Source organism: Leptinotarsa decemlineata, unplaced genomic scaffold, assembly GCF_025532065.1.
Source record: "Leptinotarsa decemlineata unplaced genomic scaffold, Ldec_3_MD MMD2_P_RNA_scaffold_5, whole genome shotgun sequence".
NCBI lineage: Eukaryota > Metazoa > Arthropoda > Insecta > Coleoptera > Chrysomelidae > Leptinotarsa > Leptinotarsa decemlineata.
In genome coordinates this window covers 6,822,258-7,975,690 of record NW_027412532.1, presented here as the reverse complement: position 1 = coordinate 7,975,690, position 1,153,433 = coordinate 6,822,258, and the positions used below count along the sequence as shown (strand labels likewise).

Sequence of the window (1,153,433 nt, the reverse complement as noted above, 5' to 3'; positions counted from 1 at the left end):
CTTTATTAAATTATTCTTTCATTTTCGGTGTATATTTTTTTATATCTGTTCACGAATATTTAATTAACAGTTCAAGAAAAAAAGCGAATAATATTAAATTGAGGCTTCTGCATTGTTAGAATCCTAAAAAAATATACAAAGAATTTCAGACAATTATTTTCTTTAAACATTTTTTCTGTACAAATAAACTGTCTCTTAGTTAAACATTCTGATCATTGTTTTATACTTGTCATTGAGATTAATACACATATCATTACTATTGTCTGTTTTTTTTTGTATAAATCTCAATTGACTCAATAGATTGTTGAATTCAATTCCTTTATTAAATTATTCTTTCATTTTCGGTGTATATTTTTTTATATCTGTTCACGAATATTTAATTTACAGTTCAAGAAAAAAAGCGAATAATATGAAATTGAGGCTTCTGCATTGTTAGAATCCTAAAAAAAAATATACAAAGAATTTCAGACAATTATTTTCTTTAAACATTTTTTCTGTACAAATAAAGTGTCTCTTAGTCAAACATTCTGATCATTGTTTTATACTTGTCATTGAGATTAATACACATATCATTACTATTGTCTGTTTTTTTTGTATAAATCTCAGTTTACTCAATAGATTGTTGAATTCAATTACTTCATTATATTATTCCTTAATTCCATATCTTTTTTATATCTCATTCACAAATATTTAATTTACAGTTAAAAAAGGTGAATGGTTTGAAATTGAGACTAACATTGAAAGAATTCTGACATAAAAAATATACAAAGCCTTTCAGACAGTTATTTTCTTCAATTATTTTTACTAGTATTGAAAATGAAATAGATAGGTACTATAATTTTATTCATGTTGAATTGTCATTTTGATTGTACTTACCGTTTCAAGAACAACATCAAACCGCATTTAACCACTACAATCAACTGAAATTACTCCTGAAAAAAGTCTAGACTTTTGTATTTCCAGCCAATTTTGGAGAGTGAAATTTCCAGTTTACATGTCACTTCACTTGTGCAGATTCTCTTTTGAGCTTCTTAATTTTCCTTTTTTCAAATTGCAAAGTACTAAAATACCCCACTAATTATTCTGAGAAAATATATACTGATATTCAACATTTGTGAAAATAATGTGGAAAATTTCTACCCTTTCACTTTCTGCATTTTCTTTATTTTGAAGCAAGACCCCCGGACTAATACCAAATTTGTAATATATTTCTACGAATGTAATTTCAGGGTTAGAAATTAGTTTAATTTCAAAGAAATTCCCAGTGCAGTCAATATCAATATTTGTTCCGAAAGAATTAAACTTTCATATCAAGAATAAACAAAGTCCAGATTATTGTCGAGTTTGTTTGTTCATAAACTTGAATTATAGATAGTTTATTTACAGAAAGGATCTTCGCCCATCTGTGTCAGTGTAGATCTGAACTTGGACTTTGAACGAATTTATCGCTTCAAAATAACCTATCGAAACATTAAAACACTTAATTTGTCGTCATTCAAATATAATTCCATACAAAATTCAAAAGGCACTGATGGCGTTTCACTTTAAAAATCTATAATATACAATATATAACCATATAATAGTCTCAACACACATTTTTATACAAAATATTTTATAAAAAGTGAATGTGTTTTCGTGACGGCTCACTTGGAATTGTACGTATGGAACTTAGTCTAAACTATATTCTAAACATCACATATGAATTAAATTGAAGATATTTGATCGAACAATTACAAACAATAATAAAATAAAAAGCACTTCTTCATTCTCGTTTGTCAGATCATCACGGTATCACAGAGAGAGCGATTTCGCCAGCTGCTAGAGCGACAAATTGTAGGGCAATAAAATTTATTATAATAAAATATCATTGTCAATGTCTTTAGTTCGGAATTTCGTCAGTCTTTGTCGTATTACGATAATATACTTGGGTATATCAGCGAATAAAACTGTAAATTTGCTTCTCTCGGATATGAAAAATATCACAGAAAATACTTTTTAAAATATCGTCCCGGTGGTTTCACGGCCCTCTTTAATTTGCCTCGTAAATTCCGGCAAGTAGCAGCTGCGAAATCGGTTCTCTGAATCAATATACCTGTTTCTGGAGTGACCGCCGGAAATGCATTTGGCAGTGGACGAGGAAAGGAGATAAAAGCATTTTGGAATGACCTAATTGAGCTATTGTACCATTAGAAATAGAAACGATTTATCACAGCCGAACCTAGAGGCTGTTGGCCGGAAGTTACAGTCTTTTCTGCCATCACAGAACTTTACATTGGTCCTTCGGTTAGAGTCATACTGGAGTATCGATCGCAGCGTCTACACATCCTTCCGATTATCGAATGTAAACGCCTCATCGCTAAGCAAATATTCCAAATATTGTTCGAAAGGCACGATAAAAAACAAACACTCGATTACACAATCTCTTTGCCTTCTAGCTTTTTCGATAGGTCGGATATAACCTCTTTGAAGATGAGAGGGTCGATGTTCTTACCCAGCTGGTAAAGAACGAACCAGTCTCCAATTTCGCATTTGTTGGAGATGGTTTCGATTTGGTCGGAGGCGGCAATGCGGCAGTTGGTTCTGAGCAAGTACAGGCGGATTTTGGGGCCGAGGATGACGGCTGCACGGTACAGGAGGGAAATTCCGGACAAAACACTGAGTATTACAAACCAAAACCACAAGAAAACGTAGATTTTCTCGTTGACGATGTTCAGTGGAAGGACGCAGAGTCCATCGAACTTCTGCACCGATCCAGAAGGACCGTATTTGTGGAAGGTACATTTGGTTACCTTCGGGAACACCCTCGCCATAGGATCTTCTCGTTCTTCGGGCTCCATCTCAGTGAATTTGAGTACGTCGCTGCCGTACGTGCTGAACTCGCCATCGAGGAAATAGTCCATGAAAAATATTTGACCTACAACGTTGATAAAGTTCAGCACCTCGCATATGAAGAACCGGAACGCGTAGAAGTTCTGCATGTGGAGATTGGTGGTGAAGTAGTCGATGAGCAGTTGCTTTCGGTCTTTCTTGCATTCGTCGGAGACGATGGGACAGTTGAGGTCAAGGACCAGCATCTTGATGCGGCCGCCTTCCCATGTCTTCCACAGGTAGCGCGGCACGTAGAAGAGCATCGCTTGGAAGAAAAGCACGAAGCACACCCACTGGTAGTACTTATGATATTTCACTTCGTCTTTGCCGTCCACATGGCTCGCCACCCCGGGTTGCACGATATCGGTTCCTATCCGGCCGGTCATTCGATTCGGTATCGTAAACGTTGAATAAATCCAACAGTAAGTGTCCATTACGTTAAGGGGAATTTCGTCTACGATGCAGTCTATGGGGTCCCCTATGTACTGCCTGCTCGTAACGAGCAGCGAAAAAGAAACGAGAATAATCACTGTGGCTTTGTAGTGCAGACGGAAAATATTGTTGTCGATGCATACGCTATCGATTTTCAGTAGCCCCTTCACGGAGCCGAACACGTCAAACATCGCGACTGTTGAAGCACCACACTCTCACTAATTGATTATGTTGTTAATTGTTTTTGGCAGTAATTTCTTATACCGTGTATTTAAACGTACGCTCGAAGCCAACTACGACAAGGTGCACTCGACGAACTCAAGCTTACAAACGACTGTGGGGTGGGGATGGAGCTCGGGTGACAGCCATTGGACGCCCTCCTTTGATAGCCTCCACCGCGAGACCGTAATGCAGAAGTGGAAGGCAGTTTCGAGAACCGAACCGGGAGTGGGACAAGGATAGAGATCGACGAGATTCTCTAGCATTGTGTACGAGATGCGAATGATGCGATACTATAGTCTGGTCAAAAAGGATCATGAGCTTCTACAAAAGAAAACAGTTCTTTCACAGTTGTGCAATACTATTTTTTCCTATTTGTGTGTGGAAAAGTACTTTTTTCAATGATTTATCGTACGGGAAGGTACCAGTTTCCACACGAATGCGACAACATTTTTTCAAGACCTCAAAATCCCTGAATCATTAAAAAAATATGCATATGTATTTTGTCCTATTCCACGTCACTGGATTCATTTATTTTTCAGGTTGTAAAATGTTGAACTGCCAAAAAACTCGTGAAACAGTGACACTTATCCACGGAATTTTCTTCTTTGATGAATCTGTCTTTCAGAGTTTTTTTATATATTATAGTTTAGGTTAGGTTAGGTTAGGTATTGCACCTCATGAAAAGCAATGCTAGGTTCAAAATGGAAAAGTAGTTGAACAATTTCATAAAATCAGTAAAATCGAATGAATTCTAAATAAACTGTTCAAATCAGATTTCAATCACAATCTGGCAACAACACATGAATATACGACACACAGGGCCGTCGCCATAAGGGGGATCGGGGGGAGTTTCCCCCCCTGCTTTTTCAAATTGGGAAAAAGTTGGTAAATTTTGGGCCGTGAAGATAGAAAAAAATAATAGTAAAAAATTAATGAAAATAACAAAAAATAAAAAGGAGAGAAGAAAGGGGGAGGTAATAAGAAATGGGAAAGAACCAGAAGAAGATTGCGATTTCCCAACATGCATAACTTGGAGATGCCATACTTTGAAATTCTGTTTAATATCCCCCAACTTTTCGCTGTTTTTTCGACTTGGAAGAGTTGGGAAATTTCGGGCCGTGAAAAAATAATAGTAGAAAACAATAAGCACAATATTATTTGAGTGTTGTTTTCTTTCAATTGTATCGAATATTCCTATACATGGTAGATGTAGTTGGAAAACTAAGGACCTTGGTCCAAAGTAGAATAATTCCCATTATTATTTTTATAATTACCAAAATTCATTTTTGTTTGTGCATAACCTAACGGGCATAAGCATTCAGCCAATCTTTGGATAGCTAAGTAAGAAAATTAATACATTTTAGTAGTAATTAATATCTCGGCTTTAATTTTTTCGAAAGTTGGGAAATTTTGCTGGTGGGGTTTGGAAAATTTGGATTCCCTCCCCCCTTGGTTTTTCTTTTCGCTACGACCCTGACTACACATGAATGACACTACGTCACTGAGGGAAAAACGAAAATGAAATGTGTTCAAAAAAGTATATGCGACTCTTTCTGCACAAATCATTTTGATTCTTTTCAAAATTGCAGGTTTTTTCGCGATAAAAATTACAATCCACATTTTCGCTGAGATCTTTGTTGATGTTTCGCGATTTGATTCATCATTTGATATTATTTATCAAAAAATGTGAAGAATAAAACATGAGTTTGAAATTAAAAAATATGAGAAAGCTAATTTGAAAAAACAAATTTTTTTTTGGTGTCATCGGCATCGACTACATTGGTCATTACGTGTCCTGGATAGGCAATGTTAATAACTCCCCGATCCACCTAATAGGGAGCATCATGGCTATTCGCAGTCCGTCAGACATGTAACGTTGCAGAATCATCCCAACTTCAACTAGATAAATTCTCTTGAGGAAATATATCTGGTTGGGGTTGGGATCAAATTCACGACCTTCTAGTCAAAAAAATTATTGTGACTTGAAATAGTAATGAATTATGAGATAAGTCAAATAATAGGTGAAATATTAATAATATTCTCAGCTTGCTTCAAAAGTGTCGTCCGTTTAAAGGACATGTCTTCTTATAGTTGCATATCTCAATGAATATTTATTCTACTGTGCCGTGATACTGATACTATACATTGATGTTCATTTTTTCCAAATTTGAATTTTTCGCCTCTTTTCAGCTCATTGCCGTTAGGCGATTGTCGGCCATTTTTTTCTACAAATTCACATTGAACCAAAGCGCTGCCGAAGCAGCACGAAAAATTAACCAGGCATTTGGCAATGATAGCGTGAAATTTCGTTTTGTAGATTTTAGCCTGGAAGATGCGTTCCGACGAGGTCGACCTATAGTAATCCAGGACGAGGAATTGAGGACCCTGGAGGAGACTGACACATCACAAACGGTGCGTGGTATGGGGAAGAACTGTGCGTCAGCTGACATGGTTTTTTTATGGTTTTAAACGTATTGGAAAGTTGAAAAAGATCAAAAATTGGGTGCCCTACGATTTCATCGATTGACAGAAGTTGTCACGTTTCGAGGTCTGTTCTTCTCTGCCTTGCGCAACCAAAACGATTATCTTTTTAAGTGGATCCTCTACGAAAACAGGAGACGTTCAGCACAGTTATTAAACACCAATGAGCCATCTTAGCACTTCCCAAAGGCGAAAAGTCGTTAAAAATGACTATGGATATTGTATGGTGGTCAGCAGCAGGTGTGATTGGCTATAAATTTCTGCAACCGGGCCAAACCATCACGGTGAAGTCCTATTGTGAGGACATCGATGAGATGTACCGAAAATTGCGTCAGCAGCGGCCGGCACTGGTCAATAGAAGAGGTCCGATTCTGTTTCACGACAAGGCCCGTCCGCACGTTCCAGAAATCACCGTCCGAAAATTGAACGAATTGAGCGTCGAACCACCATACTCTCCAGACCTGTCGCCAACTAACTCACATCTTTCCAAGCACTGATAACTTACCGGTAGAACCTTCGCCAATCAGGATCAGACAAAAATGACCCTCGTCGATTTCATCGAATCCCGAGCATCAAATTTTTATGCTCTCGGAAATAATCGACTGGTGTTACTTTGGCGAAAATGCACTGATTCAATAAACGATCGACCAACACCCCTACGTCGACGAAACGCAAGATCTGCCGAAAACATCGCCGCTGTCTGTGAGAGTTTGTAGGAGAATCCGAGGAAGGCAATTTTGCGTCGCTCATAAGAACTTGGCCTTTTACAGGCCATAACTTGGCAAATTTTGCGTCGTGTAGGCCTGCACCCGTACAAAATTCAACTAAACCAGGAACTGAAGGTAAACGACCATAGACAAACGACGTGTGTTCGCTGAATGGGATCTGGAGCAGTTGGCAACTGATCCCAATTTACGCCGCCAGCCCAAATTATGGGCTGGCGGCGTCATCGGTCCACATTTCTTTGAGAATGATGTTGGCCAGGCCATCACTGTCAACTGCGAGCACTATAGGTCAATGATTACCAACTTCATGTGGCCTGAGTTAGATGATCTGGACATCTACGGCATGTGGTTTCAACAGGACGGCGCTACGTGCCACACAGCTCGTGCCATATTGGACATTCTGCGCGAGCGATTTGAGGGTATTCTCATCTTAAGGTGCGTATTCACTAAAAAAGCGAGCACGAGCGAACACGAGCAAACAAGAGTGAACGAGCATTCTGCATCAATAATCGTCTGGTGAGTACGGGCTAGCGGGAGAGCGAGCGAACGTATGTTTGTTCGCGTTCAGAAAATATCGAGAAGAAGGCGGTACATCAAATAGTGCTCGCACAAATTAGACTACGACTACGAACTTGAAGCAAACATACACGAATGCTCGTTCATGCTCGCTCGTGCTCGCTTTTTTGGTGAATATGCACCTTTACGTGCAGGTGATGTGATCTGGCCAGCGAGATCGAACGATTCGACTCCGTTAGACGTTTTATTCTGTGCAGGTAGTAAGGGGACATAGTTGAAGACTGTCTGTAAATCAAATTATTCGAAAGAACAACTCGCAGGTGTATGCGAATAAGCCACAAAACACAGCGGTCCTCAAAGCTAACATAACCCATGCTATCGGTTAAATTCATCCTGATTTATGCGCCAGAGTCATATGAAATTGAACGTTTCGGATGCGCTCCATCAAGAAAAGCAGTGGCGGATATTTGAACGATGTTCCACACATATTGCCATAAATAGGTCTTTCAAAAGTTTAATTTAAATTTAAAGATGAGAAGCGCTTAATAGAAGACCCTAATATCTTTGGAAAAGAAAGTTTTTGGCTTTTTACCACTCCATCTTGAAACATCTTTGTGAAGACACAGTAGACATGGACATACTTTATTTGACTACGTTCATGTAAGTTTACATTTGTAGCAAGTCTTATTACAAAAATTGTATTCAAATATATATCGTATTTATATTTCAAAGAAAATAATCACGGGGTCAGTCAAAAACATTATGATATACAGTATGAACAATCAAACACATCAAAATATTAATAACTTCAAAAGCGATTGAAGATATTGAAATAACTGAATGAAATTACTAAATATATAAACGTTTCCATTCCAATTGGGGGGGGGGGTGTCTAGATATTCTGCAATAGAGGGGTAATGTTATAATAGCGTATTTTTTGAATAGTGGTCTACAATGGTATTTGTAATCTGCAAACGCAATAGTTATAACCGCTATTTTCAATTTTGACTTTCAGTGAATTGGTAGAACTGCCCCACAATATTGTACCATATGTTATAGGGAGTGAAAGAGAGCGCACAAGAGTTGAAATTGATTGCTTCCTTTCTTTCTTTGTAAAATTCCCACATTTTTTGTATCAAGATACAAAAAAATACAACCCTTCCAATTTGAACCCTATCATATCGTTATCAGTTTATTGATAAACTGTTTTTTTCTTTATGAATTGTCCTGTAAATGGAGTAATCTGTTGGGCAATTGAAATATTTTTTCTATTTATTCATTGTTCCAAGAAATTTTGTATGATATCTTTCACCACAATCTAAACTCAAGCTGAAATCCAGTCCAACCTCATATAGTCATAAGATCGGCAACTGACCATTAAGCATGGACGAAATGGTAAGTGGATTCTTCTGTTGCAGTTTATTATATCGTTTCATGTGCACTTTAAATAAAGTTGTATCCATTTTAAACATTTGTGAAAACGTTATTCGATAAGAAAGAATCCTGTTTATCTATGATTCGACATCATTAAATCTGTTTTTACTCCACCTCTTATAATTTGTTTGGTATCATGATTCCGACGTCTATTGGAAGGAATAACCTGTTAACATTTTTCACTCTCTTAAAATTCCCCACAAATAATAATGATTTTTTATTTACCATAACAGAAAATATTCTTCAGTAGATCACATAACGAGGCAAATGAATGAATTATGCATTACAATTCAGGTAAAACTCAGGTATTTGAAATGTAGGTACTTCAAATTGTAAAATTATGTATATTAAGTATTGAAAATGTAGAATATAGTTAGTAAAGATACGCTCGAAAAAGCCATTGTAGTGTTTGTTGAATACGTGTAATTTTTTGAAGGTAATTTCGCCTTTCTAACCGTTACTACTAGAATAAAACTCCAGATAATAACCTTCAGTCGAATAATAATCTGAAAACAATTGCTTGTCAAACAATTATAATCAGGATACTATTGGAAAGGTAAACTTGGCCACTCTTGTGGGAGTTTAAATCGTGAAGATTAAAAACATTTCTCGCGAAAATGTCCTTCAAAATAAAATTGATGTGTCTCATTGTTCACATAATTGCCTGGAAGATAGATATTCTGTTGAAATCAATAGTTTCAACCAAATAATCAAGAGTTCGCTTGTTACAAACCATAGATGCCATGAAAGAATTCCACAACCAATTGAAAAAAACAATTCGGTTACGAATGATTTCAACGAAAAGACTCATCAAACATATTTGACTTGGTACATTTTCAAGAACTATTGAAGTATTACATGATATTGATTTTTCTCAATGTCAAACTCAGTGGAGCTGACTGATCATGTTCGAGCCATAAAGATTATTTGTTGTGTATACATATTCACAAGGCAAGCACATTCAAGATAGGATTTGTTAGTGCTAATCTTGTCAGTTATTTTTAGACCGATACGACTAATCATGCTGAATAGTGAAGAACGTGGAGGAGTTGCTAAAACATTATCAATCAAAACTCATTATTTTTTATTGAACAAGAGCAGGAGAATAATTGCTTGAATGAGAAAAGACTTTGGAAATTAGTGATCATCGAACGAGAACACATAATTATTCGATTGACCTATTTCAATACGCCAATGGTATAGAAAATCTAACAAGTGGGTTGACATTCTTTCGTTCAGCGCTTCTTATCTTTAAATTTAAATAAAATAAAGTGTGTGTGAGATATCGTCGAATTTTTTTTTCGTTTGATGCCATTATGTGTGGACTATGACATCGATCAAATGTCAGCCACGTCTTCTCTGGGTTGAGCGCATCCGAAACGTCCAATTTTCCATGACTCTGGCACATAAATCAGGCTGAATTTGACCGATGGCATGGGTTATGTCGGCTTTGAGGACCGCTGTGGTTTGTGGTTCATTGGCATACACCTGCGACTTAAGAAAACCCTACAAGAGAAAGTCTAACGGGGCCAAATCGCAAGATCTCGGTGGCTAGTTTGCATCACCTCAACGTGAGATGACCATGCCTTCAAATCGCTCGTGCGTTTCTTCGACGTACGGGTATCTGTATCTGTATTTGTAAGCCCACAGCTTACTTAGGCCACATATGACCTATTGTACATCATCCCGAGGAGTTGTCCTCTGGAGGTGGACAGGTCACTGGTAGACATCTCCTTTATATGGGCAGGTGTAGGCCAAGACTCGCCGAACACACGCTCTCTTAATGACGGTAACTCCGGGCACTCCCACAGGACATGCCTGACAGTCTCATCTTCCTGTTCACACATCCTGCATAGAGGTGTGTCCACTACCCCATATTATGGAGGTGTTTCCTTAGTTGACAGTAGCCAGTCAGAAATCCTACTATTAGGCGTAGATTTTTCCTGGTCATCACCAGATATTTCATCGATGTCGGCTTCCCAGGGTCGCCCAAGGTGATCCTGGCAAGAGTACATCTTTTGATTCCATTCCATCACTTTAAGGATTGAGCATGGGTGTAACATTTGACTAGTTCCGCATTTGTCGAAGTCATCAGGCCGAACGGGTATTGGTCTATCGTTTACTGAACCATGGACCCAAATTTATCCACCACATAGCGAATAGTCCTCGCGGTACGACGATTATGGCGACCGTAAAATGGGCGAAGCGCGCGGTACGTTGCACCAACAGAACACCCGTTTTGATAAAACAATTATATTATTTGCACGTGTTGTCGAATATTATATGCGTCCATGGTGACTAAGCAAAACAGACTGAATAAATGACAACTGATTTGACAGATGACAGCGCATATATTGATTCTCCTCGATTTCAGCAGAGCATTCGATACTTCAAATCATAAACCTCTACTAAATATATTACATTATATGGGGATATCTAATAACGCTGTCACATTTATGGGCAATCATCTGGAAAGTAGAAAGCATCACGTTTGGTTGAATTCTCAAGTGTCGAATGATCTGGAACTGAAGGCAGGAGTACCACAAGGATCAGTTTTGGATCCATTGCACTTTACTATTTACTCGTCAACCTTGTTAAGGAAACTTGAAACCTGTAATGTACATCTTATAACACATGCGAGTATTTGTTATATGTTTATAACAAATACTCGCATGTGACTTGTTCAATGAGTTTAATCTTCCTTTCGAAGATGATCACTTGGTGATCGAAATATGCATCGAGGTTTTGTGTTGGGAAAAAACTCCAGTGATATTCATTACTACACCAAAGATTCCAAAAGTGCATCACGAGTACAATGAAAATCTGTCAATGATCGAATTTTGATTTTTGTCAACGATTTGTTGATATGTTGAGAATTGGGTTTTTTCAGCAAAAAAAAGAGTGTGTGTGAAATTATGTACGCACGTAAGAAGTTATACTTCGGTTTTCTTTTAATTATTTGTTTAATTGTTTGTTTAATTGTTTGTTTAATTGTTTGTTCATTTGATTATTCGTTTAAGTTTATTCATGGATTCCATGGATCATTATTTGGAATAATTTAATGTTAATTATTTGTATCTATTATTACTTTATTAATTTGTTTGTACACTCATTACATAATTACATAATAAATGATACTGTGAAAATTTATTTCAGTTTATGATATGGATAAATAATACATACCGTCAACTGACCTCAAATTCTACAAACGTAAGTATTATGTTAAAACCACTTTATCACTTTTAATCACAGTAAATATTCTTTAAATCAATAAATTATTGATAAATATCAGTCACCACGATATATCATTTGGAAAAATATATATTTATGTATATTTATATATATTTTATTCCGACCGATACAAAACACGTGTTGTAGGTACATCTACATACGTGGATGTCTTTACTTTTTCTCTGTTGGTAATTTTTTTGAAAAACTAAAATGTTGACTAGCTAACTTCAGGGACATTTTGAAAGAACTGGCGGCCCCTTACGCCAGTAACCAGTGCGATAATAGATGTGTTATTTGTGAAAGTCATATTGAGAAGACTGCTGGCCCCCTAGTAGAAAAATTAAGTGTTTTTATGAAAGAAAAAGTGAATTAGAAAACTCAGAGTGGAAGCATTGCCTCAAACAAGACAGCTGCGCCCCGGACGAAGTTTTTGCTCACTATGAACAGGTGGAGTCTGGCCAAATGCACTGGACTGAGAAGCAATGGCCATATAAATAAAAGAAGAAGAAGAAGAAGCAAACTTCAGGGTGTCGATGAGACTCGATTTTTACCTAACGCGCAAAAGAAGTATAATTTCCTTTAATTCTTCTTTGTGAGTTTTCCACACTTTATATAATATATTACTGCAGAGATAGAAATTTAAAAAGAATTGTTTTCCGTATTTCAAATAGATTTTGGATATTCATTATAATAGCAATATAAAAATAAACATGCCGTCTGAATCTGTAACATTGAAAAATAAATAGTTTTTGCTTTCAAACACTTCATTATTTCACTTCCAGCATTAAAACTATTCCAAAAATTAATTCAAGGGGTACAATCTATTTGTCAATTTGTATACTGTCATCTGCTATGTAAAATAAGTCGTTACATGATGTACCTAGTTTCTATAAAAACCATTTTAGAATTTAAATCAGAAATATATGAAAACTAATGTTAGACCGTTCTCCTGATTATCCTGTAAATATGGGCGTGATTAATGATGAGAAACTGAGGTACAAATATAATTTTAGATGAACCAAGAAATAAACAATTTCACATGCGAACTTTATTATGAGGGAACAAACAGTGTAGTATAAACTTTCATATAACTCGATTAGGCTGATTTTAATCAAACGTAATTGGATTTTTTGATCAACCATCAACAATATTCGATACATTTCAGTCAAAGATATATTACATTGTGTGTCTCAACCCAAAATCTACCTACCTGGATGAAACAAAGATAATGTTTGTTACGACTTCTCGCGTCTTCAACAAAACAAAGAAATACGACAAAGAGTCTATAAGGCATTTGTCATCACCACCGAATCTCGTGAAGAGTACCCACGCGTTGTATGTTGTATATGTTGACTCACACACGAAAGATAATAAAGAAACAGAAATGACACCCACATCTGAAACAGTGGAAATTGAACAAATTGAAATGTTATGAAAATTATAACAGTTGGCTTGTGATGCACTGTTTGGAATTGGTGTAGTGATGAATATTACTGGCCGTTTTCCCAACATCAAACCGTTATTTTAACACCTCGACACGTGTTTCGATCACCAAGTGATCATCTTCCAACATGTTTTTTTTTATCTTCAAAGCTTCAGCTATCTCGATCAACTTCATTTTGAGGTCATCCAAAATCATTTTGTGGTCTTTCTCAATGTTTTCGTCGGTAAAAATTTCATATTTACAACATTCAGAAGGCCATTACACATCTCTTGATTACTTTTTTCATATCTGATTTTCTGTTCCTCCGTATTTCTCCAGTCAGGAATTTGTATGCTTATTTTTCATTTAATTATATTATAGATTTTATTTTACAAAAAAAAACATTTCCATTTCGGGTGTCCTCGTTTTTATTCTTTGTTCAACAATTTTTCATTCAAATATGATGTACTGCTGTCTCCTATTATACCTAAAACCTTGAGTTATGGTATTTTCGTTTCTCATTTGATGGAAATGTTCAGAAGAGCATAATATCCATACATGTGTATTCCTAAGTATTTAACAGACGTAATTTAGGAATATGTGTTTAAATTAATTTAAAAATTTAAAGTGTTGGTAATGATACGGACATAAAATATAGCTGTGTCGCCACAAAACCAACAGCAAATCATTCTCATAGTATAAATTTAACATAAATAATTTGCTCATCATTAAATTACTTTTGTAATGATTATTGATTATTGAAAAGTGAAACTTTCCATTTCAATGTTATATTCCTTTATCACATTCCCGATTCTACAAACTTAAATAATACCATAAATTCAATCAATTCAATTCAATCAAACATTTATTGAATCAGTTTTCCTTCACAATCACATTAGACAAAAAAAAACATAACATCATAATAAAATACTGGCTGATTCAACAGGTCAAACAAACATAAAAAAGTTAATATAAAACATACATAAAAAAGTTAATAAGCTACAATCAAATTAGGATTCAAGGAGAAACTCATCCACAGAGTAGTATGCATTTTGCAATAGAAAAATCTTGAGACGCCTTTTAAAGACATTGATATTTGAGGATTTGACTGTTTGTTTTAACCGACGAAGTAAATATATATGTTTACTGAGCTTCAGTTTGACCCTATCAACATGGAACTTCCAGGTGAGTTTATTGTCAATATCAACACCTAAGAATTTAATACAATCAACTTGATGTAAAGTTTCATCATTTAATCTTACCAGATAGAGCTTTTATCAATTTTTGTATTATTAGTAATAAAGTTGAGCATTTGAGATTTAGCAGAATTTAGTAGCAGGTCATTTATAGAACACCACTCAGAAATTTAATCAGTTACTTCATTATCTTTGACAATTATTTCGGACATAGTTCCCGCAGATACTAAGATGTTAGTATCGTCTGCAAAAATAACAGTAATGGAAGCTTTTGAACAAAATTTCGGATCATTTAAATTTAAAAACTCAAAATAGAAGGGGTCCCAAAACAGAGCCTTGAGTTGCCCCTCTTGATATACATTTTCTTTCAGAATTCATTCCATTCACACAGACCAGCTGACTACGATTAGTCAGGTAAGATCTAACCCAATTCAATGTAGAGCCACGTATACCATAAAACTGAAATTTGTGTAACAGTATACTATGGTCAAAAAGGGGAAATAAAACTTTCTTTGTTTTTTTTTACCTCTTTTATTCGTAACTAATGTGGTTGTTACATTTTCAAACAATTACAATAAACTGAAAATGAATCATAATGTTAGCCCTTGAATATCTACTGTAGTTAATAATAGAGGTCCTTATCTCAATTGAGTACCTGTGACAATGTGGATACGCTAATTTGGCCAAGATGGAGAAATAGAACATAATAATGGTTTCAACGCAGACATAATTCAGAAGTTAGTCAGAAAATAGAACTCCAAATTTTCTCACAGATTAATATACCCCCAGGTCAAACGAACAGACATCATGAAATTTGTAACTTTAACATATTTTGGTAAAAGAACATAGACAATTGCGGTTTATTTCGGAAAAAATGATGTGCTGAACATGGAAGGTCTTTTAGACTAAGTAAAAATGATTCGACGTTTTCAAACCATTCCTTGGAATGCAACCACAAGTTCATGAATCTAAATGATACAAAAATTTTGGGAAACTCAATTATTTGGAATCCTTGAAATTCATAAGCATAAGCATTGCGGATGTAATCTGCTCACCAGTTTTCAAATTAGCGTATCCACATTTTCACAGGTAAGGACCTCTATTATAACGAACAGTAGATATATGTATAAGAGTTAACATCATAATTAATTTTCAGTTTATTGTAATTATTTGAAAATGTCCTTCCAGGACGAAACTGCAGTAACAACACTAATTACGAATGAAAGTGGCGAAAAAACATTAAAAGTTTCATTTTTCATTAAATGATACCTTCATTTCTCTACCAGCCTCTACTGCTATGAAAGTCTTCTAAAAATAGCAGTAACACAAAACCTGTTCTCGCAACAGAAAAAAAATTATTCATTATTTAATGACCGCTTACAAGAATATTAGATCTTTGAGCTGAAACTACCTTTCGAATGTTCTGGATTACATCAGAAAAACTGATAGCAAAAAATTCCTCCGATTACGATATCTATCATGAGACTCTTCAAAATTAGTTTATATATCTTGATGTCCTTCGACAGATTCGGTTATTTTCACATAATGATTTGAGCAAATTGAAAAACCTCATACCTGTAATTAAACTTAATTATATTCCCTGTTATTAAACCAGGTAGCTATAATTAACCATTCGTAAAAATTGCTTTGATACTCCTACAGATTGTCTCATAAATATGTTCAATTTCTAAACCAATAATAATTGTAAGTTTTCAAATTTACAGGTCAATTTGAAAGAATATTTTATATCAGAAAGACAGTCCTAACAAAATTATTTATGTGTTGAAAATTATCGTAAAAAATCACGATTTAAATAATTCAGTGAGCGATATCAATAAAAAGGGAGAATCAGGAAGTGTTTTTTGCACACCCTATATAGGTGGTCTCTGTATATTCAAAAAGTTTTTGGGCTCAATTCTCAAAGTACAAATCCTTTTTGGAGAAGCAGGTAATAAAATTTCTGTTTGAATACTCAAAGAAAAATGTAAGGCATTCCATAATAACAACTCAAGCAAGTTGAAATCCAGTTACATCTCATCATTACGTTTCACATAGTGATGCAGCGGAATTTTTGAAATGATCTAGTTTGTGGTATCTCCATCGTTTAATCAGAATGAGTAATTCATCAAGAACCACACGATACCAATTACGTCTCCGGTATATCCATCGGATATTACAAATCCAGTATATCGGTATCCAGAATTACAAAGTAATCAGATTTCAATGAATTGATATTTTTTCTAAGATAAAAAGCGGAATTACTCCAGAACAATTATACTGTTTCTTTCCCAGCTTTCTTGGTATTCCTCATTACAAGAACACTGTGACGAAACAGAAAAAAACTGCTCACGTACTATTGAGAAAAAACTTTGAAAGAAAGACGGTGAAATCGAAACGAAATTTAGGAAATGGAAAAAAGAGGGTTAGGTTAGGTCCAAACTGAGTAGGTCTATTCGACCCTCCACCGCAACCCGCTAGGGCTTATTGTGGCTCACACCTATTCACACTCGACCAAATAAACCCAGCTTCTTAACCAAGCCAATTAGTTCGTATGGTAAGTGGTCTTTCAGGTCAGTTGGTAAGAGTACGGCTCTGCTGAACTCCAAAAACCTGATTCGGTCCCCAGCGGGGCAGGCACAAAAAATGTGCTATGCACACACTGTCTTCCGACAGTCCGAGTCTCTGCATATAACAATTCAAATGATAGTGACTTGTGAGAAGGTCTGTTAGACATCGTAGTTCATCCCTACTGTTTGAAAAAAAATCTGTTTTTCCGTTAATCAGCTGTCGCGCCCATACGAACGACAAATCTCAGAAGTTGAGAAACTTGTGCGAGCTAAGGACTAACGAGGTCTTACCTTTTAACGTGTGATTCTTAACACGGTTGCAGAATCATCCCAGCTTCAACCAGCTTCAACTGTAGTCCAACAACTGTTTGGTATCAAGCTTCGAAGGATGAATAAACGCCTGAAAGATTCTTCCTGAAGTCCATAGACCTTCTTGCCATCCAGGTGTTCAATGTTTGTTCGGCAAAGCCTAAAGCGATGCCAATGACAGCTTCTGGTGCAAGGGAGTCAGCAGCCTCATTACCTTCCATGCCAGTATGGCCAGGAATCCAGACCAGAGACAATCTGTTGAGTCTTCCTATCGGGGAAAGTAGTTTTTGGCAATTTGCTATCAATTTAGAAATTGCTCGGTAGGAACCAAGAACTTCCAATGCCGCTCGACTATCCGAGAATATTTTTATTGACTTGTGTATGAGGTTGGATTCTTCCAATCTCTCCTCACACAATTTAATAGCGTACATTTCCGCTTGAAAAACAGTCGCATAGGTTCGTAGACAGGTTGATATCTCTGTCTTGGGTCTGCGACTGAAAACACCTGCACCCGAACCTGAAGGTGTTTTTGATCAATCAGTGAACCAACAACTATCTGCTCTCAATATCTCCTTCTCCCGGAGGATTTCAGTACTCTCTACTTGGAAACAGTACTTTATAAAGCAGTTCGTAGATGTTTAGTAATTTTCAGTTATATAATTGAATCAGATATCATTAACATAATTCCTTTCACTTACATGGAACACAGTCATCCTCACTGCTAGACATCAGATGTTTCGCCGTAAGATACTTGCCTTATCTGCTCTAACATTATAAACAGAAAAATGTATTTTATTAATAAAATTTCGACTCTTTGTCACGGAATGAGTTCAATCTACTCATGTCATCGATGACAGTGCGTAATGATATTCATTCGCTTATTTGATTACATCCCAGCCAAAGGAATCTTGTTCGAATTGAAAGGGTTATGTTTTTAGGAGAGGATCATTATTGGAAAAGAGGATATTTGGTTCTCTACTTATCTATCTTGATACATGTCGAGTAATATACTGAGTTCATGTTGTTGTTGATTCTAATTCAGGTTGCATACACTGGACCATCCAGAACAGAAAAATCAGTAGTAAACGGCGTAGTGTATGTATGTATATATGGTTTTTGTTTCGTTAGTTTCGTCTGTTGACAGCTGTCCTCTTTCGAGCAACTAGTGTTTTTGTATTATACTAGAACATCTGAAAACAGAAAAATTAGTGGTGAGTAGATAAAGATTTTGTCATTATCAAACCTTGATTTTGAAGAATTTTAATATTCACGAAACTGATAAAGATTATTCTTATGAGAATTCGATTCCAAGAAATAAAAACAATTTATACGTAGTACAATCATCACCAAGCAGTAAAACCCAAATTCAAATGGGGTTTATCTCTAAGTGGTAATCATGATAAGCATTTTGAATTGTCTAGCGGTAAAGTATTTCTGCTCTCAATCACGTATGCTTTTTTCCATTATTATCAAAATTAAAACCAATCATAAGGCTCGCTCATTGTTGATGAAAAATCCAAGAATAAATGACATTATGATATATTTTTTATAGTTTCATCAAAACGATAAACTGAAAATATATTATCAAGATATTCTATTTGTAACTGCTATCCAATCAGTTTTTTCCGAAGTTTCTAACCAAATACTCAAGAAATTGAGAGTACTGCAATGTAATCCAAATACTGTCAGATACTCACCATTGAAAGTACAACTTCGAGGAAGCAATGAAACCAGATAGTTACCATATGGACCTGAATATTTTCTTATTCAATACACTTTGTTCAAAACAAGCTCTTCCCAACCAAATTGGCGCCTTCAGGAGATCAGGAGATTTATATCCAGCAGGGTACTCTTTCTCTTCAACTTTACGTCACACATCAATGATTTCTACATCGTGACTGAAAAAGGGGTGAACAATGGGCTGTTTAGGATGATTCCTGCGTCACTGTTCATAGTTCTCCTGCCACACTTTGCTGCGTCACTGTTTATAGTTCTCCTGCCACACTTTGCTATTTTCAGACTTTCGAAAACATCGAAGAATCTAGTGTCATGTACCGATTTAACCCATTTCAGACAGTTTTCATTTATTCTATGGCTGTTTTTCAAGGTATGTTGAGCGAAACTACATTCTTCTGATCTCCAAAATCGAATATGTGTTGTGTTTTCTTTGAAACGAGTTTTGATGATTCGCTTAGTCTGACCGATATATTTTATACACAGTCCTCATAGCAAATTTTATATAGCCATGATTTTTCATTTTACAACATTTTGTCTTGAGGGTCATCTAACATTTGTTGAAGTTAGCAATGCGTTTTGAGGGCTACTTCAAAAATACGATCTAATCCGTTGGAGTACCTTTGTTCGGATATTTCCTGCTATCGAAAACAGTTGATCAAATTTTGTGTGAAAAAGTAGGTGCTCAAAAACACTTGACATGTTGACAGTGGCATATGGTGATTGTACTCCGAGCCAGAAAAATGTTTACAAGTTGTACACACTCTTCACAGAAGGTCGACAAGATGTGAATGTACGCCCCAGTACATCAACAACCGATTAAAATGTTGAGAAAGTGAAGAAAATTTTCATGTGAAATCTTCGAAACACTATTGAAAGTTGACGTAATCATGTCCCAGCCACCGTATTTACCAGATTTGGCCTCCTGCAATTTTTTCTTGTTTCCATGGAACCGAATGGCTGAGAGTGATCAAGGACATACCAAGGACATACCAAACGGTTTCACCTTTTATAACAGAAAATTTCTCTGATTTAGATATCGAAATTTCCCAGTTTTCAAATTTGAATTTTTTATTTTTCACTAAAAGATATGACTGATTATTTGAATATTTAAAATTTCAATTCATACACTGCATATAGAAGTTATACGTTCAAAGAAAAAGAAGTATTAATTAATTCAAAAGTTACTGTGAACGTTAAATCAACAATCATACTGAATTTTGTATAGAGTGATCATAATGTGTAAGGTCAGTTTTAAAAATGGGGAAAAAGCATTCCTCAAATAATATGGTATGTGAACGAGTCATTTTTTGTGGAGAAAATCAGTTTTTTATCGATCTTTGGTATTTTTACCTTCCACAATCTGACCCCGATAAGTTACTGCGTAAAATCAAAGTATTTTTCACAATAAAACATGTTCTATTTATCAGTTACTTGTCGTATTTAACAATTTTGCCTATCAAAAAATTGTTAAGAAATAATACAATACCTATCTGAACGTTTGGGATGCCAAAATCTGCCTTCTGTCTTCAGAAATGGACAATAAATTCAAATATATTTGCAGTTATTCCTTTGCTAATTATTTCTCAACTTCTTCGACAGATGTCAAAGGAGTTTTGAAGTGTGAAATTATGTCAATGTTGTTGATTGACAACTGAAACATTCGATGTAATACAAGGTGCTCTCTCCGATATCAGTGTGTTGCCATTTCGCCACTATCCAAATTATCCTTCAAGATAGCTAGCCAAGTACGATCTATTTCTAAGGAGCTGTGCGAAATACAATTCTCTCCAGATATGAGAATATACGTTGATTCTTTTAGTTTACTAATATTAGAGTGATGCTCATTTGTAATCATTTTTGTCTTGTTCCATTCAACTCGATGTTGAATGGGACATTTTGAATGGAATGGAATTTGAATTTTCAAATCTTTCTAACAATTTAGATCCTGTCAATTGTCTATTTTTCACGTTTGCCCTTTCTACACTGGTATAAAGTTCTCCATTATAATTTTCATATTTTTCAGATTGTGGAAAGTAAAAATACCCAAAAAAGGTAGATGTTTTGAACTGACTGATGTATCCACAGTGTATATTTATTCTTTTCGGCAATTTCAATATAAACGCATGATCTTCACTTCTTCATCTCTAAATTCAAATGGAATCTCGATGTGACACACATTAAGACCAAAATCCAAATTGAATTTTTTAAGTATGAGTAAATAAATACAGTGCAATTTTGTCAACGACAGAAACTCTCTAAAGAGTATCTTGTTAAATATCTCTTTGTTGATTTATACTCTTCAATTCCTCAATGACTAAGAAGGCATCTACCTCCGGACCTCCAGGCAATTTTAACGCTTTCTCTCAAAATAATCTTTCAATAGAGATGGAACCCTAACATGCCTTTTAGAGATGCACAGTAGCCACAAAACGGATACGAATTCTGGTCATTAAGCAGCTTCTCGGAAAGACGAAGGTTCGCCTGCGTTGCCAAATCGACACATTATCCATCACGGAGCACGGAATTACAATCCTTTTTGAAAGGTAATTGCATAATGAGCTCGGAAAAATTATATAACAGTAGCTTCATTGAGAATAATAGCAGCGTTTCTTTACTTGAACAAGATCTGGCTTCAGGTATACTTGAAACATCGAAAGGGGAGTCACGTTTTTTGTAATGTACAGAGTGGACATTTATTTATTTGTATTAGTGTCTTCTGAACTATAGCAGTTACAAGGCTGGTCAAATTGGGTAAAAGTTTCACATTCAGTAACACACCCCAATTAGTACAAATGAGTCGAGGGAATCAAGTACATTTCTCGAGAAATTGACAAAAAAGCAAGACAGGGTGTTTATGTTAATTTTAGCAATATGAAAAATAGCACTGAAATTTTACTCCATATAGCATTGTCTCTTTGACTTCATCACAAAATATCAAAAATGAAGAAATAGAAATATGTAAAAATGAAAAGGGTAACAGTGTTCCATGTGAGTGAAATGTTTCTTCTTTCATATATTACATTGTGTAGTAATCCTCTGAATGTTATCTGATTCAATTCCATAACGAATGTTTAGAGTAAAACTGAAAAGGAAAAAGTATTTTTTGTATAATTCAATGTTCATATAAAAGTAGATGTTTGGAAAGTGTTATTTCTTTCGTGTCAATAAATGTTTTTACGAAAGTAGTTGTTTATAGAGAGCTTTTCTTTCAGTATGTGTCTGAAAGTAACTTATATGCGTGATCTATACATCTTTGTAGTACGTTTTGAATTAATTGCTTTCGTTCTTCTTTGTAAGTTTCCCACATTTTTTGTATGAAGATGGATAAGTATGAGGCCAAAACCTTTCTTTCTCGTACCAAAAAAATGTTTGATAATATATTAGTAGACCAGCGAAGAAGCCTGTTTGAAATACAATATAAAATATAATATAAAACAATATAAAACAGATATAAAATTCTGTGTTTTCTTTATAAAAAATAAAATGAAGTCGATTCGAAATATGTAGATTAAGCTGGGGTGAATTTTAGGTTTGAAAATTGTTTCTACTGGAAAATGCTGGATACAGAAGATATAGAAAATATGAAGATATACAACCTGGAATTTTCCGAGAAAAATTGGAAAAACCATAAAAAATAAATTGTTTGTAACGATCTTTGGTGAAAATTCAGCTTTTTGCGTTTTTAATCTTCAGGTATTTTTTCAACCGAAATATTTAATATTTTAATGTTGAACTTGAAAAAAAAGTTTCAACCTAAAATATCCAAGTTATTTCGAAATCAAAAGTGATATTTTTTCATTTAATAATCTCCTTTCAGGTGATGACAAATTTTTCTATGGTAATGTCACTTTCTGTTCACTATCTAGAACAGGGGTTCCAAACCTTTTTGCACATGCGTACCACTTGACTTTTTGAGAAATATTAGCGTACCACCAGACCTAAATATTTTAATAAACGTATAATATCCACTCTTCTAAAAGTGGCCAAAGGCTTTTTTATTTAAATTCCTGGGAAAAATTCATATTTAATGGTTAGATATTTGTTTATTTATAACATCCTTATAATAAAGAGGAATAAAAAGATCGAACTGGTATTAATTTACAGTTTTATTTATTACCCACAGGTCTAAAAACATACGAATGAAAAATTATTAAAAAGTCAGCAAAAAATTAATCATATCATACAAAATATAGTTTTATAGTCTTTAGCGCGAAACTTAATGTTGTTTGCCTGTGATTTAAATACCAACATTGGGAGTAATGGAACTTATCTTCACTCTTAAATTCTCTTCAACACTTATTCTGCTTCGATATTTATTTTTTATATACAAGAGTTCAGAAAATCCACTCTCACACATGTAACTCGTAACAAATTGCATTAAAAATAGCAGAGCTTACCGGAAGAGCAAAAAGTACTCGGTTTCACATCCGATCCAGAAATTAGTTGAAGATTTCTCTTTAAAAAATATTATTTCATGGAACTATCTTCTGTAAGGTCGATAAAACTTTCTTTTAGTTCCAATTCATTTGGTGAGGTTCTCGAAAAAGGATTTCTGATCCAGTCCACTTTTGAATAATGTTCACAGAAATACTTCTTGAAGTTTTTTGAAGGCCTTCCAAGTGAACAACGATCTGCAACCACATCTGACATTGGAGATATTTCATTTTCTTCAAAAAATGATGATAGAGTGGGGAATGCAGATAAATTCTCCTTCTGTATTTGTGATCAAAACAGGACCAACTTTCTCCTGAAGGAGTTTATTTTGTCATTGGCTGTTGTGTTTGGTTCGTGAAGTCCCAAGTTCAGTGTGTTGAGTTTGCCAAAAATGTCGGCTAGGTAAGCCATTCTTGACAACCATTCTTCATCAGCAAACAATTTTTTCATGTCATGATTTTTTTCACTTGAAAACAAGAAAACTTCTGATCTCAGTTCAAAGAGACGGTTCAAAATTTTCCCGCGAGATAACCACCTCATTTCTATATGCAGCAGTAAAGTTTTGAACTTGCCACCTATTTCTTCACATATCAAGGAGAATAATCTTCTGTTTAAAGCCCTAGCCTTTATGAAGTTATTAACTTTCACAGCATCTGATAGAACGGAGTTAAGATTTTCCGGCATACCTTTAGCAGCTAATGCTTCTCCCTTCATTTTTGCTGCTAACTTAGATTCTAGAAGATTTTTCAATAAAAAATAATCAGTACCGATAATTTTTGTGGCATGAATTTTTTTTTTTAAATTTCATTTTGTCACTTGTCACTTGTCATTGAAATTATGAATCTTTCTATTTATGACTAACCTAAAATTTTACTCCATTTCATCACTTTTAAGTTAGATAAGTATTTGAATTGTATTAACAATAGAATGAAAGTATGACAAATAATCTGTGAAATTGAAATAAATTAAAGTGTCATATTTTCAAGTTTTTCACTATTATCTAATATTCAATTGTGTACCATTATTACCTACCTAATGATGACTATCAATTATCAGGTGTCCCTGCTGATGAAATCATATGATATTGAGATAGATAAACAAGGTGTTCGAGATAAGGAGGAGCAGCATGGGACGACCGAAAACAGAAACAGAAACAGAAACAATGTCGCTTGAATTGGTGTTTCAAAATTTACCCTGATTCCTTTTTCGGTTCATATAAAAAATAAAATTGGTGCTGGTTTCTAGTAGACGAAACATCGGATAAAAGCCCGTGAATATCTCTTGTGCAGATTTAAAACTGGCACTGGGATGGTTTTCTATTTCTTCTTGAAAAACGCCGGAAAAAATACAAACTGATTCTGTTTCCCCAATACATTATGGATTTTCATCAAGGATCAGCGAGCGATCCAATTATCCTTATATCCACTGAGGAACGCCCAACTGAATTTTTGCCCCCATGCAAAAATTCAGTTAGGAATAGTCATGACAAAACATTTTTTACCGATCGCGAAAGAATAGCACCTAAAGGCTGACTTTCGACCAAAAGAGGACAGATGTCAATATTGCTGAAGTGCCCATCAGTAAGTTGAGGACCGCTCGGAGAGCGGGGGTAGATGGAGTGGGGTAGTAGGTTCTCCTCGCTAAATAACAGGGGGGGGAAGCTTCTACTTCAGGGCACTCAACTCGGGAGGGGGCATGGGAGGGGGATCAGAGAGTTCCATCACATTCTTCCGGAACTGACGAAATTGTTTAAATTTTCAAAAGTCATTTGAATGAACTTTAAAACGCTGAGTTTCCCAAAATTTTCAGATTTTTCTGGATTTGATTCTTCTGAAATTGGATACTTGAAAATTTCAACCGGTTTTGTATCTCTCACGGCATCCGATTTTTCAATGCTGACCCTCCTCCTCTTGGACACAGGGTATAATAAGACATCTTTGTTCACTTCTTGTGCAGGTAGGTAAATATTTTGGTTACAGGAAAGTAATTGCCACCCTATTTTTCTATCCAGTGGTTTGAATGACTTTATTTTTCAATTTTCATGTATTTACGAGATAAATATTATCTGGACTGATCTCATGGTTGTTACTTCTGAAGCCGACTGCTGTTATCGTTAAAAAAATAGACGCGAAAGAGGTGAGGCAAAATATGAGTTGTAATATTTGAAAATAACGATGAGTTCTCGAATGTTTTGAATGAGAATATTTTCTAATATTCTCGTTTGATATGAATGATTAAACATTTATTGAAAACGTAATAAGGCGTGCCTGATTCGATATGATGAATACATTAAAGAAATAATACAACTTCGCGAACAAAATTTTTTGAGCAACTGATAAACCCCTGAGTTTGCAATTTTTCTGAAAGAACACTTATTTTACGCAGACATCTGTCTAAAGTTTCAATAGAAAAGCGTTTTGCATTTATAAGAAGCATTTATTACTTTTTACTATTAGGAAACAGATAATATAGTAGTTATTGAAGTGCTAACCCGAAATCGTAACATCACTTTGTGCCAGTTTGAAGACTTATATCGGATTCATGAATTGTTAACGTATGTGCATTCTTTCGTCGACCCAACTATACCTACAATTTCGACATTTTTCATACTAAACTTTTCTTGAATTTAAATAATGTGACGATTCTGCTACCGGAGTAGATCATGTCATTCTTTAAATTCCAATGACGCGACGGAAAAAAAGATTCCCAGTTGTTTCAACGAAGTTCTAAATCTGAAGAAAAATCTTCACACTTGGTAACCTCGAAGCGAGCCTCGAAGTCGGCTCGTCACTTCATTGTGAATTCCAAGTCAGCCAAGAGGAATGCAGTTCTATCAATCCGGGTAGCTTTTGTCTGTCGAAGTGTTGAGTCATTGGTTACTGGCCGGTACTCTCTGACCTGTCGGGTTGCCATGCACAGGCCAGAACTCACCCTCAAGCCCGTGTAATGTAGAACACCGAGATTCATAGCTGAATTGCCGGCAAATGTTCAATTTGGCCTTCAAAAATGTCCTTTCTGGAAATTCTGTAGACAGAAATAGAAAATTCGATTGCGGCAAGGTGGCGCTAGCGTCAATATAAAACTAAAGGAAAACAAATAAATAGGTTATTATATATTTGTGTATACATAAATAAAAAGATTTTACGTACTTCTGAGTGGAATGATCTTTTTTGGATTCACACTTTGCTTATCATATAGCACTGCTCGCCTGTCCTTCTGAAAGATAATCATGAAAAGTCCATCACAATTCATTTGAAAGTACGAGTTTCATAAACAAATCAGGTCCCGCAGATTGTGCCTCAGCTCTGGCTGAACCACTAACAACTCTAATTAATATATGCTTGAAAACATCAACTGTACCATCAATATGGAAAATGTCAAGTGAGATACAAAATTACAGAACAATCTCTATCATATGCAACTTTTGTAAAGTGTTTGATATGCTTCTTGAGAAGAGAATCTATTGTCATGTCAGCAACAATATTAACCCCAATCAACATGGTTTCATGAAAGGACGTTCAACCACATCGAATCTTGTAAAAATCACTTAATGTATTGCAGAGGGTATTGATTGTCAGTCTCAGACTGATGTCATCTACACTGATTTTTCTAAAGAGTTCGACAGAAAGCCAACAAGCTTTCGACTTTTGGGTTATCCAATGACTCAATTACCCTGATCAAATCGTATTTTTACAACCGTAAGCAGTACGTCCAACTCACTGGCCTCAAATTTATCGAATATATAGTCACATCTGGTGTATCACAAGGATGAAATCTAGGACCCCTACTATTCAATATGTTCAATAATGATATCGGAGCTGAGATTGATGTCAATTTCCTTTTATACGCAGATAACTTGAAATTCTATCACAATATTACATGTTCTAATGATTGCGAACGTCTAGCTCTGAATTTAAATCGCGTTGCTACATGGTGTCGAAAGAATAATCTATCTCTCAACAAATCCAAATGTAATGTAATGTCTTACTTACTGAAAACCAATCTGAATTTTCACAACTACGTCATAAACAATCAAGTTCTGGAGCGCCCTGACACACTCACTGATCTAGGTGTTACTTTTGATTCATTCCTCTCTTTCAATAAACATATGACACTACTCTAACAGCAGCTTATCGCATGTATGGATTCTTAGTTAGGAATACAAAAGACTTTGAAAAAGCTTCAACATTGAAATTACTTTATTTCACTTGTGTTCGATCTAGGCTGGAATATGCATCTGTCGTGTGGAGTCCCTACTATCAGGTTCATATAAGTCAACTAGAAGCCCTACAAGGCGCTTCCTAAAATATATGTCTTTTAAACTTGAAGGAACGTATCCCACTGTAGGAATGCCCTATTATGAATATTATTCATTTCTTTTATTATTCAAAGTCATAAACAATATCATCACCTGCTCTCATCTGTTAGATATGTTGAATTTTTGGGTTCCTAGACGGCTATCTAGGAATAGTGTCACATTTTATCTCAATCTCCAATTTATACAATGTGCGATACCTCTATTTCTGTTAGTCATTTCCTAGATATATTCAACTGCCAGATTATACAAATCAAAAGACATTTCTTAGCTAACTGACAGTTCTGTTTTTATTTTTTTCAATATAGATTCACAAATTATATTATGTAAGTACATATTTGTAAATGCCACTGTTACTCTCTATTCTGTAATTGGGTTCATCCTGTAGAATAGTGTAGGAAATGAATAAATAAATAAATCAGTTATACGTCATTGTTTTCAAAAATATCATTCAACAGTAGATGAGTCTTACATTACTCTGGTGCCATCAGTACCACACTGTCAGCTGCTATGGAGATCCTTCTAGATCTAACTCCTCTCAGTATATTTCTTGAGAAAGAGGATAGATGGACTGAATATAGACTTGTGCACATTGCCAATTGCACAAATCAATTTAATGCAGAGTGCAACAGAGTGTTGGTTGACACTGGAAGTCACAGACCTCTGACTTTATACCTCCAACTGTCAACTATGAACTGCTTTATAAAGTACTGTTCCCCAGTAGAGATGACTGGATCGTCCGTGAGAAGGAAATATCAAGAACAGATAGTTGTTGGTTCACAGATGGATCAAAAATACCTTTCGGTTCTGGTGCAGGTGTTTTCAGTCGCAGACCCAGAACAGAGATATCAACCTGCCTAGGAACCTACGCAACTTTATTTCAAGCGGAAATTCACGCTATTGAATACACACACAAGTCAATTAAAATATTCTCGGACAGTCAAGCGGCGTTGGAAGCTCTTGGCTCCTATCGAGCAACGTCTAAATTGGTAGCAAATTCCCAAAAACGAGTCTCCTCGATAGGAAGACTCAAAATATTGTCTCTGTTCTGGATTCTTGGCCATACTGGCTTGGAAGGCATTGAGGCTGCATACTCCCTTGTAAAGGAGGGTGCTGCAAGCAGCTTTATCGGACCAGAACCTGTCATTGGCATCGCTATGGGCTTTGCCGAACAAACATTGAATACCTGGATGGCAGGAAGATCAATGGACTTCTGGAAGAATCTTCCAGGATTGGCTCACTCCCATCGAAGCTTGATACCAAACAGTTGTTGGTCGAGTGTGATTAGGTGTGAGCCACAATAAACCCTTGCGGTTGCAGTGGAGTGTCGAATAGAGACCAACTCACTTTGGACCTAGCCTAACCAAACCTACTGTGGATATCAACTATTAAACAAAATAGTACTACCTGAAGTACCACCAAATTTATCTTTATCATCAAGTAACGGGTCAGTCCATTCACAATTTGTCGTTAGCTTAGAGCCCCGGATTCCCGATCGAGAAAAGAAATGGTCATAGTAAAGAAAATGCCGCCGAGAAATATGCAAATATCCAATTGATTGGTTGTTATTTGTGAAGAAAAAACGCTCTTCCAAATGATAGTATGGTAGAAAAGCTGAACAAAAATAAGTTCAGAAATAGCACACCAGTGATTCTCGGTCTATATATTGTTGTAGGGTGACTATGAAAAAAATCACCACAGTTAATAATTTCTTTGAAGAATATGTCAAAATGATTCTAAGTTCAAAAAATTCAATAAGAGTACTTTATCTACCGATCTTTATACACACACACAATATAACAAACGTTGTTACCAATAAATGAAATGAAATAATTTCAGCCAGTCCGGTCCATTGTCTTTGAGATGTGGTTCCCAGCCACCATCAACAGCATCCTCGTTTCTTTTTTCTTCATCTTTATGTACCTTGTTTTCGAAAAGGTTCACATGGCCGCTGTGGTCAATTATAATGACTTAATTATCAATCTATTTATGAGTAAATTGAAAATTGATCACTGCGATGAATTATCAAGTTGTCGTCGAATCCATTTACGTTACTTCCATCATATCTAACGAACAGTGACTGGAGAAAGATTGGGAATGTTAAATAACTATTCAAGGTATCGAACACTCTTTGGATAACGCAATTAAAATAATATCAACTCAATTTCCTTGTTAGGAAACGCCTAAAGCCATTGAGAATCTGAAACAGTGGCGGCTATAAAATAAATGTGTATCTGTGAAAATGTAGAAGTTTTATTGATTTCAGGCAGATACAGTTTTATTCGGTATCAAACTGTCTGAATTTGTTGAAATAGAGCAGTCATTGCTTTTTTGAATATCGAGAAAAATGAAATACAGGATGTTGAATCATATATCATGTTTTGCTAAGAGAAGATAAATGTGTGACGCAAATAATTTGCGATCAGTTCCACTTTTTGTTCAATCATTTGAAAAAGTAATGATTCAACAAAATGCCTTTAAAATATTTGAATTCTATCGACGGGAGTTGATAGAATTCAAATTCAAAAGTCGATGCAACGCCAAAACTACAACATTTAAAAAAAGGGTCGTCCAACAGTGTCTTCCAAACTTTGACAATTGATAACGGCCATCTTGTTGAAGCTACACCTGTCAAATTAGTTGTCATGCACTCAGTCTGTTTTGCCAAATCACCGCGGACGGACAACACGTGCAAATAAAGTCAAATGTCTGCCAAAAACATCGCCGCTGTCTGTGAGAGTGTGCAGGAGATTTCGAGGTAGTCGATTTCGCGTCGCTCACAAGGACTCGGTCCTCTGGAGACCATAACCGGATAAATTGGTACGTGAACGAACAAAATTATCGAATTTGGGACGATACCAATCCACATGAGATTCAAGAGCATCCACTGAGAACGACGTTGGTCAGAACATCACTGTCAACGGTGAGCACTATAGGTCGATGATTACCAATTTCGTTTGGCCTGAATTGGATGATATGGACACCAACGACATGTGGTTTCAACAGGACGGCGCTACATGCCACACAGCTCATGCCATATTGTATGTTCTGCACGAGCGATTTGAAGGCATGGAGGTGATGTGAACTGGCCACCAAGATCGTACGATTTGACCCCATCAGACTCTTTCTTATTGGGATTTCCCAAGTCGCTGGTGTATGCGAATAAACCACAAAATACAACCGAAACCGGTCTGTATGTGCAGGTAGAGGGTAGCGTGGTACCGTTGTTGAATGAATGAAAAATATCTGCACGACTAAACTCTGTGTGATACGAGTTTATATTTCGGGATTAGAGAACAAAAACAAACATTATTCATCGAAAATCACTTTATTGTTTTTCAAAATATTCCCCATGAAGATCTATACACTTTTGCATGCGTTTGAACCAATTGTCGAAGCACTTTTGCCAATCTGATTGAGGTATCTCCAAAATATGCATTTTGAATGCAGCAACCGCTTCTTCAGGTGTCGAAAAACGTTGACCTCTCAGTTTGTTTTTTACGTGCGGGAATAAAAAGAAGTAATTCGGTGCCAAGTCCGGATTATACGGCGGATAACTCAACAAATCGATGTTTTTGTTGCTCAAAAATGCAGTTGTTTGAGCAGATGTGTGAGAGCTTGCATTGTCGTGGTGAAGAGTGGTCCGTCTTCGGCGGTTGATTTTCCTGATCTCTTGGAAGACAACTGACAAACAAATGGTTGTGTACCACTGAAAATTGACTGTTCTGCGTTGTTCTAGTGGTACGGTTGCGACATGTCCAGTTTTTCCGAAAAAACAGGCGACCATTTGCTTGGAAGTGCATGGTGCGCGAACAACTTTTGTTGGATTTGGCTCCTCTTGAAACACCCATACAGTCGACTGCGTTTACTTTCGGGCTCATACGCGTAAATTCACGATTCATCACCTGTCACGATGTCATAGACGTGTTTCGAAGCACCGCGATCGTATTTTTTGAGCATTTCCTTCGACCAATCGACACGAGCCTTCTTTTGAGCGATTGACAAATTGTGTGGGATCCAACGCGAACAAATTTTTCTGAGAGTCAAATGTTTATGTAATATTGAATGTATGCTGGTAGCACTAATGCCTAAGGTTGTCTCAATCTCACGATAGGTCATATGAAGATCTTGCAATATCAGTTCGCGCACAGCATCAATGGATTTCGGAACAACAATTGATTTTGGACGAAATTCGTCTTGGAGTGAACTTTGACCACGATTGAATTCACCATATCATCGATAAACACTGGTCCTTCATCGCCAAAAATTTAATTGAGTTCATCCATGCACTTTTGCTGAGTTAATCCAAGTCGAAAGTTGTAAAAAATAATCGCACGAAAATGTTCACGATTTAATTCCATTTTTGGGCCGAGATGAATCTTCCAAGTTACTGTAAACAACACAAATAGCGCGCGTATGTCAAAACGTTTCTGAGTATGTAAAAGCTCAAAAATGTCCAACTTTACGATAGAGCTGTCAGTTGCCAGATTGCAACACTAGGGTTGCCAAATGCCGAAACATAATGAGCAACCTATCGTATCATGCATAGATGTCTCTCGGATATAATTCAATATCCGGGGTGGTATTAGTCGAAGATGTAGCTGTTAGCATGCATTTACGAGAACCTACTGTGTAGGTGTATTGGAAGAGTTGAATGTTTCCAGATTCCATTTCGAAGAGTTCATTTTCTAATAAGAAACCAAAAAACAAAAGAATTGCGTTACCTTGAAATTTCCAAGGTGGGTGAATAATTGCACCACAGAAAAACTCGGATCTACATGTGTTTCGTAAGCTGTCTTTTGGCAAACATGCTAAGCGTAAATGGCTTATATATTCTAACAGAAAGTTTGCAGTCTGAGTCTCTGGTTGTATTTGTATTCTTTCTTCAAGTCTGATTCATTTCATACACAGAAAGTAGACAAATCCTTCTTGTAGATAATCTATGGACAAAAGAAAAGACACAATATTTCATGAAATTCACGAACCGACTTGATTAAACATGTACTGCTTATTTTTCACACTCCATAGAACAAAACTTCTGAATATCTACTCAGGAACATAATTTTCAGAAGTGGCATAAATATTTTGAATTTGAAAAGAAAAACTTCAATACATGATATTCAAACGTAAAAAAGCAAGACCTCGTTAATCTTTAGCTCACAGAAGTTTCGACTTTTGATAGTTGGTGTCAGTAGCTGATTGCCGGAAAGTCCCATAAAAATTCAAGAATATGATTAATATCTAATTTTTGAAATGCGTATTACTTCATAGAAAATTATTCATTCCCACGTCTATGATGTTAGTTTGGTACCGATACTAATTATATTATATGCTGCATAAACAGATATCTATGATTATTTCCTGATATTTAAGTACAAGGAAAATCAATTTGTCCAAATTGAAATAGTGGAAACATTCATTTAAAAAAATGTTAATCAGGGTATGACAATTATTTGTTTTACAATCAGCACTTTCATTATGATTCACGATATACTACATTACTTTGTATTCATTATTTACAGTAGGTACGACAAATATTTGATGAGGAACCAGGACGTGACAAAATGTGGTACCTGCGAAACTATTTTTTTTTATTTTCAGAGAATAATGAATACTTGAAAGTCCTGAAAAGTTTTTTGGGTGTAAATTCGAATGAATATCAAAATCAGACTGGAAAGTTTCTAATGTGTGAGAAATAGAACACATGTGTATTCACTTATCTTGCTGACACTGTTGTAATCAATTCAATTATTATTTTAATAAAAGTGGGTTAATAATAATGAAATAGAATTGTGTCAACTATGTTTCAAACTAGTACGAGATAAAGACGTTTATGGAGGAAAAAACTCATTATGTCGTCAAATGAATCAATATTTGAGTTCAGAGTACAGAAATCTCATTGTTTGGGATAAACTAATTTAATATGTAGACCTTGAAAAGGTCTACAAAAAGTCCGCGATAAGTCTATCTCTTAGGAATAACCCAAAATAACCGTTTTTATCCTCGAAAAATAATGAATTATTTACGAAGCGATTTTAAGTTATACAGCATTAATCGTAATCCAATTGAGTACCTCAAACACACAGATTCAAAATATAGCGGTTGCGGTGGTACCGGTCGAGGGCAGTACCGAGGGTAGTACCGCCGGTATATAAACTGAAAAGCAAAGGCCTAAGTGTAGGTCCTTGCGGAACACCAAGCAATAATCTCACCGATTCAGACAAGTCGCTTTCGAGTTTCACCATTTAATGTCTATGAAGTATTCTTGCTTTTAAGAAGCCAATATAATTTACCATGGATATAAGTATGTTTGGATTCAATGAGTCGAATGCCTCACAGTAGTCCAGTAAGATCAATAACGAGATGTCTCCTGTATTTGTTGCTGCCAACATGTCATCCATTATTTTTAGCAAAGCTGTACAGCTATTTAGAGGCCTAAAACCCGACAGAAATATAGGCATTAGATTAAAGTTACTAATATATTCCATGTGTATATGGTTTGGACTTCGAAACTAAAGTCCATCGTTCCAATGGAAGAGCCAAGACCAAAAAATCTCACAAAGTTTGACCAAATGTCAAGGTTTTCTCACTGCTTCCTTTGAATACTGTGGCGTAGTACACCAGGAGTTCTTCCAACATGATCGTACGGTTAATAAGGAGTATTATCTTGTAGTTATGCGCCGCTTGTGGGAAGCAATGCGAAGAAGACGTCCAGTATAGTGGAAAAGCAATTCATGGGATTCTCATCACGATAATGCACCTGATCAATCGTCATTGGTTGTTCGTAATTTTGTGGCTAAAAACAACACCGTAATGGTGTGGAACGAAGTAAAGGAATAATAAAAGGAGGGTTGGCTCTATCCTACTTAGCCGCATTCTATACTTAGGATGACTATAAAGCTGTTCCACTGATTTTAACATCAAGGTGTAATGATTCTGATAACTTTCTATTTTCTCAGTTTCTTTGATAACTACCTATATGTTTTAAAATAGAGACACTTCCATTCAAGCCAAGCTTGTATCAATGTACTAATATTTTTAAAAATCAGAAAATATAATACAACGTCGTGAACTGAGCTTTCTGCTCAATGTCAGTGCTTTCAATTTTCGACTGTTATATTTTTACATAAAGAAACCATTTTTGAAAAAAACAAAAATAATCCAGTTAGATATTCTCCACCTTTAACAACAAATCTAGGCCAAAGATGCATAAAAATTCGTCTAAAAATATGCAAACGGTACTGACTCTAAATTAGCCACAAATGAAAATAAAAGTTTCGCGCTTTCTGCAAAATAACCACTGATGGTTCACAGCTTGTGTGTACGATAAAAAACTACACTTCGTTCATAGTCTTAAAAAAGGTCTATTTTGATGTCGGTATTAATAGCTTTCCTCATTTCCATTACCAGTAGATAACTGAGCTGCTAGTGAAGCGAGTCTGAAAATAGCTTTACTACAAATTTCGAACAAACACGTGAATGGATGAAAGAAAGAATTGTATTGTGATTTCAGTTTGGTATTTCATGTTCTATTTAAATTTCTGTAAGTGAAGCGCTGGCAGAAATACATCACTGCATTTGCTGAAACAAGAAAGCAATGAAAAAACTTTGTTAGTGATTTGATTTTTCAAATGAATACTTGATACGAAGTGTTTTTTGAAACCATTTCAGATAGTAATTCTATGAAGAAAAATTTCTGTAAAATAATGTTCATAACTTTTTTTAAATGGAACAACGCGCAACGCTCGTTTCGTTTTCACTCTCAAAATAAAACCTTACTTTTAACACTCATATCATACTTATGATGCACTGTTTGGAACCTTTGGTGTAGTAATGAATATTACTGGAGTTTTTTCCCAACACCAAATCGTTATTTTTAACACCTCGACACGTGTTTCGATCACCAAGTGATCATCTTCAAAGAGGAAGATTAAATTGGAAACTGACGCGAAACTAACGCTATTTATGCTATATAGATATCCCATTCAGGTAAACCATCAGGTGTACCACCCATACAGGTATACCAACCTAAATTAATTTTACAATTTTGCCTTATCTATTATTTTACAATATATGTTTAACTGTTATAGCTGTATAAAAAACAATTTTCAGCTATAAGAAATCGATCATCTGTACACTAACCGTAGTCTCTTAGAATTAGAAAGTTATAGTCTATATAAAAAACTAAAAGTTAAGGTTAAGAATGAACGAAATCTCGACTCTCAGAAGGACAGAAACCAAGATAAATACATATCAGTTCCATACCACAAATATACGAAGAACTTTGGAAAGATTTTCAAGGAACTAGGTATGAAGCTGGTTTTTAAAACAAGTCATACACTACAGATCCTTTTGGGAAGTCCAAAAGACAAAGTCGAGAATTCGGAAAAGACTGGAATTTACGAAATTGAATGTGAGGACTGCGATGCAAAATATTATGGACGGACAAAAAGATCTATTGAAGTAAGATATAAGGAACACATAGCACACTTAAAATATGAAAGACCTGAAAAATTAGCAGTCGCTCATCATATTTTGCAACAAAACCATTCCATAGACTTCAGTTCATTAAGATTAGTTAGACAAGTTGACAACAACAGGCAACTAGATGCCTAAGAGAGTATAGAATTAAGTAAACACAATATTATGAATAACGATGACGGACCTATACCAAAGAGCATACTATATAGCTTGTTAAAATAATATTGTTGGGTTTACTAATTACTACATAAGGACACATTGCAAAAATAAATTTAGATAAACAATATTGTGAAATTAATTTTTATATAGCTGAAAATTGTTTTATATTCAGCTATAACAGTTAAACATATATTGTAAAATAATAGATAAGGCAAAATTGTAAAATTAATTTAGGTTGGTATACCTGTATGGGTGGTACACCTGGATAGCTTACCTGGATGGGATTTCTATACAGCATAAATAACGTTAGCTTCGCGTTAGTTTCTAGTTTGATCTTCCTCTTTGAAGATGATCACTTGGTGATCGAAACACGTATCGAAGTGTTAAAAATAACGATTTGGTGTTGGGAAAAAACTCCAGTAATACTCATATCATAAATAGTAATTTTTTGTGGAGAACTCAATATTTTATACTGTTTTTGTGGTTTTTTTGGGTTAATAACCTTACACAACCTGAAAAAACTTAAGCTGAATCAATAAGCGCCGTTGCGCTTGATATTTCTAAGGCCTTTGTTGTAGAATTGGCCGCGGTGGTAGTCCAGATATTTTTCTGGAGAGAATTTATCTGATTGAAGCTGGGATAATTCTGCAACCGTGTTAGGAATCACACGTTAAAAGTTAAGACCTCGTTACTGCTTAGCTCGCACAAGTTTCTCAACTTCTAAGAGTTGTCGTTCGTATGGGGCAACATTTCGATGCCATGCCTTGTCGGATAATTTTTGAATATGGCTCTTCAGCTTCCTCAAAGAATGTTCCCTGCAAGTGGCCATCGATGGATATCCCTAGAATACTTTTATCATCAACGTTGGTGTTCCCCAGGGATCTATATTATCTCCAACCCTCTTTTAATTGTATATAAACGACTTATTGCAAAAAACGAACAGTTCGATATATTGATTTGCTGACGACTTTTCTCGTCATTTGGATTCCAGAACATCTGCTGTAGATACACATCTTCACCGGCAGCAGGAGTTTGCAAATCTTAATGAGGATCTAGAAGTGATTTCGGATTGGGGTGAAACTAACCAGGTTCAATTCAATACCACACAAACCCAGGCATCGGTTTTCTCCAAAGAGATGAATGAATATATTATAACACTTTTTATGGCACATTTCCAAATCAGCTGAAAACAAGTATTTTAACCCCTATACAGAAGGTGGAAAACACTAGCAGAGCATGGGAGTTCAGACCTGCTATAGAAAAAGTGCTGGAGATAGTTGTTCACCAACAACTACTTGATTATCTTAATCAAAATAATTTGTTAATGACTTATCAATCAGGCTTTAGACAGAATCATTCATGCGAAGCATCACTACAGTTAACCATAACAAAATCAATTGATAGTGGTGATTATGTAGTTGCAGTTTTCTTGGACTTGAAGAGAGCGTTTGAAACGATTGATTTCCAAATACTGATTGATGAGTTGAAAGCCATAGGCATACAAGGTACTGTATGGAAATGGACCAGGGACTACCTAACAGATCGCAAACAGATCACCAATAACTTTGGTGTACCACAGGGAAGTGTCTTGGGTCCTTTATTATTCCCATGCTATATCAATGATATACAATACTATCACGACTGTGATTTTCTCAATTTATTAGCAGATGACACGTTACTGTCAATCTCAGGCAATCGTCTGTATGGTACTATTAATAAGATGAACGATTTCCTATCAAAACTACAAGTATATTTAAATATTCACAAAATGAAACTCAATGTGACAAAATGTAAGGCAATGATCCTAACCACACCCTTTAAATACAAAAACATCAGCTCAAACCAACTCAATCTGGAAATAGATAACAATAAAATTGAATTCATAAACCAGTTTAAATATCTTTGATTCATACTCGATAATAGCTTATTATTGCATGAACATTTTTCCTACATAAGTAAAAAAATTGTGAGAAATTTCATTTCTTCTCTAGAATTTCCTCATGTTCAAAAAAAATCTGTTCAAAATTTGTTTTTCCGTTAATCAGCTGCCGCCCCCGTACGAACGACAACTCTCAGAAGTTGAGAAATTTGTGCGAGCTAAGGACTAACGAGGTCTTACCTTTTAACGTGTGATTCCTAACACGAAATATATTTCAACATACTCCAAAATTACAGTATATAACACCATTATCCAGCCCCACTTTGATTATTGTGATATCTTACTATACTCCCTTGATTCTAATGAAATTTCACAACTACAAAAGCTGCAAAATCGCGGTATGAGAATAATACTGCAGTGTAATCGTTTTACCAGCATTGCAGCGATGTTAGATTGTTTGCAGTGGGTATCGATGAAAAATAAATTTTATAAATTAACAATGGTTTTTATTTATAAGATATTACATAAGCTACTTCCAGATTATCTAAGTGAATTTACTACGATTAACTCTAGAGTTTACTAAAGGAAATAATATGTTTCATCTCCCTAACTGGAAAACTCAATGAAATCGTTATTCTATGAAGAACTCGATGACTTCAATAAGCTACCACAAGACATCAAGCAATCTAATACCATTTATGTATTCAAAACGAGGATCAGTAAACATATCCAGTCACTATAAATCACCAGAATGTATCACAACATAATCAATCTTGTTCACATGAATTTATATACTTTAAGTGCATTATTTTATTTTTTAGTATTTGTCTTTCTTTTCTTTTTATTATATAACTTTCAGTCTAGAAACATGTTTGTATAGCTATAATGTCAGGTCAGACAATGAGGAATGTTCCTCCTGACGAAAATCAAGTAGTTTTCATAAAAGAGCTCTAACACAACGCATTTTAAACTTATCATTTCTACCTTTTTCTTTAAAAAATCATTTTTAAATGCTTAAAAAAAAGGAATGGAATAATGCATTCAATATTTAAAGGGATTCGTTTCTATTTCACCATTTGGCAAGATCGGTTATAGCTAATAATCTGTTACCTGTATGAGACAAACAAAGATGACATATTTCAGAGGCGTGCTGTTCTGTTCACTTATGTTTCGAGTTCCGAGACATTCTGTGACATATGACATTTTGTGCGCCTAACCTATCTTCCTCTATATAAATAAATAACAAAACAACTGGCTTGTTGAGGTGGTATTGAACTATAATTTATATTTTGCCTTAATTTGACACTATTGACATGATTCTTCTTCTTCTAGCATACTACTAACCTGAACTCCGATCCAGCACTCTAGGCGCTGTTGCCAATATGTGAATTAGAAACAAATCCCTTTAAAAATTAAAACCCAACATTTGAAACATCAATTTCAATACTTTTCGAAGTGAATTTGAAAAACTCATGAATTAAACTCAACTTTATTTTGTTTAAACTTGCATTTGCTGTAATAACCCAAATTGAGGAACATTCCCCATTCCGTCTTCTGCTTCGATAAGTTTGGATACCAATATGTCTTGGCACAATCACGTCGCTGCAATTGCAACGACTGATTCTCAAGAGCTTGGAACACTGTTGCGAACCAGCAAACTCTACACACCCCAGCAACTCATGATGCTTTATAAAGCTCAGATCAGACCTTCTTTGGAGTATTGTTTTCAAGTATGCAATCATACCCTGAAGCTGCTGGATTCCATCCAGAAAAGAGCCATTGGAAACGCGAACATCACTTGCAACCTTGATAGCCTGGAACATCGAAAAAGGTGGGGGTTTGTCTCTCTTCTATAGATACTTTCACGGGAAGTGTTCAAGTGACTTGACACATTTTATTCCACCAAGAGGCATAAGGGAAGTTTAGGCATCACACATTTAAAGGTAAGACCTCGTTAGTCCTCAGCTCGCACAAGTTTAGACTTTTGAGAGTTGTCGTTCGTATAGGGGCGCGTCAGCTGGTTAACGTTTAACAGTATAGTTAAAGCGACAGTCGACAACTTTGGATGAGGTTAATGTTTCGAATTTCATTTCTTCAATTATTTTCTCAGTACTTAGATATGCATTTCTCCTCGTCACAGTCATCAGACCTACTTTATTTTTGTTGTTCAACTAAACTTTTCACAGAAACTCGTTTATGACGCGTTTTTACTAAATTATCTGTGTTGGAATAGTCAAGTGAAACATCTTTATGGTATCATAAAATATCTAAACATGTAATTTATAGTCGAAATGTTTAGATGTCATAAAACTAATACCTATGGATAAGATGATGCACGGAAAATGCGTTTTATAACGAAAAAAGTAGGAGTAATTTTCGTTTAACTAACTAACCGAATAGATTCTAGATAATGAGATGTGGAATTCTTTCGAGAAATTTTTGGTTTCCAGTCCGGTTATTCTTCATATGGAGTGGGAATTTCAAAGTTGTTCTAATAGATGAAATGAATTTATACAAAATGACTTCATTTCCCTGATGACTCGTATTTTCTATGTTTGGTTTTAATATATATGTTCTATGGATTCAAGGGGATGGATCCAAAACATACATTTCTGATATCTATCATAATCAGTAAGTTAAAATCATCGCGAAGTCGATTTCTGCTCTAGGATTTGACGAGTTACTTTGTGTGACACTAATCGAGTGTGTCAGTCACTCAGTATGTTCTATTCTAGACTCGTGCTGGAATCTTATGTTGAGACCTCATCAATGCTTTACTCGTACACGTCTCCTGAATACTTCTGAGTGTGGTCGTTCGTAGGGGACGGCATCTGTTTAACGCAAAAAACAAACTCAAAAACTTATGATGCACTGTTTGGAACCTTTGGTGTAGTAATGCATATTACTGGAGTTTTTTTCCCAACACCACATCGTTATTTTTAACACCTCGACACGTGTTTCGATCACCAAGTGATCATCTTCAAAGAGGAAGATTAAAACTAGAAACTAATGCGAACTAGCCCTATTTATGCTAAATAGGTATCCCATACATGTAAACCATCCAGGCGTACCACCCATACAGGTCAAAAATGAGTGTAATAGAGAACTATCATTGTGACCTATCTTCGTCTCTTATTTTGCCAACTCCACTTCTTGCTAACAGTAGTTTGAAAATCTCTGTGCCATCGGATTGAAGTCGACGATTTATGTAATTGATTTCTGTTTATGAGTTTGAAGTTGAACAAAATAACAAAATATTCGTACTCGTTGTAAAAGAAGTACTTACTGTTTGCCAGTGTTCCATGTAAGTGAAATTTTATCTCTTTCATTTACTATATTGTGTAGGAATCCTGTGAATGATATCTAATTTAATTCCATAATGGGCGTTTGGTGGAATACAAGCTGAACGGAGAAGAGTGTTTTTTGTATAATGCACTGTTCATATGGAAGTATTTGTTTCGAAAAGGCGTTTTCTTCCAGTTTGTGTCCGAAAGTTACTTCTTTTTATGATCTAACTACTTTTGTATAGAGTCACATTTTTGTAATATACCCCTTTCAATTTGGAAATCAATGTTTTCCCTTATTCCTATAGTTTTTGTTTATCCGACATCTTGATTCTCAGACAAGTGAATCGTTGCAATTTTTGCAACTTGGGTACTAACAAGATTATTGTTGAATCTTTTGGTCATGGAAACACTAGGATTAATGAGAAGACCTCTTGGAAAACCCAAACCTCAACCGCAGGAGATCCCTCCATCGTCTATTCCCAAAAATACCACAATAAATCACCCGAGGACACGGCATACCTAATATCGATGTCATCGACGTCTTCCGTTATTCATTCTGTTCCTTCGTAGTACAGATGCAGCACCTTTATTCAAATAGACATTATTTCATTCATACCAATTTACTACCGTTATAAAGTCCATGCCCACGCTGTTTTTTCTGAAAACCCACCGAGATCATTAATTCACTTTTTACGTGGACGAACGCATGACTCCGTTTCAATCTACACACTTGACACACTTAAAAACTCACAATGGGATCAATTAAAGTAACCTCTGTTCTCCTCGTTGACGTTGTTTGCGTGTCTACAGGTTAGTGACATTTGAAAATGAATACGCTGTCTCTTCAACAAATGAGGCGAATTTTCACTTTTGTTATTCATTCAGATATAATATATTTGGGCCATCGTTTTTTCCAGTCGTAGAAGCAGATCTGATATGAACTTTTTAATATGTCCTTGATTCGTTTTATCTCCTCAATCGTCGCGAAACGTCGTACTTTCATGGGTCTCTTCAATCTTGGAAACAGAAAAAAGTTGCAGGGGGGGGCAAATCTGGAGAATACAGTGGCTGAGGCATGATTACAGTGTTGTTTTTGGCCAAAAAATTTCGAACAAGCAATACCGGGCGTTTTTTTCGTTTTGCTTCTGGCATGTGGCGCATACAAAAGAGAGAGTATGTGTTATTGACAAAAAAACTGGTAAAACGAAAACATGTTAATAACTACATCCAGATAAATATACAATTACATAATTACGTGAAAATAATACATATAAATAATCACATCTACGTAAAAGTACACATAAATTACCTATTACATATAGCACCGTCAATTTCATATCACTTCGTCATTAAAATATTCTGTTAGATTGTAGTATATTAGAAGTCAGTCTTTCATGTAACTTTTTCCTAAAAGTCTTAAGAGGATCCATGTTCTTTATATCTCCAGGAAGTTTATTATACATTTTGACACCGACATAAATCATTGAGTCTTTGATCAGCATGGATTTAGTAATGATTAATGATAAATTCATTTTCATATAAAGATTCATTCTTGTAAATTAGACAAGTAGCTTCTAAAACGTAGATTGAGGTTAGTGTCAGTACTCCGTGTTTCAGGAAAAGAGGTTTGCAGGAATTCAACCTATTTACTTGGCAACTTGGTAGTAATGAACTCTCAAAGAGTTCATTACTACACGAACCCCAGAACTGGATTGCGTATCTCAAGTTTGACACAATGAGAGCAAAATAGACATTTTTTGCCATAGCATAACCTAATGGAATGTTTGGAATGTTGATATGATTTGTGAATTTCGAATTGTCCCAAGAATTTTATATTGCTGTCAGATGATATAGAGTCAGCACCTAATTCTATATCCGGAAGAAAGCATTTAAATGCAAGTACTTCTGTTTTACTGAAATTCAAATATAGAAAATTTGCATCGCATCACGACTCGATTTTCTGTAGGTCTCTTGTAACATTTTTTCGAAGCAAATTCACATCTTCAGAGTGCCATAGAATAGTAGTGTCGTCGTCAAATAAAATGAAGGAACCAGATATATCTAAGAGGGAAAGATCATTTATATACAGAAGAAATATATATGATATATATGAAAAATATATAAAACTGATCCTTGGGGTACTCCCCAACTAATTTTTAGTAATCCGGATGTATGGTCAGTTTTAACCAGTTGATTTCGTCCTGTCAAATATGATTCCGTCCACTTCAGGGCCATCTCTCTTAAATCATAGTGATAGTGAGAGAGTTTCTATAGTAAAAATGTGTGATTGACACAGTCAAAAGCTTCAGTCATATCACAGAATGCTGCCGCCACGTTTTTGTCTACATTGTTGCTGATGTATGCCATTTCTAAACAATTCAGCATGGCATCAGACGTATTCTTGTTATTCTGAATCCAAACTATTCATTACTTCGAGATAATACACTCTATTCCATAAGTTGTTGGTGTGCTGGGGCGTCAAGGGCGATTGCAATCACTGTATGCCACTGTCAATATTGGAAGTGTTTCTGGACACCATTTTTCATCCTGAATTTGGTACAAAAAATTGTTCATCCATTTTTTTTTCGATAGAAGAAAATCGACGAACAAATCAAGCACTTCTAACTCGTATGCCTCTCACCAACAAACTAAACATATCAACATAAATAAATTGCTAATCGAATGTATGTAGCCCGAAAAATTCAAACATTCACTTTATTTTTCAACAATCCACGTATTCATCAATCCATTGTTGTGAAAAAGGTTTATATCAAGTAATTGGAAAAGATATATATCTAATTTGTTGGTCGACGAACTTCTCGATTGTATGATCCATGAGAATTCTTAGCATTCTGATTCACGGTGGGAGACTAAATTACCGGACTTGGTGAATCAGACACATGGTTATTCGATCTAATGGAAATGGTACACATTTCTTTGAATGATAATAGTCTTCGAGCAAATTGCAAAAAAGTTGGAAACGTAGTTTGATTTAACTATACCCTTACAAAGATGAAACGAACATAATTTTTCATATCAGAAAATGATTAACATCCTACCAGAATACAAAATAGTCATTTCACAATAAAACCACGTTTCAATAAATTATTGTTAAACAGGGTTTCATGATCGTGAAATATCTTTGGTTCTGTAGTCAATGATAATGAAATAATAGCAAAAAAAAATTCAATGGCAAGCTTGTTTTGACATACTCTGAAGAAAAAATAATAAGAATTGAATCAATTCGGACCCATGAATTTATTACCTCACACAATTCATTTATAATTCATTTACACTACACAATTTGCCAAGGAATTACCTATTTTATAAAAAAATGTTTTTCTCAGAATTTACTCATGTCAAGATCAGGTTACATATTGTATTCTTATTTATGTGCACAGGTGACCAGTAAACAAATTGTGTAATGTAATAAATAAAATGAATAATAGAAAAGGGTTGATAAGACAAAAGACAAGATGTTGGAAAATGAAAAGTCGAAGATATAAGAAATGAGCTATGGAGAATGTTTCAAAAAATATGTCGGTCAGACTCAGCGAGCCATTAAAATTCATTTCAAAGAACACGCACATATCCGATTTCGGAGACTACAAAAATCTAGTGACGCTTCGGAAAACGGCCATAGAATGAATGAAAACTGTCTGAATCGGTTGAGATCGGTAAATGACAGTAGATTCCAAAGCTTTTGTATTTCGGGTAATCTGTTTGTTTCATATCATATAAGTGAGAGCTTGAATAATATAATATAGTTCTCCAGTAAACACGCTCCATGTACTGGGGAGTTTATATTTCATGGTGGTTACAGGAGTGATGACTGCTGCTCCTACTTCTTCATTTATTTTCGAAGAGTCGTTATATATTTGCAAATAGTCTGGATATTTGTCCATGATTTCGGAAAAGTGTTTTTTAATCACACTTTTCATTGTTTGATTCTTTCTGAGAAGGATAATTTAGATTTGTTGTGGTTTATGATTTGGTTGGCATGGAAGGAGGTTTCTTTGAGGGACGAAATATGTACAGCGTATGACAAACTTAATATCTTCTATATTTTTGATCTGATTAAGGATCTGTAGAGCTGTAAGAGAGTGATCCCTTCTGCTCCCCATTTTTTGTTTGCCAATAGCCTAAGAAGATTTAATCCCTTTTGACAGGAATTCACAAGGTTGTTGATATGATTTTTCCAAGATAACTTGTCGTCAAATATCATTCCGAGAAACTTTATATTTTTTGTGAATTCGAGTACTGATTCGCCCATTTTCAGTGAAAATTCATCAAAGACTTTTTTTTTCGAGAAAAGTATACATTTAGTTTTCTCATTGGAAAACGTGAATCCTGTCTCGTTGGACCACTTTTGAAGGTTGTTCAAAGCATTCTGCAGTAATCAATCAAATTTGATTGGTAGTCTATAATAAATCCTAAGTACTTAATTTCATTTACAATTGTAAGTTGATTACTGAATATGCTGATATCAACGTCGTTAGTATCAATCTTTCTTTGATTCGAATTTGATGTAACAATCATTGCCTTAGATTTATTGATATTCAATTTAAGTTTATTCACTTGTAGATATAATTCGATGTTCTTTAAAGATATATTGATATTTTGTACAGTTTCTTAAATCACAGTTTTTTGTATATACAGACGTTATCATCAGCAAATAAATTAATATGGTGTGAAACAGGTACATAGTTGTAACGAATATGCTGGAATTTTTTTTAAGGGCAATCCACAAGCACTACAGGAAAATCCTCAAAACGCGTTAAGAGCGGTGCCTGTTTGAAAGTAGCGATTCACATTGAATTTGAATCGCTCGATATTCAATTCATTCGAAAAATCTTTCCCAGGAATTTTATTTCACATAAATGCATAAATGAAAGAGTTCTTAAACAGTGAAGTTCGAGGTGTACTGATTTGAACCTCAAAGCAAAGATCACCCACAGTCCGACGCGTATTTCTGATATGTACCGCTCTTGGTGGAATCCAATATGCCAAGTTATTTGAATACCTCCCGTGGAAGCATCTATGAAAGAAAAAATCTCTAATCTTTTTTCGATGTTCCAGACAATCAAGGTTGCAAGTGATATTCGTGTCTCCAATCAGGCGGATGGCTCTTTTTTGGATCCAACCCAGCAGCTTCAGGAAATGCTTTGAGGCGGAGCTTCATAGATGAGAACGATACTCCAAAGAAGGTCTGGCATGACAAAGTTTATATTGAACATGTCTGAAAAAGCTATAGTGATAAATCGGTTTTATATCTGATTCATTATTCGATGAACTGCTCAAATGAGTGATTCATGAGGAATTTTGTCACTCTTATTTACGATGACATAGTTAATCAGTTGATTTAATGATTCAAAAACATGGTAATTCAATCTAATGAGAAAAGTAAGTACTAATTTCTCCGAATGCTAATAGTCTACATGCTAATTGCAAAAATATGGAAACGTATTTAGATATGAATGTACCTACTCTTACAAAGATAAAAAAGTATTTTTTCATCCCAGAAACCAATGCCACAAGCATGATTTCACCGAATGGCATTATGGATGTATGAAAGATAATTTCCTACAAAGTATTGTGGCAATATTTGTCAAATGTCATTATAATTATCACATATTCGGGTAACATTCCATTGTGAGATTTGAACTGTTTACAAAACCGCAACACGTGTTTCACTATACAATAGCTTCCTCAGACGTGGTCGTACACATCCATCATCTATGCAGAGCAGAGAAGATAAACATTTTGTATGTGATTATTGTTCACATAAAATATTTCATACAACATCCGTGAACTGTTCGAAAATTAGGGCGAATGATCAAATTTCGGGAAAGTGAAAAAAATTGTTATGACGAATCGTTGAATCACTATTAGAGAAGTTACTGAGGATGTCAGTATATCGGTGGACTCATGACATGCAATTTTTCGTAAATTTTGGGTATGAAGCGTGTGGCAGCAAAGTTCTCCTATCAATTCTTGTTCGTAATTTTTCGGTCATAAACAACACCGTGAATATGCCTCAGCCACCGTATTCCCCAGATTTGGCAAGCTGCGACTTTTTTATAATTGAAGGACATACCAAAAAGTGCATTTAAAACTGCTTCAAGGATTGGAAAAAACGCTGACATATCTGAAGGGTGCTACTTCGAAGGGGACATAGAAACTTTGCTATTATGTTTTGAAAATGAAAATTTTTGTTGTTTCAAACTAGTACAATAGTCAATGAGGCATTCACTTATTGGTTTCGTGGTTATTCAAAGTAGTTATAATCTCTTTTTTGATAAGCTGAACCATTGATTACCTATCTGGTAGACAATATTGAAACTATTGTTGAAGAAAGGGCATTTGGTAATCCCTAGAAATCTCCAAGTACCTACGAGATATTCTGAATAGATGAAAATGTTTTGGTTAACGTTGATTTATAGCCTTTTGCTAATTATTGTCTTTGAATTAGATTTCTGATTCAGTAAATATGTTGTTTGTGTTGAAGATGTTCAAAAACGATTTCACTTACATTTATTTTTATCCAATTTCCAAACATATAAACGAAAATGAAATTACGTAGAAAACTTTAACCTAGGTACCTTGTATTATTTAGTATTTTATAATTAAAAAAAACAAGAAGGTAAGTAATAAGCTACTATAAAAAATCAGAAAATGTCATACAAAGTGATAACCACACGATTTTATTAATGTACTGCAAACAATATCAATAAAAAAGTTGAAAAAGGGCATGCTGTTTGAACGGCAACTTTGAGATAACTTTGACAGTAAGCTCAGTTTAAAAAATAATTGCTTGAAATTGGTATTGATATAAATTGTAGTATGTGAGTAGCAATCTCTGGGAATTGCAAATATTCAGAATTACGTTTTATTGAAATGGATCTTCCACAGGGATGAGTTATGAAAATGAATTTATTTTTATTTAAAGTGGGCAACTTCACATATTTAACACCGACGTAAGTGGAGGTCCAGAAAATTGGATCATTAATTGTGATTACAATAATTTAATTTTAAAAAGCTAGAAACGAATGTGTCAAAAATCTCATTTTAGGATTCTTGAATATATTTAGATTATTTCGATTTTATAATTCCATTGTTTTATAATAGATATTATTCTCCTAAGTTATTGTTCAAAGTTACCCGAATTGTTTTGCGTAAAATGCAGATGATTATGTTTAATTTTTCATGGGAAAACTCTAATTTGAAGAAAAAAAAAACAAGAAAAGGATAATTTTAAGAATTATTCTCCCACTCAGAAAAAGCAGTGGCGTATCACATTCCTCTTCAAAATGATTCAGTGGTAGTTCGTACGAACACCACTGACACGTTTAACAAAAAATATCTAGGGTCGTACCAAAGTTATCATGAAAGTAGATTTTTTGAAAAATTCCGTATCTTGGATCCAAATATACCTTCCTTGAATATTAATAAATATCATGTATAGAAAAATCAACGGTGCAAGAATGAATCATGCTGTGTTCCAAAATTGAGGGAGACATTGAGAACTTTTATCTCCTCAATATTACACTCAGCTGCATAAAAAACGACCACCGCGATATCAAATTTTGATTTTGTAAAAATTCTTTGTTTTCAGACCGATAATGGTAATTATTTTAATAAATGGGAGGCAATTTATCCCAGAATAATTCATATCGGACATATTTCTTAATGAGGCACAACTGTTCAAATTTCACGGGCTACGATTGGTGATTATTTTATTTTTTTTTATGTTGGTACATAGTCTCGAATATATCGCATGTTCAGTTTGCTGGTGAGAGACATCAAAGTTAAAAGTGGATCAAAGAATATGCATCAAATTTCATGTCAAAAATGAAATTGAATGCTCAGAAAAACTTGAAATGTTCACAGTGGCATACGGTGATTGTACCCTGAGTCAAAAAAATGTTCACAAGTGGTTCAAGCTTTTCATAGAAAGTCTAGAAGATGTAAATGACGACGCTCGCCTTGGACGCCTCAGCACATCAACAACCCATTAATATGTTGAAAAAGTGAAGAAAATTATTATGGAGAATCGTTGAATCATTATTAGGGAGGTTGTTGAGGATGCCGGCATATCGGTTAGCTAATGCCATGCAATTTTTTCGGAAATTCTGTTCATAAAGTGTGTGGCAGCAAAATTCGTTTCAAAATTGCTGAATTTTTATCAAAAAAACGTCGCATGAGCATCACTATACTCTTCAATTGAAGTTAACTCATATACAAATTGAACTGAGAGCTAACGGCATTCTCACCGGAGTCATTTTTATTGTCTATGCATCGCCATTGTAAATGATTGAAAAGTAAGATGATTCCATAAAATTTGCCACCCGTAACAAGATAGCTTCTACATATTGATAGGATGTACGAGCGAATAGGTGAACCTGTTCGTTAAATAGTTTGAAACATCGGTAAACTAATCAACACTTCGCAGGTCTATTATATTTGCGTCCTTAAAATGCCATAACTAGTCATTTGGTTTCTTCATTATCAAGCGTCCTTATCTGAATAGGCGTAGTGTGTTCTGTTTCTTGTGTAGGTGACTTCGTTTTGTATTTATTAAATATATTTTATCATATTTATTAAATAGACTGTTATATAAAGAAAATGTTATCAGTTTTACCATTGACACCAGGGAGCGCCACCTACTATAACAATTTTTACGTAATCACCTATGTGTATAAATAAATGAAAATATTATTCTGGTACGCCTCTGCAGAGTTGGTTAGAGGATTATCTGTTGGTCACTTCAAGTGCGACGTTGTTAATGAATCACCTTCAATTGAAAGTTGTTATAGTATAAGGAATGTTTGAATCACGTCAACGACAGTCCAGATTTGCTTAAAAAGCATATATTCAGAAAAATTATCAAAATTGGGCTGAAAATTTGGAAGTTACTAATGGTCAAAACTTCAAGGTGGTCATTTCTCATGCATCTGGTTTTATCTAGCCATTTGAAAGATTACCTCAGAAGATTCAGGTACGCCACTGTCTAAATATCGTCGATACGCATCTTCGCTATACGATGGTTGGGAGAGACGGAGAAGAACAAAAGAGGCGAGATGGCGAAGAGAGGAATGCTGGACCGCGGCTGCGAGGTCAGCAGTCAGCAGGAGCAGAGTTGGCAACTACGACCGCTAACAGAGGTGACATTCCTGTAACCTACCGTTCGCTGAACTGTCGTTAAAATTCAACAGCCACTGAATTTTTCACGTTTCACAACGCATACACGGGAAGAAACTTGATTCTTCGAAGAAGAAGGCCATTTTAGACGGGTGCCAAACGACTTGGTAAACAACTTCATTATATAAAGAGTGTGACAGGATCTCTGCAAAATAATAATGATCAATGAGCTTCATTCATAGATTGAATTAACTACTGGACTGAGAACAAAGTATGACCATGAGAGGCGGAGTTTAGCTTCGGCAGTATTGAAGGACATTTCTGCATACAACACAACACAAAATATCGGATAAACAAAATAGAAGAATCCACTGAGATCTGCAGCTTGTCAAAACTAGGAAGAGACTTGAGAATTATATTCCTCTCTCTCTCTTACACAGTTTCCTAACGAACGCGTATCTTAGGGGAGGTCCTAAGCCGAGACTTTGAAGTCGCTTCCTAGATTCGACAGGCTTGTTGATTATTACACATTTAAAAAACCAAAATGAAAACAGCCAAGATACATTCCTTCAGTTCGGGAAATTATAGATAACTAACCAGAATGAAAACCCCATAAGAAAAAGTCTAACGGGGTCAAATCACATGACTTCGGTGGCCAGTTCACATTACTTCCACGTGAGATGATCATGCCCTAAAATCGCTTGTGTAGAATATCCAGTGTAGCATGAGCTGTGTGGTACGTGGCATCGTCCTGTTCAGGTGAAAAGGAGTTGAGAATCATCGACCTATAGTGCTCATCGTTGACAGTGATGGACTGGAAAACGTCGTTCTCGAAAAAATATGGACCGATGACGCCGCCAGCCCAAAATCCACACCAAACTGTGACTTTTTCGGGATATATTGAATGCTCTTGGATCTTATGTGAATTAGATTTGTCCCAAATTTGACAATTTTGTTTGATAACGTATCTATTCATCCAGAAATGGGTCTCTCATCGCTGAAGATGATTTTTCGATGAAAATTGGGGTCACTTGTCAACTACTCCAGAGCCCATTCGGCGAACACACGTCATTGTCTATGTCTGCACACATTCACAGACACCCATTTTGATAAAACCATTTTAATATTTATACGTGTTACTGAATGCTAATTCCGTCATGTTGATTCAAAGGAGTAGACTAAATAAAAGACAATTGATTTGACAGATTTGCTCCAACAAGATCACCGTTATCATTTGTCAAAGTTCGAAAGTCCCTATTATGAATAAAACTGTGTATAAAAGTATTCCGAGTATGGCATTTATTCTAGGATGAAAATGTTTTACCAAAATCTCCTCAGTAGCTAATCTGGTTTTGTTTTCAGCAAAATTTAATGAGTTGCCACAGGAAGGGATGAAATTTGTTAATTTTCAACCAGCCGGATAAACCGAATCAATTCTGAAATGAGGTAGAAGTTACGAATCCCAAATGTCAATCGAATGCATTTACTCTGTATTTTTTGAAGATGCGTCAGAGATTTTATCGATGCAAGGCCATAAATGGAATCACAATACAAGTGAGTCTCATACTTCAAATATTTGTCTTGATGGCATTAAATCTCTTCTTTGATACAGTGACGCGAAGTTTTACGATACGACTGTTTTCGAGTACATCTCTTGAAGAAAGATATACCAAAAATTCAAACGAAAACAGTCGGAACAAATTCTCGATCTTGGACTTCCTGTAAATTCTTGAACAGTCAAGCGGCGTTGGAAGCTCTTGGCTCCTACTGAGTAACGTCTAAATTGGTAGCAAATTGCTAAAAACGACTCTCCTCAATAGGAAGACCTAACAAATCGTCTCTGACCTAGATTCCTGGAAAATCTGGCCTGGAAGTCTATGAGGTTTGTGACTCCATTGCAAAGGGGGATACTTCCAGCAGCTCCATCGGACCAGAACCTGTCATTGACATCGCTTTCGGTTTTGCCAAACAAATATTGAACACCTGGATGGAAAGAAGGTTTATGAACTTCTGGCAAAATCAGGATTGGCTCACTCCAAGGCATTCATTCGCCCTTCGAAGCTTGATACCAAACAGTTGTTGAACTACAATGGAGATGAACTACGATGCCTAAAAGGCCTTCTCACAGGTTACTGTCGTCTGAATCATCATATGCAGAGTCTCGGACTGCCGGAAGACAGTGTGTGTCGCCTCTGTTTGGAAAATGATGAAAGAGCATAGAACATTCTTTGTGCCTGCCCCGTTGCGGATCGAATCGAGTTTGGCAGAGCCGCACTCTTACTATCTGACCTGAAAAATTACTCACCATATAAACTAATCGGCTTCGTTACTAAGCTGGGTTTATTTGGTAGAGTATGAATAGGTGTGAACCACCCTTGCGAAAATTGGCCTAACCTAACCTAACCTAAATCCGAAACCGCTCACTACCGAATGCGGTGCTGATGCTAGGTGACTTTTGATCAGGATGATCCGAACTTCAAATGTTCAAGCCCGTGTCGGATATACCTACACAGTAGGTTGAATGGACCGATGCCTATCAGAAAACAACTACTCCCCTTGATAATACCACTAACGGCGTAGGATTATATCCGACAGGCGTCAATGCAAGAATCTTCACAGAAAATTTCCTGCATATGCAATTGCACACTCTGCACACCTGCACACTCACTATTGACCTAACTTAACCTTAATTCAGAAAATTTTACTGCAAACCATTTTCTATAAAATTACTGCGAGGTACTTCATAAGATGTGATATTTTGACTACATAGTTTTTCAAAAACGCAACCCGTGTTTCGCTATGCAGTTCCTTCTTCAGGCGTGTCTTTACTAACTGAAATCTCTATATTCATTGCTTTGAACATGTTTTTAAAAATTTGAAGTGCCTAAATTTTGAATACCTGAGTTATACCTTGTCAATTTATGTTAGATGTATGCTTGAGTTTGGGAATGAATAAATAAACATGAACATAAGAGAAGAACAGAAAGTGTACATTATTTGAATAAAACTGTAATGAATAAAATCACCAGTTTCCATATTTGAAAAAATATTCAGTACCGGAAAGTTATATTTGGTGAATTCAGTAAATCACCCGAATTCTTTAATCTATTTTTTCTGAACATTCATAGTTATAGTCATGATTGAACTTATGTCCTTCTGCTAAATAATGGTTTGCAAATGTAGTTCTGGTCTTTCCATTCAACAAACTCTTCTATGGTCTTTAGTTCTTTGGTAAAAAGCTCTCCCCGTTTGGCCAATATAAAGTTTTGAGCAAGAGCCACAAGTCATATTATATACTCCTGATCTATCTGACGCCGAAGTTTTTCCATTATTTTTTTTAATAATTATGCTTTAACTATTATTTGTTTTGTAAGCGACGTGCAAGCATTTCTTTTATTAAAAACAAGAGATATTAGTGGTGAGTTCACCAAAATGTGACAATGTCCTATAGCGGGTGGTATCGTTTCTAAATTTGGGTAGACGTGGTTCATGACTTTTGTTCTTGTAGTATTTTGAAAAAAATTGAGTGTATAGTATCAAACTTGTAACCGTTGTTGACAGCTATTCGTTTGATGAAACCTAGCTTTTTCTGAAAATTACTTTCCGACAGTGGAATATTCAATAGTGAGTGAAGCATACCATTGAATGCAGCTACTTTATGCTGGTATGGGAAATGATAGGTGGAAATGACGGAACTTCATTTCAAGAATAAGCAACGAAACCTACGGTATTCTAACTGACATCTGACTAAGAAATTTGCTCATGAATTGGGCTGATATTTTTTAAAACTCCTGTATGGCTCTCATTTCTTCTTGTAAATTCAAAATGTGGTATATAACTGGATTCAACGAGAGACGGTGCTTTGAGATCGCTGGATAGGTCGAAGAGATGTTGAGGAGTGGCCTCCTCAGACACCCGACTTGACTCCTTTAGATTTTTGTGGGCACACATAAAAATGAAGCATAACGCACTTCATCCGATTTATTTGAGGACGAATCATGACTGTATGTCACGAAGAGACATTGTGAGTTCCAAAACAGAAATACAATAATACGGATAACCTGTATTATTGTTTGGTAATTGGCAGGCATTCATTCGATTGAAGTAGGTGAACTTTCAATGAATTTATTTTATTATATTTTTCGGGAAACATACCTATAGATGGCATATCTATAAACGAAAGCAATGATTTACAGAAACGATGTAGCATCTGATGTGGAATCGAAACCCTTTTCAATAAAGGGCTTTGGATTTCCTGATTCTGTTCTTATATGAGAAAATCTGTAGAATGATAATAATTCCTCTCAGGTACTTGAAGGTTTTGCTATGGTTTTTGGGTGAAAACTTTCGTTGATTTCTATTATCGATAAATTGAATTCTGTGGCCAGCCTCAATGAGTCAAGAATTCTAAACATCCTTTAATACAACGTAAATCCTCTTGATTTCACGGAAATTATTTTTCATGATTTTGTGGTGGTGCCATGAACTGATAATATATGAGTCGTTAATGAGACCTCATACGTGGGATAAATAAAACCACACTGAAGAGTTTTCATGAAAAAATAGAGTTTTACATATCTGATTTGATGTTCGAAGAATACAATTCTATCAGAAATCGTATTTTTAGATGGGGTTTATTGAGAAATTAATCACCATTTAATGATAATCAGTATCTTGGGTTTTTTTGTGATCATGGAAAGTAGTTAGAACAAATAATAATGACACCTTGGAAATAATCATGATATTTGAAGTATCCAGAACACATTGAAAAATTTCAATTGAATTAAGATACCCTTTATCACAGCCTTATTATTGAACTGTAATTCTTGATTATCAAATCTAATGAAAAAAAGAACTTCTGCGATATTACGTAATAATATGACTTGTGAATTGAATGCGTAATAAAATCTTTAAAAAAATGAAATGAAAAGTTCTGAGGAGCGATAACGAAAAACTGCCCGAAAGATAAAGAATTAAATGGTAAGAAGTAGATTTAAAAAATTTGAAAGGGGTATATTTTCAGAAGAGGGTAATGTGGGAATCTTACAAAGAAAGGACGAAAGCAATTTATTTCGAAATAAACTCTTCACAAAGATGTGTAGATCATGCAAAGAAGTAACTTCCAGATACAAACTGAAAGAAAATGTTCTCTTGAAACAACTACTTTCCTATAAATTTGGATTATACAAAAATCCTTTTTCCTATTCAGTTTTTATTACAAACTTTCGTTGTGGAATTGAATCAGATATCATTCACAGGATTGCTACACAATATAGTATATGAAAAAGTTGAAATTTCACTTTGGAACACTTTCATCCTCAATAGTGGATTTAAAACAATTTCAAAGCACCAGTTGAAGTAATCAAGCGGAGGTGAAACCCTCAATTTTTCTGTAATATTCCACATTTCACTAATGAGACGAGTAACTATGGTTTTCTTGAAAACTGTTTAAACAGCCAATCAACAGTCTTTCACGAGCACATAAATCTTCTGGAAGGGGTCTTATTTTTCAACGTGTGATCCTCATCAATAAATATATTGATAACAAGCATGTGAAATGTCACAATACTTTTATGAAATAAAAAAGGCTAAATAGCATTCACAAAATAAAAATATGAATGAAATATGAATATATTCAACAACACATTATTGTTTACAAAATAGCAACACGTGTTGAAGCAGTCCCTTCTACTTTCTTCCATAACTGTCTACGGCGAGCACTATAGGTCGATGATTACCAACTTCTTTTGGTCTGAATTGGATGATCTGGACACCAACGACATGTGGTTTCAACAGGACGGCGCTACGCGCAACACAGCTTATGCCACAGTGGATATTCTTCACGAGTGATTTGAGGGCATGATCATCTCACGTGGAGGTGATGTGAATTGGCTACCAAGATCTTGCGATTTGATCCCGTTGAAATTTTTCTTGTGGGGTTGTCTTATGTCGCATGTGTATGCGAATGAGCCACTAACTACATTGGTCTTCAAAGCCAACAAAACCCATGCTATCGGTCAAATTCAATATATATCTTTATTTGAAATAGGAAACCTAATATACATATCTATGAGTGTGATAATAACACTAGCACAATGAAATATAAAAAAATGAATGTGAAAAATCTTAAATTTAAACAATTTGAGATTTAAACTAGCATGTAGCCAGACAATAAACGTTACATATGAAGATTTCAGTATCATATGTTGAGTAACATTTAAATAGATAATGAAATATAGGTAAAATATACATTAAATTATTATCAAAAGAGTGATATTTGGTTTCATTACAGACACAAATACCCTAGTGAAAAATTAAAAACAATATATGTTAGCCAATAATGTCCCAAATAATTCCACAAAACTATACAATTTGTATTCTATTACTTTTTTTCAATTCTTTAAGTGCTCTTTTAATTTTTTTAAAAATGGATATTTTTTTATTCCTTCCGGTAATTCATTAAACTCGTGGAAGCCCTAAAAATTTAAGGAGTTCATGGTACTTCCGAATGCCGGTCTGTTTATATGTATATTATTGAAATTTCTTGTATTATAATTATAAATGTTTTTATTGAATTTGATGTACTCTTTAAAATATTCTGGTGCCATTCCATTTACAATTTTGTATATTAGAGTCATTGTAAAATAATAGAGTTTACTTTCAACTGATAACCAATTCAAACAATCAAGCATACTTTTTATGGGAGTACGGCGATTTGTTTTCAAGATTATTCTCATCTGTCGATTTTGTAGTTTTTGTTGCATATTTAATTTATTGGGGTTGAATAAAAATAATTATTGACGCACAATGATCAGAGTGTGGTTGAATAGTATTGTAAACTGTTACTATGGACTGCATTGACACATTTTGTGCAATTCTACTGAAAAAATATAGTTTTTTCGATAATTTCCTATGCTTATATCCAAAGTGATTGTCAAAATTTAATAGCAGGGGGCCCACGATGCAAAATGGGGATTTACTCGAGCGTCATTGAGACATATTAGGTTGCAAAGCTTAGATGATAAGAAGAAAAAAATGTTATATAATATATCTTTTCAACAGTGGGGGAAGCGGCTATAGATTTTTGAATATGTTAAAAAATACTCGAGCGTCATTGAGACATATTAGGTTGCAAAGCTTAGATGATAAGAAGAAAAAAATGTTATATTATAATATATACCTTTTCATCGGTGGGGGAAGCGGCTATAGATTTTTGAATATGTAAAAAAATACTGTTGCATGGACATTATCGAGCGCGTCAGATATTGATAGCATCAATGTCCTACGTATTTTTAATAATGTTGGTATGTCAATCTGATCATTTGCTTGGTGTGGGTGGTTGAACGTAAGGGTTAAAAGTGAAAAGAAAAAAAAATTAATCGAGCGCGTCAGATTTTCTAAGGGGGTGTTATGTGCAATAAAAAAAAATCTCATTCAATAATCTGACGAATTCGATCTGACGCAAACTCGCGGCCATTATTATAATGTGCAAAAAAATTCGCCATTTTGAAATACTCAAGCGCGTCAGATTAAGATATATATGGTTCATCTTTATGTTTTAGACGTGCTGTCTCATAATCTGACAATTATCTAGAGGAATTCGCTTAATTTGGCAAAAACAATATTTTTTAAAGTTTTTTTTTCAATCAATTGAACTTAATTAATTGAAAAGCTCAGGAAATAGCATGCAAATAAATGAGTGTATGTTTTTTAAGTAGAATAATTGTATTTATAAGAAAATAATTTTTTTTTATTCTCAAAAAAATTTAATACAAAATTGAATTTTTTATAATCAATTGAATAATTAATGAAAAAAAGGGAAATGAAACTTTCTATGTTTCTTACCACTTTTATTTGTAACTAACGTTACTGCAGTTTCGTCCTATAAGGACATTTTCAAACTCATAAATTGTATAAGTTTGAAAATGTTCTTATAGGACGAAACTACAGTAATGTTAATAAAAGTGGTAAAAAACTAAAACGTTCAATTTCTCTTTTCTTCATTATGATTTCCTACCACGTAGTAACGGCTACATCCATCAATCAATTGATTAATTAATCATCATCTTCATCTTCATCACGAACGAGTCTCTGTAATCAGCTGTGATGGCGTCATGGCAACAGAATTCAGAGTGGGGACGAAGTGAGAGAGTAATAGATAGAGAAAAAGTGAATAGAGAATAGAGGAATAGAAACTCGAAGAGGGAAATATAGGTATCACACAGCTGAACGCATTAAACTTTATCGATGAATTTTTGTTATTACGACTTGCGGAAATTGTCAGATTATATATTTTTCGTTATCCTTGGATTATTTCTTTCAAAATAATAAAAATTAGCTACGCTCGAGAATGTCGAAATGACGTTATTTTTTTACAACTTTGCTGCCCTCCCCTTTCTTTACGTCGCTCTCAAATTGTCAGATTACTGGAATATACACTTTTTAGCAGAAAATTAACTCACCCTACCTTAATCTGACGCGCTCGACAATTTCTGATGATCAATTTGTTTTTACTAATCTGATTCTTTATCCCTCACAGGCGGCCTTATATATGGGGCTCATGTTTGGTGGAGGTACTTAACCGGGTACAAGGTATCCCCCTGTATGTTGATCTGCCGCGCTTTAATAAATCCCAAAATTCCCCTTGGGCTCCCCCCTATTATAAAAAATTATCCAGTTGAAAACCAAGGTATTTGACTTCAAGTTTTTTGTTATTGATATTGAGGTTTATACCCTTGATATCTAGAGAGCTGTATTTATATTTCGTGGTGAATATCATTGCTTTTGTTTTTGTTACGTTCAACTTTAATTTGTTAGTGCATAAATACTCATTTGAAGTTCCTAAAATACTGTTTATTTTATGAATAGCTCTATCTAAATTCATATCGCTACACATAAGCAACGTATCATCAAATAGGTTTATGAACTCAGACTCAATAAAAAGTTCAATATCGTTCAAATAAAAAACAAAAAGGAAGGGGTCCAGAACGCTACCTTGGGAAACACCTATATCAATGTCTTTTTCTTATGATAGTGCATCTTTAAAACGGACTTTTCTGTTTTCTATTGTTTAAATACTCACTGAACCATTTTACCACCTTTCCATCAATCCCATGCTAAGCCAATTTAAACAACATAATTTCACCATCAATTGTCTCAAAAGCTCTTTCTAAGTGTAAAAATACAGCAATAACATATTTCTGGCTATCCAAGTTAGTTTTAATTCAGCCTGATTCATGCGCTAGAGTCATGAAAAATTGGACGTTTCGCATGCGTTCTACCCAGAGGGCCATTTCCCGATATTTTTCAAGAACACTTTACTCTTGTCTCAAAATCAAATATTTGAAGTCTCCTCGTATATTACGTGTGTTTTACTGTATTCAGTGGGTGCATGTTTAGTTTTAAGGGATGTACAAACTTTTATCAGAATAACTTTTTGTCGAAAAACCCTTGATAAATAAGTTTCCCATATGGTGCATACTTTGGGGACGACACTATAAAAACATTGTTATTTCAATTTCTTCTGGCATAATATTTCTTTTAACAAAATCTTTCCATGAAAAATTTCATATGTCAAATCATTTTTTGGACAACTAAAGGACTTAAGCTTATATGAATTGTTTTCAGAAAACTATCTCTTGAAGAAGCTCTTTCACGTTTTCACCGCAACCAGTAAATACTCTGTAGAAAGGTCGGTAAGCCGTATCCATTTCATATTATATATCTTGCCTTCACCTTACTGCAATTTATAACTGTTATTAATTATGTAAAACCAGATTTTTTCTATCGGACGCACAAAGAAGGCTATCGGTCTCCTGTTAAAAATTCTTCTCAGAGCGGTCAAAGAGGAAACGTACCTCGAGATAGTGAAGATGGTGTATGCTTGTTTACATTCGTCACTGTTGGGAATATTTGAGGCAAACACCATTTGAGGTATGACGACATTTTATTTCGAGGCAACTTAGATCGACAAGAGATAAGAAAAACGTCTCAAGTCTCTTGGTTTTCCTTCTTAACAATCGGATTGTGTACAGATATACGAATTTCATTCTGTAAATTAGCGTAAAGCCAATGAAGTAGTTTTTTTCTCGTGAAACACACTAGATCACTTTTTGATTGGAACTTCATCCCTAAAAACGCCTTTTCTAAATGGAGCCCCCCTTTAATGATACTCAACAATCATTTATGATTATATAAGAATCACAATATCGAATCGAAAGCTGTTTTATTATCACTGTCGTCATTTAAATCAATAATGAATTTATGGAAGTGTTCAATCTCCATATAGTCTTTTTCAACTAAAATTATTTTTCAATCCTTTTCTGCCTGTCTTCTTTGGTAATATTAGGTATTTCTTCTTTGATTAGCTCTATTACCTTCTTATCAAATTTTGAAAAATTATGTTTACACCTGATGTTTTGTTTGAAATTTCCCCGAATCAACTCGATGGGATTGAAAAAACAAAAATAGGGGGGAAGTCTCAGTATGGTATAACCCATCCTCCACTTCCTCCACAATGCACAATGATTAGTCGCGATCCTTCGTTTATAGGCATGTTAGGCGTACACATTCTCGAACCATCAGTCCACCCTTCCGAACCTGAGTCGAGAGTGTCATACCAAGTTTCGTCCAAACGGAAAATTTGCCGTTGTTCTTGTCTATATTTAGTTATTTGTTCTAAGTATTTGTTAGGCTATTCTACTATTCTTCTGCTTCCCCTATCTGCTTGACGTTTGTTTACTATTTTAAATCTGAATCCTAGTTTCTTTATCCAATTCTGAAGAGTTTTTTCACAGTAGTTCACGTTATGGCCGGAAGTATTCAATTTCTTCCTTATTATTTCAGTTGTAGATTATATGAACATCTGAAGGTGGTAATCCTGTATCACATCGCGTCTTGCGTTCATAAGGTTTGTTTTTGACTATTTTACGAACAGTTGGGGATGGAATTTCGGTCAAATCAAATGTTGCTTGTAATAGTTTGTTTCCCTCGAAACCAAACTTGAGATGTAGATTCTTATTTACATTAAAACATACTCTCATTATTTCAATATTCAAATAAATCCGAATCCTATTCACTGGTATCTCTTTTTCGCATTGTTCACCATCGCTATTGGAATCACTACACTGGAAAAAGTCTGCGTTGTTATCACACTTGTTATTACTATTAGTACTTGTCCAAGGATGCCACATTTCGAACAGAAAACGAAAATTTTAACTGCACCAATATCGAATTCAACACTAAAATAGCGATCAGTTCCTGAACTGAACACGGCAGCGATAACCATCACCGCATTCCCGATTTCTATTTGTCACCGTAAAATGGCTTCAAATTTAATTTTATGACTCTTCAGCCAATCATAAAACTCGGTTAATAAAAATTATCCAATACGAACCGCCAATTCTTCAGTTCATGTGGACTATTTTGCAGCCGGTTTATTCCTATGTATTGGTTTTTTCGGCCTTTGAGAGTGCCGACAACGTAAAGTGTGCACAATACCGTTTACTTCGACTATATCAAGTAGGGTTGTTCAGTCAAATCTATTTTCGTGCATTGTTCCACATTGTCAATTAGTGAATGATTTAACAAATAGTTCCAACAAAAACAGCATGACGCTGTTTTTTCGCAGCGTCTAGAAGGCATTTTTTTAATTACACATGTTATTTTTCTTCAACGTGGGTAGAGTTCAATGTTTTCACAAATCATGAAACATTTCAATGTTGAAAGGTCTCACGAAATCATTTTCAAATCATAACTTCGAATAGAGAATTTCGTTTTCAGATTCTAGACTGCTAAAGAGCAATTGAACAAACGCCTTGAAAGTGGTATGCATTTACATAAAAATATTTACATAGTGCATATTCAATTTTGATATCTTCCTTTCTTTATGTTGACATTGTCAACAGTAGAAAAATTTCTCCGGCTCACAGTGTAAATAAAAATATATGTGTGCTGAAGATAACATTCTAAGGAACAGTCGTGGCTTCTAGGTAGGTGTTTTTACACTTTTGATGTTCAAAATATAGAAAATGATCATGAGAACAGCAAAATGACCACTGTAAATACAAAAAATATCGAACAAGCGGAATTGTTGATTTTGTCATGAGTTTCATTATCACCAAATTCAAATGAGACTCACCTGAACATATATAAAAAACGAATAATTGAGAACCTCTTTCTCAAAATGATATAATATATAGCCTCTTCAGATGAGGTTTTAAGAGAGCTATAAATAAGAGCGAAGGCTCCACTTCCAACCAAAAAGAAAACTTCAAGTTCGTTTCATTTCAAAAGACCTAGGAATTCACTTGAATCTTGTATGACAAAGACGAAGAGGGGAGAAACAGAAGAAACGAAGAAGAACGGACAAGGTCGAAGAAAGAAGAAATGCCATCTTTTGTATAAATATCAGTATAGAACACTCAGTAAAACCTAATTTGGACTAGAGAAGAAATGAAAGTCTGAAACTTGGGATTTAGCGGAGTCAGTAAGAGATATTGTACTCGGCGAAAATGAAACTTTAGACACCTACGAAATTGCAAATTGGAGGACTTAGATGGTGTGGAAGAGGTGTATCAGTTGATATGACCAAATGCATACAACAAGAATTTTCACACCACTCGAGGTGATGGAAACTAAATGTATCCTCGATGCGAAAAAACCGGAAGTCAATTTTTAATGAAAGTGATAAGGTACCTTTTTTTGTAGTGTTGTTCAAACGTATGTTTGGAGTGTTATTCACACGTATGTAGCTCCGCCCCTAAGCATATCCTGAAGCTGCTGGATTTCATCCAGCAAAAAATAAGTTACTTCATTGCCACTGATGCCACCTTCTGAACACAAATTACTTTACCCAATTTGGGGGTGTAATTTTCTTAGTCTATATAGGAGAGATGGATGTGATGATGTTATGAAATTTGATTTAACAGAACATGCATAGATTTTTTCACACTTTCTAGATGAATATTTTTCATCTCTCAGAATTACTCAAAATGTTCCAGCAGAAGTTCCAAAGACTATAAACAAATTATGTGCTTTTTGTTATAGAAGAACTGATCGTCGAAATGAATGTAGACATAAAAATAAAATGTGGGATCCTAGATGGAAACAGAGCATTATTATTATCATTCAGTGACGACAGTTCCTCTACAGCTCGCATCAATAAAAAATACTCATATCAACGTTATTGAGTCTGTAAATATTTTTATGAATATTTGCCTATCGTGTTTTTTTTATCTATTTCAATTAGTCAAGTTTATTCTTCTGTAACAACAAAACACTTGAGATTTCTACTTTATCACAATCTGGTATATCGCAATTTGAATATAATGAGAAAGAATGATGTATTGGTTACAATATAATGATTTGGAGTTAACTTATTCCAAATGATTGAGTTTTCCAATTCTTGCCTGCATAGTGTAAAATTTATATAACTTTTCCGCGTTTTCATGAGTTATTGGAGCATCCGGGGCGTTTGTCACCTTCAACGTCTTCACCGCCATCTACTGCCATCTTGGAAACGTCCACACCACTCGTAAACTCTCATCAGACTCACCATACGCATTTGTTAATATTTTACAATTTTTCTCATGCTATTTTTTGTCAAGCAAAATATCATGAAAATGTTTCGGTCGCCCAGTAGAGTAAACAATAAATGCAGCCAAAAATTACATCATACTTCAGGGGTATATATATCAACATACCATCATGCCCTAAAGAAAATAACGTCGGCCGCCACTGGTGCTCATAAACGTGGCCAGGAGCGCGCCAGTCCGGCCGAAGTTTCGCAGTTGTTCGATCTTCGCGGCCGTTCTAGACGTAGCGAGAATAATGCCTCCGGTTTCGATGGAATTCCAGCAAATATTCAACCACCTCGATGCCTTTCGATTAACGCTACCAACGGACCTATCGAGATGGTCAAGTCAAGTCAAGTTTGAAGTGACAGTGCGGTACGCGGGGCCTAAACTCACGGAGAAAAGCGTGATATGAATTAAAAAAAATACAATCGGACCAACTGGACTCTCCAAACCCACGAAATCTAAAAATTTCCGTTACCTTCTGAACTTACCTTGTACGTTCCTGGTGACTGGACTATGAATTTGATGCGAATATAATCATATTTCCATATTGAGAAAAATCATACTTTCAATATCGTAGTTTCATGTAATTCAGAGTTTCGAAATCAACAAAGACATCTCACTGAATGAATCGATGGAAAACCAATTAATCACTTGATTACTAGGTAGAATTTACCTCGTGATGACACAAGTATAGTCATACACGTGTTGATTTTCCGTGATTAGAATTTGTTGTACACGATTGTTCGCATTACGTATTTGAAATTCGATATTATGAATAACAGATGTATATCATCATTATCAACGTATTTGCTTTCAAACAGAGGTTGAATATTTTCAAGTAAATTATTGATTGAGAGAAATAAAGGCCACAAATGGAGGTTTAAAAACAACAATGCGAAGTAGAACTTTCACTGCAGACAGTTCAATATTAATAATACGTCTGGTCCTGATGAAGTGCCCCTCATCGCAAAGGAACTCGCACCAGTATTTGCAGACTTTTCCACGTGTCTTACAAGAAAGGGGTATTTCCTTCTTGTTAGAAAATTGCTCGTGTCAAAAATCATGGAGAAAGCCGTAAACCAACATATCCTCAAATTTTTGAAAGGCTTCAACATCTTGAGCGATCGTCAATATGGCAATATGTCACCCATATTTGGAATAACGCAGTCGAGATACATGGAGAGTCAAAAGCTGTTGCGCTTGATATTTCTAACGCCTTTGTGTGTAGCATGAGGGTTTGCCGGCCAAACTTTGATGCTGTGACTTGTTGGATCATTTTTGTGTATGGCTCTCCAGCTTCCCGAAAGAATGTTCCCTGTCTTGTCATTCCATTTGGATTCCAGGACATCGGCTAGTTTGCACATCTCCACAGGCAGCAGGAGGTTGCATATGAGGATCTAGAAGTGATTTTGAATTGGGGTGAAACTAACCAGATTCAATACAATGCCACAAAAACCCAGGCATCGGTTTTCCTCAAAAAGATAAATGTCTCCGGAACGGATATAATAATGTCAGAACAGACAATTCGGTTTTCGGATTCGATAAGTTTGTTGAGGGTTCAAATGGATACCAATATGTTTTGTCACAATCATGTTACTGAAATTGCCTAAGCTACTTCTCAAAAGCTTGGAACAATGTTCCGAACCAGAAACTGTACACACCTCAGCAACTTTTGATGCTTTATAAAGGTCAGATGAGACCTTCTTTGGAGTATTTTTCTAATGTATGGAGCTCATCTAAGGATAGATTGAAGTTTTCAAATTGAACATATGAAAACTTAAGTCAGTAAGGTATAAATATATAACTAAAATACAACAAAAGATAACAAAAGATTATCACAGGTTTATACATTCGTGGTATTCCATTTCATTATAACTCAATATTTAAAAAAAAAAGAGAACAAAAATAAGATAAGTGTCACAGATATAAACGCATTAGTCTAAAATATATAGATATCAAAATATAATGAAAATATACTCTCGCATATATCATGTCTATATTTGTAAGGATTATAAAAATTTTGATGGCTAATACTAATATCTATCCTTCTTCTGTTTTCTGCAATCGTCATGAAGTTGCCATGAAAAATTCTTGCATCGAATAGGGTTCCATGTTACACAACAAATCGAAAACTAGAATTTTGAAAGTATGCCGTCTGGCTTCTTCTCTGACTGTCAGTGGTAAATGATTATATAGTTTGATGGCCATATAGCGTGGACCTCTTTCTGTATTTCTTAGTCTATGTTCAGAAAGAACGAGGTTCGAATTGTTCCTAGTATAGTACTCGTGAATGTTTTTATGAATAATGATTTTTTTTTTGTTGTCATAAACGAAAATAACACAAACATAAATATAGATCCCATAAAAATTGAGTAATTTATTACTTTTAAAAATTCCGCGACAGGAGTCTGTTAAGTTCATGTTGAGAATATTCTTTATTATACGTTTTTGCATAATGAAAATGCGTTCCAAGTTGGTGCTTCCACCCCAGGTCTGATAACTCCATATTTGAGGAAAGGATGTACGGTTCCATAGTATGCTGTTTTTAGTGCAGCAGTATTCAAGTGACTTCGCAAAATTCTAATTGCATAACATTAGCTAGCCAGTTTTTTTGCAAGATGCTCAATATGTACGTCAAAGTTCAATTTGTCATCTAGGTAGACCCCTAACATTTTTGTACATGATGTACATTCAATTTTCCATGGCCCATGTTCACATACTCTGGAATAATGATGGAAGTATTAACTGTTCTAAAAACTATACAATTAGTTCATTTTTTGAATGAAATATGTTGAGGATGTATGGCCGATACTTGATCTTCATCAAGTATCGGCCAGTTCTATTCAATTGATAATTTATATTTTTACTTTAAAAATACAGTCACCGGAAAAATATGCCACCTGCACTAAGTAACGAATAGCTTCGAGAATCGAACTATGTTACCTATAAAGATCTTCGCAAAACTAACACAACCGTCAACGACGTCTGCCCTCACGCGTCTGCCCGCGTTCGGGTCGCGTTCTTGGCGATGGCGCTTCATTGCTTAAACCGCCCCTCTATCTTTGCTCCCACATGAAGTATGGTATACTGAATTGGGGAAATAGTTCTGGTATGAATCGGATCTTCATTCTTCAGAAATATGCAATTCAAATTATGGAAAGTATTGATATGAGAACCAGTTGTCGTCAATACTTTATAACTCTTGTTGTATTAACAGTTTGCAGTTTATATATATTGGAAGCTTGCACTTATATCTATAAAAATAAAAATGAGTTTGCAATAGATAACAATCATTGCTATAACACCCGCGTATCTCTGTATCAAAGAAATTTTTATTGTATTGGTTGTAAGCTCTATAATATTCTTGATGATCATATAAAATCATCCCCCAATGTTCACATTTTTAAATCAAGACTGAAAAAGATCCTACTTGATAAGTATTGTTAATCCATAGACAATTTCTTTTTATGATGATAATTTTTAATTTTCAAACTATATAATTGATTTTTTTTTATATACATGTATATGTAAATTTGTATTGTTGACATGTCCTTGCTCAATGTAATGATGTAACTGAAATATTGAAGGTTTTAATCATTTATGTAACCTTTGTGCATTCATATGATAAAATAAAGGAATATTATTATTATTATTATTATTATTATTATACACTAGTAATGAATAGTCCCTTTGGTTTCTCGTTCCATCGTGAATTGGTTTTTAGGGTCGAGAGAGTTTAGATATAATAGAAAATCTTTTAGTGTCTCTTCACCATCTTGCCATACCACGAACGTGTCACCAAACATGTTAAGATATTATTCTGTCTGTCTGTTTCTGTTTATCCGTTAACCAGCTGTCGCACCTCTACGAATGACAACCCTCAGAAGTCGAAACTTGTGCGAGCTATAGATTAACGAGGTCTTACCTTTCAACGTGTGATTCCTAACACGGCTTGGACGATAGCAAGTGGAGATCGATCGTTCAGTGGGTATACTTGAAGGCTAGCTATAAATCAAATCATCTGAAGGAACAATTCGTTAAGGCCAGTCTCAACTCCCTAGGTTAATGTTCTATGTGTGATTATGTGTGAAAAGTTTACTTTCCTTATACAAGGAACTGGGCAAATTTCGAATATGCGATTGGTTACCTCGTTCACAGGCAGATGGAGCGATGACAAACCTGTTGTGTGTTGTCCGCTTCAGCTTTGTTCGAGGAATGATACTCTGAAATAATTCGATTTTCAATTATCGGAAATCATCGACTTAATGTTGATGATAGACGCTACTTTGCACTGACGAGGGGTTAAAGAGCTTGTTTTCTGATAGCTTTCAGTCCATTAACCTACAGTGTAGGGAGTTGAGACTGGCCTGAACGTTGTTCCTTCAGATGATTTGAAAAGAGATATATCTGAAATAAATTCATAGACTGTCTTTCAGTCATCTATTGATGTATGCAGAATATGTGTAATAAAAAATTATGAATAAAGTGAAACAGAATTTTAATTACTATACTAGGTATATAAATATAAAATGTTTCTATCCGACATTCTCCTGAGCTTTAAACAACGATTATGTCTGATTAAATGCTTTTAAAAATAGATTGCCCTTTGGTACTCAACAATTACCAACTAATCTACTATACAAGTGACTCGAATTAACGGAGGTGTGTTGAAAACGAAATTAGTTCTCCGTGTTTCATCAGTGTTGACACTTTTCTAGCTACTGAGAAAAATCACTCAACTCCACTTATATAGTTGACTGATAATCTTATCAAACTTGAACAATAGAAAACATCGTTATATTATCGCGCAAGTCTCAGGCCTCCTACAAGTACAAATTTTAATTTACTCTAATTGATAGCATTTGTGCAGCGCCTGGCTTTCGTTTCTTTGGCACCAAATTACACGACGTAATAGTAGCCCGGCAGTTAGACAAATACCGATAATTATTGTTTTTTAAATGCTGCTACCACAAGGTGTTCAGTGATTTATTGTAGGTGAGTTATTTCTGAATTCATCATGATCATGTGTTCTGTATTTGAATCACTCGAGAGCACCTGGTTACCAGGTGGATCATAGTGATAATACTATTAGTTCAAATTAAATCGACATAGAGTAAGAATACCTAATCAGAAGTGAATTGAACATCTTCACTTTGAAAAAGGGTATAGATTTGGCAAAACAAGTAGGGACTACAATAAATATACACATGTTTACTTTACTTATTGATGATATCGTATATGGATAGAAACATGCAATGATTGACAGCGTGATCATGGAAAAAAATGTTTTGCATTTGAACTGACGGTCGATTTCAAGAAACAAATAGGTGGCGTTCTAGGGATAACCATTTCGAAATTGATTGTGAAACCATTTGGAATTTTACTGAATCTATACTATTGTAAATGTGAGAGTTTGTTAGGAAGGAAGTATGTATGTTTGTGGCTCTTTCACGCCTAAACGACTGAACGGATTAAGATGATAAATATAGGCTACAATTTACAAAGGTTTTGTGTGTTTTTGGTGATAATATAACGATAAGTATTAAGTAAGTTGAAAAATTCTTGTTCCCTGAGAGGTAGCTTGGCGTGCGATGCCTATACCGTTCAAGTTACATGCAGATAATGTACCGTAAGATTGTTTATCTTAAATACTTCTATATAACAGTCCGCGATAGCATATATCTACCCAACCAGCAAAATAGTTTTATAATTTCATTGTGTTGCAACAGTTTTATTTTGCTGGTATTTTATAATCACTTCCAAAATGCTAATTGATTATATTAGACGAGCCGTGAACATAATTCAGTTGTGAGCAATAAAAGTGTTTTATAAATTTGACATAGATACGTTTATAAAATAAAATGAAAAATCCGTTATAAAATAATCACGAAATTAACACAGAAACGTTTTTACAATTAACTTATAAAACCTATTTTTCTATAAAAGTAAATTGTTTTGTAGCAGTTTTATAGCACTCTTCTGTGAGGTTTTATGCTCTTTATAAAACTATTACAAGATTATTTTATAACTGCTTTCTGTAGCTTCAATGAAATTATTTTATTGGAATGATTTGAAACACAATTTTGTTTTCATTATCATATTGTCACTTTGATGGTAATTTCCCAATCATTATGTAGTATGGTATATTTGCTACAATTTCAAAACAATAAACTAACTTTTACAAAATCAAATTGCTTCCGCTAATATATATTTGCTGTCGCAAAAATAAAATGCAGCATTTAAGGAAAACCAGCTGACATTGATTTCAGAGGTCGTGTAATGAAGTATAATTTGTCAGTTTTATTTCACTAGCGTCCCAATAAATATATACTTAATAACGTCGTTTAATATTAGTTATTGGAAAAAAAATAAGAAAGGAGGTTCGTTTTAGACGAAGACCCACGTAACCTGGTGCTTCAATTTTGTTCTAGCTAAAAACAGGAAAAAGGTTATTGATTATTAAAATTCGTCGATTTAAGTGGAGCACCATGTTTATGTACACTCACTAGCTCAAAACTCCTTCGAAATTCAGCCTTTATAATCAATGGAAGAAGCTTCTTAGCCAAAACATCCCGACATATAATATTTATATAAACAATACGTGAGAAAACCTTTCTTCATTTTTATTAAAATATATAACTTTAAAAGTAGTCCGACTCTGCCGCAGTACCATCACTCCTAGAACTAAGTGTTTCTTAACATTTTTATATGGGTAACATAGTACCTAAAATATGTTAAACTGCTTGCTATTGATATTTTATAGAACGACGCGATTTTAAAATCATAGCAATTCGGAATACTGACATTAGATGAGTTGAAAATATAAAATACTGCATATATAGTGATACTTACAGACGAAAGTACAAATAGAGTTATTTGCGACCAGAAAATTAATACGTCGACAGAGTGAATTTTTGTATAATCAATAATTTTTTCCAAAACCGTTAATGAAAAAGCGACGCGCTTGAATTTTACTAATAATAGGCTATATATTTGTCAATAAAATTTTATTAGCAGTTAAAATATCAATCTTTGAATCACAAACAATGTTTTAAACACTTTCATAAGTATATAAGTGGAATTATTAAAATGGCCCCTACCTTTCTATTTGTGATTTTTTAGTTGGTGACATATCTAATATATTTTCCTAATGCCTAATATAAACTTACTGTATGCGTCTTTGAGAAAACATTTTGAAAACTTTTTTATTTCATCATTATCGTTTCATGCTGCATTATATTTTATAAAGCTTACTTGGAATTACTGAAAAACTGTTATAAAATTATATTTCAATTATTTTATAAGATTCTCTACGGATAGTGTTAGAAAAATTTAATAGTAAATGCCGAAATGTTCATTAAACTGTTTTGTAGTGTTTCTGAAAGGCCTTACAAAATATTAATAAAGACTATAATGTTTTTATAAAACGGTGCCAATTTCTTATTCATAGCTGTTTTATAAACACATTGAAAACATTTCTGGAAGAAATACAGTTTTATAATTTGTTTCTCCGAAACGTAATCACAACCATTATAAAATATAAAATTGCTAGTTGGACAAGAACGCGACCCGAACGCGGGCAGACACGTGAGGTCAAACGTTATTGACGATTGTGTTAGTTTTGCGAATTTCTTTATGGGAAACAATTCGATTCTCCAAGCTATTCGTTTGAAGTAAAAATATAAATTAATAGCTGTTACCCGCTCTTATATTAACGAACAGCCGAAGCTACTGAATCTAGAATCTTGAAATATGCAGGTAGGTTCTTTGTATAGCCTAAATGATCATCAAGAAACATTTCCGTTTTCAAATATTTCCCTCTGATGCTAATAAATAATCTTAAAGAAAATAGCGAGAAAAATTTAGTTCGATTTGAAACAAGAATGATTTGTATCTTCATCGAACCATGTGAAGAAACATTATTTTTGTTAATAGTTCCGAAAATCAATTCAAAATTTTTCAGATAATATATTTCCGCAGTGTTTCAGTCGATTTGTAAGGGTTCCTTTTCACTCCAACATATGGTTCGTTAAGTCACAATGTTTGATAATTACTTTCAATTCATTGAGGTGTTTTTCCATTGCATATGAGCATGCAGTTAACAAATTTGAAAGTTATTGATTTCTCAATAACTTCTACACCTCATTTGTCTCAAATATTGTCTCTGAAATGAAAATAAGTGTTTAAAAACAGATTTTATTAATACACAAATAACGATTAACAAACGGGAGTGATATTAAAATTTTTTTCGAGAAATTTAATGGCGTACAAAGAATTTTATTATGACTGAAAAATTTATTATTTGTATATTGCTGAACATTTCAAATGATTTTTGAGTTTCAAAGGATTTCTTTGTAAAATTAATAAATTCAATTTCCATGCTACAGTTTTCCATCTACTATTGATATTCATATTATGTCTATGTCTTTCATTAGAAATATACACGTTCATTACGATTGGTTACAAAATTTAGTTAATTGAAATACCCAAGATAGTTGTTAGTTGTCACTGTTGTGAATCTTAGTACAAGGCTATTCAAAAAAGTTGTTAAATAATACAAATTCTCCTTTTTGGGCAAGTTCCTGAATTGTATGTGAATACATTGTTCTCTTTTTTGGATATCTTCGTATGTTTAATTGAACTTCTTTCTTCGAATACAAAAGAAAACATTTGATAATCAACTCCGTTTAAATCAAACGCTTTTTTTTCACTTGCAATGTTATGTTTTTTTTTTCATAAATAAGGTGAATGTCGCAAAAAGCATATATTAAATATGAATTGTATAATGTAACATAATAATAGATTCAATTTGAAGTCGATTTTTTTTCATTTAGAGTATGTTAATAAAAGCTTGTGCTTGGTCTTCTTCGGTCCAAATTTTCAGGAAATAGTGTATTCTCTTGAGACTGAGCGTGCAAAAAAACTGTTTTTCCAAATGAATAATGTTTTGAGTGGTTATTTTATAAAAAGTATTCTAAAATATTCTGTTTCTGTACTTTATACCACTACGAGTTCAATTTCATCATTATATTATATAACTTCAAATGGATTCATATTATGTAATGCAAATATCAAACAACGGGTAGGAGAGAGAATTGCAGGAAGCGATTATCTTGTTTTCCTAATAATTGTACGCTAGTTACACAAAATTTACCGGTTGCCAATGATGTAGATTTTCACTATAAACAGATAAATATTCCAACAAAAATAACTCCACTTCATGATCATCGCTAATTTACAATGACATTTGATATACAAATATGTTGATTGAAAAAAATTACCGTTCATTAAACAAATCGTGTTATCAACAAATTACTCAATTATCTGTGCCACACCTACTTTTCCTCTTACTTCTTTTTCAAATCAATTTTGATTTTCGCCTTACTTTGTCATCAATTGTCAGCAGCATCAATTTATTTCATACAGCAGACCGTGAATCATGAAAGGATCGGTCAATGAGGTTAACGAAGCCTACCGAGATAGGTCCAGTTAACTCTAAATTGAACGCGAAATGCCAAAATCGTTGCAGTTCTTAGTGCTTTTTGGTCTGACGCTAAATAAAGTTTACTGATATAGTGTTGGGATTTCAAGTATGTATTATGAATATTCAATATGCATCAATCAATCTCATATGGGAATTATTGCATGATCGATTTTTGACACTCACACCCTGTGAATTCAATTATTTCACAATGAATATAGTTTAAAAAACTAAAAAACGCGCTTTTGAAGAACATCGAACTAAAAAGTTAAAAACACTTTTTATATGGCACAAAACGCCCACGCTTTCTTCACAATAATACTAGTATTTTTCGTTTGTTATTGTTTTAAGTTTATTTGAAGAAAAATATTTTTAAATTTTCAGTACCATATTTTTTGAAACCGTGTTTTTTAATTTTTTTAAACTATATTTATTTTATCTAAACTTTGGGATTAATCAGCCGTATATTGTTTATAAAAATGACCATTGATATTTTCCAATTCCGGAGAAAAGGCCTGAAAATCAGCTACCAAGCCCAACACAGCAGTCGCGGAAAGGAGGCTCACAAATGAGGCAGCAGGCCCGCGTGTTATTGAAAAAAACCACTTTTTTCAAATGAATAAATACATGTGAGTTCGAATTATATCAAGGAGGTTATGTACAACGCCATCTGCCCGCGGTTCACCGCTACTTCTTTTCTGTTAAAATTATCCGTGTGTTTGTGGATCTCTATTGCCTCCCGTATCATTCGGCTACGGTATCCCTGGTTGGGGGCAATTAGTTCTGTATTTTCAAACAAGATTCTGTGGTCTCCTTCACTCAGTACGTGTTCTGCGACAGCTGACTTGTCCGTTTGGCCTAGTCTGCAGTTCCTTTTATGCTCTTTTAGTCTTGTTCTCATGGATCGTTTGGTGGTTCCGATATATACCTTACCACAAGTGCACGGTATGCGATAGACCCCTGCCGCTGATAATGGGCCTCTTTTGTCTTTAGCCGACCTGAGGCTACCTGACAAGGCATAAATACGCTTTACGAAGTCTAAAAGGTAGTCATCGGACAGCAAGCCATGATGGTTAAACCTTTGAAGAAGCTAGCCATTCGCGCCAGCGAAACGTCAGGAAGAAATTCCAAAAATCCACGGATATCAAACTCGAAAATCAATGACACTGAAAACCGTGAAAGTCTGAACCATTTCGTTCTTTTGGATTTCTCAGAATGAAATGTTTTATTTGTTGTTTGAACTTATGGAAACTAGTTATTATCTTCAGTACTTATGATGTACTGTTTGGAACCTTTGGTGTAGTAATGAATATTACTGGAGTTTTTTACTGGGAAAAAACTCCAGTAATATTCATTATCTTCAGTGCATGAGGTAGAAAATTATACTTAATTCCATTGTTTACACAAAATTCTATGCAAATTCTTTGATCAATTTTTCTTGCTAGCAGAAAATCGCCGAACAAGCTAAATACTCCTAACTTTTATGCCTCTCACCAACAAACTAAACATCCTAAACATCCTAAACGGTGAACATATGTTCCAAACGAGTGTACCAACATAAACAAATGAAAAATTGCTAATCGAATGCACATAGCTCGCGAAAGTTGAACATTCACCTTATTTTTTGAATGGTCCACGTATAGCGTGTTGCGATTTTGTAAACCAGTGAAAATTTCACAAAGTTACTTGGATCAGTTCATTTCAATATTCCGAAATGAAGAGGATTCAGATCATTCATGACATTCTCACTAATATGAAGTTCAATTGTGGCTGAATGGAATAAACTAAATAAGGGGTTAGAATCCTGATCTAAATAACTTCCGCTTAGTCAGTATGGAATGTTCAACAATTACTTTGAAATATTCACTTCAGAGTAAACAGTATTTGACACTTCAATGATTTCAACGTATTTTATATCGGTTCTCACGTCATCAAATGCGATATTGATATTTGATATCAACAAATAGTTTCTGATGACAAAGACAAACAAGTTAATCTACCACCTGTGGATAATATTCGAAGTTTATCAGTTATTCAAGTCAAAGAACATTTCGAAATTTCAAAAATTCCCAGAGATATCAAATTTTGTCAATAGTTGAAAAGTATGCTCGAAACTTATTATCTTATTATCATTTTCAATGCTATGAAAAGCGTTTATTAAGCAAAAATCTAAATAATATGTACACACAACAAGTGACGTAATTTACAATTCTTCAGCCTTTCAATCGAATGCCCCCATGAATAAAAGATTAATAAGAGTATGGTCTGGAATAACCAAAAATTACTATTTATTTTCGGAACTAAAAACCTTATCACTGTAAAATTGTTTCTAAAACTGGAACGAATATACAACTATTACTTATTATTGGAAACCTTTTATCGTCACCTTCTAAATTATTTGAACAAATGATTTATTCAAGATTATATGGATATGTTGAGAATAGTATAATGCCTCAGCAACATGGCTTCGTTTCCAAAAAATCTGTTAATACAAATTTATTCAGCTCTGTTTCTACAGGGTATGAAACACTTGAGAGTGAGTCACAAATTGATGAATTATTTACTGATTTTACAAAGGCTTTTGACAAAGTTGATCACGATGTACTATTAACAAAAATGAATGAGTTTGGACTCTCTGATAGCATACTCAAAATGTTTTTGAAGTTAACTTGAAAATAGATTTTCAGTGGTTAAGCATAATGGAAATACCTCGGGGAAATATGAAGCTAATTCTGGAGTACCACAAGGATCCAATTTAGCACCCTTGGTCTTTGTTATGTTTATTAATGACTTGCCCTCAGTTCTCAGGTACTCAAGCTGTTTGTTATTTGCAGATGATCTCAAGATTTAAAAAAAATTGAAACTGTCAGAGACAATGTTATGTTGCAGAAAGACTTGCAATATGTTTGCGAATGGAGTTGTAAAAATAAACTATTTTTCAATAAAAAAAATGCAGTGTTATGAGAATAACAAGGTTAAGAGATCCGATACTATTTGATGACATGATGCAAGAAGAGGGGTTAAAGAGCGTTATGGAAATGAAAGATCTGGCTATTACATACGATGATAAACTATCCTTTTCAAATCATGTAAAAAATATAATTAAATCAACAAACCGTATCATGTTAGGCTTCATAGTAAGACAAACATCATATTTTTCCAATATAGAAGCTATAAAGATTTTGTACTACACATTAGTCAGATCGAAACTTGAATTCGGATCAGAAATTTGGTTAGGAGAATATCAAACTACACTTTTCGAAGTAGAAGAAATTCAAAACAAATTTTTAAGATTTTTGTACTACAAAAAATATCGTATATATCCTGACTACAGAATAGTTAGAACAGCACAATTGAGAAATGAATTCAGAATACCTATTGTCTCTGGACAATAGAAGAAACCGGAATATATTGATATTGCTATTAAAAATACTGAATCATGTAGTCAACTCTCCTGAACTCCTTACACGGATAAGATTCAATATGCCTGCAAGAAGAACGAGAAATTCTCTTATGTTCAATTTACCCCTAGTTTGTACTACTGTTAGGTCACCACTCATAATCATGTTGCGATTAGCCAATACATTCAACTTACTGATGGATATAGATTGGACAGTTTCATTCAGCGCTTTCAAAAAACTCGTTTCACAGTTCACAATAAACTTATTGAGCATAAATTAAGTATCAGAATGTAAGCCATATAAATGTATCTATTTAAATTTATATTCCAAAAATATTTTTTTATTCGTGTAATAAGGCCTTGTAGGCCTGTTTGAATAATAAATAAATAAATAAATAAAAAGGAAGATTTCGGCCTTCGAATTCTCAATCTTTATACAAAAAATGTGGAAATCTCTCAAAGAGTTTATTTTGAAATCAGTTGCTTTCTTCATTTCTTTGGAAGAGAACAACATTTTTTTGTTCAAAGATGAAGATTAAGAAAGTCAAAACCATTCTTTCACAAAAATCAATTTCTCCACTTTCAATTTAAATACTTTTTATTGTTATTATCACAATGATATAAAACTAACAGTTATATTGCGACATATTTTGTTATCATTTCGTTATGAAGAGAAGCAAAGTCTGTTTGGTAATTCAGAATAACAAAATTATCTCATACTTCATTAAATTAATATATAACAACTGTTGTGATTCTGACAAATATATTTGTGAATATATCTGAGGCATAAGTTCAGTACGGCTAAATGTTTTCATATAGAGTTTTCCAATTGCTTATTTTTATAGTTTAGTCAATATTATATAAACTGTCTAAGAGGTTTTGGAAATAATTAAATCAACCTAATCAGGATACAATCAAAGAACACCTCTTGAATTATTACATTTCACAAAATATTTGGGAATTAGGAATAGCACGTTGAAAGGTAAGACTTCGGTTATCTTTAGCTCGCATAAGTTTTGACTTATGCGGGTTGTCGTTCTCAGAGAGGGATTATTGGAAATATAGATTTGAATATTTGGAAGTGACGGATGTGACAATGAGAAATATTTAGACATGGACATATTCTGCACAGCATTTCTGTTCGTAATATGTTTACAAATGATACCAAATATATCAGACTGTTGGAAGTCGGTGTCATAATTAGCGACATGTTTTGTATTGTATCCATTATCACCAATTTGAAAATATGATAGATTGATGAAAGTTCACAAACAAAACAAATATTAATTTGAGTAAATGCATCAAAAACAATAAAAATAATGAGTTGTTCCTAGATAGGTAAAAAGTTTAAGTAATGACTTCATCATGTAAAATTTTGTCACGTAAAAATATCCATAATGATTCAAATTATTATGAAAGCTGATACAGAACAGTGGCGGATCCAGCCAAGGGTCGCGGGAAGCCCCCCTTGCACGCAAAAAATGTTCAATTGTGGTGCCTAAGCCAGTCCTACACTCTTGCCTATCATCAAACCGCAACCGATAAACAGATTCCTGCTGAGTCCTCTCAACTTATTCAAATAAAAGAACTATCACTAGTTCAAATAAAAAATATGTTCAATGAACATCTCAATATTTATTTATGTGGTTGCCTTTTATATTCTGCCAAGTCAGGACTATACGGCGGATGACTCATCAAATCGATGTTTTGGGCCGATGTGTGAGAGTTCGCATTGTCGTGGTGAAGAGTGATCCGTCTTCGGCGGTTGGTTTTCCTGATTTCTTGGAAGACAACTGGCAATGGAATGGTTGTGTTCCACTCAGAATTGACTGTTCTGCGTTGTTCTAGTGGTACGGTTGCGACATGTCCAGTTTTTCCGGAGAAACAGGCGACCATTTGCTTGGAAGTGCTTCATGCGCGAACAACTTTTGTTGGATTTGACTCGTTTTGAAACACCCATACAGTCGACTGCTATTTATTTTGAGCTCATACGCTTAAATCCACGATTTATCACCTGTCATGATGTCATAGATGTGTTTCGAAGCACCGCGATCGTATTTTTTGAGCATTTCCTTCGACCAATCGACACGAGCCCTTTTTTAAACGATTAACAAATTGTGTGGGATCCAACGCGAACAAATTTTTTTTGACAGTCAAATGTTTCTGCAATATTGAATGTATGCTGGTCCCACTAATGCCTGAGGTTATCTCAATCTCACGATAGGTCATATGACGATCTTGCAATATCAGTTCGCGCACAGCATCAAGCAGCATCAATGGTTTTCGGAACAACAACTGATTTTGGACGACCTTCACGAAATTCGTCTTGAAGTGAACCACGACCACGATTGAAATCACCATACCATCGATAAATACTTATTGGAGCTTCATCGCCAGAAATTGAATTAAGTTCATCCATGCACTGTTGCTGAGTTAATCCACGTCGAAAGTTGTAAAAAATAATCGCACGAAAAAGTTCACGATTTAATTCCATTTATGGGCCGAGATGAATCTATTAACTAACTGTAAACAACGCGAATAGCGCGCGTATAAGCTCAAAAATGTCCAACTTTACGATAGAACTGTCAGTTGCCAGATTGCAACACTAGAGTTGCCAAATCCCGAAACATAAAAGGGAACCTATTGTAGTGAAACATATATCTCAAGTGCGCTTTCCTCTCAATAAATTCCTAGATCCGCTCCTGATACAGAACCTGTACAAACACTATTGTGACGCCCGAAGATACACTAGTATAGCGAAACATGTGACACGTGCCGGGGTTTTGTGAACTTTTAAGTGGAAATCTCACATCAAAGTGTGTTTTTTGATTACATCACCAATTTGGTTCTTCTGTTTCAGCCAATAGTATCCAAGAATCATGAGCTTGGTGAGTACCTTCAGTGTCATCAAATCGAACTTCAAACTAGCACCACAACAGTATATCATAGACAACTGGGTGTTCAAACTACATTATAAAGCCTCGGTTTTATTTTTTCTGATCGCAACAATTTTGGTGACTTCAAGACAGTACATCGGGGAACATATCAGATGCATTGCAGATGGAGGTGTTCCTGAACATGTGATGAACACTTTTTGTTTCTTCACAACAACTTTCACCGTGGTGAGTATATCTACATTCATGAGTCATATTTAGAAATATTTCAGCGAATGTATCAGACAATTTAGACATTTATCCAAATGCTTCATAGTTATTCAAGTCAGTTTGGGAAAAGCTACCAATAAATATCTGATCAGATTCGAAATAACCCATTCAGTTATTGAACTTTTCGAAAATTCAGTTTCAATATTCTGAAAGCCATAAAAATCTTCCATATTTTACAAATCTACCTTTTAAGCAATGGGGAATATTCCTCCTGACGAAAATGAAGTAGTTTTCATAAAAGAGCTCTAAAACAACGCATTTTAACTTGTCATTTCAACCTTTTTCTTTAAAAAATGATTTAAATACTTAAAAAAGAGAAATGAAATAATGCATTCAACATTTAAAGGGATTTGTTTCTATTTCACCATTTGGCAACATCGGTTATAGCTAATAAACAACGAATCTGTAACCTGTATGAGACGAACAAAGGTGACATATTTCTAAGGCGTGCTGTTCTATTTACTTATGTTCCGAGTTCCGAGACATTCTGTGATATATGACATTTTGTGCACCTAACCTATCTTTCTCTACATAAATAAATAACAAAATAACTGTTGTTTATGTGGCTTGTGGGGGTGGTATTAAACTATAATTTATATTCTGCCTTGATTGTTGATTTATAAAGATAATTTTCCTTTTTTAAAGTATAATATCTAGGTACGTATAAATTATTTCAACTTGATATAGGCGCTGTACCAATATATGAATTAGAAACAAATCCCTTTAAAAATTAAAACTCAACATTCGAAACATCAATTTGAATACTTTTCGAAGTGAATTGGAAAAAGTCATGAATTAAACTCAACTTTATTTTGTTCAAACTTGCATTTGCTGTAATAACCCAAATTGAGGAATATTTCTCATTGCACGGAAATCGAACGATGGGAAATCTACAAGAACACTAAAACAGCCTTCAATTGAAGAGGCATAGAACTTCATCTCCAAAAAATCCAAAAAACTAGTATTATTCAAGTTCCAAAAACACTTTTATTCTGTAACTGATCTTGAAAGCTCAGCTCTGTTTTCACTTTCCTAGCACTAGTATGTTGACCAACATAGATAATCCTATTTCTTGGTGCCCAACAACAATAGAAGGAAATATCTAATTGTCTCTTGGAATACTTCTTTGTTCATCCACATTGACTCGAGTTCGTAATATTGTAATAGACCTTTGACTATTAGTGGTCAGCTGACTGGTGAGTTGTTAATAGAATGCCAAAAAACGTCACTAATCAAAGTCTGATCATGTATATACCGTGTATGTACTATGTATGTACTACGTATATACTATGTATGTACTATGTCTGCACTATGTATGTACTAGGTATGTACTAGGTATGTACTAGGTATGTACTAGGTTTGTAATATGTATTTATTATACAGTGTCCTCATTTCAAAACTTTCCACGCCTAGTACTTCGTTTAGCAGGAAGAATTTTCCGTAGGCAAAAAACACGTCAATTTAGATATCGAGAGGAAGTTTAAAACCAATGCCAGTGGTATTTTAGGTTTAACCCTCTTACCCCTAGCTACCCCCACTAAATAATTTTGAACGACACCCCCTCTCTTGTAACACATCCATTTTGAAGATCTAAAAAATCCTCACTCAACACCGTTAAGAAAACCGAAATTGGTTGATCCGTTCTCGTAAAATTGGGCCAGTGGTAGCGGTTCATAAATTTTTGCATTTTGTTATAATTCATTTTCTTTTTGGACGGATCAACCAATTTCAGTTTTCTAAACGGGGTTGAGTGAGGATTTTTAAGATCTTAAAAATGATGTGTTACAGGATAGGGGGTGCCATTTAAAATTAATAAGTGGGGGAAGCTAGGGGTAAGGGGGTTGAACCTAAAATACCACTGGCTCTGGTTTTGAACTTTCCCCTCGATATCTAAATTAACGTGTTTTTTGCAAATTCTCCCTGATAAACGAAGTACTAGGGGTGGGAAGTTTCGAAATGAAGGCACTGTGTATGTATTATGTATGTATGTATATACTATGTATATATTATATACCAATATAATCAGTGCTTCAATAATACATACATAGAACAATGAACTCTTGGAAAGTAAGAAAGATAAAAAATATTTCCTTGAAAAAAGTTATGTTATTTTTGTCAGAGATTTTTCGGTTGCAAAGTTAAGCAATATTTGAAAAAAATGTGTAAAAATATCGAATAGAAGAATTTTTCTATGCGTCTAGAATATATTTTTTTTTTAAATGAAAGGGTCTATTTTTGGGAGAGATTGATTTTTATTAAAGAAAATTTTTGGCTTTCTAGTTCTTTAAACAACAAAGTGGGATTCTTAAAAAAAAAGGAAGAAAGCAATTAATTTCAAAAAGAATTATTTACTAAGATGTGTAGATTATGCAAATGAGTAACTTTCACACAAAAACTGGAAGGAAAAATCCTCTCGAAACAACTACTTTCGTATAAAAAATACTTTAAAAACAACAACTTTTATTTAAACATTGAACTTTACAAAAAAACAACATTTCTTCTATTCAGTGCTTTCACGACTGTCGTCAATGTTTTGATTGGCTTCCAGGTTTTGCCGTTGTCTTTTTTGGTTATAATCTCTAAACGTTTCGACTACAACTGCGGCAGTCATTTTCAGTGGCGTCGTCGAAGTATTCTTCTTGACGTGTCAACTATCACATCTTTGTAAATAATTTATTTTGATATCAATTGCTTTCACCCTTTCTTTGGAAAACTTTTTGTACAAAGATGGATAAGCAGAAAGCCAAAACCTGTCTTTTCTGAAAAATATTATCTTCATTCGGGAAGAACTCTTGATTTTTTTATATCTTTGCAGCCATATGTCAATACATCCAACGAAGCTCTGGAAAAACTACGATACGAGGTTTGCAACTTGTATCTTGCATGACACTTTTGAATTTCACATTTGAGTATTGTGAATTGTATTAAAAACACTTTGTAAATTTTATATATTTATATATTTTCATATAAACACATAAACAGTATTGGTCAGTATTGAAATATCAAAACACCCTTGACTAATTTCTTGATCATGGATATACATCTTCTTTTTTGAAATTTGAATTTTCCAATTTCTAAAATTTCCCAATTCTGTGAGTTTTTGATTTAGAAAAATTGTCAAACGTTCTACTGAGTACTGGACTGTTCCTAATTGTCATTATAATAATGTTCGAACAAGACTACAAAATCCTACGAAGTGTAAATATGAGAAAGAATAATTAATGAACTTAATGAATACGAAAATGTGAGAATCAAAAACTTCTTGTTTTTTTATTTTCAGTTCACCCTTTATTTAGCATGAAGAACTCAACTCTGCATAATACGTAAAGAAATCGCAAGCAATTACTGGAAAGGATATTACATTTTTAGTTTGCAAGTGCAGACTGTGTAAGGACTGCTTTTTTCATTCAACCATATTGACAGTAGAAGAAGCATGCTCTAAAGTCCATTCTGGCGTGACACTTCATTTCAGACTATTTCTTTGAATATTGATTCCTATCCTATTTCAAGATATGTTGTTATTATTGATCTTTTATTAATTTGCACCGACTTGTCTTTGGAATTGTTTCACTTGCATAAATTCCACTACGGGTGGTCAACTTTTTAACAAATCCACTTCAAATTTTCAGATAAAGGACCTGGATGCCAAATTACTGGATTCCGGTAATCTGGCTCATCCTGGAGTGGGACCTTATGGAATAGACTCAGCGGAACCCATTAAAAGACACGCCTACTACCAATGGGTCCCCTTCGTTTTATTTTTCCAAGCTATAATGTTCTATTTGACCCATATCTTATGGAAAAAAATGGAAGGTACAGAAATCTCATAAATTCACTCTCAGGCCATTTCTACTTTTATATAATACTTGCAGGAGGACGATTGAGGTACTTAGTTGATGGGCTGAAATTTGCAGCATACGCTTTGGAAGAGAAGGAATATCACTTCAAAGAAAAAGATAAAAAGTTAAAAATTCCCAGTAAAGCAGAAAGGTATGTTAAGTGGACCACCAAAAAACATCTTATATTAGAGAGTACTAGAAATCCATAAATATGGAGGCATTGAAAATTACAAGAATCTGAGGTCCTCTACCTCTGAACAGTTGTTTGACTCCCTCATTAGTTCGAACTTCCATCATCTAATATGATTTGAAATCGCTGAAAAACCAAATAAAATTAACTTTCTCATTAGTTCTTCCTTATTCAGAGGAATCGGGCAAATTTCGGATATGCAGTTGGTTAGTACCTCGTCCACTAGATGGAGTGACATTTTTGTTATTCGCTGCAACTTAGGACGAGGAATGAAATACTCTGAAACAATTTCGATTTTCAATTATGGAATATCATTGACTTTAAGTCGATGATAGTCACTATCTTGCACTGACGAGTGGTTAAGGAGACCGAAACCGATCTGCAAGTGTGCCCGTTCCAAAATTGAGGGTCACATCCTTCAGTTCTATCGGCAATTGCATATGCAGGAAATTTTCTGTGGAGATTACTGCACTGACGCCTGTTGGATATAATCCAACGCCATTTGTGGTATTAGCCAGGGGAGTAGTTTTCTGATAGGCGTCAGTCCATTCAAGCTACTGTATAGGTATATCTGAGCTTGAACATTTATAGTTCATTTCTTTAGATTTAAATAAAAATAAAGTTGAAATTAATAGCTGAAAATAACAATTATATTGAGCAAAAAACTCTGAAATTACATCACAATAAAATGAAAAATAGGCAAAATTTCAAAAATTGAAACGAAATAAAAAATTAAGAGATTTCAAGTTATTTCACAACGTTTCGATTGTTAGTATCCACAATCGCCTTCGGGTGATTCCCGATAGATGAATATTTATAGGTCAGTCGAGTGCTCTATTTACCCCCTCTTCCTTCGCTTCACCGGTTTAGCGGGAAATGACCGTTTAACAGGGGGAGTTGACCGTTTTCCGCTCGATTTTGGGTGTCCATATGTTGCGTAACTCTACACTAGCTTGGCTGAATGTGTCGTTGGACAACATATATGCAGCTACTTTGAACTTCCTCTCAAACCAGTGGTCTTCCCTGTGAATGTTCTTAGCTTGGAATCACTTAATGTTATGTTGATGAATCCAAACATGCTCTGCTATTCCCGATTGTGCTTCTCTGTGCTCGGCACAGAGACTTACAATAGCCTCTTACTTTCACCGATATAGGATTTTTTGCACTCACAGGTATCCGGTAAATGCAACCAGACCACCAATCGCAGCCCGCGTTTGGTAACCTGGTTTTCGTGAGGCTGCTACGGATGGTGTTTGCGGATCTGGAGCAGGTTCTGATGTTGTACTTGGGCCCAATTCACTTTATACTTTTTGACAATCCTGTGATATAGTAAAAGTACAAGCACTGGTTGTGACGGCTTCTTTTCCTTGCGAGTCTTTTGCTGTCTTCTATCCAAAGTCTGTTCCACCATCACTTTGGAGTAACCACTCCAATGAAGATATTTTTTGATGATGCCTAGTTTCTTCTCGAGACTTTCCTTCGTATTACACCGTCTACAAGAGTCTTGATGATTCCTTTCTTAGTCGATTGATAGTGGTTGGATTCCTGGTTCAGATACTGTCCCGTGTGAGTAAGTTTTCGCTATATAAATGTTTACCATGTAGCGTCGGTCCTCTTCACCATTACATCCAATGGCAATTCGTTGTGGACTTCCTTTTCCATTGTGAAGGTGATGTTCTTATTTCCAGCTATTCATTTCAATGCTATTTGTTCTTTCAGGGACTTCACTATTATATCATTTTGGACAATGGGAGTCCAAACTGATGAAATTCATCACGAAACTTTGCCAGCCACCTTCAAAGGTACCAATACTTTTATTCAATAAATCAGTCATCAGGTGTGACTGTAGATATTGAACTCATATACGAGTATAATGGCGGCGTCACTACAAAAAATTAATAAATAAAAAATAAGTAGAATCACGTCATTTGTACCAAGTGTTTAACTAATAATGTCGGAGGGCAACAAAAATATATATATGAGGGATGAAAGAAAAATTTGTTGTTTCAGAGAACAGAAAATCCAAGAAGTTCGAAATCTATTTCTGCAAGGGATGTATGTGAACAGAGGATGGTCAAATAAGCTGGTTTTATGCGAAATACTGAATTTTCTACACGTAATATTACAGATTTATATTACTGACACTTTTCTTAGTGGAAACTTCACCAGTTTGGGTTCACATTTATGGTCAGAAGGACTCGAATCCAACGTCGATATACTTGATGAAGTGTTTCCAAAGGTATGTGCATACTTTTTCGTTCATGTATCATACACAGAAATTATTACAAGAATCATGTAACGAATGAATCAATTATACTTCTACTCAGCAACCCCTCATATGTTTAAAGATGCAAGATCGTCGGAAATGCCATTTTCTTATTTCAACCTCCTCTTGGCTGGGGTTGAATCAAATAGGTGAATGAATGTCATTACGATGTCATCGATGACATAAGCAGATCAAGCTTATTCCGTGACATTAAAAATCGTAATTCATGAGTGAATTGTGTGTATTTTCTATAATGTTATCCAATTTGGTAATGAAGAGCCTTAGGGCAAGTGTCTTACGGCGAAACATCGATGTATACCAGTGAGGATGACAGTGTTCCATGTAAGTGCAATTTGTTACCATTCATTTAAAGTAGAACTCATGTGAATGATATCTGATTTTAATCCACAATGAATGTTTGAAATACAAACTGAGTAGACCAAAGTATCTTCTGTATAATTCAGTGTTCATATAGAAGTATTTGTTTCGAAAGAATTTTTTTTTCGTGTAATTCAATATTTATATGAAAGTAGCTGTTTCAGGAGGACATTCTTTCAGTTTGTATCTGAAAGTTACTTCTTTGCATGATCGACACACCCATGTATAGAGTTACCTATTTTCGAATTGATTACTTTCTTCCTTTCTTTGGAAGATTCCCTCATCTTTTTTTGTATCAAGATGGAGTAGTAGAAAGCCAAAAACTTTCTTTCCCAAAAATTAATCACCCATAAAAATATAACTCTTTCAATTCATACAATAAATTATAATGAATAATCTCTAAACACACGCAAGGAGCTTTAAACCCAATTCAAAGCTGTATGGATATATTATTTCCATATAATGAAGTAAGTATTCGATATATGATGGAATTGGCCGATACTTGATGAAAATCCATAACTAACGTTTTCAAAAAACACTATATTGTGAGATTTTCACTTGAAAGCTTTGCAAAAACACAACACGTGTTTCGCCATACAATGGCTTCTTCGGGCGTGTTTTTACTGAGTACTTTACTTTACGGGGTTCAACTTCGATGCTTAAATCACCGGAATGAAATTCAGCACCCCAACCTCGACCAGTATGTTCATTAACACTATCATTGCGAAATACCTGGTTAATTTTTCGGGTTCCTTGATATATTGATATTGGTTCATTGATATATTGAGCTATCAAAACACATGACATTTAAACTTGCTGAACTTTTGAAATACCCTTATTGTAGGAAAACAGCGTCAGTTTGCATGCATCAACAGCTGAGTTGAAATTTGGGGTCTCACTTCTAAATGGAAGTCAACTTATATTTTTCAAAGAAGCTATAACTTCGATATAATAATCGACTAAAAAGTAACCTACCAAGTACTTTTGAGAATACCGAAGAGTATTTCAAAAGACGTGGACGTCAAATCGTGAGGTTTTGTTTTTGAAATTACTATGGATCTTCTTCAAGTAACGGCTGAATCAATCAGAACATCATAACCATTTTCAAGCATGGAATACTAAAAGATCAAAACCATAACTTCCTAGATATCTAGTAAAGACAAACACGACAAGACAAACAAATCATCTAGGTCATAATATTTACAGGTAATAAATATTAAACTACGTTTCATCTCATGATATTTGTAGAAAGCCAATATTATGCATATGCACTGCGAAAATAAACATAATAAAAGCAAGAGAACCTTGGAAAAAGTAAACTTTGTCAAAATGAAAACTGACGAAAGTATGTTAAGTTTCGTGAGTTGTAGTGAGGTTCGACATAAAATACTTCAAATATGATGAGCCTACGTGGAAGCAAGAGTGAAGTATCTCTTTGTTTTCTATTAATTTTATGACAGTGAACTATTCAAATTTGTTTAATACACAGTTGAAAAAGTTGTAATTTATTGAATTAGTGCCAAATAATATCGATATTCTTTTTTCTCAACAATCTACACTTGAAATGTTTCAAATGTTGAACCCAATTAATATCTAATCAGACTTAGAAGATCAATATTATTGGAGCCACCAGCGGCTGGCTCCTGCTGGTGGCTCCGTCCATTTTTTTTTACTTTTGGTAACCAAAGTGTTGCCATCCTTACACTTGACTGCAACATACTGGTGATGGGCTAAAGCGTTGGTGGTTTGACCAATCAACTGACAACTGCATTGGCAGAAATTTGGAAAGCTTTCCTAGAATGTCATCGGAAAACGAATCCGTATGTTGCTAGAAATGATACAGAATCAAAAAAAGTCAATGCAGTAAAGCTGCATTAACCTTTCTTGATTAACTGTGGATTAGTTAAATTGACGTATTTCATTGAATGAAAATGGATAATTCAGAAAGTGCATTTGTTTTAAATGTTTTCAAGTACTTCATCATAATTTTCCCAAATTTGTCGAGCAATTACGAAGCATCACACTTTCGAATATTTATGAAGAAATTGCCTCCCAATATGAAATAAAATTCATTATTTTCAATTTTTTCTAACGATTCGAGAAATGGTTCATACGACACTAGCTGGCATTGAAATGTTTTCACTGACCATCCTGTAAAATGGAATCGGCTTCCATACTATGTACATTACCAACCTTGAGGCGTACAATGAAGTCGCAAAAAAAGCATGTCGGTTGTGATGAATGGGCATTAAAATTCCAGCGTGACAAAAGATCAAAAGATCACCTGTAGGTAGGTGTTTTCGAAGGTTTACGAGGTCCATTTTTCCTGTGAGAACCGATATGTACCCGCCAGAACTCGAGTATTGACCCCTGAATAGTTTATTTACCTACTACAGGTTGGTCTCGAAAGCATTGTTCTGACTGAAAAGAATGAAATGTTGGAAAGCTACAAGCTACAGAGAGGGTTAGTAAAGACACGCCTGAAGAAGTTTTTGTATAGCGAAACATATGTTGCCTTTTAATTAAACTGTTTCGTGAAAATCTCACAATGAAGTGTTTGTTTCTTGAGAATACAGAGACCTTCAGCTGCGATGAACAAAATGTTTCAGAACTAAAAATGATAATTCACAAACATGTCTTCCCACATTGTCATCGTGACAACGTGCTTGAGAACAATGTTAATAATATGAGTATTTATCAGTGTTTCTGGGTTAGCAGCCAAGAAATATTTTTCAATTATCCTGTGTCAGAGTGGAACTTGTTGATACCTTTTGGGACAGATCAAATTATTCATTGGTCAAGGTTATGGCTGGTTGGTTTGTGGCTCATTTGCATACACCGGCGACTCGATAAAACTCCACAGGGAAAAGTCTAACGGGGACAAATCGTACGTCAATATATCCACAAATATTTATTATTTTCTACCGTATATCCAATATTGAAGCAGGTTCAGTTTTGTACATTTTTTGCTTCGAATAGCCCCATAAAAAAGTCCAAAGGTGTCAAAGCTGGCGAGCGGGCTGGCCATTCTGTAGGACCTCGACGGCCAATCCAACGACCAGGAAAAGTAGTATCCAAATAGTTTCTTATTTGTCTGGAGTAATGTGGAGGTGCTCCATCTTGTTGGAATACAATATCCATATCGAATTTATTAGGATTCGCTTCGACGGTTTCAGTAATGAGAGGGTCAACAGTAGTTTCCAGCATATTCAAATACATTTCCCCTGTTGAATTTTGATCAATAAATAGGAGGCCTACAATATGGTTTCCCAATATTCCTGCCCAAGCGTTAATTTTTCTGGATATTGGATATGTGTTTCCCGGAAAACGTGAGGGTGGTGTCACTCCAATAGCGGCAATTTTGTCTGTGAACATTGCTGTTTGAAAAATGTACATTCGTCACTAAAACAAATATTGTCGAGATAGGTAGGATGCCTTGCAATGGTTTCCGTCATGATTTCGCAGAATTGTGTTCTTCGATTAGGGTCATCTTCAGTTAATTGGTGTACCATTTTAATTTTGTATGGATGATACCTATCCCTCTTCAAAAGTCTCCACACAGTAGATGGAGACACCTCACAGACATTCGCGACGGAATCAGTAGACTGTTTAGAATTTACAACCATCTCACCATTTATTTGCACGTGCTGTTGTTCCGGAATGGACGGATGACCTGGGGGCTTTTTGTTATGTACACTACCGTTAATTGTGAATTTGGAAACAAGTTCCCTCAAATATTTTCTACAGATAGGACGATTCGGAAAACGTTCATTGAAAATCCTTTGGGTCTCGTGAAAGTTACGCGTCGCACCGTAAATAAAAATCGCTTCAGTTTTTTTTCCAATGGACGAGAATTGACTGTTTTAGAGATGGTTGACGTGGTACCTTTCCACTAGTAAAACTGAAAACTAAATGAGAATATTTTAACTAAAAAATGATGTCCATTGTCGTACTAACATTTTTTGTCGTTTTTATAAACAAAAAATAACTTAACAAACGGGTTGTTGGAATCGCCCTATGGCAGATAAAAAAAAAAATTTCTAGAAATATCGATATTAAAGTGTTTTTATTTAGGAAATTATTAAATGTTCCGCCATTTTGTAGTAGTTGGAGACATTCACATTGTATACTAGGGTTGTGAACTATTTGTTAGGAGCTTCAAAAATATGTGATATAAAACATTACAGTACGGGAGTCCCTGTTGAAAGACCCTATACATCTCCACAGTTTTGAATTGAACGTGAACAATGGTTTCTTGGAAGCTCCAATGTCACAGTAATATTCAAATCGAAAAAAAATTGGATGAGAAATTTTGTTCACCTAGCATTGCAAGAAATAGTAGGTCACTACATCTTTGTTTATCTTTATATTCACTTACCAGTTTTGAAGTCTTGATCTTAAAAATACAGGAATTCTAAACATTCTGTATTTTTTTATTTCATTTCGAAACAAAATCATAAACGCTTGAAGTTTCAACGAATTTTATTTTCAAGCTGATGATTTTCAAGCAAATATTAGAGCATATAGGAAAAGGACAGTAAGCATATAATGCTTACAGTAAGCATATAATGCTTACTGTCCTTTTTTCATAAAAGTTCTGGAATTTAAAGTTTCAGGACTAAAATTGAGAAAATTTCAGCAATTCAATTTACAAATACGGAGACAATTACCAGTTAATGAGTTTATTCAATTCAAGTGATTGCAGAGGTAGACAGCTGATAGTGTTTGAAAAAAATGCGGTTTTAGGGTGGTGGAAACATCATTTGTTGACTGAAAATTAGAACAGTTTCTGGTGTAGAATAACTCTATAACAAGCACTGTTTCCAAACATCAGAACTCTTTTCTGGAAATGCGTTTCATCAACCAAGTTGGAATCCTCAGGAAATGAAGTAGACCAACTCCCAAGTTCAAAATTCACGTATTCATATGTCTTGGGTACAAATTTTTGTCACTATTCATGATCCTCATGATTGATCATGCCACACTTTGCCATTTCCAGACTGTTTTGAAAACATCCAAATATCTAGCATCTTGTACTGATCACAACAATTCTAGACATTGTTCAGCAACACTAAACTCTGTCCACCCAACAAACAAAGTAACGCAAACAATGATAGATGCGTGATCACCACGCACATTTGAATCTATTGGGTAAAATAAATAAGCCTCCTTACACTGGCCAATCAGATTTAACTGCAATCGGCTGGCGACGTTCATTCACGGTCGGAGTGGTGATTTACGTTTTAATGCCTGTGGTGTGTACATATACGGTATTTGGAAATTCAAATTTTTTATGTCATATCAAATACTGATACGGCTGAAAAAACTGCTGATTTGAGTTCTTACACTCCAACTAAAAAAATGTAATTTTCCTATACCCAGAAAAAAATTCTTAGTGCGACTGTGTACAAGAAGCCTTGTTTGGAAGATCACGTGTACCATGCATGATAATGTTTTGAAGCAGTCTGTTGTTTGTTTAGACACAGTGTAGATTTTTCTGTATTCAACTATAAAGCATAACACTCCCAGAATTCAGAAAACCTCTATCGTATTACCTAATTTACCATAAAATGTATTTTATTACTCACTGGCAGACATAATTTCCTCAATATCCCTAAATGTATTCAACCCGTAACGATATTATGAGTTTGTTCCGCCTTTTTCCAGCTTCGGTTTATTAGGGCCAACAGATGTTTACAATTGAAAGATGTAAATAAGATGCACATAAACGATTAATACCACATTTTTAGAATCCAGATAAGCGACTCGTAGGTTAGTATTCGGAAATTATTCATTTGGTGAGCCAGTCTATAGTTAGTTGGAAAAAATGTTTCAAGAACAAATTCTGATATTTAACCTTCCATTACTAGCAGCCAAATGCTCGACATTGGTGCACACGGGCAATTTTTTTCGGAATTCCCTCCCATTTTTGAATTTTTTTCAGATTTGATAGTTTTTAAGATATTTGACAAAAACCAATTCCCAAACCCCAGTGTGTCACCATTTCAAGAATTCACCCCTTTATCTCATTTGTTGAATCAGCGATTTCTATCGAATCTGAAATATTTGAATATTTGTGAAACTTGTCCTGAGGTATATATTGGTCAAACCGGCAGAACATTTAGGAATCGCATCCAGGAACATCAAATGACCTATGTGAAAAAAAAAACAAGTTCAACATATTCAAATCATCTTTTAAGAGAAAATCATATCTTTACTGGAGATTCCGAAATTTTACACATAGGAAATGAACGTAAATTATTTGAAAGCAATGGAAATTAATAAACTTCAGAATTCAAACATTTTACTGAATGGCCTATTGGATTCAAATAGATCACAATTACTGAACTTGTTTTCTTAGAAACCGATGTATCTTAGTCTTCGTAGACTGATATAATATGCTCTAGGTAATTATAATTTAAGAAAGTATTTTAAATATAAATAATATATATAATAATAATAATAATAATATATATAAAAGTTGAGTAGATGTATACCCCGACTCCAGCGAGCTTCTCTAGCAAAACTGAGTGATCGATTTTCTCAAAGGACTTGCTGAAGACTGTGCAAATAGCGTCAACTTGGTGTTTGTCATTGAGGTTATGCAGGATATAATCAGTGTTAGGTTAGGTTGGGTTCCCACCTTGATACCCACGACAACCTTCCCATATGAGGGTTTTTGCACGTCAGCTACACCTGACGATGCCTTAGATTCAACCGTGCAGGGCTTTTTTGCCTCTGCTTCTGGTGAGTCATCACTTGAGCGCAAACGTTTGCTAACCTGCTCATGGGGGGCTTGTTCCTCCACTTGAGACAAATTCTGCGTACGCCGCTCAAGAATTTGGTCCAAGGCAGTTTCATAAGGTACCCCGCTCTTGAGGAGACGACTCAGTCGTTTTCTGGTGGCAACTACCAAAACTTTCTTTAGGTTGAGTTATTGAATCAGGAGTTGAAGAGTTGAGAAGCTCTCGCTTCTGATCTAAATTTACAGCGAGGTCAGTTGGAGCCGTAAGCTCGACATGCATCTCCTCTGTAGACTCGCTCCTGATCTAAATTCACAGGAAGGTCAGTTGGAGTCGTAAATTCGACATCCATCTCCTCTGTAGACTCACTCCTGAATTAAATTTACAAAGAGGTCAGTTGGAGTCGTAAATTCGACATCCATCTCCTCTGTAGACTCACTCCTGAATTAAATTTGCAGAGAGGTCAGTTGGAGTCGTAAATTCGACATCCATCTCCACTGATTTAAATTTCAACCCCAACTGACCTCCCAGTAAGAGGTCAGTTGGAGTTGAAGCTCGACATCCATCTCCTCTGTAGGGGGGTAATATAACCAGCAGGGTCCATCGACTCAGTGTAGGTGAATACGTTTGAATCAACAGATGGTTTCTTCATGAAGCCATGTTGTTCAACATTAATTATGTTTTTGACGTCGAAGAACAGGTTATCAAATAAAACGGATTCAAAAGTTCTTGCTATGATTGACAATTTTGAAATTGATCTATACTTTTTGACAAGTTGTTTGTTGCCAGATTTTGAAATTGGAATTATATGAGCTTTTTTCTATACTGAAGAAAATACGCCCTCTTTAAGGGATTTATTAGAGATTATGTGAAGTGGTAATGCGATATATTTAGTTTTTGAGGAATTTTGTCGGTAGGTCATCGGGTTACGCTCGTTTATTTGGGAGATTTTGAAGTTTTTGAAAGATAGATTGTAAAGGAATGTTATAGGAAGAAATGTTGATATGTGATTCTTGATGTGTTGCGTTAAGAGCTGGAATAATTCTCGGATTGAAAACCGAGAAAAAATATTCTGAAAATGTTCTGCAAATTTCATTAGGGCTTGAGTAATGAGTAGCAAAAAATAAGAGTATCAAAATGGTTTTTACAAAAAATGTTCGTGAAAAGTAACTTAATGAAAGTGATAATAGTTTTTATAAAGGGGATTAACCAAAGGCAATGTGACCTAAAATCAAAACTATGTGCATCAAGTTCAAACATTTTCGTTTTATCCTCAAACATTTTCGTTTTATCCTCAAATTTTTGCTCCACTAGAAAGAACCTTTCTGTGAGCGATTATATTTCACTTTAGTGAAGATGATTATAAAAACTATCTCCTCAAACACAAATCTTATTGAAAGCGCTGTGTTATTGTCCTCTTTGGTCGTTGACTTTAATGAATTTTAAGTGGAGTCAATTGTCCCTAATTTCAATACAGTTTCAGAACACGGGTTTGTCGTTAACCACAAATAAATAGCATACACAACCGAGGCACAGGTGAAATAATGATTGTTTACTGGATACTAAATAACTGTTATTAAAATTAGTAGTATCTCTCTCACATACAAGCAGCAATCGTTTGCTTCTGTGAGTACAAAAAAATCAAAATTCACATTGGGATTCTCGTTTTCGTTGTTGTTATTATTATTTTTTCAAATACAAAACACAAGCACTACAGAAAAATCCTTAAGGCGCTCTCAGAGCGGTGCCTGCGCTGGAAATTAAATCCATTTGTAAAAATGTTCTCAAGAAGTTATTCCACAAAAACGCAGTGTTCCAAATGAAATAGTTTTTAAACAGTGAAGTTCGAAGTATTCTGAGTTGAACTTCAAAATGATGAGCAGCCACAGTCCGTCGCGTATTTCTTGGTGGAATCAAATGAGTCAAGTCACTTGAACACTTTCCCTGAAAATTATAGAAGAGAGACAAATATCCAACCTTTCTTTGATGTTCCAGACCAGCGATTCTCAACCTGTGGTCCGCGGGCCGCGTGCGGCCCGCCAGCTTTTTCTATGCGTCCCTCTAGCGGCTCTGGCCTTTTCTGCAGCCTGAAGGCTAATACAATATTTTTAGATTATTTGACAATAGTATTTTCTGATAACGACACAAAAATGTGTAGGAGTTTTTGACTCAAATCGAATACTGTGGTCGAACACTGGAAAGCCTAGTGTTCGAATACTCGTGAACGGTGTTGGCAAGACTGAATGCCGTGGAAGAAAAATCATGATTCTTCTCTTTCTTCAGTTCAAGTCTTCAAGCGAGTAACATCTCATTCTTGTGCAAAGTAAAACTGTTCATTTCGAGGTTAGTTCCCCAAAGCCACGTGGTACTTATAAATTATTTTGTTCGTCAGATATAAGGATGTGCGAAAAATAAAGGAATGTCTTCTATTATTGGAAAATCCCTGGCACTTAGAAGTAGCCACTACTTCACAACTTGTGGCATTGGGATTTGATGTTGCAAAGTTATCGGATGAACTAATTGATTTTAAAAATGATACAAATCTGGAGGCGATTTTAGAGAAAACAGAGAGGTAAACAAATATAAGGAATTCTGGAAATTAGAATCGGATAACTACAAAACGCTCAAAAATTGCGTGCACTTGCTCCTCACCTTGTTTGCGTCAACTTACCTATGCGAATCCTTATATTCAAAAATGAAATATGCGAAAAATGTTTATAGATCCCGACTAAGTGATTCGCACCTGAACAATGTTTTGAGAGTAGTATGTAGTAAATATGTGCCAGATTTATCAGAAATTGTAAATAGTTTGCGTCAATGTCAATCATCACATTACATTTTAAATTAATGGTTTATTTTTGCAGTTGCATTTTATTGTATTTTACATACAACGTCTAACTTTAATGACGCAAAACCTGAAAAGTGTTCAATTCACTTTTATTATTGCGGCCCGCAAGGTCTAGCAGTAGCGACTATGTGGCCCAAGGGGAAAAAAGGTTGAGTACCGCTGTTCCAGACTATCAAGGTTGCAGGTGATGTTCTCGTCTCCAATCAGGCGGATGGCTATTTTTTGGAAAGAATACAGCAGCTTCGGGGTATGCTTAGGGGCGGAGCTACATACATGAGAACAATACTCCATAGAAGGTCTGATCTGAGCTTCATAAAGCATCAAAAGTTCCAAGCTTTCGAGACGCAGCGTTGGCAATTCCTGCGACATGATTGTGCAAAGACATATTGGTGTCCATTTTACCCACCAACAAACTTATCGAAGCAGGAAGCGCAATTGTATATCCGGTTTGGAAACTTTTATCTTTTAGGAGAAAACCGATGTCTGGGTTTTTGTGGCATTGAATTGAACTTGGTTACTTTCACCCCAATTCCTAAGCACTTCTAGATCCTCACTATGATACGGAACCTCCTGCTTCCGGTGAAGTTGTGCATTCACAGCCAATGTCCTGGAATCCAAATGGAAGCACAAGATAAGTGTGCTGTCGTCAGCAAAGCAATATGTTGTATTCTCAGTGTTTTCCATTAAGTTGTTGATATACAATAAAAAGAAGGTTGGAGACAGTGTGGATTCCTGGGAAACACCACCGTTGATTGTCAAAGTATTCGAGAGTTATCCATCGAGGGCCAGTTGCAGGGAACGTTTTTTCAGGGAGCTGGAAAGCCATACACAAAAATAATCCTACAAGTCACAGCATCGAAGTTTGGCTATCAAACCCTCATGTCACATAAGTTCAAAGGCCTTAGAAATATCAAGCGCAACAGCTCTTGATTCTCCATGTTTCTCGATTACGTTATTCCAAAAAATTTGGGTGACATACGATAGAAGGTCGCCGTTGATCTTTGTTTCCGAAAGCCATATTGATTATCGCTCAAGATGTTGAAGCCTTCCAAATATTTGAATATATGGTGGTTTACGGCTTTCTCTATGATTGTTGATATCACCTATAGCAAAGTGACTGGTCTATAGTTATTTGGAAGATTTTTCTTGCCTTTTTCTGGAATAGGCTGAACGTGAGCAATTTTCCAACAAGAAGGAAAACCCCTTCCTCGTGAGATATTTTGAAAAGTCTGCAAAATACTTGTGTGGGTTCATTTGCATTGTGGATTCTGGTTTGGGAATAGTGGGTGGTACCTTTCCCAGAAAACGACAATTATGTTCAATTTGATGAATTACAGTAGTAGTAGTAGGTAGGTCTAGAGTGAATGGATATACTCGAGCCTCCATCCGATTACTTCATCTGGTGAAAGATTTTTCAGGTCACCAGGTAAAAAAAAGACTAAGAATCTAATCAGCTAAGCGCCGGGTTAGGCATAGAGTATGGGATCTGTTACCATGGCCTGAATTTCCTTATGAACAATTATTCAATGTTGACAAACCATGGTACTTTTTCTTTAATCTAGAAAGGACCTGTTCATTGGTCAAACTGCGAGTACCTTCTTCAGATAGATAAGCAACGCAAAGGTTCTTCTGGAGAAGCCAACTTGGTTGGTGGAAGACGCGTTATAGTAATTAGATCACTCTTCTTTCAACACGAAGGTGTTGCTTGGGAAGTAGGTCACCTGTATCGAATTTAGAGGACACGTTACTTCATGACTGTAGGATACTGAATGCCTCCATCAGCCAGAAGGCGCTTTCCTGATCCTCTTGAGTGACCTGTAGCCATCCAGGCCGAAATGTGCAGCATAAAACTATTCCCTCCATTTACTGAAGATGCAAACTTGGCTTATGCGCGTCGAGAAGAGTATTCCAGTTCTGGTGGTTGGGAAAAGTGCTTGGTTTGAAAGTCGTGAAATCAAGATTATATGTTACAGAACATATGGATAGAATAGGAGTTGCTTTCAATGAAGGAACAATATAACAGTACTGAAATACACACTCAATAATGACTACTTATATACTAAGATACATTATGTATTTTCATCTAGTACACAACTTCGACAATAGAGTATGGCTCATTCTGAATTCCTCATAGCTCCAATGAGGAATATTATTAACAAATCTCTTGACGATTTGGGTGATCTGCAAGTTTTTGGGGCTGATATTTTGTCTGCAACTGCGGCAGACATCAATGGCGATGAGGCGATGCTTATATCTCACAATCTTTTGATCAGTTTGTTCATTTTTGTTACCTTTTTCATTGAACTGCATTTCGTGAAATTTCAGATACCGAAGGGTTTTTTGAGGTTTTGATTCAACTATGCGTCCGTTTTTTCGCTTTTTTCGGTTGGATTTTTGACATCAACCTCTAGCAAGACAACTTTTGTTGGATTGACAACACTGTTCGATGAGAAAAATGAGCGGCGAATGTTGTTACATGGAGAAAATGTCGGTAATGAATAGCCGTTAACTGACACACACGGATTATTACCTGCGGCGAGATGCAATATAAAGTACACGAGAAAACGTGCTCAGCATCGCAAATGGCCTAACGAGTGACTAATAAATACAGAAACTTGGGTCATTTGTTTTTAGTGCAGCCGAGGAGAATGTGATGTAGCGGTACTTTTATAAATACGTGCTGGGTAGAAAATAATTTGAATTGCAGTCAAGAAATAAACAAAAGAGGGAATCGGTGAATTAGGCGACTAAGCAACTGCCCGAGCCGGTCATGTTAAGTCGTCCAAATTAGAAAAATGTGTTGACGAATTAGTATATGCACTAATTCGTCATCAAAAAAACTGTGAAATAATAAAAACTGCATATCGATGAGATCTTTCTCGAACAATTTTGGGTAATAATTGCACTCAACAGTTTGAAATTGGTCAGTTTCCATCATTTCTGGAAATGTCTGTTATTATATTCGACTTTTGCAATTGTACCAGTGTTTTGTGACCTATTTAAGGCGTTTAGTTCGTCGACCACGATATTCTCCTAGGTGAAGTTCGTATCTATGCAATCGTCTTGAAAATTTATACGATTTGAGGGTCCTCAAGGATCGGTTCTCGGTCCGACTCTTTTATCATTTTACATAAAGTGTCAATGAACATGTTGATAGCAATTTCTGTAACCCTATTGCTTAGTATATTTTTTTTGCGTCACACTTCAAACATTTTGTATAAATCTCTGTTCTGAACTCAGCACTATTTATCTGTCTATCTGTTCATTTATCTGTTTTTCCGTTAACCAGCTGTCGCACACCTACGAACGACAACCCTCAGAATTTGAAACTTGTGCGGGCTAAGAACTAACGAGGTCTTATCTTTTAACGTGTGATTCCTAACACGGGTTAGACGATAGCAAGTGAAAATCGATCGGTAAGCCTAGGGCTTGAATTTCGTTTGTTTTGAAAACTGACCCGACAAACTTCGTACCGTCTGAGAATTATTAAACGTTGTCTTGTGTTTGTAAAGCATGTAGTTAGGCTACACTAACATGGCCAGTGTTGTTAGGTCAGGTCATAAAAGTGAAAATATATTTTATAGATACATAGTACATACTTTCAACTGTAATATCTCAGTGAAAACGTATTCAACTCAATTGAAATAAGCGTCATTTGAGTCATTCACTTTTGCCAACGTTACGCAAGTCTTTAATTTCATCGGCATTAAAACTGTGTGCTTTGGATTCGATGAAGTAGACGAAGACCGCTCGTATCTGACTTGGTTTTGCTTTTCAACTTGGTCAAAACTTGAACAAGAAATGAGAAGATAATTTTCGTACCGTCAACAACAACTTTTTATTTACAAATCACACTTTCAATTGGTTTTTATTCAGGATCGAACCGGAAAACTGACACAAACATACTATAAAATTGAATGAACGAAATGAACAAAGACAAACGTTTTAAATTAAACTTCTGCCGAAACAAACACCGCTTCTACATGGTCCTGATTGGCAAAGGTTCTACCGGTGCTTGAGAAGATCTTAGTCAGTTGGCGAGAGGTCTGGCTCAATTCGTTCAATTTTTGGACGGTACCGGCTGCTGCTGACGCAATTTTCGGTACATTCCGTCGATTTCCTCATAGTGGGACTCTGCTGTGAAATATGGTAGTCAGTTGGCGAGAGGTTTGGTGAGTATGGCGGGTGAGGCAGAATTTCGATGCCCAACTCGACTCCGCTGTGTTGGTTTGGCCCGGTTGCAGAAACTTATAGTGAAGCAAACCATCCGTGGATCACCATACAGTTACCATGGTCTTTTTTGGTTGCTTTTTCGCCTTCAGGAAGTACCTGGGTGGCTCATACAACCAGTGTCTTGAACACCTCCTGTTGTAAAGGATCTACTTCTCATCGCACGTGACGATCTAATCCAAAAAAAGATGCGCAAAAGCAAAGGACGCTCATCTTCACAAAATCTCCGGAATAAAATTTCGCAAACGAACGTCAAACAGTGCGTTCATTGACATTCACATTACCAAATGCCTGGTTAATGAATAATATTGTCTTAAAGAAAGGAGGAGTTTTACTGCAAAAACAGAGACCTGGCGATACTCAACACGGCGCTCCTGTTGTGCGATTTCTTTTTCTTCTGCAGTGTATTGTAACTCCACAGTCAAATGGCATTACGGCTTCGTTGTGGATATTTCGATCTTCTCGCTAGTGGCCTTATAAATAACACTGCGATGGATATTGCTAACTTTTCTTCTATTATGACATGACATTCTCATGCGCTCACAATCGATCACAAATGCCATAACCTCAATTATCTTTGCGCGAACTATGACAACTGTCATAACCCAACAAACCGAACCTCGTTAATTTGAAATGATTTTTCAAATGTCTCAATAACTATTTCATCACTCCTGGTGGAGGCAAATCCGACAAATCAAAAAACGTGAAATTCTTTATCACGTTTTTGAGTTATGAATGGTATTATTTAATGTCTATTTCATCTCATCTATTTCTATTAATATTTTGCCCTCTGTTTCAGATAACGAAGTGCACGTTCCACAAATACGGTCCTTCTGGTTCCATCCAGTACCACGATGCGATGTGTGTGATGGCCCTAAACATCATAAACGACAAAATTTACACCGGTTTATGGTTTTGGTTCATTTTTCTCCTCATTTGTTCGATATTGGGTCTCATCTGGAGATTACTCACCATTATTTTACACGCCAGGAGCACGACATTCAACAAGTAAGTCCTATCATCAATAAAAAAATTAAATTTGATTAGGTTATACTATGATTCAAAATAAAAATTAGTAATGTGTATAAACAGGTTATAATATCATTAACGATCATGTGTTTGTGAATTTGCATGAAAATCTTTATAATTTTTAGCAATTTTGATGTACAGAGTGTTTCCTAACTGATGTTACGAAGGTAATTTTTGAGTATATTTCGTAAATAACGTTCACATAAACATGCGTCTTGAAAGTCTCATCGTTTTAACTACAGAAGGCAACAGTTTAAAAGAAAAAAAGAATTTATAGTAAATTTGATGTGGCTCTAGATATTTTTGTGAAATCTGATACCTATATTCTATGAGTCGAATGGCATTTTCTGCTTTGCAAATCAATATTTTCTTGTTGCCAGTGGTATCCATGCACGATATGCTCTGAACCATCTTGAAGACGAATGTGAGACGCCATTGTTTTTCTTGAAGTGAAAACAATTTTTGTAAACCTTATTCATTTCGAGCTGATGGGTTTCACATAGAAAATGAAAACAGTTTTCATATCGCGAATAAATAATGCATGTCAACAAATCTCTGTAAAAGATTTATTACAAAATCACAACACGTGTTTCGCCTACTATGAAACAAGATTCTATATTACTGAATCCTAAAACAAATACACAAGTCAGGCTGTTTACAAGGTGGTAAATGACATGTGTGTAGGTCTTGATCGGTGCAAACATACTTCCTTGACTTTATACGACTTGACCAAAGCTCTCAAACATTGAGTCATTATGGTTTGAGAGGTACAACTTTGAGACTCCTCAGCTCCTATCTCGAAAATCCGTATCAGTGTGTTGATATTAATAATGTCAAATCCGACATCGAACTGATACAACATGGAGTACCACAGGGTTAAGTACTTGGACCTTTTTTATTTATTGTATACGTAAACGACTTATGTCAAAGTATTATACCAACAAAAAGTATTATATTTTCTTAATGGAAAATCGATTTGATTCGAACTGTTGACGAGAAAAAAACTTCATCAAAAGCTGGTTCAAATATTATGGAAAAGTAAATAAAAATAAAACACAGACCTCAATTGTCTTCTTGAATCCACTGTATCAGGAAAGACAAAGTGTATATTTTCTTGGTATAATCATCAACGAACGGTTGAACTGGTTCAGCCACGTAGATTATGTAATTCGTGAGCTTTCTAGAGTTCTATTCATTCCAAGACAACTCAAACCAGTAATCAATATAAACGTATTAAAAATACCTCACTTTTCTTTATTCCGTTCTATACTATTACATTATGGTGTTCCACTTTGGGGCAACTTTTGTAACGCATTAATGGTATTTCGATGTCACAAAAAAACCATTCGTATTTTAGCAAATGTAGGATACATAAAACACTGTCATCTACACTTTATTCAGCTGCAGGTGCCTTCATCATACGTTACATCGATTTGTTGGAGATACATCTGTATCTGTAGAGTAGGGAGGATGAGTATAGACCCACAGCACTTCCACCCACACCCTCCCGAGGAGTTGTACTCCTAGGTCATCGTCCATCTTGTCTTCTAGGAAGGTGAATAGGTCACCAGGAGATATCTTCTTCATATTGGCAGGTGCAGGCCAAGAATCGCCGAACGCACACTCTTTGACAACCTTGAGGTGTCTCACGGTGGCCTCCGTGAAGTTTTTGGAAGGTGCAGTGACATTATTGTCGTTGTGCGGCTTTTTCAACCTTCTTGGGGTTCCCTCCGTCAAGGTGCACAAGTGAGGGAGCTTTCCTGCAGGGGCAGCCAGTTGCTTGCCTTCATTCAAGGCGGAGCTCGTGGCGCCCACCGCTGTTGGAGGTGGAGTGGGGTTATTTCGCTCTCTTTCTCCTTTTGGCCTTGGCGCCGCAAATGCGGTTACTCCGTGGTCTTTGTATTACATCACGAGGTGATCTACTATGTCCTGCTTTATTCCAAGCGGTAGATTGGGGTGGACACTTCTGTTCATCCCTAACCACCACCTTAGATTGAGGTGAGCACCTCTGTCCAGCCTCAGGATTGTTTTTTTGTTGTTACTGTTCTGTTTCATTCATGTGTGTTCCTACGAGCAGCTGGGAAAGAGTTGGTCACCTCTGGCAGAGTCCCGCATTACCAGAGGGAGATTGATTACAATGAGGTTTCGCTCAGTTCCCTAAGAGGATCGTTCGTGACCGCATATCACCCTGCAGCCATTCAGCAGTCGGCAGGATTCCTTACACCTCAGCTTGGGTAGGCTGGTCCACGGTGGTATGTTTTGCAAAGGCTTTGGGGGAGTTTTAGTTTGCCTCACCCTACTTATTTCTGCCACTGACCAGGAGTCCGGCGACCCCGTCCGTAAGGCCACATTGGCTTCCCGGACAGGGCCTTCAATCACCTGGCCGTTTCCCCTCTTTTCATTGTTCATCAACGACTTATAGCAAAAAAAAACAAGATTCCAATATATTGCTTTGCTGACGACAACACACATGTTTCGTTAGTCTATTTGGATTCCACATCGGCGGTGGATGCACGTCTTCACCGGCAGCAGGAAGTTGCATATCTTGATGAGGATTTAGAATTAATTTTGTCCGTGCAAAGCATATTGTTAAATCATCTGAAAATTGAATTTTCAACAGGTGATGATCGACTGTATTGCCAAACATGCGCCAAACTAACTGACTACTATAAGAAAACAAGTATAGCTACGGCACCAGTCAATCTAATAATAACACTGATGATCTTTAAACAAGACTCAACCTCTGACGGAAGCAAGAAACTCTTTGGAAGGTTCGAAATAGATGAACATTTCAATCTGGCATACCACTATTACAATATTCATGCAGTCATTGTTCACTGTGGTTCTGGCGTTGAATTTGGTCATTATTACGCCTTGGTCAGAGACGAAACGGACTGGTTTAAGTTTGACGATAGTCATGTCACGAAGTGTTCTGGCGATATATTGAAGTTATTGGAGCCTCTGGAGACACCCTACATTTTGTTTTATAAGAGAGAGGACATTGGTAGATCAAGATCTTCAGATGATGTGGTGCTGCAGGTTTTTCCGGGTTTTCCTGCAGCTGAAAGAGCAAATGCGCCACTGGAATCAATGAAGTTGCCCGGAGCGCCAATTAATTTTTATTGTTGTTTTCTATTTTTATCGTTGTTTTAATAAAATTTCGAATAGGTGTGAAAATAATCAGATTCGATTCAATGCCACAAAAATCCAGGAATAGGTTTTCACCAAAAAGGTAATTGTGTCCAAAACGGATATAATAATGTCAGGTCAGACAATGTCATTTTCCACTTCGATAAGTTTGTTGGGGATTAAAATTGCACTATCTTGGCACAATCATGTCGCTGGAATTGCAAAGGCTGCTTCCCAAAAGCTTGTAACACTGTTCCGAAACAGAAAACTGTGCACATCTCATAAACTCTTGATGCTTCATAAAGCTCAGATCAGAACTTCTTTGGATTTATTGTTCTCATGTAATATAGAGCCCCGCTCCTAAGCATACCCTGAAGTTGCTGGATCATATCCAGAAAAGAACCATTTGCCTGATTGGAGACGCTAACATCACTTGCAACCTTGGCAGTCTGGAACATCGAAGAAAGGTTGGAGATTTGTCTATCTTCTATAGATACTTTCACAGGAAGTGTTCAAGTGACTTGAGGTTCAACTAAATTCAACCTGGGAACGTTTTTCCAAATGGATTTAATTTCCAGCAATTCAAATCCAATGTGAATCACTTCTTTCGCATGGGCACCGCTCTTAGAGCACCTCAAGAATTTTCCTGTAATGATTGTGTTTCGTCCTTAAAAAAATATTTGAAGTAAACAAGTTTATTGAAGTACCCATAGTTTATAATATACTTTAACAGCAAATGATCATTTGGTCAGCCAATAGATATTTTTGAATAATGTGTTTTTATATGTATTTCTTTTATGTGTTTAACATTTCATTTTCATTGCAATTTTTTTATGTGCTGTGAGCTTCCATAAATGTATTCATACGTAACATGGGTAAATAAAACTCTACTCATCTCTACTTTACTCTACAATAGCTTTCTCTTCTTATTACTTAGTTTTGATTTGGTTGCATCATGTATCGGTCAGGTTTATTGAATTTTTGAATTACAGATGGATAACTGTATATAACCGAAACTCAATTTTTTAATTTTTTTTTGCTCTACAGGTTTGTGTTTGCAAACTCTTGCCCTGGCCGTTTGAACCCTTGGAAAACTCTTGCGGTTTCCAACTATGGCAACTTCAGTGACTGGTTATTCTTGGTTTACCTTTCTAAGAATATTGATCCGTTGGTATTCAGAGAAATTTTCCAGGGCATTGCCGAGGATTTGCAGGAGAAGCGCAATGAAGGGGAATTATTAAGTTTTGAAGATGGCGACAGCTTCTCCTGAATTTACGACTGAATTTTTCTGAACATTTTTTCCATACATCAAATGTGTGGTATGTTCCATACGAACAATTTCAAAAAACGTGCGCTTACTGACGTAACAGTGATATTTGATAAGAAATTATTGAACCTATTGGATCATTCATCAGAATTTATTCAAGGCATTAGGTCAACGAATCTGACAGAGATCGCAAGACAATGATGAATGAATGATTTTATATGTCTGAAAGATAAAGGAACAAAATTATTGTTTTTCTACAGCTTTAATGTTTTATGCTGAATCAACTAGTAAGTAGGATGATTTTGTACTAATGATACTCAATAAAATTCAATGAAAAATGGTCTTTAATGTAACAGGAAACAAACCCAGGTTAATGTAGTTTCTATTGCAGTTCAGGTAACCTACTTCTTCCCTAGTCTACTAAGCAATAACGTTCAGAAACTTTAGTTAATACGAATTCTTTTTGGTATGGTTTCGCTCGTTCTGGAAAACAAATCAGTCTGTAGGTAATCATCAGATTGAGTTTAAAAATTGCCCCATTACACAATGGATAATACCAGAGCCCAAAATCTCAGATCCGTAATCCAATACCAAGAACCGCCATTTTGATCTGTCATATATCTTATCAGTGGTACTGAGCCCGTTTGAGAAAGCTATGTTTGAATTGCGATTGTTTCTGTTCTAAGCATGACAATCCTGAGTAGAAATTGGTAATGATTCTCCTAACAAAGACGCCATGTATGGTTTTGAAATTAGGAATATCAAAGACAAACATTGATATGGTTTCTGTCACCGAAAAACAACCGAGAGGTGTTGAAGACTACTTCTTCCGAAGTAGTCTTTATCTGTGGTAAGGAGTGCATTCTCCTCTAAACTATTTTTCAAAAGGCATACCACAAGGTTCAATTATTGGACTGAACTTCTTTTTGATTCATGCAAACGATATCTTCAATAGAACGACCTATCCGATCCTCTGCTTATCCAGATGGTTGTTTTCTTTATATTTAATGGTCATAAAAAAAATCACAGTCAAACTCTCTGATATAATGAGAGTATTGTACAGATCACCAAAGTATTCTAAACATTTCTCTAATATACGTAATTTTGGTTATTCTACCGATTGTCTTTGGATATAAAAGAAAATCGTCATTCATCTTAACAATACAAAAACGAACAGAATATAAAAATTGTGCCAATAATATACAATGCAAAGTAAGTAATCTAGAGTTTCCTTCTCCAAATGGTGCATCAGGTTTTTAGCTGCACAGAAACTCCGATAGAAAACCTACAGTAGCACCTTGATAAGAAGTCTCCACTGGGCAAGTTATTCAGAATGTGATTATAATAAAACAAAAGTTGGTGGCTGATAAAATATTGATTCATTTCCATAAACCAGTTTGAATTCAGACAAAAGATTTTACAAGACGTTATTCGTTGCTCACACCAAAAATACTGAAAAATCTGAAAAATTCCAAATCGTCTCCTCGTTTTCTTTTCAGACCTTGATAAGGCCTTTGAAATCGTGAATCACATACATCTGTTGGAGACCTCGTAGGGCCTGAGATTCAGAGAAAACACATTCAGTCTAATGATCAATCATTGATGCGAAAAAATGTGTCAAAATTGATAACATCATCAGTGAAAACAGAATTCTTGAATGTGGGGCACCTCAAGGTACAGTCCTGGGGCCAATTCCTTTCACGATATATATATCAACGAAATACTCAAATATGAAGCCTCTGTATTACCATTTTTTTTTTGCTGATGACACAGCTATTCTGTGCAGTGCTGACAACTGAAGCGAGCTGAAGGGAAAGGCAGAAAATAGTGTCACCAGAATCTTTGACTGCTTCAAAAAAAAGATATTGTCAATAGACTATGACGACACATTTTTTGCATTCTCCCACTATGTTAGTTCATTAACAGGTAACAGGATCATTTTTTTTCCTTGAAAAAACAATTATATTCTTGCCGATGTTTCGAATTTACTTGAATTCTTCCTCAGGACTCTGTAACAATGAATTTTCATAAACATATCTTCCACAAAGCCTATACCATTATTATCGTTTCAATTTCACAAGAAATAATGAGTTATCAATTAAATTACTCACCGAAGTAGTTTTTTGTGTTGATAATATTACTATTTTAAAAACCATCAGACATACCAGATACATATTTGAAGAAAAAATAAAAAAACATTGCAACAACCAAATTTCCGAGACAACACCAACACAAAACGACATTAAACAAAAGAATGGCTTTATCTGTGATTCTGATAAGGTGGTGTCTGTTATTTAATCAATGGCGGAAAGAAAAAGAACGAAAAAAGGGTAAATTATTAAGGTATTTTACTCATCAAATTGAAATATGCAGTATCAGGCCATCGACATCTCTTCTAGTGTTAACACTATCCCATTTGATGATATGTATTTTCGCTCAAAAGTCTTTTGGATAAATATGGTTGAACATCTAGAATAGTTGGATGATCAAAATAAAAAATGTGTCCATATTCTTTTTCATGTTCAACAAGAGCTGTGTTCTGTATATTGAGTTTCTTAGAGTATCTCATGTGTTCTGAAATTCGTCTTTTGAGAAACCGTCCGGTTTGACCAACATACCATTTGTGACAGCCTCCACAGTTCAATTTGTACACTCTATTGGATTGTATTTCTCGTGGTATTTTTGTTTTTTGTTTCGAGAAAAAATGTTTTTCAATTGTATTTTAATTTGAAAAATCCCCTTCAGTTTGTTCGGTACTGAGTAGCATTCCAAGTTTATCAGATAAATTTTCTACAAGTGGAATTTGGTGATATTTGAGTTTCACTCCTGTATTTTGGTAGAAGAAATTTCTTTCTTTAATTATTTTTCTTATAAGGGCTATAGGAATATTGATTTTAACTAGGTGATTCTCAATCAATTGGAGATATTTGTTATGAAACTCAGAATTGGAAATTGCAATTGCTCTTGATTTCAAATTCCTTATAATGTTGAATTTACTCTGAAAATTATGTTTCCAAAAATAATTTAAAAATTTCTTAGAAAAAACTGGTTTATGATATCAGTCTACCTTTAAAATTCGGTTTGCATCTTTGATTATTTTAGTATTTTGAAATGCCAACGAATTGTTTTCTTCCATTTCTAGAGTAAATTTTAATTTTAGATGAAAACTATGAAAAGTGTCTTATATTTCAGTTTATTTATTTTTTGGAATGGAAGTGACAATATCGTCAACATATCTTTTGGAAAAAGGCAATGAAAATTACAACTTTTTAATGCATATATTTTGTAGTTCTGCCAGGACCAAGTCGGCACAAATGGGTGACATACAATTACCCATTCTCAACCCAAACACTTGTTTGTAAAAAGATCCATTGTAACAAAAATAATTGGAACCTATATAGAATTCAAAACCTTCCATGAAACTATCTATGGCTGAAGTGGTAAAGTTTGAAATGATTTTCCATTTTCGTCTAATTATACCAATCAATAGATAGATCTATAGGAATGTTAGTAAAAAGAGATACCACGTCAAGAGAAATCAAAATATAATGCTCAGGTATAATGTTATTTCTGATAAAAGTAGAAAATTCGAAATAATCTTTCACATAGAATTCATCTTTTTCGAAACCGTCTGCCAAATATTCCGCTAATATATTTCGAAAGTCTATAGGCGGGAGAACCAACAAAACTAACGATAGGCCACAGAGGTATTCCATTCATATGTATTTTTGGTAAAAAATATATTTTAGAAAACAATCCGTTGTTACATATGAAGTAGTTGGCACATTTCTTGTCTATATATTTATTTTCATGCAGCTTTTTAATAACCTATAGTGATGGCAACGATGTAATGAAATATAGGGTTTTCCTAATTAATTTTAAAGTACAAACTTCACTACTGAATCACATATCCACATCTGTTTTCCATACGATCCATACGATATAATTAGTTTCCAGTCGCGCATAACAATAACATTTCATTAACTCTATTATTTTTGATATAAAATGATGCGATTTTTCCAAAACCTGTCCAGTTGATAGTAAAACCTGCATTAAACAGGTGAGTGCGGATGTTACTCTGAGTTTAATTGTTGGAAATACAAGGTTTTTGAAACAAAATTGGTGTTGATAGTTATTTAATTCTATCTGGAATTAAAAGTACAGGAAACATCCTACAAGCACGTGATTGGCAAATTCCAACAACGGCAAAGGAGGGTTTGTTTCAATAATGACATTCAAGTCCTGATGAAGAGACCAAGGTAAGGATCGCCACTATAGGGTGTTATTGTTGGCTGATAATTTCAGAATAGATCTTAGAAAATTCCTGGTGTTACTCCTCATGTGTTCAATTTACTGGAGATGTTCGAAAGATACGGATCGAAGGCATCTAGGTGCCTTAAATATATGTATTATGTTTTTTCAAAAGCTTCGACCATTCTCATGAGTTTAAACTGTAATATCTCAGTAACTATTTTTCCAATTCAATCGAAACAAGCGCCATTTAAGTCAGTACACTTTTACCAACGTAACTAATATGTTGGTTCCATTCGTCAGCATAAAAATGGGGTGCTCGAGATTTTTCCGAACGGTGATTTGTGAAGCACGCTGACGAGCGTTGTCGTGGACAAGGATCGGACCTCTTCTGTTGACCTGTGCGGGCTGCTGCTGACGCAATTTTCTGTACATTTCGTCGTTTTCCTCATAATATCACTATGCTTGGATGGTTTGGTCTGGTAACAGAAAATTATGGTGAACCACATAAGCCACTGACCACCATACCACAGTAGAATAATAAATACAACAGGTAGTCTCTCTTACCCCTGATCCGCCCAAGTTGCCGGGGACCTTCAACCGCTTTCAGGATAAAATTCTCATTCAATGCATTCAGTGCTGCAGTATCAAAGGATTCGACGGTACCACAGGCATGAGATTAGTTATAATAATCGGTCAAAAATTCATATTGTGTTTAGTTTATTCGCTGTTGTTATTGTTGTTTTCAGTTTTTGTAGTTGGTTATAAGTGACAAGGCTTATTGAATTGAGACCTCAAAGAAATGAGCGGATCAATATTTTAACAGACAGCAAGAGCGCACTAGGGGCTCTGACAAACCCAAAGGTAACATCAAAACTGGTCTGGGAATGCCATGAAGAACTGAATGAACTTGCAAACAGGAACAAATTAACTTTGTACTAGGTGCCAGGGCATTCAGGAATCACAGGTAATGATGAAGCTGATGAATGCGCTAGACACGGATTATCAACTTCAGTTTCTGGTCTGAACCAGCTCTGGGGGTACCAAAATCATTGGTACGGAACCAGATTAGGACTTGGACCAATAAGAAGCACACAGAGTACTGGACAAAAGCACCTAGCAACAATTACAGTAGAACCTTCATTAGGGAATCGTCCGAGAAACGAACCGAAGAACTACTTCAATATAATAGGGATCGGCTCAGAATAATTACAGGGTTACTAACCGGTCATTGTCCGCTTAGAGGACACCTGATTGAAATGGGGCTGTACAACAGAGACCTCAGCTGCAGTTTATGCAACGAAGGAATAGAAACAGCTCTACACATCTTATGCGAATGTGAGGCACTGAATCATAGGAGGCAGGCAATATATGGACGTACAAAATTACGATCAGAAGAATATGACGAACATCCAACACGGAACCTGCGCAAACTAGTACAGGGAACAAGACTGATGGGATGGGTGTCATGAGAAGATGGGAGAATAAAAGCAATAAGCCCAAGAGGCTGCAGTGTTTTCTGAACTTGGACTAAATGAACAAGTCAGACAGCTCCCAAGGAACAAAAAAAAACGGTCGGAAATTGATATTGTGTTTGGTTTATTCGCTGTTGTTATTGTTGTTTTTAGTTTTGTAGTTGGTTATAAGTGACTTACCACAAAATCTTCTATAATATTCAAATTTTGTTTTCATATGAGCTCACGCCTATGGTACAAGAACGAAATTGGCTCTGCACTTGGTTTCGAGGTCAGCGAGAACTTTGTGAATTTATGAATGAAAGTAGTGGGAGTGGACTTACTGGTTGATTTTCACTATGACCATACAGTAAATTTTTTTTTGGTGGGGTTCCACCTTTGAGAAGTGCCCAGATGGCTCATCAGTGTCCAGCTACTATCCAGAAAGTCTTCTGTTATCGTAGAGGATCCACTTTTCATCACACGTAACCTTTAAATCACATTTTAAACCATCAAAAATCGCATGGGAGCTGATGCCCAGTTTTTCCGCCATCCCACGCACCATCTGGGATGGATTAGTCTCAACTGTTAAGTCTTACTATTGAGGAGAGTCGTTTTTGGCAATTTGCTACCAATTCAGACGTTGCTCGGTAGAGCAAAGAGCTTCCAACGCCGCTCAACTTTCCGAGAATATTTTTATTGACTTGTGTATGAGGTTGGATTCTACCAATCTCTACGCACACAATTCAATAGCATGAATTATCGCTTGAAATACAGTCGCATAGGTTCCTAGGCAGGTTGATATCTCTGTCTTGGGTCCGCGACTAAAAACACCTGCATCGGAACCGGAAGGTGTTTTTGATCCATTTGTGAATCAACAACTATCTGCTATTAATATTTCCTTCCCCCGGAGGATCCAGTCCTCTCTACTCGGGAACAGTACTTTATAAGGCAGTTCGTAGTTGACAGTTGGAGGCATAAAGTCATAAGTCATTTCCAGAATGTTGTGACTTCCAGTGTCAACTAACAGTCTGTTGCACTCTGCATTAAATTTATTTGTACAGTTGGCAATGTGCACAAGTCTATATGCAGTCCATCTTGCCTCTCTGTCCAGAGAAATGTGGAGAGGAGATAGATCAAGAAGGATCTCCATGGCCGTTGATGGTGTGGTACTGATGGTACCACTGATGGCCAGACAAGTCTGGATAAGTGATCATTGCTCTGACAATCATCACATAAATCCAATCGATTTTTTCGGGACCACAGCCCCAAGTTTCCCCACAAATCCTTGGTCATGTCTATAGGGACAGTCTGGCTTTGCTTAAAACTTTTTCCAAGTGAGCGTTCCAGGTGAATTTCTTATAAAGGAGAATGCCAAAATATTTTACCTCCGTTCCAAATGGAATGACCTCACCATTGAGGGAAAGTGGCGTGAGATCGTTCAATTTTCTCCTCCTGGTGAAGGGGATTATCACAGTTTTGCTGGAGTTGACAGACATCTGCTCCCTCAGGGAACAACTTTGAACAACGTCCATCGTGCTTTGGAGGACATTACAAGATACCCTTCCCGACGTGGACCTTGCCAAGATGACAAGGCCATCAGCAGCATAAGCTTGCAGATCTACTTCTCTGCTGTCCAGGGGATCAAGCAGACCTTGTATTCACTAAATGAGATGGGAGAAAAATAAGTTGGTTAACCTACGCGGACTATAATAACTCCCTTCAAAAAATATGTTTTACATATTAGGTAGACTAGAGAAGTCTGCTGTCGCCCAATATATCTTACAGAATGGCTACAGAATAAATTAAAAATGCTTGAAATTGTTGAGTTCTATACATGATAATAGGCTTTCAGACGCCTTTGAAACATTAGAAATGGAAAATGTCGGATGAGACTTAGATACAGCGACAAAGGTTATATTCCTAACAGATAACCCTCTTACGGATTAAATACAAATATTAACCAAGAAAATATTTGGTGATATAACACCTAGCTATTAACATATCTATCAGGTAAGATACAATAACAAACTGACACAATAACTGAAACTCATTTGATAATTATCATTTAATGACCATCATCACCGATGTATACAAAAATCTCCAAATTATGATCCTTACTTGGTTAGCGCAACGCGAGTCGAGCGACGGAGTTTTAATTCTGGTGTGGAAAAAGTGTTTTTTTTTAGTTTTACTACTGAGTTTTTGTTACTATTTATCAAGAAGAAGGATATTCATCACGAGTGGTGATTCTGGTTAAATTTCAATTCCAGTTTCTTCAATTACGAGTGTACATTTTGTATGAGTAGAAACCATAACTGTAGGTCTCTTATCTTGGAGGAAGTGATATATATATATATTCTATCTTTGAAGCCATATCATGAGGCCATTTTCAATCAATGATGAACTGAATGTAGAGAACGATATTGACGACAAGATATAGCAATTTTCTTCTTCACAGTCATAGTTAGATTTTATCCATCTTTAACATAAAGGAAGGTAGATAAATAGGCTCTGTTCCAAAGGATGGCCTGCCTGATCACCAGATTTAACTTTATCGGAATTTTTCATATGGCATCTCTGGGAATGAAACCGGTTAATTTCAGCTGGTATTTCTCGACTTGAAACAAAAAATAATACATAACTTCGAGTCACGATTGTACATATATGGTGTAATAAAGTAAAAGTTCTGAATGAATGTGGAAGTTAATGAAAATTTTTAAACTTCAAATGATATTGTTTGTTTGTTCAAATCATGCAAATTAACTCATCCTGACAAAATTTTTCAAATTAACATTTGGTATGTTGCAAATTAAAAAAGTTGAGGGTGCTGTGGGCGCACGAAACGTAGAGCTAAGAATGTATTTGGGCTCAAAAGTTCATCGCCAGTGAAAACTCTAGTTATGGGGCTCGAAAAGTTTTGATATCTTTATTCGTTTTGTAAAATTCAGAGTGGAAAATGTTCTTTGGGAAACCCCCTATTTATTGAAAATTAGAAAAATATATTTTTGAAATCTCAGACTGATGATCACAATTCACTTGAAAATTTTAAAATATTCATAATTTTACAGTTACAAAACATTTTTTAAGATTGTGATTGAAATGTCTAAAGTTATCCATAATTTTTGGGAAAGAAAGTTTTTGGAGTTCTACTACTTCATCTTGATACAAAAAACAAGGATGAGGGAACCTTCCAAGGAAAGGAAGGAAGTAATCAATTTTGAAATAAGTAACTCTATACATGGATGTGTAGATCATGCAAGGAAGTAACTTTCAGATACAAACTGAAAGAAAGTCCTCCTGAAACAGCTACTTTCATATAAACATTGAATTACACAAAAGAAAAAATTCTTTCGAAACAAATACTTCTATACGAACACTGAATTATACAGAAGATACTTTTCTCTACTCAGTTTGTATTTCAAACATTCGTTTGGAATAAAAATCAGATATCATTCACATGAATTCCACTTTAAATGAATGGTAATAAATTGCACTTACATGGAACACTGTCACCCTCACTGGTATACACCGATGTTTCGCCTTAAGACACTCGCCACAAGGCTCTTCAGTACCAAATTGGATAACATTTTGTTTTTTGTATCAAGATGGAGTAGTAGAAAGCCAAAAACTTTCTTTCCCAAAAATTAATCACTCCTAAAAATATAACCCCTTCAATTCAAATTATCCATAATTGTTATTGAGTATAATCGTTTACTCCCAACATAAAAGTTGATTCGATATTATGTGAAAACAGAGAATAAAAAGACACATTCTGAGTAGGTGAACGAAACAACTAACAGGTAGACTGTATTTTATGTAGATCCACAGTAATTTTGTATAAAGCACATTTTATGAATCTATTCTGCAAATAATTCAAATGATTCAGAGGTGGCTACTTCCTACAGAGTTGTGAATTAAAATATACTTACTGAACAAAAATAAACCAATCTTGAACGATTGAATACAGCACAGAATTCTAAGTAATCGTACGTTTTTTTCTTCGTAAATTTTCAATGCGACTAAAAGACCTAAAAGTTCAGTAGCATTAGAAAATTACAAATTTTCCTTCAAAATATTCATGTATCATAGTTAATTCTATGGATTTTATATCTTCTGAATCAAAAATTCGAGTTAGAAATTGTAATAATATAAATATGAAACAGGATAGGCCCTGATATGGAACCCTGTAAAATACCACAATCGATATACTTCAATGGACTGATTTTGTTGTTTATACAGACATAATGATGCATATTGCAGATATATGACTTCAACCTTCAGTCAATATTATCTTTAACAGCAGAAATATTTAGAATACCTTTGTTTTTCATAAAAAAATGATAATTTGCGATGCACTGTTTGGAACCTTTGGTATAGTAATGAATATTACCGGAGTTCTTTCCCAACACCATGTGTTCGACATGTGTTTCGATCACCAAGTGGTCATCTTCAAGAGAAAGATCAAACTAACCATACTTACAAAGCTATACTTATTTATACCATGGAGACCTGTTCTAAGTACCTGCGTCTCAAGTGTCTTAATTTCACAATATTGCCTTATCTACTAGTCTTAAATCATTTTACAATGTGTCCTCATGTTTTAAAACTAATTTAACACTAGTAGATAAGGCAATAATGTGAAATTAATTTAATACACCTAACACTCAGGTACCTAGAACATGTATCAATGGTATGAATGAGGATAGCTTTGTAAGTATGGTTAGTTTGATCTTCCTCTTGAAGATGATCACTTGGTGATCGAAACACGCATCGAGGTGTTAAAATAACGGCTTGGTGTTGGGAAAAATCTCCAGTAATAATCAATGATAATTGTTCACTTTCATGATAATTTCGTTTCCAATTTTCACGAAAAATTATATTTCTTTTCTTTTTAGACAAGCATCATGAGTTTAATGAAATCTTTCGGTGTACTCAAATCCAGCTGGAATCCATCTCCTCAACAATATACCATAGATAACTGGATGTTCAGATTGCACTACAAAGCAACGGTTCTATTTTTCCTAGCTGCATCGATTTTAGTTACTTCAAGACAATATATCGGGGAGCATATCAAATGTATAGCTGATAAAGGGGTATCGCAAAGAGTAATGAACAGTTTTTGTTTTTTCACCAGTACTTTCACCGTGGTGAGTATATATTTACAGCTTATACAGTGAACAATCATAAAAATATCTGAAAAAAAAAACCTTTTTCCATAGGTTGGAACTGTAACTCTTCATTGAAAGAATTGTTGCTCGAATATTTTTCTATTGAAAACACTTTCCCGTACCAGAATGAAATTACTCTCTTCTGGTATCTGTAGAGTAGGGAGGGTGTGTGTAGACTCACAGCACTTAGGCCACATGTGACCCATTGTATATCCTCCCGAGGAGTTGTCCTCTTAGGTCATCGTCCATCCTGTCCTTTCCAGGAAGGTGAACATGTCACTAGGAGACATCTCCTTCATATCGGCAGATGTAGGCCAAGACTTGCCGAACACACACTCTCTTTGGCAACCTCAAGGTGTCTCACGGTGGCCTCCGCGAAGGTTTTGGAAGGTGCAGTGACCTTTCTGTCATTGCGCGGCTTCTTCAACCTTCTTGGGGTTCCCTCCGTGGAGGTGCACAAGTGATGGAGCTTTCCTGCAGATGCGGCCGATTCCTTGCCTTTATTCAAGGCGGAGCTCTTGGCGCCCGCCGCAGGAAGTGCCCTTGCAGTTGGAGGTGGAGTGGGGGAGGAGGAGGACGCCGCAAATGCGCTTACGCCTTGGCCTTTGTATTACATAACGAGGTGATCTGCTATGTCCAGCCTCATTCCAAGCGGTAGATTGAGTGGACATTTCTGTTCATCCGTAGCCACCGTCTTAGATTGAGGTGGGCACTTCTACCCAGCCTCGGGATTGGTTTCTGTTGTTGTTGTTTCTGTTGTTTCATTCATGTGTGTTCTCACGAGTAGCAAGGGAAGAGTTGGTCACCTCTGGCAGAGCCCCGCATTACCAGAGGTAGGCTTATTACAATAAGGTTTCGCCCAGTGCCCCAAGGACATCGTTCGTGACCGAACATCACCCTACGGCCATTCAGCTGTCGGCACGATTCCTTACACCTTAGCTTGGGAAGGCTGGTTCACGGTGGCATGTTTTGCAAAGGCGTTTGAGGGGTTTCAGTTCTCCTCACCCTACTTATTTCTGCCACTGGCCAGGAGTCCGGCGATTCCGTCCGTATTGGCTTCCCGGACAGGGCGTCCAGTCTCCTGGCTGTTCCTCTATCCGCCACCTGGGGAGGCGCCCAATAGGGAAACTACTCTCTTAACACGCATTCCGCTGATTTCGATCACCAAGTTAGCCAACCTAGTTATTTTCTAGTTGGCTGCATAACTTTGCGGAAAACGCGTCAAGGACAGTATTTTTGTTCTGGTGTGAAGAACGAGTTCTCAATAGAATAATTTCGTCCAGAGGTACCAGATCTAACTTTGAATCATAAGAATATTTCATCATGCAGTATCAGGCAGAAATTTTATATTAGCTCGAATTTGCTTATATTTAAAATAAGTGTATTTTTCATTTTTTCAGATAAATTTGGAACGTTTTCGAATAGGTTTCAGTTGTCTTCTTGGTAGGTGACCAGTTTATCAAATAATAATATGTATGTAGATTATATTACAGTCTGTAGAATGTCTTGAATCTTGAGTTACTCAGCTGGACCACATACTTCAACAAAAGTAGAATCGTTTCAACGTTATTCGCTTGTGTTTCAAGCGCTCATATCTTACATCAGCTATGACTACTTTGTTTCTTCTCCATTCGACCAACCTGTATACTCGTATTCATATAGACCAGTAGCTTCATTACTTTCCAGGCTTTTTTTCGGTACCTTGGGAGCTGTCTGACTTGTCCATTCAGTCCAAGTCTTCAGAAAACACTGCAGCCTCTTGGGCTTATTACGTTTATTTTCCCATCTTCCCATGACACCTATTCCATTAGTCTCGTTCCCTGTACTAGTTTGTACAGGTTCCGTGTTGGATGTTCGTCATATTCTTCTGGACGTAATTTTGTACATCCTTATATTGCCTGCCTCCTGTGATTCAGTGCCTCACATTCGTATAAGATGTGTAGAGCTGTTTCTATCCCTTCGTTGCATAATCTGCAGCTGAGGTCTCCGTTGTACAGCCCATTTTATTCAGGTGTCCTCTAAACGGACAATGACAGGTTAGTAACCCTGTAATTATTCTGAGCCGATCCCTACTATATTGAAGTAGTTCTTCGGTTCTTTTCTCGGACGGTTCCCTAATGAAGGTTCTACTGTTTGTTGCCATGTACTTTTGTCCAGTACTCTGTGTGCTTCTTATTGGTGCATGTCCTAATCTGGTTTCGTACCATTGATTTTGGTACCCCCAGAGCTGGTTCAGGACCTATATATAAAGTCGATGATCCGCGTCCAGCTCATTTCTTTCAGGTCTCAATTTAATGAGCCCTGCAAGATAGCATACACTTCCGCCTGAAATACGGATGTGTATAGTCCTAGCGGATAGCTGTAGTTTAAATTTCTATCCGCTCGGTATATTCCAGCTCCCGTTCCCTGTTAGGTCTTCGATCCATCTCTATACCAGGCTCATGATTTTGGTCATGAAGTTTGTGTTAAAAGTGTACTTTGCTGTCATGTGGTCCGTGCACATATTCAATGAGTGCTCCTCCACTTGTTCCGAAATTTCTGTTCGGTCCGATCTTTTTGTAGTTCGGAGAGTTTTCCAGTCTGAATTGGCCCATCTTGGCCTCCCCGATTATCAAAAAATGTGATGGAGGTAGATTCAGGAGTGTCTCCAGTGGGGTAGTGTCTCCAATGGGGTAGTTCTCATTGCTCCCGTCATTCCACTTTCCAGGCTACTGTGGCCAGATTTCCTGACCAGACAATATTTCTACTCTTTCTACTGAAAGAACATCACTTGGTCAGCGAAACGCGCTCCAAGAGACAGTGTTTTGTTTCTGTATGGGAACAGTGTTTTGTGAATATGTGTGACGTTGGTTTCTACCAGTATTTTCACACATAAATTGAAAGCGCAAATTTTAGCCTGGGGTACTGTCGCATAGGACTCTAGGGAGGTTGATATCTCTTTCCTGAGTCTCCATACATGAGAACAATACACCAAAGAAGGTCTGATCTGAGCTTCATAAAGCATCAAAACCAGTTTTCTGGCTCAAAACAAGTTTACAATATTTTGAGAAGTAGCCTTTGCAATTCCAGCGACATGATTGTGCCAAGACATATTGGTGTCCATTTTAACCTCCAATAAATTTATCGAAGCAGAAAGCGGAATTGTGTGACCTGACATCATTATATCTAGTTCGGAGACATTTATCTTTTATGAGAAAACCAATGCCTGGGATTTTGTGGCATTGAATTGAACCTAGTTACTTTCACCCCAATAAGAAATGCAATATCCTGCTTCCGGTGAAGATGTGCCTCCGTAGCCGATGTACTGGAATCCAAATAGAACACACGTATGCTATCATCAATGAAACAATATATTAGATTCTTGTTTTTTTCCAATAAGTCGTTGATATACAATAGAAAGAGGGTTGGAGACAAAATTGATATCTGGGGAACACCAGCATTGATGCTGAAAGTATTCGAGAGGTATCCATCGACGACCACTTGCAGGAAGCTAAATTGGCACACAAAATAATGATCCTACAAGCCATAGCATCAAAGTTTGGCCAGCAACAGCTCTTGATTTTCCATGTTTCTCGATTGCGTTAATCCAAATATGAGTGTCATACGAAAGAAGATCGCCTTGTTGATCTTTGTTTCCGAAAGCCATATTGATGATCACTGATGTTGAATCCTTCCAAATATTTGAGGATATGGTGGTTTACGACTTTCTCCATGATGTTTGATATCACTGATAGCATAACGACTGCCGGTTGCGCCACTGCCGGTAGGCGAGATTTTTGGTGGCGATAGCTTGCACGCAATTTTTGTTGAACCAAGGTTTGCCACCAGAGCCTGAGGTGTCTTCGATCTATCAGCTTTGTGCTCTTTGTATTTCCTCTTCCCTTACGTTTCAATCACGTCTAATCGGTATTGGGTCTCTTCCTCTTCCTACAGTAAGGCATAGAGAAGTGGTAGTTTTATAAAAATATTCGTGATCGATGACAGAGCGTGGCTCTGATGGCATCGGAGATAGCCAGGCAAACCCCCATTATTGATGTCATTACATGATACCTGACGAAACTGAGATGGTGTCACTTGTGTTAAAACTCTTGAGCTTGAAAATGACAAGTTTCATCCTTACTTGACATCTATTATTATATTGTCCGATTCAATAACTCCTTACACAAAGTGTTATCAACCAGTCAAACCAAAGTTACCAGTAGAAATTCTATCCTACAACGTACATGGAATTCATATTTTTTTTCGCAGAAACTGGTGACATGACTGAAGAAAACGGGCGAATGTTTATGATGTAGAATTATTCCGATATATAGTGTTTTTTTGAATACCCGCAAGACGAATTCGCAAAATGATACGAAACCGGCTTTTTCAGTAATAAGTGTGAATGAAGAAATTGATATTTATATCTGAAGGATGGTAGTGCCTTATACCACAAATATATACTGCTTGGAATATACATATAAATGCATAATCATTGAATAGCTTACAGCTGTGCATCCCATATTTTCTTGATTTTTCAGTAGTCTAGAACATAAATAAGACTGAAAATTGAATAATTCTCCTCTAAAGTAAAATCATGACTGTCCTTCTCTAAACAAAAAATGTACAATGATTTTGCGAAAAGCGATTATCATTGTCAAGGTTGAGTGGAAGAGCAATTGAAAGATGACTTGTCATCATGCAAATTGAACTTCGCCTTTTATCTTCATATAACAATTAAATTGTACCTGATTAATTGGCTTGAAATGTATTTGAAGATGATAAAGACGATATTATTATCATTAATAATATTATTATTCATTAAAACCACGTTATAAAAATGATTTCCTTGAAAATACCTGCAATTTTTTCGAAAGCTCTCATCAAATCATTCTTTGAATCTGTTGGAGAAAATGATTTGATATCCGTATCGCTGGATTTCTGTGTTAAAAATTTTACCTAGTTCAACGAATTTAATTTCTCTTCTTACCTCACGTGAAGTTAACCATGTATCTTTTGAATTATTCATTGAAGGGTATGAAACGAGTTGAACAAAATAAATTAGAATAATAAAAACGTGATAGTCAAGAAAGATCTTTTTGATCGTTAGCTTACGATCTAGTATTAAGGAGGAATCAACTTAATTATATGTCATGAAATATAAACGAAGAACAACTTTTCTGATTCATGATGAAAGTTCATATAAAAGTAAAGTATAATAGTTATTTGGAAAGTATTTTCTCTTTCGTATAATTTAATGTTCTTGTGAAAGTAGTATCTGAAAGTAACTTCTAAGCATGATCTAAACATCTTTATGAGGAGTTTATTTTGGACCTAATTGCTTTCTTTGGAAGTTTCCGCCAAATTTTTGTATGAAGATGGAGAAAGAAACGAACATTTTTTTGCCTAGAAAATAATGTCTTTTAATAAATATCCTTTCCACATTAAACAAGATAACTGGACTTGTGATATACTGTTTGGAACCTTTGGTGTAGTAATGAATATTACTACACCAAATGAATATTACTGAAGATAACTGGAATAATATCAAATAAGCATATGGATGTCTCATCCGTGACATGAAGTAGTAATGTCCGAACCGGATTTAAAAATGTCAGGACAGACAATGTTCTAAAGCATCAAAAGTTGCTGTACCCACCTCAGCAACTTTTGATGCTTCATAAAGCTCAAATCAGACCTTCTTTGGAGTATTCTTCAAACGACATTATTTTGTGGGGGACTCAATATCTTATACTTTTTTTTTGGTATATAACCTTCCAAAATCTGAAAAAATAGAAGCCAAATCAATAGAGAATCTGCTGTATAGTAAATTATTGGAGTATTGTTCACGTGTATGGAGCTCCGCCACTGAGCATACCCTACTGCTGCTGGATTCCATCCAGAAAAGGGCCATCTGCCTGATTGGAGACGCGAACATCACGTGCAATCTTGATAGCCCCCGTGGGTTGAGTTATCTATCGGGCGCGTCTCCAGGTGGCGGATAGGGGAACGGCCAGGAGACTGGAAGCCCTGTCCAGGAAGTCAATGTGGCCTTACGGATGGGGTCGCCGGACTCCTGGTCAGTGGCAGAAATAAGTAGGGTGATGGGAACCAAAACCCCCTAAAAGCCTTTACAAAACATGCCACCGTGGTGCAGCCTACCCAAGCAAGATGCAAGGAATCGTGCCGACAACTGACTAGCCGCAGGGTGATATGTGATCACGAACGATCCCCTTGGGGAACTGGGCGAAACCTCATTGTAATCAGCCTATCTCTGGTGATGCGGGGCTCTGCCAGAGGTGACCAACTCTTCCCTTGCTACTCGTGGGAAGACATATGAATGATACAAACACAAAAACAGAAACTACAAAAACAAAAACCAATCCTGAGGCTGGGCAGAAGTGCTCACCTCAATCTAAGGCAATGGCTGGGGATAAACAGAAATGTCCACCCCAATCTACCGCTTGAAATGAGGCTGGACATAGCAGATCACCTCGTGATGTAATACAAAGGACAAGGCGTAAGCGCATTTGCATCACCGAGGCCAAAAGGAGAGAGAGAATGATGGAGGCAGGAGTGGCAGCAACTATAAGTGCACCCTCCTCCTCCCGCACTCCACCTCCAAAAGCAAGTGCACTTCCTGCGGTGGGCGCCAAGGGCTCTGTCTTGAATAAAAGCAAGGAACCGGTTGCCCCTGCAGAAAAGCTCCGTCAATTGTGCACCTCCACGGAGGGAACCCCAAGAAGGTTGAAGAGGTCGCTGCACCTTCCAAAACCTTCGCGGAGGCCACCGTGAGGCACCTCAAGGTTGACAAAGAGAGTATGTGTTCGGCGAGTCTTGGCCTATACCTGCCAATATAAAGATGTCTCCTAGTGACCTGTCCACTTTCCTGGAAAGGACAGGATGGACGGTGACCTAAGAGGACAACTCTTCGGGAGGATGTACAATGGGTCACATGTGGTCTAAGTGATATGGGTCTACACTCACCCTCCCTACTCTACAGATACAGAGATACAGAACCTTGATAGCCTGGAACATCGAAGAAGGGTTGGAGATTGGTCTCTCTTCTTTAGATACTTCCACGGGAGGTGTTCAAGTGACTTGGCACATTTGATTCTATCAAGAGCGGTACATATCAGAAATACGCGACGGACTGGCTGCACATCGTTTTGAGGTTCAGTGCAGTACACCTCAAACTTCCTGGGAACATTTTGAATGTAATCTGCAGCGATTCAAATCCAACTACTTCCGCACAGGCACCGCTCTTAGAACGCCTTGAGAATTTTTCTGTAATGCTTGTGTTTTGTCCATGAAAACGTTATGAATGAAATCAGTGTTTTGTCTTGTAATGTTATCCAAAACGCTGCTCGAGAGAAGATAAGACAAGGGTCTTGTTCCGAAACTTCGAAGTACACCACTGAAAGTTTCCACAATTTTTCGTATAAAGATGGAGAATTGAAGTCCAATATCCTTTTTTTTTCAGACATAAATCTTTCCTACAAAAATATTTCTTTCAATTCAAGTCCACTTTACTTTTCCGATAAGGTTTATAGGGGAAATAAACAGGCAGAAAGTCACAGCCAGGAGGCAATTAAAGCGCTCAGCTCATTTCAAGTTTTCTCAAGACTGTTGGGAAGCTGTCTGAGCGCACTCAAGGAGCTGAGTACCCAAAAAAGGGTCACTCTAGCTTGAGTACCCGGACATGAAGGTCACAAGGACAATGAGGAGGCCGATAGTCTAGCCCACGGCTATGATCGGCCCAGAACTCTTCTGCGGGTAGCGAAAGCATGTATAAAGACATCCATAAACTCATGGATGCAAGCCGAGTCGATAGATTAGTGGAATAAGCTCCCAGGAAAAAGGCAGGCGAAAGAGCTCATGAAGAAACTATCGCCCAGATTCACAGAAGACATGCTATACCACAATCGTAAGGTTGTAAGGGTAGTGGTGGGTCTACTAACGGAGCATAGCCGGCAACATGGGTCTGACAGAAGAAACCCAATGCAGGTTCTGCATTGCTCTGTGAATGCGAAGACGAAGATGAAGGGGTCAGTGTCAAGGCTATGGAGTCTCATCAAAGAGATTAAGCTAGACAATGACCTCTAACGACCAAAGAGCATCACAATAGATCTGAAAAGGTCGCAGTGAATGAGATCATGGGCTAGCCCCCCGACAATCTAATCTAATCTAATCCGATGATGTTGGCATCTAAATGATACCTTCCTCATTATTCATGCTCATTCATAGTAACGACATCATGTAATCAATAATAGTTTAACGGTATCCGAATGACAACATGACTGTTTGCTTTTGTTTGATTTATGTTCAAATTGACGTTAGTTTATCAATTTCCAACGTCGAGTTCTTCGGCTAGGCTCACATGGCTCACAGGGCTTCATTCTTTTCGATGAGGTACTGTTCTGCTCAAAACGTTTATCAGATATTCGAGTAAGACCTTATGATTGACGGATATAATTAACATTCTCAAAACCTGTAATTTGTAAAAATGAGCTCATACCTGTGCTCAACAATCTTTTTCCAGAAGTTTTCCTAGCCCTAGGTAGGGTAGCTCCAATGTGAGTAATCTGATAGGTCATGCACGGATTATGATGCAAGATCTGCTACAGTTTATGTTTTTTAAATCGAAAAGCAACAGAAATAGATCCGCTGCTTTGCTAGTGAAAACAGATGGAGGATGGCATTTAACATCTGATTAAACAGAAGGTCATTCGAAAGCTTCTTGAAAAATACACTTTTTCTAATAGGCCTTATACAATAACCATACATTTTTTACTGATGATCAACGTTTGATTTGATTCATTACAAATTTTCAGATTAAACACCTCGATGCTAATCAACTGGATTCTGGTAATCTGGCACATCCAGGAGTAGGACCTTACGGAATAAACTCAGCAGAACCGATAAAGAAGCATGCATATTACCAATGGGTGCCTTTTGTTCTATTTTTCCAAGGAATTATGTTTTATTTGACACATCTGTTATGGAAAAAAATGGAGGGTGAATATATGTGAAATATGCACTATTTTTTCCAAAGCAAGCACTTTTCCCAATCACCAGAACTGCAAAACTTTTCTTGACGCGCGTTTCTCTATGAATTCAAATCAAACCAAAGCGCTATCAAAACAGCCCGAAAAATCAACCAGGCATTTGACAATGACAGTGTTGATGGACGCACTGCTCAACGTTGGTAAGCGAAATTCCGTTACAGATATTTTAGCCCTGAAGTGATCGACACACAAGACGAGGATTTGGGGACCCTGGTGCAAACTGACCCATCACAAAGGATGGGGAAGATGGTAGAAGAATTGGGCGCCAGCTCCCATAAGCTCTTTGATGGTTTGAAACGTATTGGATATGTCTAAAAGCTCGAAAAGTGAGGCTTTTTGTCACACTTTTGCGATCTTTCCTCGGATTGGATCGTCAAGTGTGATGAAAAGTTTGTTCTCCACGACAATAGGACGAACGTTGGACACCGATGAGTCACCCAGACACTTCCCAAGGGCGGCCGGTGTGATTAGTGATACTAATATTACTCATTACATGTTTGAAGAACAGTAAGACTTTGAATTATAGGCTGATAGGCTTCAGGGGTGAAGTTCAACTCGCACTATAACTTTCCTCAACCAGACCAAACCGTAATAGCAGAGTTCTATCGTGAGGAAATCGAAGAAATGTACTGAAAATTGCGTCAGTAGCATTCGGCAACGATAATGCTCGTCCACACTTTCCACAAATCGCCGTTCAAAAATCAAAAGAATCGATAGTCGAAGTTCTTACTCATCCACCATACTCCCCAGACCTATAGCCAACCGACTACCTTTTCTTCCAGCACTTCGATGACTTTCTCATGATTAGAATCTGCGCCAATCAGGACCAGGCAAAAACGGTAACCACTTTTCATTCTGACGGAATTGATTGACTTGTGTTGCGTTGGCAACAATGCACTGATTCAAATGGCGCTCATTTCGAATAAATTGATTGAATGTTCACTGAGATATTACAGTTCAAAGTAACCTAATATTTTTTCAATACTTATGATTATTTCCTTCTAAAAAATCCGGTTACAGTGTAGAATTCTGTGCTACAAAATCGAGGTCCGCATGTTACTCGAAAATAGTTTAGAAACATCTCCGGCAAGGCTGATTTTTTAGCACTTTTTAGCTTTTTTTTCAATTGAAATAATATAATATGAAACGTTATAGGAGATGGCATTTACCGTGACGAAACCTTGGAGCTTATAGGGTACTTAATGCAATAATATTTTTCAGGAGGAAGATTGAAATATTTAGTAAACGGACTGAAGTACGCGGCCTTCTCATTAGAAGACAAAGAACTCGAAATAAAGTCTAAGAAACAGAAGCAGGGTCAGAAGAAACTCATGATTCCTACTAAAGGCGATAAGTATACAAAAGAATTAAATATACCATATTCCATAAGTGATACAATCTGAAATTATTAGAATTTCACTACTTCATTGAATTGTAAGCAGTCTTTCAATTGAAATGTGCAAAACCTGTTTATTTTATCTATAATTATGGAAGAGTACGATAAAATAAAATAAAGTTTTTCACAATTTCTTGTATAAAGTAAAAGCCAAACATCTTCTTTCTCAAAAATTGAAGATAAGAACAGCTCATTTTATATGAGAGATGGTTCTCAAAATATTGCAAAAGATATGTTCAAATCATTATATTTTCTAATTATATTCAAATAATGAAATAATGGAAATTTTTCTTTAAATGAAAAATATGGGACTCAAGTGGGATAAATAGAATTTCGACATTAATGAATTGATGGACGTTGAGTTCTTACTCACAATTCATTTACCAATTTTGGTCTCACTTGTCGCCTTTTTGGAAGCAACAAACAATAAAAACATGTCTTGAATATAATGATGAGCATCGTCAAAATGTCGGCCAGTAAATTGTGAAGAATGAATATATATTATATGGTCAATTGCTAGTAGATATCTGTTAATTGAATACCCTAAATTATATAATATGCTCTAGAACCAGGCATATCAATTTTTTATATAACATTTCATTTTTCAGAACAAAAAAAATTCAACAAATCCGAAACCTGTTCACGCAAGGTATATACGTAAATAGAAATTGGTCTACGAAACTGATCGTCTGTGAGGTACTCAATGTTCTTCACGTCATATTCCAAATTTGCCTCACTAATAAGTTTCTGGGTGGACATTTTATCAGTTTAGGTTTGCATATTTTGTCAGAAGGTTTAAACTCCAACGTAGATATTCTAGACGAAGTATTTCCAAAGGTGAGACCACTTTTTCTTTATCATTATCAATTTCATAATAGAGGTTTTGACTACTATTAGAAAAGTTTTTGCAGTCAAGTATACTCACTCAATATATGAATATTACTGGAGTTTTCTCCCCAACACCAAATTCTCTTAATGGAATAATTCAATTGAACAATCTATTCAGAATAATTGACATTATCAAAAGTACCAAGAATCTTTATCCCATAACCAAGATTACGTATCCAATGTGTTCAAAATGAGAATGAGAAGAAATAATTTTGAGTTTTTGTGATACTTGATTATTGACCCACCCGACCTCATTACGTTTATTCGAATTTAAATCACCGTTCAATATACATATTGATTCGTACGTGATTGTCCAATTCTTCACAATGCACCTTCTCTTTCTAGGTAACGAAATGTACCTTCCACAAATACGGTCCATCGGGTTCCATCCAACATCATGATGCAATGTGTGTCATGGCTCTCAACGTTGTCAACGAGAAGATCTACACTGGATTGTGGTTCTGGTTCGCTTTTATTCTAATCGGTTCGATATTAGCTGTCATCTGGAGAATACTGACTATTTTCTTGTACTCCAGGAGCGGAATTTTCAACAGGTTAGTATAGAAATGAATTGGATTGATAGATCAGGAATCCAGGATAAATTACCACATAATATATTTTAAACAAAATTGTAGGTGCCAATTTTACCTAGAACGACATCTATATAGTCGACAAAATAACTATTATTTAATCATGGAGAATAAACTGTTATATCTCTGTCAGCAGTAGGTAAACCTGTGGTTTCTTCTATGGAAGACATTTTAAAATGTTTTTATTGCCACATCTGAATGTTATAGGTAGCATGTCGTCAGCAATAGCCACAAAGGCCGGATGATCTAGGGATCTAGTGGTATACACGACCATTATGAAAGAATTAGTAGTGGCACGCTTAGTAGAAGGCTATCTTCAGAAATGTTTTGTCCCCACTGATATAGAAACTTGTAACCATAATGTACCATAATGAATATAAAGTGGCCACTGGCCTTGCAGCCAACGAAATGGATCATAAGGGGGAACTCAGATCTCTTCAACTCCGAGTTGGATAGATATAACTATCAGAGTGCGAAAAGTGCATATTTAGAGATAACGAGAGCAAGGGAATACACACTAAAAGAGCAGCTTTAGAAACTCACTTGATTCTACCCCTTTTACTCCTCATCTAGGTGTAGAAGAAGCGGGTCAAATATAAATTTTAGAACGTCATAAAGTTCTACAGTTTTGACTTAAATGTCATGGTTATAGGCACAAACCATGAGGACTAGATAGTGGACAGCCATCCCAAAATGATGGTAGATAGCAAAACCTGGTATATAGGTGAGTCGGAAACCGAAAATGAAACCGAAACTGAAAGATAATGCGTAGACAATTTTATAACAGCTTCTGGTTTGGTCAAGGCATATCCAACTCACAATATATGGAAATATCTGCCACAGTTGTAGCCGTACATGTCAGGTTTGATAATCTGTAAACCACAATCAACAGGCCATGATGAACTCCTCAGTTTTCACCATCATTCCACTCGATCTGAGGAATGCGAAGGTCAGGTGCTTCAATAAGCCGAAGTCTTCAATGTTGTTGAAGAAGACCCCATGCATTGGCTTATTCTTGTGTAGAAGTGAAGTGATCTATTCGGCTTTTATATGAGCCTTTTGTAGACGGGTTCCAACTTGGTGACAGAGTTCTGATCACCTCGTTCGATGTTGAAAACTAAACCAAGTTCATCAGCTGCTCGAGCAAGTACCCTGAAAATAAATGCTCCAATTTCTGCTCTCACTTGGTCGCGGAGAAGGAGATTCGAACTCCTGACGACTTTACAGGCTCCATCCAATACCATTATCATTATTATTAATAATAATCATTGAGTTCATATACGAAGTAATTAAAAACAACGAGATATTACCATTCTTGGGTGCCTTACTGATTAGAAGTGATCAGGGATTAGTCTTTACAAAGAATACCAGTACTTTTAGATATATTCCTGATAGCTCATACCATTGTCCACAACAAAAATGGCAGGTCCAAATATTCTTTTCCATAAGCTTTCCATAGACGTTCCTCTTGGGGTAAAGAAAGCTACGGTATTGAGAAAAATGTCATCAGCGATATAGCTGAGAGAAACGGGTATTCTTCAAATATAGTAAACGAGTTGATCAGAAAATGTTAATTCAGGGAGAATCTTTGTGAATCCTCGACATGTCAAAAAGACAGATTCAAAGTTAAACCTTAAAAGTTAAACGTGAAAATAACCTTCAAACCTTCTTGTTCACTGTAACAAATATTAGGTAACCACAAAGACAAGATGTTGGAGAACGAAAAAGCAGGGATATATGAAATGAACTGTGAGGACATTGACAAAAAATATATCGGTCAGACTAGGCGAGCCATTGAAATCGTTTCAAAGAACATACAGCACATATCCGATTTCAAAGACCTTCAATTCCGTACTTTAGTTTATAATTTTCGAATAGTTATAATTTTCATTAATAATAAAATTTAGTTTGGAGTAGCTTTAAATACGTTTTTCTTTATTTCACCGACAGGTTGGTGTTCTGTACTTCCTCTCCAGGTCGACTCAATCCTTGGAGGGTGCTCTCTCTCTTGAATCAAGTTAGTTTTACCGACTGGCTTTTTCTGGTATATTTATCCAAGAATATTGATCCGATGGTATTCAGAGATATTTCCCAAGGGATTTCTGAAGACATGCAGGAAAAGACCGGCGATAAACTCCTGATTGATGATGTAGATGGTCAAAAGTTCTCGTGAATTTGACGCCAGCTTAGAGTACTTCAATTTATAGTTGTATTAGTTTTTGCTCAATAAATAAATGGATACGATATAATTCAGAATTATCTCATATTTTCACATACAGTGCATTATATTCAAAAAGAGCCACCCTCAGATCTTCTAATGTTGTTGATTCTATCTCTCTCACACTTTAGACTTCAAATGATGCCATAGAAATAAATCTACAGGAATGAGATCCGGAGACCTTGGAGGCCATTCTGTAGGACCTTTTCTGTCAATCCAGCGACCAGGAGAATGATTATCCAAAAATTGTTGCACTGGAGCTGCATAATGAGGAGGTGCACCATCCTGCTGAAAAAGGAATTAGTTTTCGAATAAATTTATAACCTCCTCAATTGCCCTATGGATGCACGGTATTATTCAATTCTTCAACATGTCCAAATATTCATCACTAGTCAAATTATCATCGATAATAAAAGTCCTATGATGTGGTCGCCTAAAATTTCTGCCCAAACATTCAGGTTTTGAGGTCGTTGGGTATGAACTTGACAGTATAAATGAGGATTCGTGTCACTTCAATATCGACAATTTTGCCGATTCACCTCTCCATTCAAAATAAACGTACATTCATCCGAAAAACAAATTTCATACAAGAAATTCTGATGCAAGTTGATCCGTTCAGTGAGACTGTCACAAAACTCGATACTGATTACTTATTCTCGAGATAACTTAGTAAGAGATTGCGAATTTTCCAGTAGTCCAACTTGCCATAAAACTGCAGTACAAATAGCTTCATCGTTGACAACTTGCTTTTTATTGTTAACAGATTCCGTTTACATAAATTTGTTCAATAATTCCGAAACATATTTGTGTCGTACATTTCTTCCTGGATGGTTATCATTGAACATATGGTCAGCAGCTCTAGCACCATTTCCATTCTAGTAGTACAAAGTCACTATTTCAATTAAGCAAAATAAAAATTTGTAATAATCAGTTTTCGTATTCGTAGTTCAATATCTCGGGAGATTAACAAATGGAAAATCTTAATTATGCCATAGATACATGAATTAATTCATTCATTGTCTATCACATTCGAAATTGAATTTTGATATCATGAAGAAGAAGGTGTTTTATAGAATACGTTAGAAGCCGAGAAAAACCGCTTGCTCGTAGATAAAAAATTGAACAACTGTAAACGAACTGTTCGATATTTGATTAACCGCATTATTGTAAATGTCAGACCAATGAAAGCGACTTCAGATATGTGAAAGCCTCAAGTGGAACAATCATTACCAACTTCAAGGTTAACAGCAAATCGCAATTGTGTCAGAAGAAATCAGAGATTTTCTGTGAAATGAAACAGTACTGTATTATTTCTTTGATTGACGACATGTTTATTTTGTGTCTATTTTTCACGATAGTTTTATATTCGTTGACTATTTTCTATGGAAATAAACAAGTCAAAGAAAAATCCCAATTCTATTATCTTCAACGAACAACTTGATCTAAACAATAGTCCTCCTCTGAACCTATAACCCAGTTCCCAAAACGTACATTTCATCAAATTTTTTGTTATGTTCATGGATATACTACTATTGATTGAGGTTATCCCAGGTATAGACAATGTAGGTATCAAATTATTTAGGATAGGTAGAGGCGATATAGTTATAAATACTCAGGTTTGAATGTAATCTAGTTAGTTTGGAAAATGGTATAATGAACGAAACTAGTCAACAAATATAAAACTATCGTGGAAAATAGACAAAAGTGTGTTTTTATAGTGTATTCTCAGTACAGTATTAAGTTAAGGTCGAAATTGTCTTACCAACCATTTATTTACTTTTTATTATTCAACGGGACAAGCTCGCCAGTACAGAACACAATGACAATTGGAAAGAGATAACAAATTTAGCAATAATTTTGAGATGATAAGACATCATATGTCTGGTTTTACATTTCACGAGCGAATAGCCTAAATAAGCATTATTTAATTATATACAATAAAATACAGTTGCCCCATTGGGAAACACTTGAAGAGAAAGCCTAAATGTTCATGAGATAACATGCAGGATGAGACTATAGTCCGTTCATAATTTGTTGATAGCTCACTGCAAGTTTGACCCTCATTAGAGAACTGAAATACAGAGAGGACAGCTAATATGATATAATAACAAAAACCAAACTAAAACTGTTTTCGACCAACCCACCTTGTATCTGAAGAAATACAATACAGCTATAAAACGTTTAATCCGATTATGTAGGTATTTTGAGTGGAAATGAGTGACCAGTGTCGTAGGGTATATGATTAAAACATTAGTTACTTTAAATAAATGAATATATTAATATTCTTAAACTGTAGGTACTGTAAACTGTATTTTTATTTTAAAAAAATGTCTTTATTTTATTCAAAAATAATAAGTTACTTGCAATTTGTAAAAGATACATTTATTTAATTAATACCTATTTTTAAATGATATAAACTACGATTACTTACAAAACTATTCAAATTCAAAATAAACAGGATCATCTTCGGAATCCGAGTCGTCTTGCAGGTTAATAATTAGCGGTTGTGTCTCTACAGTCGCATCAATTATATTGTCAAGATCCCACATTTTTTGTTCTTCTTCTATTGCATGTCTTACTGCATCTGGCCAATTTTGTTCTGTAATATGTTGTAAAGACTCATATAACAATTCACGTACAGCTTGTATTTTATATGACGTATTTTTTCTAGCCACATAGCTTTTCATTTGTGCCCAAATGAGTTCAATTGGATTTAATTCGCAGTGGTAGGGTGGAAGTCTAAGGACTGTGATGTTTCGTCTTTCCGCCATTTTGTCAACTACGTATTTCTTCAACTTAGATTTGTGTTGCCGGGCAATTTTTAAAAGTTCTGCTTTAACCATTCCATCTTCGTAAGGCAGGGACTTATTCCGCAGCCAGTCAATGATATCCTGTTTCTTCCACGCAGTAGTTGGAAGTCTTTCAACTAGTCGTGAATGATAAGGTGCATTATCTAATACTATAATTGAGTTTGGTGGTATATGTTCAATCATCTGCTCAAAATACTCTTCGAAAACATCAGCTGTCATCTCCTCATGATAGTCTTTTGTGCTTTTGGATTCAAATTCCAACAAACCATGTTTAGCAAATCCTTTTTCACTGCCAATGTGAGAAACTATTAATCTACTGCCTTTACCAGAGGGGGGGGGAAATACCAGTAGACCAACCTTCCATAAAGGCTTGCCTGGAGCTTGATATATTTTTATCTGTCCAAATTTTTGTGAGAGTATGACCTGCGTTTACCCACGTTTCGTCCTGATAGTAAATTGTCCTTCCTTCAGCCCGAAATTTTCGTATAGATCTTAGATACTTTCTTCTCCAACATATTATCTCTTCCCGGTCAATCAAAAGTGATTTTCGGTCTGATTTCTCCCACCGGAAATTCAATTCTTTTAAAACTTGCCACAATTTGGTTCGTCCGACATGAGGCAAATCCGGGTCGTCTCTAACTTCTTGTAAAATTTTGTTTAAGTTGGGTATTTCTTTTTTGTAAAAAAAATCGTGAATTTTCTTTCGAATACCATTTTTGGCAAATTCATCAATTTCAATAGGTTTTCTCCCCCTCTTTAAGTATTCGTTTGTATTTGGGTTAGCTATACCTTTTTTTTTTCTTTCTGATAGGAACCTATATATTGTTGACTCCCCTACGCCCGTCATGTTGGCACAACTCTTGATTATGTTCTGAACAGTGTTTGTGGGATTCTGAGAAACCAGAGCATCGTGAACGTTCAAAACAATAGTCTTCTCTCTTGGTAAATAGACAGACTTACTGACTGTACGCAACAGTACCGGTGTAAAACTTGATGATGTTGATGATGATGACGAAGCCATCGCAAGCAATCAAACAAAGCAAGCAGGAACGAAAGGTACGTATATGTTTGTAGGAATATGAAAAAAAGTTACTCACGCACTGCACAAAATTCGCAAAATAAATATTAAAGACGTTAATTACTGCCGTAGACGCCTAAACACCAATGAGCCGTAAATTAAATGCGATTAAAAAATGTACTAAACCAAAAATTATTTTCGTTCGTAACAACTTCACCCTTTCAAGGCAAGTTTCGAATATAAACTGAAGCTTTATATTTAATGAATAAACACCTCAGGAACCTCCGCCTATGATTTTACGAGTTTTACGACCGTTTTATGACTTGGGCCCTCATTTTGTGCTATCGACAAATTATGAACGGACTATAGAAACATATTGCATTTGGGGCATATTGTTTATTCAAAGTGAACAAAATTTCCAGAACAACATTTTTCACAGTGATGTTTCATTACGCAATATTTCAGTCATATATCATATTGGACAGAGGATTGAAACTTTTCGTAATAATGAGCCATTTGATTTCACTACTCGTTTGAAATTCACGAAATCTAATAACAATTTTTGAAAATGTCTCTTTGAAAAATAAAATAATTGACGTCATTTGATTGTTCATATCATTTAAATATTAGATGTATTACAAAAAAAAATTCTAAAAATTCTCCTCAGAAAACCAACACAATTCTCATCGGGACCACTTTTCAAAGAATCAAAATTCAACCTAATTCCTAGGAACTGCTGTGGAACAACACAAAAAACGAACAAAACTGAACTATGTAGATCCCAAGCATAATACAAGACTTAAAACCAATTGGAAAATGAACACGACATGCTCAACGAAAACAATCGTTCAGAGAAACTATATTCATCTTGCAAACCGGCTCTACTATTACTTACCTCTGAAAACCAGACTTGCACCGACAACTATTTTATTCAAAAAAGATTTCAAATGTCTCATTTCAGATACAGATAGAATTTCCATCGATTAAATTGATCCCTCGAATGCATGAAATGCGATCATTTGCCTTACTATACATACCCAGAGAAAATTGGTCCATTTTCATATTCCTTATATTTCTGTATATTTTTTCTTATGCTCCTTTAACCGCACACATTACTTAAGTGTTCCTTAAATGCTGCAAAAATGTGTATATGTCTCTGAATCAAATACACTATTCAATGTATAATGTCAGTACTCCACTCATTTTTTTGATATTATACCTATAATTGTTCAATAACTATACACAACAGTCAAGGTAAGTATTCCTAAGTCCGCTAGGACTATACACATCCATCTTTCAGGCGGAAGTCTATGCTATCTTGCAGTGAGAAAGGCTTATTGAATTGAGACCTCAAAGAAATGAGCGGATCAATATTTTTACAGATAGCAAGAGCGCACTAGGGGCTCTGACAAACCCGAAGGTGACATCAAAACTGGTCTGGGAATGCCATGAAGAACTCAAAGAACTTGCTAACAGGAACAAATCAACTTTGTACTGGTTACCAGGGCATTCAGGAATCACAGGTAATGATAAAGCTGATGAATGCGCTAGACGCAGATCATCAATTTCATATATAGGTCCTGAATCAGCTCTGGGGGTACAAAAATCATTGGTACGAAACCAGAGCAGGACATGGACCAATAAAAAGCACAAAGAGTACGGGACAAAAGTACCTGGTAACAAACACAATAGAACCGTCATTAGGGAACCGTCCGAGAAAAGAACCGAAGAAATACTTCAATGTAGTAGGGATCGGCTCAGTTGCAGATTATGCAACGAAGGGATAGAAACAGTTCTACCCATCTTATGCGAATGTGAAGTACTGAATTACAGGAGGCAGGCAATATAAGGATGTACAAGATTACGCCAAGAAGAATATGACGAATATCCAACATGGAACCTCTACAAACTAGTACAGGAACGATACTGATGGAATGGGTGTCATAAGAAGATGGGAGAATAAATACAACAAGCCCAAGAGGCTGCAGTGTTTTCTGGAGACTTAGACTAAAGGACATGTCAGGCAGCTCCCAAGGTACAAAAAAAAAGGTTACTCCATCACTGAAATTATTTATATGTAAGAACACTGTTGAAAGTACCTACTAAAATGGGAACTAGTAAAGTGGAGCATTTATTAGCCAAATATTGGTATACAATTTTTTCCATCATTATTATTGTAAAATTATGGGGAATAAGGGCACATTTCACAGCCTAACATTTGTTGCAATTTCTATACTTTTTTTGCATTTTATTTTTAAATATTACCTTTTTACATTCTTACATGATTATATTTTTACATTAACATTTCTGACATTTAAGATTCTCACATCTTTACATTTTCAAATATCAAATTCATTTTACTCTCACTGCTCTGATCTATTTGTGAATATTGTGGATAAAACAGTAAATAGTAATATCCATGCACAGGATGGTCTTTGTGGGTTTCCTGAATTTGTTCAGATCGTTCAAATTGTTATCGACTGATATCCTTGTACTGAAAATTGAATAAATTCAATTAGGTGAATATTTTTCCACTGTGTTGCGGAATATGCTGATTGATAGAGAATTTTGTACTCTGTACAATGATGCTGTTCATTTTTTCAAACTTTTATTTTTTCCCCTTTTCAGCTCATTAGAATATGATATCGTTGAGCGAATTCAAAATGAACCAAAACTCTGCCGAAACAGCCCGAAAAATTAACTAGGCATTTGGCAATGATAGTGTTAATTAACGGACTATTTGATGTTAGTTTGCGAAATTTCGTTCTGGAGATTTAAGCCTCGAATATGAGTCCCGAAGTGGTCGACCTACAATAATGCAAGACTGAGATTTGAGGTCCCATTGTGGAGACTGACCCATCACACGGTGTGTGGGATGGTGGTAGAACTGGGCGTCAGATCCCATGCAGTTTTTGATGATTTAAAACGTATTGGAAACGTCAAAATGCTCGAAATGTGGGTGCTCAACGATATGAACTATCGACAAAAATTGTCAGGTTTCAGGTATATTCTTTTTTGCTTTTGCGCATATAACCTACCTTGGTTATGTAATTGTCGGGGCTGGACGTGGGTAAGGAAAATATGTTTTTTACAGTCGAAATAGATGGAATAAAAAAGTAAGCCCTGGGGCGCCAGTTGAACGGATTCAACAGGGAAAGGGATGGAGAAATAGCCAAAAAGTCAACAACGAAGCTCCAAGGTTGAAATTTATACTTAAAACTATCCTCTAATTTTAGGAATGAACTGCCGATTTCAGTACTCAAACCGCTCCAAAATGTATCAACAATATCAGGGCTTCTACTCACGGGGTATCATCATTTTTGATATTTTTTTAAACTTGCTACGGCTCTCCGTTGGTACTATCTAGAATGTCTCCTCATATCTCAAAGAACGACGTGTATGATGCAACTATAACTTTTCCCGGTAAATTTTCGTTATGTGGACACCCGGCGATTTTGAAAAAATTTTTGACTGTACTTACGTATTTTGATGCGTAGATTACGAATCCGAAAGAAAAAAGCGGCGCTCTCCCTTATTTAAAAAGTTACGGCCCTTCAAAGTTCAGAAAAGGGCAACTTTTCAGCCTTCTTTTTCACTAAATAAACTATTTAAAAACACAAGCATTTATTCACTAGGTCACCTTTACACCTTATTCCTCCTTCTTTAACACTTTTCACTTCAAAAATCAACATTTTTCTTATAAAAAACTTAATTTAAAAACGAATGCTTTTCCTGGTGACATTATTCTATTTTTAGGTTAGTTACTAGTGACATTTCAGAAAAAAGCGGTTGGTATTTGCAGTCGCCTACTATTTCAAATTCGTAATACACCACCAAAAACCAATTTACGATCTAAAGAATGAAGGTAAAAAACATTTGAATTACTTCAGGAATATGGACTGTATCAGTCGTACCAACCATATCATCAACCTTAAAAACGTAAAATACAGTGATATGTAACCAAAAAGCAGCTTCATACATTTTTTAACATTTTTATAAGAAAAATGTTGATTATTGAAGTGAAAAGTGTTATAGAAGGAGGAATAAGGTGTGTAGGTGACCTAGTGAATAAATGCTTGTGTTTTTGAATAGTTTATTTAGTTAAAAAGAAGGCTGAAAAGTTGCCCTTTTCTGAACTTTGAAAGGCCGTAACTTTTCAAATAAGGGAGAGCGCCGCTTTTTTCTTTCGGATTCATAATCTACGCATCAAAATAAGTAAGTACAGTCAAAAAATTTTTCAAAATCGCCGGGTGTCCACTTAACGAAAATTTACCCTTTTCCCAAGGAGTTCTCCAATTACCAGATGAATAATGCCTTGAAAGTATTTTTTTTTACCACCAAAAAAATAAATGAGAAAGGTCTGACAGTGCTCGAACGTGAATCTTTCATAGGTGATCTTATTATTATTGTCCAAAAAACCTGAAAACATGTATTCTGGAATTCGCTACCAATATTCCACGAATAGGAAATGAAAATATTGAATTGAATAATTTTACTGACCTTAGGCTTCACGATAGATACTAATCTGAATCGTTTTTAAATCCTGACCGTGAAAATCTCCTCGGTTTCATTTACTCCTGCTTGATAGACAACCCACCTTCCCAGTAATAATCTGATAAAATAACGAACCTACAGGGCGGCTCTACTGATTTTTCTGAATTCAGAAATTTAAACCGTTACACGCAATCAAAACGATCCATTTTTCAGATCGGATCGTCACGTGTGATGAAAATTGGATCGTCTATAATAACAGGAGACCCACTAAAAGATGAGCCCCGAAGTGGTCGACCTACAGTAATCCAGGTCGAGGATTTGAGGACTCTGGTGAAGACTGACCAAACGGATGGTGGGATGGTCGAAGGACTGAACGTCAGCTACCATGCTGGTTTGAAACGTTGAAACTTGAAGAGTGGGTGTCTCACGATTTTACATTCAGGATAATGATAGGGCTCCGATGAGCCACCCAGGAACCTTCCAAAGGAGAAAACCTATCAAAAAAACATAATGGTCACTGTATGGTGGTCAGCGGCCGGTGTTATCCAGTATAACTTTCTGCATCCGGGCCAAACTATCACAGCAGGGCCATATTGTGAGAAAATCGACAAAATGTCGATAACTCTCTTACCGGTATAACCTTCGCCATTCATGACCAGGCGAAAACGGCCTTCGTCGACTTCATCGAATCCCAAGCATACGATATTTATGCTGACCAAATTATTTGACTAGTGTCAGGTTGCTAAAAGTGGCACATATATCAACTTACACTCATGAAAACGGACAAAACGAAACAACCTATTTGAAGCTGTACTTGATTTTTAACGAATGTGTGTCTCAACTTAACACGAATCATCAGACTGTTTTGACTTCTGTAATAATTGTTATGGGGCTTTATGAACGTGATGAAGCTGATTCCACTTTATTCTCAAATGATGGTTGCTAATTGGTGGTGGAGCGTTGTTATTAATTTCCAAAAAAAATTGTCGGGTAACATAATCAACTGATTTGGAAAAAAAAACTATTAACGTGTCAACGTTTGGAATTCGAATAAATTCATCTTCAGGGCTCTGTAACAATGAATTCCCATAACATACCTTCACAAACTTCATAACTATCTGTGGTTTTGATCTCACATTGAAGTGTTACTTGGTTATGAGTTTTCATGAAGTATATATATACATAATAAAATGCTGTATTAACAAAGTATTCGAGACCAACAAACGCAAATGATTTGAAACAAACGAATGGCTCCATCTAATATTTTGATAAAGTGATGCATCTTTTTAATGGTTCAATAAAGAACGCTGTTAGGAAGTTATTTCGGTATTTTATTGATTGAATTTACCGATATATTATCAGAACACTGAATAATTTGTCAAATATAAGTGTTACCAGTGTTCCAAAGACAGAAAGAAAGCAATCAAACAAGAGTAATACGTAAAAGACTCCAAAAAGTTCTTCGTTTAACAAGTTGTTCAGTTGGAATGGATGCATTAACTTTTTTCATGACATTTTCAGTGAAAGTTGTGAACGGCATTCATTCGGAAACAACAAAAGGCAATGCTGGCTGTCGAAGTCATTAAGCCGTAGGTGCTACTGAGTCCCAAAATTCTTAGTTCAGCCGCTTCAACCCACCTTGGCTAAAGAGTCGACAATGCGATAACCTTGACTCCTGTCGTGCCCTTTAATCCACCTTAGGATAATGTTATTATCTACCGAGGCTTTGGCTAAATCTTGGTGGCACTCTAGTACTAGCCCTGAGGTAACACGTTGTCTGTTCAAGGCTAATAGGGCTTGTCAATTATCAGTGCAGATTGTTATGTTTTTGCCGAGAATTCCTTTTCTGGTTATTTCTTTTGTGGCGATTGAGATACCAATCAGATCTTTTTGCACCACTCTGGTATTTATTCCCATTCCCCACGTAATCGTTATGCTTAGTGATCTGAGCCTTCTTTGGTTTCTGAGCCTTCTGTGTATATGCGTATTACATTTGTAGCATCTGACTCTGTTTTCTGTTTTATTTGTATTTCGTAGGGTTTATTAAACACAAACCTGGGTTCAATTGCATCACTGGTTGCCTGAGCAAATGTTGCGCAGTAAGCGCTTCTCGCCATGGGCTCAGCCTCAATTGACCCATTCCTACTTCGAGGTTTACACCAGCCGGTAGCCGTGCGCAATCGTAACATGGCCACTAACGCATCCTCCTCAACGTACAGGTCCAGAGGGGTCAGACCATTGTTGAAGGGCATCTTTGGGTTATCAATGAATCGAAGCATCAACTCACTATCAACTGGAAATACAGAACTCGATTAAAGAAATTAGCATCAAAATAATTGAAAAATGTTTTAGCACCAAAGTCCGTTTACCTAAAATTTTCAACAACAAATTATGAATTACCGGTATTTTTAGAAGAAATATAAATTGTCTAGAGAATTAATTATTCATTCTGGAAAACCGAAAGAGCTGCCTGATACTATAAATCCTTCTAAAGAAAACAATTGTTATAAATGATATCGATTTGATTCAGAGAATAACTATTGAGAATTTTGTTTAATACCCATCAAACAATCAATTCTCGTGGGATCACTGTTTATAAACATAAAGAAACATATCAGTCTGAAACGAAATAGGTAGTTTTTCTAGTAGTATTTATTTTTTTCGAATTCTCATTGTATGTTTCTCAAATATGTTATCAAATAACTTTGTCATCATGGGTTTCCTTCAGAACTATGACAATATATTAAGTAGGTTGTATCATAAGTTTTGTCCGTTTTTATGAGTCTACTTTGAACTGCAATGTCTCAGCGAATATCTATTTAATTGAATCGAAATAAGATACATTTGAATCAATGCACTTTCGCCAACGTAACACAAGTCGATCGATTCCGTCAGTATAAAAATTGCGTGCTCGGGAATCGATGAAGTCGACGAAGGCCGTTTTCACCTGGTCCTCAATTGCGCAGGTTCTACCGGTAAGAAAGTTTTGATTGGCGAATGTTCTACCGGTGAGAAAGTTATTGACGTGCTTGCCACGTTGGTAGTCGGTTGGCAAGAGGTCTGGGAAATATGGTGGGTTAGGCAGTTGCAGAAAGGTATAGTGAATCAAACCAGATGCTAACCATCATAGAGTAACTAACCATTTTTTATGGGTTTTCGCCGTTGAGAAGTACCTAAGTGGTTAATCGGTACCAACCATTGTCTTGAACGTCTCCTATTGTAGTTGAGGATCGACTTTTCTTCACACGTGACGATCCGATCCAAACAAGGATCGTTTTGGTTACGCATGAGCAATGAAGAACAGACCTCGAAATGTGACTATTTCTGTCGATCATTTAGATTGTGGGGTACCCATTTTTCGAGCTTTTTGACCTTTCCAATACATTTTCAACCATCAAAAAACGCGTGAGAGCTGACGCTCAATTCATTCACCATCCCATCGCCATCTTCGAGGCTAAATCTCCGGAACGAAATTTCGCAAATGGATGATTTCCACTTCTCATTCTTTATACAAAAAAGTGGAAATCTTTCAAGGAAAGGAAGAAAGCAAATTATTACTCCAAACATTCGTTATGGAATTGACTCAGATATAATTCACAGGATTGCTACACAATAAACAGAAACAACAAAAACAATCCCGAGGCTGGACAGAAGTGCTCACCTCAATCTAAGGTGGTGGCTGGGGGTGAAGAGAACTGTCCAACCCAATCTACCGCTTGGAATGAGGCTGGACATAGCAGATCACCTCGTGATGTAATACAAAGGCCAAGGCGTAAAGAGGCAGGAGTGACAGCAACTATAAGTGCACCCTTCTCCTACCCCACTCCACCTCCAACAGCAAGGACACTTCCTCCGGCGGGCGAAAAGAGCTCCCGCCTTGAATAAAGGCAAGGAACCGGCTGGCCCTGCAGGAAAGCTCCCTCACTTGTGCACCTCTACGAAGACGGAGGGAACCCCAAGGAAGTTGAAGAAGCCGCTAAACGACAGTAATGTCGCAGAGATGCTACACAATATCGTATATTGCACTTACATGAAACACTGTCATTCTTAGAGGTGACCATTCGATGATTCGGAATAAGACAGTTGTCTTATTGGCTCTGCAGCACCAATCTGGATGTCATTATAAGATTGAGCTCTCAGTTCATTCATTAAATTACGACCCCATGTCACGAATGATTTGAACCTACTCATGTCATCGATGACATTCATTCGCTTATTTAATTCAATTCCATTTCTACATTCGATTCCTGATTTCATTCATTTAGTGAAAGTAAGAAAGTGAAGAGAAGTGAAATTCATCAAAAGTGCACAAGACAAAGAATTTCGGTACTCGAACAGAACAATGAAGTGAAACATTTCAGACAATATGAAGTTAATTCAACTGGGAAGGTTACCCATTATGAAAGTAATCATTAAACTGAAATCCTTTTTGATGGCCAAAGCATGACTGACTACAAATTACTAATATGTATCTAATAAACAGACGTTATAATGCCTCTACCAATAGAAAATCTTAGTGATTGGATTACATCAGTTTATTATTCATCAATTTACATGTATTTATAAAAGCATAGAATAGAAAAAATGAGCGATTAATATAGATATAAGGAAAGGTTTGTCAAAACGAACCTTTTTATTGAATTTTTCAATTCAGTTCGAAGAAAACATTTGTTAAATTGATTGATGTAGCCGTTACTACGTGGTAGGAATGAAGAATGAGATATAAAACTTTCTATGCTTTTATACCAGTTTCATTTGTGACTATCATTACTGCAGTTTCATCCTATATGAACATTTTTAAACGAATTCAAAGAACTGAAATAGTTAACACTACTGTACACAGGTAAGGAAATCATTTGTTTCAAATTGGTTCTAAGAGAAAAAGTCTAAGCTATGTAAAATGAAATATTTTATTTTCAGTAAATCAAAATGCCGAAATGGTGGTATATACACAAAATGTATATAAACCCTATGATCAAAAACAGATTTAGTGTTAGTTTTCCAAAAGGAATGGTGAAAAAGCTTTGAGATGGATCAAAAATGAGATATAACTGCATGACATGCCAATGAAACAAAGTACCTGCTTGTATATGGTTTGAGTGATTCACTCTTGAAAGAAACTGTAGACAGTTTAGTAGAACCGTTCACAGTTTTGATTAATAACTGATTTATCCAGGGTATATTTCCAAATGCATTTAAAATATCAAAAATTTTACCTCTACACAAAAAAGATGATCTGGAAGAGCTTGACAATTACAGACCAATTTTTATTATCGTTATATTTTTTCTAAGGTTTTTGAAATACTGCTAAAAGACAGACTTTCGAGATATTTGGAGAGATTTGAACTGTTGTCTTCAGTTCAATTCGGTTTCCGTAGAAAAAAATCTACAACAAAAGCTCTCCTAGAGATTTTAGAAAGCATAGTCGAGGGTTTGGAGGGACATGGTCATTCAGTACTTACCATGTGTGATCTCTCCAAAGCTTTTGATTGTGTTTCACACGAACTTTTAATAGAAAAACTTACATTCTATGGCAGTAGAGGCACGCCGTTGAACCTGTTTCAAGTCTTACTTAGAAGGTAGACAACAGTTTGTCCATCTTAACAACAGTTCTGATTCAGAACTGAAAATCATAAAACATGGTTCTGTTCTTGGACCCCTGTTGTTTATCATCTACATTAATGACCTATGTTTTCACATGAGGACGAAATGTCAAATTGTCCTATTTGCGGAAGCTACCTCTTTCATCAGTTCAAACAGCAACATTTCACGTCTTCTTGAAAATGCTGAAACCTTGATGACTGAAGCGGAAGTTTGGTTCTCTGCCAATAACCTTCGACTGAATAAAGGGAAGACACAAATCCTCATAATTTCCTGTAATAATCAGATCACGTTAGGTAAGCATTGTAAATTGCTTGGGGTTGTTTTAGATGATCGTTTGAACTGGACTCCTCATATAGATATATTGAGTAAGAGACTTATTTTTGCTTAGACAGCTCAAGTACTACCTCAATTCGAGCATGTTAAAAAATGTTTATTTTGGATTATTTCATTCTGTGATCAGCTATGGTGCGATTCTGTGGGGTAATGCTGTTGATTCCTCAAAAATATTCAGGTTACAAAAACGCGCAATAAGACTATTAGCTGGGGCTAGGTATAGAGACCACTGTCAACCACTGTTCAAAACAATGAGGATTCTACCACTCCCTTGTGTGTATATATACCAAAATTTACTAGAAATCCATTCAGAAAGGCAGAATATACAAAAAGTTTCTGGCCTGCATCATTACACTACCCGGGCTGCTACGGCTGATGATTTAGTATTGCCACGTTACAGGTTGTCCAAATCTGAGAAAAATTCATTAGATTTTAAACTATATAATAAATTGCCCTGCGAATTTAGATCCATGAACGAGAAATTGTTCAAAATTAATGTAAAAAATTATCTTCTCGAACATTGTTTTCATTCTAGAGACGAGTTTATTCAGACAAAAATTCAATTTTGACGTGTATTACCCAATTTATGTGATTGTGATATATTTTATATTGTATACCTGAAGGCTTTTAAATAATGTTATTATATATTCATTCAATATGATATATTAATTGTGATTGACTTGCTATAAACCATATCATGTATGAGTTACATAGTTAAATAAATATCTATCTATCTATATTTAAATTCTCGACCTGACTTGCCTTCATTTGGTATTTTCCCCTAGTAGTACTCGTTCAGTCCCTATCTGTATTCACTGTAGACGAGTAGACAAAACAGTTCTTGGTATTTGAGTACACTTTTCAAAATGTCACGCCTGATTTCCATTGAGATGAGGGCATTGTCCTTCATTGATATTCATGACAGAACTAGAAGTTACGAAGTAGAAACGTGTCTAGATCACGATACCAAGTTGAGATTTCTCAAAATGTGTTTAATGGTGATGACGAGATTTCAGTTATGTCAAAATTCGTTGTGAGGAGTCTAGTTTTTTATTGGAATCTTGATATTTTGCACCTAGTTATTATGAAGATTGAATAATATCGAACATTTTTGGGAAAAACATTCTGAATTGGTCGAAAGTTGCTCAAAAAAATCAAGTGATTTTCAAGAATTTGTTCAATATTATGTCGGTCGGTACCAATACCAAGAAGATAATAACCGCTAGTTCTCATCTGCGATGATTTTGGAGTATATTTGGGAAATAAAAGTTCTGGCTTTGCATTTATTCATCCTTATACAAAAAATGTAGGAATATTCCATAGATAATAAACTGTTTACAAAGATGTGTAGATAATGCCAAGTATAATTTTCAGACACAAAACTGGAAGAATAAACCATTTCGAAACAACTACTTTCAAAAAAACTAATCAATACAGTGTATTGTACAATTTTCACTATAAAGTTTCTATTTCTATTTCTATTCTTTGACCGTGTGTGACATGAGGGTTTGCTGGATAAACTTCAATGCTATGGCTTGTCGGTTCAGTTTTATGTATAGCTCCCAAAGTCTCAAAGTCCAAATTCACTTCAACACATGCTCTTCATCTTCTGTTCAGTCATAGTGTTGATTTTCATAGTGATTAACGTAGAGTGAGAAATTTCTGAAACAATCACTTTTCACGATTACCAGAAATGTAATATTCTTCTCGAAGAGCATTTCAACCACCAAGTTCATCTTCTGAAGACGCCAACTTGATTGGTGAAACACGCGTCAGGAAAAGTATTGCATTTCTGGTGCTTGGGAAAACTACTTGTTCTGGATTTATTCTACGCCAGAGGTTCCAGTTTATATCTTTCATCATTCACACACTTTGTTTGGCATCCTGAATTCATATTCAAATAACTTCAATAAACTCATATTTAGATATTTTTAATTCGTGTAATGCCTTCCCTACAATTATTTTCCAAACTTTGCTTGAATTTATACATTTTCCTCTCTTGTGAGTCAATGGGTCCATACTTTTGCAGTCATGACATAATAATAATTACAAAAAAGGTTTATTCACGGTAAACAACATTCGTTTAAAAATACAATCATTCACTGAAATTAGGATAGGAGGTGAATAAACACGAAAAGAAAAAATCACAGAAGTAGCTGTAAAAGCTACTTGTATAGTGTATATGAAGGCAGCAACAAAATGGGCTTGTTTCATGCTATTCAAAATGATACTGGTTTGCTTATAGATTGATCGAGTTAGGGGTATATTATACTTATCGATCCTAATCGGTCCTAATACCTCTTTATATTTGCAGAAAAAAGAAAAATTCGAGAAGCAAGAGTTTAAATTGGCCGCGTGTCTGTTGACCAATGAAATTGATCGTGTCTACAGCGATGTTGCCAAGTGTCAATTATTTTAATAAAAATACGAAGTTATGAACCATTAGAAAGTGTACATTGTCTCATACATTCGAAAGAGATAACTGATTGTGTGGCAATATGGCTAATATATAATCTGTGATATAACATTGAATTTCTTGTTTTTGGTGGATGGCATGAATGCATAAATGATTTATATTATTAGGATTCATAAGCCTTCGAGAACCATTTAAAAATAGAGCTCGTTAAATTATATTCAGAACCATGGTATTCGAGTACATTTTATTTCATATGAATAATTTTTTCATGAATTTAAACGTTAACGGGTTCATATTCACTTCCATTATTAAAATTTCTGTGATATCAACATGAAAATGTCTACTGTCGGAGATATTTCAAAAATAACGTTTTACTTTGAATCACGAATCAGAAACTGTTTATACGCTCCGTGAATTTTACAATTTGGCAATGTTCATTATTTGTATTGTTCCTATTGGTCAATCGAACAAGAAGCGGGACTGGGCCCGTGACAATCCCGTGAAAATCTGATTTTCAATGATTAATTACAGGAAAACAACGCTATTTAGAGAGCTGAAACAAAGTACACTATTTTTCAATTTGAAATTACTACCAAACGAACTGTTAATCGAAAATCATGAAACAAGCACATTATGGTGAAATCTGGAGTATGACATAATAGACAAAAAAAATTATATCTAACACCTAAGTATTTTTGTATCAAAACAACCATGATGATATTGATAATATTCTAATTCTGAGGTATTCTTTCAAATCAGTTATATTTAAGTCACAATCCGATTGATTTAACAATTCCGGGGTAACGTTTAATACACGACGTATAGACACCATATCCTTGTGAACGCATCCTAATCAACTGTGATAGGTGTAAGTCAGTTTTTTTATAATTTTTGCTTGAAAATGGTATTGATTATTGGTCTATTACTGATAACTCACTTTTTTATTTTCTTTTTGAATAGCTTATGAACAAATATATTCTTCATCTCATTTGGTACCAAACTATATATTATTAGAGCACTTCGTTGACCTATGCATTTTTCACATCTGGGAAAGAAAATTGCATCAGCTTTTCTGGTGTTGTAAGAATGTTTATGAGGGGTGAGTTCGATTTTATTACCTTTGACATAAAGTAAAATCTTATCAACAAATAATATTTGTCTCACATCTCTACATTGAGATTCAACATAAAGTACGTCAGAATCCCATATGATTGTAAGGACTCTATCAAGAAAGAATAAACAGTTTTCAATTGGATAATGTCCAATAAATTCTTCAAATATTTGAATTCAACATAAGAGGTATGTGAATTTTGGATTTTATCATCAATTTATATTTCATCCCCTTCAAAATAATCCCCCTTAGATATTATACACTTGTCTAATACTCGAAGCCATTCTTCTATGCATTTTTATCTCCTCAATCGTCGCGAAACGCCGTCCTTTCATGTGTCTTTTCAATTTTGGAAATTGGAAAAAATCTCAGGAGACAAATCTGGTGAATACGGTGGCTGATGGATGATTATGATGTTGTTTTCGGTGCATTATCGTAATGCAAAAGTCATGAATTGTTTTCCACAATACCGGACGTTTTCTTTTCAAAAACGAACTGTGCTTTTTTGGATTTCTGAGAAGTTTTTTCATTGGCAGCTCCACCTTGCGGATCGATGAATGAATTCCAAATATTTGGGAAACGTAAAGAAGAAGGAAACCATTCTTGTTGATAATTATATAATAAACAGAAAAGTAATCAAGAAATCTTTGAAATTGAATGAATAAAAAAACCCAACAGGATTTCCTGAGACTTTTCATAGATTCTTCTCCGCTATAAGAAGATCTATTCAAAATTCTGCTGGCTATATGATTGATAAGCAACTTTAGCTTCTAATGGTATCTACTGAATTATGAATAATGTATTTAAATGTAACATCCATCATTATATCAAAAACTTTCCGAGTTGACTTTCATCGCATTGTTAAACCATCCATCACTAGACGAAGACAAAGACCAATATAGCCTTTTATAAAACTAGCATTCAATTCGTTCCGGTGACAAATTCCGTTTCCTTTAGTTCTTATGAAACTTTCGAGAACCAGGAATACATTCACAAAAAAATGTCATCGTTCATGGTGGTTATTTCACAGACATCGACAAAGAAAGTCAAGACTGGGTGGTACAGTGTTGCCGATGATTTCGCTGTTACAAGAAAACGCAATTAAAATGAATGAAATCCACATCCAAGGCGATACTGGAAAAATTCAAGGGCTCTTCAACCACGAAAACTCAGTTTCATCTTTTCAAGGATTGTTTTTATTTACATCGATAGCAAAAATAGAGGTAGCTAGTGTACAGTCGTTAGCTCAACATCATTGAAATCGTCTCTAGCTAGAAATTTAACGGAACTGGCCAATACTTAATGAAAATCCATATTGAAACTTACTGCTGTGAGATTTTCACTATAAAACTGCCACGAGTTTTCACTGTAAAATAGCTTTCTCAAGCAGGAATGTCCTTTTTTTCGTGTTCACTCATTTCAAACCATGAATTTGCAATGAATTATTGAAAACGAATTTTACACTATGGATATATCTGACCTGTTGATAAAATGATAAGTATTGTTAGATTCACAACATTCCAACGTGAGCGCCCAAAATTGAAGACTATTAAAAACACTGACCTCCGTCACTTTATAGTTAGAATAATAATCTGATAGTGATCAGAACTATTTTTCAAGATGCTCTGAAGAATATTTCTCTAGAGTTGAGTCCGATTCAACCAGAAGTCAGTTTTTTTTATTTCTTGCTACTAAAATAGCGTCTTACTTTTCTTTAGCAGCCTCATTGGCTTATTACGTTTTTCTTATCATGCTTTCATATCACTCGTTCACAAACCTGTTCTCTGCTCCTTTGTTGCTCTGCTCTCATTTTTTTCACTCTCAATGGATTGTGTTTCTCCATTATAGTTCATTTTTCATATTTCATCCATTTCCTGATCTGGTTATTGTTACCTTGGCCATTGATCTTGATTTTTCATAATTGCTAAGGTTCACTGTAGGAAGTATCTATAGAAGAGAGACAAATCTCCAAACTTTCTTCGATATTCCAAACTATCAGGGTTGAAAGTGATGTTAGTGTCTTCAATCAGGCGAATGGTTTTTTCCTGGATGGAATCCAGTAGCTTCAGGGTATGCAGTCTAGTCCTTAGATTGCTCAAGTGATTTTCAAAAATCTGATAAAATCCTACATGAATCGACATCATCTTCACCGGCTGAAACCTCTCCAATCCAAGAAGTGGCCACATCTCAAATAGTGCCTGCTCAGAGTTCAATTTGTGTAACTAGCAAAATAATCAGAGTTCTCAAACTATTAAAATGTATTAGATGGGCTTCACCGCAACGAGGTGATAAAAATATCCAATAGTGATAGATTCATTACGGAAGTGATGAAAGTGGCAAACCCTGCCTGTATAGAAAACAGCGCATGAGCAATAAGGTTCTGCCACAAATAAGAAGAAGAAAATGACAAGTGGGCACTTTTGGGCACTATTTTCTATTTTTCCTCTAGTTTGAGCACAATTGAAAATTCTCAAATAACAACAATGATGGCCATGAAAGTATGGTGCTGATGGCATCGAAGGTAACACATTCTCCCAGATTACAGCTTCTGTCCCATGTTTGTTTTTCGACCTGTCTGTGAGTCATACAGGTTCTCAAGCTGACTGCTCACCATCCACTCTTCACAGTTTGTGACTTTGATAGTAAAGTTTGTGACAACAGTGATTTTCGGTATCATTTCGTTCCAGTTTTTTTTCTAACAGATTCCGAAGTTTTTGTTTTTATCCGATCCCTTTGAGCTTGGGAATTTTCCAGAGTATTCAAGTTAAGTGCGTAGTCCTAAAAAGCCGCCATCTCGTGAGAGACACATTGAATTGGCAACATTGCAAATGGGATCATGGATCTGAAACCCACTTCTTTGGTATAGGAGGTCGTCGTTCGCGTATGACCGACAGATCGTCGATCTCGCAGACCTACGTGTACGTGATCACCCATCGCATTGAATTCGATGGAACTTTAACTTTGAGCCTGCGGCGATCGTTTTTTAAGTTATTCACTGCTTGCTGCTGCCACAATGCAGTTAGCAAGAAGGCGCTAAAGCTGCCTCATTGTTCTCGAAACGAGCAGAGTTCGACTGTTGGAAATACCAGAAAATTATATTGTTATTTCAAGGACCATTGTTACACCCTTCTCTTTCACGGATTTTTTTTCGGCGTTCGTACCATTCAGCTGAACAATCAGCGGTAAGAGTTCCTTATGAGACCATGTCGAAACAAGATCAAATGATCATAGTGGACATAATAATGATGAGTCAAAAAATAGCAATTATTAGTACCTAATGTAGAGAGAGCATCTTGTAATTTTTTCAGTGAATTATCTACTATAGACTTCTGATTTCAAAGAATTGGATCAAATCAGGAGATCTGGGTGGTCATTTTACAGAACTTCTGCTTCCAATCCATCGACCTGGAAAGCAATGAGAAGAAGTTTCATCTTGTTAAAAAACTCATTTCGCGAACAAAGGATCTAACTGGATGGCGTTGTTAAAGCTTGGCATAATTTGATTATATAGAAAATTGAAATATCCTTCTCATCGCTTTCAAAAAAATGGTACCTACAATGTGGTTACCAAAATTATTTTTTCAAAATTATGTCCCAAAATCAACTTACTTCTTCAAAGTAACTGGAATTCGAGAACTGTAAGATACATACATTCTCCGTTCTGATTGAATAATAACTTTACGTAATGAGATAATAACCCAGTAATCAATTCAAACTATATGCGATATTTGATGCCTCTAGGGTTCAAGATATGGAGGTCAATTTCTAGGTGCATGCACATATTGACATATATTCTGAAGTATCTCATCTCCAGACCAAGAGAAGCTGTTTCCTTCGATAATTTTTGGGGGTAATAAAAGAGTTTTCCGATTCTCTTTATCTTTATTGACATTTATGTACAATTTTTTTAAAGTGAGATCATGATTTTTTTAATATCTTTTGGGACATTTCTTGATTGAATAAACATTACAGGAATCACAATGTCTTTTGTGAAGTGAAATCAATCGTAATTTAGTCGGAGTTTTTCGGATTGGTACTTTGAGAGTTATTTTTTGTAATCAATGCCAAATCACCTTCTTACAAGTACCTCTACTTATCGGAAACTATATGAAAACTATGAAACGGTTGACTAATCTGACTGATTTAACTGAAGAAACTTTAACCTAGGGGAAAGACTGAAGAGTCATATAAAAACAAACTTCGTTGTAACTTCCTGGGAGCTTAGGGATAGTTTGGAGTTTGGGAAGTCGCTCTACATCGATTTACTCGAACTTTGAAATAAGTAATGATGAGGACTAAGAATAGATCATATCTCTCTGAATAACCATTCACTGAAATAGAAAAATGAAGAAAAAACGAAAATGTGTTCAAAACTAACACTTTTTTATATGAATGTTCTTTACTTTATTGATTCAAAGAGATGACAAATTATCAGTTTTGAAAAAAGAGTCTGGTTTTCTCTAAAAACTTTTGGTTCATGTCAAAGCTTCTCATTCGATCAGCGTCGTCATCATGCTCTGTAAAACGGTGAGTTTTCTTTACTTTCGATAAGAGATAAATTAGATACAAAAACTCAAAGTTCTATTTTTTCGAATCGATAGTTTTTGAATGATAGGTAAAAGGAGAATAAAATAGTTTCGGTGTTTTACTGAATAGACTGAAAATATAGTAAATCCATGTCTATCATGCCTCATATCCAAATTTTTCATTTTATAAACTGATGATGAATGCATTTGTGCACTCGTCGATTCCGTTTTCAACAACCACTTGCATTGTTGACCCGAAAGTCTGTCCTTCATAACGAACGGAATTAGAAAATTGACTTCAGTTCCTGATGCAATTTAGGCACTTAAACATAATAATACACAGCACATGTTCCATATGTTCCACAAGACCTTAAAAGACGTCACAGATGCCCTGATTCACATTTGTCTTCAAGATGGGCCAGTAGCTGTTCTCGGCAATGTCAGTATTTTATACAGGGTGCACCACGATAACATCTGAGAATACTTTTAAAAATTCATTGCAAATTTTGAATGCCAAATTTTAAAGAAAGTTGATCACAATTAGTTTTCGTTCTTCGATTTGACATACAGCAACGATCCATTTAATTTAATTCCGTCATAGATTAATATTTTAATCAACAATGAGGTCAGATTGTTTACCTGTAGATACGTAACCCTAAACCTGAGGAAGTTTTATCTTCCTCTTGGAGATGATCACTTGGCGATCGAAACACGTGCCGAGGTGTTGAAATAACGGTTTGATGTTGGGAAAAAACTCAAGTAATATTCAGACATCCTACTGTTATGTGTAGATTTTGCCTGGTCATTGCCTCATATTTCTTCGGCGCCAGCTTTCCAGGGACGCCCAGGGTGATCATGGCAAGATTGCATACTTTGATTCCACTCCATCCTTTTAGGGGTTGTGCATAGGTGTGACGTTTGGCTAGTTCTGCAATTGTCGAAGTAATCAGGCCGTAGGTGCCACTGGTTCTAAAATTCTTTGTCCATCCGCTTCCTTGGCTAAAGAGTCGGCAATGTCCTGTCGTGCCCTTGAACCCACCTCAGGATAATGTTTTAATATACCGAGGCTTTGGTAGCACTAGTATTAGCCCTGAGTTAACACATTGTCTGTTCAAGACTAATAGGGCTTGTCTGCTATCAGTGCAGATTCTTATGTTTTTGCCAGAAATTCCTTTCCTGGTTATTTCTTTTGTGGCAATTGAGATATCAGCCAGTTCTGTTTGCACCACACTAGTATTTTTTCCCATTCATTCCCCACTCAATCCTTAGGCTTAGTGATCTGGAGTACACTCCACATCTTGAATCTTCTTTGGTTTTTGAGCCGTCTGTATATATGCGTATTGCATTTGTATCATTTGACTGTGTGTTCTGTTCCATTTGTATTTTGTAGGGCTTTTTAAACACAAACCTGGGTTCAATTCCATCACTGGTTGCCTGCAGCAGAGGTTGCGCATTAAGCGCTTCCCGCTATAATCTCAGCGTCAATTCAACCATTCCTACTTCGAGGTTTACACCAGACGTGCGCAATCGTAACTTGGCCATCAACGCAACCTCTTTAACGTACAGGTCCAGAGGGGTCAGACCAGTAATTAAATCCATTGCTGTGTTGGTGTTGTTCTAATAACTCCTGTGATGTTCAAACAAGCCAATCGCTGTATTTGATATAATTTTTGGATGGCCGTTGCTTGTAGAACTTTCGGTCCTCATGCAATGGCTCAGTACATTAACATATGTCTTATTATTGCAGTGTAGATCCAGGTGATCACACGGGGTGAAAGACCCCATGAGCGTCCCATTGTCCTCCGATATTGCTCATAAGCCGCATATGCTCTTTTTGATCTACCCTGTATGTGAGAGTTCCATGTTAACTTCCTGTTGAGGATAGTACCAAGGTATTTCACCTTTTTCGAAAAGTTTAGTTTGCTTTTGAAGATTTCGGGAGGTTTTAACCTGATAAAAGGAAAAGGACCATTTCAGTCTTCCTAGAATTGATCGACAGTGAGTGTTCCTTACACCATCTTTCTATTAATTTGTGCCCATCCTGCGCTCTATCGCACAGTGTGTTCACAAATTTGCCGGTCTGCAAGATAACTATGTCATCTGCATATGCAATCGTGTAGAATCCATTATTGTTGAGGTGATTAATCAGGGTATCCAGAACAAAGAAGGGGTGATAAGACCCCTCCTTGTGACATCCCCCCATAAACTTTTCAGCCGATTGTTGTGCTTTCGGGCGCTTTGGACGAGGCTCACCAGTTGCTCTCCGCTCAGATGACGATCGTTTTGATCCAGAGCGAAGTGATAGATTCATGTTTCATCTATTGTCACATATCGAAGCAAAAATTCCGGTTTGTTATGTTAAATCATTGCTAAACCCTGCTCAGAATCATCAAGACGTTCTTGTTTTTGGTCATCAGTGAGCTCACGCAGTATCCACTTTGAACAGAGCTTTCTCATAGTCAATTGCTCATGCAATATAAAGCCAACACGTTCTTTAATATCTTTACAATATCAGCTAACTCACACAACTTCACTTTTCAAAACAATTTTGTGGATTTTTTCGGTGTCTCTACGACCACGTTTGAAGTCAGCAAACCAACGTTTAATTGTTGTTTCTGATAGAGCGGAGATCTCATAACACTTTTAAAGCCATTGCTTCATTCAAACGGCATTTGATTCTATCTAAAAGCAGTTTAGAATGAAAAATCGACATAATTTTATCGATCCACTGTTTTGAAAATAACAATAACTCACAAACTTATGAGTAGACACTCCTAGTAGAGACACGTCTAAAAAAATCTATTGTATAGCGAAAAACGTTTTTTTTAATATTGGAATTGATTTTCAAAATAACTCCGTAACAATACTTCCAACTATGAAATATATGCACCCACCCTTTGAAAAATTTCGGGAATATTTATCATTAGCCCCCAATGAAATAGACCGGCATTTCACTACGGCAATTCATAAAAATCATCAAACGACCCCTAGACATCTGTCTACCAAACAAAATATTGTTGGGGTAGGTAAATAGACGCTTCTAGTTGCTCAGTGAAGTGTCGCCAATGAACAAAAAGAAATTTAGGGGTTCCTTTCGAACATTTGTTTGGGCGGAATTTACGACCCTTGAAATAGAAACGTGGTCGTGCATCTGCTTTTCTCTTGACAGTGGGATGGAAGGGCTTATGGTTCTCTACACAAAGAAGTAGATGTTGACAGAGTCGCTCGTGAGTTGAAATATTGTACCAATCTCATTTTCTACGGCGGAAAAAATGTGTTTATTTATTCAACGGCAAGGCCACTTCACAAAAACATAGTTAAGAAAGTGTGAGGAGCTACAAAGTATTTTTGAATGATCATGTCTGATGTCTACATTACAATTTACAATTTTAAAAAACATTAAGCAAAGTGTGAAATACAAAATATTAAGAAATCCTTATGTCTAGTTACTAAAAGATGAAACAATTCTGGTACTTAAAAGAAAAACGATGTAACAAATCTGGTACTTACAAAGATTTGGTAAGGTAAGAAAAGCTTCGAAAACGCTATATCCTTTTCAATTGACTTTTAAAGACCTGAAGTGATACATTAAAGAGATCTTAGTTATTATGATATTAATTTCCCAGTTTCAAAATACGAGGCATCGGACTGTTCAAAGCAGGATTTCTCGTATCTTTTTGTTTAATATGAAAAGTTATTGATTGAAGTAGTTCCGGGCAGTTTATCTCGCTATTTATTAATTTGAACAGGAAACTCAAGTTCATAGAAATTCTCCTATATTCCAATGATTTTATATTTAACTTGGTTGAGAACTGACTGTACTCATATTTATTCCGTTGAATACCAAAGTGAAAAGCACAATTTTTCAAGTTTTTTTTTGAACATTCTCAATCAAATCGATATTTACAGTATAGTATGGGTCCCATATAACCGAACAATATTCAAGAATTGATCTTACGAAAGCACAATATGAAATCTTTTTTGTTTTAATTGAAAATTCAGCATCATTTTAAGACTTTCTGTCATAATTTCTGATATTTGAAGATTAAAATTGATCTCGCTATCAAATTTAACTCCCAGATCGCGAATAAATGTTTCTCTGTTAAGAGTTATATTATATTTATTGAAATTGTTAACAAAAGATAATGAATACTTTTCAAATATACGGATATATATATATATATATATATATATATATATATATATATATAAATATATATATATATATATATATATATATATATATATATATATATATAAATATATATATATATATATATATATATATATATATATATATATATATATATATATATATATATATATATATATATAAGATAAATAGAATAATTAGATTAGTACTTTTTTGATCATTTCCATATTGATTTCAATTTAAGAGCCACCGGTATACAGCTGTTTCAGCCTATTGGCCTCGTCAGTACCGGGCAGGCGGTAATCGATTGCCAAAATGAGAAAAACCAAGAAAGTACTTGATAAAAATAGCTGCGTAAACGCAAGCCAAACAAAAGTGGAACCACCTATTGGTGTGACACCCAAGTCAACTTGCCAAGTTACAACAACATATATATATATATATATATATATATATATATATATATATATATATATATATATATATATATATATATGTGTGTGTGTGTATGTGTGTGTAGAGCGTAGAGTTGCTGATGATTCTAACATTGTTTTTGTGCAGTCATTGCAACTGACATTACACATCGCGTGCTGTTGCACAGCCGTGGTGGATTAAAATCACGAAGCGATTCAACCTTCACTTATAAAGTATACAGTAGCATGCCTGGCAAATTCAATGCGTTCAATAACTCTGTTGAATAATTCATAGACCGGTAGACGCCTGGCGGGGAAAAACTGATCTATGATATGGGTTAAAATGATTAAATGGGTATAAAAAATAGGGGATGGTGATGGAAGGGTAAAAAATTGAGGGTTATGCACACATCATAAAACATAAAATTTAAAAATTTTATTCAAAAATTTCAAAAACAAGTATGGGGTGAGTGTAGGTCCACAGCACTTTGCCATATGTGACCCATTATACATCCTCCCGAGGAGTTGTCCTTCTAGGTCATCGTCTATCCTATCCTTTCCAGGTCACTGGGAGAGGTTTCCTTTATATCGTCAGGTGTAGGCCAAAACTCGCCGAACACACACTCCGGGCACTCGCATAGGACATGCCTAACAGTCTCATCTTCCTGTTCACACATCCTGCATAGAGGTGTGTCCACTAGCCCCATATTATGGAGGTGTTTCCTCAGTTGAAAATGGCCAGTCAAAGTGCAATCTTGCCAGGGTGATCCTGGCAAGATTGCACTTAGGGGTATGAAAAATAAACTAAAACCTATTCTCAGACCTACCGATTATACATATTAAATTTCATAAAAATCGGTCAAGCCGACATGAGAATTTCATATACCTTTTAGGTTGTGGAAGGTTATAAATCCAAAAAAACAGCAGGAAGTATCGAGTCCTCCACAAAAAATTTCTTTCAAAGAATACTAATCGTTTTTATTTCACTCTCATATGGACAAATCAAATACGTTTCATGAATGAACTGAAGCCGAAGTAATAGCTAAAAAAATATACTCTTTCAACCCAAACATTACATTTCCCCAACTAATAAATAAATCAATAGCGCCACACATGCCTACCGACGTACAACCGTTAATGAACCAGGCAAAATAAACAAATCGGACAATACGGAACTCCTGTTTCGTAATTACTACTCAATACAAACAAATTCAAATCAAATAAACAAAACGAAAACAATCCGTAACAGCAACAGGTGGTTCGGTTGCTATGGTAATCCGTAAATAAAATTCCTGCTGGCATGTGCTTGGCTCCTCGGCGCCCAAAACTGCTTTCCGCGGATCATAGAACGTGGACCGATACCCTGCGTCGAGGCTAGGTTACGCATGCCTTTTCGCATTTTAAATTCTATGTAGGTGCAGCGCGGCAATGTCAGTAGATAAGTTATTCCCCGATTCCTGCTCATTTCTTGTATACAGACTTTGAATTGGAAGAATGGGATTGACGTTGAAGTGAATCAAATATTTTGAAGAATAAGGCCGGTCACTCACGTACAGTTTCAGCTGACAGTATAAATGAACAGCTGACTGACTGTCAGTTAACACCAGGGTTTCTAATTTTCTGCAATTACATTGAAGGTAGCAAAGTAAAAGCACTTGATGCTAAAATAAAATACAATTTGGTTTTCTTCATTAATATGTTTAACACCCGTGATGAACGGTTCCGGGCGTTAGAAAGAAAACGCTTTTTTTTGTTGAAAATTGGCTTTATTCATCAACGGAATCTCCATTAAGAGTCACACAATAATTTCAGCGTCGCTCTAACATTTCGAAATCGTTTTTGTAAAACGATTAATCTTTTGCTTCAAAGTAGTCCTCAGTTTCAGCAATAACCTCTTCGTTCGAGCGGAATTTCTTCCCGGAAAGCATTATTTTGAGGTCTGCCTAGTCGCTGGGAGCCAAATCTGGCGAATACCGTGGATGTTAGAGAAATTTGAAGTTCAATGCATGTAGTTTTGCCATTGTTTTGATTGACTCGTGACACAATGCGTTGTCTTGATGTAACAAAATTATTCTCTTTGCCATATGTGGTCATCTCTTTGCAATTTCGGCCTCCAAACGCTCCACTAGGGCTATATAATATTCACTATTGATGGTATTCCAGCCGATTGTTGTGGTTTCGGGCGCTTTGAACGACGGTGACCAGTTAATCTACACTCAGATGACGATCTTTTCAATTACGAAGTGAAGTGATGAATCCATGTTTCATCCATTGTCATATATTGATGCAAAAATTCCGGTTTGTAATGTTTAAACATGGCCAAACACTGCTCAGAATCATCAAGACGTTCTTGTTTTTTGTGAACAGTGAACTCTCGCGGTACCTACGTTGAACAGATCTTGCTCATAGTCAAATGATCATGTAATATAAAGTCAACACATTCTTTTGATATCTTTACACTTCACTTTTCGATCATTCAAAACGATTTGTGGATTTTCTAAATTTTTTCTGGTGTTACTGCCTCATTTGGACGTCCACTGCATTCTGCATCATCGGTATTTCTTTGACCACGTTTGAAGTCAGCAAACCAACGTTTAATTGTTGTTTCTAATGAAGCGGAGCCCTTAATAGAAAATTTTATTGAAGGACATTGACTGGCGCCATTGGCCGAGCAGATTGATGGCGTGAATGAGAAATTTTCTCTCTACGTTTTTCACCACTTTCATTTGTAACTAACGTTATTGCAGTTTCGTCCTATACGGACATTTTCAAGCTTATACAATAAAAGTGGTAAAAAACATAGAAAGTTTAATTTATCTTTCATTCATTATAATTTCCTACCACGTATTAACGACTACATCCATCAATTCATAGAAATATTCTCAATAGTTCTGTCAGTGGTACTTCAAGATACAAAGATGACGGATGTATCGAGCTGCAAGGAAGGCGAGTCCGTCGGTGAACGGGATTTTGTAACCCTTTTGATTAATTTGTATCGTGACTACCCTGAGTTATGCAAAGTGAAATCAAAGGGGCAATAGAATACATTTTAGCTGACTGACTTGTCCATTTGGTCCAAGTCTCCAGAAAACACTGCAGCCTCTTGGGCTTATTGCGTTTACTCTCCCATCTTTTCATGACACCCATTCCATCAGTCTCGTTCCCTGTACTAGTTTGTACAGGTTTCGTGTTGGATGTTCGTCATATTCTTCTGGACGTAATTGTGTACGTCCATATATTGCCTGCCTCCTGATTCAGTGCCTCACATTCGCATAAGATGTGTAGAGCTGTTTCTATCCCTTCGTTGCATAATCTGCAGCTGAGATCTCCATTGTACAGCCCCATTTTATTCAGGTGTCCTTTAAGCGGACAATAACCGGTTAGTAACCTTGTGATTATTCTGAGCCGATCCCTACTATATTGAAGTAGTTCTTCGGTTCTTTTCTCGGACGGTTCCCTAATGAAGGTTCTACTTTGTACTTTTGTTCAGTACTCTCTGTGATTCTTATTGGTCCATGTCCTAATCTGGTTTCGTACCAATGGTTTTGGTACCCCCAGAGCTGGTTCAGGACCTATATATGAAGTTGATGACCCTTGTCTAGCGCATTCATCAGCTTTATCATTACCTGTGATTCCTGAATGCCCTGGTACCCAGTAAAAAGTCAATTTGTTCCTGTTTGCAAGTTCATTCAGTTCTTCATGGCATTCCCAGACCAGTTTTGATGTCACCTTCGAGTTTGTCAGAGCCCCTGGTGCGCTCTTGCTGTCTGTTAAAATATTGATCCGCTCATTTCTTTGACAATAGTTCACATAAATTTCCAGTCTTCCAAATCCATTCCTGAAGCTACGTATCTTATTGTTATGGAAATTCTTAGACTGACAGGGACTGCTTCACGCATTAAAGTGTCTTTTATTACAATTTTTGTCAGAATTAACTGAAGTAAATTATCAAAACTTTCCTGGTCCATTCTGAGAAAAGTTTTGTAGTCATCTGGTTCCGTATCTCGCAGAAGGTTTGATAAATGTTCGTGAGTAAAACGACTTCTCAGTTTGTACCATTCTTTGGATCAGCGTCTTTTCTTTCCTCTTCTTTTCTTTCTTCTGATTGCAGACAGCCAAAGTTAAGGCGAGAAAGCCCAAATCAGTATTCGAAATCATTTTAATAAAAAAATATGTCACGGTCCTTTGAAATACTCCCACTGAATGAGTTTGACAAAATGATTGAAGCAACATGGAAGCAACATTGACACAACGATCAATCGAAATCACCAATAATATTGACAATATTATTGACCGTCTATGGACCCCTTAACACTCTTCAAGCCATTGCTTTGCTTGAATGGTATTTTTTCCCTCAAGAATCAGTGTAAGATTAAAACACGAAATTGTTTTTGATCCATTGTTTTGAAAATAACAAAAGTAGTGTCACACTCTTAGTACAATAACTCACAGAGTTGTGAGTAGGATATCATGAAATTTCAACAACTTTCTTTTGAAGATTAGTACCTACTAACTGAAAATTGTTAAATATTTGATACATCTTCTGGGTTGATAGGTAGAATTAGAATCTCTTTTCCTACACCAGAACAAAGCGCGCTTCGCTAAAAGTTAGTATCATCAGACTCGTCTAGTGATGATGCTAGTGATGATGATTAAGACATACGTCGAGGAATATTATATTTATTCTGGTGTGGATAGAGTGTTTTCGATAGATACATTCTCCTGGATTCAATAGCGGTTTTCTCACATTCGCATAGGACATGGCGGACTGTCTCTGTTGCCTTGTTGTGAAATATGGAGCCAAAGACTCTGTTGCCTGTGTGTGAAAATGTTGATCATTTCGTTGGGGCCTCAAATTGATGTTCCTAGCAGCTTCAAATCAATGTACTCTGCCGCCAGAAAGATGGATGTATAATGAACAAGCGGGTAGCTGTAATGTATTTTTTTACCCGCACAGTACATTCCAGTGACTGTTCCATGTTCAATTTTCAATCTTCTTCTTCCGAATACGTTCAATACTAATTGTTCACTGCAAGCAAAAGTAGAAGTATACACATAAATATATATTATTTCACTATATCTTCAGTAGTTTGGATTCCTTTTTTCGCCTCTTATCGTCTCGTTATAAATTTTTAACCAGCTTAGCATTTTTGTTGTTATAAGATTCGATTTCAACCATAATTATTATATAAAGAGAAATAGAATAATACCTAGCCTTATAATGAAATGCCTGTAACATTTTTTGAAGTATTTTACAAAAATATATTCGGGTGATCCCTTTCAGTTAGAAGTTCGAATCGACAGATAATGTGGATCAAAACAGGCACTCAAAATATCCATGAAATACTACTGAAACGTTTAACAAATTTGGTTATCATGAAAAAATTACAACTTGCAGCCAAAATTTCACCACCGATAAAACATTCGAAATTGAATTGCAGAATTTTGTGTATTTACGGTTTCTATTCAAAGACCAAAAATGGTCCATTGCAAAGTCAAGCATTCACATCGATCGCCAAGCGAAATTCGTCTTGTCTTTCTCTGCAGCTCTCATTGCAAATTTAAACTGGTTTCAACTTCTTCATTGTATTGTAATTGTATCATTAGGGCACTAATGAAATAACTTTTAAGTGATTTGAATCTTACCTCACCGGTAGAAGTCAAATAGTTAAAATGCCTACTTCATTATCAACTGCAGCTAGTATAAACAGTAGTAATAGACCCTCAAGGGTCTATTCTTGACCCCATTATCTTTCTTTTGTATATAAATGATCTGAAATAATTAAATATATAAGGAAATATTCGTCTTGGCTTTCTCTGCAGCTCTCACTGCAAGTTTTAACTGGTTTCAACTTAGCATTAGTTCTTGAGTTCTTGGTGTATAATAACTTTTCTTTTTTGATATTGGGGGGTATAAAACTTATATATATATATATATATATATATATATATATATATATATATATATATATATATATATATATATATATATATAAAATCTAGAAAGGTTAATGCAGTCAAGCTGCTGGAAAATAATTCCATGAAAATCAAAAAATAAATAGATAAGTACTCTTTGATCATTCCCATATTGATTTCAATTTAAGAGCCACCGGTATACAGCTGTTTCAGCCTATTGGGCATCGTCAGTACCGGGCAGGCGGTCCTCGATTGAAGACAAAATGAGAAAAAACCAAGAAAGTACTTGATAAAAATAGCTGCGTAAACGCAAGCGAAACATAAGTGGAACCACCTATTGGTGTTACACCCAAGTCAACTTGCCAAGTTTTTATGTCAGTGTCGGTTGATTGGTCAAACCAATGCAATTGGAAAATTCTCTGAAGATTCCTGCACTGACGCCTGTCGGGTATAATCCGACGCCGTTCGTGGTATTAGCCAGTGGAGTATTTGTTTTTTGATAGGCGTCAGTCCATTCAACCTACTGTGTAGTTGTATCCGAGACTGGCTGAACATTTAAAGTTCCTTTCTTTAGATTTGTTTACTGCCAGTCTTCAAGCATAGCTCACTGACTAATAAGAAAGTGTTTCTTCCTTATTCAGAGGAATCGGGTAAATTTCGGATATGCAGTTGGTTTGTATCTCGTTCACTAGATGAAGTGCCATTTTTGTTGTTCGCACCAACTCAAGACGAGGAATGAAGTAGTGTGATAGAATTTCGATTTTCAATTATGACATATCATTTGACTTTAGGCCGATGATGGTCACTATCTTGCACTGACGAGTGGCTAAAGAGCCCAAAACCGGCCTGCTAGTGTGCCCGTTCCAAAATTGAAGGTCGACTCTTTCAGTTGTATTGATAATTGCATATGCAGGAAATTTTCTATGAAGATTCCTGCACTGACGCCTGTCGGATATAATCCAACGCCGTTCATGATATTAGCCAGTCGAGTAGTTGTTTTCTGATAGGCGCAGTCCATTCAGCCTACTGTTTAGGTATATCCGAGACTGGCTTGAACATTTAAAGTTCATTTCTTTAGATTTGTTTACTGCCAGTTTTCAAGCGTAGCCCACTGACTAATAAGAAAATAATTTTTATTGCTTTTCGCAACTGGTTTCAAATTATCATCAGTGCCAAACAACTGCAAAGCATCCTAACAGCCTATATGTATAAAAATTGAAGTAAATTATTGCCACATTTTTTATCAGATTCAAAATCGTTTAGTTTCTTTGTTTCTCGCCATTTACTATTCATTACAAAAAAAAACATTCTCTGTGTAAATGCTGACGTGACGGTAAATTACTTTATGCAAGTTTCAACAATCATCAGTCTTATTGAATACTTGTTGCCATTTCTGTACAGTAGATAATTTCGCAAAACCCTTAGAACTAACTGTTTGATTATGAAGTTTGTTTAATAAAGCAAATTATCCATTAAAGTCAACCATATCTATATCAAGTTTTCGCTAATTGAAATTTTTATTTGTATAGGGTCTTCCAACAGAGAGCTCCAAACTTTGACAATTGATAATGTCCATCTTGTTGAAGCTATATCTGTTAAATTAATTGTTATCCATTCAGTCGGTTTTGTTGAATCACCATGTACGGATATAGCATTCAACAAACATGCTCTGCTACTCCTGATTTGCTGGTTTCCCCTCGCTGTGTGTGTTTCTTGTGCTCGGCAATGCGAACATTCGATGTTGATGGTGGTTGGATTCGTGGTTCAGATACTGTCCCGTGTGAATGGGTTTTTGGTATACAGATGTTTCCCACTTAGTGTCGGTCCTCTTCACCAATACGCCTAAGAATGGCAATTCGTTGTGGGCTTCCTTCTCCATTGTGAAAGTGATGGAAGGTCTTACGCTGTTGATGTGTTTCAGGAAGGCGTCTAGTTCAGTATTCCCATGGTTCCATATTATGAAGGTGTCATCAATGTATTTCAACCAGACACAAAGTTTCTTGTGGGCTTCTTCAATGGCCAAAGTTTCAAACCACTCCATATATATGTTGGCTATTACTGGTGAAAGTGGCAATCCCATTGGCAGTCCCTCACCTTGTGTAAAGAATTCGTCCTTCAGTTGGAAATAACAGTTTCGTACACAGCATCCTAGTAATTCCATGATTACTTCTATTGGTAAATTCGTTCTATCTTTCAGGTCCTCGTCTTTTTGTTCAATTTTGTTCAATTTTACTTGTATTTTATTTCACTATTATTCCATTTCAGGTTTTTTTTCTTCAAATAATTGTTTTTTAGGTATTCATTTTATTCTTCTTCTTCAATTTTCAATTCTTCTTTTTTATATATTTCAGGGATTTCATATCATTTAATTATATCAGACAATGGAAGTCCGAATTAATGAAATTGAAAAAGTCATTGTTTGGTGTGTATTTTGGGCTAGGGACGTCATCGTTCCATATTTCTTTGAGAACGACGTTGGCCATAGAGTGATTCCTAGTAAGATAAAAGCAATAAGTTACTCCCTTCAGGAATTCTTCTGGTGTTTTCTGCGATACGAGCAAGGAATTTAAAGTTTCTTCATCGGCAACAACGCTCGGCAAACAAAGCGATTCTTCATTTCAGACACAAAAGGAACATAAAACTCGACAAACCCCGTCCCGTGTTTAATCATCTCATCTCGAATGCGATTTTTTTTCTCCTACCTGCGCGGTTAGTCTTTATGTCTGCATAAGTTCTTTGGTTCTTAGCGCGTTGGTTATTCGCAAGTTACCGCTTATGATCAGGCATTTCAGATGCAAATTCAAATCGGCGATTATCCGAAACTTTTAGATTATAGAGCGTTTTCGATTGTCTCAAATTATATGTTCTCAAAGCTCGAGCGAGAGAACAGGTGATCCTGGAACCCATTTTTTATGTCTAGAGGCTGGTATCATTCAGATAAATATGTATTCAAGTTTACATCGACTTTTCGAATATAGAACGAATGAAAGCGGTTTCTATATACTTATTTCAAATAAATTGAATACTACAAAACATATAAATTATTACTAGTGGCTTCAATGGCAATTATTATTATTCACAACACAACAAAGTTTTTGTTTCGGGGTTGAAATTAGATGATTTTAATGTATTTCCACGTGTTGAAACCGAAAGTGACCATAAAAATTATATATTAGCTCTTGTTTTCAAGATATAGTATCATTATATTATATATATGTATATTGAGTTTTCAACAAATGAAATATTTCATCACCAACAGTTGGTACACATGTTTGTTTACATAACACCCCTCTCATCAGCTGTTCTTAAGTAGTAAACATAACCTATGTGAGTTTGTCAATTGTACGCACGTGGTTGCTATTGAAATTATCGTGTGAAGTTGATTTTTAAATTAATTTAAGTGCTGATCTGAAATGCCTCGAAATTGTGTGAATTCTGTCGATAGCTTTTGCTATATATGTGGTGAAATAACATTTAAGGCTCAGAAACGTAAAATGACACCTATCGTTAAGACAGCCTATGAACATTATTTTGGTGTGAAAGTTGGGGACCAAGATAAATCATGGGCTCCTCATATATGTTGTGATTCTTGTTCCGTCATATTGCGAGAGTGGCTGAAAAATAAAAACCGGGCAATGGCTTTTGCAGTACCTATGGTTTGGCGTGGGCCTACCAATCATACAGACGACTGTTATTTCTGCTTAACTCCTCCCATTAAGCAAGGTTTATCTATGAAGAAAAGAGGAACGGTTAAATACCCTAATCTCCCATCTGCTCTTCGGCCTGTACCACACTCAGATAATTTGCCAGTCCCTTCTCCACCCCAAAACTATGAAATTTTAGAGGAAGGTGATGAAGACTGTTTAGAAGGAGCAACCCATCCTTCTACATCCTATGACCCTGATTTTGAGGTAAGCGATAGGTCTAGTGATCCGCACAGAATTAGTCAAGCAGAGTTGAGTGACCTTATAAGAGATCTTCGCTTGTCTAAGGCAAAGGCTGAGCTGTTAGGGTCAAGACTCCAACAGTGGAATCTTCTAAAACATGATGTGAAAATATCTCAGTACAGACAGCGTCAAAAAGATTTGCTTCCTTTATTTGAGAAAAAAGAAAAACCTCGTAGTTTATTCTGATGTTAATGGTTTGATGGACTGCTTGAATTTGGATCACACTCCATCTGAATGGAGACTGTTTATAGACTCTTCAAAACTAAGCTTAAAAGCTGTACTTCTGCATAATGGAAATCAGCTACCCTCTATTCCTATAGGTCATGCAGTTCACATGAAGGAAACGTATATAAATATGAAAACACTTCTCCAATCAATCAAATATGAACAACACAAGTGGCACATCTGTGGTGATCTGAAAGTCATTGCTATACTCCTAGGAATGCAATTAGGGTTCACCAAGTACTGTTGTTTTTTGTGTCTGTGGGACAGTCGGGATAGAAAATCTCACTATAAAAAAATGAACTGGCCTACACGAGACCTAAACCCTAATGAGAAAAATGTAGTTTACGAGCCTCTTGTAGATCCTAAGGATGTTCTCCTTCCCTCATTACATATTAAGTTGGGACTAATGAAAAACTTTGTGAAGGCCATGGACCAGGAAGGACAAGCTTTTAAGTACTTCAGAGCAAAGTTTCCCAGGTTGAGTGATGCTAAAGTCAAGAAAGGCATCTTTATTGGGCCTCAAATCCGTGAAATCGTGAATGATCCTGCTTTTGACATGATTTTAACAGGAAATGAAAAAAGAGCCTGGGAAGCCTTCAAGGGGGTTGTACATGGGTTTTTAGGTAACAAAAGAGATGATAACTTCACAGCATTGGTTAAAGAGCTTCTTCAAGCTTACCACCAACTTGGATGCAACATGTCCTTAAAAATTCATTTTCTTCACTCTCATCTTAATTTCTTCCCACAAAACTGTGGAGCTGTGAGTGACGAACATGGAGAAAGATTCCATCAAGACATTGCCTTAATGGAACAGAGATATCAGGGCCGTTGGAATGAAGCAATGCTTGCAGACTACTGCTGGTCTGTGTGTAGGGATGCTCCAGAAGTGTTTTATAAAAGACAAGCTAAACGACAGCGATCTTACAATGAATCGGATGGACTTAATTGAAATTTGGTGGTACAAACTTCTTTTATGTGTCAAAACACTAAGAATGATGTTTTTTTTATTAATTTTGTACTTGAAATATTCTAAAAGAAACATAACAATATTGTTTTATGAACTTTCACTTTTCACGTATAGTATAACTATTCTTTAAGATTAAGTACTCTGTATCTCAAAAACCAGAGCTAATAAAAATTTTTCATTGTTATTTTCGTTTTTATCACCCCAAAATTAGTAGAAATTGACTAATTTAGTGTAGGAAACATTCAAAAAATATTTTTTTGTTGTGTTATTAATGATTACGTAAAACAGGCAGACAATCTTCAGAAGTCCTCAGAAAGAACCTTAATTACAAAGAGGTTCTTAAATGTTAATTTTTTACATTGTTTGAAATCAACAAGTTTTTGAAGCGGGGGCTGAATTATTAACACGCTTATGTTAGCTTCACTTGTATCTTTGTTTTTTGTTTGTAACCGACTCCTTTAGACTCAATTTTGGCTAACTTTAAACGGACAGATGTATTTTAAACTTTATACACTTATCAAGAATCGGTGACAATACAATTATTTCATAGGTTTATCAGGATTACCATAAGTTTATCAGGATTGCCAGGAATAAATAATTTCTTCACACAGTGTCTGTGTGAGAGAAAGTGTGGCAACATGCACTGTCTGTGCATGCTTATATATTTTATATTAATACAAACTGGCTTGAAATAGTAGGCCAAACTAGAAAGTGGAAAATAAATAATAGTTTAGAAAACCAAAAACCACGTTTTAATAGCAAAACAAACTAAAAACTAAAAAAAAATTCGAAACTAATTTACCATTGTGCCTAATAAGTCCTATGGCTTGATGAAAGTAATGACTTTCAATAAGTCTGAAATCAGAGTAAATCTATTTACAAAAAAACTAATCACAGTATTGCAGACAAATTTATCTTAATAAATGTAAATGAGGCAAAAGTCGTCAATGAAAATAGTAAGTACAGTCAGTATGCCAAGAAGTCTTGAGATAAACCAAGTATGCATTTCAAAATTCGATTCGACCTATAGTTACTTACACGATCTTCATCGGACCAGACCCTGTCATTAGCATCGCTTTAGGTTTTACCAAACAAACATTGAACACCTGGATGGCAAGAAGTTTTAAGGACTTCTGGCAAAATCTTCCAGGATTGGCTCACTCACCTTTTGAAGCTTGAAACCAAACAGTTGTTGGACTACAGTAGGGATGAACTACTATGTCTAACAGGCCTCCTCACAGGTCACTGTCGTCTGAATCATCGTATGTAGAGACTCGGACTGTCATAAGACAGTGTGTGCCGCCTTTGTTTGGGAAATTATGAAACAGCAGAGCATATACTTTGTGCCTGCCCTGCAGCGGACCGAATCAGGTTTTCAGAGTTTGGCAGAACCACACAGTTACCATCTGACCTGGAAGATCACTCACCAAATAAACTAATCGGCTAAGTTGAGAAGCTGGGTTTATTTGGTAGAGTTTGAATAAGTGTAAACCACAATAAACCCTAACCTAACCTAACCTACTTGGACGATTCTTTTTGTTCGTTTTTGGACACAGACTGAGCTGGAGACATTTTCCAGAAAAACAAATCATTATTCATCATTTTATCAGGACCATGAGTTTTGTTGATGTTTAGATGTTTAACAATTCATTCAATTAGACTATGTCAAAATGTCATTTCCCACAATGAGGATTGTACAATGGCATCAGAGTTTTCCTTGAAAATTATAACACAAGATCCCAAATGTATCTCTGTTAATGTTATTATACCTCATTCTCATGTTAGTGGTGAATTTGTGTACTGGGTAAAATTTTGATTCACTGAATCAAATGTAGATTCTCAGATAACAGGGTTATACTTTCAGAAGATCGACAAATTATGTAGCTAAGTCAAGACTTGTAGTTGGCTTGATTATAATTTGAGTAAAGTACCTGCTCATGTCGAAAGAGGCAGTATTCATTTTGAAAATTTGGGACAGTTGTTAATTTAGGCATTGAAACCAACAGATATGGAAATTTTGTCACTGATCGATTCGATGTTTGAAAAAATTGCTTCTGCATTGTGTTACTACAAGATCAACAGAACTAGTGAATTTTTGCGTTATCTTATCACATGCCATTCAAATTTTCGGGTTATGTTGCTTTCTCATGTTGGCAAAACTGGTTGCTTCGAACAAAAATAAGTAAGAAGGAGAAGTTTACAAAGTGATGTCATCCTGTAATGGAATTTGTAGCCCGGATATAGACAATTGACGATGTTAGTTATAACACAAACTTTGGTTTCGGTAAGTGTTAGCACTTAACATTAGCATTAAGCACGTCCTATCTTTAAATTCAAATAAAACAAAGTGTGTGAGATATATCATCAAAATTTTTCATTCGTTTGAAAGACATATTGATGCAATTATGTCTGGAATATAACCTGGATGGAAAATTGACAAGGCGCATGAATCAGGATGATTTTTTCTAGGACAAAACACAAACAGCACGGAAAAATCCTTATGGCGCTCTTAGAGCTGTGCCTATGCGAAGTAGCGATTTGAATCGCATACATTTGGAAAAACGTACTCAGGAAGTGTATTCCACATAAACAGTGAAGTTCGAGGTGTACTAAGTTGAACCTCAAAACGATGAGCAGCTACAGTCCTACGTGTATTTCTGATATGCACTGCTCTTGGTGGAATCAAATGTGCCAAGTCACTTGAACAATTTCCGTGAAAGTATCTATAGAAGAGAGACAAATCTCCAAATTTTCTTCGATGTTCCAGACTGTCGAAGTTGCAAGTGATGTTCGCGTCTCCAATCAGGCGGATGGTTCTTTTCCGGATTGGAATCCAGCAGCTTCAGTGTATGTTTTGGAGCGGAGCTCCATACATGAGAACAATACTCCAAAGAAGGTCTGATTTGAGCTTTATAAAGCATCAAAAGTTGTTGAGGTGTGTACATTTTTCTGGTTTTGAATAATGTTCCGAATTGCAAAGGCTGCTTTTGAGAAGCAGCCTTTGCAATTTCAGAGACATGATTGTGTCAAGACATATTGGTGTCTATTTTAACACCCAAAAACCTTATCGATGCTGGAAGCGAATGTTCTGAACTGACATTATTATATCCGGTTCGGAGACATTTATCTTTTTGGAGAGAACCGGTGCCTGGGTTTTTGTGGCATTGAATTGAACCTGGTTACTTTCACCCCAATTCGAAATTACTTCTAGATCCTCATTAAGATTTGCAACCTCCTGCTACCGGTGAAGATGTGCCTCAGTAGCCGACGTCCTGGAATCCAAAGCAAAGCAATATATTGGATTCTGGTTTTTTTCAAATAAGTCGTTGATATACAATAAAAAGAGGATTGGAGGCAATACGGATCCCTGGAAACACCAGCGTTGATGATGAAAGTATTCGAGAGATATCCATCGACTGCCATTTGCATTTCCCAAGAGCAATACAACCAGATCATCCAATTCAAGCCAAAAGAAGTTGGTACTCATAGATCTATAGTGCTTGCCATTGACACTGATGGCTTGGCCAACGTCGTTCTCAAAGAAATATGGACCGATAACGCCACCAGCCCAGATTCTACACCAAACAGTGACTGTTTCGGTATAAATGGGTATACATGGATGTCGTACCAAATTCGACAATTCTGTTTGTTCACGTGCCCATTCATTTGTAAATGTGCCTCATCGTTGAAGATGATTTTTCGATGAATATTAGAGTCAATTGCCCACTGATCTAGATCCCATTCAGTGAACACACATCGTTGTCTATGGTTGTTTACCTTCAGTTCCTGGGTCAGTTGAATTTTGTATGGGGGCAGGCTCAAGCCATGACGCAAAATTCGCCAAGTTGTGGTCTGAAAAAGGCCGAGTTCTTGTGAACGACGGATTCTCCTGCACACTTTCACAGACAGTGTACGGGTGTTGGTCGATCGTTCACTGAATCAGTGGACTCAAATGCATCCCCAACATTGCGAATAGTCTTTTTGTTAGGACGATTATGGCTTTCGTAATATGGACGAAGCGCGCGGTACGATGCCTGAACAGAACACCCATTTCGATTGTTTTATTTGCATGGAGTTGTTGAATGCTACATAAGGCAAAACATATTGAATAAATGACAACTAATTTGACACATGTAGCTTCAACAAGATGGCCGTTATCAATTGTCAAAGTCCCTTTTGCTATAGTATGTACTAGTATCTACGTGAAACTACTACCACTACTATACATTAGTATATAGCAGGTTGCGAAGATGTTGGTTCAAATGAATTATAATTTGATTCAAAAAAAAATTAAGCCCTCCAATGTTGCTCTACTGACAGGGTATTCACTTTTGAAAAGTTGGTAGAAAATCCCTGATGGATTTCTCAAAATAATTTAATAGCAACTCTACGATGACGACCCCGAATTAGCCTCCACCTCGGAGAAACGATTGGGGAAACACTTTATTTTTGGAGTTTTGAGATTCTATTAGCGCATTTTCTAATTCACCCTTGAAATAGATAACCTCATGACAGACGATACGATGGTATATCACGGAGGGGGCTGAATGATACGAAAAAGGACTTTTTTCAATATTTCAGAATTGATCCCATTCATGGTGGTGGATTCGGTGGTGGTAGTAGAGAAGGTGGCCGAGGGGGCCCAGAGGTCGTGGACGTGGAGGCGGTAGAGGCCGTGGTCGTGGAAAGGAAGACCAGAAGAAATGGGTGCCTGTAACTAAGCTAGGACAGTTGATAAAAGATGGTAAGATCCGCTCTTTGGAGGAGATCTACCTGTTTTCTTTACCAATCAAGGAGTATGAAATCATCGATTTCTTCATTGGGTCAGAACTGAATGATGAGGTTTTGAAGATCATGCCTGTTCAGAAACAGGCTCGGGCTGGCCAACGTACTCGTTTCAAGGCTTTCGTAGCTACTGGTGATAGCAAAGGCTACATCGGTTTGGGAGTGAAGTGCCGCAAAGAAGTTGCTACCTCTATCCGTGGAGCCATAATTTCAGCCAAGCTTTCTGTCGTACCAGTCCGTAGAGGATACTGAGGTAACAAAATTGGTCAACCCCACACAGTGCCTTGCAAAGTCACCGGAAAATGCGGGTCTGTGTACTGGTATCGTTTCTGTCCCTGTTCCCAAGAAATTACTGCAGACTGCTATACATCAGCCAAGGGCGCCACCGGTACGCTGGGTACTTTCGCCAAGGCAACTTATGCAGCAATTGCCAAGACTTATGCATACTTAACGCCAGATTTGTGGAAGAAGATGCCTCTTACCAAGACACCTTACCATGAGTTTGCGGATTACCTGTACAAAAATCACCGCAATGAATCTGCCGCAGCACGTACTGAAACTGCTTAGATCGTGTTTAACAGCAATGTTGTAATAAAAGCATTAAATATATATACCAGAGTGATCCACACGTGATCCACCCGAGTTGCCGGGGTCTTTCAACCGCTCTTAGGATGAGTTTCTTATCCAACGCGGTCAGTGCTGTAGTATCGAAGGATTCGAGGGTTCCACAGGCATTGTATTGGTTATAATAAACGGTCGGGAATTGATATTGTGTTTAATTTATTCGCCGTTGTTATTATTGTTTTCAGTTTTTGCAGTTGGTTATAAGTAACTTACCACAAAATCTTCTGCAATATCCTTAAATTTCGTTTTTATATGAGCGCACGTCTATGGTGAAAGAACGAAATCGGCTCCGCACTTCGTTTCGAGGTCACCGAAAACTCTGTGAATTTACGAATGACACTAGTGGGAGTGGACCCACTTGTTGATATTTACTATGTTCATACTGATAAGGAGAGCCAGCAGGAAATTATCGGGATACAGAGTTGGGTAAATTGAGATACCATCAAGCTGGAAAACTATATCTGAAAATACACAGGAGAAAATATATTTAAAGTGATCATTTGAAATAGGAAATGAAGAACTGCTCTAAATGAGTAGGAATCGGTTCAGAATGAATCCAAGGCACTCTAATCATTCCATTTGGAAGACCTTTGAACAAAATCTTGCCATATAATGGAGACTTTAGCTGCAGTCCGTCAAGTTTCATGGGAAAAACATGAATATGAAAGAATACGAAAAACATTCAACAAAGCTCTGTAAAAAATAGTACAAGAAACAGGTATTTCACAATATTTCACCAGCACGATTGTTTGAAATTATCAGGAGTACAATTTGATATTGATTGATTCTACAATAATGAATATACTTCTCAACCATTCCGTATCGTATATATTCGTGTGGTTACCGGTATCAGTAGGACATGAAACTCGTGATCGAAATCAAGGCTCCAACCCAATTTTCTGTAACCCAATCGAATGTATCGGAGCAGTTCTTTCCAGTTCTGCACAACGCTGTATGTAAATTAGAAACTGCGACCTCGTTTCGAAAGATGTTGTTGCACAACAATACGACAAGATCAACGACAGTGACGGCAGAAACGAAATTATCATGTTTTTACGCGGCGGCGGAATTGTTGAAATTTTTTCACTTTCGTTCGATTGTTTGCACTGAGTAGTCATGCGAATAACATACAAGGATTGCAGCCAACCTATGAATCTGCCGGAAAAGATATGTGGTAATTTTCCACTGATTATTTCCTTCAGACCGATAAAATGATAAAACAATTGAAGCGATGAGAAGCTTCTTCTCAACAATAACAAAACTGACAACCATTAAATTAAGATCTAGGTGTTACTACTATGATACATTCGCTAGTCTAGGGGACTGGTTAGGTTAGGTTAGGTTAGGTTAGGTTCGGTTAGGAAGAATCAGTCCAGTCATCACCCGAAGACGATTGTAGATACTAACAATCGAAACGTCGTGAACTAACGTGACTTGGAATCTCTCCAATTTTCATTTTTATTTTCTTTTTTCATTTCTTTATTTTTATTTATTCAATTATTCTAATTTTACTTGTATTTTATTTCACTATTATTTCATTACAGGTTTATTTTGGTTAATATAATTGTTATTTTCAGCTATTCATTTTCAATTCTTCATTTTTAGTTGTTTCAGGGATTTCAAATCATTTTATATAGTAGACAATGGAAGTCCGAACCAGTGAAATTCATCATTAAACATTGTCAATCACCTTCAAACAATTAATAATACTAGTAGGTAGTCCTGATAAAGTGATGAATAATTATTATTTTTCCTTCTGGGAAATGACTCCTGTTCAGTCTATGTTCAAAAACAGGTAAGAAGAATCATCTGAGTAACTTTGATCAAATCGTTAGCTATAAATGGTACGAATTATGAATAAATCATTAAATCAACGTAAACTCGAATATTTAGAACCTTTCAGCTGAAATTAATTAACTGAATTGAAGTGTTTGTTAATAAAAGACCTAAAACTGCATTCGATTTTTTCTAATGTATTTATTTACTGAAATGCTTTATATGCTCTGGCGGTAATCACCTGGATTGTGAGGATTGTTCTACTCATTCAATCAACTATATGAACGTTGGTTTGATCCCAAATGTAATGTGAAATTCATTAAATCAATATTTTTCCAACAGTCTGTCACTTGAGAAAAAAGTGTAGTTGAAAACTCAAAAATCTTTGTCACGCTAATTTGCAAGCAGCAGCTATTCGATCTCTGGGTTTTTGTGTTCCAAGGATCCTGAGCTGGGCTGGGATTTTTTATTGTTTTAAACACTCAGTTCTCAAACTATTCGAAAGAAATAGCATGAATGGAAAACATTCTTGAATCCATTTTTCAAGGTTGTTTCTTTCTATTACTTCCAAAAAGTGTATCAAAATATTCCTGTCACAAGTTACAGAAAAAGTGTACTATTCCACTCGCGAATAATGCTCATTACTTCTCGACTGATTTACGATTCTTACCCTCGGCTTAAGTCAACAAGCTTCTTTCTCACTAGTAATTACCACATTTCTCGCTCGTTGAATAATATATTATTACTGTATACAATCAAGTGAAAGAGTCCATGAAGTTACAAGCGTATAAACAAATATCGTTTGGGAAGGAAAAAAAGTCAGTTTAAGGTGACACTAACAATTCATTGTTGAAGGAAATCGTTCATCAGTTTAATTCGATAAAGGAAATATGATCATCTGAGAATATTGGCCTCAATCATGGAGCATGCTGAAGCTTTCTATCCAAAAAAGGCAATGCGGAATGAACTTTGTCATACCAATATTCTTTTGTCTAGAAAAAGAAGGTACACATTTTCAATATATACAACTTCAATCAACTTTTTGATGAGTATAAAAACTGTATTTTCTCATCGATTATTATCATGTTAAAGGCAAAATTTATAAATACGAATGATTGGTAACTTCAATGGTTTATTTTGCATAGCAAATTTTCTATCCTGTATCATTCGCATATAAATTATTTCACTACATAGTCAAATTCCAACTCTTCCATTTTGCACTGAACGCACTTGTTGAGTAAACATATGTTTTCTGGAAAATAGCCTTCGTTTTGACGCCCACGTCATGGATAAGACTTCAAGAGTCATTACGCTTTGACCTCCTGATCTTGTCATGCAACCTATAAGTTCAACAGAATCAGCAAAAAAAAATTTGTTGTCCTTCAACTTTGTTAACGCTACTAGTTGAAAATGTGCAGCTTGTTCAGCAAATTTCAAAAATGACGTCAACTTCGTTTTTAACTCGATTCCAGACATCGTTGCACAATGCAAATCAGATGTGATAATGCTAACAAGAATCTTTCAACATCGTTAAGTTCATGTGGGATTGAGATATTGAAATTATTTATTTTGTTGATCTCACACTCAGAATGATTGGAAATATTTATGGAGCTGAAGGTTCAGTAATATCAAATTACAGAAATTTCAGATACATTAATTCTTTACAGTTGTATAGGGTGAGTCTGAGAAGTGACTGAAATTTCAAATTGAAACTCAAAGGCTTAAAAAACAATGGTTACAGGAAGTCGATAAGCAATGGTAACTTTTTGTTAGTTTTAGTTATTATTGACAAATTTCGTTAACAGCAAATTCAAAAACTTAATAATTTAAAAAAAAAAAATAAAAAAATTATTGAGTTATTTTTAATTGAGTTATTTATTGAGTTAACATTAACAGATTGGACGAGTCTTATGAATGAAAGCAATACGCATTGAACATGGAAACCAATTAAAAACAGATTGTATAGAAAAATACGCAGCTCGTTAACTTTTGGAGGTAACTCACGAATTCATTCAAGCCATAAAAGCATTCTGCTTGCGTTTGAAAATTCTCAGGGATTTTATTTCTTTTAGTGACTTTGGTAATTCATTGTAGAAATAGCTTCCAGCCATATTGGCGATTTTTTATAAAATGAATGTTTACATTTACTTATCCATAAATTATCTTTATTTCTTTTGTTATAATCATGTTTGTCGCTATGTTGGTTGAGATTATTCCTGTTTATGAAAGTATATGTGAGTAACTTCATGAGGTATATACACGTAACCGTCAAAATAATTTTTTAAGGTGTCTCTACAAGAGATATGATAGGAAAGATTGTGAATGCGCCGTATTATTCTTTTTTGAAGAATGAAAAGTTGTTGAATATCATGAGCTTGCCTCATACCACTATACCATACGAAATAGCTCAATAGGCAAATGCATGATACACGTTTAGGAGGGATTTGCGATCTAGAACATTCTTCAAAGAGCACATTATGAATGTTTTAGTTTGCCACAAACATTATCTATTTGTTTATACCAAGAGAGATGTTGATCAAGTACTGTACCCAGAAATTGTGTGTGCCCCTCAAACGATATAACTGGATTTGAAGGTATTCTATATTTGTTGTGGTACTTCACACAAGCAGTCTTTTTATGATTGATGATTAGTATGTTCTTGCAGCACCAGCATTCGAATTCCTCGAGGATGATTTGTATTTTTGGTTTTAGTTCATTTTCGCATTCATCTGAAACAAGTATACATGTGGGCCTGCATCAAAACTTTTCCTCATGCTATTTCATCAGGAAAATCATTTATGAAAATTAAAAAAACAAAGAACCAAGAACGCTTTCTTGACGAGTCTCTACGTCCATGTTAAATTCCTCTGAAATGATATCCTGGATTTTCACTGCAGATTTCCTTCATTCTACAAAGGCTGTAAACAAATTGTTAATATTACCTCACTTAGTGATTGATTTTCGCATTCATCTGAAATAAGTATACACGTGGGTCTGCATCAGAACTTTTCCTCATGCTATTTCATCAGGAAAATCATTTATGAAAATTAAAAAAACAAAGAACCAAGAACGCTTCCTTGACGAGTATCTACGTCCATGTTAAATTCCTCTGAAATGATCTCCTGGATTTTCACTGCAAATTTCCTTCGTTCTACAAAGGCTGTAAACAATTTGTTAATATTACCTCATTTAGTGATTGATTTATTTCAATAGTTTCATAAATAAAAAATTACGTCATTTGTTTTCGTAGGCAACAGCTAGTCCCTGTACAGCTATCATTTCGGGCATTTCTTCAATTTGAAAAGACGATGTGGGAGCCTGTCTTCATAACTATGAAATGAAGTCAAATATAATTCTATCAATAAATATTACACAATAACTCCATCTCAGTTGCTATACGTGCAAAAATTCACATCTTCGATAATCATTTAAAGGTAATTTGTTATCTTATTAGTAATGTCAACTTTCACATAAAACTGAATAAGTGGAAGTAACAGTGATGTTGAGTCAGAATAATGGAAGCAACCTATATTTTTGACCAAAGTCGACCATTCCAAAGAGTTCCAAAACTATACAGCGCATTTCTTCAATGTTCCCCACCTTTTATTTTTTGAACGGATCAACTCAAGAGATTGAAATTTGAAATAATGAAATTTATGCATGAATACTTTATTTTGAAGTGGAATTGACAAATTAAATTTTCAAGATGGCGACTGGGCGCTGTCTGGGAAAAAAAATAAATGAATAGGGGGTTCTTGTGACACATCATTTTGAAGCTCCTAATGAATACTTCACAACCCTATAATATGAAGTAAACTTCTTCACCTACTACAAAATGGCGGAACATTTAATAATTTTCTGAAGACAAACACATTAATATCAATATTTCTGCCATATTGCAATTTCAACAATCCGATAAGGTTTGTTATTTTTTGTTTATGAAAACGACAAAAAATGTCAGTACGACAATGAACAGCATTGTTCAGTTAGAATATTCTCATTTCGTTTTCGGTTTCATTAGTAGAAAGGTACCAAGTCAACAATCTCTAAAATGATCAATTCTCGGCAATTGGAAGAAAAAATTGAAGCGATTTTTATATACGGTGCGACTCGTAACTTTCACGAGACCGAAAGGATGTTCAATGAACGTTTTCCGAATCGTCTTATCTGTATAAAATATTTGAGGGAACTTGTATCCAAATTCACAACTACCGGTAGTGTACATAACAAAAAGCCCCCAGGTCATCCGTCCATTCCGGAAGAACAGCAAGTGCAAATAATTGGTGAGATGATAGTAAATCCTAGAGAGTCTACTTATTCTGTCGCGAATGTTTGTGAGGTGTCTCCTTCTACTGTGTGGAGACTTTTGAAGAGAATTAGGTATCATCCATACAAAATTAAAATGGTACACCAATTAACTGAAGATGACCCTGATCGAAGAACGGAATTTTGCGAAATCATGACGGAAACCATTGCAAGGCATCCTACCTATCTCCTTCATATTTGTTTTAGTGACGAATGTACATTTTTTTTTAAACAGTTATGTTCACAAACATAATTGTCGTTATTGGAGTGACACCACCCCTCACGTTTTCCGAGAAACACATATCCGGTATCCAGAAAAAATTTACGTTTGGGCAGGAATATTGGGAAAACATATTGTAGGAACTCTATTTATTGATCAAAATTCAACAGGGGAACTGTATTTGAATATGCTGGAAACTACTGTTGACCTTTCATCACTGAAATCGTCGAAGCAAATCCGAATGAATTCGATATGGATATTGTATTCCAACAAGATGGAGCACCACCACATTATTCCAGACAAGTAAGAAACTATTTGGATACTACTTTGCCCGGACGCTGGATTGGCCGTCGAGGTCCTACAGAATGGCCAGCCCGCTCGCCAGATTTTTATGGGGCTATTTGAATCAAAAGGTGTACGGAACTAAACCTGCTTCAATATTGGATACACGGCAGAGAATAATAAATATTTATAGCTATATTGACGTTACTGGGTTCGAAAATGTTCGGCGTGAAATATCTGTAGGCTGTTCAAATGTCAAGAAGTTCAAGGCAACCATTTCGAGCATCTTCTGAACTGATCTCAAGCTTATTACCTCATATCATGTAGTTGAATGTCAATGTATTCAGGCAATTATTGAAATTTCTGCCATTTTGTAGCAGTTGCAGATATTGAAATTATATTCTAGAGTTGTGAAGCATTTATCAGGAGCTTCAAAAAGATGTGACACAAGACCCCCCTTTCCATTTAGATTTTTTCCAGTCGTCGACTTGAAAGTTTGGTCTGTCAATTTCACTTCAAATAAAGTATTCATGTATTACTTTCTTCTTCCCAAATTTAATTTTTTTGACTTGACCCATTCATTAGCATTAAAGGAATGCACTGTATATGAAAAGTGTTCGTTACTAATGACAGATGTAAGAGTTCAACGAAGGTAGAAATCTGCTCCATAACTTTCCACAGTATTTTATCAATAACAACTGCATCAATTATTGTGGTCATCGGTTTTGTATCTTGTGTAAGTTTATTACTAATTTTCCTTAATTATTTTTGGTTGTTTTGGAGTATATAGTGAATGATAGAATTGAAACAACAGGGGTGAAATAAATCCAAAACAAGCACCTTTCCAGAACACCAGAACTAAAACATTCTTCTTGACGCGCCTTTCACAACAATGAATGTTTTGTGAACTTTGCCAGAAAAGTAATTCCAAATAGGAACAACAGGGTCTTCCAAAAGGGATTTCCGAACTTTTACTATTGATAACGGCCATCTTTTTCAAGCTACATCTGTCAAATTAGTTGTCACTTATTCAGTCTGTAATGCCAGATTACCATGGACGGATATGGCGCTCAACAACACGTGCAAATAATAAAGTTGTTTTATTAAAATGTGTGTTCTGTTCAGGCAACGTACCGCCCATTTTGCGGTCACCATAATCGTCCAACCGAGAGGACTATTGGCAATGTGGATAAATTTGAGCCCGCTGGTCAGTAAACGATCGACCAACACCAGTACGTCGACTGAGCGCTAGATTTGCCAAAAACATCGCCGATGTTTTTGGCAAAGAAGGCTCAGGATGTGGAGTGTACTCCAGATCACTAAGCCTAACGATTAAGTGGGAAATGGGAAAAATACCAGCGTGATTCAAACAGAACTGGCGACAGAAAAAATAACCAGAAAAGGAATTTCTGGCAAAAACAGAACAATCTGCACTGACAGCAGACAACCCCTATTAGCCTTGAACAGATAACGTGTTACCTCAGGGCTAGAACTAGAGTGCCACCGAAGTTTTGCCAAAGCCTCAGTAGATAATGATATTATTCTGAGGTGGGTTAAAGGGCACGACAGGAGTGAAGGTAATCGCATTACCGACTCTTCAGCCAAGGAAGCGGCTGGACTAAGAACTTAAGGACCCAGTGGCACCTACGGCCTGATGACTTCGACAATTGCGGAACTAGCCAAATGTTACACCTACGCTTAATTCCTAAAGTGATCGCCCAAGGTGATCCTTGCCAGGATCACCTTGGGCGACTCTGAGACTCTGGTCATCTGGCGATGACCAAAAAAAATCTACGCTTAGCAGTATGATTTCTGACTGGCCACTGTCAACTGAGGAAACACCTCCATTATATGGGGCTAGTGGACACACCTCTATGCAGGATGTACGAAGAGGAAGATGAGACTGTCAGGCATGTCGTATGCGAGTGCCCGGAGTTATCGTCAATAAGAGAGTGTGTGTTCGGTGAGTCTTGGCCTACACCTGCCGATATAAAGGAGATGTCTCCAGTGACCTGTCCACCTTCCTGGAAAGGACAGGATGGACGATGACCTAGGAGGACATCTCCTCAGGAGGATGTACAATGGGTCACATGTGGCCTCACCCTCCCTACTCTACAGATACAGATACGTTAAAGTCATGGAAAATTAGACATTTCGAATACGTTCCGCCCAGAAAAGCCGTGACGGACATTTGAACGATGTTTTTTTCCACACATAACGGCATCAATAGTTCTTTCCAATGAATTAAAAATTCCGATTATAACTCACACACACTTTGTTTTAATTTCGATCCAAGGGGGACAAGATTGATCGCTTCGAGTGGTAGGAAAAAATTAACAAACATTTGAATTTTTTCTCCCCATAACAGTTACCAACAGTTTCATAAATAAAACCAATGCATTCGCCAAATATCTCAAATTGTTAGTAGGTACTGTGTAAATATCAGCTAAACAGGTAAATTTGTCAGATTTCGATGTCGGGCCCATATTATACGTTTATATATCTATCCTTCTCTAAGTCACAATTATTTACACCGCACTGGGTGTAAAGTGAATCGATCCCGTTAAACTCATAGGACACGTCTAGTCTGCTTCATTAGCATGTAGTGAATAATGAAGAAGAAGTTGAGGAATGTTCGCCTCATAAACCGTCGACATTCCGAGAAAAAAGAATTAAAAACAATATATTGTTACGTTACCTGGATTTTCAGGTACATAACAATGTATTTCTTGATATATCCAAAGATATTTGAATGAAATGTATCAACTTCAATTATTATAATTGGTCATACAACTGTTCCAAATATTTCAAATATCAATTTTGAAAATTATGAATATTTTGACCCGTTACTCGATGAAACTTGATACTGTCCAGGGTAATAGTTACAGAATTTTCACAATGAATTGATATGTTGGTCAAACCGGACGGTATATTAAAACACGAGTTTCAGAACACATGAGAGACTCCAAGAAACTGAATAAAAAAGGATATGGACATATTTTTGATTTTGATCATCCAAATATTCTAGATGTTCATCCATATTTATCCCAAAGGCTTGAGAGCGAAATGATACATATCCTCAAATGCGATATTGTTAACACTAGAAGAGCTTTTTCAATTTGATGAGTGAAATACCTGAATGATTTACCTTTTCTTCATAAAAAAACAGACACCACCTTATCAGAATCACAAATAAAGCCATTCGTTTGTTTCATGTCGTTTTGTGTTGGTGTTGTCTCGGAAATTTGTCTGTTGCATTTTTCTTTATTTATTTTCAATATGTATCTAATTTGTCTTATAATTTTCAAACTATTTATCAACAGGAAGAAACCACTTTTCGATGAGAAATTTAATTAACAACTCATTATTTCTCGTAGAATTGAAACAATAATAATCGTATTAGTTTTGTGGAAGATATGTTTTAGAAAATTCATTGTTACAGAGCTCTGAAGAAGAATTTAATTAAATTCGAAACGTCTGCAAGAAACAATTGTTTTTCAAGAAGAAATTGATCCTGTTAGGTACTCAACCAACCTTTTTTTAGAAAAATTATTATCGCTGAACTAGTCAAACTAAACCTCAAAAGTAAAACGGCATCAGGACCTGATAATGTATTTTCCAATGTTTTGAAACTAGTTTCCATTAGTGTGGTGCAACCCCTAACTGACCTGATCAATATGTCTATTGAAACAGGTGAATTTCCAGATGTGCTGAAATTGAGTAAAGTGATCGCCATACATAAAAGTGGTAATAGATCAGAAATTGATAATTATAGACCAACTAGTCTTCTCAGTATTTTTTCAAAAATTTTTTAGAAAGACTAATGTACAATACACTAATGAATTTTTTAATAAGTCATAAAATTTTATCTGATTTTCAACATGGATTTCGCATGGGCACGTCAACTGAATCTGCTACTACCCTTTTTGTTGATTTCATATCTAGGAATATGGACAATAGGAAGCACGTGGCAGGAATTTTCTTTGACTTGTCTAAAGCTTTCGACTGTATTGATAGGGTGTTTATGGCTTCCAAACTGTATAATATTGGCATTAGAGGAAATATTCTTGACTGGATTATTTCATTCCTATCAAATAGACAATTCTTTGTAGAAATAGGTAGTGTTGAGTCAGAAAGATATTCAATTGATGTTGGAGTAGCGCAAGGTTCAATTCTGGGACCATTGCTTTTCTTCTATGGTCATCTATGGAGGATATGATTTTATCGGTCGAACTCTGTATTAGTGAAATGACAAAATATTGTCATTCCAATAAACTGATGCTAAATGAACAGAAAACAAAAATTATATATTTCAATAAGAACAATTTGATCGATAGTGAAGTCCTACAGACACATAACTCCACTAAGTTTCTGGGTGTAATGATTGATAAATCACTCTCATGGTCTGAGCATATTGAAAGTTTATCTAAAAAACTCTCCAAATCATACTTCGCGATTCTGCAATTAAGGTATGAACATCATGAGAATATACTTATCCAAGTTTATTATGCATTAGTATATTCTGCACTATCTTTTCACATCACGTTATGGGGAAATGCTACAGAAATAAATAGGATATTTGTTACACAAAAACGAATTGTTAGAATGATGTTCAATATGAAGCCACGTGATTTTTGCAGGGAAATTTTTAAGAGTAAAAATATTATGACAGTTTGCTGCATTTATATTTATAAAAGTTTCTTATACATTGAAAAGCATGAAAATGAGCTAATAAAAAACAATTACCACCATCAATATTGCACTAGAAATGCTTCAAATTTAATAACAATGACTCACAGAACATCCGCATTTGAAAAATTGCCAACTTATGCTGGGGTAAAAATATATAATAAACTCCCTAACCTAACCGAATTAAAAAAATCACTGAAAGATTTCTTATTGGCTAAATCTTATTCATTACAAGAGTATTTCGCTGACTGAGTTTTTTGTGGATATCTGTGTGTAAATAATCTTATTCTTTAATATTTTAATTTTACACTCGTACATCTATACGTTTTTACATTTTTATTTATACATATATCTATATATCTATATATATATATATATATATATATATATATATATATATATATATATATATATATATATATATATATATATATATATATATATATCTGTATTCTATGGTCCTATGTTTATATGTATTGAATGTATATTTACATGTTTGTTTGTTTACATATTTATAAGTATAAGTTGACATGTTCGATACCATGTAGTTGGTCCATGAATGAATAAATTTCTTTCTTTCTTTCTTTCTTTCATATCCTCTGTCTATAATTGAAATGAACATCTTCGAGGATTTTCCAAAAGTCATGTTTCAAAAACCGCAAAAATTTTGTTTCTTTCGAAATATCTTCGATAAAATCAGACTCAATCATATGATCTCCAATAATTCCATCGATGTTGATGATTAATACCATGTTAGAAATCATACGTTAAAAGGTAAGACCTCGTTAGTCCTTAGCTCGCACAATTTTCGCCTTCTGAGAAATATATTTTAAACATATTGTGTCATAATGATGGAAATTGATCCTATTTATGAGACACTCATAACCCACAGTGAATATCGTGTTTTTCATTATTTGAACAGCACTCTCAGCGAGTCGTTTATTGAGAAATTATATGGCGTGTTTTGTTCCAACAGAACGCAGAAACTCTTTGAATAGGCCAAAAATTAATATGTTTGCAATGTCTTTGTATACCTAAAACTAATGTCCTCATTTATACCAAAATATCATCGACTTCTCTCTAGATTTATTGGACGTTGCTTTCCACTTGGGTGCATTTAACCATTCTCCTCCTATCAAATTTGACAGGAGCTTCGTCTAAGGGGTGCAGCGGTCTTGCTCGAAACAATGCTTTTCATAGAACTTTCCGTTATAAAAACACTTTAACTTTTTCATCAAGTCGCCTCCCGCTCGGGTGACCTATTGTTTTTTCCACATATCTTCCATATAAATGATGCAATTCTACTCCCACGTGGACATTCGCTCCACTCCGGTCTCTAACCGGCGTGAATAGGGGTAGGTGTTATGTAAATCCACTTTAGCACTCCCACGTGGACATCTGGTCAACTCCGGCCTCCAACCGGCGTGAATGAGGGTGCTATTTCTCTTTAAACAATTGTAAGACTTCTACCAAAATATTTATTTTAATGGTGGCACGTTCTGTAACGGCGGATATTCACAGCACAAACTGAGTTTCATCTTCAACAATGGCGTCCGCGTACTTCTTTGTGGACGGTCGTTATCCGTCTACCACCATATCAGAAACGAAACTATATAATGGTTACTGCTTTCTGTACCATGTTGAATACATTTACATCTCAAGAATGAGTATATACCATGTACAATAATAAACACTTCTTGCACTTTACTTTTGATAAAAGCACTCACATTTGTAGCTGAAACTGAATAAAATGCATCATTTAGTACAAATTCATTGAGAACAGAATGATTTATTAAAAATATTGTTTATAAAACCTATCCTAGCTGACACCAGACGTAGTAAATGTCGAGGTTATTGGAACATATGCTTCCAAGGCCAACAAATTATTCAATTTCACAAAAATCTGCATGCAGCCTCCTTCAGGGCCATTTCTAATCTATCGAGTCAGATTAAGATGGCTTATCAGTGTCAGTTGAACAAGGTTCATGATTATGTGAAAGATATTTTCTGTATTTTGGCCAAAGAGACACTGAACGAATTTTTATTATATCTAAAGTCTCTCGTCCCACAATGGAACGAGAAACCCAAGGGACTCGTTTTGTATGTTCTTGTGAGCATTGGGTACATTGGGCCACATGGTGTACAGGAAACCAACACACCGAGACAGGTACCTGAACAAAAACTCTGACCACCAGCCACACACCCGCGGTATATATACCGGATCCCTTGTAGCTATGGATCGGACTCATTGGAACCACGAAAAGAAATGTGGATGAATTAATAGAAAAGAAGAGGCAATGAACATTAATGAAATCTGGCTACCTGTCCCTAATTGTACATAAACAAGGTGAGGTAATCCAATCAGGAGAAACCAACCCACGCCCAGTAATAACAACATAAAACAAGAGTCAAATACCAACGTCGTAGTTACCGCGTTTGCAACGGAAATAACAATTCGAGTTCCAACTCGGACTCTGTCTACCGCAGTAGTAGACGAAATGTCAGGCATAAAAACCTGCAGACCACGGCCAAAAACCCGAAAAGCTATCACAAGACGGAAACTGGACATTTAACTGGACATCAGTTCAGAAAAAATGCAATGATTTCACATATTATTGCATCAACTGCTGTTTCTTTTAAAATTAATTTTAAATCGATTGCAAAATTGCATTCCTTAATGTCATTCTAATAATAATATTGAAGTAACATAAACTATTACTCAGATCTTCCACAGGATGATTTCGAAATCGAATACCGACAAAATGTTTGTCCACCTTTCGAGATTGGTAGGCAATTTTGATAATTTCAACTGGAACATTTTCAATGGAAGCATTGTGAAGCCAAAGGTACGACCCATAAAATTTAAATGATGCGAAATGAACAATTATTGCTTTACTAAGTATTGCCTCCATATAATCTTATTATCTCGTTATCTAGACAGGATAATAATCATGGAACGAAACTGCCACGGGAAACGTAATTAGGTACCCATTCTCACCTATCGCTGAAATTACCGGTTCAGGTAAAATCTCCAAACTCGACACTCAACTGCTGTTCACAGAAAAAGTGTAACACCGGCCTAGAGGTTAGTTTCGACTATGCAGCGTACAGTCGGTCAGAGAAAACAACCCAAACGATCGCAGTGAGCGCGACTATCTTGGCCGACTGCGTTCCGTAATAGTGGGGAGTCTACAAACCGAAGGGGGAAGAACGCAGTAGCAACTTACACAACCGAGAGAATTCATCGTAAAGCAATACACAATACAAATATATCGGTGTTTTGATTTAGTGAAAATGACCAGTGACGTTTGTTCAGATGGAAACCAGTGGTGCGCTCTAGTGAGTACGTTCAAACCCTAAACAATTGACTATTCTCGGAAGCGGCTAACACACTGCCCATCAATGCAATAAGACATTTACAGTGACAGCAACGAATAATACACTAGTCCACAATGTTCAAGTTACTCGGAGGGCTCGCGAATTACCTGAAGTACCGCGATATCGTGACAGATTGTGCCATTTTTCGCCTGCACAATACCTTCACATGCGCGCTGCTGATGGCATGCAGTCTCATAATCACGGCCAATCAATTCGTAGGCAACCCTATTCAATGCATAGTCGATGGACTGCCTACACATGTGATCAATACGTACTGCTGGATATCGTCCACCTTTACGATGCCCGATGCTTTCAAAAGACAGGTAAGGTGTAACCTTTGACACACATAACTAATCGCAAATAGCAGGCCTTGAGTATGAAATCATCTGTTTAGTCATGTTTTTGATGGGAGGATCTAGGAATAGTACAGTGTGATTAGCACCAAACCCGGCAATACATAAAAAAGGTTAAGGTTGTTCACTAGTCGGGTTTAGAAAAGAGGAGGGGGAAATAAGGCGCCACTGTATGTTTTCAATGATTTCTCTAAATATTTCTATATGCTATATTATAATTGCGATATATACGTTAAAATCATCACAAAAATTGTCATATTTATTTTTTTCTAGATTCAATAGTTCCAGATATACGTAGGCAAGTATTTTACTCACCCCACCTCAGGGGGTCTAGCCCCCCTAGTTACGCTTAGCCCCTCTAGATCAACAATTAGCCCAGCCTAGAAAAATAAAAGACATTTATGGTTACTAGTACCATTTATGAAGCTACAACTAAACAAAACAAATTTTTACATAAAATAAATTTGCAACAAAATAAGTTCTGGATATTATATTAGTTTTTATATTAAGAACTTATTTTCATGGTTTGATTATTTATAAGAGGGTGTTAGCTACTACCCTAAACATATAATTGTCCGAAAAAAACATTCTGTATCGGCGTGCTTTTCAGTGCTGAAGTACTTAAATATGATATCCAGAGATTTTATTTTTTTATCATGTCCAAGTTCAATTCTGATTAGACTGGATTATTTTATCAAACTTACAATTGATTAAAGGAGTGAAATGTTGACTAATTCAACACATTTTTTGTTGGTTTTTGGAAAACTCTTGAATGATTGTTTGGCATAAATAATATCGTGAATACGATTTAGCACCATAAAAAAATCAAAACAATTTAGCCTCCCACAGCTTACTAGGGGGACTCTAGTCTCTCTAGACTACTGGGGGCTGTAGGCCCCCTAGACTTTCATCCTAGTTAGGCCAATGCCTCACTGTAAACATGTGAACGAAGTAAAAGATTTGCTTTATCCACAAAAAAGTCCCTATAATCAAAACGTATTACATAACTGATATATACAATGTACCTATACACTTAACGAAAACAGGAAAGAAAATAATTAAAAAATGGCAAAAATAGAAAATGTAAACAGTTACTAATGTTCTTATAATGTTTCATACCAAAATATTATTGACTTGTTTTGGTCATTTATTAAATGAATCATTTTAAATGTATTTGCAAGCGGTAAATCCAGTTCTACATCACAATCAAAACACTAGCGTTCTAGAGACAGCAACTATAACATATGAGCTGATAAATATGAATGATCCTCAAGAATGGGTACTTACCATGTACAGTAATTAAGAATTCTCACACTTTCGATAGAAATATTTACATTTGTAACTGAAACTGATTATTTAATACAAATTTATCAAGAACGGTATAATTTCAAAAAAAAATTCAATAAAACCTAAACTAGCACCTACAACAGGTCAAGTAAATCTCGAGATTATTAGAACATAGACTTTCAGCGCCATGGTCATGATTAAAGAGAAAAACATGCGGGCTGGTAGGCCTAGGTCGAATGGAACCTGAAGTATCAAATGTTTCGTCCGCTACTGCGGCAGACATCATCAGAGTTATGTGAGTAAACTGCGAGGAGACTCAGTCGTTTCTGAAACCATGTTTTGGCAAGATCGCACTTGCCATATATATATATGTGCTCTGCTTGGTAGTTGAACTTGAAACTGAGGAAAATAGTTCAGCTACCAAGCAGAGCATATAGCAAGTGCGATCTTGCCGAAACGCCATGATGATGTCAAAGACGAATGGATGAACAATCGTGGACTAGCACTCATAGAGAAAGGTGAGCAAACCACAGACACGTGTTTGTGGCTAATTAACCTCCGTCAGTACGGTACAGCCAAGTGTAAAGGATATGCAACAGTTGGTTGAGAGTCTCCACAGAAGGATCTGGCGAATGTCTGTCAATAAAAACACCTACCTAATTATTATCCGACAGTTTGCGGTCAAACTTCGATGACGTCAGTGGAATCTGAATTCTGGATACACTGTTGGATCTGTTGCTCGTTCGAGTAGGTTGTTAGATGATCACTCAATCAATTTCAGCGGGATCTGGCTGGCTGCATGAACGAGAAGAATCTCCTCTTCGAGGAAACTTGCCCAAAATGTATGTCGGATGTTATTTAGTGTCCATCATGCTATTAGCTGGAAAAGTAGTTACTTTCCGGCAAGGATTTTCCAGAACCTATTGTTTAGGTTTAGTTGGTAAAGTGACTCAATCCTGATCTATTACGAAATAATTTCTTATCAAAATTTCCAATAACTTTAAGGGTGAAGGAGCAACGTTGGGTGGTTGTAAGTAGAGTTATATTGCACGGTAGCAGATTTTATCATGTCGTGGTGAACTAGTGACTAGTCACATAGGTTCGTTCCAACCTTGAGTCACAAACAGATTTCCAACTGTTTGTAAATCGTTGACAACGCGCATGTCTGGTAAATATTGGTTTCTGATTAATTTGAAATTTCTGATTGGAACAGCTGATAGTTCAACTGAAGTTTGGCATGGAATTTCAACATAACCTTTAAAAATAATTTGGGAAAGAAAGTTTTTGGCTTTCTACTACTCCATCTTAATACAAAAAAAGGGGATGAGGGAATCTTCCAAAGAAAGGAAGGAAGTAATCAATTTGAATGTGTAGATCATGCAAAGAAGTAACTTTCAGACACAAACTGAAAGAATGTCCTCCTGAAACAGCTAATTTCATATAAACATTGAATTACACAAAAGAAAAAAAATTCTTTCGAAACAAATACTTCTATATGAACACTGAATTATACAGAAGATACTTTTCTCTACTCAGTTTGTATTTCAAACATTCCACAACGAATGTCAATCCCAAAAATATAATCACTTCAATTCTTTAAAAATAAATTCAATCAAGTGTATTTCTGGAGAGTAAAAGAAGGTTGCAGTATTTTATATCTCTATTCTATTTACTTATCAACATGGAACTGGGAGGTCACAGCAATAATTAATTTGTATAATTAAAGATGTTCATATTATAGGTTCACTTAAAGAATTCCCAATTTTTCCTGCGCCAGCAAATACATAATTTATTTTATAACAATTTTTGCAGGTTATGTTGTTTGTAAGTTGCATGAACATAAAACAGAAACAGTAATACGGAATACGCATGCGTCAGATTGATGGTTAGAAGATAATCCTCAAACCATTCTGATAGATTTCGAACAGGTTTGAATCTCGGATGGAACAGAAAACTGATAGTTTACTAATGGTTGGAAACTCACGTTGGAACGCAATCACATTACTGCGCAGAATCTTGACTGTCAGAAACTGTTTCTGACGCTGGTTGGAACGAACCTAATATGTTTTTCAGTCACAAAAACTACTTTTAAAAACTCGTATATTTTTCATTTCGCTTGTGTAGTTCCAGTTGATGCCCCATTATATCAGGCATAGGCACAGGTGTTTTTTTATACGTGCTGGTGAGCCTCAGATGAAAAGAGTCCAGATATATTTCCAAAACAACGAACTAGACTCAAGTTTTCTACGAGGTTTTCTATGAATTCAGGAGAATTTAAACTACTGTTCAGTTTTTTGTGTCAAAGTGAAAAGTGTCAAAAAATATGCCAGATTCTTAGTTGACGAGTAAAATACTGAAATGATTCATAATAAGTAATATAATGATCATAGAATATGTGAATAATATGTTTTCCATGAAACAATATTTGTCACAGAAGTTATTTCCATTCTTTTATCAAACCGCAATTGGGATTGTACTATAGTGTTTTCTCTGTTATACAATCTCAATTTTACAGAAAAATGCGGCTCACGAAATCAAATTTATTAGGAGACAATTTTGATCAACGTTCATCGAGTTTCATCGAATTCGTGCAACAACTTTCCTGGAGATGGCGCTGCAAACTATCCTGATAAAATTAAAAAATCGAATGCTAACGTTAACTATAGATTATTGAAGATATAAGTATCAGATCAGTTTGGTTGTTATTTATTTATGACTTTGAGAGACATTTCGAAAAGTAAACTTTAAGGTTAGGTGAGATATATGAGAGGTCGCCTCCTGTAAAGAACTAGCATCAGTACCTAGAATGAGGTTCATTCTTGGATTATACGATGATAAGATCGAAAGCTTACTCATAAATTTGGCATCATACACTCACTCAGGGATATCTCGAACAAACATTGAACACACAACAAATTTTGGTAACAAAACGTTTCGAAAAATGTCTTCCATACTCCTCGAAAATATCGTCGTTAATATTTCCAACATCTTCCTGAGGATAATTGTTTGAGTGGAATTTAAAAAACTCAATTTCGTAGTCAATCTTTTGAGAAGTCTAAAACTCCTGAAACAGAAACAATTTCTCTTGTGTCTGGTGTTATTCAAATTCAGCAATTCTAGAATGAACTTAGCTGCCAACCACTTTCTCAACATTTTCATCGGTTGTTAATGTGCTAGGGAGTCCAAGAAACGGTCATACATATAATTGACGGTTTTTTCAATAGCCATAGAAAAACGGGTTCACCGATCGGAAAAAATTGTTTTTGCAAATAGCTACACAAAAATTAAATTTACATGAACAAAAATACTACAGAAAGTATTTTAAACTTTCATGGCTTTTCAGTTTCACCGTTCTATTGGAAAATGAAAATTTAGCCCATAAAATCTAATACCTACTTTACGTGCAAGTTTCTGTATTTACACACAGTTATTTTCAAATATTCTTATCTGTAGATAAGTGATTTACAGATATATTTCTTCATCTCTATAATCAAGAAGATTTATGATGGGGCCCACAAAGTTAACAGTTGTTTGTTTAATTTTTGCATTTCAACTTTGCTCTTTTATAACGAAGTAAACCCAAAATGTAGATGCCATTGTCATCTATCGGTTTCCTAGAACAGTGAATTATTTTACCCCCTGCAGTAAATACCTACCGATAGTAAGGGAACAGATGGATTTAAAATAGTTAAGTAAACATTTTTGTTAAAGTACACAGCAGACAAAATAAAAAATAATAGTTGAATAAACATCAAATTGAACCAAAAATAGATTGTTCAGCTCGTTACATCCAAACATATTTATAGAATTGTGGGGTCATTATGCTATCGTAAAAGGACGCGTAATTGGTTAATTCTATAGAGCCAACCGAGATGTTTCGTTATTCGTACATCTCGCTACCTAAATTGAATAAGTGAACGGGCTAATTTGTGAAAGGAAACGAAGGAAATACCCATTGTTTAAATTCGTCTGGAAACCGGAGCTCGGGAATGAAAACAATTATTATTGCATCAGCTGTAGAATTATAATTTCAAATTATGTAAAAGGAGGTGTCCAGTTTATATTCTTATTCATAAAATTTCAGGTATCTCAGAGAAGATCAAACTATTTTGCAACACAAGAGATGACATCAAAGATCCCTGTGAAAGGGAGAAAAAACTGTTGCAATAAAAATGTATCGAAAACACTTAACAGTTGAAATATTCGTTACTTGAATAACAAAACTGGTTTAAATGTATTCAGTACAACGTTTAGGTTTGGTTAGGTTATGTCCAAAGTCTATTCGATTCTCCACCGCAACCCGCAAGGTTTTATAGTGGCTCATACCAGTGACACTCGACCAAATAAACCCAGCTTCCTAATGAAGTCGGTTAGTTTGTATGGTGAGTGGTCTTTCAGGTCAGATGGTTAGAGTACGGCTCTGCCGAACTCTAAACACCTGATTAGGTCCCCAGCGGGGCAGGCACAAAGTATGTACTCTGCTGTTTCATCAGTCCGAGTCCTTGCATATTGTGATTCAAATGACAGTGACCTGTAAGAAGGCCTGGTTGACATCGTAGTTCATCTCTACTGCAATACAACAGGTAAGTTTTATCATAAAATAACCTCAGATAAAAATTGTAGATCATAAAATTCTCTACAAAAAATGTATCAATACTTTTTTTTCTTAGAACCACTGTTTCTGAGATACGAAGAGTAAAAAAAGTTGTAAAAGTTGTAATCGTCATTATATGCACACTTTTCCACGCCACCTATGATGTAGTGTACTTAGCGCGTTTTTTTTAACGTGGTTTCCCTAGTAGGCCTATTCCACATCTCTGTTGTGATTCTGTCAAATTGAAAACTTGCATAATAAAATATATTAGGAAGGGTTGGACATTATAAAAGCGATTGAAATTAAAAAAATATAAAAATTCATTCATCTGAGTCATAACCTTCAAATACTTCTTCTTGTCGTTATTCTTCTTGGTCTTCTTCTTCTTCTTGATCTTCTTCTTCTTCTTGATGTTCATCATGGGTGTAGGTAAAATGCGTTAAGAGTGATGTATCGCATGTTTCCTCGTTGGTATCAAATGAATCCTCCACTATTGGTGATTCAGCATCAGAACATGACTGGCCTTGACAATGTATACATGCCAGAGAACACAACAGTCCAACTTTTTTACAACCACATTCAGCGCTGCATCCCTTTTTACAGTTGTAAAAAATTGTGTTCAACAGGTTTTCCGGCGCAGGTGGGAGTAAAGTCTGAATAGGTTCTTATACATTGTCGACCATCTTCCAGACCCAGTCTTTTGGGTCTAGCTGGTAACTAAGCCACACTTGAACTTGTTAATATACCCGGAAAAGATGTTGATGAGCAGCAACTGAGGTTGGAGGAAGACAAGCTAATTGCACCTGTTTCTTATTTTTAATATTTTTTACCATGCATATCGATACTTATCTAAGCAGGTGTTTTTTTTTCAGAGCTTTGTACATAGAAAGAAGAAACTGAATCCCGTTGGTAATAATTTCTTGTTGAGTCGAATTACTTTTTTTGAAAACTTCAGCACATTGAACTAAAACTTGTTTTCCAAACATTTTAAAGACTGTTGCTTTACCCCTCCTGTAAAATGCAGACGTCGTATCACAGCCAGTTATTGCGTGTAAAAATAGTACATGATTTTGACTCTTTGCAGAAGTAGATACACTTTTTGACGAATATATTATTTTGGTTTGACTTTGAGCTTTTCCTGGCTTTAGAAAGAAAATAGTTTTTTCAGGTGGAGTTCGAGCAGTAAGAGGTACGAGTAAGTCTACATCTTCATCAACAACAATAGTTGTATTTGTCAAATTAAATTGCTCTATAGCTGTTTCAATAATCAGTACGTCGGCATCGTTATTAGCCTGTTTAACCAATATATTTTCGCCAATAAACTTATCCTTCAACATTGAAATGAACCGAGATTACCGATTACAACTTTTACAACATTTTGACTCGTCGTATCTCAGAAATAGTGGCTCTAAGAAAAAAAAGTATTGATACATTTTTGTAGAGAATTTTATGATCTACAATTTTTATCTGAGGTTATTCAATGATAAAACTTACGGTTTTTCTGAAAATCGCGAAAAAACAATTTTTTTCGAGATTTTTGACCTTTGACTTCAAATAAATTTTTTTCCAGGTATCGCAATCATTCGAAATTTCAAAATCTTATTTTTAACTATGTTTTGAACAATTACACGCATTTGTAGCTTGTTGTAAATGTGTACCTTCACTCTTATTTTTTAGTCTAATTTGACCGGACTAAAGCGACAGGTTCTGGTTCGATGAAGCTGCTTGAATCACCCTCCTCTGCAAGGGAGTCAACAGTCTCATTGTCTTTCAGGCCAGTATGGCCAGGAATCCATACCAGAGACAATCTGTTAAGTCGATCTATTGAGGAGAGTCGTTTTTGACAATTCGCTACCAATTTAGACGCCAACGCCGCTTAACTATCCGAGAATATTTTTATTGACTTGTGTATGAGGTTGGATTCTTCCAATCTCTCCGCACCCAATTCAATAGCTTGAATTTCCGCTTCAAATACAGTCGCATAGGTTACTAGGCAGGTTGATATCTCTATACTGGGTCTACGACTGAAAACACCTACACCTACACCGGAACCGGAAGGTGTTTTTGATCCATCTGTTAACCAACAACCATCTGCTCCTGATATTTCCTTCTCCCGGAGGATCCAGTCCTCTCTACTCGGGAACAGTACTTCAGAAGGCAGTTCGTAGTTGACAGTTGGAGGCATAAAGTCAGAGGTCATTTCCAGAATGCTGTGACTTCCAGTGTTAACCAACAGTCTGTTGCACTCTGCATTAAATTGATTTGTGCAATTGGTGATGTGCACAGGTCTATATGCAGTCTTATATTTAAAATACTCTTCAATGTGAGATTTCTAACCGTTTACAAAACCCCGACACGTGTTTGCTATACAATAGTATCTTCAGCATCTTCGTTAGTAATTTAAGTTGTTTTTTTTATTTTGAAAAATCAGAGCTTTGAATAAAGAAACGACAATTTTGATACTCTACAAATATCTTGAAATAGTGTTCCGCTGAAAAAAAACAGCCTCTGTTATCATCATCCATTTTTAACACCTTTTATTAGCATTTATTGTCAGTGGTATAACCTGTTCATATTTACGTGATGAAGTTATCATAAATACCAACGTAAGATTCCAGATTCATGTATTTTCTGAGTTTGCAATTTTCATGATATATCTCAATCGATGTCCCAATATTTGATAGATAAACATCATGCAAAGCGGAAGTATTAAGATGTATGTGAAAATATGTTTACTCAATAAGAAGCATATCGTTTAACGTAAACATTTATCCATTAACGTAATCTCTTACGAAATTTCAAATTTCGGTTAGGTTAGTTTTTTGAAATACCAAATAAATATGCACATTGATGAAAGGTTTTCTTGTCCTACACCTTTTCACAATTTATTTATTGATGGATGTAGCATTACTACGTGGTAGACCATCATGAAAAATGGGAATTTAAACTTTCTATGTTTCTATACCACTTTGTATTTGAAACGAACGAAACTGCAGTAACGTTAGTAATAAATACAAAGTGGTATAAAACATTTTTCCTAATTCAATTTATCCACTCCAATTATAGAATTACAATATGAAATCAGTCTCAGTGAAAAATGATAACAACACCACCAAGCATAGCCAACCTCAAGTCATGAAATATTATTTGTCTTCCTTCAAAAACATTTATTATAGTGCTCAGCGTACAATAGGAACTTGTATTGTACGTGCAGTTGATCATAATATAACGCCAATGTCAACTCATCCCGAATGAAAATAAAAATGTTAAGTGAAAATTCAGCTTTCTTACTGAGAACAAAATCCTTTTCGTCATTAGTATTCTGACCAATATTCGACAAACATTTCATCCAGGTCCATCGTTGAAATCAATCGAATGATTACATACGTAACAGTTTCGGAGTATTACCCCTCATCAGTGCAAGACAGATTCAATCAAGGCAAGTACTCTGTCTGGTACTCATCTGATTTGTTTCATATCTTTTACGCACTAGTTTAATTGATGTAATCCCAGTCTTTCATCGTCACACCGTACATAGCAATCCAAATTCAAGGAAGGATCGACTCCTCAACGATATTACTCCAAGTCGACGATTATAGTTAAGTGGATAACGGATTTGTGGAAACAACTTGGAGATACAACTTTTGTTTGCTCAATCGCAATCGTTTCAAAACTGTCACAACATACTCAATTTTTGGTCTTATGAGTATTATATAAATTCTAGATAAAAGGCCTGGAAACAATTTTAAAAGAATAAATTAACATTCAACCCATTTAATCTACAGAAAGGGAGACAAACATCATCATTAATTAAAGGTATATATCAGTAACTACCTGTCTTGCAAATATATATGAGAGAAACCACTCAAATGATATTTTAAATGAACATAAAATAGTATTTAATAAGCAATTTGGCTTTCCAGAGAAAATACCAACAAATGATTGCCTACTCAACCAAAGAAGTATCCATGTTCTTAGGTAATAGTCAGTCCGATTTGTACATATTCCTGGATTTGGCCAAGGCTTTTGACACGCTTAACCAAGAACAGTTGTTACAAACTCTGGGCAATATAGGATTAAGAGGGGAACCGCACAAGCTAGTCACTAGTTACCTTTCTGATAGAAGTCAAATAGTGAAAATTAATAATGTCCGAAGTGAAGAAGGGGTAATGAACAACTGCGTACCCCAAGGTACAGTCTAGGACCAATCCTCTTCTTAATTTATATAAATGACTTATTATTCTCAAACACGTCAACAGAAAATATTATCAGCTTGGCTGACGACACTGTTATCCTGTATACAGACGAAACATGGGACATATGGAAAAAAAGTAGAAACAGATCTGAAAATTATATTCAGTTGGTTTTGTCAGAAAAATTGTAACAGTAGGAGCTACTTTCGATACCACTTGTGGCGTATTCTAATGAATATATTGAAAAAAAGAAGTATATAACAAATCCCTGGGTAACGTTACTTATTGCCGGGGGTATGGAATTGAAAGTTGATTATCAATTCGTGAAATGAAACTCGGCAAGATTCATCTATGAACAAATCTCGAATCCAATGCAACAGGGGTCTAGAAACCACCAAACTGTCGTAGTTTCTGTAGACATCTTTCATGCGGGTCTTTATCAAATCCTTATTTAACGTCAGGATAATTCTGAACTATCTGCATTTTCAAAGACAGGAGTACTAATTGTTCGTTATTTAAAATTGTTACTTTGTATGTAAATTTCTTCTTCGGTAAATGTGAAGTTTCCAATAGTCTGTTCATAACTGGATTGGTTTAAACGGTTTGGAGATTAACACTCACTTCTCTAACTTCCAGATGATTATTCAATACTCAGTTGCTGTTATTTTTGAGAGAAAAAGTGACTTTTTCATGGCAAGAATCCCTCGAATATATTATAAAAGAGTATTTGTTGTTTTTTGAGTTGTAATATTTCTTTCGAAGGTAAAGTTTCATTTTTGAGCTTCATTGTCATTATCAGTTGTATATTTATGTCAAAGTATCTGTCAATGCCTTTTTTAAAATGTTCTATTGTGGAGAACCAAAATGAACTATTAGAATTAATAATATTACCACAGTTACTGATGAATACAAATGTTTCTATGATTTTTTTAACAAAAATGAATTGTTGGATTACTTACCTTTACATCATTATCAATTATTATCAATGTTTGGGACATTAGAAATGAAAAAAATATAGCAGAAAAAGGAATAAAGAAATTTCAAATTGTAGAAACGAAAACGTTTTCGTCTCAGCAGGTTAAAGTAACAGGAAATATGACCAGTAAGTCCCCCTTCAAAATAAAATCAACCTGTTCAGGTGATTTCTGCTAAAAATAAGGTTAAATTTTCCAAAACTGACTTGTTTCATTTTTGCCCCCCCCCCCCAGTATTGTTATCGTTAGCGTTGATGTCAACTACTATATCCCTCAGCCGTTCTTTCAATAATAACGAATATCACATCTGGTATGCTGTTTATTATCGTTCCATAAATCAGATTGCGACACCAATTTCCCATTAAACTTTCATAATAGTCTTAACCAGACTTCGGCGTCTTCAAAAACATCGCCTTGTAACATAGTTACTCTGCTCTGTGTATAAACGAAAAGAATTGTGAAACAAAAACCCAAACATAATTATAGGTTAGGACTATATCACGCCTCAAGATAATCTTTACTCTTTCTTGTACAGGTCGGTCGAGAAGTTGCTCAACTAGGTATAACGAACGATTTTGGTGAGGAGGGAGCCCAAAAGTATTATACGTATTACCAGTGGGTCTGCTTCGTACTTTTTTTCCAGGTAAGCATATCTTCCTATGTATATTATTACACACAAGCAAAAAAAATGACGCATCAATTTGGATTTTGAAAATGCATTGATTCATTTCATCATCCGAAGAAGTTTGTGTATACTAAAATCGAAACGTCGTGAAGTAACTTGGCTTGAAATCTTTTAATTTTTATTTCTATTTGCATTGTTTAATTTTCAATTGTTGCTTATATTTTATTTTATTGTAATTTCATTTCAGTGTTTTTTGCTTAATATAATTGTTATTTTCAGCTATTCATTTCAATTTTACTGATTCTATTATGAATTTCAAGTTATTTTATGTCATATTAGATAATGGAAGTCCGAACTAATGAAAAAGTAACACAAGGTTGTTCTTTTTCATTAATATTTATTCAGAGTGAAGACGTATCTGTGATTACTGAAGTTATTTTCAGTGGATATTTAGTGGTCATCGAAAAAGTATAGTGATTTACTCATCAAAAAATTATTTTATGAAACCAAGACCCAAATGCTATTGCATAATGTACCTACATAGGTACCTTCGTAAAATTACTTTTGAATGTTACAGTCAACAAATTATCAAATCAATTTCGCCTCAGGTCATTACTCGTCGATGATTCATAAGACCATGGTTATTGTGTGTTTACTGAAGTGATTAAATGGTGACAAATTCAGTTAAAATGAGTACCTACGTACCTACATCATTAATAAAAAATGATACTTCGAAAATTTTCAATGCAGTGGTAAATTGTATACTCAGAAACGAGATTGAAAAAGTATATTTTCATCATTTATGAGTTCATCAAGTAAAGGGTAAGTCACAGTCTTCAGAATGAACGCTGTCCGCAATGATAGACATCGATGTTTCGGAATAAGACACTTGTCTTATTGCCTCTTCAGCGCCAATATGGAAAACTGTACAAAATAATGCACTCAATTCATTCGACTTCATGTCATCGATGTGTTAAATCTACGTAATGACATTCATTGTTTGATTTAATCTCAGCCAAAGGAATATTGTTTCTGACAGTAACTTTTATTCTTGATCTACACATCTTTGTGAATAGTTTCTTTTGAAATCAATCGTTTTCCTCCTTCCTTTGGAACTTCAACAACACATTTTTATAGTTAACCAAAGTTTCAGCCTAATATTTTTTCCAATAAACGTTTGACGAGGTTTTATACATTTAGATGATTTTTTTATATGTGAACCGATTATTATAAATCAAAACCTGATATCTTCTGAAAAATATACCTCTTTTGATTGAAAAAATGGTAAGTAAATAATGCAACTAACAGGACAACAATTCTCCTTACAAAAATGAAGACCCCCCTAATAATAGTTTTTCCCTTCCACGTACAGACAGTGTTCAGTTTTATCATGTGTATTAGTAGACTCCAGAGTTTTATATATTTCACAAGAAACATTGATGATTATATTGACCTGTTTTCTGAGAAGTTATCTGAGTAATTTGAATAATATGCTTGAAGTTCACACATTATTCGCACACAAGTTGTTATATAATATCAATCTCAACATTATTGCAATTTCAAAGTTTATATGTTGGTCATATGGAAATAAGAAATAGGAATCATGTAATAAGTCAATCCGTAGGAGTGTCAATACTTTATATTCTGTAATAGTTTTGTACAAGGTTAGCAAAAATTATTATTTTATTTCAATTAGGGGATACCAAAATCGCACATAGTTGGACAAATCTGTGGTTACATTCTTCTTGCATATTGCAAATATAGACTAAAGTGGCTTCCAATTTGATTTTCCCACCCATTTACATTTTGTATCCACCCCGAACTATGATTTGAAGTAACCTCATAGAAAAAATCTTTGGGTGTAAAATCTGGAGACATTGGGGGCCATTCTATCGATTTTAATCCACCAATCTACCTCGTAGATTGGTATTTGCAATTTCGAAAACAATTCGTGCAATGTATGACCACCAAATTTCCAGTTGGTAAGTTAGGATTGTTGATGAAGTTTGGCTTGCACTGAAATTTCAAGCCTTATGTAAAAACGTGCATGAGAATAATGAATGTATTTCTTAAAAAGTTCAAATTTTGAAGCATACACTAGTAAATAGGTCATTGTGGTCAAAGAAAGATCAATTTCATGGCAATTCACTTATAGTGTACCGAAGCAAGAAATCACCTTTCACGCTTAGATTGTTTTTAAGAAAATTATGGAAACACGAAAGTATTTCACGTACCGTAACCAAGAATATCAAAGTTAATAGATAAAGGAACCTTTTTTGGGATCTTTTTTCAATTTTATAGAAAACAAAACTGAATTCAGTCATTCGATAAATTAATTCGTCTACTTTCTCAATACCGGGAAACCATAATAATTTCTAATATAAAAATTTTATCATTTTTGTTACGATATTAAATTTTGACAAGACAGTAATCAAGTTTATAAATAACTGTTTTTTCTACAAATATTGATAAAATGAGAAGTTTTTCGATTATCCATAATCACAAAGCAGCGTAATTTCTCCCTCTCTCACACTTTCACCCTGAATCCGAAACTGTAATGTTTGAAATTCTTATACAGGGTGTTCCTCACACACATGCTAATATTTAAGGAGGTGATTCTTAGACAGAAAAGATATCCTAATCGTGCCTTACCAGATAGCCGAACCTTTTCAAATATTCATCGTCGACTTGGGGAAACTGGTAGTTTCAAGAAAGGGACTCCGGAAGGTAGACCTCGTGTAGTAAGAACTCTTGAAATTGAGGAAGCGGTGCTGCAAGAAATTGAGGAACATCCTGAGACGAGTACGAGGAAGATCGCTAGAAGTCTGGATATTTGTCATCAAATTGTTTGGGGTATTTTGGTTGTTTTTTTGTTATACCCATACCATATTTCAAGAGTGCAGGCATTACTCCCCAGAGATTTTCCACAGCGTGTGAACTTCAGTCAGTGGTATATACAAAGTATTGCACTAAATCCGCAGTTTGAGACACAAATTTTGGTCGTTCTTATTTTCACTTTCTCGAAGAAGACTTACTTGGGTTATTGGAAGATGTGCCACTTGCGTTAAGGAATCGAATATGGTACATGCACGATGGCGCCTCTGCTCATTTCAGTGTAATTGTCCGAAACCATTCAAATACAGTTTATTCTAATCGTTGGATAGGTCGCGGAGGACGTCAGCAATGGCCATCAAGATCTCCCGATCTCAACAGTTTAGATTTTTTTATGGGGTCACCTTAAAACTCTTGTGTATAAAACTCCCGTTAATACTTTAGAAGATTCAAGAGAGCGAATAGTTGCCTCGTGTGAAACTATACGAAATACGCCGGGAATATTTGAACGGGTGCGTAATTCCATGCGTAGAAGGGCGGAAGCATGCATACTAAGTGCAGGTGGCCACTTCCAACAATTTTTATAATCAGTTTTGGTATTATTACTAACTAACAAATTTGTGCTATTCGTTTAGACTTACTGTCACAAAATGAAATAAAACTCGTTTTTGTGAAAAATTTATTTTTTTGCAGATTATGTTTTCAAATTTTATTAGGGAATTGGTAATGCGTTATGAAGCAATTTTCAGATTCTCATTCATTTTAGAATTGATCTAATTTCTTAATTTGCTTTCTGTCGATTTTTATTTTTTTGAGTGGAAATCATGCGTCGGACAAAGAAATACCAGGAGATCAAATTTTCTCAAAAATAAATGAGGATTTTAAAAATAATTTTATTTTGAAAAGAAAGCATTAGCGTAGTACTTTTTCCCCAAAAATATTCAATGCGAAACCCGTAGGGATGCCACTATTTGAAAAAATACAAATTTGTGTACATCAGAAAATGCGCCTTGAGGCATGGAACATATGTACCAAATATGCCAAAGATGTCTACAAAATTATCTCAGTTATTATTATAAAACTGATTATTTTTGAAAACTTTGCCACCCTGTATCTCAAAAGTTAAGGCGTTTAGGACATACGTCCATAGGAAGTTTTTTTCTTAAAATGGGTCTAAGAATTACCTCCTTAAATATTAGCATGTGTTTAAGGAACACCCTGTATATATAAACAAGAAATATTGTTTTTTTTTACATTAAAAAAAACTTCATATCGACAGGTCATGAAGAACAAGATAAGATTCTGAATATATTTATTGATTTTTTCCAGAACATTGCTGATATTCTTGCCCTAATATTATTGAAATCTTGAATTTCCCAGAGAAACATGTCTAAAAATAAACTTTATTGATGAAGTTGATTAATGTGAAATCATGAATAAGTGGGGGTTATTATTAAAATTAAATGCCATTTACGCTGACTTCGGTGGACATATGTCATCAGTTTCATGTTTGTCAAAGACCCATTTGTTAATTCGTTGCGTCTCTGATCTAAACAGCAATAATTTCACACATTTACTATTCATATGTGAAACTGAATTGCATAAAAATTGTAATTTGTCTCATATTTTCTCATGTTTTCATTTAAATACTAGGGTAGTCTGCAGTAAAAGCAAGGAACTCGAATATTATAATATATTTCACAATTAGTAGATTTTCAGTTTTTGAAAATTATTGTACATTATGTAAATGATGATAAATGAATTACAAATATTTCATTTTTGAGAATGATGCATGGGTTTTACAAGTATATTTTTTAATTTTTTTATTTGAGGAAGGGGATCTTTGCCACAGATATTTTCAGACATTCGAAAGCATTCAAAAGTCTAGTATTATACAATTGTTCCTGTGATGAACTTTTTTCATAACATTCAACATTTCCTTTCAGGAGATTCGTTAAGGCTTCAAATCAGGAAACATAATTGTCAAGTCGAATTTTCTCACGTAGTTTTCAATGATCTACAACTATTTTTCAGTACTTGACTCCCGAAAGAGGACATAAAACAGCGCGAGAACTGAAATAGAGGTGAAATAAAATGAAAATTCTAGTTTTAATGAATCAATGCATGTAGCAGTGCTAGAAAAATGAAAAATACCACTTGTATTTGTGACTAATGTTACTGCAGTTTCGTCCTATAAGAACCTTTTCAAACGAATACAATGAGTTTATTGTTTTCGTTTTTTTTCAAGGGCAAAACACAAGCACTACATAAAAATTCTCAAGGCGCTCTTGTTGGAATTGAATGTGCCAAGTCACTTGAACACCTCCTGTGAAAGTATCTATAAAAGAGAGACAGATCTCCAACCTTTTTTCGATGTTCAAGAATATCAAGGTTGCAAGTGATGTTCTTGTCTCCAACTAGGCCAATTGCTCTTTCCAAGATGGAATCCAACAGCTTCAGGGTATGCTTAGGGGCAGAGCTCCATACATGTCAACAATACTCCAAAGAAGGTCTGATCTGAACTTCATAAAGCATCAAAAGTTGCTGAGGTTTGTACAGTTTTCTGGTACGGAACAGCTTCTGAGAAGCAGCCTTTGTAATTCCAGCGACAAGATTGTGCCAAGACATATTGATGTCCATTTTAATCCCCAACAAACTTTCAGAAAGAGAAAGTGGAATTCTCTGTCCTGACATTATTTTTCTTTATCTTTCTGGAGAAACCCGATGCCTGGGTTTTGTGGCATTGAATTGAATCTGGTTACTTTCACCCCAATTCAAAATCACCTCTAGATACTCATTAAGATATGCAACCACCTGCTGCCGGTGAAGATGTGCATCTGCAGCAGATGTCCTGGAATCCAAATGGAATGACGAGACAAGTGTGCTGTCGTCAGGACGAAACTGTAGTAACGTTAGTTACAAATACAAGTCCTATAAGAACATTGTCAAACGAATACAACAAGTTTATTGTATTTGTTTGAAAATGTTCTTATAGGACGAAACTGCAGTAACGTTAGTTCCAAATACAAGTGGTGAAAAAACCTAGAAAGATTCATTTCTCATTTTTCATAATTCTAGTTTTTTTAATATTTTACATTTTGTCGATATGGAAAAAAGTAATTGAAAATGTGAGAGGTTTGGTTATCCAACCACTAAAATGTTTTTTTTGTTCTGACAGGAATCAAGAATGTTTGTAGATGAAATCCATCATCAGGGCTCGAACAACAAAACTAGTGTAATTGAAAATATAAGAATTTTTCGATAATTTTCCATAAGTGTCAAAATACAAACAGAACAAAGAACTGAATGAACATTAGTATTTCGAAAATTACCGGTACAAAGTATAAGAAAATGTCATTATCTCTAATACAGAAGAAACAGTTCCAAAATTTTCCTAAATCTCCTGAACCAATAGAAGTACAGTCGAGTTTTACTATCAATACTACTGTAAAATGGGCACCATAATAGTCATAATAGAATAACCCTGTATAATAGAAAGTTATGGTGAGTGGACTTTCCTGTGTATCACTCCCAACTGAGCTAAATAATCATATGATAGAATCAAGACGATTCCAGGAATATCTAACCACCTGCGGTATTGCGATTTCCAGTTTACATTTCTGAAGAATTGAAGAATTCATCGTTACGTTACTGCCTATTGAATTCTCTGAAAATTATCGCAGATACTGATCAGAAACAGTTCTTAAAAACGTGATGTGATTCATGTATTTTGTCTTCAGATACCAGACAAAATAAATCTGTATAAATTAATTCGATTGCAACATCTCGACATCAATATGAATATGAATTTGATCAAACAAATCGCGATTAATAACGGTTATAAGGTAGATATTGTAAGCTCCATTCTTTCCAAAAAACGACAAAAGCAAGCCATGGATCTGGTCTACCCATATTCAAGATGCGATAACGTGAGTTATAAGACATTGACATTTGTAGGGGAATCAAACAGGAATATTGCCCGTTTTTTGAAGAAAGAAGGCGTAAACGTAGCTTATAGAACGAATAATAACCTAAGTAAATTTATTAAAAACAATAAGGACAAAACTTTGGTGTCGGATAGATCAGGAGTATATAAGCTGACTTGTGGCTCCTGTCCAAAACTGTATATTGGGCAAACAGGAAGAACATTTTTCCAACGAATTAAAGAACATAGGAGTAGTTTTGTAAATAGAAAGACCAATTCCACATTTGCAAACCATCTTTTAGCAGAAGGACACGAGTTCAATCATGAGTACGAGGTGTTACATTTAGAAGAGAAGAGTTTGAAACTTAATCATCTAGAATGTTTAGAAATCAATAGATTCAGGAATTCGGGTAATTTACTGAATGATCAATTAGAACTCAATAACTCTCCGTTACTGAATATATTTTTTCAAATGTGAAAATGGATCATAAGTGCAGGTAATTTAATTCGTTAGAAACTCAGGTAAAATATCAGCTACTTAAAATTCAGGTACTTCGTTTACAGGTACTTTGATTTCAGGTACTCCATAAACTATATATATATTTAGTATTGAATGTGTAGAATTAGTTGAAAGACACGCCAGATGAAGTCATTGTATGGCGAAACACGTGTTGCGTTTTTGTAAAACAATTTAGTGAAAATCTCACAATAAAGTGTTTTTGGAATACGTTCAATATGAAATTCAATGAGTATTAGCTGACTTTTATTCAGACATTTCTTTATATCCTATTGCTATTTCAATATCTGTCAAGATTGATAAGTTTTATCAATTAAATTTCTATGATTCATAAATTTCTTGGCGTATTTTGTGAACAACCATTTATCAATGTTTATCATTTCAGGCTATAGCATGTTATACTCCAAAAGTCCTGTGGGAAGCCTTCGAAGGGAAACTGATGCAGACTCTAGTTATGGGGCTCAATATTGGTGTTTGCCACGAGAAAGAGAAAAATGCGAAAAAGGAAGTTATTCTTGGATATATCCAGGGACACATGAAGGTAGGTTAATTATCATTCTAGTATGAGGAAGACGTATTTTTTAAACAGAAAAACGATCAAAGAGCGAGTTTCTCATCTTGAGGACAAAACATGCTAAGACAAGAAGTTACGAATCTAATCAAGTTCATAATACACTTACATTTGTTAAGATTGACAAATTAAAGTCAAACGTTTCATACTTCAATGTACAGAATTCTGAAATTTATTATTATTGTTCAAACAAAAACTATTAGATCAATCAAAAGTCACTATTTTAGTACTGTTTGATCAAAGTAAAGCTTTCGATTTAGTTAATTTCGATTTACTCATCAGAAAGCTCAAGTTCATAGGAAATGGATGACCAGCTATCTCACAGGCCAATCACAGAGGGTCAAACTGGATGATAACTCATGGTCATCCCTAAAAGAAACAATCTCAAGTGTACCGCAGGGAAGTATTTTGGGACCCTTGATGTTTTCAGTGTTTATTTTTGATTACCCCACTTTATTATTACATTGTCGAGTACATCTATACGCAGATGCTTCACAGTTATATTTTTCTTCTCATAACACCGATACAGAAAATTGCGTGGCCAATATAAACACAGATTTGCATAAAACATTCCTATACTCGGAGAATCATGGACTGAAAATCAATCCAAATAAAACTCTGGCCTTATGCATAGGGTCTCAAAGACAAATAGTAGAAACTCAGGGTACCTTCAGGCTCACTCTTGATAACACAGACATTGACTGGGTAGACAGTCCTAAAAATTTTGACGTAACCATAGATAGTTGTCTTTCCATGAACATGTGACAAACATTTCCAAAGTATCATTCTTCAAACTCAAATCGCTATATAAATTCAAGTATGAGTTATCAAAAGAAATGAAACTCAGGTTAGTTAAAACTCTTATTTACCCCCATATCGAGTATTGTTGTTCGGTGTATTACAATTTTTTTCCGCAATATAACAAGCAGAAATTACAACCTATATAAAATGCTTGCATGCGATTCGTATGCTGATTACCTTTGGTGAACATATCACACAATTTTTGTTAAAAATGAAGGAGCTGAATGTGAGGTACAGAGTCCAATAAACTATATAGATAACACTTAGTTATCTATATAGTTTATCAAGCAGGCATTCTGACATACATATGGTCAATTTGAGAATTAACTCATTCAACATACCTAGGCACCGTACGTCGAAATTTCAAAGATATTATTCTTATATAGCCCCTTCTTATCTGAATGAAATTTTACCCCTTTCAAATCATAATATTCATCAATTTAAGAAAGAAGTAAAATCACAGATGCTTACCGCTTAGTGCTAATTTAAAAAAATTTTAATTCAATGTATGGTAGTGCAATGAAATGGTTAAATTGACCAAAATAATGTTGAGAATGTTAAGAGTTATTAGCAACTATTTGATCTATTTTTTTTCTTCTCTATCATTGTTATGATAGTAAATAAGTATTTTTATAATTATTTTCTTAAACTCGCTTAATAATTTTTGGGAGGGGTGAAGATAGCCTTTGGCTAACCCTTTTCCTTTTATGTATAATTGGATTTGTTATGCATAATAAACAATATTATTATTATTATTATTAAAAGTTGCATGAATTACTTTCAATCAAATTCAGTTTCAGTTTGGAACCCATTAAAATATTTTATTTTCTTTATCATACATTTTTGAACCACCTGAAAGTGCCTAGAGATAAAATAATAAAGTTATTCATCATAATTCTATATACTAATATGAATGTGAAAGTTGGCATATTTTTTAAAGTAAAAATATAAATTGATAGCTGTTGCCCGCACTTATATTAAAGTACAGCCGAAGCTATTGAACCTAGACTCTTTAAATATGCAGGTAGGTTCTTTGTATAGCGAAAATAAGCATCAAGAAAGGAAATCAGGAATTTCCATCTCCAAGGGGTAAAACAGGGGTTCAAATGTTGCATTGAAGTTGGAAACCTGTTAGTTTTGGGTTATTAAAAAAATATTGTAACAATTTGTTTAAAATGGTCTGTCAGAAAACTGAATGTGACAAACCAAATTCCACGCGGGCGAAGCCGCGAGCAACAACTAGTTTTCATATAAATCATTTTCAAACGCAACACATTCATGAAATATCACCGGGCTACTTTCAACAATTCGAAATGCCAATTTTATATACTGCTTACCTAAGCGTTGAACCTATTAGATATATGTTTTCCGTTAACCAGCTGTCACACCCCTACAATAGACACTCCTCAGAAGTCTGAACTTGTGTGAGTTAAGGACTCACGAAGTCTTAACTTTCAACGTGAGATTCCTAACACGGTTTGGATGATAACAAAGGAAAATCGATCGTTCGGACTAGGGCTTGAACTACCGACCAACATGGCAGTCAATTGAGTGAGTGAACAAAGCACCCATGTGGAACCGACCGGCTGCCGACCAGTTTTCGAAAATTCTTTGAACGAGTATTTCTAGCTATACTAGAAAAATAAGGAAGTTGAGAGAACATGCTAGTGGACAAGTCGGTAGTAGGGATTCATAAAATTCCTGCTGAAATGTATTCATAACCACAAAAACGACTAAAATTGCTTGTTTGGCTTACTTTTCCCAAGTACATCCTCATACTTGTTGTGATCCTAAAAAATGTAATAAAATCATCTCGTTTTGATTCTTTAGGAATATTACCATCGATAACCTCGAACTAGATTCATCAGATTTTTTCTTACAGCAATAAAACTACATTCGGAAAAACAGAACGATGTCATTGACATAAAAATAGTGTATCTAATTACGAGTCATACTTCAATGGAAACAACTCATTATCATTACTGATAGGAATTGAATTAACTGGATAATTGAAGAATGATAGTTGAATTTCATTAGTTCGGACTTTCACTGTCTAATAAGATTTGAAATCTCTCAATGAACAAATGAAAGTGAAAATTTAAATGAATAGCCGAAAATAACAAATATATTCAACAAAAAACGCAGAAATGAAATTACAATAGTAGATGAATAAAGAGATTTTCATTACACTGGAAATTCAAGTAATAGAAGCAATGAAGAACAGTGCGTTTTCGACCGTTTTTCGTGCGTTTTCGATCGTTTTCCGTGCGTTTTCGACCGTTTTTCTGCGTTTTCGATCGTTTTTCGTGCGTTTTCGTGCGTAACCGTCAGATACTTGACCAACTGCGCCACGAAAGCGATGCACGAAAAGTGTCACGCAAAAAAACATTACGCGAAAACGTTATACGAAAAAACGTTACACGAAAAAAACGATCGTTTTTTTTTTTCGTAACGCTTGTTTCTAGAAACATGTGGATTTGTTTTCGATGGCATTTCAGGTTAGATTCCCAAATTTCTGCTACCGCAGTTGTCGGTTGATTGGTCAAACCACCAAAACTGACATAAAAAAACTTGGCAGGTTGACTTGGGTGTCACACCAATAGGTGGTTTCACTTATGTTTCGCTTGCGTTCATGCAGCTATTTTTATCAAGTAATTTCTTTGTTTTTTTCTCATTTTGTCCCCGTTAGTTAGAGAAGCCACAGATTATGCTGTAGACGACCCCTCCCGATATAGAAGGCCCCGACACTCTGTCGAATGAGGCGCTCATGTCCCCCGTTAACGGATGAATAGCTTTCTCATCCATCCCACCACAGCCATACCATACCATTAGTCATGAACCCATTGGTCCTTCTCGAGACCAAAAATCAGCCGAAAGGGTAAGGGAGCTGGACTCCAAGCCTGAATGACAGGACGATGACTTTTCACTCTCATTTTGTCTTCAATCGAGGACCGCCTGCCCGGTACTGCTCAATAGGCTGAAAAAGCTATCTACTGGTGGCTCTTAAATTGAAATCTACAAACAAAAAATTATTATCACCAGAGGAATTTAGGTTGAGTATACATATAAATAATTACCTATTTAAAGTTCCAGGAAGTCCGTAGAAAGTCATTGTCATTTGCCATAAAACGGATGTTTTGTCCACATCCCGTTTTACCGCACAAACGAAAATTAAAGTGACGTTAAAGCGAGTAATAATGAATAACGTTGAAGGAACATTGACGTTTGTGATAAGGTGACAAAATGCAGTTGAGTATTGCGTTTCAAAAAAGCAATTGCCATATGGATCTCTTATCGCTGTTGACCAAAACAAACATATCGCATTTTTCATTTATGAAGGTAACTGAATAGTGTTTTTGTTTATTTCCGCTATAGCCCAGTAAATCAGAGAAATTGGTGGATTTTGTTAGAAATCTACACATCTTCTCTGTTCCTGTCATTCGCCAAGGATATGTCTCTAAACCATAAAACACAGGTAATGACACGACTTACTGACATCTGACTCACTATATACCAGTCTAAATTTGATATAAGCTAAGGTCTAATAAATGTGAAATGAAGAAACATGAATTTTGTGTATCCGTTCAAAATACCAAGGCATCATTCGAATGAGTAAAATCATTTGATATATTTTCAACTATTTCACTTACAATGCTGGACCTCTCAAGTACTAATTCCAAAGAATCACAATAATATAATATAATATAATGTAATGTAATGTAATGTAATGTAATGTAATGTAATGTAATGTAATGTAATGTAATGTAATGTAATGTAATGTAATGTAATGTAATATAATATAATATAATATAATATAATATAATATAATATAATATAATATAATATAATATAATAAATATTTCGTTTATATAGGTGAGTGGAAAAGTAGGGATTCAAATAACACGGTGATAATTGAAAATACTTCTGAATACTACTTACTCATATATATAAACAATCGATCGCTTCAAAAACACTTCACTAACTTTCTTCGAAAGCTTCTGATAATTCTTCTTCCATATTCTCTGTTTCACCATCACTGTCATCATTTAAATCAATAATGAATTTATTTCCACCATTAATATGGAAGTGTCCAATCTCCATATAGTCTTTTTCAACTAAAATTACTTTTTTAATCCTTTTCTGCCAGTCTTCTTCGGTAATATTAAATACTTCTTTATGTAGCTCTACTACCTTCTTATCAAATTTTGGAAAATTATTTTTACGCCTGATGATTTCCCGAAATCAACTCGATGGAATTGAAAACACAAAAATAGGGGAGAAGTCTCAGTATGGTGTGTCCATACTTTTCAGCAATACTCTCAAGGGCTTACACTTTTTCAAATGGTTTTCTCTGTAAAACTTCAAGTAGTTGGTTTTTGGTATAATTATCTTCAAAATACAAATTGTTATCCATTAAAAAACTTTATATATCATCTTTCCTCGAATTTTTATTCGGTACTTTGATGAGCTGTCCCGAATGATAGGAAGCGTTGTCAAGAACTATTACACTATTCGCATCCAAATTTCGGATCAATGTGTTTTCAAACCATTCCTCTAAAATATTAGCTTCCATGTTCTTATGATAGTCAACATTGCAGTCCTCAAGTTTTTTCCCGCAAAATTTCAAAGAATTCGAAACCCATCCTTTACTTCCTCCGCAATGCACAATGATTAGTCGCGATCCTTTGTTTGCAGGCATGTTAGGAGTACACATTCTCGAACCATCAGTCCACCCTTTCGTAACTGTGTCGTGAGTGTCATACCAAGTTTCATCCAAATAGAAAATTTGCCGTTATTCTTGTCTATATTTAGTTATTTGTTCCAAGTATTTGTTACGCAATTCCACTATTCTCCTGCTTTCCATAACTGCTTGACGATTGTTTATTATAATAAATCTAAATACTAGTTTCTTTATCCAATTCTGAAGAGTTTTGTCACAGCAGCTCACGTTATGGCCGGAAGTATTCAATTTCTTCCTTATGTTTTCAGTTGTAGGAATCTCATTGCTTTTGTTACAGTCGTATATTGTTTTTTCAATGGTTTCATCAGATGAACATCTAAAGATTCTGGTAATCCTGTATCCCATCGCGTCTTTGCGTTCATAAGGTTTGTTTTTGACCATTTTACGTACAGTTGAGAAAGAAATTTCGGTCAAATCTGATGCTGCTTGTAATAGCTTGTTTCCCTCGAAACCAAACTTGAAATGTAGAATTCTTACATACATTGAAATATACTTTCTGTGTTTCAATATTCGTATCCAAATCTTATTCACTGGTATCTCTTTTACGCATTGTTCACCATCGCTACTAGAATCATTACACTGGAAAAAGACTGCGTTTTCATCACACTCGTTATTACTATTAGTGCTTATCCAAGGACGCCACATCTGAAACAGATAACAAAAATTTCAAGTAATTATAACACGACGGCTCGCATTCCATTCGTCACCGTAACATGACTTCAAATTTAATTTCATGACTCTTCAGCCAATCATAAAACTCGATTAGTAAAAATCATCCAATACGAACCGCCAAGTCTACAGTCCACGTGGTCTAGTTGGCAGTGGATTTATTTCTTTGTATTGGTTTTTTTGGCCTTTGAGCTCGCCGATAGCTTTAACTATGCACTATACTGGTTACTTCGACTATACCATTTGTGATGGGTCAGATCTCACCAGGGAATTCCCTCTGGATTACTGAAATCTCCGTAACGAAATTTCGCAAACCGACAATAGAACATCGAACAGTGCCTAGGTAGTTGATTTTTGAGGCTGTTTTGGCAGAGCTTTTGTTCAATACGAATTCATAGAGGAAAGCTGGCCGAAAATCACTCAACGACATCATATAGTAATAACTTGAAAAAATGCAAAAAACTAAAATTTATAAAAACTGGACACCATTATTGTACTAAGTACAAAATTCTCAATCAATCAGTATATACCACGATACAGAAGAATAAATATTTATTGAGATATGGAGCTACAAAACTTTTGGAACAACCTAATAATTGATCACATTACATAAAACATTTTTCATCTTATAGACTGCACATTTCAAAAAAAGGTATCATAATTACTGAATATTCAGACAAACGTCATCATCATTCTCACATCGCTAATTTGTTTGGACTCATTATGTCCAAGGTAATTGACTATGCGTAATGATATTAGAATTCATCATTCACTTACGGTAACATGCAAATTGTTTACGAACTTGAAATACTGTGTTGTGAAATATTATTAAATATGACTCCATTTATTGTTAGAATAATAATCAATTTTAAAGTCACAAAAATATTCATTCGAAATCGGCAACATGAAATATTCTCAAACCTATGAAAAATCAGTGAGTTGAATTGATAATCAATTAACTGTTTTGTGACTTTTATATATCACATAGCATTGGCAATATATTTATTATCGAACAGATGTATTGAAATTACAAAAATTCAACTCTGCTCCTCTTGATACAGAAGTAACGGAAAAACGGCGGTATAGTAATTTTAGAAAATGATAACAACGAACGTAAATTTTGAAACAGAACTTGGAATATTTATGTTTAGAGGGAATTTTCGAAAGCCCTGGAATGAAAATACAAAAAACTGCGCCTTCTACAGAGTTTTTCATCCCGGCTTCACAAAGGCTGATCTTTACAAGTAGTTATTGTTGGTCCCCCTCCATAATCTTCTTACATCTACGCTGATATAGATAGATCTTTATTGTCTAAAATGTAATTCAATTTGTCGACAAAGGGTGTCATGTTTATAAATACATAAAATGTTAAAAAAATATAAAATGTTGTTTTTTTGTAAAGACTATAAAGTATTCACAGAAATACAGTGAAGTTTAAAAATAACAGACAAAAAAATAATCAAAAATATCAAAGATAAGAAAAAATGTATAAATATGTTATCGATCACTTGGTGATCGAAACACGTGTCGAAGTGTTAAAAATAACGAATTGGTGTTGGGAAATAACTCCCATAATATTCCTTAATTGATGTAATTTTTTTTGGTAGATGATTATATATTTGTCTGCTTCTATAGATTTGAAACTGCTTGGTCAGAGATGATGGGGGTAATGGAAGGGCAAGTTTTTTATTGCTACACGTAGATCTTTCTGTATGGCTTTCAAACTTTTCTTTATGTTTATGAAGTAAGCAGACAGTCTCTATAATGAATATTTCAAATATCGATAATATTTTATTTCTGCGGAAAAGTGGCCTACACGAGTCACGCATCTTCAATTTGAATATTATTCTCAAAACTATTTTCTGGATAACGAATATACTCTGCATCAAAATCTGGCTGCCTGAGCCCCAGAAAAAAATTCCATACCGGAGATGACTCTCCATGAGAGAATAGTATACATTTATTGCTGCTGAAAATCCGAGTTCACGAGATATGACATTTAAGGCAAAGCAATCAGAGGATAATTTTTTTAAAGCAGTAATTTGCGTATCAAATTTTAAATTACTGTCAATGAATACATCAAGAAATTTAATTACAGGCTTAATTTCAATCAAGTGTTCACCTAGTATTACTTGTTCTAAGTCCCACTTGAATGTTATCAGATTTGTTTTAGAAATATTTATCGATAGCATATATTCGATTCATACCATTTTTTAATTTTTTCCAAATCTGAGTGGACATACCGAGTCAACGTGTCAGGTTCTTTATTACGCCAAAGTACGGTAGTGTCATCCGCAAACAAGGTAAATGCTCCAGATATATCAAGTTTTACCATGTCCTTAATATATAGCAAGAATAAAATTGGGCCTATGACTGACCCCTGAGGAACTTCGCGTACAATTTTTCCACTATCAGAAGGGTTGTATCTCAATTGTTATTTTTTGACTTTTACCAGTGATAATAATAGATCTGAACCATTCTAAAGCTGTTTCCCGGATTCCATGATGGAAGAGTTTTTGCAGCAGTATTTCATGTTCCACGCAATCAAAAGCCTCAGAAAGATCCGCCGCCGCCACTTCATCATTTAGGGTCATGAAGACGTTTTCGAGGAAATGAAAGATGGCGTCATTCGTGTTTTTATTGTGTCGGAAGCCAAAATGCACGGGAGCTATAATTTTATGTTTTTACAAGAAACCCACTATCCTACTCTTGACTAGTTTTTCAATGATTTTTGATAACGTTGATAAAATTGAGATCGGTTTGAAATTGCTGGGGTCATCAATGGCACCTCCTTTGTAAAGGAGGAATCCATATTGCCTTCAGCCGTTGTTTTGTTATACATCAACCACCTGTTATACATCAATTGTTTGCTGATTATTGAGAAGAATCTTGAACTTTAATTAATATTAGACAAAAAAATAATTTAAAAAAAATTCAATAGTTTTATTCTAAAGACACATATTGATGTAAATGTACTGAAAGCTAAAAATTAATTAAGTAGGTACCAGTTTGACCAATGTGTTCTGTTTGGCAACGTATCGTTCGTTTCACCTATTTACAGTCGCTATAATCATCCTACCCAAAAGAGTAATCGCAATGTAGTGGATAATTTTGAGTGAGTCCACCAGTCCAGTAAAAGATCGACCAACACCCGTATGTCGACAAAACGCAAGATCTGCCTAAAATATCGCCGCTGTCTGTGAGAGTGTGCAGGAGAATCCGATCCGATTTCGTGCGGTTGACCATAATTTGGCGAATTTTGCGTCGTGGCTTGGGCCTGCATCCATAGGTCGACGTTTGCCATCTTATTTTGGCCTGAATTGGATGATCTGGTTGCTACGGCATGTGCTTGCTACGTGACACACAGCTCATGCCACACTGGAAATTCTGTACAAGCAATTTGAGGGTATACTCATCTCATGTGGAGGTGATGTGAATTGGCCACCAAGATCGCGTGATTTGACCCCCTTGTGGGGTTTTCTTGAGTCGCAGGAATATGCGAATAAACCACAAACCACAGCGTTGTTATATTCCACACACGTAATGACATCAATAGGTCTTTCAAACGATTAAAAAATGTCAATGATATCTCACGCACACTTTGTTTCATTTAAATTTCTAGATAGGAAGCGCTTCAATGTAAATTTTTTGTTGAAGGAACTTAAATACATGTAACCACTTACATGATAAAAACTACAAGGTTATCGATCCCTGTCGTGTGACCAGTACAATGACTTCTTTCAAATGATCCTGTCTCGGTTTGATGACTGAACAATTTTAATGATTGCATGATCTCAAACACGCACGATCTGTATTACCAAAAAGGCCTTCATAAAACTAACAAGGAGCTTTCTTTGATTTATCGTCGCATTATACGATTTCAGCAAAAAGTTCTACTTACGGACTTATATGGAAAGCGCAGATGCGATTTAAGTTATGCCAATGACATTTCATGGCCATCTTTGACGACAAAAATAAAGCCACAACGGCTATTTTCGAATACAATAGAACAATGGAGTGTTCACCAAGCACACGTGTTGACATTGATACATTTTTTAAGATTAACAAACCAAAGCCCATGTTATCAACTCTTCCTTCAAGATATGCGCTTGTTAAACCTAATTGAAGATAAGTGGGTAATTTTCTGTACATTTTTCAACAATGAAGATGAAGAAAAATAACAGTTTCTGTCCAGAATATTAACGGAATATGACTATGGTGAAGTTTCTATTTATTATATTTAACATCTTAGCTACAATATTTGCCAGTTTTCCAGAAAATTACTTTGAACAATATTTCCAAATTATAGCCCAGTTAATGTGAGTGTTTGGGTCAATATTAAATATTAGTTTATTTAAAAAATCCGTTCTTATGAGTCTACTTGGAACTGCAATTAAATAATAATAATGATAATGAAGGTATTTTATTAATTTTCAGTTATATTCATACATGTGAACAAAAAAAAAGTAAATGGGCGAGATTCAGAATGGTAATCGGCATCGGAAGGTGCAGACTGACATCTGTTCTTCCACCTAACTCAAAACAGACTACTAAATTGCAAATCAGAACAAACACAAAAAACATTGATTACCTTCAAATGCACCTACCTTACAAGGAATATAAACATTGCCATCACTGAATTAATACATCTCAGTTCAAATTGAAGATAAAGATTAGTCAAAGAAGCAAACATAATTTTTTTAAACATTGTAAGAGTGGTAAAAATTAACAGAATTCAAAAAATAAAAATAGAACTTACTATCTATCGAGAAATCTAATGATACGCGTCCGGAAAGTCGATAACGAGAGTTCTTTCAACTCTGGTGGTATTTTATTCATATATTTGGTGATGTGATAGGAAAATGAACGTCTGTAAAATTCTGTGTGAAATATTGGGGGAGTAAGCAAACTTTTTCGTCTAATTAAATTATTATGTTCATCAGAGCGAAATGTTATCTTATTTTACGAATAGGGGGGTTTTGGTATTTTAAAACTTTGTAAAAGACCTTCGATCACTCATATTAAGCCATTTGTTTGTTTTCAATATGTATGAAATCCTATCGTATTTTATGATGCGATAGATTAACCTCACACAACTATTTTGGAGCTGTTGAATTCGTATGATGTCAATGGAGTTTACACAAGAAGCGTAAAGAAGATCGCAGTAATTCAACCTGGATAAAACTAAAGAGTCACATAGTAAACTTTTAATTATTTTATTAAATAAATGTCTATTTTGATAAATCAGTTTGAGATTACAGTATGCTTTTTGTAGACTTGTGCTGATATGACAAGAAAATCTCAAATATTGGTCACTCCACAAACCCAGATTCTTAACTTTATTAGAAAGTGTTGAAGGACCCCCTCCAATCTGAATGCTATCAAAGTAGTTTGCAATAAATTCTTTTCTTGCATTCTTGCATTTGAGTTCAGTTTTAGGCATTGATTATTAGAAAATTGCTCAATATTATATAGATCAAAATTAAAAGCACTATGCCTGAGAGTATTCTTCAGGTTTGAATGACAAATATAATGGGTAATGTCCCTCCTGATGAAAATCAAGTAGTTTCCATAAAAGAGCTCTTAAACAACGCATTTTAAACTTATCATTTCAACCTTTTTCTTTAAAAAATTATTTAAATACTCAAAAAAGAAGAATGAAATAATGCATTCAACATTTAAAGGGATTCGTTTCTATTTCACCACTTGGCAACATCGGTTATATTGACAATGGACAATATAGGACAATATAGGACAATGAATCTGTTACCTGTATGAGACAAACAAAGATGACATATTTCAGAGGCGTGCTGTTCTGTTTACTTACGTTCTGAGTTCCGAGACATTCTGTGACATATTACATTTTGTCCACCCAACCTATCTTCCTCTATATAAATAAATAACAAAACAACTGTTGTTTATGTGGCTTGTAGAGGTGGTATTACACTATAATTTATATTTTGCCTTAATTGTTGATTTATAAAGATATTTTTCCTTTTTTTAAAGTAGAATATCTAGGTACGTATTAATTATTTCAACTTGATATAGGCGCTGTTGCCAATACGTGAATTAGAAACAAATCCCTTCAAAAATTAAAACCCAACATTTGAAACATCAATTTGAATACTTTTTCGAAGTGAATTTGAAAAGCTCATAAATTAAACTCAACTTTATTTTGTTCAAACTTGAATTTGCTGTAATAACCCAAATTGAGGAACAATCCCCATTGTGTATCATCAGCGTAATAGTGCTGCGTGTATGATAGAAAAGGCTTAGGAAAATTGCAAGTATATAGACTGAAGAGTAGGGACCCCAATACTGATCCTTGTGGTACTCCCCAATCGATTTTTTTTTATTTAGAAAATTTTCCTCCATATAGTACTGCCTAAGTTCTATCGCTTAAATAGCGGGATAGAAGTTTGGTAGCTTTTCTGGTGATTCCTACAAAATAAAAATGGCTTGTGATATTCTGCGATTGAGAGTATCAAATGCCTTAGAATAATCTAGTAATATCAAAACAGATACTTTTCTTTTATCAGTAGCATCGATTATGTCATCAGTGATTTTCAGAAGAGCCGAAGTGCAGCTATAACTTGGCCTAAAACCAGATTGGTTATTTTGAATAATATCGTTTTTCGAATACAGTGAATACTTATTCATTTCAATCAAAATAAGCACCATTTGAATCAGTGCACTTTTACTGAAGTAACACATGTCGAGTAATTCCGTTAGCATAAAAAATATTTGCTCGGGATTCAATGAAGTCGACGAAGGCCATTTTTGTCTAGTCCTGATTGGAGAAGGTTCTACCGGTGGGAAAAGATGTTAGTCAGTTGGCGAGAGGTCTGGGAAGTATGGTGGTGTAGGCAGAACTTGAACTAGACGATGAATTCAACATGTGGACGGGCGAGGTCGTGAAGGAGGATCGGACCTCTTCTGTTGACCACTGCCGGCTGCTGCTGACGCAATTTTTGGTAGATTTCGTCGATTTCTCTCCTCTGTTGTGATGGTTTGGCCCCGTTGCAAAAAGTTATAGTGAATCACATCAACCGCTGACCACCAAACAGAAATCATGTTTTTTTTCGGTTAGTTTTCGCCATTGGAAAGTGCCTGGATGGCTCATCGGTGTCCAACAGCCGCTCCGAACGTCTCCTGTTGTCATAGATGATCACACGTGACGATGCGATCTAAAGAAGGATAGTTTTGGTTGCGCAAAGGCAAAGCAGAATACACCGACAAATTCTGTCGTTCGTTCAAATCGAGGGGCACCCACTTTTTGACCTTCTTGACCTTTCCAATACTTTTTAAACCAGCAAAAAAAGCATGGGAGTTGACGCCCAGTTTTTCCGCCAACCCACGCACCGTTTGTGATGGATCAGTCTTCACCAGGGTCTTCATATCCTTGTCCTGGGTTACTGTAGTTCAACCAAAAAAGCTCCGGAACTGAACTCAGCAAACCAACGTCGAACAGTGCGTTCATTAACACTTCGAGTATCATTGCCAAATGCCTGCTTAATTTTTTTGGCTATTTCGGCAGAGCTTTGGTCCAGTTTGAATTTGTAGAGAAAAATTGGCCAAACATCGCTTAACGACATCATACAGTAATAAGCTAAAGTGAGTCAAAACACTGAAATTTAAAAAAAAAAAAAAAGCATCAATTAATAGAATACAAAATTCTCTATCGATCAGTTTATGCCACCACGACACAATAGACTAAATATTCATGGAGATATGAAGCTACAAAAACACATGAATTTGAAACGGGCAACATTAATATCCACTCAAAATATCTTAAGACAACAGTAATGTGTTTATTTATTTTCAAACGGTTAAAACCTCATTACATGAAAATAATTATTCTTATAAAAATGTCAATCCAGTCTAACTAAATCATAAATAGATGTTTGCAGTATACGTGAATACAGTTACATTGTATCTACGAGTAGTTACTACATGAAGCCGAATGGAAGGAAAAAACATAGTTATTCTAAACTTGGAAAGTCTTTTTTTACACCACTATTAACTTGTTTGGGAGGTTGAACAAAGTTGATATCTAACATTAACAGGAAGTTGTTTGTTATTTTAATCATTGTAATGATAGTTGAACAGTTATTTGTTGATAGATATGGTATATCAAAGAATTGAATGAGTTTTGTTGTTCTTTTGGGAATTCTCTCTTTCAGTGAAGTTTTGAGATTGGGACAGTTATAATTTTTTTTAAATATTTTATAACACATTAACACTATACTTGCCTGTCTTCTAGTTTTTAGACTGGGTATTTCAGATGCATTTCGTAGGGCTACTGTTCTAATTGTATTATAATCCGGTTATACTTTATATTTTTTGTAAAAGAAAAATCTCAGAAATCGGTTTTGAATTTTTTCTAATGTAATTTTATGAACAATATAGGAAGGATGCTATACTACAGCCCCATATTTGAGTTTAGGTCTGACCAAACTATTATAAAGTGTAATAATCACTTTCATATCATTGAAATGTGTACTTTGTCTCATTACGAATCTCATAATTTTTAGTTCCTGAGATGCTATGTAATCCAAATGGGGTTTACACGAGAGTGTGGAGTTATAGTATTTATAGTATATACCTAAACCTTTGACAGTCTCAACCCTGTATAATTCAATACCATTCATTGAGTAATTGTATAGTGTCTTATTTAGTTTTCGGGTACATGACAGGACAGAACATTTGGTTATATGGAACGGAAGATCATTTTTCACACTCCATCGATAAACACTATTGATGTCCTTTTGTAGTTTGACACAATCTTGTAAATTTTCGATCTGTCTATAAAATTTGAGGTCATCTGCGAATAAGAGACACTCAGAGTACTTTATATTTTGAGTTAGATGATTAATGAATATAAGAAAAATTAATGGACCCAAGTTTGATCCTTGAGGGACTCCAGAGTTTGCGCGACATTTCCCTTGTACAATTACCTGCATATTTGACTCTGAAGTGTCGGTTATTCAAATACGATGCCAGCAATTTGAGTGCTTGAGTATCAGCGCCATTTTTATGTAACTTTTCCAGTATCACATCATGATTTTATCGACTTTATCGAATGCTTTTTGAAAACCTGTATAAATAACATCGACCTGTTTATTGTTATCTAGATGGTTGAGGACATGAGTTGAGTTGAATTGAGTTGTTGTCATCACGAATGTTTTCGCCAAAACCCCTCAACACTTTTATATAGATTATCTGTTCAAACAGTTTCGCAATTGCACACAACACTCTTATTGGCCTATATTTTTCAATATCAGAGACTCTGCCAGACTTATGGATAGGTGTCACTTATGCTTCCTTCTATAAGTCTGGAAACCTATTTGACGTATCAAAAAATTTGCATCTTATTTCTCATGACTTATCCTTGGAGTCTGTTTACAATCGTGGAATGTCTGTACTTTCATTGTTTGAACGTTTTTGTGGCAAACGGAAATAATAAAGCAATATCAGTTTGGTTATGTTAAACACGTTATATTAAACACAATGGAAAAGATTTTTGACTTCAAGTAACTCGACATTGGCATTCCATACATTTTTCATCAAGTGCGAATTTATTTGAGTGGCTTTGATATGCAAATGTTCTTGCCAATGACATCTTGATAACATATTCGCGCATTGTACGTTTCTTTCATGGGAAGAATTTCTACCGATGATGGCGCTACTCAAATACCTAACAGCTCATCGGAATAACTGAATGTTAAACATAGGATATGTTAATTGTTTTAAGGTTTTTTGTATTATGAGTTATTTAGTTTTCTATCTATCTCTCTCTTTTTCAATGGACGTGGCTTTCCACTTGTGCGCATTTGGCCAGGCTCCTCTTATCAGTAATTGACAGGAGCAAAGCTGCCACCGTATTTTTTTATGAAGAACACTTCTTCTTTTTCAAGTCGACTCTTTCTCGGGAGACCTTCGGGTTTTCTAAATTCACACACATGGCCTCCTTTACGTGGTTATCTGAATCACACGGCCTGGATACCGGCGTGAATCCGCCCTGGATACCGGCATGAATAAAGGGAGCCCTCACTTTATATTTTTGTTGAATTTTCACATAATAATGACTTTGCACAATGGACAATCACAACACAAAAAGAAGCCCCGCGAAAGCACATAGCATCATATTTTTTTTGTGGACGGTTGTTATCGTCACCTCCGTCCATTACCACGAACCCCTGTTATTCAATTGTGAATTTTTGAGAGTAATGTTTCAGTGCGTTTATTATAGACATGAGAAACAAATGCATATATAGGAAAAATTAATCACTTTCATTCATGCGAAGCACAAGAAACCACAACACAATACATAAAAACAACTGACAGAACCTTGTTTTATCATCTGGCTTGGTTTGAATATGCCCGGTAGATGTCGTACCTGAACGATGAACTTCCCAATTGAAAACACAAATACCTTCAGTATCTATCAAATTCTAGTTTAGGATATGGTTGTCAAATATTAGTAATAGGAATAGGTAACAAAAATCTATACACAAAAGTTACTCAGATTCCGGATTAGGATTAGAACATCTGGCGTAAGATGATTAAAACTTTCAGTCACCATCTCCTGATGATGCTAACTTGGTTCGCGAAAGTTGCATCAAGAGACTGACTTTTTGTTGTTGTGTGGAAAATTTGGGACTTTTTTTTTGAAGATACACAAAATATGATCAGATATAGTTTATTCAAAGCCCGAAGAAAGTTTTTTAGTGAAAATTCTGATGTGGTCCTCAAATCTCAAGTCATCATTTATGATATTACCCACGAATTTGGTGCTTAATTTATTCTCGATAACACTTTCATTGATAGTACCTAATAGGAAAGTTATGAATAGAACCCCAAAAGGGTATCAATTTAGTTTTGTTGATATTTAAAGATAAGAAAATGATGGCACCAGTCCTTGATAATCCTGATATCTAAAGGAATAACCTTGTGGAGATCTGGGGTATTTTTACTGTGCCATAGTATTGTGGTATCATCTGTGAATTACGTGAACTTTCCCTATATATTTGACGATGTCAGATCATTTATATACAAAAAAAATATAATGGGGCCAAGAACAGACCCTTGAGGGCCTTCATTGTTTATACTAGCTGCAGTTGATAACGACTTAGGCATTTTAACTATTTGACTTCTCCCGGTGAGGTAAGATTCAAATCACTTAAAAGTTATTTCATTAGTGCCCTAATGAAATATCTTGCCTGAGCAGTATTCCATGATTTACACAATCGAATGCTTTGGATAAATCACTTGGGGATATCTGTTTGTGTGATTCTCAAATATCATTTTGTCTGTGATTTTGTTCGACTATTTTGGAGTGACGCTTAAGAATGAATTTGTGACATTATACGAAACAAATTTGGAATCAGGTGACAGTTGAATACTGGAGATGTTTCTAATAAGTACCTGTGAGTGCTAGGTACTGAAAGAAGATGAGAAGTTTGTGTTGTTTTTATAGAATATGCCAGGAATTAAAAAAATTCATAAGATGGTTCTGTTGGGAACGATACTACTGGTCTGATGATGTTTAAGAAGTTTGATGTCTGAGTATAGTTGTGGAGTCTGTGTGTTAGATATAAGGCATTTGAATATAATATTCAGGTTTGATGATGGTGGTAACTTGTTGGATGAAATTTTTTTACCATGGCTTGAAATTTATTTGTGGGATCTTTTGGTAAAATCACAGAATTCCTGGATTGTATGAAATCACAAGTTTTGTTAATTTAGATGTAATTTGATATTAATTTATCATTCTTGTATCACACATTTTCATTTCGTTTTACATGGTTACCAATTTTAGTGTTTTATAAATAGAAAAAAGTTACAAAATGATAAAAAACATGTTCCTTGTACATTTTTGAAAAGATTTACCTTTTGTTTAATTAATTCTCACCTTGGAGTTTCTATAGAAACGAAACCAGAAGTAGTTGAATGTTTCAACTCGTTTTTCAGATGGTTTGATTAATAACAAATTTGAATTTTTATGGCTTGTCTGTTCACGGTTCAGTTTTATTTCTTAGAAATTGCAAGTATAGTATATCTTTCTCATCAAGACGTGTGTTTCCTAGTATGTTTACATAACTCTATTAAAATTTTTTTTTTCATTCCAATTCAAGCTTCCTTAGAACTCTACAAATTTTCCAAGCACTTTATTTGTGGTCTGTACTGATTCCACACATGGGTAATTGGGTAAATCAGGTCTTATTCCAGTAAGTAGCTAGACATGCACAGTAAAAATAAAAATCTCAAAGTGAAGAACATTATCTCGATTTGAAGAAATCTTACTCTCCTATATTCATGAAGAAATATTTTTTTAAACTGAGAAACATATTCTCTCAAGTTGAATTTAAATCATTATTTCAAATGGACTGGATAAACGCTTCTTTTACGTAAAAAAAATATTCTACCAAGATTGGCACATTAGCTCAAGAGAAGTAAGTATGCATGCATTCTTTACTCTGAGCAAAATTAATCTCGAAGCGAAACTGTTTTGGGTTTTGTAAGAATGGTATGTTTACTTGGAACATTATTTAAATGTCTCCGTATGAGAAATTAATTGTTTTCCTTTGAAGAGAAGCATTTTTCATTGAAACGTTTCTATTTGTATGAATAAAATAAAGTCATTTACTTCATCAATGATGAACTTATGCTTCTGTTTATAAACTGTCCCTCTCATGTGGATGCATTTAGTTACTTGAATCCAAAGTATCTCATCTGTAATATGAACAGCTATAAGTGGTAAGAAAAGAAATTAAATAATACATTACATATTATGATTGGTTTATTTGAAGCAATTGCAAATCATAAATATTATCCTGAAAAAGCATGTGATAAAAATCAAAACGCAATAGAGAACTAAATTTTCTTTGCTAATATTTGAATAAATATCATATTTCAACCGCATACTTTTGAGAGATCATAGAGTTATACAAATAACAGAAATAAATATTCAATAAGAAAACATATATAAAAAAGGGACATATTCTTGACAAATTGCAAATAAACAAATAAAATAAAATCGAAGCCTATAAACAACATTACAACTCAGACAAGGAAATGAATTAATTTATTAGTAATTTTACACAAATGAAGTAAATAACATTAAAAAAAATCGCTATCGTCGATCAAGTTCCGCATTCTGCTTTTGTTTATCCACAAGTGCCGGAACATCACTTGGATTCTGAAACGAAAGAAGATATCAGCACATCATCCTTAGCCACTATTTCAAATATATAGAAAGGTAAAAATATGAAAACAGCAGCCACTTAATCAAAAAATTTTTTTTTTAATAAAACACTGTTTAAGTGGGTTTATTCCGGTAACCAACCCAATTTTTGTTCGCATGCGAATGACAACCCTCAAAATTTCAAACTTGTCTGAGGTCTTATTATTTAACATACGATTCCTGGCAAGTTAAAAGGTATTTGATCAGAAATAAATAATCAATTCAAAAGCGTACCTCAAATCCCTTTGAAGTCTATACAGAAAAATTGCCTTTCAAAATAATACATTTGGAACCGTTATAGGAATTCAAAGCTTCGTGTGAGTATTATTAGAGTAGCAATGAAAAATATAAAATGTTTCATTAAAAAAATGTAACTCATGATCATACAAACATACTTAGGAATATGATTCGCTATTTATATAACAACATTCATTGTTTTCACGTTTTCGGAAATTCATATTTCATCTCTAGCGAGTTTGGTAATATTTCTACCTATTTCTTACATTCCTAAAGGAAATCTATCAAATAATTTCAAGCTGAGTAGTGTATATTCAATTTGTTCCCAATGAATAACATAAAAAACATTTCTGAAGTGATTACAGAAAGCAAAGACTTTTGGGAATTCAACAAATATTTATATGTTGAAATCAGAAAGTGGCTGTCACATATAGAAGCTTTTTATACCTACTGGTGCCTATTTTGGTATATTTTGTATTATAATTTATTGCCGAAGTACCTCTATCTTTTAATAAAAAATTAATTCGGTCTAAGGGAAAATCAAATTTTATTTAGAGAAAATGCTCTTATTTGAAACAAGATGAAATGTATGTTCAAAACAAGAGATTGGCAAATTTGAATCAACGTGGAGGATTTTTTAGTTTAAATTAATATACTTTGATTGCAGATCTCGGCAAATGTAATAATGCATGTGTGAAAAATTACGGAGCATTGGTATAATTTTCGCAAAATTAGGGCAAAATTAAGAGTTGCCGTAAAGTTTACTACTTTCTCTTCGGTACTACGTATACAACGCGGTATTTACCGATATAGCGGAGTTTTATCCAACTTCAATACTTACCCACGAAAATATCTTTCAACTGTGCAAGACCCCCCGGTCTTTTAAAAGATGTTCCATTATGGTAGATACAAAATAATCGGAAAGAAATTGCACTGCCTACAGACACATAAAACACTTCCTCCTCAAAATCGCAACACACCAACATCACTTTCCAACACATACTGGCGCGCACGCGATTCTTACAACGGAATTCCCCGCTCCCCTCTCACTCAAGAGGGTCATAGAAAGACCAGAGCACCACAGTTTTTTTCAAACTGAAATGAATGAAATACTTCTTTAAAAGAAACCCTGTTCATTCTATACTAAATTCCTGTTATTTTCAGTCGATCATAATATAGTTTTGTATGTAGATTCACAAAACTCTTTTTATAAACGAATTGAGTTATTTGTAGGGATACAGTATTAAATTGAAACAAACACTATGTGTTCAGATCAAGTTGATATTGCTCTCCTTTTGAAACAGTTTATTTTTCCCTTTAAATAGGTGGTGGATTTTGAGATGATATTATATTTTCTTGATTCAAAATAATTCATCTTCGCAATGATATAATCAAACGAATGATGTCGTTGAAAGGCCAAGATATTTGATTTCTTTGTTGAAAAAAGTGTGATTTTCTGGTGAAACATGGCGATGTTGGAATAAATAATAGAGATAAAAATTTAAAAGCAACCTATGATCTTCTTTTAAGGAAATACTTGTTAGTGTGTGTTTTTACCTCTTAGTAACCTTATGGTCTGCATGTAAAGTTAATTAAATATTGATTTTTTTTCCAGAGACACAAGTTGTATGCTCTGCGCTACTGGGCTTGCGAATGCCTCTGCCTCATAAACATCATCGTGCAGCTCTACCTCATGAACAAGTTCTTCGACGGAGAATTCCTTTCCTACGGCTGGAGAGTGATGAACTTCTCCGAAGAACCTCAAGAGGATAGAGTTGATCCTATGGTCTACGTCTTCCCAAGAGTCACGAAGTGCATCTTCCACAAATATGGTGCCTCCGGAACGATTCAGAAGCACGACAGTATGTGCATCCTTCCCTTGAATATCGTCAACGAGAAGACCTACATCTTCATTTGGTTCTGGTTCATGATCCTTGCGACCATGCTGACGGTGCTGATCATCTACAGAATCATTATCATCGCTTGCCCCTCGATGAGACCGAGGATCCTCCATGCCAAGAATAGGAGTATTCCAATCGAAGCCTGCCGGTCTCTTTGTAGTAAAGTGGATCTTGGCGACTGGTGGATTTTGCTCATGTTGGGAACCAATATGGATTCTATTATTTACAGAGAGCTCATTTCCGAACTGGTTAAAAAGATTGAGCCAACTAGCAGTGGTCGTTGAACTTTGTTGATAAGTTAGGTTATTTTACTTTGCCAATTTTTAAACAACATTATTTTCAAGTTTCATACTTCGCCTCGACAAACATAAGTTGAATTTACGTTCCCTCAAAGAGGTTCGTTCGTGAGGTGCATACAATTTAATAAGTGCGATTGTGATATATAGAAATTCTTTGCAATTCCTGATTCACTTATAACTGAAAAATGTGTATTATTTTATACATTACCGTGAAATGAATAGTACTGTTGCTTTTCGTTCATATTATAGCTTTGTATGAAAGAGGAAAATCGATTTGTCTCTCTATTTGTTCGCACATTCCAAGAAATCGATAATTTCTACATCATACCAAGATCAAAACTGAACAAACTAATCGAAGAAGTCGCTGCATTTCAGAAAATAACAACAGTAATAGATTCATCGATGAATACCGGTGAAGTTTGACATCATCTAGTTGAAGATTTATTGTTCGATATTCTTCTAAAAATTATATTGTTTTATTATTCTTTGATCAATTATACCAGTGAGATCAGTGAATTTTGACTGAACTAGAGCACTGAAAAATGGAAATATTTTTCCTTTTATCTACTTACTGAATTTTCAAAAAACGAATATAAATGAATGCCTTGGATAGACTGTGGAAATTTTTTGAAGAATTTTACATATCGAATTTTTTTGTATACAGATTGTGTGTAATTTTCTAAGAATATATAGAATTAAATGCCTATTAGTTGATAAGACTTTATGATAAAATTTTATACTTAAGTTATTTACTGTATATTGGATACTTGACAGGTGGGAATAAAAATTTTTACTGATAAATCTTGGTATATTTTCAAAAGTGGCGTTGAGTGACAGGTTGAGATGTGCATTGTTTTTAAAAAGGCAGGAAAACCGAAAATTTCACACTAGCTGAATGAGAAGGAAACAAAAATTACAAAAGAATACGAACTGGAATATATATATATATATATATATATATATATATATATATATATATATATATATATATATATATATATATATATATATATATATACATATATATATATATATATATATATATATATATATATATATATATATATATATATATATAACATAATAACGGATAAAGACTTCTTTCAAAATTGTGTGTGTGTGTGTGTGTATGGGAGAATTGGCATTGGAATTATCCTTTTGCCACAGAGTGTTGGATATTCTTTCAAAATTGAAATTTCTAAATTGAATATTCTCACATAGCACAGGTATTCTGTTTTATTTATTATATATATATATATATATATATATATATATATATATATATATATATATATATATATATATGTTATATATATATATATATATATATGTTTTATATATATATATATATATATATATATATATATATATATATATATATATATATATATATATATATATATTACAGCCCTCGATAAAGCTAATAAACATTAGCGAAAGCTTGGGCAGCTAAAAAGAGTAAATATTTATTCTAATCAGACCGAATCCCCGAAAAACTACTATTCTATACATACATATATATATATATATATATATATATATATATATATATATATATATATATATTCTTGAGGGTCTATTCTTGACCCCATTCTTGTAATCCCTATTCTTGTAATGTCTATTACAGTAGTAATAGACCCTTGAGGGTCTATTACTCCTGTTTATACTAGCTGCAGTTGATAATGAAGTAGGCATTTTAACTATTTGACTTCTACCGGTGAAGTAAGATTCAAATCACTTAAAAGTCATTTCATTAGTGCCCTAATGATACAATTACAATACAATGAAGAAGTTGAAACCAGTTGAAATTTGCAGTGAGAGCTGCAGAGAAAGACAAGACGAATTTCGCTTGGCGATCGATGTGAATGCTTGACTTTGCAATGGACCACTTTTAGTCTTTGCATAGAAACCATAAATACACAAAATTCTGCAATTCAATTTTGAATGTTTTATCGGTGGTGAAATTTTGGCTGCAAGTTGTAATTTTTGTATGATAACCAGATTTGTTAAACGTTTCTGTTGTATTTCATGGATATTTTGAGTGCCTGTTTTGATCCACATTATCTGTCGATTCAAACTTCTAACTGAAAGGGATCACCCGAATATATTTTTGTGAAATACTCCAAAAAATGTTGCAGGCATTTCATTATTAGGCTAGGTATTATTCTATTTCTCTTAATATAATAATTATGGTTGAAATTGAATGTTATAACAACAAAAATGCTAAGCTGCTTGAAAATTTATAACGAGACGATAAAAGGCGAAAAAAAGAAATCCAAACTACTGAAGATATAGTGAAATAATATATATTCATGTGAATACTTCGTCTTGCTTGCAGTGAACAATTAGTATTGAACATATTCGGAAGGAGAAGATTGAAAATTGAACATGGGACAGTCATTGGAATGTACTGTGCGGGTAAAAAAATACAAGCTACCCGCTTGTTCATTACACATCCATCTTTCTGGCGGCAGAGTACATTGATTTGAAGCTGCTACGAACATCAATTTGAGGCCCCGACGAAATGATCAACATTTTCACACACAGGCAACAGAGTCTTTGGCTCCATATTTCACAACAAGGCAACAGAGACAGTCCGCCATGTCCTATGCGAATGTGAGAAAACCGCTATTGAATCCAGGAGAATGTATCTATCGAAAACACTCTATCCACACCAGAATAAATATAATATTCCTCGATGTATGTCGTAATCATCATCACTAGCATCATCACTAGACGAGTCTGATGATACTAACTTTTAGCGAAGCGCGCTTTGTTCTGGTGTAGGAAAAGAGATTCTAATTCTACCTATCAACCCAGAAGATGTATCAAATATTTAACAAAGGACATAATAAAGTGACGTTGGTGTGTTTGTCAGAGGGTTAAAAACATAGTCATAAGGCAAAAACACAAATACCTACTCATTTAACAGTATATTGCTTTGGTAATTAGAGTATAATGCCAAGTGTGGAAAAAATGTTTCTATTTATAGATCTCTAGAGGAGTCAAATTCATAACACTCATTGATGTAGGAAACAATGATGACTTGATTGTCATCATCTGGTCATATCAATATACCTACATGCAAACGAATGCAAGATGTCGCTAGATCCAGTATCTGAAACACCCGTAATTACGAGGCCAAAGATCAAGCTCTCTAAATCTCTCACCGACACCCTCAGCAACTGTCGAGTGAAAAATGGTGCCCTGAATTTTCTCGGATGAGGCATTCACTGCACGTGAATGCTTCGAAAAACCAGGTGATATTGAGAGCTCTAAACTCACACCTTTTGTGATACAAAGCAACATATAAGAATAACGGCAGAAAAATGTACACCTACATAAAAATCAATAAAAGAGGAGACATCCTCATCAAGGAAGAACTTAATATACTTTTTTTCTAGATGTAAACCAGGAGTAGTCAACTTTTTCGAGATATTGTTCTCTTGGCATCAAGTGCTAATTCATGTATTTCAAAAAAATCAATTTTTTGGAACTAAGGCTTGATGTTTTGGTTGGTTTCCAGGTTTTGCCGTGCATGGTCTTCTGCAACTGCGGCAGTCATCTTCGCCACTGAAGATGACTGTCGCAGTTGCAGTTGAAAGCTTACATTCCTAACCTGTAGCTTGAACTATAGAATCATTTCGAACATGTTGATTTTACTCTGGCATGATATTTTTGATTTCTGCGAGTATTGCCTGGATATGGTGAATATGTAACCTTTTTTCTGAATACTTCATTAAACCAGAATTTCTTCCCCAAGTTTTACTTTCTGAATATTGATATCAACTGTACTCATTGAGGTTTTTGCGGGTACAAAAATTAAAAAAAAATAAATAAAAAAAAAATGAAGTGGTATCTAAACCAGAATTTTGATGACTTCCACTTCCATCAAATTCCAATCATCAACAAACACGGTGTTTATGGTTGCACTCCACCGCAAGGTGGTAATTATGAGAATCGGTGGTAATTGCCAAAGCGCTGCCGAAACAGCCCGAAAAATTAATCAGACAATTGGCAATGATGGTGTTCGACGTTGGTTTGAGAAATTTTTTTCCGAAGATTTTAACCTCGAAAATAAGCCCGTAAATGGTCAACCTACAGTAATCCAGAACGAGGATTTGAGGATCTTGAGGGAGATTGACCCATCACAAATGGTGCCTGGGATGGCGGAAGACCTGGGTATCAGCTCCCATGCTGTTTTTGATGGTGTAAAACGTTAGAAAGCTCGAAAAGCAGGAGTACGATTTTATCGATTGACAGAAATTGTCACGTTTCGAAATAAGTTCTTCGTTTTTGCTCAACCAAAACCATTCTTTTTGACACTTCTCAAAGACGAAAACCCACCAAATAAAGACCACGGTAACTGTATGGTGGTCAGCGGCTTATGTGATTCACTATAACCTTCTGTAAACCAGCCAATCCATCACAGCAGAGACCTATTTTATATTTATCACATGAAACTCTTGAATAAATTGAAACTAATTTTTCTGACAACAGTATAAAGTTGATCAACTTATACTCAAAAAATTGTTTTCAAATTGTAACAGTGGATGATACTCAAGAAACAAAATCGCAACTGGTGTTCCGGAAGGATCTATTTTGGGACCTCTATTATTCATAATCCTCATTAATGGCCTACCGTATCAGGAGAAAACGATATCATATATTTTATATGCAGACGACACTACAATCCAAACAAATGCTAAAACTCTAGATGAAGTCTTTACATTATCCTCTGAAGCACAACCACAAACTGAAAGGTGGTTCAATGCCAACGAATTATATCTGAATAAAAGCAAAACCCAAAAGACGGTATTTACTCTAAGGAATATCGAAAATTATTCAAATTCGCAAAGTAGTGAGGATTCATTTTGACAGTGAGTTAAAATCATCACATAAATGAGCAAAAAACTAATGAGAATCAATTTTCACTGAGAAACCTCTAGGCATAAAAATGATTTGAGTACAAACTACTGCCGCTTAAAAAGATGTCAAAATGGACCAAATTTTTGGACTGTGAAACTTTATGATAAATTATAACAAGAAATAAGATATCTACCTACTAATAAAACATTGAAAATAAGGATATTTATTTAACAGAAAACACCTTCTTCAGCACTGAAGAATTCCTGTACAGTGATATAAGTTCTTCAACCATATAGACATTGGTCGTTGTTCATAATACCCAATTTCAACATAAATAATTTTTATAAAAAAACCTTGTTCTTTGAATTGTAAGCAAATATTGTTTTTGTAAATATTAATAAACGACGTATGTTAATTTTATTGATATGTATGTATTGACTTGTGTAAATACTGATGAATGTATAAAACACCGACGAAATATATCGTAAACTGCGACACCAGCAGCCGGCTCTGGTCAATAGAAGAGGTCCAATCCTGCTCCCAAATCACCGTCTGAAAATTCAACGAATTGACCGTTGAAGTTCTGCACCACGTACTATATTTCCCAGAGCTTTCGTCAACCGACTACCATCTTTTCTAGCACTTCGATAACTTTCCACCGGTAGAACCTTCTCCAATCAGGACAAAGCAAAAATGGCCTTCGTCGACTTCATCGAATCTCGAGGAGCCAATTTTTCATGCTGGCGGAATTAATCGACTTGTATTACATTAGTAAAAGTGCTCTGATTCAAATGGTGCTTATTTCGATTGATTTGAATGAGTATTCGCTGAAATTATACAGTTCAAAGACTCATAAAAAATGGACAAAACTGTTTGAAACCACCTTCTAAATCAATACAGGCTTATAATGAAGTAAATTATAGATCATACATGACTTATGTTCGTATTCACAGTTCGGTTATCACGAATTTCCTATCACCGTATGCGGAAGTAATCCCATATATGATATACTTATCCCAGATATGAAATAATTATTCACACCCAGGAAGCTTCTATTATCATCGGTTGATACACAAAAAGAAAACTATTTCTACATTCCTTCGTAGATTTGCTCATCATAAACGAATGACACAGAACATATTTTATTTATGTTCAAAGATCCATGCTTCCGGGATCATCCCCAAATCTAAAAATAGTTCCAGAATAATTATTATTGTGCGTGTGTTCTGAATTAACGAAATATTCAGCTATTTGTCGCAACAAACAGCACATTCTTTGCAAATTCTAGATCGTGTGCAATGACTCCAATAATGAAAAGTATGAATAGTATTTTCAGTCAGTGTGAATGAACTATAGCACTTAGGTCGAGAAATAGTTTTGATTTTCTGAAGGATGTATGTTATTTACTACGAAAATGCTATGGTAATAGCAAAACATGTGATATTTATGAAAGTTAAGTTTGTGAAGATCAAATCGTTTCCGGTTTAGTTTGTGAGATTAGTTTTGATTTTTTTTTTCAGGTAATAATTTCAGAAATTCAACTGTCATGAATATAATGAACTAAAAAGTGAATTGATTAATTTAGCTGTTACTGCGTGGTAGGGAATCATAATGAAGAAAATATAATTGAAACTTGTTTTTTTTTTACCACTTTTATTTGTAACTGCAGTTTCGTCCTATAAGGACATTTTCAAACTTATACATTAAACTAACGGTGATTGATTACATTAGCCCTTATATAACATCACTGTAAGTAATAATAGAGAATTGAAGGGGTTATATTTTCAGGAGTGATTAATTTTTGGGAAAGAAAGTTTTTGGCTTTCTACTACTTCATCTTGATACAAAAAAAATGTGGCAATCTTACAAAAAAAAGGAAGGAAGTGAGGATGAGAGTGTTCCATGTAAGTGCAATTTGTTACCATTCATTTAAAGTAGAACTCCTGTGATTGATATCTGATTTTATTCCTTAACGAATGTTTGGAATACAAACTGAGTAGAGAAAAGTATCTTCTGTATAATTCAGTGTTCATATAAAAGTATTTGTTTCGCAAGAATTTTTTCTTTCGTGTAATTCAATGTTTATATGAAAGTAGCTGTTTCAGGAGGGCTTTCTTCCAGTTTGTGTCTGAAAGTTGCTTCTTTGCATCATCTACACATCCATGTATAAAGTTACTTATTTTCAAATTGATTACTTCCTTCCTATTTTTTTGAAGGTTTCTATATTTTTTTGGATCAAGATGGAGTAGTAATAATAGAGGTACCTGAATTTTGTTCACTAGTGACAACGTGGATATGCTAATTTGAAAACCGGTGAGTAAACTAAATCGATTTGATCATTTAACAGCTTGCTCTCGCATTTTTTTTTTGTTACAGGGATTCCAAATAATTGAGTTTGCAACCCTTCCTTGCATAGTGCAAAATTTCCGTATCGTTTAGATTCGGGTACTTGTGGTTGCATGCCAAGAAATGGTTTGAAAACCTCGAATCATTTTTACCTAGTCTAAAGGACCTTTCATGTTCAGCATACCGTTTTTGAAAATTTCGACCACATTATCCCACATAAACTCTATTACACTTCGGACACTCAAGCTCATAAACTCCAGATTTCTCCAACTCGTCTACTTTACCTTTGGCATTGAAAAGGAAATACGTTAGAGTAACCAATTTTTTTATTTCTGATTGTTTGATATGGGGGTACATGCAAGTGAATTTACGGCTTTGTTTTCTGACTAACATCTGGATTGTATCTGCGTTGAAACCATTATTATGGCCCATTTTCATTTGTGTAATTTATATCAATTTCCCTTGCTAGATTGTTAGCAGACAGAGACAGTGAGTATGCTCTCTGCAACATTGAATTGTAAGCTGCTATTTTATGACTGTCTGAATGGAAAGAATCACTTGGAATGGTAATGCTAGGTTTCCTGAAAACGTAAAACTCAAATTTATTCTAATTGTGTGTAATGGTCAGGTCCAGGAAATTTCTTAGGTCTAAGTACACCTCAAACTTCACTGTTTAAGAACTCTTTCACTTGGAAAACTGTGTTTATGTGAAATAAACCCCATGAGAACGTTTTTCCAAATGGATTCAATCTTCAGCGATTGAAATCCAATGTGAATCACTACTTTCTCAAAGGCACTGCTCTAAGAGCGCCTTGAGAATTTTCCTGTAGTGCTTGTGTTTTGTCTTCCAAAAAAATGGTGGAACATAATAATATTTTTACAATATGAACATAACATCATTAATATGTAAATTGTCGACAGTGAGCACCATGTATAACGGATAAATTCATTTCCTACGTTATTAGCCATTTTCAAAAAAACCCTGAAACACAGCGAATAATGTATTCAAAAAGTCACTCTGCGACATAAAAAAATCCCCCTCCTTCACCCCCTCAACGTGACAGCCACCCCCCAATTTTTTTTAATGCAAAAGGGGGTCAAGTGATGCCTCATTTTGGAGTGTATTCAATTTTCTGTACAGCCATATCTTTATTTTTCAATTTCGTGCATGCGTCAAAAAAACAATTGAATGAATTGTGTTATTTAAATCATGTATTAAAGCAGTAGCAATCAATGTGCAACTAATGGAAGTCTCCAGATCAAATGTTCAAACTGACAGCCATTTGTTTCTTGACAATAATAAAGGCGTTGCTGAAAGTTATCTTGAATGGTTTCGGGACTGATACGTTTTATTTCTTCTTTAATTCTGATTTCCAAACTTTCAATATTGTTTGGTCTATTGACAGATGCTTTGGATCTTAGGTAACCCCACAAAAAGTAGTCAAGTGTCATGTCGAGAGAACGGACTGGCCACTCTAAGGCACCTCGTCTACTAATCCATCTGTTGGGAAAAACTTCATTCAGCTATGCACGAACATCAGCTGTAAAATGTGGTGGAGCACCATCTTGCCAATATCTATTTGATTCGTCACCGGTTAATGGTCCAATTATGCGATTATTTATAATCACTGCCCAGACATTTACTTTTCTGGGATATTGAGTATGGGTCTTCATCATCCAATGGGGATTTTCTCGGCTCCAATGTCGACAGTTCTGCCTGTTGACGGTTCCATTTAAATAAAAAAGTTGACTGGTCGGAAAACAATATATTTTTCTTAAACGAAGAATCTCGCAGACACCCGGCTTCCATTATTTCGCAAAACTCAGTTCTGCGATCTGGATCGTCTTCGTTGAGTTCATGTACCAATTGTACTTTATAAGGGTGATACTTTTCAATTTTGAAAACACACAATATCGAACTTTGACTTATGTGGTACATCGGCGGCAAGTTGTCGGATAGGTTCATGTTGATTCTCCTCGATGTCTATCTGAATATCCAATTTCTTCCCATCGTCAATCAATACACTCCTGCCTGGTTTTGAAATATCTTTGACAGTCCCAAATTCACGAAATTCCGTTTGTATTCTACTGACGGTAGATTGAGAAATGTGATGATCAGGATAGTTATTATTGAGCATTTCACTTACATTCTTCTGGGTTCTAGTTTTGTCCCCACATCCTAGTAGTATTAACACTTCTACTCTTTGACGTTCAGTCAAATGAGACATTGCCAAAACTTTTAGCCTATTGTCTGAAAGTAATACTGAACAAGAAACACAAACAACAACTGCAAAACTGTTTGTCTTCATCAAGTTCACAAAAAACATACAATTTTTTACTCAACTGTCACGGCTGGCATACAACGGTGGGTAAAAACAAACAAAAAAATTGAAGGTGCATGCAATATTGTACAGCGGACGAATTCAATGGAATACATACGTGATATCTTTCAATACTTTAAAGTTTTTGTTTCATTATGACGCATGCACGGAATTAAAAAATGAAGATATGGCTTTACACAAAATTGAATACCCTTCAAAATGAGGTATCATGAGGGGGTATTTTTTTTATGTCGTAAAGTGCCTTTTCGAATACATAATTCGACGTGTTTCAGGATTTTTCTTGAAAATGGCTAATAACGTAGAAAATGAATTTATCCGTTACATATGGTGCTCACTGTATAACACCTTCAGAGATAATTTTCTCTTATGCTTCCTCATGCCTTCATTGTATTGGAAATATATTGGTGTGCGTGCAGTAAAACCAAACCATTTAATTTCTCTTCAGGCATTGTATTGCCTATATATGTTTTTAAAATGACGCAAAGCTGAAAGAGTACACAGTTTTTTCAAACCATGTTTTCCTGGCTTGAGGTCATAATTTTCGCGCACCTTCTCTTCCAAAGCTTCAAATCTTGCAGCGGAGTTACGGAAAAAAATTGCCAGGCAAGATATAACTTCCATAGTATTTCTGATGCTAGCAACAGAACAAGCTTTGCTTAAAGCCAAATTCAGCCTATGGTTGGTACAGTGGCTGTAGATTGCAATAGGCTGAATTTGGAAAATCCGGGCTTACACACCTCAAATATTCCATTCATATTGAAGGATCCAGAAGGATATTGTTCTTATAAAATTGTGTGAACTTTCACCTCTGAGATCCACCACATCCACAAACTTGATGAAATCTTCATCAATCTTATATTCCTTAGTGTTAGAATATCTTATGCAAATTGTATGTTGTTCTTTAACAGATAAATCTATGGTATCGTTTTCCATATTTGTAAAAAATTAGACTCTTTTATTTTATTTACAATCTTGTCAGTGACAACTTCGCTGCTACATTCTATAATTTCTGCATGGTTTTGCAGAAACCAGCGTCATCTCTGAATTTCAACAGTGCTCTGAAATGTCCTTCCAGTTGTCTCAATAATACCATCGTCTTTGTGCCTCCTCAAGGATATGTTTTGGGCACCACATAAAATGACCGTTCCAATAATTGGAATAAGCTCCATACGGTTCTCTTCAATAGTCTTTTATTCTGCTCTAACCTTTCTTCGATGTTCCAGGCTATCAAGGTTGAACGTGATATTCGCGTCTCCAATCAGGCGGATGGCTCTTTTCTGAATGGAATCCTGCAACTACAGGGTATGTTTGGGGGCAGAGCTCCAATATTCCAAAGAAGGTATGATCTGAGCTTAAAGCATCAAAGTTGCTGATGTGTGTAGTTTTCTGGTTTGGAACAGTGTTCCAAGCTTTTAAGAAGCAGCCCTTGCAATTCCAGCGACATGATTGTACCAAAACATATTGGTGTCCATTTCAACCCCCAACAAACTTATCGAAGCAGAAAGCGGAATTGCCTGACCTGACATTGTTATATCCGGATCGGAGACATTTATCTTCTTGAAAAAAAACGACTCCTGGGTTTTTGTAGCAATGAATTGAACCTCATTGAGATATGCAACCTCCTGCTGCCGGTGGAGATGTGCCTCCGTAGCCGATGTCCTGGAATCCAAATGGAATGACAAGGCAAGTGTGCTGTGGTCAGCAAAGCAATATATTGGATTCTTCTTTTTTTCCAATAAGTCGTTGATATACAATAAAAAAAGGATTGGAGAAAATATGGATCCCTGGGGAACACCAGTGTGGATGGTGAAAGTGTTCGAGATATATCCATCGACGGCCACTTGCAGGGAATGTTCTTTCAGAAAGCTGGAGAGCCATACAACGAAATGATCCGACAAGTGTTATCACAATCATCTGGGGGGGGGCGTGCCTCTTTGCCCCCATAGCATTCCTTTCCTTTGCTCATCTCTAGGCCAAGGATGCTAATAAGAAAACATCCGATTGACGATTGAATTTTTTTCAAAAACGAGGGCCGGGGGCAAAAATAGTAATAAACACTGGCGCCTTCACCATAATATATTAATTTTTTATTTTTCATTTGTTGATTAAAGTCGTGAATTCGATTTCAGTCCAACGGAACAATGGATAACAACATATCAAAACTACGGAAATTATTCGCTATATGTGGAGGTAATTATATGTTTGACGTACCGGATATTTATTCGATGAAAGTTTTATCGTTGTAGATTCGTAAACTTTCCAACATTAAGAGAAATGTAAATCAATGAAAGTCTCATCTAGTGTAAATTTCTCAATGATTTAAGACTTTGATATCATATTTTATTACTCAATTCAGTTACGTATATTTTTAATTGCTTTCGAAAGCTATTGGTTTAACCTAAATACAGTGTGATCGTGAATGAACAATCATGCATAAACATTGAGGCATATTTCAAAATGAAATCTTATCATTGTTATTGAAGTATCAATAATGATGGGCTCACCAAACATTTGAGTTCATTTGTTTTATGAATTATTCATTTTAATTATCGTTTTCTACATTTTGTGATTCAAAAAAACGTAGCTAAAATAATCATTGATTCACTCATCAACATCATATATTATAAATAGAAAAACACGTGTAGCCAAGAACGACACATATCACAACAATATCAATTCTCTTTGTGTGTCAAATGGAGAATATATGGCGGCTTAAAATAGAAAGTTTATAAGCAATCAAATAGACAACCATTAATAATCACGTTTGTACGATGACGCTTTGTCTTTTCTTTATAAAAATAGTTTTTTGGTTTCTTGGCAGTGATTATATGTATATTTTTATAATAGACGAATTCAGGCCCATCTACTGAAATATTAATTTCTGAAAAATACCTAGTAGTTCACAATGAAATTCTATATAACTTTGAAATATGAAAACTTTGTTTATGGCAGTTTTTCACTTGCTGAAAGGTATACTTTTTACCTCTTCCGATTTTCCATTCCTCAACTTTTGATTTTTACATGAAACACCCTTTTAGAGTGTTTTATAAATACAAAATTTCACTGGCCCAGGAACTGAAGGTAAACGACCATGCACGTACTAGTTTGAAAAATATCGACATATGTTATTAAAAATACATTGCAGTATAGATGCAGCCCCAATACAATGATAAATAAAAGAAAAAAACATACAAATACTATATTTATTAATATCATCTTACCAAGTATTACTCTATCTAGCATTATGGATGGATTTCAATAACTTAAAAAAAAAATATTGGTGGACTGGATTTAATTACATTTGGTAATTCATTATATGCATGAAACCCTTTGATAAATAAAGAATTCATGGCACTTCTCCTATTTGTTCTGCATAAATGCAAATTAGTATGATTTTTTGTGGCATATTTGTGCACTCCTAAATTTAAACTCGCAAATTCAGAAAAATATGAAGGTTAGGTTAGTTATTCAGAAATTACATATATACATATATCATAGTTGAGTAATACAACCGTAAAAAACGAATGTAATTGGGAAATTGAAATTCGGATTGGAGTATTGATTTCATAAATGCTACAGGTGAATTAAAAATTCTACAATTTTGTGTTGACTAAAAAATCTAAAAATAAACCTTTGAAAGTAAGTAATGCAATCCCATTTTGAATATTCTACTCGTCGATATGACACTAAAATGTAACAATTATGTAATAGATACTCGATCCTAATTTCGAATTTCCTAATTTGATTCGGTGATAGAGGAAGAATACATTAAAAAAGCTGTATTTGTAATCTTCTATTTATACCTACCTGAATCAATTTTTGCTTTTCTGTGTTACATTTTGTAGTTACATTTTAGATAAATTGTTGAATATAATTATTGCTTTTGGGATAGGGGATATAAAATAAAAATGCAATGAATACTGTTTTTCCTGTTTATTATATGAATGAATGAAATATAAACATGGCAGCATATTGAAAGTAGAAAATTTTTGAATTGTAAAACATAATAATAATATAATTATATTTAACATAATATTTATTTGTCAAAGAGATGTTTTCTGAGTCTAAAACTTGCACGTTTTTTTTTTCTTGTACTTGCCCAAATTTCAACAGAAATGAATTCTAGTGCCTATACAGGGTATTAATTCTTTTATCATATCTTTGGCCAAGTTTTTGATGTGTTTCAAATCAATTTAGTTTTCTGAAATGTGGCAAACAAATAACATAGTTCCACTGTCCATGCTTATAAAAAACATATACAATACATTAGATCACAAGCTGGCCCATTGAACCAATCAGAGATAAAAAATTAAAAACAGCACTCGCTTTACGCCTCGAAAAATTGCACTAATAAGTTGAGCTCTGAATATTTTTGAAAAATGTGAATGTTTCGTATGTTTCATTTCAGTGGATATTTTTGAAAAACAGTGATAAAATTATTAAATGCCCTTTTTCATTTTCTGTAACAATTTCTCCAACTCCACTTAATATAATCTTATTTTTCAAAAACATTTTAAGGTTTTGATTATATATAATATAATTCATGACTTTCGATATTTTCTGGGATTGTTATGATTTATTTATATAAAAATTTGTTTGGTGAGTTTTATTGAAAATATTGAAAATACAATAAATATATTAAAATAAATTGATACTACATGGTAGAAGATCAAGAGATCATCATGAAAAATGAGAAATAATGAAAATGTCCTTATAGGACGAAACTGCAGTAACGACAGTAACAAATAAAAGTGGCAAAAAAACATAGAAAGTATTATTTCTCATTTTCTATGATATATTAAAATATTTTATTCACGACTATTTTATAATGTACCCATTATATGTCTATATGCTCGACCTTAACAATACCCATTGAATATGCATTCATCACTGCCGTCATTGATCACTTTAAATGTTTCGACAAGTCACCAAAACAATAGTTTTGATGTTAATTATATCCCTGGGGTTTACTAAAAATAATAACTATAAATGAACATTTTGTAACGTGACTATCATCTTTTTGCGTTGAATATTTTGAGATATTATACGATTATTATAATTTTTAATAACAATGTACTATGTATAGATGAACAATAATGTACTTTATGAACCATTTTGTCAGAATGAAATAATAATGTTTCCAAAAATATGTATTTTCCAACATTTTCCAACAAAAATTTTCATTAGTCGTGGATAAAGTATAGTATCCTACTCGTATATAATGGCTATTATTCTCTCGGTGATTTAGGCCACTAGCTCATGGCCGTAAACTAAACCTCGTGAATAATAGCTATTATTATACGCTCGTTGAATAATATACCACAATGAGTGAAGCGTTATCTGTCACTTGATGTAAGTTTCTTGAAAGTTTTGGTCACTTACAGTAACGTTTTGAAAACTGATATTCACTCGTCAATTCATATTTCATGTTCACAAAATACACTAAGAGTTTCACTACGGAATAAAAGTTGACAGATTTTCGGCGAAGTTGACCCTGCATCGAGTGTGGACGTCAAATTAACGTCACTTCCATAAACAAAAAACAACATACTTCATTCTCCTCATTGAAAAAGATCCTGTCAAAACCTTGCTAGTCAATTGAGCGAACCAACTCGCAAATCGTCCAAAATGAATCTAACGGATGTTCATCGTTGGAAAAATTGCAACAAAAATTCGTCTATTCATTTTATTTTTGTCATCGACCGAACCGTTCCTCGTTTGTCTACAACTCGCGCTCCAGCCCATATCCCTATTTATCAAGTTGTAAAAATAAAATTAAGCACATTTTCGAACTAGTGGTAGGTCTAGGTGAGTCGGATAAAGATCTATTATTTTCTCCGTCAATGACTCGTAGTACAACTCAATATTTTGAATTTCTATGGTAATTTGTAATTGTGATGAAATATGATGTACGTTGTGCTGTGTTAGGTGGGGATCTCCAATTATGAAATTATCAGTAGAGGAATAAGGTAAGTTTGAAACTCAATTATTAAAGCTTCAGACTCTTCTGATTCATGAATGAAAAGCACACTTCTGAAGTTTAGTTTGAATACTTGATGTAGATGTTAATTAATTAAATTCTAATTCATTCCTTCTTTTTATTCAATGCCTTTGACAATCAAGCGATTTTATAGAAAACTTCGTTAGAGACAGAAAGAAACTGAAAAAAATTTTTTTGTCAAAATTTTCCTAATAGGCCCCTTGAAAGAAAGGCAGTGTATTTTCTTGATGTGATTTAAGAGACAAGACAGGAGATGTTTCAGGGACACTACATGCAGGTAAAATTAGCTGCTATTCCCAAAGTTTTCAACGTATCACCTGCTCTTTCAGAATGTCAAATTTCAACTTAAGACTCGCAGATAGCTGCTCGATGTGCCATCGCCAATTTATTCGTGAACTGAAGAATATCATAAATATTACATGAATACTACCTATGAATAAGCCAGTACCAGAGGTAGTGAGACGAATCGATATTACCAGGTATTTTTTGATAGAAAATAAAAGCTCAAGGATGGGGGATGCATCTAATCAGGCACCAGAAACACTATCAGTGTTATCAAAAATCATGGAGATCACCAGATTACCAAATATTTGGAAGGCTTCAACATTTTAACCGATCATCAATATGGCTTTCAGAAATGAAGATCAACAGGCGACCTTCCATCGTATGTCATCCATATTTGGAATAACGCAAACGAAAAACATGGAGAACCAAAAACTGTTGCCTTTGACCGTTTGTGACATGATGGGTTGCTGACCAAACTTCGATGCTATGGCTTGTGGGATCATTATTGTGTGTGCCTACTCAGCCTCCTGGAAGAACGTTCCCTGCAAGTGATCGTCGATGGATATCTCTCGAATACTTTCATCATCAACGCTGGTGTTCCCCAGGGATCCATATTGTCTCCAATCCTTTTTTTTATTGTATAACGACTTATTGGAATTGTGCTGCTGATAGCACACTTGTCTCGTCATTCCATTTGGATTCCAGAACATCGGCTACGGAGGCACATCTTCACTAGCAGCAAGAGGTTGCATATCTTGATGAGGATCTAGAAGTGATTTCGAGTTGGGGTGAAAGTAACCAGGTTCAATTCAATGCCACAAAAACCAAGGCATCGGTTTTCTCCAAAAAGATTAATGACTCCGAACCAGATATAATGATGTCAGGTCAGACAATCCCGTTTTCTGCTTCGATAAGTTTGATGGCGGTTGAAATGGACAGCATTATGTCTTGGCAAAATCATGTCGCTGAAATTGCAAAGGCTGCTTCTCAAAAGCTTGGAACACCGTTCCGATTCAGAAAACTGTACACACCTCAGCAACTTTTGATGCTTTGATGCTTTATGAAGCTTCTTTGAAGTATTGTTCTCATGTATAGAGCTCTGTCCCCAAACGTACCCTGAAGTTGCTGATTGGAGACGCGAAAATCACGTGCAACTTCAATAGCCTGGAACATTTAAGAAGGGTTGGAGATTTGTCACTATTCTATACTTACTTCCACGGAAAGTGTTCAAGTAACTTGGCACATTTAATTCCACCAAGAGCGGTACATATCAGAAATACGCAACGAACTCTTGCTGCTCATCGTTTTGAGGTTCAACTCAGTACACCTCAAACTCCACTGTTCAAGAACTCTTTCATTTGGAGAACTGCGTTTATGTGGAATAAACTTCCTGAGAACGTTTTTCCAAATTAATTTGATCTCCAGCAATTCAAATCCAATGTAAATCGCTACTTTCGCACAGGGACCGCTCTGAGAGCGCCTTAAAGATTTTACTGTAGTGCTTGTGTTGTGTGAGAGATTCGTCAGTACCAATAAGAAAGTTGTCTTCCATGCATAGTTAAGATGGATAGTTCAATTACAGATATAGAACACCATGCAATTTTTTTTTGCATTGGTTCTAATCCCAATGAGCACCGTATCACTTGTGTATGGTGCTATAAGGCAACAAAACTTTCATATATTGTTTTGCAAGTTATTTAACGCATAATATACACTTCAGACTCATAGACGAAGTTAGTCGTTATACAGGAGGCTTCCTAACTACGGTACGGGCTGAAATAAATATTTTTCAAACATTTAAGAGGACTATAGAGGACTATATTAATAATTCCAATATGTTCTGTCCACGATAATTTTTCATCCATTTTTAACCCTAGGAATTTGAAATGATTCACCATCTTGGTTGGTAAAACGCGCGTCAAGAAAAGTATTGCATCGCTGGTATTTGGGTAAAATGCTTGTTCTAGATGTTATTTTCAAAATGAGTGTTATTTTTCTGTATTGTTGAAATCCAGTAGACAAGTAGTCCCCTACAAATCTCATTCACAGAAATGAAAAAATATTTATTTTTTCATGACAAATGGGACAGCAAAAATAGACATACTTGAAACAAAGAACAGTAAAAGCTTCTGATATGTTACGAACGTCTGTACCTTCAGTGAGAGCATTCGAGAATCGCGTTTCAACACTTTGGTCGATTATTTTTTGAGAAGCCATTAAATGTCAATAAAATGCTAAAATTAAATCGGCTTTGAGGTAATTAACTTAACCATTTCCGATTCATCAAATCAAATGTCGAAGCTTATATTTATAAACAACTCATCGACTAAAAGTGTTATTGCCTGATGGATTGAAGTGAAAAATAGCTTATCATTATCGTATGACAAAACATTTAGAATACTAGTTTGTCTAAATACATCAAATATCTATATAATCATAATAAATAAAGATATAATTGAAAGCAAGAAAAAGTCACGTACAAAGCACCCAGAAAATATGCAAACCGCAGACACGTGTTGGCACGTGTTTCTGGCTCATTAGCTGTCATCAGTACGGTATAGCCATGTGCAAGATTAGGCAACACTTGGTTGTAGAATCAACACAAATGCACGAAGTCGTTCACAGAAGCCGGACGTTGCCGGCGTTGCCGGACGTTGCCAGAAGTTGCATCAACTTCTGGGGTTATTAGCAACGGCATAATACCGCTGGTTCAATTAGTATATGATATTTGAAATTAATATATATATACGTTGAAAAATGTGTATGTTTTTGAGGAAAGCTATCAATTGTTCATTGTCGCAATTTTCACCAAGTAAGTCTTTCATTGTTTGTGGGATATGATGAGTGAGTCTGTCGATGTGATATAGCACGCATTCTGTTAGAATATATTCAACACTCAGGTCTGTTTCACACACTTCACATCTTGGTTTGTCACCACCTGTTGTGAGGTATTCATGTGTTAAGCAGGTATATCCCAATCGCCACCGTGTCAGCATAACTTGGTGACTTCTGTTTTTGGGGGTATTTTCCATGAGAGTACTGATGTATTTACTTCTGCTAGCTTAGAGGCGAAATTATACCATTGATGTTGCCAATTGTTGGTAATTTCTTGTTTGTAGAAGGTCAATGTGATTTCTGTATCTGTAGAGTAGGGAGGGTGAGTGTAAGCCCACGCACTTAGGCCACATGTGACCCATTGTACATCCTCCCGAGGAGTTGTCCTCCTAGGTCGTCGTCCATCCTGTCCTTTCCAGGAAGGTGGACAGGTCGCTGGGAGACATCTCCTTTATATCGGCAGGTGTAGGCCAAGACTCGCCGAACACACACTGTCACCTCACAAACCACAAGAGGGGACTAAATCATCTGTCGGTAACCAATAAGACAGATGGGTATCCGCGGCTAAGCTAAACAGTGGAGACGGGAGTGGGTTAAACAACTTAGCAACTTAGATCTTAATGGGCGCCAGGTAAATTTAATCCTCCAGATACCCTAAGTAACTCACAATATCAATAACTTACCAATTAATATTGGAAATAAAAGATAAAAATCCCCAATATGATTTATTCAGTAATCCTAACTTACATGGATTAACCAACAACGCTTCTAAGACAACAATGCAATATTCACACTACTACGCGATGTTCAAATGTCCATACAAGAGCGCGGTGTATCTAACCACGAATTCAATCAGCCATAAATTACGGTAGTAACGACGCTCAAAAAAAAACTACAATACGTCGAGTAAAACTACCACGAAAATTGAGTAGGTGAAATCGTAAATACTAGTATCGGATGGTAAGACAAACTCGTTTGCGTCGCGTGAGCTCAGGCGTAGGCGCATCGGTGTCAATCAGCAATCGTGAAAGGAAGAATATACCTCAATTTCCGTTTCACAAATATCTATATCAATCAGGTATCAATAACAATCTCTTGATCAATAAACGATAAACGAACACTATATCAACAGGTATCAATAAACAAAAGGGCAACAATTATTCAAATAACTCAGTATATCACAAATATTCAATTAAATCAATTATAACTTGCGTGCTCCTTTTGGGCCACCCGGTATATGGTGTTAGGCTACCCCGTGGTTCGACGGAAGTGGATCACCCTGTAGTACTGCTGAGATGGATCACCCTGTAGTACGGCGGAGATGGATCACCCTGTAGCACCACCAAGATAGATCACCCTGTAGGGCACGACAAGCTGGACCAGTAATGGATCACCAAATAAGATCCAGAAAGAAAATAGGGGAAAAAAAAAGACAGGAAAAGAAAAAAAGACAGGAAAAGAAAACCCTACGGAAGAAAATTCTCAATCAGAATCAGATAAAAACAAGGTGAGATTCAACCCCCATTCAATAGGACTATTTGACTAATCAATACCCCTGGTATATTTTCATTTAGCAAAGTAGCAAGATAACAAGAGTATATTTTTGGGTGCCCTGTATAACCATATGACCCGTAAAAATCAAGAAAATTGAATGAGTGTTGAAACCTCTCTTCAAAACTAATATTCACTTGAATGACAACGATGGAATCAGAAATTACTAAAATCATTTGAAACACATTTAATGGTAAAATTCTTACCCTGGCCAAGGGGTTTTCTATACGATTCTTCGTGTGCGGTGTTCTGCACGGAAGTCCTGCTGGGACTTGATGAGTGACTGAGGGCCTTCTGTTTCTTATGAATCTAGAGACGAGAAACGAAGGTTGTAGAATTGAAGAGGTGATATCATAGCTAAGATCACATGAGAGATGCGACAGTGATTCAGACATACCTAATTTCGGAAATCCTTCCACCTGGCACGAGTTCGGTAACCACCACAAATCCTCAAAAGAGCTTAAGTTTCAGACTGCAAATATCCACACCAAAATGACCAATCAGTCTTCCACTATACAATCCTGACTTGTAGAAATAATCCCCGTGAAGGATGGCACAAATACAACCAAATATATCCTACAATCAGTCTGATGGTACCCTCTGAACTCCGAACCAAGCTCACCGAAGGCTAACTTCCAAATACTAAGACACTGCCACATCTGACAGCTAACCAGTTGTTGTCACAGTGCATCCAATCTACACTACAAGCACCAAGGGGGCGCTGTGCACAACATCATAAATCTATCAATTCTTCCACAGCCACTTGAGACATCATCAACAAGTCCATGACACATCAAAACTCCTTCTCAAAGCAATGCAACCCTTAAACAACCCTTGACAACTTGAGTAACCGATCAATCCTCCACCCGTGAACAACTGTAGAACTAGTTCGGGGTAAGTCGACGGAACGACACTACGAAAGTTCGGCAGATGTCAACCAACAGCTGTCTCTTAACCTTGTTTACGAATATTTACAAAATATATTGTTCCAACCTATTTTCAACTATTTACCAATCCTTATTCATGCGATGGAATAGAAACATACAAGGTAAGTCGCCACATCCTTCCCTTTCAGTACAAATATTAGAGCATTCGTATTATTCAGATTATTTACCGAAAATATCAAACAGTATTCAGAAACCAGAGCTAACTAATATTGTTTTTCAGGCGATATGGCTCTAATATGTAGTAATCCTTCTGGAAGTGATGAATAACAATCTATGCAAGAAATATTCTCGGAAAGGTATAGAGAATAAGGCAGGCAACGGCTGAAAAATGATAGGCGAAGTAAACTGAGAAACAAACAATAACAACTATTTCAACCTAGCGAGGAATTTCGGATCTCCAACGTCGATTGGCAAAAGGAGAATGCGTAAGTACTGGTCAAAGCAGTTAGTCAGGGAGCATACATTTATTCTTGTACATTTCAGGTATGGTTTTCTATGGAACGGAAGATTCCCATTACTATGATGTTAAATGAATAAAATGAACTTGTAACTGAATTACATTGCTAATATCCTCCGAATAAAAATCTTAAAAGGTAAGGTAGTGTTTTTGAAAGGTCACATAAGAGCAGTCTGTGACGAAAAGTTCGTCATCAATAAATGACAATTCTGTCGATTCCATAGTAAATAAACGAACAATATCTACAATATTTACAAGTAAATTTAGACCGTTACAATTCCCCCCTTGCCTCAAGAAAATTTACTAGCGTAAATTTTCATCAGCGCTAGCTGACTTTAGGTCTTTCGCATTCCATATCCCCTTATAATTACCGTCTTCATCTCTTAATTCATATGTCCACGGGGATACCCTTTTTTTAATATAAAAAGGCCCGACAAATCTTGGCGCTAGCTTAGCACTAAAATATTTGTCCGCCTCCGATACCACAAAATTCTTCCTCCAAACGGGTTGATTTGGCCAAAATTCTTCACTCCTTCTTCGAAGGTTATAAGTTTTTTCATTCTTTCGAGCAGCCACATCTAACCTTTTCCTTATCTCCTCAAAGAGTTTTCTGAATCCTTCAGGCCTCGAATCTTCAGCAGGTTCACTATCAACCAATAGATTTTTCCTCCGAGAGATCTCCTCTCCGCACAAAACCATTGAGCGGCCGAAATTCACGAAATATGGAGTGTGGTTAGTCGTCTCATGTCGAGCCGTTCTCAAGGCGCATGATAGCTTGGGTAAGTTGAAATCCCAGGTCCTGTGATTATCGGACACATACATAGCCAACATTGACTTCAATGTTCTGTTCACTCGTTCAGTCGGGTTTGCCTGAGGATGATAATGGGCATTATACCTAATTTTCACCTTATATTCTTCCACGAGTTTTCTCATCTGTCGAGATCGGTATTGCGGCCCATTATCGCACAAAAGAATTCGGGGAACTCCATATACCAGAAAAACTTCCTCTTCGATCTTCCTTATGATGATTTCTGCTGTTGACGATCTTAGCGGAAAGACTAATGAAAACTTGCTAAAGTAATCTGTTACGACTAAGATAAATTTATTGCCTTTTGTAGATCTAGGTAAGGGTCCCATGATATCACTGGCGATCATTTCCCATGGCCGGGTCACTTTCGGTTGTGGAGTCATTAGTCCATTTGGTCCTCTGAGGTCGGGTTTATAGGCGGAACAAGTGGAACAATTTCGAACAAACTTCGACACGTCAGATTTCATCTTTGGCCAATAATGCCTTTCCCTGATACGATGGTAGGTTTTGAATATTCCTTGATGTCCTGAGGTCGGGTCTGCATGAGCTTCAATAAGAATTTTCTTCCGATCCGCTTTTGGTACAACTAACTTCCAAACGTCGGTTTGGTCTTCTAATTCCACGTAACACGGTTTGACGTACTTGTAGAGTGATCCCTGAGAGAATCTCCAATTGGGGTATTTTTCGGGTTGTAAACTCACTCGATCTTTCACGCGCAGGTACCACTTGTCCAAAATCTCTTCTTTCATCTGCTGGTTGATGGCATCAATGACTGGGACCGATCGAGAAAGGGTGTCAGGAACGATGTGATCCTTCCCTTTCCTGTGAACAATTTTGAAGTCATATTGCTGCATGCGGACTGCCCATCTTGCCAGTCGTCCTGATGGATCTTTCAAATTCTGTAACCAGACCAAGGAATAGTGATCGGTTATTACGGTGAACGGAATAGCTTCTAAATAAGGTCGCAGTTTTTCAATCGCCCACAGCACGGCCAAGCATTCCCTTTCTGTAGTAGAAAAATTGCGCTCTTGTTTCGTCAATGATCTACTCAAATAGCAAATTACTACGTCCTCATCCTCGCGAGTCTGAGTGAGAACAGCGCCAATTCCAAATGCCGAGGCGTCTGTTTGCAGAACAAATGGGAGGGAATAATCCGGACAGCTCAAGACTGGTGCTGATATAAGACGTTCCTTCATCTTCTGAAAAGCGATATCGCAAGTTTCGGTCCAATCAAACTTTCTACCCTTTTTCAGCAGCGATGTGAGTGGAGAAACGATGGATGCAAACTCAGGTATGAATCTCCTGTACCAGGAAAAAGTACCCACCAGTCTCCTGACATCTTTTACCGATTCTGGTCTAGGAAGCTGCAACATAGCCTTGACTTTATCGGGGTCGACATGCAATCCATTTCTATCTACAACGTATCCCAAATACTTCATTTCTGGCCTACAAAATTGACACTTTTCGAAGCTAACAGTGAGATTTGCTTCTCTCAATCTGCGGAAAACTTCATCAAGAATTGTCAGATGTTCCTCCAGAGTTTGGGTAACGATCACTACATCATCCAAATAGACGAAGACGTGTGGTTCTAGTTCAGGTCCTAGGACGGTATCGATCAACCTCTGCCACGTTGCTGGTGAATTATGTAATCCGAACGGCATCCTTTTAAATTGGAACAAACCACGCCCAGGAACGGTAAACGCTGTATACGGTCTCGACTTTTCCGCCACAGGAACTTGCCAATACGCAGACTTGATATCAAGAGAGGATAAATAATGTGCATTTTTCAATTTATCGAGCGTGTGGGAAACATATGGGAGAGGGTAGCTGTCTCGTTCCGTTACCGAATTTAGTTTTCTGTAATCAACGCAAAAGCGGTAGCTCCCATCTTTCTTCTTAACGAGAAGAACCGGTGACGACCAGCCACTATTCGACTTCTCGATAATATCGTTCTTCAACATCTCTGTTAGTTCTCGATCAATATGTTGTTGAATAATAGGCGACACTGGATAATAACGCTGCTTGATGGGTGGTGAGTTGGTCACGATGACATGTTCAGCTAGATTCGTACAGCCTAAATTATTCCCCATGAGCTCCTTGTTCTTCTCTACTACAGCGTTTAGCCGGGCCTCTTCCAATGGTGATAAAACTGTTTGTCCTCGAAGATGGTCCAATGCGTTCAGATAGCAAATTTCCTCAGAAAATTTCCACTCGTTGTGCCTCAGATTCGGAACCACTCCCATTGCTCTCCAGAAATTCGTTCCCAAAATTAAGTGATGAGGGACATCAGGAACCACTAAAACTCGAATTAATTTCAGCTTGCCTCTTAAACAAAATGGCACTTCACATTCTCCTATACTTTCACATACTTGACCATTGGCAACAGTGCAACTAATTCTCTTTGCTGAATTCAAATGTACCAAATCTTTTACGATTTGCCAACCTGGGTGTCCCAAGATAGTGGCTGAGGCACCTGAGTCTAATAACCCCAGTAAACTACGCCCCAAGACTTCAACTTTAAGGTAGGGTCTCTCATCGTTTTCGGCGTGATCCAGAATATAATCAAGGATTGGTTGAATAGTAGTCGCCGAGTGCAATTTGCGAGCGCCTTCCCCTCGACGATTCAAAGGCGTCGCTTGTCGTTTCCCGACACGGAGCAGTTTGGACAATTACGAACGGTATACCCTTTTCTCTTACATCTGTAGCATTCCAGTTGCTTCGGTAGAGCACATCCTATAGCACGATGTCCGGGTTGATCGCATCGGAAACATACTATCTCCTTCGACTGATTGTTCGACGGAATTCGTGCCGTTGCTATCTCTAAGGCATTCAATTCCTTGGTGACCTCTACGAAAGCCAAATCCTTCTCTATCACGTTGCCACGACGTGCTGATGGTTCTACGTAGCTATTGATTATGTCCCTTCTGGCTTCCATTCTTCGACATACCGAGCGAAGTTCTGAAATGGTTGTGGGTAAGGGTTCACGTAATCTGTCTTGGTAAAAGGGATGTAAATTCTTCATAACTATGTTCAGCTTAGCTTCCTCTGTCATTGGGCAACCTAGGCGGCTGAAGTAGCTTGACATCACTGCAAGATAAACTCCGATGGTTTCTGAGTGGTGTTGAGTCCTTTTCTGCAATTCTTCGAACAATGCGTCAGAATGATTGGCAGAGAGATATTCTTCTCGAAACTCTTCCACTAGTTCTTCCCAGGTCGATACTCGATTCCGACAATCTTTATAAAATTGATACGCCTTGTCAGCAAAAAGGTCCACACCTGAGTCCAACAACACAGCGTTGGGGACATGTCGCGCCAGTCTCAACTCCTCTATTCCCTCGAAAAATGCTGTCACCGACATTCCTTTACCATCTCCAGAAAACTTCTTCAGATTCCATTTATAAGGCGGAATCATTTTACTGGTTGAGCATGGGTCAAAGACTGGATCTTCCGTCAGAGACGATCGAGCAACTGCTCCTAAGTTAGCATGGAATGCTTGCGCTCCCAATCTGCTTTCTAATTGATTTAGTGCAACCGGCACACGCTTCGTATCACTTCTCTTGCTGCTGTCAACTTTATGTGAAAATTCGTCCATCAACGACAGAGCCAAACCCAGGAGTTCGGATTTCCGGGTTTCTTTGTCCTTATCCTTATCTGGGTCCATATTGTCTATACGATTCAACACATGTGCTAGCTTGGTCTGAAGTTTCATTGCCCCGCTACTCGTTCCAGAATCGGTTATGTCATCAATCAGCCTTCTGATATCATCTAGTTTCCCTCTGATTGCAGCCTCATCTTCCTCGAAAGTGAATGGATATGAAGGATATCGAAGACTCTCGCCGTACCTTTCCATCTGCATTACTTGAACCAAACGATGTCTCATTTCCTCACAAGTGCCAGTTGCTACGCCCCGATATGCTAATTCATAGGTCAGTTCGTCTTTATCAAGACGATTTATTACCAGTCTTCTTGCCATAACGCTATTCTACTAGAGTGGTATCAATTAAAAAAAAAAAAAAAAAAAAAAAAAAAAAATTTATATTTTTCCAAAGTTTCCAAAAGTCACCTACTAAAGCCAAAACGCAAGAAAAAACCTTCTTTTAAGGGCCCCACGTTGGGCGCCAAAATGTCACCTCACAAACCACAAGAGGGGACTAAATCATCTGTCGGTAACCAATAAGACAGATGGGTATCCGCGGCTAAGCTAAACAGTGGAGACGGGAAGGAGACTTAGCAACTTAGATCTTAATGGGCGCCAGGTAAATTTAATCCTCCAGATACCCTAAGTAACTCACAATATCAATAACTTACCAATTAATATTGGAAATAAAAGATAAAAATCCCCAATATGATTTATTCAGTAATCCTAACTTACATGGATTAACCAACAACGCTTCTAAGACAACAATGCAATATTCACACTACTACGCGATGTTCAAATGTCCATACAAGAGCGCGGTGTATCTAACCACGAATTCAATCAGCCATAAATTACGGTAGTAACGACGCTCAAAAAAAAACTACAATACGTCGAGTAAAACTACCACGAAAATTGAGTAGGTGAAATCGTAAATACTAGTATCGGATGGTAAGACAAACTCGTTTGCGTCGCGTGAGCTCAGGCGTAGGCGCATCGGTGTCAATCAGCAATCGTGAAAGGAAGAATATACCTCAATTTCCGTTTCACAAATATCTATATCAATCAGGTATCAATAACAATCTCTTGATCAATAAACGATAAACGAACACTATATCAACAGGTATCAATAAACAAAAGGGCAACAATTATTCAAATAACTCAGTATATCACAAATATTCAATTAAATCAATTATAACTTGCGTGCTCCTTTTGGGCCACCCGGTATATGGTGTTAGGCTACCCCGTGGTTCGACGGAAGTGGATCACCCTGTAGTACTGCTGAGATGGATCACCCTGTAGTACGGCGGAGATGGATCACCCTGTAGCACCACCAAGATAGATCACCCTGTAGGGCACGACAAGCTGGACCAGTAATGGATCACCAAATAAGATCCAGAAAGAAAATAGGGGAAAAAAAAAGACAGGAAAAGAAAAAAAGACAGGAAAAGAAAACCCTACGGAAGAAAATTCTCAATCAGAATCAGATAAAAACAAGGTGAGATTCAACCCCCATTCAATAGGACTATTTGACTAATCAATACCCCTGGTATATTTTCATTTAGCAAAGTAGCAAGATAACAAGAGTATATTTTTGGGTGCCCTGTATAACCATATGACCCGTAAAAATCAAGAAAATTGAATGAGTGTTGAAACCTCTCTTCAAAACTAATATTCACTTGAATGACAACGATGGAATCAGAAATTACTAAAATCATTTGAAACACATTTAATGGTAAAATTCTTACCCTGGCCAAGGGGTTTTCTATACGATTCTTCGTGTGCGGTGTTCTGCACGGAAGTCCTGCTGGGACTTGATGAGTGACTGAGGGCCTTCTGTTTCTTATGAATCTAGAGACGAGAAACGAAGGTTGTAGAATTGAAGAGGTGATATCATAGCTAAGATCACATGAGAGATGCGACAGTGATTCAGACATACCTAATTTCGGAAATCCTTCCACCTGGCACGAGTTCGGTAACCACCACAAATCCTCAAAAGAGCTTAAGTTTCAGACTGCAAATATCCACACCAAAATGACCAATCAGTCTTCCACTATACAATCCTGACTTGTAGAAATAATCCCCGTGAAGGATGGCACAAATACAACCAAATATATCCTACAATCAGTCTGATGGTACCCTCTGAACTCCGAACCAAGCTCACCGAAGGCTAACTTCCAAATACTAAGACACTGCCACATCTGACAGCTAACCAGTTGTTGTCACAGTGCATCCAATCTACACTACAAGCACCAAGGGGGCGCTGTGCACAACATCATAAATCTATCAATTCTTCCACAGCCACTTGAGACATCATCAACAAGTCCATGACACATCAAAACTCCTTCTCAAAGCAATGCAACCCTTAAACAACCCTTGACAACTTGAGTAACCGATCAATCCTCCACCCGTGAACAACTGTAGAACTAGTTCGGGGTAAGTCGACGGAACGACACTACGAAAGTTCGGCAGATGTCAACCAACAGCTGTCTCTTAACCTTGTTTACGAATATTTACAAAATATATTGTTCCAACCTATTTTCAACTATTTACCAATCCTTATTCATGCGATGGAATAGAAACATACAAGGTAAGTCGCCACATCCTTCCCTTTCAGTACAAATATTAGAGCATTCGTATTATTCAGATTATTTACCGAAAATATCAAACAGTATTCAGAAACCAGAGCTAACTAATATTGTTTTTCAGGCGATATGGCTCTAATATGTAGTAATCCTTCTGGAAGTGATGAATAACAATCTATGCAAGAAATATTCTCGGAAAGGTATAGAGAATAAGGCAGGCAACGGCTGAAAAATGATAGGCGAAGTAAACTGAGAAACAAACAATAACAACTATTTCAACCTAGCGAGGAATTTCGGATCTCCAACGTCGATTGGCAAAAGGAGAATGCGTAAGTACTGGTCAAAGCAGTTAGTCAGGGAGCATACATTTATTCTTGTACATTTCAGGTATGGTTTTCTATGGAACGGAAGATTCCCATTACTATGATGTTAAATGAATAAAATGAACTTGTAACTGAATTACATTGCTAATATCCTCCGAATAAAAATCTTAAAAGGTAAGGTAGTGTTTTTGAAAGGTCACATAAGAGCAGTCTGTGACGAAAAGTTCGTCATCAATAAATGACAATTCTGTCGATTCCATAGTAAATAAACGAACAATATCTACAATATTTACAAGTAAATTTAGACCGTTACAACACTCTCTTATTGACGATAACTCCAGGCACTCGCACAGGACATGCCTGACAGTCTCATCTTCCTGTTCACACATCCTGCATAGAGGTGTGTCCACTAGCCCCATATTCTGTAGGTGTTCCCTTAGCTGACAGTGGCCAGTCAGAAATCCTACTGTGAGGCGTAGATTTTTCCTGGTCATCGCCAGATATTTCTTCGGCGCCAGCTTCCCAGGGTCGCCCAAGGTGATCCTGGCAAGATTACATCCTTTGATTTCATCACATCTCTTTAAAGATTGAGCATGGGTGTAACATTCGACTAGTTCCGCAATTGTCGAAGTCATCGGGCCGTAGGTGCCACTTGGTCCTAAAATTCTTAGTCCAACCGCTTCCTTGGCTAAAGAGTCGGCAATGCGATTACCTTTACTCCTGTCGTGCCCTTTAACCCACCTCAGGATAATGTTATTATCTACCGAGGCTTTGGCTAAATCTTGGTGGCACTCTAGTGCTAGCCCTGAAGTAACACGGTGTCTGTTCAAGGCTAATAGTGCTTGTCTGCTATCAGTGCAGATTGTTATGTTTTTGCCAGAAATTCTGTTCTTGGTTATTTCTTTTGTGGCGATTGAGATACCAGCCAGTTCTGTTTGGACCACGCTGGTATTTCTTCCCATTCCCGACTTAATCCTCAGGCTCAGTGATCTGGAGTACACTCCACATCCTGAGCCTTCTTTGGTTTTTCAGCCATCTGTATAAATCCGTATTGCATTTGTAGCATCTGACTCTGTGTTCTGCTTAATTTGTATTTTGTAGGGTTTATTAAACACAAACCTGGGTTCAATTGCATCACTTGTTGCCTGCAGCAGAGGTTGCGCAGTAAGCGCTTCCCGCCATAGGCCCAGCCTCCATCGACCCATTCCTACTTCTAGGTTTACACCAGCCGTGTGCAATCGTACCATGGTCATTAACGCAACCTCCTTAACGTACAGATCCAGAGGGGTCAGACCCGTGATTAATTCCATTGCCGCAGTTGGTGTTGTTCTCATGGCTCCTGTGATGTTTAAACAAGCCAGTCGCTGTATTTGATATAATTTTTGGGTGGCCGTTGCTTGTAGAACTTTCGGTCCCTATGCAATGGTTTCATACGTTAACATAGGTCTTATTATTGCAGTGTAGATCCAGGCGACTACAAGGGGTGAAAGACCCCATGCGCGTCCCACTGTCCTCCGACATTGCTCATAAGCCACGTATGCTCTTTTTGCTCTACTCTGTAGATGAGAGTTCCATGTTAGCTTCTTGTCGAGGATAATACCAAGGTATTTCACCTCTTCAGAGAAGTTTAGTTGGCTTTTGAAGATTTCGGGAGGTTTTAAGCCCGTTAAACTTCTTTTCCTGCAGAGCTCCTCTTGAGAGTCGATTGTAGAGAGCTACATCCGTCCTCTTCGGGTCACGGGATTTTACAGTAGTCCTGAGATCCTGGCTTACCGTATAGGTCAGCCAGCGGTGGTCTGACATAGAGATATGGTCCGAAACTTGCCAGTCTTGGATTTTGTTTGATATTTCGGCTATCGTGAGCGTGATATCTATTAACGTTTGGCTACGGGCATTAATAAATGTTGGCTCCGTGCCTCTGTCCAAGATTGTTAGATCTTTCCATATTCGTATAGTGACTTACCTCGGGCGTTGATATCCTTGCTGCCCCAGCTCACGTGGTGAGAGTTTGAGTCGCAACCCAATATGAGCTCCACTCTCTGGTTGAGGCAGTGGTCCACTAGTACTTCCATTTCTCTGGTCGGAGGAAGGGTGGCTGCATCTGAAGGGAGGTACACCGATGCGATTATCAACGCCATATATTTGCCTTTCCCAACTGGACATTCAACTTTGACCGCAGTGAGATCTGAGGTGCTGAATTGTGCCATCGGAAACGCTCTGTATTTCCTAGGAACGTAGACAGCCGTTCTAGGTTGCTGGTTGCTTGGTGAGCTGAAAATTTGACCAGTTAAACTACTGAAACCAGTAATTTTGGTCTTTATTATCCAGGGCTCCTGGATCAAAGCTATTGCCTCCTCCAATACATCAAGGTGGCGACATAGTGTTGCCGTTGCCGCCTGTTTGTGTTGGAGGTTGCATTGTATTATTTTTACTTTTTTTCCAACGTCCTTGCCTATGAGACAGTTGTTGGATACAAAGTTACCTTTAGAGGTCCATCTGCTCCCCTGCTAAGGGGGAGGTGTCCTCGCTGTTTTTGGGTGCCTCCTTCGTCAGGTCAATGTGATTTATTTTGGGTTCAGTAGAAGTCAATGGATTGAAGATGTCTGCTTTTGCCACTTGATCTACTTTTTCATTGCCTGGGATGCCCACATGAAATGGAACCCACAAGCGATTAGATCCACATGAATTTGATTACTGCTCGGTTTTGTTTGAGTACATGGAGCTCTTGTTTGATGAAAAGTATAATGAGATTTTGAGTGTTTGATTGATTCATAGCCAAAAGAGCACTCATGGAATCTATTATAATGAGGCCTTTCCCATTTTTTTTTAATATTTATGTACTTCAAGGCTTTCCATATACCGTATGCTTCTCCAATGAATAACGTACTCTCTGTGGGTAGTTTTAACGAAGCTTGGAAACCTGCGATAGTAAAATCCGATCCGACTGCGTCTATAGTTTTGGATGCATCTGTGTACAGAAGGTTGAAGTTTGCATAATGTATGGTCAACTATGAGTTTGGAAATCTGTCATTGTAAAAGGGTTGGTATATTTGAGGAAATGGATGTTTTTGGTCTCTGGAGGAGTAAATTAGATGAATACCGGTTTAGTCTGTCATAAAGGGGAATATGACAGTACTTTTTGGTTTCGGTCAAGTTAAAGATATCACTGAAGTCACCACTAGGCAGCTTTAGCTACCTAAGTGATATCCGGGTCCAATATACGATAATAATAATAATAATAACAGCCTTCAGTCAAAAACCATTTAGAGGGTTAACTAAGAATATCAAAAAGTAATATAGGTGCTTATAACTACAAAGTTACAATTTGTGTCTCTTGTATAAATACTTTCACGGAAAGTGTTCAAGTGACTTGGCACATTTGATTCCACCAAGAGCGGTACACATCAGAAATACGCGACGGACTGTGCTGATCGTTCTGAGGTTCAACTCAGTACACCTCAAACTCCACTGTTTAAACTCTTTCATCTGTAGAACTGCGTTTATGTGTAATAAACTTTCTGAGAATATTTTTCCAAATAGATTCAATCTCCAGCGATTTAAATCGAATGTGAATCACTACTTTCGCACAGGCACCGATCTGGGAGCGCCTTAAGGATTTTTCTGTAGTGCTTGTGTTTTGTCCTCAAAAAAATCTAGTAATTACCACATAATTGTATTGAATTGATATTGGATATATTTCCAAGATACAGATGATCGATTTTTTTTCAGAAAATCCTACTGTCTCAATGGAAACGTGTCAAAAACATAGTTTGTAATGGGTAAGCCCAAGCCACAACGGGTCATTCACAAACCCCACCTTCACCAGAATTTGAGATTCAGAAAATTCCACAAGTACCATCCCGAAAGTAGATCGCACAGAAAAGCCACCCGTAGAGGAAACCGTGACATGGATATACATCGGAATCTTCTCAAAGGGATTCACAATCTCACGCAGGCGGTAACAGATTCGACTATTTTTTCAACAACATAAGATATTTACAATATTTACCTTTCTTTCCAGACGAATGGCCTCACCATTGATTCTCTTGTATTTAGACTGCACACCAATGCAACTGTACTTTTACTGGTAAGCTTTTCCATTGCAGTAACCACAAGACAATACGTTGGACACCCGATAGATTGTGTACATATAAGGTAAGAATAATAGATTGTGACTGAATGAAAATTAAATTGAATCAACAAACTATAGATATTACTGGAGTTTTTTCCCAACACCAAATCGTTATTTTTAACATCTCGACACGTGTTTCGATCACCAAGTGATCATCTTCGAAGAGGAAGATTAAAACTGATCTTCCTCTTCGAAAATGATCACTTGGTGATTAAAACTGATCTTCCTCTTCGAAGATGATCACTTGGTGATCATGGTGAAGATTAAAACTAATCTTCCTCTTCGAAGATGATCTCTTGGTGATCAAAACACGTAATGAGATGTTAAAAATAACGATTTGGTGTTGGGAAAAAACTCCAGTAATACTCATTACTACACCAAAGGTTCCAAACAGTGCATCATTCCAAACAGTGCATCATTAAAACAAACTATAATGTAACTGGATCTTGCAATTTTTGAGGGATTCTGAGGAATCTGCATCGTAACAAAAAAACAACTATTCTGGTGAAAAGCTACATATAGCATGAAAATTTCTGCTTTCAGCATCCTTTAACTATTTGCAAATTGATATTTGCAAAGCAACAAATGATGACCAAGAAAATTTTACTTTTCTTCTCCTTCCCGTTCTTCTTTTCATTTTCCTTTTTTGGCATGATTGCTTTTCTACGTCTTCTGAAATACTTTCAGTAGTATCTATGTGCTTCTTCATATTCCCTCGACTTTGATATTTTTTTTGTTCGTTCTTTGCACAGTTCCAAGAAAAAAATAGTTACTGTAGTGGGCGAATTAGTTCACTCTAACTCAGTTTCATTCATGCTACTGTTGCTATTTGGTCTCCTGAGGAAATCTCCAAAATTCTTGCTAATGACTAATCTCTCCTCTTCTTATTATCAACTTCTGACAGTATAACATAAACCATTCGAAGCGACGACTGATTTCGCGTAACATAATTCACTAAATCTCCTAGATATTCGTTCCTGAAGCATTTCTCGAAGGGAAAAAAATTGAATGGAAAGGGGGGGTCTTGCGACACATCTTTTTGAATCTACTGACAAATGCTTCACAACCCTACAATATAATGTCAATATCTTCAACTACTACAAAATGGCGAAACTGTCAATAATTGCCTGAATACATTGACATTTACCTACATAATATGAGGTAATAAGCTTGAGGTCAGTTCAGAAGATGCTCGAAATGGTTGCCTTGAACTTCCTGACATCACGCCGAATATTTTCGAACACAGTAGGTAATGCCAATATTTCTACAAATATTATTATTCTCTGCCGTATATCCAATATTAGAGCAAGTCCAGTTTCGTACCCCTTTTGCTTCAAATAGCCCCATAAAAAATGTCCAAAAGTGTCAAATCTTGCCAGCGTGCTGACCATTCTGTAGGACCTCGAAGGCCAATCCAACGACCGGGAAAAGTAGCATCCAAATAGTTTCTTACTTGTTTGGAGTAATGTGGTGGTGCTCCATCTTGTTGGAATACAATATCCATATCGAATTCATTAGGATTCGCTTCGACGATTTCAATGATGAGAGGGTAAACAGCAGTTCCCAGCATATTCAAATACAGTTCCCCTGTTAAATTTTGATCAATAAATAGAAGTCCTACAATATGGTTTCCCAATATTCCTGCCCAAACATTAATTTTTTCTGGATATTGGGTATGTGTTTCCCGGAAAACGTGAGGGTTGGTGTCACTCCAATAACGGCAATTTTGTCTGTGAACATTGCCGTTTGAAAAATATGTACATTCATCACTAAAACAAATATTGTGGAGATAGGTAATATGCCTTGCAATGGTTTCCGTCATGATTTCGCAGAATTCTGTTCTTCGATCAGTTGAGTGGTGTACCATTTTAATTTTGTATGGATGATACCTATTCCTCTTCGAAAGTCTCCACACAGTAGAAGGAGAATCCAAACATTCGCGACGGAATAAGCAGACTGTTCAGGATTTACTACCATCGGAATACGTTCATTGAAAATCCTTCCGGTCTCGTGAAAGTTACGCTTCGCACAGTAAATAAAAATCGCTTCAATTTTTTCTTCTAATGGACGAGAATTGACCATTTTAGAGATTGTTGACGTGGTACCTTTCTACTAGTAAAACCAAAAACTAAATGAGAATATTCTAACTGAACAATAATGTTCATTGTCGTACTGCCATTTTATGTCGTTTTTATAAACGGGTTGTTGGAATTATATCGGGTTGTTGGAATTGCCATATGGCAAATAGAAAGGAATATCTCTAGAAATATCGATATTAATGTGTTTGTCTTCAGGAAATTATTAAATGTTCCGCCATTTTATAGTATATGAAGATATTGACTTCATATTCTAGAGTTGTGAAGTATTCTTCAGGAGCTTCCAAATGATGTGTCACAAACCCCCTTTCCATTTACTTTTTTTTTCCCTTCAACGATCGAGACATGCTTCAGGAACGAATATCTGGGAAAAAATTACATGACCTGTGCCAAAAATAAGAGGGGGGGGCAATAAAGAAATGCACTATATTTGTAGTATTACAATTTTATTTCTTGAACATATTTTTATGTGAATTGAAGGGGTTATATTTTTTAGGAGTGATTAATTTTTGGGAAAGAAAGTTTTTGGCTTTCTACTACTCCATCTTGATACAAAAAAAGAAGGATGAGGGAGTCTTCCAAAGAAAGGAAGGAGGACTTTCTTTCATTTTGTGTCTGAAAGTTACTTCTTTGCGTGATCTACACATCCATGTATAGAGTTACTTCCTTCCTTTCTTTGGAAGACTCCCTCATCCTTCTTTTTTGTATCAAGATGAAGTAGTAGAAAGCCAAAAACTTTCTTTCCCAAATATTTTTATGATATTGATATGACGCTGTTCACTATACTCAAAATTTCCATAACATTTTAATGTACATTCCGAAACTTTGATCTGAAAAACACGCAGCACCTGGAACAATCTTCTTTTCCTTCAATCAGATATACTGAGAAAATTGAGAGTTTCCACCAATAAGCAGTGAATCGTGACTCATTTTGCAGTATCAATAATAAAGTGTTTTCTCCAAAACCGATGAAATGGTTTTGTTAGTAGGCCACCAGTTATTCAGATTGCTAAAAATAAGCCGGTGTAAATTGAATAAGAAATAGACTAAACACTTTGTAGAGAGCGAAACCGATTTTATAATGCCAACAGATCGTAATATTTTTTCTATTGAATGTCAGATGTCGCTCTGATGCATAATTCAGGAACGAAAAATATCTAAAAGACCAACAAAAAAAATTAAACTAATTTCAGAAGTTTTGCTTTCAAAAAGTTTGACCATTTTTAATAGTATGTGAATGTATGGCAATTTATGTGCCTGACCCACTGTTACAACATTTTAACATTTTTAAAACTTAGCACATGGCTTAAACAATATTTATGAGACACAAAACGAATGCATCTACAATCAAATGTGGCAAAATATAATTTCGCCGAATCTTCTAAACATAAAAAAATTATTTAATATAAAAATTATGTCATAAATAGCTTCAACTGTATAAAAATTGTTGCAAATAATTTTTTTGATAGTTGTTTCGAAACTTCTGGAATGAAATGATTTTACAGAGAGATGAAAATTATTGTATGAATTTGTATTCAATTAATTTTTTGTAAAATTGCTACCTTATATCAGGGAAGGTACAATAATCTGACAGATCTTTTATAATATTCAAAACTTCGCGAAAAAGACATGGAAATAAATTATGATTTTCATGAAAAACGCGGTAAATTGTTCGAGAAAATATGTCGTAGACATGAACGCGAACGTAGGTAAAGAGGAAAAATATAAGAATGTAACAGCAGGTAAACGTCTACATAAAGAAAGTAATGAAAAAAAACTAATACAATTTGCAATTTGTAATGGATTTTGACTTGATTTTCAATATAATATGATTTGAAAATAATAAGTACCCAATTTGACCACAAAGATCGCGGATTCCGAGTGGGAAAAGGGAAAATCGAATAGATCATTGAAAAAATAACATAATAGATATGTAACCGATTGTAAGAACTACGTCAGATATGTCTACAAGATGAAACAGTAGCAGAAAAGTTGGAAGAAAAAATAAATGAAAGATTGGAAAGAACAACAACATAGAAGAAAAGTGGTCGCGAATTCAAACAGCGACAAACTTAAGCATTGAAGAAACAGAAATTAGGAGGAGAGAAGATTGATCTGATGATGATTGCAAACGGGAACCAATACAGAGGAAAATTACTGAAATAGAAAAAACGAATGAAAATATAGAGGGATATAAAATAACCTAAAAGAAAAGAGGTGAAACGATTATGAGATAAATAAAGTAGAAAAGTACCGAAAAACAGCTCAAAATAATTGAAGAAAACTACATAAAAAAAGAATGGAGCAATAAGGCAGAATATACGGGGAGAGAGAAATAGGTAATAGACTTTTGAAAGATAGCAAAGCAGTGGGATCGTTGAACACGCTGCTGAAGGCAGAAAATATGTCAAGGTCTGCCTAAATACGAGCATATGAAACAATAAATAACGATACAATACGCATATGAAACTTAGACTCTGAATCAGATGGAAGAAAGAAAGATGACTATCCTGATAAGGAACATTTTTAGAGGCATAAAAGAGGCAGATGGGGAATGGAGAAGACGAATGATTCTGCAACCGTGTTAGAAATCATACGTTAAAAGGTAAGACCTCGTTTCTCACAAGTTTCTCAACTTCTGAGAGTTGTCGTTCGTATGGGGGCGGCAGCTGATTAACGGAAAAACAGATTTTAAACAGGAACAGAATGAATCAGCAGCTGATCGAAATTTATGGAGGATCTAACTGGGACATAATCTACGAATTTCAAAGAAAATTAATCCACTAAGAGTATTGGAAGAAGGGAAACAACGGAACAAAAAGAAGTGATCTTGAAAGAAATGGTTGAATGCTGTTCACGGTGATAAAGGGTCTTTTATTGGGCGCTTCCTATCTTTGAATTTGAGTAAAACATATTGTGTGTGAGATATTTTCAAAACTTTTCATTCGTTTGAAAGATCTATCAATGCCATTATGTGCGGAATAAAATATCGTTCAAATGTCTTCCACAGCTTCTTTGGATGGCTAACCCATGCCATCAGGCTAACCCATGCCATCGGGCTAAATTTCACTGATGGCATGGGTTATGTTTGCTATGAGGACCGCTGTGGTTTTAAGCTTATTCGCTTTCACCTGCGACTTGGAAATACCACACAAGAACAAGTCTAACGGGGTCAAATCACACGATCTCGATAGCCAGTGTGGCACGTAGCGCCACCTTGTTGAAACCACATGTCGTTGGTGTCCAGGCTATGCAATTCAGGCCGAAAGAAGTTGGTTGTCATCGACCTATAGTATTCGCCGTTGACAGTGATGGCCTGGCCAACGTCATTCTGAAAGAAATATGGACCGATGACGCTTCCAGTCCAAATTCCACACCAAATAGTGACTTTTTTGGGATGCATTGGATGCTTTTGGATCTCATGTTGATTGGTATCGTCTTAAATTTGACAATTTTGTTTGTTCACGTACCCATTTCTCTAGAAATGAGTCTCATCGTTGAAGATGATTTTTCTATGAAAATTAGGGTCAGTTGGCAACTTTTTCAGAGCCCATTGTGTATGGTCGTCGATGTATATGGTCGTTTACCTGCAGTTCATGGGTCAGTTGGATTTTGTACGGGTACAGGCCTAAATTCAGTCGCAAAATTCGCCAAGTTGTGGCCTGCAAATGGCCGATTTTTTGTGAACGACGTGAAATCGACTGCCTCGGAATATCCTGCACACTCTCACAGACAACGGCGATGTTTTCGGCAGGTATTGCGTTTTGTCGACGTACTGGTGTTGGTTGTTCGTTTACTTAACCACTGGACTCAAATTTATCCACCACATCGCGAATAGTGCTCTCGATTATGGCGACCGTAAAATGGACGAATCGCTCGGTACTTTGTCCGAACACAACATCTATTTTGATAGAACAATATCATTATTTGCACATGTTGTTGAATGCTATATCCGCATATGGTAATTTGGCACAACAGACTGAATAAATGACAACTAATTTGACAGATGTCGCTTCAACAAAATGGCCGTTATTAATTGTCATAGTTCGGAAGTCCCTGTTGATAGACTCTACCGGGTGTCAACGAATCTATCAGACAAGTCATAACTTCTAGACTATTAGGTGTATCAAAACGAGATTTGGTACAGATAAATGGTATGTGGAGAGGAGAGTTTTCACATATTTTTCACTTTCCGGTCACTTCCGGTTTCAGCGGAAATGGCTCCGGTTCTGAATTTTTAAATGGAACACCCTGTATATTGTAACATTTTTGGATTTCTGAGACAATTCTGGATCAGAAACTGACATTTCCGGAAGTTTTTCAGCCTACTTTATTTTTTCAGAGTCACTTTTAAAATTGCATCTAGGTGGCCATGATCGGACGTAAACTAATCTATGGACCTCAGGTGATATCAGAAAATTGCAATAGCGGAGTTTTAGTGACTAGTGTGTTGAATATGAATGAGACAAGTTTACAAAATAACATTTTCGTGTCTAACTATTATTTTTCAAATGGCGACCATTTTTTGACAAGCACTTTCCGAAAAAAGGATTTTTTGACAAATCTAACGATACTAATTTATTTGCGATTGGATTACAAATAAGAACATGAATTAAATATTACTGAGGAAAATACTCGATACAAATTCATTTACTTTTGTCAAGGGTGCCATGGATAGGAATGATGCATAATATTTTGCGGTTAGGTATTTCCATCAAGTCCACTTTGGAGAACAAAACGCTCACCTAGGTTATGACAGTGACATAAGCTTTATGAGCAGAAAGTAGAAGTTTCTCTTGATTTTCGTTAATTTTAGTTTAATTTTTCGTCGAAATAATGTATACTCAAAGTGAAAAAGTGGATATGTTGTTATTGTTTGGAGAATGCCACAGAAATTCAAGGAAAGCTGCTGAGTTGTATGCTCAGAGATATCCCAATCGGCAACACCCATCTCATCAGTATTTTCCCTATGTTGAGAGTTGTTTTAGGCAAGAGGGAAATCGAGACGCAGAACAGAGGTTTGTCATAAATGAGGAGACTGAGATTAACGTTCTTGCTATGGTAGAAGTTGACAAAACGGTTTCTTTAAGAGAAATTAGTAGAGAAATGCAGATAAGTCACGAATCAGCAAGAAAAATACTGAAAAAGCACGGATGTCGAGCATTTAAATATCAGTTACATTAACATTTGTATGCTGACGACGGCAATAGAAGCGTAGTATTTTGTGATTGGTTGCTTCAAAATCATAGAGTTAACCCAAATTTTATCAACTTCATTCTATTTTCCGACGAATCACGGTTTACAAATAATAGCATGTTTAATAAGCAGAATTGTCGGTACTGGGCCCAACAAAATCAACATGCAATGAGAGAGGGCAATTTTCAAGAAAGGTTTGGCGTCAATGTCTGGGCTGGTATCGTTGGAAACAGAATAATTGGTCCAGTATTGTTTCAAGGTCAGTTAACAGGGGTTAGATACTTGGGTTTTCTTCAAAATGAAATCGAGGATCATCTAAATGATATGCCTTTAGAAGTTTTACGGCAAATTTACTTCCAGCAAGATGGAGCACCACCCCATAATAGCAGAGACGTACTTGATTTTTTAATAGAGCATTTTAATAATAGAGTTATTGCAACCAACGGTCCAGTACGTAGGCCTGCCCGCTCACCGGATCTGACTGTGTTAGATTTCTTCATTTGGGGATATGTAAAAGAAAGGGTCTACTATGCAACAGCCCCAGCCACTCTCGAAATCTTAGAAGAAAGGATTCAACAGGCATTTAGAAGTATATCGCCTCAAATGTTACAAAACGTGTTGAGAGAAACAATTGAACGAGCTGAAATGTGTCTTGAACAAGGAGGGATGCACTTTGAAAATTTACTATAGTGGAATTTTCAAGAACTTAGGATATTGCAAAAAATCTAAGTGCATCGCTGAAATTATTAGTTAAATTTGTTAAATTTGTTGATCCAATCGCAAATAAATTAGTAACGTTAGATTCGTCAAAAAATCCTTTTTTCGGAAATTGCTTGTCAAAAAATGGTCGCCATTTGAAAAATAATACTTAGACACGAAAATGTTATTTTGTAAACTTGTCTCATTCATATTCAACACACTAGTCACTAAAACTCCGCTATTGCAATTTTCTGATATCACCTGAGGTCCATAGATTAGTTTACGTCCGATCATGGCCACCTAGATGCAATTTTAAAAGTGACTCTGAAAAAATCAAGTAGGCTGAAAAACTTCCGGAAATGTCAGTTTCTGATCCAGAATTGTCTCAGAAATCCAAAAATGTTACAATATACAGGGTGTTCCATTTAAAAATTCAGAACCGGAGCCATTTCCGCTGAAACCGGAAGTGACCGGAAAGTGAAAAATATGTAAAACATTCCTCTCCACATACCATTCAACTATACCAAATCTCATTTCAATTCTCCTAATAGTCTAGAAATTATGACTTGTCTAATAGATTCGTTGACACCCGGTATATAATAGAAAAAGCAATAATAAATTGGATATACTCCTCGGCCAGACCAACACGATTGAAAACTTTGAACAAACTTAAAAATAATTCTCTGAGACTGATAACGGTATGATTCAGTCCTGTAATATCACTCTGCTGTGAGACTTCTTCCCTCCTCTTGAATTTCGAAGAAAGAGACTTCTTGTAAAGTCAACCTAACCACCCTAATTATGATATCTTCTTCAATGACAAAATCCATGATTTATCCCTACAAAAACCAACGGCAACCAGACCAACAGGTACACGCATAAAAGAACAACGTACCTATTATCCCAGATTCGAGAGTTTTCACGCTCGCTCTCCCGGAGTTCCCTCCATGGAAACTGGCTGATACATATTGCAATGTTTCGGGAAGTGAAATGAAAAAGTCAGAATTGAATTCTCAACAACACAAACTGAACTATTACAATAACATCCGTAAATTTCCAAACTAGGTACTGCAAAATATATACTGATGGATCAAAGACCGAGTATGGGGTGGGCTGTGCATTCCTTGTAGATGGACACCTCCATAGCTGGTCGATGCACTCAACAACCAGCGTATACATAGCAGAATTATACGCTATATACCAGTCTTTATTATACTGTGAATTCGCACGAAACGAAGGTCATTTCCTAATTTGTACTGACTCATTGAGTTCCATAAGATCATTCCAAAATAAATTTACTCTTGACCCCCTTGCAAGGATTATTCTTGCCAGAATTCATATTATGAAGGAAAGCGGTAGAAATATCAGCTTCATGTGGGTGCCTAGTCATTGTGGCATAAAGAACAACGAGGATGTGGATAAGGCAGCTAGAATGATTGCTAACTCTAAGAAATATGAAGATGTACCACTCCACTTAGAAGATCTGAATAATTTTAATAAAACCAAAAAAGTATCTGACTGGCAGACTCTTTGGAATGGAACTGACGCGAAACTGAAATGCTCGAAACCAAGTGTGAATAAGCGAATCTCACCACTGAAATTGACCAGGAAAGAACAACTTGTTCTCACGAGTCTGCGAATCGGCCATACAAAAATAACACACCTTTACTTGCTCCTAGGAGAACAACAACCTCTATGTACTACATGCCAAACAGTACTAACGGTACAACATATACTTGTAGAATGTCCAAAATATGAAGAAACCAGGAGACAACATAATATAACTGGGGCAATGAAAGAAATTCTATGTGATGATAGACGAACGTTGAGCATTATGATGGCATTTTTGAAAGCCGCAAATATAATAGATAAAATTCGAAAAACAAACAACAAGTCCGCGGCTAATAACCTAGCAGTTGATGCCGCAAAAAAAAATTGGGGTGAACAAGTAGAGGACTGGAAAAAGTGGACAGCTTATCAAGAAAATAAACCTGTGATCTATAGCGCCATTTCTAGAAAAAATTAACAATACCTAAGTGTTCTCAACAAAATGTTATGCATATATTTTTTGTAGCTGTTTCAGTTTTAATACATCTTCCCCGTATGATGAAGATGAGTTGGGCTTTCGCACACTCCACAATATTGATCATTTTACAGAGACGTTCATTCGTCATAAGTCATTCAACGTTTCGCAGAAACGAGAGGTCGGCATCTTCAGGAGTACAACGGGTTTCTCCTGTCTCCAAAATTATATTAACATCCGCGAGATTGACTTATAAATACTTTCGATCGATTTCTGGACAAGGTTTTCCCAATGAGGCTAATGAGAGTTCGTCATTTTTATTATTATCAGTAATAATTTGAATATATCAGTTGTAGTTTCTAATATTCAATCAAGCTTTCGACGAGTCATTTCAATGATTCCCTCAATTTTCTGAATAAAATTATCAGCATTTCCAGGAGAGTGATATATGTATAAACACCTTTAAATTGTACTAATAATAGCAGAGTGGTAGTAAAAATAAAGCATACGAAAAGAAAGATGTATTTTAAACTCGGTACACGTGTTTTGAGTCTAGTATAAACAATCGTAATGTTTTTTGTCATTAACAAAAATATCGTATCCGTTGCAAAATGTACCTATTTTTATATTACTGAATTTATTGACGAATTATTTTTGGTATCGAAGATGAGAAAATGGAAATATTGAAGATTTCTAGATATTTTATCACATACTGCACATTGGCTAAATTTTTTTTAATGTAACTTCAACAGTATAGGTAAATGCTAATCAGTTATTCAATTTTTGAATTTTTTACCATATATCTGTGATATTTTGATGTTTCACGAAAAAAGGAACATTTCAGAGAATACTAATGTTTGACTTTAAATTAGCATGTGAAACACACCTCCAGGCTACTGAATATTACCAGAACAACAAAGACTTCGAATGGATACAAAATGACTTCACTTTCGAATAAATAAATATGGTTATGAGTTAGAGTATATCCATAAACATAATTCTTTTTCGTCTCTTTGTTCTGCAAGAATAATCAAGTATCTGGAAAGTCTTCAACAGAATGTTGCTTGTTTGTCAGAAAAAAAAGGTGAGAGAACTATGAGTTTTTTTAAATGCATCTATAGTGTGTGTCATATTGAATTTCTATAAGAAGTTTGAGATGAAGGAGTGAAGTTATCAAAAAACGTTTCATATGAAAGTTTTATACAGGGAGTGTGTTTAACATGTGGCTAAAATTCAAGGAACTATTTCTTAGACTATTCTAAGAATATTTTGGCCTGTGATAATTTTCGTTAGGGAGCTTTGTTTCGAAGATACGGAGCGAAAAAGAATTTCGACAATAACAATTTATTACCAAAAATTACATGTAAGGTTTCTTCATCTACAAGAACTGTTGAAAATGATTCCTCTCCCCCCCCCCCGCGCGGGGATACAAGAATCTTCTCCCCATCGACCCCCGAACTGTTTTAAAGAATCTGTTTGAAATCTGTTTTTACGTTAATCAGCTGTCGCAACCCTACGAACGACAACCCTCAGAAGTTGAAACTTGTGCGAGCTAAGAATTAACGAGGTCTTACCTTTCAACGTGTGATTCCTAACACGTCTCAAAAATACCAGGATCATTTACGAAACATACTATTCAAATTGAATATCTACAGCCGTTTGTAGTAATCGGGATATTGGATGTTTCAGTACTTGGTCCAATGTAGTACGCTATACTTTTATTTCGGCTACGTTAATGATTTTAAAGTTACCAAAATAGTTATTGTCGAAATTATTTCTCGCCCCATATCCTCGAAACAAAGCGCCTTATCAAAAATCATCGAAGCACAAAATATCCTTAGGATAGTCCAAGGAATTGTCCCTATTTTTTGCTGCATGTTTAATAAACACCCTGTATAATCAAATCAAAATTTGCAATGGCTAAAGTTGGTATCAATGGAGTTGGACGTATTGGACGTTTGGTCCTCCGAGCTACCATCGAACGGAGAGCTGATGTCGTACTTGTCAATAATCCCCTCCTCAATGTCGACTATATGGTATACCTCTTGAAATTTGATTCCACTCACGTATATTCAGATGGTACCAATCTTGTTGTCAATGGAAAGAAAATTGCAGTATCTCCAAAGAAGGATTCTAGCAACATCCCTTGGAGCAAATATGGGGCTGGTTATGTTGTGGAATCTACCAGTGTATTCACCACCATCAAAAAAGCCAGTGCTAATTTGGAAGGACGTGCCAAAAGATTGATAATAACTGCTCCTACAGCTGATGCCCCAATGTACGTCTGAGGCGTTAACCTTGATGCTTACGATCCAAAGGATAGGATCATCTTGTATGCTTCCTGCACCACCAACGGTTTGGCTCCTCTTGCTACAGTTATCCACGACAACTTCGAAATTGTTGAGGGTCTCATGACCACCGTGCACGCAACTACAGCAACCCAGAAGACTGTCGAAGGTCCTTCTGGAAAACTGTGGCGTGACGGTAGTGGTGCTGGACAAAACATCATTCCAGCTTCAACTGGCGCTACTGAGGCAGGTACAAAAGTAATTTCTTCACTCGTCGGCAAACTCACTGGAATGAGTGAATGTTTCGGTCGTCGACTTGACTTGCCGTTTCGGCAAGCCACCTACCTATGACGAAATTGAAGCTAAAGTCAAGGAGGCTGCTGAAGGACCATTGAAGGGTATTTTGGATTACACAGAAGAGACTGTCGTATCCTCTGACTTCATTGGGGATACTCATTCGTCCATCTTTGACGCTACATCGGGCATCCAACTCAACCCACAGTTTGTCAAATTGGTTTCTTGGTACGATAACTAGTTTGGTTATTCCACAGGGTTGGCGCTTTGATCAAATTTGTTGCTAGCAAAGATACATAAGAAGAATTTTGTGCTCATTGAGAATAACATTTTCTTTTGAGCCATACCTAGGCTGTGGTGGAAACATTTTGATCGAAATTGAAATGAACTAGATAGTAGTTCTTTTACAAATTAATTCAACTGAACGTACTTTTTCCGCCAATTTTTATTTATTTATATATACCCAATTAATATAATTTTCGATTCTTCACATATAGTCAGTGGGCATACTTGAAGACTGGCTATAAATCAAATCATCCAAATCATCCATTAATCATTGCAAAGTAGTGTCTACCATGTCTATCACGAGTGGCCAAACAGCATAAGCAGAATAAATTCAGTGAAGAATCATGCACTGACACCTGCCGGATATAAACTAACGCCTTTCGTGGTAACAGCCAGGGGAGTAGTTGTTTTCTGATGGGTGTCAGTCCATCAACCTACAGTGTAACGAGTTGAGACTGGCCTGAATGAATTGTTCCTTTAGGTGTTTTAATAATTTTTAATGCAATATTAGTTACAGAACTCAGTAAGGTTTTGAGAAGTAACTATTTTCAATCTGATATTTTAAAAACTATGAGCTTCAATTCTTCAATTTGAGGAAATCACTATTATTTAAAGACAGACACATTTCATGAATTCGCCTTTCACAAAGTCGAGATTATTCAAGAAGTGATTCTTTATTTTTATTACGATATCGCTTCATAATCGAAGATGTTATTCTAGTTTTGTTGTTTCATATTCTATTAAAGCTTTGTATGCGAAGCTTTGACCCGTTCAAAGGGCGTGTATATATAAATCGCCAAGTGCGCTTCCCATATCCACAGAGAGAATTATTCTTCGGCTCCAACATTGTGAATTCTTCCGCTCAATTATAAATGATGATCGTAATACTCGCTTAGATACTGGTACTAGTTCAGAAGATTCGGTAGTCATATAAATCAATTTTTGTTCAAATTTTTACAAAACAGTACCGTGGTGTAACCCCCGATATGTACGCAAATGCACATACCGAGTGGTTTTCAAATTAAATTCTTTCTAATATTCGGTGAAGTTAAATTAGAAAAATGTCTCTTTTGAGTTTTGAATGAAAATATATTGAAAACAATTATATTATGAACAGTGAGGTTGTAATTCACCGTATTATAAACTATTAATTTAGAGGACTGTTTGAAGTTTCGACTTTCATTGCCTGAAATGTATTCTTAAATTTGAGGATGAAACTACCTATTTCAACAAGAAACAGATTCAGACTGTTACCTTTACTAGAAATGACTTTCATATAAGTTTTGCACAGAGATAAATGAAAATTGAAAACGATCATTTCGTCTACAGAACAATCACAGGTAACCATCGGTGTAACAAAGGTGAAATTTTCATTTGAAAGTGGATGACAATGTTTCATGGTGAATTTTATTAGTTCGGACTTCCATTGTCTAATATGAAACTCTGGCCCTTGAAGAAGCCCACAAGAATCCCCGAGTTTGTTTGAGTTACGTTGATGGATGACACCTTCATAGTATGGAACCACGGGACTACAGATCTAGACACCTTTCTGAAGCATATCAACAGCCCGACACCTTTCATCACCTGCACGATAGAGAAGGAAGTTCACAACAAATCGCCACACTTATACCTATATGTAAAGAGCACCGACATCAAGTGGCAAACATCTGTATATCGAAAACCCACTCTACCGGGAGAGTATATGAATCACAAATCTAACCGCCATCAATATATCTACCAAAAGAGAAATCATCAAGACTCTAGTGGATCGTGTTTTCAGGTTCTGTAATATGAAGGAAGGTCTCGAGAAGTCACTAGGCATCACCAGAAAAGATCTTTAACGGAACGGTTTCTCCGAAATGATGGTGGAACAGACTTTAGCTAGAACACAGCAAGTGTCTCGCAAAGGAGAGAAACCGTCATTACCAGTGCTTGTCCCTCCTCACGTCAGAGGATTGTCGACAAGTATAAGAGAATTGGGTATTGGTACAACATCAGAACCTGCTTCAGATTTGGAAACATGCGTAGCAGCCTCACGAAAACCAGACCACCAAATGTGAACTGTGAATTGCATTTACCGAATACCCTGTGAATGCAGCAAATCCTATATCGGTGAAACTAAGAGGCCATTGAAATTCCGCATTTTCGAACATAAGAGGAACACACAACTAGGAAAAAATATCAGATCTGGAATGCCAGAGCATGTTTGGACTCATCAACATAACATCAAGTAGTGCCAAGCTGAGATCATCCTCAGAGGAGAACACTGGTTCAAGAGAAAGTTCAAAGAAACTGTATATATGTTGTGCAACGATTCTTCAGCCAAGCTAGCGTAGAGATACGCAACAAATGGAAACCTGTAGTCGAGCGGAATAACGGTCAACTCCCGCTAAACCGGCGGAGCGGAGACAAGAAAAAGGGAATAGGTGAAAGAGCTCGAATTACCTATGAATAGTTATCTCGCGAAGGAATAGTCCAGTCTTCACCTGAAGGCTATTGTTGATACTAACAATAAGAAACGTCGTGCTATTACTTGGTTTGAATTTTTTTTAATTTATTTTCATTTCATTTCTAATTCATGACAATTTTTTTTACCCTGTGGTCATTTTTATTTTGTACCTTGATTATTTTATTTGTTTTATTGTATTTTCTTTTCACGTTTTCATTGCTTAATATAATGGATATTTTAGCTACTCATTCTCATTTTATTTGTTCTTTCATAGATCAGAATCATATTAGACAATGGAAGTCTGAACTAATGAATTTCACGAAAGTGGAATATATTTGATAAAAACAATATCAAAAAATTTCTGAGTCACATAATGAACTTCAAAAGAATGTAAACACATGTTTGAAGAGTTATGGATTCGATATAGTGAAAATACGGAAAAAATAGAAATTTTTGATAAAATTCATTTCTGAACTACCTACCTAATTTTTTAATAATTTTGCAAGAAAATTCTGAGAGTTTTGTGGTGGTTCCAAATACTTATGAATCGTATCTAGTCTAACAAGTTTGGAATACCTAAAATAAACCAAACAATTCAATAAAAAATTAGGTACTATAAAAAACAAGGTACTTCAGAAGAATTGGAAAGAATGAAGAACTAACATAATTAATATGATATAAATAATAGTTCGTTATGGAATATCTGGCATGAAATGAATCTATTGAAAATATTTCTCCAGCACCAGAACAAAAATACGGTCTCTCGACGCGCGATTCGATAACCAAGTTAGCATCCTCAGGAGATCATCATGACTAAATTTTACTATGTTAGTGTTTTTATGTGCTAGTGGCCCTACTACTATCAGTTAGTAGTGCCGAACTACTACTAACTACGGTTAGTAGTACCCACAGCATAATGACATATAGGCTAATAGTTTGGGGTTCATCATGTCATCTAGATATAATATTTGAACTACAAAAAAAGCAGTAAGAATTATGGCACAGGCTAAATATGACGATCATTGTAAACCTCTTTTTAAAAATCTCCGTATATTAACTCTGCGATCTTGCTTCATACATGAATATCTGTGTTATGTTGAAAATGTAATAGGTGAAAATAAATTGACAAAGCAGGAGGACATACACTACCATGATACCAGGACCAAAACAAATGTAAGGCTGCCCAAATATAGGTTGTGTGAAACTCTTATTTATATATGTATTTGAACTTTTTTAACGTGTTACCATGTGAGTTTTAGACTTTGGACATGAGTATGAACACTTTTAAAGTGAGAATTAAGTATATTCTTTTACAGAATGCCTTTTACACACTCGAAGAATATTTTAGTTATTTCGACTCATCAACAAATTTATTCCGCGTCTAATAATAGATATATTTTCATACATTAATATTAATGTATTTCTTTGACTGTATTGTGTTACATTTTTATACATTTATATACTATGTATCCCATTGACGTATGCGAATACTTTTTATGTATGCATTGCACGAATAAATTCTATTCTATTCTATTCTATCTACTATCTACTATTGTTCCTATACCAAACTACCTATCTTCAAATACCTCCAATTTGTTATGTGATTCCTCTACGTCAGTGATTATCTCCTACATTTTTTTTCTCTAATTTTCATATGTTTTTACATTTAGAATTCTTACGAATACGACCAAACAAAGAGAGATAGGACCTTTGTCGCTATTCATAGAACTCATTCCACATTGTTCGATTTACAAGCTTTCGAAACACTAACATAATAAAATTTTGTCATAATGATCTCGTGAGGACACTAATTGGTTAGCGAAACGCGCGTCGAGAGACCGTATTTTGTTCTGGTGTTGGGAAAGTGTTTTCAATAGATTGTTATTATAATTCTGCATATCTTTAACCACAAAGGACGCAGGCAAATGATTGAGAACAGATCCAGTTCTACAATTTTAGGGGTGATAATTCACAATAAATATAAAATCGCTGATCACATTGTAACCCTCAATAAAAAGCTAGCTTCAGGCACATCTAAAACGTGTATGTAAGAATGTTATAAACGTTTTTTGAACTGATAAATATTTCTATAATCCAGTAACGGAGATAGATGATAGAATATCCAAGATATTTTTTTATATTTCGAATAGACTGAAAACATTTGGAAATATATTGTTGCAACCCTGAAGAATAAAGAAATATTTAATAACAACCACGAATGTTTTTTTGGATATTGTATGGTCTTTCGTGAAATCATAACCGGTTTTTATCTCAGCTAAATTTCGTTAAAATGATCTGAGAGAACCAGATTTATATTTCACTCTGTATCACGAACAGTTTTATGATTCAAGACTGAGAGAAGTGGAGTGGAAGACATTAACTTGAATGTTAGTATATATTTAAAATAATTGCAGATTTTACAATTTATTACAGCCACCTAAATTGAAACTTGGCTAAATTTCAAGATGATTGAACTTAAAATCACCCATTGAACTTCAAATAGTTTTATTTCACAGAGAAGTCGGTGCGATATAAAACAACTCAGATCTATTAGAGAAAAACATATCATTTACGTCAAAAATCAATTATTCAGAAACCTAAAGTGTTCTGGTTGATTTTTCAGTTATAAGTATAATGAGTAAAACTGCTGATTAGTTAATAATATTAATAATAAACGTCTTCATTGCTACAACCACAAAAAATCACAATATTAAGTTCTTAGTACATATATAAAGTTATAGTAAATGGCAAAGTTCAAATTTCGCAGCTATGCAACTAACTGCTAAACTGTTCTTCCAGTTGCCGAGTTTACATAAACAATTTTTTATTGTATCACATGGCCATTGTTGCTTGTTGAAGATAAGGCAGAAACCTTTAAAATAGAGTTATTCTTCATAATATACAATAGCAAAGGAAACAAAGAGTAAAGAGCAATTTACAATAAGTTCATACGTGAGTCGAAAATTTTAAAAAATAATATATATTTCCGTATGAATAATATATCTACACCTTCCATAAATATTCTGGAGAGTGTTGAAAAACTAGAAGGGATATGAGGGTCGAACTTGTTGATATCCATAAGAAAATATATAGACCCATTCTGGTAATTTTTGTACAACGAAACGGTGGTGCTGGATGTGGAGCGCTCCATATGGCGGTCTCAGCAGTTAGAGTCTCAGCATCCCGCTCACAGGTCTCAGTATTCGGGATATTTTTAGCATGCCGCCGTTCCTGTTCATTCAAATTTTTTAAACTCTTCCGCATAACCTATTTTTCGGCGAGTCCCCAGTTAGGGATGGACGCTGGGGGAGAGAGCTGCTTGCCTCTGCCGCAGATTTTTGGAGCTAGGTTCTCAATGCAGGGTGCTATATTCTCAAAGTTGAGGATCAGGATGCTGTGAGAATGGTGCTCGCACATACCTTCGAAAAATGACCATCCTGTAGGATGATTAGGAAATTTTTCATATGGAGAACTGCCTCTATGTGAAATAAACTTCCTCAGAACATTTATCCCAATGGATGTTATCTCCAGCGAATATGTGAGGATTGTCAGACCAATGATCACTTATGGAGTAATTGTCTGGTGGCCGGAAGCTTTACAAAAAACCGCTCAGGCGAAGCTCTCTGACTTACAGAGACAGGCTTGTCTGGCCATCAGTGGTGCCATCAGTTCCACACCATCAGCTGCCATGAAGATGCTTCTAGATCTACCTCCTCTCCATATTTCTCTGGAGGGAGGGGCTAGATGGACTGCATATAGACTTGTGCAGATTGCCAAATGCACAAATCAATTTACTGATACTGAAAGTCACAGCATTCTAGAAATGACCTCTTAATGCCTTCAACTGTCAACTAAGAATTGCCTCATAAAGTACTGTTCCCGAGTAGAGAGGACTGGATCATCCGGAAGAAGGAAATATTAAGAGCAGATAGTTGTTGATTCACAGATGGATCAAAAGCACCTTCAGGTTCTGGTGCAGGTGTTTTCAGTAGCAGACCCAGGACAAAGATGTCAACCTGCCTAAAAACCTATGCGACTGTATTTCAAGCGGAAATTCACGCTATTGAATTGTGTGTGGAGAGATTGGGGAAGAATCCAACCTCATACACAGTCAAGCGGCATTGCAAGCTCTTGGCTCCCACCGAGTAACATCTGAATTGGTAGGAAATTGCCAGAAACGACTCTACTCGATAGGAAAACTTAAAAGATTATCTCTAGTCTGGATTCCTAGCCATACAGACCATACTGGACTTCATTGCAAAGGAGGGTGCTGCAAACAGCTTCATCGGATCAGAATGTCATTGGCATGGCTTTAGGCTTTGCCAAAAAAACATTGAACACCTGGATGGCAAGAAGATTTAGGAACTTCTGGCAGAATTTCCAAGATTGGCTCACTCCAAGGCGATTATTCACCCTTCGAAGATTGATACCAAACAGTTGTTGGACCATAGTAGAAATAAACTACGATGTCTAACATATCCGAGTCTCTGCATCATATGCAGAGACTTGGACTGTCGAAAGACAGTATGTTTCGCCTCTCTTAGGAAAATGGTGAAACAACAGAGCACACAGTTTGTGCCTGCTCCACTAAGCACCGAATCAGGTTTTTAGAATGAAAATCGAAAATAACAATGAACTCAGAACAGATTCTTGTGGAACACCTAGGTGCGCATGATAAGGATATGATCTAATTTCATTACATCTGACCACCAAACTACCATTTTCTATGTACGATTGTATCCAACACAACTTTATTGGGAAATCCCATTAATAGTCAAATTATCAATAAAACGGTTGTCTCGATAGGAAGTCCTCCGACGCTTCTTCTGGATATCTTTTGCATGTGAAAAATGAGTGTAAACACGCTACAAGGTACTTCATGAACACCTTAATCTATTAGCGATATAAGTTTGATCTCTACCATCTTGAATGGTAGTGCAATAATGGCAACAGCAGTTCATGAATCCCCGGCCAAGCAATTGAAAACCAACCGTAATTTTGTTTTTGGAAACAACAGTATTATATATGTGTTGATCATTATAAAATTTTAAGAAAAGAACCGATAAAAATTGAGATTATTATTACCGTGACAAATGACTCAACAGCGTGTTTAAAAAAAAGCAATATTTTATTTTTCTTCGAGTAATATGGAATTGAAAGATTTTTTAGCTCTGAAGTCGGGTATAAGGTCAAATAAATTGGCAAAAAATCATTAAAATTGGCAAACTTTTAATTTTTCCAAAACTGCCTGATGCCAAGTAACGAGACGATAAAAAATTGGAACCGAAACCAAAAGGTATTGCCCGGCTTGCCTCTTCGCAAGCCATATTAAATCATCGAGTAGATCTGATAGTTAAATACTATTGATCATTTGAAGGGCTAAGCTTCGAAGACGGGTAAACATTTGAAACGCTTGTGTTATCGATGTATAATTTCCTTCATAGAATCCGTCCATAATTTTCAATTAGGTTCGTTATAACCGACCATGGTCATTTCAAAATTTTCAGGAACACATTTTTTCTAGGGACATTCCTGAAGATGTGCTGAATACATATTGCTGGATACATTCAACATTCACAGTGAAAAATGGTTCGTATGAGAAACAAACATCTGAATATTCCCTGATACCGAACATTCAGACAACAGGGGAGCACCCCATAAAACAGATCAAGTACTATCAGTGGGTGGAAATGTTTCTTATTATACAGGTAAGAAAATTCTGGTACATAAGTTTTTCTGATTTTTTTGTGATATACCAAAGGAGGTATGACGACAAAGAAAAACATCTTTTCATCATGGTTCTTCTGGTGATAAAAATATAGACAATCTATCGACTGGAAACTTGGAAAATGGAGGAATTTTCGCGTCTTGTAAGAACATCATACAGAACATTCACAGATAATGGTTAATGATAACAATAATTTTAGACTTGTTTGATATATTGATGGTAGAACTAGAACTCCTGGCATAGAATGAATCTAAAACAAGCACTGTTCTCAAATAGCAAAACTGCAACACTCTTCTCGATGCGCGTTTTACCAACCAAGTCGGCGTCTTTAGGAGATAAAGACACGCATAAAGATGAATACTGCTGATCTGGTGTTTGAGAACAGTACTATTTTAGAATCAAAAGTATAATTAGAACTTCTGGCGTAAAATGAATAATTTTCTACACACCAGAACGAAAATAATTTCTCTCGAAGCGTGTTTCACTAACCAAGATAGCATCATCAGATTTGGTCACCATCATGACAGTTTTAGTCATTATCATGCCAGTTTTAGTTATCTCCTGATGATGCTAACATGGTTGACGAGACGAGCGTCGAGTGATTGTTTTTCGTTCTATTGTGAGACAAATGTTCTCAAAATGATTTTTGTGTCCCAATTTTAATGATTTTCGACAACTAAAATTTTAATGTGTGTGGGTATTTTTTTAAAAACTTCTTTAACTTTTATATCAATATATAGAGTAGTGAACTTCCAATTGAGAAAGAAGACAAGAAAAACATTTTTCTCGTTAAGATTTTACACGGGAAGTTCGCAATGTAATTAAAAAAGTTAACACAGCAACAGTTCACAATGTAGATTATGATAGAGTATACGGGAGAATTTTCATATCTAGCTGTGATATCTGAATGGATTCGATTGAAAACATTGGTCTTCAACTTGCAACAATTTCAGAAATATACAAATCTAATCCAATACAATGACAGTTAATAAAAACCACCAACTTGAAAATGTCGAAGAGAAGAGTTTTGCGTTACTGGTGTTTGGGAGAACTGGTTGTTTTGGAGTGGACAAACATTTTTCACAAACCCACAAATCGAGAAAAAAAAAACATCCGAAACATCTTCTTTCGAATATTGAACAAAAATCATTTTTCATTGAGAAATCAGACAAAAACACAGACAAAACACCGACATTCTTTATCTTTCCACCTGCCGACGGAACATTTCGTTGTGGACGAAAACAGTCGCCTGTGTCACAAAATCATCAAAATGTTTCTCATTTTGACAACTCAAGTTTTTGTTTTGTCGAAATCGATACATTTGCTGTTTTGTTGCGGCTCTGCCCGTTTAGTGGAAATCCGCTTTTATAGGTTACTGTATCTACTATTATAAACATTAAAACCTTTTTTACCAAGCTTTCTAGAAGCCCAACCAAATGTTAAAGAGGGACATTCCCTAAATATCTGTAGCAGCCCCCGACATTGTTCACGAATTCTAAATGTTCCAAACTTTGACAGGCTGAATAAATCGCCACAAATTAAGTGTTGAGCTGAAAAGATCTTGCAAGATATTTTCGGAGAGTTTTAAAATATAGCACCTAACTATGAAGCAAATATAATCATCACATGATTTAAAGCTCACTAACGTAATCTATTATCAGATTAATATTCAACATTCTCGATATATTGATGGGTGTTTATATTAAACGTACTGATTTCCGATGACAAGTATCCATTATATACTGCTAGTTTAAGGAACTCGTTCCAAGTTTTTCAAAGAGATAGCTTAACAATTTCGTACTTTCGGTGATATCTTCAGAGCTACAGTTTTGGTTTCACTAAGTTTTAGTCATCTTCTAATGATGCTAACTTGGTTATCGAAACGCGCGTCGAGAGACCGTATTTTTGTTCTGGTGTGGATTCATTTCACGCCGAAGATTTCAGATTCTACTCACCAACTTCTAATGGAAGGCCAATAGCATTGAATCTATCTACTGAAACAAATTTTTCACATGTTTGTCCGTCAGGAGTGTCTTCCCTTGTAAAAAAATCTAAACATTACGATATGGTAATTTCACTCGACTTAGTTATTTGTGGAGAAATGTGACCACAGTATGTGGTATACAGAGTGGTCCAAAGGAAAGTATGCTATTCTCCTTTTTTTGTAACCTAACGCAAAAATGCTCGGACAGGTCAATTTTGCTTTTGAGAGGGACACATTTTAGATGTATTTTTCTACCTGTGCCTTCAACCCCCTAGCGAGGGTGAGTAACAACCCTAAAATTTTAAATGGAAAGTGGGATCGAGCGATATATCATTTGAAAAGGCACAAAATTATCTTTCCAATGATACCTAACTTGTTGTATTTCACTCAAACATGTAGGTATTATGAAGAAAAACAACTACAACCCAGTACTTTGAAATGTGTAATTGACTTAGTAGAATACTACTTCAGCAAGTGCTGAAAATGTGACCCATTTGCTTCCATACAATAATACAGATTTTGTTCAAATCTATTCCTAACACTCGGTAGCATATCAGGTGTTATACTTCTGCACTCTGCTATAATTCGTTGGCGAAGATCTCCTATGGAGTCGGGCTGCGTAGCAAAACATTTATTTTTCAAGTGTCCCCAAAGGAAAAAGTCTAAAGGCCAATCCACCGTCCAGGAAACCGGTCATCTAAAAAATCTCTTGCTGGAGCAACATAGTGAGAAGGTGCTCCATCTTGCTGGAAATGAAGCCGATCATCATTATGATTTTGGTCATTTTCAATTATTTCTGTTATGAGAGGATCAATTGTATTTTCAAGCACGTTCAGGTAGACCTCACTAGTTAAATTCCCAGAACTAAAAAGTAGCCCTACGATATGACTACCTAATATGCCACACCAGTCATTGATTTTTTGAGGGTACTGGGTATGGACCTCTCGGAATAAGTGTGGGTTACTGTCATCCCAGTAACGGCAAATATGCCTATTCACAGCTCCATTCAAAAAAAATGTACTCTCATCGGAAAAGCACGTGTTGAATGATAGGTGCGGATCATCAATTAGTAGCTGGCTCAGTTGTTCACAAAATTGCAGCCTTCTCTCAGAATCATCTTCATTGAGTTCCTGTACTAATTTAATTTTGTACGGATGAAATTTATAGGCTTTTAATATCCGTATTATGGACGAACGGGAGACACCTGAGGCTGCACAGCAAGCTGACGGGTACTTTGAGTATGATCCAATTCAACAGGTCCCAAAACAGCGACTTCCACTGCTTCATTTCTGATCGGTTTCCGTGGCTGGTGTTTCACATTACAGACAGATCCGGTATCGACAAACTTTTGGACTAACTTGGCAACGTACGAATCATTCACATCTTTCCCAGGATGACTGTTATTAAAGAGGCGAGCAGTAAGTCCAGCACAACTATTAGGTTGATAATGAAGTTTAACAATTTCAACTCGTTCAGGAATGGAATAAACCATTTTTACAGTAAAGTTAAAATAATTTCAAAAGCAACCGAACTGAATCAATGAACGTTTGCCTTAATTCAAGCAAGGTGCATACTTTTCGTTGGACCACTCGATATACATTTCTACGTAGATTTTTCATCAATATCTGTTTACTGAGCTTCTCAGTGATTCTATTTATGATCTCGTGTGAATTTCAAAAGATATTGGAGGAACTATGGACGTCTTGCTTCTTATAAGTCAAAAACCGAAAAGTAAATTCTTGTACCTGTTGATTTAGAAATACTAGACATTGAGACATATTTCATGTAGTCATATTTTTTTAAATACCCCGCAACCATCTTGTTTTTGATGAACATTGAATTGTACTCGTGTGAACTTTCACGGCTTTAGATAAATTTAAATCTATTTTTCGGGTTTTTGTGCATAGTCTGCAAGTTTTTATGGCTGAGTTCTTGTCTACTACTGCGGTATACATTACATGCACAATTAAATTATACTGTTTTGAAAAACACAGATCATCAATATTTTTCAAACCAATGAATCCAAAAATTTTCACTGAAGAAGTTATTCAAACCATTGTCATTACTACTTTGTTCGCCATTGCTATCTGTCACTTTTCGATTTTGTAGATCAAGATAGTTTTGGGCAATTCAAAAAATTTTTGGAAATCAGTTCACAATATTCAGTGACATGCCTTCGATCAAATAGATCATTATGCTAGACAACTGCTCACTCTAATTGAATCATATCTAGTTAACAGAAAACAATTCGTCGAATATGAATTTTTCAAATCGGCTCAGTACGTAGTTACATCTGGGGTACCACAAGGTTCTATTCTTGGACCTCTTTTATTTTTTATTTTTATTAATGACTTGTCAACCTCTTTGAATATTCCTAGCCTACTATTTGCAGACGACCTGAAGCTATATTATAAAATCGACGACATTACGAACTGCCAACGTGTACAACATGAATTAGATGTTATCAAACGTTGGTGTGATAATAATCGTCTACAACTGAATGTATCCAAATGTAAAATAATATCATTTACAACAAAAAAGCGAACTTTAATGTACGATTATTCAATCAAAATTGCTACAATCAACCGCGTACATGAGATAAAAGATCTTGGTATAATATTCGACAGTAAATTAACATTTACAACACATATAAGGAGTATGACTGCTGATGCAAATAGGATGCTTCGATTCATTTACAGAAATGGCAAAATCTTGTATTGCCACCTTAAAATTGCTAAATTTTGCGTATGCCAGATCTAAGTTAGAGAATAGCTCTGTGTTATGGAATCCAGTTTACGACTACCAAAAAATATCAATTGACAGCTTGAAAAGGAAGTTCCTAAAATGCTTATGTCTAAAATTTGATGAACAATACCCCACGAGAGACATCAATCATAACATTTCGTTGACACGATTTGATATGACATCTTTGGAAAATAGGAGAGGTATCCTTGGTGTAAAATTCCTGCATAAATTACTGAACGACAATATTGACAGTACGGTTCTTTTATCGGAGATCAACTTCTTAGTACCAAGAAGTGAAGGTCGACACAATCTGAAATTCTGTTGCGAAGCATCACGTACAAATGTTATGCTACGATCACCATTGACTTTCATGTGCAGTAGCTTCAATAAAATCTGTGAACATTGCGATATTCATTTCGACTCTCTGAACGCCTTGCTATCATGTATCCACAACCACTTTTAATAATACCATAAATGAAATATGTGTCAGTACTGCTATATTGTATGATTTGTAACTTTTTGTGTCATATACTCAATTTTTCAGTGTTCTTTTGAAATTCTACGTATACGAATATTTTATATATACTTTGTTTTAACAATTACTTTTATACATTTCTATATTCCATTACTTTTAATATTTATTTCATATATACTCTGTAATAACAGCATTTCCTGTAACTGGCTATTCCTGTTGGAAATAAATCGTTTTTTTTTGTACTACACGACTCTCGAGAAGATTGAAACCGAATCTCTGCGAGAGCTCAAGGACATACCAAAAAATGCATATCAGAACAGAGAATTGCTAAAAACGCTGGCCAAGTGTATTATATTTTAGAGGTCTACTTTGAAAGGGACAAAATTGCAACTGAGTAAATAAATATTTTTCAGGGAAAACTGAAATTTACCTAATTTTTTTCAATAGACTTCGTAATGATAAACCGGAGAAGAATGCGTCTACGAATGCAATATTATGGAAAATTGTGAGGCTGTAGTTGATAAGTGAAAATGCATAAAAACATTGAAACATATCATCCTTGTGTAAATGACCCATCATAATTCCAGGTAAATCCAACGCAGATTTTCCAGAATAATGATCGAAAATTAATACAAATTCAGTTACAATGAACGGTGTTCCAAAAATATTTTTGTTCGTCGATCCGAATGTTTAGTATTTATAACTCTCCGCGAAACGGAGATAATCGTGTATATCGCCACATGGTGTTGGCTCTTCTCTTTGGAGAGTAGTGTCGAAATAAACGTCGCCACGACGCTACTGGCCGGTCGTCGCGACGCGTCCACTACCGCGAAAAGTTTTGTATAGTGCGGGGGTGAGAACGAGCACATGTCTTGTGAAGTGACAGGAAATTACTGAAATTTTTTGGTGTGCGGTAGTGGATTATATTCTGAAAAATCAAGTTGAAACGTAAGTATTGAACAACTTTATTCATGACATTTCCCACGTGAATTGCAGTTACGAAAATTTTTTTATGAAATTTACTACTTTCTCAATACATTACAATTAGATTTCGTACTGAAATATTCCTTCAAAAATATCTTCTGCGATAACAAAGAAGAGTGGAATCAACTGAGTTAAAACTAACTCAAATTACACCCCTAACGATTTGATGTTCACAAACTTTATTTTCAAAAATATCACATCACAGTAGCTTTTCCAAAAGTGAATAACATAGGTTAGGTTAGGTCTAAAGTGAGTGGGTCTATTTGACCCTCCACCGCAACTCGCAAGGATTTATTGTGGCTCACACCTATTCACACTCGACCAAATGAACCCAGCTTCATAAAAAAGCCGATCAGTTTGTATGTTGAGTGGTCTTTCAGGTCAGATGGTAAGAGTACAGCTCTGCCGAACTCTAAAAACCTGATTCGGTCCCCAGCGGAGCAGGCACAAAGTATATGCTCTGCTGTTTCATCATTTTCCAAACAGAGGCGACACACACTGTCTTCCGACAGTCTGAGTCTCTGCATATGATGATTCAAATGACAGTAACCTGTAAAAAGACCTGTAAGACATCGTAGTTCATCCCTAGTGTAGTCCAACAACTGTTTGGTATCAAGCTTCGAAGAGTGAATAAACGCCTTGGAGTGAGCCAATCCTGGAAGATTCTGCCAGAAGTCCATAAATCTTCTTGTCATCCAGGTGTTCAATGTTTGTTTGACAAAGCCTGAAGCGATGCCAATGACAGGTTCTGGTCCGATGAAGCTGCTTGCAGCATCCTTCTTTGCAAAGGAGTCAGCAGCCTCATTGCCTTCCAGGCCTGTATGGCCAGGAATCCAGACCAGAGACAATCTGTTAAATCTTCCTATCGAGATGAGTCGTTTTTGGCAATTTGCTACTAATTGAGAAGTTGCTCGGTAGGAGCCAAGAGCGTCCGACGCCGCATGACTGTCCGAGAATATTTTCATTGACTTGTGTATGAGGTTGGATTCTTCAATAGAGTAAATTTTTCCGTGAAATACAGTCTCATCGGTTCCTAGGTAGGTAGATATCTCGGTCCTGTCTGTCGCACTCTGCATTAAATTGATTTGTGCAATTGGGAATGTGCACAAGTCTATATGCAGTTTATCTAGCCTCTCTCTCCAGAAACATGTGAAGAGGAGGTAGATCTAGAAGGATACCCATGGCCGCTGATGGTGTGGTACTGATGGCACCACAGACAAGTTTGTTTCTGTAAGTCAGAGCTTCGCCTGGGCCGTTTTCTGTAAAGCCTTCGGCCACCAGGTAATTGCACCATAAGTGATCTTCGGTCTGACAATCTTCACATGAATCCAATGTGTTTGTTTGTGACCTAAACCCCAAGTTTTACCACAAATCCTTCGACATGTTCATAGAGACAGTATGGCTTTGTGTAAAACTTTTTCCAAGTGAGCGTTACAGGTGAGTCTTTTATCAAGGACAATGACAAGATGTGTCACCTCCGTTCCAAATGGAATGACCTCACCATTGAGGGTAATTGGCGTTAGATCGTCCAAGTTTTTCCACTAAGTGAATAACATACTGAAAGTTAATCTTTTATTCTAATTTTTATATACCCCACGTAATCACATAATTTCAAATATCGGAAAATTCAGACATTATTAACATCAAAGTAAAATGTTTTCATTAATATCCAATTTTCAAGTCTTTATTCAGTGACGAAAGCTTGACAATTCGTGTAATAGAGTAAGTTTGTTTTTTGAACGGGTCGGACTGAAAGTCCCGTTAGTCCCTACATTCTGTATATGTTTTATATATGTGTAATATGCACATGTATATACATATATTTATGTTGCTCAAATATTTGAATTTATTGTGGGTTTAAATTGATAAATTTACATTATTTCCATCGTCGAATACATCAGTAATTAATGTGATTGATTTCAAGACCGCGACAATGGGCTTATGGTATGATAAGAAATAAGACACATAAGTTTTCGAATGGAAATTAGAAAGACATCCAGGAAAAATTGCATCGATTGTTGTTCCATGTCTTGTGGTAGGCTCATCTACATTCACTTGTGATAATAATTTGTCTTGTAGGAAGTTTACCAAAAGTTGTCCATCTTCGGAAGCGAAATTAACATTGAAATCTCCTGCTAGAATTTGTGACAACGTATGATAGTTATTTCCTAATTCTTTAGAGCGTACTCGACCGTAAACATGTGTCCGCACCTCTCTCTTTTGCCTCTACAGTAATATACGAAACGTAACTATCTCTCTTTCCATCTTCACTAACTCATCCCTTCCTCTCAACTTCCGTTCGCGTCTCCCGATCACACTTTTTGTAACGCTCCCGTCACGTATTCACCAGCTTACTCCCAAAATTAGGCGCACGTAAAAAAGTTTCATTTGAAGAGCGCGTAAAGAAGTTATACTTCAATAAATCAACAATTCTTTTTCTTAAATTGACGTTACGGAGTTTTTTAGCACTACACACATATACTCTTATGGCCGATGAACTGTTCAGAGAAAAAATAAAATGTAATCAATATATTACATCTATAAATAAGTTTGTTTTAAGTAACATTCCAAGGGGTACGTCAAGAAACAAACAATAGGCACTATATCAGAACAAACTGCGGTTAAAACATGCGAGATGTCTCCATAAATTCTAATAGGTGGAGCATGTCACTCCCCTGCACAAAAAACGAAATTAGTTTTTATATTTGAACTAGAGATACGACCGGCATCTAAAGGCTAGCAGAACATATATGCTTGAATTTTGTATTTTTTTGTTTGTCAGAGGGTCACGTTAGCTTGTTCATGAAGAGATTTTCGTTTATACATAAAGGGCATACTTCTGAAGATTTAAAGGCTAGAAATTTAGCCATCTAGAAAGTTCTACAAGAGACTAGAACATTCGAGAGTATTTGAAAGCATTCCAAAATATCACAGAACATTCTGGATGTGGTGAAATTTTCAGAAATAATCTGGAAAAATCAAACAAATTCCGTAACATCCAAACCGCGGAAGCATTACAGATTTGCTGATTAGGAGGATCTTCAAGACCAATTCCAAAATTTCCCATGGCTAGATGTTTGTGTCAGCTGTAAATATCCATCTATTTGTGCTTCTGAAGTTACGGACGTTATTCTATTATCCATGGCTGCATATACTCCTTTTTCAATGAAACGAACATCTAACGGCAAACCTTGGTTCAACAAAAATTGCTAGCAAGCTGTCGCCTTCGAAACTCTCACCTACCGGTAGTGGCGCAAAAATCCCAGCGCCGAAAACCGAACAAGGTTTGTTGATGCTCGCAACAGCTGCTAATTTCGGCTAATTGAAAGCAGAGAACTTCACAATCAGAGAATTAGGAATAAACTGCTTGCCAATCCCAATGGATCTAGATCCTTCTGGTCGGTAGCTAAAGCTGCTAATCAAAGCTTTACAAAATTAACAATTCCACCACTAACACAAGCGGGGGATTCAATTGAAACAACAGCCATAGAAAAAGAGAATACAGTTTATTGTATGATTTTCGCTATAAGGGTTTTACGAAAACCACGACACGTGTTTCGCTATACAATAGCTTCCTGAAGCATAAAATGAGAGTTACTTCTAAATTACACCCTTTTATACTATAACCTAGTACCTATTCGTCTACCTGAATAATAAATCTACCTGAAAAGGACAGGTATGAATTCATTAACAATATTAATACATTTTTCGAAAGTATACCTGTAAATATACCTAACTATTTTTACCGGTGAATGAACAAATTCAATAATGGCGAATTATTCAATTTAGTTTGATCGTAGGATGTTGAGAGTTTTTGAATTCGTTTATTTCCATACTCTGCAACAGGTTGAGTTTCAAACCTTTCTTCTGAAAATGGAGGGGTTTGTATTCATGGTTGAACTCATGTCCCTCTGAGATTAAATGACTGGCATATGTGGAATTTATTTTTCCATTCTGAAAACTATATTTGTGTCCCTTTATGCGAGCTTTGAACGTTCTTCCAGTTTGATCTATATAAAACATCGGGCATGACCCACATGATAATTTATACACTCCTGATTTTTCTGCAACTGAACTTTAATCTTTGTTATTTTTAATGTGCATGCCTAAGTTGTTGTTGGTTTTGAAAGCAGTATTTACACCTTTGCTGTGCAGAAAATCTGAAATATTTGTAGTGGGTTGGCCTAAGTAGGTTAAGGTTCTATAACTTTTATCTTCTTCTCTTCGAATTGGGTAAACTTCTTTCAAAGCTTGACTGTATAACTTTTTTGATAATAAAGAATATATCATATCGCTATCGTCATCATTGTTGACGGCTATTTGCTTTATTATATTCAGTTCTTTATTGAAATTCGCTTCTGACAAGAGTACATTCATCAGTCTGTGGATCATACTGTTGAAATCTGCTACCTTATGCTGATATGGGTGAGTGGACGAATTATGAATGATAATATCTGTATGTGCCGGTTTACGATATATTGAAAAATCATGTTTGTTGTTAATTTTTGTTATTGTCAAGTCCAAAAAATGTATAGATTTATTCTGTTCCATCTCCATTGTGAATGTAATAGAAGGGTGGAGAGTATAGATGAACTTCAAAAAGTTTGTCAACTGTCTGTTCGTTCTCGTGAAACATACCAGTATATCATCCACATCTCTATACCAATACACGAAACTTCTTACCAGTGGGTTACTGGTTATTCTTCTATCCAAGTCGTCCATGAAAATCTCTGCCAGAATAGGACTAAGTGGGTTTCCCATTATGAAACCTTTGCAGGATGAGTAAAACATTTCATTGAATTGGAAGTAATTCTGTGACAAACATACCGTAAGCAAGTCTAATATTTCATTTTTCACTACTGGATTGATAGAGTTTTTGTCCAATAGATTCTCCACCAAAGTAATCGTTTCATTCGGAGGGATACTGGGAAACAGATTTTTTACATCGAATGAAATCAATTTGGCATTATCCGGGAGGAACACAAAGATAACTACCCGATAAGACCGGTAGTTTCTTTCGTCACAGCTCCGTCGAGCGGTTTTTATAAAACCCTTATAGTGAAAATCATACAATAAACTGTATTGATTAGTTTTTTAATATGGATTTTCATCAAGTATCGGCCAGTTCTATTCGATGATCTACTAGTTGAATAATTTGCGTCCCACTCCACAGTCGATTTTCTGGGAAAGGCATCACCTACTATTTCCACACTAGAATCCACAATGCCAAAAATGACTGTTCGACGTCTTGTCAGGAGAATTTTGAAACAGCTCAATATCAACAAGGCGTCTGATCCTGATGAAGTGCCCGTCATCGTAATAAAAAATGACCTCGCACCAGTTTTTTGCAGACTTTTCAACATGTCTCACAAGAAAGGTGTTTTTCCTTCTCTTTTGGAAGATTGTACTCATTCAACCTATTCCCAAAAAGGGCAGAAAAAATCTTCCAAATAACAATGGACCGGTCACTTTGGTATCAGTGTTATCAAAAATCGCGGAGAAAGCGGTTATTATTTGGAAGGTTTCAATACCTTCAGCGATAATCAATATGGTTTTCGGAAATAATGATCAACAGGCGATCTTCTATCATATATCACCCATATTTGGAATCCAGAAACATGGAGAGCCAAGAGCTGTTGCGCGTGGTATTTCTTTGCTGATGACAACACACTGACACGCTGACAACAATTCAACTTTCTGCTTCGATAAGTTTGTTGGAGGTTAACATGGATATCAATATGTCTTGGCACAATCATGTCGCAAAAATTGCGAAAGCCACTTCTTAAAAGCTTGGAATACTGTTCCGAACCAGAAAACTGATTCATAAAGCTCAGATCAGACCTTCTTTGCAGTATTCTTGTCATGTATGTAGCTCCGCCTCCAAGCATACCCTGAAGCTGCTGGATTTCATCCAGAAGAGAGTCATCCGCCTGATTGGAGACGCAAACATCACTTGCAACCTTGATAGTCTGGAGCATCTGAGAGAGTTTGTAGATTTGTCTCTCTTCTATAGATACTTTCACATGAAGTGTTCAAGTGACTCGGCACATTTGATTCCAACAAGTGCGGCACATATCATAAATACGCGACGGAATGTGGGTGCTCATCGTTTTGAGGTTCAACTCAGTACACCTCGAACTTCACTGTTCAAGAACTCTTCTATTTGAAGAATTGCGTTTATGTGGACTACACTTCCTGAGAACGTTTTTCCAACTGGATTCAATCTCCAGCCATTCAAATCGAATGTGAATCACTAATTTCGCACAGGCACCGCTCTAAGAGCGCCTTAAGGAGTTTTCTGTGGTGCTTGTGTTTTGGGGAATGTTTGAAGGAGTCATATTTCAAACAATTCCCACAAAACAATTATAAATCGTAAACATAAACGTTTCTCTCGAATCATTTGTTTCATTGATTGAAACCGAATGAAAATCTGTTAAGTAGTTTTTGGGTTTATCGCGTTCAGACACACAGATAGACGCGGCGAGGGATCCTAATTTATGATAAAAGAGTATTGATTCCATGCCATAGAAAAGTGTGAAATGTGTAATGCTAATATAGGAGCATCGGGGAGCAGGACCAAATATATTTTCTAGAATAATATTTACTACTATATCACTTTATTTTATTTAAATTTGAAGATAGAAAGCGCCTAATGAATGACCCTTCAGTTTTTAAAGAATGGTAAAAAGATGAGGTAACACCTCAGATATGGGTGAATAATAGATGGATAATTACTGATTACAAGCTCAAAACATTACTTTTCTGAATTTAGGTTCAATTTCTGAATGTAGACTGACTAATAAAAAGGTCATGAACATGTGAATCACTTGCTTCTCATTTCTATAATAAAATATGTCCTAAAACTATAAAACTACCATGTTTACATTCACACAAATACTGTGAATCAATTTTTATAACAACCGTGAATCGATGTTCGTAACAGCTCCATTATATCATTATATCATAGTTATGACACGTATTTATACTATCCTTCATCCGAAAATACATTCGAACTATTTTTAGCCAAATATAATATTATCAACAGTACCACAAAAGTCAATATTTTTAACAAAATGTGAACTCTGTTGATTCCACTAAATCTTTTTTAAAACTGCGAATTGTCATGTATAAATATTTTCGAGAGTATTTGAAATATTAATAAAATACCATGGTATTGTAACATACAACATAAATGGGTTCTGATTTTTCAACTGCTTTTTTTCGGTCAGAAAATGAATGTTCTGAGTTGATAACGCTTTACTAACTGTAATTTTACTATTTTCATAATTTAGGAGCAGATTTAACGACAAAATAATATAATTGTTACAGTTCATCATTTTCATATCAAAATCATATCAAAACGGGCTCCAGACTGTTTCTCAACTTTTTTCGAAATGGTATTTACACATTTTCGAATTGATATCTCTTCGGCCTCCTCTAATGAGCTACATTTTCCATTAACTATAGTCTGTTACACTCAATTCAACAGTACTATCTCAAAATTTATTAATCTCAAGCAGTTGTATTTGGCAATTCTAAAATACTTTGCTTCAAATTTCCACTCTTTTTTTCCATACATAATTATCAAACAGATCGTGAGAAGTATTTTTGAAAAAACGCTATTGATTACTTACTTTTATTCTGGATTAAATTTTGAGAAGGATGTAATCTGAACAAAAGTATCTACGATATACATGAGATATCCAAGCCAAAATTGAACCTAAAAACTGTCACGAATTACAATTCTTCATGAAAATAACTCTGCAAAAAGCTTGGAAGTTACTCAGCTATATTCAGTCCAGTCCGTGGCTTTCTTCCCGGATAATTTTGCCAAACAGCATCGACGTTCATAAAATTTGGATTTGGGTTCTGCTCTTCCCCTACCCACAGCACTTAGGCCACATCTGACACATTGTACATCCTTCCAAGGAGTTGTCATCATAGGCCATCATCCATCCTGTACTTTCCAGGTCACTGTGAGACATCTTATTGACACACTCTTATTGACGATAACTCCGGGCACTCGCATAGGACATGCCTGTCAGTCTCATCTTCCTGTTCACACATCCTGCATAGATGTGTGTCCACTAGCCCTATATTATGCAGGTGTTTCCTAAATTGACAGTGGTCAGTCAGCGTAAATTTTTCTTGGTCATCGCCAGATATTTCTACGGCAGGCCGTAGGTGCCACTTGTACCGAAAATTGGTTCTACTTAGGGGGTACTCAATTCAATCGGAGTGGTAGAAAAGTGGTTCTTATCTGCCAAACGCCAGAACTGAAAGATTTAACAATGCATTTTTCTGAAGAAACTCATAGAACGTTGTTACGTAGATCTTTTGACATGTCCACAGTCTGGCTTCGTGTAGAACTTCTTTCAAATGATATTTTCAATCGAGGACAATACGCAGTTATTTATTTCCATTGCGAATGGAATAACCTTACTACTGAAGAAGAGTTCTACTAAGGATTGGAGACATCCACTTCCTCTGGCACTAACCGTAAAAATCATCCAACAATTTAGACAGGCTACCTTTCCAAGTGTAATCCTTGCCGTTATGTCAACGGCAACGTCATCCTTGCCCATGATGTGAATGTCATCTGCATAAGCTTGCAGACCTATGTCAACAATCGTTTCTTTTTGAAAAATTGTACTAATAGTCGAGTTCAATATTTGCATGTTCATTCCAGAGCAAATTTTTGCTTACCTTGCTTGTATTGCTTGCACCATCAAAGCAAAGACAACCCTCAGATTCAGTACAATTTCTGTCTACAGGAAGCCAGCCATGCCTTAACGAAACGATGGAAGAACCTCCGCTTCGTTCCGGACGAATCTTCAGCGAGAATAAAGAAAAAACACACCCCGAATTATGACCTGAAACTCCCAGGAGAACTATGACCAAGTTGCCCGCTTCAACTGGCAACTGATCAACATAAAATGTTGGATATCTTCCGCGGTCTCAAGTCACTCGTCAGAGTCAGCCACATCCACATCGATTCGCCAGTTTTTCGTCTCCACTACTCCATCACGGTGTCCATTCTAATCGGTTGCAGCCTGATAGTGACCACGAGGCAATACGTTGGAAACCCCATCGACTGTATTCACACGAAAGACATCCCCGAGGACGTGTTTAACACTTTCTGTTGGATACATTCGACGTTCACCGTTTTCACGAACAAACAAGAACCGTACGCCAGGATGCACTTGCCAGGTAGTCCGGGTGTTAAAACCTCCTACAACGACAAGGAGAGAAAGGTGTATCGGTATTACCAGTGGGTGTGTTTTTGCTTATTTTTCCAAGTGAGTACTTATATATTTACCTATTTAGCACAATTACTCCCATTGAAATTATGTACCTTTAAGGTTTTCCAGCAAAAGCTTCCAAACTTGAGACAATCGATAACGGCCATCTTGTTGGAGCTACGTCAGTCAAAATTATGTCATTTATTCAGTATATTTTGCCAAATCATCACGGACGGATATAGCATTCAACAACATGTGTGAATAAAAAAATTGTTTTATCAAAATTGGTGTTCCGTTCGGGCAACGTACCGCGCGCTTCGCCCATTTTATAGTCACCATAATCGTCCTACCGAAAGGACTATTCGCAATGTAGTGGATGAATTTGAGTCCGCTCATTCAGTAATCGATCGACCAACACCCGTACGTCGGGGAAACGCAAGATCTGTCGAAGCAATGAAACAAGATTTTTTTTTAGAATATTTCCCTAATTATATTTGAGTTCTATTTATAACTTTTTTCGAGATCAATTACCCTAACACCAAACTGATATTTTTGCACTTCTCCTGAGGATGCTAACTTTGTTGGCGAAACGCGCGTCGAGTGCAAAAATATCAGTTTGGTGTTAGGGCAATTGATCTCGAAAAAAGTTATTCAACTTTCACACCAAAGGTCCCAATCTCATCGTTATTCTATTTATATCCTGGTGTTTCTATGGCTAGAAAATTGTTATTCATTTTCGTTCTGGTTTATGCGGAAAAATTGTTTTTAAAACTTAGCATAATCCATTTATTTACCTAACTATGTGATCTGAAGAATATTTTATTATTATTATTATCAAAACATCGCCGCTGTCTGTGAGAGTATGCACGAGAATATGAGGCAGTCGGTTTCGCGTTGCTCACAAGAACTCGTCTTTCCGCAGACCACAACTTGGCTATCTTTGCGTCGTGATTTAGGCCTGCACACATACAAAATTCAACTGACCCTAGAACTGAAGGTAAACGGCAATATAAAACGACGTGTGTTCGCTGAATGGGTTCTGAACTGTCCTAAAATGATCGTAGTATTTCGAGACTGAGTAAAAACATTGGTTGAGTAGCATTTCCTTGATGGCTCTTTTGAATTTGGTGATAAGTTCTCTAAAGTTATTTGGCAAAGAGTTGAAAAGATGGTAATCAACAGAATTCATTTTTGATCTGGTCAAACAATACCTTCTCCGCATTTCTCGTAAAGTGTTGGTGTATGTCAGACTGTTCCTCTAGCAACTGAGCATTTTTTCCGATTTCCAGTAGAGTATGATAAATATATAATGTTGGCAACGGCATGATCCGCAATTTTTGAATAATGGTCTACACTGCTACCGGAAACCTGTACTTGCCAGTGTTCTTACAGTTTTTTCTTTAGTTTGAAAATTCTCATCGAAGCAGGAGAGTTCCCTCAAAGAACAACACCGTAGCTGATGTGTGAGTGAAATAATGCAGAATACGTCATTTTTATAATCTCACCGCTTGTGGTATTTTGCAGTTGACGAAGGACATATATTGCACTAAAAAGTTTATTTGCGAGAAGATCTGTATGTTGATGCCAAGATAAAGTACTGTCGAGAGTAATGCCAAGTAATTTTACACTTCTTTCAGCTGAACCTACAGTGTGAACTCAAGATTTTGAGTTTTGTCACTATTCAACTCCAATTTATTTGCTAGAAACCAGGTATTGGCTTGATTTTCAACTTCTTCCATCCCTTGTGGAATGTTAGATGATGATTGATCGCTATATATTAAAGTTGTGACATCTGCATAGAGAATGGACTTATAGGGAGACATGAAATTACTCATGTCATTAACATAAATAACAAAGAGCAGGGGCCCAAGGATTGAACCTTGTGGAACACCGTGCTCAACATGTTCGGAATTTGACGTAACATCATTACACGAAACTACCTGATACCTATTTGAAAAGTATGATTCGATGAATGACAGAGATATACCCCTCTCACTCCATAATAATACAATTTTTCAAGAAGTATACTGTGTGACACACAATCAGAAGCTCAAGACCAATCAAAAAGCGTTATGGCAATGTGCACACCCTTCTCGAATCCTTCAACAATAGTTCCAACGACATCAAAGTCAGCTAGAGCAGTAGAACGATTTTTGCGAAATCCATATTAACCCTGAGAAAAGAAGTTGTAACTTTCGAAGTAACCATCGACTATCCCCACACTAGAATCCACAATGCCGGAAATTACTTTTCGACATGGAAACGTTAACAAACAAAACTGTTAAATTTGGGACGATACCAATCCACATGAGATCCAAGAGCGCCTAACGCATCCCAGAAAAGTCACTTTTTGGTGTGGATTTAGGGCTGGTGGCGTAATCTGTCCATATTTCTATTAGTACGGTGTAATTAGACCTAAACCTCAACATCCAAAGTAAAAGTTTTCCTCCAACACCAAATTGCTCTACATAGTCCCCTTATTCTATGGTAAAAAGTTACACCATTTTGAGCGTCGGGTTTGGGGGTGAGGGGGGGGGGGGAATTTGAAAAATCACTAGTTTTTTTAGTTTTTCGTAAATATTTCAAAAACTAAGCGGTTTATCCTAAACATTGTTATATACAAAAATGTTCTACGTTAAATTTTAAATAAGAATGGTCCTTTTCATAATCACTCTAAATTGTACGGTTCAAGAGTTACAGACGGTGTAAATGTTAACATTTTCGTAATTTTGATAATTTTTTTAAAAAATAAGCTTCGTAAAAGAATGTTGCTATTTCAGTGGCCGGTGGTATGTTAGTGATAAGCCCTTGAAGGAACGACAACTTCACCACCTTATCAAGGGGCACTCTTTTTTAAGGGAAAAGAGGCTTCCACAGGCCTAGGCCATATAAACCTGTGGTACGGAGAAACCCACCCTGAACTTTCTACGAACATTGCAACATAAATTCACTTCTTAAGCATAAATATCTTTCAAATTTGGAATGTTCAATGTCTTTATTAACTTCACTCATCCTCCAGCACATTATCCTCCTCCTCTAGTTCGTCGTCTAAGCTGTTATTATTGTCCATGTTATCACATGCTTGGCCTGAGCAATTGCTGCATATGCTAGTGCAGTTTAGACCCCTCCTTCTGCATTCACAATTACGAACGCATTCATCTTTGCAAGTACACATTATAAGGGACAGTAATTCCTGGGGGGCTGCAGGACGTGCTGTTGTAATTGGTGTCAGGTGGTCGCCAATCTTCTTCCAACCCCACTCGAGTGGATCCTTATCTTCATTCAGCCACTATTGTACCTGGTGGTAGGTCCTAAATGAATGCTGTCTGGACGCTCCTGAAGTGGGGGGTAGTGCATCCAACTTCAGTAATGCATGTATAGGCTGCTTTGCAATCGCTTTCAAGTAGGACTGGTAGCGGAGACAATCTAGATCTTCAGTGTTCTTGGCTCCAAACATTGCAAGTAGGAAGTAATTTCCTGCATCAGCCACTGCACTGGGGCGGCTTTGGGGTTGTTGAAGACCAGAAGTTTTTCACGAAGAACGTTGTTGGCTTGAACTTTCCTATAAGGTGCAATTTTTCCCTTCTTATAGACAGCAGACAGAGTGTCACATCCTGTGAAGGCGTATGTAACCAGAAGTACATCTTTCATATCCCCAATGCCTTGCTGAATGTCAGAAATAATGTACACTTTTTCCTGGTGATTTCCTTTTTTAGGTACGACCATTTTCAGTTTATTCCCTGAAGGTCCGTGTCATCACCAATAACACACGTTTGAACATCTTTCTTCGCTTCATCAATAGCTGTTAAGACTACTAATAGGTCAGCATCACCCGATGCTTGAAGAACTGTGCAACCACATTGTTGCAAGTGCGATGAAAGGAGGGTTATTAGACCCATCTTGTTTTTAGCACTAGCTAAAAATTCATTTTGATTTATGTTGACATGGATTGAGTCTTCTACTTTGACCACAATGTTGGAACGTGATCTTCGTAGGTGTTCTTGATCCTTTGTGTTACTTCGTTCGTAACCATCAAAAACAACAGTCGCTTTTCCATAATGAGTACATACGTAATCACTATATTGCTCGCAAATCTGTTTAAATGTAGCAGGCTGTTGCCAGACAACACGATGTAGGAGGTGGCCTCCGTCAATTATATAGGACACTTTCACTGGGTCATCGATGTTTGATGATTCTTTTGAATCTGAAACCAAAACCGTCACCATTGATGATTTTTTCCCCTTCCTCATCAAGCCAGATTCGTCAAACAGTGATGGAGGATATGCACAGAGTTCAAACTGAAAAATTTCCTCTAATCTCTCATCACTCCTTACTGTACACACCATCCGATGTAAGAGAGTGTTAGGATTTACACATACCATGTCGTTGTTAATTTTCACCGACTTCTTTTTCAACCTTCTATGGTGCCTCTTAGCCTCTTTTTGACTATAATACTGTAGTATATTATTACTCTTTAATTAAATCATTTACTTATTTCTATATAGCTTTATTTGGAAAAAGAAACCTTAAAAATTATATCATTTTTATTTTTACACCGTCTGCAACTCATGAACCGTAAATTTTACAGGGAATATGCATAGGACATTTTTTGTTTAAAATTTCATGTAGAATATTTTTGTATATAACACTCTTCGTGCTAAACAGCTTAGTTTTCAACCAATTTCCAAAAAACTAAAAAAACTACTAAATTTCCTACTCTTTCTCCCCCTCCCCCCCAAACCCGACGCCCAAAATGGTGTAACTTTTTACCAAACAATAAGAGGGTTATATAGAACAATTTGGAGTTGGAATAAAACTTTTACTTTGGATGTCAAGGTTAGGCCTTTTTTTAGGTTAATAACACCGTACTATATGAGAACGTCGTTGGCGAGGCCATCAGTGCCAACGGCCTACGCTATATGTCGATAATTACCAACTTCTTCTGTTTTGAATTGGATGATCTGGACACCAACGACATGTGGTTTTGACAGGACGGCGCTACATGTCGCACATTGAATATTTCACACGAGCGCATGGTCATCTCACATGGCGGTGATATGAACCGACCACCAAGATCGTGCGATTTGACCCCGTTAGACTATTTCATGTGAGGTTTTGTCACGTCGCAGGTATATGCGAATAAGCCACAAACCACAGCGTTCCTCAAAGCCAACATAACCCATGCCATCCGTCAAATTCAGCCTGATTTCTGCGCCAGAGTCATGAAAAATTGGACGTTTCGTATGCACTCCACGAATGATGCTATATTTCACACATAATGACATTCATATGTCTCAAAAACAAATTGAAGGAGCTAAATGTGAGATAGAGTCTAATATTTGATAGAAATTTTTTGTTTAAATCGCTTCAAACTAAAACACCTAGTTATTTATATACTTTATTGAGCAGGAATTCTGACATACATATGGTCAATTTGAGAATTAACTCATTCAGCATACTTAGCCTTCGGCTAACCCTTTTCTTTTTGAATTTCACTAGTTCGGACTTCCATTGTCTACTATATTAAATGATTTGAAATCCCTGAAACAACTAAAAAAGAATAATTAAAAATGAATAGCTGAAATTAACAATTATATTAAGCAAAATAAGCCTGAAATGAAATAATAGTGAAATAAACTACAAGTAAAAATATAACAATGGAATAAATGAAAACAAAATAAAAATAAAGGAATGAAAAAAGAAAATAAAAATAAAACGTGTACAGATTCCAAGTGACATTAGTTCACGACCTTTCGATTGTTAGTATCTACAATGGTACAAAAATACAAATGTATTTTTTATGCATAATAAACGATTTTTTTCACCGTAGTGTGCGCTGGTCAGGCCCTATCCCCCGAAGCCACGATACATACCGGTTTGCCTTAGTGCAGCAAACCGGTATGATTTTGAGATTCGAGAGTAGAGAAGACATCATTCCACCAAGGACTCCAATGATCAGAACAACCATCTTGACAGAGTAGTATGGATAGAGTCTGCGGAGTTCAAAGAGGAAATCTCGATATTTTATTCGTTTTTCCTCCTCTTTTCGGACGATATTCACCTCGCCAGGAGCTGAAATCTCTATAACAAATATCGTTTTGCTCTGGTGGTCGAGAAGGACTACATCAGGCTTATTAGCTTGTATGAGCCTGAGGGTGGGGAACGAATAATTCCAATAAATTCGGCACTTCTCGTTCCCCACAACGGATTCAATATCCCCCGGAGCGTATTATGATTATTATTATTATTATCATATTATTATATCACTTCATTTTATTTGAATTCAAAATTAGGAAGCTCCTAATGAATGACCCTTTAGTTTTTAAACAATGGTAAAAAGAGGAGGTAACACCTCAGAGATGGGTGAATATTCAGAGGATAATATGTGAATAATTACTGATTTCAAGCTCAAAAACTTATAAAATATAAAAAATATGTTTCTGTTCAAATTCATAACGTTACGTGATTTATGATAACTCTGGCAACACCATACTGTCTTCACATATATGCTATTCGTACCCTGTTTCTACTCCGAATGTGTGATTGCGAATTTGGCACTGAAGTAGACACATGTACCAGTTAATGTTTTAAATCAATGGTCATTCATTTATTTGGCATATACGAGTTTCCAGTCACAATTTTCAATTCAACAATTCGAACATCAAGAGCTTTTCCATCAACCAGACGCCTTCTTACCAGAAACTATAGAAGTCTCAACCAGTGGCGTAACTATACCGTTCGAGGCCCGTGGCAAATTTATCGGATGAGCCCCGTCCTCCCAATATAAAGAAGCTGAACCAACAATTATAATATTTTTTTAAACTTATTTATACACTTTTACTTGTAATTATACAATAATAAATCACTATGACAAATAGGTACATATAAACTTTATAATTATACTTTAGGTACTTGATTTTCTAATAATTCACTTTAAATTAAAAGTACCTAATTTAAAGTACAGTCAGCATCTAATTGATATGGGCACATAAAGTATTCAAAATTATTTGAAAAACAAAATAGCAATTTAATATAGGCAGTCTGATTCATCATATTGGTGTAAGCACACAAGATGTTCAAGATGTAAAATGTTAATTATTAAAATTCCTTCGGTTCAAATTTTGGGCCATTGAATTTTTGATGGATACAATAGTCAAGTTGCTTAACCTGTCTTGTCCCATAAAATTTCTCAAATAAGTTTTAATCAATTTTAGTTTTGAAAATGATCGATCGCCGTAGTCACAGGAATGGTAAGAAATAATAGAAATGAAGTGCACACTTCAGGAAAGCTTGAAGATATAAAATGCTTTTTCATTATCAATAAGTCAGTTTCTATTCCGTGTCTAAAAAGCGAATCGAAAACTGAGAATTTCCTGGGAGACGAGATGGATATATCTTCTTTATATAGATGGACAAATGCTAAAGCTTTTTCCAATAAATCAGTAACGCTCAAATTTTGCAATGTGGCAGGTTGCAAGACACAAGACACTGAAATCGGAAACAATTTCATTCATTTCAAGGAAAGGCAATTTCAGTTGATTAATGATTATGTCTAACACACAATAGAATACGTTCACTTTAAACAAGCTTCCAGGATCTTGGAGACGTTCATCCTCACAAATTTCATCAAAATGACGTTTCATTTTTCTCTGATGAGTTTTGGGAAATTCAGGGTTTATATAGACCATTTCACTGCAATACTAATTGCTTCCGTTTTTAAATCTTCAAATTCATGTCGATACTTTTCAAGTTGTTCTGGACAGACTTGCAGCATTTGAAAAATCGATGGCTTTAGACTGAATTACTTCAGAAGACGCATCTATAGTTTGTAAGACTTTGCAATGGAAAACCAACAACATAATAATATTGTAGTTTTCTATCTTCTTCAGCAAGATAGCTTCATTTCTCTCATCTGTTTTGGAATTTAATAAAGTAGTTTTTGTAACCGCATTTGGCTCTATATCTTTTTTGAGTTTTTGAACTCTGCCATAAATGCCTTTCATGGTATTAGCTCCATCGTACCCTTGTCCACGGCACTCACAGCGGAAATTCCCCTAACATCCGCAGTAATACTCGTACCAACACCGGGGGCCCCTTTCGGCTGGGGGCCCGTGGCATTTTGCCAACTTGCCACCCTGTAGTTACGCCACTGGTCTCAACGGGACTTAAACCATATATAGGCTTGGATTCTACCTTTCAACATCCACAGTCAACTTTTTGGGAAAGGCACCATCCACTATTCCCACACTAAAATCCACAATGCCGGAAATTACTTTTCGCCAGCGTCTAGTCAGGCGAATTTTGAATCAGTTCAATATCAAACAAGGCGTCTGGTCCTGATGGAATGGCCGTCATCGTATTTAAGAAGAGCGCTAATGAACTCGCACCAGTATTTTGCAGACTTTTCAGCCTGTCTTACAAGAAAGGAGTTTTTCCTTCTTGTTGGAAGATTGTTGGCGTTCGGCCTATTTCCAAACAGGGCAAGAAAAATCTTCCAAATAACTATAACCCAGTCGGTTTGCTATCAGTGATATCAAAAATTATGAAGAAAGTCGTGAACCACCAAATTCCCAAATATTTGGATGGCTTCAACATCTTGAGCGATCTTCAATATGGCTTTCGGAAACAACGATCAACAGGCGACCTTCTATAGAATGTCACCTATATTTGGAATAACACAATGGAGAAACATGAAGAATCATGAGCTGTTGCGCTTGATATTTCTAAGGACTTCGACTGTGTGTGGCATGAGGGTTTGCTGGCCAAACTTCGATGCTATGACTTGTAGGATCATTTTTTTGTATGGCTCCTGGCTTCCTGAAAGAACATTCCCTGCAAGTGGCCTTCGATGGATATCTCTCGAGTAGTTTCACCATCAACGCTGGTGTTTCCCAAGGATCCATATTGTATCCAACCCTCTTTTTATTGTAAATCAACGATCAAGAATCCAATATATTGCTTTGCTGACGACAGCATACTTGTCTCGTCATTCCATTTGGATTCCAGGACATCGCCTACGGAGGCACATCTTCACCAGCAGCAGGAGGTTGCATATCTTGATAAGGTTCTAGAAGTGATTTTGAATTGGGGGAAAAGTAACCAGGGTCAATTCAATGCCACAAAACCCCAGTCATCGATTTTCTACAAGAAGATAAATGTCTCCGAACCGCATATAATAATGTCAGGTCAGACAATTCCGCTTTATGTTTCGATAAGTTGTCACAATCATGTCGCTGGATTTGCAAAGGCTGCTTCTCAAAAGCTTGGAACACTGTTATGTACCAGAAAACTGTACACAGCTCAGCAACTTTTGATGCTTCATAAAGCTCAGATCAGACCTTCTTTAGAGTATCATTCTCATGTATAGAGCTCTGCCCCCAAACATACCCTGAAGTTCCTGAATTTCATCCAGAAAAGAGCCATCCACCTGATTAGAGAAGCGGAAAATCACGTGCAGCCTTGATAGCCTGGAACATCGAAAAAATGTGTAAATCAGCGATTCAAATTCAATGTGAATCGCTACTTTCGCACAGGCATCGCTCTGATAGTGCCTTTAGAATGTTCCTGTAGTGCTTGTGTTTTGTCAAAAAAAACTGCAAACCAAATAACATTTTCCTTAATCACTTTTTTCGAGCTTTATCACCTTTCCAATGCGTTTTGAACCATCAAAAATAGAATGGGTGCTGACGCCAAGTCTTTCGTCCACCCACGCACCGTTTATTATGTGTCAGTCTCCACCAGGATCATCAAATACTCATCCTGGATTACTGTAGATCACGCCCTTCTGGGCTCATCTCCGAGGCTAAAATCTCCTGAACGAAATTTTGCAAACCAACGACGAAAAAATCGTTCATTAACACGATCATTGCCAAAAGCTTGGTTAATTTTTTGGGCTGTTACGGAGCACTTTGGTTCATATTGATTTCGTAGAGTAAAAATGTCCGAAAATCGCTTTACGACGTCATTCAAGACAGGGAGGGAATTCCACCAGATCAACAACGTTTAATTTTTGCTGGTAAACAATTGGAAGATGGACGTACTTTGTCGGACTACAATATACAAAACGTATCCACTCTTCACATTGTATTGCGATTGAGGGAATGTGCGAAGAAACGCAAGAAGTAGAACTACTCCACCCCAAAGAAAATCAAGCATAAGAAGAAGAAGGTCAAGCTAGCTGCATCGGAAATTCATAAAATCGAAAACAATGGTAAAATCCATAGGTTGAGGTGGGACTGTCCTGCTGAATAATGCGGAGCTGGTGTCTTCATGGCAGCCATGGAAGAAAGACATTACTGTGGAAAGTGTGGATACACACTTGTCTTCTCTAAAACAGATGAGAAGTAAACTCCAAACCAGATGAGAAAATAGTGATTAGCTGAAAAGAGGCGAAATATTGAAATCTATAAAGAAATGAACAGCAGCAATGTATAGGGTACAAAATTCTCTATCGATCGTATAAAACTGAATATTAATTGAATATAAAAAACAAGAAGGTCTTAAAAATAAGAATCAAAATATCAAGCATGAATCAAATTCTTTCTGCCAACATATTTAGATGTACTCATTTCAGCTGCGAGTATACAAATGAGCAGGAATCCTCATTAACGTTTCGAAATCCTATAATAAAACAGAAAATGTAGTGTGACGAATATTTTTGGCATCAATTCGTTTATATTGTGGGTACCGAAACATTGGAAGGTAGTAAATCGAATCTTAAAAGTCATTTCACTGTGTTTACGTAACCTGCTCCAATAATTATGGTAACTTCAGTTAAAACAAATACACATCGGGCAGTGACGTGACAGGAAATATATTTTTCAGTACTTTCAACAGTACGATTACCACTAGTCATTACACGTTGGATATTTCGATTGGAATATTTTGAAGTTTTCAACTGGATTTATGACTAATCCCTCATTATGTATTGAAAACATACCTACCCGCTCTATGTATGAAATCATACAGGTATTACCTATTCATGCGTGAATTTTGCTTCACTAAGATGTACACGTGATTTTCATTCACAAAAACTTAATGATGTAGTACAAATTGTGCAGTACTTATAACTTTGTGTTTTTCTAAAAAGTTAAGGAGTCTATTCTTCACTAATTTTTCTATTATTTTCGCAATAGTGGGAATGATGGCAATTGGACGGTAGTTGGCTGAAACTTCGGGGTCCCCTCCTTTAAATAATGGAATTATTACAGAGGTTTTAAGTTGGTGAGGAAATAGACCAATATGGAAAGATTTATTAATCAGGTGAACCAGAATTGATAATGTTTCATCAGGTAAACTTTCTATAATACGGATTGATATTTCATCAATACCGGATGTTTTCTTATTTTTAATATTTGAAATAGTTAATTTCAGTTCTTGGAGATCACTGTCATACAAAATGAAAGTTTCCTCAATTTGATGATGTGATCATGTGGTAACATTGCTATATTTTAAAACGTAAAAGATATGAAGTTCAATGGTAAAAAAAGGTAAATGTCATCGGAAACAATACAATGGTCGAAGAAAATTCACGAGTTATACGGGGAAAACCAAAAATATATATATTGCCATGGAGCTTTGATTTTCCGTATTGGTTTCATCTTTCCCAAAAGTTCATGATAAGATAAACTGTGTTTCTGTTTGATTGTTGTCATTGATGATGGTGGTTATTTCAAATGAAACGCTAAAAAATATCAAATGTGATACACCCTTGGATTGTGAATTTATTGCTTCACGAATATCTGCACAGGTCCGTATTTAAAAAAAAAGTTGATGGTGACCATGCTGACACGAAACGTTTTATCGAATATTCATTATCACATCGTCATACTACACTTTGAGTACAATAACATTTCCCTTTTCCATTTTTTTATATTCTTTGAAATAACAATTCCATTCGAAAAAAACGAAAAACAGCATTTTTGGTTTTCCCCGTATAATTAGAAAGAAATCGCCATTTTGTGTACTCATCTAGGTATAAGTGAAATGGGTCCTAGATAGTATTTTATTTTGAAATTATGATTCCAAGTCAGTCGATAGTCTGTAGTAGTTGCAATGCGGATAGTGTCAGGCCTAGTTTCAATTTTTGTACTTCTATAACAGCAATATGTGGTGTTCTATAAAGCTTCTTTCATACTTAGGCAAACTCAAACGCCATTTCAAAAATTGTTTCTGAAGTTTCTGCGTAACTGATTCAAGACGCCATTGTGTGAAATGTTAGCAATGTTAAGGGTCAATGATGTATGACAAGGCTATTGCAAGAGTGACAGGACTAAGGTTTGCAGTCTATAAATTTCTTGAAATCATTCCTCAGTACCCTCCGCCTCAGAAATATATGCTCTAGTGCCATGTGTCTCATGTAGAAAATACCTGGGGTGAAAAAATCCATTAGATAATCGTTCTAATTAGTGTTTGTGTTCTGTCCTTAAAAAAAGTAATTCCTATAACTTCTAATGTTCATCTTTTCATCCCTACGAACATGGAAAGGAAATCGCACGTATAAAATTACCTGATCTATTTGTGTCTTGGAACTGTATGTATTATTTTCCTTCAGCTTAAATATACCTTCAAATAACGCAACATGCTGAAAGCTGGCTTGTGTGTGTTTGTTTTCAGTAACCAGTTATTTACATTTCTTTCAAATTGGGACATCTGAGTGAGTTTAAAGTGTATTCGATGGAGAAATTATGCCTATCCTTGAATATTAAACGATTCCCTCTGGAAGTTGCAAGTTGCATAACTAACGCTGCTGTTAGAGTGTGATTAATAAATAAACAAAACAGGCAATGATTGATTTTTTTTGCTGGTATCTTTTTGTCAACAATGTGTTTGACAGATCTCGCGTGAATCGTGTCTTGTGTCATTGTCAAACTTGTTCATTTTGGTCTATAATTTAACCATGAATCGACTTAGAATGAACGACGCTTGTTAATTATTGAATTTTATTATCAAAATTCATGCTGGGTGAAGAAAGTGCATCGTGCACTTTCTTCCAATTTATGGGCAGTTATGTCGGCCTACTGAGGGAGCTATTCGGAAGCTTGTGACTGAATTTCGAACCCAGTTTACATTATTGGACACTAAACCACCAAACCGCATACGTAGAGTGAGGACCGAAGAAAATATTGCGGCTGTATCCGCCAGTGTTCGTGATGACCGTGAAATGTCGATTCGCCACCGTTCGCAGCAATTGGGCCTCTGTTACTCCACTACGTGGAAAATTTTGCGAAAGGATTTGGGTGTAAAACCTTATAAGATACAGCTGGTGCAAGAATTGAAGTCACACGACCTCCTACAACGTCTAACATTTAGTGAATGGGCACTGGTAAAGTTGGAGAGAGATCCACATTTTTATCGAAAAATTGTGTTCAGCGACGAAGCTCATTTCTGGTTAAATGGATAAGTTAACAAGCAGAAGTGCCGCATCAGAAGTGAAGACCAGCCACAAGCATTGCAAGAGCTACCGATGCATCCCGAAAAAGTCACTGTTTGGTGTGGATTGTGGGTCGGTGGCATCATCGGGCCGTACTTCTTTAAAGACGTCAATGGTCGAAACGTTACTATGAATGGCGAACGCTACCGTGTGATGATTGACGACTTTTTGTTGCCCAAAAGGAAGAATTGGACATGCCTGACATGTGGTTTCAACAAGACGGTACCACATGCCACACGGCACGCGAAACAATGCCCCAATTAAGAAGGCCCCAAGAGCCTTCGGTGAACAGCTTATCCCACGTTTGGAGCCTGTCAATTGGCCGCCTTTGGATTATTTCTTGTGGGTTTATGGTAAGGCTCATGTCTACCGGGATAAACCAGCAACGACTGACGCTCTGGAAGCCAATTTTGAAGCATTTATGTTAGAGAGAGTGTGCCAAAGTTGGACCTTGCGCATGGGCCATGAGTCGTGGACAACATTTGCATGAAATCATCTTCAAAAATTGAATTATACTTATCGTTCTATCGATTCCAATAACGATTTCATCAATTTCTTTAAATTTTTTTGTGTTGTTTTGAAAATCAAATACTATACCTCTTGAAAAATCACCCGTTATTTACTTACTTGAATATATAAATGGTACAATGGTATTCTATAGAAAACAAAGTTTTTCTAGATATGAAAAAGAATAATGAATATTAAAAACTAATCAACGGAAAAATCAAATTTTAATAACGAGAGTAATGACTTCAAACAAATATCTAATTTTTGATTTTTTGCCCGTCCATCGAACTTTCTGGACTGAAAACCTTTGAAACTGGCCCTACGAAAAAGCTTAGAAACTGCAACTCATTGTTTTCTGACATTTTTCCAGTAATGAATTAGAGTTATTGGATCATTAGGTGATTGAATTCCAATTTCATCAATAACTCAATCTGTGAGAGTGAAATAATGTCGATCAATCAATATATTATTACCACATTGAACGAAGAAAAACAGAACGTTTCCTAAGAAATATATAGTGGTTCTTCCGAATTGTTTCTACTGATGAGAATCAGTATAGTTCATCAAATGTGTTGTGTATCAAATGAGCGAAGCGAAAACATGAAAAAAAATTAATGAATTATTGGTACTCATCTCTAAATAAATAGTCCGATTTTCTTCAGTTGTGGATGGTGGATACAGTCACACAACAGTACAACAGGGGCCAAGTGACAGATCAGCGCAGAAGCCTGTTAGATAGATAAAAAATCGAAAAAGCTAACAGCAGCATGAAAATTATTGGAACGGGTTAAAAAAATTGTGCTCAGAATAGAAAAACCTAATTGAATTATCCAAGGTTGAGGGGATGGAATGGGTTGAATTAATTCGATGGAAAGTGATTTGTCATGATTTTCACTGAAACTGACTTTTTGTGTGAATCATTTTTCCACATTATCTGATATTTTTTGAGAAAAACCTCTCTGTATGAAGATTGAGAAATAGAAAGCCAAAATCTTTCTCTCCCAATAACTAAACTCTCCCAAAAATATACCTATCATTTTCAATTTTAAAAACATATTAATTTTTCTTTTGTTTTTTACAATTTCTTGTGCAGAAATGGAGCATGTTTGAGTTAGTAATGAATCTGCTCTTAAATTGAAGAACTGGATGCAATCTAGCGGCTGAGTTTGAAACTAAGAGCGCTGGCAGCATTAATAATCTCTATGCTAGCTCAAAGATCAACATTAACGGTTAACTCGACGAATCTTTGCCCAATTTTGGAAATGAAAAATGATCGACTTCTAAGTAAATTGATTTCTCCATTATGATAACAATGTTTTGAATGTTTTTGATAAGTATTATTTTAAGCAATTTCTTATTCATTACTAAATTATTGATTTCAGTTTTTTTTAACAAGTTCATTGAACTGGTCTGTTTGTTAATAACACTTGAACAATCAAAAGGTTTTAATTTTATTACTTAGCTGGATGGTATTCATTAGATCGTTAGATTTCTCCCTATTACCAATTTTCAAAACAGGTAATAGGGAGGATGTCATAAACTACAGACCAATCTCATTAATAACCGCTATTGCTAAAATACTGGAAAAAATCATAAAAATAAGACTTACCGAATATCTTAATGAAAAAAAAAAATCATCTCCGCCAACCAATACGGGTTCAAAGAAGGAGTATCAACCCAAGATGCAATTCTCGCCCTTACAACAAAGATGTATAATGCCTTAGGTACAGGAAAACCCTCTCTATGTGTATTTATAGACCTTTCAAAGGCATTCGATACGGTCAGTCATGACTTGCTTCTGGAATGCTTGGAAAACATCGGCATAAGGGGAGTGACCTTAAAATTATTCGAAAGTTATCTTTCCAATAGATTTCAATGTGTTGAACTGAAGATGGTGAGGAGCAATTTTCAAAGAATATAATATGGTGTACCCCAAGGAACTGTTTTGGGACCACTTCTGTTCAATATATATTTGAATGATCTATTCAGAATAAACACAAGTGGTCAAATTATTACTTATGCGGATGATACTGCAATTTTCTACAGCTATGAAGACTGGCTATCACTTAAAATTCAAGCAGAAAGCGATATCCGTAATATTCAAGCCTTTTTTCAACTATAGACTTTTAACAATTAACTTTAAAAAAACATTTTTTCTACCCATACATATTGATAAGAGAAGTACTCCTTCTTATGATAGCCTGCAAATCACTGAAGACATCTCAATATGCAGCTGTAATAAGATCAAATACCTTGGTGTTATGATAGACAATAACCTGAAATGGAATAAACAAATCGAAGACATCACTAAGAAAATACAGTTTTTAATTTATAAACTCAGAAATGTTGAATATATTCTAGATTTCAAAGCAATGAGAACGATATATCAGGCGTTAGTGGAACCACATATTGTGTATGGAATATTAGCATGGGGAGGTTTAAGTAAGTCTCACCTCAAAAAATTAATCATTGTTCAAAAGCACCTACTTAAAATTATATTCAATAAAGATATAAAATATCCATCGGATAGATTATTCAATGAAACTAATATTATGGATCCAAGGCAACTATTCTTTTTACGTAGCAACATCAAACAGCATAATTCTAAGCACGAATTGAAGAACCCGGAACATCAATACAATACAAGGAACAGACAACTCACATACGTGACTCCTTTTATGAGGAAATCAAAAGGACAAAAAAGTCTGACATATTTGAGTCCAAAACTATACCAATATCTTCCAGCTGAAATTCAAAATATTTCAAGTCCAACTACATTCAAGTATCACCTGAAATTGTATATTTTCTCATTGCCCAGAACAATTCACAGTCTTATTGATTAATCATGCCATACAAAAGAAAAATGTAACCCCATTTCATCCACGCACAGGCCCCGCTTATAGTGGTTTTTTCACATGTTTATTTACTGCTGACTGCTTATGTTTTATGTACCTTTCATTCCAATTCTAATAAACGTGTATCATTTATCTATCTATTCCAACCGACATTTTTAAACAAAGAGGGCGGTGCAAACAGAACCAATTGATTGATTCAGGGTATTCCTGAATTGTATCTGAATAAAAATATTGTTAAATTCATAATCAATAATTTTGATATGTATTTATTTGGATTGAATTTTTTCTGTATAGCTTTTATTCTCATCTATAATTTTTGATGAAAATAGGGTACACATGTAAACTGTTGATGCAAATAAAATCAAACAAATCAATTATGTATTGAAAAAGATTGTATAGGTATGCACTTTTTTTCCTAGTGGAAACCATTTACTACCCAAAATTTATTATTCAGAAAACAAATTATTTTTTATTGTTCCTTGCAAAATTTCAAATTGCAATCACTTCATTCAATAATATAACATGATATTTTACATTTCTCAAAGAGTTCAACTGAAGATTTTCGTAAACAATCAACTCATGAATGTTTTTTTTAAATCACGTTTATTCAGTTATTCGCATTTTCTGATCAATTTTTTAATACGCTTTTATCAGCTTCACTTGTATATTTATTTATAACCAACTCCTTTGGACTCGATTTTGACTAACTTCAAACGGACAGATGTATTTTAAAGTTTGTACACTTATCAAGAATCGGTAACAGTACAATAATTTCATAAGTTTATCTCATTATCCTGATCAGGATAATTTCCCCACACAGTCTCTGTGTGAGAGCAAGTATATATTTTATATTAAAACAAATGGGCTTAAAAAGTGGAAAATGGATAATAGTTCAAGAAACTGAAAAACCACGCTTCAATAGCAACACAAACTGAAAAATGAAAAATATTTCAAAACTAATTTAAGATTGTGTTCCACATCGATAATAAGTCCTATGGCTTGATGTTACTAATGACTTTTAATAAGTCTGAAATCAGAAAAGCGTGGGGTGCTAAATATCTATTGTTATGAATACTTGGTTGAGAGCAGTTTGCCAGATTGGAACCAATTCAATAAGGAATATCAATGTCGATTTCGAAAAAATCACACATATGAGTATTTTAGACTGAAAATGAGGTATGTTTCAGAATCAAAATCAAAATGATTCGTTGAGTGAATATTTTGATTGAACAAAAATTTGGCAAATTCAGAGCACCAAAAGGTTAGTTTTCACTAAATATCTTAAAAACAAATGTTTTTGTAGAAGAAAAACAACAAACAGAAAAATAGTTTTTTGTTTCATACAAAAGTTGTCGATCTTTATTTGGACTAAACTTTAACACTCTGAAACACTTCTGAAATTCATTCTATTCCATGGGTTGGATCAATTTTAATTTATTTTTCCATAAAGAGTACACTTTTTTCTTCACTTCGTAGATATTTTTATGTTATGCTTTTACTGATTTTATACCCATCAAAAAGTATTTCTTGGCCCATAATATACATATTTGATATATGATGGAATCGGCCGATACTTGATGAAAATCTCACAATAAAGAGTTTTTGGAATACGTTACATATTTGAATTTTTTACAGCAGTGCGTTTAGGATCCCATATCAATGTTCATTCAATAAATAGGTTGCTGTTTACACGTTGATTTTTCAACTGAAGAGAAGGAAAATCTGAATTATTTTCATAAAATTTCACAGATATCAATAAATTTCTCTCTTCAGCAATGTAAAACATCAACTCAATTTTTCAACAATAAGCGCATTCATCCGAGAATTCCTGGCAAACTGAATCATAACATATTACTGATGACTGAATAGCAGGAACCGGATTTGAGTACGAAATTAAAATATTTCAACTGTAAACAAAGTGAATGAGCAAAATATACCGAAAGAGTTGACAATTATTACTGTAAGATTTTCACTGAACAGTTTACAAAACAACAACACGTGTTTCGCAATGCCTTAGCTTCTTCAGGTGTCTTAAAATACAATTCTTAAAATACAAGTCTCAAAATGAATTATTCGTACTCAATTCTTCCTTATATATATTTCTGAATTATATGGACAACCTAGACAATACAATTCATAATGAATTGTTGGGACTTCCATTGTCTAATATGATATAAAATGATATGAAATCCCTGAAAAAACCAATACAATTATAACAATTATATTATGCAAAAAAAACCTGAAATAATATTACAATAAAATAAAATACAAGCGTATATCAAACAGTTGATGTCAATGATCTCAACTATGTCGTTTATGAAGGCGTTGAAGAAAAGTGGACCTAGGTTGCTTCCTTGTGGAACACCCGAGGTAGTTACGTATTTCAAAGACTTGAAGCCATTGAACATACCGATGCCTGTCAGTGAAGTATGATATGAAAAGTTGGATCAGGGTCAGAGAAAAGCCGTACTATACAATTTCGATAGTCTGTCGATCAAGTCTGTCAAACGCCTTAGAGAAGTCCGTATATATGACATCAGTTTGAGGTTTCCTTTCAATGGTTTTTAAGATCTATTGGGTAACATTGAAAAGGTTGGTGATTGTCAAGCGACCTTTCATAAAACCAAGTTAAAGTGGTGTAATTTGATTGCTCAAATGAGGATATAATCTGCTATAGATAAGGATTTCAAACACTTTGGCGAAGTTGCGTATTATTGATATGGGTCTATAATTACCGACATCAAACTTGTCCCCTTTTTTATAAATTAGCCAAACTTTAGATAATTTCCATAGATTTCCGAACCTTATACGAGTTTCTGAACCGATCGATAGTGACATTTTTCTCATGAATTTTTTTCGAAATGGTATTGCAGAAAAAGTTCTCGAATCCATGAATGAATAATTGCATAATCGAAAACAAAGGGCACCTTTTTTACCATCTACATCATCAGAGATTAGTATCAATTCAAGAGTAATCAAAAACAAGGATTGTTGTCACATTGGACCGATTTCCTTAATGTTGCTTTGTCATTTCACTAGATTTTGTCAGGAGGTTCTGATAGAATTGTTTCAAAACTGTCTACTTCGAAATCCTTTGAAGTAACTGAAAAATCTAAAATTAACTCATCCAACTGGATGACTCGAACAAAACATCTGAATCTGTTTCAAATTATACAGCCAACATTTGAAAATGCGTTGCGTTTTTTGACCTAATATCAGTTTTTGTCATTTATATGTTTCATGAAACAGAAACAGATATGTTTCATAACCCTATTAATTGATCATCAACTTCAGAAAGCATAACCTCTCGCACACCTATTTCATATTTTATGATTCACATAAAACAGTCAGACATAAATTAATAATAAATACAACTCAAAATACCTCTTTCGCCCATTAAAACGAAAAGATAAATGACCTGAATTAATAAGAAAAATAGTGAAGAGACAAGCTTTCTATATTCATCAACTGCTGGTTCATTACTAAAGTGTAAAATATTCGTCTGTGTTTGTATCTATTTTTATTTTTCGAAAAATGGGAACTCGCATATCATTTTTAGTATCAGGTGGCACTTTATTATGCTTGATCCGATTTGTTTTCAAAATAAATATCAGCAATAAGTTACGATATGTAGTAATTAGAAAGGAGTCCATTAAGTGTTTACAATGATCTCAGTTGACAGAAACGCTTTGTTTAATTTCGCTGACGAATGATTTATAGAATATTTCATATCATTAATTTTTTCTAACTGTTCGGTTACCGTTTGATTTGTGAACGAATATCTATTTTGTTACGTAGAGGATAGCAATTTTAAAAACTGTATCAACTAGTGCTTCTCCGAAAAAAAATGATAAATGCACTTTGAAATAATAATAAAATACATTTTCGATCCAAAAGAAATTCACCAAACAAATTCATTCTGTCTGTAGCTTTCACTGCACGATGACAAGATGCACTTGGACGATACATCTGGCAATCCTTCAAAGGAACTGGATCTGATAACCTTTGGAATATCCCGGCAAAACTTACAGATCTTTAGACTGATACAAAGAGTGAACCTTTTCATAGGTTTCACAGTCCAATCATGAAACTCCTTGCCGTATGTAGTCTCCTCTGCATTCAATCTCCCAAGTTTCAACTTCTATTTGTTGAGACACCATTCACATCATGCTGACAAACATTCGTATATTAATTATGAGATGGCGTAGTCCAGGCTTATTTACTCTATACATTAGTATTTAGGCCGGTGACACACTTCGCGATTTCCGAGCGGCTTTTCCAGCGCGGTTTCCGAAAGGGTTATTATTTGTATGCCAATCCCTGCATTTGAATGGAACATGACAGAGTTTGCGATTTTTAACCGCGGCAATTTCTTACATCCGACCGGTCGTCTGAGAACCCAGGTGAACGAATGGGACCTGACAGTGTTGGCTATTTCCGACCGGTTTTTCAGTTGCGATTGGAGAGGGGAAGTGAAAGCTTTAATTCATAGCGTAGAAAATCACCCTTGCTTGTGGGACAAAAGCAACCCCGGTTTTTTCAACAAACTGGAGGGTGGTAGAGCCACTCGTATAACAGAAAACCTTTCTTCCTGGTTCCTCTCTCGGTGCACGTCGTACCTCCTTGGGTGGCGTCATCCAGCAAGAATGCCTTCTGCTTCTAAAGCGCAAAGGTATACCACCATTTGATGTTGAAATATCGCAGCAGCAGCAGCAGACCTTATAGTGGTTGCTTTGAAGGTGCGAACGATACACGACGACAAGAGGATATTCCGCCTCCAGTAAGATTGCCAGGAAATCGCTCAGAAATCACGGACACTATCAGGTACTTACTGTAGGGATTTTTACTCAGCAATTTCCGCTCGGAAACCGCGCTGGAAAAAACCGCTCGGAAATCGCGAAGTGTGTCACCAGTCTTACAGTCACAATGAAGCGATTATCAGTCTGTAACATTGTGACACTGGATGAATTATTTCGGTTTCAAATATCATGTTCAATTATATGAGGTACTGTTCTATGTTCGATTATATAAGTTACTGTTCTATAAGTTGTTTGACTAATGGACTAAGTGACTAAGTGTCCTGTAATTAATTGGACGTGTCATGCATGTGGTCGAGTAGGGCATACTGCGAAATCCATATTTTGTAGAAAAAAGAGTCTATGGTCTACAAGAAGCAAATTAAATGCAGTAAAAAGAACATAGAACAGTAACTTATACAATTGAACATAACACAACATTGTTCGAAAAACATTTTTTGTTAACAAAATAATATTCTCAACAGAGCTGTTGCAAACATAAAATGACATTACTCGTATTACAACATTCATTTGGAAAAGAGAATAAATAATACAACAATTCGCCTGTTCCAGAATTATTTGTCTAGTTTCCTGGCAATTTAATTACTGCCATCTCCATTCCTAATATCTTCCAAGAGAATATATCTCAGCTGTTAGATAATTCGATAATCAAGTTACTCCAGATCCGACGATTTTTACTGAACATACTCTAAAAAGAATTAGTCTCACTCCAATAAAGCAATAGCCGGAAGAACACGTATAGATTCGATAAATTTCCATAAATATTTTATGGAAAGAACTATTTCCTTCACGTTCACATTCCACTGATAAGGTTTTAAATAGGTGCCGAGTCAGCCACACAATCGGCTGCTGCTTTAATGAAAATACACCATGATTTAGAGCCGCCTCTACGCATTCTCAATATCACTATTTGGGAGTTCAATTGAAATGAGTATTCGATTAAAACAGCCGACAAATATGGATTCTTCTGATTTTTCTGGGGAACGCATATTCCAGATAGCGGTAGGCAAAACTATCCCATTTATTATTTCCTTCAAACCGATAAAATGACGGAAAAATTGAAGGTTAGGGCATAGTGAAAATAAACCAGTAAGTCCACTACCACTACTTCCATTCATAAATTCACAAAGTTCTCGGTGACCTCGAAAGGAAGTGCGGAGCCAATTCAGTTCTTTTAGCATAGACGTGCGCACATATAAAAAAAAATTTAAGGATATTATAGAAGATTTTGTGGTAAGTTTCTCATAAGCAACTACAAAAACTAAAAACAACAGCGAATGAACTGAACACAATATCAATTTCCGACCGTTTATTATAACTAATCCGATACCCGTGGTACCGTCGAATCCTTCGATACTACAGCACTGAACGCGTTGGATGAGAATCTCATCCTAAGATCGGTTGAACGTCCCCGGCAACTCGGGCGGATCACGTGGTAAGAGAGCCTACTGGTTGTATTATTCTACTGTGGTTAGGGCACCAAAATGAAGTTTATACCTTCCCAATGGCTATGAAACTGACAGTCGTGAAATTAACGTCTAGTGTACTGTATCTGTGGAGTAGGGAGGGTGAGTGTAGGCCCACAGCACTTAGGCCACATGTGACCCATTGTACATCTTCCCGAGGAGTTGTCCTCCTAAGTCACACAGGCAGGTGTAGGCCACACTCTCTTATTGACGATAACACTGGGCACTCGTATAGGACATGCCTGACAATATCATCTTCCTGTTTACACATCCTGCATAAAGGTATGTCCATTAGCCCCATATTATGGAGGTGTTTTCTGACTGGCAGTGGCCAGTCAGAAATCCTACTGTCAAGCGTAGATTATTCCTGGTCTTTGTCGTCAGCTTCCCAAGGTCGCCCTGGGTGATCCTGGCAAGATTGCATCATTTGATTTCATCCCATATCTTTAGGGATTGAGCATGAATTGTCGAAGTCATCCGGCCGTAGGTGCCCCTGGGTTCTTAAATTCTTAGTCCAGTCGCTTCCTTGGCTGAAGAGTCGGCAATACGATTACCTTTACTGCTGTCGTGCCCTTTAACTCCCCTGAGGATAATGTTATTATCTACCAAGGCTTTGGCTAGATCTAGTACTAGCCCTGAGTTAACACGTTGTCTGTTCAAGGCAAATAGGGTTTGTCTGCTGTCAGTGCAGATTGTTATGTTTTTGCCAGAAATTCCTTTCCTGGTTATTTCTTTTGTGGCGATTTAGATACCAGCCAGTTCTGTTTGCACCACGCTGGTAATAACAGTCACTGTCTAGCAGTATTACATTACGGTTGCTGCAATTAACTCATCTGCATTTTGAAATGGGTTGATGCGTTTATGAACTGCTCTAAAAAAATCTCACATTTATTAAATAGCATTCTGATCCTGAAATAGCCAGTCTGATCGAGTAATTTTTCGATGTTCCAGTACCTCTTGAACCATTTTTGCTCGATGTGGCCGGGCTGTCGTCCATGAAGATGAAATTTTTACCTAATCCGTTTCGTAATAGATGAACGAATTCGACTTGTCATGTTATCACGTAAAGTAATTAATAGCGTGTGACCATTGAACATGATGCGCCCTAAAACATTACTGTCGCTCCTTGATATGATGAGAGAAGGATTGGAATCCAAAGATATTTTGGATTCATTGGCCTTCCGTAGCGAAGTGGCTGAAGCTCTTTGTCTTATGGATAAAGAAAATTCCAGATGCAAAAGAGGAAGACCGAGTTCGAGCCAAGAAAGAGATTTTCAAGAAAAAAAAAAGGGGGAGCAACAACGCCAATTCCTCAATTCGACATACGAACTGATAAACTCGATCATTTGCCGTGTCAAAAGCCAAATCGTCAGAGATGTAAAAGGCCTCGCTGTGGCTTGAAAACACATTTTTTCTGTTTGAAATGCCAAGTTTACCTGTGCATTCAAAAGGATAGAAATTGCTTGGCTGATTTTCACATTTAATTGACGAATGTTCCAAATATGGAACAAATTGATACTTTTATTGAAAAATGAAAATATGTTTTTTTTGCTTTTGTAATACTGTTTTTATTTCCATTATACAATACATTTTTGGCTCAAAATTTTTTTTGTCCTAACCACTCAATAAGTGGAACTTATTTCTCGTCAGAGATGTAAAAAGCCTCGCTGTGGCTTGAAAACACATTTTTTCTGTTTGAAATGCCAAATTTACCTGTGCATTCAAAAGGATAGAAATTGCTTGGCTGATTTTCACATTTAATTGACGATTGTTCCAAATATGGAACAAATTGATACTTTTATTGAAAAATGAAAATATTTTTTTTTTGCTTTTGTAATACTGTTTTTATTCCCATTATATACCTATGCATTTTTGTCCTAACCACTCAATAAGTGGAACTTTATCCTCGTCAGAGATGTAAAAAGCCTCGCTGTGGCTTGAAAACACATTTTTTCTGTTTGAAATGCCAAGTTTACCTGTGCATTCAAAAGGATAGAAATTGCTTGGCTGATTTTAACATTTGATTGACAATTGTTCCAAACATGGAACAAACTGATACTTTTTTTTAAAAATGAAAATATTTCTTTTTGCTTTTGTAATACAGTTTTTATTCCCATTATATACCTATGCATTTTTGGGTCAAAATTTTTTTTGTCCTAACCACTCAATAAGTGTTTTCCAAAATTTTTGTGTTTTTTCACGTAGGTACTAAAGAAGTGTGAAGAAGAAAAATTGGATAGATGGGAGAGGAAAATATTACGAATGGAGGAGTACATATAGAAGAAGGTGATAGTATCGAAAGTAAATAACTGTGAATAAGTTTCTACAGTGTTAACTTCAGATTTAACAATGATCTCTGAAAAGCCTGTGATGAAACATTTCCACTGATTACCGAAATTTAGGTATCTTTTATTTTCATGGCTGTTACACTTTGATGATTGCATCTAACGATTTCCTGTTGTTCCTAAAAATAAAAGCCGAACGAAAAACTAAAACAAGCCGTTTTCCGAAGCTTAAAAAGTAATTAAAATACGATTCCTGACGAATAAAATATGGCCTCGAAACCTATATTTTCAATTTAATGTAAATAAATGCGTTTCTGTGTAATGTTACCTTGCGTGATAAATCCGAGTCGAATACAGAATGTTTATATATTTTCAGTTTATTAAGAGAACATGTACGGTCAATGATCCAATGTACGGGTGTTATTGGCCCGATGCCACAGAGGGATTTTTTCGCTGTCTTGTTACATATGCATAACGATGAATGATATGAACGGTTATACTCGTATGTTTCATCTGTGACAATGATATCCTAATCGTTATAGCAGTCATTTGCATATCTCAATTCGTTCCTCGCTGGAAAAAGAAATAAGTACTGGAAATTTATTTTTCTGATGGATTCCAAAAATATCAAAATAAAAGAAAGAAAGATGAGAGTCTTCACACAATCACAATATATATTACATCACGTACTCTATGAATTTTCGGAATTTCTTTTTTAATTTTTATGTTTCACATCATCGAATTGTTTTATTGGTTAGAGCTTTTATGTGTTCTGTATACATCGTGTTACATTGTGATATGTTAAATATTTTATTACCTACACACTCGAATAATTGTAATATGGAACTAACTATTCTTAATATATATATAATATATAATATAATATATATATATATATATATATATATATATATATATATATATATATATATATATATATATATATATATATATATAATTACAAATATAGATTTTATCGAGTGTGCATGATACAAATCAAAAATGAAATAATTCGTAGACACAACACTCCAAAAAGTGGGGCAAACCGCGGACACGTGTTTCTGGCTCATCAGCGCGGTGCAGCCAAGTGTAAAGATGGGCAACACTTGTTTGCCAAAATCAGGAAACAACACGAACGCACGGAGTCAACAACAGGAGCCAACCACACATTTGTGGTTCCAGTTAGAAGACCTAGAATTCCCAGGCTATATCTAACATGACCACGTAGGCAGCTATAGCTACCTGCGTGACATCCGGGTCCAGGATATAATTACAAATTGAGATTTTACCGAGTGTGCATGATACAAATCGAAAATGAAATAATTCGTGGACACAACACTCCAAAAAGGGGGGCAAACCGCGGACACGTGTTTCTGGTGCAGCCAAGTGTAAAGATAGGCAACACTTGTATGCCAAAATCAGGAAACAACACAAACACATGCATGCACGCACTTAATAAAAATAACTGCGTGAATGTAAGCGAGACATAAGTGGCCACTGACCAATCAACTGACAACTGCGGTTGATTGGCCATTTAATATTATAAAGGTAGCATCTACCGCTCCTTGGGGGTTGAATCACGGGGGCTACAAATATTCCTGGAAGGAAGATATTTAGAGAGGGAATTTTTCAAATTGACACCCTGTATATTTACCCCTTCCTGTCAATTCAAACAATATATTTTATTTTCGCCATTTCGATATCAAGGAACAGTTCAATGTTCATCAGTCAGTGCAAGAGTTTATTCTAAAACCACGACCTAGATGTTATTTTATGCATGTGATTCTACTGTTACTACAGCTTTTATTGCTGTTAGCAAAATCTTATATTTATGGTCGAGTGTATATTATTAGTAAAACACGAGCACTTATTCAAAATATTTCGTTCTATTCCTGATGTATACTCACATGTGAAAGTTCTCTCAGAGAATTAGTCTAATGTGAAACGCTACGAATTTCAATGGTGAATTTGAAATATCGATAATATCGTGATTGTAAATCAAACCAGAATCGAAAATTTATGATGGTTAATATGAAATATTCAACATTTATTGCAGAAATGCATTTCCATTAAAATAATTTAATGGCACCATAAATGCCTTCTGCAAAGATTGCTCAGGAATGGAGGTATCAAAATAGCATCAAATTGAAATACATTTTCAAAAAAATTGCTTCCCAGTCTAACCTCATTCAGATAAGCTCAGTGATTCCAAACGGTTTGACGTCAATTTCAAAATCCAAATCTCGTTAGTGGGAAAGTTCGGTTCAAAGTGTTTCCTTATGAAAATGTATGCGTGTTACTATCTTAATCCTAACTACTTGATATGACCACTATGACCACTTCTACAAAGGGTTCTATGATGATTCCAATATTATGTTGCAACTTGAAAAACAGTTCTGGTATTACTTACTAAAAAAATGTATTTATATGGTATAACTCTGTTTATTGATGTTGCCTGATTTTGTTTTTGGGAGAGTTATTACTCAACAAATTTTCCAAATATTTCAAGTGTTAATTGTTGTAGAGAGTTAGTTTCTGTAAAAGAAATGTTTCAACATGCCCAACAAACTAGGTTTTGAAATAAAAAAAGACCCAGCTCTTCAACATCGTTGACTTCAGTTATGAAGAGAGGATTTTGTTTAATTGCAACCTCATCTCGACCAAATACAACCATCTCATTCTCTTCTGCATTAACTTCAGAATAATTTGATTCAACAAAAACAGCCATTTAGTGGAAGTCAGACTCCAGTTTTTTTGGATTTACGTGTGCATCTTCGATTTAAAAAAAAATTAATGCATTGCACTTCATCCACATATTGATGGGATTTTCAAAATTCAACATGTTTGTGAAAATCAGCTGAATATACAAAAGATAATAACAGTCTCAATTCACTACAATTCACCATTCTTTTTGAAAGATAATTTGTGATGTGAGCTAGAGCTGTAGTGGCATTACATCCTGTCCGAAACCCAGATTATATTGACGGCAAAAGTTTTTTCTGTTTTGAAAATGCTTTAAGTTGGTCGAAATCATTTTTTTCTAGGATTTTGCCTTCTTTGAAGCAATAGAGTTTTCCAACAGGAACCTCCGAACTTTGACAATCGATAACGGCCATATGTAAAATTAATTGCATTCAACTTCTTGCACCGGAACAGAATTCATCTGACCCAGGAACTGAAGGTAAACGACGTGTGCTTGCTAAGTGGGCTCTGGAGCGGTTGGCAACTGACCCTAATTTTTATCGAAAAATCATCTTCAGCGACGAAGCCCATTTCTGGATAAGTGCAGCCTTTTTTTCCCAATGTGCACTTTGGGCCCCGCGATTGATAGGGGCCCCCCCTCAGATCAAATACAAAATCCCTAGTTCCTGTCAGATCACCAAACGATAACCAATATATATTACCAAAAAACTTATATAATTCGAAGATATCGAACCTAAATTACTGACTACAATACCAACTTACTAGCTTTTACATGCGCGAAGTTATTCTACTCTCGCCCAAAAATTAGGCTTTCCGACTTCAGCATGCTTAGATAAATTTAAATGTATACTAAGCACATACACATTTTGAAGAAAAATCATCAGTACACTCATCAGTGTGACTCACTCCATTCAAATTGAGCGAACGAAGTGAAGTATGAAGCTTCAAGTTTGAATCAACCAAATAATTTAATTAAGAAATTACATAGAAAAATGAAACCAAACTCTCCAAACCAACTCTCCAACCTAACTGACTAAAATATTTGTGTCATCTTCATTTTCTTCAGGTTGGAAATTGTCCCTCACCCTTTCAACTGAGGTTCGTCAAGAGGACGAGTAATTCATAACGTAAGGTGTTTTGGTGGCGACATAAAAGTCAGTGACATCTATGCCGCTCTGGCCTTGTGTACCCCTTCCTGACTGGGGTATTTGATGAACAAACTGTTCATTTTGACACACGTCGTGGGGCCTTCACTCAACCAAGCGAAGATGTCTTCTGAATAGAGTGGGGTCCTCTATAGTGTAATCTACAGCTTCCCTGACTGATGGGTTATCATGAGTTTCCGCTGACTCGAAAACTCCCTGATTCCTCGACTGAATGGACTGCCGTATAGTTAACAGCTTCAAATATCTGCGGATGGCTTCATTACGCACGAACTGTGGAGTATTCACCAGCATCTTGATTAGTTTGTTTTGCAACCTTTCCAAAATAGAGAGGTTTGACGGGGCGGTTTTTCCCCAAGCGCCTGAAGCATACATGATGACAGGCTTGGACATCGTATTGTATTGACTAGAATTTACGAGGCCTCCACTTCTTATACTCTCGTCCAACAGACCTCCCAGCCATCTAGTACAACCACGCTACCTGCAACAAAATGGGGACTCGACCAGCCTATTAGAGACTCCTGTTACCGACCGCGGTTTCTCTTATTCACTGGTACAATTACAAAATACAATACAATATATGAATATGTTTTTATCTTTAGTGCAATATCTAATGCAACAATATTTAATTCTTACTAAATTGTATTTTTTATATATTTAATAAAATATTTGTTAAAGTTCACAACATGTGGCTTCAATAGAACGGTACTACATGCCACACAGCTCATGCCACATTGGATGTTCTGCACCAGTGTAGTCATTTCACGTGGAGGTGATGTGAACTAACCACCGAGATCATGTGATTTGACCCCGTGAGACTATTTTTCGCGAGGTATGCGAATGAGCCACAAACCACAAAGGTCCTCAAACCCAACATAACCCATGCTATTAGTCACATTCAGCCTGATTTATGCGCTAGAGTCAAAGAAGTCGTGGCGGACATTTGAACGATATTATATTCCACACATAATGGCATGAATATGCTTTTCAATCGAATAAAAAATGTCTATGATATCTCACACACACTTTTTGTTATTGGAATTCAAAGATAAGAAACACTGAATGAAATACTATAGAAATTAAATTTTACACGATCGCGTACAAAGAACTTTGATTGACAAGAATATTCGTGAATTTTTACCTCTCTTACCTCTATATCCCTTTTTAATTTTTCACAATTTCTTTCGACATAATTATTCAAATTTTATTACACAATCCCGGTTTTTGCTTTTTTGACATGAATCTTCACACTGACACGTCTATTGAACTTGATATAATTTTTGAACGTTCGAAGTAAGCCCAAAAGGTGACAGCTGACAGTTGACGATTTCGATAAGGATTTCGTTTGAAACACCTGTGTTTTTTATGAGTTGGTGACTTTGTGTATTTTTTAATAGTGTCAGCTGTCACATGTAGATGATATTTGTAGTGTCCAATTTCAGAACACTTTTTATTTTTTGTCGGACTCAATTGGTTTTCGAGATATAACCTGTCAAATTTGTATGACGTCATATTTTACCTTCTTTTAAAAGCAATAAACGATTGCAATTCACATATTTTTTAATTTTACACAACTTTTTCCATATCATCGCACTTTTTTCTATCCCTTTTCAATCACTTATTGCCGAGTGTCCTGAAATCAGAATGAAATTCCATAATTTGTCAGGTGCATACAAATCACTTCTTATAAATTGCATTAGTTTCATTATTCGAAAATACGTTCATTTTAGAATTTGGAGGTCAAGTTAGATGTTGAGGATACATAGTTTTTTAAAATTCTAAAGTAAGGTTAGACTGAGTTAGGTTAGGTCGGGTTAGGTTAGGTTGAGTTAGCATACGAATTATGGAATTTGAATCTAATTTCAAGAAACTTGGTAATAAGTTAATGAAAATGGATAAACACTAATGACAGAAAAACATAGTAGCCAACTCAAAAAAATGCGTGTGCTCCACACAAAAATTATATCAGATATATTTTACTGAGATGGTGGTTAAGGAATGAGGTTGTTTTTCAACTTTTAAACATTTCAGGCGTGAACCAGATGGTGATGTAAATTTTCATTCGTAGTTATTCACATTTACGAATGATATAGTTCAAGATCAAGACGCTGCATTTCACTCACTGTCCAATGATTTACGGACCCACTAGACAAATAACGAAACAATCAAAACGAACGCCACCAAACTAGCTCAAGGTTGACGGTATTTTTGCGGCGAAGGAAAGGAGTATAAAAATATTTACATTAAGTGATTGATTATCTATATTCACAAAAATCTTTCAATCCTCGACGGTTCTATTACAAGAGCAATAAATGTTGAGAAATCAATTAACTGAACGTCATTTGATGGCTAATGATGATACTTTTACTTTTTCAGGCAATTCTGTTCTACACACCTAGATGGCTCTGGAAATCGTGGGAAGGAGGAAAGATTCACGCCCTGATGATGGATCTCGACGTAGCGGTTTGTACAGAAATCGAAAAGAAACAAAAGAAGAAGCTAATGCTCGATTATTTGTGGGAAAATTTGAGATATCACAATTGGTGGGCCTACAAATATTATTTCTGCGAAATTTTAGCACTTGCAAACGTTATTGGTGAGTTTCAAATGATTAACAGAATAAAAGTGTCGCCATTGTCGCCATTGAAGTGCGCACCATATGGGAAACTTTTTTTTCAAAAAGTTTCAATGAAGTTTAACTTCGGCACTTGTTTGTGCTTTAAATTTAACTTAAAATGATGCGGCCAACTGCGACCCACTGACGTTCATTGTTTGTCAAATTCAACTTTTTTTTTTTTTAATTGAAAAATGCATTTCTAGATCGAATTTAACAAAAAGTTACTAGAAAAAGTTGTGTCTACGGCAATTTTATATCTATATGCCAAATTTTATGCAAATAAGATGAACTTGAGGTTTTGTTTATTTATGACAGATATCCCCTTTATTTTAAAAAACAAAGTCGGTTAATTGTCATCAATTCATGTATACATAACAAACTCATCATGGAGTTTAACTTTTCTGATACATTTTCACTCATACAGACATTTTTAGAGAGGAATTAAAAATTTGCTATAAATATTTTAACATGACTGGTGCAAAGTTTCAATCACTTGGCTATTTTCTTAAACAAACGTCAGTACCTTTAATTTTGAAAAAGCAGACACAACTCAAATACTGCAATAAGTATTAATAAAATTACTAGAGTTGAAATTACATTAAAATTTCATTATTCAGTATTTACAGATTATTTATAAACACTAACTAGGGCGGTAAGGATGCTTAATCACGTTGAATCAAATTTTTAAGTAGGTCTTGACAAACAAAATGCATGCTATGGTAGTGTCAAGTTGTTGATTTACTTGTCGATCTAGAAATGCACTTTTTCAATTATTTTTTTTAAGTTGAATTTGACAAACACTGAACGTCAGTGGGTCGCAGTTCGTAGCATCATTTTAAGTTAAATTTAAAGCACAAACAAGTGCCGAAGTTAAACTTCATTGAAACTTTTTGAAAAAAAAATTCCCCATATGGTGCGCACTTTAATGGTGACATTGTATATACATATACTGATAAATAGGTAGTTCTTTGTGGAAAATACTTTGAACTCAGCAGTATCTCATGGAATTGAACTGAAAATATTGCCCTTTCCACACCTGTATAAAGTTCATCATTGCAATTTTTTTTCAGATTGTAGAAAGTGAAAATCTCCAGACCGACGAAAAACTCTGATCAACTCCACAAAAAATGACTTTTGTTCAATTGACAATTCCATATCCAGTAACACAAATATATTTTTCCAGGGCAAATGTTCCTGATGAACAAATTCTTCGACGGAGCCTTCCTGATGTTCGGATTCGACGTGCTGTCCTTCATCAACGCGGACCAAGAGGACCGCATAGATCCGATGATCCAAATCTTCCCGAGGATGACGAAGTGTACCTTCCGCAAGTACGGAGTGTCTGGAGACGAGGAAAAACACGACGCCCTTTGCATCCTGCCCCTGAACGTCGTCAACGAAAAAATCTACGTGTTCCTGTGGTTCTGGTTCGTAATCCTGTCGGTGTTGACGTTCTTCACGGTGATCTATCGAATAGTGATAATTTTTTCGCCGAGAATGCGTGTGTACTTGTTGAGAATAAGGTACAGACTAGTGAGACAGGACGTGATTGACACGATAGTACGGAGAAGCAAGCTGGGGGATTGGTTTTTGTTTTATATGTTAGGGGAAAACGTCGACTCGTTGATATTCCGCGACGTGTTGCAGGATTTGGCTCACAAATTGAACAGGCACGACTTCCATCACGGGCCCGGTTTCAAAGGCGAGATACAAGAAGCGTAATCCTACTAATTCGACGTTCGTTCAAGATTCTTGTAGCATTTAAAAGGCCTCAATGGTCGTGGAATAATAGATGGGATCCGAAAACTATCGACGCGCGATTCGAGGCGCCATTCTCAATCAATAAATACTGCCAAAAAGATGTACGAAAAAACAAAAACAACCATAGATAACAGATAGGAACTAATGATCTTTGGGGTGCTCAGGAAATCATATTGGTTCCTCCAAAGAAATTATTATATTCATTCAAAAACAACTATTGTGTTGAGAAGTAGAACGGAAGACCATAGAGGGGATAGAAACTAATTATCTTTGGAGTGCTCAGGACATCATATTGGTTCCTTCAGAAAAATTATTATTTTCTTTCTGAAAAACAGCAGTTGTGTTAAAAAAGAAGACAAAAGACAACAAAATGTAAATCTGTCATCTTGAATAAGTACGAGGGTGGTCCCAGAATTGCCCGGTCCAACAAAGAAAACACAAAAATTTTGGGTTTTTTTTTAAGATAATCTCCTTGCAGCTCTATACTGACAGCGACGTTCAATAAGTCCGATACTGTCGACATTACTTCTTCATCGTTGACCACTGAGACATTTTTTCAAGTTTGGAAACAGAAAAGAATACGAGGGGGGAAAGAGGTTGCGTTAATGGCCATAGTACGATTGCGCACGGCTGGTATAAACGTCGAAGTAGAAATGGGTCAATTGAGGCTGGGCTATGGCGAGAAGCGCTTTCTACGCAACCTCTGCAATGATGCATTTGAACCCAGGTTTGTGTTTAATGAATCCTACAAAATACAAATAAAACAGAACACAGAGTCAGATGCTACAAATGCAATACGCATATATACAGACGGCTCAAAAACCAAAGAAGGCTCAGGATGTGGAGTGTACTTCAGATCACTAAGCCTAAGGATTTAGCCAAAGCCTCGGTAGATAATAACATTATCCTGAGGTGGGTTAGAGGGCACGGCAGGAGTAAAAGTAATCGCACTGCCGACTCTTTAGCCAAGGAAGCGGCTGGACTAAGAATTTTAGGACCCAGTGGCACCTACGGCCTTATGACTTCGACAATTGCGGAACTAGCCAAATTTTACACCCATGCACAATCCCTAAAGAGATGGGATGGCATCAAAGGATGCAGTCTTGCCATAGTCACCTTGGGCGACCCTGGGAAGCTAGCACCGAAGAAATATCTGGCGATGAAAAATCTACGCCTAACAGTATGATTTCTGACTGGCCACTGTCAACTAAGGAAACATCTCCATAATATGGGGCTAGTGGACACACTCCTATGCAGGATGTGTGAACAGGAAGATGAGACTGTCAGGCATGTCCTATGCGAGTTTTGATCAATAAGAGAGTGTGTGTTGGGCGAGTCTTGACCTACACCTGCCGATATAAAGGAGATGTCTCCCAGTGACCTGTTCACCTTCCTAGAAAGGACAGGATGGACGATGACCTAGGAGGACAACTCCTTGGGAGGATGTACAATGGGTCACATGTGGTCACATGTGGGCTTTTACCCATCCTCCCTACTCTACAGATACACATACATAGATACGAGGGGGCTAAATCTGGCATGAGGTAGCAATTCAAACTTCAATTCGTCCATTTTGGTCATTGCGACAATAGATTAGTGAGCTGGTGCACTCTCTTGAAGAAACAATGATTCTTTTAGTCAAATGCGACCGTTTCTAATTGACTTCTTTACTTAAACGTTGCAATAAGTTCGCATAATACTCATCGTTGGAAGTTTTGCTTTTTTTAAGATAGTCAATGAAGTTTATCCCACGCGTATTCCAAAAAATCGATGCCATGACCTTGCCTGTACTTAAAACGGCTTAGTCTTCTTTGGAGCCGGTTCTTCCTTTCGAGTCTACTGTTTCCTTTGTTCTTTCGTTTTGTGTGTCAAGTGATGGACCCATATTGTATCCATGTTGATGAAACGACGTAAGAATTCTGCTTTTGTTACTGTGAAACTTCGCTAAACACTTAATTGAAACATCTTTCTGTTTCCGCTCGATGTGAGCAAACGCCGCACACAGCTTTCTCATGTTGTGCCGCACTTTTTAAAATGCCTATTAAGTCTACCTCGCACCTTTTCAGTCGACGCATGGCCGACTTTCCAATGCAGTGATACCTCTGGGACCGCCCCCGTAAGCTGTGGTATCCCGAACGACATTCCGTATGTGAAAAGCAATTTTCTGTTTCTCAGAGCCCAAAAAGTTTTGTTTTCAAACTGTTTTTGCTGTTTTCGCTGAACTCAATTCATTGTTTTCGCTGAAACCGAAGACAATATACGAGAGAAAATATTTAAATTGTCAACTAGCACAGCACCACTAGAGACCATAACTGTACTAAAGTGTGTCTTTTGTGATTATCCATAACATTTCATCAACATTCCGAAATACTGTATATGTATGTATATCGAGATATGGTGAAGAGTTTTTGTTTTGATTCGTACATCCTCTGCTGTGACACATCTCGAGAGACAATAAAAACCACGTGTGCCATCGCTAAGTTGCGGAACAAACAATGTAATTTTTGTATTTCATGAAAGTAATATAAACATTTATATTTTTTTGTATTTCAACTGAAACTACATTATATTATAACTACTATGAACTGTTCTGCAAAATAGGTTTCTTCAAAACGTTAAAGTTCGTTAACTCGTTTGGGTGAAAAATTTTCCAACTATCATATTTTTTTTTAACAAAACAGAATAGGTCAAACTACATCCAACAAAATATTTACACGTTCATTGGTTCGAGACCCTTTCAGATCAACACAAAAGATTTTCAAAAACTAGACAAGATCTCTCAGGTCTACAATCTATTGAAAATTATATAACACAAATACGATTAATTTCAAATATTTGAGTGCTCTTTGAAAAATCTAGGTTATATGTTCAGAATATGTCGAAAGAAAGTAAATTGAGTCAAGTTCCTATGTCTATTCTTTCTAGTTTACCTTCAAACGTTGTTTATGAAATATATATAAAAATTTATTTCTACGAATTCACCGATAAGTTACACAGTATTTTTGTTTTATAGTCGACAGTTTAAAACGTTGGTTATCTATAATCGACAGTTTAAACTATCGACTATCTAATCAATTGTACAAACTGTCGATTAACCATAGTCAACAGTCCAAACTGTTGATTGCCTATAGTCGACTGTTGAAATTGACGATTATTAACGATCGAAACTGTTAATTATCGATTAGCACTATCATCTACAGTCGATCATGGATAATCGAGATTGTCAACTATATATTATTATTATTATTGAGTCCCCTGAAGCCCCGATACATTCAGGAGGACGCGCCAACATCACAGTAGAATAATACAACCAGTAGGCTTTCTTACCACATGATCCGCCCTAGTTGCCGGCGAACTTCAACCGCTCAGGACGAGATTCTCATCCAACGCGTTCAATGCTGTAATATCGAAGGATTTAACGGTACCACAGACATCGGATTAGTTATAATAAACGGTCGGAAATTGATATTGTGTTTAGTTTATTCGCTGTTGTTATTATTGTTTTTAGTTTTTATAGTTGGTTATAAATAATTTACCACAAAATATTCTATAATAACCTTAAATTTCGTTTTTATATGAGGGCACGCCTATGGTAAAATAACGAAATTGGCTCCGCACTTCGTTTCGAGGTTACCGAGAACTTTGTGAATTTATGAATGAAAGTAGTGAGAGTGGAATTTTCTGATTGATTCGGCCGTTACTTGATGAAGATCCATAGTAATTTCACAAACTACACTTAAACGATTTGATCTCCACTAACTTTATTGAAAATAATCATAACATGTTTCGCTAAAACATTAGCTTTTTCAAATGATTAATTTGAAAAAGCTAATGTTTTAGCGAAACATGTTATGATTATTTTCAATAAAGTTAGTGGAGATCAAATCGTTTAAGTGTAGTTTGTGAAAAGAGAGTGGAATTACTGGTTGATTTTTATTATGTTAGCATCATCACCAACGACCACTCCCCACACCGTGGTCGTTGGGACCGAGAATCATACGCCATAATCGACATTTTAAACAGGAGAGGAACTGCAGTAAACTGTGTCAATAATATTTGAAGAAACCAACGGCTAACGATAAATTAGCTCTACACCAAGTACCAGCTGATGGATAAGTCAAATGCAGATAATCAACTCCATACAAAGTGCGGCTAGGAAATGAAGGAACTGGTTTTCTGTGAGACAAACGGAGCGAGCCAAAAGATCATATGCTACATTTCAGCCGGTTGGACGACACTAGCTTGATCATTTGGACCACAGCCTTTGTTCATGTCGGATCGTATGTACATCGCTCATTGAAAAAATGGTAGGCGTTTCAATTCAACAAAGTGCCAAGTTAAACTTTTCACAACAAGTTTATGGCGATCCCACTGGCACTAGTTTTTGTAGATTAAGATATTGTTCTCAAGTTTCAGTTTGGGCTTTCTATCAATGAGAGGGTACAGATTCATCATCCGTCCCTGTATCTATGTCCTCGCGCTCTTAACGTACGGGGTCTAGTTGATTCTTCATTCTATCAGAAGACAGAGGTACTTTACCGCGCTTCCAGATATCCTCACTTTCATGGCCGGAGAAGATATCGTTCTTCCCATGAATATTGCCTGACTTAATTCGGGTTCACTAGGATCTTTCAATCGAGGTAACAGCGGTCGAGGTCTTCCAATGCACGTTGCATATAGACGACTCCGAGCCCACGACCCATGGAAGAGGCAAGGAGAGCTGTATCGTCAGCGTACATGAATGTATTCACAAACTCGGACCTTAGGGAGGTCGCTGGTGTGAAGTGAGTATAGTGTAGGAGAGAGCACGGCTTTCTGTGGCACTCCAGCGAGGATATCCCTGTTGTCGAACAGGGTGCCCTCTATTCTCACCTGAAAGGTCCTGTCCTTCATAAAGGTCCAGATCCCCAAGGAGTCTATGAAGAAGGTTTTCGTGCCAAACAAGGACGAATATCTTCTAAGTGTATAAGAATACTAGGTGAACTTTTTATTATTGTTGAGCTCCTTGATGGTGTTTCCGACCAGTCTCAGAGCCTGTAAGTCAGTGAAGTGTTCTCTCCAAAAACCGAATTGCTCTTCAGATAGAACATTTCGCTCCTTGACTTTTTCGTTGAACCTTTGCAGAACTACTCTTTAACCCCGCTTAACCATCGAGGAGAGCAGACTAATCGGGCGATAGTTCTGTGGGAACAACGGATCCTGATCCTGCTTGGAGGCATTATGACGATCGCATGTTTCCACCTTCGGGGGAAGTACCTGAGTGCCAGTGAACTGTTAATGATATTCAATGTTGATGCAGTTTTAAGAGAGTCTCTTCAACAACCTATATTACTTTTTGAGTTGGCCCCCGGATACAACAGAATATCACGCTCGATGTCATCGTCTCCGTCATCGTTGAGCTGAAACTGAAGTTCCATCGGGTCGACAAAGGGCAACGCTTTGTCGGCGGGGGAGTAGCACTCTCTGTGAATGGGCGAGGGTGATTCGGAAAAGCTGATCATCCCCAGGCTCAAGGGATTTCAAGAATTCCCAACACGGTTCATTCCGGAAGTCAATGATGGCCTGTTCTACTTCGTTGTCCATTCTATTCGCCGAAATTATGGCCTCTGGAAAGAGGGTCTGCTGATAAAGCCTTCTCAGGCGGTTTAGGTATCAGAGAATATGCGCAGGAAACTTATTGTAGCTTTTCAGCAGGGACTCCTCCATGGAGGTGGCAGCTCAGAACTCATCGTTCACCGACTGTGGCTTTGGATGTGATGATTTTCAAAACCTAGGCCAGTACACTATTCTTGATGATAGAAAACATAGAAAGATATTTTTTTTACCTATCTATTCTTGGTCCTTGCATTCAAAACATCATGGTCGGAAGGTAGCTGGTTGGTTCGACGTGGGTGCTTTATTCACTCACTCAAATAGACCGCTGTTTTTTTTTTGCTGGTTCAACGATATTCACTTGCTATCGTTCAACCCGTGTTAGGAATCACACGTTAAAAGGTAAGACCTCGTTAGTCCCTATCTCGCACAAGTTTCGACTTCTGAGGGTTTTCGTTCGTAGGGATGCGACAGCTGGTTAGCGGAAAAACTGATTTCAAACTGATCTTCAAGGGTTCAAGTTTGCTATCATTTACATTCCCAACGGAATATTATACTATTCATTGTGTTACTGTGGTTCTAAAATCTTGAAGCAAACCACATAATGTTACTAAGTAGCCATATCAAATGAGTTCATTGTGCTGTTTTCATATCAGGATAATATGTTTTCAAAATGGAGTTTTTGGACAAGAAACCTTTGAGCTTTCTACTTCAGCATAACTGTAAAGAAAATAAAAACTTCTAAAAAAAGAATGAAAACTTCAAAAAAATAAGCATATCATCGGAAGGAGTTTTTTTTTTCAGTTTATATTTGAAAAAACTTCTGTGCACCGTTGTTAGGAGTTTATAATCATATTTTTATTTATTTTCTTCTTCCAAAGTTTTTTACTGTCTATATGATGATAGAGAAACAAAAAACCAGAAAAAGGTTTTTTTATTCTGAAACTTCTAAAAAATGAAAACAAGACTCTTCACTGATATTAAAGCCACTGTGTAACTAATATATTTCATTTAATTCAATTCATCCCTTACTAATTGAACCTTCTATAAACCATTTAGAAATCAAAGATCATCGTGTCGATTGTTGTATTTGTTTAAACTCCTCAAACTTATTTTCCACGAAGTTATGACAGGCGTCGATCTCACAAACCTTATGATCATTTAAAATAACTATGAACCGAACTGTTCTAACAAACATAACTGTTTCCTCCTTCCCACGTCTATAGTCGTTATTCATCTCAGGTAAATCCATGGATTTTCAAACAAACTATATTTAAAGATCTGTTTATATTTTGGTTAGTGTCAGGATATCAGAATGAATCATAAAACATTAATCATTTTCATACGCGAGTAAGGTTTTCACTATATCATGTAAAATATCGCTAATGATTGATTCATAGCAAAAATCCGCCGGAGACAAAGATAAATATAGCAACTTTACAGTAATTGAATTTCTACTAATTACTCATTTGTTAAGCTTTTTGAAAACATGCATCGGGAAAAACAAATGAATTTCAATTAAACGGCTGTAAAAATGAAATCATATGTGGAGTTTTTCATTTAAGATTTCAGAAAGAGTTGAAAAATATATAGACTTGAATATTTTTCAAGAACCAATCGAATGCAACAATAGTTCAAACTGATAATATTAATTCCTGCAGAAAGACTTACGATAGGTTGCCTTTTATGTTTCGGGATTTGGCAAACCTAGTGTTGCAATCTGGCAACTGACAGCTCTATCGTAAAGTTTGAGCTTATACGTACTCAGAACATTTTGATTTGTGTTGTTTACAGTAACTTAAAAGATTCATCTCGTCTCAAAAATGGAATTAACTGGTGAACATTTTCGTGGGACTATTTTTTACAACTTTCGACGTGGATTAACTCGGCAACAGTGCATGGATGAACTTAATTAAATTTTGAGCGATGAAGCTTCATCAAGGACCAGTGTTTATCGATGGTATGGTGAATTCAATCGTGGTCGTAGTTCATTTCAAGACGAATTTCGTGAAGGTCGCCCAAAATCAGTTGTTGTTCCGAAAACCATTGATGCTGTGCGCGAACTGATATTGCAAGATCGTCACGATGTGACCTATCGTGAGATTGAGACAACCTTAGGCATTAGTGGGACCAGCATTCAATCAATATTGCATAAATATTTGACTGTCAAAAAAATTTGTTTGCGTTGGATTCCACACAATTTGTCAATCACTCAAAAAAGGCTCGTATCGATTGGTCGAAGGGCTATGAGCCCGAAAGTAAACAGCAATCGACTGCTGGGTGTTTCAAGATGAGCCAAATCCAACAAAAGTCGTTCACGCACGAAGCACTTCCAAGCAAATGGTCGCCAGTTTTTTCGGAAAAACTGGACATGTCGCAACCGTACCACTAGAACAACGCGAAACAGCCAATTTTAAGTGGTACACAACCATATGGTTGCCAGTTGTCTTCCAAGAAATCAGGAAAACCAACCGCCGAAGACGGATCCCTATTCACCACGACAATGCGAGCTCTCACACATCGGCTCAAACAACTGCATTTTTGAGCACCCAAAGCATCGATTTGATGAGTCATCCACCGTATAGTCCTGACTTGGCACCGAATAACTTCTTTTTATTCCCGCACGTAAAAAACAAACTGAGAGGTCAACGTTTTTCGACACCTGAAGAAGCTGTTGCTGCATTCAGAATGCATGTTTTGGAGATACCTCAATCAGAGTGGTAAAAGTGCTTCGACAATTGTTTCAAACGCATGCAGAAGTGTATAATCTTCATAAGGAATATTTTGAAAAAAAATAATGTGATTTTCGATTATTTGTTTTTTTTCTCTAATCCCGAAATATAAAAGGCAACCATCTAGACCCAGTTGTAAAATCAACGTTAGGTTCAGGCTCAGTTGAATCCCACCCAGAACTTGGTTAAAATATTGTAATTTATTCTACAAATAAACCAAGTTCAACAAAACGAGGTTGTGACCAAACTTGTCAGGTTGAAGCAATCAAAACGCATCCATATAGAATAATTTTTGGCAATGATATGAAGAAAGGTAGGGTACTCATTGTAGCCAGGAAAAAAGAACATAATTTATCTTACACAAAACAAAATGTGTGCTTTACAGTATCAGAAATTGTAATAGTAGGGTATAACAATGAATTATAATACCCATCAACTACAGCTTGGTAAATCTAGCTATGCTTCTTATGACGCTCGAAACCATCTTGTATGCAAGGTTGATTCATATCCTATACATTGTTTCTTCATTCGATGAGCCACCTAATAAACCACCCAGACACTCTCCGAAGGCGAAAACCCACCAAAACAATTCCATGGTTACTGTATGGTGGTTAGAGGCTAAATCATCACAGCAGAATCCTATTATGAGGAGGGTCGAATAAGCCCACTCACGTTTGACTTTGACCTAACCTATAATGAGGAAATCGACGAAATGTACTGAAAATTTCGTCAGCAGCAGCCGGCACTGGTCAACAGAAGAAGTCCGATTCTGTTTCACGACAACGCCCGTCCGCAAGTTTCATAGATAACCGTCCGAGAATCAAACGAATTGAGCTCAGAAGTTCTGCCTCATCCACCATATTCTCCAGACCTCTCGCCAACTTCCTCACCGGTAAAACCTTCGCCAATCAAAACCTGGCAGAAACGGCATTCGTCGACTTCTTCGAAACCGGAGCACAAATTTTCATTTATACTGAAAACGTAGATAGCTTTTTAAACAACCCAATATTAGCATTTTTAAAAGCGTTTGTGACTTCGACGAAGTGTTTTCATCGATAATCCCTAACGTCCAAACACGAAATGAAATTAATAGTTGAATTCGAGAGAGCGTGTACAGTAATAACTTTCAGCTTTTTCTGAATGTAAGAAAAAAAAAGAAGAGAGAATTATATATTCTGTCCGCAGGTAGAAAAACATCAGAGAACCGAAAAATACATGAAAATGTAATAAGCACTAAATAGTATTATTTCGGTAATTGAATAGAACTGGCCGATACTTGATGAAAATCCATATTAAAACTAATTATTACAGTTTATTGTATGATTTTCACTATAAAAGTTTTTACAAAAGCCGCGACACGTGTTTCGCTATAAAATAGCTTTCTCAAGCGTAAACTAAAAGTTGCTTCTAAATTACAACCATTTCATACTCTAACATATTACCTACTTTTATGCCTACTTCCTAATTCAACAATGGCGAATTATTCAATTCAGTTTGATCGTTCATAAGATATTGAGTGTTTTTTAATTTGTTCATTTCCATACTCTCCAACAGTTTAAGTTTCAAACGTTTCTTCTGGAAATGGAGGGGCTTGTATTCATGATTGAACTCATGTCCCTCAGTGAATAAATGAGTGGCATATGTGGAATTTCTTTTTCCATTCTGGAAACTACTTTTGTGTTCCTTATGCTGGCTTTGAACGTTCTTCCAGTTTGACCTATATAAAACATCGGACATGACCCACATGCTAATTTACACCCACCCGATTTTTCTGAAACTGAACTTTCATCTTTGTTATTCTTAATGTGAAGCACACCGTTGTTGTGCAGAAAATCTATTACAAATATTTCAAATTTTCTGCACAACGAGCGTGTAAATATCGGTTTCAAAACCAACAACAATTATGCACATTAAGAATAACAAAGATAAAAGTTCAGTTGCGGGAGTGTATAAATTATCATGTGGGTCATGTCCGATGTTTTATATAGGTTGAACTGCAAGAACGTTGAAAACCCGCATAAAGGAACACAAAAGTAGTTTCCACAATGAAAAATTACATTCCACACATGCCACTCATTTAATCACAGAGGGACATTAGTTCAACCATGAATAGAAGCCCATCCATTTCGAAAAGAAAGGTTTGAAACCTGTTGCAGAGTATGGAAATGAACGAATTTAAAAACTGTCAATACCTTATGATCGATCAAACTGAATTGAATAATTCGCCATTATTGAATCTGTTAATTTCCAGGTAAAAATAGTTATAATAGGGGAGCCCAAGCGGGGATTTCGGAATTTACTAAAGCGCGGCAGATTAATATTAAGGAGATACCTTGTACCCGGTTAAGTACCTCCACCAAATATGAGCCCCATGTATAAGGCCGTCTGTGAGGGATAAAGGATCAGATTAGTAAAAAAAATGATCATCAAAAATTCTCGAGCGCATCAGATTGAGGTAGCGTGAGTTGATTACCTGCTGAAAAGTGTATTTTTCAGTAATCTGACAATTTGAGAGTGACGTAAAGAAAGGGGAAGGCAGCAAAGTTGTAAAAAAATAACGTGATGTCGACATTTTCGAGCGTAGCTAATCTTTTTTTTATTTTGGAGGAAATAATTCAAGGATAATGAAAAATATATAATCTGACGATTTCTATTCTCTATTCAATTTTTCTCTATATATTTCTCTCTCATGACGCCATCACAGCTGATCACAGAGACTCGTTCGTGATGAAGATGAAGATGATGATCAATTAATCAATTGATTGATGGACGTAACCGTTACTACGTGGTAGGAAATCATAATGAAGACGAAATTGCAGTAACGTCAGTTACAAATAAAAGTGGTAAAAAACATAAAAAGGTACATTTCTCTTTTCTTCATTAATTAATCAATTGATTATAAGAAATTACATTTTGTTGAGCATTTTTTTTTTAATTATTTTCTTATAAATACAAGTATTTTACTTAAAAAACATACACTTATTTATTTGCATGCTATTTCCTAAGCTGTTCAATTGATTAAGTTCAATGAGTAAAAAAAAATAAAAAAAATATTTTTTTGTCAGATTAAGCGAATCCCTCCAGGTAATCGTCAGATTATGAGACAAAACGCCTCAAACATGAAGATGAACCATATATATCTTAATCTGACGCACTTGAGTATTTCAAAATGGCAAATTTTTTTGCACATTATAATAATGGCAGCGAGTTTGCGTCAGATCGAAATCGTCAGATTATTGAATGAGAGCTTTTTTTGTTGCACTTAACACCCCCTTGGAAAATCTGACGCGCTCGATGATTTTTTTTTTCTTTTAACTTTCAACCCTTACGTACCACCACCCACATCATGCAAACGATCAGATTAGCATACCAACATTATTAAAAATACGTAGGACATTGATGCTATCAATATCTGCCGCGCTCGAGTATGTCCATGCAACAGTATTTTTTTACATATTTAAAAATCTATAGCTGCTTCCCTCACCGATGAAAAAGTATATATTATAAAACATTTTTTTTCTTATCATCTAAGCATTGCAACCTAATATGTCTCAATGACGCTCGAGTAAATCCCCATTTTGCATCGTGGGCTCCCCTGCTAATAGGTAAGTATACCTATTTAAGGAACTTTCGAAAAATGTATTCATGTAAAATCATACAATAAACTGTATTATAGTCTATTTCAAAAGAGTGTAGAGTAATAAAATCTCATTAAGTATTCAAAAGCGCTACAGGGTGATCCGTCAATAAATTCTGTCACTTCCCTAGTCCGCATTGCAAAATTATGTCGTTTCATAAAGAGCAGGTAGGTATCACCCTGTTTTAAGGGATTTGTCCATTGTTATCGACGGATAAATACTGAGCCAGAGGCGCGCTAGTGGGATAATTGCCAAAAGAATATGCATTCATAAAAATTATATTAAAGGAAATAAAAATTTAATACAGCAGAACAGTGTTATTAAAAAAATATAAAATGTAACAATAAAATATATACGAACCGAAATCGGGAAATACTCACAAACACACACGAACGAACTTTACGTATTGAAACACTTGTGGGGACTTTAAATCAATTTATTCACAAAAACGACAAGAACTTTACTGGATACGTTATTACAATTTGACACTTGAACAATACTAAAACTGTGAACTTCCCTTAACGTTTAACAACACTCTATTTATACCCTAATTGAATGTTCTAGAGATTACTAGGTACAATTTTCTAGAACCTTCCGAGAAAATAATTATTCAGACTACCCTTAATTCTAAACCCTAACCTAAGCAAAAGTGTCACTGTCACTGATACACTGGTCTCTGTCCAGATTGCTTATTCCGCTACAGTATATTTACAATTCAATTAAATTATTCTACATCAGTATAGTCTTCATCCGAAGAACTGTCATCATCCCCTGGTGTTATAATTATAGGGTCAACCACCTGATCGACCAAGTTGTCCAGTTCCCACATTTTATCTTCCTCTTTTAAAACATGCTGGATTGCTTTTTGCCAGTTTTCTGATGTGATTTCCATAATGGCTTGATCAAACAATACCTTGACATCTTTCATTTTAAATGTGGTATTGTGCCTTGCAACATATCCTTTAACTTGTGCCCATATAAGTTCTATAGGATTTAATTCGCAATGATATGGCGGTAGGCGCAGCACAGTTACTTTATACTTTTCTGCTACATCTTCTACGGCATATTTCATGAAGCGAGATTTATGTTGTTTTACTATGGCTAGTAGTTCCCTCTTTACTGAATTCGTCTCAAACTGAATACTTTTTTTTGACAGCCAGTTAATAATTTCTTGCTTTCTCCAAGCTGAAGTTGGTACCTTCTCTAAGCGCCTTGAATGGTAGCTTGCATTATCCATAACCACGACCGAATCAGTTTAAAGAAATTTTAACATTTCCCCGAAGTAGTCTTCGAAGACATCCGAATTCATGTCCTCATGATAATATCCCGTCCGGCACGACTCAAAGCTTAACAAACCTTCTTTTAAAAATCCGTCTTCGCTTCCAATGTGAGCAATTATAAGCCTCTTCCCTTTTCCCGAAGGCACTTTAATACCCGTCGAAAGGCCTTCTATGAAAGCTTGGCGAGAACTTGTTATATTTTTATCTTGCCACATTTTTTCGACTATATAAACTTCGTTTATCCACGTCTCATCAAGATAAAAAATTTTCTTTTGCTCTCTGCGGTACTGCTTTATAGTTGTCAAATATTTTCGTCTCCAGCAAACAATTTCATCACTTTCCAGTAATAGTGCCTTTCGATTGTGCTTTTCCCAGGCAAAATTCATACTTTTTGAAGTTTTCCATAAAAGTTTTCTGGATATCAAAGGAATATCGTTATCTTGGCTTATCTCGATAAATATTTTTTCAAGAGTAGGTATTTCCTTTTTAAAATAAAACGAATGAACTTTTCTTCGAATGTCACATTTGGTGTCTTCATCTAAGATTTTTATTGGTCTTCCTGATTTTCTCTTGCATGGACTTACCTGGCCTGATATCTTTCTTTCTCGCAATAATTTAAAAATCGTGGACTGTCCAATTCCAGTCATTCGGGCACATCGCTCAACACTTTCTTGCACAGACAAACTAGGGTGATCGTGTTTTATGCAATCATATACATTTAAAATTATAACTTTTTCGCAAACAGATAGCGGAGAATTTTTTACACTTCTTTTCTTTGGAGTAAATGTCCCCATTTTATAACTTTTTCACTATTTCTATATCACAATATCACTGTACGTTTAATTGGTGTAGTAACAATTACTATTATAACTCGAATGTTTAAGACACCATTACAATATATTTAAACCCTTTTTCTTAATTACCTGGGTTTAATAGGTATTGCATGATTGGTGGGCAGGGTCAAAAAGGGATTATTATAATGACATGGCACCTCGGAACTAAGTGTTAACCCTTTTTTGAGAAATCATGCTCAAGTATATGAACCCAAATTGCATATTAAATAAGTTTACAAGAACCACTAAAATTAATCTTAATCTTTTTTTAAAAAATTTTACTTACCTAAATACATGTAGGTACTTAGTTTTAGACCAAATTACTTCCCAAAAATGGCCTTTTATTATTATCTATGTCTGTAATTTTTAATTTACTTTAATTATTAAGTTTAATAATCCTAAGATTTGCCTACGCCCATGGACGACAACGAAATTCAGGCAAATTTTATGACACTTCATGATTTATTACTCTACACTCTTTTGAAATAGACTATAATTATTTTTAGTAATATTTCGGTGTACTGGTAATCTGGGAGTACAGCATTCGACTTCACGGAAGTTAAAAACTGAAAAATCTCATACTCGTCAATTGAATACAAAAGGGAATTTCTATTGACCTCTTTGTTTTTCAAATTAACAAACGAAAAAAACCCTTATGAATTACGAATATGTTAGATTAACACACAAATATCGTCAAGGAGAGTTTCAAAAAAGAAACATAAACTGACTTGATCGAAACAAGAATATCGCGGCAACCAATTTATCAGATTCCTCGAAAAATAGTTGATTGTTCAGTTGCCTAACTTGAAAGCCATAATATTCTTCAGAGTTAAACATCCAGGTGTTCAAATATTGAAAATGAATTATTTTTTTCAAGGATAAAACACAAGTACAACAGGAGAATCCTTGAGGCGCTTACAGAGCGGTGCCTGTGCGGATTTGAAGCGCTAGAAATTAAATCCATTTGGAAAAACGTTCTTAGGAAGTTTATTCCACATAAACGCAGTTTTCCACATGAATGAGTTGTTAAACAGTGAAGTTCGAGGTGTACTGAGTTGAACCTGAAAACAATGAGCAGCCACAGCCCGTCGCGTATTTCTGATATGGCTATCAAGGCTATCAAGATTGAATGTGATATTATCGTCTCCAATCAGGCGGATGGCTTCTTTCTGAATGGAATCCAGCAATTTCAAAGTGTGTTTGGGGGCAGAGCTTCATACATGAGAACAATACTCCAAAGAGTTCTGATCTGAGCTTTACAAAGCATCAAAAGTTGCTGAGGTTCGGAACCAGTGTTCCAACCTTTTGAAAAGCAGCCTTTGCAATTTCAGCGAGACAGTCGTGTCAAGACATATTGGTGTTCATTTACAAATGTTTATAAATGAAAAAGGGTAAAGGAATTCATGCAAAAGATAATTACTATATCAGTACAGATGATTCTGAACATATATAAGAAAAACTTGTTTGCATTTCGAAACGAAATGGATATATAGAGTGGCCAAATTATTAATGGAAGTAGTTTTTTTTGGTACCTAGGGAGCTGTCTGACTTGTCCATTTAGTCTTAGTCTCCAGAAAACACTGCAGCCTCTTGGACTTATTGCGTTTATTCTCCCATCTTCTCATGACACCCATTGCATCAGTCTCGTTCCCTGTACTAGTTTGTACAGGTTCCGTGTTGGATGTTCGTCATATTCTTCTGGACGTAATTTTGTACATCCATATATTGCCTGCCTCCTGTGATTCAGGGCCTCACATTCGCATAAGATGTGTAGAGCTGTTTCCATCCCTTCGTTGCATACTCTGCAGCTGAGGTATCCGTTATACAGCCCTATTTTATTCAGATGTCCTCTAAGCGGACAATGATCGGAGCCAGTCCCTACTATATTGAAGTCGTTCTTCGGTTCTTTTCTCGAGCGGTTCCCTAATGAAGATTCTACTGTGTTTGTTGCCAGGTACTTTTGTCCAGTACTCTGTGTGCTTCTTATTGGTCCATGTCCTAATCTGGTTTCGTATCAATGATTTTGGTACCCCCAGAGCTGGTTCAGGACCTATATATGAAGTTGATGATCCGCGTCTAGCGCATTCATCAGCTTTATGATTACCTGTGATTCCTGAATGCCCTACAAAGGTTATTTGTTCCTGTTTGCAAGTTCATTCAGTTCTTCATGGCATTCCCAGACCAGTTTTGATGTCACCTTCGGGTTTGTCAGAGCCCCTAGTGCGCTCTTGCTGTCTGTAAAAATGTTGATCCGCTCATTTCTTTGAGATCTCAATTTAATAAGCCTTGCACATTGCAAGATAGCATACACTTCCGCCTGAAAGACGTATGTGTATAGTCCTAGCGGATAACTGTAGTTTAAATTTCTATCCGCTCGGTATATTCCAGCTCTCGTTCCATGTTTGGTCTTCGATCCATGTGTATACCAGGTGTTTTTTCCAAACATGTTTTTGGGATGACTAATGGTCTTCCACTCTCCACGGCTTATGATTTTGGCCGTGAAGTTTGTGTTGAAGGTGTACTTCGGTGTCATGTGGTCTGTGCACATATTTGATATGTGCTCCTCCACTTGTTCCTAAATTTCTGTTCGGTCCGATCTTTTGTAGTTCGGTGAGTTTTCCAGTCTGAATTGGCCCTCCCTTGCACCGTGCTCAGTTTGTTAATGGCCGTCGCCTGTTTCATCTTTGGCCACCACACCAGAGATAATAATAATAATAATGTTTATTCACATTCAAATCACAAAAAGAAATAACTAAAGTAATAGATACAGTTGAATAAACATTGTAGAAACCACAGAAGCATCAGATGTTGCTTGTATGTGGTGAAAGGGAGATCCAGAGGAAAAAAAATTAATATATGATAAATATCAAAGTATGAGAATAAATTATATATTAAGGGGATTTGTATATGAAAATAAAATACTTAATATATGAAATTAAAAACACATTAGATAATATAAAATCACAAATATAAGTATAAATATAAAAAGTTGTCAGTTTTGACACATAATATTATTTGAATATAAAATCATACAAACATAAAACTAAATTGACAGTTAAGTATAAAATCACAATTGTAAAATACGCGTACTAGTAATAATATATAAAAACATGTTGAAATCGAAATGGATGTTGTTGAAAATGGATGTGATATATATTTACAAAACGATAGTGCCCATATATACACATATATACGTACATATGAGCACATATGAACTACAGAATTGTAAGTGGACAATATAGAAAAGGTACGTATGATATTGTTTTACACAATATGTGAAATTTGTTAGATTTCTCTATCATTACAAATACTCGTTCTTAATTTCACATACATTATATATTTTGATATCTCAATGCAATTATTGAAAGACATATTCTGTGCAGTGTGATTCTATATTGCCAATACAAGTGAGAGATAGTAGAACGAGAAAGAACCGTCGTCCGTAGGACGAGAATCGTCCTTGAGCAAAACATTAGCTTCAATAGTCTGGTCCATAAGTAACTTCTTTTTGATGTCTTTCGATCCGGAATGACTTCTAAAAACTATATGAAAGTTTTGAAGAAGACGGCAAAAATTGCAAAAGTTATAATATAAGTAAAAAAACCTTTTTGTAAATATCTCAAAAACTAGTGTCGCTATTTTTCTGGTTCAAAGGCCGTCTATTTTTGAAATTCCTTCCTGACGTTTCGCTAGCGCGACTGGACTGGATATTACGGCTGCTTGTAGCGAATTTATGTTGATTCAGATAGTTTGGTGTGCTAATACCTGTACCTGGAGCGGGTTGGCTATCCTTGTTCATCTTTCACTGCCTGAACCACTGTGCATGCTGTTTTTGGCGAGTGCATTGGCTTGAGATGTGGGGGTTGAGCAAACCGGTCATCGGATGCCTGCTTCCACGTAGCCCCGCTGGATACGGAAATGACAGAGTCACTTGTAGTTCTGTTATTCCCTAACTGATTGGCATCTAAACGATGGTTTGATCCTATGGTGTGTGTATCCATGCCGATAGCTACTCGTGGGACTTTTATGGACATAGTAAACTTACAAAATTATTTCTGACGCTGAGTCTACAGAGGAGATGTGTGTCGAGCTTACGACTCCAACTGACCTCCGTGTAAATTTAGATCGCAAGCGAGAGCTTCTCAACTCTCCAACTCGTGATCCAATAACTGAACCTAAAAAACAGGTTTGGTGGTGCAGCCAGGAAACGACTGAGTCGTCTCTTCGAGAGAGGGGTACTTTATGAAAACCCCCCATGAGCAATTCAATAAACGTTTGTGCTCAAGTGATGATTCACTAAAACCAGAGGCAAAAAAGCCCTGCACGGTTGAATCTACGGCATCGTCAGGTGTAGCCTTTCTCAATAAGTGATCATTGATCTGGCAATTATCACATGAATCCAATGAATTGTTTAGGAATTGAACCCCAAGTTTTACCACAAACTTTTTGCAGGTGAGCGTTCTAGGTGAGATTTTCATTAAGAATAATGCCAAGATATTTCACCACCGTTCCAGCTCATTACTACGAATTCGAATTCAACTGAAGCGCTGCCGAAACAGTTCAAAAAATCAACCAGGCATTTGGCAATGATAGTGTCCAACGTTTCTTCGCAAAATTTCGTTCCGGAGATTTCAGCCTCGAAGATGAGCCCCGAAGTGTCAACCTACAGTAATCCAGAACGAGTGGAGACTGATCCATCAGACTGATCCATCAGACTGATCCATCAGCGGGGGATGGCGTTAGAACTGGGCATAAGCTGCCACTTTTGATGGTTCAAAATGTATTGGAAAGGTCAATTCGTTCGATTTGAACGATCCACAGAAATTGTCACATTTCGAAGTCTGTTCGTTTTGCTTTTGCGCAACCAAAACGATCCTTTTTTGAATCAGATCATGACGTGTGACGAAAAGTGAATACTCTACGAGAACTGTTGTCGATAAAATGATACTCGTGAACCAGACTATAACGTTTATTCTCCTGTCAAAGATCAATTTCGAAATGCTCGGACGAAACATCGGCTATAATCTACGATACTGGTATCTCCCGACAAAAATAAAAAATCGCAATGCCGCGGTTATGCCTTTTTTAGCTGCGGTACAGCCGCGGGATGGTCGATCAAGTCTTTACGACCTCAACGATTGTTCGAAATCCAATAGGCGGTCAGATATAATTTAAGATCTTCTTGTTTTTAATTAAAATTAATATCGTTTGATTATGAGGCGCGAGTTGAACGTACATCATCGACACAAATTATAGAGTATTCCAAATGGGTAAAAGCTTGTTTCTAGTCAACCGAGCTGATCAAGCAAACGCATCAGTCACACTTTATATGAGGTAGAAATTGCCAGTGATAGATCAGAACATATGCATATATATAAATATATACAGTGCTTTCATTTCAAAATTTCCCACCCCTTGTACATCGTTTAACAGGGAGAAGTTGCCGTAGGCAAAAAACACGTCAATATAGATATCGAAGGGGAAGTTTAAAACCAGTGCCAGTGGTATTTTAGGTTTAACCCCCTTACCCTTAGCTACCCCCACTCAATAATTTTAAATGGCACCCGTATCTTGTAACACGTCATTTTAAAGATCTTAAAAATCCTCACTCAACCTTGTTTAAAAAAACTGAAATTGGTTGATCCGTTCTCGGAAAATAGGGCAAAAAGAAAATGAATTATAACAAAATGCAAAAATTTATGAAACCGCTACCACTGGCTCGATAACGGTATTTTCATGTCTCTTTTTTACACAAAGTTTTTGCTTCAGCTGAAAGTGAGATAAGGGCACACAGTTGCTTCTTGGCGTCAGTTACAATTAAATGGTGAAAAAATTTATCAGAATTAGTTATTCCTGATTTTAAACTGTTTGTCAAGTGGTGTTTAGTTGCACTGACAGTAATACAAATCGTAATGGTGTACACTTTACAAGAAAGAACTAAAATTATTTTTACATATGGTGCTGAAGATAGGTGTGCTCGTAGGACAGCCCGGGTTTTTAATGAAAGGCATGCAAGCCAAAATGTAAGTCAACGATATGTTCTAGACCTTGTTCAAAAATTTTATGAGACCGGTTCTGTGTGCAACGAAGCAGTAAAGCCGCCGAGAGTTCTTACGGAAGCCGCACTGATTGAGATTTGAGGCCAATTCGTCGTTGAGCCTACTACTTCAATTTCGAAAGTCGCTAAGTTAGTAAATATTTCAGTTGGTTCTATACACAAAGTTTTGAAACTAAACGAGTTCTTTCCTTACAAAATGAGTATTCTTCAGCAACCCAGTGGGGATGACTATGATAGGATAATTGAATTTTGTGAAATAATTACTGCGAGAATTCAAAATGACTCAAATTTAATGAAAAATATTTGCTTCAGTGATGAATCAACTTTTTTCCTTAATGGCTTTGTAAATAAGCATACTGAGATAATGAAAATCCACACTTGTTTCGAGAGGATCATACGCAATATCCACAAAAAATAAACGTCTGGGCTGGAATTCTGGGAAACGAAATAATTGGACCTATTCTCATTGGAGAAAATGTAACTGGTCAATTGTATTTAAACTTATTGGAAAATGTAATCGATCCACTCATAATACAGTCCTTAGAACGCCAAGTTGATGAAGAAGACAACCCGCTCTTGGATGAACATTTTCAACAGTACGGCTCACCGCCACACTACGCATTGCATCTCTGACAGTGGCTCGATCAACGGTATCCTGACAAATGGATTGGCAGAAGAGGCGCTCTGGATTGGCCGGCGAGATCTCCTGATTTAACGTCATTGGATTTCTTTCTCCAGGGTTATTTGAAGACAATGGTATAGAAAACTCCCCCGCAGGACATTCAGGATCTAAGACACAAGATTACTGACACATGCAGACAAATTAATAACGAAACATTTACAAAAGTCCGATAGGAATTCAAGAATAGATTGTACTTTTGCTTAGCTACCAATGGTGAACATTTTGAACACTTAATAAACTAAGGTACATTTATTTAATTGCAATAGCTATTATTTTATTTTTTATTATAATTTCAGTTTTCTAAACGAGGTTGAGTGAGAATTTTTAAGATCTTTGAAATGATGTGTTACAAGATAGGGTGTGCCATTTGAAATTATTAAGTGGGGGTAGCTAGGGGTAGGGGTTTAAACCTAAAATACCACTGGCACTGGTTTTAAACTTTCCGCTCGATATCTAAATTAACGTGTTTTTTGCTTATGGCAAATTCTCCCTGCTAAACGAAGTACTAGGAGTGGGAAGTTTTGAAATGAATGCACTGTATAGAGATGATAGTTTAGTGAGTAGATTTGATATAATCAAAAGCAGAGAAAATTTATAAACGAAATTCTCAATATATGCACACCGCAAACACCTGTTTCTAGCTCATTAGCTGTCATCAGTATGGTACAACACTTGGTTGCAGAAACGACAAAAATGCTGGGAGTCATCAACAGAAGCCAGTCCATTTTGTGGTTTCGCTCAGATCGCGACAAAATTTCACTCACAATATATCATTGACGTCTTTTCTAATGGTCACTGTTGGTGTAAAGTAATGAAAATTATACAATACCAGAAAAAATAAGAAAACTTGTTTTCAAACCATATTCTGATTCAGAAGAATTATTATCATAGCAGCGAATCTCGAATAAAATATTGAAAGGAGAAATCCTAGATTTCTAACCGGCCGTAACAATCGCAGAAGTCAATAATAATAATATATTAATCATCTTCATTTCTTCAGAATGAAACATTCACAAAAACATAATTTCTTCAGTGTTCATATATGGAACAAATTATGAATGTGAAGAGAGCTATCACCTTCCTATCCATGAAAATGAATTATTGTTGATTAATGAGATAATTTATTAACTTCATTTTGAAACTGGTTTTGGTTGTTTTTTTTAATGGGGGAAGGAAATCTATATTCTACATTTTCATAAGACAATTAATGCTTAAAGTGTTTCGTTCTGAATTTCGGTGATGTCAAAGTACCCTAGTACCTCATATTTCGATAATTTTCTTTGACTATAGTACAATTCCATAATAGTAGGCACTAAATTCTCAGGAATAGTATTACACTAAAACAAAAACATTGTTGTCAAGGTTGTGATTCTATATATTTCATCATCATTTTTTCTCATTTGTTCAGTATATTTTCTGTACGTCACTGCAAGAGACAGATTAAGGCAAAAACGTCAATCATTTTTGAGAATTCAGTGCCTACTATTTTGGAATTATAGTATAGTTTGTGAGATATTTTTTTAGGACTACAGATACTATGTGTATGCAAATCTTAAACAAGAATTTTGAATATTTGCAATTTTTTTCATATTGTTTTGTAAGGTTTTAGGCCGTAGAGTGAGTTAACAAAGTTGAACATTGCTAGTAATCAGTGCTAAGTCTTCAGTGCTAAGTTTGGTCTCTGGATAGGTTTACCTTCTTAATTTGATTCACTACTTATAGTACCTCTTGTCGACCTGAATATCAATACGTTTTTACCTGTATTGACCTTCAAGCAATGAGATAAGGCCGTTTCAATGAAGCTCTTCAGATCATCCTTTATCAACTCATTGATTCAAAACTGTAATGAATCTGCGTATCATCTGTGTTTTAGTAAATTGAGCAATGTGTGAGTAATTTCAGCATGTGGTCCAAAATTGATCCTCGAGGTTCACCTGATTTGATGTTCATAGGTCTAGAGTGGATATTGTCAATATATACTTTTTGTTTCCAGTCTAATAGGTGATTCTGAATATAAATATCTGATTAGAAATATGTTGTAAATAAGAAACTACCCGCTAAATGAGTAACAAAAACTTCATTTCATTAAAACCTAATTCACAGTGCAGTAACGTTTGAAATTCATAGACAATATTCCCTCTCATGAATGAATATGGCAACATCCGGCCCGCCTTCATATTTTATAATGATGCTTTTACTTTTTCCATCACTTATAAGGTTCGTCCGTAATGTTGTTGACTCTAAACTTTTCCTTTTTATTTTTATTTCATTGGCACCGACAAGCAAAGTGAACAAATCGAAAATTTCAGTATGTTGCAGTTTCTATAAAAGAACAAATATCTACAAACGGTAAAAAGAATTCCAAAATATTAGTAACGAAACTTTTAAAAATATTGGTTGGCAAATTGAAAAAAGTGACTCTATGTAACGTAATAATTATTGAGGAAAATAGTTATTATATGTATATGAACCTTTCTTCACGTTTGTATCGGAATAAACATTTTTGAACGAACATACTTATATGTTTACCAGTTGCGTTGAGTATACTCTCAAATTCTGCTCTTACTTTTCCCAGAATTTCTGGTGTTAATAGTTGTTATAGTTTTTGCAAGTTTGCTAGTTTTGTTGAGAATACCTTCTTCTTTACATAACACCACAAAAATAATTCGAAGGGAGCGAGATCGGAGAACCTCGGTGGTCATTGAATATACCCTCTACGCCCAACCCAACGACAAGGAAATACCTCAAATAGGTATTCTCTCACGACAACATGAAAGTGTGGAAATACCTCATCCTGCCGAAAAATTGTATCATAGTCCAAATCATCATTACTAATAGCAGTTACAATCCCAAGTCTAATAGCTCCTCCAAGAAGTTGCAAGTATAGGTGTTCTATAAGATTTTCATTCATGTGAAAAGAACCAACTACCGTACTACCCGTAACCCCGGTTACGTTTGCTTGCTTCTTCACTGAAACATATGGTGGTAGGGTTGTGTAGCAAATAAATGTTCCATGGTTTCACAAAACCGCAGTCTTCGACCTGGGCCATGTTCATTCAGTTCTTGTTAAAGATGAATATTGAAGGGATGAAATTTATGCTGTTTTATAGGTCTGCCATCTTTACACTTTTCCATCTTCATCATGACTCAAGTTTATCTTCTCTAGGTAGACTAGGTACGAAGTGAATGCAACCTTTGAAGGTTTATTTCTATTCAAACTCGACCAGATAAGTTCAGCTACTTACGAAGACGATTACTTCATTTGGTCAGTGATCTTTGAGGTTAACTGATAAGAGTAGTATTCTGTCAAACGCTGAAACCCTGAAACCCTAATGAATTAATAAACCATAATTCATTTACCACAATTTAGTGAAGACCTGATCATCCGACAGTCTACCTTCAGTCGATCTTCTTCAGCTAGGTAAGCAATATACATGTATGGCCTGGAGAGTAGGTTTCCTTTGACTGCAGGGTATTGAGTTCTATACTGATGCACTCAAATGACCTGTAACCATCTAGGCCGAAAAGTTCAGCTCTGTAACCGGAACTGTGGACCATATTATGGAATATCCCCTGCGGCTGCCACAATGACGTATTTTCTTCGTTTGAGCATAAGCGTTTGTTGACCTGCTATGGATGAGATTGTTTTTTCTTCTGATGCAGATTCTTCGGCTGCTCAATAATAAACTGCCATCCAGTAGATGTTGAGTCGCTTTCTATGTGCAGCACCTATCTTTAGCTGATAAGCTCTTGCTATTGAAGTTTAGTCAACCTCTATATCCTCTGTGACATAGCTTAGGTTAGGTTCAAATTCTTCAGTTACTTTATGGTCCGTACAAGGTCTCACGAGTGTGGATATCCGTACCAAACATCCATTTGGTACGGATATCCACACGGATAAGACGTTTTTTATGAGGAATCTTTGATCCACGAGTTACTTTTGCCTGCTATCCACCATGCCATTTTAGAACCCGAATGGATAGATCAGACTCAATAATTCAATTGATCAAAATGATGAAGATGTTAACCATCAGATGTCGTCCCCATCAGAAAACAGAAACAGAAAATAAAAACAGAATTACGTAATTGGATCAGATCTACCGTTTATTTAAGTTGTGCAATGCTTCTCTATTGACTTTTGCCAGGCTAAAGATAAATGGCACTAATGAAGATATCAACTTAGTTATGTAGACAGGTTGCCTTAACTGAAATAAAGGACTGTTGAGTAATAGGTTATTTTTTGAGTTATTCATTTTCAAAATTGATTCAGTGTCACTATTTTCGTCCGGGTTTGAAGGCTGTCGATTTTTGAAATTTCCTCCTCGTTGCGTTTATGTCGATTCAGGTAGTTTGATGTGCTTATTTCTGTACCTGAATTAGGTAAATTGTCAAAAATTGACGGCCTTCAAACCCGAATGAAAATAGTGACGCTGACTTATATTATATACTAAAAGAATTACTGGTTCAAATTGTTTCTCGTTGAACTCCAAACATTTAGTTTAAGCGCCTCAGGAAAATCCTTGAGGCGCTTACAGAGCGGTGCCTGTAAGGAAGTAGCGATTCATATTGAATTTGAAGCGCTGGACATTAAATCCATTTGGAAAAACGTTCTCAGGAAGTTTATTCCACATAAAAGCAGTTCTCCAGGTGGAAGAGTTCTCGAACAGTGAAGTTCGAGGTGTACTGAGTTGAACCTCAAAAGGATGAGCAGCTACAGTCCGTCGCGTATTTCTGAGTTGTATTACTCTTGGTGGAATAATAATAATTGTAATGTGAATTGTCTTACAGATTGTTGTGATCACTGTTTATCGAATGTGATCTTCCTAATTTTCCTTTTGAACGATAAACATGGTTGTGGTATTAGATATTTATGATATATATTGAAAGTGGTAGCAGCCTGATATGTGAATGATTTTTCATAAAAAACAGTGAAATGTTTGGGTATGGTAAGGGTGGTAACTGTCCTAAGCTATCTGTTATGAACTTGATAACGTGGAGTGAGCTTTTTCATTAAATCTTCTGGTATTTTATTAAAAAATAATTTGAAAAGGAAATAAACTTGATGCAACTCTCGTCTATTATGCATTTCCAGCCATCCGATGTCATTAATATGAGGTGTTACATTCTCCCTATATTTGATATTACAGATGAACCGAGTACACGCGTTTTGGACTAACAATCAACTATGAATCTATGTGCCAAGTCACTTGAACACCTCCCGTGAAAGTATATATAAAAGAGAGACAAATTGCCAACCTTTCTTCGATGTTCCAGACTATCAAGGTTGCAAGTGATGTTCGCGTCTGCAATCAGGCGGGCGGCTCTTTTCTGGATGGAATTCAGCAACTTCAGGGTATATTTGAGGACAGAGCTCCACGCTTGGGAACAATACTCTAAAGGAGGTCTGATCTAAGCTTTATTAAACATCAAAAGTTGCTAAGGTGTGTACAGTTGTCTGGTTCGGAACAGTGTTCGAAGCTCTCAAGAAGCTTTGCAATTCCAGTGACATGATTGTGCCAAGACATATTGGTTTCCATTTTAACCCCCAACATACCTATCGAAGCAGAAAGGGGAATTGTCTGATCTGACATTATTATATCCGGCTCGGAGTCATTTATCTTCTTGGAGAAAACCGATGCCTGAGTTTTTGTGGTATTGAATTGAACCTGGTTACAATCTCCTGCTACCGGTGAAGATATGCCTCCGTAGCCGATGTTCTGGAATCCAAATGAAATGACTAGACGAGTGTGGTGTCGTTAGCAAAGCAATATACTGAATTCTTGATTTTTTCAATAAGTCGTTGATATACAATAAAAAGAGGTTTGGAGACAATATGGATTCCTGGGGATCACCAGCGTTGATGGCCATATCATCGAAGTTTGGCCAGCTAACGAATGACACACACGGTCGAAGGCCTTAGAAATATCAACAGCAACAGCTCTTGATTCTCCATGTTTCTCGATTGCGTTATTCCAAATATGGGTGACATACGATGGAAGGTCGCCTATTGATGTTTCCGAAAGCCATATTGATGATCGCTTGAGATGTTGAAGCCTTCCACAGATCCTTGGCATCCGATTTATCTTCGCCCAAACAGTACTTATTTGAATAATTTCAGCAACTGCAAAATGAGAATAGAATAGTATGTGCCAACAAACAATGTGTAGACATGTACTTCAATGAGAAAGTATCAATGTAACGTGATAATCCTCTCTATAAAAAAATTAATAGTTACAACGTATATGAGTATTGTATTCTGCCCGTTAGTGTACCAACAAGAAATAAAGCAGATTTGGTTACTAATATTCCTAATTTTACTTATATTCAGAAAAATATACCGTTTACTCTAATACTGTCTCACATTCAATTGATTTCAATTTTAAAATGTTTTTAACTGTATATTTATTACACTGACATGTTCTACGCTCATCTGGGCATTTTACTTCATTGTAATTGAACAAATAATAAATAATAAAAAATAAATAAATCATCCAATTGTTCACTGCATCAAAAATGAAGATGAATAGCAACAAGTTGTACAACAACAACAAACACTACTATCACCGACTTAGAAACTTGTGACCATTTTGGTCATTCACCGTGAATAATCCGCCTGATAGTCGACAAAGCCTCATGCACTTACCACGCCTGGTCATAAACGCCGTAGTTCATGCGATAATATATGTAAATTACACCGACAACATTACATAATCCAAACGTAGAGAAACATGTCTTTTGAACACATGTAACTTAACAATATTCCAGACACACACACGAGCATAATTTCATGTTGTTTGCATTCTTCGGCTTTGCGTAACTTCAGCTCAAGAGAGCGACGCCATTATTTGAATACCATCTGCAACATTCGCATCCACATTACTGTTACATGATTTTCATTGCCTTGCACTTGTTAATTTTTGAATATGGAACTGATCGATAAAACACAAGACCAACTTCAAAAAAAAATCTTGGAGTTCCAGTCTCTTCATAGGAAACTCTTTATTTTTGTCAAGCTTTCGGCGTTGTTCAATACCTTCCTAAGGACAACAATTGAACGATTTTTGGCCAACTTTTCCACACAAATTCAACCAAATCTCTGCCGAAACATCCCAAATAATTAACCAGGCATTTGGAGAGACCCTGGTGGAGACTGACTCATCACAAACAATGCATGGGATGGTGAAAGAACTAGGCGTGAGCTCTCATGCTGTTTTTGATGGTTTAGAACGTATTTAAATGGTCAAAAAGCTCGAAAAGTGAATACCCTATGATTTGAACGAACGTGTGATGAAAAGAGGATACTCTACAATAACAAGACAGTGGTTGGACACAGAATGGCCAGTCAGACACTCCTCAAAGGCAAAAACCTTTTCACTTTAACTTTCTGCAACCGGAAGGAAATTGGCGAAATGTATAAAAATTGCATCAGCAGCAGCCAACATTGGTCAACAGCAGAGGTCCGATCCTGTTCCAGCCGGCGAATTTTTCAGCCGTTTTGTAAATATTGAAATATACAAAATATGCAATATATGTGTCGTTCATTTTCAAAAATATTTTGAATCACTTTCAAAATGCGGCATCTATCATTGGTGGACTGCTGCAAATTTGTTTCAGAAAGAATCTAGCAATTGGTTTTAATCTCCAAACGTTTCGACTGTAACTGCGGCCATCATCTTCAGTGATAATATCGAAGTATCTTTTCCAATCTCATACAACTTGAGTTGATGATCTTCAAATCTGTTGATTTATTTTTTGAATTTTTCATCTATTTAATCGATGACTCGAACAGGAATTTGAATAAATAAACTCTTCGAAACATACATATATATTCACTCGGATGCTTATAATCATTCCGATTTGTGAATACATTTTCACTGCAATGATAATCCACGATGTGCTAATCTTTCAAGGTCATTTTCATGGTCTTCTGCAGATTGATTATGCATTCAACATACTTATTGGTTTATAAATATTCTGCAAAGCAAATTCTGAGTTTGCGTAATAACATCGTTATTGGATATATCAAAAATATCAATCATGATGTGTCTTAGTAACATAAAAAATCCGTTTATAAGAAAACTTGAAATCTCAAACTAAAATGACAACATTTGACCAGATGGAATAGCTCGAGGCACATTTCAAGGTTATCGACCGAAATGCAAACATACCGAAATTATAAGCAGTTCAACAACGTTTGAAGATTCACAATATTATCAGTTCTCTTATCGATTTTTCTTTCTTTGAATTTTCATGACATGATTTTCATGGCTTGATCTACAAAACTCTTGATGAAATTAAATAAAATTTTACCTAAATGTTAATTTTGGGTCAATTTACGATCGAAATATTTATTTCACCTTTCTGAAAAATTGTTATCTCTTAACTTCGAAATTGTAAAGGTCTCAGTCCCTCAGTATCTTGATACTATTACCCATTATCTCATTCTACGATGACCTATTCGTGTTAACATTGTATGTAAAGTATAAGTCAAATTTTCAGATCAACAAATCCTTTTTTGAAGAGCTTGGCTAATTATGAAAATTTTTCCCTTTTGGACCTATTTACGAAAAATCCCTGTTTCACAGAAACTATTCGTAGATATCTCAATTGCAAAAACTGATCATGCAGACTGAAATCGGTCAAGGAACACAGGAGAAACAAATAATAAAAATTCCTTTTTTTAATGAGTCCGAAATCTTGTAGCATACATCTTTAAACCAAAAACATACGTCTATAACTCAAAATCTGATAAGAAGATACTCTCGCTAAATATATTGAATTTGTCTGACTGAAACTACTAACAAATACCTAATACTCTTCAGAACCATACCCAACACAAAATTGAATTATTCTGAAACCTCCAAACGTACTTATCAACCAAAGTGTGTATGATCTCAGCTTGGGACCACTCGATGTTGTGTTGATTTGCTGGTTTCCCCTCGCTGTGTGTGTTTCTTATGCTCGGCAATGCGAACATTCAATGGCCTATTAGTTTCACCAATATAGGATTTTCCGCACTCACAGGATATCCGGTAGATGCAATTCTTGGAATCGCAGTCCGCGTTTGGTGGCCTGGTTTTCGTGAGGCTGCTACGGATAGTGTTATCGGATCTGAAGCAGGTTCTGATGTTGTACTTGGAACCAATTCTTCTTATCTTCTCCGATAATCCTCTGATGTAAGGAAGTGCACTGGTTGTGACGGGTTCTCTTCCTTGCGAGGCTCCTGCTGTCTTTTAGCCAAAGTTTTTTCTACCATCGCTTTGGACTAGCAATTCCATTGAAGATCATTTTTGATGATGTCTAGTTCCTTCTCGAGACCTTCCTTCGTATTACAGAGACCGAAAGCACGGTCCAATAGAGTCTCAATGATTCCTCTTTTAGTCGATTGATGGTGGTTGGAGTCGTGGTTCAGATATTGTCCCGTGTGAGTGGGTTTTCGGTATAAAGATGTTTCCCACTTAGTGTCGGTCCTCTTCACCAAAATGTCTAAGAACGGCAATTCGTTGTGAATTTCCTTCTTCATCGTGAAAGTGATGGAGGGTCTCATGCTGTGTTTCAGGAAGGCGTCTAGTTCAGTATTCCCATGGTTCCAACATATCTCAACCAGACTCGAGGTTTTTTTTAGGCTTCTTCAATGGCCAGAGTTTCAAACCACTCCGTTTTGATTCAACCAAATCTAAATTCAGCCAATTACTCCCACTTTGGAAGACAACTCACAAATATAAAACATTGGAATCCCAGAGGGTCATGGAAAGGTGCTACTTAAAAACACATTCTATTGGAGGAGTGGAAAGCGGAAAAGAATGTTTTACACAAAATTTCTCAAGTCCTCAGTAACAGCAAATCCTGATTTGAAAAGTTGTTGTCAAGGTAGTTTTTCTAAACGAATCAAACCAAAATTTTTCATTAAAACATAATAACAAAGTTCGTAGGCTACCATAGAAAAATATTGTTTTTTTATGAAATTTGATTTTATCGTTCAATACAGACGCCTTCAAGGGCGTTATAGCGACATATTGGTTATACAGTTTATCGATAACATTTTTATAATACGATTTGTCTTTAGCCTTAAAATAGGCCTCAGTTTCGACGAGTACCTCTTATCGGTGCTAAATTCTCTTGAGGTCTGAGAACAGAAAAAAATCAATGTGGACCAGATCTGAAGGATACGGTGGATGCGGAAGCAATTTGAAGACCAATTCATGCAATTTTGCCATCGTTTCAATTGATTTCTGGTACGGTGTATTGTCTTAATGGAACAGCTCTTTCTTTTTCTTCAAATGGGTTGGTTTTTCTGCGATTTCGACCTTCAAACGCTCCAATAACGCTATTTAATAGTCGATACTGATGGTTTTTCCTTTTTCGAAATAGTCGCGATGAATATTATACCACGCGAATTTCGAAATACTGATACCATAGCCTTGTCAGCCGACTGGTGCATCTTTGCACGGTTTTATTTTGGTGTGAAATGATGGAGCCATGCATATCGATGAATAAATACGGGTTTTTATTACCTTAAAACACGCATTTATTAGCTTCACCTGTATTTATGTATGTATGTTTGTTTGTTTGTCGGGTTGTTTGTAACTCCAGAATTATCGACATCATTGCTTAATCTATTCGCAGGCAGATGGCGTTGTACGTAATCTCCTTGATATAATTCGAACTCACTTTACATGTACTTCTTCATTTGGAAAAAGTATTTTTTTGATTAACACACGCGCCTGCTGCCTTATTTGTAAGCCTCCTTTGCTCACATTAAGCCTCCAAGGCCTGCTGCCTTGGGCTTGGGAACTGATTTTCAGGCTCCTTCTCCGGAATCGGAAAATATCAATGGTCATTTTTCTAAACAATATACGGTTGATTAATCCCAAAGTTTAGATAAAATAAATATAGTTTAATAAAAAAAAACACGCTTTTATAGCATACGAAACTGAAAAATGAAAAATAAATATAGTTTAAAAAACTAAAAAACACGCTTTTGAAGAATATCGAACTGAAAAGTTGAAAATATTTTATTTTGATAAGCTTAAAACAATAACGAACGAAAAATACTTGTATTATTATGAAAAAAGCGTGGGCCCTTTGTGCCATATTTTTTGTATATCAAGCGCCCGTCGCTTTTTCCACAATATTACAGTATTTTTCGTTCATTATTGTTTTAAGCTTATCAAAAAAATATTTTTAACTTTGTAGTTCGATGTTCTTTAAAAGCGTGTTTTAGTTTTCAAACTTTATTAATTTTTTAAGGGTGGAACAGCTTTCAACACAGCCCAGTCGATTAGTCTTGGGTTAGGTTACCAGATTAGGTTAATAGAAAATATGCCTGATTTCGAGTGAGCCATACAATAATAATTTTCTGGGATACAAGGAACCGTTGGAAGATGAAACAGAGCTATCACAAATTGAAGAGGAGCTATTACGAATACTGGTTTATATAGATTGAACTTCATCCATCATTTGACTGCAAAAGTTAAAGATTTCACACTGTCACCATCAATTCCCCTCAAATTTCTAAAACTTGCCGAGCCTCCTACCTATTTTTCAAAGTGAGAATCGAAGTTATATTATTTCAGCAAAATTTTATTTCTTCTCATAACCACTCGATCACAAAGCGAAAAGAGTTGGTGTTCTCGACCATCAAGTAAAAGTGTATTGGCCCTCAAGTTGCCAAATACGGTAGTGCGTGGTTGTCAGGCAGACAACCCAAGAAGCCCACACGTAATTCCTTTGGAGTGGACATTACGTTGTTCAGAAAAGAAATGTATTTGGACTGCGTACGATATCAAGTAGGTTTATATAGGGAGAATATACAAATTTTTTGGTGCTGTGATTTTTCCAGCCATGTTAACATGGTTAGGAGAAGCTGGACTACTAAAGTTACATTCTGTCTATACATTAACTGATTATCTGTCTTTGTTTTTATCCATTAACGAAGCTTTCACTAGTTTTCATGGAAAAGCTCAATTGCTTTAGCCTTTAGCCCAATAAATTGCACAAAAATTAAGGAGTGGTTAGCTGAAAAGGGAACAGTGGATTCCTTTTCCCATAAGAGTTTTTGGTTCACACCTCACTGCTTATGAAGACATGACGATTCAAACTATCAATGAGTATCTGGTATCTGTAGGATAGGGAGGGTGAGTGTAGACTCACATCACTTAGGCCACATGTGACCCATTGTACATCCTCCCGAGGAGTTGTCCTCCTAGGTCATCGTCCATCCTGTCTTTTTCAGGAAGGTAAACAGGTCACTAGGAGACATCTCCTTAATTTTGGCAGGTGTAGGTCAAGACTCGCCGAAGACACACTCTCTTTGGCAACCTTGAGGTGTCTCACGGTGGCTTCCGCGAAGGTTTTGGAAGATGCAACAATATTACTATTGCTGCGTGGCTTCTTCAACCTTCTTGGGGTTCCCTCCGTGGAGGTGCACAAGCGAGGGAGCTTTCCTGTAGGGGCAGCCGGTTCCTTGACTTCATTTAAGGCGGAGCGCTTGGCGCCCGCCGCAGGAAGTGCCCTTGCTGTTGGAGGTGTTCTGTTATATCCAGCCTCATTTCGAGCGGTAAATTGGAGTGGACATTTCTGTTCATCCTTAGCCACCGCCTTAGATTGAGGTGAGCACTTCTGTCCAGCTCCGGGATTAGTTTTTATTTTTGTTGTTTCGGTTGTTTCATTCATGTGTGTTCCCACGAGTAGCAAGGGAAGATGGTCACCTCTGGCAGAGCCCCGCATTACCAGAGGTAGGCTGATTACAGTGAGGTTCGCCCAGTTCATCAACAGGATCGTTCGTGACCACATATCACCCTGCGGCCATTCAGCTGTCGGCACGATTCCTTACACCTTAGCTTGGGTTGTCTGGTTCACGGTGGCATGTTTTGCAAAGGATTTTGAGGGGTTTTAGTTCCCCTCACCCAACTTATTTTTGCTACTGACCAGGAATCCGGCGACCCCGTCCGCAAGGACGCGACCCATAGAAAGCCCAACCCACGGGTATCAATGAGTATGTGGAGTTATGAAATGTTTGATTGAAGATTGGTGGTCCTACCCCGTAAGTCTAACGCCACCACTGCCAAGGGAACCCTTACTCTTCCGAACTCCCCCCTCGTACCATCGACGCATGGCGTCGGTCATACGGAGAGGGTAGCGGGGTAGAAGACCCAATTCATTCATTACCCAATAATTACAAGACTATCCTTACACCATAATATATCAAGTAAAACTTGAAACTAACAATTTTAGCTCCTTCAGAATAGAGGCAGACATGAAAGAGAAAAAAAAAACAAATATTTACAATTCTACAAACGCAGTTCCATTTCCTGCCATGACTGGGGAGACCATAACCCCTCCCCATACTTACCGTGCACTTTCTACGCCTGTAAGTCAGCAGCTCACCAACTATCCTTGCCTTTCTTCCCTCACCACGTTGTCCGCCCAATCGTTCACGAATCGTATTCATTCATCTTTTTTCTCATTTACATCCCTCAACATAATTTCAACATTCATCCTTGACGTCCTTTCCTTTCACTCTCGCCAACCAATCCTGTCGCCACATTCATGTATCTATCAATCACGTCTCTGCCGTTTCAGGCAGAACACGTGAGTAATCTTCCAGGTTAGATAGTAAGAGTGTGGCTCTGCCAAACTCTGAAAATTTGATTCGGTCCCCAGAGGGACAGCCACAGAATATGTGCTCTTCTGTTTCATCATTTTCCAAACAGAGGCGAAAAACACTGTTTTTCGACAGTCCGAGACTCTGCCTATGATGATTCCGACGACAATGATCTGTCAGAAGGCCTGTGCATCCCTACTGTTTGGTATCAAGCCAATCCTGGAAGATTTTGCCAGAAGTCCATAAATCTTCTTGCCGTCCAGGTGTTCAATGTCTGTTTGGCAAAGCTTGAAGCGTTGCCAATGACAGGTTCTGGTCCAATATAACTGTAACTGCTTTCAGCTTCATTACCTTCCAGGCCAGTATATCCAGATATCCAGACCAGAGTCAAGTTGTTTTCTTCCTATTGAAAAGAGTCGTTTTTAGCAATTTGCAACCAATTCAAACGTTGCTTGATTGACTTGACTATCCGAGAATATTTGTATTGACTTGTGTATGAGGTTGGATTCTGCCAGTCTCTCTGCAAACAATTCAACAGCATAGATTTCCGCTTGAAATGCAGTCGCATAGGTCCCTATGCAGGTTGATATCTCTATCCTGGGTCTGCGATTGAAAACACCGGCACTAGACCTGGAAGTGTTTTTGATCTATCTGTGAACCAACAACTGTCTGCTCTTGATATTTCCTTCTCCAGGAGAATCCAGTCCTCTCTACTCGGGAAAAGTACTATAGAAGGCAGTTTGTAGTTGACAGTTAGAGGCATGATGTGTGATACAATGTTCTTGTGAAAGTAATTACTTCGAGAGGGTTTTTTTCTCACAGTTTGTATCTGAAACAGACTCCGGTATATAATCTACACATCTTTGTCATGAGTTTGTTAAGACTTGATTGCTTTCTTCTCTCCTTCGATAGTTTCCCACGTTTTTTGTGTATTAAGATGGAGAAGAGCTTGAAAACCAAAATTCGTTTCTCCCAGAAAACTGATCAGATTTTGAGCTTTTTTCCAGTGAAACTATATTAGATCTATCAGATCCTTGTCACATCCACCGCTCCACCCCGAACGAAGTCCTTTGTCCGCTGTGCTTGGGTCCAAAAAACCACATCTATAAAATCCGATACTAATCGAGTCGGGTATCGAAACTTAGCAAAGGTCGCTACGGCTTTCGACATTGGCGCCCACGCGCGCGGTCACCCATGGCTTTCTGATGCTGACCCCACCTGAAGAACGGCGTATGACGTCACGGTACTCGCGATTCGCGTTTGAGAAACGAGAAACGGTGTGCTTTAGTGTGAGTTTGCCGTGACCGAGTCGATCCGCGCTCGTTGATTCGCGAGAGGTGCTCTGTGATATTTAAATTCCCTGTTTCGGATTACAGGAATCTGTAGGTGAGTGTGCGACAGTCGTCGATTAACACGCAACAGGTGATTGGGGTGCTTTCCCGTTGCTTTTCATGCCTCCGGGAGTCCGACAGTTCTGTTTCGGTGAACGAGGAAGCTGTTATGCAATTAACGTGTTTCGTAATCATTTAGAAAGAGCAGTTGATGGAGTGGTCTGAGTTTGTGTTGTTTTGAAGTGCACGACTCGGCACAATTCTCTGAAATCAAAGGTCGTTCTGAGTGAAACTCAGTCACATACAAGCTGAACTTGTTGCTCCCTCAAAATCATAAATATCTAATATTTTTTCACGCGCCAAAATCTTTCGTGTACGATTATTCGGAAGAGACTTCAACGGTAGATTGGACAAGTAACTCTCACCAAAATACATACATCCTTCGAGGATATCCGTCGTATACAATTATTCTTCTCGATTATTTTGTCAATATCCTTAATGGATGTGTACAGGTTGGAAATCATAATTTCGTTTGAAATATAAAACGTTCATTTCTCATACATATCCTGCACGAGAGAATTTGTAGAATATATTTTGTAAAATCACTACATCACTAGCAAATTGAAATGCGTCCTCCAGATACTGTGCAAAGTGCAGGAGCCCTTCTTGCATATTGCTTGATGATCAGATAATCTAGTAATAACCTAAATAAGTACCTATTTATTATATTACCCTTCATCAGTATAGGGTCAGCTGAAGTAAAGGCAGCTTTCGAATTGTCTGATATGGCTTCTGTACCACTTGTTGAAATTTTAATTCAACATAGCCATCTAGACTGAGTAGATTTTGATTCCTCACAGAGATTTAATTGCTTTTATCGTAAACTTGACCATTCAAACGATACATACGATTACAAAACATCGACAAAATTTTTGTAATGGTGAAAATAATAGATATTCGCGAAAAAAATAAATATTGTTCCATGGATAATTGCTGGAAATTCATGATTACCGTATTGAATAACCATTGATAACCATCAAACCGTCTCTGAAGAAGCATATCAAACACATGTTACGGTTTTGTAAAGTGTTTAATGAAAATATCATAAGCGTTATTGAATACACAAAAATATCTTCCTATACTTCCAGGGTTAATAAAATAATGAAAACTACTAGAAAAGGTAATGTAATGATGTAGAGGAAACTAAAACATCGCATTCCTTGCATCACTCTTTGCCTTGCCTCACACAAATGAATCAGACCAGCGGTTATAGACGAAACGCTAAGCATAAAAACTTGCAGATGATGGTTAGCAAACCAGAATATAGTTCGACACTGATATTATATTTTTTCAATCTAGAATTTCATTATTTCTTTCTTTAATATCTTAGCATACAAACCATACAAACTAATCGGCTTCGTTAAGAAGCTGGGTTTATTGGGCCGAGTGTGAATAGGTGTGAGCCACAATAAACCCTTACGGGTTGCGGTGGAGGGTCGAATAGACCCACTCACTTTAGATCTAACCTAATCTAACCTATCTTAGCATTTTTTTATTTCTCCTTATTATCATTTAAAAAGTATTCATCTCAGGTACTTGTGCAGTTCGTCTCATTATATTCATTTTCGTCAGTTATTATTTCATTTATTCATGGTTGATCAATGTATCACTTTTCTCTGAATCAGTTTCAATAGTTTTGAAAAATTTACTCATTCACTGGATACTGTATTTTTTCTGGAACATATGGCACCATTGTGATGATTGTGTTCTCTATTTTTTGTAGCAATACATGTTTGATGTAATTTTCACTATTGGGCAAATGTTGAATACAATAGGGTTTTGCTCCATCGCCATTTTATCTTGTTTTCCACCCGAATCTTTCACCATTTATTATTCATATGCTCTCACAAATACTCCCTTACTCGTATTATTTTAGTATTTTTAACAGAACTATTCTGAACAACTTTGTTTTAAATTAATGGAGAACCACTCTCTATAGTATTTCTCTGTATGAATAAGATTATAAAAATTTTACCCATATGTTACCTGTTGACTTGTTTCACGGTTCTAAATGTGTTTGTTGCTATTTTTCTTTTTTACAATGTATTAAAAATAATACTAAGCAAATATTTACATGGACGTTATCTCTTTTTTCAATTGAAAAAATGGCATTTTTGCCATTTTCCTTGTTGCTTATGTATTCAGCTTCTGCGGATATTATTCTCATGTATGGAGCTCCGCCTCTAAGCATATCCTGAAGCTACTGGATTCCATCCAGAAAAAAAACATTCGCCTGATTGGAGACCCGAACAACACCGGCAACCTTGATTGTCTGGAACATCGAAGAAAGGTTGGAGATTTCTCTCTTTTATAAATACTTCCACGGGAGTTGTTCAAGTGACTTGGCACATTTGATTCCATCAAGAGCGGTACATACCAGAAATACACGATGGACTGCGGCTGCTCATCGTTTTGAGATTCAACCCAGTACATCTCGAACTTCACTGTTCAAAAACTCTTCAATTTGGAGAACTGCGTCCAGGTGGAATAAACTGTTTCCTCTAGTACTTGTGTTTTGGTTTTGAAAAAACAACAAATTTGAATTGTGGAGACAGTTATACCGATTGTTTACAAAGTGTTGTTATTGTTACATGTTATTCATGAAATAATTTTCGTATGTTACATTGTTTGTATCATTGAATGAAAACTGTCTAGTAATGAGTAAAAAGAATTCAGTAACTGATTTCATTTCAACATAGTTTTTTGCCGTGGCTTGTCCTGTGTTATATCCTGAGCGAGTTACAAACTAACATAGGTATATGATGTCATTTCCTTGATTACTGAAAGTTGCTTTGGTAGGAAGAGAGAGATATCGAGGGGCATTTGGGAAGTTACTAATAACGCTATTGATAATTGGAGAATTATACATATCTGTCTGATCATTCAAATCAATATTGATCAGAAAAATGTTTTTTGATTTCTGTCGATTCCAATATATTTAATTTCAAACTTCTCAGTTGAGTGTGTAGAATTTCCGAATTTTGTGTGAAATTGTGAGTGTTTCCCATGAGATAATTGGCGTAGTAACAATCCTGTTTATTCAATCTGTAACTTTCCAAATACTCTTCGAATCGCTGGTTGAAACTACGGCCAGTATTTCTTTTACCCTACATATCCAATCGAAATGAATTAACACATATTAGAAGCCGAAACTCAAGAATATAACAGACACCCAACAGAATGCAATGTCTGTGAGTCAGTATATACACGTATTTTCTTTGGTTTCAATACCAAAAATCTGGCATTTGACAAAAACAAGAATGTAGCTGAGAAATACTAATTATCTTCGAAGCCCCTGATGATTTCCCCACATATTTTTGAAGTGAAAATCACCAATGGGATCATCGATCATATTTATAATCAAATAATCAGATAGAAAATATTCTGCAGAGAGAAAATAAACTTGACGCATACAGTTTCCGGTAAAATCAACTAATTACTAGATGACACATTTCCAATTATCGAATCTTCGAAGATCCGAGCTTCAACTTACGGATTGAAAAATCAATATTTATTTGCCGTCTTGTGAACAATAGCTGCTAAAGTTCTACGTGTTGTACGTTTTGAAGAATTATTGTCACGGCATTCGAATTGTCAATAACATTCCGTTAACATAGGTGTGTTCGCTTTCAACGAAATATACTTAGTCATTTATTCAAAATGTATTCGAGTGTTGTTTGAAGAAGTTGGTCGCTAATATTCTGTTTTGTCATAGGAATTCCACAAAACAGCACTCACAATTCAATTTCATAGTGATTTCGCATGCTTGGCTAGGCATGGTGACTAAAACTTATCCTTGATGAATTAATTCCATTCAATTGGTTTCTCTATGCTTTGCTTTATAATATACCTGCCATATGTTCTAAGAGGATGTAGTTTTTCAAGGAGTGAGTGATTAGAATCTCGTTAAAACTATGGAAAAATTTACTCTTTCCAAAATACAAATATCTGGCCAATCTTCTTATACACTAATAATCGAATATTCATTCATAGTAACCTGAAATTCGACAATCTTTGATGCAATTTTTTTTAGTAGGTTTTTCTTGCAGAATAATTTCAAACTATTACGTTGTACGATTGTTTCAGTAGTTTTCGCTCGTATATATCTTCGGAAAAGACATTTCGCTTGATATTTTGAAATTTTTATATCTCACTGATTTATCTAGGAAAATAAATATCAATGTATTAAGTATGTCTCATCATCTAACGATGAAGTTTCACAAACATTTCATCCAACTAATACATCTATTGAAAACACTTTCCAAGTTAGCGTCCTCAAGAGGCCATTAGCACCCTGAGGAGGTCATAATGATATCCTGAGTACTCTAACCAAGTTAGTGAAACTCGCGTCAAGAGACCGTAATTTTGTTCTGGTGTTAGGAAAGTGTTTTCAGCATAGTACAAACTATCAACTAATACGTGTTAGGAATCACACGTTAAAAGGTAAGACCTCGTTAATCCTTAGCTCGCACAAGTTTCGACTTCTGAGGGTTGTCGTTCGTAAGGGTGCGACAGCTGGTTAACGGAAAAACAGATTTTAAACAGATTTTTAAACATGTATTTATTATAAGTACTCATTTAAAATTGACAAATAAATAATGTCTTCCAACTGACCCATTTGTTGAAACTCATTCTAGTCGTCAATGAAATAGCATGAATGTGAGAGAATATCAATCGAAGAATTAACCAAAACTCAGTCATGAAATAATTCCCTGTATTATGAACCGAGGTTATAAAATCATAGTATCATATTTTGAATATCTTGAGGAACTACCTCAACAAACGGCCTTGAGGAAGGCAAGAATACGTTCATCACGCTGTGTGATTTAGGCAAGGGCTTTGACTGTGTTTCCCATATTTTCTTGTTGAAAAATTTATCCCCTTATGGTATAAGAGGACTACCGCTTAATTTTTTCAATTCGTATCTCACGAACAGGCAGCAGAGGGTATTTGTTAACAACAGATACTCTAGTTCCAAGCCAGTTACACACGGTGTACCACAAGGGTCGGTTCTTGGACTATTTTTGCTCGTCATCTACATCAATGATCTGTTCTTTCATTCATTTCCAAATGATATAGTTATGTTTGCTGATGATGCAACACTCATAAACGCGGATAAAAATGCGGAAAACTTGGAGATTATTATTGAACAAGCAGAAAATCAAGCGAAGGTGTTGTATAATGCCAATAATTTGAAATGAAATAGAGAAAACACTTAATATCGTTATTTCAACAAATCATAACGTTGCGGCAGGTAATGAGGTCAGATTGCTTGGAATTGTTTTGGATGATAAACTGAACTGGTCCAGGCACATCGAACAAGTTAGTAAAAAAGTATCGAGGTATATTCATCTAATGCGATAACTAAAAAAGGTTGTTATTCGAACGTATCCGAATCTGTTCAAAACACCTTTTTATCGACTTCACGTGTGCAGAAATAACTTACTTAAACTGAATTTACACAACAAGTTACCAGCTAGTTTGAAACAACTTTCTCTATGATTTTTCAAGGGAAAATACAAAGTACTATCATTAAAATATTGTTTTTATTCCATCAATGAATTTCTCAAAGCTCCTTGGAACGACAACTCTATATGATATTGAGGTTCAGTGTGGTTTTAGACAATTTTAGACAATTTTATAGTATCTATTTTTTTATACTTGTATCGTATATATTTTTACTATTGGTCGTATAGGATGAGACTATGGAGGTATATGTATATTCATAGGTCTGTGTGCTGTTCCTATTTACAGTGGAAGCATTAATCTTTCTTTTTAAATTGTACATTACTTCAATGGGGAATGTTCCTCCTGACGAAAATCAAGTAGTTTTCATTAAAGAGCTCTAAAACAACGCATTTTAAACTTATCATTTCAACCTTCTTCTTTAAAAAATTATTTGAATACTCGAAAAAAAGGAATGAAAATAATGATTCGTTTCTATTTCATCATTTGGCAACATCGGTTATAGCTAATAAAGGACAATGGATCTGTTACCTATATGAGACAAACAAAGATGACATATTTCAGAGGCGTGCTGTTCTGTTTACTTATGTTCCAAGTTCTGAGACATTCTGTGACATATGACATTTTGTGTACCTAACCTATCTTCCTCTATATAAATGAATAACAAAACAACTGTTGTTGTTGTTGTTTTATTTATAAAGATAATTTTCCTTTTTTGAAGTAAAATATCCAGGCACGTATAAATTATTTCAACTTGATATAGGCGCTGTTGCCAATATGTGAATTAGAAACAAATCCTTTTAAAAATTAAAACCCAACATTTGAAACATCAATTTAAATACTTTTCGAAGTGAATTTGAAAAACTCATGAATTAATCTCAACTTTATTTCGTTCAAACTTGCATTTGCTGTAATAACCCAAATTGAGGAACATTCCCCATTCTTGTTTCGAAAGGTGGAACATTGACTTGCTACAAATGTTATGTATGGATATGTAACGTGGCCAATAAAGTTATATTCTATTCTATTCTAACGTTCTTTTTTACTGCCATCAAACTGTTATATTCTAAATACATTCAAAAAAACATACATTATTAATGATTATTAGTCTACCAAATGAAAGTGTTTTGATTGGTTCATCAAAACCATTCTGCCAAGTAAGAATCGAATGAATTAAAATTTTTCAGCGCACATCAGAAAAAAGTGATTATGTTATTTTGTGTGTAATTTTAACCAAAATCCAATCATCAAAATGTGTGAATACTGATTTGAAAAAAATCTAGCTATTTTTCCATACAATGATAACAATAGTCTGTTCTCAGTATCATTGCTTTTCGAGTTTGAAAGCCGTAGATTTTTGGAATTTCTTCCTGACGTTTCACTGGCGCGAGTAACTAGTATCTTCAGAGGTTTAACCATCATGGCTTGCTGTCCGATGGAAACCTTTTAGGCTTCGTAAAGCGTATTTATGCCTTGTCAGGTAATCAGTTGTATTTGTACCTGTATTTGTACCTGTACTTGTACCTGCACTTGTACCTGCACTTGACCCTGGAACATTAACAATCTGTCTGCATGTTGTCCTGTTCGTTATTCTAGAATTCCTTAAAATGGGGTTCCACATTCTATTGAGGTTCACCGCTTTTTCTTTTCTGTTGAAATTCTCCGTGTGTTTGTGGATCTCTATTGCCTCCCGTACCAGTCGGCTATGGTATCCCTGGTTGGGGGCAATTAGTTCTATGTTCTCAAACAAAATTATGTGGTCTCCTTCACTAAGTGCGTATTCTGACACAGCTGACTTGTCCGTTTGGCGTAGTCTGCAGTTCCTTTTATGCTCTTTTAGTCTTGTTCCCAGGGATCGTTTGGTGGTTCCGATATATACCTTTCCACAAGTGCACGGTATACGATAGACCCCCGCTGCTGATAATGGTTTTTTTTTGTTTTTAGACGACCTGAAGCTTAGTTGTATCTTCCTCGTGTGTTTGAAGACTGTTTTGATGTCGTGTATGCCCAATAGTTTTCCAATTCTGTCCGTGACCCTAGGGATAAACGGTAAATATGCGCGTGCAACCATCTGATCCTTTTTTGCTTTCTGAACAGTGGTGTCCTCCGGTTCATGGTTTTCAAACTCGAAAAGCAATGACACTGAAAACCTCAGCCGTGAAAGTCTAAACAATTTTGTCAATAGTTTGTTCTGTTGGAAAAGTAAGTATTAATTTGGTCATGCAATAAAGAAATACCATAAAAATGCATCAGGTTCAAAGATGCTCACTACCGGAAACCATAAAACGCCAACAAATCCGTATTTTACGATTCAAATTTCAACCATAAAACTCTCCATACGTAAATTTTCTTCATTCGTGCCTTCTATTGTAACTGTGGTTATCGAAATGAACCAATCTCAAAGCGAAATAATTACCAACTTTCTGCAATATACACCGATGTAGTAGCTCAAAACCGACCCAACCCGTATTAGAAATAATTATACGTTTTCGTTATTAACGTATAGGTAAAAGCATCGTATCTCGCGAAACAGCAGCTTCTTTGTTCCGAGTAAAACTCGGACAAAGCCAGCGATTCTCATCGTTTAAGTAGTTCGAATACAAACACTCGAGCAATAGTTGTTTTGTGTAGTTTTTGTTGAATGGCGGTGAAGCAGTACAGAAGAACGCCATTCCGATGAATATCCTTTTTTAGAATGGTTTCGAAATCAAACCGGCTATTTAAATTAACTAGCGTCTAGAGAGAACAGCCACCGTACAAGAGCACATCGACAAGTGCTGGTATTAATAATATTATTCACTTGTATATCCATTTGGAGTTATGTAAAACAGAAAAAGTGTTACTAGAATAGATTTGAAGCACCCTTTTCAAAAAGAAAATAAACCAAACCTACCCGACACTAGTTGCAGTAAACGATACTCAAACCGATCGAACTGATTTATTGAAAATGCAGAAATCTCAATTTTGCCTCAACTTCGATCTTGTGACAGATGTGAACATGTTTCAAGCACAATCTTTACTATAATGACAACCAAGGAAATCCTACTGATCTCAGCACCTGCACCAATTTTGGATACTTCCTTTCATTTGAATTAACTAAAAGAACAATTTGTTTAGGCCAGTCTCAACTTACCTACACTGTAGGTTAATGAACTGAAACCAATCACAAAATAATTATTTGGCTGACTCATACCACGAAGGGCGTTGGATTATGTCCAACAGATGTCAATGCAGGAATCTTCACAGAAGTATTTCCTGAATATGCTGTTGACAATACAACTATAGGAACGGGCACACTTTTGTTTACCGTATGGAGCGATGATAAGTTTGTTGTTTATCGTTCGCTTCAACTTGGTTAGAGGAATGATACTCTGAAAGGAATTCGAATTTTAATTATGGAATATCATCAACTTTAGGTTGAAGAGAGGTCAAATAGACAGAAACTTGTCTGCAACTGTGTCCGTTCCTATAATTGAAAATCGATTCCAGCAGTTCTATCGCCAACAGCATATGCAGGAAGCAAAGGAATCTTTGCAGAAGTATGAGGTCCGGCTATTAAATAACGAGACCGATTACGAAAAAGGATTTTATTATAAAAATTATTCTACATTCGAATGCTCCCCTCGCCACACACATTTCCATATGTTTTTCCACTGATCGGAGCTGGAAGATTTCTTTGGAGAGGACATTCAGGAGCTCTGCCGTTTTTTGCTTTACTGCATTCATCGACTCAAGGGTCCCTTTCAAAGCAGATTATCTTCGGACACAAAAAATGTCACACGGTGCTAAATCTGACAAGTATGACGTGTGTTCAAGCCCTGGAGTGCGGTTATCGGCCATATACCACTTTACAGATAGCGCGTTAAGGCAGGTGCGTTGTCCTGGTGCAAAATCTGCGAGTTGTTCTTCCACAACTCGGGCCGTTTCTTACGAACTCGTTCTCGCAGTGTTGCCAAAAATGACGAATAGTAAGTCTGGTTGATTATGGGCGATTTAGGCGACTTCCAATGCATCGATTGCCGCTTTGTTTCGAGATCGTATTGAAAAATCCACGTTTTGTCGCAAGTCATAATGTTTTTCATATGTCCGGGATCTTCTTCTAACCTTTCAAGAAAATATGAGCAGACCTATTGACGCAAGAGCTTTTGGTCAGAAGTTAGATTTTTTGGCACCAACTTCGCACAGACTTTTGTCATGTGTAATTCCTCGTGTAAAATGTTTCTAACCGTTTCTTTATTGGCGTTTACAACATCGGCAATCATGCCGATGCTCATTCGACGATCTGTACGCACAATTTGGTTGATTTTGATCACTGTTTACGGAATTGAAACAGTGACAGGGCGACTTGGGCGCTGGTCATCTTCAGTGCTCTCTCGGCCCTCAATGAAGCGCTTACACCACTCAAAAACACGCGCACGAGATAGAGAAGTGTCCCCATAGACCTCTTGCAACAATTTATAGCACTCAGTCGAAGTTTTTTTCAATTCAACGAAAAATTTGAGATTGATACGTTGCTCCTGATACGAGAAAAAAACACGTTCATTTCTAACCGCTACTGCACAAATAATATGATAGTGACGAAAACGTGTTTCTGTACGTGAATAGAGACGATTTCCAGATACCCAACGCAATAATCGTTTTTTCCCCACCCCTCTAGGGTGCCCTATTTGCGCGCAGTCTCGTTATTTAATAGCCAGACCTCGCACTTCCGTGAAGAATCCTTTCAATGACACCTGTTGGATATATTTCAACGCCTTTCGTGGTATTATCCAGGGGAATAGTTGTTTTCCGATAGGTGTCAGTCCATTAAACTTCAGTATAGGTTGAGCAGACGACCAGTTTGTAACATCATGACGTGACCATTTGATTCATTTCAGTCAGTAGGTGTAGATGAAATTTGTAAATAATTCTATATCAATAGACGAAAAAGACGCTGGTACGCGCGATATGTAGACTTGTGACTTCACAACCAATCAGAAACCGTTGTAATGTGACGTAAAGTGTAGGTGACCAATTGTCTCCGATTAGAAACGTACGTATTTTGATTATTATCATAGTGAGACATTGCCTCATTCTTTCAATGGAGGGATCATCAGAAGTTACATAATGAGAATATTAAAAAAAACTATTTTCCAAAAAATAAATGAATAAACTGTATAAAATATAGCAGCCTGCTCGGCAGGTTCGAACTATCAATAATTATGCATTCTGACGTTCGTATGTCCTCATGCAACCGTCTGCTGTCTTCAGACGCTCTTTTATTTTTAAATGCTGCTTGGTTTCTTTCCCGCCATATAATTTGCCGATGGTTTTCTATATTTCATTACTCTGGTTTCAAAGTTAGCTGGAAAGAGACTACCGTTTCCCTGACGTAACTGTAAACAGAAATTCTTTTGCATGATTTACTTCATAATGGCTCGGACGTTTCAGATGAACACTCCTTTAGTTTATTTCGAATGCACCGTTCCGTGCAAATACAAGGTGTCCTTGAATATTTTTAGAAACTAATGGATGAGTGGTTCTCAGCAAATTTAAAAAAATATATTTCAGTTGAGTCAATCTCGTTAATTCTAATTATGAATTTTCAACGATGCATACCTCAAAAATCAAGTAATTTACAAAATTTATGAAATATTTAAAATGTATTTATTGAATTTGGATTCCCTAATATACAGGTTAGCTAACTCAAAATATAATATAATCAATAAAATTTATATAAATGATGCATTTTTATATACGTACATAATTTCAACTGAATAAAAAGGAATTTTTCAATTTCCATCATAAATATATTTTAACACTTCGCTCTTGAAAATCTTTAATGATAGAGTAGATTCAATTGAATCAGGTAAATCATTAAATTGGACAAAACCTTTAAAAAATAAACTGCTCATACTATTTCTTGTATCTGTTCTATTTATATGAATGTGGCTGTTGTGCCTAGTAGAATGATGATGAATGTCCTTAATATTTTATAAATGAAAACCATGGAACAGTAGAATAATCTTTTGGATACTGAGAGCCATTGTAGAGCAGATAGCATGGTAGAAATTGTTGTATACCTATTACATTTGAAAATTATTCTCATTCCTCGATTTTGTAGTTTTTGTATTTGTTGCACTTTGTTCAAATTAAAAGAGAATAAAACAGATGCACAGTAGTCAAAATGGGGTTGGATTAATGATTTATATAACATAATCCCAAATACTTCACTGATGTTACTATTTCTATAGGTTCATCTTCAATTTTTATATTTATGTTGTTTGTATTTATTTGATTATATTTGAATTTAGTAGTAATTATCATTGCTTTTGTTTTTTTAACGTAAGGTTTCATTTTATAGGTTTTCAGATATTTTTCTACTTTCTCTAGAACTTTATTCATTCTGCCAACAGTTTCTTCTGAATTTACTCCAGTACAGGCCAATAAGGTATCACCTGCAAATAAGTTGATGAACTCACAGTCTGTAAATAATTGAATATCATTCAGATACAGAATAAATAATAGGGGACCAAGCACACTACCTTGTGGCACTCCTGTGTGATTTGTTACATATGATGAGAAATAATCGTTCACATGTACTCTCTGTTTCCTATTTGATAAATAATTACTCATCCATTCATAAACCATTCCCTCAATCCCATATCTTCTCAGCTTCTGAAGCAAAATACTTCTATCAATCGTTTCAAAGGCTCTTTTGAAATCTAAAAAGACAGCTACAACATATTTACCTTCACCTGTTTCATTAGTAAATTTAGTTAATGATAACTGTACTGCTGATTTGAAAGTTAATCCTAATAAAACAATGATGATGCATTTTGGATCGCAGAAGAATCCAAGAATTTGCAGAAAACAATTTCCATTTACAACTAGGTCATATTATCTTGAATCCTGTCAATACAGCTAAAAACTTAGTGGTGATGCTTGACACTGATCTTAGATTCACTAGTCAAGGTAAAAATTTATTGAAAAAAGCTTATATGTCACTGAAACTGTTATACTGTACCTAATCGTTTTACTTTGAGCCAACCTCTAAAAAGAATGCTATGTGATAGTTTGGTGCTAGGCCATTTCAACTACTGTAACTTCATATATGGGCCATCCTTATATGAATAAAAAAAAAGAATACGAAAAGTGCAAAATTCTTGTTACCGCCTAATTTATGGAGTTGGTAAGTATGATTCAATTTTTAAAGCCTTCAAAAACTCCCGCTGGCTCAATATCAAAAACCGTATGATTCATCATTTGGGTTGTTTTATTCATAAATTGATTACCCTTTCCCATTCTCCTTTTTGAATACTAAAACTAATTCTGCGTGAAAATATTCACTCAAGAAACATTAGACATAAAAACAAATCAACCCTGCCACAACATTGCACTGCACAGTTTCAGAGATCATTTCTTTCTGGTACTGTAAAACTCTTAAATTCATTGCCCGAGCAATTGAAGAGATTCAATATCAGAAAATTCAAATACAAATATAAAAATTTTATCTATGATAGTCAGTAATGTCAACTTTTGCTCATTGGACAAATTAATAAACAACAGATCAATTAAATTTAATTATTCATCAAGTAACTTTGAGCTAGACTTCGCCAATGAGTACCAGAATCTCCTGTAACTTATTTTCATTTTCAAATGTATCTTCGTATTGTTTTTATTGTTATTATTATTAAATTTGGCCGAACCACCAACACTGACATAAAAACTTGGCAAGTTGACTTGGGTGTCACACCAATAGGTGGTTCCACTTATGTTTCATTTGCGTTTACGCAGTTATTTTTAGTAAGTACTTTTCTTGGTTATTCACATTTTGTCTTCAATTGAGGACCGCCTGCCCGGTACTGACGATACCCAATAGGCTGAAACAGTTGTCTACCAGTGGCTCTTGAATTGATATCAATATGGGAATCATCAGAATAGTACCCATCTATTTATTTTTTGATTTTCATGGAATTATTTTCCAGCAGCTTGACTGCATTAACCTTTCTCAATTTTATATATATATATATATATATATATATATATATATATATATATATATATATATATATATATATATATATATATATATATATATATATATATATATATATATATATATATATATATATGTAATGTTGTAATTAGAAACTATTTTGCAGACTTGCTCTGCTGTCATCAACTTCAGTTCCTTTCACTTTCTTATTTGTTTGTCAACTCACAGTTCCAAGGATAATCAAAACATTATTATCTACCTTACAATTCTTTGAGTGTCTATCATATATTCTCCATCTGAATGAATTGTCGCTCGTTGTAATATAAATGTGCAATTGAATAAATAGAATACAAATCGGATATTGTGTGGATGCATCATTCCAAAGGAATTCAATAAACATCAGACTAATTCAGAACATAACAATAAATAAGTAATGATGACGAATACATTAAATTTAATTTGCAATTCTTTTTTTAGAATCAGTTCAAGTGAATTGTATTAATATTCCATATGTGAATTGTGATAAAAATATTTTGTCTGCCTAAATGTATTGTATAATGGACTAAGTCATTTCGAATTCTTGAAATTGGTTTGTGAAATTTAATTCACCAGATATTATAGTTTGTGCTAAATTGCTACTACCAGATTCCTGTGATTTTTTCCTTGTGACTAATATGCGGTAAAACGCAAAATTTCAAAATAACTATGGCTGCAAAACACATTTTCATTAAATAAGTCATGTGTTTCGATGAACCAGGTAACTTTGTCATTCATATTAATGAGTTTAATCTATACTAATCTCCGCAGTAATAAATTTTTTAGAGGAATTTTATATCTTTAATTATTCACTACTTCAATTGAAATAACAAATTCCTTCATCGAATTGAATAAACAGGTGAATTTCAGTCAATTCTATCAGCTTTTAATTTGTAAATTTTCATTATTTTCATTGAATTTATATTTTTAGATTCAACTAAATCATAAGGAATAATTTACTATTCGTGAAACTTCAATATTCGCAAGAAGAATTGAAATCATTCCATCAAATTATTTTGAGGGGCTTTCACGAATTTAAAATGAATGATAAGAAGATGCGTCTCGAATTGTTCATTGTTCGTGAATAAAAGCAAACAAAAGAGAAATGGAAAGTTTTACCAAACAACTATCTAAGTATCATGAAGCATGTGAAACGAGCTATATAATTTTTTTTGGTAGTTTGCATTTGTAATTAATAAGATATATTGGTAAACTCTTCCATATCATACCAATTTCCACTCTCATCTCATGATTTTTTTATTAGTCCTACATACTAAGCACAGACTCATTGAATTACTGAATCACGTGACCTGTAAAGAGATAAGGCGACTACGAATGTTTTTCTAGTTCTGAAATCAAACTTTACTGAAAATAGAGGTACTTAGACCTAAAAATCAGGAAGTTTTAATGCGATTTAATTGCGCTTTGGAAGAACTTTGTGACATTCGAAAATATCCTACGATTCGAAACAATTTTTACCAAAATTTTCGACTTTAAAGAAGCATTAAATAACTTGTGCTGTGCAATAACTTTTGGAATTGTATAGTAATTTTGAATTCGAACTGAACTATCAAAATTTATAATTACAATTGATGAAGTTGAGTGTATGTAAGAATTTCGATATATGTTATCAAAAATATGTCTTCGAAAAAAGGGAACAGAATTAAGACTTCCGAAAATATTTTCCTATACATTCTGAAATATTATCATTTTCAGTTCGATTAAAAAATGATTTTCCAGTTTTGTAGTGAAGAGGTGTAGGTGAAAATTATTTGAAATATTTGGACATGTATCAAAGATTACAAATACTCATAAATGATATATATTTCGTTCTATGTTATCTTCAAAAATAATTACATTATTACAATACCTCTACTAAAAATCAAACGAATAGAAAAAATTTTGTAAGGAAAAATTTACTCACAATTTCTTACTCACATTTAAATTCATCATATTTTCAGTCACACACAAATATTTCTTGACAAATTTGCAGGAAGAAAGAAAATTGTAACTTCATATCCACTTCTACTATTATCGTTGCTTCTGTGAGTATACATTTACTATATGGTATGAATTTACCGTGCTCGTTATGTGAATTTATAAAAAATCGACTCCGAACTGGCCGCCCAGCTTCCTAAAAACGTTTCTCATATAATCGATTATTGCAAATATTACAATGGTTTTTAGGTTTAAACTATTTTTATCAACACGCTTTTATTAGCTTCACCTGTATGAGGAATCAGCAGCGTTGGTAGTGTGCCCGACTCACGATCGGAAGGCCGTGGGTTCGATTCCCGCCTCGATCAGATATTTTTCTCGAGAGAATTTATCTGGTTGAAGCTGTTAGAAATCATACGTTAAAAGGTAAGACCTCGTTAGTTCTTAGCTCACACAAGTTTCTCAACTTCTGAGAGTTGTCCTTCGTATGGAGGCGATAGCCGATTAACGGAAAAACAGATTTTGAACAGATGTACTTATGTATGTTTGTTCGTTTGTCAGTTTGTTTCTCAAGCTCGGGATCTGTATATCAAGCGCCCGTCGCTCTTTTCACAATAATAATAGTATTTTTCGTTCGTTATTGTTTCAAGCTTACTAAAAAAAATACTTTCTAGTTCGACGTTCTTTGAAAGCGTGTTTTTTAGTTTTTTTTAAACTATATTCATTTTTCTCTTTCGTTTCAATTACTTTTATATGAACAAATCTATGAATCTTATGAAATAATCTAATAATAATATACAAATTTACCATATATTTTTAGAACTGATGTTGGGTTTGAGTTCCTAATATCCTATAATTCAAATAAAGTTAACAGTTCAATCTGAACACAACATTGTTTTTCCTTGTATCAAATCTTCCTTGTAAAGCATTAATTTTAATTTCTCAAGATTCAACTAGAAATCTCATTGACGAAGCTGAAAGTTTAGAAAAAGATATCAAGACCGCACGTGTAATAACGATCTATAGATAAATAACATATGAAGTATTGACATTTATGATACGAGACTAAAGTGAAATATTACTTAGAAATCAGTCGTCGTAAAGTTCCCATCGGAGAAGAGAAACTTTACTGCTTTAACGATAAAAGCAATGTCGTTTTAAGCATTGTGTGATTTGCATTCAACGAATGTTTATAACCTTACAAAAAAACATCATCACTAAGTGGAAGGAAAAGAGGTTTTTCTGAAAAAACTTTTTTGATATCTCTATCGATATATATATATATATATATATATATATATATATATATATATATATATATATATATATATATATATATATATATATAGCTGTTTCAGCCTATTGGGCATCGTCAGTACCGGGCAGGCGGTCCTCGATTGCAGACAAATTGAGAAAAAACCAAGAGAGTACTTGATGAAAAAAACTGCGTAAACGCAAGCCAAACATAAGTGGAACCACCTAGTGGTGTGACACCCTAGTCAACTTGCCAAGTTTTTATGTCAGTGTTGGTGGTTTGACCAACCAACCGACAACTGCGGTAGCAGAAATTTGGGAAGCTAACCTGAAATGCCATCGGAAAACGAATTTACATGTTTCTAGAAATGATATGAAATCTAGAAAGGTTAATGCAGTCAAGCTGTTGGAAAATAATTCCATGAAAATCAGAAAATAAATAGAGTACTTATCTATTCATGTGTCAAAATGGATGTGTTAATTTTAAAAACAATATATGTCAGTAAAATAAGAGAAGATAAAATAATTTGTATACTCAATGAGGCATAATCAGCACATGAATCAATGAAACGTATTAAAAACTTTCAAAAGAACCTTAGAACAATGAAAACCAAGAAACGTGACAATTGACATATGCCATAGAATTTGAATTGTCAATGATGTAAGTCTTAGATGAACCAGTGAAGAAAATAGAACAAATTTGTGCAAGTATGGTTAATTATGCCTAGAAATAAGAAAATACTATTGTCAAACTTTATCAAAATTATTACTGGAATTTTCAAGATTGATTTCTGTATGGAGTAAAATTTAAGTACCTAAATATTTGAGTATGTTAATTCCATAACATTAAAAGTAATTAAACTTTTACGCTTGAGGAAGCTATTGTATAGCGGAGCACGTGTCGCGGTTTTTGTAAAACCCTTTATATTAAACATCATACAATAAACTGTATGGCATATGACACATGTCAATTATCATGTTTCTTGGTTTTTATTGTTCTGAGGTACACAACACATGTTCATTCACCTGTTGAATTTATAATTTTGTTTTTTTTAAATGTTCCTTATACTTTTTATTCACTCAAGTAATGACTGACTCGTCTCATTTTTCTGACATGAATTGTTTTTATAATTCCTAGATCCAATTTGACACTTTCAACCTCATTAACAGTGAGTCTCTTTCATGCTTGTGAATTTCAAATTGTACTTTCATAATTACTTTTGTAGCTTTTCCCTGAAGATGATAATGAATTTGGTCGAAATAATGAAATTATTTGTGTTAACAGAGTACACTTCCGTCTGCTGTTCATCCAGAGAAATTTCCAAAAGGCATATATTCTTTTTTCTATATTCTAGAAACCACCAAAAATTTCACCTTTTTTATGTGAACTGGAAAAGAGAATACCCCGTTGGACATGCTGTATCAAAACGTAATTTTCTCACGATTCTTCAGCTATTTCAGATGCCCCCAATCTATAGAAAAACGAAGAGTACTTTGATTTATCTGATCGTGATCAATGCAACGCTATGAATCGCCCAACTTTTTCAAGTTATGGAAAGCCGCGAGCCTCAAGAAATGTATGTTTGCAAAGAGCAATCTGTGTGAGGATTATTATCTAATTGTTGTACATTATCCCACAATTGAGGCGATTCAACTTGAAGGATAACTGTACTTTGATAAGTTTTAGAAAAAGCCAATGAAAATATCCGGTGGAGGCAATTCCATTTTTAATATATTTCCCTGTACTGATTATGATTTACATGAAAATTTCCATTCAGTTTTAAACATCTGATATAATATTGAACATGAATTGGGAAACTTTAAAAAGATGTGTCAATACCTACAGAAAGAGTTTTTGCGAAACCAGATATCATATATTCAAACAGAACTTCTTCCAAAACAAGCATTTTTCCAATACACCAGAACTGCAGTAATCTTCGCGTCGCGCGTTTCATGAACCAAGTTGGCGTCTTCAGGACTTACAGTAAACTGTATTACAGTTCACTTCATCATTCAATGCAAATATAGCAAGCGTCAAATGTGATGGCGAGCGATCGCGCAGGTATAGACTCTCCCAACTAAATTACTATTGGATTACGATAACCCCCTTGCCGGCCCTATAATTAGTTTTAATTAGGGTAGCAAATGGAACATGACTCAATAATTTCTTTTTATATTTTATTTAGTATTATACGTAGTAGCACAGTTCATTAAAATATTATGTAATGGCCTGGAAGGCAATGAGGTTGCTGACTCCCTTGCAAAGGAAGGTGCTGCAAGTAGCTTCATCGGGCCAGAACCTGTCATTGGCATCGCTTTAGGCTTTGCCAAAGAAACATTGAACACCTGAATGGCAAGAAGATTTATGGACTTAAAGCAGAAACTTCCACGATTGGCTAACTCCAAGACGTTTATTCACCCTTCGAAGGTTGATACCAAACAGTTGTTGGACTACAGTAGGGATAAACTACGATGTCTAAGAGATCTTCTTACAGGTCACTGTCATTTGAATAATCATATGCAGACTCGAACTGTCGGAAGTCAGTGTGGGTCGCCTTTGTTTAGAAAATGATGAAACAGCAGAACACATACTTTGTACCTGCCCCGCTGGGAACTGAATCAGGTTTTCAGAATTTGGCAGAACCGTACTCTCACCATCCGACCTGAAAAACCACTAACAATACAAACAAATCGTCTTCGTAAAGAAGCTGGGTTTATTTGGTTGAGTGTAAATAGGTGTGAGCCACAGTAAACCCTTGCGGGTTGCGGTGGAGGGTCGAATAGACCCACTCACTTTGGTCCTAACCTAACCTAACACCACCACCACTTTTTTTTGAACCACGTATTATCAAATAACATCCAGTTGAAGGAGGAACGTTTTGAAAACATGAATAAACTGTCTTTGGCGGAAGTCACTCAATAATCAATATGATCGATATCGATATGAATTCGTTGTTTTGAATTAATGGATTGAAATAATCATCAGAGAAATCCTTTTTCTGCGAATTGCTTACAATTGCGTCGACGAAAGAATGCACAGAATGTAATAAAACACTTACTTTTATGTATTATACATTTCTTCAACGAATGGAAAAGAAAGATAGAATAATTAACCTTTGAGTTCAATCAGCGAGAACTCTTATCTGGATGAGAGCCAGCAGTATGTGCATTAATGAGAGATACACAAATGTGAGTCTGTGAGTCGCTGGCAATTTCTCAGTATTTGAGGCTAATTGATCATCACTATCGTTGGACAATTTAAATTATTTACATGTTTGATGCTACATGTCTATTCTCACGTCGAAACAACTGTACTTGCATTTGTTTATTTTCGAATTACCTCAGATGGATACCATTCGCTTTTTCACGTAAGCTCATTATTATGCAGTTAAAACAAATCCTGTGGAATCATTTCCACTAAATTACTATAAATATAAATTTATAGGAGATTAAGTATGATATGCCGTTAAAAGGTCTGGTGATTACATAACTGTAACATATTATTGAAAAACAATTTGATATGACATTCAATGAAACCTGCTTGTTAATCTAGTTGTGCGGCCATAATGCGACCATAATGTTTGAAAGTCCCCATTATTTAATCATTAATTTCAGAATGTTAATGTTTCTTCTTCAGTTATTCACTCACTCGATTCTAATGCAACTAATGGCTATTGAAGAAGTAGTCCCATTAGTAGAGATATAATAGAAACCTTGTTTTGGATCTTTATAAAAAAAATATGAGGTGTCCCAGAATCAACGCAAGATTTGAAATTATCGCCATTTGTGCAGTAACATGCTGGCAACCTTAAAAAAAGCAATTTGCCAGCTGACAATTCAGGCAAAAATCGAGCGTTGAACAATGTGTCTTCGTTGTTGAACATTATTTCAAAAATTATGAAAGTTAGGCGGCCCCAGTTTGACATCATCAACTGAAAAACTCAGAGGAACTAGATCAGACACTGGTTGTCCAATAACAATCCGTTCAAATATCAATATCGAACGAGAATTGCATATTTCTAGAAGCTCTTTACAGCGTTCACTCAATAAAGATCTGGCTCTTCATGCTTACGACACTCAACACAATAATTCAAATTATCCAAAGAAACAATTCGTTTAGGCCAGTCTTCCTTTACCTACCCAGGTGGTTCATGGACTATGCCTATATGCGGTTACTCAGTACCTCGTCTACAGAGGGGGCGATGGCGGATATTTTGCTAGTCGTTTGCTTCAGTTTAGTTCAAAGTTTGATACTCTGTAAGAATTTTGATTTTGATTATGAAAAATCATCGACTTGCTGTTGATGTAGGACACTATCTTGCACTGACAAGAGGATATATTCAGGTCGTGTTCTTTCTTGTTTCGTTGATCAGAATTAGCCCCTATATCGTGCTACTTAACACCTTTAGATTCCTTATTGTGGGGTTATTTGAAGTCAAGGTGTATGTCAACAGTCCCACATCCACATGTGCATTGAAAGAGGAAATTCAACGCTGCATCAACGAAACTCAGCCACATTTATGTTAAACGGTCTTGGACAGTTTCGACAAAATGGTGCGTTCTTTGTTGGATAAGTGGTAAGTGGTACGTGAGTGAGTAAGTAAGCGAGTAAGAAAGTAAGTGAGTCATAAAAGAGAGATAAGGTAAGTAATCAACTGAGAAAATGGGTTTCTTGTTGGGTAAGTGAGAAATGACCATATTCATAGCTCACCAACTTCGTGTACAATGACTACATGATACATTTTCAGGTAGTCTACTTTCTCGTTTTGATGATCAGAACTGGCCCCCTAGATCGTTGATTTAATATCGTGAGATTTCTTTTTATGAGGTTGTTTGGAAGTTAGAATTATATGTTAACAATCCCATATCCACCCGTGTATCAGAAGAGGAAATTCAACGCCGCGTCAACCACATTTATGCAAAATTGTCATGGAAAAAATCGACAAAATACTGCGTGTGTGCCAAGAAAGTTGTGAATACCACTTGACCGATGTGTTATTCCATAAATAACTCTATTCCATTTACTTCACAATTCAATTGAAAAATAGCAATACTCAAAACTGTGTTTTCTATTTAAATCAAATATTGCTTCGAATCTAGGACAACCATTATGTACTTATTTATAATAATGACTTACTACTAAACTAGGGATAACTAGTAAATGTGTATCAAGTTCTATGAAAAGATAACCCAACTAGAATCCCAAAAATTTATCAAGTTTTGTTATCAAGTAAGAAATATGCAAGGACCCTACATCGAAGACCTTCTTTTCGTTATTTTTTTGAATGATTGATTTTTCATCAGCCTCGAAATGATTCAGGTTCAGGAGTTTAAGCAGTAAAGGTAATTATTATGAAGATTTTTCATGCACTCCACAACAAAGGATTCTGAAAAGACACGTGTATCCAAAATAATAGACGTAGTAATTCGAAAACCTCAGTTTTTTTCAGTGTATAAATAGCTAAAAAGATAAATGGCATTTCCATAGGTCTTATTTCTGTGTTATTTCGATTCCTAAACCCATTAAATCAGTAGAGCTTCGACAATAGTCGATATTTCGATAGAATGAAATTTGGTTGAAAGCAAAGCAGATATATTCAGTTCTGTCAATTTATATATTTCAAAACCATTTTTTGGGCTGGTTGTGGTCTGCGGGTATTTGTGCCTTGTGTTTCGTCTACAACTGAGGTGGTCATTATCAAAGGAGATGAGGCAACGTAAGCAGTGCCTTAGAACATAGTACATTTTTCGGGGTTCCGGTCTCCGTTTATATTTTGTATTTTTTTTTTCAATTCTCGCTTATTGCGCAGCATTTCCAGCCAGATTATGATTTCTGCTTTTATTGTTCACGTCATCTTGTATTATTATAGAAATCAGTTGATACTGATCAATTACGACGACCAAATTAAACAGAGTTTGGAGAACTGTATATCCTGTTCATATAATGCTCTTTAACGACCGTCAGTGCAAAGAAAACCCGATACAGATCAGCAGATCTAGCGGTTAACTCTGAGATCACGGTTAAATTTAATTCATCTGCTACGTTCTCGAATGGTATAATGAGATGTAAATGGTTAAGGACAAAAGTTTGAAGGAGTATAAAAAAACCAATCCGTAATTGACTTCCTCTGTATTCATCAGGCATACAAAGAATATGTTTAAGATGAATTTCTTCAAATGGATTAGTGGTGAGATTGATTTTTCAAATTGAACTAAATAGGGCTGGAGGTGTGAATTTTGTATGCTTGGTAGTAACTTGCGAAACACCAAGATCCACACAAAATCCCATCAGAATATCCACCAGTTTTCAAAGAGTCTAGGATTTTTTATATAATGCATTCACTGTTGTAGTAGTTGGTGGTTTTTCACAATAGAAACTACCTTAATCATCATTGATTAATTTTAAAGAATTTTTACTCAGAGATGGGTACTGTAATAAGACTACAATTCTGAATAGCTTAATGGATTTGAAAGCTGTTTTTCTATCTCAGAAAAGGGGTTGAGCATTCCAGAGGTGCCACTTGTCAAGGATTCCCAAAAAGATGTCGGCCCAGTACATTATATCTGTCCTTAATCCTATTGTAAGGATGGATTTTTTGGGCTTGAGTGATTGACATCAATCGAATCGAAATGATAGAGAGTTCAACACGAATCTCAATTTTCCAGTGTATGGACAAATATATACCTGTTCTGGTTATCTGTCAAGACCCAATGATGCCTTTTCGACAAAGCGGCTATCTGTTCTATTAGACACCATAGCATACAGCAAGAGAAGTTTTAAAGAAGATCAGATCAAGGTAAAAACTCTTTCCTTCGTTTGAAAGCCAAATTATGTGGTAACTTCAATAGGACACCAATCGACATAGCTTTACAAAATAAATTCTAATGGTCCTCCACAAAAGACTACTTAGTCTGAGACACCGAAGGTGCACATGCCATCCAGAAGCATCACAGCTTCTGCTAACAAACTGATGAGAACTCTAGAGTATTCCAATTACGGTAAATGAAGCTTCCATTTTGTGCATTTAGAACAGTTTTCTAACAGTTTTCTAACAAGTTTCTAACAACTTGACCATACCACACAGTCCTCTACGGCTCTGAGGAATGATTGATTCTCTACAGCCCCCTACGATTCTAAAGAATGGTTCTCCACAGCCTCCTACAACTGTGAGGAATATATCTGATATACCAGAGCTTCGGAAAGGATTCACCGAAATATGTCCTGTGGGTTCAAATTGAATCATTGGTCTGCTTGAAATATACTTCGCCACCACTGAATGGCCATGAATCCCCAACACTGAACTTATTGATTCATATGTCGTTGAATCCGAGTCCTCTAAAGTCCCTCTCATCAGAACAAAAATGTTGTCTCTCAACGCGCCTTTCGTTGATCAAATTAGTATCATCAGGAATCGAGAGACAGTATTTTTGTTCTGATGAGGGAAAACTATTTTTGATACATCAGTTTCATGACAAAGGTTCTAAATTTTACTAATCTTCCAAAGTTGAAACTGTAATAAATTATCTGAAAGTACATCTGCAATTCATAAGCATTTGTACTCGTACTTTTTGATCAATGCAATGATCAAGTACTCATATGCACACCCGACCATTAAAAATCGCTCATATCAGACTCAATAAGCAATAAAGTTGTATGAAATGGGAAGATCAATCCGATAAAGCATTTTAGCATTTTTCATCGCTACCACCTTGTAATGAATTTCATTCTGTTGGGTGTTAACTTCAGCAACAAGCGTTGGATATTCAACGATAACAAAATATATAAATTTTTTGAAGATGGCAGATAGTACCAACAACTCGAAACATAATTATAGGCATGTATGGGAAGATGCGTATCTTCCTGCTGGCGTGAAAATATTATATTACTGGTACAGTATAATCATTTATTTTCGAAAGACAATAATCACATTCGAGATGTGCATCCAAACGATTTGTTGAAGATGCAATGAAAAGGAAATAGTTTCCTCACATTCATACTTTTCTGGTCAACTGTCGGAATTTTCACAGAGTTCATTATAAAGACCGTTTTCATAGCGTATCCCACTATTGCTAACGAATATTCCAAAAACAAGCAATGGTATTCCCGATCTGAAAATAGCTTATTCTACTTCCCCAAAATAGTAAACTTTTGTCCAGTTCTAGGTCTTACTATTTCCGAAATAGCAATAATGGAAAGAGCTAAAAAGTCTGCCTGTATAGTGTCCCAATTGAAAGTTAGTAAGTTCTAAGTAAATCTAAAAGAATGAACTTTAAACGTTCAAGCCACTCTCGAATATACCAACACAGTAGGTTGAATGGACTGACGCCTATCAGAAAACAGCTAGTCCCCTGACTAATACCACGAAGGGCGTTGGATTATATCCGACAGGCGACGGTGAAGGAATCTTCACAGAAAATGTCCTGCATATGCAATTGGCAATACAACTGAAAATGTCGACCTACAAATTTGGAACGGGCACACTCGCAGACCGGTTTCGGGCTCATTAGCCACTCATCAGTGCAAGATAGTGGCCATCATCGACCTAAAGTCAATGATATTCCATAATTGAAAATCGGAATTCTTTCAGTGTATTTCATTCCACTTCCTAAGTTGGAGCGAACAACAAAATGTCACTCCATCTAGTGGACGAGGTACTAACCAACTGCATATCCAAAATTTGCTCGATTCCTCTGAATATGTAGGATATTTTCTGTGAAGATTCCTGCACAGACGCCTGTCGGATATAATCCAACGCCCTTCGTGGTATTAGCCAGGGAAGTAGTTATTTTCTGATAGGCGTCAGTCTATTCAACTTACTGTGTAGGTATATTCGAGACTGGCTTGAACGTTAAAAGTTCTTTTCTTTACATTTGTTTACTGCCAGTCTTCAAGCATATCCCACTGACTGATAAGAAGGTTTTTCTTTCTGTATTGGTGGTTATTGTGGTGTCGCTGGGTGTTTGTCCTATGTTATTTGGGGCAATTGGTCTTCTTTCGTTCCTTGTGTTGGTCTTCTTTGTGGGTTGTCATATGTTGTTTGGGTCAATGGGTCTTCTTTCGTTACTGTGTTGGTCTTCTTTGTGGGTTGTTGTGTGTAGTCTCTGGTTCTGGTGTTCTTGGGTGGTGGCTAGGGTTTTTGTTTCAGGTTTTCCTTGGCTATGGTTTGTCATTCACCTGATTGCTAGCGGGAACTCGTCCAGGATGTCTTGGAACCTCTCCGGGATATCCTCCAGGGTTCCTAGTAGCCTGGCTGGGTAAAAATGAGAGTTTTTTCCTTGGGATCCTCCTCGCGCCCCCGTGGGGCCTCAAGGGTGTGGCCAGTGTCTCTTTTGCTGCGGTGTTGTTGCTTCTTATGGTCCTAGTAGTGTATTTGCCCCGGAGTTTCTGAAATCATATGTTTACTGGGATAAGTTGTATTGTGTTGTATAGTTCGTTGGAAGGGAATCGGTAGAGAAGGTTGTGTATGTTTCGGAGTGTTCTCCTTTCGGTTGTTTGTAGACAGTGTGATAGTCGTGTGGGAATTGTGCTGTAGATCATGACTTTATAGTCCATGATCGGTCGTATGTATGTTTTGTATGTGTATAGTAGTGTAGTGTATTGCTATTGCATCTCTAAAGCTTGCCCCTCAAGGCTTTTAGGAAGTTTGCTATTTTCCTGACTCTTCTTTAAGGTCGGTTTCCCAGAACGGAGGAATCATATTACCAACCTTCTATATGATAATATTGTAGGTAATTATTTTCATTATATCGCCACAACAATCAAATCAATCAATTCTCAATGTATTACACAGATTTGTGTAATGCATAGGAAATATACTAATACAGTAGTCTAACCAAAGTTTCTGAAGTTGGCGATACTGGGGATGAAGGATTGATAACAGTTTTTTTACGATTTCAGAGATGTAATTTTCAGTTATTATTTTCAATTATTGCTTCATGTTCACCAATAAACATTCCAACTATAATCAAGGATATAATTCACAATAAAGAACGCGCTACAAGACATATCAGTAAGTTGAATGTTTTGAACACCTGAGATACTCATTGTCAACTGGTATATGACCAGAATAAACAAGGAATGAATAATAAATATGTTGGCAACGAGATTCAAAGTACCTATCTGAATACTTATTGCAGTCAGCGTCAGATACAGGCACGTATTCAGTGAATACGTCATGAATACCAGATTAAGTTATGAACAAAAATATTCGTTACAATAAACCTATTGCAAAACCTTCAGGAACCTTCTTAGATCAATTTCAAAAGAGTTCTATTTGCTTGCAGACCTTTCGAATTTTTTCAGGTCTTCAATAGTGGATATTCAATTCGGCAAATGATTTTACACTTGTTTACTTCTATATATTGAATAATTTTATGATGGAAGAGCAAAATTTGGCGAGTGATCCCAATTTTGCTGGTATTTCCAAATTTATTTCGATATTTATAGAGTAAGGTGACAATTCCCAATATAAATATTTCATGAATTGAAGGGTTATATTTTTAGGAGTAATTAATTTTTGGGAAAGAAAAGTTTTGGCTTTCTACTACTCCATCTTGATACAAAAAAAAATCGTAACTCATGAATGAATTGTGTGTATTTTCTATAATGTTATCCAATTCGGTACTGAAAAGCCTTGGGGCAAGTGTCTTAAGGCGAAACATCGGTGTATACCAGTGAGGGTGACAGTGTTCCATGTAAGTGCAAGTCAGTGCAAAGTAGAACTCATGTGAATGATATCTGATTTTTATTCCACAACGAATGTTTGAAATACAAACTGAGTAGAGAAAAGTATCTTCTGTATAATTCAGTGTTCATATAGAAGTATTTGTTTCGAAAGATTTTTTTTCTTTCGTGTAATTCAATGTTTATATGAAAGTAGCTGTTTCAAGAGGACTTTCTTTCAGTTTGTGTGTGAAAGTTACTTCTTTGCATGATCTACACATCCATGTATAGTATAGAGTTACTTATTTTCAAATTGATTACTTCCTTCCTTTCTTTGGAAGATTCCCTCATCCCCTTTTTTTGATGGAGTAGTAGAAAGCCAAAAACTTTCTTTCCCAAATATTTCATCATATTTCCTTACAAAAGATTGGTTGACAGAAATATTTATTATTTACTTTCACTTTGAATGAACTTCTAGAAGCTCGTTTATGAAAGATGAATACACTTCTCAATAGGACCTGTCTACTACTGCACCAGACTTGATTGAAAAAAGGCAGTCAATACTGCAGCAAATCCAAGTTCCAGCATATAACATTCATTGCAACAAAGTCAGATATATGTGATCCAAACTTAAGGTTATTATCAATTTGTAGATCAAGCAAATCTGATACAAGAAAGCTATCAAACAGTTTCATAATTTTTTTTGATCGAAATTCAGCTCGGGAGTTTCTAGATTCTTTTTGGGTATATTCAGCATCAGCAGTACGATCTTTATTGTGCCAGAAAATTATACCATCTGTAAACAATGTGAAATATTGATACTTACTACAGAACATGAATTAAAGAGAAAGTACTGGGCCCGTAACTGACCCCCAAAAGGATACCATGCAACCTCCTCCATCCTCTTCGATTCTCAAGAGATCATTTGAAGCAATCAAAAGCTGTACATTGAAACGTCTTGTGAAAGAGTTCAACAGAATTTGTTAACTTATGTAATAAAAAACTTTGCAAAGACCAAGAAATACTGCAGCAGCCATCTTTATCTCGTTCACACTTACATAGACTCCATTGGAATTAGTACCTGTGGTTTCTGTTCCAATTGAAAATCCATCCATTCGGCAACACTAGATTTCACTAATTTCTCAAATATTTTTGAAGACTTTGGCAGAATCGAGATAGGTCTGAAGTTGTTCAGAACATTAGTGGAACCTTTCCTATGAAAAAAAACTAGTAAACGAATTATATTCGAACAAACCCCAGAGATTTTTCACTCAGTTGCAGCAATAATTTTGCATTGCCAAATGAATTTTGGCTTAGGAACTTAGGAAATTGCTTTTGTTAATGTCAAAAATAGTCTGATTGATATTCCCAAGTAAACAGCAAAATACAAGCTGCCAAAATCACTTGATTATCTTTCTCTAGATTCCACTGCAACTAAATTGAAATAATCCATAATTGAAAATACAATTTTAAAGGTTAAACATTTTAACATTGGTCACCTTTCATGTTTTTTCGGTAAAATATAACCCTAACACCATTACTGGATATTTTTATATTTCCTATTTCCACTTATTATTTCAATTCTTTGTTTCTGGTTAACACTGACAAAAACTGACAAATTACAGATTATAGAAAGTAACAAAGACCTCTAATTAACAAAACTTCACGAATGCTGGACATACCTCTTAATTATCATCATCCTCATTATATAAATGTTATAACGGTTCTTACAATGTACAGATACTTGTTCAGTAAGGAAGGAGTAAATACAGCTTAGAGAATTCTTGGGATTGTCTAAAGAGAAAGTTGTTGGAAGTCGTTATAGACGGATTTATGCAATCACATTTTTGTTTTAAAGGAAAAGAGTGCGTTTGTAACTCTGTTCGTATGGAATTAACTCTTACAATCCATTGTGTATATGAGTAGGTTTCTTCTTTGTTCTCAAGAAATAATGAACATTTAAAATTGTTCGTTTTGTAAAAAAAAACTAGTTAGATGATACCACTTCAATAAAATTTTTAGTAGAAAAACAAATGTCAATTGAAACTCTTATTCAGAATATCATGATGATTGCTGGAAGATTGGAAAAAAGTTTATTTTCAGTTGATCATGTCTAGACTATGGAACATACATTCTATTTCAAGTTTCAGGAAGAAAAACACTATATCTAATTAATGTTTACAATGGTTTGGTAAAAACTTAAAACTGTCCACTATAAATAGTAATACCTACAAAATAATAATTACAAAATTGTCACTCAGTTTTGATATCTCTCGAATATTACTTATGAACAAGTAAGAAATGATCAGATGAGGGACATCGTAATTTTTCTGAAAGTTCAGTGTATAGAAAACAACAATTATTTCAGTGAAACTCACAAAAGATGGTAGTTCTCCAGGACCAAGTTGTGACCGAATGAATATTTTTGTAGTTACATTTTTTCAAAATTTATCAAAATTGTCCCCGATTTTTCTATAGTCTAAATATTTTTCGCATGGTTGAAACAATATTAATTCGTAATCGAACTTCAAAAACTTTTCCTTCTACTTAGACATTTCTTACCTAATAGGTAATCTAAAGAATTTTCAAGCCCGTCTCGGATATGCCTACACAGTAGGTTGAATGGCCTATCAGAAAACAACTATTCCACTGGCTAATACCATGAACGGGGTTGGAGTGCCGGAATCTTCAAAGAAAATTTCCTGCATGTGCAATTGGCAATACAACTGGAAGAGTCGACCTTCAATTTTGGAACGGGCACACTTGCAGATCGGTTTCAGGCTCCTTAGCCACTCGTCAGTGCAAGATAGTGACCATCATCGACCTAAAGTCAATAATATTTCATAATTGAAAATCGAAACTCTTTCAAGTATTTGATTCCTCGTCTAAAGTTGGAGCGAACATCAAAAATTTTTTAGGAAGCGCTTGATGAAAGGACCCCATACAAGGAATACATCCGTTCATAGCTCCTCACCACTAGCATATACGCATTCCACCTCTACTAACAAGAAAATATTTTATAGATAATGATTTATATCGAGCATAGATTTGTAGTTTTCTTGCCAAACTGACATATAATCATATTGCATTTCTACACCCCATTGCGTTTCATATGTAACTTACGTAAATACATGGAACGCCAATAACTTAATGATCAAGCACATATCTAGGTTCGACTGATGAAGTAATGAAAAATATACTTCGGAAAGTTTGCATGTTAAGTGCCTATATACAAACGTCCAGCTGAGATATTGAATACAGCATCGGGGCGACAGCAGTAATGTAATGGTCCTCTATAATAAGGATTTTTTTAACGCTGGCCAGATACACGTTGTATGAAAAACAGTTTCTTACATGATGAAACTGCTGGAAATAAAACAAAGGCTTTCACGTTTCTCTTAGATAGTCAATGAGAGCCAAAAAGTGAAAACAAATTAAATGTATCTTTCTCTAGAATAATATCCCATGCGGAGAATTTGCAAAAACCAAACTTTCGTTAAAGTATTGTCAAGTAAATTTTACAGTGCTCTTTCAATAAGTGAGAGCGATGACATATCTTCTTACATAGGCGACATTTTTTAAGGACAAAACACAAGCACTACAAGAAAATCCTTAAGGCGCTCTTAGAGCGGTACCTGTGCGAATGAATTTCAAACAAACCCTGAAAAAATTCCTAATCAACGGTTCTTTTTACAATGTCGCTGAATATCTAAGTCAATGAGAGTGTATTGTATAAATATTTAATATACTTTATTTTTCCTTCTTTTTTTCCTTGTGTTTGTGTAACACTTGCATGTATTTATTTGTTGTATCTCACGTTTTGTAAAGATTTTTATAATTGTATAATGTCGACGTGTCCTATATCAACCTGTGATCATGAAGGATTTAATAAATTGTTTTTATTATATTATTATTATTATTATGTTTGGGGACAGAGTTCCATACGTGAGAACAATACTCCAAAGAAGGTCTGATTTGAGCTTTATGAAACATCAAAAGTTGCTGAGTTGTGTACAGTTTTCTGGTTCGGAACAGTGTTCCAAGCTTTTGAAAAGCAGCCTTTGCAATTCCAGTGACATGATTGTGCCAAGACATATTGGTGTCCATTTCAAGCCTCAACAAACTTATCGAAGCAGAAAGCGGAATTGTCTGACCTGACATTATTAAACCCAGTTCGGAGACATTTATCTTCTTGGAGAAAACCGATGCCTTGGTTTTTGTGGCATTGAATTGAACCTGGTTACTTCCACCCCAATTCGAAATCACCTCCAGATCCTCTTCAAGATATGCAACTTTCTGCTGCCGATGAAGATGTGCACCTTCAGCCAATGTCCTGGAATTCAAATGGAATGACGAGACAAGTGTGCTGTCGTCAGCAAAGCAATATATTTCATTCTTGTTTTTTTCCAATAAGTCATTGATATACAATGAAATGAGAGTTGAAGACAATATGGATCCTTGGGGAACACCAGCGTTGATGTTGGAAGTATTGGAGAGATATCCATTGACGGCCACTTGCAGGAATCGTTCTTTCAGGAAGCTGAAGACCCATACATAAACATGATTCGACAAGTCATAGCATCGAAGTTTGGCCAGCAAACACTCATGCCACACACGGTCAAAGGCCTTAGAAATATCCAGCGCAACAGCTCTTGTTTCTACATGTTTCCCGATTGCGTTATTCCAAATATGCTTAACATATGATAGAAGGTCGCCTGTAGATCTTTGTTTTCGAAAGCCATATTGATGATCGGTCAAGATGTTGAAGTCTTCCAAATATTTGAGGATATGGTGGTTTACGACTTTCTCCATGATTTTTTATTACACTGAGAGCAAAGCGAATGGTCTATAGTTATTTGGAAGATTTTTCCTGCCCTTTTTGGGAATAGGCTGAACGCGAGCAATCTTTCAATGAGTAGAAAAACCCCTTTCTTGTTAGTCAGGTTGAAAAGTCTGCAAAATACGTGCGAGGTCATTTGCGCACTTTTGAAGTACGATGACGGGCACTTCATCAGGGTCAAACGCCTTGTTGATATTGAGCCGTTTCAAAATTCGCCGAACCAGACGCTGTCGAAAAGTAATTTCCAGTATTGTAGATTCTAGTATGAAAATAATGGATGGTGCCTTTCGCAGAAAATTGACTGGGACTAGTAGATTTGCTTTTTCTATGGCTGTTGTTGCAATTGAACCAGAAGGATCTAGACCCGTTGGGATTGGCAAGCAGTTTATCCCTGAAGTTATTTGCTTTCATTTATCCTAAGTTTGCAGAAGTTGCGAACAATAACAAACCTAGTTCGGTTCTGTATCTGTAGAGTAGGGAGGGTGAGTGTAAGCCCACAGCACTTAGGCCACATGTGACCCATTGTACATCCTCCCGAGGAGTTGTCCTCCTAGGTCATCGTCCATCCTGTCCTTTTCAGGAAGGTGGACAGGTCACTGGGAAACATCTCCTTTATATCGGCAGGTGTAGGCCAAGACTCGCCGAACATTATTGACGATAACTCCGGGCACTCGCACAGGACGAGCCTAACAGTCTTATCTTCCTGTTCACACATCCTGCATAGAGGTGTGTCCACTAGCCACATATTATGGAGGTGTTTCCTTAATTGACAGTGGCCAGTCAGAATTCCTACTGTTAGGCGTAAATTTTTCCTGGTCATCGCCAGATATTTCTTCGGCGCCAGCTTCTCAGGGTCGCCCAGGGGGATCCTGGCAAGACTGCATCCTCTGATTCCATCCCATCCCTTTAAGGATTAAACATGGGTGTAACATTTAACTAGGTCCGCAATTTTCGAAGTCATCAGGACGTAGGGTCCTAAAATTCTTAGTCCAGCCGGCAATGCGATTACCTTTACTCCTATCGTGCCCTTTAACCCACCTCAGGATAATGTTATTATCTACCGAGGCTTTGGCTAAATCTTGGTGACACTCTGAGGTTATATGTTGTCTGTTCAAGGCTAATAGGGCTTGTCTGCTAGTTCGGTTTTTATACTTTTGAAAGAATGCATGTTAAGTGCATATACATATACAAACATCCAGCTTAGATATTGAACACAGCATCGGGGCTAGCGACAGCAGTAATGTAATGGTCCTCTATAATAAGGAATTATAGGATAATGTTATTATCTACCGAGGCTTTGGCTAAATCTTGGTGACACTCTATACTAGCCCTGAGGTTATATGTTGTCTGTTCAAGGCTAATAGGGCTTGTCTGCTAGTTCGATTTTTGGTACTGGGATATTTACGCCACTGCCAGTAGGCGAGATTTTTGGAAGCAACATCGACGGGATCGATCGAGAACTTGAATATCAAAAATAAATATTGCCAAGAAAACTTTCATTTCTAATGAACAGAAAAATATAAATGAAACAAAACATAAATTATATTGAAGGTTCTCCATTTTACGAAATGATTGATGTATTCATAGGGCATATTATTGGACAACAAGTTCATTTTCATTTTATCACAGAATATATTCAAGGCAGGAAACAACCTTTTTTTAACGTTTGTTTGAAGGTGGTTGACAATGTTTCGTGGTGTATTTCATCAGTTCGGACTTCCATTGTCTAATATAATATAAATTGATTTGAAAACCCTGGAAAAAACAATAAAAAAATTAATAAGATTAACCGAAAATAACAGTTTTATTAAACAAAAAACTGAAATTACAAAGAAATAACATACAAGCAACAACCAAACAAATAAAAATTGAAATATTAATAGAAGCTAAAAAATTAAAATCAAAAATTATTATTAACAAAAAATTAAAAATGAAATTAAAAGACTTCAAACCAAGTTATGTCACGACATTTCGATTGTTAGTATCCACAATCGTCTTCGGGTGATAACAGTTATCACAGTTATAACAGTTATCATTTTTTGTTAATAATAATTTTTAATTTTTATTTTTCAACTTCTATTAATATTTCAATTTTTATTTGTTTGGTTGTTGCTTGTATGTTATTTCTTTGTAATTTCAGTTTTTTGTTTAATGAAATTGTTATTTTCGGTTGATCTTATTAATTTTTTAATTGTTTTTTTCAGGGGTTTCAAATCAATTTATATTATATTAGACAATAGAAGTCCGAACTGATGAAATAAACCTTTTTTTATGTATTTGGTTGGGTTTGGTGTATCACTTGCAAGAATTATGAGAAGGAGCTGCATTCCATCAAATTGGACGTCACTAATACTTGAAAATAGTTATTTATGAAACCCGCAGGTCTTTATGAGCTCCACAAATGATGTACAATTTCTCTGGTAGTTCACTCCACAAAGCTCTTTTTTTGACCACGAGTACTTGACGTTTATTTCGAAGTATATGACTTCGGAAAGTCGAGGAAATTTCCACTTCAATAACTTTTCCACCGGTAGAACCTTCGCCAATCAGGACCAGGCAAGAAAGGCTTTCGTCGATATCATTGAATCCCAAGCACGAAATTTGTAAGCCAGAAGGAATTATACGACTTGTGTTACGTGAACTGACTCAAAAGGCTTTTATTTCGATTACAGTTCAGAGTAAACTCATGAAAACGGACGAAACTTTTGAAACAACCAATTTATAAACCAATAAAATGATAATATTTATAGATTTTCACAATATAAATTCAATTCCAGATGCGTTTTCCTTAACAGTAACTTCTTCAGTAGAACTGGTACATTGAACTATTCTACAATGTCTTTTATATAACAATAGGTAGGTACAAAGTTGATTAGATAAATAATTATTTCTTATTCGGTCGGTCGGTAGCCGGACAGTTGGACGTGAGTGCTTACTTCACGTCAAGCGAAAACATAGCTGATGTGCTATCATATGTTTAATATTTTCATTCGATTCCTTTTTTTCATTTTCACTCTCTTAGAAGAATTATGTTTTTTGAGGTAACAGAAAAACTAGCGGTAGAAAGTGAAACGGAGTACTTCTTAAAATGAATTCAAGAATATCGGTCCTGTTACCTGCCAAAACCACGATGATCAAGGTCATTCACGGTCTCTTGGACTAATATGTGGATTATATTATTTTTTAGTATATATGGATGATACCAAGATATTTTTCCGTTTAACATTGTCTACATTATGCAATGAATATATATGCGGATTATATAACGTGAACTAACCTAAGTTGTATAACTGAATTGAAATTTTATTAATAATTTGTGATTATTTCCTCCATTTATTTTTTGTTTTTTATTTCAGATCCATAATGATATGAAAGTGCATCCAGTCGTTTGCGAAGTCCTCGTTTAAAGGTCAGTTAATCTTGTTTGTTCATCTCTCACTTCTGAGAAATGGTAATTTCAACTCTAATGAAATGACGTATCTATAGTTTGATTATTACAGTGTGAAATATTTAGGATGATAAGTTGTTAGTTAAAAAAATAAGGTGAATTTTCATCGTGATATCGGAAACACTGTTAGAAGAAGTCGTATTTGTACTGCATCAGCTACCCTTCTTTGTGTTATATACAGGAAAATTTACCTAAAGTACCTGAAATACCTGAGTTGAGACGCTCTGACCGTATAAAGAGGCAGACGACAGGACGACAAGTTCAGTTTGAGGAGTGCCTAGAAGATGACAGTACTACCAACTGTCGAAAGCGCTCGCAGATAATTAATAGAAGATATAAAGCTTCAAATCCTTTTTGTAAAATTTAATATGGAAATACTGAAAATAAAGGAAAATTAGTTGCATCATTCAAAAAAATATATATATAGAGAGAGAGAGAGAGACACAAGTTGTAACCGAAATCAAAAGTAATGATTTAAAGAACTTCATGTTGAAAATTTTATCTGAAAACCGACCCATTTCCAAAAATATTCACAAATGTTCTACAAAAGACATCTTCCCAGAGGTACATGAGGTGCTAACTTTTTTTTCTGGTCTAAGTATGTATCACTCAACTCTTTATCGTATTTGTAATTGCAAACTCTATTTGTAGCATCCTTAATGACACAAACTGCTCTGTGGTTGGAGACGTATAAATCTTGACACTTTTCTTCAACGTTATTTTCATCGAGAATTCGATTTATAACTTCAAGACATGCGCAATCCCATGGATTACCAACGAGTGTAATTTTCTTCAAACTATTTAGCCTGAAGAAGAAACTCGATGACAAAAACATCAATTCATTGTTATCCAAGTACAGTTTCTCCAAGTTGTTCATTCCACTCTTTGGAAATATAGTTCCATCCACCTCTTTCAATTTGTTATGAGTTAGGACTAATGTTCTCAACTTTGGTGTATGCTCGAATGAATTTGCTTCTATCGCCGAAATCTTATTGAATCCCAAATTGAGCAGTTCCAGCTCAGTCAGTTTTTCCAACATGTAATTAGATACAAAAGTTAAAGAGTTGTTTTGAAGCCACAGTATCTTCAATCGCTCTGGATAACTCACAATTCTATGTATGAAAATCGCACCAATTTTATTATTATCAAGATGTAACACATTCAATTCGGGCAGATTCTCCAGAGCAGAGTTTTCGATTGAGGATAATTCGTTACCTGAGAGGGTGAGGTGAGCCAACTTAGGTAGATTCTTGAGTACACCATTAGAGACAGTTTTCAAACGATTCTTTCTCAAGCTCAGTTCCTGTAGTGATGACAAATTGCGAAAAGCCCCCTCATATATTTCTTCCAAACCACAGCGTTCGATGAAGAGTTTTTTCAATGGTAAATCTTTGAATGTATATCGATAAAGCCTTTGAATCCTACATTCCCCTATATCGAGCTTTTCCAGATGTATGAATCTCTTGAATGGAGAAACGAGTACCAATAACTCTGAATTATTATTCCTGATAGATAACTTTTTGATATCTTGAAAATTATCGAAAGATTTGGAAAACCAACGGTCCGACAGCTCTGCGTTTGAATCACATTTTGCGTGAGATACTTCTTTCATATAACAACTAGCCGTCACAAAATTAAGTAACACTTTCGCTTCAAAAAGAAAAAAGGCAAACAACAAAATACGTATTGCCATTTTGGATTCGTCGAGAACAATTGCGAAGAGCTAAATAGCATAATGCTCCCTCTCAATCTGTACAGAGGTTATCGGCTTTAGACAACAGCGTTATTGCAATAGGCCGGTCAATGTAGGCATAATGGAAAGATATAGTTTTTTCAATCCCAGTATTCAAACTCGGTGTTCGAACAGTAAGAATGTATCGACCGTATACCCCAAAAGAACTGATGAGGTTTAAGGTTCTTTAAGGGCAAATCTTTGAGACATAATCCTCGACACTAGAATTACCACGAATTTTAAAAAATTTATCTAAATGCGCAATCGCTCGTTCGAAAAAGCCTACATTCATTTCTAAGTGCGTAATAAAAATAGTCGTAACTTCTAGAAACCCTTACTCCTTTCCTACTGCTAATAGTAGTCTTTCTGTTGATATTTCTACCTTAAATCACGATTTAAGAACCACAAGACCAGCTGTAAAAGATTTTTGGTATCCTCTCGCCTCTTAATTTGAAATATAGCGTCTTTCATTGAGGGCTTCCTATCTTTAAATTTGAATAAAACAAAGTATGTGTGAGATATTACAATTTTTTCTTTGAATAAGCATAAAACAATAAAGATCGAAAAATACTAGTATTATTGTGAAGAAAGCGTGGGCGTTTTTCTGCCATATTTTGTGTACATCTGGCGCCCACGATTTTTTCACAATAATACTAGTATTTTTCGATCTTCATTGTTTTATGCTTATGATTGAAAATATTTAAATATTTCATCTGTAGTACAAAATTTCGCTAACACTTATAATTCTTAAAATATGTTTTTTATTTTGATTTTCTTTTGAACAACCTATCAAGGAAATTACGTATAGCGCCATCTGCCCGAGAATAGCTCAAGAAAAGTTGATTCTTACTATTATTTTCTATCCATTCACTTTCATATTTTTATGCTTTATAGTTTTTTATATTCTCATACTTACATTTATGTGTTGCATGAGAATATTCATTATTATTATTATTATTATTTATTTCAATATGTAGCATATATATTATCACTTTCGGACTACTTTTTCACCCCAAAATGCTGAAATCACCAAATGTGCAAATATTACTTTCAATTTGTATAACTTATATTCTTTGAAATAATAACACTTTGACAATAATATTTTATTTCCGACAATATCTTTTAAGTTGTGTATCTTATATTCCTTAGAATAGTAACACTTTGTCAATTTGTCAATGAGATTTCATCTTCAACAATCCTGTCCTCCTAGGTCATCGTCCAGCTTGTCCTTTACAGGAAGGTGGACAGGTCACTAAGAGACGTCTCCTTTATATTGACAGGTGTTTGCCAAGACTCGCCGAAGACACACTCTCTTTGGCAACCATGAGTTGTCTTACGGTGGCCTCCGCGAAGGTTTTGGAAGGTGCAGCGACATTACTGTCGTTGCGCGGCTTTTTCAACATTCTTGGGGTTCCCTCCGTGAAGGTGCACAAGTGAGGGAGCTTTCCTGCAGGAGCAGCTTGTCTTTATTCAAAGCGGAGCTCTTGGCGCCCGCCACAGGAAGTGTCCTTGCCTTGGAGGTGGAGTGGGGGAGGAGGAGGGTGCACTTATAGTTGCTGCCACTCCTGCCTCCTCCGCTCTCTTTCTCCTTTTGGCCTCGGCGCCGCAAATGCGCTTACGCCTTGGCTTTTGTATTACATCACTAGGTGATCTGCTATGTCCAGCTTCATTCCAAGCGGTAAATCCCCAGCCACCGCCTTAGATTGAGGTGAGCACTTCTGTCCAGCCTCCCCCAGGTGGCGGATAGGGGAACGGCCAGGAGACTGACGGTCCTGTCCGGGAAGCCAATGTGGCTTTACGGACGGTGTCGCCGGACTCCTGGTCAGTGGCAGAAATAAGTAGGGTGGAGGGAACTAAAACTCCCCAAAAGCCTCTGCACAACATGCCACAGTGGACCAGCCTACCCAAGCTAAGGTGTAATGAACCGTGCCGACAGCTGAATGGCCGCAGGGTGATATGCGTTCAGTAACGATCCCCTTGGGGAACTGAGCGAAACCTCATTTTAATCAGCCTACCTCTGGTGATGCGGGGCTCTGCCGGAGGTAATCAATTCTTCCCTTGCTACTCGTAGGAACACACATGAATGAAACAAACACAAAAACAGGAACAACAGTGTATGGGTTATGTGGCGTAATTGCATACACCTGCGACTTCAGAAAACCCCACAAGGAAAAGTCTAACGGGGTCAAATCACACGATCTTGTTGGCCAGTTCATATCACCTCCATGTGGGATGACCATGTTTCACATTGCTGGCGCAGAACATCCAAGCTGTGTGGCACGTGGCGCCATCCTGTCGAAACCGCATGTCTTTGGTGTCCAGATCATCCAACTCAGGCCAAGAAAAATTGGTAATCATCGATCTATAGTGATGGCCAGGCCAACGTCGTTCTCAAAAAATATGGACCGATGATGCCGCCAGCTCAAAATATACACCAAACAGTGACTGTTTTGAGATGCACAGAATAACCATCTCGTAAAACAATTTCATTATTTGCATGTATTCTTGAATCCTATATCCGTACATAATGATTTAGCAAAACAAACTGAATAAATGACAACAAATTTGACGGTAGCCTTGTGAGTTGATGTGGGTGGTTTGCTTCACTCACTCAATCAACTATTGTGTGAACCGGTGGTTCCAACCGCAAGGCCGGACAATCGATTTTGACTTCCTATTATCCAATCACACGTTAAAAGATAAGACGTCGTTAGTTCTCAGCTCGCACAAGTTTCGACTTTCGAGAGTTGTTGTCAAAGTCAATAATCTAACAAAAAATCCAAAAAACTGAATAAGGATTCAGTTGAAAAAATGGCATAATTTAGGTTACATATAATTTGGTACTCGATTATAATTCAGGAGTGTATTGGATCATTTACCATCATCAACCAACTAGGTAAAAATTTAAATACCAATCACCCCTTATGTATAAACCGATCGGACAATAATAATTCATATCTTGAGCCCAAACTTTTCAATACATTGTCTCACATCAAAAATGAGATTTTGGCGGATCGTTTAAAAAAACATCAAAATATTTTGTACAAAAGACATGTAGAAACTATTTAAGTGAACTTTCAGAGTTATTTAGAGAATGGGCTAGAATAAAAATCAAAGAACTGGATGAATGATTTATTATGTTCCTTGCATTGAATGTATTCTATTGATGTCTTATATGTTTCAAAACTTACAAACAAGTATCAGTATTTCCTAAACAGTGACCTCTAGTTTCGACAGATTATTGTTATTTTTTTAAATTCATTAATATATTTGGGAAAGAAACGTGTCGGCTTTCTACTTCACCATCTTCATAGTATAGGCATAGTAAAAATCAACCAGTAAGTCCACTCCCACTACTTTCATAAAGTTCTCGGTGACCTCGAAACGAAGTGCGGAGCCAATTTCGTTATTTCACCATAGGCGTGCGCTCATACAAAAACGAAATTCAAGGATATTACTTATAGAAGAATTTGTGGTAAATTACTTATAACCAATGACTAGAACTATTAACAATAATAACAACAGCGAATAAAGTAAACTCAATATCAATTTCCGACTGCTCAAACCAATGAAGCGGAGAGAGGGAAGAGGGGATAGGTGAAAGCACTCGAATGACCTATAAATAGTCAGATCTCGGAGGAATAAGTTCAGTTAGGAGGAATAGTCAGATCTCGGAGGAATAAGTTCAGTTATCACCCAAAGACGATTGTGGATACTAACAATCGAAACGTCGTGACGTAATTTGGTTTGGAATTTTAATTTTTATTTTTCATTATTTGTTAATAATATTTTTTAATTTTCAGCTTTTATTATTACTTCAATTTTTTATTTTTTTGGTTGTTGCTTGTATGTTATTTCTTTGTTATTTCAGTTTTTTGTTTAATACAATTGTTATTTTCAGTTGATCTTTTTGATTTTTTTTCAGGAATTTCAAATAAATTTATATTATATCAGACAATGGAAGTCCGAGCTGATGAAATACACCACGAAACATTGTCAACCACCGTCAAACAAACATCACTTCTATTAAATCTCTTTATTTTTCCCTGTTTAGATCTCATCTCGATTATTGTTCCGCAGTTTGGTCCCCTCATTCCGTTACACAAAAAGTGAAACTCGAGGCCGTACAGCAGAATTTCCTGCGATATATTGCCTTCAAGATACGTGTATATACTATGACTATACTACATTGGAATGCATTTTTGAACATACCTTCTCTTGAGGCTCGCAGAAAACAGAGATTTAATACTTCTATTACAAATTATCAACGGACTGAGTATCAGCCCCGAGCTTATCTTCAAAATATCTTTACATATCCCCAGTTCAACCAGACAGGTGCAAACGTTTTACGTTTCTTTTCACTGATTCAATTATTCTTCATTTAGCCATCTGATACTCTGGTCAGTACCGGGCAGGCGGTCCTCGATTGAAGACAAAATAAGAAAAAACCAAGAAAGTACTTGATAAAAATAGCTGCGTAAACGCAAGCAAAACATAAGTGGAACCACCTATTGGTGTGACACCCAAGTCAACTTGCCAAGTTTTTTATGTCAGTGTTGGTGGTTTGACCAATCAACTGACAGCCAAAACCTTTTTCCTTCAAAGTTTAACCACTTCTAAAAATATACCCCTTTCAATTCAAATGAATATATTGATGTGAATGAGTTATTATCACAAAGGATACGAAAATGTCTTAAAATATTACTTTATTGATATTTCATTTCATCTAATCAACTCCGTAAGTTGAAAATAACAAAAAAATTGAAGAGATAAATGAATGAAAATGTCCCAAATGAAAAACTTGAAGTGCCTAATGATTTGAATAATCAAACTACATCATAATCTGTCTCAGTACGAGCCTAGGAGTCCAACATGACATCATGTGTAGTGAATATTGGGAAATTCGGATCCATTTGCTGTTTGGATATCACTCCTGTATTTTCCGAGACTTTTCAATATTTACACAAATCAATTGCATGGAGGTATAAAACCAAACTGCCTTTAGTGGTAATTACCCCCATTTCATCCCTTACGCTTACTCTCCTACAGATAACAACTCAGCAGATTTACATAAAGCGGAAATTTTTTTCTATAATCCAAGTAAATGTTACTCAGTTCACTGTCGTATTTATAGCTACAAACTTTATCGCTAGCATACCTATTGACACAAATCGGTCTGAGACCAGACACATATAAGTCTTGACACTTTTCCGTGACACCATTTTCCATAAGAATCCTGTTGATGACATCGAGACATGCGCAAGCCCAAGGATTACCAACGAGTGTAATTTTCTTCAAACTATTCTGCCTGAGGAAGAAACTCGATGACAAAAACATCAGTTCATTGTTATCCAAGTACAGTTTCTCCAGATAGTTCATTCCGCTAATTGGAAATATACTTCCATCCACCTCTTTCAATTTGTTATGGGTCAGGACTAATGTTACCAACTGCGGAGTCTGGTCGAAAGCATTCGCTTCTATTGCTGAAATTCTGTTGAATCCCAGATTGAGTAATTTTAGTTGCGTCAGTTTTTCTAACATGTAGTTTGATACGAAAGTCAGTGAATTATTGTGAAGCCACAGTATTACCAGTTTTTCTGGATGACTCACAATTTTGTGTACGAAAACCGTATGTAGTTTATTATTATCTAGGTGTAACTTACTCAACATTGATAGATTCTCCAGAGCAGAGTTTTCGATGGAGGATATTTGATTTTTGGACAGTGTTAGAGAGGTCAACATAGGCAAGTCTTTGAATATTCCCTTGGAAACAGTACTCAAATTATTGTTTCTCACATTCAAAGTCTGCAATAATGACAAATTGCGAAAAGTTCCTGGAAAAATTTCCTCTACGCCATCGTTCTGAATAAAAATTTTCTTCAGTGGTAAGTCTTTGAATGTATCTCCATACAGTCTTCGAATACGGATGTTTTCTATATCGAGCACTTCTAGGTTTCTGAAAGGCCTGAATGCGGAAACTGGTACCCACAACTCTGAATGAGCATTTACGATGGTTAAACTTTTAACATTTTCAAGATTATCATCGAAATATATTTCTGACAACTCTGTAACTGAATCACACCTCGCGAATGATCGTTTTGTTAGAACACACGAATTGCATGCCAGATTGAATGAATTGAATTTGATAAATAGAAGCAATAATATACGAATTGCCATTTTGAAGAACGACTACAGAATGAATGTTTTCCTTTCGACCACCACGGAGGCTGTGGCCACGGTGAAGGTCATCATCTTGAGTGGACCAATCGTCAGGCTTTACCGAAATAGACCAGTCAATATGGTTCTTTATATTCTATCCATTCAATTCTCCACTAGTAATGCGAACCCTCCCAAAAATATTGTGGTCAAGTTCACTAATAACTCGATGAAAAACCACTTCATTGAGAATGGCAGGGCTTGGAGAAACTAAAAGAAGTCCACTCAGAATTCCCAGTATAAATGCAGAACCAACCATATATGTTAACAAGTACCTTTCTCTATTTTTCAAAAACATTTATGAAAAAGCTTGTGATTTCTGCAAATCCCACAACTGCAAACATTGTTGGGTTCGTGATGTTGAAAACTTCATTGAGGAAACTGATGAAGGTAGGGCAATTCACGTCAAAAATGAAGATATCCTTCCTCTTCCGGGGAACGCAACTACTCGTATTTATTAATCTATCATCCTCGCTTCTACATTATCACTCTTTCATCAGAATACCCGGAGTTTACGTATGTTAGGTTAGGTGGGTCTATTCGACTCTCCACCGCAATCCGCAAGGGTTTATTGTGGCTCACACATATTCACACTCGACCAAATAAACCCAGCTTCTTGACGAAGCTGATTAGTTTGTATGGTGAGTGGTCTTTCAGGTCAGATGGTGCGTGTACGGCTCATTTCGGTCCCCAGCGAAGCTGGCACATAGTATATGCTCTGTTGTTCCATCATTTTCCAAACAGAGGCGACACACACTGTCTTCCGACAATCCGAGTCTCTGCATATGTTGATTCAAATGACAGTGACCTGTAATAAGGGCTGGTAGACATCGTAGTTCATCCCTACTGTAGTCCAACAAATGTTTGGTATCAAGCTTCGAAGGGTTAACAAACGTCTTGGAGGGAGACAATCCTAGAAGGTTCTGCCAGAATTCCATGAATCTTCTTGCCATCCAGGTGTTCAATTTTTGTTTGGCAAAGCCTTAAGCGATGCCAATGACAGGTTCTGGTCCGATGAAGCTGCTTGCAGCACCCTCCTTTGCAAGGGAGTTAGCAGTTTCATCGCTTTCCAGGTCAGTATGGCCAGGAATCCAGACCATAGACAATTTGTTAAGTCTTTCTATCGAGGAGGGTCGATTTTGGCAATTTGCTACCAGTTAAACTTTGCTCGGTAGGAGCCAAGAGTTTCCAAGGCCGCTTGACTGTCCGAGAATATTTTTATTGATTCGTGTATGGGGTTGGATTTATTCAATCTCTCCGCACACAATTCAATAGCGTAAATTTCCGCTTGAAATACAGTCGCATAAGTTCCTAGGCAAGTAGATATCACTGTCCTGGGTCTGCGACTGAAACACCTGCACCAGAACCGCGGGGTGTGTTTGATCCATCTGTGAACCAACAACTATCTGCTCTTAATACTTCCTTCTCCCGGAGGATCCAGTCCTCTCTACTCGGGAATATCACTTTATGAAGCAGTTCGTAGTTGACAGTTGAAGGCATAACGTCAGCGGTCATTTCCAGAATGCTGTAACGTCCAGTGTCAACCAACAGTCTGTTGCACTCTGTCTTAAATTGATTTGTGCAATTGGCAATGTGCACATGTCTGTATGCAGTCCATCTAGCCTTTCTCTCCCGAAGAATGTGGAGAGGAGGTAGATCTAGAAAGATTTCCATGGCCGCTACGGTGTGGTACTGATATCATCACTGATAGCCAGACAAGCCTGTCTCTGCAAGCCAGAGAGCTTCGCTTGGACCGTTTTCTGTAAATCCTTCGACCACGAGACAATTGCACATAAATCCAATGGATTTGTTTGGGACCTCAACTCCAAGTTCCACCACAAATACTTCGACATGTCCATAGAGAGCGTTTCAGGTGAGTCTTTTATCAAGGACAATGCCAGAATATTCCACCTCCGTTCCAAATGGAATGACCTCACTATTGAGGGAAAGTGGCATTAGGTCATCCAATTTTCTCCTTCTGGTGAAGGGAATGACGAAGTAAGTACGACGTCTTCTTCAAGTCTTGCTGTTCCCTCGAGTATGATGTGATTTACATTCCTGAGACTTGGCTCAGCGATGGAATCAGCAACCCTGAGCTATTTCCCTGTGGGAACAATGTATATAGAAGAGATCGTAACCGTGTTTTCAGTGAGATAGTGGTGGTGGTGGCGTAATGATAAGTGTACAGGTTCATCTCGTATCATCTCCAATGCGGCGGGTATCATTGAAGAGTTATGGGTGTCAGTGACACAACCCATTGATAAAAAGCTCTATATGTTGTGTATACATTCCTCCTCACGCAATCCTGAACAACATCATACTTTTCTTCCAAAAGTTGGAAGATATATCGAGCAACCACGATACTAGTAACTGTATTGGTGATTTCAACATATCAAATATCATTGGGCAGTTCGACCACAAACCGGCTTCTTATTTCACCGCGGATAATACTGACACCCTCAGCTAATATTTCATTGATCGTATGTGTCTATTCAATTTGAAACAATACTGCAAAATCAAGAATGTCAACCAGAAAATCTTAGATCTGATCATGTCTAATTCCAATATAGTGGATGTCAAAAAGAGTATCACTTCCTTCGTCAAAGAGGATCAACACCTTCCTGCCCTTCTAGATCGTTGCCCCCTAACTATTATTCAGAACCCAGATTCGCCAAAGCAAACTGAAGAATAATCAGTGATGAACTGCAAAAAATTAATTGGAAAAAATCTCTTTCGAGCCATGATGTCAACATAAACGTTAGAATACTCTACGATACTCTCGACTCATTAATTCAGTCCCACACCCCAACTAAAACAATCATGAAGTCCAAACACCCTGTATGGTTCTCGGCTCGTATTGAAAATCTGATAAGAAAAACATCGTGTCAAATGGAAAAGATTTAGCAACCCTGGTGATTATGAAATGTTCTCTTCACTACGCAAACCCTTGATGCACTCGATAGACTGGATACTAACAAAGGGACTGGCTGGACGGTATACCTTCTATATTCCTGAAAACTTCAGTATGAGCCTTGCAGAACCGCTTTACATAATCATCCATAAATCCCTGAAAACGGGTCTTTTCCCACATAAATGGAAAATTGCCCAAATCATCTATATTCATAAATCCGGAGATAAAAATAACACAGCCAACTAGACGGCTCAAAAACGAAAGAAGGCTCAGGGTGTGGACTGTACTCCAGGTCACTAAGCCTAAGAATTAAGTGGGGAATGGGAAGAAATACCAGCGTGGTCCAAACAGAACTGGCTGGTATCTCAATCGCCACAAAAGAAATAACCAAGAAAAGAATTTCTGGCAAAAACATAACAATCTGCACTGACAGCAGACAAGCCCTATTAGCCTTGAACAGACAACGTATAACCTCAGGGCTAGTACTAGAGTATCACCAATATTTAGCCAAAGCCTTGGTAGATAATAACATTATCCTGAGGTGGGTTAAAGGGCACGACAGAAGTAAAGGTAATCGCATTGCCGACTTTTCAGCCAAGGAAGCGGCTGGACTAAGAATTTTAGGACCCAGTGGCACCTACAGCCTGATGACTTCGACAATTGCGGAACTAGTCAAGTGTTACACCCATGCTCAATCCTTAAAGAGAGATGGGACGAAACCAAAGGATGTAATCTTGCCAGGATCACCTTGGGCGACCCTGGGAAGCTGGCGCCGAAGAAATATTTGGCAATAACCAGGAAAAATCTACGCTTAACAGTAGGATTTCTAACTGGTCACTGTCAACTAAGGAAACACCTCCATAATATGGGGCTAGTGGACCTATGCAGGATGTGTGAACAGGAAGATGAGACTGTCAGGCATGTCCTGTGCGAGTGCCCGGAGTTATCGTCAATAAGAGAGTGTGTGTTCGGCGAGTCTTGGCCTACACCTGCCGATATAAAGGAGATGTATCCCAGTGACCTGTCCACCTTCCTGGAAAGGACAGGATGGACGATGACCTAGGAGGACAACTCCTCGGGAGGATGTACAATTGGTCACATGTGGCCTAAGTACTGTGGGCTTACACTCACCCTCCCTACTCTACAGATACAGATACAGAACACAGCCAACTACAGGCCCGTATCGTTACTGAACCACTTGAGGAGAATTTTTTAAATAATTCTGCATAAATGTCTCCTTTGAAATAAAAAATACCATCAACCTTTGTCAACGCGGCTTTTACGGTAAGACATCTATTTTAACGACCCTAATTCCATTCATCCGAAAAGTTCTAGAATCTATGGAAAACGGAGTCTCCACCTGCGTAGTGTATACCGATTTTTTTGAGGCTTTTGACAAGGTTCATCACCCGACCCTTGCCGTGAAGCTTGTAAATTTCGATATTCATGGCAACGTCCTATCCGTGTTAAGCTCCTACCTGACTGGCCGTAGGAAATTTGTGGCAATCAACAACTGTAAGTTCTTTTCAACTTAACAACTATTCCTCTGGCTAATACCACGAAGGGCGTTTTCTGATAGGTGTCACTCCATTAACCTACAGTGTTCGACCTTTAGCGGACCGCGAAAGGTCGAACCTCGGACCGCCAAGTATACTAAGTATAAATTATTACATAGATAAAGCATACAATACCTTAATTAAATAAAAAAATATTTTTAAGCCACATTGAATTTAACTTAATACTTATTTTATTTTGAGTTTCCTAGCTAACCCGTTTTACCAGTACTTATAATTGATATGGTTTGATTAATTTCCCATCTAGCCTGGCTAATTAAAGAACAAGTAACCTCCTTCTTGCAAAACTCAAATACGCAGAAAGCACTTTGAGTTCATAACAAACCAACGCAATATGACTAGAATGTGGGGACTGCCCAGCAGCTTATACAGGTCAGACAGGCAGAAACTTCGACATAAGATACCGAGAACATGTATTATCAGATAAAAAATCAACCATATATGGACATCTAAAAGAAACAAACCATACAATAAATAAAAGAAACATGAAAATTCTTCATACATGTAACAAAGGAAGGGAGATGAATTTATTGGAAGCGTTGGAAATAAATAAATTGTACAAGGACCTCAAGTTCATAACGCTCAACGACCAACTAGATCTATGCAGCTCGCTCCTTTTGAATTTAGGAATTTTAGGATCCATCCAATAGTTGGTAATCGTGACATATTGTAATATTGGTAACGTGTTAGGTCAGGTACCTAGAGCAGATATCTGTCCACAATATCTAAGACTCAACTTGTCAATTTGTGGTAGTTACTTGAAAATGGCCTTATAAGCCGAAACCGGTCGTAACGAATAAATAAACACAGTAGAAACTAGAGAAAAGTATTTTCTTCATTCTATATTCAACATGAATTTCTACAAAATAAATAAGTCATCTTAAGAGGACATTGTTCAGTTATTGAGAATCTGGCCGATGTGGACAGATGTGGCTGCCAAGTCGTTTAATCTGTCAAAGCCATCACTTCAAATAGAGAAAATTGATTTTCTAAAAGATGTGTCTTTGTAAATGTATGAAAAGGTATCCTGATGAGAATTTTGGACCAAACATGTCTCGGAAAAATATGAAAATTGCAAAAAACTAGCTATAAATTTGGCCACTATGGCTTGACATACGTATATAAAACATATTTCTCAAAGATGAATTTTTTGAAAGATAAATATCGTTCGAGATTAACGAACGCCTAATAGAAGACCCACTTCGAATTTGCTATTCCTCTCGAGAATCAAACTGGCTCAAGACCGTCGGTGTAGTCTCTCACATTAATTTTAGGTCTTGTGTTCTATAATTCAGAATTTGATTTGAAACCAAAATAATACATAGGTAGCACCTCATTGTTATCAGTTGTTTTTTTTTCTGGACCTCATTAAAATTTTCCCACAGTATCCGGACCCCACCTAAAACTACTTGCCGACCCCTGTTATAGAGCCTGAATGTTCACTGTTGTGCTTTGTGTAATTGAATAACTGAGAAATCCATGCGCAACGTCAGATTCCTCAATGGGTGCCCCTGATTCGTTATGTTACATTTTGTAGAAAGGTTCAACATACATACGCAGACCCATGTAACTAATTTCGTTCATTACTTTTTATTTATTTAATGAACACAATAAACTATTTTTTGTGTCAACAGCATCGAACAATAAATTATTATTATTATTATATCATAAACGATACGACTGGGATAGAGGATTTTTTTTGTTCGATGCCTTAGTTATTTTCAGTACTATATTAATGTCATCTATATAGATTTTGGATTTTTTTTGACTTATCCTCAGCAACAGAGAGATAATTTTTAAGAATTAGTAAGTCACTGTACAGTCGGTAAAATCTATAAATATACCACCATAAGTTTTTTTATAAGTCATAAAAACGTTTCTCAATTCAGTATCGTAGTTATGACTACACATCTTATTCGTAAAATCCTTCGTAACACAAGACGGTATTTTCCCGGTGGAATATATCTTTTCACATTTTTCTTTAATTCCGTTTTCGACCAAAATAGTTCGAATAGCACTCAGACAAGCACACTTCCAAGGATTTTCATGAAGCGAAATAATCTCCAGAAAAGGCAGTCTGAACAGAAAATTCGACGATAAAAACATCAGCTCATTGTTGTCCAAATCCAGCCGTTTCAGGTTGTGCAATCCTCTCCTTGGAAATATAGTCCCATCTACTTCTCTCAAGTTATTGTAACTCAGACGTAGATCTTTCAGCTGCGTAGTTTGCTCAAAAGCTCGAGCCTCGATAACTGAAATCTTGTTCATGTGAAAATTGAGATATTTCAGCCTCGACAGGTTTTGCAGCATATACTCTGTTACACTGGACAAGGAATTGTTATATAGGGAAAGAGATTCTAACTGACCAGGATAACTTACAGATTTGTGCACTGAAAATGTTTCGAGCTTATTGCTGTCGAGTCGCAAATTATCCAGTTTTGGTAAATTTTCCAAAGCCAAATCATCAATAAGGGATATTTCATTCATCGAAAGATCCAGGAAGGACAATCTAGGCAAATCTTTGAATACTCCCTTAGGAATAGTTTTCAACCTATTACCCACTAGAGACAAGATTTCAAGTAGTCTCAAATTGTGGAAAGACCCTGGATCAATTTTTTCTATACCATTGTAGTCGATGATAATCATCTCCAACTCTAGTCCCTCGAAAGTACCTTCCAATAATCTTTGGATACGGCTCTGCTCTATATAGACTACCTTCAAGTTGACAGCATTTTTGAACGTAGAGGTGCCAATAGATAATTTCGAGTGGTTATTCGCTATATGTAGCTCAATGAGGTCCTGATAGTCCTTGATAGACTCATTAAAGTAATTGTCAGACAACTTTGTAACCGAACTGCAATACGCGATTCGATTCTTGGTAATGCACGAAGTGCGCGAAAAGTTCACTAGTACACTCAATTCTATAACAATGAGTAGAATAAATTGACCGCAGAATACCATTTTGAACATATTGATCACTACTGAATGAATGATCCTGCCTTAACCGTCAGAGATGAGGTTATCTGAGGTCAAATGGACCAGTGATCGGCGGATTTCCAATAAATATATTGGACTTGTGAGTTTTCAATCACAAAGAAAAACAATCATTATACAAAGAGTGCCCCAGAATTAATGCAATATTTGAATTTGCCGCCATTTGTGCAGGGCTGTGCTGGCAACACTAAAAAACAATTTGCCAGCTGACAGTTCAGGGATTGTAGAAATGAAGCGACATACGATAAAACGAATTGTCTCTAGTGTTGAACATTATCTCAAAATTAATGGAAGTTTAGCGGCCGCTGTTCGAAAATTACATAAAAATAAGGTCGAAATGATGTTTTGACTTCATCAACTGTGAAGAGATTATTTGGAACATCCAGGGTGGCGGAATCAATTGGAGATACTAAACACAGTGTTGCTGAAAATCCAGGAGCATCACTTCGGCGTCGTGGACAAGAATTGCAAATTTCAAGAAGCCCTCTACAGCGTATACGTAACTTTATTATTGAAGTGTACTTTTTTTACCACAGAAAATATCAAATATAAAGGGTGTTTTTATAGAGGTATTAAACTTTAAGTTGGCAACTCTTCTTAACTGGCGGCCATTTTGTCAGCTGTCAAATGATTTATGTTTACTTTGGTTTGGCATTTCAAGATGAATAGATTGATGCCTGACCAACGCAACGCTTCCAAATTGTACAAATTCATTTTGAAGATCATGGTCCTGTTCGAAATAAGTATCGCGCACTACGTGCATTTTACGGCCGACATAATCGTCCATAAGAGCAATTAATTCCATTAACAATGGAAGGTGGAAGTAAACTGCGTCTTTTGTTTCTCACTGCATCAAGTTATCTGACGATATTTCCATATTTCATTTCGAATTTGAAGGCAATAACTCGTACGACACCGTTTTAAACTGAAATGGACATTTGTTTTATATCGTTAAGAAGAACATTTTATACCCTATTATACCCTATCAAATGATCACAAAAAACAGTGATCTATTCAAAATTTTCGACTTTGAGTTCGTTGTCATCCGGTGCAGTAGGACCTGCCTGTGAAGCATTGTAGAGAAAATCCAGTGAACAAGTGAAGTAATCCTACTAAACTATCCATCCAACAAACAAAGCAACCCAAACAACGATACATGCGTACTCAGAGAATGATCATCAGGCACATTCGCATCTATTGGGTGAAAGAAACAAGCCTCCCTACGCTGGCCAATCAGATTGAACTGCAATCGGCTGGCGGAATTCATATTACAGAGGCGGAGTGGTCAGTTACATCCTAACGCCTGTGGTGTGTAAATATACCTCATTTTGAAGTTTAAATTTTTAAAATGTAAATCACTGATACGACTGAAGAAACTGCTAATTTGTGTCTCCACACTCCACCTTAAAAAAGGACAAAAAACTGAACCTCAATGTCAATGAAAAAAAAATGTAATTATGAACATTTACAAAAATCAAATTGAAGCAAAGTGAGTCACTTTGGACCTAACCCAACCTAACCTAAATCCTTTATTGTCCGGTAGACAAGTAGAATACATTGCTGGAGTGTCTTCTTCAAGTGTCTATGGAGTTATGAGAGAATATACACAAAAACTTTTTTTTTCGGCTCCAAAACCATATCCCTCACGAAAGAAAACTATTGATAAAGTAGACAATTTTAATTTAAACGCTGTTAGAAGGAAAGTTCCTCTTTATTTTTCCAAACGAAATGCCAATAATATATTCAGTTCTGAAAGTTGTAAAGGATGATACTGATCTACCAAACAAAGGTCGACATTCCACAAATTATTAAAAAAATTAGGTTTTGAATAAAAAAAAAGGGGGAAATAGTTTGTTTCTCAAGAAATCAGAAATAATATCGTGGAGACGACAATATTTAATTAAAATGAGAGCCTACAGAAGAGAAAATAGAAAAGTCTATTACCTAGGTGAAACGTGGGTAAACGCAGGTCACACTAAGTCCAAAATTTGGGTTGATGAAAAAATAAATAGAAGAGAATTGTGTAATTGTTTTAAGCAACTTTCCATACCCATCCAGAAAAACTGAAAAAATCCCTACTACAGCCACAAAAATAGCTGTAAAGACTGGATACGCTTGAAAAGTATACCATTCGAGGATATCATGGTAATAGAGGATATTGAATGAATGTTAAACCAAATATAATAAATACATTGTTGACGAAATCGCTAAAGCACATAATAATATTAAGTTTTCCCCCTTATCACTACAAGCTCAACATAAAAAACTATGTTGCCAAAAAAATATTACTTTTAAATTTTGTGATCATAAAAATATTTTTAAGGAAGCTGTTTCGTCTATTACCGCTGAAAAATTGAATAATTGCGTAGAGCATGTGAAAGATGAAGTAGAAATGAAAATGTTGAAATTAAACTATCTAATGGATGATTTAGTTGACAGAAATCCGTTGATAATTAATCTTAATGATGATTCTTCTTCATCATCTGAATAATTGCTCTAAGATGACAAAAAGATTTATTATTTTTTTCAATATATACGTCAAAACGACATTTTGAAATCAAAAACTGTTTACCCGTTTGTCCTGCAGAAATGAAATGACCCCATTTTTTGTAGTTCATCCGATGTTGAATACAGAAAATGTTTTTTTTCCTTTGAATGATTTTCCTGTACCCAGCCGCATAATATTAAAAAAAATTAATTTCGGTCGTTCTTCAGTGCGACTCTGTACAAGCAGCCTTGTCTGGAAGATCACGTGTACTATGCATGATAATGATTTGGAGCACTCCGTTGCTTGGATAGACAGAGTATAGTTGAGTCTGTCAGTCAGTCTAAGTGAAATGTATTGTTATTGATTCGGCAATATGATGCTTCATAACAAATAACATACAACGAATAATACATTTTCTTTTATTGAGATTATCTGAGAGTTGAGAATTCAGATTACGAATAAAGAAGTACAGAATATGGAAAAGCCAATTTGATTCGTAATTTTTATTAATTCACTAATGATATTTGGATTTCAACTACACAAATTGAATTGAGTTTCACAAGTCAAAGTAGTTGAAATCAATTAAAACAAAAAAAATGAATTTTTTTGACCTTTTGGGAATCATAACCATTATCGTTGCCAAAGTGAATTATGTGAAATGACAATGAAAAGAGATTTGGTTTCGTTCCGTTATATTTTGATACCTAATATATGAAAATGTATATACAAGTTTTTTCACATTGCTGAGAGTAAAATTATCAGAGAGTAAATTAAAAAACACTACTGGTATTTAGTCATTGTGAATACTGTTTTCATCTACGATACAATAATAATATTACCTTCCTTTCTTTTTATGAAAAGGAACATAGTTGTGTTCACATTCAATCGTTCCTAAAAATTTTGAATCGTCTGGTGCATGAAAACTTGGAAATCAAAAATAAACGAATTCCTCAAGTACTACAATCGGTTTCATCAATGTATATCAAGTTATTCCTTTTATAATCCATAAACATATCCTTCAATTCAGCATCGTACTCGTAGCTGCACAACTTATTCGTAGAGTCATGTGAAACACACATCGGTCTTTTCCCATTCGAATACACCTCTGCACACTTTTCCTTGATTTCGAGTTCGAATAAAATACTTCTGATAGCACTCAAACAAGCGCAATTCCAAGGATTTTCATAAAGCGCAACAATTTCCAAAGATGGAAATCTGAACAGGAAAGTCGAGGATAAAAACATCAGTTCATTGTTGTTCAAATCCAGCTGCTTTAGGTAGACCAAGGGAAATATCGACCCATCTACTTCTTTCAAGATGTTGTAATGAAGGTGCAACTCTTCCAGTTGTGGAGTCTGTTCAAAGGCACCAGCCTCAATTATTGAAATATTATTGAACGACAAATCTAGATATTCCAACCTGGTCAGTTTTCGCAACATGTATTCGGTTATATTAGACAATAGGTTGTTTTCTAGAAATAGGTATTTCAAGTGCTCTGGATGACTCACAACTTTATGTATCACAATCGTTTGCAATTTATTATAATTCAGTTGTAAATTCTCCAATAGTGGTAGATTTTCCAGAGCAGAATCATCAATAGAGGATATTTCATTCGCAGAGAATCGGAGAAAATCCAATTTCGATAAATTCCTGAATATTCCTTTGGGAATGGTTTTCAACTTGTTAAAAGCCAGAGATAAATTTTCAAGTAGATCCAAATTGTGGAAGGTTCCTGGATAAATTTCTTCTATACTATTGTTGTTCATGACGATAGTTTTCAGCGGTAATCCATCGAAGGTGCCGTTAAATACTTTTCGGATGTGGCTGTTATCTATTATTACGAGTCGTTCTAAATTGACGATATTCCTGAACGGCGAGGTGTAAAAATGTAACTCCTTTTTGTTATTAGCTATATGTAGTTCGCGTACATTTCGGTAATTGTCAACGTACTTTTCGAAATATTCAGCAGATAACTCGGTAACCCAACTACATTTCGCTATTAAATCCTTTGTGGTGCAAGCCGTGTGAGCAAATTCAATTAGAACGCTCAATAATAAAACAATACATTGGATACACTGACTACAGGACACCATTTCGAACACTCCTTTTACCACTGATTGAATAGGTATACTACGCCATAACCTTCACAGAACAACTTATCTCTCGGAATGGACCAGTCACCAGCGGTTTTCCCGACCGTTGATTTGTTAAACGTACCGGGTGATTCTTTCAACCTGAAGCATTCAAATATTTCGAAAAATAAGCACAGTCTGAAAAATATAACGACTAAAAATCATTATTTGGGGAGGGCAGGAAGGTAAGGATGCGACAGTTAAAAAGTGTTTCTGGTTCGCTATTTTTGGGGGGATGGGGATTAAGCGCATGTAGAAATTAAGCTCGAGTAGATTTTGTTCGAAACTCTTTATAATTATTTTCAATATTTTCTTTTCAACAGTATGCAGTTGATTCTAAAATGTATTTTTATTAAAAACCGTTTTTATTGAATTCAAATCATTCTCAAAATAAACTGTATTTCTCAAATTTCAATTAGTGCAGATAATTCCCAACCTAAAAATGATTGTCATGGAACTTTTAAACAAACATTTGAATAAAATCAAACAGAACGCGAACTTAGCTTTTGTCATATAGAAACCCAGATAATTAGGAAAGTGGAGAATATATCATTTTAGAAATAATAGTTATAAATCGTACATATTTTTTGTGGAAAATACTTTGAACTTACGCAGTTTTCTATTGAAGTGAACTAAACAGTTCGCTAATTAATACAGTTTATTGTATGATTTTCACTATAAAGGGTTTTACATAAACCGCGACACGTGTTTCGCTGTACAACAGATTCCTCAAACGTAAACGTTTCGCGGTTTTTGTAAAACCCTTTATAGTAAAAATCATACAATAAACTGTATTAATTAGTTTTAATATGGATTTACATCAAGTATCGGCCAGTTCTATCCACTTAAACAGTTCGCAATTCCTACTAGTGTTCGAAGTTCTCCATTACAATTTTTTTTTGAGATGGTGGACACAGATAACTAAAATCAAAATCATTTATTTCATACAAAAACCCTGTTGGTTATAGAACATATCAATTGCATAACAAAAATTCATGTGGTAAAACACACTCACAATACGACTGTTCAAAAACAAATTATATCTGTTTAAAATCTGTTTTTCCGTTAACCAGCTGCCGTACCCCTACGAACTACAACCTTCAAAAGTCAAAACTTGTGCGAGCTGAAGATTAACAAGGCCCTACTTTTTAACGTATGATTCCTACTTTGAGAAAGTAGCTTTTCTGGCCTAGTCCGGATTTGGATTTTCAAAAGATTGAATAATTTCTAAAGCAAATGAACTTCAAACGTTCAAGGCAGTCTCTATATACCTACACAGTAGGTTTAATGGACTGACGCCTATCAGAAAACAACTACTTCCCTGGCTAATACCACGAAGGGCGTTGGATTATATCCGACAGGCGGCAGTGCATGAATCGTCACAGAAAATTTCCTGCATATGCAATTGGCAATACAACTGAAAGAGTCGACCTTCAATTATGGAACGGACACACTTGCGAACCGGTTTCGGGCTTTTAGCCACTCATCAGTGCGAGATAGTGACCATCATCGACCTAAAGTCAATGATATTCCACAATTGAAAATCGGAATTCTTTCAGAGTATTTCATTCCTCTTCCGAAGTTGGAGCGAACATCACAAAATGTCACTCCATCTAGTGGACGAGATACTAACCAACTGAATATCCGTAATTTGCCCGTAATTAGCCCACTGACTAATAAAAATGAATAATTTTTGTTCGCAAGTATCGCAATGAATTATAGTAAAATATTACAGATGATGTAATTTCGGTTTATTTGGCACAAAAAACGAAACTGTCAAATCTACCTTTGCGGGTATTTCTATGTTGGAAAGTACCATTTCGGTGAAGAAAAATGTATACATTGACTTTTCGGAAACCAAATACAAATTTCATTTCTTTCGACAATAAAATCAGATTCGGTTCCGTCCCGTTGAGTCACATTCCTTCGATTTTGATATTGTAGAGAAATGTAATTATAGAGCTTCGTCCCACATAGGGACGGAATCACACGTTGAAAGGTGAGACCTCGTTAGTCCTTAGCTCGCACAAGTTTCGACTTTTGAGAGTGGTCGTTCGTAGGGGTGCGACAGCTGGTTAACGGAAAAAGAGATTTTGAAACAGACAGATTTTTTAATAACTTTTTTAATGAGATTATCTGAGAGTTGTGAATGTAGATTATTAGTGGAAAAGTACAAAATATGAAAAAGCCAATTTGTTTCGTGATTCTCATCCATTCTCAATCGATATTTTGATGTGAACTACACAAATGAAATTAAATTTTCATTAGTTAAAAGAACAATTCGTTCAGGTCAGTCTCAAATCACCTACACTGTAGGTTAATGAACTGACACTTATCAGAAAACAACTACTCCCCTGGCTAACACCACGAAGGGCGTTGGATTATATCTTACAGATGTCAGTGCAGGATTCTTCACTGAAGTTATTCCTGCATATGCTGTTGGCGATACAACTATCGCAACAGATTTTCAATTATTGGAACACACTTGCACACCGGTTTCGGGCTGTTTGGCCACTCGTCAGTGCAAGGTAGTGTCTGTCATCAACATAAAGTCGATGATTTCCGATAATTGAAAATCGAATTCCTTCAGAGTATCATTTCTCGAACTAGGTTGAAGCGGACAACAAACAACAGGTTTGGCATCGCCATATGTGGTTCGTTTCCTCGTTCACGGGCAGATGGGGCGTTGACAAACATGTTGACAAACACTGACGTTTTGAGAACCGAACCCAGTTTCATTGCCAAAGTAATATGAAATGACAATGGAAAGTGATTTGGCTCCATGCTGTTTTTCTGTATTGTTAGTATATGAAAATGTATATACAAGTTTTTGACTAAAATTTTGTGGTAGCCTTGGAGATCTGTTACATTTGAATTATATAACAAACCTTCCTAGTTTTTTCCACACTGCAGAGAGTAAAAATATGAGAGAATGAGATATGAAACACTAATTATATTTACCGATGTCATTCTCTTGTATGATACAATAATAATATAACCTTCAACAGATATGGTTGTGTCATAGTCGGTCGTTCCTAAAAATTTTGAATCGTCAGGTGCATGCAAACTTGGAAATCAAAAATAAACGAATTCCTCAAGTACTACAATCGATTTCATCAATGAATATTTTGTTATTCCTCTTATAATCCATAAACGTTTCCTTCAATCCAGCATCGTACTCGTAGCTGCACAACTTATTCGTAGAGTCGTTTGCAACACACACCGGTCTTTTTCCATTCGAATAAACCTCTGCACACTTTTCTTCGATTTCATTATCGAATAAAATACTTCTGATAGCACTCAAACAAGCGCACTTAAAAGGATTTTCATAAAGCGAAACACTTTCCAAAGAGGGCAGTCTGAACAGAAAATTCGAGGATAAAAACATCAGTTCATTGTTGTTCAAATCCAGCCGTTTCAGGTTGATCAATCCTCTTTTGGGAAATATCGTCCCATCTATTTCTTTCAGGATGTTGTAATGCAGATTCAACTCCTCCAGTTGTGGAGTATATTCAAAAGCACGAGCCTCAATTGTTGAAATCTTATTGTGCGAAAAATCCAGATATTTCAACCTAGTCAGTTTTCGCAACATGTATTCGGTTATACTAGACAAGTAGTTGTTTTCTAGAAATAAGTATTTCAAGTGCTCTGGATGACTCACGACTTTATGCATCGCAATCGTTTGCAATTTATTATAATTCAGTTGTAAATTCTCCAATAGTGGTAGATTTTCCAGAGCAGAATCATCAATAGAAGATATTTCATTCGCTGAGAATCGGAGAAAATCCAATTTTGGTAAATCCTTGTATATTCCTTTGGGAATGGTTTTCAACTTGTTATAAGCCAGAGATAAATTTTCAAGTAGATCCAAATTGCGGAATGCTCCGGGATAAATTTCTTCTATACTATTGTTGTTCATGAGGATAGTTTTCAGCGGTAATCCATCGAAGGTGCCGTCAAATACGTTTCGGATGCGGCTGCTATCTATTACGAGTCGTTCTAAATTGACGATATTATTGAACGGTGAGGTGTAAAACTGTAACTCCAGGTTGTTATGAGCTGCTATATATAGTTCGCGTACATTTTGGTAATTGTCAACGTACCTTTTGAAATATTCAGCAGTCAACTCAGTAACCGAACTACATTCCGCTATTAGATCCTTTGTGGTGCAAGCCGTGTGAGCAAATTCAACTAGAACGCTCAATAATAAAACAATACATTGGATACACTGACTACAGGACACCATTTTGAACACTCCTCATACCACTGATTGAATATACTACGCCATAACCTTCACAGAACAACTTATCTCTCGGAATGGACCAGTCACCAGCGGTTTTCCCGACCGTTGATTTGTTAAACTTACCGGGTGATTCTTTCAACCTGAAGCATTCAAATATTTTGAAAAATAAGCACAGTCTGAAAAATATAACGAATAAAAATTATTATTTAGGGAGAGCAGAGAGGTAAGGATGCTTAAGTTGAGTGTTCCTGGTTCGCTATTTTTGGGGAATGAGGATGAAGCACATGTAGAAATTAAGTGATTTTTTGGGGGACGGGAATCAAGCTCGGGTAGATTTCGTTCAAGACTCTTTATAATTATTTTCAATATTTTTTTCTCATAGAAATGCAATTGATTCTAAAATATATTTGTATTAAAAACCGTTTTTATTGAATTAAAATCATCCTCAAAATAAACTGTATTTCTCAAATTTCAATTAGTACAGATAATTCCCAAGATAAAAATGATTGTAATGGAACTTAACGTTTGCAAAGTTTGTGTTTTTTAGTGTCTTCCTTTTCATAAACGAAAAATAAACGTACAATAAAAAGGAATAGTGTATGCAACAACACATCGAAAACAAAATAATTGTTATATACATCCGTAATACTGTTATCTAATGGATTATTCAAAGTAGGTACAAACATTAGAACAAAATTAAACAGAAGGCGAACTTAGCTTTCATCATATAGAAACCCAGATGAGAAGGAAAGTAAAGAATATATCATTTTAGAAATTATAATTATGAATAGTACATTTTTCTTTGTGAACACTACTTTTGACTTACACAGTTATCTATCGAAGTGAACTAAATAGTTTGCCATTTCTACAAGTTTTCAAAGTTCACCATTACAATTTATGTATTTTTTAGCTGGTAGACCTAGACTTTATCAATCAAAGGTAACTGAAACCAGAAGTGATCATTTGATACCAAAACCCTGTTGGTTACAGAACATATCAACAGCATTATAGAAATTCATGTGGTAAAACACACTCACAATCAGACTATACAAAAACAACATAACTATATGAAGAACATATATAGTAGTTTCATAGTTTCTGATTGGAAAATATTGAATGGAATTGTCAGAGACTTGATCAAAATCCATATCGAAACTTACTAATTAGATTCATTTTTCTTTCCACTATAAAAGGTTTACAAAACCGCGACACATATTCCGCTATACAATTACTTCCTCAAGCTGGATTTGATCAAGTCCTTCTTGATAATTTTTCCATGGGGATTCGAAATCTGATGTTTGATGCTGCAGACTGTTCAATGAAACAAACAGTAATTTGGAAATGTAAAAGTCGATATTTGGAATGAGATATACGAAACGAATAAACCTGGAGAAATGTTCAATTTCTTCACAAATTTCGTTTTTTTTCGATGGATAAAAACAGATTTCGTACAATTCCGTCAAGTCAAATTTCTTTCATTTTGATATCATAGAGAAATATAATTATAAAGATCCATCCCACATAAACCTGGGTAGGTTTGATGATAGAACTTTTTATTTTTTTCATATTGAAAAATATGGAAACATCACACATCGATGCTATTGTGAATATTGTTAGTAACTTCATGATATTTATAAAGCGTCATTCCCAAGAATTTCTGATCGTCTGGTGAATGCGGTATCAGAAAACAAAATTTAATGAAACAATCGACTAATCATCAGCTGTTTTAAATAGATTTTCTGAAACTACAATCGACACGACTTATGTATATCTTATTGTTAGTCTTATAATCCATAAAAATTTTCTTCAATCCATCATCGTATTCATAACTGCATTCATTTATTGAAACATTTGTAACACACACAGCTCTTTCTCCATTTGAATACACCTCTTCACACTTTTCTTTGATTTCATTATCGAATAACACTCTTCTTATAGCACTCAAACAAGCGCACTTCCATGGATTTTCATACAGGGAAATACTTTCCAACGAAGGAAATTTGGACAAGAAATTCGACGATAAAGACATCAGTTCATTATTGTCCAATTCCAGCCACTTTAGGTTGACCAAACCCCTTTTTGGAAAAATCGTCCCATCTACTTCTTTCAAGATGTTGTGATGTAGGTTCAAATTTATCAATTTTGGAGTTTGTTCAAAAGCACCAGCTTCAATTATTGAAATCCTATTGTACGAGCAATCCAGATCTTCCAAACTGGTCAGTTTTCGCAACATGTATTTGGTTATGCTAGACAAGTAGTTGCTATCTAGAAAAAGGTATTTCAAGTACTGTGGATGACTTACAACTTTGTGAATTGAAATATTTTGCAGCTCATTATCATTCAGTTGTAAATTCCTCAATAATGGTAGATTTTCCAGAGCTGAATCGTCAATAGAGGATATTTCATTCTCCGAGAATCGGAGAAAATCCAATTTTGGGAGATCCTTGAATATGCCTCTTTGAATGGTTTTCAACTTGTTATAAGCCAGAGACAAATTTTCGAGTAGATACAAATTGTGGAATGCTCCAGGATAAACTTCTTCTATACTATTGTTGTTCATGAGGATAGTTTTTAGCGGTAATCCATCGAAGGTGCCGTTAAATACTTTTCGGATGCGGCTGCTATACATTACGAGTCGTTCTAAGTTTGGGGTATTTTTGAACGCTGAGATGTAAATGAGTAACTCCAAGTTATTATGCGCTATATATAATTCGCGTATATTTCGATAATTGTCAAGATATCTATCGAAATACTCTGCAGACAACTGCGTTACTGAAGTACATTCCGCTTTTAGAGCCTTTGTGATACAACCCGTGTGAGCGAAGTTAACTAACAGGCTCAATACTAAAGCAATACATTGGATATACTGACCGCAGGACAACATTTCGAACACTTCCACCAAGAGTGAGTAAAGGATACTACGCCATAACCTTCACAGAACAGCTAATCTTTCAGAATTGACCAGTCACCAGCGGTTTTTCCCGACTGTTCATTTGTTTAGCATACCGGGTGATTCTTTCAACCTAAAGCATTCAAATATTTTGAAAAATATGCGCATTGCACAAATGTCAGAAAACAAGTTCATTACATCAATGTGATGTAATAGAAATCGATGTAACCTCACAATAAAGTGTAAATTATTTTGGAGAGAACAGGATACTAAAAATAGCACAGGTCAACAAAAAAAATGTTTTTGAAAACTTTGTTTACTTTAATAGCTGATTTTTATAGATTTTTGTGTGCTGAATCCAAATCTGGTCTTAGTTCTTTTGTATCACCCATAGTTTTTGAGAAATTGACTTTTTCATATAATCTGTACGGTATATGGTAAAATTAACGAAACACTATGTTGAATCATTAGCATGGTTTTTATTTACAGTAGGTTACTTGAAATAATGATACAGTATTGTAATGTAGGTTTCGCTAGTCAGATGAAATTGGTTTATACTTCCTTTCTCTTTGAAGTTTCTTGTGTAGCTTTTCCTACAATGAGTCGCTTGTTGAAGTGACCAACAGCAGTCTCCCATCATGTTGATGTTCCAGCGGCCCTGGTAACGTTTTTCCATCAATTTAATATCTTGGTGAAAACGCTCATCCTGCTCCTCACCAACATCTCCCAAATTTTCCGGGAAGTAATCAAGATAACTGTTCAAGAAGTGGACTTTCACGCTCATTAAACATCCTAGTTTCTTAAAATTCTTTAACATGTTAGCTACAATGATATGATATTCTGGGTCTTTTGCATTTCCTAAGAATTTTGTAACAACTTGCTTGAATGATACCCATGCTTCTTTCTCATGTATGGTCATTGTGGTTTCAAAGTTTTTACGCCGAACATCATTTTTCGAATGTCGGGTCCTACAAAAATCCCTTTTTTTAAGTTTAGCCTCTGTTTCATGAGGCCTAACTTCATATGTAGAGGTAGCAATGAAATGTTTCTAGTATCTAGAAGGTTTTTGCGGAGAGTGTTCTTCTCGCTGGGTTTTAAAGACTCCCTCACAGGCCAGTTTTTTCTGCACCAATGTTGATCCCTTGCTCTACTGTCCCATTCACACAAAAAACATGGAAATTTGGTAAAGCCGCCTTGCTGACCAAGAAGCATGCATATTACTTTCAAGTCAACACATATCATCCAACCATGAGCCGAATAACCAATTTTATTCAACACTATTTCTAGGTTTTCATAGGTCTCTTTCATATGTACAGAATGGCCAACAGGTATGTATGCATAAGTGTTACTATTGTGAAATAAAACAGCTTTCAAACTAGTTTTGGAAGAATCAATAAACAGCCTCCAGTCTTCTTTTTGGTATTCAACTCTTTGATCAGACCTGGAATGTCTGAGCAGTACACTAAAACACCTTCTTGTTCAAAACATTTCGAAAACTGCTTCTCTCTCTTCCTATACACCTATATGTTAGTTCCAACTACCAACAAGTTCTTTTCTCTTAGTCTAGAACCAAGCAATTCAGCTTTTACTTTTGTTAACCCAAGATCCCTAACTAAGTCGTTAAGCTCAATCTGAGTAAACAGTTTAAGCTCTATATTTGCTGTAGCACATTGAAACTCTTCATCATCTTGCTCATCTATATCTGACAGTACATCAGAAAACATTTCAGGAGGTTCTGAGACCGGCAAATCTACATCGTGTCCTACTGGTCGGATGGCGGAAATTAGGTTAGGGTAGCTTATTACTTTCTTGTTTTTCGAGTTATGGCCAGTAATATCAATACTACAAAAGTAGCAATCATCAGTGTGGTTTCTAGATTCCATCCATATCATAGGAACAACGTACTTAAAGGCTTTTTTTCTCCTTTTTTGACCATTTTCTAAGATCTTCAACACAAACATAACATACCTTATGCGGGGCACAAAATTTATCCTAATCACCAAGTTTAATTCCAAAATATGAGACATAAACCTTTTTCACAAAGTCTGTAATGTCTGTAACTCACCACAAATATAACAAAAACTGTCAGCAAAGTTCTTACAACCGCGATTAAAGATTTTAATGAGCACATGTACTGGAAGCCAGATAGTGAGGTTAGATTGACAGTAAACAAAACATCAGCTGTGAACAAAACAATATAATACCCCTTTTTCTGGACAGTAAATGTTGGCAGTGCTGCCAACCCTTTTACATCCAGCATGAGGTATTTTACAATTTTATTTGTAGTATATAAGAGCTGTGAAAAATGTGAAAAAATGATAGGTGAGATTGGATGGTTGAATATGGAAAATAGAAGAGTTCATCATGCGGTCACTTTATATTACAAAATTATTTTATCTAAAATTCCTTCATATTTGTACAACAAAATATCTTTCAGGACAGACATACATAATTTAAAACTACGATTTGAAGGATTATTATCCCCTCCTAAACTGAAATGTTCAGACGATCTTTCACCTACCAAATTTATAATTTATATAATTCCGTTCCTGAAAGTTTGAAGAACCTCAGTATTACTTGCTTCAGATCAGAATATAAAAATAATTTATTCAAAACACAAGTCTAGATACCCCTCTGCCCCGCTGCCAAACCAACAAACATAACGATTTTTGTCACTTATCACTCATTTATCTCATTATCTATTTGTCAATTACATGTACAAACGCATATGAATTCTTCGACGCACTGTATTAGGGTTAAGTGGAAGAACATTTACGTAGTAAAACTATCGTTTGTCTGCAGGAAATGAACTTCGCCCTTCATTTTCAGAAATGTTTTTATTTTTTGCATACAATATTAAAATCTATATGTATATTATTTGAAAATAATAAAGACCTTTATTATTATTATTATTATTATACGTGTCATATTTGGATTTAGCACCCTGAAAAACAGAATAATAAGGTGTTTTTTCATCGTTGGCCGGTGTAGTTTTCCGATCCTCTGTTTTTAGAAAGCAGCTTCAAATGCAGATGATGATTTGTTGATAACCAAAATTCCAAAGTTCAGTTCAACTGAATAAACTTCTTTGTAATGAAACACATTATGAGTAAAGTTCATAGTGTAGAAATTGTTCAAATAAAGAATGATTTTGTGCCCAACGCTTTCTGCAGATTCAGTCTCAAAGCTGGAATTTGAATAATCGGAAATATTTTTTTTATTGGTACTAAATTTCTTTCATTCATAAATTTTGATCGTTAATTATATTTTCGTGGCATAAATGATGTTCACTAAGCCTAAGGATTAAGTGGGGAATGGGAAGAAATACCAGCGTGGTCCAAACAGAACTGGCTCGTATCTCAATCGCCCCAAAAGAATTAACCAAGAAAGGAATTTCTGGCAAAAACATAACAATCTGCACTGTCAGCAGACAAGCCCTATTAGCCTTGAACAGACAACGTATAACCTCAGGGCTAGTACTAGAGTGTCACCAATATTTAGCCAAAGCCTCGGTAGAGAATAACATTATCCTGAGGTGGGTTAAAGGGCACGACAGAAGTAAAGGTAATCGCATTGCCGACTTTTTAGCCAAGGAAGCGGCTGGACTAAGAATTTTAGGACCCAGTGGCACCTACAGCCTGATGACTTCGACAATTGCGGAACTAGTCAAGTGTTACACCCATGCTCAATCCTTAAAGAGAGATGGGACGAAACCAAAGGATGTAATTTTGCCAGGATCACCTTGGGTGACCCTGGGAAGCTGGCGCCGAAGAAATATTTGGCAATGACCAGGAAAAATCTACGCCTAACAGTAGGATTTCTAACTGGTCACTGTCAACTAAGGAAACACCTACATAATATGAGGCTAGTGAACACAGGATGTGTGAACAGGAAGATGAGACTGTCAGGCATGTCATGTGCGAGTGCCCGGAGTTATCGTTAATAAGAGAGTGTGTATTCGGCGAGTCTTGGCCTACACCTGCCGATATGAAGGAGATGTCTCCAATCTCCTTCCTGGAAAGGACAGGATGGACGATGACCTAGGAGGACAACTCCTCGGGAGGATGTACAATGGGTCACATGTGGCCTAAGTGCGTGGGCTTACACTCACCCTCTCTACTCTACAGACACAGAAATGATGTTCACTTCTGTATTTGCTTAGACAAGATTTGTGCTATATTATCACCACCATCATGGCCCCCCACCGGGAATAGAGTGCCAGAGGAAAGATTTCCCATAGGGTTGAAGTACACAGAGCTGTTTTCAATCTACTGCTTGGTACCGGGACCTGAGTCTTAGTTCCGGGTCCCGGTAGATATATTGGATCGGTTTACGGCCATCCCGTCTATACAAACGTTCATGAACCTTTGGATCTGGAGTTTGTAAGTTTCTGCGCACTAAACCCAAGCGATGAAAGTATACAGTATAATGAAAAGTAGGAGTGTCCTGAATTGAATCAGTTTCACTTGGAGATCCATGTTACTGCCTCTTGTCAGGTTTGATACGATGCAATACAGATACTAATACCTATCCAATACAGACAATACCAAAATCACCGAAAATTCAAAGAATTCAAAGAATATCCTAAAAAAGCAGTGGTTCTGTCTATGACGTGACGACTTCCTAATATTGAATGGAGCGTTCCATTCTGATATAAGACCCATTTCAATTTTTCTTCATATACAGTGCATTTCTTTGAACGGCAATAATTAAAAATTTCGTCATTTTATAGTAGTTAAAGATATTGACATTATATTCTAGGGTTGTGAAGCAGTTTTCATCAACGCAGCAGCATTCAAAACAATAATTTTTATAATGTTTATCTGTTTGTGCGGTTGTGTGATTCATTTCAATCGCTCTATTAATAAAAACTTATCTTAATCTCAAGAATCATGTTGAACATTTATTGGAAAAAATAGTCTTCAGTTGATTTTGCCGAAACTTTGGTTAAACTCGTATAGTTTTCAAAACGATTTACTTAGAACTTGGAAATCAAGTATAGGTAGACACATCTATGTTCTACTTTTTCAAGCTTTCGCTTCTGCTAACGGAAAGCTTTTTCAGGACAGTAAAAATAAGTGGAAAAAAAATGAATTGAACATACAAATTGAAGGTATGACATTTGTCAAACCAAAAAAAATCCTATACATGTTCAACTTTTTTCATCAATTTATAAATTAAAAGTTAATACAGTTCATTGTATGATTTTCACTAAAAAGAGTTTTACAAAGACCTTAACACGCGTTTCACTATACAATAGCTTTCTCAAGGGTTTTTGTAAAACCTTTCACGGTGAAAATCATACGAAGACAATAGGGGTTCCCCAGGGTTCTGTTTAAGGTCCTCTGTTATATCTGATATACGTGAACGACATTTCTAATAAAAGTTGTATAATGTATGCAGACGACACCTCCCTCATAGCTACAGGGAGTAATGTAGAGCAAACAGTCTTGAAGGCCAATGAAGAAATCAAAATATCTTAAGAAAGGTTCTTTTCAAATGGATTAATTTTGAACATGGAGAAGACAACGTTCATAAGATTTAGTCACTCAAATAATAAACTCGACCACAGCTTGTTGCTTAAATCTAACGGCAGATCTATCACTCAAGCACCTTCTACAAAGTTCATTTTGCTGCATGTGAATGAACGTTGTACATGGACTACCCATATAAATGAAGTGTGCAAAAAACTAGCTCCAAAGTGTTATCTCCTGTATCAACTCAAGAAGACCGTCGAAAAATATGTATTGATGATATATTTTGCACACTTTCAGTCAGTAATGACATATGGAAATATGGTATGGGGAGTTTTACAGGAGGCCGATAGGGTACTCAAACTCCAGAGAAGACCAGTTGAAAATATCGTTGGAGTGGCCAGAAGAGTAAGCTGTAAAAATATATTTGTACAGCTGAAAATCCTAACTTTCCATTCTTTGTATGTCGTGCATATACTGATATATGCCAAAACAGAGCTTGCCTCATTCAGAGCGCTCGGAAACAGTAGATATCGCACAAGAAATGCAGCAATCCTGGAAGTGCCGAATCACCGTCTTCAAAAAACAAAGATCTTCCTTTAATTAAATTGAAAATATTAGTCAAAAATATCTTATTAAAAAAAGCGTACTACTCTATTAGTTAGTATTTGGGAGACATAGGTTTTAACTGATTTTATATTTTATGTATGCATGCATATTTTCATTTTTTATATTTTATCAAACCACTTGTTTTTATTGCTTTTAGATGTTTTTATGTATGATCTGTAACATGCAATCTGTATGTTAAGTCTCTTATTTGTATAATCAAGAACTCGCGTAGACAAACTGTTCCTGACACCTGATAGGTTCTGTATCATGTAAAAAATAGTACCTAATAAGAACCAATTACAAATAATCAACCACCAATACCATTATATTGAGTCATTTTACATGCTTTCATGCACTTAGTTACATCAATAACTATATTAATTATATTGACTTCAATTTGTGTGAAATGTTTTTAATGTTGATTTATCTTATACTGATTCTGTACTATACTGACTTGTTCTATATATTATGCTAGACATAATCTAAAGAACTAATGAACTATTATTATTATTATTATTATTACCATACATATAATTCAATTATTATTTTGTGATATGTCAGTTGGTCAATATATAATTCTTCAAGTTATATTTCAATTCGGTCAAATCTGTTTAAAAAAATCTGTTTAAAATCTGTTTTTCCGTTAACCAGCTGTCGCACCCCTACGAACGACAACCCTCAGAAGTCGAAACTTGTGCGAGCCAAGGATTAACGAGGTCTTACCTTTTAACGTGTGATTCCTAACACGGGTTGTCGGTAGCAAGTGAAGATCGATCGTTCAGACTAGGGCTTGAACCACCGACCAGCACGGCAGTCAATTCGAGTGAGTGAACAAAGCACCCACACCGAACCGCTTGGCTACCGACTGACCAAAGAAGTAATTGATTCAATTTCAGAACGTATAAATTTTAATTTCTCAACAGCATATTGAATTATTTCCAAACATCAGTAAATAATAAATAGGTATTAAAGGCAATATGAAAATTTAACTGGTGTCACTGTCAATATCATGAATACGAAAATTTAGAAATAGTCTAACTACTTATCAGTTCCCACTTAACTCAGAGTCACTCTCTTTATGTTGCTCGCGAGAGTTGCAGTGACAAAAAAATTCTGGTAGCAACCTTGCAATATTTTCTCAAACTCTTGATCACAAAATGCAAGTCAGTGGTCTAACATTGATAGGATACTTTCGTTTATGATTAATATACATCGTACTCAATTCGCTGTCGTATTTGTAGCTGCAAACTCTTTTCGTAGCATCCCTGCTTACGCAAATCGGTCTTCGGCCTGCCACAAACGTGTATTGACACTTTTCTGTAATCTCGTTCTCCAAGAGAATTCTATAGATATTGTCGAGACATGCACACTCCCAAGGATTTCCAACGAGGGTAACCCATTTCAAAACATTCAATCTGAAGAAGAAGCTCGAAGGTAGAAACATCAGTTCGTTGTTATCCAAGTACAGTTTATCCAGGTGGCCCATACCACTTCTAGGAAATATATTGCCGTCCACTTCTTTCAGTTTATTGTTGGTCAAAACTAATGTCTCCAATTGTGGAGTTTGTTCGAAAGCACTGGTTTCTATGGCGGTAATGTCGTTGAATCCCAAATTCAGTAGCTTCAGCTTGGTCAGCTTTTGTAGCATGAAATTAGTTAAGAGGGTCAAACTGTTGTTGTGGAGCCAGAGAATTTCCAGTTGTTCAGGATTGCTCAGCATTCGGTGCATAGAAATAGACGCGATTTTATTATTATCCAGGTGTAACTTACTCAACCGAGGAAGATTTTCCAGAGCAGACTCATCTACGGACGATATATCGTTCTGGGACAGTGTTAGAGTTGTTAAAGCTGGTAAATTCTTGAATACTCCTCTTGGAACAGTTTTCAATTTGTTGTGGCTAGCCACCACTTTTTGCAGCGATGGCAAATTCTGGAAAGCTCCTGCTTTAATTTGCTCAATGCCATCGTAGTTAATGTAGAGAAATTTCAATGGTAAATCTTTGAACGTATTTTCGTATATCCTCTGAATGCGGCTATTTCGTATCATGATAGTTTGCAACTGCTTTGTATGCACAAACGCAGATTCGAAAACGATCAGCTCTGAATCTTCGTTTCTTACATACAATTCCTTGATGTTTTGGAAGTTTTCCAGAGATTCGTTGATATATCTCTCTGACAACTGCGTAACTGACTTACATTCGGCATTGAAGTTTGCTGTGACACACCCGGTATACACATATTTCACTAAAACCGTAAACAAGAAAACCAGAACGCGAAACATCATTTGCACCAAGTGCTGACCGCGAACGAAACAACTGATGGACTATCGTCTCAACCTCAATCGCAAAGGTTATCGACTAATATAGAATAGACGAAGCATCGGGGGTTTTTTCAACGGTGTATTTCTTCAATGATTCATCGCAAACATCTTCTCTATATTATGACTCTGGACCAGTTCTACTTAATGCCGCATATTAAAACAAAACAATGTTTTTGTAAAAAGAAAAATCATGCAATATGTTGCTTGATCATCTTATGCATCTTTCATCCAACTGCTTTATTAGTTCAGCAACTATCGGATGATTTTTAAGAGGTATAGGATTTTATTTTCAAAACAACACAAAAAATTTGAAAAAATTGATGAAATATTTATTGGAATCGACAGAACGATCAAAATAATTTGGTGTTTGAAGATGATTCCATGCAAATGTTGCTCATGGCTCCGCTTTAGGCTGCACCTATATTGGATCCGTTTTTTTAACTTCTATTGTTTTCTATATACCTCCCTTGCTCCTTTGTTCATTCGGGAATTCGATTCTATATTTTGAACTTTCCCTCTTTGTTCTACTGAGTTCCTAATATTTTTGTTCCATCGTAAGTTTTCTTGAATTCTTCTGAACTTTCTTCTGCGAGAAATATCTTGTGATTTGCTTGATATCTTATGTTTCCTCTAGTGTTTTTGTGGATTTCTCCTTTTCTAATATACTGAGTTTCCTTTTCATTCTCTTTTTCTATCTCTCATCTTCTTTCATTTACAGTTGGTTGGATATTTGCTGTCAACATTGAATGATTTGATTCGTTTCCGGATTTATTTAATTTTTTTACTGGTAGATTTATAATTGAATTGCAACCACTTTTCACAAGGCACAAATTTCCTAACACACTCTACATATGAACCGTATCATGATGAGTAAATCCTTGAGGCACTTAAAATATTCTATCAAAGTGAAAGTTGTCGCGTTGAACAATCAAAGAAACGTCGAGCCACGATATCGATTTTTTTCTTCGTGTTAACCTACTTCACACACTATTGTATCACCTTTCAATCTCGAATTCAAAAGTAACATTAACTGAGAGTTGATAACTGTGCTTTGTTGTAATGCAAATTCCTTGTATCGTTTTTATTGAAACCTTAACTCGGCACACAAAACCCACATCGGGTAAAAAATGTCGCAAGTCTTTATAAATCATATCCAAGGATAACTACTGTTACTTTATGTTGTAAACCTTCATACCATTTACAGCAACTGGTTTATAATTGAAACAATTCACTGGAATCAGACAGGAATAATTTCAATATATTCGTATAGAAGCAACTGGTAGGTATATTAATATAAAACTCTATTTTAGATACTTTAATATGTGATGACAAAATGATCCTACTCAAAACCAACCTTAATGAAGAATGGTTCGAAATATACCACACTGAAGTCAGACTAATTTCTTGTCATCCTTTGAAAGTGAAGCAATACGATCTTTTTTTTTGAAAAAAACACAAATATGAAAATTTCTATATTTCAACGTTTATGAAAGTATGAAACAACAACAAAAATTGATTGGCGCTCCGAGGCGACTTCATTGATTCCAGTGGCGCATTTGCTTGTTCAGCTGCAGAAAAACCTGCAGCACCACATCATCTGAAGATCTTGATCTGCCAATGTCCTCTCTTCCATAAAACAAAATGTAGGGTATCTCCAGAAACTCTAATATAAATTCAATACATCGCCAGAACACTTAGTGACACGAAAATCATCAAACTTAAACCAGTCCGTTTCGTCTTTGACCAAGGCGTTAATAATGACCAGATTCAACGCCAGAACCATAGTGAACAATTACTGCATGGAGACTATAGTAGTGGTCTGCTAGATTGAAGTAGTCATCTATTTCGAACCTTCGTAAGAGTTTGGTGCTTCTGTCAGAGGTTGACTCATGTTTGAAGATCATCAGTGTTATTATTAGATTGACTGCTGCCTCAACTATACTTTTTTTCTTTCAACAGTAAGTTAGTTTGGCGCATATTTGGCAATACAGTCGATCATCACCTGTTAAAAGTACCGTTTTCAGATGATTTAACAATAAGCTTTGCCCGGACTGGTTATTAGTCATATTAAGAAACGCTAGTTCTAGAAATTCACATACGTTTTTGCTACCTCTTGAACATTTACTACAAAGTAAACAAGTGAGGATTTTTTCAGCAGAAAATTTACAAACACAAGACGAGTTATTTAATCCAGAGCAGTCAGGAGTATTGATTCTGATACATGATACATTTTTACGAAACTCCAGCTGCATGAACAGGTATTTGAGTTTGGTGGATAAGTAGGAAACATTTTCGTTCTCGTTCATCGTTAAAACTCGTTCTTGAAATTCTTCGTTTTTTTCAACACTTGTAAAATGCTATTCATATAGCAAGCATTTCCTAAGTTATCTAATCTCATTTTCTTCTCAAGATTTTCAAGAAAACTCTCTACTGATTCGTAAGGAAGAACATGATTCACAGAATCTGCATTAGAGCCATTTCTCAAGCTGCAATCGATCCTTCCAAGTGATGAAGGGTTACGTAGAGGGATCGATTCGGCTCTTGCTTCATGAAGCTTTTCAACTGAAAGGGAACCAGAACCAAAACAAATATTCTCAAGCCTTCTGGAATTTACTTGTTTTAACATTGTAGGTAATATTTTCCACGGAACAGATATGGCTCTTCTCTTTTAACCGAATGATAATTAGGAGTTGCTTACTTTGAAAATCAATCGTTTTTCTTCCATTTTTCAAGACAAATCCAGTAAAAAATACCTCAAATTTTCAAAATATTCCAATAGCTTGTGGAAATTGAGATGATTATTTAGGACACAATGTCAATGGGATTCCTGATAATAATAATGTTTATTCAAGAAAATAGTTCATAAAGAAAACAGTGTTACATGAATAATAATGAGTAAACATAGAAAACATCACAGAAGTATTCAATATACTTGTATGTGATGATGCTAGAACAAACAAACAAATATATACATACATATATAGTACACATAACCCTAAACACTAACTGTTTCACACATCTAATATATCTACTACTAATATAATCAATTAATACATTGAATATAGGCCGGTATGGTGAAACAAAAATTTATGACTTTAACACAGAAAAACATGAACATTGTTTTCATTTTACACAACTTAACAAAGCTTACCCTGAAATGAACTCCAAAAAGTGAATTTCTGCAAACAAAATTGAAAAAATTAAATCACTTATATAGAAAATGCCCTACAAAATATATTTCCGTGAAATATTTTGCAAAGACGTAACTTTCAGACACGAACTGAAAGAAAAACCTTCATGAAACAGTTATTTTTATATAAACATTGAGTTACATGAAAGAATACTTTCCAAACAAATACTTTTATATGAACACTGACCAATACAAAAAACACTTTTGTCTATATTCAGTTTGTATTCCGAACATTCGTTATGGAATTGAATCCGAGATCGTTCACAGCATTGCTACACAATATAGTAAATGAAAGAGGTAAGATTTCACTTACATGGAACACTGTCATCCTCACTGGTGGTCATCTGATGTTTTGGCATAAAACGCTTGCCGTATTGCCTCTTCAGCATCAGATCTGGATAACATTATAAGATGAAGCACTTAACTTATTGATAAAATTACGACTTTATGATAGGAATGATTCATCAATGACACTACTTAATGACATTCATTCACTTATTTCCCTAAATCACAGCCATCTTGTTTGAATTAAAAGGGGTATATTGTTGGGACAGGTTAGTTTTTGTCAAAGGGAGGTTTTGACTTTCTATTTCCCTGACGTTATACAAAAAAATGTTAATATTTTATTAAAAATTTGGCCCCTTCACTCTAAAGTTTCTAATAAAAAAATTGAGTAGATATTTGAAAGATATTCCATCTACATCTTCAAAAACAACAATTCTGATTTGAAACAACAAAGTTGATCACAAGAGAAACATCAAAATCAAATTATGTCTAACAATCCATGTTCAAGCATCTATTGAACATGGTTTTCCATCAAGCTCATGATGCCATTCACGAGTTAATAATGACTATTGTCATTTTAGATCTTCAGATCTGGTAGTCTGTTGATTTTTTCCTTAACAAACCTACCAATGACTTAAAAAAAAAACGGGAAACTTGTTCGAGCAAAGGATTAGTTAGGTCCTACCTTTCTACGTGCGATTTTCAGAACGAACCATAAGAAATTCAAATTCTTAATATCGGGACTGGGAGTCCCGAAGTTGACAATTCTTCATGAAGGTTTTCCAGTCCGTGCTCTAGATACTACAATAGATAATATCGTCTGTTATCCAATAATAAACTCAGTTTTCCGATCTGGAGTGTCTACTTGGTCAATCTAACCTGCCATTGATATCTTAGTTTCTTAGTCAATACCATTCTTACCAAAATATCACCTAACCCTCGTATATAAAATTACTTGCATTTCCTGCGCCTTATATGCCTAGAAAATAAACAGACACAGTTTTGGCCCAGCCGATATCCTTATCGCATATTATGTTGACTGATACGTTGTGGTGCAATTGTATAACCTCAATATGCTAATACCGCCGTCTTTAAATTATTACATAATGGATTCCATACTATGATTAAAAGCGAAAGTTTGTGTGGCCGGACAAACGATCGACCTTAATTCAACTGACTTGGAATGATCACTTTCGATTTCTCTGACAGGTAATGTTTCCTTTTCGTTATTTAATTTGATTTACAGCCATTCACTCAAAAAATATTGCAAACCTTTTTCAACAATCTCTCACCTTATTGAGATCTATAAATGACCTAGTTCGAGTATGTCAATTAATTATTATTAGAAGCTGAATGGGCAGGAGGTCGTAAGACTTTCTTATGAAAGTTATCTTTACTAAATAGACAAATAGACATGACTTTTATACACCACAACAATCGCATCAGTAAAAAAAAAATTTCTGGCTGTATCTCCTTCATATTCATACAAAAAAAAAGGATCATGGATCTGAGAATCATGGGTCCTAAGCAAGCGCAGTGAGCCAAGAATGATAGCCTTCTGCATCTATCCGGCTAATATTTCTGCCTTAGTTGATTCGAAAGTAGAGAGAGCACCGTTTCACCAAGGACTCCAATAATCAGAACAACCATCTTGACAGAGTCGTCTAGACAGAGTCTGCGGAGTTCGAAGAGAAAATCTCGATATTTTATCCGTTCTTCCTCCTCTTTTCGGATGATATTCGTCCCGCCAAGAGCTGAAAACTCCACGACAAATATCGTCTTGCTCTGGTGGTCGAGAAGGACTACAACAGGCTTATTAGCTTGTATGAGCCTCCACAACGGATTCAATATCCCCCGGAACATAGAGCGAAACCGGTGTCTCGTTAATACCGTAAGAGTACCGTATGTGGTAATAAAGCACTCTTACGGCCGCGTGATGTCGATGGATATAGGCCGAGACCTCATATGCTGGACATGCTGACAGCAAGTGCATTAGGGTCTCCGACATCTCGCGGCAGGCCCTGCACCTTGTGTCAGGAACCTCTATACCCATCACGCAACTGCGTAGACTAAGGTGTTGAAGACACCGTCCTGGCAGGCCATGATGAACCCCTCAGTTTTCCTGACCTGAGAAAAGCGAAAGTCAGACGCTTATTGAAGAAGACTCCTTGCATTGGCTTATCCTTGTATAGCCCCAGAAGTGAGGAGATCTCTGCGGCTTTTATGTGAGCCTTCTGCTGAACGGGTTCCAACTCGGTGACAGAGTTGTGATCACCTTTTCTCTTCAGTCCGAATAAATCGTTCGTACATTAGCTGTTCGGGAAGCTTCCCTAAAGAGAAATGCTCCAATCCCTGCTGTCTCGTGGTCGCGGATCATGCATAGAAGGGGATCCCCACTCCTGACGACTTTACAGGCTATATTCAGTACCATTCTGTCGTGTAGACACTCCAAACTCAAAAGTCCACGGCCTCCCTATTGTCACGGGACGGATGATTTGTACATTATTATTTTTATTACTTGGAGGTCGGTAGCCAGGCGGTTCGACGTGGGTGCTTTGTTCTCTCACTCAAATTGACTGCCGTGTTGGTCGGTGGTTCGAGCCCTAGTTTGAACGATCGATTTTCACCTGCTATCGTCCAACCCGTGTTAGGAATCACACGTTGAAAGGTAATACCTCGATAATCTTCGGCTCGCACAAGTTTCGACTTCTGAGGGTTGTCGTTCGTAGGGGTGCGATGGCTGGTTAACGGAAAAAACAGATTTTAAATAAAACAAACAACTTTATTTCGAACTTACTTTTCTCTTCCCTTTGAAAGTTTCCCAGAATGTTATATTGACAACTAATATTAGAATGTTTTCATTTAGATTCATATTGAAATTACCAAATTAAATCAATTCAGTTTTATTTTTGTTGAGCATTAATTTGTGCGACACCAAAGCAGTCATTCTGAGTTCTTCGTTGATTTTCATACAAGCAGGAGTTGAAAATGAAAAATATATTTTAGTATCGTCTGCATATTGATGATGATTTCAAAAAGAAGCAAAATCTGCAATTTGAATTGAAAATAATAATGGACCCAGTATTCTCTCTTGGGGAACTCCTCTGGATTTCATTTCAAAGCTAGACACTTCATATCCAACAACAACCTTTCGCCTACGGTTACCAAGATCATTTTTGAAAAAACCAACTGGCATATCATCCAACGCAAAGTATTTCAACTATATTCATCAGTTGAACCCATATTTGAATGCATTACTTGATATGTCAGGAAGATATTCCTCAAAAGTGGACACCTCCCTTACTTCTCCGTAAGCTCTGTTCCGAACTGATGTACATAATATCCAAATTCGAAGAAAATCACTCTTCACTGCGACACACACGCAAAACAAACCTTCCTTAAGCTATTGTATTGCAACCACCATCAACAACATCGTAACGACCTTGCCATCCCCATTCGATATGTCACACCATCATTCAAAAATGTATACAAACGTCATCTATTTAATAATCAGGAATGGCTATATTCAATCTACTTTTTTTACTCTCTACTACTATCTTTTCATCTGTCTTCAATGTTCATCATTTCTTTTCCTTTCTTGTATTTTTCTATAGTCAAAAGATCAAACTTATCTTTAGTATACCCGCAATAAAGATTACATTTTTATATATATGTGACTTCTGATGTAAGAACAGAAACAGAATACATCTCACTTCTGAACCAGCAGACATTTACTTGCCATTCGTACATCTGGTAATCAATGAAAGATTCATTATAATTATATTGCAACTTTCTCGTCGCAAATCCATCCGATGCGTACCAGCACCCAATTAACGTCACCGTTTCTTCTTTCAGATGTCCCAGAACGCGGTGGTGACAGCCGCAACCATATGCTGCTTCATTTGCCTGACTTGGACGTCACCAACAGCAGCCCAATCCAACTATGCGGATCAGGCCAACAACATCGAGTACCGAGGGGAAGGTCTCCCCGAACAGGCCACTCTAGACGGAAAGGTCACCAAACTGGACGACCTTAGCCCCGTGATTTTCCTCAATCGAACGAAGGCAGCTCTGAACTGCGCCGCCGGCTCCATGCAAATCGAATTGAAATTCAACGACAAGTTCTACGGAATAGCATATGCGCAGTTCGACAGGAATTCTGCGTGCAAAGTGTTCGGAAAAGGGCAGCACAGCTACAAGTTGGAGTTGCCATTGAAGGGGTGCGGTACCATACAAGTGAGTATAATTCAGATACGTAAAAGAGATGAAATGTTCATTCTTGAAATCCACATCAAGACACTTGAGATGCTACTAATGACAAATAAAAAGCAGCACACACATCATATCTCTTGAATCAGAAGTTCCATAGAAACTCTATTATTCATCGTACAACAGCATCATCCATATGTATCTATTAAAAATAGAAAACGCCTTGAATCTCTGAGATTTGATGACCGTTGCTTACAACTCGGGCGCATTTGACCAGGCTCCTCTTGTTAATGATTAACAGGAGCTTCGTCGGAGGGCGCAGCAGTCTTGCCTTATACAATACCTTATACCCTACTTACTTTTTCATACTTTTTTGTTAAAAAAAACGAAAGAAAAATTGTATAATAGTCGTCTCCTCATCGTGAGACCTTCTGGTTTTTTCTTCGACATAAACATACACTTCACATTTTCCACTTTTCTTATACAACTGACGTCATCGTCGATTCCGTCGACATCCGGGCTGGTTACTGGCGTATGAGACCGCCGGTCCTCTCAACTGGCCTTTACTTCGATATTTATGAGATCGTGACATTATGTATCTTAACTACACTTCTCTTTTGGACTCTACTCCGGCCACAACATCACATGCCATCTTAGAGGGCGGTCGTTATCGGCACAACTGTCCTTTGTCGGGGTCGGAGAGGAAGTCCTGACCTTCAAGATCAATTTGAGTAATATGCTACAGTGCCAATGAATAGAACAGAACTCTGCCGAAAACTAATAAAATGATGACACTTTTAACCATTAACTTAAATTTAAAGAATTTCTGCTGGAATATCAAGAACTTCTCTCATGTAACAGACAACATTCCAGGGATCTTCTGGAAAGGTTGCCCAGAAATGTTTGTGAGCAACTCCTGAAAATTTGGAATACACTCTAGAAAAAACAAGTCTTTTCACAAATACGGCCAAATTTAACAACTGAAGAGCGCCTACTATTACACAAATTTGAAGCTACCAAAGTGGTAGCCTCAGTGTAATCGATTTCCAATGTTGCAATAGATATCCACTAATAAACATAAATGTTAGGAAAATGCTAGGTATAGTATCACATACACCATTAAAACCTTCATTCTGTCATTTCAAGAATAAGACAGATATATACAATATGATGTTATATTGATGAGAAGTAATATTCTGAAAAAGTTCTGCGTTCGATCATTCGAGTTGATATCAGGAAAGTTGCGAGAGATGAATATTCATAATCTTAATAAATTTACGTGGTTGTGGATTTACATAGTACAATTGAATTTGGTAATTGATAACCCAAAACTTTCTTATTGGGTTTCTTATGTAAGTCCCAATATGTGAAGAGGACGAATAAAGGAGTTTTTCATCCTGAAGGGTGAATTATCTTTTTTTATAATAGTTATGACGAAAGGAATGATTATTTCAACAGAATGGTTTGGGTAGAGTTTACGAAATTCGAAAATTTAGATTTGGTATTTGTTTCCCATCTGTACCATTTTCTTACTTCACTTCGTATCTTTATTCATTGTCAGGTAAAACTGCTTGAATATTTTAGAGACATAGGTATTATTCTCTACTAGATATTGTTGAGGAAATAGAAACCATCTGAAGACATTTTCATCATCATCATCATCATTTTTTCAGTTTTTTTTTTTTATTTTACCCATCTATATAAACCGTCCAAATAGTACTCCGTGTTTTTCTCTGCAAAAGGAGATTTCCTCTTCATTTGACGAAAGTCTCCGTCCTCCGAGCGCAATTTAGGATGAGGGAACAAAAATAAGTCGCTTGGGACTAGATTTGGTGAGTAAGGCGAATGGTCAAGCAGTTCATACCGTGATTCGTGGATTTTCGCCGTGGAAATCGCTGAGGTGTAAGACGGTGCGTGGTCTTGGTGAAACAGGATTATCTTTTTCTGCAAGTTTTACCTTCAACTCTGCCATGCTCCTGTAATGGCGTTATGAATGTTCATTTAAACATGTTTTTGGTCTAACGTGAGCAAACGCGGCACCCAACACGCGGAAAATTTTCTCATGCCTAAATGTTAATTTTTATTGACAAACACGTGCTATTGACATGTTCATGACCTCTGTTATCTCTCTCACTTTAATTCGACAGTCGTCTAGCGCCATTTGGTGAACTTTGGTGATGTTCCAGTCGGTAGGTGCAGTTTTTGGACTTCTGGAATGTCCATCATCTCCAAAGCTCTTAAGGCCACGTTTAAATTCAGCTGCCCAAAATTTCACTGTGGTAAATAATAGTGCAGAGTACTCATACACAGAATCCAACTCATCTTTGATTTGCCTTTCAAAAACAAATATTTAATGACAGCTCCATACTCGATTTGGTCTATTTTCGTAAAAACACTCAAACTAACTCAAACGACTGTTACATAACAACTGCGCGTCCAAAATGGCTGAAACTTTGGTGATTAACTGTCAACAGATGAACGACGAAATTCACTAACTTTTATTTACGAGTGCTGCTTTTTTTATGTTGAGGTGGGATACTTTTCAAATCATCCTCGTATATTACGGAAATGAAGAAAATAGAAGTATACAAAGTATGGAAGATTGGTTCCCAGTAGATTTGTCATGGTAGCAATGAATTCGTTCGAAGTTTTCAGAAAAGAACGTCAATAAGGTAATAAGTACACAGTTACCATCTTTATAGGATCCCGCCTGTGAATGAAACGATAGCTAAGCAAATACTGGTTCATTTTACTTCCTCTACAACATTCAAAGTATATTCATTTCAAATAAATATACCGGGTGATCCTCTACATCTTCCCCTTTTTCAAAATTATACACCAACTACTACTCTGATTTTCAACAAATATAACATAATCATTGCTACCTTCCAAAACTTTCGTTTCTTTAACTACAGAATTATTATTTGGTTTTTCTTCTGGAATGATAGCTAACTGATCCATTATCCAACCTAACTTTATATGACCTATATCAAACCTTATATATAACTTATCCCGGTTGCCATCTAGAATTAGTACCTTGATTCATTATTTTTGTATCCTTTTTCAGCTCTGGTAAACTTTTATGGGTTGTTTTATTATAATAGTACATTTGTACTTACTGACGGTTATATAATTTTTTTCTAGTTTGTTCTACGTTTCTTAAACTTGGTTTTAACATACTATCTTCCATAGGAATTATGCCTCTTAATCTTCTCGACATTAAAAGGGCTAAATATATATCTTTTTGATCATCCCAATTTTTTCTAAGAATGTTTTTTAAAGTTTGCACAGCGCGTTCTACCATACCATTACTTTGTGGATATAATGGTGAAGAAGTTTGGTGGTCAAATTCCCACGTCTTAATAAATGACTTGAATAATTCAGAGGAAAATTGTGGAGCACTATCAGAAAATAAAGTTTTTGCTATGCCGTGACGAGCAAAAACGCTCTTCAAATGCATTATTACATTTACAGCAGTTGTATTTATGTTTAGACAAATCAATTCTACGTATTTTGAAAAATAGTCTATGACAATCAAACACTGCTTTTTGTCCAGTTCAAAAAATCCCCCATAATTTTTCCCATGGCTATGATAGTACTTCATGTGGACATAATGGTTCTTTGATTTGAGATTTTCTGTATCTCATACATATAGAACAATTAACTATGAAGTGGTTGATATCCCTACTCAGTGTTGGCCAAACACATACTACTGCATAATTGTTTGTTGTTTTCCCGGCCCTGATGACTGTAATGCAATTTATGCAAAGTTGCATTCACTAATTTTCAAGGAATAATAATTCTTTTGCCATCATAAAGCATATCGTTGAATTCTAGCAGATCAATTTCATTTCGAAAAAATCATTTGATGTAATCATTATATTTATTAAGATTTTGTGACCACTCTCTTTACAAAAAAATTCGTATTTTTGTCAAGTCAGAATCCAAATATGTTTCTCTTTGAATGTGAAAGCGTAGGTTCGATCCTACCGACTGCGCTATGTGAATGAAACGATAGCTAGGCAAATACTGGTTTATTTTACTTCCGGGTGATCCTCTACATCGCTGACAAAAGAATCGAATAACAAGGCAGAGATTAGCTTAGAATAGTTTCAGGGTATTAACTAGACAGTTTTCATTCAGAGGATACCTGAACAAAATAGGTCTATACAACGAGTTATAGACGAAGGCACCTCGTACCATCTCTTGAGAATGTAAATTTATGGATAACCAAAATTGGGTTCAGAAAAATATAACAAACATTCAAGAAATAGCTCCCAAGCAGCAAAATATTGCACGTTGGTCATAATTCGGTATTTAAAGTTAACTTTGACAGTGTAAAATATTTATTAAAGAAATTCAATAATTTCAGGATCCTCAGCGTGTTTTCACCAACAACATTGTCGTGAGGTTTCATCCTGGACTGGAAATAGATGGAGACGAAATAATTACAATTGTTTGTCGTTACCCCCCACCAATAGCACCACCACCTGCCGCTCTACCAAGCCTTTTGTAAGTATACTATGTATATGAAAAAAGTAATTAATGCTAAGCAATTATCACTAAGACACGTTATATGTGCGACGATTCACTGATTTTTGAAGTAAGCTCTACTTTGACCACACTTTCAACAATCGTTTTCAGCAAATCGCTTACCATACTCAACATTGAGTAGAAGTTATTTTCCGGAGTTGTTGGCCGTAGTCTATAGGTTTTTATACTTGACGTTTCATCCACAACTGCGGTAGATATTATCAAAGTTAAAGCAACGGACGAAGTGCTTTAGTTGTTCTCCCATCAGATACTACATTATTGGTATTGGTTGGATTTCATTTATATTAATTCCCTCTTCCTTTCTACTGAAATTGTCTTTGTGCCCCCTATCCTGAATTGCACACAAATGATACCATTCAATCCAACCAATAACAATGAAGCCATGCCCACCACTGCTTTCAGAACAACTAGAGCAGATCGTCCGGTACCTGATTTTATACCGCAATCGTAGAAGAAACGTCAGGTTTAACAAACTGTAGACCACGGAAAATAGCTTCAACAACTTTCTTTCTAGTGTCAAATAGATAACCTAACACAAAAGCCCAGGTCCTTTTCATGATAACCATTATTCATTTAGATGTTGATAGATGAGAATAGTAAAAGATTTTATTGTTTGCTGGAGTTATTCAAAACACAATATAAATGATACACAATAGATGGTACCGTTGTTAACGTGAAATAAAAATGCAAATAGGACAATTCAAATTATCGTTGAAATCGGACATTTCAGAAGAAAGAAGTACAATTTAATCCGGAGCTATATGGTGTTTTCAGGTGAAGGAATAATATGGAAAAGCGAAATAATCTAAATCCAAATCGAGTTTTCGGTATTTCCGAAATGTAACACAACATAATAATAGCTCACATAATGATTTCAATAATTTGATACCGTTTACTATTATTCTTTAAAAAGTTCTGGAACGAGAAGAAATTATTTTGAATCAATCAATTTGTTCAAGTATGATATTCACACTTGACTGATATAATTGCTGATAATTCCAATAACAATATCATGTACATAGTGGTGAATCAGTTAAGATACGCAGATGTAATTTCTTGATTGGTTTACTAATAACCATCTATATATGAATAATGATAGAACTAATTTCAGTTTGCTGAAATACATTACATTAAGTTTGAACCATTATGGAATTATCATTCGCAGGCAAGAAACTCCAGCAGCAGCAATTGCGCCTCCACTGAAAGGTTTCCAAATTCTTCTAATAATATGTGGCATACTATTTCTGTCCCTGCTTCTACTTGGTCTAGGATGCTCCTATTACTGCTTGAGAAGACGTCCAGTCACCATCATCAGACAGCCATTTTCATCTATTGGAAGTGGATCGGAAATCACCAAATTATCTGGAAGCTCTCTAGGTATGACTGTTGTAATTTGCAAATTCCTCCTACGTATTTATTAATCTATCTATATTTTCAGGTAATCTCTCAATGTTTGAGGGAGTGAAAATCCCGCGAGCGAACGTCCCTCCCGTAATGGGAGCACCAGGAAGCAGTGCGGGAAGCGAAGGTCCACTGATGAGCGACAACCTTCCTTCCGACTACCCCTCAGAGTCCCATTCCGAAATCGACGTAGACACCGGATCTTTACCAGTGTCTTCGGCAGGAAGTTACGAAAATCAAGCATACCTTCACGATAACAGTAGCTTTTATAGCGAAGGATACGGCCAAACCCAAGAACAGCAAGTTCAAAACGCAATCGCTTCTTCAGCAACAGTACCCAGGCTACCTTTGGCCGTCAAAGATCAACCGAGGTTCGACGTTCAAGTCCGAGTGAAGAAAGCTCCTCCTTCGCCTCCGAGTATTTCAATGTCCGATACGGAAAGCACAAGAACAGATAGAAATCTTTCGACAATCCCAGAGCAACGAGAAGAAAGCGTCAGATCTCTCGACTCGCCTCTTCCTTTGGAAAGAACTCACTTCACATACATTCCCGAGCTTCATCATCCTCCTAAACATATTCAACCCGCGCCGACGTACAATAGAATTCTCAGAAGGCAGCTGGAGATGCAAGAAGAACCAATGAGGGTGGCGCCTCCAAGATCTATAGCCTCGCTCGATACTGAAATGACCGATACCCACTCCATGACGGAAATAATGGATGATTCCCATCACAAGTTCCTGGCTCCCACTCCTCCGCCTCCACCTCCTATAGTACCGAAACAAGAATATATCCGATATCAGGAAGAACCAACTTCTTTGGAGCCTCCCATTGCAGTCGTCCACAAACCTGAAGTTACTTCCCATGTTGTCGATGACGTATTCCTAAGAACAATCACCGAAAAGAAAACCATCGAAGACATTGAGAGACACAGACGATTGGTAACTGAATACCATACCAGACCGAAACCCAAACCTGTGGAAGATCAGAAATGGGATGTGACCATTAAAAACTACCCGGTGGAAATGCCTGAACCGCCAGAATGGGAAAACTTTTCCGATATATCCTCAGCTTCCGGATTGACCCTCACTCCACGACTCGAAAGAGCTACTATGAGTTTACCGCCTCAAAATACAATCATCGACGATAAGTTACCATTGAATGCACCAGAGATTGTAGCCAATATAGGACAGCAGCCGCCCAGATACTCCGCTTCTTTGGACATTCCTCCCAGAGAGCAGAGTTTCTTGTCAACTTTCAATATCCCCATCGAAAATCCTGATGTCCCCAACTGGAACGTGCTCATCAGAGTTTTCCATCCCACTGAGCATGAAGAGGGCCCAGTGATCGAAAGCGCCGAAACATTCAATTCCCAATTGACTACGTCCGATAAAATGAAGTGGCGTCAGATAATAACGACAGAATCAACACTTCGCACTCTCCTAACGGAATGTGTCGTTCGTGAAGATTACGAGCGCGTCAGAAGCGACTCCAGATACGTGAATCTTTTCGAACCTCCAAAGTGGGACGTCATCATCAAAATACTTTCGCCCCCAGACAAACCACCGAAGAACCGCAAAAAGAGAAACGACTGGGACAACAGAAGCCGCCGCAGCAGCTTGCCAACCCTCTACGAGTACGATTCCGATGGGGGAAGTTCAGTAAAAACTCTAACGAGGGAACCTCTTGTACTTCCTCTACACTCGCAGAGATCCAGAAAGAATTCCAGATCGAGCTATCGCAGCGAAGCTGATCTGAGGTCCATGTCAGAAATGACTGTCGACTTCGGTCGTCCAGACAACTTTTCGGAAACGTCCAGCTACTATCCCGATAAGAGATATTACGATGAGTCCGAAACAGGTCATCCTTCCTTGGCGAGGTCACTGAGTCAACCGAGTTTGGCTCGATCTGCTAGCGAGTTCACGGAGAGATGGGTTGCTCCATCTAGGTACGATACAGCTAGCGAATTCACTTCTCCCGAAGTAACTCCAAAGTCTCAGAGGAGCACAAGGATTCAGCCTCTAGATCTGCAAAGAGGTGGAGGAGGACAGAGAACGATGTGGCAAGCCAGCCAGGCTAGTAGCTCAGTTCAAGGGCCACTCGTTTCTTCGCAAGTGGTTACTCAACAGTTCAGAAGTGAAACTTCTACCAGCTTCATGGGTCACGGTCCACGACCCACGGGCCATGGCTGGTTTGCAGATAATGACAGCGAAGCTAGTTATAAATAATTGAAAAATGTTGACATTCCTACTAACGTGCTAATATTAAGTTAAATCAAACCGGTAATGATACTGCCTTTTTATAAAAAAATATTTTTGAATAATGTTATCCTATTATGGAAAACAATCACGGAATTCATGTACCCTTTCATGCCTTGATTTCTTCAGATTTCTTTGGTGGCAGTGGTGACAGTTGGATCCAAATGATTGCTCATAAGGAAATATTTCTGATTTGTTTATGAATTTCTCCACTTCCGCATTGATTTTTTTGTCTTTGTAAATATTAATTAGAGCACGATCAGATAATCTCTCTCTTGATATAATCGACAGTAACTAGTTTTTTCAATGTTGCGGAGCTGCTAACTGCTGATGCCACGCTTTCTTGAAGTATTTGCATATTTTTCTAATGCTACTAGACTGGCTAACTTCAGTTTTCTTATTTACATTACCAGAATCCTGATCAAAATCAGTAGTCTTCATTGTGTACATACTGAGAACTAACCATTAATCAAGTATTTCGAATTGAAATAGCACTCACTTTTCGGAGTGTGTATTTCATGGAAAAATAATATAAGATCCTCCACTGCCTCAAAGAAAAATCTTATTTGCATTGAAAAATATTTGTTTTCATAAAAATGAAACAAAAAATGAATTTATCCTGCTTAGTGATTTCACTGGAAGCAGCAATACCTTCGATATGTTCGTGTTTGTGGCATATAAGGATACGTGTTTTCTATTAATGTTCCCAATTGTAATAAACTTTTTTGTGACTAGAATGCTGTGATAACATTGTAAGGTGTACTGGTTCAATCTTTTTCGAATTTTACTGATTCGAAAGGTTTCACCCGGTTTTCCACTCGTCCTGTTTTTTTATAATGGACGACTGTAGAATTGGGTATTTTTATATAAGTTTATTCTCAATATCGCTACGGCACTGTTTTTCTATGGTTTCATTATTGAAACCGTGGTGGAACAATAGCCTTTCTAATTCGCTCAATTTGCTCCTTAGGTGTTGGGTTAAGGGCTATTATTTTTCTATTATACTTTTTACTTCAATCTCAACTATCTCTACATTTCCTTCAGTATCCAAGAAATGTATGATATCATTTTACAAGGTGCTATTTTGTAATAACTTCGATTCTTTATGAGTATTTACTAGGCAATAAAATAAACTTTTGTAATACGAAATTCGAAATAAATATTTTATATTAACATTGTGGAGTCATTCATTGGGGATATCGAGACTCCGTAGCGATACAAACCTATTCCTATACCTGTATATCATTATCTTCACCGGCTCATTAGCCAGTTTGGAGTTCTCCTGGGGGGCTCTTCTATTATTCAAAGTAACCGTATTAGGAATCACACGTTAAAAGGTAAGACCTCGTTAGTCCTTAGCTCGCACAAGTTTCTCAACTTCTGAGAGTTGTCGTTCGTATGGAGGCGACAGCTGATTAAAGGAAAAATAGATTTTTAACAGATTTTTTTAAACGTTATAAGTCATTCTCTTGGCATCTAGTGCTACGAGATCATTGTACAGTTGGGTCAATTACATCCCCCATGGAGCTCTGTGGTGATAGTCTGTACAAAAAGGGCTCTAGCTATAGTCTGGTACAACATAAATTGGAAAAGAAAGTTTTTGGCTTTCTACTACTCCATCTGATACAAAAAAATGGATGAGAGAATCTTCCAAAGAAAGGAAGGATTAATCTTTGGAAGATTCTCTCATCTATTTTTTTGTATCAGATGGAGTAGTAGAAAGCCAAAAACTTTCTTTCCCAAAAAATTAATCACTCCTAAAAATATAACCCTTTCAAATCATAAATTGGAACTTATTTAAGAGTCCTTTATAGCCCAAAGAATGGTTTGGCCCTGCAGACTGCATATTCATATTTTCACCGACTCATTAGCCGTTTTTGGGCTCCGTTTTGGGAGCTATTACTTGATAATGTTTAGAGTCATTCTTCTAGCATCTAGTGCTGAAAGATCATTGTACATTTGGGTCCATTACGTTCCCCATGGAGCTCTGTGGTGATATTTTGTTAAAAGAGTACAAAAAGGGATCTAGCTTTAGTCTGGTGCAACAATATAATAACATAGGTATAAATTCGAATTTATCATATCTAAGAGTCCTATATAGTCCAAAGAATGGTATGGCCCTGCAGCCTGCTTATCTATATTTCCACCGACTCATTAGCCGTTTTGAGGTTCCCATGGGAAACACCTGAGGCAGAGCTATTACTTGATAATGAATAAAGTAATTTCTTAGCATCTAGTGCCGAAAGATCATTGTACATTTGGATCCATAACATTCCTCTTGGACCTCAATGGTGATATTCTGCTACTTCATCATATCTGAGAGTCATATATAGCCAAAGAATGGTTTGGGGCAGGACTACAAAATTTTCATAATAATCCTGCAGAAACATCAGTAGGATTCCGACTACTGTCTCAGTACATTTTCTATTTTTATATATTTTTGTTACCTGGGATTGAGAGACAGAGAGAGAACAAACGTGTGATGTACCAAACAATTTACTATAGTATTCAGCCGTCAGATCCTCCTCGCTGTGTGTGTTTCTTGTGCTTGGCAATGCGAACTTTCAATGGCCCCTTAATTTCACCGATGTTAAATTTGCCTCACTCACAGGGTATCCGGTAAATGCAATTATTGGAATTGTAGTCCGCGTTTGATGGCCTTGTTTTCGTGAAGGTGCTATGGATGATGTTTCTGGATCTGAAGCAGGTTCTGATGTTGTACTTGGACCCAATTCTTCTTATCCTTGCCGACAATTCTCTGATGCAGGAAAGTGCAAGCACTAGTTTTGATGGCGACTTTTCCTTGCGAGGTTTTACCATCACTTTGGAGTAACCATTTCATTGAAGATTTTTTTGATGATGCCCAGTTCCTTCTCGAGGCCTTCCTTCGTATTGCAGAGCCCGAAAGTACGGTCTACTAGAGTCTTGATGGTTCCTCTTTTTGTGGATTGATAGTGCTTGGATTCGTGATTCAGATGGTGTCCCGTGTGAGTGGGTTTTCGGTATACAATGTTTTCCACTTAGAGTTCGTCCTTCAGTTGGAAACGGCAGTTTTCGTACACAGCATCCTAGTATTAGATGATGGAAGTCCCAACTGATGAAATTCACTTTGATGATTGGACAAAATGCTTTAGGAAGATAAATATATAATGAATCATCCTCAGAAAGATATCTTTATCATCATTTTAGGGTATGTCGATGATATATGATGGAATCAGCCGGTACTTGAGGAGAATCCATAAAGTATTCAAGAAACACTCTATGGTGAGATTTTCATTAATCAGTTTTACAAAAACGCAACACATGTTTCGATATACAATACCTTCCTCAGACGTGTCTTTACTCTCGATGACTTCATGTCAGCCAAACTGATTGTTTTGAATTCTCAAAGAAAAACCATCCAGAAAGTGACTACCTACTAAAAGATGGTTTCAATGAATACAAAAAAAGGACAGTTCAAAATATTGTGTTCTCGGATCTATAGACTGAGAAAATCCTGTTGACTTCCCTTGTATATAAATATATCCCTCACCATTGAGAGAAAGTGGCGTTAGATCGTCCAATTTTCTTCTATTGGAGAAGGGGATTAACCCAGTTTTGCTGGGTTTGACAGACATTTGCTCCCTCAGGCACCAACTGTGTCTCCCAACGCGATTTGGAGGATATTACAAGCTACCCTTCCCGACGTGGACCTTGCCAAGATGACGAGGTCATCTGCATAAGCTTGCAGATATACCTTTCTTCTGTCGAGGGCATCAAGCAGACTATCCATCAGGAGCGACCACAGAAGGGGAGATAGTACATTGAGGGCAGACTCTGTTGACCCTAAACCTAATGGCCTCGCCTTGAAGAGTCGTAGTTGCAGTTCTGTTCACCAGCAAGGCATAGATCCAGTCAGTTATGATCGATTCTATACCTTTCCCAGCCAGAAATGATCATATAGATAAAGGTAGTGCATTGTCAAATGCTCCTTCAATATCGAGAAATACGGCAACGGCAATCTCCTTATCGTCAGGGGATTGGAAAATTTTCTCTACAAGGTTGTTCAATGCTGAATCTGTCGATTTGCCGGTTTGGTAAGCTTACTGGTGGTTATTCATGGAGGATGCATATAATGCCGTCCAGTTTCATCTCAAGTCCTTCCAACAGGAAGGATGTAAGGCTGATTAGTCGTTCCAAATTAGGATGTGGGTCACTCCGATCCACTTCAGGTATACATACCCTTGCTGCCAACTAACTGGGTGGTATATAGTTTCACGGCAAACTAGCTCTGTACAATTCCATGAGGATAGGTAAATCTATTTCCAGTCCGTTTTGAAGAAAAAATATACCATCCTCTCCAGGAGATTTGAAGGCCTGAAACGACTTAATAGCCCATTCAACTGCCGGTGCTATGATAACCTTCTTGACGACCTCACAATCGTTCTTTTTTAGGCATTTACCGCCCTCAAAGATGGGAGGTCTGTTGTTAACAAGAGTCAGATTTCCAGGAAAGTGGTTTTCTATCAAAAGCTCTAACGTTTCTCTACTAGAGGTCGTGAATGTTCCATCGGGTCGTTTAGGTGTCCCAATTTCAGCAGTCGGCTCTCTAGACAGGATCTTGTGAATTCTTGTGCTGCGAGGTGAATCAAAGATATACTCTCATAGAACTTCTTCCAAGACTCCAGTTTTGCCTTTCTAATTTCCTCGTTGGAAAAATATTGTGTTATCTCGAAGAAATAGACTGAGAAAATCCTGTTGACTCCCCCTGTATATAAATATGTCAAAAACGGTACGAAATAGACACATCCGGGATAAACTCAGATTACGATTTGAATAGAATTCAAAAATCAACAAATCTGCAGGTTTTCTGTTTGTATTGCCAATTTCCAGGAATGACGTTGAGTTGAAAATATTCTGTTACGATATTTACTTGGGGTTCGTTTTCAAAACAACAACACTAATAATACTTAGACATCTTTTATTTACTTAAATACACAACTTCTGCACTGATTATAATTCACTTAGAATACTCGCTTGCTTGAGACTTCGAACACTCTCTTACTACTACTCCCCTCTGCCGAAGGAACTCGCTCTTTTATAGTAAGATCAATGCATCTAGAATTCCTAGAAATTCCATATCCATCGTGATGTTTCGCTCTCAGGATCGACGTTGGAATTCTTTTCGAGACTTTTCCAGTTACCGCCTAGGGAGGCAACGCGCGTGTGACGTCATGCTCAGGTAGAGGTCCCTTCGTCGAATTGGGTGACTGTAGTCAGCTACGGCGTTAGGGATTTTGTAACAATTCAAATGAAGGAGTCAATGTAATTTCTTCTCGTCTTGACTTTTCCAAATTCGAATCACTGTGTTTTCCAAATTACGTCAAAGTCACCTCGGATATGCATGTACCCGAACGAGAATAAAAATTTGAATTGAAGGGTTATATTTTTAGGAGTTATTAATTTTTGGGAAAGAAAATTTTTTTTGTATCAAGATGGAGTAGTAGAAAGCCAAAATCTTTCTTTCCCAAAAATAAAAATCATCCACAACAATAAATATACTGTTGAAAATTACAATAATCAAGATAATATTTGCATCTTCTTTCAAAACGATGTTTTTTTCATAAAACTTCCATACATCTCACCAATTCAATTTTATAAAAGTTTCATGAATGAATAATCATAATACTTTTTCCGTGGTTTTGAAGTTTACATTCACTTGCCCATTCGTGCCAAGAGATATGCAAAATCGATACATTTTCTAAAAGAAAATGTATACTCATACATGCCTATTAGAGGGGTATTAAATTCTATATAAAGAAATTAAATTGAGTTACTAAAACTAGTCTGTTGAAAATTACACATTCAGATGTGTTTAATTACTATATAAATAATTTCATTTAACGGTGTTAAAACCAACGAACGTTTCCAATGTATTCTGATTAATCAGAGCAGCATCTAAATTCACCATAACGTTATTGTTAAAATCTTCAGTTAGGTTCTTGTTGCTCGGTGAGTTCGGAACGTTTTTTTATTGCCAGGATAAATTAAAGTAAGTGAATGATTTCCAATTGAAAATTTGTGTGCTGAAATATCTCAAAAAATATTCAAGTCCTCAGTTAGTTTCATAGTCATATTGAATTTATTTCGAAGTTTGAAAATTCCTCCACCGATAATTTTGTGAATATATTGATCTTGAATTCAAAACGTTTTTTTCTCTGGCATGTCCATCTTTTCCAGGTCTATGGAAAACAATGAAGCCTCATGGACTTCATGCATTTTTCAACAACAATTCCAAAATCTTGTTACCTGTACTTGTTTGTAGTTTGTACATTCTCTTTGTTGGATACTTGCCATGTTTTTGTAGATATAGATTTTCCATGAATTGCTTGCTAACTGTAATCCAGCGTCTCACATTCTCTTGTTGTATTGCCTGCAGCTAGTGTCTTTGTCTTATTACAGTCCTATTTTTTTCAGATGTGAACAGTGTCCAGTAAATAGCTCCGCAATTATTCTGCTCCCTTTTCATTCTTTTGAAGCACTCTGGTCTTTTTTCCGGGGATCACTTCACAAATATATTTCATCAGTACATATTTTTTTCACTCATTTCCTGATCTACTTCTAACTTGGTGATAAGGCTTTACACTTATAATCTCATTAAGTATTTTCTTAACAACACCACATTTCCCAACAACTAGTCTTTTATTAATCACCCATTCTTCAAACCAAATATCGGGATAATTATGTCAATATATTCAATGTCTACTAGCTGTGGTAGGAATTACAATGAAAATAATAAACTGTATTCCAAATGTTCCTCTGTTATGCATCCTCCAAAACAGAAAGCTATAGACCTTTGAGGACGGAGCTTCCAAGTCATTTTAGATGAGGCATCAGCTTGGAACGGATTCTCATAACATTTCGATCAATGTTCTATACCTTCAAATATATGGTGTTTTGATCTCCATCTAGATCAAGAGAACTTTCCAGATAGAATCTACTAGTTTCGAAGTATGATTTAGAGTGAAATTCCATACATGTGAACAATAGTCCAATGTTTTAACTTGAGATTTATCAGTTCAAAAAATTGCTGAGGTATGTACAAATCTCTAGCTCAAAATAGTGTTTCAGGTTTATGAAAAACTGCCATTGCAGAATGATCCTGTCAGTAACGTTCCCCTCTGCCCTAAACATTTTATCTTGAATTATATTTGCTTCCTGTACTCCGTAACAATGCAATTTTTGTTACTTTAGGCCTTTACTCTGACTAAGTGGTTGAACCCAGACGATTTTCGTTCAAAAGGGAACAAATTCATATTCTACAGAATCCATAGGTTATTAGTGATCAATTCCAAAGTAAACTCATCACAAAGATGATGCACATAAGTTTTTAAGTTTTTTCAGTTACAAACTGGAAGAAAAAGTCTATCCGGAACAACTACTTTCGAAGATATCTACATTGAATTACACTGAAATCACTCATTTCTATTCAGGTTCTACTTCAAACATTCGTTATGGAACCCAATCATCAAAAATACAATACTTTTGAAGACGCTAATTTGGTTGGCGAAAAGAGTATTGCATTTCTAATCAAACGTAAAATTTTACTTTCATGGAACATGTAAGAAATTTCGTGCCACTTCGACTTCTGAAGTTTATCATTCGTAAGGTATCGACAGCTGATTAACCGCAAAACAATTTTTTTACCGAACTGTCACAGTAACAAGAATACAATCATTTTTTTCGAGTTTCAAAGTTATCCAAAAAATACAGATGAGGTCCTGAATTTCTAGAAATTCAGAAAAACCCAGGAATTTCAGAAAAACTCAGGAAAATTCAGGAAAACTATCATCCCTAGGTGTACCCTAGGTGTACCTAGGGATGATAGCTTTCCATATAAGATCAATATGTTTCCTTATATTACGTTGTATAGCAATCCTATTAATGATATCTGTTCGGAGTGCAAACTGAACACGAATAAGTGATTTCCGTGTATGAAGTAGTTATTTTAGGTGGGCTTTTACTTCCAGTTGGAATCTGAAGGAAACTTTCTTCTATTCTTCGAAAGTGTCCCAGAAAAACCAAAAAGTTTTCTCCCCCTTAATGATAGTTTGAGATGATCTTTAAATAATGCATAACTGCCTCTTCAGTATGAGCCTGAAAATAAAAGCTCTATAACTACTTTTAGAATTTTTGACGAATATATAACAAATGAAATTTTCAACATCAACATCACCCAATCCAATTAGCTGGAAAATTGAATTGAAACACGCTGTTCAGATAGGATGCTTGGCAGTTGAAACTGTACGTTTGTGCTATAATAAAGTTTCATTTGATTTGATTACCCATCATTGGTAACTTTACTACCAATGCGCTTTATTATCGGAGATACTAAATTGTATAATTTTGTACTACCATTGAGTAGCGCATTGGCAGTTTTATTATCTATTTTTAAGTGATACAACCGAGTTACCTTCCCTAAACATTGTATTCTTCAAATGATCCCACAAAAAATCAAGAGGAGCGGGGTCAGGAAGCCCGGGAGGTCATTGCATTGGATCATGCGTTCCTATATCCATTTAAAATTTGAATAATGACACCAGAACCTGGTATGTTCATTTACAGTTATCAGTAGGTCCTCTTGGATGTTTTTGAAATAGATTTTCTCGTTACCAGTAATACTGGTATTTTTATTGCATACTCCAAAATTGGAACAGTTAGATTCCTCATACCATAAAATGTTACGAAAGGTAAATATTTATCACCTTTGGATCCCTTGTCGTTGTTGTTTAAACTGCTCGATATTCATGACGAGTCGAATTTGTATTTTCAAAACTTATCTGCATTGTACCATAATACAGAGTGGAATTCTTCACAATTTCTTCAACGCAGTACTCATGTTAGTTTGAAACGGCAATTTCCGAGGCATTGCTAATTACGACTACAGAGAATCACCATCTCAAATATGTATTGTAATGAATTCATCAACCCAAAATAACACCAATTAACTAGAATATACGAATACAAATGAAATCCTCTCTAGGACTAAACAATCTTAGACAATTTATTTGGAGTGAAAGAATGATATCACCATCTTCATGGAACCGTGAATGAACAAATTTTACGATCGCCATAAGAATTAGTGAAAACCAGGTAAAAATAGTAAACCATTCGTCCGTAGTCTGGTGCAGAACGAATCTTATTACTTTCGTTACTTTCGCATGGTGGGGGGTTAATTTTTTCACATACATTTCACCACCGTAATTACAATATTTCCTGGACCAAGCATTGAAATCATTTTGTTTTACTCTGTCTTAAATGAAAGAAATCAAAAAGAAGAGCGAACTTACTATGTATTCAGTTTTACTGTTAATATGTAAATTTTGTGTTCGAACGCAAAGCTAGGCTCTCTATCCGTGAAAATTGTAAAGTCACTCTTCTAATTAGTCTCATTATTCATTGCATGAATCGAAACACGATTTAATCAATATCCACGGTGACTTAACTTTATGCCTCAGATACGAACATAGCACTACAAATTATTCAACCACAATCACTCACTACCGGATTTGAATATATAAAATAAAAGAAAGAAAAATAATAACAACACATTATTTTCTTTTGACAAAGCTGAAACTTATACGACTGAAAAAATTTGATAACCTATAGTTAAATTGTAGGTTTCAGCCCTTGCTGAATATTTAATGGAGAATGAAAAAATGTTTTCCTATGGATCATACTTATTGAGACATAATGTTTACATAATGAAAACTTTTTGAAGTGATAACTTCTTGTGGGAGAGTGAACCGCTTCGTTACCTTACACGTAACGGCACCAGTTTCTCTGGCTTCTCCTTCTCTCACGCATACATCAGCGGAAGGCAGGCTCCTCCTCTCTCGTCGGACAGACGCTCAGTGTTTAGTGTGCGTTAGACATATACTGTTGACAGCCAGCAAACATGTAATATTCTTTCATTATGTGAAACGTAGCTTGAAAATGATAATACTAATTTTGTGTCTATACATTATTAGTATCATTATACAGTCCATATATATGGAATAAATTCATTTTTAGCGTTATTATGTACTATGTGAAAAAATCTGAAACAAGTCGATTTTTATTCTTGAATTGACAATTTACAGTATGAAAATATTATCCCTCTCCAGCACCCCTTCTGAATTATAAGCACCCTCTCGAAAATTTTGAAAAGCAAAGGGGGTCGTGTGGTACCTTGTTGGAAAGGGATTTTAGTCCTCTATTCAGCAATATAAAGTTTTTTAAGTTTGGTGCAACCAAAACTGAGAAAATTGATTTTCAGGATGTAAAATTTTGATAATTCCTGTAGGTATCACAAAACTTTACGTAGGTAATTTTTTCTGCACCGAGGCGATTTTGGAATTCTCGTACAACATTTTGTATGACTTCGGGGGTTATTTTGTTAATTGATTCCGTTATCCTAACTTTCAAATCAGCAATATTGTTTGTTCTATTAAAATATATATTAGATTTTAAATAACCCCATAAGAAGTAATCGAGAGAAGTAAAATCGGGGGATCTAGCCAGCCATTCGATCGTTCCACGTCTTCCAATCCACCTATTGGAAAAAACCTCGTTTAAATAATTTATAACTGTACGTGCAGAATGCGGTGGAGCACCGTCTTGTTGGTAGAAAATAGTTCGATTTATCTCATTTGGATGATTAACATCAGGAAAATATATTTGTAATGTAGGCACTAAAAAGTTAATTAAAAAATGTAGATAAACCTCACCAGTAACAGTGCCCTCAAAAAAATAAGGGCCAATAATTTTATTGTTAATGATACCAGCCCAAACGTTAACTTTTTTAGGATATTGAGTGTGAGTCGCACACATCCAGTGAGGATTTTCTCTGCTCCAATATCTACAGTTCTGTCTGTTAACTGTTCCGTTTAAATGAAACGTCGCTTCATCAGAAAACACTATTTTATTTATGAACAACTGCAAATCTGCGTTCATTCTGTCCATCATCAATTCACAGAATTCTTGCCTTCTATCAGGATCATCTTCATTCAACTCCTGAACCAACTGAACTTTGTAAGAGTGTTTTTTTTTATGCAAAACTCTCAAAATAGATAATTTACTTACATCATTGTCGGCGGCAAGTTCTCGAGTTGTCTTATGCGAATTTTCCTCAATCTCTAGAAGTACATCTAACTTTTTTTCATCAGTAAATTGAACATTTCTACCTGGTTTTCCAATATTTTTTACATGTCCAGTTCCACGAAACTTTTTTTTCAATTTTGCTAACTGTAGACTGCGACACGTGTTGACCAGGGTATTTATTATTAAAAATTTCACAAACCTCCTTTTGAGTTCTTGTTTTATCACCACAACCAATCATAATTAAAATGTCTATTCTTTGAGTCTCGGACAACTGAGCCATAATTAAATTTAATACGCCCACAAATATTATACTGACGTCTTTTAGTAACTTTAAATACCTAAATGACAGCAGCCTACTAGATTTATATCAATTGTTTATTTGGCTTTTTGTCTAATATTTTAGTATCTTCAAAGATTTTTTCCAGGACTCAAGGTTAGTAAGCAGCGTGTTGCAGGGATGGTCTGTTCAACAGATCAGGTTATTGTCAAGAAGTGAATAATGGTGGTCATTTTGAACATTCGATTTAATTGAAAAATTTAATTTTTTCAGTTATGACTGCGCCAAACTTAAAAAACTTTATATTGCTGAACAGAGGACTAAAATCGCTTTCCAACAAGGTGCCACACGACCCCCTTTGCTATTTAAAATTTTCGAGGGGGTGCTTATAATTCAGAAGAGTTGCTGGAGGGGGATAATATCTTCATACTGTAAATTGTCAATTTAAGAATAAAAATCGACCTGTTTCATATTTTTTTCACATAGTACATAATAACGCTAAAAATGAATTTATTCCATACATATGGACCGCACTGTATAATCCTACAAAAGTACCAATTGGCATATGGTAGATATAATATATGTACAATCACAAAATAATCATAGGAATCTTGTTTGCATTGAAAGGGGTATAATTTAGGAGGGATTATATTTATATATGATCCTTGAATTATACAAAAAAAAAAACTTTTCTCTATTCAGTTTGTATTCCAAACATGATGGCAATACGTAATGGTATTCATTCGCTCATTTGATTGAATCTCAGCCATAGGACTCTAGTTTGAATTAAAAGGGGTATATTTCAGGAGGGATTATATTTATATGTGAACTTCGTTATACATATAAAACACTTTTTTTTCTATTCAGTTTGTATTCCAAACATTCGTTATGTAATTGAATCTGATATCATTCATAGGATTGCTACACAATATGGTATATGAAAGAGGAAAAGTTTCACTTACATGGAACACTGTCAGCTTCACTTACGGATATCCGATGTTTTGGAATAAAACACTTGCCTTACTGCCCCTTCAGCATCAATCTGGATAACATTAAATTGAAAGATCCCTACTTTTTTATATAAAAATAGACAAGCAGAAAGCCAAAACTTGTTTTTTTCTGATTTTCATTTCAGGGTGTAAAATGTGTGACGACGACGTTTCAGCTCTTGTAGTAGACAACGGTTCGGGAATGTGCAAGGCAGGTTTCGCAGGAGATGACGCACCACGGGCAGTTTTTGCCAGTGTAGTGGGAAGACCGCGATATCAGGTACTTGAAAAGTTTTTTACATTATTGGAAAATCAATCGAATGCATTTGTAGTTCAGCCTAGTACCATACTGACCATACCTATGCCCTATTCAACAAGCGTTGTCTGGTTTAGAGTACAAATGCTTCATTTTTTGGACCCAGGTTTCGACTTGTATAACATAAATTATATAATCTCACTTCGCTCTATTCATCTCACAGGGTGTGATGGTGGGCATGGGCCAGAAGGACTCTTATGTAGGAGACGAGGCCCAAACCAAGCGAGGCGTGCTGACTGTCAAGTACCCCATCGAGCACGGCATAATCACCAACTGGGACGACATGGAGAAAATCTGGCATCACACCTTCTACAACGAACTGAGAATTTCACCGGAAGAGCACCCAGTACTGCTGACCGAGGCGCCCCTCAACCCGAAAATCAACAGGGAGAAGATGACGCAGATAATGTTCGAAACTTTCAATTGCCCCGCCATGTATGTAGCCATCCAGGCGGTGCTGTCTTTGTACGCGAGTGGCAGAACTACGGGGATAGTGATGGATTCTGGGGACGGAGTGTCGCATACAGTACCTATATATGAGGGTGAGTTGATGCAGTGGAATTTTTCCCACTTCGTGATATTACTTCTGGTATTGAATCACGATTGCTTCGGTTTTTTGAGCTCTTATTTCAACCAGTTGGCGATGAAAGCTGCAAGAAAACAGAGGACAAATCTCGTTCATCTCATTCTGCAGTCGATATTGAAGTTGTCTCAAAGAAATGTTTCAAAGGAGGCTCACCAAAAAATTCTTCAGCCTTCTTGTTTTCAAAGGAAGCATAACCATATGACGGACGATTCAGGAAGAAAACTCCTATGGAGATGCACTGTTGGGTCTTCAAATCGGTTTGATCTCGAGTAAGATCTGAAAGGCGAGCATGTTTGAAATCTGAACTTTGATGTTCATCGATAGTTCCGATAACATAATTGATACAATTGTCGTTTTGAGTATTCAATATAGATAAAATTTATCTTTCACACCGAGTAATTTAAACTGTGCAGGATGTGTGAACAGAAAGATGAGACTGTCAGGCATGTCCTATGCGAGTGCCCGGAGTTATCGTCAATAAAAGAGTGTGTGTTCGGCGAGTCGTGGCCTACACCTGCCGATATAAAGGAGATGTGATCTGTCCACCTTACTGGAAATAACAAGAAGGACGATGACCTATGAGGACAACTCATCCTTGGGAGGATTTAAAATGGGTCACATGTGGCCTAATTGCTGTGGGCTTACACTCACCCTCCTTACTCTACAGATACACATATATATGAACATTTACACTGATATTGAAATAACCGCATGGGACAAAGAGTTATGTGTTGAGAAGTACGATTCGAATAGTTATATCGTACATTCATTCATGTACTTTTTTCTACTTCACAAAAAGCAGATGCATTAGGGAACGTGGTTTGAAAGGGGGAGACTTAATTATAGTGGCGTCACAATCATTTTTGAAACTTCAATTTTACTCCGAAATAGAAAAATTCTGGAGTTATTTCCTATTGAGTGAACCATTTTCGTGTAGAACTGTAAACAATATTGATTTACTCTTTTTTTTCAGAAAGGGTAAAGGTCTATTATAGTCCTTCGCACTACCAAGGTCATTACAAAATGTATCGTCATTATTTCTTTCGATATGTATGCTTACACAGCATTTAACTGTGTTTTTCAAATGTTTCGAGCAGGTCACGTGAGACACAACACCACAATTGATATACTTCAGTTCACTTTTAAGCACAGATTTACATCAGGATCGATTAACACATTTAGCGCCGTGTTGAAGTATATGTTTCTATCTTCTACAAAGAAATGACGTTACAATATCCCTAACATTCTACGGAAATCAAAAAATGGGTTCAAGTCAATGATTCAATTTCGGTCCCGACAAAACAACCGCTATAAATTTCAAAAATTCGCAATCATATTAAACATCTTACGTTGGTGTCGAAGCTAAGGACAATGTATATCACGCCGACGTTCTGCGTTCAAATTTCATATTGAAAAGTTTTTTTAATTTAATTTCACTCAGCTGTCTATGATCACTAGAAGCATGTGATTGGTGCGCGACAAAGGAGCTCAGGCTGAAGGCCTAAGAAGACCCGAGGGGTGAGGCGGAGTCCCAAGGGGTCACACGCTATTTGAATCTCTCCGATACTCATTCCATCCTTCTCTGCATCGATTACGTCACACGTTTCTCTCTTCCACTCACTAAAGTCTCTCTCTAAAACACCAATGACGCGCGACCTTGAAGTGGGCTCGTATCCACCTTGTTCATCTACTGATACATCAAATATTGAATAAATATTTATTAACATTTTTAATTTTAGGTTATGCTCTTCCACACGCTATTCTCCGAATGGACCTCGCAGGACGAGATCTCACTGATTATCTAATGAAACTCCTTACTGAACGAGGATACAGTTTCACCACTACTGCAGAAAGGGAAATCATTAGGGATCTGAAAGAGAAAATCTGCTTCGTGGCTCTGGATTTCGAACAAGACCTCGCGATAGCTCAAAATACGACTTGTTTCGAAAAATCTTACGAACTTCCCGACGGCCAAATTATCACTTTGGGTAATGAAAGGTTTAGGTGTCCGGAAGCGATGTTCCAACCATCTTTAATAGGTAAGAATGACGGGTTCGTATGTGATTTTTAATGAAAAATCGCAAAAACTGTTTATCATAAATAGGCTTCTCCGAGACAGAATCAACAAGTCATAGCTTTTTTCGACTTATGTCATCAAAATAGGATTCCATACTTCAAAGCATACTTTTTAAAATTTGAGACTTGAAATCCTGATAATATTTTTCTTCTTTAGCATACCTAATTCAGACGCAAAATCATGAATCTATGTATATGCTAATATCTACATCTATTATAAATATAATATTATAAATGTGGAAGTTTGTGAGGATCGATAAATGTATGTACGTATGTTTATGGCTCTTTCACGCCTAAACGACTGAACGGATTTAGATGAAACTTTACATTAACACAGCTTATACATTAGAATAACAAATAGGCTACAATTTACACAAGTTTTGCCGTTGGAGTTTCCACCCCCAAGAAGGAAAAATAGGGGTTCAAAGATTGTATTGAATTTCATCAGTTTTGAAGTTGGAAACCTGAAGTTTTGGATTTATAAAAAATAATGTAACTATTTGTTTAAAATGGTCTGTCACAAAACTCAATGTGACAAACTAAATTCTACACGGGCGAAGCCTCGGTAACAACTAGTTATCAATAGAAAGCATTTACGTTTAATTTCGCAGGTATGGAGACACCGGGCATCGCTGAAACAACTTACCTCTCCATCATGAGATCGGACATGGACATCAGAAAAGATCTTTACGCGAATACCGTTCTCTCTGGAGGGAGCACCATGTTTCCGGCAATCGCGGATCGCATCCAGAGGGAAATCGCAGCCCTGGCTCCGGCTTCCATGAAAATAAAAATTATAGCACCTCCTGAAAGAAAGTACTCTGTATGGATTGGGGGTAGTATCCTCGCTAGTTTGACCACATTCCAGCAAATGTGGATTTCGAAGTTGGAATATGAAGAGGCAGGTCCGGTTATTGTCCACAGAAAATGTTTTTAATCACGTGTTAATCAGTATTAAGTTGATGAAAATTCACAATAAAATCTTTATTTATGATAAACGATTTTTAATCTTCCCGGTTTAGGCCACATAATTAAAACTCAGTTCAATTGTATGAAGACTTCCTTTATTTCATCAGACAACCAAGAATCAGGAGCAAAATAGGATTAAGCAGTAAAGGAAACTGTTCAGCTTATTGTCATCTAGAGACAGCAGAATATTTGCTCGGATAAGGTCTTCTAATCGCTATAGAAGATTATTTGATTTTTCTCTCACCCAAAAGTATTTATATTCATTGAAAAAGCTCATTCACCTACCATACCTCCCCGTATGTATAGTCCCAATACAATTGTCTGTTGGCCAGTGATAAACTCCTATTTTTCATCAATTTTGAGTTGAGAAGTTCTATGTTGGGTGCACATGTTGAAAAAAGTTCCTCATTGTAAATGTATGTTTCCATCTATAATATTTCTATAAGAGGTGAAAGAAGCTTGGATCCACGATAAATGTAACTTCATATGAAGACAACAAGTAAATTGAATTTTATGAACAGAAACAAATCATCTTTCGATAGAGTGAGTTTCAGAATGTAGTATCTAAATGCTGGGTTCGCTAGGTGTTTTATGTCTTTCTTAGGCATTGTCCTGACAAACCTTTTTCGACCCGAAGAGTTATTTGTTTGTTTGGTTCATCAGTTTTCAGGAATTCTAGTTTCATACACCGAACTCGAACAGTGAATAAACTCAGTGGTTTCATATCACTACAATAGTGGTTATTTTAGAATTAACAAATGACATTTCTGGTTACTTTTGAAACATTTTCAAGAACTCGCCTTTACATTCGACATTTGAAGTCATGTCATGTCGGCAAGTCATCTTGTTGGATTACGAAATAAGCAAATTGGGGAAAATCCTTGCGTTCAAATTCAAATTTATTTATTCGTTATTGCAACAGCAGCCATCTATAAGATGGATATACACGTCATATTTTACACTCACACACAAACTGACAATACATTTAGAACAGGTGGTTAAAAATAAAAAATATGATATCTAATGGTAAATGTAAATGGTCGTTGTGACTGATTCATTCTAACGAGTCATTAAGGAATCCTCTAACCGAATAATATAATAAGCTTTTGCCAGCATCATTTTTTTAATTGTTTGTTTGTACTTTCTGAATCTCATGTTCTGTATGCTGCTCGGTAGTTTGTTAAAAAACTTAGCTCCGACATATCCGGGACTTTTTTCAAATTTTGTTAATTTATGTTGAGTTACGCTTAATTCATTTGCAGTTTTTGTTAGATAATTGAAGAGGTGAGTGCATGAAGGGGTTATGTACCAAAATGTAAAATTTCCGGCTTTCAGAGGGAATAAAGGAGTTATGTGTTATACTTTTTTCTGCGCTGAGTCCTGCTCTGTAGAACCTGTATTAGCAGAGATCCTAGAGCATGAAAGAGGTATGTTTTTAGAGCATTCGTAGTTTGCAGGGGATGAAGGGGATATGTAACATAAAAAAGCACATACTTCTAGTATGCACAAGTAACAAGTGTTTTCCTAGTGAAAGAAGGTGTTATGTTACAATAAATCGCACATACCTCCTCCATGAATTCATTCAATTATTCTAATATACTTTCCTCTCAGTGAATAAAGGGGTTATGATACACAAACACCACACATACCCCCTTCATGCATTAAAAGGTAAGACAGATGAATATTAAGAAAGAATGTATGTGTCAAAATATTGAACATAACCCCTTTATGCGCTATGAATTGCAATATTGTACTAAAGAGAAATAGGCATGTGTGAATCATACCTCCTTCATGCACCAGTCAGCTGCTGATAACCCAATAAACTAGTAACATGATGCTTGTTTAGTGTTGCTAAAAATTTGTGATTTTCATTGGTAGTTTCATATAAAGTTGGTGTTAATATTGTTATAATGGCTACAAGAGGCCAACGTATGTTAAACCTCGTTTTGTCATCTACTATTAACACTGAAAATGAAATAAATGTTGCAAGTAACAGTAATGAACCAGATCCTAACCTACAAAATCAGAAATCAGTAAGATTGGAAGTAGAAACAAACAATAATATTCAGCAAATAGGTAAGTACAAGTTTTATTCATTACAATATTTCATTGAATAATGATCAAATACTTTACTATGATAGGCTACAGTGAAACGATCCTTTTTCGCAGCTTAGGCCTACCTAGTTTCGTGTTATGCCGCTAAAAATATCTTAAGCCAATTTTTACTATTTTCAAGTGACGATTATAGACAGAAGTTTAGACATAAACGTGTTTTTTTTCAGAAATAGTGACACCATCCACATCATTGCCTACAAATGAAGGAGATTCACGTATCACGAAAAAATCAGAAAAGAGGTCATTTCCAAAGAGGAAAACGACGAGAAATGTTGACAACTACAGGAAACTACGTAAGACTATTACTTTACTTTCCTTCAATACTAGTATGTGAAATAATAGTGTACAATATAAGTTGAAATGAAATTTGGTTAAAGGGATTAGCGGTCCCTGAAAACAACGTTCAGGTGAGAAAAGTGGGGAAAGCGAATTTTCCAAATGTTATTAAACTTTTAATCGTGATTTTTTTTGTGGTCCTCCATCACGAAAAATGGACTATCTTTTTTGAGTTGATTGAAAACTGTTCAATATTTCAAAGTCTTACAAGAAAAAAAATATCCCATTACAGAAAATGCAAGATCTTCATGTGTTTTGCTACCATAATAAAAACATGTGCACTCTTTTTCGTCTGTTGTAGATAGAGGAGACGATTCTGAAGAAAGCGACACTCTTTTTGGTGATCCTTCCAGCGATGAATATAGCCCGGATGATAACGATCTTGATGAATCAGATTACGAGGACTCTGACAACCAACCGAAAAAACAAAAAATTCAAAAAAAAGTGGTGCGACAATCAGAAAATGAAGTTTGTACCAGACAATGTGACACTGATGCAATTGATGATCAAGTCGATGTAGTCCAAAGTGGAGATGGAGATCTTCTAATGGCTAATGAAAATTTTATAAATTCTGAGGAGCCGCAAATTCACACTGTAAAGCGAAAGAAGAAAATATTTTCTCCGAAACTCAAAGTAACTAAAAAAAGGAAAAGAAATCCTAATGAGTGGAAGAAAATCAAACGAATCTTAAACAGAGAAAGAGGCGAGTCCTACATAAACTCGAAAGGTGACCTCAAACCAGCTAAAAGCGTCTTTGTAGGGAACCTGTGTCCTGACAAATGTCGCTTGAAATGCTCAGAAGTTTTCACCTTGGAAGAAAGGGAACAAATCTTTTCGTCATTTTACAAACTAGACATTAATGCTAAGAACTCTTTACTATTTAGTTCAATGCAAAGAAGCATTCCACAAAGGAAGCGAACTGGTGCAGTCAATCATAAAACTGCGACATTCAAGTATACTGTAACTGTCGGGGGAAAACAAACAACTGTTTGTAAAAGGGCCTTTGTCAAACTATATAATATAGGCACAAAAAAGGTTGAATTAATCCAAGCCTCTATAAAGAGTGGTTTGGGAGCTCCTGCACCTGACAGACGGGGAAAACACAAGACCAGACCAAACAAAACACCAGATAATGTAGCGGCTTACATCATTCAGCATATCTCTAGTTTTCCTGCCGAGGAATCGCACTACTCAAGGAATAAGAATATTCACAAGAAATACCTTCCTCCATTACTTTCAATTCCAATAATGCACAAGCTATACCTCGAAAAGTGTTTAGCGGATAAGGTAGATGAACAGTTTAAAGTTAAAGAGTGCACTTATCGCTTCATTTTTAACAATGAATTTAACTTGTCTTTTGGACACCCTCAGAGCGATACCTGCAGTACGTGCGATTCAGGTGTTGCTAATGAAGAACATGTGGAGACCTATAAGTTGGCTTTCGAATCTCAAAAAGCAGACAGAGAAGAGGCCAGAAATTCATCCAATACTGTGTACATGACATTGGATCTGCAACAAACAATGCCTCTACCTAGACTTAGTACTTCTAAGGCATTCTATCTACGCCAGATGTGGTTTTACAATTTGGGATTGCATATCATAGCTAAGGATATTGATAGAACAATATGTTGCACATGGACTGAAAATCAAGCAGGCAAAGGTAGTAATGAAATTGTTAGTAGTCTTCTTAGAGCAATAGAAGTCGAAACTAATTTCAAAGAAAAGGATCACTTGATACTCTGGACTGATTCCTGCTCAGGGCAGAACAAGAACTTTTTGATGGTGTGTATTAATCAATACCTTGTTGGAAAAGGATATTTCAAGACGATTGATCACAAGTTCCCAGAGGTTGGTCATTCTTACCTAGATTCCGATAGAGATTTCGGGCGAATCGAAAAACGTTTGAGAAAACATCAAAATATTTACACTCCAGATCAGTATCGCGAAGTTATAGTATCTTCTAATAGAAAAAATATGGTGATTGATATGAAGGATCATTTCAGGGACACAGAAGATTTATCAAAAAGAATGAAGATTTTCAACAAGAAAAAAGATCTCTTAAAAGAAAAGGTCTGTTTCAGAGATGGCATCAAATGGTTTCGAACAGAATCTTTTGGATCATATCTCTTCAAAGAAACTTATGACGCCCACACACCCTTCAAAATGGTCATTCTTCACAAACAACCCAGAGATGACGATCCACCATCACTCCCGAATGATTTCGTCATCCCCAGGATCTTCAGAAAATTCAACTCAATGACAAAAGAGAAAATACAAAACTTGAAAGAACAGCTCTGTTTTGTTCCAGATCAACATAAATGGTTCTATGAACAAGTGTTGAATGAACAAGATGGAAACGTAGAATAATAAGTATGTTGAAAAGTGCTATGGTTTAGGAAGAAAGTGACAAGAGACTTGTGTCACTTTACGTTTTGATATTTCCAATGAAATGTGTTCTCTATTATACTTTGTTAAAATATGCATAACAAATACATTTTTCTGAACAGTTATCTAGTACTTATTTTTTCCTAACTACTAATCACATCACCCATAAGATAGCTAAAAATGTACATCTGCGTAAATGTATGAAGGAGGTGAGTGAACATACCTGTCTTTACAAGAATAAAAATAAATGAAAAATAAAATTTCCTTGTGAATAAAGGAGGTATGTACAAATTCTTTTTTATTTATACTTCAATAAGCAAATATTTAAGTTGATCACCATGCCAACATAATTTTATACTATTTAGGAGTACAATAATGTAATTTAGAGCAAAAATGTACATAACACAAAAAAGTTCCAGCCCTTGAACTTTGGGACTATTTATCTCAGAAAGACCTTTTTGTAACATAACCCCTTCATGAACTCACCTCTTCAATTATGAAAGGATGAGTTTATCTTGAATGAATCTATGTTTCCTTTTACGTAACTTAATGTTTTATAGATATATATGCAAGGAAAAGTCAATATTTTTGTTTCAATAAATATAGTCTTGCAGCTATCTTCGGATTTCATACTGAACAAAAGCCTCAGGATGCGTTTTTGGCAAACAAAAATTCTTTCAACATTAGTGCAATCTTCATTGCTTCATTGTATAATATTTGCCGGTGACTTGATTGTCGTTGGTTCACCTATTTCAGGAAACAACGTTACGAATATTACCATTTTTTCATGAGTATGACAGCAAAAGTTAGTTTGAAACGTATAGCCAAGATTTCGGTTAGTTTCGGATCATACCTATGATTTGACTTTTGGCAGTTTGACAAATGATAAGTGATGTAATGTCATAGTGACAACTTGCAACAACAACAACAAACAACAGATACGTGTCAGTGTAACTAGTAATAAAAATCAAATATGTAAATTAAACAGGAGTTATTTAAACGATTCGGTCCACATTATCAGAATCACAAAATGGAACAATTACTTACCAACGATTCTGCGAAAAAAACGAATTTGGAAGACTTGTCTAAAGAAGACCTTGTACGAAAATGCACCAACTTGTTGGCAATAGCTCAGAAGGCGAAGCAAGCCAAAACTATTCTTCAAGAGGAGAATAGCAGATTAAAAGAACTCGCAGATAGTAAAATCACAGCAAGTCAAGCTGCAACACAAGAATTGATAGAAAATTTAACACAACAAAAATTATCATTCATCACAAACATCGACGATTTGAAAGCACAAAATGAATCTTTGAGTAAGAAATTGAAATTAACTGAAAGTGAGTTGGAAACCTATCGGGAAAAATTGGGGTCTTGTGATAATGAAAATATTTCATACCGCAGACAAATAACGAGATTGACCTATGAAAACGACCAGTTACTAAATGACTTGGACACTTTGGAGAAACAAATTGAAAAGTTGAAAGAAATCGGAGTTCAACAACAAGAACAATTACTAGAAGTTGATAAAGCTAATTCCTTGGAACATAATGAAATCACAACTTCCGATTTACAACGTATGTTAAGTATCAGCTTAGAAGAAGTTAGGAAACTCAAATCTGATAACAATACATTAGAAAATAAAGTTGAAAATCTACAAATGAATCTTTTAGAGAAAGATAAAAGTATTATAGTTATAAGTGAAGAATTGAACACTAAAAATAAGAATATAACTGATTTAACGAAGGAATTGAAACTAGAAAATGAATTGAAAGAATCAATAAAAAAGTTGGAAAAGGACAATATGGAACTCAGAGAAAAAGTTAAAATCTACCATTCTAAAATTGTTAAATTTGCCACTACCGCTAAGCAGCTGAGAGAAGACAAAAATAGTGTTCTCGATGTTTTCAAAGCATACACAGATCAAGTTAAAAATTGGAAAGATCAACTGAAAAGGGCAGAAATCACTCTTTTGAAGTACATCAGCAGTATGGAATTTGAATGTCAACATTTGAAACAGCAAATAGATGATCACAAGCATAATGAAAATGAGTTGAAAAATAAACTTATCCAAATTTCTAGCCAAGAAAATGATGTTAAAATCATCCAAGAACAATGGGAAAGTGAGAAACTATTGTTATTGGAAAAACTGAAAGATTCTGAAATCAAAATTTCCAAGTTATCAGAAAACATTGAGACATTGCAAGAGGAAAATAATAATTTGAGACTTTCTGAACAAAATTCAAAAGAGCTTTCTGATGAAACTAATAACAGAATTTTAGAAGAAAATATAAGGCTTGAGAATAAATTAAAACAAGTTCTAACAAACCAGGAAAATGAATTAAAAATTCTAAATGATCAGTCAGAAAATGAAAAAAAAATATTAGAGAACAGGATAGAGGAAACTGAACAGCATTATAAAAAAATACTTGAAAGTTTAGAAGAGGAAAAACAAACCTTGAAGGAAAAGCAAATGGAATATGAAAATAAAACTGAGGAAATGAGCAAAGAGAATATTTTACTAAAAAATGAACTAGAGGCATCCATTACCAAGTTATTAGAAAACATTGAGACGTTGCAAGAAGAAAATAAAAATTTGAGGCTAGCCGAACAAAATTCAAAAGAGCATTCTGATGAAACTAATAACAAAATTCTAGAAGAGAATATCAGGCTTGAGAATGAATTGAAACAGGTCCTAACAAATCATGAAAATGAATTCAAAATTCTGAAAGATCAATCAGAGAATGAAAAAAATTTGTTAGAGAACAGGATAAACAAAAATGAACAGGATTATAAAAAAATACTCGAGAGTTTAAAAGAGGAAAAGCAAATCTTGAAGCAGAAAGAAATGGAATATGAAAACGAAATTGAAGAGGTGAAGGAAGAGAAAATGTTACTGCAAAGTAAATTGGAGGAAACACAGTCAAAATTGAGTGAAATGGAACAGCTACAACAAAAAGCTGACGTACTTGCGAACAAGTACCAAAACAATTTGGAAAACTTACAGGTGGAAAAAGAAAAACTGAAAGAGGAGCTGCAAAATGAAATAAAAATCATTCAAAAAGAAAATAGCAGCCTGAGAAAAGTAAAAGATGACCTCATGGCAGAACTTGATCTCTCAAATAATGAAAAGAAAAGTTTGAAAAAGGAGCTCAAGGAAAGAAACAATGAGTCTGATAAGAAACTGGAAGAAAATTCGAAGAAAATTCAACAGAGCGAAATTCTCATATCTGACCTTCAAAATCAGATTATATCACTAGAAGAGCTAGGTAAACGTTCAGGAGAGGAAATAAAGAACCTCGCAGAAGAAAACAAACAACTTTCCTTCATCAACGAAACGATTCAGGAGAAACTGAATCAAGTAGATCGTTCACGCTTAAATGTCACCCACTCGTCCAGTCAAACCGATGAGATGTCCACATCAACCACAGATTTAGAAGAACAAATTACTGATCTAAAGAGGGAAAATACAGAATTGCTTTCAGAAATGAATGAAATGAATCAGGCTATCAAAGAAAGGGGGGAAAACATATCCATACTACAGGCCCATTGTGAGGAGGTTTTGAAAAAGCTTCAGATCTACGAAGTTCAAGCCAATAAAAATGTAGACAGTATAGCGGAAAAAGAAAGAGTGATTGAGGACCTCACTAGGGAAATAGAAGATCTTCGGTCAAATAATGGTTCTGATCTATCAGCTAAGGAAGAAATAAATGAGCTGAAAAGTGAGATAGAAACTCTGAAAGAAAAACTCAATGCAAACTTAGAAGCCAGTTATATCGAAAATGACACCATGTCCACTTCAACCATTTCAAAGACTGAGGAAATTAGCAGACTGAAAGATTTGGAGGGATCTTGGGAAGAGAGGTATGGAAAGTTGAGAAACCTTGCTGTGAAACTGAAAGGAAAAATTCGTGAACTCACCCAGACTGTGAACAAGCAGCAGGAAGAAAATGAAGATTTGCAGAAAAAGCTGTCAATCAACATCAAAACTATACAGAATCTCCAAAGTGAAATGGATAAGTTGCAGGATGAACTGGAGAACTCTCGAAAAGAATCTAAGCAGTTCTTGAATCGACTCAACAGCGTTGCAAACGATATATCAAAGGACAAGCAGGCTTTAGCTGAAAAAGAAGAAATCATAAGTGCTTTAAAGCAGGAAGTGGAAAGTTATAAGAACGAAAAACAGGATACAGAGAAATGGAAAAAGCAAGTAAGCGCTAAAGTACATACATTGAGGAAAGAACTCGAAGCCAACAATCTAATGAAAAAGGATTTCGAAACTAGAATATCAAAACTCACCAGTGAATTGGAGGCTCAAGAACAGTTGTTGAAAACTGAAATCGAAAGTCACAAACACACAAAAACCTTACTAGATCAGTCGAATAATGAATGCAAAAAGAACTCTGTACTCAGTTTAGAAATGCAAGATTACGAAAGAAGTGTTAAGGAAACTGCCAAGAAACTGGAGAAACAGCTGGAGGAAATATCAAACCTGAAGGGGCAGGTAGAGTCACAGAAAACTACAATAACGGCCCTGAGAGAACAGAATAAACTGCTGGAAGAAAGACTGGCAGATGAAGAACAAAACATCACTACTATTTCCACTGAAATCACTGCCTATAAGAAAAAAATATCTGCTTTAGAAGATGAAGTCTCGCAAAAACTGGACAAAATACAAAACCTCACACAGCTTCTCGAAACAAATCGTTCGGAGACTGAAGAGCTCTCAACGGAATTGTCCAAGGTAATTGCTGAACATCAAAAAACCAATAACACATTGAAAATTGAGCGAGACCATCTTCGTAGCCAAATTCTAGGGCTCCAGCAGAGCTTGAGAGAAGCTCAAGATGGTCTCAAACTCAAGACTGATGAATTGGCACTGATTCAAAATGAGTATGACGGGTACAAGGTTCGAGCTCAGAGTGTTCTTAGGCAGAATCAAAGTAGAGACATTGGTTTAGAAGAAAAAATGTCAGAAGAAGTAGCTTCTCTTACAGCTGAGAATTCATCATTGAAAAGTCACTTGGAACAAAATAGGTGAGTATATGTTTGAACGCCAATAAAAGTTGTTAGATAAGTTTATAAACTTGGGTGAATAACAAATATAATTGGATTTTCCATCAATCGATTTGCGGATTTTTCCCTTCAAAAAAACTGTTTTTAATAGAGATCTTCACACAGATGTATAAAGGGCAAACTTCTTGTTCAGCCTGATGAATTACTAAATAAATTCAATAAATCTTTCACAAAGAAAAATATTCTGTTGTTTAGTAAACGGACAGAATTGAAAAAACAATCTTCCATCACTATATGACTCTCACAATTCTTTTCTTACTATAACTCTGACAAGTTCATTGGTATCATAAGAATATGTGAACAACTGAATAAACTTATTATTATTATTATTATTATATCATATTTTTATATTCTCAAAAAAAAATTGATTCGTAAACATGAAGTGCTTTTCATTTTTCAACTTCGTTTTTCAGGCAAGAAATTGAAAAATTGGAGCAAGATAATAAAAATCTAGTTGCTGAAAGTGAAATTAATGCCAAAAGGCTCAAAGAGGTGGAGGGAGATCTAGATGAACTCAAAAGTCAATATGCTGCACTCTCTGCGAAGCATGAGAAAACCCTATCTGAAAATGCGGAGACCGTAAGAAGCTTGAAGGTAATAAAAAATAAAATATTTTCATTCATTATTGCTGCAACATTTTTTGTATTAGATTTCGTACATCAAAATACAAAACATTATTGGCAGTCTAAGTTAGTTTCTTTCTAACAGTTATTTCCTACTAGTTACATGAGAGATTATCACCTTCAAATAAACTGATGAGATTATCATTTTTATTATTATTATCTTTCTTAAATATAATTTCAAAATGGTTCAAAATTAAGTTCTTTGAAATGGCATGGCGCTATATATTTTACTATCTAATGTGAAAAAAAATCTGTAATTTAATTTGATAAGAGTATGTTTTGGTTGGTTTCTGTCACTTTTAGTTGACACGTCCAGAAGAGTACTTCGACCACGCTACTGAAGATGACTGTTGCAGTTGAAACGTTTGAAGACTTAACCAAAATAAACTCTTTACAAAGATGTGTATATCATGCAAAAAATAACTTTCAGACATGTAATAGCAAAAAAAAGCCCTCCCAAAACAACTTCTCTCAAATAAACATTGAAATACACGATAGAAAATACACATTTCGAAACAAATATGTACATTTATATGACCATTGAATCATACTTCAAGAGTGAGGGTAATAATTTGAGCAAATTCATTAAAAACAATAAAACTAAAACCAAAAAGTCACCAAATTCTGGGGTTTACAAATTAAAATGTGGAGATTGCCCTAAAATAAATGTTGGTAGAACTTTTAGAAATTTCAAAAGCCGCATTCTTGAACATAAAAGAAGCTTTGATAACCACAAGACAAATTCAAATTATTCAAATCACCTTATAAATGAAAACCATACTTTTGATTCAAGTTTTGAAGTTTTACATTCAGAAAAAAAAGGTTCAAAACTTACAGCTACTGGACAGAGTCATGGCCGGTGGGAGAAATCGTATCTGCGTAAAGCTTGGGTTGGTGTATGACAAAGAAAGTATTGAGAAAAAAGGAATAGAAACTTTTATTTGCAATTTGAATGTTTACGGCTCGAATAATCTAACAGACTGATAATAGATTTCTACACATCTACTGCACATCTTGAGGGAGGGGCTTCTCGCCGGCCATGACTCAGTCCGTTAGCTGTAATTTGTTAAAAGCACTTGAGATCAACAAAAGAAAACAATCCAAATATTTAACTAAGTGACCTATTAAATGGTAACCTTTCACAACTCCTCAACCCTTTCAATAATTAATTGCATATATGTGATATTACTTTGAATGTATTTCCTATATTAGGCAAACTACCTGTTTATTATTAGGCTATCCATTCATATAGGTTTAAAATCTGTTTTTCCGTTAATCAGCTGTCGCCCCCATGCGAACGACAACTCTCAGAAGTTGAGAAACTTGTGCGAGCTAAGGACTAACGAGGTCTTACCTTTTAACGTGTGATTCCTAACACGGTAGATAGATAGATTTTTGTTTGATCACGTTATGAATATACATTTGTGGCAAGTCATAGTCATAGACAGTTGGTACAAATTAGTGTGCAAATAGAGAGAACCATATAAAGGCAGCATTAAATATAAATTTTGAAAATGATTTACAAAATAGTTAACAAATAAAGAATCGAATTATAAAAAAAAGATTCTTAAATATATAAATAGTAATGTAAAAAATGAAGGCTATTTAGTCTGAATATATACTTTGCATGAAATCGAGTATAGAATAAAAACAATTTCATATAAGGTACTCTTTGATTTTCCTTTTGAACAAATTATTAAAAATAATTAATTAAAAACAATAATTAACACCTCTTTCTATTTACCTAATTTCAAAATATGTACTATGAATATGTCTGTACATTTACTGAATACAATTTTTGTTTGAGAAAACTATAGGATAGCGAAACTCGTCACATATCACAAGTAGTAATATATCATGGATAAAACAAGTGTTTTTTTCATTCAATTCCTAGTAATTATGGATAATTAAGTATCTGTCAAATCAATCAAGATTGATATCGCGATTTTTAACCAAGAATCGTCCTTGAAAATGGCTGATATATTTTGTTCTTATTACTTGTTTCATAGTAATACATATTTTGGCCTTTCTTTAAAAATCTATCATAAGTTTGAATATATAGAAGCATGGCAGGGATAAGATTTCAGGGCCAGACTTCCTAAACAGTTTTTTACAGGATGTTGGAGGTGAGAATCGTCTAATTTAAGAGGTGTTCTGTTTACTGAAAAACCACAAGTTTAAGTTTAGGTTACTGTTGGTAAATATAAAGTGAGTAAAATCCACACATGCATATGCACGTTTTTCAACGTGCTGCAATTTATAGTTTGAGATGGTCATTGTTGAAATGCTATCTTTAATGAGTCAACACATTTTTTGAAAATCTTTGTGTCCAAATTATATCTGAAATCTTCATTTTCAGGTTCACGCCGATACTCTTTCTCAATGTTACCGTCAGCAAATATCCGAACAAGAAGTTCGACACAATCGAGAGATCATTGAACTCCAAAGCCGTCTAGAAAAAGCTCCTTCGCCTACAGAGTCGCCACCCGTTCTGCCCACAATGACGAGAGAAGAAGGTGAGGGATCAGAAAGCATAGAAAGCAACCTAGCTCCAACAGTACACCCCATACCGTTGGAAAGACTTTTGGGGTCAGATTCTGAACATGAGATCGATAGAATGAGGAAAAAATTGGGGGAGGAGGAATCCAAAGTGGTCCATCTGACAGCCCTGTTATCTGATACTGAACAAGATCTGGTGAAGCACGTTCAGATGAACAAGCTACTCAAGGAAGAAATAAGAAGGCAGCAGAGGTCGGAGGAGAGAGAGAAGCATGCTGAGAATCTGGAATATCTTAAGAATGTAGTATTCAAGGTAACTGATTGTACTTATGATGATAGTAAAAAAAGTATCCATTCAGAAACGCTTAAAAATTGTTAGTGAAGTCATACATACAACAGCAGGATGAACGAGAAAACTAATATCTGTTTGCGTGATACTAGCCGGGAAAGTAGTTGCTTTCCGGCAGGCATTTATCAGAACCTACTGTGTAGGTAGTTGGGAGAAATTAGTGGTTTGCAATTTTGTTTTGAAATATTTATTTTCTCATACGTATGTATCTCTCCTCGATGCAGTCTTCAGACACGTTTTGATCTCTGTAAAAGTATATTGGTCAGACCAAAGGAGTTATTAAAATGTGTGTCAAAGAACACGCCTTCAAGAATGACTATAGAATAAATGAGCATTGATTTAAATTGTTAAAACCAGTACACATCATATTTTCAATACTTTGGAAATTCTGGCAAAAGTAAAGTGTTTGGTACTCCAGAAATCATTGATGTATGACCTGATTGGAATAGTTCATCTCCTGATGATTGATGAAATGCGCGTCGAGAATAGTGTTGTAATTCTGATGTGTTTATTTCAGGTTTATTTTGTTTTGGACTTGAAAAATGTTACCACGACTAATTATGATAATATTAATATTTTTAAATTCCTCAGCTAAAAATAAAATAAAAAGTCTATTATAGAATCAACGAGGACGATCATAAAACAAAGTCCTACGAAATTTTAGGTTATATATTAAGTCTGTAAAAGAAAATCTGGACTGTGAAAATGAGATGGGAGTTAGATTGGGTTAGGTTTGAGTGGGATTCAGCTCAGTGAAAGAATCTGAGCAGTGGTTGTGAGGATAATTAGAGATTAGGTTAGGATTGAGTCGAATTCTGGTTAGGTTAGGCGTGTTTTGTCCTCAACTACACGTAGATAACTTTTATATTTTTCGTTTTTGGTAGTTGTGGCTAGATACTTTTCGACTCCTCTTTCATTGGGGAATTCAAAATATACCTAATATTGATATCGGTCGTGGGGACTAAAGTATTTTTTGTAGTATCTATCTATTCTAATGAGATATTTTGTCTTTCAGTTTGTCACGCTCAACAGTGGAGATGAACGAACGAGGCTAGTCCCTGTGTTGAATACAATACTCAAGTTGAGTCCCGAAGAAGCGAGGCAGTTGACTATGGTAGCAAAGGGAGAGGCCAGTTTGAAAGGATGGACCAACTACTTACCAGTGTGGTCTTCATCCAATAAACCCCAGTGAAAGAACTGCAGTACATGTAAGGACAATAATAGAAAGTTGTCCCGTTCAGGTGCTGGGTCCGACATTTTATCCTATTTGTAAATATTATTCAGCAATCTACTTAATGCAATATATAAGTGTATATAATATAAATTATACTTAGATTCTAATATATGTTTATAAATAAAGTATTATGCTTTCCAGTTTTTATTTCATTTTTGATCCTTGCTCAAGCTTGTTAAAATATAAAAATATCTAGCAGAGTCAACTAAATCTGGATTCTGAAAAGTGAATTTGTTTTTGGCAAACAATCTAAATTGAAGTGAAGAAAAAGTCAGAAAGGTGTTCAAAGCAATAATTTATCCAAAATAAATGCTCATTGAGGGAGTCATTACAATTTTTTTTGAGTTTTTATAGATCCCAGAACGCTGATATTGGGCAGGGAGGACTCTCCTGTCATGAAGTACTTTTAACACAAGCACCAGCTGTAGAAATAAATAATCCATCACATTTCCATGGGACATCATAAAAACATTCTCGCCTTTTGTTCAAATATTCCCGCTAATTAATCATCCCCGGACGTCACACCCTGCAATATTGTGGCGATTTTCATTGGTCACCTTTTTTCTGATCTTCCCCTTTATTCCTTGCCAGTTTTATTAGCCGAAAACGGAGTAACGGAATTTTCTGATCATTTTATAATCCAAGAGTGTATCATATATTACTCAAAACTTGCCAACATTACCCGAAGTTGCGCAAAAATTAATTGAATCGCCCTGGAATAATCCGTCAATCAATACAATTCGTCTCCCCACCAACTAGATTCTCCTGAAACTTCCGCCTGCTTGCGCTTCTCAGATCCCGTCAAGTTTGTCGTCCTCTTGCTGTGTTTTAGGCAGGTGAGTGGTGCTTCTAATATTTCCTTCCTTTCAAATAGTATCTCTCATAAGTAATTGCCATCGTATTTCATAAAAAGATCGAGTTTATTCGATAAATATCGGCTATTTTTGTAAAAAGTGTATTTTTATCGGATTTGACATTAGCGAAAATGACGGCCGGTTGCCGGCACAAAATTTAGTTTTATCTGAACTATAAGTGAATTCTACTTAGTAAAACTTGATAATGCTCAACACCAGCCTATTTTTAGTAGATATTTGTAAAATAGGTCTTTTAAAATTGAATTACTTTTTTCCCTGCATTTACGCCCTTTCCATAAATCGTTTTGGTAGTGTGTAAATTAAATATCTATTCTATCACGATTTTTTTCCTTCAATCCCGTATGCTGAAACAGTTCTGAGACCTATGACCTATGGCAATGATGGCTGCCCAACAAAATTTATTTTTCGTTAACAAAAGCTGTGGAAAATCAATATCAATCTTGCATCTCATTATTTCATTTATCTTAGGTCGTGTTGCATCACAACATGGCTTCTTATACACAGTTCAATTGTATCACCTTTGATATTGATTAAGTACACATTCTTGTTCTATTTGACCCACCCCCTGCTAAATCGAAAGTTCATTCATACCATTGTGGACCGTTCCATCACAGTAGAATAATAACATCCTCAAGGCAAATAATAGTGCACACAGCCGTGTGTGTCAAGGTCGAAATAATTAAAATAACTACGCCTCCTTTAAATCGCGGAAATGCATTGCAGCAATTTTCAAATAAATTTGGTACATTGAATTCGTAATGCATCAAAACAATTATGATTGGGAATGTACCTACCAATCGAAGTTTCGAAGGATGAATCATCAAATGAGTCAGTTCATTTGTAAGTAAATATTGCAATTTTTGTAGACGTTTCTAAATCTGCAGTTAGTCCGGGAGCTATCGTAACTTTTTTTGAGTAAAGTTGATATGCGTTTTTATGTCGTATTTTGCAAATACATATCAATAAAAGAACTGACATATGGACAATCGTCTTAAATGACTTATTTCTGAAGAAATTGATGACATTCCTGTGAACAGAAAACAAGGAGTCATTTGACCCAAAGATGTTTTTTTTTCTTAGATAAAAAAAATCCGGATGAACTCTTTTGTGATCCAGGTAGACTTTGTCAGTCTACTGTATCTCTTGGTTGATTTTGTAAAAGGAGTAGTGGTTGGAAAAATATGTGTTTTGTAATGTTTTTCCTGATAAAAGGCAAAGTAAAAAGCTAATGAATTATAAAAATCAATTTCATGAGATATAAGGGTGACTGGAAAAATTTTACCGAATGTTCTACGTTGATTACAAATTGCAGACTAATATTTCATACTTTTCCTTGATTGGGTGTCGGATAAAATTCTTCTAATGGAATTGAAAAGTTATGATATCAGAGGAAAAGTTTTTCTTTCATTCCGAGACACTTGACAGGTATCACTGTTTCTCATTAAGTGGAAATGTATCATTCAAGAGACATTACATGGGGGGTTCCCAAAGATCAATACTAGGATAGAACCAATACTATTCATTATATAGTCAGTGGCATTACTCAATACTTATTATAGAAACATGTTAAATATGCTGATAACACATTATCAACTCCAGTGAAAAATTTATCAGTTTGACAATATCAAACCAGACACATTCAAAAGTGCTGGGGGTCAATTTACCGGTGAAATGTAGTCACTAGACGTAAGGATTTATTAATATGTATTTATCTTTCACATGTCGCTAAATGTTTTATAATGTAGACATCAGACATGAGCATTCAAAAATACTTCGTAGTTCCTCACACTTTGTTGAATGTTTTTTTGAATTGGATTTGCTGTTGAATAAATAAATAAATGTTTTTATTTATAAATAAATAAATGTTTTTATTTATTGCACGACTAGGGATACAAATAGAATGAATCCAAAAAATGTCCTCATTTTACATAGAAAGATCTGACAATTCTACATAAAAGAGAGTTTTTACCTGAATTGGTTTTTCAAAATAGGATAGCAAAGATATTGTTTCGCAAGTTTCTGCATGTTGTATTCAATGAAATTTTTGTTATCAAATTTAGGCAATTGATACGATTATTGAATATTTTGTACAACATTGATGTATCCGACATTTTTCTCCTACCTGAAGAGATAACAGGATTTTTTTTTACTGGAGGGAGATTTCTGTTATACGGGCTAATTGTTTGACGAATTTATTTTGATCACTTTAAATTCTCTTTTGGTATATCGTATATTGCGAACTACAAACAACAGATGCAAAGTTCAAACGACTACATATTTTTAAGAATAATATTCAGCAGGTTTTGGGTGGAACGTGCGCGCGTGCGTTTGAGTGTGGATGGTACGGGCGCGCGTGTGTGGGTGGGTACGGGTGCGCGTGCGTTTGTTTGTGTGGGTTGTACGGGCGCGCGTGCGTTTGTGTGTGTGGGTTGTACGGGTGCGCGTGTGTGTTGGTGTGTACGGGCGCGCGTGTGTGTTGGTGGGTACAGGCGCGTGTGTGTGTGGGTGGGTTGTATGGGCGCGCGTTTAGGTGGGTGGGGGCGTTTGTGTGTGGGTGGGTGAGGGCGCGCGTACGTTTGTTTTTGTGGGTTGTACGGGCGCGCGTGTGTGTGTATTGGTGGGTACGGGCGCGTGTGTTGGTGGGTAAGGGCGCGTGTGTGCTTGGGTGGGTAAGGGTAGGTGGGTGAGGGCGCGTGTGTGTGTGGGTGGGTTGTATGTGCGCGCGTTTAGGTGCGTGGGGGCGTTTGTGTGTGGGTGGGTGAAAGAGCACGTGCGTTTGTTTGTGTGGGTTATAAGGGGGCGCGTGTGGGTGGGTGAGGGCGCGCGTACGTTTGTGGGTGTGTGTGTGTGGGGGTTGTACGGGCGCGTATGTGGGTGGGTGGGTAAAGGCACGCGTGCGTTTGTGCGTGGGTGGGTTGAACGGGCGCGCGCTTGCGTTTGTGTGTGGGTTGTACGGGGGCGCGTGTGGGTGGTACGGGCGCGTTTGTGTGAGAGTATGGGCGCGCGTGTGTGTGGGTGCGGGCGCGCGCGCGTGTGTGGGTCAAGATATATTTGACCTCGGAATATATGGTTCAATTTATTACCTACCTTTTTGTTGTGCTTGTGTGGTACGGACACGCGTGTGAGAGCGGTTCGGCCGCGTTTGTGTGTGGGTACGGGCGCGCGCACGTGTGTGTCGAGATATTTTTGACCTCAGAATAAATGGTTCAATCTATTACCTACCTACCTATGATGTTGAAGAAAACAAGTATTTTGTTGACACATTTTTCTAGTATTGTATCGATATTTTAGATACGTTAGTTAGCCGAGTGTAATATTACAAGAGTGACAGAAAATTACACTCTATTATTTTCATAATTCGTGGATATATTAAAATCTCCAGCTATACATTTTCATTTTGATAAAATAAGTTTCGTGTTTACTAGAAAATCATTTGAATCACCTGCGTATGGTTCCATTAACTTCTGTTTAGAAAACAATTCAGGCTAAATTACTATGAATATGAAGAAAATTTCATGATTTTTATTCTACTTGCTAAATATGGTGTAATCAAAACAAGTTTCATATGAATCTTGAAAATTCAAAAGTAGTTGGTTCTGTTTTAGGAACAAGCAAAATGGGTAAAGAAAAGATTCACATCAACATTGTCGTTATCGGACACGTAGATTCTGGTAAATCTACATCTACTGGTCACTTGATTTACAAATGTGGTGGTATTGATAAGCGTACCATCGAAAAATTCGAGAAAGAAGCTCAGGAAATGGGCAAGGGTTCCTTCAAGTATGCTTGGGTATTGGACAAACTCAAAGCTGAACGTGAACGAGGTATCACAATCGATATTGCTTTGTGGAAATTTGAAACTGCCAAGTATTATGTGACAATCATTGATGCTCCTGGCCATAGAGATTTCATCAAGAACATGATCACAGGGACTTCTCAGGCGGATTGCGCTGTGCTCATTGTTGCAGCAGGAACGGGCGAATTTGAAGCTGGCATCTCCAAAAATGGACAAACTCGTGAACATGCCCTTCTGGCTTTCACCTTGGGCGTGAAGCAGCTCATTGTTGGTGTCAACAAGATGGATTCTACTGAACCTCCTTATTCGGAAACTCGATTTGAGGAAATCAAGAAGGAAGTTTCGTCATACATCAAAAAGATTGGGTACAATCCAGCAGCGGTTGCATTCGTTCCTATTTCTGGGTGGAATGGTGATAACATGTTGGAATCCTCTGACAAAATGCCATGGTTCAAGGGATGGACTGTTGAGCGCAAAGAAGGAAAAGCTGACGGAAAAACCCTGATTGAGGCTTTAGATGCTATTTTGCCTCCGTCACGTCCAACTGAGAAGCCGCTGAGACTTCCTCTCCAAGTGAGTGAACATTTCAAAACAGTTTTTTTTTTATTTCATAAAATACAAGGGAATATGTCCAAAATTATTCATCCGCGTAGGAACTCGTGAACAAATGAGATACTCCCAAGAAATTTAATTACCACAAGAAAGAATTCTTTAATGCAAATTTAAATTCATATGCACTATATTTACAAAAATGAGAAGTTGAAAAAAAAATTACAAAATTGAAGAAACTAAAAGTTAAACTTTCTCTCGGTTATCTTAAAGGCGCGATTTTGTTCCATCCTTTACATAAAAGAGGACGTATGCTTCTCCACTCACAAGCGACTTTGGTGAAATTGGTGACACGTGTGAATCGTTGTATTTGTGCCACGCGCTAGTATACGGGTGTCTGCAGTATGCTGTATAATGTCCTCTGTTAGTAGTCCCACTGTGATTTAAAAGTGCATATAGATTATAACAAGTAGCCACATTTTCTCCTGCAAAATTGTCCATATCCAATCCTTCTAGAGGAAATTCGATGACATCATTCAATTTGCCTCTACTTTCCGTTGGAGAGAATCTTTTTAAATGTATTACTAAAATATACGGAAACTTGTGGATTGATAGGGACTTTATGCATTTTCTCCTTTCCTTGCATTTCGAACACGTCGGTTTTTCAATTCCATCCAAAGTTTCTTCTCTTGTAAAATAATCTAAGCATTGCCACAAACTCAATTGGTCGGTTCTTTGTGGTATGGAGAGAGACAAATCCCAGAAAGGATCAAATGTTACTGAAGAGTATCCACAGTGTGTGCATTTCATCGAGGATTTCAATTGGCCAACGAAATTATCTACAATCTTAGAGTTATGCATCCTCAAATATGTGAGCCATGACTCTTGTGCATTTCCGCTGTCGCTCAATTTTTCGTCAATCTCCGTTAAGATTGGTTTAGGTTTCTCATTAATTATATTAACCTCTTCATGTAATCCTTCTAAAAGATAACGGAGAAACTCCTGGGCGTCTTGATGGGAATTACCTATGAATCGAGGAGCAAAACTTTGAATCTGATTTTTTAAGGAGGCTGTATTTACTACTTTATCAAATGAATCTTCTGACCACAACTCCTTGATGACTTCTGCAAACAATTTTATTAAAGCACCCTTCATACTAGAAATACTAGTATTGATATCTTTCATGAATTCATCCTTTTTCAAATATTCCAATAACCATCTCGTATTGGATAAACATTGAATTACGCTGTTCATGAAACAGGTGTTACCAATATTTTTTAAACCATTCAACCCAAAGGTTTTGACTGAAGAATTTATCACTGAACAATCCGAAATATCTTTGAAACCCATTTGAGAATTTTGCTGAGAGAAAGTATTTTTTCCATTTGCTTTTATTTTAATTTTATGAAGTGGTTTCTTATTACCTCTCTTTTCTTTATAAAATTGGTTTTCAGGAAACAAGTAAATTTCATCAAGTTTTTTGGAATCAGGGAGAGTACCGAAAAACGAAGCTGCATTTCCTCTTTGGATGGCAATACTAATTTTCTGTATGAGAAAAGATGTGGCTCTTGATTCGTGGGTTTCATCGGTTACCTTTTTTCCAATTTCATTGATGAAAGATAAGGCTTCAGGGCCAAAAACACCAAAGGTTTCAATAGCTATTGGGCGAAAGATATAATTATTTCCCAAATTCTGATATTTCCGTAGTTTGGAACTTTCTCCTAAAGAAGCAGCAGCACCTGCTTTCGCAGAAATAGCAGGAAGATGGCAAGTTGCTAATGTATCTACACAAGTAAAGTCCCAAATAATAGATTTACCATTTTTCCATGGAACAAGTGTCATACCATCCGGCCGTTTTCCGTCGTCTCGGAAAAAAAATTCACATCTCATTTTGTGATTCATTATAATCGATCTTGAGTTACATATTTGGTTGTCAAGTACATTTTTATATTGCATAATGTTCTTTCCTTTACAGTGCGAATATTATTAGTCGCCTTTTTTTGAGAGGAACAACATGTCAAGGTCAGATAAACTTAACTCAGAAAAGTATAATTTTAGTACTTTTTCGTAAGAAAGATAGAGTTTTGACACTCATTGCCAAGAGGGCATTTCCAGTTTTTTTTTTTTTTCAAATGGAAAAGATTGTCTTTAATGTCCGACCGAAACTGGTTTTTACAACCGAAACCAAATTTCGGCAACGGTCTCAGTTTCGGCCGAAGTCTTCGACATTTTCACTTATTAATAATCAACATAACCCATTATTTAGGAAAAAATAATAATTGCACCTTAACTTAAAATAGGTGATGTGTTTATTTGAGTAGGTGTAGATTCTTCTTTTGAATATTAGTAATGGTTTTTCAAAAATATTAAACATATTACTTGAGTTGTTACCTAATATCACAATAGGTACTTAATATTTATGTAATAAACAAAGTAAATCATGAGTCACGACATGATTAGGCACGTGGACGCGGCAAAATGTCTTCGTCGCTTGTGTGAAATTACGGTTTCGGTCGTAGTTTCGGCAGGTTTGCCACCGAAACCCGTTTTTTTGTCGAAACTCGACCGAAACCCAACTTTCGGTCGGACACTAGTTGTCTTGTGATAACTCCTTTGATAGGGATTTCAATTTTCTATCCTTAATTCTCGGAAATCAGATCACTCTTTCCTGAGTAATTAGCAGTTTTATATTCGTTTTGAGGATCTGCAAACAAACAATAAGTGTTGAATCTGTTGACAACATCAAAATTATTGTGAAAGAAAAGTTTTGGCTTTCTACTTCTCCATCTTGATACAAAAAATGTGGCAATCTTCCGAAGAAAGAGAGGGCGCAGGCAGTTTCAAAAATCAACTCTATATAAAGATATATAGATCATGCAAAAAAGTAATTTTCATGCACAAACTGAAAAAAACCCTCAAAACAGACATTTTTACATAAACATTGAATTACACGAAAGGTAAATACTTTCATACAACTACTTTTATATGAACACTGAATTATAATACGAAAAACATTCTTTCCATTCTGTTTGAATTCCAAACTTTTGAAATGAAATTGAATCAGATATCATTCACCAGATTCCTACACAATATAATCAATAAAAGAAGCAAATTTCACTTACGTGGAACACTGTCATCCTCACTGGTAGACATCTTGATGTTTCGCCGTAAGGCATTTCCTTGTTGGCTCTTCAGCCAACTCGATTCATTCATGAAACTAAGTAATTTTATGATCTTTATGTTTCAAAGCATTAGCATCCTCTATTTAGTCCTTGAAGTAGTTTATAGTTGTACCCGTTTGAATTTGTTGCTGTTAAGCATCTTCTAAAGCTACCAATTTTTTACAGGACGTTTACAAAATAGGCGGCATTGGGACAGTGCCGGTGGGCAGAGTAGAAACTGGAGTCTTGAAACCAGGCATGGTCGTCACTTTTGCCCCTGTAGGATTAACCACCGAAGTGAAGTCTGTGGAAATGCACCACGAAGCTCTTCAAGAGGCTGTGCCAGGCGATAATGTTGGCTTCAACGTTAAGAACGTATCTGTCAAGGAATTGAGAAGAGGCTACGTCGCCGGAGATTCTAAAAACAATCCCCCTAGAGGCGCTTCCGACTTTATCGCTCAAGTCATTGTCCTGAACCATCCCGGCCAAATCGCCAACGGGTACACTCCAGTCCTCGACTGCCACACCGCTCACATTGCTTGCAAATTTGCGGAGATAAAAGAGAAATGCGATCGTCGTACTGGAAAGACCACAGAGGAAAATCCGAAGGCCATAAAATCGGGCGATGCCGCAATCGTTAATTTGGTTCCGTCTAAACCAATGTGTGTAGAGTCGTTCCAGGAGTTTCCGCCGCTGGGTCGTTTTGCGGTCCGCGACATGAGACAGACTGTTGCTGTCGGAGTCATCAAGTCTGTAATTTTCAAAGATACGGCGGGCAAAGTAACGAAGGCCGCCGAGAAGGCACAGAAAAAGAAATAACTAGGCATAGCAGGAGATTCTGCCGAAAAGGGCCCCAAGAAGATCTTCATCAGCTCTTTTTATTTTTTGTCTAGGAGGCTGCAGCAGAATTATTTTCATCGGAAGGAGTTCAGGAGGAAAAATACTTTGTTATACGTTTTAGTTTTATTTAATTTATTGGCGTTGATGTTTGTTTAATTTTATTGGAATGAGCATTTCTGAAATGTAGGATAAGTTACTTTAATGATATTGTGATTTATTTGTTTTTGTTGACTTGATGAATGATACACTTGATACAATGTACGTAGAAGCTTCTACTCATAATCAATAAAGAAGCTCTCGGAATAATTTTCTTTTTCTGACACATTTGGTAAAACTAACATTACCTGTGTGAACACGTTACTCAATAGAAAAACAAGTTTGTCTCCTTCCCTTTGCTTCCTTACCCTTATGACTGAAAAAAAAATTTTTGTTCGATTCCTTGGACGAATCGTCACGAAAAAAATTAAGGATTGTAGAGAGACGTCAGCTAAAGTTGGAAGTGGAATTTTAACTTTGGTTATCTGTAAAGGGTAGCCGTGGTCCATTTGAAGAGATTAGCTCCGAAAGTTTTGCAAATAACTACAAGGGGTACCTTCAGCGGTGGTTAGCAGCAATATGGTTGCGACCATCATGATTACGACCTCCTTGAGTGTACCAACAGATAAACTATTTCATTCATGATTTAGGTAGCTCATTATGATATTAGGAATCACACGTTAAAAGGTAAGACTTCGTTAGTCCTTAGGTCGCACAAATTTCAACTTCTGAAGGTTGTCTTTCGTAGATGTGGGACAGCTGGTTAAAGGAAAAAACATACATATTCATGTAGTATAGGAATATTTTCCTTTATTCTTGGCATATTTCTACTTGCAATTTTAAAATTGAATATTTATATAACTAGGTATAGTATAGATATATAACTAGTAAATAGATGTTGATTCTGCTAACTTGTGTAAAAATCATATAATTCTGATGTGATCAAGTCCATAATTTTTATTTTGAATATTTTTTGTGATGAATCGACAAATGTGCAGCAATACTGGATCAGCTCTAAAAAATGAAAAATTGTCTTTTGTGAGTCGAAAATCAGTAAAAAATAAAAGAATGGAAGTATATTGTTCAGATTCAGTTCATAGTTGCCTATATTCACAAAATAAACAGGTATGTTCATGAATTACCAAAAAAAATATCAACATTTTGAGAAGTCAAAACAAGAAAAATATTGTAAAGTGAATCAGTAAAAACTTTTTTGAAAATCTCTTCAAATTATTTTTATGGTCTTTGCTTCCCTTCGGCGCAGTAGACCAAGAAAATCTCTGTATTTGTGACAAATATTTTACATGGGGAAAGGGTTCAAATGATTAAAAACGCACCCTTAGAAAACATACAACTTTATTTGACCCAAAATCTCGAAAAAAATTTTTGGGTCCCTTTTGATTATCACAATTCATAATAGCGGTCATAGATATCTATGGTAGCACTCAAGAAGTGGTTATTTTTGGAACATATCTTTGAATTGTGAAGCAAATTAAACCTGTCACTTCATCCTGTCATCTGTCATTTTGTCTGTTTTGTCAATAGACGTAACTTATGTCGGTGGTTTTGTCACTAATATTCTTGGTTATGAATTTTTCCATATTGATTATTGATATTTTCTCCTGATTGTTTTAAATTATTCTTCATATAGCTTTTCACAACAATCATAGGATGTAATATTTTTCATATCAGGAATCAATTTTGGTTACTGCTTGGCATTTGTATTGAAATAGGTTATTGTTATACAGGAGATTGAATAAAATGGAATTTGTTGATAATATTTCTGATGATGAACAGGTCACACAGTATCTTAATTGTTGTGCTCTTGCACAAGAAGCTTCCGAGAAAGTCTCTTATTTCTTCAAAATTCAAGAAATTTTACTGAGGAAAACCCCAATATTACTGCCAAAATTTCTACAGAATATTTTGAATTTTACAACAGAAAGAAATCCGGATATTAAAAAAGCCTTAGTTGGTTTCATCGAAGAATTGATGTAAGTGTAACTTGTTGAACGTGAGGAATCAATGTTTTTACAGTATATAGTACATATATACATATATAGTACACACACCAAAAAAACAACATTTTGAACACAATATTTTTTCAGTAAAGTTCGTGAATCTTACATACCAAAGGTTATGCTTCATTTACATATGCTGCTTTGTGATGAATCTGTAGCGGTTCAGAAACGTGTAATACAAGCTGCAATCACAATTTATCGCCGAACTTTGTCATGGCTTTGCATGGCCTCGATCACTACCGATGAAATGGAGGAAGCCTGGAAGCAATTGAGTGCTATCAAGTTGGAAATCGCCAATATGATAGATAGTGATAATGATGGTATAAGGACTAGTTCAGTAAAGTTTCTTGAGTGTGTTGTACTTCTTCAAACTTATCCTGATGAAACTGAGAGCAGACGTCCCAATGATTTTTCACTGGATGATGTACCTTTAACACTAAAAGTTGCTCGACGAAGACATTTAGAAGAGGAAGCAAGGTATTTTTATTTGGTGGCTCTTTCTTCATTGACTCAACCTGTTTGTTCAATTACGTTAACATATATTTAATTTTGTATGCATCACCTGTTTCATCTATATTAGTATATAACTGTCAATGATTTGAGCTGCATTACAATTGGAAAACTTAATTGATGAACAACCAAAATTAATCAGCATTTTCATATTTTTTTCATTTATTCATAACAGCTTCATTTACTTACGTGAACCAGCTCATTTCAGGTGCTCGCTATCATTTGATGCAATGAACTGTAACAACAGATTGACATCGTATGTTTTTCATACTGAGGTGAAAAAATTAATCTTGCTGAAGCTTCACTCACGGGTTCACTATACTGATGGGGCACATTTATATGAATGATATTAATTTCCGTTTATTTGGATGTTTAGTTCATGTGATTTAAACTAATATTTTTTCTGATGATCCAAAATTTTTCATTTTATATTTATTTTTTGTATACCAAAGTGTTAATGAATGAATGAATAAAAAAATAAATAAATGGAACTGTTTTTGCTGCAATAACACTCATTGAAAGTTCTTAATTAATATTTCTTTTCGAAAACTTCGCTAAAAGAATAGAATTTTTTCTTTCATTATCACGTAAGTTATTTGTTTGAATTTGTGAATTTGTGGCACTTGTTACCCAATTTCATTTCGATGTAGACCCAAACAGAAAATGTGTTTATTCATCTTGTGAAAGTCATTTTAAACATTACAAAAATGCATTACAATTTATATGTGTTTATCCATCATATGTTTCCAATCATTTGGATTCATATAGGAACATTTGTATAACTACTCATTTTTTTATTTCATTATTATTATCTAAATATTTCTCCATTACAAATTTCAGTAATTTGTTTGAAGTATTAGTGAAATTCCATGGATCTCCTCATATTAGTAGTGCAAACTTGTTAGCTTGTATAGGTGCACTTACGAATATAGCTAAAAGTAGGGCTGAATTCATGGTTAGAGTAGTGAATGCTCTTGAATCTTTGTTTAATAACTTACCCCCCACTTTGACAACTACACAAGTGAGCTCTGTGAAAAAGAAACTGAAAACAGAGCTGTGCAGTCTTTTGAAACACCCCGCAGCCTATGAATATGTAGACCAAATCTCTCCCATATTATCAGAGTTGGGTAAGTGGAAGTATATTTTTTTTACATGTCATTATTGTCAATTTTTTAGGGTGTTCCCAGTCTGAAATAAATAAGTTGATTCCTAAATCTGATGAAAGGAAAAAGTACAAAAAGCGAACTCTATCTTCGGAATCGCTGGTTCAAAAGAGTGTAAAGAGAGCACGTCTAGATCATAACTCATTTGACATTGACGAGTCCACAGATTCTCAACTGACACCTTTAGAAGCAAACGAACAGTTCATTTTAGAAAATCTCACTCTTGAAAAAGCAGTTTATCTCATTTTCACCAATATTCCTAAACTGCCTAATACTGTGCCCACAGACTTTATCAAGGACTATGCTGAGTTTGTCAACCTGGGAAATATTGGTAAAATACATTTGGCAAATGTGTTGGCAAAGCAATTCACTCAGGCAAATGTTGGCCCTGGTAAAAAAATTGCGGAAAAATTGAAAAGCCTGGAACAAAGCAAAAAAAGGTCAAGAGAATCTGAAGATAATAAAGATGAGAGAGAAAAGGTAGGAAAGCAGTTTTTGAAGTCAAACACTAAAATTATTAATCATTTATATATCTTTATTCAATAACAGGTCAACTCTGGAGTACAGTGTTCACGAAAGGAAACACATTTTCCTAAATAGTACACAAATATTGAATATGTTCATGTCATGATTGTAAAACATAATAGATAATCTAAAATTAAGTTGTCAGTAACGAAATTAGAAATAATACCCCATTTACAACGCAGTGGTAGTGCATCCGTTGTGAATTCGATCTCAACCTCGATCATATATTTTTCTCGGGAAAATTTATCTAGTTGAAATTGGGATGGTTCTGCAATGTTACATGGCTGACAGACTGCGAATAGTCATGATGCCCCCTAGGTGGCTCGGGAATTTAATAACATTGCCTACCCAGGACATGAGGCTAATACCAATGTAGTCGATGCCTATGACACCCAAAAAAAATACCATGTTAACATATTCTTTTAATTTTACCAAACTTTCAGGTTGATTGAATAGAAATAGCCAATACGTGGTGAAAATCTATATTACCACTGATACAATTATCTATAACGGTTTTTACAAAGACCGTGACATGTGTTTTGCTCTACAATAGCTTCTTAAATCGAGAATGTTTATTCTCTAGAATTCCACAGTAGATTGTATCAGTTAATGTCAAAACATAAATATTTCATTCATTTTTCAGCCACCGCCCAAGAAAGAAAAAGTTAAAGTACTGAGAATCAAGACTCTGAAACTTGCGGAAATAACAAAACCTCTGGAAAAAGATGTGAAAGAAAGACTGATGCTGAAAGCTGTAGAAAGACTCCTGACTCCTCATAGATCTGCTAATAAACAACTGCATCAGAAGATTATCACAACTATGGCCACTTGTTTCAATTTAGGTGTACGAGACACAGTTTTGAAATTCCTTCTTAATGATCTCAGGTCATACGTCGATATTGCTCTGTCTTGGCTCTTTGAAGAATACAGCATTATGCAGGTAATCCCTTCAATTATAAATATATAAAACTTTTTTTTTTCAAATCTAAGGCAATGATTGTTACATCAAATTCGAATCAAAGAAAGATTGATACTAATGACATTGATATCAGCATATTCAATAATCAACTCACAATTGTAAATGTAATTAAGTACCTAGGATTTATTATAGACCATCAATTAAATTTGAATAAGCATGCCGAATATACCATTAGAAAGATATGTAAGAAAATGTATTTTTTCTCTAGAATTTCAAAATCTTTAACAACCTTTGCTAGACTAACATGTTACAACTTCATAATAAGGCCACACTTTGATGTATCAACCAAAATCAAATGGGACAGTTGCAGAAACTACAAAATCTAAAGCAAATTCAAATCCAAGATAGAGTGGATGTAAACATTGACATGCCCTACGCACGTAATATTGAAAATCCCAAGAATTGGCCAGGGTCGTATTCAGATCCAACATCTTGTTGATCGCAAACGCTATATCATACTTAGGAAAATTTTTTTATAATAACGAGTGAAATGCACAAGTTTTGCAGTTTAACCGTCGCGAATGATAAGGTGCATTGTCCATTACAATCATAGCATTATCCTCCAGATGGGGCAGAACTTTGGAAAACCACTGTTCTAAAGATTCACCGTTCATTTCTTCGTGATAATCTCCAGTTTTCTTCGACTCGAAACACCACAGCCCTTTAGCAGCAAACCCATTCTCATTGCCGATGTGACAAAGAATAAGCCGTTTTCCTTTACCTGAAATTATGAAAAGGTATGTAAGTAAATAAAACAAATACGAGGGTTACTTTTTATATATTGAGATTGAGACAGGTCTTAATATAAATATAAGTTTACCTGATGGATTTGTTAATCCGGTGGATAGTCCATTTAGAAAGGCCCTCCTAGATGAGGTCACAGTTTCATCGACCCATACTTTAGGGGTAGTATGACCAGCATTAACCCAGGTTTCATCCATATAATAAATTGTTCTCTGTTGTTCCCTATAATATTTAATTTTGATCAAATACTCTCTCCTCCATAACACAATTTCCTCTCTATCCAATAATAAACTATTGCGCCCTCGTTTTTTCCATACAAAATTCAAATGTTTCAATACTTTATGGAATGTTGACCCCTCAAAACTTGGCAATAAAACAACTTCATTTATTTCTGTGAGTACTTTGTCTATCGTGGGTATTTCATTTCTGAAAAAGTACTTATGCACTTTCCTCCTGATTGCATGTTTATCAGCATCATCTATTGATTTTATAATGGTTTGACGATTCTGATTTGTATTCGGTTTGGAAAATGTATGATTTTGTTTATATTCCCGTAAAACATTGTAAATTGAAACGCAACACACTCCAATTTTATCGAAAACTTTCGATACGACATAGTCGACATTCGATGTCTCAATTTCTTCCATCTCTTTCTTAAACACATTAAAAAATCACTTCTTTCATCTCAACACTCAAATGTCTTTTTTTTTGGATCGTTTCCTGGCTGGACTCTGAGGATAGCTCACAGTGTTATCAGCAGTGTCTGTACTGGACATCTTGGAAAACAGTTTTAAACAATATACTATAACGCACGCCACACAAACACGCAAACGACTGATTACAACCCTGTGCTGGTACCGAACTCGTACAAAGAAGGCGAATTCACCAATGAACGCTGCCCTTTCCATCTGACACTGGGCGATCACGTGAACATCACGCTTCGGTTTTGTTTTGTTTTACTCTATCTTGGATTTGGATAGACTTTAGGTATGAGAATTATTTTGAGATGCAACCAGTATACCCCTATTGAATCTATGTTAAATACTCTACAGTGGCAGCCGGTACATAAAAAACTGTATTATTTGAGTATGATTTTTATTTTCAAAATTACGAGTGGGATACAACCAGCCTATCTTAGCAGATATTTAGTTCGAAATAGTGACCTTCATTCGTATAATACCAGAACATGTAATACATTTTATATATCCCGAACAAACTATAAGAGTGGAATGAATTCATTAGTCTTTAAAGGTCTAGATAGATTCAATAAGTTACCTGATGAAATATAACATGAAAATTTATTAAAAGTATTCAACAACTTATTAGAATATATTAAATTATAATACATGATGTACTGTAAAAGTATATACGTATATAAATTATTTATATATGCATAACTATGTATTGTATATTTCTTCGAGAAGAAATGACATCCTCAAAAAAATATATGAATTAAAAAAAAAACATGTTTTCAAATCCCTAATCACCCATTATTACACAATATTTCTAAAAAAAAACTCAATACATTGGTATCTAAAACTACAAAACATTTTTTCATAACTCCATTACTAATCAACTTACTTTCCTACAGGGATTTTCCAGAATACCACCTCTTAGAAGAGACGTGAAACTAGATGATAGTTATAACTTCCTTCTATGCAGCTTCATTAATGTATCTGCAACAGATGCCCTGATTTTATCGAGGCTACTGCTCGAAGCCCCTTCCATAACTGATGATGCCCTGGAAGAAGTAAGAGCTGTGTGCAGAGATGAGAGACGGTCAGGTTAGTTTTCGAACCAAAGAGATTCGTCTCTGAATAAGAAATACCTTTTACTGAATTTCACTTTACAGGCTGGGCTCTTGGACTGCTGCGTGACTTGACGGTGAGAAAACCTCCGAAGCAGTTGGTCTTCCTCAATGCTCTTCTGTCATACACTACATACGAGTCCAATGCTGTACGAGATTCCGCTATTGGACACGTTCTGGAACTCCACAAAAGATTCGACTTAAGATTGGTTATTGAGGAGTTTGCTAGGATGAATATGGAATTCCTGAAACTGCCCAAACCACCAGAAAGCTTGTGTGGGATCAATCAAGGACGGTTGAAAAGTGAGAGTTGGGGAGATGATTTCATCAAAGCCTGTTTACTCCCTTACGTGTCGTTGCTGCCCGTTAATGAAAGTCTCATTCATGATTTGGCAAAGGTATTTTAGATTGTTTTTTTTAAACTGATTAGACAATCCTTAGAACAATTTTTTTCCGAAATTGGATATATTCTTTAGCCCGACAGGTTGTTATAGAATGGAGAGGTATTTGTTGAAGAAATTCCCTGTATACCAGTATGTGAAGTGCTGTAAACTTTTCTGACCTCAAAAAATGTTTTTTCATAGTCTGGTAATTCAAAAGTCTATAATTCAAAACTCAATAGTGTGCATGGCTTCAGTTGCAAATTTGAGTATATTTTGCTTTTATGAATAAACACTTCAAGGTGAAATTGTCCAATATTTACAAGGTAAAGGTACTTTTCTCTTGTATAATATTTACATTTTTTTTATGGATTTCGTGTGCAATAAAAAATATATAATGTAACTATTGCATTTTGATTCATAGACATTGATCTAACTTGTATGAAAAAAGTTTTTTGAATGGTGGTGCATACTTTTTGACAGACACTCATAGTTTGTTCGGGATATATAATATGTATTTTACTAGTTCTGACTTCCATTGTCTAATATGATTCGAAACCTATGCAAAAAAAAATAAATTTAGAAACATATATGCAGCTTCTTTGAACTTCCTCTCAAACCAGTGTTCCTCTCTGTGGATGATGTTGATGTTATGTTGATGAACCCAGACGTGTTCTGCCATTCCTGATTTGCTGATTTCTCTTTGCTGTGTGTTTATCTTATGCTAGGCAATGCAGACTTTCAATGGACTCTTAGCTTCACCGATATAGGGTTTCTTGAGATCTGAAGCAGGTTCTGATGTTGTACTTGGAACCAATTCCTATTATCCTTTCCGACAATCCTCTGAGGTAGGGAAGGGCAAGCACTGGTTGTGATGGCTTCTCTTCCTTGCGAGGCTCTTGGTGTCTTTAGCCAAAGTCTATTTCAACATCATATAGGAGTAACCATTCTGTTGAAAAACCTTTTTCATGATGCCTAGTTCCTTCTTAAGACCTTCCTTCGTATTACAGAGCCCGAAACCATGATCCACCAGAGTATTGATGATTCCTCTTTGGTAGATTGATATTGATTGGCTCTGTGATTCAGATACTGTCCCGTGTGAGTGGGTTTTCAGTATACAGATGTGTGGCAAATCCTATATCGGTGAAAGTAAGAGACCATTGAAAGCCCGTATTGCCGAGCACAAGAGAAACACACAGTGAGGAAAAACCGGCAAATAAGAAATCTGTTTAAAAAAAATCTGTTTTTCCGTTAACCAGCTGTCGCACCCCTACGAACGACAACCCTCAGAAGTCGAAACTTGTGCGAGCTAAGGATTAACGAGGTCTTACCTTTTAACGTGTGATTCCTAACACGGAGCAGAGGATGTTTGGAATCATCGATATAACAGCAAGTGGTCCCACGCTGAGATCATCTGCAGGTAGGAATACTGGTTTAAGAGGTAGTTCAAAGAAGCTGTATACTATATGTTGTCCAACGACGCATTCAGCTAAGCTAGCGTAGAGATACGCAACATATGGAAAGAGAGAGCTAAAAAGGGAATATTCATCTCTTTTAGGAATAGTCCAGTCACCAACCGAAGACGATTGTGGATATATATATATATATATATATATATATATATATATATATATATAGCAGAGACAGTTTGTCTGATTAAAAAACATCTGAATAAATTCAATAGGCTAACCGCTGACCTACACGCTGGCCAAAACAGTATTAACTCACCCAGACCGATCCCTACTTTAGTGAAGGACTTCATTAATTATAATGGTTGCAAGATGTTCAATCATTTACCTGATTTTATAAGATAAATCATAACCTTAGATGATTTTTAAAAGGCTGTTTACTTCTTGCTTTGTAGTTGTCCGTATTATACTTTTGAAAAATTTTATGCGGATACCATTGGATCAATTTTTTTTTAGTTGCTAAGGATTTCATACTCAATTCTCCTTCATACAAATGTGTTAGAACCCTTTGTTTTATATTGAAGGGGTTATATTTTTAATAGTGATTAATTTTTGGAAAAGAAAGTTTTTGGCTTTAGAAAAAATTCTTTCGAAACAAATACTTCTATATGAACACTGAATTATACAGAAGATACTTTTCTCTACTCAGTTTGTATTTTAAACATTCATTGTGGAATGAAAATCAGATATCATTCACATGAGTTCTACTTTAAATGAATGGTAATAAATTGCACTTACATGGAACACTGTCACCCTCGCTGGTATACACCGAAGATTCCCTCATCCTTGTTTTTTTTTGTACCAAGATGGAGTAGTAGAAAGCCAAAAACCTTTGTTTTACTTATTTTCTTATTTCATATATGTTGACTGACTAATTGTAGCTTTTAGTATTTAGGGTTTTTATTTATCAAGTGCTTTGTCAACAAGAATTCAATGTTCCTTATGATCATAAAGTATTGATTAATTGATTGATTGATATATAATTGATATTGTAGCTATTCATTCTGATTTTATTTGGTCTTGCATAGATTTTGAATCATATTAGACAATGGAAGTCCTAACTAGTAAAATTTACTATGAAACATTGTGAACCTCTTTCACTGTATATTTTAATAGCTTACACAAAAACTTAGTGAACTAGTCTGAGCATATCGAAAATTACCTATCCAAATGATTTTTCTGCACTTGAGAAAATTATTTTCATTCTTGTTAGGGTACCCTGTATAATATTATAACATATTGTGGTTTAACATTTCCTAGGTTTATGTACAAACAAGTGCTGATATCAAACGGATAATACTAAGGCTCATAGAAGTGCCCATAAAAACAATGGGAATGGGTTCTGCGGAATTACTGAAGCTGGTTGAAGAGTGTCCAAAGGGCTCTGAGACTTTAGTTACAAGAGTGATACACATTTTGACTGACAAAGCTAATCCGACCCCTGATCTCGTCAACAGAGTACGAGATTTGTACAACAGCAGAATTTCCGATGTCAGGTTCCTTATCCCTGTGCTCAACGGTCTATCTAAACAAGAGGTGATATTTTTCAGGAAAATAGGATACAGTTACTTCATATATGTGTTCATATGTTTCAGATAATATCAGCTTTACCCAAACTCATAAAATTGAATCCTGTAGTTGTGCGAGAAGTTTTCAACAGGCTTCTGGGGCTGCACGGAGATAGTCCAATCAGCCCTACTGAATTATTGGTTTCGCTGCATCTCATAGACTCCACGAAGGCAGACTTGAAGACTGTTATCAAGGCGACATCTATGTGCCTACAGGAGAGACAGGTAATCATATTTTCGGACAAAGATTCTGTCTGTTTAAAAAAATCTGTTTTTCCGTTAACCAGCCGTCGCACCCCTACGAACGACAACCCTCAGAAGTCGAAACTTGTGCGAGCTAAGGATTAACGAGGTCTTACCTTTTAACGTGTGATTCCTAACAGGGAATGATTGAATGCAATAATCTACAAAAACTGTCATTTTTTTATAAATGGTTTATTTACAGGTGTTTACTCAAGAAGTTTTGGCTGTTGTCCTGCAACAATTGATGGATCAATCACCTCTACCCACCCTCCTCATGAGGACTGTAATTCAAGCTTTAGGTACTTATCCAAGGCTTTCTGGATTCATAATGAATATTTTACAGAGACTTATTTTGAAAAAGGTGAGTTTTATTTATCTATTTTTTCTAGTTCAAAGTAAATTTTTAATCTGAAAAACATAGCTGTTTCAAACATTTGTACAATATGTAACAGTTGAAAAAATCAAGTAAAGGTTTTATAGACATCTTCACACATTTAAATACATCCTCTTATACATATGTATGCACATATACACAAATACAGAGCATTTCTTCAATGCCCCCCCTTTTATTTTTTGAACGGGTCAACTCAAAAAATTGAAATTTGGGATAATGAAATTAATGCATGAATACTTTATTTTGAAGTGAAATCGACAGATGAAACTTTCAAAATGGTGACTGGGCACTATTTAGGAAAAAAAGTTAAATGGAAAGGGGAGTCTAGTGACACATCTTTTTGAAGCTCCTGACAAATGCCTCACAACCCTAGAACATAATGTCAATATCTTCAACTACTACAAAATGGCGGAACTTTTAATATTTGCCTGAATACATTGACACTTTACTACATAATATGAGGTGGTAATAAGCTTGAGATCAGCTCAGAAGATGCTCGAAATGGTTGAATATTGAAGTAGGTTCAGTTTCGTACACCTTTTGCTTCAAATAGCCCCATAAAAAAAATTCAAAGGTGTCAAATCTGGCGAGCGGGCTGGCCATTCTGTAGGACCTCGACGGCCAATCTAATGACCGGAAAAAGTATCCAAATAGTTTCTTACTTGTCTGGAGTAATGTGGTGGTGCTCTATACAATATCCACATCGAATTCATTAGGATTCGCTTTGATGATTTCAGTGATGAGAGGGTTAACAGTAGTTTCCAGCATATTTATTTTGATCAATAAATAGAGGTCGTACAATATGGTTTCACACTATTCCTGTCCAAACGTTAATTTTTTCTGGATATTGGGTATGTGTTTTCCGGAAAACATGAGGGTTGGTGTCACTCCAATAACAAATATTGTCCGGAATGAACGTATGACCTGGGGGCTTTTTGTTATGTACACCACCGGTAGTTGTGAATTTGGATACAAGTTCCCTTAAATATTTCAGGACGATTCATAAAGCGTTTATTGAAAATCGTTTCGGTCTCGTGAAAGTTACGCGTCGCATCGTAAATAAAAATCACTTCAATTTTTTCTTCCAATGGACGAGAATTTGCCATTTCAGAGATTGTTGACGTGGTACTTTTCTACTAGTAAAACCGAAAACTAAATGAGAATATTCTAACTGAATAATGATGTTCATTGTCGTACTGACATTTTTTGACGTTTTTATAAACAAAAAATAACTTAACAAACCTTATCGGGTTGTTGGAATTGCCATATGGCAGATAAAAAGTAATATTTCCAGAAACATCGATATTAATGTGTTTGTCTTCAGGAAATTATTAAATGTTCTGTCATTTTGAAGTAGGTGAAGATATTGACTTCATATTCTAGGGTTGTAAAGTATTCGTCAGTAGATTTAAAATTATGTGCAACAAGACCTCCCTTTCCATTCAATTTTTTTCCCAGATGGAGCCCAGTCGCCATCTTGAAAGTTTCATCCGTCAAGTTCACTTCAAAATAAAGTATTCATGAATTAACTTCATTATCCCAAATTTAAAGTTTTTGAGTTGACTCATTCAAAAAATAAAAGGAGGAGGACATTAAAGAAATGCACTGTATACTTGTATACATATATACACATACTTATATACATGATAAAAGTACTTATATAATAACTTACAAATTGAAGTATATAAAATGTATCAAGTTTCAACTACTCTGAAGAATTTTGAGAACATTTCTTTTCTCACCAACTAAACGATTTATTGAAAATGTTTTTCTTCAAAAATGCCGTGAAATTTCTTGGTTGTTTATGCTTAAGTTCACTTTGTAATTTTGTATAATGAGTGAAGCAGTTTCCTGCAGATTGTCAATGGAAGAACTTTTTCAAAAATCTTGAAATGTTTCAACTGAAGCTATTAGTCTATAGCTGTTCATAAATATTGTACCACTTTTCATAAAAAAAGAATTTTTTTTGTATTTTTGAGATACTTTGACAGTCAGAATTTTTGTACTACTACAAAAAAATGTTCATTGATTTTTTTGCATATATCCTAGATCTTCTCAACCATTTTCCATCAATTATGATTTTCAAATATGAAAATCTCTCTTACCAAAAGTTACATTACTAATTCAATACGACTTTTGCAGGTATGGAAACAAAAAGTGGTATGGGAAGGATTCGTCAAATGCTGTCAGAGAACCAAACCTCAAAGTTTTGCTGTTCTAATGCAGTTACCCCCTCAGCAATTAGAGGAAGCGTTGACAATATGTGCTGACTTGCAAGGACCACTTCGAGAACATTTATTGACTTTTACTGAAGCTCAGCGCTCCCATATTCCCCAAGCCGTCCAAGAAGTTGTTTTAGGATCAGTTACTGTGCCCCCTCCTGTAGCGATGGTGCCGCCCCCCGTTATTTTACCGCAGCCTGATGTGGTGGTAAGTTGATCATTTCAGTCAACCATGACAAATAAATGAAAATACACAGTAAGACTGTGTAAGGACCAAATAACAAGCAAATACGATTTACAAGCTTTTATTTTTCAACTTGCGATGTTTGTATTCAGTTAGTTGATCTTGCAAATAAATTTTAAAGTAATTATCATCAACAGATTGCTGAAATTTTGCATACATGTGCAATTTGAGTGACAGTGCCTGATTAGCCAAAATCCAATATGGAGGACTGCCCAACATGGCGGAGTAGCTTTTTTTATGCATCCCCATGATATAACTATCAAATTAAGGGATTTCTTGAAAATTACTTGATGTCACTCCAAATCAAATATGGCGGTCTGCTAATGATTTATTAGGTTTGCTGGAAAGATTACAAAAAAAAAATGTCATCACTCTAAATCAAATATGGCTGACGTCCCAAGATGGTGGACTAGTTTGAAGACGTCACCATAAATCCAATATGGCTCATGATTGATTAAGAAAAGAAAAATATCATCTCTATAAATCCAATATGGCAGACGACCCAAGATAGTACACCAGTTATAAGATATCACCATGAATCCGATATGGCGGACCGCTTAAGATGGCGGACTAGTTTGTTTATGCACCTTCTATTAAAAAAATACGAAAATTAATACAACAAATGGATCCTGATTTAAAACAAATAGATATTTGACCCAATATACACAAATTACTTTCGAATTTAATTAATGTCTGAATTTAATTTATATCTGAAAATGACATGTTAATGGCTATAAATATAATAATGAAAATGTATGAAACGTAGCCTACTATGAGGAATTGTGTTTTAGTGCTTATCTTGGTACTATGCAGGAAACTGTTTGACATCTTGTTCAGTTGAATTTATTGCAAATTCAAGTATCTCAAATTGTATTCTTTTCACGATTGAAATTAACTTTGATTTTCATAACCTTCTCACCTACTTTTTATTTGAATTACAATTTGCGATAATTTTTCAGATGGTAGAAGAGCAGCCCATCGTTACGATGCCCCCTCCTCAATCTGAACCATTACCTCCCGGAATGGATTGAAGACATTGAACAACTTCATATTTTCATTTTAATGAACACTTGGTATATATGTATATCAGGTGTGTATTATATCATGTTTTCTTTGTTACACATAGAAAAAAAAATGTATGAAATAAGGTACGACAAATATAATAAACTAAAAATCAAATGACAGCTGAACTTTATTCACTGGAATCGATTCTTTATGAGACTTGTCAGATCTTTCCGTGTTTTGAGCTGTTGAAAATGAACGAGAGCTAGAGAACGACGAATATGTACTTGGAGTTATTCGGCTTTCCGGTATTTGAATGTTGTACTCCATTATGTATCGATTGATCAGCGGAGACATTTCCTGATGTGATGCAGCAAGTTCTGTGATTCTCTTTATTACACTCTTGTTCACGTCCTGTAGCTGTCTGATCTCAAAATCTCTCTAAAAAACAAAAATTAGTAACGTTTGATAATAAACCTGTAATATTTTGATGAGTGATATTTATATATATACAGTGACAAGGAAAATGTCTAAGGGTAGAAACAGTTATGCGATAATTCCATTTTATTTATTGTTTATAAATACTCTGAATGAATATGGTAATAATAATTTTTATTAACCATTTTCGGTACTTGATGTGTGTATATATACGTAGTATATATACACATACATAAGTATATACACACACATATATAAATGATAATACAAAAAATTCACAATTTGAAAAGGGACAAATACATAATTATTTTATGGTTTTCGCTTTCTACTACTCCATTGTTGAATGATGTCAATGGCCATCCAGATTTGCTTAAGAGGGTCATAACTGGTGAAGAATCATGGGTATATTTTTTTTATTAAAATAGAACAGCGTCCAGTTCAACACAGTTAAGACACTATAAATATAAAATATGTTGTTATTCTCCCTAATCAGCAAAAATGCTGGTCTCGGGATTCACAAACATTCAACATGACAAGTGAAACACAAAAACTAGAAAACCACAAAAAAGCTCATAGTAGTAATGCATAAGACATGTGCCTCGAAGCTCAGATGTTCTTTTAAAATATTGATGAATGAACTAGGCAACTCACATATATGATCAGTTAATTCATTGGCCTGTGTAAAAGGATTGTATAATCCTTTGTTCGTTCTTACCATGCTCAGGTGTGAGTCATTTCTACTCCTTGTATTATACTCATAAAACTGGTTGTTGACTAGTAGATCGTTGTTACTTTTGATTCTTTTGTTTTTTATTTTATATATGTTCTTGCATTGCTCAAGTTTAAGTAGATATTTAATTGGTTGTAGCTCAGTCTCTGAGAATGAATCATTTGTGTGGGTTCGAAATGGAATTTGAAATAACATTTTTATTGATTTATTTTGTAGCGTTTGATTTTTTTTTAATTAGTAATGCCACAATTACCCTATATGATTAACAGATACCTAAGATTCGCCAATATATATGCATTGTGAACCAAGTATCTATTACTGAAACTCAAGTAACTGGAACACCTAATAGAGCTCCTAACATTGGTACAATTTTATCATTAATATGTTCTATGTGTCCTGACCAGTTTAACTTATCATTTATTATGAGTCCCAAATACTTGGTTTTTGTAACATTCATTAAGGATTAAGTTATTTATTCTTAATTCAATATTTCCACAAATTACATTTTTTGTTTAAATAGCATTTAAACGGTTTTTGCAGAGTTCACCTCAAGTGTATTATGCGCAAGCCAATTTGAGTATTTAGAGAGATCTTCATTAACTGTGTTCTCCAGTAAATGTAAATCATATCCACTGTACAAAAGGACTGTGTCATCGGCGAACGTGAAATACCTTTCCTTAAGCCCGGCCTGCCTCAGTGATAGTACCATCAGTGTATACAACAGGGGTCCCAAAACGGATCCCTGTGGTACGACACAATTATTTTTTTATATACTCACTCATGCTCTTAGCGAAAAACTGGGATTCTTAAACGAGCATTGTTTTGAATAACCCGTCTTGTGAGTTCTGTTAATAAGCTGCAGTTGTTTAATCTTGGGTGCTCTTAAATTTGAAACGGGGGCCATCCTTCAGCACATGCTCAATCATAGTCAATTTTAGGCCAACAGCAGGTATCTAAGTATAATCTCGAAAAGAGGAAAAACCTTCTTTACACTACTGAAGATGCTTGTCGGTGAAATTCGAACCCTTTTTGTACAATTTCTTTCTTAGATAATATTTTAAACAAAACTCACTATTCACGTACATTATATTTGGATATATCTTTATTCTTGACCTTCTTCATCAATTTTCTAAGCTGAATCTCGACTCTTTTCAATTTATCTGCTTTATCAAATTCTTGCTTCCTCACTAAATTAATTTCTTCTTCTAGATTCGTGACTGTTTCGTTACGCTCATCTATGATCGTTTGAATTTCTTGCAGTTGGCATTTCAAGTCTGGAATATAGAAAAAAAAATGTCTATAATGTAGTTACCATTGTGTGATAAAATTAAGTAGTCACTACCTTCCAATTCTTTTTCTTTGACTGCTAATTCATTCTTGTGACTTTTGAGTGTATTATTTATTTCCCTGAATTGTATATTGAGAATTTTCATTTCTTTAACTTCTTCATCTGTAAAACATAAATACAATATCAAGTCAAGAAGTATTTAAAAGAGTACTTCACCAAAAAAATTGTAATTTACGTAACAAGTCCGGAAAATACTGTTTTTTGTACGACTAGACGTGTTGCGTACATCTTTAAACTCACTATCGCTGCTGCTTTCCATAGTTTATTGCTATAATTGCGAAGAAAAGCCACGCAAACTTTCAAAAATCAAAATGTCAACTAATTTCATGTCAAATAGCTACAACTGGAGGCACTTTTGTCCCGTATACAGGAGACGAATAGCGAACTTTTCATCCCGCAGTGGTAAAAGCCATATTATCCAAGATTTCCATATTTACAATGTCAACTACGATGTGGTTCTTCCCGGTCTAGTCCGGGAAATACGTACTTCCCGGAGTAGGCCGGAAAAATGCTACCTACTTTCTCAAAGAAAAAGCGTCCGGGAAATGGGTCTTTCCCAGACTGTTGCTGAAAAATATATATTACCTTCTTCTTTGACTGGGGCTAAACTATTCTTGAATGATGCGTTAGTTAAATTAAAAACTTTCAGAGTATTTTCCATTGCAATAATGTCTTTTTCTGCCGTTTTAATTTTCTGATCCAGTTCATCACCTTCCTGTTGGAGAATAAATTTTTCTTGAGCGTTTTTTATTTTGAAATGCGTCAAAGAAAGTGGTTGGCCGTTTTCGTCATTTCCTAAACCTCCCAAGGCCACATGGTATTTCTGCTTGATTTGTTCTATTTTCAGACGGCGGAGGGCAATGTCTGCACGAAGCCTGCCCCGATCCTCTTCAAGGCTTCGTTTTTTTATTTGGGTTATGGTCTTCTGGGTGTTTATCTCTAGCTGCCTTTCTTTCGTCACCTCAAATATAGATATTAATATATAATCATGTACTGACCAAGACTGTTCACTTATTTAGAACAATCAAATCGAATGTATACAATTTGTTGTATGACATGAATAATTTATTAGATTTCAATTATGTTGAATGAGTAACTTATCTAGGCATTGAAATGCCTGTATTTTGTTAAATTACTCACTCAGATGAAAGTTCTTCATATATTTACATTTTATGGAATACAAACAATATGACAGTACTAAGACATAATATATGGTAATATAATTACCAAAAAAATTATCAAAACAACTCACATAGTTATATATATGATTGTGAAAAAAAAGATACAGATACTGTTATACATTGTAGGATTTTTTTTGAAGTCATAAATCTTCCTGGGAGGATAAACCGCTTCGTTAAGTAATGCGTTACAGCGCCAGTCTGTCTCACGCATACGTCAGCAGAAGGCAGGTTCCTCCTCTCTCGTCGGACAGACGCTTCTCTCTCCTCTCTTCGCATGAATCAGTGTTTAGTTTGCGATAGACATACACTGTTGACAGTATTATAAAAATCTAACCAGCAAGCGCGTAATCTTTCATTATGTGAAACGTGGCTTAAAAATTATGAAACTAATTTTTTTTTTCAGTCAATGTCAAATTTATTGAATTTTCAATTATGAATCGCTTGAGGGCATATTCCAATTTACTGATTTTTTTCAATCGTTTTCAATTTTAATATGTGTGATTGATGACTTGATTATTTTGTGGTAATTAATAATCACTTTAATGAAATGAATAAAAACACTTTTGTCTAATTACCACTAGTTGATTTCATTTATACGACCGGTTTCGGGTTTGACCCGAATAAATTAAGGACAGGTAGCCAGATTTTATTAATGTTCATTGCCTCTTGTTTTTGAATGTCCACTGCCTCTTTGATTCCATATTCATAATTTGAAAAACGCTAATTATCAAAAAACTATAGGAATAGCATATAATGTCAGTATCCTCAGGCAAGCAATTTCATGTATAATGTGGAAGTAAACAAAAATTATATGGCATAATTTAATACGAAAGTAGATAAAAAATAAAATAAAACTGATGCAAATCCAAATTTCTACTAGAAAACTTTCAGACTTTGGACACGGTTTTCAATTCAATCTTTCATCACCAACTTACTTGGTCGAGATTCAGTCTCAGCTTTTCCAAAGTAAAAATTTCCTTTTCTTCCTTCTTCTTCTCCATTTCGATATGATGGACGCGCAACCTCACCATGTTTTCTTCCACCTGTTTCTCCTGAGTCGCTTTCTTAGCCGCGGCGATTTGTTTTTGGCCTATTTCGTAGACCAACAAATGGTTTTCGCATTTATTTTGTAAAATCGCCACCAACTCTTTGTCAGTAGCTATGACGAGTGTGAGTCGCCTCATTTCTTCTTGCAGGCGATCGACCTGATTTTGAAGCGCATGTTGTACCTGAAAATGCATTCAATGAGCAATCACAGTTCACGACATTAATTGTATGCTATACGGTCATAATAATCATAATAAAAATTGAGGTCAGCAGATATATTTTAGTTCTTGGAATCAATGAGAAAAAAAATTGGACACATAAGGATGTTGCTAAAAAATTAGATCTACAATAAATTTTGAAAATAGCGAAAGAAGAACATGTAAGGTAAACAAAAGAAAGCCAGATCAGTTTCGTTTCTGACATGGTGGTGTACGGACGTGCCGATAGCGACCGTCCACTAAGAAGGTACGCGAACGCCATTGTTGGAGATGGAACTCATTTCGTGTTGTGAATGTCCGCCGTTTTATAACGTGCCAGCATCAATATTAAATTAAAATTAATGTTAATAAAAATTGTTCAAGTGTTTTGAAATAAATAGTACTCTCATTCACGCCGGTTAAAGGCCGGGGTGGACCGGATGTCCACGTGGGAGTGCTAAACTGGAATAAATATATAACACCTACTCCTATTCACGCCGGTTGGAGGCTGGGGTGGACCGGATGTCCACGTGGAAGGAGGATCGCAACAATTAATCATTTATGAAGAAGATGATAGTTTTATATGTCGCTACTGTAACTATGTGTCCGCCATTGGAAGACGTGCCTACCAAAAACGTACAAAGAATAAAAAAGGGGTGCAGTATTGCGTAAAGCAAGACCTTTGTATCCCCTCGAATAGACATGACTTACTGCGCCTGAACGGAAACGATAGTCAATAATAGAGAGAAAGAGAGAGAGAGAGAGAAGAAAGCCAGATCAAGAACTGAAAATACTCAAAAAACTTTATAGAGATGGCAAAATTAACTTCTCAATAAAAATAATTTGGGGCAATGAATTTCACAGAAAGAAAAGTGAATAAGTGCCTCGCCAGGTGACAGATATGAGGTTCTAGGATATAACAAGAGAAGTTGAAAACGAGTTCACAAAGATTTCCGAACGAAAATGAAAAGATACACACAGTTCTCCTAATGAAAGAATTCTTAAGCAGTGTACTAAGTTCGAGGTGTACTAAGTTGAACCTCAAAACGATGAGCAGCCACAGTCCGTGAAATCAGATGTACCAAGTCACTAAAGAAGATAGATAAATCCCCAACCTTTCTTCGATGTTGCAGACTATCGAGGTTGCAAGTGATGTTCGCGTCTCGAATCAGGCGGATGGCTCTTTTCTGGATGGAATCCAGCAGCTTCAGGGTATGTTTAGGGTGTACGTGAAAACAATTCTCTAACGAAGGTCTGATCTGAGCTTAATAAAAAAATTGAATCGCTGAAAGATAATTGAACACATATGCACCATCCCACTGAAAAGGATGGACCCAGTCCCGAAGACGTCTCCAACAACGAAAAGAAGATGGCTCGTATGCCAGAAGAATAGAAAAAGCATTTGAGTTCAATGCTGAAACAAAATTGCTCCGAAGGAAAACATCTTCCTGGGACTATGTGAATGTGTAGCGGGATGGATTGAAAACTAGCGAAAACGATGTTGCTAAAATCCAATGCAGAGATATTTCATGACAATACGTTAATTTGTTCACTGCGTATATAAGAAGTCGTAGAGCGAACTAATCTGAACCAGTATCGAATAAAGACAGGCAATACTCTCAACCAATTGTGTTTCACGAAGGGCTTGCAGAAAGCAATGTGATTGTCTACGTATGGAAGAAGAGGCCTTCGAAAAGTCACCACGGCTATTCTCTGTGGTTCTATTGACAAAGAAGAATACATCAATTCGTTTCTGCGCAAACGATAAGTAACTGCATTCCAATAATTTTTAGGGTCGTACTAGCAGAAGAATGACTGGAAATGAGTAAGAGTCATAATTATACCATCAATGATACAATTTCCGATTCATTCACCTGGTATTTATAGACTTTCTTATATGTGTAGGTAAAACTTCATTTTTGAGACCATTGTTGTAAATTATCCCCTGAAACAAAATAATGCCGACCGCCGCTGGTTTCGTCAATCGACTCTGACTTGGCCAAGATCGCGCTCAACTTGATTTACGCTTTTTGATCGTTCTTAGATGTCTTCCAGAGACTTACCTATCGGCTTCCATTACAATATATAAACACTACCAACAGGCAAATGAGGCAAGTCTAGTTGAAAGTGCGGTACGAAGTGAGCTAACAAGACGATAGATATTCGAGTATTACTCTGAAGTTCAGTTGAAGTGTTTGTGGTGTATTATCAGTGTAGCAGTGAAATAAAGTTATCAAATTTTTTTTCCATTAGTAGTGAAAAGTGATGCCATTTGTCTTTTAGTTAGCTGTTCAGATTGACTTCGTATAGACTAGGACTAGACTGTAGTGAAGGTCAAACCCATGGAAAAAACGTAACATTATGATACATCTTTTTCTTTCAAAAATTATACAAACATTGACAAACATTGTCTATGTTTTTTGGGATCAAAATGCACTTAATACTCACATCTTTATGGTTTGCTAAGACCTTCTCAAGTTCCAATATCTTTTTCTCGTTTTCGTCGGTCAAGTCGTCCTTCTTAGATTCGTCCAAGAGCGTATAGAGCTTTTTTTCGGTATCGTCAATTCGATATTCCTACAAAAATAATTGCAACAATCCGCATATGTATTATGAAAAAATATACTGGAAATAGTCACTCAAGTTTTAGAATAATCTATATAAAACATTTTGAATAATTTGAATTCAGAAGAAATTATTCAACATTTGAATCGGAAAGTATTCAATATGGAATTTAGAAAAAAAAAATCTATTTAATCGTTCATGAAATGAAGTTAATTCTACGAAAAAATTGTGACTTTTGCTCTCATTACCATATCATAAACGACCTCCTTGATTTTTTCCAAATCTTTCTTCTTCGACTGGATATGTTTCCTCAGCTGTGCACAATTACAATTGGCATTATTCAGGTCTATCTCCAGAATCTTTCCGATGGATTTCTGGTCTTTCAAGAATTTGTCGATCCGATACATGGAACTGTTGATTTTCTCCGTGTCCGATATGTAGATATCGTACAACCTCTCTTCGTAATTTATGAGCTTTTCTATTCTTTTAATTCTCTCCTCCGAAGACATGGTGCAGCCTTTAACTTCCGCAAACTTTTTTTCTAGATTCTCAATGTCTTGTCGGTATTTATCGCAAAGTATTTCCTTTTCTGCAAACGTTTGGTCCAGGCGTTTAGATCTGATTCTCTCGTTTTCCAAATCGAGGGAAGATGCGGCTACTTGGCGCTTCAAGGCATGAAGCTGAGAAAAATGATATTAACATTGATATTGATGATATTAACATTATTACCATTTCACTAACTGACATGTACTCATATTCACCTCTCCGTTAATTAGTAAAGTGTGTTGAACGAGCTCGTGGAAATCCCTTCTCATTCGTGAGTTCACGGCGTTCAGATTTTGAATGTCTAATTTGATTTCGTGATTGTTCCGCTGTTCGTTTTTCAAAAATATATCTTCTTCTGAAAGTTTCTCTTGCTGTTTTTGGATCATCTCTTGGACCGTAGACATTTGCTCTTGAGTTTTCATTATGTCGTTATCACGTTGCTGTAACATTTTTACGGTGTCTTTCCACTGTGTTATCAAGGCGTCCCTTTCTGTCATCAGCTGTTTCAATACTTTTCCTAAAATCAAAATAGAAAAATCCAGAATGTTTGTTACGGATGGAATTGGCTGATATTGGAAGAAAATCTATGATAACGTTCATGAATAACACGTCAAAGTGAGATTTTTACTAAACTGAATCAGTATTGAACATGCCTGAAAAAGCTATTGCATAGTGAAACACGTGTTGCGTTTTTGTAAACTGTTTACTAAAGTATATAAAGCCATGTATTACAAAAAACATTAATACATCTAGAAAAATTAAATTGGAAAAAATTTCCAATAATCTACCCATAATAATCATTATTATTAATAAATTGATGGATGTAGCCGTTACTACGTGGTAGGAAATCATAGTGTTTTTTACCACTTTTATTTGTAACTAACGTTACTGCAGTTTTGTCCTATAGGGAAATTTTCAAACTTATACATTTAACTAAATGAGCTTGAAAATGTCCTTATAGGACGAAACTGCAGTAACGTCAGTTACAAATAAAAGTGGTAAAAAAACATAGAAAGTTTCAATTCTCTTTTCTTCATCATTATTATTATCGCCGAAAATACCGAAGTCCGCTTATTTCAAGAAATCCGAGTAAGCACGAGAATGATAGTCTTCTGCATCTGTCCGGCTAACATTTCTACCTTAGTGCGGAAGGCCGGTATGATTTTAAGATTTGAAAGTAGAGGGGCATCATTCCACCAAGGCCTCCAATAATCAGAACAACCATCTTGACAGAGTGGTCTGAATAGTCTGCGGAGTTCGAAGAGAAAATCTCGTTATTTTATTCGTTTTTCCTCCTCTTTCGGACGCTATTCGTCCCACCAGGAGTTTTCAGCTCCAATATCCTCCGTAGCGCAACACCGGTGTCTCGTCAATACCGTGAGAGTGCCGTAGATGGTAATAAAGCACTCTTAGGGCCGCGTTATGTTGATGGATATAGGCCGAGACCGCATATGCTGGACATGCTGACAACAAGTGCATTAGGGTCTCGGCCGCCTCGCGACAGGCCCTGCACCTTGTGTCAGGAACCTCTATACTCATCACGCGACTGCGGTAGACTAAGGTGTTGAAGACGCCACCTTGGCAGGCCATGATGAACCCTTCAGTTTCCGACTTCATCCCACTCGACACGAGGAAAGCGAATTTCATGCGCTTAGAAGTGAGGTGATCTCTGCGGCTTTTATATGAACTTTTTGCTTAACAGGTTCCAACTCGGTGACGAGAGTTGTGGTCACCTCGTTCAGTGTCGACAACTAAACCGAGTTCATCAGCTGCTCGGGCAGCTGCCCTGAAGAGAAATGCTCCAATTCCTGCTCCTGACGACTTTACAGGCCACATCCAGTACCACTCTGTCATGTAGATACTTCAAACTCAAAAGTTCACCGCTTAACTGTTGTCGGAGGAAGTACAACCGTGGAACGGACGATTTGGGATGCAAACTCCTATAGAGATCCATAATTTTTCGGGTCTTTACGTCGAGTTGATACAGCAGATTATAATAATTATTATTATTAGTATTATTATTATCATTGTTTACCTGATCTTTCAATAACTAATTCATAGTTATTGAAGGTGGCAGCAATTTTAGCAACCTTCCCCCTTTTAGCAGCTACTTCCGTCTGCAGATGCTGTCTCTTGGCTTCAAGCTCGTTATACCGCCTTTCGTCCTCTTTCGAAAACTTTTTCAGTAACTCGATATCTTCGTCTCGTTTCTTCAGGGATTCCTCCCAAGCTTTCAGTGCTTCAGCGTCCCAATCCATCTCTGTTTTCAGATGTTCCGCCTTTGTAACGCCTTTTTGCAGGCTGATCTTTTTGGTATTCAGCCTTTCTTCAGAAGCTTTCAGCCGATCAGTGATTTCATGTATTGCGTGTACAGTGTTTGCTTTCTCGGATTTTATTACGTGATATTGATTTTCTACATTTTCCAGTTGTTGCTTGTGAGCCGTTATCAGTTTCTGAAAGGTCAATGATGAATTTCAATGAAAAGATATTAATACATTTCTGACATTTTTTGAAGAAACAAAAGTTTTGGATTTATACTTCTCGATCTTTATACAAAAAAAAATATGAATCTTCCAAAGAAATATCTGCTAATCTCAAAAACGTGTTAACCAATTTTGGCTGCGATTCCTACCACAATATTGTGGTAAGCTTCACTTCACATTTGATGTCTGACTTACTTCAATCGGTTCATAGATAAAAAAGTAGTGCCGATTTGAAGAATCGCGTCATACTTCTGTTGGAAAAAAATGTTATAGAAATACTTCCTTCAGTACTGAATCATACCTGAGTTTGATCATTTTCCTGATTGACGAACTTGAAATGGTCTTTCAGTGCTTCCAATCTCCCGGACACAATGTCCAGCGAAGTTCTCATCTTACTTTTCTTCAAAGTAAGTATCGCCAACTCCTCCTCCAAGGCTTTATTTTCCACATTCGCGATGGGTATTTGAAAGCCATCGCTCCAACCCAACTTTCTCAAAACATCCCCCAAATGAGTCGTCATCTCATCAAAATAATCGTAAAATTTTTCCAAACCAACTAACTGACATTGATAACCGAAGTTTTGTCGATTGCGCTGTCAAATATCGTCGCTAGGACTCTGGCACTGTTAGTGGTCACCATGGAAATGGAAATACTTCCTAGGCGAATATTCGAAGATATACAGGGTGAATTAAAGGTACTGAAGAGCCTTAGGGCAAGTGTCTTAAGGCGAAACATCGGTGTATACCAGTGAGGGTGACAGTGTTCTATGTGAGTACAATTTATTACCATTCATTCAAAGTAGAACTCATGTGAATGATATCTGATTCTTATTCTACAACAAATGTTTGAAATACAAACTGAGTAGAGAAAAGTATCTTCTGTATAATTCAGTGTTCATATAGAAGTATTTGTTTCGAAAGAATTATTTTCTTTCGTGTAATTCAATGTTTATATGAAAGTAGCTGTTTCAGGAGGACTTTCTTTCAGTTTGTATCTGAAAGTTACTTTTTTGCATGATCTACACATTCATGTATGAGTTTCAAATTGATTACTTCCTTCCTTTCTTTGGAAGATTCTCTCATCCCTTTTTTTTGTATCAGATGGAGTAGTAGAAAGCCAAAAACTTTCTTTCCCAAAAAATATACAGGGTGTAACTGAATAAGTGTAAAACATTTAAGTTGGTGATTCCTCATCGAAAAAAGATAGGATCTTTCATATAAAGAAATTTCATTGGAGCATCCCTTGTTAAGATACAGCCCATTAAAGGGGGTACATAAAATTTGTATAACAATTTTTTTCACAAGCACTGAAAAAGTTACAATATTGAAATTAACCTGACGTTTTGTACTACCAAAAAGACACTTAGCCAGTAATTTATTTGGTTTACCCCGTGGTTGTAAGGGGTGGAAAGCGCAACCCCTAAAATTAATTTCCAATGTAACTTTTTGTCTTATTATTTGTTTACCATTTAAAAATTCTTTTCCGATAGCATGTTTCATTCTAAACAAAAAATGTCTCTTGGGTTTTTTGCCCAAAATACATCGTCATAAATGCAAACTGGATTTATTGTTATTTTGTAGTTAGTACCTGCATGGAACGATTAAAGGGTAATAAACAAAACTAATTTATTAATAACAAAACACACAACATGTAGAAATCATAGTAAATGTTCAGTATGTCTACCTTCAACCTTCAGACATTACGCATGCGTCTTGACGTCGGCGCATTGAGCCACGTAGTCGTGGCGAAAAGAAAAACCGGGGGGGGGGATCCAAATTTTCCCAACTCCACCAACAAAATTTCCCAACTTTTGAAAAAATGAAAGTCGAGGGATTAGTTACTACTATAATATATTAATTTTCTTACTTAGATATCCAGAGATTGGCTGAATGCTTATGCCCGTTAGGTTATGCACAAACAAAAATAAATGTTGGTACCTAATTATAAAAATAATAATGGGAATTATTCTACTTTGGACCAAGGTCCTTGGTCTTCCACCATATCCACCATGTATAGGAATATTCAATACAAATGAAAGGAAACAACCCTTGAATAATATTGTGCTTATTGTTTTCTACTATTATTTTTTCTATTTTCACGGCCCGAAATTTCCCAACTTTTCCAAGTCGAATAAACAGCGAAAAGTTGGGAATTTTGTAAAATGGTCACTTCAAAATTTGTAGACTGTTCAACTGTTCTTTACTTGAAAGAAATTAAACTCTTTTGAAGCTTTCAAATAACTCAGAGTTTCAAAGTATGGGATCTCCAAGTTATGCATGTTGGGAAATCCCAACCTTATCCTGATAGTTCTTTCCCTTTCCTTATTACCTCTCCCTTTTTTCTCTCCCATTTTTATTTTATTAATTCTTATTTATTTTTTTGCTATTATTTTTTTCTATCTTCACTTCCCAACTTTTTCCCAAGTCGAAAAAGCAGGGGGGGAGGCTCCCCCACCTCCCCATGGCGACGGCCCTGCTGCAGAGTAAACAAGTGAGGATTTTTCCAGCAAAAGATCTTCAAACACAAGACGAGATAGACTATACGGAATCATTCAATCCAGAGCGGTCAGGAGTATTCATTCTGCTATTTTTTTGCTCACGAAGGGTATTCAAAAGAACTCCAAGAATTCGGAGCAATCTTCTTGTTGTCCTAACGAGTATCTAGTGGACTTCAAAGACTCCAGGAAATCAGTTGGTGGGAAAGATGATACATTCTTTCGAAACTGCAACTGTTTGAACAATTGTACAAGTAGGTTAGGTACATATATCCAGAGCGAGAATCAGCTACCAAGCAGAGCACATGAATTTGGCAAGTGGAAACTTGCCGAAACATCGTGATGAAGTCAAAGACGAACGAATGTAGGTACACCCAGGATATATACATAGTGTAACATATAAGTACGTTGAAATATTCAAGTGACGTAATCCTGTGACAATTTTAATAAAAAAGTCTATATAAAATTGTATTCGGAAATTCTTCGTTTCGGAGATACAGGGGGTTGAAATAAGTTATTTGCACAAAATTTGGTACCCGGGGTTTTTTGACGTGGGAAGTCATACGGCTCTGTCGAACTCTAAAAACCTGGTTCGGTCCCTTGCGGAGCAGGTACAAAGTATGTGCTTTGCTGTTTCATCATTTTCCAAACAGAGACGACACACACTGTCTTTCGACAGTCCGAGTCTCTGCATATGATGATTCAAATGACAGTGACCTGTAAGAAGGCCTATTAGACATCGTAGTTCATCCCAACAACCGTTTGGTATCAAGCTTCGAAGGGTGAATAAACGCCTTGGAGTGAGTCAATCCTAGAAGATTCTGCCAGAAGTTCATAAACCTTTTTGACATCCAGGTGTTCAATCTTTGTTTGGCAAAGCCTAATGCGATGCCAATGACAGGTTCTGGTCCGATGAAGCTGCTTGCAGCACCTTCCTTTGCAAGGGAGTCAGCAGCGTCATTGCCTTCCAGGCCAGTATGGCCAGGAATCCAGACCAGAGACAATCTGCTACGTCTTCCTATCGAGAAGAGTCGTTTTTTGTAATTTGCTACCAATTTAGACGTTGCTCGATAGGAGCCAAGAGCTTCCAACGCCGCTTGACTGTCCGAGAATATTTTTATTGACTTGTGTATGAGGTTGGATTCTTCTAATCTCTCCGCACACAAATCAATAGCGTAAATGTCCGCTTGAAATACAGTAGCATAGGTACCTAGACAGATTGATATCTCTGTTCTGGGTTGCCACTGAAAACATCTGCACCAGAACCGGAAGGTGGTTTTGATCCATCTGTGAACCAACAACTACTTGCTCTTAATATTTCTGTCTCCCATAGGATCCAGTCCTCTCTGCTCGGGAACAGTACTTTATGAATCAGTTCGTAGTTGACAGTTGGAGGCATAAAGTCAGAGGTCATTTCCAGAATGCTGTGACTTCCAGTGTCAACCAACAGTTTGTTGCACTCTGCATTAAATTGATTCGTGCAATTGGCAACTGCTACCCAATATTTCGCTGTTGAAAACGAAGAAGCAAACTCACTCAGAGTAGAATCCCGTTCAGCTTATATATTGGTTGGGCTGAAGCCTTTCAAATAAAAGTATTGTACCACATAACGATGAACAATTTTCTCCATTTTCACAAATTTACTTTCGCTATTGATGGCTGCCAGACAAATACTAAACAACCCAGAGTCTTCAAACTTGAAACATATGCTTTATAGATTGTATTCTTTCAAACAACTACCGCCATCTTTAGGACAAGCTGGGTACTTCTTGGACCACCCTCGTATTATCCATTATTTTTTGAATAATTTTATGGTCCACAGTAGCAAATGCTTTCTTTAGGGTAATGCTTGCATATTTACTCAGTTTCAATTCACTGTGTATACTGGAATTTTCATATGTGCATTCTCTAAATAAATCAGTTTTCAACACAAATATTTCAAATACTCCTCTGTCCAATTTTGTAGACGTACTCGTGGCTTACACTTGCTGAAAATTCTAAAAATAGTCTGAGCGCGCATCCAAACATTTAGTGAAACCCAATCAAAAATAGAACTCCACCGAATTATCAGATGATTCTGTTCTGCTGCTCGCAGTTTCCTCAAACTAGTGCTTGTACAATGGAAATAAAACTTTTATCTTGTCCGGTCTGTTCGAAACCCCATTTCGAAGGTGTGGACGCCCTCAGAACCACTCTAGTGACCGTTGCAACCAGCTTAGTGACTTGTCCGGTATGTTGTGAAACTTTACTTGGCCTAGACAAGCTGACTATACATTTGTTTAGCCACATCAGTAACGCTACAGTTACGAAGAGCGCTGTTGAAGATAAGGTGCAGTATGAAATCGATCAAAGTATTGAAGACGTGTCGAAATCCACGGGAAATGAAGAGCAGGAAGTTGCTCCAGCGTCAGAAGCTCTCACATGCGATATTTGTAATTTCTCTTTCACCAACAGAAACCTTCTGGAGATGCACCAAAAGCTGCTCCATAAGACGAGCCCGGATAAGAAAACTGGGACGTACAGTTACCACTGCCATTTGTGCAGCAAAAAATTCAGGATGAGGGGCAGTCTCATGGTCCACTTGAGAGTGGCTCATTATGGTTTTGGTCGCCCCGATACAACAAGTAATTTCAATGCAATCAGCGCCGAATTATCAACAAATCGGGAGGAGGAAGATAAAAAAGAAGTAGACGAGTCGAAGACTTTGCAAAAAAATGTGACTGTTCGACCACCTGATAACAAGCAGTGGGAATGTGACGTGTGTTACAAAATGTTCACCACGAAATACTTTTTGAAAAAACACAAAAGGTTACACACAGGTAGGTAGAAATTGTTTTTATTTTATTTCGTCATTCAAAATATAAAGATTTAAACCAAAAATTGATACCAATATAATTACATTATGTCAGAAAAAAAAGTGGAAATAATAGTAACGTCATCAATATTTTTCATTGTTCTAAAATGGAAGAACAAAAATGTATTGAGGAACGAAATAGAAGAACGTTCAAAGTTAGTAAAAATGATAGTAGAAAAATGTACAGTTATTCACAAGATTGCAGTAATAAAGTAAGTACAACAATCAAAATGAAATTATTGAAAATGAAATTGAAATAATCAGAAAAAATTATTAAATATTCAGGAGGTTTTATGTGTGTATATATTCAGTAAATTTTGAGAGTGTTCCACGTCTTTTGAATTTTTTTTCAGCATTGACATAACTATTTTCATCGTGCACCAATATTGATCATTCAGATGATGCCCTTCATTATAAATTAAAAAAAATGTTCATCATTCTGTCGAAGAATTCTAGACATTATTAAGTATGCATCATAAATCAATGAAATACTTTTCTTCTTAATATTATCGAAATATTTGGAGACCCAATTTTCAATTTTATATTGATCCATATTCATGGATGCTGAAATGATACTACTATATACAGGGTATATCTTTACGAGTAACGCAATCTATATATAGCAAACTGGGAGTAGAGCGATTCTGAAAATTGGTAGAATGGGTGAAGAACTAATGAAGAATTCCGGGTTTCACCGGAAGTGACGTCATCTTTGTTATTTTTAATGGCACACCCTGTATTTCACCTCATTTTTTAATTCTTCCCATGATTTAGATTCTAACTCATGTATCATACCCTATACCCAACATGATCCGTTTTCGAGTTTTTTTAGAAAAAATGACAGATGCAACCTCTCGAACATAGGTACGTCATTTTCATGTAAATTAACATTTTTAAAAATATGCAGCTAGTGAATCGTGATAATTGAAGGTTGAATGGGGCATCACAGGTAGTGGGAGCACCTGTGTTGGCCCACTAGTCTAGTTCTAAACTCCAGACACCACCAGAAGTCGGCAAATGAGATTTTGCCGAAACGTCGTGGAAGTAATCCTTGTGCGGAGCGATACCCGGAAAAACAGCTCATCATATTGGAGCAGGTATTGCAAACGGAAACAAGTGAAAATGAGAAATTATTTTTTTTTCGTTCAAACTTATCGAACTTCATTTCTTCTTCAGGAACAATAAAATATAGAAAATAACATAATTGGAGAATAACAATAACATCTTATTATACAAAATTACTGACTTTTCTATCAATGTCTCAAATTATATTATTCAAATGTGCAAACATGTTTCAGGTGAAATGCCATATTGCTGTTCTTTATGTAACAAATCGTTCACATTTCAACAGTCCTATCACAAGCACATGCTGTACCATTCCTCTGAAAAACCTCATGTCTGTACCGAATGCGGCAGAGCTTTCAAAGAACTTTCCACTCTACAAAACCATGCAAGAATACATTCCGGTGAAAGGCCATTTGTTTGTGAAACTTGTGGTAAGAGAATATTTTCCTTTCTTACGATATATAGGGTGGGCCAAAAATGGAAAACAAGGCCGACTTCTCATATTTGGCGTTTGGAGAAAAAATCGCTTGGACCCGTCACCTTTTTTTCAATTTGATGTCTAAATAAAATATAAACAAAATCTGTCAAAAAACAATGCTGGTTATGAAAAAAATAAACAGTTTTTGCTATCTTACGAATCCCTCAAAGATCTGTACTTTAATAAACGCAAATAATCTGATGAGCTACCTCAGGGTCCTATACGAAAGTTGATTCAGTTGCATATTCAGATGATACTAACGTTCTTGTCACTGCAGAAAATTCAGTAAATCTTTTAGATACCACGGAGACTGTCTGTGGAAAAATAATTACCTGGGCGAAAAGAAATCATTTGTCACCGAACATCAGCAAGACAGATCTTATGAAATTGTCAATGCTGAACACAACCGAGCCATTTAATAATAAATGTTTGATGGAAAGAAGCTGGAAATATAATCTAACTTGACAACTATGATGCTGAGTAGATCAACTATGAGAGTTTTGGGACGGAAGTGGCAGCCATGTTTCAGCGGGAAATTCACATCATATGTATGGCTCGAGAATCGGGTTACCGGCGGCGGTGTTGTCGGTTGTAGAATTGAAGAGGCGTACCGCGTTGTCAGTATGATGAAAAATCAAGCATGAAATTTTACAAGGTGTGCAGCATTAAAGAAAAAAATATGGCTACCATGGAGATATACAGGGTGTGCAGAAAAATTATGGCTGTCATGGGGGTATACAGGGTGTATAGTGTTGAAGAAAAAAACATGGCTGCCAGCGTTAAAGAGAAAAATATGGCTGCCATGGAGGTGTACAGGGTGTGCAGTATTAAGCAGCCATGAAGTATGCAGGTTTTGACCCTATGTAATAAATTTAAGACAAATTATCATGCATTGAGATTTATATCTAACCACCATGGAAGAGAAGTACTGTTGAATCTGTATCTATTGACTGTAACTATTGGCTGTCATCTTAGATATGAAATAATGAATCGGGGCCTGAGTTCCGCTGCAGAGAGGATTTTTATATAGCAAATATACTAATTATTTTTTCAAAATCTACCTGTTTTAACAGAATCATTAATTTATTCAATTAAGGTTTGTAATTACCTACTGTTATATTTAATATTTGCAAAATAGTTTTATGTACTCGTCCAACCGGAAATTATAATTGAAAATAATAGTTGTAAAATTATATTATCATGGATCGTACTTGTGAGTAAACCTCAAAGTACTCCAGAGAATGAAAAAATGGTCCGGCTGTTCTGAAAAATTGATCATAAGAATTTCGCTCAATAGTTGAAAAAAAAATAACTTTTTTCGTATTTCTGTAATTTTTTCGATATCCTCTTCATCGAGTTTTTCCATAAAATGAAAGTGGATAACGTTGAAAAGAAAACTCGATGACCCTTCAAGGGGGCCATCGAGTTCTCCCTATGAAAGTTCTTTCCCTCAAATCAACTGATTCGAGCGATTTTGTTTCTAAACGCCAACTATGGAAAACCGCCCTTGTTTCGTGTTCATTGTTCCACCCTGTATTATTATAATCACACAATCTATTTCAGGCAAAAGTTTTCGGCAAAGGGTGTCTTACCTAGTTCATCGAAGGATTCACACGGGCGTGATGCCCTATAAGTGTACAGCCTGCGACAAAAGTTTCCGATACAAAGTCAGTCAAAAATCCCACAAATGCCCTATGAATCCTCCTGGGTCAGTTATTCGGGTGCCCGAACAGAAATCCAGCAATAATAATTCTCCTCCAAACAGCCCGGCTTACGTTAGGAATGTTGACGTAGCTACTGGAAATGTAGTTGTTGTTCCACAAAAAGTAATAGAAGAAACGTCGGTAGCAGACCAGTCTGAGGTTCAGAAACAGTCAATCGTGCTCAACAACAATGAAATGATTCAGATCAGTTACAACAAGGCTGATCTTCAATCAGCTATCGAAAGTAGAGAGGTGAATCTTCAGAATTGCAATAATATCAACGTACATAATCAGGATATTACCATGTTGGCTCAGGAAAGGTTAGGTAAGAGAGATCAAATATAAATTAGAGATTCACAAAATATGATCAACTGTAAATAATAAGTATCAGTTTCGTTTAATAGATTGAGAGAGAGAGAGAAAACTTCATTATACACAGAAATGGTAATTCATTTCTGACAAAGTATTCACCTCAACATACACTTTCAATATAAACACACTAATGACAGTATAATTACAGAAATACAATAAAAATACAATAAAAGTTACATCCCAAAACATATCAAAATAACAATATTTACAATTTTTTTCATAAAATTCGTATAATGTGTATATTGTGGTTTTTGGAATCGGCAATGATAGTTATTACGTTTTGTATTGTACTTACCCATAGAGCCAATCTCAGTAGTAAATTTTTTATACACAAAGGACATTTAATAAAGTCTGAGAGATGTTTTCACAGTAGCAAATTCCATATGTTGTGGAATTGGCCGCGGTGGTAGTGCGCTCGACTCACGATCGGAAGACCGTGGGTTCGATTCCTGCCTCGACCAGATATTTTTCTCGAGAGAATTCATCTGGTTGAAGCTGGGATGATTCTGCAACCATGTTAGGAATCACACGTTAAAAGGTAAGACCTCGTTAGTCCTTAGCTCGCACAAGTTTCTCAACTTCTGAGAGTTGTTGTTGGGGGCGACAGCTGATTAAAGAGAAAACAGATTTTAAACAGAAACAGAATATATTAACGCAATTTGAAATATGATCATCAAAGGAAATAGTTTCATCAACATATAATCCTAAAAATATTGTTGTAGACTCCAAGCTGATTGTCGAATGACCTAGCATAATTTCATTGAAAACACACCTGAAAGACAATACAACTCTATGTGTTTATGAAAAATAACATATATGCTTCACAACTTTTTAATTCTATGTAAATCGACCTCAATGAAATCACTGAGTTTATTATTGTTCCTTGAATGCTGAACTACTATCGTATCATCAGCAAATATTTTAAATTCTACTTGAATATCAATGAGAGCCAGGACATATCATTAACAACAATAGGCCGAAAACAGAACCCTGAGGAACTTCACAAGTCACTGGTTCACCGACTGGGATTTGGAAGACTCATAGCTTTCTTCTTTTCCATCTTCCAAAGAAAAAAAAGCAGTCAATTCTACCTCTTCATATGTTATATTGAGTAGCAATCCTGTGAATGATACCCGGTTCAATTCCATAATGAATGTTTTGGAGTACAAACTGGATAGGAAGAAGTGTTTTTTGTATAATTCGATGTTCATATAAAAGTATATAGTTGTTTCGAAAGTACTTTTTGTTTCGTGTAATTCAATGTTCAAATGAAGGTAGTTATTTCAAGAGGGCTTTTCCTTTGAGTTTGTGTCTGACAGTTAATTCTTTGCATGATCTACAGATCTTTGTAGCTAGTTTATTTAGACATTAATTGCTTAATTATTTTCTTTTGATTAGGACCAAGTACTGGCCTAACATACTTTTTTTGTTGTTTACTTCCCTTTTTCAATTATGTAGAATGAAAGAAAATACCAACTACATTCATCTGTTATATTTACCAATAACCTCTAGTGCCATTGTCCGTCATATACAAAGAATACTAATTATATTATACTGGTGATAACTCAAAGATGAAACATTATTTCTCATTTTCAGATGACTTCCAGAAGTTAATATACACAGATCCAAACAGGGATTTATTTTCAGTTACTTTATCTACTTTACTGCCGGATGTAGAATCTCTTTATCTGAATAATTCTCCGACTGGAACTTTGATTCACAATGAACAAGAAGATAACCAAGAAGTTGAAACTGCTGGTGAAAAATATCTCGAAGAATTTTTGTATATGTAATAAAGCTGATTGAACTCAAATAATTATTATTTAGTCTCATTCATCAAATCAAACAAGGGTTGAAGTATATTCAAAGAACTCTATAAAGATATTTTTGACATAAAGAGAGGCGGAGAATGAAAATTCAATCATGAAATGAAAATTTTACAAAATGAAGAGAACAAGGACCATTATAGCATTTCATCATCATTATTTTGTCCACCTCATGAGTGGTTTGACCATATAATTAGCGGTTAATTAATTTCATACAGAATTTCTACATCATTTTCAAAAACCATAATTTGACACTTTTATTCAATACAATATTTTATGTTCGTATTTAGATCTCCTCAACCGTTGCTTCGTCGCCTTTGATACTGTTTAACGCAGTAGTAGACGAAACGTCGGTCATAAAAACCTGCAGACTACTGACAAAAACCATAAAAATAGCTTTGACACAAACTATACATTTTTAACCAACTGAATAGTATTTGTATAGTAATTTTTCTCAACAAATGTTTGGCGTGATTCTTTAAATTAACTTCTTTTTATTTATTAACCGCTTTCGGGCTATGTAATACGAATGAAGGTCTCGAGAAGGAACTAGGCATCATCAGAAAAAATCTTCAACGAAATGGTTAGTCCAAAGGGATAGTGGAACAAACTTTGGCTAGAAGACAGCAAAAGCTCCATATGGAAGACCAATGTAAATCCGCATTGCCGAGAATAAAAAAATACACAGCGAGGAGAAACCAGCAAATCGGGAATAGCAGAGCATGTTTGGAATCATCAACATAACATCAATAAGAGGTCCCATAATGAGATCATCCACAAGGAGGAACACTTGTTTGAGAGGAAGTTCAAAGAAGCTGTTGAAGCAGCGTAGAGATACGCAACATATGGAAACCTGTTATCAACTAGATAACGGTCAACTCCCGCTGAACCGTTGAAGAGGGGATGGGAGAAAGCGCTTGAATGACCTTTAAATAGTCATCTCTCAGCGGAATAGTCCAGACATTAGTTAAGGAAGCTATAGATTATGCTGTAGAGTGTAGACGACCCCTTCCGATATAGAAAGCCCCGAAACTCTGTCGAATGAGGCCCTCATATCCTCCATTAATGGATGAATAATCTTTTCATAAACTCACCCCAGCTAGGTACCGATACACCACGAAGGGCGGTACTGATGTCGATTATACAGATTATAAAAAAGATCATTCATAATATGAAAAGCACTTTATTGGAATGTTTTAAAAATTACAATTATAAATTAATTATCAAAGATCTCAGACTATATTGTGAGGATAAAAACATTTTTGATAATGAAGTTAAGAATGATTCACAAATTTATTCCTCAAAAGTGAAGAAGCAAACAATTTTAAAAATTCTGCACAGGGGTACCTTCATGTGTTTAAACTAGCCGATACTTGATGATTCAAGAAACACTTCATCATGAGATTTTCATTGGACACTTTACGAATCCGCAACACCTGTTTTGCTATATAAAACCGTTTATGAACACGCCTGAGGAAGTTATTGTACAGCGAAACGTTTGTTGCGGTTTTGTAAACTGCCCAGTGCAAATCTCACAATAAAATGTTATTGTAAGATAACGTTTTATTGTAAGATTTTCACTCGACAGTTTACAAAACACTATAAAACACGTGTTGCCGTTCAGTAAAGTGTCCAGTGAAAATATCACGATGACGTTTTATTGTGAAAAAACGTTTCATTGTGAAATAACATATTGTGAGACTTACTGGAGAGTTTACAAAACAGTGTTTCACTAAAAAAACACGTGTTGCGGTTTTGTAAACTGTCAAGTGAAAATCTCACAATAAAACTTGATCGCAATGAAATTTTACTTTGAGATTTCCACTGGATAGTTGAGAAACCACAACACGTGTTTTATAATGGAACACTGTTTTGGAAACTGTCTAGAAAAGAATCCACAATAGAATATCATTTTGAAATTTTCACTGGACTGTTTACAAAACCGCAACACGTGTTTTACTATAAAATAATTCCTTCGGCCATACTTAGGAGTACGAACACGTGTGAGTAAGCTATTGAAACACGTGTCTCGGTTTTGTAAACCGACCAGTGACAGTTTGCGAAATCGCAACACGTGTTTCGCTATACAATAGCTTCTTCAGGCGTTTATGAACACGCCTAAGAAAGCTCAGGCGTTTATGAACACGCCTGACGAAGCTATTGTATAGCGAAACACGTGTTGCGGTTTCATCAACTGTTCACAATGAAGTGTCACTTGAATACATTGGTACCTTTATTTATACAACAATTTCACTTATTTTAATAAGAATGAGCATTTTTTAAATGAAATAACTTAATTATCTTTCTTCTGGTTCCTGCATAATCCAAATGATTATAAAGTTTTAATATGAATACACATTTTAAAATTTGGTCTATAGTACCACACACGGCCTAGAGGCAGGTTTCTTATTTTTACTTTTACTGTATATTCTAATAACTTCCTCGAACACTTCATTCAGTCCTTCCATTTTCAGCGCAGAACATTCCATGTAACCTTGGGCCTTCACTTTCCTCTTCAGTTTTTTCCCTTCTTCTGTCGTATAACACGCTAAACTTGGATCGTCTCGTAAATCGATTTTAGTAGCTAAAAAAAAAGATATTTGATGACGAATGTGTCAATACGTCTCAAGAAACTAGATGATCGTGGCTCAAATGAAAATGTTTTATTGTTTTCTGGTTCGATAGAGAACTCAATTCACGTATATTCATGAATATGGATGCATATTCCTGCTGAGTTTTCATTAATTTCCATTGAAATTGCTGCCTCCCAATGGGATACCTCATAATATTAAATCAAATTAATTTCTTCAGTAAAATGGTCTTAACAAAAAATACGTTAACATATCACAAATCCTGTATTTGAAAGGTTACTTTGACGTATACACATAAAATTCAAAATATCTGCTAACTCAAAAATATGTTACGTAAGATTTCACTATTATCTCATCTAATTAAATGCATTAAAGATAAAATTATTAGTAAGTAATCCTTAGAGAAAGTACAGTTATGACATAAACTATATGATATTCAATAATTATCCTATTATGTGTTCTTGTGTTTTTTCAATTGATGTAGATGTGAAAAATATCACCTATATAAAGTCTCAAGTATCAGGAATACGCCAGTTATCACCGAATGACGATTGTGAATTCAAACAATTTTTTTTCTATATTTTTTTTTCTTTCAAATCTGCTAACACCTTGTTTGTTGGGAAAGAGATCAAAAATTTTCGTAGATAAAATTTAGATCATTGCCAACGTTTTCTAATTTTATTAAATCCATCATCAGGCCTCTACAATAAAATAATCTCAAAAGGAAACAATTTACATACCAACACATATTGTGGAAAGAATACAACAATAAAAATGAAATAAGTAAAAAATATGTTGAACGGTTTCATTAAAAAATGCACTGAAAACTAAAAAATAATTCAGAAGGGTATAGGTAGCAGTCAGCACACCACTCTCCTCATCAATCTAAGGTATTGATCAAATAAATAAATAATAAAATCGTTGGGTGTTTGTATGGATTATATTTGGATTTGCATCTTTTTCGAAGTGTACTACTATTCTATTAGTCAAGTCCTGTCATTTGATACCCATATTGAAGCAGTTATGAAATAATAAGTAATCCGCCATTTTGTACCCGCAGCCATCTTGAATTTGCATATTTTTCAAAGTGTACCAGTATTCTACTAGTCAAGTTCAGCCATCTTGGATTAAGAATGATACAGAATTTATTAAATTTTATTGTCATCAAAAGTAAATGCTCCCAAATTTCCCCAAAACAAATGAATAAACAAACAAACGGCTAAATAAAGCCGTTTAAAAATCCATAATGAAGTTACAAAAATTATGTCACATTGCAATATGTATAGGCATGTATATTGTTTCCTCGTAAAATTATTTTATTGTAGCGCCCCGATGATGGATTTAATAAAGTCCGAAACGTTGGCAATAAACTACAATTTCGTGTATTTTACTATAATAATAATAATAATAATATTTTTCACGATACATAGTGTATATATGGTAAGTCAATCAATCAGAATTAATACTAGGTATAAATTTAAAAATGTTAATATTTATACAAGACGTCACTAAAAAGAAAAAAAAGAAATAAATTTATACATACATATAAACACATACACAATTGAAATATATAAAAACGTATACAGATCTAGTTCATATTTTATTTTTCAGAAATTATCGTCTAAAAATTCTTGGAAACTATAGTAGCATTTCTCTAATAGCAAGTCTTTAACTTTCTTTTGAAATATGATGTTACTTCCAGTCCGTTTGAGTGATTCTGGTAGTTTATTGTAATATATGATTGCATTATAATCCGGAGACCTCTCATAGAATGTCGTTCTATGTTTAGGAATTTTCAATAAGTTGCCGTGTCTGGTGTTATATTCATGTTTCTCAGAATTACACGAATAATTATCTATATTCTGTTTGGCAAAGATAATACATCGAAAAATGTACACAGCAGGCACCGTAAGAATTTTATTTTCTTTAAAGATAGATCGACAACTGTCTTGATAATTCAAGTTAAAAATCAGTCTTACTAAACGCTTTTGGGAAACAAACACTCTCAAGAAGTCTCTTGCTCGACCCCATTCATTTATTTTATTTACAGTCATGTTGGATAATTCAGTTAGTTTGGATAATTTTAGTGCATGCAAATCAAATTTTTCTTAATTTTTTTTTTATCTTTTTATAATTAAATTGAATCTATACATACCTACTAAGAGTATTGGAACGTTCGGCCCAAAATGTCTTACTTCCGGAACCCATTTTAGGGCAACGTTATCGTATGATGCCAAGTTTTTATCGACGGAGAAACAAACAAGGAAACAGTTTGTCTGGAAAAAAAAATAATTGATGGATTTCTACAAAATTCAAAACAGTATTTCTCACAAAAAGTCGCCCAAACTAGCCTCTACAATTAGGCACAAGGTTTATTACAGATTTTTTTTTAAATTGTTGTTCTGATTCTCACTCGCAGTGTTCTAATTCATTGATTTATAAAATTGAAAGAAATCATAATACTTTTCATCTCACAAATATCAATGAAGTCTCCAATCTAAAATTCGAAAAATTCTATAATAGTTATGAATCAGATAATAAAGAAAAACATTCTGGTTTGTTTTCAACGCTATTTGTATTTATTTTTATAAAGTTTAGTGTGACTGCTGGTGACCCCAGGCCCCACAAGAAGTGACCTTAGTACCGCCCTTGCATTAAACACCACCAGTAATAAAATTTATAAAAAGATTGATAACATATTGTAAAACAATATGACATTCCATAAATTTTCAATTAGAATAAAATCAACACGTTCTTTATGCGTTGTTTGTTTCATTATTCAAGTAAAAATCGTGTGCTATTAAACAATTTCTTCATTGTCATTCTTGGGGTATATAATACCTTTTATTATAGATATCAATATTTTGTCCGGTGTTGAGTATTCTGTGTGAGAGAGAACTTGTGCTTTTTTCCTGCATTCTTCATTTTTTTCACATTTTCGCCAGGATCTCAAAGAATTACTGTAAAAGTCAATATCTTTCATATTTTGTTTCAAATTCTCAATGAGACAACTACATTAAAAATCAATTAATAATTCATCAAAAAATCATCAGAATTCCATATATTCTTAAAATTCACAACCAGTTAACATAATAGGAGATATTTGTTTGGAACAAAACTCCTTTTTGTATGCGCTCTCTTTGGTGTTAACAATGGATAATTTAAGCTTTCACTTCTTGCACGAAAGTTTTGTATAAATTCCAATTGTCGAGATGAAACTTTCAAGATGGCGACTAGGCCATCTCCTTACAAATGCTTCACAACCCTAGAATATATTGTCCATATCTTCGAATACTACAAAATGGCGGAACTTTTAATAATTGCCTGAATACATTGACATTCAACTACATAATATGAGATAATAAGCTTGAGGTCTGTTCAGAAGATGCTCGAAATGGTTGCCTGGAACTTCTTGACATATGAACAGCCCATCTGCTATTTCACGCCGAACATTTTCAAACACAGTAACGTCAATATCTCTACAAATATTTATTATTCTCTTCCGTATATTCAATATTGAAGCAGGTTCAGTTTCGTACACCTTTTGCGAGCAATACTTTCTTGTCTGGAGTAATGTGGTGGAGCTCCATCTTGTTGGGATACAATATCCATATCGAATTCATTAGGATTCGCTTCGACAATTTCAGTGATGAGAGGGTCAACAGTAGTTTCCAGCATATTCAAATACAGTTTCCCTGTTAAATTTTGATCAATAAATAGAGGTCCTACAATATGGTTTCCCAATATTCCTGCCCAAACGTTAATTTTTTCTGGATATTGGGTATGTGTTTCCCGGAAAACGTGAGGGTTGGTGTCACTCCAATAACGGCAATTTTGTCTTTGAACATTGCCGTTAAAAAAATGTACATTCGTACATACTACATACATACTAAAACAAATATTGTGGAGGTAGGTAGAATGCCTTGCAATGGTTTCCGTCAAGATTTCGCAGAATTCTGTTCTTTGATCAGGGTCATCTTCAGTTAATTGGTGTACCATTTTAATTTTGTATAGATGATACCTATTTCTCTTCAAAAGTCTCCACACAGTAGAAGGAGACACCTCATAAACATTCGCGACGGAATAAGTAGACTGTTCAGGATTTACTACCATCCCACCAATTATTGCGGATGACCTGGGGGCTTTTTGTTATGTATACTACCAGTAGTAGTATACATAACATAACATAATTTGGATACAAGTTCCCTCAAATATTTTCTACAGATAGGACGATTCGGAAAACATTCATTGAAAATACTTTCGATCTCGTGAAAGTAACGCGTCGCACCGTAAATAAAAATCGCTTCAATTTTTTCTTCCAATGGACGAGACTTTACCATTTTAGAGATTGTTGACGTGGTACTTTTCTACTAGTAAAACCGAAAACTAAATGAGAATATTCTGACTGAACAATGATGTTCACTGTCGTACTGATATTTTTTGCTTTTTTTATAAACAAAAAAATAAATTAACAAACCTTATCGGGTTGTTGGAATTGCCATATGGCAGATAAAAAGGAATATTTCTAGAAATATAGATATTGATGTGTTTGTCTTCATAAAATTATTAAATGTCCCGCCATTTTGTAGTAAGTGAAGATATTGACTTCATATTCTAGGGTTGTGAAGTTTTCGTCAGGAGCTTCAAAATAATGTATCACAAGACCCCCTTTCCCATTTAATTCTTTTTCCCAGATATCGCCCAGTCGCCATCTTGAAAGTTTCATCTGTCAATTTCACTTCACTTCAAAGAAATGCACTGTATATGAGGTATTCCAGAATGGAATTACAATTTAATTTCTTCTCTTAAAAATGTCAAATAATGTAGGTTATAGTTTCTACCTATGTTATGAAATAGAACTTTGTTTTTGTAGTCGCATTTTATTATTGTTACTCTCTATAAAAAAAATTCGAATGGTTTTAGAGAAAAAGAAAAATCGGGTATTTCAGTTGAATGGTATGGGTATTTCGTCGTATGTCATTGGCAACATTGGTTTAATAATATGCAATCAAAAAGTAATATATAACATGGCATATTAATAGACTCGATACGATCTTAGCAGCTACCTCCCAAACGGCTCCATTTTCAGAATAAGAAAGTGATGTTTCACCAAAACAATATACAGTATCATAAATCGATAAAAACGATGGCAAAATTGTATAGATCGGGCTTTGAATTGCTCCCGCATCCACCATATTCTCCACATCTGACTCATAGCAACCTTTTCTGTTCTCAGACCTCAAGAGAATGCTGGCTGGAAAAAAAGCACCCATCGTTGAAACTGGGGCCTATTGTGAGACAAAAGACGAATCGTACTATAAAAATGGTATAGAAAAAAAGTGTTTCTATGTTAGCCTACCAACTTTTCAGGCCAACTGTTTGCATTCGTGTTGTGTTGCAACTGGACTAGAAAGGGAAGCTCTACAATAGTAATGTTCAAAATTGCTGTAAAAGTTGACATCAAATATTTAAAAAAAATGGTTTCGAATTTAACCGCGTTAATGACTCACGTATTAGTAATCTGTGACGTAGACTTCGTATCAATGCAAGGAACGTCTGATTTTTGTTAATGATAAATATAGATAATCGCAATATAGCTGACGTTGATATCAAAAATAAATCACGGTTCGTGGTTTTGTATTAACTTTTCTCTATTACATGAGTTACTTACGTATATACGATGTCAATTCCAATTGCATAAAAACTAAATAGTTACCGAACGTCGGCAGTTTCTTCGTATGTCATGGGCGGCGTGGTATAATTTACGAGAACTAATCATTATTTTTATGTGGGAGGTTTTATATGTTATTAACTAGAAATTCATCAGACCCGGTACATATTAGTCTTTTTTAACTGTTCGGATTGACTTCATATGTATAGACTATACTTGCTTACATGATGTTTACTTACATGCGGGTAGGAAAGAGGCCTCAGCCTTTCATAATCTTCTTGTCCAGCTGTGTCCCATAATGTCATATCATATTCGACGTCGTCTACTGTTATTTTCTGGCCATAGTGCTCGAATCTATAAAGGAGATTGTTAATGTTATCAAAATAGGTAGGAATCATATGAGAAAAACATAACCTTCATTATCTTCTGTTAATTCATCATGTATCATGCTGGATTCGCAAAATTTATAAGGTGGACACAGAAAAATGTACTTCATGTTTGCTAATTATAAATGCAGGGTCCATAAAAGTATCGTATTCAACAGAAAATGACTATACAGTGTGGCCCATAAAGTATGCAACAAATGGAACTGTTTTTATTCGTTGCAAAGTCAAAATTTGAATACCTACAAATGTTACTGTATATTCAGTAACTAAATTAAATGCTCTCAGATCGAAGAACACTTCAAACTCGTTCAGGAATACGAAGAAAAGTTGCTATCATACTTTCGTATAATATATATCCTCAAAATTTGTTTCAAATTGAAATTTTTTAACGGCCAACTTTATGTTTTTTGCATCGATATTTCTACAGATTTTTATAAACTAGCAATGTTTTTTAACAAGGTACATAGGTACTTCACTAATAATAATGATTTGGATATGAACATAGAACATATGAACAGCTAAGTTCAGTCCGTTGTGTCCGGACCGGATAGTCCCAAAGCGATTAATTTCAAAAATGAACTCTTCACAAACATGCATATAGATCATGCAAAGAAGTAACTTTCAGACGCAAACTGGAAGAAAAATCACTCTCGAAACAACTACTTTCATATAAAAATTGAATATACTTCTTCACTTATTAAAATAACTATATATATATATAATAATATATATTATATATATATATATATAATATATATTATAATATATATTATATATATATTATATATATATATAATATATATATATAATATATATTCAGAATATTTCAATGTTGTTATTTCTGCAAAATATGGTTGCAACATATATGAATTTGTCGTTTTCTTTAAATATGAATCCAAGTAAATTTTATAAAGACATGGTATGAGATAAAGTCAGATAAAGTGAATAATTGAATAAAATAGAAAAATTCTAGTCCCAAGTTCATAAATAAATTATAAAACTTCCTACTGTATCTAATCGCTTCTGATAAAATCTATAAATTCAGATATTTTTGGAGATCTAGAACAAAATCGTATGTAGGATTCCCCTCCACAATTAGGTTTTGAAACGTTTTGAACAATCTTTGCAAAAAAATATGTTTTCGTCGCTAAAACAGCAACACGAGAACATGCGCTTCTTAAATAATTATCAAGTTTTCAGAGAATGAGTAGTAGAACAATTTAAGTTGTTCTGATCTACTTTGTGATAATTAGTACGATCAAAGTCACTTTCACTTATTCAATCATTTTTAGGGCACTTGATATCTGCTTTGGTTTCTCTCACTTGAGATTGATGGAATTTTGATCAGTTCGACTATTTTCATTTATACTTGATTTTTTTCAAGTGCAATATTTCAAAAAAATAGTCCAGTTGATAATTGAAAACCCTTTTTGAAGAGAAGGTGAAAATTTCAAGTCACCATTAAATTCCTCAAAACTCAACAAACTCTTATAACCCGTATTTAAAGGATGAGATAGTTGATGTTACCACCTTTCGAGTTATGTTATTATATCACAGAATGATTATAGAAAAGTAACTTACACTGTTGGTACGTATTCTGCTGGAAAAACTCCTTTGGTATAAGTACTCAGCATGCAGGTCTTTCCAACAATACCATCTCCCACCACTGTGATTTTCAAACTCGTCATGGCGAATTCTAAAATAAAATTTCAAACTTGAAAGAATTGATAACAAGACGTATTCAAAAAACACACTTCAATGTGAGGCGCCACAATGCTATTGTGGCGTCCCCTGGTGCTGGTTTATTGCTGGTTTATTTCGAGTTGTAACTATAGTTATTGGGCTTGTTTCATGATTTTTGGTTTACAGTTCATTTGGTAGTAATTTCAAATCGAAAAATAGTGTACTTTGTTTCAGAATAGCGTTGTTTTTCCATAAATAATTATTAAAAATCGGATTTCCTAGGCCCGTGACGTCACGAGCCTAGTCCCGTTTCTTGTTTGATTGACCAATAGGAATAATACAAATAATGAACATTGCCAAGTTGTAAAATTCACGGAGCGTATAAACAGTTTCTGATTTATTCGTGATTCAAAGTAAAATCACACTCACTTCCGACAACTAAATCTGAGAAGAAAGTATAAGAAATGCATTGGAAGGGAGAATTAATACATAGGATACATGTGATCCAAATAACACAAAACGCAATAAAAACGTTATTTTTGAAATATCTCCGGCAGTAGACATTTTCATGTTGATATCACAGAAATTTTAATAATGGAAGTGTATATGAACCCGTTAACGTTTAAATTCATGAAAAAATTTTCCATATGAAATAAAATGTACTCGAAAATCATGATTCTAAACAGAATGTAACGAGCTATATTTTTAAATGGTTCTCGAAGGCTCATGAACCCTACTAAAATAAGTTAATTATGCATTCATGCAACCCACCAAAAATAAGAAATTCAACGTTATATATTAGCCATAAAGCCACCTAGTCAGCTATCTTTCTTGAATGTATGAGACAATGTACTCTTTCTAATGTTCATAACTTCGTATTTTTGTTAAAATAATTGGCAATTGGCAACACCGCTGTAGACACGATTCATTTCATTGGTCAACAGACACGCGGCCAATTTAAACTCTTGCTTCTCGAATTTTTCTTTTTTCTGCAAATATAGGCTCGATAAGTTTAATATACTCCTAACTCGATTAGTCTATAAGCAAACCAGTATAATTTCCAATAGCATGAAACAAGCCCATATTATGAACAATATGTTATTTATGGATAAATCGTAAAGGGTATATCTATTTTGAATTTTATTTCTTTCAACTAGGTATAAGCAAATATCGAATATACAGCATTCAATTTACCTCGGAATTACTATAAATATTGATGGAAAGTTTTCAAACACTGTTTTTTCACTCAAGCAGAACCAGAGGACATATTATGCATAATACTATTTTGGGACATCAGAATTAATAACTTTATCATTGAAATTGCAAAATACACACCATTATCAGTTGAGTTAGATTATTCAGATACTATTCTTAAAAACTGTCTTTGCAATCAAACAAATAAAGCATTGTCTGAAATTGTGAAGATGGAAGTTTTCAAATATACACACTCGAAAATTCACGATGCTTTCAAAACAGCACAACAAAAATAAATTCAGCAATATTGTGGTACGTACCCAAAGAAATCTAAATAGAACTACAACGAAACATATATGAAATACTACTGGACATTATATTTTTCAAACACTTCGAAATCAACTGTTCGATCGATAATTCTTCTTCACTTTATCAAGAATAAACAAACCATCAACCGCACTCATTCAAAATATTTGACAATGTGAATATCATAATGGTTGTGACGATTAGTCATATCAGTTATGAATAACAAAATGTCTTAACAATTTCCAATTAGTATGCGGTTCATTTCCTCTGTCAATTGCATTCCATAAAAGTAAGTAGATATTACAATGGCCATTTCAACAATCGAAAGAGATTCAACGACCTGACAATAGAACGGAATGAAAATTCGTTTGGAAAATGCGAGGGTTTCCGTTTCGGCACTTCGACTCTTCCTCTGTCTGAAATATTTCTGATTCTACTTTTTAAATTCCAACTTTTTTCAATGGCTACTTGCAACAAAAGATTAGGACATCTCTTAACTACCATTGGTGTTCATTTAAAAACTTATTCCAAGTGCTGTTCATTGATATACAGGAGTATATTGATAGTTTTTTTTTGGTTCTATTTGTATTTATTACCTTCCTTGATTTTCAATGATCACCTCATAATTGAATATCCCAATTCTTGAACCTCCTCTTGATAAGAAATATTAACTCTTGGCAAAGTATAGTTTGATTAGCTGGGATTTAATTATTATCTATGTGATTTCAAGGTTTCCATTCTCCAAAAATCCTTGTTTGATATTGGGAGAACGAAAATTCATAAATGATGAAAATGTAGGGTTTTCGGTTTTGGCACTGCAACTCTTCCCCTGTCTGAAATATTTCTGATTGTACTTTTTAAATTCCAACTTTCTTCAATGGCTACTTGCAACAAAAGATTAGGACATCTCTTAACTACCATGGGTGTTTATATTTAAAAACTTATTCCAAGTGCTGTTCATTGATATACAGGAGTATTTTAATAGTGTTTTTTTGGTTCTGTTTGTATTTATTACCTTCCTTGATTTTCAATGATCACCACATAATTGAATATCTCAATTCTTGAACGTCTTTTGGCTTAGTATAGTTTGATTAGCTGGGATTTAATTACTATTTATGTGATTTTAAGGTTTCCATTCTCCAAAAATCCTTATTTGATATATGGAAATCATAAACGCAACACTTGATTATCATTCATTTAATATACAAATTGAATGTTTATTTCAAAGTAAACTCATTACTTAAAAATAAATTATGTTGAGAACAAGCTTTTTCTCAACGTACAATAGGTACAGTGTAGTTACTATTTTATAAATTGTAAACTCGCGCTGTATGTGATTCTTATTAGGTAATTTTGTAATTTCGAAATATATTTGTTAATAATATATGACTATACAGGAAATTCAAAAATCCAAATCCAATCCAATGTTAGAAATCACACGTTAAAAGGTAAGACCTCGTTAGTCCTTAGCTCGCACAAGTTTCTCAACTTCTGAGAGTTGTCGTTCGTATGGGGGCGACAGCTGATTAACGGAAAAACAGATTTTTTTTAAACAGATTTCAAGTGTATATAAACAAAATTCACAAAAAAAATTAGAATACAATTCGGGAAATGAGCTTTCAATCAAATTAGGTAGAAATATATTTTATTCAATTGTGGAATAGTCAATGTTTCTTGCAGTTTTTTTATGGATATTCAACCTGCCACAATTTAAAAAGTAAGCAAAGCTATTACATTAGTTCGGACATCCATTGTCTAATATGATATAACTTGATTTGAAATCCCTGAAAGAATCTCTAAAAAATTAAAAAGATTGGCTGAAAAATAACAATTATATTAGGCAACTGAAATTACAATGAAATGAAATACAAACAACAACCAAAAAATATGAAAATGAAAAACTAGACACCTTCCTGAAGCACATCAACAACATGAGTCCTTCCATCACTTTTACAATGGAGAAGGAAGTCCACAACGAATTGCCATTCTTAGACGTATTGGTGAAGAGGACCGACACTAAATGGGAAACATCTGTATATCGAAAACCCACTCACACGGAAGTGTGAGTATCTCAACCAGGAATCCAACCACCATCAATCGACTAAGAGAGGAATCATCAAGACTCTAGTAGACCGTGCTTTCGGACTCTGTAATACAAAGGAAGGTTTCGAAAAGCAACTAGGCATCATCAAAAATGACCTTCAATGGAATGGCTACTCCCAAGATGATGGTGGAAGAGGCTTTAGCTAGAAGACAGCAAGAGCTCCACAAGGAAGATAGACCGCCACAACCAGTACTTGTAGTTCCCTACATCAGAGGATTGTCGTCCAAGGATTGGATTGGGTCCAAGTATAACATCAGAACCTGCTTCAAATCTGGGAACATTATCCGTACCAGCCTTACAAAAACCAGGCCACCAAACGCGGACTGCGATTCCAAGAATTGCATTTACCGGATACCCTGCGAGTGCGGAGAATCATACATCGATGAAATTAGAGGCATTGCCGAGCACAAGAAACACACAGAGCGAGGAGAAACCAGCAAATCAGGAACAGCAGAGTATGTTTGGACTCATCAACATAACATCAAGTTGGCTCAAGCTAAAATCATCCACAAGGAGGAACACTGGTTTAGAAGAAAATTCAAAGAGGCGATGTTGTACAACATCGCATTTAGTCAAACTAGCGTAGAGATACGTAACATATGGAAACCTCTAATCAAGCAGAACATGACCAACTCCCGCCAAACGGTCAGCTTCCGCTAAAACCGATGAAGCGGCGAGAGGGAAGAGGGGATAGATGAAAGCACTCGAATGACCTATAAATAGTCAGATCTCGGAGGAATAAGTCCAGTTATCACCCAAAGACGATTGTGGATACTAACAATCGAAACGTCGTGTAGTAACTTGGTTTGGAATCTTTTAATTTTTATTTTTCATTTCTTGTTAATATAATTTTTTGGTAGTCAACCACCTTCAAATAAGCAAAGCTAAACCAATAGCAATAGAGAATCTGCTAGAATGTAATACAATTTTTTAATCCAAAAAAAGGATTGAAATCAAAGGAAGAAATCAAAGGATTCAAGATTAAAATATCTCCCGGCTTTGTTCCACTATTCAAAACCTTGTCTGGTATTAAATTTGCACTAATTCAGCAGCGTAGTATCTCCTTGCATCCTGTTTTCTTTGATTATTTATTAATCGCATTAGTTGTTGTAAAAAAAGAATGTTCGGTAAAACCCGTATTCATGATCCAAGGGAATCACTCCATGAGAATATGAAAGGGAAAAACTTCTGAACCGTTTATGAGTTTGAAATGAAATGAAAAGTTTGAACGTCCAAATTTTCCTATAGAGTTTGGGGTTTATCAAACTGACCTTTCAAAAATTACATAGTTTAATATTTGTATTGATACAATATATAACCATCGACAACAGGAGACATTTAGGACAGTAGTTGGACACCGATGAGCCACTTAGGCCATCATCGATATGTCATCAACTTTTATATAACCAAGAAAAATCCCGATTTTGAGGCAAATAGATGAAAAATTCGTGATTATATAGAAATTATATAGAGTTATCAAGGAAAGTACCTATTAAGAGAAATGTAAATTAGCTGAAAATACAAAACATGATAGTAAATTACTTATGGAAAAATCAGAAATCCATCACCTAAGGAGAAGAAAGTTTTTGAATAAAGAAATACAGATGGTGAAGTCTACTAAAAATTTCTATTTATTTTTCCCACGCACATTCAAAAAGTTGGAACAACAAACACTATTCTTAGTGAACGCATGAGGAAAAGTGGGTTTAATAATAATAATATTAATAGTATGCGTTATTATCATAAGACATAATCTTGTAGACAAAGCTTGGGTAGTAAATACTTTAAAAAATGCAATACATACCAACTGAAATAAAAATAAAAATGATGCATGGGTACAAACTATGTTAAAATGAAGGATATAAAAGATATGTATATATAAAAGAGTAAAAGTCAAGTTTATAAAAAAGTAGACATAAATAGTAATAACTTAGGAGCTCCTTAATAAGTAAAGATAATAAATTTAATAAATAAAGATAGTTTAGTTAAGTTGAAAGATAAAATGTTTGAATCACGCCAATCTTTAACTTTTTTCAAGTCGGCAGAGATTATTTTGTGCAACTCACAAGTGTTTTTATTATTCCAAAGTATGGTAGTGTCATCTGCAAATGAGGTGAACTTCCCAGAAATATTAAGCTTGGTGAGGTCATTAATATATAATAAGAAAAGAATGGGACCTAACACAGAACCTTGTGGAACTCCAGATTTATTTTACCTTTTTTTTGAAAGTTGAGTTGTTTTGACCATTTGCGTCCGTCCCATTAAGTAGGAATCGAATAATTTGTGAGTTCTGCATCCATAACGTTGGAGCTTTCTCAGCAGTATTTTGTGATCAACGCAGTCAAATGCGTTGAATCACTACTATATTGAAATTAATTTTAAAAATCAAAAATGGTTGCAAGAAATGTTAATTCCTAATTTTTCTGAAAATACTGAACTTGTTATAGATAATGCTCTATACCACAATGTGCAAAGTGAAAAATGTGTAACATGTCATCAAATAGAAGAAATGAAAGAGTTGTTAAAACGATGATATGCCCAAATACGATCTGTATTCTATAATAAAAAATCTACAAACCACAATTCAAAGTATATGAAATTGATAGGAAAATGAAGAATCCTCCTTATCATTCCGATTTTAACTCTAATGAATTAGTGTGAGTGTCACAAGAAAAATATGTTGCTGATACAAACGTGAACTCTAATTTTTCAAGTTCCTTGGGGGCTTGTGAGACGAATTTTTCATATCGTTTCTGAGTAACAATGAAAACGCTTCAAAACGTTAAACGCTTCGAAGAGTTTCATTCCCCTCAAAAACCTGCTCTTGATTCAGCTATTGATATTGTGATAGTAACGATGACAACTACAGTGATGATAGCAACAGGGATTCTGATCTCCCAGGAATTCAACCTTCACAAAGATATAAATTAAAAGCCAACTTCAGTTTATTCCCTCACTTTCTAAATTTCCAATTGAAAAAACCAAAAATGTAAATAGCCAGTCTTTGAATTCCTTCATATCTCTAATAACATTTTCAATACCTACAAGAACATAAATTGCTTTATTCAAACTCATTAAAATGTAATTATGCGATAGAGGCATTTTTATATACTCAAAATGCCTTTATCTCAAATTATAGTATATCTTCTGGAAATGAACAATAGTCAAACAAATAAAAGATCAGATAGTCCAAGTGAACAACAACCTTATAAGGAAGAAAGGTGTTGAGAAATGATACAAATTAAATGACCTCAGTTATGTTCATTCAGTCAACTTATTTGTATATATCAATGCCACTGATCTTTTTTTTTATTTATGCAATAATGTTAAACTTTTGGGTGACAAGACACTAAATTTAAAGCAGTTCTTCAGACGTACAATTAATTTTTTGATTTTTTTTTTATTTTTTTTAACATTTCACGAATATCCCTAGGATATCCGCCCAAGGATATTCATTCCAAATCCTAAGAGAGATATCTTACGGATATTCATTTGATGTCCAAGGATATTCCGACCTGAATTAGACAGGAATTGGATCTCCACAGAAAATCCGGTAGTGTTACCAGTACACAGTACTAAGTCTGAATCGTACAAAATCCCTCTTCTATAAAGACTAGAAAAACTATTGGGTGTGAGTCCTTCAAACGGAGTATTGAAATTTTGATTTTTTTTGAACATTTCACGAATATCCATAGAATATCCGTTCAAGGATATTAATTCCAAATCCTAATAGAGGTATCTAACGGACATTCATTTAATGTCCAAGGATATTCCGACCTGAATTGGACTGGAATTGGATATCCACAGAAAATCCGATGTTGCTCCCAGTACAGAGTACTAAGTCTGAATCGTGCGAAATCCCTCCTCTATACAAACTGGAAAAACTATGGAGGAGTGAGTTCTTCAGACGTACTTTTAACTTTTAAAATTTGTTCATATTTTTTTGAACATTTCACGAATATCCATAGGATATTCGTCCAAGGATATTAATTCCGAAATCTAACGGACATTCATTCAATGTTCAAGGATATTCCGACCTGAATTGGAATGGAATTTGATGTCCACTGAAAATCCAATGTTGCTTCCAGTACACAGTACTAAGTCTGAATCTTGCAAAATCCCTCCTCTATACAGACTAGAAAAACTATTGAAGGGTGATTTCTTCAGACATACTATTGAAATTTTGAAATTTGTTGATATTTTTTTAACATTCCACGAATATCCATAGGATATCCGTCCAAAGATACTAGTACCAAATCCTAATAGAGGTATCTCTAATCCAATGTTGCTTCCAGTACACAGTACTAAGTCTGAATTGTGCAAAATCCCTCCTCTTTAAATACTAGAAAAACTATTGGAGGATGAGTCACTAAATTTGAACCGTGAGAACAAGTATGAATATACTTTCAGAACAGAGACTTTAAAAATGTGGTAATCGAAACAGATTTGGAAAAAATGTAATTTCAGAAGTATTTTCATTATATTTAGTTGGTCTATTCGAAAATATGATCCCAAAAACCACTATTTGAAAGTTAAGTTCAAATTATTTCAAAGTTTGAAAACAATATTATTGGAACAAAATCAACTGTTGAAGTTTTATAATCATATTCGTAGTAATTGTTCCTAACCAAGCCATAAATTTTCACCTGCACATTCCTTTTATCAGTTTGATACTATTTTTAGTAGTACATAAGATTCACGGATAACAAACAGGGCGTTTTTCCTGCCCGATATACGGACACCTAAGACTAAGTTACTTCTTTAATAAAACCGATAATCATTTTTACTTACATTTTGAACATAAATCACATCCTCAAAAACTCCGAACAATCATTCAATATACATCTAACTTTTAAATGACGGTCCTACACACACATCACTGCCTAGAATATTACTAAGGAAATTCTTATCTCGAATCGCTTATCATCATTGTCAGTTTCACTATAAAGCGTTTGTTGTAATGGAATTTCTACGTGCAACAATTAAAAGTTCAAATGTCTGGAGCGCTGTCCACTTCCCGCTTTGCTCTGTTAATAATAATATCACACAATTTAGGTAATTGTGGGTAATTCGGCAGTGTAATAATTTTGTATTTGGGTTACCGCTGGAATGTGGGAGTAAATTAAATGGAATAATGCGTTTACCAATCGAGTCACAGGGAACACGCAGTGAAATTATTCGCATGACAAAGGCAGAGATACGTTTAATGTGATTGCTGAAGATGGCGAAAATTCACGAAACTGGTTCGAGTCGGTACAGTTTTCGTGTACTAATTATCATTCTATACTCTGTTTCATCTTTTCTATGTTCAAAGATACATTCACAGTTGAGGAATGAAAAGGAATGCTTTTGTAGGTTTTTCGTTCATTTAAGAAGAATATTTTTGGGTCTATTTTGTATTTTGAAAAAAAACTTCATAGTTGTTAGATTGGGTTAGGTCCAAAGTGAGTGGGTCTATTCGTCCCTCCACCGCAACCCACAAGGATTTATTGAGGCTCACACCTATTCTCACTCGACCAAATAAACCCAGCTTCTTAACGAAGCCCTATTGTAGTCCAACAACTGTTTGGTATCAAGCTTCGAAGTGTGAGCCAATCCTGGAAGATTCTGCCAGAAGTCCATAAATCTTCTTGCCATCCAGGTATTCAATCTTTGTTTGGCAAAGCCTAAAGCGATGCCAGTGACAGGTTCTGACAGGGTCAGCGTTCTCCCTGACAATCTGTTAATCTATTAGTCTGTTGGTCTAACAAATCCCTATATATCAGGGACAAAAAGAAGACAACATAAGAAAATTAAATCATTTAGTTGAGGACATTTGAAGAACCTTCAATCATAACATTTGACGTAGATTTTTCGGTTTTATCTGATGATAACACACCATAATTTGTGCTTACACCTAATATCTTCTGAAATAAGCGAACATCTATCATTATGTGAATATTTAAAATACAAATGTTATAACAATATTAAATGTATGTAAATTAATAAACATAGTTATCGGTTTTCACAAGTTATTTCTATTAAATACTCATACGGACGCCACTGCAGGAAGAAAGCGACCTGAACGCTCATAAAAATCTTTGGCTCGCGACCCGTTTGCGATACAAAGATAGTGTGAATCCTGTAAAATGTTATAAACCCTCCTATTCGTACTGTGGCAAATCTTAACGAAATCACCAAATTTTTTTTGAGCGATCTGTTAGCATTTTGCATTTATAATGAGCATGTATTACTTTTTACTATTAGAAAGCAGGGTATAATAATTTTGCATATCGAAAAAAAAACTAAGAAATTATGCAGATACTTATCTTAACGGTTCGTAAAGATAACGTAACGTGCTTCCAACTGCTGCTTGTTTGATCTGAAAATCTTTAATAAGTATGCTGTGTGTGTTAAATCATCCAAAGTAACTTTCATATTCTTTCATCTCCAATGCACATCCTGATTCACCAAAAATTTCAAGACAATAAATATACATATTTACAGAGCCCGTACTTTGTCAACAATGATTGTCTACCGTTTCCGTTCCAAAATCAACAACAATGAAAAACTTTGTTTAAGGAGTTCCTTTAGTATTTATGAACATTCTCCAAACAAAGTAATAACTGCATAAAGGAAGGAAATTGTTTGGCTCATTACGAGAAAAATAATTGAAGTCCATGCAAGGTATGAAAAAAGAAATTTAATGAATTTTAGTAGTGGAAAATAGTTTTTATTCAAATTTTCCACCGAAACTACATCTTTTATCGAAAAAATGAAAATAAGAAAACTTTTTGAGAATTATTTTTCTTTCTTTGTTTTATTTTCCACCAAAATAATTTGCTTCTCATGAAATTTGGTAGAAACTTACTATTTTGTATCTGTGAAAAACTGTATTTTTTGTGAAACGAAGGTTTTTGGCATTCTACTTCATACAAAAAATGTGGGAAACTTCACAAAGATGTGTAGATCATGCAAAGATAAGTAACTCAAACTGGAAGAAAAAGTCCTCTCGAAACAACTACTTTCATATTCACATTTTCCGATAAATTTGTACATAGTTATTTTATTTTATACCGTGTGAAAGTAGATAGGCCAACAAAAAAAGCTTACTTTTAGTTTCGAGAGAATAAATATTTTGATAAAATCAAAGCCCTAACAACACCAGACAGCAGTGTTTCGACCCACCATAGGTTCATCATTGGTACCAGGCTGAACCACGGATGCATTGTTGTACTCAACTGTCCCTGGAAAACAAGCTTCAATTTGAATCAGTAGAAGATCCGTTTAGAAACCTGTGAGGGGGTAAAGGCGCTAAAATCACTCCTTACGAAGACGCCATCTATAGAAAGCCTCAATACACGAATTGCAAACCTGAACCACAGTAAAAATCAACCAGTAAGTCGCCACTCCCACTAATTTTATTCATAAATGCACCAAATTCTCGATGACCTCGAAACGAGGTGCAGAGCCAATTTCATTCTTTTACCATAGGCGTGCGCTCATATAATAATGTATTTTTTGCATCTCCCATTTTCTAATTACTTAATAATAAAACGCATAATAACCAACTACAAAATTAAAAACAGTAATAAGAACAGCGAATAAACTAAACACAATATCAATTTACGACCGTTTATTATAACTAATCCGATACCCGTGGTACCGTCGAATCCTTCGATACTACAGCACTGAACGCGTTGGATGAGAATCTCATCCTAAGAGCAGTTGAAAGTCCCCGGCAACTTGGGCGGATCACGTGGTAAGAGAGTCTACTGGTTATATTATCCTACTGTGGCCAAACCACAGAATTGTTTACTATTCTGTGGCCAAACTTCGACATCGACATCGATGCAATGCATGGCTGCAGTGAAAAACAGAGGTCAACTCTCGTTCATCCTTTGAGATTGTCGTTAAAACGTACCGTCTTGGAGAGAAATACTTTGATTTAAAAAATACAGCATATTTACAACACAATTGTAGGAGAATACAATGAAAAACGAAAAAGGTTCCGATTTTTTCGTAAATTTTTAGGTTAGGTATCGGAAAAAATGATTCATCTAAGTTGTAGACCTTTAAATTATCGTCAACTTTCATAATCACCTTTTTTGGGAGGTCTGTTGTCTATTCGGTGGAAATCGTGAAGAGCTATTTTTTCTCCCCAAAAATTAACCCCATTTCATCCCCTTTACACATCGAATCGACTTTAATTCATTTCAGTCCTTTCCAACAATTCTACAACAAAAGTTAACCATTTTATTTGCTTAATGAATGAAGTGTTTGCGTCTACTTTTATATTTTATAAAATATCAATATAAATAAAATGAGTTTTCGGTTGATAATTACATTTTTAATTTTTCTACAATTTTTTTTTTAAATAATGTAATTTTGGTGTCTTTATTCTGGTTTCGCCATCTAATGCACGGAGGAAAGAGAATGCTACAGACATTGTCTTTACATACACAGGACAGGCATTGTGGACAGGTATATTTTATAAAAGAATGTCTGGGCGGTTATTTTTTGAGAATTTGAACTTATCATTCAGATAAATACAATGTTATAGTTACTCAAAACAATTATTATTCAACGTTATATTCCAATAACCAAAACGTACTATTACCTCAATTTTAGTAATTTAACATTTGATTATTTTTTTATATCTACTTCACAATATATGAATACACAATATTAGGATTATTTGAACAATTCTAACTAGATTCAGTATATATTATAACTTCCCTGAAACAATGGAATGCCCTGTTTACCATAATTACATTTTACATTTAAAAATACAGCGGGCGTAGTATTTGACAGCAACTCGAATACATGTGAAGTAGTTTTTCAACCTATTATTCATCTATTAACAGATTTCTTTCAGTCTGAATCTTTTTGAGATAAATTTGTTGTAAAATGGAAACTTCAGAACCTGAATTCGATTATCAATTGGTTTTAGAAACATATGGATTACAGGTGAATAAATAAGTTCCTTTGTTAATTATCGGAAGCTTCTCGTTTCTAAATATTTTTATATGATTTAAAGTGAAAAATTTCCAATTAGAATAACCTAAAAATAACTGATGCAAAATATAATCTAATAAAAAAAATCCACCAAGTTTGTCAAGAACTGTTAGTAATTTGCTTTAAGATCCAAGATCATAAATACAATATACACTTATGTTATTCTGATCATTTTTTTATTACATTAAAAATAATAACAGTGTTAATGCTCACTGTCTGTACATTGAAGAAATTATTTGAGAAAAAATATTATTGGGGGATCTTTATCAAGGCAATAGAACCCAAAACGATAATTTTTAGAGTATCAGATATAAAATACTATACAGTTGAGCTGAAAATCTGGGAAAATAGTCAACTCATCTCAAATGAAATTTCATAGGAATGTTTTTTATGTTTTAATAAGTTTTACAAACAAGTTGGAGTTTTTAGCAATTTATTTATGAATTTTTCGTGTTTAGGTCATTTGGTGACCAAATGCAAATAAGTTTAAGAAACTACTTATACTTGACCTAATTCGTTTATGTAAAATTCAGGGTGAAAATGTGAAGAATGTTGCTGAAAGAAAAAATAAAACCTACATGCAATTTTATACTCAATATGACATTTTAAAGAAGCTCACAACAAAAAGAACACATGAACGTGATAATTTGATGGAAATATCACTGAACCAAAGAAAAAATATTCATAAACTCAAGAGAATCATCGAAAAACAATCAATTTTGAACAAATCCACTGCAGAGTTGGATAAAGAAACGTCTACTTTGAACTCAAAACTACAAAAACAATCGTAAGTTTTTTTGCATATATTTATGTTATCAAATATTCCAATTATATTTAGATAAACTACATTAAAATTCCATCTTTGGGTACTTTCCTTGTTTTTGTTAGAGTCATTGTATGATCATAACTATTTCAAAAGTAAGACTCATACACAAACCACATGAAGTAACTTGGCAAGTGAAACATTTTTCATAGAATGAATGAATGAATGTTGATCATGCAATTAGTTTTGCTTTGACTTTGTATCTACATATACAATAGAGCTGATCAAAAAGCCAAAAGTTTTCAATGTTCTTATTAAATAGAAAATATGACCTAAAATCTAATCTATATTTTTTCAGGGACGATTTTATTAAAAAAATTGCTGCAATAGACGATGATTTAAAGAAGCTGCACTCACAGTTTGTAAGGCTATTAACTTCATCTTTATATCAATATTCTTTCAAAAAAAAACATATTTTTAAATTTTCAATTATGAGGAATTGAAATTATTTCAAGAAAATTACTTTTTAGAAATACTCAATTTTGTTAATAATCTATTGGCTTGAACAATATATTTTCGTTTTTTTAGGAAGGAGAAACTGTTTCAACTTTAGTTAATAATGTTTCTAATGACCTTGGTTCATCAGAAAATATCAAAAAACATCTCCAAAGAGAGTATGAAAAACATTCCCAGGTCAAACTCGATGATTATGAGAGATTTCCTATTGTGAATATGTTCACCAACGAATTAGAAGAAGACCAGAAACTCAAGAATATTGAGAAAATAATATCAGAGAAAAGGGAGAAAATCGAGCATCTAACCATGGAAATTGAGAAAATGTCACAATTACATCAACTCTAGTATGATAAGATATGATTAAGTTTAAAAGTTCAGTTTGTTGAATTCTTTTTAATAAAATACAATATAAATAAATTTGTAACAAAAAATGAGATCAAGTTGTTTTTGTTAGAACTATATGTTCATCAGTTGATTTCAAAATCCGAGTAACTACTTTCCACGTTTTTCTTTGTTTGTTCACTTTGTATATGCCTGGTCAAGTCTGTTGCAGTGCCACCTTTCCTTGATACTTCTTCATCTATATTATCACCAGCTTCAATATCAAACAGCACCTTTTTTTTCACAAGTGAACCATCGGAAGGATAACTTTTCATTGCACTTTTGGTTTCAACTGTATGTTTATCATCACTCAACAGTATTGAATTCAAATCAGAATCAGTATCGCCTGTAATCGTTGGTATCGATTTTGACTGTAAGAATTTCAGTTCTTTAATGACGGCCGCCTGATTTTTTTCAACTTCTTTTGCAGGAGAAAGAATGTGGTTTGCAATGACTTCGCTTTCAGAATCAGTATCATACATGGATCTGTTTTTTATTGTCACTATCGGTTTGGATTTGGTCCTAGAAAACAGACAAAAAAAATTAATGGTGGTTAGTGGTGCACAAAAACAAACAAGAGTATTATAGGGATGTATGAAAACTCACTCATCCTCTTTGATTTTCTTTTTGTACCGAATTTTAACCAAATTGGGTTTTTCCTTATTTGAACTTAGAGATTTTTGAAGTCTTACAGTTCCTGCAGTATTCTTTTCAAAATCTAGACTAATGGATTTTTCAATGGACTTTTTCACTGAATCGTAATTAGGCAGGAACTAAAAATAATCCAAAATTATCAAATGTGCCTGCAGCTAATCAAATATTACCTTTTTGCTGAGACTAGCTTGGTGTTCAACAATTTCCAAAGCTCTTTGAAAAGTTTTCTTTGGAATGCCTTTCCAGTTTGGGGAAATACCCATCTCCTGTAGTCTGGAATATAGAATGTCATTCATTTTCTGTCTCAATTTCTCCACCATTTGTTTATTATCCACTGGTATGGTTTTCTTTACATCGACAGGGTGTTTTTCAACGTGTTTTGGTTTCTCCACAGTTACATTGCTTTTTTCCACACGCTTTCTTTTATCAATCATTTTCTTTTCTTCAAGTTTATCACCAACCATAGCAACACTTTCTTTCAGATTACTGATTGTCTCTGGTGGATTTTTCTCAGTGGATTCGGAATCGCTTTCAGTTTCAGAATCTAAGGTGTCATACATATTACCTACTGCATTTTGAACCAATTTTTGTTCATTATTTTTTGCTCTAGAAAGAATGGCACCTAATTCTGTTCTTATTTTTTCTACTTCTCTTGAGGTTTCTTCAGTTTTTGGCAAAGTCGTGGGTTTACTGAACTTAGTTCTTGGTTTTATTATTGGTTTCTCATCGTGTGAGTGTGTTATTTTAGCAGATAATGATGAAACCGGTATGGACTGCTCAATTTTGTCAACAGTAATGTTTTGATTCGATTCCAGCTTAGACAATTTCTCGTAAAACACTTTCATTTGATTCTCGATACTGAAGAGTCCCGTTGAAATCTGAAACACAGCATATGTCTTGATATCAAGTCAACATTACTTCTTGACTTCTCTGGGTATTTTAACCTAAACAGCCAAGATACAACAATTAAACAATGGAGATGGAAACAATTCTCCATGAAGACCCTCAAAAAAGCGAACTGCTTCAACAAAGCAGTGATTGGCTCAGAGCACACTGGTCACTGTCCATTGAGAGGACACCTGAACAAAATGGGGCTGCAAGCAATGCAACAAAAGAACAGAGACAGCTCGTCATATTTTATGCAAATGTGAGGCTATGGATCACAGAAGGTAAACAATTTATGAACAATCCAAATTATGTCCAAAAGAATATGACGAATGAAAAGAATAAGAAACATCACACACAGAGGTATTTGGGAAATTATGGAGTTCCTAAACTTTGAAATCTGCTAAATACAAGTACCTCCTACTATTCATTCTACTCTGGGGAGAAATTCTTACATTTCTAATGTATGTTGAGACTAAAGTTTCAAAAGGTAGAATATTTCTCTATTTTCTATGTTAAGGGTTTTACTCAAGGTCTGACTAGTCTCATAAAATTTTATCAGCTTAATCTAATTCAGTAGTAGAATGTTTAATGACAAACTATATATGCCTGAACAAATAATTTTATGTTGAAACTCGATGTGAAAATCTCGTAGCAAAATGTTGAATGAATTTATCAATAGAAAATCTAGGCAAGTTTAATCATGAAACAAACTGAAAGTTAATGCATAATAAACTCAAACTGATTGATTTTTTTAGTGAATCGTGACAGCTCAATATAAATATCCATGAAAGTGTTTATGTAATGTACCGGAGTTTAGTGTGTTCTACTCTTCCACTTAACGACATTATATACAAGGAATAATGTGCAGTTTACATTCAACAAGAATATGATAAGTTGTATGAACTGACCCACCAAAAAAAAATAATGATTATAATATAACAGTTACTGAGTATAAGTAAGCATAGACATCTCCTCTCACATAGAGGGCATTTATGGGATCCTTACTTTATTCTCTAAAATTTCCCCAAAAGCATTCATTTTCTTTTCCAGAATTTCATTATGGACATGATCATCTTCTGCGGTTAATTCCTCAGTACTACCTTCCTTGAATTCATAGTAATTTGTATTATGAATTGTTTCTATCTGAAGCTTTTCTGATTTTTCAGCGTTTTCAGTCTGTGTTGTACTTTCTTTCATGTTAGAATGCTCTACTGAAGATTCCTTGACATTTTGAACTTCTTGCTCTTTTCTTTGATCATCTTCTCTATTTCTGTATTCCAATACAATGTTGAATAATTTATTATATTTGTCATCATAAAAGTTCTTCTCAGAATATAATGTATCTATTTTATTCTCAACATGCTCTCTGAATTTCTCAAAGTTTTTGTGGATTTCATTAATTAGTTTACTAGCATCAAATTCATCATCCCTCAATTTATCTGACTCAATTTCATCACTGTCCTTTTGAATACGTTTTTCAGTATTATTGAGCCTTTCTTTCAACTCTTTGATTTCCAAATGCAGTTTTTCAGCCTCAATGTTCGGATTTAATTTATCTTCTTCATTATGTCTTCTTTTCAAATGGGAATTTAAATATTCCTCTGTTGAGAAAGCTTTCGAGCATTTTTCACATTTAAAAGTCGCAACCAAGTTATTTTTTGTCAAAACTGATATATGAGTTTCCAATTCTTCTGTATATGACCTCATCTGTTTCATTTCCTAAAAAACAAGACAAGAAAAATTTTAAGGATGGACGATATGAAAGATTGTCGAAATAGTTGGAAAATCTTGATGAAAACTGAAATACAACAAACATTGGGCCATTTTTTTCAGAAGTACTTTGTTTCGTTTGAAGTACTGTCTGCCACAAAAATGATAAAATGTGATTTTTTCAAAATTCTTCATTGTTTAATTGATACACACAATATCAGTACTTCTTAATTGAACGTATTTGCATAAAAACAAAACTGAAAGTATTAAATGTATACACATAGATGGAATACAATTTTCAAATATTTTTTTAAATATTCATTCTATAAAGATAATAACAATAAAAACGCCTTAGTGGTGGGCCTTAAGGAAATGGACATGCCACGAAAATGACAGTTTCAACCTTTATTCGTGAATAATTTCTTTTACATATACCTTCATCTTTTTGAAATATTTTATAATGAGAAAAGTTTCACGTAAATTTCAAATGAGATAATTGGGGTGAAAGACACATTTGATTATATCTATGTATCATTAAACCGGAAACTGAATTTCAAAGAGCATGAAATAATTGACTGGAGTAGACTTCATCTCCTGAAGATGCCAACTTGGCTATCTCAACCCAAATGTAACAAATAATTACTTTCAACTCTGAGCACCACATTAACATTCAATTCTTATGACTTACATCAAGACAGGTGCATAAAAATAGCTTCAGTGATAAAAGTTCAGTGTTCATGTTTTGTAATTTGTATATAATTAATTTTTGACAATATAAAACTCTCCTCATGTATTGGTCAAATATAAAACCAATAAACCATTTTCATTCTTGGGAGATGCACCCACCTGTTTCAATTTTACAATATCCTGTTTGAGAATAGTCACTGTATGGTCTAAATACTTTTTACAGAACAGTAAATATTCAATAGATAACTGGCTCATTCGAAAAAAATTTACAAAGTTTGTATCTAGGATTTCAACTTGTTCACCTTCTAATACATACTGCAGTACTGTTGAAATGTGTTTCTCAACTGAAGAAAAATCTCGATCTTTTATAATTCGGTCTATGTCAACCATATCTGAAAGGATAATATCAATTTGGGAAAAGGAATATTATTCATGTCTCTACAAACATATTTTATTTTTATCCAAACTAGTATATTTGGATTTTCCAAATGAAAATCCTGCATCCCAAGCCAAACGAACATAATCATAATGCCATTTATGATTTTCGGCTTCAAGCCACATTTTATAAAGAAAAGTGGAAGTAAGGATAGTTAAAATATATTCAAAATTTCATGTTAATTTTCATTAATTTGTTTATATGTATGTTTCTTCTTCTTTTCTATTGAAAGGCATCATCAAGTAGAGGTATCCGGTCAGTTGGTTTCTAAACATGTCTAATGTATGTTCTGTGAAACCACTATTAACTGGTTCGCAATAAAGTTAAAATATCTTGACTTTTTTTCTACACTTCTAAAGCAGGCATTTTATTCGTCTTTCTCTTCTCTTTTTTATGGTCTTCGCTTCCCTTCGGCGCAGTATACCAGAGGCATTTTATTCGAAAAAAAATCACGAATTCGAAAGCGCACTGATGCGCCTTAATTAATTATCTGCGGTTAAGGTCTGAATTATTGGAAAGGATGGTCAGATTGGATTAGATCTAAAATGAGTGGGTCTATTTGACCCTCCACCGCAATCCGCAAGGGTTTATTGTGGCCCACACCTATTCACACTCTATCAAATAAACCCAACTTCTTAACGAAGCCGATTAGTTCGTATGGTTAGTGGTATTTCAGGTCAGATTGTAAGAGTACGGCTCTGCCGAACTCTAAAAACCTGATTCGGTCCCCAGCGTGGCAGGCACAAAGTATGTGCTCTGCTGTTTCATCTTTTTTCAAACAGAGGCGACACACACTGTCTTCCGACAGTCTGAGTCACTGTATATCATGATTCAAATTACAGGGACCTGTGAGAAGGCCTGTTAGACATCGTAGTTCATCCCTACTGTATTCCAACAACTATTTTGTATCAAGTTTGGAAGGGTGAATGAATGCGTTGTTGGATTGAGCCAATCCTGGAAGATTCTGCCCCTGAAGTCCATAAATCTTCTTACCATCTATCATCTTGCCATCTTTGTTTGGCAAAGCCTAAAGCGATGTCAATGACAGGTTCTGGTCCGATGAAGCTGCTTGCAACACCCTATCCTTTGCAAGGGAGTCAGCAGCCTCATCACCTTCCCGGCCAGTAGTGTAAATTTCCGTTTGAAATTGAGTCGCATAGATTCCTAGGCAGGTTGATATCTCTGTCCTGGGTCTCTGTCTATGTCTAATTCATCTAATGAATGACGGAACAGAAGAACACTCTCTAAAACTCATTAACTTTATATTCCACCTTTTATCACATAATACCTCAGAGTATATTATCACTCTGAGCAGAATACCATGATACTCTCATTTACACTGTGGTTCTGTCTCAGCTCACAACATACCAGCACATATACCAGTGAAATGTATACTGGTAGTATAGTATAGAGTTCACTGCAGCATACTAACCCTAAACATAAACACAAGCCGTTTAATACATGAGTATAGAACATAACAATGTTCTATGATTAAACGTCAAATTTCAAATGATAATGTCATCTATTTTCATTTTCAGATTTTTTATATATTCGTAAACAATAGCGATTTCTGAATTCGTTGACGATATGCTTGGAATAAATAATAGTAAATTCTATTTATAACTCATGATGATGAGACTTGAAAGTGATTTTGGAGGTCACTATAATAAACCAATTAATGGTTCAATATTCCTTTGGAATAAATAATATCTTGCTAAAGGTTATACCAAAAATATACTTCTTTAATTAATTGTACCTGATATTTTTGAATGTTAGCGTTATCTAAATCACGCGCATCAGATAAAAACAATAAAAGACTAGTCAGATAAATTGATCAACCTTTATATGACAAATTGTTGAACCTTTGATACCAGCAGCCAATGGTCCAGTATGTGATAAAAATGGGTCAAAATTCCAGCTTACCTAAAGGTAGAAGAAAATCTTTGCGATCATTTTCCAAAAAAGGAGGTTCTAGAAAAAATTCTCTAAGCCATACATTCACCATTAATGAAAATGATGATAGAATAGATCGATTGAATATTAATATAGCTAGTGAAGAAGAACTAATGACACTAGATGGAGTGAACAGGGAAATTGCCAAAAGTATAGTAGAACATAGAAAAGCAATTGGCAGGTTTCGAAAAGTGGAAGATTTAGCTGTTGTTCGGGGCATTGGTGCTGATAAGCTACAATATCTGCGACCAGAAATATGTGTTTCCTCCAGAAGAAGTCAAAATTCGGTATCGTCGAGAGCACAGAGCTATGATAGCTTGAGGAGTACAGAGTCCAGATTAACTTTGAAATCAAACAGACTTGTTAATATAAATAAAGCAACCATATTTGATCTTCAAGGAATAAATGGAGTTTCTCAGGAAGTAGCTGCTGCAATTATTCATTATCGTAATAAAAAAGGAAATTTTCAACAGGTAATAATCAATTTATTATAAGAACATCATTGTTTTGGTACTTTTCTGACCAAGAATACATTTCCTTATTTCAAAAATGTCAATTCATTTACATTTGAATTAACTTTTTTGTTTATAAAGGTGGAAGATTTGTTGAAGGTCAAAAATATGGATCATATGCGATTTTATAATATGAGCAGATATTTAACAGTTGATGATGAGGATGACTTCTTTGACATTGAAGACCCAAGACCAAGCATATTAACAAATGGGTTCACTAACTCGAACTGTATTGGGAGAAGCCATAGTGTACCTAAAAGACTGTCTATCACCAACGGCTTAACCAATTCCTCTGCTGCAGATATATTTGACCTGCTATCTGCATATTCACCTAGGCCTATAATTCAGGAAATTTTTCGATTCTCTCGCAATGATGAACCAGCCATTCGAATGGCTTCTTGGAATTTGCATGAGTTCTCCTTTGAAAAATCTAATAACCTAGGAGTTAAAGAAGTTATTTGTAGAACCATTCTGGAAAACGGGTGAGAAACCATTCTTATAAAACAAGGCCAAATTTATCAATCCTTTCTGTTCTAGGTTGTCCCTAATAGCTGTCCAAGATGTTGTGAATGCAACTGCTCTTCGAACAATTTGTGAAGAATTGAATACGCCAAATCTTCAGAGGGTAAAAGAATGGGGTTTCTGGAACCATCACAATTGGAATTTCTGTATGTTGGACGTGCATGATAGTAAATTAGGTTTTATTTATGATTCTGATGGAGGTGAGTTGTTGAACTTTCTTTTTATTTTTAAAAAAATATTAATTATTCCAGTATCCTGATTCAATGAATAGGTAAATCAGATATTATAAGTAATTAATGATTTTACCTTGATCATAATGTATTCATGTTTTTCAGAGGCATGTTTCTCATTAATTTGTTTATGTATGTTGCCTCTAATAACTCTGAAGCTAATTATGTCTAAATTGAGGCCTTGAAGAGTATGATTATTTTTTTTTATGCTTCCCACTGATATACATTTTCCGTCACGTAAATATCAAGTAAAATCACAAGTAATTCCACAATTGGTGGAATTTATATATTTCAATTTCACTTTCAATTCAACTCTAGTAATTATTACTAGATGAAATTAGTATTATTAATTCTATTATATTTGCTGGGTCTGAAGATGAATTATTATTTATTTGAAACAGAAATTAGTGAAGGACTTGAAAAGTTTGGTTTGCTTTTTCTCACCTGGCCCCGTACTCTTATTATCCAGGTATAAACAAAAAAAATGTCCTAGTTGTAGGACTTTCTCTTTCAGTTTGTATCTGAATTAAACTTCGGTCTACATTCTACATTTTTTTGGGGTTTCCCACATTTTTGGTTTAATAATGGAAAAGAAGGAAACCAAAAATCTTTTTTACGAAAACTAATCTCTCCTAAAAATATTCCCTTGAATGAAATTAATGCCAATTTTTTATCTATATGATGCCTATGTAATTTTCTCTAGATGTTGTGTATCTTTAATAATCGGTCATTACTTTTTCAGTTACTGCCACAGATTTGTTATCCTTGAACAAAGGGCCAGATGAAACAAACAATGAATGTGACGCCTTAATTGCATCTTTCAGAGTGGGAAATTTTAATATGCAATTAGTCAATTTGAGTTTGAATAGGGGTGCCAACATTGAAATTCTGAACCAAAAATTTAAAGACTTGACATCGGAAGGCGATTTTTTGATGGTTTTTATAGATTATACAAATGTTGACATTACTGGTGAGTTAAAGTTATTTATAATTCAGCACCAAGTTGAATAATATATCTATCTGTTAGTGTTGGCAACAAAAAATTAAATTGCACTGATCAAGAGAAACACTTTTAGGCATCACAATTGATGAGTTTATAAACTGGTTGCAAAGTTAAACTCTGTTTTATGTTTTGACAGCTGAGAGAAGTACTCTCATGTAAGAAATTACTCATATTGTAAGTTCATACATTGTTGTAATACATTCTTAGGTAAATTTTAGAATACTCTATGGTACCCTACTTTGGGGTAGGGTAATTCACTAAAAAGTAACCCCTTGCTATGATTTTGGGTCAATTTCATGAAATCCATCGGTATATATTAATTATTCTGTGAAAACATTCAATTTTCCAACTCCAATATCCAGCAATTCAAGTATTCCAGTATGCAGGAGATTAGTTCGAGTCATTCCCACTATCGTTTCCATTCTTTATATATATCATGTAGTACAATTATTGACCTACCATATGTACATTGAATATTGAAAATGGTCAATGAAGATTTTTAATATTTTCAATAATTGTTCTCAAAATCTGAGAAATCATCGACGACTTGCGTTTGTATACCCACAGTTGGGATAATGTAAGAATTCACATGCAACATCAATAAAATACAAGGGTTATAGTTCAATTATTAAAGTTTTTTCATTGTTTTTTTCTGAAATTTGACAGAACGTGTGTAATATCTGTGCAGCAGTAGGACATTACTAGTATCACAAATGCTATACTTTAAATGACATCCTTTTCTTGTACATGTAAAAAAACAAAGACAAAATAGTTAATTTGGGTTAAACTAAAAAGAACTTTGGTTTGCATGAGTACATCAGACAGAGACGGATATACAAATATGAGTCATCTGCAATTTCTCAGATTTTGAAACCAATTGGAATAACGTAGAAATACACATGCATCATCAATAAAATACAAAGGATTGAAGTTCAATAATCAATGGTTTTTCATTGTTTATTCTGATTTCATGTTGAAGTTATAAAGGTTTGTTCCCAGAATAATCATTTGGTTCAAATCATGTCATTTGACAGTTTACATTGTGTATTGAATATTTCTACGGTTTAAATTATTTTATACTATTCAAATAGTTGTTTTCACAATCAATGTATTGCAGGCATTTCATATTTCACAGTAAGTAAATTTTGAATCGCAATAATACACTGTATCTAATATATTTAGTGCAAGCTGTTATTCAAAGCTGTAGCGCTGTGTTGTTTTCCTTTTTCTCATGTTGAAGAATAGGATATCATATAAAAGTATGTGTTTTAGTGGGAATTTTATTGATGATGTGTATTCTTTCTTTGTTTCAACTGTATCAACTTTCAATTTCAGAATGTCAGTGTATATAATGTGAAATGTATGAGTTTTAACAACAAGTGTTTTTCATTTCTGATGAAAATTTGGTTTCCAGATGAACACCTATCTATCGGCAGTTTGAAATCGGTACTGTCAAGAAATGCAAATACAACATTTGTGAAACACATGCATAAAGGTGCAACCCATACATCGAATATACTTTACAACCCAAAAGTTCAACTCCAACTAACAGGAACTAATGGGATCATCAAGCAAGGCTTGATACATCTGGCCATACCTAATGGATGGTCATGGGGCGGCCCCGTATCACCTTACTGCCCCGTATACACCGAAATGTTTGTTAACTTAGTGACAGATGATAATTTGTGATATTTATTTATATTTCAATTGATTTTAATTGTTTTTGATTTGTTCTCACTTTTTTGTTATCATTCAGATGAGGATAAAAATGGATTGATCAACATCACACACAACTTTTCATTGAGGTCAGTTGCTGATAATGAAACTACAGCTTTTTAATTTTTTCAATTAGTAATTTCATGTTGATATGAGGTGTGTTCAGAAAATAACAGGAATTTATAAATTTCACTGGTTTGAAAAGTCCAGTTATCATTTTTTTTATTATATTGATATACATGCCGCTGAAGTATGAAATAATTTTGAGCTGTATTCATTGTTCACTTTGTCGCTAAGGTTAGAGATGCTTTCAAGAACAGGTGATGAAATATGATTCGCCAAGACCAAAAAGGCTCGAAAAGTGCGATCAAATGTGAAGGTTATACTCACGAGGTCAAAAAATTAATGAGGATTTGTGGAAAAGAATTCATAGGTTTTGCAACATGATAATGCACACGGCATCACTTGTTCTTGAAATTTTGGCTAAAACCAATCCTGAAACGATGCCTCAGTCTCCATATTGGCCAAATATGGCTCCGTGTGACTTTTTCTATTTCCATACATAAATAAGGAGAACCTTAAGCGCCGTCGTTCTTCAAGCAAACAGGACATTGAAATCGCATCACTGATAGACAACGGCTATATCAAAGATCGAGTTTGAGAATTGTTTCGAGAATTGGAAGAACTGCTGGCACAAGTTCATAATATCTAATGGGAACTATTCTGAATGCGACAACATTGATGTGGACGAGTAGATTTTTTTTTGAAAAACGAAAATTTCCGTTACTTTCTCAACAGACAGCGTATATTGGCATATCAATTCATTTATATTCGACATTCACACTTTTGCGCTTTTATTTTTTTACTTGTTAAGATAAAACTTCAAACGAAATTGTGAAAAGTACTTAATTTATTTGTAAGTTTTCTTACTATAAAACAAAATTAAATACCGTACTTTTTTCATGAGTTTTGTATTACAGCCTTAACCAAACTTTGAATGGGACTCTTAGGTTAGGTTTTTAAAAGAAATGTACCTTTTTTGAGAGAATCATTTGTAGACCTGTTTTCTATTTTATCGCACTAGCACTGCAAGTACATGTAAAAAAAAAGGGCTTATCCTGTGAAGCCTCTTATCTCAACACATAGTCCTAAATGTTCCTTGCTGTGAGTACCTCACTATATTAGAAGAATTAAGAATTATTTGAAATCATCAATTTTCTTGTAAGTTCAACTCTGCGTTGTAGCAAAGAAATAAAAATATATTTTATCTTGCATGCAAATCTGCCAAGTCTCTAATATTGAAAATTCAATTATTCATTTCATATGCAGTATCACACAGAAGTTTTTTTTTATCAATAGATTTATTCAAAATTTGATTCTGCAGTAATTTTGTGCTTGAGAAATGAATAAAAACCGGCCTCTTTCCCTTTCTCATGTGTTTTTTGGAAATTTCCAAAAACGCCAAAGCAAAAAGTTGCTTGGTTTCTAATTTTATACGTTTTCTCTGAATTTGAACTCTTGTCACTTTGACTTTGTGTCAAATTCATAATTTTGATGCATATGACGATGCATTTCATTGAAAAACTGATTCATATTTTGATAGTAAGGAAGTTGATATGCCTATAAACGAGTAAATGTTTTTCTCTTTGATCCTATTACACTCCTATTTCTTTTCAAGAGATTTTTATTCAGTTAGATTATTTTTTGACCAATACTTCAATCACAAACAAACCCGAAATATACTTTCCTGTAAGTTGAAGAATGACCTACAGTTTCATAATTATCCTAGACTTTCGTTCTGCCAAATTGAACTAAATATGATATTAAATATCTTGATTTTAAACAATACTAGACTAATGCAACATCTCGAGAAGAAAATAGTGAAACTGATTGAATCGAAATGAAATTTTCCTTGAAACAAATTTTCAAAAAAAGTAGAATTTGACAGGTTGAGGGTAGCATATGACAAAATGAAAGAGTGTTTCAGTCATTTCTCAAGGACAAATTCACTGCGTAACCAAATTTCAAATAAATCTAATAATAAAAAAACTTCCATGTATTGAGGACTTTATGTATAACAAAAATGTGATAGAACTGACACATACTTGATGAAAATCCATTATAACGTTTTCAAAAAACACTTTATGAAATTTTCAGTTTTGACCGCGATACTTGTTTCGCTATACAATCATCTTCAGGCGTCACAATACTGACTGAATAAATTCTGTCTCATGCTTGTATAGTCACTTGTATACAACCACAAAAATACATTACATAAAATATGAGGTCTTCAATAAAACTTTAATGAGTTGTTCCTAGAAAGGTAAATATTTTAGGTAATGAATTTATCAGGTAGAAATTGGTCATTAGGATTTGGATTCAAATTGCATCTAACATGACCCAGAATTTGTTAAGACAGTATTGCGACTCTTGAAGATGCTATTGTATAGCGAACACGTGTCACAGTTTTGTAAACTGTTGTGACAGTGTATATGAGCAAATGTCAAAATTCCATCCACAAATTTCACTCAGTTCATTTTCAAACATGTCACTATTTTATATTGGGCTGTGTTTCACTTAAGAATGATTGTGATAATGTAGAATGTATCATGATGTAGAGGTAATTCGTATACTGAACTTATTATTGTTGTGGTTTAAACAAATGTTGGTAATTGATTGCGTTTCAAAGACGATATCAATGCCATAGTTTTCATCTCACTAAAATCTAAAACTCTAATACACATTTTTAAAAAAATAAGTCACTGTAAAGTAATGGCGTGGTTTTATGGAGTTGGACATTTTTTCTCTGTTTCGAAGGTACAAGATGAATTTTACAAAAACTAGATGGTAATAAAATACGTTAGTGTGAAAAATTGTGTGGTTTTATGAAATTGGTAATTTTTTCCTTTATTTTGAGGCCACGAAATGATTTTTACTATAAATAGACGCAATATTTCACCAACAAACGGTTTTCCATATACTTATACATCACAAATAATCTATTTTGTCTTCATAAATTTTATTTATTTTGAAATAAATTTTATTTTGTTATCTCAAAAGTGTTTTTTATTTGGATTAAGGTTAGTAGTCATAATACATGTTACGACCATATATCCCCCGAAAAAAAAAAATTAACGATAAAAAAATAATGGAATAGAATAGTCATAATCAGTAATAGAACTTTCAGGAAAAAATACCCATCAACACACTGAGGTTTTGTAAACTTGTCTGTGTTCATACAGTATAAACACACCACTAAACCAAAACAAAAATTGGAGAATAAAACAATTCAAAGTTATGTGATATAAACTATGTATAATGATTTTGCTTTGTTTCAGTCAAACTGATGAAGCTACTGTGTAGCGAAACGGGTCTTGAATAAAATGTATTGTGAAAATTCTATTATGAAAAGTTTATTTTTCAGAATGTGGAAAGCTATATGCCCAAAAATACTAATACACTCAAACTCCATTCATAAACTGAAAGTCTATAAATTTATTTTGATAGAAATGAAATAAAATCTTTCAATTTAAATAGTAAGGTGTTAAATATATTGAAAACAATACATTTTTTTGTGAAAATTTCCTATTTAACAATTCAATGGTAACTTTTTTCAAATTATCTGTTGTTTGTCGCATACTGATATTGAATATTGTATTTTTGAATAAATCAACTCAATATATTGTAGAGAAATACATTTACAGATTTCAAACAGAATACTAAACAGTGGAGAGTATATATTCATCATGAGTTTCCAATAGACTTGCTGATAACATATAAAACTAGTTATACAAGAATATTCAACATTCATTTCCTTGAATATTATATTATCTTCCATTAATTTTGACTTTCTTTATGTTATAAACATAAATGAAGATTTTAAGTATTCAACCATAATGACATCATTTTTAGATCTTTACCAATGTTTTCCTCTTCATCACCACTTCGGTTGTGTCATCTGCAAACACTTCAATTTCACCCCTCAAACTCAAATTGGAAATCAAATCGACATAAAAGAGAAATAAAATATCCTAGAGCTGAACCTTGTGGAATACCACATTTTACATTTTTTTAAAGCATCTGTTTTTCCCCTACATACAAACTATTATTATTCAAATAATTCTTTAATAATATACGTTCAATTCCATTTACATGTTGTTGGTAAACATGATGATCCTCTCACTAGATTTTCAAAAACGGTAATAACTGTATATAAAAATATTTTTCCAGATAATTCTAAAGTCTTCATTTCATTATTTAAAAAAAACTGATTGATTTGCTAGAAAATTATCCAAAACCTCTTTATATTCACTTTTTAAAACTTGTTCAACTTTGGCTATTTGTATTATTTATTTTATGCCCAAGGTGTTAATTCTACCCATCAAATGTGTTAGGATTTTAATCAAAATCTACAATATTCCCAAGAATAACTTCACTAAATCATAATACTGAAAATATAGTGTTTTCCTATGCTCTAATTAATCAACAAAAATATTATCTCAATGTACAAGAAATTGAAGCTTACAATGTTAACATAATCAATGACAAAGAACTGATGTTTGGATTTATGCACCTGTTGTAAAAAGTTAGATCATTTATTTTTTTTCATGATAAAATTCATGCATGGATCGTAAGCTTCTTATTCTTATTGTAACAAATGTGTGCCAACCTGAATACTAATTTTAAAATGAGAGCATGTTTATAATGTAAGGAATCAAAAATGAGACCACTGTATGGGTATAATTCAGGTCACACTACTAATGAAAAACCAACAATCCCAAGTGGAGCCACAAATAAAACAGGGTCGATGTCCATATAATGTTACAGTAGGACATATTGTTGAAACCCAATGGAAAAATAATTTCCTTAGAAGGCAATAGATAAAAGTTTCTGAGAACACAACAGAATAATAAGTTTGCCGGAAATTAACATGGAAATTAGTTCTTAATTCTATCTAAAATATCCTATTAGTATGGCCTGAATCGATGTTCGTTTTGACGATGGTCGTCCCTATAATTGTTTTCTTGGTGGGAATTTCTGTATCTGAAATTATTTTCATAACGGCTGCCTCCAGGCCGATCTCTGTTGTTGTATCTGGATTTTCCATTCCATGGGCACATTATTGGAGGCGGTGGGACACCATTATCATAAGTTTTTTTATAATCTTCATCAGAATCAGTGAAACGTTCGGAGAATTCCTCAACGCACTCTTCAAGGAATAATTCTTGTTCTTTTGTTAAAGTTTCCTTAGCCATTTTTGAAAAAACAGTTTATTTTTCAATATACTTCAAAATAAATAATACAAAAAATATCTACCAACTCTACTTCTTTTTCACATTATCAGGTAAAGTCTCGCCCTCGCCAAGGACAAACCCAATGGAAACACATTTCACGGATGGGGGCGTTACTGTATTTTCAACAGATGTGAAATATATGTTTATTGATTTGGAGTTTGGTGTGTTTCGAGTTGTTTGATTATGAATTTTAATTTCACAAATTCGAAGAACTAGAATCCATGAAGATTCGTAAGAAAACTGACAGAATATTTTTGTTTTACCGTTTGTCTCAATTCAAATTTTTCCGATAGAGTTGTTACTGGACGATGAACTTCCTTATCTTCACCAGAGTACTCAAGTTTCAAGAAGCGAATTATCTAATTTCGTTTTAATGCCTTCCTGAGGTTGTTATAAGTTGGCCTTTCACTATAGGATTTCATTGCATACCATGTGTCTTTTGAATTATTAGCAATAATAGCTATTGAAGATTGATTGTATACTGGTCGCTCGAGCGCTCACTCGCTGATGCCAAACCGATGCTGTTTATAGACGATAATTTTGTACTCTTGTCTTTACATACAGTTCAGTCATAAAATTAATAAAATACAATCAATATCATAATGCGAATGAATAATGAATATGACTTATGAGTATTGCAAGAATTCTCTTTACTGAACTTATTACTATTTAGGTTCATTTTCAATAGTATGTAAACATTTCTGAAATTTGAAGTTCCAAAACCATATTTGATAATTCATTTTGCTATATAAAGCTTTTCTATGTACTAAAGACAAATTATTTACGCTTAATGTGTAAATATTAGGAACGTGAATGCACTGATGACATGAGTAATAAGTGAGATTGATTCTATTGTCTTCCTTACCTATTTATTCATTCCAAATACTGTTTAACGAAATTATAAATATAAGTCGGAATTATCATCACTTTCTAATTTAATTTTGCTATATACTAAAAAACGGCAAATTAATAAATGTTATTAATTAATAGTGCATTCCTTTCAGACATCTACTCCAGCTCATCTCTGCTCTAATTAACATTTATCACCAATTAAAAAAGTAATGAATCATCCTTAGTATTTTTCAAATTGACTTGGACATGTTGGGAAAGAGATAACACTTGCATCAATGGCAAAATCCAGTTACAGGTATGATGACTTTTTGAAATTTTCCTTGTTGAATAATATTTATTTCTCTTTTCAGTAAAGTAGACGAATATGGATTTGAACGCCCAGAAAATTTCAACTATGAGTCATATGATCAGTATATGTCCCAATATTTCAGAATATTGACCCGTAGGTCACAAAGATGGAACACATTAAAGGGAGATATCTTCAAAAAACCCAACACCCTCAAAAGGTTTATAAGAAAAGGAATACCAAGTGATCGTCGCACATTGGTTTGGATGCACATTTCTGGAGCAGACAATTTGAAACGATCAAGTAAATTGACATATAATGAACTGAAAATGAAAATTAATAATCAGAATATAATAGACACAATCCAAATAGATTTACCAAGGACCTTTCCAGATAACATTTACTTCTCTACTCATGAGTATCTCCCCAAAATGCTCTACTATGTCTTGGCTACTTTCGCACACCAAAACAAAGAAGTAGGTTACTGCCAGGGCTTGAACTATATAGCAGGATTACTGCTTCTCGCCACAAAAGACGAGGAAGCCTCATTCTGGCTCCTCAAAGTTCTTGTTGAACAAATTCTACCTCAATATTACATTGTAACTATGACTGGCCTCTTGACTGATCTCGATGTCTTAGACGAACTAGTTCGTAAATATGAACCTGTTGTACATAGACATATACACAATATTGGGATGCCTTGGGCAATGGGCACCACCAAATGGTTCATTTGCTTGTTTTCGGAGGTGTTGCCTACAGAAACTGTATTCAGGATTTGGGACTGCTTGTTCCTTGAAGGATCAAAAATAATTTTTAGAGTGGCACTAACCTTGATAAGGTTGCACAAGGAAAATATTTTACTAACAAGTGAATTGGGAGAACTAATAACTTGTTTTAAGGATATGAGGAATCATCAATCTGTGATCAATTGTCATCAATTTATGACTGTAAGTTTATCATGTTTCGTAAAAATATTAACAAAGCAAAACACTTTGGTGTTGTAATTACATAAAGAAGGGTAACTTCCAATGAAAGGAAAAAAATTAACAAATGAAAACTTTATAAAAATGTAGTTATTGAAAAAATTTTTAGATACAAAAGGAAAAAGTGTCTGAAACAACTACCTCTCCCTATGAATATCTAATTACACTTTTTCTATAAAATTAAATGAGTCAACTTCAAATTGTTCTTATAGTTTTCCTAATGTAAACATGTTTCAACCCTTCAAAAGTATTAAAGGATAAAAACCCAAATTATGAAAGAGAAAATGTTTCAAGTTTCTCTTGAATTTTTGGTGTCCAATTTTAGTATGCACAACTGATGAGTATGTAATAAAATAATAAACATTTATACATTGGCTATCAATCCAGTCAATGGGATTCTATATAAACTATATTTCTTTGAAGCATCTGAAGCTAATTTACTTCTCACTAGTTTATTCAAAATTACAGTATTTAATTAGTATATGGGAAACTGCTTCAAATACAACTTGGAAACCATTAAGTACACAGAATAAAGGTATTAAATATATTTTTCATCTTCCTTTCTTAGAACCAACGAGAAATCCATATAAACCGAAGCTTTTAAAAATTTGCCAACACAAAAAAATCAAAATAGCATTAAAGAATTATTTGTTTTATAGATTAACAATCATATTTGTTTGTTTTTTGTTAATAATAATTAGATCAATTATGAAATAGCTCCCTTTGAAATGATATGTATGTATGACTATTTCCTGTACAAATAAACCTGAATAAACCATTGTAGTTTCTTGGGAATGAATAAATATACCAGTATGGGGTAAGTAGTTGTTTCATATTGAATATTTCTCATGCTTCTAATGTGGAAGAAAACCTATAAATTATACAAATGGTCTTCATTGATATTTGTTAATTTTTCTTCTTTTCATGGACATTTTGCCTTCCCTTGTGTGAAAGTAGAAAAACTGAAAAAAATCCACACCTATGTTTTTCATTTAAAAGACATATTTTTCAGGACATATTCAAGCTGTCGGGTAATTTATCCAGTTCTACACTCAGCAAATTGAGAATCAAATATAAAAAATAAGAGAAAACAACACAAAGGTTCGCTTCTCACATATTTCGCTTTACTATGTTAAAAATCTAGTCTATATACATTTTTCTAATGTTAAATGTTTCATTTTTGTACAAAGCTTTTCAAAGTATAAATTATCGATACATCATCTAGAGTGTTTTTCTAAGAAATCTTTCGCCTCATTGATTTTTGATGCAAGGTATGGAGATCCACCTCTGTCTGGATGATTAACAGCCATTACTTTCTTGAAAGCGTCTTTTATTTTCAATTTATTCGCAGAGGGAGTCACACCTGAAAAAGAGAGAATATTTTGAAATGTTTCCTTCTCCTCATCTAAAGACAACCTACTTGGGAAAATTGTAATGAAAATTTTCAGAGAATGTTTGTTTTATCCCTTTTGAATATCTTTTCATAAACTACACCTCACCTATTGAATATAATGGTTCAATCAGAATATTTAAATAGTAGAATAGAAAAATATAAGTATTTCAAAAATATTTTCACTATCACCAATTTTACCAAGCATATGACGAATTATTGATTTCGTGTTCCTCCACTACTTCATCGGACTCTGTCGGGTGAGACGAAATAAAAAGTAGCAACTAAAGTCAAAGAGGATAAAAATGAAGGGAATGATCACTCTGGTATCCGAACCGTACCAAAAAAAAGTTCAGTCAAACGACTTGATGAAAGATGTGGAGATTCTGTTTCATACACACTCATCCTGAATATTGACATCTGTTTCTACCACCATTTAATTATAACTCAAATGAAGAAATGCAGAGGAAGCATACCTAAAATCAGCGCTGCCTCTCTCCGATTCATTTTGGCATCGAAACCACCCTTGTAATATTTTGAATTGGCCACTGAGGCAGAATCGAATTTAGGGAGATTTTTCAAAGCTTCATTGAATGTTTTGGCAGCATTCGGCACTTGCCTTAGAGCATATCTTCCAGCAAAACCCACCGCTGCCAAACCAAGACCTGCTAGTATTATGCCATTCTAAAAAAAAAATATTATTTTTTGAGAGTTACAATATATTTGTTTACCATTTCTACAGAAATTTAGAATGTGTATTCAGATTTAATTTGAAATTTGCTTTCTGAATTCGAGATGAGTAGTGACAAGTGACAGTAATTATATGACAGACTTGAGATGTGTTCCGAAAGTAACCAGAAATGTGGTTGGCTGGATCATGTTAGCTGTTCTCATATATTGTAATGGTTTCTTGTGTTTCCCTTGAGCGAAACTAATTTATTCCACCTATTCATCAGTTTTTCATGTCTATAACAATCGCACCAATTAAACAATTCAAAACAGAAAACATTAATAAACATAACCTATTCAAAACAGAAAACAATAATAAACATAACCTATGTTTCGGTTTTTCCGAACAACTGTGCCATCATCGGTAGAAATTCTTCTCAATTGTGGTACTAGAGAAAAACCGGAAATATATGAAACACGGTCAAAATACTAAAAACTGGTGGGCGCCAGCAATATGTACATTTTTTTGCACCGATATGTCAATTCCCGTTGTTTTTATGTTTTTTTCTTTTTTCCTCCATCTGCTATTTCTCAATCGACGAAATCTTCGGTATGGATTACTTTGGAAAATACTATTTATAGAATTTATAATATTCAACATCTGTAGCAAGGATACAATATGATTATAAAATGATAAAATATAATAATAATATTTCTCTCTCTCTCTCTCTTTGAATTCTATCGACGTTGTTTCTCATTCAAGTGAATTTGGACAGACCCCTCTTGATCATATTGCACAGAAGCAACACTGAAAGTTTTTTCCTTCACCTATTCTTAAAAAAAACAATCAATTTTTACAGGTCACACCCTTCTCGGGAGACCTTTGGATAAAAATAACACAAATCGGGAAACATATCTATTTTAGAACTGAAGACTTCGTTGACATCCAGCCTGCGCACTGGCTTAGAGGGCCACCAGTCCTCTCAATACGTCTTTCACTTCAATATTTTTTTCGATCGTAACTTTATTTTAGAATACACCTCTCTTTTGGACTCCACTCCAACCACAACCTCCACATACCATCTTTGAGGGCGGTCGTTATCGGAGAAGAGGCCCAATGATATAGTTGTACATAATCGAGGATAATGAATGGGCAAAGTGTCAGCAGGAGCTGTCAACATTCCATTAGATGAGAAGTTGAACAATATCCTATTGTCAAAATTGTCTATGTTAGATTGTGGTAAATATTTTTTATGTAATGTAATAGTCTTATTCGTGAGTAATTTATTGAAGCAATATTTTCCACGTTGATGCTCAAGGATCTGTCACAGAATAGTTTACTATTCTGTGGTTCTATACCCCCACTCCAGGTATCGGAAATTACCATTCTGCCTTTCGCTGTCAAGAGTCAGCCATCTAAAATTTCTTTTCCTTCAATCAGTTGAAACGTGTGCTTGTTCTCATTGAGCTAAGGCCAAACGGCGACTTGCACTAATTAGAAAAATGACTTCCAACGCCGAACTTGCTTGTGTCTACTCAGCCCTAATTCTGGTTGATGATGATATTGCCGTAACTGTAAGTAAACTTCATTATTTTGATTTTGTTAATGTTGACCATGCAGTAACTTTTCTGGTGTGTTGGATTGTTTGAATGTATCTGATTATTTATTATCCATCCTCAATTTTTTTTGTTTAGGACCTAGATAATACGTATTACTTTAATATATCGACTGTCTTTTCAGAGATAGTTTAATCTTTTCATAGAAGTTTAATAAGTTTCTTTACATTGAATTGCTTTGAAATAACAAGACGTGACCTGTTGATATATAATTTGATGTACCTCAACTCCATACAATCTTTCATTTTCACAAATTGAACCTTTTAAGTGTTTTTTATCAAGGTAGTAATTGTAAACTATAGGTGGATGCATGTACATGTTTTATAAGAGTTATCCATTGAATAATTCCATTGATCATAGTGATGTCTATGAAATGGCTACAAAATTTGCAGATACATTTCAAATGGACCACATGATATTTCAAAACGAAACTAACAATCTGTGCTGTGACATATTTCTAAAAGCAAGGTCATCCTCAGCTCTAGATTTTTGGGCATTGGTTTCCAAAGAGAAATATCCAAATTTGAAGAAATGTGTTGTCCAACTGCTTTCCTATTTTGATTCAACATATTTATGTGAGTCAGCATTTTCCAACTTGAAACAAACAAAAAATTAATATGGTTCTCTCCTGAAAGACTCACAGGCATTGGATTCTTTAAAGTTGGCATTTTTCAAGTACTAACCTGATTTTGCTAATCTATTAGAAGATGCTCAGACGCAATGCTCACACTGATATAAATATAGTGACTAAGAATAATATTCAGTGACATGTAAACACGAGGAGCTAATAGCGAAAGGACAAATGTTCATTTCATAGAGCACGTATAGCTAAATCAATTCCTCTATACTACCCTTTATCTATTAATCCAGCTTTATGACTGGTGCATGAATCCATCTCAATATTAGGAAAAACATAATAAAGCACCAATTATAATTTTCAATAAGACATGTATTTAAATGGTTTGAACCATAAAGGTCAACTCTCCTAAGAGAATACTCATAATTTATTTAAAACGTATTATAAAAGTGAATGTGGATTATCCAATGTAGCAATCTGAATTGTATGTATCATCCTATATTTTTGACCCCACACAAATAAGCCGGCCCTGTCTGCGTCATAGAGTAGTCAGTGGTGTGCTCGTAGTGGGAACAGAAATGTCTTTTCTAGTGTATGGTGGCTTGGCGTTCATCTAAGACCATCAAAGGAAGATTAGAGACATTAATATTTTCATACTTGAATTTTTTTGTAATATTGTCATATATATTTTAAAAACTTGAATTTCAGTATTACCTTCAGAGGTATACTGAACTGACATTTCTGGTAGAGATTGTAAGCACAGCCTTTTGAATATTAACAGCAAGTACGAGTGTACAGAACAGTACTTATTACTAATATTCATTTGTCATAATATCTGAAAAAATTTGGAAATTGTAATAGGGTATTTTGAGCAGGTGTAGAAAGGACAAACTGCCAATTCACTGATATATTTTTTTAGAGCAGAAAAATGTATTTGATTTATACAGTAATTTACTAGAATTAACTAAATGTTTGATCTTTCTACACCTGCACAAGATTCTTTCTACATTATAATTTCTTACAGATGTGGAAAGTGAAAATATATATAACCAAAAGGTTGATGAAACATCTATTTTGGTGTTTAAATCTATCATGATAACGTATTTATTATTTCCTCTTTTAATACATTTAAATTTTTATTATATATCCATTTATTTGTGGATAATTCATTAACTACTAATATCTTTTAGTTATGTTTGCTAGAAATCAAATTTCTTTACAATTTTCAGTCTAGTACCTATAATTATAATTTGTACATCAGCAAGTTTCGGTTACACACTAAATCCTTCCAAATTATAATGCTACTTTTAGTACAAAAGTTACTGTAATAGTTGAAGTGTTCAGGAGAGCTATAAAAATTTATTATTTTGTTATGTTTCATTAGAACAGTTCTATATTTTATTTCATGGAAACAACAGATTGAATTAAAAAGAAAGTTATATTAATGAATCAGGAATTTATCTTTTTTTTTGTGTAAAGTGTCAAGTCTTACATACAGCCTTTTGTACTACCATTGACATTGTGTACAAATTGCAACAGTACATACCTACCATTCTGTTTGCAAATTATATAACGATAATTTACTTCAATCGTAACTGAATTTTATCATTAACTTTGAAATGTCAGTCTGGTATATCTCTGAAAAACAATATTTTTGGTAATAACATTCGAAATATAAGCTCATATTGTAGTTTCGTAACCATTTTAACTGGAAATCTTTTTTCAAGGGTGAGAAAATCCAGACCATCCTCAAAGCAGCCAATGTTGACGTAGAACCATACTGGCCTGGTCTTTTTGCGAAAGCTCTAGAAGGAATCAACGTCAGGGAACTGATCACCAACATTGGGTCTGGAGTAGGAAGTGCACCCTCGGCAGGAGGTGCTGCAGCTCCAGCTGCGGCAGCTGCTGCTGCTGAGCCTGCCAAGGAGGAAAAGAAGAAGGAAGAAGAACCTGAAGAGTCTGACGATGATATGGGTCTTGGACTCTTCGATTAGAGTACAAGTTTTTTAACTATGTAACATAGGATTAAACTTTTTCTAAGTTTATTGTAGTTTTTTTTATTTATTTTTTCAGTGGTAATAATGTAATAGTGGGAAAGAAAGTTTTCGGCTTTCTACTTATTACTCAATCTTGATACAAAAAATGGATGAGGGAATCTTCCAAAGAAAGGAACGAAGTAATCAATTTGAAAATAAGTAACTATATACATGGATGTGTAGATCATGCAAATAAGTAACTTTCAGACACAATAACTGTAATAGTATATATAAGTTGACAACTTGTAAACAATGAGTTTTGGTTTGAAGTACCATTTATTTCTCAACTGAGTGAAACATTAAATCACTCCTGAGCTCTGTAACCATAACAATACTGTGACAACTGACTTGACTTGTGTCAAAAGTCTCCTCGTAAGATGCTTCTTTTTTTTATGGCCTGATCTTTCGGGGCATAACGACACGGACGCTATTTATATGTGACGTATTAACAAAACACTTTAAACACAACACAGTGTTTTTTGAATACATTAGTTATGGATTTTCATCAAGTATCGGCCAATTCCATCATATAACTATTGGTGATGAAGGTTGATGTAAATTATAGTTACTGGAGGCGTGACTATTCTTAAATACGGCTTGGTCTCACTTATTCTGTGGCTCTATTTTCATCACCCTCTTCATCAGGCATAATTGAAAGTATCAGATCTACGCTTCCACAAATCGAGTTGACAGCACTAAGTGATATTATGACGTGACGCATAAAAACTGTTTCTTTGACGTCAAACAAGACCAGTGACGTAATGCAAAATATGGAGAAAGAACAGTAACACCAACAACTGAAAAAAAGAGATATTCATTTACGGCACTCAAAGTCAGATATGTCACAGTGTTTTACATGTTGCATATTTTCATATGAATATTTTGCTATTAATTGTCACGTGATACAGTGACCATGAGATTGTTTGACCCGCAGGAATATATGTAATAGTGACGTTACGCCTAGTCCATATTTTATTTGTCTATGGGAGTGACAAGATACGTGTTTCATGAATATGACATATACAATTCTCGAACTGTATTGAGAAAACCTGAAAAAAATTTGTTTTGAATTATTGCGAAAGGTTATTTATTGAAACTTACAGATTTTCTCCACGCTTTATCGAAAAATAAAAACGCCAGTCTAAAAATGACTACCGTAGAAATATGTGACAGCTTCTGCATAGTTTTTTAAACAACTTTTTCAAAATTAATATTTTGTTATGATCTACATTATTCGAAGATTTCTAGAGAAATGGAAGACATAAAATCCCTTGTTGACCCTAGAATTTTAGCAAAATCAATAGGTAATTAATCCAGTCCTACAAATAATTTTTGTATTCAAAAATTGTTTTCTTCATTTTCTAAATATTACCCGCGTTAGGTATTTTACACTGTGGTGCTTTGTGTCTTTAGAAGTTTTTCCAAACAACTCTATATTTTGTATTCAGATCTTGTAGATAATATTGGCTCAGTTGCAGCCTTGTTTCAATGCTTGCTCTTCACATGTGAATGAATAGCATAGATTTTCACTTGAAATACGATTTCATAACTCCCTTAGCAGATTGATATCTCGTCCTGGGTCTACGATTGTACACATCTGCATCAGAACTTGGAGGTGTTTTTGATCCATTTGTGTTTCAAAGTATTTCCTTCTCCCAGAGGATCTTAGTGTATTGGTTGTCGTAAATATTGTTCTCACAATATACCTGTTAGCAATTCATTTGATCTTGGGGCAAACGGTAATGTTGGTCATTGTAGGTAATGAACTACACTTTTTCAGCTCCCGTATAGTTTTTTCATGATTCGAGAATATTCATTTACATCTAATACATATTTTTGACAACTGTTGATGGTTTCCGCATAGTAATAGACTGTTAAGATCTTTGAGATGAAATGAAGATATCTATTGTAATGTGTCATCATTTAAATGGAAATGAACAAGCATAACAGAAAAAGCCTTAAATCACTTTGAGTTTGTTGCCTTTACGAAAGTGATGAATTATGTTGAATTCAACTGTTGTAGATTATTTTCATTTAAAAAAACCTCTATAAATGTATTGCTTGCCTTCACTTCCTGACTTCTAATTTAATTGGTTTTTTTTGTCTGCTGTGGAAGAACATGAATTCAAAAAATTGACTAAGGATATAAAAATTGACTGATTTGTTTCAGATGACATTAATTACCCCTTTTCCATACTCGTAAATGACACTAGTCAAATGGAAAAGAAGACAGGTTTGACACTAAAGAAAATAGAGGAAGTCAAGATGAAAGTAGCCAGTTATGTTTTGATTTCAAAATTCATTACTACAGGTACATGCTCATTAGATTTCTCTTGAATGTTACATTTCAGAAAAGAAAAAAGTTACATACGTAGTAAATCTTTCCTTAATGGTTAAACAAAAACAGTTTGAATTTGTTTTTATATAAACTTGAAACGAAGCCCTATAGACAGTCCAAAAAATATTGATTTCTAGATTACTTGCAGCAGATCAAATTCTTCCATGGAAGAGAATAAGTACAGGATGTAAAGCAATAGACTCTACACTAACAGGAGGTATTCCAATAAATGGAATAACTGAAATATTTGGATGTAGTGGAGTTGGTAAAACTCAGTTTTGTCTTCAACTATGCTTGCAAGTACAATTACTTGCCATAGATGGAAAAGAAAAAGGTTAATATTATCTTATTCAAGTTAATTTATTAAAAAAATGGAAACTTAACTGTTCTGTCATGTATATGCAGTGTGTCAAACTTCTTATGGAAACAACCCCATATCTTTTTGTACAATTGAATAGATTTCTATTTTCAGGAAATTATAGAACCTGAAGATTTACTGAAACACAGTTTAATTAACTCTCCTACAAATTAATATAAAATCCAAAACTTGAAAAAACTGTTGGAGAAATAGCAATAATCTTTCAGAGACAAAAAATTTGTCTCTGAGGGTGATGTGAGAAATTATAGGATCTAAGACTACATTCCAATTTGAGGTAGTTTTGAGCAACTTCATTGAACCTGCTTTAAATGACCTTAAAATTACCAAAATTAGTGAATTTTGGATTTTTATGAATACCTACAGCACTATTCAAAAACACCTAAATTTCAAAATGTAATTTAAATGAGCTCTAGAATCAGAAAATTCTGGCCTTCCTTTTTTTGACACAGAGTATATAAAAACACTCCAAATCTATGGATTTAAGTGTAATGTCTATCAGAGGTTTGAATCATATATATCAGACAGTCCAGAAGGTGAACTTCAGTAATATGAAATCATACAAAATAAAATTGAAAGTGGGTTACTTCAGGAATCTGTCCTTGGCCCTTTGCTATTTTTTTTATTGCAGATATATTAATGACCTGGCTGATATTTCTATAGGAGGAAGCTTAGGTCAGTTTTGTTAGTATTGTTTATCAACTTTCCTAGCTTTGTCAACCAAATCGTTCAGTATATCTCCTGCAACTGTTTATCCTAACAATTTCAGAACTCTATTTAAGCTGTAAATGAACATACTGGATGTTTCCTAGAGAAGTGGACATTATGAAGTTTCAAATTATTAAAGGGTTTGAAGATAATATAAGTATTTTACAAAATTTATAGGAGCTATCTATATTTGCACAGAAGATCCTTTCCCATCAAAACGATTTCACCAGCTCTCTACAAGGTTCAAAGAAAAACACAACGTAATAACCGATTTTGAAAAAAACGTTTATATCAACCATGTGGCTGATTTTGAACAGTTACGTAGATGTCTGTATGTTCACGCACCTAATTTACTTCAAACGAAAGATATTGGACTCATAATTATTGATTCAATTGCTGGAGCATTTCGTAGTGAAAATGTTGACGTTAACTATACAAGTCGAGGACGTGAGTTATGCGAAATAGCTTGTAAACTGAACAATCTTTCTGACAAGTACCAGGTTGCCATCGTTTGCATTAATCAGGTGATTAGAATAATGTGATAATACATGATTCATCAGTTATTTATATTTTTATAACAGGTCACAGAAGATGTGCAGCAAGGAAAGACTGAACCGTGTTTAGGTTTAGCATGGAGCAATAACGTAAATTACCGTTGTCAAATATCAAGGTTTAATGATAGACCTACTAGAGAATTTGAAGTTATTTTTGGTCCTGATTTGCCCTGCAGGAAATGCACTTTCGAAATAAGAGAGGATGGGTTATTTTCTCTGGAAGATTGATAATGCATTTAAACTATAGTATGAAATAAGAGAAGATGGGTTATATTCCCTGGAAGATTGATAATGCATTAAACTGTAGTATGTAAGATATTTTTTTAATTAATAAAGCTGATTGTAATGAAGTGATGTGTTTATTTTGTAAATTCAAATTTATTTCTATTTTTCAATAAATTTATATAAAGCATATTGCCAATTACACTTTAACATACCTATTAATTTCAGTTCAACTTTATGATAAATTGAAAATTAAAGTGTAGACAAAATCAAAAATTATAAAAACATGATTATTCTTACAATGAAGCAAAAAATGTATAACTTATCAACCATTTATTTCCCAAGATTTGTTTATATTTTTTTCATTATATTTTAAAGTGAAGGGACCCCTACCAAGTTTTTTTTAAATGAAAATGAAGTTCTTGTAATATCTTGTTTAAAAATTTTTGGAAATCGGATTAGCCGTTCCCGAGTGATTAGCAGTTTTATATTCGTTTCGAGAACTTACAAACAAACGATAAATATCATTTTAAGAAAGAATTTATTCAAAATTCATTGCAGTTCATTCTAAAAAAATGTTTTCTCTTTAACAATAATGAAATCTGTTTACACACTTCAGATGTCATTTATCCCTTAAAAACATCTGGAGGTGTCAAATCAGGTGATCTAGTCGGCTCTTTCAACTGATGTTATGTTTCAGCAAGGTGAAGCTGGATTAAAAAGTGACTAGATGACAATTAGCTAAACAGGTAGACATGCGAATGTGCTTCATTAGAATAACCTGCTTTGACGCTTTTGTTGTGGGGATTCCTGAAATCTAAAGGATATGTTACATAACCGCAGTCTTTTCCAAAGCTCATGGTTAGAATAGGAGGTGCTTTTAATGAAATCATATTCCATAATGTAAGAAATGAATTTATGTATAAACTTCATTATTGTCAGTAAGTGAATGAAAATATTCACTGAAATGATCTGGAGTGAATTTAAAATACAGTTTTTTTAATTGTAAAGACGTTCATATTTTTGCATATCCTTGAAATGAATGTAAAACTGGTACTTACTCGGAATCGGCCGATTCGATTTCCAAAAATGAAAAAATTATGGATAGATTGAAAAACTTATCATACGAAGTATAACAAAATCTCCCTTAACATTAGAAAAAAACATTGGCATCGCCCTCTTGGCTGCGAACGATGTAACACTTTCTCATCAGAAAGTACTAAAAATAATACATTTTGAGGTGAATCCTGTACGACCTGGTTATCTTGGTCCCGTGCAAAAGTTAAAAGGAGGGGGATATTTATGTCTACACTGTATATGCTTCACAGAAATTAAACTCAAAAAAGATGCCCAATTCAGCTGCATTTTATTTCTTCTCTTTTCGATATCCGAATGTCCTAATTCATAGGGAGAAAGCATTCTCTAAATACCTGCAGAGGCGAAGAGAGGCATTTAAAAATGAACGTGTTTTCTGTATGCCCCAAAGATCATCAAACGCCAAGTACAACTTTTTATTTTTTGTTTTCTGACATTCTCTTCTCATGAGAGATTTTTTTACTCAAAAATCTTTATTCATTTTTTTTTAAATTGATTAAGCAGGTCTCCAAGAATTCTGATTGGGATTTCTTACATGAAAATTTGACAGGTCGTGAATATCTTTTATTATTCCCATACATTCATATAAAATCAGTTTCAACAATTAAAAGTTCAGAATATATTTTCAACAAATAAGTAAATACTATATCACAAGAGAGTAAATAAGTGAAGTTAGCAACGTTCAGTCAAGAAACAAATACGAAATGGCCTCCACAGCCTTTATTCGTACAACTTCGCTTTCGTCAGTCAATAATCTTATCAACCTATCACAAACTGTATCCAAAGAAACTCTCGCTTTATTCTCGGGAACCATAAGAGAAAAAAGGAGGCCCGCAATCAGAGCAGCATTGCCCTTGATGTCTGTCCACTGGCTTTTGAAATAAGACAAGCACGTCATGAGAAGAAGAGGGAACAAGTCTTGGAGTTCATCGGACTGAAAAAAACATCGTTAATAAAAAATATTTATCAGACTCACCCTACTCCTACCATAACTTTAATGAAGTCTCTTATGAAGTCGGTGAAGTGGAGATTAGCCTCATCTATAAGGTGTTCCTGAATCATTGAATTGACTCTCGGACTTTCCAAATATGGTCCTATCCGACGCAAAGTGTATTTACATGCCTAGAAAAAAATATTCGTATTTTTTTGAGGCTTGCAAAACTTACCTCATACCTTGACAACATGAATATCAGGATCGCAAAGATGAAGCATTAAAGTAATGAGATTTCCATGGATTTGTTCTCTGAAAGCTTCCAGATTTGCTTCAGAATGGAGAGATTGCGTTAAATCACCCAACAGATGGAATGATGCTCTTCTCAGGTTCACATCTTCCTGATCCAAGAGGGGTTTTATTCTTACAGCAGCCGTCACTTGAAAAGAACTGAACTTACAACCACTCATTGCGTTGAGTAACTTCGAGAAGCTAGACATTCCTTCCAAGATTACGGCACCTTCATTACTGTAAAAAATATATAATGCTTATTCCTAGTTCAATGAGAAATATAAAATTTTGAATTGTCTTGAGTAAAGTTTGTCTTCAAATATTTTTTTTAAATGTTTCTGGAGGCATTAGTCATTTTCTTCTTCTTCTGACTGTCACAACAGTTATCAGTTGAGCCAAACGACAACTTGCTTCAAATTAGAATAAATCAGTTATTCTATTTTATTTGTCGAAGATGTCATTTTGAAATTATCAATAACAAACTGTCAAAAGCTCGATATTTGGTGAAAAACATTGCTTAGTTAGAATAGTTTGAAGCTGGTTGGTTTATGGCAGTCTTTCTCAAAGTAGGCGATAACGCCTGGGCGCTGGAAGCCTATAGGGGGCCGTAAAGGGCACAGAGAAGATTGGGGGGGCGTTGAAGCGGTTTAGAAGTTTCTAGTCTCCATTCACGAAAGTACTTGGCCCGCCCGCTCCATCATATAAAAGCGCGCGTGCCATCCAGCCAGTAAGGTCCGTTAGTCAGGGAAGCTATAGATTACGCTGTAGACGACCCCTCTCGATATAGAAGGCCTCGACACTCTGTCAAATGAGGCCTCTATGTCCTCCGTTAACAGATGAATAATATCTTCATCCATCTCACCACAGCCATGTAGGGGTACACCGCGAAGGGCGGTATGGATGTCTGAGGACTTTCATGCCACCATCAAAAATCAGTCATGACCCATTTATCCCTCTGACAAAAACCAACCCAAAGGGTAAGGGAGCAAGGCTCCAGCCTGATTAAAACGACAACGACCATCGGCGCCAGTAAAGTCATTTAACGATATTACGGAAACAAGTGAGTTTAGTTAGCAACTAGCTAGGTAAAGTGCTGTACGTGCGGTGGTGAATACTGTGAGTGGTGTCATGAGCAAGTTTTTAATACTCGATTCTTTACTTCGGCATTTTTGAAGACAAAATTATGTCAAAAATAAAAAAAAAGAAACGGCAGTATAGCGCGGAATATATAAAACATGGATTTATTGAAAATCTCACAAATCCATCTTCGCCTGTGTGCATTCTTTGACAGTACGTCACAAAGACTTCATAGCGTACTTGAAAAATAAAATTTCAGATGTGCTCGCTGAACATTGCGTCATTCATAGGCAACATTTGGTTGCGAAAACTTTGAGTGAGTGCCTCTCTCAATCACTGCAATATATCATCAAAGCAGTCAATAACATCCGAAACAGCTCTTCAAATGACAGATTATTTAATCAGCTTTGTGTTGCTAATGATGCAGATTTCAACCGATTGCTATTTCACACAAAAGTGCGTTGGTTATCAAGAGGTAACTCTCTGACTCGTTTTTACAATCTATTTGACTCTGTGAAAGAGTTCTTGGAAAACAAAGACAAAGAATTGCACGACAACCTCATCACTTCAAAGAATGATATTGCGTACTTGACAGACCTGTATAAATCATTTAATGATGTCAATCTCCAACTTCAAGGTGACGACTTGAATTTGATTAAAACAAAAAATGTCATTTCTGCTTTTGTAGCCAAATTGCTCTTAAACAAGAATAATATCGGCACACGTGAGTTTCGCAATTTCCCTAATTTGTCATCAGTATCCTTCAACAACGACGACTTGCTTGTTTACTGCCAACATTTGGAGAACCTCTACAGTGATTTTGCAGAACGATTCCTGGACATTTTAAAATTGGAAATACCGGACTGGGTGTTGGATCCTTTTTCAAATGTCAGCCCAGCAGGATCACCCCAGCTGGAAATAGAACTCATGGAACTGATAACGAACGAGAAAATAAAAATAAAATTAAAAAATGGATGCCAAGAATTTCGGCCACAAAAGCTAATCCTGCAATTGTTCCCTGAATTGTGGTCCATCGTTCTACGATTTTTGATAGCATTCCCATCATCTATTTGTGTGAACGTATGAATTTAGTGCTGTGGCAACGTTGCTAACTAAAAAGAGAAATCGGTTGCAGGTTACCGAACGCAGTGACTTACGGCTGTTATCGAGTTAATTCGAGCCTGATATTAACAAACTTGTTAAAAATCATCAAATTCATCCTTCACATTAGATTAGTTTCAAAATTCAAATTGAAATGTTTGTTTTAAAAACATGAATGAAAGTTTTCCTAATATTACAAAATGGTGTTTTTCATTACCCTCATCAGAAAGTCTTATTTGCACATGAAACACATAATTTAATTATTAAAATAATGACTCGATTGTGACTCTTAAGATGTAGTAAAGTAAAAAAAATTGTAGGCGCTAGAAAATAATTATTAATTCTTGAAGTGGGCGGCAGACAAAATAAGTTTGGCAACCTCTGGTTTATGGCAAGTGAGTATTCATATTTTGACATAAACTACCAATATTTTACCTGTTTTCGTCTTAAATATAAATTATAGACTTTGTTCAATAGAAACTTACCTGATATTGTTATAATCCAAACTGTTCATCAAAACACTAAGTATAGGGTTACAATGTCTGGACACCAGATCATAGCTCAAATGTTCAGCAGCGTAACCTAAACCCTGCAAACCGAGTTTCCTCACAAGACAACTCTGGTCACCTTGAACATCCAATATCATTTCCAACAAATTTTCTGTAAGAACTGTCTGCTCGTTACTGCCCTGCTGGAGAAAGTGGGTAAAGAATGCGACGGTGGCCACTCTCTGTGGCTCCAAGTCGGCTCTGATGTAAGGCCCTAAGCAAGCCACGAGCCATGACAATGATTGTGGATGTTCTACACATATGCTGTCGACCAATCCTCGAATAACCTGAAATTATTTAGCACTTTTAGCTGAAATCAGCAAGTAAAACTTGAGCTTGATTCAGTTATGTTTTCCAGATTCTGTATAAAGGAAGAAGAAACTACAAAAAATAATATTAGCAGCCTATTAGATGGAATTTCGTCAGAGAAACGTTTCAGTGGCAGTGGGGTCCCACAAGGTTCCGTTTTGAGACCGGTGTTGTTTCTCATTTATGTCAATGACTTAGTCCATGTTGACATAAGTGGTAAATTCACATGTTTTGCTGACGACACTACTTTCCTCTGGCATAGCAATACCGCCTCAAATTTACTTGATCAAATCATCGTTGACATAAGAAGGGTGAAAGAGTGGTGTGATTCCAATCTTTTATCATTCAACATCGGCAAAACAAATGTGGTCACGTTTAGATGTAACATAGGGGAAGTACACTTGGAAAATGTAAAAACTGAAAATTTGGAGAAAAGCAAATTTTTAGGGATCTTCATTGATGAAAATCTAAAATTTGATTCCCATGTCGACTACTTATGTAAAAGACTAGCAGCAGGATGTCATGCAGAGAGAGTTAGACACTACTATCACAAGATCAGTTTATTTTGCACAAATTAAGGCCTATTTACGTTATGGAATTTGTTTCCGGGGAAATTGTGCACAATTTCGTTTCAATATGGTATTCTCTCTACAAAAAACATCCATCAGATATTTATAGGCTAGCTACAGGGATTAATGTAGCCCATTATTTGTGAAGCAGCAAAAAATTCTAACCTTAGTATGTCTTTTTATTTTGGAAACAGTGTGTCTTATCCACAATTTATCCACAATTATCAATTTAATACCACCTCAACTTATAGTACACGTCAGTCTTACTTCATTTCCCTTTCAACACCTACTCTAGCCCTTACAAAAAATTCTATTATTTTCAATAACACGAAGTTATTCAATCACCTTCCCATTGATTCAAGGCGAATATATAATGAAAAGAAATTCAGAAAGAAAATAAAAGAATTCCTTGTTGGGAATCCCTATTATAGTGTGGACGAATTCTACCAAGGCTCTATCAAGTAATTGGCATATAGGTTTGTAACAAGTTATTGAAATCAACACGAAATGGCTATCAATTATGTAGCATTATATATTTATATTCATATACTTATATTTATATCTGTTCAGCTGAGCTTAATATTGTTCTATCCATATACTCTGCTCTTGTGTCTAAGCATTAATTTATAGTTTATATTTGTTAATTGTCCCATTTACACATTTTACTTTACTAGACTTTGCCAATAAGATGTTCAAATCTTGGGTAATAAAGCATATTTTGATTTGATTTGAATCAACCATTGGCATCACAATAAAACTAAAATGGCACTGACGTTCAACAATGTAATAATTAAATGGAAGGCTATTCTTCTCATCAACTGATAAAAATTCAAAAGAACTCAATACACTTCCATATATCTTCAAAATCATTATCATAATGAAGCATTTCATTCATAGGAAGTGGAAAAAATATATTGATGGAATTTTGATTAAACTAAAAATATAGGTATGATTTTACCAGCCTTATTTAACGTGTTGGTGAAAAATAATATGAATCTTACCTCGATAAACAAGTTAATATCCTCGAAAGAGTCAGTATTTGTTATCGCCAATAGGCTTTTTTCCATTTTTTCAAATTCACAGCATACTAGGAACAACCGAAATGTTTCGGCTGCTATTTTTGCAGGAACAACTTTGTATGCATCTCGGTTGAAACTGAATCCGTACTTATCCTTCTTTTCACTTTTTTTAACGGCTGGCGCTACCACACCCATATAGGAAACCATACAAACTAGTAAAATTGAAAATAACTCGGAAAACTGCTGCAAGCATATATCTTTGAGTTGGACGTTTTTGAGAAGTTCGTGTAGTGCACATATGGCTTGAAGAGGTTGAAGATTTGCCAGTTTCAGTTCAGCATCAGCTTGGTCTTCATATAGAGGTGTTGATTTAATGTGTTTTTTCAGCTGGTCCACTATATCATGTGCTAGAGTGGAATCGGTTGAAATAATAGACCAACATTCACAGATTGAACTGAAAAATCAAAATTGTTTGAAATTCGTATAAGTTTGAGAATACTTCATTCATGTATTCAATGAAAGAGTTCAACTGGTTCAACACTGCCTATCAATCAATTATTACTTAATTATTTATTCACAAAATAATAAACAAATTCACACATGTGTACTCTAACAATAATTTATCACTATCAGATATTTAAAAAAGTCATAAATAAGCCAATCAATTACAATCTTTTCATAGTATTTTTAAATGATTCCGAAGAAGGATTAAAAAGTTACAAATCTACATGTGTTTGCAAGTCTCAAAATTCAACCTATGGACTCATTCTGGCCATAGTTGGTGTTAGGAATCACACGTTAAAAGGTAAGACCTCTTTAGTCCTTAGCTCACACAAGGTTCAAAGTGAGTGGGTCTATTCGACCCTCCACCGCAACCCGCAAGGGTTTATTGTGGCTCACACCTATTCTCACTCGGCCAAACAAACCCAGCTTCTTAACGAAGCCGATTAGTTTTTATGGTGAGTGGTCTTTCAGGTCAGATGGTAAGAGTACGGCTCTGCCGAACCCTGAAGACCTGATTCGGTCCCCAGCGAGGCAGGCACAAAGTATATGCTCTGTTAATGAGGTAGTCGGGTAGTCAAGTTGCAAGATTCCCACCTTGATACCCACGACAACCTTCCTATATGAGGGTTTTTGCACGTCAGCTACACCTGATGATGCCTTAGATTCAGCCGTGCAGGGCATTTTCGCCTCTGGTTTTGGTGAAACCTCACTTGAGCGCAAACGTTTGCAAACTCATGGGGGGTTAGTTCCCCCACCTGAGACAGATTCTGCGTACGCCGCAGCTCTCGCTCCTGAATTAAATTTACAGGGAGGTCAGTTGGAGTCGTAAACTCGGCATCCATCTCCTCTTAGACTCGCTCCTGGACTAAATTTACAGGGAGGTCAGTTGGAGTCGTAAACTCGACATCCATCTCCTCTGTAGACTCGCTCCTGGACTAAATTTACAGAGAGGTCAGTTGGAGTCGTAAACTCGACATCCATCTCCTCTGTAGACTCGCACCTGAACTAAATTTACAGGGAGGTCAGTTGGAGTCGTAAACTCGACATCCATCTCCTCTGTAAACTCGCACCTGAACTAAATTTACAGGGAGGTCACTTGGAGTCGTAAACTCGACATCCATCTCCTCTGTAGACTCGCTCCTGAACTGAATTTACAGGGAGGTCCCGTTTGTAGGGGAACAACAGATTTTTAACAGATAAAAGGGTACTTTGAAGATATCTGTATTTCTTGTTGTATTTGGATTAACATTTAAAGTTTTAAGTTCAGCAAGTTCCGAGGAATTAATGCTACCATTAATTATTTTGTGAATTAGTTTTAGATCTCATACACAAGTCAATAAAAATATTCTCGGACAGTCAAGCGGCGTTGGAAGCTCTTGGCTCCAACTGAGCAACATCTAAATTGGTAGCAAATTGCCAAAAACAACTTTCCTCGATAGGAAGGCTTAACAGATTGTCTCTGGTCTGGATTCCTGGCCATACTGGCCTGTAAAGGAGGGTGCTGCAAGCAGCTTCATCGGACCAGAATCTGTCATTGGCATCGCTTTGCCAAACAAATATTGAATACCTGGATGACCATTCACCAAACTAATCGGCTTCGTTGAGAAGCTGGATTTATTTGGTCGAGTGTGATTAGGTGTGAGCTACAATAAACCCTTGCGGGTTGCGGTGGAGGATCGAATAGACCCACTAACTTTGAACATAACCTAACCTAGATCTTATTATATTTTACTCTGTGCCAGAGAATTCAAGTTAGGAATGTCCAATATAATTTTATAGTTATATTCACCAATACGACATCCCAGTTTACATGCAGAGTACTTTAAAAACTTTTTTTGAACACTTTCAAGCATGTCAATATCCACATCAATTGAGCGGCACCAAATCGTGGAGTTGTATTCGATTATTTATTGATCTAACAATTGAACAATATATGATTTTTAAGGAAGGAAGAGATAATTCCTCTGTATATCTAAGAGTGAGACCCAACATTTTAAGTGGTCTAAGAGTACCATTGGCAATATGGGGTTTGAATGACATTTTTGGGTCAAGAGTGATTCCTAAATCTTTGATTGTAGTTGTTATTTCCAGTTCTGATTGCTTGATTTTACATAGACCTTTTCTGAATACTAAAACATTAAAGAATGTTTATAAATATTTCAACCTATTTGAGGGGCTTTGGTTTTTCTTTCAATGGTTGACGAGGAGTTGTTTAAAAGAGTTCTCAGATTTGACGGTTCAGTTAGATTTACCTATCTAATGGTAGTGGCTGCGTCAGTAGAATTCCACACACAGTTCTGGAATGATGCATAGCCAGATTCAAAATTCCTCTGTAACTAGAAGATTTCGTTCTCATACATTGAATCTTGTATAGTTGCTTCAAAAGTTTTTCTAACACAGGGGTAACGTGGCTCTGCAACTCGCCACCTGAAAATTAGTTCAACTATATTACACTAACTGACGATACGACAGTAACAACCTTTATTTTTTAAAATCGTATTGAGTACAACGCTGCTGCCATTTGAGCTGGAGGATTCACAATCGAGGAGAGCATCTAGCAGACCCTCGACACAGTGTATCAGCTGGAAGGGTGATAAGTTGAGACACACTATGTGAGCTAGATCGCTGGTTAGGTTGTAGAGTAGTTTCGGATCGTCTGAATCTATTTGCTGTTGGATGTGTTGTAGAGAATTACTTAGCACTTTGTCGTGTTCTCGCATGTGACCTTCGTATCTAGAGGCTATGCAAAGAATCAAGCACATACACTCGACGGCGACCTGCAATAATTCAGGTAAATTTGATATAGTAATTCACTGTTTTATTTTGAATTCACAAGATTTTTTTCATCGAATATTAGGATTACCTACACTTGAAACTACACAGCAACATTATCTATTTCATAAAAGTACTTTTAAAATTTCCTTCACTTCCATTTTAGATTTTTTTATGAAACTTAATCAGACAGCATCAAACAAATTATTTTAACTAATAGTTTTCTTCATGCCCCTCAGAACTTGGCATTCTTATATTATATATATGTATCTCTTTATTTAGTTGAGAAACTATTTCATTTACAATAGTAAATACATTGTCACATTATAAATTAAATTAACATGAAAAAATACAAACAGTCTAATTAAAAATACAAATATATAAATAAAATGTTACATAAAGGTCATAAATAGGAATATACTATATTTTCATTAAGTAGTCCTTCAATCGTCTTTTGAATATATTTATCGAACCACTATTTTTAAATTCTTGTGGGAGGAAATTAAAACAGTCTACTCTTTAATGAAATGAAGAATTGTGTACTATTTTTTAAAATATTCATATATTTTCATTAAGTAGTCCTTCAATCGTCTTTTGAATATATTTATCGAACCACTATTTTTAAATTCTTGTGGGAGGAAATTAAAACAGTCTACTCTTTTATGAAATAAAGAATTGTGTACTATTTTATAAAATATTTTTCAACTTTTATATTGTTTATGTTTCTTATATTATACTACACAAGAACAATTTTTTGTGTTGTTCCCCAAGAATCGATTATAGGACCATTCCCGTTCCTTGTTTATAGAAATGTATCAGTTTATTAGAGCCTAAAAAAATGATGAATATTTGCTGACGACCCCTCATAATATACCGTGAAAAAAATAAATATGAAAGAAATTTTTATTGATGCTTTACACTCTTCATGTTTACACAAGTCAGGTGTGAATATACTAGTAAAATAGGTAAGTTATGGTTATAATTACATCTACATAATATAAAAGGTTTGAACTTGAAGATAGTTTTAAAATATTTATGCTCTACCTGTGTGTCACTGCAACATCGGCAAAGAAGAGACCACATCATCAGACAGGAATTCTTCAATGCTATAATACGCTTTTTTGATAAGTAGTTTTTTATTATTTGTAGGAAACTTTTAGTAGGGGTACAGCGTATAGCTTCAGGAATTTTGTTGAAGAATATTGGACCATAATAATTTTTATAATTTCTGATGTGATTGATGATATTGATAAAATGTCTTTTGGTTGATCTCTGAAACCAACTTTTGAGTTTTGAAGAATCTTTTATATTCATCTCAAAAATTCTATAAATATAAAGTTTGTGAAATCCTATTACACAGCAATTACAATATCGAAATTGTCAGGTATTCTACAACTCAGAAAAAAATTGGCCTCATTATACTACAATTTGCCTTATCCTCAATAGGTTAATAGCATTTTCTGATTTTTTTGTATAAACAAAAAAAACTTTTTAATTTCGGTATTTGTAAACCATTTTTTGTAAATTTTTTCGCAGAAACAACAAAATTACACAACTTCAAGTTTATTTAAAAACCAGTAACTCAAACGTACTAAAAAAAAAGCACGATATCAACAATAACCAATGAACGAGTACATCAAAATAAAATGACAGATGACAAAGAAGTTATATTTGACAATTTCATATTTATCAATAATCAAATACTTATAAAAGGTTATTTTTAGTCTGTAATCACAATTTCTGCACGTGAACTATTAGCTTAAGGTCAGGAGCCTGCAAGTTATCAAGGTGCCATCTGACGTCATAACACAAATAAAATATTCAGGAAATTTATGAAGTTAGACGACTGAAAGATAGCTTTACTAAATTTTCTTTTAGCAAATGCTTTTACTATGATTATGAATTTCTACATTTTTTTATCGATACATACTATTCACTTTTATATTGTGCGTCTAATAAAAGTCCAAAGCAGTATGTAATTCATTTGTCGAATTTTCAAGAATGGATAAACTAGGAGGTCTGTTCAAAAAATAAGGTGAATGTTCATTCCTCTCAAAAATTGTTAATTCATTCATCAATTTCTATTTTGTCCTTTTCAAAGTAGCCCCCTCAGATATAATAGACATGTGGCAGCGTTTTTTTCAATCCTCAAAGCAGTTCTGATATGCACTTTTTGTTATGGTCTTGAGCTCTTTCAGCAACTAACTTTTTATCCCCTCAATTTCGCGAAATTCCGTCCTTTCATGAGTCTTTACAATCTTGGTAACAGGAAAAAGTCACAAGGGGCCAAATCTGGTGAATACGGTGGCTGAGGCATGATCACGGTGTTGTTTTTGTACAACTGAAACTGTGAAATTATGTTCGAAACGAGTGTACCAACAAAAAACATCGCTAATCGAATGTAAGTAACACGCGAAATTTAAACATTCATCTAATTTTTGAACAGCCCACCCATTTCCAGTTTTACCTTTCTTATATTTTTATTTGGATCTGTGCATCTTGGAACAACTTTTGCCAACAGGGACCCTGTTTGCCCAAAACTGGTGGGACTCTCATAGGCAAACTTCATATTTTCTAGGTAGCCTTGTAGAATCAACCTCAAAGTTTCAGCTGCTGGTAGTCTTTGCTCCGCCCTTTTCTTACCCAGCCACGGTTCTAAAAGAGTTACTATTTCATCCAATGTTGCAGGAGAAAGACTCTGCAGAAGGAGCTCCTGCACTAGCTGGTTAAGTTCAGTGAAGCTCTTCGTTACAGAAGGTACCAACTTAAGATCACCGTAATAGCTATCTGGGTTTCCTGTATTAATTTTGCAGTATATAGCTGAAGCATTGAAGACATTATCGAAAAACAATTTAATCAGTTTTATTCTATCTTCTGATTCAATTGGCAAAGGTAGTCTGACCAATGCTGTTATGGTTGGAATTATTGTAGGAAAAAGTTCGATATACTCAGGACCGCTGTGAAGTTGGGTTTGTGATGATACTAACCTACAAAAAAAAAACTAGCCTCTTGCACGAATCTTTGTTGATGATTTAAACAAAAATAATTTTTTCAAACCATTGAATCTTTCAAAATTATGGATAATTATCTGTACTCACTTGATGACCTTATCCCTATCATTCATTCTTATATGAAGCAGGTTTCTGTTTGGATGCATCGCATCTGCAACAGAATGTATTGTTCGCAAACATACCTTCCTCATTGAGAAATCTTTCGAATTCACCAATTCATTGACGGCATAATCCAAAATTTCACTCTCAATAACCTTCAAAAGTTTATCCGAAGGCGCCTCATTGCAAATCTCAGAATAACTATACAGAATCGTGTACCTTAGGCGCTCTACACCAAGGTCGTGTTTCTGGTCTTTAATGAAGGTGAAAAATTTCAATGTCTTCTTGTTAAGCACTTCTTTTCTTATTAGGGCAAGTTTGTCAAGTACTATCTGTAAGTGTGAACGAGAGCAAATACCTACTGCTTCAGCGCAGGTATGCAATTCAGAGTAGTCAGTTAATTTGACGTTGACTAGAATGTTGTCTAATGTCTGCAATACGATCTCTTTATCTTTGAGGTAACACAAAGCTATGGAAAGACATTTTAGTAGAAAATGTTTCTCAATTTGTTTCATTTGCAATTCCCCATTGCCATTTCCCATGTATCTGAAAATAAAAAAGTAGCCTCAAATTACATTTTTTACATATTTAAATAACACTTTTTTTGATATTATCACCTAACAGTTTACAAAACCGCGATATATGTTTCAGTGTACAATAGCTTCTTCAGGCATGCTCAGTATCAACTTCATTAATGTCTACATCACACTTCTTAGATATTATAGTTATAGAACACATCTGTACAACTGCTTTCTTGAAAGTAACTGATGATATTTTCGAAGCTGCTGACAAAGGTAACACGACTGCTTTAATACTTATAGAATTCTCCAAGGCTTTTGATACCATTAGTTATCCAATTTCATTTGCAATTTTGAACTTCATCAGGTTCTCTGAACCTGCTATAAATTTAATTAAAAGCTATTTTAAAGATTGTTCACAGTTTGTAGAAACTTCGAAGGGAAAATCAAGCAGTGAATTTATTAAATTTAGAGTGCCTCAGGGATCTACACTTGGATCCTTATTATTTTGCGTCACACTTGTGATCTACATTCTGTTTTAAGACATTGTAATTCACATATGTATGCGGATGTCACACAACTATATCTATCATTTAACCCTAATGACGTTGCTACTGCTAATCGAAAATTGAATGAAGATCTAGCTGGTCTCATTTCAGCATCTGAAGCTCATAACCTCAAAATCAATTCAAACAAAATTAATCCGCTTGTTTTTGGTACCAATCGTAGCTTGGTGGAAAGATATATTAATATTGTTATTGGTGATACAGTAATATGCCCCACAAACGTGGCAAAAAATGTAGGTATTGAAATGGACGTGAATTTAAGGTTTACAAAACATGTCACAAAATGTGTTCAAAAAAGTTACATGAGTTTGAAAATGCTTTATCCTTATCATCATTTATTATCAATAAGTTTGAAAATAAAATAACAAATGTGCTTGTGTTGAGTCATTTTGCATATTGTGATGTTGTGTACGGTTCACGCCTGGATAAAAAAAGACATTTTTAGAATTGAAAAAGTACAAAAATCATGTCTTAGGTACTTATATATGGTATTAGAAAATATGACAGAATTTCATATAAACTTAAGGAAACCAAATGGTTAACTATGAGAAATAGACGTGTTTTACACTCGGCTACCCTCTTCCATAAAATATTAATTAACAAATGCCCATCACATTTGTATAACAAAATAAGATTTCGTAGCGATGTACATACTTTAAATTTGAGGTTTGAAGGGTTACTTTCTTCTCCGCTCCATCAAACCACTCTATATCGACGATCCTTCAGTTATAACATATATAGTTGGTATAATAATATTCCACAAAAATATAAAGTTAGTTAAGTTTCCTTATTCAAGTGCTGTTACAAAAAATATCTCATCGCTGCATTACGATTGATGACAAATTAAGCTGGAAAAATCGTCTTGACCTTGCTGTTCGCAAATTATCTTGTGCTCTCTTCGTTCTGAGAAGGTTAAAACATGTAACGAACCCTTATATTATGAGAATATCTTACTTTTCCCTTTTTCATTCTGTACTTTCGTACGGTATTCTCCTTTGGGGAAACTCTACTAACGCAATTGCTGCTTTCAGATGCCAGAAAAAAGCCATACGCATCTTGGCTAACCTGGGATACAGAGACCACTGCCATCAATTTTTTATTCGTCTGGGTATTATGCCTCTGCCTACTTTATATATTTATACTGTTCTGCTAGAAATACATCGCAATAAAGATACTTTACTAAAAAACTCCGACATCCATAACCACAATACCAGATCAGCTGACTTACTAAATACTCGTTATCACAGGTTATCTGTAAGCCGCAGAAACTCCCTAAATCTGAATCTATATAACATTCTCCACCACTCTATCAAAATATTGGAATTCAAAAAATTTAAATTAGTCCTAAAAAATTACCTACTAGAAAATTGCTTTTACAGTACCGATGAGTATATGGACTCAGTTAGGTACTTTAAGCCTTATGAGCTATCATAAGTATGGTTAACCATGATCTTTTATTGTATTTTAAAATATATTGCTCATGTCTAAATTTTAAATCTTATACTATATATTGATAATCTGTTACTAGACGTTAATTGTTCTTTTAATTATATTTTTATATATTTTTTAATTTTGATTTGACTAATATGACTGTGAATTTACTGTGACTTGCCATAAATGTATAAACTACATAATCTGGTCAAATAAACTACTACTACTACTACTAATCAGAAAATCATTGATTTCATAGATTTTATACTTCTGAAAAAATTTCAGTATAAAAATTCAACATGTTTTCTCTCCCTCTTTCCTCTCTCCTTCCTTTTTTTTTCTCTTCTTTTCTTTTATCTTCTTTAGTTTTTTTTTCTTCCAGGCTAGAACTAAGATCAACAGTACCCTTCCAGTACATGTTGTTTCTAGCATCATTTGTAGTTTTTTTATTACTTTTATAGATTGAATGATTATTGTGTTTATATGTACTAAGGAACTACAAATAAATAAATATTATTATTATTTGAATTATAATGACTTCTACTAAATACGATTTCTGGGAACGAAACTCATCAAATTGGATATAAAATGAAAACAAAACTACTTGACCATTACAGTAATTGAAGTCTAACCTAATTATAAATTTCATTACAAAACAAATTCAACAAAGGAGAATTATTCAAATCTTTTTGGTTATTGAACAATTATTCCGCATTCTGAAATCTATTGTTTTCCAAACATTCCAAGATTGAGTTTTGAACCGTTCTCTTCCAAATTTTATGTGATCATGATTGAACTCATGTCCCTCAATCAAAAGAAGTTTTAAAAATGTTAAATTCGTCTTCTCATCAAAGAAACTCTTCTAGTATATAGCCCCCAAGTGTGTCTAGACTTAGAGTAATTTATATTAACTCAATAATTAAGTATAATTCCCAATCTTCAATTTCTCCAGTTTGACGTATTTTCCTGAGTTCAATTGTATAAATGGCGATTAACAATGCTGGATATTATTAACTCCTCAGCCTCAAAAATTACGTAAAAGAGCTTGGACCAGGTCTACCCAATTTAGAAAAACCATCATAAGCATTACAAGTCATTCTACTTTGGTGAACTCAACAATAATATCGTGCGTTTTTTGAAAAATAATAATTTAGAAGAGGCCTACATGATTAAACAATATTAATTTGAAACAATAAAGACAAATCTTCGGTGTCAGATAGATCGGGAGTTTATAAGTTGACTTGTGGTTATTATTCCAAGCAATATATTGGGCAAACGGGAAGAACTTTCTCCAGCAGAATAAAAGAACAAATTAGAAGACTAATTCAACATTTGCAAACAATTTTTTGGCAGAGTGGCATGAATTCAATTGTGATTAAAACATATTGCATTTTAAAAAGAAAAGTTTAAAACTCGATTTTTTGAAATGCTTATAAATAAGACAATAGATTCAAGAATTACTCAACGAACAAACATATTTGATCGATTCTCCTTAGTTAAATTTATTTTGTAATGATGAAATTGATAATTAGGGTATATTTTAATTATTGTAATATGAGGCTCAGGAATTTTTGTTTTCATTAGGTACCTATCCAATTTGATGAGTTTCATTCTCAGTAACTTTAAAAATGTATTAGTTATGCAGTAAAAGTCATAAAGATGTAAATTACTATAATATAAAAGAACATGCTTGACGAAGTTATTGTGAATATTCAAAATAAAATCTCACAATGAAGTGTTATTTAAGTATGCTATAATGGATGTTTTTCAGATATCAGCCAGTTCCATCGCATATCTCAAAATTTTTTGACATTTTTCAATCACAGACAGGTAATAAGAATAATTTTCACCTGGAATTATTATACACATCAAGCTGACTTGTTGCTTTGGATACGATAACTTCATTGAAAGGTCCATTGTTAGTAGTTTCTAACAAAATATTCAAAAAGTCAAATAAAAGATCTTGCCATTCTGTAGTATTAAAATGCTCGTAGTTTTGTTCCAAATATTTCAACAGTTGAGGTATTTTTACATCCCAGACAGCTTTGTAAGCATCTACTTTGCATGGTTTGATGTTTTTCAGGAAATTCAGTATGTAGCAACCTCTGAAGTTCGGTAGAGGATTGGATAGCAGAGAAAGACACCTGATGAATGCTGTTTCACAACTCTCAACTTTTTCTTTCTTCGAAGCTAAATGTGTCAAACATCTCAATATAATGACGATGGCATCATCGTAGGCCGGACTTAGAAAACACTTCAGCAAAAGGTCCCACAAAATGATTTCCAGCTCAGCAACAGAAGTACTCAACATATATAAAGTGTTGTCTGTTGATTTTTGAATGTTTTGCAACTCCTGCAAGACCACATCACTATTCTTAGGAAGAACTTGCTTACAACACATTTTTAGAATAAACTCCATGTACTTTTCAGGGCCATCGGGATTCACCTCTGCGAAAAATCATGGACAGTATTATTTCCAAAAAATGAAACTAGAAAAACTCACCTTTATCAAGCAGTACTTTCTTGCATGAAAAAGCAACAATAATTTTAACCAGAGCTTCCTTCACTCTGATATGATTATCGCTCAACAGTTCTCTCAGATACCTAATTACATCTTTGAATCTCCTATTAATTGAATGATCTTTAGAATAAGATACAAGATGTGTTAAAACAATTAGAGACTTCACTCTCTCTTTTTCATTATTATTCTTCAGCTGGATCAATAACTGATCTATAGTATTATCAGTGAAGTGCAAAGCAAAACATTCGTAACACCTTAAAACTTCAGAGTGGCTTTTCAGCAAACCAGGTTGAGCATAATCAGGTGACACGCAAATCAAATCAAAAATGGTATTCAGGATATTCATCAACAGAGGTTCCAAAAGGGTTCCGTTCACTGAAGCAGCCTTTTGGATGACTGATCCTAAACATTTCGTGATATTATATGGATCGATGTTCTTTTTGTAAAGGTTCAATAAGACTTGTATGAGTTTTGAAGTTTGCTGAGTTACTTTATCTAGATTCAATACTGGGAATATGGAAGATATAACATCCAAACTGCTTTGTGTTACTTTAGGTTCACGAGAAAATAGCCAAGTTGTAAATAAAACATCATAAACCATGCCAAATTCAATGTTGAAATTTTCCAAAGATATTGTGGGATCAGGAACTTTTTCATTGTTCGATACATACTCCATTAATGCATCACAAAAATTACCCAAAGCTGAAAAAAATCGATAAAAATACATTCTACAAAATGGACACGAATAATATTCATTACCAGCATATGTATACAATTAAATAATGAGAATATATGACGGAGGATAAGTTTCGATTATTTGATGATATTAGTTGTAAATTTTAATTCCAAAGTTTTGTTGCTCCTTACACGACCATTTTAGGTTTTTTGCTCCTTACAGGACCGTTTTAGGTCCACTATTGTTCTTAATCTATATCAATGGACCCTGCAGTTTCATAAAACCAGCAAAATGTATCTTGTTTGCAGATGATACGACTTTATGTTCTGTTACCAGCCTACCGCTAATGATGCAAGATAGTGAAACATTAGCATATAATTGGTTTGGAGCAAATAAGCTGACACTAAATGAAAAGAAAACTAGAAATATATTTGTGTCCTCCTATCCAAATATTTTTCCAACTAAAAGTACACATATTTTATGATTCGTTATTTATAATAGATGGAGCTGGTCGGATCATATCAAAGATGAGACTAACAAACTTTCTAATGTTCTGTTTGTTCTAAGACGATTAAATAATGTGGTCAGCTTGAAGACGCTCAAAAGAGCCTACAATAGATTATTTCACTCAGTTATGTCTAATGGTATTCCGATTTGAGATCATTCAGGTAACTCAATTTACATTTATATATTATTATATTATACATATTTATAGTGATCATACAATATAGAATTTTTTATTCACCGAATATTACTCCTGAGATCTCTTAACACTATATTTCCAGTAATTCTGTACAATTCCAAAGAATTATTAGGTCTAAATATTTATGCTTTTCAGTTTGGCTGATTAATTTGCACTTAATTTTAACATTCAGCTTAATATTGTTCATATTTTTTATTTAAAATCATATAAAACTATCATTTCTGAATTTATTGTTGAATTAAAATCATTTCATCATTTCCAATCACCACTTATAGGAACTGAGGAATTTTTGTAAATGAGAATTGATCATCAATGAAACCTACAATTTCAATATTATCAGCATAGAGTGAATAGATAATTCTGGCCGAAACTGAACTATAATAAATCAATTCGAATTACTGAATAAAATTGATAAACTATCAACTTAAATCAATACAGTATGTCAACAGAAGATGTTTATTAGGAAATCTAATTTATTGACAATAGAAATCAAGCCAACTTACCAAACCCAAAAGACTGTTTCAGTATATCAGACTTCAAACCTCCCAAAAGGGGAATCATTATGGCAAGAATATCTTTTAGATAAAGAATTATTCCATTTGCATTGGTACTTGCCATTGCCCCAAATGTATGTGGAACCATGAAATGAGGCAATACTCCTGATTGAATTTTTCCACAAAGCGAATCCATTACCTACAAAGTTTTACTTTTTTTTGGTGTGATGACATAAAAATTATTTTCTTTACTTGAACATAATGTTCTCTTCCAAGCGCTACCAATATTCCACACGAGGGCATCTGAATGAGTGGATCGTAACTGACATTTTCAGTCATGATAGATAAACTGATGTCTATAACCCTGATAATGGTATCTCCGTCAATTTTGAGAATATGGTCGGAGCATACTGCTTCCATTATAATCAAAATTGAAGCAATATGTTCGGGTGAAGGTTTGGGGTTTTTGGTACAAAATTGACAACATGATTCCAAAACTTGATTTGGATGCTTTTCTGATAATTTTCTCAGAGAACTCTTCACCGTCTCCAACACTAGTATACTTTTATCAGTAACTGATGATAAAAGGGTACCTATGGCCACTAAAAAGCACATTAATGGTAAATATTACATGATATTAAATATTAGGAAATATCACCTTGTAATTGGCTTTCAACATTTACTTTTCCGTTATTGATCATAGCGAAATCGTTATATATCACCAATTCATTATTCTACGAATGCAAATACTTTATGTTTATTTAACAACATAACAAACTTTAACAAGAAACGTCAAATTGAGGTTAAGTTGAATGTCAATGTCAAAATGTCAAATGTTGGCGTTTTTAATTGCTGAAACTAGTGCGACTAAAGACAATTTGATGCATTCCTTTTCGAAAAAAAAACTACTTTGAAAGGCTTCAAATAATCAAATAAGTCAAATGTCGTCCTATATTTGAAATGTTGTCCCTTTCACAAGAGTATGTTGGTTCAAAACACTTTTTCCCCTTGTTTCTCTTCACTGTTACCCTTCGACACGAATATATCTTAAATAATTGTAGAAGTTACTTTCAAAGATAATATTTTCCAAATAGATCAAAGAGTAAACACTCTGTTCATCGTTAAAATCACTTGCACAACTGATAGAGTACGCTATATTACAATGTAATATCATCGTACATTTTTGACTTGTATTTCAAAATCAATTTCAATTTTTGTTGCATAGCGTTATGATGGAGTATGTCTTCAATTTACGCTTTCTGGTATCTACTACATGATGCATTAGATGACCTCACCTTACATAATCGAATGAGCTACCAAACGCTAGCGCCACTCGTGGTTATCTTAAGAACATTCAGAAAAACCCCACTGAAATCATCAATTATGTTATACAGTCGAATCCAATGATTCAACTTCAACTCAACTTTATTTCACCTTTCTCAAAAAACAATGAATGTTTATGATAGGGAAATTTAAACTCAGAACGCCGTCTTTTCATGAGTCTCTTCAATCTTGCGAAAAAAAACCGAAGGAGGCTAAATCTGGTAGATACGGTAGCTGAGGTATGATAACGGTATTGTTTTTGGCCAAAAATTCACGAACAAGCAATAACGAGTGAGCAGGTACATTCTCGTATCACAATCAAAACTCAACTATGAGAACGTTTGTTATGGTTATATTAATAAAGACTTTCATCATTTTCATTATTATCATCTTTCACTTAAATGAAAAAACACTCTGCTACATTATGGTTGAAGCTCTGAGAATAGCTTTGATCCTCCCTAGGTAGCTCGCGGATTCATTAACTTGAACACGATGTTGACGACCTTATTCGATGCAGAAGATATCATATACAAAGTAAATAGGCTACTGAGAATGCTGAATGTCAAAGTGAATACCAAAAAAGATTGTCATTTTCTGCCATAGGTACTCGACCATGGTTAAATATAATTTGTCTATGCTGCCAAACTGTCCAAACTTTTTCATTGGAGAGGTCAACAAAGTTTCAAATCCAACCTGTATAGACACAGCTCTCAGCTCGTCATGAAAATGATTATCTTTAGTAATTGTGCACGCTCCATGAAAGTGCCGAAGTGGTTTCGTTGAATGAATAGGGAATGGAGAGAAGCCCAAAAAGTTACTTAGAATGAACAAAGTAACTATGGAACTTGGCTGTTAGGTATATGGTTCTAGTTGGAGTTCAGCAGTTGATTGGAAAGCTGGTCCTTAACCGTTGAATTATTGAACGTATGAGTTGGTACCAACATGAAAATTGAAGTCTATAGTCGATAAAACTATAAAAGAAACTAAAAGTTAAAAGGAAGATTGGCAGCGCTATTTGCAAAATCACGACGTGCCTGCAAAAGTATTTCTGTACGTCAACAATAAAAGAATTTGTTCATATTCAGGTTGAACTTATTGTAGTGGATAAAAAATATTTGTGTGAATTATTATCCATTTTCAGTTTGTTATTTCTAGTGAGAGATATTTTTAGAATATTTTTAATCGTTGATTTTGGGGCGCCATTTTGTATATGCCGGTGGATTTTTCATAGACTTGTCAAAAAAGTGTTCTCTTCGAAAACAATTGTATGGACTCCTGAAGCACTGGTGAAATTGAAATCATCGGAAGTCCTCAGGACCACGTAATTACAAACAGTGGGTGAGAATTATTTAGTGTTAATGCTTTGATTTATGGGGCTGTCATTTCTGTCACTCCCATTTATTTTTCCTAGTTATTTTCCTGCAACATCTATGACATTAATTCATCTAGTATTGAAATTTTGCTCATAGATACGCATTACATCAGTTTGTAGTCGACATATTTTATCTTTACCATTTAGTTTATACTTGGGAACAATTTCTACACCTCTCCCCTTTTTTCAGTCTAGTCTAAAATGGTAATTTGAAAATAGAAAATACACTGAAATATGACTATTGCAACCAGAGGACAAGGAATCACAGGAGATACTATTGAAACACAAGTAAGTCTATTTTATGAAAATTGATTCCTGAACTGTACAGATATCAAATATCAACTATGTTTTGAAAATCTATATGTAATTTATATTTCAGTTTGGTTATTACAAAGTTATATTTCATGGTTCTTCTTTGTTGAATGATAAAGTGTTTAGTATATTATCAGTAGAGAGAAATCCAAAAATGACCCAATGTTAAAACATTACAAAAATATGCAGATTCAAAAATGTTGAATAGATAATTGAGTGATTGGATCCCTGTATATTTTTTTTGTCATAAAATATATGATATAATGACATTGATCATCCACAAAAAGTATTAAATCCACTCCAAAACTACATTGTTTCCAAACTAGATCAATAACTGCATTTTCTGAAGTATTTATTTTTTGAAGGTGTCACAAATGAATTGACACATTAACGATAAATGAGGTGCACTCGTAATATAACTTTTTAAGGAAATGTAATGAAAATTGCTTCCAAGTTGAATTCAAGTTCTTGATGATATTTCTGTTAGTCTTTTTAGTGGAACTGATAGGTTTGCATTTTTGGCAACAAAGTAGTTTTCACCTTGACAGTATTCTAAAATTAGTTCCAAAGTCATCAGTAGTACTGAAGAAATATGAAAAATATATCCCATTATATCAATTCAATGATTATTTTTATTTGCTATATTTTGAACCCTTCGGAATGTATAATAAATATTAGATGCGACAAAGGCAAGAAGATGATGAGTCAACATCCTAAATAATATCCAAAATTCAATAGAACTAGAATCTCTGTGAAATTATAACTTTTTTTTTAAAAGTGGTTCCTCTTACGGGAAAATTAAATTTAATCATTATAAGTAACCATCTTAATCATTCTTCCATGAACTGAAGAGATGAATCGATATCAAATTTGTTAAAAATCAAAACTTTATACTATAAAGTTTACTGGCTAATATAATGATAATTCTGACTATTACAACTTATACACAAGCAACATAGAATGAAATAATGTCACAAATTTGATTCACGCTTCTCAAATACTGTATTCAATTAGTCAATTTAGTATACAGCTTCATTGTCATATGATGAGAAGTTTTTTCACTTACAGAGTTAACCTATGTATGACGGGTATAAACTAATTTCTTTTCGTTTAATTGTTTATTTGAAGTATTGAATATTCATAAAAGTAGTGGGAGTATATCGTCATTATCCAATTATTATTGAAAACGCAACTACACAGCTACAGCTGATATTCTACTCTTTGTTCTATTTCATCAATCTTTGCAAGAGAAAAAAAAGTTAACAAGCTGTAAAAACTAAATGAAAGTCGTTCTTCATAGAAAACAATCTTCTTCGTCTTCAATATGTGTCACAATATGATTGGGTTTTCTAATTAGTAATGATCATTAATTTTTTATAAACAAGTTGTATGGAATAAGAATAGAAAATGCTGATATTTTCAAAATAGGAAGTGAAGTCTCTAGAAGTAGTATCATTTCAAATCGGTACTATTGAATTAATGTTATACATTATAATTTCAACTATACTAGTTTTAAAATACCTATCAACTTCTATATTAATTCAAAACATGAATAATATATTTTTTACCACAAGGTTTTTTTGAACATTTTATGTACCTAGATACATTTTCAATATATCTACGTTTCAGACTTAGTAAGAGAAGATACCATGAAAGTGCTCAATTTTTTTTGTACTCCACTTTCAATTTCAATTTAATCTTTAACGAAACTTCCTTGAAAAAAATCATAATTTAAGAGTTACAAGTTATTTAAACTTATACTGTTAAATTCTCCAGAACTTTTTTTTTTCAGTTGCTTGCAGACAGAGTTGTCTTTCAGTTGAATGATAACATTTTAATATTTCAAGTGTCTAAAAAATGTAAAAAAAAGTAGATTGATCTGAAAAATCATCTGTTCAATTTCTATAGGCTTGTAACTCTACGACAAAATTTATTTTGGGATATACAGTTTATCATCTGTTATAGGATTCTTTGATTCAAGCGTCATTTAATCAATAATAAAAAATTCAGTTCCTAAATGATATTGTTATCAAAATTAGAATACTGTTACCAAAAAAGTTTTTGTTAGTTTCTGTTAATGATTTTCCCTTGCAACATAAGGTAAGTGGTCCTTGGGTCCGAGAAACTTGTGCCCTGAGAAGACGCAATTAGTCAAAAATGACTAATGGCCAGTTTATACTGGAGTTCGATAGTAGAGGATTCCAAGACAAGTGGTTTAAGTAAAATTTGCCAAGTGTGAAGAGAAAATCCGTTTTTCTACCTCTATTTGAATGACATTCGGTTCACCTGGAGCGGAATACTCCACAACATTGCATATTTGGTTTTGAAGTAGAACATTTAATATTAAATTGAGCATCTCGTTTTTGACATACAAATTTTATTGATGTATTAAAAAGAGACCCATTCTCTGTTGTGTGATTTATATCCAGGCGAAAAACAGTTTGTCGAGCAAGTGTATTATATTAATAATTAAAATGAGGTTGTAGGTTCCCTGTAAATATTGAGTGCATTATAATTTTCATTATTCTTTTTGTATTTATGTGGTATACTGATATATACCTTGTTTATTGATCTTGAGAAAGTAAGACATATTAAAAAATAATTCTTTCAGCAGCTCTATACAAACTTATATAACTTACCACTATACAGGGTGTATCAAACAATAGGTGGGTGGATGGGTGGACGATAGCTGCTTGTAGCTAGCTGTAGAGATTAAGGAAAGCTATGTTTCAATAATTGTTATTAATATACAGGGTGTTCAATAAATGTGTGACAGACCAAACTTGTTTTTTTTTTTCAAATAGAATACTGAAGATATTTTTCATTCGTATGAATTTCTCGGGTAGAGTGCTTCTCAGAAATTTGGGGTTGTTTGGGTTTATACCAGGTGGTTTAGAAGTTTAGAAGAAGTTCATGTCAAAAAATGGGTTCATTCAACACCAAATATCTCTACTCGTTCAAATGGAATGAGGAAAATTTTCCAGCAAATATCCTTGAGGGTAGTGTATTTCCATTTCGTCTTCAGAAGTTCACTGAACGGTACTGGGGTAAAAAAAAAAAACTGGATCTTTTTTTTTCTCAGGCTCTTCAAATAGAACACCCTGTACATAGGGCCATTCCAGAAGAGTCTACACTTTGAGCTCCCAGAAAATATAGGAATTGGCTACTTTATTAACATCAGAAATGTATCTAATTGTTTAGGAAAGTATGAAAAAGTCATTGAATAAAAGCAATAACGTTTTTTATTCATTGCTGGAGAAAACAAGTAACAAAATGAAAACAATTTTAATTGAAAGGCATAGATTTACAACAGATGTTCAAATAATCTCCCATTTTGAACTATGCATAACTGCAGTCTATCAACAATTTCCCTTTGAACTTCAATGAAAGTCGATCTTGTAATAGACCAAAAAACTTCTCTAAGCCTATTCTTCATGTTTTCTGATATCGTTGGTTTCTATCGATGGACTTCTTCTTTAACATATCCCCATAGATAGAAATCTAGTAGCTTGAGGTCTGGGGATCGTGCTGGCCAGTGAATGGGTCTATCTCTTCCAATCTATTTATTCGCACGCCATCTGTTCAAAACCCATGCCCGATTTTGGTTGTGGGGAGACGTACTACCATGTTGGTACATCCTCCAACAAATTTGATAAACCATTTTGCAGAAAATCTCTATAAATTACAGAAGCGCATCAAAGAAATATGGTCCTATGACTCTACAACTCTTTCACGAAACATTTGTTTTTGTATCTCTAATAGGAAAGTAGATATCGTCTACCACCTATCGTTGATACACCCTGTATCATCAGATTCATTGCTATCACGGTCTTGAATATAGTTTGTCTTTCAGGTATATATTTATTGAAAAAACTGCCAAATCACTGTAATACGAGACATCTGAATTTTTTCCTTATTTGATAAGTATTACCAATTTTGGTACTTTTCAGTAATCTGTATATTTTAGGGATCCACTCCCGGCCCGTCTGAAAATAATGCCGAGGAATTACAAGATGAAAATTTCGAACCCGATTTTCCCAAAGATAAATTAGCCTCCTTAGATGAAAAGATATCAAACTTACGATGGGTCGTACCGGTACTAGCCGATCAAGAACTCGAATGCCTCCTGAAAGCATCCATAGACTTGGCAAGAAAAAATCTCGATACAAGATCGGAGGCTTGCCAAAGATTTTTCCGTGAAGGATTGACGGTGTCTTTCACGAAGATATTAACAGATGATGCCGTATCGAGTTGGAAACCTAATATTCACGCCTGCATCAATCAGAATTGTTTGAAACTCATCGAATTATGCGTCGTGAAGCTGCCGCACGACTGGTTCCCTCTTCTAGATCTCCTAGCAATGGTCCTCAATCCCAACAATAAGTTCCATAGTTTCAATTCATCCCGGCCAAGCGAGACGGCAGGTCCTAACTCAAACTTGTCGGAAGAGGAGCTTTTTGCCCGACCTTCTAGCGACCTTCGAAACCCCAGAGGCTGGCTCGTTGACTTGATCAACAGATTCGGGGAATTGGGAGGTTTTCAGGCACTTCTAGATAGATTTCAGTCGGGAAAGAATCTAAGCGTCTCGGTGGTTTTTGCGTTGGCTAGACCTTTTGGCTTGTGTTACGAATTCCTAACTACACATACAATCAACAAATATATTCTACCTATTCTGGTGAGTACTATGAAAATGATTATTTGTTTACCATCATCATCGTCAATGTATTCTAGTACTAAGTTGAATAGTGTTTGTGTTACCTTGCTTTACTATTTGAATAACTTATTTCTTTTTGAAATTTCACCCTTGTTTTTGTTTCGTTCATTGTCATTTTTGTCAGTTTTCTCTTTTTGTTTTTTTGAGATCCTTTAACGCTTTAATCATTAAGCATGGTTGGAGCCTAATACATCTTATAAATCAATTTTTCCAATGATAGGTATTCACTGTATATATTTATTTATTTATTTATTCATTAACGGGTAACACCCAATTAAGTTTAAGAGATTTCACAATAAATTACATGAATACAACAAATAATTACATCTAACTTGCTAAAGGTAAAACTAATTTATTGATAAAAAAAAAAAATAACAGTGAGAAAATAAATTTACTGAATTGAAATATTAATTAAATAAATGAATTATTAAGATAAGAAAAATTCAATAATTGAGGATGTTTATGTTTATATTTACTACCATTTACAATTTATTTCTGAGCGAGCATAATGCAAATTTTGTTTCGTTCAATAAAAAGAAGTCCAGATCGACTTTATTACCACCAATAGCAACTCTAGACAAGGGAGAGTGTTTACCGTAGTTACAACGATGAAAATCTATTGCAAATGTTTCTGTATTCCTTGTACTTCTAGAAGGAACATGTAAGCCAATTTGCGCTTGCAGTGCAGGGAAGTTAATAAGATAATTTAATAATTGGAATAAGAGTTTTAAGTCAGTTTCCACTCTACGACTACTTAGCTTCATTATATCTGCAACCCTACGAATATCATCTAATGAATGGTCCTTCAAGGGCATTTTTAACTTGAACGCCAAAAATTTAAGAAATTTGTTTTGTACCAGTTCAATGTTAAGTGCAGGACTTTCATAGGTGGGTGACCATATGGAACTGCAATAATCTAAAACTGATCTTACCAGGGTGAAATACAGCATTTTTATACATTCACTATTAGAGAAGTCCTTGGAAGTACGACAAATGAAGTCTAGCATTTTTGTTGCTTTGTTTATAATATAATTATAATGTAGGTGAAAGTCCAGTTGTTTATCCATCACTACTCCTAAATCAGTTACAAATTCGACACGTGTTAAAAGTTCTCCCGATATGTAGTAATCATAGTCTACAGTTGTAAGTACTCGATAGTACGTCATACATTTACATTTATTCACGTTGAGATTCATATCATTTTGTGAACACCATTCACTAAATCTGTTTGAATATGTCTGTAATACTAAGCAATCATCTGGTGTTTGAAATGTCTTGAACATTTTTAAATCATCTGCAAAAAGATGTCAGTATATTTTAAGTTAACTCTGATATCATTAATAAAAATGTTGAAAAGAAACGGCCCTAGATGGCACCTGCTAAACCATTAATTTCGTGAGATATGTATTCCTTGACTTTTACATATTGAGATCTGTTACTAATATAGCTTATCAGCCATTCCAATAGTGTTTCACAAAATCCAATTGCTTTCAATTTCTCACCTAAAATTGAACGGTTCACTGTGTCAAATGCTTTGGAAAAGTCAGTATAAATGACATCTACTTGATGTTTCTCCTCCAAAGCATTCAACACATACTGTGAAAATAACAGTAAGTTGGAAGTTGTTGATCTGCCTCTGGTAAAGCCATGTTGTTCATCTATAAGAACTTGATTAACTGAATCTTTGATTTCGTCACATACTGTGGACTCAAGCACTTTGGGTATAGCATTGATAATACTTATTGGGCAATAATTCTGTAAATTAGCTTTATCACCAGATTTATGAACAGGTGTTATGAAGCTTGATTTCCAGTATAGAGGAAATACACCTAATTTCAGAGAAGAAGAGAAAAGCGCTAATAATGGTTTTGCAAGTGTAAATCGGCAGTTTCTCAATAAAATATTTGGTATTCCATCCGGACCAGGACCTTTATTAATGTCTAATTCCTCTAGCTTGGTTAGAATTGTTCCCAGACAAATAGTGCAGTTACTTATGTGGAGGGTATTATCGTAATTAATTTCTGGTATATTAGTTTCAGTATATTATTATTATATATATTTTTATATATATATATATATATATATATATATATATATATATATATATATATATATATATTATTATATTTGGTTATATTAGTATATTAGCTCATTAGGTTTATAAATAGATTGAAATTCTATAGCAAAATTATTTACAATATCTTCATCATTTTCAAATTACTCTGAATATTAAAACACAAGAGAATTCCATTCTTAAAAATAGCAGTTTACACAAGTACGATACAAGAAAATGTGGTAACCTACATCAACCATACTCAAGATTAACCATTGGGCAAAACTCGCGCATATATAAAGGTATTCTCTGCTATAATAGATTTATAGATTTGTTTAATAGCAAAATTGATCTTGCCTATCTGAGGATTTTCAAAAACTCCCCGTACAAGTATTTAGAATCTAGGGCATTCTACTCGTTAGAGGAATTTCTAGAGACATGAACTAATATGTTGTAATTAGGTATATTTTTATGTATGTCTGTATTTGTTTTTTATACTTCTTCAAGTGCTGATTTTTATATTTGGACTAAATACTAAATTTACATCATATTTTGTGACGAGTCCAATAAGTTATACATTCTGTACTCCTTTTTGTAATAACTTCAGTGACAAATAAAGTTCTATTCTATTCTATCCGTCTATAGTGTCCAAATCACTTTTGAAGTCAATAATACTATATGAACTCATGTTTTATTCACATGATTTTAATACGATTTGTTGTGTGTATAACATTTATCGTTGATCTTCTTGGTCTGAATCAACTTAGATATAGGCACTTAGTCTTTTTCCGGTAAAGTTTTTAATTTTATTATTTATTATGTTTAACAATACTTTATATATTTATGCATTTAGGAACGTGATAGGTCTGTAGTTTTCACATATTATGTCTTTGTCTCCTTTCTTATATATTGGTGTTGTGATTACTTTTTTCATTCTTAATGTATTTAACCATATCTGTTTTTTTAATATATGTATATCTAATCATGTATTTTTTGTCCTACAAGTTTAATTTGAAAAGAAAATAATCTTTTTTAGGAAATGATTCCCGGTATACTTGGCAAATTGACTGATGATGAGCTGAAGAGGGAAGCAAAAAATGAGCAAAAAAGCGATATAGTCTCAGCTATTATAAAAGCGTCAAAAAATTTGGCGTCAAGAGTACCGAATCAGGAAGAACTAATAAGAACTTTGGAGGGATTTAGACTGACCATGATTCTACGGCAGTTGCAGATATCAAGTTTCAATGGAAAAATGAATGCCCTTAATGAAATCAATAAGGTAATATCGAGTGTTACGTATTATCCCAACAGACACCATGGTATGGATGAAGAAGAATATTTAACTCCGGAAAGGATGGCGGTAAGTGTATTTTTGACTATACTGTCAGATATATAGAGTTTGTGCATTCTTTATTTTCCCAAGAAACTATTGTCAGATATGTTAGGAAAGCCAATAATGAGCATGAGAAAATTGAAATTAAAAAAATGAGTGAATGGGTAAATCCGAAATAGGAAATGTCGAGAACAAAAAACTGTACACAACAATAACAATAAGTCCCACAACATTAAACAACCACTATTGTTCAATAACCGCAAAATATTCAGTTGAAACAGTCTCGAGCAACGACCCAATTAAATATTTGAAGGGTGTTCAAATAGATCAACATTTGATTTAATCCCCATTATATCACTTGTTCCGACTTTATCCAAAATTATTGAAAAAATCATAAAAAGGTGGCTAATTTACTTTCTCTATAATAACATATTGAGTCCACAGCAGTATGGGTTTCAAAACAACAAAAATACAAATGATGCAATTTTTAACTTTCTGCATAAGATTTATAGTGATATGAATTCTGGTGCCTATTCAGCAGCTGTATTCTGTGACGGAATCTTATTCCGGAAGCTGAAAAATTATGGTTTTGAGCACAGAAGCATTAGATGGTTTGAATCGTACTTATTGCATCGAAAGCAAATTGTAAGACTCAACCGACTCAAATGTAGGAGAAATCACAGCAGATGTCCCTCAAGGTTCCATCCACCCATATTGTTTCTATTGTATATTAACGATATAACACAACTGGATCTAACTGCTAGCATCACATTATTTGCAGACGACACAACGTTGCTGTGGCAGGGAAAAGATCTTACAAAACTAGCTCAATATGCCACTGTAGACATGGAAAAAATTAAGAGCTGGTGCAACTCAAATAAGCTTTCTTTAAACTTTGAAAAAACCCATCTCCTCACCTTCAATTGTGAACTCCCACCTCTTAGTTTGAATAACAACATTCTCGAGATGAAATTGTCCTCCAAATTCTTAGGACTTCACATTGATAATAAGCTTAAATTTGAGGATCATATTATCAAGTTGAATAAAAAACTTGCATCTGGCTGCTTTGTAGTGAAGTCAGTTTCGAAGGAACTGGGTAGAACCTTTGCAAGATCTGCGTACTTTGCCTTTGTGGATGCACATATAAGATATGGTATTGCCGTCTGGGGAGTATGCAGCAAAAGCATGCTGCAGACTGTTTTCGTTTTACACAAGCAAGCTGTCCGGTATGTGTGTGTGGGGCAAATTTCCAAGATCACTGCAAGCCATTATTCATTGAACAACGAATTCTGACAATAATATCTCTATTCATTCTTGAAACAGTAAGTCTGATTTATAAAAATATATCTGCTCGTGATGATATAAAAGAGCCACAAGCTAACTTGATCAGACTTCCCCTGCCCACAACAATGGTGAAGGACTCATTGATATACAATGAAATAAAGATGTACAACAAAATTCCCATATACCTGAAGAAATATTCTTTGAATATTTTCAGGAAAAAATTAAGGGGCATTCTGATTGATAAAGCCTATTATAGTTAGATGAATTTTACAATGACAACGCTTTTTATGAATTATAGTTTACTACTGTATGTCACTATAATATAGCATATTTTTTTTAAGGAAATTTTTTGAATTTTAAATTGTATAGCATTTATTTTGTTTCGTAAAAATGTGTTTGACACCCTATTTTATATAAATGGGCTTTTAGGAATTACTTTTATACTACTCTGACATAGTTCATAATCGTTTGTCAACAAGAACTCTTTCTTAGGACAATAAACGTATTTCTCTCTCTCTCTTTCTCTATGAATAATTTTTATATAGAATTCAGATGTTTTCAAATATTTTCTGAATAAGCATTCATTTTTAAATTTTTAAAAATTTTTAGGAAACTTCATCAAAGTAATTTCAAAACTATGACGATGGATGTTTAATAATTTTTAAACATATTTTCATTCTCTAAGAATTAGCTGCCAAAATTTGAAATTATGTCGGTTTGTTTTCATTAATAATTGAATTAATATTCAGGTCAATTACTCAGTAATTAATTTCTAATTAGTTGAACACTAACATAGATAGATGGTAAAAAGCAAATAATGGGGAATGTTCTCAATTTGGGTTATTACAGCAAATGCAAGTTTGAACAAAATAAAGTTGTGTTTAATACATGAGTTTTTCAAATTCACTTCGAAAAGTATTCAAATTGATGTTTCAAATGTTGGGTTTTAATTTTTAAAGGGATTTGTTTCTAATTCGCATATTGGCAACAGCGCCTATATCAAGTTGAAATAATTTATACGTACCTAGATATTCTACTTTGAAAAGGGAAAATTACCTTTATAAATCAACAATTAAGGCAAAATATAAATTATAGTTCAATACCACTTCCCCAAGCCACATAAACAACAGTTATTTTGTTATTTATTTATATAGAGGAAGATAGGTTAGGTACACATATGTCACAGAATGTCTCAGAACTGGGAACATAAGTAAATAGAACAGCACGCCTCTGAAATATGTCATATTTCTTTGTCTCATACAGGTAACAGATTCATTGTCCTTTAAACGATGTTGCCAAATGGTGAAATAGAAACGAATCCCTTTAAATGTTGAATGCATTATTTCATTTCTCTTTTTTAAGTATTTAAATTATTTTTTAAAGAAAAAGGTTGAAATAATAAGTTTAAAATGCTTTGTTTTAGAGCTCTTTTATGAAAACTACTTGATTTTCGTCAGGAGGAACATTCCCCAATAGGGGTAGGGGGTGGTGAGTGGGTCTATTCGACCCTCCAGTGCATCCTTTGAGGATTTATTATACTTCACAATAATTGTTTGAGAAAAATATATTCACCTTGAATATATCCCGATTGACACTACCAAAAAAATGTTGATTTTAAATGATAATTTGACCACTCCATATATATATGTCGATATTCATATTTCTTGGCTGAGTTACAATTTACTTTCCAATTTTTAGAAATGGATAAATGAAAATAAAGTACTAGAAATAGTTCTAAGAGATTCTCTACACCAGCCTCAGTATGTGGAGAAGTTAGAAAAAATTCTACGTTTTGTGATAAAAGAGAAAGCACTGAGCCTCAACGACTTGGACGCAGTATGGGCAGCTCAAGTTGGTAAACATGAAGCTATTGTTAAGAACGTTCATGATTTATTAGCCAAGCTAGCGTGGGACTTCAGCGCCGAACAGTTGGATCACCTGTTCGAGTGTTTCCAGAACAGTTGGACCTCTGCATCGAAAAAACAAAGAGAAAGGCTGCTAGAACTGATACGTCGCTTAGCAGAGGACGACAAAGATGGTGTGATGGCACACAAGGTGCTAACATTATTCTGGAATCTCGCCCATTCAGAAGAAGTACCTACAGAAATAATGGATCAGGCTCTCACGGCTCACGTCAAAATATTAGATTATAGCTGTTCTCAAGAACGGGATGCTCAAAAAACGGTGTGGTTGGACAAGTGTGTCGAAGAACTGAAGAACGGCGAGAGATGGGTGTTGCCTGCTCTGAAACAGATCCGTGAAATATGCACACTTTATGAACAAAATACGAACGGTGGTCATACTCAACGTACTCATCATATTTATTATAGACAAGAAGTGATAGAAAGATTGCAAAACCAGCATTCTTTAGTTATATTAGTTACGAATAGCCTTACTTGTTACATGGATCGATTACGTGTATTGTACAAAGAAAATCCCGAATTGACATGCGAAACTTACATCCCTGATGGAAGATACTGCCATGCGTTACAAGTTCAAGAAAGACTGAATTTCCTCAGGTAATATATTTTTATTTATTTATTTATTTATTGCACGGGATCACCCCTTTAATAATAATACAAGCATCAAGTGTAATAAACAATTTAAAAATTGAAGAAAGACTAAAAATTCACCTGTGATCTCTGGATGTAGATATAGATATCAGGCTATTATGGAACATACATATATATACAATTTGCAATAGACTAAATAGTGCAGTATTTGCTATAAGAAAAGTTAAACAACTTGTTAGCCAATCTGCTGCAATAACTACTTATGCACTGTTCGAATCCATTATTAGGTATGGCTTGTCTGTCTGGAGCTCGGCAGCTCAGTTTCATTTAAATGCTATATTCGTCATTCAGAAGAGGGCTGTAAGATCTATTATAGGAGCTAATTTTGAAGACTCCTGCAAACCAATCTTTAAAACGTTGAGAAACCATCACTAGAATGCTTAGGTTAGCAAATAAGAACAGCAGCTATATTGATTTGTTTGACTCATCCTTGTACTCTTTTAAAAATCAGGTTAAACGTATTGACCTACTATGAAGAAACTGCTGATTATTATTATTAATATTTAATTGATATTGTTTTTTTTTTATGGTATTCTATATTTGTTTGAAGGTGATTGACAATGTTTCATGATTAATTTCACTAGTTCGGACTTCCATTGTCTACTATATAAAATGATTTGAAATCCCTGAAACAACTAAAAAAGAAGAATTAAAAATGAATAGCTGAAAATAAGAATTATATTAACCAAAATAAACCTGAAATGAAATAATATTGAAATAAAATACAAGTAAAAATAGAACAATTGAATAAATAAAAATAAAGAAATGAAAAAAGAAAATAAAAAGTAGAGATTCCAAGTCACGTAAGTTAACGACGTTTTGATTGTTAGTATCTACAATCGTCTTCGGGTGATGACTGGACTGATTCCTCCGAGAGATGACTATTTATAGGTCGTTCGAGTACTTTCACTTATCCCTGCTTTCCATTTTCCGCTTCACTGGTTCCGTGGGAGATGACCGTTTTGGCGGATAATGTTACCGGATCTGAAGCAGGTTCTGATGTTGTACTTGGAACCAATTCTTCTTATCCTCTCTCTTTTTTAGTTGTTTCAGGGATTTCAAATCATTTTATATAGTACACAATGGAAGTCCAAACTAGTGGTATTCTATATTATTAAACAATTGTTTATTTTTTCAATCACGCTATTTATGTGTTCATTGTATAATGGCAAGTTCGTAAATAAATGAATAAATAAATAATGACACTTTACTCTCTGATAATTTTTGTAAAGTTACTATATGTCAAACAAAACATTAATAGTTACTCTGTTGTGTCCGATATACACGGTCACAATACTAGAAATAAAGATAATTTCATTATACCTCAAACCTGATTACAAAGAATGGACTATATCATTGATATTAAAATGTACAATGCCCTACCTCTTACAGTACGTTCTCTGAACTTTACTAAATTCAAAAAACATTTAAAGACATTACTTAGGGAAAATGCCCTATATGGTATTAATGACTTTTTCCATTCATTCTTTGGACCATAGAGCAAAGATGCCTTTCACGATTGTATGTATGTACTGTATTATTTTTATTGTATTGTATCTTCTAAAGATTTTATATTTTACTTTTGGCATATGTTAATTTGATGGTATTTTGTGACATGTTCTAAAGCTGTAGCTTTGTTATGAACCAAATAAAAAATTTGAATTTGAATTTCAAGTGAACGGTCAATAGGAGAGTGTATTCCATTGTTTGTATGATGGAAGGAAACGTGAAACAGCACATTATTTCTCAGAGTTCTCTTTGGGACATGTAAGTGAATCCTCTCGAGAAGTTCCGAGCATGTAATCAGACCATTCTGCTAAATAAGTCTAGGTTAAGACTGTTCAAAAGAAATATATAATCATGATTGTCATTTATATCTTTTTGGTGTCTGCCCAGCAGCTCTTAATGTGTACACATGTGTATTCCACCTCATCACTTCTGTAATATAAAGAAAATTTAATAAATAATGTAATCGTTATAATATTTGAGAAAAAACAAGCAGTGTTCAATAAAACTGCAACAAAAATAATTCAGTGTGCATCCTCAATTTTATCAGAGATTACATACAGATCAATCAATATTATACAGAAATAAACGAAATTTGAAATTGTCAACAAGTTACATAAAAGTAATGAACATTTTAAAAAGATGAAATATTCAAATGTATTATCATTTTCATCATTATAAGTGGGTGAATCTATTGAAAACACTTTCTCATACATGCTGTCTCTCGTCCCACGTTTTGCTAATCAAGTTTGCATCATCAGGAGATGACTAAAGGTGTGGGAGAAGTGTTTTCAATAAATTCACTTTACCAGAGGTCCCAAATTCTGCTTAATGAGAAGATGAGTTCCAAGACTTTTTTTACAACAAATCGGTTGTGAATGCCTAAAGAAACACAAACACTGAATTTTTGATTAATTATTTTTGTGATCTTCATTTATTATGATTGTTTCCAACATTCACATTTGTTTTGTTTTTCAGTATTGAAGAATCTTGCATATGTATTATCATCAAAACAGGTTTTTGATGACAATATTGAAACAGTATAACAGTTTAATCCGAAAACTGATCCTTCTTAATGCTAATATCTCACTTTTTTTAGATTTCTTCTGAAAGATGGACAACTATGGCTGTGCGCTGAACAAGCTAAACAAATTTGGCAATGCCTAGCCGAAAATGCAGTATTCCTGTCGGACAGAGAGGCCTGTTTCAAGTGGTTTTCCAAATTGATGGGGGAGGAACCAGATCTTGACCCCGGTATAAATAGAGACTTTTTTGAGAATAATATCCTCCAAATAGATCCTGTTCTTCTAACGGAAAGCGGGATCAAATGCTTCGAACGATTCTTTAAAGCTGTTAATATGAAAGAAGGGAAACTCAAAGTGAAAAGGAGACTATTATTGACCGAAGATCTGGATCTGATAGGTCTTGATTATCTCTGGAAAGTGGTAACGCTATGTTCCAACGATATCGCTTCTCGGGCGATTGAACTCCTGAAGGAAGTCAGTACGAATTTAGGCCCTAGATTGCTGCAGTCCCAGTTGGTGTTTCACGAAACTTACATCACCGAGTGTTACGATAGGCTTCGGGCTCATTACGACACATTGACAATATTGCAAAAGTCTGTGAATGACAAAGAATTCGACACTGACCAAATACAGAATAGGATTAAAGCTGAGGCTGTGAAAATGTGTAGAGTGATGAAAGTTTTGCAAGAATATATGAGCGAATGTGACAATGCCTTTGTGGGGGAAAGGAAAATCTTGCCTCTGCACAGAGCGTGTCACGGGAAGCACCTCACTCTGATTGTGAGACTATCCAGTCCTAATAGGCAAGTGGAAGACTTGGATCTGTACACTCACTCGAATGATACGTTAGCTTCTTTGAGGAAGTATATATTGCGAAGGATCAAACCAGGGATGCACTGTAAGTTGGAATTGTTTGTGAACGGTGAGCCTCTGGATCCAGCCGACGACAGAAAGTTGTTGTCACAAATTCCTATAAGAGATAAAATGGTGAGTGGTATTTTCATTTTTACATGAATTCTAGGATGGAATGTAAACAAATTATGTTCAAAAAGTTTTGTTTTTTAAATAATAGTTGGGGCAACATAACCTAAAGACTTGAAACGCTTCAAATGATTTTAGAAAATCTTTCTCGTCGATTACTCCACTTGTGAATTTAAAAACCTATATAATATACACAGCAAATATCGATATTCTATAAGGTATTTCTTACAATTATCAAAAATGGATAAGATTATAATCTGTTTTTAATCTGTTTATCCACTAATCATTCCAGTTACGAAAAACAACTTCCAGAAGTATAAAATTGTGCGAGCTAAGGATTAACGAGGTCTTGCTTTTTTAACGTGCAATTCTTAGCATGGGTTGAACGATATATAAAGAAAATCTATTGTCGGTCGTAGGGCTTGAACCTCCATTCTATATTGCGGTTGATTGAATGAATAGAACAATTTACACCTAACAATTTATATAATAATCTTTATTGAAATAAGAAACCTAATATACCTATCTATAAGTGTAATAATAACACTAGCACAATGAAATATAAAAAAATGTATGTAAAAAAATTTAAAATTTGAGATTTAAACTAGCATGTAGCCGGACAATGAACATTACATATAAAGATTTCAGTATCATATGTTAAGTAACATTTAAATAGATAATGAAATATAGGTACATATAAACATTAAATTATTGTTAAAACAGTGATCCCACATATTACTTTAACATTATGGCTTTAACATTAAATTGACAAATACAAATAAATAAATAAATACAGCTGTGGCCCAATATAATTTCTGTCAGATTTTCAATACAATATGGTATAATGAGAGATATGAAAATCATTCTAGAAGCATCAATCTGTTTAAAATCTGTTTTTCCGTTAATCAGCTGCCGCCCCCATACGAACGACAACTCTCAGAAGTTGAGAAACTTGTGCGAGCTGAGGACTAACGAGGTCTTACCTTTTAACGTGTGATTCCTACACGGTAACAAGGAGGAATAGTTGTTTTTTTGATCCCAATTACCACATATTTTAGAAAGTTTCTCTGAACTGATTTATTTCTTTGGTTGAGAAGTACAGTTGAAAGAAAAAAAATCAATGCACAGTAACGAAAAAAATGTCAAGTCCAAAAGTAAATATGAAAAACATAAATGTAAATAACTACATGTAAGTTTTGATAAACATCCATGAGTAATAGAAGTATAAATGTGAATAGTTGTAGTCTATAAAAAAGTCAATATAACATAAACAACACAATGGGGAATGTTCCTCAATTTGGGTTATTACAGCAAATGCAAGTTTGAACAAAATAAAGTTGAGTTTAATTCATGAGTTTTTCAAATTCACTTCGAAAAGTAATCAAATTGATGTTTCAAATGTTGGGTTTTATTTTTAAGGGATTATATCAAGTTGAAATAATTTATACTTACCTAGATATTCTACTTTAAAAAAGGAAAATTATCTTTATAAATCAACAATTAAGGCAAAATATAAATTATAGTTCAATACCACCTCCACAAGCCACATAAACAACAGTTGTTTTGTTATTTATTTATATAGAGGAAGATAGGTTAGGTGCACAAAATGTAATACGTCACAGAATGTCTCGGAACTCGGAACATAAGTGAACAGAACAGCACGCCTCTGAAATATGTCATCTTTGTTTGTCTCATACAGGTAACAAATTCATTGTCCTTTATTAGCTATAACCGATGTTGCCAAATGGTGAAATAGAAACGAATCCCTTTAAATGTTGAATGCATTATTTCATTCCTTTTTTTTTAAGTATTTAAATGTTTTTTTAAAGAAAAAGGTTAAAATGATAAGTTGAAAATGTGTTGTTTTAGAGCTCTTTTATGAAAACTACTTGATTTTCGTCAGGAGGAACATTCCCCATTTCTCAAGTATTCAGTGATTCAAAGCAAAAACCTGAGAATAAACACTCTAACCAAATTTGCTAAAGCCAAAGATCATATGTTAATTGATTAGTGAATTCTTGAAAGGTGTAACAAGTATTGATAAGGAGCCATATTCAATCAAGAAAATAGTTGGAGTTACGATACATTCCTTATTCCTATCGTCGTTACTGGTTCTGTAGGTTTAGACCAAGCATCCTTTTTGAGGTCATAATTATTTCATTGAAATGAGGTATTTGAAGCTAATTTAGATGATCTATGTATTATCAAAAAGTAGATAGAAGTTGTATAGCATGAAAATAACAATTTTATGTATTATGTCGTGATTCAAAATCAAAAATCCTTGGCTCCATCCAACCATTAATTATTTTATTTTTCATCAGTGCAATATATTGCAACATTTTTGTAGCTAATCTCCGCCAAGGTGGTGCAGATAAACTCCAACATGGCATCCTCACAAGATAGTAGTTCTGACAGTTCCACGTCGTCTCCTCAGCATCCTTACGACGGTCCAAACACAGAAGCTGAGAGTTTATTACCCGGAGTTCTCATGTCTAGCCAGTCCGTCTATGCGCAGTTCTTTTGCCAGCTGATGAACGTGGGAAGTACTCTGACGTTTCCTTTGCTGCGAGATATGGGACACACCCTTTTACAGCTAATGCCCTGCGATCTAGTGACCATAGACAAACTGAAGGTTCTCTTCTCAACTCCAGGCGAAGATAACATTACAATGGATAGTATGTTCTTCAGTGCCTCTCCTGCTGAGGTACAGTCTGGTCAATGAATCTCTAAACGTGCGTCATTAATTTGTGCATACGAAATAAATTGGTAATGTTCTGAAAACGAAGCGATGTGGCTAAAGCATCAAACAACTCAACCTTTAAATGAACAATTGCTAAATCTTTTATCGCATATTTTATTGATGACGCATGTGTAATGATTAGCTGCCCCAAGTGTATGGGAGGATATTGGCCCCCAACTTATTTTTTCTCACTTCAATCTTCGCCTTTTAGGTCTTGTATAATTTGGAAGTATTGTATTCTATGTTGATGCCTGCATTGGATACGATGTCGGAGAAAACATTCGAATTCCAGTACACTTTTATGATATCGGGGGAGGCACACAAGTTTTTGGAAATGCTGACAAAAAACAACTTCATGTCCAGCGCAGATAACACCACGCGTCGATCAGCCTACTTGGTTGTATTGAAGATTTGCAAACTCATTCTGACCTCCGTGGCTCATGTCCTGGTGAGGTTAAGTGAAGATCATACTCCTGAAAATGAACCTCTCAACGAGAACAGCACAACACCCGGAACATATTTGAGGCAAGCTCTGAGAAATGTACCAGGACACTCTGATCATGTAAGTTATATTTGCTGATGATGTAAGCCTAGTTTTCTTCTTTACCTCTGATAGATCTAAATACATAATTGTCACTGTGGTTTTTATCAATTTTTCGAACTATTTTGAATGCATTAAACTGCCACCATATTCTGTTATATAAAAAAGAAACATCAAAAATGCTTTTCAATAAATAATCTGTTAGGAATGACTTCGATCTTCTCGAACTCATCGATACAAATTAAGTTGGCTTTGAAACAGGGAGCTTCACAGCTTATGCCATATTAACATTTCTTAATGAACTTTGGTCTCGATGGACGAAAGAGAACTCTTAGTGTTTTATTTGGATCTAAATAAGGCATTTGTTTTGGTTGAACATAAAATTCTACTAGACAAATTAGAAAAGTATGGATTTCGGGACATTTCATATAAATGGTTTAAAAGTTACCATTCGGAACGGAATATTGAAGAGTCATCAGAATTAGAAAAGCGAGTTATTCAAGAAGCTACGGTTTAATGCGAATAGCCTATGTGTGAATAAACGCAAGATACAAACAATTATGTTCTCGCTCTCTCACAATCTCAAATAATGTGAAATGTTTATTTATTTATTTATTTCAACGGACAAGCCAATTTTTACAAATATCTTTTTATAAATTGTACATGTGCTTACAAAGTAAAGATACATCATATGTTTTTAATCGATTTTTTGAAGGATAATAATGATGAATTAAACAATTCCAGGTTAAGATGGTAATGATTTGCTGATTTCAATATCCTACATATTGTTTCATTCTGACCATAATTGGTTCTACAAAAAGGAATTTTAAAAATATCACTATTTCTGGTTCTTCTATCATTCACAGAGAGAGTAGTACAAAGCTCAACTATTTCTGGAGAATCAATATAGCCGTTTAATACTTTGTGGACAAACACAAGATCTGTTTCAAGTCTCCTATGAGTTAAGGTGTTCATGTTCAATATGTTCAATATCTGTGAGTAGTTATACTCTCCTCTATTTAATCCTAACTGAAAAGCAACATATCTCAAGAATTTGTTTTGACACCCCTCTAACAACTCAACATCAACATTATAATAGGGTGACCATACAATGGAGTTATACTCAAGAATGGATCTCACTTGTGCACAATAAATCAGTTTTATAGATTCGACACTTAGGTCTCTAGCAGAACGAAGTGTAAAACCTAACATCTTACGGGCTCGAGATGAGGCTTCCGTTATTTGGTACTTAAATGACATTTTTGAGTCAAAAACGACACCTAAATCTTTTATTTTATCCGTTACTGCTAAATCATTCCCATTAATTTTATACGAGTAATCATATACATTATTGATCCTTGAGAAAGTAATTTTTTGACACTTATCTGGATTCAAATGCAAAAGGTTGACGTCACACCAGCTAGAAAACTGTACCAAATCACATTGAAGTGCCTGAGCATCTGATATATTTTGTATTGATTTGAACACCTTTAAATCATCTGCAAACATTAGAATTGAGCTGGAGGTAAAAACAGTGGAGACATCATTGATAAATAAATTGAACAGTAATGGGCCTATGTGGGATCCCTGAGGAACACCTGATGGCACATTTATCGGTTCAGATATAGAGTTGCCATATTTAACTTATTGAACTCTATTGTAAAGGTAGCTTTCAATCCAATTTAAAACATCTCCCTCTAAACCCAAGGCATTCAACTTAGCAATCAGTAGGTTATGGTTGACTCTATCAAAGGCTTTAGAAAAATCTGTGTATGTAGAGTCCACTTGTAGCCTATTTTCAAGATTATTTATGATGTAGTTTTCATAAAATAATAAGTTCGTAGAAGTTGATTTCCCTTTGGTAAAACCATGTTGTTGATTGATTGTGATGTTTCTGAAGTCGAATGAAAGTTTTCTAGTGATTAGACAGTCCAGCATTTTGGGCAACTCTGACTGATTGCATATGCCTCTATAGTTTTTAACATTGTTACGAAGTCCACTTTTATGAACTGGTTTGATATAGCTTTGTTTCCAAAATTCTGGGAATATTCCTTTTTCAATAGAATGTCTTGGGTATAACCATTGATTCAAAGTTAACTTGAAAACCCCATATTGACAAACTAGCAAAAAATTTATCATGCAAGGTCTATGCAATCAGGCAGATAAAAAATAAAGTCGGTAATGAAGCTGCTCATACCGCTTATCATGCAATGTTTTATAGTTCCTTAATTTATGGATTGATAAACTGGGGCACATCTGTTCATATCTCGAGAATATTTAAAATTCAAAAAAGAGCAATCGGAGCCTTAGCTGGAATAGGTCAAATGGAGAGCTGTCAGAATTGGTTTATTAAGTTCAGTATATTAACTCTGCCATCTGTAATATACTGTAATTTGATACACATTCAAGAAAATTTACAAAAGTTTACTACAACTGGTAACAACCATTCGTATAATAGTAGAAACAAGGATAATATTAGAGCACCAAACCAAAGACTAGAAATAACAAAGAGATGTAACTCATACATATCATTGTACAACTCACTGCCCCAATCAATGAAAAATGCAACCCCCGCTAATTTCAAACGGAAACTAAAAAAACATCTCTCAGAGAATGCTTACTATGATGCATCTGACTTCAGCTTTACAGAGTGACTATCGTCAATGTAGGTACTGTCCCTATGTATCTTTATTTTTACATTTATATATTTATTTACTTTATTTGGTGCTTGAATCATATACAATTTTTATGTACTACCTACTCCTTTTCGGTAATTTTAATTGTAATTTACATTTATTTTATACATTATTGACTTGTCATAACACTAAGGTGTAATAACTTGACCAATAAAAAATCTAATCTAATAGAAAAGTTCAAGTCTATTCTGTAGAACACAGAACTGTGTTTTTTTGTATTTGTTTTTAATCTATAGTTTTTTGAATTCCACTGTTGACTAGTTGCATGTCGGTGTGTATGATCCTAAAGAATTAATAAATATTTATATACACAGGCAGGCCCAACTCAAATATAAAGTAGTCGATGCAATGTAGTGGATTGAAAGTAAATTATAAGAATAATAGTTACAAAATAGTAAGGTAACATATAGATCAATTAAGAAAAAATTTACAAGATATAAAATATGAACTAATATAAGTCTTGCAGGCAGGTAACAATTGACACATCACAACAGCCCAATCTGAAAATTTTAAATAGCTAGATCAAGAATATGGTTTTTGAAGCGGGAAACTGATATATTAAAGATTTGAAGGTTATTCAAGGAGTTAGCTAATCGAAGAATTCACGGGATAAAGCTGTTATATGAGTAATTGAATCCGTGAAAAGAAACATAAAAGGTTTGCAATTGCCTAGTTGAACGACTAGGGACAAGTAGAGATTATTTATTTATATATTTATTCAACGGCAAAGGCAATTTACAAAACATATTTAACAAAGTGTGAAGAACTACAAAGTATTTTTGAATGCTCATGCCTGATGTCTACATTACAGTTTACAATTTTACAAAACACTTAGTGAAGTGTGAAATACAAAATATTAATAAATCCTTATGTCTAGTGACTACATTACTAAAAGATGAAACAATTCTGGTTCTTGCAAGGAAAAATATGTAACAAATCTGGTACTTACAAAGAAAATGGTAAGGTAAAGAAAAGCTTCAAAAACGCCTTTGCAATTGATTTTTAAAGACCTGAAGTGATACATTAAACAGATCTAAGTTATTATGATATCGGTTTCCCAGCTTCAGAATACGAGGAATCGGACTGCTCAAAGCATAATTGGTATGGAAAAAATGTATATGAAAAATGTCAGGATTTCTTGTATTTTTTGTTTGATGTGAAAAGTTATTAGTTGAAGTAGTTCTGGGCAGTTTATCTCACAACTTATTAATTTGAATAGAAAACTCAAGTTCATGGAAATTCTCCTATCTTCCAATGATTTTATATTTAACTTGGTTAATAGTTCATTGTACTCATATCCATTTTGTTGAATACCAAAGTGAAAAGCACAATTCCTTAAGAATTTCTTTTGATAATTTTAAATAAACCTTGAGAAATACATTTTCTTGCTCAAAATCTATACGTCCTGTTCACTTCAACTGCAAATCAAATTAATCAGTTTTAAAATGAGTTAATAATTTCAAGGATCTGGGAGTCCTTTTCGATTGTGATTGAACCTATACTCTATATTCTGATGATAAGAAAAACATAGAGAAGAAAGATTAGCAGCCGATGAGCTATTAAGAGAATGAAAAAGAAATATATAGGGGAAACATTTTTCTAAATAGCCCCTTGTACCTATGCTGCTACCTCAATTGTGGTCATTTGTACTAATATTCGTATAAGGAGTCTTTCTGTAGAATTTATCATCAGTTCCTCTTCGTCTCAATACTTGAATGAATAACTCATGATTGTGGAAGATCATTAAGACCAGTTAAAGTTTTCTTCTTCATTTTCAGTTGTTACGTCAGGTCTCCATCAAGTTATCTCAAAGTTTAGCGCAGCTGATAGTAGCTGAAACAGGCAATACCGGCCAAGCGCAGGTCCTTTTCAGTCAAGCCCTCAACTGGGAGCTGCCAGATCTAGCTACAACTCTGGCGCTTGTCAGGCTCGTTTGGGCTGCGAGCAGTAACAACCTGGGAGCCCTCAATGCATCTCCGGAAAACTTGCACGCCCTCTCTGATCCCGGCAAAATGAAAAACATGGAAATAGTAAACGACGATATACTGTTGTGTAAGGAAGCTCTGGAGCTGCTCAGCACTGCGGTGGTGCTCAACCCAAGCAGTTTGGAACACCTTTATCAGGATAATTGGTGGCCTTATTTCATAACTGACTTAGTTCTGATCAATCCTAACTGTGCGATCCGGATTGCTGCTGCGGAACAGCTGATTATAATATGTACTTGTGGCGCTGCCAGTCGTTTGGCACTGCAGCTCATCATGCCGTTGCTGTTTTCCCTCCTCAACACATTAGTTATCGAAAATGCGAATACATCGCATGAGTATTTTCAATTGTTGTGTCGACTAGTCAATGTGGCGTACCTAACGAACTGTCCCCTTTCGGGCGTGGAGAACCTGCAATCCAGTGAGGTGGCTTGGCTGCGGAAAGCCAGAGACAAACATGAGGTGCTCATCGAAGGTGAGAAGAATAGCCAATATTATTTATTTGAGGAAATGTTATTTTACAATAAATATTAGTTAATTATTGATATCAGTCTATTGCTAAACTTGGACAACTCGAATATGTGTGTAGGGTGTGTGTATGGTAATAGATTCTTGGGATAATAAAGATTATTATTGATATTTTTTTCAGAACTTTATACTATTACATCCACTCACGAAATCTTATAGTAGTGTTCAGCTAGATTTTTATTTGGTTCTATAAAAGAAGGATGAAAAGTGCATTTTAAGGCTTCAATTTGTAAACACTGGTTCTCCATAATATACTAATTAAATACTGTAATTTCGAACTAATGACTGAGAAGTCAATTAGCTTCAGATGCTTCAAAGAAGTATAGTTTATTTTATTTAGAATCCCAATGATTGGTGTAACCTTTTTTCTAATTACATCGATCTGATTATTCCACAAAGAAGTTTCATCTATATGTAAACCTAAAAACACCATCCTAATACTATATTGGAAGTTGTTATCCTACAGGGCTTTTTATCAATAAACATAGATGATTTTTTTTTCAATTCCATTTGTTGGTGTATTAATTCTGAATCTTCATTGCAATAGATTAAAGTTGTATCATCAGCAAATAGTAATATTTTCCCAGAAAGCTGTAATTCCCAGATAGAATGTATATAAATGAGAGTCAAGGTCCTAATATAGATCCTTGTGGTACTCCAAAAACCATATTTTTTAATGACTTTTTTTTCCAAAGACAAACATTGCTTCCTATACTTGAATAACTTTGAAACCATAGAAATACATTATCTATAATAGCAATATCAAATGATTTTTTTTAACAAAATTTCATAATTTAACAGTATCGAAAGCTATACAGGGGTCTAATGACAACTTATTTGATTCTAACTGAATATTGGAGGTCATATCCAAAACTGGCATATTCTGTATCACTGGACTTTCGAAAGCCATATTGATTTAGATACAAGAAATAAATGGATTCCAAATATTTCTACAATCTTTTATAGCTGGATAACACTTAAACTTTCTAATGCTAATGATATATAACTATTTCAATGAAAATAAAATTAAAAAATCAGATAATATTGGTAAAATTGACTGAAACATCATAAAAACTAAGACTGAGAAGGAAAATACACAGAGGTTGCTCACCAGGCATAAGTTTGTTCATATTGAAAATCTAATGAAAGGCTTACTAAAAGGCATTATATTACATTTAGTATGTAGTAAACTCTATTGAACCCCAATCTTTGAAAACTTGGGAATAAGCAATCCTTTATTCTCTGATAATTTTTGTTAAGCTATTATATGTCAAAACATTCACAATTATTCTGTTGTATCGATGTCTTAATACTAGAAATGAGGATTACCAGAATTTTTAATTTCTGTTGGGAGATGATTCAATATTTTAAAGGTATAAATGCATGACTTTTTTATGAATACTATGAAAACGATTCAGAAAGCTTTTGTATAGTGAAACGTGTACTTTTATTGTATTTGTTAATGTTATCTATTGTAATTGTATTTTGTGAAAAGTTCTAAAGCTGTAGCTTTTTTTACGAACTAAATAAAATTTGATTTGGGATATTTCTGAACAAAGACTTCTTTTTCAAGGGCATCTGCTTCTGGCAAAAGAACTGCTGTTATTCATGTCTCTGGAGCAGAGATGTGAGCTAGGTAGTGCGGAATCAGGAAGTTTGATAAAGGAACTGCTGGAAGACTTTTTGTTTCCTGCCAGTAAATTGATGCTGCAGCTGAACAAGACGGGACAGTTGGGCGAGGATCCAGCCATTCCCATTTGTGATACCCCTCAAACACAGGCAGCTGCTTTCGACTTGCTCATCGCTTTATGTTTGAATTGTGTTCAGAATTACAAACAGCTGGTGACCATGCTAACGGAAATGTTTTATTCGGGTGAGTATATTTTTGAATGTGGAATTGAAAGAAAAATATTGAGCATCATTTATCAATGATAAATTCATTTTATCTTCTCCTGCAATAGATTTTACGATTAAGATGGTAGTACAAATTCACCCAAAAATTCTCATTTCAGATCCTGATTCTGCAATAACCGAATGGGACTATCTGCCTGTTGTTGGTCCTCGCCCCTTCCAAGGTTTTGTGGGTCTAAAGAATGCGGGTGCTACTTGTTACATGAACTCAGTTCTTCAGCAGCTCTATATGGTGGAGAGCATCAAAGAGGGTATCTTGGCAGCAGAGGGCGCCGCCACCGATCCCAATGAAGATTTTTCTGGAGAGGAAAGGTTAGATGTCGACGGGGATTGTACAGACGACCGGAACTGCTTAGATGATAACCGAAAAGATTATAATGTAGGCATTCTCAAGCAAGTACAAGCTATCTTCGGCCATCTGGCCTGTTCACGCCTTCAATATTATGTGCCTAGAGGACTTTGGAGACATTTCAAACTTCAAGGTATATATCTCATTTCAGTTGATTGATATGTCATTCAAATTCTAATATATCTTCAATTTCAGGTGAACCAGTTAACTTAAGGGAGCAACAGGATGCTGTGGAATTTTTCATGTCGCTGGTTGAAAGTCTTGATGAAGCTTTAAAAACGTTGGGACACGAGCAAATCATGTCCAAGATATTGGGTGGTTCTTACTCGGATCAGAAGATCTGCAAAGGGTGCCCCCATAGATATTCCAAAGAGGAACCTTTTAGTGTGATTAGTGTAGATATTAGAAATCATAGTAGTCTGCCAGATTCAATGGAGCAATATGTCAAAGGTAAGAATTGTTTCAACTTGTTGAGGATTTTGTAACATCAAAAATTTTATCACCATTCATAATAATATATAACTATAAGTCATGTATGGACAAATTATATCTTCAAATGATATTAAAGCTGAAGTATATGAAATAATAATGTAAAAAATAATAATTATATATTCAGCAGGACTAAGGATTTGAGTCGATGGGCAAGTAACTGTTGGTACTATGAAATGCTTACTTCAACACAGAGGTACTGAAACTTATTTTGTCTACCGCCCACTTTTCGAGAATTAATTATTTTCTAGCGCCCCCAAAATTTTTTTACTTTACTACATTTTAAGAATCACAATCGCAGTCATTATTTCAAAAATTAAATTATGTGTGTCATGTGAAAATAAGACTTTCTGGTGAGGATAATGTAAAACACCATTTTGTAATATTAGGAAAACTTTTATTTATGTTATTAAAACAATCTAATCTAATGTTAAGGATGAATTTGATGATTTTTAACAAGTTTATTAATATCAGGCTCGAATTTACTGAAAAACAGCCGTAAATCTTTCTCATGACAAAATTTTTCCAGTGTATTTATATATGGTTTCTCCTTTTGTATCCGTCTCTAAATTTCTGGCAAATAGTAGTTCTTGATATATTTTCTCATTTTTAATTTAGATCAAAGGCATAACATGTACCACTAAATTTAGAAAGTCTGTAAAAAAGCTCCTGATTTCAAAGGCTTTCTATTCTTTAGACGAATTCTATTCAGACAGAAATTTAAATTATATAAACAATTAATTTTAATTATTGTGTTTCAGTACCTACTGGTATTTAAACTATGTGACTTTTTCTTCAATATTTACATTTAGCTCTGAACTGAATAGTTGAAAATGTTTACGGAGTTGATACTTACTGTTATTTTCTATGCATTCACTTTTATATTTTTATGCTTTATAGTTTTTATATTCTCATACTTACATTTATGTGTTGCATGAGAATATTCATTATTATTATTATTTATTTCAATATGTAGCATATATATTATTACTTTCTGACTACTTTTTCACCCAAAAATGCTGAAATCACCAAATGTTCAAATATTACTTTCAATTTATATAACTTATATTCTTTAAAATAATAACACTTTTGACAATAATATTTTATCTTCGACAATATCTTTCAAGTTGTGTATCTTATATTTCTTAGAATGTCAATGTCAATGAGATTTCATCTTCGACAATAAAGTACATTTTGATTTTGAATGAATTTGATAATAAACCTCACGTATGACAACAACAATGCTTTATTAGTTGATAAAGTGGACTCATCTAACTGAATTGAGAATTTAGAAATATTCAGATGATTGCACAATGACTCTTCAATGTTTTCAGCCATCTCATCAATTCGTCTTTACACGGAACTATTGCTCAAAGGAATTTTTCGGATAATAACTGCCACAGTAGTTATTACTTATTTTATTGCCGGTAAAATTAAATCCTCTCCAATAGTATGAGGTTTACCTGTTTGAGCAATTAGTAAGGATATAATGTAGGAAGCTCAGAGTCCATCGTCGTCTTGTTTAGAAGCCGCTGAAAAAAGTTTTGACACAGTTGGCTGAGCCGAGTGTTTCTTTTCCAGTTTTCGAAAATAAGTCACACTTTTGTCATTTTTATCTGAACGCATTTTATTCAAATGATCTTGTAGCTTTGTGGGTTTCATCATTTCATTCGAAAACGTTTTTTGACAAAGAAGGTACATAGGCGAACATGGATTTGTGAGATTTTCAATAAATCCATATTTTATATATTCCGCGCTATACTGCCGTTTCTTCTTTCTTGCTTCCGACATAATTTTGTCTTCAAAAATGCCGAAGTAAAGAATCGAGTATTAAAAACTTGCTAATGACACCACTTACAGTATTCACCACCGCACATACAGCACTTTACCTACCTAGTCGCTAATAGCTTTCTGGGGCCATTGTAGTTTACAATTACAGAATACCATATTTAAGCTACAGAAGAGGTCTTTGAGATACCTTACAAAAACTAAGCCGAGAGATCACTGCAAGCCTTTATTCATCAGCCACAAAATATCAACTGTCACCTGTTCATACATAATGGAAACAGTATGCTTAATTCATAAAAATAAAACTAGCAAGTACACTCCCCGAACAAATTGTCACAACACTAGACAGAACCATATGCTTTCTTACCTATTCCAAAATTCACCTTGATTCAGCATTCTCTGATTTATGAAAGTATTAAAGTTTTAATCACCTTCCTACCATTCTAAAAAATAGCACAGATATCAAAAAGTTCCGAAGTACAGTTAAAGATATTCTAATCAAAAAAGCTTATTATTCGATTAATGAATTCTACCATGATAACCTATAATGTTCACCTAAACTCATCTGTCTTCTTAATGTTTTATTTGTGTGATTGCTATGTTTGTATTTTTTATATTTTATGTCATGTATTGTATTTTGTAGTTTTTATATTTTATGATATTCATTTGACAAGACTTTGTCAATAACGGCCGATTTCATAATCAATATCTAAAGTCCACTTTACCGAAAGGAGACTTTACACTAAAGTCCCCTTTAAAGTAGCTGTTGCCGTCATTTGGTTTCATAATTAATATTAAAGTGCCCTTTCCATAAAGTATCTTTTAAGTAATTTTTAAGATGTTGGTCAACCTGGAATTCATGGATTTTGACAAGATTTGTCATATTTGACGAGTATTTAAGTTCAGTGTTTGAATAAGTAAGGTTAAGAGTTGTGGTGTTTGATGTTTTTGTTATTTGTATTTGTGAGGACGATTGATTTGGACTGAAATGGAAATGGTAAATAATAATAAGAAAGTTCGCTCGTCAAATTTTTCTCGGGAGGAAGAAATGAATTTAATACAAGAAATTGAAAAATTCAAGCATATTTTAGAATGCAAAACTACTAATAAAGTAACGAATGCAGAAAAGGTATGTATTACAAGTACAAGCAATTTTTTGTGTGTATTTTATTTATTGTAGAATACATGTTAATGTAATCATAACCCTAATTTTACTTCATCAAGGGTGAAGGGTGTGAGCTTGAAATAATAAATTAAAACTATATATATCTATGTAGTTAGATACCTCAATATTAATAAATTTAAATATGATTTTAGGAAGAGGCATGGCGCAAAGTACTTTCCAGCTTCAACTCCAGAAATATACAAGTGAGAAGTATATCTCAGATTAAAGCAAAATTTGATAATCTGAAAACAAAAGCTAGAAAGGATGTGGCGAAACAAAAATCATATATGACGGGAACAGGGGGTGGTCCCGCAATAAAAATTGATTTAGATCCTGTAACAGAAGCAACCCTAAATATAATAAATATGAAAACGGTGGTGGGTTTGAATAACAGCTTGGATAGCGATTTCATAAATGTAATTACATTTTTTTATAACCAAATCATTTTGTTTTAACAGTTACCAAACTAAAATTTGGTTAATGGTTAAAAACATTATTTCTTTCATGATTTTATCTGTATTGGTTAGGGCAATAAAATTAAATATTAATTGTATGTGGTATTATAGGATCTTGGAATGGATGCATCATCTTCAGTTTTAAAGGAAGAACTTCTAAAAGAATATCCTCAACAATTTGTTGTAAGTAAATAAACCGTTTTTTAAATGATAATATATTAGCAACCTGTTAATAGTTGTCAAGATAAATTTGTTATTTTTTGTCTTGGGAACATACTTGTATAATATTAATTATTCTGAATATATTGTTACAGGATTCAGAAATGACAATAATTGCAGCAGGAGAAGCCAAAGATGAAATGTCAGAGATTTCTACGCAATCAGTAAGTTATAGATTTTTTTCACTACTAATCCATAGTTCGGAAAGACCTTTTATTTTGAATTGAAGGGTTTATATTTTTAGGAGTGATTAATTTTTGGGAAAGAAATTTTTTGGCTTTCTACTACTTCTTCTTGATACAAAAATTATGTGGGAATCTTCCAAAGAAAGGAAAGAAGTAATCAATTTGAAAATAAGTAACTCTATACATGGATGTGTACATCATGCAAAGAAACATCTTTCAGATAATAACTGGAAGGAAGTCCTCCTGAAACAGCTATTTTCATATAAACATTGAATTACATTACAAAGTATCTTCTGTATAATTCAGTATTCAGTATTGTTTCGAAAGAATTTTTTTCTGTCGTGTAATTCAATGTTCATATGAAAGTAGCTGTTTCAGGAGGGCTTCCTTCCAGTATGTGTCTGAAAATTGTTTCTTCGCATGATCTACACATCTATGTATAGAGTTACTTATTTTCAAATTGATTACTTCCTTCCTTTCTTTCGAAGATACCTACATTTTTTTTTGTATCAAGATGGAGAAGTAGAAAGCCAAAAACTTTTTTTCCCAAACCTTTTAATTTGTTATGCTGATTAAAGCTAATATTTAAGTTAGGACCTCAAAAAATGTAATAGTACATTTGCTTTTAGATAGTACCTGAATTTACTGAAGAAATTGTATTGGAGGAGAACCAGATATCACCTCCTACATCAGTGACACCCTCAGGGAGCATGTCTAGTAAAAAAGTGAGTTTTGAATTGTGTGTGGTACAGTTGTAATTTTTATTATATAACTCTTGTCTGTTCCCAGCAAACGCATATTAAGAAAAAAATCGATTGGAGTAGTTATGCACCTAATAATTTAAAAAGAAAAGCCAACGGAAAACTACACCCAACCAAAATAAACCCGTTATATAATGCAAAAGAAGATTATTATAAAAAGAAAAAGGAGCTTCTTGAAAAAACGGTAGAAGCAGAGGAGAAGGAGAGATCAAGGAGAAGGGAGAGAGAAGAAGAAGAACATTTAAAAAAAATGACTTTATTGGATTTAGAAATCAAATTAAAAGAAAAACAATTAAATAAATTAAATGTTTCATAAAACTGATTTTTAATTATTATTAGTATTTACAATCTAGCAAAATGTTCATTAATTATCAAATTCCTTATATTTTCTGCTATATTTGGATTATTTTCCATGGGGGGTAATACATCCTCATCGTCTTCCTCTATTTCATCTTCTTCAGTAAAGTTATCATTCATATCAATGGCAATGTTATGAAGAACTGCAGTTGCGACTATTACTGCCATTGTGGTCTCTAGTTTTAGTCTCATGCCAAACCTCAAAACGGGAAATCGTCTTTTCCATAAACCGTATTGACGCTCTACTACATTTCGAGTCCTTATTATAGACTCATTGTATAAATTTTCAGCAGGTGTTCTAGTTTGTTGTAACTTAGTCATAAGATATGGCTTTAGAGAATATCCACTGTCACCAATTAGCATATACTGACCAAATACACCATTTTCAAATTTTTGCTTTAAACTGCTATTATTAAAAATTGTTTGGTCATGCACCGATCCTGGCCATCTCACAACAATATCTCTTATTTTCAATTTAGCATCGCTTACTGTCTGAACATTTAATGCAAAATAAGATTTTCTACATCTGAATATTTCTGCATCATTTCCACCGGGAGAATCAATTTTAACTAATGTGCAATCAATTGCTCCAATGGTCTTGGGAAATGAAGCTATTTCATAAAATTTTTCAACTGCTTCTTCCAATTCCCTTTTATTTTCATACATGCGAATGTGTTGTCGGGCTAGTGAGGCAATAGCAATAGACACCTTTTTGATAATCCTGCTAGCTGAACTTCTAGACACTCCCATAAAATCTGATACGATTATTTGCATATTTCCTGATGCGTAGAATCTTAAAGTCAACAATAATTGTTGTAATGGTGTAATGCACCCACCTCTAAAAAATAAATAAATTTTTTTATAATTCTGTTAATAATACAAATTTTACAACTTACTTATTAGTAGGTAACTGAATTTGTTCTTTTATTTCATCTAGTAGATACAAAACAGTTTGTTTTTTTAAGCGAAAACGTTGGTAAAAGTCAAGCTCATCATATTTTTCGAAGCAGTCTGTTCTTTTCCTATACACTTTTGGTCTTCTAGTATAAATAAATTCTTCATCAGATGAACTTGAGCTAGACGTTTCAAAATTATTCATATTTTTATGATTATTATGGCTAAACGAACACAAAACTAGCAAACGTAGCGAGTAGCACAACAAATAACAATTATTAAAATTGAGGTTATGTTGTAGTTAAATGACACTTTAGCGAGTTGAAGTAGAGAAATCGACACTTTAACTTTGAAGGACGTTTTTGGCTTAAAGGACACTTTAACTTGGTTATGAAATCAAAAATATTTATTAAAGTATCATTTAAAGTTAAAGTAACCTTTATGTTTCTTTATGAAATCGGCCGTAAGATACTTATCTTCTGACAATAAAGCATATTGATTGATTGTTTTCATAATATCGTCGAATGACATTAGTGGCTGGATGGCGCGCGCGCTTTTATATGAAGCAGCGGGCGGGCCTGGTACTTTCGAGAATGGAGAGTAGTTGCTTCTCGCTTCGCATTGAAGCTTTCCGCCATCTATTGTATAGTTTGACAACTATCGAATAGGAAATAGTTACCGCCTAGTCTCCTAGATGGCGTTACGCGTTAAGCGTAAAGGAGCGGTAAAGTTTGTGTTGAAAGCAAAAAGACATTTTTAAATTAGTCATCGCCCCCCTATATAGGCCTCCAGCGCCCACAAGGGGGCGTTATCGCCCACTTTGAGAAAGACTTCTTTAACATGACAGATTTTGACATTGATCCAAACAACAAAATTTTTCTGAAATTATTTGAATATTTCTATTTTTTTTTTTTTAGGTGAACTATTAGAAGGTGCTGATGCGTATCATTGTGAAAAGTGCGCGAAAAAAGTTGTGACTGTTAAACGACTGTGTGTTAAAAAACTACCCCCAATCTTAGGTATTCAATTGAAAAGATTCGAGTATGATTTCGAGAGGGTGTGTGCCATCAAATTCAACGACTATTTTGAATTTCCACGGGAGCTCGATATGGAACCGTACACCGTATCCGGACTGGCCAAGATCGAGGGAGAGATAATAGACTGTGATTTAGATCCTAGTGCCGACGACGTTTGTACAAAATATCGTCTCTCTGGTATCGTCGTCCATTCGGGACAAGCATCGGGTGAGTACACAAAATATTTACGCTACGAAACTTACCTGACAGCTATTCTAATTCTGAACCAGTTAAATTCCTAGGCGTTTATATTGATCCGGTACTGACATGGGAAAAGCATATTGCGTACCTCTCGGGTAAACTCTCAAGAACTATCTATCTAATAAGGAATCTAGTATATAGTGTATCTCATAATGTATTAATGACAGCTTACTATAGTTTTTTTCACTCAGCTATGTCATATGCTATACTAAATTGGGGCCACTCAACCCACGCATCCAAAGCATTTAGTTTACAGCGAAAATGCATCAGAATTATAGCCCACATAGGTTACCGGGAATGTTGTCGTCAAAAGTTTATGGAACTATGTATACTTACCTTGCCATGTGTCTACATATTGGAATGTCTATTGTATATGAAACAAAATCAAAACATGTATAGTAGACATTGCGATTTACACAACTATTCTACTCGAAACAGTCAAAGAATTGTACAAAACTATTTGCGACTCTCCCGTACTAGAGACGGAACTGGCTATCATTGCATAAATATGTACAATGTCCTTCCAGAAGAAGTAAAAAACTTACCTTTCACACAGTTTAAGAACAAAATAAAACTATACCTAAAAAGAAAAGCGTTCTATAGCACTGAGGAGTACCTTCAAAATAACTTTAGGGACATGCATTAAATCACTTAATTCTTTTTAACAATGTCTGTGCATCATTTTTTTTTTATATCTGTAAGTGTTAGTTGTCAAGTATACTTGTTTATATGCATTTATTATAAATTTTCATCTAATAACGTATTTTTTTTTTCTTTTCACAGGTGGACATTATTATTCATATATTAGAAGCAGAGATCCTTCAGGGGAAGTGAGGTGGTACAAATTCGACGACGGAGACGTGTCCGAATGTAGAATGGGAGATGATGAAGAAATGAAGGTGCAGTGTTTTGGAGGGGATTACATGGGAGAAGTCTTTGATCCGATGTTGAAGAGAACGACGTACAGACGACAGAAAAGGTGGTGGAACGCTTATATGCTGTTTTACACCAGGCATGATATCGAGGAAGAAGCTGCACTGAAAGCATTAGATTTGCTGACAATATGTGAGTACTACAAAATGATATTGTAATGATTCGCTACAAATAATATTTTTTTCATACTTCGTTAGGAAAAATGAGCACATCTCTTAATGCTAAAATTAACACAATTCAAAATTTGTGAATTCACATGTAGAAGTTGAAATTAATATGTTTGTTGTAGAAATTCTAATTATGGATTATAAAAATTACGAGCTATAATATTCCAGATTTCTTAAAACTTGGGTGTGCATTTATACCAGGAAAAGTATCAGAGAGGATTTTTTCGAAAAAATAAGCTCTATATATTTTGTGAGAGAAAGAATAATAATAAATATACTTGATAAAAAAAAACTTGTTGATAAAGCGTACATGAGTAATGAAAAACAAAACATGAAATCAATAAATATTGCCATGTGTATATAAAAAATTAATAAAACAATTGTAAACACATTATTTGAGTAAAAATTAAACACAACATGTACATCAGATGTCTTTATATAATTATCTAGTATTGCTTTAAATTAGATATAGAATAATCATGAATTGTCTATAATTACTACCTATATATGTTGTATGTGAATTATGATACCCATATGTATTAAGATTATTATTATTATTAAGTATATATAAAGTCGAAAAAACAGATTCTGACAAGGTAAAAATACTGGTTAAAACTGATTGTTATAAAACTCAGTCAAATTATAATATGATATACCAAACAGAAGTTTATTGTTCGATTATGATATATGGTTCATTGGTGTGAACCAATGGTTATATATTTTCACAGAATTGTGTAGCCACACTGAGAATTCGATAACACTTATGTTATAAGATGTCATTTGTGAATTATAAGAAGGAAAATGACACTGACATACAAAATTCCAGATTAATTTCCCTCATTGGTCCATTCTCAAAAGTATATGAAAAATATGTTTCGAGCCTAATGAAAACTTTTTTTTAATAAATGGGGTCTATTTAATGTGAACCAGTTTGGTTTTCGCAAGGGATTGTCCACAAGTCAAGCGATTACACAGTTCTTCAACAACGTGTACAGGGAGTTGGATGAAGGTGAAAAGAGTAAGGCATTTGATCTGGTAGATCACAAAATTCTCCTAACAATATGGAATCAGGGGAATAACCCACAAATGGTTTGTAAGTTACTTGGAGGGTAGATACTACTAGGTATATAGAGGTTAGCAGAATTTAAAAATTGTTCCCTCAGGGTTCCTTAGGGTTCTATATTAGGTCCACTCTTATATATAATATATGTAAATAATTTTTATAGTATCAGTTCGTTATATATGCTGATGACACATCTTTATTGATAACTCATGAAAATATTAAAGCCACAATTAATAAAGCATCTGATAAATAAAAAGAACCCAGAAGTGGTTCTCAGACAATGGTCTCTTGTTAAATGAAAGAAAAACCATGCTTTTAAGTTTTAATCATTCAAGAACCACTCCAGATCACAGTTTACTAGTAACGTCAATTAATGGATCAATTCAACAACAAGATGAGACAAAAATTTTGGGTTTGAAGATAACAGAAAATCTCAAATGAAACAGGCATATTGATACGATTTGTAAAAAGATATCCTCAATATCTATCATGCATTTTTTCATTGTAACATTTTCTATGGTATTACAGCTTAGGGAGCATCTAGTGATTGTTCCAGAATACTCAAAATTCAAAAAAGAACCATAAAGTATATAGCAGGAGTTACTAGAAGGATATTTATTAGATATTAAAATATATAACATCACACATAACCAGTTTTCCTACTCTTAATGGTAATAATCATAATACTAGAAATTCCCTAGAGTTGGAAGTGTCAACACACAGATTATTTATTTTATTTATTCATTTATACGGGATAAACCCCATTACAGTGTAAAAATTTCACATAAAAAAAGTAAAATATAAACTAAAACGCTACGGAATGTTTCTGCAGCACACAACTATATAACATTATAAAATACTATAGGATACTGAATTAAAATTAAACTTGTTACTACCTCATGTAAACAATTACCAACTTGAATTATTCAATGATTGTTTAAAACGACCATAAGAGACACCAAAAATACTGATGTTTTTGTCATCTACTAACTTTAGGGTGCTTTCCAAGGGTGTATGTTTGCCATAATTTGTATGATGGAAGGGTATATGAAATAAATGGCTGTGTCTAAGATTAGTTGTATCTGGATCATGTCCCAGGCTTATGGCCATTAAATTGTACAATAAACTTCCAAGTACATTTATATAAAAAATCTGGCTCTAAAACAGTATAACTATCAAATCCAAGAGTTGCTCCTGGATAAATCCTATTATTCCCTCAAAGAATATATGGATGATAACTTATGACCCTGTACATGTGTAACATTTTAGGAAGTTTTCAATAATGATGCTGTTACATAAATAACAGATTATTTTTGGTTTTGACTATTATATATTATGTACATGTCCAACATTTTATGCCGATTTTAATAACGATACTGTTGCATAAATAGCAGATTATTTTAGGTTTTGACTATTATATATTATATTATCTATGTAAATTGTATATTGTGCCTCTAAGTGCACGGAGTTTGTATTTATACACATTTTGACATACTCAATGTCATCTATAGATGATCCAACTGAATAAATATTATTATTATTTCCAGCTGGTACAAGAAAAGAAACCCACCTCAAGATGCCAGTAGCGATAGAAAATAGCATAAGAAAGCAAAATATCAAATTTCTTCACCACCGCAGTCAGTTCTCCGTAGAGTATTTCTCTTTCATAAGAAAATTGGCGACCAGTTGCACTCAGAGTAATCCAAGGCACAGTCAGCCGTTATCCAACGATTTGTTAGAACAGCAGTACCTGCTCAGTGTGCAGTTGGTTAGTAATTTTCTGTTCCATACAGGCTGGCATACGAAGAAAAACTTACGAGGTCCTGCGATGGAATGGTGAGTGATCCCAATATTTTAAAACCAAACATGATATCTGAGAAGCATTTTCAAACAGTAAAAAACATTATTTTGAAATTCTAATAGTACTTAAATTCTATGGAAGAATATTAACATAAAACTCTAAATTAAAAGCTACCCGACAAAGAATGCTTTCTTTTAACCGGCTATTACAATAAATTATTCCTATAATTAGTGAAACGTGATGCGAATGAAAGTAAATAATTTTCAGGGGTGACGTACTGTGCCTGCATCTTCGAACTTCTCCGGTGATACGTTCCTGGTTTGCCCAGAACATGTTGTTCAGCCACATGGGCAGGTTCTGCGAGTACCTCCTTAGCTGTCCCAGTAACGAGGTGCGCTCCGCCTTCATAAAGATTGTCGTCTTGCTCGCCCATTTCTCGATAAACGATGGCCCTTCTCCGGCACCTGCGGCGTTCAACAACAACGACATGACGGCTTCTCTAAGCGATCACATCCTCTGGGCGTTGCTCAGTCTTTTACAGAGGGAGGTTAGCGAACACGGAAGGCACTTGCCACACTACTGCACTGTGTTTCACATGTATGCCAATCAAGGTGAGTGCTAACTTTGTGTAGCATGTAATAAATAGGAATTGCTCGTATTATTTTAGGTAATAACATTGTTATATAGTGCTTTGTTTTCACCCATGGGTTGACCAATAATTGACTACACTGAATGATCAAACTTAATTTTATTTCACTTTAAATACAACAAACACTTCAACTATTATTTGAAAGTCTATCGCCTTCCTAGATAGATTCACGTACCGCACTGTAGCTTCCACTTGACTGTGTCGACATCCTCGTGGCTAGCCTTTAAATATCGTAATCGAATGCCGTAGAAATTTCGCCGCAATTCCGTCGAAATCGGTAGCATTATTCTCGCTGCTTCTAGAGTAGCGGGAAATCATCGTACATTCGCGCGCTCTAAGCTACGTCACGTTTGGTTTATGGTTACCAGTGGCGGCCGGCGTTATTTTCTGTCGGGCATGATTTACAACAATAGCAAAATATTTTAGCGTTATGAACCGTCTTATGACGATTTTCAAGTGAAAAGGTTTCCTAAACCATTTGAACGCTCACCCCAGCATCAATTTCCTCCACAAAAATAGTTCAAAAACCAAAATCATTATTTCCTAAGTTGAAAGCCTAAAATAGAACAAACACAATAGAACGACTTTAAATCTAGTGAAGATCACTTGGATAGTTTCAATTTCTACTTTAGGTAATCGATTCAAACAAATCGAGAGGAGAGAGTATTGCACTAGATGTGCCATGCCATGCTGTTCTCGGCGCACGCTTCACCAACCAAGTTGACGTCTTCAGGAGATGAAGAACACTAATTCTGATGCAGAAATTTGCGGGAAATTTCCTCGTGAGAGTTTCCGCCAATTTTAATGAAGAGATTCATATAAAGATAAATAAAGAGTTGTTTGTAATGGAAAATTTGTTAATGTTCATACATCTTAGCCACACTTTGCTTTTTCCAGATTTTCAAAAGCATCTAAAAGTTTAGAGTCATGTACTGACAATTTCATCAGTTTTCATTTATTTTCCAAGCAACACCAGATTTATCTGGTTTTCGAAAGTGGATATGTGCTGCGTGTTCTTTGAAACTAAACAGCTCATTTCATTTATCCCCGCCTTTTCATTATTCAACATTTTGTCTTTGGGGTTACCTAAAATATGCATTTTATTCAGGTAATTTGATTTTTCTGTAAGAAAAAAGAATTTAACTTTTATCCTGAATGAAATCGTATGAACAATATTAGTTGATTTTTCGGATATTTTTTTCAATTAAATTAATTTATTTAATCGATAAATTATAATGAAGTCAAGAAGATATTCAAAGATAAATATAGATGAATAATTTTTAATAAATATTTATAATGCAGGTATTCAAGAAAGAGCTCAACTACTGAGGATGAACGTCCCAGCAACGTTCATGCTAGTTGCCTTAGATGAAGGTCCCGGGCCAGCCATAAAATATCAATATACGGAATTAGGAAAATTGAATCAATTAGTATCGTGCCTCATCCGATGTTGTGACGTGAGCATCAAGTGCCAGTCTAGTAACGGAAGTCCGGTTTTACCAAATCCATACCGAGATCCTGTCTGTCAGGAGTATATCATGCCAATATCACCCCAAGCTGCTGATATCTTGTTCAACCGTACAACGTAAGACGATATGATATTCCTTTTATCATTACTATTACTTTGACGTAGTCAAACTGATGATTAAGAAATACTTTTCTTTCAGGTATGTAAAGAAGGTGATTGAAGACACTAACTTAACAGATGAAGCCATCAAACTGCTTCAGTTTTGTTCGTGGGAGAATCCCCATTTCTCCAGGGTAGTGTTATCCGAACTTCTGTGGCAAATAGCTTATGCATACTGCCAGGAACTCAGACACCACATTGAAATATTGTTGTCAATTCTGCTTATAGAAGACTCTTGGCAAACTCATCGGATACATAATGCAATCAAAGGTTAGTAATTTTTATGTTGTTTGGAATAGGTAGGCAACGAAAGTCCAAGACTATCTATTGGTGGCTCTTCTCAAAATGAACATTTTATCTCCTTGTTTGTTCTTTTAAATGGTTAGAATGCCTTAGTGCAGGTATTTGTCCTCTCATTTCATTCGGATGTTCCTTTAAATTTAAATGGATTAGTGTTATTAATGTTTGTCAAGTAAATGGTGTCTGTGTATTCATGAGGAAAATATTTCCTTTGAACTGAAACTTCACTGTTTTAGGTGTTCCTGAAGAACGTGAAGGCCTGTTAGAAACCATCATCCGTGCAAAGAGCCACTACCAGAAGAGAGCATACCAATGTATAAAAGCGATGGTGGCACTCTTCAACAGGTGTCCGGCCGCTCATTCTCTGCTCATGCGCCAGGCAGATGTCCGCCGATCTTGGGCTTCAGCTGTCAATTGGCTGCAAGACGAGCTAGAGAGGAAGTACCCTCCCAACACTCAATATTCCTATAACACATGGTCTCCCCCGGCACAAAGCAATGAAAGCTCCAATGGGTACTTTTTGGAGAGGTCGAACAGCGCCAGGAAAACTCTGGAGAAAGCTTTGGAAATGATGCCGGAAATCGAAAGAGAAGAGGAAGATGTCAGCGAAGACCAGATTTCGCAAGAGGAAGCACCACCACCTTCAGATCAACTCCAGCAAGAGGAAAGCAACTCTGAACTTCCAGATGTGACGCAAAGCTGTGAGAATAACCCAAATACCTAAGGTAACAATTGAAGGCGAAAAGAGAGTTCGTCGCCCGCTTTTCATTTTTATATAAAGCTTTAAGCGCCTCTTGCACTTTTGGTTGTCGACTTCATTTTGGAGAGAGGTATATATATTTATGAGGACGGAAAGAGGAACATGTGATATGTATGTATATAAAATGTAACTTGACGCATTTTCTGAATTTTTATATTGACTGGGATGCATTTTTCCTAAACATGTTCCTTACCAGTAGTCCCGAGCGTTCATTTTGACGTGTGTTGAGAGGATCTGTCCGGAGAAATGTAAATAAATATGCGTATTACCACAGTCGTTTTTCTAGTTAGCTTTTGTTTTTATCAGAAAATAAACGGACTCTCAAAGTCGATGCAGTCAACATGTTTATACAATTGCTTTTTTTTTTAGTAACTAGTGAAAGTTTGTCTTTAACATAATAAGAAAATTCAGTGTAAATATCTAGGAAAACTATATGAAATTGTGCTCTTTGAATATTTATGTTCTGGGCGTTTCTTAGCTGACAGAAGAACAAAAAGAAACTTTGTAAAATGGAAGCGATCAACAAAATAGTTTTTCCGACAGTCGTACATTTCAATATATTTTTATTTTAAACAATAATTTAAGGACCGATCTAGCAGTTGATAAATTGAATTTGTTTCTCAGTGATTTGTTATAACAGTCCAGATTGTGTTGAGTTGGGAGAGGGAAATAAAAACTTCTGTCAGCTCGTTACCAACCCATCGGACATTACTTGATTTTGTGATAATTTTCTGTAATATAATTTCCATCTAAAGTCATAACTCAATTTAACTTTATATTTTTTTATAAGGTATCCTTATTTTATACCAATACCTGTATATATTTACGATGACCATTTTGAATCTTGTCATATATTTTTTTTTAATTAACGAGTCACTTTGTTAATTTATATATATTAGAAGTTTATGTACATACATAAGTACTGTAATTTGTGAGATATTTGTTATGAAATTTTTTTCGTTAAATTCCGTTATGGCTTTAAATAAGCAGAACCAGATTCGTTGATGGAGTCGTTGGTTTATTGTGTTCTATACGTGTAAATGGCACATTTATTTATTTAATGAACTATAATGACTGTTGATAAATCACAAAATTGTTTCCCCCCTATTTATGTTGTGTATTTTGTAGGCTAGACTCGGAGGGAACTTGTATACTTACAATGAAAATGTAATTTTTGTTTTAAATGTGTCTCATTTAGCTCTTAAATTATTGCTTAAACCTAAGCTTACACATTTTGTTTGTATTATAATTTATCATAATTATAAAAAATAAACTCTTTTAAATTTTACATGACTTTTGAGTTTCAATTGTGAAATATATTTTTCCATATCTTGGCGGAACCAATAAAACTCCAATGGATATTTAAATTTTTTCTGGAATTTTGAAAAAATTTAAAATTAACTACGGGTAAGTTCATTGAAGAATAGGGTTCAAATCCAATTGTTACGTTTGCCAGGTAGGATTTTGGAGAATTCTTTCAATCAACTATGAACTATGAGATAACTATGATAAACCATCAAAGTTGATCAGGGATATACGCTGAAGGTTTCTCCAATAGGGAATACTTATGAATATATATTAATGTGAGTAATGGAAAAACATAAACATGAATCCAATATAATAAGACGGAACATCTTCCTCCCTCCACCCCATAGATGAAGCTAATGTCATTACAGTTTCGTTTATGTTCATTCGAATGGGTAATTATAAGCTGAGCCTTTCTTTATGGCTATTTGCGTAAATTTGCTTCTCAGTTTTTTTTTTCATTTGCTGGTGTTCTTTTGGTAAGAAAAACGCATACTTTCGAATATTTATTGAACTGTCTGAAACTTCCAAATCAACACTAACGCATTAGAACGTACTTCTGTTTAAATCTGTTCAAAATCTGTTTTTCCGTTAATCAGCTGCCGCCCCCATACGAGCGACCACTCTCAGAAGCTGAGAAACTTGTGCGAGCTAAGGACTAACGAGGTCTTACCCTTTAACGTGTGATTCCTAACACGGTTGCAAAATCATCCCAGCTTCAACCAGATAAATTCTCTCGAGAAAAATATTTGTTCGAGGTGGGAATCGAACCCACGGCTTTCCGATTGTGAGTCGGGCGCACTACCATCGCGGCCAATTCTACAATTAAAAATAGTAAAATCACAACACAGTGTTTCTCATTTTCTTTGCTGGCCTTACCCATTCAATAATAAAATCCTGAGATTCTCCGTTTTAGCTCAATAATAATGCTACTACAAAAAATACTTGCAGCAAAACAGGTAAAATACAGATTTCACATTATATGCTCAATTTGCTTCCAGAATAAATCACAAGTTTTGAGATTTCTGGGTGATCAATTCGAATAATTTCAGCATGGTCCTGCTGCTGGATGAACGAGACACGTCTGCAAGACTAGCGTCTGTGAGGAATCTTGCATAAATGTCTGTCGAATATAATTCAATAACCAGCGTGGTATTAGCCGGGGAAGTGGTTGTTTTCCGGCAGGCATTTACCAGAACCTACGGTGTAGGTAGTTGGGAGATGAATATTTCGAAATATTTATTTCCTAGTTATATCCTATTTGGACACAATAAATTACCTTAGACATTTCCAGATGCCGTGAGAGTAGTATCATCAGCGAAAGCAAAACAACTATGGAGTAATATGTAGGAAAAAAGATCACTAACATAGATTATGAATAAAAGAAGACCCACAACCTAGCCTTAGCGAACTCCACTAAAATTTGAGAATCAGTGTGAGGTAGTAGTAAAATATATTATTCAATGAAAAACAAAGAAAAAATAAATGTGCCCTGGTTCGATGCTGAGATGAAAGGTAAAAGAGATGTAAATTGATGGATGTATACTAATAGCCTGTGATCCGCAGGAAATTGCGGAGTCTAATGAATATTTTGTCGAAAGTATAAAAACTATTTTGAAATCTATTGGGAATGCCCAAAATGGCAAACTTGTACCACAGTGAGCAGTACCTAATTTTGTACTTTGCAAGAAACCCTTCAACCAGTTCATTTTTGTTATATTTACATAGTAAATTTTAATAAGCAAGCCAGTATAAAATATATTCCTATCAAATTGATACAGAGGTCTTTCCTGTTTCATTATCTATCACAAATTCAATTTCTCTTTTTTTTTTTGAGTTGAGGTTAAACACTTGAATCTATTGGCGCCCCTTAGGATACCACCAGGTATTTGAAGAAGTCAGCCCTCCCCTGTTCAGGAAAGTTGCGAGCATAACCCATCACTTCACAACGTTAATGTGATGTAACTATTTGTTTTTTTCTTGTATTTTACAAAGCTACTAAAATTATTATGTAACACACTGCTCACACTTCATTGCTTGTTTGTGAATTTTTGGCTAAAAACAATACTATAACGATGCCCCAGACATGGCTCCGTGCGACTCCTATTTCCAAGAATAGAGAGAACCTCATGGGTTATTATTTTACAAGTATATTACATGGAAAGCGTATTGTTGAAAGAGCTAAAGGCTGTCGCGGAGATAGAATTTGAGAAGTGATTCGAGGACTGGAAGATTTTTTGTGATTCAAAAATGAAAGAATTTCTACAGCATTTAATAATAAACAAAAATATGGTAAACTACCACATTGCTCGTTGAACTCCGCATAATTTATTATAATCGGCCAGGTTTCTGAATACAATTCTGCTCATTCTCCAACGGTACACAACACCTCTAGGTCTAGATGTTATTACGCATCTTTTCGTAGTTCTCATTAGGGCAGAATCACGAGGTAAGGCTTCAATTTGTGCATCAGCTAGTTCCTTTATTTCTGGGGGAAGGATATCATTTCTGCGAAGCGAATTAATTCGTAAACGTAAAGGAGCATACTCTGTTGTCACTTTTCGTCTCTTAACGTCTCTTATCATCCATCGGTTTACCCATTTTGTTCGAATTTGTTGAAACTGAAACAAATCATAAGAACGTAATCATATTGGATTTCATTCATTCTTACATTTCCATTAGAATTTAAAGTTTGGTTAAATAATGTTCCCGCGAAGGATTTAATAAAATTCATATCAAATTCTTAGGTATTTTCAGTTCCTAACCTAACCTAACTTTTACCAGCAGCTGAGGAAGTGTAGGCAACTTTATAAGTTTAGGAAATTGAAATTGAACATCGTCGCAAGGTGGCGATGCATACCTATCAAGGAAAACAAAAAATTGTCAAAGTGACACTTTGTATTTATTGACATTTCTACGGAATATTAGATCTGTTAGTTCAAAAAAAAATTCTCAAAATTCATATAGTGAAAGTATTTTTGACGTTAATAATGCTAGATCGAAAGTGGAAGTCAAAGCAGTTTTCGGAGTGTCATGTGATATTTGTATAGGATAGAGGATTGACTTACAGAGTTCTTCCTTGAAATCATCTAATCTCGAAGAGAAATTTTCTAGGGTCTTCGAGTCTCCGACCAACGGTGTATAACAGATATGCGTCTCCAGCAGGTCAGTTTGATTTATACAAGCTATGATCGTTACAATGAGCTTTCAATATTCATTTATAAGAAGCTGAATAAACCTTTGGAAATATGTACGCATACATATATGCATAATATTTTAAATATTTTATGTACATGGAGTAAAATTATCTCTGGCTGATTTACCGGTTCTGAATTTAATTTTTCATTGCATTGGTAGTTTCCGACTAACCAAACAATACTTTTAAGATTCACTACAAAGAGTTAACTTTCACATTTCTGTAAATGAATATTATAATAGAAATAGAAAATATGGACTGGCCGTTACATCATTTTCACATTCCACCTGCGGATCATACAATGTCTTGGTCACTGCGTCACAGAACCATGTAACAAATCAGATTGAAAAAATCACAATAGAATTATGCAACACGTAAAACATTGTGACGTATCTGAGTAGTGTATGAGTGACGTTATTGCCAAAACGTGATTAATTTCATCAGTTTTTTAGTTGTTGGAGTCAATGCTCTATCTTCAGTTGCCAGTCCATATTATGACGTTATTGGATCCGAATTATGTGAATAGGTTAGAATAATATTCTCATTTTCACCTTTTATTATAACAAACATGAATTCGGCATTTAATTTTAAAAAATTTCTGAGAAAATCTGACGCTTCTGAAAACAGCCCCAAGGAAGTTGGTTCGGTGAAAAAGGGCGTAGCTTTGTATGACGTCACCAGATATACGTAATGCGGCCCCGACTAAAAATTGCGATTAGTTTCAGACTTTTGGGCGGAGGGGAATGAAAGTTCAATTATTTTTTTGTTCGTATTCGCCTGTCGAATTGTAGAATTATGGAGGAAAGAAATGTTCAGAAAAAATATTGTATAGTACCAAGGTGTCCTAATACAACCCGAAATGCACCAAACAAATTGTTTATAACTGTTCCCAAAGATGAAAAAGTGAACAAAGCCTGGCAGATAGCTATGCGAAGAAAGGAGTTTGTTAAAGGAACTTGTTTTTGTTGCGAAGATCATTTTAATGTAAGTACATTTCCTATATAATAAATAAAGTCTATATTGGGAAGATTTGTCATTATTATCTTGAATAGTGTTATTTATTTTCACCAAACGGGTCAGTGTATTCAGAATTCAAAGTATATAGTATTTCAATAAGGAAATTTACATCTATTATGGAATAGTTATTAAACTATAATAGTAATAATGCATATCATGCGTACAATGGATATCCTTTAATTTCAGCCACCAGAAGATATTGAGAATTTTATGTACCTGAAGATAATGAAAGAAGGTGTCATAAGACTAAAACCAGGTGTGGTGCCACACATTTTCGATTGCCAGAAAAGTCGCCCTGATTTCCAAAGTGTCAAACCTAGACCTTTAATTAAAAAAAGGCAACAAGAAATGAAAGAATCAAAAAATAAAATGTTGAATGTTTTCCATAATCAAGGAAACGAAATAGGACAGATTGAAAAAAAAGCTGTTGTTTCGCAAGGTGTCCAGGTAAATATTAAACCGCCAAGGAAAAACGCAAGTTGTCAATGGGAAGACATCTTTTTCACTGCCGAGTCAACAAAAAAAAGAAAACCGATACTGGAAAATGAAGTGCCCAGAAAAACTTCACACCCATCAACTTCATCTACTTGAACAAAGATCTTTTCATCTACTAGTGGCACTACCTCAAGTTGATCAAAGCTGATAATATCCACCGAGATAAATTTATCAGAGGCAATAAGGGTGTACAAGAATGGAACACTAAAGGAAATTTTCGGAAAAGACATTTTCATCGAAAAATATCCTAAACTTCATTTAGCATTCCAAAAGAATTTTCACCCTCTTTGGTGTATGGTTATACAAAACACTATTTTATTACTGACATAACTTCTAGAGACTTTTATTCAGAAAGAAAACCGTTGAAGAAGTGACAAAATATCTACCTATTCCGACATAGATATAAAAATGTATGCTATATAAAAGACTGTTTTGAAATTGAGAATCAAAAACCAATTGATTCTATTTGGCAGACTACGATATGGTCTGTTAAATATCTGATTGTACTCTTGATGGTTTAGTTTTGTTTGTGTCTAATAGTTTTTTATGGCAGATGGGTTACACTGAAGAACAGTTGAGTGCTAGGAGACTTCCATCTGCTTCAAAGGGAAGGGAAAGTTAGAAAGAAAAAGTTGAGTCAAAAAATGGGATACATATTGAAAGTGTCATTTCAACTATTTGGACGATGGAATCCTCATGCAAGAATAATTTATTGAATATTTAGACTCAATAGTTGAAATAACATGTAGACTTATCAGTATTCAAAACTATTTGATGAATAATAAATAGGATTCTTCAAATGAGTTATACTACTTTTTTTATACATGTTTTCAATTCAAAATCGTTTTTTACTGTTACTAATACTACTAATCGTAGTATTTCATTAAACAATTGTTGGTTTCATAATTATTGACTGAAACTACAAATATTCAGAAATCGAACTTGCAATGACAAATATTTCTTGTTTAAACTTTAGAGATAAATATTATATTCGTGATTTTCACTTAAACATTTTACACTACAGAAACACAACACGTATTTCGCTATACAATTGCTTCCTCAGGCGTGTCTAGGCTCTTTACAGAATAATCACAAAGTATGCATTCTGCTGATTATCTGTAATGACGTAAATGAGGAAATCTGCGGGAGACAGGCAGTAACAGAAAAGACCACTGAAACGTTAAGAGGTTTTGGTGAATTCAAATAGAGAAATCGATTTTTCTAATAGTTTTTTTTATGAAAATAGTCTATAACTTGATTTGTTTTTGAGTAACCTCCCAAGACCTCCGCCCTACATGACTGTCTTATGAACATTTAGAAAATGCAATCAAATTTAATTGAAATTAATTATTAATTACATTAGAAATATTATTTCAAACCTCTATTCTCTGAACAAATACAATACAGAAACGTGGAGAACTATAAAGACAAAGAGTATATTTACCAAAACTAATCTCCCCTTAAAAGTAGGGAATACATTAATTTCGACTGAATTGAAAGGGGAATATTTTTAAGAGAGATAAGTTTTGGCTTTCCACTTCTCCATCACCATACAAAAAAGTATGGGAAACTGACAGGCCCTCTCTGTGGACATTAGTTTTAATTAATCTAGTTGGATCAAAAGTTGCATATGAGGAGTTTGCCAGTTTTCATGGTAAATGCACCTAATCTCTCTGAGGAATTTTCACTATCAGAGGAACTCATTCAGACTATTTGTAGATTTCACTCTTATCTGAAGTGTATTTGACAATTTCATTGAAAAGTATTCCAATTGAAAACCACCAAATATTTATTTATTAAAAAAATTGAAAGGTCAATTGTATAAAAAAATCATTTTTTTAGAGTGAAATATAGATTTATTATATATGAAACATTCATGTTCCAAGATAATTAATCAGATTTTATTACCTGTTGAGTTTGCTTACTATAACCTTCAATGACAAGCATTCCTGGAAGACAAATTCAGAGCTTAACTGACAACCCTCAAACGAAATTTGGCAGATTGTAACAAATCATTTTTAATCATACTAGAGCACCTCAAATTATTCACCGACAAAAAACTTACTTTGATTGACAATAAACAGAAGAGACTACATGTTCAATGTATCTAGGGTTTGGATATAAAAAATAATTGAAAATTAATATTTACTTCAACAATACAATAAATTCGTTATTTTTTCCTAGATACACTCAGTTTTAAAGTTGCTACTGTATTTTTCGAAATGAAGTAATAAATCGGATCTGTCCGCTATATGAAAAAAGAAAATCAATCTATTGTTGACTCATTTTCTCTTTCTCTCTGGCTTCAGCGTTTATACGAGCATGCCAATCTAAATTCTGTTTTGCAACTGATTCTCCTCTCTTTGCATCTTGTTTTCCCAGATAAACCATAGCAATACAACCTAACACAGTGCCTAACATCATATAATTGGCGATTCGGATTCGCATTCGGTTTCTAGCACGTTCCATTACACTTTGTGTGACATAAGCAGGAACTTCATTTATATTCTTGTATTTCCCAGTCCATACTAAGAATCTTTTCTCCAAGTTATTGACTTTGTGCGAACTATCAATTTTGCCAGCATCATGTTCAAATCGAAAAATATCCTTGTACTTAGTTGATGATAAATAATCTTTTCTTCCAAGTATATTACTCAAATATGAAAACATCTGAAAATAATAGAAATTTGAACATCAAAAAACTTCAAATAACATATGTGTAAGACATAATACCATCTTCTGTTTTGAATTGACCCACAACGCTCTTGATACTAATTAAAATATCAAATTATTAAGTTATTTTTATCACATTTTAATAAGTGTCATCACAGAACACAAACGTCTCATGTTTTCGATTGGCGTTTTGTGTCATTGGTGATTGTGGCACAGTAGTTGTGATAAAACTGACAGCAATTTGTAAATATAGATTGGCCGCATTTTGCTAACCTACTATCTCTGTACATTAGCTACTATGATTCCAAAATAGTATGCACAAAACTCTCAAAAATAACTTGACGTTTTTGCCTTAATATGTTTCTTGCAGTGGCGTACGGAAATTATACTGAATAGATGAGGAAATATATATATATATATATAGAACCACAACCTGACAACAATGTTTTCGTTTTAATATAATATTTCTGAGAATTTAGTGCCTACTATTATGGAATTTTAGTATAGTAACTGTAATCGAATCACAGAATGCGATTTGTCAAAGACTTAATTACAAATAACGCTCACTGAGCTCTTTAGAAACGGAATAGTAGAAAATGCGTCATTGACCTCGACTCTGTACCTATGAATGGTCTGTTTTCGGCTTTGCTTCAATCAGAACGAGCTTAGTACCTTACTATTCTGTGCTAATGCTAATACGTCAACTGTCGACAACTGCCAACTATTCCATAGACTTTTGTCGTCATGAAAGAGAAATCTGTTCCAGCATTACATGGTTTTCAAACAAAGATAATTTGAAAACTATACTTAAATTCCAAAATAGTAGGTGCTGAATTCTCAGCAATAACTGACGTTTTTGCCTTAATCTGTTACTTGCAGTGGCGTACGGAAATTATACTAAACAGTTGAGGAAACATTAAATGATGATAAAGTATATAGAATCACAACTTTGACAACGTTTTCGTTTTAATGCAATACTATTTCTGAGAATTTAGTGCATATTATTATGAAATGACACTGTAGAACTCGCCAAAAAATACTGCAAATAAATAGCTAATCAGTTATTGTCCTTCCAATGGGAATAAAACCAAATATGATTTTTACCATGAAACAAACGACGATAAGATAGTCTGTGGTAATAATATTAAATTTTTCAAGGTAATAAGGGTTTATATTTACCCGCGTTTTCACTGGTCCCTTTTTGCTGTTGATTTATCTCGAATAGTACTCATGAAAGTAACTACTTAATTTGAGTAATGAATATCATTGGAGTTTAATCCCAACACCAAACCGTTTTTTTCAACACCTCGACACGTGTTTCAGTCACCAAATGATCATCTTCAAGATCAAGAAGAAGATTAATCTCAAGTTCAAGAGAATCAGCTAAGCGATAGCAATTTTTGTTTTTAATGTGTTTATAGCACGCACGCGCACACTGCATGTATGAAACCTTTGTGTAAGAGATTGTGACCTAGTAACAGCTCCATCTCGTGGACAAAGCCCCAAACGGGGAAGAAACATCCCATGTACCAACAGTACAGTATGAATTTTGTGTCAGTGTAATTATGCTTGTTCGATATTGTACTATATTTGATGTTTTTTTATCTAAACTAATGTGTGTATTGTTATACATTATTTACTTCAACTTTAAGACAAATTTTCCTTTCTCTATCTAATAATAGGAAATGAAGGAAGTCATTTGGAAAAAAAATGTCCTTACTGAACCCACAGGATGACTTGAAAAATTGTTTTTTCATTCATATTTATTCTGTTTCATTTTTTCAATCATATTCAAATATTTACATTGTCCTGTAAATGTACGTTTTCTGTTGGAAATGAAGGTATATAAAATATTATACAAAAGCACTGTAACAATAGGATTCTCAAAATCAATATACAATATTTATACAATTGAAAATGATAACAATACAATAAATATGATATGATATATATACACACACATATACATACATATATATACCATACATTTTTACTAGGAAATATACTATACATTTTATAGTTCAGCAAGTTAATCGAGGATTTGGTTAGCTATACTAATTTCTGATTACATTACTGAGTTTGGCACCTAAGTGATTGAACACTTGAACATATATTATTATATATGATGAAGAATTGGCTGATACCTAATGAAATCCATAACATATTCAGAAAACACTTTGTCAGATTTTCCCTAAACAGTTTTACAAAAACCAACACATTTACCGTGTTAGGAATCACAGGTTAAAAGGTAAGACCTCGTTAGTCCTTAGCTCGCACAAGTTTCTCAACTACTGAGAGTTGTCGTTAGTATGGGGGGGCAGCTGATTAACGGAAAAACAAATTTTAAAAAACAAACAAATTTCGCCATTCGATGGCTTCTTCGGACGTGTCTTTACTAACTATATTCTAATCATATTTATTATTATTTCCATCAGATTATCAGGAGAAATATCAATAGAATTTTGGAATTTTCAGAGTTGACAGCATCATGAATCACAATAAAACCAACACACTTTTTAAATGAATTATTTTTATTTACATTATTTTACACATACAAATATAATTTGTACATAAACAATTAAACATTGATCAGGTAGTGCTTAATACAATTCATTTAACTATAAGTGATTGTCACTTTTCTGTTATAATTGAATAAAAAGTAGTAAAGTATACAAATAAAATAGCAATATATAATCGACTTCGATAATAGAATAATAGAAAAAAAATATATATTCACATCACATAAAAAAATAAACGCCTAAAATAGTAAAAATTAACAACTTTCAGGACTCTGCCCAATCAAAAATTAACTATAAAAAATTACAGAAAAAAATATTCTAAAGTATACATTTGTAATACTTCAAAACTCATATTGCACAGCAATTTTCCTAAGTTTTTGTAAAAAAGTATCCAGGCGATAAAAGACTCTGGGTCTACAGATCGGCCTCGAAAGACTTTACAATTCAAAACATCATCAAGCTTTCTTGACCCAACCCTATATTTCTAACAACAGTGATTATAAAATGACTATGTACACACAATTGAAAACAATATAAAACAAATTCACCGTAAAGAAATAAATATTGGGACTCAATTTATAAGAGGGTGTACAAGAATAGGATGCATCAAGATTCGTAAACTCTCTGGCGAAGGAATTCTAAGAAAAAAATTCAAACTGTGTTACTCAAATGTGTTACAGACAATATAAATTCTGCGAAATAAATATTTTCAGAATATCAATTAAGTTACAAATATTTACAAGTGGAAACAAAGCATTTGTACAAAGCTATCAAGAAATTTGCTTCACCAGGGTTTTTTGACCTCTTTCAGTTTTGGTTAGATTCACACCTCAAGTGAAAATCGCAAGTAAACAACATCAATATAGTAAAACTCCAAATGTTTAGCCCCTATTTGGTCCCTAACTCAAGCACTTTCGCTCTCCTATATATCAAAATATAGAGGGTGTTCTCGTAAAAGTCAGTACAATTTAGCTTAGTTACATCCTTATATAAATGCCTGTTAGATATAACAATCACTCTTTATTGCAAAGGTATGGAATGTGTATATTAAGACTGAATTCTCAAAAATGGCACTGTGACAGTCTGCTTTATATGAAGAATAAAAAATATGTATGTACATGAGACGACAAATCCAACAACTTCTGTACAAACATCGAACGAAAATATATTAGATCACGGATCAACTAGTTCATCCACTTTCGACAATTCGGTGCACCACACATGCATGATATTTTGTGTTGATCGTCTTCAATATCAAACTTGTAGTCATAACATAACTGAAATCAAAAAAATTCAAGGTTAAACTTCAAAGGCTAACACTCCTATTGTGTACTCACCTCTTCTCCTCTCTGTATTCTACGTTTGGCAAAAATGATTATCCTCACGTCTCTTTCAACTTCCACTTGTTCTGCCACACAGTTAGGATTGCACGAGTGGTTTATGTACCTTGCTAGACCTCCACTCAAAGTTGCATCAACCACTCTCTCTTCGTCCAGTCTGAACATGTATATTCCACGATTCTAATGAAAAAAAATATTGTCAATTGAGTTTTTCAAAAATTTGTGAGCTATTAGACTATTTCGAGAAACTACTTCATCTTCACAGTTATAACTGATAGAATGGAAATAACTTTCTTGGTAACCACCTTTGAATCTCTGTTAAAAAGTTGGCACTGTTAAAGGAACAGCAACATGTGGGTTATTATTGATTCCAAATGTTTTAATACAAAGTATTGGTAGTTTAGGTTTTATGTCAAAAAACTGTTAGTGATATAATAATTATCATAAATATGGAATATTCTCTGAAAATAACACAGAATAGTGTTAAAATTTTTGGCTGAGGTATAGAGGGGTAATTTTTTTATTACAGAAGGTATTTCACTCCCTTTCCTAAATTCCTTTATTAGGTATAAAACAATTTCATTTATTTGTAATAAACATCGGTGTCTACCAGTGAGGATGACAGTGTTCCACGTAAGTGCAATTTGTTATCATTCATTTAAAGTAGAACTCTTGTGAATGATATCTGATTTTATTCCATAACGAATGTTTGGAATACAAACTGAGTAGAGAAAAGTATCTTCTGTATAATTCAGTGTTCATATAAAAGTATTGGTTTCGGAAGAATTTTTTTCTTTCGTGTAATTCAATGTTTCTATGAAAGCCGCTGTTTCAGGAGGGCTTTTTTCCAGTTTGTGTCTGAAAGTTGCTTCTTTGCATGATCTACACATCCATGTATAGTTACTTATTTTCAAATTGATTACTTCCTTCCTTTCTTTGGAAGATTCCCACATTTTTTTATCAAGATGGAGTAGTAGAAATCCAAAAACTTTCTTTCCCAAATAATTATTCACTACTAAAAATAAAACCCCTTCAATTCAAATAAGATTCCTCTTGGCTGGGATTTAATCAAACAGGTGAATGAATGTCATTACGATGTCATCGATGATATAAGTAGATCAAACTTATTCAATTTTTTATTATTACTTTTCCATTTGTTACATCGGGTACCATTTATTGTACTTTTCATTTATTTGATGTATTCATATATGCAAATCTATTCATAATACGTAAGTAATTAGAATTGAATATAATCAAGATTTCACAGAAAATAAATTATAGAAGTCTCCCAGATTTATAAAAGCAATTATTAAAATTCTTAATACTTTCTAGTTTTCTAGGAGGGACATGTACAAATTTTAACAAAACAATTTTTGATCATACCTTAGCTTCATACTGCTTTTCTCTGCATTCAGCAAGTTCGGTCCTTATTATTTCTCCAATATACTCAATTACCATCGTGTGTTTCTCCAAGTCTTTGGCTGCATAAAGCCCCAACCCCTGAATTTTCGATCTAAAAATTACAGAAGAGCACATGTGATAGTATTAAGTCACATATCCCAAACTATCATTCGTCCTGTTATTTTCAATACAGAAAAAACGTATTGTCAATAACAATTGATGAGTTTGAAATTAAATATTTTGAATTGTTGCTAAAGAATGAAATTACTATAATATATTTTCTCTTCGTCTAATTTTGCCGTTTCCCTCTTGTCAGCCTAGACTTATAAGTTACCTAGAACCAAAGATTTTTTTATTACCGAATTATGTTGAATATTATGATTATACAAAAATCACCATGAAATAACTGAACAATTCATTTTTGTTGATAAATTTAAAAAATTACTGTTTTATGGTTTACTACATTTTCTTCAATATTACCTTATATTAAAGTTATCTGTTCCTTTGTTCCATTTAGAACCAGATATTCCTTTGTTAATGTAGGGTATTGGATAAGAACTGATCCTCTCGGCATATCCAAAACTTCTTGAAGTAATGCAACTGCATTACTTATTACAAATTGAAGAATTATTGAATATGGTGGAGTATAATAGTGACTAATACTCCGATATGGAATTGACGACATTCAAGAAGTTGTTGAAATCATTCAAATCTTCAATAACTAACCTTCGAGGAAGTTGAAAGTTCAATTTTACAGATAAAATAGTGTTTTCCCTGCTAATACTTTGACTGTCTTCAAAAATCTAATTCTTTCAGCATTGTCAAAAAATAAATCATCCACTAAAATTCACCTCGTTAGTCCACAAATACTTAAAACATTCTGGAAATGACTTCTAACTTTATATGCCTCCAACTGTCAACTAGGTACTGCCTTATAAAGTACGGCAGAGCCGTACTCTAACCATCTGACCTGAACTAATCGGCTTCGTTAAGAAGCCTGGTTTATTTGGTAGAGTGTGAATTGGCGTGAGCCACAATAAACCCTTGCGGGTTGCGGTGGAGGGTCAAATAGACCCACTCACTATGGACCTAACCTAACTTAACCATAAATACTTTGCTCTATGCTAACATAAGTAGTATTCTATCTAAAATGTATTGCAGTTTTTCTTGGTTACATATTAATCAATTGATTAAAATGTGTGCAGATTCATATTTTTCAAAATTTTGCAAAACAAATAACTTGAGTTGAAAAAATTGATTTTGTTCTACTTTTTCATTACTGGATACATATTAATTAAATGATTAGCAATTACAACAGCCTACTCCAAATATACAAATAAAACGAACATCAGAAAAGTGAATAAAAATTTACTGTAACGTATATTACATATATTTTCACATTTTTATAAAATCTACTTAAATTCTGATTCATCACTCTCACTATCATCGCAGCTATACTCTTTTTGTCACAAACGTCAGAATCCTATTTATTAATCTTCATTATCAATATGATTGATAGAAGTCACAAAGAAAGCGTGATCGAACGTAATCTGAAGTAGCAAACGTTTCGTCGGCTACTGTGAGAGACATCATCAGTGGCGTTGACTGCGAGGACGAAGATTATATCTTGAAGTCTCAGCAACGACTGATATTGCAGTCAACCACTGATGATATCCAGTAGCAGACGTAATGTTTGGTACTGCCAGTCCCATTCATCACTAATTAGATTGCTAATATTTTTGCTAGTTCCTATATTATATTTATATATTTTTGTACACTATTCGAAAATTTAAAAGATGTAAGTAAATACTTTTTATTGTTTCATGAATATTCTTGCCAAATAACCCAAATGGGGAATGTTCCTCCTGACGAAAATCAAGTAGTTTTCACAAAAGAGCTCAAAAACAACGCATTTTAAACTTATCATTTCAACCTTTTTCTTTAAAAAATTATTTAAATACTTAAAAAAGAGGAATGAAATAATGCATTCAACATTTAAAGGGATTAGTTTCTATTTCACCATTTGGCAACATCGGTTATAGCTAATAAAGGACAATGAACCTGTTATCTGTATGAGACAAACAAAGATGACATATTTCAGAGGCGTCCTGTTCTGTTTACTTATGTTCCGAGTTCCGAGACATTCTATGACATATGACATTTTGTGCACCTAACCTATCTTCCTCTATATAAATAATCAACAAAACAACTGTTGTTTATGTGGCTTGTGGAGGTGGTATTGAACTATAATTTATATTTTGCCTTAATTGTTGATTTATAAAGATAAATTTCCTTTTTTAAAGTAGAATATCTAGGTACGTATAAATTATTTCAACTTGATATAGTCGCTGTTGCCAATATGTGAATTAAAAACAAATCCCTTTGAAAATTAAAACCCAACATTTGAAACATCAATTTGAATACTTTTCGGAGTGAATTTGAAAAACTCATGAATTAAACTCAACTTTATTTTGTTCAAACTTGCATTTGCTGTAATAACCCAAATTGAGGAACATTCCCCATGTTGATTCTATCATGTATCTACAACATACCTTGCTAAATAGACATTATTCCTCCATTCCTGTTTCATTTTTTTGTATTGCGAGCTCTTGGAATGTACAAACTGCTTGCTGTAAGGACACGAAATGTCGCCCAGACTTGAAGAAGAGGCGACGGGACTCGCGGAAGGTCCGAACAAGGGCCTTATGGTAGCTCCTGTTGTACGCTGCGTGTGCGGCCTCTTCCAGTGCATCTGACTCCTCAATCTAGGTTCGGTCCTCGCAGATCCAGATGGGTTTATCGCCAGCGGCAGCTCCAACAAAGGATTACGGCCATACTTGAACTTGTAATCAGTTAATGTTTCAATTCCGGGCAGACTCTCCAAGACTCTAACGATGGCGGGTTCGGTGAGACCAAAAAGATCCTCACCGGTCGCGAATTTTGGAAACATCTGCAAGCATTTCTGTTCTTTCCTCATATTAGCCGTCTGTTCCAATATCCTGTTCCAAGCCCCTTTAGGACTGTGATCCCTGAACTCCACGTCTTCTTCCAGATGCTCCTGCACCAACACTCTGAACTCCGGCCTACCGCTGAAGTCGTGGATGGAACATACGTATCGGCATCGCTTGTTTATCCTCCTCATGCTCCAGTAAAATCTGATGATCTTATAACCTATGGGGTATATGTAATTTGGCGTGTGGAAATTCGCCAGTTGGTGGGGTAGCAACTGTCCCACGTTCAGGAATATCAGACTACCCACTCTCAGTAAGTTATTAGTGTCAGAATTGTGCATTACCGAAGCGACTTGTCTGTTCTCGTCTCTGTTAACGTATACTCTACGTGATACGCTGAGAGTCGTCAATTCGTTATCTTTCTCGTTTTTGGGTACGTGCGCAGTGCAGTATACGGTTTTATTTTTGTAGAAGACGCATCTATCTTTTACAGCACAACTCAAATGATAAACGCTGGAACATCTCGTCTTGAAACATCTTATGGTCGCGCCTAGGTTGTTGCAGTGTATGCACGTAGTTGTCAGGCTGGTTTGAATGGCGTTTTCTAGGTTCATTAAAGCTCCGTTTACAGTTTCATATACTCCATCTGACCAGAGACCGCAGTTCAAGTGTACCCATTTGTTTACATCGAAATTGAGAAGCCTAGCCGGACCGTCTGCGACTCCATCACCAACACCTAGTAAAAATTAAACCCAGATGCTCAAAAGAAAACTTTATTTCAATTGCAATCTACTATGAAATATAAGTAAAGAATATATGTATAAATAAAATCATCATAAATATAAAATCTTAGAAATATGACGCTAAAATTAAAATGTAGGTATGTTGATTTAATGAGGCCTTTCGTAAGTTAAAGATCCTGCCATTTCAATATACTCCTCTATAATTATAGAAAGAGTGTTGGTGGAGAAAGCTTTTGATAATAAATTTAAATTTAGTGTGACTTCACAGATGAATGAAGATGTTTATAAAGATTTAAGTTCGGTGTATTTCTTTGACTGATAGTCAGATTATGTCTAGGCAGATTCAATAAACTTGCGGACCTCGTTTCATATGCATGATTTTCACCATGTCTTTCAAATTTGTCAACATTTTCATGGAAGTGACATAATGCCGTGTTGAATAAAAAGAGGACGACAATGATCTTTGCAGTAACCTGCTTTAGCTAGAATTCTTATGGCCTCTTTCTGGCACCTAAACACACATCGAGTGGATTTGATGATATAACAGTGAAAGCTCTGAAATGTGTCATCCCAACAATATCGGGAATTCTAGTAGAAACTACTAGAAAAAATACTTGCAAATAGAATTGTTCTATTCCTTGAAGAATACAAAATCTTATCTGATCAACAACATGGCTTTAGAAAAGCTAGATCGGTTGAAACAGCTATTGCTAGTAAATTTGAGTTCATTTACAATAACATTGATAAGGGAAAGTATGTAGTCTCAATCTTATTTGATCTAGTGAATGCATTTGATTCAGTAAGAAATGAAATTATGATCAGTAAATTGTACATTGGTATCAGAGGATTCTTACTTGAATGGATTAAGTCATTCTTATCTGACAGAAAAATGGTTGTGACTCTGAATAACACTGCAACACATATTCAAGATATTATGCTTGGTGTACCACAAGGTTCAATATTAGGACCGCTGCTGTTTTCAATCTATATAAATGATCTCCCGAAATATATCAAACATGGTTACGCCGTAATGTTCGCAGATGACACTACCAGATCAGTGTCTGGTAACACAATAGATGAGTTACAATTCAATATAAACTCAGTCATGGACGCTATGGTTTCTTGGTGTGACAGAATACAACTGAAACCCAATTCACTTGGGTTTCTCCTTGAGAAAGACATTGAATCTTAAAAACGTTCAACTATCTGATACAGCCAAACTCCTAGGTATGTACTTAGATAAAACCAAACCTTGTCTTGGGAGCCTCACATTGAACATGTGTGTAAAAAATTGAACCAGGCAATATTTGCAATACGCCAGCTCAAAGAGTTGCTTGACTTAGATGGTATCAAGATGGTCTATTATTCTTTGGCCTATTCTCACATGGCTCAAAATATATTAATGTGGGGTACTTCTACTGGCGCAAGACATGTATTTATTCTACAAAAAAGAATCATAAGAATCATATTTGACATTACACCGAGATCTAGCTGTAGAGCTTTATTTTCAAAATATAAAATATTAACTTTACCCTGTATCAATATTTATAAAGCTCTGCTTCATGCGAGATACAACATGATTCATTTCAATCACGAGTCAGTCACTCATAATTATGAAACACGAACTAAACACTTGACCATCCCAAAACACAAAACTTCAACATTCAAGGAATCTCTTAGGTATAACGGCATCATACTTTATAATTCATTGCCACAGGATGTCAAGGACCTACACTTAGTAAGTTTCAAGAACCATATCAAAGAATTATTGACGAACGGGGGTTATTATAGCTTAGATGAGTTCCTGCAAAGGAATGTCTTGATATAACTTGTTCTTACTGCTTTTCCTTCCTATTTTTATGTTAAACCTTTTAATTGTATATAATTATATTATGTTGTTTAATAATATTTTGTCTATGATTTTAAAATTTGTATCAGTCAGTATGTCGCTTGTAATGTTTTGTATAGTGCCTGTTTTATTTGATAGGTATATGTTTATTTATTTATATTTATATAGTTATTTATTGTTATTTTTATTATTGACATGTCTAATATCATAATGATCTGAAAGATGGATAAATACAACAACAACACACTTATCGAGTTACTTGAATGATCCCAAATGAGAATACTGAGTGAAATAATCCTTAGTAGGCTCTTTTCAGCGTCATCAAGGTGACCACATTGTTCAGTCCCTCAAAACGAACAAAACAGTAGAAAGTTTGCTGAACATAGCTTTGGTATGATCAGACCAGCTCAATCTATGATCAATGGTGAATCCTAAAAACTTGAAACTTTTAGACTGGGGAATATTGCGATTGGAAGATACGATTATATTTTGAGTTTTATCTTCATTTAAGGTAAGTTTGTTAGTAGCAAACCAATTGTAAGATAATGTTTTGCTATCTCCCATCATTAGTTGTAAGCTACTTAGGAGCACATTAAATTTGTATCATCTGCAAACAAGATACATCCTGCTGGTTTCATGAGACTGCATAGGTCATTGATGTAGATCAAGAACAATAGTGGACCTAAAACGGATCCCTGAGGAACACCATGCTTCATTTCTTTGAGGTCTGTTCACTTCAACAAATTGGCACCGATTTATTAGATAAGATTGGACGAGCTTGAGAGCTGTGCCCCGGACACCATAGTAGCTCATTTTGTCAATCAAAATACTATGCGATACACAATCGAATGCCTTAGTCAGGTCACGTAATTTCAAAGAAGAGTGCTTTCCCTGATCAAGACCTTCGACTATGTAGATACTAGTCATTGTGATTTGCCTATTCTTTATTGAGACCGTCTGAAATCTAACATGAATAACCAAATTACTACATGATATTTTGAATTCCTATGAAAACACTTTTTCCCACGCCAGAAAAGAAAGTACTGTCTCACGACACCCATTTCGTTAACATCATCAGGAGATGATGGGAGATGAATCGAATGATGAGTAAATCCTAACAACTTACTGATGTTTTATGCAGAACCTTGTTAAAGTCCATGTCAAATATACGAAAATTCAACCATTAGAGAAATACTCAACATATGCCATACATCAATTCTTACCAGAATAATATTGTTTTTGCTGCTAGGCAAGTAATTTCTCTCTATTAGGGTATTGCTTGAAGTTCACTTACCCTGACAGAACATGCACTTCCTTGTATCAACAGGCATGGTTAGTGGCGTAACGGTAATCTGCATTCGATAAAGTAGTTCCATAATCTCCTTATCAGTTGGTTTTTTATGCTTTTGATTTGGCTGAAGGCAACCAGGAGTCCAATATTTATATCTTAGATTTTTATACATGCGTATAGGCATAGGCTTGAATTCTGAATGATCATGATAACCGCTCCGGTTATTTTCAAGTCGATGAAAGTAAGGAGAAAAGTCTTTGACGTCCATCGATGGATATTCTCTTTTGAAATCTCTATTTCCTAATGATAATCTCTGAGCTATTATTGATTTGCTATCAAATGCTTCCATAAGCGGCATCTTATGCTTGTCTTCCATTTTGTCTTCAATAACTCCAGGAGTCTGAAAAGAAAAATTAACTAATTCTGAAGTATAATGTTTTACTGGATAAATTACCCTTGAAGTTAATGATCTGTTAGTTAAAGCTTGAGTATAGCATGCCACACTACAGAAATATATTTCGTCCGTATCACTCATCAGCTCAAATTCCTTGGCAAGACATGGCAAATCAGACACTTTTTTCCTTATTATGTTGTTCAAAATTACAATGTCGCAAAGCTTACAAAATTTAGCGGCTCCATTAAGAATACTTTGGATGTCGATCGGAGCTGAAAAAAAGAACACTCATGACAAAATGAACAAACTCACAACTATCGTTCGAATACCTCCTTCTTTACCATCTCTACCTTTAGTTCTGTAAAGTCCTAATTTCTGATTAGGAGGTGTGGTTGTTCTCTCTACAATTTGGTAACTGGTAGGTGCAGGGATATGCAAAATATTAGCCAAATCTCTGAGAACACCCATTATGTTTTCGGCAGCAGATGATGTCAATGTAAGGGTCACCGTTACATTTCCAGAATCCTTGGGAACTGGCTTGGGTACGGTTATGTTATTTGCAGAAACCTCTCTGTTTATATTTTCCTTGTCCTGAAAACATAATGTCAAAAAATGTTTTGTCAAACAGTTCATGTGCACACTTACGCCATCTTTACTCTCTTTCAGATACAATCCGCCCGCAGGCTTCAACTTTATTGGAATCGGCTTTATTAGAGGAATAATAGGAGAACACCTGCCCTTTGACTCTTTTACCTCACCCTTCTCGTCGTCCTCATCCTCACTTATGAGCTTCAATCCCGAATACCTTTCCAGCGGTTCATCCTTGAAAAATTCGGGGGATGAATTACTCAATATTGAATCAGGACTATCTTCTCTAGAAAACATGTCGAACTTCTTATGGTCGTCCGAATCAAACCTAATCAATGGAAACTCTTGGTCGTAGAAACCCCTTTGAGTAGATGCCGGTATTTTTTCAGGTAGAGGATCCAACTCTCCATAAGGCTTTGTGTGGTAGAAGTCTGAGAAACCGGGAAGTTCAGCGTTCCCGTAGGTCCCTACTAGATCTCCAAACTGAGACGAGTAGTCGGCTGTACCAAGTTTAGACATGTCTCCAGATCCGAACACGGGTACCACCCCGTAGTTTCGGTTCAAATTCGGCTCAGATACATTCATGGAGGGCAGTTGCCTAAGCTGAGATAGCACGCCATCTATGTAACTGTCGTAATCTTCATCGACCTTGGAATTCTTCCTGGGCCTCTTTTTCGGTTGGGAAGCGAGTTCTTTGTTGAGAATTTGATTCTGCCTCCTCTTCTGTTGATACATCCTCCTTTTCTGCTTTTTAATTTCCTCTTTGTCCACCACCACCTTCTCGCTGGAAGTGTCCATCGAGTCCATCTCCTCTTTCATTTGAATGTCAGATCTGCTGTGGTTCGACATTTCGGAATGTTGCGACGATTCGTCCAAAAACTCCTTCTTGACCTCGTGCGGAGTAAGTATCGGACTCTGTTGCGGATGGGGCACCGAAGGTAATTCCTTTTTCACCACAATAGGTGGCGTTTGTAAACTAGAATCTTGACTACACGAAGATCTAGGGGTTTGGGGCGAGAGCAACTCGTCCCTGCTTGACGTCCTACTGGGAGGCAAACTCTTCTTCACGTCTATGTGCAGCTGCTGAGTTGCCGAAGAAGTTACTGGGGTTGTCTGAGGTGCAGACTGTTCGACGGTAGGACTAGACACGAATGACGTTTCTCTAATAGGGATTCTTGGAATAGTTGGAGCAGAGGTATTCGTAGTACTCACAGAGCTAGGCGGAGGCGATTGCGTACTAGCGCAAGCCGTATTCTGCAGCAGCTTTTTCAACAAGACGTTCTGAGAGTCTTCGGTTTTACTTAGAGGAGTCGACATGCTGGAAAACTTGCAGCCACCCAGATCTTGCTTTATACTCGCGACTATCGCAGCTTTATTTTCCTCGAAATTCGTCATATTTTCGCTTGGTTCTTGCTTGATATCCTCGGCTGCTTTGATCTCTTTGGATTCCTCCAACGACCTGGTTCTGACCATTTTTGTGAGTTGTGTATGCAGCAAATTCGTGGTGGACAACACTGGTCTATAACTGGGAGCCGTAATAACTGAACTTATTGCCAAATTACTGACCGAAGATGTTGCAGCACTGGAGCTAACAGTAGACACGAAATTCGGCTGGTTTTGTACTATAGCAGTAGTGAAACCCGATCTTACCAAGTTCATCGGTGTGGCAAGAAGAGAGGCTGTCGTGAGAGATTCGGCGAATGTCTTAGACATGGTCGTCACTATCGTTGTCGCTGTGACTGACTGATTTTGCACGACGGGTGTTAAAGGACTAGCACTGACGGAAGGTTTGACGTTAGGTTGAGCTTGGACAAAACCAGTACTGAAACCCGTTCTGGGTAAACTTATCGGAGATCCCAGAAGACTTGCCGCTGTTATAGTGTCGGCAGAAGACTTGGTTGTCATAGAAGCGGCAGGCTGGTTTTGCAACATGGCCGTCAAAGTTAACGAAGGTTTTTTAGATTCGGAATTGGTGGTTGTTGTTTTGTAAACGTTACTACTGGAAAGTGCAGTGACCGTAGTGACAATTTGTTGCGTAGCTGTAACGGTCGTAACTGGCGGTAGTTTCGGGTGATCAGGCATCAAGTGGATACCGCCCACAGTCCTGCTTTGGAGAAAACTCAAACTCGGCGCAGTACTGTTGGCAGAACTGGTTTGTTGGACACTAATAAACTGGGATTTGATAGGGCTGCTTCTTGAGTTGCTTGTCGAGGTTACGATCATTTTTTGCTTCAAATTCGGTACAATGACCGTACTCATTGTCGTCACGACAGGCGATTGTCTCCCAGTCTGTTGAATAACTCTCGAGGCGACGATAGGTTGAGCTACCGCAGCGGTACTGCTAACCTTATGCCCGATACTTTTAACGACAGACTCGACATTAGTAGGCGCCGAAGTGGAAGTTGTCTGTAGCGACGACAGTAGAGTCCTGAGTTGCTGTGAAGCGTTCGCCATGTTCGTGGTTAAATCCGTGGGTTGCGACAAGGGTGAAAGTTGTGGTATGGCGGATGATTTCGATGCCGTGACGTTGATATGTTCGATTTTGTTAGGTGGCTCTTTACGCAGATCTTTCTCCTTGGCCTCATTTTTTTTCTTGTGCTCTCTTTCCTTGAGAGTATTATTTTCCTCCAAGGTAGCGGGAGGTTCAGCCGTGATATTTTCTATCATATCTAGGACATCTTCGAACGATTCGAATTCTCTTCGTCTATTTTCTAAAGCTTGCAAGGCGATATTATCTAGCATTTGCTCCTGAGAAGGAGTTGGAGAAGGAATTGATATAACTACGGATTTAGTATCATCTATGGAGCCACCATATGCATCAACCGTGTTGGTAGTTGAACTCATCTGCATGTGCGTTTGCGTCTCCTGAATGACCTGTGCCGTCATTTTGAGTTCGGGAGTATTGTGAATAATCATAGGCGAAGAAGTTTTCGATATTATAGGGCTAGGAACCCTATGTTTCTGAACATGTTCTTTAGATACTAGATTGGTTACTTGGAGATGTTCGATCTTTTTTGTCTGTTCCTGTTCCTTGGGTTTATAGTCGATAACAGCTTTTGGCGGAACGCAGTTATTGATAGTGACTTCAACATTCTTCGAGAATACTGGAGGTTTCGCGTCTTGAGTGGGCGATTCAGACTTGGACTTCTCTTCGAAAGAGTCTTTGGACTTGTCGTCTTCGAAATTGGAACTATCTGGAGAAACGGAGTCATCTTCAAATATCTTGTTGGGCAAGGCACTGTCGTGGGAAGTAAGCGATAGAGAGGACGATGGCTTATCTATTACTTTAACGTTCGATAGGTGTCGCACAGCGCTAGCACTTATGACGGGCACCGTGAATTTGGAAGGCAAAATTGAGGCTATTTGTGAAGTGCTAGCAGTAACTATAGTTATAGCTGGTGATACGGTGCTCACAACCTTTGTGACATTGATAACATTTCCCCTAACAGCAGAGTTGTGAGTTAAAATGATGCTTGTAACTTTTGATGCTTGCGTTGTGTTTATAACCGTTGTCGCTGAAGGTGTTAGGATAAGTTTGTCTGCAACCGTCTTGGCGCTATGTACTACAGAATTGCCGATGAGAGAAATTTTTGGAGTCATTTTCTGTGGTACATTGGTAACTCTACCAGTATTTTGCGGTGGAGTTTGTATGGTTTGAACGTTTTTGGTATAATTGAAAATATTAGCATACTTGTGAAAGTCGTTCAAGTGTTTAGTGGTAATTTCTCTTTTAGACAAGTTATTTTTTCTGGATCCTTCGTCAATAAGTTCCTCGAAATCTTCTTTTGTCGAAATCGAATCTTCGGGAGACTTGTTATTTTGATCAATAATCAGCAACTCAGAACCGTCATAATTATTCAAGCCTTCTTCATCGATTGCTTCAGGAGATGGTTCTGCAGTCATCTCTTCTTGATCCGGCGATTCCGGCGCGCCGTGCATGTTCAATAGTTCGCCAGTATGGGGAACTAGGTTATACTTTTTGGTTTTTCCTTGCATTATGAACTCATCGTCGCTGGTTGTAGGACTCCTAATGACTATATGCATGTTCTCCCCCGTGTATTCTCCTTCTACTTCTTCATCTTCTTCTTCTTTGTCAGAATAATGGTTTCCAGGCATATCAACGACCATATTTCCTGGAAACAACAGATACTCGTCTGCTATCTGGTCGGATTCCAGAGGACTGGATAAACCTTCCGTTAAATCTTGCTGAGACAAAGTCTCAATTTCCACCATTTCATCCCCGTCATTTTGGGCCACGGAACTCAATGAAACTTCTGCCGAAAGAACAGTGTTTGTGTCATCGTCATAATCCATCATATCTAGCTGCTTGTTGTCTGGACTATGTAGTTCTATAACTGATTCTTTGGATCTTTGCCTCTCTAATATCTTCTTGGGCAGCGTTTTTTGTATGGCGCCTCTACCAACGGATGTTAAAGGAGGAGGAGTTACAGGAGGAGTGGACGAACTGTCGTCCAAGTCGTTGTAGTCTGTACTTACGAGAGAACTAGCTTTTCCAGCAGCCGTTGACTGGAAATTCATTTTTGAAGCAACCTTTCTCTTGAGAATAGACACCTTACTCAGGTGAGATTCTTTTCTAATCTTCTGAACTGCATTCGATTCCGAATTAACTTTATCATCGATTTTATTCACATTAGGAGGAGTAGGAATTCTCTTAGCGCCCCTTCCATAGTTCCACATAGGGGATCCGCCTCTCAAACCGAGTTTGATGTATCCAAACCTACCGAAACCTGTCGGAAGAGGTATTGGATTGCATGGATTATTGGGATTACCACCTCCACCGCCTCCTTGCATGTTATCTCTTTGGTTATTTTGATTATTAATATCATTATTAAAAAGTCCGAGGTTATTCATCCCACTGTCATTCCCATACTGCATGGAATGACTATTTTGACTCAATGTCTCTTGCATTAAGTGTTCAATAGAATATGAAGGTCTAGGCGTAGTTGGATTTTCTTCGCTACGAGGTCTGTCAGGCATAGCTGGACTAGAGCTGGCACTAGGAGGCCTTCGCATACTGTGGGGAGATTGGATCGGATTAACCATGGGACTCCTGGGCATAGGAGAGCTTGGTGGTTGATATTGCCCATGTGTCATTGGACTCGTTGGAGGTTGACCCATCCCTTGATGGAAAGCTGGACTTCTTGCAGCTGGGGAGTTGGGATTCGGTTGAGAATTCCCAAAACCAGAAACCATGGGACTTTTCGGAGGCATTTGCATTGGCGATGGAGGCATAGAATGAGGAGACATGATTTGTTGGTTGACCATCGGGCTCTTAGGAGGCATTGGCGAATGTGGAGGATTTTGTTGTTGTTGCTGCTGCTGCTGCAGGTGCAATCTACCAGCTGCCTGGATCTGTGCGATTTGTTGCTGCTGCTGTTGCTTCAACTGTTTCTGTTGTTGAATCATCAACTGATGTTGTTGAGGGGTTAAAGGTTGAGGACCTACTGGTTGCTGTACACTCTGCTGTCTTATCAGATTTCTGTGTTGCAAAATCTGAGCTGTACGCTGTGAATGCATCACATTAGGGTCAGCTTGGGTGGCTTCTGCATTCTGTTGTTGTTGCTGCTGCTGCTGTTGTTGCTGTTGTTGCAGTAGAGCTTGTTGTTGAAACTGCTTTTGCAGATGTAGTTGATGTGTGATACTTAATTGCTGAGGTGATGGACTATGCAAGGGTGACAGTGTGCCTGGTTTCTGTTGGAAATTCGGCATTGGTGATTGCATTCGAATACGTTGTTGAATAACAGCGTTTGTTACAAATCGCATTTGAGTATTGGCGACGGGGCTCGTAACTACTCTTCGATGTTGGGGCGAAGTCATTCGAGGAACAGGTGGCGGAAGACATACTTGAGAGGGCGATTGAGATGGACCTGGACTTCCTTCACCTTGATATTGACGAAAAAAAAAAGTACAAGTTGAGAACTCGGAGTTTAAATTACTTTATACTGTATGTGATGGAATTGACCGATATTTGAAGGAAATCCATGATAATGTTTCAAGTTACACTTAATTGTGAAATTTTCACAAAACGGTTATTAAACCCGGCACAAATGTTTCACTATACAATAGCTTCTTCAGGAGTGTTCATGCATCTGAAGAAGTGATTGTAATGTTTAGTGAAAATCTTTAAATTATTAATTTTCCAGATATTTCGTTTCATAGAGAGAGAGAGAGATAGAGAGAACAACAACAATACAGTCAGAAGAAAAAATAAAAAAAATTAAATTATGCAATACGAATAAGTTCAGCGGTGTTGCCAAGTTCATACTGAATGTTAGTGACGTCAAGATTGACGTTTTTACTCGATTATTGACAAAAAATTGCAGAGTATGAAATGAGGTATGTACTATTACACATGTAGTTTTCGGCTATGCGGTTATACCAATATCCACGTAAAGGTCGATGAAGACTTTCCTATTACAACACAGTGGTATTGAGTGCATGATCACGCCAGTGTTTTCGCTTAGAAGTTTAAGATCATCATAAAATGTTTAACTCTGACATCTTAAGTAATGTAACAAACACATAGACCTTATGTGTGAAATGTTTTGTCAGTGAATGAATAGTCTGAACGATCCACATTCCTAGTTTGGGTACATTGTAATTGTTACTATACATTTCAACGTAGAAATAAATACACTTCTACAGGTATTTATAACAATTTGATATTATTTTTGAAAGTTCTGGATGAATTGGCCAATGTAACACAAAATTCATTATTTTTTAAGTCTATTTTGTTTCTTTGTGTGAAATCTCGCAGATTGAAAATTAAGACATTTTCTTTTTTTCATTTGATCAACTCAATTACCAAGAAAGCAGCTACTGCTATAGCTTGAATTTGTTTGTTAATTTAGTCATTCAAAAAAAAGCAGCTATGATTATTGGGAGTTCATATCAACGTACGTTATAGTGGATTTTCATCAAGCATCGGTCAGTTTTACAGTTCATATCAAATAAATTCAATACATGTCATCAAGAGTGTGATAACATAACTTATGTATTAAAGGGTAACTTTAATTTCCAACCTAAAACTGACAGTTAATAAATAACCTAACATTAAAAAGAGGGTTTATTACCTGAACTTGGCTTCGTTTTGGCGCTTGGTGTAAATACCAAGAGAACTTCAACATAAAGGAAGAAAGAATATATCTACCAAAGATCTGGCACACAGCTTCAAAAAGCGCCAAAACGAAGCCAAGTCACCCAAATTGCGCGAAAAATCAGCACTATAACTGACTCGGCAGAAACGAGAGCTTCAGTTTCAGTTGACACGTCAACAAGAGTACTTCTACTACGCCACTGAAGATGACCACGGCAAAACCCAGAAACCAACCAAAACAGGACAGTTCCCAATTTCGAGAAAGCAATACGATTTGAGAAGTACATATTTTAGGTTAATTTTTCAGTTCTTTTCAACATAAATATACGTTGCAACCATAAGAAGTGAACAGTAACTGATAAACAGATTCACATTTTATAAATTGCCTAAAAATATCAATCACACAAACTATGTTTCCAGGTTGTTGGATATCCTTGAAACCGAATGGGAAATGGAGGAGCTAATTTCATTTCATTTCTATTTGTCTCAAGAAGATTTTACTTTTTATAGACATGTCCAAACATTAACCCAAATAACTAAAGATAGATGATAGTATAATTTGTAGTCCTGGGAATATAATCGAGGTTAACAATAATTGTGACATGGGATATTGAAGAATAAAAACATATGATCTACATACAAGATAAAATACATTTTAAGGGATGACTAAATATGAATATATAAAATGTATAGATTATATATAAAATGTAAATGTATAAAATATATGAAGTATGATGTATAAAATGTAAAAAAATATATATAATGTGAAATGTATAGAATGTCAAATGAATGAAATATAGATAAATGTATGAATATACAGTGTGGTCCACTGAGTGTGCAACAAATGGGAAACTTTTTTATCGATTTCTCAGAAAATTTTATTCTTAACAAAAGTTGGTGCATGTTCCAAAACTATACCAAGTGTACCTGAAATTATGACAAACACCATACAGGATAGGCCAAAAAATATAAAGTTCGTTCAAGAGTAAAGTACCCTTATTTCAAAAAATGTAGAAATATGTTGAAGAGAAAAGTTGCTTACAATCAAAAGTTATGTTCAGTTACGAAGTCATGGCCTGCTATTCGATTTTTTTTTTTTGAAAAATTTGAATTACCCCCGTATGATACATATTTTTACTATTTTGATTTAATATGTATTTGAAGTAGCCACAATCAAATAAGTTTGGAGTATTTTTTATCAAATTAAAGTGTATTTGTAAAATTTACTTGGATTTGTATTTTTTTTAGGTGACCCGTCAACTTCATGTTTGTTGCAACGATATTTAACAGAACTCTAGAATAAAACAAATACTCTTTTTAACGAGGCAAATACTTTACTAAGTATAATGTTCATATGAATAAACTGTCAAAATCTATCGCGGATAGCTATGAACAAAAAAGAACCAGTAAGCAATAGTACAGAAAAATACAGTAGGTAACTTAACGACTTAACAAATGCTAACAATAAAAATTATCGAAGCGTCTCTGTATGTCTACCTTCTCTTTCGATGCATCTAATTGTTCGCTCATAAAATTCGTTTAATGTAGATCGCAACACATTAGTGGGAATATTTTTGAAATGAACTCGTATTGAAGTTTCAAGCTCATCAACATTATTAAAGGGGCGATCTCTGTAGACTTTTTGTTTTAAGTATCCCCATAAGAAATAATCTAGAGGTGTAAGGTCTGGAGAACGAGGAGGCCATCGAGGATCGGTATTTCGGTATTACGAAATGTTCTATTCAGCCACTGAGAAACATTTCTAGTAGAATGGGCAGGACATCCGTCATGTTGGAACCATAACTTTTGCCGTTCTTCTAATACCATATCATCCAAAAACTCTTCTATTTCAGTTTCCAAAAAGTTTAAGTACCTGTCACCATTCAAATTCTCGCGAAAAAAAAATAGACCTAGTAATTTATCATTTAATATACCACAACAAACGTTTGTTTTCTGATAGTATTGATTTTTGTTGTAAATAATAAAATTTGGGTTGACATCTGACCACCATCTACAATTTTGTGATGATAGAACCTCATTTGTTGTAAAAGTAGATTCATCACCAAACAGAATACATCGATGAAAATCTCGTTCTTCTATTTCACTCTGAATCCACATGAAAAAATTATATCTCAAATCATAGTCTCTTTCTTGAAATGTACAAATGAATGTAGGTTTGTAAGCATGGTACTTATGTTTCTTGAGAATACGTTTCACAGAGGTTTTTTTATGCCGGTATAATCACTAATTTCTTGGGTGGACCTTCTAGGATTTTCTACTACTGCTTGAAGTACGTCAAGCTGGTTTTCTTCTGTGCATACAGGTTTCGTACGCTCCGTATTGTGTATATATTCTAGTGAGCCGGTCTGTTTGAAATTCTTTAAAATTCCTACTTACACTTGAATAGCAAATTTGTTTGTCTGGATGCCGCTCGTTGAAAATATTTGCAGCTTCGCGCATTGTTTTATAACCATCACCACATTAAAACTAATTCTGTCTTTTCAGTTAACGTTAATAATACTGGGCGAGGCATTTTTAATTAAGGACAAATATGAAAAAGTTTCCCAGGCAAGTTTTGAGAAGCCACACTATCAAACTACAGTATTGTTTTAGGGCGTATGTGTTTTTTGTTCATGGCTATCCGCAATAGATTTTGGATTGTTTTTTAATATCTGTTCTAGTTGAGGCATTGTTGTCAGAATAAAAGAAATTTCATACTTTTATTTACAGTTTATTCATATGAACATTTAGTTAGTAAAGTATTTGCCTCGTTAAAAAGAGTATTTGTTTTATTCTAGAGTTCTGTTAAATTGCAACAAACATGAAGTTGACGGTCACCTAAAAAAATACAAATTCAAGTAAATTTTACAAATACACTTTAATTTGATAAAAAATACTTCAAACTGATTTGATTGTGGCTACTTCAAATACATATTAAATCAAAATAGTAAAAATATGTATCATACGGGGGTAATTCAAAATTTTCCAAAAAAAATCCAAATAGCAGGCCATGACTTCTTATCTGAAAATAACTTTTAATTCTAAGCAACTTTTCTCTACAACATATTTCTATATTTTTTGAAATAAGGGTACTTTACTCTTGAACGAACTTTATATTTTTTGGCCTATCCTGCATGGTGTTTGTCATAAACCCATTTCAGGTACACTTGGTATAGTTTTGGAACATTCACCAACTTTTGTTAAGAATAAAATTTTCTGAGAAATCGATAATAAAAAAGTTTCCCATTTGTTGCAGACTCAGTGGACCACACTGTATACCGTAACAATAAAATGAGAAATTATATTCAATGACTGTGATTATCCATGAACAAATGCCGATTTTCAGCGATCAACTGAGTAAATTCTTGGAAGTTGTAAATACAGTTACTAGATAAGATACATTTCAATTTAGATTTTGAATTTTTTTGGAGGTAAATCTCGAAATGGAGATGGTAAGTTGTTATAGAGTCCCGTATCAATTTTGGTGGTTTTTTGAAGCCTTGTTTTTGGCTCAACTATTCTGGTTTTGAACCTTGTATAATGTTCATGTATCTCTTCATGAGTTTCATAGCATTCAATATTATTTTGAATACATATTAGTTTGTGGTATATAATTAAGGCATAAACAGTCATTATTCCTAGAGCCGGAAATAAAGGCCTACAACTAGCCTCCCAATTTGACTTTGTAATACATCTTGTGGCAGACTTTTGTAAAATTAGTAGTTTAACTATGTGTGTTTGAGCTACATTAATCAGACCTAACCTAACAGCTACAGATAATACTTACTTTGAGAATGAGGCGTTCCAATCCTAGGAGAAGGCTGCATAGGTGAGGGTTGCATTGGCGAAGGCTGCATGGGAGACTGTTGCATCTGAGTTGGTTGACAAGGCGACATATTGCTGGGAAGGCTGTTCGGACTCTGTAATAAATTTTGAACGGAGCCAGGGGAAATTATCGGTCCCGGGCTGTTCATAGGCGAGTTGTGCTGCGTCAGAGGGGACGCTGAAGGTGACATCATCGGAGACTGCGACGTACTTGGATGGTGAATCGGAGAAGAGGCGGGGGGACCCAAAGGTGACTGCATTTGATCCTGGACAGGCCGCTGCTTGGCCGGATGTTTATTTCGGTATTCCTTCATATAGACCAATAGGGGTAATACGAAATTATATAAAATTGATGAATTCGTTATAGACATTGCTACTTTCTGCGGAGTGCAACTACTTACTCTGTGCGGTAAATGGACCTTCTCCATTTTGTGTATTTTAGAACTTGGATTCTAAATTATCTCAATGTATAACCATCAGTTCCCTCACACCCCCATACGACTGAGAGGAATGATATTTGAACTGACTAACCCAATGACCATTGAAGATTATCCGTTAGTCATGTATATCCGGATAATCTTCAATGGTTATTAGGTTAGCCAGTTCAAATATCATTCCTCTCAGACGGTGTGAGGGAACTGATAGTTATACATTGAGATAATTTAGAACTCAAGTTCTAAAATACTTACTCTGTGTTGTGACTACTCAAGAGGAGGTGAAAGGATTTTTTCTAAAAGAACATAACCCCACAAAACTGATTTGTGATCAACAACCGTTGAATATCCATGTTTCCCAGACAAAAAATAGTTTGTTTTATTGTTAAAATTTTTGTTAGATTTTCAACCGATTGGAATAAACAATTTTATCGATTCAGTAATAATGAAAAAAAAAAAAACTAATGATAGTGAGGTTACGTTGAGGAATTTGCCACTAACAAACGGTGCAACCTACATAAAGAGCAGTGCCTATAAAGTATTGATGAATACCTGCACGAGCATAGAATGCTGTCGATTTTGTTTTCTGCTAGATTCCAGATGTTTCTGTAATATGGCCTGCTCTGCCGAGATTCTCTGGAGTTCCGTGGCATCTGTTTCGTTCAGTTGGTTTCCTGATTTTCTCAGCTGCCTTTGTTTACTATTCAGAGACTGAAATTGACAACATTGACGAACTTTACTCAAAAAAATAATATAGTCTAGGAGTATTTGGTAAAAATTCATAACTATCACACAAAGAATATGGGTTTCCAAACGAGATTAACCTAAAGTGTTCTGCTGTAATAACAAGTTGAACTTTCTGAAATATATTTCCCTTACCTTTCTACTCTTTCTTAGTTTTTGCACTTCAGTTTCATAATAGCGAAGTTGTGCTACCAAAACGTTACTCTGGTGATTCAACCACTGTTCGTACAGCAGCTGCGTTTGTTTGTCCTGTTCGGTGATTATATTCTCTGGAGGTAATGGCGGAGCAGGGATTAAGTTGGCATTGAACATCTGAACCTTCGTGGTTATCTCCATCGTAGGTTGAGGTGTTGGGGTAGGCACAGGACGATTTTGGGTTTGTTGCCATTGTTGGTGAGGGGGTTGACCTGGGTTCGCTGTAATTTACATGTTTATTATTGATTATACCACACTGGGAGAAGAGATCTCGGAATTTATTCGCTTGGATTAAAAAAACACAGAGAATATTATGAAATGTTATTTATAATTGTTATATTTAACAAATGTATTTTTTTTATAATGAGAGACGTTTAGATTATTGTAAAAATTGACAATCTACTTTAACATTAAATTTTTTCCTGTTTTCAAATGGTCAACAACCAAACAAAACTTAAAAAAAATGAAATCTCTTCAAAGTTATCATCTGCAATGTACAGATTTGAAACATATACTCTGAGGGTTGTCACACATTTTAACAAACCTAGGGAGCTCTTATATTTTAATCAACTTCCTAATGAAATTAAATGTAAACCAACTCATCATTTCAAAAAATAATTGGTCGATTAATCTTAAGTTAAATTATAGCACTATGTTTTATATTACATTCAAAATATATGTAATGTAAACAACCATAAAAGATTCAGGAGTTATTTTTGATGTGCAGTTGAGATTTTTGCAACATATGAAAAACATAACCATGAAATCATTCAAAGTGCTTGTACGGTTCAACCCAATTGAGATTGTTGCTCAATCAACGCATCGTAAAGAGTATACTCCTCTTAGTAGTATCACAGCTAAAGTATGCTTCGACTGTCTGGGCATCTATCAAATTTGTTGTGTAGCAATCAGATTGAATTTTTGAGATATTACTCATTCAAATTAGACTTTCAATGGTATAATCATGATTGAGATTATCACACGAATATTTTGTGAGACCTCAACTGAATTTGGTAGCTAAATATGAAACAAAAGACGCAACATGCCAAAAGGACTGTTTTCCTTTATAATAATGTCAGTCCAGGGGTGGATATCGCATCAATTAATAGGTCACAAGTGAATAAAAATACAGGCTGTAATTTAAATCTAATATTGATCTGTTGAAAGTATTTTTTTGTAGACTAGTTAAAATTATCCTTTGAGATCGCCAATAATTTGGAATGTCCTAACTATCAACCAGAACTTTGACAGAAGACTTGTAAATTATCATATTTTACTGATTTGAAAGCCCAAAGAATTCGGTCATCTAAATAACGCATTTCTTATAAAGATAAATTGTTCTTGATAGTTACTTAGTGTTGTAGCACAATATGGATAATTACATAAGAAGTTACTGTTGTAAATCATGCACTAAAAAAAATAACGCTGGCCGCCACTGGTAGCCATAAACCAATTGTGACGTAGCTAAAAGCGCGCGAATGTACGATGTTCGTTGCCGTTCTAGATGTAGCGAAAATAATGCTACCTGCTTCAATGGAATTCCGAGGAATGTTCCGGCGCCTTCGATTGCCAAAAATAAGCGCCATCCACTCCCCCATCGAGACAGTCAAGTGGAAGTTACAATACGGTACTCGAAGCGATCTGGTAAGGCGATAGACATTGAAGTGTTTGCTGCATTTAAGTGAAATAAAGTTAAATTTTATTATTGTTCAGTGTAGTTGATTATCGGTCAACCCACGGGAAAAACGTAACATTACTGACTATGCAATGGAATTGATCAATACTTGATAGAAATCTATGATAACGTATTTGAATGACATCTTTTCACAAAACCTCGATAAGTATTTCACTATACAGTAGCTTCTCATTCTTAGTCTGAGGGAAAACATGTACTAGTTTATCGTATTCCCAGTAAAAAATATTGTTCTCATTAGGAAAGCAACTTTTCGAGTTTTTTTTTTGTGTTTTGTGACTTGGAAGCTGTCTGATGCCAAGAAAAATATTGATAAACTTGTGTTTTTAATTCCAAAATGAAAATTTGTTAACAAAACTCGCAACATATTATAGAGGATAAACTAAAAACAACTCACCTTGAGAATTTTGGTTGGGAGGGCCAACATGTCCACCGTTGAAAACGTCACTCAACCGGTCTAATTCATGTTCACTCAGCATAGCTGATTCATTGTCTGCTCCTGTGGAGGAGGATACTTCTTGATTGGGCGGCTGGTTTTGCAACTTTTCCTGTTCTCGCTTTTCCTGTTCAAGCAAATCTTCCAATAAAAGAGGCTGCTCCTTAACGACAAAATTTTGTTAAACTCGAAAAATATGCTGGCGAGTTTTTCTGACATGCAAGAATCACAAGCAAAAATACTCAAAAACATTACAAAAGGTTTGAGAATGAGGAATCGATAGAGTTCAAATAGATGTTTCGTTCTAAATTACGGTGCGATCTAGAAAAGTAAGCAAAAGACCACTACCTGCCAGTATGAAAAACAGCACGAAAAATGTATCAACTGCATTCTTTTCAATGCAGGAATCGTGACCTTGAATAATTATTGTGTCTGAAACTTGACATATTTACCTAGCTTTTCATATATTTTCTATAAGAGATGTCTGTTCACTTATGATTTTTCAAACACATGCAGAGTGAATTAGTATAAAAGACCGCAAGCCCAAGCTGAATTTTTGGGATATCATTTGATATCTCTTGAAGAGGTGTAATGCATAGTCCTGCAGTAGAAAATGAGTTTCTGTCTCATACTGCCAGTTATAAGTGGTGCAAGCGAAAATCTCATAAAAGTGAAAACAATAACTCAAGGCGGGGGATGATTTTTCCGAGGGTTCTTGAATAGCTTACATAAATTTATATCTGGTAAAAAAATCTGTTTGTCTGTTAATTAGCTGTTGCTGATACTAATTATAACTGTCATCTTTAATAACCAAACTCCGCATAAACGAATAGGACAGGTAAATAGAAAAAAAATTCATATTCCAATCAAAAAGGCGATTTATTTTGTCATGCCATTTGTCATGGGTTCATGAAACGATAAACATCTACCTTCCCTTAGACTCCTTAGAGTTCAAGGTTATGTATTCTGATAGGGTTTAATTGCGTTTGTGAATGAAATCAAGTACCTAGGATTTATTATAGACCATCAATTAAATTTTAATAAGCATGCTGAATATACCATTAGAAAGATATGTAAGAAAATGTATTTTTCTCTAGAATTTCAAAATCTTTATCAACCTTTGCTAGACTAACATGTTACAACTGCATAAAAAGGCCACACTTTGACTACTGTGCCACACTGATGTATTTATTCAACCAGAATCAAATGGGACAGTGGCATAAACTACAAAATCGAGGTATGAGAATTATTTTGAGATACAACCAGTATACCCCTATTGAATCTATGTTGAATACTCTACAGTGGCAGCCGATACATAAAAGACTGTATACAACCAAACTATCTTAGCAGATATTTAGTTCGAAATAGTGACCTTCATTCGTATAATACAAGAACATATAATACATTTTATATATCCCGAACAAACTATAAGATTGGAATGAATTCATTGTTCTTTAAAGGTCTAGATAGCTTTAATAAGTTACCTGATGAAAACATATGAATTCCTTAAAAGTATTCAAAAACTTATTAGAATATATCAAATTATAATATCAAATTATAAGAGCTATATAAGAGCATTTTTTTAATATAGGAATCCTAATATACATAATACTGTTATAACAATAACATTTTGAAAATACAAGCAAAAGTATAACAAGAATAATAAAAATAAATAAAATCAGAGAATGGAGTGTACAACTCCCGATAGACCAATGAACTGAAAAGCTGATATAAATGTGGAAGATATGTTAAACTCAAACATATTTTTCTTTCAGATATTTAGTTAGACGGTTTTTAAAAATTAAAATGGAGTCACTACATTTAATATCATTGGGAAGTTTATTGTAGTCCAAGAGACCCTTGTGGAAAAGAGAATTCATTGTCATGGTATATTTTGTTCGGGTAACATATAAGTTCTTATTCCCTCGTGTAGGGTAATCATGGATTTCATTTTGATAAGTTATGAACTGGTTAAAATTGGTATGAAAATTTCCAGTAATAATTTTGAAAATAAATATCATGGAAAAATAGGAAAGCCTGTCTTTTACAGATAGCCAATCGAGAACCTGAAGCATGGTCATTATAGGGGTGTATCTATTACATTTTAGGAGTATTCGCATACATCTATTTTGTAGTTTTTGCAAAGAGGATATAGAGTTTGCATCAAAAAGGTTGCGAAGTGTTGGACAGTAATCAAAATGAGGTCGAATTATCGAATTATAGACTGTTAGTGATGTTTCAAATGTCAACGTGTTACTAATTCTTGTAAAAAAGAATATTTTTTTAATAATTTTGTTATGAATGTAATTAAAATGTTTTTTTAGGCTCAGAGTGTTGTCTATCATAAATCCGAGGTATTTGAATTCCTCAACCAATTCAATTGTTTCACTATATATTTTTATGTTTATGGATTTTTTTGTCGATTAGATTATATTTATATTGAGTGGTTATGATCATTGATTTGGTTTTGTTTATATTGAGTTTCATTTTATTGATATTGAGGAATTCGGATATTCTAATAAGCATATTATTAATTTTTTTGACAGCATTTGTTAAGCTGATATCGCTTGCTGTCTATATACATATATAAAATATTTATATATGTATAACTACATATTGTAGATTAGAATTCCTAAAATAAAGTCTACTACTACTATCCTATAAGTGAGTTCATTTGTATGGCAAAACCAAATGAATGAGTTTTTTATATAAACAATTAATTTCACAAAAGCCACACCGGAATTTTTTCTACATACAAGAACTTTTGGAAAATTTCTTCCCTCCTACTTAAGTTATTGTTTTCACTATTTCAAGATTTTTCTTTGCACCACCTACAACTGACGAATAACACTAATTTTTCAAGTCTATGCAAATCATACATTTTCAAGAAGTATTGAATAGCTCCCTAAAAATTCAGGGACCTACAATCCATGATACCATTCATTATTGTGATTTTTACATATATCTTAAGAATATAATTTGAAATTTAAGTTTTTCTAATGTTCACCTGAACCTGTTGTCACATCCCAATCTAAATTATTAACATAAAATCATTGTTGCCAATACTAGCCTAAAAGTTTTTTTAAGACAAAACACAAGCACTACAGGAAAATCCTTAAGGCATTCTAAGAGCGGTGCCTGTGCGAAAGTACTGATTCACATCGATTTGAATCGCTGGATATTGAATCCATTCGGAAATTTATTCCACCTAAAGCAGTTCTCCAAATGAAAACGTTCTGAAACAGTGGAGTTCGAGGTCTACTGAGTTGAACCTCAAAACGATGAGCAGCCACAGTCCGCCGCGTATTTCTGATATGTACCGCTCTTGGTGGAATCAAATGTGCCAAGTCACTTGAACACTTCCCGTGAAAGAATCTGTAGAAGAGAGACATATCTTTAACCTTTCTTCGGAAGGTTGCAAGTGATGTTCGCCTCTCCAATCAGGCGGATTGCTCCTTTCTGGATGGAATCCAGTAGCTTCAGGGTATGGTAAGGGGAGGAGCTCCATACATGATTTGACAGTGACCCTTTCAGTGAATAGCGAAGTGATTATATGAGCAAAAAGTGATATGAATTAATGGAAAATTCAATACCCCCCAAAAACATAACATTGAGAATTGAGACAATATGGCTAACGATTTTTATCTTGTTTTACATGCTGTTGGCAATTGACTAACTATAAGAGTGTATTGTGAAGTGAAAGCATTCTTGAGAAAGCAGGTATTACCTTTTTGAAATAAAGATCAAAGTACAAGTTTTCATAAAAAACCCGAAATTAATTTAGTTTCTTTCAATTCAATTCAATTAGTCAGAAAACACACCACTACAACATATTTCTCCAGATTAAAATTTCAAGCACAAATATGAAACTGGAAAACATATTTTCAGGTAAACACTATGAATCAATGGAAGATTGAGTCCCGCTACCTCAACTCATATTTTTAGTAAAACTCCCAATTAGTTTAAAGATGAATAAATGGTTTCAAACAGAATATTTATATTAAAAAACAATTATTCTTCTTAATATTTATTTGTTTTCATAAGTACCATTTTTTTGTTATGGCAAATTTCCCAATTCATGCACAAAAGGTAAGTTTTTTGTTGTGATGAACATATCCGTAAGAATTTTTTTGATAAAATTGATTTGCAAGCCTGTGATTTCGCCCTAAGTATAATATGGAGGATGTAACTGGCAACACTGCCGAGTGATTTCAGTATGTAGAAAAGTTCCACATTTCTTTCAAGCTTACTCAATTACATGACATTATCGTCAAAAAATATTTCTAATAGGCTCTTGTGCCAAATATTTCAAATGAGAAAACCCAAAAGGAGGTATAGTCAATTTTATGTAGGGTTATTTTTGAGTACTGTTGTGTTTTCTTTATGCCATTCAACAACCTTCATCAATGTTTTGTCACGTCTCAGATACAGATACAATGAAAATTGACTTCCACTACAAAAATAACATCGATTGGATCGACAAACAACTCAAATCCAAACTACCGACCGCCAAATAGGAAATCGCGTGTTGTCTCTCTGCAGCTTTCACTACCAAGCAGGCAATGATGGATGAACACGGTTTGCATTTTCTGACAATCCCATTTGGCGTTGTTCTAGAAAAAGTTGTCATACTCCATTCAAATGGTTGTTATTGTTAGGAGTAGAAGAGTTCTGTGGCAGATCAAAACTGTCTCATGAATTTTTATCTACCTTTTTGAGAATTTTCATATTTCACAATTTGAAAAGAATAAAAATTGTGGAGATATGTAGGAAAGAAGAAACTTTTTAGTTCACTGTTACAATTTATTTTTAGATTGTGCAACGTGTAACTTTACAAAATGTGGAGGCTTTCAAAATATTAATAGTAATAGGTTCAACTTGTAGAATGCAAATTGAATAATTAATTTTTATGAAATTATAAACAATTAAATGTGGATAATAACAAAATGTGGTCCCAGATACGATTCCACAGATTTAAACAACCAGATGTATTTCTTAACCATATCTGCTTGAAAATTTCTTCTAATATAATGGATACTTTACATATTGAGATCACTCGGTATGAAAAGCACAGGAAAATCCTCGATGGGTGGTAAAGCAGAGGAATGAGTGCAAGGATAATAATTCAGGAATCTGTATGTGTGTGCAGATCTCACCTCAAGGAGAAGAGGTCTCCGCTGCAAATGTGGATGCATGGGAAAACCCTGCAGTGTACTGGGATGGAAGTGTCCCGATGGGAGAAGACCAGGCCCCATTCTCAATCCCGTCTACCACATACACATGCAATTAATAATACCATACCTCAACCAAACCGTGGGTTAGTGTTACAGTGTTACCATGTTCAACGATTAATCAACTTTGGAATTTGGGTTTTAGGCATTGATAGAACTAAGGAATATATTTTTTACTGTCGTCAATTATTAATTTCTGATAAAGCAAAGTATAAAGATAAAGGAAATTATCGGAACACTTTTACAACCTCTATAAATTCTGTACTGAATGCGTATTCACAAAAAAAATCACAGTTTGACGTCACAATTCCATGGCTTTGAAGGAGGAAAAAATTATATAAAAAAAAAGTTTGTAGTCGGACAAATAATCTTAGATCTAACGACTTGAATAATGGAATAGTGAAGTTTTGAGTTTTTAATTGATATATTCAAGAGAAATTTGTATTATATTAAATAGGTACTTCTGGCAGATATACAAGGATAAAAAATAAGGCGAATGTTTCGCGGGCTACGTAGGTACATTCGATTGGAGATGTTTCGTTTTTAACACACTTTTATTAGCGTCACCTGTATGTATGTATGTTTGTTTGGAACTCTCAAGCTCGGGATCTGTATTTGACAGAATTATCGACATTATTGCTTGATCTATTCGCGGGCAGATGGCGCTGGACTTAACCTCCTTGATATATCGAATTTACTGCTTGATCTATTCGCCGGCAGATGGCGCTGTGCGTACCTCCTTGATATATCGAAATTATTGCTTGATCTATTCGCCGGCAGATGGTGCTGTATGTAACCTCCTTGATATAATTCGAACTCACTTTACACGTATTTCTTCATTTGAAAAAAGTATTTTTTTTATTAACACGCGCGCCTGCTGCCTTGGACTTGATAGCTGATTTTCAGGCTCCGTCTCCGGAATCGGAAAATATCAATGGTCATTTTTCTAAACAATATACGGTTGATTGATCCCAAAGTTTAGATAAAATAAATATAGTTTAAAAAACTAAAAAAAAAACGCTTTTAAAGAACATCGAACTAAAAAGTTAAGAATATATTTTTTTAAATAAGCTTAAAACAATAACGAACGGAAAATACTAGTATTATTTAAAAAAAAGCGTGGGCGCTTATTCAAATTAATTTTTTAACTTTTTAGGTCGATGTTCTCTAAAAGTGTGTTTTTTAGTTTTTTAAACCATATTTATTTTTCATTTTTTAGTTTCGTATGCTATAAAAGCGTGTTTTTTAGCTTTTTTAAACTATATTTATTTTATCTAAACTTTGGGATCATTCAGCCGTATATTGTTTAGAAAAATGACCACTGATATTTTCCGATTCCGGAAAGGAAGCCTGAAAATCAGCTACCAAGCCCAAGCCGGCAGGCGCGTGTTAAATAAAAAAAAAATACTTGTTTCAAATGAAGAAATACATGTAAGTGAGTTCGAATTATATCAAGGAGGTTGCGTACAGCGCCATCTGCCCGCGAATAGATCAAGCAATGAGGGTTACAAGCAAACAAACAAACATATATACATACAGGTAAAGCTAATAAGGGCGTGTTAAAAAAAAAGTATAGTTTAAAAAACTAAAAAACATGCTTTTGAAGAACATCGAAGTGAAAAGTTAATTTTTTTTTAAATAAGCTCAAAACAATAACGAACGAAAAATACTAGTATTATTGTGAAAAAAGTGTGGGCGCTTTGTGCCATATTTTTTGTATATCAAGTGCCCGTCGCTTTTTTTCACAATAATACTGGTATTTTTCGTTTGTTACTGTTTTAAGCTTATTTGAAAAAAATTATTTTCAACTTTTTAGTTTGATGTTATTTAAAAGCGTGTTTTTTAGTTTTTTAAACAATATTTATTTACTTTTTATTTTATGAACATTTTGTAGAATCATCTAAGGATATATAGAGGTAATTATACCACAACACAAAAGTGTTGCACTATGTTTTCGAAATTTGTCAACATGTAGGTAAAAAGTATTTCATATACAGCGCTATTCAAATTCGTTTCTGTACATGGGGATCTCGTAAACGATAATAGATAGAGTGTCGGTTAAATTATGGCAAAGTTGCGTATTTTAGAGACCTATTCAATGATGTAAAGAAATCGAATATAGCTCTTTTGGTTCTGGAGATATACAGGAAAAACAAAAAAAACCCAAATTATTTTTTTGCCCATATCTTCTTTATTCGCAGACATATTGAAAATCTGTCCACATCCACATCCAATCTGTCTGTTTCAACAGATTTTCTATATATAAAGTTAGAGAGGCTTGGGTTTCCACATAACATACTGACTTGGATAAAATCCTATATGAGTGGTCGGCATTTGACGTGACATTAGGAGTTCCTCATGTATCAGTACTGGGACCTTTACTTTTTGTGGTATTTGTTAATGATCTCTCAGAACATGTTAACAATTGCCACATAACTATGTTTGCAGATGATACCACAATGACAATCACTGGGTCTACACTGGAAGATGTATTATTAACAAGAGTCAAAGAGGTTATTGATAGATTTACGTCATGTTGTGAATGCAATCATTTGATATTAAATACCTCCAAATCTTTTTCAATGAAAGTTTATAATAGAAAAAATAACATTCCAGATGGAGTTGATATAACTGATGGAATAGCCATGGCACATGATGTTAAATTTCTAGGAACCATGTTAGATGCATTTTTAAATTGGGATCTACATATTGATGAGGTATGCAAGAAACTTAATGCAGCATTCTTCGCGATTAAGCAGATGAAATTGCTTGTAGATAAAGAAAAATCTCTTAAGTATATATTTTGCAATGGCATATCCGCATATTTCCTTAAATATAATGTCATGGGGATGTGGTAGAGATTTTAACAGAATATTTGTTGTCGCACAGTGCATTATAAGACTGATTTTTTATATGGATTATCGTGATAGCTGCAAACCTATTCTTGTAAGGGAAAATTTATTATCAGTTCCATGCATATATATATATATATATATATATATATATATATATATATATATATATATATATATATATATATATTCAAATGTGTGACTTATGTAAGAAATAATCTTGCATCTTTTGAAACGAATGGTTCTACTCATAATTATCATACACGTCATGGTAATATGTTAAGGATACGCTCACACAAATCAAATAAATTTAAAAATTATCCAATATACAATGCTATATCACTTTACAATAAATTACCTGATTCAATCAAGGAGTCAAAATCATATAAAATCTTTAAGAATAATACGAAACTATTCTTGATAAAAAAATGTTTTTATAGTTTAAAAGACTATTGGAGTAATAATTCCCAATGTAATATAATATATGTATTTGTTTTTAAATTGTAACATTTATATATTGGGTGCCGTGTTTTATGTTTTTATATTTATATTTTATCTTTATTCTTTAATTTGTTATTCAAGTATGACTAACTATTATTTTTATTCTTAATATGTATATAACATATATTACAATTATTGATTACCATATGTACATTATGTACCGATAATGGTTAATAAAATTATTATTATTATTTTGCTATTGGCACTTGATGTGGGCTCTCATAATATATCCAAGAATCTTTTATACAGGGTGTCATTTGACTTGGGCCACCCCCATCTTTGAATTTTCAAATACGGACTTGTATTTGAAATAATATATTTTTGATGTAGATATGTTTCAAATAATCAGAAAAGGTTTTCTTATTTGAAGTTCATTGTAGAAAACACTCAGATCAATGGAAAAAATATGAATAGGTACCTGAAAATGAAAAAAAAAACTCTCGAAAAACTCCACGATAGATAGGGAGACGTGAAAGTTGCTATTATTCAACTCAGTCAACCAATTTCCAGGGCCGTAATTTGAAAGGGAATAATTCACACAATTAAAATCGAATATTACCGAAACATCCCGAAATATAAAATTTAATTTCTCAGTATGAAGTGAATTTCTACGATCTAAAAACTACAAAAAAAATATACAGGTCCGTATTTAAAAATTCAAAGATGGGGTGGCCCAAGTCAGATGACACCCTGTATAAAAGATTCATGGATATATTCTGAGAGCCCACATTAAGTGCCAATAGCAAAATGTGGACAGATTTTCAATATATAATATAATAAATATAAATAGGATAAAGAAGATATAGGCAAAAAAATAATTTGGGATTTTTTGGTTTTTCCTGTATATCTCCAGAACCAAAAGAGCTATATTCGATTCCTTTACATCATTGAATAGGTCTCTAAAATACACAACTTCGCCACAATTCAACCGACACTCTATCTCTTATCGTTTACGAGATCCCCATGTACAGAAACGAATTTGAATAGCCCTGTATAAAAATCGGGGCATCATTTATTGATTTACTTTTAATATAATTGACTGTTAGAATGTTTCTGTTATATTTACTGTATGCACATTGAAGTTGTGACATCAAGTTGATGATTAAGTTCTATATTTAGATTCATTTCTATTACTATTTTTATTATATCTGTAGGGTACATTCATGAGTTTTTTAAAGAAATATTTTCAGATAATGTTTTGAGAATGTGTACATAATAGAATCTATTACACTCATTCACTAAATTCCTTAATACAAAAAACATTAAAGAATGTAGTGCTAGAGACCTAAAACTTGAGTGTTTAAAAACAAAATGATAAAAATAAATACAGTAGAATCTTACTAATCAGGCACTTTGATAGACAGATATGTCCAATAATCCGACACCCTCCGCCTGCGCCTCTCCCACCCCTCTTCCCCTATGCACTTCCTCGCCGCGTCGTCGTCTAGAAGTCTAACCTCAAAACTTATCTCGTGCACGTGCGTACGTATTTACCTGTTGTTTTGAAGTTAGAATAGTATGTAGTTGAAAATGTCAGGTAAACGGAAACACAACACTATTTTATTATTAATGATTTTTTCTCTATAATCCAGTAATTCGAACATTCCAATAATCCGGAACCCTCTTGTTTTTAATAGTGCCGGATTAGCGAGATTCTACTGTACTGGTAAAATTGGACTGAATAGGGAAAAATAAAAAAAATCACTATATGTTTGGTACAAAATAATAAAAAATGTATGGCATAATGATGATTCAAATAAATGAGAGGAACTCCAGAGAGGTAGATGTAGTAAGTATAGAAAATAAACAAAAATAATCTTTCATGTTTTGAAAAAACTCAGTTTCCTTGTAGAGCAGGTAATCATCATCTAGGACATTTATGAAAAATCCAACAGAATCAACACACATGTAAAATTTCATAAAAAAACACATGCTTAAAAAGTCTGTAAAGTTTCATTACCTGTTGCTGATGCTGTTGTCCAGCATTGCCCGGATATGGGGGAGGGGGTCCCGGATAAGGAGGTGGTGGAGGAGCTATAACAGGCCCTCTTGGCCCAGCTCCCATGCCAGTAGGCATCTGCTGGTTTGAGCCTGCTGAGACCGGCATGCGGGGTGGAGCTTGTCCCAAGCGCATACCCATTTTTTGATTTTGAACTATAGAATCAATGAAAAGTTAATTGAAAATCTAAATAACTCCGAAGGGATTCCACTTACTCTGAAATAGTAGAAGCCTTTGCTGATAACTAGGAGGTACTTGAAGCTGAATGGTTTTGTCCGGCATTATAATACCTATGACATCGTCAGGTGTTTTTATTCGGGAACCAGGTAGCAAGGGTTTGCCTTGAGCAGCAGCTTGTTGAACCTTTCATGAAATACATTATTGATGAACGTAATTCTATCTAGTATTGAAGAATTTTGTTTTCATATATAGATGAATTGAAGAGAAAAAAAATTTACAAGTCTAACTAATCGACGATTAGAAACAGATTCACAGTGATTCACAGAGTCAGAAAAATCGCCTTATTCTGAACAAGAATAAAACTTTATATAAATTTTCATATAAAGAAAAAAATTCCTGAAAATCTTTATATCAATATGAATCTTAGTGATAGTGTCAAACTACTCGGTACTTGGCTAGACTCTGACCTCAGCTTGCGATTGTTCAAATGAAACCACTTTTAGACAGGAATGGGTTGCTGAACCTATATTATGCATTTGTATATAGCCACTTATCAAATAATATTGCAACATGGGGGCTATCAACTGAGTATAAAAGAGTTTTTATATCTCAAAAAAGACTTATTAGACTAATATTCAATTTGGAACATAGGGAATCCTGTAGATCCACTTTTAAAGAGCACCGTATTCTACCATTCCATTCCATATTTATTCTAAAATGTGTAACATTTGTGAAAAATAACTTTGCTGAATTCAACATATTGGGAAGAAATAATAATTACTCTTCAAAAAAAATGTATTCTTGAAATACCAAAGCATAGGACAGCAACCTTCAAAAAATCAACTCTCTATAACTGTATATCAATCTACAAGCTGCCAAAGTTTCTTAAAGACATTAGCAGCTATGACAATTTCAAGAACAAAACAAAGAAATATCTTTTAGAAAACTACTTCTAAACTATGGAAGAATTTTTCGAGCACTGAGTGTTTACAAGTGGTTTGTGTTAGCAAATATTCATGTTTATTTTAATATTTACATTCCTTTTGTGAAGCTATTTGTTGTTATAAGTTTGTAATTGTTATTCCTGACATCTCTATATTTTATATACATATATATTTTTACCTATTCTGTGACCTATTCTGCCTATTCTGTGACCTGCCATTTGTACTGAGTGTATTCAATATGGTTAATAAATACTACTACTACTAATTCTTTCGAGGAAAGGAACTTTGAAAGTAATTGTTCTCAACGAGGGGTTATTATCACCTAGCTGTGCTAGAGCTAACAAGTTTTGATTTTTGAGGGTTGTCGTTAGTATGGGAAGAGAGAACAGTTGGATTAACAGAAAAACCCACTGCTTGGAAGTCATCAAACTTGCCTATTTCTTCTAAGTTTCCGGAAAACACTGCAGTATCTTGTGTTTTTCTTCCCACCCTTTCATCATACCAGCAATATTTTTCTTTGTATTAGTTTGTTCTGTTCCTCTGTTAGATGTTTATCATATTCTTTTGTACATAAGTTGGGTTGCAAATGAACTGTTCGCCTCCCATGATCGGTATCTTAAATTCGCATAAAGCATCACAAGCTTTCTCTGTCTCTTTGTTGCATTGCTTACGGCTAAGGTGTTTATTATAACACCCTATTCTGTTCAGGTGTCCTCTAAATGGATACTGTCCAGTGATTAGCCTTATAACTATTCTGAGACAATCCCTGCTCTGTTGAAGCTATACTTGAGTCTCTTCAAAAAGATCTTCCCTGTTCTCAGTACTCCTGGTCTAGTTCCTTACCAATTATTTAGGTTCAGGGCTCATGTTTGGAGTTGGTTTGTGTCCAGCACATTCAGAGAAAGCTGATCCGCTTGTTTTGTTGAGACCTCAAATTTTTATCTAATGCGTATTGCATCAAAAATGATTGTGAAATAGCTAATACGCTTCATGCTCCAACAGCAATTTCTCAGTGACTCTTTGCATTGTGTATACCACAAAAGATTACTGTTCAAACTGAATGACTATCGGACCAAACTTTTACAATCTGTGATATTATAAAAAAATAATTTGCTTGGACGTCTCCAGATGCATAGCTACACTTCTTATAGAATTTATATTTCGGGTTCCATATGGGCGATTGTTACTCAATTTAAAATACATAATTTTTTACAGGTTAATCAAGAGAAAGTATTCCTCGTAACACTTACCTGGTGCATCATTTGTTGATGAATTTGCTGAGGAGTCAACAGTGGATGGGGATGAGCGACAGGGTGCGGTGAAGGAGCCGCCTGCGGCGTATTGGGGGTTGAAACGTGATGAACATTCTGCGACTGAGGCACAGAAAGGGGTGGTGGTGGAGCAGAAGGAGCCGCCAAAGGCTCCTGAGCTTGTATTTGCGGAGCTACTTGTGTGAGCCCTTCTTTTTTCATAAGTGACGTCTCTGGAGCGCCAGTTGCTGGAGGTTGTTCTGGCACGGCCGTTTTAGGAGCCCCCGCTTTATTTTCCTTCTTAAGGGATTCCTCCTCGAGATCTATATCAAGAATATTAGTCTTTCCGCCCGTCAGGGCCTCCAATTCAGGATCGGCATATTCGAGAATGTTGAAGTCAGCTCCCATTTCTGCTAAAAGCTCATCATCGTCATCTCCTAGTCCCCCAAGGATGTCACTAACGCCTTGAAGTTCGACCATCGTACCTAAAAATTATATTCATTTGTTTATGTTGATTATTAAAATGAGGCATTTCAATTTCCATTATTATCAAAAATTAAAACCATCAGGAGATAAGTGAAAAAATTCTAGAAGTTGCTGTATATGATCAGTTATTACATCACATCACTAAAAATTCAATTTTGATAGATAATCAATCGGGTTTCTGTAAAAACTTCTCATGTGAAACAGCATTACATCTCACAATATGTAATATTAAAACCAACTTGGATAGCCAGAAATATGTTATTGCTGTATTTTTAGACTTAAAAAGAGCTTTTGAGACAATTGATAGATAAATTATGTTGTTTAAATTGGCTCAGTGTGGGATTGATGGAAAGGTGTTTGAATGGTTCAGTGATTATTTAAACAATAGAAAACAAAAAGTCCGTTTTAAAGATGCATTATCAAATGAAAAAGACATTGATGTAGGTGTTCCCCAAGGTAGCGTTCTGGGCCCGCCTCTTTTTGTTTTATATTTGAACGATATTGAACTTTTTATTGAATCTGAGTTCATAAACCTATTTGCTGATGATATGTTGCTTATGTGTAGTGATATGAATTTAGATAGAGCTATTCATAAGATGGATAGGATTTTAGGAGCGGTAAATGAGTATTTATGCACTAACAAATTGAAGTTAAACGTAACAAAAACAAAAGCAATGATATTCACCACGAAATATAAATACAGTTCTCTAGATATCAACGGTATAAACCTCAATATCAATAACGATAAAATTGAAGTTGTGTCATCGAGAAAACTATATTTTTTCAGTAGAATAGCACAAAATTTGTTAATGCAGTCCAAAGTAACAGTTTACAATACCATTATTCAACCACACTTTGATTATTGTGTGTCATTATTATTTTTATTTAACCTCAATAAATTAAATATGCTACAAAAACTACAAAATCGTGGGATGAGAGTAATCTTGAAAACAAATCGCCGTACTATCATAAAGAGTATGCTTGATTGTTTGAATTGGTTATCAGTTGAAAGTAGACTCTACTATTTTACAATGACTCTAGTGTACAAAATTGTAAATGGAATGGCACCAGAATATTTTAAAGATTACATCAAATTCAATAAAAACATTCATAATTATAATACAAGAAATTCCAATAATATACATATAAACAGACCTGCACTCGGAAGTACCATGAATTCGTTATTTTTTAAGGGCTTCCACGAGTTCAATGAATTACCGGAAGAAATAAAAAAAAATCCATTTTAAAAGAGCTCTCAAAGAATTAAAAAAAAAGTAATAAAATACAAATTGTATAGTTATTTGGAATTATTTGGGACATTATTGGCTATCATCTATGGTTTTTAATTGATTTTAATTGTTCACTAGGGTATTTGTATGTGTAAGGAAACCAAATATTACTGTTTTAATAATAATTTAATGTATATATGTACCTATATTTCATTATCTATTCAAATGGTACTTAACATATGATACTGAAATCTTTATATGCAATTTTCATTGTCTGGCTACATGCTAGTTTAAATCTCAAATTGTTCAAATTTGAAATTTTTAACATACATTTTTTTTATATATATTTCATTGTGCTAGTGTTATTATTACTCTCATAGATATGTATATATTAGGTTTCCTATTTCAATAAAGATTATTATTATTATTATTGTAAAATAAGTTTCAGTTTTGTCTACAACTAGGTTTTTAGTATGGGGACTGAAATATGAACAAGCAATAAAAAAAGTATATTGAATCAGAATACTGAAATATATTCAACTTTTAATCCATTCTAGGTATATTAAAATTTCAGAACAAGAATAATAGTAATGAACAGAAAGTCAATTTACTTTCGGAGGACAGGATTAGATTGAACTTTATATTAGACTCTTACAGTATATAAATATTTGCACTAATGGATATAACGTACCTGTCTCTTGTTCCAACTTCTCCAGCTCCGCAGTAACATTATCCGGGATGCCTTCTTCATTTGTATTGTTGTCTGTTATGCCCGAGTTAGGCGGAACCTGCGCAGGTTGGCTGGCCTGGGGTCTTTGTATTACACTTGCTTGATTCAGAGGCAAGCGGGGTACGATACTTTGATCAGACCCACGAATTTGAGACTGTGCTTGCCTATGCAGAAGTTGCTCGTACTGCTCAACAGAGGCAGGACGTGCCCCAGGAGCAAAACGAACAAACTGTTGCTGAATTCCTTGTTGAACGTTTGAATGGATCAACCTCTGCTGCTATAATTGAAAGGCATTAAACATCAAGTTATTAACTAAAGAGATGTGTAACATATGTAGAACCAAAAAAAAAATAGTGGTAATATTAGAAAACGAATATTTCTGATATAGTGTGATTCATTTAGACTGAAAACACCCCAAAATTTTGATTCATCAACCGATTGAAATTTTACAGGAGCGTTTCCAATCTTAATCAGTTACACTGAAGAAAGAAAATAGCTGAATTTATAATTGTTACCTGCTGCTGCAGTATCAACCTCATTCTAGGATCAAGTCCTTGCAATCTAGAATCAATCTGACTCAATCTAATAGTGTTGGGATTGGGAATCACACGATTCCCTAATGAAACTGCCATTCTTGGTCTTACTACGCTGGGAGGTAAAGGTTGTCTGAAAGTGGTGTCAGAAGAAGAAACCACAGTCGTAGGGACTTCTCCTTCTGGTTGTTCATTGGGGGGCCAGACTCTTTGCTGCGCTTTACCAGGTATGAGTTCATCCAACTTTTTGAACTGTTCCCGCTGTAAGAGGTCCCTCAGCTGTCTCAGATCTTGCTGACCAGGGCGTACTTGATTAGGGAAAGCCTAAATAATAATAACTTCAATTATACAAATATTTTAACACGACTATCTGTCTATATATTCATTTTATTAACACCTTTTTCAGTTTTATCAATATTATTGATTTGTGTTCTTTTATGATAACCACTTATTTGATAATAATAATAATATGCTTTATTGTCCAAAAAGAATTTCTTATTGACAAAGCTTTGGTAAACAAGGCTTTTTTTGAAAAAAAAAAAAAAAAAACCATAGTCAAGTATATCGAATCACAGAGTATAATATGCTAGTAGATTAATAAAAATATCTAGAGCCCTACCATAAAAATTATAAATTTTGAATCCTTAAGGCTCTGTGCATGAAACCATAATGAATGCAATTTCAAAGTGGAAGGTAAAGGAAGAAAAATATACAAAAAATTCATAAACTACTAATTTACTGAAAGTAGGCAGATTGAGACCGTTGCAGAGACCAGCGATGACACAAAAGTTTATCAAATTATCGGTATCTATTTCTATTGTAAATTTTATGTTTTCCTGATTGTTGATATATTAAAAAAATACTCAACTTCGGATCTACATATCTTGTAATAGATCTATTTCATTACTTGACAATTTAATAAAATGACTGGATACAGTACATCGAAATTTTACAGGGGTATAGAAATAGATTTATTTGAAATAGATATCCTAATATACATAAATATTATACAAATATATCAGTTATTAAACAAAATACAAAAAAAACTGAAATATATAAGACCTATATAGTAAAATATATTGGGTAAAACATAACAGTAGTAGATGGTGAAGAGATTAATAGGGAGAATATGGATGTACAACTCAATTGGAATAGTATTGTGCCCGTAGATATTGAGATAAGGAGCGTTTGAAGCGTTGGAGGGTGTTACTTTCTTTAATTTCATTAGGAAGCTTGTTATAGTCCAAGAGTCGTCTGTGAAAAATATAATTCATTGTTCTTGCAAGGTTAGTTCGTGGGACAACCAAGTCATTTCTTCCTCTTGTATCGTATTTGTGTATCTGATGGTTATATGTAATAAACTCATTGAAGTAATGTGGTGCTTTTCCAGTGTGTATTTTTAATATTAATATCATAGAAAAATATTGTAATCTATCTTTTACTGTCATCCAATTCAGAATATTAATCATATGATAATATTCCTCTATTTTGTAATTTTCGTAGAGTAGAGATAGAATTACCGTCTAGTAATGATATCAAAGTAGCACAGTAATCAAAGTGTGGTAGGATTATTGTTTTATAAACAGTCAAATTAGACTGGAATGTTAATTGTCTACTAATTCTAGTAAAGAAAAACATTTTTTTAGAAATTTTATTACAAATATACTGGAAATGTTTTAAGTAAGTTATATTTATATTGTGTTGTCAATATCATAGCTTTCGTTTTAGTGGTATTCAGTTTGAGTTTGTTTATGTTCAAAAACTTCACAACGTTTTCAAGAGTCAAATTAATTTTGCGTACAGCATTATGAATATCAGAGTCGCTTGCTGCAATGAGAGTATCATCTGCAAAGAGATTGATGAATTCACAGTCACTAATAAAATTTATGTAATTCAAATACAGTATAAATAAAACAGGGCCAAGTACACTCCCTTGGTGGACCCCGGTATCAATTGCTTTTTGGCTTGATAGAACGTTGTTTATTTTAGTACATTGAGATCTGTTGAGTAAATAACTTCTGAACTATAGCAACACCCTACCAGTTATTCCATAATACTCTAATTTTGATAGCAAAATAGATATATCTATAGTTTCCAACGCTCTTTTGAAATCCAAAAATACTGCTACTATATATTTATTGTCATCAATTGACAGTTTCCATTTAGACAAGGTGAGTTGAAGAGCAGTTTCACATGAGTGTTGCGATCTAAAACCTGATCCATCAAAAGGTTGTTGTCTTTGATATATGTGCATATTTGGTTATAAGCGGCTAACTCTAATACTTTTTCTAAAGGAGGCAGAGTGTTTATGGGACAAAAGTTGAAGGCTTTATTTGCGTTGTTAACTTTAGGTACAGGGACAACTGTAATACCTAAGTGTCACACTGTATATGGCATTAATTCTTACGAAAGTTTGCTATGACACCTATTCAGAACATGTTGAAAATAACTTAATTGATGACCCAGCAGGTTTCTGGAAATTTGTTAATGATAAGAAAAATACCAGTTATATGCCAAATGCAATGACTTATAATGACTACACGTCTACTGATATGTCGAGTACCGTCGACTTGTTTGCTAGATTCTTTTTTACAGTTTACGGGGAATCTGATCCAGATCCTACGCAATTCTTGTATGATTTATCATTTTGTACATTAGAATTAGCAAAAATATTTGAAACTATATGTAACTTGAAATCAAAATTTTCGAGTGGACCTGATGGTGTTCCTTCATTTTTCCTTAAACAGTGTGTATATACTTTATCAACTCCTCTTTTCATTTTATTCAATAAATCACTGACCAGTGGCACGTTCCCTGATCTTTGGAAACGGAGCTTCATCTGTCCTATTCATAAAAGTGGATCGAAAGAAAAAGTTGAAAACTATAGGGGAATATGTATTCAATCAGCTATTCCAAAAGTTTTAGATCAGCTTGTTGCCAAAATATTAATGAATGTCTGTAGACACTTGATCTTACAAGAGCAACATGGATTTACATCCGGACGTTCCACAGCATCAAACTTATTGTATTATCAGCACTATATAACACAAGCACTTGAGAGGTCTGTGCAGGTACATGCTATCTACACTGATTTCTCAAAAGCTTTTGATAGGGTCAGCCATAACTTATTGATAAAAAAATTATCTGCCATTGGTTTCTCCGGTAACATTCTAGATTGGATAAGCAGTTATCTAATTGGACGCTCTCAATCAGTTAGAGTGAATAGTACAGTTTCAGAGCCTCTTTTTGTAAAATCAGGTGTACCACAGGGATCACATTGTGGCCCTTTGTTGTTCTGCCTTTTTATCAATGACATTAGCTCAAATATCACTAATTCAAAAATCTTATTTGCCGATGACCTGAAAATTTTCAAGGTTGTAGAAAGTGTCCATGATGCTAATCTTCTTCAGAGTGATATAAACTCCATTTCTGATTGATGTGAAGCAAACTGTCTTTATCTCAACACAAAGAAATGCTACTCAATGATGTTCAGTAGGTCTCGATCACCAATCAAATTTAAATATTTTTTGAATGATGAAATGTTGGAATGTAAAGAAGAGTGTAAGGATTTGGACATATTGTTAGATGCCAAGCTTTGTTTCAACAACCATGTGAATTCTGTTTCTATGAGAGCTCTAAAAATGCTCGGCTTTATTGTGAGATCATCAACCAATCTTTCTCCATTCACAACCAAAGTATTATATTGCTCTTTAGTACGCCCTATCATAGAGTATAACACCATCATCTGGAGTCCCTACTACCATAAGTATAAACAACAATTAGAAAATGTGCAAAATAAATTTCTAAGGACCATGGCATACAAACTAGGGTTGGTTATAGGTGAATACAGTTACAGTGAAGTGATGAGTATATTATCTTTGTTGAGTCTTGAGGATAGAAGAACAACTGCGACATTGGTTTATCTATTCCAAATTATATCTGGTCTCATTGATTGTCCGGAAATTCTATCTCTTATCAACTTCAACGTTCACAGAGGTTCACTAGACAAAAAAAGCTATTTTTTACACCGTATCACTCAACCAACTATGGTTATCATTCTCCTTTATCTGAAATGTTGAGACTGGGAAATAACTACTGTGATAAAGTCATTTTCTTCTGTGATAATCAAAATACTTTTAAAAAACAAGTCTCTTACTCATTAGTCATATAAATGTATTTTATTAGTTAATACTGTCTGTTTTTATTGTCTTTTGTTACACACATAAAGGTATTTATAATAATTAATATAGTATTGTATAAGCTTTTATTGTTACACAATTTATTGTAAACAAATATTAGGGTTCACCCGTAAATAAATAAATAAATTTAAAATGGTGTTATCTGTTAAAAAAAAACCTACCTGGAGACTTGGCCTCGGTACTCCAAACTGCGGCCTCGGCGTGGCTTGTTGATGAGCGAATACGTCAGCTGCCAACCTAGGTTGAAAAGTGGGTTTAGGAGTGGCGGGAGGTTGAGCATAAGGATCGTTCCCGTCTACGGGAGAATTTTGAGTGAAATCGTGTGGTGATTGGGATGGTGTAGGAGGTCGTATGTTAGATTGTGGTAGAGGTGAGGGTGGAGGAAAAGTTGGAGATTTAATACCGAGAAATTGTCTGATGCTTGGAGAGGGCGAAGCTGCTGGAACGAGTTCTTGAGGCGACGTCGCCTGCAACTGGCTTTGCTGGTCCGAGAGGAATTGTTGTGTTGGATCTGAAGAAATTTGACGTTGTACTCTTGCAATGGCTGAAAATATATTTTCGTTTCGCAATCACTCTGAATGACTTAGTCATAATTCAGAGATTTACTAGTGATTCAGCATTTATAATCGATTTCTAAACATTTAAAATATGCTGAAAACAATGAATGAATAGTGAAACATTATATATAGTAATTCAATATATAGTGAATCCAAAAACAGTAGTTTTAATGTTTGGCAGAAAAGTGCATTTGAAGAGATTCACATTAACTCATATCATAGACTGACTACATTGCAGAGTAGTCGCCATGAACTCATTAGTCTCAAGCAGCAGTGTAGGAACCTGTCTCTCTGATAAATTGTTGACTCGGACAAACCGGCATGCTCTCAAAGAAGACACTCACATTATCCCATTCAAACATACAGTAATACTCGATAAAACTCAAAATTTACTATCCCATAGAAATTTAGAAACACAGGGATAAATTCAATGTAAAAGAAGATGCAATGAACATCAATCAGGTCTGGCTACCTGTCCTTAGAGGTACACAAACAAGATTAGGTAATCCAATTAAGAGAAACCAGGCCACCCCCACTAATAATAATATAAAGCCAGAGTCAAAAATTCTTGCAGACAAATTCAAAAATTATAAAAAAGGAAGTTTTGACATACCAGTACCTTGAACACGTTGTTCATGGATAACGTGTTGCTGTTGTTGAGCTTGTTGTTGTCTCAAAGCCTGCAACTGTTTCCACTGCCTCTCTTGTTCCGCCTCTCGAGCAGATTTTTGCTGTAGGGCCATCTTGTCCTGATCCTAAAAAACGGAAATGCATGATAAAGTATTAGAAGGCATTTTTTGGTCGAACCAAGAATCTACGTCAAAACATTAAAGCCCAAAAGATAAAATAGGCTGGAACACCACACTAAAAACATTATGTACACAGTAAAAGAAAATAGCCATGCTTGTTAGAACAGAGAAGATTGTACAATATAACAGAAATTATTCCCAATTGGTGAATGTAACTTTTATACATTTTTATATGTAAAGTAAAGATTCACGATGAAAAGAGAATTCAAAAGTGACACCAACCAATTGGAAAAACACTAAAGGAGAAAAACAAACACAACCATATATTCAAAACCCGACACCGAAAGCTAGTGTTAGTAGAATATGTCAAGTGAAGAAACAGGATTAATTTCAACATAACGAAACAAAATAGCTCTGATATCTGATACTTGGGTAATAGGGAATAAATGTAAGGGTAAACTTCAATTACTTCATTTATAATTGAAAATAAAAATTTCAAATTATGGTAGAGTAATTGCATGCTTGTTCGATTATCAGCAGTCTTGCAAACCAATGAACTCATGAACACAAACATTGATCAAAACCAATCAAAATAAAAAGAAACTCTTTGAAAAAATATTATAAAAAACGCACAGGACACGATAACTTTGAGTAGGTGTAACCGGTTGATTTTTTTTAGCATCAAGTACTTTCAGCTTTCAGTGTAATCATAAGGAGCCTGTTGTGTCTCCAGAAAATATAATGACTTTCAAATGTACTCTAGAAGATATGCCTCTAAAATATGAGATGATTGAAAATGAAGATTGCACAAAATTTTTGGACCTTTCTATTGACAGCAAATTGAAGTTTGAAGCACATGTCAACCAACTGAAGAATAAAATTTCCTCTGGGTGCTATGCAATGAGAATTATTTCAAGGGAGCTTGGTACTGTCACGGCTTTGAACGCATATTATGCATTAATTGATTCTCAACTGAGATATGCCATTCATTTCTGAAGGGTATGTAACTCACCAGGTCATTCATGTAGTCAGTTATTTGCACAGAAAAATATATTGACAGTTGTGGCTCTCTTTGTTATGGAAACGGGGTCTTATACACATAGTTCAAAATTTGAAAATATTTAACACTCGCCAAAAACTAAAAATAACTTAAAATTACCCGTTCCTGTCTCATCCTCAGTAAAGGACTCAATTTTTTATAAGCGTTAAAACGTATAACCACTTTCCGTCTCATTCTCAAGAGCAGAATTTTACAATGGCAACTTTCAATGAAAAATGTGAAATGTCAACTTATAAGTTGAAAAATTGACAAAAATGGTCTAATAACATTTTTTATCGATATTTTATCCATTTTTTTACATTAATTATATTAAATAAAATTTTATTTATGTGATTTATGTATGTGTATATATACGAAATGTTCAAATAACAATTTCCATAGGTGCACATTTATTTTATTTATATTTTACATGCTTGTGTGTACTTCTGCCTATATTTTATTTCTGTACTGTGTATATTTTACTTGGTCAAGTAAACTAGAAGTTTTCGACAATACTGTATATGTTGATTTGATTTTAAAGAAGTATCACAAACACACATCAATTTCATCAGTGACCAACGTTCACATTTTTTGATAATTTAGTAGTTATGCTTCACCAAAACCATTTTCGAAAAATCTGTTACCGTAGCGAATAGAACAATATTCTAGCATTCTGAGTAAATGGTCAAAATGAAAAGTTGTTAATGTAATTTTCACTAACTCCACTTTACAAAACCTGTTCTTAGAAACTTTCATCATGTTGACTTGTCTTGACTTATCATATCCACTTGCATCAAGTTTAATATAGTAGGTAGTGTTGAAAAGAGAAATCAATTTTCTCATCAACAAATTAGCTGTCAAGCTGATTAGCTGTCAAGTGATAATTATCACTTGACAGCTAATCCCCTTTGAGAGTTAGATCGCACCCCACTGCCCACAGGATAGGAGGGGGGTGAAACTGATTTCCCCTCAAAGTAAAATTTGACAGATCAGAGCCTTGTTTCTTTTCTTTAGCCCAGTCTGTAGACGGGATGTTTTCTAATTAAGATGAATAAATTTTAGGAAGTAATTTCATGAAAACAGTTCATATAAACAGGGCTCTGGAAATGCATTGTTTCCAAGATATAGGGTGTGGAACTTTTCTTGAAAAATCCTTTTCTATAATGATATAGTAAATAATTTTTATTCGATTTTGGTGAAATTTGGGAAAGTTATTAATAGCGATGAGAAGTTCATTTAGCTGATTAGAAACAAACTACCAGTGGCGGCACAGGACACAGTTTAGCTAACATTAATGACCAAAAAATATACTTCCACTGACGTTTAATATAACATTAAATTTTGTGTTTCGTGAAACATTTCCATCTCTTTATTTGTTTTAGTAGCTTACTGTGTTTTTCAGAATCAAAATAAAAATGAGAAGCGGATAAAAACAATTAGTTTGATATACATTAAAAAACAATAACTAATTGTTTGCAATGTTTACCATTTGTCAAGTTACCTCTAATGTTGTGACAACAGATATTTACGATATTAATACAAAAAAGGATTTTTTTAGAATAGTTAAACACCCTTAATCTCGGAAAAAAATAATTTCCGGACATAGGTTCAAGAACATTGTACATTAAATTAGTTCCTGAACAAACCCTTACATTTTTTTTACCGAAATTAGGAAACATCCTGTATAATATACAAGAAAATTTTAATATATTTTGTATTATTTTTCATTTTCTCTGGTTGGTGATTACTAATGAGCATACCATGATTCATTATTGTCCTGCCTAATTGGCTTACATTAAGGAAATATTCCTCTCGTACAATCCGCCCGAGTTGCCGGGGACCTTCAACTGCTCTTAGGATGATGAGATTCTCATCCAACGCGTTCTTCAGTGCTGTAGTATCGAAGGATTCGACGGTACCACGGGCATGGGATTAGTTATAATAAACGGTCGGAAATTGATATTGTGTTTACTTTATTCGCTGTTGTTATTATTGTTTTTAGTTTTTGTAGTTGATTACAAGTAATTTACCACAAAATATTCTATAATAACCTTAAATTACGTTTTTATACGAGCGCACGCCTATGGTAAAAGAACGAAATTGGTTCCACACTTCGTTTTGAGGTCACCGAGAACTTTGTGAATTTATGAATGAAAGTAGTGGGAATGGACTTATTGGTTGATTTTTACTATAGTACAATTATGGAGATAGTTTCTGTTCGATTTGTATGTTTGTGAATGAATATTATATGTTCTCACTCTATGAAGAGTCCGAATGTTACTTTTCAATGGTTTCAAACTGTTCTGAGAAGCAGATTCCAAGAAAATTCGTTCGCCTTTCCTACAGTCAAACACGACAACTTCAATTACACCTACCCCCAGTAGCATTTTCAAAAAAACAAAACAAAAGAAAATCAGTCCACACCGAATACAGGTTCTCACCAATGGCTGAGGTTCATAATTTTCCTGACAGAGGGAAGGAAGAGTACGCATTATTTCTGAGGGAGTCAATACTCGAATTTGCTGATCAGAGGCATTACTCTGGGAAACTAATCTGGGATGGGGAACAGCCTCGCCGCTGGGCTGATAGTGGGGATTGACGGTCACGTTGGGCGCGGGCCCCACGCGGTCCCCCGGCCCGGCGAAATGACCGTGCACGGTGAACTGCTGATGGGTGGTGGGCGAGGAGGGGTGCTTGGGGGGCGAAGGGGACACAGACACAGAGCTAGTGGAAGCTGGTGTTAGTGTTGGCCTCGTTTGAGTGCACACCTCTGACACTGAAGCCGGGGAGGCAATGGTCGCGGCGGCGGCGGCAGCTTGCTGAATCGCTGTCTGCAAGGTGGTCGTCAAAGCTGCTACAACTGGGGATGGCTTGATGACGCTCGGAGGTGGTGCGGTGTTGTCCTTGGCGGGCTGGTTCTAGAGGGGTGGATAGGCTCATTTTAGATGTACAAATACGCATGCATAACGGTGGAAAAATGAAGTAGTCTGTATTCGTGTTGAAGTTCAAGGTAATAAATATTTACACCAGGTTACCCGCCCTAGATATTCATATGTTTACAGCATTCACCTAAAAGAATAGAAAACTTTTCCCGCACACTAGAATTGTAAGAAGCCTTTCTCAAGATTGATCAGCAATTAAGTTTATGAGGCATTAAAATATAACTATAATAACTATTTATGTCTTGAAATCGTTCATATTCAAGAGCAACCAATTTGGAAGATTTTTACAAAAATGAATATCAAATTGTACACGTTTTTTAATTTGTACGATGAGATAGGGGAATCATTATGAAGGTTTATTCAAAATAAAGTTGAGCTAATTGCTTATCTTGCTATTTTCACTCAAATACCAATAAACCTTCCAAAGTAATTTTATACAATTGCTCTTTTCATGATATAAGAAGCACAACTATTGTTGTGTGGTGTGTGGGTGTGGAACACCCTGAAAGTAAATAAACTATCTTCGAAAAAAAATTGTTTGTGGAGGACTCAATACTTCCTGTTTTTTGGGTACATTACCTTCCACAATCTAAAGAAATAAACAACCCTAAATCAATAGAGGATCTGCCGAAGTGTATTAAAGGGCAAAATGAAAAGTTCACCTCAAAAAATTTATTCTAAGCCAGAGGTGACAGTTTTGAATTTAATTTTAGGTTAATGCTGAACAAAAGACAAATTGTTGATTTCTTCATTTTTCTACCTGTTACATTGAAATATGAATACATCTAAAATGAAATGACACAAAAAAATTATAAAAACAAAAATGGATACAAGCTGCATATTTTTCAATACTCATGAAACAAGAAAATGTAAACACTCAATGCATCGTGTTAGTAACAGTCCGACAGCCCTTCAAGCTCAAAATGAGCATGCTTTTCCCAATGTGTTAATCAGGACAAAGAATTAAACAAAACAATATAAATTACTTATGATGCACTGTTTGGAACCTTTGGTGTAGTAATGAATATTACTGGAGTTTTTTCCCCAACACCAAATCGTTATTTTTAACACCTCGACACGTGTTTCGATCACCAAGTGATCATCTTCAAAGAGAAAGATTAATCTTCCTCTTAAAGATTAAACTTCCTCTTTGAAGATGATCACTTGGTGATCGAAACACGTGTCGAAGTTTAATGTTCCTCTTAAAGATTAAACTTCCTCTTTGAAGATGATCACTTGGTGATCGAAACATGTGTCGAGGTGTTAAAAATAACGATTTGGTGTTGGGAAAAAACTCCAGTAGTATTCAAAACAATATAAATTAATTGAAGATTAATCTATCTTCATTGTCGCGAATTGAGAACACCAAATTAACCTGAGTTTGTCCATGACAAATAAGTTTCTTCTATCAAATATTTTTATATCAGTTGCCCATTGTTACCTATAATAATGGTAATAATAATAAACAATTGGTTTCTTCCCGACGTTTCGAATTTAATTACATTCTTCTTCAGGGCTCGAAAAGTAGTTACTTCGTGTTGATAATATTACTATTTTAAAAAGCATCAGACGTATTAGATACATATTTAAAAAAATAAGAAACATTGCAACAACCAAATTTCCGAAACAAAATCAACACAAAACGTAATATTATCAACTCGAAGAAACTAATACGAGATTCGTTTGTTTCATGTCGTTTTGCGTTTGTGTTGTCTCGAAAATTTGATTGTTGCAATTTTGTTTATTTATATTCTTTTCAATATGTATCTGATATGTCTGATGGTTTTTAAAATAGTAATGTTATCAACAAGAAGAAACTACTTTTCGAGCCTTAAAGAAGAATTCAATCAAATTTGAAACGTCGGCAGGTAAACAATTGTTTATTTAAAAAAAACATTGAACCTATTACCCAACCAAGTTTATGAAATAAAATAAAATACATACATCAAGTTACAAAACACAAAGCAGATCAAAATTTGTTTTGGATTTAGGAGTCCCGTTTAGTTGCCATAAATTTCCCAAGTGAATGAAAAGCATGGCCTTTCATATAGTCTTTCACTGCTTTTTTGAAAGCGATATATTTATTTTCATTTATTATATTAACTAAAATGTACTTTCGTGTAAAGAGAATAAACTTTTCAGAACAAATTTATGTAATCACCAGAAAAATGAGTATTTGAAGTCCATAAAAAAATATAAATCTCACAATTCTATGTACATAAGCAAAAACACACTTCAATCATCGATATCAATTATTTAGGTTTCACAGTACAATACGTTACATAATAACTATAGGATAGAGAAAATAATTTTTGTCTAATTTTCACTAAAATATGATGAAGTGGAAAAATTTGACAGAAAAAATTGTTTCCGAGTAATTTTTTTTCAATGAACGAATTACTTTATTTATGTTTTACTTTTTCACTCACTTTTTTAATGTCAATTATTAATACTTGACATTTCTTGACAACTTATAGGTTTTTTGATAAAATGATATAATTGAAAATTATCATTTTCGGGATATAAATAATTTAATTTGAATCAAAATTTTGCATAGACTCTGTTAAAGCATATTCAAGAATCTTACTGTAACTAAAACAATGAAAGTTCAAAATATAATTGAAATATTTATGAAAGAAATGTTTTGGTTTTCTACTTCTCCAACTTTATACAGAAAAAAAAATATTATAATTATTTGGAAGATTCCCACAAGATTCATTCCATGAAGATGGAAAAGTAGAAAGGCAAAACCTTTCTTTTGCAAAAATCAATATCTCCTAAAAATATACCCCTTTCAATTTTAAACACTTTAATAATAATAGTACCAACAAAAACAATTTTCCTCAACATTTGTCTTGATTAATGCTTCACAAGCCAAGTCGGAGACATTAAGAGACGACCTTTAGTTTAGGTCATCTTGGTTAGTACAAAATTAGAGCAATTACTAAAAAAAAATATCGCTGTGGTAGGCGCCTGGAAGAATGCATGTATTAATTTAAATTTCATACAGATTTTTGATCTGCAAATAACTGGCGATGAGATATATAAATATTTTTACTATCATTTTTCATTCATATCTACACAACTTCATATAAGTTGTTTTGAATAATTTCAATAGAAATTTTTGTAAAATATGTTTATATTTGACCGTGGCAGATAATGTGCCTACCGAGACAAGAACAAATCGTGTAGCAAATATTTGCAAATCAGTTATACTGAAAAATATAAACAAATCTGCACTTACTTGTTGGGACTTCTTCATCCTCAATTGGCTCCTATTATCCCTCGCGAGCTGCAAAAATGGAGCCTTCTGATCCTGACTCAAAGTCCTCCATTTTTTGATTATCTGTTTGTACCTATCTGACCAACTAGGGAACTCTTTTTTCCACTCAGGATGATTTACATTAGCATACAGGACTGCAGAAATGGTAGCTCCTTTTCCCAACCCTTCGTCGGCTTTCATTTTTTCAGAAGAACGCTGATTGTAGGTTGAAGGAACACCGACATTGGTGCTGTCAATTTCGGGTGGATCACTCGCACTTACCCAAGGACTTGGTGGTTCGGAGAAAGCAGGACTGAATTGCGGGCTGCTGGAAAAGCCACAAGAATTCATCAAAATTCAATATTTGCGACTTTATCTTTAGTTTTTGTTTTCACTTACTTGCTATATTCCGAGTGATATGGAGATGGTGGGGGAAAGCTGACTGGAGAATTCAGATTGGACTGATTCACAGCAGGTAATGTTGTTGGTCTGATAGGAGGAACAATACCATGCTGCGGCAAGGCTTGCTGAGCATTTCCACTAAATATATTATTACCCTGTAGAGGAAAAGCATTGCTTTCCTGGGATTCTTGTGATTCATCAGTTAAAACTCCCTGAAAACAAAAACAGAATTGTTTCAACAATATCAAAAAGTAGGTCCTTCGAGCCGGACCATATATTATTCACGCTTATCAAAGAAAGTTACTAAGCCTAAATGAATTCCATAAAGGAATCAACTGACCTTAAATATGTCTTCAACATCTTTACTGTTGATGTTCGATATAGAATCTAGATTGAAGTGGGGTCCTAAAATATCAGTTAGTTCATCTTTGGTATCCTTTGAGTTTCCTGAACTGCCTAATGTATCGGCCAGTTCGGTATCGTCTGGCAAGCTAGAATCTGAAATGAAACCAATTACTTCAAAGGCAGAGTTCTCTAATTTTAACTTACCTAGAGCTCCTAGCGACTCAGTATTTTTAGTAATATCATCGTCATCCTCATTTATGATACTGTTAACCAAATCAGTATCAAGCAAATCGCCTGGTAAGGCAAGGACATCTTTCAGATCCTCGGTGTTTTCGTCTTCCTCTTCCACTTTGGGGATGATGCTGGATAATTTTTGATCCTTCACACCATCTTTGCTGTCTGATTCGATTTTATCTTGCTTTGCGGTTACAGCAGCAACAGCCATCAACTCATCCTAGAAAAAGATTTTTGTAATGTGGCACCCAACGTGGGAATACCAGCAAGACAAGAACCCAACTCACCTGCGACAACTTGATGGACTTGTATTTATCAACGTTCTCATCATCGCTGCTTCCGCTCTCTACCTCCTTCTTACACTCCACCGTTTCCAATAGATCCTTACCAAAAAACGCCTCTTGGAGGTAAGAAGGAAAGGTCTCAGTTAGTTTACTCTTAGGTTTCCTCCTGATGGTTTTCCGCCTCGGTTTGTCGCCATCAGTTGGTAAAGGAGCCGCAAGGTCACCTACTGCTGGGGCAAACTGAACACAAGTAGTGTCCATGTCCTCGTTATCTTGTCCACTACGGTTACCGCGCATCCTAACTAAAAATCCTCCAATGCCTAACTTTTGTAAGTTACGTTGTCTTTTACGTCTAAGGACTGATATGCCATTATCCATTGTGATTACTGTGAAGCCCTCTGGTGGTGGCCCGTCTTCTTTCGTCCAAAACATTCCTTCTTTGTAGATTTCTTGAGGTTCGTCCTTCACGTCCAACAATTCTAGTTTAGCACTGTCTTCCAGGGCATTATCTACAGAAAAGCACAATCAATTATCAGTGAACAAAACATAACTAGTCAAATTGTCACCTATACTTCCACCAGCAACTACAGATTCGATCGTTGCCATTATTCCAGCTTCTTTATCTTGAACGGTAGGAATTTTCTTCCTCTTCTTTCTTGTTCCGTGGTTCTCTATTGCTAAGGATTTTATGAGACTATTTCCAAACTCACTTAAGCATACCCCATCGATGAAATAATTAGTATTTTTGCTTATTTCCGGGCTCTTTGTCGGGGTAGGCGGTTTAGGAGCAGTAGGAGTTGGTATTAGATGAGGAGGTGGTACATCTCTGGGTCTGCATAGAATACAGTTGTAGCCATCTTCTGCGCACTTTTCTGCATCCTCGTCAGTTTTAATGAAATCACAAAGGCCATGTAACCATCTACAAAAATATAAATTTCAGAAAAAACATTATTTTTCAACTCGCTACTGGTTCAGAAACTTTGCTGAGTTTCCAAATATAAACAGATTCAGGAAACAAAATTAATTCACCTTTCACACTGAACGCACTGTATTATGAGATCTCCTTCGCTGTAAGGTTCGCTGCAGCTAGGGCAAGTGATGTGAGATGCACAAGGGCCACATTCAGTACAACTGTTCATCCAAGTGCAATTGAAACCGGGATCCGTGGCCCCGCAAGTTTGACAAATAGCGCACCATTTACACTTCCAGTTTCCGTGAGGGACATAGTCGAGAGGAGGATCCATGCAGTAGATATGATAGGAGACATCACAGTCGTCGCAGAGGATGAGACGGCCCTCGTCATTGCGTTGGCCACATCCTTCACAAACAGTACAATCCAAACATCTGAAAAATTGGGAAATTTCAATCAGTTGATGGGATATTTACAAAGAGTAATTATATTTATAGTGTCTTAAATGTGTTGAACTGTACTCTGTTGTTATATTTTTAATGAAAAAAATATATGCAAAACATAAGAAAAATTGCCATTTTATTAATATTGATATTAGGACATTATTGCTGTTACCTGTTGCTATTCATTAATTAATTTACTTTATGTTCTGTAAATGAATTAAACTCGTTGGGCAGAACTCTGGTTCCATTCTGTCTTTTATTTTCTATCTCATCTTGAAGTATTTCTTTTCTTTTGTCACATCATTTTAAACTCAAAACTCAACTTTATTTCAACAAAAAACATTGGCTGTTTATAATAGGAAAATTCAAAATCAAAATGTGCTCAAAAATATATAAATTGGTACAATGATTAACGGGGAATGTTCCACAATTTGGGGTATTACAGCAAATGCAAGTTTGAACAAAATAAAGTTGAGTTTAATTCATGAGTTTTTCAAATTCACTTCGAAAAGTATTCAAATTGATATTTCAAATGTTGGGTTTTAATTTTTAAAGTTATTTGTTTCTAATTCACATATTGGCAACAGCGCCTATATCAAGTTGAAATAATTTATAGGTACCTAGATATTCTACTTCAAAAAAGGAAAATTATCTTTATAAATCAACAATTAAGGCAAAATATAAATTATAGTTCAATACCACCTCCACAAGCCACATAAACAACAGTTGTTTTGTTTTTTATTTATATAGAAGAAGATAGGTTGGGTGCACAAAATGTCATATGTCACAGAATGTCTCGGAACATAAGTAAACAGAACAGAACGCCTCTGAAATATGTCATCTTTGTTTGTCTCATTCAGGTAACAGATTCATTGTCCTTTATTAGCTATAAGCGATGTTGCCAAATGGTGAAATAGAAACGAATCCTTTTGAATGTTGAATGCATTATTTCATTCCCCTTTTTTAAGTATTTAAATAATTTTTTAAAGAAAAAGGTTGAAACGATAAGTTTAAAATGCGTTGTTTTAGAGCTCTTTTATAAAAACTACTTGATTTTCATCAGGAGGAACATTCCCCATTGTCAAATGTGAAAACACTATTCATCTAATATATATTTTTTAACAAGTGCTTTGAATTTTAGAACAAATCTTATGTTTTTAAACTTGCTGGCAACTCATAAATTATTACACCATTCAAGCAAGATGCAAAGTTTCCCAATTTCTGATTTTGGTTTGCTTGGATAAAATTCCTAAAATATTCTCGTGTGATATTTTTCATTTATGATGAGGTGAATGAAGGAACAAATTGCCAATTTATGATGTGAATCCAAATTCAATAATCCCCTTGGTTCTAAGTGTGAAAGTTTATAAATACATTTAATAGAATCATACTGTTTTTAACAAAGAGGCAGTTGCTTAATATAAATTTTGCTCAAGTAATAACAAGCCTTACTCATGGTGTCTGGTAGAATGTAGAAATAATTTTACAATAATGTTGCCCAGTCTTAAAAGAGAATGCGAAACATTTTCAAAATCAAAATTATTTTTCAGTGTATTGATATTTGTAAACTTACCTCCATCCTTTTTGTAAGATGACTTTCGTTACTTTTACATTGACGCAATATGGGTGGTAGCACTGCCCACACTGCACACAACCTATTAAACAACCTTCCTGATCAGTTCCAAGAGCGCCACACATAACGCAGGTATCTTGGGTGAGTATAAATTTATCTTTCGCAGAACATAAAACTAGGCGATTTTCCACTCCAGGTTCTTCATCATTCTTACCGTCGGACACAGGTCTCTGCAAACCAACTCCTGGTACCCCAAAAATCCCCCTCATTTTCGCTTTATGACCCCTTTTCCGACCAAAATCTGTTAATCTCGCTCTTTTCATGAATCCCACTTTACCGGGAAGCACCTTGCCTTGGCCTTTAGGTCGGCCTGAAGTACTTGGTGGGAAACTGAGCCTTTTTTTCGCTATTTTGTTTGTTGTATAGGGTTTTCCTTTGCCCAAGCCCATGTTTCGAGCAAATTCATCAGGCGAAGGGAGATCAAATTCCGATGTGTCATCATACAGTGATTCTTGGGAGACTGAAAGGTCTCCAGGATCATCGGTACCTACGAAAAATCACAAGTAAATAAGAATTAAAACTATTTTAGAATGAAATGTCACATGATACACGAAACTCCAAAACTTACTAGCTCTTTTTGTGGTTAATTGACGTCCGCTATTATTCTTGCAATGAAGGCATATATACTCATACTCCGGATTCATTTCTCTTTTTTGGTGATATGTTACCAAATCTGCTTCTGGATCGCAAGTACCGTGGACAAACCTAAAAATTTACAGTATTGGCACATTTATCCTACAATTTTAATATAAATCAAGATAATTTGTGTAAATATAATGTGGAAGTCTTTATTTCATAAATGGAATATCCTTATAATAATGATGTTTATTCAATAATTATCCAAAGTGGATATAATCAAAAAAGTAGGTATACAATTTGAACTGTGTATGTAGATTTAAAAGAATAAGAATAATAATGAATACATTTTTTTGGGAAAGTTTTTGGCTTTCTACTACTTCATCTGATACAAAAAAAAAGGGGATGAGAGAATCTTCCAAAGAAAGGAAGGAAGTAATCAATTTGAAACTCTATACATGAATGTGTAGATCATGCAAAGAAGTAACTTTCAGACACAAACTGAAAGAAAGTCCTCCTGAAACAGCTACTTTCATATAAACATTGAATTACACGAAAGAAAATAATTCTTTCGAAACAAATACTTCTATATGTTTCGAAAGAATTATTTTCTTTCGTGTAATTCAATGTTTATATGAAAGTAGCTGTTTCAGGAGGACTTTCTTTCAGTTTGTGTCTGAAAGTTACTTCTTTGCATGATCTACACATTCATGTATAGAGTTTCAAATTGATTACTTCCTTCCTTTCTTTGGAAGATTCTCTCTTCCCTTTTTTTTTGTATCAGATGGAGTAGTAGAAAGCCAAAAACTTTCTTTCCCAAAAAAATTAATCACTCCTAAAAATATAACCCCTTCAATTTAAATAATGAATACATATTATTGTCTATACGAAGTCAATCCGAACAACTAAATAAAAGATTGATGGAGTTACTCTTTTCCATTAATAAAAGAATTAGTGTTGGTTTATGAAAACAAAATTATTTATTTATATACGGACAGGTCCAATTCAAGTACAAATATTACAGTGTTATACAGAAGTCGGTGCAATGTAGTGGATTGAAAGTAAATTATAAGAATAATAGTTACAAAATAGTAAGATAAAATATAGATCAGTTAAGAAAAAATTCACAAGATATAACACTTACTAAAAAGTAACACTTAACACAATACAATGGCCCAAGCTGAAAATGTAAAAACCTAGGACAGCATTATGATTTTTGAAACGTTAAACTGATATATTAAGATTTGAAGATTGTTCAAAGAAATGATTTAGACAAAAAAAATTATACCATACCGCCCAAGCCATACAAAGAAACTGCCGACGTTCGGTAACTATTTAGTTTGATGCTATTCGAATTGACTTTGTTTATAGTATACATACAAACATACATACATATATTCATATGTATATAAATAAAAGAATCATAAATGTAGATTAAGCAAACTGTCAAAAATCTTTTTACTCTTCGAAATTTTCCTGCAAGAATCACGTGGCTTCATGTTGAACATCAATGTAACAATTCGTTTTTGTGTAATAATTGTGATGTGAAATGATAATGCAGAATATACTTATGCATAGTAAACTTGGATCAGAATGGGGAATGTTTCTCAATTTGGGTTATTATAGCAAATGCAAGTTTGAACAAAATAAAGTTGAGTTTAATTCATGAGTTTTTCAAATTCACTTCGAAAAGTATTTAAATTGATGTTTCAAATGTTGGGTTTTAATTTTTGAAGTGATTTGTTTCTAATTCACATATTGGCAACAGCGCCTATATCAAGTTGAAATAATTTATACGTACCTAGATATTCTACTTTAAAAAAGGAAAATTATCTTTATAAATCAACAATTAAGGCAAAATATAAATTATAGTTCAATACCACCTCCACAAGCCACATAAACAACAGTTATTTTGTTATTTATTTATCTAGAGGAGGATAGGTTAGGTGCACAAAATGTCTCGGAACTCGGAACATTAGTAAACAGAACACATCTTTGAAATATGACATCTTTGTTTGTCTCATACAGGTAACAGATTCATTGTCCTTTATTAGCTATAACCGATGTTGCCAAAAGGTGAAATAGAAACAAATCCCTTTAAATGTTGAATGCATTATTTCATTTCTCTTTTTTAAGTATTTAAATAATTTTTTAAAGGAAAAGATTGAAATGATGAGTTTAAAATGAGCTGTTTTAGAGTTCTTTTATGAAAACTACTTGATTTTCGTCAGGAGGAACATTCCCCATTGTTTCACGAAGTTCATATCTCAATTGCAAAATAAGATTTGTAGAGTTTATTTGATAAAATTTTGATATGCTCAGACCACAAGAATGATTAATCAATAATTACACCTAGAAACCTAGAAACTATGTGTCTGAAGGACTTCAGTATTGATCAGATTGTTCTTTTCGAAATAAATAATTTTTGTTTTCTGTGCATTCAGCATCAGTTTATCGGAATGACAATATTTTCTCATTTCACTAATACCGAGTTCTACCAATAGAATCATATCCTTCATAGATGATTCAGCTATACCAAAGGTTGTGTCTGTCATCAGAAAAATTTCTTCTGATGTTTCTTCCTAACCTTTATCACTTTAGAATCCGTTTATTTAAAGAACGGCTCAAAAACATACTCTAAATGTTGAGTTAATTACTGAAACAAATATTACTTACTTTTTACAATTGGTGCACTGAACCATTTCTCTGTGGGCGTGGGCTCGATAGGCTTTGTGACATAAAGGGCACGAGTAACCCTTGTTTCTCTGCTGATAACACGAATCGCATACAGTATAGTGGGCATGCCATCTTGAAGATAACCCAGCTCCGGGGGTTCGAGAGCCACAATCGCCACAAACTCTACAACACTAAAATTTTCAATTGTGAGACAGTGTTTCCTTATACAGATTCAATGGCAATGAATAGGTTGAAACAAAAATGTTATTTGTAAGTTTTACCTCACTTCGCAATCACAAAATAATTTTTTTTCACAAACTATACCTATCGACTTGATCTTCAGAAACTTTATGTTCAAAAATATCACATGTAACGCTATCACAGTAGTTTTTTCGTAGTAAATAATATACTTGAAGCTAATTCTATTACTCTGAAGTAGTATGTTATTAACTACGAAAAAGCTATTGTGATAGCGAAACATGTCAAAATACTTTTGAAATTAAAGTTTGTGAAGAACAAATCGTTAGGTGTAGTTTGTGAAATTACTTTGGATGTTCATCAAGTAACAGCCGAGTCAATCGAAATAAAAAAAAAATTCTTTTCAGCTAATTGGTTGAAAAATATCTTATTATGATTTTTGATTTCAAGAAAAAACAAAAGTTTCAAGTCCATCCAAGAGATAATCCAAGAAAAGTGGAAATTTGATTATTTTTTCACTTTCGTCAAAGATAAAACTTCAAGGCAAAGGACAGTTTATTCACAATTTGTTTGATAAAATTCAGGGCTTTGAGTGCAAATTAAAATTGTGGAAACAGCAGCTCTTGCGGAATACTGTGTCTCACTTTCCACATTTAGAAAAAGAAAACGTTACTACTCCTCAAAAATCCGCACGAAATATGAACATTTCAATCAAGGCGTTTTCATGAAAATGTTTTTCTCGCCATTTAATATCGATGTGAAAACAGTTCCCAAATACTTTCAAACCTTTTAGGTCCAATATTGATAATATGTTTATTGTTAAAGAATAAATTCTTGTTAAAAACACAATGTCATAAATGAATATCAATTTAAACATGAAGTATAAGTGTATAAAATATAAATGATATAAACTATATATACATACATATGAAGAGGTTACTTAACAAGAACTTGGACAACGAATAAAAATATATGTTTCACACACAGTACAATCACAGTTTCATCAAATTCTAAATTACAGGGCATCGTCAAAATATTCTTGTAGGTTATAATAAGCTTTATCACTTAATAGTTTTGTACATTTCTTTCTAATTATGATGAAAGGACCCTCTTTGATTTAATTGGGAAGTTCACTGTATATTCTGATTCCATTATATATCAACAAGCTTTGAACCAAACATGTTTTTGGAATTGGTAGACTCAGTTCATTTGACCGCCTTGTGTGGTATATGGCTGTAGCTATAGATTCATAGTTTTCCCTATTTCTATGTATAATTGACACGATTTCCAATATGAATATTGAAATAACCGTAAGTATTCTATGTTCTCGAAAAAAGGGGTTTACATGAATCCCGCCATTTTGCTTTACATAAGTACCTGATAGCCCTTTTTTGCAAGACAAAAACCGACTGCAGATTGTTATGCAATCTGTTTTTGTCCTTGTCATGCCACACTAATGTGGTGTCGTCAGCAAATAAGGTAAAGCTTCCTGTAATCGATATGTTGGTCAAATCATTAATGTATAACAGAAACAGTATAGGAAATAACACAGAGCCTTGAGGTACTCCACAATTTATCTCTCCCACGTCAGAGTTAAATGACGTTCTTATTTTCTGTCAGAAAGGTATGAACTAATCCAAATATGACTGTTGTCCCTAAAACCATATCTTATGAATTTCCAAAGCAATATGCTGTGATTGACACAGTCAAAAGCTTTGGATAAGTCACAAAGCACTGCTTTTACAATCATAACTTCTTTTCTTTTTTTATTATATTTATGTTGTTTATATTGAACAGTTTGTTTGTACATTTACACAATGCAATAAATACAAAAAAAAGAAATATCAATAGCACATTCACCTATTTTTTTATAGTTGATAATCAAGTTTTACTTGCTGACTGAGGTGAGCTAACATACACATTTCAGCAAAATCAATATCATCAAAATAAATTTCTGAAAATTTCAAAGACAACTGGAGATAATGAAACATCTTACCCTACACTTCCAACCATATTTTGGAATTGACGTTACAATAGGCCTCTGACAACCTGCATGATAAACTTTGTCACACTGTTCACATGACATTAATTTTGATTCGTCTCCGGTAATCCGACATACTTGACAACAACGACATTTTCGACACTGCCAACCAGCTCGAACACCTAATAAAAAGGAGTACAATATAACTAGAGTGCATAAAAAATGTATTTCAATGTTGAAATAGGATACAGAAATAAGATTGAACAAAAATTAATTTTCATCCAAACATATTACAACTATAAGTTTATTACCTGGCAATTGAGCTAGACCAACACATGTTCCGTGATAATGAGCCCCACAAGTAGAACAAAACATTAAGTTCGCTATATCGCCGATGGATCTACACGTATAGCAAACTGCAGCTGAAAATATGAATATGAGCAAACCATCGACAAAATTTCATCAACAACGATTTATTTCATACTTACAATCGCAAAGCATAGCAACTTGGTCCAAGTGGTTGCTACAAAAAGTTGTAAGTGACGCGAAATCTTGAAAGGCACCCGAAGCAGTTGCGCAAGGATAATGAAAAACTTTTGCACAATCATCTGTATTACAAGTAAGACTAGCGCCGTAATGATTGCAGAATGAACATTTTTTTGAGGAACTTTGTAGTACTACAGGGCCGACATTTAAGAGAGCAGAATTTTCTGTAAGTAAAAACATTGGGTTACAACAAAGATTACTTTATTATTAACAATATGAATTACAACTAACCTGCTCTAGTTACTCCATTGGACCAGAGGGCGCAACTTCTATGCACGTAAAACTGCCCGTTTTGTTCAAAAAGAGCAGTAACTTCAGGTACTTCATTGTAACCTATAATGGTTAACTCATCTATATATTCATTAGTAAGGGAGGGATGTCTGCACTTATTGAAACTTTTCTGTCTACGACAAGTAACAGGACCCCTGGGGCTTTTGTCTCCTTGTTCTCTCTCAGCTGTCTGCAATGACCTGGCTAGGTTTTGTTCAGAAGCAACTTTCTGTGGTGAAAATCCTTCTGGGCAATTTAGTCTAGAAAACAAAAAAAATTTAGTAAAATTTCTGTAATGAAAATTCCAAATTTTGTTCTTGTAACTTGTACTATTTTATCTCACGTCAAAAATTCAACTATTTCGAGGGCTCATATTTTGTACCAAAAACTCTTTTAAATAGCATCTTCATCACATGATGGTATGGTGAAGACCTTTCAATTTATAATTGAAATAATCTACCAAAATAACCCTATTAACAAAGGGGGTTTTCCTGAATTTCAAATTATATGCCATCAAAGTATGTAAAGTTTGGGTGGAAGATAACTTGGTAAATGCTATTTTCAAGTTTGAAGAAATTCCAATAATCGACAGCTATTTAACCCAAAAAATAGGTACACGTCCACGAAATCCTTGACTATTTTAAACAATATTTTGCTCGAAAAAGTACTTCCTAGGGTTTCTTGAAATTTTCAATGAAAGAAACTGTACATTCTACAACATTTCCATCAACAGATTGTGTCTCCCAATTTTTTAACAAAAATACATAAATTACAGTTATGATACTTGCATAAAGAGTATAACACGAAAAAATTACCTTAACATTTCCCCTTGCCCGAGTTGGCTTCTTTCTCCCAAGTTACAAAAAGCACATACTTTGCCAGCCCAGTGCTCGGGAAAATATGGCGGTTCTTCCAGGCTTGGTCTATCTCTCTCTGGAAAGACGATTGCTCCTTCAGAATCCAACAAACTGTGGTCATCTAAGGAAGACAGGTTGAATAGCCCCATATCAAACTCGGTTCTATCAAGTTGCCTGAAACTTCTACCTCCTCCCCTTCTATTCAGACCTGGAGGCCTGGGTTTTCTCACTCTATTCATTCCAGTTGCCCCAACTCTAGGAGCCCTGGGAAATGGCTTTCCTAAAATATAATTTTGTGAATCACCCTGTAATAATAAAATTAATAGATTCTTAATTACCTCCCTCTCTTCTAGGTCTTCCACGACCTCTCTTGATACTACCAAGAGGTTTTCCTGTAAAATTAAAAGGTGGAGGAAATTCTTCATTGATAGGCGAAGAGGCAACCGAGGTGGTTGTAGACCCTTGGCCAGAAGATAAGAGAAACGGGGATGGGATGGGGTCATCAATGAGTTCCTCGTCTTCCTCCTCCAAATCCGATCCCTCGGGTTCGTCTAGATCCATCATGAGATCGTCAGGATCTAGTCCCGAGGTTATTTCATCCATTGTGCAAGAACTAAAACAAAATGTCAAACAGTTGAAAAAGGTTATTTTTTTCAAACAAAAACTAAAATCGTGTCATCCACTTCCACATTCAAAACAAAATACGAACTTTATATTTATCGGTGTGTAATTTTTCTACGTTTATTTTGTAGCTTCATCCTAAAAATAATTAATTAGAAACACAACAGCGCCATGTCAACTTGGTAGATGGATGCGGATTGCCATATTCCAATTATAAAGTTCACAGTTCACTAGGAAACCAAACTACACATTTTACTGAAAATTATGATAGCTATTGCAAAAATAACTTACATTAAAAATTATTTTTACATGATAAATTTATGTAGATTATCAAACAACACAATAAAGTCACTACTAATAAAAAGGAGAATCCACGAATCTACACTTCAGTGCCACGAAAATATACGATTGTCCAACCAACCATAATTGAGCATCCAGTCGGTAAAATAGGATTCAACAATTTTGAGAAAGACAGAAAACTACCATCATCCATTACTGTTGGACAGGTGACAGAATCAGAGATTTTTTCTCTTTCTCTATCTCTCAATATTTTCGATTTTTGCTTCCATTCAGGCACATTAATCCACGAGATTTGTTCATTTTTAGTTTTAAAAAGTAGTAGTGGCAGTTATCTACCCAAATGGACGAATGGACCTTAAGAAGCAAATGCCAATAAAACGGTAATTTTTTTAAATGTATGAGTTGAAAAAAAAAGAAAAATTCACAATTTACCTCTCAATATTCTAATAAGAGAAGTTATCCTCTATCAATATCAACTGAGCTGCATCTCGAGATCTCTTAAATTACGGCCTTGATTAGTATATACCATACTGAATAAGGATTTCATTTGGGGCACGTGTATTCGTTCTAAGTTGGCTACTCTGAATTTCGTCATTGGTATCAATTGTCATGTTGTTCGATTGAAAAATGAATACAATGAAAACAGCAGATTGAACTCAAAAATGGATAATACAACAACAACAACAGCGTTGTTAATTTCCAGTGCATTCCTCAGAGTGTGCATTCATAATATATAAGTATGTTCGTTCGATACAAATTTGAATGCTCAATTAGCTCGCTTCGCTCGGCAAGCGTTCGATTATACAGATTTGTTGTCGAACTCTTTGCTGTTCTCTCAGTTACATCTGCTATGTGTTTGGTATTTACGAAAGCGGGGAAAAAATGTGATCGGTTATCTTTGAGATTAACGTTAGGATTGGTCAGGTTTTGAAAAATTGGTTGAATTTCAGGTTTTTTTTTAAAGTCATTAACTTTCGATGAAACTTTTGACTCATGTTTGTTAGCACATCACTACATCCAGATAAGAGTTCATGACATATTCTCATTGACATAATGATGCATTCTTGGAAGTCATCTTGAATTTAGTCAGGTTGAAGCCTGGCTCCCTTACCCTTTGAACTGAATGATGCATTCTTCAACACTAATAATTCTTAAATACTTGTAAATGTTTGCATAAAAAATATATGAATTACAGAGGTTTTGTGATAACAAAAAATATTACCACAAATGTCGACTTGTCATTCAGATGGAATCGAGCGTTCGTTAAATATATTTCGTTCCGTTGACTGTGTGATCACGTGATATCAAATCTACACCTGCACGCCCGGCTCCAGATTTTTAAAACCGAACATACCTACGAAACGATAAACAGAGTGGAATCGATCAAAACAAAACCTCAAAAAGCATTTTTTTATATCTAGTTAATAATTAGGTATAGAGTTGGCTCGTAAATTTCTAGAATTTAATACTAATAATAATGGTTACCAGTTACGTTATAGCATTATCTATTTTGACTCTGTTTACAGTGGAAAGTAAGTTTTTATAACATAATTTAGTGGGTGTGGCAAAGTGACTAAATTGTTAATGTACAATGTTTAATTCCAGGCAATGCCCTTTGGTGCTACCAATGTGTGTCAACACAACCAGGTTGCGGTACCCCATTTAATTGGCTTTTTCACTGGACAAAAATATGCCCAGAGGATGATGATGTCTGTGTTAAAATAATCGAAGAAAAAGATGGTAAATATTGACTTTAAGTTGGGCTGGTAAAGGAATAATTATTTACCTAAGTCACTGTTCATAGTTCTCATGCTACAGTTTGCTATTTCCAGGCTTTCGAAAGCATTCAAAAGTCTAGTGCCGTGTACTGATCACGACAATTTCAGACAGTTTTCATTTATTTTATGGCCCTTCTCAAAGGCATGTTGAGCGACACTAGATTTTTGTGATCTTCAAAATCAGACATCTGCGAGTTCTTTGAAATGAGTTTCAATGGCTGCTCAGTCTGACCAATATTTATTTAGCAAAAATGGAATTCATTTATATTATGGATTTGGTGATTGAACATTTCTCTCATTATTTAAGGTTCTTCCGTTATAACTAGAGACTGCCTGAGCTCCATGCAGGGGCTTCGCACTGACATTCCTGCCGATCACTATGAAGGATGCCGCCCAGCAGCAATAGATCTGAAGTTAGCAAATTATGTCAACAATAGTAACAAAGAACTGGACATTTATAGAAATTACTATGACAAAACGACATGGTGTTTTTGTTTCTTGGACCACAGGTGTAATGGAGGCTTTTCAAGCAAAGCTTCTGCTGCAGTAATAAGTTTAGGATTTGCAATTGCTGTATATCAGCAATTGTAGGGTATGTTAGCCCCTTGTGAATGATCTGAACAATTCTCTTCCATATACGAATGACTGGCAAGCATTTGCAATGTGTTACTGATGTGAAAATTGTTGGTACCCATTACCACAGCCTAATTTATAGATTGAGTAATCAACACTAATTGTGCGAAACTTGCCAGGAGAGTATTCATTTTTTTGGTCATGCACTAGATATTATTTTTATTACTTCTAACTTGGAAACGTCGAACTCGGAATTTTTGATTTTCAACCTAGAATTACATAATTCAAACTTTCAACTCCAGATTGGTTTTAGTAATATCAGTTATGAGTTTTCCAAGATACCGTGTAAACGTGGTCCATAGCCTGACAGTTTATTTTCACCCACTCATTCTATAAATTAGTCTTAACTACTATCAGTAGTGTGATTTGTCATTTAAACCCATAGTCGTAATATTCAGCTAAAGCTAGTTCTGCGTACCAAAGTTGTCTTATACTGGCATCAAACCGACAGGTTGGATTTTTTATTACTCTAACTTCTTTCATAATTATTATTTTTATTTTAGAAGTTTAGTCATAACTGTTTAATAATGAGTCCAAAAAAGCCTCATGATCAATTTTTCTAGTACAGACAAACATATATCTCTGTAACTATTATTATAGTTCGCATGCCGAACAGATGGAGTGATAACGTGCATTTTGTGGTACAAAGTTAGCTTCAAGATTAACAAAAAACCATTAAAACTGATGATGCAGAGCAATTTCACCAGCAAATTAGAATATACACAAAAATTTTAGCACCACCATGTGCTCCATCTGTTTGGTGAACAGACTATAGGCAACTATAATTGCAAAAATTGAACTTTTTTTAAATCAATGGGGCAACACTTTAATGCTGACACAGACCTGTTTGTTATTTCAAAAAGTTTTGACAAATTATTGAATCTCATCTGAATGAAAAATGATATCCATGACCTCTCTTTACTGCAAATTATTTTGTCTCCTCCAAAGGTTTCAACAAATCATTTTTAATATTTATGTATTATTTGCAGTAAAGAAGGCCCGAGATTAAATTTATATAGTTTGAATTTTATTCAATTTGAATGAAAGGTGTATTATGTTTATGTTAAGTAATTAGGATATAAATGATATCAAACTGTCTTTTGACAAAGATTTAAAATACATTCCGTCCATTATTTTGTCGCATGTCTTCTAGTGATATTTTTCTCAGTAGAGACTATTAAAACTAGTCTCTAGTTTTTTCATTATATTATTAATCAAGATAAAAAATGAAGCTGTAGATGTAGTTTTTGTTATGTTTGACGCTTTATGTATTCCACAAATTTTAAAATTTCAACTTGTCCATATAATTTTTAAGAATAATTTTACAGTAATAGTAAGTTTTATACAGTGTAAATATATATTTTTACAAAAATGAATAAAATATCAAATCTCAAACTTGTTTTCAATCAATAATAAAATAAAATATATTAATATAATATACAATATACTTTTCTATATAAATAACACGTTTTATACTTAAACCTAATTCATCACAGAAGTTCTATTCGACAAGAGCAGGTGACAGTCGTCACAGACACGAACAGGCTTAGCAGAGGAGGGAAGAGACATTGTGTTATCAGAACATGAGTTGCAGAAAATTTCTCCACAATTTCGACAGTGGTGCTGAAAAAAGGAATAAACACTAGAACAAAATATATTATCAGGTCTGGTAAAAGTTTTTAAAAATATCTTGAAATGTATTATTGAAAAATGAATGGTGAAGCTAAATTTTAGTTTTAGAAAACAAAAATTAACACGAGATGCTATTTGTTATCTTCAAGAACTCGTATCAATTTCTAGATAGTAGTATTTCAACGTTATTTATTTTTTTTACCTATCCAAAGGCATTTGATACTGTAAGTCATGAAGTTTTTGAAAAATTGTAGCAAATTGGATCTCAAGAAAAAATATATAATATTCCAAAACTACAGGATTATTGGGTAGAAAGTTTAGTTAACCTGAACATTTTCATCACATGATTTCAAAAGATAATATAATTAGGACCAGTTTCAATAAATAATCCACACAGTATTAATACTATTGGAAAAATTCAGTTTTGCCGATGACATGGTTTTAAAACGAAAAGATTTAAATTGACCATATAATTAAAAAATAGGATGTTTACTACCCCAATCAAAATTGAAAAAGAAATGTTTAGGTACTCAACATTCTGAAATATATTTTTCCATAGTTCAATCACAATTATGTTATGGGATTTTAGTTTGGGGAGGTGTAGGAGAAACTTGGGCAAAAACTCAGAAATTCTTCAAAAATGATGTACAACAAACCTTAAACATCTCACTGAAAAATTATATAAAGTAGAAAACTTACAATGAGAATTATTTGAATATTTGAACATACCTACGCCGGTAATCAATAAACACATCAAAATTTTAAAGGAATTTTCAATATTTGTTTTTCCTTTTTTTTATTCTCAGATATTGAACAATTATTCATTCATTGAATGAAAAAGTGAAAAAACCTAGAAAACACCGAGGAACAAATCAAAAGTTGATTTTGATGTTCAATAAACAGTTTTTAAATAATATAATTGCACAGATTTTGATCCCGGAATAATGATAATGAAACATTTATATTGAAATGGCTTAACTTCATGTATTGATATTTGAATTAAAAATAAACATTATTGTTATTGTTTCTTACCCGTCTTCTGGTTAAATTAAATTCTTTATTGCAAGCACCACACTGAGAGGCAGAGTTATCTTTCACCCAACCCCCTTCCGAGCGATTTCTATTAACTTCCTCTTTCAAGTCCGATATCTTCAACTTGGAATCCCTCAGTTGACCCCCCAGTTCCTCTAGAGTATGTTCTTGTTCTAAGCTCTGGTCTTTCAAGTTATAATATTCTTGTTGCAACTGTGCAAATTTCTGCAAAAACAAGTTAACAATACCAAATATCAAAATATGTGCAACAATTCTACCTGGGCAATAATCTTCAATTGACCATTTTCAATTTGCAGTTTCGATATTCTTTCTCGATCTTGCTGCATGGATTCTTGCAAAGACATTCGCCATTCCCTTTCCACTTTCAAATCTTCTTCAAAATTGTTCGCTTGTTTTTTCACTTTGGCAGTTTGAATGTCACCTTCACGTTTCAGTTGTTCGGTTGAAAGTCGATGTGCTTCGCTTTCCATGTATCTTAAATATTCGTGAGCATCAAATGTGACGTTCAAGTGTGGAAGTAGTATTAAAAAAAATATAGCATTTACCTTCGTTTTCGGTAACATTATATACTGATTAAATTTCAAATACAATTGACAAGTTATTAGTGATTCAAAGTAGGTTATTTAAAAAGCTATAAAAGTTACTATAGCTACAATACTGTGTGGCCATATCTACAAATACTGTATATTCCACATGATGGATTCTAGCAAGTCTACAAAATTATAGCAGAATAATGACTCTGCTGGAGTTGTTTTAAAGGAAACAAAATCCAGGCTGAATTGCCAAATGTTTCGTTTGCTACTGCGGCAAACGAAACGTGGTATGTGCGAGGACTAAGGTTTTATCTCGAAGTCTCAGCAACATTTGTTGAAAGACTTCGAGATATAACCTTCTGTCTCTCGAAGCAGATTCAGCAAGTGCTGCTGAGACTTCAATAGACAACCTACTGATGATGTCTGCCACAGTAGTAGACGAAACGTTTCATATTTCAGTTTCCATTAGACCACATTTCTCTTCAGTATCTACATAATTATGCTAATTTTGTAGACCTGCTGGAAGCAGGATGACAGGATTTGTGTTATGTCATACTGCTGTTGATGATTCAGCAGATTTTTATTGGACTAGCCATATGATGGATTAGAGAGAATAAAATCCGGGGTAGCAGGCCCGGAACTTGTTCGATGGGGGACTATTTATATTGTTTTGTTTACAGCGAGTTGAGAAATTTAATTTGATCAAAAAATGAGCATTTCAAGAGGTTTTCGTTGGATTATTTTTCACAACTTTCAAAGTGGATTATCTCAACAAGAATGTGTCGATGAACTCAGTTCTTTGTATGGCGATAAAGCACCATCAAAAGTCACAGTATATCGGTGATATAGCAAATTCTTTAGCGGTCGTAGTTCAGTTGCCGACGAATTCCGTGAAGGGCGTCTAAAATCGGTTGTTATGCCATAAAATAACGAACTGATAATGCAAGATCGTCATGTGACATATTGTGAGATAGAGGTATTCTTGCAAATTAGTTCCACTTTGATGAAAAAAATGTATTCTTGTATGATACCCCATAATTTATCAATTGCTCAAAAAAGGCTCGCATCAAGTGGTATAAGAAAATGATTAAGAAGTTCGACTGTGGTGCTTCAAAAGAATTGCATAAAATCATGACAGTTGACGAATCATGGATATATGCGTCTGAGCCGGAAACAAAACAGCAATCAACCGTGTGGGTATTCCAAGACGAGCTAAATCCAACAAAACTTGTTTGTGGAAGAAGCATACGAAGCAAATGGTCGCCTGTTTCTTCGGCCGATTGGGTCATGTGGCCACTGTTCCGCTTGAGCAATGTAGAACGGTCAATTCTGAGTGGTAAATGATCATTTGTTTGCCGGAAGTCATCATTCTCCATAATGACAATGCGAGCTTTCACACATCTCGTCAAACAGGTGAATTTTTGAACAGTCAAAACATTGAATTGATGACTTATCCCTCGTACAGTCCTGATTTGGCACCTAATGACTTGTTGTTCCCTAATATCGAAGGTAAACTGAGTGGTCAGCGATTTACGAGCGCCTAAGGAGCAATTGAAACGTTCAAAAACCATGTTTTGATGTGTCTCAAGAGATATAGAAAAAATGGTTTAACAAATGGTTTGAACGAATGCAAAAGTGTATTGTCAACGGGAATATTACAAAAAAAAACAATAAAGCCATCAACATTGAAAAATGTTTGTTATTATTTGCTATTCCCGAAATATAAATAGTACCCCTTGTAGTACCAAATATTTTGTCTACTTTGAGATACTACTTTGATCTTTGCAGTGAACGCATATACCACTGAAGATGTCTGCCGCAGTAGCAGATGAAATGTTCAGTACTACAAATTCTATTCGACCATGGCCTACCGGTCCGAAATTTCTTCTCTCTAATCGTGACTCTGGCCGCGAGTCTATGTTATATTAATCCAAGTGGATCTTGAACATTTTGGTCAGTATCTTCTGAAATAATAATAATAATAAAAGGAGTTATCTGTTGCAAATTACTCCATAAAAAAGTTTCTAGCTTCTTTTTTCAGGAGCCACAGCTTCTCACAAATTGGACATTTAAATCGTAAAACTCATGTGTTGAATGAAAACTGGCATAATTCTCTACAAAAAAGATCCAAGATTTTTTTGGTAGAAGCCACTTGATAGGCAGAATTGGAACATCTAGCGTAAAATAAATCTACTGAAAACACTATTTACACATTGAAACAAAAGTACTATGTCTCGGAGCGTGCTTCACCAGCAAATAACTAAAACTGTTTCAAAGTGTGGAGAGTGTTTTCAATATGTAGAAGTCACTGTTTCCAAAAAAATTAAATTCAAATAATAACGTACTAGAAATCGCACGTTAAAAGATAAGACCTCGTTAATCCTTAGCACGCATTAGTTTCCAAAATGCATTACCGCATTGTAAATGTTACGCAATGAGTGCATAACTAGATTCGGCATCCCACTTTCTTGAGAATGTTTCTCACAACATAGCATTTGAACGATATTTTTTGCATAGCTATTCTATATGATTGTTGAATTTCTGGCCTTCACGTATATTTTCATCCAGGAATTTGTTTGCACTCTGCATTTCATTTGTTCTCACCTCATTGTCTTCTGAGATCAAACTGGGATCCAAGATTTCCATGTATGTTATGATTTGAAAGAAACTTTAACGACAAACAAAATAGTGGATCTTTTCTGTAGAGAAGCAGCAGTAGAAGTCTAGTAGTCCTGGATAGAATGAAAGAGCTTTTTCATGCTTGTTTTAAAATGAATGAGACAAAAAATGAATAGATAATATAAAAAAAAAACGTGCTAAAACAAGAAAAACAAAATATAAATGAAAATACTGGCAAACCTATTCTACAAAATAAAAAAAAGAACTCAAAACAGGCCAGGATAATAAAAATTCACATATCTTTTAAAGCTAATTTTTATTTATCAATAAGCCAAAACAATCAGTCACATTTCGCGCTATTATAAGAACAATGATAAAATATATTTTATAGCAATATGTAACATAAACATCACAATTATTTTACACAGATCCTAGTAAAGATACAAGAATATAACATAAGGACTTTTTCTCATAGGAATAATTGGTACTTTACATAATATACTAAATATTACTAGTTATTAGCTGCTTGTAGTGAAGGTTTGCCAACATTTTCAATTAATACTACTTAAAATTAATCATTAGATATCAACGTATAAAAAGTTTCTCATTAAGAGCGAAAAATCTTGTGATTAGTAGTGAAATAAATATGAACTGTTGAAGAATAACTATACCATACAAGGTGTATAACACTGATGATACTTTGAAACACCTTATATGAAATCTCATTACAGCCTCTCATAATATCGATTAAAACAAAAAAATGTACCTACTTAGTTTCAAGGGAACGTATCGTTTCTGTCATTGATTGTGCCTTAGCTTCTAGCTTGGAAACAAACTCTGTTTTTTGCTTTAGAGATGCCTCACGATCCTGAAATAAGCCACAGCTACATGTCTCAGTCTTTAAAAATAGTCCCGAACCATTCTTAACAAAAATAATAATAATAATAAACGAGTGTTTCCACTCCAACCAACACAATCATTCTAACCTCACTGAATATTGAAAAAATAGATGTAACATTGTCTTGTTACATTCAATTTTCATCAAAATAGGGGCGAGATTGATCCTGTACAAGGTTGTTAAATCATGAAACCCAGCAAACTGAGTCAAAATTGTCCAACTTCTACGCAAAGTGAACTCAGTGTGCTTAGTACTTATTACTTGCCTCGAAACAAAAAAATCCACTCAAGAAACATTACACTTTGAGAAAAATTTTATATTCAATTCGAATAAAAAGTTTGACTTCTCTGATTTTTCAAAACTCGAATGTCTTCTACAGAAAAATAATCTAATCATCAATTTTTAGACAATCAGATGGAAGTCTTCCAGTGTGAATTACTCCTTGCTCTCCTCCATGTTCAAATCTAAATCAAGTTTAATGAAAGACTCCGTAGAATCGGAAGCGATGGGTTCTCTTAGCTCTGTTTCCATGCTACTACTGCTACCAGCGCCCTCTGCAACAGTTTCAGGAGCAACTTTTTTCGGAGCAGTATTTTTATCAATGTTTCTGGGAACAGGCTGTTTTCTATCAGAAGAAAATCGTCTATCTGACGACTTTTTGTCGTCTTTCATCAGATGATTGAATTTCTCTAGGTTATTGAGAATCTTTCCTATTTGTCCCGCTTTCGCTTGAAGTCGACTCACCATTTCCCCTTTTTGTGTAAGCTCCATCTCACACTCCTATAAGAAGGCAAGACACTTGAAAACAATCAGTGAGAGGATTTACAAAAAAAATTAGGATAGTGTAAGATTATCAAACATATAATACCTGCATAGTATGGGAGTTGGAAATTGTACGAGTCTATAGTAAAAGAAAAATTTGGTATGTAAAATGAGTTGAATACATAGTTACCCACTTTGGTTTTTTACGGATTTTGGTGAATGCAATTTTATAAAATAATGGACTCTCAATTATGATGCCAAGGGAATAGAGTCATATTTTAAGTATGTTGAGTTCCATGAACTGATACTGAAGTAATCTCATATCTATGCTTTTTTTGCATAAGACAAACTGACATCACAAAGTTCTGACTCGCCCTCTTCATAAGATTAAAAACAATTTTCTAATGAGACTCTTGTGGAAGAGCTCCTGAAAGAGAGCTTTTTTGTTAGCGTAATTTAGTAATGTGATCGCCAAACTTATTTTTGAACAGTTAAATCTCCAAACATGTATGTGTTGTCATTATTTATATATTTTCATAGGAGGCATTCATCCTCGAATTACATTGGCCAGTTACAAATGTAATGATGTTACTTGATGCAGTAAAATAGAGTATAATACTGGCGACTTGAAATGTATGCAGCTGCATAGAATCAACAACCACCAAGACAATGTAATTCAAATTGTATTCATTTATTGATGTATTCATTTACGGCATTGCCTTATTTTTACAATATAATTAACGAATTCACACTTATGTACTATAACTATCTGTCAGATGTGAGGATATTTAAAAACCTAAGAAAATCAAAAACAAGCTTATCAATCACAAATCTTTTCAGTCTTTGTAAATGATTCCAAAGAATAATTAAAAAGTTCTAAATTAACATTGTAAGTGTTAGCAAGTCTCAAAAGTCTCAATACTATGAAACAAGGTTAGCAAAAGTCGTAAATTTATTAAAAAAGAATAAGATTTTTTTACTTAAATAAAAAATATTCGAGTTTTTTATCAAAACATGAAAAAACTGACTGTACTTTTCTAATAACTTTTTTATTGCATATAACTTTTGTAATATTCAATTATCCATTTTGTGTCGCAACAGAAATTAACTTAATCAAAATGTAATATCTTGAAAAAACAAAATTATTTCCTTACGTTAACTGGTATGTGTATTACTGTTGATTCTTAGTACCAATAATCATTATAAAAATGTACAGAGGAGAAAATTATTTTGCTGTTCCCTACAATATGTTTTTCTAAACTATAATAAATAATGCATAATCCTCCCTTATGTACAAATGTGAAGTATTCATAAAAATAAAACTTACCTGCAGTTTTTTATACATTTCCAGATTAATCAACTTTATATCATCTAACTGCCTTCGAAGAGAAATTATTGTATCCTGTTTTTCATGAATGTCTTTCTCTAGCAATTTCATTGCCACTTCCATCTCAGCTTTCATACACATCTATAAAAACAGAAGTCATTATTCATTGTTTTATCGGCCTTTTTTCCAGTATTTTCATATAAAAATTGTGATTACAATTACATTATCTTTTTCAGATTGGGGAGAATGAGAATACTGAAAAAAGGTCTATAAAAACTCAGACTTTTTTAAATAATGACAATCATTTATTCATTTTCAAGAAATATAATAAAGAAAGTAAACTTTCACGGCCAGATATAACTGTGTCCAAAACTTATTTCCGGGTTTTTTGGACGTGGGATTTGTTGCTGCGTTGGAAACTTAGACCGTTACCTCATCGTCTTTGATGTCCACCGCAGTAGTAGACGAAACGTCAGGCTTAAGAACCTGTAGACCACGGCCAGAAAACCCGAAAAATAACTTTGACACAATTTTGAATTCGTTAATCTACCTGAATTTCTAGCTCATTGTCAGCCTCTTGCCTCAATCTTCTCTCCTCTTCTAACCTCTGCTTCAACTCTGATTCATTCCCAGCCACCTTGCTGCTCTCAGCTCCTCTGTCATTCGTGATGAGCATACCGCTAACGCTCATCGAATATCCCCCCAAATCCCTGCCACACTCGAGCCTCAGTTGTCTGTTTTCTTCGTAGAGAGCGAGAAGGTTATTCTTAGAGATAGCCAAGTCCTCTTTCATAAGGGCATTGGTGGTAGTCAGAGACTCAACTTTTGTTTGTAGATTTGTCACGGTTGCACTGAAATATTTCATAATTTTCTCTACGAACTCTTTATTGTGAGATTTGTACAAAACACACACACACAGTAAGTAAGAGAAAAAATAAGTCAAATCAGTGCTCATCGGAAATCATCTTTCAGGAATTCATCACAACTATAGTAACATTTGTTTCTAGTTCATGGATGTTGGATATATATATATATATATATATATATATATATATATATATATATATATATATATATATATATATATATATATATATATATATATATATATATATATATATATATATATATATATATATATATATATATATATATATATATATATATATATATATATATATATATATATATATATATATATATATATAGTCAAAGACTAATAATACAGTTCAGTGAGTAACAATTTAAAAAGAAATCAATAAAATCTAAAAATAAAATTGATTTGTTGTCACTTGTAGATTGTCATAAAGCAATAAAATATATATACATATATACACACACATACATACAAAATTGTTAATTACTAATTTACATCTCGTCTCAAATATATTAGTATAAAATTTTGCAAATACATAAAAAATAAAATTAATGTCAAATAGAAAAAGTAAAATATATATAAAAAGTTTCTAAACTAGAAGCTTACGTCTCACAACAAATATAGATACTGTGTGTTTATAAAATAAACGTCAAGTCTCATTACGTTTTTCCATCATATATTTTTTTAATAACTTTTTCAAAAAGTCAATAGAATCTATAATATCCTTTAATTCTGGGGTTAAATCATGATAGCTTTGAGACATGATGTTGAGAAGTCTTTGTCCTTACTAGAGGTAAGTGAAAACAATTTCTTGATCTGGTTGGGTATTGGTGCAGTTCAAAATTGTAACTTATTTTATCAATTAAGTATTCAGGTGTCCGTCCTGTTTTGTCTTGATTTTAAAAATGAAAATAAGTGTCTGGTATAACAGATAATCTTTAATTGCTAACCGTCCTAAACTGTCCAACATGGTTTTTAAGGGAGTGCGTCTGCTACATGACAAAATGATACGCTACGTTCGGTTTTGTAGTTTTTGAAACCTGTTGATTTGGTTTTGGTTCAGTAGGTATAAAATAGTGGAGCAATAGTTCAAATGGGGAAGTATAATACTATTGTCCATGCATTAAGGTATCTTGATCATCTGAATAAAAAGTTTACTTTAAAAGAAATAGTTTTTAATATATAGTTCGCATGTTCTTTAAAAGTTAGTCCATAGTCAACTATAATACCCAAGTATTTGATTTTTTTCACTTGTTCGATTGGGTTCCAGCATAGTTTGATTTCCAAATTATGGCTTGGCAGTGTTTTAATCTGGTTTTGCAATGAGCATACATTTTGATTTATTTTAAGTAAATTACTGCAACATCATTTATGAATACAATTTATTGCAAAGTTTATCGTTTCCATCAAAATTCCATGGTCTGTGGAGGAAAAATAGATGAGGGTGTCATCTGCAAATAAGCGGATTTCACACATTACAGCTTCTCCTACTATATCATCTAGATAAATAAGGAAGAGTAAAGGTTCGAGAATACTACCTTGTGGCACCCTAAATTTATTAACTATTTCTATGTTATTCAGAAGCAACTTTTGTTTTCTATTTGTAGATAATTCGTAAACCATTTCAATGCTTTACCCACAATACCGATACTTTCCATCTTTAGCACTAATCTATTTCTATCCACAGTCTCAAAAGCCCTCTGTAGATCAAGGAAAACTGCACCTATCCAATCCAATCATCTAAAACACATTGAAATGCTGTTTCACAACTATGCCTGCTTCGAAAACTAGATTGAACACCATCCTATACATTTAAGAATGTATATGGAGGGAGCTGATAATAATTTTTCCCCTTACAAATTCTGGTATACAGCTGTCTCGATGTTCAATACTGAAAATTAGTCTCACTATGCGCTTTTGTGCTTCGAATTCTCTGATGAATTCATTACTGCAACCACATGCTATGATATTTAGCGATATATCTGGATATGCCATAGCAAAATAGATTTCTAGTAGACCTGCTGTGCCCATGCATGATTTCATTTGGCTTGAAGCAAAGAATGTCTTGTTTAGTTTGTTGCATACTTCTTTTATTTTCCTGAAAATTATACTCGCTACTAATCTTTATTTCGTCAATAACTTCTAGGTCATCTGGCACATTATTTTTCCTATTATAGAAATTTACTTTTGCATGAGTATTTGACTATGAGAAAGCTCTGTTCAAAGTGAGTGCCCCGCGAGCTCACTGTTGACTAAAAACAAGAACGGCTGATGATTCTGAGCAGTGTTTACACATGTTTAAACATAACAACCGGAATTTTTGTGTCGATATGTAACAATGAATGAAACATGGATTCATCACCTCACTCTGAAATCGAAACGATCATCATCTGAGTGGAGGGCAACTGGTGAACGTCTTCCAAAGCACCCGAAAGTACAACAATTGGCTGGAAAGGTCATAGCCTCGGTATTTTGGTATGTGCATGGTGTAATATTCATCGACTATCTTGAGAAGGGAAATACCATCAACAGTGAATATTATATACCGTTGTTGAAGCGTTTGAATGCCGAAATTGCAAAGAAACCACCGCATATGGCAAAGAAAAAAATGTTGTTTCATCAAGACAATACACCGTGTCACGAGTTAATCAAAACAATGGCAAAACTAGGTGAACTGAACTTCAAATTGCTTCCACATCCACCGTATTCACCAGATTTGGCTCCCAGCTGTTCGCAGACCTAAAAAATGCTTACTGGTAAAATATTCCGCTCAAATGAAGAGGTAATTGCTGAAACTAAAGCCTGTTTTGAGGCAAAATGTAAATCGTTCTACAAAAGTGACACTGAAGTGTTAGAGCGGCGCTGAAATGATTGAGTGGCTATTGATGAAGATTATGTTGATGAATCAAGCCAATTTTCAGCAAAAAAAACCTTTTTTTTTCCTAGGCCCAGGACTTATGTGTTTAAACATTCAGTTTCTCTTTCAAATGTAATAACAGCATAACAATAATTAAACTAATGCCCCTCTGACAAAATATGGACTAAAAATGAGGAATTGGTCTCCTCGCTTAAAAAAACTACTCCAATGTGTTTTTATTCTTTCGTAGGAAGTTCTACCCGTTCAACCCATATAAAGTTTGGGACAAGAATCACAAGTCTACTTATATACCCCCGATCTGAAGTTTTGCCTCTGTTTTCAATGAAGATTTCAATGTAAATAAAATCAAGAGCATCATTTAATCATTCAAATGAATAACATTGTGAAATACTCACTTCAAATGCCTGTTTAGTTCTTCGATATAATTCTTTTGATCTAGTACGGTTGTCATTGGGTCTCCTTGTTCTTCGCCATTACTAGATTCATTTGATACGTGGCTTGATGATCTCAAGTATAACGAGAAATCAATGACGCCTTGAGGACAGTCCAAGTCTTCCTCCTGAAAAATCGTTATACTTACTGCGACCCAAAAGCACAATTCACTTAATTATCAGGCTGCTTAGCATATCCATAAATACATATTAGTTTACTGATAACTCTAAATATTCATATATTACATTCGATGATATTACCTTCACACAAAGATTACAGTCCACAACATTGAGCCCTACCAAAAGACCGATAATAATAATAGCCTCGTCGCTCAACATCAACGCGTCTGGTTCAAAGTACTCCACCAGAGCTTCATCCTTATGATCAATCAGCACCTTGAGGTAGTCTGCCAGCTTTTTCTGCATCAAAGCCAGTCTCAACCAAGCTCGGGCCCTGCCCATATGCGTCCTGAAATCATATAAATGAGAGTGACACTACTTGGACCACGGACGATGTTCTGTTTACCTCACAGTTGGTAAATCCCTCACGCTTGCAGTTATATCTTGCGCTTCCGGCGTGTACTTCTCAACCATCTGTAGTATGTCCCATAATTCTTTTTTAGGGCCGAGTAAACCCTACAACAAAAAGTTTGCCAACTGTTCCGATTGGAGTAGAGTGATTTTTTGTACCTTCTTTGGTCTGAGTCCATGCCTCAGGACATGTTCTAGTACAATGAAAAAATGCTGGAGAGGCATGTGATCTGAATCAAGTTGTCTTCCATATCTCAAAGACTGTTCTATAAGTTCCTTAACCACTAATTTACTTATATTGACTAGATTACTTCTTTCTATCACTACGGGATCCCGTCCTGAAAAATAAATTGGATTCGGTTAACAGAAATAATGGGATTATTGTTAATGGCCTGTCCACCATTCTGATTCAAGTAAATTTCACAATTTTAGCTGATGATACCACCTTGCAGGGGTGCAAAAAGAAGATAATAATGAGGATTGCGTGAGGAATTTTGAAGAATGACTGAGAGAGTTGACTTGTATAAAGGTGCGAGGTAATGACGCAGAAGACAGACAGTTACTAGACGTTTTCGTGGGTAGTAAGTGAAATAACTGTAAAATAATATTGCCATTTAGTGTTTTGGGTTATATTTTGATTAATGGAATACAGTATTGTATATATTTAATGGCCATAAACTGAATTCACAAATATAGCTCACTTGATTGTGTATAAGGGCTTGGCTTTTGACACTTCCTAAAATCACTAATTCAAATGTCAAGATTTGACATTTATAACTTGTCAAATATACCTCATACATGAAGCACTTTCAATGTCGAGCGTTACTTGGTGTGAACTGTTTACAATCTAGAACAATGTCATTCTCCAGGAAATCTCCTAATCAGGAATGCCAAAGGTTTAATTTAATTGACTGAAACTGAATCCTAGAAAATTTTGCTTTTGAGACAATTGATAGAGAAATTACGTTGTTTAAATTGGCTCAGTATGGGATTAATGTAAAGGTGTTAGAATGGTTCAGTGAATATTTAAACAATAGAAAACAGAAAGTCCGTTTTAAAGATGCACTATCAAATGAAATAGACATTGATGTAGGTGTTCCTCAAGGTAGCGTTCTGGACCCACTTCTTTTTGTTTTATATTTGAACGATATTGAACTTTTTACTGAATCTGAGTTCATAAACTTATTTGCAGATGATACGTTGCTTATGTGTAGTGATATGAATTAGATAGAGCCATTCATAAAATGGGCAGGATTTTAGGAAAGGTAAATGAGTATTCATGCACTAACAAATTAAAGTTCAATGTAACAAAAACAAAAGCAATGATATTCACCACGAAATATAAATACAGTTCTCTAGATATCAACGGTATAAACCTAAATATCAATAACGAAAACATTGAAGTTGTGTCATCATTCGAATACCTTGGTTTTCAACTGGATAATTTTTTGAATTTTGACAATCACTTTGAATATATGCATAAGAAAATATCGAAAAAACTATATTTTTTCAGTAGAATAGCACAACATTTGTCAATGCAGTTCAAAGTAACAGTTTACAATACCATTATTTAACCACACTTTGACTACTGTGCGTCATTATTATTATTATTTAACCTCAATAAATTAAATATGTTATCTACAATGAAACCAAATATCACTATTTTAATAATAATTTAATGTATATATGAACCTATATTTCATTATCTATTTAAATGTTACTTTAAATTAACATATGATACTGAAATCTTTATATATAATGTTCATTTTCTGGCTACATGCTAGTTTAAATTTCAAATTGTTTAAATTTCAAATGTTTTACATATTTTTCTTATATTTCTTTGTGCTAGTGACATGATTACACTCATAGATATGTATATTAGGTTTCCTATTTCAAAAAATTAAGATATATCATATTCCAAGAAACATTACATGTTTATAGTAGGGGACAATGTAACACAAATTGAAAAAAAAACATAAAAAGAATAATACAACAAACAACAAACACAACAAACAACAAACACAACAAATAAAAATATGTGAATCTAGAAAATTGTCAATCTATTTCAAGATATATTCTTTTAGTTGTTTTGAATTTCGTATAATTCTATTTTTTACATTTTTCACCAAATTTACTTTTGTGTGGTTGTGAAACTATATTTTGTATTTGTCGTGTATTATGATCATCAATTGAACTGATTTTGTCGAAACATAGTGCTGAATGTTTTTTATTATTCTTTACATTATAAATGAACATGCATATTTTAAATTACTTTTCCTTAATATCAAATAAGTTTCTAGGTTTATACAGATTGCTGGTCCTCTCTCTGATTCAGCTTATATATACACTTTATGATTTTATTTTGTAACCGTTGTAATAATAATAGCCTTTATTCAATTTTCTAAAAATATCAGTAAAATTGAAAAATCAATTTTAGAAGACTTAAAACTAATATGTCCTTGGTTGGGATCTCATCAGTCACATTTGAATTTCGATAAATCTTGCTATACAATTATATCCAGAAAAAAAAATCAGATTACAGAATGTTTTTTCTGAATTTTAATAATAATTCGATAGAATTTAAGAAAGAAGTTAAAATTTCAGGTTAATATGTAGATCAGAATTTATCTTGGAATTCACATATTAGTCAACTCAGAAAGAAAATTGCACTTCTTGTAGGCATATTTTATAAACGAAACAATAAATTTTCCTTTGAAATATTTGAAAACAATTTATTTTTCTTCAATTTATAATTTTTCTTTAATTCATCGGAATCTTCAATACCTAACATCAGTTTGAGCAACAGCTAATTCCTCTCATTTGAAAGAAAGTAATAATGATGTTAGCCTCAGAAAATGACTAATAACAGCAATACCGGACCGGTTGCTGACCCTTGTGGTGTACTTAGGATGTAGTATACATATATTTGGAGATAGTAAAAAAGATATTGAACACTAGTGTACCATAGGGCTTAGTTCTAATCAGGCATTGCTTGATGACAACTAATTAATAACTGTAAGTAATGATTTAAGTATATAGTTGTGGCTATCATTTCGTACAAACTCAAAAATGCTGAGTAAAATCATTAAAACACCAAAACCTTTCTTTTATTTTGAATATTCAACCAAAGTTGACTCATTAAACTCTCTATGAATATGAATGACGGTGAATGATGGAAATGCTTGATATTGAAGGCTGAAGGTTATCAGTTATTTACTGTCTTCATTATACACTTTCGTTAATTTCATGGATTTTTTAACCTTGTATCAAAATAGTTTTTTTTAATGATTATATTTCCATGTAGGAATATTTTCAATTTTCTCTTCCATTTATTGCATAAAGTGGGTACATATCTGAATTATTGATTCTATTTTATGTATGCATTTCAATATACCAACACAACTTTTCAAAGATAATTACAAATATTAGTTTTGCAATGGGTAATTAGCCGAATTTGAAAATTATAATTTCTCTTTTCAATTAAACATATTCCAATAAGTAAAGGGTAGTTTTTCAAACCCTAGTAAGAAGTATGTACACAATGAATCAATTGAAATAAGAGATATTTCGCATACATTATTCGTACCATGTGTTTCCAAGCAGTACCACCTAGTACCAGATTTAAAAAAAAATACCTCTTTTGTACCTAAATTCATCGTTAGTTTGTATAATACCCTATTCGTATGAAAACTTTAGTTTTGTAATAAATTTCAGATAATTTTAGCCAATATCGGACTTGAAATTCTACTTGTTTTACCTGACACAGTGACACATACCGAAAGGTTGCATAGGAACTTCGGGAGAAGGCGTTGACAAGGGTTTCACTAATGAATCTTGCATGTTGAATTCGACGTCTTGTAGCTCCTTTAGACACAGCCACTCGCCGTCTACGGACACGCGAAAATTGCAGAGATAAATGGTGTCTTGGGCGCCAGCCATCTCCTGTTCCATTGCATTTGGTCCAGCCTCAGCTGGTAGCTCTTGGACTTTCATTGAGATTGTTTTGGTCTACTCTCAACTTACTGAACCGGCGATTTTTTGTGAAAAACCCGGGTTTTCTGCAGCATTGTTTTTTAACCACCACAACATATACGTCTTGGAATTGGAGATATTGATTTATAAAAATACACAAGGGTTGTGAGCATGTCATAATTGGAAAAAATCAATACCCACAACGGGTGGCGACATCTAGAGAGACACCAAATAAATAAAAATAAGGGTGGAATTATTGTATTTGTGTCAATAATTTAAAAAAAACATTTCATTTTTTCACTGGAAACTGATGAAATTGTGTCTTTTTCGAAACATCAAGCTGCAACTTGATATACAGGGTGATTTAAAATAATACTAACGAATATTTTCAATTGAAATTAAAAAACATATACGGGGATCATCACAAAAACCTTGTAAAACCAAATTTACATATTTTTAATGAAAGCAGCATATATGTATGTAGAAGGGTATGGACAATTGGGAAAAAACGATAATTATCCATCTGGGTTCACCATCACGGCAATCATCTATATAACATTATTACAAACAATCTGAGGCTATAAAACTTGGGATACTACAGGGGTCCAATTCCTGTCCCGTCGTTGTTTTTTATGACAGAAATAACAATATAAGGCAATTATGTATGGCAACTTGTAATAAAACAGGAAGTTTTTGTCAGATAATTTTTTACGTGGTAAAAAAATAGGCCTATTCTGAATATTATAAAATCAGTAATTGTGATTTTTTCTTTGCCTACAAAACAAGAAATTATTATTTCTCGTTAATAACTCACGATTACCCATATCTTAAAAGAGGATTTATAACAACTGATGTTACTGCAACCAACGTTAATGCCTGTATGAACATAATTTTCGTTGAACGTTAGCAAACTGGTGTAATAACGCTAAACCGATTGTAAGGAGAATTATCGTTATAAAACCAGATTTACAGTTTTGTGAAAATATATAAAACCCTGCTGCCTCCTTGACTCAATGAGAAAATTACTACTTGAAAACTACGAAACATCAAATTACCAGAATAATTGAACCTAAATATGAGAAATCTCCACATTATGATGACAACATTTTCTATAAAAAATACCCATCCACTATCAAAGAATATTATGACAACACCTTCTACAAAACAAATGAAAACGAGCTCTAAAAACATTCTATTATATTTGCTTTTAACTCTGCATTTAACCATCTGGCTGTATTTGCATTGATATATGTTGAATGATTAATAAATATTGTTTGTTTTCAAATTATCCTGAAGATTGTTGACCAAACAAGATTATTTCATATCAAAAGAAAATGGGTGGTTCTATTGATATTTATTTTTAATGAAACATTAATTGCATAATCCTGTAGTACTTTGTTGAAAGTACAATTTTTTGCATTGGTTCACAAGGAACATATCAAAGAATGAATTCAACTAATTATTATTGATAGAACATTCATTAAGGGAACCTGATATAATAAAAACTGAATATAAATTTTACATGCTCTTTAAAACCATTCATTTGACACCTAGAAAAATTGAAAGTAAATATAGGTACAGATAGCATTTTAAAAATGTCATAAGGCATCTGTTAAATGCAAATTTCAATATTTTCAGAATTAATGGGAGGTGAAAGTTGCTTATCATGAAATTACCTTGAGCAAATATACTACTGATAAACCAACAACTTGATAACCCTACACAATTTGTTGAAAGAAAATTTAAGTTATATATATTTTAGAGTATAATTCAAAAAGTTATATAATGATAATAATCATTTTTTAGGATTCCTAATATACAGAGCAGTAATATTAATATGAAACCATTATTTTTCACAAACACATTATGTACATGGGAGGTACATTAGATTAATGGATATAAATATGAAGAAAATTAATACAATCAGCTTTTCATGAAATTCAAACAGTTTAGTTGATATGAATGTGACTTTGCAATTTGCTCAACATTTGAAGGTAGTTTATTGTTCTCCTTTCAATATTTTATAAATAAATATCATTGTAGAGTCCTGATTTGAAAGGTAACTAATCAGTACAGAGAGCATATACTTGATAGGTGTTATGAAAGTAGATTCACACAGTTATCAAAATGTAGGTACTTCCTGGTACTTCCTGGTAAGGGCAATACATGAAATGACTAGATCACATAGAGCAAACTTTGTTTTCTAATACTCAAAACTTCAAGAAATTCATTAGCTATCAACTATTGAAATAGTTCATTATATACCCACACTGTATATGTATTTGGAAAATCTCACTAACCTTTAGGATATTTCCCTTTTTTTTGAGAAGGTTTCGAAACCAAAAGGCTTGTCCACTGGAAACTATTAATAGAAGAAATCGATGAGGATCTTGAAACATTTCTCTCAGGAAAAAAAGAATTATTGGAAGAATTTATTGGAATTGTTGGCGAATCTTCACTACTAGCAGCAGCCATCTTATTGTTATGATTTTTTATTTATTGTTACATCAAGTCAAACTTCACATTTGTCATGTCATTTCCAGATGTTCGGAAATTTAATGAAATCTACAATTCAGAGCCCAGCTTTTCGACAGTTTGCATTATTATTCGATAGATGTCACAAGCTACCTATGATTTTGTTGTAAAGTTTGATTCAAAACTTCTGGAATTGCATCCATTTTTTCATAAATAAAGATTCCAAAAATACCATATGAAAAATAGAGATTATTGGTAGATTTTTTAACAGATTCTAGAATTTACAAGGGTTATGTGAGACTATCCTCTTTCGTAAGGGATGGGCGTGCGCATGTTTGTATTTTTCAATTTAGCGGGGGTTGCTGGCGCCACAAATTAAGTTTTTGGCCGATTCAAAAGGAAACAGAACGTCAGTTGTGTATCAACTCCGAAACCATTTCTACTGATCAGAAATAATAAAATGAGCTACCTGAAAGTAAGTGAAAAGTGCGAATAAGTGATTTATTCAGATATTTTGTAGTGCCCTATAAGAAATGAAGGTAATTATCAAAACAATTTTGAACATTCACAAGGACATCCTGTATGTTTGAAAATCATGTTTTCGCATAGTAGGCTACTGTCACTTAAAGTAAAAAACTGTTCATTTCTTAACATTTTTTCCTCACGGTTTAATGCTTTATTTTGTTCCAATTTATCGCGATGGAAAAGTGAACCGTTCCCGCTGTATCTTTTAAAAAGAGCATTCGTTAAAAAGTAAAGAGTAACAGTTTGCAAAATGAGTAACAACAATCTGATAATTCGAAATAGTTTCGATGAAAACCTGACACCTATAAAAATAGAATATATTAATCCAATGGATAGCGGAAGAGTGGTTTCTCAAACATTTCGGCATCCTCCAGGTCAACCTCCATCTAAAGTACGCAAAATTAGTTGTAATATCACAACGAGTTTTCCGAAAATCGCTATTAAAAAAGAAGACGGCATTAAATGTCACTCTGGTGGAGAGGTAAGAAATTCAAAAAATTGGGCTCAACCGGGATTTGAACCCGGGACCTCTCGCACCCAAAGCGAGAATCATACCCCTAGACCATTGAGCCGCTATAAGTAGAATGCAAAAAAGTTTTATCATCAAGTGTTGATTTATTTAAATGAAAAAATTCAAAACTTACAGGTTCTTCTCGTCAATGGATGTTGGGACACGTCGAATAAAATTCCCAATATCGTAGCAGAAATGCATAACTTCAATACAGAAGATTTCAGTAACCTTCGAAACGGTGACGTAGTTCAAGAATCTTCTAGAGATCTCACCAGTCCAAGTCCAAGAAGTTCTGACAGCGGAATCGAATCGGATTGCACGGATGGAAGTCTTTCTTGGCTCCTAAATTATAAAATCCATGAGTTACCTCCAGTTCCAGGTACATCATTTCTTTTTGTTTTTATTCTTCGAATTTTGCCATCTAAGTACTTTGAAAATTTCGACGTAGAAAGAGACTAAACTTGTAGTTTCACTTCATACTCCGTAGAATATGTTTATTTTAGCACTTCTTGCGAATTGTTTGAATTGTGTTCACCTGTTTTTGTTTCAAGTTATCATTGCCTAGGAGGGCAACTCTCGATTTTTCATTTCTTATATTGGTCCAGGACGATTAGACTTTTCCTACTGATAAAAATACAGACAGTTATTTTTTTTTATTGGAACTTTATTTGGGAGCAAATAATTTACTGACCAGAAGAAGACGACCCATGTAGGAACTTTCTAATACGAATAACACCCTCATATTGGAAAACTTACGTGAATTTTTTTCGATATTATTGATACTACGATACATTAGAATTCTATCTACCTTTATACGGGAGATATACTACCTACCTACCCACATAGTTTCTGATTTCTTGAAATATTCTGCTGACGCTTGCTATCCCATTATTTTGATCGACCTTCATATTATCATATATCTTTCTATGTTTTATTATTGGTACCAGTGAGAAAAGATTAATCTACCCTTGCCTGTGCCCTTGCGAAGAATGGTCTACTACTATATTTTGCTGTCTAATGCCTTTCAATTAGAATATTTTGATCAAAACTTGATAATTTCATTTCTGTATTGACGGGTATGTTATTATTGCCATCAATGACATAATTTGAAACTACCTACCTTTTTTGGAGATAAGTTTACTCTTGTAATCTTTACTTAAATTTTTTCTCAAACCAATTTTTAGTCAAAAATTAACTCGACCCAATTTCCTGACAACCTAAATTGACAAAAAATTATATAACATGATAATAAATGGGATTATTGTGATATGAGGGAGAAAGGGAAAAATAACATTGGAATTTTCTACTGAATCTCATAATTCTTTTCTATTGATGTGTTATTATTGTCACCAATGAAAAACATTGAAAGTACCCCTTTTGGGATTGTTAATATTATGGGAAAACACCAGAATTAACTACCCACAGAAGGGGTAAGTTATAAACGGAATATTTCTATAAAACTTTATAATTTGATCTCCGTCTTGATATATTATTATTTTCATCACCAATAACATTAGTTGAAACTACCTCTTTTGGAGGTAAGTTTACTCTTATAATTTTTGCGTTAATTTTCCTTCAAACCATTTTACCTAACATTTTCTACAAATTGTCAATTATTGAAAATTTTCTTATCAAAAATCAACCTAACCGCCTAAGCTTCACCTAATATAATTAAAAAATATAATATATATATTAGAATGATCAATAAGATTATTGTATTCCGCTACCAATTGGAAATTCCTAGCATATATTATAAAAATTCAACAGAAAACTACCCATTACAGTGGGCAATTTCAACATTTCTCATTCGCGGCAATAATAACATTAAAAATTATAGAATTATGAAGTTTGATACAAAAATCCCTATGTAATTTTTCTTTTCGTCCTCCTGTACCATAATCTTATTTATACTTATGTAAAACATTTTTTGGATAAGTTAGGTTAGAAGGTTGGGTTGAGTTGATTTTTGGTAATGAAATTTAAGAGAGAGAATAATGAAGTTCGATAAAAAAACCCTGTTTTTTTTCTCTTTTTCCTTGTATATACCATGATAATATTATTTGTCATTATTGTTCTGGCAGCGCAGCGCCAGAACAGCTCGAAACAGAACAGTTGGTTTCGCAAACCGACGTCATACAGTGCGTTCATTAAATACCACCATGGCCACATGCCTGGTTAATTTTTCGAGCTGTTTTGGCAGCGCAGCGCCTTGGATCAATTTGCTCAGACTTTTCAGACGTTGGTTTTCGTGAAAAAATGAGGATCTTGTAAGAAATATAACTGGCTGCAATTCAATTACCAGATTGGTCGTACTGAGCCAAAATACCCTGGGCTATTACCCAGAGAAACTTATATGAACTTTGGTCATTTATTCCAATGCCGGAATATCGGATGAATCAACACGTTTTATATTTTTTTAGATGCCACGAGCTCAGAAAATACTGGTACCCCAAGAGGACAGTTCCAATCGCATTTAATTCAGGTAATTTTATTTTTAAAAAGTATATAAACGCCCCTTTGTTTCTTGCACTACAACATTAAAGAGTGTATGTATTCGATTTCATGAAATGTTGAGATTATCACTATTTCCTCATACATTTCGGGAAACATAATACGAATCTATGGGTTCAAAATCAAAATTATCATGACCCTGTATACATATAGGTACCATATATCCTCAAGATACCAGAAATGTTCGTAGAACAAAAGTATAAACAATATGAAAACGATATTCATACCTATAACTTTACTAAAAACTTTATGAACGTTATAAGTGTGAACATTGTTTTATTATCATGATCAGTGTTATTAATTTTTTTCAAGTAATGGGTCAGTATATCAATAATATAAGATTAATATTTTCAATTCATCAGTTTATTTGAATAATTCATGATGACAACGGAATACTATTTTCAGTTACATTATATTTGTCATACTTACTTAGCTTGTTCACTGTTGCTTGTAATCTCGATGTATATGAACTAATCTCAGAACAAATCGAAAGTGGTTGATAATGTTTCATGGTGAGTTTCATTATTTCAGAATCTGATGTTGCTTGTAATAGTTTGTTTCCCTCGAAACAAAATTTGAGATGTAGATTCTTATATACATTGAAACATACTCTCTGTGTTTTAATATTCAAATGCATCCGAATCTTATTTACTTGTATCTTTTTTTCGCATTGTTCACCATCGCTATTGGAATCACTACACTGGAAAAAGTCTGCGTTGTTATCACACTCGTTGGTACTTGTCCAAGGACGCCAAATTTTAAACGGATAATACAAATTTTAAGTAATTATAACTGCACCAATATCGAGTTTCAACACTCAAATCGCGATCAGATTCTGAACTGAACACGACGGCGATAACCATTCCCGCATTCCCGATATCTATTCGTCGCCGTAACATAACTTCAAATTTAATTTTATGAATGCCGCATTCAGCGGCGGTACATTAGAGGGGTCAGCGACGCAACAATATTTGTCAATTCATATATTCAAGAAAAAGAACAAACATGCGAATGCCTCTTTGCATATAATTCAATTTTCCTAAACATTAAACGTCATTATCCATTATCATTACAATTTTTAGAACAAGATATCTTTGTATGTACAGCCACTGAAACCATAAGAGTAACGTTTATAAACATCAGGTTTATTTTTTATTCAGGTGCCAAGAGTCAGTGATAACTTTGCTCAGCCTAACGACGCCAAAAACAATCAGAATGGACATTCCTACAGATATTCTGGTCCGAAGAAACCACCTTTTACTTATACAGAACTCATAGAATACGCATTGAGCGAGAAAGGGGAGCTTACTGTGTCCGGAATATATCAATGGATTTCGTGAGTATTTTTTTAAATTATAAACAAAACATAATAAATCCACATTGAAACTCTTGAAATCTTCACCAAACTATCAGATGCATATATGAATTATCATACTCATAACATATAGTAAATTTGTAAGAACAATTTTTTTTTAATTTCATTCATTAACAAATAAATCAAAAATTTCAAATATAAATTTCATAGAAATCAATAATATTCCTAGTCATAACACTAGACAAACAAAATTATCATCAGTTAGGTTAGGTTAATTCACTTAAGATTCAAAATACCTTTATAACTATAAAACTATAATTAACACTCATATTAGCATGTAGTTATACACCAATAAAGTATTCAAAATCAAGAAGAAGAAGAAAAAGAGTTCACAATATAAAACTAATCACTAGTACTGTATGCCTAATAAACAGCATTGGGTTAATTTCTGAAGTATTCAATTAATTTCGAATTAGATAATATAATTAGGATGTAGAAATCCTGACAAGTTATGGGGGCTCAATGTCTAAGTGAAACACCGTTCTTGTGAGACTTGGTTAGACCATACAGATGAGGGAGGCTTGCTGTGGTGCGGTATCAGCTTTTCTCACAACAAAGTAGATCTTTCTTTCAATTCCGCACCTTCTTTTGTATCGATGCAATAGGATATCGAGATCAATATCCATCATTTTTCCTTGTCTTCAGGTAGAATCTTTATAGCGTTTTTTCACAGGTGATTTTCGAATTAGCTTAATCAGGAGATGATTAGTATTGTTACTTGGGTACACCAATAATTGACTACACTGATTATCAAACTTAACTTTATTTTACTTCAAATACAACAAACACTTCAACTTAAAATTTCAACTATTACCTTAATCGCCTTACTAGATCACTTCGAGTACCGCACTGTAACGCCCACTTGACTGTGTGAATGTCTTCGCCTTACTTGATCACTTCGCGTATCGCACTGTATCTTTCACTTGACTGTGTACTTGACTGTTTCGATATGCCTGCAGCCAGCGTTTGAATATCGTTATCGAACATCGTAGAATTTTCGCCGAAGTTCCATCGACATCTTTAGCATGACTCTCGCCGCTTCTCGAGCGGCAGGGAACATTGGGCATTCCCGCGCTCTTAGCTACGTCACGTTTGGTTTTTGGTTACCAGTGGCGGCCGGCGTTACATTCTTTCGTGCATGATCTACAACAGTATCTTCAATTGACGTATCTTTGTTATTTTCCAATGTTCCTTATCCAAAACAATCGAAGGATATGTCAGAAACAAATGAACTATAGGTGGTGAAGTAGAGGAAGAGTACATCCAGCCCACACATATTTGTATGGAACATAATTGTTTCCAGTTCGAAAATGGCTTTTACCAGCAGCATGAGGATATGGCAATGGACAATCCGTTGTCCCTATTCATGGCTAATCTGTTCATGAGTAGAATTGAAATGGAAGCAAGAGAAAAGTTGGATTACTTTCCACTAACTTGGATCCGATACATGGATGATGTAGTTGCTATTTTCGGCACGAATGGGAGTAATATAAAGGATTCGTGACTTGTCCTAACATTAAATACCCGAATATAAAGTTCACATATGAACTTGAAAATAACGAAGAGTTATCATTCTTGGATGTTCTCGTTATAAGAAACACCGATAAGTGTTTGAATATTATTTTTACGTTTTTTCCGTGAGGTGACCAATAATTGACTACACTGAATAATCAAACTTAACTGTATTTCACTTTAAATACAACTCCAACTATTATTCGAATGCCTATCGCCTTACTAGATCAGTTCGCGTACCGCACTGTAACTTCCACTTGACTGTGTCGATATACTCGTGGCTAGCGTTCATATATCGTAATTGAATACGCTAGAAAATGTTGCCGGAATTTCATCGAAATCGGTAGCATTATTTTCGCTACATCTAGAGCGGCAGCGAACATCGTACATTGGCGCGCTCTTAGCTATGTCACAATTGGTTTATGGCTACCAGTGGCGGCCGGCGTTATTTTTTTTAGGGCACGATCTACAACATTATGTATACGGTATAGAAAGAACACTAGCACTTTCAGATATATCCTTGACAGCTCCCACCACTGCTCACAACAAAACATGGCAGGACCAAACACAAGCACTACAGGATCATCCTTGAGGCGCTCGAAAGATGAAGACTCAAAATTTATAGTTCTTCCATACGAACCAAAATACACCAAAGGATAGGTTCAAACTTTCGAAAAATTGAATATGAAAGTCGCTTTCGAGGCTGTTCCTACACTTCAACAACTGTTGGGCAACCCCAAAGTGCAACATATGGGATTTACGAAATGAGCTGTGAAGATTGCGATAGAAATTATGTTGGTCAAACTAAGCGGACTATGATAGCTCGATACAAGGAACATATTCACATATTCAGTTGTATAGACTGGAGAAGTCCAGTGTTGCGCAATATGTCATAGAGAATGATCATAAAATGAGTGAGGAATGTTTGAAACTGTTGAGACCGGTACATAATAAATGTTTAGATGCCTTAGAAAGTTTAGAAAAAGAAAAATGTGGAACGAGTTCTATCAACGGTGACAAAGGTCTCTTATCTAACAGCCCTTTTTTAGCACTCTTACGTAATCCCTGGTAGAAAACAAATAAAGATTACATAACAGTCAGGTAGCAAATAACATTAGGTACTAGAAATTTATTTATTGGCCCTGTTTATGTGAAGTAATGATTGGTCTAGTCCTAGTCGTTGGTAGTAGCAGTCTCAATTATTTCCTGATGATATATACGAGAGACAGTATTTTTGTTCGGGCGAGGAAAACGTGTTTTCAATTGATCCATTTTACACCAGAGGTTACGAATCGATTTTTTTCTAATTTCTCGAAAACAGGAAGCTGCCAAAACGTCACTCCGGTTGTATCTGCCCTTTATATGTGTTTGTGAACCTGATTATAATTGAAGTGATCACGAAAAAATATAATGTTCCGTTTTGCCCCTGCGTGTATATAAGATAACAGTGACATACATAAATTAAATAGGGTCGGTTTCGAAAGATGACACTCGATTCCTTAGCTTTGGCGCGTGTTTCTCGGTACCAGTCTCCGGAGTCACAGACCTGTGGAGGAACACGATTTATAGAATCATAACGAGCAGAGTTCGATGGAAAATGACGAATAAAGCAATGCCAGGACGTAGAAGTTATAGGTTCTTATGACACTACTGCAGTCTGGAGATGAGAAAAATATTCAATTTAATGTTTTATTTATTGCGCAGTGATGTGATTTGTGTTAATTTGTACAAGTTAGTGAATTTTAAATTATTTCAAAATAAAGAATCTTCAGAACATCAAAAATCACAGTACCTGTAATATGGTTCTGGTTATTACTTTTTGACATGTATCGAAATATTTAAACAAGTTTTTGTAGATGATTTGTAAGTTGAGTAGGTTTATATATGGTCAAATACATTCATATATCTCTCTTTCCCTCCACTTTTCTAGCTTCTCAATTTTTTTAATTTCTATCGAAAATTTGCTTGCACACATTTTTTATATTTTTCTAACTTATGAAATTATGAATGTTTTATATTGATATTTAATACAGTTACTTAAACTTGAGAGCAGAGTTAATACTACATTTTTTTTCATGCCTAATAATTTTTAGCAATATGAACACTTTCGTTTCACTAATCAGTTGTGTCGATTCTATCTGTATCTGTAGAGTAGGGAGGGTGAGTGTAAGCCCACAGCACTTAGGCTCCATGTGACCCATTCTACACCCTCCCGAGGTATTGTCCTCCTAGGTCATCGTCCATCCTGTCCATTCCAGGAAGGTGGACAGGTCATTTGGAGACATCTCCTTTATATCGGCAGGTGTAGGCCAAGACTCGCCGAACACACACTCTCTTATTGACGATAACTCCAGGCATTCGCATAGGACATGCCTGACAGTCTCATCTTTCTGTTCACACATCCTGCATAGATGTGTGTCCACTAGCAGCCCCATATTATGGAGGTGTTTCCTCAGTTGACAGTGGCCAGTCAGAAATCTTACTGTTAAGCCTAGATTTTTCCTGGTCATCGCCAGATATTTTTTCAGCGCCAGCTTCCCAGGGTCTCCCAGGGTGATCCTGGCAAGGTTGCATTCTTTGATCCCATCCCATCTCTTTAAGGATTGAGCATGGGTGTATCATTTGGCTAGTTCCGCAATTGTCGAAGTCATCAGGCCGTGGGTGCCACTGGGTCCTAAAATTCTTAGTCCAGCCGCTTCCTTGGCTAAAGAGTCGGCAATGCGATTACCTTTACTCCTGTCGTGCCCTTTATCCCACCTCAGGATAATGGCTAAATCTTGGTGGCACTCTAGTACTAGCCCTGAGGTAACACGTTGTGTGTTCAAGGCTAATAGGGCTTGTCTGCTGTCAGTGCAGATTGTTATGTTTTTGCCTGAAATTCCTTTCCTGGTTATTCCTTTTGTGGCGATTGAGATAGCAGCCAGTTTTGTTTGAACCACGCAACGACGGCTCGTGCATTTGAGAACAGGGAAGGCTAAAGTCATAAAGACTATATACACACAGAAAAGCCAACCGGAGGCGTGAACATTTTTTGGGGTACCGCACCTATTTAAAGAAAAATGCGTAATATTTGCATACATGCAAAAAAAAATTGTAAATTTCCGAAAATTATACGTATAAAACTGACCATTAAAAAACCAAAAACAAGGAAAAAGGGTTGTCTTTGAGTTATTTAATATAAATGAACTCTTCTCAGTCAACAAATAATAATACTCTTCTCTTCTAATATAACAGTTTCGTTAAAAATTGCTACAAATATTTTATAAGCACAAGTACTTAATTATGCTTATCTTTGACATATCTAAAAACGATTGAAAGTTGTGATGTACAGGTAATATCGGTAGTTTCATCAATTTCCTATGCAAAAAAAGAAACACAATCTCCTTGCTTATATTTTCCTTAATAATATATGCCACACTGTCTATAAGTTCATTTTGGATGGTTTTTGAGGTGCCCGATTAATCGAATCTTCGGTTTCATTGTTTCCGCGAAAGGCTAATTCTGGGGAACCCAAATAAATCGTAATATCGATAAGTCCTTTTAAATTCGAGCGATTTTCTCTAACCTGATTATTAACAGAAATTATGGCCTCTTTCTGAGCTGTATCTAAAGCTGTTTCTATATTTTGTTTGCTAAACAATATTAATTTACAAGATGAAAATATATGCTCCTTATATTTAAAATGTCTTTCTGTAGAACGAGGTGATTTTTTAAATCGAAGTATCCAATTTTATACTACGTTTGGTATTCGGTATGTACGGAAAATAAAACACAATCGCATTTATCGTACCAACTAATATAAAATTCTCGATTTTGTCGATTATCTGGCGCTTTAATTGAAATAAAATTTGATTAAAGCCTTCCCAGAGTTTTAATAATGTAAAATTCATTATCATAAGGTAAAGACTTAAAATTATTTGTCAGATTTTTTAATTTCGTCCAACTTATCCATAATAAATGGATAAAAAAAATTGAAAACTTTGAAATTGAAAGAAAACACTTCAAAAACACATTAGAAATATTACCAAAAAGCATTTACCGAAATATTTTTCTGTCCCGTTTCGTCACGGCATCCCGTCCGAATAATTAAATAAAAAACAAACGCAGCCGTACACTAACGGATACCAACTAGAGGCTAGCCTCCTCTAACGCTATAATTTCTGCAACAAAAAGTACAAACGTATGTACAGCAACGTATGTCGCTGGTTGGATCAGCCTCGCGAAGCTTGTGTTTTTTTAAACGGTCGGAGGCTTGGCTCCTTTGCAACGTATGGCATTTATTATTTCGGGTTGATGGTTTATTCGTTATTCGTTCATAGGCGGGTCGCTTGAGGTTTGTTGATGCAGGATACAGTGTGGTACGTACTAAGTATCGGGCATTTCATGTATTTATATTGAAAATTAATGGTAAAGTAATGATACCCAAGCATTTTTAGAAAAAAATAATCATGATTATTTGTCAATATTTTTTAATTTATTGCGATGAATAGCCTCAAATTTTGTGGGGAGGCTAAGCCTCACTTGCCTCCTCTGACGAGCCGCCGCTGAAACCACGCTAGTATTTTTTCCCATTCCCCATTTAATCCTTAGGCTCAGTGATCTGGAGCAAACTTAACTCAGCCTTCTTTGGTTTTTGAGCCGTCTGTATATATGCGTATTGCATTTCTAGCATCTGACTCTGTGTTCTGATTTATTTGTATTTTGTAGGGTTTATTAAACACAAACCTGGGTTCAATTGCATCCCATTCCTACTTCGAGGTTTACACCAGCCGTGCGCAATCGTAACATGGCCATTAACGCAACCTCCTTAAGTTGTATTGATTATTTATTTATCTATCGAATTATTATATATTAAATTCAACTTCGTTGATTGAAACTCCTATTCTATTTATTCAGTACCAGTTATCTTGTACTTTCTCTGTGAGCATAATATGAATGAAAACTTCATTCATAAAAAAATATCAAGTAGTTATTAGAAAAAAAAAGAAGTGCATCGGCCGGGAATCGAACCCGGGCCGCCCGCGTGGCAGGCGAGCATTCTACCACTGAACCACCGATGCTTACGATAAAAATTGAAGTATACTGTTTATGCGATAACAGCATTGTTATTTACCCAACTGAAGCAGTCTTCTGACCCAGAATTTCAGATTTTTTATTTTGATGTTATGAAATTTTGATCCTTCTAGCCTTCGGCAATATTTGAAATTTTGATTTCGATCAGGGCCGTCACCAAGGGGAGGGGGGTGAGCCTCCCCCTGCTTTTTCGACTTGGGAAAAAGTTGGTAAATTTTTGGCCGTGAAGATAAAAAAAATAATAGTAACAAAATGAATAAAAATTAAAAAAATTAAAATGAGAGAAAAGAAAGGGAGAGGTAATAAGAAAAGGGAAAGAACCAGGAGAAGGTTGGGATTTCCCAACATGCATAACTTGGAGATCCTATACTTTGAAATTCTGAGTTGTTTGAAAACTTCAAAAAAGTTGAATTTCTCGCAAGTAAGAGAACAGTCCTGAACAGTCCACAAATTTTAGAATGACAATTCTTCAAAATTTCCAACTTTTCGCGGTTTTTTTGACTTGGAAAAGTTGGGAAGTTTCGGGCCGTGAAGATAGAAAAAATAATAGTAGAGAACAATAAACACAATATTATTCAAGTGTTGGTTGTTTTCTTTCATTTGTATTGAATATTCCTATACATGGTAGATATGGTGGAAGACCAAGGACCCTGGTCCAAAGTAGAATCATTCCCATTATTATTTTTATAATTACCAAAATTTATTTTTGTTTGTGCATACCCTAACGAGCATCAGCATTCAGGTAATCTTTGGATAGCTAAGTAAGAAAATTAATATATTATAGTAGTAACTAATCCATCGGCTTTCATTTTCTCGAAAGTTGGGAAATGTTGCTGGTGGGGTTGGGAAAATTTGTATTCCCTCGCCCCCTGGTTTTTCTTTTCGCTACGGCCCTGGTTTCGATTTTTTGATTCAGTTGTAAAAATAACACTGCCACTTTTAAATAAATATAAATGAATTTAAGTAAGCATCGGTGGTTCAGTGGTAGAATGCTCGCCTGCCACGCGGGCGGCCCGGGTTCGATTCCCGGCCGATGCATTTTTAACATTTTTATTACAAATTTATGAAATATCCACAGAAAAAGTGATGACCGGTATGGGATTATTGGTACTAACGAAATAGATTATTAAAAAATGTTGGAATTCCTAGATGGAGTCATTCAAACACAATAAATTTGTGAATATTTCAATGATTATTTTGTCGAGCATTCCTACTCAAAATGGGCCCACCTTTGTACTTGTAGAACTGGTAAACTTTTTAGTTCACCCCGATAAGTTGATTCGAAGCATTTTTCACATAAAAAATGTTTTATTTATCAGTAACTTGTCATGTTTAATACCTTTACCTATCAAAAAATGAGCTAAGAGATTATACAGATACTTAACGTTTCGAAGGCTAAAATCTGCCTCCGTCTTCAGAATCGGAAAAATCCAAGGATATTCGCAGTTTTTTCTTCGCTGATTCGCTCCATCTCTAACCTTCCTTGACATAATTGGCAGTGGCATACGGTGGTTGTACTCTGGGTCAGAAAACTGTTTATAAGTGGTACACGCTTTTCACAGAAGGCCTAGAAGATGCGACGCTCGTCCTGGACGCCCCGGCACATCAACAACCGATGAATATGTTGAGAAATTGATATGGAGAATACTTAGACGAATAACTAAATATAGACAAGAACAACGGCAAATTTTCTATTTGGACGAAACTTGGTATGACACTCACGACACTGTTACGAAAGGATGGGCTGATGGTTCGAGAATGTGTACGCCTAACATGCCTGCAAACAAACGATCGCGACTAATCATTGTGCATTGTGGAGAAAGTAAAGGATGGGTTTCGAATTCTTTGAAATTATGTGGAAAAAAACTTGAAGAATGCAATGTTGACTGTCATAAGAACATGGAAGCTGACATTTTCGAGGAATGGTTTGAAAACACATTGATCCCAAATTTGGATGCGAATACTGTAATAGTTCTTGACAACACTTCCTATCATTCGCGACAGCTCATCAAAGTACCGAATAAAAATTCGAGGAAAGATGAAATACGAAGTTTTTTATTGGATGACAATTTGTATTTTGAAGATTACTACACCAAAAACCAATTACTTGAAGTTTTACAGACAAAAACATTTGAAAAATTGTATGCCTTTGAGAGTATTGCTGAAAAGTATAGACACACTATACTGCACACATATATATATATATATATATATATATATATATATATATATATATATATATATATATATATATATATATATATATATATATATATATATATATATATATATATATATATATATATATATATATATAGGTTACACTATATATCGTTTACGTGACTATACAAGGTGTTCTCTGATATTAGTCTGTTGCAATTTCACCACTATCGATATTTTTTTCAAGATGAGTATAGACGATCCATTTCTAAGGAACTGTTCAAAATATACTTCTCTTCAGATTTAAGAATATCACTGATTATTTGAGTTTAGGTTTTTCGGTTTGATTTAAAAATTTGTTCGGACAATTTTGATACTGATAATTGTCTGTTCCTGACGAAATCACGATGTTCATTGTCACGCACTTTCAATGATCTCAACTGTTGAAAGTGAAAATACCCAAAGAAGGTCGATGCATGTTTCAATTTAGTTGTCAGAAGTTGAGTTGAGTTGTGAGTTTTCGTCGTCTCCTGTTGAAGCTATTATAGTCGGTAAAACACGCGTTCAGAAAAGTACCTACAAGTGTTAGGAAAAACTGTTTTCATTGGAAATAGGCTGCCCTGATTACAGTCAGAGGACAATATTTTCTGCCTTTTGGGAAAAAATAAAAGGTTAATTTTGTGAGTATAGTATTAACTGGATTTATAGAAGCCGTATAACTTTTTTTTATAAAGTACCTGTTTTAATGAGTTGTCATTTGAAGGTCATCGAATTGATTAGTCCAGCTGCGAAATCTCGCGACCATCATTGCCGGTAATTGTAGTAATTCCGGATCGAATTAAAAAAATAATCATGGGAAAAAGCGGCGCATATTGCTGGTAGCAAGACATGACGCTCCTGCGAAAAACCAGCGGAGCGCGACCACCGTTTAGACACGCTAATTGTCGAAAGCTTGATCGCATCCGGGGGGCTGCGAAAAACAAAACAGAACGCCCCCGAACTGATGATATCGGACAGGTGAAGGTAATCACAAAAGGAAAAGGTGCATTATGGGGTTGAACGAAGGAACAGTTAGGTATAGTCCGTGAGCTCGAGTAATTTTTCGTAACGGTTCCATTTTCGTTTGTTTTACACGTAAACTTTTCTATTACCAGAATGGGTAGGTATTATCACGAAAATATATCAGGGTGTTGGTGAAAATCCTCTATTTTTTCTCGCAAATTCTTGGATAAATTTCACGAAAATATAAATTCATTTTACTAACTTCACTAATCACAAAATTTCAAACTACAAAACACAATATTCGGAAATTAAAATGAACCTAGACTGGCTATGACAATTGACATTTTGTTCTTTTTTTCAAACTTCTAACTTCAGTTAATGAACTGCCTGTATTTACATGGACGAGAGAATTTTCGAATTTTCAGAAAAAAAAACCTCTAGAAGGTTTTATTGTTGGTAATCAAACTTATCCAAAAAGTTGCCGATTTTCATCATAATTGATAGCAGGATTTAAGCTATGAAGTTCGGCAGAAGGGCCTTTTTTTACAATGGGTACCTACAGTGTCAAAACATGAAAAATATGTGGGAATATAACAAAGTAAAACGGGTTTTCAATGCCCTCTCTGATTCTTTGTAGATAGGTTTAACAAATTCACAGGGTTTGTAGAAGTTTTTGAGACTGTCATTTAAAGGGATTATAAATCTGAATCCAAACAAAACTTGACCATACATGAGACCATACAGATGGAATTCAGATTAAATTGGTGAATTTTCTTCTTCGACGCCTTCAAAACCAAAGATTTATTTTTACAGTTTTTCATCCCTGAATAAATGGCGCCCAAAAAGTATTTTATTCTCGGAGTGAGTTTTTTTTTCACACAACTGTGTCAATTTTCAAGATATTTATTTTCCACCAACACAGCTCTTATAGCTACTAAAAACACACTCAAGAAAAAAAGAGTGGTCTAGCTCGGTCGAGAGCCTAGATGATTTTTTGATCAAAAAGTCGCCTCTCCCTTATATTTATGAACATCAAAGGCTGAAATTTTCACGAAAACCAATGAAATACTTCATGATGCCATATTTTTTGTGTGAAAAATACGATTTCAAAGGGTGAATATGAGTGTTCATGCCTTGGGAGCGCTATTTTCATCAATTCTAAACCGATTTTCATGACTATACAATATATTGTGAGATTTTCATTGGGTATTTTACAAATTTGCAACACGTGTTTCGCTATACAGTAGCTATTGTGTAGCTGGACAGTTTAAAAAACCATAACATGTGTTTCGCTATATAATAGCTATTGTAATATTTCGTATGTGATAAAATTGGCCGACAGATACTTGAGATGAAAATTCATAACGTATTTGAGTAACATTTCATTGTGAGATTTTTACTGGACAGTTCACAAAACAACAACACGTGTTTTGCTATATAATAGCTATTGTAATATTGTAATGCTATACAATAGCTAATGTAACATTTCGTATGTGATAAAATTTGCCGACAGATACTTGATGAAAATCCATAACGTATTTGAGTAACATTTTATTGTGAGATTTTCACTGGACAGTTCACAAAACCACAACACGTGTTTGCTATACAATCGTTATTGTATAGCTGGACAGTTTACAAAACCACATAATAGCTATTTTAATATTGTAATGCTATACAATAGCTGTTTATCTCTGTTTAAAATATGTTTTTCCGTTAATCAGCTATCGCCCCCATACGAACGACAACTCTCAGAAGTTGAGAAACTTGTGCGATCTAAGGACTAACGAGGTCTTACCTTTTAACGTGTGATTCCTAATGTACATTTCGTATGGTATAAAATTGGCCGACATATACTTGATGAAAATCCATAACGTATTTCATCCAACACGTGTTTGCTACACAATAGCTATTGTATAGCGGCTTTGTGAACTGGCAAGTGAAAATCTTATACAATGAATATACAGTTTCACTTACATGTGACACTATTATCCCAGTGGCGGGATTCGGAGTTTCGGAATAAGATACTCATTACCTGTCTAGATAATATTACAAGATAGATTACTCATTTCAATCATAAAATTACGACTTCATGTCACGGATGAGAAAAATCTACTCATGTCACGATGACATTACGTAAAGACATTCATAAGCTCAATAGAATCAATCTCAGACATAGGAATATAGTTTAAATTGAAAGTGGTATATTTTTAGGACAGATTAATTTTTGGAAAAGAAAGGTTTTAGATTTCTACTTTTTCATCTTTATTCAAAAAATTGCGGGAAACTTTAAAATTAGAAAGAAAGCAATTGAGTTCGAAATATGTGTAGATCATGCGTAAAGTTACTTTTAGACACCAACTTGCGTGAAAATCTAACAATGAATTATTTTTCAAAAATATCTTGAGATCATTTGACAGTTAATAGCAGAATACTGGTTGAAAATAGTCTCTTTTTCGTAGTTTTTTTCTATTTTTGAAGATTGCAGTGAAATGAATCGTAAAACAAGTCACAAGTTCAAATGGTATAGTAAAAACAGATTGAAAAAGATGTTGAAGAATGTCTTATCAATTGTCAATATTTGAAATTCGAACTTGAAACCTTGAGCTATCGATTTGCATGACTCCATGAAAAGTAAATCGAATCGAATTGACCTTATACGATATGCATACCTGTACGAATATTCTCAAAGATCACGCCGCTCGCGGAAAGCGTTTACCAGAAGATCATCAATATCCCGTACCAGGCACGGTGGATTGCACCACTTTCAAAAGACTTTTACTCGCAGCAGTTATGGAAGTCGCAGAACACCCACCGCAAAACGCCTGATGAAAAACGTTTTTCTTCTAACCCCTCTATTTTAGTCACTGGGCCAAGAGTTTTTTAGGAATTGAATTGATTTCTCCAATGTTCCGAAGTTTCTGTTCAGTGTATTATTTTATATTATTATTGTAATTAAACTGAAGTAAATCGAGAATCAATCAAGAGATTAGAGATGGTATAGTCGAAGTAAACAATATTGTGCACTCTTAAAGGAGGCGCCAGTCTCAAAGGCCAAAAAAAACCAATACATAGAAATGAACCGGCAGCGGAATAGTCCACGTGGACGTAGACTTGGCGGTTGGTATTGGATAATTTTTACTAACCGAGTTTCATGATTGGCTGAAGAGTCATAAAATTAAATTTGAAGTCATGTTACGCTGATGAATAGAAATCGGGAATGCGGGGATGGTTATCGCCGCCGTGTTAAGTTCGGTAACTGATCCCGATTTGAGTGTTGAAATTCGATACTGGTGCAGTTATAATTACTTAAAATTTTTGTTATCTGTTTGAAATGTGGCGTCCTTGGACAAGTACTGATAGTAATAGCGAGTGTGATAACACCGCAGACTTTTTCCAGTGTAGTGATTCCAATAGCGCTGGGGAACAATGCGAAAAAGAGATACCAGTTAATAAGATTCGGATGCATTTGAATATTGAAACACAGAGTATGTTTCAATGTATATAAGAATCTACATCTCAAGTTTGGTTTCGAGGGAAACAAACTATTACAAGCAACATGAGCTTTGACCGAAATTCCTTTCTCAATTGTACGTAAAAAATAGTCAAAAACAAATCTTATGAACGCAAGACGCCATTTGATATAGTATTACCAAAACGTTTAGATGTTCATCTAATATAATAATCATTGAAAAAAAACAATCTACGACTGTTACAATAGCAATGAGATACCTACAAATCATAAGAAAAAAATTGAATACTTCCTGCTATAACGTGAGCTGCTGTGACAAAACACTTCAGAATTGGATAAAAAAACTAGGATTTAGATTTAAAATAATAAACAAACGGCAAGCAGTTATGAAAAGGGGAAGAATAATGGAATTGCGAAACAAATACTTAGAACAAATCTAATATATAAAAATGGATGTTTGTTGGTTGGTTGGTTGGTTGGTTGCTTGGTTGATAAGTGATAAACTTCAAACTGCAGTTTGAAGGGTGCCTAGAAGATGACAGTACTACCAACTGTCGAAAGCGCTCGCAGATAATTTATAGAAGATATAAAGCTTCAAATCCTTTTTGTAGAATTTAATATTGAAATATATATATATATATATATATATATATATATATATATATATATATATATATATCCAACTATCAATAGAGCTTCCGTACATTTACAATTTTCTATCAATCGGGCGTCCGGTTTCAATGAGGCGTCCATATATGGACGCCGAATTGTTTCACCATGCCAGGCAGTTCAGAGGTTCCCTATCTTCCATCTGACAAAATTTCAGATGGGCGCCTATTTATCAATTTCATTGTCAAAATTATATGTATTGGCGTATATTCTAGTTGAGTCTTTTTTATTTTGGTGGCGCTCGGGAGGTACGCGTATACTTGTGCCGTATATTTTTCATACATGTGAGCGATTATGAGGCGTCCATATAACTGACAACAATGCAATAGTTTTTGCGAGAGGGAAGTCTCAATGATTTGTTAGAAATATCGTTGATTTGGTATGTTTGTAGGTCGGCGCCGGTTTCATACACAGGGTGACAATTTGAAAACTTACAAGGTCTATCTCTGAGCAACCAAATAAAATATAAGAAATCGCTGAAAACAACTTTCATAATACAAAGGGAGAAACAAATGATGTGATGACTAACTTGTTTTTTCTCTCACACCCTTGCCCCCAGCCACCACAACTTCATATTTTTGAAAGGCAACCACCTACTTGTGATACATTATCTGAAAGCTCTTAAGATATGCTCTTCAATGGTACTCTTCAAAGCTACATTCGATGCAGTAAGTTTTGGTTCATCAAATAAAAGAATTCATTCAGAATAAATTTTATTTTCTATTATTAATTTAGTAAATTTTCAAAAACATGATTTTTACCATCGTAGCATTAATATTAAGACTTGAATATTTTACGCCTCTTCTATTTTTTTTTATTCGTCTCGATAATAGATAGGGAAGGAGAGTGGCACCTTGTTTTAGAGGTCTTTCGAATACCTTTACTACTCTGTCAACAGAAAATTTTTGTGACGATTAGTTTTCGAGATAATTTGAAGTTTTAAAGGTATTTGCATTGAGTTCAACTCTTTTTAAAATAAATCAAATTGTTTTTAAGGTGCAAGATACGTTCAGAACTCTCATAAAAAAAATAAATTTTTGCTTTTTATGACAACCTGCTAATACGTGTCCATTTGATGTCGAATTATTTGTTTATTACGAGGAGATTTCTCCGGGGGATGGGGTTGGTTACCACCATTACATTTTAGGTAAATTGAGTGGCACCTACTTATGAAGGTTGAATTGCCTCTTCAAGAAGTTGTTAATAAGAATCACCGGTTGAATTTCCATCAATGAAAAATGAACCTATAATATGATTGCCTAATATTCCGGCCCAGATATTCAACTTTTGGGGATGTTGGGTATGTATTTCTGCGTATTGTCTTGGGTGTTCATCCGACCAATAACGGCAATTGTAACGGTTCACGCAACCATTTGAATAAAATGAGCTTTCGTCCGAATAACAGATGTTATAAAGCAGTTCGGGATTTTGCATTAATATTTCACTCATGCCCTCACAAAACTCCTGTCTTCGGTCAAAATCATCCTCATTGAGTTCACGAACAAGTTTAATTTTGTAAGGATGGTATTTGTGGTTTTTAAGGATTCTCCATGCGATCATATGGCTTATTCCTGCCATTGCGGATAAACCTCTGGTACTTAACCTGGGATTGGCGATGACTTGACCAAACACTACAATCGCATTATCGTCATTCACTACCCTTCTCTGAACATCACTTTTTTCATTTAAAACCGAACCTGTCTCCCTGAATTTTGTGACCAAATCCAGAACGTGATTTCTGCTTAGGTGTTTACCAGGTTTTTGCTCGTTAAATAAAATTGATGTTTTATTAGCATTTTGGTCGTTGCCAAAAAATGAAGCAATAACTGAAACCCTTTCGGCAGTAGTGAAAGAAATGTTTAAACAAATAACAATACACGACCCGTTTCAACAAAACAATCGAACGTTGTTATTTAACAAAAAATTGATAAGAAGAACTGCTTAAAATTTTTTTTATTTAGGCATACAAGTTACCGAGTGGTCTGTCTAATGTATTATCAACATGGCAATTTTAACTTCAAATTATCTCGAAAACTAATCGTTACAAAAATTTTCTTTTAACAGAGTTGTGAAGGTATTCGAAAGACCTTTAAAACAAGGTGCCACTCGACCTACTTTCCCCATCTAAATAAAGGTCGTCGGACGCACCTCTCTGAGGGGGTGCGTACTACAAAAAATCTGATTAGTCTGAAAGGTGTCCCCCTTCAATTAGAAATCGACGTGTCCGAGCTTTTTTGAAAATCTTACTTTTTATATTCAAAAACGGCTCTGTTAGGTTTTCGTTGTTACACACTGTATATAGAAGAAAATGTAAATGGCGAAATGTATGATCACATGCTAGAAAGATCTATCGAACCTCGGATAGTTCATGAATTAGAGAATCACAGAGACATACACGGCAATTTATCTTTGAAAGAAAATGTATTACATTTTCAACAGAATGGGGAACCTTATTATTTTGTAGTTCCAGTTATTCAATGGTTAGATAATAATTATGCTGATCAATGTATTGGAAGAAGAGATTCTACTGAATGGCCTCTCACATCCCTGGACCTATCTCCTCTAGATTTTTTCCTCTGGGCCACTTACTTAAAATAGGTTGTTTTAAAAAAGACGCAATCTGATTCAATAAAGCCACTGAAGGAAAGAATAATCCAAGAATGCTGAGCTATTTTCAGAGAAACATTTGCCAATGTTTCGGAATGACTTTCGGAAATGAAAATTGCGAAAGTTATAAACAATTTAGTGAAAAATAAAAAATGGGTCCAGTTTTTTGGAAATATCTCAAAAACTAATTGGAATTTTCAAAATTGAAAAAAAAAAATTCGAAAAGAGGAAGAAATTTCCTATCGAAAAGTCCTGACTACCGGAACTGTAGGACCAATATTTATAATTTTCCCGGAGCTCTGAAATAGAGCTCTAAATCGGGTGTTTAGCCGCGTGTAGGCCGTGCGTGTTTAGGTTAATTTTACAAAAAAAAATTTATAGCATATAAAATATATAAATTGAGGAATGAAAAAATTCAGTCATATACTCAAAAGATAAATTAACAGTAATCTGTCGGTAAAAAATTTTTAATGCAATTATTAGATTTATTATGCTATTGTTAATTAACAATTTTTTATCACTCGATTATCATTATTGCAAGTGTGATATTTTTCAAACTAAAAGTGTGGAATTTTTTTCCTTCCATAGAGTTATGATTATAACGGTTAGGAATTGATTTACTTCCAAAATATTGAAAAATTATTATTTTTCAGTTATTTATTAACCATTTACTGCATTTTTGAATTAAAAAGTTTATTAAATAATCGAAGAACAATTTTTTTTTTGATTATTATTATTAGTATATTTTTTTTTCAAATCAGAAGCTACATAAAAATATTTTTTTTATTTCATCACTTATTGTTTAAAACTTTGTTATAAATTCGATAAAAAATGGAGTGAATAAAAAAATGCATGGTTTTTTTCATTCATCAATTGCAACTGGAACAAAAATGAAATGAAAACATTCATTTGTTTATAACAAATTGTTTATTCAATACACAATGGAGAATTTTAAAAATTAAATTGTTTTTGTTCCGAATTAAAAACAAGATGAATAATTATTTTAAAAAATTGGTTTCTTAATATTATTAATTGGTGGTAAAAAAATTGTTACTCAACAAATGCGTTTTTTTGCATTGTAAAAATTTCTTCAAGAGACAATTGAAAAAAATCATGATTTTTATCAAAAATTAAGATCCAAAAAAAATTCAATCATGTTATAAACAATGCATTTGTTTATAATAAATTTTTAAACAATGAGTGATAAAAATTTTAAAGAAATATGTTCATCTAACTTCTGATTTGTTGATGATCGAGCGATAGAAAATTGTTAATTAACAATAGCGTAATAAATCGAATAACTGCAATAAACATTTTTTACCGACAGATTATTGTTCATTTATCATTTGAGTATATGCCTGAATTCTTTCATTCCTTAATTTATATATTTTAAATGCTGAAATTTTTTTTAGTAAAAATGGCCCAAACAGGCACGACTCACGCGCGGCCAGACAGCCGATTTCGAGCTCATTTTCAGGGCTTCGGGAAAATTATATATATTGGTCCTACAGTTCCGGGAGTTGAAACTTTTTTATAGGAAATTTCTTCCTATTTTCGAATTTTCGATTTTGAAAATCTCAATTAGTTTTAGAAATATTTTCAAAAAATTAAATCCATTCTTTATTATTCTCTAAATTGTTTATAACTTTTGCTATTTTCATTTTCGGAAGTCGTCCGTTTTCAAAAACTTTCTAGACGCTATTCCGAATCGAATGACACCTCAACCATAATTTTCGGAGACTGCTGAAGAAAGTTCGGAAAAAAGCACTTCTTGATCAGATTAGTCAAGTTCAAACATAGCTTAACAATCTTTCAACAGCTACAGATTGGGGATGAGAAAAAACAGTGACTCTGTTTTTGCCCATGAAAACACCATAATCATTGGCAGGTTTAGAATTACTGAAACTAGTTCATTGTAGTTGCATAGTAGGTATCTAACTGCAGTAAAACTTAAAGCAGTAGAAAAACAGTGATGAGTGCATCCGATGTTGTTGGGATGATGACAATTTCAACTTCGAGTACGGCATGATTGTTGATCAACAAAATACTAACCATCCAGTATATCGAAAACTGATTCAGGCATTCTACGTATCAAACTCAGATACTAACTCTGACGGTTAAGAATGCGTTAATAATAAATTGTTTTGGTAATAAATGATAAAATTAATTATGAAAAATGTTTCTGTCATTAGTCTGAAAGGTGTCCCCCTTCAATTAGAAATCGACGTGTCCGAGCTTTTTTGAAAATCTTACTTTTTATATTCAAAAACGGCTCTGTTAGGTTTTCGTTGTTACACACTGTATATAGAAGAAAATGTAAATGGCGAAAAGTATGATCACATGCTAGAAAGATCTATCGAACCTCGGATAGTTCATGAATTAGAGAATCACAGAGACAAACACGGCAATTTATCTTTGAAAGAAAATGTATTACATTTTCAACAGAATGGGGAACCTTATTATTTTGTAGTTCCAGTTATTCAATGGTTAGATAATAATTATGCTGATCAATGTATTGGAAGAAGAGATTCTACTGAATGGCCTCTCACATCCCTGGACCTATCTCCTCTAGATTTTTTCCTCTGGGCCACTTACTTAAAATAGGTTGTTTTAAAGACGACGCAATCTGATTCAATAAAGCCACTGAAGGAAAGAATAATCCAAGAATGCTGAGCTATTTTCAGAGAAACATTTGCCAATGTTTCGGAATGACTTTCGGAAATGAAAATTGCGAAAGTTATAAACAATTCAGTGAAAAATAAAAAATGGGTCCAGTTTTTTGGAAATATCTCAAAAACTAATTGGAATTTTCAAAATTGAAAAAAAAAAATTCGAAAAGAGGAAGAAATTTCCTATCGAAAAGTCCTGACTACCGGAACTGTAGGACCAATATTTATAATTTTCCCGGAGCTCTGAAATAGAGCTCTAAATCGGGTGTTTAGCCGCGTGTAGGCCGTGCGTGTTTAGGTTAATTTTACAAAAAAAAATTTATAGCATATAAAATATATAAATTGAGGAATGAAAAAATTCAGTCATATACTCAAAAGATAAATTAACAGTAATCTGTCGGTAAAAAATTTTTAATGCAATTATTAGATTTATTATGCTATTGTTAATTAACAATTTTTTATCACTCGATTATCATTATTGCAAGTGTGATATTTTTCAAACTAAAAGTGTGGAATTTTTTTCCTTCCATAGAGTTATGATTATAACGGTTAGGAATTGATTTACTTCCAAAATATTGAAAAATTATTATTTTTCAGTTATTTATTAACCATTTACTGCATTTTTGAATTAAAAAGTTTATTAAATAATCGAAAACAATTTTTTTTTGATTATTATTATTAGTATATTTTTTTTTCAAATCAGAGAAATGTCAATTATGATTTTCAAAATAGAAAACATTCTCCGAATAATCATTTGAACATTCGAGATATATAAAAAAACGTTCATAAACAATTAAAAATCGTATTTTTTTCTGAATATCATATTATGAAGATAAAAATTTTTTGAATTCCCATACGGTCATACACAATTTATAAACAAATTGCGCTAAAACAGTTTGTTCAACTTACCGAATGTCTTTATTTGATACAGAAACAGTATATAATGATAAATATATAGAAAAATTAAAACAATATGTTATGTTACTAAAAAAAATCATAATGAACAAAATATAATGTTTTTGAACTTTTATAATGTGATCTTGTGGAGCACATTGATAAAAAGAGATTCACGTTCATTACAAGACCAAACACGACTATGATACGATATTTCATCATGGAATCCTAGTGCCTATCTTCCGGCTCCATCATCAGATCAGCTCCAGAGTACCTACCATATTGTCATCAAAATCACATAAAACTGCCAATTTTCATAACGCTACGATCTTTAAAAGATGGTTAAATTAGTTTTCTTAGATTTGACTACATAGTTACATACATACATACAGGTCGACCTAATAAAAGCGTATTAAAAACGAAAAACTCTAGAAAAAATTAAAAAATATTTAGGTCAGTCCTTAAAGAAATATTGAAAAATGCATGACTCGAAAAATCGTATACCATACACGGAAATGAATCTTGACAGGTCTTGATGCCTTCTAGATGGCTATCCTGTGTAGTGTGTATCAGCCAAATGGAATAAATATGACACTGAGTAAATATGACTGTGCTCAACAAAACACTCAGGCACGTCCAATTTTCAACAACCAAATTTTTCAATGCTCAATAACTCAGTTAACGGGAACAACAACTCGACCACGAACTCGGGCTTTGCAACCGTTACCACATCGCCTCTGATAATGTATACCGCAGTAGTAGACGAAACGTCAGGCATAAAAACCTGCAAACCACGCAAACGCTGAAAACAGATTTTACACTGTCATCTACGGCCGTGAATATTTACATTCTTTGGTAATTCATATTATTTATCCTATCGTCTGTCATTTTGGCGTCTTCAACTAGTTTGAATACTTTGAATTCTTGCTGTTTTCTAATGGAAATATACAATGAACTTTTTGTAATTAAAGTTGAACTTTCAATAATCACACCATGCATGTGTCGGTTTCACTTCTCCTATCATTATATTCGGCTCGCTTAAATATCATACAGTGTTAAAATGGAAATATGCCAACCAAGACAAAAATTATCGAATGATATTGAAAATTTCGTTATGGAATAAACTTTTCATGATCAGTCAATATCACTTGGTACCTATGTAAAAATGAAATACATACCGGCTACCTGAAATCCATACGCAATTTGTCGTTGGCACAACGCTTGTTGAAAAACAGATGTGAAGAAATTAAAACCCACTTGCTGCCTACATTTAATGCGGTAAATATTGGCAACGTTGTAAGGATTCCCAATAATCTATTTCATGTATGAAAATATACTTATTGGACTCCCTATTATCAATCAGATGTCTGATGATGGTGTATACTGAGGAGTTCTTATGAATGTTTGACGGACGGACGCTCTACTATCGAATCAATAGTGAACTCAATTTTTTTATGGTGGTAAAAATGTCATGCCAGCCTACAGAAATCAGTTTTCTAGTACTTACCATGAAATATATTCGGTAAATTCTTCAAATTATGATGGACGCCCTATCAGCGCATTCAATGTATGGATGCCATATTGATATCGGGATGTATATATATATATATATATATATATATATATATATATATATATATATATATATATATATGTGAGTACTTTTTCACTCACCTATATAAACAAAATATTTATTATATATGTATATATATATATATATATATATATATTATTACATATATATTTTTATTATATAGTTATTGTGATTCTTATATATATATATATATATATATATCTTATACTATATCGTTCACTTGAACTATATACGAGTATAACGAGCTATGATGAGAAAAAAGCAAATTGCTTGAAGTTGCTTGAGCCTTCGAAATTCTATAACTTAACTAGGAATAAATATAGGACAGAGAGAAGACGAAGAGTTCTATTTGTTGCGACCGGTTTCGGTCTATATATCAAGTTAGGACCGAAATCGGTCGTAACAAATAAAAATCTTAGTGGAAATTAGACAAAAGTTATTTTCTTTGTTCTATATTTGATACGGATTTCCACAAAGTAAATAAGTCATCAATCGAATAACTAGGAATTAAAATATTGTTTCAGAATGCTTTTAATAAAGAAAATACCTGACTACATGCAAGATGTATTACAATAGCATGAAGTCTGTATGACCATACGTGAAATATATTTTCAAAATTGGACATCGCTGATTTTTCCTTTCGAAAATTAATTTTTTACTTAAAATTTCTCAATCCCCTTTCAATATTCTACCCTAGAGGTGAACCCTTCCAAAATTTCGTTATGAAAAGAAGGGTTAGGTTGTTATATTAGGTTATTTCAAAACTTTTGTCGGTTTCTATGAGTTTATGACTTTAAACTGTAATATCTCAGGGATTACTTATTTAATTCAATCGAAATAACGCTATTTGTGTCAGTGCACTTTTGCCAAAGTAACACAAGTCGAATAATTCCGTCAGTATGAAAAGTGGGTACTCGGAATTCAAGGAAGTCGACGAAGGCCGTTTTTGACTGGTCTTGATTGTCGAAGGTTCTAGCGGTTAGAAAGTTATCTATCTAATATGTACGGTAGTCGGCAGCTATAATAAGCTAAATAAAGGCAAAAATTAAAATTTGGAAAAAATGATGCTTATTGAAACAATGAAAACTTGAACTGCAAAAATGTAGTTAAAAAACAGCCCAGAACAAGTGTTATAATGTATCACCGTAACTATAGGGAATGATGAATAGGCCGGTTCCGAAAATGCGGTCGAATGTACATCAGAATCGTAGAAGAGTCGCATATTTTCATTATTTAAATTCAAACTTGATTTTAAACTTGAAATTTGAATTTGAATTTCGAAATTTTGACTTTAATCTCAAAATTTCACTTCAAACTCGAAATTTCTCTTAGATGTCGTCAAAGTAGTTTTCACGTCAGTCAAATTTTTGAATTACGAATTATATCATATATTTTTTTGACTCAAGTACATTGGGATAACGAGTCCTCCGCGGCCCGCGTTTTTGATAGTATTACATTCTATTTCTAATACATTATATTGAAGTTCAATACAATCACACTATCGTGGCACACGTAGTAATATTCAAATTTCAACGTCCCCGCTGTAATTATACTGATTACTCAGCTATAATCGTTTGACACGTGTATTGGTTCATGGATCACTGGTTTCAGGTGCCATTATTGGGGGTTGGTTTCTAAAAAAAATCAGAGTAATTCCATTCAGTTTTTATATTACTTTTCTAAATAAATTGGCAGTATTCGTCGTTCTTCTATTTGCATTGCTTACCAGTTAGTTTCTAATAATTTATGGGTTATTCGTTCATATTTTCTAGTTCCAAAGATTAACAGTTAGTATGCGTATGAGACTTTTTGTATTTTTTAATGTACTCTTTCGTTGAACCCAGTTCATGCAAAGTATGTAACTAATTGCAGAAATTCGCCTTAAATCTTAGATCATACGAGAAGCACAATTTTCAATGCAGAATATCGTTTCAACAGATTTAAAAATGTTCAAGAACCGTACGAAACGGTGTTTGTTTTTCCATTTTGCTCGTTAATTTTGAAAGTCATGACATGACTTTCATTAGGAAAAATGTAGGCCCTAATATTGAACCTAGGGGAACATCCTGCTTGATAGTTGCAACCTGACAAAGTGTTACCTCTATCGACACTTTTATATTGCGAATAGTCTTGTTTCAAAGATCTCTTTGACGGAGTATCTTTAAAATTTCCATGGTAACAGCTCTTAACTCACAATATTGTCACGAATTAACGAATTAACTGTGTTGAACAAATTTATTTGTAACAATATTTCACTAATCACAAACTAATTTATTTACAACACTTAGCAACTAACGTTCAATTTATTTCCACTATTTGAATTCCTTGTTTAACCGCTCGATTCACTTTCTGAACTCCATTGCCCTCTTGGGACGAGAAGCCGGCCTTATATATCGGTAACGATCGTTCTAGAATTCTTCAGTCGTCTCGGTACTCGACTAGAGTTTAACCGGCGGTTGCCGACTGTATTCCTTTTACGGTGATGTCATGTGTTTGTTCGCTGGCCGATATATGGGTCAGGGGCGGTTTCAGATTCGTTACAATATATATGGCTTGGATGAGTTTGTAAACAATATAAAGATAGGTGTCCATCTTATCAACAGAGTGTTCCAAAGTATTATCATGCATAGTACACGTGATTTCCCAGTTGCAGTTAAATCTGATTGGCCAGCGTAAGGAGGCTTGTTTATTTTACCTAATAGATGCAAATGTGCTTGATGATCATGGTTTGATCACGTTCTTTGTTTGGGTTACTTTGTTGGATGTAGTTAGTTTAGTACATTTATCATATGCTCATTGAAAACTATTGAGTTATTTGTTTAGTTTTATACTGAAATTTCATAAAAAAAAACAAAATCATTTGATGTTGAATTTTCAGGGATCATTTTCCTTTTTATAAGCAAAACGACGATAGGTGGAAGAACTCAGTGAGGCATAACTTGTCCATAAACCCCCATTTTCGAAAAGGTGGTAAAGCAGTTCAAGGTGCTGGACATCTCTGGACTATCGCTCAAAGGGATGACAAGAAATCCTGGCAAATTGTAAGTACAAGTCGAATACAAACAAATCTTACAGAATCTTGCAATCACAGTTGATTTTTTTCAACAGAAACAATGAAAAGAACATTGTTAACAAATCTCTTAGTTTTCTTAACATTTTCTGGTGACATTTGAGATTTTGACACTTATTTTCCTCAGCGCCAACGAATGACTCAGTTTATTCAAAATACATACAAGGACGCTAAAGCCCAGGAACAAGAAGCTTTCGATAAGGAATTGCAAGCTGCAACTGAAAGTATTTTAGGAGAAATAAACCATCATACAAAGGTGAGAGACTTGGTATTTCACAATTTTGAGATCATCTACTATGAATATTTTGGTTTCAGAGTGATGGAATGACTTTAAAGAGGGAGTCTAATAGCATAGAAGTACAGTACATCAATGTAGAAGATACAACAAATAGTTTAGGAGGTGAGAATCATTTCGAAATAAGATTTAGAATTCAATGATTGTGTAATTTCAACCCACTCCAGTTAATAGCTTTTAATGCACCTATAAAAATGAATGAATGATACTTAAATTATAATATTGTTAAGATGAGGAAAAATTAAGAACTTCTGGTTCCATTTCTAATTTAATTATTAGGTTCTTATTAGTCAGTGTGCTATGCTTGAAGACTGACAGTAAACAAATCTATAGAAATGAACTTTAAACGTTCAAGCCGGTCTCGAATATACCTACACAGTAGGTTAAATGGACTGACGCCCGTTCCAAAATTGAAGGTCGACTCTTTCAGTTGTATTGCCAATTGCATATGCAGGAAATTTTCTGTGAAGATTCCTGCCCTGGCGCGTGTCGGATATAATCCAACGCCGTTCGTGGTATTAGCCAGGGGATTAGTTGTTTTCTTATAGGCTTCAGTCCATTTAACCTACTGTGTAGGTATATTCGAGACTGGCTTGAACGTTTAAAGTTAATTCCTTTAGAATTATTAGGTTGTTTGAAATTTTTTGTCCTATTTTATGAGTCTACTTTAAACTGTAATGCCTCAGTGAATGCTCATTCAATTTAATTGAAATGAGCGCCAGTTGAATCAGTGCACTGTTGCCAACGTAACACAAGTCAATTAGTCCCGTCAGCATGAAAGGTGGGTGCTTGGGATTCGACGACGGCCGTTTTTGCCGAAGATTCAACCGGTGAGGAAGTCATCGAAGTGCTTGAAGAAATGGTAGTCGGTTGGCCAGAGGTCTGGGGAGTATGGTGAATGAGGCTGGACTTTGACGATCAATTCTTTTAATTTTTGGACGGTGATTTGTGAAACATGCAGACGGACGTCGGACCTCTTCTGTTGACCAGTGCCGGCTATTGCTGGCGCAATTTTCGGTACTTTTCGTCGATTTCCACAACAGGACTCTGCTGCGATGGTTTGATCCGGTTGCAGAAGGTTATCACGCCAGCCGCTGATCACCATAAAGTAACCAAGCTATTTTTTGTGGGTTTTACGCCTTTGAGAAGTGCCTGGGTTGCTCATAGGTGTCCAACCACTATCCTGAACGCCTCCTGTTGACGTAGGATCCACTTTTCATCAAACGTGACGATCCGATCCAGAAAAGGTTCGTTTCGGTTGTGCAAAAGCAAAGAACCTACCTCTAAACGTGAAAATGTCTGTAGATCATTCAATTGGCTGAAAATCGCTTAACGACATCTTATATGGTCATAAACTGAAGAGTCAAAAACTTGAAATTTCGGAAAAAATAACAGTATCTTTGTATAAGTACAAGATTTTTTATCGATCAGTATATACCGCGACATAGTAAAATGAAAATATATTGAGATATGGAGCTACAAAATACATAACTTCAAAATGGCAAAACTTTTGAAACAACCTAATATCAATTTTTATGCTTGGTTTGTATTGAAAACCGTTGTGGGAAAGTTGCTGATTAGTTATATTACATCTACCATTGATAAACAGGGAGAAGAGCAACTTATTCTACTTGCTTTTATAACCAAATAATAGAGGTGCTCCAGAAATAGTAATAAACCGTAAAAGTTAAGTACTACATTCTATATTGTAACGAATTAAAGAATTTACTGTCTTGAACAAATTTATTTCTAACAATATTTCACTATCACAACTAATTTATATTCAACACTTAGCAACCAATTTATTTCCACTATTTGAATTCTTTGTTTAACCGCTCGATTCGCTTTCTAAACTCAACTGCCATCTGGGGAGAAGAAGTTGGCCTTATGAATCGGGAGCGATTCATTCGACTTCATTCCTTTCGCGGTGAGTCATATGTTCATTCGCTGGCTGAGATATCGGTCAGGGCCGGCTTCAGATTCGTTACAATAGGATATTTTGTAAATAGTTCTAATCTAGTTATGCATCGAGATGAAGAAACTTCTACCGAATTGATTGAACCTTTCTTTATCAGTTGTGTTTAATCGTATTCGAGAGAGTATTCAAAAACGGTTCGTAGTGACGCCATTAACAAAAAGATTCGCCAGAATTGGCCAGAATGGACTGATTCAATTTGTGTCAGATGTCCAATTCAATGATGAAAACAAACTTTTCAATTTTCTCTAACCTCAATTAGAATCGGATTTGTGCATACAGCTAGTTTCATTTTAAACAACCTTACAACGTATTTTATAAAAACTTTCCAGCACTTTATAAACTATAACGATCAAAATAAAGCAGAATCTGAACACTGACGTAACGTAACGTCAAAACCAAACTCACTCTAGTTTTAATCATGATGAATACGTTTCAAATCATAGTTGATGTGACGTCATCGTTTCAACACCAAAATGAATACATTCGAATCGTATTCGAGCATGTATTAATAATAAGATTCGACAGAATGGAATGATTCAATTTGTCTGATGTCAAATTCAGTAATAAAAACAAACTATTCAATTTTCTCTAATCTCAATTACAATCGGATTGGTGCATACAATTTTTTGCATGAATATTATAAATGTAGCTGAATTTTTGAAACCAGTGTACCAGCATTATTTTCTCTATTCAAAATATGGATCAACAACAACAAAATAAAGCAGAAACTGACAACTGACGTAACGTCAAATTCCGTTTCAAAACCAACCTTACGGGAGTTTCGTGGTGGCCGTGATAGTGGCCCCTTTATTCACGCCGGTATCCAGGTCGGGGTGGTTCGGATAACCACGTAAAGGGACCGTGTATCTGAATTCAAAAATCCGAGGGTCTTCCGAAGAGGAGGCTTCCCAATGAATATATATGAGAAAAAAATCAAAAGGTCTCCTGAGCAGGAAGCGACAATAAAAAAGCAAATTGTTTTTTATTATGAAAAGCTCGACAAAAAAGGTATGGCAGCATTACTTCGAGCAAGATCGCTGCGCCCTTCTTCTCCGCCCCCCCGCCGATGAAGCTTCTGTCAATTTGATAGGAGGAGCCTGGACAAATGCGCCCGAGTGGGAAGCAACGTTGGCAACGTCCAACAAATTTGGAGAGAGAGAGAGAGAGAGAGAGAGAGAGAGAGATCAACCTCACGCTAGTTTTGAATTATCACGAATACGTTTCAAATCATAGTCAGTGACGTCAGTCACGTCAGTGACGTTAGTGGAATCTAAAGGCTAGTTCATGTTGGAACGAACATCGCATAAAAAGTGCGATTTAAAATGGCGTCGTGTTTATCGTAAAAAAGTTGAAAAAATTTAACTTTTTTGCGATTTCCGCAAAATGTTATACGTCAACATACAAGGTAGTTATATTGCTTTGACTCTCGTTTTTTAAGCCATACATCGAAATTGAATCCGAAATGGACGAATGTGTCAGGTTGTTCAAATTATATCAACTTACCGTAAAAAGCTTCATTGAGAAAACCCTGTCTTTATAGTGGGAAATATTTTCAGAAATAGAAGAAAATATGGAGAATATCACAATCTTGTGGCTGAAATAAATGAGAATTAGTGATCCAGAGAAATATTTCAACTATTTCAGGCTCACTCTCTCATTATTCAATGAATTATTGAATTTGGTTGGCCCCTCATTAAAGAAAACTCATTTTGCAATAGAACCCCTCGCCCCTGCAGGCAGTAACGTTAAGATAAGTGATTTGAGGACACGCTCCTATTAAACAAAACTTGAGAAAATTGTTAGTCCTATATTCTGATATGATGGTGTTTGGTCTTAAAAGTCGTAATTCGTATGAGTCGTATGTCATCATTCAGGTTCATGTAATAAAATTTAAAATTTAACAATGAAATACCTAGATATTGCCCGCTTCAACATGAACAGGGTATTTTGACAATTGAGGCAAATTTGCGGAACCGTAAAAATATTATCGCAATCGTTCTAATATGAACTCGCCTTAAGGATTCATATAAACCAAAAAATCGCCTTTATATCAAGTTACTGTGCAATTTGATATGAGTAAGCCGGCTTCAAAAACTGCATGAATGGCCCAGTCGAGTACCACTGATGAGGCAGGTGGTAATAAAGCTGTCTGGAATTGGATCATGCATATATGTTAACTCTTTTGACGGACATCAATATATCATAATGATGTAAAATAGTGGGTTACACTTTTTGAATACCTTATTTATTTCCAGATTTCCTGGCACCTCCAGTTTCCAAACAAGAAATAGTGAACGAATGCGGCCTGGGTAGTGACTTCTTCATAACGGACATCAATCCGAACGTGTTGGGCCTGAATTTAGTGGAATCTGAGGCGATTTCAGACGCTTACGACGACGTGTTCGAATATTACGGTGTCAAGGAATAGAACTGGAAACTCGTGAAACAGAATGGAATGGTTCATTTTTTCTTACCCATGGAATGACATTTTTAACCTCGAGTTGAATTTTGTATAATAGATTATCTTGTAAGACTTCTAGGTATATTTTTAAATATTTTTTAATTGCCATTATCGAATGCCGTCCTTTTACTCGAATTATATGGAGGTTGCTTACGAAATTCGAGTTATTGTTTCACTCCGAGAAATTATCGTTTGTTTCTTACGAAAAATCATGACTGAGGAATTGGAAATCCATTTTCTCGAGAGATCTAAGGTCGGGTGTGTCTTCTTAGATAATTATTAATATTTTTATACGAAGATGCTCCTAAAAATATGTATCCCTGGGGCATATATACCGCATCAAATAAAGTACTGTACATTTTATTAGTTTTTTCTTTGTAAGTATCAATATGAATTGTCTGTTCTGATATACAGTTCCAGGATTATTGTTGCAAAAGGGGTGTAATGGGCTAACATTTTTTCAATGTAGCTTTTTGAAGTGATAACTTCTTATGGGAGGGTAAACCGCTTCGTTACTTAACGCGTTACAGCGCCAATCTGTCTGGCTTCCCTTTCTTTCACGCATACGTCGGCGGAAGGTAGGCTACTCTCTCGTCGGACAAATGATCAGTGTTTAGTGTGCGTTAGACATATACTGTTGACAGTATTATAAAAATCCAACCAGCAAGCACGTAATATTCTTTTATTATGTGAAAACTGGCTTAAAAATTATGATACTAATTTTGTGTATGTACATCATTAGTATCATTATGTTTTTTTTTTTTGGGAAAGAAAGTTTTTGGCTTTCTACTACTCCATCTTGATACAAAAAAAGAAGGATGAGGGAATCTTCCAAAGAAAGGAAGGAAGTAACTCTATACATGGATGTGTAGATCATGCAAAGAAGTAACTTTCAGACACAAACTGAAAGATGGAGTAGTAGAAAGCCAAAAACTTTCTTTCCAAAAAATTAATCACTCCCGAAAAATATAACCTCTTTAATTCAAATATCATTATGTATTCCTACAAAAGTAACAATTGGCCTATGGTAGCTATAATATATGTACATATACAAAATATACATATATACACATTATCATATTGATATACATAAAATTTAAGTAAAAACCTAAGCTTTTCTCAAGGTAAACAATTTCAATATTGAATACTTCAACTTAGATTAGTTTATTTTATCATTTCTGTCGGGCGTCCCGAAACGCACACTTCTTTTTGTTCATATGTCAAAATGTTATTGAGAAAAATTCAGGATATATATATATATATATATATATATATATATATATATATATATATATATATATATATATATATATATATATATATATATACAAAATTTTAAGAAGTTTTGGCTACTTTGAATAAACTAATAAACCATACCATATAGACCATATAGAAATATAGATTAATCAATACATATAAATTTGATATATGTAGGTTGAACATAATGTATTTACAAGTCAATCGCAGATAACAATGGAAGTATACTTTGATTAAATTTTGTTACGTTTTTCCCGTGGGTTTGGCAATAATTGGCCGCTTTGTGCAGTTACATTTAACTAACTGCATGAAGACTAATACTCGAATGTCCATCGCCTTATTACATCACTTCGTACCGCACTTTTAACTAGACTTGCTCCACCTGCCTATTGTAGTGTTTATATATCATAATGGAAGTCTTTGGAAGCTGACAGAGAAATCGCTAGAGGTATCTCGAAGCGACGCGAGATCTAGAACAATCGCGAAGCGCAAGTCGAGTTGAGCGCGAACTTGGCTAATTCACAATAGATTTACGACGATCAGCGGCAGCCGGCGTTATTTTTTTCAGGGGATGATTTACAACACCACCCTCAGATGGTTACCTACAGCAATAATAGTGTTACGTTCTATGAATTTTATTCGTAAGTAAATGAAATTTATTTTGTTAAATCTATCTACTCAAATTGGTTGAACATTATTGAAATTTTGTATAGAATTCATTATCCTGAACAACTTTCCTTAGTAGCATTTCAACATAACACGATGAAAATAATAACTCACCTGAAAATACAATAGTATTCGTTTCACCATAGTAACCTACTTGTTTTTCAAAAACTGAAAATATTCTCATAATTGATTTCTCACTAAGTAGAACCTAATTCCACAATCTTGAAATAAAACTCAATTTTTTTTTTGGTCTATCACACCTCTTTGTAATATCAATCATGAGATACACTGTGTAACTAAATACTCCTGCAGTTGAGAAAATTTAGTTACGTGTAAATATCAAAGGAAAGTTTAAAACATTTGCACAATTCGAATCAAAAATTTATTATTCTTCATATATATTGTCTATCATCGAACTATAGTTCTTTGACTTTTCAAAAGTAAGCGGAAAAAAACATTTCTTATTAGCCAAAAGAAGTGTAGTGCTTGGTAGACGAAATCGTTTGAAGACTACTAGAATCTTTCACAGAATTTTGTGTTAGAGAGAGATTTAAATTAAAAATTAACAAATTGGCAATTCTTTCGACGTGTATATATATCATTGGATACATAATTACAAAGATAAATTATTTGAACTTCTGACATCTGGTGGCTTTTGAGAAAACATGCATTACAATTGAGGAAGGTTACAGGTTTCTTCAAAATGGGTAAAATTTAATTTATCCTTTGCGCCAAAGATGGCAGCATAAGTTACTAATTTTAATTACAGGTTTTAGAAATCAATGATGTAGCCTTATGATTATTATTTGAATATTTCATTCATACCTTTTTGAAATGTGAATTGGGAGCAACATCTTGGTGATAGTAGTGATAATACCATTGTCTATAGACAATGACAATACACGCTTACAAGAACCAGTTTCTGTTTATATGCTACTACCTGCCGGTCACTAGAAAATCCTTCAAAATAATATCTACTGAAAACTTAGGCCTTTGGATGATAGATGGCGATTGGGGTTGAATTTGTAATCAGCTTGTTCAAGGGTTTTTAATCAAAATGAATAAATATCATTTGACACAAGCCCAGTATAAAGTAATCTATCTTTATACTGTGATCCAAGTGAAAGTTAAAACAGGTAGTTTTATCTTTTTTTAAATCTTTTTACATTCTTTGACCTGTGTAACAGTTTAGCTGCAACTATTGAACTTTTTAGGATTGGTTTTTTTGTCAAGAATTTATATAAAGACATAATTTTCTTTGGATTTCTTTTTGGCACATGAAATGAAACAACTCATATCTTCAAATTTTTATAATTTTCAATACAAATTATAAACCTGATTTAAAATACTGTACACATAAAGAGCAAAAGTATAAGATTCAATATTTTTCCTTTGATATGGCATTTCTAGATATGGATAAAAAATCTCATTTAAATATAGCACACTTCGTAAAGAACCTTATATCTGCATGTTAAGACGATAAAAATATTTATAGCCGCCATATTCTTATAGAAATATATTTACAATATTACTCATCACACTGACACTTTTTACATACTCTATATTCCACTATTGAGTCGTACAAATCTGAAACATTTACAATTTACTATGTTTTGTTAATTTTCGAAAAATAACTCTTCATCTTCACAGAAGACACATTGTGTCAGTGCTTTAAACAATTGTCTAGATTCAGGATAGTCACATTATTATGTTTTATTGTATTTTCGGTCTTATAATAAAAATAAAAGCTACCAAAAATTGCGTAATACACCTATCAAACAATAATTTCCAAAGACTAAATCAGAGATCAAAAACATTGCCACTTGTAACAAACTTGTAAAATATTTTATGATGTTTTCACAATCTTTTGCATCTTTTTTTTGATTGCACTATGCACAGATCAGTGTGAATACACCAAAATCAGAACATTCAATTCACGCTTCCTGTTCGGTTAAATTACATATTGGGGGTGATGTGTTTATATTATGAAAGCTGAATTTTATTAGTTGTTCGGGAAATGACATTTTCTTAAAATTCGACATAAAAATTGAAGAACAGAACCTGAGAATACTTTATGTTTTTACAACAGAAAAAAAACAATTTCTGAGACTTCAATTTGAAAATATCACAAAAATTAAATATGCAAAAACCCTTTGTGAGAAGAACACCCAACATATTTGGAAATATTAATGAGACAGTGATCAGTCAGACTATATTGACCCAACAATAATTTGTCAATTTTTGAATATTCTTAATCTGTAAACTTAGAAAACCTCTTAGCATTTCGAAATTGGCCAGTAACAAGAGTTTATCACATGAAGAATGACAAGTAATTCAATAATTATTCATAATTCAAATTCGACTGAAGTTGATGTAGAAATAATTCCTTAGTTTTTTCCCCAATATTTCCTATATCTAATTTTCAGATAAATAGTGAAGTTTTTTCTGTTGAGTTAAAATTATATTGTATTTTCCTGACGAACTACTAATTGGTCTTTTTTCTTACAAAATTTTATCACAGTAATTTTTCAAAGTAAACTTTTCTGTTTGTCTTTACTGTGGTTGGATAGATTCTATATTGAACTGAATTCATTTATTTTCAGTTTGTGAAAGCTTGAAAAGCAAGAAAAACGAAAAACATTGACCTCAAAGAATATTTTTCATTCACATATCACACTTTATAAATAAGTATTTCTTTGTTTAACCGTTTTTATTAAAAAAAATGAAATGCGCGACTTTGAATGAATGTAAACTCAAATCCTAATATTCTACTTAAATTTCATGAAAATTTTACAAAAAATTGATTATCTTATGCAGAAACTACTTAGAAAGTGTTTCTATAAATTCTAAAATCTGAAAGGTATTCCAACAGAAATATTCAAATTGTTATTGGATTCGAATCCCATCTAGGTAGTCACATATGTTGCATTGACATATTCAAATTCGAGTTTATAAATGAAGATCTCGTAAACAGTAAAATATACAGAGTAGGTTGAATTGTAGCAAATTTGCTTATTTTTGAATAGTATTGAACGAATAAAAATAGATCTTTTTTAAATATTACTGGAGTTTTTTCCCAACACCAAACCCTTATTTTAACACCTCGACAAGTGTTTTGATCACCACGTGATCCAAACAGTGCATCAAAAAATGTATCTTTAATGTTTGCAATGACATTGAAAATCTGTTTACACTTTACCATTGAAACTTTCATTGTACATACTATGAACATATAATTTTTATACAGAGTGTCGCCCGACTTGGGTCATTCTCAACTCTTGACTTTCAAATATGGACCTGTATATTATCTAGCGATTTTTTTTTCGGAAATGTTCATATAATATCGTGAAATTAAAGTTTCTTCGATATTACCGAGAGTAATGTAACTTGATGATCATAAAAATAAATGATTACTCTTTTTTATTAAGGCCCTGATAAACAATTGAATGGTAGCAACTCTTGTTATCTGTATGTACCACAGTTGATTCTCAAAAAGTTCACAAAGTATCTGTAACGAGTTGATATCACGAACCTATAATATTCTCAATGAGATTTTCCCATGTCACACTCTATATCACCAGATATACAAAACCCATACTGTCAATCGTGAGAGTGTAATTTTGTTAAGACAATTCAGTAATCACTTATATATAACTTTGAGAGAACAGAAATAGGCTAATAATTGTTCATCAAGTACTTTTTACATCATTTATAGACCGGTTATATTTTCGGGTCTAAATTGCAAATTACTTCTTCAATTTCTTGGGTATTTGTCGGTTTATTATCAATTTCTAGTTGATATATTCCATTCTTTTTTTTTCATATATTGTTATACAGATGAGTGCCCAAATTTGATTCACCTTCAGAACCAATAAGTCTGATGACTGTACCGAGGAGAGATACAAACGTATAAACACTCCCATTGCTGTTTGAGTCGGATCTTTCCTGCATTGACGAGGGGTAATACCCCAAAACTGGTCTGTAGGTGATCTACTCGACTGATTTTAACGTGTTTCTGCTGCTGGATGATCAAGAATCATGTGCACAACCATCCTCTGAGAGGTAACTTGCATTCTCATATAATTCAATGTCCGACGTGATATTAGCCGGGAAATTAGTTGTTTTTCGGCAGACATTCAACAGGTTCTACTGTGCGGGAACGTTTCGAAGCCGCATTAGATTTGGGCAGCAAAATTGAGGAAACTTGCATGCAATATTTTGCACATTGAAGGATCGTTTCACATTGCTTCACATTGCAGCAATTAATTGTATAGTTTTATTTATTACATGTTAATGAAATATGTTAATATTGGATCTGTTTTGAAACTAATTTTTAACAATTCACGTATTCAAATGTACGAAAAAAAAGACATCTATAACCTTTTATTGAATCTGGTAAATTTTAGAATGTTGGTCACATTGGAAATCACCAAAACGGTCACTAAGTGTTCAATTTGCTTGCAATCGCGTAAATGTAAAGTGGCTTTTAAAAATTGCTTACAAGCAATAATAATATTGCTTACAAGCAATAAATAATATATTTTTTTAATAAGAAATAGTTGAGTGTAGAAATCACAAGGTGGGACCTCAGAGAATTACCCAAAATATGTATTACATTGACGTATTACAGGTTATGGGTGGAATTGAACGTTCTGCACAAATTTCACAAAGAATTTCATTTGGTAATTTATTCGGCAAAATAGACTGCCAAATTGAACACAAAGGTCAAGTATTCTCCACCTTCCAGTTGAATTTCCCGCCCAACCCTCTCAGAGGTAAATCGGACGGGATTCGTGGAGACGCATCATCTAAAGCTATGTCAATATTATTGGCGAAAAAATTAAAATAAGTAAAATACTGGGTATTTTATTCTCGAAAAAATCGAATAGAAATCTAAGTATGTATATCTATCTATATATGTATATATAAAACTGTTAAAAATTATCATCACAAATAGCAAACTCTAACTTAAATTAATCTAAGTAAAAAAATTCATGATACGAAAAGTGGAGCATAGATCAAATCAATCTTGACTTTTTTTTACAATAAATAGTTTCTGCTGATCTACGGGCCACTTTGTGCCGAACCTGCCACGCACTTGGAGATGCCGCAGAGTAAGTCCCAAAACGAGAACAATAAATATTTGGAAGTTTTGTACAAAATAAAGAAGCGGGCAAGACCTACCAAAATTATAACTGGGCCGTATCGTTTCCAAACGGAAAAAACAAAAGATAAGTATCCAACTGAACAACCTGGCAAATTAGGGAAAAAAACTACAAAACTAGAAGTACGCTGCGGATAAAATAAAAACTATTATATATAGAAACAAACTATGTAGATTTAATCAGAACGAGCGGAGCTGAAAAATAACCGGATTGATTTGAACTCGAGATGATCCCAAGATTTTAAAAGTAGCTTTAGATACCTTCTTCAAATGGCAATTCGTATTGTTTTCATCTAGCTACTTACTTAAGAAGTATGTAACCAATAATAATACTAGTATTGTGAGAGTGTAGGCACTGAAGTGGTAGGTTAAGGTTTCACCGATAACCCGCTAGTCTTTCACGAGCCTGTAGATGTGGTGCTGCGCTCCGTGCTCTGATGTCGACACCTCGAATACGTAGGCTGTACATAAGAGGGTTTCTTGAGTGTCTCTATTGCTCACAACCTGGAAACAAAAGTCAGTTGTCATTAATTCAATACGGTAATGATGAGAATGAATATAAGTATTATGCAAAGACAGTTGACTTAACATTCTGATTATGTTGCTTTTCAGTATTTCCCCCTTAAATAAAATAAGGAAGATTTTTATTGCTATCTTCAAAGTCAAAATGAAGATGACCAGGACCTGAGGAAATCGTTACCTCCCTTACTAATCAGGAACTACCAAAAACCAGGGATTTAGAAGAGTTAGTGAAGGCCTGCTAGGCAGACAAATCGTAGCTCATAGTTGACTGTCAATGCAAACCACCTCACTTGGGAAGCAAGCATTTACTACAAGAGGCAAACATTTAGGACTTCTTAAATGTAGGTAATGAATTTACCTTTGAAACATGGTACGTAGGACTGTTATAGACGTAACATTAGGACTACATTTAAAAGTAACTGTGTTCATGAATAGAATTTGTCTGATGAGGAAATTTGTTCAGATCATCGGCATGTGAACTTTGAAATCCTCGGCCATAACTCATCAAAATCTCCAGAAAAAAAATTGAAAAAGCCTATTTAGGGGATACCAATTAGAAATGCCTTTGAAAGTGCAAGAAAATTAAATATATGGACCAATATAAAAGGTCCATAACTTTAAATCATCAAACTTAATTTCAATTTTATGTATTATATCTAATTCATTTTCATTTTCTTGCTACCTATCATATATGTGTACGATTTTAATTGAATGATTTATTTTAAATATGTTAAAGTACCAGCTTGTGTTGATACTGTTGATGATTGTTGTTTATTGCGTTTATATATTTTTGTAAATAAAGCTCTATTTAAAGCCGCGAAAAAATCTACTCGTAGATGAGGCAATGGAAGGAGGTTGACAAATCCAAACATGTGCCACAAAAACAGGAAGAGAAACCATAAAAGAGCTTTTCTAGATGCACTTTAATGTGTCAGAAATTACAAATCTAACACCAGAATCTTAGAGGGATTTATGTTGGGTTACGAAAAAGTAAAATATGTTTACTTTCTTACATGTTGAACATGTTTGAATAATATGACATTTTACTATTGCGCACGGCTGGTGGAAACCTCGAAGTAGGAATGGGTCAATTGAGGCTAAGCCTATGGCAAGAAGCGCTTACTGCGCAAACTCTGCTGCAGGCAACCAGTGATGCAATTGAACCCAGGTTTGTGTTTAATAAACCCTACAAAATACAAATAAAACAGAACACAGAGTCAGATGCTACAAATGCAATACGCATATATACAGACGGCTCAAGAACCAAAGAAGCCTAAGCCTAAGGATTAAGTGGGGAATGGGGAAAAAACCAGCCTGGTTCAAACAGAACTGGCTGGTATCTCAATCGCCACAAAAGAAATAACCAGAAAAGGAATTTCTGGCAAAAACAATCTGCACTGATAGTAGACAAGCCTTGAACAGACGTGTTCAAGGCTTGTCTAGGGATAGGGATAGGGGATAGGGGATAGGGGATGTTCAAGGGATAGTACTAGAGTGCCACCAAGATTTAGCCAAAGCCTTGGTAGATAATAACATTATCCTGAGGAGGGTTAAAGGTTATGACAGGAGTAAATGTAATTGCATTGCCGACTCTTTAGCCAAGGAAGCGGCTGGACTAAGAATTTAAGACCCAGTGACATCTACGGCCTGATGACTTCGACAAATGCGGAACTAGCCAAACGTCACACTCATGCTCAATCCCTGAAGAGATGGGATGGAATCAAAGGATGCAGTCTTGCCAGGATCCCCCTGGGCGACCCTGGGAAGCTGGAGCCGAAGAAATATCTGGCGATGACCAGGAAAAATCTACGCTTAACAGTAGGATTTCTGACTGGCCGCTGTCAACTAAGGAAACACCTCCATATTACGGGGCTACTGGACACACCTCTATGCCGGAGTTATCGTCAATAACAAAGTGTATATTCGGCGAGTCTTGGCCTACACCTGCCGATATAAAGGAGTTGTCTCCTAGTAAACTGTCCACCTTCCTGGAAAGGACAGGATGGACGATAACCTAGGAGGACAACTCCTCGGGAGGATGTACAATGGGTCACATGTGGCTTAAGTGCTGTCTGTGGGCCTACACTCACCCTCCCTACTCTACAGATACAGAATATGACATTAGAACCAATCATCCAAGCATGTAGAAGCAAGATCGAAAACACAAGCTAAAGGTTAATAGACTGTATGCTTAGAGGAAGATTGGTATGCAAGAGGCACAGGTAGCAGGAGTATGGTTAGCAAGGAGCCAACTTCAGGAGGGGTCTTGTCTACAACTTTATGGATGGACATAAAGAACTGAGGTATGCAAATGACTCAGTAATCTTGGTCCAGACTAAATATAACATATAATATAATAACAAGATGACCCAAAGAAGAAGGGCTGAACTCAAGTCCATTAAAATTGACCATTATAGCATTCACTAAAAGGACTAATACAATTTTGAGATGAAGAAACTTCTGGAAGAGGTTGAATATCTGGTAACAATATTTAGATAGGATAAAAATAAAGTCAGAGGTAGCATTATTGCTAACCAGACCCTACTTAAGGGAAACATGGAAAGTGATATGTATTGTCTATACTCAATGGCGTTATAACCCATTGTATTGCATCCTTCTTTAGTTTGGTGAGGAAAGATGAATAAAACGAGTGTTATTATTTGACACATGGTTCATTAATGCTTAGTGGGAATATTTTCTACATCTTGTACAGTAGAGAAGACAAGAAACCAGGTCAGGATAGTAAATTCACTGAGCTTTGTGGGGGCAAAATTTATATTTCGGAATTTGTGGAAAGGTGAACATCAAACATACTGAGAATATAAATATTTTGAATAGAAACATTCACCTCCCAGAAAGTTCCTACACAGTTCTATCCAGTAACAACTGTTTCACTAGCTGAAACCACGAGGTTTGTTGCATTATATCCGACAAACATGTGTACAAGTTTTTTAAACAGAGACACTTCTTGCAGACGCTCCTCTTTCGACCAGAAGCAGTTCCTTGCTGAAATCAATTGACCTTCGTCTGGGGTAGGATCTATTCAAACTATAGTGAAATAGATTCATCTCGTGAAAAAAACTTCATCATGACTCTAACAGGGACCGAAATAAATCGTACAACTGTTTTGGGAAGTGATACATACATACAAAAAAAAAACTGAAATTTGAAGCATTCACCTCTCCTTACATTCCTGGCTAATACCTTGGCGGATATAGAATTATATGACAGAAATATGAGCAAGTTTACAGACAATTTTTGGAGATTGTTTTGATTCATTCAGTGGTAGAACATTGCTGAAAACGATTGATTTCAGTCTTTGTGAAGAAGGAACTCTAAGTGCAGTATAGCCAATCGAATTATACATTATAACACCAAGTCTGATCCGTTTTCATCTGATCTGAATCTATACTTCTCAAACAATGGTGAGATTTCATTCATTCAAAGTTATAGGGGCTTGAACTCCTTTGACAACATCGAAAACAAGATATTTCAATAGCCACTTCATTGTCTTTTATAGTAATATATGAAATGTTTTTCAATTTCGAAGATTTTATTTATCTGTTAACTATAGGCGAATGTAAGGCGATTTTATAATTTGATGTAATTCACAAGTCACAAATACAAAAAAATGAACATAGAGTTCGTTTGAGATCTGGAAATCGACTCACCTGAAGGATTGTAAAGTTTTCCAAAACACTATTCATCATATACTTTTCAGGTAGGTGTTTCAGTTTGTGGATGAAGTTTATCATGTATTCGCACATCGGACTCCGATGTATTCTATATACAAATCTTCCGTTCTCGTAACGGGCATATTCGGTTTCAACTTTTTCTACAACCTGTTTGCCGAAAGAACATACTTTCGTCGAACACGTTATCGTCATATTGTCATTACTTTCGTACCTGGAAATGAAAATAATAATGAAAGTAATTAATATCGTTCCCCAGAAATCAATTAATATCCATTAATTTTTTTATGGGACCTCTTCATCATTGCATCGTAATGTTTTCCTGAACAGCTCTATCGAATCTATAATGAGAAATATTATGCCTAGTCTACAGAGTTTTCAAAGTTAAATTATGCACACTCTTGTCCGTTTTCAGTAAGTATTAAAAGGGGGCTACTATATTTTCTCCATCGTTTTCTGATCCTTAAAACTTGAGTTGTATTAATTTCGTATTGCTCAACTGTTGTCAACTGTAGTAGTTGGTTTAAGCCGATTTTGGAAACCCCCTCCACCACTTTCAACCTTGAAATGACCTCTACATACGTCACACGAAGTAGCCAAGGTTTACTTTGAGGAAGGTTTTGTGTTTGACCTTGAATGACCTTGACATACGTCACATGACGCAGGCAAGGTGACTTTGAGGTACTGTTTTAGGTTAGAACATAAATTACCTTCATTCACTCCCCATATTTTTGACAAGGAATTCTGTATAAAAGGTTGGATAACTTGACTACTTGAAGTCAATGCTGCATGATAGGAGAAAAGTAATTTCCTATTTGCCAAAGATATTTCGTATTCAGTAATGGAGCCACTGACAAATAATATCATATGTTTGATTGCAAACAAATGATTTTTTTTCAGATCGCTGAACATTATAATTTCACATTTTTCTTATTAATCATCTCACTGACCTTTAAAATCAATTCGTTTACCCATTTGCAGCAATAAAAAGTACAACGCAGCCGTAAATGAGTTTTTACAAACAATATATGAAATACACTTAATTGTGTAAAAACCACAAATTTTCTGACCAGTATCATTTGAGAAACAATAATAGCAGAAATCACAAAGAGTTGGAAAAGTTTACCCAGTTTAGTCTGAGATTTATATGTAAATGAATGCCTCAATAAACGGATCTTACGTGAAAAATAAAGAAATGATGTTTATTCATAACTACTCTTCTGAGAAAGAAAATTTTTTTACCCAAAAATTAATCACTCCTAAAAAATATAACCCCTTCTACTCTTTTGAATAATCAACACATTCTTCCAAAATGTTCAGAAGATACGCACTTGAGATTAGCAATATTCATTAGATGAGGAATATCAATAAGTATGTTTTTGAAAGTTTGGATTTTCAAAGCATCGAAAGTATTGAGTATATTTTGAAACAAAAACGATTTTATTTAACTTCTGCCCTGCCACAAATCATAGTTAAAAGAGGCTGAACGCAAATGTTCCAAAAAATTCTACTTTTGGTATCAAAAACTTAGATAGAAGTTAACGTTTCTCAATAATTTTTATATAATTTAATGAAAGCCTAAAATTACTTACGAGCTGGTGACACCATAGAAAGCTCCTGCTTCGTCTAGAAGATTGGAGTTGAGGTCAGCCCAAAATTTGACGAGAAAGAAGGCGTTCTGCGGCCCTTTATCATACAGCTCTTTGAGACCACCTTTCTTCTCGGGAAATTTGTCGTATATCTGCCGGACGTCGACCGCTTCCAAAAGGGGGTCTGTGTAAGATAACGCTGGTCCACCTATGTGTACAAACAGGTGTTTCTGATACTGGAAGAAAATACAATCATTAGAACTCACGATATTGATATGAAAAAAATTGGTCAATATGTTTGAAATTTGGCTGAAGAGGTGGTCGAACCATAATCGAAGACCTCCATGAAGATACTTACTGCTTCTTCTCTGTTTTGCGATTCCATGAACGCAGAAAATTCTACTAGCCTCAGTTTGTGAGTGGCGATGGCTCTTCCTTCCCAAACAGGAGGAGGGGCGGTCTGTAAGGCTCCCACGTCGCCAGCCGAAACGGCAGTTGCCGGTTTTCCTGCCGGGTAAGCTGCCTGGGCGAAGGGTTTGACACTGAAATCAAATGTTGATCTGTTGAAGAAACAATAGAGGACTATATAATGTTGATAAGAATACGAAGTGAAGAAGGAGTAAGAAATTTAAAAAAAAATAGCATTTGAAACTAGATTAGGCAGTGATGATTATGTACTCAGTTGACAAAATGTTTTTTGGGTTTATGAACGAAAAGCTTGCCCTAGCGGTGAAATAGCGTAAGTGAATTCTTGAGTTAAAAAAAAACAAAAAGTTGAGAGGAAATAAAGGATTAAAAGAAAGAAAGGCCAGAAATGAAGCCAAAATGACAAGAAAGAAGAAAAAAACTAAAAAGCAAAGAGAAACTGAAATGAGAACTATGATTCTAAAAGGAAGAGTAAGACAGAAGGAGAAAAACTAGAGAACAACGTTAACAGGACATGTTTTAATGGCTACTCGAAATTTGAAGGGAACACTTGAAAAAGAACTACTTCAACCAAGTAGGGATCGGCACAAAATAAAATTTCATGGTTACTCACGGGACGTTCAGGAAACAACAATGTTGGAACGAAAAAATGGGAGTAGGAATTTCGAGTTTAAGCCAAAATAACAAATAGGATAGCTTATTGAAATATGTGAAACTTCTACCTTTCCTAAATTTTTCCACATTGGTCTAGATTGTACATACATACAATTTTATTATGTCCAAAACCTAATTATTATGTTATTCGTATAATGATCGAGATTTCACTTACTCTTGAGAGGTTCCAGGCTGTAATCCAGGTTGCCAGAACTGCTGAAATAAAAAAACACACAACAAATTAACATCCCAAAGCATTGTATACATAAAAATCGATCCGCTAAAATATGAATTTTCAATAATCTAGAGAAGAGCAACATTTTTGTTAAAAAAAAACAAGCTTAATTAGCGACAATCTAGCAACACACAGCAAGTAAGCCTTTAGGAATTAGGCACAACGAGATTAGTTTTTCTACGCTTATCGTTCTTAAACAGCAACTATGCGGAAGCTTCAGAGGAAGAAACAGGAATTAACAGAATATGACAAGGAACTAAATTGATCGGGTGGTCGGAAAATAGTAGGTTACAATTTGAGAGGTTCAGAATGTATGACTGTAGAATGTATGAGGTATTTTATAAGCCAATTTTCAACAAGAGCCGATTTTTATTTAATTCCCAGCTACTAACGGTACGAAATGTTCTATGTGGGTTTATAGTGAGTGAGATCTTAAAGAAAAAACGTGGATAGTTCTTTGGAAAAAGGCTTGAAATATCAAGTGCTTATGATGTATATATTTCAACAAATTGCCCAAAGCGCTAAATCTGGTGATCATGGCGGCCAATCTGTAGCATTCTCAGAGCGATTAAATATCTAGAGAGGACTTATCTTTCCTGGAACTGGAACATTCACAACGATTTTTTATTTACATAGGGCCAGTATCATAATAAAGTCAGATGTGATCGACCGTTTTCATGAATACTCGGTTTTGTTTCATCATACGGATACTTATTTCGGTATGTACGTTCTTAACTTGTGTCGATAACCTCGCTTCGTCTTTATTCTCGTTCAAGACGATTTGCTTCGTTTGTGAGTTATTTTTATGTGACATTGTGTTATTTTATAGAAACAAACCAAATATGGTGAAAATTTGCGGAGTTTATGAACTGAAGCAATCCAAATGTAACCACAAAATTTCACAGGTGAGGTTCAAACACGGCTGTTTTCATTTTTCATTCATAATGTTTATTCATATTTGTGTTCGCTTTTGAATATGTATTAAATTTATTGTTTCTTGTTTGTTCTAGAACTAGGAAAACTCATAACGTTTATGAGTGTGATATATACAGCACATTAAAAAATTCAAACGGTATGTTTTACATCATACTCTCATTGAAAGATAAAATAATACCAAATTTCCTCCTTTCAAGTTACCTATATAAAGAACGGTGTTATAGTTATTCATTATTATTGATGAAATATCACCTTTTAAATGGACTGAAGCGGAATGATTGTAATTGAATAGAACTTATGTATATAACATATATACATAAAGATTCAATTCATCTTCAACAATTTTTTTCCAAAATCATTCCTTATATTTATATATGAAAACAAAATTTGTTGAAAATACCAACGTTGTCTGCTACAAACTGAGCTGGAATTTCAAGAAGGATGAATATTAACTGCAGTCAATATCATAACTACCATTATTATCATTTTCAATCATTGACATACTTTTTTTAACATTATCATCCTCTACAACCAGGATACGTTTCGAATCGCCGTCATAAGTCTAAAAAAGGAATTGAAGGAAGGAAATAGGGACAGAAAGCTGGACGCAGGACAGTCTTCGACCTTCGCACGAAAGAGGGATAACTTACCGCTCCGGGATAGGTAACAGGGTTATGAGATAGACCGATATTCAGACCAGCTGACTTGCTGTGTATTGCGGTAGTAGCTGATACTATCTGTGCACTCGACATGCTCGACATCGTCTGGAGTGCCTTCTCTTTGGCCACGTGATCCTAGCAAATCAAATTTACCATCACCAAGAATATTAATATAGCGAGTTCTCTCACCGAGGTCAATATATTTAGAGCAAGTGGTGACAGAGTAAAATGTGGTTCATTTGAGGCAGATACATTATCAAGGTCATTTTGGATAAGCAGGGTTCAGAAGGATTACAATATGATTTCAACATGTGACATGCTCAAGAATCTATCACTGAATATTGAAGATACTGAAGTTGGTATTGGCCACGTGATCCAACTAATCTAAATTTACCATCACCAAGGGGGTTAATATAGCGAATTCTCTCACCGATGACAACATATTTAGAGCAAGGTCTTTTTGGACAAGCAAAGTTTACAAAGATCACAATATTTTAACATGTGTCATGCTCAAGAATCTATCACTGAATATTGAAGATATTGAACTTGGTATTGGCCACGTGATTCTATCAAATCAAATGTATCATCACCAAGGGGGTTACTGAAGCAAATTTCCTCACCGAGGTGAAGAGCAAGTGGTAGGCAGATACATAATTAAGGTCTCTTTTGGATAAACGGAGTTTAGAAGGATCACAATATGATTTTACCATCTCTGAATATTGAAGATATTGCAGTTGATACTGTTAAAGTAATTAGCCCACAAAGAGTTCCTAGGGCTGCTCATCTGGCTAAAGATAAATTTCTTCAATTCAATTTTTCTCCACATTATTCAGATAAAACTATCTATTGACTTTATGCTGGGTCTAATTCTGTGATCCCTTATCACGGTTTTCACAATTTTGACAATGTATTTATTATTTTTAATGAAATATTTTGTGTAATGTTTCGCAAGGCCTTAGACTCTAAGCTCCATCGGAAAGTTGTCTTATGTTATCAATGAGTTTACAAAACTTTTTATTTCAGGACAGATGGCTTCTTAACTGTCAAAGCAAAATGTGAAAACTGACAACGCTTCTGGTTTACTGGTACTGCCAGCTCTCTTCAACTATGGTGAAAATTATTTCCATGTGTAAAAAAGCACCCGAAAGAAATGCTGGAGGATGCGCATTTTGAACTCATTGAGATGAAAAAACCAAACAGATACTAACAATCGGATTCCAAGAAGACCGTTAGAAAGGAATATTGAAGAAGATGTTAGTTGGTGTTCACATTCGGAGTTTCAACGTAGCCTTTGGAACAGTAGAAGAAGAAGAAATGTAGGAATACTGCATATACCAAAAAATTAATGAAACCGACATAGAAATTACAAAAAGCAAAGGTACAATAGCATCAGGCAACAGATCAAAAAATTTATTGTAACAAAACGCAAAGTTGAAAAATATTGAAATTGGAATATTGAAAAACTGAAACAGTTGCAGACAGGTTGACTAAATCTTTATCAGGAACTGAAGGAAATGGAGAAAAGGTTGAAATGAAGGATGATCTAGAAGTGATAGAAAAGAAAAATAGATAGTGAAAAATCGGAGACTCAGCACCAGACATAAAATTGGAGATCGTATTATGAGGGTCATTCACGCCCGTAACCAGGCCGGAGCAGGGCTAATGTTGCCAGATTACATTGATCAATGAATCAATAGGGCACAAAGACCAAAAAATCTTTTTTGAAGCAGATGGAGACCTTAGTAATATAACTGCGCTTGCAATACAGATTTATGTGATCCTTTTATCCCCAGCATACTGTGCAGTATCAAGATTTTTTTTAAGTTTTAGCAGTAGATACCCATCACCTTAAATTCATCCAAGCAGTTTTCGAAATGAAAAATAGAGAAACATGTACGGAAAGGGACTGAAGGCAGAATATAGATATACACAGAGCACTCATAGTACACTAAACTCATTTTACTAGGGTTGCCTTTTATGTTTTTACAAATATCCTTTGACGGCACTACATACTACAGAAATCTGGCATCGCAGCATCATAATACTCGTAGAATTCGCCCTTTATCGCCCTAGAATCAGCCTGGGCATTACTTGTTGGTTCCTTTATGTCCAAATTATCAATTTGAACACTCCAAAAAAAGGTTCGATGAATTTCTCCAGCGAAACGTATCGTTTATTGGTTGATTCACGTTGAAACCAAAATAGTTTTGGACGTTAACGAATAAGAACCAACTATCAACAAACTTACTCCGTTTGTATTGGTATACAGACACCATAAACACACCATTCTTTTTATTTTTCTATAAGCTACATTTTTACTATGAATGATTTTTTCAATAAAACACTTATTCTTTGAGTTATTCCTGAAAAACCGTCTAAATACGTGGGTTTGTTAGTTGAAAAATTGATACTTCCGCTCGGCAATAAGGCGACAACAACTGATTATTTGAAAGAGGAAACATTGAATTTATTGTTCTTATTCTCCTGATTCATCGTCTACGACTTTTTTTCCATATGTTGAACACAAAATGGGGTTTTGTCATCTTAACAAGCCTTCCAAAACTATATTTTCGAGATATTTACTTCAGATTGAAATTTTTTTTCCATAAATTGGTTTCAACTGATGCAAAAGTGTATGAATCTAAAAACAAACAAGTTTTTTTTAAAAAAAAAGTGTTGCTTCATTTGTGAAAACTTAAAAGGCGACCCTCACATAGTAATAAAAAATTTAAGGAATGTATGAATAATTACTTAAGGTGGATTTCCACCGAACGGACTCGCTTGCGACTAGTTTCGTTTTCAAAAACAGAAACAAAAAACTTGTTTCAGTTTCGAATACAAAAACTCGAAACTTTAGTTCCACCAAACAGACACTACACGAACAGTTTTCCTCATGCCTTCTAAAAACGATATTTTTATAATGACCTGCGTTTTTTTCATAATCGAATCTTTGATCGAAAGCCAAAAAAACTGAGATACTGGACGAGTTCCTTGTTAAGAAGACGAATAGATTATAGAAGAAATAATATTATGGCATATTTAATAAATGATGACTAAGAGATGAATGTCACATCAAAACAAAATAGTGAAATGAATTGTTGCTTCTTGTTATAGCGAACTCTGACGAAACACCGAAACCTTCTGATATTTCCGCCTGCCGATGTGAGTTGTCAAAATGTTTCTTATTTTGGTTTTGTCCGTTTGGTGGAAATCCGCCTTTAGAACACCACTCAGAGACAGCAGTTATCAGGTTGTTTGTTTTCAAAAATACAAACAAAAGCACCGCAATTTTTCTGTATCGTATCTCGAGTAAAAATTGCTGGTGTGGAATATTAATGAAGAATAAATAACCGTACAATTAATTTGAAATCAATAAAACCAATAATAAATACCTTTCAAAGTTGTAGCCAATAAAACAACAATGACAGATAATGATTTAGCTATTAAATCCGTACAAAAAATATCAAACTGCATCGACATTAATTTTTTTTGCGACAGTATCAATTCTGCAAGAACAAAGAGGGGAACAATTTTACGCTCTGATAATCGCCCATATAATTTGTAATAGGTTTGTAATTATTAACAACTCATTATGAACTAACAGCGGTTTAAACACGATATAATTCCCTGCAAATGAACTGTTTCACTGATACATAAAAATACGATTATGAATAGAAATATGTGTGCCTTGGATAGTTGTATATATAGATAAAGGTTAATGAGAAATTATAATGTGAAATTGAAAATAGTTACAAGTTTTTATTATTAGTCTGAACTGTATATTATTATCTGCCTTCGGAATATCACGGAACCTGGTTGAAATGTTTTCAATTCTAATATTTCCAGTTCGCGGAATAATTTTCAAAAGTTGATATATGATTTTCAAATTGGAATTTTCCAATCGAAACAATTACTGAAGGAAACACAAGCGATTGGGAACTGAGTAAATAAAGAAAAATGTAATTAATGGTATCCCTGATGACTTGAAAAATGTTTCTGAATAGTCTTGTATTATATAATCCACTCAGATGTAATTAACTTTATACTTACAACTTTTAGTTTAGCCTGTATTTCTCGTAGTTTTCGCCTCGCCAGAACCTGTATATGTGAACTCACTTGTTTCCTCGTTCTTGTTTTTCCTGTCCTCAATTTGATATATCTCGCTATAAGTTCGTTACGGCCTGAAACAAAAATTTCATATAGAAAGAAAAATAACAAATGATTAAAAACGAAACCTAATCGAATTATAATTTGGAGAGAAGCACGTTGCAGAGACTTGAATGTTGAAGGTCCCTTTTTTGTAATTTCTATGCCCATGGGTGTCAAACCTTTTCTAATTTGCTCATTTTCGCAGGGTAGACTAATAACGTTTGTAATTTTTCAAGCAACTTTTTGGTGGAGGAGCAAGTTTCTTTAAACCCAAGTGTAGTCGACATCCTCCACCAAAACTGATGATGTCGAATAGTTACAATTGAACCTTGATTTGTTTGATAAACAGGATGAGGGTGTAGTTGCCCATAAAGACAACAATATGAAGATTATATATAGTGCGTCATTTGTTCTGAATGTTCTTATGTTGAAAAACCAAGTAGCGACTCGTCCCAGCTTACAGCTACCGGACTGAGTCATGGCCGGTGGGAGAAATCGTACATACATACTTATTGTATTGTGGGAGAGGCTTCTCACCGGCCATGACTCAGTCCGGCAGCTGTACTTATTGCATTGAGGAAGGGGCTTCTCACCGGCCATGACTCGGTCCGGCAGCTGTACTTATTGTATTGAGGGAGGAGCTGTTCACCGGCCATGACTCAGTCCGGCAGCTGTACAGCTGTACTTATTGTATTGAGGGAGGGGCTTCTCACCGGTCATGACTCAATCCGGCAGCTGTACTTATTGTATTGAGGGAGGGGCTTCTCACCGGTCATGACTTAGAACGGCAGCTGTACTTATTATATTGAGGGAGGGGCTTCTCACCGGTCATGACTCAATCCGGCAGCTGTACTTATTGTATTGAGGGAGGGGCTTCTCACCGGCCATGACTTAGAACGGCAGCTGTATTTATTGTACTGAGGGAGGGGCTTCTCACCGGTCGTGACTCAATCCGGCAGTTGTACTTGGAGGGGCTTCTCACCGGCCATGACTCAGTTCGGCAGCTGTACTTATTGTATTGAGGGAGGGGCTTCTCACCGGCTATGACTCAGAACGACAGCTGTATTTATTGTATTGGGGAAGAGGCTTCTCACCGGCCATGACTCAGTCCGACAGCTGTACTTATTGCATTGAAGGAAGGGCTTCTCACCGGTCACGACTCAATCCGGCAGCTGTACTTATTGTATTGAGGGAGAGGCTTCTCACCGGCCATGACTCAGAACGACAGCTGTAATTATTGTGCTGAGGGAGGGGCTTCTCACCGGTCACGACTCAATCCGGTAGCTGTACTTATTGTATTGAGGGAGAGGCTTCTCACTGGCCATGACTCAGAACGACAGCTGTAATTATTGTGCTGAGGGAGGGGCTTCTCACCGGCCATGACTCAGTACGGCAGCTGTACTTATTATATTGAGGGAGCGGCTTCTCACCGGCCATGACTCAGTCAGGCGGCCGTACTTATTGTATTGTAATCGAAATTAATTTTCCTCCCGTATCTTCGAAACAAAGCGCCCAATCAAAAATCATCAAAGGACAAAGTATCCTTAGAAGGATTAGTCCCTTAATTTTTTGCCGCATATTTAATAAATACCTTGTAAAATGAATGGTTAATTGACAGTAATTCAATATATATATATATGATGGAATTGGCCGGTACTTCATGAAAATCCATACCTAACGTATTAAAAAAACAGTGAAAATCTAACAATGAATTGTTTTTTGTTTGTAGTTTGATACTGAATGTTTTATTTATTATCAACTGAAGTAACTTTCTGATTGTATGAAATAATTGGTTAGATTAGATGATTAATTGCTGGATCGCCCTGTACAAATCCCACTTCGAATCCGGGGTTGGGTACTGGGAATCCATTGGCATCCACGTTGATTTTTGCAGAATTTATCGTTCGATCGCAGAAATCCGAAACACCTGCATACCGTTACCTAATAAGCAAATTAAACGGAAAACTAATTAAAACTGATTTCAAGTCAACTCTGCCGGAAGTAACAAATCGTTTCCTCATATGTCAAACAAATGTTGTGCGGTGGTACACCGACACCTTTCCAACAATGACAGCATTTCGAAGTGTTTTGTTTGTGTATTGCAAGTGGAACAGGTTGTTGTATTTCTCGTTCACGACAATATTATAAAATCGGTAACTGTAAAGCTGAATTTATAGTCTGGTTCACATGTGCTATTTTATCTGAAAACCTAACCTTCAAGACCGAAAATTATAAGATCAAGGTATCATTGCATCTTGCAAATATTGCGAAAGTTATAAATTATTGAGTACAAAAATAGCGGTTTGATTTTTTATGTTTTATTTGCTGGCTTATAACAGGTACTGGTGCTTCAGACCAAATCAGGCACTTGAACAAAATAAAAATGTATGCAGCCTATTGAATAGAAATGTTGAAGACGAAAATTGTATTTTTTAATCATAAACCTGATGTTTCCATTACTTTTGGAAGATATTTTTTGACGCCTTTTGAAAAGACCCCCTTTGGTGAAATATGAAAAAAATATTTTTGTTTTATTTTAATAATAAAACATATAAAAAGTAAAAATTTCTTCATTAAAATTTAGGCATCAATAATTTATATTATATTTTATAATATAAAACAACAACAAACATTAATTGGCGCTCCGGGGCGACTTCATTGATTCCAGTGGCGCATTTGCTTTTTCAGTTGCAGGACAACCCTGAAAAACCTGCAGACCTGAAGATCTTGATCTTGATCAAATTTAATATTTTATTTTCTCATTGCTAACTGATACATAATAATATTTCATTCAATTTTAATTTCCTTTCGTAATCGATTGTTCCAAAGTTTTCAAAACTAAAAAAACGAGGAAATTGATTGTTGCAAAAAATAATTAATTTGAAGAAATTACGTCTTGAAGGAACAATTTATTTTAATCATTTAAAATTATTAAAATAATATTTTTTGTTTGTTCAATCAACAGTTTGTTATGAATATAAATTGGGATTGAATCGAAAGGGGTATGTTTTTTTACCACAGATTAATTGTATCAGTTGTATGGATTTTTTTCCTAATACGGCTGGGAGCCTTAATTTTCTGTCCTGCAAAAGATGCACGATTTTTTTTCTCGAAAATCATTATTTTTGTCAAAAATAAGATTTTCGAAATCTTTTAAATAATACATTTATCTATAAATTTTTTTAACACGATAGCAGTCAAGAATTGTAAAAATTCTCTCAACAATAGTAAAACAAGTTGATAGAAATATTTTTTTTTGCTTTATTCACATGTTAAATTTTTTATTGGCTTAGACTGGTGAAAAGTGCAAAATAAAAATTGCAGGTTTTCCATTTTTTAGTTATCTGGATTTATATTTTAACTTGCAAATAGCAAGTATTAACCAATAGTTGAATGAAAAAGTTCGGTAATTTTTTTTCCGACGGATTGTGCGAGCCTGAATAATACCCATTTTTTCTCCTAATATGATTTGGTTTTAATATCAATTCCAGCAGATGGTACTTTCTTGCTTTTTATCATTTTTGTTGTATCTTTTTTCAGATTTTGAAACATTTGCAAAGTTTTTAATGCCATTCCGCATCGGACGCCTTGATTGGTCATGGAGGTTAGGTTTTCGATAAAGTCGCACTTTTGGACCAGACTATTCGTTCGTATTTATCGACCGATCTTAATCTTTGGGTTATAAGTCGCTGCGTGCTCATCTTAAACCGGTTTTCGCTTACAGGAAGGACGAGATGAATTCTCTGCTCGGATTTTATTTTTTTTGTTTGTTTTACCTCGTTTCATCTGCCGACGATGCACTTTACTACGAGGAAATTTGTGTTCAAGTCATCATCCAAATAAAATTCATTTTGTGTAATAATCGAAGATGGCCATTATTGACTATAATGGAAACTACCCTTTATTTGATTACATTTATTAACATCCCTGTTATAATATTTTCACCAAACTACTTAATCTTCTTGAAGCGTGCTTTGCTGAATTTGATACATGGTTTATTTAACTTGGCTTTTCTACCTGCCGGCGTTACACCTTCATTGAAAACGATAATCATTTTCATCCGGTTCACTGAATTTGAATAGTTTTTCTTTTTACCGTAAGCAATCAATATCCCATAATGCCAGCGTCGTTAATATGTTTCATGTAAACTGATTTATTCAGTAAAATATATTGAATGGCCGAGATGGAAATGTGGGAATGTTCCGTATAACTTTTTTCGAAAAATCGTTAACAAGCACCAAGGAACTGAATAATAAAAATTATAATAAGTTCATTTTAGTTTCGGTACCAGATCTACAATAACACCCGCCTAGAATGAAAGGAAGAACTGGAATTTCTGGCGATAAATACGAGGGTGTTCCCAGAAGTACCCGGCCTGACCTAGAGATGGCGGTAGTTGTTTGAAAAATATCATTGTATTATAAAGTAGGTACACAATATATCAAATCAAATCAAATTAATTTCAATTTTTCAGTACAAATATGTGAAATTTAGTCATTATCATAGGTGATATACACCTAGGCATCAGAATGCCTGTTTGTGCTGTTTCACTCCACTCATAGTTGGAATAAAGCATATGTTTCAAGTTTGAAGACGCTGCGTTGTCTAGTATTTGCTTAGTAGCCTACAATAGCAAACGTTTTCCGTGAATTTGTGAAAATTAAGAAAATTGGTCATCGTTATGTGGTACAATACTTTTATTCGAAAGTCCTCAGCCCAACCCAGCCCAATAAAAGCTGAACTGAATTATACTATGGGTGAGTCTGCTCCTTCGTTTAATTCAGTAAAATATTGGGTAGCAGAGTTTAAACGAGGCCGTATGAGCTGCCAAGACGAGTATCGCAGTGGTCGACCACTGCGAAGGAGCAGACTCACCCATAGTAGAATTCAGTTCAGCTTCAAAATTGATTGGGCTGAGAGCCTTTACATATTACCACATAACGATAACCAATTTACTCCATTTTCACAAATTCAACGAAAACGTTCGTTATTGAAGGCTACCAAACAAATACTAAACAACGCAGCGTCTTCAAACTTGAAACATATGTCTTATAGATTGTGTACTGTCTACTACAGTGATATTTTTCAAACAACTACCGCCATCTCTAGGTCAAGCCGGTACTTCTGGGACCACGTCATATGCCTCGTATAATTCCGAAGCTTTCCAGTTCAAACTTGACACAATACCTCTAACTGTTTCAACTTTTGCGATAGCAGATCCTACTTTTTATAAAAAAAAAACAAAAACAAATTGCTCAATCAGTGATTCAGTAAACATTTTTGACTCTAACAGAGATCAAACCGTGTTTGAATACACAGCAAAGTGCTCGAGACTGGATGAATGAAAAACATCCGGGAAACTAACCTTTGCCTATACACGCCTGAAGAATCTCTTGTATAGCGAAACAAGTGTTACGTTTTTATAAAACTGTTTACTGAAAATCTCACAATGAAGTGTTTCCTGAATGAATAATTATTTCAATTGAATATCGAGGCTGATTTACAAAACGAGTCTAGTCTGTCTACTGCACTGTGGTAATATTAATCGAGGCAAATGCAAAAACAAGACTGGATTTGAAAGTTTATGCTTATGGTTTATGGAATATATTGTCATATGACTCACAAATTAACGGTATACGCTTGAGATAACTTTCCCAGAGGGACATTAAAGGTTGGATGTAGAAACGGAACTGATTTACGAGCACTATTAGTCATTATCGAGGTAGTGACAGAAATAAAATTTTTGAGAAAACTTGTGAATGTGGAGTTTCGGACGAAAATACTAAAAATATCTGGGCTGAATTATTCCGATGGAATCAAGAATGAGAAGAATATCTCAGTGAATAACTTATTCAACTTAATTAACAACTCAATCGACAGTTTCAATAATATTTGAAACTTTTTCAGACCTATTTAATAAAAGTTCGAATTTTATGTTTTCGAAATTTAAATGACATATAATAGTTGCCCTGTGTATATATTACTCAAGGCATTTATGAGTATTTTCAGGTCTGTTTTGGTGAAATATATTTTTATATGATGAAAGTGCACAGTGTTTGCAAAATGTTAGGTAATAATGGTACCCACAATGAAAATAAATATATAAACAATGTGAACGAAACAATGTATCGAAAACTATATAGTTACCTTTGAAAGAACTGGAAATCGTAATTGATTTACGGTTGGAAAATAATCGTTTATACCTTACTCGACGATTTTGGTAACTGATAACTTTAAATTTAGTGACGTCAAAAGTCTCGATAAGTGGATGACGTCGTCATGTTACCAGGGATAATTAGTTGTGTGTACTTTTGAAAACATTTATATTTGTAGAGGTTTCAAAATACGCACAGCGAAAACTTCTCGGGTTGGCAACACTGAATAAAATTTTGTCTTTCCCTGGTGGTGTTGTACTTTTGTATTTGTTGATTAGTCAGTTCATGAATACCATTTTAAAGTAGAGAGTGTTTGTGATAATTATGTAACAGACAAAAACAATTCTTTCCACAGCACTTGCAAAGAATATATCGGCATGAGTTAATAATTTCCTACTTTTTTACTGAATAGAATGACGTCAAGTGCACTTCATTCCTCAATTCATGAGCATTTCTCAATCACAATGCTACCAGACATCAGTCAGTCTGAAAGCACTCTGCTGTGACATAAAATTTAAAAGGGATATATTGAAATTTAAATAGGAATTCAACAGTACACCTCTTTTTTGTCCCAAAGCCATTGATCATGTTAGAATAATGGTAAATAAGAAGGTTCATCTGTGATAGAGTAATGTGATGTAAATGAAGTAATTCGACAAAAAAATCAAATAATTTTTTTGTTCAGTAAAAAATTATGAATTAAAAGTCTAGTAAACATTATGATCATTTGGGAATTAATTGATTTAATTCCTTATTCTGGTTCATTTTATTTTGTTTATTGAGTAATTTACCCTTCGAATAGTTTGAGATACAATTGTATTTTAAGAAAATACATTTTTTGGGAAGTTTCACATGTCCCCATAAATATTTTCTAATATTTTTCAATTGCTCCTGAATCATTACAAAAGTCAATTTTATAGCTAGGCAAATAACTACAAGAGACTATCCAAAGTGATAAGCTATATCTACCGAGTGAAGCACATGGTTTTAATATTCAAAATTCATTGAAAAACAAAATGTGCTAAAAAACTCCAGCACCTGTTACGCAAGAACTATCATATGTCAGACATATTTCACACTTATTTAGAAATCAATCCAGTACAATCCGATATCATCGCGAATTTAACTTATTTCCCATTCGCCAGCTGACGCGGTTAGTTTTTTTTTCAATCTCACGCATATGCCAATTATTTTCCGCACTCTCTGCATTTATGCACGATTCAGGTGATGACAGAATGCTGTATCGTATATCGTGTATTTTCTTAGCAATCGTAGCGACAATTTACACAAGTTGAACATCGTTTGAAAATACTGAGCAATAGTAATTATCTGTATTGTTCCCAAATATATGAGTGAATGGAACACGGAATAAATGAGAAACTAGGGTTCTTAAAAATAGAAGGGGAATTTCAGTTTCAATGGTGAATTTATTTGGAAACATTGTGTTTACGTAGAATACAGAAAACAAATTTTAGGTGATCTATTCCGAATAATAAAGCTACTTATAGTAACATGGATTTTTTGAACTATGCAAATATGTAAATATTAATTTTCACATTCTTGTATGTAAAATTTCCTGCAAACTAGAGCTTGCTTGAAATAATATATTGAACGTTTTTTTATAACTGATAATAAAGTTGGCTGAAAACCAGTCAATCAGTTGATCCATCATTATCTGGCAAGTATTTATATTCATTTTATTTCTAAAGATGGTATCATCCTCAAAAAAAAACTAGGAATCGAATCGTCATAAATCGAAAACAACACTGGCCGCAAAATTGAACCCTGCGGCACACTGTGGTGTACTTCGACTGCTAAACTTTCCATAGTATCTACTTCCTGGTTTGGAATTCCATTCAACTCAACGAATACTTTCCTTTCTTCTAGGTAAGTTTCAAATCAGTCATATGAAACATGTTGAAATCTATATGTTTTGTTCTACAGGATCTTCCAACAGGGACTTCAGAACTTTAGCAATATCATCTTGTTGAAGCTACATCTATCAAGTAAGTTGTCATCTATCTGTTTTGCCAAATCACCATGGTTGGATACATCATTTTAACAACGCGTACAAGTAATAAAATGATTTTATCAAAATGTTGGAGCAACGTACCGCGCGTCGTACAGAGAGGACTATTCGCAATGTCGATTTCGCGTCGCTTACAATGATTTGGCAATTCGCAGACCACAACTTGGCGAATTTTGCATCGTGACTTGGGCCTGTATCCGTACAAAATTCAACTGACCCAGGAACTTAAGGTATACGACCATAGACAACGATGCATTTTCGCTGAATGGGTTCTGGAGCAGTTGGCAACTGTTTCTAATTTTCATCGAAAAATCATCAGCGATGAGGCTCATTTCTGGATGAATTGGTACGTGAACAAACAAAATTGTCAAATTTGGGACGACAATAATCCACATGAGATCCATGAGCGTCCAATGCATTCCAATAGGTCTTTCACACGAATAAAAAATTACAAAATATTCCATACAGGAGGTTGTATATCATTGCAAAAGCCGAAATAAGAATCTGAGAATGATTTTTTTTCGCTCCTCCTCCTTACTTGTTTGTAGAAACTTTTCCTCCTTACTTGTTTGTAGACACTTTTGCTTGTAGTAAAAAAAACCAATATGGTTTCCGCAAAGAAAGATCCACCTCGCAAGCTGTTTTAGATATAGTTGGATATGTCATTGAAAGCCTTGAAGATGGACTGCATACTGCCATTACACTTTTTGATTTATCTAAGGCTTTTGACTGCGTGTCATACACGCTGTTACTTGAAAAATTACAATATTATAGGGTGAGAGGAGTTTCGTTAACACTTATCAAATCGTACCTCACAAATAGATATCAAGGTGTTTCTTGCAATAATACCATTTCTAGCTTCAAACCTGTAGTACATGGATTCCCTCAAGGATCTATCCTTAAGCCCTTACTTTTTATCATCTACGTAAATGATTTCTGCAATTTTATGGCGCCAAATAAAACAATTCTCTATGCTGATGATACCACCTTAATCTACAGTGGAAATATAAAATAACAAACTAACAGAAATATTGGAACACATTGAAAATAAAGCTAATACTTGGTTTCTAACAAATAACTTGAAATTTAATACCAATAAGACACAACGTCTTCAATTCTCCACTGTAGGCCCCTCAAATGATAGCGTGAAATCGCTTGGCATAACACTTGACAATACTTTATCTTAGCATCAACATACAAATCAGCTTAGGAGCAAGTTATCCAGCACTATTTATGTTCTACGACAACTTCAAAATATTACCAGCTTCGATATATCAAAAATTACTTATTATTCGCTTTTTCATTCTCACATTGGTTATGGGATTGTTCTTTGGGGAAACTCACCTGGTTCTCTCAATATCTTTAGGTTACAAAAGCGAGCCATTCGAATGTTGGCAGATGTAGGTTTTCGGGAACCGTGTCAGCCAATTTTCAAAAAACTAGGTATCATGCCTGTACCAACGTTATTAATTTTTCATGTTTTGCTAGAAATCCACAGAATTGCGAGTACCTTACCTAAACGTTCTAATATTCATCAGTACCGTACGAGAAACGCTGAAAAGATCTGTACAAATCGATATCGCCTAGCTTAATCACAAAAAAATTCTTTGGATAACAACTTATATAACTGTTTACCAGTCAAGTTGAAATATCTTAGTATGAATAAATTCAAACAATCCATTAAACAACTACTATTGGAGGGCTGTTTTTACTCTGTCTCTGATTACCTGGGGCATTTTAAAAATCGCTCCTTAGTCTCAACATACAAGCAACATACTCATCTGACTACCGTAAATATGCTATATCATGTTTTTAATGTTAATCTTTATGTTGCTCTACTTTTTATCTTAAATTATATTTTATACTCATCCGATCTGAAATTACTTTTGCTGTGTGTAAGCATATGTAACAAATTTGTCATGACTTGCTACAAGCATGTAAAGTGTAATGTGGTTAAAAAAACTTCTATTCTATTATTCTATTCATAGTACATATACAAAGTGTCTCTGGATTGATGGAATGCACAATTTTTGAAATTTATTTCAAAATTGTGAGATTAGGCTCTACTTGGTGAAGAATGAATTCGGAAATACGCATAAAGAAGGGTGGATGAAACCTTTTTATGAACACCAAGCCATGAATAGATTGAAAAAGGACGATTGAAATTAGTCGCAAAAGTGATTAATCCAATCCCATTGATCCGGACTCTATTCAACCGCATTTTCAAACAATGCTAACCAGTTTACCCACATTTTCCATAATAGAATTTCTAGCGCGTCACGAACTCATTTTTCCTAGCCAGTAATCCCCCTCCTGAGGTCGAGCGTGAAAGCTCGACTTTTCCATTTCCCTGCAACGCACCGAGTTTTTCCGTGCTCTCCCTAACCCCTCGAAACATTTCATCAGCACTCATAATTAAAGTGGATTATTTTCTGAATTGGCTCGAGTAAGGGCAATATTTTAATTTAGACGCTTCGTTTGATTGATTTATAAACACGCACATAGCTGGCGCTCTGCCCGATAGCGAGGGAGGGGTACGAGGGGAATGGAATGCCCGCGATGCTCCCGTTGGTTATCAAGGTAAATAAACGCATGCTATTGTTTGAAAGATACAGGAGGTGATCAGAATTCTACATCTTGTTACCTGGTTTCTGTACACTCGGGAACTTGGTTCCAGGGTTCGACATGCAGAAAGACGAGTCGGGTGGGTACTATAAAATAATATTTCATTGCTGATAACTATGTACAGATTGATAAAGAATATTACAGGAATACAAATCAAGCCTTTGTGTAGGTAGTGTATGTAGGTAGGTCTAAAGTGAGTGGGTATATTCGACCCTCCACCGCAACCCACCAGGGTTTATTGTGGCTTACATCTATTCACACTCGGCCAAATAAACCCAACTTCTTAACGAAGCCGATTAGTTTGTATGGTGAGTGGTCTTTCAGGTCAGATGGTACAGGTACAGATCTGCCGAACTCGAAGAACCTGATTCGGTCCCCAGCGGGGCAGGCACAAAGTATATGCTCTGCTGTTTCATCATTTTCCATAATGATTCAAATGACAGTGTCCTGTAAGAAGGTCTGTTAGACATCGTAGTTCATTCCTACTGTAGTCCAACAACTGTTTGGAATCAAGCTTCGAAGGGTGAATAAACGCCTTGGAGTGAGCCAATCCTGGAAGATTCTGCCAGAAGTCTATAAATCTTCTTGCCATCCAGGTGTTCAGTGCTTGTTTGGCAAAGCCCAAAGCGATGTCAATGACAGGTTCTGGTCCAATGAAGCCGCCTGCAGCGCCCTCCTTTGCAAGAGAGGCAGCAGCGTCATTGCCTTCCAGGCCAGTATGGCCAGGAATCCATACCAGAGACAATCTGTTAAGTCTTCCTATCTAGGAAAGTCGTTTTTGGCAATTTGCTACCGATTTAGACGTTGCTCGTTAGGAGCCAAGAGCTTCCAACGCAGCTTGACTGCCCGAGAATATTTTTATTGACTTATGAGTGAGGTTGAATTCATCCAATCTCTCCGCACACAAATCAATAGCGTAAATTTCCGCTTGAAATACAGTCGCATAAGTTCCTAGGCAAGTAGATAACTCCGTGTTGGGTCTGCGACTGAAAACATCTGCACCAGAACCGGAAGGTGTTTTTGATCCATCTGTGAACCAACAACTATCTGCTCTTAATATTTCCTTCTCCCGGAGGATCTAGTCCTCTCTACTCGGGAATAGTACTTTATAAGGCAGTTCGTAGTTGACAGTTGGAGGTCATTTTCAGAATGCTGTGACTTCCAATGTCAACCAACAGTCTGTTGCAGTCTGCACTGAATTGATTTGTGCAATTAGCAATGTGCACAAGTCTGTATGCAGTCCATCTAGCCTCTCTTTCCAAAAAAATGTGGAGAGGAGGTACATCTAGAAGGATCTCCATGGCCGCTGACGGTGTGGTACTGATGGCACCTTTGAAAGCCAGACAAGCCTGTCTCTGTAAGCCAGAGAGCTTCGCTTGGGCCGCTTTCTGTAAAGCCTTCGGCCACCAAGCAAGCAGTAGGTACTGTAGTCGACTTTCGAAAACAAACGGGAGAGTCGTATTAGACGGATCTCAGTTCGACGAATGACTTGATGTACCATCGAAGTCCCAGAATTACCCAGCCTGACCTAGGTATGGCGGTAGTTGTTTCAAAAATATCAGGGTTCTATAAAGCATATGTTTCAAGTTTGAAGAAGCTGCGTTGTTTAGTATTTGTTTGGCAGCCATCAATAGAGAACCTTTTCGGTGAAATTGTGAAAATGGAGAAAATTGGTCATCGTTATGTGGTACAAAACTTTCATTTAAAAGACCTCAGCCCAACCAATATGAAAGCTGAACTGGAGCTCCCAAGACGAGCATCGCAGTAGTCGACAAAATGACGTGACGACTCCAGAAACGGTGAAAAACCCCACAAAGCGGTACTGAATTATCGTCAACTGAAAGTGCGCCGCCTAAGTAGGCATTTCAAAAAATGCAGTACATTCTATATTATCTGAACATTTGGACATGAGAAAGCTGTGCAAGATGGTTGCCACGTTTGCAAGAACAGTGTCCGGAAGATGTTTCAATTGAGTGTTTAGCGAAGTGTCACATATCCATTATCGCAATGACCAAAATTGAAGAATTAAAGGCTCTGCTTTCCCTTCATGGGGCTTTGAACTCACCACGATCCACAAGGACCAGTAGACGACAGCAATTACCATGTCAGATGATCACTGGCTAAGTCAGAGACCATTCGGTGACGAATGGTCTCTGACTTAGCCAGTGATCATCTGACTCAGCACGTTCAAGAAAACACGCAACGAAATGATTCTACCCCGGGAAAGTACCTCCAACTGTACTGCAGTCTGTCACAGGTAAATGCTGATCTTCCTAATCCTGGGCTTAGCACGAATAAGACACAAAACTGCTTATCCTGGAATATTTTAGTGAAGTAGTACTAGGGACGTGTATCGAGCTCCATCTGATCCTACCGGCCAAAGATGGAGATAATCTTATATACACTGGTCAACACCTTTCAGGTATGGAGCTGTATGCTCCATTACAATGTCTCTCATCAGTATTGAGTTAGCCTCCTTTAGATCTTGTCCTGCATGAGACACTTTCGACACCAACATCTTGGTTGAATTCACACTTTGAGGAGTGACTGTTGAACAATCAGTTATCTAATCAAGATGCTTTGCAGTAACACCTAGCTCACACACGCGTCGAAAACCGAACTCAGTTCAGGCATGAATGTATTTCCTGATCAACAGAATATGTCTCAGACGAAAGTTTAGTACATGCGGTCGTGCTATGACGAAGTCAGTTGATTCTTAGGAATACTACTGAATTGATCGGATCTGTTCTGCACTGACGAGGGGTAATGCTCCGAAATCGGTTTGTGGGTTTCACTGGCTTGACTTTGACAAAGTTATACGAACATTTTCTCAGTGAGAAAACTTGCACAAATGTCTGTTTAAAATCTGTTTTCCGTTAATCAGCTGTCGCCCCCATACGAACGACAACTTTCAGAAGTTGAGAAACTTGTGTGAGCTAAGGACTAACGAGGTCTTATCTTTTAACATGTGACTCAACACAGTAAAGTAATAATGCAATATCTATTGTAGTATCAGCCGGAGAAAAAGAAGTTGTTCTCCCAGAGTAATTTGACATGCTACGAATTTAATTCGTAGCATTCGTAGCAACAAATTCGTTTTCAAGATCAATTTTACTTGGGTGAAATTTATGAGCTTCTAAATATATTTCGAATGCCTATTCTAGATAACTGCGTGGAACCTAATGCAGTGTTATTTCTGACGTGGTCCAGCAATTACTAAAATAATTTTCCACTATCCAATTTGAAGAGGTTGCCTTTTATACTAGACTTGTTAGGTTAGGTTAGGTCAAAAGTGTTAGGTTAGGTTAGGTCTATTCGACCCTCCACCGCAAGGGTTTTTTATGGCTCACACCTATTTACACTAGACCAAATAAACCCAGATTCTTAAAGAAGCCGATTAGTTTATATTGTGAGTGATATTTCAGGTCAGATGGTGTGAGTGCGGCTCTGCCAAACTCTGAAAACCTGATTCGGTCCCCAGGGGGACAGGCACAAAGTATGTGCTTCCGACAGTCCAAGCCTCTGCATGATGATTCAGATGACAGTGACCTGTGAGAAGGCCTGTTAGACATCGTAGTTCATCCCTACTGTAGTACAACAACTGTTTGGTTTGAACGCCTTGGAGTGAACCAATCATGGAAGATTTTGCCAGAAGTCCATGAATCTTCTTGCCACCCAGGTGTTCAATATTTGGCAAAGCCTAAAGCGATGCCAATGACAGATTCTGGTCCGATGAAGCCGCTTGCAGGTTAGGTTAACTTGCTCAACCAAATTGTGGCCATAAATCAACTGTGCTGTAATATTAGCGCACCTATTGTTTTCATAATAAAAGTCAACTATCGATACATGTTTCGCAAATTAATAAGCCGAAATAGTTGTGATGTAAGTACTGCGAGATTCTAATGTGGCAAAATGGAATTTTAATCCTCACTTTTGCTTTCAACAGTAAAAACTAAGTTCTTTTTTTACTAGTATCTGATTTCAAGTGCTAAATTGTACGGAAAAACAAGCAGTTTTTTATAAAAAATTGTATGAAAAATTTTTTAGTGTCGAAGTAAAGAAACCACAATTTATGTTTTTTGCAGGTTTTCCTTTTCTTGTACAACAAGTTATCTTTTGACCCCCAATCTTATTTAGAATATAGGATTGATTCTCTATCCCATCGATGAGATGGAAATGATAGATTGGAAAATATACCCAAAAGAACCGACGGGCCACGACGATTTTTTTCTAAAAATAAACTCTCAGTATACTGGAAAACAAGTTTCCAGCATTCAGGTCGTCTTCGAAACGAATATTCTTCTGATCCTCGACGTACTGTTTGACTGAATTCTTCATTTTTCTGTAATTTCCGATCTGCCTTTCTCTGCACTAATAAAGTGTCTGTATCCGAAAACAATTCCAAAATCAACTTGTAACGATCCAGACACGTCGACCGTCGGATGAAAACACCTAAAATTAATTTTCGATTTTTCCAGATTGAGTGTACCACTACCCTTCTTTATATTTTCTTCGGAGCCCAGTCGGCTCCCACACCAAGCTCGCGCTCGCTCACTAATTGCACATTCTTGACATAGTTTCGGGCCCGCACCCTCACCCCCTTCGCAGAGCGTGCACCACCGCCCAGCCGATCCACCCCCACTTCCACACGGTTTTAACTCGTGACTTCAGTTTCGCTTCGCTATACTGGCCCTATGCTTTCAACTTTGGCAGTAGCGCGACGAGAAAGGTTGTTTTCGGTATTCAAAAAGTGATTCAGATATTTCGAGAAATGTATTATCCTATTTTGTAGTCGAGTCACAGTATCGATTGAAGATTCTGGTCTATCTTCAAAAATGGTGTCAGGTGTGGAATGTATGACCCATACTCATAATCTGATTGAAAGTTAAAAAAATCCATACAGAATACAAAAAGAAAAGAAAGTGATGGAGAAATTTACGTAATTATTATATCACTGAATTCCTACAACAGGACTAGTGACAGATGCCGAAAGTCATTTCAACTTTGGCAATAGCATGGCACAGAAGGTTTCCGATATTCAAACTACAAATAGAGATATCTATTATTCAATTTCAAAGTCTCGCCATCAATGGTATCACAGTATCGATTGATATTTCTGCTCATAAGTATGCCAAGTGGCCTATCTAAAAATTACTTCAAATGGTGTCAGGTGTGGAATATATGACTTACTCATGATAGAATGAAAATACAAAAAATAAAAGGAAATGATAAAGAAAGTATTGTAATTATTATATTACTACATTTCTTCGACTACTAGGCAAAAAAATATAATGAAAAGATGAACAATTGTGCAATGAATTTGAAAAGCAACTTATCGAGTTAGACAAAATTCTGTAAAGAGGTGAGCAGCTATTCAAAACTCATTGTAGCAAGTGAAAGTCACGTCACTAGCGAGAGATGCTGAGAGAGCTTTCAACTTTAGCAGTAGGGCAAAGCATAAGCGTATTTTCGCCATTCAAATAGTAAAACAAAGATTTGGTGACATATAATGAGTGATTTTTTTGCTGGTATATTTTTGGCAACACTGTTTTTAACTGATCACGCATGAATCGTGTCTTGTGTCATTGTCAAACTTGTTCAGTTTGGTCTATAATTTAACCATGAATCGACTTACGAATGAACAACGCTTGCAAATTATTGAATTTCATTATCAAAATTCATGCTCGGTGAAGAAAGTGCATCGTGCACTTCTTCCAATTTATGGGCAGTTTCGTCGGCCTACTGAGGAAGCTATTCGGAAGCTTGTGACTAAATTTCTAACCCAGTTTACATTATTGGACATTAAACCACCAACACGCATACCTAGAGTGAGGACTGAAGAAAATATTGCGGCTGTATCCGCCAGTGTTTGTGATGACCATGAAATGTCGATTCGCCGCCGTTCGCAGCAAATGGGCCTCTGTTACTCCACTACGTGGAAAATTGTTCGAAAAAATTTTGGGTGTAAAACCTTATAAGATACAGCTGGTGCAAGAATTTAAGCCACACGATCTCCCACAACGTCGTCTAACATTTGGTGAATGGGCGCTGGCAAAATTGGAGGAAGATCCACATTTCTATCGACAGCGACGAGGCTCATTTCTGGTTGAATGGATACGTTAACAAGCAAACTTGCCGCATCTGGTGTGGAATATGGGTCGGTGGCATCATCGGGCCGTACTTCTTCAAAGACGACAATGGCCAGAACGTTACTGTGAATGGCGAGCGCTACCGCGTGATGATTGACGACTTTTTGTTGCCCAAAATGAAAGAATTGGACATGCCTGACATGTGGTTGCAACAAGACGGTGCCACATGCAACACGGCACGCGAAACAATGGCCCAATCAAGAGTTGCCTTCGGTGAACAGTTCATCTCACGTTTGGGACCCGTCAATTGGCCGCCTAGATCGTGTGATTTAACGCCTTTGGATTATTTCTTGTGGGGTCATGTTAAGGCTCATGTCTACAGGGATAAACCAGCAACGACTGACGCTCTGGAAGCCAATATTGAAGTATTTATCACGTGAAATGCCGGTCGATATGTTAGATTGAGTGTGTCAAAATTGGACCTTGCGCATGGGCCATCTAAAGCGAAGCCGCGGACAACATTTACATGAAATCATCTTCAAACATATAATTATATTGATCGTTCTATCGATTCCATTAAAGATTCCCTCAATTTTTTAAAATTGTTTGTGTTGTTTTGAAAATCAAATCCTATACCTCTTAAAAAATCACCCGTTATAAACTAAATTTCTATAACAACAAACATGAAAAGTTCTTGATTGAATATTAAAAAAATGGGCTTTTGAGGAATTGTTTTCCTACATAAAGTTTCAGAAATTATTGTAGGATAACCTACAAATGGCTTCGATAACAAGCTTAATAACTTATTTTCTGTCACTTTCATTTTTTGTTTTGTAGTGTTCGAATTAAGTGTCATGAAAATATTCTCCAAGGCCACCAAAATAATAATTGCTTTACAATGAAAACCTACAATCTTGTTTGAATTTAGACTCCTTTACGCTGATGATGTTGTTTCTTTCTGAAAATAACATCTACTTTAAAAACGATTTGTGTGACATTCAATAATCTAAACTGAAAGATTGCGAAATTCTCTCAAAAATTGAACTCGCCCACCTAATGTATTTCGTAATTGCCCTTGGACTTGAGAATTATATCTAATTCAGAAGCTGGTGCCAGGATTATTGACAGCTTGGCAAAATTTCCGAACATAATTCAAGTTGATTTCGAAAACAGTGTGTTCATTTGGAAAGCGCTCATATCAAATACTTAAGAAAACAACTAAAAGGTGTCAGGATTGAATATATAAAAATTCTGGATTTGAAACATTCTTTCTTTAGATAACATATCAATTACCTGGGGAACTACCGGAACCACCATTCTAAAAAACCTCCTCCATTCGAAATACATATTCCTCCAAAATGTACCTTCCCACATAATCACAGAATAACATGAAAAAAAATTTGTTGTTTAGTTTTTATGATCTATTTATCTGAATAACAGGGAGGGTTCAGTGGCCATGTTGTTTTCTACATGTTAAAACGTTGATAGTATCCAGGTTTTCATCAAAATCGAACTCCAGAGTCTTTTTATTCTCAATCAACATATGAAAACTGTCGCAAATTACGTAACGTGTTACTCCAAGCTTTCGTTAACTGAATTTGCTTGGTACAGTACTATATTTTCCTCGATGCCAACCGCTCTGAAGGCCATAAAACTCACGTCACATGTATGTTGAATCTAGGGCCCTATTCTTGAAACACTTGCAGTTCAGCATAAACGTATCAATCGCAGAAATCCAACCGTCAGCCTCAACTCACCGTTGTTCTACTATGAGCAATCAAATCGCGATTTGTGAATACATACAAGTTTTAAGGATACCAATTCCTCAAGAATTGTTCGCAGTGACGTCATCCGCGCATACGTGGCGGACGACGAGTGATTCTAGAACAGTCGCCCTTGACAAAATATGAGGCGTATGATGTTGTGTGAACGGCAACCATGTTTTAATGATAAATGTGAAAAATTCAATTCTAGCGACGTAGACAGTTCAAATTTTCATACGTAGTTCGAGTACTACGTAATTGACCATATTCACGTAAGAATGGTTGTATTAGGCGTTTCAATGTTGGCAACACTGATATTTGACATATGATACTGAGAAGAAGACGTGCAACCAACCAGGTTGTACATGATCACTATCCCCATAGGCAACACTGATATTTGACATATTATATTCAGAAGAAGTCATGTAATTACTAGAAATATAATTGTAAAAACCTTAAATTTCATGCGTTTAATTAAATGATTCAGTATTTTGGTCATATTGAATATACCACAATGAATATACCAACTAGTATGCAATTTGCATTGCTGCATATAGTAGTAACTACACAAAGGATTATAGATCAACATTCCACAGATTCACATTATCATCGGATGAATAATATCATTTTCACGTGTACTAGATATAGACGCTATAAAACCAAAATATCAAATCACTTTATTGAACGCGATTACAGTTACAGTTTCTCAAGTAAAATCAATGTTATTACACTTCTTCTTCTTTATATTTCATGTCGAATGTCAGTGTTGCCAATAATGAAAAGCTTGAAAGTAACTGCAACATGCACAGTCATTTTCACGTGAATATGGTCAGTTGTGACACTTCTTCTTCTTTATATTTCATGTCAAATTTCAGTGTTGCCAATAATGAAAAGCTTGAAACTTGTACGACCATTTTCCCTTGAATATGGTCAGTTGTGACTACCTGGTATAAAGTCAGTATAAATAAATATAGGTATCGGTAACAATAATTGACAATATATTTGAATGCACACAATATATCCGACAGCAAGTGTAGCCAACATTATAATATACTATCCTTCCTCATTTTCAAGTGAAATTCGGTCTACTTAATTCTCGTAAACGAATAACGCCCGGTCCCTATTCTGTGCTACAACACTGCCGCCAACCTTTCGCTTTGAAGTATGGAAGGTCGGAACTTTCTGCAATGTCGCCGCCGCCAAAACGACACATAAATAAAGATGTGACAAGATAACAATAAAACCGAGCAGCATCCAAGTTTGGAGTTTGTGATACGCTATGCTTTACCGGAAGACGACGATGCGAACTATATAAATGGTGAATTTTTCGGCGAATCTCTTGATTAGTGGTTCTGTAAGGGTCGGGAGAGAATGAGAGATGAAGGGAGAAACGTTTACTGGAGAAAATGGTGCCCTTAGAAAAACTATTACTAAGGAGTTACTCATAATTTAGGCCACCGGCATTTTTGTTACAATTTCACCTAATTCATATGTTTTTAATGTGGCTCGATCCAAAAATATATTATTTTACACTTACTTCATATTCAGAAAGTGAGAAATAATATTTGTATTGGGAAAATAGTTAAATCATCAAAATCCAGTTAGATTTTTTTTTATTTGGTAACCGCTGTCGGAAAATGAAAAGTATCAAAACGTTAATAGGGGAGCTCTAGCAGGGATTTCGGGATTTACTAAAGCGCGGCAGAATAATATACAGGGGGATACCTTGTACCCGCTTAAGTACCTCCATCAAATATGAGCCCCATATATAAGGCCGCCTGTGAGTTATAAAGGATCAGAAATTCTCGAGCGCGTCAGATTCAGGCAGGGTGAGTTAATTACCTGCTAAAAAGTGTATATTCCAGTAATTTGACAATTTGAGAGTGACGTAAAGAAAGGGGAGGGCAGCAAAGTTGTAAAAAAATAACGTCATTTCGACATTCTCGAGCGTAGCTATTTTTTTTTTATTTTGACGGAAATAATTCAAGGATAACGAAAAATATATAATCTGACGATTTCCGCAAGCCAAAATAACAAAAATTCGTCGATAAAGTTTAATGCGTGCAGCTGTCTGATAGCTATATTTCCCTCTCCGAGTTTCTATTCCTCTATTTCTCTATTCTCTATTCACTTTTTCTCTATCTATTACTCTCTCACTCTGTCGCCACTCTGAATTCTGTTGCCATGATGCCATCACAGCCGATCACAGAGACTCGTTCGTGATGAAGATGATGATTAATTAATCAATTAATTGATGGATGTAGTTGTTACTACGTGGTAGGAAATCATAATGAAGAAAAGAGAAATTAAACTTTCTTTGTTTTTACCACTTTTATTTGTAACTAACGTTACTGCAGTTTCGTCCTATAAGGACATTTTCAAACTTATATATTGTTTAAGTTTGAGAATGTCCTTATACATTGTAACGTTAGTTACGAATAAAAGTGGTAAAAAACATAGAAAGTTTCATTTCTCTTTTCTTAATTAATCAATTGATTATAAAAAATTAAATTTTCTTGAGCATCTTTTTAAAATTATTTTCTTATAAATACAAGTATTCTACTTAAAAAAACGTACACTTATTTATTTGCATGCTATTTCCTGAGCTTTTCAATTAATTAAGTTCAATGAATTACAAAAAAAAAATAAAAAAAATATTGTTTTTGTCAGATTCAGCGAATCCCTCTAGATAATCGTCAGATTATGAGACAGTACGTCTAAAACATGAAGATGAACCATACATATCTCAATCTGACGCGCTTGAGTATTTCAAAATGGCGACTTTTTTTTGCACATTATAATAATGGCCGCGAGTTTGCGTCAGATCGAAATCGTCAGATTATTGAATGAGAGCTCTTTTTTGTTGCGCTTGACACACCCTTAGAAAATCTGACTCGATTTTTTTTTCTTTCCACTTTTAACCCTTACGTACAACCACCCACATCATGCAAACGATCAGATTAACATACCAACATTATTGAAAACACGTAGAACATTGATGCTATCAATATCTGACGCGCTCGAGTATGTCCATGCAACAGTATTTTTTCACATATTTAAAAATCTATAGCCGCTTCCCCAACCGATGAAAAGGTATATATTATATAATTTTTTTTTCTTCTTATCATCTAAGCTTTGCAACCTAATATGTCTCAATGACGCTTGAGTAAATCCCCATTTTGCATCGTGGGCTCCCCTGCTATTATCATCTATTTGTTAATGTGTTTTTATCTATCTCTGAAAAGTGGACAAATTAGTTTCTACTATTTTTTTCGAGATTCCTATAATTCAGGAAACTCATGAAACAGAAAATAGTTATAATTTTCTCTTAATCTTTCAGCATCTACTGCAAAATGGTCGATAAAGTATATATCGAAAACTCATTGGTTCACCTAATTATTTGTTTTTTTCTCAAGACAAAACACAAGCACTCTCTCAGAGCGGTGCCTGTGCCAAAATAGCGATTCACATTGGATTTTAATCATTGGAGATTGAATCCATTTGGAAAAACGTTTCAGGAAGCAGTTCTCCAGATGAAAGAGTCCTCAAACAGTGTACTGAGTTCAACCTCAAAACGATGAGTAGCCACAGTCCGTCGCGTATTTCTGATATGTACCGCTCTTGGTGGAAGTATCTATAGAAGTGAGTCAAATCTCCAACTCTTCGATGTTCCAGGCTTTCAAGGTTGCACTTGATGTTCGGGTCTCAAATCAGGCGAATGGCTCTTTTCTGGATGGAATCCAGCAACATCAGGGTATGTTTGGGACCAGAGCTCCATACATGAGAACAATACTCCAAAGAAGGTCTTATCTGAGCTTTGTAAAGCATCAAAAGTTGCTGAGGTGTGTACAGTTTTCTGGTTCAAAACAGTGTTCCGAGTGTTTTGAGAAGCAGCCTTTACAATCCCAGCGACATGATTGTGCCAAGACATGGTGTCCATTTTAATGCTCAACAAACTTATCGAAGCAGAAAGCGGAATTGTCTGACCTGACATTATTATATCCGGTTCGGAGACATTTATTATTAACTCGATACCTGGGTTTTTATGGCACTGAGTTGAACCTGGTTACTTTTATCCCAATTCGAAATCCTCAGATATGCAACCTCCTGCTGTTGGTGAAGATGTGCCTCCGTAGCCAATGTCCTGGAATCCAATTGGAGTGACGAGACAAGTGTGCTGTCGTCAGCAAAGCAACATACTGGATTCTTGGTTTTTTCCAATAAGTCGTTGATATACAAACAATATGGATCCCTGGGGAACACCAGCATTGATTCTCCATGTTTCTCGATTGCGTTATTCCAAATATGGATGACGTAAGATAGAAGGTCGCCCGTTGATCTTTATTTTGGAAAGCCATATTGATGGTCGCTCAAGATGTTGAAGCCTTTCAAATATTTGAGGATATGGGGGTTCTCGGCTCTCTCCATGATTTTTGATATCACTGATAGCAAAGTGAAATGGAAATTTCTAGTTATTTTTCTCTATAAATATGAAATTTTCGTAATCACAGACCTCGTTGCAACAACTGGAAATAAGAAAAAATTCACAAATTTGTTTCTTTTTAGGAAATGTACCAAAACTTTATTAGACACCTGCAATACACGAAATAAAAACAAAAGAATACGTGGAAAAAACCCAATAGTTCATTGAATATCTGAGAAGAAGGGAAACTACCTTGTGAGTGTCTAAAATATGTGTAAAAATGACAAAAATCACGTACAGTAAAAAATTTTCTTTTCACGAAGTTAATAGTGCTGAAATTGTTCACGAATAACGAAAAAAAACCGTTAAATTGAACATTTCCTAAACTCAAGGCAGACAAAAAAAAGTTTGAAAATTATTTCGAGTAAAATAACACGCATTACTTTATTTTTCCAATAAACACTATTATTACATAGACTTGAGTTGAAACTACAATCCGGTCTATGTTTGCCTCCAGTAACAGCGTAGACAATTGGTAACCGAAGATACATTTTTTGTTATATGGTTGCATATAACAAAACCAAATTACTTGCTATTTCCTTTAACTTATTCGATTTGCAGAACTTTTCATTCTATTTTCTGTTCAATGCCAATAATGAAAAAAAAATTAATCCACATCAATTAATTTCTTCGTCTTCAGGAACATAAAGATAATTGACATGTCATAAAGCTGCACCAAGAATATACTGAAATATACTCAACATAGTAATATATTCAAAACAGATTAATAATATGAGACATATTCAGGTATGATAAATAATAAATGAAAACAGCTATGATGAAACAATAAATATAATCAATACAATTAGTTGTAACAATTTGTTCCAACAGAGAGATGCATTTAACTGTGTAGAATCTTAACAAAAATTGTTTGTAATACCTTACGTTTCAAAACAGGATTACGAGTTAAAATTGAATATCGTTTGAATGTACTTTTTCATTTGATTGTAGTTTGAAACCCTTTCCAATTATTACCGAATTTTCCAAAAATCCTCTCTGAATTGACCGATTTAATATATTTCCTAGTTTCTACAAGCTAGATTTTTTAAGGAATTGAGACTGTATACCAGATTTTTTCAACATTCGTCTTTTACCGTCAAATCGTCTTCTGTACTGTGATGAGAGATCTTATATGGGAGTCAACCAAAACAAGATTAATCTTCACAAAAATGACTTAGAAACGATCAATTTGGAACCCTTTATGTTGAAAAATAATATCGTATAATTGAAAAAAATCAACATGTTCAAACTCGTCTCAACACTATCTCCATGTCTATTTTTTATTCCCAGAACAAGTGAAAATTTCTACTCCGGTTTTAGAGTCCCAGTTGAGCTTTTTATATTTGCCACCTGTAAGACTCTCGGCATCCAATATTTAAGTCCAACTTTTAGAAGTTCGTTGAAGGGAACCGCAACGCTTCTCTTGTGATTCCGCAGTTTGCAAAGGATAACGTTGTTTGTTAGCCAAGTTTGCAGAAATAAGAAACGTCGAGAACGGTATTTGTCAGTAGTGTTTATAAGGTTGAGATATTGGAATACGGTTTGGAGGATTTGGTTATTGAATCCAGAATTCGATTGCGGTGAAGTACATTGTATTATTTTTGTTCTTAAACTGTATCTGATATCAGTTTATTACAATGTTCATCATCTATTCGGTATAAACGGGAAACCGGGAAGTCATAACGTTGTAAAATATACTTGCAATTCAAAAACAGTTGGAAAATTCGTATACCTATTGAAATATAAAAAATAAAAAGCAACCTAAAAACTAAATGCTAAATAAAACAATTATATTCAGTTAACTAGTTTAGTAAGCCAATAATTTTTCTGAAAAAAGGTTGTTTTTCTTAAAAAAAATTGTTTTTTTGCTGACCTTCCGAATTTAATTAAATTCTTCTTCAGGGCTCTGTAACAATGGATTTTCAGAAACATACCTTTCACAATTGTTTTTTTTTAAGAAAAAGTTCAGCCCGTTACTTCGAAACAATTATAACTAACACCAGCCCTAAAAACTAACAAGTATACAGCTGATTAACGGAAAAACAGATTTTTTTTAAACAGATACAAGGCATACATATATAGACTAGAAACATAATTGACTACAAACTTTTTGAAGACCTCCAAGGAGTAAGTAAACGATCAAGTTCTGTCGCATTAGCTTCCCTTAACATCCTTGACATTGGACTATTAAAAATCCTCAATTGGAAGAATGTGAGTTCTCAACAAAAAATCTTTTTACTCTTTGCTCGACTCTCAGACAATAATTTAAATATAAATATTGGGCCAGCTTGAATCGGCTTGTTTCCAATGTGGTTACTTGTAGTGTAGGAAAAATAAAAATATATATTTTGAATTATGGAAAATTTGGTCCTTGAAAACCAAAAATATTCTACTACAATGGTATTTTTATTTGATTTGGAAATAATTTATGTGATCGCTTTTCTTTGAGACCCTTCTTATACCTGTCCCTTTTTTATGAGATAATAAAATTTGTTCTCCTCTAGATAGTGACAAAAAACACTCATCATGTCAATTTCTATGATCTAATGGAACTATTCTCTATGCTTTCCACTCATATCACCAAAGTTTTTAGGAAAAGTCAAGGTGTTTTGAAAAATGTGGCTCTTGATATCTATCGAATAATCGAGATTTTTCAACTTGATAATCATATTTATTACAATATGAACGAATAATGTTACCAGATTAGTGCTAAAGAGGCCATAAAGCAAGTGTCTTAAGCCAAAACATCGGATGTCTACCAGTGAGGATGACAGTGTTCCATGTAAGTGAAATTTCACTTCTTTCATTTACAACATTGTGTTCGAATCCTGTTTATTATATCTGATTCAATTATAGTTATAACGAAGGCCAAATTTTCTATTTGGACGAAACTTGGTATGACAATCAAGACACAGTTACGAAAGAGTGAACTGACGGTTCGCGAATGTGTACGCCTAACATGCCTGCAAACAAAGAATCGCGACTAATCATTGTGCATTGCGGAGGAAGTAAAGGATGGGTTCCGAATTTTTTGAAATTATCAGGAAAAAACTTGAAGACTGCAATGCTGCAATGGAAGCTAATATATTTGAGGAATGGTTTGAAAACACATTGATTCCAAATTTGGATGCGAATAGTGTAATAGTTCTTGACAACGCTTCCTATCATTCGCTACAGTTCATCAAAATACCGAATAAAAATTCGAGGAAAGATGAAATACAAAGTTTTTCAATGGATAACAATTTGTATTTTGAAGATAACTATACCAAAAACCAACTACTTAAAGTTTTACGGACAAAAACATTTGAAAAAGTGTATGCCCTTGAGAGTATTGCTGAAAAAAGTATGGACACACCATACTGAGACTTCCCCCCTATTTTTGAGTTTTCAACCCCATCGAGTTGATTTGTAGAAAATTGAAACAAAGCATCAGGCGTAAAAATAATGTTCCCAAATTTGATAGGAAAGTACCTAATAGAGTTAGTTAAAGAAGGAGTATCTAATAATACCGAAGAAGACTGGCAGAAAAAGATTAAAAAAGTAATTAGTTAGCTTCCTAATTATAATATTAAAGGGGAGCCGTTGGAAATACTCATTATTTATTGTTATACAGGATCAGTTTCTCGAAAAACGAGATACAGATTTTATATGAATTATTTTCAATAGTTCAACTCTCTAGTATCCAGTAGTAACTAGTAACCGAATCATAAACAAAAATCAGATCTAACGAGGTACCAAGAGCCGCGTTTTTTCTCAAACCCAACCCATTTAGAAACCAAACCGCTCGATTGTCATATTATTTAGGAGATAACTTGTGTGAATAACCGCGGAACGATTTATATTCGAGTCACACGTTGCGTGGGTCGCGACTATACGCAACAGAAACCTCATGATCTCATTGTTTTCCTTCAGTATCCTTCGAAAGGAAGTTACAATTATTATTACGACCGAACAAGCAAGTCACAGCGGTCTGTTATCAGAAGAAATTACACTTGCAAAATGTCGGAGCGACGTATAAACACGCGAACATTCGAAAAATGGCATTTTTCCGCGGTAATCGTCCTAATTATTCAAATGCAGTCAATAACGTTGGAACGTAATCACGATTTAAGCAGTTACAAAAACGTAAATATTTATAATGGTTCTATTTATGTATCGTATGTACGTTGTTCTAATACCGACTATGTCTATTCAAACAGATTTTCAAAGCTAACAAGCTGGAATGGAAAAATATTATCATTAGACATCGATAGTAAATGAAAAATAACTTAAAATTGAGCAGCCGGTATTCCATTTTGAAGTAAAAGGGGTAATTAAAGACTAGTTCAGTTGTCGTTCTCGTGAATAGCTCATAATAATTGTTCCCTAAAATACAGTATCCCCTGGATATTCCTTCAGCTTAGACCAATAGATTCGTGAAGTTCATCACTATAAAAATCTGCCGCTCGAGATTTTTTCCGGAAAAGAAATTAAAGCACAAGTCGAGAGTGCCAACTTTTAACGTCCACTGTTATCCAGAGCAAGGAAAATACCACGAATTTCAAGAAATCGTCCTTGTCAAACAAACCTTTATAAACAGACCGTCTGTGAAAACAACTGAAGATTTTTTTCAACAGAATAGAGAGCAACTCAGGTTTAATCACTAGACACTGCTTTTGGTGGACACCTGAACACAATAGGGCCGTACAATGGAAACCTCAGTTGCAGGAAATTCAAGAAAGGGCCAGAAATCACTTGACCTGTTTTATTTAAATTACGTTTAGAATGACAATCATCTAACGAAGGATCCACACAAGCTAGTACAGTTAACATCCTTTTTTTGGATAGGCTGCCATAAAAAGATATTAAAAGCAATGAGCCTACGATTCTGTTTGGAAGAAATGGACAAGTCAACCATCTAAGCTGAGAAAAATTGTGCCAGCCTAATGAGAAACGTCATATTTTTGAATACAGATATAAAACTCACAAAACTAATATTGGGTTTTCGAGTATTCCAACGGCCATCTTGTTAAAACCACATCTTTCAAATTAATTCCACAACACTTGCACATAATACAATTGTTTTATTAGAATGGGGTGTTCTGTTCGGGCAATGTACCCCGCGCTTCCCTTATTTTACTGTCGCCATAATCTTCTTACTAAGAGAAATATTCGCAATGTGGTGGATCCATTGGTTCATTAAATGATCGATCAACACACGTACGTCGACGAAACGCAAAATCTGCCGAAAACATCGCCGCTGTCTGTGAAAGTGTGCAGGAGAATCCGAGGCAGTCAATTTCGTGTCGCTCATAAGAACTCGGCCTTTCGCAGACCACAACTTGACGAATTTTGCGTCGAGACTTAGAGGCCTGCACCCGTAGAAGAAGCAACTGACCCAGGAACTGAAGATAAACGACCTCAGAAGACGTGTGTTTCAACGATGAGGCCCATTTCTGGATGAATGGGTACGTCAACAAATGAAATTGGCTACTTTGGGATAATACCAAACCACATGAGATCCAAGAGCGTCCAAAAGCGTCGAAAAAGTCACTGTTTGGTGTGGATTTTGAGCTGGCGGCGTAATCAGTTCATATTTCTTTGAGAACGACGTTGTCTAGACCATCAATGTCAATGGCGAGTACTATAGGTCGATGCTTACCAACATTTTTTGGCTTCAATTGATTGATCTGGACACGTTGCAATAGGCCTGCAGTTGATGTCAAAAATCTTAATACCCATCACCGTAGATTGGGATACTCGATACACTCTTTGTGAAGAAAAAAATGTCAGGTGCTTGGATGAGATGAGGTTTTAGGAATTGCTTAAGAAGACATATATTAGTTCATCCCTATATGGCAGCTATGATGTCCAAGCTCTTAATGTAAATCTTTCACTGAGCGGATTGCAAAATCATGAAGAAGGGGAATCCGTACACGTGAGGATTTTACAGACCATAGATTCACTATTTTTGGTATACGGCTTCCTTTTTGGCGGAGGGTGCAAACTCCTACAGAAGTGAATTATTTTCCAGATCTTCACATAGATTTGACGAAGCTCCTACTGAGTGCACTTCACTACTCCATAAGAGCGGAATACTAGAAAGGCAAGCAAATTCATAGTAGTTGCTCTGTTCTTCCCTGAAGATTGATCGAAGTTCATTGGTACTTGTGCGGAGAAGCTCTTCACTGTGCTGTTCTGCATGAGGGAGACTGTTCCTTTCTAAACTGAGTATAAAACTCTATTGGCTTGCCAATAGTATGCGTGGACTCTTTCACCACACCTACGGACTGATGAAAATAATTCTCAACCTAGGCAGGCACAAAGTATGTGATCTGATGCTCTTTCATTTTTCAAACAGAGGCGACGCACACTGTCTTCCGACAGTCCAAGTCTCCCCATATGATGATTCAAATGACGGTGACCTGTAAGAAGGCCTGTTAGACATTGTAGCTCATCCCTACTGTAGTCCACAACTGTTTAGTATCAAGCTTCGAAGGGTGAATAAACTCTTTGGAGTGAGCCAATTCTGGAAGATTCTGGCAGAAGCCCATAAATCTTCTTGCCATCCATCCAGGTGTTCAATCTTTGTTTGGCAAAGCCTAACGCGTCGCCAATGGTAGCTTCTGGTCCGATGAAGCTGCCTCCAGCACTCTCCTTTGCAAGGGAGTCAGCAGCCTCATTGCCTTCCAGGCCAGTACGGCCAGAAATAATCCAGACCAGAGACAATCTGTTAAGTCTTTCTAACAAGGAGAGTTGCTTTTGGCAATTTGCTACCAATTTAGACGTTGCTCGGTAGGAGCCAAGAGCTTCCAACGCCGCTTGACTGCCCGAGAATATTTTTATTGACTTGTGTATGAGGTTGACTTCTTCCAATCTCTCCGCACACAATTCAATAGCGTACATTTCTGCTTGAAATACAGTCGCATAGGTTCCTAGGCAGGTTGATATCTCTTTCCTGAGTCTTGCGACTGAAAACCCCTGCACCAGAATCGGAACGTGTTTTTGATCCATCTGTGAACCAACAACTATCTGCTTTTAATATTTTCTTCTCCCGGAGAATCTAGTCCTCTCTACTCGAGAACAATACTTCATAAGGCGGTTCGTAGTTGACAGTTGGAGGCATAAAGTCAGAGGTCATTTCCAGAATGCTGTGACTTCCAGTGTCAACAAACGGTCTGTTGCACTCGGCATTAAATTGATTTGTGCAATTGGCAATGTGTACAAGTCTATATGCAGTCCATGTAGCCTCTCTTTCCAGAAAAATGTGGAAAGGTGGTAGATTTAGAAGAAGTAGACATGTCCACAGGGACAGTCTCGCTTTGTGTAAAACTTTTTCCAATCCTCCTTTGTTCTGATTATAACTTAATATAATGTTTTGGTGGGGTGAATTCTCCAGAGAAATGATCACGATCTCTTCAGATATTGGAATAACTACTGTATTTAAAGGTGTAAGGTCGTAAATTATTTATTTCATTTGAGGATAAGATCAGTCTGGCTCATCACAAATAGATCAAGAATCTACTGGTCGTAATTCAACCAACAGTTGAAAATTTAGGCCAGAGTGTGGTGAGCCTGAGGGCATATCTGGATCTGGAGCTGCAAAGATGTCGAGCAAAAAGACAGTTCCTTGATTTTTTTCAGAAATATCAGGTCACGCAGTTCATTTTGCCTAAGCTGTAGAAGGTCTTTAGATGGAGCCAGTGCAAGGGCTGGAATGTCTAGATGAAGCGAGGAAGTTCTTGAAATAAGCAAGGTTTTGAGGTATTCTGCTTTACGCTTCAATTTTTAAATTTCTGGTTTCGCAGGTTTGAGATTTGCTTGTTGTCTCTTTGAATGTTTCACATTATGTGTTCCATAAATTTTCTCGAAAAAATGGTAATGAATATTTGTTTATTTCTTTTTCTTTCCATGGAAGCTTCTCTCTCTAAGATATCAATGTATAAACAAAAAATGTATTTCCAAATTGAAACCCACTGTCAGATAGTTTCATTATAAACTGAACCTCAATTTTTTGGTCACTAAGTCTATAGTTCATACTTTTGTGAATAAAAATATCTTCCGCAATAGATACACTCATCTTGCTTAAAAATTTCATTCATGTTGTTCCACTTCGATACTGCATGACCAACAAAAGCAATTTATAACCTCATATTAAAAGATAAAAAAAACTGATACGATATGGATAGCAATCACCTTGATAATAAAAACATATATAATAATTATGACAATAATTATGTACTTGTTTTCATTACCTAATTATTTTCATTTGTAATGGCGATTGTTGATGGTCTTTCGTTTCCAGATGCGAAATATAGGTTGTAATTAAATGTGTAACTGTGAATGATTTTTATTCCTTGGAACTCACAAATTATATCGTAAGCTTGAAAATAGAGTATCAATTATGTGTTTTTTGTCAATCATATATTTTGTTTTAAATTAGTTGATTTTTAGATTTACACTTTACATAAGTCTGTAGACAACTGAAGAAGTTTCCATCTATTTTGTTAAAATGGTTGATCTGATCATATATTACATAAAACCGCAGATTTTCGTGATACCAATAGAACGAAAACTAAAACCTAAATCATCTGATGGGATTAGAAAATGACGTTTTTAAGATGGATGGGATTTTCAAAAGAATATTTTTAAACTAGTTGTTGCCCATGACTTCGTTTGCGTGGATTTTAGTTTTTTGAGTTTGTCAGCAAAAAGTTCCCCATGTAATTCCTTATCATTGACTTATAAATAGTTTTACAGACTGTATATATAGGGTGTCCCTGGACTTCCTCTTTTCCTCTCGGGAATGTATAGATGGGGTCAAAATATCACCAGTACTTCATATAACTTTATTTTATGGACGAGCATTTTGTAATGCTGCAGAAGCTCGTCGTCTGTATTCCGAGCATTTTCCCAATCGAACGGTACCGTCAAGAGAAACATTCGAGGGTGTCGATCGCAGCTTGAGGGAGACAGGTATGTAATAATTGATAATTAATTTGAGCACGTTGTTTTATTTCGATATTATTGTAGGTACAGTTTTGCCAAAACGAGGTGGTGAGGGCGCTCCTAGGACTGTACGTACCGTTGTATTGGAGGAAAATATTTTGGAAGCCGTCGCTGATGATCCTTCAATGAGCATCAGAAATCTATCAGAACAGTTCCATACATCCAAGTCCACTATTCATAGAATAATTAGGGAACAACTGCTCCACCCATTTCACATCCAGAAGGTACATGCCATGACACCTCAAGATTTTCCAGCACGACTGGAATATGCCAATTGGTTCATGGATAGGCAAAGAGAGGATATGACTTTTATCAATCGAGTTTTATTCACTGATGAAGCAGGTTTCAGTAGAGATGGAGTTATCAACTCTCATAATCTCCATATATGGGCCGAAGAAAATCCCCATGGGATATTGCAAACCAAACACCAACGGAAATTCAACGTGAATGTTTGGGCTGGTATCATAGGAAACCATCTTATAGGACCATTCGTTCTACAGGACCGATTGAATGGAGAACGTTATTTGGAGTTCATTCAGAACGATTTGAATGGACTTTTGGAACATGTTCCATTGCAAACCCGAAGAGATATGTGGTTTATGCATGATGGCGCTCCTCCTCATTTTAGTTTGATTGTGCGTGACCATCTGAACCATATTTTCCACAATAGATGGATTGGTAGAGGTGGGCCATATTCATGGCCATCGCGGTCTCCGGATTTAAATCCATTGGATTTCTTTCTGTGGGGGCATCTAAAAAGCCTTGTTTACGCTACACCTATTCACACAAGAGATGCATTGTTGAATAGAATAACATTACATTGTGAAGCCATACGAAACGACCCTGGAATGCTATTTCAAGTACAGAGAGGGTGTCTTCGCAGACTAAGAAAATGTATAGAGAGAAAAGGTGGTCATATCGAGCAGTTTCTGTAGCGGATTTTTCATTTCTGTTTGCTCTTGAGGCTCTTGAGTTTTGTTTGTTAAACGTGTTTGCATTATAAAAATTCGTCATGAACATTTTACCTATCATTTCCATTTTCCTTAAAAACTAATATTTTCGAATAATGGTAGTAATGGTAATGGTTGAATTAACGTTATCATTATTATTTCTGCTTTGATAATTATTCATTTCAAATAATGGTGGACGAGCGGGTTTGATGTCGTCGAGTGAAACTACATTTTTATCAAGACTCGTTGCTCCGATCGACATTCCACACGAGTACTTTTATTCATAAAATTGTCCAAGTAACCTTAATTTGTTGAAAAATATTGAAAAATATCTGTCATTTCAAAGTTTTGGGGTGTGGACCATCGGGGGTAGTCCGTTCCTGACTTTGTAGCAAAACAACTGACTCCTGCATGAAAGCTCATCGAAGGAATTCATTTGTTTAGTCAATTACCAAAATTTGGATGATTTTGAATATTCACTTGAAAAGTTATCAAAGAAAAACATTTTTCATTTTGTAACTTCGAGGGCCCGTTACTTGGTTACGAAGGATTTTAGGAAAAAAGTTATATGAAGTACTGGTGATATTTTGACCCCATCTATACATTCTCGAGAGGAAAAGAGGAAGTCCAGGGACACCCTGTATAGTCAACCAAAGTTTCAGCTGAATCAACCGAACAGTATTTTTATAGTTTTTTTTTCAAAAGACGTTTGGGGTTATTTTTGGAATTTTAAATTGACACAATTTTTTTTAATATTCATTCTGGAGAAGTCGATAGACAATGGACGTTCAAAGAATTGTCTACAAGTTAGGAACTTGTAGGCGTCTGTGTCTTACATATGCATAAAAAATAGTTAGCTTTCTCTGTCTCTTTGTTGCTTTGCTATACCTATTGCTACTATTTCATTTTGTTTTGTGAGTAGCTCTGTATTTATTCTGATCTCATCTCTGCTATGTTCTGGTCCTGCACCAAAAAATTTAATACTCCCAAAGCTGGTTCAGGGCACATATAGGAAGTTTATTATTCGTGTCTAGCACAGTCATAATCCTGTGATCCTGAGTATTCTGGACCAAGTAAAGAATCAATCTGATCCTATCTCTTAAATACTTTTACCATCAACGCTGGTTTTCCCCAGGGATCCATATTGTCTCCAACCCTCTTTTTATTGTATATTAACGACGTATTGGAAAAAACCAAGAATTCAATATATTGGTTTGCTAACAACAGTACACTTGGCTCGTCATTCCATTTGGATTCCAGTACATCGGCTGCGGTTTAACATCTTCACACTCAAAAACTTTTGACGCTCCATAAAGCTCAGATCAGTCCTTCTTTGGAGTATTTATCCCGCTTAGCTTTTCTACACGCTTCTGTCGAAAAACAAATACCTCTCTGGTTTATACCAGTATGATTAGAGGGAATTTTTAAAACCTCTCCAATTAGTATCACCAGAGTCAGATAGCCGAGTACTGTCTTGGACCTGTTTTAATATTGACCTGAATTTGTTTATGACCCGAACAAGAAGGTTCGGTAGATACAGCTCAATGCCGAATCTTATTGCTCAGACAGTATGAGTTGATGATTGAATCTAAGGCATCTTGTCTAGCAAAAAAGTTACTTCGAATGGACGGGACACACAATGGAAAGGCCATCAGCGGAGATTATTGAAAAATTAAGTAGATAACACCAATCTAACGAAGAAGTCGAGCAAGACCAAGAACACGATGGTGAGACGTCATAGAGAAGGACATATAAAAGAACTGAAAATAAAACAAAGGAGAGACAGATGCAGAAATATGAAATGGAAATACTTGAAGACTTTTGGAAACGCAATTAGTGGTAACCAAGACACACAAAATGAGGACTTATCACGGGACGGTTCATTCAATCGACTGTCAGGTGAAACGGCGGTTCGAGCCGCGAGGCTGGAAGATCGATGCCCACTGTTCGTGTTGGGGATCGCACGGCAGAATGTCAGACCTCGTTAATCCCGTTGAACTCTTTTGAAGGTTGTCGAGGGTTAACGAAAAAACAGATTTCGACAGAAATGGATTGAACGATGATGATGTTAATGATGACTCTTCTCTAGTCTGTACTCGACTATTCGTCAGTCGGCTATTCTGCGGAAAGTTTCCGGGAAAAAAATCGCTTCTTGTCTGTTGCGATCTGAAACCTGATACCGCACCATTCCAACACACGCTCCCGAAAAAGACAAAAGAAATCCGAATTCCCGAGAAAGAAAATTTGAATGTCGAGGGAACGTTATAGAGGACACAGTTATTGGTTTCCGGATGACCGGAGTTCGGGCGTCGGAGGCATTCGACTGCCATGTAATGTGTGAATTCAGCGTATTATTACAGTGTGTTTGTCGATTTGGCTCACGTCATTCGTAAGATAGGCCGGCTGCAGGGGGCGGCGACCGGAATAGTCCGGACTCCGGAACGGAACTCCGGCAGAGACGACGTGCGAAACCCGAAACCCAAACGTGGAGTGTCCAGTTGTCACGGGAAGGAACAACGAAGTTGAAAGACGAAGGAAGGAGTACTAAGAAAATAATATTCGAGTTAACCAAGATGCAAAGGATCTTTGCGGGGTTATTCTGCTGAAAAGCTACAAAATTGGCTACAACTTACTTAATTGGGTGCAAAAACCCCTTGAATTGACGAATGTGATGAGTGCACACCAAGTGACACTCTTTTATAATGTCAAGTGATATTTTAATGTTTCTATTTGAAAATAAATGATTATTGTGAAATGTTTATACATAATGGTTCATAAACCTGAAAAGTGTTTGAAGTGTTTACAGTGTTCTGATTGTTTGTGGTCAAACATATCTTGAGGACCAAGAACAAGAAAGTCTGAACTCAAAAATGACTTGAAAAATATATATAGAAAAATACATATATAAAAAAAGCAAATGGTGTACATATGATAAATTGGGAATTGGGACAACCCAAAATTTCAAAAGAATCAAACGATACAAAAAGAAAATCGATTTCAATTGCAAGGTTTTCACAGAAATAAGAAAGGTGACAGAGAAGTGTTTGCATATAAACTTCATAAAATTATTTTGTTTTGTAATACATAAGGCAAAATTCAGTATTAAATAAAAAAACATTATTGACAAGTTGGATAAATCTTTACCTGATTTTTATGAAAAGCAGAAAATATTCCTGGGCAATTTCAGTTATTACATATTTCATTTATTTCATTAACATCATTTATGGAACAGAAAATCCTTGAATGAACAATTTACTACGAGTTGTTTACAAGTGTTTTGAAAAGATTAAAATCATAAATTTGATAAATTATTTAGATTGTTCAATTTTTTATTGTTTTCAACATATCCTGAATAATTTAATTTGAAATGATTGCGATATATTTACTCCTACTTTTTTTTATTCAGTGAGTCTTACAGAAGTGGATTCTACCAAAGGATCAATGAGGTCTGGCACAGGAATATTTCTATTTGCTTCTCCAAATCTTCGAGATCTCTTATCAACGTGAATTATCATCTTTTAGATTTTCTGATGGTTTCATTTTAATGTCCATAACTGTTGACTCAAGTTAATTTCTGAGAACCGCAGTTTTACCGTTAACTACAAAAAAAAACATATTATGATGTAATTCATGAAATGATGTCGACCAAGACGCATAAATTTTTGTATGGTGTTTATTCTGATTAGATTATGTTTTGAGAAAAGTATCGATACAAATAATGAGATAAGAACAATTTCTTACATGTAAGACTCGAATTCTGTAACATTTTGTCATAAAGTTTGAAAATGTCACTTATACAAAGTCATTATGAATGCTAGATTCTCATGTCAAATTTTCAAATATATTTTTTTAAATATTATGTGTACATATGTACGTTAACCACAAATCGAAATGTTTTTCGTGGTTTTCCATATTCGATTAATATTGTTCATGTCCTCGATACGTTATAATTCTGCGAATATTATTGTAAAAGAGTTCAAAATATAGTATTATGTGAATATTTCCTTGAAAGCCAATCAAAACTGTTGAAATATACCTTTCAAATACTATATATATAATGAAGTGTGTTAGGAATCACACGTTAAAAGGTGAGACCTCGTTAGTCCTTAGCTCGCACAAGTTTCTTAACTTCTGAGAGTTGTTGTTCTATGGGGGCGGCAGCTGATTACCGGAAAAACAGATTTTAAACAGATTTTTTAAACAGATGTTTCGATTTCTGCTTGAGTGGTTCTTCATGTTCAACCAAATGGTTGACATCTTCAAGGTCACTACTGAATTTGCGACAATCCAGAATACATCAATATATGGATGATCAAACTGAAGCTGGGTGATTATACAAGTAACGTTTATTGTCTTTTCTAACCCAATATAAATTTTCCTTGTGACTAATCAGAAACGGAAAAGGTTCATTTTCAAGCTGTTTTCAAAAGACAGCTTTATTTATTCTTCACGGTTAGTGAACAATCCGTCTATGGAACAAAATAAAGAAAACTTTATATACATTTTTTTGAAGAGTTGTATATCTTACTCACTCTTGACTACATGTTTCCCATCGATTTTATTTTTCAGAATCCTGAATAATTTTCCGCGAGTTTAACTAGCCCTAAGCGCCCTTATCTTCACTAAAAATTTAAAACATTTTTAAAATGCTGAAAACTGTTTCTTTCATTATTGTTGGGTTTTGAAAATTTCATAAACATCCACATAGATTATTTCGGACATTGGAAACTAAAATTGGAAAAAGAAAAAAAAATTTATCAATTGATCTGAACGAAAAGAAAAGAACGAATTTTGAAAAGCAATTAAACAGTTTGTTCCGATTTTTTTTTCTTTTTCTTGTGAAAAACTCGAAAGCATCGAGGCGCCTAGAATGAAAGTGATGTAAGCCAAAAATTTTCAAATTTGCGAAATGCAATAAAATTAGTTGCGTCACAAAAATGTCAATTAGTGAAAGCTTAGTTAAAGTGACTCAAACCACTTTCAAGCAATCTCACTCTTTAATATATACGAGCGGTAATTACATGATCTGTAATATTGTTGAGTAAATCTTGCAAGATATTTTGAATTTTTCAAAGCTGCATCATTCACATCGAGTAGTTCCTACTTCCGAGTTCTTACTTCTTTGATATAGTCCTCACCCCTTGGTCGTAAGGACCATCGCTAGGAGTGGACAGAGACAGGACAGTTACTGGACACACGGTCAATATCTCTACAGCCTGCGCCTTGAATTTCCAATTCTAGAAATTCTGCACTCGTCTCGTGTTCGCCGTAATTATTCTCTTGCACCGGACGGAGGAAAAACTATACCACAGAAATGCCTAGTCTGTTGGCCGAGGAGATTGAAATAAGAGGATTTCCAAGCTTGGTTAATTCATTCTGATTGTATACAGTGGAGAATTCGTATGGATTCATTGATGGTGCCAACAACAAAGAGTTAACAAACGAAAAGTTTCAAAATATTGGAATCCGACTGCGAAAAGCCTAGAAAAGGCTTGAAGAAACTGTTTTTCTATCTCGGTTTGTTTTAAAATTCAACGATTAAGTCTTCTGTTCAGATATTATCGACGTATCCTATATTAGATATTCCTGATTAGGATATGTTCCGAAAGTAACTAACAGAAATGTGGTTTGGTGTTTCCAAAATCACGTCAATTGTGGTTCTACCGAGAACCGGGTTGGATGTGGAACACGGTTTTATAAAAATTGGTGAACCAAACTTTAATAAAACTGATTACTAACCGACGATTTTGTGGTATTTCGGGTCATTTTAGGGGTGTTTTCACAAAAACACAAACATTTGTCTGAACCAATAGTTTTTGTAATTGAAGAGTGTAATTAGCGTCTTCGTTGATAACACGAAGTGTTATAGTCGACCTAAACGATATGGTGAACATTCAAAGTTGGCGGCATTCTCAAAGGCCAAAAAAACCAATACATAGAAATGAACCTGCTGCGAAATAGTCCACGTGGACTATAGACTTGGCGGTTCGCATTGGATAATTTTTATTAACGAGTTTTATGATTGTCTGAAGAGTCATAAAATTAAATTTGAAGTCATGTTACGGTGACGAATAGAAATCGGGGAATGCCGGGACGGTTATCGCCGTCGTGTTCAGTTCAGGAACTGATCGCGATTTGAGTGTTGAAATTCGATATTGGTGCAGTTAAAGTCACTTAAAATTTTTGTTATCTGTTTGAAATGTGGCGTCCTTGGACAAGTACTAATGGTAATAACGAGTGTGATAACAACGCAGACTTTTTTCAGTGTAGTGATTCCAATAGCGATGGTGAAGAATGCGAAAAAGAGATACCAGTGAATAAGATTCGGATGCATTTGAATATTGAAACACAAAGAGTATGTTTTAATGTATATAACAATCTACATTTCAAGTTTGGTTTCGGGTGAAACAAACGGGGAAACAAACTAATACAAGCAACAACAGATTTGACCGAAATGCCTTTCTCAACTGTACGTAAAATAGTCAGAAACTAACCTTATCAACGTAAGATACGATGTGATATAGGATTACCAAAACCTTTAGATGTTCATCTAATAAAACTATTGAAAAAACAATATACGACTGTTACAAAAGCAGTGAGATTCCTACAACTGAAATCTTAAGGAAGAAATTGAATCCTTCCGGCCATAACGTGAGCTGCTGTGACAAAACTCTTCAGAATTGACTAAAGAAACTATTTATTTAATGAAACTATTATCATATATTTTCAATAACAAACATTCATTTCCCATTAATAGTGATTCACATTCTTACAACACCAGAAATAAAAATGATATCAAATTGAACAAGCCCAAACACTCCATTACAAAAAATCTCCCATCAATGCAGGCTGCCGTTTTTTTAACTGTCTTCCGAAAGAAATAAAATACGCGGGATCCCTGGCGGTTTTTAAGTATAGACTTGAGGAACTCCTTATCAGAGAATGTTTCTATACTGTTGAGGAATTTGAATTATACTTTTCAATTTTGAGATGATATCGAAGTGTATTTTACATAGTCTATGTTAGTCATCATTGTGCTTGTTTCGTCCTGTTTGTCAATTAAAACTTAATGACACTGTTTTTGACTTATCCTATCTATTGTTAACAATAGTTGAAAGGATAAATAAATATTTTATTTTATTTATTTATTTATTTAGTAAACAAACGTCAAGCAGTTATGGAAAGCAGAAGAATAGTGGAATTGCGTAACAAATGCTTGGAACAAATAACTGAATATGAACAAAAACAACGGCAAACTTTCTATTTGGACGAAAATTGGTATGACACTCACGACACAGTTACGAAAGGGTGGATTGATGGTTCGAGAATGTGTACGCATAACATGCCTGCAAACAAAGGATCGCGACTAATAATTGTGCATTGCGAAGAAAGTAAAGGATGGGTTCCGAATTCTTTGGAATTATGTGGAAAAAACTTGAGGACTACAATGGAAGCTGATATTTTCGAGGAATGGTTTGAATATACATTGATCCAAAATTTGTATGAAAATAGTGTAATAGTTCTTGACAACGCTTTCTATCATTCGCGACAGCTCATCAAACCACTCATGTCACCCGTTAACGGATGAACAACTTTCTCATCCATCCCACCCCAGCCAGGTAGGGGTATCCCGTGAAGGGCGACACTGATGTCTACGGACTTCATGCCGTCATACCATCAGTCATGAACCCACTGGTCCTTCTTGAGACCAATAATCAGCCGAAAGAGTAGGGGAGCTGGACTCCAAATCTGTACGAAACGAGGATGACCTTCTGAGCTCATCAAAGTACCGAATAAAAATTCGAGGACAGATGAAATAGAGAGTTTTTTAATGGATAACATTTTATATCTTGAAGATTACTATACCAAAAATCAATTACTTAAAGTTTTACCAAAACATTTGCAAAAGTGCATGCCTTTGAGAGTATTGCTGAAAAATATGGACACACCTGAGACTTCCCCCCTATTTTTGTGTTTTCAATCCCATCGGGTTGATTTGGGGAAAATTGAAACAAAGCATCAGGCGTAAAAATTCGTTGAGAAGGTAATAGAGCTAATTAAAGAAGAAGTATCTAATATTACCGAAGAAGACTGGCAGAAAAGAATTAAGAAAGTAATTTTAGTTGAAAAAGACTATATGCAGATTGGACACTTCCATATTAATGGTGGAAATAAATTCATTATTATAATTAAAATGTCGACAGTGATAGTGAAACAGAGAATATGGAAGGGAATTATCAGAAGCTTTCGAAGAAAGTTAGTGACGTGTTTTTGAAGCGATCGATTGTATATATACTTGAACTATACATCATATTATCATACTCACTGATGAATGGTTACATTGGATGATTGGAGTATTTTCCAATCTTCAAACGACCTAATAATCACCGCGAAACTATCGCTTGATGAAAAATATTACTCACCATACATTTTTCCTTCATCAGACAATATGATTTTCCGTCTCCCACAAGGCGGGTATATCGCCAGTGCTTCCTGAAAACTCTGCTCAATATCCGGACTCCAAACTCCTTCCGCATCTGCAGCTGCCAAGTCTTTTTCATCCTAAAAATTAATATCATACAGTTTTCGAGCACTTTACAATTATTTTCACATTGCATCCGTCCATACATTCGTAACGGAGAGGATCAAATTAGTTTTTTCTGGTCCATAGATATATGTATTAAATTGTTCAGTGCTTCAGAAATATTTTCTTTTTTCTGTGGTTCGACAAAGAAGAGTGAACAATGCGCGGACCTGTTGTGTCTAGGGCTGACCTGTTTTGTTTCAGTTTTTGAAATTTTTGAGAAAAAAAAATCTCCAAACACAAAATAATAATATACCTACGATTTGAAATGAGAAACAGAAATGGACTGGCGTTAAAAAATACCTAAGTTGATATATCTTGAAACCGATGATTCAAAATGAAAAAGTTGAAGATTTTTACTGTATTTGTAAAGTTTTCAATAATTTTTATTAGGTATTTTCAATAGCATTAAAAAATTAAAAAAATATTGCATTAAAGGAAAATTACTCGATTGGATCAGTGATTACCTTACAGAAAGGAAGCAGGTAACCAAAATTAATGAGTTTGTTTCAACAGCAATAAGCGTAAACCACAGGGTTCCGCAGGGAAGTATTTCAGGGCCACTGCTATTCCTAATTTACATTAATGATATCAGCAAAAGTAATGAATGTGATTATGAACATCATTTTGCTGATGATGCCCTAGTATCGGTTAGTGATAAAGATAGAGATAAAGCTATTCAAAAAATGAATGAAGCATTGAATAATATTGCTACATATTCAAAAACTAATAAATTCAAGCTAAGTGTCAACAAAACAAAGGCTATGATACTCACTACACCGTTTAAGTACAGATAATTACATTTAAATCAAATTGAACTAAAATTGAAAATGACAAAATTGAGCTCATTACTGAATTCAAATATCTAGGATTCATGTTGGACAAGCATCTATCACTGAATAACCATTCCACTTACATACAGAAAAAAATTTTGAAAAATTATATTTTTTCACAAGAGTGTCCCAACACTTAACTATGCAATCACGGATAACTGTATATAAGACCATTTTCGACCACATTTCGAATATTGTCCCACTCTTCTATACACAGGTGATTTAAATAAAATGAGAACACTACCAAAACTACAGAATCGCGCAATGAGGATTATTTTGAGATGTGACAGGAGTACCCATATATCTTTAATGTTACATACTCTAGAATGGTTATCTACAGAAAGTAGGCTTACATATTTAACGATGATTTATATTTACAAAGTGTTGCATAACCATCTACCTTCATATTTTGACAAATTTGTAATTTTTAATAATCAATCCATGAGTATAATACTAGAATAAGAAATAATTTGAATGTAAATATTCAAACAAAAATGTCAACACCAAAACATTAAATTTTAAAGGATTTATTAAGTATAACAGTTTATCTGAAAATGTTAAGTCTTCTAACAGTCTTATTCTCTTCAAAAGAAATCTTAAATGGTCCATTTAAGAGACCACTAAGGTGATACCAAATTAATATGTATTTTTTTTTTGTATTTTCAATTATCGTAGGTCAGACTACTTATTACCAAATATCAGTAGATCTTTTTTTCTACTATTGTGTTTATATGTATATTAATGTTAACATTATAATCATTGTTGTATATTAGGATGAATACTATTTGACTAAAGCATTTCATTTTAGCACCGTATATAGTCTCTTATACGCAAAACCCGAAAAAATTGATATTTTCGTCAACAACTTCGGGAGAGTGGAAAAAATGACTCTTATTTCGAAAATATAAAAATTATTTCTGGACATCTTCATTAATTCACAAAATATCACTTGATACCTCAACAACAAGCTTGAGAAGCTATTCTATAGCAAAACACATGTAGCTGTTTTGGTAAAACCATTTTTAGTCAATTCACAGTGAATTGTATCAGTTAGTGTTGATAAAGAATCATGTGTCTCAATATCGAAGGAGCATTTGACAGAAGAATAGAATCGATCCTTACTAGTTGGCCATTCTCATCCTTACTACGCCATTCTCATAAACAGAATAGAAACTAATTTTCTAGATCACCAGGATTTGTCGTCAGGACGTGGTACTGTGGGTACAGACTAAGGGTAATTCTTCAAGTTACGAGTATATTCAAGGAACGTTGGTACTAGAGGCAGCAGATGCCTGAAAATCTCCACAGAACTGTGACAGTACCCTTAACCAGGAAAAAAATCTGGATGGATAAAATCTACTTTCTTTCGATGGTGAAATGTTCAAGTATTATCCTCAATAAAAAACTAGAACATTCATTCGGAAAATGTTTTGGAAAAACCCAGATTATCTTTAAGGATATAAAGGAGATGACATCTTCCCCCCGTAGTCGCCATCTATGAGATGAACAGAAAACTGAATCCCAAAATATCAAAGATAAACTAGGCTCCTCAAGGTGGTCCGTTCCAAAGCTAAGCTACATCGACCAGACAACGAGATTCATCTTCTGTATTCCACTGCATGGCAACTTGATAAACTCGAGTACATCGAGTTGCCTTGGGGATTCAGTCTTCTGTCGATCCTATAGATGGCACCTCTATAGAGATAGATGTCACCGCCTTTACTTTGAGGCTTGTTCTTTTTAGGATTGTTCAATAGTTCAGACTAGCATCACTGATGATACCACTGATGATGGTGTTGGATAACAAGTACATCTATGGATATGTTGAAGGATCTGTAAAACAATTTGATGCTCCGGGTCAAAACATATCCATTGGATATAAATGATGCTTATCAGAGCAATAAAACCAGGTCCCACCACACCGTCAACGGCCACAGAAATCCTTTTAGACTTACCTTCTCTCTACATCTTTCTAAAGAATGTGGTTTGATGGACAACATACAACATTACAAGCTTATGCGAAGCGCAACAGATTGGCAATGACCTCCGAATGGATAGGACAGGGGAAATAGAAAAACTAAAAGCAAGTGGCTGCTGGTTAACATATGGAGAAAATACAGCGTTAGGTTCTGGTACAGGTACGTATAATGTCAGACTTAGGGCAGAGATATCAACCTGCCCAGGGTCCTATGCGACTGTATTTCAGTCTGAACTCTACAACATTGATTTATGAGTAGAGAAACTGGCAGAAAATAAATCGCACATGGAAATCAATTGATATATTCTCGAATAGTCAAATGGCACTGGAAGAACTTCGTTGGTAGTGAATTGCCAAAAAATTATCCTCAATGGAAAGCCTCAACAAATTGATCGACTCTCGACAACATTAGCCTGGAAGTTAATGAAGCTGCTGACTTCCTTACAAGGAAGGGCGCCATAAGCGATTCCATCGAACCAGAAACTGGCACTGGTATCGCTTTGGGCTTCATCCAGCTGGACTACAAGAAGCGTTTCTGACTCCTGGAAAAATCTACTAGGATTGATCCACTCCAAAACATATGTCCTTCGAAGTATGTTACCAAACAAATGTTAGGCTTCTTCAGGGGTGAACTAATTTTTCTAACGAGACTAAATACAGGTGAGTGTCGTATGAATCATTATAAGAAGAGACTTCGATTTCGGAAGATAGTGCATGTCATCTCTATTTGGAAAATGATGAAACAGCAGAGCACATACTTTGAGTGTGTTCCACCAGAGGAATCAGGAATCAGGAGGAGTTCAGTTTTTGGAAGAGTTTTACTTTTGCTATCGGACCAGAAAGACCATTCACCAAAAACTAATCGGCCCTCTTAGGAAATTGCACTCATTTGGTGGAGTTTAATTAGCGGTGAAGGGAATAATCAAGCCACTCACTTAAACCAACCTAGCCTATATTGTACTGAAAATGGGGAAGTTTTACTAGTCATCCATCTACTCCACCAAGACGATTGAGAACTGATATTTTTTCATAACCTAGTGATTCTACTCTCCTGGGAATCGGAATCACTAGGTTATAAAAAAATTCTACTCTCCTGGGAAGCGGGTTGGCTGTCTTTGTTCATCGTTTACTGCCTGAACCATTGTGCATGCTGTTTTTGGCGAGTGCATTGGCTTGGGATATGGAAGTTGAGCACACCAGCCATCGGATGCCTGCTTCCACGTAGCCCCGCTGGATACGGGCTGCCTCTACGGAACCTTCTAGATACTGGGCACCCTCTCGTCGTAGCATCGCCTTGTCACGGTAATGCGGGGCACTGCCGTGATAGACTTTCTTTCCCTAGCAAGTCGTGGAACTTTTATGGACAGAGTAAACTTAAAAATTCTTTCTGACGCTGAGTCTATAGAGGAGATGGATATCGAACTTACAACTCCAGTACCTTCCAGTAAATTTAGATCAGGAGCGAGAACTTCTCAATTCTTCAACTTCTGATCCAATAACTGAACCTAAAAAAAAGGTTTGCACCAAATTCTTTAGCGGAGTACGCAGAATCTGTCTCAGGTGGAGGAACAAACCCCCCATGATCAGGTTAGCAAACGTTTGCGCTCAAGTGATTCAACAAAACTAGAGGCGAAAAGGCCTGCACGGTTGAATCTAAGGCACCGTCAGGTGTAGCTGGCGTGCAAAAACCCTCATATGGGAAGGTTGTCGCGGGTATCAACTTGAATATTCGACTACCTCATCAACGATGAAACAGCAGAGCACATACTTTGTGCCTGCCCCGCTGCGGATCGAATCTCATCTGAAAGACCACTCACCCTACAAACTAATCGGCTTCGTTAAGAAGCTGGGTTTATTTGATCGAGTGTGAATAGGTGTGAGCCACAATAAACCCTTGCGGGTTGCGGAGGAGGGTCGAATAGACTCACTCACTTTGGACGCAGTGGTAGTGCGCTCGACACACAACTGAAAGGTCGTGAGTTCTATCCCAACCTTGATCAGATATTTTCTCGAGAGAATTTATTTAGTTGAAACTGGAATGATTCTGCAACATTACATGGCTGACGGACTGCGAATAGCCTTGATGCGAGTTATTAAAATTGCTTAACCAGGCCAAGAGGCTAATGACCAATATAGTCGATGGCGATGACACACACAAAAAAATTGCATTTACTTACGTCACTGATGTCTCCGACATCCAAATTCTTTGTATCCGGGCCCGGGCCATTTGAATCGGCCTGCGGGCCGGTAACCGGAGTCCACGGCGAAGAAATTGTGCCAGTTGACAAGGCGCTGCCTGAAAAAAAAAATAAAAATACTGTAGAACGAATATCCAGTTGGTTAATGAAGAAAAAATCGTACAGTCCCAATAATACGGAAACATTCTCGAGATATCACCGGCGTTAGATCTGCTCAAAACTCGTGGAACGACTGTAAGACACATTCCAGAAATATTCACTATATAACATTAGTTTTTACTCCACTTATGCATGAGTTACGTTTTTGCGGTGAAAAAATTACCATCCACAAAATCCGTTCATATTTTTATCGAAACATTCGCGAATGCATCAGTTCATTCGTAGACTTATTATATTAGTCGACGTCAATTCCGACGTCATCATTGATTACGGTTTTGTAGTGTTTGTGATGCTGTTACCTCCTCACCAACTTATGATGAACTCAGTATAGTTAATGAGTGATTTTTTTGCTGGTATCTTTTTGGCAACACTGTTTGACAGATCACGCGTAAATCGTGTGGTGTGTCAGGCTTGTTCAGTTTGGTCTATAATTTAACTATGAATCGACGAACGAACAACGCTTGCAAATTATTGAATTTTATTATCAAAATTCATGCTCGGTGAAGAAAGTGCATCGTGCACTTCTTCCAATTTATGGGCAGTTTAGTCGGCTTACTGAGGGAGTTATTCGGAAGCTTGTGACTGAATTTCGAACCAACACGCATACGTAGAGTGAGGACCGAAAAAAATATTGCGGCTGTATCCGTCAGTGTTCGTGATGACCGTGAAATGTCGATTCGCCGGCATTCGCAGCAGTTGGGCCTCTGTTACTCCACTAAATGTATACAACGCTTGCAAATTATTGAATTTTATTATTAAAATTCATGCTCGGTGAAGCAAGTGCATCGTGCACTTCTTCCAATTTATGGGCAGTTTATTCGGCTTACTGAGGGAGTTATTCGGAAGCTTGTGACTAAATTTCGAACCAACACGCATACATAGAGTGAGGACCGAAAAAAATATTGCGGCTGTATCCGCCAGTGTTCGTGATGACCGTGAAATGTCGATGCGCCGCCGTTCGCAGCAGTTGGGCCTCTGTTACTCCACTAAATGGGAAATTTTGCCAAAGGGATTTACGTGTAAAATCTTATAAGAAACAGCTGGTGCAATAATTGAAGCCACACGACTTCCCACAACATCTAACATTTGGTGAATGACCGCTGGCAAAATTGGAGGAAGATCCACATTTTTATCGAAAACTTGTGTTCAGCGACGAGGCTCATTTCTGGTTAAATGAATACGTTAACAAGCAAAATTGCCGCATCTGGAGTAAAGACCAGCCACAAGCACTGCAAGAGCTACCGATGCATTCCGAAAAAGTCACTGTTTGATGTGGATTATGGGTCGGTGGCATCATCGGGCCGTACTTCTTCAAAGACGACAATGGCCGGATCGTTACTATGAATGGCAAGCGCTACCGTGTGATGGCTGACGACTTTTTGTTGCCCAAAATGGAAGGATTAGACATGCCTGACATGCGGTTTCAACAAGACGGTACCACATGCCACTCGGCACGCGAAACAATGGTTCAATTAAGAGACGCCTTCGGTGAACAGTTTATCTTTCGTTTGGGGCCCGTCAATTGGCCGCCTAGATCGTGTGATTTAACGCCTTTGGATTATTTCTTGTGGGGTCATGTTAAGGCTCATGTCTTCAGAGATAAACCAGCAACGACTGACGCTCTGGAAGCCAATATTGAAGAATTTATACGTGAAATACCGGTCGATATGTTAGAGAAAGTGTGTCAAAATTGGATCTTGCGCATGGGCAATCTAAAGCGGAGCCGAGGATAATATTTGCATGAAATCATCTTCAAACATTAAATTATATTGATCGTTCTATCGATTCTAATTTCATCAATTTTTTTAAAATTTTTTGTGTTGTTTTAAAAATCAAATGCAATACCTCTCAAAAAATCACCCGTTATTAACACCTGGGCTGAAAAGTCCCGGGTCTAAGAAAGCAACGCGTGTTTTTTCGTCCAAACTTGGCTTTAAATCAGCAATATGACTACAAAACTAAACTCCAAAAATAAACAACACCAATAAAGCTGATGACTTTAGACCGGTGAATACATTACCGCCATCAGAAAAGGTATTAGAATTGGTTGTCTATAATCAACTTTCGAAGTTTGTTGAAAACAATGAAATTTTACTGATGAACCAATTTGGATTCAGGAAAAAACACTCTCGTGAGACAGCAGTGCAACTGGCATTATGCATGGTTTTCAAACCATTTCTCAGCATACAACCACAAGTTCCCGAATCTAAATGATATGGAAATTTTGCATTATGCAAGGAAGGGTTACAAACTCAATTATTTAGAATCCTTGGAAATTCACAAGTTTGAAAATATCCTTATAGGACGAAACTGCAGTTACAAATAAAAGTGGTGAAAAACATAGAAAGTTCCAATTATCTTTTCTCCATTATGATTTCCTACCACGTAGTAACGGCTACATCCATCAATTTATTGAAAAAAGCTTTGTAGTATATGTACACTCTATATATTCTATATACTTTCATATATTTTTATTGCTGAAGTGATATAATGAAAATGAGTGTTGTTAAATGTTGACAAGTAAAATAAGTTAGGAACTCATACTATTGTTTCTGCAAAAGTCTATTACAGTTATCAAATCAATAAATTTGAAAATCATAACGCAATTATTATCACGTATAATTTGATGATATGAAAGTACAAACTTCAAAGCTAAAACCCGCGATTTCAAAATGAACATATCCATATTTTTCAATGTCCCGACTATATAAAACCATAACAAGCATTTCCATCAAATCTGCGGCATGACTTTGATTAAAACCAACTGAGGGCCCTACCAAAAACGCAACCGTTTTGTTTTGATCAGTCCACCTGTTCGCTAAAATTCGTATAAACGGGTGGATCAAAGCCCACTCTGAATTAATTGAACAAATGAACAAAATGGAATGGAATTTTCTTTATTGCTTTACTGCTCTATTCCGCAATGTGCATGCAACTTTATACGTTTCAATTTTCAATTGGGAATATGTAGCGTTTAGTTGGAAGAACGTACAGAATCCCAGGTATCCTGTTTCACATTTTTTTTTGGACAAAACACAAGCAATACAGGAAAATCCTTGAGTTGCTCTGAGAGCCGTGCCGGTGCGAAAGTAGCGATTCGAATTGGATTTGAATCGCTGGAGATTGAATTCTTTTCGAAAATCCTTCTGAGGAGAACGCATCTTTCATTTGGCTCCAAATGTAAGAGTTCTCAAATAGTAAGTTCGAGGTGAACTGAGTTGAACCTCAGAACAATTCGCAGCTACAGTTCGTCGCGTATTTCCGAAATGTACCGCTCTTGGTAGAGTCAAATGTGATAAGTCACTTGAAGACTTCCCATGAAAGTATCTATAGAAGAGAGACAAATCTCCAACCTTTCTTCGGTGTTCCAGACTATCAAGGTTGCAAGTGTTGTTCGCTTCTCCAATCAGGCGGATGGTTCTTTTCTGGATAGAATCCAGCAGCTTTAGAGACTGCTTAGGGGCGAAGTTATATTATTATAGAGCATCAAAAGTTGCTGAGGTGTGTACAGTTTTCTGGTTATTGTACAGTGTTCTAAGCTTTTGATAAGCACCCTTTGTAATTCCAGCGACATGATTGTGCCAAGACATTTTGGTGTCCATTTTAACCCCCAACAAACATATCGAAGCAGGAAGCGAATTCGTCTGTCCTGACTCGAAATCACCTCTAGATCCTTTTTAAGAAATGCAACCTCCTGCTGCCGGTGAAGATATGCATCCACAGCCGATGTCCTGGAATCCAAATAGAATGACGAGACAAGTGTGTTGTCGTCAGCAAAGCAATAGATTGGATTCTTGGTTTTTCCAATAAGTAGTTGATATACAATAAAAAGAGGATTGGAGACATCTGGGAAACACCTGCGTTGATGGTAAAAGTATACGAGAGATATCCATCGACAGCAACTTGTAGGGAACGTTATTTCAGGAAGCTGGATAGCCATATACAAAAATGATCCGACAGGCCGCAGCATCGAAGTTTGGCCAGCACACCCTTATGCCACACAGGGTCAAAGGCTTTGGAAATATCAAGCGCAATAGCGCTTGATAATAATAACAATAAAAACATACTTGATAATAACATAACAATTATAATAACATGCTTGAATTCGTGTTATAAGTTGTTTACACGCATCTTATACACACGAATACTCACCGCAGTTGACCGAGTGTTCGAACAGATATATGAGCAGAGAGGGTCGAAGAGAGGAGTTGCTGGATGTAAAGAGAACCTGCTCATCGATAGATGTGTAACGCAGGACTCTATGCAATATAAGCGCAACCTCTCTATGGCCTGGATCGATTACCGTAAGGCATTTGATACAATATCGCATGAGATCATCTTGCATTTGCTCAGATGCCTTGTGGTACCCGACAAAATAGTGAGATGCATTGAACAACTGATACCACTTTGGCGAACTCGCTTCACCCTTACATCTGGTCAAGCCAGAGTCCAAACAGGGTGGGTCACTTTCAGAAGGGGTGTATTTTAGGGCAATTCCCGCAGTCCCCTTCTCTTCTGCATCTCACTATTGCCATTATCCGTTGCGCTCAGAAATACTCGAGGGTATAACTGTGGCACCCCCGGAAACCGGAGGCACAAGGTCACCCATTTGTTTTATATGGATGATCCTAAACTTTATGCCTCTGGAGAGTAGGATTTCCATCAGTCTTTGAGGGTGGTGGAAGAGTACACGCATGCTATCGGTATGAAATTCGGGATAGACAAATGTGCAATGGTCCATCTCAAAAGAGGACTTTGCGGGGACTACGGAGAGAGACTTCGACAGATCTGGTCATCGGAACTGTCGGGGAAGAACAAAGTTGCTGCAACAAATATGCTTGCCGTTCCTATCTTACTCTACTCGTTTGGAGTAGTGAAGTGGACTGCACCAACTCGACGTAAAGACATGATGCATTTCTATAGGACTTTGCATCCCAAATCGTCCGTTCCACGGTTGTACTTCTCCCGACAACAGGGAGGCCGTGGACTTTTGACTTTGGAGTGTCTACATTACAGAGTGGTACTGGATACAGCCTGTAAAGTCGTCAGGAGTTTGGATCCCCTTCTCTGCATGGTCCGTGACCATGAGAGAGCAGGAATTGGAGCATTTCTCTTCAGGGCAGCTGTCCGAGCAGCTGATGAACTTGGTATAGTTTTCGACACTGAACGAGGTGACCACAACTCTGTCACCGAGTTGGAACCCGTTCAGCAAAAAGCTCATATAAAAGCCGCAGAGATCACCTCACTTCTGCGGAAACACAAGGATAAGCCAATGCATGGGGTCATCTTCAATAACTTTGAAGACCTTGGAGCATCAAAGCGCCTGACGTTCGCTTTCCTCAGGTCGAGAGGGCTGAAGTCGGAAACTGCATCATGGCTTGCAAGGATGGTGTCTTCAACACATTAGTCTATCGCAGTCGGGTAATGGGTATAGAGGTTTCTGACACGAAGTGCAGGGCCTGCCTTGAGGCGCCCGAGACCCTAATGCACTTGCTATCAGCATGTTCAGCACATGCGGTCTCGGCCTATATCCATCGACATAACGCGGCCCTAAGAGTGCTACATTACCATCTACGGCACTCTTACGGTATTGACGAGACACCGGTGTTGCCCTACGCTCCGGGGAATATTGAATCCGTTGTGGGAAACGAGAAGTGTCGAATTTATTGGAACTATTCGTTCCCAACCCTCAGGCTCATACAAGCTAATAAGCCTGATGTAGTCCTTCTTGACCACCAGATTAAAATGATATTTGTCGTGGAGTTTTAAGCTCCTGGTGAAACGAATATCGCCAGAAAAGAGGAGGAAAAACGGATAAAATATCGAGATTTTCTCTTCGAACTCTGCAGACTCTATTCAGATCACTCTGTCAAGATGGTTGTTCTGATTACTGAAGTCCTTGGTGGAATGATGTCCTCTCCACTCTCGAATCTTAAAATCATACCGTCTTGCCGCACTAAAGCAGAAATCTTAGCCGCACAGATGCAGGAGGCTGTCATTCTTGGCTCACTGCGCTTGCTCAGGGCACATGATTCTCGAACCCAATGATCACTTACCCCAACGGTGTGGGGTAAGTGATCATGGTTGATAATGCTGGCGTGCCTTCAAGAATGTATCGGGGCTTCAGGGGATAGGGCCTGACCAGCGCACACTACGGTGAAAAAAAAAATTCTTTATTGCCATAAAATCAACTGGGGACATAGCACGTCAGGGGTTATGAAACAATGCATTAAAATGTATGTACAATGATAAGGTTACAATACAATTCATTGACTAAGTAAAGTAAATACAAGTACGCATAAAGACATCTTTTAAAAATTATTGTAGTTTGAAAGTTTATGAGACAAATACATTAAGACTCATCAGCAGCTGTTGAAACTGTAATAATTTTTTTCTTTCATATGATTTTTTCAAGTTTCCACCACATTTTTACTCGCTCAGACGACCTGGAAAACTATGACGTGAAGTTTTTTCGAATATTTCAACAGGAATAACATATCTCAATTTTGTAGGTGTACAAAGTCGATTTTTCATGTTACGATTTTTTTAAATATTTCCACACCATTTTAACCCCCTCAGACGGCCTGGAAAACTATAACGTGAAGTTTTTCTCGTCAAATCGGGTGTCAGTAATAACATCTCTTAATCTTGTAGGTGTACAAACTCAATTTTTAAATACATGATTTTTTCAAGTTTCCACCACATTTTTACCCCCTCAGACGACCTGGAAAACTATGACGTGAAGTTTTTTTGAATAAATCATCAGGAATAACATATCTCAATTTTGTAGGTGTACAAAGTCGATTTTTCATGTTACGATTTTTTTAAATATTTCCACACCATTTTAACCCCCTCAGACGGCCTGGAAAACTATAACGTGAAGTTTTTCTCGTCAAATCGGGTGTCAGTAATAACATCTCTTAATCTTGTAGGTGTACAAACTCAATTTTTAAATACATGATTTTTTCAAGTTTCCACCACATTTTTACCCCCTCAGACGACCTGGAAAACTATGACGTGAAGTTTTTTTGAATAAATCATCAGGAATAACATATCTCAATTTTGTAGGTGTACAAAGTCGATTTTTCATGTTACGATTTTTTAAAATATTTCCACCCTATTTTCACCCCTTCAGAGAGTTTAATGGACTAGGACGGTTCTGTTTTTTACTAATTCAGTCAATGAGCGTATCATATTGAAAAATGGTAGGTGTGCAGAGTCGGTAAATGAAAAAATAATAATGCGATATTTTTTCTCAGTGTACATTGTGGATGTGGATAATTTCACACCCGTAGTATCCCAACACTTGATTCAATCCCCTTTTTTAATTGTCTATTTTCCTTTACGTCCAAGAATGAGTATCTATTCGTTGATAAAAACAAGTAGCATCTCTCTGGCAATCGAAAGAAGAAAGTCAACCTCGTTGCTCACCGACATACCGGTAATGAAACTTGTAAAGTGCACCAACTTCTTCACCAACTTTTCCATTTCAACAAACTCAAACATCATCAAAGCATTCTGAAATCTCTTGTCTTCTTATTCAGAGGTATTATGTTCGGAGCCCTTGCGTTTTCCTTTGTTTCCTCCACAAAGAAACTCTATTGTTGCAAAAGAGTACAATTTGAGTTGTTTTAACTCAACTTCGCATTAAAACGGTCCATTTTATATAGAGCGAAATATTTGCTGGAAATGTCACGGAAGAATTTCGGTCATTAATAACTGTCTTCGTAGATGCAGCGAATTTTTCGATTGAGTTGAGATAGCGGAAGGACCGTTTTATTATGTTTTTTGTGGAAAAAACCTCCCCAGAAAACGGCAAGTCTGGGTTTTAACAATTTTATATGTTTGTTTTGGAAGATATATTTTACTAGGAAGAATGTACTTTCTGTTAACAAAATGACTTGGGACTTGGATTGGATAATATCCTCCAGAGACCGTTGTCATGTAAGGCTCAATTAGGTTTTTGAGAAATGACAATGTAATTTTCAGAAACCTCCGAAGACTTAAACCCATAAGATACATACAATTTTTTGTTGGCAAACACTTGATAAAAGGTAACTAGATGTTAGACTGCAAATAAAATAAGTAAAAAAATATGTTAAACGGTTTTATTAAAAAAAAAGATAATATCGGTGTAAACAAGATACTCTAACCTAAAAAATAATTAAGAAGGTCCTAGGTAGCAGTCACCACATCACTCTCCTCGGCAATCTATGGTATTGAAACAACAATATAACTAATATCGAAGTCATTCTTGAGTTTATTTCTCGGGACAGACAGTCTGGCCGTAGCCGTACTGTCTGTAAGAATATTGACCTGCTCATTGCAAAATTGGATGTGAATTGGCCCTTGCTTAATTGAACAACTATATCACTAGTATATTATATTACTATTATATTACTAGTATCGAAGTCATTCTTGGGTTCATTTCTCGGGACAGACAATCTGGCCGTAGCCGTACTGTCTGTAAGAATATTGATCCGCTCATTACAGGATTGGATGTGAATTGGTCCTTCCTCAATTGAATAACAATTCACAACAATATTACCAGAATCGAAGTCATTCTTGGGGTCACTTCCCGGGACAGACAGTCTGGCCGTAGCCGTACTGTCTGTAAAAATATTGATCCGCTCATTGCAGGATTGGATGTAAATTGGTCCTTGCTTAATTGAACAACTATATCACAACAATATTACTAGTATCGAAGTCATTCTTTGGTTCATTTCTCGGGACAGACAGTCTGGCCGTAGCCGTACTGTCTGTAAGAATATTGATCCGCTCATTACAGGATTGGATGTGAATTGGTCCTTCCTCAATTGAATAACAATTCACAACAATATTACCAGAATCGAAGTCATTCTTGGGGTCACTTCCCGGGACAGACAGTCTGGCCGTAGCCGTACTGTCTGTAAAAATATTGATCCGCTCATTGCAGGATTGGATGTAAATTGGTCCTTGCTTAATTGAACAACTATATCACAACAATATTACTAGTATCGAAGTCATTCTTTGGTTCATTTCTCGGGACAGACAGTCTGGCCGTAGCCGTACTGTCTGTAAGAATATTGATCCGCTCATTACAGGATTGGATGTGAATTGGTCCTTCCTCAATTGAATAACAATTCACAACAATATTACCAGAATCGAAGTCATTCTTGGGGTCACTTCCCGGGACAGACAGTCTGGCCGTAGCCGTACTGTCTGTAAAAATATTGATCCGCTCATTGCAGGATTGGATGTAAATTGGTCCTTGCTTAATTGAACAACTATATCACAACAATATTACTAGTATCGAAGTCATTCTTTGGTTCATTTCTCGGGACAGACAGTCTGGCCGTAGCCGTACTGTCTGTAAGAATATTGATCCGCTCATTACAGGATTGGATGTGAATTGGTCCTTCCTCAATTGAATAACAATTCACAACAATATTACCAGAATCGAAGTCATTCTTGGGGTCACTTCCCGGGACAGACAGTCTGACCGTAGCCGTACTGTCTGTAAAAATATTGATCCGCTCGTTGCAGGATTGGATGTAAATTGGTCCTTGCTTAATTGAACAACTATATCACAACAATATTATTAGTATCGAAGTCATTCTTTGGTTCATTTCTCGGGACAGACAGTCTGGCCGTAGCCGTACTGTCTGTAAGAATATTGATCCGCTCATTACAGGATTGGATGTGAATTGGTCCTTCCTCAATTGAATAACAATTCACAACAATATTACCAGAATCGAAGTCATTCTTGGGGTCACTTTCCGGGACAGACAGTCTGGCCGTAGCCGTACTGTCTGTAAAAATATTGATCCGCTCATTGCAGGATTGGATGTAAATTGGTCCTTGCGTAATTGAACAACTATATCACAACAATATTACTAGTATCGAAGTCATTCTTGGGTTCATTTCTCGGGACAGACAGTCTGGCCGTAGCCGTACGGTTTGTAAGAATATAGATCCGCTCATTGCGGGATTGGATGTGACTTGATCCTTGCTTAATTGAACAACTATATTACAATAATATCACTAGTATCGAAGTCATTCTTGGGTTCATTTTCCGGGATAGACAGTCTGGCCGTAGCCGTACTGTCTGTAAGAATATAGATCCGCTCATTGCAGGATTGGATGTGACTTGATCCTTGCTTAATTGAACAACTATATTACAATAATATCACTAGTATCGAAGTCATTCTTGGGTTCATTTTCCGGGATAGACAGTCTGGCCGTAGCCGTACTGTCTGTAAGAATATAGATCCGCTCATTGCAGGATCGGATGTGACTTGATCCTTGCTTAATTGAACAACTATATTACAATAATATCACTAGTATCGAAGTCATTCTTGGGTTCATTTTCCGGGATAGACAGTCTGGCCGTAGCCGTACTGTCTGTAAGAATATAGATCCGCTCATTGCAGGATTGGATGTGACTTGATCCTTGCTTAATTGAACAACTATATTACAATAATATCACTAGTATCGAAGTCATTCTTGGGTTCATTCTCCGAGACAGACAGTCTGGCCGTAACCGTACTGTCTGTAAGAATATTGATCCGCTCATTGCAGGATTTGATGTGAATTGGCCCTTGCTTTATTGGATAACTACATCACAACAATATCACTAGTATCGATTTCATTCTTGAGGTAATTCCCCGAGACAGACAGTTCAGCCGTACTGTATGTAAAAATATTGATCTGCTCATTACAGGATTTGATGTGAATAAAAACAGAAACATGTTTTTAAGATTTTCCTATTTTCCAGTTCTCATTCCTCTGTTAATAAACAGATGACAAATACTCATCCGTTTGCTAAACAAATTATCTAAGCTACCGCTCGCATACGATCTACGATGTTCATATTCATGACATTTACCCAGATTTATAAATAGCACCGCGAAACATCACTGGATAAAAACCATGAGTCACGCCAAATAGAGAAACACAAATAGTGAAACGGATGGTTCGTTGAAAGACTTTCAAATGAATGCGAACTGCAAGTATTATTAGATACAAGAAACTACAAACCGTGCTGTGTTATAAAAAATTATTATCTCGTATGGATAACATATGAGGAACATCAATTATAGGTTATCAACGGTGTACACTTGGCAAATATAAATGTTTAATGGAAAATTCGGAGAGATCGAAAGGTTTTTGAAATGTATTATTCAATTGTTGTTGTGATCATGTTCAGATTAAACTTTTCCTCATAGAGCCTTCCATGGGCGTAGCGAGGTACGAGCAGGGAAGGCAGCCCCCCCTTCCTTCAGAAGGGAAGTCGTTCGCTGGTAAACTGTATAAGCTCCATAATTTGCGACGCTTCTTATGAGACCTGACGAACTAACTGACTCGAAGGCTGGCTTGTGAAATCCAACAATACCTGATGTGATCCCTAAACATAACTTTTTTTAATATTGTTTTATTCTCTTGTCACTTTCAACGACAAAAGTAGCGTGGTTTCTGAAGCGAAAACTTTTTATGGGAGGGTAAACCGTTTGGTAATGTAACGCAAAACCGGCGCCAGTATGTCTGGCTTTCCTTTCTCTTCACTCTAACCCACAGCGATAGCCATATCTTGGACATGACTCAGTGTTCAGTATGCGGTCGACAAAAACTGTTGACACTATTGTAAAACTATCACCGCTTTTGAAAGTGATCATAAAAAAATTGATGAAACAGGCATAAGATGATCCTCGGAACATTACAGAATATTCAATAATATGATTTATCAATAACAAACATTCAACAAGAAAACAACTTTAAAAAGAACTTTAAAAAAGTAGTAAAGAACCCTAACTAAAATAGACATAGGAGCGGAACGGGTGGGAGAGATGTATGCATTGACATTATGAATAACCGTTTTCTTGAAAAAACATCGCTATTTTCAGATCAAATTGAAAACATATTAGTTGAGCAGATATATTATTTGAATTCAACAAGTCGTACAATTTTCTAAATTTAGGAATTAATACTCAAACCTTCCCAATTGAATTTGAAAAGACGGGGACTGGAAATCAACCAATGTAGCAGAAGGTAGCAACTGAAATTTATGAATAGAAATAATATCAGCGAAACTTTGGAAGATACTATAACTTCTAACGTCAGTAGCTCAAACTTATAAACGACTTGTCTTGTTAAAAAAGGCGTTTTTTTTGAATATTACAATAAAGTTAGATAGGAAAATATGCCTGTAATTGTCAATTTATTTCATGAGATGAAATCAAAGCATTTAAACATCACTAAATATTTACGGATTTTACTACTTTAAAAGTATTTATAACTATTCCAGATAGAAACAGAGATTGCAACAAATTTGTAAACACGTTACTGATTTGTTAAGGTATAATTTATAATTCAAAATTTGAAGTCAGAGTTATTGAAGGTATACACATGGATCCATAAAAAACAGAAATAATTTTCAAGGTTTTATCCATGAGAAATTGCCTTTGCAATATGTTATCAATATAAAATGAGTGGAAACCAGGTAATTGAAATATTACATAAAAATGCCAACTGTTTCAATATATTCTGACTGATTGATATGAAATATCGGTACGTAATAATCGATATTATTTATGATTTCCGGAAAAAGTGAACTAACTAGAAATGCAATGAATTCAGATCAACATTGAACATATTTCAGACCAGAAATCTGTTCAATGTTGACGATTTGTCATGCACTAGCTGAAATTGTACAGACAGTTAATTTTAATTATTTTAAATTTTTTAATAAACAACTTTCTCAACATTGTGAGGATTCGAAGAATTAAATGACAGACACAACGGTAATTGTAAGTATGTTTGTTGACAAAAAGACAATGATGAAAATAGGCCAATGATTGAACTCGTAATACTCATAGTCTTATAGATTTTGACCTTAACTACCAGAAAGAAGATGTGAAATCACTATAATAAACTCTATTTATTAGGTTTTTAAAATATGAATTTTTATCAAGTATCGGCCAGTTCTATTCAATTATGAAATACGTTTTGCTCAACATAGATTCAACAATATCCAGATAGAGTTGTCACTATTACACAAGAAGCAAAATTGTATTGAGTATTGAGACAGCTGTAAATGGTTTTACAAACTGGAATATATCCCCTATGCTTCTAAAATGGTTGTTTTAGCCAGCCATACGAATGAAAAGTGCCTCAAAAATATTGACAGCAATCTCTCCTCAATTACTTTAACGACACTTGAGTCTTACGAAGACCTTGAACCTTACTAAGACCCCACCCAGAAACCACAAGAATCCACAAATGAAAACAATGCTTCAATTTGAGAATAATCAAATTATATTTTCACCTTGGAAGATGATTCAAAATGTGGACAGATTCAGGCTATACTACAACACTTTAAATTTCTTTTCCCCAGAAATACTGGTTTCAATTCCCAAAGCTAAAGGCAAAGCAAAAGTGAATCCCAACGACAATAGATAAGGGTAACTGTGGTATAGGGGTTGCTTAAGTGATGCCACTGCAAAGGGTAGCCCCATAAAACTTGTGCAGGTTTTGACGAAGAAGCTTGTGAAAAATTTACTTGTGACTTTCGTTAATAGCATATCAATATTTTCAGGTTGAAATAAACTGATTAAAATATACTTTTCTTGATTGAAAAAACAAAATCCGGGTTAGTAGACCAGGTCGAATGAACCCTGAAATAACAAACGTTTCGTCTACTACTGCGACATAGCGGCACCATAGTGTGGATCGACCCTTATAATGATCATTCCTACTTTCTGATGCAATGATTTTATGAATTATATGCGACCGCAGTTTACCAGTGTGTTCCTTAACTCTGTCGAGTAAAACCTCCCGGTTGAGCCAACGTAACAAATCCCCAAAATGAACAAGACGCATTTCGAGCAGTGTATCTGAAAGAGCGGCTGGCATCGGAAGCACACAATCAGAATGGAGGCAGCGAACAGAAGGCGGGGAAACGAGAAATGTGTGGAATGACGGCATGGCCAGGTAGAACACACAGCGGAATTCAATCGGCCGCCATAATTAATACAGCCCCAAACAATACAGTGCGCGATTGGCGGATTCCGTCCGGGAAAAACTCTCTTTTGTTTTTACCAGTGCCTATTCAAACATTTATGGGAATGTAATATCTGTCCATCTCTCTGCCTCTATCTTTGTTGGATCGTTTGCATTGATTCGACCTGCGTTTTTGTCGGCTCGGATGTTTTGAGGATCCGCGAAAAAATTGTGTTTGTCTTCCGAAAACCAGCCGCCGAAATATCTGAAATCGCAACACGTACTTTCTTGCTGGTGCATGTTTGCACGGGATAGTATACCGGGTGATAAAGAAATCATTTTACATGGCGTCATTTTGTTGTTTCGGAGGTAAGAAATTTGAAATTCGCAACGGAGGTATAGTTCATTAGAGCCGAAATTCCTAGTGAAAAACAATTTGCTTCAAATTGCATTAGCAATTTAAAAGTTGAAAACATCTTAGTTGTGAATAAACCATCAACTGAAGTTCTGGGACTAATTATTGACAGTGATTTGAAATTTGAAGACGCTGTGTCTTTCATATCTCACCTACGATATGAAATTCCTTTCTGGGGTGCATGTACTGTGACAGAATTGCAATAAATTTTAGTTATACAGAAAAGAGCTGAACGTTACTGCGTAAAGCAAAACCACGAGATTCTTGCAGACCACTGTTAAAGGAAAAGAAAACCCTCACTGTAATATAAATTTTTATTATCTCTATATATCTCACTGTGAAAAACCAAAATCAATTTTCAATTAACGCAAACGCCACTCGCCAAAAAACTATTTTAATTTGCCCATTCCAAAATATTCCATCATTGAAGACTCTTTCATTTATGGAGAAACTCACCCCCCTCTGTTAGAGTTTTCCGTCTTCAAAAACGTGCTAAACGTTTGATGACTGATACCCCGTATAATGTCTCATGCCGAGAACTCTTCAAGAAGCTCAGTATTCTATGTCTTCCTTCTATCTATATCTATCAAAGTCTCCTCGAAATACATACAAGAAATACTGAAATTGACAGAAATAACAATTATTCAACCAGAAAAGCAGAACATATGAGGCCTCCTAGAAAATATACTTGCAATCTCACAACGCAATGGGGAATGTTCCTCAATTTGGGCTATTACAGCAAATGCAAGTTTGAACAAAATGAAGTTAAGTTTTATTCACGAGTTTTTCAAATTCACTTCGAAAAGTATTCAAATTGATGTTTCAAATGTTCAGCTTCAATTTTTAAAGGCATTTGTTTCTAATTCACATATTGGCAACAGCGCCTTGCATATAATATATCAAGTTGGAATAATTTATACGTACCTAGATATTCTACTTCAAAAAAGGAAAATAATCTTTATAAATCAACAATTAAGACAAAATATAAATTATAGTTCAATACCACCTCCACAAGCCACATAAACAACAGTTGTTTTGTTATTTATTTATATAGAGGAAGATAGGTGCACAACATTTCATGTCACAGAATGTCTCGGAACTCGGAAAATAAGTGAACAGAACAGCACGCCTCTAAAAGATGTCATCTATGTTTGTCTCATACAGGTAACACATTCATTGTCCTTTATTAGCTATAACCAATGTTGCCAAATGGTGAAATAGAAACGAATCCCTTTAAATGTTGAATGCATTAAGTATTTGAATAATTTTTTAAAGAAAAAGGTAGAAATGATAAGTTGTTTTAGAGCTATTTTATGAAAACTACTTGATTTTCGTCAGAAGGAACATTCACCATTCCCTGAACTAGCATCTGTACAAGTTACCACGTGACTGGAGAAATCTAGATCTTATCCCTTTTAAAAGGAAGATGAAACAATTCTTGGTAAATTTCAATTTTTATTCGGTAGAAGAGTACTTAGGGTACGCAATTTCTAATAATTATGCATGTAGTTATGCATGTTTCTTTCAGATTAACCTCATGCAGTTTCTACTAGACATTCCACCTAATAAACTGTTACCATTTTTTAGCTTTTATCTTTATACATTTCATCTATATATTAACATTTTATCTTTACATATTTTATATACACAATATATACACATCTACTTAGTTGACACTCATCTATTATTTTGTATTTTCCTGAAAATTATACACCATTGGACTTGTCATAAATGTATTTTATACATAATATGATGAAATGAATAAATAAATAAATGAATGAGTTGAAAGTATTCAATCTCCTTCCATCCCATTTATAAATCGCATGCCATAACAGGAACTTCGGAGAAGTTTAAAAGTTTTTTTTTGTGAGAGAGTCTATTACAATTTATCAAAGTACTATAAAGATACGTTTTAATTCGACTTATGTCTGACTCTCAATACATTTTAAGTAATCAATCTTGTAAATTTTTAAAATATATTCTTATTGGCTATTGTGCCATGTAAATACAAACTGTTTGTGTTATCTTTTTCTGTCTTTTTTTTTTATTATACATGCATATCCACTTGTCCATCTGCCCGCGAATAGATCAAGCAATAATGTCGATATATCAAGGAGCGCCATCTGACCGCGAATAGATTAAGCAATAATGTCGATAAATCTGTCAAATACAGATCCCGAGCCTGAGAGTTACCAACAAAAATACATATATACATACATAAAGGTGAAGCTAATAAAATCGTATTAAAATTAAAATAAATTAACAAAACTTTTGAAATAACCTAATACTAGGCACTTAATCAATCTGTGCCAGTGAAAACGTTATTGATATCAAAGCTTTCTACATTATCTTATTAGATAGTAGTTTCTTTCGACATTAAAAATGGACTTGCAAAAGAAACGAACACTTGTTATATGTCGTTGAAAAGAGAATTTCAAGTTCTATCAAATAGTTTGAAAAATAAACAGGGGTCTATTTGAAATTATTGACTTGAGTTTATTTACGATTGGACCTCAATTGATTTCCAATTGTTTTCATTGAAAATATCGGTTATATGGTTTTGACTTTTTTACTTCAGAAACGAATTAATGGCGCCGTATACAATGAATTTGTTGTCACCTGGTCTAGGAGAAACTTCGGAAAAATCTTCCTCGAAATCAACATCAAAAAGTTATCATATATTCATTTGCCTATCTTCGACACATGGACTCTTAAGAATCACTGTTTCAATTTTTACTGCATCAATAAAAACCCCCAATAATAGATTTCTCCAATATCTTCCATGTACGGATGACGATCAGTCACAGTTTCCCAAGATACATTGTTTTCCATTTCGATGAAAACATGAGTTGGGTAAAGTAGAAGAGTAGTAAATGTATGGTATGGGGACGACTTGGTATCAATATTACTATCATAACGAGTATGATTCTCATTATAATCCTACTCCATATAATTAGACCTGAAACAATATTCGTCTCTGATCTTCGACAAATGTTCAACGCAATAAACCAAACTAGTTGAATTAATTGAGCTAGTCGAATTAATTATGATTAATTTGCAATATGCAAATCCTATGGCAGACTACCAGTTATCTTGGTGCTGGATTCTAGCCAGCAGCCAGTCGAGAAACATTGCCTTCTCATTCTCGATATCCGTAATCATAACCGTGTTTCACTAACAACTGATGACATGGTGTAGTCAATTTCGACAGTTAGTACTGATACTCTACTTATAAGTTTTTGAATTTTTGTGCTACTTTTGTTATTTTTAAAACAATAGATTGAAAAACAATTTCGTGTTTTAAGTTTACACTGCTTGTTGATGGGGAAAATACCGTTCAAGCCAAGCAATAGCTTGAAAAGTGTTATAAGGACTCCGCCTCATCAGAAACAACAACTAAACGTTGGTTTGCTGATAGTCTAATCAACAAGTTCAAAAACATGAAAAATAGAGATAAAGGTCCTAAAAATTTTAGCGATAGCTCATTCGATTCGGAATCACCTCTAGAACAATGTTTTTGAAGGATTTTGGTGCAGGTAAAAATTTGCAATTGTTATTAACAAAATAAGATTTAGCGGCTGTTACGGCATGCGCGCCCTGCCGCTAAAGAGATTTTATCAAAAGAAATAATTTTTTATAGCATAAAATGTAATATTAAAAATTTGAAAAAATTCTAGTATCTTCTTAACACTTGAATGAATCGAGTTCCGTAGAAAAAAAAGTTTTATCGCCATTTTTCAAAAAGTTATTCAATTGTTAATTAACAAATTTTTTCCCAATCTCCGTTGACATGAATAATGGGATGAAAGGTATAAATAATTTCAAATTTCAAACTTTGTATATATATATATATATATATATATATATATATATATATATATATATATATATATTACAATGTAGGTTTTCACGGATGGTAGAATATGATGTGTTGTTCTTCCTAACATCAGTTACACCTATCGAAGCGAAGCAGTAACTCGTCTTGATAATGCCATCTGAGATGATGGCATTATCGGATGAACACCCGGAAGAACAACACATCATATATATATATATATATATATATATATATATATATATATATATATATATATATATATATATATATATATATATATATATATATATATATATATATATATATATATATATCAAACAAATAGAGAAATTCAATATTTTTGAAAAAACTTTTTGCTATTTTGTTGTCTAGAGATAATTATGATTTGAAAAAAATGTTTTTTCTTAATATTGATTTTTAATTTTTTAAAATCGATTTTTTATATTTCGATTGTTTAAATAATTAGTTAAGAAATAATTTTGCTTTTTAAAATCATAATTCACACTTTTGAATAATTTGGCGAAAACATTTTTTTATTTATTATTTAATTGTTTATTAGTTCAACAATATGTTATGAACAAATATTGACCAACGATATATTTTTTTCCTGAAGCAGAAAAAAATTATAAAAACAGCTATACATGAAAAAGTGCCATAATTTTTTTTATTACCTTATTGTATGATTTAGAAGGTATTATAATAAATTAAAAAAAGTGTTTATGGCACTTTTTTATACATAGCTGTTTTTATCATTTTTTTTCTACTTCAAAAAAAATATTTGGATCCATTACCTTCCTCCAACTGGTGAATCTCGTCCAAGGCGTCCGAAAGCACACAACAATCGGCTGGAAAGATTATGGCATTGGTATTTTGAGAAGTGCGTGGTGTGATATTCATCGACTATTTTAAGAAGGGAAATACTATCAACAGTGAATATTATTTAGCGTTATTGGAGCGTTTGAAGGCTGAACTTGCAAAGAAACAACCGCATATGGCTAAGAAAATAAATTTTTTCATCAAAACAAAGCACTGTGTCACAAGTAAATCAAAACAATGGCAAAACTACATGAATTAAACTTTGAATTTATCCCACATCCACCGTATTCGCCAGATTTGTCTCCCTGCGACTACTGGCTGTTCGCAGAGTTATTGCTGAAACTGAGTCCTATTTTGAAGCAAAAGGTAAATTATTCTTTTCTTTTTTCTTTCTCTTTTCAGTACAGGTAGCTGGTTTGCAGTGCTGCACATCAAATTTACTGGTGATTTTTACAATGAATTGGTTTGAGCTCTTTTGCACAAAAAAGTGATATCATTTCTAGATGTTGATCTTGGTACAAGAAAATCTATTGCAGAAAGTAACAGGAAAGTAAAAAAAATCTGATGAAATGAGTTTCAAGTTTATTCAGTTAGAGTGGTGATTAGAGAAAGACCGAGTAGCATGATTTGCCAGTTTGCTGTGATTCTCAAAGGATTGCTGGACAATTATATCTAATACTTATCACTGCTAGAGATGACGAAAATTCAGGATTTTTGAGAAATAGTTATTCTCACAACCTAATTATAGCATTGCAAGATTTCGTTTAAGGAATAGAAAACTCTTTAATTTTTTTCACGTCACTTCACTCCCTCTTATGAATTTTGATTTTCATTTTCGTGTACTTACTACCATTAGAAGAAAAATTAAGTTTGGGAGCACTCTATATTTCTATTTTTCGCGTTAAACTTTTTTATTTATGAAAAGTCAAGACATCAATGAAATCAACCGTCATTTCAAAAAACCAAACAATTAAATCAGTAGTTTTGAATACATTTTGTCCTATATAGTCCGCGAGATAAAGGCTCTTTTCGAAAATCATTTCGAAATTTTTAACGAAGTGAATATATCCTCGATCTAAATACTGATTCTTGAGTGTGGTACAGGTTAAAACTGAATCAGCTGCTCTGTACTGTCGGTTAAACTATTCCGTGTGTAATTTACAGATTTCAATTTTCATGGGATCCCAGAACCAAACTTGTTAGGAGTCTCTTCGTGATCTTATCAATTGGATTCGTTTTCAGTTACTTTTCTTCTTTGCCACAACTTTTAGGTTGAGTTTTTTTCTAAGACAGATAATTATTCCAACAAACTTTAGTCCCAATTGACAACTCACCTTCATTAGACACGCTTCTTCTTTCTAAATCTGTCCCTCCTAAACTGTTTCCATTCACATATTCCGTACCGGATTTCCTAGGAATCATCCTCAGTACATTTATCCCTATTTTATTGCGGTTGATTGGCCTAAAAAGACCATATTACCAATAAATAACGATATGTCGTAACACTTCAGTGGAATAATAATGGCGCAAAATAATATTAAAGCCGAGATGATTTAGTGCAGTTTTTGATGTATGGCACATCCAGAATTAATTCCCACCAACGGCGTCGGTTATTAAACTTGAGAAATGGGGGCGAGCAGAAAGACACTGCTGAACACGAGTAGCATTAATGTTTAGTACTGGCGTCGTGTCAGATACAATCGTTAATCACCCACAGAAACATAAAACTTGTCGAGTCCAAGAACAGTCATATAATTATTCAATAGATGCACTTTTCAATTTGCTACTCCTAGTTGTGGAAATGATAGAAAATGTCTTCTATTTTCAATGTAAAAGAAGATGCTGACGATGTAACAGTACTTGCAAAAACAAAATAGAAGAATCATAAGAATGAAGAAGATGATTCATAGGAGTACATGAAAATAGCAAACTTGTACAAATCAAGACAATAAAATAGCGTTAATAGAACCAATAGCAGACAGAGAGTCCAGAGGTTAGAGACAGAAAGGTGAAGAACAGAAAACTGAAACTATGAAATGTTGAGAAATTCAACAAGGACTTCCAACAGGGACTCTTGATGAAGCTACATCTGTAATTTGTAATTTACTCCAGTATGTTCTGCCAGATCACCATAGACGGATATATAATTCAACAACACGTGCAAATAATAAAATGTTTTATCAAAATGGGTTATCTGTTCAGGTAACGAACCGCGCGCATCTCCTATTTAACGGTCGCCGTAATGGTGGTGGATAAATTTGAGTCCACTAGTTCAGTAAACGATGTATGAACACCTGTACGTTGATGAAATGCAAGATCTATCGAAACATCGACGTTGTCTGTGAGAGTGTGCAGGAGAATCCGAGGCAGTCGATTTCGCGTCGCTCAGAAGAACTCGGCCTTTCGCAGACCATAACTTGGCGAATTTTGCGTCGTAACTTGGACCTACACCAGTACAAATTTCAACTGATCCAGGTACTGAAGGTAATCGACTATAGACAACGGCGTGTGTTCGCTGAATCAGTCTGGAACAGTTGGCAACTGACCCTACTTTATATCGAAAAATAATCATTGCCTGTTAAAAGCGAGCACTTTAGGTCGATGACTACCAACTTCTTGTGGCCTGAATTTGATGATCTGGACACCAACGACATGTGGTTTCAATAATTTCAACACATTGAATATTCTGCACGAGTGATACCACACTGTATTGATGAAGTTAAACATATTTTCAACGAGTCCCTCAGACAGGGTATTTTTCCAGATGTTTGGAAGGTTGCTAATATAATTCCAATTTCGAAAAAGAATGCATCTACCACGTTCAGTGACCTACGCCCTATCAGCATTCTGCCCTCATTCTCTAAAATATTTCCCGTCAAATAAGATCTTTTCTTGAAGAAAATCGAATACTCCCGTACGAGCAATCTGGGTTCCGCAAAAAACACGGAACACAGACTGCCCTCTTGAAATTAATCGACGATCTTGCAAGATTCAGAGATCAATCAAAAGTTACAATTTTAGTACTGCTTGATAAAAGTAGAGCTATCGGTTTAGTTAATTTAGCTCAAGTTTATAAGATTCGATGAATTTCTTTCGAATGGATAACCAGCCATCTCACAGGCCGATCACAGAGGGTCTAACTGGATGATTACTCATGGTCATCCCTAAAACAACCAATCTCAGGTGTACCGCAGCGAAGTATTTTAGGACTCTTGATGTTTTCAGTGTTTTTTTTCGATTAACCCTCCTTCTTATCACATTGTCAAGTACATCTATACGCAGATGATATATAGTTATATTTGTCTTCTCATAACACCGATACAGAAAGTTGCGTGGCCAATATAAACACAGATTTGCACAAAACATCCCTATACTCGGAGAATCATGGACTGAAAAGCAATCCAAATAAAACTTTGGCCTTATGCATAGGGTCTCAAAGACAAAAAGTAGAAACTCAGTCTAACTTTAGGCTCACTCTCGATAACGCAGACAATGACTGGGTAGACAGTGCTAAAAATCTTGGCGTAACCATAGATAGCTCTTCGTCGTTCCATGAACATGTGACAAACATTTTCAAAGTATCATTCTTCAAACTCAAATCGCTATACAAATTCACGTATCACTTGATATGGGGGTAAATAAGAGTTTTAACTAACCTGAGTTTCCTATCGAGTATTGTTGTTCGGTGTATTACAATTTTTTGCCGCAATATAACAAACAGAAGTTACAACGTATACAAAATGCTTGCATGCAATTCGTATGCTGCATATAACAAGGTGAACATGTCACACCATTTTTGTTAAAAATGAAGGAGCTGAATGTGAGGTACAGAGTCCAATATTTGATAAATTTTTTTTGTTTAAGTTGCTTCAAACTAAAACACCTAATTATTTATATAGTTTATTAAGCAGGCATTCTGACATACATATGGTCATGACATACATATGGTGATTCAACATACCTAGGCACCGTTCTCAAACCGTTATTTCAACACCTTGACACGTGTTTCGATCACCAAGTGATCATCTTCAAGAGGAAGATTAAACTGATAGTTTGGTATTAAGACAAAAACTCCAGTAATATTCAAAAGAAACAGTGTTTGGAGACGTGGGTACCGAAAAAGAGAGAGAGAAAAATTATAATATGAGGAACGATAATATTACGAGCAACATGTTGAGGAATAAATACAGGAGATGGGAATTGGGATTTACATAAAACACTAAATATAAAAAACCAGGTGGATAGGACATGTATTTGAATTGAAAAATAATAGAATAAACAATTATCATTGGAAGACCACCTTGTTAAAGGAGAGATAAGGTACTAGATAAGAACGGCTGAAGATAATTGGTAACTAAAGCCGATAAAAAAATGCAAAAAAGCTATTTACAATTGCTTTATGACCAAAGACTTCAAAGTTTGATGAAAAAACACACAAACTTTCACGGAAAATAGGTCAATTATTAGGATAATTACCTCACGGTGCATTACTGCTAAACCCTTGAGATTCAAGAGTCCCATAATTTTAATCATTTAAAGAAATTATTTAGAAAGTAGGCAAACATTTTTTCATCATTGAAAGTTCAAATATCCTTTTCGACAATTTCAACCCAATAGTTAAAAATAAGCTGAGCTTATTCGGACCGTATCAAATTGTTCATTATTAATCACTCTCCTAATATGGACTTGCATTGAAACTTCCTACATATCACTTCCTCAAGAATCGCTTCAGAAGTACATCAGAGAACATTATTATTAATGTCTTCCCATTAACGCCCCTAAAAATGGGAGAATAGAACTATCCCCTCGGATATTACCGAAACTTTTCCTTGGAAGCAATTACGTTGGTCCAGACCTGAAAAGCTATTGCAAGCGTATGGAAATGTTGCTGGGCCTTTTGCAGTCCCTTTAGCCATAAATTCGTGTCGTAATGGAAGTGAGAGGACGAAGGAATGCGGTTTAATCACACACCTTAGTGGTTAATAGGTCCTGCAGATGACCTATACAGGGTCATATGTAAAACAATGGAATATGCGTAGCAGATTATTTTCAGTTATAAGCAGAATTAACAAAAGGATAACTGATATAGGTGTGCACAAGAAAGCTAACGTGAAGAAAAAGTTTACTCCGAAATGTTATCGATGTGGTCATAGAGAACATTTGAAGAAATACTGTACCACATACATCGAAACGAATGTTACTTCAGTACAAGGTTCTGTTGAATATTCAATCCAACTATCGTTTGGATGTAGACCCAACTGAAAATATTGTAAAATGAATGATGAACCTTGTACGTTTTGATGTCTTCGGTACAGTATTTCTTCAAATGTTCTCTATGACCACATCGATAACACTTATCTTTCTCGTTATCGTTATCTTTCTTGTGCAGGGTTGATGTTATTGGTGGTGATCGGTCTTGAACTCTCTTCGGCCACTAATGATGTTTTAGTGGAACCACCGTCATTTTCTTCTCGTTCATGAAGTTGCATTTCCATGGTGCATAATCTTTCAAGTAAGGTTTCAAGTAAGGTTGTTTGCTACGTAGACTCCCTTGTATTCAGGAATTCAAAATAAACAGTAGGCACAGTATTGAGTACTCTATTGATTAATAACGACTCTAGCAACTTTACTTTGTCCTCTTTCCAAATTTCGTCTTGGAATTCCATCCAAAACTTTTTCAAGTTTTGCCATGTGTCTAGCTATGCTTTCTAGGGGATCCTTTTCTCTGATTACAAAGAATTTGTGGTATAGTATGTCTTGTCTTCGTTCAGTTCTTTGCTCAAAGCTGCCTGACTTGTGAACTCAGACTAGAAACAATGAGATTCCGGGCGGTATATTCAATCTGTTTGCAGACTGCATCAAACATTTGTATATTCCTTTCACATTCTTATTTGCTGTGTCTGCTGGGTTGACTGGAGGTTCAACTGTGCCTAAAACAGCGTCCCATTGTGTGTGTGTGCAGCTGGATTTTGATTTGACATTTCCAATCAAGCCAATTGGATTACCCTTCCAATTCCGCGTTCAACACTTTTGGAATCTCCATCTTCAACAGTTTTATTATTCCATGCAGTTGCCTTCCAGGGCGATACTTCGATTATAGCGGTTAAAGAATTATTAATTATAGTACAATTTGTCTTTAGCCTTAGCCTCAGTTTCGACGATTACCTCTTCATCGGAGCTAAATTCATTTCCAGCGAGTACTCTTTTGAGGTCTGAGAACAGGAAAAAGTCACCGGGGGTCAGATCTGGAGCGTACGATGGATGCCAAATAAATTCAAAACCCAATTCATGCATTTTTCTCATCGATTTGTGACACATGCCTTGGCTTGGGTCAAAAAAGTAATGCTTTACTAATGCACGAAATTCATTTTTATCCACTTTCTTCAAACTAACAAAAGTTGCTTCACTCAAAAAATTATATCTAACAAACTAATAGTCCTACGGCTGTGACGGTTGTACACGCTTCTTTTCAAGGTTAGGGTTAACTGAAAATCATATGAATTTATTACTAGTAGCGCCATCTCTGTACTAGCCCAGCTAATACAATTCTTTCATATAAGAACATGTTAATGATGACTAAAACCATAATCAAAAATATACTTTATTAAGGAAGTGAATCTTGGCATCCATTATTATTTATTTCTCATTTATTAAATTGAATTATTTCAGAAACAGAAACCTCTTTGAAATTAGAGGGGAAAACATAGAACAGAAGGGAAAGAGAGATCTTCAGAAATTTATTAAATGTTTATTTATGTGCTGAAATGTAATACATACGATACGAAAATAAGTCTGAAGTCTGTATCGAGGAGAGACATACTCATTTGAGAAAATGAATATTTCGTCATGAAATTTCAAAATGTTCATATCTTCCAACAACTACTTCACCGGCTAATACCACGCTGGGCATTGAAACTACAGAGATTTATGCAAGATACCTTACACAAGTTAGTGTCGCAGTAGTAGCAGCAGGACCATGCTGAAATCAATCGAGTACATCGTCAACAGACCCGTTTCGAGATATTACCTCCCATCAGTGCAGGATAGATCAGACCCAAACAGCAGTGTGCCTGTTCAACGCGGGTCGTCTGCATGTATGAAACCTTCGTCTAAGAAAAAGCTTGTTAACTAGTGAAAGCTCTATCTCGTGAACAAATTCCCAAGCGGGGGACAAACATCTTACAAGTCTGAAGAAAATAAACGTTTCGAAATGGAATATCGAACTCTCCCAACGTACCCATACTGTAATTTCAGGTAAATGCATGTGAAAAACAACTATTTCCCAGGCTAATCATACGCCTGTCATTGAATTATAATTCATTGTCCAGCGTGGTATCAGCCAGGAAAGTAGTTGTTTTCCGGCATGTATTCAGCAGAATCTACTGTGAAGATATGTTGGGAGAGATGAAGGTTTAGGGAATCAACGCTGAAAAAAATTATTTTGTGAGGGATTCTATATTCTAGGTCGCAAGATCCTGGACTATCTCCTTGGTTGATTGACGGCGGTATGTCGATCACAAATTCGCAAAAAAACACAAATGAACTGTCAAACGACATAAAAATTGATTGGATTGCGGGTCATGAATTTGAATTATTGTTCGAACGCTGATATTTCCGGCGGTATAAATTACAGTCTCTCAAACCGAATGGAAAGTTTATGTACACAGATCGAATGAAACGGAAGTAATATTCCATTTTATCGGCAAATCGCGTGGTCAATGATGTTTACGTCAAAAATGAATGATCCGAAGGCCAAATATGTATCAATTCTTGGCAGGAAAAAAATAGGAAATAGTTGGCATTTATTACTCTGGAGGTTGTCCTTCAAATTTGATACTTATTTTTAAGTAACGTGGACATGATTTTTGGGTAGAATGATGAAATAGAGCAGCCTAACTTTTAGTTTACTGTTTTTCTGGGTTTTGAACCTTCCATAAACGAGGCTAAAGCTACAAATAATTTGGTAAAGTGTAATGAAGAGCAAACTGCCCACCGGAAAATAACTACTTCCCCGATTAATACCGCGCTGGACATTGAATTATATCCGACAGACAATTATGCAAGATATCTCGCAGTGGTTAGTCTCGCATCCAGCATTCTCGTTTATACAGAAGCAGGACCATACTGAAATTATTCGACTTGACCACGTATAGACCGGGTTCGAGATATTACCTCTCATCAGTGTAGGAAATATTCTACCCCAATAGCAGTAAGCCTGGAGCTTGCAAAGTTATAAAGGGTGTCAATTTGAAAAAAAAACTTCCCACCCTTAATATCTTCCTTTCAGTGAACAATATGAGGAATCAAAAATACAGGTCAATTTTATTGTCAAGAAGGACTTTTGTAAGGACTATTTGTAGCCCTTGTGGTTCAAACCCCTAGGAGTGGGGGGTTCCCATTTCAAATGGGAACGGGGGTCAAGTGACACATCATTTTGATTGGGGCTCAATTCTGCTTCCAATGGCACCATGATTTATTATTTTTTAATGAGCATTTTCCGAAAAATAGCGTTCTAAACTTACACATGTAATTAGAATTCGCCTGTTCTGAGATGCATTATTGTCTTGACTTCTTTCAAAAGAAATAGAAGAGTAGGTGGCACCGTTCCAACCCTTGAATGACAGGAATACATGAATTACGCCTGGCATGCTGATGTAATCCGTCTTTTAGGTTCTTCAATATCTGAAGGTTGTGTTTTATAAACAACGGATTGAAGATACCTCCAAAGAAAGAAATCTAAGGTAGTTAAATCCGGTGATCTCGGAGGCCATTCAACTGCTCTCCTTCTGTCAATCCATCTATCCGAAAATCTCTCGTTTAACCACTATCGGGCGGAAAGCAAATAATGGGATGGAGCACCGTCCTGCTGGAAATATAACAGATCCTCCTGCAAAAGTGTCTAGCTCGTGAGGTACAAGAGGATCGAGAGTCTCTTCAAGTCTCTCAAGGTACAGATTGCCAGTCAAGTTTTCTTCCAGAAATAATGGACCAATAATGGCATTTCCAAGAATACCAGCCCAAACATTAACTTTTTGTGGAAGTTGTGCCTGAAAAATATGTGTATTTTTGTCACTTCAATACAGGCAATTTTGTCTAATAACATTGCCATTCAGAAAAAATGAACACTCAGCGCTGAAACAGATGTTTAGAAGAAGATTAGGCATGGTATTGACTCAATGAGATATGATTGAAGATGGAATGTATGCATTTTCAATCATTTTCTTACAGTCTCGCCTGATATTCCCGTCTGTTCTGACACTGATCGTAAGGAGCCCCTGGGCTCTGCAGAAAATGTTACCAAAACTCCAATTTGAGCTGCTTCATTTAGTACTCTGGAGTTTTTATTTTTTATTTGTCACTCAGCCAGTTTCGTAAAACTTATTCACCAAATTAAGCACATACCGGTGACTTACGTTACAATTTAGATGTCTTTCGTTTTTGCCTGATAGCAGAAACTTTTTACAGCAGAAGTAGCAAAAAAAGGACGGATATTTAAACACTTTCTGCGATGAGAATTAAAAATTCAGCATTTACTGAACACAACTTTACTATCATCTCCGTTTTACTATTAGACTTTGATGTAAATTAATTGGAGCTAATGGTTAATGTTACCCCTAATGAAGGGTTGGAACGGTATCACCTAATATTCTTACCAGTTCTGGTCAAACCATGCATCTCCGTATAGGCGTACTAATAATTACTTCTGTTAGTTTAGAACGTATATATAGAAAGAAAATCGGAAAAATCATAGTGTTTAAAAAATATGGCAGCACTTTTACAGTCATCTAATTCTTGAAGTAACAAGGAAATTTCGGTGTTTCATGAATATTTCAAAATGTATTTTTCATTGCATACAGACCACACTACTTCTTTTCCATTTTAGACTAAATGAACATCTTTCCTTCTACAAATTCCAGATACCTTTTCAACGTGAACAACTAGTTTTGCGCAAAAAACATCCGCCAGCTCCCTACCTATATTCCAAAATCAGGTTATCGAATACCCGACAACTTTTTTTTCAAGTCTAGACTATTCTACAAATTACAGATACCTTTTCAACGTGAAAAACTAGTTTCGAGCAAAAAACATCCGCCAGCTCCTCTGCCTATATTCCAAAACCAGGTTATTGAAGACCACACTACTTCTTTTCAAATCTAGACTAAATGAAAATCCTTCTTTCCGCAAATTCCAGATACCTTTTCAACGTGAACAACTAGTTTTGAGCAATAAACATCCGCCAGCTCCCTGGCTATATTCCAAAACCAGGTTATCGAAGACTACACAATTTATTTTCAATTCTAGACTGAATGAACTTCCTTAATCTACAAATTACAGATACCTATTCAACGTGAACAACTAGTTTTGAGCAATAAACATCCGCCAGCTCACTGGCTATATTCCAAAACCTGGTTATCGAAGACCACAACATTCATTTTCAATTCTAGACTAAATGAACTTCCTTATTCTACAAATTACAGATACCTATTCAACGTAACATAAAGTTTTGAACAAAAAACATCCGCCAGCTCCCTGCCTATAATCAAAAAACATTTAGTACTTGTAAAACTGTTTCTTACACGCGCTAACTAACTGTTTAACATAGTCGATTTGATAAATTTAACTTTACATACAATGGGCCGGGCCGTGGTAATTTGTGTACCTATCTTCATTGAATACAATGAAGTCAACTAAAAATAAGCTTATTATTCATTTGTTTTTCCTATGTCGTTTAAAATTGTGCTCGAGCAGTTTGTTCCATGTGTGTTTCAACGTGAAGGCAATTAGGCGGGATTATTATCATTAATGTAATTCGTATGGGCGGGCTTCAGCGTTAAGTTCTAGTTCTTGAAGCCTTGAATGTGAGTAGTGGATAAGAACAAAGTATTATTTTGCGTTTATATATGTTGTTAGACTATAAAAATGCACAGGAGAAGTTGTTATGGAAGTTTGACGATTTTTTTCATGAGATTTGCATGTATGTGTACATGATTAATTAGATAACTTGAAATTTGGTATTTCCATCGGATATTTGACAACATTTTTCTGCAGGATGGATCAGTTAAAGAATATCAACAGAGACTTACCAGAACAGAAGGTTGAAGTGAGTTGGAAAGGAAATAACCAGTAGTATCTAGTACAAAAATAATCGTATGAATGATTTATTGATGATCAAAACCGCTGCCTAATCACTTTGAAGAAGAAGAAGAACTTTATTTCCAGATAGGCAATCCTAATATAAACATAATTAATGTACTTCATCTGAATATAATACATAAAAATCAAAATAAATTAGTTTATCATAACCAAATAACAGATAATCACAAAAAAAGAAAAAAAAACTATATCGCACATATTCTATATAGGATACACGTTTACATATTTACTTATATATTTTAAATATAAATCAGCTTTAATTCAGTTTTTCGTTTTGAATGTTACCAAGTCCCTTTTGAATAGACGGAGAGAAGAAGAGTTTCTCATGTTATTTGGTAGTTTATTGAAACTGTCCAGACCTTTGAAAAATAACGAGTTCATACTGCTACGTGAATTTGTCCTTGGGATGTGAAAATTGGTGTTCGATCTAGTATCATGATGATGTACTTCACTATTTGTGATTAAAAGGTTTAGTAAGTATGTTGGTTGCAATTTATTTATTATTTTAAATATAAATATCATAGTTTGATAATACAATCGTTGAGAGACATTAAGCCACCTTAAACTACAGAGCATATTATGTATAGGTGTCATTCTATTGCAGAGTAATATTATTCGCATTCCACGATTTTGTAATTTTTGTAATTGATTTAATTTGTTCTGATTCAAGAGATATAAGAGAGTCCCGCAAAAATCGTAATGAGGTTTTATTATGCAGTTATAGCATGTTATTTTGGCATACATTGATAATACAGATGCCACTTTACAAAAAAATACAGTTTCTTTGATATTTTGCTTATTATATAGTCAGCATGATCATTCAATGAAATTGTATTGTCTACAATGAACCCTAGATACTTAATTTTACTCACTATTTCTACATCAGTTTCGTTAATTTTAATTTTGACTGTGTTTCTCTCAATTTTATTTTGTTTATACTTTGTTGTAATGATCATCGCCTTAGTTTTAGTGATATTAAGTTTCAGTTTATTTATTCCAAGGTACAACTCAATATTTTTCAATAAATTATTCATCTTTTCAATAGCAACTTGCAAGGTTTTATCGTAGGTATATATTAATGTATCATCTGCAAATAAGTTAATCACATGATCACCATCTACGTAATTGAAATCGTTTATATAAATCAGAAATAGTAAAGGCCCTAATACACTACCTTGTGGAACTCCAAAATCATTCACTAACTCTTGTGAGTAGCACCTATTAATTTTTGTTATTTGACTCCGCGAACTGAGGTAACTTTTCATCCACTTCAAAACTACATCACCAATACTATAATATTTGAGCTTTTGGATTGATATATCTCTGTCTACTGTTTCGAATATCCTCTTTAAATCCAAGAATGTACAAGCAACGTAATCATCTTTATCAATTTTTTCTTTCCAATTTGTTATTGTGAACTGTAAGGCATCCTCACAGGAATGTTTTTTTCTGAAGCCTGACTGACAACCTAAAAGTAACCTGTTTTCATCAAAGTATTTGTTGAGTTCCTCATATACTGCTAATTCCAATACTTTTTCAAGGGTTGAAAGAGTATAGATAGGACAAAAATAACATGCTTCATAAGTATTATTTATTTTTGGTATTGGTATTACTGTGCTTATTTTTGAAGTGTTGGGGAAATTGTCCTGTTTGAAGAGACGTATTAACATACGTATTGACATATAACAAAACAATTCACCTCATTATTTTCTTGTTTGCTACAGTTGATTCGAAAGAGAATATCAGCCACTGTTCACAGTACTGGGCATCACTTTTTGAATTTCAAAATTGCTCAACAGTTTCTGGTCCTAATGAAGACTTATTATGGTACCTGGCCCTGATGAAGTGCCCGTCATCGTAGTTAAAAAGTGCGCTAATGAACTCGCACCAGTATTTTGCAGACTTTTCAACCTGTCTTACAAGGAAGGAGCTTTTCCTTCTTGTTTGAAGATTGCTCGCGTTTAGCCTATTCCCAAAAAGGGCAAGAAATTTTTTTCAAATAACTATAGATTAGTCGCTTTGTTAAAGGTGATATAAAAATCATAGAGAAAGCCGTAAACCACCGTATCCCTAAATATCTAGAAGGCTTTAATATTTTGAGCGATAATCAATGTGGCTTTCGGATCAACAGACGACCTTCTATCGTATGTCACCCATATTTGGAATACGGCAACCGAGAAACATGGAGAGTCAAGAGCTTTTGCGCTTGATGTTTCTAAGGCCTTTGTCAGTGTATGACACGAGGGTTTGCTGGCCAAACTTCGATGATATGGCTTGTCGAATCATTTTCATGTATGGCTCTCCAACTTCCTGGATATTTCTCAAATATATTTACCATCAACGTTGGTGTTCCCCATAGATCCATATTGTATCCAATCCTCTCTTTATTGTATATCACGACTTATTGGAAAAAAACAGGAATCCAATATATTTCTTTGCTGACACCAGCACACTTGTCTCATCATTTTATTTGGATTTCAGACATCGGCTACGGAGGCACATCTTCACCGGCAGCAGGAGGTTGCATATCTTAATGAGGATCAAGAGGTGATTTCGAATTGGAGTGAAAGTAACCAGATTCAATTCAATGCCACAAAAATCCAGCCATCGGCTTTCTCCAAAAAGATACATGTCTCCAAACCGAATATAATAATGTCAGGACAGTTTGGGGGTTAAAATGAACATCGATATGTCTTGGCACAATCATGTCGCTGGATTTGCAAAGGCTGCTTCTCAAAAGCTTGGAAAGCTGTTCCGAAGCAGAAAACTGTACAATTCCAAGCAAATTTTGATGCTTTATAAAGCTCAGATCAGACCTTCTTTGGAGTATTGTTCTTATGTATGGAGCTCAGCCCCTAAGCATACCTTGAAGCTGCTGGATTCCATCCAGAAAAGAGCCATCTGTCTAATTGAAGCACGGACATCACTAGCAACCTTGATAGTTTGGAGATTTGTTACTCCTGCGTTCGCACAGACATCGCTATTAGAGCGCCATCAGGATTTTCCTGTAGTTCTGTTGTTATGTCTTCGAAAAAAGTGCCAATGAGCTCTTACCAGTGTTCTGCATGCTCTTCAACGTGTCTTACCTTATTGTCTTCTGTTCGAGCCAACCAATATGATTTTCGGAAGACCCCTCTTTGGAATAATGAATTTTGAGTTGACGTGCGATTTTTAAAGCCTTTGAGAGTGTTTTACACGACTTCAATTAAATACACTTTTAATGAAATGACTACCAGGTTGATGTTGTTCCTGACTATCTAGCTCTTTCCAGAATCGTTCCTTTCAAATTTCCATCCCTACTTTTACCATTAACGTTAGTGTTATCAGTCGCAGACCAAGAACAGAGATATCTACCTTCCTAGGGACCTATGCAACTGAATTTCATGCGGAAATATAAGCTATTGAATTGTGTGCTCTCAGACTGGCAAGCGGCAACGTTTCAATTGGTAGCAAATTGCCAAAAACAACTCTCCTCAATAGGAAAACTTAACAAATTGTGTCTGGTCCTGGATACTGGCCTGGAAGGCAATGAGGCTGCTGACTCAGGTGCTGCAAGCAGCTTCATCGGACCAGAACCTGTCATTGGCAAACATTGAACACCTGGATGGCAAGAAGGGTTATGGACTTCTATCAGAATCTTCCAGGATTGACCCACTCTAAGGCATTTATCCGCCCTTCGAAGCTTGATACCAAACAGTTGTTGGACTACAGTAGGGATGAACTAAGATGTCTAACAGGCCTCCTCACAGGCCTGTGTCGTCTGAATCATCATACGCAGACTCCTGTTGGAAGAAAGGGTGTGTCGCCTCTGTTTGGAAAATGATGAAACAGCAGGTACATTCTTGGTGTCTGCCGCTGCGGACCAAATTAGGTTTCCAGAGTTTGGCAGAGGCGCACTCTTACCATATGACCTGAAAGACCACTCACCATACAAACTAACCGGCTTCGTTAAGAAGCTGGGTTTATTTGGTGGAGTGTGAGTAGGTGTGAGTCACAATAAACCGTTGCGAGTTGCGGTGGAGGGTCGAATAGACCCACTTTTTGACCTAAACAAACACAACCTAACCTAGTGTTCTTCAGGGACCTACATTTCTTGAAACCTTTTTCAATTTTACATCAACAACCTACTGAATCAGCATCCCAATAGACAGCAAAACTTCCATTTCCAACTCATATTACCGACAACAACAAAAAGGTTCATATGCCAGACATATGTGGAGACAAATTGAATACCAACATCATTTTGATCAATGTAGTTACTGGAATGACATGAGCAGCTTCTTCAAAACTTGAAACACTATTTCAAATTAGAAACTTTCACACAACTCAGCAACTTTTGATGCTCAAATTAGATCTTCTTTGAGAGAGTCTAGTTTTTAGATCTCCACCCCTAAAAGTATCATGAGACAATCGAATTTCATATAGAAAGGAACCGTTTGCTTGACTGCAGATTCCAACAGCGACCTAGATACCCTGGAACATCGAAGGAGGTGGGGACTTGTCTCTATCTTATACAATAAGTGTTCAACTAACTCCACTCCACCGACAGCAGCTTGTCAATTTGTGGTCAAAATCTAGCTCCCATTACTTGGAGGAGCTTCGAGAATCACACCTTCAACAATGAGCTATACTTTTTACAAATTGGGCAATAGGTTTCCTTGTTTTACTGACTTTCTAAGACGGTTTTCCCAAATGAATGTATTCTACAGGAAATTGAATTCAACAGAAATCGCCACTTTCGTGCATACATCGCACTCAGAGCTAGTGCTTTTCTATAAAATCAATTCGAATATGATTCAAACCTTCTTATAAATTCCTAAAAACACTGGCCAATATTGACAAACTGATTAATATTTTGAGAATTTGTTAGTCAATTTTTGAAAACATTACCGAAATTAAAAACAAAACACGAGAGAGGATGGAATAGATAGGTAGATAGATAGATAGATGAATTTATTCAGGTAATTACATATTTTGATAATGATATGAAGGCTGAGCTACCTAAGCAGAGTTTGAGATGTAGTATCAACCTATAAACAACTTTAACGTTGATTATATACTACTAAATAGTTGGTGTGAGTAAAACATTGATAAAAATGTGTCCAACTCATTTGAAATAAAGATATATCGACTTTCTATATTCGTTTTCGTTAAAATTATTATGAATTTTATCAATGAATTTTATCAATACATTTTTGCATATTTTCAGGATAAACGAGCAGTAAACTTCGATAAGGAACAAAACTATTCGTACATAAATTATGCTAACTAGCCAGCTAGCCTTGTGAACATTCTTGTGAACATTCTTGAAAACTAAAATCAAGAGCGCCAGTAAATGTATACAACTACATATAGTCAAAGTTGAAGCAATTTTGAAAAAAAAATGTATTGTTGAATTATTTATTGTTTTTATTGAAATCTAATAGCAATTAGAAAGCCACATATTGATAAATACGGATACCACGAACGGGGTTCTTATGGTTCCTGCACTACAAGATTTTTATGAGAACGAACAATGTTTGGAATAATGACATAATCTAACGAAATGTCATCTCCATAATGAAATAAATATAGTTTAAGAAAACTAAAAAACACGCTTCTAAAGAACATCGAACTGAAAAGTTTAGTTCGTTATTGTTTTAAGCTTATTTAAAAACATATTTTTACCTTCTTAGTTCGATGTTCTTTAAAAGCGTGTTTTTTAGTTTTTTTAAAGTATATTTATTTTTCACTTTTTAGTCCGATTTATTGTCAATAATTTTTTTTTAGTTCTAGTCACTAGTATAATAAATCTTTAACAGACGGCGCACGAAAGTAGGTAAAATTCCTCTCAAACAACATGATAAAGTTTGAGGTCTCAAATTCTATAGTCTATAGTAATACTAAGGTGCAGTAAGTGTCCAACAGAGGGCGGACAGTTGTAAAATTTGTTTCGAAGTAAAGAGAAAATTTGCAGTAATAATTTCAAAAAACCAATTCAGTCTTGATGTTTTGATTTGAAGTTTCATTCAAAATATTAATGGACTAAAAATACTTTTTCCGTGAATAATTTTATTTTTCAAATCAATCTTTTGATTTGATATATATGTCAAGCACCTTAATTTTAATTTTTCGATTTTTTTGAAATATTTGAGTAATCGAATTTTTTAGGTGAACAATTTACGATAAAGTTTTCATTGTTGAAATCCATATTAAGGTTTGCTTTCATATAATTGAATTAGATTTTAAAATGTATCGTTTCGTTCAAAACTTTTTTCTGTACTGAATCACAGGTAATTGTGAATATTCAAATATTTCATCTGTAGTACAAAATTTCGGTAACACTTATAATTCTTGAAATATGTTTTTTATTTTGATTTTCTTTTGAACAACCTATCGCTACGTATAGCGACATCTGCCCGCGAATAGCACAAGCAATAATTGATAGTTACGTGCAGCGCCATCTGCCCGCAAATAGATCAAGCAATAATTGATAGTTACGTACAGCGCCATCTGCCTGCGAATAGATAAAGATATATCAATGAGGTTACGTACAGCGCCATCTGCCGGCGAAAAGATCAAGCAATAATGCCGATAATTCTGTCAATACAGATCCCGAGCTTGAGAGTTACAAACAAACATACATAATAACAAACATACCTACATACATACAGGTGAAGCTAATATAAAGCGTGTAAAAAATGGACCAGAGAATTCGCAACGTATTTTGTGTAAAAATGGAGTTAAGTGCTCAAAAATACTCGAAATGTTGACAGTGACATACGGTGATTGTACTCTGAGTCAAAAACTGTTAACAAGTGGTACAGGCTTTTCACAGAAGGTCAAGAAGATGTGAATGACACCCTGGACACCCCAGCGCATCAACAACCGACGAAAGTGAAGAAAACTACTTGCACCCGATCATGGATACCACAGTTGGCTCATACTGGAAGCCATAGAAAACCATAAACATACAGAAAACTACAATAGAAAAGAGGAGTCGATAACGCTTAACCGAATTTGGAATATAATATCAAATGATGGCAAGGTGACAGCAGTGCAACCAAATGTAACACTTCGGCCAAAGATGCTAAGGTGACAGCAGTTCAACGCAATGTAACAGGTAATAACACTTCGGCCAAAAATGCTAAGGTGACAGCAGTTCAACGCAATGTAACAGGTAATAACACTTCGGCCAAATATGCTGAGGTGACAGCAGTTTAACGCAATGTAACAGGTAATAACACTTCGGCCAAAAATGCTAAGGTGACAGCAGTTCAATGCAATGTAACAGGTAATAACACTTCGGCCAAATATGCTAAGGTGACAGCAGTTTAACGCAATGTAACAGGTAATAACACTTCGGCCAAATATGCTAAGATGACAGTAGTTTAACGCAATGTAACAGGTAATAACACTTCGGCCAAAGATGCTAAGGTGATAGCAGTTCAACGCAATGTAACAGGTAATAACACTTCGGCCAAAGATGCTAAGGTGATAGCAGTTCAACACAATGTAACAGGTAATAACACTTCGGCCAAATATGCTAAGGTGACAGCAGTTTAACGCAATGTAACAGGTAATAACACTTCGGCCAAATATGCTAAGGTGATAGCAGTTCAACGCAATGTAACAGGTAATAACACTTCGGCCAAAGATGCTGAGGTGACAGCAGTGCAATGCATTGTAACAGGTAATAACACTTCGGCCAATAACAACGCACCAACTAGAAAGGCGGGCTACCTGTGTTAACATAAATACAGCTTACGAACTAGAAATCACTAGTCATCGGTGAACCAGCAGGATGAATAGACCTCTGAAGAAGCCAGAAACAGAAACCATGACGGCCTTCAACCCCGAACGAAGATCGTAACACTTAAAATCATGAACAGTCTAGAAAATTTCTGAGGAAATAACTTTCAATCAAAACTCTTGAAAAAGGAGTAGATTTTTTTACGTATCCTCTCAGCAAATAAATTACTACTTCCCTGAAGTTACCCCACTAGGAGTTTGGCTTAAACGTGCGATTTCCGATATCCAAATACTTCTCAGTGACCGACTCTAATCCCCTTTCAGAGAGCACGAAATTTCTTTCAACAAAGGGAGGATTAAGTCAAAAAATATAACGTGTAAACGTGTGTGGCGACACACCCAATCGCACACCACTGTGATGTGTTACACAATCGCTTTACCTGGAAGAGAGTAGTGAGTGTTCACAGATTGACCATGTTGCCAAGCGTATGAAGATGATAAACACATCGAAAATAGTTGTTAGTCAAGGATCACAGATTGTTAATGATCCGAGAGGAGTTGGGTAATTCGACAAGGAAGTATTTGGATTATTTCTCGCTGCTTTTCTGGGATAAACATTAACAAAGAAATACTAATATATGTATGTTCTTCAAATTGGTGCTGAAGAGGCAAGTATCTTATTTCGAAATATCGGTGCAGATATCCGATTAAGAATGACTGTTCCATGTAAGAGAAATATTACCTCTTTCATATACTATTTTGTGTTGTAATCCTGTGAATAATATCTGATTCAATTTCATAACAAACGTTTGGAGTTCAAACTGAATAGGAAAAAATGTTTTTAACACGCTTATGTTAGCTTCACATGTGTTTGTTTGTAACCGATTCCTTTGGACTTGACTTTGACTAACACCTACTGAAATAAGAGTATTTTTGAACACTTCTGAATGAATTTCCACCAAAAGCATCTATTATTCCAACTGGAGACTTCAATATTAACTGTGATGAAATTTGGCTCAAACCAATTTATCAATAAAATCAATCCAATGTTTCGACTTGAAATATGCACGTTAAAAATATTATCCGCCATTGACTACATTTTGCATCAAAAATTGATTGTTTGTAGTAGTATGCAACCATATATTCAGTAATTAGGCAGGCTTATCTAAAGATGATGCAATATTACGTTATTTTAATCTCAGTCATTATCAAAAAAGCATCTCCTGATTTCGAGGGGAAAAATATTGGATTGCAATCATTTTTATGTTACTATGAACATCTAGTATCTACTTTCAATAAATCATTATCAATAAAAACCATCCAAAGCAAAAGGAAAAAACCTTAGTTGATAACTATAATGATAATTTTGATTGAACAATTTATAATCCAGTGTGATTTTACCTTTGATATGTATCATTTTGTGAATTTTTTTGCACCCACTTTAAACTAATTTTATTATTTATCTGTACTGACATGTCCATATACTGATATTTTTAATTATATTTGTCTTCTCATAACACCGATACAGGAAGTTGCGTAACCAATATAAACACAGATTTGCACAAAACATTCCTGTACTCGGAGAATCATGGACTGAAAATCAATCCAAATAAAACTTTGGCCTCATGCATAGGGTCTCAAAGACAAATAGTAGAAACTCAGTGTTACTTTAGGCTCACTCTCTATAACGCAGACACCGACTGGGTAGACAGTGCTAAAAATCTTGGCATAACCATAGATAGCTCTTCGTCGTTTCATGAATATGTGACGAACATTTTCAAAGTATCATTATTCAAACTCAAATCGCTATATAAATTCAAGTATCAGTTATCAGAAGAAATGAAACTCAGGTTAGTTAAAACTCTTATTTACACCCATATCGAGTATTGTTGTCCGGTGTATTACAATTTTTTGCCGCAATATAACAAACAGAAGTTACAACGTATACAGAATGCTTGCATGGGATTCGTATGCTGCATATAAGAAGGTGAACATGTCACCCAATTTTTGTTAAAAATGAAGGAGCTGAATGTGAGGTACAGAGTCCAATATTTGATAAAACTGTTTAAGTTGCTTCAAAGTGAAACACCTAGTTATTTACATATGGTCAATTTGAGAATTAACTCATTCAACATACCTAGGCACCGTACTTCCAAATTTCAAGGATGTTTTTCTTATAAAGCCCCTTCTTATCTGAATGAAATTTTACCCCTTTTAAATCATAATATTCATCAATTAAAGAAAGAAATAAAATTACAGATGCTTACTGCTCAGTGCTAATTTGAAATTCGAAGTATGGTCAATTGTTAAATTGACCAAAATAATGTTGAGAATATTAAGAGTTATTAGCAACTATAATATGATGTATTAGTTTTTTCTCTTCTCTATCATTGTTATGATAGTAAATAAGTATGTTTATAATTATTTTCTTATACTCACTGTATACTTTTTGGGAGGGGTGGCTTTGGCTAACTCTTTTCCTTTTATGTATGAATATATATTTTTATGCATAATAAAACGATATTATATAAACTACTGAAGAGTCTAATTACAAATTTTGCATACAAATTGAATAATCTGTGGAAAAAATGAAATGTACATATTTAGCTTCCTATAGATGGTTTACGTTTCACGAAGTAATTCCATTTCGTTCCCAAAATGAAATCAACTTAATCGCTTCAAATAGAAACAAGTATATTTTCTTTGTCAAACGTTTGCGTGGTGATAAAATGCAATAGGCAGGAAACCCATCAAAAGAAATAGAGCTCAGTATTAACACTGATCTCTCAAATATTGGTATATGGCTGTATATTGGTTTGAAATTGAATGTAATTGAATTACTGACATATTAACGTCCATACATTGAGAATCTGAATCAGTTTAACAATGAAATGAAAAAACAAGATGAACTATGCAACAACAAAGACGAATTGCTGGAGGTGTATTTATTTCTTTTTCTGGTAACAGGCCAATACGGGTATTTTCTGGGCAAGATATGACATTGAAATCTCGTTTTCATCAAAAATAGGATAGAGCGAGATTGGAAAAATAAAAAAAAATTGAAAAAAAGTCGAAGTGACAGTAGAGAGTTCAAATTTAGAGCAAACGTATGAAATTGGAAACTGAGCAACGTTTTTCTTTGGCAGTTTTCGAAATTTCCAAAAACAAACAAACATTTTTTGAGGATTTTCGAAAAAAATGTCAAATTTGACAGGTTTAGAGTAGCACATGACAAAAAATTTTCAAGCACAAAGTAACTGCGAAGTTAAATTTTCATTATATCTTTTATAAAAAAGAAACTTCCATATGTCGCGAACTTTGTGTATATATTGAAAAATGAGTTTTATATATATATTGAATACCATAGCAGAAATAAAACATACATAGTGTAACATCCTTCATCATTTCCAATGTTCTTTGAAATACATTTTTTGTTGAGGAGGCAATTCTTTTGACGTCTGTCAAAAGAAATGTAGTTGTTTCCATTCGAGATGTTGTTCATAAGTGCATTTTTTTGGGGTTTGAAAAAAAAAAGAATTATATTCCGAAAAACAATCTGAAAGCTCAGAATATGGTTTATTTTATGCAGCAGCTTTAGCTTTGTTTATTTTACAGATTGTGGAATATTGTAGATAGAAAAAAAAACGGCCATATTAACTTATATAACATTATTCAACTGATACATATTATGATTCTATTAATTCGCTGCATTTTGCTTCAATATAAATTTTGAATGCAACCGAATGTTCGCTGTTCTGGGCCAATAGTTATATACGGATATAGAAACATCATCTCGCAAACAATCCGGCAACACTGCCGTCTTCACGTCGGTTATCAGGTTCACGTTTTTGTACCTGCTTGAGTTCTTTGTCTTCTCTTGATGGCAGCTTCGAGAAGTGTGTTCTACAGGTAAATGAATACAGAATCTCGCAGCGGTTTCTCATTGGATGATTCAGAACGTAGCACACCCACTACCTACGACGATAATCCATTCATGATGTGAAACTGTGCCAATTTCGATATTCTTTCTCCGGGAGATGTAGTAAATAGTTATTCAATGGGATTCCGAGAACGTACTTGTGGGTAGAACGATTTAATTTTGAACGAGTTCCCGGAACAGTTTTTCAGCGTAATTTGAAGTTATATTTGATTCACAGTCGTATGGCTCCATGATACCCAACGAGGTTGATACGAATTATTCATAGATTGGACTGTGTTGTTTGGAATTCTTAATTGGAGAGATTAGTTGAGACGACCAAATCAACTTGGGTGGTTCCACTTATGTTTCGCTTGCGTTTACGCAGTTATTTTTATCAAGTACTTTCTTGGTTTTTTCTCATTTTGTCTTCAATCGAGGACCGCCTGCCCGGTACTGACGATGCCCAATAGGCTGAAACAGCTGTCTACCGGTGGCTCTTAAATTGAAATCAATATGGGAATGATCAAAAAGAACACATTACTCTTTTAACTTGAATTCAGGTTTAAAAATCTGTTTAAAATTTGTTTTTCCGTTAATCAGCTGTCGCCCCCATACGAACGACAACTCTCAGACGTTGAGAAACTTGTGCGAGCTAAGGATTAACGAGGTCTTACCTTTTAACGTGTGATTCCTAACACGGTTGCAGAATCATCCCAGATTCAACCAGATAAATTCTATCGAGAAAAATATCTGGTCGAGGCAGGAATCGAACCCGCGACCTTCCGATCGTGAGTCGGGCGCACTACCATCGCGGCCAAATCCACAACAAGGTGATTCCAAATATTCTTTTTTTCAGTGTAATCTCCATTATACCAAGTACGATGGACGCTGCCTGTATACCAATTTCTGTATTATTTCAAGATGAATGTGAAATTACACAACATAACACTTATAACTTGATTCTAGATATTTCCATATATTTGTTTTTTCAGTGTGGAAACATTCTCTATTCAACCAAGCATGATAAATGCAGCCCGTATACAAATGTCTGTATTATTGCAAGTCGAATGTGAAATTACAGAACACTATTCTTATAAATTTATTCCGTGTAATTCCATATACCTATTTCTTTTTTTCAGTGTAAAAATAATATCTATTCAACCAAGTATGATGGACGCATCATGTATTCAAAATTCTGTATAATTCCAAGTTGAATGTGAAATTACACAATATTACGCTCATAACTTGATTCCGTGTGAGTCCATATATTTCTTCAGAGTAGAATTAATATTTATCCAACCAAGTACGATGGACGCAGCCTGTATACCAATTTCTGTATTATTCCAAGGTGAAGGTGAAATTACACAATATTACTCCTATAACTTGCTTTCAGGTGATTCCATATATTCTTTTTTTCCAGTGCAGAAATAATATCTATTCAATCAAGTATGATGGATGCAGCCTGTATACCAATTTCTGTATCACTCCAAGTTGAATGTGAAATTACACAACATTACTCATATAACTTGATTTCAGGTGATTAAATTTTTTTTCAGTGTAGTAATAATCTCCATTCAACCGAGTAGGTATGACGGACGCAGCCTATGGTCATCGGCCGGCAGTAAACAAAACACAATCTATTTTGTTTATGTTTACGTTAACAAGACAGCTACAGGCATCGTCCGGATTATTCAATCAAGATGCAATTGTTAGCAAAGTGTTATCTGCACTTGCGAAGTGAGATGTACAGTTAGTTAGTCATCTGTTATTTAAGCTCTGCCAACCGGTTGTCCGCGACATCCAGCACACTAATGCGAAAAAAGAAAGGAAACACAACAACGGCTCTGAGTGTTACATGTCTAATCTAGTAGTCTGATATTTTGCATTTAACGATGTCGCCAATTAGTAATTACCGAGAGGAACAGTTGGCCCATTGACAGAGATAAGAGGAAAACGCACTGGGTTGAACTGTATGAATTTATAACAAAATTAAATGGAAATATATCAAAAAATGCATTGAAAATATTAACTTACCATAAATCTATTGATTTTTCTTCATCCCGACTCTATAATGAGCAAATATTTCTCTACGATTTTTGTTCAAATTTTTGGTTGAATTTTATGGGTTAAACTTTCATTGCCTGACAAAGCATAACAAAAAGCATAACAAATTTGAAATATATAAATGTATGAATATTAAAAAAAAAAACGAAACATTTGAATAAGTTGGTTGAAAACTGGAAAATATCATATCTTGATATAATGAGTATGAAAATTGAAGGTATCAGTATGCCAATATGAGATCCACACTAGGACACGAACAATATCCACGCAACTTCTTTAAATACCTTTTCGAACCAGTTCTCGTGATTGTAGATAATTTCAGCTTCCTATGTTAGTGGATCCAAACACTCTTTACAGTTACTGATTGATTGTTTTCTCTTCGCTGAATAATCTTCTAGAGCTCCCCAATACGAGCTTTCAACGACTACTTGGTTTCACAGGGTTACCAGCGTAGAGTAGTGGAAGTCTATTTTTTTACAGGCTTTTAGACTACACCGTTAACACGAATTACAGCAGCAAGTTACGAAACAAACCTAGATTTCTCGTTATTGGCGAAGGTGTAGGTTTATAACGGATACGAGACGTTTAATTTCATTTTAGAATGGGAAGTTTCTATGAACTGTAGGGTGCTTATTTTAATGTTAAAATATAATAGAATTCTGGATACGACCTCTGACTGTATGCCTCCAACTGTCAACTAGGAACTACCTTATAAAGGACTGTTCCCGAGAAGAGAGGACTGGATTCTCCGGGAGAAGGAAATATCAAGAGCAGATAGTTGTTGGATCACAGATGGATCAAAAACACCTTCCGGTTCTGGTGCAGGTGTCTTCAGTGGCAGACCTAGGACAGAGATACCAACCTACCAAGTAACCTATGCCACTCTATTTCAAGCGGAAATTTACACTACTGAATTGTGTGCGAAGAGATTGGAAAAATCCAACCTCATTCACAAGTCAATAAAAATATTCTCGGACAGTCAAGCGGCGTTGGAAGTTCTTGGTTCCTACCGCGCCACGTCTAAATTGGTAGCAAATTGCCAAAAACGACTCTCCTTGATAGAAAGACTTAACAGATTGTCTCTGGTCTGGATTCCTGGCTATACTGGTTTGGAAGGCAATGAGACTGCTGACCCCCCTTGCAGAGGAAGGTGCTGCAAGCAGCTTCATCGGATCAGAACTGTCATTTAGGTTTTAGGTTTTGCCAAACAAAGATTGAACACCTGGAGATGAGGCAAGATGATTTATGGCAGAATCTTCCAGGATTGGCTCATTTTCAGGCGTTAATTCACCCTCCGAAGCTTGATACCAAACAGTTGTTTGACTACAGTAGGAATGAACTACGATGTCTGACAGGCCTTCTTACAGGTAACTGTCATTTGATTCATAATATGCAGAGCCGTACTCTTACCATCTGACCTGAAAGACCACTCACCATACAAACTAATCGACTTCGTTAAGAAGCTGGGTTTATTTGGTCGAGTGTGAGCCATAATAAACTCTTGCGGGTTGCGGTGGACCTAACCTAAGCTAACTTATAATAGCCGGATACAATATCACCCTATGGGAGCTGCGAATATTTTCAAGATTCATGAAAGATCTATACGAATCATCATACAGAACATTGGCAACATCTTTTCATAAAGTTTAATAAAATGCGACAAAAAGTCGAGTTCCTTGATCAGACAGTCTGATGTACATAACTATAACATATGAAATGCCAATTCAGTTCGCACAGAACGATTTCGTTTATAAAAAATCTCAAAAAAATAACCTGGACTATGCAATAACAATAATTTTATTTGCAATAACAAAATAAACATACTAAATTCAAGTCTTTTAAAGATTTGCAAAAAAAAAATAGTTCAGTCATTTGGGTTCTATCTAACCTGTCTATGACAACTACTCACAAGCAGAACGATTGTAATTAATGAATTTAATTAATGAATTTAATTAATGAATACTGCTAGAGAATCAAGTTTCGAAAAGAGGTACAACAGAAAAATGGAAAATTTAATATTTAGTTCGAACCACTGTTATATCTGAAATATGTGTTAATTGCGTTTACTTATTTTTTTGTATTTTTCCACTACTGGGGATCAAATACTACTTAAGAATAGGTTCTATTCGTTTTTAGAACCCATTTTTCATTGTTCTTTTAAAAATATGTTTGCTCTAAATAATTCTTATACTTTCTGGCAATGTATTGTATATTTTAGGTACTAGATAGGTAAAAGTTCGTTGCCCTACTGCTTTCTGTGCGCTTGTAATTTTGAGATAATCTCAAACTAACGCCCTAGTTCGGTGAGTACGATGTACATTTTCAAAATATGCTTGACATGTAATTGTCGAATATCCATGATTACTGAATTCTCATATAGCTATTATTTGTGTAATCATCTACCTCTTGAGTTTACAGCTCTCAGTCAATCTAAGTTTAAAAAGAAAATGAAAAACAATCTGAAATATTGTTTTTACTCAGTCAATGAATATTCAGAATATATTTATTTCTGCAACCTAATTTTGACAATAGTTTGTGTTATTTATTCTTCTTTTTCCATTTGAAGGTTTTGTGTTGGTATTGTGTAGATACTTTTTTCTGACTGCAGAATATGTCAGATGATTTTTCAAAGTTTTGTGTTGTCCAATTTTTAAAATGTTTGTCTCATCCACTATTTATGACTTATTTTGATTGTAAATGACTTGCTACAAAAATATTTGAGTATGTAATGTATTCAATAAACTAACTATAATTTTTAAAAGATTCCCGATCCCTGTGGCAGTATTTTCCATAATGGAAATTATTATATCTGAGTGATATATATCAAATTTTTTGTAGGTATAATAATGTCAAAATAAGTTCGTTTTATTCGGCAGAATTGTCAGAACCCACTTCATTGTCAAATATCTATGATTTGAATGAAGAGGTTTACAAATCTATGTTCTTGATAGACAACCAAAATCCAGAAATCATGGAGAGGGGCAGAGAGCGGCAAAGAGGAAAGAACTTAAGGCGAGGAAGAATAGGAAATCAAACATTTCGTTCAAAAATTAAATACAGAACTCAAAAATGAAACTATGCCCAAGACATGTGTGCAGATTCAAAGATAACGAACTCATTCAGAAAATATATGATTCGAAATCGAAAGGAAGGAATGTGTAGAAGAGACCAAGTAAAGATGAAAACAGTGAATGATCAGTTGGTAAGGAACTCAAATGTAACAATATTTGTATGATTGAAATATAAATTCAAGTGGCCACCTTATAACTTGCCAAATTTTTCAATAATCAATTATATTGTCTTTATTATTGTGGCAAACATTTTCTGATTATTGGCCGTTGCTACTCATATAATGAATTCAAACAAATCAATCCCAATCTGTTCCAATCCTCATCCATCGTTAGATCTTGTGAAAAACTGTTAGACGTGGCAACAGTGGCGACGTTGTCGGATTGAGCGCGGTCGACACGGCAGCAATAGCAACGCGCAATTAATATGGCGGGGCCCGTGACTCATACAAAAACTTGTTTTATATCCTTTCTTGTTTTGCTCTTTGCTCACCGATGTTGATTGCCGATCTGTAAAAGGTGGACACAGTGGCGTTTCGTGTCCACCTACTAGGAGGGAAATTTTAATAATTTATTTGTTCGAAATCGACTCACCGGGCAAAAGTAAAGTTTTTTAGACTGTTAACATCTAAAAAATGTTACGTGATTAAATTATTAAAACAAACATTTAACTATCAATAAATAAACAAGTACTTACGCATTAACATTTCAAACGGTTTTGACGACTCACCTGTAAAAAAAAGTATACGATTAATTTTCTCCACTAAAAAAGTATAGCAATTTATAGAAACGTTGTTTTGGATTTTATTGATATTATCAAAAAGGTTCTGAAGTGAGACGATTTTATATTTAGGTACATACATGCATACATACATACATAATCTCCAACATCAGAAAAATATTGGGACTCATTCTGTAATTATTCATAAAGTCTAAACAGTATTTTTTTCACTTATATCATCGATCAAAAAGTTTGCTTAGTTTTCGAGAAGAAATTTGAGAATTGACATTTTTCACCAATTTACGTATATTTTCCTCATTTTTGTGAAATACCATCTCGAAAATATTAATAGGAAGTGGTATTTTTCACACTCCAACAAATGAACAATACTTTATTTTGGCATATTATAAAGTAGTTATTGTCAAAAATAAAAAACACCAAAAGTAAAGATTCAAGTGTTCTTCTTTTCAACATTTGATACTTTAGTAACTTCAAAATTATAGAAACTGAAGCGTATTATTTTTTATGTAATTAATTCATAATGATATAGAAGCACGCTGAATCTGTCAATAATAATAATAATAATACATTTATTGCTCAACAAAATAAGATAACAACAACAAAAAATACAAGAGAGAGAAAAATAAAAACCCTTTGTATTTGATGTGCAAATGGCTTTTGGTTCAGATCGCGAATTTGCATTCGCATCTGCTCTTCCACCAATGCCGAAAATGTATAAAAATATTCTATTAGGGCTTGAAAAGAAGAAAAGAAGAAAGAACAAAAAAGAAAAGAGAAGGTAATATATAGATATAGATTCTCGCTGCGGACCTAGTTAATGTGAATGCTGAACAAATGCTGTTTAAACATACTTTTAAAAACAGTTTCTGACATGTTAAAACAATTGTTTTCCTATTTATGGAGATAATTTATTGTGGAGGAGATATTATAGGAAAACGATCCATTAAATATCTCCTTTCTTTTATGTACAGGAATGTTTAGCACTGTCTTTTAACGCAAATTCAGGTTATGGACATCTGTTCTATAAGACAAATGTTCATATAGGTAGGGAGGATTCCTATATTCGATTATTTTAAAGAGTATGCATGTTGCATGAAAACGTCTACAATTAAACATATTCAACCACTTCAAATCTGCTAATTTGTGTGAAATTCTGGACCTTCTTCTGATACCAAATATTAACCTGATGCAAGAGTTTTGAACTTTGTGTTTGCGACACCTGTCGTTCTTGTTTAAACATGAATGATAAATAGCGTCACAGTGGTTGAAATGAGATAAAACTAATAAATCACATAGCATTTTCTTGACATCTGCATCCATGAGTTTCAATGATGAATAAGAAATTTTAAGTTTGTAGGTTACATGTTCATGAAATCTTTTTTATGATCTAAAATCAACCCCAAATTTTTTTAATACGGTCTAAATTGTATCTCAGAGTCTCCCATTTTCAAGCTGTAGTTTTTAAATTCTTTCCTGATGCTATCACTTCCAAAAATAATATCTACTGATTTGGTTGGATTCGTTGACTTTCAATATATGATTAGTGGACACTTTTAAAATCATGTTTAGATCAAAATTTATATCGGTTACTGTTCAACCTATATCTGAATATTTGAAAGATGAATATATATTTGAGAGTCATCTGCATAAAGGTGATATTTACTCTGGCACAAAAAAACGAACCACAACACAGTCTGTAAAAAGTTTCAATTCTTGAGTTTTTTCTTGAACTTAGCAAACTTAGTATTTTGTTTCTCGATGCATCAAGTTGTTTGACGATATTTTCATAGATGACTTCGTAGTGCTGCTACAATTAATTTTGAGGAAACAACTTCTACGCCATCATTATGAATATCAACAGGTTCCGGTTCAACTGAAATGTATAAATTTTCAATTGTTTCATATTTGAAAATGTCTGCTCCGACGACTTTATTCAATTCGAATTTATTATTCCACAAACATCTGAATGATATCGTTGTCACTCGATAACAATGTTGAAAACAATGCCGCAAAAGAGATGCTAATGCAAAAGAATATGAAGGAAAGAATCTTTGATCAATAAAATAATATAATAATTCATTATATATCGATCCGGCCCTCAAGACCATGTAAACAAAAATCTGCCATGCATTTTATATTCTGAAAGTATGAAAATGAAAATAATTCAATAAGATAATGTTTACTTGGAAATCCACAAATAGAATTTCTGAATCGATATCTTCTTACAGTGGTTTCCTCAGTACGTATCGTACATAAGAGATGAGAAATGCGCTCCAGTCTTCCTATAAACTTGCATGATCACTAAATTATACAAAGAAATGCCGCATTCTTAGTCATGCGAGGTTCAAAATGTTTCAGTTGCACTTTAAATTTAACCGGGTCCACGCAATTTGTGGTCAATCACAACTCAAATATAAATTTCAAGTTAATTAAGTCATTGATATCATTATACCTCTAATTATTATTATTATACCTCTAAATATTATCTGACGAATCGTTTATACATCCACAGAAAAAATACTACAGCGATTTTATTAATAACTACTGATAAATAAATATAACGACGAAAAACAATATAATGCATCAAAAATGACATTATTGCTTCAGCACAAATTCTGAATATGTATAATATGAAAACATGTTTATATTAAAATATAAAAAATAGAAGTGCACTTTCCATGGAGGAAAGAAAATAGTGGCAGAATGATATAGAAGTCGATGAATGCAAATAATTTAAAACTGGTGTTTCTATTGAAGTCCTGTTTTTCAAATTTAGATGCAAGTTTACTATTTTTTTCAAAATCTTGGCTGTCGATTTATCACGAAGAGATGAACACATCAATCTGTGACTGGTTTAATTATGAAAACAATTGTCCATATCTTGGCAAAATACCAATGATTGATATTCTAATGAAATATTCAATACTCTAGAAAAACAAAGCAATAATTTTCAAAGTAAATTATAGTGAACTCTTTATTATATCAATAAGCTTATTCCTCGTTTGTTTGAAGGTGGTTGACAATGTTTCGTGGTGTATGTCATCAGTTCATCAGTATCTGAACCAGAAATCCAACCACCATCAATCGACTAAGAGAGGAATCATCAAGACTCTACTGGACCGTGCTTTTGGGCTCTGTAATACAAAGGAAGGTCTCTAAAAGCAACTAGACATCATCAAAAATGACCTTCAACGGAAAGGTTACTCCAAAGTGATGGTAGAATAGGCTTTAGCTAGAAGACAGCAAGAACTCCACAAGGAAGAGAAGCCGCCACAACCAGTACTTGTACTTCCCTCTACATCAGAGGATTATCGGAAAGGATAAGACGGATTGGGTCCAAGTATGACATCAGGACCTGCTTCAGATCTGGGAACACTATCCGTAGCAGCCTCACGAAAACCAGGTCACTAAACGCAGACTGCGATTCCAAGAATTGCATTTACCGGATACCCTGCGAGTGCGGAGAATCATACATCGGTGAAACTATAAGGCCATTGAAAGTTCGCATTGCTGAGCACAAGAAACACACACAGTGAGGAGAAACCAGCAAATCCGGAATAGCAGAGCATGTTTGGACTCATCAACACAACATTAAGTGGGCTCAAGCTGAAATCATCCAAGAAGAGGAACACTGGTTTGGGAGAAAATTCTAAGAAGCCACGTATATGTTGTCCAACAACGCATTTAGTCAAGATAGCGTAACATATGGAAACCTCTAATCAAGCGAAAAACAACCAACTCTGGCCAAACGGTCATTTCCCGCCAAAACCAATGAAGCGGAAAGAGGGAAGAGGAGATAGGTGAAAGCACTCGAATGACCTATAAATAGTCAGATCTCGGAGGAATAAGTCCAGTTATCACCCTCCCGCCAAACGGTCATCTCCCGCTAAAACCAATGAAGCGGAAAGAGGAAAGAGGGGATAGGCGAAAGCATCCGAATGACCTATAAATAGTCAGATCTCGGAGGAATAAGTTCAGTTATCACCCGAAGTAGATTGTGGATACTGACAATCGAAACGTCGTGACGTAACTTGATTTGGAATCTTTTAATTTTTATTTTTTCATTTTTTGTTAATAATATTTTAAATTTTTTCAGCTCTTATTAATATTTCAATTTTTATTTGTTTGGTTGTTGTTGTATGTTATTTTTTTGTAATTTCAGTTTTCTGTTTAATAAAATTGTTATATTCGGTTAATCTTTTTGATTTTTTTTCAGGGTTATCAAATCAATTGTTATTATATTAGATAATGGAAGTCCGAACTGATGAAATGTTTATTCCTACTAATAATACAAGATTAAGTATGAAAATTGGAAAAGAGGCAAGATACTTTTCCTATCTCAATTGAGAATAAGACTGATAAAATGTGTCACACGCTTTATATAACCGTAAATAATAATAAAAAAATACAGAATTACTAGTCACAGAATAATAACTGCATCATTGTAAAAGAAATAGACATGAAAGCGAAAATAAAAAAAATAATAGTTTAAAAAACTAAAAAAAAATGCTTTAGTAGCAACCACAAACTAAAATATAAAAATAATTCGAAACTAATTTAAGATAATACATCTATTTACAAAAAAAACAAGTGATCATTTTCAAGAGGAAGATCAAACTCTTCATCTTGAACCTATGATGCACTGTTTGGAACCTTTGGTGTAGTAATGAATATTACTGGAGTTTTTTCCCAGTAATATTCTTCATCTTGAAGATGACCACCTTGATGATCGAAAAACGTGTCGAGGAGTTAAAATAACGGTTTGGTGTTGGGAAAAAACTCCAGTAATTTTCTGATGTTACTGCCTCATTTGGACGTCCACTGCGTTCTGCATCATCGGTGTCTGTGATTACGTTTGAAGTTAGCAAACCAACGTTTCTGATGAAGCAGAGTCTTAGAGCGCCCGTACATGAGCCACATTTTGCGACCACATAATTGCAGTCGCGTTCCAGCGAACTCAAGCCGCCCATAAGAAAAACTGTACTACACGTACACGGGCGTTCACAAAAGTCAAAACGGACGTCTGCAGTCAACTTGCTGCTGATCTCCGCCGAGATGTCATCGCGGCATCCGCCGTACAATAACCACCAACTTGCAGCCGTAGCCAACCGCGTACATCGTGGTGTACTTTTTCTCATATTGGTCTCACAGCATTCAATTTTTGATGGCAGTTGCCTTAACTGCAAGTGCGGTTTATATGACCGCAAGTCGACCACAAAAATGTGGTTGGGTCAACCGCGAAGTGCAGTCAACGTGACCACAATGTTGTGGTTGCCTCAACTGCAAATATGTGGTCCGTGTACGGCCGGACACTTCTTAAACAATTGCTTCTCTTGAACGGTATTTTTCCCATCAAGGACAGTGCAAATCCTTTTGGAGGTTAGGTTAGGTTAGGTCTAAAGTGAGTGGGTCTATTCAACCCTCCACTGCAACCCGCAAGGGTTTGTTGTGGCTCTCACCTATTCACACGCGACCAACTAAACCCAGTTTCTTAACGAAGCTAATTAGTTTGTATACACCATCCAGACAGGCCATGATGACCCCATCAGTTTCCGATTTTAGCCCACTCGACCTGAGGAAAGCGAAAGTCAGGCGCGTTGATAAGCCAATTTTATTGAAGAAGACCCCAGCATTGGCTACAGCAGTGGTCTCTCAGGTCAGATGGTAAGAGTACGGCTCTGCCGAACTCTAAAAACCTGATTCGGTCTCCAGCCGGGCAGACACAAAGTATATGCTCTGCTGTTTTATCATTTTCCAAACAGAGGCGATACACACTGTCCTCCGACAGTCCGAGTCTCTGCATATGATGATTCAAATGACAGTGACCTGTGAGAAGGCCTGTTAGACATCGTAGTTAGTCCCTACTGTAGTCTAACAACTATTTGGTATCACACTTCGAAGGGTGAATAAACGCCTTGGAGTGATACTGTCAGAAGTCCATAAATCTTTTTGCCATCTAGGTGTTGAATGATTGTTTGGCAAAGCCTAAAGCGATTTCAATGACAGGTTCTGGTCCGATGAAGCTGCTTGCAGCACCCTCCTTTGCAAAGGAATCAGCAGCTTCATTTCCTTCTAGGCCAATATGGCCAGGATCCAGACCAGATACAATCTGTTAAGTCTTCCTATCAAGGAGAGTCGTTTTTGGCAATTTGCTACCAATTTAGACGTTGCTCGGTAGGAGCAAGAGCTTCCAACGCCGCTTGACTGTCCGAGATTATTTTCATTGACTTGTGAATGAGGTTGGATTTATCCAATATCTCAGCACACAATTCAATAGCGTAAATTTCCGCTTGAAATACAGTCGCATAGGTTCCTAGGCAGGTTGATATCTCTATCCCGGGTCTGCGACTGAAAACACCTGCACCCGAACCTGAAGGTGTTTTTGATTCATATGTGAACCAACAACTATCTGCTCTGATTATGCTATACCTTGCATTAGATCGATTTGTGCTATTAGCAATGTGGGGGTTAGTATTAACTGAAAAAGTGTTATCTATGTGTTAGTCCCGAGACTTTTCGGCACAGGTAGTAAAATGATATTTATTAACATGGTTATCATATCTTATTTCATAGAAAGTTTCTGTGAAGGAGAAGTCAATGTTTCTGTTTTTTTTTTATATTCACCTTCCACAATCTGACATTTGAACAAAGAGAATCTGCTGAAGTGCACTAAAGGGTGAAGTAAAAAAATCATCATCAAAAGTTATTGTGTATTATAAACCATTGAGGATATCAATAAGTAGCAACTTGTATTCGCAATTTGCCTATAAATGAAATTAAATGAAATTTTAATTACTTTATTCAAAACGGTTTAGCTTTATTTATTTTACAGAATGTAAAAAAAACAGCAAGAACTAATTTTTAAATCATTGTTTTATCTCTGCTGTCTCACACCATGTTAACAAAAATATCACCTCACCTCGTCATGTACTTATCATGTTCCCCCGGTATACTCGGAGATAATTGGTCATTTCGAGTATTCCGTAGAAGGGTGAAATTGGCGAAGACAGGTTCGGGTTCAATGAAACGAGCGGCTCGAAGGAGCTGACTGCCACTTATTTAATTCAATGTAGTTATTCTTCAGACGTACAATTATTGCTATTCAAAGCCGAACTGACTAGCAAGGGTCATTAATAATTTAGGTCACACTTCGTGTATGCATGTTTAAAGTTCTGTACGGGTGTGAGAGAGAACAAAACAGCATTAATTTGACACATGAATCTATTTCGAGAAGTGTTTTGAGGATTTTGTTGATAATTTTGGAAAGGGACAGAGGAAAAAAGTAAACCAGTGGTAAACTTCAATACGGAATATGAAACGATTATAGTTTATACGTTTTCAAGTTAAAATAAGTAATAATCTAATTTTTGGGGTCAAGTGACGGTACAAATCAACACAACACTTATATCTTTGTGCCTTTGGCATATCATTTCGGCCAAACTTCGTCATAAATCTTAAGACAATCTGAAAGATATTCCCTCCAAAATGTTGCTGCCTAATTTTTTCACTTTGGGTACTTTTGAATGACGATAGCCCTCAAAATAAATACGCCCATTTTTACATTTATTTACATTTTTGTACTTGCTTATTCAATGAATGAATTAGCAAGTGTGTAGGAATGATCAAAAATGTCTCTGAAAAAACGCCATTTCCAACTTCAGTCGTTGAAACAACTCATAAAAGTAGCTCATTGTACATATAGACCATTTATCAGAAAACACGCAAATTGACAGTTCAGATACCATGTTGAAGTGTTGAGAAATTTTATTTAAGGCTGTTCGTACAACAAAAGAACCAATTTAGCTGCTATCTATCCTTGTCCAATTTTTTTTCGTCAACAAAACATTTCATTTCAAGTTCCAGGTTGGAAATGACAATCACTTTCAAGAGCATTTGTGTCTGTATAACTAATTTCACATTTAGCAGACTTCCCAGTAACTCAATCTGTAAATCCAGTTTGCCAACCACTGCTCCTTTATTAAAGGTTATCAGATGCTTTACAATGGGCGCCATATCAATCTAAGACCGGCCACCAAAATGTTGGTGACATGTTGATGTTGGTGTTGTCCATTTCACATGGGCAGCCTATACGGTGTTGGCAACAAGTGGTGTCGCTAGTGATCCTTTTCATCACAATCTACATCTAGCAGGAATCTCATTTGTGGATTCTTTTATTATTTCAAAAACTTTAGAAAGTAGTCCATTGTTATTCTAATCAGCAGCAGACCAACGAGCTGGTATTAGAGCTAATTGAAATGTCTAAAGCTGCTCCCTCATTGTGGAACAATGAAACTGTCGTTGAAAAGTAAAATTGGCATTAAGTTGTTTGCCATAGCATGTCCCAGTTGTTGAAAACTGTCTCTGCCACCATCTTCTTTTTCGTTTTGGGCATAAATTGATGAAAACAGCACCAGCATCAACAGTGTTCAGTTCCAGTTTGGTTTGAACAGGCAGTGGTTTTGGTTTAGGCACGCTACCACTGTTGAATACAAGTTGCTGTGTCCAACAAATATTTATGTCGTCGACATCCATCAACATCTTGCTAATATTCTGTTGGCCGATCTGTACCTACATCAATAAAAACGTTCATAAATGCGCATCAAACTGAGTAAACTCACTTCGTTCTTTGTTTATCAGTGATATATAAGTACTTGCGTTTCTCTAGGTTGATGTGGCACACATTTCAAAGCATTTGACAACCTTTCATAAAGATACAGTGGTTGCAAACTAAATTTACAGACTGGGTAACTGGGAAGTCTGCAATCACAAAAGTGATTGTCATTCCCAGCTTGAAACTTGAAATAAAAGGTTTCATTGACAAAAAAAGACAAAATGGCCAAGGGGATAGGCAGCACGTAATTTTCCCTAAATAGTTCTGGCATAAATGTTGGACCAAAAAATAATTGAAGAAGGTTAAAATACATTGAAGCTCTACTTATTGTGTTCCGCAGGCATGGGATTATTATTATTGGTAAATGAATCACCACTTTTCATGAAACTACATTTCCCAATGTAAAGTGGAAGATACACCAGAAATTAAACAGTTTCGAGTAGTGCTGTGTCCCTTGCAGATATTGGAAAGTTTACCACTTTGATGAAATAGCTAGTGGAAATTTCAGAATATACTTAGACATCTTCACAATGTTTGAAAAATGGGTCATCATTGGTAACAATATTCAAAATGCTATTAGTTTGTTTCAAAAGCTTTCTCCATTTTGATGTCATGTGTTTTTTAGCTCCACATCTCAATAAATATTTATTCTACTATGTCTTGGTATATACTGATCGATAGGGAATTTTATACTCCATACATTAATGCTGTCAATTTTTTCCATATTTTGATTTTTTGCCTCTTTTCAGCTATATGCTGTCGAATATCGACTTTTGACCAATTTTTCTCCAAGATGTTTTGGATGGTTTCCGGGTTTTGCCGCGGTCTTCTTTGGTTATAATCTCCAAACGTTTCGACTGCAACTGCGGCAGTCATCTTCAATAGCGTGGTCGAAGTGCCTACTCTTCTTGACGTCTCAACTGAAACTTCAGTTTCAGCCGGCTACCATCTTTTTAAGCACTCCGATAACTTTCCCACTAAAAGAGTCTTCGCCAATAAGGAATCACCATGTTAGGAATCACACGTTAAAAGGTAAGACCTCGTTAGTCCTTAGCTCGCACAAGTTTCTCAACTTCTGAGAGTTGTCGTTCGTATGGGGGCGACAGCTGATTAACGAAAAAACAGATTTTAAACAGAAGAAACAAGCAAAAATTGCCTTCGTCGATTTCGTCGAATACAGAGAACACAATTTTCATACTGACGAAATTATTCAACTTGTGTAACGTTGGCAAAAGTGTCACCTTTGCTCATATAGTTCTATTGCCTTTTTGTCGCTGCCATTTGTAAACAAACTGTATCTATCCCCTTGAATGGTCCATTCTCTTTCTAATAGAGAGAATATACATTCAGATATCAGAAACATACAAGGGAATGGAAAACAGCCCATTAATATTAGCCCATTAGTAAAGCTTTTCTACCTTTTTACTTTTGAATCAGTATACTGGTGAAATGGGAAGTAACCGATATAGTAATCTTAAAGGTGTCGGCGAAGTCAAAGGCCAAAAAACCAATACAAAGGAATTATGCCACAACGAATTAGTCCACGTGGACTGAAGAATTGGCGGTTCGTATTGGATAATTTTTACTAACCGAGTTTTATGATTGGGTGAAGAGTCATAAAATTAATGTAGCGATGAGTACCGCGTTGTGTGTGTTATTAAAGGGGAACTACTGGAAGGTAGGGGGCACTATATCTTTTACTTGAACTATAACAGGACTAGGTAGCCCTGCTCTAATGGAGAGATTGTCTCAGAACGTTTCGCCCATAACTGTGATGGACATCTTCAGCAGTGGTTGGCAACAACGGTAGACTTGTTTACAAATCTACCAACAAGGAGATCGCAGTTGTGTCCAAAACGTTCGGAACCAATCTCACCATTGGATCATGGCTAGCTAGCCCAAATAACCTGAGTTTCCATTAGATTTCCGGCAGTGTAAGATAAAAATGTCAGTGGGACTACAGCTGAATTACTTTAAATATAATGAATATTTTCTAAAAAGTTTCCATTTGAGTTCCGAACTGTAGTTATTCATAATCACTTGATCAAAATTGTTGACAAAACTGTTGACCAATAATTTGAAGAAGGCTCTGACATAAATTATTCGCTTCTTCTTCTCACGGACTCGGTAACAAACAAATGTCAACCAATCCAAACGACAAGTTGATAACAGTACCTACATGCGACAGCATATGAACTTTTGATGTCTCATGAATATTCAATAAGTGAGGTCGATGTAAACATTCGACAGATATAATATGTGTAGAAGTGTACGGTGTCTGAACAATGGAAAAAAGATGAAAAGGGCTTGTGTCGTATATGCATAGTAGGCGATGCAGGGTTGGGTAGGTTTTCCATTCATTCGCCTCTCGGAATTGGATCTTCCGTCTCAGGCGTGGGTCTGTACAAGTTATCGGGGAACGAAATTGTATATTATTGGAACAGGGTGAATGCGAAAACGTCAAAATTTCACGGTAATAACATTTTCGGGAGTATTGATCGGTGATTTAAAATAGACTTCATAAACAGTCATCATCTGACACGTAATTTGATAATTGATAAGCGTCCCTAAGTAGATGTCACCTTACGTGGTAATTTATGTAAAAAATTGCGCACTTTAGCTCAAGTCGGATTTAACTGGTTCAAAATTCAGTTTCAAGATTCGCCCCAAAGCTCAACGAAACTGTGAAAAAACAACCTCGTTGGTGACAGTTTTTGGTTACGATTATTACGAGGGTTGCCTTTTATGTTTCGGGCATCGACAACCCTAGCGTTGCAATCTGGCAACTGATATCTCTATCGTAAAGTTGGACATTTTTGAGCTTATACGTACTAAGAACGTTTTGACATACGCGCGCTATTTGTGTTGTTTACAGAGTAATTAAAAGATTCACGTCGGTCCAAAAATGGAATTGAATCGTGAACATTTTCGTGCGACTATTTTTTACAACTTTCCATGTGGATTAACTCAGCAACAGTGCATGGATGAACTTAATTCAATTTTTGGCGATGAAGTTCCATCAAGGACCAATGTTTATCGATGGTATGGTGAATTGAATCGTGGTCGTGTAATTCACTCCAATACTAATTTCGTGAAGGTCGTTCAAAATCAGTTGTTGTTCCGAAAACCATTGATGCTGTGAGCGAACTGATATTGCAAGATCGTCATGTGACCTATCGTGAGATTGAGACAACCTTAGGCATTAGTGGGACCAGCATACATTCAATATTGCATGAACATTTTACTGTCAAAAAGAAATGTTTCGCGTTGGATCCCACACATTTTGTCAATCGCTCAAAAAAAGGCTCGTGTCGATTGGTCGAAGAAAAAATACGATTCGAAACACGTCTATGACATCGTGACAGGTGATGAAACGTGAATTTCGCATATGAGCCCGAAAGTAAACAACTGACGACTGTATGGGTGTTTCGAAATGAGCCAAATCCAACAAAAATTGTTGGCGCACGAAGCACTTCCAAGCAAATGGTCGCCTGTTTTTTCGGAAAAGCTGGACATGTCGCAACCGTACCACTAGAACAACGCGGAACAGTCAATTCTGAGTGTTACACAACCATTTGTTTGCCAGTTGTCTTCCAAGAAATCAGGAAAACCAACCGCCGAAGACGGAGCACTCTTCAACACGACAATGCGAGCTCTCACACATCGGCTCAAACTGCAGTTTTGAGCACCCAAAACATCGATTTGATGAGTCATCCGCCGTATAGTTCTGACTTGGCACCGAATGACTTCTTTTTATTCCCGCACGTAAAAAACAAACTGAGAGGTCAACGTTTTTCGACACCTGAAGAAGCGGTTGCTGCATTCAGAATGCATGTTTTGGAGATACCTCAATCAGAGTGGCAAAAGTGCTTCGACATATGGTTCAAACGCATGCAAAAGTGTATAGAACTTCATGAGGAATATTTTGAAAAACAATAAAGTGTGAGTTTCGATGATTAATATTTGTTTTTGTCCTCTAATCCCGAAATATAAAAGACAACCCTCGTATTGATAAGTATATATTAGATAGCCCAAAAGTGACTTCAGTTGACGGGGATTCAGGCAAATCAGCTCTACAATCGCTCCCTTCCTAAATTTAACACGAGAGAAATTGTTGATAAAACAGACTTTTAAGACTGAAACCTTCTCAATATTTCCCCACGTCACAAAACCGAAACAAAAAAAAACATTACCAGAGGACACATCTACATGAAAATAAAATGTCGAATGAAAAGCCATTTCATTTCGAGGGCTTTGAAGTATCTCTTTGGAATGCTACAAAAGCTCGACCGTATAAAATTCCACTTTTGTCTTTCTTTTATTTTCGGAAACTACAGAAAGGACAGCCAACAAAATTAATATCTACTATCAGAGTGAATGGTGAACATGAAATGCATGTAAATGAAAATTCATTTATAACGCGAATGTTGAAAAATAGCTGTTTCGAGATAATCAAGATTTTTTGCAATTGATTGAAATCCAGAGGTTTATGAATGTGGCGCCAGATGAAAAATATTTGATGATGAAAGTTGCTACTATTTTCGGAATATATGGAGCCTGCCGGCGTGAAGAGCTGTGCAATTTATTAATAGAAGACATTAAATTAACGTATGAATCATTGATTGTTTAGATTCTTAATACAAAAACGAAAATAGGTCGTTTTTTTTACATTGTTGAAAAAAACATTGACTATTTTAATAAATACGTTGCATTACGCCCTTCTGTTACCAACCATCAACGTTTTTTTTCTGAAATACTCAAATTATAAATGCAGTGCCAACCCAGTTGGTATAAACACGTTTGAGAAAAGGCCCTCTACCATTGCTGAGTTTCTGAATCTCCCGGAAGCAAACGAATGTACAGGTCACTGTTTTGGTGACTAGCAGAATCAGGAGCAAATATAACGGATATTAAGAAGTACGGCGGATGGAAGTCTACAACAGTAGCTGAGGGTTATATCGGTCAATATATTTCTTATAAAAAGGTTATTGCTGAAAGAATTATCCCAACAGCTAGCTCCAGCGTTACAGCATCGTTCTCTTCACTTCAAGAATTAAATGTTAATGCCCATGAAATTGTCAACTCAGATATCATAAGGCTATTACAACATCGCAAGGTATTAATATCAGCAGCTGTTCTAACTGTACTTTTCATATTAATGTTCATAAATGATAATAATAATGTAATTAATGTATATAATACATTTGTAACAGAATTTAATTGTATCTATATCTATTGTTCATAATGAAACTTTCTTGAAAATTGAATAACTATGTTTTGTTCATTGCTATTTGGCCGAAAAAAATCGTGTTGAAAACACTAGTGTTCAAAATATTTTTAACACGCCACTTTCAATACTTTTGACAACCATTGAAAATGTCAAAAATGAATTTAACATTGAAAATTATATAAAAATTAAAAATTGAGCATAGTAAATAGCCAGCAGCTGTTAATTGTAAAGGTTCAGGAAAAAAAAATTCAGGTAATTAAGATTGGAATTTATTGCAATATGTTTTCCAATTCAAAAATCTATCTAGATGGATTCCAATAAATCTAACATATTTACCAAATATGTGTAATTCACTGTGAATCATACAACTTTTTTCATGTTTTGAAAAACAAAGAACGTTTATTGACAAAATGATGACCTATTTAAAATACAATTATTCTGATTGATGTACGAAATAAACAAAATGGGTTCCAAGACTAACCCTTGTGGGACACCTATATTACAATCCAAAGAAAGTTCATTACTACTCAAACATCACACAAGTTGTTCCTTCATCAGAAACATTCGAAATTGAAAATACTGAAATAATATCATCTCATCTCAATGAATCATCAACTCTCCGTCAAGCAGATGTTATGATTTGAAAATATTTGTCACATTGACGTACTTCAATGGGTGAAATTGACAGTTCCTATTCATCTCAACTGAAAAATCACAAATGTTTTGTGCCCATAAGGGAAATTACTGAATTATCAGATGCCGAACCACCTTTACCGCACAGACTCAGTTCCAGGTCAAATACTGCAGGATCGTATAGATCTGCTAGATCAAAGACCTCTTCATTAGAAGTCACCAACAGTACTGGAAACGTGGACACCATATGCTTCTCCAATCTGGAAAGGAATATTGCAAGAAGTAGTACTGATTATAGCACTATGTATCTATCTGGGCAAGGATCGAAAATACTAGCTCCCACGCCGACTACCAAGTTCTTGGATTGGCTCATGGATATTTTCTGGAAATGCAGTACTGGGTGCCAAGAACTACCAACGAACTGATGGCACCGAAGTGATATATTTTGAAATAGATAAAATGTAATTTGGATGAATACTTTCATATTTGACTCCTCAACAGAAAATTTAGGTCGGTTCAAGGTATTGGATGATGATATTTGTATTATCAGATAGTATATATGTTTTGACAAACTTTAACTGCCCGTTGCTTTAATTTGAAGTTTGAAACTTGCATTTAATTCATAAAATATTGATAAGAGAATCCATTCGACCTCTTGGACATTTCATAATATCTCATCAATACAGTAATTTGAAATTTTGATTCAGTCGATTTCTTTCTGAAGCTGTTCAAGTCTGGATGTATTTTCTGCAGTCTAGTAAATCTCTAACCAATGGTTCTGGAGCAGACAATATCATTACATACTCACCAATGAACAACTGAAATTTTTTTTTATCATGTCATACATGCCTTGTATACTTCTTTGGAAAAATACTGAAGAATTGCAAAGCTACCTGAATATGAATACAAAGATAATTCTGGTAAATAATACATGTTCCTTCTGTCACCACATCTCATCTTCAAAATATCAATCTCCTTCTTCTCTTTTTGTGAGAATGTGTTGTAATTAATGTTCAATTCCAAAGTTTGTGGAAATTAACGCCAATAAAACACACAGAAGATCCTTTGGCATTGGAACAGAAGAAATGAGCAAGCTAAATATGTTACATAAATCATGAATCAAAGTAGACGAGGGAGCTGATCTGTGCCGAAGTAGGCAATTACTATTCCTGTTCTTGATCCTGAAACTGGATCAAATGAGATATCACCAAAATGAAGTATCGTGACGAAGAGAAAAGGAAAGGTCGGTTAACGTACTCCCGGAAAGAACTATATTGGTTTTAGGGTGGAATAAAAAAGATTTGGGATGATTAATGGGATTTTTCACAGTAAAATTCTCAAAAAATGGGCATATTAGAGAGAACTGTAAAAAATTTGCGTTTGGGAACATGGAAACATTATCTCTTGGTAGTAAAAGTAATCTCCGTTGAAGAGGTTACACTTCGGGATAGTTTCGGTAGTGATAGTTTTTGAGTTGTCAACAAAAAACTAAATGCAACTTTTGTGTTCTGTAAAACCTTTAAAATACATTGTCTGTACGTCTTTCCGAATGTAATGAGCCATTGCTCATTACAAACCTTATGAACGCAAGACGCGATGTGATAGAGGTTTACTAAAACCTTCAGATGTTCATCATATAAAATCATTGAAAAAAACAGTATACGACTGTTACAAAAGCAATGAGATTCCTATAACTGAAATCATAAGGAAAAAATTGAATACTTCCGGCCATAACGTGAGCTACTGTGACAAAACTCTTAAAAATTGTATAAAGAAACTAGGATTTAGATTTAAAATAATAAACAAACGTCAATCAGTTACGGAAAGCAGAAGAATAGTGGAATTGCGTAAAAAATACTTAGAACAAATAACTAGATATAGACAAGAATAACGGCAAATTTTCTATTTGGACGAAACTTGTTATGACACTCACGATACAGTTACGAAAGGATGGACTAATGGTTCGTTCGAGAATGTGTACGCCTAACATGCCTGCAAACAAAGGATCGCGACTAATCATTGTGCATTGAGGAAGAAGTAAAGGATGGGTTCCGAATTTTTTTAAATTATGTGGAAAAAACTTGAGGACTGCAATGTTGGTTATCATAAGAACATGGAAGCTAATATTTTCGAGGAATGACTTGAAAACACACTGATCCCAAATTTGGATGCGAATAGTGTAATAGTTCTTGACAATGCTTCCTATCATTCGCGACAGCTCATCAAAGTACCGAATAAAAATTCAAGGAAAGATGAAATACAAAGTTTTTTATTCGATAACAATTTGTTTTTGGAAGATTACTGTAACAAAAACCAACTACTTAAAGTTTTACAGAGAGTATTGAGAGTATTGCTGAAAAAAGTATGGACACGCCATACTGAGACTTCCCCCTATTGTTGTGTTTTCAATCCCATCGAGTTGATTTGAGGAATTTTGAAACAAAGCATCAGGCGTAAAAATAATTTTCCAAAATTTGATAAGAAGGTAATACAGCTAATTAAAGAAGAAGTATCTAATATTACCGAAGAATATTACAGAAGCTTTCGAATAAAGTTAGTGAAGTGTTTTTGAAGCCATCGATAGTATATATATATATATATATATATATATATATATATATATATATATATATATATATATATATATATGTGAGTACGTAGTATTCAGAAGTATTTTCTATCACCCTGAATGAACTTTCAGTTTGGTTCTGCGAATGAATTGTGATTTTGAAGCCCCAAAGCAAAGCCTTCACATTATGACATATTCCAGGTGAGAAATAGAAAACAAACAGGAGCACTGATACTTCGAAAAGTGATTAGAAATGAAGGCAAAGAAAAAGGTTGAACGTTGAACGAAACTACCTGTTGCGGTTCGAACCCAAGTATTTTTATCACGACAAATGTTTGCGATTCGTGCATCTCGTAAATTGCGGCATGGCCAGAAGGGAAAGTGGTCGGGGTTTATGCTCTAGTGACGAAGGCCTGTTCCTACATCAGTGTTTATTTTTTTCGAATCGCTGTTATGTTAACTAACCAAGAATATTGTTACGGAATGGGCATTGTTAACATTGCGTTTTCCATAAATCGGCGCTGTGCGGAAAGGGTAGACGCGGATTAGTTCGTTGACACACATTCATACCGACAGCTGTGGGTAGATAAATCCAGATATTTTACGATACCTCTATTATGCACATTCATTGGAAATATAGAAAGGTGGCAACGGTAACCATAGACGGACTTGGGAATCAATGTACTGAAGACTAAAGTACCACAAGGCAAATTTTCAGTCCTGAGGACCATCTCTTGCATAAAATAGTATTACAGCATCTAAAATAAATAACACTAAGCGGATGGACGTCTCTATCTTTATGCTGATCGCCCTGAGCTCAGCTCCTACATCTCTTAGCCTATGCCTGAAAATTTGTAAACTAAACATGAGGTTTCGTAAATTGAACTTCATGAATGAACTTCACACAATATTGACTATTGAGACTTTTCAGATCATAATTTCCTTTTCTATTCCATAGCTTCATTTTCTTTCACTCATAATCAGTAGTATTGGAGAGGAATGTAATTCTCTCAGTTTCATTTTTGTAACTTTCTCTCAACATTTCCACTCCGTGAAACTCAAGAATAGCGGCCCTGTAATGTATTTCCACTTGATACCTCTATCCGCATTGTGGCAGTCCAACAACCGTGCTTTAAAGTTCGGGCAATTTATAAAAAAGGGGACAAGTTTGATGTCGGTATCGCTCGACAATCACCAATCTTTTCAATGTTACCCAATATATTACTGAAACTATTGATAGGAGATCCCAAACTGATGTCATATATACGGAGTTCTCTAAGGCGTTTGAAAGACTTGATCACGGATTACTGCTATCGAAATTGTACAGGTACGGCTTTTCTCTGACAGGCGTCAGTATGTTATATTCAATGGCTTCAAGTCCGTGCAGTATGCAGCTACCTTGGGTGTTCCACAAGGAAGCAACCTATGTCCACTTCCCTTTAACGATTTCATAAACGACATAGTTGAGGTCACTGACATCAACTGTTTGATATACGCTTGAAACTATATTGTGAGATCAATCGCATCGAGGACTGTCTTCAACTCTCCCTCAATCTGAAACGTGTTGAGCAATGGTGTTTTCGCAATTCCATTAAACGCGAGAAAATGTTATGTAATGACGTTCATCATCCATTTTCATATCAATATTGAATAAACGATATTCTACTTCAACGGCCTCTCACATTCACCATTTCCTTCGTACCACACATTGAAGCCATTAAGTCTGCTGCAAACTGGATGTATGGATTCATTGCAAGAATCTCCAGATATTTCTTGGATCCATCTACATCGAAAACCTTATTCTATGCTTTCGTCAGATCAAAATTACAATATGCATCCATAATCTGGAATCCATTTCATCAGTTATATAGAGAGAAAGTTGAATCAGTACACCGTTGACCCACATATTCTGCAAAAACTTAATTTGAATGTACCTACGTTAACCTCTGGAGTGGCTAGTCCTTATTATAGCAGGGGAGCCCACGATGCAAAATGGGGATTTACTCGAGCGTCATTGAGACATATTAGGTTGCAAAGCTTAGATGATAAGAAGAAAAAAATTTTATATAAATATATACCTTTTCATCGGTGGGGGAAGCGGCTACAGATTTTTAAATATGTAAAAAAATACTATTGCATAGACATACTCGACCGCGTCAGATATTGATAGCATCAATGTCCTACGTAATTTTAATAATGTTGGTATGTTAATCTGATCGTTTGCATGATGTGGGTGACTGTACGTAAGAGTTAAAAGTGAAAAGAAAAAAAAATAATCGAGCGCGTCAAATTTTCTAAGGGGATGTTAAGTTCAACAAAAAATAGTTCTCATTCAATAATCTGACGAATTCGATCTGACGCAAACTCGCGGCCATTATTATAATGTGCAAAAAAAATCGCCATTTTGAAATACTCAAGCGCGTCAGATTAAGATATATATGGTTCATCTTTATGTTTTAGACGTGCTGTCTCATATTCTGACGATTATCTAGAGGGATTCGCTTAATCTGACAAAAACAATATTTTTTAAATTTTTTTTCGATTCATTGAACTTAATTAATTGAAAAGCTCAGGAAATATCATGCAAATAAATTAAGTGTATGTTTTTTAAGTAGAATACTTGTATTTATAAGAAAATAATTTTTTTAAAATGCTCAAAAAAATTAATTTTTTTATAATCAATTGATTAATTAATGAAAAAAAGATGAGATGAGATGAGAAACTTTCTATGTTTATTACCACTATTATTTGTAACTAGCGTTACTGCAGTTTCGTCCTATAAGGTCATTTTCAAACTTTTATATTGAATAAGTTTGAAAATGTCTTTATATATTGTATAAGTTTGAAAATGTCCTTATAAGACGAAACTGCAGTAACGTTAGTTACAAATAAAAGTGGTATAAAACATAGAAAGTTAAATTTCTTTTTTCTTCATTATGATTTCCTACCACGTAGTAACGGCTACATCCATCAATTAATAGATTAATCAATCATCATCTTCATCTTCATCATAAACGAGTCTCTGTGATCAACTGTGATGGTGTCACGACAACAGAATTCAGAGTGGGGACGGAGTGAGAGAGTAATAGATAGAGAAAACGTGAATAGAGAATAGATGAATAGAAACTCGGAGAGGGAAATACAGGTATCACACAGCTGCACGCATTAAACTTTAACGACGAATTTTTGTTATTTCAGCTTGCGGAAATCGTCAGACTATATATTTTTCGTTATCCTTGAATGATTTCCTTCAAAATAAAAAAAAATTAGCTACGCTCAAGAATGTCGAAATGACGTTATTTTTTTACAACTTTGCTGCCCTCCCCTTTCTTTACGTCACTCTCAAATTGTCAGATTACTGGAATATACACTTTTTAGAAGGCAATTAACTCACCCTACCTTAATCTGACGCGCTCAAGAATTTCTGATGATCAATTTTTTTTACTAATCTGATCCTTTATCCCTCACAGGCGGCCTTATATATGAGGCTCATATTTGGTGGAGGTACTTAACCGGGTACAAGGTATCTCCCTGTATATTAATCTGCCCGCTTGGGCTCCCCTATTATTATCTGCCAACACACGTACAAATATTCTGAAACGTTCATAACATGTGTGTCAAATGCAATTCTGCAAGTTGTCAGCTCGACATTCCTTACTGTTCCATCTCTGAACTTAGGTCTTTTTACTTCAGCTAATTATATATGTATTGTTTTCATCTTATAACTCATTGTAATTGTATTGTATTGTGATTTGACTTATATCCCTGTTCTGTAGTAGGGTGTAACCTGTAGAACAGTGTATCAATAAATAAATAAATAAATACCGCACCTACCGTTTCCACAATAAAATTCAAAATCTCATTTGAGATTTAAGGGTTACATCTTCATCACTCTCATAATAGAAATCGATTTTTTTAAAACGCCGACCATGAGAAATCCGCGTTGTCCTGTTTTTATCAGCTCACTATGTATAGCCTTACATTCATAATAGAAAATAATCCTCTAACAACACATTTTTTCGATATCACCACAGTACTCGAGAAATACCTATTATATAGATTTTGGCAAATGATATTTGTTGAATTCTGTTGGATGTTTGCGGGTTTATTAGGCGTGGTCTTCAGGTTTTAACACCCGAGATTTCGTCTGCTACTGCTGCAGACATAAAAAATGATTCGGCAACTGTCGAAGTGATCTACCATGATGGATGCCCAAACTAAAAATAGCCCTGGTGAGTTTGTACTTAGGTATAGGACTACGTATGGGACGGTAGACTGCTCTTGCACCCGATTGGTCCAACCCTTTTTCGATTATTGAGAGAATCTTTGCGTTATGAAGGGTCGGTATCCATGTCTTATTGACGTTCAGGCTCTCTTCAGGATCGGGCAGTACCCTCTAGTTTTACGTGCGCTTATTGCTGCCTTCTGGGAGAGTATGTTCTGCAACTGCTGATTTATCAGTTTGGCAATAGCGGCAATGAATTCTTATCAACAGGCGGCTCGAGATCAGTTTCTAAATGGATATACACGACTTGAAAGTAGCGTAGATGAGACCAATAGGCTCAACAGAAAACTCAACCACGAATATCTAAGATGAATGGGAGACCCAACAGTCGTCATGGAAATAGGCAACAAAATCATACCAGTCCAAATCATTGGGCTTTTGGTCTCACAGGCTTCGATATCATTTGACTATCTCGAAAAATATACGTAAAGTACTTAACTACCAGCTTTATCAAACTATACTTACTAACTTTTTCTCACAATGAATAATCTGGAATCAAGATAATAAAAAATCTTGACATTACATCATTTTTTTCTTAACAGATACTTGACGACCAAATGAGATAAGACCGTGATAATTCACGAAGAAAACATTATTTGAAGTTAATTGAGAATCTGATATGATGAATAAGAAAAATCGTCTCCGCATGAGTCTCTTCCCCACATGAAATAATGAATGGGTACTTGGGATACTATATCAACTGAAGATGTCCACAACAACGCTCGTCTGCACATTTCACACATCAACGTCCGAAAATTAAACGAATTGTTTGTTTCGAGCATGTATTAAAAAAAAAAACAAATATTCAGTGTCGGATAGATCAAGAGTGATATGAGTTGACTTCTAGTTGTCCAAACATTTATATTGGTCAAACCGGGTGAACTACCTCAAAAGGAACAAAAGAACATATAAATAGTTCAGTGGATATAGAGATTCATGGATTCAAGAATGGAAATTAGTTGTGATTTTGAGTAAGGTTGATATGAGGACTCGGATAATCACAATTCACTGAGTTTCTTCCTAGAAACGATATTACTACTGACAATATTACTACTACTACAATATTACTACTGACTTTCACTAAAATGTTTAGTGAAAGTCAGTAGTAATATTGAAAGTAATTATACGAAGTTGGTCTGAAAAGTCACGTCAGAGATACTTGACATTCTTTCAGTATTTTTTTTCCATTTTTCAACATAATCTCCCTTCTATTCTACACACCTCTCCCAGCGATACTTCCATTTGAGTAATCCGTCAAATAATTGTTCACAAAGGTGATTGCTTTTTCATTTAACGAAAATATCTGTCCTCCGAGCGCAATTTTTATATGAGGAAACGAAAAAGTCACTTGAGGCTAGATTTGGCGAGCAAGGCGGATGCTGAAGCAGTTCAAATGCGTTATCTTGGTGAAACAGGATTTCCTTTTTCAGCAAATGTGTCGATTTTTCCACAAGTTCTGTCTTCAGCTTGTCAAGTAATGATGCTTGCTATAAAAAAGGAAAACCATTGCTCCTGCAATGGGTTTCCTTTTCACAATAGATAATAGATTGAAATAACTCCATGACTGTCTCAAAAAACGCCATCACTTTCCCAACCCAAAAAACAGTTTTTGCTTTTTTTGGAGCCGGTCCACTGTTTGGACTGTATTTTTGTTTAGGGCGTATCCAAGTTTCGTCTACAGTATTTAATCGGTGCCAAAACTCGGATTTATTGCGCCTAAACTGTGCCAAAAGAGCGTTGGAAATGTTCATTCAAACACTTTTTTGGTCTAACGTGAGCAAACGCGGGACCAAGCGCGCGCGCAGCTTTGTTATGACTGAATGTTGATTTAATATGTGAAAAACACGTTTTTTTGACATGTTCATAACCTCTGATATCTATTTCACTTCAATTCGGCGGCCGCCCAGCACCATTTGGTGAACTTTGGCGATGTTTTCGTCGGTAGTTGTAGTTTTTGGATATCCCGAACGTTCATTGTCTTCCAGGTGTAAATTCAGCTGCCCAAAAATTTCACTGCGGTAAATGGTGGTACAGAGTGGCAATATTCACAGACAAAATTGCCGTTATTGGAGTGACACGAACTCTCACGTTTTTCGGGAAACACATACTCAATATCCAGAAAAAATTAACGTTTCGGCAGGATTATAGGGAAACCATATTGTAGGACCTCTATTTATTGATCAAAATTTAACAGGGGAACTGTATTTGAATATGCTGGAAACCCATGCAACCATGCTCAATCTTTGAAGAGATGGGACGAAACCAAAGGATATAATCTTGCCACCTTGGGTGACCCTGAAAAGCTGGTGCCGAAGAAATATTTGGCAATGACCAGGAAAAATCTACGCCTAACAGTAGGATTTCTGACTGGTCACCGTCAACTGGGGAAACCCCTCCATAATATGGGGCTGGTGGACACACCTCTATACAGAATGTGTGAACAGGAAGATGAGACTGTCAGGCATGTCCTGTGCGAGTGCCCGGAGCTATCGTCAATAAGAGAGTGTGTGTTCGGCGAGTCATGGCCTACACATGGCCTACAATGGGTCACATGTGGCCTAAGTACTGTGGGTTCACACTCACCTTCTCTACTCTATAGATACCGATGCTGGAAACTACTGTTGACCTTCTCACTGAAATCGTCGAATCGAATCCTAATGAATTCGATATGGATATAGTATTCCAACAAGATGGAGCACCACCACATTATTTCAGACAAAATAGAAACTATTTGGATACTACTTTTCCCGGTCGTTGAATTGGCCGTTGAGGTCCTACAGAATGGCCAGCCCGCTCGCCAGATTTCACACCTTCGGACTTTTTTTATGGGGCTATTCGATGCAAAAGGAATACGAAACTGAACTTGCTTCAATATTGGATATGCGGCAGAGAATAATAAATATTTGTGAAGACATTGACGTTACTGTGTTCGAAAATGTTCGGCGTGAAATATCGGATAGGCTGTTCATATATCATGAAGTTCAAGGCAACCCTTTCGAGCATCTTCTGAACTGACCTCAAGCTTATTACTTCATATTATGTAGTTAAAAGTCAATGTGTCCAGGCAATTATTGAAAGTTCCGCTTTTTTCTAGTAGTTGAAGATATTGCCATTATATTCTAGGGTTGTGAAGCATTTGTCAGTAGCTTCAAAAAGGTGTGTCACAAGACCCACCTTTCCTTTTAATTTTTTTCCCAGATGGCGCCCAGTCGCCATCTTGAAAGTTTCATCTGTCAATTTCACTTGAAAATAAAGTATTCAAGCATTAATTTCATTATCCCAAATTTCAATTTTTTGAGTTGACTCGTTCAAAAAATAAAATGGGGGGGGACAGAAATGCACTGTATGGCAGCTCGATACTCGATTACGTCCATTTTCATAAAAACACTCACGTCATTTTACTCAAGCGACTGTTACACAACAACTGCGCGTCAAAAATGGCTGAAACTTTGGTGACTAACTGTTAACAGATGAACAACGAAATTCACTAGCTGTGTTCTGCTATCTCTATGTTGAGATCGGGAACTTTTCAGATCACCTTCGTATACAAGAAGCAGTTTGTATAATACAACCCTGAAGAAGCTATTGTGTAGTTGCTGTTTTATAAACTGTCTAGTGGAAATATCAAAATCAAATGTTATTTAAATACCAAAAGAAAAGAAATCAGCAATTGAATCAAGACGTACCTAAAATTAAAAACGGCCTTCCAAAGAAGTCTGTTTGCACACGAAAATAACGGATGGGTTCCTGGGATCTTGGCGACATTTGCATCAACTTCAACAGTAACTTTGCGTTTCGATGCCAAAAAAGTTGAATCAACGCTTCCGAAAACACGAAAAGAGGACAGTTTCTAAACTGAATTACCAACGCGATTACCAAACGAGAAACAACACACGATACTTACGTTTTTCGGATGATGTAAACATTTTATTATTGTTATTACACGCTGAAAGCGCTGTTTATGAAACATTTACGTTATCAATTATACTTGGAAATCGGAGTTTGTGTTTTTTTGTTCGATCAATGCATTTTCTCAGGGTTCTTGCCCACTAACTGATGATTGATAGTTAATTGTAGAACCTGTCATGATTTCCAGTGTCAATAAATCATGTGGTCAGCATTCCCGCAAAGCGGACATTTCAAACCATTTAATGAGAACCATGTTTATTTCCCAACATCTTGCGATAAACAGGTACAAAAGGAACTACTCCAGTTTCTTTCTGAATGTGAAATTCTTAGAATAATAAGGTTAACATATCGGGTTCAAACAAAATTGTTTAAAAAAGGTGATTGATAAATGGATTGCATTTGTTTGAAGGTGATTGATAATGTTTCATGATGAATTTCACTAGTTCGGACTAGTTGTCTAATATATAAAATGATTTGAAATCCCTGAAACAACTGAAAAAGAAGAATTAAAAATGAATAGCTGAAAATAAAAATTATATTAAGCAAAAATAACCAGAAATGAAATAATAGTGAAATAAAATACAAGTAGAAAAGAACGATTGAACAAAAATTAAAGAAATAAAAATGACTTCACGAAAGACATCGTCTTTTGTGAAGGCATTTTGTCGAACTACTAGGGTCAATTGAAGTCACACAGCAAGATCAACTAATTAGCTTCGACGTGGAAAGCCTTTACACCAACGTTCCGGTCGAAGAAGCACTCCAACTCATACAGAGAAAGCTATCCGAAGACGGGAATCTGAAAGAGAGAACGAATTTACCCATGGAAGTAATTATGGAATTACTAGGATGCTGTTGTACGAAACTGTTATTTCCAAGTGAAGGACGAATTCTTTACACAAGATGAGGGACTGTCAATGGGATCGCCACTTTCACCAGTCATAGCCAACATATATATGAAGTGGTCTGGCCATTGAATAAGCCCACAAGAAACCTCGAGTCTGGTTGAGATATGTTGACGACACCTTCATAATATGGAACCATGGGAATACTGAACTAGACGCCTCCCTGAAACACATCAACGGCATGAGACCTTCCATCACTTTCTCAATGGAGAAGGAAATCCACAAAGAATTGCCATTCTTAGACGTTTTGGTGAAGAGGACCGACACTAAGTGGGAAACATCTGTATACCGAAAACCCACTCACACGGGACAGTATCTGAACCATGAATCCAACCACCATCAATCGACTAAAAGAGTAATCATCAAGACTCTTATTAGACCGTGATTTCGGGCTCTGTGATACGAGGGAAGGTCTCGCGAAGGAATCAGACATCATCAAAAATTATCTTCAACGGAATGGCTATTCCAAAGCGATGGTAGAAAATACTTTGGCTAAAAGTCAGCAAGAGTATCGCAAGGAAGTAGAACATCAAAACCTGCTTCAGATCCGGTAACACTATCCGTAGCAGCCTCACGGAAACCAGGCCACCAAACGCGGACTGCGATTCCAAGAATTACATTTACCGGATACCCTGTAAGTGCGAAAATCCTATATTGGTGAAACTAAGAGGCTATTGAATGTTCGCATTGCCGAGCATAAGAAACACACACAGCGAGGGGAAACCAGCAAATCAGAAATAGCAGACCATGTGTGGACCCATCAACACAACATCGAGTGGTCCCAAGCTGAGATTATACACAGAGAGGAACATTGGTTTAGGAGAAAATTCAAGGAAGCCGCATACATGTTGTCCAACAACGTATTCAGCCAAGCCAGCGTAGAAATACGCAACATATGGAAACCCATCATCAAGCGAAAAATGGCCAACTCCCGCCAAAACGGTCATCTCCCACTGAACCAGTGAAGAGGAAAAAATGGAAAGCGGGGATAAGTGAAAGTACTCGAACGACCTATAAATAGTCATCTCTCGGAGGAATCAGTCCAGTCATCACCCGAAGACGATTGTAGATACTAACAATCGAAACGACGTGAAATAACGTGGCTTGTAATGTCTTAACTTTTTATTTTTATTTTCATTTTTATTTCTTTAATTTTTGTTCAATCGTTCTATTTCTACTTGTATTTTATTTCACTATTATTTCGTTTCAAGTAATTTTTATTTTCAGCTATTCATTTTTAATTCTTCTTTTTTAGTTGTTTCAAGGATTTCAAATCATTTTATATATTAGACAATGGAAGTCCGAACTAACGAAATTCAAAATGGATTGAAAATGGATTCCAAATTTTTCTTTACTAGAGTTTTTTAACTTCTGTTATGCATTCAGTTGTTCTATTGTTCATCATTTTGATACAATGGACTAAATAAATAACTATGTATAAAATAAAATAAATGAGACATCTGCTGTTGCACAGGGTAGTTACTGTGGACTGTTATTACTCAATATTTCAATATGATCTTACGAATCCAGTAACAAAATTATTTCATAATAATATGGATTTCTTTATTTTTAAGGATCTGTTCATGCATGAGCTTCATTTGTGTATTATTTTCAGTTGTTGGCAAGAGAGTCAATTGTTGATTATCAAAAGAAATGGAGAAACTCCATCTTCATAGGATGTAGAGAAAAAAACACTTTCTGTTTTTTTCTGATCTGGGTATAAAACTATAACAAGAAACAAAATAAGAAAGAAACAATAGCTCTCCCGTTACCAATGCCTCTATATGTAAAAACTACTTTCGTTATGACCAATGTTGATATTAATTTTGAAAAATGACAAAAAAAATAAGTATTTATGGTTCTTATCATTCATCAAATTTACACTTCTTGATTTGAAATAGTATTAGTGTAAAATTCTCTACGTATTCATTTCCACCATTTCAGCTGAGTGATGATCTCAGTCTCAAAAATCCAGAAAAAATTTCAACATTGATATGATTTTTCAGTAATTCATAAGAAAGTATGTATTTTAATGTTCGATAATTGAATTTATTTTTAGGATGACTTGTATCTTGTATTTCGAGTCTGTGTTGACAATGTATTTCTATAGATTATATTGGAGTTCGTAGTGTACTACTATAGTACTAATCAAGCTCTGTCATTTGATACCCATATTGAGGTAGTTATGAAAAAATATGTAAATCGCCATTTTTTAGCAGCAGCCATCTTGGATTCACAATGATACAGAATGTATTAAATTATATTATCATCAAAACTAAATGTGTATACCAAATATTAGATCAATCTGTCAACAGAATGGGGGTTAAACTTAAATTACTAAGTTAACTAGTTTAGTGATCTAATAACTTTTTCAAAAAGATTGGTTGGATCAATAAAAAACACAATTGTTTTTTTGTCAACGTTTCGAATTTAATTAAATTCTTCTTCAGGGCTTGAAAAGTAGTTTTTTCGTGTTGATAATATTACTCAAGCCCTGAAGAAAAATTTATGTAAAGTCGAAATGTCGGCAAGAAAACAATTGTTTTTTTAGGAAAAAAAATTGATGCTTTTACCCAACCAACCTTTGTTCAATTGAATTACTGAATTTGTGCCAAAAAAAACAGAACAAGCTAAATAAAATCGTTTAAAAACGATTTAGATAATTTTTGAAATTCTGATAGTTTCAAGGTACTCTCCTTGTGTATGAAAATGATTGAAGGTTCATGAAACAAGAGTTTTTAAATATTCGGTTGCATTGGTGCCATTCCACAAACTTTTGGATTCTATTGATAAGAAAGAAATGTTTTAATTTCGACAAAACTAGGAGCAAAAATGTATTTTAGCCCCTAGTTTTGTCGAAATCGTCAATTCTGATAGAAAACTATGTTCTTCGAATGCGAATTAGAAACAATCAGTAAGCCTGAAATCATTTCTATTTTCTGAACATGTCTAATTTCGGAATGAACATTTTTCATCTATTGAGTAACTAACAAATAAGCGAATTTCAAATGAAGTAAATCTTCATTTGGATCACTTGAAACTTTCCATTAATTTGTAGGGTTTCTCGAGTAAAAAGTAAACACCGAACCATCAAATTGACACTGACATTATGATCTTGCAGATCTTGTAATAAAATGTATAATAACTTACCGCTTGAAGAACTTTCTAAATTCATCCACTGGTAATTGAGAGGATGAAACATATTTCCGTGTTGTTTTTCGAATTCATAAAATAGATTTGAAATCATTTGTCCAATAACCAATGCACAGTAACAACTATGGTGAAAAAAATTACAATTTCACAATATCCAAGCAAAATTGGTTTGATCAAGATAGAACATGAAAGATAAATGGAACACGAGATCAAATTTCAGTTTCAAGATGTAATTATAAAGCAGATTAGTTTATCAGTTGAAAGAGTGAATTGAAGAGGGGAGGGAGCAGAATCCAAAATTTGAACATACAAATTCGGAAAATTGAGAAAATGCCGAGTTGGAACAATTCATAATGAGATTGAACAGAACACTGACTTGAGATAAAAATAATCAAATTAAAATTTTGTGCCTGAGATGATGCAAAGTTTGAAATCCAATACAACTGAGTATTTTGAAGAAACAACCAGCAGAAATGCTTGGATTTTGTGTAGTCTATATGAGTGATCTAGAGAAGGAGAATCTTCAAACATTTTTAAGGAAGCCATCATGTAACCAGAGAGATAAAACATGTAAGCAATTACAGATTTTTGTCATTGATTACGGACCTTGCTGATGATCCTGGAAAAATAAAGAAAAAAAGATTAAAAACCACGAGAAATATAAGTTTGCAGCAAAAAGAAACAATTTGGATTTCGAGAAAACAAATTGACGAATGATGCAATAGCTCTAGTAGTGTCATAAATCAATGATGAAATCGATAAAAACATGACATCGCTTTCCATATTTCTTGATCTGAGGTAGACATTCGATATTGTTAACCATGATTCACTATTACGGAAAAATTAGATTTTTTTAACGCGATACTCCACAAATACACAGCACAGTGTGAAAATGGAGGTATCCCATTCCAGTCTCACTTTCAGTCAAAACTAAGAGCCATATTGTTGAGGATACATCTGTCAAATTAGTTGTTATGGTGGATAAAATTGGATTAAATTATTCAGCACACGATCGACCAACACCGGTACGTCGACGAAACGCAAGATCTGCCGAAAACATAGCCGCTGTCTGTGAGAGTCGATTTTGCGCCGCTCACGAGAATGTATGTATATAATTCATCAAGGTTTTTTTTAAATTGCTTGGAATATGACGGCGATGCTACCCTTGTTCGAAGCCGAGGAAGCTCGAAGATTAGGTTAGGTTAGGTTCTGGGTTAGGTTAGGTTAGGTTCTGGGTTAGGTTAGGTTCTGGGTTAGGTAATGTTCTGGGTTAGACAGAGACTAGGGAGAAGAAAGGTAGGGTGACTTTCAGTTGGGTTGGAGTAGATAGACTTGGATTAGCTCATTTGTGGTGGACAATGTTAGAGGTTGACTTGGGTTAGGCCATTTGGGGTGCACGAGGTTGGGTTGGACGAGGTTGGGTTGGTGGTATGTTGGGTTAGGCTATTTGGGTTGGACTTGGACGTTGGGTTGAATTTAAGAAAAAAAATGTCGTTTTTATTGGAAAAAATATGTGTGTTAGTCTTTAAAAATGCGATTATTTAGGATTTCGAAAATAAATTAATGAAAAAACAACACAGAAAGTGAAGATTTGCGTTTCAAGTTGATTTCAATAGCAAAAATTCTAATAAAAATGTAATTTTCATTCAAAAAAAGGACAATAGACAAGAAAAAACGGCGTTTTGATAATCAAAAAGTGGTTGTATCATATTCTTTATTTTCATTACACAGAAATTGAACAAAATGCGTTTCGGGTTGTTTTCAATTGCAAACATTTTAATGAAAACGTAATTTTCATTTAAAAAAAAAGCATAAATGACAAGAAAAAAACGTCGTTTTAATCATCAGAAAGTGGTTGCATCATATTCAATATGTTGTTATCAATGGCAAACATTTTAATGAAAATGTAATTTTTATTCAAAAAAAGCATAGATGACAAGAAAAAACGTCGTTTTTATCATCAAAAAGTGGTTGTATCACATTCTTCATTTTCATTAAACAGAAAGTGCAGAAAATGCAGTTCGGGTTGTTTTCAATAGTGAAAATTCTAATGAAATTGTAATTTTCATTCAACAACAAAACATAAACGACGAGAAAAAAAACCGTCGTTTTCATCATAAAAAAGTCGTTGTATCATATTCTTTATTTTCATTATACAGAAAGTGAAAAAATACGTTCGGGTTGTTTTAAATAGCAAACATTTTAATGAAAATGTAATTTTCATTCAAAAAAAGCATAAATGACAAGAAAAAAAACGTCGTTTTCATCATCAAAAAGTGGTTGCATCATATTCTTTATTTTCATTATTCAGAAAGTGCAGAAAATGCGTTTCGGGTTATCAATAGCAAAAATTTTAATGAAATGGTAATTTTCATTCAACAAAAGCACAAATGACAAGAAAAAACATCGTTTTTCATCATAAAAAGTGATTGTATGTTCTTTCGAATTTTCAACAGGTTTACAGAAGAAAAGAAGAAATCGGCAACGGACTTACCTATTTGTCATTATGCGCGTGGAAGACATTAGTGAAAACGTATAATTAACTCGTATTATCTAACATTTATTAAAATCATTGCGTGCTAGCAATGCCAACTTCGAAAAGTAGAAAAAAGAAACAATGGGGAAACAAAAACCAGACATGCAGTTGAGTTGCTTAATTGTGCGTCCAGTTATTCTTTCGATTCTTTGTTCTAGTTCCAGGCGATATTATTTCATTTTTACGCAAACTTCCTATAGAAATCTTCGCGGTATTATTTAATTATACTGTATTTAAATAGCCGTAAGTAAATAAAGTGAGAAGATTCACGCTTCAGGACCTCAACTGTTTCATATTAGAGACGGTTTTTAGTGCACAATGATTGCCTGCCATTTCGCAACCTTTCTCTATAATTTCGAGCATTTCAATTAGTTCTACTGTGTTTGTTACTTTCGGTGTATTCGTCCTGTTACTTGGTATCAGTTTCGTATAGTCTAGTCCACAAGTGCTAGAGTAATTTAGCAAGTGATCAAAATTTCGCAAATGAATAGTTATAAACAAGGATCTTTTAGATGTTGATGAAATAAGTGTTCAAGTAGTCAAAGATTACATCCGGCTTACCAAAATCTTCATGGAACAAAGTTACTTTCAGTTCGCCAACTGCAATGGGAAACCCGTTGTCTCCTTTCATGGTTGATCTGTTCATAGATAAAGTATAGTATTCTACTCGTGAGAAATGGACATTACTCGCACGAATGGCTTACAAACTTCATTCTTACGAATAATGACCTCCTTTCTTGCTCGTTGAATAGTATACTATTACGTTGAGTTTTCTCCATAGGTTTACCAATAATTTACTACACTGTGAAATTAAATTAAGTTTCATTTTCACTGCTACACTGACAATACAACTAAACACTTTGTCTGAAACTTTAATCTAATATTCAAATATCTATCGCCTCATTATTTCACTTCATACCGCACTGTTAACTAGACTACCTCGGCCTGCGTGTTGATAGTGTTTATAAATGAGGATGGAATTCTCCCGAAGCCGATAGGAAATTCGCTAAAAGTATCTCGAAGCAACGCGACATCTAGAACAATCGCGAAGCGTAAGTCGAGTTGAGCGCGATCTTAGTCAAATCACAATCGATTTACGACGACCAGCGGCGGCCGCCGATAGTTTTCTCAGGGAATGATTTACAACAACTAACTTGGACAAGAAAAAATTTTGGTTTAACACTTAAACAAGCTTTAAACAAGATTTCTTTGGCTGGGATTAAATCAAATGAATGTCATCGATGACACGAGTAGATTTAACTCAATTGTGACATAAAATCGGAATGTTATGAATGATTTGAGTGCTTCATCTTCTAGTGCTGAAGAGGCAAGTGTCTTATTCCGAAACATCGATGTTCGCCATTGAGTATGGCAGTGTCTCATTCCGAAACATCGATGACCTCCAGTGCGTATGTCAGTGTTCCATGCAAGCGAAATTATACTTCTTTCATATAGTATCTTGTGTATCAATTCTATGAATGATATCTGATTCAATTCCGTAACGAATGTTTAGAGTACAAACTGAATTGAAAAAAGTGATTTTTTTTCTGTGAATGTGAACTGGCATTTGCGCACTGGACTAGTACTCGCGAAAAACGTTTCTCCTTGAATAATCGAGTGTTTGATTTTTATCTGACTTGGTCGACTGCTGATGATTCATGAATTCAGTTTAGTAGTAATTTCACGTTTGATATCTTGCTTTTGAATATTACATTACGCATCGCAAACGAGATGTAACAGAGTTGCGAGTGTATTAATAATAATTATTAGGTTATGTCTGAAGTGAGGGTGTCTATTCGACTCTTGGCTACAACCCGCAAGGGTTTATTGTGGTACACACCTATTAACACTCGACCAAATTACGTCTAGCTTTGAACAAGTATGAGTTTGTTTGTTGAGTGATTTTTCAGGTTCGATAGCTACAGAAAATTTCTGCTAAACACTGAAAGCCGGATTATGTCCACGGTAGGGCAGGCCTAAATTATATCCTCGGCTGTTCCATCCAAACCGAGTAGCACGCTCTGTAACAATTCAAATCCTGTTAGATTCTCCAGAGGCATAAAACTCTCCTTGCAGTCCAGTTCAGTGTATGTTTGGCAACACCTAAAGCGATGCCAATGCAAGGTTTTGAATTGGCTCTCCCTCAGCTCAAAGCTTCACTTGATAGTCATATATGGGACCCCAGATTGGAGTACCATACTCCAAACGGGAGCGCACATATCAATTTAAAAGTAGTTTCAAATTGACGATTTTTTTCTGTAAAATACACAATATTGCATATTAATGGAGTTTCGTCCCAACACCAAACCGTTATTTTTAACACCTCGACACGTGTTTCGATCATCAAGAGATCATCTTCAGTATAATCTTCCTCTTGAAGATGATCACCTGGTGATCGAAACACGTGTCGAGGTGTTAAAAATAACGGTTTAGTGTTGGGATAAAACTCCGGTAATATTCATCACTACACCAATGGTTCGAAACAGTACATCACAAGTATATAATATTGCATTTGCATGCACCAACTATGAACCAACTCAAAATCAGACTGCAAATGTTGACTATCTGAAATTGATTAAATTTTGCTTTGAAGTTTAAAATCATCCTTAGAAATAGGTTTGGAACATTTATGGCTTGCCACAGATCGTTCATAACAATTTTGAATAACAAGGGGCCTAAGTTAGAACCATGTGGCATACCTGAGCTAACATAATTACTAGGAGAACTGCATTCTGTCGAACAGATATGACCTGGAAAGAAATGTTGGGGAATTTGTGAAACGCTCGTCATTTAATTTTGACAAAAGAATGTAATGACTTATGTGATCGAAGGCTTTCTGGAAATCTAGATCTGGTGTATGCCCAAGAAATTATTGGAAACTGATGACTGAAAAAGTATTTCAAAAATACCTCCGCAAAAGCCTCTTTGTGGCAACAACAACAAACAACAACAAAAAAGTTATCACTTCATATATATTATTTTCGAGAATGTTCTCCACCGGCGCACCTGACTTCAACTTTATAGTTGAATATTATGAATAGTATGAATATTATGAGTAATATGAATATTATTTTTTAAACTACAATTGAGCTGCAATTATATGTCTCCTCCGTAATTCGGGACATTAACCAATTAAAACATAGTTTGCGAATATTCCCCATTCGCTGATTGGTGGGAATAAAAATAAAAAGTACGACGATGAAAAATAAGTTTCCAACAATTATTCTAGAATGCAAAATATAGAATACGTTTTTGGTAAAAAAAAGGTTCTGTCTTTATACTTCTTTGCTTTGCTTTCAGTCTGCTGATTAGTCAGAAACAAAATTACAGAACTATTGGGGTACGCAGAATGCAAAAAAAATTCTTTGGGCACTAATTCCAATATTTCGACACTTATTATTGTCATCATCAGGGAAACTATAAGAGTAAAAATGTGTGTATTTACATTTTGCTCAAGTTTTTGTTAAAACTGCTCACATTGTCCACGAGGTTGTATGCGAATGGTGGAAAAATCATCAAATCTATGAATGTTTTGTTGCACATATATTTGTATAGTTATAGTGATTCTTGCATAATCAGAAATGATTATTGAATAACGAAATTAGTTAGCTCCCTAACTAAACGGAAGCTGTTGGTTGCACTATATCGTTTACTTGAACTATAGCAACATATTTCTATATAATGTTATATTTTAGAGGACTCTAACTGCGAGAAAAAAAGAAAAATATAGTGGAGAAACATCGCGATGAATCGATACTTTACAAGAAACTTGCCTTCGATTATATAACGACCTTGAATGTTGCAGTTGTAACAGGTAAATTGAACTAAAAAAACACCTGCATAGCTTTTGAAACGGTAGGCCGTAGGCCATACACGTCCACCTAGTTCAGAATATATTCGGCATTATCAAAGCGACTAAATATTCAATTAAAAAAGGGACAAGTATTTCCTAGGAATCCAGGATGCTTGTTCTAGATAATGAAGCCCATGCTTCGGTGATCAATTTTATGCTGATAAACATCATTTCTTGCATTGCTGTAGACCGACTGGTTTTTATTTTATATTTCTGGGAGAATTTTCTATCACTCTTAAGCTCACACGAATATGTAAAAGTGGTATTATCAAACGCCGTTAAACCCTCATTTGATCTATACCTACATTTATATGATAGAATATGTGACTGTGTTTATATGTATATTAATGTTAACATTATCATTGTTGTATATAAGGATGCATCCTATTTGAATAAAGCATTTCATTTCAACGATATTAATGTACACTCTCAAAAATGTACCCTTTAGGGTTAATATGTTAATTATTGAACACATATTTATAGAAAGAGATTATTTTTGGAAATGACCTTCATAGTCAGATCATAGACATGTGATATCTACTATACTTAGATAAAAATATTTCATGTTTACATTACTTCGATATCAAATTTTGGTTGTCACAATAACATAAACATTGAGATTAATGTTTTCTTGAAAGAAATATACATTTTCATCAATAAAGATATTGATTTTTTTGTGTGAAATTAGTTGACAATGTTTCATGGTGAATTTTACTAGCTCTTACTTCCATTGTCTCATATGAATTGGAATGTTTGTTTGGAGGTCATTGACAATGATGAATTTCATTGGTTCGGACTTCCACTGTCTGATGTTATACAACCATAATACAACCATTACAAGGAAAAACATAGTCTTTTGTGAAGAATTCAAGGCATGATCAACTAATCAGTTTCGACGTGGAAAGCCTTTACACCAACGTTCCGGTAGAAGAAGCACTCCAAATCATACAGATGAGGACCTGGAAGATAGAACAAATTTACCTATAGAATTAACTATGGAATTACTAGGATGCTGTGTACGAAACTGTTATTTACAACTGAAGGACGAATTAGTTACACAAGATGAAAGAAAGACTGCCAATGCGATCGTCACTTTCACCGGTCATAGCCAACATATATATGGAGTGGTTTGAAACTCTGGCCATTGAAGAAGCCCACAAGAAACCTCGAGTCTGGTTGAGATATGTTGACTACACCTTCATAATACGGAACCATGGGAATACTGAACTAGACGCCTTCCTGAAACACATCAACAGCGTAAGACCATTCACAATGGAGAATGAAGTCCACAATGAATTGCCATTCTTAGACATATTGGTGAAAAAGACCAACACTAAGTGGGAAATATCTGTATACCAAAAACCCACTCAGACGGGACAGTATCTGAACCACGAATGCGACCACCATCAATTGACTAAAAGAGGAATCATCAAGACTCTATAAGACCGTGCTTTCGGGCTCTATAATACGATTGAAGGTCGTATTATTGAGCCTGACTTTGGCTAAAAGACAGCAGAAGCCCCGAAAGGAGGAGAAGCCGCCACAACCAGTGCTTGCACTTCCCTACATCGGAGCTTTGTCGGAAAAGATAAAAAGAATTGGGTTCAAGTACAATATCAAAACCTGCTTCAGATCCGGAAACATTATCCGTAGCAGCCTCACGGAAACCAGGACACCAAACGCGGACTGCAATTCCAAGAATTGCATGTACCTGTGAGTGCGAAGAATCCTGAAACTAAGAGGCCATTGAACACACACAGCGAGGAGAAACCAGCAAATCAGGAATACCAGAGCATGTTTGAATCCATCAACATAACATTGGAGTGGTCCTAAACTGAGCTCATACACAGGGAGGAACATTGGTTTGTGAGGAAATTCAAAGAAACTGCATACATGTTGCCCAACAATGTATTCAGCCAAGTTAGGGTAGAGATACGCAACATATGGAAACCCATAATCAAGCGAAAAATGACCAACTCCCGCCAAACGGTCATCTACCACTAAACCGGTAAAGCGAAAAAAGGAAAGCGGAGATAAGTGAAAGCACTCGAATGACCCATAAACAGTCATCTTTCGGAGGAATTAGTTCAGTCATCACCCGAAGACGATTGTGGATACTAAACAATCGAAACGTCGTGAAGTAACTTGGCTTGGAATCTCTTGACATTTAATTTTTAATTTTTGTTAAATTGTTCTATTCTACTTGTATTTTATTCCACTGTTATTTCAATTCAGGTATGTTTTGCTTAATATAATTTAATAATCAAGAACATTTCGTGGATTATAAAATTCAAAATTATAAAACAACAACAAAAATTAATTGGCGCTCCGGGACGACTTAATTGATTCCCGGTGAATATGACCACAGAGTAAAAATAAAAAAAAAACAAAATATCAAACAATTTGATTCAACAATTCAATTTTGAATTTTTGCTCATTTTATTATTTCATTTCTTCTCATTTCCAGAATTATCAACCAGAGTTGATGGTTCTTATGTCAAAAACCCAATATCTCATAATATCGTGTTCCATGACAAATTTCAATTGTTTCAGGTCGACATAAAACATGTGCTTTCACCTTCTGAATATTCAACAAGTTTTTTCGTATATATTCAAACTGAGATATAAACACAGCATTCTCCAGTGACATGAGTTTTTATATTCAACTCCGATTTCATCATATTTACTGTAGTTCATCATCATAGATTGAAAAGGGGATATTTCTAGAACAAAATAATCCTTGGGAAACTAGCTTTTGATTTTCACTCATTCATCTTTATACAAAAAAGTCTTCCAAAGAAAGAAAAAAAGGAATTGTGTTCAAAGAACTCTTTACAAAGATGTGTAGATCATACATAAAAATTACTCTCATATACAAACCGGAAGAAAAAACCCTCCAGAAACAACTACTTTCATATGATTGTTGAATTATACGAAAATCACTTTTTCCTTTTCCCGTTCAGAATCAGATATAATCCATAGAAACGCTAGATAGATAATACAATATATGAAAGAATTATGATATACATTTTTCACTTACTTCGAATTTCTCATTGCCTCATGAACATCTTTCTGAATAATATTACAAGATGTAGCTTATTTCATTCATAATATTACGACTTTGTCACGGTGACAGTACATAAAGATATTCATACGCTCATTTAATTCCATCTCAGCCACAATTTTTTGTATAAAGACGGAGAAGTGAAAGCAAAAAGCTTTTTTTATCATCATCATTTGCAGAATATATATTAACCGAGATATTAACAGTAATGCCAACATCATTTATCAGAACAATCTCACAAAAGAGAATAATTATTTTTTTTCAGTTTTTAACAATTTTCAAAACATAAATACATTCTCTACCAGTTCCCTGAGGATGATGATCTAATACCACTGAAAAACCAGTATGCAGATTATCGAGACAGATTATCTGTCCCGATAGGTACGAATTATCATTTTCGCAAAAAAATCAATTCAAATATTTTATCTTACTATGCATTCACATTTTCGAAAACTGTTGACAAACCTTGACGGTATTATATATTATCGAATAAACTTGTGATACACGAGGTAACAGATATCTCACTTCCTTCAAATCAATGTTGACTCATGTTTCATGAACTCCAGTTCTAAAATTAACTTGCATTTTGAGTATAGTTATTTCTCCATTTTATTTTGGTGAACAGGAACAAGTCGTATTGTATATCTGACATGTTCTGTACACTTTATCTTTGTCCGTGTCACTTTGTAACTTTCTATTTTTGAATTGTGTTGCTGAGACTCTCTCCAGGTCGCTTGACACAGCTTCCGACTTTGAGTACAGGGTGTTCAGTGAAAAATGATATATTGCCGATACTTCAGAGACAGAAGTTATTGAGCAAAATTGCAGGGGCAGGACATTTTTTTTCGAGGATGTACGTCTCAACTCTTTCTTTCAGCAAAATACCTGTTCAAACTCGTTTATACACAAGATTGGTGCCCGTGATTCTCGACGCCTCACATTGTTATTTTTCGCACTTCAAAAAATTGCACTGAAATGTATATTTTTTTCCGCACAGTTCCGTCTCTCAAGAAAAACTGTACCTCATCCACACTCCACGGTTTGACTTAACATATTTCGAAATTTCAATTTTGCCGCATTCATTTTATCTCAATGAATTCGCCAGTCTTCTCCTCTCTGTTAAAACAAGATGTAAATGGTATATTCATGAATGTCTTCAATGTTGCCAACTCGTGTACTTGTCATTGCTTGTACCATATTTGACCACTAAACCAGTCATTAGTTCAACCAGTCACGAGTTTATCCAATCATGGGTTTAGCCACCAAGAGTTCAACCAGCCATGAGTTAAACCTCCAAAAGGTAAATCAGTTACGAGATTATCCTCCATGAGTTTAAACACTCACCAATCATCAATTTAACTAGTCTCCAAACCAGACATGAATTCAACCACTCATGAGTTAAACCATCATGAGTTCAACCAATCATGAGTTTAATAAGGCATCAGTCATGAATTCAACCAGTCTACAAACAATCATGAGTTTAATCATCACAAGTTTAACCAGCTACCAATCCAGTCATGATTAACCACCAGGAGTTTAATCCATAACCAATCATTGATTTAAACGGTCTCCAAACCAGATATGAGTTTATTCACCAAGTGTTGAATTAGTCATGAGTTCAGTCATGAATTGAACCAGTCTTCAAGACAGTCATAAGTTTAACCACCATAAGTTCAACCAGTCATGAGTTCAACCAGCCTCCAAACCACACGAGTTTAACCATCATGAATTGAACCAATCATGAGTTCAACCACCATGAGTTGAACCAGACATGAATTTGACTAGTCACTTTTTTAACCAGCATGAGTTTTACCAATCGTGAATTCAACCAGTCATCAGCCATACGTTCAACCACTCTACAAAAACAGTCATGAGTCTGACAACCGCCACGAGTTTAACCCGTCACCTATCATGAATTTAACCAGTGTCTAAATCAGACATGAGTTCAACCACCATGCGTTTAACCAGTCATAGGTTCAACCACCATTAATTGAACCCGTCATGAATTCAAACAGTCGCCAAAACAGTAATGAGTTTAACCAGTCTACGAAATAGTCATGACTTCAACTACCATAATTTCAACCAGTTATGAGTTCAAGCACTCAGGAGTTCAACTATTCATGAGTTCAACCACCATGAATCTAACCGCCATGAGTTTAACCAGTCTCCGAGACAGTCATGAGTTTAACCATCATAAGTTCAACCGAGTTTTACCACTTATGAGTTCAACCAGTCATGAGGTTAACAACATGAATTTAATCACCATGAGTTTCCGTCTGCGAAACAGACATGAGTTTAACCACCATAAGTTCAACCAGTCATGAGTTCAACCAGCCTCCAAACTACACGAGTTTAACCATCATGAATTGAACCAATCATTTGTTCAACCACCATGAGTTGAACCAGACATGAATTTGACCAGTCACTTTTTTAACCAGCATGAGTTTTACCAATCGTGAATTCAACCAGTCATCAGTCATACGTTCAACCACTCTACAAAAACAGTCATGAGGTTAACCACCATAAGTTTAACCAGTCTCCGAAACAGGCATGAGTTTAACCACCATACGTTCAACCATTTATGAGTTTAACCACTCATGAGTTCAACTAGTCATATGTTCGACCAGTCATGAATTTAACCACCATGAATTCAACCCCCATAAGTTCAATCAGTTATGAATTTAACCACTCATGAGTTGAACCAGTCATCTGTTTAACCATAATGAGTTCAACCAGTCTCCAAAACAGTCATGAGCTTAACCACCAAAAGTTCAACCAGTTATGAGTTTCAACCAGTCATGAGTTCAACCAGTCATCGAGTTTAACCACCATGAGTTCAACCAGTCTCCTAAACAGTCATGAGTTTAATTCCTCATGAGTTCAACCAGTCATGAGTTTGAGCAACATCATATCATCACCATAATGTTGTTCTAGTGACTGTACTATCAAATCTCGCAAAGTTCGTATTTAAATATCGTCCCTGAAATAAAAGAACGGAATGAAAGTAATTCGAGGAGGAACTCAAGAGACAAACGTAAAGAAAAAATCCATCAACATGTCTTTATCGACTTCATCACTTCCAATAAAACGGCCAAGATACCGTCTATCTCGAGACTCGTCCGAATCAATGAAAGACGCTGCAAGTAGTGAATAAAGCTCAAGAAGCGATAGCCCGGTTCGCAGGGAATTAGATACGAAAAATGCGGGAGAAAGAGACGGAGCAAAGCGGCGTGTTGGATGCAACAAGTAGCCAATTTCAGTTAACGATTCCCAATGGAACTGACAAGCCGTGGAAATGGAAAAAGATGTTAGTATACGCCGGTAAGTCGTCAGGAATTCCCAGCTCGCGAAATTTTCCCCCAACTATGCCGTTTTTCAACAACAGCTATTTCGCTACTCGATAATACGCCAGCGTATGCTTCATTACTTTTGTTGAATCAATTTACTCGAATTTAATGTGCAAGTTGAGTTATAGTCTGCCAACTTCTGGCGTCAATCATATGAATAAACGGGAAAAAAACTGATAATGATATTGATTTGATGTAAAATAAAAGTGTGGGCAAGCATCTATATGTACGAGGGTAGTTTGAAAAGTTTCTAACCTAACAAAGATACAAGATATTTTTTCAGAATGCCCAGAATCGTTGGATGTGATGAAGATGAATCATAAAATCAACAAGTGATAGATGACGCATTCTTGAAATGAAAATTCAGCTGAGGAAGTAAATGAAGGAGATATCAAAATTGGTTATTTCCTTCGTTCTATAATTTATTCGGAAAAGATGAGGTTATGCTAGCTATAAAAAAAATTGAGAAGCGTTATGATCATCAATGCACTATTCAATAAATACAAAACTTATATACAGTATGTAAAAGCCAAATAGAATAAATTCATTATTTCGAATACGGTACATCCCACTTTCCACCCTCGTTGAATGACAGGTACAACCCCCAATTTTTTCAATGAAAAGTATAGGCTTGTGATATCTCGTTTGAAAGTTATCTTCATTCTCTATTCAAAATTGTTATCGCTTTCAAGTTTATTGCAACAATTGAGGCAAAATAAATTAAAATCATGTGGGTACCGAAATTCGATAAAATACACTCAAAACTTATTCCATGTTGAGGTATTGATAATGAGAAAGTAAGCAAACACCATAGTAATGTTTTTTTCAGGTGGTATCCTTTAAAAAACTGTAAATAATTTCTGTGTCAACGTAAATTTAAAACGCCTTGTCAACTTGTTTTGTATGTTACAATAGTTGTCAGCATTTTGATTTGAGTTTGAAGTTCCTTAACTTCAAGTCTGACAAATGGTTAGATTAACGGAAATGCATAAAATAACAGTTTTACAAATGATTGGTTACGAAGATAAAACCCGAGCACATCAGGAAGCAGCTCGTCTATTTCATGGGGAATTTCCTAATTTACCAACCATATCTCAAGGAACAATAAGCAAAATAGAGAAGCAGTTTCGCGAGCTTGGTCATGTAGGGCAGATAAAAAACGCAGCTGCCAATGCAATGAGTGATGAACTCAATTTAGATGTCATGCTGGAGTTTGAGAAAAACCCACATACATCGAGTAGTAGACAGACATCCACTACATTCAATGTGAGCCATACATAGATAGTAAACGAATAAAAAAATAAAATGCATCCCTATAAAATGATACCTACTCAGGAGCTCACGGAAGACGATTCAGATACAAGAACTTATGTTTGTGAGCAAATGATAGACATGTTGGATAACAATATCATCCAACGGTCATGCTAATCCGCAAAATTGTCGCTACTGGTCTTAGAAAATCCTCACTGGATGAGAGAAAAACACACGCAATACCCTCAAAAAGTTAATGTTTGGGCAGGGATTGCAGGAAACCATATCATTGGTTCCTTTTTCATTAAGAGCAACATGAATGGCGATAATTATTTGGCAGTACTCCAAAATGATGTCATTCCAAGTTCAGCAAATTTATATCCTGATCCAGGACACCCTCAAGTTCCAATAAATACGATATGGTTTCTGTAGGATGGAGCATAACCACATTACCAAGTTAATGTCCGGCAATACCTCGATACAACATTTCCCAATCGGTGGATAGGGAGGCGAGGATCGATAGAATGGCCAGCGCGATCACCTGATCTTTCACCATTAGATTTCTTTTTATGGGGACGTGTAAAGAGCAATGTGTAGAAAACTAAACTTTCAGATTTGAATGACTCAAATTATTAGTATATTATTTACCGAACCTCTTCGAAATATTAGGTTGATTCAAGGATTTTGTCAGTAGAATAAATATTTATTTAGATATGGACATTAAAACATGACATTTGAACGGACAAAACTTTTGAAACGACTTAATAAACGCAATCAGTCAGCAGCTTTCTTTACATCAGCATGGATGTGTTGGCATTCGCTACAGTTTACACAAATCTCAGATCTTTAGACAGTGCTCAAAGCCTTTCGATTGAATAAATCTTACCGAAGTACTGTAAAATTTACTAGACCTATAATATTATTCAAACAGAATCAACGGGGAACTAGAATTCATTAGAGAATTGCCTAAAGACATCTGCAGATATTCACCACATCAATATATTGAAACTATAATAAAAGTAAACCTCTAAGGCGTACATATTAATCTCTGCGTATACGTATTTAGAATAACGGTCTATTAATGTTATACAGAAAAATTTTCACAACAATTTTGTGAACCTATGCATTATTGATGACATTACTAGTATGGCCTTCACTTCAGATGAAACATTATGGAAGTAAGGATCGTGTTTAGAATGTGGTTATTGCCACATATAGTACGGATTACATGACTCTACTGTCGTGTTACAGTCCTACAATTTGAAAAGAGTATTCACAGAAACGGTAAAGATAAAGAGAAGTCGAGGACGTGAAATAAAGAAGTTTTTCTCCGATCCCTTATCGTAATTGTCTTTTTTGGAATGGCATTTCCACTAGGATATGGAATTATCAATATGTATTACATGCTATTAGGTAATTATGACTTGTGTTATCTAGTTGATCATCTGGAGCAATTTTAGACTTGGGAAATATTTATTGGAAGTTTTTCCGGTCAAGATCTCAAGACGTCACAGTCTATAGGATATACAGTGTATTTTCTTTAATTTCCCCCCTTTTATTTTTTGAACGGGTCAACTCGAAAAATTGAAATTTGGGATAATGAAATTATTGCATGAATACTTTATTTTGAAGTGAAATTGACAGATGAAACTTTCAAGATGGCGACTGGTCGCCACTTGAATACTTCACAACCTTAGAATATAAAGTCAATATTTTCACCTACTACAAAATTCCGTAATATTTAATAATGTCCTGAAGACGAACACATTAATAACGATATTTCTAGAAATATTCCTATATTTCTAGAAATATTCCTTTTTATCTGCCATATGGCGATTACAACAACCCGATAAGGTTCGTTAGGTTATTTTTTGTTTATAAAAAATTGAAGTGACACCAACCTTCATGTTTTCCGGGAAACACATACCCAATATTCAGAAAAAATTAACGTTTGGGCAGGAATATTGAGAAACCATATTGTATGACCTGTATTTATTGAACTACTTTCCCGGTCGTTGCATTGCCGTCTAGGACCTACAGAATTGCCAGCCCGCTCGCCAGATTTGACACCTTTGGACATTTTTCAATGGGGCTATTTGAAGCAAAAGGTGCACGAAACTGAACCTGCTTCAATATTCGATATATGGCAGTGATTAATAAATATTTGTAGAGATATTGACGTTACTATGTTCGTTACTAAAGTTCAAGACAACCATTTCGAGCATCTTCTGAACTGACCTCAAGCTTATTACCTCATATTATAAAGTTAAATGTCAATGTATTCAGACAATTATTGAAAGTTCCGCCATTTTGTAGTAGTTGAAGATATTGACATAATATTCTAGGGTTGTGAAGCATTTGTCAAAATGCTTCACAACCTCAAAAAGATGTGTCACAAAAACCCCCTCACCATTTAATTTTTTTCCCAGATGGCACCCAGTCGCCATCTTGAAAGCTTCATCTGTCAATTTCACTTCAAAATAAAGTATTCATGCTTTAATTTCATTATCCCAAATTTTAATTTTTTGAGTTCAAAAAATAAAAGGGGGGGCATTAAAGAAATGCACTGTATGTTTTGTTATTCTTGAGTTATATTTAAATGGGCGGTTTGCTGTGGTGTCGTGTCATAGTAACTTTCTTTCAAAGTGAAGTAACGGGGTATTAGTATCTTTTATTGCTAGTGTGATAATTGTTGTGTATTTTCTCTCCAGAAAAACTTTCTGGCTCTTACGTTCTTAGAGTTTTATGTTAGCTACGAAAGTGGAACTTCATATTTCAGAATATGTATAGCCGGGATTGTCAGGTTGAATCCGTATTATTCCGCTGATGACTTGAAACCGAACATGACAGATATCGTTGAAGGTGTGCCTCACCTCATTGCTCCATACTTGACCCGATTCTCGTTTCTCGTTCATCATATTCACCATTTTCTCAAAAACCAATCCCCTTAAAACCCTTGTTTTAACTATGACTCACTTTTTTTGACATTAACCTCTTTGATTCATCATACCTATAGACTGCTGTTGGGACTATTGACTATTGGTTTCAGATAATATTGTAGTCCGGACGTATTGTTCTGAAGATGATAGCCCTAGTCAAAACTTTTATCTAATTTAGTTATCAACTGAGTCAAATCTGCGGATTATATTTGAACTAGATAGAAGAGGTTATTGATTTACCGCGACATGTGTGTTTTGTCTTGACATTTAAGGTTAGGAGGTTTGTTTAGGTTTGAAAACTTTGTTGAAGTGAATTGACTGTTACTTATAAACCACATTTCACATTGTTACGTTAGCAAATTTCAAACACTGTACTCTGAAACCCACTACTTGACGAAAAATTTCAAACCTAAATGAAATAGATTAGGTCATATTAGTCTTCTGATGTGCTTGAAAACTTTACACAGCCGCTACACTAGTGTACAGGTATCTCAACAAATATCTTCAATTTCTAACCGCTCATTTACAAAAGTCTGAATAACATTTTTGGCTACTTGGGGAGAGACTTTTTCATAATAAAATCGTGGGTATGGAAGTGATTATTATTGGCGAAATTTTCTATAAAATGCATCGACTCGTCAAAGTTTAGAACTCACGATAAAAAGAAGTGTTCTTATTCAATCTATACTGAACTAGTTCTGAACTATTTCAACTATTATTGAACTTGAACAATCTGAAGATATGGTTTCGTCATGAGAACCAGTTTGACATTGATTTTGGACACGTGTTCAGCATTTGTTAAACTTATCAGTGTTCATCAGTTTCTGAATTGAATTTTGAAAACTGGAATGTAGGTCTTCCAACAGAAACTTCCGAGCTTTGACAATTACGGGCCATGAAATTGTTTTATCAAAATGGGTGTTCTGTTCGGGCAACGTACCGCGCGTTTGACCCATTTTACGGTCGCCATAATCGTCCTACCGAGAGGTCTATTCGCAAAAAGGTGGATAAATTTGAGTCCACTGGTTCAGTGAACAATCGACCAACACCCATACGTCTATGAAATGCAAGATCTGCCGAAAACATCGCCGCTGTCTGTGAGAGTGTGCAGGAGAATCCAAGGCAGTCGATTTCGTGTCGCTCACAAGAACTCTGACTTTCGCAGACTAAGTACAACTTGGCGAATTTTGCATCGTGACTTGGGCCTGCACGCGTACAAAATTCAACTGACCCAGGAACTGAAGGTAAACTACCATAGATAATGACGTGTGTTAGTTGAATGGGTTCTGAAGCAGTTAGCAACTGACCCTAATTTCTGAATGAATGTTGTTGTTAGAATACGAAATGTCATTGATACATCATTAGATTTTTTTTCGGTGGTGCACGGTTCACAAACATTCTTCAAACCGTCAACACATTTCAACACACTTAAAAAATCTCTTATAATTCTCGTTCTATTGCCACCTTAATGGCCACACGCTTATATTCATTTCATTGGCGTTCCTGGCAACCTTCCAGGTCCGGGCCATTGATATACTACACCTGTCAAATTAAGTCTCGAACATGGTTTGTGTTGGAAGACGTGTAGCTATTTTTTGTAGAGGTCGTTGTTACCATAATACCGAGAGTTCGAGGATAGATAAATAAACATATAATCTAGATTAAAGTAATAAGCACATTGCGATCCAGAATTTAGTATCTGTTCGAAATGGGAAATGCAACAGTCTATCACGTGACTTCTGTTTATTTAACGATTTAGAAAAACAAACAGATCCGATGTGCATATTGCAGAAGCAGAAACGTACTTAGATAGAAAGTAAACAATACAAAAAAAAATAGAAGAAGAATTGCTTGGTTGAAATTAGTATCGGCTGAATCGGAAGGAACTGTCCTCTGGAGCAAGAACTGTGACCGTTTAAAAAACAAGTTCTAAACTAATTCCAGTTGAATTCTTATGTTCGATTAATTTTTTATGATTCTTAAAATATGCTGCTATGAATTAATTCTAATCTGCCTATATGAATTGATTTGGTTTTAAATTGGTCCAATTAATATACACAGGGTCCTCATGCTTAGTTTCAGTGGTAGAAATTTATCATGAATTCTGAACACTTTTTTGGATGTTCCAAGAACCATAAGGAAGTTGTGACCTTTCTCCTTGAAGCATATACCTTGGTGAGTCAAAAAGTATAAACTTCCGATAATGAATAAAATATCCAGAACTCGTCACTTGGACGAACACCATCAGTGTGAACCACAAGAAAAGCAAAGCAAAGAAGTATTCCTCAACAGAATTATCAAGTCGGAGCTCAAGGAACTCATCAAGAAAAGTAATTCTATCCCATAATGGCAGAGATGCTATAAACAAAAGGAATTCAGGGAATTCACTTCATTGAATTCGTTGTAGATGATGGGAAATATGAAAAGGTGAAGATTAGGATGCTGATTCTGGTGAAATAGTTGCAGCCCTACTCTCGAACTAGAAGATCATTTCGACCGGAAAAAACATCTTCATCTAATAAATATACACAGCGGTGAATCTTGGCACTACTTATATTCCAAGTTTATTGCCAGCGTACCTCCAATGAGAATCGGAGCAATTTTTTTGGATAAACAATCCACCAATCCAGGGTTCGTGAAAGAATCCATATCACTCTAGTGTCTAGTTTTTTCATTCTATTCATTTCTAATCAGTTTTATTTCAAAGAAAAATTATCTATATCAGGAGATATAATTTGATTGTATTGATACCCTGTTATGTACTTTACATTCGGAATTGAATAAGCAATCAGTACAAATGATGATTTTCCGGTGAATTTGTTCTCAAAAATGTATAACAACCGTATTTTGACCTACTTTTGACTTTGAACTGAACCCATATAGTCACAAAAACTATTCGAAACCTCAAATATATTTTCATCCAACTGAATAGAACCTTCAGTATCTGCAAGGCCAGATGTGCGAGATTCTAGCAACTTTGTTGAAAATATGTGGTAGAAAGTTTCAATTCTACCTGAATTATTCAACATCGAAATTTGATTATTCTTTGGTTTATAACTTCAAATTCAACTGAGATTCAATTTGAAAACAGAGAGTGGTTTCTAAAAAAACTCATAAAACATAATTTGATTGAAGGGATTGCCAAATTCAAAATGAAAAAGTTACGTCAGGATGAGCCAAAGAGTAGTCTTGATTTTTGTAAAAAATAAGTATATTAAAAAGTTACAACGCTGTTGAGTGAATTAGTGACATAGTATTAATTAGTGCTTACGATTAATCAAAATAACTGTTGTTATCCGCCGTGAATAAAGACGAAATTCTGCTGAGGAGCTCGCCGCATGTTTACCAGGGTGGTTCCAGAAGTATTTGGTCTGACCTAGAGATGGTGGTAGTTGTTTGAAAGTACACAATCTTTCATACGTTTCAAGTTTGAAAACGCTGCGTTGCCATCGATAGCGAACGTTGTATATGAAAATGGAGAAATTTGGTTATCGTTATATGGTACAATACTTTTATCTGAAAGGCCTTAGCCCAGCCAATATGAAAGCTGAACTGGATTCTACTCTGGGTGAGTCCGCTTCTTCGTTAATAATAGTAAAATATTGGATAGCAACGTTTAAACGAGGCCGTACGAGCTGCCAAGACGAGCATCGCTGTGGTCGACCAAATAAGGTGACTACTTCAGAAACGGTTATGAAAATCCACAAAGCGGTACTGAATAATCGTCGACTGAAAAATGCGCGAGCTAGCAGACTCAGAAAGCTGTGTACAAGATAGGTGCCGCGTTTGCTCACACCCGAGCAAAAACTGTGTCGTGACGATGTTTCAATCGAGTGTTTAGCGAAGTTCCACAGCAACAAAGCAGAATTCTTGCGTCATTTCATAACCGTGGATGAAACATGGGTTCATTACTTCACACCAGAACCAAAAAACAATCAAAACAGTGGACTCAAACGGAAAAACCAGCTTCAAAGGAAGGAAATACATCTGCAGGCAAGGCCATGAAATCGGTTTTTTGGGATGCACGTTGGATAATTTCCATTGACTATCTTAAAAAAGGTAAAATCAGCAACGGCGAGTATTATGCAACGTTTGAGTGAAGAAATCACTGTTCCAAAACTTGAAAAAATGGCTCAGTGGTCAAAGATTTTCCAACAATGAAGAAGTGATGTCGGCAGTTAATGGCTATTCGACTACCTTCGTAGATAAGGTACTTGGCCGAAAGGTCTTATCTGAAAGCTTATACAAATACACCTCCCGCCCCACTTCATCAGGATGATAGCCTCCTACCTCTCCAACAGACAAATCCGAGTCGTCAAAGTCAACAATTCATTTTCTAGTCCCTTAACACCCAAATCCGGGGTCTCCCAGGGCTCCATACTAGCCCCCACATTATTCCCAGTTTACGTCCACAATGCTCCCACATCCCAGATAATCCTACAGTATGCAGACGACACAATACTATTTTCTTCTGCTCCTAACACCAGACAATTACAAAGACAAACACAAGACATGATAAACCTTACACTCTGGTACAGTAAGTGGCGGATCAAAATCAACCCAACGAAAACCCAGACAATCCTCTTTAGACATCCAAACACCTAAAACCGACCCAAACTTAACGCCAACAACTTGAAACTCAGGCTTCTAGGAGAACCCCTCCCGCTCCAAGACTCGCTGACCTAGCTGGGGGTTACCTTCACAAGAACCCTCAACTGGAAAGCCGACCAGAGAGATACCCTTGACAAAGTCAGGAAAAGAGCAAACCTCCTGAAAGCCTTGAGGGACAAGCTCGGAAGATGCGACAGCAAAACACTATTATGCCCCGCGGAGGCCCAAGGAGGATCCCCAGGAAAAATCTCCCATTTCCAAAAGTTCCTGGGAGCCCTGGAGGATATCCCGGGGCGGTTCCAGGACATCCTTGAAGAGTTCTCGCTGGCTGGTCTTCTCCTCCTGCTAGAGGAGAAGACCAGGAATAAATAGTTCTACCTATTTCCCAAGACTCACCAGATCCTGAACCAACCAACGAACTACCTGCATATGTAACCATACATAACCCCCGAACAGCAAGAACTAGATTAGGCTACACACACACACAATTATTATTATTATTTTTTATTTAACACAACCCCTGTTGCAATTATTGTAATATTGTAAATTTCAATGAGATACTTTTTGGAATTGGTCGTGTAGGTTTTGAATTTATCCATTACAAACTGTTTTTGATCTTTGCGACAAATTTTTCACACTTACGTTCATTTTTACTATTCTTTATATGAACGAAACCGCTGAAATTTGAAATAAAAATCGATCCAATGTTTCAATTTGACGAAGAAGTACAAAAAAACAAATTCATCATTCCTCTTTATTGTCGACGAAAGTCTGCAAGAAAGTAATTAAAAAAGTTTTCCGTGCTCTCATCTTCCGGAAACATTGGCTAACTTTCAAATACATGATTTTCTTCGACATTTTATTGCTCGTAACGGGTTTGCAGTAGCTTGGGCGGACTAACGTTCAGAATTGAATAGTGTCATGTTCAATTTACAACCAGTTCTCCTGAATAGGTTAGATAAAAGTCGTCAAATGAACACTAATCTATAAAAAACAACAGAATACGCTTATAAAAATATCATAAATATGATATTCCATTACTTTTATGATGTAAATTTCACTGATCAACTTGCCAAATATAGTAAAAGGATTTCTGTGAATAGCAAGTTGATAATTTTTGGTACAAGGTGGGTCTCGATATCGCTATTATATGGGTGAAATTGGAAAAAATACATATATATGTGAGTATTATCGATTCGATGATATTAAAAGTCATGAAGGAAGCTGAAAAACAACATTTTCCAGAATATTTGGATACCTCAATATCTAAAAAGAGCATCTATAAGGTTTCCAAAAGTAAAGTGACCTTTTATATGTTACCTACTTCGAAAATTGGGTAGGCAGAATTTGAGCATCTGTTTCAATAGGATGCTGATTCACAATATAATATAGATCAACGTTTTGGCCACTTTCTGATGATGCCAACTTGGTTGAAGAAACTCGCTTGTAGTATGGGGAAAGCTTTTTCGATAGATAATCGATTATATTGAAGAGGCTTGAGCTTTTGCTCCTGATATTTCTAAAACCTTTGTTGTGTGTTGCAGAAGGAATTATTAACTGAATTTCTATGTTACGGCTTGCTCTCAACACCAGCAATACTGTGATAATCCCCTTCACCAAGAGGAGAAAATTGGATGACTTAACGCCACTTTTCCTCAAAAGTGAGGTCATTCCATTTGGAATGGGGGTGAAATATCTTGTCCCTATGGACACGTCGAAGGATTTGTGGCAAAACTTGGGGTTTAGGTCCCGAACAAATCCATTGGATTTATGTAATGATTGCCAGACCAACGATCACTTATGTAGCAAGTGCTTGATTGCCGAAGGCTTTACAAAAAACGGCTCCAGCGAAGCTCTCTGGCTCTTACAGAGACAGGCTTGTCTGGCCATCAGTGGTGCCATCAGTACCACACCGTCAGCGGCCATAGAGATCCTTCTAGATCCACCTCCTCTGATTTTTCTGGAGAGGCTAGATGGACTTGTGCACATTGCTAATTGCACAAATCAATCTGATGCAGAGTACAACAGACTGCTGGTTGACATTGGAAGTCACAGCATTCTGGAAATGACCTCTGACTTTATGCCTTTAACTGTCAACTACGAACTGTCTTATGAAGTACTGTTCCCGAGTAGAGAGGACTGAGTCCTCTGGGAGAAGGAAATATTAGGAGCAGATAGTTGTTGGTTCACAGATGGGTCAAAAACACCTTCAGGTTCTGGTCAGTCGCAGACCCAGGACAAAGATATCAGCCTGCCTAGGAGCCTATGAGACTGTATTTCAAGCGTGCGGAGAAATTGGATGAATCCAATCTCATACACGAGTCAATAAAAATATTCTCGGACAGTCAAGCGGCAATGAGACTGCTGACTCCCTTGCAAAAGAGGGTGCTGCAAGCAGCTTCACTAGATCAGAACCTGTCATTGGCATCGCTTTAGGCTTTAATAATGATAATAATAGCTTTATTGTCCAACAGTTACCAATTTACAGGACGATATAAAATTTTATTCACAATACTTAACCATAAACGCAAAATGAAATGAACAAAAAAGAAAAACTAATTCTAATTACCTACTTCAATTACATGTTAGCAATTCTAATAATGTTGGGTTAGTGAGGAATAAATCACCATGGGCACAAATGCACATAACATATATTGGGGAATTGAGCATAATGTCAGTTCTTGCACTGAGAGGTCTAAAAATGTATTGAGATCATGAAGCTGGCCGTGGTACATTGAAGTTGATTTGTTCAAGAATCTTAGGACCGTCAACTCTCTCATTCACTAACTTGAATAAAAATATGAGCGACGCACATTTTCTGCGATGCTCTCAACTAGAAAGTTCCGAACGTTCATATATGACATCATTACTAATACCTCTCTCAGGGTAAGAACCATCTTTTCTGAAAATTAGAAATTTACAAAACTTTCTTTGAACTCTTTCAATGAATATGTTATGAATCTCATAGAATGGACTCCAGACGATACTTGCATATTCTATCTTCGAACGTACGTAGGTGAAATACAATAGCTTCATGGCTTCAATATTATGAAAGTTTCTGCAATTTCTAACAATGAAACCATATATTCTGAGAGATTCTGAAACTATTTGTGAAATATGTCTACGAAATATTAATTTATGATCGAATATTACCCCTAGGTCTTTGATCTCATTACATCTCAGCAGATCCTGTATTACATTCGGGAATGTATAAACCTCTTTTTTTCGACTATAACTCACTACTTTACATTTCTTCACATTGAGTTTCAATTTATTATTGCTACACCAAGCAACAAGAACTTCTAATTGAGATTGAAGATTTACACAATCACCTACTTGCTTAATTGTAGAACATAATTTCAAGTCATCCGCAAAGCATAACCGCTCACAAGCTGAACTTTCACATAAGTCATTAATAAACAATAAAAACAAAAGATGGTCTAGATTGGAGCCCTAAGCTATATATGTTCTAGATTTTATAACCGTTATAGGAGACGAATTGTTTTCTACATGTCAGATAGGATTGCATCAGCTGACAGGCAGTATTCGAAAAACCATAACTGATCAGTTTATTGAGCAAGATACCATAATCAATTTTATCAATTGCTTTAGAGAAATCCGTGTGTATAACATCAACTTGGCCATTGTTTGCCAAACAAACATCGAACACCTGGATGGCAAACAGATTTATGGACATCTTGCAGACTCTTCCACAGTTGGCTGACTCCAAGGCGTTCATTCACCCTTTGAAGCTTGATACCAAACAGTTATTGGACTACATTAAGGATGAATTGCGATGTCTAACAGGCCTTCTCACAGGTCACTGTCATCTGAATCATCATACAGAGACTCGGAATGTTGAAAGACAGTGTGTGTCTGTCGCCTCTGTTTGGAAAATGATGAAACAGCAGGGCATATATTTTGTGCCTTCCCCGCTGGGGACCGAATCAGGTTTTCAGAGTTTGGCAGAGCCGTAGTCTTACCACCTGACTTGAAAGATCAGTCACCAAACAAACTAATCTTCGTTTCGCAGATTTCAGATTAGATCCGGAGTGGTCGACCTACAGTAATCGAGAACGAGGATTTGATGACATTGGTGGAGACTGACCCATCACGAACGATGACTGGGATGGCGGAAGAACTGGGCGTCGGCTACTATGCGGTTTCTGATGGTTCAAAACGTATTGGGAAGGTCAAAAAGCTCTAAAAGTGGATGCCCCCCGATTTGAACGATCGACAGGAATTGTCACCTCTCGAGATATGTTCTTCTTTGCTTTTGTACAACAACAACGATCCTTTTTTGGATTGGATCGTAACATGTGATAAAAAGTGGATCCTCTACGCAGTCTACGCCAACAGGAAACGTTCAGGACAGTGGTTGGAAACTGATAATCCACCCAGGCACTTCCTAAACGCGAAAACTCACCGAAAAAAGTTCATGATTACTGTAAGGTGGTCAGCGGCTGGGATAATTCACTATAACTCTCTGCAACTTGGCCAAACCATCACAGCAGAGTTCCATTGTGAAGAAAACTGCGTCAGTAGCAACCGACACTGGTCAACAGGAAAGGTTCAATTCTGCACATTTCACAAATCACCGTCCGAAGTAAGCGTTGAAATTCTGCCTCACTCCCTAGACCTCTTGCCAACCGACAACCATCTTTTCAAGCACTTCGATAACTTTCTCACCGGTAGAACCTTCGCCAACCAGGACCCGCCAGAAACGACCTTCGTCAACTTCAACGAATCCCTAGCACACAATTTTCGTGCTGATGGAATTAATCGACTTGTGTTACCTTGGTAAAAATTCAATGATTCAAATGACGCTTATTTTGATTGAACTCATAAAAATGGACAACCTAACAGTTACAGTTCGATGACTCGGCGATATATAATGTTCATGGTTCACTGCCCAATAATGAAGTAACCCACGCCATCACTGACTCATTCACCGAGAGTCCCAGCCAGCTCATCTTTCTTTTCTCTAGCAACCGTGTACGAGAGTCAGGTGGTTTATTTAATGTATAAAGGACGGCACAAGGCACACAATACACTTTGAAATTTCACATTCTATATAAAGTTTACGTATACGTAGCGTTAGTCGAGCGTGCCACCGCAACAAAGTGGAAGAGCTTTGACAGAAGAACGCGTACCGTCTAATTCGAACGACTCGAGCATCTACATGCTAACCAGACTGAATTGAAATTTGCTTTGTTATCTCTCGACAAGCTCAACTTTGATATACTTATCCTTCATTTATCATTGCTCTTTATAGCGTCGACGTTTCGCGAAGTTTTCGCTTTTGAAAGGTGCGTCGGAAGCGAACAGACATTCAACTCGCTAACTCTTGGGAGATATTTAGTCTATCTCGTTGCCGAAAGTACATTTATTTCATTGCTGTTCATACACTTCTCTTTCTGTACGAGTTCAGTCTGACTTCCTGATGAGAGGTTGAGAAAAGAGTACCGTGTAAAAAATGACAATTGACAGTTGAGGTTTCAAATACCTGAACATTGGCTTTGCAGGGGAAGGCGGAGTGATTTTTGGTATCCGTATAACTTGACCCTTTGGGTCTAACCCCCCTGGACCTGTACGTTAAGGAGGTTGCGTTAATGGCCATGTTACGATTGCGCACGGCTGGTGTAAACCTCGAAGTAGGAATGGGTCGATTGAGGCTGAGTCTATAGCGAGAAGCGCGAAAAAACGTTACGCGAAAGCGTTATACGAAAAAACGTTACTCGAAAAAAAACGATCGTTTTTTTTTCGTAACGCTTTTCGTGTAGTGCTTTCGTGGCGCAGTTGGTTACGCACGAAAACGCACGAAAAACGGTCGAAAACGCACCAAAAACGGTCAAAAACGCACGGAAAACGATCGAAAACGCACGGAAAACGATGTACTTCATTGCTATTCGGTATAGTTCATCTACTACCGCGTGACCTTGAAATGTACAAAACTCTCCCAAATAAACCTTCATAAGAAATAACACGCGATTTTGAGCCAGAAGACCTGTTGTATAATTACTGGCTGGTGGACACACCTCAATGCAGGATGTGTGAACAGGAAGATGATACTGTCAGGCATGTCTTATGCGAGTGCCCGGAGTTATCGTCAATAAGAGAGTGTGTGTTCGGCGAGTCTTGGCCTACACCTGCCGATATAAAGGAAATGTCTCCCAGTGACCTGTCCACCTTTCTGGAAAGGACAGGAGGAACGATGACCTAGGAAGACAACTCCTAGGAAGGATGTACAATGGGTCACATGCGGCCTAAGTGCTGTGGGCTTACACTCACCCTCCCTACTCTACAGGTACAGATACAGAACTTGACCCTTTGACTCCTCTGGTGCTTTTGATAAATGCATTATTTTCTGATCTGGATTGAACCCTCACAGCAGGCTCCAAGCTATGTAGTTAGTGATCCGTGTTTAATACACTCATCATTTTTCAACATAACCTTCAAGCTCTATACAATTCCTCAAATTTTAGTGCCTTCCAAAAGATTGATCTGAAGGTGACTCAAAAAGTCCTCAACGATGAATTGCAAAAACGTGGCAATTGCTGCAATGATCTTTTTCCTCGACTCAAATTGTTTACCATAGAGCCAGTCTGGGAATAAATGATAGTCGTACAGGACCAAACCAGAACAATACGATGCGTTGCAAAACTACCACAAAACTATCATAAGGTGTCTGATCTGAAATGAATCCCTCTGGAATCCTCAAACATTTCGACCATGACCTTCTTGATCAATAACTACACCTTCAGTTTCTTCGGCTTCAATGAGTTTGGCTGCTTCTTGATCTCTTTTGCATATGAAATGGTTTGTTCATAGTCATTACAAAACGGCGTGAAAATTCCTTTTTATTTGGTCAAATATGACAGGTAATAGTAATTTTGAAATAGTTAATTATCGCTTTTGTTCTCGATAGATCCAGCTAAAAGAGAACTTCCGAAGCTTTCAAACATTTATGCTAAATGCCAAGCAAATGATCGGGTGACGTATCCACTGCTCCAGCTTTTCTACGCTTGGTAACTTGTTAATCATCATTCCGTGGATTCTGTCAACCATTTCTGGCGTGATAGACCCATTCAGAAGGCTTGGTGCTGGTATTTTATTGTTGATATTGAACGAGCACAGTTCTCATGGACATCTTTTACTTCGCTGTTGATTTCATCATTCGTTTTCTTTTTCGAGTCATATTCAATGACTCTCAAATAAACTTAGCAGCCTGAAAATTGATAAGCGGTCATATCAAAGTTGATATTTAAGAATGACAACACAACGATGATACTGGTGGCGCCATCTTTTGCCTTGGTCACCTACTCATTACCCCCACCTCGAATCTGCTCGGTTCCTGGTATCCAATCTGGAATTATTCTATTTCTGCCGTTATTTTTTCACTGTTTACGGAATTCCCAGTCCAGTTTGTATAGAAAATAGCCAATAGTTATTGGGAAAAAATATATTTTCTTTTCAAGGAAGAGATCAACTATGGGGATCTGACATAGTCAGCAACAAAAGACCATGTCCACTTTTTCCAATTCGAATGTTGTTGTTTTTGAGCGAAACCAATTGAGTAATCACCAATAGATGTAACCACTCGCCCTACAGATGCTTGTTGTTGCTTTTAGTTAATTTTCATCACAGTAGGAGTCGAAACGTTGTTTCTTCGAGCAAAATAAAAAGAACGAAATTATTTAATCGCATTATGTCCATGCCAAACCTGAGGGGGAGTGAGAGGATAGTTAAAGGAGTTCCTCCTGAAAGATATATCGACATGTGTTGTAACCTACGATAAGTTCTGGAGTTGCAAAAACGTTCTTCATCAAAAGATCCATCCAATGCAGAAGACGAATCCAAAATTACGAAATCTTCAAGCTCTAGACGACGAATATTGGAAATAGAATTGGAAGAAACTGACTTCCTTGATCAGGGCTTCCTCGACATCAACGCTGTTTGCTCTCTTGGTGTTGCTGAAGTTATCATTAAAAAATGGAAATTTATCGATAGAATTTCGAGATCCTGTGGTTTACCTTCGGTAACATTTCTACAAGAATCGTACTTGACTAGCTTGTTTTTTCATTCCCTAGTTTCTTTCTGATATTTGGCTTAATGAGTCATATCTAACAAACCCTATGGAAAATGCAAATTCGACTTGAACAAAAAAGCAGTAGATGCTGAAGGTGATTAAATATAGATCTCAAAATCATTTCTTGGCAGTGATTTGGGTCGATATACCGCATGTTCCGGACATTTTCCACTGTCTATGTTAACAACATCCTCTTTCTAAATATTCCTGATATTTCTATTACTTCTTCAACCAAATACTATTCTGTAGTTTCCACAAGTTCACAACCGCCTTCTTCAAATTGAAAAACTGTAAACACCCATATATAATTGATTGCTTAATTTTACGTTATATTGAGATAACTTTCTCATACAGTTAGTTACTGATTGTAACAAAAATATATAGATGATTTTATTAACAATCCCACATATTCTGCTTCGACAGAAACAATATTATCAATATTCTCAACGTTGTTCAGCTTCTATACATATTTTCAAATTTCTAGCATTTCTCGCTTCTGAATAATTCCGTGTATTTATTAAATTCACCCCTCCATTCACTTTGCCAGCGTTAACTTTCCTTAATACTTCTTTAATTAAACTCTTTTCATCAATTGAACAACAGATACCCAATCATGCTCGTTTCATAAGTATATACAGCGTATATTTTATAAAGGCGGAGATTTTCTATTACAGAGAACGGCAAATCAAAAATCACGAATTAGGTAATTAATACAGAATGCATATACTCCATATGTTTTTGTTCAGAGAATAGCAGGTCGAGGATATGTTAGAAATTTTCTAGTGTGCTAATAAAGATAACCATGAAAACTTGCCGCATCATAAGATTTACCGAAGGGAAGGGTCAAATTTGATTAAATTGCCATAATTTAGACCATCTATAATAGATATTATATAGATATAATATAATAGGTATAATATAGGATAAGGTTCTTATATCAAAAAATTGATAATTTCGATTCGAAAATAACCCCCGCTGGGTTATTCTGCTAATTTTGTTTCATTTGACAAGACAAGACAAGTTGGACTACAACAAGAGATCTATGACGGAATACTTATGTTTTATTTGTACTTTTTATGGTGAATGAAGACGTATTATTATTATAAATTCACTGGCTTTCATCATGAAATTGGTGGAAGCGCTTTTGTATAACAAAAGTTGTATTATTTCTAGATTCAATCTTGGAGCAAGAATATCTAACGCAGAGAGTAATTTAGGTGAGAGAATTCTACCATCAGGAATGCCTTATCTTTGACTTTTGGTTCCAAATATTATGAGATTAGTCCCTATGTTATGATATTGCTGTAGCCAACTACGATTGTAGTCCCTTTCGTAACTTTTGACCTAGCCAGTTACCATCGGGACCAAAGTCCAAGCGTCCCAGTGGAAGAGCTAAGGCCAAATAAAGTGCGCCAAACTGGATCAAATGTCAAAGTTTTGCTCACTATTTTCTTCAGTTATTATGGCGTAGTGCATCAGAAGTTGCTTGTTCATATTTTCTGATCCCAACAACACCGTAATTATGCCTCGACCACCGTATTCGCCAGATTTGGCCCCCTGCGAATTTTTGCAGTTACCAAGATTGAGGATACCCATGAAAGGACGGCGTTTTGCGACGATTGAGTAGATGAAAATCGAATCCACGGACATACCAAAAAGTGCATATCAGAACTGCTTTGAGGATTGTAAAAACCGCTAGCACGAGTGTATCATATCTGAGAGGAAATACTTTGCAGGGGGCAAAATAGAAATTGATGAATAAATGAATATTTTTTACAAAACAGCGTATTACTAAAAATCAACCCATCTTGTATTAAACCATAATTTCCCAAGGCTAACTCGTTGAAATCACCAATAATTCCGAGGAAATTGAAATTCCGCCTCTTGACCAAACACAGTAGGAGCAAACCGTGGCAAACGAATTTTTCGTTCCGCGTTGGTTGCATACTTATTAGTTTACATCGGCGTTCATTTCTCGACTCAGTAGTTTTCCCTATTAACTTTTTGAATAGCGCCATAATAACGAAATGGTGCGTTCTAACAAAAAGTCCTTTACCGCTGTATCGAAATTGATTAGAAGGCGAAAATTAATTTTCTGACTGTGGAATCGGGATTAACTGTACGGTCTGGATTATTCATTGCGTCGCATATTATATTGGTCATTTGTGATACAGAAGATATGATGGAAGAGTAGGACACATAAATATTATCTTCCGCATGATCTTGTAGTATCAGGAAGATACTACTTCTCTGGAAGAGGATGGGAGCTAATCCTGGAGTCAACAGTTGTGTGTGACACAACAAGTGACACAACAAGTATTTTAGTTTTATAACGTTTAGCAAGAGGGATTAAAATATTTCGTACAACTATGCTGTACCCCTTGAAACCACAATATCACTGGTACCTTGGACTGCAAGGAAGATAATCCTACGATCATTTCGATTATTCAAACGTCATTATTGGCTCTTTCAAAAACACTAACCAATCAAAGGAAAGGCACGGCACGACAAGGTAAAAAACACCCCTGGAAAGGTTACCACATGAGAAACTACGAATGAATTTGGTTACACCTTAATTTTTGTTGTTTGGGAGCCGTACGACTTGCTTATTTCTTTTAAGACTCCGGAAAGCACTACATTATCCTTAGATTATTGCGTTTTTCCATCCACCTTCTTAATATGACACATTCCAACAATTTTGTTGGCTGTACTATTTTGTCCTATGTTGGACATTTGATATTGGGCATAATTTTGATAGTTCAAATACTCATGCCTCCTATAATCCAGTATCTCAATCAAACACACAATATTACGAGCTGTCTATATCCCTTTGTTACATCACCTGCAGCTAAGGCTGAGCCAATCCTTGCTTTGTTGAAATTCTGTTCTATTCTATCCGCAAATGGCCCCTTTAAGGAGGTTCCCCATGTGTGTTCCCAGCTATTGTCTAGTACAATTTTTTTATTGCCCCTTTTTCTGATTCGATCCCTTACCAGAAATTTTACTTCCCTTGCAGCTGCTTCAGAGCCTTCGCCTGAGGTGCAAATCGCATTTTTTCGTTCTCAGTGGATCCTGAATTTTATGGCAACCAAGATTGGGTCAATTTGTTCCCGTCCGTTAATTCTAAGTCAGTTCTTCACGGCATTTTCAGACCAGTCCCGATGTTACTCTTGGGTTCATCAATTCTTCTGAAACCTCAAATTATAGTTTCTTGTGCATTGCAAGATCGCATACCCTTCCTCCTGAAGACTGACGTGTACTGATGGAGATGGTGGTAGTGATATAAATTTCAAACCGAACAGGGATAGCAGTTTTCTGTAGACTATGTTTTCGGAACTACTGATATCCACTATTCAAGGTTTGCGATTTGATCTGTGAAATTTCAATTTTGCTAAATATTTCCTAGCTCAGTTAATTTTTTATTCTGAACTGGCCCAGTTCTACCTCCCCTGTTATTACAGTTATGAAGGGAAAGAGGGTCCCAATGCTGCGTATGATGTTGTTTTCATTATTTCTGTTATTCTGAAGCAAGCAAGCCTTCGCACACCCTTCCTTTGTTTATTGATAGTAGGGCCAGGTTAAGTCTAAAGTTAGTGGGTCTATTCGAACCTCCGAGTATCTGAAACTGATGATTCAGACTACAGTGACCTGCGACAAGGCCTGTTAGACATCGTAGTTCATCCCTACTATAGTCCAACAACTGTTTGGTTTCAACTTCGAAGAGTGAATGAACGCCTGGGAGAGAGTCAATCCTGGAAGTTTTTGCCATCTAGGTGTTCAATGTTAGTTAGGCAAAGCCTAAAGCCATGCCAATGACAGGTTCTGGTCCGATGAGGCTGCTGGCAGCACCCTCCTTTGCCAGGGGGTCATCAGCCCCATTCCCTTCCAGGACAGGAATCCAGACCAGGGCAGGAATCCAGACCAGAGACAATCTATTAGGTCTTTCTAATGAGGAGAGTCGTTTTTGCTCACGGGCTGAATGACATTCCGGCTAATTCCAGATATAGAATCTCTCTCGAAAACCATATCTCTCAACTTCGAAGTTTTAGAGGTATTACGCAATGAATCGGTTTGAATGGATTTTTGGCGAGTTCTTCAAATCCAGTCCTATTATTTCATCAGTTCGGACTTCCATTGTCAAATATAATTTTATAATTTGATTTGAACAACAAAACTGAAATTACAAAGAAATAACATGAAACCAAACAAACAAAAAATAAAAATTGAAATATTGATAAAAGCTGAAAATTAAAAATTATTATTAACGAAAAATGAAACATAAAAATTCAAATATTTCAAACCAAGTTATGTCATGACGTTTCGATTGTTAGTATCCACAATCGTCTTCGGGTGATAACTGGACTTATTCCTCCGAGATCCGACTATTTATAGGCCATTCGAGTGATTTCACCTATCTCCTCTTCCCTCTCTCCGCTTCATTGGTTTCAGCGGGAGATGGCCGTTTGGCGGGAGTTGGTCGTTTTTCTTTTGATTAGAGGTTTCCATATGTTACGTATCTCTACGCTAGCTTCACTAAATGCATTGTTGGACAACATATACGTGGCTTCTTTGAATTTTCTCCCAAACCAGTGTTCCTCTTTGTGGATGATTTCAGCTTGAGCTCACAACACAAGCTCAGCTTGTGTTGATGAGTCCAAACATGCTCTGCTATTCCGGATTTGCTGGTTTCTCCTCGCTATATGTGTTTCTTGTGCTCAGCAATGTGAACTTTCCATGACCTCTTAGTTTCACCGATGTATGATTCACCGCACTCGCAGGGTATCTGGTAAATGCAATTATTGGAATTGCAGTCCGCGTTTGGTGACCTGGTTTTCGTGAGGCTGCTACGGATAGTGTTCCCAGATCTGAAGCAGGTCCTGATGTTATTTTTGGAGCCAATGCTTCTCATCCTTTCCGATAATCCTCTGATGTAAGGAAGTACAAGTACTGTTTGTGGCGGCTTCTCTTCCTTGTGGAGCTCTTGCTGTCTTCTAGCTATAGCCTGTTCTACCATCACTCTGGAGTAACCATTCCGTTGAAGGTCGTTTTTGACGATGCCTAGTTCCCTTTCGAGACCTTCCTTTTTATTAGAGCCCGAAGGCACTGTCTAGTAGAGTCTTGATGATTCCTCTCGTAGTCGATTGAGGGTGGTTGGATTTCTGGTTCAGATACTGTCCTGTGTGAGTGGGTTTTCGATATATAGATGTTTCCCATTTAGTGTCGGTCCTCTTCACCAATACGTCTAAGAAAGTCAATTCGTTGTGGACTTCCTTTTCCATTGTGAAAGTGATAGAAAGACTTACGTTGTTGATGTGCTTCAGGAAAGTGTCTAGTTCTGCATTCCCATGGTTCAATATTATGAAGGTGTCGTCTACGTATCTCAACCAGACTCGGAGCTTCTTGTGGGCTTCTTCAATGGCCAGAGTTTCAAACCACTCCATTTTTATATATTAGCTTAAACCGGTGAAAGTGGCGCTCCCATTGGCAGTCCCTCATCTTGCGCAAAGAATTCGTCCTTCAGTTGGAAGTAGCAGTTTCGTACACAGCATCCTAGTAATTCCATGATTACCTGTATCGGTAAGTTTGTTCTATCTTTCAGGTCCCCATCTTGGGATAGTCCTATTATTGTATTATATTTGCCCTAGATAGGGATGGTTAAATCACACATGAGATGTCTTGTTTATCACAAGGTTTTGTAAGAGTACATTTATACTAATGTTTGAATCTGTAGCTTGTCAATTATCGGTACCAGACTCTAGAGTATGGAATCTATAGAAAGTATTGCAGTACTTTGAGGTATATTCTTGGTAGCTTCCACCACTTTTCACAATATGGTATTATTTGGTGGGTTTTCGCCTTTGGGCGTTCCTGGATGGTTCATCGGCGCCCAACCACTGTCCTGAACGTCTCATGTCGTAGAGGATCCACTTTTCGTCACAAGTGATGATCCGTTCCAAAAGGGATTGTTTTGGTTTCGCAAGAGTAAAGAACAGAACTCGAAACGTGACAATTTCTGTCAATCGTGCAAATCGTGAGGCACCCACATTTTGAGCTTCTTGACCTTTCCAATACGTTTTTGAACCATCAAAAAGTGCATGGGAGCTGACACCCAGTTCTTCCGTCATCCCACGCACCATTTGTGATGAGTCAGTTTCCCCGAGGGTCCTCAAATCTTCGTCCTGGATTACTGTAGACACATCTTCTACGCTAAAATCTCCGGAACGAAATTTCGCAAACTAATGTCTAACAGTTCTTTCATTAACACTATCATTGCCAAATGCTTGTTTTTAGACATCATTTGTTAGTTCTGTTAGTGCTGTTTATTTTTCCCATCCTTTATAATATAGTGTAATAGCATGGAAAGCAAAGATAGGTTTTCATTCAGTATCACACAAACTATCACGTGTAACTGTAGTTTGGAGAACAATTCCTGCAAGTTCTTCTTGATAATATAAATCGTGGCATGACAACTGAAATGTTATATAACAATATCCAAATGGAATTAACCAAAAAACCTCAATGTTATACATTTACCGCAACACATGAAATGTGAATTGGAATCCTCTAAACGGAATTTTACTGCCAAAATGCCGAATTTCACGTAATAACAGTATATCCCACGAATTCAACAATTCACAGCGGTTTGCGTTATCGGACAACGCGGTCTGCAGCTAATATACCTTCCTAAATTAATATCTGTTTTGATTACGAGACATACGACTGTAAACGATCTGACGTCTATATTTCGTATTAAATAGCAAACAGGAACGGTCTATTTAAGTTTCCTGCATTACAAAATAATTATAAACTAACGATGTTGCAGATGGATTCGAACATCGCGTCCATTCATTCATTCCGCAGGACAAAACTCAACTTGTATGTAAAGTTTTGTAAAAAAACTGACCGACGATCGTGAATAAACTGAACTCAAGGATCTGTTCGGTAGCTGGAGTAATTCAGCAACAAGGGACCAAGTCTCGTTGAACAGCAAAAAGGTGTATTACTATGCACATGTTCAATCTATCATTCAATATGACATCATATTTTGGGGCACATCTGTTATGGCAAACAAAATATTTAAAATTCGAAAGTATATAATTCGCTCTATGTAAGAATTACCTTCTGCGTCAACATGTAGACCATACTTCCCTTTTACTTCCTCCAATTAGTAACTTTTGCAAAAAAAAACACTACCACACTTTTACAAGGAATCACTATTTCGATCAAATGGCAATAAATACTAGAGGAAAAACCGACATAAGTATACCAAAACACACAACATCACTCTACGAGAAGGGACCCCACTATAAAGCCATTAAGGCATATCAGTCACTCCCAACGAAATAAGAAATACCAGTACTTGAAAAAATTCAGAATTCTAACAATAGAGTATCTGAAAAAAAAATATTACAGTTTCAACAATTGGTGATGAGTGTTGATGTAGTTGTCTCATAAACTTTCAAATTACAATAATTTCTATTAGATGCCTACTTGTATTGTAACCTTGTCTCTCAACCTGTCATTTTGTATACTTTTAATACATTGTTTCATATCCTCTGACGTACTAAGTCACCATTTGATTTTATGGCAATAAAGAATATTATTATTTTTGAAATAAATAATAAAATGTTTGTTCGAAGGTGAATGACAATGTTTCATGATGAATTTCACTAGTTCGGACTTCCATTATACTATATAAAATGATTTGAAATCCCTGAAACAACTAAAAAAGAAGAATTGAAAATGAATAGCTGAAAATAACAATTATATTAACCAAAATAAACCTGAAATGAAATAATAGTGAAAGTCTTCGGGTGATGACAATTGTAGATACTAACAATCGAAACGTCGTGAACTAACGTGACTTGGAATCTCTCCAGTTTTTATTTTTATTTTCTTTTTTCATTTCTTCATTTATATTTATTCAATTGTTCTATTTTTACTCGTATTTTATTTCACTATTATATCATTTCAGGTTTATTTTGGTTAATATAATTGTTATTTTCAGCTATTCATTTTCAATTCTTCTTTTTTTAGTTGTTTCAGGGATTTCAAATCATTTTATATAGTAGACAATGGAAGTGCGAACTAGTGAAATAAATAATAAAATATTTTCTGTGAACTGTTCTGATGCAGATATTTTATTTCAGACGTGTCTCAATCACGTATCAAAATTTTTAATGAGGTCAAAAGTCTCTTTACGAGTAATTGATGTCAGACTGTTGACAATTTGTAATACTTGAATATGTTCAGAATACACCCAAAAGACTTCAAGATTGAAAATTTCTGCGGGTTTCATATTCCTCATGAGCTTTGCATTGGGTCAGATTGACGCATTCCTTTTGTGTGTTGAACTGATGAGTTGGATAGTGTTCTGTATCTGTAGAGTAGGGAGGGTTAGTGTAGTCCCACATCACTTAGGCCACATGCGACCCATTGTACATTCTCCCAAGGAGTTGTCCTTCTAGGTCATCGTCCATCCTGTCCTTTCCAGAAAGGCGGGCAGGTCGCTGGGAGACATCTCCTTTATATCGGCAGGTGTAGGCCCAGACTCGCCGATCACAGAGTCTCTTATTGACGGTAACTCAGGATACTCGCATAGGACATGCCTGACAGTTTCATCTTCCTGTTCACACATCCTGCATAGAGGTGTGTCCAATGGCCCCATTATGGCGGTGTTACCTCAGTTGACAGTGGTCAGTCAGAAATCCTACTGTAAAGCGTAGATTTTTACTGGTCATCGCCAGATATTTCTTCGGCGCCCTCTTCCCAGGGTTGCCCAGGGTGATCCTGGAAAGATTGCATGCTTTGATTTCATCCCATTTCTTTAGGGCATGGGTGTAACGTTTGGCTAGTTCCGGAATTGTCGAAATCATCAGGCCGTAGGTGCCACTGGGTCCTAAAATTCTTAGTGCAGCCGCTTCCTTGGCTAAAGAGTAGGCAATGCGATTACCTTTACTCCTGTCGTGCCCTTTAACCCACCTCAGGATAATGTTATTATCTATCCAGACTTTGGCTAAATCTTGGTGGCACTCTAGCACTAGCTCTGAGGTAACACGTTGTGTGTTCAAGCCTAATAGGGCTTGTCTGCTGTCAGTGCAGATTGTTATGTTTTTGCCAGAAATTCCTTTCCTGGTTATTTCTTTTGTGGCTATTGATATACCAGCCAATTCTGTTTGAACCTCTGTATTTTCTCCCATTCCCCACTTAATCCTTAGGCTTTGTGATCTGGACTACACTTCATATCCTGAGCCTTCTTTGGTTTTAGAGCCAGTTGGATAGTGTTATCATGTTTGTTGAGTGCGTTATAATTTTCAGTTGTTATTTACTTCAGTTTATTTTCTGAGGAGAGATTCATATGATAAATAACGTTTACAAAGTAGCCAACTCAACACTACTCAGCGTTGTTTAGACTCGCCATAGTTCTTCTCAGTGGTTGCTATAGCTGCACCTGTGACTAAGTTAGTATAGTCCTTGAAATGACAAGGTCTTCCGACGATTTCACGAATCCGCAGTTGGTCCTTGAATCAGCTTGTTTGTTTTGAACCACTTTTCGCAACCAAGTGTCACCCATCCACTTGGTACATACTGACAAAGGCTAAGTAGGCAGAAATACGTGTCTGCGTTTAGCCTAGTTTCCTACGAGTGCTAGTCCAATAGTTCCTTTTCATTGATAAACACCATATCACTCAATATTTATGTTTTTCCACCTTGGACCCGAACTTGGGAGTAGTTCTTGTAACCACAAGGTCTTCCAAATGAGAATTGATGAGGGCTTATATTTAAAAATGAAGTGCGATTCTTGACAAGGATCATGAATTGTAATTTATTCTCCGCATTATTATTCCTTTGTAATGACGTTAATGACGTTCAACTCGTCAAAAAATGAAGTACATAAATCAATAATCCACGGTGCCAATGATCTTAGAAGACCACCACAATTTTAATCTAGAAATCTGTCCGTTTCCGGTGTTGTTCCCGTCGCACCTGATCGGTTTTTCAATTGAGAGGCCGATCGTCAGTGTAAAACGGATTCCGCAATACGTTTCCAATTAAGAAAAGGAGCGTCAAAGGGCGGCCATAGATAATAAATCGTTCTGCGGGTCGGTGCATCCATGCTTTTGCTCGGTCGCTTCCGGCAAGCCTTCTTGGCATCGCGTTTATCTTTTATAGTTTAGTTCATCCATTGCAAGATCGGATTCTTCGAGGTTTAATGAATTTGCCTCGTAATGAACTTTTGATTTCGAGAGGTTTTTCCCGATGGTGGATAGGCGTTTTGAATGTGGAAATTTATGCAATGAAAATTCAATTCAGAAAAATTAATAATGTGTATAAAATTTGGTATAAAATCAATAGCCAGCTACAAACCAATTCTAGCTACAAACTTAGTCTAATCAACAAGTTCAAAAACATGAAAAACAGAGATAAAGGTCCTAAAAATATGAGCGATAGCTCATTCGATTCGGAATCACCTCTTGAAAAATGTTTTATAGCTGTTTTTATAATTTTTTTCTGCTTTAGAAAAAAACTATAACGTTGGTCAATATTTGTTTGCAACAAACTGTTAAACTAATGAACAATTAAATAATAAATGAATTTTTTTGCCCTAAAAGTGTAAATCATGATTTTTAAAAGCAAAAGTATTTCTTAACTAATTATTTAAACAATCGAAATATAAAAAAATCGATTTTGAACAATTTAAAATCAAAATTGAGAAAAAATTTTTTTATAATTATCTCTAGACAACAAAATAGCAAAAAATTTTTTCAAAAATATTGAATTTCTGTATTTGTTAAAAAAAATGTAATAAACATATCACGTAAAAAAATTTTATCCTATGTTAATAACTGCCATTGTTTAATGTGAAAACAGACATAGCTAAATATCAATTGGGAAAAAAAAAATTTATCAACAATTTTTAGATATTCCATTTTGCAATAGTTATAAAAAATCATAATCAACAAATTAATAAATTTTTATGAACTTTTATCGCAGGATCGTATGAAGTATATATATCAAAAGGGCTCCACGAAGTTTGAAATTCATAGGCCACTTATTTATACCTTTTATCTCATTATTTATGCCAACGGAGATTGGGAAAAAATTTGTTAGTTAACAATTGAATAACTTTTTGAAAAATGGTGGTAACACTTTTTTTCTACGGGACTCGATTTATTCAAGTGTGAAGAAGTTACTAGTTTTTTATTAAATTTTTAAAATGGCATTTTATGTTATAAAAAAATTATTTCTTTTGATAAACTCTCTTTAGCGGCAGCGTGCGCATGCCGTAACAGCCGCGCGGAACCCTATTTTCAACGTCAAATTAAAATTATAAATAATGGAGATAGAATTTCGGGAGTCGGGACTTTTTTATCGAAAATTTCCTCCTCTTCAACGAACTTTTTTCAAAGTTGCTAAAATATTAACATTTTTTGAGTTATTAACGAAAAAACTAAAAACCATTTTTTTAAATCTTATTTTGTTAATAACAATTGCAATTTTATACCTGTACCAAAATCCTTCAAAAACATTTTTCTAGAGGTGATTCCGAATCGAATGAGCTATCGCTCATATTTTTAGGACCTTTATCTCTATTTTTCATGTTTTCGAACTTGTTGATTACACTAACTGTCTTGGACGACATTTAACTTCATCATATGTTGAATTATACAAACAGCGCTTTAATGCTGCAAACGCAGCGGTTTCTGCTTCTTTGTCCAAAACGCAACAAATGTTCCAAACTTCTTTTTTTCCATCAGTTATTAACAAGTGCGCTAAGGTGGGTTAATCTTTCCAATCCCATCTGGAGCTTTAGACGAAACAAAAACGAATCGGTGAAAACATCAGTGTTTGTATGCATCTCGGTAAAAGCCAATGGTCACTTTATCCCAGTCTTGAGTGGGATGAAACCCATTAGAACAGGAGGGGAATATGATGAAAATGAAAGGGAAAATAAATTACGGCCGATCTGAGTTCAGGGAGCGGGAGGGGGTGAGTTTTTAAGGGTAAAAAATGGTTTATCTCGATTTCCGGCAAAACTACAAGTCCTATGGAAAAAAGTTGAATGGCAAAGTTGTAGGTAATAAAAAGATCTACAACTTTTGTATTTATACTTTTTTCACATTACCCCAAAATTCATGTGAAAAAATTCAAATAACTAAGTTTTTGGTTTTTTATATTTATCTTTTTCAATTTCTACGAAATTCGGTGAAAACACATCCAAATACACTGTAATTTATTTGATTTGAAATATTTATTTTTTTCAACTTATTTTGACTTGATATCAAAAAAGTACCTTAATTTTCAATCGAAAATTCTCGCGTCAAAATATCAGCTTTTTTCAAAAAGTCGGTATGCTTTTTGTTCGTTAAAATATCTACTTTATGATGGTGTAAAAAAAAAACATTGCTATAGTAAATGTACAAAAAATGTAAAAAACTCGAATTCGCAAATTTCTTTTATTCATTATGTACAATTTCATAAAAAAATGTGATCGCTGCAATTTTATTCAGTTATAAAGTTTATTTATTAAATTCTGATTACATTCATGTCATACAAATAAAAAAATATATAAACATACATGTAAATCGTACTATTGAATTTAGATACTTCATTCTGATTACGTTATTAATTATAATATTGTTGAAAACGTTAATCTTGTTATTTAGAAATACCCTATCTGAATCATTAAATTCCTCGTAGGTTTTTTTTTCTATATTGGACCAATTTTCAGAACCATGACAATTTGCGCATAAATTTGTGCATATTTTCCATGTTTTCGACAGCCACATTTCAAACTGTTACATCCAGTTTCACAGCTGCAACAAATAGTTTTAAGCAATACTTCCGAAATTAATTCTTTTCCTGTAAATTTGGGCATAATGCCACGTTGATGTTGCTTCCAGCTCCAATCTGTTGCTCACTTCGTTACCCAACCAAGTTTGAAGCTGATAATATGCCCTGCCACAAAGTTGTTCTGCTGCTCCTTCTGTGGGTGGAAGGTTTTCCAAAATGAAAGATGATTTAATTTTTGCCAATTCATATTTTTGAAATCTTAATTGATTCAGTGATATTTTTTCATTTTTACATTTATAAATAGATTTGATTAATTGTAATCCATTTTTTTAATATATTCTTTACTTGTATCTTTCTTATAAAAAACATTGGCCAAATTTGAAAAATTATTACCTTCCTAGCTCCTTCCTCACTTCTCTATGAAATACCTTTCAATGGGCTAGAATTTTCCGTAGGTCACTCAGGTATATAAATTATTTTGAAACAGGCATCTACAAATATTATTTAAAAAAGATTCTACAACCTTCTCAAAATATTGTAGATGTCTTATTGAATATTAACTTTATTAACTTATTTGTTAATTAAAGTAGTATATTTCGATTTGCAATTTTTTCGTTCATCAATGTAACATGGAATCTCACGTTTTTTTTGAGTAATTGAAGTGTAATTTTTAATAAATAGCTCAAAATTGTACATAATGATTTTAATAAAAAATCGAATTCAAGTTTTTTGATTTTTTGCATTTTCTGAGAACATTTACTACAGTAATTTATATTTTTGTTTACAACATCAGAAAAACTATTTTTATTATTTGCACGTGTTGTTGAATGCAATATCCGTCGTTGGTGATTCGGCAAAACTGACTGAATAAATGACCGTTATCAATTGTCAAAGTTCGGAAATCTGTGTTGAAACACCCTATGTTTATTTATTAGTCACCTTTATTAATATTGGATCCTCCACTATGAATTAGTTCAATTCTAGGAAACTGAATTCCCATTTCTCCGCAGTATGCTCACATTCCTCCATGATCAAACATACCCACACCTCTGACGATTATTTCGTAAATGATACTACAAAGATCATTGACCATCCCCTGGGAGTTCATTCAATTGTCATAGAAACAAACCTCCTTTAAATGTCTGCAGAGATACAAATCTGTCGACTGCCACAATGCAATGGAAAGAATAGAGAACACTCCAATTCACTCGAGCACAATCTTTAAATGTCAGGGTTGCCGTTTACTTTCATTCCTTTAGTCGAGCTTCGAAGCAGGGTCGAATTGGCTCATAAGACCAAACCATACAAATTTGCTTCAGATAATTTCATCGCAGTGTCGAATAGAAAAAAATGTGGGAGATACAAATATATAATATATTAGGTTTAAAAAACTAAAAAACAAACTTTTAAAGAACATCGAACTGAAAAGTTGAAAATATTTCTTAGCATTATTTATTATTATTTAAAAAAATATTTTTAACTTTTGAGTTCGATGTTTTTTGAAAGCGTGTTTTTTATTTAGTATATATATATTTATTTTTAATTTTTTAGTTTCGTATGCTATAAAAGCGTGTTTTTTAGCCTTTTTAAACTATATTTATTTTCCCTAAACTTTAGGATCAATCAGCCGTATATTGTTTAGAAAAATGACCATTGATATTTTCCGGAAAGGGAACCTGAAAATCAGCTACCAAGCCCAAGGAAGTAGACGCGCAAAGGAGGGTTACAAATGGGGCAGCAGGCGCGTGTGTTAATAAAAAAAAACTTTTTTCAAATGAAGAAATACATGTAAATTATATCAAGGAGGTTACGAACAGCGCCATCTGCCCGCGAATATATCAAGCATTAATGTCGATAATTCTGTCAAATACAGATCCCGATCACTGAGGATACACTACAAAAACACACTTTTGTCTATTTTCCACTATATTTCTTTATTGTTGACCGGTTTCGGCTATTATACCATTTTCAAAACAAAAGTGTGTTTTTGTAGTGTATCCTCAGTGAACATGAATTTCCACAAAATAAACAAGTCGTCAATCGAAGAAGTGACAGATCCCGATATGAAATGAAAAGGAGAGTTACAAACAAACATACATACAGGTGAAGCTACTAATATAAAGCGTGTAAAAAGAGCCAGTGGTATGTTTCCTGGGTGATAGGTCAACAAATATACTGCTCTCCATCATTTACCTTGAACCGAATTATCCTGAACTCATAAAACAGTTCAATACATTCTCATTTTGCTGTAAAATCATAGAAATAATTCTATGGGTCGATAAATGTTGATAGATCGTCACATACACCTTATATTTTACAAAAAACTAATTCAAGATAACGACACTCCAAAAACCACAAGCAAACTGTCTTGAAATTTCATCATAAAATTTATCAGAACAACAGGTTTTTACATAACGATACATTATCTGATATTTATTATATTTCCATTCCAAAGTGGGTAAAGCTATATCCATGAAAATGGTGATCGTGAAGTAAATCCAACTATAGCCAATTTTCTTTCTGATTCTCCTTTCGAACACATCTGCTAGACACAAATGGCATTGCTTCTACAGGTAAGCCTGATGTAAAAGATGATGCTCTAATATGGAACATTAGTTTCTCTCAAAAAAGTGATCACTATGTTTATTTGAAAGCAAATCTGATAATGAACTGACGTCATTAAATAATTTATACTGGTCTGTCGAGTACGCAATATCATTCTTTGAAGTGATGAGGTTGTCGTGCAATTCTTTGTCTCTGTTTTCCAAGAACTCTATTACAAAGTCAAATATATTGTAAAATCGAGTCAGTTACCTCTTGATAACCAACGCACTTCTGTGTGAAATACCAATCGGTTGAAATCTTCATCATTAGCAACACAAAGCTGATTAAATACTCTGTCATTTAAAGAGCTGTTTCGGATTTTATTGACTGCTTTGATGATATATTGCATAGCCGGAGCGCCATCCGTAGCAGCTGATATAATATTCTGGATTTGTGGGATTTTCAATTAATCCATATTCTATATATACCGTGCTATGCTGCCGTTTCTTCTTTTTTGCTTCCGACAAAATTTTGTCTTCAAAAATGCCGAAGTAAAGAATCGAGTATTCAAAACTTGCTAATGAACCCACTCACAGTATTCACCACCGCACGTACAGCACTTTACCTAGCTAGTTGCTAACTAAATTCACTTGTTCGTAATATCGTCGAATGACATACCTGGCTGGATAGCGCGCGCGCTTTTATATGAGGCAGCGGGCGGGCCTAGTACTTTCGAGAATGGAGACTAGAAACTTCTTGCTTCACAATGAAGCTTACCGCCATCTATTGTACAGTTTGACAACTATCGGACACAAAATGGTATCTGTTTAGTCCCTCAGATGACGTTACACGAGGAAACGCGCGTTAAGCGTAAAGGAGCGGCAAAGTTTGTATTAAAAGCAAAAAAACATTTTTAAATTAGCCACCGCCCCCTAAACCGCTCCAGCGCCCATAAGGGGGCGTTATCGCCCACTTGTACTCTAGAGTGACTACGGCAGTGGAGTACTATGTTATTTTTTATTTTTAGAGACTGTAAACAAAAGTTCGTACTATTCAATTTGGTTTTTGAAACTATTGAGAATATTTATTTCTTGTTTTTGAAACATTTGAAGTGCTCCGAAGAAATTACCAGAAATTCGGATCATCCAGAACGCCAATCCTCCTCTGACCGCTCAACCGATGCGATCTAGACGCTAAGTATGGCACAAAACGCGACAATTAATGAAAAAAAACTCTCTCTCTGAAATAACTTCGAGCTCATTTAATTACATCTCGGAGCGGCGCGTCATGTCGCCTGGGAGACATATGACGATGGAAAAAATCCTGGATCACGGTAAACCATCGTCCGCGAATGATCTCTAATCGTCATGTACGTCCATGTAAGGTGCAAATCATTCGAAAGCCTACGGCGTACTTAGAAATTAATAGTTGAGTTAATGGAGATGTAGCAGTGGCGTAGAATCCTTTCAAAAGGATAATTCGGCAGACAATATTGAGAACATGAAAAATATCTGAATAGACTCGTAATTATTTGTACCATACTGAACTGAAGACCAAGACACTGGAATTTGATAAGGAATGAATATCAGGTTGTGTTTCAGATACAGCTGGCGCTTTCCTACTGACAGCTCCTAATCCCTATAGCTTCTAATACCTACAGCTCCTAATCCCTACAGCTCCTAATCCCTACAGCTCCTAATACCTACAGTTCCTAATTCCTACAGCTCCTAATCCCTACAGGTAGATTAGGCCACTTATAGAAGCTCTACCATCAAGGTGAAACAAGTAAGGTTAGGTTGGGTGAAGCGGGTAGATGAAGATGAAGGTAGATGAAGCGATGAAGTCAAGCGAAACGATAAATGCAGATGAAGCCATAACACTATATAAAGTGAAATCTGGAATTTGTAACAGATATGTAAGCTACCTTCTTCCAGGATGAATAGGAAGGTGAAAAGAACGAAGCAAAATATTACCTGGCGTACCACCAACCACAGCGCATTACGTCACTCTTAGGTAAACTCCGCTGTCAATACTCTCATTCACTGTGTTTGGATGTAGTAAATACTACTGATTACACATTAGGATTATTTTTTTTATTATTTTACGTGGGAATTATCAACTCCACTCTAATTTAACAATGGAACCAAGCTTTGTTAAGACAAATTTGCCAGGATTGATGTATTAATGTTGGGCGATTTCTTTGCAACAAATTTTGCTCGTCCGAGTTTAGAAACGTAAAAACTTCCTTGTAAGTAAATTTTGTATTTATCTCCACTCTAGATACAACCAATTCAGATATAATCAAACTCGTTTTGAACTCATGTGAGTTTATTTTACTTCCATAGGTTATTACAATCAACTTGTCACTGTTTATTTTTGAGGTTAGCTCCCTCACAGTTTGTAAGTTGCGATATTAAAGTTAATACCATGTTACCCCTCGATAAAACGAGTACATTTCTGTAACTAAAAAGCACCTACTAGTACTAGTCGTATTTCTCCTCAAAATAAACACAAAAACAAACATAACCTCAAAAAATTTGTGTTTTTACACTGCCGTACTGCACATCACTTGTAAACTTTGGAATTTATTTTCATCATACGAATTAATTTGACGTATTCCAAAAACACTTTATTGTGAGATTTTCACTAAATTGTTTTACAAAAAGGCAACACGTGTTTCGCCATACAATGGCTTCATCTGGCGTGTCTTTCAACTAATTCTACACATTCAATACTAAATATATATATAGTTTATGGAGTACCTGAAATCAAAGTACCTGTAAACGAAGTACCTGAATTTTAAGTAGCTGATATTTTACCTGAGTTTCTAACGAATTAAATTACCTGCACTTATGTTCCATTTTCACATTTGAAAAAATATAGTCAGAAACGGAGAGTTATTGAGTTCTAATTGATCATTCAGTAAATTACCCGAATTCCTGAATCTATTGATTTCTAAACATTCTAGAAGATTAAGTTTCAAACTCTTCTCTTCTAAATGTAACACCTCGTACTCATGATTGAACTCATGTCCTTCTGCTAAAAGATGGTTTGCAAATGTGGAATTGGTCTTTCTATTTACAAAACTACTCCTATGTTCTTTAATTCGTTGGAAAAATGTTCTTCCTGTTTGGCCAATATACAGTTTTGGACAAGAGCCACAAGTCAGCTTATATACTCCTGATCTATCCGACACCAAAGTTTTGTCCTTATCGTTTTTAATAAATTTACTTAGGTTATTATTCGTTCTATAAGCTACGTTTACGCCTTCTTTCTTCAAAAAACGGGCAATATTCCTGTTTGGTTCCCCCACATATGTCAATATCTTATAACTAACGTTATCTCATCTTGAATATGGGTAGACCAGATCCATGGCTTGCTTTTGCCGTTTTTTGGAAAGAATGGAGCTTACAATATCTACCTTATAACCGTTATTAATCGCGATTTGTTTGATCAAATTCAGCTCTTTCTGGAAATCCCTATCAGACAGTGGAATATTCAATAATAATATTCAATAATTTGATGTTTTTACTTTCTTCGCTATGACATGTTTACCTAATCGTGACGCCATGACACCTGCGAGCTGTTTTCACGCACTATTGAAAAAATATTGGAAAAATGGCTTCAAACTTCGTTTATTACCGGAATAAAGGTTTTTTTCGTGTATAGTAAATGTGTACCCACATTACCGAAGAGTATTTTAATTTTTCGTTACACCTTTATTGTGCATTTTTGTTTTATTTCCGAGTTCAAAAGAGTTGAACCGATGACTTGTGTCCTTGTGTATTGGCCTCAAGTTAATGAATAAAATGAAATGAGAAATTCTACTTGTTAAGCATGTTCTACACAGTTCTAGTCAATTCAATATAAATAGTTTTCTAGACAGATGAAAAACCTAATCGAATGAAAATAATGTATCCGAAAACTGTAGATGTTGTGTGACTATCTTTGGAAAGTATATCTGGTTCCATTGGAAAAATTCCGTAATAACATAACGAGCTGACCTATGCTACAGATAAAACAAACACATGTTTCCTTCAGAATAATTTGCATATCTCTAAGGTTAAAAGCAACAATTTCGTTCTGATTTTGACGTCATTGGTGTTGGAATAAACATCACCTCCTTATCTGCGCATCACCGAAACACTATAAGACAAGCAAGAAAAAATACGGAGACTTATCTGTGAATCACCGATGACAAATCAAAAGCTGAATTATTACCGCTAGCATGTGGTGTAGCGATTGAAATTCTAAAATAATTACGTAACAGGGCTAAATTGAATGGTTTATGTTTGGTAGTGGGCCATAAATATCCTCAACGAGAATATGGACACGGCTGTATAACTTTAACCTCACTTTAAATTTCGTAATCTCTCTGCATGTTTTTCGTCCTTTTCATAAGTTTTAAATAGGCATTTGGTTTATACAATTTCGAAATAACTGTGATTCTTCTTTGGTGCGACCTTCCTGAACTGACTAACAAAAGTTTCAAGTGTTTGAAGCACATTTCATAGTTAGCAATCACATACTCGAATATTGCTTCTCCATAAATCTTCGCTGTGTTCTTAGTTGGGTATCAAACTTGTTAGAAAAACTATTGAGTGTTTATTGTTTTTTAAACTTGAATATACAGTGTGACCCACTTGAAAGCGAGACACCTCCCTAAAATTTGCATCTATTCTCCGATTTCGAATTACTTTGTTTTGAATTGTAAAGCTCAAAAACTGTGCTTTGTGACCAAATATCATTTCCTTTCTACAAAAGCCAAGGCCTGCTGTGAATATTTCTATATGTTGAAATACAAGAAATCGCGTTAGCGATTTTTTTAGTGAAAATTTAAAATCACCTTTTGACTGGATACCCTCTCAGAATATTTCATATCAATAATAATAGGTCGAAATAGTCCTTACACTGAATGGTCGCCAAGATCACTGGACCTGGCTCCACTAGATTTTTCAATTTGTAGTACTGTGAAGCCCAAAAAAGAACGACTGGGACGTCGCACAGCACCGGCAGTTGAATGGGCTATCAAGTCTTTTCAGCCCTTCAAATCTCCCGGAGAGGATGGTATATTTCCAGCTCTTCTGCAAAACGGACTGGAAATAATTTTACCTATTCTCACAAAATTGTATAGAGCTATTCTGGCCTGGAACTATATTACCACCCAGTTGGTTGGCAGCAAGGGTGTTATATATATATCTACAGTGGGCCGGAGAGATCCACACCCGAAATCGGTACGATCAATCAGCCTTACATCCTTCCTGCTGAAAGGACTTGAGAGGATACTGGACGGACATATCAGGAGGGTAGCATTATATGCATCCCCCTGAATAACCACCAGTATGCTTATCAAACCGGCAAATCGACAGATTCATTGAGAAAATCTCCCAAACCCTTGACAACAAGGAGATTGCGGTTGCTGTATTTCTTGATATTGAAGGAGCATTTGACAATGCACTACCTAAATCTATAGGATTGTCTCTGGCTAGGAAGGGTATAGAATCGACCATAACTGGCTAGATCTATGCCATGCTAGTAAACAGAACTGCAACTACGACTCTTTAAGGCGAGGCTATCAGGTTCAGGGTTACCAGGGGCTGTCTTAAGGTGGGGTACTATCTCTCCTTTTGTGGTCGCTCCTGGTGGATAGTCTGCTTGATGCCCTCGACAGAAGAAAGTTGATCGGCAAGCTTATGCACATGAGCTTATGTCATCCTGGCAAAGGTCCACGTCGGGAAGAGTAGCTCGTAATATCCTCCAAAGCGCGTTGGACGTTGTTTACAGTTGGTGTCTGAGGGAGCAGATGTCTGTCAACCCCAGCAAAACTATGTTAATCCCCTTCACCCTTCCATTTGGAACGGAGGTGAAATATTTCGGCATTGTCCTTGATAAAAGACTCACCTGGAACGCTCACTTGGAAAAGTTTGTGGTATAACTTGGGGTTTAGGTCCCAAAAAATCCATTGGATTTATGTGATGCTTGTCAGACCAATGATCACTTATGGTTCAATTGCTTGGTGGCCGAAGGCTTTACAGAAAACGACCCAAGCGAAGCTCTCTGGTTTACAGAGACAGGCTTGTCTGGCTATCAGTGGTGCCATCAGTACCACACAGCCATGGAGATCCTTCTAGACCTACCTTCTCTCCAGATCTTTCTGGAAAGAGAGGCTAGATGGACTGCATACAGACTTGTGCACATTGCCAATTGCACAAATCAATGTAATGCAGTGCAACAGACTGTTGGTTGACATTGGAAGTCACAGCATTCTGGAAATGACCCTTGACTTTATACCTCCAACTGTCAACTACGAACTGCCTTATAAAGTACTATTCCCGAGTAGAAAGGACTGAATCCTCCGGGAGAAGGAAATATTAAGAGCAGATAGTTGTTGGTTCATAGATGGATCCTACCTGCCTAGGAACTTATGCGACTGTACTCCAAGCGAAAATTTATGCTATTGAATTGTGTGCGGAGAAATTGGGTAAATCCAAACTCACTCACAAGTCAATAAAAATATTCTCGGACAGTCAAGCGGCGTTGGAAGCTCTTGGCTCCTACCGAGTAACGTCTAAATTGGTAGCAAATTGCCAAAAATGACTCTCCTCGATAGGAAGACTTAACAGATTGTTTCTGGTCTGGATTCCTGGCCATACTGGCCTGGAAGGCAATGCAGCTGCTGACTCTCTTGCAGAGCACGCGCCTTTATTGGACCAGAACCTGTGATTGGCATCGCTTTGGGCTTTGCTAAACAAACACTGAACACCTGGATGGCAAGAAGATTTATGGACTTCTGGCAGAATCTTCCAGGATTGGCTCACTCCAAGGCGTTTATTCACCCTTCGAAGCTTGATTCCAAACAGTCGTTGGACTACAGTAGGGATGAACTACGATGTCTAACAGGCCTTCTTACAGGTCACTGTCATTTGAATCATCATATGCAGAGATTTGGACTGTCGGAAGACAGTATGTGCCGCGTCTGTCTGGAAAATTATGAAACAGCAGAGCATGTACTTTGTGCCTGCCCCGCTGGGGACCGAATCAGGTTCTTTGAGTTCGGCAGATCCGTACTCTCACCATCTGACCTGAAAGACCACTCATCATACAAACTAATCGGCTTCGTTAGGAAGCTGTGTTTATTTGGCTGAGTGTGAATAGGTGTGAGCCACAATAAACCCTTATGGGTTGCGGTGGAGGGTCGAATAGACCCATTCACTTTAGACCTGCCTACCTACTGTGAAGCAAAAAATGTCCACACCGCAGTTAGTAGAAGAACTACGCATCAGAATATCAGCAGTGTGTGCAGAACTCACAATAAAAAAAATCTGTTTAAAATCTGTTTTTCCGTTAACCAGCTGTCGCACCCCTACGAACGACAACCCTCAGAAGTCGAAACTTGTGCGAGCTAAGGATTAACGAGGTCTTACCTTTTAACGTGTGATTCCTAACACGGTATAGGTCGATTCGGGACCTTATTCATTCTTCGCTAGCCAGATTGGAAACCTTTGTGGATGATGCTAGTATCTCCTCTCTTCCCAAAAACTAAAACGAGTTTATTTCCTTGGTTGGACCTTGTCACATTCTCATTTTCATATTGAGTATTCTGTTTGAATAGCCCTTTTAGGGCTTGTTAAGTAATATATTTGTCGCTCATGACTAGGAAACTGAAGAACAGTGTTTTTTTCATTTGTATCGCTACCAAAAGCGCATCTGTCTATCTGTCTCTTCCTCCTAGCTAAACTCTACAAAACAGACACCGAACATAAAAATCCAACCCCGTAAGCGCATCAAAGCGGCCATGACAGGGAATTAATTTCTTGTAATTTTTACAAGAGTCGCCCGCTGGGTTTTACACGCCGGAATGAGAAAAAGGGTGATTCATTGCAGAGGGAACGAGGGAGGATTCGTAATATGTGTCGCCCAACTTTTAGAACTTGATCAGTTGCAGAAGAGTTCAAGATTTAGGGGTTTAATAAGTGTTCCGGATGCTAGACATCGTGGCGGGATGCGGGAAAATGTATTGAAATGCGGAACGGCGACTTTTTTGCATTCGATGTCGGAATTCATTAGAGGACGAGCGTGATTTTAGGTCGAGGATATTCATGGCAGAAGGATTACGCCTCTGCGTTCTTATTTTTGTATCATAAAACGGAATATTAGTGACGGGGAAAAGTTCGTCCTGTGGACCTGTTGGTATTTGTTTTTTATCACGCTAGGTGAAAAATTTACCATAGCCCTAATATATAATTGACCCTTCACTTTTTTATATTAACATTGATAATAATTTCAAGACCCTGCCTATTGAAAGTATTTCCGTGTTGTCTACAGTCTTTTGTTCTAGATTCATACCCAACTGAAGTATTTTTTGTTCTTTCACTTAATTTATATCGTTTATTTCGATGAAACGAGAGTACAAAAACTGAAACCTTTGACATCCTCCACAAAAGTGTTTGTTGAAACTAAGTTGTAAGATAATTAGCTGTTATAGTTGCTTTTCTCCAGTAATTACGCATTTGAGGGATCAACCTCGATATATATCGTTGACCTTGGATTGCATCAAAATCACGTACTTCATCAAGAAGGACCATCGATAGGGCACCAATGGGCTTGCCACTATCACCCATTATTGCCAATCTCTTTACGGATAAAGTCGAAACCGAAGCAACAGCAACGTCAGACTTGAAACCAAAACTCTGGCCGAGATATACAAATGACATTTTTGTGATTTGATTACATGGGTCTTCATCATTATGAGACCAGAATATGTCTCAGTAATGGACGTCTTCTCCAGCATCATAATAGATATTTGACCAATCTCAATTTTTTCATGTATTACTTTCTTTTTGTCTTAGCTTAGGTAGAATCTTTTTGAGGTTGAGTGGAAGAACAACTCAGTAGCACTTTTGCTGAGTTGAACTTCGCCTTTTGTTATATCAGCAACTAGCTCTGTAATTTATCTAAATATTTGTATATAACAATAGCTGGGAAACAATAAAGACGATGATTATTATTATTATTATATTCATGAAAGAAGTTGAAGAAGGTAACCAGCTCACATTTCTCGATGAGTTCATCATGAAAAAGCCTGATGGTACACTAGACCACACGGTATATTGTGAAGCAACACAGACCAATAGATACCTGAATGTAAATTCACAACACCACCCAATAAAAATTCACTCGGTGGCAAAAACATTATATAGACGTTCAAGGAGGCTGACATACAACCAACATACACAGACAAAAAAAGTTTAACACCAACGAGACAACTCTACGAATGAATGACTACTCAGAGAAAATTATAAAACCGGCCTCCAAGATCACACAGAAACCGCAGAAAACCCTAGAAATAACAGCCATAACAATCATACTACCATATATTAAAGAAACCACAGACCAAATCAGCAGAATTCTCCGCCAACACAGCATAGCAACATCTTTCGTACCAGAACCTACGATAAGGTCCGTTCTCCATGATCCAAAAGCCTACGATAAGGTCCATTCTCCGTGATCCAAAAGTTTTGATACCATTGGAGTCCCAAAGAGTTCACGAAGTACCATATAAAGACTGAGACAAGACACATCAGACAGATCAACAGGCGAATCAACATACGCAAGGATGAATACAAATTATCCGTGAAGGGAAAAATGACCACGTCTTCTCTCTTCCGACACGTATTGGCGACAGGACACATCAATTTCGAGAACACAAAAACACTAGCAAGTAATAAAAAATTCTACTCTCGAATATACAGACTATCAAAATTGAAAAACAACCTAGTAGTGTGAACAAGAGGGATGATGCGCAAAGATGACCAGCAACTTGGAGATCCGTCTAATCACTCCACAAAATCAAACAGACCGCACAACCCCAAAAGCAAAACTTATCACATGATTATTCAGGTATAATGACAAAGGCAGGCGGGACAGCACAGGTAATCGGCCCAACGCAGGTATTGGCAGCAAGCCAGGTAAATGGTAGCATCCACTCCTATAAATTAAGAAACACACCTCTTCTTGGTATACAGAGCAGACGTGCCTAAGCCAGAGAACAACTTCACCAAGTTGGCACTCTACGCGGACGACACAGCTATTGGACGAGTGGCTAATGAGCCCGAAACCGGTCTGCAAGTGTGCCCGTTCCAAAATTGAAGGTCGACAATTGCATATGCAGGAAATTTTCTGTGAAGATTCCTGCACTGACGCCTGTCAGATATAATCCAACGCCCTTCGTTGTATTAGCCAGGGGAGTAGTTGTTTTCTGATAGGCGTCTGTCAGTCCATTCAACCTACTTTGTAGATGTATCGAGATTGGCTTGAACGTGTAAAGTTCATTTCTTTGGATAAATTTAAAGTTTTACGAAAGCTTCACACTTACTTTTTACATAAGCAGGTTTTCTGTTTCTAAGCTTAACAGTTCTACAGTTCTATCAAAAGTTTTTATTTGAATAGTTGGTTTTTACTGACATCAGCTCTTGATATACCTATGTTGAACTAGGAAACATTCATTTCGATTGATGAAGTTTTTTCCAATCTGTATTGTGTACATTGTTCTGAGCCTGCAACCTGCAGACAATAATAATCAAAAACTGCTAATTTTGAAAATGTATTGAATTGATGGACAGAATGCCAAATATATCAACATAAATAAATATTATAAATATTTCCAAATTTTAGTCTTTTAATCGATTGAACAACAAACAATTTTCAAAAACTTTTTCATCCCTTTTCTACACTGAAAGATTTAAAGAAATCACTATTGATACCTACAAAACTGAAACCTTATCACAGTCGGGTTTGAGGACCGTCGTACTAAATAATCCTCCGTAAAAACTGTCTTTCAAAGAATATTTCTTCCTGATGTTTCGCTAGCACGGATGGCTAACTTCTTCAAGGCACTGAAAGCTGACCCTCAACAACTTCTATAAAATCTTATTCATCGATATACACAATTGTTTATATTCCAATTGGTCTGTGTTTTTCAAGGTCTATAATTTAGGTAAAAGTTAATATGTATTGAACTGGGATCTCACAAGAAGTTTTATTTTTCAAAGACACAGCCAAGATTAAAGAAAAACTACTCACATTTCCGAAGGCAATTAGCCTGATTACAGCTGTTATGATATTGCAACTCACCTGAAAAAGAAAACGAATATTAATTGGGCCGTTTTCTAAAAATCAGACTTTCATAGTGATATATCAATCAAACACGCTATAATTGTTATCGAGTACCAATAATAATAATGCAGATTGCACAAACCCAAGCAATTTAATTGTAATGCACCACGTATTTTCAGAATTTTGCGTAAACTTTTATTCTCACTTAATTATTGTGCTAATCAATATAGCTAATGAGTGAAATAATTAAAGTAACTGGCAACATGGGAAGTAAATACGCAACTCCACACAACCATGAAATAATGGGCATTTTACTTTCCTTTCGGTGCTCATTATACTAATGCGGTGCATGGCAATTCAATTTTAAATAGTCTACGAAAATTAAAAAACGATTATTTCCCTGGCATTATAGCAGTTCCTTTCAATGGGTTTGTGATGAAATACGATTTACATATATTCAAATAATAAAAAATAGTAGTCTGTTGGATTGACGTGGGTGGTTTGCTTCACTCTCTCAATCCATCGCTGTGTGATCCGGTGGTTCGAACCGCAAAGCCGAACAATAGATTTTCACTTCCTATCGCCCAACCCCTGTTAGGGATCACACGGTAAAAGGTAGGACATCATTAGTGCTTAGCTCGGTGGTTAACGGAAAAACAGATTTTAACAGAATAGTGACCTGTCAATAAACTGTCATAATGACAGACCTTTAAGCACTAGAGGGAAAAAGTTAATTGTGGGCGCTGACCCCTCTGGACCTGTTCGTTAAGGAGGTTGCGTTAATGGCCATGTTACGATTGCGCCCGGCTGGTGTAAACCTCGAAGTAGGAATGGATCAATTGAGGCTGAGCCTATGGCGAGAAGCGCTTACTGCGCAACCTCTGCTGCAGGCAACCAGGGATGCAATTGAACCCAGGTTTGTGTTCAACAAACCCTACAAAATACAAGTAAAACAGAACACTGAGTCAGCTGCTACAAATGCAATACGAATATCTACAGACTGCTCTAAAACTAAAGAAGGCCCAGGATGTGGAGTGTACACCAGATCACTAAGCCTAAGGAAAAAATACCAGCGTGGTCCAAACAGAACTGGCAGGTATCTCAATCGCCAAAAAAGAAATAACCAGGAAAGGAATTTCTGGCAAAAACATAACAATCTGCACTGATAGCAGACAAGCAAACTAGCCAAACCGTTACACCCATGCTCAATCCCTAAAGAGATGGGATGGAATCAAAGGATGTAGTGTTGTCAGGATCACCCTGGGTGACCTTGGGAAGCTGGTGCCGAAGAAATATCTGGCGATGACAGATATTTCAGTAGGATTTCTGACCTTCCACTGTCAACTAAAGAAACACCTCCACAATATGCGGCTAGTAGACACACCTCTATGTGTGAACAGGAAGATGAAACTGTTAGGCGAATGTGCGAATGTCCGGAGTTATCGTCAATAAGAGAATGTGTGTTGGGCGAGATTACAACAGAATAGGGGATTGTCAAGTGTCATATTGACAGACCTTTAAGCACTACATATAAAAAGTAAATTCTGGGCGCTAGTGGCCTAAAGCTTTACGGCTCAGGCGCACAAAGAGGCAGGCTCTGGAGCCATCAGTATTGTGGAAGTGACCTCCAACTATGAAATGCAACTTACAGTTATTCCCAAGCAGATAGGATTGGATCCTGCGGAAGAAAGGAATATCAAGAGCAGAAATCTGTTGGATAACCGATGGACCAAACCACCTTCAGGTCCTGAAGCAGGTGTATACAGTAGCATACTCAGGACAGAGATACCTTCCTATGCACAGTATGCCGCAAGGAAATTTCAGTGATTGATTTGTGTGAGGAGAGATTGGGAGAAACCCACCTAATATATCAGTCAACAAAAATATTATTGGCCAACCAAATGACCCTGGAAACTCTTGATTTTTACAGAGCAATGTTCAATTTAGTGGAGCAGCCAAAAAAGACCCAGCTGACACCATTGCAAAGGGGAGTACTGCAACAAACGGTTTCATTGGACCAGTATCTATCATAGGCATCGTTTTGGGTTTTGCTAAATTAAAATTGAACTCCTAGACTGCAGAAAGAGTTGTGGACTCCTGTCGAAATCTGGATTCGCCCATTACAAGGCGTTGATAGATATGTCAATGTTATCAAACAAAAGGTATACCATAGCAGGGATAACCTACATTACTGAACAGGCCTTCTTGCAGGTCAGGCTAAATTTTCAACTCTGTTACAGAAGGTTGCATGAAACAAGCGATAATTCAACTGTAGATGATGAAACAGTCGTCAATGATAATAATATTATTGAATGAGCTTATTGTATGAATCTTATAAATAAGCAAATAAAAATGTATAAATGTATATACTAACCGATGATAAAAATATATACATAAATACGTTGGTGGTCCTAGAAGTACCCGACCCATAAAAGCACAAAACTATTGGAAAAATGTTCTTTTGTTTCGGTTGTGAAGTTATGTACCCTTTCAAATGAAAGTATTGTACCACATAACGATGACCAATTTTTTCCATTTTCACAAATTCACCGAAAACCTTGACTAATCATGGCTGCCAAACAAATACTAAACAACGCAGCGTCTTCAAACTTTATAAATGAAACCGTGATATTTTTCAAACAACTACCGACATCTCTTGGTCAGGCCGGGTTCTTTTGGTACCACCCTGGTATGTATATATGATAAATATTGAAAACAGATGTTTGAATTGTGAGTTGATGCAATTGCTAAATGGAACTCATCAGTTTGACTTTACCCTACTTCAGAGAAAATTTTGGTGGAAGTTATAGTCAAGTTGATCCAAACTATAATGGGATCTATCAGAAGGTTGACCTTTGATTCATTCCAATACAAGCTCAGTTCCCAAACACCAGAACTGCAACATTCTTTTCGGCGCGTGTTTTACCAACCAAGTTAGTGTCTTCAGGAGTTGAAGATGTTAATGAACGAAAGATTTTATTTTGGGGACTGAATCTGTCACAAAACTGCAATGATGATTAGCTGAGTTAAAAATAATTTTGTTCTTCAGTAGATGGGACGATGACAAACATGTTGTTTGTCGTTCGCTTCAGCCTAATTCGAGGAAAGATACTCTGAAAAAATTCGATTATGGGAAATTCTCGACTGGATGATAGACACTACCTTACACTGACGAGTGGCCAAACAGCCCGAAACCGGTCTGCAAGTATGTTCCAAGAATTGAAAATCGATTCCGGCAGTTGAATCGTCAACAGCATATGCAGGAATAACTTCAGTGAAGAATCCTGCAGTGACACCTGTTGGATTTAATCCAACACTCTGCGTGGTATTGGCCAGGGGGTAGTTGTTTTCTGATATTTGTCAGTCCATCAACTCACAGTGTAGGTAAATTGAGACTGGCTTTTGAAAATATATAGTTTTGTGGTCATAATAGAATTACCAACTATTGCATTTGACTATTGACTGAAAATCACTGTATGAGGTTTATCTAATCGTAGCTGCGTAGTGGGCGAGTATAATTAATTTTTCAGTAACAAGTTTTCAATTTTTCCCAAAATAAATATTATACTCGTACTTGTGAATCATATTTTCAATCTTTCAATGGTATTTATAATATTTACATTGATAAATTTTTAAATACGCAATCAATTTACATACAATCAAAGATACATATTGAATTTCAGGTTTGATTTTTCTCCGATACGTAGGTAATCCGATCACTATAGTTTTAGCAGATTATCTCATCTTAACAAAATATTATTTGTTCCACGATTTAAATAAATTTAACGTTATCAAGTAACAATTCTACTAATTCTCGTAGATTATGTATTTATCGCACCGTATGCAAATGTTGATGGTAAACAGTGATATTTGCTATTTCCTTTTGCAATGCAGATTTCCGTGGAAAACGTCGAATGCGTTACATGTAAGGAAAATTACAACTGTCGTTGATGTGTTAGGAATCAGATTGACGTATATTTCCAATTCATGGTGTACTGTTTCAGTTTACCTGACAACAAAGCTTGTATACAGGGTGTAACTGAATAAGTGTTAAACATTTAAGGAGGTGATTCCTCACCGAAAAAAAGATAGGATCTTTCATATAAAGAAACTTCATTGGAGCATCCCTTGTTAAGATACAGCCCCTTAAAGGGGGTACATACAATTTTTATAACAATTTTTTCACAAGCACTGAAAAAGTTACAATATTGAAATTAACCTGACGATTTGTACTACCAAAAAGACACTTAGCCAGTAATTTATTTGGTTTACCCCATGGTTGTAAGGGGTGGAAAACGCAACCCCTAAAATTTATTTCCAATGTAACTTTTTGTCTTATTATATGTTTACCATTTAAAAATGTATTTCCGATAGGCTGTTTCATTCTAAATAAAAAATGTCTCTTGGGTTTTTTGTCCAAAATAAACCAATTCGCAGCAAAAAATTATTTTACGAACAATTACAGAGATACATCGTCATAAATACGAACTGGATTTATTGTTATTTTGTAGTTAGTACCTGCATTAAACGATGAAAGGGTAATAAACAAAACTAATTCATTAATAACAAAACGCACAACATGTAGAAATCATAGTAAATGTTCAAGTCTAGAGTTCAGAGTCTAGACGTCGGCGCATTGAGCCACGTATTCGCTCAAATATTCCTGGATTTTCTCTGATTACCCTGCACGCATCGATGATGCGGTTTCTTCCTCTACATCGTGAATAGGAGTACGATAAACCAAATGCTGTAAATGGCCCCAAATAGAGAAATCGAGAGTATTGAGATCCGGGGATCGAGCGGGCCAGTTCTGTGGTCCTCCTCGACCTATCCACTGATTTGCATATGTTTCAGTTACATTCTGACGTGCTACTTGACTAAAATGGGCGGAAGTCCCATCATGCACAAAAAACATATCCTTTCTGACCCCCAAAGGAACTTCCTCCAGCAGTGCAGGATGCACTTCTCTTAAAAATTGAACGTATGTCTCACCATCTAATCGAGGAGGTAGAAAATGAGGTCCAAATAAATCATCCCCAATAACTACGAGCCACACGTTAAGAGAAAACTGTTCTTGATGGTTAGTTTCGACAATAGCGTGAACGTTTTCATCAGCCCATATGTGGTAATTATGAAAATTAATAATCTTGTCCCGAGAAAAACTACATTCGTCTGTGAATTCTATCGTCTTCAGAAAGTCACAATTTCTTCTAATCATTTCCAGCATCCAATTGCAAAATTCAAGACGGTTCGGAAAGTCTCGCGGTAACAGTGCCTGTACTCGTTGCAGATGGTAAGGGTATAAGAGTTGTTCCTTTAAAATTCGAAATACCGTCATATGATCAACATTTAGCTGGAAAGCAATCTTTCTAGTACTGGTAGTAGGTTGTTCTTCAATCAAATTAAATACTGCTTCCTCAAGCTGTGGTGTTCGTACCTCTCGATGGCGACCACAATCCTGCGTTCTTTTGTCGAATGAACCATATTCTCGTAATCGTTGATAAAGTCGAGCAAATATTATATGTGAAGGATGCTGCCGTTGAGGATACATTCCAGCATATCTTCTAGAAGCTTCTAACCCATTTCCCTGCGACAGACCGTAAACGTAATGCGTATCAGCAATTTCCTCATTTGTGTATGCCATTTTAATAACAAGTGAATTATTAAAGAAACAAATTAAAAACAGAACAACAAAACACAATTGGTATTAATTCAATTTCGAAAATTCACAAACTGACAGCGTCATACCAATTTAATTGTCACTATCGCTAATAGCGAACTACTAGATAGATTAGTTTCGTATTTTCGCATTTATGACGATGTATCTCTGTAGTTGTTCCTTTAATAATTTTTTGTTGCGAACTGGTTTATTTTGGGCAAAAAACCCGAGTCATTGGAAATAAATTTTAGGGGTTGCGTTTTCCGCCCCTTACAACCATGGGGTAAACCAAATAAATTTCTGACTAAGTGTCTTTTTGGTAATACAAAACGTCAGGTTAATTTCAATATTGTAACTTTTTTAGTGCTTGTGAAAAAAATTGTTATACAAATTTTATGTACCCCCTTTAAGGGACTGTATCTTAACAAGGCATGCTCCAATGAAATTTCTTTATATGAAAGATCCTATCTTTCTTTCGATGAGGAATCACCTCCTTAAATGTTTCACACTTATTTAGTTATACCCTGTATATTGAATGCATTTTCCATAATCATATCTACAAAATGTAATGTCTAGGACATTTTTGAACTTTACGAACTCTTAAGCAATATTTGGCTACGAATTGAGTTGGAAATATTGAATAATTGATACTTTTGGAAAAAACAGCTTAGAAATAAACCTTTTCAAAATCGGAAAATAAATCAGAGTTTGTAGTTAAAAATTCCACACAAAGATGATTTTTCTCAGCATACCTACTATTATACATAAAATACTAGGTAGGTAGTTATCTATATACGTATATGTATTAGCATCTATCTAGCCTTTGAGGACCGCTGTAGTATGTGGCTCACTCGCATACATTTGCGACTTGAGAAAACCCCACTAGAAAAAGTCTAACGGGGTGAAATCGCACGATCTCGGTGGCCAGTTAATATCTCCTCTACGTGAGATGATCATGACCTCAAACAGCTCGTGTAGGATATCCAATGAAGCATGAGCTGTGTGGCACATAGCGCCGTCAAGATCATCCAATTCAGACCAAAAGAAGTTGGTTATCACCGACCATTGACAGTGATTGCCTGGCCAACATCGTTCTCAAAGAAATATGGACCAATGACGCCGCCAGCCCAAAATCCACACCAAACAGTGACTTTTTCGGGATGTATTGGACGCGCGGTACGTTGCCCGAACAGAATACCCATTTTGATAAAACAATTTCATTATTTGTACGTGTTATTGAATGCTATACCCGTCCATGGAGATTTGGCAAAACAGACTGAATAAATGACAGAAAGATGGCCGTTATCATTTGTCAAAGTTCGTGAGTCCCTGTTGGAAAATCCTGTAGATACCAGCGGTAAAAATTTAATACTGGATGATAAGCAAAACGGTCCTGGAGGTTAATCTAAAAGCCTGTTGCAGTTTCGACGAAATCTATTTCGAATCTGATCTTAAAAAATTATTAAATTGCCAATATACGCTTCGACCAAGTCTGGGCGAATTTCGATCAAGTCTGGGCGAATTTCGATCAAGTCTGGGCGAATTTCAAACGATTGGATTATTTAATCACCGAGATTGAAAAGTTCCCAGTGTGCGCCTAGCCTAATACGCAACGAAATTCATGTAATTAATATAAAGCAAGCCTCTTCTCGAGTTAGCAAAGCGGTTCATTTCAAAACACTAATCACCGGAATAAAAAGCTGCCGCGATATCAAACTGCTGGAAATAAATCAAATCGATGAGATATTATTAGCTGCAAAATGTATTAAATTACGTATCGCGATTTAAAGGTCGTGCAATTGGTTGTATAGCAATCGTATTTGTCTTCAAACAATGCATAAAATCTCTTTCCCTGAAAAATTCTTGGGATTGCGTTATTCAATTCAAAGTAGTGTTTTGAACTCAATTTCAAACGAAAATATGCATTGTCGCCGGGTTAAACCGCGTCTGTAATTTTTATCTTTTAGACGTTTCGGCTTCTGGTTTGACGCCATTATCAAGAACCGCTTGAAACTAATCTTACATGACTCGACGGCGGGGTCGAGTCATGTAAATTCAGCTCTAAAGGTTCACTTGGAGCTGAACATGAGAGGCAAGCGGTAAGTTTTTTCTGAGTTTACATCCGAGTTTTGTGTTATTATCCTCACTGGGATTGATCTCACGATGTTTCGTCAAACTCTCATTTGTCTTCTTCAGGTGATTTTTGTTAAGTGTTCGGAAGTCGACCGACCTTACACGATCTGCTTCCTACTACAGTAGTCTAATCAACAAGTTCAAAAACTTGAAAAATAGAGATAAAGGTCCTGAAAATATGAGCGATAGCTCATTCGATTCGGAATCACCTCTAGAGAAACGTTTCTGAAGGATTTTGATGCAGGTGAAAAATTGCAATTGTTACTAACAAAATAAGATTTAAAAAAATTTTGAAAAAAGCTCGTTAAAGAGGAGGAAATTTCCGATAAAAAATATCATTTTAAAAATTTGAAAAATCTAGTATCTTCCTAACCCTTGAATGAATCGAGTCCCGTAGAAAAAAAAGTTTTATCACCATTTTTCAAAAATGTATTCAATTGTTAACCAACAAAAATTTTTCCCAATCTCCATTGGCATAAATAATGGGATGAAAGGTATAAATAATTGGCCTATAAATATAAACTTCGTGGAACCCTTTTGATATATAAAAAATTATATTATAATAAATTTAAAAAAATGTTTATGGCACTTTTTTATATATAGCTGTTTTTATAATTTTTTTCTGCTTCAGAAAAAAATATAACATTGGTCAATATTTGTTTACAACAAATTTTTAAACCAATAAACAATTAAATGACAAATAAATACATTTTTTTGCCAAACTATTTAAAAGTGTAAATTATGATTTTTAAAAGCAAAATTATTTCCTAACTAATTATGTAAACAATCGAAATATGTATAAAAAAATCGATTTTAAACAATTAAAAATTAAAATTAGAAAAACATTTTTTTAAATCATAATTATCTCTAGACAACAAAATAGCAAAAAAAATTTTTTATAAATATTGAATTTCTCTATTTGTTTAAAACAATTTAATAAACAAATCACGTAAAAAATTAATATCCTATGTTAATAACTGCCCATTGTTTAATGTGAAAACGGACATAGCTAAATATCAATAAAAAAAAAATTATCAACAATTTTTAGATATTTCAGTTTGCAATAGTTATCAATATATATCATAATTAACAAATTGATAAATTTTTACGAACTTATATCGCAGGATCGAATGAAGTATATATATATATATATCAAAAGGGCTCCACGAAGTTTAAAATTCATAGGCCAATTATTTATACCTTTTATCCCATATTCATGCCAAAGGGGATTGGGAAAAAATTTGTTAGTTAACAATTGAATAACTTTTTGAAAAATGGTGATAAAACTTTTTTTTCTACGGGAGTCGATTCATTCAAGTGTTAAGAAGATATTAAATTTTTTCAAATTTTTAAAATGACTTTCCATGTTATAAAAAAATTATTTCTTTCGATAAACTCTTTTTAGCGGCCGCGGCGTAAGAGCCGCGCGGAACCCTATTTTCAACGTCAAATTAAAATTATAAATAATGCAGATAGAGTTAAGGGCGTCGGGACTTTTTTATAGGAAATTTCCTCCTCTTTAACGAGCTTTTTTCAAAATTGCTCAAATATTAATATTTTTTGAGTTATTAACGAAAAACTAAATACCATTTTTTTTTAATTTTATTTTTTTAATAACAACTGCAATTTTTTACCTGCACCAAAATCCTTCAAAAACATTTTCCTAGAGGTGAGTCCGAATCGAATGAGCTATCGCTCATATTTTTAGGAGCTTTATCTCTATTTTTCATGTTTTTGAACTTGTTGAATAGACTATAGGTATTGTTGTTGATTTTTACCTGAGTTCTTCTTCTTTAATGTGAAAAGATAAATTCGTCATTCACCAAGAAACTGATTCAATTGGGGTACCAAATATATATTGACATCGTATAATCGAATGGCATACTGTGCTGCTGAAGATCCCATCTATTCCATCTATTCTATTCCATCTTCAATACAGGCCTCCAACAGATCTTACGGACTTTTCGAAATATAATTATTGATGATATTCGTGAAGCTGCGTATCGGGAAAAAGTTTCAATATTACAAATAATACACTTCCTCTCCGGCAAATCGTTCATGCAAGAAGGGATAGCAGTGGTTGCAACTAACGGTTTTTCTTCTTTGTAAGCCTTTGTTGTCTTTTGACCAATGTCTAGTCCACCAGATATTAGGAGAATCCCTTCTGTTGAAGATCCTTCTGTCTAGGCCCTTCTTGTCTGGTTTCTTGACACTTCCATTGGTGCTTGAAAGACTGAAAACACGATGTAACATTTCTTTCATTTATCTCTGCTTGAATGTGCTTGTTTCATGCTATTGAAAATGATACTGGTTTGCTTATAGAGTGATAGAGTTAGGGGTATATTATACTTACCGAGCCTAATCAGTTCCAATACTTCTTTATATTTGGAGAAAAAAGAAAAATTCGAGAAGCAAGAGTTTAAATTGGCCGCGTGTCTGTTGACCAATAAAATTGATCGTGTCTACAGCGATGTTGCCAAGTGTCAATTATTTTAACAAAAATACGAAGTTATGAACATTGGAAAGAGTACATTGTCTCATACATTCAAGAAATATAGCTGATTGGGTGGCAATATGGCTAATATATAACGTTGAATTTCTTATTTTTGGTGGGTGGCATGAATGCATAATTGATTTATTTTATTAGGGTTCATGGGCCTTCGAGAACCATTTAAAAATATAGCTCGTTGAATTATATTTACAACCATGGTTTTCGAGTACATTTTATTTCATATGGATAATTTTTTCATGAATTCAAACGTTAACGAGTTCATATACACTTCCATTATTAAAATTTCTGTGATATCAACATGAAAATGTCTACTGCCGGAGAAATTCAAAAATAACGTTTTTATTGCGTTTTGTGTTATTTGGATCCCATGTATAATCAATTCTCCCGTCCAATGCATTTCTTATACTTTCATCTTAGATTTAGTTGTCGGAAGTGAGTGTGATTTTACTTTGAATCACGAATGAATCAGGAACTGTTTATACGCTCCGCGAATTTAACAATTTGGCAATGTACATTATTTGTATTGTTCCTATTGGTCAATCGAACAAGAAGCGGTACTAGGCCTGTGACGTCAGGGGCCTAGAAAATCCAATTTTTAATAATTAATTACGGGAAAACGACGCTATTTAGAGAGCTAAAACAAAGTACACTATTTTTCAATTTGAGATTACTACCAAATGAACTGTAAACCAAAAATCATGAAACAATCCCATTCCCAGTCTATTGATACTTTTTTAGACAGCGTTCATCCGAACCTCTAATGTTCGTGTTCAATTATCGTTTTCTGTTTAAAAAAAAAATCTGTTTTAAAATCTGTTTTTCCGTTAACCAGCTGTCGCACCCCTACGAACAACAACCCTCAGAAGTAGAAACTTGTGCGAGCCAAGGATTAACGAGGTCTTACCTTTTAACGTGTGATTCCTAACACGGGTTTTGAAAGGTAAGATTCCCGATAGTCAACTTTGGCATAACTTCTGATTTCAAATGATTGACAAACACAAGTTTTTCTACCTATGAAAAGAAATCATTTCTTAATGACTAATACAAGCTCAATCCGCTAGTGTAATCGAAAATTAACAACTGCTAATGTGAACTCGTGTTCAACCACTTTCTCGCTTGTAGTGTACCAGAGTCGTTAGCAGAAGTACTTCGAAGCTTGTTTATTTACCTACGGCCTCTCACTGTTATTGTAATGAGTAACGGCGGTAACAAAAACAGAAATACTCATACCGAATGATAATTACTCGATTTATGCTCTCCACTGACTCACTGGAGACCGTGTTACGTTGAAATCCAACTATTGTTTCAGTTTTTATCTTGCATCTTGTATGCTTTCGGACACTTTGCTAATAACACCAGTTTAAAACACCTTGTCAGTTTGTTTTGTATGTTACATTAGTTGTCAGTATTTTAATTCAAGTTTAAAGTTCGTTAACTTCAAGTCTGACAAATAGATAGACTAACGGAAATGCATAAAATAACAGTTTTACAAATGATTGGTTACGGAGATAAAACCCGAACACAACAGAAAGTAGCTGGCCTATTTCATGAAAAATTTGTCAATTTACCGCCCATATCTCAAGGAAAAATAAGCAAAATAGAGAAGCAGTTTCGCGAGCTTGGTCATGTGGGGCAGATAAAAAAAGCAGCTGCCAATCTAACCATTTGTCAGACTTGAAGTTAACGAACTTTAAACTGACAACTAATGTTGTAACACACAAAACAAGTTGACAAAGCGTTTTAAACTAACGTTGCCACGGAAATTATTTACAATTTTTCAAAGAATACCACCTAAAAAGAGCATTGCTATGGTTTTTGCATACTTTCTCATTATCAATACCTCAACATGAAATAAGTTTTGAGTATATTGCAATAAGTTTTTAGTGTACTTTATCGATAACCACTTGATTTTAATTTATTTTATTTCAATTGTTACAATAAACTTGAAAGCGATAACATTTTTGTGTAGAGAATAAAGAGCCCTTTCAAATGATATATCACAAGCCTAGCCTATACTTTCATTTAAAAAACTGGGGGTTGTACCTGCCATTTGACGGGGGTTGAAGGTAGGAGGTTGAAGTATGTCAAATTATAATTTGAATTTAACGTGTTTCGGGATTTTGTTGAAATATGTTACGTAAACGAAATAATGAATTTATTCCATTTCGCTTTTGTATATCAGGACACAGAGGAATAGATATTTACTCAGATATGGTTTCACACAAACACATGAAACGGACAAAACAACCTAATACCATGAATAGATTCGAAAATGTTGATTTTGTGAATTACTTCGTTGTCGGTATCATTCTCTTTCTACGACAAATAAACATTGTAACCGAAATAAATCTTTCCAACGCGCATTATTTACCCAACACCTGACTTTGGGCGATAAGCCCGCATTATGACTAAGCTTCGGTATCGCTGCTTCGGTACAAATTCGACGAAAAGACCCACTCATTGCTATAAAAACGTACGATATCACTGCTTCCTTATCCAATTCCGATAACCGTATCTCTGTTTGAATGTTTTGTTTATAAAATTCTTCGTACGCGTGACAGAGACTCGTCGATAGACATTGTTCGATTGTTTCTTAGAAGTACCTGCTCAGAATGTTCCCGAAAGGCGATACCTCACGTGAAACAAGCGTTTGAACATGACCGTCTATGATCGAAAGTTGGCGCCAGTCCCTTCTATTACATTCTATTATGACCCATCCGAGAACCCTTTTTCATTCCCAGGCTAAAGAGAGAAATTATCATAATTCAGGGCTTGTCAAACAAGGACTGATTACACGTGATATAAATTTTAATATGTTGTATTGTAGGTTGAACTCATACCAAGAAGTACCCGGCCTGACCTAGAGATGGCGGTAGTTGTTTATAAAAATCACTGTTTCAGAAAGTACACAATCTATAAAGCATATGTTTCAAGTTTGAAGACGCTGCGTTGTTTAGTATTTGTTTGGAAGCCATCAATATCGAACGTTTTCGGGGATCAATATAAAAGCTGAACTGGATTCTACTATGGGTGATTCTACTCCTTCGTTCACAACGGTAAAATATTGGGTAGCAGAGTTTAAACGAGGCCGTACGAGATGCCAAGATGAGCATCGCTTTGGTCGACCAAATGAGGTGACGATTCCAGAAACGGTTAAACTGAAATAAAGAATTGTTCAACCAGACGATTATGAATAATCTAATTGCCAACCCCAATGATTCTAGATCTTCCTGGTCACAATGACTGAAGTCGTTAGTCTAAATTTCACAGCTGATATAAGGGGATGGCTTGACGACAGCAATAACGATACAAAAACCTACTCCATTATTGGTTTCTATTACAATTCACAATGTGAGATACTTTTCCACGGCAGTGACTTCTCTAAAACAGTTCAACCTCAACAATGCTTCTGATTCTGATGAATTACCTACAATTCTACTCGAAAAATACCTTTACGAACTAATACCAATAAGAGACTTATGAAATATCAACATATCTAGCGAAAGGAGGTTTTTCTTCTTATAGACATATAGTCTTTTTCAACTAAAATTACTTTTTTAATCCTTTTCTGCCAGTCTTCTTCGGTAATATTAGATACTTCTTTTTTAACTAGCTCTATTACCTTCTTATCAAATTTTGGAAAATTATTTTTACGCCTGATGAGATTGAAAACACAAAAATAGGGGGAAGGTCTCAGTATGGTGTGTCCATACTTTTCAGCAACACTCTCAAAGGCATACACTTTTTTAAATGTTTTCGTCTATAAAACTTCAAGTAGTTGATTTTTGGTATAGTTATCTTCAAAATACAAATTGTTATCCATTAAAAAACTTTGTATTTCATCTTTCCTCGAATTTTTATTCGGTACTTTGATGAACTGTAACGAATGATAGGAAGCGTTGTCAAGAACTATTACACTATTCGCACCCAAATTTGGGATTAAGGTGTTTTCAAACCATTCCTCAAAAATAGTATTTACCATGTTCCTATGATAGTCAACATTGCAGTCCTCAAGTTTTTTCCACATAATTTCAAAGAATTCGGAACCCACCCTTTACTTCCTCCGCGATGCACAATGATTAGTCGCGATCGTTTTTTTGCAGGCAGGTTACGCGTACACATTCTCGAACCATCAGTCCGACCTTTTGTAACTGTGTCGTGAGTGTCATAGCAAGTTTCGTCCAAATAGAAAAGTTGCCGTTATTCTCGTCTATATTTAATTATTTGTTCTAAGTTTTTTTCACAGCAGCTCACGTTATGGCCAGAAGTATTAAGTTTCTTCCTTATGATTTCGGTTGTAGGAATCTCATTACTTTTGTAACAGTCGTATATTGTTTTTTTCAATGATTTTATTAGATGAACATCTGAAGGTTTTGGTAATCCCGTATCACAACACGTCTTACGTTCATAAGGTTCGTTTTTAACTATTTTACGTACAGTTGAGAAAGGAATTTCGGTCAAATCTGATGTTGCCAATTCTTCAGTCCACGTGGATTAGTTCGCAGCGGCATTTTTTCTCTGTATTGGTTTTTTAGCCTTTGAGATGCCGATAGCTTTAAGTATTCTCAATAAAGGTTACTTCTACTATACCAAGTGCCTAATTGTCTCAAGGGCTCTGAAACAGACCCTGCGTTTGGAACAGGGCAGGCCTTGATGGATTCAACGGTTTGCAGTGTTTTGAAAAATAGAGGTCTTTCAAGCTGTTAAATAAGTCGCAGTGTATGGTATTATGGTTATGAGGAAGCAGAAACAAAGTGTTTGCGTCAGGATCAATGTGATCATAAAGCTGCGAAGCTCTTCGTTTATTGTTGCCATATTTTGAAATGGAAATGAAATATTCTCCATTGGGATATTGAGAAAACAGTTTCTTCGAATAAATAATTCAAGACAAAATGTTTATTGAATAAATATTGATTTTAATCAATTTCCGTACGGTGTACGTCAATCGTTTTTATTGATATGAATGAAAACAATACCAACGAACCTTCGTCATGAATTCTGACCGAAAATAATCAACAACGACGTAAAATCAGAAATAATACATTTCAACAATCACCGTAGAACATAACTCCTTATCGTCCAAAATGTAATGTGCGATAATGCTCATTGTATTTGTGATTAACTCAAAAACAATATTCGTAAATTATTGACATGAAATACTTGAAATTGGATGTGTTGTTGATAGGTGGTTAGTGGATCGACTTACGTTCAAGAAATTCTCGACTTTCAGTGTTAGCTGTTCAAACAAATTTTTTATGGTCTTTTGATATTACTGCAGTTAATTCGTTCAATTTTTTTTTTTGACATTTCATACTCCCGCTAACTTCCTTCAATCACCCTTTATGGGATTTAATTCATTTGTTACTTGAAGAAGTTTGTTGAGGAATACAAACTAACCTCAATTGTCTTTATTAAGTTGTGACAGTAACTCGTTATGCCCTTCCTACTTTCTTTTATCTCCGTGACCTTGTTGTTGATTCTTCTTGAATTCATTGTGTATCAAGTCTTTGCAGAAGCTATTTTTGACATTCTGACACATACCGACACTATTCTTAGTCGTTCAATTTGGTGTTAATTTATGGATACTCGAAAACTGCCTATATTCTTTCATCATCCCACTTCTGACAGCAATTCTTCGTATAATGTAGCATTGAGAGCTTCTGACAAAGCGAAGCGTTTGAGACCTAATGTAGACCTAATGTAGCAAATCATAATATGGCAGAAAAAACAAATGTTGAGGATTTAGTAATTTTAAGATTATGATGCATTTGGTGGGTCCTCAAAGTGTAACACAGGCAACCCCAACTCGAACGAATTTCAAAACTATAAGGAAAGTGTATTGAAAGAATATAAGTAATATCCCATCCTATTGATTTTGTTTTGTGAGTGTTTTTTCAATAACAGAAAAGTCAATCTATTTACTATAGACATCAGCTTCAAAATCCGAATTTCGTAAATCCAAGAAAATGTAGATGAAAAATTGGCTTGAAGTTACGTTCCACGTTACACGAAGAAAACGTACGGTATTGTGGAAAAACATTACGATAATGCATTTGCCCACATTGTTTGGCCATAAACAACACCTTAATCATGCATCAGCCACCGTATTGACCAGATTTGCCCCCCTGCGACTTTTTCCTGTTCTCAAGATTGAAAAGAGCCATGAAAAAATGCGTTTTCCGACGATTGAAGAGACAAAAAACGAATCGCTGGGAGCTGAAATCTGCTTATCATGACTGCTTCGAAAAATGGAAAAACAAAATAGAAATTGATGAAGGAATGAATTTTTTTGAGAAAAATTAAAGTTCACCTTATTTTTGTAAACAAACTATAGCTGCCTACTTCATAGAAAGTATTAAAATAGATAAAAAAATGTATGGCACTTATATATATATATATATATATATATATATATATATATATATATATAACGTTGGTCAATATTTGTTTATAACAAATTGTTAAACTAATAAACAATTAAATAATAAATAATTTTTTTGCCAAACTATTTAAAAGTGTAAATTATGATTTTTTAATCAAAATTATTTCTTAACTAATTATTTAAACAATCGAAATATTAAATAAATTAAACAATTAAAAATGTGAATTAAGAAAAAACATTTTTTAATCATAATTATCTCTAGACAACAAGTTACGTAAAAAATTCATATCCTATGTTAATAACTGTCATTGTTTAATGTGTAAACAGACATAGCTGAATATCAATTGAAAAAAAAAATGTATCAACAATTTTTAGATATTTCATTTTGCAATAGTTATAAAAAATCATAATTAATAAATTTTTATGAACTTTTATCGCAGGATCGTATGAAGTATATATATCAAAAGGGCTCCACGAAGTTTAAAATTTATAGGCCAATTATTTATACCTTTTATCCCATTATTTATGCCAATGGAGATTGGTAGTTAACAATTGAATAACTTTTTGAAAAATGGTGATAAAACTTTTTTTCTACGGGACTCGATTCATTCAAGTGTTAATAAGATACTAGATTTATTCCAAATTTTTAAAATGACTTTTTATGTTTTGAAAAAATTATTTCTTTTGATAAAGTCTCTTTAGCGGCAGCGCGCGCATGCCGTAATAGCCGCGCGGAACCCTATTTTCAACGTCAAATTAAACTTATAAATAATGGAGGTAGAGTTTCGGGAGTTGGGACCTTTTATCAAAAATTTCCTCCTCTTTAACAAGCTTTTTTCAAAATTGCTTAAATATTAATATTTTTTGAGTTATTAACGAAACACTATACCATTTTTTTAAATCTTATTTTGTTAATAACAATTGCAATTTTTTACCTGCACCAAAATCCTTCAAAAACATTTTTCTAGAGGTGATTCCGAATCGAATGAGCTATCCCTCATATTTTTAGGGCCTTTATCTCTATTTTTCATGTTTTTGAACTTGTTGATTAGACTATGTGTTATGGAATCCAGTTTACGACTACCAAAAAACATCAATTGAGATCGTGCGAAGGAAGTTCCTAAAATACTCATATCTTAAAGTTGATGGACAAAACCCCACGAGAGGCATCGATCAGAACATTTTGTTGACACGATTTGTTATCCTTGGTATAAAGTTCCTGCATGAATTACTAAACAACCATATTGACAGTACGCGGTTCTTTTACCCGAGATCAATAATCAAAAATTATTATTATTATTATTTAATTATTAATTTCTTAGTATCAAGAAGTGAAGGATGACACAATCTGAAATTCTATTGCGAAGCATCACGCACAATTGTTATGCTACGATCATCATTGAATTTAATGTGCAGTAGCTTCAATAAAATCTGTGAACATTGCGATAATCATTTCGACTCTCTAAACGCCCTGGTATCATGTATCCACAACCACTTTCAATAATGCTATTGATAACATTTGTGCCAGTACTGCTACATTGCATGATTTGTAACTTTTTGTGTTATATACTCAATTTTTCATTCCCATTTTGAAATTCTATGTTTACAAATGTTTTATATATACTTTGTTTTAGCTTTCACTTTTATACATTTCTATATTCCATTATTTTTAAAATTTTTTCTGGGTACTACTGTTGGAAATAAATCGCTTTTTTTACATCGATAACTATATCAATTATATTGACCACAATTTGTGAAAAATGTTTTAAATATCAATTTATCTTATACAGTAATACTGTACTGTCTTGTTCTATATTATGCTAGACATAATCTAAAGAACTAATAAAGTATTATTATTATTTGAACATTTCAAAACCATATAAAACTGAAAGAAATTAATGGACAATCAAATTATGTCCGAATATATACAAGTTCTATTCCTTACAAGTAAAACCGACCACTCTGAACATTTTTCACATAGCAAAAAGTGGCCACTTTGTAACTTGGTTTAATAAGCTATTACATTTCCAAAATAAAACTGAAATAGCAATCCCTCATTACCGTAATTCATAAACGTTAAGACAGTAACCTGAAACAATAATTAACCGTGTTTTGCCCACACACCACTGAAACTGAACCCTTTTATCTCGAAACCGGGCGTTCAAAACGAGAAGCAGGTGATAAACGGTAGGTGTAAGAACCGAAGGTAGAAATGACTTTACTGTGCTGTCTTTTCCCACGGATCGGCAACTACAAAAGTAAGATCAGCAGATAAAATATATGCTTTTATGGAGATCGTCATTCATTACCAAATGCCATCTAGAAGGGATTCGCACGATTTTTTCGTTTTCTCGCTTTAATTGGATTGAATTACTTTTTGCTGTCTAGGTATCTAAAGTTACAACATTACCGACGGAGTACTTCTGCATATTCCTTGGAACTAATGTCCCAAAGAATCATATTTTATCGATAATTTTCCCTTTTTCAACTATTAGTCCGGTCAAATTAGACTAAAAAATAAGAGTGAAGGTACATAAATTTACAACAAGCTGCAAATGCGTGTGTGTAATCGTTTAAAACATAGTTAAAAATAAGATTTTAAAATTCCGAATGATTGCGATGCCTGGAAAAAAAATTCGATAAAAATTGGTTTTTCGCGATTTTCAGGAAAACGGTAAGTTTTATCATAAAATAACTTCAGATAAAAATTGTAGATCATAAAATTCTCTACAAAAAATGTATCATTACTTTTTTTTCTTAGAGCCACCGTTTTTGAGATACGACGAGTCAAAAAGTTGTGAAAATTGTAATCGTCATTATATGCATAAGTATGCCACGTATATACATCTCTGAAGTTGTAATTTGAGTAAAAATATTTTTCTATTGGTATATACATAATTATACTATTTTTACACCGATGTGGTACGAAGTCTGCATTTTACAGGAGGGGTAAAGCAACAGTCTTTAAAATGTTTGAAAAACAAGATTTAGTTCAATGTGGAGAAGTTTTCAAAAAAAGTAATTCGACTCAACAAGAAATTATCACGAACAGGATTCAGTTTCTTCTTTTTATGTACAAAGCTCCGAAAAAAACCATCTGCTTAGATAAGTATCGATATGCATGTTTCCTAAAAAACACTAAAAATAAGAAACAGGTGCAATTAGCTTGTCTTCCTCCAACCTCAGTTGCTGCTCATCAACATCTATTCCGGGTATATTACCAAGTTCAAGTGTGGCTTGATTATCAGCTAGAGCCAAAAGACTGGGGTTGGTCGACAATGCATTAGAACCTATTCAGACTTTACTCCGACCTGCGCCGGAAAAACTGCTGAACACAATTTTTTGCAACTGTAAAAAGGGATGCAGCGCTAAATGTGGCTGTAAAAAAGTTGGACTGTTGTGTTCTCTGCCATGTACACATTGTCAAGGCCAGTCTGTTCTAATGCTGAATCACCAATAGTGGAGGATTCATTTGATACCAACGAGGAAACATGCGATACATCACTCTTGACGCAGTTTACCTACACCCAGGATGAACATCAAGAAGAAGAAGAAGATCAAGAAGAAGAAGAAGACCAAGAAGAAGACCAAGAAGAAGAACGACAAGAAGAAGTATTTGAAGGTTATGATTCAGATGAATAAATTTTTACATTTTTTTAATTTCAATCGCTTTTTTAATTTCCAACCCTTCCTAATATATTTTAATGCAAGTTTTCAATTTGACAGAACCACAAGAGACATGTGGAATAGGCCTACTGGGGAAACAACGTTAAAAAAAACGCGCTAAGTACACTACCTCATAGGTGGCGTGGAAACGTGTGCATATGATGACGATTACAACTTTTACAACTTTCTGACTCGTCGTATCTCAGAAACGGTGGCTCTAAGAAAAAAAAGTATTGATCCATTTTTTGTAGAGAATGTTATGATCTACAATTTTTATCTGAAGTTGTTTTATGATAAAACTTACCGTTTTACCTCCCAATTGCGCCTGAACAGGAAGCATCGGCCAATAAAGAAGAGAGAACTTACCGTTTTCCTGAAAATCGCGAAAAAACAATTTTTTTCGAGATTTTTGACCTTTGACTTCGAATAAATTTTTTTCCAGGCATCGCAATCATTCGGAATTTAAAAATCTCATTTTTAACTATGTTTTGAACAATTACACGCGTTTGCAGCTTGTTGTAAATTTATGTACCTTCCAATGTCTAGATTTACCGGATTATATGGTATTTAGCAATGAAATGAAAGAAACCTGGTTGCTTGATTGATATTGCTCAACAATAGCAACGTTTGAGGGTGAACAAATGGACATTTATCTGGGAAATATTAAGGTCAAGAGATATTCATAAAGACAGATATAAGAACAAGATATCAATTCTCAAATCAAGTAATCGGAATAACGATAATCTTCAACAAGAACATTTCTTTGAAAGTACAATGTTCAATTGCTCTATTTTTACTTGTATTTTATATCACTTTTATTTCATTTCATGTTTTTTTGCTTAATATAGTTGTTATTTTCAGATAACACTTTAAAAGGTAAGACCTCGATAGTCCTTAGCTCGCACAAGTTTCTCAACTTCTGAGAATTGCCGTTCGTATGGGGGCGACAGCTGTTTAACGGAAAAACAGATTTTAAATTCTACGATGTTCGATTACGATATTTAAGCGCTGGCTGCAAGACAGTCAAGTACACAGTCAAGTGGACGTTATAGTGCGGTACGCGAAGTGATCTATTAGTAAAGTTAAGTTTGATTATTCAGTGTAGTCAATTATTGGTGAACCCACGGGGAAAACGTAACAGTATTATACAGCGATTTTAGAGCGTTTGACGGTTGAAATTGCGAAAAAAAACGACCCCACTTGAAGAAAAAGAAAGTGTTGCTTCATCAAGACAATGCACAGTATCACAAATAAATGAAAACGATGGCAAAATTGCATGAAATGGGCTCCCGCATATACCATATTCGCCAGATTTGGCTCCCAGTGACCACTGGTTGTTCGCAAACCACCAAAAAATACTCACCGAGTATGTTTTGGTGGTTTGCGAAAAGGTTGACATTATTTTCAAGGTTGTGTGTGATTCTATATGTTTTATCACCATTTTTTCTCATCTGTTTGTGATATTATTTTCTTACGCCACTGCAAGAAACAGATTGAGGCAAAAACGTCTCAGTCATTCCTGAGAATTTACTGCCTACTATTTTGCAATTATAGTACAGTGGAAGAAAATACGCATCAATTATTCTTCAATGAAAACGCTAACACAATATATTGATTTCACTGAATTTATTTTGAATGGTCCCAGAAATATCATGTACATGTCATCATACATATAAAAAATACATCTACTTTCAAAAAACTAAGTTATTCAAAATAAGAAACCCTATGAATGAATAAGATAGTGAAAAAGATACTTTAAAAACACAAATAAAACAACTTCACGAATCTTTTATACTGAAGAACTAATCAAGACTTCCTCATTGTCAATACTGTATTAATATCACAAATAGTCCGACGCAAATTATCAATAATTTCTTTTATCTGTTCATTTCTCAAAACAATTTGTTCCTTAATCTCCTCGATTTCTTCGCATGCTGATCTATAGTCGTCCGAATTCTTCCTTTCATAACGTTTCTGATCTACTTCATCTTTGTAAGAAATCAAATTTTCGATATTTATGTACTCCAAGCCTTGAAGCCGACAATTTTCATTGCACTTTTCGTATATATATCGAAGCCTTTTGAAGAGAACTCTAATGGTAAGCAGGCGATCTTGCAGTTTGGCCTTGGTATCGTTGTTGGTCCTAAGGCATTGTGGAGTACCATCTAGATCCAGAATCTGCTGGATAGTATTAAAAACCTCTTGTACACTGCTAAAAATGTATTTTACTGTTTCCTCACCAAATCTACAAAGAGCTACAGTATTGGATGCCTTGAATCGCAGCCGATGTTGGTTGGGAACGGGAGGTGTTGTAGCTTCATCTGCAGGTTGTTGGTTAATCTCATGGTGGTTCAAGGCTGGTGGAAACTCCGTGGGTCTGTGATGCATATACATTTGGATTGGAGCATGATGAGGAGGAGTCCTCTGGTTGCTACTCATTGGAACACGTTCACTGATGCTGGGATTCATTTGATTTTCCACCACACTGTCCATTGGATCGGTCGTTTGGGGTACCACAAGGCTCTCCATTGAATTTGACGTAGGTATTTGATTGGGCGTTGGTAAGGGTCCAAAAGAACGCATACCTGATTGTTCATAGTTATTTGAATTTTGCGTGAAATGCTGTGGTGGTGCCATTCTTGATGTCCAAAACATCCAAACATATAATGCAACTCTACGGTACTTTCTCACTGTTGATGTTGTTTACTTCAGTGTTCAATGTTTCTGCCAAAACAAAAACTGAGTTGAAATACATCATCAAGAATGTTTTCATTTATTAGAATTCAAAATGAAAATGAAATATTTCAATAATCATAGGGATTGGTATAGAAGTAAACAAAATCCGGGCTGGTAGGCAGTGGTATAGTCACTATAGTCAGTAGTATACCAGATAAACGCTTGGTACCACAAGTTTCTTCCGATCACAGCCTAGCAGCCCGAATTATATATTGAAAATCCATCTTCTGGTAAATTCATATTGTTGGCAAAGATAAATGTTTGTGTTCCACAATGTTGAAAGATAAGACACCGTTAATTCTCAGCTCACTTAAAATTTGACTTCTGAGGGTTGTCGTTCGTAGGGGAGCAACAGTTGATTAACGGAAATACAGATTTCAATAGATGTGTGACATTAGTTGTTGTTCTTTAGAACAAATGAGCGAAGAAACTTTATCATAGGCTACTTATTAGCTGAAAAGGAAATATTTCAGGAGGGAAAAAATTATGGGAAAAATTCGTTTTGACATTTTTCTGCTCCACCATCAAACAAAAATTGTGGAAAACGTTTATTTTTGTGATGGAGAAATATATATTCATTTGTTTATATTTATTGTAGATATTTATATATAGAGAAGGTGAAAATGGAGTTCCCACCAAATGGTTTCGTTTTCTGGATGATCATATTTATTAGAATATCAATTCGCTTACATATGTAAAATGATCCAAATTAAATATGCACGTAACTGAAACACGTGAAGTGAAACATACATGTTTTATGAGAGTACCTAATTTTCTACAGTGCATTTCTTTAATGTCCCCTGGGATTTTTAGAACGGGTCAACTCAAAAAATTGAAATTTGGGATAATGAAATTAATGCATGAATACTTTATTTTGAAGTGAGATTGACAGATGAAACTTTCAAAATGGAGACTGGGCGCGATCTGGGAAAAAGTAAATGGAAAGGAAGGTCTTGTGACACATCGTTTTGAAGCTCCAACTACTACAAAATGGCGGAACTTTCAATAATTCTGTCTATTTAAAAAAATCTGTTTTTTTCGTTAATCAGCTGTCGCCTCCATACGAACGACAACTCTCAGAAGTTGACAAACTTGTGCGAGCTAAGGACTAACGAGGTCTTACCTTTTAACGTGTGAATCCTAACACGGTAAGAATACATTGACATTTGACTACATAATATGAGGTAATAAGCTTGAGGTCAGTTCAGAAGATGCTCGAAATGGTTGCCTTGAACTTCTTGACACATGAACAGCCTATCCGACATTTCACGCCGAACATTTTCCACAAAGTAACTCTACAAATATTTATTATTTTTTGCCGTATATCCAATATTGAAGCAGGTTCAGTTTCTTACATCGTTCGCTTTAAATAGCCTCATGAAAAAAAATTCAAAGGTGTCAAATCTGGCGAGCGGGCTGGCCATTCTGTAGGACCTGGAAGGCCAATCCAACGACCGGGAAAAGTAGTATCCAAATACTTTCCAACTTGTCTGGAGTAATGTGGTGGTGCTCCATCTTTTTGGAATACAATATCCATATCGAATTCATTGGGATTCGCTTCGACTATTTCAGTGTTGAGAGGGTCAACAATAGTTTCCAGAATATTCAAATACAGTTCCCCTGTTAAATTTTGATAAATAAATAGAGGTCTATATGGTTTTCCAATATTCCTGCCAAAACGTTAATTTATTCTGGATATTGGGTATGTGTTTCCTGGAAAACGTGAGGGTTGGTGTCTGTGAACATTGCTGTTTAAAGAAATGTTCATTCGTCAATAAAACAAATATTGTGGAGATAGGTAGGAAGCCTTGCAATGGTTTTTGTCATGATTTCGGAGAATTCTGTTTTTTGATCAAGGTCATCTTCAGTTAATTGGTGTACCATTTTAATTTTGTATGGATTATACCTATTCCTCTTCAAAGTCTCCACACAATAGAAGCAGACACCTCACAAACATTCGCGACGGAATAAGTAGACTGTTCAGGATTTACTACCATCTCACCCATTATTTGCACTTGCTGTTCTTCCGGAATGGACGGATGACCTGGGAGCTTTTTGTTATGTACACTACCGTTAGTTGTGAATTTGGATACAAGTTCCCTCAAATATTTTCTACATCAGATAGGATGATTCGGAAAACGTTCATTGAAAATACTTTCGATCTCGTGAAAGTTACGCGTCGCACAGTAAATAAAAATCGCTTCAATTTTTTCTTTCAACGGACGAGAATTGACCATCTTAGAGATTGTTGACGTGGTACCTTTCTACTAGTAAAACCGAAAACTAAATGAGAATGAATTGAAGGGGTTATATTTTTTTTTCTAACTGAACAATGATGTTCATTGTCATACTAACATTTTTTCTCGTTTTTATAAACAAACCTTATCGGGTTGTTGGAACCGCCACATGGCAGATTAAAAGGAATATTTCTAGAAATATCGATATTGATGTGTTTGTCTTCAAGAAATTATTAAATGTTTCGCCATTTTGTAGGAGGTGAAGATATTGACTTCATATTCTAGGGTTATGAAGTATTCGTCAGGAGCTTCGAAATGATGAGTCACAAGACCCCCCTTTGCATTTAATTTTTTCTCAGATGGGGCCCAGTAGCCATGTTGAAAGTTTCATCTGTCAATTTCACTTCAAAATTAAGTATTCTTGCATTAATTTCATTATTCCAAATTTCAAATAAAAGGGGGGGCATTAAAGAAATGCACTGTATATTTTAGTGACTGTTCTAACGATATAACTGTGTGTTTTCCATGTCTAAACCGTGCTTTGATTGAAAACAGTTCAACTTAAAATTGTCCAAATTTGTGTTGCATGTCACAATTCTCTCATTCGACCAAAAAAACTAGAATTTTCTGCCCTTGTGTCATATTATACTATTCTGGAACGGGAAAAATTTTGTCAAAAGGTATATCAGAGGAAAAACAAGTCGAAATTCTCAAAAGTATCGCTAACAATCCTCAAAAAACATCGAAAACTGTAGAATGTATTGCGAAATACCATTGATACATTTTTCAAGTGAAACATAATTCAACTCGAAAAATTCAACCCATCAACTGATACGCCTTTGATTTCCACTTCGAACGAATAAAAGTTCAAACTATTTATACTTTTCCTTCAACAATCGCAGAGCCAATTCCCAGCCAAATCGCCGAAACAAAAGAAAAACTTCACGCGGATATAATTGTCTCCGGATAAACCAGCGCTTCTTTTATTTCTTCATCCATGAAAAATATCTGGAATGCTTCTGCGACAATTGGTCCTTTATAATTTATCGAGAGGGACGTAACCGGCATATTCTGCGCGCCCAGTCTCTTTAAGTACGATACTCCTTTGTCTATATCTTTTGTTCTTTCATTGCCAACTGTGGCATTTATTTATAGGTAGTTGACAGAATTGGTTGCTGCAAGAACACGCTTGGACCAAGGCTTTTGCGTTGATGTAGTTTCGAACATTAAAGATGGGTTTCGTTTTTTTCGAATTCCATTATTATTACTTCGTACAGATCAGTTGATGGGAAAACCTCCGACTATTTCCGAACTTATTAAAGTTTATTGATGCTCGTATCACAAAAAAATCAAGAATACACTAAAATGAAGTAGTTAGGAAGTAACTGCTTGGCAGTACCAAAGGTACTAGACCTGATTAATGGCTAAAATGTTAGTCAAAAGTTCACCATGCCCACAAATTTACCTTTTATATATAAAATAATGGTATAGAAGCAAAAACTTCGACAGAATTTGCAAACTTCCTTGCTGAAAAGTTTGGAACACACTCCAAAATAATTTTCAGGACGCTGAAAACGACAAAGAATCATATTACTTTGGTGATGACACCAGACTTGTTTAAGCAACATTTTCGCAGTGGACAAGAAATAATGGCCAGCATAATGGCAATAAAGGTAACAATTACCAAGTAGCCTTCAGTGCTATGAAAACCCAGATGTTTTCCTATCACTGCGGAAGAAAATGATGTACTTGAGGCAAGGTGAATATTCCAATGACTGCGTCGACTACTTTGTTAGTATCAAATTACTCGTGATGCACTGTTTGGAACCTTTGGTGCCGTAATGAATATTACTGGGCTATGCAGACGACTAAGTCATCTTGGTCCAGGGTAAATACAATAATGTAGTGAAGCAGGTCCTGAATATTTTAACAAGATGCACCGAAGAACAAGGGCTTAATATAAGCCCATTCAAATCGACCATAGTAGCATTCACCAAGAGGACTGAAACGGAGGGTCTCGGACCTCTAAAACTTCGAGGTGAAGAAATACAAGGGGGAGGTTAAATATCTGGGAGTAATTCTAGATTCTAAACTGACCTGGAACCAACACTTGGACAGGACAAAAAGGAAAGCGGAGGTAGTACTGATGCTCGCCAGACGCACCTACGGATAAACATGGGGGATAAAACCAGACATGGTACATTGGGTATACATGATGGTGGTTTAATCCATGTTAAATTAGGCATCTCTGGTCTTGTAGCCTAAGATGAAGCAGGCGACCACTATCAACAAACTAGGCAAGGTGCAAAGACTTGCATGTTTGGGAATGACAGGAGCAATGAGAACTACCCCAACAGCTGCATTGGAGACACTCTTGAGTCTACCTCCTTTACACTTTGTGATAATGGGGAAGGCCAGGATGGGCCAATTCAGACTAGAAAACTTACAGAACTACAAAAGATAGGACCGAACAGAAATTTCGGAAGATGTAGAGGAGCACATTGAATATGTGCACGGACCACATGACACCGAAGTACACCTTTAACACAAACTTCACGGCCAAAATCATAAGCCGTGAAGACTGAAAGACCATCAGTCATCCCGAAAACATGTTTGGAAAAAACACCTGGTATACAGATGGATCGAAGACCAAACATGGAACGGGAGCTGGAGTATACCGAGCGGATAGAAATTCAAACTACAGTTATCCGCTAGGACTACACATCCGTTTTTCAGGCGGAAGTGTATGCTATCTTGCAGTGTGCAAGGCTTATTAAATTGAGACTTTAAAGAAATGAGCGGATCAATATTTCAACAGACAGCAAGATCGCACTAGGGGATTTGACAAACCCGAAGGTCTGAGAATGCCATGAAGAACTGAATGAACTTGCAAACAGGAACTTTGTACTGGGTGCCAGGGCATTCAGGAATCACAGGTAATGATAAAGCTGATGAATGCGCTAGACACGGATCATCAACTTCATATATAGGTCCTGAACCAGCTCTGGGGGTACCAAAATCCTTGGTACGAACAAAAGTACCTGGCAACGAACACAGTAGAACCTTCATTAGGGAACCGTCCGAGAAAAGAACCGAAGAACTACTTCAATATAGTAGGGATCGGCTCAGAATAATAACAGTCATTGTCCGCTAAGAGGACACCTGAATAAAATGGGGCTGTACAACGGAGACCTCAGCTGCAGATTATGCAACGAAGGGATAGAAATAGCTCTACACATCTTATGCGAATGTGAGGCACAGGAGGCAGGCAATATATGGACGTCCAGAAGAATATGACGAACACCCAACACGAAACCTATACAAACTAGTACAGGGAACGAGACTGATGGAATGGGTGTCATTAGAAGATGGGAGAATAAACGCAATACGCCCAAGAGACTTGGCTAAATGGACAAGTCAGACAGCTCCCAAGGGAACAAAAAAATAATGAATATTACTGGAATTTTTCCCAACTCCAACACCTTGACACGTGTTTCGATCAACAAGACAACAAGTGATCATCTTCAAGAGGAAGATCAACACGTGTTTCAATCACCAAGTGAGCATCTTTAAGAGGTAAATTCAATCTTTCTTTTGAAGATGACCAATTGATGATTGAAACACGTCTCGAAGTGTAAAAAATAATGGTTTGGTGTTGGAATAAAACTCCAGTAATTTTCGTCAAGTTAGATAGAAAGAAATAAATCGTGTCACAAGCGTTTTGATAGATTATCAAATAGGTCTTTAGAAACTGGAAACTCTTTTCCGAATTAGAAAGTATTATACAGCTCCAGGTGTTCTTTGAGGTATAATTTCTGCACCAGGTTTTCTCTTGCAGGGTGGTAATTCATGATTGCATGGCACTACTCCACACTTTCTGAAACTATCATTATAAATTCTTGTCTGATTGTCATTTCTATATTTTCACAAATTCATCGATACACAGTAGATTGGCAGTCAACTTCGAGAGAAAGGGGAGCAGTCATCTCTATTGGTTGGAACAAATGGATGAGGTTGGAATATAAAACTATCAAAATGATCTATAAGTAGTATCCCAAATATTCAGTGAATGTCAATTATTAGTAGTGTTCAACCACTGAAAGTGTCTTCAAATATTAGTTGAGTACATCCTTCAAAGAAATATTTTCTTCACGAAATGACTTTCTGATTCAATGAGAAATATGTTTATTCATCTGTTGATTATTTGATACACTATCGTAAATAAAAAACTTCTCAATCTGTAGCTTAATAAAATTATGCATAATTCAATTCATTCAATTCAAGACCATCTTTGAGCCCCTATTTTCCCCTTGGGGGTGGAAATTCCGATTCCCTTTCTTGATGCTTATTCACGCTATACAAAGAACCTACCTGCATATTTCATGTTCGGTAGCTTCGGCTGCACGCTAATATAAGAGCGGACAAAACCTAGTAATTTATATTTTTACTTCAAAAAATACAGCAACTAAAAAAATAATGAATCGAAGAGGTTTTGTATTAAAGTGTATAATTTTCAAAATTCTTGCAAAGCGCTTTCGACTTTCGTCTTTTTCTTTCTCTTTAGACTAAAAAAATATGCCAACTGCACTTAGATGAATAGCTTCGAGATTCGAAATATGTTACCTACATAGAAATTCGCAAAACTAACACAACCGTCAACGACGTCTGCCCTCACGCGTCTGTCCGCGTTCGGGAAACGTTCTCGGCGATGGCGCTTCATTGCTTAGACCGCCCCTCCATCCCCGCGCATCGTCTCCCGTCGTCTTACAGTATACGCGACGCGTGACGGCTTACTGCGTTGCGTCGATTTAACCTTCTATCGAAATCGTCTTCCATGATCTTCTGAGTAGGTATCATTTTGTAGGGATGCATTTTATTTTCTTTTAATATGTTTACTATCGATGTATTGCTAAACATTGAATGTAGTGGATGCCTGTCTACTCGATGTATCTAGGATTTTCTCGAACTCAAGCGTCACATCTAATTTGAGTTCATCACCCATTGCATTGGCAGCTGCATTTTTTATCTGCCCTACATGACCAAGCTCGCGAAACTGCTTCTCTATTTTGCTTATTGTTCCTTGAGATATTGGTGGTAAATTAGGAAATTTCTCATGAAATAGGCAAGCTACTTCCTGTTGTGTTCGAGTTTTATCCCCGTAACCAATCATTCATTCATTTGTGAAAGTATTATTTTATGTATTTCCGTTAATCTAACCATTTGTCAGACTTGAAGTTAACGAACTTTAAACTTGAATTAAAATACTCACAACTAACATTGTTGCAATATACTTGAAAGCGATACCACTTTTGAATGGAGAATGAAGACACCTTTCAAACGATATATTACAAGATTATATTTCCCATTAAAAAAATTGGGGGTTGTACCTGTCATTTGACGGGAGTTGAAGATAGGGGCAGCATTTTTTCGTTGGAGTATGAATCCGTTCAGTTTTTTAGGCGTGAAAGAACCACAAACACATACATACGTGAATCTATCTGAACAAACTTTCATATTTATATTAGTACAGATAGATTTCCTGAAATTTCGATGGTCTATGGTCTTATTCCTTCTCGACATTTCCATTTATGAAATCTCTACTGACAGTATTAAAAATTCAAACTTTTCATGAATCACAAATTGATATACAGCTTTTTTGTAACACATCGTAATAATTGCAAAAATCTAAAACTTTCTCAGGTATCAACAAAAAATCGTGAGATGAAAAAATAATGAAACGTTTCAATTAGTGCTAGGCGATTTTAAATAACTATGAACCAGAAATAATGGAGATTTGCCAACCAAAAACTTCCTGATCACGTGCTGAACACGTTTCACTCAAATCTGCTTAAAGTTAATTTCTGATACATTGCGAAAACATTGTTGAATAACCCGATTCTGTTTTTACAGTCTACATACTGGATCATTTCTCCCTTCGTAAAATAAACTTCAGATCTCATGCAGAGTGTATTTCTTGTCTTCAACTTGGAATAATTTTAGATTCGGATTAAAATAACCCTGTTGCGTCTCACCGATCTTCATAAACTCTTGACTTTGGTTAATATACAGGATGTTCGAAGAATTTTCCAGAATTCAAGAATTGAACAGAAATACTTATGAAACCCATTTTCGACAAGATTGGCACGGGTAGATGTAACAGATGACATGTGAATCTCAATAGTTAGTTACTATTTTACCGTAAGAACTGGCAGTTCTTTAATAAACTGTTATTAACAACTTTATTCAATGACTCAAAATCACAAGTAACCTGAAAAACTTATAAGTTAATCTATCTCTGAGTTCATTTCACTTACTCACTTGCTTGCTAACGCTTTTTTTATCCAACCTAATTCAGTGAAAACATTATAACTGGAAGTTAGAATTCGTCTTTTAATGTGAATCGATTTGATATCATTATTATTGACACAAATTGTTCGTTGGTTTGATAATGAAGATGGATAAAGTCTTGGAAACGTCACCAGATAAGTATACAAATAGAATAGGTTTCCGCGGTTACAAATTTGAGTATCTGAATTTCGGGTTGAACCGCGCTCAAAGTTTTGCATACGTTGAGGCTTCGACTTTGAAGCCATTTTCATGAAGTAGAAAAGTGTGACCGTTCTGAGAGACACCCTTTAGGGTTTTGATGTTCTGATCTTGCCAAACCTTCGAGTCACTATGACTCTCATTGAGCCATGTTTCATCCAAATAAGAATTTACCCAGTGTTTTGGCTTGTGATGATACACTGTTTGGAAGGTTTGGTATAGTAATGCGTATTACTAGAGTTTTTTCCCAACACCAAACCGTTTTTAACACCTCGACATATGTTTCGATCACCAAGTGATCATCTTCAAGAGGAAGATCAGTTTGATCTTCCGTTTTCCGATGGCATTTCAGGTTAGCTTACCAAATTTCTGCTACCGCATTTGTTGATATATATATATATATATATATATATATATATATATATATATATATATATATATATATATATATATATATATGGTTTACTTGGTTACCAGAAGAAATAAATACAAATGAGTAGTTGTTTACAGCTGATTCTCGGCCTCCCCCCACCACTATGACGTATTAATTGCTTTTTTTATTGGTTGTTGTTTGGTGAAGTTTTTTTGTTGTGCAGTGAAGTCAAGGCGTTGTGACCTTGAAGTGTCTGGTGCATGGATCGTTCAGATTTTTTTTTCATATGAGATTTTGTGTGTTTATGTGTGTGTGTGTGTGTAGGAGAATGCACGGTACAGGGTTTCATCATGTGCTTGTTTGTCTATGTACAAACATACGTCTGCATACTTCGAAGATCCTCCAAGTAGTAAATGCTCCATCGGTGTTAGGGCACCAAGTTAGTAGTGGAGTGACGTCACAGCAATAACCGTTCAACGGCTAGAGAGCGACATGTTCACTCCACGACGTGTGGCAGAGTAATGCGTATTCATCGGTCTGCCCTCACCTCTCCCGAAGCGATGAAGGTCGCTCTAGCCCCGCTATCGATGGTGACACAACGGCAGCCGAGGACCGTTTGCCTAGCGTCTACCCTCTCCGAGACCGCAACGACCACTGCTTGCTCGTATATCGACATCTGTTATCGCATTCAGTTGGGAGGTAATCTTGGCGCATGTAGTTGAGAAGTGGGGTTGGCTATGACGTCTTGACGGGTCCTATCAGAGTGTATTTAAGAAGCGTACGAGTGTTGGCTATGTCAGTTTACATCAAGTGAGTTAGTGAGAACTATTATATAAAATGTATTCCTGTGACTGTGGTAAATCTTTCACTCGTAGTGATAATCTTCGTCGGCATCAGCTCCAGAGTTGCCAAGGAGGGCCTGCAGTGAAACGGGTGAGAGTGGATAATGCAACACCTATGTATACGTGCAATTGTTGTAATGTGACAATTCCTATGAGCCAAGTGAATTCTCACCGAAGAACCATGAGTCATAAAAATAATGCATGTGTTCAATTGTCTGACGGTGTTCAAATTATAACGAATGCATTCAATTGCCGCATTGCTACATACAGGGTGGAGAGTTCGATTGTAACCAGTGACTACATGTCATTTTTCAATAAGATTAGGCAGAAGGTCATTGAATTACTGGAATCAGCCATCAGGATCCATAAAAGCATCAAGGTGAATATGGAAGTTTTTGGGAATTATATTCTTCAGACTGATGATTCGAGGGACACGAAGTCATTTAATTCCCAAAATAAAATAGTGGACCAATCTTCAGATTTGAATGCTGTTTTTGATGGATTCCGTGATGTAATTGTGGCTCAAACGACTGAGTTCCAGGATCGCGACTCAGGTATTTATTTTTTAAAAATTTCAATAAGATTGAATAGTAATATTTTTTTTTTTATAATTCAGGTTGGACTTGTGAAAAAATATTGTTTCTCGAGGTCAACATTAATAAATACAGTCCACTGGAAGGACGTTCATATGTGAAGCTGCCTCAATGTATTCAATGGAAGAAAGCTGTTGTGAATGTTCGTAATGAAGATCAATATTGTTTTGCTTGGGCTATAACATCAGCATTATATCCTGCAGATAGTCGAGTGTCCGAACTTACGTCATATCCACATTTTTCCACTGTTTTAGATGTCACAGGTATGGATTTTCCGGTTAAAGTTAATAATAAGAGTATCGAAATATTCGAAGATAGGAATGATATTTCAATTAATGTTTACGGTTTAGAGAGTACATTTGAGAAGGGTAAAATGAAGTATGAAGTGATTGGTCCATTGCGATACTCACAGAGAAGACTCCGGAGACATGTCAATTTGTTGTTTATAACTGATGACTCCGGTAATGGTCACTATTGTTGGATCAAAGATCTTTCAAGATTAGTTTCTAATCAACTATCAGCTCATAGACAGAAAAAATATTTTTGTGACGGATGTTTGATATATTTTTCTGATGAGAGATTGCTTTTACGTCATAATATGTATGATTGTAATCACATTAGTACCACAACACCAACTACTAATTTAAAGATCAATAAATATGGTAGAATGGTTGCGGAAAATAAACTAATGTTTGAAAACTTTGAGAGGCAAATGAGGGTGCCATTTGTAGTGTATGCTGATTTTGAATCAGTGCTTAAACCGATTCATGTGAATGAGCCAAATCCTGAAAGTTCATACACGATTAAAACATTCAAACATGCCCCATATTCATTTGCTTATTTGATAAAGTGTTCATATAATGATGATTTGTCAAAATTTGTTACATATAGGGGTGTAGATGCAGCTCAGAAATTTGTGAGTAGCATTGAAGATGATTTGAAAGAGATACATGAAAATCATCTCAGAAACCCTAAACCGATGGATACACAAACTGACGAAGAAGAAGAACAGTTTGCTGCAGCCAGAACTTGTGGTATATGTAATAAAGCATTTACTGATGGTGAAGTCAAAGTAAGAGATCATTGTCATGTCACAGGAAAGAAAAGATCACATGCCGCTCACTCGAAATGTAATTTAAATTTCAAAATACCAAACTTCATACCTATCATTTTTCATAATTTAAGTGGTTATGATTGTCATTTATTCATAAAAGAATTGTATAGGAATAAAGAGAAAGTTGATGTTATCCCGCAAACTAAAGAGAAATATATATCTTTCACGAAGCATCTCTTCACACACAGCTATACCGATAAAGATGGTGTGGTTAGGAAGAATTATCTCAAAATGAGATTTATCGATAGTTATAAATTTATGACTAATTCGTTGGAGAAGTTGGGTGCAAACTTGACCTCCGATCAATGTTTGGAGATGCACAAACATTTCCCACAAATTGAGAAATTCAATTTGATGAGACAGAAAGGTGTATTTCCATATAGTTTTGTTGATGACATTGACAAATTGAATTATCCATTACTTCCGACAAAAAATCAGTTTTATGACACACTCAATTGTGAACATATATCGGAAACTGATTATGATAGGGCTAGAAAAGTTTGGAATTTATTCGAGTGTCAGAATTTGGGGGAATACTCTGATTTGTATTTGAAGTCGGATGTATTGCTACTATGTGATATTTTTGAAAACTTCCGCACCACAAGTTTAGAGATATATAACTTAGATCCGGCACAATATTACACTGCACCTGGATTATCATGGGATGCCATGTTGAAGTTCACTAATGTTGAATTGGAATTACTAACTGACATTGATATGATTCACTTTTTTCAAAAAGGTATACGAGGTGGAATTAGTCAATGTAGCGAGAGGAAACATATAGCAAATAATAGATTTTTACCCAATTATAATCCCAACGAACCTTCCACATTCATTACATATTTAGATGCAACAAATCTATACGGTCACAGTATGTCACAACCTCTACCAACAAGTGAATTTACATGGTTGACACCAAATGAAATTCTTAATCTCGATGTGATGGATGTGAGTACTGATAGTCCGTATGGGTATGTATTTGAAGTGGACATTCATTATCCACAAGAGTTGCATGATAAACATTCTGACCTTCCATTTTTAGTCGAAAAAATAATACCACCTCGTACACAATCGAAAATTCCCAAATTAATTCCAAATTTGAATGATAAAAGAAAATATATTGTTCATTATAGGAATCTACAGCAAGCTGTCAAAAATGGATTGATTGTAATGAATACACATAGAGTATTGAAATTCAAACAATCATGCTGGATGAAACCCTATATAGATCTTAATACTGAAATGCGTAATAGGTCTAACAACAAATCTGTTAAAGATTTCTATAAACTAATGAATAATGCGGTGTATGGAAAGACAATGGAGAATGTAGATAATCGAATTGATGTTAGACTCGTTACACATTGGGAAAATATAAAGAAAAATATAGGTGCCAGCACTCTCATAGCCAAACCAAATTTCAAAAATTGTTCAATTTTCACTGATAATTTCGTTGCCATTCAATTGGGTAGAGTGAAGGTTCATTACGATAAACCATTATATTTGGGATTTTCCATATTAGAATTATCTAAAACAGTCATGTATGACTTTTTCTATGGATGCATCAAACAACACTTTGATGAAAATGTCTCTTTACTTTACACAGATACCGACTCGCTCATTCTTAAAGTAAACACAGAAAATTTTTATGAATTCATAAAAACTAACATAAGTAGATTTGATACATCCAATTACAGTATAGTTAACCAATTCAATATTCCAGTAACAAGTTCAGTCTTGGGTAACTTCAAAGATGAATTTCCAAATGATCCAATCATGAGTTTTTATGGTACAGGTGCTAAAGCATATTATGTGAAATCTGTTGATGGTGAATTTAAGAAAGCCAAAGGGGTTAAACGATCTGTAATAAAGAATGAATTGACATGCGAAGATTATCAAAAAATCGTCGAACAAGGTGGTATGATATTCAGAAAGATGAATTCATTTAGAAGCGTGTTACATGATATGTATACTGAATTAAAAAATAAAGTTGCATTATCATATCACGACGATAAACGATTTATCATTCCGAATACTACCCACACTCTTCCTTGGGGTCATAATGATATTGAATTTTATGAAAACGATCCAAATGAGAACATTCGTTGGATAAGTAATATTATTCAACAATCACAATCTCAGGAGACTCCATTGGATCAATTGATTAATTTATTATCTGCCGAGATCAATGATTGAAATATCATTCAATATCTTCAAAACCGGAAAATTCAATATTGATATTTATGTAGCCATTTATAATTAATAATATATGATAGAAGTAATGTGATATTAATGTATTATGTATGTATGTATATGTATTACTGTAATGAATATAAAATGATTAAAATTTTATTTGTATTATTTCTATTTCCCTAATCAATTACTGCAATATATAGTATAATGTAAATGACAGAAATATCAGTTTGAAGAGAATCATCGTAGAGTGCACAATGTCTAAAACAATCGATAAGTTTGGTAGAAAAAGAAAATGGGGTGGTAATGTCATTCGAGGTCCTCCTGGGAATGGTTTTAAATTAACAAAAGATGGTCATTATGACATGCAAAGGAAAATATTGAAAAATACAAGTGAACCAATTGACAAGAGTGATTGTGTAACTGTATCATATCTTGAGGGGGAAATTAATGGAGCAAAGGAAGTTATACTTCTAGCCCTACAAGCTGCAATACAATCCACAATAGGCAATATTGCTCGGGACGCCCGGCAAGCATTTAACGATAAAATTGCAGAGGCTCGGATAACTTTCACTCGTAAATTTGACAAACTTACAAGTGATGTAGACATAAAAATGTCTGACATAACAGCGTCTACAAATAAAAAATTTGATGCTATGTCAAACATAACAGGGACTACAATGAAAAAGTATGATGTACTGGAACAGAGAGTTGAAGTATTGGAGAAAAACCATAAAGAAGTTTTGGAGAGAAACTATAAAGTCAGGCCATCATCATCAGGTGGACTGGGATATCCAGGACTGAACATTAATCCAAATCATAGAATAATACAACCAAAACCAAAACCAACTGATGATGTATTAATGGAACCAACATGGTGAATGTATTCCCTCGTTAGGTTAGGTTAATAGCTACGTTAGGTTAGCTGCATACTTACGTTAGGTTAGGTGTTAGGTTAGTATTCCCTCGTTAGGTTAGGTTAATAGTTACTGTAGGTTAGGTTAGGTTAGGTTAGGTTAGGTTAGGTTAGGTTAGGTTAGGTTAGGTGTTCGGTTGCATAGCGGTAGGTTAGCGTACTAGGTTAGGTTACGTTAATACATACGATAGGTTAGGTGTTCGGTTGCATAGCGGTAGGTTAGCGTACTAGGTTAGGTTACGTTAATACGTTAATACGTTAGGTTAGGTGTTCGGTTGCATATTATGTTACGAACGCGCGCGCGAAGAGGGCGTAGATGTCTCTCCAGATGTCCCGCCTACCTGGGGCCGGAGGCCCCACCCACCTGGGCGGAGCCCAGGCAGTGGGCGGGGCCCGTTAGGGCCACGCCCCCCCCCCCCCCCCCCCCCCCCCCGTCGCCACCAACTTTTCGGATACCCCGCCCCTTTCCGAAGCCCCGCCCCCTTTCCGAAGCCCCGCCCCTCCCCTCCCCGAAGCCCCGCCCCCCGACTCCCAACATTTGCGCATGTACACCCCTACCCTCATCGCGCATGTGCGCTCCCACCATTTTCCCACCGCTCACGCATCGAAGTCGATACCCTCCGGAGAGCACTCCACAACATTCAGTTCGAGAAGTCATCTCATCGAGAGCAGTCCACTCCACAACAAGGCAGTACGTTCCAACGACCAACTTGATATTTGAGTAAGTAAATTAGGAATGTTATTTTTTATATCAACTAACTTTGTATTATTTCTTCTTTTTCAGAATGGCAACCAATACACAGGAGGTGAATAATGCTGTGGCGTCTATTCTGCCGGTGTCCGCTGACCAGGAGGAGGCAGCATCTTCGAGAGCGGTGACGGTTGACCAGCCAACCACTTCGCGTTCGCGAGTTAGGTGCAGATCTTCTAGCCCTGACTTATTCGAGGAGGAGGAGGAAGTCAGGGCTGTGAAGAAGGTTTGCCAACGACCTGCAGCAAAGGTTGGTCCTATTTCAAAGTACCGAGCTACTTGCAATAGGACTAATCCTTATGCAGGTAGTTTTTCGACCTCTCGTAAGAGGGCCTCCACACCAGCAGCAGCACCAGCAGCAGTGGAAATTCCGAGGAGTCCTTCTCCGGAGTTGGTGATATTGTCGCCGTTGGTGACGCGACTACCACCGCTGCCAGCGACACCGGCGGATCCTGAGGTGTTGGTGCCACAGCCTATCGGAGAGGTTAGTGAAAAGATGAGTGTTTTTCTGCAGAGATGCAAGAAAGCAGAACGAGCTGCCCGATCTAGCGAGGCCGAGTTGGTTACCATGAAGCGACAAATGGCTGAAATGGATAACCGACGGAGGGAACTCCAAAAGGAAATGGCCGAAATAGATCGGAATTATGCATCTCTGCAGGAAAGGTGTAAAGCAAAGACCTCTTCGATAGAGCTGTACAAAAAAGTAGTGACAGTTATGGACACTCTTTTTGTAGATGAAGTGTAAATGTAAGATTAGTTTTAGGTTAGTTAGGAGTATTTAATTATGGTAGTTTTAAGTTTATATTTGTTAAGTTTATATTGAATAAAGGAAAAGGAAGTGAAATAAAGGGTGTACACTGTTTTTTGGTTTGGTACACATTGAACAATGCGATGGTTGGAGCATTTTTCTTCACTTCCTCTTATTATCATTATTATTTTTTTATTTCAATTCCAAGTTCTTCTAGACAAATACCTCACATCAATTTTTGTGTTCTCTAATCACTTGTAAATAATTTCATGTGAAGAAAATTTAAAAAATAAAAAAATAGACATGTTTCATAGTGAAATCGACAAGTATATTTCATTTGTATTTTATCCATTCAAGTATCTCTTTCATTGAATATGTCTTATGTCACTTTGCAATTTACCCCTACTCATTGAATATGTCTTATGTCACACTACAATTTACCCCTACTCAATGTTCCACTCCTCTCCCACTCCCTCTCGAAAGTATAAAAGTAGAAATCATCTGATGAAACATTCAGTTGATCAGCTAGCATCGAGATGGAACCCGATTCAACCTCCGAACCCTATAGCTGCCCGGATCAGGGGTACAACTTCAATTACTGGGATAACAGCCAGGTACAGGTTGTCTCTTCCACCACGGAACCCCACAGTCCGCCATACGAATACCGGGATCACGACATCAGGATGCAAGTTCAGCATGTCACTGGCAGTGACGAAGGACACTTGGATGACTCGGAATATCCAGATCCTGACGGATGGTGGGACCCTGCTTATGATGACATTGTCCCAATGAGTAGCGACGACGACGATGATGACGACGACGACTCTGGTGATGATGCTGATGACGAGCTTGACGTTAGACGTCCTCCACCATCCCCTATCCTCATCGAGGATAGTCCTCCGCCATCCCCAATCCTAATCGATGATGATGTCCTCAATTCCGATGATGACATATAATCATCTACTCGTCCATCATTTCCTTTCCTTTCCTTCCACGGAGTACACACTTTTTGGTTGGTGTACACGAGGCACTGCGAGGCTGGGGCAGTGTCTTCCTCCCTTCCTCTCCCTCTTATTAGTTTTTTTTCCATAATAATCACTAGAATTTCTCCTAATAATCGCTCAGAGTTTCATTCTTGATGTTTTCGAATCTCAAACACTGTTCTACATTTCACCCCCTCCATTTCATTTCTTCCAATATAAATATAGCAACAATCCCAGTTCTATATCATTCTTCCACAATGTCGAGTACAGGACCCATCCAAGTACATGAAATAGATTCAACGTCTGATCATTTGAGTACAACCTTCGCTCAATTTCTGCAGCGAATCTATGATCTTCCTGATGATTTCGCAGAACGAGTGGAACAAGGTATTCAGGACGACATAGATGCTGTTGACGATAATAATGCGGATGATGTGATTAGTATATCATCTGATTCAGCTGATTATGACGACGACGACATCATGAGTATATCATCTGATTCAGATGACTACTATGAGGATGATATCATTAGTATATCATCTGATTCAGATGACGATACCATAATTATTGTTTCTGATGATGAGGAGCGTTAGTCCATATCATTGCATGGATTAATAAAAAAATAACAGCCCTTTTCAGGGCTACAATTAAAGACTGAAACAATAAAAAAAATAGCTCTTTTCAGAGCTACCATTATACTTTCAAACAGAAACAGATTCATACCATTGTTAACATTATGTTAACATTATAATCTCAAACGAAATATATGTATGTGAAAGTATTCATCATTATATGCATATGAATGATTGACAAATGCCAACTTCAACTTTCATTTAAAGTAGTACTCATCATATGCATAGATATTCAATGACTATCAAATTCCAAATTTCGACTTTTCAGTCAAAGTAGTAATTTATTTGTCATATAATGTATAGATATTCAAAGACTAACAAATTTCCAACTTAGACTTTTATTAATCAAAGTATTCATTTGTCACATAATCTATGAATACTAATACAACTAACTACTGTTTGTGTGAATAATGTAGCCCTGAAAAGGGCTGTTGTTTTTTTTTTGACCAGTAGGTCCACGGTTATTGTGCCACAGGTTGGACATTATTACATATAATACATGTAGATACTCGGGTGAAGTTTGTTAGTGGCCTCTCGCAAGCTTCACACCAATTCTGTCCCATTTCCATAATTGAGACAGTGTTGTGGGTGTTGACATGGGCATACCACCCTCCATTATTGTTTCTATGCGAATAAAACCGAAAGCAGCACCAACATAGTTTTTTGTTCTCTCCATCTATTGTGCTGATCAATACGTATGCATCCAATGCACAATACAAATCCAAGGGATCTTCCAGTGTCTCACTGACATTGAGTGTTCGCATACCGATCCTCATAGCACCATCACCTTCAGTTGTGTCAGCTTCTATCCCTTCATCATCTCCTTCTTCATCCATGACCCTCTCAAACTCCATCACGTCATCATCTTCGTCGCTTTGGTTGGCCTCGTTTTCAACTTCGTCTATCTCATCTTCATCGACTCCAACATCTTCTGCTTCAACTATTACTTCCTCTAGCGGAACATTGACATCCTCATCATCTGATTCGTCTATCCAATTGTTTTCATCAACAGCAGCTATTCTATTTAATGCAGCATTTATTTTTGCAGAATTCATCTTGTTGTTGTTTGCTCACAGTTGTAGAGAGTGAATGAATGAACTCTAGGTTTGCAAGTCAACTTATATAGGAGGTGATGCGACTCCCACTTGACTCGTTTAGAGTGGAATAGTAGGAGAAGTTATCCCACTATACTTCCACATGATGTTGATTTGTATAAATAGAGATCGTAGGTATAGGAGAGAGCATTCAGAGTTTCTGTAAGTCATCTCTTTATATTTCTAATCGAATTAGTAAAATGCCGTTTCCAAAAGAGTGGAATGAAAAACCAAAAGTGTGTGTCTACCCAATGATGATTGCAGGGGCTATTGTGTGCTACTTTTGTCAAATAAGTAGACCTAAGGATTCAATCAATCCATGTACTGGTATGTGTAGTGATTGCGTGTTGCGGATTCAACTATCGCCTCCTTCTCATCCACCGAAGCGAACAAAATCGGATTATCGTCAACAACAGTTACAGTGTCTGAAGTGTTCCGAACCTATAATATTTAACAATATAGGTATCTGTAGAAATATTTGTGGTATCTGTGCTGCCGTTCCAACTCCACTGCAACGTTGTTTGCGTTGTGATACATATTCCATGAATTGTTGGAATCATGTATGCAATGCATGTAGAAGTACTTGGGATCTGTGTGAGAAGGTTGGTCAACTCTACCCCAATAGGAGAATCCATTTTTTTCAATGTTGGTGTTTGACGCACGAGCAACAACTATTGAGGAATAGAGTCAAAGAACGTTCCACATCCACAGAGACATATTAACATTTTTCATTTTTTATTATCGTTATTGTCCTCTATTATTAATAAATATATATATATTTTGAATTTATTTGTATTATTTTCTAACATTTAAAAATACATGCATGCAACACAAAGTTTTCCTCTTAAATGACAAAGATTGTTACATGCGTGAATAGTTTAGTGAGAGAGCGCATGTGCCAGTTGATGAAAGAGCGCATGCGCTAGTTTATTTTCTTCTATAAATGGTGAGGTCTCAGTAACATCATCACCTTTCCTATCCACATTCTATTGCTATCACATATCATTCCTCAGACCTTAATAATCATGAGCTCTATGCCGCTATTGATTGCTGAAGATGGTTCACCACTTGTTGATATCGATCAGACTGATTTTGAAAATATTCCAGTATTACATTTATCGAGTCAAGATTCGATAAATGATTTTGATATTAACGACTTCGTTAACTTTGCAGATGTGCCAGAACCAAATGAGCAAATTATTATTGAAAATCCGATCGTTTCGCAATTATCATCACTCAAACACTCTTCATCTACCCTTCCTCTTGGTGTTGATAAGAAATCTAGAACAATCAAGAGGAAGGTTACTAAGGCATCTTCATCGATTGTCACTGACTTTAAAGAAAAGAAAGAATCCAAAAGTGTTGTGCGACAGAAAAAACCCGCAACGAAAAGTGACAGATCGAAGAGGAAGCCAAAAGGTACTCCTAAAGAAATGAAGAGTGATTTGAAAGCTGAACCGCTATCTTCTTTCAGCCCCCTCCATCGGTTTGGGGAAATGAAAAGGAAAGCAAAATGCCGTCTTGTAAAGGCACAGATGACTATTGCTGAACTTGAAAAGAGTGAGCGAGCTATTAATGCTAATAATGAAACTCTTGAAGCATTAGATGCCAAGATTGCATTAGCGAAGGTTGAATTGGCTAGAATGTCTAAAGATGCTGATGAACTCCGTTCAAAAATTGGTAAAGATAAGCAATTCCATCAACGTTCGAGAATGCAAGCTCAGGCTGAGCTTGAGGAGTCGACTAAGCTTTATGAGACAGCATTATCAGTGAGAGATAATTGGCAAAAAGAGTTGGATACTGCATTTCAAAGTGACGGCGATTAGTTTTGGGAATGATAATGTGTTTTCAATATCGTGAGTTGAAAAATATAAGCGGGAATGGAGTATACAATTAATTTGGTTTGGTATACACAGAACATTGCGAATGGCTGGGGCAATGTTTACCGCTGCAATATTTTTCAGTTCACATACTTATAATTGAAATGAAAACAATAATGAACTTTAATATTACTTTATTCATAAAAGTCACTATTATATACATTTAAACCATATTTGATTCATCAATCCAAGAATTTTGTTCGCTAGGAAGGCCTAACCACTTTACATATACTTTATTTTTTCTTCTCTTCAACACCTTCTCAATCAGATATACGTCAGGATTCTCGGTTCGTAATAACTCTTCTTCGTAAAAACATCCTCTAATCGGCTGTTCATTCATATCTTCAAGATTATAAGTCGTTGGGATGGTTTTATTAATTTTAACAATCTTGAATAGCTCCGTGGTAAAATTCGCAGTGTAAGACTTTTCAAAAATATGTTTGTATTTACTTATACGTACAATATCATTTAATTGGAATTTGGGTTTACTTTGTCTTCCTCCAATTCCATTGATACCCTTGAATTTTAATTTTGTTGTTGAATCAACATTGATGGGTGCCATACCTATTGTACGATGAACTTTATTATTATATCTACTAGTTATAATTGGAAGAATATCAAGCCATTTGTGGTGACCTCTCATCGAAAATTCCTTGTAGAGCCATGCCTTTATTGTACGAATCACTCTTTCTGCTATAGCTGCCTTCTTTGTGCTAAATGTTGAATAATGATTGATATTATATTCTCGCATGAGAGATGAGAAGCTTTTATTGAAAAATTCTTTCCCTTGATCGCTTTGTATGTGTTTGGGGGAGTATTTGGCTTCTTTCAGTACATGTTTCATTGCATTAGTTACTGTACTACCTGTTTTATCTTTAACTGCTACAGTCCACAGATATTTGGAGTAACAATCTATCACTACAAGTATATATCGGTATCCTTCATTACTTTTTGCATAAGGTTGCAGTTCAGCTAAATCTATTTGCCATAGATCTGCAAAACCTTTGATGGTGGTTATTCTTCTACGAAAATTACGTCTTGCAGGTTTATGTAATTCATTAACAACTTGTCGTTTGACATCACTTATTTCATTAGTCATTCTATTTCAATATGATTAAAGAGAAAAGGTGATAATGTTACTGCATTGAATGATGATGTGACAGTGATCATTACATGTGAATATGTTAATATATTATACCTTCTTCACGTAATTCTTCAATTATTGAAATTATTTCATTATCATGTCCGGTATGTCCGGCTGACTTTGAAGCTACCAATAGTCGTAGGCGAGCAACTAACTCTTTCGGTGAATTCCAGTACACATAATTCACAGGTTTAGAATTATATATTTTCTCCATTTTCACTCGTTTGAGTGCTCCACCAATTTTACTTCTACTTCTTATTGGATATTGTCGTGAGTCTAATAGAGGTTTGATAACTTCACGAAATTTTTTAGAATTTGTATTTTTAAAACCATTCTTCAGATGATATTGTTTATATGGAGCATTCGTTATTTTCAATATTTTGGAATATACTTGACGAGTTTCTTCATTATCAACATCTTGTGGATTCTTCAAAAAAATCATATCATACAATTCTGGACTACCTGCGCATTCATATTTTTTCACTTTATTAGCATCCCAAAATGAAATGTTTCCATCTTTGAAATTTACCACTAGACTTCCCATTTTCAGCTTTTGTGTAATTGGATCCATACGTACGCCAAATGTTCCATCATATGCTGGATTTCTAGATTTTATATTATTCAAATGTTTCATCAAAACATCTTCACCACTTTCATTCATAACAGGTGAGATGTCAGGATCCGAGGAATCGATGTGGGACGATGATGGTGTTTCGAATAGAGTTGTTCTCATATCGTCTTGAAGTGTGCTCGTGTCACTATTCACAGATGATACACTACCAAAAGATTGTTTTCTTCCTATTGGAGTACTCATGGGATAATTTGAAGTAGATTGAACAGTTCCATGATTTGGTGATAACACTGGTGATTTAGAAGTAGCGTTTGATGATAAAACATTCAATGGTTTCATTATGGGCTCATACAATCTTTCAAGTGTCGTACGATTTTCAATATTATCATTCTTGATAGAGTTGAATTTCTGCCTGACAGCTTCTGTTGTCTCTACTAGTTGACGTTTCAAATTTATTTCATTGTTTTTATTTTCAGGATCTTTTTTTGTATTCATAATGCCCTTTTTTTTGAATTAAAGCTTAATTCGTTGGTGAAGTGACCACTACAATATTCAGTGATCGAATAAGTTCCAAAAACAAGATCATGGGTATATAAAACTATCGAATCCTTTGCGATATCTACCTTCATCTATTTTTCTATCCTTATCAATGACTAGAAATCCATATTGGTCCTCCCAGCATTTAACACACATCAATTGGAATTGTTTGAATGTTACATCGGGTGAAACATGATCTGAATAAATGTGATGTAAATTCGTCTCATCTTGTTTGAACATTATAATGAAATTGGTATTGTCACGCACTAACTGTTTGGGTACCCGTGAATATGTCTGTGCTAGATAAAAACAATCAACATCCTTATGACGTCCCATACAGAAATATGATCTAATAATATCTTGCTTTTCACATATTACATCATCGAAAATGAAAACAGAATTAGGCTTAGCGTCGGAGGGTTCCACTATTTCTGCATTATTGCTGAATGTATAAAAACCTAATCCTTTTATAGGTTCCAAAACACTTCGCAAGTACTGATATTTAGGTTGATTGAGTGATTTCGAATAGAGATACACATTTCTAAATCTCAGTCCTTGTGGATGTGTTAATAGTGATATCATTGCATTCGTCTTTCCACAATTTGAAGGTCCTATAATGAGTCCTCGAACTGATGATGGAAGTAGTGGACCATGTCTGAATACCCTTTGTCCATTCAATCCACAACCAAATTTCTCATCTAGATTATCTACAGCAAACTTTTCTTTCTGTTTTACAATGCGCATCGTGCCGTGGTTGGAGACTATATAAATGTTATTAGCTTATTCATTTCAATGTGTACCATCAAACGATACGGACGTATTGAAAGTGATCGTAAAATTAAAAGAGGTTGTGGTTTTGTTAATGATTTAATAAACAAACTTCCTTTCGAATTACATCTACCGGAGGTTATCAATACTGTGGACCGGGTACAAAATTGAAACAACGTTTAGCTCGTAACGACCCTGGAATCAATAAATTAGATATTGAATGCAAAAAACACGATATTCAATATTCTAAGCATCCATCCGATCTTGCAGCAAGACATTTAGCCGACAAAGAACTTGAATACAGCGCTTGGGATAGGGTTAAATCGAAGGACGCGAGTATTGGGGAAAGAGCAGCTGCATTACTTGTCACCAACATTATGAAAGCGAAAAGACATATGGGCATGGGTTGTAGTACCAATAAGAAAAAATGTAAGAGGAAACAAACGAAGAAAAATAAAATTAAAAAAGTTGCATTTGGTGCTGGGATAGTCCATAAAGTGCGAAATGTATTGAAGAAAGCTGGTGGGAATCAATTTGTGACGAATAATAGCAAAAAAGCTATCACTGTGGCATTGCAGGCGGCACGTAAATACCTTAAAGCTGCCGGTGGAAAGAAGAAAATCCGCACACCACGCATAATTCCTGTTCCCAAGATCGGTGGACTTTTACCATTGATACCAATTTTTGCTGGACTATCCGCACTAGGAAGTTTGGCGGGAGCTGCTGCTGGTATTACCAAGGCCGTGAATTCGGCAAAAGCCAGCAGAGCGGCTTTAATGGAAGCCAATCGTCACAATAAAACCATGGAGGCTGTAGCATTAGGCAAACGCGGAAGTGGAATATATCTCAAACCATACCGTAAAGGTTTAGGACTATATTTAAAACCATACAAAGCCACAAACAAAACAAAAAACTAATTGAACCCCTACCTCAGAGGCCTCTTACTGATCTCGATCTCAGTTATTATGCACAAAAAATGAAAATTCCACATTTTCGTGGTGTTTTTATGCGTGATAGATTACCATCTTCAGGTCCAAAACAAAACGAGACAGCTATTGTTAATTTAGATGGAATAAGTGGACCAGGAACACATTGGGTGGCATATAAAAAATGTGGGAAAGAAGTCACATATTTCGATAGTTTTGGAGATCTACCCCCACCATTGGAATTGACTCGATTCTTTCGAAAATGTTCGAATGTAAAAATCAAATATAACTATGATCGACAACAGAAATTTAATACAGTTCTCTGTGGTCACTTGTGCTTGCAGTTTCTCTCTAAATAATTTTCCAAATAAAAATGGATTCAACACCAAAACTGGATCGGGAGGCTATCAAGGGAATGGGGTTTTCACTTAGAATGTTTTCAAAATATGGTACCTTGAAAAAAATGGATAAAGTGATGCTTGCAAATATGCCTAAGGAAGTGATACTTGCATGTGTTGCACATGAGATTGCATATGTTTGGGAAAAGTTGCCTAAGCATCTGCAAGATGACATCGATATAATGAAACATAGATATTGTTATGAGCACCACCACCACGATCAAAATTCAGAATCGGATGTTAATGACGGTCCTATACCTCGGAAATCTATGTGTTGTATTTGTAATATAGAGGATGTGAATATTGGTATCAATAAAAATGATACTTATTACAATACAACACCTTCCAAAAAGTGTAAATTGTCTCAAATGTGCTGTTGCTGTGTACAATAATAAATTGAAATGTGTTTCAAAATATTCATCAGTCATGTCACGAAAGTTCGAGCTACAAGCTGTCGGGACAAGTGTCTTGAGTGCGGATTTTTTTCCACCAATTGAATTGGATAGGAACAGTCGTTATGGATTAGGACTTTTGGGATTCTATGGATGCAATACAATCAATAATATAACTGAAGCTAATAACTTAGTTAGTTTTAGAATCAGTAATGACAACTCATCGATACCCCAAAAGTTGACAATTGAAATTCCATGTGGTGCTTATGAAATAGAAGAGATCAATGCCGTCATACAGAAACATATCATGTTCAGATTGTTTCATGATAAAAAACCAAATGATGTCGTTGCAGATGATATTTTCTATCTACACGCCAATAATAATACATTCAAATGTGAAATGCGATCCAAATATGAAATTGATCTGACACATCCAAATTCAATAGCAGAAATGATGGGGTTCGCTCATGAAATATTTCCACCAAATCAGATACATGAATCATCATTACCAATAAACATTACAACTGTGAGACTTATCCGCTTAGATTGCAATATAATATCTGGTTCATATATAAATGGTGAAGAATCCCACATTCTTTTCTCATTCGATATTGATGTTGAACCTGGCTACAATCTTACTAAAGAACCACACAGTATTATATATATGCCTGTCAGTCCAGAAGGTCGTCAATTGATTCACAACATTACAGTGCGTATTTTGGATGAAAAAAATAACCTTATCGATTTTGGAAGTGAAGAAGAGATTTTCATTATTTTGGAATTGAAGAAAATCGAATAACTGTTGTTATGGGTTTCATTTATAATAGACAAAATCGCATTGAACAATCCCAAACGAGTTGCACTATCAAAAAGAAAGGTGTGCATAAAAAGAAGCTCATTCCACAAGTGTATGCTAAACAGTTAGCACATAACGCTCTGTCTGTGAGTGATCTTAAATTTTTGAAATCGATTGGATTGAAAGTGAGAAAATAACAATGGTGCTCGAAACAAACAATGAAAAGTTGAATATATTCAATGAACCAGTGCTCGATCATTCTCTCATAAGTTTACATGAGCACACATATAAGCCCTATGGATCACCGCTATTCAGGAATTCGGATGAAATCAGAATTGCAATCAATAATCAAGATGTTATACTAGATATTGCCGAGAGCTTCATTTACATAGAAGGTAAATTCACCCCCAAAGATGTAGCGAAAACATGCTATCTCTCGAATAATGCAATTGCATTTCTCTTTGACGAAATTCGTTATGAAATGGGAGGTGAACAAGTGGCTGTTGTTAGAAAACCTGGGATAACATCTACAATGAAAACCATGATATCATTTGGACAATCTCATGCTAACACATTATTGACATCTGGTTGGGGACTTTCACAATTGAAGCAAGATATCTTGGATACAAACAGTCATGTTTTTAGTGGAAAACTACCACTGAAATATTTGATGGGTTTTGCTGAAGATTACAACAAAAGTATCTTGAATGCCAAACAGGAATTGATTTTGATTATCGCTCGATCATTCAAAAACTCATATATAGGTGAGGTTGATGCTGATTTGGAAATAAATAAAATCGAATGGAAAATAAGGCATATTGTACCAGATGATAAACACAAGCTCAAACTTTTGAGTAGAATAAACAAAAGCGGTCTGAATGCCAAAATCAAGTTGGCGTATCGTATGTGGGACCTCTATGAACTACCATCATTACGTGGGACTTCTTCAGACATATGGGCCATCAAAACAACTAACGCATTGGAAACTCCTCGTTTTGTCATCATCGCATTCCAAAGTACTACCACATCTGAAGATAGAACACAAGATATTACAAAATTCACAACTGCTGATATCAATAGTATTCGAGTATACTTGAATTCTGAAGTTTATCCATATGAGCGTTGGAATTTGAATTTCGATAAAAAACTTGATGCTCCTGCTTATTATGCTTTTGAGAGTTTCCAGCGAAGTTATTATGATAAAGATATGAGTGAACCTCTGATGGACATTGGACAATTTAGAGAGAATCCACTATTCGTCATCGATTGTTCCCATCAACCGAATGCAACAAAATCATCAACTATTGATATAAAGATTGAGTTTGAGACGAGGAAGACCAAGTTTCCAGACAACACTAAAGTATATGCATTAATTTTGCATGATACAGTTTTAACATACAATGCATTGGATGGTTCAGTTCATAGCAGATATTGACACTTTTTTTTCACTCTATCATGTACTGTTTTATGATCTTTTTTTTTTTTTATTTGTAACTGACTTATATCATGTATTGTATTTTATATCATATTTATTGTTTTGTAATCATTTTCTATTGTATTTCATCAGATTTAAATAAATAAAACATGAAAATAATACAAAGTTTTTTATTTGACATTATTTATGATTCACAGGAACATACAGACTATCTAAAATAACTTCTTCCTCATAATCATCATTTTCGCGACCATCTTCAATTTCCTCTCGATTTTCATCATTCAATTCAAAGTGATGAATAATCCATTCTGGCAAGTATGGTTGGAGGCTATACAGGAATCTTCTTAGGTTCAGTTCAATCATAACCTCACAAAGTTGCCACAATTCCAATTCATTATCCAAAAATTTGTTGCAAACTTCTGCACCACTCCAATAGTTCTCAGCATCACGAAGGCATAATTCGATTTGTTTTTCATCATAGCATACACTCATATCATAAACGCTTGCATGTTCGGCTCCATCACCCAACACCTTCAATTTAGACGACAAATGTTGAACCGATGATTTGAGATCTACAATATCGACCCAATCTTGACTTGCGTACTGCATCCACATCTTTAAATGGTGGAACTGAAATCGAACAAAAAAAAAAAACAATAAGCAACCTCCAATTTTTCAGTGATATAATACTCACATTCCCATTTTACTTGTAGTTACAAAGTGAGTGTATTCAACTAAGTTAGTAATGTTTATATTTCCATATAATTATCATCTAATATATGAATATTAATAAAACAATAAGAAATTCATTATAATTACTATTATTATTCAATCATATTGAATTTGACTAGAGTTATCGTTTTCACACCAAAAAAAACTTTGTAAGCTATGACCTAAAGAAATTCACTATAAATTATTACTATTATTCAATCATATTGAATTTGACTAGAGATCGCGTTTTCATGCCAGCAAAACTTTGTTGGCTCTGTCCTAAATACATCATCGTATATTTACCACCTGATGAGTTGATACAAGATATATCGTCATCACTGAATTGCAACGAAATACGTTTTGGTAGCCATGTTTTAAATAATTTATCATTGCTCACATCTTGCAAAGTTAATAAAATTGATTTACCAAATCGTGTAGAATAAGTTGACATATTTTTAATTATGTACACTTCATCAATTGGCAATGATGATAAGGCCTTTTGCTCTAGTATTTCAACCTCCTGTACAATCAAATTATTAATTTTATTCAAGTCTACTTTTGAAACGGACATGATGAAAATATATATGAAAATATAAACAATTTCCAACAGACAAATACACTCACCGTCTTCCTTCTATTACGAACTGAATAACACTCTACCAATTGCTAACTGCTGCAGATATATTCGTCTACTGATTTCATAGTGTGCCAGGCATTTCTTTTATATTAAACAGTGTGAGTCACCCCCACCATGAAACCGTGAAAGATTCACATTGCTAGTTGCTATCCACTAGAGATGCCTGACGTCACAGCCAAGCCCATCTCCCAACTTGATGCGATAACAGTTGCCGGTACGAGCAAGCAGTGGTCGTTGCGGTCTCGGAGAGGGTAGACGCTAGGCAAACAGTCCTCGGCTGCCGTTGTGTCACCATGGATAGCGGGGCTAGAGCGAACCTTCATCGCTTCAGGAGAGGTGAGGGCAGACCGATGAATACGCATTACTCTGCCACACGTCGTGGAGTGAACATGTCGCTCTCTAGCCGTTGAACGGTTATTGCTGTGACGTCACTCCACTACTAACTTGGTGCCCTAACACCGATGGAGCATTTATTACTTGGAGGATCTTCGAAGTATGCAGACGTATGTTTGTACATAGACAAACAAGCACATGATGAAACCCTGTACCGTGCATTCTCCTACACACACACATAAACACACAAAATCTCATATGAAAAAAAAATCTGAACGATCCATGCACCAGACACTTCAAGGTCACAACGCCTTGACTTCACTGCACAACAAAAAAACTTCACCAAACAACAACCAATAAAAAAAGCAATTAATACGTCATAGTGGTGGGGGGAGGCCGAGAATCAGCTGTAAACAACTACTCAAATGCACGGAGCCACCAGCAGGAGCCAGCCGCACATTTGTGGTTTCACTTAATAGATCTTGTGTTCACAAGAAAACTATCAAAATCACCACGGAGGCAGCTATAGCTACCTGCGTGACATCCGGGTCCCGTTCAAAAGATACGAGGGGGGGAGGGGACTTTTGACTAGCACTGTATATATAAATACGAAGGTTATCGAGTGTCTTGATATAGATAAAGGAATTTTTTATTTGGACATAGCACTCAAGGAAGTGGCAAACCATAGACACGTGTTTCGAGCTTTTGGCCCATCATCAGTATGGTGCAGCCAAGTGTAAGGCTGGGCAACACTTGGTTACCAGAAGAAATAAATACACATTTGTGGTTTCACTTAATAGATCTTGTGTTCACAAGAAAACTATCAAAATCACCACGGAGGGTGATTTTGATAGTTTGATTTCGGCCAAAAGCCCGACCTTCGTATTTATATTATTTCCTGGACCCGGATGTCATGCAGGTAGCTATAGCTGCCTCCGTGGTGATTTTGATAGTTTTCTTGTGAACACAAGATCTATTAAGTGAAACCACAAATGTGCGGCTGGCTCCTGCTGGTGGCTCCGTGCATTTGTATTTATTTCTTCTGGTAACCAAGTGTTGCCCAGCCTTACACTTGGCTGCACCATACTGATGATGGGCCAAAAGCCCGAAACACGTGTCTATGGTTTGCCACTTCCTTGAGTGCTATGTCCGATTAAAAAATTCCTTTATCTATATCAAGACACTCGATAACCTTCGTATTTATATATACAGTGCTAGTCAAAAGTCCCCTCCCCCCCTCGTATCTTTTGAACGGGTATACTTCTAATAATGAAATTTGGAGGGTGGAAATAAACGGATGTAGGCTTCTTAACTGGTCATAACAGGTGACGCAATAGTCATAAATGACGTCACAAGGCCACTGTGACCAAAAATTTTAAATGGGACCCTATGGCAAGTGACAGCTCGTTTGAAAGGTATTGAAAATACCTATTCAGTCATACCAATTTTGTTTGGGTTTCGGCTGATTTTGATTGATAAATTGAAGAAATACGAAAATTATAGTTTCGCATTTAATTAATAAAGATTTAAGAACCAGTTCTTATAATAAGTGTTCAAAATGTGCTCCATCTACTTCCTGGCAGTAATGCATCCTATTGCTAAACTCTTGTCGTACTCGTCCCAGTGTGTCAGCGGAAATTGCCCTACATTCTTCAACAATTCGTTGTTTCAGAATGGCAATACTGTCAGGTGCTGTAGCGTAAACCTTAGATTTCAAGTACCCCCATAGAAAAAAATCTAATGGTGTAAGGTCCGGTGACCGAGCTGGCCATTCGATCGAACCTCGATATTCTTCATCTAGGTAACGACTTACTGCACCGTAATAGTGTGCAGGAGCACCATTTTGTTGAAACGTTATTTCCAAGTTGTCGAATTCATCTGGATTATCTTCTAGAATTTCAAGAATTAACGCCTCAATATCAGTTTGTAACATCTCCAGATATAATTCACCGGTTAAGTTAGCATTGAGAAAAAGAGGCCCAACTATGTGGTTTCCCAAAATACCTGCCCAAACATTTACTTTTTCTGGAAATTGAGTATGTTTTTCACGAAAGATGTGAGGATTTGTGTCACTCCAATACCTCACATTTTGAGTGTTAACATTTCCATTGAGAAAGAAAGTACTTTCGTCACTAAAACAAATTGTCTGTATGTAGCCTGGTTGTTGGTTCATTTTATCGGACATAGTTTCACAGAATTCTAGTCTTCGGTCGGGGTCATCATCTGAAAGTTGGTGCACCATTTTTAATTTGTATGGATGAAATTTGTTTTTAGCCAACACCCTATGTACTGTCCTTTGACTGACTTCACAGATAGACGCAACTTGGGCTGTGGAAGAAGTAGGGTTCACTACCATTTCTCCATGTATGTCAATTTTTTTGTCATCACTAATTGTTGGTCGACCAGATCGTTTGGCATCTTGAACACTACCTGATGCTTCAAACTTCCGAAGAAGCTCCCTCAAATAAACCCTCGATATAAGGCGATCGGGGTACCTCTCATTAAACAGTCGTTCCGCTGCATGGAAATTGTTTCTACATTCACCAAATATTAAGATAGCTGCTACTTTGTCGGCTACAGTACGTACCATTTTGCCTATGTAAACACTTAAACGTCTCGTTAAACAATAGCTTAGGTAAATTTTCAAGGTATAAACACTTTTGACAAGTAGATAATTCAAACACGTCAACCTTTTTGACAATGAACCAGAGGCGTACTTTAAAATCTTTATTAATTAAATGCGAAACAATAATTTTCGTATTTCTTCAATTTATCAATCAAAATCAGCCGAAACCCAAACAAAATTGGTATGACTGAATAGGTATTTTCAATACCTTTCAAACGAGCTGTCACTTGCCATAGGGTCCCATTTAAAATTTTTGGTCACAGTGGCCTTGTGACGTCATTTATGACTACTGCGTCACCTGTTATGACCAGTTAAGAAGCCTACATCCGTTTATTTCCACCCTCCAAATTTCATTATTATAAGTATACCCGTTCCAAAGATACGAGGGGGGGAGGGGACTTTTGACTAGCACTGTATATATATATATATATATATATATATATATATATATATATATATATATATATATATATACATATATATATATACATATATATATATAGATATTGAACAGAAAGAGAAACGAAATTTCTTCTAGACACTCGGTGTACCTCAACATTTCTGACCCTAACGCTCCGAACAATCTCATCGTGATCTGAATTGCATGGCTCCTCAAGGCTGCGTATACCGTGCATGCAGAAAACATTAAAAATAAAAATGCAAATGTAACAGTACATTATGCAAAACCAGCAATGAGTAAGATATGACAATTAGACTGTCGTGCGAAGTAACGGCGAAGCAATTCTGCAATAACCGACGTTCAGATGTAGTTGTTACAGGGAAGGTTGATTTTACACGCTTCACTTTCATTCGACTAATGGACGAATTATGATTGTGGGCAATTTTATACGTCGAGTTTTCATTTCGTGACATCTACGTTCGTGCCATATCGAGTCTCGAGATTCTGGGACTGAGAACATGACTGTCCGATCAGTTTGAATTTTTGCACAAAAAACATTTGAACGCCCGAAAGCACAACACTCGACTGAAAAGGTTATGGCTTCGTTATTTTGGGATATGTGTGGTGTAATATTCATCGACTATATTGAGAAGGGAATTACCATCAACAGGAAATATTGTAGCGTAAATGGAGCGTTTGAAGACCGAAGCAACCGCATATGGCAAATAAAAAATTGTGTTTCATCAAGACAACCCAGAGTGTCACAAGTCAATTGAAACAATGGCAAAACTACATGAATTGAAATTCGAATTGCTTCCTCATCCACCGTATTCGCCAGATTTGGATCCCAGCGACTACTGGTTACTCACAGACCTCAAAAAAATGATCAGTGGTAGGAAATTTTGCTACATAAGTCTTCGTTATTTTGAAATGCAAGAACCTTACAAATATTTGGGAAAGAAAGTTTTTGGCTTTCTACTACTCCACCTTGTTACAAAAAATGTGGGAATCTTCCAAAGAAAGGAACAAGATAGAACACTGCCATCCTCACTGGTATATACCAGTGTAAATGCAATTTGTTACCTTTCATTTGAAGTAGAACTCATGCGAATGATATCTGATTTTTATTCCACAACGAATGTTTGAAATACGAACTGAGTAGAGAAAAGTATCTTCTGTATAATTCAGTGTTCATATAGAAGTATTTGTTTCGAAAGAATTTTTTCTTTCGTATAATTAAATGTTTATATGAAAGTAGCTGTTTCAGGAGGACTTTCTTTCAGTTTGTGTCTGAAAGTTACTTCTTTGCATGATCTACACATCCATATATAGAGTTACTTCCATCCTTTCTTTGGAAGACTCCGTCATCCTTTTTTTTGTATCAAGATGTGTACTATATTTTTCAGCCAGATGACATTAGGCGTAATTAAATATTTGGAATTACCGCGTTGGTTCCAGAAAGTCCTGGTTCTAGCTAGTGTATTCCGATCACCTCGAGATGGCAGTAATAATTGCATATAAAAAGGCTAGCGGCGCAACTGCGAGTTAGTCTGCGTAGGAAAGGCGAAGGAAGCGAAACTGTCTATTGTGAAATAAAGTAACACCCGTTAACAAAAGTATTTTGATTTGACTTATTGTTTTTATGTGTGATTTGTTAGTATGGAAAAGAAGCGATAAATCGACAGTGAATGCAGAACGTTCTAAGAAAAATGGAACTTTCAGTATTTTGTGATTGAGTCCAGTGATAAGGCACTGTGTTTAATTTGTAATGAAACCATAGCTGTTCTCAAATACTATAACATTAAACGAATGAATCGAAACATCTTCAAAGTTACTCCAAGTATACAGGAAGTTTGCGGAAGGAAAAATTTGAAGCTTTGAAACGCGGACTGAAATCGCAGCAATCTTTGTTTACCAAAGCGAATACTGAACAAGAGTCTGCAACTCGCGCCAGCTTTCGTGTGGCTCTTGAAATCGGAAAACGTGGCAAACCATTCACCGATGGAGAAATGATAAAAGAATGGTTGATTGCAGTAGCCGAAAAAATATGCCCAGAAAAGGTAAATTTATTTAAAAGTGTGTTTGTCAGCAAACACCGTGGCTCGGAGGTTGCAAGACATCGCAGAAAATATATCATCTCAACTGTCTGACAAAAATGGACATCATGAGTGGTTTTCTCTAGCATTGGATGAGTCAACGGATGTGTCAGATACTGCTCAGGTGTTGATTTTTATTCGCGGAGTAGATAAAAGCTATGAAGTGTATGAAGAACTTCTTGATATTGATAGTATTCACGGCACAAAAACTGGTGCAGATATTTTTAAGGGAGTTGAAAATGCCATTAATAAAAAGAACCTTCGATGGAGAAATTTGAAATCTATAACAACTGATGGAGGCAAAAATATGTCTGAAGTTCTAAAAGCAGTCATCTCAGTTGTAGACTTCATCAGATCCACTGGCTGAATCACCGACAATTCCGCGAGTTTATTCAACAGATTGGAGAAAATGATTTACCATATCATACTGCCGTACGCTGGCTTAGTTGCGGAAAAGTCCTTAAGCGTTTTTTTGAACTTCGAGCAGAGATCGCCCTATTGCCGATTTAGAAAATAGTGAATGGATGTGGAAGTTAGCCTTCTATGTCGATTTGACAAATCATATGAACGAACTGAATTTGAGATTGCAAGGAGAAAATCAGCTTCTCCCTGATTTATACACCAATATCAAATCCTTCAGGCAGAAAATAATACTATTTCAATCGCAATTACGTAAAAAATGTTTCACACATTTTGAAACATGTGAAATATTCAGCCACATTACAGAGACTGAATTTCCCGTCAATTTCGCAATCGAAACTTTGAGTGCTTTGAATTTTGATACTCGTTTTTCAGATTTTGATGTCATTGCGAATGAAATTAAGTTTTTTCAAAATCCTTTCGATTCTGACATTGAAACCCTGGCTCCGGAAGTCCAAATGGAAAATATTGATTCACGGTGCAGTGATATGCTTAAGAATAAATATCAAAATTCATCTTTGTTGGAATTTTATAAGAGTCTTCCACTGAAACAATTTGATAATTTGCATAAATTTGTTCGTGGGTTGTTTTCTGTTTTTGGTACTACTTACTTGTGTGAGAAAACGTTTTCCAAGATGAAGTACACAAAGAATGTTCACAGATCTCAATTAACCGATGAGCATCTTAAATCTCTTTTGATACAAAGTATTGTCGGTGGAAAATCACAATTACATAAATCTCATTAGTGTTTTTGTTTTACTGTGATTCATTTCAATTATTTGTTAGTTATTAATATGCTTAAACTTAGATACTTAAGTTAAGTTTTCTTTGTCATCATTTCTGTCGTTAAGTTTTACCTTGCAAGTAAATAAAACCGAGTAATTATCCTTCTGTGTTTTCTTCTTCAACTTATCACAGCAATAGTAACAACAATTAGGTAATCATTGGCTGTCGCGGGCCAGATTGATGACAGTAAATCATTGGCTGTCGCTGGCCGGATTGATGACACTGGCGGGCCGGATTTGGCCAGCGGGCCGTAGTTTGGAGACCCCTGCCATAGATACTAGGTATTCCCGTGTTAGGAATCACACGTTAAAAGGTAAGACCTCGTTAATCCTTAGCTCGCACAAGTTTCGACTTCTGAGGGTTGTCGTTCGTAGGGGTGCGACAGCTGGTTAACGGAAAAACAGATTTTAAACAGATTATTGTAAGTCTATTAGCAAAATAGTCATATCAAAACTATCATCATATTCTAGCTGAACGTTATCTCGCAGAAAATGCCAACCGACATTTAATTCTTGATCTTTTCGAGTTTTACGGCTAACCATCAAATTCTCAGTTTTATACACTTCATGATAATTTCAACGATGAATTCGTATGCGCATCGAGAAATGCCGTTCCGAGCAAAAGGAATGCTCTCTGGCTTTTCATGCATACCGACATTATACGAACCTTCGTTTTTCACCCAATTATTTCGGACATCAACATAAAATTTTAATGGAAGATTAATAAACTGGTTTATGGTTATTTTATGCGTATACGCTCGATTCGGCCGTATGTCCGATGACTGTCGATGATCTTCAACGGCCGTGCTTTAAAACAGAAAATTGTTCTCGTTCACAAGTGTCATTTCGCAAAATTCAAGTTCGCCGTTACAGAAAATTATGAATATTACTGGATTCATCCCAACACCAAACCGTTATTTTAACACCTCGACACGTGTTTCGATCACCAACTAATCATCTTCAAGAGGAAACTTGAATAGTTTAATCTGCCTCTTGAAGATAATCACTTGGTGATCGAAACACTTGTCAAGGTGTTAAAATAACAGTTTGGTGTTGGGAGCCGATCCTCAGCCTCGATTGGGCGTTTGTAAATGTGTTTCGCAATGCAGATGATGCCTGTCTTCATTTTTATGAAAAATTATACGGTGTATTTGATCGCAGCGTGCCAAAATTCTTGATAAAATCTAAAAATAATCATCCAGCGTACTTTGAAGGTGCATTAATAAATAAAATTCAAACTAAAACAAAATTTTGGTGTAAATACGAAAGAAACGACGACATTCACGCTTTTCACGAATTCAAACGTCTTCGGGCAAAAATCAAAGCAGCCATTAGAATAGCTTATAAAAAATTCATTCAGAAAACTGAAAGCGAGATTATTCATAACCCCAATAAGTTTTGGTCATTCATTCGAATGAAATCGGAGATAAAATGATACATGAAGGCAAGCTACTCGATAATCCCTCAGATATTCTTGATGGTATTGCAGATTTCCTCAGTGGTTCTTATATAGCGTCAACATCAAGTGACCATGCGAACATCAGTAGTGATATTTCCAGTTTAGTAATCAAAAACTTTATTGAAGATGTTTATCATACCCTAAAAAAAATAAAGCCTGAATTTACTGCTGCACCTGATCATATTCTAGCTTTCATCATTAAAGGTTGTGTCTCAGCTCTGGCTGAACCACTAACAACTCTAATTAATATATGCCTGAAAACATCAACTGTACCATCAATATGGAAAATGTCGAAAGTCTGCCCAATTTTCAAAAAAAGGAGATAAAAGTGAGATAAAAATTACAGACCAATCTCTATCATATGCAACTTTTGCAAAGTGTTTGAGATGCTTTTTGAGAAGACAATCTATTGTCATGTCAGCAATATTATCAGCTCCAAACACGGTTTCATGAAAGGACGTTCAACCACCACCAATTTTGTAACAATCACTGAATGTATTGCAGAGGGTATTGGTTGTCAGTCTCAGAATGACTGATTTTTCTAAAGCGTTTTTTCTAAAGCGTTCGACAGACTTGATCATAGTATCCTGCTCAACAAGCTTTCGACTTTTGGGTTATCTAATGAATTAATTACCCTCTTCAAATCGTATTTTTGCAACCGTAAGCAGTACGTCCAACTCAATTGCCTCAAGTCTATCGAATATATAGCCACATCTGGTGTACCACAAGGACACCTATTCCAAATCTAGGACTCCTATTGTTCAATATGTTCATTAATGATATCGAAGCTTGAGATTGATATCAATTTCCTTTTAAACGCAGATGACTTGAAACTCTATCACAATATAGCATGTTCTAATGATTGCGAACGTCTCGTCCTGAATTTAAATCGTGTTGCTACATGGTGTCGGAAGAATAATATATCTCTCAACATATCCAAATAATGTAATGTCTTACTCACTGAAAGCGAACTTGAATTTACACAACTACGTCATAAACAATCAAGTTCTGGATCGTCCTGACACGCTCACTGATCTAGGTGTTACATTTGATTCATCCCTCTCTTTCAATTTCCTAGACGGTCATCTACAAATAGTGTCACATTCTATCTCAACTAGTCCAGTCATTATAGTAAGTTCACCTCGGAATTCGAGATACCCAGCTGTAAGTCTGTAAATACTTGTATATTGACACCCTAAAAGTTGTCTCAAAACCTACATATGGTAGAGTGTAAGCAACTATTAAATTTCAAGGTCAAAGGTCACAAAAATCGGTTTTTTGCGCTTTTTTTGGACCGGAGGCACCGGTTGACCTGAAGTGATGCTGTGACCGCGCGCTCTCCGCCCTCATCTCGAAAACGGTTCACCGTATAAAAAATTTTTTTAAACAAAATTTGTAGAGAATTTTGTATTCCACAATATTGATAATAAATACAAATAGCAAAAAACCCATAGGAAATGAGATATTTCCAAAAAAGCGCAAAAAACCGATTTTTGTGACCTTTGACCTTGAAATGTAATAGTTGCTTACACCCTACCATATGTAGGTTTTGGGACAACTTTTAGGGTGTCAATATACAAGTATTTACAGACTTACAGCTGGGTATCTCGAATTCCGAGATTCTTACCTAATTTAAGCTTAAATGACTGGATTAACACTCCGCGTACAAATAAAATGAAAAAGTCTCCAATTTATGCAATGTGCGATACCTTTAATTCTGTTAGTCATGTCCTAGATATATTCAACTGCCAGATTATACAAATCAAAAGACATTTCTCAGCTAACTGACAGTTCTGTTTTTAATTTTTTTTTTATATAGATTCACAAATTATGTTATGTAAGTACACATTTGTAAATGCTCCTGTTACTCCCAATTCTGTAATTGGGTTCATCCTGTAGAATTTTGTATGAAATAAATGAATAAATAAATAAATAAAACTAACTTCAGTGATATTCATTACTACACCAAATGTTCCAAACAGTGCAACACAAGTAAAGAAAATTATGTTTGAGGTGTCACAAGATTCGTAATTTCACCTAATAGCCCAGTCAAATTAGCTCAAAAAAGGAACCATCAACACAAAAGTTTTCACAGGCAATTTTCTTTCGGAATCTATTGGTGGGTCACTGGCAGTCTAAATTTAACTTCCCGAGGTACTCACCATCTCGAATCCACTATCTTGAATTTAGGGGTTGATTTTTGTTTATTCAATAACTAGTTTATTTTCAATTTTACTCGAAAAATAGTTATCACAAAAACTGTTTAGAATAAAATTTCTTACAATATCGATACAGGATCGATATTTTTGATTAATATCCGAAAAGACGGGGTGAATTTTTTGTATTGAAAAACTCGTTTATTTTCAACTTTACGAGAAAAATTGTGTTGTACAAAGGCAAATTCATTGATTCATTTTTTTCGATAGCAGAAAATGGATAAATAACAAAACAGTAAATTACAATTTGCGGGTAGGAAACCAAAAGGAAATTTCCGTGCAAAAGTATTCTCAATTCGCCAAAAATTAACTCGCTTCTTCTCACTAAAGTCATTGAGAGAATTCCATATTCAATCTCATTTGAAGCTGGGAAGCGCCTAATAATGCCATTTCTTGTGAGATAAGGGAAAGGAATGCGAAAGAAATCAAATTATGTCCTGATGAATGCAGAAGACTTGTATAATTCCATGAAATGAAGGAAATAATTTGCAACAAAAACCTGGATAAATTTACATTTATTTTCATAATGAAATCGTTGTGATATTTAGTAGTCGAATTAAGAGAAATTAAGACATAAGAACAACATGACTAGAAGACCGTCTGAATGAAATATACACAAAAGAAAAGACACAAATATCTTCTATAAATAGCAAAGCAAATGGAAAGGAAAGGCCGTTTAAGAAGGTGAAATAAGGAATCAACAGACAAAAAGAAACGCCTCTTCAATTGCAATTAAGGGTAATACACGACTTCTTTTTATATCATTCATCTACTATGAACAGTGAAAATGAAATTGGAAGATGAGAATTATTTTCTTGATGAAATGTAAAACTGAATTTTTCAATCGAAATGTGATTTCTCATTGAAAATGACTTTTCTAGAAAATCTACGGACTCAAATATCAATATTCAGTGAGGATTTGAATTTCAATACATTTTCTGGCTGGCGAAATAAAACCTGAAGAATTCGGAAAGCTCGAAACATGTGTATTTTATGTGTCGATGCTACTACGAAACCTAAAGCGAATAGTAGTGCTTTCCACTTTAAAACTATCATTGGCTATTATTTCACCTTAATTTGAATCAATAGGATACCAATAAAGTGAATAGGACGGCATTGCCAAGTAACATTCATCAGCTATCACCCGTCACTTGGCAGCTGTCACTTGTCAGTGGCCACTTGTCACTCGCTATCTACTACTAGTCAGCTGGCACGGGTCAGCTGTCACGTGTCAATCGTAACTTGTCACCTGTCACTTGTTACTCACAACAAATATGGCAAACTGTGGTAAGGCATTTTGTTACTATATCATCGTAAAAAGTACAATCATTAAAATCTACAATTTCTCAAATAAATCCAGAAGTATTATAGTTATGAACAAATTGTTTGATTATCAAATAATGTCTTCACTATCACCATTACTATCATAGTTATCGATAACTATGCTGCCGATAACGTTTCTTTCAGTACGGGTGAATCATTTTTGGTATGAAACCTCCTTGACCTTCAACTCCAAACATGGTCTATCGGATTTATGTCTGGTGAGTTAGGTGGCCAAATCACATTGGTCATTTTTCTTCTCTGAAGTGTTTTGCACAGCTAATGTTCGATGTGGTCGCCTCGAAATAGTCGAACCGCACCCAAAATAATATTTTGAAGATACTACTGCCGGGTCATCCTGGACATAATAACCAGTGAGTGCTAAATTCGGCTAGTGCTTACGTCCCGTTTGCCTCCAAATACGAATTTGGTAGCCATCATTCATCATTTATAACATTAAGAGAGTCATAGTTACGACCGCACCGGGGGGCCTGGGGGGCGGTTAGGCCCCCCAGACGCACCCTGGCGTTGGATGCGATCGGGTGTGGAGGGGTGGATTTTCGGGAAATCCTTGCGGGTACCGCCCCTCACCCCACACCAACAGGATTTCGCAGGGCTTCCTCCCGCTCACCGAACCCGGAATTGCTTCCTTACATCTACGTGTGGCTAACCAAGAGACAGGACCATCGGCAGCGTTCGACCGAACGTTCGTACAAGTTAACTAAGCTCTTCTTTCGCCAGAGAGTACTTGCGTCGCACACCTGCCCCCGCCAACCATGCCAAATCAATTGGGAATATGGTCCCGGAAGTGGCCGGTCGGGATCCTAAGCTCAGATACTAGTAGCTCCGTTCAACCGGGGTCCGACACCTCAAGCGTCTGCATTGGTGCCCTCCAAGACTAGACTCGAATACTAGAGCCCGGAAGAACCGCGAGCCCCGACACCTCGAACGCTCGGATCCGTACAGAAGCAGGCGAGGATCACGGAACAGCATAAGCCGTCCAGTGCCTCGGTATGGGGCTGCAATGCACCCATGAATGGATTACCGCATCCCCGTATCCCTTTACCCGCTAGTGGAGCCGCTGCCCCTAAGAGGCCAACGCCAGTTGGAGATGAGGCTCGCTAGCCTCCAGCCGCGAGCGGGCACTCACCCCCCCCCCTAGAAATCATGTGAGGAAAGTTCCCTTTCCATCGTTTGATGAGTAACCGTCGAGGACTCTTTGGAGCATCCTCTACCACACATCATATGTCGAAGATGTCGCGCCCATTACCCGTGTAGGTGCGGGATAGGGCGGTTCATCAACAACTTTTGGGTGTACGTCATGTGGTCTGCACCGCATACCCTTACGTTACCCCGAGGGGCACTCATCTTAGGAAAGTTACCTTTCCAGCGTTGGATGAGTAACCGCCGAGGGCTCTTGCGAGACACCTCTCCCACACATCTAGCTTGAAACCGGCCAACGCCTGTTACCCGCAGATGCGGGATTGGGTGGTTGACCGATAACTTTACTGGGTGAGTGCCGTGTGGTCTGCACCGGGGGACTGTCAAACACCCATAAGAGAGAGACAGTGATCCCCCGCCACTCACCCCGAACATTTGAACATGTTTCCATAACTTGCTGATTTAAAGGCATTCCCATGTGCATATTACAACAGGTATCCATATCGACTGTGTGATGTCGGTCTTCTCTGGTTGCTTCTGTTGCTTTAATTATCCTATAGACCGTGCTCTTAATAAAACAGAGCTCTCTTGTCATGCGCCACTGGCAAAAATCATCAATGAGAAATCATTGTTTATCGTTTTCAGAAAATCCAGAGGGACTTGTTTATCATATTACGATCAGGAACTATATAGTGAATATTTATATTGAAAATGATTTCATTTCCCCCCACCAAGGACCCTGATTACCGGAATCTTCACTTTCCCTCGTGTAAAATAGTTTTTCTGCAACAACATTTTCACCAACTGATTCATCAACATTATATTCCAATACTAACTGAAACTCATTTTCTCCGGTATTGCAGTAGCTTACATTTCAAATTGAAACAAATCGGTTCAACTTTTCTTTTCGACTTGCCTTGTTGTGCGAGTGTAAATCGTTGCCAAGTCGGTTTATTTTCAGATTAGTGACGCATTTTAACCTCCACAAATCTTTATTCACCACACGACGACTGGAAAACATGGAGAAAATAGATTTGACGATGAGCGTGCAAGATATACTTGAATGCTGAGAGTTTTTCTTCGCTGGAGTATCACATATCCTCGAGTTGAATATTTTATGGTTACGTGCGAAGCGACAGTTTATTTAGTAATACAAATTTTCGAGAACTTGGTAATTCAAAACTATCAGGTTTGGTTTCAAATATAAGCACATAAAATTATATATATAATACACTTGTGTCAACGTTTTTCCCATCCTTGAATCAGTTCTGATATGCACTTTTTGGTATGTCCTTGAACTCTCTCAGCGATTCGGATAATACTCCTTATTGACCTTCACCAGGAGGAGGAAGTTGGACGATCTAACGCCACATTCCCTCAATGGTGACGTCATTCCATTTGGAACTGAGGTGAAATATCTTGGCATTATCCTTGATAAAAAAACTCACCTGGAACGCTCATTTGGAAAATGTTGAACACAACTCCAGACTGTCACTATGGACATTGATTTGTAGTAAAACTTGGAGGTTTAGGTCCCAAAAAAATCCATTGGATATACCTATGTGATGACTGTCAGACCAATGATCACTTATGGGGCAATTGCTTGGTGGCCGAAGGCTTTACAGAAAACGGCTCGGGCGAAGCTCTCTAGCTTACAGAGACAGGCTTGTATGGCTATCCGTGGTGCCATCAGTACCACACAGTCAGCGGCCATGGATATCCTTTTAGAACTACCTCCTCTCCACATTTTTCTGGAAAAGCTAGATGGACTGCATACACAGGGAGAGTGTGTATGAAAGAGCCAGGCTTTGAAAGAGCCGATGTGATTTTCTACCACTTACCAAAATCTTACCATAATAATAGGGGAGCCCAAACGGAGATTTCGGGATTTACTAAAGCGCGGGGGATACCTTGTACCCGGTTAAGTACCTCCACCAAATATGAGCCCCATATATAAGGCCGCCTGTGAGGAATGAAGGATCAGATTAGTGAAAAAAAATTGATCATCAGAAATTCTCGAGCGCGTCAGATTAAGGTAGGGTGAGTTAATTACCTGCTGAAAAGTGTATATTCCAGTAATCTGACAATTTGAGAGTGACGTAAAGAAAGGGGAGGGCAGTTAAGTTGTAAAAAAATAACGTCAATTCGACATTCTCGGGGGTAGCTAATTTTTTTTTATTTTGAAGGAAATAATTCAAGGATAACGAAAAATATAATTTGACGATTTCCGCAAGCCGAAATAACAAAAATTCGTCGATAAAGTTTAATGCGTGCAGCTGTGTAATATCTATATTTCTGGGAAAAAAACTTTTTGGCTTTCTACTACTCCATCTGATACAAAAAAAATGGATGAGAGAATCTTCCAAAGAAAGGAAGGAAGTAATCAATTTGAAAATAAGTAACTCTATACATGGATGTGTAGATCATGCAAAGAAGTAACTTTCAGACACAAACTGAAAGAAAGTCCTCCTGAAAGAGCTACTTTCATATAAACATTGAATTACACGAAAGAAAAAAAATTCTTTCGAAACAAATACTTCTATATGAACACTGAATTATACAGAAGATACTTTTCTCTACTCAGTTTGTATTTCAAACATTCGTTGTGGAATAAGAATCAGATATCATTCACATGAGTTCTACTTTGAATGAATGGTAATAAATTGCATTCACATGGAACACTGTCACCCTCACTGGTATACACCGATGTTTCGCCTGAAGACATCCCTTTTTTTGTATCAGATGGAGTAGTAGAAAGACAAAAACTTTCTTTCCCAAAAATTAATCACTTCTAAAAATATAACCCCTTCAATTCATCTATATTTCCTTCTTCGAGTTTCTATTTCTATTTCTTTATTCACTTTTTCTCTATCTATTACTCTCTCACTCCGTCCCCACTCTCAATTCTGTTGCCATGTTACAAATGAAAGTGGTTAAAAACATAGAAAGTTTCATTTCTCTTTTCTTCATTAATTAATCAATTGATTATAAAAAATTAAATTTTATGAGCATTTTTTAAAAATTATTTTCTTCTGCTGATATTTCCACCTCATTGTAGCCATAGACTCCAACCTCTGGATGTTGCAGTTTACGGGCCTTTCAAAACAAGATATTGAATAGTTATGAACGAGTGGATTGTGATTTAAGACTGGTAAATAACTGATTTTCACAGAAATGAGCAATTTCACAGTTCTCCAAAATACTCGATAGAATTGATAGTGAGGCAAATTGTTTGGAAGATTTTTCTTGTTCTCTTTCGCCATGATCATCGTCAAAGGTAAAGGTTTTTAGCATTGAGGAAATCTAGCAAATGCATTTGCTCACCTTTTCCAAATGTTTTTTTTCCTCGTTTGGAAGTTTCATCCCAATAGAATAGAGTTAATCAAAAAAACCATAACATTAAACCACAATTCATTAGTTGTCAACTATTTCAGGTCTAGATGTAATTATATTTGGATTGTACTTGATAAAAATGGGGATTTTTTAAAATTTGTCAAATCCTTTGAGAACAAAGAGTTTTGGAATAGTTTTAAATGAGTTCTAGTGGATATAAATGCTATTTTTACTGCGTGTCTGCTATGTTCAAGCAATAAAATGTTGAAGTATGATGGTAATAAATTATTAAAAATTTTAGAAACAAACAATAGTGTGTGTATCTTTGCATACTATTTATAGTACCTACATTCGGCCGTTTCATAGTCACTGAGATATTTCTACCCGCTATGCCTCTTGAGGCGCCGCTAAGGAGCCATTAAAATAGTGACTTACTTCAAGAGGCGGCCGACACTGCTTATCATATTGTGTTAAAAGTAGTATTAATAAGCGTTGGACTGAGGGTAATAATATAAATTTTCTAATGATATATTCTGTATGATATCGTGAAAACTAATTTTGTTTAAATATTTTATTTTGAGGACAATTGACATTTGAAATAGTTTTTATTATTTAGGATTGTTACCTTCTACAGAGATCTATAAAATAATCAGAATATTAAATTCAAATACAAATGTATATATGTACTGCTTCGCTTCGAGAACAGTAACTCGTCTTGATAATGCCATCTGAGATGATGGCGAAACGTCGACTATCGAATAGTACACAACGGATGAACACCCGGAAAAACAACACATCATATTCTACCATCCGTGAAAACCTACATTGTAATATATATATATATATATATATATATATATATATATATATATATATATATATATATATATATATATATATATATATATTTGTATTTGTATTTGATCCGTGTATGTGATATTATCTCTAATTTGAAGGTGTGTATATATATATATATATATATATATATATATATATATATATATAGTTTCTCTCATTTCTGGACAAACTATAACCGAAATAATTATCGTTCCTAAATTTTGCAAACTGTTAATCTGCTTTCAGTTGTTCTCTGTAGATTCTTGAGAAAATAGTTTTTCAATTTTTGTTCTAATACAAATAAATAAAATTGTGCGATAATATAGTTGATTATCTTTAAACTTCTAACACACCATGTTATTTTCTCTCTACAAAATAATCGAGTAAAATTCTTTTCAAACGGTACAGTTTATCTTTTCCCAGAGTATAGTTAACTGGTCACATCGAGACTAATTGGAGTAATTAATTTAATCATTCGGATCGATAAAATGATCATTTAAGGATTTTAATTTTCCTAATTGACCTTATTTAAAAACTAGAAAATCCATACATTTTGTAGATTTATTGGCGTTTCCCTTGGTTAATGGCTGTTAACGATCTCATTAGCCAAGCGAACGCATAAATTAGATTTTTACAAAATTAACGGAAAATCAATTATGTATTTGAAATCAGAAATTACCGAAGGTGTAAATATTTATGTAAAGCCGTTCGTGATATCGATTTTGATGCCTTTAAAGTGGATAAATAATTTTTGTAAGTATTCAATTCAATTTAAGTTTTCATTGAATAACATTTGGGTATAGCTTACATTTTTAGATATAATTTTTATTGTAATACTTAAGTATACTTGAATACAACTTCATAATTCTACTTTTTTTTTGTTACTGAAATATGATAAATCAATTTTTATATACTTACTGCAGTCATATTTTACCCAGCCGAGATCATTTTAAACTTAATAATCGGTACTCAACAAACAAATTACTTATTTTTGCATGTTTTATATGTAATGTCAAATTGCATCGACTTCCTATTACTTCATTCAGTAATATAGTATTATTTTACATTTTTCAAGTATTTCAAATTGTAAATATAAAAAAAAACAAGTTTTTCCCATTATTCACACTTTGGAATTAATTCGCCGTTGAAATTCGGTATTTAATATCATCGACATCACCAGATAATTTTATAGAAGCGACATCAAGACAATCTCAACTTGTGTCTGATTTACATTTTTACTACAGTTTTCCAGAAATAAACCGCGTTATTTATGACAGTTGACATTATAAATCGTGTTTTCTACATATTCATGTGTCTTCAATTTGAAAATAGCTACACATTGATATTATTAGTATATACTTTACAAATGTAACCAACTTTTTAATACATTTTTTTCCAATTTCTTTCTTCTCATTCACGATTCAGGCGTAGATTTAAGATTATTCACCAATTCACAAATTTTCGAAAATTTTATTGCTGTTGTTTTATATACCTTTACATCGACAAATCAATAATTGAATCAATTATCACTTACAACTTCTATATAATAAAAACTATTCGGAAACAGAAAATGAATTCGGGAGCAAAGCAGTCATCATTTCGCAGAATTCTATTCTTCGATCAGGGTCATCAGTTAATTGGTGGTATATAGTTCTAGTAAAAGATATAGTGCCCCCTACCTCCCAGCAGTTCCCCTTTAATAACAAACACAACGCGGTACTCATCGCTACAATCTGTTGGTCACCGTAACATGACTTCAAATTTAATGTTATGACTCATCAGCCAATCATAAAACTCGGTTAGTAAAAATTATCCAATACGAACAGGCAATTCTTCAGTCCACGAGGACTAATTCGTTGCGGCATAATTCCTTTGTATTAGTTGTTTTGGCCTTTGACTTCGCCGACACCTTCAAGATTACTATATCGGTTACTTCGACTATACCATTGTAATTTTGTATGGATGATACCTATTCCTCTTCAAAAGTCTCAACACAGTAGGACATTCGCGACGGAATAAGTAGACTGTTCAGGATTTACTACCATCTCTCCAATTATTTTCACTTGCTGTTCTTCCGGAATGGACGGATGACCTGGGGCTTTTTGTTAAGTACACTTTAGGTAGTTCTGAGTTTGGATACAATTCTCTCAAATATTTTCTACTGATAGGATCGAATATTCGGAAAACGTTCATTGAAAATCCTTTCGGTCTCGTGGCCTCGCACCGTAAATAGAAATCGCTTCAATTTTTTCTTCCAATGGACGAGAATTGGTAATTTTAGAGATTGTTGACGTGGAACCTTTCTACTAATAAAACCGTAAACTAAATGAGAATATTCTAGATAACTGAACAATGATGTTCATTGTGGTACTGACATTTTTTGACGCTTTAATAAACAAAAAATAACTTAACAAACCTTATCGGGTTGTTGGAACCGCCATATGGCAGATAAAAAGGAATATTTCTAGAAATATCGATATTAATGTGTTTGTCTTCAGGAACTTATTAAATGATCCGCCATTTTGTAGTAGGTGAAGAAATTGACTTCATATTCTAGGGTTGTGTAGTATTTATCAAGAGCTTCAAAATGGTGTGTCACAGTCGCCATTTTGAAAGTTTATCTGTCAATTTCACTTCAAAATAAAGTATTCATGCATTAATTTCATCAACCCAAATTTCAATTTTTTGAGTTGACCAGTTCAAAAAATAAAAAGGGGGAACATTAACGAAATGCACTGAGAAGTTTGACATCCATTTTGTCCACTTTGTAAAAGTATATTATTATGGTATATTATCTTCTGATATATTCTTGAATACATTCACATTACATGTAAAAAAAGCAATACCGAATCCCGGGAAGTGAAATAGTTGTTATTGTTACCAGTTTATAAAAGTTTCATTATTTTTCAAATAATGAGTTATAGATATAGGTATAGATATACGATATAGGTGGCAGAAAAGGCCTTTTAGTCTAAAGTCTATCCAAATCCAAGATAGAGTAAAACAAAACAAAACTGAAGCGTGATGTTCACGTGATCGCCCAGTGTCAGATGGAAAGGGCAGCGTTCATTGGTGAATTTGCCTTCTTGGTACGAGTTCGGTACCAGCACAGGGTTGTAATCAGTCTTTTTCGTGTTTGTGTGGCGTGCGTTATAGTACCTATATTGTTTAAAATTATTGTTTTACAAGATGTCCAGTACAGACACTGCTGATGACACTGTGAGCTATCCTCTGAGTCCAGCCAGGAAACGATCCAAAAAAGACATTTGAATGTTGAGATGAAAGAAGTGATTTTAAATGTGTTCAAGAAAGAGATGGAAGAAATTGAGACATCGACTGTCGACGAAGTCGTATCGAAAGTTTCCGGAGTGTGTTGCGCTTCAATTTACAATGTTTTACGGGAATATAAACAAAATCATACATTTTCCAAACCGAATACAAATCAGAATCGTCAAACCATTATAAAATCAATAGATGATGCTGATAAACATGCAATTAGGAGGAAAGTGCATGAGTACATTTTCAGAAATGAAATACCCACGATAGACAAAGTACTCACAGAAATAAATGAAGATGTTTTATTGCCAAGTTTTGAGCGGTCAACATTCCATAAAGTATTGAAACATTTGAATTTTGTATGGAAAAAACGAGGGCGCAATAGTTTATTATCAGATAGAGAGGAAATTGTGTTATGGAGGAGAGAGTTTTTGACCAAAATTAAATATTATAGGGAACAACAGAGAACAATTTATTATATGGATGAAACCTGGGTTACTACCCCTAAAGTATGGGTCGATGAAACTGTGACCTCATCTAGGAGGGCCTTTCTAGATGGACTATCCATCGGATTAACAAATCCATCAGGTAAACTTATATTTATATTAAGACCTGCCTCAATCTCAATATATAAAAAGTAACCCTCGTATTTGTTTTATTCACTTACATACCTCTTCATAATTTCAGGTAAAGGAAAACGGATTATTATTTGTCACATCGGCAATGAGAATGGGTTTGTTGCTGAAGGGCTGTGGTGTTTCGAGTCGAAGAAAACTGGAGATTATCACGAAGAAATGAACGGTGAATTTTTCGAACAGTGGTTTTCCAAAGTTCTACCCCATCTGGAGGATAATGCTGTGATTGAAATGGACAATGCACCTTATCATTCGCGACGGTTAGAGAAGATTCCGACAACATCTTCAAAGAAGGTTGAAATCCAAAATTAGCTGCGATCAAAGAATATTAGCTTTGAAGACTCAATGCTAAGGTACAGCTACTTAAAATTGTAAAGGAGCGCAAGCTTGAATACCAAAAATATATAGTCGACGAGATGGCAGCAGGCCAAAACAAAATTGTCCTTCGCCTGCCTCCATACCACTGCAAGCTCAATCCCATCGAGTTAATATGGGCGGATGTGAAGAATTTTGTAGCTCAGCATAACATCACGTTCAAATTTGCAGATCTCAAAGTACTTTTTGATGAGGCTTTGAAAAGAGTCACAGCGGAGAAATGGGAGAAGTGTGTTCGGCATGTGATATCGGAAGTCGAGACAAAGATGTGGAAGCTTGATAACATAATAGAGGCACAAATCGAGCCACTGATAATTCAGATAGGTGAGGATGACACTACTGATGAAGAGACAAATTCATCCAGTTGAATAATTTTGATCAATATTCCTTTTGATTTTACATAAAATTAAGATTATCAATAAAGAAATAATAACGTCTCTTTTCATATATAATGCTTGAGTGCGCTGTGAAAAATTCAATGAAAATCTTTTTATATTACACATATTATCTGCATTTTTCCCGTTAAACTGCAAAACTTGTGCATTTCACTCGTTATTATAAAAAAGTTTTTCTAAGTATAATATAGCATTTGCGATCAACAAGATGTTGGTTCTGAATACGACCCTGGCCAATTCTTGGGATTTTCAATATCACGTGCGTACTTAGGGCATGTCAATTTTTACATCCACTCTATTTTGGATTTGAATTTGCTTTAGTATACCTGAAAAATCTGAAAAAGAAGTATGGCAAAGCCTTAAAGTATCGTTATCTCAATTAACTTTAATAAATGTAAGGACATCTTCCGAAATCCCTTAGATTTATGCCCCTCATAAATATTTACCGCAGACGCCAGCCAAACTACAGGGGGTAACCTAAAGTAAGGATTACGCAGTAGTGATCAGCCTTTAATCTCATTATAATTATTACACAATTGGTTTGTTTTCAGAAAACCAAGATGGTACTTGAAACTACCGCACTTTCGTTTATGATTTTGTTGGAGTCTCTGTAAAGGTATTCATCTTAAATTGGCAGAGTGCAGTGTAATTCATATTCTTAAGGAGATGAGAGATACTGATATTGAGAATCTGTTTAAACTTTGCCATGCGGACATTGAATGGACTATGAAAACATGTTGATAAAACTTTCAGACAGGAAGTCGTTCGACTCACCCTCAAATGTGAAATAGAGACCTGTTTTCTTTGCGCTTTTCAAAGCCATGTTTCATATAAGCTGGCAATGCTCTGATATTTTTGAAAGTTTCGTTAAAATTCAGTCCTAGCCAGTCGAAAACGAACTTCTATTTGAATACGATTTATATACGAGAAAAGTTGAAAGTTCTAGAAACCACCAGGAATATGAGATAAAAAATACCAGGTGTCGCTCGTAATTTCGAAGATACTGGAGTAATAAATAATCTGAGTAACCATTACTGCTTGCAAAGAAATTATAATACGTTTAAAACATTTTTCAATGTAAATAATTACGTTACACAGGTATGGAAATAGTTTAGGAATATTAGGGTATATACTCAAAACAACAGAAATACTTATATTAAAAACTATGAAAGTTGTGATGAGATATCATGAAATGCTTCTTTTATAAAAGTTGCCGATTTGGAAGCTCACCGTAGTTATAAAATACTTATTGGGTAAGATATTGAGAACGTTTTTATGTAGTTTCCAAAAGACCTAAATCATAATATTACGCCTTAAATCATCAGTACTATTAGTACTAAGTATTAGTATTATTATTACCGCTCACAATGAGATTTCTGGAAAATGGGCGGATAGACCTCGGTTCTTGTAGATACAAAAAAAAACATAAAAAGTGACATTTAATCTTATCGTAGTTTTGATAATTTCGGAGATACTTCAATTATTGCTTAAAAACTACGACATCTAGTAAGAAAAGTGTAGACTTTATAATATAAACAAGGTACCATAATCACTTCATTGTAGATACTAATTTCATCGGGAGATTTTTCGCCTAACTATTCAACATTGGTAAATCTTAAAAAGTTCATCAATCGCTTGGAATTTGCAATGAATAGTTGGATACAACAAGATAAGATTTTCATCAACATTAAAATGTTCACAACACAAAAAATTTGTGAAATTCTTCTAATCAGCTAGAATTCGATTATAGCTACAATTTTACTAACAAATTTCCTTCATTATTTTGTACAGTTCACTATGATTCAAGTATCATGAATTTATGTCGAAATGTCAATACAGTAAGTTTGAAATCCTTTCCAAAAAAATACCTATTTATAATAATTACCGAGTTTATTGCTTACATGAAATCTAACTTAGTACTTAAATACCATTTTAGTGTTTTTTTATGTATGAATTTTTGTTCATTACTAAGTTTTGTGATGTATTTTCTAGTTCCTAGTTTAAAAGAACGTACAGTAATTAGAGAAAAATTTTTGTCGAAAGTTGTGTATTTTTTATAGGAGGACAAAAAAGTTTGGAGGTGAAAATATTCACCATTTTTGTATTATTAACTGCTATATCTATATGTGTATGTTTTCAGAAATATTGTTTCTAGTAAAAAAAGTTTTAATTTTACAGAAACTATTGAAATAATAGAAATACACTTAGAAAACGAGAAAGCTATTAAGTTTAAACTGTCACTTGCATGTGAATTTTTTTCAACCGATTGACCGTTAGTTAAACCAGCAATGTGTAAACACTCCCTCCTGGATGCGAAAACAAATGTTTAATTGAAAAGAAAATACCTAAATACATGCCGCTTGCAGTGGACACACGCAAAAATCAAAGGTAATCCAAAACTCTATCCGTCGGTAAACACTTTCAATTCCGCCGGGAAAACAATCACAAAAACTGCATCAGTAACCTCTTGTCCATCGCACTAATCACCTGCACTCATTCGATTATGGGAAAATTTTTCAGTTCACAAAACACCACTGAGCCACGATTGTTGTAAACAATGTGTGAACTGTGGCCGCTGCCTCTAGCTAGCCAATCCACCAAACATAAGACAGTCCCATATTCACTAGGCACTGACCACTAGATCACTTCGCGACTTATCCGATATCTCGCAGGAGAGATTGATTGTTATCATTTGAGATTTTTGACAAACTAATATTCGAATTTCAAACGGGACCGAGGCCCGCCGTCGTCCCCAGTCGTCACAAGTTCGTAACAGCAAGCATGACAAGTATGTAAAGTATTGTAGGAATTGTAGACACATTGCTGACATTCTAACGGATATTTGGGCCGAAACGCACAGAAAACTGTATGAAAAACGATCATAAATTGTAATGTACTTACCAAAATTGAAAATGTGAGCCTCTTCACCGACTTTATTGGATAATTAGGACGGATTTTGGTCCGTTAATACGAGGAGTTTGTCTGTTTGTGGTATGCTAGGAATGGTACAAAGAATCTGGATAACGCAAAGACTCGCGCGCACTCGTACTGCGCATAGTAAGCGTTCTAAAAGCCTGTTGTCGTCGAACCTCTCCCCGTTCCCTTCCATCAGCCATTTTCCAAATATAAATAAAAATGATTCTGTACTGTCAGCGACATCTAAGATGCATAGAACACACTACCTTTTTTTAATATATAAAGATTCCTGTCAGTTCTGTCATTTCACTATCCTCTCTCTGGTGGTTGAAAGCTGAAGTACTGCATGTGAAAAAATACAATTTCAGTATTTTGGAAATGATTTCAAACAGACATATTCTCTGTTAACAGGATGAGTCACAAGTGACGAGAAGCGAATATTTTCAATGAAGTTTCATGACAGGAATATGCAGATCATGTTTCACTCCTTTTTTTGACTTCTATGATAGGTTCTGTTCTAAGAGGATTTTCTATATTGAAATGCAGTTGATTCAGAGATATTGCAATTTAAAAAAACTCCTTTCACTCGTACAAAAACAGTTATACAAAATAAATTTTTGCAATTTGAATCAGAAGTCTTTACTCAGGATATTCTTCTATTCAACTTAAATGGATACCTTACAGAGCGTTCTGTAACTTTCTATTGTTGGAAATGAGCAAAGAGCAATTGTAATCATTCTGTTTTTTATTGAAAGGAACATGTTCGAAGATTTTCCAAAGTTCTCGTTACTTACTCTGTATAACCATTTTGCGAAGATATTTGCTGGGACTTTATTTATATATATATATATATATCTATGATCTTGAGGTGGGTAGTAATACTATCCTCAATCTTCCGTCATATCATTCAGCCACATTTCAGAAAAAATTTACTCCAGGTCACAGAAATTTAAAATCAAAAGAGCAAATAGGATCTGCCTCACGGCAGCGTCAGTCATAAAAAATAAATTGAATAATACTGATTATGAGCATTTGAACTGGAAAGAAAGCTGAATCATGTCTACCATAGACAATTATGAAAGGTCATCGTGATTACATTTGTACAATATATCAAAAAAAAATTTGAGTTTCTAGTTATGTATTCCTTTTATTTCAAGTAACAAACTACAGAGTAATCCTCATTTTGATTACTCCTTTTCTTTATCACTCTTTAAGATATACACCATACATATCATGGGAAAACATACTCCAATGGGCTTCTGAAAATGTATGTATGTTAGGATTATCTTACTTCCAAATGAATAATTAAATGGACATTACAATAAATGTATTCAATAAATTCCTGTATCTACATTTTTACATTACTCATCTTTAACATTAGTAACATTTTGTGTATCTGCCTTTTCTGTGTCTACAGGTTCCTTTTTCTTTAGCAACTTATCAAGCATTTTTGCTTCTTTGGCTTTTCGCCTTTCTTCTTTCATTGTTTTCTTCTGTTCCTTTTCCTTCTTCTCTAGAAGTTCCTTGAATTTTTCATCCTTTGGATCCACTGTATAACCAAAGTGTTGTTTAACTTCTTCAATCAACTTTTCTTTACGAGCCTGAAATAATAGTTGGTATAGAACATCAAAACAGACATTTGACTTGTAATTCAATTCTGTCAATGTTGAAGTTGAAGTATTTATTCAGTAAAACCAAGTCAATAATTAATTCAGATTTGAAATTTTTTGTTTTATCAGTGATTTTAATAAAATCGGGTCCAGGTTCTGAAAGTAACTACAAGTCTATGAAGATGACTATGTGTATCATATCTTACTGTAGACATTATTTTAATTATGGAGTTCAATTTTTTTTAAAGGTCACTTTTATAATAGAATGTGTACAATGACTTGGACATACTCCACATAAAACACAAGCAGCAGTATAAATATTAATTGTAATGCAAATACCCTGTCCACTTGTGTAACTCTGCCTCCCAGAGGAGTTAATTTTCTTGCTGAGAGTACATTCTATAATATTCTCGGGTTTAAAGGTAATAGTGAAATATATAATTATTTTATTGGAATCATTAATGAGATGATTCCTTTTACAACTACTATACTGAAAAATACATGTGATTTTATGTAAAGAAGGGGAATAATCTAAAACCTCACCACATATCGACAAGGGGGAGGGGGATTAAAAAGTTGTGAAAAGCTAGATATCCTTGTCATTTAATATTGTACTTGCATTCAATTTATAGTTTTCCTGAAAGCATATATCACAAATTGTTAAAGAAAAAATACTGACAATTTAAGTGAAATTAACCAGTACTTACTTGCAGTTATTGAATACCATTACAATGTTAAATAACAATCAATGATGTCAATATTAGCAAAGCAGGTAGGTATAATTTATTTTAATTAGAAAAATATTTCTAATTAACAAGAAAAATAATTTCATTTTATTTTAGTGCATTTTCTAAGTTTGCTTCAATAAAAATTTCCTTTTTAAATATTTTATTCCTGAATATTCATCATTATATTCATGAATAAAATCAACTTGAATACAAAGAAAATCATTTGCTACTTGAAAAAAATTGTTGACCGATTTACTGAAAATAATTTTCCAAAATTAAAACAAAAATAGTGTCAACATACCTTTCATTAACCAAGTTAGCACTATCAAGAGATAACTAAAGGTTCATTTTATACCAGAGGTTCCAATCCTACCTAAGTTGAATAATCTAATTTTTTCTAAACCTTAAATTTACCAACAAAAATTAAAACACTGGTAATCTGTAAATTACAATTTATAAAATAATCTTATCTCAACCTCAACCATCCTGTATCCTGTTAGTATTACTATTTTGGTACTTTTTTGTACCCAACTGAATCCCACTTGAGGTGATGAATGTAGTATCAACACTTTCTCTTTTACAGTTAGATTTTTTGAGGTTAACATATGTCTTCATATTTTCTTTTTTAATCTACTGTTTTTGTGTGTAAGGTTGAAAAAATTTGTGTCAGCAAGGTCATTTAGAGTGTTCATAATCATACTAGATAGGTAATAAAAATTCACATTTGTTACTCACCTTTGCAGCTTTAGCTTCACTTTCTTTTTTAGCAATTTTCTCATACAACTCTTTCTTCCACCCCTCCAGTTTTTCCATTTTCTCAATAATCTCTTTTTGTCGTGCTGCTTTTCTTTCTTCTTTAACTTTGCGTGTTTGCTGCGCATCAGCTACCATTTGTGGTATGCTAAACGGATACTTGACTCGTTCATATTCTTTCACATCATCCAATTCTTGTTTTATAGGCCAGCAGATAGACGGATCAATACCAGAGGCTTCTCCGTAACGACCGTAAGTTCTTCGCAGATATTTGAGAGTTCCGTGATGCCAAAACCTAGGCTCAGGGTAAGGATTTTTATCCATTAAAATACTTCTATCATGTCGGCGGAGACGTGATTTATTTCTTTTGGACTCTATTTCTTCCTCCTTTCGTTTCGACTCCTCATCAATAACTAAAAGATGAAAGGAGTTACAAAGAAGTCATACAATCTTTACATAATGCTATAAACTCACAGTCGGATTGCGTGAGAGACTCTCTTTCTATTTTTTCGATATCCACTTGTGAACTGCTAGAACGCATAAAAAATAGACCTCTAGGTATGGATGTAATTTTTTTTACAATTTCATGACGAATCATCATAAATCCCTTTTTTTTTGTGCAGTGTAAAATCAATAAGGGTTTTTATTAAACGTTGCTGCTCACCGATATCTACCAGACTTTTAAAAAATTATGTTTTTTCATTTCCTGATATGTGACTTAACCTCATTAAATAATTCAATATTCAATGGTTATCGTGGAAGAAGAAACTTGACAAGACTCAAGAGAACCACTATCACAAGGTGGCGGTGTATATCTCAAGGAAACGAAGTGATATTTAGTTCTGACCGTTTTACGAAATATTATATTTGACAGTTCAACAAAAATTCTTTCAAAACCATTGGAGTAAAAGTATTGTTGACAAAAATATCCTTTTTATTTTTTAAGACAACGCTAGATCAAAAGTAGAAGGCGACGCAGTTTTCAAAGTTAAAGCATATGATACTTTTGTTAGAAGACTGGTCTATAAAAGTTTTTCATGAAATCAAGTCTTCACGGAATGAAATTATCTCCAACGAATTGAAGTGATGAGCGGTGAATGCAACTCAAAAGTAGGTCAGCTATATCAATTCCCAATAATATTGACTTTTGCGAACAAACTGATATTAGGTGAAAGGTTGTTGTTATAGTCATCTTTAGTTCAGACAGGTTGGAGCCTAGTTGCTTTACCCTTGCGGCTGGCGTTTGTCAAGACAAATGGATCATGGCGAAAGGTTTTTTTTACCGTATGGTTCATGAATTGAAGATCTGAACAATCACGTGCGAGATTTTGACTCTTGTACCATCTGTCAACATGTGTAGGAAGTTGCTACCATATCATTTCTGGCCAGAGTTTTTTTGCCAGAAAAAGGAATCTGGTTGTTTCTAGACACGGTGGAACAAGTGTTGTGATTTTGTAAAGTCATGATAGTGTTTCTTGAATTCTAGCATGAATATGGAATTTTAGAAATCATAAGCACAAAAGATTCGCAGAACTATGTATATGCAGAACTGCGGGTTATTCAGGAATATAGCCCCTGTTGGCTCTGTAATTCTCCAATAATATACAAGAGTGGAAAACTCTACTGTTCAAAATTTATAAAAGATTCAAATAGCGCTTTTTTCATTTCTCAAAAAGATAAGGCGTTTTCTGGCACTCATGTATTCAAAACGTATTCGTCTGTGATACAAATACATTCATTCTGGCGTTGAAACGATGACGTCACATCAACTATGATTTGAAACTTGTATTCATGATTATTCTACTAGCCGCTAGCTAATAACTAGCGCGAAGTTGGTTTTGAAAAGGAATTTGACGTTATGTTACGTCAGTTTTCTGATAGTTACATTTTATAAAGTGCTGAAACTTTTTTCTCAAATATGTTGTGAGGATGTACAAAATGAAGCTGCAAAATTATTACTTGCACAAATTAGTTTCTAATTGAGGTTAGAGAAAATTTTGTTTTATTGAATTTGACACAAAATGAATCACTGGCGAATCTTAATGTTAATGACGTCGCTAGGAATCGGTTTTGAATACACGCTGGAATATGATTAAACGCCAGAAAACACATAACCTGGAAACAAGAAATGAATTAAATAATTATTTGTATCAAGACTTATTCGAGGGTGGGGTACAAAAATTAGTAAAACAAATAAAATCTTTAATAAAAATTCAACAACTTCCCCCTACTAAATAATTAAACAAAATTCTGCAAAAATATGATTCTGCTGGGATTTACAGTTTCTCTACAAATGGGACAATTTTTTTGATAACTCAAACTGTCATAAATGCAGTTCCAACAAAATATGTGGCCACAAGGAGTAGAACATGGTGACTGGAGATTCTCTGCACAAAGTACACACGACTTTATTGAAACACTTGTATGAACTACATTCTCTGAGTAATCTCCTTTGTTTTTGAAAAGGAAGAGTTTACTTATCAAACTGAAGAGAATATAAAATAGAGACACGTTCCCTAAAAAATAGAAAGCTCCAGTGAATGAGTCCTTTTGGAGCCAGTCTCTGAGTAAGACCTGAAAGAAAAAAGAAACTAGAATGTTTTGTATTTGATAACTAGATTTAAAGTAAATTTAGAGCGGTGAATAAATAAAAGTGGTAGATGATTTGAAGTCACCTTTAACGATCATATATTTTTCTCTTGAGAATTTGTCTAGTTCAAGGTAAGTCAATTCTGCTACTTTCCATGGCTGACTGGACTGCAAATAGCTGTAGTCGCAAAGTGGCTCGGGAACTTATCAACATGACCTACCCAAAACACTAATGACTGCAGCAGTTCATGGCCTTTGACACAAAAAAATCAGAATAAAGGATAACTTGAGAAGAATTGCAATTGGATACAACACTGAATGCTTATTGAAAGCCATTATTACAGATGCTTTTTATCCATGACCACAACTATAGTCGACCATGGTCAGTGCAAAGTATTTTTCTTACAACTTGGTTGACCGTAACACCTTGGATCTTAGACTAGGTCTTATCAAGCTAAGAACTCCGAGTTTGTTGAAGGAATGAAAAAATGAAAGTGCAATTTGCAGGACCAGTTTGAAAATAGAATTGATGTAAAACATTCATCGAAAGTATTAGTCATACTACTATTGTCAACTGATGGGTTGTTGTGAATGAAAATCATCTTTTTATGCATGACTAAATCTTGGTCTCATTCATTTTGATTTACTTACATAATGTATCCCTGTAAGTCTGTTTGATATGTTATAGTATTTTCCATCCATGTAGAACAGTGAAGTATGTATTCTCTTGATAGTAGACTTCTCTTCTTTGAATATATCAATACAGCTCAGGAATACTGATTTAGCTTTATCTGTCATGCTAACGGAATTATTTATTTTATTTCTGGAATAGTTCAATAATCTTTCTAATAATGGTTCCCCTCCTACATACAATATTAACCAAAGAGTTTGTGCCTGAAAAACAAACAATCAAAATGTCATCCAACAGTAACTCATATTTTATTCTTTGGGGGAAAAAACCTTTGTTGTTCTACTTCCATCATCAAATAGAAAACTTCTGAAGAAAGTGAGAGCAATTTTAAAAAAACTCTGCAAGATGTCTGATTCATGCACAGAAATTTCTTTCAGTTATGTTTCTTCCAATGAAGAACGGTAGTTGTGAAATGTTTGTTGGAATTGTTTATTATAATATATCGATGTTAATATTTTATCTCCCTATAGGAATAATTTTGTTTTATGTTTTTGGTAACTATTGTATAGAGTAGAGTTCAGTTGTTAAAAAATAATTAATAAAAGTCATTACGAGAAAAGTCAAAGTCTATTTTAAAACCGATAAAATTATAAGAATCCATCCCATTTACAATATTTGGCGACCGTGACAGGACATAAAAGATGGATAGTTTGAAGAAAAATAGACAGCAGTTGAGGAGACTTTTCAAAAAATCTGTTGAAGCGCTTGATGGAGCTTTGAAGCTGAGAGATTCGACCAAAGATGATTTACTGTTTCTACTGAGACAATTGGAGGATAAGAGTAGCAGATTATTCGAGGCAGATGAAGGAGTTAAAGAAAAATTGTCATTAGAAGCCATCGATGATATTGAATTAGAAGAGGAGTACGACGAGGTAGAATATTACAGAGACGAACTGATAAAATATAAATCCAAATGCGAATTCCGATTGAACGAGATTACGAAGACCCAAGAAGATAATTTGAGCTGTGCCAATTTCTCTATAACGGAGAAAATTCAGAGAAAATTTCATTTACCAAGAATAGAACTGAAGAAATTCGATGGGAACGTGAAGAACTGGATTGGGTTCTGGGGACAATTCAAGAAGATTCACAACGACCCAGAAATAGATAATGAAGACAAGTTTCAGTATCTTTTACAAGCGACGGAAAGTGGTTCAGTTGCTCGAGATTTAGTAGAAAGTTACCCCCCGTCTGGGCCCAATTACATTAAAGCCATTGACCAGTTGAAGACTCGTTTTGCCAGGGACGAATTCCTAATCGAAGTTTACGTAAGGGAACTATTACAACTTGTACTGCAACAATCTTCAAAAGCTAAAACAGGTATGTCTCTTTCCAATCTGTATGATAAACTTGAAACCCAGTTAAGAGCTTTGGAATCCCTAGGAGTTACTAGCGAAAAATATGCGGCTATGCTTTTCCCTCTTGTAGAATCGGCTTTGCCTGCAGAAGTTTTAAGAACTTGGGAAAGACATCGTAATTTCAATCAACGAAATGAGAAGGATGATAATGACACTTCCAAAGGTACTAATTATTTGAATATGTTATTAGGTTTTTTGAAAATGGAGGTTGAGTCAGAAGAACGAATAAATTTGGCACAAAAAGGATTTGGAAAAGGACACGAGCACAACAAATATCATGACAGTAAGGATAAATATTTTCCAAAACAAGGTGAGCCCGAATTATATACAGCAGCTGCTTTGTACACAGCTAATCCCAAAGATTATTTAAAAGATAAGCAAAATAATTGTTTATTCTGCGATTTGAATTCACATGCAAGTAAGGATTGTTTGAAAGCTCAAAGTCTTTCAATTGATGAAAGAAAATCTAGAATAATGAAAAAACGTGGATGTTTCTCTTGTTTAAAATTGAATCACATTAGTAAGAATTGTCGAGCTGTAATTAGGTGTTTGATATGTTCAAAGAAACATTACCCCATTTTATGTCCTAATTTGCATGTGAAGAAAGGTATCACTGATCAAGATGATAAAAATCCAAACAATAAGGTTGAAAATACTTTAACTAACAATTTTTCGAACGAAACTCTATTGCAAACGGTTGTTGTCAAAATTGTCAATAATGACAAACAGAAATTGATTAGAACGTTACTTGATTCAGGATCGCAAAGATCATATATTTCACGACAATGTGCAGCTGAATTACGATTGGATAGTGTTCGTCAGGAAAATATTGTACAAGGTGTTTTTGGTGGGTTTCAGTCAGAACCAAAAATACATGATGTGTATAATATTATTATTCAAAATCCAAATAATACGTTTGAAACAGAAGTGAATGTGGTGGAACAAGTGAAAATATGTAACAACTTACCTCGTTTGATTGATTTATCCGTTATAGACTATTTGAAACAAAGAAATATAATTTTGAGTGATACTAGAAACTTTGATGTTTCAAATGAAATACAATTATTATTAGGAGCCGATGTTTTTGGTAAGCTTTTGACAGGAAAAATCGAAAATTTGATGAATGGCTACGTTGCTCTCGAAACTTATTTAGGTTGGACAATAATGGGTCAGAGAGTAAGTGAATGTTCGACATATTCTACTATATTTGCCGGTTTTACTGAGTTTTCCATTGCAGATCTATGGAATTTGGATGTGATAGGAATAAAAGATGTTGCACATATCAAAACCAAAGATGAACATGAAGAAGAAGTTTTAAAGAAGTTTAATCAAACGATAACTTGGAAGGAGAACAGATATGAAGTTCATCTACCTTGGATTGAAGGTCATCCAGAAATAATGAGAAATGATGAAATGGCCAATTCTCGATTGATGTCTACTACAAAAAAATTAAGAAATACAGGTAAATTACAAGAATATGAAAAAATTCTTCATGACTGGGAAACACTGGCAATTATTGAGGAAGCAAAACAAGCTGAGGACAAAAAAGTACACTATTTACCACATCACGCTGTCATTAAAGAAGTCAGTATAACCACAAAGGTGAGGCCGGTTTTTGATGCTTCGGCAACGGATAAGAGAGGTGTATCTTTGAATGGGTGTCTAGAAAAAGGTCCAAATATGATTGATTTAATCCCATCACTTTTAGTTAAATTCAGATTAGGAAAGATAGGAGTAACAGCTGACATTGAGAAAGCATTTTTACAGATCAGTGTTACTGAAAAGGATCGGGATTTTCTAAGATTTCTTTGGTGGCAAGATGATTCATATGAAAAAATAAAATTTTTTAGGCATCGTCGAGTAGTTTTTGGTTTGAAATGTAGTCCATTCCTTTTAGCTGCAACTATCAACTACCATTTATCTAGATCACCTCCAGAATTCCAAGACACAGCTTATTTGTTGGAGAAATCGTTTTATGTAGATAACTGTTTATGTAGTTTTGATTCTGAGAAAGATATGAATAAATTTATTATTGAATCCAAACAATTAATGTCTTTGGGAGGCTTCAATCTTAGAGATTGGACTTCCAATTCCAATTCAGGCATGAAAGATGAAGTAGCTCAAAATGAAAATATATATGTTTTGGGATTGATTTGGAATTTTCATAATGATGAACTCTCGTGTGATGTAAACGCACTCATTCAATTAGAAAACACTCCAAGAACGAAAAGAGGAATACTATCAGCAGCACATAGAGTATTTGATCCGATAGGTTTTACATGCCCAGTAACACTTATTCCAAAATTATTATTAAAAGAAATTTGGAATCTAAAAGTTGCTTGGGATGAAGTTTTGCCAAGTGATATTGTAAAACCGTTCGATATGTGGTTGAAACAAATACATTTTCTCAGTCTGTGTAAAATTCCAAGATCACTCAGTAGTGGCCAAAGAGTTGATTATGACCATGCAACGATTCATGTGTTTTCGGATGCTAGTAAATCTGCTTATGCTTGCTGCGTATTTCTGAGAAATGTAGTGGAAGGAAGAGTGTTTGTTGAACTTGTTGAGGCCAAATCAAGAATAGCTCCTAAAAATATAACCCTACCTAGGTTGGAATTGTTAGCCACTGTTATAGGGGTCAGACTTTGGAAAACTGTAAAAAGTGTGAATGAACTGAGTGTTCTGAAAACGTACTTCTGGAGTGATTCAATGGTTGCTCTCACATGGATTAAAACACAAGGTTACTGGAATACTTTCGTAGGTAACAGAGTGAAAGAAATAACTTCAGTGAGCAATGTTAATGATTGGCGACATGTACCTGGTCACTTAAATCCGGCAGACGTTGCTTCAAGAGGTTGCTCGAGTAAGACTTTGGTTGAGAAACAATGGTGGAAGGGACCAGAGTGGTTGAAGAATGATCCAAAACACTGGCCAAACGTAGAGATTTACTGTACGAATGATGAAGTTGATAAAGAAAGAAAAAAGACTGTAACTTCTTGTGTCAGTAATCAAAACCAGTGGTTTACACAAATATTCAAATATTTTTCTGTGTTCACGAAAATTACTAGGATGATTGCTTGGCTATTCAGATTTTGTTATAATGCGAATAAAGAGAATCATAGAAAATCAGGTCCATTAACTTTCGATGAAATTGAACATGCTGAAATTTGTTTATTCAGAGCAATACAGAATGAAAGTTTTTCTGAAAATATGGACGTTCTTCAAAATATCAATTTGTTTCGTTCAGAAGATGGTCTGTTGAGGGTAAAAACTAAATTAATCCTAAGTGATGATTCATTTGATTTCAAATATCCTATTATATTGCCATACAAACACGAACTTGTAGAAAGAATGATTAGACAACAACATCGAATACATTGTCATATAGGAGTCCAAACTCTTCTAGGATTATTGAGAGAAAAATTTTGGATACTGAAAGGAAGGAAGTTTGTCAAGGATGTTGTGGCAAAATGTTTGATTTGTATGAAACATAAGAAAAACCCCGCAGATACACCGTATGCACCGTTACCTTTGAATAGAATCAAACAGTCTTCACCATTCCAAGTAACTGGTGTGGATTTGGCAGGACCGCTTTTTCTTAAAGGAGGCGAGAAATCTTGGATTGTTATCTTCACGTGTGCGGTATACAGGGCAGTACATTTTGAATTAGTGCGATCCCTGTCTACTGAGGATTTCTTGATGGCACTCAGACGATTCGTGGCGAGAAGAGGAAATATTTCTGTAATCTATTCGGATAACGGTGGGAATTTTGTAGGTACTTGGAATTTGCTGCAGAAAATTTCGTGGAAAGAGATTGAAGAATATTCGACAACTAGAAAAATTAAATGGATTTTCAATGCTCCAACTGCTCCTTGGTGGGGAGGATGGTGGGAGCGAATAGTCAGAATTATAAAGGAACTATTGCGTCGTAATTTGGGAAAATCATCGTTAAATTACGAAGAACTCATGACTGTTTTGTGTGACTGTGAAGCAAATATTAATGCTCGACCTCTCACATATATCTCAAGTAGCGAAGAGGATCTGATTCCATTAACGCCTTTGATGTTTATCAGTTCAAATTCAAGCACCGATACTCCAGAGTTGGATATGGTTGATAGAGGTCATCTACTGAAAAGGTACAAGTATCTGCAAAAACTTCGAGAGGGCCTTCGTAGTCGATTTAGGAAGGAATATCTGGCAGAATTAGTCCATACTGGTCAAAAAAGGGTAACTTCACTCAAAATTGGAGATATTGTACTCATTGGAAGTGACAACAAAAAACGAGTAAACTGGCCATTGGGGAAAATTTTACAACTGTTTCCAGGAAGAGATGGAATAGAAAGGGTAGCACGTGTTAAAACAGAACGAGGGGAATTAATTCGTCCTCTTCAGCGATTGTTTCCATTAGAAATTGAGGCAGACACGGCGAACCAATTAAAGGAGACTAGAGAAGGGGATACTAACGAGATAACAGAAAATCGAAACGTAGAAAACAATAGCATATACAATGGAAAGGTAACACAGCAAGGAGAAGATGAAGAGGGAGAAAATAGATGCGAAAGAAGACACCAAGATGCGACGGCTTCATCACAAGTAATAACAAGATCTGGAAGAAGAGTGAAGATACCGAAGCGTTTTGGGTTGGAATGATTTTGCAATTAGATTGCAAAATGGGGGGAGAATGTTGGAATTGTTTATTATAATATATCGATGTTAATATTTTATCTCCCTATAGGAATAATTTTGTTTTATGTTTTTGGTAACTATTGTATAGAGTAGAGTTCAGTTGTTAAAAAATAATTAATAAAAGTCATTACGAGAAAAGTCAAAGTCTATTTTAAAACCGATAAAATTATAAGAATCCATCCCATTTACAATAATGTTGAAGTACACCTGGCAATTGAAAGTGTTTCTTGTGAGTGAAATGTTATAGCAATACCCTTTTATGTATTATGTTGTGTAACAGTCCTGCCTATAATATCTGTTTCAATTTCATTGCTAATGTTCACATATTTCAAAATGGTTGTTTTGGATGGATTTTTCTTTATAATTGATGTTTTGATTTCTTTTTCTTTCTTTGGAAATTTACCACTTTTCAAATAGTGATGGAGGATATGGCATTTGATCAACTTTCTCCTACTTACAGTCTTCGAAGGTATTTTGCCCATATTACCGACTCGTATAGTACCAGTATATTCTTCTCCTAGGGTTTGCAAATTTCCTAAAGTTGTCATGAAGTAATACCATAAATTTGCTAGTAATGGTACAGACTTATTCAGGTGATGGTAACTTCTTGAACCCATTAGTTTGAAAAATGAATGCATTTGCTCTTCCAAATCCCTTACAAAAAGTTCATCTCTTTGCGATAGCCGCAAGACGTCTGCCACCTTGGCTTTATAAAGAGTCATTTTTGTACAATGGGGAATATTCCAGTTTCTTGATATCAAAACAATATAAAATTGTAGTCTGACAACATATTTAGGTTACATTTGTCTATTGACTTACAACGCTTGTCAGAAATATCACTTTCAATAAAAAATAGTATGAATTTTATATTTTCTCAAAAAAATATTTGTTATATTCCTAACATTAAATAAGTAAACATCAATCAAGAAAAACGAAGCTAAAGCGCAAGAGCCCCCTGTCAAACAATTTAGAAACTACTACCACAGAGCACAGAGTTTCGATATTCTGTGCCACTACTGACAGTATTGGCACAGACATAGTAAAAAGATAAAAAATTATCTCTATAATCCGTTCCATTGATGACTTATTTTGTAGAAATTCATGTTGAATATAGGATAAAGAAAATACTTTTGTCTAGTTTCTACTGTGTTTGTTCATTCATTACGACCGGTTTCAGCTTATGAGCTTATATATATGCTTGTCCATATTCGATTCTTGCACCATCTATTAACAGGTGTGCGAAGTTAGGTGGATCCCGTCGAGGTGTTTGACTAAAATAAGCGAATTGGTAAAAAACACTACCGTTTCTATTTTCTATAGCGTTCGCGTTAATCATTATTCCATCATTATATTATTGTCTTATAACAGCCGGGGGTAAACATGGGACGTGTCAATTATTCGCACAAGAAATTTTAATCAAAATAATACAATTCTATGTATTACAAACATTCGCTAATAATGTTTTGACTAAAAAACAATTATTGAATTCAATACTTGTAATAATATTTTTCTGTTCACATTTTTATTAAGTTCACTCACAGGTATATTTTTAAAATCTCAACTGTATTTATTTTCAGAAAGGTTCTTTAGTTCTGAAGAGTATTCCGAAAAACGAAGCAACAATGCAGAAAAAAGGTATGAGACAATTTTTCATTTTTAAGTTGATATAACTTTCGATAATTATGATTCATTTTAAAGTGAATTTTTTTCAGAGGGCAGTTCTAGTAAATTGAAATATATTAGTTTAGTGACTCTAACTTTACAAAATGCCATATTAGGTCTGAGTATGAGATATGCTAGAACCAGAGAAGGGGATATGTTTCTTTCATCTACAGGTAATGGAAAAAAAATTCATTTCAATAAATTAGTAACCCTTTTTTTCTTTCAATCTAATCTTTAATTACTTTACTAAATTTATTCTATCATGAGATTACATTGAATTACTCAGTGCTGTTTTAATCAAGAATGGATGAGTGAAACATTTCAAGAAATGAACATGTATTTCTCTAATGATTTTAATTAACATTTCTCTTTTTCTATGATCAGCTGTGTTGAACCTCAACAAAGTTCAACACAGCAAATTGCTCACTGTAGTAATCATGTCAAGGAAATCAAGTTTACTCTTCTCAATCTTTTCAGTTTTATAAGTATTTTCAACATAGAAACAATTCACCAAATCAAATTATTTATTCTAATGTTATCTTCACAAAAAATTATGTCTATTTTTTCAAAGATTACAGTAGAGTGACTTATACAAATAAGATTTGATGTTGTTAATAAAATAATGATATGCTTGAATTATTTTCAGAATCAGAGGTCCAATTGGGTGTAAGTTGTTGTTGAGTTTATATATTCAGTAATCTGAGAGAGGGTTTTACTTTGTTACAAGAATGTTTTATTTTTGCTTAGTTCTTGTCATAAACCTTAATTGATATATTCCATAAAAATAATCAAAGCTATGAAGATTTACTTAATAGGTTATATCTTTTGAAGCAGAGTAACGAAGAATCCATATGGAGTTTTGAAGAAAGAAAGGAGACCACAGCACTAACATACTGATACACTTGTATTTATCTACTTTTCAGTAGGAAGATAGGAAAAGGTCTTACTTTCTGTTATTTTATCCTACTATTTCACGATAAACTGAAGTTAACAAAAAAAAAACAGTTTACATGTAACAAATAACAAAGATACTCACATTCTTCATAGCTACAGGTTAATAAAAAAATTAACCCAGTCACTCGAGTCATGGTTAAATCCATAGCACATTTCGAAAATAACAAAAAAATATCTACGTTATTTAAGAAAAAGAGACCACACCACAAACATAATGAGACACTATAAGTTATGTGTCACAATGCCAACAAATTCACCTATGAATTAAAACATTACAACATTAAAATTTATGAAATTTTAAATAATAGTTAAATTTTGGCAACACCAGTTCTTTTGGCTCTTAGTGTATAATTGTCGTTTCAGACTTACAGAACTATTTTGATTTTATTTTGCATTTTAGCTGTGTTGATGTCAGAAGTTGTGAAATTAGTAACATGCATCGTGTTGGTTTATTTGGAATCAGGTGGCATAGTAAAACTCTTTGAAGCAATTAATAAGCAGATCATCAGGCAGCCTGTTGATACACTAAAAATATGTGTTCCTTCATTTGTATACTTGGTTCAGAACAACTTGCTATATGTATCAGCATCCCATTTGGATGCAGCAACTTACCAGGTGAGTATTTTTCCAGTATCAACTGCGGAAAACCTAAAATTGTCCTCACCTAATTCTAAAATGGAAAATCAGTAGTGTGAAAATAGATATATATTAACGCACATAGCAAAACTATTTAAAGACATTATCAAAAATATTAATGTCAATAGAATATTAGAAATCATTGGAACCTCTGATGGAAAATGAATCTGGTCAAAACTTTTTCCTACACTTGAACTAAAGCTCTGTCTTTCGAGACCAGTTAATGATGCTGTTTGCTTGATGAAATGCACAACGAGAGACAGTGCTCCAGTTCTGGTATGGACAAGTGTTCATGAAATTCAGCCTTAGAGTTCTTTCGGGAAATGCCAACAAATCATTCCATTGCTCTTATCAGACAGAATATTACTTTCTCATGGTTGGTAAAAAATTTTATTTGGGTGTCTATTCAAATATCTTTAATATCGCCAGTTTCAAAAACGTTGAAAAAATATTGAAATTTTTCATGTTAGTAGCCTTTACCGTAAACTTGAGGGGGTTAAAAACTGTTTCTTACTGCTCTTATTACCTCCTCTCATTCATCATTAAAGGCATTTTGAATAACTGTGAGAACTGGCTGACTCAAAATTGTGATTCGTGGATATTATTAACAGATAAAAAGCAATAGGAAAAGTTCTACTTTATAAAAGAGTACACTTACGAACAGTTCCTATTTTAGTTCATCTCTGAAGGTTGAAATATTGTCACTGAAGTAATTTGAAAAAAATGTATTCTCGATTGGGGATTATCGAGTGTGGAAATTTTACCATTTGTCCCAAGTGGATTGACAATGTTAGAGGTTCGGACTTTCTTGCTTAAGTTAGCTTCAGCTGACATTTCGTCCATTCATCATAAGGTTATCTTCAATTAACGTAAATACAAATTAGATATCCCTTATCTCTTGTGATGAATAAAGTCGATTATTGTTATTATTATTGAAAAAAAAATGATATAAAAAATGAATGCAGTAATTATTTTGAAGTTCAAAAAGTAAGTCTTTGAAATACTTTTTTATAGAGGAGTCAATGATCCTTACTGTTTTCAGGAAACCCCTACTGAATTAACTTTGTTCATTTTTTAGATTGTGGGAGTTTTTCACCTAGAAAACAGTATGAAATTATAAAGCCAATTTGTAATAAAAGCAATTCATTAGGACCTGAAATGAAAATGAATTGATAAATAGGTTGATTATAAAGCAATATGTTGATAATACATACGCAATTATAATAAAATCATGGGGATAAATGAAAAAAATAGTTAAGATTAAAAAAAGCTACTTCACGACATTTTGATTGTTAGTATGAAAAATCAACTTTAGGAAATTTTATATTGAATTGATAAACGATTCAATTTTTTTTTGTGTGACTGTCCAAAGCTCTTTATTCAACTTTCAGTGGATTATTTCAAATCAAATCAAATCAATCAAATCAAATCATTTATTCTCAAATATGAAATGGAAACCATACATACTATTTATTTTAAGACTTAGAATAACAATTAATACAATTTTAAGTAATTTGAGAATAAATTCAAAATCCCACTGAGGTTACAAACCTGTGTGTGGTTAAAACATTTAAAAATATTAAGAAATATATAATAAAATACGAAATACATATATCGGAACGAATAATAATATTAAGTATATACAATAATAAAATAATATGACATAAAATGTAAAATGTAATAAATAAAAATAGATAAAAATAAATCCTTAAGTTACATATAATATGAAAGTTGAGAATTTAAAAGTAACCTTTTGTTTTTTTTTTTTTATTAAAAGCTAATAAGCGAAGTAAGGTAGAGGTACTATACGGAATTCAATCAATATATTCTCGTATTTTTCTTCTTTCTTTACTTGATATATGTTTTTTCAACAGTATTTTGAATTTTTTCAAAGAAGTTTCAGATTTTAAGTTCTCAGGTAGGTCATTATATATTTTAGGTGCTATATGATGAAAACATTTCTGTCCAACTGTTTTATTCATTTTGGGAATCACATATCTATTTCTCTGTCTAGTATTATATGAATGGGCAGGTAATATCAGATTTTTTTTATTTAAATGTTGTTTTATACAAACCTGAATATAAAAAAGTTGCCTAACATCCATTATTTGTGTCTCGAGGAAGAGTTTTTCGCTAGGATATCTTTTATCCTTCTGTAGGATCATTCTCAGAAATCTCTTCTGGGAGACTTCGAGCATATGCATGGACGTTCGTGATACCCCTCCCCATGCTATAATGCCATAGTTAAGGTGAGTTTCAACGAGACTTTTGTAAACAATTTGTTTTTGTTTGTAATTAAGGTAGGTGATGAGTTGTTTGAATCTGTATAATATACATCTTAGTTTTTTTGTTAGATATATAATATGTTCATTCCATTTCAGGTGGGGATCTAAAAATATACCTAAGTATTTTATTTTGTTCACAGGTTTTAACATCAGATTATCTTGGATCATCAAGTTATAGTTGGGAAGAGAAGTTTCTTGGCTACTAAAAGGCAGGTAATGGGTTTTATTGAAGTTAATTGATAAAAGCCTACTATCGAACCAATCTTTCAAGTTGTTCAAGTCGTTTTCTGCTTTTACTTTTAGGTCATACCAGTTTTCAGCTTTGTAAATTATCACGGTGTCGTCTGCAAAGCTTATTATTTGACCATCTTTTTCTTGCATGAAGAGGTTATTCATATAAATTGTAAATAGCACGGGTCCCAGAACTGTCCCCTGAGGTACTCCACATGTTATTATTTCTTCGGTACTAGATATATCATTGAGTTTTACTTTTTGTTTTCTATTCGTCAGATAGCTTCTGAAAAGATTGAATGTTGTACCTCTGATGCCAATTTCATGAAGAGTATTCAAGAGGATGTTGTGGTCGACGGTATCGAAAGCTTTGGACAAGTCGAGAAAGACACCTAATGATGGGATACCTTTATCCAAGCATTCATATATCGTACTTGTCAAGACATGTATTGCATCTTGAGTCGATTTTTGATCACGAAAACCATACTGTGCATCAAATAAAAGATCGTATTTTTTTAAAAATTCATTTAATCTATTTTTTATGATTTTTTCTATAACTTTACTTAATGTTGTGATAAGTGAAATTGGTCTGTAATTACTAATATTTTGTTTATCTCCTGTCTTATGTACAGGATTAACGACTGACAACTTGAAAGCGGTAGGAAAATAACCAACTTCAAAGGATTTGTTGATGATGTATGTCAAAGGAGTACTAATGTAATTTGAAATTATTTTTAACGTTTCCGCTTTGATGCCATCATAACCTGGAGCTTTTTTATTTTTCAAACTATTTATAATGTTAAAAACCTCCAATTCATTTGCAGGTGCGAGGAAAAGGGAGTTTGGTGTTATTTTTTTTTCATTTCTATAATTTTGATTTGTAGTAATATTTTTTGCTAAATCTTTTCCCACTTCTATGAAATACTTGTTGAATAACCTCGTCATTTGCTCAGGGTCGCTGATTAAATCGCCATTTCCATTTTGTATCTCATTTATTTTACTTTCATGTGAGATCTTTAGTATTTCATTTACCGTTTGCCAAAGTTTTTTAGATTCATTTTGCTCTTTCTCCACACGTTTTATGTAATAGTTTTTTTTTGCCTGTTCAATTAATTGTTCAACTTTATATTTCATTTTCATATATTCACGTTTTAGTACTTCATCATTTGGAGATGTTTTCCATTTAAGATACATATAATTTTTTTTGTTGACTGATTCAATGATAGACTTCGTGATCCATTTATTTCTCTTTCTTTCATTATTTTTAATTTTTATTTTCTTTGTTGATTTCTGTATGCATTCCTTTAATGTAGCTATGAATTTATCTGTTACAGAATCAAGATCCTGTTGATACGAAAGGGTTTCATTCCAGTTGATGTTTTTAACTGATTCGATTAATAGATGTTCACATATTACTTTGTAGTAGTTTCTGTTTGAGTTACTATTTGTTTTGTTACACCTGCTCATTACGATCTGTATTATTGTTATATAGTGGTCGGTTATTGAAGAAGCTATAGTGATAGGTAAAATGAAATTGTAGTTATTACTTTTTTCTTTAATAAATATGTGGTCTAAACAAGTTTTCGAATTTTTTTTTTCTCTAGTGGGGGTGTTAATTGCAGAATAATAACCATATTCGCTTAGAAGATCCAAATAGTTTTTTGATAATTCATTTTCAGTGAGTAAATCGATATTAATGTCACCAAGAAATAAATTGTACTGATATTCTTCTTTTTCTGAAGCCAGTATATCATTCAATTGTCCCAAAAACAGATCTACCTCAGTCGAGGGAGATCTATAAAAGGAATATATCAGTAGTGTACTATTTGAACATTTTGCTTTTGTTTTGATTATAACGCTTCCGTTGAGATCAATTAAGCTATGGGACTGATATAAATTTGATTTTATGAACATAATCACCCCATCATTTTGATTCAAATTCCCGTGGTTATACAAAGTGGTGTACCCTTCAATATCATAAATGGAAGTATCGGGAATTTGCCATGTTTCTGTTAAAACGATGCACTCGAATGAAGTGTCAAGTCCCTCAACGAAAACCTTGAATTCATCAATATTTTTCCCAATACTACAAATGTTATTATGAATTATTTTGAAATTTATAGAATTTTGGTTAATTTGCAAAACTTCTTTCGCCTCTTGGGTGTTATTTAATGGGTAGGTTGGTAATGATTCTATTTGGAAATCTCTTATATAAGGCTCCATTTCATAAATCTATCTAATTTCCTTAATTAAATACATTAAAATTCACTAGAGTTCATGAAATAATATAAAATATACTACTACTACTCACTAATTTGGTCTATGCTTTGTTGAACTACAATATTTTCACGGATTTTTCCTGGTTGTACGGGTTATAGTTGGTTTCTTTGGGGTTTCCGTATTTGACGTAGTTTTTTTGTTTCTTGATTTCTGATTGATTAGTTGATTTTGGGTAATTGGTTTTTCTTCTTGGGTTATTTTCTTCTTATCTACTATAGCCTCTTTTTTGTTATATTCATTCCCTTTTCCTCCTTCTTCTGCTTCTTCTTCTGATGATATAACAAATTCTTCACCCCTTGGTAAAGGAGTTGACGGGTCGCTGAGGGCTTTCCCTGGATTAGAGAATGGGTCGTTTGCGCTTTCAGTCTGGATATCAGAAAGAGTGTAGGGGATTCCTTCAATTATTAGTTTATTTCTTCTCAAGATGGCTTGTCGATTATTCTTTTTGGCCTCTTTCAGATGAATTAACAGAATTTTTCTTTCCGCGACTTCTTTTTTAGTGAGATCTTCAGACACTGTAAAGTTTGATCCTTTTAGCTTATAGCAGTTTTTAAGAATCTCAATTTTTCTCAAGTTCGAGAGTAGTGTTAATAGCACGGGTCTTGTTGAGTTACTCCTTCTTCCTAATCTGTATATGTTCGTGATTTCTATCACTTCCAATTTGATATGAAGAATATTTTCGAAAATTTGGATGATTGTTTTTGTCAGACTAGTAGACGTTTCTCCCTCTTCTTCTTGTATACCATATACTATTAAGTTATTTCCTTTCAATTTTTTTTCTTGTTCTTCGACTCGTACTCTTAGTTCATAGTTTTCAGCTTCTAATGATGAGATCTTTTTTTCAGCATCGGTGCATTTATGTTCTACAATCATCAACAACGATTTTATTTCATTATCTATAGACTCAAACTTCTTGATGAAATTTCCATTCATGAATTCCAATAATTTATATACATCTTCCACAGTAACATTTTTTTTGTTTTCTTTAATTTGTTCCAGGCAGTCGTTCGTATTATTCATTTTCTTCCATATATACTCTGGGGTTCTTATGAATATTTTAATCCGACCCTGGACAGAGGTCTACCGGTATGTTTTTGTAATGAATTTTTTATTTTATTTTTTTTTGTATCACTTTCGGTTTCTTCTAAGAATTTCAGTCATGGCACTCTACACTTTATGCACTATTTTCTTCGGTGATTCTTAGTATTTTTCGGTGAACCTCATACCATCGTACAGGCTTTACTTTTATGATTAATTTGGTATAACACACTCTTTTAGATTCAGTCAACTTCAGCTTAAAAAGACGATATATTCGAGAGACGTATCATACGTGTTGCTACACATTTTCATTCATTTATTTGTATAGTTGTTTTTCTGTTCATTTTAGATTCAAACACCAGGTATTCTTTTGTTGAATTTTTTTGTGTTGTTTTCTTCGAATTTCAATTTATTTTTATCGACTCAGCTTTGGAAAAATGAGTTATATTTATGTTATTTGGTTTCAGATATGAGAAATATCTTGATTAATTCATGAAAATAATCAAGATAGTTTTTTTTTTAATAATGCTGGAACATTCCACTCTATTTATCAGCGTATATTTTTCAGTAAATATGATATTTCTATTTTTGGAAAGAATGTGAATTGCATTACTGAGTGAGGAATTTTTCATGGAATCATTGATTTCAATAATGAAAAATATTTTTTTAAATACAGCTCTGAATTCACTTCATTAACAGAGGTAGAAAAAAAAAGTGTTGATTTAGAAATTCTAGAATTCCTCTTAATCGGCAAAACTGACACAGGCATACAATAAAAGTAAATATCTCGACATATTCATCTCTCCCAACTAGCGTACACCCATAGGTTTTGGTAAATGCCTGCCAGAAAACAACTACTTTCCCGGCTAATAGCACGCAGGATACTGAATTATATACAACATACTTTCATGCTCATAGAGGTTAGTCTCATAGATGTTTCTTGTTCTTTCAGCAGCTGAAATATATTCTAGGGGTAAATACAAGAGATGATTCTGTTTATAAAAAAAGGATTATATAAATCTCTTGTTCAATTTGTAATGCAGAGAATTCTGTAAAAACCATTTCTTTCACTGAATAGTTACACTCAAATATGTGAAAAGAAATATTACTGGCATCCACGGTTGAGATAGCAAAGTACAAAATGACAATAAAAATATCCTACTAATATTGTATATTCCTGTACAAGGTACCCAGTATGGTGTACTCTATTTATAGTCAATTCCAATTAAATTTATTTGTGAAAAGTATAGAGCTACACGATTCGTTACATAATCAAAAGTTATGGATTTACAACCGATAATACAATTGAAGTTACGAACAGAAATGGAATCTTGCAACTTGACTTTCCGACTACCTCATTAACAGAGCATATACTTTGTGCCTGCCCCGCTGGGGACCGAAACAGGTCTTTAGAGTTCGGCAGAGCCGTACTCTTACCATCTGACCTGAAAGACCACTCACCATACAAACTAATTGACTTCATTAAGAAGCTGGGTTTGTTTGGCGGAGTGAAAGTAGGTGTGAGGCACAATAAACCCTTGTGGGTTGCGGTGGAGGGTCGAATAGACCCACTCACTTTGGACCTAACCTGAACCAACGTACGTACAGAAATAGGTATCATTACAATATCAGAAATTGAAAAAATTAGATAACAAGATAAACAAGACAACAAGTGTCAATAAGATTGTATTTTCTTGGACAATAAAGTATATGTCCTATCTATTTGTTAATATATTATTCGAATATCTTCGGAATTTCCTAGGAGGAAGAATTTTTACGTATGATGATGGTACATTGAATAGGTTGATTTGTATATTCCTAGATTCAAATGAGTTCAAGGCAGTATCAGATTGTGTCCATTCACATGGGCAGAAAGTCCCGGACCTAAGAAAGAAAACGCGTTTTTTTAATTGTTTGGGCTTCTATTGTCTGATATTCAAATCATTTTAAATCGTGTTAGGCAAAAGAAGTCTGAAATAATGAAATTCACCATGAAACATTGTAAAACCACCTTCAAACAAGTCTTTCTTTTTGTTCAAAACTGGCTTTATTCATCAACGTAATCTCTATCAAGAGCCACATAATTATTCCAGCGCCACTCGCATTTTTTTTAAGTGTGGGAACAGCCAGTAGTCGCTGGGAGTCAAATCTGGCGAATACTGTGGATGTGGGAGCAATTCGATGTTCAACTAATGTAGTTTTGCCATTGTTTCAACTGACATTTCGGCCTTCAAACGCTATATAATATTCACTGTTGATGATGTTTTCCTTCTCAAGATAGTCGATTAGTATTACACCACGCACATCCCAAAATACCGAGGTCATAACCTCCCCAGCCGATTGTTGTGCTCTCAGGCGCTTTGGATGATGCTCACCAGTTGCTCTCCACTCAGATGACGATCGTTTTGATTCTGGAGTAGTGTTGTAAATGGAAATATTTCCGTTGGAAATATTTCCATGGAAACGGACATATTGGAAATTTATGAACGTACCTTGGAAATATTGGAAACATTGAAAAATTTTAATAAGATATCAAATTCTTGTCATAAACAATTCGAATTTGATGTTTATTAAGCCATAAACTCACAATAGAAGAATTTTCAAATATGAAAGATTCATCAGTTTGCAACTAAGTTGCAAAGACATACTGCACAGTATATAGCTGAAGAAATGGGTAAGATAATTGAAAAATACGGATCAAACAAATTCTTAGGATACGTATCAGATAATGCAAAAAATATGCAACTTGCTGGAATTAAACTAAAGAAAAATATGGTATTATTCTGTTGGGGTTTATCCCCTTGAATTCGAACTCCAATTATTCTAAACAAGAAAAACACCAGTGTTTGCTGTCTGTATTTATTGTTCACTTTCTTAGATGATTACAACACAACCTTCGTAGACTGTATGTTATTTTACTCTGTTTGAATCACACAAAAAGTTATTATTTACACCACTTCAAATATCTAAAAACCAACATGTGGCAAGGGTCAGAAATCTACCTACCTACCTAAGGGTGATGCAGTTGTTCGATAACGAGAAAACATTCGCCTACAAATATAAGACAGTAAATGTTTCCAGACCTTGAACGTCTACACAAAATATAAAAAGTTATGATATTCTGAACATATTCCATATGGTTGTCTTTCCCATGGTCTTAATTTGTTATGTAATGATTTGTTTAAAATTATTACTATATCGACTCTGATTGATAAAGTTACAGATATTGCAAAAGAGATTAAGAATAAACAAGTTTTGTATGAACTTTTGGGGATAAAACAAACAGAAAATAAAAATGTATAGCCAAATGTTAAACAGTGGATATTAGATTATGAAGTATTTTGGGGTCAAATTTCCAGCCTAATTAACATCTTTAAACCTATCGGCAAATGGCTGACAGTTGTAGAAGGAGATTATGGTACTATTCACTTTGCTGTAAAAGAATTTAGCGATATTAAAAGGATAATTGAGAACAACCATGAATTGTCCCCACTTAATGACAAAGAGAAATTTGAATTGCTAGAGTTTCTTGACAAAAGAGAAAAGTTTGTTATTGAGCCTATACATTATGCTGCAGAATTACTCAATCTAAAATCACAAGGTTCTGAACTTGATGAAACACAAATTATTTTAGCCATAGAGTGCATAATTAATATAACAAAAACTAAGCTCAGTATAAACGAGCAAGACATAATAGATGACATATCAAATTACTGTTGTAAATTATTTGGAAATAACTTTATATGGAAAAGTACTTTTAATAACCCGGTCTCCTGGTGGAAAGGACTTTTTTCTTCATTTTTACTATCACAAATAGCGATACCAATTTTGATGATGCCAGCTTCTTTGGCAGCAACGGAACGCAGTTTTAGCGTTTACAGTCACTTTCATTCGAAAACGAGAAACAGACTTACTAATGACAGAGCTGCCAAACTAGTCTGTGTATCCCATAATCAAAATTTGCTAAAGAAAATGGAAAAAGGGGATAGGTCAATTTTTATTTTGGAATCTATTGAAGATTTTGAAGCAGTAGACGTTGTTGAGTGTGATGATAGCGATGAAGATATGCCTCTGGCTCAACTTCTTCAAAAATGAAATTTTTTTTTGAATAAGTTTAATATTATTTTTCTTTGTTTGTGTTTAATTATAAGGTATTCTGTGTTTCGTTTTGTTTTTTTTTGAGGAAGTATGACATTATTTTGGTATGTTTGGGTTTAAGTATGAGCATTCTGTGTTTTATTTTTTTATGAATAAATATTCTATTTTTTAAAATTTTTTCCAATTTTTCTATATATTTCCAATATTTCAGGAAATATTTCCAAAAACTATATTTCTGGAAATTTTACAACACTATTCTGGAGTGAAGTGATGGATCCATATTTCATTGTCACATATCGACGCAAAAATTTTGGTTTGTTATGTTCTGGCCAAACACTGCTCTGAATCATCAAGACGTTCTTGTTTTTGATCAACAGTGAACAGAGCTTTCTCATAGTCAAATGATCATGCATTATAAATCCAATACGTTGTTTTGATATCTTTACAAGGTCAGTTAACTCACGCAACTTCACTTTTCGATGATTCAAAACGACTTTGTGGATTTTTTTATGTTTTCTGGTGTGACTGCCTCATTTGGACGTCCACTGCGTTCTGCATCATCGGTATTTCTACGACCACGTTTGAAGTCGGCAAACCAGCGTTGATTTGTTTCTGATGGAGCGGAGTCTTTATAACACTTTTCAAGCCGTTACTTTGCTTGAACGGCGTTTCTTCCCATCAAAACACAGTATAAAAATAAAATACGGAACTGTTTTTGATCCACTGTTTTGTAAATAACACTCTTGTGTCACTATTAGTACAATAACTCACAAAATTATGAATAGAATATCATGTAATTTCAACAGCTATTTTTTGAATGTTGGTACTAAGTGAAAAAGTGGTTAATGCAATAAGACTAGTGCCATCTATGTGTTAGGCTATATAGTAGAAGTGAATGTAACACAATGATCCATATTTTGCTTAATATTCAGTAGTTTCAAAGAGCTCATCAAAGAAAATAAAATCCTTATTCATAGGAATCCGTGCAGTGTGCATTAGAATGAATACTACTTCTACTGAATTATTAAATTTCATTTTTTATTTTCAGGTGACCTACCAACTAAAAATCCTAACGACCGCAATGTTCTCGGTGTTCATACTCAAGAGGGAACTTCTGCGAACTCAATGGTTTTCGCTTGTCACTCTCATAGTAGGAGTCGTGCTGGTTCAGCTAGCCCAGTCCGATGACAAGCAGACGGTGACGAACGGGCACGAGCAAAACCACTTAGTTGGCTTCATGGCCGCTTTAGCAGCCTGTTGCCTTTCTGGTTTCGCTGGAGTTTACTTTGAAAAAATGCTCAAAGGAAGTGATGTTACCGTTTGGATGCGAAACGTGCAGCTCTCGTTCTGTTCTATACCGTTTGGTCTCATATCGTGCTATGCTTACGACGGTGCGAAAATCAGAGAACAAGGATTCTTCTTCGGGTACGACAAGTTTGTGAACTACTTGATAGTTCTGCAGGCTTGCGGAGGACTCATAGTCGCTGTGGTTGTGAAATACGCTGATAATATTCTCAAGGGGTTCGCCACATCTCTGGCGATCGTTATTTCATGTGTGGCGTCGATGTACATATTCGACTTTGAATTGTCATTGCAATTCGCTCTAGGGGCAGCTTTCGTGATATTTTCTATATTCTTGTATGGACATACCCCGAAAAAACCTGTGATGGCCGGGCCGTACAAAGTGTAGTACATTCTGAAAAGGCTGCTAAAGCTGAAAAAAATGTGAAGATCATTTATTATGAGTACGGCACTAATATCGTGTCCCATTGAAATGACAGTAAGGCATATTCTTCAGTGATGTAAAAATAAATGACGGGAGGATTTACTATCCCCTTCTGCAATTTCAGCGAAAACTTATGTACAAGGCTATTCAAATTCGAGTCTATGCATGAGGGTAGGTGAAATTGCGGCAAAGCTGCCTTTTTTGAAATGCTGTTGAACATTCTCCAAAAGGCGAACAGTACAAGTATTTGCCGTCGTGTACCAAGACGGCCAAGAGGCTAACAAGGAACACTATGTGACCGATGCCTTCCTTATCGGCTACAACTGCTGGCTGAGGCATGCAGGATAAAAACGTGCTGAATCCTCAGGAAACGTGACTTCCTTATTTGCTGTTCTACAGCGATATAATGTGACCTAATACCGCCCGTCTTGGGGGATCAGTTTGCTCAGTATCTGGGATCGTACGGGAGATCTTTCTGTTTCTTTATTTCATTTTAATTTTACTACTTAACTACTGCCCAATCTTACACTTGGCTGTTCCATACTGATGATGAACGAAAATCCGGAAACATGCGTCTATTGTTCTCCCTTTTTTTATTGTTATGTCCAATAAAAGTATCTTTTCGAGTGTTATAAATCGAAAAGAGGTGAATTAGCTGACTTAACACTCGCCTCGTCGGCGTGGTGCAGCCAAGTTTTAGGATAGGCAACACTTGTTTGCGAAAAATGGTCACATGCACGGAGTCACCAACAGGAGTTAACCACACAATTGTGATTTCATATAGAAGACCTATTTTTCATGGGCAATAACTAACACAAGTAGCTATGGTTGCCTACGTGGTCATCCCTTAGGTTTTTTGAAAGTGAATATGCCTTATTCTATTTTCATACTCACTCGAATCAAGTAATGTTGCATCAAGCATGAACGGCTGTTTAGAATATCTGAAAAATTATAGTTTAAGAAGTAGGTTAGTGATCTAAGTTTCAGTAAATTTTTATTTGTTATCAATGTACATACTTTGGTATGATTTGAAATTAAATTTCTTTTGGCCACACATTCGCAACTAATCTTGAGACGGTCTTGATGACCTCTGAAAGATTGGTTCAAAGGCCTCGGAACATCAATTCATTGTGAAATTAGTACATTCTGCTGAAGATAATATTACTGAATCTGGATATTTTTTAACAAAAATGAATGTGCAATATTTTTATTCAATTTCTGCTTTGTTTCATTGAAATTGTTGGTGTTTTTCTGTAAAATATCCCCCGATATTTTTTGAAAGATTTTTAAAATTTCAAAACAAACATTCACGTGATATCAAATAATTGTATTTTGTTTGTTTTACCAAAATCCGAATTATGGCTGTTGTCATTAAATATATTACATACAGGGTGGGCTGTCTGAGACATAATATAAGGCATAACTGCCAGAGAAAAGCCCTGCCACAAAAATTAGACCCAAAAACCGTTGCAAACCCTTCAATCCTCTAAGGAGGTGTATGTGTATGAACACGAATGCTGCTTTACATTTGAAGAAGTTTAAATACCAACACGTTTTCCGAAAAACGTAAATAGTTCTGGTCATTTTCGAACCATTGCCATACATTTTGGAGCACTTGTGGTGCCACTGAAAGACTTGGATCAGGTTAACGAGGAGACCACTTAATTGCACCTCGTCTTTCAATCCAGATACCGTGAAACCTGTTTGAATAATTGAGCACAGTTCGTGAGTAATGAATATCTGTTAAAAAATATGTTTTTTCGTAAACAAGCTTGACTATGAACCACAAACTTAAGTTGAAATCTTCAAATTCAAAATATACTTTGTCTGAAGATATATAAACACACATACGCCTTCATATACCATGATTCACATGATATAGAGCCAATAAAATATGTAGCAATAATAGTTAATTAACCTAGTAGATTATAAAATAAATAAAAGGCATAACAATGTTAATACGAATATGAGTCAGCTAATGAATGCTGTCTCAAAAAATTCCGGGTTACCATATAAAGCCAGATCAAAAAGATTTCTCAGATTATTCGTTGAAGCCAAGGAATAACGAGGTCTTACCTTTTAATGTGTGATTCCTAGCAAGGATGAGCACTGTCTGACTGAAACATCATTTCTCCTTCAATGTACGTAGGATCATTATTTATGATTTCAGTGAGAGCTGAGTCTATAGCCCGCCTTAAGCTTGATACTCACTGAACGACGAATTATTCCGAAAAATTGTATTTTCAACACATTTTTATTGTTTGTTAGATAGACATTTGTAACCATAAGTTTGGATTGATGGGTGGTAATGAGTTATATAAAACATCAGATCGACGAGATAGGTTCTGATTTAAGTTGATTCATCTTTTGCAATTTTCGGAAAACGTTTTTCAAAAGCGATGGAGAATCGAAAATCCTGCTCCCATTTGAAAAAATTTGACAGCTCCAAATTTTCGCAAAAAGTTCTTTCCATGGCAAATTTGCTTTGTGGTACCTTTTGGATGACCCTTTCTGTATTGTTAAGTTACATATATTTGTTTTGTGCCAGATATTGTATATGATTTAGGAATAGTGAAATTAAGTACTTAATTGATGAACAAAATATGTTTTTATATAAATTTTTAGATTTTTCGAAATAAATATTGATACATCAAATGCATTGTTTCAGTCAGCCGCCCAAGAAATCCTGATATTTTGAAATTGAAAAAAAGATGGTTTCAGAAATGTTGTTCACTCTGAAACATTTTTTTTTACTCTGTTGCTGTTGTTGAAAATCATACTGTATGAGAGCGACAGTCTCAATCATTTATTCTTGAATTTGCAAGGAATTTTCGCGTCCTGAGTGATTTTACAAAATCACCAAACTTTGTTACTTAATCATAATTTATTCGGGAAAGAAAGCTTTTGTCTTTTTATTTCTCCGTCTTTATTTAACTCTGCCTGAACACAAGTTTTGTACTGCCACTAATAAATTCTTGGTATGAGTGAAAAAAATTCTCATAGGATAAAAAGGTTCAAAAAGGATCAAAAACTAGTTTTCTGAAAGGCGCACAAATATATGGAGGTCTTTTGCTCCTGCTTCTCATTATTGAAAATATCGCAACATTCCCTTAAGAAAGTCAGTGCCAACCGATGTTAGTTCCGGAGTTCAAGTAGTCCGCAAGACCCTGATGGACCTTCTGCTTCCTCAAGAAAACCTCCAGAAAAAATCCTGCGTAAACAGAAAAAAGTCGCGGGTGGACAAATCTGGTGATTATGGTGGTTGAGGCACGATTATAGTATTTTCGGAAATAAAAATTACGAACAATGACGAGTACGCAGGTGCATTATCATGATACAAAAGCCATGAATTGTTTTTTCACAATACTGGACGCTTTCTTTGTTTTGCTTCTCGCAAACGGTGCCTAACTAAGATAATAATCCTTATTGATCGTACGATCATATGGCAAACACTTCTAATGAACTAAGCCACGACAGAAGAAAACAGTTTATTTATTTATTTATTTGACACTTTGGTACATTGAGTACATGTGCTAAGTCATAATTAAAAAACAAAAATAAAACTACAGAAGTTGAACAAAACAAAAACAATAAATATGGTTCACGTCCACAAACTTTCACAACATAGAAGTATTATATAAAAAATCGGAGAAGCTCTAGCAAATACTCTCAAAATGTCATGAAAAAGTGTCGTGCAAGAATTCCTCAAGACTGTAGTAACACTTCTGTAAGAGAAGTTTCTTCACCTCAATTTGAAAAAGTCTACAACTATCTTGAAAATCTATATTAAAAATTAGTCTCAGCAATCTTTTCTGAGCAACAAAAACTCGTGGAAATTCCCTTGCACATCCCCAAGAAATGATATTGAAGCTGATGTGAGAATAAGCCATAGAAAAATAGACATTCATCAATCCAAAATTATCTAGAGTGTTTTTCAATTGTTTGATTGAGTAATACGCGGAATTGAGTTTGTTGCAGACCTTCTGAATATGACCGCTCCAGATCAAATTTTCGTCTAAAGACGTTCCTAAAAACAAGACTTCGCTGGAAGATCGAATACCATTTATTGTGGAAGAGTCACTGCTGAAATTTTTCCTAATAAATGATTTCATTGAAACAGATTTAGATTTAATCAGAATAAGTTTGTTACGTTGACACCAAGCACTGAATTTATCTATTATTTTATTTATTTTGTCTGACAACTCAACTTCGTTTTTGTCGGCCAGTGAGCAAAACTTTGAAAATTGATCGAACTTGCCATTATTTTTTTTTGTTCTTGGGTCCTTTGGTACGATTGGACTGTGATTTTGATGTCATAACCATATACCTATGATTCGTCACCGGTTATGACACTCTTGCGCAAATCTGGATCGCCATTGAAGTCATTCAACAATTTTGGAATGAACTTCGCTGCCACACACTTCATTCCCAAAATTTACGAAAAAAATTGCATAGCAATAGCCAACCGGTATGCCGACTTCCTCAGCATCTTCTCTAATAGTGATTCGACCACTCTCCAAAACAGTTTTCTTCACTTTTTCAACATTTTCACCAGTTGTTGATGTGTTGGGGCGTCCAGGACGGGCGACGTCATTCATATTTTCTCGACCTCCTGTACCACTTGTAAACATTTTAATGACTCTGAGTACAATCACTGTATGCTTAACATTTCAAGTGTTTATGCTGAAACTGTGAACATATGTTGAAGACGAGTGTACCAACGTAAAATTAAATTGCTAATTGAACGTACGTAGCCCATGAAACTTGAAAGTTCACCTTATTTTCTTGAACAGAACTCATACCCACCTAAGGTGTTCTTATACTTCATGATCTGCCTCAGGAGTTCATTCTTTTTAGTTTCCCTAGAATATAAATACTGGCCTCATTTTGTGTTTCATCTTCATATGGAAGTCTTCATAGGTTACCCAGTATCTCGAAGATTGCGTTAGTGACACAGTGAGCGGGCTCAGAGTTATATATTTGTTCGGCACAGATACACTAACCTTAGGATGACGCATCATTTAGGAGGACTCTTACCTCCATGGGCGTTAGAAGTGCATTTTTAAGAACTTCACTTTGTAGAACAATTCAGGATAACACTGACGAAACAAAACATCCACATCCAGAAACCACACTTAATAAAGGATATCCTTACAGTAAAGATCAAAAGACTTGTGACAGAACAATACTATATCGGTCACACCCACAGAGTTTTGATATATAACAAACATATTTTGTATTCTTTTAAAACCATAGCCAAATGAGACGTCACTGGGTTTATTTGGTCGAGTATGAGTAGGAGTGAGCCACAATAAACCCTTGCGGGTTGCGGTGGAGGGTCGAATAAACCCATTCACTTTGGACTTAACCTAATCTAAGTAAATTACGACATTTAAGAATAATGAAATAACTGTTAATTAGATCATTTATTATCTAGTTATCTTAATAATAATATAATTTTTTGAGGGAGTAACATAAGGTGATTTCCATGAAAAATACAACAAAAAAAAAACAGATAACATAAATGCTTGAAAACCCACAAAGTTTTCAAAGTAACAGTTCTCTCAGATAAATTAAATAAACCCTGACGCCTAATATGCTATGCATAACTCTTTTCTGTGGCCAATTTTTTCCAAATTTGGCAAACACGCAAAATTTATCATGGGTGGAGGACCACACATCAGGATTATGGTTTCGTCTGAAGGTGGAAACAGGTGATCCCTCAACATATCTTCGTTTATGAAGCCAGTACTGTACTTCCAGCCTGAAAAAAAAAAAATAGATTCAACAGATTGTCACCAAATATTATTTTTTCTTCACCTTCTGCAGGTCTATCCAAAGTATACCAAAATTTAAATCTGTTTGGAAACACGCATGCCACCTCCTCTATTTCATTTCTCAGCAAAATATCATCTTCGGATTGATTGGCAAACAGTAATGCACATTCAGTCTTATCAGTTGGATCTTTCATAATATGCCTAACTAATTGTAGAATCGGAGTTATTCCTACACCGCCAGCTATCAGATTAACTCTTTTGACATTCATTGTAACAGGAGGATCTTTTCGGAGTTTTTTGATAGAAAATTTTCCGTGACCATTGTATTGAATCCGGCCCGAAGGACCACGAATGTCAATTTTATCTCCAATTTTTAGTGATTCTACGTATTGGGACATCTTACCACCTTCTGGAAATTTTGGATGAACATTCTTGAAGTAGACCTGAAATTTTCATGCCATTAAATTATTACACTACTTGAAGTAGGTGTTTACACGATTCAATAAATAGTTTTTCAAAAAGTTTTGCGTTATTAAACTGATTTGATAACGTTTTTACAAAGACATCAACATTAGTTTTCATTCCTATGTTCCAAACAGAATTTCAAGGTCTAGCGATTTGTTTCATATAAGGTTCTATAACCCCAAAAATCAGAAACTACGATTTACGAATGAAAAAGATTTAGATATAACTGGGGTATCTCTCAAAAAATTCAAAAATTGTCTTGAGTGAGTATGCATCATTAAATGCTAATTTATTTTAGCCTAAACACCGTGATGTACTATTATTATTACTATATCTCTTTCATCATAACATGTAATGTATTGTAAAATGAATAAATTAGTTTTAGAAATGATGATTGTTAGTAATACTGTTGAAGATGCTGTGTAAACGTGGTCATAGTTATACTAGAGTTTATCATAATTCTAAAATACAAAAATGTCTTCGTCAATAGGAATTATATTCTTCCACAAATAAAGTCAATTCTGATTCTGCAGGTATTATTCAGTGCTCATGAAATTTTTTCTACTCTTTTTTATAATCTCAACAAAGGAGTAATTAAAAAAAATAGACAATTGATTATACTCATTAGTCACTCCGATTAGCTAGTGTGCCGATCATCAACCAATTATCATAAAATGATTAACTCACCTTAATGACCAAATCAATATATCCATAATCGTCATCAGATGACACTGGGGTGTATGACCTAATAACCAAATCTTCGCCTATTGTTGCTGATAAATGGATATGTTGCCCTATCGGAAGACCTAAAAACATTCATGAATCACTCATATTTTTCTGAAACTTCAGGAAACATATCTCACCAAGGACCATATCCTTTTCTGGCAGAGCAAACCTGAAATTTCTTGTGTCATGACTAATTATTGTTTTCTCAATCAGAGGTAGTTGATATTTTGCTTGTGGGTCCACAAGTAATATTTTTTTATTTTTACCTGAAGAAAAGAATAGTTTTAATATTTTTCCTGCTGTCAAATAACTAAAATTTTTCAAAGTCATTGTGCTAACCAATGTTGATTGAACGTTTTTTGACAGTTTCATCTGTAACAACTTGTCATAAACAAACGGCTACAATTTCAGAAGCCATAGTGTAGTCAAAATATCTAGAATCAGCAAAAATTTGAACAGAGAAAAAAATGTATAAATCTACCAAGCTGAAGTGAGCCTTCATTTTTTAGTCGGTTCAATTTGGTTCAAATGCGATTATAATCGAAAGTAGTACTGAAATATTTGTGTATAGTTTTCTAGAAAATTATTATGTAATATACGATTGAATCCTTTAAAAAACCCTCAAATTTTAGGAGAAAACAGCAATATGTTGTTAATTCATGACATAAAAAGCATTATGGGAAAGAAAGATTATTGCTTTTTACTTCTCCATCTTTATAAAAAAATGTAGGAATCTTCCCAAATTTGTAATGTTATCTAGATTGATGCTGAAGAGGCAATAAGATAATTGGCAGTGTTTACCAAAGTTAGATTCCAAAAATGAAAGAGTATTAACAGTTATTTGAAACAAAACAATTTTTCTGGGAAGAAAGAACTATTTCTTTTCAGAGCACAACAATAATATATTAATGAAAATACCGTACCTTTGCTGGTGGTCTTAGTAGATTTGGAAGTATATAATCGATATATTACTATTGATGTAATAACAATACCAACACCTAAGGCAACTGGTAAAACCTGAAACAAATTTGAAATAATAACTTTATGAAAATAAGATTACTGAAACTGCAGCAGAATCTAGCTCTAGTAATACACAAACGGAGATAAAATGGTTGAAAAGCATATTCAAAAAAATACAAAAGTTCAAACAGTATTGCAAAACCATCAATTTCATCACAGAAATATTTACCATAAGTGAAGGAAGCTTTGGAAATCTATCCATTTTATAACTTTTCTAAAACTCAAATCTGTAAAAGAAAATAGGACTACTTATTGCCTGCACTGATTTCGAACTATTGTTGGATCACAAATATATATTCATAATTATAGAACAGCTTATTTTTTTTGGCAAGAGACTCAGGCATATTTAATTAGGAGATATACAGAAAGTAAATGAAACTAACAAACTTCAATGAACATCCTTCCATAAAAGAGATGAAAATAATTTGAAGCAACTTAACTGCAAAGTCTGGATAAAAAAATACATTTCAAAACATTGAATATTCGAAATTTCCAATATACACCTTAATTTTTTATATGATCAATATTGATTTTACAATTGAAACGATTATCAATATTCAGTCCTTAGGATTGAATGCTGTGCTTTCCATAACTATATCATCTTTTAAGAGGCCCAAAAGATTATGTACATAACAGTTTATTTACAATTATTGAAACTGAGTTTCAATCAATCAGTGAAGTGGAGTTTCAGTATACTTTTTGAGATTAAAGTTATTAATATAAAGTTATTGTCATGTCTGGCCCATTTTCCTATGAATTTAGGTAAACATATATACATATTTTTTCAAAATTGAACATAAGCACACAGTTACAAACCATTTTTGTAGACTTTTCACATCTACTGAACATTTATCAAAAAACATCTCAACTTTTATAAGGTTTGACATAAATAATAATTGTAGATCCTAGTTCTCAAAATACATAACGTTGACTTATTACTATCTAGGGATTGATAAATAATATTTGTTTTCAATAGGATAACTGGGATCTTTGGAGTGAAATTCTGTTCCTGAATCTGAAAACCATACAACCACCATTTTCGACTACCACATTCTGTCAAGAGATAATCGTAACTCTTTATTAATATGGATTATTTTCATGAGTTCTGAAAAAGAGTTTCTTTGGAAAAGAAAGGGTTTGGCTTTCTACTTATTCATCTTTATACAAAAGATCCCACTTTTTTGTATAAAGATGAATACAAATACACCCCCTTCAATTTAAAAAAGTTATATCTGTTAATTTTCCTATAATTCTATCATCTCAATACTACCATTTCACCTTAAACTTTCATACTTTATATAAAATTATTTGTCAATTGATACTATTCAAAATCAAAAACTATCAAGAGTGAATAGTTCTTCAATTATTCTTGAGCTTTTGAAATGTGTCTATTTTTATATGTGGCTAATATATGCATTTCGAAAGAATTCCTACCTGACTTATGTCTATGCTTTCCATTATTATATAACACAACAATAACTGCTCAATAATTCATGATCTTAGTCAAGTGATATAAATTGCTATCATTTAGATTATAGAAGATTATTATTCATAACGTGTTCACGTTGATCTTTGACTCACCCCACTCGCGAAATTCGCCATATCAAATAAAAAACGAACGATAAACTAAATTATATTCACGTGATCTAAATTCTTTCACTTCAAAAATATTGGAAGTTTCATCGTGGTTTCATATAAATAACCTATTTGCTAACATTAATCACAAAATAATTCCTGTTCCTGTCAATGAGTCACTGTCACAGACAAGTGTGTTTTGTGGTTTGTGCATAGAATAACTATTCTGTGGTTTGTGGTCAGTCACTCATATTCAGTGTTGACAATACGAAATTGTCAAAATCCCCACTTGGGCGGAAAAGTGCCCGCACATTTTGGGTCTTTATTTGAAATTTTTTACAAAATATTCACATTCCATGAAGTTCAAAAAACCTTTACTGCAACCCACTAGTTGAAACTAGAGTCCAAAAACTGAGCATTTATGAACCAACACCATACAGAGCTGTTTCGATCCATCATAGCTCTCGTCAGTGGTGCTAGCCTTAAAGAGCCACGTTTATCTGTGATATTCGTGAGGATTGAGTACGGATTTCTCGATCTGAATAACTTTTTCCAATAACATTTTGACGTATCATGAAAAAATAATTTTCGCTTCACCGTTTGCGCCAACTTGAATTCATTTCTCATCAAGAAGAAGTCAGTCCCAAAATTTCAAAATAATATTCAAAAATTTCAATCCATGGCAACTCTTGTCACGTCAATCCTGAGACACACTGTATTTCTTGCTGGTTTCTGAAATTTCTTCATCTATTCAGCAAGAAGTTCAGTTTAGAAACATTTCTTCTATCCAGACTATCAGGAAAAGCTTCCTAACTTCTTTTTTCAATTATATATTGATGTGAAGCGAAGAATGGAGAACGTTGATAACCTTTTCATTGCTGTTGTTTCATTTTCGTCATCAAACAATATCAAATCTTCATCGGACAAAATTTGTCTGAATGTCGCTCCGAAATATGATTTCCATCATGTATTCAATATAGGTCGGAATGGACATAGACTTAACAGTCAATATATTTAATTTCCCAAATGGTCCTTTTTTGTTATAGATAAGAACCTGCTGATATTATCTTTTTACCGACGGTTGATCAAATCTACTGTCACTTTGTCGAAAAAATCAATAACTTCACTAACTCAAACTGTTCAGTCCTGGTGAAACGTCCAACAAAATGAGTTCCACATACACTAGAAATAATGAAGGGTCCCTTCTTTCATTCAGTGTCAAAGTAGGCAATGTTTTCGGCTTGATCCCCCTGATGACTTCACGTTCAAGAACAAGGTGGTTTTTCCGATCCTACATCATCGTCCTCTTCATTTTCGGAGAAGCTGTTTTGCTGTGGAGTCATATTGATGGAAAAAATTTGGGATTTTCGAAAACAAGCAAATCATACAATTTTGTCATGAATTTTTACTCAATTCTGAAGTTAATCTTTCCAGCCATTGGAACATACGCTACTGTCAAACACGAATCTAACTGGAGGGAGATGTTGTCTGCAATATCACGGATTGACAAAATTCTCACGAGAAGAGTAAATCTAAGAAATATAGATATCAGATGGTACGCCTTTATATCAGCGACTTGTACCTTATTTCTTTCATTGATGGTGATATTCGAATATTTCACCAGAAAATCATCGGTATCAAAAATATTGAAAATTCTAATATACGTCGATTGGTGGATAATAATGTTGCAATTTTTCATTATTGCCACCATCGTCTACCAGTTGGCCTGTCTCCTCAAGAAACGTTACATATATCTGAATGATATTCTCAATGGTATCTGCAAAGAATCAATCAGAATCATTGCTTTGACCAAAATAAGAGAAGCGAAATATATGTACACTCTTCTACATAAATGTGCGGAACATTTTAATATTATTTTTGGAACATACTTCATGTGGTCCTTTAGTTACTCTACCTTCCTATTTCTGCTGATATTTGCTGGATTTCTCGATGGAAATTATTTCGTAGATTTCAGCGACAGAGCGTGCAACTTTTTGTATCTTCTAGTTCCAAATGTGAGTATTTTTAACCCAGGTTGATATTCCAATTATTATGTACTAGCGACCCCAGCCGGCTCCGCACGGGTGCAATGCTGATACTTAATATATTACAGAATGTCTTTTTCACAAGCACTAAAAAAGTTACAATATTGAAATTAACCTGACGTTTGGTACTACCAAAAAGACACTTAGCCAATAATTTATTTGGTTTACCCCATGGTTGTAAGAGGAGGAAAACGCAACAAAAAATTATTTTACGAACAACTACAGTGATACATCGTCATAAATACGAACTGGATTTATTGTTATTTTGTAGTTAGTACCTGCATTAAACGATTAAAGGGTGATAAACAAAACTAATTCATAAATAACAAAACACACAACATTAGAAATCATAGTAAAAGTTCAATGTGTCTACCTTCAGACATTACGCATGCGTCTAGACGTCGGCGCATTGAGCCACGTATTCGCTCAAATATTTCTGGAGTCTCTCTGATTACCCTGCACGCATCAATGATGCGGTTTCTTAAGTCCTCTACATCGCGAACAGGACTACGATAAACCAAATGCTGTAAAAGGCCCCAAATGTAGAAATCGAGAGGATTTTGATCCGGAAATCGAGCGGGTCAGTTCTTTGGTCCTCCTCGACCTATCCACTGATTTGCATATGTTTTAGTTAAATGCTGACGTGCTACTTGACTGAAATGGGCGGGAGCCCCATCATGCATAAAAAATATATCCCTTCTGACGCCCAAAGGAACTTCCTCCAGCAGTACTGGATGCACTTCTCTTAATAATTGAACGTATGCCTCACCATTTAATCGAGGAGGTAGAAAATGAGGCCCAATTAAATCATCCCCAATAACTCCGAGCCACACGTTAAGAGAAAACTGTTCTTGATGGTGAGTTTCGACAATAGCGTGAGGGTTTTCATCAGCCCATATGTGGTAAATAATTAATAATCTTGTCCCGAGAAAAACTGCATTCGTCTGTGAATTCTATCGTCTTCAGAATGTCACAATTTCTTCTAATCATTTCCAGCATTCAATTGCAAAAGTCAAGACGGTTCGGAAAGTCTCGCGGTAACAGTGCCTGTATTCGTTGCAGATGGTAAGAGTTGTTCATTTAAAATTCGAAATACCGTCATATGATCAACATTTAGCTGGAAAGCAATCTTTCTAGTACTGGTAGTAGGTTGTTCTTCAATCAAATTAAGTACTGCTTCCTCAAGCTGTGGTGTTCGTACTTCTCGATGGCGACCACAATCCTGCGTTCTTTTGTCGAATGAACCATATTCTCGTAATCGTTGATGAAGTCGGGCAAATATTCTATGTGACGGATGCTACCTTTGAGGATACATTTCAGCATATCTTTTGGAAGCTTCTAACCCATTCCCCTGCGATATACCATAAACGTAATGCATATCAGCCATTTCCTCATTTGTGTATGCCATTTTAATAACAAGTGAATTAATAAAGTAACAAATTGAGAACAGAACAACAACACACAATTAGTATTAATTCAATTTCGAAAATTGACAAACTGACAGCGTCATACCAATTTAATTGTCACTATTGCTAATAGCGAGCTACTAGATAGATTAGTTTCGTATTTTCGCATTTATGACGATGTATCTCTTAGTTGTTCGTAAAATAATTTTTTTGCTGAGAACTGGTTTATTTTGGGCAAAAACCCAGGAGACACTTTTTGTTTAGGATGAAACAAGCTATCGGAAATAAATTTTCTAATGGTAAATAAATAATAAGACAAAAAGTTACATTGGAAATACATTTTAGGGGTTGCATTTTCCCCCTCTTACAACCATGGGGTAAACCAAATAAATTTCTGGCTGAGTGTCTTTTTGGTAGTACGAAACGTCAGGTTATTTTCAAAATTGTAACTTTTTTAGTGCTTGTGAAAAAATTGTTATACAAATTTTATGTACCCCCTTTGAGGGGCTGTATCTTAACAAGAGATGCTCCAATGAAATTTCTTTATATGACGATGACGAATCACCTCCTTGAATGTTTTACACTTATTTAGTTACACCCTGTATAGAGTACACAATTCTCTGTCGATCAGTAGATATCACAACACAGTAGGTATACATGACAAAAAAATACATGACATTAAAACGGACGAAACTTTTGAAACAACCTAATATATTTCGAAACAGTTGTTTTACCATCGATATAGAAAGAGGCGTAAATCATTTTCTTCAATAATTGGAATCCTCAGCGATCATCTGGTTTATTCAAAGAAAAATCAAATGCCGATCTCATTTCGTATGTCACCAATCTTCGGAATAATCTGTATCTGTATCTGTAGAGTAGGAAGGGTGAGTGTAGGCCCACAGCACTTAGGCCACATGTTACTGTACATCTTCGCGAGGAGTTGTCCTCCTAGATCATCGTCCATCCTGTCTTTTCCAGGAAGGTGGACAGGTCACTGGCAGACATCTCCTTTATATCGGCAGGTGTAGGCCAAGACTCGCCGAACACACTTTCTTATTCATCTACCTGTTCACACATCCTGCAAGAGGTGTGTCCACTAGCCCTTTATTATGGAGGTGATTCCTTAGTTGACAGTGGCCAGTCAGAAATCCTACTGTTAAGCGTAGATTTTTCCTGGTCATCGCCAGATATTTCTTCGGCGCCAGCTTCCCAGGGTCGCCCAGGGTGATCCTGGCAAGATTGCATCCTTTGATTTAATCCCATTTATTTAGGGATTTCGCATGGGTGTGACGTTTGGCTAGTTCCGCAATTGTCGATGTCATCAGGCCGTAGGTGCCACTGGGTCCTAAAATTCTTAGTCCTGCCGCTTCCTTAGCTAAAAAGTCGGCAATGCGTCGTGCCCTGTCGTGCCCTTTAATCCACCTCAGGATAATATTATTAACTACCGAGGCTTTGACTAAATCTTGGTGGCACTCTAGTACTAGCCCCGAGGTAACACGTTGTCTGTTCAAAGCTAATAAGGCTTGTCTGCTATCAGTGCAGATTGTTATGTTTTTGCCAGAAATTCCTTTCCTGATTATTCATTTTGTGGCGATTGAGATACCAGCCAGTTCTAATTGAACCACGCTGGTATTTTTCTCATTCCCCACTTAATCCTCAGGCTTAGTTATCTGGAGTACACTCCATATCCTGAGTCTTCTTTGGTTTTTGAGCCGTCTGTATATATGCTCTGACACTGTGTTCTGTTTTATTTTTATTTTGTAGGGTTTATTAAACACAAACCTGGATTCAATTGCATCACTGGTTGCCTGGTTGAACAGTGAGCGCTTCTCGCCAGAGGCTCAGCCTCAATTGATCCACTCCTACTTCGAGGTTTACACCAGACGTAACATGTCCATCAACGCAACCTCCTTAACGTACAGGTCCAGAGGAGTCAGACCAGTAACTAATTCCATTGCAGCGGTAGGTGTTGTTCTCATGGCTCCTGTGATGTTTAAACAAGCCAATCGATGAATTTGATATAATTTTTGGATAGCCGTTGCTTGTAGAACTTTTGGTCCCCATGCAATGGCTCCGTACGTTAACATAGGTCGTATTATTGCAGTGTAGATCCAGGTGACCACACAGGGTGAAAGCCCCCATGCGCGTCCCACTGTCCCCCGACATTGCTCATGAGCAACATATGCTCTTTTTGCTCTACTTTGTAGAGCTCCATGTTAGCTTCCTGTCGAGGATGATACCAAGGTAGTTCACCTCTTCAGAGAAATTTAATTTGCTTTTATAGATTTCGGGGGGTTGTAAGCCCGATAATCTTCTTTTCCTGGTGGAAAGGACCATCTCAGTCTTCTTGGAATTGATCGACAGTGAGTGTTCCTTACACCATGTTTCTATTAATTTGAGCCCTTCCTGCGCTCTATCACACAGTGTGTTCACTACATGATATCACTGCATGATAACTTTGTCATCTCCATATGCAATTGTGTAGAATCCATTATTGTTGAGTTGATTAATTAGGGTATCCAGCACCAAGTTTGGAATAATACAGTCGATGGATATATTTCCAAGGCCATTGATTTCATCCGTTACTGAAAGAACTGCGATGTTATATCCTGTCAGATTGTTTTTCTTCGTGGATCTTGAACTTTGTCGATACTTTCACCATCAATGTTTGTGTTCCACATGGGTTGAGATCGTCTCCAAGCATTTTTCCATTATATATTAACTATAATATAATATCTATCATCATCTGGAAAACAGATTCAAAGATACAAAAAACCGAGCAGAAAAAGAGCAATACAATATTCATTTACACTTTATTCGGTATAAAAACATTTTCTTCATTCCGACTCATCATAAAGGAAGGGTAATAATTGAAAGTAGTTCGTTAGTTAGTAAATGAGTCAGTAACCATTTAATCAGACTAAAGTGTTTAGTTTTGGTGTAACCTTCAACGAAATGAGTTCGATACGTACAGCAAATAATGAGGGTGCTCTTCTCTCACTGTACATTAAAGTTGGGAATATCTTCGGTTTGATTCCCTTGATTTCAACGAGTCTCATATCGAAGTGGCTTTTTCGAATCTACGTATCAGCATTGCACACGCATAACGGTGCCATCGTATTGTGGAGTTGTGTAGGAGAAAACTTTTTGTATTTCCCAAAATCGAGCCAAGCTTACACATTCGTCATGTACATATATACGATTGCAAAGATATCATTTTCAATCATCGGAATGTATGCCATTGTTAAACATGAGTCGAAGTGGAAGATGCTACTCACTAATATATCTCGTATTGACGATCTTCTTGTCAAAAGAGTTTGCTTTGGCAGTATCAACATCAAATATCACGGTCTGATATCAGCACTTGGGTTCATGCTTCTTTCTTCATTGGTATTGTATGCAAATATTATCAATGAAAGTGAATCGAAGATCCCTATGATATATAACGTTTTACTATCGGTTGTATGGTTGATACTGATCTTGCAAGGTTTCATGATTACATCTATCACCTATCAATTCAGTTTTCTATTCAAAAAACGTTACGACTACTTGGATGTAATTGTTTCTTCATGTGGCCTTGAATCCGTTAATGCCTTTTACTTGAAGGTGAAACTAAATGAAGTGAAACGTGTGAGCATGCTTCTGCATAAAAGTGTAAAGTATTTCAATTCGATCTTCGAAATATATTTCATATATTTCTTGTTCGATTCGATATTGCTGCTTCTGCTCATATGCGCAGGCTTTCTCGACGGAAATTTCAATGTGGATTTTAGCAACGAGTGGTACACTGTGTTGTATATCATCATATTTAACGTAAGTACCATCAACCTACTGCGGTTACCTTTATGATTTTTTATTGATGTTACGTTTTTTCCCGTGGGTTGACCAATAATTGACTACACTGAACAATAATTAAACTTAACTTTATTTCACTTTGAATAATGAGTGATTTTGTTGCTGGTATTTTTTTGGCAACACTGTTTTTGACAGATCACGCGTGAATCGTGTCGTGTGTCATTGTCAAACTTGTTCAGTTTGGTCTATAATTTAACCATGAATCGACTTACGAATAAACAGCTAGCAAATTATTGAATTTTATTATCAAAATTCATGCTCGGTGAAGAAAGTGCATCGTGCACTTCTTCCAATTTATGGGCAGTTTCGTCGGCCTACTGAGGGAGCTATTCGGAAGCTTGTGACTGAATTTCGAACCCAGTTTACATTATTGGACATTAAACCACCAACACTTCAGTGTTCGTGATGACCGTAAAATGTCGATTCGACGCCGTTCGGAAATTGTTTAAATTTTAATTTACCAAGAGAGTAGATTTAACATTTACTGACCCTTAGGACGCAACAAATATACGCAGGCTTTAGGCGTGGATAAACACAAACTTCAGTTATGAAATGTAAAAATATACCTAATTTTCTGATGACTTGATGACAGGCAAATCACTTCTAACTTTTATGTCCCTCACCAACAAATTCAACATTCTAGACAGCTGGAACTGTGAACATATATTCGAGACGAATGTGCCAACATAAAAAAATGATAATTGAATGTAATTAGTCCGCGAAATTTAAACATTCATCTCATTTTTTTAACAAACCTAGTAGATGTTCAGTGTCAACTCATTACCTGAAGAGAGAGTTGGTTCTGAAATATTTTGTTTGGTATTTGAGATACCTATATTAGTCCAGTCATTTGAGGTTTTATCTGCGGAAAAATTCCTACTGAGCTGAATACACTTTCATTATGGCGTTTCAATGAAGATGTGAAAAATCGACATTGATATCGTGCCGGATAAAAAAGTTATAAGGCCTCACAAAAACCAGGCCACCAAACGCGGACTGCGATTCCAAGATTTGCATTTACCGGATACCCTGCGAGTGCGGAGAATCATCCATCGGTGAAACTAAGAGGCCATTGAAAGTTCGCATTGCTGAGCACAAGAAACACACACAGCAAGGAAAAAGCAGCGAATCCGGAATAGCAGAGAATGCTTAGACTCATCAACATAACATCAAGTGAGCTCAAGCTGAAATCATCCACAAAGAGGAACATTGGTTTAGGAGAAAATTCAAAGAAGCCGCGTAAATGTTGTCCAACAACGCATTTAGTCAAGCTAGCATAGAGATACGTAACATATGGAAACCTCTAATCAAGCGAAAAACGATCAACTCCCGCCAAACGGTCATTTCCCGCTAAAGCGAAAGAAGCGGAAAGAGGGGATAGGTGAAAGCACTCGAATGACCTATAAATAGTCAGATTTTGAAGGAATAAGGCCAGATAGATAGAACATAAGTTGTGATAGTTGCGATTGAGACGTCGATGCGGAAACATTGACAAAGAGAGTAGCGACATTTTACAGATTTCAAACCGCTATCCCCTAAAAGTATTTAGGCCGATACGCGTTAATGATGGAGGAATTACTGAATAGAATTCATTATTTCCGAAGGAATTATTCAAGAGACGCAGTACTTGCGCTAATAGCTGCGACGCTAGACCGCTATGATATTTCCAGCGTCGAAGCTTTGCCAAGCTACGAAAATAAAACTTATGATCCAGATTTCGACGATATCCCTACGGATGAAGAAGAAAATTTAGAAGAAAAGACATATCAAAAACGAGCGGCCACACCTGAGCCCTCTGCTGAAAAAACAAGAAACCCTGCAAATGAGAAAATTCAAGCTCAACAGCCAAAGAAGAAAAAGTCTAAAAATTCCGAAATTGACCGGAATAATGAATGAAAGACCGCTGACGTCACATCCGGTACGTCACAGGAACCGGGTGAGCTGCCGAAAGGCCCCAAACAAAAGGCAAAGCAGGTAACCCAGAAGGTTAACCCCCAAATAAAAGACGACCATACACCTGAACAGATGGAATTAGATGAAGATACTAAGGTCGAGGATGCCACGGCAACTCGCCAAGGAGAAATAAAACAAAAGACCGACACACCCCGCCAATAACCATCCGAGCGAAAGAGAAATGGAAGCAATTTAACACGATCGCCACCGCGCAGAATATTACCATCTCGCGGGCGGTAAATACGAATGATGGGATTAAGGTTCATCTAAAATCCATAGATGAATACAGGAGAATAACGAAAATCCTAGATCATGAAAAAATCCCATACCACACTTACTCGGTACAAGCCGAAAAACCAATGAGAGTTGTTTTCCGGGAAGTTCCAGAATCTCTGGAAATAAATGACATTAAGACGGAGTTACAAGGAAAAGGATTCGAAATCATTTCCATCGCTCGCATGAGCAAAACAAACAAAAAGCCAATTCCATTCGTGTTAGTCTTGGTTCCCAGAAGCCAAGCTAACAATGATGTGAAAGAAATCCAAAACGTCCGCGTAAGCGCTGAAACACAACGTCCCAGAAATAGAGCAGGACAATGCTACAGGTGTCGGGCACACACAGCGGAACTGTAAAGCAGTCAGTCCCAGCCTGTGTTAAGTGTGCCGGACGACACGCAACAAGTGAATGTAAAAGACCAAAAAACTCGCCCATGCGGTACTTCAACTGCAAGGGCGAGCACCCAGCCAGTTTTCACGGGTGCCCAGAACGCCCCGAGAACAAGAAAAAGGTCTCAGATGGCCTCAGGCCTTAGATGAGTTTCATATGCGAGAGCCGTATCCACAACGGATAATTCCTACAACTCTCCCGAGGGTTTCTCAATGGCCCTAGGGCAGCTGCAGGAAATTCTCACGAAAATCCCGGTCTTGCAGACCATGCTCGTCGGAAATAAATAAAAAAGAAACCTATGTCTAAATGATAAAAAAGAAAAGTAGAAGAGTGCAGCGACTTCTACAAACAGGGCTACAAGCTGCAACAAGACGACAGAGACTCGTCTCTGTCGTCCTAACACAACAAAATAAATAGATATGAACCAATTAGACGAAAGGATCGGGGGCCAGCGGCCCAATATCCGAACGACAAAAATATAGCAAACAAGTGAATAAGGCCAGTTATCACCCGAAGACGATTGTGGATACTAACAATCGAAACGTCGTGTCGTAACTTGGTTTGGCATTTTTATTTTTCATTTTTTGTTAATGATATTTTTGAATTTTTTAATTTTTCAGCTTTTATTATTATTTCAATTTTTTGTTTTTTTGGTTGTTGCTTTTATGTTATGTCTTTGTAATTTCAGTTTTTTGTTTATTAAAATTGTTATTTGCGGTTAATCTTTTCAATTTTTTTCAGGGATTTCAAATCAATTTATATTATATTAGACAATGGAAGTCCGAACTGATGAAAAACATTCACTCGCTTTCTCAGCCCTTTAGTCCGAAAACGGTTGACTTTACAGAAAAATGGAAGGAACATTTTTTGTAGATAATCATATGATGATTAATTTTTAAAATGACTTTTATTGACCTCCGAGCCATAGGTCGCAGATATTCGCGAAAAACTGATTCTCTTGACCTTTTGACCCTCATAACTTTTTCAGCCGGCACGATATCAATGTCGATTTTTCACATCTTCATTAAAACGCCATAATGAAGGTGTATACAAAAATTCAGCTCAGTAGTAGGTTTAAAAAACCTAAAATGACTGGATTATATGTGAAACGCTTGATATACGAACGACAATTCTGTTTTCCACCCATTTTCTACTTCAGGTATATTCAATCATCGATAAGCAATCATATAATTGTACAAAACATAACTCATCCAATGTCTTGTTTGAACGAATCAATAATCCTCCGAGTATTTTCTACCTAGTTTCGGTTGACCATCCAAAGAAATGAGTTCTATCCGTACGAAGAGCAATGAAGGGATCCTTCTGCAGTTTTTAATGAAAACGGGTAATATATTCGGTGTCATACCCACCATTTCCGTTGATACAATATGGAAAAATTGGCTAATCAGACTCTATTTACTTTGTGTTTACATCTTGTTATTTGGTTCTTTAGTAACGAGATATATACACGGGGAAAGAACAAGAAACACAAGCCGAAACCTGTACGATAACTTCAGATTATTACTGTTAGTGTTACAATTGTGCTTCATAGTCGCTGCACTACATGGAATTGTTAAACATGTACCGCACTGGCAATACATTTTCAAGAGTATCAAGCAAAATCATGAAGTTATTCCCAAAATGTCATTTTTTGAGGAAACTAAAGACACACGCAATTTTTTTATATGGATTTTTTGTTACTTGGGTCTTGCATTCCTGTCAATTCACAGAACTTGTGTAGGCCAGGTTTCCGCACCCATACTACAGAAAACTGCAATGATTATTGGTGGCTTAATAATTCAAACACAGATATTGCTGATTTTTCTCACCCATTACAATTTTTGCGATATGATCAAGATTCGCTATGATTACTTGACCGCTGAAGTGGATTCCATTCTCAATGGAACAGTGCGAATGATTGACTTGAAGGTTAAGGCACGAGACATCACGAATATGGTCATCAACTTGTATAAAATAGTTGAACACGTCAACAACATTTTCGGCGAATTTTCTATATGGTGTCTCGCCAATTCACTCGCAATACTTTTGGTTGTAAGTGAAGGAATTCTTGGAGATAAAATGTATTCGATTCTCAACTGGAATAATTTTTCGTTCCTCTTAGTACAAAATGTGAGTATAATCAATAATCAAGTTTTATAGTAGTTTGATACATCTTTTGTCTGTAGAAGTTACCATTTTAGAAAGTTATTTGTTTTGAAAGAGCGGATGAGAAAACTCTCTAGCCAGGTAGATTTGTTTTGAGTGACATATTAAAAATCAATTATTGTTTTTCCATGAATTATTGATAGACCCCAACTAATCTAATGAAATCAGTTTTCAGGATGTATAGATAATATAGATTACCTCAATTTCAATAACCATATTAATTTGCTGAGCAAAAAAATAGCTTCGGGATGTTATGCTTTACGAACGGTGTCAAATGAATTGGGTATTGTTACTGAAAAAATTGTGTACCACGCTGTGGTTGAATCGCATCTAAGATATGGCATATCATTCTGGGGCACCTGCAACCAACAACACTTCAATACAGTCTTCATTCTCCAAAAGCGTGCCATCCGATATCTGTGCAAAGTTGGGCTTAGAGAGTCTTGTAAACCGTTGTTCAAGGAGCAAAAATTACTAACACTTTCTTCTTTATTCATACTCGAAACTGTGTGCCTAGTACATTAGAACAAATCATCTTACGATGTTGTTGTTGGTTTCACTCGCCAAAGCGACAAATTAAGACTGCCTATTCCGTCATCAAATTTGATTGAAAACTCATTGATCTATAATGCAGGTAAAATATATAACCATCTACCGACCAGTCTTAAAGATATCCAATCACCTTATCAGTTAAGGAAATCTGTAAAGCAAGTTCTCATTGACCAGGTGATTTATAGTGTTCAAGAGTACTTTGATAAAGATATGGATGGAATTCTGAAATAAAATTATTCCTTGTTCAAGCCCTGCTTATGTTGATTCTAATAGCTCCTGCAATTTTGAAAACAGTGTCTGTTTATCTTATTTATTTATATATTTTATTTATTGACTTCCTTATTTACCTGTTAATGTCTGACTATTCTTTCATTTAGGATGTATATAAATATGTATGTGTGTGGTATTTATGTGCGTTTATATATGCATTTTCATTTATTTATCTATAATTGTTTTAGCTGTGCACTAAAAATCGTAACCATATGTCAGTATGACACATACATTAAACCAATGTATATGTATAATGTATAGTTATTATAGTGAAACTCATTTAAACATGATTAGCTTTGATAACGAGTTTATAGTTTGGACAATAAAGCATATTTGATTTGATTTAATTTGATTTGATTTGATTACCTGTACCTACATACAGAACTCTCGGATGAGAGTTCTGTATGTAGGCACAACTCTCATCCGAGAGTTCTGTATGTAGGTACATCTGTCTGTATCTATAGAGTAGGGAGGGTGAGTGTGAGCCCACAGCACTTAGGCCACATGTGACCCATTGTACATCCTCCCGAGGAGTTGTCCTCCTAGGTCATAGTCCATCCTGTCCTTTTCAGGAAGGTGGACAGGTCACTGGGAGACATCTCCTTTATATCGGCAGGTGTAGGCCAAGACTAGCCGAACACAACAGTGAAGGAGGTGTTTTCCTAGTTGATAGTGGCCAGCAGAAATCCTACTGTTAAGCGTATATTTTTCCTGATCATCGCCAGATATTTCTTCGGCGCCAGCTTCCCAGGGTCGCCCAGGGTGATCCTGTCAAGATTGCATCCTTTGATTTAATCCCATTTATTTAGGGATTTCGCATGGGTGTGACGTTTGGCTAGTTCCGCAATTGTCGAAGTCATCAGGCCGTAGGTGCCACTGGGTCCTAAAATTTTTAGTCCAGCCGCTTCCTTGGCTAGAGAGTAGGCAATGCGATTACCTTTATTCCTGTCGTGCCCTTCAACTCACCTCAGGATAATGTTATTATCTACCGAGGCTTTGGCTAAATCTTGGTGGCACTCTAGTACTAGCCCCGAGGTAACACGTTGTCTGTTCAAGGCTAATAGGACTTGTCTGCTATCAGTGCAGGTGTTTTTTCCAGAAATTCCTTTCCTGATTATTTCTTTTGTGGCGATTGAGATACCAGCCAGTTTTGTTCGAACCACAACGGTATTTTTTCCCATTCCACACTTAATCCTTAAGCTTAGTGATCTGGAGTACACTCCACATCCTGAGCCTTCTTTGGTTTTTGAGCCGTCTGTACATATGGGTATTGAATTTGTAGCATCTGACTCTGTGTTTCATTTGTATTTTCTGTATGGTTTATTGAAGATAAACTTGGGTTCAATTGCTCACTGGTTACCTGCAGCAGAGGTTGCGCAGTAAGCGCTTTTTGCCATAGGCTCAACCTCAATTGACCCATTCCTACTTCGAGGTTTACACCAGCCGTGAGCAATCGTATCCTTCTTTGATTTTTGAGCCGTCTGTATATATGCGTATTGCATTTGTAGCATTTGACTCTGTGTTCTGTTTTATTTTTATTTTGTAAGGTTTATTAAACAGAAACCTGGGTTCAATTGCATCATTGGTTGCCTGGTTGAACAGTGAGCGCTTCCCGCCAGAGGCTCAGCCTCAATGGTACAACTCCTACTTCGAGGTTTACACCAGACGTAACATGCCCATTAACGCAACCTCCTTAACGTACAGGTCCAGAGGGGTCAGACCAGTAATTAATACCATTGCCGCAGTTGGTGTTGTTCTCATGGCTCCTGTGATGTTTGAACAAGCCAATCGCTGTATTCGATATAATTTTTGGATGGTCGTTGCTTGTAGAACTTTCGGTCCCCAAGCAATGGCTCCATACGTTAACATAGGTCTTATTATTGGAGTGTAGATCAAGGTGACCACACAGGGTGAAAGACATGCGCGTCCCGCTGTCCTCCGACATTGTTCATAAGCCACATATTATTATGCTCTTTTGCTCTACTCTGTCGTTCCATGTTAGCTTCCTGTCGAGGATAGTATCAAGGTATTTCACCTCTTCAGAAAAGTTTTGTTTACTTTTGAAGATTTCGGGAGGTTTTAAGCTCGATAAACTTATTTTCCGGGTGAAAAGGACCATTTCAGTCTTTTTGGGATTGATTCACAGTGAGTGTTCCTTAGAGTAGAGTAGAGTAGAGTTTATTCTCTTGTGTGACAATTAAAAAAATTGTATACAGTCGTCAAAAAAAATAGTAAAAGGAAAATTTTGTACTTGCAGAAACAAATTTTAAGCTATTTAAAATGTAAAATAAAGTTTTATATATATATATATATATATATATATATATATATATATATATACAAAAGTAACCTATGTAAAATAGTAGGAGAACTTAGTTATAATACATTACTGTTACTTAGTCATGTTCCATTAAAGAAGTGTATGAACTCTTCACTTTTATAAAACACATTTTCTTTAAGAAAACTTTTTACCTTTTTAGCAAATTTAACTAGGACTAGTTCCTTCCACTCGTTTGGTATCATATTGTAATATTTAATAGACAGAAATCTGAAAGAGTTGAGATTCTTGGATAAGCGAAAATACGGCACTATAACGGATTTATATCTGGTATTATATTTATTTTGAACAGTATAACTGGAAATGTTTTTCTTGGCAAAAAGTAAGCATTCATAAATGAATTGATTAGTCACAGTCAATATACCTAGTTTTTTGAATAGTGGACGACAACTTTCATCAAGTTTTGAATTTGTTATTACTCTTATTGCCCTTTTTTGCATTATGAGAATTTTATCAACATGTGCCGATCCACCCCATAAGAGAATTCCGTAGGACATGGTACTGTGAAAGAGACCGTGGTAGGCTGTGAGAACAACACTTTCTTTGATATTTCTTAAGAGATAGATGGAGGTAGCTAATTTATTTCTCAGATTGGTTATGTGAGCCTCCCATGTCAGCTTACAATCTAATGTTAGTCCCAGGCATTTTACTGGCAAATTGTCCTCCAGGGTTAAGTTGTAATTCAGAGTAAAAAGTAACGTTTTTGTTTTATCATTATTTAGACACAATCTTACATTCGTGAAATATTCCTGAGCACTTTTGAGGGTGTATGATTCAATATTCTGATCATAGTTTCTCATTGAAACTAGTAATGTGGTATCATCAGCATATTCAACATGTTTTGACGATAAGAAATGAGTTATGTCATTAACATAAATAATAAATAGTATGGGACCTAAGATTGAACCCTGGGGAACCCCCCATGTATTTTCCCGTTTGGATGATACCTTTCCGTTTGAGGAGGTACACTGATATCTTCCTGTAAGGTAACTCTGAATGAATGAAAAACCATTTCCTCTGACACCATAAATTTCCAATTTCATTAAAAGAATTTCATGTGACACACAATCAAAAGCTTTGGAAAGGCCCAAAAAAGATGTTGTTTCTATTAATTTGAGTCCATCCTGCGCTCTATCGCACAGTGCGTTCACAAATTTGCCGGTCTGCAAGATAACTATGCCATCTGCATATGCAATTGTGTAGAATCCATTATTTTTGAGGTGATTAATTAGGGCATCCAGAACTATACTCCAAAGAAGGGGTGATGAGACCCCTCCCTATGAACATCCCCTCATGACCAGTCCTCTCACTGTGATGTCTTCTACATTGATACTTATTGCTCTTCCAGAGAGCATCTTGAGTATCCATTCTCCTACTACCAGATGTATATTCCTGGAGTGTAGTTGCTGGGTAATTGTTGGAAAAGTTGTTTTATCAAACGGTCCCTCGATATTTATGAATATACCCAGGGTGGATTCTTTGTTGTTCAATGATCTTTCGATTCTGCTAACCACATGGTGAAGGGCCGAATCAGTAGACCTTTCCGGAGTATATGCACGCTGATTTGGAAGAAGTGGGTCGTGAACTAGTACTTCATCTCTTATGTACCTCTCACATGGCCTCTACCCAACCTGGTACTTTGTTGTATTTTCTTATCCGTTTTAATGTTGTTTGTAGTGTTATGCAATCAGTTATTTTCTGTTTGGAATCTAGAGTCTTCAGATGAAAAATTCCACGTGTGTGAACCATTTTTGAAGGAGCTCCAATTTCATAATTGCCGATAAATCAAACAAATTGTAGAAAAACATTCATTCCCAATGACTGATTACAAGTGAAATTATTGATGTGTCCACAATTCAATAATTGTCAGCATGTTTGATGGATCAATAGCTATTCAATTTACCTGAAGTGTTCAGTTCTGATGAAGTCGTCGATGAAATGAGTTCGATATATATCGCGAATAATGAGGGAGACTCTTTGTCTTTCTACATTAGAGTTGGAAACATTTTCGGTTTGATCCCTTTGATTTCGAGCAGTGTAAGATCGAAGTGGATTTTTCGATCTTACGTATTTGCGTTATATGCTCTCTCAGAAGCAATTACAGTGTGGTATTTACTGAATGGATTTTCGAAATCGACTCGACTCTATGAGTTTGTCGCTTATGTCTATGTTGGTTTTGCGCTATTATTTCCACTTATCGGAATCTATGCAGTCTCTAAGCACGAACCGAAGTGGAGAAAGTTGATTTCGAATATATCTCAAATTGATGTACTACTGAAGAGGAGAGTGTATTCGAGAAATATCAATACCTGGCGTCACGTCCTGACATCAGCGCTTGGCTTTATTCTTCTTTCAGTGTTGGTGACAATTGAATATTCCACCACAGAACCGATGATTCCAAAAATGGTCAAAGTCTCAGCATACATTTTCTGGTGGATATCCATCTCGCAAGGTTTCATTATTACTTCCATCTCATGCCAGTTCAGCAGTATCTTCAAAAAGCGTTACTCTCTTTTGGAGGGAATCGTCAAGACACTTCACTATGAATCAATCAGTACCGTTGGCTTGAAGATAAAACTGTTCGAAATGAAACAAATATACACCCTTTCGCATGAAACTGTGGCATGCTTCTGTAATATTATCGGAGGATATTTCATATGGTTTTTGTTCGATTCGGTACTGCTACTTCTGGTGACATTTGCTGCCTGTTTCGATGGAAGAGTTGTTGAGAATGACATCAGCAAATTTTGTTTCCTTTCATTTATGACAATAATTAACGTAAGTATGCCAATACTATTAAACATTTCGTTGATCCGTAAACATTTTGTTTTTGACAAAATAATCCATATGAGTGACAATTATTGACATACATTCTTTTACATCAACATAATTAGCAGAATCAACATACACAATGATGTCGGAGGTGAAATTCAACAATTTGTCAAGGAACCTGGTCACGATTTCTGTTTTACCTTACCTTCGAAGTGATTGTCACAATTTCTATTCCACGTGAACAATTATCTACGCAAGACGCAATATTAGCTCTTACTTCAGAAATATCATCTGCTCTTAATGGTAATAAACTGTGCCTATGCGTTTTCATTGGCTTGTCGAAAACATTCAACAAAGTTGACTACAACCTTTTACTGAATACACTGGAAGATATTGGTATAAGAAGTGATGCTCTGAACTTGTTCAAGAGCTATCTAGCCAATATACTTCATTGTGTAAGCATTGATGATATTTTGAGTGATACACAAAAAACTATTATAGGAGTCCCCCAAGACACAGTTCTGGGGCCAATTTTATTTTACTTTTACTTCAATGGACTATATTCCATCAGGAGGAGAGGTAAAATATTCGGCTTCGCAGATAATACAGCCATTTTATAAGGCAAATAGATGAGAGCACCTGGAACATGTAAATAAATCGGATCTGGTTTTGATTCAAAATTGGCTCGAACATCGATTATTGACAGTGAATCTGGAGAAAACTCACTATATACCTTCCAGTTGCAATGATTCCAGCTAACCTTGTTTTTCACAACTGAAAATTTATCAATATGTAATACTTCTTGAAACTAAAGTGAATTACTTAGGAGTAACAATATATTCACACATTGAAGGGGATGCTCATATTCAGTATATTTGTAATGAGTTGCGTTGCATACTTTTTGTATTAAAATTTTTGGTAAAAATGTTAACGAACTCTAACCTCAAAATTTTGTACCATGCACTTGTAGCGAGTCACCTGAGCTAACGAATTGCTTGTTGGGGAGGAACCTACTATACGCACCTTCGCCCTCTTGAGGTGCTCCAAAACAGGTTCCTGAAATTAATATTGTTCAAACCGCCTTATTATTCAAATGAAACTCTGTTCAGCGAAGCAAAAGAATACCATAAGAATAGAAATTTCGCTCTACCGACTCACTTGCACAACACCGCAGAAAAAATGATTATGTTATTTCCCAGATACGAAAATCTATTTTCCAACACTCTTATACTTACCTGGCTCCGAAACTGTATAATACTATTCCTGATGAGATTTGTACTTTCCGAATGATTCACTTGTTTAAAAAACTAGGACTGTTTATTCATTAAGAAATAAATGAGCGAAGGACAACTCTCTTGGTATCCAGATATAGACTTGCGCACATCGTCAATTGCACAAATCAATCTAATGCAGATTTCAGTAGACTGTTGGTTGACTCTGGTAGTCACGGCATTCTGGAAATGACCTTTGACAGTATGCCTCCAACTGTGAACTACGTACTGCCTTATAAAGTACTGTTCCCGAGTAGAGAGGACTTGATCCTCCGGGAGAAAGAAATATTAAGAGCAGCTAGTTGTTGGTTCACAGATGGATCAAATACACCTTTCGGTTCTGGTGCAGGTGTTTTCAGTCGCAGACCCAGGACAGTGATATCAACCTGCCTAGGAACCTATGTGACTGTATTTCAAGCGGAAATTTACGCTATTGAATGGGGAATGACACATTTTACTTTCAAATTGTTCAAAATGCTCAATGAATTTGAGCTTGTTGTCAATGTGAATACCAAGAAATTTAGATTGACTCTCGTTCGTGATCACTAAGTTATCACCGAATGACAGGTCACCAATAGCACATCTGAATGATACCACGAAAATCCCAGGCATCAGTTTTTTTCAAAAAGGTGAATTTTCCGACCCGGATGTAATAATGTCAGGACAGACAATTCCGATTTCTGCTTCGAAGAAAGGTTGGAAATTTTCCTCTCTTTCATCCTTCCGAAAGTCTAGTGAATCGAGCGGACAATATTAGTCTGGTTGGGTCCATTAGACCTCAGTCAATTTTGAAGCGTTAAAATGAAAGTTCGAAAATGTTTTGAAGGGGTGAAAATCTTGTAATTTACTAGAAGATGTTATATTGAAGTCAAAATATTTTTGCTGCATCGGTAAACTATAACAAACTCAAAGAAACTAAAAACTACCTAATTTCAAACTCAACAAACACAAAACGTTAGTTTTAATACATACTTGAAGTGAATAAAAATCAAGTTGAAACCGAACAAGCAAGAAAATAATAATTCACAACACAACAAAGTTTTTGTTTCGGGGTTGAAATTAGATGATTTTAATGTATTTCCACGTGTTAAAACCGAAAGTGACCATAAAAATTATATATTAGCTCTTGTTTTCAAGATATAGTATCATTATATTATATATATGTATATTGAGTTTTCAACAAATGAAATATTTCATCACCAACAGTTGGTACACATGTTTGTTTACATAACACCCCTCTCATCAGCTGTTCTTAAGTAGTAAACATAACCTATGTGAGTTTGTCAATTGTACGCACGTGGTTGCTATTGAAATTATCGTGTGAAGTTGATTTTTAAATTAATTTAAGTGCTGATCTGAAATGCCTCGAAAGTGTGTGAATTCTGTCGATAGCTTTTGCTATATATGTGGTGAAATAACATGTAAGGCTCAGAAACGTAAAATGACACCTATCGAGACAGCCTATGAACATTATTTTGGTGTGAAAGTTGAAGACCAAGATAAATCATGGGCTCCTCATATATGATGTAATTCTTGTTCTGTCATATTGCGAGAGTGGCTGAAAAATAAAAACCGGGCAATGGCTTTTGCAGTACCTATGGTTTGGCGTGAGCCTACCAATTATACAGACGACTGTTATTTCTGCTTAACTCCTCCCATTAAGCAAGGTTTATCTATGAAGAAAAGAGGAACGGTTAAATACCCTAATCTCCCATCTGCTCTTCTGCCTGTACCACACTCAGACAATTTGCCAGTCCCTTCTCCACCCCAAAACTATGAAATTTTAGAGGAAGGTGATGAAGACTGTTTAGAAGGAGCAACCCATCCTTCTACATCCTATGACCCTGATTTTGAGGTAAGCGATAGGTCTAGTGATCCGCACAGAATTAGTCAAGCAGAGTTGAGTGACCTTATAAGAGATCTTCGCTTGTCTAAGGAAAAGGCTGAGCTGTTAGGGTCAAGACTACAACAGTGGAATCTTCTAAAACATGATGTGAAAATATCTCAGTACAGACAGCGTCAAAAAGATTTGCTTCCTTTTTTTGAGAAAAAAGAAAACCTCGTAGTTTGTTCTGATGTTAATGGTTTGATGGACTGCTTGAATTTGGATCACACTCCATCTGAATGGAGACTGTTTATAGACTCTTCAAAACTTAGCTTAAAAGCTGTACTTCTGCATAATGGAAATCAGCTACCCTCTATTCCTATAGGTCATGCAGTTCACATGAAGGAAACGTATATAAATATGAAAACACTTCTCCAATCAATCAAATATGAACAACACAAGTGGCACATCTGTGGTGATCTGAAAGTCATTGCTATACTCCTAGGAATGCAATTAGGGTTCACCAAGTACTGTTGTTTTTTGTGTCTGTGGGACAGTCGGGATAGAAAATCTCACTATAAAAAAATGAACTGGCCTACACGAGACCTAAACCCTAATGAGAAAAATGTAGTTTACAAGCCTCTTGTAGATCCTAAGGATGTTCTCCTTTCCCCATTACATATTAAGTTGGGACTAATGAAAAACTTTGTGAAGGCCATGGACCAGGAAGGACAAGCTTTTAAGTACTTGAGAGCAAAGTTTCCCAGGTTGAGTGATGCTAAAGTCAAGGAAGGCATCTTTATTGAGCCTCAAATCCGTGAAATCGTAAATGATCCTGCTTTTGACATGATTTTAACAGGAAATGAAAAAAGAGCCTGGGAAGCCTTTAAGGGGGTTGTACATGGGTTTTTAGGTAACAAAAGAGATGATAACTTCACAGCATTGGTTGAAGAGCTTCTTCAAGCTTACCACCAACTTGGATGCAACATGTCTTTAAAAATTCATTTTCTTCACTCTCATCTTAATTTCTTCCCACAAAACTGTGGAGCTGTGAGTGACGAACATGGAGAAAGATTCCATCAAGACATTGCCTTAATGGAACAGAGATATCAGGGCCGTTGGAATGAAGCAATGCTTGCAGACTACTGCTGGTCTGTGTGTAGGGATGCTCCAGAAGTGTTTTATAAAAGACAAGCTAAACGACAGCGATCTTACAATGAATCGGATGGACTTAATTGAAATTTGGTGGTACAAACTTCTTTTATTTGTCAAAACACTAAGAATAATGTTTTTTTTTATAAATTTTGTACTTAAAATATTCTAAAAGAAACATAACAATATTGTTTTATGTACTTTCACTTTTCACGTATAGTATAATTACTCTTTAAGATTAAGTACTGTGTATCTCAAAAACCAGAGCTAATAAAAATTTTTTATTGTTATTTTCGTTTTTATCACCCCAAAATTAGTAGAAATTGACTAATTTAGTGTAGGAAACATTCATAAAATATTTTTTTGTTGTGTTGTGATTAATACATAGGAACAATCAACAACAGATATTTTCTTCATCTTTGCAATTATTGCACATAAAATTTGAGTGTTCCAAACACATTGTTTCTTTGCAATTGACACAAAAATACTTCGATTTTTTGTCTGAATTACGCGGACAGAAGTTACACCGTCTCTTTTTTGGCGTTTCATCTGAATTAGCTGTAGGGTGCGCAGATTCTTGCCCCCGTAAATTTCTGGGGAGCCTCATATTTTGCAGTCGGCGTTCTTGATGTTCCTTTATAAGTTGAATTGCCAAGTTTCTCATATAATCTCGCCTTTTTGTTACGTAATTGGCCGTATTATGTCTGAACACAATTTCTGAATTGATTCCTGCTGTGTTGAGGATTGAATAAAATATGGTCAGTGGCCATCGCCTTGAGTTCCTTGAAATATCATAAGAAACAGAGAGTTTTTCTAGGGTGTCTACTCCCCGCTTAGTCAGGTTGTAAAATGTTACGATTTTGGGCTTCTCTTTATTTTGAGTCGCTTCATCAATTTTGTCATCGTGATGGAGCGTTGAAAACAATAAAACATTTTTCTTTTTTTTCCATGTAAGATACAACTGTTATTTGTTTTTGATACCCAAATATGCTTGACGGTAGAGCTCTTCCGTCTGTAGAAACTAGACATCTCGGCAATTCCCGTTTATTTTTACGGACAGTACCAACAGATGTTAGGCGGTGTTCCGAACCACCACATGGTTTACTAGCTATAGCTAGTAAACCATGTGGACGATGGGAAAGGGGTGAAGAGTGCGGAAGGTAAGCGAACGGGCAGACATCGGGAAGTCCTCCACAGACCATATACCCTAGACGGTTCACGGCAATGCTAAACAACAGAGACGGAAAAAAGCGTCATCTGAAGATTTGTATCAGTACCATTGTGACGGGCGCGGGATATTCAAATGTTGTATATAGTTGGAATATTCATTTTATTCAAATGTTTTTTGGAAATTTCAGCGTATTGTTTAGAGTCTCAAACTACACTTTATATTGAGGGTTGTGTGGACTTTAAACAATACGCTGAAATTTCCAAAAACGATGTAAAAATTATAGTTAAGAACCGTAAACTTCTTTTGGGTCCATTTCCATCAGTTCCAAGTTATTAATTACCAGTATCCATTTCTTGAACCTATTTATATCTTTATCTGGATTAGGGAACGCATGTCTTATACTAGATATACTTTTGCAATAAGGAACGCAATAAGGAACATTTGTTGTGGTAAACCATTGTAAAACAATCCAAATAACGAAATAAATAATCACTAGGGTACACAGTCAGACAACAACACCACAGACCAACACATGAGTGACATGAGTGACATGAGTCACATGACCATCTCTCTTCTTTATTGGCCGATGCTTCCTGTTCAGGCGCAATTGGAGTACATGACCATCTTTTATATATTATGCACATGTTCTTCTTCTTATTTTTGACATACATCACAAACCACAAGAATATAGGTTCGTTCCAACCAGCGTCAGAAACAGTTTCTGACAGTCAGGATTCTGCGCAGTAATGTGATTGCGTTCCAACGTGAGTTTCCAACCATTAGTAAACTATCAGTTTTCTGTTCCATCCAAGATTCAAACCTGTTCGAAATCTATCAGAATGGTTTGAGGATTATCTTCTAACCATCAATCTGACGCATGCGTATTCCGTATTACTGTTTCTGTTTTATGTTCATGCAACTTACAAACAACATAACCTGCAAAAATTGTAATAAAATAAATTATATATTTGCTGGCGCAGAAAAAATTGGGAATTCTTTAAGTGAACCTATAATATGAACATCTTCAATTACACAAATTAATTATTGCGGTGACCTCCCAGTTCCATGTTGATAAGTAAATAGAATAGAGATATAAAATACTGCAACCTTCTTTTACTCTCCAGAAATACACTTGATTAGATTTATTTTTAAAGAATTGAAGGGGTTATATTTTCAGGAGTGACATTCGTTGTGGAATGTTTGAAATACAAACTGAGTAGAGAAAAGTATCTTTTGTATAATTCAGTGTTCATATAGAAGTATTTATTTCGAAAAAATATGAAGGTAGCTGTTTCAGGAGGACATTCTTTCAGTTTGTGTCTGAAAGTTACTTCTTTGCATGATCTACACATCCATGTATAGAGTTACTTATTTTCAAATTGATTACTTCCTTCCTTTCTTTGGAATATTCCCTCATCCCCTTTTTTTGTATTAAGATGGAGTAGTAGAAAGCCAAAAACGTTCTTTCCCAAATTATTTTTAAAGGTTATGTTGAAATTCCATGCCAAACTTCAGTTGAACTATCAGCTGTTCCAATCAGAAATTTCAAATTAATCAGAAACCAATATTTACCAGACATGCGCGTTGACAACGATTCACAAACAGTTGGAAATCTGTTTGTGACTCAAGGTTGGAACGAACCTTATATGTGGGTCCGCAACATAAAACCAAAGAACAAATTTACAGTGCCATCTTAAGATTTGTATCGGTACTAAAAAAGGGATTCAAGGTAAAGTAATCTACGTGAACCGTCTAGGGTATATGGTCTGTGGAGTCCTCGGTTAGCTCTTGACTGAGTAGGACATGTTATTTAGGAGAACGCATGTTACTTTTTTAGTTTATATAGTGACAATCATATTTTATATTGGTAGTAACTATCTATTGAAAAGTGTATTTATGTTCACGAGTTGCATTAAACATTAATAATCGCACTGTCGTTATCACTAAAGCTCTGAACCTACATTGTATCCCTAAGTCTCATCGAACCGCGGCAACCAGTTATCAAAAGTAATATTGCGACCACTTTTTGATACTGGCTCTATCAAGCGAAGGACAATATACTCCGGTTTGTTGCTTTTTCGAAAAGGTCCCTTGGGTTGCAAACCGACGTATACCTCCAAATTTACAGCATAGAAGCTTCTAGCATCAGTCAAAGCGAATGTCTTTATACCGTATTTTGACGGCTTGCTTGGAATATATTGTCGAAAGGGACAATTACCTCTAAAAGCAATTAACTGCTTGTCAATAGTTAGGTACATACTTGACGAATACATTTTTCTGCAGCTCGAAGCGAAGCAATCAAAGATTTTCCTTATCGGTGCAGGTTTATCAAGTGTTACTCTCTCCTTTCGGGTTTCAGAGTCGCCAAAACGTAGGCAACACAAAAGAAAATTAAATCGTTGAAGAGTCATGGTTTTTCTGAAGATTGGTACCCCTAAATCATAGGTTGACCACAAATCTTTGACATTTTGACGCCCTGATTTGTAATAGCCGACCAAATACAAAAGCCCAAATAATGCCTCAAACTCTGCTCTATCAGTTTCTTTTATTTTGTACTGGCATTTGAATGAGTTTGAATCTTTTTATTTGTATGAATAATAATTTCTTCGAAAATTGTTGTAGAGATGAAGTACCTCCAACATTCTATTTCCGTTTTACCATCTTTATATACTCCTCTAACAGTGGGCAATTGCCTGACAATATTCTCCTTTCTTATTCTTACATTCGGACGGCCTGGATATTTGGAACATTTCGTCTCTCCATTGTTTTCAGTATAAAACGGGCCTTTCACGTTCATGTTGTCAAGTCCATTCTCTTCTTCATCATCACTTATCACTTATCACTGTTCAAGTCATTTTCACTCAAATGGTCATTTTTTTCTTCGTCACTTGAAACTAAATCTTTTTGTCCAGAGATCTCTTCTTCCCACAAACTAAGAAGTCTAGCTTGCTCACGTTCAAAGTCCCTCATTGTAATATTTACTTATCATTCATAAACAACCTGCAAGTAATAATATTATTATATATTAAAAAGGTGAAAAATATCGAAAACTGAATGAAATACCTTTGATATACTAAAACAATAAGATTGTTGTTTTAATTGCGTATTCACTCTGCTGGGGTCTGCCAGGCCCGGTCAATAACATGCGTATCAATTTTCGCACTTCTACGTTACGAATGTCGAAACGGAACTGGCACTGGAAAGAACGAGTCAATAGAGGCACAGTATACTTATATACAGTAGTCTCACTTAGCGTCGGTCCCTTTGATGTTGGTGTCCAGGAGTTTCAGTTTTTACAATGCTGACGTATTTGACACTAATGACATTTCTCCCTACTACAATCTCAACCAAAGCGTCTAAACACTGCTCAACATAACAACTATTCATATAAACTGCTCAAAAAAATACAGTCGATGTCAACCATGTTGGCCTCCTGAGAAAATTGAACAAATGATAATTTTGCATTTGTGTAATATTCAAGTAACCCAGATCATAATGAACTATGTTTCAAGTAGATTTTAAAAATTCATGGGATCTGTGTGTAGAAAATTCAAACCAAAAATCACCCGAAGTGGGATTACTGTATATAGTATACTGTGATAGAGGTAGCTACCGCCGTTGACAGTTTATTCAGGTAAACACTGTAAGGAGTTTATCATACCTCTGGGCCTGTCAGACACCACCAGACTTTCGGTAGATACATTCACGTGAGGTGTTCAAGTGACTTGGTACATTTGATTCCACCAAGAGCGGTACCAATCAGAAATACGCGACGGACTGTGGCGGCTCATCGTTTTGAGGTTCAACTCAGTATATCTCAAACTTCACTGTTTAGGAACTCTCCCATCTGGAAAACTCTGTTTATGTGAAATAAATTTCCTGGGGTTTTTTCAGATGAATTCAATATCCAGCATTTAAAATCCAATGTGAATCACTACTTTCGCACAGACATCGCTCTCAGAGTTACTTCAGAATTTTTCTATAATGCTTGTATTTTGTCCTCAAAAAAATCTCTGATAAAGTACTGTTTACATTCCTCAGGAAGAAAAATATTATAATTATTAGTATCTGCATTTCAAATCCAATGTGAACCACTACTACTATACTACCACAAATACAATGTGAATCACTACTTTCGCACAGACATCGCTCTCAGAGAGACTTCAGAATTTTTCTATATTGCTTGTGTTTTGTCCTCGAACATTTTTTTTTGGTTTACTTTGATAAAGTACTGTTTACATTTCTCAGGAAGAAAAATGTTAGCAACTTATTAGCAACTCAAATTCAATAATTTGGCATATCAAAAAAATGCTAGGAAATTATACAATCCTCATCTGATGTTTCGGAGGCTGAAATCTGCCTTCGTCTTCAGAATTGGACGAAATTCAACTTTGTACGCAGTTTTTCCTTTGCTGAATCTTTTCATTTCTCAACTTTGGTGACAGATGTCAAAATTGTTGATTGACTTCTGAAACATTAGATGTAGTACAAGGTGTTCTCTGAAACCGGTCTACTGCTAATTCGTCACTAAGTAGAAAACATCTATATACCGAAAACCCACTCACACGGGACAGTATCCGAATGAATTCCAACCACCTTCAATCCACCAAAAGGGGAATCATCAAGACTTTGATCGTGCTCTGAAATAAGAAAGAAGGCGTCGAGAACGAACTAGGCATCATCAAGAAAGATCTTCAACGGAATAGTTACTCCAAAGTGATGGTGGGATAGACTTTGATTAGAAGACAGCAAGAACCTCACAAGGAAGAGGAGCCGTCACAACCAGTGCTTGCTCTTTCCTACGTCAGAGGATTGTCGAAAAGAATAAGAAGGATTGGGTCCATGTACAACATCAGTCATTGATTGAGATCCGGAAACACCAACCTCACGAAAACCAGGCCACCAAACGCGGGCTGCGATTGCAAGAATAGCATTTACCGGATACCCTGTGACTACGGCAAATTCTATATTGGTGAAACCAAGAGGCCATTGAAAGTCCGTGTTGCTGAGCACGAAAGTAACAAACAACGAGGAGAAACCAGTAAATAGCAGAGCATGTTTGGACTCATCATTATAACATCAAGTGGTCCCAATCTGAGATCATCTAAGGGAGGAACACTGGTTTAGTAGAAGGTTTGAAGAAGCTGCATATATGTTGTCCAACGACGAATTCAGCTAAACTAGCGTAAAGATACGCAACATATGGAAACCTGTAATCAAGCGGAAAAACGGCCAACTCCCGCTAAACCGTTGAAGTGAAGAGAGGGAAGAGGGGATTGGTGAAAGCACTCGAATGACCTATAAATAAGTATATTTCGGAGGAATAGTCCAGTCAGCTCCCGAAGCCGATTGTGGGTACCAACAATCGAAACGTTTCTTTTTCAATTGGTGATTTTTTATTCTTTGCTTATTTTCATTTCTCTTCACACAGTGGTCATTTTCATCCTTCATTTTGATTATTTAATTCGTTTCATTGTAATTTCATTTCACGTTTTATTGACACTGATATTCATTTCAACTTTATTCTTTCTTCCATAAATTTCAAATCAGTAATTTGTTTTGTGTCAGTTTCAAATTTCTGTGCAATAACTGTCCATATCAAAACAAAATTGTTTTAATAATTCTAGTTGTTGAATCGGCTATTATCAATATTTAGAGGAAATATATCTCACGCGTTTTATTTTTCTTGAAACGTTTTTGGTTTCCTAACGTGGAGTCATGATTGCTTCATCATGATTACTCTATTTGTTCATTTTTCACTTCAGTAATATTTGATGATGATCAATCATATGATTGGACGCTTAATAACTCTGGAGAGGTCCTCTTTGAACAAATCGATCATATTTGGATGGTCAGTTCAGGTTTAACATTCAACGACATGAGGTCAGTCCGAATAAATACAAGAAAATATACCCTCTTACCTTTTTTAATCAAAGTCAGTAATGTGTTCGGTGTAATGCCATGGACTTCCATAGATTCAATATGGAAAAAGTGGCTCGTTAGGTTGTATTCAGTTGGTTTCTACTTTTTGTTAATTGCCTGCTCAGTTACGAAATATATACAAGGAAGGAGGGAAGTTAGTGCAAATCATTGCGTATTTGATGCTTTGAATGGTGTAGTATCTGCCCTGAGACTAGGCTTATTAGCTATAGAAATCCATACAGTCGCTAGACATGAATTGAATCTGTACAATATTTTCAAATGTATAGATCGAGCTGATGAAATTCTTCGGAAAAGAATAACTTTTGAGAAGACTAAATGTAATTGGCAAAATTTTATATGGCCTCTATATTGCTTGGTTAATATATTCATGTCCTTCTATAGAAATTATGTAGTCCAGACTTTCACAGAAGCAATACCAAAAATTGGATTGTGTATTAGTGCCGTCGCAACGCAAACTCAACTTTTCCTGATTTTTTTCATCCTATACCATATATGTGTTCTTGTGAATGATCGCTACCGGTACTTGAATGACTTTGTTAGAGCTATTCTCAACGAATCAAACCGCATAACTGATGTGAAAAGTAAAGCCCAGGACATCGCAAGTATAATAGTCGATTTGCACAAAGCTGTTGAACACACTAACACCCTTTACGGCAAATACTTTATATGGTTTTTCGTCAATTCACTTATTTATCTCCTTTTTATATGTGAAGCAGCTCTTGACGAAAACATGTTTTCGAAAATTTGGACCATTTATCCGTTTGTTATAACTCAGAATGTAAGTATTATAAATATTGAACATATTTTGTAATTGGACTTGTGCATGTGACGTTAATATACAGGGTGAACATCAAAAATGTTACTCCATCTAGTGGACGAGATACTAACCAGTACTAACTAGTTGGTTAGTACCTCGTCCACTAGATGGAGTGACATTTTTGATGTTGAACTCAAGACGAGGGATGAAATACCTACTCTGAGATAATTTCGATTTTTAATTATGGAATATCAGTGACTTTATGTCGATGATGGTCACTATCTTGCACTGACGAGTGGCTAAGGAACCCGAAACCGGTCTGCAAGTATGCCCGTTCCAAAATTGAGGGTCGACTCTTTCAGTTGTATTGCCAATTGCATATGCAGGAAATTTTCTGTGAAGATTCCCGCACTGATACCTGTCGGATATAATCCAACGCCGTTGGTGGTATCAGCCAGTGGAGTAGTTGTTTTCTGATTTATCTATTTATTTATTTATTTATCACCCTCACATACTATTACAGCCTAATTACATGGATAAAAAAAATTAAAGTTCATATAATCCTCGAAATATTTATGAATATATAAAAATAATAAAATATTAAATTATGTACCAGAATTGTAGAGGGAAATACTGCTCAAATAGGTAAATTTAACATATTTTCCAAAATTTTTTGGCGGAATGCTGATTGGGAAAGTGTCCAATCAAGATCTATTGATATATTCAAACTATTGACTAACTTTAGTAAGGATATTAGTGGTGCTGATAGGCGTCAGTCCATTCAACCTACTGTGTAGGTATATCCGAGACTGGTTTGAACATTTGAAGTTCATTTCTTTAGATTTGTTTACTGCCTGTTTTCTAGCATATCCCACTGACTAATAGGAAAGTTTTTCTTCCTTATTCAGAGTAATCGGGCAAATTTCGGACATGCAGTTGCTTTGTACCTCGTCCAATATACATGCTTCAAGTTTGATCCTCACCATTGATATCTCGGAAACTATGAGAGATACGAAGATAGTTAAATTGAGGCAAAGTTGCGCATTCACCTGCCGTTGAGAAAGTTCTGAATTTCCGAGTATATTCGGAGATATCCGAAAAAAAACAGAAATTTACGGAAAAACTCGGTGAGATTTTAACCCAATAACTTGAACATAGTTCGATGTGGTTATCGTCTCCTGGGATACAAGTTTGAATACATTTCCGATGTCCTAACACCGATGTTCTATTGTATTTGTAATAAATTTGTATCATTTCTCTTTTTTCTTCATTTGTGAAAGCCATTTTTCGCCAAAAATTCAATGACTTGAACAATAACAAAATGTCATTGAGTATAACAATCAAGTCAAATTTAGAAACATCAAAGTCAAAGCCTATTATGATAAAAATAAATGTTTTTCAATATCTCCAATTTTTCGAGAAAGAATGATAACTTATGATATATCATTGAAAAGGTAAAATCTGGTTTCATTCAAAACAGAAAGAATCCAATGTAGCGCCCATAACAAAAAATGAAAGTTGATGATGGTGGCCGGGAGACGAAACGTCGAATAGCAAATATGAAAATGCCATTATGTAGCAAGGAAAAAGTGGCAGTGTGGAAGTGTGATTTATTTTCGAATCCTTCGAAAAATGAAGCCAAAAAAGAAACATTTTTCGAAATTTCTCTTTTTTTCGGATATCTTCGGATTTACTCAAAATTTCGGAACGTTCTCAACAGCATATTGTTAGTCAGGTAAATGCACAACTTCGCCCCAATTCAACCATCTTCGTATCTCTCATAGTTTCCGAGATCCCGATGGTGAGGATCGAATTTGATACACCCTGTATCTGTAAACTATATCAACCTGTATCCCTGTGTATATTCGCGTTGTCACTGAAATTTTCAATTTTAATAATTACATACCTCTGTCCCGAACCACCATCAACTTTTTCTATATTATTTATGTTTTCTGTTTGTTGCTGATACCCGATATACCCCCAAAAACGCTACGTTTCCGTAAGAAACTTTCGTTCACTTTTGAAATAACGTTACTCACCATATAATAATGTTACGTTTTCCCAGTGGGTTCGACAATAATTGACTACACTGTACAATAATCAAACTCAACTTCATTCCACTGTTGACACAACCAAACACTGAAACTGATATTCAAAAATCTATCGCCTTATGTGAATTCACTCCGCACCCCACTGTCACTTCACATGACTTCCCGATCAGTAGCTTTGTTGAATGCGCCTTTGGGCAACATATATGCAGCTTCTTTGAACTTTCTCGTGAATGATTTTTCCTTCTTGTGTATGATCTCAGCCTGGGGCCACTTGAAATTATGTTGAGTCCAAACATGCTCTGCTATTCTTGCAGTCCACGTTTGGTGGCCTGGTTTTCATGAGGCTGCTACGGATAGTGTTTCCGGAACTGAAGCAGGTTGTATTCGGATCCAATTCCTGTTATCCTTTTCGATAATCCCCTGGTTGTGAGGGCTTCTCTTCCTTGTGGGGCTCTTGTTGTCTTTTAGCTGTTCCACCATTACTTGGGAATAACTCCGTTGAAGATCTTTCCTATGATTCATACTATGAAGGCGTCGTCAACGTTCCCCAACCAGACTGTGCGTATGATACTTTTATTTGATGATATCGCTGATTTGAATAAGGAAGGAATATATTATGTCCAGCCGAAGATTTTTTTTATCAACTCTTCGAATTTACGTGTCTCCAGTTTAGATTCATGTTAATAAATGAATGGTTTGTTTTTTTGGTTTCTTTTCAGTTCTTACTGGTCACATGTTTGTATTTTTCAGGTTTGTTGTTAAGCACTTACTGTTTGCCACAATAATGAAACACAATAATGATAAAGGATGGGAAAGGAAGGTTTCGTTTCATTATGACTGACAGTCATAATGATTTCCTGAGAACGCTAACTTGGGAAGCGAATCGCGCATCGAGAGACCGGAGTTTTTGGGAAAGTGTTTTCAATTGATTCGAACTTTTTTATTCGTTCGAAAGAACTATCGATGCCATTATGTGTTTATAACATCGATCAAATGTCCGACACGGCTTCTCTGGGTGGAGCTCATCCGGAACGTTCACTTTTCCATGTCTCTGGTGTATGAATCAGGTTGAATTCGACCGATGGCTTGGGTTATGCTGGCTTTGAGTACCGCTTTGGTTTGTGGCTTATTTGCATACACCTATGACTTGAGAAAACTCCACAGTAGCCAGACCCCTCTGGCCAGACCCCTCTACCCTTAACAGTAGGATTTCTGACTGGCCACTGTCAACTAAGAAAACACATCCATGAGGATCTATCTATCAGAATACCCAAATTCAGAAAAAGTCATACACAAAGATTTATATTCTATTTCGGACCTAAACTATACAATATGTTACCTCTAAAAGTAAAGCAAATAACAAAAATGGCGAACTACAAACAAAACATTAAAAGTTTCATTCTCGAAAACAATAGTCTAAATTTAATTTTCAACTGATACACACTCCTCTATTACTCTATAACTTATTACTTATTTTTTCTTATTTTCGCTTTCCCATTATCTTAACCAACCTAACTAATATAAAATTAATCTTATGATAAATTTCAAATTTATCTACTCAATATTATCAATATTATCATTATTATTGTTCTAAACTCGCAGTGTATAAAAAAGTAAATTAAGATACCCAAATGGAAGAATGGAACATTACGATACAAGCATTCATTGCTTAGGTATGTTTTATGTTTCCTTTGGGTTTACGATGTATTTTTATTATAGTAGATATTGTACCTAACAAAATATGAAAAAAATATATGAAAATATGGGGCTAAGGGACACACCTCTATGCAGGATGTGTGAACAGGAAGGTGAGACTGTCAGGCATGTCCTATGCAAGTGCCCGGAGTTATTGTCAATGAGAGAGTGTGTGTTCGGCGAGTCTTGGCCTACACCTGCCGATATAAAGGAGATGTCTGCCAGTGACCTGTCCACTTTCCTGGAGAGGACAGGATGGACGATGACGTAGGAGGACAACTCCTCGGGAGGATTTACAATGAGCTTACACTGGGCTTACACTCACCCTACCTACTCTAGAGATACAGATATCCAATGTGGCATGTGCAGTGTGGCACGTAGCGCCGTTCTGTTGCAACCACATAGCGTTGGTGTCAAGATCATACAATTCAAACCAAAAGAAGTTTAATCATCGACCTAGAGTGCTCGCTGTCTACAGTGATGGCCTGGCCAATGTCGTTATACCTTCAGTTCCTGGATCAGTTGGATTTTGTACGCGTGCAGACTCAAATCATGATGCGAAATCACTCAAGTTTGGTCTGCGAAAGACCGAGTTCTAGTGAGCGACTCGAAACCGACTGCCTCGGATTCTCCTGGACACTCTCACTAACAGCGGCGATGTTTTCGGCAGATCTTGCGTTTCTACGACGAACGGGTGTCAGTTGATCGTTTACTGAACCATTGGACTCAAGTTTATCCACGACACTGCGAATAGTCCTCTCGGTAGGATGATTATGGCGACCGAGAGATGGGCGAAGCGCGCAGTATGTTGCCCGAACGCAACACTCATTTTTATGAAAAAAATTCATTATTTGCACGTGCTGTTGAATGCTATATCCAGTCATGTTGATTCGCCAAAACAGACTGACTAATGACAACTTTGTTTATAGTTACAAACACTTCGGGATACTTTTTTATATTTCTGACAGTTTTCACATTCTGTAGGTATAGTATTTCCAATTCCAATTGGAACAGCACAGAGAAGGGATTCCCGCCTCGACATAGGCGTCGGCATATTATTTTTCAGTGGTAGTTTTTCAGTTACTTATTCTTACAATCATAGCAAATGATCACCCCATGAAAAAGTTATCTCAACTGAATTTTTCCACCATGGGTAATTATGAAAAACTTCGAAATTTAAGGAAGTTGATTTCCGAGTCGAAAACTCTAAAATACAATGAAAACACAAATAATCACACCGAATTCTCGTCAAACATATATTTACAAAATAATAGAAGCCAAAAAAATTGAATAATCAAAATTCTTCTTTGCTATATTCGGATGAGGTGGAATCATCATCGGGTTGAATAACGATCGGATTTATGGAACTTTGCATATAATATTTGTTCTCTTTTTTTATAACGTGGGCCACACAGTTCTTCCATACATCACTATTACCTACTTCATTCACCACTCGCCTTTTATTGTCAAGCACTACAGCATTCAAAGTCGGTGTCGCGTCTTCGAATACTTAAAAAATAATAAAAATGAAAACAAGAGTGGACTGTAAGAATTGTGGCATAAAGCGAACTCACCGAATTCCTAGCACAAATCCCGGCTTCTGAAAGGGTCCTTTCTTGGAGTGTTCTTTCTTCAGCTTCACTGGATTGTACAACAAAACGGGAAGTTAAAATGAGTTACCAAACAGTCGAAGATGACACAGAGTCTAGAGCACACACGGCGAAATAAGTAATTAGCAACAATAATAGCGATTCACGTAGCGTACTTAGCATGAAATCGTAGGTAGGTCTCTATTCATATGGTTTTGATAGATAAGCAGACTTCAATCGAGTCTTGAGCATGCGCCCTTAGAAGTCGTTCCATGCCAACAATAATAATAGTAATAAAAACAGAACATTACAAATAAAGACGCAACAGTCGGTGACTGATTACATTTCCGCAAGCTTTCTTTCATTGTGGCCCAAACCATTTCAATTGGATTGAATACACAAAAATTGTAGGTATATAAACAGCTACCCCTTGTCTTTAGATTCAGTATCAATTTGCTTCTCCTGAAAATGCTAACCTCGTTAGCGAAACGTGCGTCGAGTGCAAAAATATCAGTTAGGTGTTAGGGTAATTGATCTCTAGAAAAAGTTTTCAAAAATCGGTTCGCAAAAGCTCTCACTACCTAACCTAACCCCACGAACACACGGCACTGATAAAGAAATATTGTGAAACGGACAAAAAATTGGTATTCAGCCAGTCCAGCTAGCCGAGCCTTTATTTCTCAACTACATTTGATAGCAAGTTTACTAACTATCTGGGCGACAAGCAAGAAATGTTTATGACTGTACTCTTATTTTTATTGCCGTTCCAATTGAGAATGAATAGACTATAGATGCTGGGTCAATGTCGTACTTCTTATGGTAAATATACTATTTTCTAAGTTACGAAGACACAATGACAAATTTGTAATTTGTTTTCAAATCATACTCTAATTGGGATATGAATTTGTTTAGCTACAAATAACAGCCTGATAAAGGTAATGGATTATTGGGACTCACTCATCATTCATGTTGATACTGAATATTTCACAGCCAATCAAATAGAAAGTAACTACATATTTACTAAGTGACCTTTCACTCGAATAAATCAATAAACTCTTGGATACAATAGTCAGTTCTGATGAATCGTCATTCAAAATGAGTTCGGTAGACACTAGAAACAAAGAACGTGTTACTATTTCATTTTACTACAAACTGGGAAATATCTTAGGGATTTTTCCTTCCATTTCTGGAAGTTCTGCATTCAAGTGGTTTTTTAGATCTTATGTCTTTGTCTTGTTTGCTCTCCAAGTTGCCTATCTGATAATATATTACACCATGGCAAAACGTTTCTTATACATTGAAGTTAGCTCCATCTTCAGATTCTTGGCAACTGAATATTCTGTTCTCAAGCTACTATTCTCGGTTTCTGCAATATATTGCAGTGTCAACTGTGAAACTAACTTCAAGCAGCTGCTTGCGACCTTGGAGGAAATTAATTGTCTTCTCAGTCGAAAAACTTGGATTAGGATTGAGAGCGTCAAGTATCACGTTGTTGTTTGGATTTGTGGTTATGTGCTCATCAGTTCTTATGTCACACATGGATATTACAACTTTGGATTGCCAGTTTCTGGAACTACCGTGGTTTTCATTTCTATTTGTTGGTTGATCAGAGAGATACAAGTTTTTTCCCTCACCACTTTTATATACCTTCTCAGTTTTCTTATCAAGAAACGGTATGACTACTTAAATGAAATTATCAAGAGAGATCTTGATGAATCAAGGAGGTTCGTAGATGTCAAAGTGAAAATACAGGACATTAAACGGGTATTCACTCTTTTACATGGAGCTGTAGGACAATTTAACACTATTTTTGGAACATTCTTCATTTGGTTCCTCTTCAATGCTTACCACGTTCTTCTGGTAATATGTCAAGGATTGCTAGATGGACTAATGGGAAGTAACATTCACTTGGCATATCTCATAGCGTACATCGTGAGTATTCACAATTCTATATTTTTGTTGAACAAATATTAGATGCTCGTATTGTGCTTATACATCCTGAAAAGGATTTTGATTCAATGGAGGGTTGGGACAATGCATGAATTTTTCATCGGAGCGAACAAGCGGATCAAAACAAAACTCTCAACTCAGTTCCGGGTACTATAGTAACCTGCCTGACATGCGGGCCTCAGATAAAGCAGTGATGGATATTGAGTGATATGGTTTTGATCAATGAAAACGAACTATTGGACTAGCACTCATGGGGCAAACCGCAGAGATGTTTTTCTAGCCACTTAGCCTCATCAGTACGGTAAGTTTGGGTAAGTATTCAGAAACCCGAGTCTGCAGAGTTTGCCCACTTTCCTATGAGAACCGGTCCAATCGTTTCTTTTCATTGATCAATATCATATCACTCCATATTCATCTTTCATTTTTGTTTTATCTTGGACCCAGATGTCAAGCAGGTTACTATAGCTGCTATAGTTGGTAGGATTGTCCTTGTAAACACAAGGTCTTCCGACGATGCCATGAATCCACAGTTGGCAGCTGATGATGAATTCGCTTGTTTGTTTTGTTCTTTATTTCGCAAACAAGTGTTATCTATATCCTCCGCACTTGACTGTACCATCCTACAGGAGGCTATGTAGCCAAAAACACGTGTCTGCCCACTTTACTATGAGTGCTAGTCCAATAGTTCCTCTTCATTGATACCCGACGGGAAAACAACAAATAATCCAGCTAATGTCGCGCAGAAAGCTGCAGTAAAAGTATCAGGCATCTGTGCAACGTCTTCCGTTTGGAAAAATCGTCGCAAGTAATTTCCTCAGTCGCCACCCACCACAGTATACGAAATAAACGGGCCGCCGCTCGAGACAAAGCTACCGCTGCCTTTCCGGAAGAAGGCGTTCGGCTATTCCGAAGAATCCAATGCAAGTCATTTGTGTGAACGTTCCATACAATTTTACTATGCCGCCATCGCCGATATCTACTTGTGAGCGCGCAGTCCCTTTCATAAAAACCGCCTCTGAAATTAGTACGGTACTAGCGAAAGAGAGAGAGAAAGGGATAGAGTAGAAATTCTCAAGTATATTCCTAGATTTGACGAGCTGTATTGGGCTATTGATTTCGATAAAACCCGTTTCTCAATATTATGCAGAATGTTCTAAATCTTTGACATTTTTTTATAATTTCGAAAAAAAAGTACTTTGTTATTTTAAATAAAACACCCTGAATTTTTTTGGTCTGAATTATGTAATATTCAAATTTTTTTTTCATTTCATTTTGGGGTTTCCAAATGACGAATCACATCACTATAATAATGGAAGTTGTATCTGTTCACTAAGCCATTGTTATGAAAAGTTGATTCATTATAAAATTAAATAGGACTAAAAAATGTCCATCCTCACTAAACTTATCCAGAACCCAAAAACAAAACTCGATTCGTCGATGGAAGTCTATTTAATATAATCCCTGGTGCACCTGAATATGGTACGGGTGAAATTCGTAGTTTTTTATTACCCTAGAAATATCCCGTCTGCTCATCCCTGTATCTTTCTTGATCTTACGTTGACTCATATGAGGGTTTTCTATGATTGACCTTATAATAAGAAATTCATTTTTCTCATTTTCAACGATAGGTTTTGATCTATTTGCCTTTTCATACGCTACACTTCCAGTCCTACAAAATTCATCCAGCAATCGTTTGAAAACCAACTTGTAATCAACACTTGGACAGGATAAAAAGGAAAGCGGAGGTAGCACTGATGCTCGCCAGACGCACCTATGGAAAAACATGGGGGTCAAAACCAGACTTGGTATATTGGCTTTACATGATGGGGGTTAAATCCATGATAACATATGCATCTCTGGTCTGGTGTTCAAAGATGAAGCAGGCGACCGCTATCAACAAACTAGGCAAGGTGCAAAGACTTGCATGTTTGGGAATGACGGGAGCAATGAGAACTACCCCAACAGCTGCATTGGAGACACTCCTTTACACTACCTCCTTTACACTTTGTTATAATGGGGGAGGCCAGGATGAGCCAATTCAGACTGGAAAACTCACCAAACTACAAAAGATCGTACCGAATAGAAATTTCGGAACATGTGGAGGAGTACATATTGAATCTGTGCACGGACCACATGATACCGAAGTACACCTTTAACACAAACTTCACGGTCAAAATCATGAGCCGTGAGAAGTGGACGACCATTAGTCATCCCGAAAACATGTTTTGACAAAAAACCTGGTATACAAATGCATCGAAGACCAAACATGGAACGGGAGGTGGAATATACCGAGTGGATAGAAATTTAAACTACAGTTATCCGCTAGGACTATACATATCCGTCTTTCAGGCGAGAGTGTATGCTATCTTGCAGTGTTTATCTGTTTAAAATCTGTTTAAAATCTGTTTTTCCGTTAACCAGCTGTCGCACCCCTACGAACGACAACCCTCAGAAGTCGAAACTTGTGCGAGCTAAGGATTAACGAGGTCTTACCTTTTAACGTGTGATTCCTAACACGGGTTGGACGGTAGCAAGTGAAGATCGATCGTTCAGACTAGGGCTTGAACCACCGACCAACACGGCAGTCAATTCGAGTGAGTGAACAAAGCACCCACGCCGAACCGCTTGGCTACCGACTGACTTATTGTGCAAGGCTTATTGAATTGAGACCTCAAAGAAATGAGCGGATCAATATTTTAGCAAACAGCAAGAGCGCACTAGGGGCTCTGACAAACCCGAAGGTGACATCAAAACTGGTCTGGGAATCCCATGAAGAACTGAATGAACTTGCGAACAGGAACAAATTAACTTTGTACTGGGTGCCAGGGCACCTGGCAACCAGTACAAAGTACTCAACTTCAGTACAGTACCTCAACTTCATATATAGGTTCTGAACCAGCTCTGGGGGTACCAAAATCATTGGTACGAAAACAGATTAGTACATGGACCAATAAGAAGCACACAGAGTACTGGACAAAAGTACCTGGCAACAAACATAGTAGAACCTTCATTGGGGAACCGTCCGAGATAAGAACCGAAGAACTACTTCAATATAGTAGGGATCGGCTCAGAATGATTACAGGGTTACTAACCGGTTATTGTCCGCTTAGAGGATACCTTAATAAAATTGAGCTGTACAACGGAGACCTCAGCTGCAGATTATGCAACGAAGGGTTATAAACAGCTCTACACATCTTATGCGAATGTGAGGCAGTGAATCACAGGAGGCAGGCAGACGTAGAAAATTACGTCCAGAAAAATATAACGAACATCAAACACGGAACCTGTAAAAACTAGTACAGGGAACGAAACTGATGGAATGGGTGTCATGAGAAGATGGGAGAATAAACGCAATAAGCTCAAGAGGCTGCAGCATTTTCTGGAGACTTGGATTGAATGGACAAGTCAGACAGCTCCCAAGGGACCAAAAAAACTTGTTGAGCTGATTCCTGTCTGGATATATATTCTTAGACATACACCCTCGATGTCAAGTTTAGGTAGAGGGAACCCCAGAATGAGTGATCTTTGTCCGGAATTACAAAAAAGTGACAATTATTTTTGAACATTCTGTATGATATTGAAAAAAGAGTTTTATCGAAATCAATACCCCGAAACCTCATTTATGCTGGTTCAGAATTCTAAGGGATGATTTCTATAGATTTCGATGTTATTTAGTTTCCAATTGTATTTAGCATTTTTATAAAAAATCAATAACTCGAGAACGGTTATAGTTAGGTATATAGTACCTTATATGAAATCTTATAATTATTTCAGTCCTATTGAAAAGTGTAACAAAACAACTTGTGTGTTTCATTTGAAAAAACAAAACTTTGATCTGTATCTGTAGAGCAGGGAGGGTGAGTGTAGACCCACATCACTTAGGCCACATGTGACCCATTGTACATCCCCCGAGGAGTTGTCCTGCTAGGTCATCGTCCATCCAGTCTTTTCCAGGAAGGTGCATGGACAGGTCACTATGAGACATCTCCTTTATATCGGCAGGTGTAGGCCAAGACTCGCCGAACACACACTCTTTTTGGCTACCTTGAGATGTCTCACGGTGGCCTCCACGAAGGTTTTGGAAGGTGCAGCGACATTACTGTCGTTGCGTGGCTTCTTCAACCTCCTTGGGACTCCCTCCGTGGAGGTGATCAAGTAAGGGAGCTTTCCTGCATGAACAGCCGGACCCTTGCCTTTATTTAAAGCGGAGCTTTTAGAGCCCGCTAGAGAAGAGCCCTTGCTGTTGGAGGTGGAGTGAGGGAGAAGAAGGGTGCACTTATAGTTGCTGCCACTCTTACCTCTATCTTCTTATTTTGGTCTCGGCGCCGCAAATGCGCTTAACCTTGTATCATATCACAAGGTGATCTGCCAGTGATGTCCAGCCTCATTCCAAGCGGTAGATTGGGGTGGACATTTCTGTTCATCCCCAGCCACCGCCATAGATTGAGGTGAGCAGTTCTGTCCAGCCTCGGGATTGGTTTTTGTTTCTTCAGTGTCTGTTTTTGTGTTCCTTTCATTCATGTGTGTTCCAACGAGTAGTAGGGGAAGAGTTGGTCACTCTGGCAGAGACCCACATTACCAGAGGAAGGCTGATTACAATGAGATTTCGCCCGATTCCCCAAAGGGATCGTTCGTAACCGCATTTTACCCTGCGGCCATTCAGCTGTCGGGGCGATTCCTTACACCTCAGCTTGGGTAGGCTGGTCCACTGTGGCATGTTTCGCAAAGGATTTTGGGGAGTTTTAGTTCCCCTCACCTTACTTATTTCTGCCACTGACCAGGAGTCCGGCGACCCCGTCCGTAAGGCCACATTGGCTTCCCGGACAGGGCTCCTAGTCGCCCTATAGGTAGCCTAACCCACGGGACAAAACTTTGATATGTCACACTTTTTGAGCCTTCCTGTGGACTTCAAAATAATTTACTTTCGCAGCCTCAATGGATATACATACAATGAAATGAAAAATTTCCGGAAAAAATTAATGGTTTTGTTCACAGGGACCGTGTCGTATGGGGTGCCCCATCCTGTATAATTGACTCACTGATGACTCGATAGTTTGTCCTAAAATGCTTTTGTCTTTTTGCAGAAGATTGCTCACTTTCACTCTCTAAATTATCACTGTCAGACAAATAGTTGTAATTAGAGCTGAGAGCTGATTTCACTGAATTCTGGAATGGCCTTGGAATCAAGATGCCTGAGAGTTTTGATGATTGTATTCAATCGATTTCCATCAAACAATAATTTTGCTGTCCTTTTATTCATTTCATGGAAAAAGCTGACAACTATTAATGATAACCAGTCATCGATCAAATTATTCTAAAAGGATTTCAGCTATTCGTTTTACTTTTATGCGTCAGTACTTGTGAGTCTTCAGACAAAATGAGTTCTTTCGGTACAAACACTAAGAAAGGAATACTTTCAGTATATGCTGAAATTGCAAAAGTGATTGGCTTAAACCCTTTGGAGCCAGCACAATCGACACTGAAAATGTGGCTTTATAGATTCTATTTTTATGCCCTATACGCATTCTTGATCATCTCAGCTGTTGTGAAGTTCCTCGAAAGACAGAGAAGTATTCTGATAGAATTTCCACCCAAGTTTGTGTTCTTTTCGTTAGTATTTCTATTCCTCCAGATAATTTTTCTATTAATGGGAATAACCGTTTCTTCTGAAAGTGAATCATATTGGAAAGCTTTAGATAAAAAAATAAATCAAATTGAAAACATTCTTCGACAAAAAACCAGCTTCAAAAACACTGACGTAAAAGTTCGCTACCTCAAAGTGTGCATTTTTTATGTGCTTGTTACATCTGTGGGGCTTTATGGCAGTATATTTTTCTCCATTCCCAAACGAGAGCTCTGTAAAATACCCCTATACTTGTCTGAATTGTTTATAAACAGTCAAGAATTCTGGATCGTTAGTATTGTATGTACTCTCACAGATTTCATCAAAAAGTTTTATGATCACTTGAATAATGTTGCCAAAAGTGTTCCCGACGAACCTCTCAAGGTGAAAACTAAAATTCAGGAGACAAAGGAAATGTACATATTTTTGAATGGAATAGTGAATAATTTCAATGGTTATTTCGGGAAATACTTTTTTTGGTTCGTCTCCTATTCTTTTTTTGCAATTTTGACATTCACTGAAAGAATTCTGGTAGGAAACATAGTCTTCGTCAATTGGTACGGCTATTTTTTCGTGATTATACAAAATGTAAGTATTGACATGTTTTGAAATATACTTTTGAAAACATTTTTGAAACGACCACCTCTATTCAGGTATGTATTTAGTTTAACTATTAGAAATATTCATGGAAATTTCAACATTTCTTTGAAGACTTGTCAATAATGTTTGCTGACTTTTTTCAGTTCATTAAATGCTCTATTTTCCACAGTTTAATTGTTATTTAGAACTTGCATGAAGACTTAAGACTTAGGACCGTTACTAGAAAAGACGACTTAGAGAATAATCTGTTAATTTTGGCAGGTGAAAGTTCCATCCTGAATCGAATACATATCACTTCATTATTACTAAAAATTAGGGTAAGTTCGCCACCTCTATTGGACACTAAGAATATTTCTTCAAATGAATTTATTCTTCATCAATTCAAATCCAACGTGAATCGCTACTTTCGCATAGGCATCACTCTTAGGGTGCCTTGAAGATTTTCCTGTGGTGCTTGTGTTTTGTCGTTGAAAAAATATGACATTCTATGAGATATTATTTCAACTTTCTACATGGAATCAAAATTCATGACAATATCTATAGTTCTATTCAATCGATTTCCATTAAATGTTTGTATTTTCACCGCTTCTTTTATTTTATTGAATAACCTGACAACTAACAATAATAACATGTCATCAATCAAATCAGTCTAAATGGACTTCATCAATTTTCCTGTCACTTTTATGGGCCAATACTATTAAAACTCGGTGAAATGAATTTATTGAATTGAATCATTAACAAAGATGTACTTTCATTTCATATTGGAGTCGAAAATTACTTTTTGACAACGTCTAGTAAGGTGAATGTTGAAACAGCTTAATATCAATAAGGCGTCTGGTCCTGATGAAGCGCCCGTCATCGTACATAAAAAGTGCTCCAATGAACTCGGACCAGTACCTTGCAGACTTTTCAATCTGTCTTACAAAGAAGGGAGTTTTCCTTCTCGCAATACAAATGCACAGAGAGTTTACATGTTTCCAACTACTATATTGAAACAGCAGAAATAATCAATCAACTCATGATAACCCCAGGAAAACTCTCAGCTGGTCCCGAGGGGAATTCCTTTGCAATTTTTAAAAAACTTGCATATTCACTCTAGCAAAACCCTTACAAACATTATTTAATCTTTCTTCATCTATGAAAATCTTCCCTGAATTCTGGAAGCAAAGTTTTCTAGCTCCAATCCACAAATCTGGTGATAAAGAAATTATCAAAAACTTCCGTCCAGTGAGCAAGCAATCGGAAATTCCCAAGTTGCTGGATTGTTTGATAACTAAAAAACTGACATTCGATACAAAAAACATAATAAATGAACACCAACATGGCTTTTTATCTGGTAGATCCACCACTACGAATTTCTCAACATTTTCTTTTGAATAACCTAGAGGAAAAACACCAAATCGACTCTATTTATACTGATTTCTCTAAAGCCTTTGACAGGGTAAATCATGATCTTCTCATGGCTAAGCTCCTAGCATCAGGCATCAATAGTAACATGTCAAAATGGATAAAGAGTTATTTGGATAATATAATTCAGTATGTTGAATATGCTGGTTCCATATAATCACAAATTCCTGTAACGTCTGGTGTCACTCAAGGATCGCATATAGGTCCAATACTCTTCATTCTTTTTGTTAACGATGTGTCGGATGTCATACGCCACAGCTATTACTCAATGTTTGCAGATGATCTCAAACTTTACAGGGTTGTAGATAACTTTTATGATGCAGATAGATTTAAATAGCTTATCTCGTTGGTGTGATGAAAATATTCTTCATCTAAATATAAATAAATGTTATCAAATAACATTTGCAAGAGCTGTGAAAAATATTGTATATACATATAAAATCAAAAACATTAATCTAACGTTGACTAACAGCGTTCAGGACTTGGGAGTGTTGTTTGATAGCAAAGTAACCTTCAAAGGTCATATTGATCATATTACATCTAAATCACTCAAATTATTGGGATTTGTTCAACGATCTACAGAAAATGTTTCGATAAATACCTTTAAAATATTGTACTGTTCCTAGGTACGCTCGGTCTTGGAAAATAATTGCGTGATATGGAGTCCTCTATATCAGACAGATATATCTATGATTGAGAAAGTACAAAACAAATTTCTGATATCATGTGCATTCAAGCTCGGTTATCTGAGGTCCGACTATGAGTACTCAGACATTCTGCTTCTTTTGAATTTATCTACTTTGGAGCACCGCCGAGCTGAAATTGATCTAAGACTTCTTCATAAAGTTATAAATGGTGATATGAACTGTCCATTTCCAACACAAATGATTAACTTCAATGTAAATTCAAGAAGAACCAGATTGTCGGAGTTGTTTAAAGTTCCTTACCATTCTACTAGTTATGGCCTAAATGAAACCATCACTAGAATGCTTAGGTTAGCAAATAAAAACAGCAGCTATATTGATTTGTTTGACTCATCCTTATACTCTTTCAAAAATCAGGTTAAACGTATTGATCTACTATGAAGAAACTGCTGATTATTATTATTGATAATTAATTGATATTTGTTTTTTTTCTTTTATGGTATTCTATATTATTATTCTATTGTTTATTTTTTCAATCACACTATTTATGTGTTCATTGTATAATGACAAGTCCGTAAATAAATAAATAAATAAATATTGCTGGCGTTCAGCATATTCCCGAAAAAAGTAAGATAAGTCTTGTAAACAACAATAGATCAGTCGCTTTGCTAGGTTGGGTTAGGTCCAAAGTGGGTGGGTCTATTCGATCCTCCACCGCAACCCGCAAGGGTTTATTGTGGCTCACACCTGGAACATCGAAGAAAGGTTAGAGACTTGTCGCTCTTTTATATATATTTTCACGGGAGGTGTTCAAGTGATTTGGCACATTTGATTCCACCGAAAGCGGTACATATCAGAAACTGATCTATTTTTGACAGTACGATTAGTAACTTTTTTCAAACCCCCCCCCTGGCATCAAATCGGAGTTTATTTTGCCACAGAATTTTCGAACCAATCGAGTTACTAAGTTTTATATTGATATCTTAGATTTAATTATGAATGTTAGAATTATGTTCTATGCTAAAAGGACTGTTATATTGGTTGGAAACGAAACATTCGAGGAAAGCAAATTATTTAAGAAATCCGTCCGGTACAGTTCGAAGTTAGGACATGTGAATATTTATATCCGCTAAAGCAGTCTTTCCCAAAGTGGGCGATAACGCCCCTTGTGGGCGGTGGAGGCCTATAGGGGGGCAGTAAAGGGCACAGAGTAGATTGAAGGGCGTTGAAGCGGTTTAGGGTGGCGATGGCTAATTTGAAAATGTTTTTTTTGCTTTAAAAACACGCTTCTTCACGTTTAACGCGCGTTTCCTCGTGTAACACCATCTAGGAGATTAGATAGTAAATATTTCCTGTCCGAAAGTTGTCAAACTATACGATAGATGGCGGTAAGCTTCAATGCCAAGCAAGAAGTTTCTAGTCTCCATTCTCGAAAGTACTAGGCCCGCCCGCTGCCTCATATAAAAGCGCGCGCGGCATCTAGCCAGTAATGTCATTCGACGATATTACGAACAAGTGAATTTAGTTAGCAACTAGCTAAGTAAAGTGCTGTACGTGCGGTGGTGAATACTGTGAGTGGTGTCATTAGCAAGTTTTTAATACTCGATTCTTTACTTCGGCATTTTTGAAGACAAAATTATGTCGGTAGCAAAAACGTAGAAATGGCAGTATAGCGCGGAATATATAAAGTATGGATTTATTGAAACTCCATCTTCGCCTATGTGCCTTCTTTGTCAAGAAACATTTTCGAATGAAGCGATGAAAGGTTACAAAATCATTTGAATAAAATGCATTCAGATGAAAAAGACAAAAGTCTGACTTATTTTCAAGAACTGAAAAAGAAACACTCAGCTCAGCCAACTGTGTCAAAACTTTTTTCAGCGACTTCTAAGCAAGACGACGACGGACTCCGAGCTTCCTACAATATCTCCTTGCTAATTGCTCGAACAGGTAAACCTCACACTATTGGAGAGCATTTAATTTTACCGGTAATAAAAGATGTAATAACTACTGTGCTCCATAAACCAGCGAAAGATATTATCCGAAAAATTCCTTTGAGCAATAGTCCGTGCAAAGACGAATTGATGAAATGGCTGAAACAGTCATTGCGCAATTATCTGAAGACTTCTAAATTCTCAATTCAGTTAGATGAGTCCACTTTACCAACCAATGAAGCATTGTTGTTATCATTCGTGAGGTTTATTAAAAATGGGAAAATATATCAAGAACTAATATTTGCCAGAAATTTAGAGACGGGTACAAAAGGAGAAACCATATATATAATACACTGAAAAAATTTTGTAATGGGAAAGAAATTCCACTGAAGAATATTATATCAACTGCTACGGATGGCACTCCGGCTATGACAGGACGTCACAAAAGCTTCATAGCGTACTCAAAAAATAAAATCCCAGATGTACATTGCGTCATTCATAGGCAACATTTGGTTGCGAAATATATCATCAAAGCAGTCAATAAAATCCTAAACAGCTCTTTAAATGACAGATAATTTAATCCGCTTTGAAGATTTTACAATCTTTTTGATTCTGTAATAGAGTTCTTGGAAAACAAAGACAAATAAATTGCACGACAACCTCATCACTTCAAAGAATGATATTGCGTACTTGACAGACCTGTATAAATTATTTAATGATGTTAATCTCCAACTTCAAGGTGACGATTTGAATTTGATTACAACAAAAAATGTAATTGCTGCTTTTGTAGCCAAATTGCTCTTATACAAAAATAATATCGGCAGACGTGAGTTTCGCAATTTCCCTAATTTGTCTGCTGTATCCTTCAACAACGACGACTTGCTTGTTCACTGCCATTTTAAAATTGGAAATACCGGACTGGGTGTTGGATCCTTTTTCAAATATCAATACAGCAGGATCACCCCAGCTGGAAGAAGAACTCATAGAACTAATAAGGAACGAGGAAACCAAAATAAAATTCAAAATTGGATAGCAAGAATTTTGGCTACAAAAGCCAATCTCGCAATTGTACCCTGGATTGTGGTCCATCGTTCAACGATTTTTGATAGCATTCCCATCATCGTATTCGTTTGAACGAGGATTTAGTGCTGTGGCAACGTTGCTAACTAAAAAGAGAAATCGGTTGCAGATTACCGAACGCGGTGACTTACGGCTGTTTTTGAGTAAATTCGTGCCTGATATTAGATAACAAACTTGTTAAAAATCATCAAATTCATCCTCACATTAAATTATGTTCAAATTGAAATGTTTGTTTTAATAACATGAATAAAAGTTTTCCTACTATTACAAAATGGTATTTTACATTACCCTCATCAGAAAGTCTTATTTTCACATGACACACATAATTTAATTATTGAAATAATGACTGCGATTTTGAGTTTTAAGATGTAGTAGAGTAAAAAAATTTGGAGGGCGGCAGAAAATAATTAATTCTCGAAGTGGGCGGTAGACAAAATAAGTTTGAGAACCTCTGCGCTGAAGTAAAATTGTCACATGAGCATAATGGATTCACATCAATGCCTATTTTTGGCAGATGTGCGGTGATTAGTGACTTGAACTGTATCGTTTGTAGCTTTTATACAATTGCACTCATGCACGTTGAATGATTCATTCAAATATGTTTCTGTTTGTTTCAGTTATACACCCTGATAATGATCATGTCGTGTGATCGAGTGGAGAAGAGCGCCAAGAAACTTCTGGAAACGTGTCACTACATACAAGTGGATATTAAAGATCCATCTGTCAGAAAAGAATTGATCCATTTGTCGGAACTGATCGAAGAACTGTTGCCAGAATTCTCAGCATTGGGATTCTTCAAAATCAACCAACGCCTCATCCCAGCGTTTCTGTCTTCGATGACGTCATATGTTATTATTCTCATACAATTTAAAGATAAAAAATGAAATGGTGGAAAAGTGCTTCAGTCAAAATTTGAAGTTTGAAGACTGGAGTTTATATATCGGTTATTTCGACTATATTATTTGTCGGTCACGACTTTATGGAATATCTTTCATTTTCCACAATATCCATATTTTTTAACCTGACTTGTCATCGAATTTGCAAGATTATGTAGGTATTTGATTGTTTCTGATACAAATACTGAAAAAAAAGTATTCATGTCATGTTTGAAGGTGATTGACAATGTTTCATGATGAATTTCACTAGTTCGGACTTCCATTGTCTACTATATAAAATGATTTGTGTGTGAGGGAACCAGCAAATCAGGAATAACAGACCATGTTTGGACCCATCAACACAACATCGAGTGGTCCCAAGCTGAGATCTTTGGACAGAGAGAAACATTGGTTTAGGAAAAAATTCAAGGAAGCCGCATACATGTTGTCCAACAACGTATTCAGCCAAGCCAGCGTAGAAATACGCAACATATGGAAACCCATCATCAAGCGAAAAATGGCCAACTCCCGCCAAAACGGTCATCTCCCACGGAACCAGTGAAGCGGAAAATGGAAAGCGGGGATAAGTGAAAGTACTCGAACGACCTATAAATAGGCATCTCTCGGAGGAATCAGTCCAGTCATCACCCGAAGACGATTGAAGATACTAACAATCTAAACGTCGTGAACTAACGTGACTTGGAATCTCTCCACTTTTTCTTTTTATTTTCTTTTTTCATTTCTTTATTTTTATTTATTCAATTGTTCTATTTTGACTTGTATTTTATTTCACTATTATTCAATTTCAGGTTTATTTTGGTTAATATAATTGTTATTTTCAGCTTTTCATTTTCAATTCTTCTTTTTTAGTTTTTTCAGGGATTTCAAATCATTTTATATAGTAGACAATGGAAGTCCGAAGTAGTGAAATTTATTCATGTCATACTATACATTTGCATGTGATAGAATTCATCAATATCTTATACTATACAATATCTTATACTATACTATACTATACTATACTATACTATACTATACTATACTATACTATACTATACAATATCTTATACTATAATGTGTATGTGTATGAAAAACACTTCATTATGAGATTTTTTCTTGACATTTTATGTGACCGCGACACATGTTTCCCTATGGGTAGTGCTGTGAACTGTCAGGTGAAAATTTCACAATATTGTGTTACTAGCAATCCGCCCCGGCTCCGTACGGGTGCAAGGCTGTGAATAATACGCTAGATTTCGAGATTTGTTTGACAAACAATTTTTTTACCCTACATAATTTTTTTTTTATAAAAAGTATCCTATGTTACTTCTAATACCTCTAAGAACATGTGTACAAAATTTCATGATGATCGGTTGAGTATTTTTTGCGTGAAACCGTAACAAACAAACTTACATTCGCATTTATAATATTACTAGCTTTTACCCGCGGCTTCGCTGGCATTTATACCATTAAATAAGTGTCAGTACAATAGAAATGAATCAATATGAGAACTATACTTTAATGCTTGGCTGGGATTATCAATATCTGACGAATAGGGTGCATATGAGGTTGCAAGTAAAACTTTAATTGGTTAATTTTGGTCATTGCGATAATGGATATGTGAGCTAATGCATTATCTTGATTGAACAATAATTTTTTCTCGGCAAAATGCGGCGTTTTTGCTTGATTTCTTCACTCAAACTTTGCAATAAATTCGCATGATATTCGTCGTTGATAGTTTTACCTTTTTGAGGTAGTCAATGAATATTATTCCACGCGCATCCCGATGCCATGACCTTGCCTGAAGATGGAACGGTCTTTGCCTTCTTTGGAGAAATTTGTCCCATTATTATGAATAAATACAAAAACGTTACATTTGTCAAGAGAAAAACAGGATCGGAATATCCAAATTAGGTACGATTATTGTTAAGAATCGGTAAAAATGCCAACTCTTACTAATTATCGTATCAAAATAATGGATTTCTTGATTTCAATCATTTTGCCGCTATTTCGGCAAAAAATTGCATGCATTTTGAACCACGAAATAGTAAAATGCATAGTTCAGGCCAACAAATATTGTTACACTAATATTTGCATCCAGGATCTTATACAAAACTTGATACTATAAATTATAAAAATTTATTTTATACAAAGATTTTTTTGACACATTTGTACGTTTGATAGGAGTGACCTCCATCCTGTTTGTAACAGAAAGTTACTTTCATCTGGAGGTATTTTTTTATCATCACGCTCCTTGTCTAAAAACCAACACTGATGCACAAAAGTTTTCGATCCATCATGTAGTTGACAATGTTTTATGGTGAATTTTACTAGTTCGGACTTCCTTGTCTAATATGATTTTAAGATGATTCAAAATCTATGGAACAACAAATATAATTTTAATGAATAGCTGAAATATCAGTTATTTATGAGTAATAAAACGTGAAATGAAAGTACAATATAACGAATAAAAAAATTAAGGTAAAAAATTAAAATGCCTACTGAGCAAAAAGAAACAAGAATAAGCGAGAAACTAAATAATTGGAAAAATTAATTTCAAACAAAATAACTTCACTTTCGATTGTTAGTATCCACAATTGTGTTCGGGTGATGACTGAACTATTTCTCCAAGATATCACCATTTATATGTCATTCGGATTGATGAAAACGTCAATTGTTCCATTTTTGCTTATTTTTATTTTCATTTCCTAATACTCTGTGGTCATTTTCGTCTTTTATCTTGTTTTTTTTTCGATTCGTTTTATAATAATAATAATAATAATAATGATCTTTATCATTTCCAAAAAGAAAAGAAAAGTACATATTTCTCATAATTTCAACCTAGAAATAAAATATTGGAAATAAAAGGCGAAGTTCAATCATGATGTTCATATCGTGTACAATACTTCGATCATTTCTTGGTGTAAAATCAATGATACTTGATTTACTCGGATTTATGAATAAACAATGGTCAGTAGCGGCTTTTACGAATGATTTCAGATGAGTATTTATTTTCATACAAGCATCAATTACATTAGACGATGGACAATCATAATAAAGCTGGGTATCGCCCACATACAAATGTGCAGAACAAAATTCAAGACATTTCAGAATGCTCGCAGTGTACATTGTAAACAGTAAAGGACCCAGGGTGGATCCCTGGGGAACTCCAGATTTCAAAGTGAGGTATTGAGAGCAGTTGCTATTGATGTTGACTTTCTGTTGCCTTTCACTGAGATATTCATGCAATAGTGATATCGCTCTATCTGAAAGCCCTAAGTGATGGAGAATAACTAGTAATAAGTCGTGATTTATGGTATCAAAAGCCCTACCAAAGTCGAGCAATACCAGTGCCGTACATGAACCTCGATCTTTAGCCCTAAATACATCATCTACGACATGTAGAAGAGCAGTTGTGCAGCTGTATCCCTTCCTGAATCCAGATTGAGTTACTGGTAACAGTGAGTATTTACTCAGATGATTCCGTAACTGTGTATCCATTGCTCGTTCCAGTATCTTTGATAGAGCTGGAAGAATACTTAAACTTCTCAGATCCTTATATTCCACTGGATTCGTTTTTTTTGTACACGTTTCATTGCTTGATATAATTGATATTTCAGCTATTCATTTCAGTTTCATTTGTTCTTTCATAGATTTCAAAGCATTATCTGTATATGTATAGAAGGGAGGGTGAGTGTATACCCTAAGGACTTAGGCCACATGTGACCCATTGTACATCCTCCCGAGGAGTTGTCCTCCTAGGTCATCGTCCATCCTGTCCTTTCCAGGAAGGTGGACAGGTCACTACGGAACATCTCATTTATATCGGCAGGTGTAGGCGAAGACTCGCCGAACACACACTTTCTTTGGCAACCTTGAGCCGGTTCCTTGCCTTTATTCCAGGCGGAGATCTTAGCGCCTGCCGCAGGAAGTGCCCTTGCTGTTGGAGGTGGAGTGGGGGAGGAGTAGGGTGCATTTATAGTTGCTGCCACTCCTGTCTCTCTCGCTCTCTTTCTCCTTCTGGCCTCGGCGCCGCAAATGCGCTTACGCCTTGGCCTTTCTATTACATCACGAGGTGCTCTGCTATGTCCAGCCTTATTTCGAGAGGTAGATTGGGGTGGACATTTCTGTTCATCCCCAGCCACTGCCATAGATTGGGGTGAGAACTTCTGTCCAGCCTTGGGATTGGTTTTTGCTGTGTCTGTTTTGTTTGTTTCATATATGTGTGTTCCCACGAGTAGCAAGAGAAGAGTTGGTCACCTCTGGCAGAGCCCCGCATTACCAGAGGAAGGCTGATTACAATGAGGTTTCGCCCGGTTTCCCAAGGGTATCGTTCGTATCCGCATATCACCCTGCGGCCATTCAGCTGTCGGCATGATTCCTTACACCTTGCTTGGGTAGGCTGGTCCACGGTGGCATGTTTCGCAAAGGCTTTTGGGGAGTTTCAGTTCCCCTCACTCTACTCATTTCTGCCACTGACCAGGAGTCTGGCAATCTCCCGTCCGTAAGGCCATATATTGGCTTCCCGGATAGTCCCAGTCCCCTAGCCGTTCCCCCATCTGCCACCTGGGGAGGCGCCGGATAGGTAGCCCAACCCACTGGAGATTTCAAAGCATATTAGAATCATATTAGACAATGAAAGTCATCTTATGGCTTGTCGCACAGAAGACACTGATATATCACTTGTATTGTATTTGTCATTGTTTAAATACTGTAGAGTTCAACTAATTAGAAGGAGTATTTTCATTAGGCTTTAGTTATTGATTGTATAGAATTAATTGCTTTGTAATGTGTTTGTATTAATAAATGAAGTGATTCGAAGTGGTTTTGGTTTTTCTTCAATATATTCCTGAAATTTCCCAGATACAAAATAGTTCATAATGAATTTCGACATTTATAGACCGAGATATAAATGATTTATGTTTCTGAAACCCGCTGAAAGAAGAGAGTG

At 35.3% G+C, this 1,153,433-nt stretch overlaps 42 protein-coding genes, 1 long non-coding RNA gene, 4 other non-coding genes and 2 pseudogenes across 106 annotated transcripts; 27 read left to right on the top strand and 22 right to left on the bottom strand.

The window, feature by feature from the left end:
• Positions 1-1,484: 1,484 nt before the first annotated feature.
• LOC111506412 (innexin inx2) lies at positions 1,485-3,619 on the bottom strand. Its single transcript, XM_023161467.2, has one exon. It carries the CDS (start codon positions 3,489-3,491, stop codon positions 2,412-2,414), a length of 1,080 nt encoding a protein of 359 aa, XP_023017235.1. The 5' UTR covers positions 3,492-3,619; the 3' UTR covers positions 1,485-2,411.
• Positions 3,620-69,137: 65,518 nt separating this feature from the next.
• LOC111514253 (innexin inx7) lies at positions 69,138-106,719 on the top strand. Of its 4 annotated transcripts, none has more exons than XM_074169447.1 (8): positions 69,138-69,412; positions 80,159-80,420; positions 83,278-83,325; positions 84,092-84,275; positions 84,335-84,452; positions 86,502-86,730; positions 101,756-101,964; positions 106,162-106,719. In XM_074169447.1, the coding sequence occupies exons 2-8, from the start codon at positions 80,178-80,180 to the stop codon at positions 106,382-106,384; spliced, it is 1,254 nt and encodes a 417-aa protein (XP_074025548.1). In that variant the 5' UTR covers positions 69,138-69,412; positions 80,159-80,177; the 3' UTR covers positions 106,385-106,719. The 4 variants fall into 4 exon arrangements, with proteins under 4 accessions (XP_074025548.1, XP_074025552.1, XP_074025550.1 ...); XM_074169449.1 differs by lacking the exon at positions 69,138-69,412 and adding an exon at positions 73,867-74,007; XM_074169450.1 differs by lacking the exon at positions 69,138-69,412 and adding an exon at positions 78,136-78,280.
• Positions 106,720-110,308: 3,589 nt separating this feature from the next.
• On the top strand, positions 110,309-131,427 carry LOC111517198 (innexin inx7). 3 transcript variants are annotated; one of them, XM_074169445.1, is made up of 8 exons: positions 110,395-110,441; positions 110,541-110,640; positions 116,985-117,236; positions 126,071-126,254; positions 127,526-127,658; positions 128,309-128,537; positions 128,934-129,142; positions 131,129-131,427. In XM_074169445.1, exons 3-8 carry the CDS (start codon positions 116,994-116,996, stop codon positions 131,349-131,351), a joined length of 1,221 nt encoding a protein of 406 aa, XP_074025546.1. In that variant the 5' UTR covers positions 110,395-110,441; positions 110,541-110,640; positions 116,985-116,993; the 3' UTR covers positions 131,352-131,427. The 3 variants fall into 3 exon arrangements, with proteins under 3 accessions (XP_074025547.1, XP_074025546.1, XP_074025545.1); XM_074169446.1 differs by lacking the exon at positions 110,541-110,640 and having other exon boundaries at positions 110,309-110,441; XM_074169444.1 differs by lacking the exon at positions 110,395-110,441 and having other exon boundaries at positions 110,450-110,640.
• A 42,572-nt stretch (positions 131,428-173,999) lies between these two features.
• Positions 174,000-174,727, top strand: LOC111517194 (small ribosomal subunit protein uS5-like; annotated as a pseudogene).
• Positions 174,728-189,132: 14,405 nt separating this feature from the next.
• ogre (optic ganglion reduced) lies at positions 189,133-231,328 on the top strand. The gene is made up of 4 exons (XM_074169443.1): positions 189,133-189,711; positions 201,325-201,432; positions 209,074-209,229; positions 230,569-231,328. Exons 1-4 carry the CDS (start codon positions 189,463-189,465, stop codon positions 231,136-231,138), a joined length of 1,083 nt encoding a protein of 360 aa, XP_074025544.1. The 5' UTR covers positions 189,133-189,462; the 3' UTR covers positions 231,139-231,328.
• A 15,104-nt stretch (positions 231,329-246,432) lies between these two features.
• On the top strand, positions 246,433-337,032 carry shakB (Innexin family member shaking B). 3 transcript variants are annotated; one of them, XM_074169441.1, is made up of 6 exons: positions 246,433-246,518; positions 263,866-264,094; positions 264,158-264,291; positions 285,123-285,306; positions 332,361-332,580; positions 333,785-337,032. In XM_074169441.1, exons 2-6 carry the CDS (start codon positions 263,912-263,914, stop codon positions 334,321-334,323), a joined length of 1,260 nt encoding a protein of 419 aa, XP_074025542.1. In that variant the 5' UTR covers positions 246,433-246,518; positions 263,866-263,911; the 3' UTR covers positions 334,324-337,032. The 3 variants fall into 3 exon arrangements, with proteins under 3 accessions (XP_074025542.1, XP_074025541.1, XP_074025543.1); XM_074169440.1 differs by having other exon boundaries at positions 246,505-246,679; XM_074169442.1 differs by lacking the exons at positions 246,433-246,518; positions 263,866-264,094; positions 264,158-264,291; positions 285,123-285,306 and adding exons at positions 291,262-291,478; positions 300,289-300,813.
• On the bottom strand, positions 257,932-259,093 carry LOC141479950 (uncharacterized). The gene is made up of 2 exons (XR_012464075.1): positions 258,977-259,093; positions 257,932-258,685 (listed from the first exon to the last, which is right to left on the bottom strand). It is a non-coding gene; the product is annotated as an uncharacterized lncRNA (long non-coding RNA).
• Positions 276,192-277,164, top strand: LOC111517222 (glyceraldehyde-3-phosphate dehydrogenase-like; annotated as a pseudogene).
• Positions 337,033-369,992: 32,960 nt separating the features above from the next.
• On the top strand, positions 369,993-458,450 carry pot (zona pellucida domain protein papillote). 3 transcript variants are annotated; one of them, XM_074169435.1, is made up of 6 exons: positions 369,993-370,169; positions 405,706-405,758; positions 448,711-449,091; positions 453,437-453,576; positions 454,784-454,995; positions 455,057-458,450. In XM_074169435.1, exons 3-6 carry the CDS (start codon positions 448,711-448,713, stop codon positions 457,243-457,245), a joined length of 2,922 nt encoding a protein of 973 aa, XP_074025536.1. In that variant the 5' UTR covers positions 369,993-370,169; positions 405,706-405,758; the 3' UTR covers positions 457,246-458,450. The 3 variants fall into 3 exon arrangements, with proteins under 3 accessions (XP_074025536.1, XP_074025537.1, XP_074025538.1); XM_074169436.1 differs by lacking the exon at positions 405,706-405,758 and having other exon boundaries at positions 370,015-370,169; XM_074169437.1 differs by lacking the exons at positions 369,993-370,169; positions 405,706-405,758 and adding an exon at positions 445,927-446,064.
• Positions 406,146-407,734, bottom strand: LOC111517219 (uncharacterized). The gene has a single exon (XM_023173302.2). The coding sequence runs from the start codon at positions 407,488-407,490 to the stop codon at positions 406,339-406,341; it is 1,152 nt and encodes a 383-aa protein (XP_023029070.2). The 5' UTR covers positions 407,491-407,734; the 3' UTR covers positions 406,146-406,338.
• Positions 412,221-430,173, bottom strand: LOC111517220 (uncharacterized). The gene is made up of 3 exons (XM_074186778.1): positions 428,943-430,173; positions 424,666-425,854; positions 412,221-413,718 (listed from the first exon to the last, which is right to left on the bottom strand). Exons 1-3 carry the CDS (start codon positions 430,088-430,090, stop codon positions 412,573-412,575), a joined length of 3,483 nt encoding a protein of 1,160 aa, XP_074042879.1. The 5' UTR covers positions 430,091-430,173; the 3' UTR covers positions 412,221-412,572.
• Positions 419,045-423,287, bottom strand: LOC141479948 (uncharacterized). Its single transcript, XM_074169438.1, has one exon. It carries the CDS (start codon positions 421,198-421,200, stop codon positions 420,034-420,036), a length of 1,167 nt encoding a protein of 388 aa, XP_074025539.1. The 5' UTR covers positions 421,201-423,287; the 3' UTR covers positions 419,045-420,033.
• Positions 430,851-433,028, bottom strand: LOC111517218 (uncharacterized). The gene has a single exon (XM_023173301.2). The coding sequence runs from the start codon at positions 432,969-432,971 to the stop codon at positions 431,814-431,816; it is 1,158 nt and encodes a 385-aa protein (XP_023029069.2). The 5' UTR covers positions 432,972-433,028; the 3' UTR covers positions 430,851-431,813.
• LOC111517190 (uncharacterized) lies at positions 439,951-441,417 on the bottom strand. The gene has a single exon (XM_023173262.2). It carries the CDS (start codon positions 441,342-441,344, stop codon positions 440,211-440,213), a length of 1,134 nt encoding a protein of 377 aa, XP_023029030.2. The 5' UTR covers positions 441,345-441,417; the 3' UTR covers positions 439,951-440,210.
• Positions 458,451-463,097: 4,647 nt separating the features above from the next.
• Positions 463,098-473,610, top strand: LOC111517217 (actin, clone 403-like). Its single transcript, XM_023173299.2, has 5 exons — positions 463,098-463,306; positions 469,809-469,942; positions 470,142-470,520; positions 472,304-472,603; positions 473,252-473,610. The coding sequence occupies exons 2-5, from the start codon at positions 469,817-469,819 to the stop codon at positions 473,575-473,577; spliced, it is 1,131 nt and encodes a 376-aa protein (XP_023029067.1). The 5' UTR covers positions 463,098-463,306; positions 469,809-469,816; the 3' UTR covers positions 473,578-473,610.
• A 1,258-nt stretch (positions 473,611-474,868) lies between these two features.
• Positions 474,869-478,566, top strand: LOC141479947 (uncharacterized). Its single transcript, XM_074169434.1, has 3 exons — positions 474,869-475,685; positions 475,892-476,017; positions 476,362-478,566. Exons 1-3 carry the CDS (start codon positions 475,520-475,522, stop codon positions 478,425-478,427), a joined length of 2,358 nt encoding a protein of 785 aa, XP_074025535.1. The 5' UTR covers positions 474,869-475,519; the 3' UTR covers positions 478,428-478,566.
• A 774-nt stretch (positions 478,567-479,340) lies between these two features.
• On the top strand, positions 479,341-488,363 carry LOC111517189 (uncharacterized). The gene is made up of 4 exons (XM_074169431.1): positions 479,341-483,479; positions 483,932-484,112; positions 486,501-486,953; positions 488,005-488,363. The coding sequence occupies exons 1-4, from the start codon at positions 479,476-479,478 to the stop codon at positions 488,179-488,181; spliced, it is 4,815 nt and encodes a 1,604-aa protein (XP_074025532.1). The 5' UTR covers positions 479,341-479,475; the 3' UTR covers positions 488,182-488,363.
• Positions 488,364-488,903: 540 nt separating this feature from the next.
• On the top strand, positions 488,904-497,750 carry LOC111517216 (elongation factor 1-alpha). Of its 2 annotated transcripts, none has more exons than XM_023173297.2 (3): positions 488,904-489,059; positions 492,704-493,467; positions 496,791-497,750. In XM_023173297.2, exons 2-3 carry the CDS (start codon positions 492,715-492,717, stop codon positions 497,421-497,423), a joined length of 1,386 nt encoding a protein of 461 aa, XP_023029065.1. In that variant the 5' UTR covers positions 488,904-489,059; positions 492,704-492,714; the 3' UTR covers positions 497,424-497,750. The 2 variants fall into 2 exon arrangements, with proteins under 2 accessions (XP_023029065.1, XP_023029066.1); XM_023173298.2 differs by having other exon boundaries at positions 488,939-489,059; positions 492,689-493,467.
• A 1,259-nt stretch (positions 497,751-499,009) lies between these two features.
• Positions 499,010-512,933, top strand: Sym (symplekin scaffold protein). The gene is made up of 12 exons (XM_074169432.1): positions 499,010-499,474; positions 499,589-499,978; positions 500,852-501,138; positions 501,188-501,654; positions 502,343-502,639; positions 505,014-505,206; positions 505,275-505,627; positions 508,339-508,614; positions 508,674-508,871; positions 509,092-509,250; positions 511,426-511,713; positions 512,709-512,933. The coding sequence occupies exons 1-12, from the start codon at positions 499,242-499,244 to the stop codon at positions 512,778-512,780; spliced, it is 3,213 nt and encodes a 1,070-aa protein (XP_074025533.1). The 5' UTR covers positions 499,010-499,241; the 3' UTR covers positions 512,781-512,933.
• Ccdc39 (Coiled-coil domain containing protein 39) lies at positions 512,894-523,887 on the bottom strand. Of its 2 annotated transcripts, none has more exons than XM_023173295.2 (10): positions 523,588-523,886; positions 522,839-523,256; positions 521,019-521,320; positions 520,506-520,937; positions 520,141-520,269; positions 517,384-517,677; positions 515,853-516,228; positions 515,262-515,369; positions 515,003-515,193; positions 512,894-513,192 (listed from the first exon to the last, which is right to left on the bottom strand). In XM_023173295.2, exons 1-10 carry the CDS (start codon positions 523,804-523,806, stop codon positions 512,917-512,919), a joined length of 2,745 nt encoding a protein of 914 aa, XP_023029063.2. In that variant the 5' UTR covers positions 523,807-523,886; the 3' UTR covers positions 512,894-512,916. The 2 variants fall into 2 exon arrangements, with proteins under 2 accessions (XP_023029063.2, XP_074025534.1); XM_074169433.1 differs by having other exon boundaries at positions 513,056-513,192; positions 514,992-515,193; positions 523,588-523,887.
• Positions 523,888-527,787: 3,900 nt separating this feature from the next.
• On the top strand, positions 527,788-534,069 carry LOC111517188 (uncharacterized). The gene is made up of 4 exons (XM_074169425.1): positions 527,788-528,599; positions 529,933-530,130; positions 531,741-532,205; positions 533,849-534,069. The coding sequence occupies exons 1-4, from the start codon at positions 527,852-527,854 to the stop codon at positions 534,043-534,045; spliced, it is 1,608 nt and encodes a 535-aa protein (XP_074025526.1). The 5' UTR covers positions 527,788-527,851; the 3' UTR covers positions 534,046-534,069.
• Positions 534,070-535,245: 1,176 nt separating this feature from the next.
• Positions 535,246-552,964, bottom strand: LOC111517187 (ras-like GTP-binding protein RhoL). 2 transcript variants are annotated; one of them, XM_074169429.1, is made up of 5 exons: positions 552,805-552,964; positions 544,308-544,422; positions 542,580-542,694; positions 538,825-538,945; positions 535,246-536,662 (listed from the first exon to the last, which is right to left on the bottom strand). In XM_074169429.1, the coding sequence occupies exons 2-5, from the start codon at positions 544,412-544,414 to the stop codon at positions 536,451-536,453; spliced, it is 555 nt and encodes a 184-aa protein (XP_074025530.1). In that variant the 5' UTR covers positions 544,415-544,422; positions 552,805-552,964; the 3' UTR covers positions 535,246-536,450. The 2 variants fall into 2 exon arrangements, with proteins under 2 accessions (XP_074025530.1, XP_074025531.1); XM_074169430.1 differs by lacking the exon at positions 552,805-552,964 and adding an exon at positions 545,924-545,947.
• LOC111517213 (uncharacterized) lies at positions 545,856-558,725 on the top strand. Of its 7 annotated transcripts, XM_023173292.2 has the most exons (5): positions 556,648-556,820; positions 556,871-556,962; positions 557,544-557,797; positions 558,132-558,195; positions 558,362-558,725. In XM_023173292.2, the coding sequence occupies exons 2-5, from the start codon at positions 556,903-556,905 to the stop codon at positions 558,632-558,634; spliced, it is 651 nt and encodes a 216-aa protein (XP_023029060.1). In that variant the 5' UTR covers positions 556,648-556,820; positions 556,871-556,902; the 3' UTR covers positions 558,635-558,725. The 7 variants fall into 7 exon arrangements, with proteins under 7 accessions (XP_074025528.1, XP_023029062.1, XP_023029061.1 ...); XM_074169427.1 differs by lacking the exons at positions 556,648-556,820; positions 556,871-556,962 and adding an exon at positions 545,856-545,915; XM_023173294.2 differs by lacking the exons at positions 556,648-556,820; positions 556,871-556,962 and adding an exon at positions 555,650-555,754.
• Positions 558,668-563,269, bottom strand: DZIP1 (DAZ interacting zinc finger protein 1). Its single transcript, XM_023173289.2, has 6 exons — positions 563,056-563,269; positions 562,769-563,001; positions 561,218-561,931; positions 559,495-560,202; positions 559,277-559,443; positions 558,668-559,192 (listed from the first exon to the last, which is right to left on the bottom strand). Exons 1-6 carry the CDS (start codon positions 563,168-563,170, stop codon positions 558,757-558,759), a joined length of 2,373 nt encoding a protein of 790 aa, XP_023029057.2. The 5' UTR covers positions 563,171-563,269; the 3' UTR covers positions 558,668-558,756.
• Positions 563,270-564,581: 1,312 nt separating this feature from the next.
• Positions 564,582-572,040, top strand: LOC111517211 (endonuclease/exonuclease/phosphatase family domain-containing protein 1). Its single transcript, XM_023173287.2, has 5 exons — positions 564,582-565,471; positions 565,592-565,992; positions 566,048-566,232; positions 567,005-567,232; positions 568,680-572,040. Exons 1-5 carry the CDS (start codon positions 564,926-564,928, stop codon positions 568,952-568,954), a joined length of 1,635 nt encoding a protein of 544 aa, XP_023029055.2. The 5' UTR covers positions 564,582-564,925; the 3' UTR covers positions 568,955-572,040.
• Positions 572,041-574,800: 2,760 nt separating this feature from the next.
• LOC111517208 (growth hormone-regulated TBC protein 1-A) lies at positions 574,801-577,616 on the top strand. 2 transcript variants are annotated; one of them, XM_074169421.1, is made up of 4 exons: positions 574,801-574,962; positions 575,280-575,422; positions 575,478-576,360; positions 577,409-577,616. In XM_074169421.1, the coding sequence occupies exons 2-4, from the start codon at positions 575,403-575,405 to the stop codon at positions 577,478-577,480; spliced, it is 975 nt and encodes a 324-aa protein (XP_074025522.1). In that variant the 5' UTR covers positions 574,801-574,962; positions 575,280-575,402; the 3' UTR covers positions 577,481-577,616. The 2 variants fall into 2 exon arrangements, with proteins under 2 accessions (XP_074025522.1, XP_074025523.1); XM_074169422.1 differs by lacking the exon at positions 574,801-574,962 and adding an exon at positions 574,969-575,112.
• Positions 577,499-578,676, bottom strand: LOC111517209 (mitochondrial import inner membrane translocase subunit TIM14). The gene is made up of 3 exons (XM_023173286.2): positions 578,518-578,676; positions 578,263-578,470; positions 577,499-577,759 (listed from the first exon to the last, which is right to left on the bottom strand). The coding sequence occupies exons 1-3, from the start codon at positions 578,518-578,520 to the stop codon at positions 577,614-577,616; spliced, it is 357 nt and encodes a 118-aa protein (XP_023029054.1). The 5' UTR covers positions 578,521-578,676; the 3' UTR covers positions 577,499-577,613.
• Positions 578,677-579,833: 1,157 nt separating this feature from the next.
• Positions 579,834-582,692, top strand: RpLP1 (Ribosomal protein LP1). The gene is made up of 2 exons (XM_023173282.2): positions 579,834-580,030; positions 582,377-582,692. The coding sequence occupies exons 1-2, from the start codon at positions 579,959-579,961 to the stop codon at positions 582,641-582,643; spliced, it is 339 nt and encodes a 112-aa protein (XP_023029050.1). The 5' UTR covers positions 579,834-579,958; the 3' UTR covers positions 582,644-582,692.
• Positions 581,158-581,294, top strand: LOC111517223 (small nucleolar RNA SNORA70). The gene has a single exon (XR_002723794.1). It is a non-coding gene; the product is annotated as a small nucleolar RNA SNORA70 (small nucleolar RNA).
• Positions 582,693-583,701: 1,009 nt separating the features above from the next.
• LOC111517186 (DNA repair protein XRCC3) lies at positions 583,702-587,011 on the top strand. Of its 2 annotated transcripts, none has more exons than XM_074169424.1 (5): positions 583,702-583,989; positions 584,856-584,996; positions 585,175-585,357; positions 586,285-586,631; positions 586,689-587,011. In XM_074169424.1, the coding sequence occupies exons 1-5, from the start codon at positions 583,938-583,940 to the stop codon at positions 586,887-586,889; spliced, it is 924 nt and encodes a 307-aa protein (XP_074025525.1). In that variant the 5' UTR covers positions 583,702-583,937; the 3' UTR covers positions 586,890-587,011. The 2 variants fall into 2 exon arrangements, with proteins under 2 accessions (XP_074025525.1, XP_074025524.1); XM_074169423.1 differs by having other exon boundaries at positions 585,172-585,357.
• A 1,516-nt stretch (positions 587,012-588,527) lies between these two features.
• Positions 588,528-607,936, bottom strand: c11.1 (maestro heat like repeat family protein c11.1). Its single transcript, XM_023173281.2, has 14 exons — positions 607,777-607,936; positions 607,371-607,720; positions 607,128-607,317; positions 605,228-605,947; positions 604,575-605,172; positions 600,198-600,755; positions 599,567-600,086; positions 596,807-597,104; positions 596,580-596,754; positions 593,806-594,277; positions 591,864-592,213; positions 589,152-589,437; positions 588,966-589,100; positions 588,528-588,912 (listed from the first exon to the last, which is right to left on the bottom strand). The coding sequence occupies exons 1-14, from the start codon at positions 607,817-607,819 to the stop codon at positions 588,661-588,663; spliced, it is 4,947 nt and encodes a 1,648-aa protein (XP_023029049.2). The 5' UTR covers positions 607,820-607,936; the 3' UTR covers positions 588,528-588,660.
• Positions 607,937-609,428: 1,492 nt separating this feature from the next.
• Positions 609,429-652,524, top strand: LOC111517205 (ubiquitin carboxyl-terminal hydrolase-like faf). Of its 4 annotated transcripts, none has more exons than XM_074169410.1 (19): positions 609,429-609,775; positions 610,004-610,101; positions 614,093-614,800; positions 617,929-618,252; positions 621,208-622,028; positions 624,688-625,600; positions 627,942-628,298; positions 628,546-628,896; positions 633,350-634,028; positions 635,655-635,954; positions 636,094-636,474; positions 636,537-636,791; positions 643,572-643,898; positions 644,715-644,996; positions 647,642-647,930; positions 648,163-648,506; positions 649,847-650,129; positions 650,212-650,441; positions 650,708-652,524. In XM_074169410.1, the coding sequence occupies exons 2-19, from the start codon at positions 610,048-610,050 to the stop codon at positions 651,193-651,195; spliced, it is 7,386 nt and encodes a 2,461-aa protein (XP_074025511.1). In that variant the 5' UTR covers positions 609,429-609,775; positions 610,004-610,047; the 3' UTR covers positions 651,196-652,524. The 4 variants fall into 4 exon arrangements, with proteins under 4 accessions (XP_074025511.1, XP_074025510.1, XP_074025512.1 ...); XM_074169409.1 differs by having other exon boundaries at positions 609,429-609,779; positions 610,009-610,101; XM_074169411.1 differs by having other exon boundaries at positions 609,429-609,779; positions 650,720-652,524.
• LOC141479946 (uncharacterized) lies at positions 639,305-641,721 on the top strand. Its single transcript, XM_074169419.1, has 6 exons — positions 639,305-639,747; positions 639,936-640,199; positions 640,350-640,421; positions 640,553-640,621; positions 641,272-641,367; positions 641,432-641,721. The coding sequence occupies exons 1-6, from the start codon at positions 639,607-639,609 to the stop codon at positions 641,717-641,719; spliced, it is 930 nt and encodes a 309-aa protein (XP_074025520.1). The 5' UTR covers positions 639,305-639,606; the 3' UTR covers positions 641,720-641,721.
• Positions 652,525-654,792: 2,268 nt separating the features above from the next.
• On the bottom strand, positions 654,793-655,365 carry mRpS14 (mitochondrial ribosomal protein S14). Its single transcript, XM_023173266.2, has 2 exons — positions 655,208-655,365; positions 654,793-655,157 (listed from the first exon to the last, which is right to left on the bottom strand). The coding sequence occupies exons 1-2, from the start codon at positions 655,268-655,270 to the stop codon at positions 654,834-654,836; spliced, it is 387 nt and encodes a 128-aa protein (XP_023029034.1). The 5' UTR covers positions 655,271-655,365; the 3' UTR covers positions 654,793-654,833.
• A 112-nt stretch (positions 655,366-655,477) lies between these two features.
• Positions 655,478-785,533, top strand: LOC111517201 (uncharacterized). 4 transcript variants are annotated; one of them, XM_074169416.1, is made up of 8 exons: positions 655,478-655,701; positions 751,967-752,210; positions 754,252-754,313; positions 755,503-755,678; positions 780,245-780,407; positions 780,564-780,692; positions 780,752-780,836; positions 784,965-785,533. In XM_074169416.1, the coding sequence occupies exons 1-8, from the start codon at positions 655,687-655,689 to the stop codon at positions 785,135-785,137; spliced, it is 1,047 nt and encodes a 348-aa protein (XP_074025517.1). In that variant the 5' UTR covers positions 655,478-655,686; the 3' UTR covers positions 785,138-785,533. The 4 variants fall into 4 exon arrangements, with proteins under 4 accessions (XP_074025517.1, XP_074025519.1, XP_074025518.1 ...); XM_074169418.1 differs by lacking the exon at positions 655,478-655,701 and adding an exon at positions 751,211-751,334; XM_074169417.1 differs by lacking the exon at positions 655,478-655,701 and adding an exon at positions 751,241-751,270.
• LOC111517203 (uncharacterized) lies at positions 656,246-658,047 on the top strand. The gene is made up of 2 exons (XM_023173276.2): positions 656,246-656,716; positions 656,936-658,047. The coding sequence occupies exons 1-2, from the start codon at positions 656,528-656,530 to the stop codon at positions 657,338-657,340; spliced, it is 594 nt and encodes a 197-aa protein (XP_023029044.2). The 5' UTR covers positions 656,246-656,527; the 3' UTR covers positions 657,341-658,047.
• LOC111517204 (UPF0389 protein CG9231) lies at positions 659,376-660,134 on the bottom strand. Its single transcript, XM_023173277.2, has 2 exons — positions 659,978-660,134; positions 659,376-659,914 (listed from the first exon to the last, which is right to left on the bottom strand). Exons 1-2 carry the CDS (start codon positions 659,978-659,980, stop codon positions 659,516-659,518), a joined length of 402 nt encoding a protein of 133 aa, XP_023029045.2. The 5' UTR covers positions 659,981-660,134; the 3' UTR covers positions 659,376-659,515.
• LOC111517185 (uncharacterized) lies at positions 662,431-728,517 on the bottom strand. 16 transcript variants are annotated; one of them, XM_074169400.1, is made up of 38 exons: positions 728,388-728,517; positions 727,814-728,088; positions 727,434-727,755; positions 726,580-726,878; positions 726,291-726,512; positions 726,114-726,224; positions 725,818-725,984; positions 723,624-723,814; positions 720,940-721,076; positions 720,312-720,858; positions 718,415-718,729; positions 717,952-718,304; positions 717,389-717,894; positions 717,072-717,321; positions 716,863-717,020; positions 716,520-716,734; positions 716,103-716,448; positions 712,358-712,834; positions 708,742-708,883; positions 707,733-708,115; positions 703,355-703,696; positions 702,801-703,116; positions 700,395-700,879; positions 698,236-698,383; positions 697,982-698,175; positions 692,594-692,704; positions 687,399-687,600; positions 685,249-685,529; positions 684,922-685,080; positions 683,898-684,243; positions 673,051-678,896; positions 672,735-672,996; positions 672,466-672,677; positions 672,015-672,411; positions 667,730-668,864; positions 665,160-665,289; positions 663,774-663,956; positions 662,431-663,713 (listed from the first exon to the last, which is right to left on the bottom strand). In XM_074169400.1, the coding sequence occupies exons 2-38, from the start codon at positions 728,076-728,078 to the stop codon at positions 663,621-663,623; spliced, it is 16,248 nt and encodes a 5,415-aa protein (XP_074025501.1). In that variant the 5' UTR covers positions 728,079-728,088; positions 728,388-728,517; the 3' UTR covers positions 662,431-663,620. The 16 variants fall into 16 exon arrangements, with proteins under 16 accessions (XP_074025501.1, XP_074025502.1, XP_074025492.1 ...); XM_074169401.1 differs by having other exon boundaries at positions 672,756-672,996; XM_074169391.1 differs by having other exon boundaries at positions 672,015-672,677.
• On the top strand, positions 729,741-732,202 carry crim (QVR superfamily protein crim). Its single transcript, XM_023173275.2, has 3 exons — positions 729,741-729,928; positions 730,002-730,136; positions 730,482-732,202. The coding sequence occupies exons 1-3, from the start codon at positions 729,874-729,876 to the stop codon at positions 730,763-730,765; spliced, it is 474 nt and encodes a 157-aa protein (XP_023029043.2). The 5' UTR covers positions 729,741-729,873; the 3' UTR covers positions 730,766-732,202.
• LOC111517200 (RUN and FYVE domain-containing protein 2) lies at positions 732,142-750,825 on the bottom strand. Of its 3 annotated transcripts, none has more exons than XM_074169414.1 (11): positions 750,621-750,825; positions 744,508-744,686; positions 744,344-744,453; positions 744,079-744,286; positions 743,782-743,945; positions 740,182-740,482; positions 739,632-739,772; positions 737,415-737,512; positions 733,750-733,966; positions 733,472-733,696; positions 732,142-732,430 (listed from the first exon to the last, which is right to left on the bottom strand). In XM_074169414.1, exons 1-11 carry the CDS (start codon positions 750,793-750,795, stop codon positions 732,290-732,292), a joined length of 1,959 nt encoding a protein of 652 aa, XP_074025515.1. In that variant the 5' UTR covers positions 750,796-750,825; the 3' UTR covers positions 732,142-732,289. The 3 variants fall into 3 exon arrangements, with proteins under 3 accessions (XP_074025515.1, XP_074025513.1, XP_023029039.2); XM_074169412.1 differs by lacking the exon at positions 750,621-750,825 and adding an exon at positions 748,125-748,356; XM_023173271.2 differs by lacking the exons at positions 732,142-732,430; positions 733,472-733,696; positions 733,750-733,966; positions 737,415-737,512; positions 750,621-750,825 and adding exons at positions 737,519-738,322; positions 748,125-748,440.
• On the bottom strand, positions 751,821-751,892 carry TRNAP-UGG (transfer RNA proline (anticodon UGG)). The gene has a single exon. It is a non-coding gene; the product is annotated as a tRNA-Pro (tRNA).
• On the bottom strand, positions 762,219-762,289 carry TRNAG-GCC (transfer RNA glycine (anticodon GCC)). Its single transcript has one exon. It is a non-coding gene; the product is annotated as a tRNA-Gly (tRNA).
• Positions 763,270-763,340, top strand: TRNAG-GCC (transfer RNA glycine (anticodon GCC)). The gene has a single exon. It is a non-coding gene; the product is annotated as a tRNA-Gly (tRNA).
• A 2,855-nt stretch (positions 785,534-788,388) lies between the features above and the next one.
• scalloped (TEA domain transcription factor 1 homolog scalloped) lies at positions 788,389-1,062,151 on the bottom strand. Of its 13 annotated transcripts, XM_074169382.1 has the most exons (13): positions 1,061,987-1,062,151; positions 985,084-985,134; positions 899,633-899,665; positions 872,334-872,461; positions 851,774-851,892; positions 846,625-846,763; positions 805,021-805,151; positions 800,962-801,105; positions 799,316-799,356; positions 798,419-798,602; positions 798,064-798,296; positions 796,451-796,685; positions 788,389-792,761 (listed from the first exon to the last, which is right to left on the bottom strand). In XM_074169382.1, the coding sequence occupies exons 4-13, from the start codon at positions 872,419-872,421 to the stop codon at positions 792,648-792,650; spliced, it is 1,428 nt and encodes a 475-aa protein (XP_074025483.1). In that variant the 5' UTR covers positions 872,422-872,461; positions 899,633-899,665; positions 985,084-985,134; positions 1,061,987-1,062,151; the 3' UTR covers positions 788,389-792,647. The 13 variants fall into 13 exon arrangements, with proteins under 13 accessions (XP_074025483.1, XP_074025482.1, XP_074025489.1 ...); XM_074169381.1 differs by lacking the exon at positions 985,084-985,134; XM_074169388.1 differs by lacking the exon at positions 872,334-872,461 and having other exon boundaries at positions 1,061,987-1,062,150.
• LOC141479943 (uncharacterized) lies at positions 1,023,300-1,028,008 on the top strand. The gene is made up of 2 exons (XM_074169376.1): positions 1,023,300-1,023,736; positions 1,023,800-1,028,008. Exons 1-2 carry the CDS (start codon positions 1,023,300-1,023,302, stop codon positions 1,024,509-1,024,511), a joined length of 1,149 nt encoding a protein of 382 aa, XP_074025477.1. The 3' UTR covers positions 1,024,512-1,028,008.
• Positions 1,062,152-1,063,253: 1,102 nt separating the features above from the next.
• Positions 1,063,254-1,065,845, bottom strand: CRIF (growth arrest and DNA damage-inducible proteins-interacting protein CRIF). The gene is made up of 3 exons (XM_023160115.2): positions 1,065,567-1,065,845; positions 1,065,075-1,065,505; positions 1,063,254-1,063,602 (listed from the first exon to the last, which is right to left on the bottom strand). Exons 1-3 carry the CDS (start codon positions 1,065,691-1,065,693, stop codon positions 1,063,363-1,063,365), a joined length of 798 nt encoding a protein of 265 aa, XP_023015883.1. The 5' UTR covers positions 1,065,694-1,065,845; the 3' UTR covers positions 1,063,254-1,063,362.
• A 1,436-nt stretch (positions 1,065,846-1,067,281) lies between these two features.
• On the bottom strand, positions 1,067,282-1,075,376 carry LOC111505333 (peroxisome biogenesis factor 10). Its single transcript, XM_023160116.2, has 3 exons — positions 1,074,875-1,075,376; positions 1,068,333-1,068,575; positions 1,067,282-1,067,666 (listed from the first exon to the last, which is right to left on the bottom strand). Exons 1-3 carry the CDS (start codon positions 1,075,136-1,075,138, stop codon positions 1,067,331-1,067,333), a joined length of 843 nt encoding a protein of 280 aa, XP_023015884.2. The 5' UTR covers positions 1,075,139-1,075,376; the 3' UTR covers positions 1,067,282-1,067,330.
• Positions 1,075,377-1,075,756: 380 nt separating this feature from the next.
• Positions 1,075,757-1,091,981, top strand: Ugalt (UDP-galactose transporter). Of its 2 annotated transcripts, XM_074169373.1 has the most exons (5): positions 1,075,757-1,075,913; positions 1,075,992-1,076,051; positions 1,076,129-1,076,251; positions 1,077,433-1,077,647; positions 1,088,649-1,091,981. In XM_074169373.1, exons 2-5 carry the CDS (start codon positions 1,076,039-1,076,041, stop codon positions 1,089,288-1,089,290), a joined length of 993 nt encoding a protein of 330 aa, XP_074025474.1. In that variant the 5' UTR covers positions 1,075,757-1,075,913; positions 1,075,992-1,076,038; the 3' UTR covers positions 1,089,291-1,091,981. The 2 variants fall into 2 exon arrangements, with proteins under 2 accessions (XP_074025474.1, XP_074025475.1); XM_074169374.1 differs by lacking the exons at positions 1,075,757-1,075,913; positions 1,075,992-1,076,051; positions 1,076,129-1,076,251 and adding an exon at positions 1,076,767-1,077,018.
• A 2,756-nt stretch (positions 1,091,982-1,094,737) lies between these two features.
• On the bottom strand, positions 1,094,738-1,099,060 carry LOC111505334 (NADH-cytochrome b5 reductase 3). 4 transcript variants are annotated; one of them, XM_023160118.2, is made up of 7 exons: positions 1,098,896-1,099,043; positions 1,097,484-1,097,541; positions 1,097,218-1,097,311; positions 1,096,432-1,096,560; positions 1,096,256-1,096,374; positions 1,095,147-1,095,546; positions 1,094,738-1,095,090 (listed from the first exon to the last, which is right to left on the bottom strand). In XM_023160118.2, the coding sequence occupies exons 2-7, from the start codon at positions 1,097,514-1,097,516 to the stop codon at positions 1,094,918-1,094,920; spliced, it is 948 nt and encodes a 315-aa protein (XP_023015886.2). In that variant the 5' UTR covers positions 1,097,517-1,097,541; positions 1,098,896-1,099,043; the 3' UTR covers positions 1,094,738-1,094,917. The 4 variants fall into 4 exon arrangements, with proteins under 4 accessions (XP_023015886.2, XP_023015885.2, XP_023015890.2 ...); XM_023160117.2 differs by lacking the exon at positions 1,098,896-1,099,043 and adding an exon at positions 1,098,749-1,098,888; XM_023160122.2 differs by lacking the exon at positions 1,097,484-1,097,541 and having other exon boundaries at positions 1,098,896-1,099,060.
• Positions 1,099,061-1,153,433: the final 54,373 nt, after the last annotated feature.

Coding starts and splice junctions, on each gene's coding strand:
- Ugalt (XM_074169373.1), top strand. Junction 1,076,252..1,077,432: donor TATGTTTCTTTCATCTACAG/GTAATGGAAAAA, acceptor TTTGCATTTTAG/CTGTGTTGATGTCAGAAGTT. Junction 1,077,648..1,088,648: donor TGGATGCAGCAACTTACCAG/GTGAGTATTTTT, acceptor TTTTATTTTCAG/GTGACCTACCAACTAAAAAT.
- crim (XM_023173275.2), top strand. CDS start 729,874: ATGGTTACCAGTTACGTTATAGCATTATCTATTTTGACTCTGTTTACA. Junction 729,929..730,001: donor GACTCTGTTTACAGTGGAAA/GTAAGTTTTTAT, acceptor GTTTAATTCCAG/GCAATGCCCTTTGGTGCTAC. Junction 730,137..730,481: donor AATAATCGAAGAAAAAGATG/GTAAATATTGAC, acceptor TCATTATTTAAG/GTTCTTCCGTTATAACTAGA.
- LOC111517201 (XM_074169415.1), top strand. CDS start 751,571: ATGAGTAACAACAATCTGATAATTCGAAATAGTTTCGATGAAAACCTG. Junction 752,211..754,251: donor TGAGTTACCTCCAGTTCCAG/GTACATCATTTC, acceptor ATATTTTTTTAG/ATGCCACGAGCTCAGAAAAT. Junction 780,693..780,751: donor AAATAAACCATCATACAAAG/GTGAGAGACTTG, acceptor TTTTGGTTTCAG/AGTGATGGAATGACTTTAAA.
- LOC111517220 (XM_074186778.1), bottom strand. CDS start 430,090: ATGGTGTCCTGTAGTCAGTGTATCCAATGTATTGTTTTATTATTGAGC. Junction 425,855..428,942: donor GATGAAATCGATTGTAGTAC/TTGAGGAATTCG, acceptor TGTTCTGTGAAG/GTTATGGCGTAGTATACCTA. Junction 413,719..424,665: donor ATGAAACCGATTGTAGTACT/TGAGGAATTCGT, acceptor TTCATTCTGTAG/TCGTTCTTCAAAATGGCAAT.
- LOC111517218 (XM_023173301.2), bottom strand. CDS start 432,971: ATGTTGTCCTGCGGTCAGTATATCCAATGTATTGCTTTAGTATTGAGC.
- LOC111517219 (XM_023173302.2), bottom strand. CDS start 407,490: ATGGCAATACGTATTTTGTTGTTTGCCTTTTTTCTTTTTGAAGCGAAA.
- LOC111517208 (XM_074169421.1), top strand. CDS start 575,403: ATGGCAAAATCCAGTTACAG. Junction 575,423..575,477: donor ATGGCAAAATCCAGTTACAG/GTATGATGACTT, acceptor TTCTCTTTTCAG/TAAAGTAGACGAATATGGAT. Junction 576,361..577,408: donor ATTGTCATCAATTTATGACT/GTAAGTTTATCA, acceptor CATATTTTTCAG/GACATATTCAAGCTGTCGGG.
- LOC111517211 (XM_023173287.2), top strand. CDS start 564,926: ATGGTCCAGTATGTGATAAAAATGGGTCAAAATTCCAGCTTACCTAAA. Junction 565,993..566,047: donor AGAACCATTCTGGAAAACGG/GTGAGAAACCAT, acceptor TTTCTGTTCTAG/GTTGTCCCTAATAGCTGTCC. Junction 567,233..568,679: donor TACAAATGTTGACATTACTG/GTGAGTTAAAGT, acceptor TTTGGTTTCCAG/ATGAACACCTATCTATCGGC.
- LOC111517203 (XM_023173276.2), top strand. CDS start 656,528: ATGGAGGAAAGAAATGTTCAGAAAAAATATTGTATAGTACCAAGGTGT. Junction 656,717..656,935: donor GTTGCGAAGATCATTTTAAT/GTAAGTACATTT, acceptor CTTTAATTTCAG/CCACCAGAAGATATTGAGAA.
- LOC111517185 (XM_074169391.1), bottom strand. CDS start 728,078: ATGGATGAAATAACCTCGGGACTAGATCCTGACGATCTCATGATGGAT. Junction 692,705..697,981: donor GACAACAGCATCAGCAACAG/GTAATGAAACTT, acceptor TGTATGTGGTAG/ACGGGATTGAGAATGGGGCC. Junction 668,865..672,014: donor GAAGTGCATGTTCTGTCAGG/GTAAGTGAACTT, acceptor AATTTTTACTAG/GTGTTGGTGATGGAGTCGCA.
- Ccdc39 (XM_023173295.2), bottom strand. CDS start 523,806: ATGACGACTCATTTGGGGGATGTTTTGAGAAAGTTGGGTTGGAGCGAT. Junction 521,321..522,838: donor ATTAGTTATTGAAAGATCAG/GTAAACAATGAT, acceptor TTTTGATTTTAG/GAAAAGTATTGAAACAGCTG. Junction 516,229..517,383: donor TGAGACTGAATCTCGACCAA/GTAAGTTGGTGA, acceptor TCTATATTTGAG/GTGACGAAAGAAAGGCAGCT.
- LOC111514253 (XM_074169447.1), top strand. CDS start 80,178: ATGAGCTTGGTGAGTACCTTCAGTGTCATCAAATCGAACTTCAAACTA. Junction 84,453..86,501: donor ATTCCCAGTAAAGCAGAAAG/GTATGTTAAGTG, acceptor TTGTTGTTTCAG/AGAACAGAAAATCCAAGAAG. Junction 86,731..101,755: donor TTGATGAAGTGTTTCCAAAG/GTATGTGCATAC, acceptor CCTCTGTTTCAG/ATAACGAAGTGCACGTTCCA.
- LOC141479946 (XM_074169419.1), top strand. CDS start 639,607: ATGGAAATGGTAAATAATAATAAGAAAGTTCGCTCGTCAAATTTTTCT. Junction 639,748..639,935: donor AAGTAACGAATGCAGAAAAG/GTATGTATTACA, acceptor ATATGATTTTAG/GAAGAGGCATGGCGCAAAGT. Junction 640,422..640,552: donor AATATCCTCAACAATTTGTT/GTAAGTAAATAA, acceptor ATATTGTTACAG/GATTCAGAAATGACAATAAT.
- LOC111517205 (XM_074169410.1), top strand. CDS start 610,048: ATGACTATTGCAACCAGAGGACAAGGAATCACAGGAGATACTATTGAA. Junction 634,029..635,654: donor ACATGAGGTGCTCATCGAAG/GTGAGAAGAATA, acceptor TTCTTTTTCAAG/GGCATCTGCTTCTGGCAAAA. Junction 650,130..650,211: donor ATCTTGTTCAACCGTACAAC/GTAAGACGATAT, acceptor CTTTTCTTTCAG/GTATGTAAAGAAGGTGATTG.
- LOC111505333 (XM_023160116.2), bottom strand. CDS start 1,075,138: ATGACTCTTTATAAAGCCAAGGTGGCAGACGTCTTGCGGCTATCGCAA. Junction 1,068,576..1,074,874: donor GCAAAATACCTTCGAAGACT/GTAAGTAGGAGA, acceptor TTTGTTTTTCAG/GCACAAACTCTTTGGTTAAT. Junction 1,067,667..1,068,332: donor GACTTACAGGGATACATTAT/GTAAGTAAATCA, acceptor TTTTTCTTTCAG/GTCTTACTCAGAGACTGGCT.
- LOC111517200 (XM_074169412.1), bottom strand. CDS start 748,341: ATGAAAGTCCAAGAGCTACCAGCTGAGGCTGGACCAAATGCAATGGAA. Junction 744,687..748,124: donor AGTTCCTATGCAACCTTTCG/GTATGTGTCACT, acceptor TTTATTTTTCAG/GACGGGATCCCGTAGTGATA. Junction 733,967..737,414: donor ATACGTTCCCTTGAAACTAA/GTAGGTACATTT, acceptor CGAATATTTAAG/ATACATGGAAAGCGAAGCAC.
- CRIF (XM_023160115.2), bottom strand. CDS start 1,065,693: ATGATGATTCGTCATGAAATTGTAAAAAAAATTACATCCATACCTAGA. Junction 1,065,506..1,065,566: donor GTCTCTCACGCAATCCGACT/GTGAGTTTATAG, acceptor TTCATCTTTTAG/TTATTGATGAGGAGTCGAAA. Junction 1,063,603..1,065,074: donor GTGAAGCTAAAGCTGCAAAG/GTGAGTAACAAA, acceptor CTATTATTTCAG/GCTCGTAAAGAAAAGTTGAT.
- pot (XM_074169435.1), top strand. CDS start 448,711: ATGTCCCAGAACGCGGTGGTGACAGCCGCAACCATATGCTGCTTCATT. Junction 453,577..454,783: donor GCCGCTCTACCAAGCCTTTT/GTAAGTATACTA, acceptor TATCATTCGCAG/GCAAGAAACTCCAGCAGCAG. Junction 454,996..455,056: donor ATTATCTGGAAGCTCTCTAG/GTATGACTGTTG, acceptor CTATATTTTCAG/GTAATCTCTCAATGTTTGAG.
- mRpS14 (XM_023173266.2), bottom strand. CDS start 655,270: ATGAATTTTATTAAATCCTTCGCGGGAACATTATTTAACCAAACTTTA. Junction 655,158..655,207: donor CTTTAAATTCTAATGGAAAT/GTAAGAATGAAT, acceptor GATTTGTTTCAG/TTTCAACAAATTCGAACAAA.
- RpLP1 (XM_023173282.2), top strand. CDS start 579,959: ATGACTTCCAACGCCGAACTTGCTTGTGTCTACTCAGCCCTAATTCTG. Junction 580,031..582,376: donor ATGATGATATTGCCGTAACT/GTAAGTAAACTT, acceptor TCTTTTTTCAAG/GGTGAGAAAATCCAGACCAT.
- LOC111517188 (XM_074169425.1), top strand. CDS start 527,852: ATGATTCTGTTCTGCTGCTCGCAGTTTCCTCAAACTAGTGCTTGTACA. Junction 528,600..529,932: donor ACACAAAAGGTTACACACAG/GTAGGTAGAAAT, acceptor AACATGTTTCAG/GTGAAATGCCATATTGCTGT. Junction 530,131..531,740: donor ATTTGTTTGTGAAACTTGTG/GTAAGAGAATAT, acceptor AATCTATTTCAG/GCAAAAGTTTTCGGCAAAGG.
- Sym (XM_074169432.1), top strand. CDS start 499,242: ATGGAATTTGTTGATAATATTTCTGATGATGAACAGGTCACACAGTAT. Junction 499,979..500,851: donor CATTTAGAAGAGGAAGCAAG/GTATTTTTATTT, acceptor TACAAATTTCAG/TAATTTGTTTGAAGTATTAG. Junction 509,251..511,425: donor AGAGACTTATTTTGAAAAAG/GTGAGTTTTATT, acceptor CGACTTTTGCAG/GTATGGAAACAAAAAGTGGT.
- LOC141479943 (XM_074169376.1), top strand. CDS start 1,023,300: ATGTTACGAACGCGCGCGCGAAGAGGGCGTAGATGTCTCTCCAGATGT. Junction 1,023,737..1,023,799: donor ACGACCAACTTGATATTTGA/GTAAGTAAATTA, acceptor CTTCTTTTTCAG/AATGGCAACCAATACACAGG.
- LOC111517186 (XM_074169423.1), top strand. CDS start 583,938: ATGGAAGACATAAAATCCCTTGTTGACCCTAGAATTTTAGCAAAATCA. Junction 583,990..584,855: donor AATTTTAGCAAAATCAATAG/GTAATTAATCCA, acceptor GATTTGTTTCAG/ATGACATTAATTACCCCTTT. Junction 585,358..586,284: donor CATAGATGGAAAAGAAAAAG/GTTAATATTATC, acceptor CAAAATTTATAG/GAGCTATCTATATTTGCACA.
- LOC141479947 (XM_074169434.1), top strand. CDS start 475,520: ATGGCTACAAGAGGCCAACGTATGTTAAACCTCGTTTTGTCATCTACT. Junction 475,686..475,891: donor CAATAATATTCAGCAAATAG/GTAAGTACAAGT, acceptor GTTTTTTTTCAG/AAATAGTGACACCATCCACA. Junction 476,018..476,361: donor TGACAACTACAGGAAACTAC/GTAAGACTATTA, acceptor CGTCTGTTGTAG/ATAGAGGAGACGATTCTGAA.
- LOC111517216 (XM_023173297.2), top strand. CDS start 492,715: ATGGGTAAAGAAAAGATTCACATCAACATTGTCGTTATCGGACACGTA. Junction 493,468..496,790: donor CGCTGAGACTTCCTCTCCAA/GTGAGTGAACAT, acceptor AATTTTTTACAG/GACGTTTACAAAATAGGCGG.
- DZIP1 (XM_023173289.2), bottom strand. CDS start 563,170: ATGTGGCTTGAAGCCGAAAATCATAAATGGCATTATGATTATGTTCGT. Junction 560,203..561,217: donor GGGAAATTTTAGAGAATAAA/GTAAGGATCCCA, acceptor GCTGTGTTTCAG/ATTTCAACGGGACTCTTCAG. Junction 559,444..559,494: donor AAGCTAGTCTCAGCAAAAAG/GTAATATTTGAT, acceptor GATTATTTTTAG/TTCCTGCCTAATTACGATTC.
- ogre (XM_074169443.1), top strand. CDS start 189,463: ATGTTCAAGTTACTCGGAGGGCTCGCGAATTACCTGAAGTACCGCGAT. Junction 201,433..209,073: donor GCTTCGTACTTTTTTTCCAG/GTAAGCATATCT, acceptor TTATCATTTCAG/GCTATAGCATGTTATACTCC. Junction 209,230..230,568: donor ATATCCAGGGACACATGAAG/GTAGGTTAATTA, acceptor TTTTTTTTCCAG/AGACACAAGTTGTATGCTCT.
- scalloped (XM_074169377.1), bottom strand. CDS start 929,066: ATGATTTCAAATCTATTTTATGAATTCGAAAAACAACACGGAAATATG. Junction 798,603..799,315: donor CAGCCTGGAACCTCTCAAGA/GTAAGTGAAATC, acceptor ATTTGATTTCAG/TGTCAAACCCTTCGCCCAGG. Junction 798,297..798,418: donor CGCAAAACAGAGAAGAAGCA/GTAAGTATCTTC, acceptor ATTTTCTTCCAG/TATCAGAAACACCTGTTTGT.
- LOC111517187 (XM_074169429.1), bottom strand. CDS start 544,414: ATGACGAGTTTGAAAATCACAGTGGTGGGAGATGGTATTGTTGGAAAG. Junction 542,695..544,307: donor GCAGAATACGTACCAACAGT/GTAAGTTACTTT, acceptor TCTCCTTTATAG/ATTCGAGCACTATGGCCAGA. Junction 538,946..542,579: donor GGCCTCTTTCCTACCCGCAT/GTAAGTAAACAT, acceptor TTTTTTTTCCAG/ACAAACTGTTTCCTTGTTTG.
- shakB (XM_074169441.1), top strand. CDS start 263,912: ATGGGTAAGCCCAAGCCACAACGGGTCATTCACAAACCCCACCTTCAC. Junction 264,095..264,157: donor TTCACAATCTCACGCAGGCG/GTAACAGATTCG, acceptor CTTTCTTTCCAG/ACGAATGGCCTCACCATTGA. Junction 332,581..333,784: donor AGCACTTGCAAACGTTATTG/GTGAGTTTCAAA, acceptor ATATTTTTCCAG/GGCAAATGTTCCTGATGAAC.
- LOC111517213 (XM_023173290.2), top strand. CDS start 556,411: ATGCACGGAGGAAAGAGAATGCTACAGACATTGTCTTTACATACACAG. Junction 556,477..557,543: donor AGGACAGGCATTGTGGACAG/GTATATTTTATA, acceptor TGTAAAATTCAG/GGTGAAAATGTGAAGAATGT. Junction 558,196..558,361: donor AGAAGCTGCACTCACAGTTT/GTAAGGCTATTA, acceptor TCGTTTTTTTAG/GAAGGAGAAACTGTTTCAAC.
- LOC111506412 (XM_023161467.2), bottom strand. CDS start 3,491: ATGTTTGACGTGTTCGGCTCCGTGAAGGGGCTACTGAAAATCGATAGC.
- LOC141479948 (XM_074169438.1), bottom strand. CDS start 421,200: ATGTTCAAAATGGTATTCTGCGGTCAATTTATTCTACTCATTGTTATA.
- LOC111517217 (XM_023173299.2), top strand. CDS start 469,817: ATGTGTGACGACGACGTTTCAGCTCTTGTAGTAGACAACGGTTCGGGA. Junction 469,943..470,141: donor TGGGAAGACCGCGATATCAG/GTACTTGAAAAG, acceptor TTCATCTCACAG/GGTGTGATGGTGGGCATGGG. Junction 470,521..472,303: donor TACAGTACCTATATATGAGG/GTGAGTTGATGC, acceptor TTTTAATTTTAG/GTTATGCTCTTCCACACGCT.
- LOC111517190 (XM_023173262.2), bottom strand. CDS start 441,344: ATGATGTTTCGCGTTCTGGTTTTCTTGTTTACGGTTTTAGTGAAATAT.
- LOC111505334 (XM_023160118.2), bottom strand. CDS start 1,097,516: ATGGATAGATTTCCAAAGCTTCCTTCACTTATG. Junction 1,097,312..1,097,483: donor CAAAGCTTCCTTCACTTATG/GTAAATATTTCT, acceptor AATTTGTTTCAG/GTTTTACCAGTTGCCTTAGG. Junction 1,095,091..1,095,146: donor TTTGGATAGACCTGCAGAAG/GTGAAGAAAAAA, acceptor TTTTTTTTTCAG/GCTGGAAGTACAGTACTGGC.
- LOC111517189 (XM_074169431.1), top strand. CDS start 479,476: ATGGAACAATTACTTACCAACGATTCTGCGAAAAAAACGAATTTGGAA. Junction 484,113..486,500: donor AGACCGTAAGAAGCTTGAAG/GTAATAAAAAAT, acceptor CTTCATTTTCAG/GTTCACGCCGATACTCTTTC. Junction 486,954..488,004: donor TTAAGAATGTAGTATTCAAG/GTAACTGATTGT, acceptor TTTGTCTTTCAG/TTTGTCACGCTCAACAGTGG.
- LOC111517209 (XM_023173286.2), bottom strand. Junction 577,760..578,262: donor AGAGGCAGCGCTGATTTTAG/GTATGCTTCCTC, acceptor TCTCTTTTTCAG/GTGTGACTCCCTCTGCGAAT.
- LOC111517198 (XM_074169446.1), top strand. CDS start 116,994: ATGAGTTTAATGAAATCTTTCGGTGTACTCAAATCCAGCTGGAATCCA. Junction 117,237..126,070: donor TCACCAGTACTTTCACCGTG/GTGAGTATATAT, acceptor ACAAATTTTCAG/ATTAAACACCTCGATGCTAA. Junction 127,659..128,308: donor ATTCCTACTAAAGGCGATAA/GTATACAAAAGA, acceptor TTCATTTTTCAG/AACAAAAAAAATTCAACAAA.
- c11.1 (XM_023173281.2), bottom strand. CDS start 607,819: ATGATCAATAACGGAAAAGTAAATGTTGAAAGCCAATTACAAG. Junction 605,173..605,227: donor GAAAGTACTGCTTGATAAAG/GTGAGTTTTTCT, acceptor GATTTTTCGCAG/AGGTGAATCCCGATGGCCCT. Junction 589,101..589,151: donor CTGATATTCATGTTGTCAAG/GTATGAGGTAAG, acceptor ATTTTTTTCTAG/GCATGTAAATACACTTTGCG.